This window comes from Microcaecilia unicolor, chromosome 10 (assembly GCF_901765095.1).
Source record: "Microcaecilia unicolor chromosome 10, aMicUni1.1, whole genome shotgun sequence".
In the NCBI taxonomy this organism is placed as follows: Eukaryota; Metazoa; Chordata; class Amphibia; order Gymnophiona; family Siphonopidae; genus Microcaecilia; species Microcaecilia unicolor.
The window spans coordinates 24,883,971-26,019,470 of record NC_044040.1 but is presented as its reverse complement, the minus strand read 5'-3'; the positions used below and the strand labels follow the sequence as shown (position 1 = coordinate 26,019,470).

Sequence of the window (1,135,500 nt, the reverse complement as noted above, 5' to 3'; positions counted from 1 at the left end):
CCCTCTTCCCCCCACCGACACCACTTCCCAGGCACTATCCAGGTTGTGATAAAATGTTTAGATAGTTTTATAATTGATCCATATTCAGTTACCTGTTATTTTTTGTTGATTGCACCTTTTCCATTTCGGTGTTCTAATTTTTTATGACAATAATCCTTCTTTAGTTTATTACCTCTGCTTGTCTGGACTAAGAATCTTGGTGGTTTGTGCTGTGGGATGCTCATCTCTAGCTTCTCCCCACAGTTCTTGCTGAAAGCATCCAAATGGTCCCTTGCTAACTTTGATCTTCAGTCAGTCCTGGAGGGTTGCCAATAAGAGAGGTTTCAGGGATAACAAATATGCATGAGAGAGATCAATATTTTAAACGTCATCTTTTAGACAGAGAGACACCAGCATACAGTGGAGGTAGGAGGCACGAAAAAATCTCTCATGCATATTCATGAGGGGCCTGGAGGACTGAGAGTGAAGATCAAGGAGTTAGGGGTATAGAAAACCCAGTTCACCGTTGCAGCACTGGTGAGTCCTCTGGCTTTGGTTGAAATGTATTAAATTCTTACCCTTTTGCTCTGTAGGTACTACACTCACAATAGTTTTCATAAAATTAGATTACATTTCAGTGTTTAAAATGTCATATTTATGCTCCCTGCCACCAATATAAACGTTTTGAGGTGCACACACTGATTTCCAGTCAGTGACAGTAACATAGTAGATGACGGCAGAAAAAGACCTGCACGGTCCATCCAGTCTGCCCAACAAGACAACTCATGTGTGCTACTTTTTGTGTATACCCTACTTTGATTTGTACCTATGCTCTTCAGGGCACAGACCGTATAAGTCTGCCCAGCACCAGCCCCACCTCCCAACCACCAGGCTCTGGCACAGACCATACAAGTCTGTCCAGCACTATCCCCGCCTCCCACCAGTAATATTTTGAGGTGGAAGTCAAATTTTAATATTTTTACTCCAGAATGTCCTCTGTGCTCATCTTCAGAGGACACAAATTCCAAAACTGTGAAATGCATCAATATTTTAAACTTCATCTTTTAGGCAGAGCCAAATAACTTGCTTTGTCCATATCAGAATATTTTCCATTACACCCATTCATCTTTACAAACCTCTGTACAAGTTATGCACTGGTCCTGTTTTACCAACAGTTCTATTAATTTTCTCACCTATGAGATCAGGCTAACTGGCCAGTATTCATATTTTGTCCCCAGTGTCTTGAGCATAGTCTTTGCAGCCTGGAAAGAGAGAGCAGAGGCCAGACACCGATGCTTTCAGACAGAAAGCAGAAGCCCTGTCATGAGAAAGGAAAAGAAACGGAGCAGGTTGACCTCTCTACTGCCATTTCAGCCATGTGACTGTGAAGCAGGAAATTAACAAAGGCAAGAAAGAGAAGAGCCATACCCAGTAATGACTCCTCCGCGGACCAATCACAAAGCTTAGGGGCCATGTGGAGGCCTTAGTACCTATCACTATCTCAGTGCAGTCCCACTCTCTCCCTTTTGCACCCTTCTGGAGGAAAATACAAGAAAAACAATGCTTCATATGAGAGTGGGTAGGGCAGAGGATGCAGGGTCTGAGTTTGTAAGGTCACAAGGTCTATTTCCAGCACAGAGTTCAGTTCTGGTGCTGGCATGAAATAACAGTTCTGCAGTGAAGTCCCCTGTCCAGCCAGGCTACACTTTGGCATTCTTCGCACCTCTCCCCAGTGCCGGGATCCCGGGCTGAACGAGGCCATCACGTTCTCCTGATTATTGCCTCCGACCAGGTAAAGTGGATCAGAGCCTCCAAGAAAGTAGAGACCTGGGATACTGGCATCGGCGCGTGTGAGAGTCGGAAGCAGCTCCTGCCAGGTGTCTGGAAAAGAGGTAAAACAAGAACTTACGAAAGTGCTGCTGGTAATTAACATAAGTACATAAGTAATGCCATACTGGGAAAAGACCAAGGGTCCATCGAGCCCAGCATCCTGTCCACGACAGCGGCCAATCCAGGCCAAGGGCACCTGGCAAGCTTCCCAAACATACATTCTATACATGTTATTCCTGGAATTGTGGATTTTTCCCAAGTCCATTTAGTAGCGGTTTATGGACTTGTCCTTTAGGAAACCGTCCAACCCCGTTTTAAACTCTGCTAAGCTAACCGCCTTCACCACTTTCTCCGGCAACGAATTCCAGTTTAATTATACGTTGGGTGAAGAAAAATTTTCTCCGATTTGTTTTAAATTTACTACACGTGTACAATAAGGTGTCTCCAAGCTACACATGACAGGATTGTCACCATAGCAAAGGATGATAGTGACATAAATACAATAAATTGAACCAAAAAGGGAGAGAGGGGCTCCTCACAGACACTTAAGTCCTCAAAAAAAAAAAAAAAAAAAAAGAACAAAGGGAGCCCAGTGGAGAAAGTTTCAAGTTTATTTTGGATTTGCTATCCTGCTCATTGTTTAAAACATCTAGGCAGCTTACAGTCTAATGTTATTGAGAAACTAGTATAAAAGGCCCGTTTCAGTAGGCAATGAAATGGGCGCTAGCATGGTAATCTCCCCCCCCCCTGCAGCATCCCTCCTGTCTCCCCTGCCCCCCCCTGCAGCATGTCCAGCGACCCTCCCCTCCCCCCTCGGCGCACCACCCAAGCCCCTACCCCCCCCCCCCCTCGGGCACATCAACTCCCTCGCCACCCACAGCCGCCAATACTAACGCTGTCCGGTCGCTGCTGCGTCTCCTGTTGAGCAGCAGCGGCCGGTACAAAAAGAAGCCAAAAAAAGATTTTTAACTTGAAACACGGCTCCGTAGACAGCCATCTGGCATTGGCTGTCGTCTCTGCAGCCGCTCTCCTCTCCCCTCTAACGTTGCTGCGCTCCTCCGGGGTCTTCCTGCAGGGGCAGTGACGTGGAGGGGAGAGGAGGAGCGGCTGCAGAGACGACAGCCAATGCCAGATGGCTGTCTACGGAGCCGTGTTTCAAGTTAAAAATCTTCCTGGCTCGCGGTTTTGCAGGGCAGGGGCTGGGGTGTTGCGCCGAGGGGGGGGCATTGACAGCTGTTTCCCAGGCAGGGGGAGGAGTAGGGAAACACGCAAGCGTGTTTCCCTACTCCTCCCCTTGCCTTGGAATCAGCTGTCAGTGATGTCACTGACCTCAGAGCGTTCTAAGCTGCCTAGAAGACCACCTCCGAGGGAGCCACGGTCCCAGGCACATTAGAACGTTGGAGGTAAGAATTATTATATAGGATGTGTAGGGAGGGGGGACAGGCAGGATAACGGAGGTGAACTACAATTTCAATAGAAGGAGGGGGCAAGGTTGTTCAGGCCCACTGCAGCAAGGGTAGGCTTTCAGGCATAAGCATCCAAAAAAAGGAAGGTCTTAAGTAAAGACTTCTAAAGATGTCTGCTGGCAAATAGATCGTGATAGTCTATTCCAGTGCTCTGGACCTTGAACTGAAAAGATAGCTTTCCTGGTATGTTTGTGGAAAATCTCCCTGAAAAAGGGTACTACCAATTGATTCTGGAATGAAGACCTTAAGATTCTAGAACTGGTAGAGTATTCTAGAGATCACTCAGAGGTACACAAGGCATAAGAAAATGAATGAACTTAAAATATTAAAAAGCTAACCTGATAAAATAATCAACATGAAAAAAAGGACCTAACACAGCTATGTTTTGGCTAATCAGGGTACCATGATCTACTATAATAAAACGCAGCCTCAACGTTCTGAGGACACTGATGTCACTGAAGTCACTCACACACCGGTTCGTGGTTTTATGGTGGTGAAGCCACCACAACATCTTCATGCCCCGCCCTCGCGTCACACGTGATGACGTCAAGGGTGGAACACGAAAACAAATTTACGCACAGGGAGCAGTAGGGAAACACGCAGAGCGTGTTTCCCTACTCCTCCCCTTCCAACAAATCTCAGCTGCCGCTGACGTGCACATGAACCCCGCCCCTTTCGCCACATAGCCCCACCCATGGTAGCACACACTTAACCTCACCAACCTCCCTCCCTCCCTGTCACCTCCCCTCCCCTTACGCGTGTCTCCCTGGTGGTCTAGAGGTACCTGTTCCGTCGACCCAGGAAAGAAAGAGCCCCCTCTTTCCTCCCGTAGCGGTGGCTTCCTTGCTGCATGGTGTGTGGGAGTCCGGCTCTCGGCATTTCAAAATGGCCGCCGAGAGTTCAAGCTGCCTCGCGAGACTTCAACTCTCGGCGGCCATTTTGAAACGCTGAGAGCCGGACTCCCACACCATGCAGCAAGGAAGCCACCGCTACGGGAGGAAAGAGGGGGTTCTTTCTTTCCTGGGCCGACAGAACAGGTACCGGAAGGGGAGGGGAAGGGAGTCCCGTGCCCGCTAGCACCCGTTTCATCGGTGCCAGAAACGGGCCATTTTTACTAGTTTTCCATAAAACACATAAAAGAATCATATATGCAAATGGTGACCATTCCTACAAAGACAAACAGAAACACACACACACACTTGTAAACACTCCTGTCCGTGCAGTGACCTTGAATCATGATCAAAGGTCCAGGAATGTGAGTACTTAATATGATAACACAGTGGTTCCCAGCGGTTTTTTTTTACGTTGTCATCCTTATGTCTTTAGCAAGAAGACCAGAATAACTGGCCAGTACCAGTCAGTTCCAACCTGCTGACATCAACCCAGCAGGTTTCTGAGGAGTTTAATCCTGCTGGTGCCAACCTGGCTTCCTTTCTCTGGTTTATGTTAACTTATTATCTCTCTACTGGAGGGACAGCAGCTTTTAAACTAGAATATGGGTGAAATTTCAGCAGTGCACGGTTCGGACTGAGGTATCTTCACAGGATCCTAACTGAAAAGGGAAGTTAGGGAATCCCTCTCAAGAGGTTACAATATAGCCAAAGTAGCCCAGATGCCTTTAAGTGAAGAGCAGACAAAGTTCAGAGATTCCAAATTGACCCTGTCAGCTGCTAGGTAAGTTGTAAATACAAACTAAAAGACATACTTTGAAATGTCTGTTTGCATTGTAAAGTGTGAAAAATATATTAGGAGAGTTAGAATGTATAGTACAAACTTTACTGATTAAAGAGGCAGACATAACTCGGCAGAGGCTTGGTGAAAGGAGGATAACCATTGGGACACTCGGGATATTAGGGTACAAATTATATCATAATTGGGTGGATCAAATTGGTGGAGTGATAGTGCTGTATGTTGTCCAGTCTGTCTTTTATTGTGGAATCAGGAACACCGACCTTAGCTGAGGTGAGAGAGGCCTCTCATTCTTTGGATGTTTTTTTTTTTTTTGGGGGGGGGGTGTTTTGGGACTTCCTGGATGAGTTGTCGCTGCGCCCTTGGAGTAATTTGGCCTGACCAGCCACTCCTGGGAAGAGTCACCACTGTTCCAAATCTTTTCTGTTTGGAGATAATTGCTCTCGCTGTGGTTTGGTGGAGTCCCAGAACTTGTAGCCCTTTCTAGACTGATAAATTTCAACAACTTTTTTTTTTCAATCTGAAATTTTTTAAAATCATGGCATAATGTTATTGTAAAACTTTATAGGACTACTTCACTCTTATGGCAAGGTTCAATATATAGTGAGGTTTACATTAAATGGGGCTGGCTGCGATTTAATTATCAATTAAAGTTGGTCAATTGGTTGATTAAGAGGTCAGTTACTTTTTCACATGGGTGATAAGGATGTTGAATAACTTTGTTCCTTAAATAAATTATGTAATAATTTAAAAACTGTGTTATGTGTTTACTTTGCTTCACAGTCTAATATTACACATTGTTTCAAAATCAGAAACCATTCATTAGGACATATATGCAATAATAGGGGAAATCAGAAGGGGGGGCACTTTTTCACATCACTGTAGCAGGCAGCAAGGGGTACATGGAGCAGGTGTGTGGCTGTCGGCTGTGCTGGTCCCCTGCCCCCTCTGACGTCAACTTCCTGTTCCGGGGCAGGGGACCAGCAGAGCCAACAGCATACGCCTGGTCCACATATCCCCTTGCTCGGGGAAGGGGAGTGTGCCGCCCCGGGTGGCACCTAAGGTAGGTACGCTACTGAGCATTGCCTCTGCCACATCCCCAGGTTCAGCTGACTCAGGGATCTTCTACATGGGACTGAACAGCACTTGCCACTGAGCTGGCCCATAATGCTCTGTTTTTGATGAATACATTGTTGAATTTTATACTATAGTTTTCATTTCTCACCTGTTTGTATATTGTACTGCAGCACAAGTTTTTCTCCTGTTCTCTGGACGCTTCCCAGCACGTAGATGTAACTGGAATGAACAGCACAGAGTGGGAGGTCATGTGACAGGGACACAGAAAAAGAGAAGTCTGTGAGAGGCAGAGAGGAAACAAAAGTCCAGGTATCTGTCCAGGGGTCGTAGCATTCCACAGCTGTGTACAGACATGTGCTGGAGTCCGGGGCAAGCAGGGAATCCAGGTACCAACCGCCAATGGCAAAAATGTTGCTTTGTGTCACTGCCAAGCTGAAGTGACGCCGTCGCTATGGAAGGATTACAAAGGATTATAATCCCAGCACTTTCCAGATAGTGCTGCTGAAAATTCATAGGATACTTAGGTGTCTAAAAAATCAGCTACAAAAAAAAGCATTCTTTGTGCTATTCTATAAACCTTAAGTTAAGCGCGGTTTATAGAACACACATAGCGCCTGTTCTCCCGACTAAAATTTAGGTGCAGCCATTTATGCCAACTAAAACCTGGTGTAAATACCTACAACTAACTTAGGCATGGATTGGGCATATCCTGTAACTGCTCATAATTTTTAGGAATGCCCATGACCCACCCATGCTCCTTTTATGGCCATACCACCTTTTGAAATCCGCACGTTAGACTTTACGTGCACCACTTTACAGAACACGCTTAGAAAGTTGTGTGCAAAAATTCTAATTAGTGTCAATTACTGCTGATAATTGCTTATTAGTGGCCAGTTATCAGCTTGTTAATTAATTTGCGTGCGCAAATTGGCCGCATGGCCAATTTGGGGCTCATTTTCAAAGCACTTAGCCTTCCAAAGTTCCATAGAAACCTATGGAACTTTGGAAGGCTAAGTGCTTTGAAAATATGCCTCTTTGTGTGCACAACTTTAGTCATCACATATAGAACCCAAAGGATAGTGGAAGTTGCTAAATGCATATTTTGAATATCTGGCCCTTAGGTTCATTTCACTTTATTGTTGTTGGACGTTGACATAGTTCTAATTTTCTGACTTCAGTTTGCTAAGGCCTTACCTTAAGTAAAGGAGTGATGGTGTCCCAGTGATCCAGAATAGGATTGTATCGAAATGCTGCCATTCGAAATTCAAATCCTCTCTTTAATTTTTGTTTATATCCGCCAATGACAAAGAGATAGTTCCAGAGGACAGCTGTGCTGAAATTCCACTTCTCAGCTATGAAAGGGAGCTTGGTGCCCTGACTCCAGAAACGCTTTTTTTCCAGATCAAATCGATACAAGTAGCGTATGGGGTCTAGCTCTCTCGGTGAGCCTGAGATAAGGTTCTCCTTCTTCAGGATGCACAAATTTTGGTGACCTTGCACTCTCTGCCTCACCAGCCTGTCCCTTTCCCCTTCTTGCAGACCCCTAGTAATGGTGCACAGCTCCAGGACACTATCACTCAGGTACTGATAGACCACAGCCAGCATCTCCTCACATGCTATGGACTTGGCAAAGTCTAGATACATGAGGCAGGTTTCAGGGCATAGGTAGCTTCGGAGGGAGTCCCAGCACTTCTCCAGATATGACTGGCAGACCAGATAGTTGGCAGTCTCAATACTGGAAAGCAACTCCTCTTCATTCATATGGAATTTGTCCTTGAAGATGTATTCCAAGATAGAGTTGAAGGTCTCAGAGGGGATGTGGTCCAAGAGGATCTGGCTTTCCAGGGTTTCTTTCATGCAAGATGTAGACAATGCTCGGAAGTATTCACTGTGCTCCATCAGCCTTTTCAGCTCCACCTGGCAGTAAGGAAGAAAGCGTTACTGGGCCCTGGGATTCCAACCATTAAATGAACTATTCTCCTAAACTCAGTAGAAAAGTAGGAGGTATGTGGGTGACTTGGTAGAACAGGAGGAGGATGGGAATGTGGTCCTGGGTTGGGAGGTGAGGGCATGAAGGAATGGGAGGGGGAAGAAAGGAGAGAGATGAAAGGAGCATAGCACAATACAACCAAGATGGAAGGCAAGAAGAAGTAATACAGAATAGTTGAAGTGTGTGCTAGCAATATTGGGCCCAATATTTTTTTTTAGCTAAGTTAGGCTCCAAATTTGTACCCTGTTTGAAGCAATAAAAGCTATTTATTTATTTAGATTTTGCTCACACCTTTTTCAGTAGTAGCTCAAGATGAGCTACATTCAGGTACACTGGATATTTCTCTGTCCGAGGAGGGCTCACAATCTAGGCCTTCCCAGAGGCAGCAGAAAAACTTTTGGTGGGAAGGCCCACCCCGTGCTCTCTCATTACTGACGATGTGTTGCATAAAATACTGGTAGGGCCCAGGACTGGTGGCCACCTCCCCTGCCCTCCAATTCTGCTGCCTATGAGACTGCCATTCAGTTGCCTAGATCTATGAGCCTAGTGTTGAAAAACAGTGAAAGCTCATTTTTCTCCCACCCCAAATCTGCCCCTCTTGCCACCTACTTTTTATGCTCCTAAATTTGGGAGTTCAGTGATATTTTCAGTATAAATTTAGATACTTAGCTGTAATAAATTTTCAGAGAGGTCAATTTAGGAGTATAATTCTCAAAGTGGCTCTTTTACCAAAGCTCAGTGTGTGCTAATGGACATTAGCATGTGCTAAGTGCCATGTGGGCCATACTTATAAAATAGGACACGCAGCATTTATATGCCGATGACCAGTTACCCACGCTCTCTGTGGACCCCCAGATCCCCCACCCCCACCATGACTACAGAACCCTGGTAGTCCAGTGGGACTCTTGCCAGGCCAAAGCTAGCCCTAGTGGTCTAACATCCCCCCCAAGCCTCCAAACCACCTTGTGACTCCAGTCTCAAACAAGAGGAAGGACTAGGTCTCCCTCCCTCCTGCAGGTGCCACCTCAAAATGGTGGCGCCCTGCCCAGTGCATCCTTGGATGTTCTGTGTGGGGCATAACTGCCATATAAGGAAGTTTCTCCTTTATATGGTAGTTAAGCCCCTCTCACCTTTGCTCTCCTGCTTACACCAGATCTCTCCCAAAGCAGGAGAAACAGCGGGGGACCATTCCTAAGCCTAGTTACTAGGAAACATGGTGGTGATGGGCTATCAGTGGGCAGCCAGATTAAGATGGCTGTGGTGACTGCTTTCCAACAGCCATGAGTGTTATTTGTTGGAAGCCTCCACTGGCACCTATGATACTATTTCAGATTTAATTATGTTGGGGGGTTTTTCACGCATGATTCATTATAGACCACTTTCTGAGGATTACAGGGAGGCATCATCATTCAGCTGAAATTTATGCAATTTACTTTCAGCTAAATCAGCAAGGTAGTTGTGCAGAGATGAAATACACGTGCCCCGCCTCCCTGGATTTATTGGCAGAGACCATAAGAATGTGGTTTGCATGTCAATCCATTTCACATCCTGCAAATAAAGATTAGCAAATAGGTTGCTGAGGAGACCATTTTACTTGGACTAACGTAATACATTTTTGTGACTAGCTTTCAGGTCAGTTAGTGGTCAAGTGATCCAGAGGGCGATTTTAAGCTAATGCTGGATTCTTGAACTTCCATCGTGATGCACAACATTATTTGTAAACCTTCTTTCATTTGAAATCAGCACTAACGCTACCAAAATGTATCAGGAGGGCTGCCAAAAAGGTAGAGCAAGCCTAAAATCTGGCTCCAGAAACTGGGTCACTTGGCAGCTCTAAAATATTTCACGTGCAATGAGTTTGCTAACTGTGTTTTGGCCACAAGATGTAACATCTGTGGTTACAGCTGAATCCCTCTAGTTATTGTCCCAGGAGTTCTGATTTCTGAGGATAGAACTCAGCACCCCAGGCGATCTGATAGCTGAGGTCTCCTGGTTGATATTTCAAGATTCTAACAGCTAGCAATAGAGTCCAGTTCCCTTTGGTAGTGTTCCAGAGGTTCTTCAATTTGGAATAGTATACACGCTCCTTGGCTATGACCTTGGCCTCCATCAACAGAGGATAAGACCTAAAGCCTTTTGTTTACCAGATGCACCAGTGGCTGAACCACGTTTGGGATAAAATCCTTGACAGAAGAGACTATTATTTATAGTAATCTGAATGAATGCTACAAGAAAAATCAGCTTCAGGTCAGAAAGAATAGAACCTCTAATAATTCTTTGCTGCCATTTTGAAAGGTTTCATATTGGGAAACAGAACAGCTCTCATGTTCTTATGACCTCGAATCACATGGTCTCCTTAATGTAGTTGGTTGTTGAAACAATGCAGAGTACAATGTTCTCCACACCCTGTACTTTCACTACCACCACTGGATTCTGTGAGGAAGCCATACCTGAAAGGAACAGATGCTTGTCTGTACTATAACCGATGATGTGTCCTCTGACTCCCTGCTGTAATAGATCCTCTGCTGCATGTTCCTCAGCCAGTTGTCCTTATTTCCGCTCCTCGTAACAGAGACATCATCACAAAACAAGACCCTCTTCCTAAGCACCAAGGCAGCTCTTGTCAGGATACTGACAGTGAACCTGGCTAGAGTCTGAAGCAAGAAGGACACAGCTGCAGCCAGAGTCTGATAGACGTGTACCTTGCAGGGCCTGTTTGTAGGCCACACAGAGGTCTGTCCCCATTCTTCATGGGATAAAGGGGGAAAGCCCATCAGTGTCATGGTCTGAGTGGGGAAACTGGAAAATTCCAAAGCTTGGTTCTTGGCTCCAAAAAGAGTATCCTAAAACAATGCAGGATCCCCATTCAACCAAATTTCCTCTCTCTAGTTCATCCCGGAGACTAACCTCTCCCGTCTGCAGCTGAAAGAGAGGTTTGGAGCTCATCACATTTCAAAAATAGCAGTGTTACTATATATATACAGATATATAATTCCTGGGGGAGGGGGATAGGGGAGAGAGAGTGTGTGTGTGGTCAGGGTAGGGTCACAGATTGTGCACAGTTTCCAATGACTGTGATGAAAAGTAAGTGTGCAGATCACAGAATCATGCTGGAGACTGTGTTCCTATGTCTCTACTTTTTATGTCCAACCTCCACCCCCCCCCCCCCATAGATACATATCCATGTGAATGGTAACACTCATCCTAAGATTAACATTCACACATCATTCCTTATTAAAAATTACCTTTATTCCATGGGAAGTACAACCAACCATTCTAATTATATGCCCTGGGATGATTATGTTTAGAGAACAATGCATCCAATGACTGCTGAAATGCCAGTAAGGTACTCTCATCCAAAGTCAAGATTTTTGAGAGTGTCAGTCATTACAGGGGTTTTTTTTTTTCCATAAGGCCATATCTGGTGGATGAATAATCAGTTCATCTAAATAGACAGTTTTCCTAGTTGTGAACAGTGAGAGCAATGTAAAGCGTTTGTACCACCTAGTGGTAATGAGATGCTTAACAGTCCTTCCAGAGGGAAGAGGGCAGTTTTCAGTGGAGCTTTTTATAGAGGTTACCTGTAGTTACCCCTGAACAAAGCTTTGACAATTGCATCCCTTTTTGTTAATTTTTCATGGTCAGCTCATATGTTTCAAACATCAGTTTTAAAAACATAAACATTATCCATTATTCCCCAGATTAAAAAGTTTACGTTTCAGATGAGTGGGTGTTCTTCTTTGATATGTTTTGCATATGTGCAACTTTTGCTTCAGTTAATCCTTTAAGTAGAGTTGCAGCCTAATGGTTAGAACAGTGTGTGGAGAACCTGGGAACATAGTGAGAGAATGACCACAGGTTCCAAAGACAAGAAGGACAATCTTGATACTTGAGAAGATTTATTGATCAACAGACTCGACATAGTACTGTATTTTGGCCAAACAGCCTGCCTCAGGAGTCTAAAAATGAATATAAATATATAAAATAAATGAAATATTGATAATAAAAATAATCATGATAATGTTATATACATACATATATACATGTAACAACAATGATGAACACAAAAGAAAGGCGTCCTAAAATGTGAGCATATATAATCAAACATCATTTGAAACAAAAAATCGAAAAACAAAGAAACAACAGAAAGTCAAAAAGGAATGCACTTTGAAGATTGTCAAAATAAGAGAAAATGCATACAAGCACAATTTACATATAAATTAAACTGAACTTTTAACAAACGGATCTCAAATTCTTCAAAAGTAAACCTCAGTCAGTAATTCAATGGATTGGTCTACAAAATATACATTACAAAGATATACTTATGTTGTAAATGGTGTCCTTGCTACGAAAAATGTTTATGCAGGTTCTTAAGAGTTTCTCTTAAAAAGAAGGACAAGTATGTATATACGAATTCTTGATAAGGTAGTGTATATAGAAGAAAAACTTCATGTGATGAATACTGTTGTATACATATATATGTAAAAAAAAAGAGTAAAAGTGATATGTATTTAAAAGAAACTAATTATGCCCTTTTATAAACGGTTAAAATATATCAAAGACGTCTTTAGTATGTTATCCTTATATATATATATATATATATATATATATATATATATATATATATATACAGTGGTGGAAATAAGTATTTGATCCCTTGCTGATTTTGTAAGTTTGCCCACTGACAAAGACATGAGCAGCCCATAATTGAAGGGTAGGTTATTGGTAACAGTGAGAGATAGCACATCACAAATTAAATCCGGAAAATCACATTGTGGAAAGTATATGAATTTATTTGCATTCTGCAGAGGGAAATAAGTATTTGATCCCCCACCAACCAGTAAGAGATCTGGCCCCTACAGACCAGGTAGATGCTCCAAATCAACTCGTTACCTGCATGACAGACAGCTGTCGGCAATGGTCACCTGTATGAAAGACACCTGTCCACAGACTCAGTGAATCAGTCAGACTCTAACCTCTACAAAATGGCCAAGAGCAAGGAGCTGTCTAAGGATGTCAGGGACAAGATCATACACGCTGGGCGAGAAGGAGACAACTGTTGGTGCCATAGTAAGAAAATGGAAGAAGTACAAAATGACTGTCAATCGACAAAGATCTGGGGCTCCACGCAAAATCTCACCTCGTGGGGTATCCTTGATCATGAGGAAGGTTAGAAATCAGCCTACAACTACAAGGGGGGAACTTGTCAATGATCTCAAGGCAGCTGGGACCACTGTCACCACGAAAACCATTGGTAACACATTACGACATAACGGATTGCAATCCTGCAGTGCCCGCAAGGTCCCCCTGCTCCGGAAGGCACATGTGACGGCCCGTCTGAAGTTTGCCAGTGAACACCTGGATGATGCCGAGAGTGATTGGGAGAAGGTGCTGTGGTCAGATGAGACAAAAATTGAGCTCTTTGGCATGAACTCAACTCGCCGTGTTTGGAGGAAGAGAAATGCTGCCTATGACCCAAAGAACACCGTCCCCACTGTCAAGCATGGAGGTGGAAATGTTATGTTTTGGGGGTGTTTCTCTGCTAAGGGCAGAGGACTACTTCACCGCATCAATGGGAGAATGGATGGGGCCATGTACCGTACAATTCTGAGTGACAACCTCCTTCCCTCCGCCAGGGCCTTAAAAATGGGTCGTGGCTGGGTCTTCCAGCACGACAATGACCCAAAACATACAGCCAAGGCAACAAAGGAGTGGCTCAGGAAGAAGCACATTAGGGTCATGGAGTGGCCTAGCCAGTCACCAGACCTTAATCCCATTGAAAACTTATGGAGGGAGCTGAAGCTGCGAGTTGCCAAGCGACAGCCCAGAACTCTTAATGATTTAGAGATGATCTGCAAAGAGGAGTGGACCAAAATTCCTCCTGACATGTGTGCAAACCTCATCATCAACTACAGACCCTACTTGTCCCTCTAATTACCGACCCATCTCCCTCCTTCCTTTTCTCTCCAAATTACTTGAGCGTGCTGTTCACCGCCGCTGCCTTGATTTTCTCTCCTCACATGCTATTCTTGACCCATTACAATCTGGTTTTCGCCCTCTCCACTCAACTGAAACTGCGCTTACTAAAGTCTCCAATGACCTATTACTGGCTAAATCCAGAGGTCAATATTCCATCCTCATTCTTCTTGATCTTTCCGCTGCTTTTGACACTGTCGATCACAGCATACTTCTCGATACCCTGTCCTCACTTGGATTCCAGGGCTCTGTCCTTTCCTGGTTCTCTTCCTACCTCTCCCTCCGCACCTTTAGTGTTCACTCTGGTGGATCCTCTTCTACTTCTATCCCTCTGCCTGTCGGTGTACCTCAGGGTTCTGTTCTTGGTCCCCTCCTCTTTTCTATCTACACTTCTTCCCTTGGTTCATTAATCTCATCCCATGGCTTTTCCTACCACCTCTATGCTGATGACTCCCAAATCTACCTTTCTACCCCTGATATCTCACCTTGCATCCAAACCAAAGTTTCAGCGTGCTTGTCTGACATTGCTGCCTGGATGTCTCAACGCCACCTGAAATTAAATATGACCAAAACCGAGCTTCTCATTTTCCCCCCCAAACCCACCTCCCCGCTCCCCCCATTTTCTATTTCTGTTGATGGCTCTCTCATTCTCCCTGTCTCCTCAGCTCGAAACCTTGGGGTCATCTTTGACTCTTCTCTCTCCTTCTCTGCTCATATCCAGCAGACCGCCAAGACCTGTCGTTTCTTTCTTTACAACATCCGTAAAATCCGCCCCTTTCTTTCCGAGCACTCTACCAAAACCCTCATCCACACCCTTGTCACCTCTCGTTTAGACTACTGCAATCTGCTTCTTGCTGGCCTCCCACTTAGTCACCTCTCCCCTCTCCAGTCGGTTCAAAACTCTGCTGCCCGTCTCATCTTCCGCCAGGGTCGCTTTACTCATACTACCCCTCTCCTCAAGACCCTTCACTGGCTCCCTATCCGTTTTCGCATCCTGTTCAAACTTCTTCTACTAACCTATAAATGTATTCACTCTGCTGCTCCCCAGTATCTCTCCACACTCGTCCTTCCCTACACCCCTTCCCGTGCACTCCGCTCCATGGATAAATCCTTCTTATCTGTTCCCTTCTCCACTACTGCCAACTCCAGACTTCGCGCCTTCTATCTCGCTGCACCCTACGCCTGGAATAAACTTCCTGAGCCCCTACGTCTTGCCCCATCCTTGGCCACCTTTAAATCTAGACTGAAAACCCACCTCTTTAACATTGCTTTTGACTCGTAACCACTTGTAACCACTCGCCTCCACCTACCCTCCTCTCTTCCTTCCCGTTCACATTAATTGATTTGATTTGCTTACTTTATTTATTTTTTGTCTATTAGATTGTAAGCTCTTTGAGCAGGGACTGTCTTTCTTCTATGTTTGTACAGCGCTGCGTATGCCTTGTAGCGCTATAGAAATGCTAAATAGTAGTAGTAGTAGTAGTACAGAAGACGTCTGACCGCTGTGCTTGCCAACAAGGGTTTTGCCACCAAGTATTAGGTCTTGTTTGCCAGAGGGATTAAATACTTATTTCCCTCTGCAGTATGCAAATAAATTCATATACTTTCCACAATGTGATTTTCCGGATTTAATTTGTGATGTGCTATCTCTCACTGTTACCAATAACCTACCCTTCAATTATGGGCTGCTCATGTCTTTGTCAGTGGGCAAACTTACAAAATCAGCAAGGGATCAAATACTTATTTCCACCACTGTATATATATATATATATATATATATATATATATATATATATATATATATATATATATATATTTAAAAAAAAACAATCAATAAATGGACTTGTGTATGAAAAAGATTTGCTCCTACTATGTTTCTGGACAATCAGGTATTTTTAGAAAAATGGTGCGCAGTCCTCAATAAATGTAGCTTAAATCTCATGATCTTGATAGCCGAAACCTCCAGGTGCAAGAGCAAAACACTGCAAGAGTCATTAGACACTAAATTCTATGAGGAGAGACTTGCGGACCTGAACATGTATAACCTGGAGGAAAGGAGAAACAGGGGTGATATGATACAGACGTTCAAATATTTGAAAGGTATTCATCCGAAAACGAACCTTTTCCGGAGATGGGAGGGCGGTAGAACGAGAAGACATGATATGAGAGTGAAGGTGGGCAGACTCAAGAAAAATGTCAGGAAGTATTTTTTCACGGAGAGAGTGGTAGATACTTGGAATGCCCTCCTGCGGGAGGTGGTGGAGATGAAAACGGTAGCGGAATTCAAGCATGCGTGGGATAAACATAAAGGAATCCTGTGCAGAAGGAATGGATCCTCAGAAGCTTAGCTGAGATTGGGAGGCGGGGCTGGTGTTTGGGTGGTGGGGCTAGTTCTGGGCAAGACTTCTACGGTCTGTGTCCTGAAAATGGGGCTAGTTCTGGGCAAGACTTCTACGGTCTGTGTCCTGAAAATGGCAGATACAAATCAAGGTAAGGTATACACAAGAAGTAGCACATATGAGTTTATCTTGTTGGGCAGACTAGATGGACCGTGCAGGTCTTTTTCTGCCGTCATCTACTATGTTACTATGTGAACTCGCTTCTCTGCATACCCCTGATCCAAATTATGATACAATATTAAGAGATATCAACATAAACGTAGACAAATTTTAAAAGAGAAACTAAAGAAACCAAAAATTTAAAAGGGACAAGGCTGACTAAAAGAGGATCTACTTGCACTTTCTCTAAAGCAAGACCATATTACTCCCAAAAGAAAGAACCTAATCAGGTTATTAATGAGATAGGCAATTCTAATATCCATAAGGATAAGACAGAAAATATTCCCAACTAACATAGATGAAAGAGAGTAAGATGTGAATCAGGAGACCTCTATACTTCCCCATTTGGAAGGCCAGTCGTTCGCTCTAATCTGCCAAGGTCCTCAAGATATTCAACCGAACGGGACACTGCCCCTCCTGCACAACAAATATCCAGTAATCACACACAATCACAGCATACAGATTCTTTTTTAGAAGAACTGTGGAAGAAGGATACCAGAGATACGTTGACACATCGCCGCTATTATTCCACAGACAGAAATGCCCAGAGGGGACGAAGCAGGAGCAAAGGATTCTATGTACCCCAACAATACTACAGCAAGGAGCATTACCACGACAATCATTGGAAATAATGGTTCCCATTTTTAATTTATCAGATCAGACTTTGACAGAATTAGAAGTCAGTGTATTACAGAAAAGTCTATAATTTGTTCCTACTGTAAGATATAACGCCTTCCAAACCAGAACAGACCTCTTTAAGTTTAATCGTAAGTTACAAATTATACATTCTTTTTCCAAAAGTAATGTTTCATACACCAATATCTCAGTTGCCAAGAAACCATTATCTTGGGTTCTCCCTAGTCCCATTCATCCGCTGATCCAGGCCTTCAATTCGTGCATTGAGAATGACTTGAATAAATTGGAAAAGAACAACCAACCCCAGTACTACAACATTACTACAAATGAACGCAATGCCATTAAGGATCTGGCCCAGAACCAAAGAATTGTCATTAAACCCGCCGATAAGGGTGGTGGAATCGTGATAATGAACCGCACAGATTATGTCAACGAGATCAGAAGACAATTAGATGACTGTGAATTCTATATTCACTTGACACAGGACCCAACAGATGCAATACAAAAAGATATCAAAGAGTTAATTGATATCGCATCAAAATGGGTTATATAACCAACAAAGAAAAGGAATTCCTATACATTATGCATCCAGTAATCCCCACCTGTATGTATTGCCAAAAATTCATAAGTCCCTTGAAAAACCACCAGAAAGGCCGATTGTCTCAGGCAATGGATCTAATCTCGAGCCATTATCCATTTTTGTTGATTTTTTTCTAAGACCATTTGTTCCACTTATTCCTTCCTATTTCAAGATACTACTCACATGATCAATATCCTTCAAGATTATGATGGCCCATTATCAGACGCTATTATAGTCACTTTAGACATTGAATCTCTATATACCAAAATTCCTCAGCTTGAAGCAATCACCATAATAGAAAAAACATTACAGGGAAGAACCACACATAGATGTATCCCCAGTCATCTAATCTTGACCTGTGCTACCACTGCCTTAACTAAGAATTACTTTTGTTTTGATAACATATTATCAACAGATGAAAGCATGGCCATGGGGGCAACAATGGCCCCCAACCTGGCCAATGTGTATGTAGGAAATTTTGAACATGAACATTTGGAATCCATTCACACAACACATTAAGCTATATCAGAGATACATTGATGACATTTTGATTTTATGGCAAGGAAATATTGATACTCTTACATCATTTCATCAGTGGCTCATCACAAGGGATCCTAACTTAAAATTCCAGAGTGAGTACAGTGCTGTTAGAGTACACTTTTTTAGATCTTACCGTCACCATGATTGACTTTTTTCAGACAACTATTTACAGAAAACCTACCGATAGGAATGCATTTTTACATTATTCAAGCTACCACAATCCCAGTTTAAAAAGTAATCTACCATTGTGTCAGTTTCTTCGCCTTCATCGCATCTGTTCTGATTTTGAGGATTTCAACAATCAAGCAAAGGTTATGAGTGGAGGATTTTTGACAAGGGGAGACATGTACAAGCAGGGTATACCAAGGCTTTGGAAGAGAATCAAGGCACATTACTACAACAGGCTAACATCAGGAAGAGACCAGATATAGTCTGTACTCTGAGGTATTCTTTCCTTGCTAAACATATACAATGCTCTATTTGATGACACTTGCATATTTTAGAAGGTTTAGCGTGCTTTAAGAATACAAAATTGGTTGTTTCTTATTCAAGAAAAAAGAATCCGAAAGAACATCTAGTTCCTTCTACGTTACCAGAATTGACTATACAAACTTCAGCCCTATATTTGGGACACCATAGATATGGTCGGTATAGTGTGTGTAGCCTATGTTTTGAATCATCTGTCTTTATTCATCCTAAGACACAAAAATATCTAATTTACAACATACTTCAGATTGCAATTCATCTTTCGCCATTTATATCACTCAATGCCCATGTCTACTGCTATATATTGGCAAGACAACTAGAGACATAAAAACACGAATCATAGAGCACAAGAGCTGCATCAATAGAAAAGTAGAGATCGCACCGTTAGTAAGACAGTGGCACACAGCCAAACGCACCACTGCAGACCTTAAATTCCTGGTATTCAAAACTTTTAAAAGAAACTGGAGAAGTAATTTGGATAATCTTGTTCATGAGAAACAGAGACTTATCTTTGATTTACACACTCTTACACATCTCGGTTTAAACAGCAAACTGGACCTCTGTCCATTTTTATTAGATTACCTCCAATCTCTTGATTTCATATATATTCACAAGCAACCGTAGAAGATATAACCAAGATACATTTTCTCCTTTGGGAGAATAAAGAATTAATCATTCCAGGGGCGTAGCCAGACACCCAATTTTGGGTGGGCCTGGGCCCAAGATGGGTGGGCAGAAGAACCTCGCCCTGTCCCACAGGTGATTTGGTCTCTCCTTCTCTCGCCTGCATGCCATATGGTTTCTCAAACGTCCCCTCTCTCCCGTATTTAAATAGCAGATTTTCACCAGCAGTGAGCAGCAACTAATACACACTGCTCATGTTGGCCACACACCCTTCCCTCTGATGCAACTTCCTGTTTCCACCTAGGCAGAAATACATCAGAGGGAAGGCTGTGGGGCCGGTGCGAGCAGTATGTACAGTGGGGGAAATAAGTATTTGATCCCTTGCTGATTTTGTAAGTTTGCCCACTGACAAAGACATGAGCAGCCCATAATTGAAGGGTAGGTTATTGGTAACAGTGAGAGATAGCACATCACAAATTAAAACCGGAAAATCACATTGTGGAAAGTATATGAATTTATTTGCATTCTGCAGAGGGAAATAAGTATTTGATCCCCCACCAACCAGTAAGAGATCTGGCCCCTACAGACCAGGTAGATGCTCCAAATCAACTCGTTACCTGCGTGACAGACAGCTGTCGGCAATGGTCACCTGTATGAAAGACACCTGTCCACAGACTCAGTGAATCAGTCAGACTCTAACCTCTACAAAATGGCCAAGAGCAAGGAGCTGTCTAAGGATGTCAGGGACAAGATCATACACCTGCACAAGGCTGGAATGGGCTACAAAACCATCAGTAAGACGCTGGGCGAGAAGGAGACAACTGTTGGTGCCATAGTAAGAAAATGGAAGAAGTACAAAATGACTGTCAATCGACAAAGATCTGGGGCTCCACGCAAAATCTCACCTCGTGGGGTATCCTTGATCATGAGGAAGGTTAGAAATCAGCCTACAACTACAAGGGGGGAACTTGTCAATGATCTCAAGGCAGCTGGGACCACTGTCACCACGAAAACCATTGGTAACACATTACGACATAACGGATTGCAATCCTGCAGTGCCCGCAAGGTCCCCCTGCTCCGGAAGGCACATGTGACGGCCCGTCTGAAGTTTGCCAGTGAACACCTGGATGATGCCGAGAGTGATTGGGAGAAGGTGCTGTGGTCAGATGAGACAAAAATTGAGCTCTTTGGCATGAACTCAACTCGCCGTGTTTGGAGGAAGAGAAATGCTGCCTATGACCCAAAGAACACCGTCCCCACTGTCAAGCATGGAGGTGGAAATGTTATGTTTTGGGGGTGTTTCTCTGCTAAGGGCACAGGACTACTTCACTGCATCAATGGGAGAATGGATGGGGCCATGTACCGTACAATTCTGAGTGACAACCTCCTTCCCTCCGCCAGGGCCTTAAAAATGGGTCGTGGCTGGGTCTTCCAGCACGACAATGACCCAAAACATACAGCCAAGGCAACAAAGGAGTGGCTCAGGAAGAAGCACATTAGGGTCATGGAGTGGCCTAGCCAGTCACCAGACCTTAATCCCATTGAAAACTTATGGAGGGAGCTGAAGCTGCGAGTTGCCAAGCGACAGCCCAGAACTCTTAATGATTTAGAGATGATCTGCAAAGAGGAGTGGACCAAAATTCCTCCTGACATGTGTGCAAACCTCATCATCAACTACAGAAGACGTCTGACCGCTGTGCTTGCCAACAAGGGTTTTGCCACCAAGTATTAGGTCTTGTTTGCCAGAGGGATTAAATACTTATTTCCCTCTGCAGAATGCAAATAAATTCATATACTTTCCACAATGTGATTTTCCGGATTTAATTTGTGATGTGCTATCTCTCACTGTTACCAATAACCTACCCTTCAATTATGGGCTGCTCATGTCTTTGTCAGTGGGCAAACTTACAAAATCAGCAAGGGATCAAATACTTATTTCCCCCACTGTATGTCACTGCTCACTGCAGGCGAAGATCTGCTACTTACAAGGTATGCAGGAGGGACACTTGTTGGGAGTTTTCAGCTGGTGGGGCTTGGGGATCCCTGCCAGCCACATCATAGGTATGCTGCTACTGGGTGGGCCTGAACCCAAAGTGGGTGGGCCTGGGCCCACCCTTGGCTACGCCACTGAATCATTCATTTATTCACCCTAACATCTTGGAATCTAATTGTTCAATGGATCTCTATCTATTTTTATAATAACATTTTATGTATTACTAAGATCCCATTTTTAGTAGAAGTTATTATATCATCCAGTATAGTATACTGATTTGGAATTCATTACTCATTTTACACAGAGTTAAATATATGGATATATTAGATCTGGAAGTGTCCTGATGACTACACTACTTTGCCCTTTCAGAAGTGGTTGGATATCAACATATCTAATAGATTTTTATTATGCTCCACTGTAATTTCAAACTTTTTATGACCCAAGATTTTTTTAAAATCAAAGACATGTACATAGAAGTTTATACATCTACTCTATAATTGTTGGCTTTTACATACAATAACATTCATTTTTTAGATTTGCATATAAATTATTGTGTACAAAAGAGTAGTATCTCGCATACCAAAGTGGTCTACACCAGATGTCCTTTTCTTTGGAAACTTGAATTCATAATAATACTATCGGATGGTCGGGAATAAACTGAAAAAACTTTGTGCATTGCAAAATTGGGTGATCTAGAGATGTTAAGCTTACATTCATGAACAATGCTATTGGGCAATCGGGAGTGACTAACAAATGTGTTTGCGATAGGTCCTTAAGAAGATAAAAAGTGCTCACAGCTCATAAATAGGCCATTAAAATAAGTAATACAATTGGTGGTAACATACATTTCTTTCACAAAAAATCTTGACATATAGAAATGCAACCCGTTTATGTTAATGAGAAAAATACAGTTATAAAGGTGATATATGAACACCTATATGTTGCAAAGCAGATATATTGTATATTGTTTTTCCACCTCTAGATTGCCTGATTGTAACAGGATTTTTCTGTTTTTACGTTCCTGCCATTAAGTCTCCACTACGAGCTCAGCATCACTCACTATAGGTACTGACGTCATCAACATCAACTTGGGAGCCCTTGTTTCAAATAATGTTTCCTTTTTGAGGATTAAATTTTTTTTCCTTTTCTCATATTAAACATTGCATTTTCAAGGCGATTCATTTCTTGGTTGTCACAGGAAATGACGTAATTAGCATCGTATACGTCATGCCTAGCGTTTTTGGCGCCTTTTTGGACTTTTAAAAGACACACCAATGGTTTTTTTTCTTCCGTTTTCAATCTGACATTCATGTTATCAGATTTGAAGATTCGCATTATTGCTCCAGAGGTCGTTATAGCTCATTAACTAATTTAGGATGTCTTTTACTAAGATGTGCATCTTAGATACATGCCAAATATTTGCACCAATATATCAGTGCTATATATATATATAGAATCTGGGGGAAAGTGTTGTGTGGAGTCCCAAAATTTGTTTACTTCAGTTTCCCGTATCATTTAGTGGAATTTTTGTTTTGTTCAGGGAGGGGGTTTCATTTGGGGAGCTACGTTGTTATGAGTGTGCACTCTTCTTGAAATCTGAGGTTTTTGTTCCTGTTGTTTTAGGCATAAACTGATAAATCGCATGTCATTTGCACTGCACATTCCTCAAATGTAGTTCCTCCATTCAGGGCTAGAACTCTCAGAAACATTCAGCAGATTTTGAAGGCTCGATATACCACCTTGGCAATAAAGGACCCTTTTTTCCCTGCACGGTGGGAGGGTGAAGCATCAAGAGTATCATCAAGGACTATAACAGTTTGTACCCAAAATGACCTTAAGCCCCATAAGCAGTGTTGCCAGGTGGAAAATTTTTTTCCCACCCGATCCAGCACAAAAACCGCCCAAAACCCGCCCAAACTCAAACCCCGCCCCTGACACCCCCACCCCCGCGTAATCACCCCCGCCCCCGCCCCCGCCGTCATCAACCCTGCCCCCGCCGTCACCGGCCCCGCCTCCCCCGTCACCGGCCCCGCCTCCCACGTCATCGGCCCCGCCTCCTACGTCACTAACCCCGCCCAAAAACGTCACTAACCCCGCCCCCCGCGGCCGAAAAAGCAGCCCAAAAAACCGCCCTGAAGCCCAAAAAGCAGCCCAAAAAACCGCAACCCGCCGCGGTAAAACCGCCCACCTGGCAACACTGCCCATAAGCATTCAGTCTAATCACAATAATGGAGTGGAGGAGTGGCCTAGTGGCTAGAGCATTAGTCTTGACATCCAGAGGTGATGGTTCAAGTTCAAATCTCACTGCTGCTCAGTGTTGCCAGGTGGAACATTTTTTTCCCACCCAATCCAGTGTAAAAAAACCGCGACCCGCCGCGGGCAAAAATTTCCCGTGGCGGGTCGCGGAAAACCGCCCAATTGGGCGGGAAAACCGCCCACCTGGCAACACTGCTGCTGCTCCTTATAATCTTGGGCAGGGTTGCCAGGTGGAAAATTTTTTTCCCACCCAATCCAGCCTAAAAACAGCCCAAAACCCGCCCAAACTCAAACCCCGCCCCTGACACCCCCACCCCGCGTCATCACCCCGCCCCCGCCGTCATCGGCCCCGCCTCTCCCGTCACTGGCCCCGCCTCCCCCATCACCGGCCCCGCCCAGAACGTCACTAACCCCGCCCCCCGCGGCCGAAAAAACCGCCCGAAAAACCGCGGAAAAGAAAAAAAAGAAGCCCAAAAAAACCGCGACCCGCCGCGGGCAAAAATTTCCCGTGGCGGGTCGCGGAAAACCGCCCAATTGGGCAGTAAAACCGCCCACCTGGCAACACTGATCTTGGGCAAGTCACTTAACCCCCCATTGCCTCAGGCACAAAATTAGAATGTGAGCACAACAGGGAAGTACCCAGTGTACCTGAATGTAACTTACCTTGAGCTACTACTGAAAAAGGTGTGAGCAAAATCCAAGTTTTTTTTTTTTTAAATGGTGATAGTATGTGCTAGGTGCAAAGATATCACCCAAAATGACATTCTCTATGTACACTCTCCCTTTGAATGTCATGTACTAGTTTCCTTAATTAAATCTTCTAGTTAGTGGAGATTTGTATGAAAGAAATAGTACCTTTTTTTCCCCCCAGGAAACCAAGAAGAGTGATAATGGGCATCCATTAATTCCACTGTAAGCCAATGAATCTGTGCTTCCTAGAAGTTGGGGTCCTGGAAGAAGGGTGTGTGTTCATTTTGCCATAAAAAACACTTTCTTGCTTTGTGCATGACATTGCAATCCATTTACATTTCAGGAGAAAATCATAAGGTCAGTTATTGTGTGACTTACCCAGACAGTATTCCAAAGCATAAAATCCTTGTGAAGTGAATTTGGTGTTTCCTAGCCTAGATTTCTGGCTCACCCCAATACAGTGGGTTCCGGTTAATTGGGACACATTGGAGACTATAGTACATTGCCCCAATTAAGCAGCTGCTTCCCCCCCCCCCCCCCCCCCAAATTAAGTTGACATGTTACTGTTAAAGGAAAGTCAGTACAAGTGACAGATAAGTCAAAACAACTATTGTCCAAACACCAAGTGGAAGACAAAAAAAACAGTACAGTATAGTTTAATTTCAAATTTTACATTTGTTCGGTAACACAAAAGTTGAAATAAAGGAAAAGAAAACATTTAAATTTGCATAGAGAAGTTCCTCATTCAAAGCAGCATTAACAAAGGTATCGATCAAGTGCACTTTGATGAGCTCTTTTCATTGACTGCAGCTGGACAAAATCGTCATAGGTCTCTAGAGCAGTAACAGGACTGCCTTCATTGCTTTCCTGCATGAAAAAAGTTGTAATCCAGAAATAAATCTCCTGCAATCTTGGTTTGTCACTTGTTCAGCGTGCTTGTCTGACATTGCTATCTGGATGTCTCAACGCCACCTGAAATTAAACATGACCAAAACCGAACTTCTCATTTTTCCCCCCAAACCCACCTCCCCACTCCCCCCGTTTTCTATTTCTGTTGATGGCTCTCTCATTCTCCCTGTCTCCTCGGCTCGAAACCTTGGGGTCATCTTTGACTCTTCTCTCTCCTTCTCTGCTCACATCCAGCAGACCGCCAAGACCTGTCGTTTCTTTCTTTACAACATCTGTAAAATCCACCCCTTTCTTTCCAAGCACTCTACCAAAACTCTCATCCACACCCTTGTCACCTCTCGTTTAAACTACTGCAATCTGCTTCTTGCTGGCCTCCCACTTAGTCACCTCTCCCCTCTCCAATCGGTTCAAAACTCTGCTGCCCGTCTCATCTTCCGCCAGAGTCGCTTTACTCATACTACCCCTCTCCTCAAGTCCCTTCACTGGCTCCCTATCCATTTTCGCATCCTGTTCAAACTTCTTCTACTAACCTATAAATGTACTCACTCTGCTGCTCCCCAGTATCTCTCCACACTCGTCCTTCCCTACACCCCTTCCCGTGCATTCCGCTCCATGGATAAATCCTTCTTATCTGTTCCCTTCTCCACTACTGCCAACTCCAGACTTCGCGCCTTCTGTCTCGCTGCACCCTACGCCTGGAATAAACTTCCTGAGCCCCTACGTCTTGCCCCTTCCTTGGCCACCTTTAAATCTAGACTGAAAGCCCACCTCTTTAGCATTGCTTTTGACTCGTAACCACCTGCCTCCACCTACCCTCCTCCATCCTGTACACAATAATAGATTTGATTTGCTTACTTTATTTTTTGTCTATTAGATTGTAAGCTCTTTGAGCAGGGACTGTCTTTCTTCTATGTTTGTGCAGTGCTGCGTACGCCTTGTAGCGCTATAGAAGTGATAAATAGTAGTAGTTCGTGCTCAGTTGTGTCATCCTCTTCAGTTTCATGATTTTCTGGCGTCTTCATATGTTTGGCTGAAATTTGCTCAATGATTTCATCCGCACAACCCTCATTTTCATAGTAGCATTGAAGATTGTTGTCAATGGATGAAAACTCTTAATAGTTTTCCACCTGGTGGGCTTCCATAACATAATTTTCATTATCCTGTGTGTCTGTTCCAAGGTGTTTAAACTCACAGTGAGCAAAACAATGTTGAACGGTAGTGTGGCTAACATTTCAGCAGCAATCAACTGCACTGCTTGTAAAAAGATCTATCTTTGCACTGACTACTTTTGCTGTTGAAGATGTGAGCAAATTTTCTTCTATAGCTTCAAGGATATAAGTTACCAGTTTGGCATAGTATAAGGTCTTCAAATTTTTGATTCCCATGTCCACTGGTTGGCACACAGAAATTCCACCTGGATGTTTTTCAAACAGTCAACGTGTGGGTGCACTGCACAGTTATCAAGGACAAGCACAGTCCTCCTGGACCTCCGCTGTAATTCAATGTCCCAGCTTATTAACCAGATCTTAAAAATTTCCAATGTCATCCATGCATTTTTGTTAGCATAATACAGAACAGGTAAACTTTCCATACTGATCCCTTTAAAACACGCAGCTTGGCACTTTTTCCTATAACCAGCAGCTTATGTTGTACCTGAATGTAACTCACCTTGAGCTATTACCGAGAAAAGGTGTGAGCAAAATCCAAATAAATACGTTTATTGGTTCCTGACATGTTGGAACAATATAGCACTATTACATGATCCATAGCTTTCTTTTGAGCCTGACAGCGTTGTGTATTTATAGGTCAGGGATCTATCAGGTGTGGCACAATAGAATAGCCCTGCATCATCGGCATTGTAGATATCCACACAAAATTTATAAAGCAATTGTGCAAGTTTTGTGGTTATCCATTGTTCAGCGCTTTTAGCATCAGCACTGGCCTTCTCACCATGTGCCATCTTAAACTTTATCCTGAACCTGCATTTCCATCGTGACAACCAGCCATCTGTTGCTTTAAAATTGTTGTGACCGAATTTTCTAGCTAACTGCTCTGACTTGCTTTTTAACATTGGTCCACTCATATGAACAGCTCTTCCTGTTACAATTGAGAACCACTGAATTGGGGGTCTCTTCTACATCAGGAACCATACCTTCACGCTTCCATTTCTGGGAAACGCCCTGTTGCCTCTCAGTTAAAGTCCGCCGTTTATCAATTTCTCATGTTGTTGTATAACGCATACTATTGTGGATGTTGGCACTCCTGTAATCTCTGCCAGTTGGTGCTGACTGGTGGTTGGCAGTTGTTTTTTCAATTCTTCTAGCAAGGCAATTTTGTTTGCAAGTATTAGATATTTCCTTGGCATTTTTTCAGCGCACGGCACAGAGGGAACACAACACATTCCACAGCAGCATGTGTATGCAAACGCGGCAGCCCATATAAACTTCAGGGGTTGATGACGTATCGATGATGTTTTACATGTGTTACTGCCCCAAATAAATGGTGTGTTGTCCCAAAAAAAGTGAAACCATTGCACCTTTACAACTGCACTTTGTTTCTGTTCTCCGGGTTTTGGGCCAAAATGTGGTCACCCCGATTAAGCAGAGTCCCAATTAATTGGAATTCACTGTATATGAATTCCTAAAAGCATCTTGCAATCACCAGCTATGTTGTTGCCTTCCTAGAGTACACAGAATTGGCATGCCCTTTAAATTTTGGTTCTCTCTTTCTCAGCTTCCAGTTTGAAAGTACCAGGCAACTGTATATTGGCTTAGGATCCTCCATCGATTTCAGTCCCACCACCCAGACATTGTTGCACCTACTGGTAGTTATTTGATCTTCTAAGTGTGAGATTACCATTAGGAGTCAGTGTCACCATTTTGAGACCCAGCGACAATGGTGCAGAAGCAGAAAGGGGACCACTCCGGCTCCATCCTACTAGACACCAGGGATCATCTCCAGGTAAATCCCTGGGGTGCCTAGCAGTCTGAGGTGAAGATGGGGGAGAGATCAGGGAAATTGGGGTGGTGGTGGTGTCCATTAGAACCACAAGGAGGGGGAATGAAATGGGGGATGGGGACATCACCTGATGCAGGTCCTGGACAATATTCAGTCAGAACCCGCTAAGTGCCGGTAACCAGGTCATGCTCAGATATACCGGATATTCAATGTCTGTGTACAGACATGGCCCAGAATTTAATATCCAGGTCTAATTTAGGTTTTAAGCTGCATGTCGACCAGTCAGCTACCAGACATATACCAGCATCATAAGGTTGGCAGCCAGATAACCCTGCCCTTATTTCACCTGAAGTGATTTCTGGATTTTATTTTAAGGAAGCCTGAGGAAGTACCCAAGGGCAATATAACATTGGCATCGCTCTAGCTGAAGTGTAAGGCTTCTGGGTATTGCATTTATGATGTGGGATGAGGTGGGGAGGGGGGGGGAGGTGAAATGAGAAAAGGAGGATTAATGGCATGGAAATTTAGTTTATTCATGTTGTAAGAACATTTAATAGCAGATTGGGAGATCCAAGTAAAGTTAATTAATGTGGAGCTGCTGGGTATAAAATTAAAATATTAAAAGAAATTGGAATTAAATTAAAATACATTTAAGAGGAGGTTTGGGAACTTAATGTGGAATTGAATTAAGTGTATTGGGAGGAGTGCTGAGAAGGAAAGGGTTAATGGAAGTTGGGATGTGATTGGAATTCTGGGAAGGAGGAAACAGAATGTTGTGGCTGAGGAGATATTCTGTGAAGAAGAGCTCTAGGGTGGGTGGAGCGGGAACATGGAGGTGTTAAATTTAATAATTTTAATTTTGCTCCCACCCAGCCCACCCCTTTTTTGGGGTTATTAGTTCTGTTTTTAAATTTTGTTGGGGATGTGTCATTCTTGTTTTGTGCTGTGTTTTTGTATTGGTGGGATTGTTTCTTTTGGGTTGAGGGTAGGGACAATGAACAATTGGCAAGCATTCTACATTTCTGATTTGAATGACTACTTTCTTTGTGGTTTGAGATAATTGTGTGCGAGACCTCCACAAGCCGAGGTGAGGCCTTGTCGACACCACAGGTCTCACTGGAATACATATGATGAATAACTAAATATATTTGATGGAATTTGGGCAGCTAGTTCAGCACCGACTAGCACCATGAATGGTAAGGTAATTTGAAGGTCATTTGTTAACCAGTAGTTTGTAATTATATTTTGATTGGTTGATATTGAAATAATGCTGTGGCCAAGTTTTCTTCCGTGAAAAATGGTAGTTGTATGGTTTAATTTGTGAGTTGAGTATGGAAGTGGATGCAAGTGAAAAATGTTATGTGTGTACATTGCTTATGTTTTAATTACATATATGAAAGTATAACTTCTTATCTGTTCCCTTCTCCACTACTGCCAACTCCAGACTTCGAGCCTTCTGTCTCGCTGCACCCTACGCCTGGAATAAACTTCCTGAGCCCCTACGTCTTGCCCCATCCTTGGCCACCTTTAAATCTAGACTGAAAGCCCACCTCTTTAACATTGCTTTTGACTCGTAACCACTCGCCTCCACCTACCCTTCTCTCTTCCTTCCCGTTCACATTAATTGATTTGATTTGCTTACTTTATTTATTTTTTGTCTATTAGATTGTAAGCTCTTTGAGCAGGGACTGTCTTTCTTCTATGTTTGTGCAGCGCTGCGTATGCCTTGTAGCGCTATAGAAATGCTAAATAGTAGTAGTAGTAGTAAGTGACACAATAGGCAAGACAAATATTTTAGTAAGTCCAATGGTTAAACAAACCCTAGCCAATTGGCTAGCATCCTGTATTAAATTCTGTTAATGGACAGACTTTTACTCATAGCAGAAATTTTAAACCTCATTAAATCAGCTACCATAACTCTCGAAGTCTGCTTTGCAGAACAATATATCTTTTGAAGACTGGTTCAAGCAGTAGTGAAACCAGGGACAGTGTTTGTTTTTGGTCGCGTGGTACTGATCAGTCCATCATTTTAAGCTCGGCAACTCTCGCATCATTAGAAAACATAAGAAAAGTCCTGCTAAGTCTGACCAAGGTCCATCTGGAGTTCAGGATCTTGTCTTCAAGTACCTGGTACAGTGGGGGAAATAAGTATTTGATCCCTTGCTGATTTTGTAAGTGTGCCCACTGACAAAGACATGAGCAGCCCATAATTGAAGGGTAGGTTATTGGTAACAGTGAGAGATAGCACATCACAAATTAAATCCGGAAAATCACATTGTGGAAAGTATATGAATTTATTTGCATTCTGCAGAGGGAAATAAGTATTTAATCCCTCTGGCAAACAAGACCTAATACTTGGTGGCAAAACCCTTGTTGGCAAGCACAGCGGTCAGACGTCTTCTGTAGTTGATGATGAGGTTTGCACACATGTCAGGAGGAATTTTGGTCCACTCCTCTTTGCAGATCATCTCTAAATCATTAAGAGTTCTGGGCTGTCGCTTGGCAACTCGCAGCTTCAGCTCCCTCCATAAGTTTTCAATGGGATTAAGGTCTGGTGACTGGCTAGGCCACTCCATGACCCTAATGTGCTTCTTCCTGAGCCACTCCTTTGTTGCCTTGGCTGTATGTTTTGGGTCATTGTCGTGCTGGAAGACCCAGCCACGACCCATTTTTAAGGCCCTGGCGGAGGGAAGGAGGTTGTCACTCAGAATTGTACGGTACATGGCCCCATCCATTCTCCCATTGATGCGGTGAAGTAGTCCTGTGCCCTTAGCAGAGAAACACCCCCAAAACATAACATTTCCACCTCCATGCTTGACAGTGGGGACGGTGTTCTTTGGGTCATAGGCAGCATTTCTCTTCCTCCAAACACGGCGAGTTGAGTTCATGCCAAAGAGCTCAATTTTTGTCTCATCTGACCACAGCACCTTCTCCCAATCACTCTCGGCATCATCCAGGTGTTCACTGGCAAACTTCAGACGGGCCGTCACATGTGCCTTCCGGAGCAGGGGGACCTTGCGGGCACTGCAGGATTGCAATCCGTTATGTCGTAATGTGTTACCAATGGTTTTCGTGGTGACAGTGGTCCCAGCTGCCTTGAGATCATTGACAAGTTCCCCCCTTGTAGTTGTAGGCTGATTTCTAACCTTCCTCATGATCAAGGATACCCCACGAGGTGAGATTTTGCGTGGAGCCCCAGATCTTTGTCGATTGACAGTCATTTTGTACTTCTTCCATTTTCTTACTATGGCACCAACAGTTGTCTCCTTCTCGCCCAGCGTCTTACTGATGGTTTTGTAGCCCATTCCATCCTTGTGCAGGTGTATGATCTTGTCCCTGACATCCTTAGACAGCTCCTTGCTCTTGGCCATTTTGTAGAGGTTAGAGTCTGACTGATTCACTGAGTCTGTGGACAGGTGTCTTTCATACAGGTGACCATTGCCGACAGCTGTCTGTCATGCAGGTAACGAGTTGATTTGGAGCATCTACCTGGTCTGTAGGGGCCAGATCTCTTACTGGTTGGTGGGGGATCAAATACTTATTTCCCTCTGCAGAATGCAAATAAATTCATATACTTTCCACAATGTGATTTTCCGGATTTAATTTGTGATGTGCTATCTCTCACTGTTACCAATAACCTACCCTTCAATTATGGGCTGCTCATGTCTTTGTCAGTGGGCAAACTTACAAAATCAGCAAGGGATCAAATACTTATTTCCCCCACTGTATATCATAACAAGTAGACATTTCTCACAGTTCATTTTAAGAAATGAGCAATGGCTCTCCCAGATCTACCTAGCTAACAATTTATGGACTTTTCCTCTAGGAACTTGCCCAAACCCAATTGTATCACCTTGACCACATCCGCCAGCAGCAGATTCCACACGTTTACTACAATTTGCTTTCAATCTGCTGGTTATTTTTGTGGCATGTCCACTTGTTTTTCTGATGCTTGAAAGTTTTAGATGTTACTTATTCAACCCTTCTACCCCACAGATGATGGTATACACTTCTACCATATTTCCTCAGTTGGCTTACTCCAAGCTGAAAAATCTTTATTTATGCATGCATTCTTGTATCCTGCTATTATCCAAAAACAAGTTTCGGTTCAAAGTGGCTTACAATTCACATTTTGATGGGGTTACATTAGTGTTGTGCAATGCTGACAGGGCATTTATAGTTTGTGTGGTTATTCATAGAGTTTTTGAAGAGATAGATTTGAAGTGGAAAAGGTAGTTGTAGCTTTTGTGTTCAGTTGTAGAGTTTTGGTGCTATTTATTCATATAGTAGATTTGAAAGGAAGGCGACGATATCTTTGTGATTAGCTGTAGCATTTTTTGAAGAGGTAGGTTTTCATTTCTTTTCTGAATTGGAAGAGATTTGTGATACTTCTTATAGTTTTTGGTATCAAGTGCCACCATTTGGAACCCAGGTAGCTAATTCCTGCTGTGTAGATAGTTTTGTAGATGGTGTTTTTGCAGTTGGGTAGATGTAGGAATAGGTAGTTTTTGTTTTCTGGGCTGGCACTTCTTGAGGATAGTTCAATCATGTTAAACGTATATTCAGGTGCCATTCCAAATAACATCTTGAAAATTAGGGTGCTTGCTTTGAAAAATATTCTTGCCTTGACTGGTAGCCAATGTAGTGTTTCAAGCAGTGGGGTTGTTCTTTCATATTTTGATTTCTTGAAAATCGGTCTTGCTGCCGTATTTTGGACTGTTTATAGCTATTTTAGTGCGTTTTCCTTGCACCCTATCCTGCTTATAATCGAACGAGAAAAACGCCCAAGTTCCAACCTAAATCGGGAGATGGACGTTTATCTCACAAAAACGAATAACGCAGTATAATCGAAAGCCGAACTTGGACGTTTTCAACTGCACTTCATCGCGGAAGCGTACAAAGTTGATGGGGGCATGTCGGAGGCGTGGTGAAGGCGGGACTGGGGCATGGTTATCACCCGAACAGAGATGGGCGCCTTTCGCCGATAATAGAAAAAACGTATGCGTTTGTAGCTAGAATTTAGGGCACTTTTCCTGGACCCTGTTTTTTCACGAATAAGGCCCCAAAAAGTGCCCTAAATGACCAGATTACCCCCAGAGGGAATCAGGGATGACCTCCCCTGACTCCCCCAGTGGTCACTAACCCCCTCCCACCACAAAAAAATGATGTTTCACAACTTTTTATTTTCACCATCAAATGTCATACCCACCTCCCTGGCAGCAGTATGCAGGTCCCTGGAGCAGTTGTTAGGGGGTGCAGTGGACTTCAGGCAGGTGGACCCAGGCCCATCCCCCCTACCTGTTACAATTGTGCTGCTTAATGCTTATTAGTCGTCCAACCCCCCAAACCCACTGTACCCACATGTAGGTGCCCCCCTTCGGGCTATAGTAATGGTGTAGACTTGTGGGCAGTGGGTTTTGAGGGGGATTTGGGGGGCTCAACACACAAGGGAAGGGTGCTATGCACCTGGGAGCTCTTTTACCTCTTTTTTTTTGTTTTTGTAAAAGTGCCCTCTAGGGTGCCCGGTTGGTGTCCTGGCATGTGAGGGGGACCAGTGCACTACGAATCCTGGCCCCTCCCATGAACAAATGCCTTGGATTTATTCGTTTTTGAGCTGGGCGCTTTCATTTTCCATTATCGCTGAAAAACAAAAACACCCAGCTCACAAATTGTCGAATAAAACATGGACGTCTATTTTTTGCGAAAATACGGTTCGGTCCGCCCCTTCACAGACCCGCTCTCAGAGATAAACGCCCATGGAGATAGACGTTTTCGTTCGATTATGCCCCTCTATGTATGCTACATTGCAGTAGACTAGTTGTGATAGTATTATTGATTTGGACCTGTATTCGGAAAGATTGTGTAGGGGAATAGTCTTACTCTTCTCAGTGTTCTGAAGCATTTAGTAGGGGTATTTTTTGGATGGATGGCAGTTAGCAAGGTAGTGGAGCAGTTGAGAGAGGATAATTTTTGGGGGGGTGAGGCAATTAATGGGGTAGTATGTCAGTTGTACCGGACCAATTTTTGGATGTAGGGCACAGAGATCATTTTGGATAATGGGGCAGTTGTTGAGGTGGTAGGACAGTTGTGTGGGGAGGCATTTTTGAATGGGGACAGATCTAGGAGGTAGATTTTGAGAATGGGGCAGCTTATGGGGTTATTCAGCATTTAGTGGGGACTAATTTTTGGAAGTTGGGCCATTTGAAGAATGCTGGGACAATTGGGAGGGGTAATAGTTGGGGGTGGGGCAGTTTGTAGAGTGGTGGGATAGTTGCAGTGGTAGGTTTTTTTTTTGGGGGGGGCACTTGTAGAGAGCAGTTTGGGGGGATGGGAGAATAAAGAGGCAGGGAATTCCTCCTTTCTAACTGAAATGTTTCACTCTGTTTCTGTGCTACAGAAGCTAGAATGCCTTATCCCATAGAATGCATTGGATTGTTGTATTTTTTTGGGAGGGGAGGATGCTTACTTTTCTGCATCCCCTGCTCCAGTTTTGCCCATTTTTAAACTTGATGTCTTTTACTGTGTTTTTCTGACTTGCCAAGTTTAATCCAATTCTGTTACAATTTTAGAGAGTTATTTTGCCTCCAGATGTACAGATATTCTCTATCCCTCTTTATAATTCTTTCCAAGTTCCACTAGTGTGGAAAGAATAAGAAGAAAGCACTTGCCTATACAGATGCTTTCCTTAAACAGAAGAATTAATCAGGAATAATCTCCATAAGTTGCATTCTTCCTGAGTATAGAACCAGCTGAATGAGAGACCGTAGGAACGGTCACATATATTCGGATTTTTACCCTGCCCTCTTGAAAAGCTGTTTTCATAGTTCCGCGCAATGTTACCCATTGTATACCCGACTTGAACCTGTGTCCCTTGGTTCTCAGTCCATTGCATTAATTACCAGGCTACTCCTCTGACCTGTAAATTATCTCACCTCAAAAAAACTACTCCTAACTGCCCCCACACCCAAAAGATATCCCTACAACTGCTACAGGCACCTACAGCGCAGATCCTGACGTCCACACAAAAGAACCATAAATGTGTACTTTTACCTGCAAGAAGGGGAGCCTAATTTTCAAATAACCAATTTATCAGGATACATTAATTACTTTTGGAAACTATGTGTATGCGCCTAATACCCCTGGCCCTGGATTGGCCAATAAGACAATTTTCCAGGGAAAATTAGCAAGTAATGGGATAGGAGGCAATGTTCTTTTGTGGATTAGGAATTGGTTATTGGACAGAAAAGAGGGTTGTGTTAAATAGCCATTTATCTCAATAGAGAAGGGTGAATGGTGGAGTGCTCCATGGATTTGAACTGGGACTGGTACTACCTAACATATTTGAAAATGATCTGGAAACTGGAATGACGAGTGAAGTGATTCAGTTTTGCAGATTTCACAAAACTATTCAAAGTTGTTAAAACACATGTGGACTGTGAGAAATTGCAGGAAGACCGTAGGAAATTGGAAGACTAGGCATCCAAATGGGAGATGAAATTTATCGGTGATTTCTATATATGGTGCCAAAAAAGTTAAAGTTAGGCTCAGTTTATAGAATAAGGAAATGGGACTTGATATACCTCCTTTCTGTGGTTACAGTCAAAGCAGTTTACCTACTACATACAGGTGCTTATTTTGTACCTGAGGCAATGGAGGGTTAAGTGACTTGCCCAAAGTCACAGCGCTTACACCTGAGACTCAGGCCTAACTTTTAGGCACAGCTATTTTGGGCGCATATCCCTTGTCCTATATAATAATTCTCACCTCCAACGTTCCATGCTTGGGACCGTGGCTCCCTGGCTGCAAGTGGTCTGTGAGGCAGACACGCACTGACGTCAACACAGCTGATTCCAAGGCAAGGGGAGGAGTCCTCCTACTGCCTCGGAATCAGCTGTCACCCCCCCCCCCCCCCGCGCTATGGCCCCTTCGAAACCCACCCCCCCCGCCGAAAACTGCCGCCGCCGTTGTGCTACCTTCCCTTCCCGTAGGTTGTTCAATCATCTTCTTAGAAAGTTTAACTCCGTGCGTCTGACGTCAGACGCACGGAGTTAAACTTTCTAAGAAGATGATTGAACAACCTACGGGAAGGGAAGGTAGCACAACGGCGGCGGCAGTTTTCGGCGTTCCGGGGTGGGTTCGAGGGGGCCGTAGCACCGGGGGGGGGGGGGGGGGGGGGGGGGGAATTGCCTGCCTAAGGCCCTTTTCCTTGCCTACAGAAACGGGCCTTTTTTACTAGTATTATATAACACATGTAAATGCTATGAACACCCTTGTTCTTCTCATGACTCTCCCATTCCAATAATTGCTTGTTAAAAACCCAATTATTGGCACAAATTAGCTCATTGTTAAATTAAATTGTGCCCAATTTTTGGGAACTAATAGAATTAGGGGGTTAACGTGGACGAATGCAAAGTGTTGCACATTGGGAAGATAATCTGAATCACTGATGATGCTGGCGTCCACTTTGGGGGTTAGCACCCAAGATAAAGATTTAGGTGTCATTGTAAATATGCTGAAATCTTCTGTCCAGTATGCAGCGGCAGCCAAAAAAGCAAACATGATGCTAGGAATTATTAGGAAAGAGATAAATAAGACCGCGGATATTATAATGCCTCTGAATTGCTCCGTGGTGCGACCTCACCTTGAATATTGTGTTCAATTCTGGTCACCGTATCTTAAAAAATTTGAACAAGTTCCTGGAGGAAAAGTCCATAGTTTGCTTTCAGATAAGGTACGAGAAAGCCACTGCTTGCTCTGGGATTGGTAGCATGGAATGTTGCTACTATTTGAGTTTCTGCCAGGTACTTGTGACCCAGATTGGCCACAGAAGCAGGATACTGGGCTAGATGGACCATAGGTCTGATCCAGTATGGCTATTCTTATGGTTAGTATATGTGTTGCCAAGGGCAGGGCCATATTATGCCATTGGGCAAACTTTGCGTTCACAGGTTTAAGAGATATGCTTGTGACACAGGCATTAGGATTGCCAACGGTGTAGCTTTTTCACATTAGTGTCCAGAAGGTAGGATGGGTAATGTGTTGACGTTATTCTTAGTAGAAAAAATGTTTCTGCAGTTTTCTTAGTTCTCTTTCCCCCTCCCCCCAAAGCATGAACTTATGTCTGTTGTACTAGCGGCAGAAACTGTACACAGGATCCAGCCAATGGGAAGGCAGCCCTAGTGACAGGAAAGGAGGTGGTGCTCAAGGTTGCCAGGTGGGCGGTTTTACCGCCCAATTGGGCGGGTTTTCACCAGCGGTGCCAGGAAAATTTCGCCGGCCGCGGGATGCGGTTTTTTGGGCAGTTTTCCCGTCGCCGTTGTGCGAGTTCGGTGGTTTTTTCCGGGGCTTCTATTGGTCCAATTCAAGCTTTTCCGGGGCTTCTATTGATCCAATAGAAGCTTTTCCGGGGCTTCTATTGGTTCAAATTGGACCAGTAGAAGCCTTTCAGGGGCAGGGATGACACAGGGGGCGGGGTTAGTGACGCTGGGGACAGGGATTGGCTACGGGCAGTTTTGGGGCGGGTTTACGGCTGTATCGGGCTGGGAAAATTTTTCCCAGCTGGCAAACCCTGGTGGTGCTCTGCATAAAGTTTCTGTACCAGGGGCGTAGCCAGACTACAGATTTTGGGTGGGTCTAGGCAAGAAGTGGGTGGACACCAAGTGTTCTTCCCCCCCCCCCCCCCCCCCCCAAAAAAAAAAAAAAATCTCAGCAGGTGGGAAAACGCTTCCTCCCACCTTTTCAGTCTGCAGCAGGCATGAGCAGGTGCCGGTATCATGGAGAGTACTGTTTTCGTTACCATCAAGGGGAAAGTCTTCAGCTGGCTGAGCTTGGGATCCCCATCAGCTACCACCAAATGTGTGCTACTGTTGGGTGGGCCCTGGCCCACCTGTACTATCGAAGTGAAGTTCTGCATGTGGTGGAAGGCTGAAGAGAAATGAAGCTCCTCCAGAAACTGCCACTACCATTCAATGGAAGCAGCAGTCCTAAAAGCTGTACTATATATCTGCTGATTCACTGTAATACCGTGATTAAGGAATTGCACCTTCTCCCCTCTTCTCCTGAACACATGCAGACATGTAAAGAATTCATGAGTGGTGCTCCACTTATTCTTTCCGTTTTGGATCTCACCACTAGACTCGTATATTATATGGTGTAACAATACTACAATTTATTTTTTTTCAGTGTTTTCCAAGTTACAAAACCTGATAAGTTTTGTAGGTCAATACCTTGCCTTTTTTTTTTTTTGTTTGTATGTTACCTTGGTCTTTAAATAGCCAAGGTAGCACTTTGTTCCCACGCCATTCAAATACTTATTTAGAATGCCCATTCAGCTCTTAGTGGCTAGTAGGGATGTAAAGTCACTTTGTTCCATTTTAGCATATACTGAAACACAAACTAGGCAGGCAAAAAAAAAAAAAAAAAAAAGTTTTGCCTGGCCCATCCTTACTAGCCAGGATAGCTTAAGAACTGTGTCTAATGCTACTCAGCTAAAGACTAACATGAGAAACTGTCAGAATAACTCTTAATCATTACAGACAAATCTGAATTAACAAAGAATAAAATAAATTAATAACAAGATTACTATTATTTGCTTCTAGGATTGGTACTATACTAACAGTGGGTATGTTAGTGATGTATTACGAGAGAGATTCAGCTGCAACAGAAACGCAGGATCCATCACTGCTGGCGCACACTTCCCTTTCACCAGACACTTTTCATTTGCATTATCTGCCCCTCATCAGCTGCTCCCAGATCTTAATGTGTGTATGCAGCAAGGGGGTGGGAGGGAGAGGAAATGGCATAAGACACGACACCTTCATTATGAATTATTTCAGCTTTCATTCCTACTCAGTTGATAGACTGATTTGTCAGTATTCTCTCACTAGGTTACCTCTTTTGATAGCTCTCTGCATATGAGAAAAAAATGCATGTACTGATTTATGCACATTATCCTAGATGCCTGTAAGCTAATTTTTGTCTTACTTGCGCTAGGCATGAGGTTGGGTCGTGAATCGCACAAGTGCAGTCTATCTGCTCATCATTTGCTTTTAACTGTAGGTTTTACTACACAGATTATGGGGTTCTCAACTGAGTCCTTGGCACACACCAAGCCAATCAGGTAGTCAGGATACCTATAATGAATATGCATGAGAGAATTGCATACAGTATGAAGTCAGTAAATGTATCACATGCATAGTCATTGAGGATATCTTGAAAACCAGACTGGGTAAGGTTGATAAACCCTGCTATAAGTTAAGGAGCCTCAAAAGCTCCCTTCATCATCTGTCATTCTTCTCCCTCAGTTCCCATTTCCCACCCCACTTCTCAGCACAGCTGGAGGTACAGGGGCAGAATGGTAGATGCAGACCAAAGAAGCAGAGATCAGAGCAGTGGCAAGCTTCATTGTAGCTGATCAAGTAGGAAGGTATACAAGCCAAGGATGGTCCATGAAGCTTGGACTGGATTCATGACCAAGCATTTTTCTGTGAAAAGTAGGCCTCAAACCGTGACTGGGCATAATCCTGCAAAAAATTTAAAAAAGGCCCGTGAGCAATATGTGCTAAGGACAGCAAAGATTAACTTCATGAACACACACTTTTCATGCACACAGTTTTGAAAATTAAAGTCTAACAGGAAAAAAAACCCCTCTAAGATGCATGACAATATACATTAAGTAACTGAGCTTGGTAGCTCAATGAGTCCAATTCAAGTGCAGTCTTCCATTATCTAGGCTAGGAATGCAGACGATGCTCTTTTTCACAGGCCCAAGCAGAGGCAGGTCTCACTTACACAACTGAATACCAAGACTGTGGAATACATGGGTAGAGCTAACCAAATTTCGGTTTCAGTTTCAGCACTGAAACCAGACTGAAATCTGGATTTGGGTTTCAGATGAAAATGCCTGTACATTTTTGGATGAAACCTGAAACTCACACCCCCCCCTCCTCTCCCTCCCCGGATCACTGTAAGGTACCCATCCCACCCCAGGACTAACGTAGGCAGCCCTGGTGGTCTAGTGGCCTTTTTGGGGGGCAGGAATGAACCCCACTCATTCCTGCCCCTTGCTGTTCTGCAGAGGTTCCTGGCAGCCATTTGAGATAGATGTGGGGGGAAGCCACTTCTGGGATTGGTAGCATGGAATCTTGCCACTAAGTGGGTTTCTGCCAGGTATCTTTTTCTTTGCTCTCTATATCTAGTTGTAATTGGATAATAGCTTGTCTCTTCTTTTTTACCAATGGAAACTATCATTAGAACATAAGAATAGCCATACTAGGTCAGACAGATGGTCAATCTAGCCCAGCATTCCTGCTTCCAACAGTGGCCAATCCAGGTCACAAGGATTAGAAGCAAAACTCTGGGAGAAGAAGAAGAAGTTTTACCAGAGTCAGTGAAACAGGACACTCACCAGGTAGCCAAATTCTATGGTGGACATCTTTGCCTGAACAATTGACCAAAGACCCCAGAAAAAGTGAGAAGCCAGGGCAAATCTGTGGAAGAGAAGTATTTTTACATTTATTCTGCATGCCTGAAAATACTGAAGAGAGGCCTGAAAAAATATGAATGGACCTCGTACCTCTGAGCTTGCCATCAGCACTGATGAGGTCAAGCTAAGAAAACCATACCATCTCTTGTAGCTCATCATAGGCTGATTTGCTATTGTAGTAGCAGTGCAGAGGAAGTTAAGAATTTCTACCACCATTGTCAAGGGAAAAAAAATGTAGTCTTACCTGCAAATTTTCTATCTCTTTGACCCCTACCAGACCAAGCAGGTCATCTGGGATTATGCTCCCCTACCAGTAGATGGAGAAGACTTGCTTGCTGACATCACCCTATACTGGTTCGCATGCAGACACTAGCTTCCAATTATTTCAGTAGTCAAGCCAACCAAAAACCACCGTTGTAGACCACCACCTCCAAACTATGTAGGGGAGATCACCAAACCAGCAGCTGTACACCTAGACAAGGAGAACCAATACCAGCCTGAAGTCCCCTGCTTGCCCATTTCTCAGATGGGGAGGAAAAGACCCCCTCAGGGTCCATCACCTCAGTAGACTCACTATCTTTCTGTCCGCTCTAGGGTCTATTCCAACCATCTGCTGGAGACAGAATACTAGGAAGCTGATCTCTATATCCCTGGACTAATTTTCTTTAGAGCATGTATATGTATTGTTTGTGTTAAGAGTAGTCCGGTGGCAAAGACATCGTACCCATCACATTGTAAACGGGCCAAACCTTTCATTTTAAAGCATCTTAGAACTGGAGAACTTGTTTTGCTAACATCAGTTACCAGGGTTGGGTGCTAAGCCAGCATCTATGATGGATAGAGATACTGTAACCCACTCTCAGAATACAATCTGAATCCATCTTTCATAGAAACCAAAACTGCAGATTTTAGCTGAACCACGTGAGGATTACAGCCAGGCAGTAAATTTCCTGCTTGATGGAAATGTTTTCCTACTAAAGTTTACACAGTAACCAAAGCTATTTGGATTTTGAGTAATCTTAAAATAAAATACATTGATTTGCATTACCCAAAAGAAAATGGAAGAACAGAAAGTTCACCTGCATACAGCAAGGGCCTAGTAAACCGTGTACAAGGGGCAGAACTACCAACAACTAAGAAGCCTGGATGGTTTTTGTCAACTGTAAATGCATGTAGCCAATTGGGTCTCAGCTGTTGGGGGGTCATGTCCTGTAAGGGGGGGGGGGGGGGGGGGGGAGGGGGTAGTTTTAGTATTTTATATTCTAGGTTAAAACAAACGTTAAAACATGAAGAAGCTTGTCCATAGGAGTACCTTTTTTAATTTTTAAACATTGGTAAGCCTCATTTCCTAGGTCGGACAAACAGAATGTATGGTACCCAAGTCCTACTTTCCTTCCATAGAAATCACTGCACAAATTAGAAGAGCTCAGATTGCAACAGGAAGATGGAAACCACCAGAAGAGATTCAACAAGAAGCAGGACAGCCAGAGAGAAGACGGAAGGACTCCAGACTGCTGCAGAAGGAGCCAAGTAAGTTTGAGAAGGAAAGCCTTAGCATGCACAGTAACTGCGTGAAAGATCTCCAGTTTATTTCTTTTGGGCAATTTTGGGGCTAAAGTAGCTGTTATAGAAAAAAAACCCAAAAAACAGCAGCTGGTACCTAAAATTGTGTGCAATGTACTACTTCTAAATCATCGTCCAAACATATAAACGGCGAGTGACCGTACTCACTCGCAAATGCGCAGTAGAGACTTCCCTGTCTGTCCTGCCCCCACGTCAATACGTGATGACGGGGGGGGGGGGGGGGGGGGGGCAGAGAGGGAAACTGTGCGAAGAGGAGGGTACCGCCGAGGTCGCCACTGCTACCCCCCCCGGAGTTGCCGCTGCCGCCACCCCTCCACCCGGCCGTCTCTTTGCTATTCAACTTACACCTCCGCAGCAGGCAGATCAGCTGAGCTGCCGTTGGCCTTCCTTCCCTGCCTGTGTCCCGCCCTTGCTGACGTTACGTCACACGAGGGCGGGACACAGGCAGAGAAGGAAGACCGACGGGAGCTCAGCTGATCTCTGCCTGCTGCGGAGATGTAAGTTGAATAGCGAAGAGATGGGCCGGGTGGAGGGGCGGCGACCCACCAGCCCATTTTAACGGGCTCAATGGCTAGTCAATAAATATATTATCCCAAGAGGAAAGCAGTAGAGGTGTGCCCAGGGATATAATCTGGTCCCCCACACCCACCATATCACTACTCTCCCCTCACCATTCCTGCAGATTTTCCATTGTCCCTGGCCCCGTGTATACCTACTTGTGCAGTATATCCCTTTTGGAAAGAACCCAGGAATTGTAAAGAGGTTTCCTCCTATCCAAGTCTGCACAGGTAACATCAGCAAGCCAGTTCTTTGCCTTCAGTTGCTGGTAGGGGAGCACAAAAGTATCCATACTACTCATTTCCACAGTACCTGACACTCACTCATATTTATTTGGATTTTTAGTTACCACCTTTTTGAAATAATTCACTCAAGGCGGTGTACAGTAAGAATAAATTAAACAGACAATTACAGCAGTAAAAATATTCAAATACAAATTATGGTACAGTAATTTACACCAGAACTACACATAACATAACTCTTTATTCCTGATTGTTCAACTCCAATCTACTACGAGTGAAGTTTTATCCAATTATCTTTTATTTCTTATTATGAAAATGAACTTTGACTACCTAATTCCACTCTATCACCTCCATATTTTAACTATGTATTTCTCTTTTTCCGGAATTGGTGATCACCATTACGGAACAATTGTAAGCCACATTGAGCCTGCAAATAGGTGGGAAAATGTGGGATACAAATGCTACAAATAAATAAATAGTTTACTACTTACAATGTCAACACAATAAGTAACAGAACATTTTAATTGACTAGGGTATAAGCAAATTAGGTGACTAATTTAAAGAAAGGTGCACATGAGGTCAAAGAGATGGTTAAATATCTCAGCTAGGGTAGTAGGAGTGGATAAACATAAATATAAGCTCTGACGTAGAGACATCAGCGTATGCCTAAATGCTCCTCACCGATTAGTCTCCACAATCATTTCTTCCTCAGTCTGAGACTGTTCCTTCTTAGTTTTCACTCCACCGTTCCCAGAAGACTCTGACAGGTAGTGTCGTATAAAATGGAGCTTCAAAAGCAAAGAACAAAGATGGCAGATTAAGAAAGAAATTAGGCCCAATAGACTTACTGTACATGTTTCCCCTGTGCAGGAACCAGATCTAGGGATCAGAACCAGAAGAAGACTTTAGATGGGGAGAAACCAAATACACGGTTAAAAGGAGGCAAACTTATTGGGGTTGATATTCAAAGTGATTTTAACCAGCCAGAATCAATTCCTGGCCGGTTAAAGCACCTGTTTGGGCCTAACTGCTCATTTTCAGTGGTACTTGTTAGCACCAAACTGCTAACCGGCTATTTTGGGGGCAGAATCGGCACTTAACCGGCCGGATTAACCACATAAAAGTCAGTCCTACCTTTATGTGGTTCACCATAGCCAGTTAAGTGCCGAATATCACAATTCCGGCTCTGTAAACCCTGAAATTCAGTGCCATTGCCCGGAACTGATCGCCGTCAGCTGAATATCGGGCCCATCTTCTATATATATAAAAGGCAAGACCAACGTTCTATGAAGCCTCCAGCCGGAAGTGTGAAGCGCCAGAGATATCCGGTTTCCCCATGAGTGAAGGAAAACAGCACAGCACGAAATCTCACACAGTGAAGGACTCAGAGGGGGGAGGGGAGAGAGATGCCCTCACTCTCTCTGTAACAAAAACACAGAACAGCAGGAAACTTAACACTGAAGGACTGAACTCGGAGGGGGAGGGGGAGGGAGAGAGGGCAGGGACACACACTCCCACATGCACACTCTGAAGAAAACCTTGCTAGCCCCCGTTTCATTTGCATCAGAAACGGGGCTTTTTTTACTAGTTGTAAATAAAAGCTTCAAGGCCTGTGTCTACATTAAAGGAGACAGTGATCAGGAATTTGTGTTCAGGCCTGTATAGAACGGTAATAAAGACAGTCTCAGAGAGTACCCACCTCTGAGACTGTCTTTATTACCGTTCTATGCATGTGGGGGATAGGGATTGTGTGTGAATGGTACCGAGTGCTTTTTAAAAATGTTTTAAACTTAGCTTGCAGCTCTTAATTTGTAGCTCAAGCTCAGTTATGATCTGTACCCCTGTGTCTAGTGGGTTTACAGTCTTAGAATACCATCTATTCAGCTGCTATTTTACTGCACACACACAAAAAAAAAAGTCACAACAATTCACTAAACCACATTCCAGTGAGTCCAACAGTAGTTTTCACTGCATTGTGGTGGGTGGGAATACCACATACTTAGGATCCACTATTATACATCATTGTGGCTACACCTTGGGCCTGCTATCTTTAAAAAGGCTGGTCTATTAGAGAAAAAAAAAAGTTACCAGACATGTAGGTTATGTGTAAATCCCATCCCCTTTCCCACTCTTCTTGACCTTGGGCAGGTAATTTAGTCTAAACTCTTGAGTAATGGAGAGTTAAGTCCTTTTGGGCAGAGAAATACTACTACTACTTAACATTTCTAGAGCGCTACTAGGGTTACGCAGCGCTGTACAAAATAAACAAAGAAGAACGGTCCCTGCTCAAAGGAGCTTACAATCTAAAGAATGAAATGTCAAGTTGGGTAGTCTAGATTTTCTGGGCAGAGGTGAAGAGGTTAGGTGCCAAAGGCGACATTGAAGAGATGGGCTTTAAGCAGAGATTTGAAGATGGGCCTCTTGTAGTCACATTCAGACTTGGAAAAACAAATAATCCAATCAAAAATCTGAGTTATGAGCCTAGGAAGCGGGGAAGGGAAAGAGGGGAGTTTGAGATGACAATATCAAATATCACAATAGTATGTGTGCTGGCTGGGAAATGTGCCATCTTTAACCCTTATGCTTCAGCTTTCTCCTGTCTGTCAAAACAGTCTGCAGTCTCACCAATTCCCACAGTAAAGCAACGGAAATTTTCTGGGAGGCTTTGTTCTCAGAAAAATACTGGTCCCATGAACTTTAGTTTTCAAATTCTTCCAGCAAATGTCATGATTCTCTGTTCTTCTGAAAAGTATTTTAGCCCCACAGACACACAGCCCTCTTACATAACTTTCAATATGTTTGAAGGCATAAAAAGAAGAGCCTTTATCATAAATTCAATTCAAGACTTCAACAAGTCCTTCTAGAAATACAGATCACATCCATAGGGAACACAAATGGAATGAGCTGCTACAGTGCAACTGCAGCCACGCAGGCACAATATCCATCGCCTGTGCTGTTACTGCTTTACCTGTTGGTCTCTGTTCGGGTAGTTGCTTTGGCTGGCTTTGTAAAATGGCCACTTGTCATAGGTATAATCATAAATCCATTCACAGAAATGGTTCCCAATGTCAAAGCCCCTGTAGGAATAAAGTTTTACAATCCGTTACAATATCACATAACTCCCAAGTCTAAACAGGAGCACGTCAGTGCTACAGAAACCCAACTAAGACACCTACCAACCTTGACCTTCCTGCAAGAAGCACTACCATGGAGTGCAGACACTATTAAAGGCAGGAAGTAAGGTACTATAAGAACCCCCAGACTGTAGCTAAGGGTACTGAGTAGTTGGAAAAGTGGCCCCCCAAATATCAAAGATACAACTGGAAAGATACAGGAGCATCCCCACCCAAGAGCAAAGCCAACAGCTATGATAGAGGTCAAAGGAAAAATAGCAGATACAAGGAACAGAGTGGCCAGAACCTATGTGGCCATGTAAAAATATAGATTTCCCACCTTATGGCTATTCACACACCTGTAATTATAGCTGCTATACTCAAAGTCAATGAGCATTAACCTGTCCCTAGAGGAAGGGTCCTGGTTAGCCAGAAGCAGAATATTTCCTGGAAGGAGCAAGAGGAAAATGAGGTGCACAGTCTCCAAAAGAATTCAAAATATTACCATGTCCTCCATTCAGCAATCCCAAATTTCAAAGTCTGCCCAGCACTGTCTTCACGTTCCAAATTACTGGGCTTCGATGGAGACTCCAGTAATTTTGGAGCATGAGGACAGGACCAGGCAGACTTTTACAGTTTATGTTCTGCAAATGACATGACAGATTCGGATAGGCTGGAGTGGGTTTTGACACCAGTAGCTGGAACATGAGGACAGAGCCGGGTGGACTTCTATGGTTTATGTCCCAGAAACGCCAAAGAAAGACCATGATCAAGTATATAATCTCATATGCATTGTTGATTTTAATCTTCAATTGATAATGAATGTTAACTGTCGGACAGACTGAATGGACCGTTCACTTACTATGTTACTATCACCTTATCTTATTCTCTGTCCCTCTCAGCACCCTAACACTATCTCTTTACCCCTCAACATCCTAAATTTATCCCTATTTTGCCACCTTTATCCCAATATGAATGTGATTCAATTCTTCACTTTTCCTTCCCCCCCATCCAGCATACCTCAGAACAAATACATGACCTCTGTTTTCCAATTCAGCATCACAAAAGCCCAATACCCACACTACCATTCAAAACTTTAAACTGCCTTGTCTTCTTCAGCACCTCACAAATCAAACACTGTGTCCTTAGTCCCTTCTCACTCCTCCCTCCAGTCTGCAATCATCAATACACAGAACTAGCTAACAGACCTGTAGTGCCACTCTGAGGCCACTGCATTAGCAGAGTCCTCACCCCAAGCCACGGCACAAACATGTCACCAGCAGTGAAAAAGCATGAGCAAAGCAAGCTGCTTCTAACCTTCTTGGACATCATTGTGGCAGAAGACGGTAGGAGAGGGGGTACACTCAAGCAAGCCCCTATTGCAAGAGAAAAAAAAAACTGTGTGTCAGTTACACTATTTCCAGGGACAAAAAGATGCAAAGAACAAATCAAAAAACCTCACATCCGTAAGCATAAACTTAACTTGATAGAGTCCCAGTCTCTCTTTCAGTGGTATTGTCATGTACAGCTATGTGACAGGTCCCTGGTTTGACCTCCCAATCAGATTTTCTGTTCCCCGTGTTGGCTGGGGCTAAGAGGTGGAGGGGTTGTGGTTACTGCTTAGGGTGCCACCAAGTGACCAGAATCAAGAACCATAATTTCAGGGTTCCCGCAGGGGCCCTGGTGTAGGACTGTTCCTGTAATCAAAGTATGTTTGGGGTGGAGATTTAAATAAATGGGGAAAGATCACATGTAGTTGTGAATGAAGAGTCAGGGTACAAGATCCCAGCCCCGATTCCGACAGAGCTGAAATGCAAAGGCGCAGGAAGAAACTGTTGGTTAAACTCAATAGATGATGTACAGAACTGTCTAATGTGAGGTAGCATGCACAGAAAGACTTGAACAGACCAAAGAAGATAATACTGTAAGGCATATATTTATACATGTACTTTGTACGCTGTTGGTATGTGCTGACTCTACTGCTCAAAAATCATCCCCATCCCTCACCGAGAACTTCCAGCTTCCTCACAGCCTTCTCACCTGAGGCTCTTCATCTCCTTCTCCAGGTTATACGTCTTCAATTTATTGAATTTTTTGATGTGGGAATCCCGTGTGAAAGTCAAGTCTGAGATTTGCTTCATGTAGCTGCAAGAGACAAATAACTGTTAGAAGTAAAATGTTGTTTCAAGCTCTCTCCCCATGCATCTGTCAAAAGCAGGCCATTCTCCATGGTGTCTGTCTATCCTTTCACTGCATTTCCTCATGAAACTTCTACTTCCTTAGGCTTGGTCCCATTTTATAAGCAAGGAGACATTGGTTGCTACTCCCTCAATTCTATTCCATATCATGAAAGCGTCAAGGGATGCTGGTCTCCCTACCTTATAACAGTGGTTTCCAAACCTGCCTTGGGGGAACACCCCAACCAATCAGGATTTTTAGATATCCACTGAGAATATTAATGAGACAGATTTGCATGCAGTGGAGGAGGTGCAGGTAAATCTCATGAATATTCATTGTGGATATCCTGAAAACCTGACTGACTGGGGTTTCCCCCCCAGGACAGGATTGTGAACCACGGCCTTATACCATATCACAGACTCCAGGAAAAACCTCTCCCTCCCCCTGCTCTGGCCTCTCCCATCGTACCAGCATCAAGAGATGCTCGTCACCTACCTCTCCATGGTCCCGAAAAGCCACTTAGGCTCCTTGTTAAACGGCATCTTCATTTTATGGAATCTTGATATCTTTACAGCAATCTCACTTGAGATATCTGGGTTCTGCAAATCTTGAGTATGCAGACGGCGACTCTGAAATCAATATAGTTTAAAGGTTAGGCGATACGATAACGTAGTGTGTAGGACTATGTATCGAAAAGGTTGAGGAGCAGCGGAGTCAAAGATATGTGATAATGCAATAGCATGCAGAACCAGATAGGTTGGAGGAGGACAGATTAAAGGAGCTATCAAAAATCTATGACAGTGGTTCTCAACCCAGTCCTAGGGATACACCCAGCCAGTCAGGATTTCAGGATACCCACAATGAATATACACAAGATAAATTTGTATACAATGGAACTCGTGCGTACATATTTATCTCATGCATATTGATTGTGGGAATCCTGAAAACCTGACTGGCTGGGTGTGTCCCGAGGTCTGGGTTGCGATCCCCTGATCTATGATGATATGCTGCACCTCTCCGGGTTGGGGAAGGAGGATAATGTACCCTTCTCCCCAGCTAATGCAGGTCCGCTATAACAATGATTAAATATTTTGATGAGAGAAGATGAGAAGTCAGCCTAGCAGGCAGTTGTCAGCATGAAAAATAACCATCTCTAGATCTCCTGTGGAGGAGTGGCCTAGTGGTTAGGGTGGTGGACCTTGGTCCTGAGGAACTGAGTTCGATTCCCACTTCAGGCACAGGCAGCTCCTTGTGACTCTGGGCAAGTCACTTAACCCTCCATTGCCCCATGTAAGCCGCATTGAGCCTGCCATGAGTGGGAAAGCGCGGGGTACAAATGTAACAAAAATAAAATAGATACTATTGGAGATTCTACATGGAATGTTGCTACTATTGGACATTCTACATGGAATGTTGCTATTCCACTAGCAACATTCCATGTAGAAGGCTGCGCAGGCTTCTGTTTCTGTGAGTCTAACGTCCTGCACGTATGTGCAGGACGTCAGACTCACAGAAGCAGAAGCCTGCGCGGCCACATTGGTGATCTGCAAGGGCCGACTTCTACATGGAATGTTGCTAGTGGAATAGCAACATTCCATGTAGAATCTCAAATAGTAGCAACAGTGGAGGAGTGGCCTAGTGGTTAGGGTGGTGGACTTTGGTCCTGAGGAACTGAGTTTGATTCCCACTTCAGGCACAGGCAGCTCCTTGTGACTCTGGGCAAGTCACTTAACCCTCCATTGCCCCATGTAAGCCGCATTGAGCCTGCCATGAGTGGGAAAGCACGGGGTACAAATGTAACAAAAATAAAATAGATACTATTGGAGATTCTACATGGAATGTTGCTACTATTGGACATTCTACATGGAATGCCTGCCATGAGTGGGAAAGCGCGGGGTACAAATGTAACAACAAAAATAAAAAAAAAATCACAGCTTGGGGGGTGTATGCTTCCTTCTAATCCTGAGCACAGTGACAGTCTCCTTGATTTAGGAGATGGAATCTTTTTACAAGCAGCTATTAGAATTCAGAATCTTTCTAGCTTTTTCCATATCAGGAAATGCCAGGAATAAAATATTTGCAATCCAGCTGTGTGCGCTTAACAGAGAAAAAAATAACTTCTTGCCTCAGCCCTTCTTGATGTACAGAAAATTATAGTGCAACTGTCGATTCTTCCCTTACTGGATTATGGCAATTCTTTGTATGTAGGACTTACGGCTAAACAAATAAAATAGGTTACAGATGACACAGAACTCAACGGCCAGGTTGGTATTTACATGTTTTTCAGTTTCTCCATTGTTGGCTAGGTTACATTGAGGCATATTTTCAAAGCACTTAGCCTCCCAAAGTTCCATAGAAACCTATGGAACTTAGCCTCCCAAAGTGCTTTGAAAATATGCCTCATTGGCTTCCAGCTGTTAAAAAGCACAATATCATCAGGATCATGCAATTGGTTAATATTGGCTTTTCCATCTGTTAAAGGAATTCGTTTTAAGTCTTTATTCTCCAGCTCTTTCATTTACGCTGCAGTTTGTCTGTATTAGGTTTACTTTTAAAATTTGATGTAATATCCTGATGAAATTCATCAGTATCTTTTATGTTACCCTGCCTTGAATTCTGTATTTGAAGATTTGGTGGGTTATAAATCCCACAGAACATAAATCCTCTGGGGTCTGGTTAACCACAGCAACTTGGTGCTTTGAAGCCAATTTAAAGTCCATCAGTGTCTATGGATAGTTGTGTGGGGTTTGAACTTTTACATTTATCCTTCTGTGCCTGCCTAGAGTGTACTTGCCGCCTTACTGGAATGTACTGCTCCAGTCTGCCCTGAGGAAAAATCCCATAGAGCCGTGGTCCCAATGTTCTCTCTGCCAGGATAGCAAACATTACACTCTGCAGAACCAAGGAGTCCACCCCCTGTGAAGCAAATGAGATGCATTACAACCCTAGAAACTATGTAGAGCAGAGCTTAAGGAGCTATATTCAAGCCCACTGTTGGCCAAGACTAAGCCAAATTCAGTCCACCTAGAATTTTTCAGCAGAATCTGTACACCTAAATTATTGGCTGAAAATATGATTCCTAAATTTAACCCACTCAGCCTTACCTGAAAAATGGCCATTTCATCTAAATTCAAATTCATCCCACACCCCTTCCTCAACCTGAATCCCCTCCCCTACCAAAACATAGATACCTGATAGACCTACCACCCACGAATGCTAAGAAATCATCGCGCACATTCCTCAATCTTCATTTCCCCAACTGTAAGGGTCTAAAATACAAATTAATGCACGCATCAACCTTTTCCTATATGAGCACACAATTCTGGAACGTACTGCCACGCAACCTAAAAGCGACTTATGAACTGACCAACTTCCGTAAACTACTAAAGACCCATCTCTTCGACACGATATACCACGAAGATCAAAACATGTGAAATAATGTTAATAATGCCTTTGTTATATTATTATCATGTATTCCATTACCATGCAAAGCAAAATCCTTCTAACACCTAAAATCTATTCTCATTTCCATTATCCATGATGTATTGTAAGCCACATTGAGCCTGCAAAGAGGTGGGATAATGTGGGATACAAATGCAATAAATAAAATTAAATAAATACCTAAAAGTAAAGCCTTTACCCTCTGTGCCACAACCCTCAACACATAGCATGATCCCCCTCCCTCTTTTTGCCAGATAAAATTCTGACAGTACCCCCCTCCCCCACCCACGATCCAAGACACTGAACCCCTGGGCATCTCACGCTATACTAAACGCTGCTGCATGTTACTAGAGATGCCCATAAGAATATATGTCTGATTTAGATTGTAAGCTCTTTGAGCGGGGACTGTCTCTCTTTGTTAAATTGTACAGCGCTGCGTAACCCTAGTAGTGCTCTAGAAATGTTAAGTAGTAGTAGTATTTATCAAAGGCGTTTTAATAGGATCATCAGATCAGCGTGTCTGCCTCTATAGTGGCTAATTATGAGCCAAGCATGTTTAGGAGGCAGTACCGCAATCCTCATTGACCCCAATTTTTGTTTTTTTTTATGTAGTCTCCTGTTTTCTCAAAGCTTTGAGACAGTGTACAGCGAAACATGGATCTATATCGGTGACATCAGGTCTCCACTATGCACTGTTTACTGAAGCTGAAAAGCTAAGTATTAATTTGGAATCTAAAGATGAATGGAAAAATTAAGATAAATGATACAAGTGAATATTATAATGAAAAAATAAGTAAAAAAACAAAAATTGGGGTCGATGAGGATTGCGGTACTGCTTCCTAAACATGCTTGGCTCATAACTAGCCACTATAGAGGCAGACACGCTGATCTGATGATCCTATTAAAGCGCCTTTGATTAATTAGACCATTGTGCCTGAATAAGGACGTAGCTCATGTGAAGTCGAGTATAATGATACAGATTGACTACGCACTCCCTTCCTTATTTAAATTTTATGTATGCCTAGTGATTACTGTCATAAGGATATATGGGCATCTTTAGCATTCGCTTATTTTTAGCATGTGCTAAAAACACTAGCATGCCTTTGTAAAAGGACCCCTTAAACCTCTGTTGCCCCAGGTACAAAATAAGCCTCTTTATATAATATGCAAACCGCTTTGACTGTAACCACAGAAAGGCAGTATATCAAATCCCACCCCCTATCCAATAGGTGACAGCTCCAGTATGATTACTGCTCTCCCAGCCCCCGTCATACAACTTTCTGCTTTGCCACCCTGGAACAGACACCCCTAGCCAGACTGATAATTTTCTACATACTAGACTGCAACACAAGCTGCTTTTGAAGAAACTTGACATTTGCTTTCTCTCACTCAGTTGATACAATTCCCCCATAAGCACAAGCCATCTCCCCTCACCCACAAACCAATTCACCAAACCTCCTAACCCGACACATGCCTCTACCACCAATTTGTTAGCACAACTAAACCTAAACCTTCTAAACCTACTAAACCTTCCGACCAGAAACATGTCAACATCTTCACGATCATACCTTAACCTGCACCTTCCCAACTGCAAAGGACTAAAGTACAAAACCTACCATGCATCTAACGTCCCCTACCTGGGATCCCAGCTCTGGAATGCTCTACCCAGATACATTCGGTCAATTAGTGAATATCTTCCCTTTAGGAAACTATTGAAAACCCATCTATTCAAACAGGTTTTACCCAAGTGACTTGACCTACCATAAACAAACATATGCAACCCATCTATTCAACTAATCAATAACAACAATGACTCAGAAAATATTTACTACCAACCGTCTTATCCTTCATGCTCTTCCCCAACTTCTCCTTTATCGCTCCACTTCCTTACCTATCCCTATCCTTTCTCCCATACCTCTTCTATCCCATTTACTCCTTGTTCATTTGTTCTATCATATACCTCCTTTGCTGATTCTGATACTACAGATTGTATTCTCTTGTTACTATGTAAGCTGCATTGAGCCTGCGATGAGCGGGAAAGCGCGGGGTACAAATGTGATAAATAAATAAACTAACCATCACTTGATCACTACCTCAGCATACCTAGTTTGTGCAAGTCTTCCCTTTCCTCCACAACCTGTTTCCCTGTATAGTCTATTACTGCCATCACAGCCCTGCACTCACATGGAGAAATCATGAGTTTGCAGCAGCAGCCTCTATACATGCACATTAAAAGTGAACTTGTTAAGTTTCACGAGCTACTTCTCAAAACCAAAGCGAAAGACCTAGCGCTCACTGTGCCCAAAGACGATTAATTCAGTGCCTCTGCTGGCCAGAGGATGAAGCTCTTTTCGGAGGTGAAAAGGAGGCATCACAAGGAAGCTTACCTGGAGAATAGCCCCATAGACTCGTAGCAGCACTTGGCGAGGCTCCTCACCTACATTCACGATGTAGTCAGGAAGAGAACATTTGTACAAGAGGTTACTGAGTCCACCACTGCAAGACAAAAAAAAAAACACCTCGAAACCGATACAGGAAACACTACTGCAGAGAGGATTGCACATGTGAGCTAAGGGATCGCAAGCAGAGGCATAGCTACAGGTGGGGCCCAGGACCATCCAGTAGCAGCAGCAGCATACCTATGGATGTGGTTGGCAGGAACCCCCAAGCCCCACCAGCCGAAAACTCCAAAACACCTCTCCCTCCACATGTACCTTTTAAACAGCAGATCTTCATCAGCAGCCAGCTCCACAGCCTTCCTTCTGACATAACTTTCTGTTTCTGCAAAGACGGGAGTATGTCAGAGGAATGGCAGGAGCAGCGTGTTATCAGTTGCTGCTCGTTGCCCGTGAAGATCTGCTGTTTAAAAGGTATGCGAGGGGGGAGGGTGTTGGGGCTCCTCTGGACACTCAATTTGGGCCCGGGCCTATCCAGAATTTGGGTTTCTGGCCACGCCATTGATCACAAGTACCTTTTTTCCTCCCATGACTAAGATCACGCCATTGGCAGCCAGTGAGGCAGATGGGACACCATCACAAAATCACGGCAAGGGACAACTGAAGGAAAGAATACAATAACCCCACACCCTTGCTTCCAATGTATCTAAACCATCTCAACAACAACAACAAAAAAAAGTTTCAGTTACTCTGAAAATCTTATGAATCACTTAGGGGCCCCTTTGCCAAGCTGCGTTAGTAAACAGGCTTAGTGCACAGTGATGTAGGACTTTCCCCCACCCCGAACGCTAAGCCCATTTCAAGCACGGCCATAAAACAGGCATTTTTCTATCTGTTGAATTTCTGGCCATGCACTGTTAGCGTCAGCGCACGGGCATTTAAAAAGAGTTACCACTTCCGATTTAGGAGGCGCTAACGACTCCTGCATTGTGGACGCGCTTACCAGTTTGTGCGCTGGTAACGTCAGCGTAGTAGCTGAATGGTACTTCAACTCATTCTCCACCTTGACATGACCCTCTCCCAAAAATATAAAAACCACACAGTGCACACAAATGCTAAAAGTAACGCATAATGCTTTAGCACATCCTGCATTACACCATTTTTCCTGCATTAATGCACCTTCGAAACAGGGCCCTTTATAACAAACCTGTGGAAAAACTAATATTTTCAAAATCTGCTGCCCTCCCCAAACCTCAGCAGACATGGGAGAAAGGTATTCAAGTTGTCGCCAAAGCGTTGCTTCATCCTTTGTGGCAAGGACAAGGATTCTTAAGCCTCTGAAATTTACCTTGGTGCAATTAACATTTTAGTGATATTAGAGATACTGAACTGGCTGCATATGTTATTATATAAAGCTTCCTGAAGCTGACCTGCAATGTTTTGGCACAGGAATTGATAGTGAATACCTGCCAGAAGTGGCTGCATGCTCTTACAATCACAAGTGGTATTTGGGTTAGAGTGTATACAGGAAATACAAAGAGAAAAATTAAACCATAAACTTTTAGAAATGTCAGAAAAAAAATGATAACCAGTGCTCTCCTTTATGTATACAGATCAGAGTGTGTAAATTCACTAAACCCATCTTAGACCATAAGCCTCTTATCTGTTCTTCCAGTCATGGGTAAAGGCATGGCAACAGACCGACATCCTAGAGGAAAACATTTATTTGAGTGGCCTAGTGGTTAGGGTGGTGGACTTTGGTCCTGGGGAACCGAGTTCAATTCCCACTTCAAGCACAGGCAGCTCCTTGTGACTCTGGGCAAGTCACTTAACCCTCCATTGCCCCATGTAAGCCGCATTGAGCCTGCCATGAGTGGGAAAGCGCGGGGGTACAAATGTAACAAAAAAAAACTCACTGCCGGAGGACATGGTAACAGCGGTTAGTGTATCTGGATTTTAAAAAAAAAGGCTTGGAAAATTTCCTGGAGGAAATGTTCATAGTCTGTTCTTGAGATGGACATGGTGGAAGCCAGAGTGCTTGCCCCAGGATTGGTAGCACTGAATGTTGAGATTCTACGTGGAATTTTGGTGCTATTTGGGTTTCTGCCAGATACTTGTGACCTAGGTTGGCCGCTGGACTAGATGCATTAGTCTGACGTAGTATGGCTGTTCTTATGGATTTTGGGAGGGAGGGTATGCCAGAGTTTGGGATCCACTTAACTGAAGGCTACGTTGCAAGTGATATCCAAGTGCAGGACGGACAAAAGTGGGAAATGTAGGAGTTGCTTCTGGGAGATTGGGTCACGGTGTAGGGGACTAGAAAACTTTGAAAGTACTCTGGAGCAGAGAGCAAATGGTATTAGTGGCCACTTGGATAGGAGTAACCACAGGGCTTTGGCATCTCATGTCATAGTATGATATTCCAAGATCTGGTCAGAACATATGATGAAAGTGTCTTTGCTCACAGACTAGGCAACCTAATTAGGAGGTATCCGAGGTAGATTCATCCCAAAATAACAAAAGCCCATAGAGAAGTAGCATGAAGTCTTGGGAAACTAGAGGTGTACAGTCCTATACAGCTGCTGGAGATACAAAGCAGCAGTGAATTACAGGCCATTTAAAACAGAGTCTGAGAAAGCTAAGAGGGGCATAATCGAACGGGGCGCCCAAATTTTCATGAGGGCGTCCTCGCAGGACGGCCCCGCGAAGGGGCGGAGAAACCTGTATTATCAAAACAAGATGGGCATCCATCTTTTGTTTCGATAATACGGTCAGGGACACCCAAATCTCAACATTTAGGTTGACCTTAGAGATTGTCGTCCCTGTTGTTCAGCCATAATGGAAACCGAGGACGCCCATCTCAAAAACGACCAAATCCAAGCACTTTGGTCGTGGGAGGAGCCATAATTCGTAGTGCACTGGTCCCCCTGACATGCAAGGACACCAACCGGGCACCCTAGGGGCACTGCAGTGGACTTCAGAAATTGCTCCCAGGTGCATAGCTCCATTACCTTGGGTGCTGAGCCCCCTAAAACCCACTCCCCACAACTGTACACCACTACCATAGCCCTAAGGGGCGAAGGGGGGGGCACCTACATGTGGGTACAGTGGGTTTTGGAGGGCTCACATTTACCACCACAAGTGAAACAGTTAGGGAGAGGTTGGGCCTGGGCCTGCCTGCCTGCCTGCCTGAAGTGCACTGCACCCACTAAAACTGCTCCAGGGACCTGCATACTGCTGTGATGGAGCTGGGTATGACATTTGAGGCTGGCATAGGGGCTAAGTTTTTTTTGTTTTAGGGTGGGAGGGGGTTGGTGACCACTGAGGGAGTAAGGGGAGGTCACCCCCGATACCCTCCGGTGGTCATCTGGTCAGTTCAGGCAACTTTTCACTGCTTGGTCACAAGAAAAAAATGGACTAAGTCGGCCAAGTGCTTGTCAGGGACACCCTTCTTTTTTCCATTATCGGCCAAGGACGCCCATCTCTTAAGCACGCCCCAGTCCCGCCTTCGCTACAGTGCCAACGCCCCCATGAACTTTGGTCATCCCCGTGACGGGAAGCAGTTGGGGACGCCTAAAATCGGCTTTCGGTTATGTCGATTTGGGCAACCCTGAGACAAGGACGCCCATCTCCCGATTTGTGTCGGAAGATGGGTGCCCTTCTCTTTCGAAAATAAGCCTGAAGTCTAGCCCTATGGATGAACAGGTGTGTTTTTGGCATATGCCTCCATGGTACCAGTGCCAAGCCTGCATATTCCCTGAATCACGGTGGCTTCAGCCACTGCTGCTTGGAGACAGGTAAGCGAGATTGAGGCATGGGAAAGACAGCAAGAGGGAATAGTAGTTTCAGCAGAGGATGAGGCCAACTGGACATCTGTTATTTTACTTGTGGTGCAACATTGAGGCTAATACTCAGGATAATCAGGAATCTTAGGCTGAGACATCTACTATAAAAATATACTTCTGCTCCAGGAGACTAGAGGCTCAGCACTAGGGATCATCAGAAATGCATGTTTCTCTTTCTCCAGTTTTGCACCACATAATATGGTTGACCACAAATTTTAAATGAGCAAAGTGACATGGAACCACAAGAAGCCACTTTATCATACATTTCTAATTTGTGGTCAACCATATTTCGTATTTGGAGAAGGTTTTGACTGTGTCTTACACAGAAGCATAGATGATGACAGCAGATAAAGACCATATGATCTATCCAACCTGCCCATCCCATTCATCTCTAATCCCTTCCTTTCCTTTAGAAATCCTGTGTGCTTGTGCCGTGGTTTCTGTGTGATCACATGCAGGAGCAAACATCCCCAGCCCTCCCTCTCTCTCTCACCCCTAGCTCAAAGTAGCTCTCACTGCTGCACTTAGACCTTCTGTTTCCCCTGGGCTTGTCCAGGATTTTCAGCTCACTCTTTTAGGAAATGTGCCTATTTTGTTATTGATAAGTTTCTCCTCCGCTGTGCAAAATCCATTTCTGTTCTCTTCCTGTTGGTGCACTGCATACAGACTCTGCTTCTTGGGGTTTTGTCCACATTAATTTCTAAACCTGCATTACTCGACCCTGTACTTGGTGTTCTTTGTATGTGTTCAAGGTTTGGTATCCTAGTATGAAGGTTGTATGGGCACTGCCCTGTTTTTCCAGTAGGTGTGTTGTTTACCTTGCTGCCACATTACAGATAGGGTTGTTGGTGTGAGTGATTTGAAACGGTACTGGTGATATATGCGAGGAGTATGTGCATTTTGGGGGGGGGGGGGGGGTTGGAGCGGTTTTCATGTTATAGAGCCACAATCTCATCACACTGAAGTAAATGACAACGTCACCAAAATATACATAGCACTTTTTTTGCAGTTAATAGTAAGGAGAAGAATTGCAGCACAAATGAAATCAACATTCAAAACTTTCCCTTTCCCATCCTCTTAGCGTTTCCTGGTTACAATTTCCCCAGTTCCTGACTGCTCTTGACCTAATCCCTTATTACTATCAAATAAAAATTTAAAAGTCAGGAGGCTCATCCACACCCTTGTCACCGCTCGTTTAGACTACTGCAATCTGCTTCTTGCTGGCCTCCCACTTAGTCACCTCTCCCCTCTCCAGTCGATTCAAAACTTTGCTGCCCGTCTCATCTTCCGCCAGGGTCGCTTTACTCATACTACCCCTCTCCTCAAGACCCTTCACTGGCTCCCTATCCGTTTTCGCATCCTGTTCAAACTTGTTCTACTAACCTATAAATGTACTCACTCTGCTGCTCCCCAGTATCTCTCCACACTCGTCCTTCCCTACACCCCTTCCCGTGCATTCCGCTCCATGGATAAATCCTTCTTATCTGTGCCCTTCTCCACTACTGCCAACGCCAGACTTCGCGCCTTCTGTCTCGCTGCACCCTACGCCTGGAATAAACTTCCTGAGCCCCTACGTCTTGCCCCATCCTTGGCCACCTTTAAATCTAGACTGAAAGCCCACCTCTTTAACATTGCTTTTGACTCGTAACCACTCGCCTCCACCTACCCTCCTCTCTTCCTTCCCGTTCACATTAATTGATTTGATTACATTATTTATTTTTTGTCTATTAGATTGTAAGCTCTTTGAGCAGGGACTGTCTTTCTTCTATGTTTGTGCAGCGCTGCGTACGCCTTGTAGCGCTATAGAAATGCTAAATAGTAGTAGTAGTATTTTGCTGTACGGTGTTGGCGCTGCTGTTGAGAATGCTCTAGACCTGTGGTTCTCAACCAGTGTCTCACAAAAGAAATTTGGTGTAGACAGCAAGCCTGTGTTCTTTACAACCATTATGCCTGCAAGCTGGGAAGACCACAATCTTGAGAGTTAGATTCTTGAAATCCCTGCAACCGCTCCCCATTTCTGCTTCCCTATGACCCCCAATAATAACTGCTGCCTCCAGCCCCTGAATGTGTTGCAGGTCTGTAGTCTATAGGTTCTGTTTGCTATATAGTGCGAGAAACAGGGAAACTACAGGTCCCAGAGAGCATTGCAGGATAGGAGGCATCAGAAACAGGGAAACTACAGGTCCCAGAGAGCATTGCAGGATAGGAGGCATCAGAAACAGGGAAACTACAGGTCCCAGAGAGCATTGCAGGATAGGAGGCATCAAAAACAGGGAAACTACAAGTCCCAGAACGCATTGCAAGATAGGAGGCATCAGAAACAGGGAAACTACAGGTCCCAGAGAGCATTGCAGGATAGGAGGCATCAGAAACAGGGAAACTACAGGTCCCAGAGAGCATTGCAGGATAGGAGGCATCAGAAACAGGGAAACTACAGGTCCCAGAGAGCATTGCAGGATAGGAGGCATCAGAAACAGGGAAACTACAGGTCCCAGAGAGCATTGCAGGATAGGAGGCATCAGAAACAGGGAAACTACAGGTCCCAGAAGGCATTGCAAGATAGGAGGCATCAGGACAGGAAAAATCTCCAGGTTCAAGAGGAGGGAGGAGAGGAGCTTGATTGGGAAATGGAATCAGCTGAAGAGAGTGTGGAACACCTGAGTGAGGGGGTGGAGAATGAGGGTATGGAAAGAGAGGAGGTAGAACAAGTAGAGGAAGAAGAATTAGTGGAGGAGATGGAGGTGGCAGCAGGAGTTACTGGGGGAGAAGAGTGACTGCTGGAAGTGCCCAAGGGAAAACAACAGTAGCCAACAGAGATCCGGTGGGTGGATGTCAGGAGGTAAATGTTGACAGATGAGGGTGGTGGATCTTTTGAAGCCCGGCTAAAGTGAACTGTGTTTTGAGGCCAGGCCAAAGTGAGCTGTGTTGGAGCTGGATTAAAGTGGAGCAGTGAATGGAATTGATTAATCAAGCTGCATAAAGGCACATAAGGGATTGGATTGAACTTTGTTTTTTTTTTTGTTTGTTCTTATGGGAACTGGCTCCCGGAAGGTGTTTTGGACAACTGCATTTATATATGCACTAGAAGCGAATTGGAAGAAGCGAGTCTGGCTACAGGTTATCTGTCAAGTGAACACTGCCGTGAGAGGAGGCTCGGTCTGACAATAGTTTATAAGTAGCATATTTGCAGGTTTTTGTGCTGCTTCACAGTATCTGGCAGCGGAGGGATTTTGTTGCTATAACCGAGGTCACACCAGAATTTAACATATATTTGGTTTTTTTGTATGACAAATGAGCATATAGATTTTTGATACAGGGTGAGCAAATTCAAACTAAACTTTAATCAATGAAATACTTAGGTGTGCTTTGTTCCTCTGTGAATTTTAGTGTCCAGTGTGTCACATGCAAGAACATTTATCTGTCCGGTGTGCCACAACAGAAGCAAGGTTGATGACCACTGCTCTTGACTGCTATCAAGCATACCACAAGATTTGCAGTGATGGGGCTTCCAGTAGCCCCCCCCACCCCGGCCTAAAGCACACATGGGTCCTAGGCTTCAGTCGGGTTCAAACTGCCTTGACAGGAGAAAGGAATATGGGTAGTGTATCCAGAGTACAGAACCAGGTTAACCACTGAACTCTGTGGTACAAAGCTGATCAATATAATTTTTGCTGTCATAGAAGAGACTGGTTAAAAAATGTCAATGGTCACATGAGATGAAGGAATATGCTGCAAAACCAACAGAGTGTCCGTGTGTATTGTGGAAGTAGAGGGAGGGGAGCAAAAATACGTGAAAAATACCTACGACCACCTCAACTTCCGGAAATCACCGAAGACTTACCTGTTCGAAAAGGCATATCCTAATGACCCAACTTAATTATCTGAATCCAGCAACTCAAAGAAACCCAAACTTGTTAGGAACTTAATATAATCTCCCTCTCTATGTTTCCCTAATGTGCCCGTACACATCTATTTCATTTAAAATAACATCACTCTATATTTGTTTTTTCACCGGAGGAGGCTTTCGCCCCACGGCGCTATGTAAGCCACATTGAGCCTGCAAATAGGTGGGAAAATGTGGGATACAAATGTAACCAATAAATAAAACCTTAGGGGTCTTTTTACAAAGGCACGCTCGTTAATTTTTAGCGTGCGCTAAACATGACACACCCATCTATTTCTCTGAGTGTCTCTAGCGTTTAGTGCGTACTAAAACCACAACTGTGCCTTTGTAAAAGACCCTCGAAGTCATGCAAGTTATTGGGGGGGGGGGGGGGGGGTTCTATGGTGTATTATGTTATAGTTGTTCTTGTTTACTTGCATTTGATACACCTAATAAAAATTTATTGAAACAAAAAGTCAAAAAGGTCTTCTGCAGCAAAACATAGGCATACAATAGGAATCACCATTAATAGAGCAAAAAAAAGGTTGAACTGAGGCTCAAATGGACATTTTTAAAACATGAAAAATGGGGAGCAAAAACCGAGGTTTTGTTTTTAAACAAGCTTTAATCTAATTTTATCCAACGGTGGTTCTTTGATGCTTAATTCAATCTGATTCTTGGCTATCTTGATGCTGCTATGTGGTTTTATTTTGTAGGCTGTGTGTCCTGCTTGCTGTATATTTTATTTACTATGTCTGTTCTGTGCTCAGAACGTGGAACAAGTGAGAAAACAAACTCATGAGACCTATTAAAATCCAGATAAGCTTTTTAGAGCGACCTGTGACTACTGGTTTGATCTACTTTATTTTTAAAGCAGGTCAATTATTAATAGTACAACTCATACTAGAATCATGAAAATGGATATTTCACAATATGCACAGATCTCTCTTCTCTCCAGGTGTTTGATCAGAGCAGTAGGCAGCCTTTCTGGAGGTGTAAACCCAACATCTTTTCAAAATGATTGCAGGTTAGCTTCAGAAGTGAAGAAAAAGTATTAAGAAAATACAATAACAATGCATTTTTTTGTTTACACAGACTTGTTTTACAACCGTGAATAATCCCTGTAAAAAGATTAGAACAAAATGAAGAAAAAATAAATAAATAAAAGCAACAACTTGATTTTGGTCTAATCTTATTAGTTTGAGACCTGCCTTACTGCTGCTTTAAATGCAGCAGTTCTCTAGGGTCGACGCAGAAGTGTCTGAGTGGTCGATGCACTTGCCTCTGTCCGCACAACGCAGAAAATGGTACAGCTCGGGGGTTACCTCGCTTAGTAGCCACATTAAAATGAATGGTAATGTGGTCATTACTTATTCCCCTGCATTGCAAAAAAAAAAAAAAAAAAAAGCTTTTGATGTGCACAGAATGCAAGAACCGTTTTGCCAGTCTGGGCCAGTGAAGAAAGATTGGTTGAGAGGAATGGGTGTCTTGCAGCACCTCTTCCCTTCACCCAACCTGAGCCCCCTGACTTCAATAGCTTTCTGCATCAATCCCCAGTGTCTAATGACCCCCCCCCCCCCCCCCAAAACATTTAAGAAAAAAATTCCCCGCTAGCCTCCTTGTGACTCTGGGCAAGCCACTCAGGGCCCTGTTTACAAAGGTGCACTTGCTTTCTTTAGCATGTGCTGTGTAGGCACCCATAGGAATATTGTGGGCATCTACAAAGTTAGCGTGTGCTAATTTTTAGCACACACTAAATAATGCTAACAGGCCTTTGTAATCAGGGCCCTTAACCCTCCATTGCCGCGGGTACATAAACTTAAGATTGTGAGTCCACCAGGAACAGAGAAAGAAAATGCAAATAAATGTTAACCGACTTGGTTGTACCAGGGGCGTAGCTACATGTGGCCATGGGGAGCCTGGGCCCCCGTAGATTTGGCCCTGGACCCCCCCTGCCAACGACCCTCTCGACCCCCCCCCCCCACCACCAACCCGCCATCTGCTACCTTTGCTGGCGGGGGGACCCCAACCCTCACCAGCCAAGGTCCTCTTCTTCCTTCGTTCTATTTCCGAGTCTGACATCCTGACGTCAATCTCACAGAAACAGAATGAAACCCTGCAGATCGCAAGGCTTCGTTCTGTTTCTGTGAGTCTGACGTCCTGCACGTACAACGTGCATGACATCAGACTCAGAACGAAGGAAGAAGAGGACCTCGGCTGGCGGGGGTTGGGGTCCCCTGCCAGCAAAGGTAGGTGACGCCAACGGCGGGGGAGGGTCGAGAGGGTCGTCAGCGGGGGGGGGGGGGGGGGGGGGGGGGCTAAAATGTGCCCCCTCACCTCGGGCTCTGGACCCCCCTCCCGCCGAAGTCTGGCTACGCCTCTGGGTTGTACCACAGAAAGATCAAATCCACAACCCTTTAGTGGCCCCAACCCTAAACATAAAAAAGAAAACAAACTTCCCTGGGGTCTAGTGGCATGTGCCCCCCCTTCCCCTCGCAAGCATACGTTGGAGGTAGGAGTGATGCCCATTCGCTCCTGCCTTTGGTACTGCCATTTTGAAAAATGGCACTTGACCCTGTGGAGTGCATTCCCTTAATTGGTAGTCTCTGCCCACACTCTTAAGTGATGTGCTATGATGTGCAGCACTGGTTGAGTCTGAGCTTGGTTATAACAAAAACAAATGCAATTCAAGAAGAAAGCGTCCTTTTGGAAACGGGAACTTTTTTTCATCTAGAATCTAACGACAGAAATAACTGAGATGGCCGGTCCTTATATGCTGGAGACATATTTGCAAAACTTTTACAATCCAAGGAGTGCAGTTTTTACTCCTGCCTTGATCAATGCACAGGAGGAAAGAAGACTGGTAAAACCAACGGCTAATTCAAGTGAAAAACAGAAGCCACCTTGGGCAAAAACTTAGGATGTGTTCTAAAAATAACTTTATTATCCAAAGTCTGCATGAAAGGAGGACAGACTACCAAGGCTTGATTTCACTGATACAACGAGCAGATGTAATGGCTATTAAGAAAACTGCCTTCCATGTAAGGAACTTATTTGAAGCTTGGGGGAGAGGTTCGAAAAGACAGTAAAGTAAGTTGCTTTAGTACTAAATTAAGATACCCCATGCTGGAGTCGGAGGTTCTATTGGCAGCTTCAAATTATGTAGACCCTTCATGAAACATTTTGTATTTGGATTCCTCGTTAAAGGTCGTCCATTAGTAAAATCATGGTAAACCACTAAAGCAACTAGATGAGACTTTTGTCTGTTGACAGTCCCGAATTCAAGAGATGTAAGAGATAGTCGAAGAAGTGGGAGAGAGAGAAGCTGAAAGGATTCTGACCCTTGGACTGGCACCAGTGGGAGAAACGATTCCATTTTAAAATGTTTTCCTTGTACTGATGGGGAAAAGGAAAAATCGTTCATTATGTCCCGTGTAGAAGACACGCTGTGAGAGCAAGGGAAGGTAAATTTGGATGAAGCAGATCTCTGTCATTCTGTATAATAAGGTCTTTGGTCTGGGGAAGACGCCTTGGTGGTTGAATGGATAGTTTGTGAAGGGAAGGATATCAGGACTGTCTGGGCCAACCTGGAACAACAAAGAATGATTTTGGGCTTGTCTCTAGATTTTATATACTATTCTGGCTACCACTGGAAAAGGAGGAAAAGCGCAAAGGAACTTCAGTCTATTGAGAAAGCATCCTCCACCCTGTACTGATCTGGAATCTGAGCAGAACTTGGGCCACTTCGTGTTTATGGGAGAAGTAAAGAGGTCTATGGTCGGAGTTCTCCAGGCTCGATAAAGGTCTTGCTCTTTAAGCACCATTCGTAAGCCTGTAAGCTCTCTCTGGGAATTAGGGGTAAAACAGTGGCCACAGATATCATCGGTCCCGTTTTTGGTGCCATCAATTTCTATGGGGACAAACTTCGGTTTAGTGCACCACCGATAAGTGCAAGATTCGCTTATATGCATGGTTTAAGACCGCTCCTCTGCAGGAAAGACTCCGCATAAGCGTGCACGGAACATGGAAGCCGATTGGCGCGTGACAACCAACAAGATTTCAAATTTACCGCCCCTTTAACTGCCACAGGCGCAATAAGCGAAAGAATGTTGTTAGAGTGTCCAATGGGGTCGTCATCACGCAACTGTAAGACTTTAACACTGGCTGAACGAAGAGAAGTTCTTAAAAAATTAGAAAACAAAGAAAGTCAAGCATCTATTGCTAAAGAATATGGGGTCAATCCCAGCCAAATTTCACGTATCTTGAAGCAGAAATACCAGCTTCTGGAAGACTGGCAAAACAATACAAATCCACAATGGAAACGAAAACGGGTGGGAAAAGCTGAGGAGGTAGAAGATGCTTTTCTTCGGTGGTTTTCTCAAGTCAGGAGCAGACAGTTTCCTGTCAGTGGTCCACTGCTGATAGAGAAAGCTAATCAGCTAGCTGAAAGTCTTGGACTAACTGAATTCAAAGCCACCGTTGGATGGTTGGAAAGATGGAAGGAGAGGAACAACATAAAATTCAAGAAACAGCATGGTGAAAAACAAGACACTGATGACTTTGGTGCTGAAAATTGGGTTGTTTCAGTTCTTCCTACCATCTTGAATGAGTTTGCACCTCGTGACATTTTCAATGCTGACGAAAACGGTCTCTACTGGCGAGCGATTCCTGATGGAACACTTGCATTCAACCAAGCCGAAACTACAGGAGGTAAAACGTCGAAGGACCAACTGATGATCCTCCTTTGCTGCAATATGGATGGGAGTGAGAAGTTGGAACCCCTCGTCATTGGAAAGAGCAAACAGCCCCGTTGCTTCAAGAATGTTAAGCGACTTCCTGTGTCATACGAGGCTAATGCAAATTCATGGATGACTGGGGAAATTTGGAAGCAGTAGCTAAAGAAGTTAGACACTAGAATGCAGGCACAAAAGCGTCAGATTTTGTTGCTTTGTGATAACTGTGCTGCACACAGTGATGTCAGGCTGTCTAACGTCAAGGTGGTCTTCCTGCCACCAAACACTACCTCTCTGATCCAATCTATGGATCAGGGCATAATAGCCAATTTCAAACAACATTATCGGGCTCTTGTGCTATGTCGTCTGATGAGCATTATGGATGACCAGACTGGCAAGGATAAACGTGCTATTGAACTGGCTCGTAATCTATCACTGTTGGATTCCCTACATATGCAGAAAGAAGCCTGGAATCAAGTTACACGGGCAAGCATTGTTAGGGATGTGGAGAGGGACGAAACAGATGCAGCTGTTGCAAATGCATCAGATGAATAGGCTATTGATATCCCAGCCTCATCAATTCATAGCTGTTGATTACGATCTACAAACAGCTGACGACAGCACTGATGTCCAGATATGTGTCTACACGCAGGCAACGGCTGATGATGAAACAGATGATGAAATGAGCAGCGAAGCACATGCTGACGAAATTCAACAACCTCCTGTCACTTTCGCAAAAGCGCTGGAGAGTCCAACACCGTGTGGGCCTATCTGGAGGCCACTGGATGTCGGTGCTATGACAGTTTTTACCGTCTTGCAGACGTCGTCTATGGAACTCACAGACACAAAAGTGTACAGAGGACTATGACTGATTACTTCAAGTAAGCCTAACATCAGTTAACGGAGACTGTTTTACATCAGTTAATGGAGACTGTACACTGTACATATAAAACAGTACTGTACATATGTTTATCAGATGTCAAGCTTCTTTGGGTCACAACGGTTAAGTGCACGCTCCAGTTAACTGCATATGTTTCTTTGTTCCCAGACCCTTGCACTTAAGCGGATTGCACTGTACTTGGAATAGTAACCCAGACTTGAAACTGAATGAGGAAGATGTTCTAAAAGGTTAGGCTTCTATAAGAGTGAAAACCTCTTCCATTAGCCTGCTGCAATGGGAGTGAGGAACCTGAAAAAATTATGTTGTTGATAGAGGAGGGAGTGAAAGAAAGCTGAGGCAGTAGCCTGATCTGACAATGCTCAGTTATCAATGCGTCTGAGTTAATAAGTTTCCAAGTTGTGAGAAAGCTTGTTAATTGACCTCCTACTGGGAGGTGAGTGAAGGCTTAACTGTCAAAAAGCAGGAGAAGGCTTTGAAGATTGCTGTTGAACATTTTCCTATTTCTGTTGGACTTTCTCTCAGGTTGTTGCCTAAGCTGTCGCAATTGTTTATAAAATGAGTAGGATTTATTATATGAATATCTTCTGTAATTGAAATGGGATTTCTTTGGCTGATAGTAAGTATTGTATCTCCAAGAATGAATTCCACTGCTTGATGATATCCTCTGCCAAAATAGTCAAAGTATTGCAGTCATCGTTGATATAGTCTATCTCCTTATCGCCAAATAAAGTTTCCAGTGCAAGGAGCATCTGTAACTTTTTCACGAATGTCCTCACACAAGTCAGCTCTCAGCCAGGCCATGCAGCAAGCTGATGGCCTGGCTGTTTCATAGGAGTCATGCGCCGCTCTAGTCCATATTTTTTGAGTAGTCCTCAAAATCCTGCAGGAGTAGATCCTTAGCCGACTCTCTGGTTATAGACTCAGCCATAACTTTTAAACAATCAAGAACTTTATACATATACTGTCATAGAGAACTAGTGAGCTGCAATACAAGCACTTAACATAGTATTTCGGAACACTTGCTTGAGTTTGGTATTTTCCTGGTGGGAAATTAGAATGGGTTCTTGAGCTCTTACGCTTCTGTAGAACAGATTCTACAACCCTGGACTGATGTAACAACAACGGCTTCCCAAACTCCGTGACACACTGCATTTTGTATTTGGTTCCGATGGATCTTGAGGTACAGTGTGAAGTATAAGGTGCAGACAAAATCTTTTTATGAAGGTCTAGAAAAATTTCTTTAAGTGCATCAAGATATTGGGAGACAATAATATGGTTAGCCCTTGGGCCAGGGTTAGCTTGAATGGGAATAACCAAGGAGCACAGGGTACTGTAAAGGATTTGTATACTGTACAGTGGCAGGAACTTTCACACATGCTCTAAAATGTCTTCCAGAGACTTCCATGCTTGGACTCTTTCTTCTGTCAGCTCTGTCACTGGGTGCCAAAGCCATTTGTGTCGCTTAAATATCCCCTATTCAAGGAAAATGGACATTGCTCCTACCTCCTTTAAAATACATTTTTGGGAAGAGGGGATGCCACTAGACACCAAGATTTGTTTGCCTGCTTGTTTTTAGTCAGTGTTGATTAAAAAAAAGTCACCCTTCCTGTCTGCTCTGGCACAGACAGGGGTGGCCATTTCACAAAGAGCTGCAGGTTACTGCTGCATTTTTAGTTTGGATGTTTGCTGAATACTACATCCCACAAAGTTGTTTTTTTTTTTTTTTTAAATCAAAAGCTTACGGTTAGCAGCTCGCACAGAGCTTTCTGCATCAAACCCCTGCTGTTCCCATTATCAGGGTGTGCTGATTCATTGCCGTGTGTTCCACATCACCAGGGTTGTGGAGGGGGAGCAAAGTTCAATCATCCCTTATCTCGACCGTCGCCCACATGAGCTGCTCCCAACCCCACCCATCTCATCACCATTCCCGTTATCCTCCCTGATCCGCAACCCTCGCGTCCGCCTTTTACCTGACAACGGCGATGCTGAAATCCTCCAAGCGCACGAGCCTCCAGGCTCCCCCCAGGAACTCCCGGCACCAGTCGAAAGCCTTCATCCTCATCTCCTGACTCACCTCCTCCTTGCGGCCACACGCGTGCAGCTCGGCCTCCGAGTCCTCCTTCGACAACGCAGCACCCCCGCCAGCAGCCCCGGAGGGCTCTGGCGGAGCGGCGGCACCGTCCACAGCACGGTGCATCGCCAAGCACCACACCGGACACAATGACCTACCAACACAACAGCCCGTCCCTCCTCTCCGCGCGGCGGATGCTGCCGACAACCTAAGAATTTCTTCCCTCCCTCCCTTTGCAGGTGGCCAATCAAAGACAGACGGAGGGCGGGGCGAAGTCGGGAGGCGGGTCTTGAGGGCCAAGCCTCTTTCTGATTTGAAGCGGCTGCGTTTCGAGCCGCGTTCTGGACTGCTGGACCGAAGAGGTAGGTAGGAGAGGTTTAAGGGTGCTTGTTTTGGTGTGAGCTGTAATTAGTCTGAACAAGGGGAAGGGAAGGGGAACAGAGTGGTTTGGGGTATACGGGAAATTTAGGGGGATATGCGTTGGTCCTCAAGTTATATGTAAGCTTTAGATTTATATGTAACCTTTAGCTTGTAAGCTGCTTTGAGCAGGGACCGTCCTTCTTTGTTAATTTGTACAGCGCTGCGTAACCCTAGTAGCGCTCTAGAAATGTTAAGTAGTAGTAGTAGTATATGCACAACAATTTGGCTGTGATCTGTTTTCGTGCACGGTCTTCATTCTGTGGATAGCAGCCTCTTGTGTTGCTTCTATGGCGTGATCCTGAGATGCGTGTAACAAGCAGTAATTGGTCACTAATCCGGCCCCATACTTTTAAATATTAACCTTCATTACACACACACACACTATCCCAAACTCATGTAAATAGGCTGTTTGAAAATAGTATAGATAAAAACATATACTAACAGTTCTTTGACTTTATCAGTATCTTTTGTTTTGCATCAGTTGCAACTGCTGTTTGCTGTTCCCCTGAACAAGATGTTACTGTCCTAGGCAGCTATTGTAAGGGAAAGGGGATGGGATTTGATATACCGCCGTTTTGTGTTACAATCAAAGGGGCTATGAAAGTTTAAGTGACTTGTCACGAGGAGCTGCAGTGGGAGTCAAACCTAGTTCCCAGGCTACTGCATTAACCATTAGGCTACTCCTCCACAGCACACTAGTCCTGCTGTTCATGAAGAATGCTCACAGGCAAGTAACTCAAAGGATTTATGAGACTAACTTGGCATCTTTTTGAAAATATATGCAGGCTGAGTGCATACATTTATGTCAAAGTTTCACTAAACTCTTTAGGGTCCTAAAATTGTAAGTACTACTACTACTATTTAGCATTTCTATAGCGCTACAAGGCGTACGCAGCACTGCACAAACATAGAAGAAAGACAGTCCCTGCTCAAAGAGCTTACAATCTAATAGACAAAAAATAAAGTAATCAAATCAATTAATGTGCACAGGAAGTAGGCGAGGAGGGTAGGTGGAGGCGAGTGGTTACGAGTCAAAAGCAATGTTAAAGAGGTGGGCTTTCAGTCTAGATTTAAAGGTGGCCAAGGATGGGGCAAGATGTAGGGGCTCAGGAAGTTTATTCCAAGCTTAGGGTGCAGTGAGACAGAAGGCGCGAAGTGGTAAGAGGATAGATTTTAGGGCAGAGGAAAAGTAGGAGCTTAGCGTGGATTTTCAGCACTTAAATTGAGGTAAAAAAATCTAGACAAATGAATGGCAAGCCTAAATTTAAGTGTATTTTCAGCAGGAATCTTGACTGAAAATAGGGGACAAATTTAGGCATTGAACTTTGGTGCCTAAATTCAGGGGCTCATTTTTGTTTGTTTGTTTTCTTTAATATCACACCCATTATGATGAGATGTCTTTATCAGTGCTTGTATCCTCCATCTATTCTATTCTCTTTTGTTACTTTTGTCCGTAAATCTCCTTGCTGTATCAATACAAGAGGCGGTATAACAAGTATAATAGACCATAAACCATTGTTTTTTTATAAGGAAAAGCTGAATTAATCGGTCACCTGAGTTGGAATGCGAGTTATCTTCTAACAAAAGATAGATAACACTAGGAAGGCCACCAGGGGGCAGAGAAGAAAAATTTGCTAGGTTGGGAGTTAGAGGTATGGTGCAGTATCAGCATTTGATGCAGTTAGGAAACTGCTCCACTCAAACTGCCTGCTCTTTACTCTCCTAGTTACAAATACACACACAGCCAAAACAGATTCACCATCATTTATAAGCATATACCTACAGAAACACCCTCCCCCCCCCCCCAATCTGCCCATTCTTTTTAACCATTCTTTTGCTCTCGTCTTCGCGTCAGAGGAACAGTCTCGATTCTTTCTCTATGGGCAAGCGGGCTAAATCCATTTGGAGTCTGTGCATGGGATAGGATGCATTGAAGGAGATTTAGAAATGCTAAAAGAGTCTCTTCACTCTAAATAATGAAAATTATTGTTATTATTTAAGCATTTATTTGAGGGACAGACAGCTAGGGTTGGACTCCACGTTTGTGTTTTAGTGGGGTTTTCCTTGGTAATCTTTTTTTTTTTGTTACATTTGTACCCCCGCGCTTTCCCACTCATGGCAGGCTCAATGCGGCTTACATGGGGCAATGGAGGGTTAAGTGACTTGCCCAGAGTCACAAGGAGCTGCCTGTGCCTGAAGTGGGAATTGAACTCAGTTCCTCAGTTCCCCAGGACCAAAGTCCACCACCCTAACCACTAGGCCACTCCTCCACTGTTGCTACTATTTGAGATTCTACATGGAATGTTGCTATTCCACTAGCAACATTCCATGTAGAAGTTGGCCCTTGCAGATCACCAATGTGGCCGCGCAGGCTTCTGCTTCTGTGAGTCTGACGTCCTGGTCAGACTCACAGTAACAGAAGCCTGCGCTGCCTTCTACATGGAATGTTGCTAGTGGAATAGCAACATTCCATGTAGAATCTCCAATAGTAGCAACATTCCTATCTATTTTATTTTTGTTACATTTGTACCCTGCGCTTTCCCACTCATGGCAGGCTCAATGCGGCTTACATGGGGCAATGGAGGGTTAGGTGACTTGCCCAGAGTCACAAGGAGCTGCCTGTGCCTGAAGTGGGAATTGAACTCAGTTTCTCAGTTCCCCAGGACCAAAGTCCACCACCCTAACCACTAGGCCACTCCTCCACTCTTGGGCAAGAGGAAGGGCAGAGCTCACCCTGTGATGGGTGTTGCTTCGGATTCCCTTCGGAGTGGTCATTGTGATTGCCTTTGTTACTTCTCGGAATTGTACCATATGTTGCTTTGGAGGCTAAGCCACTGAGAGGTCTGCTGGTTGAAGGAAGTTCAGCTTTGGAAAACACTGTTTTCCCTGAAGATAAAAGATGGCTGTCCAACCCTGCTGATTGGGAAAGAGCTTGCTCCAGGAAGCAAATTTGATGTTGTGGCTACATGATGCCACAGTTGTGTTCTCAGAAGAGTAAAGGCTGTATGAATTTTACATAAGTAATGCCACATTGGGAAAAGACCAAAGGTCTATCGAGCCCAGCATCCTGTCCACGACAGCGGCCAATCCAGGCCAAGGGCACTTGGCAAGCTTCCCAAACGTACAAACATTCTATACATGTTATTCCTGGAATTGTGGATTTTTTCCAAGTCCATTTAGTAGCGGTTTATGGACTTGTCCTTTAGGAAACCGTCTAACCCCTTTTTAAACTCTGCAAAGCTAACCGCCTTCACCACGTTCTCCGGCAACGAATTCCAGAGTTTAATTACGCGTTGGGTGAAAAAACATTTTCTCCGATTTGTTTTAAATTTACTACACTGTAGTTTCATCGCATGCTCCCTAGTCCTAGTATTTTTGGAAAGCATGAACAGACGCTTCACATCCACCTGTTCCACTCCACTCATTATTTTATATACCTCTATCATGTCTCCCCTCAGCCGTCTCGTCTCCAAGCTGAATAGCCCTAGCCTCCTTAGTCTTTCTTCATAGGGAAGTCGTCCCATCCCCGCTATCATTTTAGTCGCCCTTCGCTGCACCTTTTCCAGTTCCACTCTGAGGCATATTTTCAAAGCACTTAGCCTTCCAAAGTTCCATAGAAACCTATGGAACTTTGGAAGGCTAAGTGCTTTGAAAATATGCCTCTCTATCTTTCTTGATATGTGGCGACCAGATTCAGGCTTCTTTTGCTACTTAAGATTCAGGTAACCCTGTTCCTTTTATACCCTATACCATAAAGCGGCTAGGGCTCTTCAGCTTGGAGAAAAGACAGCTAACGGGAGATATGATAGAGGTCTATAAAATAATGAGTGGAGTGGAATGGGTAGATGTGAATCACTTGTGCGCTCTTTCCAAAAATACTAGGACTAGGGGGCACGCAATAAAGCTACAAAGTACTCAATTTAAAACAAATCGGAGAGAATATTTTGTCACTTAATGTGTAATTAAACTCTGGAATTCATTGCCAGAGAATGTGGTAAAAGCAGTTAGCGGGGTTTTAAAAAGGTTTAGATAGCTTCCTAAAAGAAAAGTCCATAAGCCATTATTAAGATGGACTTGGGGAAAATCCACTGTTTGTTTTTTTCTAGGATAAGCAGCATAAAATGTACTGTTTTGGGATCTTGCCAGGTACTTGTGACCTGGATTGGCCACTGTTGGAAACAGGATACTGGGCTTGATGGACTTCCGGTCTATCCCAGTATGGCAATTCTTATGTTCCTTAATGCAGGTGGAGTTTAAATTAGAGAGACCAGAAGCGATAATGTTGGAAGCAGTCTGGGTGGCAATAGACATTTAGATAAAGTTATTTCCAGTCAATTTAAGATTCTTAAGAGACAAAATACAGATTTATCAACTGCTGTGGCTTTTTAGGCAGAAGAAATATCTACGTGTACTTTGAGATTGGCTACAGTGGGTTTAAAATTTGAAAAATGGATGCAATGTTCTTCCACTTGAGATGTTGAAACGTTATTTCCTTGAAACTTTGAATATTTTGGAAAACGATTTTCCACCTTTTTCACAAGTTTATTACATCCCAGAAAAAAACACGAATCCAGAATCTGAAAAACCTATTGACGTTTCTCTTTTGCTTGAGACCTCTGATTCGGAATTGGCGACAGCTGCCACCCTGGTGGCAACTGTCGCATTGATTCCTGACAAGAATTGGATTTTCCGTTTGTTTTTCCATAATAAGGATAAACCCTTTTTGGGTTTTAAAGTAATGTTATTTCCTGACGTCTCCAAGGAGACGAGACGACGGAGGAAACAATTTTTGCTCCTCAAGCCTGGGGTTCTGCACTTGGGGGGGTACCTTTTTTTAAGATACCCCTGCAAGTGCATAATCAGGCTAGGGGGAAAAAAGTATGTGTTTACTGAACCTGGACATTTGTCTTCGCTAATCACCTCAGCTAGGATGGAGAAGCATTAAAGATAATGTATAGTTCCTAGTAGAGAAGGATTTCCTTGTATTAGTTCCTGAGTTACAGTTCTCTCTAAATTTAAATTCATGGATCTCTAATTATGGACTTGAGTGTCTTATATTGCTGAAAGTGTAAAGATTTATTTGCTCTTTCTTATTTTTTTTTCTTTTTCCTGTTTAAAAATTATTTATCAATTGACTCTTTCCTAAACAAGATGGTTTCTTGTAAAAATTGTTTAAATGAATAAATAATAAATTTAAAAAAAATTTGAAAAATGGAGCAATTAGAAGTCACTGTGATAAAAGTTAATCTTGGTATCCATAGAAAGGTGGACATATTGGAAAATATAACAAGAAGCAGCAATTTTAGATTTATCAGCTTTCCGAGAGTGTAGAGTACTTCTCCTAACGAGACAGTGAATAAATAGAAGTATTAAAAAGTTGCCCCAGAATCTTTGCCTTTTGGTCTTTGGGCTTAATCTGTTCCAGCTAACGAGAGAATCTGGTAGTAAGGAATGTGGCTGGTGCCTGTTTAATTTCATCCAACAGTTTGGGTGTTTTGGATCAGTCCACAGCTATTAGAAGGGGAATTTTCCTGTGGTACTATGACAATAGCCGATGCGTCTGACTGAGATTTAAGTTTGAAATTGTACATTAAATATAGGCAAATTATATTTTGTGGTATTAAAATTACAATCTTTCCTGATGTTACCAGGGCCATTGAGAATAGGAAGAGGCAAGTCTTATGATGGGGGGGGGGAGAGGGGTCTTTTACTAAACCGTGGTAGCGTTTAGGCCTGTGCTAAAAATAAGCATACGCTAGAGCTGCCCATATATTTTTGTGGGCGCCTCTAGCGTTTATTAGCGTGTGCTAAAAATGCTACTGCGACTTACAAATCATCCTAGCTAAGGGGTCCATTACTTTCTTCCAGCATCAGATATAAGGTCTGTGAACTTAAGCCTATCTCTGTCTGTTTCCTTCCTTCCCGCGCTCCCTTTTATTAGGCTGTTTTGGGCATACACAGACAGTCTAATTGGCTCTTGACCAGTTAAACCCAGTATAACTGTGCAGTTTCTTCACTAAGGGCTCCGTTTACTAAGCCGTGTTATAGGCGCGTTAACGTTTTTAACGTGCGTTAACCACGTACATGCCTACAATATCCCTACAGGGGCCTACATGGTTAACGCGTGTGCTAACTAAAAACACTAATATACCTTAGTGAACAGGGCTGTAACTGCGCTTGAAAACTTGTCACAGAAATGAAAATTCGTTCAATATTAAGGTCTCACCTGCAGCATTGTTCATTGATCTTTATTTCCACATGTCCAGGAGAGCTAAATTGGCACCACAATTCTTTGCTCATTACATAATTTAATTTCTATGCTTTTTCATTTTGTAAATATCTGTTTTATTGGCTGCTTAGAGAACAAACAACATCAGATTCAAGATATAAAAACACCTCTAATCCTAACGTCAATACTTTTTATTTATTTACTAGTAAAAAAGGCCCGTTTCCGAAACCAATGAAACGGGCGCTAGCATGTGGTTTTTTTTGTGTGTGTGTGTGTATGTGTCACAGAGTTATTTTTTGTGTGTGCGTGTGAGGGTGCGGTGTGTGTGCAGGTTGTTGATGATGGAGGTGGTGCATCGGTGTGCGGTTGTTTCGTTAGTTTGGCAGCCAGTCTCCAGCGATTCCTAGGCAGGGAAGGAGTACTCCTCCCCCTTCCTTGGTCGCTGTTTGTTGCTGGCTGGGTCGCGGGTAATCCTTCCAGCTGGGCCGCAGCTTGTCCTGTTCGCCCACGTCCCAGATGGTGACGGGCACGTTGTTTTCCGGCTCCTCTGACTCCATGTCAAGCGATCCCAAATATAGTCTGTGCTATAGGCCCTCTGGCACTCTTCAGTACTGGCATTAGGCATTTAAAAATTTCTCCCCACCCCCTCCCCCGGTCTATTTTTGCACATACCCACAGCAGGAATATTCTTCTCTCGTTCCAGCGGTGGTTCTGTGCTCTCCGTGCTGCACAGATAATGAGCCATTCTGCTGGGCAATGCTCCTCCCTTATTGTCACGTAGTTTCCTCTGATTGGTCCGTCTTACGTTGCCTAGTGTTGCCTGGGAACGGTGTTGTGATGGTCCTTTGTGTTTCAGAATGTTGAGGGTGTTTATTCTGATTGGTCCATCATGCGAGGGCGGGGCAGAGAGACATGGTCAGTGTTGTGGCTTCACCACCATGAATCCATGAACCCTTCAGGGAGTGATTGAGTGTCTTCAGAACGTTGAGGGTGAGTTTTATTATAGTAGATTTTTAAAAATCTAGTATGCATAGAGATCCAAACAGGGACAATGGTACAATTTAGCCATCTTTCCAACATAACCAGTCCATTAACTTGTCTTCTCATTTGCTGCGTTTTCCTCCATTTATTTGATTTATTAATTTGATATACAACAAGGTTTTAAAGCAGTTTACAATATCAAACATATAAATGGCAAGAGGCGTACTCACTCGCAAATGCGCAGTAGAGACCCTCTCTGTCCCGCCCCTGTGTCAATACGTGATGACGGGGGCGTGACAGAGAGGGAACCTGCGCACCTGCGAGTGAGGGAACCACCGTCACCACCACTCCCCCCACCCACCCGGAGTCGCCGCCGCCGCCACCCACCCTCCACCCGGCCTGGGTACCTGGCTTCACTATTCAAACCGCCGGAACGCAGCACACAGCTCATGATCTGAACTGCCGTTGGCCCTCCTTACCTGCCTGTGTCCCGCCCTCGCCGACGTTACGTCACACGAGGGCGGAACACACGCAGAGAAGAAGGAAGGCCGACGGCAGCTCAGATGAGCTGTGTGCTGCGTTCCGGCAGTTTGAATAGTGAAGCCAGGTACCCGGCCCAGGTGGCGGAGGGGACTCCGGGGGGGAGGGGCGGCGGCGACCTATCAGGGGGGGGGGGGGCCTTTCAAACCCCCTTTCCTTTACTAGCCCGTTTTTATGGGCTAAACGGCTAGTAATAACATATATAGGGCTCTTTTTACTAAGCAGCGTTATAGGCTCGGTGTTAACCATGTACGTGCCCTACAATATCCCTATAGGCACCTAGATGGTTAACGCGCACGCTAAGTGTAGGCGTGCTAAAACATTAATGCACCTTAGTAAACAGGGCCTATAGAAGTCATCAGACGCATTTATAGTAAAGAAATTAAGAACAACCAAAGGTATTGTCAAGAATCCAGGTTTTTAAGGCTTTACGAAAGCATTGGCTAATATCAGCTGACAGGGAGTTCCATTAAAAAAAACCCTGTCCCATTTCAGTCCCCCGCCCCGTTCCCCCCCCCCCCCCCCCCCCATTTTAATTAGTATGTTATTTAGATCAAATATAGCTTGCTGTTTTTCCAGGCTCCTTGTCTGTAAGGTAGAATCACCAGGTTCAGTGGTTGTCTTGCTTTCCCTCATGCCTTGCTAGTGCTTTTCTTCAGAGCCTGTTCTGGTCTTCCCTTGTGTTTCTGTACAGATGCCATCCAACGTGGAGATTAAGGCTCGTGTGCGGGATGCGGAGCAGCTAATGAACACTGCCCAGCGCCTCAGCAAATCGCAGGGGGAGAGAATTATCCAACGGGATACGTTCTTTAATGTCCGTGAAGGCCGCCTGAAGATCAGGGATTTCTTGGTGCGTCTACAAGCAGCAGGGATCCTGCAGTTATTCAGGCCCATAGCTCATTACCTGTGCGATATAAGGAATGATAAGCCCAGCGGTTTAAGAACTGTACTCTCTAGGGGATGGTTTTATAAAGCTTTATAAACAGAAAAGGCGTTTTATAAAATTGAGTGACAGTATACAGGCATAAAAAAATATACACATGAATGTGCGTGCTTATTTTATGTAATCTGTACGCAGGAGTTCCACACCTTTTTTCAGAGCAGGTGTAAATTTGCATGTCTGCATTTGTGTGCTGTTGAGGCTGGATGTGACAGCCTAATTTATAAAGCACTCAGGTGATTGTTACCCAGTGGCGTAGCAATGGCGGGGCGGTGGGGGCGGTCCGCCCCAGGTGTCAACGGGTGGGGGGGTGCATCCGTCCACCCCCTCCCCCCCCCCGGCGCAGCGCCTCCCCCCCGACAAGGTCCCCACCTGCCTACGAGCTCCATCCATCTGCAGCGCTGCTGTAAAGAAGAAATCGCTTCGTCGGCCCTTCCCTCACTTACTTTCTCCCGCCCTCTGATGTAACTTCCTATTTCCTCAAGGGCGGGAGACGGTGAATGAGGGAAGGGCCGACGAAGCGATTTCTTCTTTACAGCAGCGCTGCAGATGGATGGAGTTCGTAGGCAGGTGGGGACTGTGTCGGGGTGGCGCTATACTGGGTGGGGGGTGTCGTGTTGGTCTGCACCCGGGGGGGGGGGGGGGCAGCGGCGATCCGCCCCGGGTGGCAGCCGCCCCCGCTACGCCACTGTTGTTACCTTTATAAAACAGACTTAAAATAGTTGCCTTTTTTGGCTTCTCACATAGGTTTCCTGTTATAAAATCAGACCCTATATTTCAATGTGTTTCTGTAAACTGCAATACCAATGGTGACCAGTAATATGGTGGAAAGCCCGTTTTCACCCTTATACCAAATGAGAGAAAGGCACATGCGCACCCTGAAAGAGAGCTGCATAGGCAGAACCATTAGCACTTTTTATATTAGAATTTTTCTTACCCTTTTTGATTATCTCTCTTAAATGGTTTTGAGTGCTAGAGTATGCATACAAATTTAATTACATTTTGTTAATAGGATTTGATTGAATTTAGGTAAGCTTCGTGATCATACTTCTAATTCTCACTAATCTGTTTTTTCAGTGAACTTCGTGTCACATTTCAGTGAGTCATAATTTACCAGAAAGCACTGCAGTTATAGATTTGCAACTTTTCAAAATCTTTTGAAAATAGTGACTGTTGCATTTTATGCAGTGTGCTGGTGGAGGAAGGAAGGAATGGGGATTGGTACAGATTACACTACATGGGGGGCAGGGGCGTAGCCAGACTTCGGGGGGGGGGGGGGGGGGTGCAGAGCCCGAGGTGAGGGGGCACATTTTAGCACACCCCCCCCCCCGCTGACCCCCCCTCCCGCCGCCAACCCGCCATCGCCTACCTTTGCTGGCGGGGGACCCCAACCCCTGCCAGCCGAGGTCCTCTTCTTTCCGCAAAAGATCTGCAAGGCTTCGTTCTGTAAGTGTGACATCCTGCACGTTGTACATGCAGGACGTCAGAAACAGAAGGAAGCCTTTTGCGGAAAGAAGAGGATCTCTGCTGGCAGGGGTTGGGGTCCCCCGCCAGCAAAGGCAGGCGATGGCGGGAGGGGGGGTCGAGAGGGTCGTCGGCAGGGGGGTCCAGGGCCAAATCTACGGGGGCCCAGGCCCTACGTAGCTACGCCACTGATGGGGGGGAAGGGGAGGAGAAGGGATAGAAGACCTTGGTCACCAAACCGGAAAGGGACCTGCAAGTCATCATCTCCGATAGCCTAGTTATTGTCATGAAAGTTGACGGCAGTGGCGTAGGAAGGGGTGGGGCGGTCCGCCCCGGGTGCACGCCGCTGGGGGTGTCGGCGCCTCGCTGGTTCCTTGCTCTCTCTGTCCCGGAACAGGTTACTTCCTGTTCCGGGGCAGAGAGAGCAGGGAACCAGCGAGGCACCGACACCCCCCAGCAGCGTGCACTCGGCAGATTGGCTCTCCTGCCCGCCCCTCACCGCCTTCCAGGTATGTTCTCGGGGAGGGGGGAGGGTGCGCTGCGGCGACCCGCCCCGGGTGTCAGCTGCCCTTGCGGCGCCACTGGTTGACGGTATACGAGGAGGGTCATAAGGAGAGCAGTTAGAGGGATATAATCCCTGGATCTAGATCTCTGGTGAGACTCCACCCTAACTAGCCTTGTGGTTAGAGCAGACTGAATAACAGGGAAGCCAGAGTTCAGATTCTGCTTCTCCTATTGTCTCCTTACTCACAATTCTATAACATTGCCCTGCAAAACCTTCTACTTTGCCTCTCCCATCCCACACAACCTGACACCTCTATAATGTTTCTTTTCGTATGTCCAGCACTTATGTTTAGTAGAAGAACTGGCAGGGGACCAATGCATCTTCTCTTCCAAATATGATAATTGAAACAGTGGTAAACATTTTAATTTGCATCGTTCTAACAAAATGAGCTACTTCCATTCCGATTCAGTGACTTCTCCCCACTCTTCTTTCCTGACTCTTGCTTACTTGAGCCCCTTCTCCAGCATGTTGCATAAGTAATGCCATACTGGGAAAAGACCAAAGGTCCATCCAGCCCAGCATTCTGTCCCAGACAGCGGCCAATCCAGGTCAAGGGCACCTGGCAAGCTTCCCAAACGTACAAACATTTTATACAAGTTATTCCCGAAATTGTGGTTTTTTCCCACGTCCGTTTACATAGTAACATAGTAGATGACAGCAGAAAAAGACCTGCACGGTCCACCCAGTCTGCCCAACACGATAAACTCACATGTGCCATTTTTTGTGTATACCTTACCTTGATTTGTACCTGTCTTTTTAAGGGCACAGACCGTATAAGTCTGCCCAGCACTATCCCCGCCTCCCAACCACCAGCCCCTCCTCCCACCACCGGCTCTGGCACAGACCGTATAAGTCTGCCCAGCACTATCCCCGCCTCCCACCACCAGCTCTGGCACAGACAGTATAAGTCTGCCCAGCACTATCCCAGCCACCAGCCCTGCCTCCCACCACCAGCTAATCTTCTGGGGATCCCTTCCTTCTGAGCAGGATTCCTTTATGTTTATCCCACGCATGTTTGAATTCCGTTACCGTTTTCCTCTCCACCACCTCCCGTGGGAGGGCATTCCAAGCATCCACCACTCTCTCCGTGAAAAAATACTTCCTGACATTTTTCTTGAGTCTGCCCCCCTTCAATCTCATTTAGTAGCGGTCTATGGACTTGTCCTTTAGGAAACCGTCCAACCCCTTTTTAAACTCTGCCAAGCTAACTGCCTTCACTACGTTCTCCGGCAACGAATTCCAGAGTTTAATTACGCGTTGGGTGAAGAAACATTTTCTCCTATTTGTTTTAAATTTACTACACTGTAGTTTCATCGCATGCCCCCTAGTCCTAGTATTTTTGGAAAGCGTGAACAGACGCTTCACATCCACCTGTTCCTTTCCTTGATCCAGGGACCACATCTGTCTTTTTTTTCTCTCTGTAGAATAATCAGGGGCAGCTGATATGTTATAAACGTCCCGACCTAAGTGGGCCAAAACTTTCCAAATACAGCATCTATCCCACAGCGGATGTCGAGAGACTCACGGTAAGAGCTGCATCTTTTTGCTCTCTTTAGGCAGGGCGTTTCATCTCCTTGTGCCTTCAGGACTAAGTTGAAGAAGAGATTGTGGTTGTCTTTTTAATCTGTTTTCGATTCCTTCAGATCCTCTTCCTAATGGAAACATTTTAGCATAATCCCAGGAACAAAAAAACAGAGAGGCAAGATCTGTATCGAGTATAACCAGCAAATGATAACAGATCTTAAACCCTATACTTGTGTCAACCAGAATCCTAAATAATTTTTATATGAAAAGTTTTTTTTATACCCAACATGGCCATGTTTGTTTCTTTTTTTTTTTTTTTTTTTTTTTTTTATATCTTTATTTATGATTTTTAATCACATTACAAGCATCAAACACTTGAGTAGGAAATTCAGAAAGAAAACGTTTACATAAGAAAATATTCTTATATATATAAAAAAGGAAAAAAAATTATATATCTTGTCTTAGACCACCATCTAAGGGGGGTCGATTAATTATACTCAGGAGAGAAAAATCATGAGGAAAAAAAGGCTTAACGGTTTATCCACTATATAATTATTCATCTTAACCCTGGAACCAATACTAGGCGTCTCCAATCTGTTTCATGACAACTTTTTCTGATCTATAAATTGTTCCAAATGAATAGGATTAAGGAAAATGTATTTGACACCCAAATATTTTATGTTGCATTTACATGGATAATTCAAATTAAAGGTAGCTCCCAATGCCAAGGTAGCTGGTCGTAATGCTAGGAATTCTTTTCTTCTGGCCTGTGTCAATTTGGTGACGTCTGGGAAAACCCAGATCTTCCCTCCATAAAAAGGAGTCTGCAAATTCCTTAGGGCCATTTTTCTCACATGATCTAAATCTTGTTGGAATACAAACGATACCAGCAATGTTTGTCTATCAGTTATAGTAGTATTTAAAAGGTATCTGACTGAAAATTTAAAGTTTGCTTCTACTGACATACCACCTCTGAACAAAATTTATTATCTCCCAATAAAAAAAACAAATGGAGATTTACAGGAATCTTTGAATCTACAAAGAGACCTTAATGTTTCAGAATTGTTGGAAACTTCACTGACTACTATAACTGATAGACAAACATTGCTGGTATCGTTTGTAGTCCAACAAGATTTAGATCATGTGAGGCCATGTTTCAATTAAGTTCTGCAATAGGGGGTCAACAAAGCTGTAAAATTAAAGAAAAAAGAAAAAACAATATAAAAATACAGGCATTTATTTATTTATTGCATTTGTAGCCCACATTTTCCCACCTATTTGCAGGCTCAATGTGGCTTACAGAGTTTGGTTATGACATAATCATTCCATGATATCAGATACAATTAGTAATGTACAAAGATTAAGTGAGGGAGGAAAGAAGGAAGGTGATAGAAGGTGGACTTTAATAACTGGGTGGGTTGGTGAGGTAATTTTGTAAGGCTATGGGTTCTCAACTCAATATTATAATGAATATCTATTAAAATGTAGATTAATACATACCACACCCTTGTGAAAGGTAATTCTATACCTTTGTCTTGTGCGAGTAATTCACTTTGTGCTAAGGGAGCATATAAGTAGTTTATGTCATAACTGCACGGGGGTGGGGGTGTACAAGTGGGCGTGTTTCTCACACACAACACTTACAGAATACTGTAAGTTACACATGCTGATATTGCTCTTAGGTGCCCCGATTTACACCTGCCATCGACCTGGCGTAAGTGGGCAGGCCTAACTACGGGTGTGCCAATGCAGGTTTGTGCTAATATTCTATAATGGAATCTTAAGTGCCCAAGTACCATTATAGGATCGGCACTCATTGTGCAGGGTTGGGGTGTCAAACAGAGGTGCCTGGTTATAGAATTACCCCTCCCCCCCACCTCAGTTATGGGTAATTACATCCAAAAGGTAAAATTTTCAAAATACTTTGAAAAGAGAGATCTATTTCGTATCTTATCATGATTTGTTAAAAAAAAAAAAAAGGAATCTCTGTCATCAAAATTCATTTGGAATTTTAAATTTACATCTCTGGTATTGTGCTAGCAATGAAAATCATTTAAATTATCTAAATTGATGATATTCTGAAAGGGTAATCTGTCTTCTCCACAATAACAGATTCTTTAAAAGGGTTAACATCCTAGATTAATCTCAAGTTCTCCGTAAGTTGGTTTAGACAAGGGCAACAGAATATCTTTCTAGTTGGAAGGGTCAAATAAACCAATCGTCAGTCTCAATCCCAAGCTTTCTAATTGCTGATGCTGCGTTAGGCAGAATACTGGTGGAGCCATGACCTCTGTTTCCATTCCAGTTTGCTGCCCATGGGTTCATATTTTGATAGCTTTGTTGACCCTTGATGGCTGAGTTTTATTGAAACATGACCATGTTGAGTGTGTTTAGAAATTTTACTATAAAATGCTTTCATTAATAAAAAAATTCTGTTAACCAAAACAATCCTTGATGTTCAAAGATCTGTTGTTGTTTGCCAGTGTGATCCCATGAGATAGTAATCTAGGAACTCCGTGCTGAATGCCTTCTTAGGAGAGACCCTAAGAAAGTAAGTGACAGTGGTCTGGCTTACATAAGTGTTGCCACACTGGGACAGACCAAAGGTCCATCAAGCCCAGCATCCTGTTTCCAACAGTGGCCAATCCAGCTCATAAATACCTGGCAAGATCCCCCAAAGGTTCAATACATTTTATGCTGCTTATCCCAGAAATAAGCAGTGGATTTTCCCCAAGTCATTTTAATAACGGTCTATGGACTTTTCCTTATGGAAGCCGGCCAAACCTTTTTTTAAACCCCGCTAAGCTAACCACCTTTACCACATTCTCTGACAACAAATTCCAGAGTTTAATTACATGTTGCGTGAAGAAACATTGTCTCCAATTTGTTTTAAATGTACTAATTTGTAGCTTCATCACATGCCCCCTAGTCCTAGTATTTTTGGAAAGAGTAAAAAAAGGTTTCACGTCTACCCGTTACACTCCACTCCACAGTTGGTAGATTTCCTGGAGGATTAATCAGGCTGTAGAGCTTTGTTTTGTCTGTAATAGTGTGATTGTTTTACAGGCCCTGCTGTCTGAATCTTGTGGGATCCTTGGGGTGGTTAACAAAGAACGACAACTCTTCCTGGTGGGCCAGACGAGGGTACATGTAGATCTTGTGGAAGGACTGGGACACTTTGTGGAGCTAGAGGTAAGGAGGGTTTGGGGACTTCTGTCTCATTCTGTTCTTGGAAGTTGTCACTGAGGTTTTGTGAATGTTTGGAGGGGTTACCAGTTTCTTCTGTCCAGAACACGGCACTGCTTATTATGGCAGAGCCTCTGAAAGCTGCTCTGAACTTCCAAGGGCTCAGATTCTTAACATTAAATCCATAAAATCTGATTATAATTGTCCCATCTCCTTTTGAAAAGTGGAACATTTCTGTCACTGATAGTGCAGGGTAACGTTGTCTACTACTGGGACAGGCAAATGGTTTGGCCCAGGGGCTAGGGTGGTCTGTGGTGCGAGGTGTTAAGATGTCGGGGGTGCACGCCGCTGGGGGGGGGTTACTTCCTGTTCCGGGGCAGAGGGAGCTGCAGCGAACAAACGAAGTTTAGCGAACTTGGAGGAGCAGGCGTGCGCCGCGGCACCCCCCAGTGGCGTGCACCCGGGGCGGACCGCCCCCACCGCCCCCCCCCCCCCTTGGTACGCCACTGGGTGGTGGGAAGGTACAGGGTTAAGAGAAAGTAGTTAAGTCCACAAGATCTTTATACGAGTTGGTCCAGGAATCACAGAGCCAGGACGGGATCTTTAGGGTAAGTTTGCCCAAATAAGTAGGTCTTGAGAGGCTTCCTGAAAGTCAGATGATCTTGAACCGTTTTTACAGACTTAGGCAACGTTTTTTTTTGTTTGTTTTTTTTTACATTTGTACCCCGCGCTTTCCCACTCATGGCAGGCTCAATGCAGCTTACATCCACAAATGAGTGCCGATATAGGAAAAGGTGGAAGCGTACGTGGTTTTATACTTGAGTCCAGAACACTCAGGGTATTGGAGGTTTAAGTATGAACGAGAAGATGGAAGCGAATTCCTCGGTGGTAAGTTGACAAGGGCATCCATATAAGCTGGAGCTGCTCCGTAGAGGATCTTATGGACTAGGGTGCAAATTTTAAAATTTTAATTTTATTAGAGAGGGCTCTGCTCTCACTATTGAGGTGTTATTGGTTATAAGATGGGATGTGAGTATATAGTGTCCGACTTAGTAACAAGGGGGTCCTTTTACTAAGCTGTGGTAAAAAAAAAAAGTGGCATGCTCTTAGGCAGGTCTTTCCCACACACTAAGGCCATTTTTTTTACTGCGGCTTTTTTTGTATATATATATTTTTTTGCATTAATGGCCATCTGCTAACATGTATAAACCACAACACAGATCAACTTCACTGAACACAACAGCAGATAATCATCAAAAACCCACACAGTGAAGAATGACTAGTCTAGGGGGGAAGCAAAGTGGGGCAGTGGGAAGTCTACCCTCCAGTGAGCTGAAAATCTAAATGGCCATCGCTGTGGTTTCCTGAAGAAGCGGAGTGAAACGGGACCGTTGGGACCTCACGCATGTCAAATCTATAAGCTGGGGTGTAACCACTCTTCACATGAACTGGGCAGTGCTAAGATAAGTTTTTCATTTTCTAATTCAAGTGCGTTGTTGAACCGCACTGCATGTTGAACTAGTGTGGGGCAGTGCACATTTCATGCCTTAATAACGTATTACTTGTGTGTGTATATATGTATTTATTTATTTATTTGTTTCATTTGTATCCCACATTTCCTCACCTATTTGCAGGCTCAATGTGGCCAATTCCGGTATGGACAAATACAAAGTGATGTGGTAGAATAAGGTTCATGTGTGACAGACACATTAGGGATCTTAGAGTGGAAGAGTTATTTTATGTCCATTACGAGCTTTGTCTTTGTTGTGTTGCAGGGATTCAGGTTTTTAAGTTGGGTTGGTGGGGTATGCCTTTTTGAACAGGTTTGTTTTTAGTGATTTCCGGAAGTTTAGGTGGTCATACGTTGTTTTTACGACTTTTGGCAGTGCGTTCCATAGTTGTGCACTTATATAGGAAACGCTGGATGCATAAGTTGATTTGTATTTGAGTCCTTTGCAGCTTGGGTAGTGGAGATTTAGGTATGTTCGTGCTGATCTTGTTGTGTTTCTGGTAGGCAGGTCTATGAGGTCTGTCAAAATTTTATAGTGTAAAAAGAAAAAAAACACTGAAAAATATGTTTTTGGTGGGGTTTTGATTGATTGATTACTTTTTGCACTATGTGCGTAAGAAATTCTTATAGATTGCCGCAGGTGTATGAGATATTTTTCCCCCCTGGACTAGTCATTCTTCACTGTGTGGGTTTTTGATGGCCACCATTTTATATCTCTGCGTAACCAGTTAGCACGCAGCAATGTGGATACGCTAACTGGTTAGCATAGAAATGCCCACTCTCCACCCATGACATGACTCCTCAAAAATAAAAAATCAGGAACGTTATTTTGTGCGCAGTTAGCATGCACGGATTTTCAGGTTAATGCAGGTTGCCTGCGTGCATCATGGGTACTCCTTTTTTGCTGTTAGGCATGCTTAGGGCCTTAGTCTATAAAGCTTATTCTCCTAAAATTTATGCTCCTAAATTACAGCGAGAAGAAAAGTGGGAACAAAGACCATTTTGTTTATACAAGTCTAAATGTATATGGTATTATATACATATTGTTTCAGACTCCTGAGTCAGGCCCGCTGGCCGAAACACAACGTCGTGTTGAGTCAATTTTGATTTTCAATAAACCTTGTTTTAATTCATGATATCGTGTGCTCCAGTCTCTGGAACCCGTGGTCTTTGTTCCCACTTTTCTTCTCGCTGCGAGTTACTCTGTGGGACCTATTGAGTTCTCCACGCACGTGGACTCTCTTTGGACTGCTCCTAAATTACAACCATAATCTAGGCTTCAAAATAGATTAAGCTCCTAATTTAGAGGCATAAATTTTAGCAGCATAACTTTTTATAGAATAAGGCCTTTAGGACCTCTTTGAAAAAGCTGCACTGCTGATTCCCGTGCAGCAAATGAGAGTAAGCCCATAGGACTTGAATGGGCTTCCTCTCGTTTGCCGCACAGAGAATTGGTAGCGTAACTTTGTAAAAGAGGCCCTTAGTTCTCAATGCAGCTTTATAAAAGGAGCCCAAACCTTTAATCACCTCAAATGGAGGTGGTTTTCAGGTCAAAACATGTCAGTCTGAATGGACAATTGTTAAAAGCAGTCTGGTCATATACATACTTGTCCGTGTCTGTCTTGCCTACCTGACTTGTTTGAATTTTGCTGCTGTGCAGGTGGTGTTAGAAGATGGTCAGGATCCTGAGGAAGGTGAGGCTATTGCCTGCAAGCTGATGGAAGAGTTGGGAATTCAGCCTGAAGACCTTGTTACAGGAGCTTACATCGATCACCTCCTGAAGGCAGTTCCGTCATAATGAACTGAAAACTGCCATCAGTGCCTGACGTGAACCCAGCAGGCTGCTACTAAACTCCGATGGGAAGTTTTCTGGGCTGCAGGACACACAGAACTTTGCGTTCCTAAAAGGCTGGACCTCTGTTAAAGTTCATGAACCTAAGCTTATATACAGAGGTGTCTACCAATACTTCTGTGGTAGTTTGGCTTCAGGCCTGTGGAAGAAGATCATGACTAATTTATATGCTTTGTTTTTTTGCCTGGAAAGGGGTAACTAGTTGGAAGTATAAAGTTGTGCTGAATTTCATGTGTCATAAAATTAGTGGAGACAGTTCTGTTTTTATTAAGGATCGCAGTGGACAGATGGAGTTGTTCATATCCCTCTTCTGTCTTACTGGTTCTAACATTGTGACCTCTTGTTTCGTTATGTTGTTTTTACACTTACAGATCACCTTTCGTAAATAAAAGAACAGCCCAATGCAGTTAGAACAAGACATAATCAAATATGCCGCAAAACTCACAGGTGCTTAGACAGCAACTCCAGTCATCGGGTGGGTGGACTTCTACAGTCTGTGGGACTTCTACAGTCTGTGCCCCGATTATGGCTGGATTGGGCTTCCTAGTGTCGGGCAGCCTTCTACCGTCTGTGCCCTGAAAATAGCAAGGAGAGATCAAGATCTATCTATATGCCACAGTAATCGAGGTGGTGGAGATGAAAACGGTAACGGAGTTCAAACATGCATGGGATATGCATAGAGGAATCCTGTGCAGAAGGAATGGATCCTCAGAAGCTTAGCTGAAATTGGGTGGCGGAGCAGGTGGGGGGAAGAGGGGATGGTGGTTGGGAGGAGAGGATAGGGGAGGGCAGACTTGTACGGTCTGTACCAGAGCCGGTGATGGGAGGCGGGAAATACTGCTGGGCAGACTTATATGGTCTGTGCCCTGAAAAGGACAGGTACAAATTCAATTCAAGGTAAGGTATACACATATGAGTTTGTCTTGGGCAGACTGGATGGACCATGCAGGTCTTTTTTCTGCCGTCATCTACTATGTTACTATGTAATACAATCGGGTACATCAGTAAAGTATATCAATATGCTAATTTACTTTAAAAGCAGCCCACCCAGTTATATATTCAAGTTGCTTACAAACCTACCTACAATCACTTTTTCACTACAAAAAAACCATTCAGGTCCTACTTGTTACTCCCAAATTTCTGATAAAATTGAACAGGTTTTTTTTTTTAATTTGGAGCAAGTTCGAAGGTGGAGACATCCCTGAGCTCGGTCAAGGCTCCTTTATCCAAGCTGTCAGCAGGTGTAGTTACAGATAGAGAGAGGTTTCCAACAAACAGTAGATGGTGTCACAAATTATGTGAACGAAGCTCTATGTTGCAAGTCTTGGAGATAGGATAAAATGTCTCTGAAAATGTCCCTTCCAGTATATCATACTGCATCAAGACCTGAACTTCACATGTATTGAAAGACGTACTTGAAATAGATCAGCGGCAATATTCGAAAAGGTTTCACTTAAGTATATGTTGCAGAAAAATTGCTAAGGTGTGTTTTGTTTTTCTTTTGTTTTTGTTAATTTGGGACAGATATTCAAAGGATTTATGCTTCTAATTTCGGAGCCCTTGTACTATATAATACTCACTCTTAGGTGTAAGTGCCCTGAGGGGTCCTAATAGGGCTGCTGACCCTATGAGTCACCAGTTCTTTGTGTGACATTTAGCTTTGATATATTTAGGGGTCCTTTTACAAAGCGGTAGTAAGCCCAATGCTGGCTTACCGCATGCTAAAACTGAAGTACCACTGGGTTACACCACAGCAGCCCGGCTGTAGTACCCCCCCCCCCCAGCGCAGACCATTTGTGTAGTGCTGGTGTGTACCTGGCAGTAATTGGACATAATTGGACAGTGCTGCGCATGGGAGCACTTACTGCAACCTCAGTGAGTGGCGGTAAGTGCCCCCCCCCCCCGCCCCCCCAAAATGACTGTGCGGCAAGTGCTTCACTTGCCCCATGGCCATGTCTTTAAAAAAAAAAGAAAAGAAAGATCTCCCTTTTACCCGCTGTGGTAAAAGGGGGCCTCGGCGCGTGCCAAACACACATGCCATCGCCAGCGCAGGCCACCTTTTGCTACAGCTTCATAAAAGGACTCCTTAGTGCATTGTCCTTTGAGGCGGGCGCTTGCTGCTGAAACACGGCCCGTGTCGGGTCTACCACTAAAAGACTATCCTAAGCTTGAATGGCCCTTGGTGGGTTTTTTTTTTGTCTTATCACTTTTCATCACACATTATCCTTTGTTTACCATTTCATGCCAAACCATTTCCGACTACTGTGTTTTAGTTCGCTTCCAGAGTGCATGTTGATGGACTCTCTTAAAAGCAAAGAAGCTTACTGAACTCTGTGCCCTGAGAGTTGCTGATCACCCACTTCTGGAGCTGTTTCATTTGTTCAGTTGCTGACCATGAGATTTAAAAGCTATGTCTAAAAAATGTTGGAGGTCTAAGAGCCTTGAAGAGGATGTGCCAGGAATGAGCTTACGACATCTATCCAATTACCTCTCCTTCCATTCTAGGCTCGTTGCCCTGAGCTCTGTGGCTTGGGGGACTCGACTTTGCCTGTAGATCATAGACAGCAGTGTTTCTAATTATCCTTTGATCTGCATTTTTATTAATTCCTATATGATATGTCCTTAAGGGGCCCTTTTACTAATCTGTGTTAGGTGCTAACACATACCCAACACAGCAAAAAATGGACTACCATGGGATACTATTATTATTATTATTTGTTGAATTTGTATCCCACATTTTCCCACCTATTTGCAGGCTCAATGTGGCTTACATTGTTCCGTCAAGGTGATCGCCATTTCTGGAGTGAGAGATACAGTGGTATTACATTAGAGATCATGATTGGCATAGTAGATTAAACAGTCAAGTATAAAGAGGTCATATTCGGAATTAGAGTGGTACAGTGGCGTTCCTAGGCTGCCTGACACCTGGGGCGGATCGCCGATGCACCCCTCCTCCCCCGGGTGCAGCGCGACCCCCCCGCACGCTTGTCGGCTCCGGGTCCGCTCCTTCCCTGCTGCTCCCTCTGCCCCGGAATAGGAAGTAACCTGTTCCGCGCAGAGGGAGCAGCAGGGCGGGAACGAGCGGACTCGGCCAACAGGCGCGCGGCGTGCACCCGGGGCGGACCGCCCCCCTTGATACGCCACTGGAGTGGTATTGTGTTAAAGTTCGTTTGTGGTAGAGTAGTATAGCATCATACGGTAGTTTTTGAATGCTCACATTCACTGCGTGCTAAATAAGTTTTTGTATGTTTTTGAGGGGGTGTGTCGGGCATAGAGTGGGCATTCCTGCGCTAACCAGTTAGCACTTCTATATTGCTGTGTGCTAATTGGTTAGTGCATGGATAACACCTACAAAATAGGAGGCAGTAGGTACTCTAGTCATTTTTACAGATGGCCGCGGGCAAGTGGTAACATTAGTACGTGGCCATTAATGCAACAAATAGAAAAATGGGGACTTTATGGGCATGGTAACAATAGTTTATGGCCTTAGTGCATGGGAAAGAACTAAGGCCAATGTTCACCACAGCTTAGTAAAAGGACTTGTCCACCATGTCCACAAAAGGTAAAATAGTACATTGGCGCTTTTTTTTTTAAGCACATGCCTTTGCACTAGTAGCTGAAGAGAACTTGCATTTAGGGCCCCTTTTGCCACACTTTGGTAAAGGGGGGACTGTGGTGGCATCAATGCATGGGTTTACTGCATGCCACGACGCCATTTTACCGCAGTGAGTAAAAGGGTTTTTTTGTAAAAAAAAAAAAAAAAAAAAAAAGGAAATAGCTGTGTGATAAGTTAACCACTTGCTGTGTAGCCATTCCCGGGGGAATCCTTACTGCCACCTATTTAGGAGGCTGTAAAGGTTCCCGTGCTAACCCCAGACGCTGGAAATGGCATGCGGTGGGGGCAAGCATTACTGCCAGGCTCCTGTGGTAGCCTTGGCAAACGGGTGGTGGGCTTGCTGCGTTATAACAAAGCTGGCGCTAAATGCGGAGACGCCCGTAGGAATATAATGGATGTCTCAGCTTTTAGCGCCAGCTGATTTTTAGAGCGAGCTAAAAACGCTGATGCACCTTAGTAACATAGTAAATGACGGCAGATAAAGACCTGTACGGCCCAACCGGTCTGCCCAACAAGTAAAAGACCCCCTTAGTCACTAGAGGGTTTGTAATCTAAGATTGTGCCTGAAGCAGTAGAGGGGTTTTGTGATTTGCCCAAGGTCACAAGGAGCAACAGTGGCCTTTGAACCCGGTTTCCCTGCTTCTTTGCCCCTGCTCTTACCACCAGGCTGCCCCTCTGGATACACAATTGTGAACTCGGCTTAATCCTTTTGAAAAACAAAGTATATGCAAGTCTCAGTTTTGTAGGGAAAGACTGTTAGCACATCTGCCTTGAAACAGTAAGGGCTGATGGCTTCTGTGATATAAAGCAGTAAGCTCTTCTTTGTACAAAGGAAGAGCGGGACTTGGGGGGTGATTGTGTCTGATGACCTTAAAGTAGCCAAACAGGTAGAAAAAGCGACGGTCAAAGCCAGAAGGATGCTTGGGTGCATAAAGAGAGGGATGACCAGCAGGAAGAAAGAGGTGATGGTGCCCTTGTATAGGGCTCTGGTGAGGCCTCCACTTAGAGTACGGTGTGCAATTTTGGACACCGCACCTACAGAAAGATATAAACAGGATGGAGTCGGTCCAGAGTGTGGCTGCAAAATTGGGAAGCGGTCTTGGACATAAAACATAAAAGGACAGGCTTATGAACCTAAGAGAGGAGATATGATAGAAACATTTAAATATGTCGGGGGGCATTAATGTACAAGAGGTGAGCCTTTTTCAAATGAAGAAAAACTCTGGAATGAGGGGGCATACGATGCAGTTAAGAGGAAATAGGCTTAGGAAGAACCTAAGAAAGTATTCATTTATGGAAAGGTTGGTGGAAGCATGGAATGGCCTCTGGTGGAGGTTGTGGAGACGACTGGGTCAGAGTTTAAGAAAGCATGGGACAAGCATGTGGGATCTCTTTGGAAAAGGAGGAGTGGCCTAGTGGTTAGGGTGGTGGACTCTGGTCCTGGGGAACTGAGGAACTGAGTTTGATTCCCACTTCAGGCACAGGCAGCTCCTTGTGACTCTGGGCAAGTCACTTAACCCTCCATTGCCCCACGTAAGCCGCATTGAGCCTGCCATGAGTGGGAAAGCGCAGGGTACAAATGTAACAAAAATAAAATAGATACTATTGGAGATTCTACATGGAATGTTGCTACTATTGAAGATTCTACATGGAATGTTGCTATTCCACTAGCAACATTCCATGTAGAAGGCTGCGCAGGCTTCTGTTTCTGTGAGTCTGACGTCCTGCACGTGCACAGAAGCAGAAGCCTGCGCGGCCACATTGGTGATCTGCAAGGGCCGACTTCTACATGGAATGCTGCTAGTGGAATAGCAACATTCCATGTAGAATCTCAAATAGCAACAGTGGAGGAGTGGCCTAGTGGTTAGGGTGGTGGACTTTGGTCCTGGGGAACTGAGGAAGTGAGTTCGATTCCCACTTCAGGCACAGGCAGCTCCTTGTGACTCTGGGCAAGTCACTTAACCCTCCATTGCCCCATGTAAGCTGCATTGAGCCTGCCATGAGTGGGAAAGCGCAGGGTACAAATGTAACAAAAATAAAATAGATACTATTGGAGATTCTACATGGAATGTTACTACTATTGGAGATTCTACATGGAATGTTGCTATTCCACTAGGAACATTCCATGTAGAAGGCTGCGCAGGCTTCTGTTTCTGTGAGTCTGACGTCCTGCACGTGCACAGAAGCAGAAGCCTGCGCAACCACATTGGTGATCTGCAAGGGCCGACTTCTACATGGAATGTTGCTAGTGGAATAGCATCATTCCATGTAGAATCTCAAATAGTAGCAACAGTGGAGGAGTGGCCTAGTGGTTAGGGTGGTGGACTTTGGTCCTGGGGAACTGAGTTGGATTCCCACTTCAGGCACAGGCAGCTCCTTGTGACTCTGGGCAAGTCACTTAACCCTCCATTGCCCCATGTAAGCTGCATTGAGCCTGCCATGAGTGGGAAAGCGCGGGGTACAAATGTAACAAAAAAAAAAAAAGGAGGAGTTAAGGGTTATGGAGGGTGGGCAGACTGGCTGGGCCATTTGGCCTTTATCTGCCGATATGTTTCTATCTCGGTAATAGTTCATGTTTTGAACAGTTGCTTTCACTCCTGATTTCAGTGATTATTTTGTCATATGATAGCTAGAGATGAGGATCCCCAAAAAAGAAAATTAGGGAAAACAGTGTTTGCCACTTTGTCTCCCCTATTTTTTATCCCCAGAACAGGACATTCTTAGGTATTAATATATAACCATCTGTAATATATGTTTCATGATCACAAATTCATAATTCCCGTTCATGCCCAAAATATCGCTTGTCTGAGAGGAGGAGTAGCCTAATGGTTAAAGCAGTGGGCTGAGAACCTGCAGCTCCTTGTGACCCTGGGCAAGTCACTTAGGGGCTTTTGTAGAAAGATGTGGTAAAAGCTGGTCTTAAAATGCCCTTTCACAGGTCTTTTACATGCACTAAGGCCATTTTTACTGATTTTCTATTTCTTGTCTATTAATGACAATCTGCTAATGTTAAGGCGAAAAACAGCAAGTAAATTCCGTCTGAACAGGATTCCTTTATGTTTATCCCACGCTTTCAAAAATGCATGGGATAAACATAAAGGAATCCTGTTCAGAAGGAATGGATCCCCAGAAGCTTAGCGGCGATTGGGTGACAGCACCGGTGAGTGGTTGGGAGGCGGGGCTAGTACTGGGCAGACTTCTACGGTCTGTGCCCTGAAAATGGTAGATACAAATCAAGGTCATGTATACATATAAAGTGGTGCATATGAGTTTATCTTGTTGGGCAGACTGGATAGACCATACAGGTCTTCTTCTGCCGTCACCTACTATATTACTATGAGGCTCATTTTCGAAAGAGAAGAATGCCCATCTTTCGACACAAATCTGAAGATGGGCGTCATTCTCACAGGGTCGCTCAAATCAGCATAATCGAAAGCTGATTTTGGGCGTCACCAACTGCTTTCCGTCGCAGGGACGACCAAAGTTCATGGGGGCATGTCGGAGGTGTAGCTAAGGCTGGACTTGGGCGTGCCTAACACATGGGCGTCCTCAACCCATAATGGAAAAAAAGGGCGTCCCTGATGAGCATTTGGGCAACTTTACCTGGTCCTGTTTTTCTTATGACCAAGGCACAAAAAAGTGCCCGAACTGACCAGATGACCACTGGAGGGTATCGGAGATGACCTCCCCTTACTCCCCCAGTGGTCACTAACTCCCTCCCACCCTCAAAAAATATCTTTCAGAATATTTTGTGCCAGCCTCAAATGTCATACTCAGGTCCATCGCAGCAGTATGCAGGTCCCTGGAGCAGTTTTAGTGGGTGCAGTGCACTTCAGGGATCCCCCCCACCTGTTACACTTGTGGTGGTAAATGTGAGCCCTCCAAAACCCACCAGAAACCCGCTGTACCCACATCTAGGTGCCCCCCTTCAACCATAAGGGCTTTGGTAGTGGTGTACAGTTGTGGGGAGTGGGTTTTGGGGGGGCTCAGCACACAAGGTAAGGGAGCTATGCACCTGGGAGCAATTTATGAAGTCCACTGCAGTGCCCCCTAGGGTGCCTGGTTGGTGTCCTGGCATGTCAGGGGGACCAGTGCACTATGAATGCTGGCTCCTCCCACAACCAAAGGGTTTGCATTTGGTCGTTTCTGAGATGGGCGTCCTTGGTTTCCATTATCGCCGAAAATCAGAAACGACCAAGTCTAGGGATGACCATCTCTAAGGATGACCTATATTTCAAGATTTGGGCGTCCCCGACCGTATTATCAAAACGAAAGATGGACGTCCATCTTGTTTTGATAATACAGGTTTCCCTGCCCCTTCGCCGGGACGTTTTGCGAGGATGTGCTCAGCAATACTTGGGTGTCCCTTTCAATTATGCCCCTCTATGTTACTATGTAAATAATTAAACTCCATTGAGTGTTTTCAAAAACAGGAGGAAAAGACTTCAGATGCTCAGCTACCTGTGCAATTCAAGCCCAATTTCACTTCACAAGTCTAAAAAAAAATCCAATTTTATTTTAATTATATTTCAGTAAGTCTTTTTCATTAAATTTTCATTCCATTTAAAATGTTGTATTTTCATTTAACTTGAAACACAATTGTTGAAATAGGAGACCATTTAATCTGACAAAAAGATATGCTCGACAGAGCGTTGCTGTTTCAGCAATAAGCTTCATCAGGCACAACAACAGTGGAACTCCTACATACGTCATGGAGAAAATCATTTTCTTTTTCCTGTTTATTCACCATATCTACAACGGAGAAAAGTGATTGAACTCTGTGAATTATAATAGCCATGTGCTAATCTTGCCATTTAGCGCATGGCCATTTAAAAAAAATTACCGTGGTCATTTTGTAGGTGGTAAAGGTGTACACGCTAACTAGTTAGCCCACAGTAATGTAGCTGCACTAACTGGTTAGTACAAGAACACCCACTATCTGCCTCTGACATGCCCCCTCAAAAAAAATCCTATATAATAATTCTCACCTCCAACGTTCTGACTTGCCTGGGACCGTGGAGTTGGTCTGCTAGGCTCCATAGATCAGGCTGACATCACCGTAGCCATTATGATGTCAACTTCAGAACCCAGGGGGAAAAAACATGCCTCACAGCTGATCCATGTCCAGAGGAGGGTCGCTGGACATGGGTGGCTGGAGGGGGGGCAGGGGAGAGAGGAGGTTCGCCGGACATGGGTGGCTGGAGGGGGGGCAGGGGAGAGAGGAAGTTCGCTGGACATGGGTGGTTGGAGGGAGGCAGGAGAGAGGAGGGTAGCTGGACATGGGCGGCAGGAGGGGGGCAGGGGAGAGAGGAGGTTCACTGGACATGGGTGGCTGCAGTGGGCACAGGGGGACAGGAGGGTTGCTGGACATGGGTGGCTGCAGGGGGAGAGGAGGGTCGCTGGACATGGGTGGCTGCAGGGGAGCTGAGGAAAACCTTGCTAGCGCCCATTTCATTTGTGTCAGAAACGGGCCTTTTTTACTAGAATAAAATATTTTTTATTGTGTGGTTAGCACGTACACATTCTGGAGTTACCACAGGATGCCTGACACATCCTGCAGTATTCCATTTTAAGCTGCATTAGGTGACCCTTACCCTACTATTGCCCTAGGTACAAAAAAAGAAAGTGTGTGGTTTTTTTCTAAAGTTTTCCTGATTTTTAGGTGTTTTTCATGATTTGTTTCACACATTTGTTTTAATAGCTTCAATTTAACTTGTGCTATAGTGTTATAATGTGAACCGGCTGACTAACCACACCTTACATAAGAATAGCCTCAGACCAATGGTCTATTTAGCCCAGTATCCTGCTTCCAACAGTGGCCAAACCAGGTCCCAGAAGAGCGAGTGGTAAGCTCACGTTGGGTTTGCCACTGCTCTGTTAAAAGGGCCCCTTAGGAGCTTACCCTGGATTCTATAAACGGTGACTAAAGTTGCGTGCACAAATCAACGCACCTAGCTGATTTGCATGCGCAACTTAATTTCCTAACAAGCCAATCAGCGCTAGTAATTGACTGCTAACAATAATTGTCTGTTAATTGGTGTTAATTAGGATTTATGTGCAGATTGTATTCTATAACAATCCATATGTAAATCCTAATGTGTGTAATTGTGGGGGGGGGGGGGGGGGGGCATTGGCTAGGGCCGTTCCAAAATTTTGCATGCATAAATACAGAATTCAGCCAAACTATGCCTAATTTAGGTGGCAGCATTTACACCTGCTTTTAACAGGTGTACTTGCCAGCGCCTAAAATTAGGCATGGTTTATGCCCTAAGCGCCGTTCTATAAAGGAGACATACCCTTTATAGAATAGCGTGCAATTAGTAGCATCATTCCATGTAGAATCTCAAAGAATAGCAAGATTCCAGAATCCTAAAGAGTAACAAGATTCTGGAACCCCATATAGTAGCAACATTCCATACTACCAATCCAAGGGCAAGCAGTGGCTTCCCCCATGTCCATCTCAATAACAGACTATGGACTTTTTCTCCAGGAACTTGTCCAAACCTTTTTTAAACCCAGATACGCTAACCACTGTTACCACATCCTCCAGCAGCAAGTTTTAAAAGTATTTCCATGCAATTTCATTGAGTGTCCCCTGGTCTTTGTACTTTTTGAAAGAGTGAAAAATCGATTCACCTCCACATCACTCAGGATTTTGTAGACCTCAATCATATCCCCCCTCAGCCATTTCTTTTCCAAGCTGAAGAGCCCTAACCTTTTCAGGGTTGTTCCCCTCTGCGTCTTGAGCCCGATGCTCAAGACTCTGGTGCTAGAGGCAAGAGTGCACATTCCATAGTGCAAGAACAGTGCTGAAAACTAGCCCCCCAATACTCAAAGCAAATGAATGCAAATGTCTGTGCGCTAATAAAGCGAAAGCAAGGGGGAGGAAGGTGACTGATACATATGCATAAGAGCTCGGCTTATTGTGAAACTCTTGTGCGCATGCACCAGGCAAAACAGGAAGTGCAAGAGGATATTGGTACCCTTTCCCCATACCATAAAACATAAGACCCCCCCCCCACACATTTTTTTGCAGTTTAAATACCTAAGAGGTTTATACCAAAGTGCAGATGCCAATGTCTGCCCTCACCCCCAGCTTTGCTTGAACTTGTAGTCATGTTTTTTCTCACTACCGTATCAGCACTATGGGCTGCATGGGCTTCTGTGTCCTTTCAAATGAAGCCAAAAGAAATGGCAATTTAATGTGAATAATGCAGAAGAAATCCTCTTCTGAAAACCTAAAAACTATCTCCGACCTGGCAGTGAGTTTTCGGCATTAAGCCAGTGTTAGTTTGTGAGCATGGGAATGAATACATAATCACCTCATTTGAACCATTTCAATACAATTTGTGCTGATCTTCAGCGCCCAGATTAGCACTCCTGCTGCAGGGTTTTGTGCAAGCTGTGCGCATTAAGATGTGTGCAGTTCTGCTACTATTTGCTCCTATTGCCGGCATTAGATTTTATAATCTCATTATACTCAACTTCAATCTCACATCAATAATATCTTAATACGGTCTAGTTTAACCAGATAATTTTTTGGGGGGGATCATCAGACCCACGTGACCACCTCTATAATGGCTAATTGAGCCAAGCATGTTGGAGAGGAGGCCCCACAATCCTCATCGATCCCTTTTTTTGTTTATGATATTTTTAAAGACTTTAAATAGGCATATTTTCAAAGAACTTAGCCTTCCAAAGTTCCATAGGTTTCTATGGAACTTTGGAAGGCTAAGTGCTTTGAAAACATGCCTTTGTATCACTTTCATTAGAAGTCATTCGACTTTATATCTAGAAAGCTTCATTTAGCATGCGTAACGGAGACTCGGGTTCACCGACATAGATCCATGTTTCGCATATCGCTGTTTCAAGGTAGTCTCCTATTTCTTAAAGCGGGTTTTCAAAGATAATAAATACATTGACTGTATATAGCGGCATTAGATTTTAAGCGTCTGGGCCCTTACGCTTGTAGGTCAGTGCCTCTTAAATCAGTTCAGCACTACATTTTTAAGGCACACTCATGAACCAAACAAATTCACATCCCTAATGTAGGGGATGAGTTGTTTCATTTGCTAAAACTGGCAAGTATTTTGAAAATCGCACGTGTGTGTGAGTTGAGACTCCAGTAACCACGAATGTACTTCAAACGTTATACCATTAGCCTGTCAAATATTGTTACAAAATGGCACAAAATAGTTTTTTTAACTGTGCATTTGCCTCCTTTTCACACTATTTCAGACTCTATTTTGGTTAAATCAGAAAACGTGCCCCCCAAGAAGCTGTGCATTTGATTTTATTTAGCTGTCTGTGAGGCCCTTTTACTAAGCAGTGGAAAAATCTGGGCTTTGCATATGCTAATGTGTGACTTTCCCACTTGCTAAGTCCATTTTTAATATGACAATATCGAGCAAATTTTAAATATATAGGGGCCCTTTTACCAAACATCCCCTTATGTGGGTCGTTCCCCATGCCCTGAGGCCAATTTTATTGCTAGGGTAAAATGGCTGAAATTCCTATTTTTGGTATTAGTGGCCATTAAAACAGTTAAGCATGTGAGCCCTTACTGCCACCCATTATGTAGGTACTACAGGCTCACATGCTAAGCACACATTAATTGGTTAGTATGCGGCAATGTAGCTGTATGAACTGATTAGCGCAGAACGTGCTCACTCTCCACCCCCTCAGACATGATCCTTGCACCAAAAAATACATTTTATTTTTTTAGTGTGTGGGTAGTGCATACACATGGCAAAATTACCATGGAATGCCTCAGTGTGTCCCATGATACACCATTTTTTTGCCACGGTAAGCATGCGTTATTGTTTACCTCAGCTTTGTAAAAGGGCCCCATATTTGTTTTGCAGATCCTGTGCTAATTTTTCCAGTAGTGGGACCTGCAAATAAATTAATGCAGGAGCACTTACCATGCACCTAAGTGCTCCCACATTTAGGGGTCCTTTTACTAAGCAGCAGTAAAAAGTGGTCTGCAGTACTGTGAATGCGTGCAATTGCCACATGCCAAGGCCACTGGTTACCGCAACTGGAGTTTCCATTATTTTAAATGGAAGTTGTAAATGAAAATAAGAGTAGCCATACTGGGTCAGACCAGTGGCCCATCTAGTCCAGTATCCCGTTTTCCAAACAGCGGCCAAGCCAGGTCACAAGTACGTGGCAGAAACCCAAATCATGGCAACACTTCATACTACAAATCCCAGGGCAAGTAGTTGCTTCCCATGTCTGTCTCAATAGCAGACTATGGACTTTTCCTCCAGGAATTTGTCCAGACCTATTTTAAACCCAGATACACTAACTGCTGTTACCACCTGGCTGTGCACGAATAAAAATATTAGCATGCAGCAATTTAGAACATGAGCCCTTACTGCCACCTGTTTAGGAGGGAATAAGGGCTCACTTGCTAACCCAGTGGTAATAAGACAGCACACGGGAGTGGCTGACTACCACCGGACACGCCTACACCACACCCCTGTGCTAGGAAATAAAAAAATATTTTCTGGCATGGGGAACACAAAACTGTTGCATTGTGCCTGGACGTGCTCCGTGGTAGTGATGTTTTGCTACATGTTACATGTGTGGTAGCCCTACCATCAAACATATAAAAGGCAAGTGACCGTACTCACTTGCAAATGCGCAGTAGAGACTTCCCTCTCTGTCCCGCCCCCGCGTCAAGACGTGATGACGGGGCGAGGGGGGCAGGACAGAGAGGGAAACTGCGTGGAAGGGGAGGGAGGGAACCGCTGACGTCGCTACCGCTCCCCCCCAAGGTAGCCGCCACCGCCCCCCCCCTCACCCGGCCCGGGCCCTCTCTTCGTTATTCAACTTACAGCAGCACCGAAACAGCAGCAAGCAGCTCAGCTTCAGCTCCCGTCGGCCTTCCTTCCCTGCCTGTGCCCCGCCCTCGCCGACGTGACGTCACACGAGGGCGAGGCACAGGCAGTGAAGGAAGGCCAACGGGAGCTGCAGCTTGCTGCTGTTTTGGCGCTGCTGTAAGTTGAATAACGAAGAGAGGGCCCGGGCCGGGTGAAGGGGGGGAGGGGGCGACTCCGGGGTGGGGGGGAGCGGTAGCGGCTACCTTGGGGGGGGGAGGGGACATGGGAGGTCTCAGAAGGAGGGGGGGCCTTGGAGCTGGGAGGGCTGGACTGAAGGGGGCCTTCCAGCTGGCTGGGAAGAAGGCATGGGGGGGCAAGGGGCCTTGGAACTGGGAGGGAGGGAGGGAATGGGGCCCCTTACAGTTGTGAGGGAGAGCAGGGGGCCTTGGAACTGGGAGGGAGGGAAGGGGGCCTTGGGAGCTGGGGGGAGGGCCTGGGGCCTTGGAACTGGGAGGGAGGGCGGGCAGGGGGCCTTGCAGCTGGGAAGGGGGGAGGACTGGAGCCTTGGAGCTGGGATGGAGGGACAGAGGGGGCCTTGCAGCTGGCAGGGAAGGAGGATGGCAGGGGGCCTTGCAGCTGCAACGGGAGGGGGGCCTTGGGAAAAAAAACATTCCAATACGCGCCCGTTTTAACGGGCTTAACGGCTAGTTGCTTTATAAAAGGGCCTCTAAGTCAGCATTATCCAATCAACACATGCTCATGTGATTGCGCTAGTTGGATAATGCTTCCGCACTCATTCCCCACCCACATGATTAGCATTGTGCTGATGAGCAAATTACTGTAAAATGCTTTACCACGTTTTGCAGTAAGCCTTTTTTCCCGTTAAGGGCATGTTAGTGTTTAGCATGGTTTACTAAGAGGGCCCCTATATTAAAAACGAAGACTGTTGTTTTGTATTGCAACTGCAGACTCAACGTTTTTGTCTTTGAATATAAAAAACTGCAAAAAAAGATTACAAAATCATGATTACAAAATCATTTTCCAACGTATTTATTTGAACATTGAGCAGCAAGGATTGACTAGGACAACTAAAATATTCCTTTGGAGAGAAGATAGATAATTTGATTACTGTTTTCAAATACATTAAACCTCACTATGAGAAGTCTGATAATGTTTTCATATTTAACATATTACAGAAAAAAAAGAAACACAGAGCTTAAAAATATAAGGTTCCCGCCCGTAACCTCCGTTCACAGGATAAATCCCTCCTGTCAGTACCCTTCTCCACCACCGCCAACTCCAGGCTCCGCTCATTCTGCCTCGCCTCACCCTATGCTTGGACCAACCTTCCTGAGCCCTTACGCCAAGCCCCCTCCCTGCCCGTCTTCAAGTCTTTGCTTAAAGCCCACCTCTTCAATGCTGCGTTCGGCACCTAACCCTTACCGTTCAGTGAATCCAGACTGCCCCAATTTGACTGCCCCTATCGGACCGACCGTTCACTTGTCTATTAGATTGTAAGCTCTTTGAGCAGGGACTGTCTCTCTTTGTTAAATTGTACAGCGCTGTGTAACCCTAGTAGCGCTCTAGAAATGTTAAGTAGTAGTAGTAGTAGTAAGTGGCACCTAGATAGAGACAGTGCTGGCGCTGTTAGGGCCTATGGAACATCATTGGAGATTTTAAGCAGAAAACTGTTTATTGTAAAGTGATACAGTACTAACTTTCTCAATTGGTATCTTATTTTGAGTATTATTGTAGTGTTATCACTATTTTATCCTTTTATTTTAACCTCTTTATATATTACTTGGGAAACGTATGTAAAATATGCCATGCCAGTAAAGTTATTAGACTCTGTCTTTTGACATCAAGGGACCTCAGTAGTTAAGGCTTCCTTTAATAGCTGTAGCAGTACAGAACTCCCTTCCCTGATATCTGTCCACACTACAGCACAGGGCACCAGGGAGCTCCTTTAAACTGCAGCACACCTGCGCAAATACTTTACCGCTAGCTGCTTTCAGCACCACTGGGACAAGGACAGCTCCCCGCCAAGGAGACAGCAGAGTCTCTGCACAAGCTCAATGTACTGTAATTCAAGATTTTCTGTCAACCTGTTATTTCAACCGGAACTTTCTACGGTTATCTACCGAGGCTTCCATGGCATAGACCCTGATCATCTGAGCACAGTTCCTATCTGCTGCCTAGAGAGACTTGCCACTGTTATTCACTGATCTAGTTAGCATGTTTAGTGCGTCATCCAATGCAAATGCCATATTTTGAGAACTGCATTTTTTTTCCCGATGTGTTTAGGTAAAAGCAAAGTCCTAACATGAACACTCAGCAGTGAATCTCCGAAAAAAATAGTATCTGCACCATAGCTTGGCAAAAGGCTTCAGACAGTTCTCCAGCTGAACTTTCATCACATCCTGTAGCAGAAGCGCCCTCCTCCAACCACCACTGGAGAGATTTCCCGGAGCTATTTTCTCTTAAGAGGGCGAGAGATTCTGAGACTGCTGTGTTTACTCTAGCTGTGCTGAAAGAAACCACTAATTTCTAAATTATATATCTAGAGTGTTTCTTATGTCTCTGTTCAGTGTAGCCGGTCAGAGTAGGGAATCAGCGCCAGTATTCTCGGTTCAGCAAAGTCTTCCAGATCTCATCCACTGATTTTCAAGAGCTTTGGTTTTATGATCACACAATTTACTTACCTGATCTGATTTACATATTCTTAATTTGCTTACCTCATTTGATGTACCTATTCTTTTCATAATATCCTTTTCTTATATGTAGTAAGCAGTTTACCTGTGGACAGGAAGGGCTAGAATCAGTAAATGGCATCTGAAAAAATCAGCACAGAAAAAAAGGCTTAAGCCGTATTCTAGAAGCTGTGCCTAAAATTTTGGCATGGTTTATAATAGCGCATGTAAATTTAGGCATGGCCATTTGTACCAATGAAAATGTGGTGCAAATGCCCACACCTAAATTTACATGAAGAGCACCCTTATTCTGTAATTACACACATAACTTGAAACCATGCCCCTGCTCCACCCCAAAATGTCCATGACTGTCCCCTTTCGTGCCCCCTTTTTCAGGCCATGCGTAAATTTTAGGTTTGGATCCTGTAACACCCAATTAAATCTAATTAGTGCCAATAATTGCTTGTTAAAAAGCCAATTATTGGCACTAATTGGCTCTTTATTCAATTAACTTGTGTACGCAAATCCAAACCATGCTTAAATTTGCACTGCAGTTTTTGACAAACTTTATAGAATCAGGGGGGGGAAAGGCAATTCTATAACTTGGCACCTGCATTTACAAGCCTCTTATGCATCTAAGGGCTCTTTTTACTAAGCAGAGGTAAGCCCAATGCGGCCTTACCACTCGCTATACAGGAAGGACCACCGGGATATTGCAGCAGCCCAGCAGTACTTCCCAACCTTAGCAAGCCATCATTTCCGGTGCTACAAAAATTTATTTTTGTACTGCTGGAATGTATCCAGTGGTAATCCCCAGTTACCGCCAGGTTAATGTGGGAGCCCTTACTGCCACTTCAATGGGTTGTAAGGGCTCCCCCCTGAAATGGCTGAGCGACAAGTGCTTTACTTGCTGCATGGCCATTTCCTGCAGGAAGACAAGACTTCCCTTTCACCTGCTGCGGTGAAAGGGGGCCTTGGCATGTGTAAAACACAGGGCAATGCCAGCACTGGCCCCCTTTGCCGCAGCTTGATAAAAGGGGCCCTAAATGTCTAGAGTTCTAGCATTTATGCACATATGTGTACCAGTAGAGTGCTTAAGAGTTATTCTGTAATGGTGTGTGTAAGTGGTATAACATGTAAATGAAAGGGATATAAACACAGGCAGAGCAAGGGTGGGTCTTCTAGTTATACACATAAGTTACAGCATTCAATTACACCAGGTTTAAGGCATGCTGATACCAGGTTACACTAATATTGTATAATGGAATCTGAGTGCACCTAAATGGAAGCACCCACTTATAGAATTACCTCCAAAGTGGGGGAACCCCTTTATTTTGGCCCAAGATGAGAAATGCATCCATCTTTCTACCACTTTTAAATTCTGCTTCTGCTCAGTTTTTCCTCTTTTCCCTTCTATATCCCTGAGAAACTAATAACAATTTATGTGAACCCTGATTTTTATAATTTTGTAAGGCATTTATTCTGTTACATTTTATTATTATTATTATTATTATTATTATTATTATTATTATTATGTCTTCATATGTTGCAGATCATGGCCAGTGCTACCTGAGCTTAACTCCATTAATTTAGGTCACATCCAAGTACCTGGGAATCACACAGATTCAGCACAAAATGTGTGCTGTTCCAAGTTGGGTAGTTTATACAAAATTGATGGGGGTTATGTCTTTTAAATTTAAACTTTCCAAGTCTTTTGGGAGTCTAATCAATATTGTTCCAAGAGAACCAATCACAATTGGTATTGCCATCAATTTTTACTCCAACGTTTTTGTAGTTCAATTTGTAAATCATGGTATATTATTATTTTTTCTAGTTGGTTTTCATCAATTATACTACATATATATAGTAACATAGTAAATGACAGACAATAAAGACCTGAACGGTCCATCCAGTCTGCCCAACTAGGTATTGTCACATCTCTAAAGCAGGATATCACAAAGCTCATCTTGGAAACAGTGTATTATTATTATTACCACTTTTGCTCGCTGTAGATTTACTACATACAAGTGTGGTGCTTATGTAGAGATCACCAATTTACAATTTTGATTGATGAAATTACTAGGGGCCCAATTCAGCCCACCGCAGTAAACAATTTGTAAGCTACTCACAGCTAAGGGCTGAATTAACCCTGGATGTTCAGTGCCAGGGCATGTCTGGCTTTCACCACTGAACATCCAGATTAGTGCGGCAACCCAGAAGTTAACCAAGCACTGGTCAAACATTGAGACCAGTGCCTGGTTAGCTCAGTGGGTGGAGTTAGGATTGTCTTTCAGCTGTCCTAACTTTATCCATTCACTCTACCAGTTTCCAGATTAAATATGACACGAACCGGTTATGTGCTGGCTCTGCCGATGGACTGCCCCTAATCTAGTTGGTTAATACTTTGGTATTCAGAGGGGAAATTCAACGCACTACCCAGTTAAGTGCTGCTGAATATCTGGGCTTGGCCAGCTCAGCAGGATTTAACTGGGCAGGAGCCTCTCCTGCCTGGTTAAACCCTTTAGTATATTGACCCTCTGTAATTCTATTGAGCATTCAAACAAGAGCTATGGCATTCCTATAGACTGTACAGAACAGCAGACTGTATTCGAAGTTGAGCTTTCTAAGATCTTCACTGAGGTCTACTGTTTCAAAATGAGTTTGTTTTACACATACCATGAAAGGAATGAACCTCATGGGCAAGCGAAGATATGTTGAGTCTGTCTCTCGAATTTATGAGTGCTTGTCTGAATACTTGCATTATGCTAAATAAATCATCCTTATGGAGTTTCTAGGGTGTAATATATATCAAGATGTGCTTGGATGTTCATTGTAATCAGGCAAGTGGAGCCATGTACAAAAGGAACAATTTTTGTATCTTCCTGCCATGTTTTCTTGACATCCGATTGCGTTTCTTGATATTTGAGGACCTTCTTTTCCAATACGTTGTGCATAATAGTCCCCTGACATGACACATTTGTCTTGTGGGGGTCTTTTTTTTCCTGTAAAGCAATGTCCAATTTTCTTGCATTAAGTTTTGTTTTTTTTTAATTAGTAGGAATGAAAATATCTCAGGTGATCACAACTTCTTCATTCTGTACAATTTTGTCAGGTTTGTGATCCCAGAGGTTCTCTGGTAGACTAGTATTGCAGTGTTACATTACAGTATTCACATTCACAGTTTCCAGTGGATGAGTCATGCGACCTTATTGTGCTTTTCTGAACTCAGGCCTTCTGAAATCTGCATATCACACTCAGTAATGCCATGGGTAACCACTTCAGTTCTGTTCTACTGAATCCGTATCTGTCTGCTTTTGTCAATTCTTTGCGGTGTTGGCTGTAAACCATCTTGTCTGTAGTTCACTGTCCTGTCCTTTCATTTTCAGTCTATCATCCATAGGTTTAAATTCACCTTTTCTTAACCATGTCTGTGTCAGGTTTTGATCTACATGTGATTGCCAAAGAAACTCTCTATATTTACCATTAAATTTGTGGCTGTGCTGGTTTGTTTTTCCTTGTTTGCTAGTTTAACATTTTAAAGAGGTTTGTTTTTGTCTTGTTTTGCAAATTATTTTGCTTCTTACCCCCATAGGTGCTTAATTCTGTTTGCTGCTGAGGTAAAGTGTGTTTTGGGCAGTGATGGAGAGATGGTGCTGCTGCAATTCAACACCTCTGCTACCTTTGGTACTGTCAACCATGACATCTTACCACTTTCCTTTGCCAGATTTTACTATTCAACCTTGAATCACAACTAAATTAAGACTCCTGAGGCAGGCTGTATGGTCGAAACACGGTGCCGTCTCGAGTCAGCTTCAATAAAGGACCCATTTTGTACATGTCCTTCTCATCTCCTTTGGTTTTTGGAAGCCTTGTTGATCACGCTATTCCCTTGTTCCTGTGTTGCTCTCACTGTAGCGGATCCAGTTTAACACCCTGGTGGCTGATCCCAGATACTATGGAAGCAACACAAAAACCAGCAACTATGCTACTCTGAAACTATGCCGCAAGAGCTGTGGACAGCAGACCTGCAACACATTCAGTTGGGGCTGGAGGCAGCAGTCATTATTGGGAGTCATTGGGACCTGTTATGGGGATTTCAAGAAAGACTCTCAAGATTACTGGTCTTCCCAGTTTGCAGACACTGATGGTTGTAAAGGAAGCACAGGCTTGCTGTGTACACCAAATATTTTGTGGCACATCTTCCACCTCTTGGGGGACACATCAGGCGCCACTTGCTTTTGTCATTATTACGAATTTTGAATGCACAGTTCTGGTATTTATTTCTTTATCTCCCTGAACATATGGACTTGTAAACTACAATATTTTGATTGATCACCTGTACAATTTTGCTAATACGAATAGTGTGTCCTATTTCATATTTTGCCTGCTCGCTTTTCCCAAGAGTTAGGAGCGACCCATTTCTGTACTGTTGCCAGAGCTGTATTGCCAGAGCATTTGACAAATGTGTGCCAAAACAGCAGAAAGCTCTTCCAGTTTTTCCTCAGGAAGGTGTCAAGAAGAATTATACTGTTGTTTTCTAAGAGCCCAGTTTGAACCCCTTCCCCCACCCTTCCATCTAGGGCCCTGTGCGTCGCTGAGCTGCAGAAAGAATGTTCAGCACCTGCCTCAGGGACTGAAGCAGGTCTTTCCCTTTTAGCCCAATCCTGTGGCCTGCTGCCCCAACCCCAATCTGTATTCTGAAGAACCTCATTATTACTGTAATCAAACAGTCACAGCTGAAACCCCAGTGCTTCAGGAGATTTTCAAGTAAGGAAGATGATGCAACAGAAAAGCCTTTTCATAACTGAGCCCTAAGAATTTTAGCGCCTGGGACAACAGTCAGCCATGCGTCTTTGTGCACCCCCCCCCCCAACTTCCTCCCTTCTGATCCCCAGCTCTCTTCCCCCTCTTCCCTTTATCTGATGATAGGAGCAACCTGACTTTTCTTCTGCTTCTTGCATTTGAAGCATTTTCCTATCCCCAGGGAGCTTCGTGCCCCTTTGCCCACCCCTAGTTACGGCCCCACACGTACCTACCAACCAAACGTGTGAAGTTGAAGGCAGAGCCGATGGTGCGGCTCTTCAGGTGGCAACTGGCAAAGGTGGTTGGAGAGAGCTCCTTCCCCCTTCCTCCTGCACTGACCGCCCCTTCCCTTCCCCCCACCCAGGGCTGAGCGACTGTGTCTGGATTTAGAAGGAGGAACTGCCGGGTATTGGCTGCTGAGTCCTCTGCAGTCAGTGAGAGGCATTGCTTTGGGAAGAGCGGTTCATTGCAGCAGGGCAGGCTCGCTCTGTGCAGCAGCATTTGCATCGAAGGAGGGCGAGTGACTGCGGCGGTGAAGGGCTGCCTTTGCCTCCGCCTGGCTCCTGCTCCGCTTCTCAGCAGCACCACTGCATGTGCCGCCCTAGGATTTGCTCTGCAGTCAGTTGAAGGCAGTGCTGGAAGAAGATGGCGGATCGAGCAGAAATGTTTTCCCTCTCCACCTTCCACTCTCTCTCTCCGCCAGGATGCAGGTGAGCCTCTCCAGCCTCCCAATTCGCCTTTCCTCCCTCCCCCTCCCTTTAGCCCTACCTAGGAGAAAGATCAAAGATCTAGGGGGGGGGGGGGGTGCAGTGCCACAACCCTTCTCTTCCCAGTACGGTAGTTGACTGCATTTTGTCTTTGGTTGGGGGGGGGGGGAGGGGGAGAGAGGATCTGATACTGATGATGGTGGTGCATCACTGGACCTTTTGAAACGAGGTTCAATTTTTTGCATTTTCTTTCTCTCTGGATCTTTGTGTTTTTGGGGAAGGGGGAACCAGGAAAGACAGACTGGCTCCTCTGACCTTGCCCAGTTCAGGATGAAGAGGTGGATAGGCAGAGAGTGATGGAGGATGGAGTGAGAGTGAGGACATGGACTAGATATTTCAGCCTGTAATGAGGCGGATCGAAATAAAAGCACCGTGGAAAGTGTTTTGCTGCGTTTTATTGAAGTAGTGCAAGGGAGTGGGGGATGGGTGCAATTGACAATTGATGTTTATCTGTACAGTCTGTGTATTGAAAGAGGATTGTGAGCGAGGCCCACGCCCTGTTGTAGTCACACCGTTAACCCTTTCACTTCTGTCGATGGAGGGGTAGAGAAGGGATAGGCGGGATATAAAAGACCCCCTTCCCCATGTGTCCCTAATAAGAAAATTCCATACAAAATGGCATTCTCTGCTGCTCCAGGGAGGTATTTCTGATGCCGTGTTTCCTGTTGATTCAGAGGTGAGGTGAGGCTGGACAAAAAGCTGATGGAAGTGTAGTGTAAGGCCAGGGTGGTAACATAGGCACCAACTTTTCAAAGCCATTGGGGCTTCTAAATACAGCAGGCATGTTTTACCTCCCTGGACACAATAAAGGAGCTTGCTCGATATTAGGGGTGCTCAGCACCCACTACTCTCACAGGGCTGGCCCCTGTGAGTGCTAAGCTTTGTTACTTTAACTGCTAGACACAAAGAGGAAAACCTCTCAATCCCCCAGGTCCATAGATCCACCTCCTGATAGAAGGGAGGACCCCAGGGTAGAAGGCATGTGCCAAACTTGGCCTCTCTGTCTTGTTGGGGTGAGAGAGCAAATTGATAGGGATGTGCATTCATTGAAACAACACTTCCCATGTCCTTTCATGTTTCTGGCAAATGAAAAGAAGCAGAACCCCCCCCCCCCCCACAACATTTTGTGATTTTTCATGTGCTGTCCGTAGCGCATACTCTTCCGAAAGAGGGCACATTCTTTCGAAAGTGTGCACTCTTCATGAAGAGTGAGCAGATGTGTGCACAATGGGTCATGCATGCATGCACTATCTGGAATGAGTGTGCATTCGGTGAACAGTGCATTCTGTTTTAATAGTGTGTGCTCCTTCTGAAAGAGCATTCACTCTTGATGACATGATGGCATAATGAACCCTGTCCCCTGAAGAAAAATGAAACTATTACACCCCTACAGATAAACTGTATCTCCTGTCCTGAATGGCTGTAGGCAAGAGTGTGTCTCTTTGTCTTTATTAAAGGTGAAATGTAAAGAATTGTTTTCTTAAACACAAGGCTGTGAGGGCTAGAAATATTAAGAGTTTCCACAATCACAAAATGGAAGAACTCTCTCTCAGTGAGTAACACTCCAGACTAACTGCTGCAGTGGGATCAGAATGCACCAGGTACCGTATTTTCCGAGGTTTTAACCTTGGCCACAGAATTTTTAGAAAACATTGTGAAAAGCACCTGTAATAAATAGAAGGAATGGATTGTTTCTGAGTTACTGGAGATAAGGAGAATGGAAGTGTGGAAGGGCATTTTAGAAAGGACTTGCAACTCAGAATATGGACATCCATTTCTCATGTACAAATACAAATCATTATATGCATCCAACTTCTCCTACATCTGCGCACAGCGTTGGAATGCACTGCCGAATACCTTGAAAACAACACATGATCTAGCAACTTTCCGGAGGTCACTGAAAACGAACGTATTCAACAAGACCTATAATAAGAATTCTTCATAAAAAAACTCATTTCACATCTATATTAGAACTAATCAACACTGAATTCCTTAAATTGTTTACTTTAATCATAATGTCATTTTACTCTTTGCATATCTTGTAATGTATTAATTATTTCTTTATTTCTAATTCTCATGAATTCCATTTACCTTAATCGAAACAATACTTTGTTCTTCTTATTTTGCTAATGACGACTGTCATGGCGGCATAATGTAACAGGGGCGTATCCAGGCCCACCCACTTTTGCTACAGGCCCGCCCCGCCCGCGACAGCCCCCTGCACTGACCTGAAGCGCGTTCTCCCTCCAATCCAGCACCGGCGATCACAGCCAGCCTTCTACCACGTCCAGCAGGAAGTTGCAGAGTAGGTGGGACGCGCCTGAGAAGAAGCTCCGACGACGCGCGCTGGACGTGGTAGAAGGCTGGGTATGATCGCCGGTGCTGGATTGGAGGGAGAACGCGCTTCAGGTCAGTGCAGGGGGCTGTCGCGGGCTTGGCGGTCGCGGGTGGACACAAAATGTGGTGGTGGCGGCGGCGGGCGGGCGGTGGACGGTGGAGAGGAAAGAGGTCTGTGCCCACCCAGTCCACCTCCAGGCCCACCCAAAAATTAATCGCTGGCTACGCTACTGTAATGTAAGCCACATTGAGCCTGCAAAAAGGTGGGAAAATGTGGGATACAAATGCAGCAAATAATAATAATGTATTTTAGAACAGGATGTGCCGAAATACAGCTTGTTCTAAAATACATGATTAATGGATGACCAAGTGCTGCCTATATGCAGAATGAAAATCTATTTTACAAACGGAAACGTGCAGACTGTGAACGGGACAAAACAAGGGACATGAACATCGTTGTGGCAGCAGAGGACAATCCATATTATAAACTGGGCACACCAGTGTCAATGTGGAGGAATAGCCTAATGGTTACAGCCAGTGGCTTTGGGGGTCTGGACCCCCCCCCCGATTTGGGTTTGGGGCCCCCCAAGGTCTGTTGGTTTGGCTGGTAGGGGTCCCAAGCCCCGCCAGCAGAAGCTTTCCTGCAGTGATATTTGCTTTCCCCCTCCCCCATGCACATGCTAGTGAAATTGGGCATGTGTGAAACGAGCATGCACGCCAGGGTGGGAATGCGGGGCAGGCAGCGTGATGGCAAACATCGCTGCAGGAAAGCTTCTGCTGGCGGGGCGTGGGGACCTCCGCCAGCCCAGGTATGTGGAGTTATGGCAAGGGTCGGGAGCGGCAGGGAGTATTGGCAAAATGTGCCCCCCCCCACACTTTGGGCTCATGCCCCCTCCCAGATCGAGGACTGGCTTAGTGCATGAAAAACAGGCTACCGCAAAATGCCTTGGCTTGGCCACTGCTGGAAACAGGATACTGGGCTAGATGGACCATTGCTCTGACCCAGTATGGCTACTCTTTTATGTTCTGGTCAGAGCAACCAGAGAGAACCAGGGCAAAGAACCAGAAGTTGCCATTATTCTCATTGGGGCTTATTTACTAAAGGGGGTTAAGCCCTAACACATGCTTAGCGCATGAAAAACTGGCTACTGCAAGATGCGTTAAAGCGTTTTGCAGTATTTTGCTTGTTGGTGCATACATTAACTATTTTCTGAAAAATGGTAGCTAATTTTCTTTTTAATTGTGAGTCCCTCAGGGACAACAAAACTCCTATGGTGACTTCCTTATTCCATCCAGTGCAGAACTACTCAATTGGAGCACCTTTCTGTAACCTGGACATGCCAAGTTCTGGATCTAAATACGGATGTCCATCTTTTTGGACATGGCTGTCCTTCCCCTTCTGTATAAGATATTAGATGGGAAGGAAAAGTATGTTTGAATGCTTTAGATGGGTGGAAGGATTCAGTAAAACGCAAAGCTGGAATGGAGTGAAGTCATGTGTCAAGGCTTTTCCAAGGATTTGTGCATTGGAGGGAGATCCTAATTTAAGGACTACAGGTTACCGTTATATGAGAGGTTCTGTAGGATTCTCCTTCCCCTGAGGACCACGAGAGGAGGGTGAGTCATAAAGTTCTGTATCTCATCATGTGCTACATTTCATTGATGATAAGTGGACTTGATAATGTTAATGAATGTTATTGTACGATTTAATGAAAGTTCTGCTGATCTGAAGTTTCTGTATTACAAATAAAATAAAGTTGGGAAAAAAGAGAAAAAAATTGCAGGCGGGTGTCCATATTTTTGCCCCAAAGCACGCCCAGACTATGCCCCCTTGCCATATGGATGTACTGCAGTTTTAAACATCAAATCCTGGCTTTATAAAATTGGGAGTTGGATGTCCATATTTTAGCTCCTCCCTTGTCCTGCCCAAAACATGCCCAGACCACTCCCCCTTGCTGTATGGATATACTGCAGTGTTAGATGTCCATATCTTGGCTTTATAAAATAGTGATTTGAATGTCCATGCAGTATGGATTTAAGAGCCCAAGAGCTAGTATTGCAGGGCAACATTAACCTTGGGCTATGCAGACCACGCGGGGCCTGTATTGCAGACAGGTCAAGAGGAAAAGACTCTTGGGGGAGGAGAGGATAGGGGTAGGCGGTGGAGAGCAAGACCCACTGGGGATTTACTTTTAAATAATTTTCCCGCCCAGGAGCTCGAGCAGGGATTGGATAGGTCTGGGGGTCGGCAGTGGGAAAAGGTATTTAGAGGACCTGCCTCCGGATAGCAGGGTCATTTCCTGCTCCTGGGAGGGACTTCACCCACCCACCCTCCCAACGTTTGTCATGAAGTTTCGGGGACTATGGGCTGTTTTTCTTGGCTGTTGTAGAGGGTGTTGCAGCTGAGCTCCTCAGGTGATGAGCACCTAAGTTAAGCTCATTGAGCTGATAGGTCAGGTGACCTGGAATGAGAGCTGTACCATGCACTTGCACTAGCTGCCATGTTGGGGCAGAAACGTCAAAGGTTAAATACATAGTAGTGGCAGATATTTAGCTACATAAGTACATAAGTACATAAGTAGTGCCATACTGGGAAAGACCAAAGGTCCATCTAGCCCAGCATCCTGTCACCGACAGTGGCCAATCCAGGTCAAGGGCACCTGGCACGCTCCCCAAACGTAAAAACATTCCAGACAGGTTATACCTAAAAATGCGGAATTTTTCCAAGTCCATTTAATAGCGGTCTATGGACTTGTCCTTTAGGAATCTATCTAACCCCTTTTTAAACTCCGTCAAGCTAACCGCCCGTACCACGTTCTCCGGCAACGAATTCCAGAGTCTAATTACACGTTGGGTGAAGAAAAATTTTCTCCGATTCGTTTTAAATTTACCACACTGTAGCTTCAACTCATGCCCTCTAGTCCTAGTATTTTTGGATAGCGTGAACAGTCGCTTCACATCCACCCGATCCATTCCACTCATTATTTTATACACTTCTATCATATCTCCCCTCAGCCGTCTCTTCTCCAAGCTGAAAAGCCCTAGCCTTCTCAGCCTCTCTTCATAGGAAAGTCGTCCCATCCCCACTATCATTTTCGTCGCCCTTCGCTGTACCTTTTCCAATTCTACTATATCTTTTTTGAGATACGAAGACCAGTACTGAACACAATACTCCAGGTGCGGTCGCACCATGGAGCGATACAACGGCATTATAACATCCGCACACCTGGACTCCATACCCTTCCTAATAACACCCAACATTCTATTCGCTTTCCTAGCCGCAGCAGCACACTGAGCAGAAGGTTTCAGCGTATCATCGATGACGACACCCAGATCCCTTTCTTGATCCGTAACTCCTAACGCGGAACCTTGCAAGACGTAGCTATAATTCGGGGGTTAATATTCTCATTTTGTATATTTAGAAGTTGTTATATCTGTTAAAGCTGTGGCCTATGGTATTACCATACCTGTGTGTGTGTGAATAGTGTTATTGTATATGGGGATCTTGGTGGGGGAAGGAAGGGATGGACTGTCAAGGATGCAAAGAGGATTTGGGGTGGAGGGGTGTCATTGGATGAGTGGTGAAATGTTGGTTTTCAGACATCCAAAACATGTATAAAACTTCTAAAGCAACAACTATTGTTTAGTATCTGGTAGAATGTTCCAGCAGCCATATTGCTCTCTCAGAAAACTGGATTCTTTGCAGATCGTGAGTTTTCCAGACCACGTTCTTCAGCTGTATTTTTATCTCCAAAACAGCAACATAAGCCTTGTATTGTTTTCACGTTTTCAGGACAAGGGATTACAATTTTGAGTCCTTCAGACCCTCTCTCAAACAGTTTAAGCTTTAAACGTCGAACTTTTGCATCCGAGGTGACATGTTTTTCAGGGAGTCAATACTTCGAACTCATTTTAAGGGCTCAGCTCCTCTCTTATTAGGGTTTTCATGATTTTCAGGTCACACTATATTCCCTCCCATTAGCAGGTGAACTAGCATGGCTGAGAATTATTTTCTCACTCAGGGAAGAGGTTTTTATATTAACCGTAAATCAGAGCTGTGGGTTCTTTATTGGGCCTAACAGTCAACGGATTTATGGGCTTAACTTTGTGGCCTTTTTGCCAAACTGCAGTAAAAAGTGGCTTTAGCACATCTTTTCCTACCATTCCTGTGTACTATGGCTATTTTTACCGCAGGGTTAAAATGACCAATTTTTCTATTTTCATTATTAATGGCCACACACTAATTTCCCCATTCACTTATATTTTGCTCACACCTTTGTAGCTCAAGGTGAATTGCATTCAGGTAGACTGGACATGTCTCTGTCCCAGGAGGGCTCACAATCTAAGTTTGTACCTGAGGTAATGGAGTAACTTGCCCAAGTTCACACAGAGAAGCACTGGGATTTGAACTGGCCACCTCTGGATTGCAAGACCAGTGCTCTAACCACTAGGCCACTACTCCACTCTTATTCTTTGGGGTTCTACATGGAATGTTGCTACTCTGAGATTCTGCATGGAATCTTGTTACTCTTTAGGATTCTAGAATCTTGCTATTTATTTATTTAGATTTTGCTCACACCTTTTCAGTAGTAGCTCAAGGTGAGTTACATTCAGGTACTCTGGATATTTCTCTGTCCCAGGAGGGCTCACGATCTGTTTGTACCTGAGGCAATGGAGGGTTAAGTGACTTGCCCAAGATCACAAAGAGCAGCAGTGGGATTTAAACCGGCCACCTCTGGATTGCAAGACAGGTGCTCTAACCACTAGGCCACTCCTCCACTAGTGTGTGAGCGCCTACTGCCACCTATTTTGTAGATGGTAAGGGCTCATATGCAAACCATGCGCTAATCAGTTGGGGGCGCAGCTACGCTAACCAATTAGCACAGAACGTGCCCACTCTCCACCCCTAGACTCACCTCCAATGCTAAAAAAGAAATTTTATTTCTTAGCGCATGGGTAGCGTACAAGCATCCAAAAATTACCACGGGACACCTCAGCACACCCCGCGGTAAGGTATTTTTTTGCTGCAGTAAGCACTCATTAATGCTTATCGTGTCTTAGTCAAAGGAACCCTTTAAGAGTTATGCTCATAAATTGGCCTCTTTGAAAATGTTACTACGACTGAGTGCACGGATTTGTACTCAAAATGTTACTAAACTCTTAAATTTAGGAGCATAAAAAGTGGGCGGCAACGGGTGGATTTAGGGCCAGGAAAAAAAAGTTAGGAGCGTTGCACTGATTTTCAGTTCTAGGCTCATGCATCAGGCCTAAATTTATGAGCATAACTTTTAAGTTCCTAAATTAAGATGGATTTTCAGCTGAAAAGTTATGCTCCTCAGTTTGGCTGAAAATAGGGCACACATTTTCTGACTATTGGGCCCACAAGCGTTTAAAGCCCAGCAAAGGATACTTTGAGTATACTGGTGGAGTGATGGAAGTGAAGTTCAGGACCTGATCAATAAAGAAATTGATCTTGCACACAAGATGGAGGCCCCATCAAACCAGATTTCTAGTGCTTCAGTTCCAGAGTAGGCAGCTGTAATTTTATTGGTTACCAAACTGGTCAGGTTTTCAAGATCTCTCTGTTGAACATGCATGAGAAAGATTTGGTCCACTCCTGCGTTTGTGGAGCAGTAGTGGAGAGTATTTTGGATTGAATAAGCATGGAAAGTTACTACTAGGAGAAGGCCTCAGACCAAAGCAAAGAATTAAGGAGTAGGTTGCTGGAACATTGAAAGGAGATATCAGTTGATAAAGATGATCAATTTCATGCATACTGATCAAGTGGAGTCTATGCAAAAAATCTGTGGTAGCATTTGGTAATTATTAGTAAATCGACATTCATTTCTAAGTTTAGCTAATTAATACAATGGGTCAACCTGGACTTAGCTGAAAAGTGAAAACAGTACAGCATGTCATAATCATAGACCACCTTTTCTTACCAGAGTACAGCATGTATCAAAAAAAATAAAGACCCTGGAACCCCATTTACTGCAGAATCCTGACACCATTCCATTTTTGCATGGAAGTCCTGATTCATGAGAGAATATTATGTTCTTGCCTCAAGAAGTTTCAGCTAAAATAATGACTGATGAGCTACTCTTGCCATGTTTATGAGTGAGCCACACTTACACAAGAACATAAAAATAGCCATACTGGGTAAGACCAATGGTCCATCTAGCTCAGTATCCTGCTTCCAACAGTTGCCAATCCAGGTCACAAGAACCTGGCAGAAACCCAATTAGTAGCACCATTCCATGCTACCAATCCCAGGGCAAGCAGTGGCTTCCCCCATGTCCATCTCAATAACAGACTATGGACTTTTCCTCCAGGAAGTTGTCCAAACCTTTTTTTAAAAACCCAGATACACTAACCTGCTTATAATCGAAATAGAAAAACGCCTATATTGTGACCCAAATCGGGAGATAGACGTTTATCTCACAAAAACGAATAAAGCGGTATAATCGAAAGCCGAATTTGGACGTTTTCAACTGCACTCCGTCGCGGATGCGGACAAAGTTGATGGGGGCGTGTCGAAGGCGTGGTGAAGGCGGAACTGGGGCGTGGTTATCAGGCGATCAGAGATGGGCGCCTTTCGCCGATAATGGAAAAAAAATATGCGTTTTTAGCGAGAATTTAGGGCACTTTTCCTGGACCCTGTTTTTCCACGAATAAGGCCCCAAAAAGTGCCCTAAATGACCAGATGACTACTGGAGGGAATCAGGGATGACCTCCCCTGACTCCCCCAGTGGTCACAAACCCCCTCCCACCACAATATATGCCGTTTTACAACTGTTTATTTTCACCCTCAAATGTCATACCCACCTCCCTGGCAGCAGTATGCAGGTCACTGGAGCAGTTATTAGGGGGTGCAGTGGACTTCAGGCAGGTGGACCCAGGCCCATCCCCCCCCACCTGTTACACTTGTGCTGGTAAATGGGAGCCCTCCAAACCGCCCCCCAAACCCACTGTACCCACATGTAGGTGCCCCCCTTCACCCCTTAGGGCTATAGTAATGGTGTAGACTTGTGGGCAGTGGGTTTTGAGGGGGGATTTGGGGGGCTCAACACCCAAGGGAAGGGTGCTATGCACCTTGGAGCTGTTTTACCTTGTTTTTTTTTTTGTTTAAAGTGCCCCCTAGGGTGCCCGGTTGGTGTCCTGGCATGTGAAGGGGACCAGTGCACTACGAATCCTGGCCCCTCCCACGAATAAATGTCTTGGAGTTATTCGTTTTTGAGCTGGGCGCTTTCGGTTTCCATTATCGCTGAAAAACAAAAACGCCCAGCTCAAAAAAAGATAAACGTCCATGTTTTTCGAAAATACGCTTTGGTCCGCCCCTTCACGGACCCGTTCTCGGAGATAAACGCCCATGGAGATAGACGTTTCCGTTCAATTATGCCCCTCTAACTGCTCTTACCACATCCCGTGGCTATGAGTTCCAGAGCTTAACTATTCGTTGAGTGAAAAAATATTTCCTCCTATTTGTTTTAAATGTATTTCCATGTCACTTCATTGAGTGTCCCCTAGTCATTGTACTTAAGAATCAATGTATGATTTACTATTAATAAAAAAGCTACAGCTACCTTTTTGACTTGGAGTGCCTAGCTGGGGGCTACCATGAATACAAAAAAAAACTGGAAACTGAATTTCCAGGTCATCCAATAAGCAGTAGGATCACTGGAGAGGGATCCAGCAGGTTATTAGCAGGTGCCCTAGACCTGAGGAAGTCACCTGAGGAAGTCACTCTTCCCAGGAAAGAGTGATCCTCTCCCCCTCCAACATTGAAAACTCATGAAAATATGCCAAGGTTGAATTCCTTCTTTATAGATTTTCATGACAGAGTGGATGTAGCCTCGCTGCATTAAAACATGAAGGAGATGGGCAAGTACATACTCATTAGTCTAACTTCAGTAGGGGGTAATTATGGAAATAACAATAATAATGAAAAAGATAGTGCAGCAACTGGAAACAAAGCAGATTTCAGGAGAGCAGACAACATGGTTTCAAACAAACAAACTTTATTGAACTCTTTAATGAGACAAGAAAAGTAGTGGATGATGAAAGCGCAACGATTGTTGTCTATCTGGACTCCAGGTTTGGCATTTGAGCACAGGACATAAACTTGTCAATCTGGTGGCAAACTGGATCTGCCACTAGTAAAGGATTTCTGGCTCAGGAAATGGTGGTTAATGGAGGTCACACTGACAAAGATACAAATGAACAGCGAAGTATTCCAGGGCTTGGTGCTTGGACTAGTTATTTTCTGTATCTTATTAGTCACATTGTAAAGAGGCTCAAGGAAAAAACATGCCCTGGTTGCAGATGACACAAAAAAATCTGTAACAGAGGAGATGCACCAGAAGGAATAAAAGAAAAGAATAGTGTGAAATAAATGGAAGAATTTATCAAGGGTTTGAACAGTGATTTAATGGCAAGATTCTGAAGTCATGCATTTGAGACACATAAATCCATTAATTGTTTATCATATAGAAAGGGCTTTTTCTATCGGGGGCTACATTTTATATTTCGTAATATTTGGAGGGTCAAAACATGTAGCAATCTCTCTCTCTCTTTCTCTCTCTCTCATGTGCCCCCCTAGCCTTCACCCAGTCTCTCTCTCGCTCTCATACCCCTCCCAGCCATCATCCAGTGTATTTCTCTCATGTACCTCCCCCTAGCTTTCACCTAGTTTCTCTCTCTATGTCTCCCTCCCAGCCTTCTCCTAGTCTCTCTCTTGTGTATCCTCCCCAGCCTTCACCCAGTCTCTCTTTCTCTCCCTCTCTCTCATGTACCCCCCTAGCCTTCACCCAGTTTCTCTCGCTCTCATACCCACCCCCCAAGACATCATCCAGTGTCTTTCTCTCATGTACCTCCCCCTAGCTTTCACCTAGTTTCTCTCCCTGTCTCCCTCCCAGCCTTCTCCTAGTCTCTCTCTTGTATATCCTCCCCAGCCTTCACTCAGTCTCCCTCTTTCTCATACCCCCAAACCCCACCACCTTCACCTAGTCTTTCTTAGAGCTCTGTAACCTATTCCCCTTACCTGACAGGCTTCAGCTGCAAAAGAAACAACATGTTTCCTGCTTTACCGCTGCAACTTGGCTCTCTGTAAGTCTGAGCCACGCACTGCAGGAAGTTTGGGTTGATCTTGTGGTTTCAAGTCTTGTGAGACTTGAAACCGCTACAGTTCGCGAACTGATGGCTATGCTGAGTAGGCGTGCTTGTTTATTTTTGGAATAATGGGATTTCTTTTCAGCCTTAAGTTCTCAAAGGTTGGATGACTTTTCCATTCATTGAAGGACTCTTCTTAAGTGCAGGATTATTTTTCTTGACGTGAAAGATCATTGTTCTCCTTTTATTTCCCTTTTGCTTCTAGACCACCTCAGGATATCAGTTTAGAAGAGTTCGATGATGAGGACTTGTCAGAAATTACAGATGACTGTGGAATTGGTCTCAATTATGACTCCGATCATTACGATAAGGTAAACAGACAGTAATTGACAGTTATACAATAAAGACTCACATTTTGAATTCTTAGGTGATTCCATCTAGTAAAATAAATGATTCTGTATCTGATTTATTACTGATTAATTGTTAATCCTATCTCACTCTCAATACCTATTGCTGTTCAATTGTTATTCCTATCTTGCTCTCAATTTGCAAAATTGTACTACTTGCATTGTAACTTTACTACAGTATTATTGTAAGCCACTTTGAGCCTGCAATCAGTGGGAAAATGTGCGATACAAATGTGATAAATAAATAAATCAATAAAATTACTTTCTCTAACCACCTTTTCTTTCTATGCTATTCATGTGAATTCAGGGCACTGACATTCACTACCAACACTATATTGGAGCAGTTTGCTTTCCGTATGTGCCTTCAAGGCTGTAAAAATGCCTTTGTATCGCTCCATGGTGCGACCGCACCTTGAATATTATGTTCAATTCTGGTCACCGCATCTCAAAAAAGATATAGTGAAATTAGAAAAGGTGCAGAGAAGGGCGACAAAAATGATAAAGGGGATGGGACGACTTCCCTATGAGGAAAGGCTAAAGCGGCTAGGGCTCTTCAGCTTGGAGAAAAGCTGGCTGAGGGGAGATATGATAGAGGTCTATAAAATAATGAGTGGAGTGGAACGGGTAGACGGGAATTGCTTGTTTACTCTTAAAAAAATATACTAGGACTAGGAGGCATGCGATGAAACTACAAAGTAGTGAATTTAAAATGAATTAGAGAACATTTTTCTTTACTCGGTGTGTAATTAAACTCTAGAATTCATTGCAAGAGAATGTAGTAAAAGCAGTTAGCTTAGTGGGGTTTAAATAAGGTTTGGATGGCTTTGTAAAGGAAAAATCCATAGACCATTATTAAAATGGACTTGAGGAAAATCCATTGCTTATTTGTAGGATAAGCAGCATAAAATGTATTGTACTTTTCTGGCCACTGTTGGAAACAGGATGCTGAGCTTGATGGACCTTTGGTCTGTCCCAGTATGGCATTAATTATGTACTTATGATCTGGTGAGAAATCTTGGATGAGTCCTGGTAGAACTTTCAAATAAGAAGAAGTGGTATGCCATCCTACAAATTTATTTTCCTTCTTAGTGGTCAGTTAATAAAGTTTTTCCCCATTCTGTGTCTATAGGAATAGACCTTGATTAATTAGGTCCTTAGTGTGTTTCTTCTCTTGTCCATTTACTTAAATCTGGCTCTTCGTTCTTTGCTAATCTTTACTAATGTCTCTTCTGCACTCCTTGACCATGGCTCTTTGGTCTATTCCTGTCTCTGATACCTCTCCTATATTCTTTTGCCTCAGCCTGGCTCTTTACTGTACTCTTGTCTTTTTCTGGTGTCTCTCCAGTGCTCTGGTTTTCCCTGACCTGTTCCCTCTAAGCTGAGCATGAGTCCTCCACCAACAGTCCAGCCACTAGGGGGTGATGTTTTACTAGCATGTTTTCAATAGTGAGGGACAGGTAACCTCTTCAGGATTCCAGGGGACCTGTCTGTCCCTAGCGTTTGAAAACACAATACTGAAGCACCACCCCCCACTGGCAGCAATTCAGTTGGAGGACTCCCACTCAGCTTAGAAGGAAAAATGCTTCATGTCTCTACTAATGTCTCTTGACCTTCTTTCCAATGCAGGATTACTTGGTTCTAGAGCGGTGTGAGAAGCCTCATCCTATCTGTACGTTCCAAGAAGATTTCCAGGAATTTGAAATGATAGATGACAATGATGAGGATGAAGAGGATGAAGAGGGTAATGAAATGGAAGTTCCACCTTCACCCATCCCATCACCCTCCTGTGAAGAGACACAGAAAATTCGACCAACAACTCTAAACCTGACAGCGCCAGGATCCCAGGTGATATTCAAGAATGTACATGTGAGAGACAGATGGTATATGAATGAGGAATAGAGAGAACATGTGAATTAGAAACTGTGTATAAGCGAGATTGTTAAAAGACTCATACATGTGTTTGACTGTATATAGGAGACATTATATATTAGAGACATTACATGAGAGAGCTTGTGTATAGGTCATGTGGGTATATTATTAAACAGACTGTGTGTAAGATACGCATATTAGATAACCAGTTTATGTTATACACAGATTATATATATGCCAGAGACATTGGGCTCAATATTCAAAAAAGCTGGGCTCCTAACTTTGTGCCCAATTTTTTTTTGCCAACCTTAGGAGTCTAAGGTCTTTAATTTAGAAGCTTTGCTCATGTTGTAAACATCCATAAGCTGGCATTTAGATGTCCATTTTGCATGAATGTCTAAATCCTAATTTTATAAAGCCAGGATATGAACGTCTAAAACTGAAGTATATCTATATGTCCAGGGGGTGTGGTCTGGGTATCTTGGGCAGGACTAGGGAGGGACCAAAATATAGAAGTCCATTCCCCATTCCAGAAGGGGAATTAGTGTCTTTGTCCACAAAGATGGATGTTGGCATTTAGACTTGCTGCCTCGGACATCTAGGTAACAGAAAAATGCTCTGATTGAGCAGCACTCCACTGTAGGGATTAAGGGAGGTTGCCCCCTTAATCCTCCATTGGTCGATCTCCCCCATGAAAGCGAAACTGGCAAAGGATACCAGGCTCTTCAGGAAATATAGATGTTCATGTACTGACGTAAACATCCATGTCTGGGACACAAATATTTATGTTGCCATTTCAAGGGTCCAACCATAGGAGCAGCAACACAAACCACCAGTTGCCATGAATCTACTTTTTGTTTTGTTTTATTAACTTTTAAAGTGGATTGAAATGGCAATCCTACTACTTGATTGATAAACTGAGAAGAGGATAAATGGCCCTCAATGGTGAGAATGTGATGAGGAGTGGCGAATCTCTTTAGGGTGAGAACAGCATGAAGGTATAGCAAGCTGAACATGGAACGAGGACTTCTCTAAACCGAGACTAGACTAAGGAATGCCTGTGGTGAGAATGGGATGTGGATTGTCTGTGATCTGAAAAAGGGATTAATGGTGGTGTCAGGGTCTACGGTGAGAATGGACCAAGAATGGGATTGGGAGTGGCATTTCTCCATGACATGAGAGCGGAGTGAGGAGAATCTTGTTGAGCTGAGAATGAGACAAGCGGCTTAATATCTAATGAAGACTGTCCTGGAAATTTTCCCCAGGATACACTGAATAACAATGGCGGATTCATCCCTCAGAAAGCCACTTGGCAAGAAACACTCTTTAACTCGTCAACTTCCTCTTCTGCCTCACATAATGGTGAGTACTCTGATTGTGGGATTCCAGCTAGACAGCAAGAGAAGAAAGGATAGTGTGCCATTATTCAAAGATGACTCAACCACTAAGGGGCCCCTTTTTCTAAGCCATGATAGGCACTAGTGCACGCCTACCGTGCGCCAAAGAGCACTGCCACAGGATGCGCTGAAGCATCCCGCGGTAGTGTGCCGATCAGCGTTAATCCCGCACTAAAAAGAGTTAATATTTTTTGATGTGGGAGGAATGTCTATGGGTGGAGAGTAGGCGTGCCCTGGGTAGTGTGGGTACATTGCTGCGTACTGCCCAATTAGCACTGGAGTATCGCAGGAGCCTTTACCACCTAATAAATACATGGCGGTAAGGGTCCCCATGGTAATGGCCATGTGCTAATTGGGAAATTAACGCGCGGCCATTACAAGAAAATATATAAATGTGGCTATTTTACTGAAAGTGGCCACAGAATCCGGTAAACCCATGCACTACAACTATCGCCAGCCACTCTTGAGCGCAGCTTAGTAAAAGGGCCCCTAAGACAGAGAATAGAACAGGCAAACTGACAAATGAGTGGTGAGCCAAAAAGGCACTCATAATAAGTTAGCGAATAGTGAACTGAAATTTTGGAGCTTTTCTGCGGATCCCATCAGAAAACAAATATTGCAGTATGAGAATAAACTTGCAAGAAATACATTGAGGTGACACTCTAGGTCCCAGGTCTCCATTTACCTTGTTCCTAATTATCATATGGATTAAAGATGTGGAGTCATTCCAGGGGTTTCCATGTCCCTTTCTAGTATACTACTACTACTACTTAACATTTCTAAAGCGCTACTAGGGTTACGCAGCGCTGTACAATTTAACATAGAGGGACGGTCCCTGCTCAAGGAGCTTACGATCTAAGAGACAAGTGAACGGACAGTCCAATAGGGGCGGTCAAATTGGGGCAGTCTGGATTTACTGAACGGTAAGAGTATAAACATTCCTTAATTGCATAGAAATGATGTGAAAGCCAGACTGGAGTTTATGTCATTTCACCAGGAATGAAAGTTCAGCAGACCAGATGGGCCTCATAGAAACTGATATTCTTAACTTCAGATTTATTCCCACAGAACTTTGTCTTTTTTTAATATTTGGGGCCAGTAAACACATAATCTGCGACTGGACATCTCTGTTTAGGAAGACATGCTCTTGGAGATGTTCCAGGGTGGGGCTGTAAGGTAAAGAGATAAGTTATCAGCATTATCTGCTTAAGTTTAGAACTCCATATTCAGAACTTCCACTTAAAAAACAAGTACAATGGAAAATCTATTTAAAGATACCTTTTTATACTTTATGATTTTTCCTCTTTCTCGTCTCCTCTTTAACATATCTCTTTTGCCCCTGATTCTTTTTGTTTTCCTCTTTCCTTTCCCTTCCCTGATACCATAGGTGTTGACTCTGAAGGGGTGGGGGATGAAGGGAAGAAAGTTGGGATACTTTTCTGTTCTGCAGACACAGTAAATCTGGAAGTTCCAGGTCAAATCCAGTCATTCCCTGCCTTTTCGTGAGGGTCTTCTATCTATTCTTATATACAATTTTTCGACACACCCCTGTGCCTCGCGCCCACAGTCCTACATTCCATTTATACATACATTAGCATATATTTTGTATGATTTACTCCCATAAGAAACTCTAGATTCTGAGCAAGCTGTGACAACCGATATTGGATCAACATAAGAATAAACTAACGTTGATACTGTACATGAGATGTCAAGGCAAGGTAGGTCCCTTCTTCAGAGACCTTCTCTGGTCTCAAAACTTCATGTAGCCACTTTGTGTAATTCTTATATTGAGCCAGTATCACAACCTGCATATAATCCAGTTGGCTCCAGGATATGGCTGTAAGTACTGAATTATAGCCTTGCACAATTCAAGTCTACGTTCTCTGTGACCTATTCCCCAAATAAAACATACTGCGGAGTTCAAGAGAATTAGGTGCCCTAGGCAAATCTTCAGGTTTATGTCCCCCCCCCCTCCCCATTAACTTTCAGACCTATAGGTTTTCCCCATGAGAATTTGTAATTAAACTCAACAATCATGGTCAACCCAACACCATCCTTCTGAGAAGGATCCTGTAAAAATGCGTAATTGGACACCAACTTTAAAATATTTGTAATGAGGTAAAATTCCAAATACCATTTACCTAAGTAAATGGGCTCTTTGAAAATTTCCTACTTTTCCTGCAGTTGAAAGTATGCACTGATGTTTTTAATTTGTCTACTAAGACCTGTTGTTTGCTTTGACTGCTTGATGGTTAAGCTGGCACTGGCTCCTACCAAGCATGCCCTCATTTCTAACAGTCTCTCCATTTTCCTAAGGAGCCACTCAGGTATATCCCTCCAGTTCTACCTCTCAAGCTTCATTGTTGAAGACTATCCTGGTTAAATTCCTGTACTTCTACTCTTCTCTGCTTAGTCTATTCAGACATACTTTCTGACATTCTCTGCTTAATGAAAGAAGACTTCCCATTGTATAACTCTCTCTTTTTAGTTTTACAAGCCTTCAGTGTACTTTGCCTTCCTATTTCCAGCAGTCAGCAGGCACTATTTTCAAAAGGTAGCTCACCTAGTGACTTAAGTAAGTAATACAGAAAGTCTTGGCATACAAAAGTCAACACTTGAGTTATAGGAAAGTCTCAATCAACCAATGTAGCAATGTAGCAAGAGTAGCAGAGATCAAGAAATATGACTTGAAAATCTTCAGTAATTAGATAGGTTGAGACAATGTTGCTGGTGCCTTTGCGACATGAGATCAACATACCAGTTGCATGTTTCCTCTGTCCCTTGGTGCTCAGTGCTTTCCAGCACTTTGAGAAACATCTGATTATGTATAGTGGTCTCCTGTGGCAGGACCCATCCCTTCTGGAGGTCTAACCACGCTCTTTGTTTTCTGTTTCTCAGGGCATTTCTCCCCTTCTCATTCTTGTGTCCAAGATGGAACCTGCTCAGAAAGTCAGAAAGCTCTGGTGCTGAATACTGGATCAAATGCCAAAGGGGATGTAGGGCAGACCCTGGCACCACTAAAACCCACCTTCTTTCACTTGGAAAGCAACAGACATGGTTCCCTAGGACACAGTAACCAAGAGCAAGAGAGTGCTGGGGAAGATTATAACATGAATATCATCTCTTCTCTACCATCCTCACCACATTCCCCATCTCATCCCAGCCAAGTGTCTCCTAAACCATGTCTCTTTCCAACAGGGTCTTTCACTCACCATAACATGTCTACCAGTTCTGAAGCCATCAAGAATCTCCAGCATCCTGATACCCACCATGTGTCACCAGACTCAAGCCAACATGAGACTTCTGAAAGACAATTAGGGCAGGATCAGGCCTGCAGTACAGTGGAGAAATCAAAGAAGCAAAAAGAGATGCATGTAACAAATCCACAAGCCTTAGAAAGTAATGGGGTCCTAGAAGAGGGACTAGATCACAGTCTCTCTATAGACCCTGGCAATAGCTCTCCTGTAGACCTTGTCCATCAGAGAAGCACTCCTTTGTATGATGAAGAGCCTGAAATAGGACTTGAAGGTCGTACTGAACATGACAAAGTAAAAATGTTCTTGGAGAAGAATAATGAGGAAGGTACATCACTAGGAGGATACACTTGCCTGCAAGGGCTTACAGATGAGCTTAGTTCAGAAGACGTCCCTCACTTCAGTGGTGGTGTGAGTTTGCGTGGACATCCATCAGGTTCTTCCAATGATACTTCTTCTCCATCTTCTGATCCAGGCATTGAGGCAGATCTCACCAGCAGAAACTCCAAACGGTTCTTACCCTGTCGTCACAGTGAGGACTTGAGCTCTCCTGGTTCTGATTCAGACATAGAGAGAGAAATTGAGGCAGCATTTGCCTGCAGTGACCATATAGAAAGCAATATGATATCATCAATATCTGAGACAGAGCTAGATCTTAGCAGCGATAGCAGCAGTGGAAGATCCTCTCATCTCACCAACTCAATTGAGGAGGCCAGTTCTCCAACATCTGAACCAGAACTAGAAGCTGAACTGGAGGCTGAAGGTGTCATGTGTATCAAAGACTCATTGCTTTTGGCAAATTGCAAAGATATGGAAAGCGAGGTCCCAGAGATTGGTATTTCAGATATAAATATGGTGAAAAGGGACAGTTTGTCAGAAACAAAAATTGAGGATTACTACAATAGTAAAGACCCTGATGATGCTTCAATGCCAATTCATCAAACAGATACATCAGTTCCCTGCCCATTAGATGTGAAAATAGATCCAGATCACAGCCTGGAGAGCATCCGCAGGTCTTTCTACCTTCCTATTGGGCCCAAACTCATGCCAGATGTAGAAGATGATGGAAATAGTGAATATGATTCTGATTCAGAGTCAGAAGCAGACTTGAGTGAAGACTCTGACTCACCATGGCTACTTAGCAACTTGGTCAACAAGATGATCTCAGAAGGTTCTTATCCTATTAAGTGTCCTGATGAGTGCTTCCAGCAGTCCAACTCTCTTTGTGATACTATCTCACCTGCTTCAGACCTGGACACAGAGGTTATCACTGAAGACTTGGACCAAGAACCAGACCTGAGAGAGTCACCACTAAATCAAGAGGAGTCCATCCCACTATGTGAGGAATATGTGAAGGAGTCAGGGTGCTGTCACAGCATAGAGCTGGTAGATATGGAGACTCTTCGTAGCTCTATCCAGACTCCAGACATTGAGAATCTAACTAGTGTAGATTCCATAGCAAAGTCATCCACTCCCATTGATGATCCAGAACCCTGTTTGTACATGAGCAATCCAACCCATGACACCATCATACCTGTATTTTCTGAGCTTTCCATCTCTGTTGACAAACCTGGTGTCTCAAGTGGATTAATTAACTTTGGGTGTTGTACTGAGCCCATGAAGAATTTTTCTCTCAGAGACATGGTGCCCAGCTCAGAAAGTTTGGAGACAAGTTCCAATGAACCGACTGCTCAGGTACAACCAACACAAGGTGCAGATGAATGGACTATTGATAAAGATCTTGATTCTGGTATTCTAGAAGACAATGAACTTATAGATGACATACGGATAGAAACTGTTAGCCGAGAATCGGACAAAACTCAACTGACTCTTGATGTTTCCACAGCTAAAACAAACAGGTGTTTCAACCTTGCTTATTCCACTGATGAAGATGATGTCCCCTACTTTGGGAGCCTTAAGAACTCTCCATTTGATGAGAACTGTTTGGATGAGCCTCACAACTTTGATGAGGACTTGCAGGACCTGCCCCCATCTGTCATGCTAGGACCTAGGCAGCTGGATGAGTCCCTGGCATATGACTCCATTAAATATACTCTAGTTGTGGATGAGAACACACAGCTGGAGCTGGTGAGCCTGAAAAGGTGCACCTCAGTGCTGAGTGATGACAGTGAAATTTTACCAGTCTGTGACTTTGAGGAGGATGAGTTTGGGGAGGGAGTAGATGCGCAAGATGGACGATCTTCATCAGAAGACTCTTCCCCAGAGACCAATATGCAGTTCTCCAAGAAATTCCTCAATGTGTTTGTCAACAGTACATCCCGATCATCCAGTAAGTTCCAATTCTACTATTCTCAAACATAATTTAACGCATTCTTATTTTTTGTGTCAATAAGATTAACCTGGTAAATGTGCAGCTGGTGGCAGTTAGCAGTTTTTTAAATGCTGACTGCCACAGGCAGAATTAGGCCCTGATATTCAATGCCAGGCCATGTCCATGTAGTTGAAAGTAGGCTCTGCAGAGGCCTATTCTGGGTGGGGCTTGTCTTGTCAGGAGCAGGAGGGAGTGGGGTGTCTTGTCTTGTCGGAGGGGAGGGGCAATTGGACCTTGCCCCAGGGGGAGGGGGGTGGGAGGCATGGGAAGATATTGGAAACATGCTAGTCGGTTCCGGATGTCATGTGGGTGCCGACACTCACATAGCTAACTGGGCAAATTTAGGGCTGTTTTTTATATGGTCCTACATGCCTAGTTAGCTATACGGGTGCCAGCAGGTACCTGCATAACTCCCAGCTACTCCCTGACTCTGCCTCCTGTAATGCCCCTGACCTGCTCACTTGGGACATGGTTGGTGGGTGCCAATATTCAGTGACGCTGTCTACTGCTGAATATCGGCAGTTGGGTGGGCACAAGCAATTTAAATGGACAGGAGGCTCTCCTGCCCCTTTAAATCGCTCGGAATATCGACTGGAATACGTCCAGTAAATGAAGATGAGTTTTTGCCCTGTAACCCATAATTTAGTCTGTAAAGACAAGGATCATGGAAAGATTAGGGACCTATACTGGCATACAGAAGGTGTGGTATCCGATTAATATTGATAGGAGTAAACCCTATTTCTCAGAGAGTGACACATTTCACGGGCATCCTTCTAAGAAACTTCAGTAGTGGAACAAATCTTTTTGAGAAAGAACAAGAAGGGTCACGAGCCATCAATTTAACTGCATATCCCATTTCTTTTACATTTCTAATGTCTCTTCCTGGTGTGGGACAATCTGTGGCCCACTGCTGAAGTACAGGAAAGGCAGCAGTTAAAGGAGAGAGAGAGAGAGAGAGATGCACAATAGGATGGAAATACAGATGCTGAACATTGGGGGGGGGGGGGGGGAGGATAGGGGCAGAGACACGGAATGGATAGGGATGCAGAGGGAAGATGGATAGTGGATATGGAAAGAAAAGAAATACCAAAGAGACAGGAGACCCTGGAAAGAAAGAAAGGCAGAAAAGAGACACTGGGAAAAGAGGGTGGCTGAATTCAGGGTTCTAATCAGCAGCTGAAATTTGCCGTTCAGTTTCAGCCAAAAATGAAAATGGCATTTCTCTCACCTATGCAGAGAGCAAGTCCTCCTGAGCCAGTCACCAGTTCTCTCCACCGCTGGTGCAACCTCCCCCCTGCCCCCCCCCCCCGGCAGTGGATGGGTCCTCCTGAACTAGCCAGCTGGCCACCTGCCACCCCCCCCCCCCTCACAAACATACTTGAAGGCCCTCCCCAGGCCTAACTTTAAATGCCCTGTTGGTCTAGTGGCCTCTTCTGGGCAAGAGTGATCCTTAGTCGTTCTTGTCCCCGCAGGTTTCTCAGCCAAAATGGCTGCTGGTACTTCCTGCAGCAGCTTCGAAAAACTGCCACTGGAGGTCCCAGGGGACATTTTGAGATTGGAACCAGCATAAGGAAGAGATTGCTCACGAGGCTGCCATGAGAAGTCCTGGCAGCCATTTTGCCTGAGGAAACTGGGTATCGTTCTTGCCTGGATGAGGCCACTAAATCACCAGGACATTTAAAGGTAGGCCCTCAGGTGGCCCAAGGGTGGGGGTGGAGAGCAAAGAGTGTTTGCAGGTGTGGAGATTTTGGTTTCGGTGCCAAATCCGGAACTGAAACTGAAATTCGGGGGGGTCTCTAACTGGAACCAGAGCAAACGGATAAATAAAACTATGGAACACACTGCCAAAAGGAGTGAAAACAATTTACAACCATCTAAGTTTCAGGAAATCACTAAAAACCTACCTGTTCAAAAAGGCATACACTGTTGACCCAACATAGATGCCAACACCCTGCAATGCAGCAAATTCAGCGATCATATTGAACATTATTTTACCTTCCCCTCTCTCTGATCCCCTTCGTGTCTGAAAGAAATGGACCCTTATTCGACCACAATATTACCTTGTATTAGTTTCTCTACCGTTCTTGGCTAACGCCTACGGTACCATGTAAGCCACGTTGAGCCTGCAAATAGGTGGGAAAATGTGGGATACAAATGTAACAAACAAACAAATAAATAAATAAACAACAAAGGTAGGAAAAAAGTATTTTATTCTTAATTTAATAATTTGGGAAATGAGCATCTCTGATATCTTACATTTCAGTTTCTGTCTCTAACATTGGTGTACATTGTTTTACATTTGTTGAGGGTCTTTCTTATGTTATGTGCTTGTGGGCCAAGGTACGGTGTTCTGCTAGCATGTAGTTTCTGTGTAGAGATCTGTAGCAGGTGTCATAAGTACATAAGTAAAAAGACCAAAGGTCCATCGAGCCCAGCATCCTGTCCCCGACAGCGGCCAATCCAGGCCAAGAGCACCTGGCGACCTTCCCAAACGTACAAACATTCTATACATGTTATTCCTGGAATTGTGGATTTTTCCCAAGTCCATTTAGTAGTGGTTTATGGACTTGTCCTTTAGGAATCCGTCTAGCCCCTTTTTAAACTCTGCTAAGCTAACCGCCTTCACCACGTTCTCCAGCAACAAATTCCAGAGTTTAATTACGCGTTGGGTGAAGAAATATTTTCTCCGATTTGTTCTTGTCAGTTGTTTGTTTTAGCGTCCGGTGTAATATTTACAGTTCTGCTTTTTCACAGATAAGGTTGTTGCTCTTTAAGCACTGGAAATTTACGCTATTATGGTATGATAAAGTGCTGAGTAATTTTTTGCATAGTTGAGAGGAGGGATTGCGTGTTGGCCTAACTGAGGTGACACCAAAACTTTAATATAATTTTAGATCAGACAAGGTTTTAGAACATTTTGCAAGATGTGATGTGTGTTGAAGTGGTTTTCTTTTATAGCTGACTTGTGTCTGATTAGATTTAAACTATGAGACACTGAGGGGTATTTAAATAGAGCTGAATTGTTTCCATAAATGTGTATCAGGTTTAGTGTTGGTAAGGGCTTGAAATAATTGAGTTTAAAATGTGTAACATGAGACATGCCATGATACAGAAATCATTAAAAAGAAAAATTAAATAAGGTCTTTTACTGATGAAAAGCAGAGCAATACAAAAGAAGGAAAAATTCTAAGAGTGCACATGAAGGCATTATCCCTCGGATTCTGTATATGGCGCCCAATACTGCGCACCCAAGATTCGCGTGCATCTTAATTGAGTAATAAGCCGTTAACTAGCAATAATTGGGTGCTAACGACCAATTATTGCAGTTAATTGGCTCCAATTAGCATTTGAGTGCGCATCTTTCTAAGCGCTATTCTGTAAAGATCTGTGTGCAAGTCTTTCATAGATCGATGCTCAAAGATTTGCAGTAGAATCAAATTCTACCGCTAACCTAGCGCAGCAAAAGTGCCGCTCAGAATAATGAGCGTACAAATATGAATTCGCTGCTCACTATTCTGCGCTAATTTTCCTGTCAGTGCCTGAGCGCTGATTGGCTCAGGCACTGACAGGAAAGTTAACGTTTCTTTAAAAACAAAAAAGCATTCCACAGTGTCCTTTACCCCAACCCCTTTCCTATTAATAAGTTTAAAAAATAATCTGGCCTACGATGTGCCCCTCCCCCGAGCATTGGCTGAACTTTAAAAAATAGCTTTGGTGGTTCCTGACTCCCCCATTTCTGTGGTGCTACTTGCTGTACACATTATATATAGGTCCTTTCTCTGTTCCTAGGGGGCTCACGAGTTTTTTTTTGGTACTTGGGGCAACGAAGGGTTGAGTGACTTGCCCAAGATCACAATGTGCTGTAGTGGGAATTGAACCCAGGTTGTCAGGATCAAAGCCCACTGCATAACCATTAGGCTAGTCCTCCACTTCACCCTACCCACTGCATCCTGGGCAGGGACTAAATACAATATAAGGGAGTTTTCCCTTTATATGATAGTTAGGCCCTGCTGGCGCTAATTGTCTTTAGCGCCGGTGTTAGGTTTTGAGCTTCGGCCCATCAATGTGCAACTGAAAGGGGGGTGTGGCTGTGGGAGGGGGGCGAATCAGGAGCATTCACTAAAGATGTGCATAGTATTATACAATTCAGGAGATCCACGCCTAACTTGGTTTGTTTGTGTAAATCCGTCTTAGTGTGCAACTTGCATGCCATACAAATCCAATGGGGTGAGGCATAGGCAGGGTATGGGCGCCTCACACAATTATGTACCCATGCTATGAAACAGTGCAATTTATGCGCCAAAACACAGCTGACACACATAGTTATGTCTGCCATGTATGGCATAAAAAGGCACGCCAGGGGTGGACCGACCATATGGGCAATCGGCCCAAAGGCCCAGGGCTGTGGAGGGGCCAGTGTTTCCCTCCCATGTGCTCAAAGTATGACGTCCTTCTCTGTTCTCCGGGACAAGGATGCCCCCGTCTCCTCCCCCTCCTGTGCTCCCGTCCCCGAACTCCCCCTTCACAGGCGAGGGCACCGGCAGCTAAATCAGCCATCTGCTGCTGATGCCGGAACGTCCCTCTGCTGCAGCCTGCCCCCTTCTGACATCACTTCCTTCTTCCACAAGCGTGGGCCACAGCAGAGAGAAGTTCTAGTGTCAGCGGCAGACGGCCGATTTAGTTGCACCCAGGGGCAGAGGGGAGAGAGGCAAGAGAGAGGGTTAGATGTTGGACCCAGGGACAGAAGGCAGGGAGGGAGAGAGAGAGAGAGAGAGGGAGGGAAGAGAGATGGAGAGATGTTGGACCTGGGGCTGGAGGGGAAGGAGGGAGAGAAGAGAGAGGGAGAGATACTGGACCATAGTGGGGTGGATGGAAGGACGGTGGAAAAAAGGAGAGGGAGAAATGCTGAACTATTGGGGGGGGAGAAGGAGGTATGTTGAACCATAGGTAGGAGTAAGATGTTCCACGATAAATCAGAAAAAAGCCCAAATGTCTAAAAAAACCTCTTTATTCTTCAGTGGTTGCTCAAATAGATGTCCAATCTTGACCTCCACAGGCGTAAGTAGTCCTGACCCAACACGGACTGTGTTTCGGTACAAAGCCTTCCTCAAGGGTCTATTGATAGTAACAAAGCAGATATAAAAGTAAGAACATTGAATATAATTAAACAAATAGAAATAAATAAATGAATGAATAAAAGACGCCTGTGGAGGTCAAGACTAGACATCTATTTGAGCAACCATTGAAGAGTAATGAGGTTTTTTTTAGACATTTGGGGCCCTGTTTACTAAGATGTGCTAGTGCTTTTTAGCTCACACTAAATGATAGAGGCTCTGGGTGTTTAGTGTGTGCTAACGTTTAGTGCGTGCTAAAAACGCTAGTGTGCCCTTAGCATAGCTTAGTAAACAGGACCCTTGGGCTTTTTTCTGATTTATCCTAGAACATCTTATTTCTACCCTTCTGTTTGTCTTAATTTACTGTGGAAGTCTTGTGTCCACCTTTGCTTTGAACCATAGGTGGGGACAAGAGGAAAGAGAGTTGGGAAAGGGAAATGCTGGGGTGGAGAGGAAGGGACAGGGAGATGTCAGGCTACAAGGGTGGGTAGGGTTACCATATGTCCGGATTTACCCGGACATGTCCTCTTTTTGAGGACATGTCCGGGCAACTGGGCGGGTTTTGTCAGTCTGCCCGTTTGTCCAGAAATCCGGACGAACGGGCAGATTGCTAGCCTCCTCTCCCCTTACTTACTACTGCCCTGGAGGTCTAGTGACCTCTTCCGCCTTCGGGGCAGGAAAGAGCCCCCTCTTTCCTGCCTGGAGCGCTGCCCTACATGCATCCTTCTTGTTCGTGATCTCGGCGCTGATTCAAAATGGCCGCCGAGAGTTGAAGTGACCTCACGAGACTTCAACTCTCTGTGGCCATTTTGAATTGTCGCCGAGATCACAAACAGGAAGGATGCATGCAGGGCAGCGCTCCAGAAGAGGTCACTAGACCACCAGGGCAGTAGTAAGGTAAGGGGGGAGGGGGAGGGGGAGTGACGGGTGTGTGATGGGGGAGGGGAAAATTTGACGGGGCAGAGCAAGGGCTGAAAGGGGTGGGTGGGTGTGAAAGGGGCGGTACGGGGCGTGAAAGGGGGCGAGGCATGTGTCCTTTTTGGGGGACAAAATATGGTGACCCTAAGGGTGGGGAAGGGTGATATTGGGAGAGGGGGGGGGGGGAAGAGATACTGGGCCACAAAGGTGAAAAGAGGGAGAGGAGGATAGTGAGTGCAGAGGGTAGATATGTGATAATGGAGAGTAGATGAAAGATAGAAAGGAATAGAAAGCTGGGAAAGGAGAGAGAGATGGGAAATGGGAGGGCTGGAGAGGATGAGAGAAGAAGATAGAAAAGTTGATAGGTAGGTGAAAAGTAAAATCAAGGAGATGGAGGACTGGAGGTTGTGAAAAAGGGTGAAATTTGAGTGAACAGAGAGGGAGAATAGAAAGACAGGAAGGAAGTGCTAAAAGGGAAAGGGAAAGATCAATCATGTAAGCCGCATTGAGCCTGCCATGAGTGGGAAAGCGCGGGGTACAAATGTAACAAAAAAAAATGTCAGAGAGAGAATGAAACAAGACAGGAGGACAGAGGACAAATGGACAGCAGCCATTAGAAAGCTGAAAAGAGAAACTAGACCAATATGATAAAAAAAATATATAATATTCAGACAAAGTTAGAAAAAAGCTTGATTTTGAATTTATTAACTGGAATATTCTAGCTTTGGAAAGTGTGCACCATGGATATCTTTGTATTGTGTTCACTACAAGAGGAAAGTGAGCCAGGCTATCCAATAACTGGACCTAAAACCAAATTTAAAATAAACAAATATTTATTAATTTTCAAGCAAATGATAATAAAACAATTCCACATTGAAAACGACTCGACACAACGTTGTGTTTCGGCCAGATGGCCTACATCAGGAGTCTTGTGGCTGATGACGGCAGTAAAAATAAGGTCATCAAGTCACGTGATGCTGAATTGTGAGCTCACATATGAAAGGTGTGCAGACAAGGAGCCACAAGACTCCTGATGTAGGCCATCTGGCCGAAACACAACGTTGTGTCGAGTCGTTTTCAATGTGGAATTGTTTTATTATCATTTGCTTAGAAATTAATAAATATTTGTTTATTTTAAACTTGGTTTTAGGTCCAGTTATTGGATAGCCTGGCTCATATTCCCACCTTTTTGTTTACATTTTACGTTTCGTGGGATCTATTGAGTTCTCCACGTACGTGGATTCTCTTGACACTACAAGAGGAAACACATTTTTGGTTTTATTTCTCCAGTGTTGTAGTACTTACTGAGTTTAACTTCTTAGGATGCCCAATTCAAGTTTTGGCTTCATATTTATTTATTAATTAGGATTTATTTGCCGCCTTTTTGAAGGAATTCACCCAAGGCGGTGTACAGCAATATTTCTATTTCTAATTTGTGACCCGTTGTTCTGTATTTGGTGAGGGACCTTTTCCGGAGATGGGAAGGCGGTAGAACGAGAGGGCATGAAATGAGATTGAAGGGGGGCAGACTCAAGAAGAATGTCAGGAAGTATTTTTTCACGGAGAGGGTGGTGGATGCTTGGAATGCCCTCCCGCGGGAGGTGGTGGAGATGAAAACGGTAACGGAATTCAAACATGCGTGGGATAAACATAAAGGAATCCTGTGCAGAAGGAAGGGATCCTCAGGAGCTTAGCCTAGAATGGGTGGCAGAGCTGGTGGTTGGGAGGCGGGGCTAGTGCTGGGCAGACTTATACGGTCTGTGCCGGGGCTGGTGGTTGGGAGGCGGGACTGGTGGTTGGGAGGCGGGGATAGTGCTGGGCAGACTTATACGGTCTGTGCCAGAGCCGGTGGTTGGGAGGCAAGGCTGGTGGTTGGGAGGCGAGGATAGTGCTGGGCAGACTTATACGGTCTGTGCCAGAGCTGGTGGTGGGAGGCAGGACTGGTAGTTGGGAGGCGGGGATAGTGCTGGGCAGACTTATACAGTCTGTGCCAGAGCTGGTGGTGGGAGGCGGGGCTGGTGGTTGGGAGGCGGGGATAGGGCTGGCCAGACTTATACGGTCTGTGCCCTGAAGAGGACAGTACAAATAAAAAAGTAGCACATATGAATTTATCTTCTTGGGCAGACTGGATGGACCGTGCAGGTCTTTTTCTGCCGTCATCTACTATGTTACTATGGACTGCCTCAAAGGGTCCTTGGCATCATTTTGGATGCTGGTGCAGTCCTGTATGGGGGGGTGGAGGGAGACCGCTCCTGCTTGACATTATTGTTGACTCCTGGGAAAGCCTCAGGAGGGTCAGGGGGTGGGTGGGTGGAGGGTTGGATGCTGGGAGCAGGGTCTAACCAAGGGTATTAGGGGGTCTGTTTCTCACAAGGGGGCTGCTGATTGGTGGTGTGGAAGGATCTGTTTTCTGGGGGTCAGAAGTGTGAGGGATGTCTGCCTGTGTCAGGTGATGGATTGGAGGTGTGCGGCATTGCTCCTGCCTCTCCTGTGAGATATTTTGGGTGGGCTAGGGGAGGGATTGGAGGAGGGAGGGTGCCACTAGACATCAGGAATTGAATTTTTTTTATTGGAGGAAAGGAGTTTGGGTCTGGGGGGGGGGGGGGGGGGGGGGGGGAGGGGCTGGGCCACTAGACTACTAGGGAAATCTTTTAATTGTGGGTAGAGGGGTTGGGGAAGGGAGGGAGGGGGTCTCTACAAAGGGTTCTTGAGGAAGATGCCTGTATGTTTATTTTTTTTACTAATGTCACCCTTCCTGTCAGTGTGTGAGCCAGTCTCCACTCAGACACTGACAGGAAAGGTGACATCAATCAATGAGCTGTGCATTACTGTCACGATTGTAACGAGGCAGTAATTTGCATGCTCACATGCTGCTGTATTTTTTGCAATATTTTGCGATAGAGCTGCGACTCAACCACAAGGCTTACTGTATCTTTCTCCTAGTTTCTAATGATTCGGGTTAGCAGTAAAATAACCCATTTTAACAGTAGCCCACATTGATAACGTCTCCTCCTTAATGACTCTATATTTCTGCACTAGGTTTTTTATCTACAGTGGAGTGGAGTGGCCTAGTGGTTAGGGTGGTGGACTTTGGGCCTGGGGAACTGACTTCAATTCCCAGCACAGGCAGCTCCTTGTGACTCTGGGCAAGTCACTTAACCCTCCATTGCCTACCACATTGAGCCTGCCATGAGTGGGAAAGTGCGGGGTACAAATGTAACAAAAAATAAAATCTGAAGAGAGCTTTGGAAATATTACAGCAGATGCAGAACCAGTAATCTTTGTGCGATGAGAGGTTAGGGGTGCGCACGACTCTTATTGCCTAGGGGCCCAGATCATTGCCAGTCCACCCCTGATCAGGACCCAAAAAGCCTGTAGTATGGCAGACCTTAGGCTCACAAATTGGTGCTTTAAAATATTCACTTTCCGCTTGCCTTGGAGATATATTTAAGTCCTAAATATGTTTACATTTCTATGCTCCTTCTAAGCCAGGGGTTCTTAACCAAGAGGTGTAGGAAGCTGTCAAACGAGATACGGAGAAGGATTGTAAAATCTGAGGCAGTTTATTGAGACTAAGGGGCGTAGACAGACCTGCCATTTTGGGTGGGCCCAGAGTTAACCTGGGTGGGCCCATTCCACCCTCACCCCTACCCCTATCCCTGTACATACATACAATATAGTGTTTTTTTTTTAATGACCTGACGTCTCTCTGTTTCTCTCTGAACCCCCTCCCCCAGTCCTACCTCAGAGCGGTTGCACGTCCCAATTCCTATAGGCAACCTGCGCCGGACCTGCAGGCTTCTCTCTACCATGTCTCGCCGAAGAAATAAGAAGTGACATCATTGAGGGCAGGACGTGATAGAGAGAAGCCTGCAGGTCCGGTGCAGTTTGCCTATAGGAATTGCTGCTGGCAGTAGCTCTGAGGGAGAGGGGGCTCCCGAGAGAGATGGGCAGATGGCAGGCCACGAGTGGAGAAGAGGGAGAGAGAGTAGTGAGGTACCGCCACTGAAGTGTTTTGGGGGCCTCATGGGCTGCTGACTGGGTGGGCCTGAGGCAAGAATGTTTGGACCTGTGCCCACCCTTAGCTACGCCACTGTTCTAGACAGAGCGAAGGCAATTATTAGGACAGTTATTGGAAGTATAACTGTGCAGTACTGTAATTATAGCATCATGTTAGCAGCTAACAGAGACATATGTAGCTGTCAGTAGTCACTAGTGGACATATAATTTAGGAAGGGGGTGCGAGAGTTTCATTGATCAGTTAAAGGTGTGCAGGAAGCAAAGAAATGTAAGAACCCCTGTTCAAAGCTTTTGGAAATTTAGCCCTGCGTGTTTCAAAAACATTTGGTCACTGCAGTGTCAGACATGGGCTTTGATCTGTGTGGAGGTGTACTCATTATCAGGCAGGTTTCCCATAGGAGCTGCCTTCTTCCACGTCATCTGCTCTGAGCAGAAAAGGGCTAAAAAGCCCACAAATTCAATAAAATGTTCTTAGGGACCTCAGAGACTTCCTTTTGGTTTTTCTTCCACATTCAATGCGAGTTGGAGATGTACATTTATTAGCACACCTTAAATTTAGTGCACACAAAGTTCATTTAATGAGCATCAGCCAACAATTTAACGTGGTATTATTGATTTCCACATGTTGAAAAGTGTTTAATGTGTATTAAGAGGTATTTTCTTAAAATGAATATCTGAAACAAACAAAAAAGTATTTTTTTCTCATATGGAAAACTTTAAGAAGCTTAAGTTAACATTTATTTAAAGTCTGAAAATTGTGAAGATGTCTAACAAAACCAAACTGGAACGGGTAGATGTGAATCGCTTGTTTACTCTTTCCAAAAATACTGGGACTAGGGGGCACAAAATCTGAACCAAAACGTTTTGTTGCATCAGGGCCAGCTTAAGGTGTGAGCCAGATGAGAGCAGGAAAAGCCTGCCTCACCGGCTTACCCTTAACAGGGGCCAGAGCCTGCTGGTCTGCTCAGGCAGCTGGGCTCTCTTTCTTGCCCTGTTGCCAGCACAATTATATGGTTAAACACAAAGAACAGATACTTCCTGTTCTGGTGTTTAAACTTGAAGCAGTTCTGGTGACAGTGGAGGGAATCTGAGGTTCTCTGGAATTCCCTCCCTTGGGAGGACCTCAAATCTCGTGTGGTCCAGTGGGTCTGATGCATCCCCCCCCCCCCCAAATCCCACTCCCTTCTCTTTCTACACCCCCCCCCCCTTTGCATCATTCTGACATTCCTCCCCCAGAATCCTGACTCATCTCTTTGGGTCCGAAGGGTGATGGGGGCAGGAGCAATCCTCACTTACACCTGCCATGGCTGCTGCCTTCTTCAAAACGATGCAGGTGACCCCTACCTGTAGTGTCATGGTACTACTGCTGGATTCAAGCTGCCATATAAGGGCTTCTTTTCCCTTCTGTGGCAGTTCGAACACTCGCGGTAGTACCAGTACTGCTAGAGTGGAAGTTTGAAGACAGGAGTAGATATGTTTGGATTTGCCATCTGAGGAATTACTTCCGATTTTCAACTGAACTGCTGGAGTTCTAACAGAGAATTTACAACTCATTGCTCCTAAGGATACTGGAGTATCCTTACGGGACTCTGTGCTATCTGAGTTTCACGGACTTACCTTGAACAATTAGTACATGTATAAGATTGTAGTAGTTGGAATGAGTGCTGTGTAGTATGGGTGGGAATGAATATGGTAGGAGTTAGAGATACAAGTACATATAGAGCTATAAGCATATTGAAGTGTATATTGAAAAGATAAATAAAAAGATAGTAAACTTATCATGGATTTAGTATTAATATACTTAAGTGCCTGGAGTGAAAGGTATTGATCTCATTATATGAATTTAGTAAAAAAAAAAAAAGATATAGTGGAATTAGAAAAGGTACAGAGAAGGGCGACAAAAATGATAAAGGGGATGGGACGACTTCCTTATGAGGAAAGGCTAAAGCGGCTAGGGCTCTTCAGCTTGGAGAAAATACGGCTGAGGGGAGATAGATAGAGGTCTATAAAATAATGAGTGGAATGGTTAGATGCGAATCGCTTGTTTACTTTTTCCAAAAATACTAGGACTAGGGGGCATGCGATGAAGCTACAAAGTAGTAAATTTAAACCAAATTGGAGAAAATATTTCTTCACTCAACGTGTAATTAAACTCTTGAATTCGTTGCAAGAGAATGTGGTAAAAGCAGTTAGCTTAGCGGGGTTTAAAACAGGTTTGGCTAGCTTCCTAAAAGAAAAGTCCATAAGCCATTATTACAATGACTTGGGGAAAATCCACTGCTTATTTCTAGGATAAGCAGCATAAAATGTATTGTACTTTTTTGGGATCTTGCCAGGTACTTGTGACCTGGATTGGTTACTGTTGGAAACGGGATGCTGGGCTTGATGGACCTTCGGTCTGTCCCAGTATGGCAATAAATCCCTGCTTAACTTGCACATATGTGCAAGGGAGGTGTATACAGGGGCGGATCATGGGCAGGACATAGGCAAGGCTCTCACACACATAACTTACAAAATACTGTAAAATACACACTTCCCTGCCACACATAGGCACTCACACTTGTACCAGCTCCGTGGCATTAATCCCAGTTACACTAGCATTTTACAACAGAAAGTAAGCATCTGCCTTCCGTGGTAGAATTGATTCCTATCATGCACCTTCCAGTGCCTGATTGAAGGCTGCAGTTATAGAATCGCCCCTTGGCTTCCACCACCTGCAGAAATATCCTAGAAAGGTGAAGATAGTGTAGAAGAATTTGGTGAAAATCCCTCAATAATATGCTGCTACCCGCAAGACAAAAGACACATGGCCTGGCACACAAAATCCGCAGAAACACCACAGAGTCAATCATTCCTGCCATCACCCTGTTAAACACCAAATAGATCAAACAAAAAGACAGTAGAGATAGGTGATGGCTTTCACAGAACGCAAAAGGCCAAAAAAAGGACTTGAGGAAAAATGTTTATTTGCAAAGCGCCAACACTGGAAGAAAGGACATGACATGGTCTGTGTTTCAGCTGAACTCCCGCCTGCTTCAGGGGTCAATTCTCTCTTGACCGGTGCTGTAGCACCGGTCACAAGGTGTCTTGGAAAACCGCAAATACTAAATTGACCAATACCCCCCCCCCCCCCCCCCCCCCGTCTGGTGAGGGAACAGCGAGCAAGTGTGAGAAATTAAATTAAAACACTAATAGATGCCACTGAGAGGATCCCCACTCATAGTAAGAACCCCTGTAACTAAAACTGCCAGACTTTTCTCCAAATTATTTATCAAATTAAGGGGTAATTCTATGAAGGGCCTTCCTAGGAGTGGAGGAATAGCCTAATGGTTAGTGCACTGGTTCTAAGAACCAGCAGAACTAGGTTCAGTTCTCATTGCAGCTCCCTGTGACTCTGGGTAAGTCACTTAACCCTCCATGACCCCAGGTACCATAAGTCAGTGGCGTAGCCAAGGGTGGGTTGGGGTGGGCCCAGGCCCACCCACTTTAGGTTCAGGCCCACCAAGTAGCAGCACACCTATAATGTGGCTGGCAGGGACCCCAAGCCCCACCACCCAAAAACTCCCAACAACTGTTTGCTGCTGGTGAAAATTTGCTATTTAAAAGGTATACGGGGGAGAGGGGATGTTTGAAAGACCATATGGCATGCAGGCGAGAGAGGGAGAAACCAAATCACTTGCAGGACAAGGCGGAGTTCTGCCCACCCACCTTGGGTCCAGGCCCACCCAAACTTGGGTGTCTGGCTACGCCCCTGCCATAAGTATCTATAGATAGTACATAAACTGCAGAATATCAAACCCCACCCCCTTTCCTATGTGGTTAAAAGTGCCCTTATAAAGTATACAGTAGAAGTCCAAAACTCCAGACTGCTCGGGGATCAGATCATTATGGATTCTGAGGTAGTACATGTTTTACCATGATTTACCCAGCAGCCAGCCCCTAAGTCCCCCCCCCCCGCCCCCATGGCTACACCTTCCCCTTCCCCCCCTCCACGTCCCCTCTCATGGTCTGGCCTCTTTCCCCCCACTCCCTGCCCTGTCTGCTTGCTCTTTGTTACCTTTCCTGAAGTCTTCGATGCTGCAGCACCAGCGGCAACCTTACTCGCTGGCTGCCTTCGGCATTCACCGGGCCTTTCCCCTCTGACCCATCCCACCCCTTCAAGGGTGTTCCTCTCACTCGCAGAATCCCTGAGTGCTGGACATCACAGTAAGAGCACCGCTCTTCTGTTCCTCTTATTCGCAGAATCCCTGAGTGCCGGGTGTCGCAGTAAGGCTGTGTAATACAGTGTTATGTTGTCTGGTTTCTAGGTACTGAGTCCTTTGGGCTGTTTTCCTGTGTGGTAAATGGAGAAGAGAGGGAACAGACACACAGAGCTGTATTCAGGTAAGTTGAGCAGCCAGTTGACTTTGCTTGAAGTTATGTGTCCCGTTACTTCAGTCCCCTTTCATAGTCGTCACTTAACATAAAACTGAGGACTTGAATTCCTTGAAAGTTGCTAATAACTAGCCACTGTACCTGAAAGAGCTTGGGGAGGGCCCAAGATAAAATGGGTTAACAAAGAGAAAATGCAAGAGACACTAATATGGTTTGCTAAGGAGAGAAGAGCAGAGACGTCAGATTTCAGAAAATAAAAGATATATAAAATACATTTTTTTTAAAAAACAGGTAAATTGAGGTAGGTAGGTCTTTAGATGGACAAAGGCCCAAACATATAACAAAATTGCTCAACAAATAAAAGGAAGAGAAAATGGCACTTCTCCAGTGGCGTTCCTGGGGGGGTGCCGCGCGCGCCTGTCCTCCGTTGGGCCATGCTTCTTCTCTGCCCCGGAACAGGTTACTTCCTCTTCCGGGGCAGAGAAGAAGCATGGCCCAACGGAGGGCAGGCGCGCACGGCACCCCCCCCCCCAGCGGCGTGCACCCGGCGGGGGGGGGGGGGTGTCCGTGCTGCATCGGGGGGGGGGGGCGGGGCGCATCGGCGATCCGCCCCGGGTGCCAGCCCCCCCCAGGAACGCCACTGCACTTCTCTCTCTCTCTCTCCTCCCCCCCATGCAGCATTTCTTTTCTATCTCCCCTTCCCCCAGCCATCTAGGATCTCCCCCCCCCACCCTCCCTCCCTACCCCACCATATCATCCAGAATCTTCTGTCTCTCTCCCATCTGCCATGTAACATCTCTTCTCTCTCCTCCTCCTCCAGCCATCCGGGATCTCTTCTTTGTCTGTCTCTCTCCCCATCCAGAGATGCCCCTCTGTCTGTCCTCCCACCATCCAGCATTGCCCTATTCTTTCTCTCCTCACTCGACCATCATCCCTCAGCCTCTCTTCCGCCACCATTCAGCATTGCCCATTTGTCTCTGTCCTCCCCCCCAACTATCTAGCTTTGCCCCCCCTCTGTCTCTTGCCTCCCCCCACCCCATTGTCCTCTATATTTCTTTCCTCCTAGTTCCTGCCTCCAGCATTTATCGCTTTGTTCCTTCTTTCTACCGTGCTAACCAGAGGTAGGCTGGACTTACTCAGTGGGGTCCTGGGTGTTGACTGAGGCCCTAGGCACAGTGAAGAGAGGATCTAAAGGTTTTGCCTGATCTTCCCTGAAAAAAGTTGAAGAGGTCTAGAGCTGAAGCCGTATGACCAGCTGGAGCAGAGGACTTAAATTCAAAAGCATTGGTGGTGGGCGGCTCTACCATTAGGCCAACTGAGGCGGGGATCTCAGGCGGCACTCTCCCCTTCCCTCCTCAACCTTCTTCCCATGTTTACCTTTTTTTCTCTTTTCCAAAAGGTGGCAGCGACAGCGATTGCGATTCCCATAGGCTGCCCTGCCGCTGGCACCAGCCTCTTCTCCATACTGTGGTCCGCCTCTTGATATAACTTCCTGTTTCCTCAGAGGTGGGACGCAGTACAGTGAAGAAGCTGGTGCTGGTGGCACTGCGGCAGGACAGCCTGTGGGAATCACTGCCGCCTTTTGGAAAAGAATAAAATAAGGTAAACACGGGGAAGAGGGTTGAGGAGGGAAGGGGGGAGATGCCAGACTGGGCGGGGATGACCGGGGTGGCAGATTGCCTTGGGCCGATCCTGGTGATGGGCCTATTATGAGAGGTGTGGAAAAAGGACTCTGGTCCTCCTTCAGAAAGATATAAACAGGATGGAGTTGGTTCAGAGGGTGGCTACTAAAATGGTCAGTGGTGTTCGTCATAAGGCATAAGACTTAAAGATCTTAATAGGTATACTTTGGAAGAAAGGCGGGAGAATAGAGATATGATAGAGGCATTTGAATACCTCTGTGGTGTAAATGCACAGGAAGCAAATCTCTTTGTTGAAAGGAATGATGGAGCACAGGATGAAGGTGAAAACGGACAGACTCGGGAGTAACTTAGGGAAATACTTATTCATGGAAAGGGTGGTGAATTTGAGGAATGGCCTCCCGGTGGAAGTGGTGGAGACAGAGACTGTATCCGAGTTCAAGAAAGCTTGGGAGGGGTACGTGGGCTCTTTGAGGGGGAGGGAAGAATGGTAGATGATACGGATGGGCAGACTGGCTAGGCCTTATGATCTTTGTCTATATTTATTTTTCTCTGTGTCTATAAGTTCAAATAGCTTCCCCTCTGTGACTGCTGGCACCACATCCCTCTGAGACAATCCCCTATGAATTTCAGATATAATAAGCTGTTTACAATTTGTCTCTAAACTGTTTAACATACTGACAATTTTTTTCACTCCTCAATCTTGAGGAATGAGAAGGGGGGGGGGGGTAAAGGGTGCCCATCATTACATGCTGTTAAGAAGAGAACTCTTTTTCATGTTTACATTAGAAAGCAAGTTACTCTGATCTTATTCTAAAATTTCCTCCTTATTTTCCTCACTTTTCCCCCTCATCCTGTTCTCTCTACTGTTGTTTTTGGTCCCTTGGACTTCTCTCCATCCTTCCATCATGTATTTTATTTTCCTCATATTCCTTTATTCTCTTGCCTTTTATTGTTTTCTATTCATCTTTATCTTTGTCCTTTTTATTTTCTTTAAAAAATAATGTCCTTGCTGTTTTCCTTTTCTATTTTGCTTTATGTTTTTGCTTTTCCTTCTTTCCGTTCTTACACCCTTATTGCCTCCTTTTCTCCCCTGCATTGTATCTTCATCTCTCCTTATTTTATCTTTTCTTTATTGTCACTCATGCATGCATTTTCTTTCTTCCTCAACATTTCCTCTTATTCTCCTTCCCATTCCCTATTTTTAATCCTCATTTCTTCTCGCTCTTCTCTCTCTTTCATCCCTGTTTCCCCTCACATCCTTTCTTCGTTCCTTGTGCTCTCATTCTCTTGCTCTCACTCTTAACTTCCTCCTACTCATTCCTTCCTTTTTATTTCTCTGTGAACTCTCTTCTTCCTATTCTTTATTTTTTTCCTTTCCCATGTCTCCCCTCAGGTTCATTCCTCGACATGAGGATGAACTGGAACTGGATGTTGATGATCCATTATTGGTGGAACTTGAAGAAGACGATTATTGGTACAGAGGTTATAACATGAGAACTGGAGAGAAAGGAATCTTCCCAGCTTTCTATGCACATGAGGTGGTCAGCCAGACAAAGGACGTCACAGGTATGAAAGCCTGTACGTCCAACAGCGCCTTCATAGTCTTGTCATGGGATAAATGTGATGATTCTGTTGACCTCTGTACATCTTGTAGACTTAGCATGTAGCTTACAGGATTTTTATATGTTGGTGATTCAAAATTATTTGTCTCCTTCTGTCACCATTCCGTGTTTCATCAGCCCAGCATATTCAGATCAATATATGTTATAAAATGTTTGATAAAGCCAGTCATTGTGAATTATTGCAGTATCATGTAATCAAAATCCTTAAAATAATGGTATGGAGTGCAGGGGTAACAACTTCCTATGAATGCGAGAAACCTAGAAATAACAGACTGACTGTTTACAGTTTGTCTCTAAACTGCTTAACATACTGACCCCTCTTTTCTCCCCCCCCCCCCTGAATCTTGAGGAATAAGGAGGGAGGGAAGGGTGCCCATCATGACACTGTTGAGATGAGAGCCCTTTCCATGCCTGCACTAGGAACAAGTTAGTTTATTCTTATCTGAATTTTATTCCCTCCCCCCCCCTTTCTCCCCTGCCCTCGTCTTTCCACAGAACATTTTTTAAATTTGTTGGTTTTCATCGTCTGGCCTGGATTTTATCTTCTTCCTTTCAACCTGACTGTCAAGTCTCTTGTTTGAAGAAAGAATAATTCCAAATAATGTGCTTGAAATGGATCTTTTTCTACCCTCTGGTGTTCATTTGCCGACAGGTTTAAAGCGAAATCCTTGTTGGGTGGAGAGATTTAATGTGCAGTTCCTGGGTTCAGTGGAGGTCCCGTATCATCAGGGGAATGGGATATTGTGTGCAGCCATGCAGAAGGTAAGGTTTTTCTATATGAATAATATATTTTTAGCTTAAATGAGAACTTTATTCTCTTCTCTAGTCTCAAATACTTTAAATAGATGGTGCCGAGTGAGCAAAGAGGCTTTCCAACTTTTCCTATCAAAATATTATTTTTTGGAGGGAAAGACCAAGCAAGACCTGAATACATGGACCATTTCTAGTATATGTTGAGCTTCTAGGGAATTCCTGTCTCGAAAACCAACTTTGGAAATGATGATTGGGCAGCTCGGTGTTCTACATAGAAACAGAGAAAATGAAGGCACATAAAGACCATATGGATTATCTAATCTGTTCATCTGTACCATCTACGATCTCTTCCTCTCCCTTGGAGATCCTATAGAAACATGGAAAAGGAAGGCAGATAAAGACCATGAGGACATATGACCATATGGTTCTGTCTCCTGTCCAATAGGTGGGTGACAGTTGCCTCATTATCGAAGCCCCATCATTGGGGCGTTATTAGAGTCCACCTTGTTCATTCAAAATCGTGGCAATAACAGATGCACCTTTCTTGTATCTCTTCATTGTTTATTATATAACTGAGTGTATATTATTTGTTAGACATACTTACACCTCTTCCTTCATTGCAAGCTCTGCACGCTTTTACAGGACTATACTGAGGATCCAGAAGGATATAGAGTGTTGTGCATTTGTATTTGTTCACACCGGAGTCTGCAGAGGCCTCTCCGGTACTATGTAAACCACATTGAGCCTACAAATAGGTGGGAAAATGTGGGATACAAATGTATCAAATAAATAAATAAAATAAATAAATTCCTGAGTCGGCCCCCTCCCCCCGTAAACTCAATTCATAATTTATTTATTTATTTATTTGTTGCAGCACCGAAACACAGCCCGTGTCGGGTCTTTCTTCAATCAAAGTTCATTATTAAAGTTATTTTTACAATGAAAGAATTTTGTTCCCTTCGTTTTTAAAGGCCCTTTGTGCTGTTTTTTCTGTTTTGACCTTTTTTGTACTTTGTTCCCTCTCTTTGTTACACTTGCATTTGTGTCCCACATTTTCCTACCTATTTGCAGGCTCAATGTGGCTTACAATGTTCTGTTATGGTATTCACCATTCCAGAGTACACGTTAAGTTGGTGTTACATAGAGAATAGGATGACATGGTAAAATTCAAATTAAGCAGACAGGCATAGAAAGACACTAATCAGAGTAAAAGGTTAGGTGGTGATGTGTTGCGGTTACAATTAATGATTGTTATGGTATGCTTTGTTGAAGAGATATGTTTTCAGAGATTTGTGAAAGTTGGTTAGTTCGTAAATTGATTTTAAGTGACGTGGTAGTGCGTTCCACAACTGCGTGCCCGTGTATGAAAAGCTGGGCGCTTGTGTTAGTCTGTATTTCAGTCCTTTACAGCTGGGGAAGTGTAGGTTAAGGAATGTGCGGGTGGTAAGTCAACAAGGTCTAACGTGTAGGCCTGGGCATCTCCGTGAATGATTTTATGAACTAATGTGCAGATTTTGAACGCGATACGTTCTTTAAGTGGCAGCCAGTGTAGCTTCTCTCTTAGTGGTTTTGCACTTTCGTATTTTGTTTTTCCAAATATGAGTCTGGCTGCAATGTTCTGGGCTGTTTGAAGTTTCTTGATGATTTGCTCTTTGCAGCCAGCATAGAGTGCGTTGCAGTAGTCAAGGTGACTCAGCACCATTGACTGTACCAGGTTACGAAAAGTGGCTCTTGGGAAGAAAGGTTTTACTCTTTTAAGTTTCCACATTGAGTGGAACATCTTCAAAAATTATTTTCAAATTTCAATTTTTAAGCCCCCCCCCCCCCCCAAACCCCAATTTATATCATCTAAGTTCAGAACAGGTTTGTTTGTATAATAATATCTTTCAAATATTTGAATGTTGTATCATATCAACCCTATCTCTCCTTTCCTCTAGCCGGTTGATGTAGTATAGCTCTTATGACTTCAATATATAGAGGAATCAGCAGCGTAGCCAGACCTGCCATTTTGGGCGGGCCCCGCATTAACCTGGGTGGGCTGTTCCCAACCCCACCCCTACACAGTAATTTTAAAATATTCCCTCCCCCCCCCCCCCCGGCATTTTCTTCTGTCTCCCTCGGCCTACCTTGGCAGCGCTTTCTCCCTTCGCCATCCCCTCCCTCTCTTCTGACGGCTCTCCCCGTCCGCGTGGTCTGTTTATTTTCAGTCCTTGAAGCGCCGTTCTCCCTCCAGCACCGCACCGGCGATTCCGATAGCCTTTTGCCAGCGTGCGTCGTCGGGGACGGGGCCTCTCAGGCGCGTCCTGAGGTGGGATGCGCCTAAGGAGAAGCCACGCCCCCGACGATGTACGCTGGCAGAAGGCTATCGGAATCGCCGGTGCGGTCCTGGAGGGAGAACGGCGCTTCAAGAACTAAAATTAAACAGACCACGCGGATGGGGAGAGCCAGCAGAAGAGGCAGGAAAAGATGGCTTGGGTTGGGGCTTGTTAGGGTGGGCGCTGGGCGGGCCTGAAGGAAAAGTGGCTGGGCCTGGGCCCGTCCAGGCCCACCCGTGGCTACACCCCTGAGAGGAATATGGGAGCATTCTGTTGGTTTGAGGGCACTCTGGCAGGCACACCATAAAAAAGGGGAGAAAAAAAGACTTCAGAACAATCGGTTCCACCTCGTTTTTAAAGGACACACCTTAGATATAATGAGGGAGCCATTTACAATCATGTGTCTTCACAAAAAAAACTCCACATAAACTTTCAAAGGAGCCCTGCCATGTGCCACCACAAACCTTGTAGGAGACTCAATTCACTTCTCCAAGCTTGGAAAATGTACTTAGCTCAATATACTGATGTCTTCGCCATTCATAATTCAATCCAGGTCCCAATGCTGTCAGCCATTTTCTGTTCCAAGGTGTCTTGGAGACGGACGGCAGTTTAAAATGCTTGGATGAGAAAGAAAGAAAATATTCCCCTGAGGCAGCTATGAAGTAGCGAAACAGGGCTTCCCTGTCGGGATTTGAGGAATTTTGAGAAAGTACAGCATTGGGACGTCAGAAGAAGGCGGGACACTGAGGGAACCAAGAGCGCGAAGGGAAGGGAGACGTCGGCAGCGCTCCGTTTTCACAGACGCTGCTGCGACTGCAAGTAAAAGATTTAAAGGCCTCGGCGTCGCGGGGCGAGGGTAAGCACTGCGGCGGCGCCCTCCAGAGGTGGGCGCCCTCCTGCGGTGCTTACCCCGCTTACCGCATCGGCACGGGCCTGGTGGAACCGATTGTTCTGAAGTCTTTTTTTTCTCCACTTTTTTATGGTGTGCCTGCCAGAGTGCCCTCAAACTCATTGTGTATGAGGTAGAATTGTTTGATATTTTATTCTACCATTCCGGATATTTGCAGCATTCTGTTGGTCCCATTTATAAGACACTAGATATAGAGAAGTATGTGTGGAGTTTTGTTTAATGAAACCTTTATTGAATTGGCATAAAATAGGCATAGTTTTGGACTTTTCACATAGGTGCTGTGTTATATAAATGTATCCCTAAACTGTCACTATCTCCAGTAACCAAGTTTGAAATAGATCTTAACTTCTAAGAATCATCGGTGCCTGGTTTGTGCAGTACTTAAAAAGGAAGGGGAACCCTGCACTGTCAGTCTTTAGAATAATCATGTCTTCAGGCTGAACTGGTGCTGCAGCTTCAGAGTTTCCTTTTAGTAGTAATCAATCACATTGCTGAATTTCATTTTCCACTGGGAGCAGTCATTTAATTCGGCAAGCCCAAAAGAATCAGGGCTGGTGTTAGACATTCTGGGACCTAAGATAGAAACTTGGGTGAACATAAGTTGTTGGGCAGACTGGATGGACCGTTCAGGTCTTTATCTGCCGTCATTTACTATGTTACTATATGATATAAGAAAAGCCAGGCCGAGTCAGACCAAGGTCCATTGAGCTCAGCATCCTGTATTCAACAGCGGCCAGTACACGTCACAAGTACCCGGCAGATTCCAAAAAGTAGATCTATTTCTTAAAGCTCATTTCCAAGGATGAGCAATGGCTCTCTCAAATCTACCTGGCTAATAATTTTTTTATGGACGTTTCCTCCAGGAATTTGGCCAACCTTTTTTCTGAATCCTGCTATATTAGTTGCTGTGATCACATCCTCCAGGGAGATGAGCCGGTCATGAGTCCCCTCCCTTTGGATCTCCAGTCCCTTGAGTGTCTTCTCCTCAGGTTCCTCTATGTTCCCCTCCAGAGCTCCTTCGTGGAAGGTTACGTGATTGCCCAAGATCACAAGGAGCATCAGTAGGATTGAACATTGGCTTTCTTGGTTACTCAGCCTATTGCTCCGATCGTTGAAAGTACCCAGGGACATGCAAGGTGCCCAGGGATTGTGAAAATTGACCCTTGTACTGTAAGAACATATCTGGATGATTTATATTCTTGCTTGTTTTGATTCTGTAGCTCTTTGCTTATATTTCTTTTCAGGGAAGCCTGGATGTTGTAAACACAGCACCTGGTTTTAGGAAATTAGTTGCATACCACCTGAAGACTCAGCTGTTTAGGATGCTGGGTATGAATTTGTGAATTAAGCAAGATCACGTTTTACTTTTTATTTGAACATGCTTTTCTTGGGAATTTCAGATTGCAACCACGAGAAAGATGACAGTCCATCTGCGTCCACCTGCAACCTGTGACCTAGAGATCAGCCTTCAGGGTATCAAGCTGAGTCTAAGTGTGAATGAATATAGCAGAGAGGAGGAGGTAAGCAGATGAGACCCTGAGGTATGGTGGCTCATGAGAGCTTTCTCCCCAGCAGGGTTGGGTCCTTCTCTCTTGTATTAAGATCTCTTGCTTCTCAGGGTTTTGCATGCCTCACTCTTGTTTGGAGAGTGTTCTCTTCTGAGGGACTGAGTCCTTGTCTCTTTTATTTATTTATTTATTTATTTACAGCACTTATATCCCACAATTTCCCACCCAAGGGTAGGCCCAATGTGGCTTACAACAATCTACATAAACATACAGCAGGCAAGGTCAAACAGTAAATGTTCTAGAAGTATAATGGGAAGGACAGAAGTGAGATGAAGAAAAAGAGAAGCAGCAGAGGTGGTAATATGACAACAGGGAAGACAGTTCAGAAAGTAGAGGTGCCAGACGGTAGTGGTGTGTACGCTTTGCCAAATAGAAAGGTCTTGAGGCGCATTTTGAAGGTAGGATGATCAGTGGTAAAGATTTAGATTTCTGCTGTTTTGGTGGAAATCTGTCCTCTGAAATATTGGGTTGTGTCCCTTGTATTGAGTTCACTTTCTCTTGAAGTACTTGGTCATTGTCTCAAGAGATTTGGGTCTCTGTCTTCTGTGCAGATGCCACTTAATTGCGGGTTTGAATCCTATCTCTTGTATAAAGGCCTCTTTCACAGCAGTATGAATGGTGTTCCATGCACTGATGTGTATATGTTTCTCTGTCATGTTTATGTTATACTCACGTCTTTATTCTTTTTTTTTTTATACAGTTTGAGAGATGCAGTCACTTTTTCCAAATGAAAAACATTTCGTTCTGTGGCTGCCACCCTAGGAACAGCTGGTAAAAATTATTTTATGGTCTTCTCTCCTATCCTTTTGATAATTTAAAGTGTTGCCTTCCTCTCCAGTGTCCTAGTGGTGAGTCTTTTCTGGTGCTTGGCTTCCCTTCTCATACAGAGCCTTTGTCTGTGAAAGGTGTTAGACCAACTCTTTCCTTACTCCCAGCCTCACTCAACAATGCTGAGTCCTTCTGTGTGCCTGGCCTTTCTCTATGTTCAGCCTTCCTTCCCATACAGAGCCTTTCATTGGGTCTACTTGAACTGAGTTGGTCTCTATTCCAAGTCTTTCCCCATGTCTTAGCCTAGAATGGGTGGCAGAGCTGGTGGTTGGGAGGCGGGGCTAGTGCTGGGCAGACTTATATGGTCTGTGCTGGAACTGGTGGTTGAGAGGCGGGACTAGTGCTGGGCAGACTTAAAGGGTCTGTGCCGGGGCTGGTGGTTGGGCGGCGGGGATAGTGCTGGGCAGACTTATACGGTCTGTGCCAGAGCTGGTGGTGGGAGGCAGGGATAGTGCTGGGCAGACTTATACGGTCTGTGCCAGAGCTGGTGGTGGGAGGCGGGACTGGTAGTTGGGAGGCGGGGATAGTGCTGGGCAGACTTGTAGGGTCTGTGCCAGAGCTGGTGGTGGGAGGCGGGACTGGTAGTTGGGAGGCGGGGATAGTGCTGGGCAGACTTGTAGGGTCTGTGCCAGAGCTGGTGGTAGGAGGCGGGACTGGTAGTTGGGAGGCGGGGATAGTGCTGGGCAGACGTGTAGGGTCTGTGCCAGAGCTGATGGTTGGGAGGCGGGGTTGGTGGTTGGGAGGCGGGGATAGGGCTGGCCAGACTTATACGGTCTGTGCACTGAAGAGGACAGTACAAATAAAAAAATAGCACATATGAGTTTATCTTCTTGGGCAGACTGGATGGACCGTGCTGGTCTTTTTCTGCCGTCATCTACTATGTTTACTATGTCTTAAGCCTTTGCCTTTATGCTTATCCCTTCCTGTACACTAGTGTCTCGCTGACTCTGTGCCTGCCTTCCGTATTGTTGACACCTCCCCTGTACCTAATCTTTCTTCGGAAGACTTTCCCTGAGTCTTTCCTTTCCTCCTGGACTCAGTCCTTCTTCCCTTCATGAGAATCTTCCCCTGTACTGAAACTTTTGTCACTGTGTTTAGTTTTGTTTCCTGAGTCTAGCCTTTCCTCTTCAAACAAGCATCTGCCTGTGAATAATGAAAATGTTTCTTTTGTCTTTAGTTACTTTGGATTTATCACCAAACATCCAATGCTGAACCGTTTTGCCTGCCATGTTTTTGTTTCTCAAGATTCCATGCGGCATGTGGCAGAATCCATTGGGTAGGTTGCTGTCTTCTGCCTTTCTACAATGCTCTTTAGCCTAAAATAGCCAGTCTGTGTGACGAAGCAATTGGGAAAGTCAACAGTATACCTGTGTACATAAAAAAAGTATGTGAGTAGAAAGAGGGAAGTAGAATTACTTCTCTACAGGTCTCTGGTGAGACTCCATTAGTGTGGCCAAGTGTCTAGATTCAAGCTAGATATTTTTTATTTATGTTACATTTGTACCCTGCACTTTCCCACTCATGGCAGGCTCAATGCAGCTTACATGGGGCAATGGAGGGTTAAGTGACTTGCCCAGAGTCACAAGGAGCTGCCTGTGCCTGAAGTGGGAATCAAACTCAGTTCCTCAGGACCAAAGTCCACCACCCTAACCACTAGGCCACTCCTCCACTGTTGCTACTATTGGAGATTCTACATGGAATGTTGCTATTCCACTAGCAACATTCCATGTAGAAGTCAGCCCTTGCAGATCACCAATGTGGCCGTGCAGGCTTCTGCATGAAATGTTGCTAGTGGAATAGCAACATTCCATGTAGAATCTCCAATAGTATCTATTTTATTTTTGTTACATTTGTACCCTGCGCTTTCCCACTCATGGCAGGCTCAATGCAGCTTACATGGGGCAATGGAGGGTTAAGTGACTTGCCCAGAGTCACAAGGAGCTGCCTGTGCCTGAAGTGGGAATCGAACTCAGTTCCTCAGTTTCCCAGGACCAAAGTCCACCACCCTAACCACTAGGCCACTCCTCCACTGTTGCTACTATTTGAGATTCTACATGGAATGTTTCTATTCCACTAGCAACATTCCATGTAGAAGTCAGCCCTTGCAGATCACCAATGTGGCCGCGCAGGCTTCTGCTTCTGTGAGTCTGATGTCCTGCACGTACGTGCAGGACGTCAGACTCACAGAAACAGAAGCCTGCGCAGCCTTCTACATGGAATGTTGCTAGTGGAATAGCAACATTCCATGTAGAACCTCCAATAGTAGCAACATTCCATGTAGAATCTCCAATAGTAGCAACATTCCATGTAGAATATCCAATAGTATCTATTTTATTTTTGTTACATTTGTACCCTGCGCTTTCCCACTCATGGCAGGCTCAATGCAGCTTACATGGGGCAATGGAGGGTTAAGTGACCTGCCCAGAGTCACAAGGAGCTGCCTGTGCCTGAAGTGGGAATCGTTTCCTCAGTTCCCCAGGACCAAAGTCCACCACCCTAACCACTAGGCCACTCCTCCACGCCAAGATAGTTCTGCTTTCTCTACTTTCCCTTCCCCCCCCCCCCCCAATTGCCTGGGAGCCTGGCTTCCCCACCTCCCCTCTCCATCAGAATGACATAGGGGCATCAGAACAGGTGTGCCATCCGGGACCTGGCTTGACTCATGTTTCTGATGCTGTGCATCCTAGGCAGTGCGCAGGTGCTTGGAGTGGAACAGAGCAGCTGGCAGAGATGCCCAGGCCCCGTAGCCAAAGAGATCTGTAGCTGCTTCTTGTGTATCATAGGAACTTGTCCCTTTGCTCCAGACTGCCCTTCCTCTGCCATTGCTGTGGTGGCACCACACCATGAGCATGTTTTGAAACATATGTACACCCACTCTTCATTACTGATCTGCAATAGCATTGCTGTGGGAGAGATAGATGGGTGTGGAGCAAAGGGATTGACACCCACAGTGGTGCAGAGAAAAGAGTGAGGTGGAAGATGCTGGAGAAGGGTTTTTTTTCGCTGGAAAATGTTGGGGGAATGGGCTGGGTGAGGAAGGCAGATACTGAGGGAGTGGGAAGGGTGAGAAAGACAGATGTTGTGGAGGAGGGAGGGCAAAGGATGCTGGGGGAGGGAGGAGGAGATGTGATGGGGGAGTAAATGAGTCTTGGGAATGAGAGAGGGGAATCAGTTTTTAGCGGTGGTTAAGAGGGGATGAGTCTGGGAGAGGAAGAGGAAGACAGGGAATGAGCTTGGAGAGGATGAATGAGGGGATGTTTCTGAGGGAGAGAACCTGGAGGCGTGAGAGGCAGGGAGTGAGCTGGGGAGGAATGGATGAGTGATGGAGTTCTTGAGGAGGGAGTGATAGAATGGATGAGTGATTGAATCTGGGGGAAGGGTGAGGGAATGAATGATTGGCTGAGTTTAGGGGGGCTTTGAGGCAAGAGAGGGATATGATGGAAAGGAAAAAGAGGGGCAAATGTTGAGAGAAAGAAGGAACTGGGACGGCTAGAGATGGATTAATACAAACCTTGAGCACTTCTGTGTTTCCTTTACTTTGCAGACGAGCTTTCCAAGAATATTACCAGGAACATCTGGAATACGCCTGCCCCACAGAGGACATTTACCTGGAATAGCGAAGCACAGAGACATCCCCCGGCATTCAAAGCTTCAGCAACTAGAAAGGAACGACTTGCCCAAACTCGGAGACACAGGGAGATGAGGTGAAAGGTACCCGCGTAATCCTAAAATTCCTGTCTCTGTAACCAGACCTCCCAGCACAGTGCACCTAATTCAGATCAGCTGAAACTGTGAGCACCTGCACATGACATCCAGGATCGTGTTCCAAAGTCTGCCCAACAAATGATTAATCTGACACCCACTGGGACCTCCACAGCACAATGGCTAGGCGACATCAGCCATTCAGGACCTTCTTATTGTACTTCAGAGGTTAGAGCTTCCACTGTTCATCTGGAGTCCATCTTTATGTCGCATCCAGGACTTTCTTACTACAGTTCACAACTGTGTATAACTGCCACTACTTACAGTTATGGTCCTTCATCCAGAGCCCTCTGACAACTGCCCAAAATGTCTCTCCCCATCCTAGGTTCCTCTAGAGGAGAAGTTCCCAGCTTCTGCACCTACGCAGAGCTCACAGCTTCTCTCTCCATCCCAGACCTCTCTGCTGCGTTCTGTTTTGTTTACGTTTTCTATAGTCATCATGCCCCATACTGTGACTCACTTCTTGTATCTCTGTTCAGTGTTCCTATACTGAATCTCCTACCCCCTATCTGTATCCAGCGCCTCATATTGTGGTTTACAGCTTATAACCAGTTTCTCTGTCCAGATCCACTGCCCCCTACAACAGCTTATAACTTTTACCCTAATCCATTGCCTACCTATATTGCGGTGTACAACTTCGGTCCCCATCGCTACTCCAGACCTCCCCGCAACTCACCATTATTATCTGTACTCAAGCCTCTCTGCTGATAAACACAATATCTGCTGTCTAAGCTATGGACATTGTTACATAACAGCCATGAGCGTTCTGAGAACTAGCCAGCAAAGAATTTAATTTATCACCTATCCAGTTCCCCACAGCATCTCCAATTTCCTATCCTTCCTCTAGGTCTCTATTGCAGCTCACAGCTTCTGTTTCCACCGATCTCCACGGCAATGCAACTCATAACTTTTCTTCCCACCCAGTTGTTTTCATTCAGAATCCCCTACTGCACCTCACATTTTCTGGCTGTTATCTGGGACCTTTCTTATCCCCTTTCAGCCCCTCCCCACTGTAATTTGCATTCCTGTATAACTACTACTTTTAGCAAGAACCCTATTCTAACACTTTATCAAATTGATAGATAATTTCCGTCCACCCAGAAACGTTCAACTCAGCACACAGCTTTTATCCAGAACTCGTTAATATGGGACCCTCCTGTGGCACAGCTCAGCTGTCTTTTCCTTATCCCAGGCTGCACATTATTGCTCTGTGTATTTAGTGCAAAAGATTGAACTTTAATCGTCTAGGGTATACCTGGAATGGAGGTAGCTATTCCATAGATGACCATAAGATAAGGTGCAGTTATATCACGAGGTTCTTTCACTGTCTAGACACTGTACTTTTCTACCTAGAGAAAGGCTAAAAGGCGTAGTTTGCTGAAGCAGTTATTTATGTAATAATATTGTATAAAATCTCTACACTGCTGTATATTTATGTAGTGTTCAACATGTCTGTCCAACACCATTTGCCCGGCCAAGACTTCTGTAGGTGCAGCAGGCTATTGGTGGTATATAAGAAGGAGAGGCAGCTCAGGATGTCTGGCATGAATGACAGCAGCACTGGTGGAGGGGTGAGGGGTGGACGTCTTAATTTTAACAGCCTGTTGGATAGCAGTCAGTGTGTGCTGACTGTTGCCCCTTAGTCTTTATTTATTTAGATTTTGCTCACACCTTTTTCAGTAGTAGCTCAAGGTGAGTTACATTCAGGTACTCTGGATATTTCTCTGTCCCAGGAGGGCTCACTAAGTTTGTACCTGAGGCAATGGAGGGTTAAGTGACTTGCCCAAGATTACAAGGAGTAGCAGTGGGATTTGAACCGGCCACCTCTGGATTGCAAGACCGGTGCTCTAACCACTAGGCCACTTCTCCACTCAACAACATTCCATGTAGAATCTCAAATAGTAGCAACGTTCAGTGTTCCACTGCACTAACCACTGGGCTACTCCTCCACTAGCAACATTCCATGTAGAATCTCAGATAATATCAACATTCCATATAGAATCTCAAAGAGTAGCAACATTTCATGTAAAATCTCAGATAGTAGCAACAGAATCTCAAATAATTTATTTGGATTTTGCTCACATCTTTTTCAGTAGTAGCTCAATGTGAGTTACATTCAGGGCTCAATATGAGTTACATTCAGGTACTCTGGATATTTCTCTGTCCCAGGAGGGCTCACGATCTAAGTTTGTACCTGAGGCAATGGAGGGTTAAGTGACTTGCCCAAGATCTCTGGATGTGAAGCCTAGTGCTCTAACCACTAGGTCACTCCTCTAACTCTTTTGGAGGACATTGGGCATTAGGGTACACCTACATTTTCAGATACGTTGTGTGGCATGCCAGCTTTCACACACTCCAGGGCTCGTGCTGCATGTAGGGAGCATGCATGGCTACTCATGTACTCAAAACATGAAAGGAGCTCCTGCATGTTTAAGAGCGACTGCTAGTGTCTCGCTGCGAGAGGCTGAGAGCAAAGCCGATGTGCCGATCCAGACCTGAGCATCAGGCACTGAGGATGTTCTTCTGTGCCACACCTAAGCAGGTCTGGAGGCAACACTAGTGTACTATGATACACTGGTTTGAAAATGCTGTGTTAGGGGACAAGAGGGGATGGAGATTAGGGACAGGAAGCTGGCTTCAGGGAAAGGCTGATACTCAGAAACATGTAGAAAAAAATAAGGTAACTAATCGGACTGAGTGGCTAGGAGGAAGACTTACATTATATGTTAGAAAGAAGTAGTGAGCTTAGGGAAAGGTGGATGTTATAGTTGTAAGGAAACAAACAGAAAAAGTAAACACTGGGCCTTCAGGAATGAGAAAAATGCAATCCTTTCTTAATGATGAATACCCGACACGGGCCGTGTTTCGGCGTACAAACGCCTGCATCAGGGGTCAAAAAACTCTTCTAGGTCAGCTAGTTAGCTAGTAGAAAAAGATGATTAACAGACAGGTTATGTTCCCTACCAGCCTTTCTCTGCTGGTGGCCAGTTCGGGTCACTTTAAAGTACCTGGCAGATCACAATAAGGAAGTCCATTCCATACTACTCACTTCAGAAGCAAGACAGAAATGGACTTCCTTATTGTGATCTGCCAGGTACTTTAAAGTGACCCGAACTGGCCACCAGCAGAGAAAGGCTGGTAGGGAACATAACCTGTCTGTTAATCATCTTTTTCTACTAGCTAACTAGCTGACCTAGAAGAGTTTTTTGACCCCTGATGCAGGCGTTTGTACGCCGAAACACGGCCCATGTCGGGTATTCATCATTAATAAAGGATTGCATTTTTCTCATTCCTGAAGGCCCAGTGTTTACTTTTTCTGTTTGTTTGGTTGCTTTTGTATGCTGCTTTCCCTCTGTGTTGTGACTGTATAGTTGTAAGGAAGCAATGATGTTGGGACAGTAGGGACATGAAGATATGACATTAAAAGCATGAGGGATGAATGAGGTTAAGGGAAAGCCAACGTTAGGAGTTTAAAAAGGAAGGGGGAGAGGGACTGATAGAATAGGTGGCTGAAGGTTGACTTTAGGAGTCTTGAATCGAGTGAGAGATAAGGAAAAAAGAGATTTACCTGACAGAATAATAATATAGAAATAGTTAAAAAGAAAGCTAGAATGTGTGAAAAGGAAGAGAAAACTGCCTCAGAAAGTAACACCAAGACATACATGAACATAGAAGGCAACATGAGAAGGAAAGGAGATATAATACATTGCACAAAGAGACACCAAAAAGAAAACGATAGAGAGACCCCTTGAAAGAGTAATACTTCATACTAAGTCATCAGGAAGGAATTAAGACCCCTTAGAAAGGAGCACACAGTGTAGACACCAGAGAAAACATAAAGACCGTCTAATAAAGTACTGAATCTGAGAAAACTCCAACAACATAAGCACAGAGTGATTCTAGGGTGGAAGAGATAATGCTTTTGTTGGGGTAACAACACTGAAAGGGGAATTGGTAAGAATGTGCTTTCATTCAGTTTAGTTTCATCATTTCTTGCGTTTATTTTTTTATGCAAGTAAAATCATATTTGTGTGCCTAAAATGATTTTACAGCTGTTCATATAAGTTTTTGTGCATAAAGTAGCAAAACAGAAAGGAAAAATGAACCAAATAAAAAAAAAACAAAAATTCAGATATTTGAAAGGTATTAATCTGCAAAAGAACCTTTTCTGGAGACGGGAAGGCGGTAGAACTAGAGGACATGAATTGAGGTTGAAGGGGGGCAGACTCAGGAGTAATGGCAAGAAGTATTTTTTCACGGAGAGGGTGGTAGGTACGTGGAATGCCCTCCCGCGGGAGGTGGTGGAGATGAAAAACGGTAATGGAATTCGAAAATGCGTGGGATAAACTCAAAGGAATCCTGTTTTAAAGAAATGGATCCGCGGAATCTTAGCGGAGATTAGGTGGCGACGCCGGTAATTGGGGAACAAAACGGGAGCTGGGCAGACTTCTACGGTCTGTGCCCTGATTGTGACTGAATAGATAGGGATGGGCTAGAGTGTAAATTTTAAGAGGTTTCAACGTTAGCTTCAGAACTTAGTACAAGAAGAATGCTGGGCAGACTTCTACGGTCTGTGCCCTAAGAATTCGGTCTACGCCCTGATCGTGACTGAATAGCTATGGATAGGCTGGAGTGTAAATTTAAGGGGCTTCGACGTTAGCTTCAGAACTTAGTACAAGAACAGTGTTGGATAGACTTCTACGGTCTGTGCCCTGAGAATGGCAAGGACAAATCAAACTCAGGTATACATATAAAGTATCCCATACCATGTAAAATGAGTTTATCTTGTTGGGCAGACTGGATGGACCGTTCAGGTCTTTATCTGCCGTCATTTACGATGTTACTATGTTCCCAATACACCCCCAAAGATTAGAAGCTGAAGGTGTCTTTGTTCAAGAATAGGTTTCAAGCTGAGGAACAGAGGAGCGAGAGGAAGAGGCCAGAAATAATTTATGGACACTCGGGGGTTATGTAGAAGATCCATGCATTTGATGGAGTCACTTGCTACCTTTGGCATTTTCCTATTTTCATGCTTGATTAAATGTGGCTCCCTTTTGTTTCCAAGGCCTGGTGGTGGGGGAGGGGCTTTCTCTGTTGAATGTTGGCTGGTTTCTGTTTAACCTGTGAATGAGACACTCCTTTGGTATTGAGAGGGCCACTAACATCTCAGTAACTGACCTTCTAGCTCTCCCCACCCCTCCCATTAAAGGGTTTTTTTTTTTTAGGTATCTGCAACTAGCAACCGTTTTCGCTTTCTCAAATGAGCAGCAATAGCGCCTTGTTCCGCTGTAAAGAGGGTCCCTTTTGGAGTTGGCCTCTTGGCTTCACGGCAGTGCCACACGCTGCTATATGGAAGACCTGGCTTTGACCCCCAGGCAGGGGCGTAGCCAGACAACAGATTTTGGGTGGGCTTAGGCAAGAAGTGGGTGGGCACCAAGTGTTCTCCACCCCCCCCCCCCAACCTCCACCAAAAAAATATCTCAGCTGGCGGGAAAACGCTTCTTTCCACCTTGGCAGTCTGCAGCAGGTATGCGCTGAAAAATGAGCATGCTCAGGTGCCAGTATCATGGAGAGTAGCGTTTTCGTTACCATCAGCTTCAACTGGCCGAGCTTGGGATCCCCACCAGCTACCACTAAACGTGTGCTACTGTTGGGTACTACTACTACTACTTAACATTTCTAAAGCACTACTAGGGTTACGCAGCGCTGTACAATTTAATATAAAAGGACAGTCCCTGCTCAAAGAGCTTACAATCTAAAGGACAAGTGAATAGTCAGGTCGATAGGGGCAGTCAAATTGGGGCAGTCTGGATATCCTGAAGGTAAGAGTTAGGTGCCTGAGCCCTAAATGGGTGGGCCCTGGCCCACCCAGGCCCACCTGTGGCTAAGCCACTGCCCCCAGGCTGGACTGAGCTGGAAATAGTTTATAGTTTATTGGTATTTGCTAAATTGCTCTAACTGCCAAGGCAGAGCAGAGCGGTGTACAAAACTGAAAATATAACAGAAAAGGAAAAGAACGCCAATTAATAATAGGAAAGAGATACAGAGGGGCATTTTTTTTAATAGCAATTTAAATTTACAAGTGATAAAATAACTTGCCAGAAATACAGAGGAAGCAATACACAAGAATTATTTCAATCAGGTAATTCTATACTCTTCCTTAGACCACTAAATAGGGAGGGTGAAACAAGACAAGGAGATCAATTAAACAACAGTAAACAAAGAAAAAACATGGTATTAACCTGATTATCCCCAGTTATTATTTATCTGAATCATTATTCCACATTGATCGTCTGGTTGGCTCCTTCAAAGCCAAAACGGTGTACAGTCAATTCATTTAGTTGAAAACGTACTTATTGTCCAATGTTAGTAGAAATAATACACCTGATTTCATTTTTTTCTCTTTTAAACCCAGAAATTGATTAGCAATGCAAACGCTTAAGCCTCAATTCAAATCCCACTGATTAAGGCAATCACAGTTTTCACAGGCTTCACTCCTTTTGAATTAATATTACTAAGTAATAATTTATATTACTAAGAGGAATAATTTAAAGAGGAAAAAAAAACTTTACAAAATTTTTGAGGAAATATTTCTGAAGAAATCTTTAGGAGTCATACCCGGAACTCTGGGAAAGAACAATAATCTCAATATTAATCATCTGTAATAATATTCATTTTATTCTAAATTTCTGGTCTATTATCATTTTCAAAATCTTAACCGCTTCCTACTCCTGTAAAGCTTCATTTGTTATATCAATTTTCATTCTCAAAGGATTCAGTTAAGTTATCCATGTAACTCACTAGTAAGATTGTATCTGGAACAAAGTTATTTACTACCACCGTTAAGTCCCGAAGCACCTTCCAGATGATATTCAATGTAACCTCCACAGGAGCCAAAAATTCCAAGCTGATTCCTCTTACGGGTTTAGAAGTGGTACCGCCGACTCAGGTTCTGCTGAAAATGTCCTCCGTTTCAGCAAACACTCCTAACTCACTCCTCCACTCCTTTGGACGTGGTGGTTAAATGATTTGGGAGCGATAAAGTTGTTTCCAGGTCCAAGAGCGTTGATGCTCCTTCGCCGACGCTAATCAAAGGACTCGCCAACCCAATCATCTGTGGACTGCTCATCGCGCAGCGGTCCCACACTTGCTGCACAGGGGACAAAACGCTGGCCATCGGCGGCTGATCCCCAGTTGTTCCCTTCCTCTCAGTTAAGGTAACTGCAATTGCAAAGAGGAAATTCAGGTAATCAAAGCAGAACTTCAGAGGACAGCTGGGCCGTTGAGCATACGAGCTTCAGGTCACCATCTCTCCACTCTCCCCAGTTTGGGACACTCTTTGTCTGGTTTCTCCTCAGAGGCCTGTCTGATATGGGTAACCCTTCAGCATAGCCCTCTGAGTCATTGAAACACAGAAGCCCCTCCACCACTACAAGGTGGTGTCCCTTCGGAGGGGACAGAGGGGCATTTTTAATATGACGTCTAAGTCCGACTTTGGACGTTTTGCAAAAAACGTCCAAAATCTGAATAGGAAAGAAGGTCATTTTCAAAAACACTGTTTTGAACAAGGTTTTGATTTGGACGTTTTGTTTTTTGGTCCGTTCTCAAAAAAGAAAACAAGTGCAAAACGCACAAAATCAAGCCATTGGGGTGTAGGAGGAGCCAGCATTTTTAGTAGACTGGTCTCCTAGACATCCCAGGAAAGCAATGGGGCACCCTAGGGGGCACTGCAGTGGACTTCATAAAATGCTCCCAGGTACACATCTCACCATTGCTCCCTTATCTTGTCTGCTGAACCCTCCAAAACCCACCCCAAACCCACTACCCCTAACTGTACACCACTACCATAGCCCTTACAGGTGTTTGTGGGTACAGTGGGTTTCTGGTGCGCTCACATTTTCCTCCACAAGTGTAACAGGTAGGGGGAGGCATGGGCCTGGGTCCACCTGTCTGCAGTGCACTGCACCCAGCACTAGACTACTCCAGGGACCTGCATTCTGCTCTAATGGACCTGAGTATAGCATTTGAGGCTAGCAAGTAATGTTTTTAATCACATTTTTGGGGGGTGGGAAGGGGTTAGTGACCGCTGCGGGAGTAAGGGGAGGTCATCCCTGATCCTCTTCAGTGGTCATTTAGGGCACCTTTTGTGCCCTTATTCCTTCTAAAAACAGGTCTAGCTCAAAACATCTTAGTTTTAGCCCTGGACGGTTTTGTTTTGTTTCATTATGGCTGAAAAAACGTCCAAGTGTTAGGAACGCCCAGATCCCGCCCTTAACACGCTTCATTGTGATTTGAAGGCGCTTCTGACAGACTTCATAGAAAGACGTCTAAAAACTGGTTTTGAAAATACCAATTTGGACGTTTTTGTGAGAAAAACAGATTTATTCCACTTTCTGGACATTTTTCTCTTTTGAAAATGAGCTCCACGGTCCCTCAAGAAAGAGTGGAAACATACAGAGAAGAGAAAAACAAAACGCTGTGGGGGCAGCTTTCACAGCCACTGGAGGGGGTAGAAGCCTCCGTTCTTGCTCAGTGTGGATACCTAGAGGCTACTCGGGCTAGACAAGGTCCACAAGAGCTGACTTTCTCAGGGATTTGCAGTTTATGTCCCCTGAATGTGAACTGTGGCTGGGTTGAGTTGGGAGATATAAAAATAAGGGGAAGCTCATGACACTGTAACCCAATAAAAGCTGGTTCCAACTAAGCTGGAAGCCCAAAGGAGCAGGAAAAAGCTGTGCGTGGACTCCAAACCTTTGTCTGTATAAGTCACCACATGGCCAGAATTTATCCCTCTCATTCTATAACTGGTTGCCTAAATTTAAAAGCCTTTTGTGCACTTCAGTTTATAGATACTGCTGTCCTTGCGGGTAAGTGCCCATTTAGGGAAGGGAAATAGGACTTGATATACCACCTTTCTGTGGTATTTTGCAACTACATTCAAAGCAGTTTACATATATTCAGGTACTTATTTTGTACCTGGGGCAATGGAGGGTTAAGTGACTTGCCCACAGTCACAAGGAGCTGCAGTGGGAATCGAACTCAGTTCCCCAGAATCAGAGTCTGCTGCACTAACCACTAGGCTACTCCTCCACTAGCAACATTCAATCTAGAAGCCTGCCCTTGCAGATCAGCAATGCAGCCACGCAGGCTTCTGTTTCTGTGAGTCTGACGGACGTCAGACTCACAGAAACAGAAGCCTGCGTGGCCGCGTTGCTGATCTGCAAGGGCAGGCTTCTACATGGAATGGTTGCTAGTGGAATAGCAACATCCCGTATAGAATCTCCAGTAGTAGCAACAGAATCCCAACATTCCATGTAGAATCTCAAATAGTAGCAACATTCCATCTAGAATCTCAAATAGGGAAAGGGAAATGGGACTTGATATTCCGTCTTTCTGAGGTTTTTGCAACTACATTCAAAACGGTTTACATATATTCAGGTACTTATTTTGTACCAGGGGCAATGGAGGGTTAAGTGACTTGCCCACAGTCACAAGGAGCTGCAGTGGGAATCAAACTCAGTTCCCCAGGATCAGAGTCCGCTGCACTAACCTCTAGGCTATTACTCCACACGCTTATGGACCATTCTATAATTCTCATGTAACAGGGCGGCGTTCACAGGGGAGGGGCATGGGTGTGGCTGACGTTTACACTTGCAATTTACAGAATACTATAAGTTACACGTGTGAGGCTCACATTTAGGCACTCACCTTTCTGCGAGCCTTAGAGCTGTCATAAATGTTCACGCTAAATTTTGGTTCATTGCTGTTTTACAACTAGTATTTAATAAGAAGAATTATTTACCCAAGTCTACTTCTAGAACAAGCTCACTACCTGTGTTAATATGGCACCTAAATTTTGGTGCTTTGTTATAGAATTTCCTTTATCTGTGGGGGTTGTGGCTTAAAGTTATACAGAGAAGCGGTGAAATCCAGCTGCTGTCCATATAACGCTAAATATATAACTGGTGTGGGGGAAATAGCAGGTATCGCTTTACGTGGATAAATTATCCAGATAAAGTTACATGTGTGTATTCAGTGGTGGCAGGTATATGCATATCATTTTATATGGCTAATTTACGTGACCAGAAACTGGCTGGGTCCCTCCTCCCTTGCTCTCTGACCCCTTCTTGCAAGATTTCCTGGCCTGCAGAGTTGGGGGCTTTGCTGGTTTCTGCAAGTAACTGCAATCTGTTAGCTTTTACAAAGAAAACAACAAAACTGGCAGTTCTTTCTGTAGCAGAAAAGATGATTGTGGGGAAATTACAATATTTCCTAAAATATTTTTTTTACTGTAGTACAATATATATATATATAGATATATATATATAGATATATACTAAGAATGCACGTAAAAATGATAACACTGTTTAAAGCCTGCCTATGAACAGTGATAGCAGATGAAATTATTCTGCATGCGTAAGGATGCCCATTCGTGGATGCATCCCCAAGATTCCTTCACCATCAGTATGCTCAAAGTTTTCCTTCACCATATTTCTCTGCCACAGCAAGTGCACTCAGAGACCCCCCCTTCCCCCCGCTCCCTCCACTATAGGTGCATTTCTAGGGTTTACGCTGCCTGCAGACACAGCGCCTCGTTGGTAACACATTCCCAGGTCCTCCTACCCCCCCCCCCCCCCACCACTTCTATCACCACAGACACATTTCTGGGGTTCCTCTCTCTTCCCCTCTCACCAAACGTGCATTGCCATAGTTCCTCAACTCTGCAGCCACTTTCACAGGATTTCCTCTGATGGCCAAATTCCCAGGGTTCTCTCCATCACAAGCACATTTCTCCCACCAGAAGAAAATTTTCCCTTACTAGTTCTTGACCAGTTAATTGGTTGCAGGAACTGAACGCAACCCTCCCATCAATGCTGGCTTAATGACTGCATAACTGGGTACTACTGTATGTAAGAAGTATTTAAACATGTAACTTTACATAAAAGGAAAATAAGCTCTTGTAAGTTGTACAATAAACAAAGTTTAAAATTCTTTACCCTTGTCGCCTTGTCATGGATTTGTCTTCTAAATAAAGCATATACTTGGTGTGAATTTTTCTGTGGCGCGCTCTTCATTTTGCTGTTCTCATGCGGTAGATTGTTGTGTATATGTCAGTGGTGCGGATTTTATTTGTTACATTTGTACCCCGCACTTTCCCACTCATGGCAGGCTCAATGCGGCTTACGTGGGGCAATGGAGGGTTAAGTGACTTGCCCAGAGTCACAAAGAGCTGCCTGTGCCTGCAGTGGGAATCGAACTCAGTTTCTCAGGACCAAAGTCCACCACCCTAACCACTAGGCCACTCCTGCACGAGTCATAAATCTGAGAAACCGTTCTTCGAAGGGTTGCGAATTCAGAGTTTTTATAACAGCCTCATGAATCTTGGGCTTGGGGAAATGGGGATTATAGCAAAATTTGGTAATATGGCATGAAATGATGGCTGGGTGTTGGCTTCAGTATTGGTCTGATAAGAGTCAACGATGAATTTGGCAAGGTCTGTATTCTGCTAGAGAGACGACGGAGGCCACTGATGCAATGAATTTTGAGCATGCTTGGGATGACAAGGAGGGCAGTGGTAGGAAAAGGGTTGCATGGTCAGGTAAAAACATATGGGGTGGATGATGAATTTATGTCGGGTTGCATATGGGAATTTATAGGCTTATGTACTTGTTGGGCAGACTGGATGGACCGTGCAGGTCTTTATCTGCCGTCATTTACTATGTTATGTTACCCCAAATGGCTGAATGCCATTATTTGCTACGTTGCTGTGTTAGGCTCTCACACACGTGGTGCTGAGGTTGCTAGGGGGTTGTTAATCATTGAGAACTGCTAAATCTGTTCAATGCAAAGGTTTCTCTGAGAAAAATGGGATATAAATTTTAAAAAATTATAATAATCCAGCATTATGTTCTCTGACAGTAGCAAGTAGTGAGTGTTTACATTTATGGCATAGCCAGAGCCAGTATTTTGGATGGGCCCTTCCATAGCACAGGACGACACTCCACAGCCCCCCCCCCCCCCCCCGAGATATTAAAAAAAATTATAGCTTTTTTTTCATTACCCCATATCAACATCTCTCCTCCGTGGCGTCCCGGCATCTGGACCGCCTGTTGCTGAACCCCACCCCTCCCTGGTGTACCTTACTGGCGTCCCTGGCGCCCGCAATGATTCAATTATTGCTGCCTGCGCCGGCTCCGCAAGCTTCCATCGGCCGAGTCCCACCAGACAGGAAATGATGAAAGCGAGGGCGGGACTCGGCCAATGGAAGCCTGCGGAGCCGGCAAAGGCAGCAATAATTGAATCATTGCAGGCACCAGGGATGCCTGTAAGGTGCACCAAGGAGGGATGGGGTTCTGTGATGGGCGGGCAGATGCCGCGGAGGAGAGATATTGATGTGGGGTACTGCCACTGGGTGGGCCTGTGCCAACCTGTAGCTATGCCACTGGACTTTACAACTGTAAGTGAGGGATCTCCCAAACTTTAGGTCCTCTTCCCAAAAAGCTCATGTTGTATTGAGTATGGGAACTACAAAGTTTTTCCCCTTTGAACTTAAACCTTAACGGTAGCAAGTACCTGCTAGTCAGAGAAGCATCCAGGCACCTCCATGCAAAGACATTACTTTGCTGCTTAAGAGGGTTGCAATTATTTGCCTACAGCACAGAATAGCTTCTATTTCGTGTGCAGTTTGCATGCTGTATATATTTCTTTATATATAGATTTCATGACCCCTGAGGCAGGCGGTTCTGTGTCAGGTCCAACTGTTATTACATGTGGTGTTTCTCTAATAAGCCTTTTTGGATTGTACCCCTGGGTTCTCTCTTGACTGACTCTTGGAGGAACATTGTCTGTCCCTACTCTTTTTCTTCTGTGACTTCTCTCGTAGGGACGCCTGTATCCGATCTTGTTTGTTGTGTTCTGTCACCCTATTGACCCCCGAAGGAAAGAAAAAAGGGGTTCCACGAAATCACAAGCACAGCAACCCAGGGTGGAAGCAAGACCAAGTCCAAGTGACCAGCCCAAACAGGAAAGTAAGACCGTCAACACAAGTTTATTGGGACCCAACACGGTCCGTGTTTCGGCAACAAGCCTGCCTCAGGGGTCTAATAGCTTGAAACTACAACGGGGACGCAGGGAGCATAGGAGTGTTAAAAGCATTGACAGGATTGTGCCTGCATCTGCAAAAAAAAAAAAAAAAAACGGTCTCAGGGAGAGAGCCAAAACAAAATAAAATCTTGGTGCTTCTAGCTCTCTTATGCTCCCTGCGTCCCTGTTGTAGTTTCAAGCTATTTGACCCCTGAAGAAGGCTTGTTGCTAAAACATGGACTGTGTTGGGTCTTGTGTTGACGCTCTTGCTTTCCTGTTTGGGCTGGTCATTTGGACTTGGTCTTGCTTCCACCCTTGGTTGCCGTGACCCTCTCCCCCACCACAGGTCATTTATTATCCTCATCACCTCCCTCCCTGTTAACCTCTCCCTTGTCCCAGGACCCATCCCATCCCACCGGTTGTCCTTTCTCCATTACCAGGTTCCTTATTACCGTACCCATTTCTTCCTTCCTGGCTAGAATTTCTCTTTTCATTTTCACCCTTCCTTGTTCCTGAGAGAAATGACACTGCAAAGCACATGAAAGATTTCTTATAAATTTATTACATAATAATAATCATCATAATAATAATCATAATAATATAAGAAACATAGATCTCTGTGGGTGTGTTTTTCACAACGTCACACGTTGTGAGGTGAAGAAACCACACCTCTGTTACTCGGAGCTAAAACTCCTCATGAAACATTACTATAAAACGTGTGAAGCAGACCTGACCGTGTGCATTAAAAAACCCAAAAAGCACAGGTGTCGGTGCATGTTTCTGTGTGCCTGTGTGCGCTCACAAGTGCGTGTAAGAGAGAGAAAGGAGCGATGCTCTTTTTTTTTTGTTGTTCTAGGAAAGATTCAAGCAAAGCAAATGGACAATTGTACTTTGCAGAGTTTAAAGGTTAGCACAGATGCTGGTTCCGTAAGAAACCATAGGCTTGCCACATGGTCTTCTCTTCTCGTTTTTTTTTTTGTTTGTTTGTTTGTTTTTTAAGTCTAGGAAAACAAACAGAAATTCAAGAAAATGACTGATGGACTTAATCTGGACCATAAAATTAATAAAAATTAAAAAAAAACAAACCCTTTTTCACACCAATTTTTACAGAGGACGACAAAGCAGTTTGATCTAATGAAGAAACACAGTAACATCAGCAGTTACCAACTTCTGCAAATACACTTGTAGGTTAAATATAGTTGTGTGTTTGTTCTGAAAATGAAACTAGCGATAGCATGAAACTTTTCGTGTGTTTCCATTATACAACCTTCCTTGCATTGCCTTTGCTAGGAGGGTCCGAAATTGGACATTTTGTCCTGCAGACTCTGTATTGCCCATAGGCCAGAGCAAGTTTCACACGGGACATCAGAAAATAGCTATCTACACACGAGAAAAGAAACTAAAACCCTTGAGTTCAACTTGCAAAAAACATGAAAATCCCAAACAGGTGTTGCTTCTTTAAAAAAACAAAACATGAGCCCAAAATGAGCACGTGAGAACCCTCCAAGGATACACAAATCAGCGTATGATCTTAAATTTTGTTTTGAAACTACCTTTTACGATATGCTTGAGGACGGTGGAACTTCGTTTTGATGGGGGAGGCAAATAAACCAACCTCCCTAATTTGTGATGCTCTGTGAAGCAAAAAGCCTTGGTGCCCCCCCCCCCCCCCCACCTTCATTCCGCTGCCTGTGGACGCATTCAAACCAGTTCCAAGATTTGTTTTTTGGTGCTACTACACTGGAGATGTTTGAAAATATTGATGGAGATTTGCTAATTTTGCAACATACGGAACCACGCAATGAAAATAAGCAGATGTGGGGGATATGGTGATCAAAGTAACACTCCTATACTTAAAAACACCACTGGGAAAGAATCCTTAGGTCTTTTACCTGGAAATTGATTGCTACAGCTTGGAGGCTCACTGTAAAGGTGAATCATGTAGTCTCTAATGGGCTGTGAGGCTGAGCAGCAGTAAAGTAATTTGCATTTAATGGGCTTTTGCACAGTGATTTGAGAATAACTTTTTTTTTTTTTGTAAGATATTCCATTCCCTGGGAGAACAGCCTTCATCCAGCAGGAGGTCTGGATACTTGCACTATGGCTGGCTTGGGTAAATTGGGATGGCTTAAATCAGTGTGCTTGAACATCTGGTTTCAATCAGACGGTCTGGACACAAGCAGAGAGCTGAAATTAGCCCCATCATCTAGGATGTTCCTAGATGGGTTTTAAAAACAGTTTCCCCGGGCAAAAGAAAAGCAAGTGGAGAGAAAATAGCCAAACTGCTGTGTTCCTTTTAGTTTGACAGTCCAGATGTACTGGAACGTGTTGAGTGCATCAGGTTTTTGCATCCAGGTCACGTTCTAAAGGGCGCTATATGACTATTTATTACCAGGCCCCCAAGAGACTGGGCTTGGCCCGGGGCAAGGCTGGCCCCTGGTCCCAGAGGTCGCCGCCGGCCGCTCCCCCCTCACCCCCCCGAGATCGCTGCCACCGCTCCCCCCACCCGCCCCCCTCCGTCCGCCACTGGGCATTGAAATCACAGGGCCTCTTACCTCCGTGTGAAAGCGCTGCAGGCAGCAGGGCAGCAGATCGCTTCCTTTTGGGCCTCCTTCCCTCCCTGTGTTCCGCCCTCGCGGAAGTTACGTCAGACGAGGGCAGGACACAGGGAGGGAAGGAGGCCCGAAGGGAGGCAATCTGCTGCTGTCTGCAGCGCTTTCACACGGAGGTGAGAGGCGCTGTGATTTCAATGCAGGGGTCCCGGCCCGCTGGCAGACAGTCAACGACGGAGGGCGGGTGGGACTGCGGCACCGGGCCCCCCTTGGAGGCCCGGGGAATTTTGTCCCCCCTGCCCCCCCCCCTCTCGCGGCAATGTTTATTAGATACACAAACAAACTGCCCTTGCTGTTGCTGTACTCCCACCCACCCAAAAAAAGCAAGGTTCTAGTTTCCAAATGATTAATCATTATAGTTAGCTCATTCGATGTTCCTGCATCTAATCCTTTGGATCTTGCCTCCCTCCTCTCTCTTTACAAATGAATGTCTGTTTTCCCTTATCAGTGGCTTCTTTCTATTTCTTTGCAATCTCACAGTCTCAAAGTTACCTCTTGTGTCAGCTGGACGAGGATTTCTGGTTTAGCATTCAAGTTTCTTGTGTTCCACACTGAGACAAGACTGTTCCTATAGCTTTCGGTGGGATCCTGGAGGATTTCTGTTCTATCTTGACGTCATTCTCCTGCATTGTAAGAATTCAGCCACAAGATTTACTGCTACATCTGCAAGGTGTTGCTTTATGTTTGATACTTAGTGGGGCCTACTAAGTGTTGATGGTTTTCTAGTCCCCAGACTACAGACTCACAAATCCTATATCTTCAACAATTAGGGGGCAATTTTGAAGAGCCCTTGTTATTTGCAGTATACGGAGGCGCTTTCAGCCCACATACATTGCAGCCAGTTTTCGAAGGGAAAACGCACACATTGTTTCCCTTTTAAAATTAGCAAGTGCGTGCTAAAAGTGTCCATAAAGTTAGCACCTTCTGTTCGTGCTGGCAGTTGACTGGAGTCAACAAGACGTATAGATATTTGAAAATCCCATGTACATGCTCCCCTGACCTAAGCACGCAAAGGAGAATACCTCCAACATGGCTAAAAGTATGTATGCAAACAAGCCACACCCAAAAATAAAGCCTCAATGTGAATCGTTCAAAGTAAGGTTTCCTGTTTTATAGTATTTCAAATCTGTGATCTATAGTAAAATATGGTATAGAAAGAGACCTTGATTTGCAGCCAACTGGGATCAAACTGAATAATCAAATCTAATCACAGTGTTTATCCCTGGTTTCTCATAGCCTTTATATTATAGCATATTACCCCCCCCCCCCCCCCCCCGGATTCTAGAAATTTGTTGCCCAAAGTAGCACGCAAGCCTCATGTTAATGAGCTGTTAATCAATTATTGACAGTAATTGGCACTAATTTAGATTTGTGCGTGGATCTGGCTGCATGCAGTTCTATAAAGATTGTGCCCAAATCCTCTCACACGCAATCCAAAAGGGGGCATGAGCGGGTCACAAAAGATACATGCAGAGTTAAATAATTCCAGGAATCTGTGCCCAACTTGCACGCCAGGATTTACACCAGGTTTCATTTGATGCAAAGTCCTCATGGCCAAATCCCCACTAGGCAGTAGTGTACCAAGGATGGAATGGTCCATCGGGGGTGAGTCACGAAACTGTTGGCTCTGCTGCTCCCCTGCCCCTTCTGATGTCACTTCCTGTTCCGGGGCAGGGGACTAGCTAAGCCAACATCTGAGTGACTGCTCCATGCTAGGAGGAAGGGTAGTGGGGGTGATGCGCTTCAGGAGAGAGAGTGTGTGTGTGTGTGTGGGGGGGGGGGGGGGTGATGTGCTTGAGAGGGGTGCAGCAGTGGCACCTTAGATAGGAATGCCACTGGCACTAGGTGCTATTCTATAGAGAGCTCAGCCCACAGGACCTTTATCGAATGGTCCTGAACATGGATTTTTTCCCGTCACCTATTTTTCAGTGCCATTTACTAAATCCAGCTCCTAACATTCAAGGAAAACTTTCTACTATCACAGGTCTCTGTTAAACTACATAGAAAGCAAGTGTAAATGCCCCCCAAATCAATTATGGCTCAACCAAAACATTTGAAAATTCAATTGAAACCAACCACTTCTCTGAAGGTATGCCAATGAAGAGTCGTAACCACTCAAGTATAGAACCACCCCAGAGCAGTTGCTTCATGGTTGTCAACGATAGCATCCGAAAAGGCCCCATTTCAAAAAGTCTGTTTCAGGGACCAGTATTTATGGTGAAAATATCTGTAGTTCTCAACAAAACTCAAGCATTCTGTATGATTGAATCCTGGCACTGTAAGGGATCATGGCGACTCAAACAGACTGTTCTCCGCCAAGCCATTATATCCTGATAAACTCCCTTGAAAATTATCCTGCACAAGACTTGGCACACCCATTTCTGAGGAGATGAATCTAATTTTGTCATGGGTCACAGTTCTTTCCGGTTTTAACATATTGTTTTGCCAAAGGCTGTTCCAGATTTGCTTACTTTGGATAACCATCTTAATTTCAATTAGGATGCTGATAGCAAGAGGGAAGGTTGACCTGTACAAGGGACAGCCACAGTTACCATGTCCAAGGGGGAGCATCCCTCCCCTCTCACCTGGAGACTGTGGGGAGGGGAACTTTGGGGGATGGAGTTTGAAGAAGGACCTAGAGAACAAATGGCAAGGAGTTCATGGATAATCATGAATCCTGTGCTCATTGATTGGGTGAGGAGGTACACAAAGCACAAAGGAGTGGATCAGCTATAAAGGTGACAGATGGGAGAGCTTTGTGCCATATTCCAGGCAGTACACCTCATGAGATCCCCACCCATCAACCCAGGGAGGTGCTAAATTGATAGGCAAATTGTTATTCTTTTTTGGGGGGTTGTGCGAAAATTGTTCATGTTGCAGTCTGTAGGGGAGGGAAATCCAAACCAGTAGAAAAGGAAAATATGGTGAATTTGAGATGGAAGCACATCCAGGAATGCTATTTGCACTGCAGGCTATGGACATTTAACCCCTTGGTCTCCTCTGTGATGGCGAAGGGATCATGAAGGGAGGGGGGGGGCCTTAAACACTCCTGAGGACCTAGCAGAGTTTGGCTGAATTGGTGGCTGGCCTTGACTCTTGCTCCAGATGGAAAGAGACCAGAAGATAGGGGTAGAGAGGGAAGGCCTCATGCATGGGAGAGGCGCCTATGTACTGGCTTGGGCGGGAATAACTCAAATAAAGCTGCAGCTTTACTTTTATCCCAATGGCTCTGTCTCAAGTTGCATTTGGTAGGGCAGAGGAAGAATAGCTGAGAAGGATAAGGAGAAGAGGAGTGAACTCCCAAGCACCTATCTTAGAGGTGGATTGTATCGAGTTGATTTGTAAGTTACATGTAGCTGGGACCTCATTACAATTTTTCTTGACTAAGACAGTAGAATCTGGAGGATTTTGTCATGCTTTTAGCACAGAGGTGGATGCAGCTGTTGCTGTGTAGAAATTGATTGAGCTTTGAGATTGGTATTTTCAAGACACAAACCTGCTGTCATTCAGGAGAGATTCTACAAAGCATGACCCTCTTCAACGTGGTGAAGAAGAGATAGCTTTTCCAGTCCCAAACGGAAGTAGTCATGCATAAAGTGAAAGCTACAGTAGCTTTTCTTCACCTCCGCAAACGTGAAGCTGTGTGCATTCTGGGCAGGATAAACAGTGCCCAGAAAGAGCTGAAGGACCAGCAAAAGCCCATGGTTCAACCAGCTTGAATCAAAAGCACTGCAAAGATTAACACAACTTGATCTAGCACAATGTTCCTCTCAGTCTCTTTAAAGACGGGCTTACAGAAGGCAAGTCATTTTGAATCTAGAACACATAACCCAAAGAAGTGGCTTATCCAGAAAGAAGACAAAATGATGCAAGATATTGGGAAGCTGGTGTTCAGAAACAAAAACAAGGGCTTTGTTTGTCTATAGTATTCATCTCTTAGATTTCCATAGAATAATACTGTATTGGTTATTAAACCAGTATGGGATGGAAGGAACTGAAAATCTCTCAATTCATTTGACAATGAGAGACATAGCCATTTTCTATTTATTCTTATAGTTCATCTTTACAGTGTGTTACTTTCACAGCAAGGGGAATAATTAGAATGATAAGAGCGACCTCACAAGCATTCTTGGTGTAAAAGAACTAGAACACGATGTTGACTGTTCATGACCTCTAAAACTATATACAAGGCTACGTAATCCTAAGAACAGTACTCCATATCAAGTCACTAATGCATTATGAGGGTAATTTTATAAAGCATTTTTGTGCATAAAATGCTGATTTGCACATGTAAATGGGCTCTTATACCAACCAGTGTTCAAGTATATGCCAAGATGTGATGGCATGAACTTTGGCAGTAGGCATGTACAGGAGTAGAGTTGAGCGGGAGCGGGCAGAGTTCATAAGTACATGTATAGACTCAGTGGTGTTTCTAGGTCAGCTCCCACCCGGGGCAGATCACCACTGCGCTCCCTGGCGAATCACCCCCCCCCCCCCGCCGCATCACCTCCACCCCCCCCCCAAGCATGTTGCTCTTACCTCCTGGGGGTGCAGGGAGCAGTCCTCTGGCTGTCGGCTCTACAGGTTTCTTGCTTCCTCTGACGTTGCTTCCTGTTCCGGGGCACGGAACCGGCACAGCCAACAACCGTGCAGCTGCTCCCTGCACCACTTTGCAGTATGCTCCCGGGGTCGACAGCCCCCATGGTCCCGCCCTTGGTATGCCACTGTGTATACTATGAAGTAAACTAATATATCCATGTACTTGCACAGTCCAGATTCAGACATTTACACCTGCTCACGATCAGGAGTGTCTGCACCTGCAAGGTAGGCGCGATTTCTGCCACACAGGCATCTGTGTGTAATTATCAAATAGAAAATAAATAGGCGTCTACTTGCCCTCTTTAACCAGGCACCATGTTATAAAATTATCCTTTATGGGCCCGATTCTATATATGGTGCCTAAAATTAATGCACGTTAGGCAATTACGCCTAAGTGTATTCTAAATTCTGTGCATAAATCTACGCACAGTATTTAGAATATGATTAGGCGTAGTTCATGCGACTAAATCTATGTGCATCCATTTACACCAACAAAAAGCTGGTGTAAATCCCTGCGTGTAGATTTAAGCACACTGGCCCATATTTTATAACGACACACGTAGATTTTGGAACACCCACAAAACGCCCATTTCTATGCCCCTAAACACGCCCCCTTTTTGCCTGCATGAGTTAGAATTTAGGCGCAGTACATTACAGAATACGCTTAGCAATATACGTGCATAAATTCAAATTTTTGCCAATTAGTGCTCATTATTCTTGTTAAGAGCTGTTAACGCTTAACAGCTTGTTAAAACAATTAATCTACATGTGTAGTTATAGAATACGCCTAGGTTTACATGCAGAACCATGCGTAACTCTAGGTGCGTTATGTCGAAACCAAGGTTAGGGGGCAAGTCTAGAAAATGTGCTTAAATGTAGCTGTGACAAAGAAGTGTGCTTAGCGCTAATTCTGTAGCGGTGTTAAGGTTTACGTAATCTGTTACAGAATAGTAGCCCAAAGACACTGTGGTGTGCCAAAACTCCAGTGTGAAAGTTTACGGTCAATGGCAGGCATAAGCTGGCTGGCACGCCTAAATGCACCTTGTAATGCGTGCATCTGATTCTATATGTTGTCTGCGCTAGGGGCGTAGCCAGACTTCGGCGGGAGGGGGGTCCAGAGCCCGAGGTGAGGGGGCACAATTTAGCCCCCCCCGGCACTGCTGACCCCTCCACCATTGCCGACTTTGCCCCCCCCTGCCGCCGACCCTCTCGACCCCCCTCCCGCCGCCAACCCGCCATTGTGCAGGACGTCAGAAACAGAAGGAAGCCTTTTGCAAGAAGAAGAGAACCTCGGCTGGCGGGGGTTGGGGTCCCCCGCCAGCAAAGGCAGGCGACGGCGACGGCGGGTTGGCAGCGGGAGGGGGTGTCGGGCGGGTCAGCAGGAGGGGGGTCCAGGGCCAAATCTACGGAGGCCTAGGCCCCCCCCTGTCCCCACGTAGCTACGCCACTGGTCTGCGCTCACTCAATGATCACAGACTTGTCTTACCTAACCTTAGACAAGCATATTATGACGTTACAAGAAAAAGTGACTTTTATTTCCTGGCCCTGTTCCTGTATAGCTCTGAAGACTTAATTAATTTTTTTCAGTTATTCAGTGTGTTTCTGGGTTAGCGGATCAGTGGTACCTGAAGAGAATGTAGTAGTTATGCAGCTATATTTTATCTGTTTTGCTGTAATTGTTTTCTTTTCTATATATTTTTTTGGCATTATTTTCCTTTTCTATATGTTTTTTGCTATTTTGTAAAATGGCTTTGATTTATTTGTTAAAAAAGGCGATTCATCAAGTATAAATAAACATAAACACATTCTGTAAGGCGTGTGCGTTGCTAGGGAGAAGACCTATGACACGCCCAAGCTCCACCCACCGGTACAGCCCATTTGCTGTTCTGCATCATGTGACTAGCACGTCAATTTTATAGAACAGCACCTAGCACAGACACATGTAAATACTAATTTGTGATATCAGTCACATGTGTATGGGTGCTTATTCCATAAGTTAGTGCATGCAATAGGGAGTGAATTCTATATATTGTGCCCGAAAAAAAAGGCGTTATTCTATAAGTTAGGCATGGTTTATGGACTAGCACTTACACCCAGGACTCGTGCCTAACTTTAAGCACAGTTATTTGCACCAGCTGAAATGTGGTGCAAATATACTTGTCTATATTGGGTGCGTATTCCCCTATATTCTATAACAATGCGTGTAAATGCTAGAAACGCCTCCTCCTTTCTACCCGTGACCCTCCCATTTTTGCACTCCTTTTTACTCACACATAGAATTTAGGTGCGGATCCCGCATCTAAATTTACATACACATTTTTCAAATGAACGCCTATGTTTACTAAGGTGTGCTATAGGCACGTTAGCGTCTTTAACGCGCATTAATGGTTAACGTTCATTAAACGCTAACACCCATTGAAATGTATAGGCACTTTAGTGTTTAATGCGCCTTAACTTTAAAGATGCGTTAAAAACGCTAGTGCAACTTAGTAAACACACCTCTAAATCTAATTAGTGCCAATAATTGCTGGTTAAAGAGTCAATTATTGGTGCTAAGTGGCTCGTTATTCAATTGAATTGTGTGCACGCCCAAATTTGCACATGCAACTTTTGGCAACCTTTATAGAATTAGGGGGTTGGGGCCTAAATCTAGTTGCCCTTATAGAATTGCACTTCACATGACAGATTAAAGAGAAGCAGAACCATATGACACTAGATTCCGTGCGTGACGGAGGGCTGATACTTATGAAGGCTATCTGTATCTTGTGGAAAGTATCTGTTGTCAGATACAAAATAATCCCATCTTGCACATACATTTACACGGAAGTATATCAGCCTTAAACATATAAGGGCTTCTTTTACAAAGCCGCGCTAGCGATTCCCGTGCGGCAAATGAGAGGAAGCTCATAAGAATTGAATAGGCTTCCTCTCATTTGTCGCACCGAGAATCGATAGTGTTGATCTGCTTTGTTTGCTTCCATGTTGGATTTTGCGGATCGTCTGCCCTCCTGTTTTTTGGGACCATCCCTGTTGGTAGTTACATAGCTGCTAAAGGTCTGCAAATCTCTCAATATTTACTTTTTATTTTTGCTGCAACGTATTTCTTGAGCCAGCTCAATAAATATTCTGTTCTATGCCATGGCGATATACTATCGGTACATATTTCTATGCATGCTGCCATACTTGACAGAACAACAGCCTCACCTCAAAGCCTTAACGCCATATGGTAGGTAAGACACCCAGGGTACGGCGTAAACTGTAGAAGCTTTAACTGCCATTTGTAAGTATAAAAAGCTGACATGTATGTGCAAAATGGCATACATGCACGAGGAGCGAATGTAGATATAAAACAAACCCAGGATTTAAAATGCACCGTAAAGGAGGTGTGTTCTGGGTGTGGTTGGGGCAGTCCTTTGAAGTACATGTTTTCCATACTGCAGAACTAGGTTTTAGTAGGTCAGCTTTGTCCTGGTTTAAATCTTTTTACAGGACAAATCCCAGAATGTATACTGTGCCATGGAAACAAACAAAGCAGATCAGTAGTAAGTAGAGATCACATTTTTATTGTAGGATTTCAGCCTAATAAAAAACCCAACACAGGCTGTGTTTCGCCCAAAGGGGCTGCATCAGGGGCTATATACTGTGATCGTCATCACCAAATGGCTTAAATGGTGTGTTTTTTAGTTTCCACCATATACAATTGATGGCCAAATGACTATGGCCCTGTAGCAGCTAACCCCCGCCCCCCCCCCCCCAAAAAAAAACAGCGTAATCTCTTCAGAGTGGTAACACACTGCCAAATTCTGGAGAGCAATTCAACAGCAGTATTGATTTGAGATGGGATACTGGATAAGTCCATTGATCGTTATTCAATTTTGGGGTTTTTTGCCAGGTTCTTGGGGCCTGGATTGGCCGCTGTCGGAGACAGTGCTGGGCTTGATGGACCTTTGCTCTTTTCCCAGCATGGCAGTGCTTATGTGCTTATGACTATGTGATTGTATGTTTCATAAGCAGGTCTAGAACTCCATTTCACACAGAATGTAGAGATCAGGATTGAAACATCCATGTTGGGCTGTGTTCCGTTCTGGTGGTATTCTCCTAAAATACCTGTAGGAAGTGCATGGGTATTTGCTGGAAAATGGGGTCACCACTTTCTTCTGTACTATATAATCAATGAGATCTCTGGGTATGCTATTAGACAGAGCTAACTTTATACATTTCACCTATGCAGATGACATAACTGTATTCCCTGCCATGTTTATTGACTTGGGAAGATATTTATTTAGCACATTTATATCCCACATTTTCCCACTTAGTTTCAGGCTCAATGTGGCTTACACAGTACCGTAGAGGTAGGCTCCTTATCTTGTATTCATTCGTGTCTGAAATTAATAGATTACTGGTGTACCCCTACAACAAGGCACTGCTCACGCTTGAGTGGGTGCAGGACGGGGCCACCTAGCTTCATGGCTAGTGTTACCTCCCCCCCTCCCTCACCACGCAAAAGTAACAGGGGACATTGTTGGATAGTATAGTGGGCCTTCCGGTTGGTTAGATCAAAGGTGCCGCATGGCTCGGGTACGAAGTTAACAACAGCATGTTGACGTATTTAATAAAAGCTGCAGGCCTCATATTTTACCATCAACACAACTGCATGAATATACAACACTGGGCTCAATGTATATATGTGTGTTTACCTGCTCTCTTTCTGTGGAATGCTGATTAAATAAAAGGTTTCAAAATAATTAAGCAGGCTGTTAAATGTTTTGCACTAAGCTGAGGGGGATTGAAATAGGTGCCCCTAGACGTCAAGCCCAGTGCTTTAACCACTAAGCTACACGTCTGCTCCATTCTGAAGTGCAAAATGTTTACTTAATTATTTATTTTGTGACCACTGCAGCCAGTCTTCATACATTTCACACCCAAAAGAGAATTTCATAGACTATACTTACCTCTACCCAAGATCCCGGTACTGTACTGATACTGCAGCCCAGAGGACAACCTTATATACTCCTATGGGCAATATTTTAAGACCTACATTGCACAAAAGCTTTGGCCATACCAGTTTTAATTATGGGCCTAATCTGCTAAACCTGGAGAAGACATCTATAGATATGTGGCTAAAGCTCACAGTTATGGAATGAAAATTTTATAAAAGATACAAATATCTATCTACAAAACACATTACATGAAACATTGCATATTCTTATAGACATCTACAGACAGACACACATATATATACATACGCACCGATATTCAAAAGCATTTAACTGACCAGGATCGACACTGGGCCAGTTAAATGTCCCATAACCAACGTTACATGAATTTTCAGCGGGACCTGGTCAGCCCTGGCGAGCAGCTAGCCATTATATTGCGTGATATAACCGGCTATCCACCGATTATCAGCACAAGTTTGGAGACCATATTTGGCTGTGTGAATACCAAGCCTATCGTTGCCTGATTCATACTTAACCAGCCAGTGTTGAATATTGGCTTGGCCAGTTAAGTTTGGACCAGCCAAAAATAAACCGGATAGTCAATGCTGGTCACCGGAAATGGGCCAGCATTGAATATCCGGGCACTGCACCAACCACGGGAGTTAGCAAGGATAACTCCCGTGGTCTGAATATCGGGCCCACAGTGTCCAGAAAAAACGGGACCCCTGACATAGGTTCAAATACTTTGCAATTGTTCAAACATTTAGTATGACCTTTAGAAATACATTAATCCAACCAATCCAGATGGAGTCGGTCCAGAGGGCGGCTACAAAATTCGTAAGCAGTCTTGAATGCAAAATTTATAGGGACAGGCTTATGAACCTCAACATGTATACGCTGCAAGAGAGGAGGGAGAGAGGAGACATGATAGAAACGTTTAAATATCTCAAGGGCATTTACGTACAGGAAGAGAGCCTTTTTCAAATGAAGGAGAGCTCTGGAACGAGGGGGCATATGACAAAGTTAAGAGGGAAAAGGCTTAGGAGTAACCTAAGGAAGTATTATTTCACAGAAAGGGTGGTGGAGGTGTGGAATGGCCTCCCGGTGGAGGTTGTGCAGCCGAGGACTGTGTCAGAATTTAAAAAGGCATGGGATAAGCATGTGGGATTGCTTAGGAACAGGAAAAATTAGGGGTTACAGAGGATGGGCAGACTGGATGGGTCATATGGCCTTTATCTGCCATCATGTTTCTATGTTTCTCTGTTTCTTCTATTAGGAAACTCCCGTAGCAAATGCTTTGCGCTGTATGCCTTATTTTGTTGCAAAAATGTAAATTACAACTTTATCTGTTAAAAGGGATCTTAATAGTCACTTCCTGAATGACATCATTTTTGAAAACAGGGATCATTCAGTTCTTATAGTATCTTGCAGGAACACCTGTCAATAATAGTAATAATTTTTTAAATAATATAATAGTACATTTGTTTTTGGGTTATTTGGAAAAACGTTGAGGATCCCGTTTTATTCTGGACACCATGTATATATGTGTGTGTGTATGTATGTTTGTGTCTAATTCATGTCTATCTGTAATTTTTCAAAATTCCAATGCTTAGTACTAGATAGATATTATGTGCCTGAAATTTGTTAAATCTCATTGTTATCTGGATAGTTGTCCAACATACATGATTAAATCCATGCCCACAGTATTTGAGAAATCCCCGCTTTATTGGATTGAGGCCCCATCTTGATTCTGGCAGTTTTCCCCAAAACTTCTCTAAGATTATTCTGACTCCCATTGTAAAAAACCCGGCAGTCTCAAAGAGAGACGCAGCTAATTACAGGGCTTGGTAACAAAACAGCTGGTGTCTTATTTGGATAAGTTTAACCTGTTACATACATCACAACCGGGTTTCCGTGCTGATCACAGCACCGAGACCCTCTTAATTACATTATTAGACCACATGAGAAAATATGTATGTAAGGGTCAAGATGTTCTTATTACGCAACTGGATTTGGCCAGTGCTTTTGATCTGGCGGATCACAGGATTCTATTGGAAATTTTTGGTAAGTATGGTGTATCTGTCAACGTCTTATCCTTGTTTAAGGGGTTTCTAACTCATCTGTCTTATTGTGTAAAGTTTCAGGGAGAAATATCAGAGAGTTGGTCCCCGCCATCGGGGCTCACCATCATCGCCAGTTTTATTCAATGTTCTTGTGTTCATCAGGTCACACTTTGGAGAAAGAGAGCTATATACAAGCTTTACTTATGCTGATGACATTACTTTAATTTTCCCTGTTACCGCCACTTTTTACACCCTAACCGATACTGTTTCTCATTGTTTTCTTACCATCACTAACTGGATGCTATCCCATCATCTGAAATTAAATAAGGAAAAAACCAAATTCTTATTACCGTGTTTCCCCGAAAATAAGACACTGTCTTATATTAATTTTTGCCCCCCCCAAAATGCGCTAGGTCTTATTTTCAGGGGCTGTCTTATTTTTCGGGGAAACATCGGGGTTGGATCGGGGTTGGCCCACCCACCCTCCGTCGCTCCCGGAACTAACCTTAAACGCCTCCTTTCACCTTCGCAGCAAGCAGCAGCAGGGCAGGCCACTCCTTCCTTCTGTGTCCCACCCTCGCCTGATGTAACGTCCGCGAGGGTGGGGAACGGAAGGAAGGAGAGGTCTGCCCTGCTGCTGCTTGCTGCGAAGGTGAAAGGAGGTGTTTAAGGTTAGTTCCGGGAGCGACCTTGCGTGGGTGGAGGGGGGGGGGGGCCTGGCAACCTCGGGTGGGGGAGGGGCCCAGGGGTGGCCTTGTCCGGCTCTCGGCGGCCCTGCTTTCAAACAAAAATTTGCTAGGTCTTACTTTCGGGGGAAACAGGGTAGTAGGAAGGCGCAACACAATAAAGAACTGAGATCAAATCTGATGATTGATGGGAATTGTTTTGTGCTTGACAAATCCATACAATTTTTGGGTCTACACTGGATAATAAACTATCCATGGAGCATCAGATACATAGTGCTTTTTACACTATGAGAAAATTAAGAGTAATTTGTAAGTATCTATCAGTAGATTTGTTTCAGTTAGTGGTGCAGGCTCTGATTCTTAGCAAGCTCGACTACGGTAACATAATCTACTTGGACCTACCAAACATATCTATTGAGAAAATGTCAAACAGTTCAAAATGTGGCTTTACGCCTAGCTTTCTCTTTATGACAAACAGATAAAATTACTCCCGACTTTATTAAGACTCACTGGTTAACTGTTCAGGTGAGGATAATTTTAAGCGAGGCTGTTTGTACTTTCAAAATTACATTTGGACAAGTTCCATTATATATGACTATTCTTGTGCAATATTCATTGGCGAGTTATTTATATAACTTTGGAAAATCTGCACTATTTGATTTCCTAAAGGTACAACTCGTGCATTCGGCACACACTCAGACGTATCAACCCCCGCCCCCTGCTCTTCTCCTGCCTCCAAATTCAAAAGGACTTCCTGTGCAGTTCGAATTCCTCTCGCCTCCTCCCTTGCTCCTCCCCTTCTTTCCTGCCCCCTCCCCTTGCTACCCCTTGTTTCCCTCCCACTACTACCTCTGCTCTCTAGCTAGGCCCTCCCTGTACCCTCCCCCACACTTCTGTCTTCGCTGGCCTTCAGCCGGGTTGTGGTCGGCCCCCCCCTTTAATGGGTGTGCCTGGTTCTTTACTTCAAAGAAGCTTTTTAATTATTTGTTTGCTTTTCAAGCTTTTCAAGCTGCAAAATTTTGAAACTCTATACCAGTTAACTTTAGAAATATTACCAATTATACTATGTTTAAGAAAGGCTTAAAGACGCTACTGTTTCAGACCTGTTTCAGACCTATGTGACAAAGAAATAATCTGACTATAGTTACACTTATGTTTTACTTTTATGGGATACTGCTTAAGGTTTAAGTACTATTAAGTACTATTCTGTATTTACATTATATAACTTCCTAGACTATTGTATTCACTTTGTATTCATTCATACCATGTATTTGTTCAGACCGGAATCGGCTAACGCCGTTAACGGTCATATGTAAGCCACATTGAGCCTGCAAAAAGGTGGGAAAATGTGGGATACAAATGTAACTAATAATAATAATAATAATAATAATAATAATAATAATTGTGTTCTAGAATTTTGTTGTGATTCGCTGTGAACTATATAGATGGGAAATAGCAGGCTATAAGCGAATTAACTGTAACTGTAATGTAATCTAGGTGCCTCTGGCTCCTGAAATATTTATTCACATGTTTATCTTTGGGATCCTAGTTCAGATATTAATTAATTAAGCTCATAATTAAAGCTATGTTCAAAATTCTAAAATATGAAGGCTATCTATCTACATTTATCTATGTATTTCTTTATAAATATAGATGGATAAATACATCTGCATATCCTATATAATAAAAATCAGTTTTCCTCTGTCACAGTCACATAAAACAAGTATGACATCATAACTTTTGAACCAACCGTGAAACAAAAAGACTAACTATGTTGCCCAGCTGCTGCTCAAAGCCCCGGTTTCTTTCTCTTTCAGCCACTGAAAGAAGGCTGCCTTCCTCACTCTATGAAATCATTTCATGATGTAACATTTTTTTAACAAACACATACAAACACGCTAACAGAAACAGACACGAAACCTACAATTATACACAGAGACATATTAAATAGGGTAAATGAGTTTGAGGGTGCTGCTGAAGCTGAGGGAAGGGCCTTGCTAAGGCTTGGCTGTATTTCGAACCATTCTGCTGAGAGAAAAAAATGAAATGTTGAGGGGGAAAAAAACAGAGACTAAGGGGTCCTTTTACTAAGGCGTGCTGAAAAACGGCTTGCGGTAGTGTAGACGCGGGTTTTGGGCGCACGCCAATCCATTAAGGCCTTTTAAAAAAAATTTTGCATAAAAATGGACGTGCAGCAAAATCAAAATTGCCGCGTGTCCATTTTGGGTCTGCGACCTTACCGCCAGCCATTGACCTAGCGGTAAAATCTCTTGCGGTAACCAGGCGGTAATGACCTACACGCGCCAAATGCCACTTGGCGTGCGCCCGATTCGTGTGTCCGAAAATAAAAATGATTTTTTTTGGCCACGCGAATCGGAAGCACGTCAAAAATGAAAAAAATCGCAAGAGCCACGTGGTAACTGCGGTAACTCTATTTTGGTGCGAGTTGGGTGCGCCTAGACGCTTACGCGACTTAGTGAAAGGGACCCTAAGATAGGGGGTCAAATACAACCTCAAGGAGACTGAGAGAAATACCAGGAGAGGAGGGACACTGAAGAAGATGATCGAGTCTGTAGGACACTGAGGGATTGAGTGGGGCAAAAGGAAGAGAAAGGGCAGGAGATGAAGCAAAAACATTCAGCACAGACAGGTAGACAAAACAAAGAATTCCTTTGCAAGCATAGCGTACTTCAAGTGGTGCATCTTTCCGGCCTTCAGACGGAACTACATCACACACTGATATTTGTAGTATACATATTGTGAAATGATATACAGCAGTATTTCCCAAGTCAGTCCTGGAGTATCCCCTTGCCAGTCAAGGTTTCAGGATATCCACAATGAATATGCATGAAAGAGATTTGCATATAATAGAGGCAGTGTATGCAAATCGATGTCATGCATGTTCATTGAGGATATCTTGAAACCTGACTGGCAAGGGGGGTACTCCAGGACGGGAAACACTGATGTACAGTATACGTATGCTATATATGACATACGAATAGGTCATTTTATTAAGTGGTGCCTATGTGTAATGTCTAAAAAAATATGTCTATTCCGTAAAGGCAACACAAGCTTTTCCTTTACAAACCTAGGCATCCAGAACCAGCCTCAGTAATGCACAAATTTACACATGCTCCGATGGTATAAATATGTGCATGTACCCTATACATCTACTAATGTATTTTATAATATAAGCAGGTGTATCACACATCCACCTCCCACCCCACCCAAGCTACACCCTTGGAAACGTGTATGTGCCTTCTTGCCAGGACGTGTATTTAGGACCATATAAAACATACTTTACAAGCAGAAAATACTTTATAAAATTATCCCGTTAAATTTAAAAGAATGCCTAATGCCATATGTTCATTCTCCTACACTCGCGTATATTCTCATTTTCCATCTAATACCAATACTGACACATGAAGCACTCTATGCTGTATATCCAATATCTGATTTCAAACACATAATCAATAGAAAACCTCACATACAGTCCCATCCATCACCCATGGACTAGTTTTATACACTTACACACTCTTAACAGGAAAAACCAACAGAACGTACCATATCAACATTCCTCATGAACCAAATGTATATATCCAACACTAATTTCATATAATTATACAGCACAGAACTACAACACTCAACACCCAACCCTTTTTGTCAAGCACTACAGTTTACACTTGTGTTTTCCAGACTTGTACATTCACAACCCACTTTCACGGTCTACAAAATCACTGGATCCACCACAAAATAAACACCAGAAATTGAATGAAGGAGATGAGCCGGCAGCTTAATGGTAGTGTCGTTCAGGGCTTTAATTTATCTTCTGCTCCTTGTATCAGCCAGAGCTGGGGATGCTAGTGTTCACAGCCCTGGAGGATGAAATGGGCAAGTATCCCAGGCATTGTGCAATGCTCAGACTCAATGTGCAACGGTTGGGCTAGAAGAAGGAGGGGGAAGAGGTGAAGGGTTAAAAATGGGGGACAAATGGCACCACAGCACCAGTAGGCCCTTGTTCTGATTAAGCTTGAAGTCCAAAGGAGTAGGAGGAAATTGGAACAACAACAATAAAAAAAACCCAACAATTTCAAATCAAGTGGCTAATTCTATTGCTTGGGGAGACCCAAGCTTGATTCTTAAAACTGGTTTCTGCTTCTTAAACCAACTGGGCCCAGGGCTGTTCTGGAGGCAGCCTTCAAAACCCAAAGGAGAGGGAGTCAGAGCCTTGGTGCAACAGTGCCATCTACAGGCTGACTCATGGCACAGTTGTTGCAGATTTGAGACAGAACCATGGTTTGCACCTCTGGCCTCTAGGATTGTCACAGTGAAAACTGGACTAAACAGGACAGGGAGGAAAATAAGAGAAAAGCCTTGAGTAGGTACAAATGAAGGTTCGTGGAAGAACTGTTCACCAAAAGAAAAAACAAAATCATCAAATCAAAATGCAGATAGCTTTAAAGTTGCAAATGTGATGGTGTATGGTTATGCTGTTTGACAAACAGCTGGCTTGCTATCTCCACAATGGGTTTTACTTTGTGACCCGCTGGTTACTACTTTTGTGATCCAGTGGTGAATCTAAAATCTTCATGTTTGGAGACTTCTGGTATACATATATAAATGCTATACCCAACACAAGATCTCACACGGTAACACACATTCACTGTATTATACATTCAATACGCAATATCGTTCCTTCTAAATTATATAGCCATACCCAATACCTAATCTTATACACTGTGTACACAATTATCTAATTACAAAGTCAGTTAGAGTCAAAGAAGACCAGAAAATCATTAAAAAAAAGTCTTCTCAATGCTTTAAAAACATAATGCAATTTAGATAAAGCCATACACCAGAAATGACTATTCATTTGTAGCTATTTGAGCTGCATAGTGAAAAAGTTGCTTCCCCCCCAAAAAAAATTTCCATCATAAAATATACTAACATATCATAAAAATACAACAAGCGGGATTAACCCCTACTTGAAATGAAGTTATTTATGGCTTTCAGAACAGACCCACTTTGTGGGAGAATCATGGTTTATTATCAATAACCTGGATATAACAAAAGAGAGGGAACGAAGTACAAACTAAAGTCCAAACAAAAAAAACAGCACCACAGGCCTTTAAAAATGGAACACAGTTCTTTAATGAATGAGCCTTGACAAAAAGACCCGACACGGGCCGTGTTTCGGTGACTAGCACCTGCGTCAGGGGTCACAGTGATGATGTGGAAAACTCGGGGAATAACTCGAATATATTCCTCTACAATATATTATTCCTTACCCCACGTCTCATATAATAAAAGCTACAAAGCACCAAGGCACTTTCACTTTCTGTATCCAAATGGATACAGCTGTTTTTTTTGTTTGGACTTTAGTTTGTACTTCGTTCCCTCTCTTTTGTTATATCCAGGTTATTGATAATAAACCATGATAAACCATAATAAACCATGTATCCAAATGGATACAGAAAGTGAAAGTGCCTTGGTGCTTTGTAGCTTTTATTATATGAGACGTGGGGTAAGGAATAATATATTGTAGAGGAATATATTCGAGTTATTCCCCCAAGTTTTCCACGTCATCACTGTGACCCCTGACGCAGGTGCTAGTCACCGAAACACGGCCCGTGTCGGGTCTTTTTGTCAAGGCTCATTCATTAAAGAACTGTGTTCCATTTTTAAAGGCCCGTGGTGCTGTTTTTTTTGTTTGGCTATTCCACTAGCAACATTCCATGTAGAAGTCGGCCCTTGCAGATCACCAATGTGGCCGCGCAGGCTTCTGCTTCTGTGAGTCTGACGTCCTGCACGTACGTGCAGGACGTCAGACTCACAGAAACAGAAGCCTGCGCAGCCTTCTACATGGAATGTTGCTAGAGGAATAGCAACATTCCATGTGGAATCTCCAATAGTAGCAACATTCCATGTAGAATCTCCAATAGTATCTATTTTATTTTTGTTACATTTGTAGCCCGCGCTTTCCCACTCATGGCAGGCTCAATGTGGCTTACATGGGGCAATGGAGGGTTAAGTGACTTGCCCAGAGTCACAAGGAGCCTGTGCCTGAAGTGGGAATCAAACTCAGTTCCTCAGGACCAAAGTCCACAACCCTAACCACTAGGCCACTCCCCCACTGTTGCTACTATTTGAGATTCTACATGGAATGTTGCTATTCCACTAGCGCAATCTCATCCATTTGGATACAGAAAGTGAAAGTGCCTTGGTGCTTTGTAGCTTTTACTACATGAGACGTGGGGTAAGGAATAATATATTGTAGAGGAATATATTCGAGTTATTCCCCGAGTTTCCCACGTCATCACTGTGACCCCTGACGCAGGTGCTAGTCACCGAAACACGGCCCGTGTCGGGTCTTTTTGTCAAGGCTCATTCATTAAAGAACTGTGTTCCATTTTTAAAGGCCCGTGGTGCTGTTTTTTTTGTTTGGTTTTTATTATCAATAACCCACACGTTTTGTTGCCATGATCATCATTAGTACCACTATCAATTTTTTTGGCATTATATTGTTCTTCAGAGCTCTTTCACCTTATTATTCTTCAACTTTTAATGTTCTACTTCTGCTGCAAAAAAAAAAAAAAAAGCAATCTGGGTTCAGCTCTTTTCCTCTTTGTATAAACTTCTACAGCATTAAAAGTCTCTTGTGTTTTCATATACCTACATGAGGGGTGTATTTACATATGGGGTGACACAATGTACAATGAAAAGGACATCATGGTATAGAACAAGGGCTTTAGTACAGCTCGGGGCTTAGGGTTTCTCTGCACGTAAAGAATAGTACCGTGTGATTCCAGATCATGAATTATGATAGTCTGGATTCTCTGTTGTCCACCTTACAGAAATGGCCAGAAGTGAACTTTTGGTTGGCATTGGTTGGGTCAGTCATTTACTAGAGAGAGTGTCTGATGAGGTTTAAAAGTTTATGGCTTTGTTTTTTTTGAGTTGATGTTAACTATTCCTTTCGAAGGGGTCCTTTTACTAAGGTGCGCTGAAAAATGGCTTGCGGTAGTGTAGGTGCGGGTTTTGAGCGCACGCCGATCCATTTTCCTGTAAAAAAGGCCTTTTTTTTCTTTTGCCGAAAATGGACGTATGGCAAAATCAAATTGCCGCGAGTCCGTTTTGGGTTTGAGACCTTACTGCCAGCCATTGATCTAGCGGTAAAGACCTACGTGCGTCCGTTACGCGCGCCTGAAAATGAAATTACCCCAAGAGCCATGCGGTAGTCAGGCGGTAAGTCCATTTTGGCGCGTGCTGGGCATGCGTAGACGCTTACGCAGCTTAGTGAAAGGGCCCCTTAGTTACTAATTCTTCCCGTTTGATACTCATCAGGAGCTGTCATGTACAACTTCCATGATTTTCAGATTTTTCTCCAGCTCTCTACACAATACAGTTTCCCAATGCTGCACCTTGGCAAGTCAAAAGATATTTTGCCATTAGAGCAGCTGCCCCTGGAATTGTGAATGCTACTTCAGTAGCACCAAGAGGCCAGACAAAAAGCAATATCCTGAGCATGGAATGGCACACAGCTTATGTAGGTAATTTAGCTTGCCTGCTTTGTCATTTTCATGGACCTTATGCTGGGGATCTGGTGATATTCAGGTACGGGACAAAAACAATGGTCATTATCACAGGACATGATAGACAGCATTACTAACCAATGACAGGCGCGTGAACCAGGCCACGCCTGCAGTAGGTTAGTTCCACAAAAAAAGCACACTACATTGGAGCCCATTCAAAGGAAAGGCCTGTATCAAAACCAGATGTGAACATCTGGTCTTCTTTAATGACATCTTAAACAAGCACAGAGACAGAACACCGGTCCACAAGGCACTGGCTATCCTTATAATTTCCCCCCATTATTCACACACACAGTGTCAGCACACAGATGAGCAAACCTCAGCTGATTATAGAATGCAATACATTTATTTTTCATTGTACGAAATGTTTATAAATGTTAAGATTTAAGGGAAATGAACAAGAAATGGAAAGAAACTTGTCTTTCCCTCTGTTTAGCACCAGATTAGTTAATCCCATCATAGAGGAAGTTCTTTTATTCGTTTTAACCAAACCCCTCCACCGCAAATGTTCAGCAGGGGAGAGATTGGTACAGCAACTCAGACCAAATGAAAAGTGACTAAAATGTTAAGAGTCTGCCAGTCTCATGCAAGGCTGATGTGTAGCCAGGGGTGCCGATAGCACTTCTACCCTCCCACCTCAAGTGTGACTTCTCAGGCGTAAAGAAGATTCAAAATTCGGTTCACCAGGGTCCATCAAAAACCACTTGACACACCTGCAGCAGGGCAAAACCTGGGTGTCTGTGACCACTCTGCATTGCCCAGAAGTAGGGAACAATTATCAAAGAGAAGTTCAGATCAGAAAAAATACTGGGACAACCGTAAGTATTTCAGCGGTGAGACAAGTCCCTTTAAAGAGGTACAATACTAGAACCCTAAATCAGATGAAAGTCAAACCACCAGCTGACTCATTCTGTCAGTGTGTTTCTGAGTACTCCGTCGAATCAAATTCTGATACTGTAAACAGAGAAAAAAAAACTGATGATTCCTACCTCAGAGCTTCTACTGATTATAGCAGCTCTTTCTCTGCTCATGTTCAGGATACTATGGCCATGGTGTTAATGCCCATCAGGATTGGGCTTTGTGGCTTGGCATGGGTCTCTTCTATGGGAGTAAGACCACCAAACCTGAATTACTGAAGGAAGAGGTAAAGAAGAAAAATATGCCCATTTCTTTTCAAGCACTCATCACTTCACGTTCTTGTGTCCTCTCTGCCGTTTCCACGACCTTTCCTTCACAAACCCACTGACTGCTTTTCTATTAAAAAAAAAACCTGGCTAGAGTTTCTATGTACCAACTCATCTCATTTTTAGCCTTTTGCAAGCATGAGGAGCAGAATCCAGTTTTTCCCTCCAAAACTGGAGGCAGGAAGAGCAGGCATGGCAGTTCAAGAATGGCAGAAGATCCAAGAGGCAACTGGTGGCCCTCAAGCATTCCTGCTCCTCCTAGCTCTCCAGCTCAGCGGACGGACTCTTGGCAGGGATGGAAGACTTCGTGTGCCCAAAAACTGAGTTATGAATTTTGTTGTAGATTATTAAGTCTTGAAAATCCAAAACTTTTTGAAATGAGTTTAAAAAGACGTAATCCTTTACTTAGTTCCATCTCCCCCCTCCCCTGATCCCCTCAAGTCAACAGCATCCCAGGGAAATTTTATTTCCCCTTAATATCTCAATAACTATCAAGATATAGTTAAGTAAAATTATAACAAATTTTGCTGATATATAGAGATATACATATAGATATATATATATATATATATAGATAGATAGATATTTGTTCTTTTTCCTCTTTTCAAATATATAGCTGCTTAAAAAGATGCAAAAAACTTACTGAATGGAATTAAGTGGAACTCTTGACTGGAGTTTTTAGCTTCATTATTTTTGTTGTGTCATCTGTTCTACATAAATACACAGATATATATTATAGATCTACTTTTAAATTGTTTAGAAAACATCACTCCCCTTCACGTTCCCCCTCTCACAGCAAAACAAATAATATTCTGTTAAAATACTCCCCTCCCCTGCTTTTCCTTTAGAGTTGGCAAATGAATTTTCCTTGCAGACACCTTGGAGGTATCTGCTCAGCATGTCCACACATCTGCAGCCTTCCTTATTTATCACCCTCAAACAGCACAACTGGTGATTACAGGAAAGGCACTGCCCACACTCCCTGATACAAAGAATCCAACAGGCAGTCTCTCTCTCTCTTTGTATAGGATTCAGAATCTTCTTTCTCGGTGTCTTCATCCTCCAAGAGAGATTCTCTTTTGGTTTTTTTCGAAGGAGCTAGCGGCAGGCTGGATTGGGACAGGGTTATAATCACCTTGTGATAATATACAGGCTAGACTCTCCAAAAAACAAAAATGCAAAATAAAAGCTATCCCATGCAACATTCACTTTCCAAAAAAAACAGGGTGTCACTCTGGCAAATGGGCGAGCAGGGTGAAAAAGCTTGTGTGACTGTGTGCCAGTGTGGCTCTGAGTGAGTGTATGCATGTGCATGTGTGTGTGTGAAGGAGAGAGAGAGAGAGAGAAAAGAGAGCGAGTCAACTCCTCAGCTTTCAGTGCAGTGATCGAAATATAAATATAATCAATTTTAGATAGACTAGTAGAAATAAAAAATCAATGTGGCTTCCACGAAGGCCACTAATGCCATGGGTGGTCAGCTTTCTAAAAGCTGTTTGAGAGCTCGTTCAATGTTCATTCGATGCCCAACTCGAGTTACCCCTAGCTCCACAAAGTCTTCCTTGGTTAGGGCAGGGAGATGGGTGCCTTCAATTTCATTGTCTTCAAATTTATCCCGGTGTTCAATCAGGTTGATGCTTTCCAGCCAGTCCCCCACATCGTACTTGTTCCAGAGATGAACAGGTTTTTGAATGAAAGGCCGTGGAGGGTGTAGTGCGTGCAGTGAGGGTGTAGGCGAAGGAGACGGTGATGGGGAACGACTTCGGGCGCTCACACTACGCACTACAAACCGGACTTCCTTGGGTTCGTGTGGAATGGAGAGGCTGGAAGATTTGAGAATGGTAGGTGGAGTCAGAGCATAGGGACGAACAGTGCCGAGAGGTTCTGTCCTTTCCGTGGCAGGTTTTACAGGGCTGGGAGTACGCCGGGCCACAGGGTACCGGCTTCCAGGTCGCACTGTGTAGGTGGTTCCATAGCTCCGCTGGGAAATGGTGTGAAGTTCACCTAAACTACTGAAAAGTCTGTGGAGAGAGAGAGGAAAGAAGCAGGTTTAAGGCTATGATTAAAACACGGGGAGGCAACACAGATTACAGAAAACCAGTACTACAAGCAGCTTAGGACACAGGTCGCATTACAACAAACAGAGTATCACTTCCTCAATACCCTAGTGCAGTACAAGGTTGCACTTGCTAGGGAGTCTCTTCAGAAATGAAATGTTATTGAATCTACAGTACTGTTTAGATTGTGGGGTGGGGGGGGGGGAATAGCTTACTTCATAAGAACATAAGATTAGTCATACTGGGTCAGACTAATGGTCCATCTAGCCCAGTATCCTGCTTCCAACAGTGGCCAATCCAAGTACCTGGCAGAAACCCAACTAGTAGCAACATTCCGGAATCCCAAAGATTAGCAACATTCCAGAATCCCAAAGATTAACAACATTCCGTGCTACCAATCCCAGGGCAAGCAGTGGCTCCCCCCTCCCCCAAGTCTTCTTTAGGTTCCGTCTTCTTCTGGTTGTTACATTAATCAGTCCTACTTAATGATATAGTGCATCACCATATTCAAAAATATTTATTTATTTATTTGCTGCATTTGCACCCCACATTTCCCCACCTATTTGTAGGCTCAACGTGCCTTACATTATATTGCAAAAGGTATAATTATGAACAGAGTAAGAGGTTTGTACTTTGTACTGCTACAACAGCGCCTTTTTAAAAATCAAATAATCCAATGATATTGACCATCCTGTGCTTTTCCCTTGCTACCCCAAGTAAAAATGTTGCCTTAATGGCCCACATATTGAGCTTTCAAACTGTACAAGTTCATAGACTCTGCTTCTAGAAACCACTTCTAGCTGCTCTCGTCCTTCCTCGCAGGCTCTATGTTTCTGTTCCCCATTTAACTGATGCATTTTTTTTTCTACTTCTCTGATCCCTCGTGCTAGAAGGAGACCAAAGCTTCACATCCTCCTCCAGAGATTTTCTCACGTTGACATTCTACAGTAATTATTACCTGAGGATATTTCCATTTTATGTAATGACATATACTCAGGGGTTTATGCTCAGCTGTGTGGCATCTTAGTGGCGTTCCTAGCTTGACACTGAATTTTCAAAGCCATTTATACAGGTAACAAATATTTCACTCACGCTAAGCAGCTGCCTCAAAATGGTTGTTCTTCACTGCAGCTAAACGTTTGTGTGTTGCCCCACAATTTGCGCACTTGTAGCTACACTGAAAGTAGATGTTCCTGGGGAAACTGCTCATTAAGGGCATGCTAGCCCACTGCAGCTTTCTACATTGCCAAACAATGTTTCCTATCCCCATGGGGGGGGGGGGGGGGGGGGGGGGGGGGAGGACACAATGGTTATCATTCAAGGGTGACATCTAGTGGCTGGATTTAGGATCCATGATTGCAGGATTCCAGAAGCAGCCCCTGAGCATGGACTCCAACTGAGGACTGTCACTGTAATGACTGAATATTGACCAGTTTCTAACAATGCCCTCAGTTTCTGGTGGTGGGCTTATGCATATTAGGTAACTAATTTTCCTTTATTCAGTAAAAATTCCACTCATGCACACTGGTATATCACAGAACAGTATAGCTTTGATACCAGGAGTGCCAATCTCCCTCTACCGCTTCCAGGCACACAGTACTGGTAAAACAGAGGTTGCTGCAATGCAGACTTCCCACATGCACTGTTCTTTGACAGAACCTTTTAAACACGTTGAACCAACGTAAGCTTTCTTTATGCATTGGCCCACCAAGTGTAATAGGAACATAAGTGTTGCCATACTGGGACAGACTGAAGGTCTATCAAGCCCAGTATCCTGTTTCCAACAGTGGCCAATCCAGGTCACGAGTACCTGGCCAGATCTCAAAAGAGTACAACAGATTTTATGCTGCTTATCCTAGAATACGCAGTGGATTTTCCCATCTTAATAATGGCTTATGGGTTTTTCTTTTAGGACATTATCCAAAGCTTTTTTAAACCCTCCTAAGCTAATTGCTTTTACTATATTCTCTAGCAATGAATTCCAGAGTTTAATTACATGTTGAGTGAAGAAATATTATCTCCGGTTGGTTTTAAATGTACTACCTAGTAGCTTCGTTGCATGACCCTAGTCCTAGTAGTTTTGGAAAGAATAAAAAAGCGATTCATGTCTATCCGTTCCACTCCACTCAGTATTTTATAGAACTTATCATATCTCCCCTTAGCTGTCTCTTCTCTAAGCTGAAGAGCCCTAGCTGCAGCCTTTCCTCATAGGAAGTTGTCCCATCCCCTTTATCATTTTTGTCACCCTTCTCTGTACCTTTTCTAATTCCGCTATATCTTTTTTGAGATGCATTGACCAGCACATGCTGCTCTAAGACATATATTTAATAGGTGTGGAGAGTATATGTTTTTATTTAATGAATAACGTGCCTCAGTTCTGCTCCGGAGGAACTACTTATATGGGTGAGTTCACTGTTCATATGCCCAGTTAATCCTTGCTTTGCTGAAACTGGCCATTATTCTGACAATATTTATTGCAGTGCAGATTTCTGTTCTCTGGAAGCTGGATTGATGACACCAATTCATTTTAAAATGGCAGGTCTGAAGTGGTGTTGGCTACTACGAATCAGGGTTTTTTTTTATTTTGAGAGGGACCTAAAGATAAATTAATTTGTATCTCCACAGGTTAAAGGTCTGAAGTGAACTTGAGAAGAAAGAAACAGTATCAAATGAACTTTGAGCTTTTCTTCAGTCCCTTTAGATAAGGTTTAATTATGCAAGCAAAACAAAACTAAAGCCATGAAATTCAAGGTTTGAAAACCACAGAACTTAGTTGTTAACAGGAGGAAATTATTCAAACTACACAATCTAACAGAATATTTAGAAAAAAAGTTTAAACTTTCCTATATATAAGCTATGTTGTACTTAAAGAAGACGCATTTTTAAGCTTTACAGCTGACCTCATGCTGACAGACACTGCAGTACAGGTACCACACACAGCATGCTTTCTGGGGAAATCAGCTTCATATTAATATATGATGAGAATAGCTTGTTTAATTCTGCAGCAAATGTTAGGACAGTACAATGAAGCTTCAAGTATTCTAGTAATTGAGCTTCCCTGTTACTAGATACGATTACAGGTACAGCTGTTTCTGGTTCGTTCTGGCACTGCATGGCCCTCGGTGAGTTTGAGCCACGTAGCGTCAGAAGAAAGTTTGCTCTTACAGTCTTGAGAGAAGGGCACGGGCAGCCAAGAAACGTATTGCTCAAAGTCAGGGCTAGACTTATTAAAAGGCCACGCCATGTAGCAACACACAATTACTGACAATATGCATTAGCGCGTGCTAACATGGCAGGCACACGTTGGTAACTCTTTAACCATCTCTCTGACCTCATGTGCAACGATCTTTAAATCAGTCAGCTTATTTTCTAACTCTTCTTGGGGTTTTCTTTTTATTACGTTCCATCTTCGCTTACACCCTACTCTGTCGATTAAAATTGTGTTGACATTGTAAGTAGTATATTAGACCACACTTTGTATTGTTATTTGCATATTTTGTTTACTGCTGTAATTGTCTATTGCTCATGTTTGATTTACTCTTACTGTACAGCGCCTTGAGTGAATTCCTTCAAAAAGACGGTAAATAAATCCTAATAAATAATGAAATTACTACTACTACTACTACTACTACTTAGCATTTCTATAGCGCTACAAGGCGTACGCAGCGCTGCTCAAAGAGCTTAAAATCTAATAGACAAAAAATAAATAAAGTAAGCAAATCAAATCAATTAATGTGAACGGGAAGGAAGAGAGGAGGGTAGGTGGAAGCGAGTGGTTACAAGTGATTACAAGTCAAAAGCAATGTTAAAGAGGTGGGCTTTCAGTCTAGATTTAAAGATGGCCAAGGATGGGGCAAGACGTAGGGGCTCAGGAAGTTTATTCCAGGCGTAGGGTGCAGCGAGACAGAAGGCGCGAAGTCTAGAGTTGGCAGTAGTGGAGAAGGGAACAGATAAGAAGGATTTATCCACGGAGCGGAGTGCACGGGAAGGGGTGTAGGGAAGGACGAGTGTGGAGAGATACTGGGGAGCAGCAGAGTGAGTACATTTATAGGTTAGTAGAAGAAGTTTGAACAGGATGCGAAAACGGATAGGGAGCCAGTGAAGCGACTTGAGGAGAGGGGTAGTATGAGTAAAGCGACCCTGGCGGAAGATGAGACGGACAGCAGAGTTTGAACCGACTGGAGAGGGGAGAGGTGACTAAGTGGGAGGTCAGCAAGAAGCAGGTTGCAGTAGTCTAAACGAGAGGTGACAAGGGTGTGGATGAGGGTTTTGGTTGAGTGCTCGGAAAGAAAGGGGCGGATTTTACGGATGTTGTAAAGAAAGAAACGACAGGTCTTGGCGGTCTGCTGGATATGAGCAGAGAAGGAGAGAGAAGAGTCAAAGATGACCCCAAGGTTTCGAGCTGAGGAGACAGGGAGAATGAGAGAGCCATCAACAGAAATAGAAAACGGGGGGAGCGGGGAGGTGGGTTTGGGGGGTAAAATGAGAAGCTCGGTTTTGGTCATATTTAATAAACCCTGACCCTCAATGCTGTATCCTATAAAAACAGAACAACTGTTCCAGAGGCAGCACTTCTACTAACCTATAAATGTACTTATGTAAGTCCATAGACCGTTATTAAATGGACTTGGGGAAAATCCACTATTTCTGGGATAAGCAGTATAAAATGTTTTGTACATTTTTGGGATCTTGCCGGGTATTTGTGACCTGGATTGGCCACTGTTGGAAACAGGATGCTGGGCTCGATGGACCTTTGGTCTGTCCCAGTATGGCAACACTTATGTACTTAGGATTCTGAATGGAATCTTGCTACTCTTTAGGGTTCTAAATGGAATGTTGCTATACACTTTGAAATTCTGCATGGAATCTTGTTATTCTTTAGAATTCTAGAATCTTGCTACTCTTTGGGGTTCTACATGGAATGTTGCTATTGTTTGGGTTTATGCCAGGTACTTGTGACCTGGATTGGCCACTGTTGGAAACAGGATGCTGGGCTCGATGGACCTTTGGTCTTTCCCAGTATGGCAATACTTATTTACTCACTCTGCTGCTCCCCAGTATCTCTCCAGACTCGTCCTTCCCTACACCCCTCCCCGTGCACTCCGCTCCATGGATAAATCCTTCTTATCTGTTCCCTTCTCCGCTACTGCCAACTCCAGACTTCGCGCCTTCTGTCTCGCTGCGCCCTACGCCTGGAATAGACTTCCTGAGCCCCTACGTCTTGCCCCATCCTTGGCCACCTTTAAATCTAGACTGAAAGCCCACCTCTTTGACATTGCTTTTGACTCGTAACCACTTGTAACCTCCTCTCCTCCTTCCTGTACACATTAATTGATTTGATTTGCTTACTTTATTTCTTGTCTATTAGATTGTAAGCTCTTTGAGCAGGGACTGTCTTTCTTCTCTGTTTGTGCAGCGCTGCGTACGCCTTGTAGCGCTATAGAAATGCTAAATAGTAGTAGTAGCAGCACTGCTTGCAAACCTTCACGAAAGGCGGAGTACATTGTCTATTGAGAAGAGAAAATTAAAAAAAAAACCAGGAGGAGCCTCCACGGAGAATCAAAACAAAACAGCAAAAGTAGAGGCTGACAAATGCACAAACCAATAGGGAGATAATATCACGTTAATTACACGTTACTATTTTCTTTCTTTATTATTGATTAATTACTAATTCTATCTTATTCTCAATACCAATTGCAGTCCAATTGTTATTTCTATCTTGCTCTTAATTGCAAAATTGTACTTCTTTGCCTTGTAACTTTATTACAATATTATTGTAAGCCACTTTGAGCCTGCAATCAGCGGGAAAATGTGGGATACAAATGTGATAAATAAATAAATATCAAAGCGCAGTTTATTCTGAATATTCTTTGATATTATCTCCCCTATTGGTTTGTACATTTGTCAGCCTTTACCTTTGCTGTTTTGTTTCTATTGAGAAGAGAGCCAGGACTCATGCTTAGGGGTCTACTGGACAATAAACAGCCAGACAAAGGGGTTAATATTCCTTGCTAACCTATAATACCCAAAAGAGATGCCAGGAACAATAAGTCTGTACTGGTAGCCAAAACTAAAAAGCTAAGGGGCCCTTTTTACTAAAAGGTGGTAAGCCCACCGTAGGCTTAACATGCGCCAATCTGGAGCACGTCCCAACGCAGGCGCCGGCGGTATTCCACCCCCAGCACGCAGCATTTACGGCACTAGCAGAAATATTCAAAACATATTTCCGCAGGGGGTTACCTGATGGTAATCAGGCAGCACCACACACTACTCAGTTACATCTGGGTTAGCGCGGAAGCCCTTACCTCCACCTCGGTGGATGGTGGTAAATGCTTCCCCCCTCCCCCGCATTGCCATGCGGTAAGAGCAATTTTATCATATGGCCATGTCTTTTTTCGGACTTTTTACCTGCTGGGCCTCAGCGCATGGCAAAAATGGCTGCCGCTGCTAGTGCAGGGCCCTTTAGGGAGGACATCAAACGATTGTATCCCACTGCATAGGGTCTCTTACAGCTGGAACGCCTAGGTATATTTTGGCAGTGTTAGTAGGCAGGAAGCCATAATGCCTTTGCTAATTTTGTCGGAATCGGGTGAAGTACTACAACAGCGCTGAGTTTTGCAATTTTGCATATGAACACTTAAATGGTCACTTAGAATATTTTTGCTGTTGTACTTTGTGACATATAAATTTTAAAATTTATATGTCACAAGTGACTTGCTCAAGATCACAAGGAGCAGCAGTGGGATTTGAACTGGCCACCTCTGGATTGCAAGACCGGTGCTCTAACCACTAGGCCACTCCTCCACTAGCAACAGTCCATGTAGAAGCCTGCCCTTGCAGATCAGCAATGCGGCCGCACAGGCTTCTGTTTCTGTGAGTCTGACGTCCTGCACGTACGTGCAGGACGTCAGACTCACAGAAACAGAAGCCTGCACGGCCGCGTTGCTGATCTGCAAGGGCAGGCTTCTACATGGAATGTTGCTAGTGGAATAGCAACATTCCATGTAGAATCTCAAATAGTAATGACAGAATCTCAATAGTAGCAACATTCCACGTAGTAGCAACAGAATCTCAATAGTGACAAAATTCCATGTAGAATCTCAAATATTTATTTATTTATTTATTTGGATTTTGCTCACACCTTTTTCAGTAGTAGCTCAAGGTGAGTTACATTCAGGTACACTGGGTGCTTCCCTGTCCCTGGAGGGCTCACAGTCTAAGGGCCCTGTTTACGAAGGTGAGCTAGCGTTTTTAGCATGCGCTAATGCTAGACACCCATAGGAATATATGGGTGTCTCTAGCATTAACGCACACGACAACACTAGCGCGCCTATGGTGCAGCTTAGTAAACAGGGCCCTAAGCTTGTACCTGAGGCAATGGAGGGTTAAATGATTTGCCCAAGATCACAAGGAGCAGCAGGCGGGATTTGAACCGGCCACCTCTGGATGTCAAGACTGTTGCGATACGTATATAGAGTGAGTTAAAAAAAACACAATTTTTTAAAATAAAAGCTATATTTAGAGAGTTAGGGATATAATTGTAACAGAAGCAAGAATGCTGTCCAAAGGCACGAGTCTGAAACAGCTTGGGATGTAAGAGATCCTATGCTGTGGGATATAATAGTTTGATGTCCTCCCTTCACTATGAGGTCCTTTTACTAATGTGGCCTGTGGTAGTGTAGACGTGTGTTTTGGGCGTGCGCAGAATCATTTTTCAGCGCACCCGCGAAAAAACACCTTTTTAAAATTTTTGCCGAAAATGGACGTGCGCCAAAATGAAAATTGCCGCACGTCCATTTTGGCTCTGAGACCTTACCGCCAGCCATTAACCTAGCGGTAAAGTCTGATGCGGTAACCGGGCAGTAATAACCCGCACGCATCAAATGCCACTTGGCGCACATAGCTGACGTGCGCCAGAAAAGAAAAAATATTTCTCGGATAAACGTGGCGGACGTTCGCCAAAACTGAAATTACCACGAGGGCCACGTGGTAGCCAGGCGGTAACTCAGAATTTTGCGCTCATTGGTCGCGCGTAGGCGTTTACGTGGCTTAGTAAAAGGGCCCCTTAGTTTTTTTAGTTTGGTTACCAGTATAGACTTATTGTTTCTTGCCTTTCTTTAGGGTCTACTGGAGCCATCACTGGCCCCTAAGAACACTTACTTACATACACAAATGGTCTCCCGTTCAGACATGAGTAGAAACAAACAAGGCTGAGGACTTCACTTGCATGATGACATAGAGAATATAGTTATAAATGGAAACGTGTAAAAAATAATGTAAAAAGAAAACGAAATATGATGAGGGTCAAATATGACTACAGTGCATATAAACCACCAGTTTTGCAGAGGGTGCAATCACATATTGTGCTCATGGATTAGAAAGATTAACTGATCAAATTAGTATACTTTTACAGTCATCTGGATCACTGTAGCTCTGTCTATCTGGGTTTTCAAAACAATACTGCAATATAGACTACAATTAGTTCAGAACCCCACAGCAAGGATGGTCACTTGTAGATCTGATTGGGAAAAGAGCTATACCCCTGCTTCAAGCACTTTACCGGTTACCTGTTGTCGTTTAAAATTATAAGTTCGACCTTTTGTGCTATCAAGAACTGGGATCCTTTTTACATAGGAGTGGAATCGTGTTCTGCCATCAGCAAACGTTTTTCGACTGCCCTCTTTGCAAGCAAGAAGGTCCTTTTTTGGAGAAGTACCCTCATTATGGAATTCCTTGTCTGCTGAGATGAAAATTATCCCTGAGTATATTGTAGGTCTTTTAGGTGTGCTCTTAAAACCTGGTCATTTTCTGATTAATTCTGGCCTGGTTTACCATTATTGTCTTTTAAGTGGTTCAGTTTTATAGCTTATTTTATTCTGGGTTTGTTATTTGGTTTTTCTTTTTATTAGATGTAGTTTCATAGATTGGTTCTCTCTATGCTGTATGTAGTAATGATTGTGTTTTCTTTCTTTCTTTTTTTTTTTTTACTATCTGTGTATGCTATTAAGTGTAGAGACCCTAAGGTTCTTCCCCCTGAAGGACTTGCAGAGACCTCTAGTGGCTATACCTTACAATTGTACTTGACTTAAGAATACCCCACTGCCCCTGGAATATGGTTCCTCTACCAGACGCTGACAGTGGGCAGGAGTGAACGGATATCACTCCTATCCCAACAGACCTCTGATGGACCACCGGGGATTTTGGTAAACCTGGGTACTGTTACTGCCTACCCAGCTTTGTTTACTAACATCAGGAAATAACAGAGGAAATATCATTGACTTCCATCCCTATTATTTAGCTCTTAGTTTTATTTTGGACCATTGGTTAATCCAACGAGTGCTTATGGCAAACAGTTGTCAGGTGTCAGCATCAATTGTCATATGATGCTGTATTTCTATGACGATTAACAAAAATGTATCAGTGTGTTGATAAATTACACATAACACTTCTAGGTATTAGTAGTCAGACGCCAATGTACCCAATACCACTACCCATCCATGAAAATGCAGTGTTGTTATGAAAGAGATCAAAAGAGTGGCCAAGGTCTAAAGTTATCTTCAACAGTCATGCCTTGACAGGTATCATGAGTATTTAATAGGACACACAAGTATCAAGGCTCATCAGATGTACTTATGTATTAATAAAACAATATTTCTCTATGGCCAGTCTGTACTATTAGAGAATCACTGGACTAGGCTCAAGGGCCCCAAATGACAGCCTACTAAGGCCACCACTGATTAGAGGGTTAGGATGTGGAGGTTGAAGGAGTAGTCAAAATTCTCAAGGGGGATGGGGTTGGTGGTCTGTGGGGAGGAAGGAATTTCTGCTCTAGGCCCTATGCTTAAATCCAAGCCTGCAATGCATAGATTAGAACAGGGCCGCCGAGAGACTGAGCAGGGCTCGGCGCCGAAGGCCACCTGCCCACCTCCAGCCCCGTCAACAGCCCCCTCCAACCGCCACCGGGCCCCCTGAATTCAAATCGGCAGCACTCACCTCCGTGTGAAAGCGCAGCGGCAGATCGCCTCCCTTCGGGCCTTTCCTCCCTGTGTCCCGCCCTCGCGGAAACAGGAAGTTACATCAGACGAGGGTGGGACACAGGGAGGGAAGGCCCGAAGGGAGGCGATCTGCCGCTGCGCTTTCATACGGAGGTGAGGCGCTGCCGATTTGAATGCAGGGGGCCCGGTGGTGGACGGAAGGGGGCTGTCGACGGGGCCGAGGGCGGGCGGATGAGACCAGGGACTGCGGCGCTGGGCCCCCCTTGGAGGCCCTTGCCCGGGGAATTTTGTCCCCCTGCCCCCACCTCTCGATCGGCCCTGGATTAGAATGCTGAACTGCCCAGGAGGTGTTTCTATGGGGATACAAAATGCTGTTACAGCTAGTCATATCAAACTCATGGGGAAAGTTATCAACATGGCTATTGCTAAGATGGGTTATTTTGCCACAATTCTATGCAATGAGACCCTGTGCTAAGATTGCAAGACTTGTGGTATAATAATCTGACTTAACGGTAGCCCTTGTTGATAACGTCCTCCCTGAATGGTGAGAAAAGTAGTAAGTGTTCTACAATATATTGCATTTGTCTGGAATGAATACTATGGTTTTTAAAAATTTCTTACTATACTTTCTTCTAATGCATTTGCATTATTTAACTCCAAAGTTCTTGAAATCTGCAAATGCAGAATAATTACGGGCCCCTTTTATCAAGCTGCGGCAAAAGGGGGCCTGCGCTGGTGTTGATGCCCCCTTTTACTGCAGCTGGGTAAAAGGTAGATCTTTCTTTTCTGTAGGAAATGGCTGCGCAGCAATTAAAACACTTGCCGCACGGCCATTTTGAAAGGAGCTCTTACTGCCGTCCACTGAGGTGGCAGTATGGGCTCCCACACTAACTGATGGCAACCAGGGCCGCCGAGAGATTAGGCTGGGCCCGGGGCAAGGCTGCCCACGGGGCCCCAGCCCCGCCAACCCCGAGGTCATCATCATCGTTGTTGCCGCCCCTCCCTGTGTCCCGTCCTCACGGAAGTCACGTCAGACGAGGGCAGAACACAGGGAGGGAAGGCCCGAAGGGAGGCGATCTGCAGACTGCCGCTGCTGCGCTTCTTTCACACGGAGCGAGGTTGAGGTGAGGCGCTATGATTTGAATTCAGGGGGGCCCGGCCCGGTGGTGGATGGAGGGGGGCGGGTAGAGGGGACTGCGGTGCCGGACCCCCCATGGAGGCCTGGGCCGGGGAATTTTGTCCCCCCTGCTCCCCCCTTCGGTGGCCCTGATGGCAACCAGGCAGTGCGCCAGATATGATGACATGCTGGGGGTGGGTGCTACTGCGGTAGTTCTTTTGTAGCGAGCCGTAAGCCCGCATTGGGCTTACCGCCACTTTGTAAAAGGGGCCCTTAAATATCAAACATAGCAAAGTTAGTTCAACCTCTACAATATATGTCAATTGCTTTTAAAATTCAAATTAGTTTTAGAGGTAAACAATCATAGAAAAAAAATCTGGAAAAATGTTTGCGTTAAATATTTGATAGGTGTGCATTTCTTTATTTGCCTTTCCCATTCCTAAACATCACTAAATTGATCTTTCTGAAATTTGGCGCATTGACCAAGACTGGAATCATATTACGGAGGTGAAGTATTCAAGTATCCATTCAGGTGCAAAATCTACGCCAGATTTATCGACAAAGAATATTCAATGTTTTCAGTGGCAACATTAGGGCAAAACTAGAGCTCAAACATACATTTACATTACTAGAATTCATCAATTTTCAACAAAAAAATATTGACTGGTATTTTTTTTGAGAAAACCTTAACTGAGTGAGATCTGATAAAACCATAACTTAAAAATGTAGCAACTGCTACAGGCCTTTCCCAGTAGTGAATGGAATAGAGGAAGCTCACAGTTCCTTACTGCCACCCTCTCCAAATAGGGCATCCTATACAAAAATGATTTGACTGTTGCCGCTAAAGGTGAGAAGACTTGGCTTATGTAGTATAATTTTCTCCCTTTTCAGGCCACTGGACATAATGATGCAATACCACTAGCAGTAGGGAAGCTCACCGTTCCAGGGACTCTAAAAGGAACCTGCTGTGGGTAACAGTTCCTGGAATTCCATTTTCTTCCAGCATGAGGCCCTGAAGATGATACAGTGCTGGTTTTTGGGAGTTAATAATTCTTACAGTCCCAGCCATAGGAGCCAGCAGGTGCTGAGCACCTACAATATTGAGCAAGCACCTCCATTGTGTCCAGGGAAGGTTCATTTGTATTGTTTGGCACCCCCAATCATTTTTGAAATGTGGGCACCTATGATCCCACTGTCTTCCAGGACAGGATGCTATAGGCGTAGGAGTGAAGGTAGTTGGGGAGCTCAAGGGTTCTGCTTTCCTGTCCTTTTCAGCAGGAGGTGTTCTAGGGAATGGTGGGAAGAGGAGTTTTTTTTGTTTTGTTACATTTGTACCCCATGCTTTCCCACCCATGGCAGGCTCAATGCGGCAGGCAATGGAGGGTTAAGTGACTTGCCCAGAGTCACAAGGAGCTGCCTGTGCCGGGAATCGAACTCAGTTCCTCAGGACCAAAGTCCACCACCCTAACCACTAGGCCACTCTTCGAGATTCTACATGGAATGTTGCTATTCCACTAGAAGTCAGCCCTTGCAGATCACCAATGTGGGCGCGCAGGCTTCTGCGAGTCTGACGTCCTGCACATACGTGCAGGACGTCAGACTCACAGAAACAGAAGCCTGCGCAGCCTTCTACATGGAATGTTGCTACTGGAATACCAACATTCCATGTAGAATCTCCAATAGTATCTATTTTATTTTTGTTACATTTGTACCCCGCGCTTTCCCACTCATGGCAGGCTCTTTGCGGCAGGCAATGGAGGGTTAAGTGACTTGCCCAGAGTCACAAGGAGCTGCCTGTGCCGGGAATCGAACTCAGTTCCTCAGTTCCCCAGGACCAAAGTCCACCACCCTAACCACTAGGCCACATTGCAGCTTTAGATGTTATAGGCCCAACCAGCAAGAAGTACTGTAGGAAATGATGAAGAAGCCCTGGCTGTGGGAGATTTGAAGTAAAAAGATGGATGTTTTGGAATGAAAAGGTTAAAATTATCTATTTATCCTACTGTTAAAATCTGCTGAAACAGATGAATGTAATACAATTTAATTCCTGCACTGGGTTTTTTGTTCAATCAACGGTAACTGCACGACGATTTGATCATTATTCTAGGAGTATAATTTTTGAAGCTGTACCTTTTTGCTATTTTGATTTTCAAACCACAGAAGGGCTTAAGTTGTCTATAATATCTAGAGCATTTAGATCAGCTTTGCTGTAGAATTGGTAAAAGCAAATAAATCCAGGTTGAATCTAAGTCTGGACTCTGCTTCCTGTCTTTTCATACCTATGGGCAAAGGCATACAGGAAGCTATTTTTTGCTCTATGCATTTGGATCTTTGATTCTAGATGGGTAGGGCATACATTTGGTGTGAAGAAAATTTCCCCAGTTTTTTTTTCCATAATCACCAGAACAGAATTTCACAACACTGGGACACAGACATGCTTTCACTGAGTACAAAGGGAAGGGGACTGAATACATTACAAAGCAGAGCCTGGCTCCCTCCTCTCCCCATCCCCAAAGACTGTGCGAGAAGAGGGAGCCATAATCACAGAACACACACACATACATGACAACATAAAGCGGCACAACGGGTAGGACATGAGTTTGCTATGAGATGAGAACATGCTCACTTACACAATCTGCCCACCCTCTTGAGGCCTGAGGCGGTTCTAGACAGAGCAGCGTGGAGACATGCAAACGTGAGCAGAGAGAAAGGCAATGAGAGAGAATGTTAGCATCAATCCGTGAATCCATAACAAAACAAATAAAAGAATGAACTGACTTTTTTTTTTTTTTCCACAAACAGTTTGTGAATGATGGCAGCTCCCAGAATCCTCAGCGTTCAGTATAATCACAAGGCAGCCATTCTCCCCTGCTATCCCTTCCCTCAACTAGGAAGAAGTCGGGGTGGGAGGGGCAAGGTTAAAGAAACCACATTTCTGACTGTGCTTCTCTACCTTAGGTTCACCCAGAGCAGCAGTAAAGAGTTCAAAAGGCATGAAATATAACATATTACAATGATGTCGACCTATCATATCAACATTTGTTATGTGGAAAACTGTCACAAAAAGACTGGCACTTTCACAGGATATCCTACAGTCTACTACACTATTATTCAGATTAATGTGACACCTCACAGGATACTTTCCTTCAGGTCTTAGTCAATTTGTCAGAATAAATAGCTTCAGATATATACAGATGGGCCCAATAAAGGAACCCGGCATGATACTGAGAGACTCAATGCAGGGGCCCTGAGAACAACAGAATTAAAGCCCAGGCACCCAGTCAAATTTCTCAGGGGCCCAGTGCAAGACCCATGAAAAATCCATTCCAAATAAAAAGAAATACTGAGAAGCCATTGGGGATAGATCCAGAGAAATACTGATTAACTCAGTGCTTGAACACAAAGAAATATAGTAAGGGACCACTGTAAAGGCCCATTCAAATAATGAGCACCATAGCTTGTGGTCAGAGAAATATTCAGTGATTTAGCTCCATCCAGTGGTGCAAAGAAAGAACTTGTGTGTGTATACATGTGTGTGTGTGGGGTGTCCACGTTCCTCCACATATTTTCATTTGCTCAGTGTTTTCTTTCCTGCATTCCTTGTACAGCCTGGAAACACAGGCAGTATCTATGTTCATAAATAAGGGTGCATTATTTCTACCCTCCTAAAAGTATGCAGGTACAGGATTGCTTATTCCCATAATGCTCTTCTGCTGTCCACGGCCACTTGTCTACTCTGGTTCTCTTCTCCTCTGAAGGTACAAATCCTACTGCTTTACCCTTTTCCTAAATACAGTCTTGCATCTTTCAGCAAGATATTAGCATGGTGATCTATTATTCACCCGTCTACAGTTAATCCTGTAATGACTAACAAATGGGCTTTTAGGGCCTATGTAATAAAACTTATTAACATGGAAGACAGTAAAAGTTTGATGTGGATGCTAAAACATTACTCAACATACAGTGCAATAATTTTAGCATGCATGTGATAAAAGATTTCCCCAACAGTGTGCCCATACCATTAGCATGTGCATTAACCTGAAAACACAGTTGCTAAATAGAATGAGAATGTTATATAGCAATCAGGGTTGAGGAGTGCCTTGATAGCTAGAACACTGTGCTGAGAACCAAGGAATCCAGGGTTCTAGTCCTACACTCCTCCTGACACACCTTGTGACCTGGGGCAAGTAATTTTGTCTACCATTGACCTGGCAACAACTTATATTGTAAGCCCTCTCTGGAGCAGGAACCTATCTACTGTACCTAAATTGCCAACTTGCCTTGAGTATAGGTTTGAAAAAGTGAGTAATGAAATCTAGATTTTTAACTAGCAAGTGTATGTGAAACGTATCAAACATGGAAGAGGAATTTGAATGCCCTGACTCAAGATAATGACATCTGACCATCCTTCCCTCTATGAACACTCTGTAGTGTACACCTTGCAACAGCTGGATGGATGACCAAGTCTGCCAGTGCCTCAAAACTTTTAGAAGTAAGCTCTGCACACAAACTAAAACAATTAGTGAACGCCTACTATGGCTGCTGGCTTTACGTACAACATAAGTGGAAGCAAAGGCTTTTGTTGTACGGAAACATAAATGCAGATATATTTTTGAACCGTGCAGTGTGTGTTAAACAAACTTTAAAAGGGGTAGACATGTTAGCAAAATGACAGTCAGGTGGCACCTTATAGATCAATTTATTGAGGCATGAGCTTTTGAGGACTAGAATCCACTTCATTAGATGCATGAAGCTCAGGATGTGAGTAAATCTTTATGGGGCAGGGAGTGGGATATCGTGTAAAGGGGAAGTATTGAAAAGTGCAGGACTGTGTGTAGAAAAGGAGTGACACACAGCATGAGAATTTGGTTAACTGACAACTGTAGTGAGTGGGAGAAAGCCAGACAGGATGACCTCTCAATAGTTAAGTTCATTCACATCTGTAATAAGCCATGAATCTATTGCCCCCATTCAGACCAAGGGTCATAGTATTAAGCCTTTCCTTGAGTACCAATTTAGCAGTTTCACACTGAAGCGTCTCTTTGAAATTCATTTCTAGAAGTATGGGGACCTTAAGGCCAGATAGAGAGCATCCTGGAAGGTTGAATGTTCTCTTACTGGCTTTTGAATGTTTGCCATTTCTGTTGTTTGTTTACCTTGTGCTTCTGTAATCTGTAATACTCTACCCTACCCCTACTAATCTTATTTCTGTGAACCACTCAGAAGTGTTTTATAGGCATGGGGCAGTAAATCAAATGCCAATCAGTGTTAGATTTGTCTCCATTTATCATTTTTCTTAAGGATTGACCTGTTTGTCCTAACTAGACAGCAGAGGGCCATTGCTGGAAGATGCCAGCATATAATACATTAGAGGAAGAGCGGGTGAACAAGCCCCAGATGTTGGGTCTTGTGGTAGTGTTACCCTGGTGAATATGGGGACGCAGTTGGAATCTGGGATTCTGCCAAGATCTCATCCCTGATTACGTGTTATTGTTGAACAGTTTGTGATTGTGGACATCTACAGGAGGTTAAGATATACCAGGATAGGAGCAGTAGGAGGTGGCATCATTGTTCAGTATGGGTTGTAAAGCCTTGATGACAAGTTTCAGTTGGGATAGGTGACAACCAGAGGTCTTCTATTACTTTGGCATGGTTTTGTAGCAGATTTTTCCTGGGTGTTTGATTGACCCTATTGATCTGCTTTCTCACTTCATTAGGTGGGTAGCGAGTCTGTCTCAGAGGGTTCTGAACAAATATTGTACCATAGGGCTTGACAATGGACCTTGTGGTGGGTGAAGCATGTAGATAGGTGTGGCAGTCGGAGAGTTTCTGGTATAATGTGGGACCTTCATGAGAACAAAGTGGCATCAGTTCTGAATGGATGTAGAGCAGTAAGACAATCCAACCTGGGAGAACTTCAAAACTCTCTAAAAAGAGCTGTGTAGTCAAAATATAAAGTATCGATCCCTCAATGTCCAGATCCCTGTTCTAGGTGAAGACATAGAACTGCTGTAGTGGTCATTGGCTGGACCGCCTGTCAATGTCCATAACAACAATCATCAGAATCATGCCGTGTTCTATCACCTTATGGAAGTATTAGTCTGAGAAAAAAGTCTTGTGCCATCTACAGTGTGAAGTGTCACATCAGCACCTCTTTTAGCCATAATAATGCATTACAGTGTACCAAAAAGTTAACAACTGATCTGAGGCAGGTGCTACATTTTGGCTTTAGCAGGTGCAGAGTAAGTTGCTGGTGAAGGCAAGCATACCGTGATCTATACATATAGTAAAGCCTCATTTGCATGTGTCAGCCCTTTATTTAAATGTACATAGCATATATCCTAAAATTAGCATCTAACATCTTCTAATCCCATGTTAAATGTGCACATTATGCTGTTTCAGGTTATTTTTTAGCACATGCTAACCAGCCGCAGCTTGCACTGTAAGCTTTATTGCAGTGTTCTAGGTGCCCCTCAGTGTTCTAGGTTGTCATCTGAGGTCACTTTTTACTGCAGCTCAGTGTGACTCCAGTAGTTGGTGCCTGGGTGACATTAGTCAGAATCGAAATGAAGCTTATAAAGAGCATTCTGGGAGCTAGTTTTCTTCAGGGCAATATCTGCTTGATTTCACAACCCTGAATTTACTACAGAAAATGAAACATTCACAGTTGCATGAATTTAACAGCCAAAGCCTGAGATGATTACACAGTCCTCTTCACAGCAGAAAGGGTCCAGAGAGAGAGAGTTGCTTCACATTTCGGTCTGAATCAACAGATGTGTTACGATTTTCAATTTTGGAAATCATAAAGAAAACAAACCCAGCTGATCAGTATTTCAACAGTTTGGAAAGATTATTATCAATGTGTTACTTTCTTCTCTCTGGGGCCCTATACATACAGGAAATTTTGTATTCACACCTCAGCAATGGCAAATGGCATTCTCTTTGGTTTCAGGATTTCAATACCAATTTCCGTACCCAGGATATTTCTTAACAGCACTTCAGTCATAAACCTCACAAATACATATATCTCATAACCCAGATTTATGACAACCCTCAGAATATTTTCCAATCTTTGCTTCTCACAGGAAATCTTCCCACCTCACCCATCACCAGGCTATCCCTCAAGCAACATCTTAATCATTCTGCTACAGCAACTCAGGCTTCATCCTCTGAAAACCTCTCCATTGCTCTGTCCTATGTCTCTCTCCTCTCCTGTTATCTCCAGTTGGGTGTTCAAATTGTTTCCTGCAATGCAAACCGCAGTAAGAAGACCTCATTCTAGAGGATCCCCCAGCTCACCTAATTTTTTCAGGACAAGTTCATTCGGTTCTGATTTTACCCCAGTGCACCAGTGGTGCAACAACAACAGATTTTGTTAATGGGGTTCACGATTAAGCTGTGTGGGCAGAGTTGGGGGAAGGGATAAGCTTCCTTACACACAAACTTAATCTTCCCAACCATAGCATACTTCAGCCCCTCCTCCAATGTTTTTCTGTTCCCTGTCCACCACCAGAACTTACCTTTGTAATATGTCTGTGCCAGAGCTGGTGGTGGGAGGCGGGACTGGTAGTTGGGAGGCGAGGATAGTGCTGGGCAGACTTATACAATCTGTGCCAGAGCTGGTGGTGGGAGGCGGGGTTGGTGGTTGGGAGGCGGGGATAGGGCTGGCCAGACTTATACGGTCTGTGCTGGGGCTGGTGGTTGGGAGGCGGGACTAGTGCTGGGCAGACTTATACAGTCTGTGCTGGGGCTGGTGGTTGGGAGGCGGGACTAGTGCTGGGCAGACTTATACGGTCTATACCGGGGCTGGTGGTTGGGCGGCAGGGATAGTGCTGGGCAGACTTATACGGCCTGTGCCAGAGCTGGTGGTGGGAGGCGGGGTTGGTGGTTGGGAGGCGGGTATAGGGCTGGCAAGACTTATACGGTCTGTGCCCTGAAGAGGACAGTACAAATAAAAAAGTAGCACATATGAATTTATCTTCTTGGGCAGACTGGATGGACTGTGCAGGTCTTTTTCTGCCGTCATCTACTATGTTACTATATATGTTACTATGTATGTGAATATCAGTCATATGCCCCCCACGTACGCATGGGATGTGGTCCTAACTCTCTCCTCCAGGTTACGGGCCACAGTGATGAGAAGCATTGCCATGGGCTACTGTGGATGGAGTAACTGGATGGCTTGGGATAAACATTCCAGCATGGGCTGTGCATCTTGGTGCAGCACAATCACTGCTGGAAGCAACGGACTGAGGAGGGGGGGGGGGCTGGAAGTATGGGGCAGTTTCTAGTTCTTCTTATGCAGGGGATCTATTGGTATGGTGGTCGGGTGGACTCAGCAACTTCTGTGTGCAGTGACATCAGAGTGGCAACAAGGAGAGGAGCTCATCTGCCTGACATCAGGTTTATTTATTTATTTGTTGCATTTGTACCCCACATTTTCCCACCTATTTGCAGGCTCAATGTGGCTTACAGGCTTACATAGTACCGTCAAAGGCGCTTGCCCAGTCAGTTGATAACAAATACAAGGTTGTATAGTGATCGAATGAGGTATATGTGGAGGATCGGAAGAGATGAAGATTGCGTGATGTCCAGTACGATCATTAGTAATGTTATGTTCTTGGGTGAAGAGGTTTACGTTGGGTCATTGGGGTAGGCCTTTTTGAAGAGGTTTGTTCCTCTCTTGGCTTGCACTTGTGCTCTACCAGTGCTCATTAACATATAGGCCCACCCATGTAGATATGGACTTGTAGTTCCAGTCTCCCAGAGGAAAAAAAAAAAAACTTTCCGGTCGCTGTATGTTGTGGGGGTAAAACCTGGACTGGATCAACCTGTCTTGAAAACATGGACCTAGCTGTCCATCTTATTTTCTTCCAAATCTACTCTATGCTGTGAAAAGTGTACTGTCCTAGGGAAGTCAGAGACACTAACAGATTAGCTACTATAATGAACTGGAGAACTAACTTGAGGGGTAGATGTAGGAAAGTCTTTTCCTCATTCTAGGCTGGATTCAGTAAATGGCACCTAAAGTTAGGCACCATTACGATCTGCACCGAGCCTGAGTTCTATAACGGCAGAATGACGTGGTTTCTTTGCCTAAAGTTAGATGTGAGCATCTACACCAGCCACAGGCTGGCATAAAAGTTTCTGCCTAAGTCCTGGTCGTTACACTGAGCCTAACTTCCAGCCACACCCTTGGCCCACCCATCCCTCTTCCATGGTCATGCCCACTTTGGAGTTGCACACCATAAAGGTTAGGTGCAGTGCTTGTAAAATACCTCATATGACATTTCCACTCACAACTATTAATTGGCTCCAATTAGCACCTGTTATGGATACTTGGTAGCTCATGAGTGCCACCTGACCAATTAAGTTACACATGGAAATGAAGACCACGAACAAAATTCCGTGCATAACTTTAGGCGCCATTTATAGAATCTGAGAGTTCGTGTCTACAAGGGAAACATCTCCTGCGTCTGGCTGTACACTGGTAATGATCTAAACCTGATCCAATTCTTTCATCTGTTCAGAAAAATCACTGGGTTTTTCCACTCACCATTACCATCATCTCCTAAGATGGCATGAAATGTAGCCTCACAGTTTGAAAAAAAGTAGGAAAAATATAGGAAGACCAGTAAGTGGTATGCGACCTAGTATGACATGAAGGTATCTTATGAGCAAGTCAAGGCAAACGCTTATTGTAATGGTTCTCCTTGCCAGCAAGGATGTAGCTAACCAAGCGTCTGTGACTTTCCAAAGAGACTGCCATCCCAGCTGGATGTCCAATAGATACGTTTCACTGGTGAAACCAGGTGGAAGAGCAAAAGGGCCTTCAAACTCATCTTATGTGAATGCGATCTCTGCCTTAATGGTCATCCACAGACAAATGATTCTATACATTTTACAAATTTTAACAGAGGAAATTATACACTTGCCAAACTGAATAATTCTGATTGAAACTCTACTGTCATGCATATAGCAAATCAATATGAAAGTGAGTCATTGTTTCAGCCGCTGAACACCTAAGAATGATCCGTTATACATTGTGAATTCTAGTTCACAAGGAAGTGCTACAGGGTGGAAACATTTTCGATGATGCTGTGTGAGAGGGAACGGGGTCATTAACTTCATATATAGCAACTAACATACTGTACCAGAGGGAGCATTTGGGCACTGAGGGTGCTATGGACTAAGCATTTTCCCCACAGACCCATAAGGGGCAAATATATAGCTGGGCGCTTTCCTTTAGATGCCCCAAAGCCTTATGATAGCAGCCTATTCTGTAATGGAACCTGGATATTTAGGTTGCATTCAGGGGCATAGCCAGACTTTGGGGGGGGGGGGTCCAGAGCCTGAGGTGAGGGGGCACATGTTAACCCTCCCAGCGCAGCCGACCCCCCTCCACTTTTGACCCCCCCCCTCCCAGCACTGGCACCCCCTCCCCGTCCTTTTTGAAACCCCTCCCGCCGCCGCAGCCACCACCAACCCTCCCCCACCATCGCCAAAAGTCCCCTTCCGTGCTGGTCTCTGAGTCCGGTGCATTTGCTGATCTGGATTCTGTTTCTGTGAGTCCTGATGTCCTTCATGTACGTGCAAGTCATCAAGACTCACAGAAACAGAATCCAGCTCAGCAGTGCGCCGGAGACCGGTGCTGAAGAAGACTTCGGCTGGCAGGGGTTGGGGACCCCCGCCAGCAAAGGTACCTGACGGCCACGGCGGGGGAGGGTTGGCGGCGACAGGAGGGGGGAGGTCGAATGTGGCGGGGGAGGGTTGGCGGCGGGGGAGGGGGTGAAAGCAGGGGGGCCAGGGTTAAACCTGCGGGGGCCCATGCCCCCACCTAGCTACACCCCTGGTTCCATTACAGAATACTAGCATAACCTGGGCATGCTGAAGATTGAGGTGGCCGCAGTCACACCTGCAATAGAGCTGGGGCAGGGACACATGTAAGTTACACAGGTGAGTGGGAGACCTATGTCCTGCCTACGCTTTGCCACTGTGAAATGGGAGCCCTATGTCCTGCCCATGCTCTCTCCCCGTAAATGCCTCCCCAGCAAAGACACACTGGGGTGAATTCTATATACGATGCCCCCCCCCCCCCAAAAAAAAATCAGTGTTAAAAAAGAACTATTCTACACACTGCGCTTAAAATTAGGCATAGTTCATAGAATAGTGCTTACACCTGGGAATCGTGCTTAAAAACATTTGCGCCAACAAACGTGGTGCAAATCTTCATGCCTAAATTAGGTGCATATCCTCATTATTCTATAAGTACCCATATAATGTTAGGAACACCCCCCGTTCCACCTATGACCCACTCATTTCTGCATCCCCTTTTCGAACTCACGCAAAAAATTTAATTAAGTCCAGTTAGTGCCAACAGTTGTTGTTAAGCTAACTATCAGTGATAATTAGCTCGTTATTCAATTAAACTGCAAACACGTCCAAATTTGCGCGCACAATTTTTAAGCAACTTGTATAGATTTCGGGGGAGCTATGGTATACGGGTGTTTGAAGACTAGCACTCAGGCACCCTGCTACTTCTCACATAGGTAAGAGCATACAAACTGACCTGGAAGCTGTTGCTTGAAACTTAACTATATTAAACAAGGCTAAAAACTGAAACAAACCAAAAAAGAAGCTCTACGGGGAAAGTTCATTCAAATGTCTTCTTTAAAACACATATTTAATCAGAAATGCTGAACTAAAACTATACTGAGAGCTCTTGAATAGCAGTACTCATTGGAAAAACTTTTAAAGCAAATCTGTGTCCAAAATTAAGATGAATCAAGAGTCTGAAACAAGTTATATTTATTATTCATTATATATATATATATATATATATATATATATATATATATATATAGGTGAATGATAAGAATGATCTCTGACATTTTTGCAGATTCTGGAGAACTACACTGCTCATACAATACCGTCAAGGGTGGGAGTTGAGATCACCATTTGCTCTTCCACCTGCACCTCAGACATGCCTGCATTAAAACATCATTAGGGCAAATCGGTGATCAGACGATGTGAGGCTGATTGCTGCGATGTGAACACATGATGATGGCTTTATCCACAGTGCCCCTGTCTCCTTGTAGGCAGTGTACAACAAACAAAAGAAGAGAGTCTACTAATTGAAAGAGTACAAGATGGCCAAGTTTCTAAGGGCCTCTTTTACAAAACCGCACTAACGATTCCCGCGCTGCAAATGAGAGGAAGCCTACAGGAATCGAAAGGGATTCCGCTCATATACCGAGCAGGAATCACTAGCGCGGCTTTGTAAAAGAGGCCCTTGCGTACTGTACAGAAACAAGGGGAAAGAGTGAGAAAAAAAAATCTTAAATTCTGGCCCATCCGCTGAGCTGTGTCCTCAGTGTCAAATTACACTTCAGAAAATGAACATAGGTACCTATTCGGTATCTGTTGGTAATCCAAATCCATCAGGGCTTTCTGGCATTCATTATGGGCCATATTTAAACAGAGAAAAATGTAGGCAGATAAAGACCACATGGCCTATCCGGTCTGCCCGTCCGTGCCATTTACTCTGAAGCAAAGGTTCCACAGTTTTTGCGTATAAAATTTAAAAAATCTTTTTTGTAAAAGTTTCCTGCACACATTTTATGTCTGGGGGAAGGAGGTTTGTATTTAATTTCTTAATCAATTTTTAAATCTATTTTATGAGTTATCTCTGGATATAAGATTATCTACTGCTTTCAATGCTGCCACTCCTACGAAAATTGCTAAATTTTGAGAGCAAATAATTCAATTGAAACATATAGAGCTGCTCTAGCCGAGGGTAGTCCACAGTAACTGTACTATACTGATGAGCGTAAACTACATAGAAAACCTCTGGCGTCCACACTCTAGACTAACTGGCACTTCAAAATGTTAAATTCAAACTTGAAAGACTCAGAGAATACAGATTCTACTGATTGGATCAAAATACGTTTTCTGCATTTATCCAAATTACAGACTATCAACAGTTGTCAAATGCAGACTATACCCATGGGATCAAGGACGTAGTCAAAAAAGGAATACGGTCTACCCACCCTCTAAAATGCAACTTAACGTTAGGTTGAAAATAGACTCTGCCTTTGAGTTGGAATACAGTCTATCTTCTGCTGATCCAAAATACATTCTACCAATGAAACTGGATAGAAGTTCAGAAGGAAGAGGGGGTCAAAATACTGACGATTAATGGGTCTAAAATCTACCATTTACCTGGAGGTCCCAAACAAAAAAACAGCTATTGAGTCATCCAAACCACAGATTTTATCAGGGGTTCAAAACGCAGACTCTACCCCCATGTTCATATCCACAAATATAGACTTGATCCAAAGACTTTCTACTAACGTCTAAAACTTCGGTCTCTCCATGTGTTGTACACAACGTAGACCAATTCTGAATACCAACTGCTTGACGTTATACCACATTTTCCTAGCCTACATTAGGAGATCTCTTTATAAGAATACTGCTACTACTACTTCCTTTGCTCAAACTTGGAAAGTCATCATTTTTTCCACGTTTTGGGATGTGATTGTAGCTGTTAAATGCAGCACTGCCGAGAAGCGTAGAATAAGAAATCCTTATCACTGAGGTGGTGAGTTGAGTAGCTATTCATAATCAGGCCTTTCATTTACCTTAACTCCTCTAAACAGTTGCTACGTGACTAAAACATTGTAAAAGGAGAACAAAGAATGTACACATGGGTTTAAAGTTTTCCAGACAGTAGGCTGTAAGTTGCTGGTCAATATTACAGAGAGGGAATGATTCACTATAGGCCTGCCCGTATTTCATTTAAATCAGTCTTGAGGACAGGCACATTCTGGGCTATTCAATCATTTTCTTTGAGTCTTTTCTGGGACAAAGGCAGTTTTCCATAAATATATGCTGAAACCAGGTGTACTTGATTTCTGTGACAAGACTGGGGTCAAACCTCCAGCCTCAAACCCTGCGTCATATGCGTACAACTCTTTTCAAGTCTATTGGCGTGGTGCAACGAGCCATCTCTAGGGTTTTGATTGTATAAAAGGTTGGAAACAAAACAGCGTACAGGGAAACAGAGGCTTTTCGCTGTGGTAGCTGGAAGCTCATATCTGGCAAGTTACACTTGTTGACAGAAACAGAATCCATTGATGAGTAAATAGAGGTAGATTTACCCTAAGAGCTAAATGGCTATGGCCTACTTTTCTTGCCTTTCTGTGTTAGATCTGTAGAAATACAAAATAGTTGTGGGTTTCTAAAACAGTACTTGAAAAGATCACTTTTATTATCTAATATTTGTGTTAAATAATATACTGGAATGGGAATTTTCAGCAGAATAACCATTTTAACTTAAATACACATCTTATCCGTGTAACTTGATGTGGATTGTCAGTAGTGATAACCAAATAAGTGGCACCACTGAAAATTCACAGATTAAGCTAAATGGTGACATGACCCTAGTGACAGTATCACAAGATTATTGCTAGGGGTCACTGGCACCATTCTGAACCTGGCACCAGGGATAGCTCGTGTCCTGGAACCCCTAGATACCTGGGGGGGGGGGGGTCTACGGGATAGTGGGAGTCATTGGCAGGGATTCTATGGGGAGGGGGCCCCAATGGGGGAGTGTGTTCTGGGGGGTATCTTTTGGGGGCACAGGGGAGGATAGATGGAGTCATTCCAGCCCCTTTAAAAATGCTCCCAAGGAGCATTAAGCCATAGGTTAGCAGTACTATACTCCCAGGCAGGAAAAAGAATGAGATATTTTGCATGCATTTGCATCTCATTATTATGTAGTCTGTGGTAACCTAAACTAACGTGTATTGTGGTAATATCACACACGTTATTGCTGTTTAATACGTTACGGGGGGGGGAAATAATGTCTTATTTCCTTACCTCGTCTTTGTAACTACCCTCCTTAAACAGGTAAGTTATCCATTTAGCAGCTGAATATCACTGCTTAAACTGATATAACTAACCATGCTCCTTGTTAAAACATAACTTTTGGAGGATCAGGGTTCAAATTTATATCAGAACAGCTATGTAGAATGTCAAAAAAGGGCCTAAGGGTGGCAATAAAAGTGACTATGGTCCTTTATAATTACAGGCACCAGACCCAGCCTTAGAACGCACACGTTCTCCAGTACAAATGTACACTTGCTCTGAAGGTACAGTATAAATGTGTGCAAGTGTCTATGTGTGTACACTTGTAGTTTTAAAAATATGCACATACGTTGCAGGTTTGCCCTGCCCCACTCAATCTGTGTCCCTGGAACACCCACCTCAGTGCCACCCACATAAACATACATGCATTCTTTTGGTGTATGTACTTTTTTACATGCATATATGCATGCACAGTTTTAGACAAGTTTTTTTCTCCAAGTAAAATAAGCTTTGCATGGGGAAAAACTACTCTTCAACCATTTAAATGGCCAAAGTTATCCACATACATGTGCTGCAGACCACATATGTACTTTTGAATATTGACCCCACTGTAACTGAGGCATTATCATTCAGATATCCAGTTTTTGATCTGATTAAATTTCCAAGACATTGATAAAATCTCTGAATGGAGTGAAAAATGAGATTTGCTATTTCACTGTTGTGCTTTGAGGCAACATTTGTTGTCAAACAAAACAGCACAGAGTGGGTCCAAAGTACAACAAAAAAAAAAAAGCACCAAGAGCCTTCAAAAAACGGGCCACAGTTCCTTTAATTGTGAAACTAAAAATCAATCTTCCAATATGGACCAGGCACGGGCCGTGTTTCAGCGCACAGCGCCTGGGTCAGGGGTCTTCATTAAACATAAATAACAGTATAAATCAACACAAAAATCATTTAAAAAACTCAACAGTAACTGGAAGCTTTTTTGCTGCACACGGCATCTATCTCACGTCAGAACACATTTGGTAAGTTGCAACAATCTAACAATGTTGACCACCATCTTTTGTCCGTTCCAAAAGAAACATATATCTAGTTGCTAGACTAATTTTGTTAACACAACTTCTCTCTGTTAAAATAATGTGATTGTGTTGATGTTTATTTACAATGTACAAAGAATTTACATGCATGTCTACTTTATATATTGCATTATTCATTAATCTTCACATCACTGTTTTATACATTATTTGTAAATGCATTCTACAAAAAATGTTATTATTTATGTTTTGATTTAAACTGTTATTTGAGGTTTTTTTTATGATTTATGTGTTGATTTATACTTTTATGTTTAAAGCAGACCCCTGACGCAGGTGCTCTGCGCCGAAACACAGCCCGTGTTGGGTCCATACTGGAAGACTGATTTTTAGTTTCACAATTAAAGGAACTGTGTCCTATTTTTGAAGGCTCTTGGTGTTTTTTTTGTTGTGCTTTGAACATTTGTTGTCAAACCATCCGTATAATTAAAATGTCTGAACTTTGGAACATAGGTGGTTTGCCATTAAGCCCATTAAGAGAAGGAAACAGGTTGTGGGACCATAACCCTGACACTAAAAGCTAAAAGGGCAATTCCACAATCTAGGCGCCTACATTTATGCTCCCCATGTGCACGCAAACTGTCTAGATTACTGGCACTTATACACATAAGTGCACACTTACCTGTGTAAGTATCAGCAAGGTGTCTAGGTGCTAGGGCGGAGCACAGGTGCTACATGGGCGGGGCTCCCAGTTACACACATAACTTACAGGATACTGCATGTTCTCCAAGGACAAGCAAGGACAATGTACGAGGTGATGTCCCCACAGAAGACCAGTGTGGGAGACAGTACCCCAGCAATTTTTTCCAGAATGCATATCTGTTCCCGACTGCTGCTGTCGTGCGGAACCTCCTCACACTAATCTTTTCCACAGAGACGATTGGACCTGATTTTCCATCCCGGTTGCCTCAGTGCCTGAAAAGTTTTATACCTTGCTCTTAAAAAGTCTGTAAGTCCTGTTATTGTTGCCTTAGAAAAGGAAGGATTCAACCTCATCTTTGTTGGTGCCAAGGGAGCAAGATGCAGCACACTGGGCAGAGGCAGAGGCTGAGACATCCTGGCAATCACTCCCCACTGAACTGTGGCAGTGAGAGCATCGTGGCACCAACATTACCAATGTCCTTGAAGCAGATCACACAGAACTTTGAAGTGCGGATAGAGAACTTCTTTGCTCAATGCAATGCTGTAGCTTCAACATCATTGATGTTGAAAGCAGAGGCGATCCAGTCAATACTGAGGACCTATTCCTTGCTTGAAAGAGATGACTCCACACCGAGGCCTAGAGGGGACTCAGAGTAGAGGTTGGTGTGCCAGGGTCTACTTCCAGTGCATTGGGGGAGGAAGCTTCGCTGATGCACTGGGAATCCTTGATGTCTCAGAAGTCCTGACCATACAGTCTGTAGTGCAAGACAGGAAGAAATTCAGACCTCACCGAATGAATTTTTTTTCTATAAGTCTGTGTTAGAGCACTCTTGGGATTCTAATGAGGAGTCAAAGAGCTTCTCGGAAGGTAGATCCACTGATCTCCCTTCGTATCCCCCCACCTCATGAGAGATGTACATCTCCACCAGAGGAGCTCTCATTCACTTATTTTGTACATGATATGGCTCAGGCCATCCCACTTCTTTTACAGATGGGGGAGGAGCCGGACAGAAAATGGGATGTCCTCTAGTTCCTTGAGCCTCTAAGAAAGCTGTGACAGTGCCCTTTCATAGAATCCTGAAGGATGTGCAGATAAGAGTGTGGAAGACCCACCCCCTCCCAATATCTCTTACCATTAAGGAGGTTGATTTTATGTACAGAGTTCACATGGCTCTGGGATTTGAGAAGCATCAGGTTCCTTATCATTCTATAGTGGTTGAATAAATTCTCAAGATTTCTAAGACTTATTCCTTGATGCCCATGGGAGGGAGGCTTGGACACAGGAGACTTTTGAGAAGAGACTATTTCAGAATGCTATACTCTGGCCCTGCATAGCATCCTACCGGCTCTCTATAGACATGTACTTGCAGACAACAGTGTGCAGTGTGGTGGAGTTCATGAACACTCCTCCTAGAGATAAGGTTAAGGAACTCCACTCACTAATAGCCAAAGGGAAGAAGTGTAGAAAATATATAGCCCAAGTAACTTATGATATATTTGATACGGCACTGAGAGTTTCTGCACTGGGGATTCTCACTCTCGTTCCAGACAACAGAGGATCTGAAAAGCCCAACCTGTGTTGCAACCAAAACCAGGGATGGGGTTTTGACTACCTGTTTGAGAACATAGAGGGTTTTGACTACCTGTACAAGAAGGCAGGCTAAATGTTTTTGCAAGCAGATGGCCCACTGTAACCTCAGACAGATGGGTTCTCAAAATTGTCTGGATAGGATACCATCTTCAAGTAGTGGACCAGCCTCCAAATTGTCACTCTCAGTATCAGAAAATACTTGCAAAGGAATTCTGTTCCTTTTTACAGGCCAATGTAGTCAAACCCATTCCATCATGGGAAAGAGGGCAGGGATTTTATTTCAAGTATATTCTGATTCTGAAAAAGATGAGAGGGCCCGGAACAAATATCTCCCCTCATAGGCTCCCTCATACCACTTCTTCAATGAGGGGACTGGCTATGTTCTCTGGATCTAAAGGCCACAGGAACAATCTGAGATTCATCATAGGGAAACATCCAGAGCTAGTTCAGAAGTTGGAATTCATAGCAGCCTTGCTAGACATAATTCAAGCAACCACCTTTTTTCCACAGCAGAGGACACCCCCTTAATTTTCATTATGGGGGATATTTGGGAGAGTCAGCAACTATCAGCTGACAAATGTTGAGGATGCCAGGGCATATGGAATCAACAGTTCATGTCACTTCATGACACACCTCTATTTGAGACAATCTTAATGGACCTTATCCACTCAGTGGACTCAGTCTAGGGAGAATCTCCATGATGTCATATCTGTCACCAGTCCTTCATGGGAGTCACTGTCCTAGTGATGATACATTCTAATTTGGCAAAAGGAATCCCCTTTCAAATTCCTCTGGTTCAAACAATTGTAATGAGTGATAGGTCCAGTTGGGCTGGGGAGCTCATCTAGGTGGGCTTCATACCCAGGACATGCAGTCTGCTCAGGAAAGACTTAATCAGATAAACTTCCTAGAGCTAAGAGCAATATGGAATGCTCTAAATGCTTTTAGAGACCAGATATCCAACAAATGTATCCTTATTCAAACGGGCAACAAGGTGCACATGTATTACATAAACAAGAAGGGAGGAACGGTGTCATACTTCCTGTGTTGGGAAACCATCAGAATGTGGAAGTATGCAATATGTCATGGAATGTGTCTCAGCGCCACAGCAAGAACAATGTTCTGGCAGACAAACTGAATCAAGCTGGTATGGTGAGGCTACCCAACTGCTTCTGGAAGAAACTGCTAGGATACTGTTTCCCAAAGCGGAAAGGGAGTAGAGAGAATTGGCTCTTCTCAAACACCCAAGGAGACATGTAGATGGATAAGAGTCTTTATTAAACAATTGTAATAAAGAATCTTATCCATCTACACATCTCCTTCGGTGTTTGAGAAGACCCAATTCTCCCTATTCCCTTTCTGCTTTGATTGTGATTATGTGGGGAACCAGTGCACCTCCACCTCTCTATGGCCTCCCTTTATACTGTTTCCCAAGCCAGTTCTATTGGTGATGCCACCCCATACGTGAGGATTTAAGTCCGACTGTCCTTGGAGAACACCTGCTACAGGTAAGTAACTTTGTTTTACGCGCATCCCTGCCACATTTAGGTACCCGCACTTATGCCAACATTATGGCTGGTGCTCTATTATTGAAATCTGAGCATCCAGAGTCTTTTATACAATAAGCTCCTACAACATATGCTTGGGATGCCTAAATGGAGGCACCCAGTTGTAGAATTGCCCCCTATGATCTTCAAATATTAAGAATCCCATATTTGGGATCAGATCGGCAACAAATTTTCATCACACATACAAGACTGGGAAAAGGTCTTTATGGCCAACACCTTGAAGGAAATAGAGCATGGATGCGTTAAGGGCTTCAATGTCTTTTGACTCTGCAAACCTTGGTTTGTGTCAGGAGCCTTCATATGCCTCTCAAACTGCAAGTAACAATTTTTGAAGACCAAGTGGCATATTCAATCCTTAGAAAAACAGAAACTAACAGAAGTAGGAAGCATGTGTTATTTCTTATCCACAGAGGTCCTACTGGCTTCTGATTAATTTTTTTTCTTTCAAAATATATACGGATCCCCCTATAGGTTACCAATAAATGGATTCAAATGTTTACAACAGCAAAAAGGATACGTCAATCCTAAAGTGGTACAGCTTTGTAACTAAAGGGCCTTATATAATGGCTGTTTATGAGGGTTGTATTGCCTCAGGAGAAGACATCCCACCTCCCCCACAAAAATCATAGTCACTGAATTATTAAAGTGTTCATGACAAAGGTTACTGTGGGGTCTTACAGCCTTGGTCAAAAAACAAGACCTGGATCTTAGATACAGATTTATCAAGTGCTACTAAAGTTTTGCCTGCAAACCTCTACTTTTTCCAAAATTTTGCATTTCTTAGTACATGTAGCTCTTGATGTTTGTTAAGCAACGCAAATTTATACAAGTTGGCTCAAGTGCAACTTTTTCCTGTCCTCCCAGGGTTTGATTCTTCATCATACTGTTTCTCGTCCATCTGTGACCCACCAAGATTAGGATTTGCACCTGCTGATTTGAGAAATATGAGTTGACCTTATCTCACTTTGACATACACAGGTAATCATAAATTCTAACACAATCAGTTTACCAGGGCTCTTCTGCATTTTACCACTACAATACTGCACCAAATCATCTTCAACTGTCTCTGAACATTTTGCTACGGGCTGCAGGCCAACCGCAGACACCTGTATCTATATGGAACATATAGGGAGTCAATTTTCAGCTCGTGTGGTGACTGTATTAATTTAAGCACTTAGCAGCAGTCCTGAACATATTTAGTGCTTCCATCGATGTATGCAGAGGCACTGAATAAATGTATTAAGTGACCACAGTGGCACTCTCCGAATAGATTTATGGCCCTGTTTACTAAACTGCGCTAAGGGCATGTTAGCGTTTTTGGTGCGCGCTAAATGCTAGAGTCACCCATATGGGTGACTCTAGCATTTAGCATGCGCTAAAAATGTGAGCACGGCTTAGTAAACAGAGCCTATAGACACTGAGAAATCCTAAATCTATTGGGATGATTTATCCTTTTCAGTGGTTGAATATTAGTACTAAATGGATCATTTCTGGCACCCCCCCCCCTGTGACCCTCCCCTTAATCTGGTCCCTTATTATCTGGATAAAACCTGGCCACTTACCAATTTAAATAGCCCAATTTTATCTAGATAATTTCTACAACTATCTGGATAGGCAAATTAAGCCATCCACCACTGCAGGTATAACTCCTGCTGAAAATTGGGCCCATGGTAATCATGGTGATTTAAAACCACTGATAAATACCTTGAGCTATTTATTTAGCATTGAATTTGATTTGAAGTAAAGTCACACTTTTCATAAATTACCTTCATTAAGTTCAAACAAGGAAAGAAAGGAAGCATTTTATGAATAGCAGTTGATTTCAATTTTCCTTTTCGCATTAAGGTGTAGAGCCCTTATTACAAATTTAGATGCCTTTTTTCTTTTTAAATTCTGGAGGGTGGTTTGCTTTTGTAAGCAGCACAGTGCAGACAGTCATGTAAAAATAATTTGTTATTAGTTTCCATAGAAACAGACTTAGATGATGCCTTAGAGATAGACTTTCTAAGGAAGCACCAAAAAGATAAATGTACAACAGTTAACAGAACATAAAATAAACAATGGAATAAATGGGGACATGAAATTTCTTACAAAGAAGGAAAAGAGAGAGAAAGAGAGAAAAATAATAGTACAATTTTCTTCTTCCCAGTTATTTCAGATACTCTGTTCTTTTAAATTTTAACTTGCATTCAAATCAAATGAGTACCTACCTGGATCATGGAAAAAATCAGACACATGGGATCCAATGTGCTATAAATCTGCTAGGTGAAGGGGTAAAAAAGCTGTTTGCTCAGTGACAGCTCTCTTACCCCCCCCCCCCCCTTTTTTACAAAGCCAAGCAGCAATGCCGACACAGCCTATTCACTTTAAATAGGCTGTGTTGACATTACCACACTAGCAGACGCTGGGGGGGGGGGGGGGGGGGGTTAGTTAGTGAAAGGGAGCGAGTATGCTTTCATTAGTCTCTGTAACAGTCAGAGGTAACTTAGGAAGGACATGGGGAGCAGGGAATTACTCTACCAAGGATTGCTGTGCCAGGGCCAGCCCAACTATTAGGCAATAATAGGCAGTGGCCTATGGTAGCAGCAAGAAGCAGCAGCAGCAGTCAACACAAAACATCCGAACCTGACGGCCACACAAGCTCAAAGAACTATCAATACCTACTTTTTACCTGCAGGAACAGCTGGCAATTTTCAAACAGCCCATTTACCTAGGTAAAATGACTTTTGGAAGTTGCTCTCATTGTTTGAGTGTGTATATGGAAATACTCTCTCACTGAACACTGCTGTAGGGAAGAATCAATTCTGGAAAGGCAAAGAGTAAAACTGCTCTCATTAAAGGTTTACATGTAGCCTGGTGAGTGGATGAAGCTCCTTTCTAATTGGTCTCTGTGTAAATACCTTCTAGAATGAAGTTGACTTGATCAATTGTGTTTTCTCCAGCACAATCCTCACCTTTAATTAGTAAGGATAAAGGAGGTCAGAGTATGTTATTATTCTTGTATGGGTCTCTGTAACAGCTTAGAAACAGTTGAATACCTACCTTAATAGACCCTAAAGCACAAATGATACAGTTCTAAGAGATAAGAATGAATTTAAGATTATGTGTAGAATAAGTATTTTCTCCCATTAGCAGGATAGAGTAGCACTTTGCACCATTATATTCTAACTGTTTACCCTGTGTCGTCAATCTGAAAAGTTACTTTAAAGACTAATCAAGGAGAGCTGTTGATACAAATCTCATACACCATCTGATCTCTCTTTTTGTTCAGTCTGTTGCCCAATCCTCTCTCTGCACAGTGTAATGAATTCTAATTACTAAAGTGCCTTCATCTTACCATTTTCTAGTTAACTCCTGTTGTCTTTTGCATTTTAAGACACTTCTCCATTCACCATCGCTTTCTAGGCTTCTTAATTTCTCCTCTGCTCCTTTTCACATTTTCTTTCTTGACAAAAATCTGTACAACTTTCTAAGGGGCCCTTTTACAGAGCGGCGGTAAGCCCAACGCGGGTTTACTGCTCGCTCTTTCGGGACTACCGCCGGCCCAACACGGCCGCTGGTGCTAGTTCCGCGTCGAGCGCGCGCCATTTCCGGGGAAAAAAGAAACCCCCCCTGGACATGGCTTCGTGGTGATAACCTTGCGGTAACTGGGCATCGCCGCCCACTGAATGGTTACTGTCTGGATAGCGCAGGAGCCCTTATCGCCATCTTAATGGGTGGCAGTAAGGGCTCCCCATCGCATGGCCATGCGGTAAGAGTTCTCTTACCGCATGGCCATGTGTGCCTGGGGTCTTTTTACCCGCTGCGGTAAAAAGGGCCCTGGTGCATGGGAGAAATGGCCCCCACTGCCAGCGCAGGCCCTTTTCCCCGCAGCTTGGTAAAAGAGTCCCTAAGCTCTACCATTCACTAGCTTCTCTCCCTCCTTTTCTCAGTTTCAGCAAAATACTGATGAGTTTGCACTCATGCTCCACACTTTTAATATTATGTCTTCAGTCTCTGAAAATTCTTCTCTTGCCTCTGGCTCCTTCCCTTTCTGTTTTAAATTTGCTAAGATCTAAGCTCTGAAGAAATCTCTTAATCTTCACATTATTTCTATCACTCCCATCTCCCCTTAGACATTCTGATTTAAGGTCCTGGAGCTTGCAGTTTACTACTGTTTTTCTTTTTCTCATCCTCATCTGCACTTTATTTATTTAGATTTTGCTCACACCTTTTCGGTAGTAGCTTGATCTGTTTCACTCTTTATACAGTCCCTTCATTGTGCTGAGATGCGTCATTCTTCACTTTTTAAATCACCTACTTGTTTCATCTATCTGATTCTTCTACCACAGTTATCACCAGGGGCGTAGCTACGGGGGGCCATGGGGGCCTGGTCCCCTGAAAATTTCATCCGGGCCCCTGGTTTGGCTGGCGGGGGTCCCCAACCCCCGCCAGCCGAAGCCTACTTCAGCGCCGGTCTCCGGCACAGCCGCATTCGCTGCCCTGCTCTACTTTCTTCTTGCTCCTCCTGTGCATGCTTACGCTCCTTTACGTGAAACTGAGAAGGCGCATCAACGTGCACAGGAGGAGCAAGAAGAAAGAAGAGCAGGGCAGCGAACGCGGCTGCTCCGGAGACCGGCGCTGAAGAAGACATCAGCTGGCGGGGGTTGGGGACCCCCGTCAGCAAAGGTATTTGTTTTTATGGGGGAAGCAGCAAAGAGGCGAGGTGAGGTGGGGCAGGGGCGGGGCGAGGCAGTGGGGGGCGAGGAGTCAAGGTGGTGGGGGGGGGGGGGGCGGCACTCACAATGTATCCCCAACCTCGGGCTCTGACTCCCTCCCACCGTGATGTCTGGCTACACCCTTGGTTATCACTACTCTCTCCAGCTACTACTACTACTACTAACTAGCATTTCTAAAGCGCTACTAGGGTTACGCAGCGCTGTACAATTTAAACATAGAAGGACAGTCCCTGCTCAAAGAGCTTACAATCTAAAAGACAAGAGAACAATCTAAAGACAAGTGAACAATCTAGAGGACGAGTGAACAGTTAATCTGATAGGGTGGATAGATTGGGGCATTCTATATATCTCGAGCGGTTAGGCGCCGAAGGCAGCATTGAAGAGGTGAGTTTTAAGCAGAGATTTGAAGATGGGTAGCTAGAGTCCATTTCCTGCTAGGGAATATCAGAAAGAGCAGAAATGAAATGGAGGCAGTTCAGAAAAGGTATCAAAATGTGAGTAAAAGTCCTATGAGATGTGACTTACGGATCTAAGAAGGGAATTTATCAACATGGGCTACTGTTAAAGACACGTCCTTTTACTATTAACCTCCCATATTAGTAACTAAAGGGTTGCTGTTCGGCAACCCAGAACTACCTCTGGCCTAACCCGGGTGCTGGCGGTAGTTCCACCCCCCCCCCCCCAGTGCACGCCATTTCCAGCGCTAGTGGAAATATTGAAAAAAATGTTTCCACGGGGGTACCTGGCGGTAATCGGGCAGTGTCGCTTGCGGGTTAGCGCGGGAGCCCTTACTGCCACCTCAATGGTTGGTGGTAAGTAACCCCCCCCCAAATGGCCGTGCAGCAAGTGCGCACTTACTGCACGGCTATTTCATTTTGGTTATTTTCACCCGCTGTGATAAAAGGGGCCCTGGCACTGCCGCTAGCGCAAGGCCCCTTGGTCTCCCTGCATAAAATGAACCTGTGCTAAAATAGCTTGAATAATTACCCCACATTGATAACTATGCCCCTAAAAAAATAAATAAATACATCCTATATAATAATTCTCACCTCCAACAGGATGTGCTTGGGACCGTGCCTGCCGGAAGTGGTCTGCTAGGCAGGCAGGCACTGACCTCAGTGACAGACAATTTGGCAAAGCAAAACAATCTGAGTGCCGGCCATTAGGACACAGGGTTGATAGGAGAGTTTTAAAAGACTGAAGGAACCCAAAGTGTTAAATGGGGGGAAGGGGGGAGTTCTGACTGACTGAAAGACATGAACATTTGGGAAAGGAAAACAATCTGAATGCTGGCCATTAGGACACAGGGTAGATAGGACACTTTTTAAAAAACATGAAGGACGTGAAAGTATTACATCTTGGGGGAGGGGTGAGGAGGAAAGCGGTGGGGCATCCGGATACTGGGCGTTAGGGCCACGGGGGTACATAGACTTTTGAAAGCCTTAAGGAACCCAAAGTGTGGGAAGAAGGAGGAAAAGGAGGGGAGGGAACGGGGTGAGGGGCATTAGGAACAGGGGAGGGGGCCCTGTCACACACTCTCATTCTCACACATACACTGTCGCACAGACAGCCTCACTCTGTCACACACCCGCACATTCACTCTGGCTCTCTCTCTCTCTCAAACATACACACTCCCAGGAAAACCTTGCTAGCGCCCGTTTCATTCGTTCCAGAAACGGGCCTTTTTTACTAGTATCTTATAAGATAGGAGAAGCAGTAGAACACCTGAAAAATATTGATGAATGGAGGGGAGTTCTAGAAGAAGAAATAACTATATGAAGGTCTGAATGGGGAGACTCAGGGGAAACATAAGGAAATATTTTTCCATGGTAGTGGATGTGTGAAACACCCTTCGCAGTTGCGGCCCAAGGCAATCTGCTGCTTGAGATGAGGGATGAGATGGCGTCCCCCCACCCCTGGCATCCTTCTCCCTTCCAAACTCCGAGCTAAATCAGGGAGTAAGATGGTTTGGAGTGATAGAAAACTACAAACTGACAGAAGCCAAGCAATTAAGTCTATTTCAAAATTATGAAAATACATAAACCATATATATTCGCATATTATATGCACATAAAACCAACGTGGAACAGCCGAATGGAGTCAAACCACACACAATAGAAAAATAACTCATTCATTCCACCAGGGTTGCACCCCCTGGTGTTGGCGGCCACCAAAGACCTAGCTGGACACACCTCTGAGGCTTAGGGTGAAGAGCACAAGTACTCACAGAGAAGCCAATTGTATATAAATTATATAGACTATAATTATTCATTCACAGAGCACTCCCAAATCAACCAATAAAACTCTCCCAGCAAGAGGTACAAAGGTTTCACTTTACAACTCAACATACAAACTCTGGTGTCAAATCGATGATAGCAACACAAACTCCCTCCACTACCAGACACTCTGCGATGTAAGACAAAACCTTGTAAACAGACCTTCAGAAACTTCCCACACCAGCACCAGGTTAAGAACTCAAACTACACCAACCCTACCTGTGAAAAGTTAGCACTGCAAATGTTCAACACCACCAGCACACCTCCAGGGATCAGGGATGCAGGCCTTTTATCAATCACAGGGGGTGAAGGGTTCTTTTCCAGCTGGAAAAGACGGACCATTACAGATTCCTATATAGACCCTACATATCAACTGAGTCCCTCATTCCTGTTACACAAGAAAAGCAAAAGCTATTACTTAGCAAAAAAATATTTACTTATTTATTGCATTTGTATCCCACATTTTCCCACCTCTTTGCAGGCTCAATGTGGCTTACAATACATCATGAGTGATGGAAAAATATTAGAAAATGGACATTTAGTGTTACAGAAAGATCTTGGGCGACAGAATAATGATAGAACATAATATTTCAATAAACAAGCAGATATTGATAGATTGTTAAGAATATAAGTGGAGGGTTTGTGTATATTTTATTTTATTTTAGTTACATTTGTACCCTGCGCTTTCCCACTCATGGCAGGCTCAATGCGGCTTACATGGGGCAATGGAGGGTTAAGTGACTTGCCCAGAGTCACAAGGAGCTGCCTGTGCCTGAAGTGGGAATCGAACTCAGTTCCCCAGGACCAAAGTCCACCACTAGGCCACTCCTCCACTGTTGCTACTATTTGAGATTCTACATGGAATGTTGCTATTCCACTAGCAACATTCCATGTAGAAGTCGGCCCTTGCAGATCACCAATGTGGTCGCACAGGCTTCTGCTTCTGTGAGTCTGACGTCCTGCACATACGTGCAGGATGTCAGACTCACAGAAACAGAAGCCTGCGCAGCCTTCTACATGGAATGTTGCTAGTGGAATAGCAACATTCCATGTAGAATCTCCAATATTAGCAACATTCCATGTAGAATCTCCAATAGTATCTATTTTATTTTTGTTACATTTGTACCCTGCGCTTTCCCACTCATGGCAGGCTCAATGCGGCTTACATGGGGCAATGGAGGGTTAAGTGACTTGCCCAGAGTCACAAGGAGCTGCCTGTGCCTGAAGTGAGAATCGAACTCAGTGCCTCAGTTCCCCAGGACCAAAGTCCACCACCCTAACCACTAGGCCACTAGAAACATAATGTAGACAAAACGTGAAATGGAAAACAAAAGAAATCAGATCGTGAGCAGTAAAACCCCAGAGAAACAGAGATGTATTTCCTTCAGTACAGAACAAAATACAAGAAGTGCACATTTTCAAAGCTAAGGATATCTTTCCTTAAATATAAAAAATACATTTATTTGTATCCTTGTTTTCTGAGCATTTTATTTTTTGAATTGGGTTGATCCTGGTCTCTCTGTACTACTTCCTTCTGTTGCTTTTCTCCGAGTCCCTGTGCAGAATCTTATTTCCATTTTCTGTTTTTCACTGTCCTGTCTTTTTCCTTATGCCTGACTCTGACACTGATTCTTCTGTTTCATTTTTTGTCTCCATTTCTCTTATCTGCCATTTTTTATGAACCTGTATCTAGATTTCATCCTTCCTTATCCCCACAATCCTTGATCTCTTTCACCTACTTTATCAGCTTTCCACTTCCTACAGTTTCCTCCTTCCATCCCCACCCCCTCTCATTCTTTCTCCAGCCTCCTTTCCCCTGAATTTCACTCACTTTCTAGTCGCCCAATTCCAGCCCATGAATTCATCGCCTCCCAGGCCCCATCAATCTCTGCCTCTTGTTAGACTAAATAATGTTAGACTTAGAGCCAGGGCCGTGCCAACACAGTAAGCGGGGTAAGCACCGCAGGGGGGCGCCGTCCTCTGGGGGGTGCCGCCGCACCATGCTTACCTCGCCCTCCCGCTCCCATGTCCCAACTGCCCGCCCTCTTCTCCCCACCAAGATCCCTTTCCTTTTTTTTTCCTTTTAAATTTACCTTGTGGGCGCTCCCAGTCCCGACGTCTCTAGCCTTCCTTTCGCTCAGTGTTCCGCCTTCTTCTGATGTCAAGGAAATGACGTCAGAAGAAGGCGGGACACTGAGCGAAGGGAAGGCTAGAGACGTCGGGACTGGGAGCGCCGCCTCCTTCACTGACGCTGCGCTGCCGGATGGAGGTAAATTTAAAAGAAAATTTGTTCACTAGCTGAGAAATGATCGGAGTTTCCGTTGCCAGTTGGAGTGAGAGAGTCTTACGAAATGACCTTTCAGGAGATTCTGTTTATTTTGGCGCCGAGACCGGAGCGTTGCATGATCTCAGAGAGGCTCTGCACTCTGCCTCTGCTCTGACCCCTCGGCCACCATGAGCCTGCAATAATTTGCAAACAATTAGGGGGAGAAAAGGGGGGGGAGGGGACTGACGTGCAAGACTTTACAGAACTCAGCTGGCCTGTCAGAGGCATCAAAAACCGACCCTTTTCTGTTCTGATTATTACTGTTTGAACTTTTTTTTTTTTTAATCTCCTGCTCTTCTCCCAAAGAATCGGAGTTGCAAAACCAAAAATCGTAGCATGCAATGAAGTTAACAAAAGTATCATAAAGGACAAGACAAAGAAACAAAAGTTGCTGGCCCAGTCCTATGGCAAAATCATTTTCATGGGGGGGGGAGGGGGGGTGCCAACTGATGGTCTGCAGGGGGCTCCAGAGACCCTAGGCACGGCCCTGCATAGAGCACTATTATATTAAAGTTACAACTGTTCCAACTCAAATAAGCTTTCACATTATTGACTAAATCATATCTTATTCATTTTATATTCAGTTTGTAGGACCAATTAGAGGCAGCTTCCTCCCATTGTCAAAACTTTGACAGAGTACAATGAATGCCTGTTTCTTCATTTACTGTCATAGACATTTATATTCCCTGCATGATTTTTTGGACATCTATAGCATTAGTATATTATTCCGCTTAAATGTTCATCAGCTAGCAGTGGGGCTGCAAGAATAATTGGCAAGTGAGAAATAGAAGCCCTCAAGGACAGAAGCCATACGGCCATGTCTATATGGCAGGTCGCCATGACAGAATTGACGAACATTTGGGTCTGATTGGCAAGCTACACAGAGTCTGGCTGCCTAAGCAAGGAACCTCAGATGCCAAATTCCTAGGCAATGACCATGCTGGTATGTATTAAAGCTTTTTGGATAAATATGGGAAGTTTGGGTACTGGGTGTCCATAAATGTCATATAGTAACATAGTAAATGACAGCAGATAAAGACCTCAATGGTCAATCGAGTCTGCCCAACAAGATAAACTCATTTTACATGGTATGTGATACTTTATATGTATACCCTAGTTTGATTTGTCCTTGCCATTTTCAGGGCACAGACCGTAGAAATCTGCCCAGCACTATTCTTGTACTAAAAGTTCTGAAGCTAATGTCGAAGCCCCTTAAAACTTACACTCCAGCCCATCCATATCTATTCAGTCACGATCAGGGCGTAGACCGTAGAAGTTTATCTTGTTGGGCAGACTGGATGGACCGTATAGGTCTTTATCTGCCGTCATTTACTATGCTACTTTCTGCTTCAGGGGTCACAAATAAGGTTCCAAATGCAGCGACAGAAGACAAAATGTGGTGCGCAAAGCAAAAACAGAGTTTGGTCTGCACTATAGTCAAAATGTAGCGCTCTGGGATACAAGACACACTGTTCCCAAAGGTAAACCAGAGCGCTACACTTTTGACTACTGCTGGCAGAAGACAAAATGGGCAGACTGGATGGGCCATTGGCCTTTATCTGCCGTAATCTTTCTAGGTTTCTATTTGGAACCTTATTTGTGAGCCCTGATGCAGACGGTGGTGTCCACCGAAACACAGCCCGTGTCGGGTCTCTGAGGCTGGTGCTTTTAATAAAGAAGTGTTTACATTCTTCCCTACGGCTGGTGGTCATTTGTGTCATTTGGACTGTGGGCTACTGACGTAGAAGTTTTCCTGTTTGTGATTAGGATCTTTTATGTGACATTTATCGAAGGATTACAACCCTTTAGTGAACAGTGAAATTAAAGATGCTCAGATTTAGTAAACAGTCCCTTTATTTGTCTGTTGAGAAAAGGTATTATAGATATTAAATTATTAACAAATTCAAATGATCACGACCATTGTATGTTTGAATTGTAGAGTTTTTTTGTATAGTTTGTTGTGTAAAGGAAGGGATCCCCAGAAGCTTAGCCGGTGGTGGGAGGCAGGGCTGGTGGTTGGAAGGTGGGGATAGTGCTGGACAGACTTATACGGTCTGTGCCAGAGCTGGTGGTGGGAGGCGGGGCTGGTGGTTGGGAGGCGGGGCTAGTGCTGGGCAGACTTATACTGTCTGTGCCAGAACCGGTGGTGGGAGGCAGGGCTGGTGGTTGGAGGCGGAGATAGTGCTGGGCAGACTTATACGGTCTGTGCCCTGAAAAAGACAGGTACAAATCAAGGTAAGGTATATACAAAAAATGGCACATGTGAGTTTATCTTGTTGGGCAGACTGGGTGGACCGTGCAGGTCTTTTTCTGCTGTCATCTACTATGTTACTATGAATAATTTTTATTGTTTTGTTTTTTTAATATTTTGTATACGATTTGTTCTCCACTTAGACTTTTAAAGATACAGCGGGTTATAAATAATTGTTATTATTATAATAATAAACACATAAAACATCTGGATGGTTGGAAATGACCATGAAGAATTTACCGATTTCTCTGACTTAAGATTCTTGTGCGTCACGGGTCAAAGACTAGCAATAACACCCATTTAAAACAATGAAGACTGGGCTACGCAGAAGAGAATTTAAGACAACAGCTTCTGTTCAAAACAAAAAGGGTTTTTACTGGCTCCATTCTAGAAAAAAAAAATCAGCTGAAAGGCTCTCATTGAGTCAAGATTTTCTATACAGCACTCAGGAGAAATGAAGAGGAATCAAAAAAGAATGGATGCTAACGGGGTGATACCAGAGATGATGAAGTACAGAGAAAGAGATTGCTTAACATGGAAACGCCAAAACCACTAATGACAAAGAGGAGCGAAAGAATGCACTCAAATGAAAAAGTGATTTCTGTTAATCTAATGTCACAAGTCCTTCTGCATCTGATTACACATTAGGAATGAAATAAATGCAACACCAACGGTGTAAGGACTTTTTCTGGCATAGTAACATCCAGTGCATTTTTTTTAGCAAAAAAGGTGCCGGTACTCAAATGCTAGGCCACCCTTCAAGGGAGGGGTGATCACTGAGGGATCCACCCCGCAATAGCCAGGTCCCCCTGCAACCAGTCACAGAACCTATGACAAGGCAGAATCGGTGTGTAGAGCCTGAGCTCTTTCATGAAAACTTGGGGTCCTTGGGTCAATTTTAGCAGACAATGGAAAAGGTGCCGGTACTCAGTACCCCCACAAAAATAGCCCTGGTAACATCAGGTGTAAACGAATAGGTGTGTGTTTTTCCTGTGACTGGCAAAACGATATAGTGATCTCGGCATCTAGGGCAGGTATCAGGCAAGTTCCCACCCGGACAGTTCTCAACCACCAATTCCCCCCGAGACAATTCCCACTTAAGGGGGACAACTCCCACCAAGGACTCCCCCCCCCCCCCTCCCTGGCCTTTTTTTTTTTTTACTGACCGTAGCTTCTTTCTTGAATGGGGTCCCATAAATCCTGGTCATTTGTTATAAATTGTAATCAGTGTGTCATTTTGAGGAGCTGAATTAGGTCGAAACCTAGTACCGTGTTTCCCCGAAAATAAGACACTGTCTTATATTAATTTTTGCCCCCCAAAATGCGCTAGGTTTTATTTTCAGGGGATGTCTTATTTTTCGGGGAAACATCGGGGTTGGCCCGCTCGCCCTCCATCGCTCCCGGAACTAACCTTAAACGTCTCCTTTCACCTTCGCAGCAAGCATCAGCAGGGCAGGCCACTCCTTCTTTCCGTGTCCCGCCCTCGCCTGACGTAATGTCCGCGAGGGCGGGGCACGAAAGGAAGGAGAGGTGTGCCCTGCTGCAGCTTGCTGCGAAGGTGAAAGGAGGCGTTTAAGGTTAGTTCCAGGAGCAACGGAGGGTGGGTGGAGGGGGGGGCCCGGCGACCTTGGCTGGGGGGGTGGCGGCCCGGGGGCGGCCTTGTCCGGCTCTCGGCGGCCCTGCTTTCAAACAAAAATTTGCTAGGTCTTACTTTCGGGGGAGGCCTTATATCTACCATTTCAGGAAAACCTCTACTAGGTCTTATTTTCGGGGGATGTCTTACTTTCGGGGAAACAGGGTAGCTCCTTTGAGCAGGGACCGTCCTTCTTTGTTAATTTGTACAGCGCTGCGTAACCCTAGTAGCGCTCTAGAAATGTTAAGTAGTAGTAGTAGTAGTAGTAGTGTGTGTGTGTATGGGGGGGGGGGGGGCATTATCCCCACATGAATTGCAGTTTGTATTTATCTATTTATTTATGACATTTAGATCCCAAATTAAACATGAATTAGGTTGCAACCTAGTTTGGGGGTGTTGCCCCCCCCCCCACATGATCTGCATGTCTGGAAAGGGAAAGAGTTGTATAAAAGATAATGTTGCTTCGGGGGGGGGGGGGAGTGTGAGAGGGTACTGGTCCCCCCAAATGATCTAGAAGAGGGAAGGGAGGGAGATTACTTGTCTTAGTGTGTTTTATATTTTTTGGGTAATGGATGGGAATTGTCCTCAGTGGTGTGGTGGGAATTGGTTCGGTAGGAATTGTCCAGATACAAATTGGTGGGTGGGAACTGACCTAGAACCCTTGGACAGTGTTAAAATTTAGTTCTTCCTTTACCACTGTCCTGTAAAATATTGAAGGTTAAAGAAATAGTTTCCAATACAAACAGCAAAGTTGCTTTCCTGTAACAGGAGGAGTAGCCTAGAGGTTAGTGCAGTGGACTTTGATCCTGGGGAACTGAGTTCGATTCCCACTGCAGCTCCTTGTGACTCTGGGCAAGTCACTTAACCCTCCATTGCCCCTGGTACAAAATAAGTACCTGAATATATGTAAACCGCTTTGAATGTAGTTGCAAAAACCTCAGAAAGGTGGTATATCAAGTCCCATTTCCCTTTCCCTAAACAGCTGAATTAATTAGGCACACAAGTGGGAGTGACATCATTCAGCAATGCCAGGAGGAAACAGCTTCCCCAAAGCTCAAAAACTGATGTAAAATTCTGAGCATGCACAGCCCTTCCTGTAAGCAGCAATTCTCCCAGTTTAAAGCTCAGAATCAACACTCCCATGAGATTGTCTGCCTGCTGCTGTGGATGTAGAATGCCAGTTAGGATAAGCAGCTTTGCTTTCCCCATCAATCAGCAAGATTGAATCAGACACACAAGTGGATGACTCCTAAGGTCAGGAGTGTTCCATTTTTGAGAGAATTTATTCCACTAATAAGGAGCAACCCAATTACATTTGCATACAAGAGCTGAATAGCTTATATGGGCAGATTGCTTAGCACTGCTCAACCAAGGAAGCCACATAAGCGTCTCTGCGCGCCAAAATTGAGCTACTGCCCGGCTACCACGTGGCTCTTGCGGTAATTTCATTTTTGGTGCACGTCCGATAATTTCGGAAGCACATATCGGATGCGCGCCAAGTGGCACTTAATGCACGTAGGTCATTACCGCCCGTTTAGCACGTGAGACTTTACTGCTAGGTCAATGGCTGGCGGTAAGGTTGCAGACTCAAAATGGATGCGCGACGATTTTGATTTTCCCACACATCCATTTTTGGCAAAACATCTTTTTAAAAAAAGGGCCTTTTTTTTAACAGGTGAGCTGAAAAATGGATTGGCGTGCGCCCAAAACCCGCAAGCCATTTTTCAGCGCACCTTAGTAAAAGGACCCCTAAGTGTCTGCTTTGCAAAAGCTCTCTAGAGATGCTGATTTCAAGGAGAACGACAGCTGCAGCAATGACTCATCTGGTAAAGTTAGGCTAGGGAAAATCAGCTTGAACGGAATGCATTCTGTTAGCCGATTAGCTAGCGTTATAACTGAGGGGGCCTTTTACTAAAGCTTAGCTCGAGTTATCAGCAGCAGGGCCCATTTTATTCCTGCACCTACACTACCGCAGGCCATTGTTCAGCGCACCTTAGTAAAAGGACCCCTTATTTTACGATCCAGCACACGCTATTCAAGGCACGGTGGAGATGAGCATCTCAGTAGTAGAGGGAAAGGTTGGCATGCTGGCAAATAACTCTATTTGAGGAATTCTCCAGTGTTGGAAGATGGACTGGAAAAGCTGCAGAACTAGCCAACCACTTGTGAGGACTACAGACTCTGCTGCTACTTCCCCCCCCCCCCCCCAATTTACTAAGCCGAAATAGCGGCTGCTTTGTGCTAATGGGCTGTGTTGGCACTGCCATGAGGCAGCCACTAGAACAACTTAGTAAATGGGGGGGGGGGGGGGGGGGAGGGGGGGTGTCTGCTAAGTGGTTTTGCTTTCTGGGGTTGTAGGTGGACTGGATTGATATTCATCTTGCCTCAAAACATAGTGAAAGTGATTCCACGCCTTTTTTTTCCCAACTGGCAGCTGACCAAAAGTTAAAGCTTCTTTTCCCTTTCCATCTCCCTCCCCCCTCCCCGCTGGTAATCATGCTCCTCAGCACTGATGCTCTATTTTCCTCCCATTGCACTGCCAGCCAGTCCTTACAGTGGTTCTCTATTTCTGCTATTGCATTACTTCTGGGGTTCAGGGTATCTCAGGCTTGTAAATCACATAGAAGCTCATTTTCAGTGCACATACGCTTACAAAGTTACATAGGTTACTATCCAGCTTATTTTCGAAGGATAAGGCACAAATCGGGAGATGAGCGCCCTTCTCCTAATGGCGGTCAAATCGGCATAATCGAAAGCCAATTTTGGCTGGCCTCAACTGCTTTCCGTCGCAGGGCTGGCCAAAGTTCAAGGGGGCATGTCGGCAGTGTACCGAAGGCAGGATAGGGGCGTGGTTAAGAGATGGCTATCCTCGGCCAATAATGGAAAAAAGAAGGCCGGCCCTGACGAGCATTTGGCCGACTTTACTTGGTCCCTTTTTGTTCACGACCAAGCCTCGAAAATGTGCCTGAACTGACCAGATGACCACCGGAGGGAATCGGGGATCACCTCCCCTTACTCCCCCAATGGTCACCAACCCCCTCCCATCCAAAAAAACTAATTAAAAACATTTTTTTTCCAGCCTCTATGCCAGCCTCAAATGTCATGCCCAGCTCCATCAAAGCAGTATGCAGGTCCCTGGAACAGTTTTTAGTGGGTACTGCAGTGCACTTCAGGCAGGCGGACCCAGGCCCATCCCCCCTACCTGTTACACTTGTGGTGGTAAATGGGAGCCCTCCAAAACCCACCCGAAACCCACTGTACCCACATCTGGATGCCCCCCTTCACCCTTTAAGGGCTATGGTAGTATTGCACAGTTGTGGGGAGTGGGTATTGGGGGGATCAGCACCCAAGATAAGGGAGCTATGCACCATGGGATCAATTTGTGAAGTCCACTGCAGTGCCCCCTAGGGTGCCCGGTTGGTGTCCTGGCATGTGAGATGGACCAGTGCACTATGAATGCTGGCTCCTCCCACGACCAAAGAGCTTGGATTTGGCCGTTTTTGAGATGGCCGTCCTCGGTTTCCATTATGGCCAAAAACTGGGGATGACCATCTCTAAGGTTGACCGTCTCAACATTTAGGTCGACCATCTCTAAGGTCGACCTAAATGTTGAGATTTGGGCGTCCCCGACTGTATTATCGAAATGAAAGATGGACGCCCATCTTGTTACGATAATACGGGTTTCCCCGCCCCTTCGCCGGGACGTCCTTAGAGATGGGCGCCCTTAGAGATGGTTGCCCCCGTTCGATTATGCCCCTCCACATCACCACCCATTGACCTAGCGGTACAGTCTCACGCGGTAATAACCTGCACACGTCTGAAAATAAAAATGATTTTTCAGATGCGCGTATCAGACCCGCGCCAAAACTGAAATTACCACAAGAGCCACGTGGTAGCCAGCGGTAACTCCATTTTGGTGCACATTGGGCGCACATAGACTCTTACGTGGCTTAGTAAAAGGGCCCCTGAAGCAGTTATGCAAACCTGAATACTAAAATGTTTTTACGAATTCATGAAATACAAAAGTAAAAGGATAAAGAATATGATGAAAACATTTTTAGTGGAACCAAACGAAAAGATTCTTAACCACAATTTCTGAAAGAGATTTGTTTTTAGATCTGTTTGGCAAAGCAGAAGAAACAAAACTGAGAAGACAGGGAACCGCTGCACGTGAAAAGGGCTTTGCGTGCTCAGAACATTACATTAGTTCTGAGCTCTGGGACAGCTGTTCCATCCCTGCACTATTAAAGAAAAGTATCTCATTAGAGACTGATTCAATTCTGTTGGTCAACGGAGAAAAAGCATTACATAGAAAAGATCAATAATTACAAAGAGATAATAAGTACCTAAGTGTTGCCATACTGGGACAGACCAAAGGTCCATCAAGCCCAGCATCCTCTTTCCAACAGTGGCCAATCCAGGTTACAAGTATTTATTTATTTTATTTTATTGCATTTGTATCCCACATTTTCCCACCTATTTGCGGGCTCAGTGTGGCTTACAATACATTGTAAATAATGGAAATACAATTTGTTACAATTCAGTTATGGATTACATTGTGAGAAGCTATGCGAAGACAGAGTCAAGGTATCGTTAGGGAATGGGACAAGGAAAAGAACAATGGGACAATAGGAAGAGACAATGGGCAAATAATGGGGTAATAGAACCTTGGCAAAAAGAACATTTGGTATAACATTTTCTGTGAGTGAAGGTTTAAGTGTGATAAAAATTACGGGGGATGAGAGTTCAGAAAAGAATGTATTGGTGTATTTCTGGGATAGTGAGTGTGGACTTCATGTGTATTGGTCCTTGCAGTAAATTTTATCAAAGAGATGTCTTCAGTAGTTTGCGGAAGTTGGTTAGTTCGTGGATTGTTTTCAAGTTGCATGGTAGTATATTCCAGAATTGCATGCTTATGTAAGAAAAGTACTTGGCAAGAACCCAAAACAGTACCGTACATTTTATGCTGCTTGTCCTAGAAATATGCAATGGATTCTTCCCAAATCTATTTTAATAATGGCTTATGGACTTTTCTTTTAGGAAGCTAGCCAAACCTTTTTAAAACACTACTAAGCTAACTGCTTTACCACATTCTCTGGAAACGAATTCCAGAGTTTCATTACACGTTGAGTGAAAAAATATTTTCTCCTATTAAATGTACTACTTTGTAGCTTCATTGTGTTGTCAGCAAATTTAATTACCTCACATCTCTAGATTATTTATATGTTAAAATGCAGCAGACCCAGCACAGACCCTTGGGGAATTGTACTATCTACCCTTCTCCATTGAGAATATTGACCATATAACCTTACTGTCTGTTTTCTATCTTTTCACCTGATTTTAATCCATATAGAACACTACCTTCTATCCCACGACTCTCCAATTTCCTCTATAGTCTTTCATGAAGCGGTGCAAAGGAAAGCAACAAAAATGGTATGGGATTTGCATTACAAGACGTATGAGGAGAGACTTGCGGACCTGAACATGTATACCCTGGAGGAAAGGAGAAACATGGGTGATATGATACAGACGTTCAAATATTTGAAAGGTATAAATACGCAAACGAATCTTTTCCGGAGATACGAAGGCGGTAGAACGAGAGGACATGAAATGAGATTGAAGGGGGGCAGTCTCAAGAAAAATGTTAGGAAGTATTTTTTCACGGAGAGAGTGGTGGATACTTGGAATGCCCTCCCGCGGGAGGTGGTGGAGATGAAAATGGTAACGGAATTCAAACATGTGTGGGATAAACATAAAGGAATCCTGTTTGGAAGAAATGGATCCTCAGAAGCTTAGCCAAGATTGGGTGGCAGAGCTAGTGGGGGGAGGCGGGGATGGTGGTTGGGAGGCGGGGCTAGTGCTGGGCAAGACTTCTATGGTCTGTGCCCTGAAAATGACAGATACAAATCAAGGTAAGGTATACACAAAAAGTAGCACATATGAGTTTATCTTGTTGGGCAGACTGGATGGACCGTGCAGGTCTTTTTCTGCCGTCATCTACTATGTTACTGTATGAGGTACTCTGTCAAATGCCTTTTGAAAATCCAGATACACAATATCAACAGGTTCACATTTACCCACATGTTTGTCCACCCCTTCAAAGAAATGTAGTAGATTGGTGAGGCAAGATTTCCCTTCACTAAATCCATGTTGACGTCTAAATCTGAATTCCGAACAGGAAAGAAGGTCATTTTCAAAAAAGAAAAACGTCTACCTTTTCTTTTCCAAAATAATATGTACGTTTTGTATTTTGGACGTTTTATGATTTGGACGTTTTTGTTTTGGATCCATTTTGTAAAAAAAAACGTCCAAATGCAAAACGTATAAAATCAAGCCATTGGGATGTAGGAGGAGCCAGCATTTTTAGTAGACTGGTCCCCCTGACATCCCAGAACAAAAATAGGGCACCCTAGGGGGCACTGAAGTGGACTTCATAAAATGCTCCCAGGTACACATCTGACCATTGCTCCCTTACTTTGTCTGCTGAGCCCCCCAAAACCCACTACCCCCAACTGTACACCATTACCCTTACGTGTGAAGGGGACACCTATATGTGGGTACAGTAGGTTTCTGGTGAGTTTTGGAGGGCTCGCTGGTGGGGAGAGGTAGGAGGCTGTGTCCACCTGTCTGCAGTGCACTGCACCCACTACTAGACTACTCCAGGGACCTGCATGCTATTCTGATGGACCTGAGTATAACATCTGAAGGTGGCATAGAGGCTGGCAAGTAATGTTTTTCATCACATTTTTGGGGGGACGGAGGGGATTAGTGACCACTGGGGGAATAAGGGGAGGTCATTCCTGATTCCCTCCAGTGGTCATGTGGTCATTTAGGGCACCTTTTTGGGCCTTATTCATAATAAGGCCTTATTCATCTCCCCTTACGCTCCTACCCGAAACCTCTGCTCACAGGACAAATCCCTCCTCTCAGTACCCTTCTCCTCCACCGCCAACTCCAGGCTCCGCCCTTTCTGCCTCGCCTCGCCCTATGCTTGGAATAAACTCCCCGAGTCCATACGTCAAGCCCCCTCCTTGCCCATCTTCAAATCCTTGCTCAAAGCCCACCTCTTCAATGTCGCATTTGGCACCTAACCACTTTACCTCTATTCAGGAAATCTAGACTGCCCCAACTTGACATTTCGTCCTTTAGATTGTAAGCTCCTTTGAGCAGGGACCGTCCTTCGTTAAACTGTACAGCGCTGCGTAACCCTAGTAGTACTTTAGAAGTGTTAAGTAGCAGTAGTAAAAACAGGTCTAGCTCAAAACGTCTGAGTTTTAGTCCTGGACATTATGGCTGAAAAACATCTAAGTCTTAGGAACGCCCAAGTTTCGCCCTGAACATGCCCCTGAAATGCCCCCTTGAGATTTGGACGTACTTCTGGCGGACTTCATAGAAAAACGTCTAAAAATAGGTTTCGAAAATACTGATTTGGACGTTGTTGTGAGAAAAACGGCCAAATGCAGACTTATGTCACTTTTTAGATGTTTTTCTCTTTCGAAAATGAGCTTGCTAGTCTCATTAATCCATGCTTTTGAACATGCTCTGTAAATTTGTTCTTTATAATAGGCTCACTGGTCTATAATTTCCCGGATCACCCCTGGTCTCTCACGATTAGGACTTCTGTTCTTAACCGTTTATAAATCGTAAATTCAGGTGTTTATTTTCCAGCTAATTGGAAGTTCTTCGAAGGCAGAGAAAAATTGGTGGTAATCAAAGTTTTTGTGCCACAGCTATTATTCTGGGTACCTTTATCTGGTGGATTCAAAAATGCATGTCGGTGTCACTTAAGCTCGCACAAACACAAACACATTTAGAAGCTCTATTGCGGAAATGTGTTGTTAAATCTCAGGAGATCTCATCCTTGCGTGTGAAGATGAAGGAAATCGCCATTTTGAAGAAAGAACTCGAAGACCTTAATAACAGGGCCAGATGTAGCAATACCAGAGTGCTGGGAATTCACAAAGGTGCTGAAGGACCAGATCGTATAAAATTTATAGAGAACCTCTTACCGACTCCTAGTTTGAAATCAAAGGCACCCACAGGATACCAATCGGTAAGCTTGTGAAACAGTAGCCACCTCACCTGATGATAATAAAACTTCTTTGCTATCCTCAAGCCCTTGCAATTTTGCAAAAAGCAATGCTAGAATCACCCTATATCTCGATGGTTTGAAAATCTTAATTTTTCCTGATTTAAGCAAAACCATTGTGCATTGGAGGAAACAATTCCTTATGCCGAGAAGCCAACTGAAATCCTCGGTGTACAGTTTGGCCTCATGTATCCTGCACATATGTGGGTCACAGTCCACAATACGACCCACTCCTTCGATGACCCAGAGGCACTGAAGCAATTTCTGGACACTTTCTGACCTGTCATCTCCGTCCTCTAGTCTTCAGCCAATTTCAAGAGACTTTAGCAGTCTTCAGGTTTGTTACAAGACTAAGGAGCCCTTTTACTAAGCCACGTAAGCGTCTACGCGCACCCAACATGCGCCAAAATGGAGTTACTGCCCGACTACCGCATGGCTCTTGTGGTAATTTCATTTTTGGCACGCGTCCGATACAAGCGTCTGCAAAATATTTTTTATTTTCGGGTTCGAGTAACAGAAGTACACCAAGTGGCATTTGATGCGCATAGGTCATTAGCGTCTGGATCCTTTACCGCTAGGTCAATGGCTGGCGGTAAGGTCTCAGACTCAAAATGGATGAACGGTAATTTTGATTTTGCCGCTCGTCCATTTTCAGCAAAAAAAGGGCCTTTTTTTACAGACATGCTAAAAAATGGATTGTAGCGTGCCCAAAACCCGCGCCTACACTACTGCAAGCCATTTTTCAGCGCACCTAAGTAAAAGACCTCTTAGTTATCTCACTTTAAGGAGACTAAGCATGTTTGTCTTCTGACTCTACATTCTTAAATATTTTTACCATTGTTATACTAAGATAACTTCATTGCAATCTGCTTGTATTTTTTGCTACTTTATAAGGTGTGCTTATCTCTTTATTTGCCTTGCTAGATCTGTATTTGTTTAAGTACCACCAGCAACATTTTTCCTCTGTGCCGGTATTTGTTGATGTTAATATTTCAGTTTTAACCGGATGGAAATCCCCTTGTAAATATGTTATGTTGGCGGTTTGCTCAGAACTTTCTTTTTGTCTCTCTCCTGTTCATATATGAATGAGAATAGTCTCTATTAACATACAAGGGTTGAATAACCCTGTAAAGAAGAAAACGCTTTTAATGTATCTATCTAAAATAAAAGATGACTTAGCTTTTTTTCAGGAAACACATCTGCCAGATGCAGATTCCAAGCGTCTCATGGATAAAAACTATGTATTAACAGCATACACTCTGCAGTGATCAATTAAAAAAAAGTAGGAATACTGCACCATATATCCCTTGAAATTCAAATCATTAATTAGTCCAGGGACACTGAGTGCAGACGGATCAAAACTGACACTACGATTGACAACTTCCCGTAGACTTTTCTAAACATCTATGCACTTAACAAAGACTCACCCAACGTTTTACACATTTAGCCATAGAGATCAATAATTCACAATCTGCCCACATAATCTCAGGAGGGGATTTTAATCGAATCCTAGACCACATTATGGATTGACAAGCTACATGCCCTCACCACCAAATTAGAGCTAATCAAGCTATCCTTAAGAATTCATTAGGATTAGAGGATGCTTGGAGACTCTTTCACTCTACAGATAAAGAATTCTTTTTTTCCACTTTACATTTACGTTACTCCAGAATTGATTATTTCTTGGTATCCAAATCTCTCCTCCCCTACATTACAGAGTCCTATATACACAGTAAAAATATCTCTGACCACTCAGCTATCTCACTCGTTATTTCAGATGTCTCTCTCCACCCCCCCCCCCCCCCCAAAAATGTTCTTGGAGATTCAACTCAAACCTACGTAGTGATGACTCGTTTCTGTCTTTACTGAAACAATCTACAGAACAGTACTTATAAAACGACTATAAGTGGCATTATTATAAACTACTCTGCTGTTATAGCTAAAAGAAAAAGAAAGAACTAGATCTCCTAGATCGGGAAATCAAATCTCTAGAGAGGAACTATTTGCTTTCTGAAAACCATAACATATATCAGCAACTTCTTACTGCCAAATATAAATATAATACGATCTTAAGTGAAAAAGTGATCTCATCTATTTTTTTTTGTTTTTACAAAACTCTACTTACTATGCAGAAAATAATAAAGCAGGACACGTTAGTCCAATATTTAAAATCTAAACAAGACTGTATCCATATTTCACAAATCATAGACTCATCTGGAATCTCTCATCAGCCATTTCACCAATTGCTCTTCAAGTCTCTCAATACTATCAACAACTATATGACTCAGAGATGAATCCTTCTGACACCCTTTTTGATAATGTCTTGAATAATCCTGAACACCCTTCACTATCTCAATCCCAACAGGCCACTCTAGAATCAAACATCTCTCTATCAGAAATTATGAAGGCTATTAAGGAGATACCATGAAATAAGGCACCAGGCAGCGATCCCGCTAGTGTATCAAACTACAGACCAATCTCTTTAATAAACATAGACAACAAAATGTATGCAAGGGTTTTGGTAAACGTTTTAAAAAAGTCATTTCTTCACTTGTTCATTGCGACCAAAATGGCTTTACCCCAGGTAGGCTACTCAACGGCAACTCGAGAATCTTCTGGGACATCTTAGCGTACGCCTATGACATTGACTCATAGTAACATAGTAGATGATGGCAGAAACAGACCTGCATGGTCCATCCAGTCTGCCCAACAAGATAAACTCATATGTGTATACCTTACCTTGATTTGTACCTGCCTTTTTCAGGGCACAGACCGTACAAGTCTGCCCAGCAGTATTTCCCGCCTCCCAACCACCAGTTCCGCCTCCCATCACCGGCTCTGGCACAGACCGTATAAGTCTGCCCTCCACTATCCTCGCCTCCCAACCACCAACCTCTCTTCCCCCACCTGCTCCACCACCCAATTTTGGCTAAGCTTCTGAGGATCCATTCCTACTGCACAGGATTTCCCCTTGTCACATTATCTCTCGATGCCAAAAAGGCATTCAATAGGATTGAATGGCCTTACCTTTTCAAAATTTTGCATTGGTTTGGATTTGGTACTAAATTTATTAATATGATTCAATTACTCTATGACTCTCTCCAAGCCTTTATCTACTATAATAAAACTCACCCTCAACGTTCTGAGGACACTGACATCACTGAAGCCAAGCCATGACTTCCTTCAAAAAGGTTCGAAGGTTCGTGGGGGTGAAGCCACCAAAATCGCTCCGGGCACCGCCCTCGAGGACGGAGCAATGGCAGAACAACGAAGGGGTTGGCAGGGAGGGAGGCAGGGAGTGGGAAATCGCTCTGGGCCCCGCCCTCGCGTCAAACGTCATGACGTTGGGGGCGGAGCAATGGCAGAACAACGAAGGGATTGGCCAGGGAGGGGGGGTGTTGGCGACGAAAACCTTGCTAGCGCCCATTTCATTTGCTCTGAAACGGGCCTCTTTTACTAGTATATATATAATTTCTTCCTCCAAATCTACTTTAAAAAGTGGCACAAAACAGGATTAATATCCAGAATGAATAATTCAAATTATCCATCTATGCTGACGACATCTTATTATACTTGTCGTTTGACTCTATTCCCCTACCTGCTTACCTGCATCAACTCAAACATATCAGATCACAGTTAAGTGGTCAAAATCAGCTATTATGCCCATCTCCAAAACTGTACTTAAATTTCATGTCTTGCAATATCCTTTTATATGGGAGCCATCAAAAATAAAATAGTTAGATATAAGTTACAGCAACTCCCCCGAGAATAACTTGAACGTTTCGTTTCATGAATGGTGGAGTTACCTATGTGCTTTCCGATGATATGAAGAGGCAGTTGCCTTAAAAAAAAAAGAAAGAGGCTACTTACATTCTTTTCGAAGAACCTGGCTTGTTTTAGACAATTATCGTCTCCATTTCTCTCCTCCCCGAGATCTGTTCTCTACTCATGTAAGATATACCCAATGCACTTTCCCCTCAAACTTCCCTCCCTATACTCCGCAGCCCCACCTGTGGTTTAAAGCCTGTTCATTGTTTGTAAACTTAAAACCACTGGGTTATTTTGTTTTATTTTGCAATACTACTGTTATTACAAAATACTGTCAAATACCACCCTTTTATCGCTTTAAAAATGTATAAATAGAGTTGGAAAAAAAAAAACTGGTCTGCACAGGTCCCTGCAAGTGTGAAGGCCAGCCCTGTGTAAAATAACACCATTCCTACTAGCATTTTTGTTAAGCCCTATGAGCCTGATTTTCAGATGGAATTATATGTTTAGTAGCTGCTGCTACATGTATGAATCCTCTGTGAACCTGGATAGTGCCAGTGAAAATCCCTTTAACTGCCTCAGCACCATTCAGATAGTATCAGAGTGGAGTGAGAGTGGAATGACTAGTTTGGCAGACAGTACTGATATTCAGCTGCTATCTATCTATCTATCTATCTATCTATCTATCTATCTATCTATCTATCTATCTATCTATCTATCTATCTAAACAACCCTAAATTAAACTGCCTAACTGTACATCTTCTAGGGTTAAATCTATACAGCCAAGCACCAACATTTAGGCTCCAAATGTGTATTAAATAAGCATAATACTGCCATATATGTGCACTCATACATGTGTAGGGTTACTACATTTGCCGTGATAAAAAAGAGGACACCCATCACACCCCCACCATGCCCTGTCACACCCACAACACTCTCCATCACAACGCACCCAGTGGTGTTCCTAGGGGGGCGGGGCGGTGGGTGCGGTCCGCCCCGGGTGCACACCGCTGGGAGGGGGGGGGGGGGGTGCCATGCGCCTGTCAGCACCGCCCGTTTCATGCTCCCTCTGCCCCGGAACAGGTTACTTCCTGTTCCGGGGCAGAGGGAGCATGGAACGAGCGACGCCGACAGGCGTGCAGCACCCCCCCCAGCAGGTAAAAATGCACCCGTGGGGGGGGTGTCGCTTCGCTGGGAGGGGGGGGGGAGAAGGTGTCGCTTCGCCGGGGGGGGGGGGGGAGGGGTGCTGCACCCGGGGGGGGGGGGGGCACATCGGCGATCCGCCCCGGGTGTCAGCCGCCCTAGGAACGCCACTGGTGCCACCTTGACCCTCTCCCCAAAAAAGCCAGATTCCCCCTCTCTCCCCCATGTATGCCCCCTCCACAATCTTTTTTCCAGCCTCCCTCCACCCAACTTTTTTTTTACAGCTCACTCCATCCACATCCCTTCCCCTCTCGTACCTTATCGTGCTTGGTGATCTAGTGGCCTAGTCAAGGCAGGAAAGAGCCCGCTCTTCCTGCCTGGTGCTGCTGCAGAAGTCTCATGAGGCCGACGCTTGAATTCTTGGCAGCCATTTTCAAGTGGCGCTGGGAGCGAGAGGTCTGTGGCGGCACCGGGCAGGAAAGAGGGGTCTCTTTCCTGCTCTGGAGGCCACTAGATCACCAGGGCATGATGATAAGGTACAGGAAGGGAGGGGCGGTCAGGACATCCTGAGGCCCCCTCGCTTGCCTGCAAACCTGGACAAACAGGCAGGCTGGCAAAACCCACCCGGATGTGCCGTGGTGTCCTCAAAAAAGAGGGCAACTGGGTAAAACTGGACATATGGTAACCCTGTACATGTGTAAATCAGGGGCGTAGCTAGGTGGGGCCACGGGGGCATGGGCCCCCACAGATTTAACTTTAGTCCCCTCTACTTTCGACCCCCCCCCCCCGCTGCTGACCCTCCCCCTTCACTTTTGACCCCGCCGCCAGGTACCTTTGCTGGTGGGGGTCCCCAACTCCCACCAGCTGAAGTCTTTCTTCTTCAGCGCCGGTCTTTGGCACGTTCGCTGATCTGTTTCTGTGAGTCCTGTCAGGACGCACAGAAACAGATCAGCGAACACACCGGAAACCGGCGCTGAAGAAGAAAGACTTCAGCTGGTGGGGGTTGGGGAGCCCCGCCAGCAAAGGTACCTGGCGACGGTCGGCGGACTAAACTGTGCCCCCCCCTCCTTGGGCTCTGGACCTCTCCTCCCGCCGAGGTCTGGCTACGCCCCTGGTGTAAATGCCAATAATCCAGCTACATGCTATTCTGTAACTATGCGCAGGTGGGCCACACAGGCGGCATCCGGATGGCGTGTAGGCAGGCGTTCATACACACATAATTTATAGAATGCTGTAAGTTACGTATGTATCTCCAGAATCGAGGTGTGAGCGTTTACGCCAGCTCTATGGCTTGAGTGAGTGCTCATATCTGAATACATATGGGCCTGATATTCAGACTGTGGGAGGTAGCCGAGCTGTCTCTCGCAGTTGGTGCTGAGCCTGGATATTCAATGCCAGGCTGTTTCTGGTGACCAGCTTTGAATATCCGGGTGTTTTTTTGGCCGGTTTCAAATTAACCGGCCAAGCCGATATTCAGAGCTGGCCGGTTAAGTTGAAACTGGCCAGAGGCTGAATTTGACGCTGAATATTAGTGGATAGCTGGTTATATCCCGTGATTTAACTGGCTATCTGCTAAGTGCTAACCGGCAATATTCAGCGGGAGATCACTGGAGATCTCCCACTAAATATCGACGGATAATTGGTTAAGTGCAATTTAACTAGTAGGAGCTGTTCCTGGCCAGTTAAATGGTTTTAAATATCGGGCGGATACATGTGAATATATCTAGTTACGCTAGTATTTTATAAAGCAGAGTAGGCACCTACTTCCCTTCGTAGAATAGGTGACACACGTGCCCTCTAGGCTCCTAAATCTAGGTACCCCTTTAAATAATTGCCGTCACAGTGGCTGACTATCATCACCATTATGTCCGGAAAAAAGTGAAGCCCCTAAACACTGCAATAACAACCGCAAACCTGCACCAAATTAAAATTTTAGGTGCACAAAGCGATATCTATTTCATATGTTGTGTGGTTTCATAGAAATCCACCTTAACGTTGCAGAGATGCCAAATTTTAAATAACACTATTCAAAAGTTAGAGTTTCACAGAAGCAACAGACCAGTTTTTTTTTCTCGGAAATTCAGCCATTAATCTTTCAGTGCCACTGCCTTTTTCAACTCCGAGTGTTTTAATTAAAACTCGATCTTCTTTTCACGACATGTTGTTTGTTTATCAACGCGCAATGACAACACGGATGATGTCAGCAAGTAATTAAAGTCATGTCGGAAACAGATTTCTGACAGCAGTTTGTAAAAATTAAAAATCTCTTAAACAGGATGAGGGATTCCTATGTAATTTGGTGTCGGTGACACAAATAGATATCACTTTGTGCATTTAAAATTTTTAATGAACTTGGTGCAGGTTTGTTACTGCAAAATATGTAGGGGGTTCACTTTTTTCCGGGCACAGTGTACTTATAGCTGGTGATGGCAAACACATTATGCATGATGTACATTTACTTAGTGCTGAACATACTTATTTTTTTAAACCCTGCAGCTGGCATTTTAAAAAAATGCAGTCACCACCACTGTTGAAAATTGATCTGTATGTTTGCAAGATATGAGGATTAAGTGAGAGACAGTAACAAAAAAATGATAGTAAAATACACAGTAGAAAAAGAGATGAAAAAAGACTATGCCATAGGATAGCAGGAATGTTTGTTGGGATGAACCCTAATCCAAAGCTTTAATAAACTCAGTTTCAGCACATTGCTGTTCTGATTTGGTATAGAATACTGATGTGTCTGAAGTGCAGCACCAAACAGGCCTTCTGATTTGCACCTCATTCATACTTTTTTTTTCTGCCTGTCGTTTGTAGGATGCTGTTTATTATTGACATGCATCAATTTCTCTCCCTCCCCCTGGCCAGCAGAAATCTTACCGTGCTGCAACCACAGGTGACTTCTTTCCAGGATCTAATGTTCCTGTGGGCTCTTCCCCCAATGATCTTGTATCTTTATTCAGAAGCTGTAGCCGAGAGCTGAGTTCACTGATCACAGTTGGCTTGTCGTCATCAGCCCCATGAGATGGTCTACTCTCCACGGGGTCCCCCCATAGCTTGGACCTTCTCTGAAAGAGGTAGCGTGGGCGACCAACACTGGCAGAGGCCAGAGTGGCTGCATGTTGCTGGGAGATGAGCTCGCTGTCCGAAGACTGCTTCAAAAGTGGGTCCCTGAAAGTAACTGGCCCCTTGCTGAGCTGGGACTTAAGTTTTGGCTTTGGAGGCACTGGCGGCTTCTCGAGTATAAAAGTTTGTCCATCTGCAAATGAAGTGTAAGTATCAGTGGGCTCTCCACTTTCTGAGGACAATGTGGACATACTGGAGACGGTGGATATGGTGCTTGTAGTCTCCAGGTGATGGTCACTTGAACTTCTGGTGTCCACTTCCTCCACTCCTGAGTCTGCAGCAGACTCTTGGGCTACGGGGGCATCAGAGGGCTTCCCTGAGGATGTTCCACCAGTGGTAGAAGGTGCTACTACTGCCGCTGGTATGGATGGCATGGTGGGCTGAGTCAATTGGCTGATTGGTGTGCCAGGCTTGGTGACCAGTACTCCATTTGCAAACTCATCTGGTGGAGGTACCAGCCCAATCTTGGCTAGTTCCTCCCTAGTCTCCTCATCACTTGAAGACAGCTGAGCTGGTGGTAGAGTAACTGTATAGGGCTCTACATCCTCCTCTGAACTCCCCTGCCCAAGGGTCTTTTCAGAAACTTGGCTGACTGGAGGTTTACTCACAGGACTTGGCTGGGTCTCAGCTTTGGGCAGCTGTGCTAGTTCTCCAGGTTTCTCTGGAACTACTGGTTTCTCCAGTTTCATCTCAAGTCCTACCTCTTCACCATTACTTGTTGCATGGACCATTATAAGTCCTGCAGTCTTCTGCTGGGATGTGTCCACAATGCTGATTATCATAGTTTTCTTGTCTTCAAGTTTTTTCTCTTCCCTTTCAGGTTTTTCTGCTTGAATTTCAGTCTCTTTCCTCAATGTTGTAGGGATTCCCCAGTGGCTTGCTGTAGGGGGCCTTGTTTCTGGAGATGGACCATAGCTTCCTTTAGATCCAGGTGAAAAAATGGGCGAAATTAAGCACTCTAATTCACCTCTCCCTGGTTCTTTGGTTTGGATGTCCACAAACAGAGGTGTTGCTCTGTCTGAATCAGGGCTCTTGACTGGTGTTGGTGATCTTGACGGAACTTGACTAGACAGGGCTCTCTCTCTTGCGGCCAGCGCAAGTGCCAGTGGTGAGTTGGGATCCAGGGGTTTTCCTGTAAGAGGGTGAATAAAAGTTGATGATGAGCTGCAGATCAATGGCTTTAAAGCTGAGACAGGAGAGGGCAGTAGAACATCTCGGCTTCCTAATAATCGTTCATCAATAGACCTTGACTGCTGTAGAGATGGCAAGTCAGGACTTGGAGGGCTTCCTTCAATGGCCCCTACTGATAGGAAGACAGTGGATTTCCGTTTCTCATCAAGACGACGCTCTCTGTCCTTCATGACTCCAGCAATGGTAGTAGCAAAGGGGCTGCTTGTTGGCTCAGCCTGAGCTATACCAATCTGCTGCTCAAACTCCATGACACTCTGGCGTGGGCTTCGTCGAGTAGGAGAGGGGTCTCTGGTAAAGCCTGCTGCAATGGACAAGGCTGACTTTTCCTGAGCATCCTCTACTTGCAGTTGCTTCACCAGAGGGCTTTTTTTCCTGTGGGGCTTTGTGGGGGCAAACAAACTCACATTAAATTGACTCATGTTGGCATAGGGGTTATCAACTATTCGCCCTTTTCTTTTCAACTTCTCTGAAGGGGTAGCAGAAGGCCCTGGATGGGGAATGTCAGTGGGTTCCACAGGTAAATGAGAGGAGTCCTGGAGGATTATCATAGAACGGGCTCGTTTTTGTCTGTCTGGATGAGGAACGGAAGTCCTTGAAGTATCATAAATTTCAGCGGTTGTGACGACCTCTGGGAATCCATGGAGTCTGGCCTCCAAACTTGGCTTAAAGCTAGATCTTACAGTATCATAAACTCTTCCTGGGGGTGGGGGTGGAGAAAAAGATGGGGGAGGGCCTGTATCAAAGTAATATGGAGAAGGAGGAGGAGGAGGAGCTGTCTGGGGAGGAGGTGGAATTCCATGCCCTTCTCTAACTGTATCCTGCATTGACGTGCTCCGGGGAAATTTACCATCCAGTAGAGAGGCTGTAAGTTTCTCATCTTCACCTGCAAAAACAACCATGTTATAACTTCAGCACAACTGAAAATCTATTCATCATTCAAGCATTAAAATCTCTGACCTGTTCATTCAGATGAAATTCTTTTCTACTGTGGTATTTATATAATACAGAATTAATTAAACTCTGCAACAAATATAATGACATTGCAATAGCAAACTGTTATGTAAAAAATCAGCCTGTTCCAATAAGCTGCACAGCAGTCACCTTGTGAATAGGTCGCATGAAACTAATTCCATGAACTGAACATTAGGAGGACAATTTTGAAAAATCATTTATTAGGGCTGGCTTTAGCATTGGCAGCACCCTTCACGGCAGTCAGCAGTACACCTTTGGAAATAGTGCTCCTGCACCCTGAAACAGCAGTTCCTAGTGTGACTGTACAGACCACACACTCCTAAAGCCAACCCTGCCATTTACCCAGGTAAATAATGATTTACCCAGGTAAAAGGGCCCTCAAAACTGCCTACCCTTATTGTGGCTAAAATACTTGCGGAGCTCCACAGCAAATATATTTTTAGCCAGGAAAAGGGAAGGCACATTTTGGACAAGATGAAAAAATAAGCATGTCATGTGAGCATTGCATTTTCAAATCATGCATGCTACTTCCCTGCAAACTTTAGTCACATATACAACAGATATAAAGTCCATGGATCACATTGAGGCATATTTTCAAAGCACTTTGGGAGGCTAAGTTCCATAGGTTTCTATGGAACTTTGGGAGGCTAAGTGCTTTGAAAATGAGCCTGATAGTACCCAGGCAATTTTCAAAAGAAAAATATGTGCAAACTTGGCTTCTGAAAATCTGTAGAAATTCTGCTGCATACATAATACCCATAGACTTTGCACCTTGGAGGTCTGTATTGAAAATGACCCCTTATATAACTAAGACGTTTAAGGCCCTGTTTACTAGGGTGCGCTAGCATTTAGCGTGTGCTACTTTTTAGTGCGTGGCTAGCGCGCCTATAGCACAGCTTAGTAAACAGGGCCACTGATCTTGGTATCTCAAAAAAAAAATCACAAAATCTCATTTATTAAAACTGTAGTTGGTCCGTCATAACTAGAGCATGATTTATCTTTTAACTGAACAACAAAGTCTTTCTCATTATTTAGGCCACATTTTCACAGTATTAGAGATAGGCTGGTCTAAAGTTTATTGTTAGACACGTATTGTTAATGCAGCCTGTGTTAGAAACAACAGTTCTCAGTGCTGTGTAGAATCTGTGTGTGTGTCACTGTAATGCTAGTGTTAGTTCACAGGGTGTATTTCCTGTCTTTGGACAGCATGAAGACAAGGGAAGTACCCCCTCCCTGAGTCCCTGTTATGAGCAAGGAGTAGGACGTTTGATTGAGAACAGGAGACGGCATGACGTAAAAAAGTTGAAGTCAGTTAGATTAGTCTCTGTTTCCTCTCCACCTCGCAGCTGTCTTCCACGTACTCAAAACAATGCAAACAAACCTATGAGCTGCTGCATCCACAATGTCATTCTTTATTGTTGGTAGCATTTTTATTAAATCTCACTTATATTTTCAAATATGCCCAGAGCTGCCATGGGGTCCCGATTTTTGAGAGGGAGATTTTAGTACATGCTCCAACCACACCCACTCTGGCTTGGCTCCGCCCACTCTACCGTATGTCATCTTGAATTTCTTTTGACATAGGCATAGGAAAATAAAAAGATGTTAAATGTTCCCAGGTTTCAACCCAATTCATGTTTAATATGGGATATAAATTATATAAAATAGAAACTCTGAATGTTGAACACCTGATTCTCATAACATGATGTCTGTTTTAGAGACCATTTACCTTGGGAAAAAAAATCTCTGCATAAATATAACAGTGCTAGGGTGTCCCTATAACCAGCCCCTCCAAATGATACACTGATTACACTTTCTAACAAATTATTACTCTACCTATGAAAAGTTATTCCCTTATTATATTTCCTCTGTGTACATCTTTATACTGCACAAGCCAGCAATGTTTGAAAACATAAGTGAGATAAATAAAAAAGAAATGCTACCAATAATATAACAATGACAATGTGGATGCAGCAGCTCAGAGGTTACCGTTTGCTTACTTAGGTGAAGGAGAAACGGAGACCAACCACTGGCTTCAACTTTTCATCCTGACGGTCTCCCTCCACGATGCAGCCTCTGCTCTGTGCAGCAAGCACGACAAAAAAAAAAAGCAAACGCGGGACTGTGTGTATATCCATATGCTGCACAAGCTGGCATGCAGACCTGCCAAGTCTCCTGCATTGAGCGGGAGACTCCCGCTTTGGCGGGAAAGTCTCCTGCTGAGATGTAATTGCTTGTTCTTACCGCCGCTGCTTCTTCTTCTCCCAAAGCAGCAGCGGCGGAAAAACAAACAAAGAGCAAATGCGGAGCCGCAGCACTGCCTTCAGGCACGCGCTGTCGGCTCTGCTGCTCCTCTGCCCCCGCTGATGTCAACTTCGAGTTCCGGGGACAGAGGACTGGCAGAATTGACAGCGCATGCCTGAAGGCAGTGCTGCGGCTCCGCATTTGCTTTTTGTTTGTTTTTCCGCCGCTGCTGCTTTGGGAGAAGAAGCAGCGACGGTACAGGCTTCACTACTATCAAAATTAGCTTACTGCAATATTGTTTACTTGGGCTGTTCGAATTATTTACAAAATAAATTACAGCATTCTGTTTGATATATTCACTATGAAAATATACTGGAGATTCTTCATTGCTGACAGAAACCTGAATGATATTTAAATTATACAGTATGATGTTTAAAATTTCGAACGGTAGAGCTCCTTCCTACATGTGTGTAGGTTGGTACATTTATCTTCAACTTGTGAGAGGACCCCATAAGTACATAAGTATTGCCATACTGGGAAAGACCAAAGGTCCATCAAGCCCAGCATCCTGTTTCCAACAGTGGCCAACAGTGGCCAATCCAGGTCACAAATACCCGGCAAGATCCCAAAAATGTACAAAACATTTTATACTGCTTATCCCAGAAATAGTGGATTTTCCCCAAGTCCATTTAATAATGGTTTATGGACTTTTCCCCCAGGAAGCCGTCCAAACCCTCCTTAAACTCCGCTAAGCCAACCACCTTCACCACAATCTCCGGCAACAAATTCCAGAGTTTAATTACACGTTGAGTGAAGAAACATTTTCTCCGATTCGTTTTAAATTTACTACATTGTAGCTTCATCGCATGCCCCCTAGTCCTAGTATTTTTGGAAAGCGTAAACAGACGCTTCACATCTACCCGTTCAACTCCACTCGTTATTTTATAGACCTCTATCATATCTCCCCTCAGCTGGCTTTTCTCTAAGCTGAAGAGCCCCAGCCGCTTTAGCCTTTCCTCATAGGGAAGCTGTCCCATCCCCTCTCTTCGCAAACAGTTGCTTTGCTTTTATATTTCAGAGGTATCAGGTTCAAAAGGTTGTTTACGCTGACCTTTTCCTATCAGCCAGGGCTGGAATGAACTGCCATTACGGTTGACTAATTATGTTGGTTTTAGGAAAGTTGTGAAAACCTTTTTGATTCACAAATACGTACTGCCTGAATGTTAATGGTATCCCTTATTTGTTGTAATTCCTAGATTATGTCTAGCCTCGTTTCTTTGGCATCAGAATAGGATGCTGAAGTAGTAGTGGGAATATGAGAAATATAATGTAATGTAATGATCTGAAATTCGTTTATCATTTGTCAGTCCTACCCCATTGGCAAACAAATTGGACCAAAATTATCAGAAAATCCTTTTATCCGTTATGTATGGGCTTTACTAAATTAGGACTTCAAGAAAGGGTCGTGGGGATAATTTTATAATTGTACACGTGCAAAAACACACATACTTTTTTCCTGTGTGGCATTCAACAAAACTTCAAAGCCAAAGCAGTCCATACTTCCACTTTGAAAATTACTCCAGGGAATTTTAGGGCGTCTTTTACTAAGACGCGCTAACGTTTTTAGCACGCGCTAAACGTTAGAGACACCCATAGGAATTCATTGGTGTCTCTAACGTTTAGCGCACCTACAATTTTAGCACGTGCCAAAAACGTGAGCGTGCCTTAGTAGAAGACCCCCTAAATGTCCGAACATGAGTGTGCTCTTTAGCATACGCACGTTTTTTGTGTTATATTACATACGTACACATGTAAATGCAACACCACTTCCCAACACTGCCCTTGGAAATGCCTCTGCTAAGTCTGGGTAAAGTTATAGGGGCCGATATTCAGACTGCGGGAGGGTGCCCAGCTAACACCCGCTGTTGACAGCGAACACAGAATTCAATGCTGGGATCACATCTGGCGACCAGCGTTGAATTTTCTGGGTTTTTTGACTGCTAAAAACATAGCTGGTTAAAAGCCAATATTCATCGGTTGACTGGCTAAATTATAGCAGCCAAAAATAGAACTGCCATTTATGCGGGTCCATCTGGCTGCTAAACGTAGCCGGTCAGCCAATGAATATCAGCGTCAACAGGCTATGTTGTGTGACGTAGCCAGTGAACAAGCTAGCTAAGGGCATGATTCTATATATGGCACCTAAAATTAACCTGAGCTAGGCGATTATGCCTAAGCGGAATTTACGTGCGGTAATTAGAACACGCTTAGGTGTAGTTAAAGCAACCGAATCTACGTGTGTCCATTTATGCCAATGAAAAGCTGATGTAAACCCCTGCACGTAGATTTACGCACACTGGCCATATTTTATAAAAATGCACGTAGATTTTGGAATGCCCACAAAACGCCCATTTCCACGCCCCTTTTTGCCTGCACATGTTAGAATTTAGGCGCAGTACATTACAGAATACACTTAGCAATGTACGTGCGTAAATTCTAATTTTTGCCAATTAGTGATCATTATTGCTTGTTAAGAGATGTTAACAATGCTTAACAGCTTGTTAAAAAAACTTAATCTACAAGTGTAGTTATAAAAGAACTCTAGGTGCGCTATATAGAATCCGGGAGTAAGCGGTAATACTCATCCGTGATAGCTGGTTATCTCATGCTAAATATCAGTGCATAGTCGGCTTTAGGCTATTTAACCGGCCAGGAATTGTTCCTGGTTAAATAGTTTGAAATATTGGCCAAAGAGTTTACATCAGTGGCGTAGCTACATAGGGCCAGGGGGGGGCCCTGGACCCCCCCTGCCGACGACCCTCTCAACCCCCCTCCCGCCGCCAATCCGCCATCACCTACCTTTGCTGGCGGGGGACCCCAACCCCCGCCAGCCGAGGTCCTCTTCTTCTCGCAAAAGGCTTCCTTCTACATGCAGGACGTCAGAAACAGAAGGAAGCCTTTTGCGAGAAGAAGAGGACCTCGGCTGGCGGGGGTTGGGGTCCCCCGCCAGCAAAGGTAGGTGATGGCGGATTGGCGGTGGGAGGGGGGGTCAAGAGGGTCGTCGGCAGGGGGGGGGCAACGTTGGTGGTGGCGGCGGGGTCAGCAATGGCGGGGAGGGGGGTCGGCGGTGCCAGGAGGGGGGGGGGCTAAAATGTGCCCCTTCACTTTGGGCTCTGGACCCCCCTCCCGCCAAAGTCTGGCTTCGCCCCTGGTTTACATGCGTAACTTTATCTACCTATTAGGTATGTAGTTTCATAAAAGCCTATCTCTGGGCATAAAGCACGGCTTTACTTGGTTAAATGCTATTGAATATTATACCCTGCTGTACACAGATTTTCAAAAGCCTTTTCCAAGGCTAAACAGTGATTATTTCATGGATAAATGGACTGTCTGAAAAATAGTTCTCCCTTAATCCAGCAATGAGTACACATGTTGCTCCAATATCCACACAGTTTTATTCCTGGGAGAGAGGGGTTAGTTTGAGGGGAATCAGAAGATAACGAATGTAGATTGCGTTTTAAAATCTATAGCATGTGCATTATTTTTCCCAGAAAAATCTACCCGCACCAAAGGCAGGTGCCTCTGTACGTGTGCCCGATATTCAGCCAGTGGCGATCAGCGTTTTGCTGAAAGCCGCTGGCCTTAAACCCAGAAGTTTAGTGCCGGGCCATGTCAAGGCTTCAGCATTTAAGGGTCCTTTTACTAAAGCGTGATGAAAAATGGCATGCGCTGGTATAGGCGCGTGTATTGGACGCACACAGGTCCATTTTTCAGTGTGCCTGCAAAAAGAAAAGACCATTTTTTTGGCCAAAAATGGACGTGCAGCAAAATAAAAATTGGCGCACATCCATTTTGAGACCTTACCGCTACCCACTGACTTAGCAGTAAGGTCCCACGCATTAACTGGCCAGTATTCGTCAGAACGTGTACGCTGCTGATTACTGCCCGGTTAGCGCCATGCGGTAGAAAATAGAAATTATTTTCTGCCGCGTGTTTTGGACATGTATCAAAATTAGAATTACTGCCAGGCAGGGGCATAGCCAGACTTTGGCGGGACGGGGGTCCAGAGCCCAAGGTGGGGGAGCACATTTTAGCCCGCCTCCCCAGTCGCTGCCTCATTCCTCACCACTTTTGACCCCCCCCCCCGCCACTGCTGATCCTCCCCCACTTTTGACCCCCCCTGCCGCCGCAAGGTACCTTTGCTGGCGGGGGTCCCCAATCCCCGCCAGCCTTAGTCTTCTTCAGCACTGGTCTCCGGCGCGTTCGCTGATCTGTGCTGTGAGTCCTGACGTCCTGCACGTTCCTTTAAGTGAAACTGAGCGGCGGTCGAAAGTGGCGGGGGGGGGGGGGGGGGGTTGAAAGTAGAAGGGGCCAGGACTAAATCTGTGGGGAGCCATGCCCCCGTGGCCCCATCTAGCTACGCCCCTGGTATATTATAGTATTCTAACTGTGTGTCCTTCCCATGTTCCGCTCCAGCTCCGACCATCTGTATGTCCATCTTCAAAGTACACACCATGGCTGTAGCGCGGTACCTTTCCATCTCACTTCTCACAGACTGACCACATCATATTTAAATCTCTGCAATTCATTCTTTAATAGACTGTAGTTTCCAGCTCGGTGGAGTGTCCTCACATTTTATTCTCAGGTGGTGATTCCTCCTTTTCACATTCTTCCTATCATTTTCTTCTCCTTTTTCACTTTGGGTCTAGTAGTCCGCAGATCACTAGAGCTGTGGCCTGGTTCATGTTGACCAGGGTGATGACCAAGTCCCTACTGTCTTTCCTTGATCTCCTCCACCATTGTCTTGCTTCTCATTTTTACAGCACTGGACCTTCTGCCAACCTTCATCGCTTTATCCAGGCTTGAGACCGGCAACAAATATTATTGTGTGTTTATGATACGCTTTTGATTAGTTGTGAAACCCCTCAAACTTTTTTATTTTCACGAGGCACGCAATCAAACAAAATAAATCAATAGAGGTAAATGACAACCTGTATCTCCAGGATCAGTCTGGATTACAAAGACCCCAAACCATGGATTAACACATAAGTACATAAGTAATGCCATACTGGGAAAAGACCAAAGGTCCATCGAGCCCAGCATCCTGTCCCCGACAGCGGCCAATCCAGGTCAAGGGCACCTGGCAAGCTACCCAAACGTACAAACATTTTATACAAGTTATTCCCCAAATTGTGGATTTTTCCCAAGTCCTTTTAGTAGCGGTCTATGGACTTGTCCTTCCAATCCCTTTTTAAACTCTGCCAAGCCAACCACCTTCACTACGTTCTCCGGCAACAAATTCCAGAGTTTAATTATGCGTTGGGTGAAGAAATATTTTCTCCTATTTGTTTTAAATTTACTACACTGTAGTTACATCGCATGCCCCCTAGTCCTAGTAATTTTGGAAAGCGTGAACAGATGCTTCACATCCAACAATAATTATCATCAATATCGACAATATTGTTATTTATTTTCATTTGTACCCCGTGCTTTCCCACTCATGGCAGGCTCAATGCGGCTTACATATAGAGGTACTTATTTGTACCTGGGGCAATGGAGGGTTAAGTGACTTGCCCAGAGTCACAAGGAGCTGTGCCTGAAGTGGGAATCAAACTCAGTTCCTCAGTTCCCCAGGACCAAAGTCCACCACCCTAACCACTAGGCCACTCCTCCACTCCATTATTACTTCTCCACTGTTATTAGAATGTGAAACAGGACTGTACATAAACTATAGTTGCGTCCTGTGCGAAGGTGCCCCCTTGTCCTGCCCGCTTTGCCACCGCAAATGAGAAGAGACAGTTGGAGCAAATTTTGTGCAGCTCCATCGTTCACATAGCTGCTGTGAAATTCCAGTGCTGTCTAAAAAGTAGCAAAATACCCTCATGCAATGAATTTATAAATATAATATTCATCAATTTATATGCATTACCTTCTGCTACTAGAAGCAGAGACCAAACAAAATCTGTAGTCTGCTTGGCGCAATATTCTGATATCGCTGACACCGCTGGCACTCAACTGGAGTGACAAAGAGGTTCTACGATTCCTCTACTGATAAAATGCTAGGAATATATTCCCCGGCACATATTGATAAAGGGGGGAATTTCATCTCCATAGTATTTTTCAGTCAGTCCATTCCCTTCTCTCCCTAATCTCAGCCCACTATTTAGCAAATAGTGAGAGCATTTTCATTTTTTATTTATTTAGATTTTTGCTCACACCTTTTTCAGTAGTAGCTCAGGGTGAGTTACACTCAGGTACACTGGATATTTCTCTGTCCCAGGAGGGCTGACAATCTAAGTTTGTACCTGAGGCATTGGAGAGTTAAGTGACTTGCCCAAGATCACAAGAAGCAGCAGTGGGATTTGAACCGCCCACCTCTGGATTGCAAGACCGGTACGCTAACCACTAGGCCACTCCTCCACTCTTATTCTTTGGGGTTCTACATGGAATGTTGCCACTCTGAGATTCTGCATGGAATCTTGTTACTCTTTGGGATTCTAGAATCTTGCCTTTTTCAGTAGTAGCTCAAGGTGAGTTACATTCAGGTACACTGGATATTTCTCTGTCCCAGGAGGGCTGACAATCTGTCTGTACCTGAGGCAATGGAGGATTAGGTGACTTGCCCAAGATCAAAAGGAGCAGCAGGGGGATTTGAACTGGCCACCTTTGGATAGCAAGACCGGTGCTCTAGCCACTAGGCCACTCCTCCACTCCACTTTGCGTCCCCACACTTGTTTAGCTATGGAGGCAACTTTACATGTGATAGTAGAAAAGCCCCACTTACACACATATGCTCACAGCCCTCACAGATTTGAAGAGGGCATGTTTTGAGTGCAGTTTGGGCAGACTCTATGTGTATCTCATTTTATGCTATAAACAGTCTAGAGCATGGTCTCAACCTGTGGTCTGCAGACCCCTGGGGTCCTTAAAACCATTACGAGGGGTCTGCAGGACACAGAAAAGAGAAAAATGTCCTTTCATCCTGCTGTAATCCATGCAATCAGAATATAGAGGCTGCTGGCTCGGCATAGGCAGTGGGGATTGTGGTAACAGCATTAGTAGCTGCGGAATTCAGAAGCCGCAGCAGCAGATGTGGGGTGGGACAACAGCAGAACAGCTGCAGGGGTGGGATCAAAAGTGGTGCTGTTGTGGGGTATGATCAGAGGCAGCCGTGGAGTTAAGGAGCAGGAGTGAAAGGACCAGTATCAGTATTCCTGCAGACCTGGGAACGGCAGTACAGCATCAACAGGTGAGGAGAGGGAGAAGGAGAGATACTCATGGTGGGGACTAGCTGGAGGGACAGAAGGAGACCAACTTGATTGCTGGAGAGGAGAAACGGAGACCAAATTGACTGCTGGAGAGGAGAAACGGAGAGGCTGGTGGGGACTGGATGGCGAGGGAAAAGAGAGAGACTGGTAGGAACATGCTAAGGAGAGAGAAAAAGACTGGGTGGGGGGGACTGGCTGGGAGGAAGACGAGAGAGAGACTAACTATTGGGGACTGGATGGAATGAAAGAGAGAGAGAGAGAGAGAGAGAGAGAGAGAGAGAGAGAGAGAGAGAGAGAGAGACTGGTTGGGGGAGCAAGAGGGGAAGAAAGAGAGAGCGAGAGAGATGGGGAGGGATAGATCTGTGGGGAAAGGCAGAATGGTAAAAAACAGAGATTGCTAGGGACTGGTTAGAGGGAATGAGAGAACCAGACTGGTCAGGACTGTTTGGGGGAGAGAGAGAGAATGATGAGGACTGATGGTGGGGGATAGGAGACAGAGACAGTGTTAGAGATAGGAAGAGGTATAAAGAAGGCTAATGGGGACAGGCTTGATGCTAAGGGGGGGGGGGGGGAGGGCTGGGAAAATTGGTAGATATGAACTGAGGGTCCCTGAAGGTTTTGGAGGTTAATAAGGGACCATACAGCCAAACAGGTTTGGAAACCCTGTTCTAGAGTGTCTTTATGTCACTGAGACAGTGTAGTGCATAGACAGAACCGCATATATAGCTGTCCTATCTTTAAGCGCTAGCCAATGCTCAGTTAGTGCTGAATATCAGCTTAACCGGCAGGAGTGAAAACCCTAATATTCAATGCTGCTGGCCGGAAATGGCCCGGCATTGAATATCCGGGGTCATCTTCAGTTATTTTTATATTTGTTCCATTTATCAACCGTCTCTATCATAAAAGACCTGAAGCAGCTTAAAAATAAACAAATTAAAGACCCCCATCACTTCCCATATATAAACAAATCCATCACAACATTTAAACACACCCTATCCCTTCCACCTTCCTGTCATTCCTCATTTCCATTACTGTTTCCCTTCCACTCCTTAATAAATAAAAATATCCTTAAAAATGCAGAAACATCTACTCATATGAAAAATAAAATCTTATTATGACTATTCAAACACTTCCTCTAGCCATAAACTTGTCTAAATATCCAAGTACATTAGTACATAAGTATTGCCATACTGGGACAGACCAAAGGTCCATCAAGCCCAGCATCCGGTTTCCAACAGTGGCCAATCCAGGTCACAAGTACCTGGCAGAAACCCAAACAATAGTGACATTCCATGTAGAACCCCAAAGAGTAGCAAGATTCTAGAATTCTAAAGAATAACAAGTTTCCATGCAGAATTAAAGTGTATACAACATTCCATTTAGAACCCTAAAGAGTAGCAAGATTCCATTCAGAATCCTAAATACATAAGTGTTGCCATACTGGGACAGACCAAAGGTCCATCAAGCCCAGCATCCTGTTTCCAACAGTGGCCAATCCAGGTCACAAGTACCTGGCAGAAACCCAAACAATAGCAACATTCCATGTAGAACCCCAAAGAGTAGCAAGATTCTAGAATTCTAAAGAATAACAAGATTCCATGCAGAATTTCAAAGTGTGTAGCAACATTCCATTTAGAACCCTAAAGAGTAGCAAGATTCCATTCAGAATCCTAAGTACATAAGTGTTGCCATACTGGGACAGACCAAAGGTCCATCAAGCCCAGCATCCTGTTTCCAACAGTGGCCAATCCAGGTCACAAATACCTGGCAAGATCCCCAAAAGTACAAAACATTTTATGCTGCTTATCCCAGAAATAAACAGTGGAGTTTCCCCAAGTCCATTTTAATAATGGTCTATGGACTTTTCCTTTAGGAAGCCGGCCAAACCGTTTTTAAACCACGTTAAGCTAACCGCCTTTACCACATTCTCTGGCAACGAATTCCAGAGTTTAATTCACAGCCTTATGAAATGCACCCAAGTTAAAGCACAAACGAATTTCATAAGACAAGGGCTTATAATAGGTAGGTGGCAGTACGGAAAATGTACGAGTTTTCATATGATATGCAACAGCATGTCTCCTCGTCTGAATCACCAGCAACCCTTAGTCGACTAAACATAATGCCCTATTAAGCACATATCCTGTCACCTTTTTCTGCAGATACCTCAGTGCAGAACCATGAATAACCTTAAATCAGGGCTGTAGCTGTCCGTAGTGAGTCTCTTCCAATGTAGTTGGTCCTGAGCAGCTGCATTAAAATCATCCATGCAGAGGTGAAGCCATTTTGCTTCATAATTAATTTGCCTGTGCCAAGTTGGAACACTGTTTACAACCTTCCAGCCAGTTGATCGATTTCGTTGGAGTAACTGTCTTGGTAGTCTTGATGCCACGGTTCTGAGCGTTTGCATTAGAGGTAGGGGTGCGATTTCTTGATCAACCTCAACTTCCAAAACGAAGATGGCATGAACTTAGAAACCTGTGCTCTCAAAAGACAAATTGAAATCTATCATCACCGCCAAATCCCTGACCTCTGAAGCTCTAGAGGCTTCTCAATATTACTAACTACCCGGATCAACTCAAGACTGTTTACTGTTAATGGACTAGAGGTTCTAAGTATTCTTCTCGTAGCCACAAAGGAAAATCCACTGGCTCATTATCTAAATCTAAACATAAGCTACAAATTAAACTGAAACAAAAACATGGGAGTAGCCTGGGTAATTCCCTTGTCTATTCATGTCATTGTAATAATAGACAGAATGCACTGGTAGGTCCAGAATGGCTGGAGGACAGTAGATAATCTAGACAGTTTCTGCAAAGTTTGATTGCAATATGAATCAAAAAAGACTCACAGTAGTTCAGCATGGGTAGAAATGATCTAAAAATATAACAGATGTGCAATAATGAATATTAAAGGGGCCCTTTAAGTAAACTATGTTAAGCACAAGATGCATTAAAGCATTTTGTGATAGTTTACCTGTAAGCACGTGCTAATTGCACATTATGTTTTGGAGGTGGCGTGGCATGGGTAGAGAATGGCGTGGAGGCATTACCTAGCTATTGCATATACATTAGCATGCGCTAACTGGATAATACAGACTTAATGCAGGAAGTGCCCCCGTGTTAATATTTCACAGGTACTTTGTGCCAAAGCAAATATTAGCAACAAAAAGAGAACAAAAGGGCCTCTAGAACTGGAACGATGGTACAATCTTTATTGAAAGTGACCCGACACAGGCCTGCCTCAGGGGTCTGGAACACATACATAGTCAAATTTTACAAACGTAACAGAATCCAATAACATAAAGAAAACACGTACATTTTAAACATATAAAATATATATAAAAGATGAATTGTACAAATTCAAAATAAAAATATAACTATATAAAAATTAAAATCATACTTTGACTAAGATGTGTTCGTTAAATAATGATGAATGCTTGCAAGGTGGACCATGAGTGTGTGATAATGCTAAATGGGATACGTGCATCTGGTTGCCAAGGTAAAGTGAAATAAAATATATTCGTGACTCAGTGCTGATATTTATACTGTGAGAGAAAAGTTATAATTTATATTTATATCCATGCATTTTAATTTGTATATATTTATATTTTTATTTTGACTGAATTCTGTTATGTCTGTAAAATTTGACTTTGTATGTGTTCCAGACCCCTGAGGCAGGCGTTGTTGAGCGCCGAAACACGACCTGTGCCGGGTCACTTTCAATAAAGATTGTACTATCGTTCCAGTTCTGGAGGTCCTTTTGTTCTCTTTTGGTTGCTATATTTTGTGTACTTTTGGACCCTCTTTTACTTGCTGTAAAGCAAATATTAGCACAGAACCTGCAGGAAAAAAAAAAAGCCCTGTAAAAACAGGCCATGGTAAATCTGGGTTAGTGTGTGAAAAAGTCCCGCATTAGAACGGACTAAGACCAGAGTTTTCCACAGTTTAGTACATTTCTTGATTAGCTTTTGAAGGTTGCCCTTCTTCCTCAGATCGGAAATAAGCAAATGTGATAGCAGATAGTATATATGAGAGAAACATCAAAGCATTACTTTGACTGTCTGACAGAGTGGGAGGGTGGGGGTATGCATGGGGACATCAAAGCGTTTCATTGATATTCTAACAGGATGGGTGTTGGTAGGTGAGAGGAGGGTGATAAACAGAGAAATAAACAAAGAAATACAGCTTTACGTTTTATAATGAGTTAGAAAACCCAGATCCTTATTAAGTCCTGTTTGTTGGGTGTCAAAATATTCAATCATTCTTATTTCAAAGGTCTTACGTTCCTGTATTGTTTTAAAATGACCTTTCAGTATTCTTACTGTGAAATCACTGGTGCAGTGTTCTGGTCTTGTAAAGTGTTGGCCCACAGGGGTGGGGGCTTGACTGGCACCGGCTATTTTCATTTGATGTCATTATAAAACATAAAGTTGTATTTCTCTGTTTATCACCCTCCTCTCACCTACCAACACCCATCCTGTTAGAATATCAATGAAATGCTTTGATGTCCCCATGCATACCCCCACCCTCCCACTCTGTCAGACTGTCAAAGTAATGCTTTGATGTTTCTCTCATATATACTATCTGCTACCACATTTGCTTATTTCCGATCTGACGAAGAAGGGCAACCTTCGAAAGCCAATCAAGAAATGTATTAAGTTATGTCCAATAAAAAAGGTATCATCTTATTTTCTTTTCCATGTTTTATTTTGTTTGATTTCTATTGATAACTTTAAGAGTGGACTAACACGGCTACCACACCTCTCTACCACAGTTTAGTAAAAGGGCCTCCAAAATTTGGTATTTTCTACATGCTGGCCAGCAAAATCAACTTTCTTATTAAACTGTAAAGGGAAAAGTCGTGTCTTAGGGCTGAAAACTTGCACTGTGGCTTAACAACAGTTGTATATGAGATGATGAAATTCTACTAATTGAGAATTAAGGTACTCAATGATAAAAATGGATTTGCAGAGAGAGGCCATTACAGAGTCTACCTACTTTCTCCAGTATAAGGTGATGAGAATTAGGTTGAGTAATAAGTTTTGGCTGAGAGTAAACAATGATGAAGAAATAGCCAAAAACATTCCGTGGGCGATGTCATCTTTCATCTACGCTGTTTTATCTGTCCAGATATCAGTATTTAAACGGATGGTTGCTATAGCACAGGTCCCTGCCATCTACAGTCATGTCATTTCCCCTACAAAGTTACTTTTTTTAATATCTCCCATGTTTGGTAAAGTCTTACCTACAGATTTAGTTCGGGACATTCCTCTAGGCAGTGGGATATGGGGTTTTTCAGTCCCTGTAAGGAATCCTGAATGTGCTGGCATTCCCTGGCGCTCAAACAGTGACTAGAATAGAAAAAAAAAAAAGAAAGCAATGACTGTTACCCAGACAACAACCCAATCAGAAAAGAAGAAAGCGGCAATTTGAAAAATGTTAACAGGGCGCCTACCCGATGGCACTGATTATGCTGCCTAATTTAAGCCTATTCTGTAAAGCAAAGTAGGTGCCTATTTTTCTATATGAAATGCTACTAGTGCAAGGCCAAGACTGCACTTACATGTAAGACACAAGCACTGGTGAAAATGCCTGCACCTAGTTATGCGCTAGAATGCTTGTAAATTATATTGTAAGTAAGCAGGCCCGCTGGGAGGGAGAGGGGTGCAAGATTCCCTGGGCCTAGCCTCGAAGGGAGGGGCCCGGCAGACCCAGGCTCTGGCCCACTGAACTGCAGTACACTGAATGGCTGACGGGGATACCCAAGCCCTGCCAGTCAAATAGCTCCGAAGTCCGAACCTCCCCTGGTGTAAGGAAGTAGGGCAGCATGCTTTCTAGCAGCTGACGCCAGCACTCCGCACGTGCTCAGTTCATGTGTGTGAACTGAGCATGTGCGAGAAGTAACGGCGTTGGTGGTTAGAAAGCACGCTGCCAACTTCCTTACTCCAACGGAGGATCAGGCCGTGGAACTACTTGGTTGGCGGGGCTTGGCCATCCCTGCCAGCAAAGGTAACAATTTTAATGGGAGGGGGGAGGGAATGGAGTCGGGGAGAAAGCAAAAATGAATGGGTGGCCCCAGAGTCCCCTCCCCCAATGGGCTGCTTGCTATGCCCGTGTTTGGTGTGGCAGGGAGTAAGGGCCCCCTAAAAGTGTTTGCCCCAGGTTGCTTTTGTCTTTCGGCAGCCCTGTAAGTTAGGAGGGGATATAACAGAGACACGTTTCTTTAGTAGTTGTGAATTAAGGGGTCCTTTTACTAAGCTGCAGTTAAACGTGGTCTTAGTGCACCTTTGTGCAGGTCTTTCCCACGTGCTATGGCCATTTTTCTGCAGCTGTAAAAATGGCTTTTTTTCTATTTTTTTTGTATTAATGGCCAGCGCTAATGTTGCATTCAAAAATTTTACCACGTGTGCACTTTCCATTACTCATTCTATAGGCAGCAAGGCAGTGGCGTAGCAAGGGTGGGGTGGTGGGGGCGGTCCGCCCCGGGTGCACGCCGCTGGAGGGGTGCAGAAAGCAGCTGCGTGCCTGTCGGCTCCGCTGGTTCCCTGCTCCCTCTGCCCTGGAACAGGTTACTTCCTGTTCTGGGGCAGAGGGAGCAGGGAGCCAGTGGAGCCGACAGGCGCGCGGCTGCTCTCTGCACTCCTCCAGCAGCCAAGAATGCACCCGGGGGGGGGGGGGGGGGTTTGATGCGCTGGGAGAGGCCTTGATGCACCTGGGAGGGGGGTGTCATTGCACCGTGGGAGAGGGTCGTGCCGCACCCTGGGGGGACGGACGCCGCTGCACCCGGGGGGGGGGGGAGAGGTGCGCAGCGGCGATCCGCCCTGGGTGGCAGCTGACCTAGGATCGCCACTGCAGCAAGGGCTCACATGCTATCCCTGCGCGAACCAGTTAGCTGCAATAACTGATTAGTGCAGGAACACCCGCTCTCTGACCCCAGACACGCCCCCTCAAAACAAATTTAAAATAGTTTTAGTGCATGCACAATTACCACTTACTGTAGGCTACCTGAGTGCGTCCTGTGGTACACCATTTTAAGCTGCATTATGCACTAACACATCTTAATAAAAGGGCCCAAAAGGTTTTTTTAATCAGATCCCAGACCTGGATTAGACTGAGCTAGAAGCACTAACCCCCTCCCCACAGATTCTAATATAGCGCGCCTAGCATTCTACGCCGAAATCCAGGCGTATTCTATAACAGCGTGCATAACTTAATTGGCTTAACAAGCCAATCAGTGTTAACAGAACTTAACAAGCAATAATGAGCACTAATTGGCAATAATTAGAATTTACGCACATAACTTGCTAAGCGCATTCTGTAACACACTGCGCCTACAAACTCTGCATCACCCTTCCTCTATACGATTCACCAATGTGTCTACAACACATGAACCTTATTCGACCACAACAACGCTTTGTATTTGTCTCTCTACCACAGACAACGAACGTCTCTGCGGTACAATGTAAGCCACATTGAGCCTGCAAATAGGTGGGAAAATGTGGGATACAAATGTAACAAATAAATAAATAAATGTTAATGCGTATAGGCAAAGGGGGGGCGTGGTTATGGGCGGGGAAATGGGCATTTCGTGGGCATTCCAAAATTTATGCGCACTGTTATAGAATATTGCCCTCTGCCCTTAAATCTACGTGCCGGGATTTACACCACATTTTCATTGGTGTAAATGGAGGTGCGTAGTTTTAGGTGGTGGGATACCAACTAAGCATATTCTATAAACTGAGCCTGAACCTAGGCACCACTTATAGAATACACTTAGGCAGAAATGTTTTCCACACGTATTTTTCAGGCACCATATAAAGAATCTGCCACTAACCTGCTATTCTATAAACGGAACTCAAAGTTGAGTGTCATTAATAGAACCATGTTTGGTGCCAGGATCCATGCCCACTTTTTGGCAAGCGGATTAACGCCAATTAAAACCTGGTGCAAATTCTCACACCTAAATTACACGCGGATTTTCCTTATTCTATAAAACTGTGCGTAAATTCCAGGAATGTCCTCGATCCGCCCATGCCCTTTCCAAGGCCATGCCCCCTTCTCTGATCCACGTGTGGATCCCAGTGCCCTAAAATGTGCACGTAAATTCTAATTGATGCCAATTAATGCCAGTAATTGATTATTAGCACCCAATTAGCAGTGCTAATTGGCTTGTTATTCAATTAAATTGTGCGAGCGCCCAAATTTCCATGTGCAATTTTTAGCTCCATATATAGAATTAGGTTGACAATGGACATGACTATAATGCTACATCCTCTACCCCCACAAATAATGAAATGGGTTAATCTTTTTAAAACACTGACCTGCAGAGTCCTGGAACAATGTAATCTACTTAAAGGTTCCTTTCTTTTTAATTTCCAGTATTACTTGGATAGATGAGACATTAAATTAAATATTGGGGGGGGGGGGGGGGGGGAGCAGTGTGAACCTGAAGCTGTGGGAAATAAAGGGGGTCTTTTACTAAGGCGTGCTAGCGTTTTTATCGTGCGCTAAAAATAGGCGCACACTAAACACTAGAGACGCCCATAGGAATACATTGGCGTCTCTACTGTTTAGCATGCACCTATTTTAGCGTGCGCTAAAAACACTAGCGCGCTTTAGTAAATGACCCCCAAAGTGACTTGGCTAAGGTCACAAAGATTGTCAGTAGCAGAAGTGGGGTTTGAACCCTGGCTTCCCTTGTTCTCAGCCCACTGCTGTAAACACTAGATTGTAACTCTACAGAGCATGAACCATCTCTTCTGTGTACAGTGCTGTGTACATCCATTAGCACTTTAGAAATGACGAGTATTAGTAGTAGTAAAAAGACAGAAGAAATTCTCAAACACAGAGTTGCCTGCAACATACATATTTTCTACCGAATTGTGGAAATCTTAACACTTATCTATGCATCTCAATTGTATACACACAAGTGCAAGTGAGTTAAAGAAATTTGTGCTGTTTTAAGTAAAGCATTTTATTGCAACTGCCACTGAATCTATGCCATTGTTTCTGAGTACCAAAAACCATGCTTGTTGTGGTTTTTCTCTTTTCTCCCTGTAAGATTTGCAGCCGAGGAAGACCTCAGTAAACCCTGAAGAAATTTATTGTAGCTGAAAGTTTGCCTGTTTCCAGGGACATCTCTGCTATATTGTGAGCTGGCTGGGTAGGGCGAGGTGTTTACATGAGCAGGTAAACAGGATCATGGGAAAAGCCATGTGTAGAGAGAATTGCGGAGAATACATACTGTGTGTATGTTTCAGTTGGTATGACGAGACTGTGTATATTGAGTAGAGAAAAGTAGAAGGGTATTTATCTGTTACAATTACAAGAAGGACTAGGTAAATTAATGTGGGATTAAAAAAATGTTGGGGTGGGGTAAGGTGGGTGGAAAAGATACTACTAGGAATCATGGAGGCATATGAGATGGGAGTGGGCTTTGCAAACATTTGAGGAGACAAAGCAAGATCCTTATTTTAGAAGCATCCTAATGTCTAAATAGCAGCATTTAAACGTCTGGAAAGGATGAGACATTTAAATGCCATTTTAGAATGGCGGCCTTTCAGATGTCAGGAAGGCAAGTACACCCAGATGGCAAGGGGGTGTGGTGAGAGGAGGGAGTGGTCTGGGACTCAGAGGGACAACAATACAGGTGCACATTCCCTATTTCACAGAGGGACACTGGAATTTGAACCTGCTCCAAGGCACAACTAAGTGCCAGCTTTAGGGGCAGCGGTACATCCTGATATTTTGGGTCCCACATTTCCGGTGACCTCCTCCATAATACCTTGCCATCACCCAAACCCCACCTGTTTCACCCGACTCCTCCCCCAACCTGGCAAGACAAAGACCCCCCAAACATAACCCGACTCACCCATCCAAGCAGACAAGACTCCACTCATGACTAAACGTTGCCCCTCCATCCCAACAGACAAGGCTCCTCGGCAGCCACAACCCCTTGGAGGGGGGCCTTGTCTGCTGAGAAAGGGAGGGTCAGGTTATATAGGGGGGGGTCTTGCCTGACAGGATGGGGGGCCAAGTATGCTGAGGGGGGTAGGCCTGTCTGTCGGGTTGGGAAGGTTGGGTGATAATCTGGATGGGGGGGGGGGTCTTGTCTGACAAGATGGGGGTTGGGAGGTCAGGTGATATTGAGACGGTGTAATAACAAGTGCACTTGGGGTCTTTATTACTTCTAAAAATGATTGTTTAACTTTGATTGTGTGAAAATAAGTTGGAATGCAGAAGAGAAGACACAGCTCTAATTAATTTGGTATGTGAAGAGGAGGATGGTGCTTGTTTTCGAAGTTCAGACTGGCCACCTGGACTTTGAAACATGTGACCACATTCCCACAGTATGGCTTGTTTACCTATTCTCAAGCATTCTGTAATTTTCCTTGGCTCTGAAAATAAGCTTTAGCTTAATAAAAAGGGGAGCTTGTTGCAGCAGAGCTTTGAGGCTCATCTGTGGGTGGACGCATCGTGCAGAAAAGACTTGTTCCTGGTCATAAGGAGACTTCGGGCTTTCGCTGTAACAGGCTTCCCGGCTGATGAGATAAGGGCCTGAAATTCCTGACCAGTGATGTTGTATGTATAATATGTATACATCTGTCTTATAGCTTTCTTTTACTTAGATGATTTAATCATTGTATATATCTTAATCATTGTAGTTTTTAGCACCTCTAATAAAGGTCTCATTTACCAAATACGAATCCAAAAGAATCCACGGTAATTATTGAGTAGTCTGTGTCAGTGAAGCAGGCTGTAAATCCATAGCAGTACAGACGGGGTCGAGTACTGTGAGCATGGAGCCCAGGAGGGACTTCAAATGGTGCCATGGGTGTGCAGTGTTAGGCACTGTCCTGTCTGTTTTGTAAAATACCCACATAGAATGCACAATGCAGATACCAGCGTGATCAACGTCTATTGTCTCCCCATCCGGATTTACGAAACGAGTGCTCCTGCTGGATGTTGCCATGGAGGGATGTTCTTGTGTAGAAACAACAAGAGAAGGGTTTCCACGAAAGTGCCAAAGGCAAAACAAACAGGGGTGACCATCAATGAAGAGGTGAAACATTAAAAGATAATCTTTAATAGTAAACAGGACCTGACACGGCCGTGTTTCAGCAAGTATTCCCTGCATCAGAGGTCTATAATTTTGTGTCATATATTCATATATGAACAGTTGCTCAATATCAATTTATAGGTTAAACGTTCAGAAACGGTATGCTGCAATCACTTTTGCTCCTAACAGCATCCAAGTATACAATATATGACACAGAATTACAGACCCCAGATTCAGGCAATACTTGCCGTAACACAGTGTGTCGGGCCTTAATTATTATTAAAGAACATATTTTAATGTTTCTCCAGGATGTTCATGTAGACATTTATTTTAGAAGGGGATCTAAATCGGCAAATTCTTTTCTAAAATATTTGTCTAATTGTAGGTGTCCTGATCTGGACATCTTTAATCTGGCTGTGTATCCTTTCTAAAACGCTTCTCCACATGTCTGAATTCAGGGGTTAGGGAGTTCTCTCTGTAGAAAAGATGCAACTCAAAAAGGAAATTTACCCTCATTAATAAGCCATGGCCTTTACAGTAACATTTAAATGGAAGGGAATCTATGATCCATCATCTCCATCACTTTCATTGTAATATGGTAAAGAGATCTAAGGACATTTGACCACGAACATTGGAAAAATGTGATAAATGGTTCACCGTGTGTCTTCTCCCCTAGACAGAGAAAGGACTAATGGCTTATTATGTTTACCCTGCTCAATGTAATAGAGATTGAAGAGACTTATGGTGCATTTTATCTCTCCTTCCCACTGAAAAACTGTAATAGACACAAAGGTAGTTAATGGGTCATTATTAGGCTCATTTTTGAAACAGAAAAATGTCCAAAAAAAAGCACAAAGCGGCAACTGGTCTATTTTTTTTGTTGTTGGTAAAATCATCCAAATTGCTATTTTCAAAATTCATTTTTAAGACGTTTTTCTATTCCGTTCATCTAAATCTCAATGGAACATGTTGGAGGTGTGTTTTGGGCAGGACTAGATCAGGCTTACAATTTGGGGGGGGGGGGGGGGGGGTGGTTTCTGCAATAATGAAACATTGTAAAATGCCCAGGGCAAAAAATAGTTGTTTTTGAAACAAGTCTAGCCAAAAAATCCTAAGTGCCTAAAAGATGCCCAAACTGGCCAGATGACCAATGGAGGGATAAAGGCATGACCCCCCCCCTTTACCCCCTGTAGTCGCTGACCCCCACCCACCCACCACTACTACTACTACTACTACTTACCACATCATATCGAAAATGCCCTTCCACATCTGTCAATCCTAATATAACATATTATATACTTCACTTCACTAAGCAATGGGTGCACTAGCAGGCAGATGATCAAAAGCCCCGTGCTGTTCCAAACAGCGCTCTAAAATAGCGCTGAAACAGTGTGGGGCGCTATTAGACCTATGATCAGAGATAATGCACGCAAATTTAAGCAGCGCAATTATCTCTGATCGTGGGGTAGAAGTACGGGTGAATTGTGCTTGAGCATGCGCTCAGCACAATCCTCCCGCACTTGTTTGACAGGATGCGCTGGGTGGAGCAATTCCCTTATATGGTCTGTAGCCCCGCCCAGCGCATCCCAGGATGCGCTGGGAGGGGCTGGGCGCCGCCATTTTGCGGTGGCGTCAACCCAAGGAAGAGGAGGGAGGCAGGCTACCTTCCTCCTCCAACTAAGGTAGGGGGGCCGTGAGGGGGTTCTTTTCCCGCTGGACCACCAGGGATTCGGCAGATGCTGGGAGGGGGGGGGGGGATTTGGGGTGGGCTGGAGGTCCGCCGGACCTCCAGCCCCCCCGTCGCTCGCTGGGAGGGGGGGGTTTGGCCGGTGGCCACTGGACCACCAGGGACCATTTTCTGGGGGTTTGGGGGGGGGGGGGCTGGAGACCCACCGGATCTCCAGCTCTCCATGAACCTGGGGGGGGTCGTCGGGGGGGACCGGAGGTCCGCCGGACCTCCAGCCCCCTGTTGGGAGGTTTGTTTGGGGGGGGGAACGGGGTCCTGCCAGCATGCAACTGCATGCTGGACAGGGCTCACCAATCCTACCCAATGATCTGCAAACCCTAATGCCAGCTTGGAGCTGGCATAGGGTTTGCCGCGGCCAGCGATCCAAATTTTGGAACGCTGCCCGCTGATCATTGGCGATGAATGTGCTAAGCCCTGTTTAGCATGCATTTGCATGCTACTTGCGCAAAGAGCCCTCGAGCGCGTTGTTTCACGCGCTTGAGGGCTCTGATCATGGGGCGGTAGCAAACGCCGGTGCTAGTATGGTGCTAACAGCCTCTAGCCCCGGCGTTTGCTTTTGATCATCTGCCCCTAGGAGAAGAAATTAAGAGTAACAAGCTAAGAACTGATTGCCGATAAGTTGTACAAGGTTTGTGTATTTGATAGAGAGTTGGCAGTGCTTCACCAGTAAATCACACTGCAATCAAAAACGTTACCCGTATCTTCTAGCTATAAAGTTTTATTTTCATGTCTAGATAAATTTATAAAATCCTCTAACTAGTGAGATCTCATTTCTCAAGGTCAAGTCCTCAAGCAGACCTTGCATTGAGCAGTCTCTTAAATCTTCCCTGTATAGCCATCCTTTGTGGTTCAGTCTGATGCTGTCTCGCTATTGTAAGGGCATTTTTCATCTTATCTAAGCTCGTACAAAGGCGCATTAGGTGGTACGCATGTGCAGCGCACGCCTAAATGAGACTACCGCCAGGCTACCGTGCCACCCTGGCGGTAATTTTAGATTTGGTGCGCGCCTCTAACGCCTGGATGATTTATTTATTTCTTCCCGCGCGCATTGTTTCCGGCGGTAATCAGCAGTTGGCGCGCACTGACCAGTCACCACGCATGTAGTGTGTGAACCCTTACCGCTAGATCGATGGGTGGAATTAAGGGCTCAGGATGGTTTAGCACGTGCACCGGTTTCAGTTTTACCGCATACCCTTTTCCCGTCCCATTTTTTTTTAAAAAAAGCCCTTTTTTGCAGACGCGGTAAAAACTGGCTCGGCGCTCGCCCAATGCACGCACCTACACTACCGCAGGCCACTTTTTATCGCGGCTTAGTAAAAGGACCCCTGAGTGACTCCTGAAGTCCAGAGATGTTCCTCTAAAGCAGGTTAGCATTGTTGCCAAGATACAGACATTGGGATCACCTTTTCTGTGGTGATTACCACCTCTACTGACGATCTAATAGTCACTGGAGTTGAAATATCTATAAATCTGGATGACTTCTTCATGGCTTCCCTCTAAATGGGTCATGAGGCTCTATGTGTTACGTATACATAAAGATTGAACTGCTTTAGAGGTAAGTACACAGCATTGCAAACAGTACGTCTAGTACTACATAATGAATGTGTATATGTGCTATGTGGTATGTACTTCAACACATATACTGCATACAGACATACATAGATTCTACGTAGTTGTGCACCCAAATATCTGAATAGCACACAAATTTGGGCATGCAAATTATAGAACTGTGCCGGTGGCATGCCTAACTTAATTGTTAAATTAGGGCCAATTAGCCTTAAGTAGCAATAATATTCCTTAAATGGCGTTGATGGGTGCTAATTGGCACTAATTTCTACTCATGTGCGCAACCACACTTAGGCATTATTCTAGAAACTTACAGTTAAATTCTATAAATGGTGCCTTAAAATTGGTGCTGACAAAGCACGTGGTTACTATGATTCTATAAACCATGCCTAAAGTTAGGCGTAGTTTATAGAATATGCGCACGCACCAGTCCCAAATACCTGTGCCTAACTTAGATGCAGATCGGGTCTATTCTATATTAGTGTGCATAGGTTTTTGAAATACCCACAACCCGCCCATGGCCACACCCTCTTTTCTGCTGCATGCATTAAAATTTATGTGCACCGCGTTAGAGAATGCGCCTAGAAAGTTGTGTGCATAAATTCTAATTAAAGCCAATTAGTGCTTCTAATTGGTTAAGTACCAATTATTGGTGCTGATTGGCTTGTTAATCAATTTAGTTGTGCATGCTATTTGGCCTTGCAGCTTAATTAGTTCATGCAACTTAAGGCGCCATATATAGAATTTGGGGGGGGGGGGGGGGTCAAACCTAAATGCTGTAGCGCACAGTTACTAGGGACATGCACTTAGAGGAGTGGTCAGGGGCGTTCCTGCAGTTGCATGCATAAATTATAGAATACTAGCCATTGAGCCCGTAAAAACGGGCTGGTATAGAGGTTTTCCTCCCCCCGCGGTCACCACCGCTCCCCTCCCCCCCGCGAAGTCGCCACCGCTCCCCCCCCTCGAAGTCGTCGCCGCCGCCACCCCTCCACCTGGTCCGGGCCCTCTCTTCACTTCTGAACTTACAGATCCATTCGCCGAACGCAGCAACGCACATCAACTGAGCTGCCCCTTCCTTCTCTGCCTGTGTGTGTCTCGCCCTCGCTGACGTTACGTCACAGGAGGGCGGGGCCACAGGCAAAGAAGGAAGGGCTCACTGCAGCTCAGCTGATGTGCGTTGCTGCGTTCGGCGAATGGATCTGTAAGTTCAGAAGGGAAGAGAGGGCCCGGGCCGGGTGGAGGGGTGGCGGCGGTGACTCCGAGTGGGGGGGGGGGAGCGGTAGCAACGTCGGCGGCGCAGTTTCCCTCTCTGTCCCGCCCCCCCCCCGTCATCACATATTGACGCGGGGGCGGGACAGAGAGGGAAGTCTCTACTGCGCATTTGCAGTGAGTACGGTCACTCGCCGTTTATATGTTTGATTATCATCCACACCAGCTTTTGACATGGCGTAATGCTCAGGCCTGAAGTTAGGTTGCACACGTCACCTTACGCTCTATTCTATAACAGCAAATTTTCATGCAATTGCTGTTATAGAATTGGTGCTTCGTGCTCGTATTTTGGGAACCTAATTTTTGGCGTACTCTCTTGAATCTACTCCATACTAGCCGTTGAGCCCGTAAAAACGGGCTGGTATTGGGGTTTTCCTTCCCCCCCTCTCGGAGTCGCTGCCGCCACCCCTCCACCCGGCCCGGGCCCTCTGTTCGCTTCTGAACTTACACATCCATTTGCCGAACGCAGCAACGCACATCAACTGAGGTGCCGTGGGCCCTTCCTTCTCTGCCTGTGGCCCCGCCCTCCTGTGACGTAACATCAGCGGGGGCGGGACACAGGCAGAGAAGGAAGGGGCAGCTCAGCTGATGTGCGTTGCTGCGTTCGGCAAATGGATGTGTAAGTTCAGAAGGGAAGCGAGGGCCCGGGCCGGGTGGAGGGGTGGCGGCGGCGACTCCGAGTGGGGGGGGCAGGGAGCGGTAGCAACCTCGGCGGCACAGTTTCCCTCTCTATCCCGCCCGCCCCCCCGTCATCACGTATTGACGCGGGGGCGGGACAGAGAGGGAAGTCTCTACTGCGCATTTGCGAGTGAGTCGGTCACTTGCCGTTTATATGTTTGATTGTATGACACCTCTGAAGATCCAATAACTTGTTTATACTTACACATAAATTAAATTGTGTTTGAGAGCAAGGTTTCTTTGTGTAGTGAGCAGTATTATTGAAACAGTTTTTGAGTTTGAAACTACCTACTCCTGGTATAAGTTATATATCTTTTTGTTAACACCAGAACACTTTTGAAGCCTCAAGGAAGTTTCTAAGTCACCACATCAAAACAAATGTACAAGAATGAAGCAATTTTTGATTAAGTAGGTGAGTTGAGGGAAATAAATGTTTTAAAAATGCTGTTTGAGGCACCCAGGATCCTAGACAGAAAGGAATAGGTCTGGGAATACGCCAGCCCCAAAACCTGGAGAAAAGATCCTGGACTTCCCGTGGTCAGGTTCAGTGTCTGGTTTCAAAATCTCATTGGTAAAAGTCAAGGCCTAATGCAATCTAGTGTAATTCCAGTGTCAATTAATAAGGCGCTGAATCCTGGATAAGTCCCAGATTCCAGAATGGTCATTCAGTATTAGAATCTTCTACATCCTCAGGACACAATGATCAGCAGAGAAGTTAACATCATACTGTCAAAAATCACCTGTAATGACTGCTGACGCCAACATAATGATGCCTAAAATCTGAGGTACACAAAAAAGTCACGGCAATCTCAATATACTATTGCAATCTGCTCACCCATTCACATGTTTGTTGCATGTACATAAACACAGAGGACTGAGATTTCTCACATTTCTATAATATTACGGTCTACACAGAGCTGTGAGATTTAATTTAAACACGTACATTCCGCCTATACCTCATTACAGGGGTTTAAAGAGAATTACAACATATGTGATCAAAAAGAATGATAAAAAAATTACATTATATCCATGCAATAAAAAATATATCCATAAACAAATTCAATTTTATGCAGTTTCAGGAAAAAAAATGAGGGGTCCTTTTACTAAGCTGCATCACTCCCCTGTTTACAAAACTGCGCTAGCGGCTGCCGGGCTGTGTCGGCTGTACTGCACCACTAGATGCTAGCACAGCTTTGTAAACAAGGGCCTTAGGCACTAAAGCACACCTAACACAGCAAAAATGGCCTAAAGCGGGACATACTAACCTGCTTATTTTCGAAGGAGAAGGGCACCCATCTTCCGACACAAATCGGGAGATGGGTGTCTTTCTCCTAAAGTCGCCCAAATCGGCATAATCGAAAGCTGATTTTGGGCGTCCTCAACTGCTTTCCGTCGCGGGGACGACCAAAGTTCAAGGGGGCGTGTCGGCAGTGTACCAAAGGCGGGACGGGGCGTTGTTAACAGATGGGCGTCCTCGGCCGATAATGGAAAAAAGAAGGGCGTCCCTGACGAACACTTGGCCGACTTTACTTGGTGCATTTTTTCTTGCGAGCAAGCCTCAAAAAAGGTGCCCAAACCAGATGACCACCGGAGGGAATTGGGGATGACCTCCCCTTACTCCCCCAATGGTCACTAACCCCTCCCCTTTTTTCCCAGCCTCTATGCCAGCCTCAAATGCCATACTCAGGTCCACTGCAGCAGTATACAGGTCCCTGGAGCAGTTGTAGTGGGTGCAGTGTACTTCAGGCAGGCGGACCTGGGGGGGGGTTTGGGGGGCTCAGCACCCAAGGTAAGGGAGCTATGCACCCGGGAGCAATTTGTGAAGTCCACTGTCGTGCCCCCTGGGGTGCCCGGTTGGTGTCCTGGCATGTCAGAGGGACCAGTGCACTACGAATGTTGGCTCCTCCCACGACCAAATGGCTTGGATTTGGTCGTTTCTGAGATGGCCGTCCTCAGTTTCCATTATCGTCGAAAACCAGGGACAACCATCTCTAAGGTTGACCTAAATTTCATGATTTGGGTGTCCCCGACAGTATTATCAAAAAGAAAGATGGACGTCCATCTTGTTTCGATAATACGGGTTGCCCCAACCCTTTTACAGGGCGCCCTTAGAGATGGGCGCCCCCGTTCGATTATCCCCCTCTAAAGTATCACGCATTAGTTTTTGCATGTGTGAACCCTAATTGTGTGGTAAATATTTTTTTGGAATTTTTTTTAGTGACGTTCTGGGGTGGATTGTGGGCGTTTCTGTGCTGACCAGTTAGTGCACGGATAATGCAGGAGCCATTAACGCCTACACAACAGGTAGTGATATGATCTCCCATGGAAATTTTTAAAATGGCCACTCGCCAATGGTAACATTAGCACATGGCCATTAATGAAATATATACAAAAATCGAGGGTTTTTTTTTTTTACAGCTGCGGTAAAAATGGTCTTAACGCAGTGAAAGACCAGCCTAAGGACATGCTAAGACCAATTTTTACCACACCATCATTCTAATCACACATGAAAGCCTAAAAATGGATTCTAGTATATATGAACGTAAATGTACAAGGCTGTATGATTGACACTTGCTCCACCTTAATTCCCCACACCTATCAAGGGTAAGCGTATCCTTTCTACCGTACTATAAATTTACTTTTTACTCGCACCAAAAACAAGCATGTGGAATCTCCTGAAATTGCACTTGTATGGTCTCCATTATATCTCGAATAATTCTTTGAACGAGACTATTGAAAATATGAATAAGAAGGGTATAACAGGCTTCTCAGGCCAAATTAAATCTACAAACACTTACACTGATCTCTGCTGGAGTGATGCGTCGACTGGTTGGCCGTTGTTTCACTGTTGCAGCTCTTGAATCGGCCTCAACAATGTCTGGTCGCAGGGCAGGCTCAGCAGCAACCAGGATCTCATCCAACTTCTCTGCAATTCAAATACGGAGCCATTTCACTTAATAACTAGCACTGTTCATGATCTGTGTATACAACCACTTTCCTGTTGGCCACATACCACATGCCCATTAAATGGATGAGAAATCCCACACAGATATTGATTTTTCTCTCTTTTGAGTACTGCTATTACAAACTAAGCACTGTTATTACAGGATCTCACTTCCCTTTTATCATGAATGAGATGTATATTTCAACTGGACTTGAATACACTATGAAACTGGGCAATAATAGAAACTACGCAACACTCCTGAACAATGAAATAATACAGAGAATGGAAGATTTTTCAAGACAAATGAGTTATTCTGATCATAGATTGTGAGGAACCATTTTGACTTTGCCGCTGTGCTTCTTATGACAGACTTACGGACTGCGGAAGGCTACAGCACTTCAATGACGTTTGAAAGCCTAAAGATGGGCTGCCCGATATTCAAAGTGATTTAAGCGGGCAGGAGAGGCTCAGGCCTGCTCCAGTCGCTCCTGACTGCCCAGCTGCCAATATGCAGGGGCAACTAACCAGGCAGTGTTGCTGAATATCGGCTCTGACCTGCCATAAAAATGGACAGGTCAGGGGTGGTGCAGGGGACAGCAATGGGGAGGAGCAGACAATTTTCAGTACCGGCACCTGCACAGTTAAGCGGGCAAATTTAGGACAGCTCAAAAGCTGTCCTACATTTGGCAGCTTAGCTATGCAGGTGCTGGCACTGAATCTGAACGACACCTGCATAACTATTTAAAAGGTGTCTGGAGCTCTCCGAGCCCCCTCCTTCTCTACCCCTGTCCGTGACAATTACAACGCCCCCCCCCCCCCCCCGAAGTGTCCTCCCAACTTGCAATCTCCATGGTCTGGTTAGGCCTCCCTTAGCTCCCTGGTGGCTCAGTGGGAGCAGGAGCAAACCCTACTCATGGCAGCATCTTTAATATAGCGGCCACGACCTCGCACGGCAGCCTTGTGGTACCGCAGTAACACTCATAGCATTCATTTTGAAGATGGTGTCGCTAGGGGTAGGAGCGAGTGGGGTTTGCTCCTGCTCCCATCACCCTTCACTGGACTACCAGGGATAAATGGTAGGCCCAGGGAGGTCTAGCCAGAGTGTGTGTGTATGGAGTTTGGGGAACGTTATGGGGAGGGGGGTTGTTAATGTAGCAAGCTGGGGAAGGGGGAAAGGAAGGAGGGGGCCATTTTGCGGGGACAGGAGGGGCTTCAAACACCTTATAGTTATGCAAGTGCCAGCCGATATTCAGCCGGGCCCCACATAACTGTCTTACGTAGGATAATTAGCCCTGGATATTCAGTGCCGGAGCTTGCACATAACCTGGCACTGAATATCCGTGAATAATTTAGGGGTCCTTTTACTAAGGTGCGCTGAAAAATGGGCTGTGGTAATGTAAGCGCCTGTTTTGGATGCACGCAGATCCATTTTTGACCGAAAATAGACGTGCGGCAAAATGAAAATTGACGTGCGTCCATTTTGGGACTGAGACCTTACCACCGGCCATTGACTTAGTGGTAAGGTCTTAAGCGTTAACTGGGCGGTAAGAGTCAATGCGCGTCAAATGCCTTTTACCGACCAGTAGCGCTATGTGCCAGAAAATACAAATTATTTTCTGGCGCGCATCCCGTAGACCCTTACCCGGCTTAGTAAAAGGACCCCTTATTGTTTTAAAAAATGCTGACTTCCGCTGGCTGAATATTACCCCCAAGATGTTTTATTCATTTCTGCTAACTATGCAAATTGTGGTGTTACATATGGATACACCAAAAAAAATTACCAATAAAAAGAATACTTTGGAATAAGAATGGGCCTGCTGCCTTCAAGGAAGTATGAATCTGACAAAAAGAAAATTCCAAGACAGAAACCTCAATCCCTAAGGAGAAACTTCAGCAGATCATATCCATTAAATGAAAGCTCTACTGGTTTCGTTTCTCTGTCTTCCAAATTTATTATGTCTCTTTTAAGATGCTTTTCTCATTTCTCCCGTCTAGTGCCTGGTTAGTTACAGCAATTTAAATCAGCATAATTGACAGTGACAAAGTAGTAGATCTGAAACATTCTTATCATTCAGAGACAGCAGAGCTGATATGACATGGAGAAACGCAAGAGAAGAGGATGGGATCTGGCATACCACCTTCCTGTGTGGTTACAATCAAAGTGGTTTACATATTATATACAGATACCGTGTTTCCCCGAAAATAAGACACTGTCTTATATTAATTTTTGCCCCCCAAAATGCGCTAGGTCTTATTTTCAGGGGCTGTCTTATTTTTCGGGGAAACATCGGGGTTGGCCTGCCCGCCCTCCCTCCGTCACTCCCAGAACTAACCGTAAACGTCTCCTTTCACCTTTGCAGCAAGCAGCAGCAGGGCAGGCCACTCCTTCCTTCCGTGTCCCGCCCTCGCCTGACGTAATGTCCGCGAGGGCGGGACACGGAAGGAAGGAGAGGTCTGCCCTGCTACTGCTTGCTGCGAAGGTGAAAGGAGGCGTTTAAGGTTAGTTCCGGGAGCGACGGAGGGTGGGTGGAGTTGGGGGGGGCGGCCCGGGGGCGGCCTTGTCTGGCTCTTGGCAGCCCTGCTTTCAAACAAAAATTTGCTAGGTCTTACTTTCGGGGGAGGCCTTATATCTACCAATTCAGGAAAACCTCTACTAGGTCTTATTTTTGGGGGCTGTCTTACTTTCGGGGAAACAGGGTAGTTATTTTGTACCTGGGGCAGTGGAGGGCTGAGCGACTTGCCCAGTCACAAGGACCTGCAGTGAGAATTGAACCCAATTCCCCTGGTTCTCAGGCCCTTAAACTACTCCCCCAACTCCACATCAGGGAGAAGCTCGGTCAATGTCTGATGTATTCCCTTTTTCAGGTCTCACCTCAAGTGAATGCCTATTTATTTGCTTTCAGAAATGCAGAGTTTTAAACATGGTTGTCGTTGTCCCCTTTTGTGCTGGGAAAGGAAATGGTGGTACCTCTCGCTCGCTAAAAATAGGCACGCGCTAAACGCTAGAGACGCCAATGTATTCCTAGGGGCATCTCTAGCGTTTAGAACCTGCCTATTTTTAGCGAGCACTAAAAACGTCAGCGCACCTCAGTAAAAGACCCCCCCCCAAAAAAAATTTGTAATGGAATGGGATGGATTTGCGAGAGTTTTTTTTAGGTCTTTCTATCAAAATTACAGAGCTCTTCTTAATAGATTTTAATTTATTTTGTAGTATATATATATATCTTTTTTTAATTTACCTGTTATTTTTTTAATACATATTGTAAACCACTTTGATCCGTATAAGTTAAGCAGTATATTAAGTTTTAATAAACATAAACATACTGACGCCAGTACATTGTGGCCTGATACTGACGTGTCTTGCTCTGATCCCTTTGGGGTGATATTGAAGCATGAAGGCGATTTCTCTTTCATCTCCAGCATATAATTACGCATTCAAAGTGTTCTCTTATCCCTGGAGTCTCATTAGTGCATATTCCAGGCAGAATGATTGAGTCAAGCACAGATTCTAAGGAGGAGTATTCTGAAGTGACACCTGATGCTTATTCAGAGGATTCTACTTAGGTTATTAGGAGCACTTCAGGGTACCTTATTCATCTGTTAAGAAATCTGTCATCATCATTTTTTTTTTAGTTGAGGAGTAGCTGGGACTTCTAGAACCAATGTTACTGAATCCCTGTAGTTCTGTGCCATTCAGAATATGGGTAGCTTTAGCTGGAATTCGTTGCCAGAGAATGTAGTAAAGGCGGTTAGCTTGGCGGAGTTTAAAAAAGGTTTGGACGGCTTCCTAAAGGAAAAGTCCATAGACCGTTATTAAATGGACTTGGGGAAAATTCACTATTTCTGGGATAAGCAGTATAAAATGTTTTGTACATTTTTGGGATCTTGCCGGGTATTTGTGACCTGGATTGGCCACTGTTGGAAACAGGATGCTGGGCTCGATAGACCTTTAGTCTTTCCCACAATGGCAATACTTATGTACTCAGTCCTGGCCGGCATTGTGCAGTAGGACTGAACTCACTCAGTTGTCTTGGCTATTTCAAAGTGCAAGGAACTTGTGCAAACAGTATCTACCATTCATTACTTTTAATAGAATTACAGCATTAAAACCAACCATTCAAGGAAACTGTATAACTCCACCCCCACCCACCCCACCCAGCATGAAATCTAAGAAGCAGGGTGATACTAGAAGGTGGCTTATTAGTCATCAGTGTTGAATGCATGCATCGCTGATTACAAGGTCTTCACTGCCAAGAAGCATGTTGGTTTCTAGCATAACATACAGTAAACCATAAAATTGTCACCAATTTTGCACAATATTGAATGTGAAAAGCATCGTTGGCATGAATTTTGATGTTTTTGACAGCCTAGAGATCTGCTTGGCTTCTTGAGAACAAAGCTAGAGGCTGCGCACAGTTTTGTGCTTGTCACCCACGTACACAAATTCTTTCAGAGATAAAGCAGAGAGGAGGAGATTTTAATTAAGGTCAAAGGCAGACAGATCGTCTAGAAATTTCTCCCTTTGTCACTCCTGGGTCACCCTCGGAAAGTGAGAATAAAAGGAGAGCCCAACAGAGATGAGATATCACTGTAATTTATTCATCAACTAACGTAAATAAATAAATAAATAAATAAATTAGGGGACAGTCCATACTGCTGTCAATGCCTTAAAACAACTGGAGAGTCAAGAATCAACATTGCTGTGTTTTGGCAAGAGGGCTTGCTTCAGGAGTCAGTAATCCGATTGTGTGTAGCACAGTGGCGTAGCAAGGGCGAGGCGGTGGGGGCGGTCCGCCCCGGGTGCACCCTGCTGGAGGGTGCAGAGAGCAGCCGTGCGCCTGTCAGCTCCGCTCGTTCCCTGCTCCCTCTGCCCCAGAACAGGCAGCAGGGAGCCAGTGGAGCCGACAGGTGCGCGGCTGCTCTCTGCACCCTCCAGCAGCCAAGAATGCACCCCGGGCGGGGGGGGGGGGCTTGATGCGCCGGGGAGGGGGGTGTCATTGCGCTGGTGGGGGGCTTGATGCTCTGGGGAGGGGGGTGTCATTGCGCGGGGGGGGGGGGGTCATGCTGCACCCTGGGGGGACGGATGCCGCTGCATGGGGGGGGGGAGGGTGCGCTGCGGCAATCCGCCCTGGGTGGCAGCCGACCTAGGATCGCCACTGGTGTAGTAATAAACATCTACACACAAGCATCAATATTTATTTAACACATTTATACCCCATATTTTCCCACTGGTTGCAGGCTCAATGTGACTTACATAGTACCATAGGGCATATTACAGTTCATTAAAAATACAATTAAACAATGTAATAATAGGATAGAATCATATAGATAACATATCAAACAACAAGGTAATAAAGGCTAGTAGAAGGTCGATAATGTCCATGAGTTTTGGTGTGACCAGGAGAAGTGGATTAGGTTACGTCTGGGGAGTAAGCCTTCTTGAACAGGGAGGTCTTCAGAAGTTTTCTAAAGTTCAGATAGTTCTGAGTTGACTTTGGGCAGTGCATTCCAAAGCTGTGTGGCTATGAAGGAGAAAGCTGGATGCGTAAATAGATTTGTATTTGAGGCCGTTGCAATCTGGATAATGTAAGTTAAGATAGGAACGGGAAAGACTGGAGCTATTTCTGGACTGTGTTCTACTGTTGATATTAGAATGCTGTTTCCTCTATGAACCATCCGACAATCGGGAGTGCAACGGTATCAAAACAAACTCAGCAGCTAGGGAGTGGCCTAGTGGTTAGGGTGGTGGACTTTGGTCCTGGGGAACTGAGGAACTGAGTTCGATTCCCATTTCAGGCACAGGCAGCTCCTTGTGACTCTGGGCAAGTCACTTAACCCTCCATTGCCCCATGTAAGCTGCATTGAGCCTGCCATGAGTGGGAAAGCGCAGGGTACAAATGTAACAAAAATAAAATAGATACTATTGGAGATTCTACATGGAATGTAGCTATTCCACTAGCAACATTCCATGTAGAAGGCTGCGCAGGCTTCTGTTTCTGTGAGTCTGATGTCCTGCACATACGTGCAGGACATCAGACTCACAGAAGCAGAAGCCTGCGTGGCCACATTGGTGATCTGCAAGGGCCGACTTCTACATGGAATGTTGCTAGAATCTCAAATAGTAGCAACAGTGGAGGAGTGGCCTAGTGGTTAGGGTAGTGGACTTTGGTCCTGGGGAACTGAGGAACTGAGTTCGATTCCCACTTCAGGCACAGGCAGCTCCTTGTGACTCTGGGCAAGTCACTTAACCCTCCATTGCCCCATGTAAGCCGCATTGAGCCTGCCATGAGTGGGAAAGTGCGGGGTACAAAATGTAACAAAAAAAAACAACGACGTTGCACAGGTTGCCATTCCAACTTGGGATGCTCCTGGCACTACAGTATATTACAGGATGTATCACAATGGCTTTGTGCCACATTAATGAATCAATTTAGGGCTTCTTTTACTAAACTGTGCTAGCGATTCCCGATGTGGCAGATGAGAGGAAGCCACTTCAATTCCTATGGAATTCCTCTCACTGGCTTTGTAAAAGAGGTTTTATGCCTGGATACTCAATGCCGGCCATGCCCAGGCACCGACATTCAGTTTCTGGGTGTGTGGCCAAGATTGTGAGACGCATTAGACTCTTTGTCACACTGGATAACTTTCGTAAGATAGTTCAGTTGGTGGCTTGTCCTTTATTAGACTACTGCAATGGCCTATTAATAGGAATTGCAGGTGGTTCATTCAGAGTCTTATAAATTGCTCAAAACCCTATAGCAAGAGTGATCGGAGGGGGATCAGGTTATGACCATGTGACTCCTATCTTGAAATCCCTTCATTGGTTGCCCGTAAAATTTCAAACTGAATTTAAGGTTTTGTTGCTAATTAAAAAAATATTAAATGGTTGTATTTCCCCGATACTCAGAGGCAATCTAAGATATTACCAACCCTCACGCTCTCTGAGATCCTCACAAAACAACTAGTTGAGGTTCCCTCTTTTAAGCAGATTCATCTAGAAGGATACAGGTCTTCTATATTTTATGTTAGAAGTTAAGTTATGGAATGCGTTGCCCACGGGGCTTCTGTGCAGAAAATCACTCAGTTTAAGAAAGATCTAAAGACCCCTATGTTTATTCGTGCATATTGATCATTAGATGAATGATAATGTTTTGCTTTATAACAGTGTTGTGATGTTATGTTTCTATTATCATTGTTTTGTGTAAGTTTGTATCAGTTATAGTAATGTATGATTTTGTTATTCTTTTAAAATTGGATTTTATTACGTATGCATGTTTTGTTCCCAGCTTAGATTGTTTCCGATACAGCGGGTTAGAAATAAAGTTTTAATATTATTCTTATCATTAACTGGAAAGTGTTGATATTCAGCCCTTAACTGGTTAAGTTAAACCAGCCAGATACAGCTCTATTCAGAGCCGTGCCTAGGGTCTCCGGCGCCCCCCCCCCCCCCCCGAAAACGATCGCTACACTACCCGCCCTCTTCTCCCCAGATCCTTTTCCTTTTTGTTTAAATTTACCTCTCCGGCGCGCGGCAGCGTAGCGTTAGTGAGAAGGAGGCGGTGCTCCCCCGCCCCGACGTGTCTTCTTCCCTTCGCTCAGTGTCCTGCCTTCTTCTGACATCATTTCTGACGTCAGAAGAAGGCGGAACCGAGCGAAGGGAAGAGACTGACACGTTGGGGCGGGGGAGCGCCGCCTCCTCACTAACGCTACGCTGCCACGCGCCTGAGAGGTAAATTTAAACAAAAAAAAAGGACAAGGATCTGGGGAGAAGAGGGCGTTAGGAGTTACGGATCAAGAAAGGGATCTGGGTGTCGTCGTCGATGATACGCTGAAACCTTCTGCTCAGTGTGCTGCTGCGGCTAGGAAAGCGAATAGAATGTTGGGTGTTATTAAGAAGGGTATGGAGTCCAGGTGTGCGGATGTTATAATGCCGTTGTATCGCTCCATGGTGCGACCGCACCTGGAGTATTGTGTTCAGTACTGGTCTCCGTATCTCAAAAAAGATATAGTAGAATTGGAAAAGGTACAGCGAAGGGCGACGAAAATGATAGTGGGGATGGGACGACTTTCCTATGAAGAGAGGCTGAGAAGGCTAGGGCTTTTCAGCTTGGAGAAGAGACGGCTGAGGGGAGATATGATAGAAGTGTATAAAATAATAAGTGGAATGGATCGGGTGGATGTGAAGCGACTGTTCACGCTATCCAAAAATACTAGGACTAGAGGGCATGAGTTGAAGCTACAGTGTGGTAAATTTAAAACGAATCGGAGAAAATTTTTCTTCACCCAACGTGTAATTAGACTCTGGAATTCATTGCCGGAGAACGTGGTACGGGCGGTTAGCTTGACGGAGTTTAAAAAGGGGTTAGATAGATTCCTAAAGGACAAGTCCATAGACCGCTATTAAATGGACTGGAAAAATTCCTCATTTTTAGGTATAACTTGTCTGGAATGTTTTTACGTTTGGGGAGCGTGCCAGGTGCCCTTGACCTGGATTGGCCACTGTCGGTGACAGGATGCTGGGCTAGATGGACCTTTGGTCTTTCCCAGTATGGCACTACTTATGTACTTATGTAGGTAAGCATGGTGCGGCGGGGCACCCCCAAGAGGATGGCGCCCTCCTGCCATGCTTACCTCGCTTACCGTGTCGGCACGGCCCTGGCTCTATTTATGCAGCCCTATTTGGCCAATGAACAGGTTACATGCTACAAAATAACCGGTTTCCATTTTCGCAGTTAGAGGGGATACTTAGCGGCGCTATCCGAGTGTCATTGATTATCCCTGGCTAGGATGCTGAGCACCATTTAACTGGTTAGGAGCCTCCCCTACCCCGTTAAATGGCTTTTAATGTTGGCTCCTTAATGTTTTTATTGTTATTGGACTGTTCTACTTGATTTTCATTTAGTATATATTTGAAGGGTGTTAAATAACCTTAGCTAGCTACTTGTCAAAAGAGTAGCTCCACTCAAATGCTTACCTATGATTACGTACCTGTAATTATTCTTCAGCAAAGACAGCATTTCAAAACATCTGCCATCCTCCTCACTGTGGAGCACTAAGGAGCCCTTTTACAAAGGCATGTAAGGCCCTACGCGCGCCCAGCGTGCGCCAAATCAGCATTACCGCCCGGCTACTATGTGCCCCGGACGGTAATTCTCAATTTGGCACGTGTCGAAAACACGCGGTAGAAAATGTTTTCTATTTTCTACCGCGTGGCGCTTACCCAGCGGTAAACAGCAGCGGGCGTGTGCGTTGCATGCCTACCGCCCGGGTAGCGCGTGAGACCTTACAGGCTAAGTCAATGGGTGGCGGTAAGGTCTCAGGCCAAAAATGGACGCGCGCTGGTTTTTATTTTGCCGCTTGTCCATTTTCTGGCCCCCTTATAAAAAGGGCCATTTTCCCAGGACGCGGCTAAAACTGGCCCGGCCTGCGGCCAAAAAATACGCTCGCACTGCTGCAGGCCACCTTTTGCCGTGGCTTAGTAAAAGGGCACCTCGGTGTTCGTCCTTTTGGTATCATTCTGCTATTATTAAATGATAAACCTAGGTAGTTGGTGCATGTAACCATGAGTTGCCCTTTTATGGCATGAAATATGTTCACGGTACCAGTTTCCACTGGCAGCAGTAGCCTCTGACAATCTATGATCTCCTTCTCTGAGTTCACTGCAGGACGTAAATGCGTCAAAACCAGCTGATCCTTCAGACGAACTTCCTTGAATGAAGGCGCCGGAGTTTACTAACTCCAGCGCTGAAGAACACTCTTGGCTGGCGGGGTTTGGGCATCCCCGCCAGCAATCAAGGTAAATCATGCGGTAGTGTGGCTGGCGGTGATGGTGGGGGAGGGTTGGTGGCGGGAGGGGGGGGGGGGAGTTTAAGAGTGTCGGCGCGATCGAGCGGGAGAAGGGGGGTTGCCGGAGGGGGGGGAGGCGGCTTAACAGTGCCCCCCCATCTCGGGCTCTGGCCCCCCCCTCCTGGCAAGGTCTGGCTACGCCCCTGGTCCTGACGTCAGACTCACAGAAACAGAAGCCTTGCAGATCAGCGACGCGGCTGTGCCGGAGAAAAGGACTGTGGCTGGCGGGGGTAGGGGACCCCCGCCAGCAAAGGTACCCGACGGCAGGGGAGGGTTGGCAGTGGGGAGGGTGGGTCGAAGGGGTTGGCGGCAGGGGGGCCAGGGCCAAATCTACAGGGGCCCATGCCCCCGTGGCCCCACGTAGCTACGCCCCGGTTATAACAGTAAAGAGTTTAATTCTCTTAGACCGTCTGCCTCACACCTTTCCCAGAGCAAAAAGACTTGGCAAGATACAGTATTTTGAAGATTTCCAGCCGTTGGCCCTCATTCAATTGAAGTAGTATGTTGTAAGGGCTAATGTCCTCATAAATAAATCCTGATAATGGAAGAACTTATATAACAAATGCTGTACCTTCTTTTATTTGATCTTCTGCAGGAAATGGAAATCTACCATTTAATTATAAATGTGGCACCCTGAAAATGCATGCTACAGAGAAACATGAAATCACAATTACAGGTTTTCTGTCATAGGAAGGAACTACAGGTAAGTGTCATTCTAATAAAGTTTGTTTGTTACAAACTTTTTGTTAGAACTTTTTCCACAAATCAACAATATCAACTCCAAGGGGAGCATAACCAGGGCTAATGCTTCCAACACAGGGGCAGCATCAGTATTGATTAGTATTGAGGGATGTCTCTACTGTATTGAGGAATTCAGCACCAAAGTATTTATTTTCAGCGTACCAGGGAGTTAGAACAGAAAGGCCTCTATGGCATATCATAGAATTTACCAGTCAAATGTTTTAATGGGGTTTGCTTTCTCTTAGGGCTTTCAACAAACGTTAGCAGAGATTGAAAAGTTTGGAGCATGAGAAACAAGACTCACCCCCTCTCCGTCTCCGGATGGAAGCTTGGAATCAAAAACAAAGAATGAAACATAAAAGTTATGAGTTCACAGATAACAGCTTTGACAAATGTTTAGGATCTTAATTTCCTAGAGGACACAAATACTCCCTTGCCCAGGAACGGCACCTGGCCAGTTAAATAGCCTCAAGCTGGCTATCTGCCGATATTCAGTGGGAGATAACCACCTATCTCCCGCTGATTATCCAGACCAGCGCTATGTCACGTGACATAGCTGGATGCCGCTGATTTTCAGCGGCTGCCTGGTCAAGTTTAGCGGCCAGATAGACCCGCACAAATAGCAGGTCTATCTTTAGCTGCTAGAACCTAGGCGGCTTAACCGGCTATGTTTGCGGTACCAAAAAGCTCCCCGGAGATTCAGTGCTGGTGGCCAGATACGGTCTCGACATTGAATTTCCGGGTTTGCCGGCAACAGCGGGAGTTAGCTGGTCTAACTCCCACTGCCTCAATATCGGGATCATCAGCTCTACTTCAGGTACTGAATATGTTCACCTCTCATCTGCCTCTTCTTTTATTCTGTACAGTATCAGATGGCATGAGGGTATTAGTAAGGCTATGTCAAATACTGGAATTCAGGAGCTGAAGAACTCATTGAAGGCCAGGTATGATCTCTTCTAAAATATCCTTCCTACAACTTATTGCTCTAGTAAGATTCTGCATCCACTAGGGTTCACTAGTTTTGTATTCAAAGTTATATCAGTCTTGTGTTTTTGAAGATTCAATTTCTACTGTCTATGATAGCCTTAGTCTCTTGTTAGTCTCTGCTAAGGGTTCAAACGAATCCCTTCTAAGTCTCATTTCCAAGAAAAACAGCCCCAAATGAAATAGAATGTAGGGGGGGGGGGGAGCAGGAAGAAAATACCTTGTGCCCATCCGTTTCCACCTGTTCGCCCATCCACAACTTGCCCACTGGCTGCACCATTTGTCTGGGGAGACTAAGGGGCTTCTCCTCTGCTTTCCCTCTTCTTAACTCTCCTTAGGGCTGTCCTTGAATGATCCTCATCCTCCTCCAAGTGAGAGAATTCGGGGGGGGGGGGGGGCTCTTCCTCACTGCTTCGATGCCCTTCTTTATCTAGAAAGTGGAGTGGGGGATGGGGGGGGGGTGAAGATGACGTCTTCCCTCTAATTGAGTTCCTCCCTAAGTATACTGTTTTTCCTGCTTAAATGCATTTGTTATCCTTTTGTCTGCCCTTCTCCTGGCTACGGGCACGTTGACTCCACGAAAACAGTTTCTTATAAAACCATACCATGACCTGTTGTTTTTCCACTTATTCTGCCTGCATCATTATCCTAAAACACACTCACTTGTGCCTAATGTTCTTCATGTGGATAATTCTCACAGCAGCACATTCTGAGGCAGCCACATCTACCTACTGCACTCATGTTATTTGCAATTCAAAATCACGTTCTCTTTCAGCACACAGAAATTTCCCCGCATTGGCCTTTTACTGTGCATGGCTTGCAGTTGAGCCATGAATGCTACTGCTGCTCCTTAATATGACAACCATGTAGTACTGCATCGATTGCTTATTAAAACTGCTTCACACTCGGTGATGCAAAGCTGAAGGGAAGGAAAGAGGGTGAGAGAGAATCTGTGGAAATTAATCGTTCTTGAAACATAGGTTACATGATTTTGGCCCTGTTGCCTCTGTCATGATATTCTTTCCGTCCTGAGTGTTATCAAGCAGCATTATGATAAGGAGTAAAAAAAAAAAAACCCAAAAACCTCTAGGATTGTTCTGTATCATAACCCTCCCCACTGATCATTTCTTGGAAGACACGGAGCGCCATTTGTGCTGCAAAATATTTTTGATCCATTAGCGCTGGAATATGGTGTCTACATTCACTTAATAATACACCCAGTTTCTCAAAACTGACATTAAGCTTCCGACAGTTGGACGGAACTGGTCTTTTGAGAATAAACCCCGCATCTCTAAAAATGGCAGAAACACAGATGGATTAAAATGGAACACTGAAACTGCATTTAGAAAGCTGTGGGTGTTTGTTTGGAGGAATGCTTTTCTGTAGTGAAAGACTGAACGCAAGTTCAGTAGACAGAAGATGAAACTATTATGCTTTCTTTTCTAGCCCTTGATACTGCTCTTAATTTCACCTAACCAATGCAATTCATCTCTGTTCCCCTTGCAAGAACAACCTAGAAGGACGCCCTTCATGTCATCAACAGAGATGAACTGCAGGAAATGGCAGCAGGGGAGGAAGGGGAAGAGGAAAGCACTTGTGTTCATTAGATTCTTGATAAATTGTCTTTCTGTGGTACAACCAAAGTGGTTTACATATTCATAGTAACATAGTAGATGACGGCAGAAAAAGACCTGCACGGTCCATCTAGTCTGCCCACGATAAACTCATATGTGTATACCTTACCTTGATTTGTACCTGTCTTTTTCAGGGCACAGACCGTATAAGTCTGTCCAGCAGTATTTCCCGCCTCCCAACCACCAGTCCCGCCTCCCATCATCGGCTCTGGCACAGACACCGTATAATATATTCAGTGGTGGCCCTACCATTAGGCCCAACTGAGGCGGGGGCCTCAGGCGGCACTCTTCCTGGAGTGGCTTCTCCTCCTTCCTTCCTCCACCCCCTTCCCCGAGTTTACCTTCTTTTTCCATTTTCCAAAAGGCGGGGGCAGCAGCGATTCCCCTATGCTCCCGTGCCACTGGCACCGGCCTCTTCTCTTTACTGTGGTCTGTCTCTCTGATGTAACTTCCTGTTTCCTCAGAGGCAGGCTGCAGTAGAGAAGAGGCAAGTGCTGGAGGCAGGGCAGCGTATGGGAATCGCTGCTGCTGCTGCTGCCTTTTGGAAAATGAAAAAGAAGGTAAACTTGAGGAAGACAATAAAGGAAGCGGGGAGATGCCAGACCGTGGCCCGGGGGAGGGGGCGCATCTCATCCCTGTCTCAGGTGGCATCTTGCCATGGGCCACCCCTGTACATATTACATGCAGGTACTCTCTTTGACCCCAGTGGCATCACAATCTGTGTTTTGTACTCGGGGCAATGGAGGGTTAAGTAACTTGCCCAAGGTCACAAGGAGCAGAAGTGAAAACAAATCTTGTTCCCTTCCTCCCCCCCCCCCCCCTTTTCTGGTTTTCAGCCCACGGAACTAACCGTTAGGAAGCATTTCAAAGTTCTCCTAGGAAGCCAACTTACACTAACATTATAACAGGGTCTCCGGATACAAACACGCTTCAACCTATTTTATCAGCAGTGCCTCTACGCCAAGTAACTCTTAAAGTCTAACTTTTACAAGAACCCCCTGTGCAGCAGCCCTTGGCCACTACCCGCCACGTCAACTCTGTGATTCAAACATGAAGCTTTCATGATCTAGCACAGTGATCATGAGACCAGTTCTCTAGAACAGTGCACTATGAAAATAGGCCTGCAAAGTCTTTTCTGTGCTCCTGATTCCAACAAAATTCAAAATTAATAAACTGTTTTGCATAATTTTCCATTGCAGCAGTAAATTTAAACACGCTTTTGCACACAGCAGACTACACGTTAAACTTCACCACTCATGACGGTAAATTTGTGAAAACATTTGCAAAATGAGGTTTCACATGCTAAGATGTGCGAAAACCTTAGAGCGCTGGAGGTTTTGTGCATTTTAGCATGTGTTGCCCTGTTTGCAGAAGTTTCTGTTTGTAACTGTTGTATGAATTTTCTTATAGATAGTGAAAGGATATTGGCATATATTGATTGCACTTAAAATTCTGATGATGATTCCAAGTATGAAATCAAAATACAGGGGCCCTTTTACTAAGCCCTGTAGGCGCATCCTACGTGCCTCAATTTGGAGTTACCGCCCGGCTACTGCAGTAATTTCATCTTTTATATGTGTCCGCTTCGCACGCCAGAAAAAAATCATTTTTATTTTCCTGCGTGCGGCAGAAACCGGGCGGTAATAGTTATTCTACGTGCATAGACGATTACTGCGTGGTTAACGCATGAGACCTTACCGCTGTCAATGGGTGGCGGTAAGGGGTCTCAGACCCAAAATGGATGCGGGCCAATTTTTATTTTGCCGCATATCCATTTTTGGCAAATTTTTTTTTAAAGGCCTTTGTGCCAGTCCATTTTTTCAGTGTACCTTAGTAAAAGGACCCCATAGTTTTGCAAATGAATTACCTATTTTTCATAGAAGATGCAGTATCTAACAATTACTAATTATTTCTGATAGTGGATTATGATTTGCCATCTATTAATTTGGAAAACTCAATCTAAAATAATGCATAACTTTATGGCAGTGTTTTTCAACTGATGTGCTGCGGGAGTTATCTGTCACTCCTGTCCCATCCCTAGCCTGCAATCTGGCATTATAAGATTTCTTCTGTAGTGGTCGGCGGCAGCGGGCAGCAATTCAGACAGCCTACCCCTAAGTCATAAGTACATAAGTACATAAGTAGTGCCATACTGGGAAAGACCAAAGGTCCATCTAGCCCAGCATCCTGTCACCGACAGTGGCCAATCCAGGTCAAGGGCACCTGGCACGCTCCCCAAACGTAAAAACATTCCAGACAAGTTGTACCTAAAAATGAGGAATTTTTCCAGTCCATTTAATAGCGGTCTATGGACTTGTCCTTTAGGAATCTATCTAACCCCTTTTTAAACTCCGTCAAGCTAACCGCCCGTACCACGTTCTCCGGCAATGAATTCCAGAGTCTAATTACACGTTGGGTGAAGAAAAATTTTCTCCGATTCGTTTTAAATTTACCACACTGTAGCTTCAACTCATGCCCTCTAGTCCTAGTATTTTTGGATAGCGTGAACAGTCGCTTCACATCCACCCGATCCATTCCACTCATTATTTTATACACTTCTATCATATCTCCCCTCAGCCGTCTCTTCTCCAAGCTGAAAAGCCCTCTGACATAACTTCCTGCTTCTGCATAGGAGGGAAGCGTAAGAGCCAGGGCTCGGGTTGACGCAAGCAGGCTATCTGAATCGCTGCCTGCTGCCGCTGACCGCTACAGGAAAAAAATGTGAGGGAAAACCAGATAGGCTAAATTCCCCAGTTTGTGTACCCAAATACCAAGAGGCAGTTAATGGAACCTTCATACTAAATCTACTTTAACTTGGCCATACATTGTTAACCAGGGCCGCCGAGAGACTGAGCTGGGCCCGGGCCGCTTCTGCCCACCGATCGCCACCGCCCCCCTGGATCATCACTGCTCCTGCCCCTCCCCCCAGGATCACTGCTGCTGCAACTGAGATACCTTAGGGCTGGTGGGGATCCCGAAACCCTGCCAGCGGAAGAATCCAGCGCTGCTCTTCTACATGCCTGCCTTGCCCCTGCTTTTTTCTCTCGTTGCGCATGCTCGGTTTCAAAACCGAGCATGCTCCTGAGGGAGAAAAGCAGCCGCTCAGAACGGCAGTAGAGGTGAGCGAAGAGCAGCGCTGGAGGGGGGCCCGGCGCCGGAGTTTTCTCTCTCTTGCTCCTGTTGGGACCCGATTACTTGCGGCCCCGTCAGGCACAGGAGAGAGAGAGAGAGAAATACCCCAGCGCCGGGCCCCCCTTAGAGGCAGGGTCCGGGGAATTTTGCACCCTCTGCCCCCCCCTCTCGGTGGCCCTGCTGTTAACTGGCTCAATTATAGTGTACCCTTGGGTTTGATGTATGTTTTCCTGTGGCAGTTTGCTAGTTCTCATCACAAATTTTAACCAAATTATTACATAGTGAAAATTGTGTGACATTCAGATTGTGTCCATTTGGTATAATCTCATGACATTGTCATCACGGGGGTAGTTCTATAAATGTCTGAATGTATAATAAAGGAATTTAGGCCTAAAGACCTACAGATCGGATGTAGTGAAGGGATGTGATCACCACCAACACTGTGGTGAGTAGTGGTGTCGGGGAGATATTCACTTTTAAAATTGTTGCTTCTGAATGCATGTTATTTGTGGCTAATTTCATTATCTTTGACGTGTATTGTTCCCTTTTGTCAACTTGTGTCTTCAATAAAAATATTCAACTATAAAGATAACACAATGATTAAACATTTAATTATTGAACTTTAAACACAATGTTAATACCGTTTGTCAAATGATAAAATATATACCCTTAAAAAAACTGATGGTGTGCCTTGACAATCTTTGTGCCTTGTCAGTGTGCCATGAGATTAAAAAAAAAAGGTTGAAAATCACTGCTTTATAAAATATTTGAACCTAGACTATCTGGAGCACGGCCTAATGAAATTACAGTAATATATGATAATCTATGTTTAAGAGCTGTGGGCAAAGTCAATCAATCTCAGCAACTGAGCCCAGAAATGTTAATCATACTGTAGGTCATGCCAATGCATTAGAAAACACATCAATAGGCTCATTTTCGAAAGAGAAGGATGCCTATCTTTCGACACAAATCAGAAGATGGGCATCCTTCTCACAGGGTCGTCCAAATCGGTATAATCGAAAGCCGATTTTGGATGTCCCCAAAGGGGGCGTATCGGAGGCGTAGCGAAGGCAGGACTTGGGTGTGCGTAACATATGGACGTCCTCGACCCATAATGGGAAAAAAGGGCGTCCCTGACGAGCACTTGGACTACTTTACCTGGTTGTGTTTTTCTTACGACCAAGGCACAAAAAGGTTGGCCAAAATGACCAGATGACCACCGGAGAGAATCGGGGATGACCTCGCCTTACTCCCCCAGTGATCACTAACCCCCTCCCACCCTCAAAAAACATCTTTAAAAATATTTTTTGCCAGCCTCAGATGTCATACTCAGGTCCATCACAGCAGTATGCAGGTACCTGGAGCAGTTTTAGTGGGTGCAGTGCATTTCAGGTAGGCGGACCCTGGCCCATCCCTCTCCCTACCTGTTACGTTTGTGGAGGAAACAGCGAGCCCTGCAAAACCCACCAGAAACCCACTGTACCCACATCTAGGTGCCCCCTTTCACCCATAAGGGCTATGGTAGTGGTGTACAGTTGTGGGTAGTGGGTTTTAGGGGGGGGGTTGGGGGGCTCAGCAGAGAAGGTAAGGGAGCTATGTTCCTAGGAGCATTTTATGAAGTCCACTGCAGTGCCTCCTAGGGTGCCCAGTTGGTGTCCTGGCATGTCAGGGGGACCAGTGCACTAGAAATGCTGGCTCCTCCCATGACCAAAGGGCTTGCATTTGGTCGTTTCTCAGATAGGCGTCCTTGGTTTCCATTATTGCCGAAAATCAGAAACAACCAAGTCTAGGGACGACCATCTCTAAGGATGACCAAAATTTCAAGATTTGGGCGTCCCCGACCATATTATCGAAACAAAAGATGGACATCCATCTTGCTTCGATAATACAGGTTTCCCCGCCCCTTCATCGGGACGTTTTGTGAGGACGTCTTCAACAAAACTTGGACGTCCCTTTTGATTATGCCCCTCCAAATGTCTAATTTCCTAAGCTTCCCTCCCCCCATAGAGACAAAATGGAAGAAAAGCCTAGTAAATCAGGCCCCAAATAATACACTGATACTTTCTGAAATGCAATCACCTGTACAAATAGACAGTGTCACATGCTAAAATGATTTCTCATCAGGGAATCCTCTAAATGTAATAGTGTAATGAAGTGTACAGTTCTTGAGTAGATACATCAAATACTGGAAATGTCAGGAGATCCTCCAGTGTTCTGCAAAAGGTCTTCAATTAACTAATTATTCTGAGTGAATATCTATGTAATGAAAGTACTTATCTGATTTTTAAATGATTGTGCTTGTAGCATGGCAGCTTGCTGCTCATTAATGGGCTTTTCCAACTCAGAAAGCCTCTGAGTGTCCTTAGCATTCATTCACAGTGACAAGGGGTTTCTACATCTCATCCCCTTTTGGCACCTCCAGCCTGACCAGCATAGCAATGATCCTTGGTCCAGAGACATGAACCACTGTCTCCTTTGAAGCTCAGTATGGCCAGTGTGTAGGTGTTGCTTTTGTGCGATAATCAAGAATCCCTCTACCTCCGAAGAGCTGCGAATACTGTCTGCCCAGCACTTTCAGATGTGAACACCTTGAGGATCAGCAGTCCAGGCCTGGGAACTCAACATGGGTAACACTTGATAAACAAGGAAGGATCCCTACGGAGAAAATACTGTCCAGCGAAGTAGGGAAGGGATGTAGGTCAACCAAACACAAAAACGACTCCAGAGGTAGTATAGGTAAATGTCTTTACTATCAAAAAGCAGATACAATGGACTCAATTTGGGTGTCACATATGGTAGAGCAGAGCACTACCACTGGGCAATCAGGAGAGCCCTTGTATATTATTAAAGTGACGACATGCCGTGTATGTGGCTATCATATGATTAGGTATCTGTTAATTGGCCAAGGTAACAGTGCACACATGATCAGTTGATACCTGGGCAATATTTATTTTGCAATAATTTTGATCATCTAACTACTTTGGGAACATTTTAGAACAGGAAACCTTTGTGAAAAGTACATAAGATAGGCATGTACATCACAACATCATACTATGTCCCAGGGGACACCTATATATAGACTATGTAATTGGAGGTACACACTTTCCATGTCCATAGTTAGCATGTATTTTTTCTTCTCCTTTTATGTTTGGGTCATAATAAAAATAATATTTTACCATTTGAGACTTGTTTCTATATTGATATCTTAACAAGTTAGTTTAATGAAGACACTGATGAAATGAATGGATTTTTTCAGTCTGTCGGAACTATTATGTAAGTAAGTTGCTTCTTGTCATGATTAAATTTAATGACTCTCTGATGAAACACCATTGTGATAGATGTAGCGGTGTCTAGTTGTACAAATTACTCCAGTTTAAAGTGTGATGACAATTTGTAATAATTAAAGAAAAAAAGAATTGGCATGATTATTTACAGTTGTAATATTAGATCACTCTCCACTGCCAGAATGCATGTTCATATTTTTTCAGGAAGGACAGTAGGAAATATCACTATATTTTAGTAATAGGGATATATAAACACTGAGGTATTTAAGACATTTTTTTACCTTCATGACGATTTCAAGTATGACACCAAAATGTAATTTTGCAACTATGATCTAATTCATTCTATATCTATTCTTCTTAAAAAAGGAACACTATCAGGCTTATTTCGAAAGAGAAGGGAGCCTATCTTTCGACACAAATCGGAAGATGGGTGTCCTTCTCACAGGGTTGCCCAAATCGGCAAAATCAAAAGCCGATTTTGGGCGTCCTCAACTGCTTTCCATCGCGGGGACGACCAACGTTCACGGGGGCGTGTCGGAAGCATAGTGAAGGCGGGACTGGGGCGTGCTTAACACATGGGCATCCTCGGCCAATAATGGAAAAAAGAAGGGCGTCTCTGATGAACACTTGGGTGACTTTACTTGGTCCTTTTTTGTTTTACGACCAAGCCACAAAAATGTGCCTTAAATGACCAGATGACCACCGGAGGGAATCGGGGATGACCCCCCATTACTCCCCCCAGTGGTCACTAACCCCCTCCCACCCAAAAAAATAATTTAATATTTTTTCTAGCCTCTATGCCAGCCTCAAATATCATACCCAGCTCCTGTGCAGCAGTATGCAGGTCCCTGGAGCAGTTTTAGTGGGTACTGAAGTGCACTTCAGGTAGGCGGACCCAGGCCCATCCCGCCCTACCTGTTACACTTGTGGTGGTAAATGTGAGTCCTCCAAAACCCACCACAAACCCACATCTAGGTGCCCCCATTCATCCCTAAGGGCTATGGTAGTGGTGTACAGTTGTGGGGAGTGGGTTTTGGGGGGGGGGGTTGGGGGGCTCAGCACACAAGGAAAGGGAGCTATGCACCTGGGAGCTTTTTCTGAAGTCCAGTGCAGTGCCCCCTAGGGTGCCCAGTTGGTGTCCTGGCATGTCAGGGGGACGAGTGCACTACGAATGCTGGCTCCTCCCATGACCAAATGCCTTGGATTTGGTCGTTTTTGATAGGCGTCCTCTGTTTCCATTATCACCGAAAATCGGGGACGACCATCTCTAAGGTTGACCTAAATGTTGAGATTTGGCCGTCCCCGACCGTATTATCGAAACGAAAGATGGACGCCCATCTTGTTTCGATAATATGGGATTCCCCACCCCTTCGCGGGACGTCCTGCGAGGACGTCCTCAGGAAAACATGGGCGCCCCGTTCGATTATGCCCCTCTTTGTGATCATTAATTCTTTCTAATGATGGATGATGCCTAGAACTTTTATTCTTAGGTCATTATAAATTGTCAATTTAGGTGTTTGTTTCTCAAATAGTTATGAGTTCTTTGAGGGTACAAAAAACAGGTATTTATCAGTGTTTCTCTGCCACACACAGTATGTCTGGACACCTTTTCTGATGGAATCCAAAATCAGATTTCAAGATTATTTAATATACTTCATATGAGAGTCATTACCTAAGTGATTCATAGAAAATATAAAACAAAGAAACACAAATATGACATAAGGAGTGGGAAAATAGAATACACAATCACACTTTCAATCTGCATATCCCTGATTCCCTCTGGCATGCCAATCATGCAGCAGCCTACATGGAAATGGGAACACAAGTAGATCTATGTCACATAGGAATCAACAGAACAGAAAAGACACAAACCTGAGCGAAGGATACAAGACAAGTTAGAGAAGAGGTGAGAGAGTACTAGGGGAAGTGCCGTTTTTCTGATGTTTATCCAATAAACATCTATTTTTTTTGTTTTTTTGAACTAGGGTGTTTTACTGGTGTTTATTGGTTAAAACCTAAAATCAGAAGCCCTTAATGACTTGCCATCTGTTTTGCTGGAAACCCCCTAATTAAACATAAGGTATACTTGTACAGAATACCTCATCCTAGACCATCTGGAGTGCGGCCTGATGATATTCCGTTAATATATGCCATTCGGGCCAGGTCAATCTCAGAAACCAATCAGAGGCCGATCTAAGCCCAGAAACTTCCTGCATAGGTCCCACAAATAACATACGAAACAAATAATCAGTGCAAGAGTAAGCTCATTGATCTCTTGAGTATAATCAGCATAGATACTGGTCTCTTGAGCATATCCAGCATATTTACTGATGCCATGAATCCAACATGCATAAGCAACAATCTCATGAGCACAGCCAAAGACCTATCTCATGAGTAAAATTAGTACAATTTCTTTCCTATGAGCACAAAAAAAAAATCACCGATTTCATGACTACAAACACAACACAACACCTTATTCTTTCCCTTGCTTAGCAAAAACCAAAATGAATGCCATCAAACTTGTCACAGAGAGCGCAACCTTCTGGACAGACTTTCATTTTCCTGCCTCCTCCATCCACACTCACTGTAAAATTCTGTAGACGGTTATTTCAACTCCTTTTTTTTTCACAACATTTTTTGCGTACTCCGCAAATTCCTCTGTCTTCATCAAGTTGCATGTTAAAATCATGGCTTATGTGTCTCTATACAAGAACTGCCACTGCAACAACTGGGCTGGACAGAAGGATTAGCATTTTTTTTTGCGCAACAAACATCTTAACCTGTTTTATTTCATGACTAAATTACAGTGCTGCATTTCAATGAAGCATTAACGTCTACAACATAGCACATCCTCAAGTAGATACACTGATGTCTAAATTGTTTTCTCCATGACTTCAGTACTGTGTACCCAGACACTATATAACCCTTCAATGTCTGTCAGGAAACCGCTAAAGAAATACACTTCTCTTTGAAAGAATCTACAAGGGCTTGCAGTACTCCTGGGAACGACACAAGTTGCCTCTTTGCTTTCAAAAATCCTTGAATCTCAAAGAAAATACTATACGCATTCTATTAAAAATGTATATCATATACCCTTGGGAAGTATTTTAAAACAAATAGGGGAAATATTTTTTCATTCTGCACATAGTTAAGCTCTGGAATCTGTTGTCGGAGGACATGGTAAAAGCACTATGCATAGCTAGATTTAAAAAAGGATTGGACAAGCTGCTGGAGCAAAAGTCCATTAATCAGAGCTCCCCAAACTGTAGGATGGGATCCCAAGTGGGGTTACAAAACCCACATTTGGGGTCATGACCTGCATGGGCTTACCAAAGGGCATCATTATTTTACAATTCCAGGGTGCAGGGGACATACAATTTATTTGGATGCAATCATTGGGTCATAGCTGCAAAAAGAATGATAAACATGGGTATAACTGGTTATTAAGACAGACCTAGGGGAAACCACTGCTAATACATAAGGGTAAGCAGCACAGAATATTACTATTTTTTGGGATCATACCTGCATTGTGACCTGCATTGGAACTGTTGGAAACAGGATACTGGACTGAAGGACCTTTGGTCTGATCCAGTATGGCAAGTCGTACTTTCTTATGAATATAACTGGGAAAAGTCTGTACACTAATGAAGACACACTCTAACCAAATAAAAAAAAAGTATCATCGAACTGTAAACAATATAATAAGCACATATAAAAATTATTTATAAACTACAACTGTGTAGGGTGCTCAGCATCAAGTGTGCTAGCTCAACAATTCGAACAGGCAGCTACTGTTCACCAACATCGCACCATGGCACTAGAATGGAATCACAGCAATATTGACGTGAATTGTTGCTCATAAAATTAAATCTATGCACCCTATGTAATGTATAGTACATATCTGCTGATGATGACTCTCTCAGCAACTCTGCAATTGATCAGAAGAAATCAAGAAGTTCAACTCTCCAATGCAAAATGAGTGGAAAATGAGGTGGATTCATTGAAGGGAATTATAATTCAGCTTTGTCGTCATTCGGATGGTGGATATTTCACATGGTGAAGGCGAACAGGCAACAACAGATACAGCACTAAAGAGTTAAACCTTGATTTCTTCTAATCGATTGCTGAGACAGCCATCATCAACATATATGTACTGTACATTACATAGGATACATAGATTTAATTTTATGAGCAACAATTCACATCAATATTATTGTGGTTCCATTCTAGTGCCACGTTGGGTTGATGGTGAACAATAGTTGCCTGATTGAATTGTTGAACTAGCACACTTAGTGATAAAAGTATATAATATCACATTCATTGTTGATTTAATCATGAATTGATAATGAGTGTGACTGTTGGGCAGACTGGATGGACCGTTCAGGTCTTTATCTCCTATCATTTACATGATGCTGAGCAGCCTACACAATTATAGTTTATAAATAATTATTGTATGCACTTGTTATATTGTTTACAGCTTGGTGATATTTTATTTTTTGTTACATTTGTACCCCGCGCTTTCCCACTCATGGCAGGCTCAATGCGGCTTACATGGGGCAATGGAGGGTTAAGTGACTTGCCCAGAGTCACAAGGAGCTGCCTGTGCCTGAAGTGGGAATCGAACTCAGTTCCTCAGGACCAAAGTCCACCACCCTAACCACTAGGCCACTCCTCCACTGTTGCTACTATTTGAGATTCTACATGGAATGTTGCTAGTCCACTAGCAACATTCCATGTAGAAGTCGGCCCTTGCAGATCACCAATGTGGCCGCGCAGGCTTCTGCTTCTGTGAGTCTGACGTCCTGCACGTACGTGCAGGACGTCAGACTCAAAGAAACAGAAGCCTGTGCAGCCTTCTACATGGAATGTTGCTAGTGGAATAGCAACATTCCATGTAGAATCTCCAATAGTAGCAACATTCCATGTAGAATCTCCAATAGTATCTATTTTATTTTTGTTACATTTGTACCCCGCGCTTTCCCACTCATGGCATGCTCAATGCTGCTTACATGGGGCAATGGAGGGTTAAGTGACTTGCCCAGAGTCACAAGGCGCTGCCTGTGCCTGGTGGGCATCGAACTCAGTTCCTCAGGACCAAAGTCCACCACCCTAGCCACTAGGCCACTAGTGTGTCTCCATTAGTGGAAGCCCCCTATTATTTATAGATATCCCCATTATTTTGTGTTTTATGATTCATAAATGGGAAAAACCAAGGATAAGTATGAATGAATGCTAGAAGAACCCAGTTGATATACTGTAGGTTCCCATTGATTAAAAACCACAAAAGAAAGCTGCTGGGCCAAAATTAAACATTTCTCACAATAAATTTGTCATCTCATCCGTTATACTTGATCATTACCCAGTGGTGTCTTGTCAACAACATCAGCTTAGTTATGTTTGTAGTGATTTCTTCATACTTCTCAAGCGATTTGCATAAAATATGACTAAATAGCAACAACTAGGCATAAAGCCTCACTAATTCATTTTTTTTTACATCCAAAGCGCATTTCTGTCTTCTAACACTGGAAATATCAAACCTCATTTATATCACTTTACATCAGGAGTTGTCAACCCAGTCGGCTTTTTAGGATACCCCTCCATGAATATGCATGAGATACATTTGCATACAATAGAGGCAGTGCATGCAAATTTATCTCCTGCATATTCATTGTGGATATCTTGAAAACCAGACTGACTTGGTGTGTCCTGAGGACTGGGCTGAGAATACCTTCCTTACATTCATTTGACTCATTACTGAAAACTTAACAAGGCATCACCTCAAACTTTATGCATTTGGATGGACACAACATCACTGAAACGCTCCTGATCCACCCATGCCCCTCCTATGGCCATGCCCACTTTTCTGATCTATGATGCGTAAAATTTACATGCGGATCCCAGCGCTTAAAGATGCATGTGTAAATTTAAATTAATGCCAGTTAGTGCCGATACTTGATTATTACCAACCAATTATCAGCACTAATTGCTGATATTATAGAGAAATATCTATATCTATAATATCTATATCTATAATATCAGCAAAATTCGCCCTTTCCTTTCTGAGAACACTACCAGAACCCTCAACAACACTCTTATCACCTCTTGCTTAGGCTATTGCAACTTGCTTCTCACTGGTCTCCCACTTAGCCATCTCTCTCCTCTTCAATCTGTTCAAAATTCTGTTGCACGACTAATATTCCGCCAGTGTCGTTATGCTCATATTAGCCCTCTCGTCAAGTCACTTCACTGGCTCCCTATCCGTTTCCGCATACAGTTCAAACTCCTCTTATTGACTTATAAGTGCATTCACTATGCAGCTCCTCAGTACCTCTCCACTCTTATCTCTCCCTACACTCCTCCCTGGGAACTCCGTTCACTGGGTAAATCTCTCTTATCTGCACCCTTCTCCTCCACCGCTAACTCCAGACTCTGTTCCTTTTATCTTGCTGCACCATATGCCTGGAATAGACTTCCTGAGCTGGTACGTCAAGTTCCATCTCTGGCTGTCTTCAAATCTAAGCTAAAAGCCCACCTTTTTGATGCTGCTTTTAACTCCTTACCCTTATTTATGTGTTCATAGCCCTTATTTTATCATCCTCACTTTAATATTCCCTTATCTCTTGTTTGTCCTGTTTGTCTATCCTAATTAGATTGTAAGCTCTGTTGAACATGGTCTGTCTCTTCATGTTCAAGTGTACAGTGGTGCATACGTCTAGTAGCGCTTTAGAAATGATAAGTAGTAGTAGTAGTACTAATTGGCTCATTTGTCAATTAAATTGCATGCGCAAATTGGATGTGTGTCCAAATTGGCTATTTTGAGCGTCATATAGGTGTCATTGTGTAAAATGCGACCTGTGCTAAAATAACCTATCTCAGTGGAGGCCCATGTTGATAACTTCCCCCTTCAATCAATACAAAGATAATTTACATGCTTGATTTAGGTCTCTGCACAATGCATATGTTCAGTGTCATTATTTACACAGAGCGCAGCACTAAGCATATAGATTACATTAAATGCTACACCTGACATTGCACTTAATCTGGTCACCACTCTTGAAAATTGGGCTCATTGCCCATTCTACATATTTGGACCAGACTAGAGAGCGACTGTCCACAGTTCACTCCTAAGGCCAGTGGGTCAACTCAATGGAGAAACTGTAATCTTTTTCTTCCATCCCAATACTTCAAAAGACGAGAAGAAAAATCAATAATACGGTAGCATAAAACCAATGCAGAATCATACAAAAACTCCAGGAAAGCAAAATTCCCCGGATAGTAACATAGTAACATAGTAGATGACGGCAGAAAAAGACCTGCACGGTCCATCCAGTCTGCCCAACAAGACAACTCATGTGTGCTACTTTTGTGTTTTGTGTATACCCTACTTTGATTTGTACCTGTGCTCTTCAGGGCACAGACCGTATAATTCTGCCCAGCACTAGCCCCGCCTCCCAACCACCGGCTCTGGCACAGACCGTATAAGTCTGCCCAGCGCTATCCCTGCCTCCCAACCTCCAGTCCCGCCTCCCACCACTGGCTCTGGCACAGACCGTATAAGTCTGCCCCGCACTATCCCCGCCTCCCAACCTCCAGCCCCGCCTCCCACTACCGGCTCTGCTATCCAATCTCGGTTATGCTCCTGAGGATCCTTTCCTTCTGAACAGGATTCCTTTATGTTTATTCCACGCATGTTTGAATTCAGTTACCGATAAAGAGATTAAAAGAAATAACAGCTAAAATAATATCATTAAACAATTACCAGTACTAAGGTATGATGCATTCATGCAAATATCACTCTATGACTTGGTGACTCTGTCATACATTAATGATTCATAATGCATCACTCGAATCATTAATACATTTTTTTTAACCTTTGGACAAACATATGACAAAATGCAAGAAACCTGCAAATCTGCTTGCACAATTTGAAACAGTGCAACGACATAGCTACTTTCAGCCTTCCCACTTAGACTGCAGGCTGGGGCTGGAAATGAATTTTTGAAGAGAAAACTCCTCTTGGAATTTCCTTTAACAGAGAATCTTTCCTGTGCAAAAGTGTGTGGGGAAAAGCAAGGGGAATTTGCACCACGTTTTTGCTGGTGTAAATAGATGCGCCTAAGTTTACACATGACCCCTGAGCTTAAGTGCTATTCTATAAACCGTGCCTAACTGTAGGTGCATATTTTTTTAGGTGTGATTCATAGAATTCACCCCTAAGTCAGATCAGGCTCCAGTGCTTATCAGATTATCCCGATATTGCCCTGTATAGTTATTTTTACAATTTTTAATATAGCCGAGAAGTTATTTGAAAGTTTATGAATATTAGGAGTGGCCTAGTGGTTAGGGTGGTGGACTTTGGTCCTGAGGAACTGAGTTCGATTCCCACTTCAGGCACAGGCAGCTCCTTGTGACTCTGGGCAAGTCACTTCACCCTCCATTGCCCCATGTAAGCCGCATTGAGCCTGCCATGAGTGGGAAAGTGTGGGGGTACAAATGTAACAAAAATAAAATAGATACTATTGGAGATTCTACATGGAATGTTGCTACTACTGGAGATTCTACATGGAATGTTGCTATTCCACTAGCAACATTCCATGTAGAAGGCTGCATAGGTTTCTGTTTCTGTGAGTCTGACGTCCTGCACGTACGTGCAGGACGTCAGACTCACAGAAGCCTGCGTGGCCACATTGGTGATCTGCAAGGGCCGACTTCTACATGGAATGTTGCTAGTGGAATAGCAACATTCCATGTAGAATCTCAAATAGTAGCAACAGTGGAGGAGTGGCCCAGTGGTTAGGGTGGTGGACTTTGGTCCTGAGGAACTGAGTTTGATTCCCACTTCAGGCACAGGCAGCTCCTTGTGACTCTGGGCAAGTCACTTAACCCTCCATTGCCCCATGTAAGCCGCATTGAGCCTGCCATGAGTGGGAAAGCATGGGGTACAAATGTAACAAAAATAAATACCATACAGGCGTAATTTTATGCTCTAAGGCAGTGTTTCCTAAGTCAGTCCTGGAGTACCCCCCTTGCCAGTCAGGTTTTCAGGTTATCCACAATGAAAATGCACGAGGTTGATTTGCATACAGTGCCTCGATTCTATGCAAATCTCTTTCGTGCATATTCATTGTGGATATCCTGAAAACCTGAGTGGCAAGGGGGGTGCTCCAGGAACAACTTGGAAAACATTGCTCTAAGGGGTTTTCTCTGTGAATTGGCAAATTGTTAATAACTGTATAATTGACTATATTCTGATTTTAACTATTCTTGCCTTTTTAAATTAATAGTATTTTTAAAAAAATAATTATGGCTGTACACGTTTTGTTTTAATGTATTAAGGTAAGTTATATGCAGGGCTTTTTTTGAGGGGGTACTTGGGGGTACTGAGTACCGGCACCTTTTACATTGTCTGCTAAAATTGACCCATGGTCCCCAAGTTTTAATGAAAGAGCTCAGGCTCTACACACCAGTTCTGCCTTGTCATAGATTCTGTCACTGGTTGCAGGGGTTATTGTGAGGTGGGTCCCTCAGTGATCACCCCACCCCTGAAGGGTGGCCTGGCATTTGAGTACCAGCACCTTTTTTGCTAGAAAAAAAATGCACTGGTTATATGTGTTGCTTTATGATGACTGATTAAATGGCTGTACATGGTTTCAGGAAGCTCTCGACTGGCAAGGAAATTCTCAGATCAATAAATTAAATGAAATAGTTCAGAAAATGTCAAATGCCTGCTGCAGATTTTATATAATTCATTATCTGATTTATATCTATCTATCTATGTTTTTCTAATCTTGCCAGTGACTGAGTAAAGTTAGTTTTCCTTCAGAATTGGCAGATTGCTCAGCCTTATTCTTGTCACTCTGCCAAATTTAACCAAATAATGATCCAATTACCACAGAACATCAAGGCATTTATTAAACCCTTGCCACGTGGTGAGGATGGCCCTGAATGGCCAAGGTAAAGGAAGCTAGTGTCCTGGCCTTCTGTTGGTAGCAATACTGACCGATTTGAAATAGATATTCATAGCAATATCGCTTAGCATAATAGAGAAATGAATGACTCTGACTCAGAAAGTTTGAAATTTATGGGAACAGAAAGTGTCAAGAGACAAAAACAAGATTGATGAAAGAAGCTGTTAAGAGCACAGGACGTTTTACATCGATGATGAACCGAATATGATGACAAACGTTCAGCACACCAGTAGGTTAACAGAAGAAGATTTTGTTTTCTTTCAACCAAATGCTATTACGTTTTGATGGTCATTATTGAAAGAACGTCCAAGTCAGAATTGGGACGTCCCGCTCATAATGTCCAAAAAAAACCCCATCCATCTCACAGCCATTTTCAAACAGAAGAAACATTGGGGTTTCCTGTTCAAAAAATACATGAGAACATCCAAAATGAACAGCCATTTTTCAAAATAAAATGTCCAAATTATGAACGCCAAAAAACCAGGGACAAGGATGTCCATCTGGCAATATTTGCACAAAAATGACCACACAGACGCCCCTGCAAAGCAGAGGGACAGCCTAATGATCAGTGCAGTGGACACACAGGCTCATATTCTATTGTAACTCTGTTGTTTGAAATGCTGAGCCCTCCAGAGACAGGAATATACCTACTGTAACTGAATGTACACCATCTCTGTAGCCCTCAGGCTTCAAGGTATCTTTAATATTTAGGTACAGTGTGTATATTTCTGTTTTTGAAGGGCTCATAATTTAAAGGATTAAAAAAAAAAGAGAGAGAGAGTTGAAGTGGGATTTGAACCTGGGACCCCTGGTTTACAGTTCACTGAACTGACCACTAGGCTACTCTTCAGATCTACTTGCTGTTGTCTTTAGAATGCCTTTAATACCTGATGTTGTCAGGAAGTCTTGTTTCCCTTTATGGTGTCACTTTCAAGTATAAGGGAGGGGGACAATAACCACTGGGGGATTAAGTAGGGGTCATGCCCTCTAGTGGTCAGCTACTCAATCAGGGCACCTTTTTATACCCTGGACGTGATTGAAACAGGACAAACTTCTTTTTTGAATTGGACGTTTCTTCCCATTTGGTTATTCCTGTTGGACGTCCTAAATTTGGGCCCTCTCTAGTCCCACCCAAAACAAGCCCATAACACACCCACTTGACATCTGGCCAAACTGCAGTGTAGGATGTCCAAATTCTGTCTTTCAAAAATCACGCGATTTATACGTTTTTGGCAGATGGACTTTTTGGGCATTTTGAGACATCCATCTGCTTTGAAAATGAGCATCTTTGCGAATGAATTACAAAACTGAACTTACCTTCTTTTGTATGGCATTGATAATTTCTTTTTATTGATATACTAGGAAAAAAGGCCTGTTTCTGACACAAATGAAACGGGCGCTAGCAAGGTTTTCCTCGGAGTATGTGGGTTTTACAGAGTGTGTGTGAGAGTGAGTGTGTGATAGACAGAGAGTGAATGAATGTGTGAGTGTGTGTGACAGAGAGAGAGTGAATGTGTGAGTGTGTGTGACAGAGAGAGAGAGACTGGGTGCGAAAGTGTGTGTGTGTGTGAGAATGAGAGTGTGTGCCAGGGGCCCCCTCCCTCCCTCCCAGTTTCAGGGTCTGCCCGCCTCCCTCCAAATTCCAGGGTCCGCCCTCCCTCCCACCCACCCAGTTCCATGGTGTTTGCCTCCCCTCCCTCCAAGTTCCAGGGTCCGCCCTCCCTTCCTCCCACCCACCCACCCAGTTCCAGGGCCGCTGCCCCCCCCTCTCTCCCTCTCAGTTCCAGGGTAGTTGCCCCCCCTCTTCCCCCCCCTCCAGCCACCCTCTTCCCCCCCCCCTCCAGCCACCCTGCGAAGTTTAAGTGCAAAATTAGGGAGCTGTGTAGTGTAATAAAACGCACCTGCAACGTTGTGAAGCTGACTCCGTGGCTTCATTGAAGTGAAGGGTTTGTAAGGTTCGTCAGATTTGTCAGTTTGTCACCATCTCGGCCCCACCCTCGCGTCTCTGATAGGTCTGCCGCCCTCGACGTCAAAATGTGATGACATCGAGGGCGGCGGACCTATCAGGGGCGCGAGGGCGGGGCCGAGAGAGATGGTGACGGACTGACGAATCTGACGAACCTTACGAACCCTTCACTTCAGTGAAGTCACGGAGTCAGCTTCAGAACGTTGGAGGTGCTTTTTATTATAGTAGAGATTTATAAAAAATATATGCTACCATTTTTCCTGTGCGCCAGGGCCCTTTTTACTGCAGTGGGTAAAAGGCCCCCAGACTAACTTGGCCATGCTGTAAGAGAATTCTTAACATGTGGCAATGCGGCAAGGAGCCCTTACCGCCCCCCACTGAGGTATTGATAAGGGCTCCTGTGGTAAACCAAGCGCAGCAATGTCCCATTACCACCGGGTTACTACAATGCAAGCCATTTCTGGGGTTGTTCTTTTTCCCATGGAAATGGGGCACGCTTGGGGCTGAACTGCCGCCGGCAGACATGTTGGGCTGGCGGTAGTCCCGATTTATTTATTTGTTGCATTTGTATCCCACATTTTCCCACCTATTTGCAGGCTCAATGTGGCTTCCAATGTTCCATCATGTTCCATTGACCTAGCGGTAAGGTCTCTCACGCTACCCATACGGTAAGCACGCAGCGTGCGCCAACTGCTGCTTACTGCCAGGTGAGCGGCCCAAGGTAGGAAACAGAAAATTATTTCCTACCGCGGGATTTGGTGCACCAGAACCAAATTCTATATAAGTAAGAATAAAAAGCAACCGGACAGGACTGCCAAGTGCTAGTGATGTCTGTGGTAGCTGTAACCAGAAGGACATTTCCAGTCTGTGCCCAGAGGCCAGGTCACTCCTGTACCAGCAACATCCATCCTATTTCATAACACTGACAAGCACTCTCCTGTAGCCCACACAGCTGCAAACACCACAAGCACTTGTAACTAACATACTGTTACCCAAATTTTCCACAGGGAAACAACCCACACTGTTTCCTGCTGAAAATTGACAGCTGCAAAGTACACACACTAAATGTGGCCATGTGTGGTTGAGAAGGATACAAAACCGTGGAAGTACAATTGAAACCTTGTGGCTTTGTACAACTCACTTCATCCTCTCTTGACTTGGCTACAACCTCTAGACCAGGATTTAGCATTCGGTAAGCCCGTGTTGGGCTTACTGACGCTTTGTAAAAGACCCCCTCTGCACAACTGCCCTCTGTATAAACCCGAGCTTGTATATATTGTTTAATTTGCACATCAGATTGTAAGGGAGCAGAGGAATGGAATTAAGGTTGCCACCTGGCTCTCTTTTTCCCATGACAGATGGATCCAAATGTTATTTCTTTCCATTGCTTGCACGGATTTCTACTTCTGAATTTCTTAGGCAACTCAATAGAGAAATCAGAACTACAATGGGGTAAAATAAGAATTGGTTCAGAAAGAAAAATATGGAGCCAGCTGGCGAGCAGAAATGGAAAGCCGTCCCTAATGATGCAAACCCACATGACAGAGAAGCATGTAAGACAAGTCATCTAACGAAGTACGCTCACTCTCCCTTGACATGTTGGGTAGGAATACGGGTCACCATTAAAATACAGTTCATTCCCTTTTAATACGTTATATTATTTTTCTTAAATAAATTGGGTTCACTAATTTTTCTGTTATTAGTTGAGAGTGATAGAGCTGGTAGGAAGACAAGCAATAGAAATTAAATTTAGGCATAAACAGGTCTCCACTGATGTCAATATGCATTGCCATGGTGATACTAATATTGCTGCAAACACTGCAAATAAGGATGAATGTCTCTCTCAGTGTAACAATACCATATCCTTCTGAATAGCAATTAATACATTCATCCGAATACCAGGTAATAAATAGAAATAAATCAAAACATAGAAAAGAAAATAAGATGATACCTTTTTTTATTGGACTATCTTAATACAATTTTTGATTAGCTTTCGATGGCTACCCTTCTTCTTCCGATTAGAAATAAGCAAATGCTGACAAATATCAGAATATATAAGTGAAACACAAAATCATTCCAATGACAGACTCAAAGGAAGAGGGTAAGGTAAGCAGTGGCACTCCACTGCAAGCGTGAAGTCCAAGGAGACAACTAAGTACGCCTACCTCCACAACGGTCTTTTTAAAGACTTCCTTTTCTTGAGGATTTGCCTTCATCAATAGCTCTAAAAGGTATCTGAGAACAAGACTCCTGATGCAGGCCTAACGGCCGAAACACAACGTTGTGTCGAGTCTTTGTACCTCAATAAACATCTTTATTATTCTACATCCTTTCAGTCTTTGGAATCCTTGGTCGTCCTCCCACTTTTATCTCATTTTGTTGTTGTCCGTGGGGTGTCTAGAGTTCTCCGCCCTTTGGCGCATTTCTTTCCTATACCTAGGTTGGATGCCACCCAGAGCATATCACCCCCTTCCCCCCTGTAGTGCATCATCTTCACTACCTGGGGCTTCACAGAGCAGTTGCACAGCTCTTGGCTCTGCTGGTCCCCTGCCCCGAAACAGGAAGTAATGTCAGAAGGGGGCAGGGAACCGACGGAACTGACGACTGCTCCATGCACCCCTTTGCTGCCTGCTCCCAGGGCAGAATGTCCCCACTGCCCCACCCTTTTTTTGCTAGAGGATTTGGGTTATGTGAGAAACAGGGAGAGGTGGATGGCTGATAAGAGAGTGACAGTCTCTCTCTGTCTCTTACCCACCCAGCTCTCCCTGTTTCTCACCTAACCCTCCCCACCCTCTTCCCTTGAGACTGTCATTTGAATGCTTTTGTGTTTCACTTATATATTCTGATATTTGTCAATATTTGCTTATTTCCAATCTGAAGGTTTACCTTTGAAAGCTAATAAATAAAAATATGTATTAAGTTAGTCCAATAAAAGGTATCATCTTATTTTCTTTTCTCTGTTTTGATTTATTTCTATTTATTTATTTATTTATTTTTATTTATTACATTTGTATCCCGCATTTTCCCCACACATTTGCAGGCTCAATGTGGCTTACATAATACCGTAAGGCATTCACCAATTCCGGTACGGGATTGGTACAAAATGTTGTATTGGGATAGGGAAGGTAAGATTCAATCAAGTTAGGTTGAGGTAAAAGAGTTTGTCAATGTCCGATACGATCTTTGATAGTGAAGTGTTGGCAGGGTCGAGTCACTTAAGTTGGGTCATTCGGATATGCCTTTCCGAATAGGTGAGTCTTTAATAATTTCCTGAATTTTAGGTGATCATAAGTTGTTTTCACCAATTGTGGCAATGCGTTCCACAGGCGCGTGTCTATGTAAGGTAAGTTGGATGCATGGATTACCTTTATTACCTTTAAAAGTGGACTAACACAGCTACCACACTAACACCAGTGAGTGCCTGCCTCTGTGTCAAATGATGATGCTACGAGTACTGATATAAATCGACAGGCATTGATGATGCATATCCTATATAATAATTCTCACCTCCAATGTTCTGACACTGCCTGGGACCGTGGCTCACTCGGATGTGGTCTGCTACCTGCAGTAGATAACACTGACATCATACATTCCTTCTAGTCTGCTGCTTTCCCTTCTCTTCACTCTGAGCTCTGACTCTGGTCCCGCCCTTGCGGAAACAGGAAATGAGGGCGGGACCAGAGCTCAGAGCGAAGAGAAGGAAAGGCAGTAGACTCGCTGATCTTGCTCGCTCTTCAATGCTGCCGACGGGACCCAGGTAAGAGAGGGGGGTTGGCGATTTTAGAGGGGGGACTGGCACTCGGAGCGAGGACAGAGCAAAGGAGAATGACAGAGGGAGGGAGGGGGGACTGCAACTCGGAGGGAGAACAGAGTGAAGGAGAGTGACAGAGAGAGGGAGGAAGCCATGGAAATCGGAGGGGAGGAAAGGGGGCCGTGGGACTTGGAGGGGACAGAGGGAGACAACGAGGGGGGGGGGGGGGAAACCTTGCTAGCGCCCGTTTCCTTTCGTACCAAAACGGTCCTTTTTTACTAGTATCAATATAAAACTCTGTTTTACATCAGTTCTCATAAAGATCTGCACGGATGTGCTAAATTCTGGGAGCACAATATTCAACGAACTGCAAAACTGACCATGTAAACACATGGAGGGCAATTCTATAAACAGGAACCTATTTTTAGGTGCTTATCTGGAGCCTATTCCAAAAGCGAAAGCAGGGAAGTATAAACCACAACAGCAGCCGTACAGCTATGGTAAATGATTGCGTGTAAATTTCTGAGAAACACATGCAAATTATAGTATTCTACACTTTATGTACATAAGTACATAAGTAATGCCACACTGGGAAAAGACCAAGGGTCCATCAAGCCCAGCATTCTGTCCACGACAGCGGCCAATCCAGGCCAAGGGCACCTGGCAAGCTTCCCAAACGTACAAACATTCTATACATGTTATTCCTGGAATTGTGGATTTTTCCCAAGTCCATTTAGTAGTGGTTTATGGACTTGTCCTTTAGGAAACTGTCCAAACCCTTTGTAAACTCTGCCAAGCTAACCGCCTACACCACGTTCTCCGGCAACGAATTCCAGAGTTTAATTATGCGTTGGGCGAAGAAAATGTTTCTCCGATTTGTTTTAAATTTACTACACTGTAGTTTAATCGCATGCCCCCTAGTCCTAGTATTTTTGGAAAGCGTGAACAGACGCTTCACATCCAACTGTTCCACTCCACTCATTATTTTATATACCTCTATCATGTCTCCCCTCAGCTGTCTCTTCTCCAAGCTGAAAAGCCCTAGCCTCCTTAGTCTTTCTTCATAGGGAAGTCGTCCCATCCCCGCTATCATTTTAGTCGCCCTTCACTGCACCTTTTCCAATTCTGCACCTCCCTCTGCCTAGACTCAACCCATAAGCATACCCACCTTCACACTACCCCCCCCCCCCCAAAGCATTTAGGTGCCATTTTATAGAATAGTCTGTAACTGGATCATTAGCATGTATGTAACGTGCATATATGCTGGTATACTGGCAATTTACACACATTCTTGGTGTCCTCTTATGCAATGACCTTCATAAAGGGCAAATTCTATAATGGGACTCTTATTTGGAGCCTAATCTGTAAAGAAGGTAGACACCTATTTTTCTTTATAGAATACTAACTTATTAGGGCAGATATGTGTCTGCATTTGAAGCATAATCATAGACATCAGCCATAAAGCTTGTGTACTGCAAATGCTTGCACGCAGATTGCTGGAAAATGTATATAAGTTTTAGTACTCCATAATTTACACATGCAACTGTGCCCCCTGCCCTCATCTTCAAACTACGTGCCATTGCATTTCGGTGTCATGTTACAGAATAGCGTACAGCTGGAATACTGGCATTTATATGCATATTATTATATGCAAATTCCAGAAATTACTAAAAACTAACTTGTTCAAAAAAAGGCATACCCTAACGATCCAACTGAAATGCCTTAACCCAGCAACACAACAAAACCAAAGCTCATACTGGACATAACTTAACTCTTCTTCTTACGATTCCCCAATGTATCTGTCACACACGAACTTTATCACAACCTCACTTTGTATTTGTTATAACCGGTATTGGCGATCGCCTCTACGGTACTATGTAAGCCACATCGAGCCTGCAAATAGGTGGGAAAATGTGGGATACAAATAAATAAATAAAAATAAATATTATGCATTGACAGAATCAATTTTCCTCCAGAATCCGCTCTATAAATTTTGGGAGTAATTTTCGATAGATGTTTTTACATTTGCACCTCAGATAAAGGTAATGGCAACTTAAGTTTTCAAGTTATTATGGAAATTGAGATGAATCAGATCTAATTTCACTCCTGATGCTTTCAGAATGATTACACAAACGATGGTACTAGCCTTTGCCGATTATTGCAACATCATCTACTTGGGCTGTAAAGAGATTTCTCATAAAGAAAATTGAGATGCTGCTAAATACTACAGCCTGAATCATTTTTAAAGCTTCAAAATTTGAGAGGGCTATACTTTTGTTGTTGCACTTGCTGGCACGACAAAGCATTATATTCAAGCTACGTTCGTTAGTTTTCTTGATTCTGCATGGTTGTGCTCTAAGCTATATGTTTTTGCTTATTCATTTATCAATTAGATAAGAAATTCCCTAGATTCAAGTCCTGAATCTAGGGAATTGCTAAATTTACATTATCCTGACCCCAGGAAGACTGTTTATAAGAAGCTTTTTTTTTTCCCAGTAACGTTTGCATATCATGCTGCAAGTCATTGGAATGAGCTTCCACGTGTGATTAGGTATCAGACAAATTATGGCAAATTTCGAAAACTGCTGAAGACTTATTTGTTTAGGAAGTATTTGGTCTTCAGATGATTTTATTTGTTTTTAATAACAACATTTTGTAATGTTCCTGGGAATGTCCAGCTTCTTATCTTGTAAGCCATACCTAAATCTGCACTACCCTAGCTGCAAAGGACTACGCATCCAGTTTTTTCTACATCAGCACACAACTGTGGAACGCACTACCAAAAGCCGTGAAAACCACATACGACCACCTACACTTCAGAAAAACACTAAAAACTCACCTGTTTAAAAAGGCATACCATTCCGAGCCAACTTAAATGCCTGATCTACGCAACAAAACAACACTAAAGTTCGTAACGATCTTTAGATAACTATAACGAAGTACGATTCCTTTATGTGGTCCTTCCACATGAACCTTTCCTACCACAATACAACCTTGTATTTGTTTACTCCGGAGGCCACATACACCTCTCTGGCACTATATGTAAGCCACATTGAGCCTGCAAATAAGTGGGGAAAATGTGGGGTACAAATGTAACAAATAAAATAAATAAATAAAATAAACTCAGGAGACGTGTGGGATATAAATGTCCTTGTTACGTTCCTCACCTGGTTCCAGGTCTGCGTGGCCGATTCGCCGGCGAGGTGCGGTCCGACAGAGATAGCCGGCTATTTTGGTAATGGTTCTCCAGGATAGGTCGGCCATCTTGGGATGGGAATCTCAGCTTGTGGCAGCCATCTTGGGGTTGGCCGGCTGCAGGAAGGAAGCCCGTATTTGGGCGTTGGGTTTCTCTGTTGATGGGGACAGCCATCTTGTTTCAGCTGCACATGTTTTAGCCTGATTCCTTCACTATTTAAAGCACTGCCTCCAGGCCTTCAGTGCTTCGGCCTCAATTGTTCTGAGGAGTTGCTGTCGGAGTGCTGTTCGCCGACCATCTTCTGTTCCTGTTTTCCTGTGTACCGGACCTTGGCTAGTTTTCTCGGATTACGCTTGTTTGCTGCCTGCCTTGACCCTGGACTGATTTTGACTATTCTTGCCTATCGGAGTACTGGTTCTGGACTGTGTCTGTTTCCTGCCATCCTGGTCAGCGGCTGTGCAACCCCGCCGGTTCCAGAAGTCCTGGTGGCCACCTGCAGCTGGGAGCTCAACTCTCGGTGAACGGTGGTCGCTTCCCAGGTGAAGCTAGGGGTTGTCTGGCTGCTTGACCGAGTGCGGCATCACTCCATCTCAGCCGTGCTCAGTCGTGGCACAGGGGCTCACTACTACCGGGTCATAACAGTCATAGTGTAATGTAATGTAATAAATGCTGGTATTCTGGTCATTTACATGTGTTCTTTGCCTCTAAGGGTTGAAACTCACTTGACAGAATTACCCCCACAGAAATCATTAATTAAACTCCAAAGTCAGTGATTTTTTCAGAAATGCCAGCTGCGATGTTCAAATGAAATCCAAATTGTTAACGCTGCTGTTTGGATCCAGGCTCAGCTCTTTCTTGCTCGTCATCTGTAAGGTTAACAAGTGTAGCTTCTCAGGGCTCATCCAGTTCATTTTATACCCTCTGTCTTCCAGTATTCTATTCTGTGTTCTTTATTGTACTGAGGCACGCTCCGTTAATTGAAAATTTCTGGTAAATAGAGATGAATAAACTTTAATTTTTGCTTGTTCTACATCCTCTGTGATTATTCCCCTGTTGCATCCTTAAATAGACTTATAGCATCCTTCATTAATTTTTTGTTATTGATGTACTTGAATATTCCTCTGGGGTAGTGTTTAACCACAATACCAATCTGGGTTTTTTTTCCTTCTTCATTTTGTGACTTGGCTAATGTTATCCCTGTATTGAGGTATCTGCTGCCTTCAAACTTCCCCATGATACACACCCTCATTTTTCATTGCTATTCTCTTTCTTATTTCTCACTATAGAAATGATCCCAGAACGTAGAGGCTTTCCCTCTCTTTATTTCTGTTATAAGCTACATTGGGTCGCCTCTGTTTTCTGCCATACTTTTTCTTTATATTATGAGGTTTCCCTCCAGCCATATCTTCCATTTCACTTTCGGTATCCTAACCTCTAAGCTCTTCTACCCCAGCAGCTGTAGCAATAATATATTTCATCTGTTCAAAAACGGAACTGTTTGACAATGTGGCACTTTGAATTTGCCATCTACCCTTTCAATTTTTGTCAATGAAAGCACATTATGTTCTAAATGTTCTCTAACCACCAGCTCCTCATTATTTCTTCTGATAAGCCTCAGAAAGACCGCCTGTCTGTTTGGCTCTTTAGCTACTTGTGACGTGTTTCCAGCTTCTAGTAAATGCAAAACACACTCCATCTATCAAGGGTGCAAATTTCATTCTACTATAAATAGTTACAGAGTGAAGTCCTCCAATATAACAGCAGGTCCTAATCTGACCCTTTTTTCTTCCTGTTTGTAGAGCTTAGCACCACTTACATTTGGCGACTTATAATCAATACCAAAATAAAGTTCTTTATTGTTCTGTTCTCAGAAGCTACCTTTAGGTTATTTCTAAATTTAGAATTTAATTTTGACCATGCATTCATGTAAACCACCACCCTGAATGTGAATACAATTATCTATGACTGCTATCTAATAATGGGTTAGATCTCGCTGTATTTCCAAGATATCAGTTATACGTGACAACTGACTTATTTTGGCTTCACATCTTCTTTTTAATTTTTGCTACATATCTATGTGAGGAAAGCTTACTGGAAATGTCTTTCTTTTATGGTTTAATGGCTTTAGGTGTGTACATCTGGTACAATCTGCAGCGGATCGAGACGTGTTTTTAGAAGAACGTTTTGGGATTTTCATTTCCAACCTAAGAGAACACTGGTTTGGCCCCTGAGGAAGGCGCTTCTCTGTGCTGAAACACGGCCCATGTCGGGTCCATTTCATTAAAGATTAAAGACTGTACCATTGCTCCAGTCTTGAAGGCCCTTTTGTACTTTTTCCTGCTGCTTTTCACAGACTTTGGAACAGTATTCTTGGCAGGACAGTGCAGTTGGTTTATTGTTGCCTTCTGTGGTTCAGCACCTGGTCTTCCCGGATGGTCTACCATCCAGATACTAGCCAGTCCCAGCTCTTCATAGCTTTCAAGATCTGCCCAATTCAGTCTCAAGCTCACTCCAATTGCCTTGGGGGGGCTTATGCTTTTATTATTGCCTGTTCCCACATTACCCCTGCATCCCAGTTATCCTGATCTTTCTTGCTATTCTTTCTCCCCTTCACTACTCCTGCAACCAATTAGTCACCCTCTTCCCTGTTATACCTACCACTGTCGGTAACTGACCTGATCGATATAGGTGATGTTATCCCCAGCAGGCATTTCATTTTACCAAAATCTCAAACCCAATCTCTGTTGCATCAAGAAGTCAGCTATTTCTGATCGTTCTTTGTCCATCTTCAGTGCCATCCCGTGCTGTCCAATTTACCTCACTCACATTCGCTGGTGGAATATGTCTACTGTGGTTGCTCATATAACTTGATATTTCTTTCAAATTCTGTTACCCTGCTGTTACTCACTCTGCCTCTCTACCTCTTCATCTTCAGAGAAAAGGTGAGCGTTCAGGTTGCCAAGATATGAGTAATTTAATCTAGCTGGAATAACAAGATCCTAATTTGGTATAAAACTAGCACCAGTCGCCTGAGATGATCCCCATTCCTGCGGCTCGGCCACTCCGCTCCCGCCACCACCGGCGCGGCATCCACCCCCGGCTTGGGCCTGCTACTAATTGTAGTGGACTTGAACTGAATAATTTCTGGGGAGGGGAGGTTTCATGATAGCATTGTGCTTATTATTTCAATCAGTTTTTTTTGTACAAGTTTAGCTTCATTTGTCTTTATTTGAAATTTTGTAAATAAAAAAATGTTCTAAAAATGGAATAATCTTATCAATGGGATGGAGCTAGGGCGGGGGCGGGGCCAGGGTGGGGGCCCCACCAAATTGGTCTGCATAGGGCCCCGCACTTGCTAAGACCGGCCCTGCTACTACTTATCATTTCTATAGCGCTACAAGGCATATGCAGCTTACAATCTAGATAAGACAGGCAGACAGACAGAACAATTAAGGGTAAGGGAATAAAAAGAGGTGAGGCTAAAAGGACAGGGCAAGTGAGGGGTAGGAGTCAAAAGCAGTGGTAAAGAGGTGGGCTTTAAGTTTGGACTTGAAAACGGCCAAAGAGGGGGCTAGACGTACAGGCTCGGGAAGTCTATTCCAGGCATGAGGTGCAGCAAGATAAAAGGAACGGAGCCTGGAATTAGCAGTAGAGGAGAAGGGGACAGACAAGAGAGATTTATCAACAGAACGGAGTACCCGAGGGTGGCCGTAGGGAGAGACGAGAGTGGAGAGGTACTGGGGAGCTGCAGAGTGAATGCACTTGTAGGTCAATAAGAGACGTTTGAATTGAATGCGGAAACGGATAGGGAGCCAGTGAAGTGACTTAAGGAGAGGGCTAATGTGAGCATAGCGACTTTGGCGGAAAATGATTATGGACTGAGATAACTGTAGCCCCTTTCAAAATTCATATGGATGATGTCCTCTAAAGCTTACGGGTTTGAATAGGTACTATAGTGGGTAGCACAGAGAAACTTGAGTTTTAGGGGGTCTTTTACTAAGCGAAGGTAAGCCCAATGTAGGCTTACCACTTGCTAAACTGGAAGTACCGCCGGCCTACCGCAGAAGGCTGGCAGTAGTTCTCACCCCCAGCGTGCGCCATATTTGTAGCGCCAGTGTTTACCCGGCAGTAATTGGGCAGTGCCACTCACTGCCTGGTTGCTGCTGGGTTAGTATGGGATCTCCTCCCCACCCCCCACCCCCCGAAATGGCTGCATGGCAAGTACTTCACTTGCCATGAAGCCATTTCTTTAAAAAAAAAACCCTAGCCTTAGTACATAAGTACATAAGCACTGCCACGCTGGAAAAAGACCAAAGGTCCATCAAGCCCAGCACTCTGTCTCCGACAGCGGCCAATCCAGGCCCCAAGAACCTGGCAAAAACCCCAAATTTAATAATGATCAATGGACATTTCCTTCAGGAATTTGTCCAGACCCCCTTTAAACTCAGCAAGGCCAGTTGCCGTCACTACCTTCTCCGACAATGAGTTCCAGAGTCTAACCATGTGCTGAGTAAAGAAAAACTTTCTCCGATTTGTTTTAAACCTACCACATTCTAATTTACCCATTGTGGTAAAAGGGGACCTCAGTGTGCATCAATAAACACGCTGATGCCAGAACGGGCCCCCTTCTGCCACAGCTTAGTAAAAAGACCACTAAGTTCCCTATCCATCACTCAGAGTCATACCTTTAAAATGACTATTAATGGGAATTTTCAAAATGGTACGTTTTCTAAGACAGGGATGTTACAACCATGTCTAATCTACTAATCATTTCTACAGCGCTACTAGACGTACGCAGCACTGTACACATTATATGCAGGTACTTCCTCTGTCCCTAGAGGGCTCACAATCTAAGTTTTTGTACCTGGGGCAATGGAAGGTTAAGTGACTTGCCCAAGGTCACAAGGAGCTGCAGTTGGAATCAAACCCTGGTTGCCAGGATCAAAGCCCGCTGCACTAACCATTAGGCCACTTGTGAATTATTCTGTATGGTACTGTGCACACTGATAAGAATTTTGTAAATATTAATGGTATTGCAACTTATTCAGATTTGCAATTCTTGTCACTGGGCGCCAATCAAAAGTTTGCTTTAGCCGATGTTCCTCAGATAATTATAAAGGAATTTTCAGATTTTTAAGTAACCCTAATGTTAAGAAAGAGAGAGACAGACAGATTTCCCTTTTAAATGTTCTAAGATTCCTTGCTCTACTCAGGCTCAAATAATACTAAAAACAAAAGATCAATGTGCTGATAGTTAAGAAGGTATAATTGTGTAGTGATTGAAAAGCAGTCCCCCACCCATTGCAATAACATTGGGAATTCTGGAATTTTTGAGCACACATCTTATATTATATTATACATTTATCACAGATAGATCACGCAATTTAACTAGTTAGCCGCTATGGACTAGATTCTATATATCACGCTTAAAAAATCTGCGCCAAAATGAAATATGCCTAGGCGTATTCTATAAAGTACGCTAAATGTAGGCATATTCTATAGGACAAGCCTAAATTTCCGTGAGATTTATTGAATACTGCTTTTAACTCCTATTCACTTGTTCAGTACCCATGTCTGTTTTATAATTCCCACTTTAATTTCTTTATCCCTTATTTGTCCTGTTTCTCATGATTAGATTGTAAGCTCTGTCGAACAGAGACTGCCTCTTCATGTTCAAGTGTACAGTGCTGCTTATGTCTAGTAGCACTATAGAAATGATAAGTAGTAGTAGTAGTAGTCTTTGGGATTCCGGAATCTTGCTACTCTTTGAGATTCCGGAATCTTGTTACTCTTTGTCCTTATCCCTTATTCGTCATGTTTGTCTTAATTAGATTGTAAGCTCTGTCGAGCAGGGACTGTCTCTTCATGTTCAAGTGTACAGTGCTGCGTACGTCTGGTAGCGCTATAGAAATGATAAGTAGTAGTAGTAGCAAACTTTGGGATTCCTGAATCTTGCTACTCTTTGGGATTCTGCAAGGAATCTTGTACCTCTTTGGTATTCCGGAATCTTGCTACTCTTTGTCCTTATCCCTTATTTGTCCTGATTGTCTGTCTTGATTAGATTGTAAGCTCTGTCAAGGAGGGACTGTCTCTTTATGTTCAAGTGTACAGCGCTGCGTACATCTAGTAGCGCTATACAAATGATTAGTAGTAGTAGTAGTAGAATATGCTGAGCGCCCATCCGCGTGACTAAATTTAGTTGCGAGCAGTTACGCCAAATAAAACTTGGTTAAATGCCAATGCTTAACTTATATGCGGACTGGATGTATTCTATAACCGCACGCATAGATTTTAGAAATGCCCATGACCCGCCTGTTACATTTGTTCCACATCCATGGCCATGCCCCCTTTTCAACTATTTGACATAGAATTTACTCGCATCACGTTATAGAATATGCTTAGACAGTTCCGTGCATAAATTATAATGCCAATTAGTGTCAATAATTGCTTATTAAGTGGCAATTATTAGCGCTGATTGGCTTAACTAAGTTGTGCACACAAATCCAGAATAAGACTGGATTTGCATGCACATCCTAAGTCACACTATATAGAATCCCAGGGTATGTGTGACCTTGAATATTCAGCGTGAGATAACAGGCTGGCTATCTCTCGCTGAATATTCGCAGATAGCCGGTTAAGTGTAATTTAACCAGCCAGGAGCCATTCCTGGTCGGTTAAATAGCGCTGAATATTGGCCAGATAGTAACAGGATACTGGTGGTCACCACTTTATAGATATATCGAATGACACCAACATAGGAGTAGCAGTGCTGAATACATATATTAATTTAAACACCTGCACCAGTCTTTCAATTAATGTGGTGGCTGCCACTTCTGAATATTGACCTCAATAATTTTATTAAATTACTACTGCAGCAAAAAGATCATTGGATCTAGTAAGCTCAATCTGTCTCCAAAACGATAACCTTGCCCTGATTGGAAAGTTTAGGTGGCTATCCTGCTTATAATCGAACGAGAAAAACGCCCAAGTTCCGACCTAAATCGGGAGATGGACGTTTATCTCACAAAAACGAATAAAGCGGTATAATCGAAAGCCGATTTTTGGACGTTTTCAACTGCAATCCGTCGAGGATGCGGACAAAGTTGATGGGGGCGTGTCAGAGGTGTGGCGAAGGCGGAACTGGGGCGTGGTTATCTGCCGAACAAAGATGGGCGCATTTCACCGATAATGGGAAAAAAGTATGTGTTTTTAGCTAGAATTTAGGACACTTTTCCTGGACCCTGTTTTTTCACGAATAAGGCCCCAAAAAGTGCCCTAAATGACCAGATGACCACTGGAGGGAATCGGGAATGATCTACCCTGACTCCCCCAGTGGTCACTAACCCCCTCCCACCACAAAAAAATGATGTTTCACAACTTTTTATTTTCACCCTCAAATGTCATACCCAGCTCCCTGGCAGCAGTATGCAGGTCACTGGAGGAGTTGTTAGGGGGTGCAGTGGACTTCAGGCAGGTGGACCCAGGCCCATCCCCCCTACCTGTTACAATTGTGCTGCTTAATGCTTATTAGTCGTCCAACCCCCCCAAACCCACTGTACCCACATGTAGGTGCCCCCCTTCACCCCTTAGGGCTATAGTAATGGTGTAGACTTGTGGGCAGTGGGTTTTGAGGGGGATTTGGGGGGCTCAACACACAAGGGAAGGGTGCTATGCACCTGGGAGCTCTTTTACCTTTTTTTTGGGTTTTGTAAAAGTGCCCCCTAGGGTGCCCGGTTGATGTCCTGGCATGTGAGGGGGACCAGTGCACTACGAATCCTGGCCCCTCCCACGAACAAATGCCTTGGATTTATTCGTTTTTGAGCTGGGCGCTTTCATTTTCCATTATCGCTGAAAAACAAAAACGCCCAGCTCACACATTGTTGAATAAAACATGGGCGTCTATTTTTTCCCAAAATACGGTTCGGTCCGCCCCTTCACGGACCCGTTCTTGGAGATAAACGCCCATGGAGATAGGCGTTTTCGTTCAATTATGCCCCTATATGTCACGACATTGCTCTTATTGCCTGTGTATTTCCACATTGATCACCTCATAAAGTACAAATGTTTGTAAGTTAGAAGAAATATACTAATTGGAACTTGGCAGATTAAACAGGAAGGTAGATGCAAGTTTTAAAACAATTTTTGGCATGCTTACAGATCAGTTTATGAATGATAACACGTTTGGAAGATAATCACAATTGTCAATCTTGAATCATTAAACTTGGATTGGCCTCTTTTCTGCAATAAATTATGTAAGGACTAGCCGTTGAGCCCGTAAAAACGGGCTAGTAAAGGAAGGGGGTGTTTGAAAGGCCCCCCCCCCGGATAGGTCGCCGCCGCCGCCACCCCTCCACCCGGGCCGGGTACCTGGCTTCACTATTCAAACCGCCGGAACGCAGCACACAGCTCATCTGAGCTGCCGTCGGCCTTCCTTCTTCTCTGCGTATGTTCCGCCCTCGTGTGACGTAACGTCGGCGAGGGCGGGACACAGGCAGGTAAGGAAGGCCAACGGCAGCTCAGATGAGCAGTGTGCTGCGTTCCGGCGGTTTGAATAGTGAAGCCAGGTACCCGGGCTGGGTGGATGGCGGCGGCGACTCTGGGTGGGTGGGTGGAGCGGTAGCGGCAACCCTGGGGGGGGGGGAGCGGTGGCGACGGCGGTTCCCTCACTCTCAGGTGCGCAGGTTCCCTTTCTGTCACGCCCCCGTCATCACGTATTGACGCGGAGGCGGGACACAGAGGGTCTCTACTGCGCATTTGCGAGTGAGTACGCCTCTTGCCATTTATATGTTTGATTGCGTATTTCAATGATTTAGGTTGAACTTATAAACAGCCTAGTCCAACTCACCACTAGTCCCCCTCAGGAAAAAAAAATCTCTCTCTTCTTTTCCCCATTCCGGCATGTTCTTCCCCACCCCTAGGCAAAGCTGTTCTATTATCTTTCCCCTCCCCTATGCAGCCCCCTTCCTCCTCTCTCTTCTGTATGGCCTTGCTGCTTCTTGCCATTGCCTCCAGTGGAAGGGCCTTGTGGACTTACTGCTTTGGCTGTTACTGAAAGGCCCCAGTAAGTGCCTAAGGCTGAAACTGCTACTCTCTGGCTCACAGGCTGAATATGACACATCTGTTTTCTGTCTTTCAGGGATGAAGAAAAGGCCCCCTTCTCTTCCTTCCCCACTGTAATAGTCCATCTGTCAAAATCCACTCTCTATAGGCAAGTGGATTTTCCAAATCTTGCATATAAATCTATTGAGCTCAAGAGTGATTTCCCTGACTCTCACCTATCTACTCCCATCCTGTTAAGACTGTCACTGAAATGCTTTGATGTTTCGCTCATATATACTCTCATCTACCAACATTTGATTATTTCTGATCGGACGAAGATGGGCAACCTTCGAAAGCTAATCAAGAAATGTACTAAGTTATGTCCAATAAAAAAAGGTTTCATCTTATTTTCTTTTCCATGTTTTATTTCTATTGATTACCCATACACCATAAATCTTATTTCCTGGCGAGATTCCATCTTTCATTGGTACCTTTTTGAAGTCACAGGTTTACATCATTTTAAAACATTCTAAGTGATGCTGCAAAAGGAATGAACACCAGAATGGTAAAACTCTTTATCCTTTTTCGTATAATTCCTTGTTTACTGTATACCATTATTAGCATACAGTTGCACCCCTATTGTCAGTCCCTTCTGGATCTATTGCATGAACAACTGTTTCTCATTAATCCGATCTTTGTGAGCTTTTTTGCTTTTGTTTTTTTATTTATATAGGCGGGCCGAAGAACTCAAAAAACACACTTTAAGGTTTTTAAGATCCAGGGCTGTTTTTCTGCTCCTGCTTGCTTCACCAGAAGGCAACTAATGTGCCATTCAGGAGTGATTAACCCCACAGGGCTTCCATGTGAAATGGCACCAGAATGCCACAGGCAAACTGTTCCATGACTCACGATTGTTTCATTAGTTCCACCAGCAACAGCAGGGTACCAGAACTGGGTCCTAGAAAGTAAAATGCCCCCTTCTGTGCTCACTGGGCTTCCCACTGCCTCTTCTTTGAAAGCAAAAGGGTTTAACTTAGAAGCAGGGCGACAGATGTTTTAATAAGCAAGCGCCTCTTCTGCTTTGAACTCATGTCCTGTGTCTCCTTCAGTCACCAATTGTAAATAGTCCGTGCATGGCACATCTGCATTAGGTCATATACGTTACAGTAAACTTACATGTTTGCATGCATGTGCCTGTGTTTTCACACATGCACTATATTTACGTATGAACCAGTTTATAACATGCATTTGAATATTCAATATATATTATGACTACATATACATGCATCTACCCGTGCTTAGGCATATTCTCTTCTGAGGTGTTTATGAATACACCGCATTCTCACACACGCAGCTTACGATTACGTCTAACATGGCCCTGTGTGCTCACACATGCAATAGATAAGCACCCAAAAGCATAACCAACTGTTTTACACATGTTCATGCATATACAGTACAGATAATAAAGTGCTGTTATGGTACCTTACCTAGCTCCTCAAGCTCAGCAGTCATGGACTTGGAGCGCAGTGTCAGGGTGGTGCTGGGCGCCCTCTTAGGTGGCGGAGGAGCTGAAAGGTAGAGAGAAGCTACTTTGGGTTTTTTGTCCAAGAGTTTTAGAGGAGCTGCCAGGTGAAGGTTCCATTTTTTCTCTACAGCCTGGATCTCCTCGTATTCCCGTGAGGAGGAGTCGCACTGCTGCAGGATCTTATTCAGGCTGCGGTTTGAAGCAAACTTTTTCATGGTTAAAGCATCAGAAAGTTGGAGTTGCCCCAGGGCAAAGGATAATGACAAGGCTGCTGTGTGAGCCTGCGTTGGTCCATAGATGCACACAGTCACTCACAGAGCTCTCTAACAGAGCACTGGATCACCTCATAGTCACTGTAAAAGGTTTCATGCCATAGAGGGCAGGAGAAGTTCGTTAATCCCACTCTTCCACCTACCTGTGACTCTCTTAGGCATCTGATTTTCCCAGGCCTCATTACTTTTGCCATTGAAGGAAGAATAGGAGGGGGCTGCCTGCTTTGGTGGCCTTGAACATGAAATTAAAGACCATAACACAGATGACCCCAGATGTTATGAGTTCAGCCACGATTTATACCACCAGTGTGGTCGCATCCCAGTAATCTGTGCACCGAGAATGTTTCCAAGGACATTTCCATCCCAACCTCTGTCAGAGTTTCTGGGCTCAGTCTCCTCTTAACTGCAGTCACCCATAGAAACCCGGATCCTGTGTCTGTGGTGGGAAAGCAAAGCCCAGGTCTTCAAGAGATATTCATGCTGTGGAGCAGCGGATACCAGACTTCCGAGGGCTGCTCAAGAAGAAAGAGGGTCCCACTGGCCTGAGAGGATCACCCCGGACTCCTCCTTTGCCTCCACCTGAGGAACACAGATTACTCATAGGCCTTCCTCTCTACTTCAGGTGCCTCCTCCTCTCTCTCTCTCTCCCCCTGCTCTCTTTGGAACAATGCATAGGATCCAATGCTCAGGCGTTACCAGGGTAACCAATGCTTCAGACTTCTGCTGAAGCTGCCTGTCCCTGCATCAGAGACCCCAGCATGGGCGTTTCCGAGAGCTGCCAGATATTCTCTTTCAGGCCTCTATTGTATGCACTACAGATCTCCGAGAAAGGAAGACCCTTGTCCTTGGACAAGACAATGTGTAGAGACAGACACAAGGGAAAGAGGCGACGAAAGCACCGCACACAGTCAGAGCAAATCTACCTTTCTCCGTCACAAGCAGCAGGTGTCTCAGCGTTCGCTAGGTCCAGCAGCACTCCAAGAAAGTCCAGCCTATGTGAATGGTTACCCTCCCATAACAAGACCACATCCAAGCTAAAGCAACCACCCAAGGCTTATTCAGAGACAGCATTCCGATTCACATTGCTTCTGTCCAAGGCCACCGTCTTCTGCTGTATCGTACAGAATTTGCAGCTTTAAAAAAAAATCTCTCAGGCCCTCTGACTGCTAACAAAGCAAAGTGAGGGGGTAGCTCAGCCCTCACTAGATGGGGAGGGAGGGGTCTTTGGAAAGAAAGACCAGAGAAAAAAAAAGTAAGAGGTAAAAAAAGAAACGAGAAGAGATTCCCAGTGCAAAATCTCAACAGCAGCACTAGGTACCTACGTCTGTTCCACTGCTAGTGCTTTTGTGCAGTGACAGATTAATTACAGCTCTTTACTGTCACGGCTAGGCTACCAGCTCCTGTAACTCCCGCCTTCTCTACTTCCTCACATTACAGACTGTCTTTCCTCTCTTCCGCTTATCCTTTTCTCATTACAACTTTCTTACATCAGGATCAGATTGTAGACCTGCTAAAATGGGGGTAGGGCTGGGTAAATAAGACCGGCTAATGTGAATATAAAGGACTCCTGATGAGCCTTCCCTGCCTTCTCTTCAGAAGTCCTTGAGCCCTGTAAGCCAAAGTTCGATTACTCATTCACCTGCGCTTTGAGAAACTGCCTCTTGATCTTGAGTAATATTGCAGTGCTGATAATTTCTCTGCTTATCTGATTAACTAGAGAACACACAGTACACTTCAGATTTCTACCACTCGCCTCCACCTACCCTCCCTCTCCTCCTTCCTGTACACATTAATTGATTTGATTTGCTTACTTTATTTCTTGTCTATTAGATTGTAAGCTCTTTGAGCAGGGACTGTCTTTCTTCTATGTTTGTGCAGCGCTGCGTACGCCTTGCAGCGCTATAGAAATGCTAAATAGTAGTAGTAGTACAGTGCTTCTAGTTGTGCACAGAGTATAGGAGTCTAAGTATTCACCAGAATAAAAACTGGCAGCATATTGTGAGCTGCACAGGTGATCTCCGACTTTCTTCACTCTATTTATCGATGTCAGGATGTGAACCATGTCGAGTTCACAAGAAAATGGGGGGGGGGGGGGGGGGGGGGTGTCATATTGCTAGGTTGAAAATGTGAGATGGATAGAGTAGTGCAAGCAGGGCTGTTTTTTGAGGGGGTACTTGGGGGTACTGAGTACCGGCACCTTTTCCATTGTCTGCTAAAATTGACCCATGGTCGCCAAGTTTTAAAGAAAGAACTCAGGTTCTACACACCAATTTTGCCTTGTCATAGATTCTGTGACTGGTTGCAGGCGGCCTGACTATTGAGGGATGGGTCCCTCAGTGATCACCCCAATCCTGAAGGGTGGCCTGGCATTTGAGTACCGGCACCTTTCTCGCTAGAAAAAATGCACTGGGTACAAGGCATGTAAGAGGGAATTAGAGGTGCCCTGTAAAGGTAACCATGAGTTACCCATTTGTTTTAATGCCTGTGATACGTCAGGCTTTAATGATCCATGTACAAAACTAATGACGTGCAGATTGTGGAAGAGTCACCATGACCATGTTAAAGACAGCTTGACTATGCTAAAGCTGCTGCTCTCTGTATATTAAATAACCCTTCAGTAACAGCCAAAATGAAAGGGATGGGTTACAGCAGGGAAACCTTCTCCTCAGCCTCTCAAAAAATACAGGGTCTCCAGGCCATCTTGCTACATCAAACACGGACATTATGGACCTACCGCTCAGAATCTCCTTCTCACCCTCGATCAAACAGACCTTTCTGTCCTGCAAAGCCTTCTACTACTACTACTACTTAACATTTCTAGAGCGCTACAAGGGTTACGCAGCGCTGTACAATTTAACAAAGAGAGACAGTCCCTACTCAAAGAGCTTACAATCTAATAGACAAGTGAACGGTCGGTCCGATAGGGGCAGTCAAATTGGGGCAGTCTGGATTCACTGAACGGTAAGTTCACTTCCTTTTCCATTTTTAGTCTCCTACATGATCCCGAACCTTTACTGATGTCAAAATGTCACTATTATGATTTTTTTCATCACCATTTTGGGTCAGAGTATCATTTTCAAATAACATTTTTTGCATGTGGTTGAATTCTGCAACGTATTTTCCTACATAAAAATATATGGTCCTAGTGGAGCGCTGGGAGTATCAAGCCTTGGATTCAAATAGAGCAGCACTGGATGGGGATGTCAAGTTTATATTCTATACTATGGATGCCCAAGGACCGACTTCAGGCATATATTAGACAGGCCCCGCTAGCGGTGCAATATCCCCTACAGACCTGGTCCGCTATAAGGCGGAAGTTTTTTCTCCAACAGAGAATACTTTCAGCAGATGACAATAAAGACGGCTCCGGGTTGCCCTTTAGGGTCTGAAGACCCTGTATACAGATATTGGGAGCGGAGGGGCCTTGGCACATTAGGTCAAATTTGGGAAGAGGGACAGATGGTATCATTTGTTGACCTCCAAGAGGAGTATGGTCTACCACCACATCATTTGTTCCAATATAACCGTGTTAGAGATTATATATATAGGCGAGCCAAAGAAGACCTATCCCTTGAGGAGACGGCCCTAGAGAAAGCGCTGCGGGCAGGAAGCCATAGAGGATGCGTTTCACGCATATACGCGGCTTTACTAACTGTCAGTGCACCTATTTTGCGCTATATCAAGCGTTGGGAAAGGGACCTAAAGATAAACCTGGAATACATACAATGGGAGAAAGCGCTAGAACATATGTTACGGGTTTCTATTTCCAGCTCCATGATTGAAAATCATTATAAAGTATTGTATTACTGGTACTAAACGCCAAAGAGGCTGGTGAAAATGTATGGTCGGGGATCTGACCAATGTTGGAGGGGATGTACAGAGGTGGGAGATATGCTCCATATTACTACTACTATTACTACTACTATTTAGCATTTCTATAGCGCTACAAGGCATACGCAGCGCTGCACAAACATAGAAGAAAGACAGTCCCTGCTCAAAGAGCTTACAATCTAATAGACAAAAAATAAATAAAGTAGGCAAATCAAATCAATTAATGTGAACGGAAAGGAAGAGAGGAGGGTAGGTGGAGGCGAGTGGTTACAAGTGGTTACGAGTCAAAAGCAGTGTTAAAGAGGTGGGCTTTCAGTCTAGATTTAAAGGTGGCCAAGGATGGGGCAAGACGTAGGGGCTCAGGAAGTTTATTCCAGGCGTAGGGTGCAGCGAGACAGAAGGCGCGAAGTCTGGAGTTGGCAGTAGTGGAGAAGGGAACAGATAAGAAGGATTTATCCATGGAGCGGAGTGCACGGGAAGGGGTGTAGGGAAGGATGAGTGTGGAGAGATACTGGGGAGCAGCAGAGTGAGTACATTTATAGGTTAGTAGAAGAAGTTTGAACAGGATGCGAAAACGGATAGGGAGCCAGTGAAGGGTCTTGAGGAGAGGGGTAGTATGAGTAAAGCGACCCTGGCGGAAGATGAGACGGGCAGCAGAGTTTTGAACAGACTGGAGAGGGGAGAGGTGACTAAGTGGGAGGCCAGCAAGAAGCAGATTGCAGTAGTCTAAATGAGAGGTGACAAGGGTGTGGATGAGGGTTTTGGTAGAGTGCTCGAAAAGAAAGGGGCGGATTTTACGGATGTTGTAAAAAAAGAAACGACAGGTCTTGGCAATCTGCTGGATATGAGCAGAGAAGAGTCAAAGATGACCCCAAGGTTTCGAGCTGAGGAGACAGGGAGAATGAGAGAGCCATCAACAGAAATAGAAAACGGGGGGAGCGGGGAGGTGGGTTTGGGGGGGAAAATGAGAAGCTCGGTTTTGGTCATATTTCATTTCAGGTGGCGTTGAGACATCCAGGCAGCAATGTCAGACAAGCACGCTGAAACTTTGGTTTGGATGCAAGGTGAGATATCAGGGGTAGAAAGGTAGATTTGGGAGTCATCAGCATAGAGATGGTAGGAAAAGCCATGGGATGAGATTAATGAACCAAGGGAAGAAGTGTAGATAGAAAAGAGGAGGGGACCAAGAACAGAACCCTGAGGTACGCCGACAGGCAGAGGGATAGAAGTAGAAGAGGATCCACCAGAGTGAACACTAAAGGTGCGGAGGGAGAGGTAGGAAGAGAACCAGGAAAGGACAGAGCCCTGGAATCCAAGTGAGGACAGGGTATCGAGAAGTATGCTGTGATCGACAGTGTCAAAAGCAGCGGAAAGATCAAGAAGAATGAGGATGGAATATTGACCTCTGGATTTAGCCAGTAATAGGTCATTGGAGACTTTAGTAAGCTCCATATCTGTTGGACATGCCCCAAAATACATGTCTATTGGTCAGAATTGCTAGATCTGTTTGCTCAGGTGACGGGGGTGTGCTACCCCGCTAGGGCGGAGGTTTGCTTATTGCACATCCGTCCTGCGGGAATCCGGCTGCCGGTGCACCGGTTAACATCGGTGTGGCTGATGGCGGGAAAAATTACGCTGGCGTCAGCGTGGAGGAGCCCCGTAGCACCACCAGTGATAAGGGTTCTTCATAAAATGGACTATCTTTATCAAATGTCAAAAATGACGGCCCTTCGCTCGGGGCATATTGCAAAATTTAACAGACAATGGGACATATACAGATCTTGGAGATTGCAGGGTGGGATTGATCTGGACACCCCCAAATTGATTGCTCCTTTGCTGTGATTGCTATAATCAAAGACTCATAAACACCGACATTCAGTTGAACTTTGTGTCTGGTTATCAGGGACGGGAAAGGAGGGGGGAGGGGGGGAGGGTTGGGAAAGTTTGCTAATTCTTACACTTTGCAATAATTGTATATTATTTTATTTATTTATTGCATTTGTATCCCACATTTTCCCACCTATTTGCAGGCTCAATGTGGCTTACAAAAACCTGTTATGGCATCGCCATTCCAGGAGATAGATACATTTGGTGTTGCAACAAGATCGTGGATGAGGAAAAAAGATCTAACAGAGTTCTAGAAAGATATCTAGCAGAGTAGGGTGACGTGGTGAAGTATTATGCTTAGGCATTGACTGTTTAAAACTTAAAACTTTAATAAACATATTTGGAAAAAATACATATATGGTCCTGATATTCATAAGAATTTTGCCCTAACTTCCTCCCCCCTCCCCTTTGTTTGCTAAGCCACGCTACACAGCCCATTCACTTTGAATGGGCTGTGTCAGCATTGCTGTGTGGCTAAGAGGCTCATTTTCAAAGCACTTAGCCTCCCAAAGTGCTTTGAAAATATGCCTCTTAGTCAACAGGAGAGTCTGAGAGTTATGCTCCTCACCTGGCTTCTTTCAAAATGTACTAGGCTGAGTGCCTAAATTTATACTTGAAAATGTCATTAAATTCCCAAATTTAGGAGCATAAAAAGCAGGCAGTAACAAGGATAGAATTAGGGTGCAGAAAAACTAGGAGCTTAGCACTGATTTTTCAGCTCTAGGCTCAAAACTTAGGCTCATAAATTTTGGCAAATGAAAGGCATGCCTGAATTTGTAAGTATAACTTTTAAGCTTCTAAGTTAAGATGAATTGTCAGCTGAAAATAGGACATACATTTAGTAACCTAATTTAGGAATATAAATTCAAGAGTTCAGCTTTTGTTGAATATTGGGCCCTATAAAATATGTTTGTTGGAAACGCTCTATACAACAATTCTTGTTAGTATTAACAAGGTATATTATTATAAGAAAAAAAAGCAGACAAGCTTGATTATAAAGCAGTACCCGATGTATATTACATGATATAATAATAATAATTATTATTATTACATATTGCTTCTATTCCGCAACAACCTACTAAATTCAGTGTCGATTACAATTATAAGAAATTGGACACGAAATGTCCAAGAATTACAGAGCAAAAACAGAAAAAACAGCTATGAGAGGTACTTCTTAAATAGCCAAATTTTGAGATAGCTGTGAAAAGTCACATAAACTATAATAGTTTAAATATATGCTGCCAGTGAATTCCATATTGTCGAAACCTGACAATGTATAGACGCAATAAACATCTTACGTGATTTGACCCTCTTGACTGTCGGAAACAGTAGCAACATCTGGGTTCTGGTTTTACTTACAGAGCTTTTGTGAACAAGAATGGCCCAATCAGATAAATACAAAGGGGCCAAACCAGTCAAGATCTTAAAAATGATGGTACACAGCATAAATTGGGACCTAGCCTCAACTGGAAGCCAATGCAACTCAACAAGCAATGAGGTAATCAAACCAAACTTAGAGGCTGAAAAAAATCAGCTGGGCTACCGCATTTTGAATCAGTTGAACTTTCTTTAGCAGCATACTCGAGCATCCAACATAGATGATGTTATAATAGTCTACTGACAGAACTAAAGATTGGACCATCAAAAAATTTATGGATAGTTCTCATTTTTTTTAATAAATAAAAGAACGTATGAACAAGAGTTTGGACATGTTGAGAAAAGGATAACAAACCATCTACAGTACTTCAACCCCTACAATTTTGGAACAAGATACAAACGAAAATGAAACTAAAACTATTTTAAAGCCTCGAGGAAATCCAACAATGGGAGGACTTAACTGGAGATACTTTATACCATCAATGTACTTCACACAATATTAAAAAGTTGTTGGATGGTGATAAATATAAAGAAATTATTAGCTCATTTCTTTTTTTGTTTATACAAGGAGCTAGTTATCCTACTCCTGGAAGGAAACCAGATCCAAAATGGCTTTTCTGACACTCTGACTGATATTCCATAGCAAGCAGTTTCAAGTTTAATAATCACTTAATATACTGCTCAGGAGCGAATTATCCGAGCGGTGTACACATGTAAACATAATAAAGGAATGGAAATAGAACTACAATATTAAAGAAAAGGATAGCAAACAAGAGGGAGGTCCAGACAGCAACACTGCAAGCATCAAATCACCATCCCCGCATTGAGCAGCAACAAACATCTACAGTCCGAAGGCTGTACTGGACAAGTAGGTTTTCAGTTTTGCCTTAAAGTCAGCCAGGGTCTGTGTCAAGCACAGATCTAAACGAAGGACCCCGCACACTAAAAATCTTCTTCCTAACAGTAATAAGACAAATCTAAGTGTATGGAGGGATCTGGAGTAGATGGCCCTGAGAAGAGCAGAGCATCCTTGAAGGACAGTAGGGGATCAGAAAGCGGATAAACAGGAAGGATAACCAGAAAGAAAGACCTTGAAAACTGAGACCAATAGTTTGTAAGTAATCCAGTAAGAAACAGGGAGCCAATGCTCTACCTGTTAAGTGGGGAGTGACGTGATCAAAACAAGCTTCCGTACTAACTGCAAGTGCCGTAGCTCTTTCTGATTAATTCCATACAACAGGGCATTGCAGGATGGAATCCAGGATGGAAAGCAATAACACGTGAACGAGAACTCTGACAGCAGAGGCAGAAAACAACCAATGCACTGAATAAAGCTTCCTAGGCTTGAAAAAAAACAACTTTTTACCATCTGTGAAATATAATGGTGAAAAGACAGAGAATTATCAATAATTACTCCTAAAACACGCGCTTGTTCAACCACTGGCAGATGACAGCCTGCTATTTGTAAGGGTTGAGTCTGGGAGGTAACAGTTGTGTAGTTAAAGAAAATGGCAGTGTTTTTGTCCAAGTTTAGCTTGATGCGATAAGAGGTTATCCACTCAAAAAACTGGATCTAATTTATAGTTCATTTGAGCAATAGACTGTGTATTATTGGGGGTAATTGAGGCTAACATTTGAACATCAACAGTGTAGGCAAATGCCGTAAGATCTAGTTGCTCTATATAACCTAACAAGGGGGCCAGAAAGACATTAAACCGTAGTGGCACTAGGCCTGAGCCTTGGGGAATGCCACAGGGCAAGGTGTAAGGTGAGGAGCAGACTTCATGGGACTGAACTATGTGGGATCTATCAGTTACGTAGGAACGGAGCCACTACAGGGCAGAGCCTTGAATACTTACGGTGCGTAGTTGCTATAGCAGAACAGCACGATGCACCAGGTCAAAGGCTGCAATTAAATCTAATGAAATTAATACAGCAGTCTCCTGTGATTCCTAATAGCAAAGAATATGTGTAAGAAGACCGAGCAAAGCAGTTTCTGTATTCTGATTTTTTTTCAAAATTCCGTCTGATGGGGGTGGAGAGCTGCCTGTACATCAAGGTGATCCTTCAGTTGTTGACATACAACATCTTCCATCAAAAATTAGAAACAAATGACAAATGAGCAATGGGCCAGTAGTTTGCTACCATGCCCATGTCTTTGGTATGATCCTTAAGTTTTGGAAAAATATATGCCATTTTCCATTGCGGAGGGACTCTACCCTGATCAAGGGAGCTCATTACCATGGAGTGAATGTAAGGGCGCAAGGTAGAATGAAACTTTTTCACCCAGATGGAAGGGGATCGTGAGGGGCTGTCGTTGCACGCATGGATGTCAGGATAAGCTCAAGCATTTTTGCCGAGGGTATAGTGAATATTGAGAGAACGTGTTGTGGAAGCGTCAGATGAGGTAGCTGGAGCACACTTTGGGGGGTGGGGTGGAAACTGCACTAAAAGCAGATGTTGGGATATGGCTACAGATGGTGATTGTAGTGTACTAACTTTAGCATGAAAGTAAGAGGCTACGACATTGGGAATGGGTAAGACAGTATGCGTTAAACATGTTGAGGGAGGGTCAGTCATAGAAGGCAGAATATTATACAATTTGGCTGAAGTAGGAGCGTGGTGAATTTGAGTAGTACGTCTGTTTAGCAGTAATTATAGACTGGTTGTAGGAAACCACTGGAGCTTTATACTTATCCAAAACAGAGGGCAGGCCAGTTTTCCTCCAACTCCGCTCCAGCTGCCTTAACTGGCCACGACGTAAGGCAGACAGGGGTATACCAAGGTTCCGAGCAGTGACTTACCTGGACAGGAGGAAGAGAAGTTAGCAGTGCTAGTTTGTTATAGGCCGTAGATAAAGCTGTATCCCAAGAGGTGGCCTGGTTTGCCACACAAAAGGCCAGAGAATCGGGAGATGTGCAGAGTCAATGAAGATTCAAGAACAGCAACTGAGAGATTAGAAAGACCTTCATCTACACGCAGATGAGCTGAGAGTAATATTACCTGAGGAACCTGAATGTGAAATAGCAACAGAAAGTGGTCAGTCCTAGGCATATGTAAAGAAGGCTGTTCAGAAAGTATATAAGGGAAGGTTACAGAAGATAGACCAGCATCCAAAAGATGGCCTGTGTGGAAGAAGTCCAAACAAAAAAAACAGCACCACGGGCCTTTAAAAATGGAACACAGTTCTTTAATGAAGGAGCCTTGACAAAAAGACCCGACACGGGCCGTGTTTCGGTGACTAGCACCTGCGTCAGGGGTCACAGTGATGACGTGGAAAACTTGGGGAATAACTCGAATATATTCCTCTACAATATATTATTCCTTACCCCACGTCTCATATAGTAAAAGCTACAAAGCACCAAGGCACTTTCACTTTCTGTATCCAAATGGACTTTAGTTTGTACTTCGTTCCCCCCCTGTGTGGAAGAAGTCACATGCTGATTAGGGATAAGTCTTGGAGAAGATCACCAAATTCCTTCACAAATGGACCAGTAGGGTCGTCTAAATGGAAATTTAAGTCATCCACCATGCAGGTTTGAATTCTGAAGAGTAGCCTGTGTAAGATAGGTCTGTAGAAGCAAGAATGTAGGAACAGAAATGGGGGGAGGGACATCTAGGAGGGAGAATTAAAGCCGTGATGCACCCGAGACCAAAAATTGTAGGATCTCATGAGGAGGTAAGTGTAGGTGAAAGACCTAAAAGTATCTCCAAGCAGGAGAAGTAAATTACTGCCAAACCTCCCCCCTCCTGTCAAAACGACTATGGTAGAGAAAAGAAAACCCAGGAGGCATCGCCTGAGAGAGATAAGAAAGTTCACTGCTTGTAAGCCATGTTTCAATTAAACAAAATATGTCTAGGGAGTGGAAAAGTATGTCTAGGGAATGGACATTCAATACCCCAACTGTTAGGGAAATTGGATGGGAAACAAGTAGCACAAGTGCCTGTCTGAGTAGTAGTAACATGTAACAGGCATCTAACCTGGGGCCTTGGCAACCAGGAGTTGGAAGAGAAGCAGCTTCCCCAGATGGTGCTTGTGCTGGTCAAAGATACAAAGTGGTCCGAAGGGAAGACAGGTAAGCTTGAGAGCACTAAACCCAGAGCTAAAATATCAACTAGGCCAAATATAAACTGCGCAATCGATCACGCACAAAGGAATGAACTAAGGAGCATGAGCTGCTTCTTGTAAGCGCTCCTTAGGCGTGCACCAGAACTTATTTAATGCAGTACTAACGTCACGTCCCCTATAGGAAGGGGGGTTCAACCAGAGTCAGCAATCTAATGCAGCAGCATCGATGGTCACGCATAACTTGTACAATGTAACCCATAACCAAGTTGTAACAAATGTATTTCCATTATTCATATCTTATTGTAAGCCACACTGAACCCGCAAAGAGGTGGGAAAATGTGGGATACAAATGCAATAAATAAATAAATAAATAAATAAAACAGAAAACAGCATAGCACAGAACAGATCAGAGTAAACTGGCACCCTCCTCGTGCTAGTGAGGATTATATAAGAAACTGTATCTAAGGGTCGGGGGGGGGGGCTGCTGGAAGATTTTGAGGGCAAGAAGGCCAGCATTTGATCTCAGATACAGGGTTCTAGGTAGGCTTGGAAGACTTGTTTTGATCTAGAGGAGGTACATAAGGGAATTTCAGATGGGCCTGGAAGACCTGTGGGGGGGGGGGGGGGGGGGGGAGAGGTCCATCTCAATTTTGAAAATTCCAAGGGAAAAGGGAGGCAGGGCACGGAGGCATGCTTTGATTGTGGGAAGCAGTAAGCAAGGGATTGTGTGTGTAAGTGGGGTGGGGTGGGGGGTGGAGAGACTTGAAATTCTGTGCATTATCACAGGGCACCAACAAGAAATATAACTAGATGCTTACAGGGCAAAAGTATGGATGCTGTACAGGATAAAGGAGACCTTTGGTTCAGCTGGTGCCACATTGATTATGAATTTTGGTGCCTGCAAAGCAAGAGTGATTGGACATTGCTGATGACCCATAGACCTGAAGCTGTTCTTGTGTAAGGTGGAATAAAGGAGGGTTTTGGTCTAATTCAAGGGTCCCTCATGTTTGGAAAATCACTCTCATGTTGTTGTATGTGCTTCTGTTGCAGATAGACTTTTCCTGCTGTCAGCCATGACAGCGGTGAGCCGTGAACCTGCCCAAAACACACACGGAAGTGACAGCCCGGTGTTATCTTAGCAGAAACACTTTACCTGCTGCGAGCCGTGAACCCGCCCACAACACACATGGACGTGACGTTATTATTATTGGCCCCTAAAATCAAGATATTACTGTGGTGCACATTTAACTATATATTTACTGTTTGTACTGATTATTTTCTGCTATTCTGTGTGTTTTTGTTGCAGAGTTCGGCGTTGTCTTACCAGATAAGACTTTTCCCGCTGTGAGCCGTGAACCCACCCACAACACACACAGAAGTCATGTTAGTATTACTGGCCCACAAAATCAACATACTACTGTGGAACGCTTAAGGAGAGCACTAAGGAGCAGGACGTGAATACAAACTATCAGCGACTGTGTCTAAAGGTCGAGGTGTTTTCTTCTCTCTCTCTTTTCTTTTATTCTGCTTTGAACTATGGTGACTTATTTTATCCCAGTACATTGGGGATATCAACCTAACGTATTAAACCATTATCTAAAGTACAGACGTGGACACCGCAATTACTATCTTTGGCATTGGTTACAAGTACGAGGCCTAGCTTGGCTAATGCTCATACATGCATACGTTTGCCACTTTTCAACATACGATCTCAGAGGTAAACATTATCTTCTGAAAGATGTAATTACTCATTAAGCACTGGATATTGTATGTCTTACAGAAACTTGGCTATCGGAGGGTGATTTGCCCTATTTGAATCAGACATGTACCTCGGGTTATTCCTATCTCTATGCCAATTGAACTGCTCATCGTGGGGTGGAGGGAGGGACTTGCTGTTCTTTACTCTACTATTCTCCCTGTACATTAATCTCATACGATAATGGCTGCTCCACTAGAATTTCTCTGTTTTACTATAGCATTTTCTTATCCTTTAGATTTCCTTTTAGTATATTGTCCGCCACCATTGACTGCATCCACTTTTCAGTTATTACTTTCTACTATAACTGACCATTATATCCAGGCTCTCTGTCCAATTGTGCTAGGAGACTTTAATTTGCAATTTGAGGATCTTGATGCAGCGGATTTTCAAAATTTTCTCTCTTCTTTGCAATAGTGCGCTTTGTCACTACCCTCACTCATAAGGCAGGCCATGTTTTGGATGCCTTACTCTACCCTCCATCACCTGAATTGATATCTGTAGGAGTCTCCACGCCTCTCCCTTGGACAGATCATTGGGACAATCTATCAGAATTTCGGATTACAATCTTCTGTCATATATCTTTTCCTGACTCTAATAAGACAAATCAGTATTGCGATTTTCAGAATCTTACAGAAGATGTGTTTGCTGTTCAATTATCACTCAATTCTACTCTGTTTGTACAATTGCCCATTGAAGCACAAGCGACAGCTTGGGACTGTGAGCTTCACAAGATTTATGATCTTCTTGTACACAAGAAATCTCAGTTGGTTTCATCTTCTACTAAAAATCGCAAATGTTAGTTCACTTCTGAACGCCTCCTTAAGCACCAATTACGACAACTTAACCTAGTGCTTATGGAGGTGGACCTGAGCCACTGTGGCTTTGGCTAGATATAAATCCTTTGCAGTGCTCTATAAGACTGCTATTGATGCGGCGAAGCGCAATTATTACTCTGCCAGATACTCCCAAGTGACTGATTTGAGGAAGAATATAGTATTTTATACTCATTTACTTCTGATCACAAAATGGCTACTGATTCCTCTTTACAGAGTGCCAGCTATGAGTTTGAGCTGATTCAGGAACAACGTAAACCTGAGATCAGGGTTGGACTTCAGAGTTCTCTGGTCCAGGTAGTTAATGAGTTTACTGAATGTAGAAACCAGTATGACATGGACCTATAGAAGCTATTGGATAGAGCAATGATGCTAATAACAAAGTGGGAAGCAGTACACTGACTGTACAGGTGAGTCACAGGTTGATGCATCAACTCCATGTGGAAGACAGTTTGGAGCCAGAGAGTCCTTTAACCAAACTGTGGCCTTTAGCTGTAGAAGTGGAGAGTATGTTGAGTAAGGAAGGCCCATCATACAGAATGGTCACAAATTATCTTGCTCCAGAGAAAAGTACCCAGGTTTTGATGAAAGTCTGCCTGGGAGGGAGCTCTTCTCCTTGACAGCTCAACAGGCATCCTCCAAAGAGGATGTAGCTGGAATCGTGGCTCTATCCACAGACTGCTCACTGAGAAGCCTAGGGTGCTTAGTGCCCTTAACTATGCCCCCCCCCCCCCCCCCCGTGGAACTTGTTGCGGCCAATCTTGCTTCTCATCAGGAGTCTTCCATGCCCTCTGAAGACCTGTCAAGGCCATCTGAGAAGGTCTGAGCAAATTGGGGTCCAAATTCCACTGGCTCCCTACCCAAGCCTCCAACTAGAGCCTTGGTCCCCAGCATGGATGGAGGCAACTGCCCCTCCTCAGAGGGACCACACAGGAGCCACATGGTCTGGAAGCAAGATGTCTTCCATTCTTGCCAAAGGCAGTTCCTCAATGTTGTCCCAAACACAGGTCTTTCAGCTGGGTGAATATGGCCTGGTCTGCTAGCAGCTGTCATTGCTCCCTGGAGCTACACACTATCAAATCTGCCCAATCTCCATCACATTAGCTCCTACAACCCCCACACCTTCTGGCCTATGGCATAGCACGCTCAACCAGCTCTTCAACAAAACTCGCCGTGAGCCCACCACAGCCCTCCAGTCTATGCAGGCCACCCTGTTCCAACACTCGGCGTACTGTTTCTGCTCTGCCACTACTGTCCTTTGGCTGCTTAACCTATTTCTTCTTCTAAAAGAGCCTTTGAGAGGTTAAGGTAGTCTCCCTTTTTTTGTAAATTTCCTCCTACAGAGAGTGATCTAGGAGAAGAGAGGAGAAGGTTCAAGAAAAGAAATTAGACTCACTCTACTGGCAGAAGCTACTGTCAGTCTAAGCACTCACAGCAAAACCATGGGCTAAGCTCCGGGGCGTGGAGGGCAACACCTCTCCAAGCTCAACCAGGGAAAGATCCATGGACTGATACAAATAAACTATGGCCTAGGAAGCTGAGCCTAGTTTCCTTCCTACTGCACCAATATGGCCTGCACCATTTGCTGGAGGTAGACGAACACTAGGTTTTTTCCAGGCTGCATCACTCCTTATATCAGTGATACCACTGGCAAATTCAGAGTTTCTGCCTCCATCTGCTGGTAAGGTGGCATATGACACACACTAGTCTAGATTGTTCTAGAAAGACAATAAGGAAAATGCCAATATTTATGCACACGGGTGTGTGGGCATGCAGTCCGATGAGTGTTAATAACCAGCTGTCAACAGTTCAGCACTTTACTCTTTGTTCAACACACCTCCTTTTTAAATTTTACCCATGACCTTCAAAGGAAGCCAGAAATACGTTGCAGGTCCTTATACGTGCACTAAAGGACATGAAATCCTCACAAATGTTACCACAGAAGAAGGAGAAACAAACAAAAAAAAACAGCACCACGGGCCTTTAAAAATGGAACACAGTTCTTTAATGAATGAGCCTTGACAAAAAGACCCGACACGGGCCATGTTTCGGTGACTAGCACCTGCGTCAGGGGTCACAGTGATGACGTGGAAAACTTGGGGAATAACTCGAATATATTCCTCTACAATATATTATTCCTTACCCCACGTCTCATGTAGTAAAAGCTACAAAGCACCAAGGCACTTTCACTTTCTGTATCCAAATGAGTTCATATTTTACTCCTCCTCAAACCTTGCATTAAAGTCCTAGCACTGTGCTCAGCCTTACTGTCTTCTGCGTATTCCCCTGCTTCTGCACAGAATGGCTAATAGCTTCATTTGTATGGATTTAATGTGCTATGCACTAATGTCTATCTGAGACTTTGTGCACAGTTAGCTCGCGTGTAAAACTTCTACATAATCTGCACAAAAGTTGAGCTAATCTGTGCGTAAAGCCTAGCGTACCTTACTGCATCAGTCCTCGTGTTTTGCTTTCTCATTCTCTCTCTGTTGCCCCCTCACTGGTACATGCTCACATTCATATGCATACAATGCATTCTGGCAGCCTGCAAAGTCCTTGACTTATATAGAGGAAGGGCTACCTGAGAAAATGGGACACAAAGCTGGTAGCTGTGATACTGAAAGGCTGTCTGAAGACAGAATGCTGGGAAGGAATAAGGAAAAAGGACATGCACGAATGGCTTCCTACTTAAATGCAGACAACAAGAAGCAAGGAGAAAGGTCACACGCCATGACTTCTGTAACAGCTGGATGAAAAGAAGTATGAAAGTTTCTTAAGGGAAGAGATCAGAAGAGAGCCTGGGGAAATATATACAAGTGCGCTGCTTGGAAGTTGAGCTCCTCTGCTTAAGTTGTCCTAGACCGAACGCACTGGAAAAAGGACAATTCTTTTTGGCCATGGTACAAGTCTTCATTCTTCTCTGCCTTCTAGGTAGTAAAAATCACCCTCAGTCCACATGATGCAAGCTGCAACCCAGTACTAAATCTGACTGATGGGTATTCTTACTGTAGTTCTGAAAATTTTAGCACAATGCCTGAACGCTGGAGGGTTCTCTCTTCTTGCCCTCGCATCTCAGATATGTCTCCAAGTTCAGGCGCCCCTCCATAATCAATCCTTCCTCAGGCAATAGTAGCATATGGGGCCGGGAAAATGAAACTGCTCCATCATCGGGCACAGTTTGCCTCCAATTCCTGCCCACCGCCTCACTGAGCCATAAACTGAATGCATCCCCAGGCTAACTGTGGGACCTGAGGGATATTTAGCAAAGTTGTCACTTGGGCGCTTTGGGCAGGGCCACAGGGAGTAATGCTAGGTGTGAGCTGGGTCCAAGCCAGTAGGTGCTTGTAGTACAAGTAAGGTCTGTAGTTAAAAGCACATTACCCACGTACCTCTTTTCCGTACCACATCCTCCGATTCTGGCTTGCGGCTGACAGACACCACCTTCATCATCAAGTGATTACCCCCATGCCGGATTAGCGAGACCACTTGCTTGTGTCCTACCTTCACCACGTTGACACCATTTACCTAAAGAGTAAACACACCAGACTAGCCAGCTTACTTCATACACAGTCAAAAGGAAATCTGAGGGGGAATGATATAGTCCAGAATACTGAATTGTCATGTATTTATTAGAGGTGCGTGCGGTTTGAGTTTGCTTATTTTTGTTTTGTTGGCATGTTTTTTTTATTTACTTGTAATTTTGTTTTTTAATTCTCCTTTAAGTGCATACTAATTTTCAGTAGTACACCCCAAAAAACTGACTACCAGTCCTATTTCCTGTGCCCTAAGGTAGGGTTACCATATGGCTCCAGAAAAAGGAGGACAGATTGAGCCAGCCTGGGTTTTACTTCCATTGCTTTCAATGGAAGCAAAACCCGGACTGGATTAATGTATCCTCCTTTTTCTGGAGCCATATGGTAACCCTACCTAAGGGGCCCTTTTACAAAGGTGCGTAAGGGCCCACGTGTGTGCAGCGTGCATCAAATCAGCATTACTACCCGGCCAGCGTGTGCCCCTGGTGGTAATTCTGAATTTGGCGCCTGACAAAAATCCATGGCAGAAAATAATTTTCTACCTTTTACCGCAGTGGCATTCCCGGTGGCAGTTGGCGAGCGCTGGATGGGTAATGCGTGAGCCCTTACCGCTAAGTCAACGGGTGGCATTAAGGCCTCAGGCAGTAACTAGACGCTTGCTGGTTTTAATTTTGCTGCAAGTCCATTTCCTGCCCCCCCCCCCCCCCCACCCAAAATCCTCTTTTTTCCCCAGACGTGGTGGGAAAAATGGTTTAGTGCACATTCAAAACACATGCCCACACTACCACAGGCCACTTTTTGGTGTGCTTTTGTACATGGGTGCCGTGGAGGGGCATAATCAAAAGGGACTAAAGTGATCATCAGCTATCTCGGGTGAAAAGAATGCAATGCTGAACGGTTAAATACAGCTTCACAGTTCAACTAGGCAACTATATTTAGAAAGCCGGAAGAATGCATCTTTCAGGGGGCATAGCTGGGTAAAAGGGTAGGAGTGAGGACTTAGCTGGAAAGTGCTGAAATTTGTGCAAGTCAGTCAGGTACCTTGCATCTGGAATTCCCCTCCCCCCCCTAAACACAGCATCATTGTAAATTGCCTCTTTTGATGATCACCACTGAGAAGTGAAAGGCAGCATGAAAGTTTGTGAGAATGACACTAACATGAGTGGTCAGAAGTGCCACTCAAATTAAGGGGCTATTGACATTTGCCAAATTGAGATGCCACTTTCTGATATTTTTGCCATTACTTCAGTTTTGTATCAACTGCTACACACGTTCATCCTCTTTAACCCAGGTATTCATACTAATTTGACCATATTCAATTTGCTGCTTTAAGAACACAATCAATATAAAAACTGTTAATTTCCATTCTCAGGATTATTTTAGCTACAAAATAAACTCAGATTCGAACAAGGTAAGAGGTTTCCCAGCAAAGAAAATGTTGTGGATTATGGACTTGTATATACAGTATATATATAGAATGACTATTAAAAAAGCCCCGTTTTTGATGCAAATGAAACGGGGGCTAGCAAGGTTTTCTTCTGTGTGCATGTGGGAGTGTGTGTGTCCCTGCCCTCTGCCCTCTCTCCCTTCCCCTGTGCTGTCTGTCCCCTCCCCCCTCGGAGTCGAGTCCTTCAGTGTTAAGTTTCCTGCTGTGTTTGTGTTACAGAGATAGTGAGGGCTTCTGCCCTCTCTCCCCTCCCACCTCTGAGTCCTTCATTGTTACCAGAGCGATTTGATTTAGTGCTTTGCTGTGTTTTCCTTCACTGTTTGTGTTACAGAGAGAGCGAGGGCGGGGCAGATACTCATGGGGAAACCGGATATCTCTCCCCCTTCACACTTCCGGCTGGAGGCTTCATTTAGGACATTGGTGGCGCCTTTTATATATAGAGATTTGTAAAAATAAATTTTAGCTAAAAAATTGTCATTGGCTTACAATAATAAGAAACCTGTTTATTAACTTTGCTTTTTGCTCTCCCCATTTTAAACAAACAGGAAGCCAAGAAGTTGAAATGAAAGGTTAATGGTCCTAGGGTTAACACAAGCACCTAAACAGCACATTGTCATACAGGCGGTGATGGGTACAATCGATTAGCAGCTGGGTCCATCTGGCAGGCTATAAGTTCTGTAATTATTTAGAAGTCATATTGGAAATGCAGGTGCTCATATAGGAAGGTCTTGTCTGGAAGATTAGGTACAGCAAACAGGAAAGACCTCTACGCCGAAACAACACTGTGGAGTGGAGGAGTGGCCTAGTGGTTAGGGTGGTGAACTTTGGTCCTGTGGAACTGAGGAACTGAGTTCGATTCCCACTTCAGGCACAGGCAGCTCCTTGTGACTCTGGGCAAGTCACTTAACCCTCCATTGCCCCATGTAAGCCGCATTGAGCCTGCCATGAGTGGGAAAGCACGGGGTACAAATGTAACAAAAATAAAATAGATACTATTGGAGATTCTACATGGAATGTTGCTACTATTGGAGATTCCACATTGAATGTTGCTTTTCCACTAGCAACATTCCATGTAGAAGGCTGCGCAGGCTTCTGTTTCTGTGAGTCTGACGTCCTGCACGTACGTGCAGGATGTCAGACTCACAGAAGCAGAAGCCTGCGTGGCCACATTGGTGATTTGCAAGGGCCGACTTCTACATGGAATGTTGCTAGTGGAATAGCAACATTCCATATAGAATCTCAAATAGTAGCAACAGTGGAGGAGTGGCCTAGTGGTTAGGGTGGTGGACTTTGGTCCTGAGGAACTGAGCAGCTCCTTGTGACTCTGGCCAAGTCACTTAACCCTCCATTGCCCCATGTAAGCCGCATTGAGCCTGCCATGAGTGGGAAAGCGCGGGGTACAAATGTAACAAAAAAAAAACACAAGCAGAAGAAAGTAGAGGCTGGCCAAAGGATGATCGAACACGGGAACAGGTGTTAAAAACCTCCATTGGTTGAAGTCGAGGACCCGACACAGTCTGAGTTTCGGAGGCACAAACCACCCACTTCAGGGGTCACAGTAACAGTCTATGCTAGATGAACTTTGAGAACATTTTTTTTCCACTTTATCACACCTGAAGAGACAGGGACATTTTCCAGTCTGATGGATCCCTCAAGGTGTGCTAATGTCTCTTCACCCAAGGTAAAAGCCTGGAGTATAACACTGCTAATACATCCAGGGAAAATACGAGCATTCAGAGGGAGTCTCTGCTCATTCATAAAAATGACTGTTATTGTGACCCCTGAAGTGGGTGGTTTGTGCTGCTGAAACACGGACCGTGTCGGGTCCTCGACTATGACAAATGGAGGTTTTTAGCACCTATTCCTGTGTTGGATCGTCCTTTGGCCAACCTCTACTTTCTTCTGCCTGTCTGGAAGATTATACAGGGGATCTAGGAGGCTGATGTTGCTGGTTATTAGAGTACTGTGCTTAGGCATGGGAATAATGGAGTACTGGAAGGAACACAGATGACAATTATGTGTGTGTGTGTGTGTTTAGACACAAGCACTTACGCCAGCAGTAGAGCTGATATAAATGCTTGCACCTAAACTCAGGAGATATGCATGTGATTTATAGTATTCTGTAAATTACATAAAGTTTGAGCTCTACCCACTTTCTGCTCAGACTCCGCCCATGTGAACAGGGCTCCCTGACATAATAGCACTGACAAAACATCCCCAACAAAAAAGCCTTGTAACGAAATAGCCCTTGACAAAATGGCCCCTCCCACAACCCTTGTCAAAATAGCCCCCTAGAAAAAAATAACACATCACAAAAAATGATGATAAACTACAGCCTGATCGGGCCATTTTATTGGGGGGCTAATTTGTCAAGGGCTATATTGTGGGCAGGCCATTTTGACAGTGGCTGTTATGACAGGAGCTTTTTTGTTGGGGCTATTTTGTCTGGGGTTATTTTGTTAGGGGCTGATTTTTCAAGGACTATTTTGTTATAAGGCTGTTATGACGGGGCTATTTTGACCGGGTACCTGTGGGCGGCACCCCAAAATAGCCCTTGACAAATCAGCCCCGAACAAAAAAAAATCCTTTATAAATATGCCCCCATGTGATCCCAGTGCATGCTTTTATGCACATACGGTCTAGGGTCAATTTTATACTTGAGCTTATCATTTAGGAGCCCTTTTACTAAGCTGCGTAAGCGCCTACGTGCGCCAATTCTGAGTTACCGCTCAGCTACTGCGGGGCCCTTGCAGTAATTTCATTCTTGGTGCACGTCCAAAAAACATTTTTTTTCTGGCGTGCATCAGCTACACGCGCGCACCAAGTGGCATTTGATGAATGTAGGTCACTACCGCCCAGTTACTGCATGAGACTTTACCAGTAGGTCAATGGCTGGCAGTAAGGTCTCAGACCCAAAATGGATGCGCGACAATTTTCATTTTGCCGCACGTCCATTTTTGGCAAAAATAAAAAAAAAAGGCATTTTTTGCAGGTGCGCTGAAAAATGATTCACGTCTACACTACCACAGGCCATTTTTCAGTGCACCTTAGTAAAAGGACCCCTTAACGTTTTGCATGCTCAAGTGGCTTATAAAATTATCCCCTAAGTGGGGAACTTGAATGCTCTTCTACCTAAGATGGTGGAATACAAAAGAAGAAAACAACGACTTTCCTGAATAAAGAGAAATCTTACAGATGGTCATATTCTCTGGCTGACAGCTAGGAAATATGATTAGTAGGGTCAGATCACTTGAGAAGATTGGATGAGCCAGATTGTCCTTTTCTGTTATCACTTGCTGTGTTCTCTTATGAGTTTGTTTGGGGCATATCATGACAGGACTGAACTTATTTCACCCCTAAACCAGCATATTTCTTGTTCTCTTTCTTCCCTCCCCTTCACCCCATGGTCCAACATTTCTCGCTCTCCCTGGGCAGATACATTAATGAAGTCTTGCCTTTTCTCCTAGAAGTATTTTGTCATCTGTTTTAGCTTGTGAGCTGTAATGAAATGGGGGATTCACTAACTGAGCATGGCCTTCTCATATTAGTGCACACATCAGTGTGCAGAAGGCCCAAAAATGGGTATAAGCGGGTTAGAAGTGTTTAAAATAAATAAGTAATCATGGCTCATCAAGGAAGCATTTGGAAAGAAGTAAAAGCAAAAGAGCATTGCAGGAGTTGACAAGCATCAAATGTTCTCCATGTTAAAGAAAAAACACACTGTCTCATCCTCTCATCCCAACACAGCGCGGACAACCCCACAAATATCAACACCTCAGATTACACCCTCCCTATCTCAGAAAGCCTGAAAATCCTCGGCATTACAATGGACCGCAACTTAACACTAGAGAGCCAAGTGAAATCCGCAACAAAGAAAATGTTCCACTCAATGTGGAAACTCAAACGCCTGAAACAATTCTTCTCGAGGGAAACATTTCGCAACCTAATACAATCAATGGTACTAAGCCACGTCGACTACTGCAATGGTATTTATGCGGGATGCAAAGAACAAATCTTAAAGAAACTTCAGACCGCCCAAAACACGGCAGCTAGACTTCTATTTGGAAAAACGTAATTTGAAAGCGCAAAACCTCTCTGCGAAAAACTACACTGGCTCCCAATCAAAGAACGCATTGCTTTCAAAATCTGCACTCTGGTTCACAAAATTATCTACGGTGAAGCCCCGGGATACATGACAGACTTGATTGACCTACCAACTAGAAACACATCCGAATCAACACGAACATATCTAAATTTTACTACCCAAGCTGCAAAGGACTTAAACATAAATCAGCTTACGCATCCTGTTTTTCCTACATAAGCACACAACTGTGGAACGCATTACCGAAAGCCTTGAAAACGACATACAACCACCTAAAGTTCCGGAAAACACTAAAAACTAACCTGTTTAAAAGGCATACCCTACCGATCCAACTTAAATGCCAAAACTAAAGTACGTAATGGACATAACACAACTCTTCCGCTGTACGATTCCCTAATGTGGCTGTGCCACACGAACTTTACCCACCACAACATCACTTTGTATTTGTTCACACTGGAGTCAGCAAACGCCTCTCTGGTACTATGTAAGCCACATTGAGCCTGCAAATAGGTGGAAAAATGTGGGATACAAATGTAACAAATAAATAAATAATAAAATAAAATAAAAATAAGTGCTCATATGTTACTACTACTACTATTTAGCATTTCTATAGCTCTACAAGGCATACGCAGCGCTGCACAAACATAGAAGAAAGACAGTCCCTGCTCAAAGAGCTTACAATCTAATAGACAAAAAATAAATAAAGTAAGCAAATCAAATCAATTAATGTGAACGGGAAGGAAGAGAGGAGGGTAGGTGGAGGCGAGTGGTTACAGGTGGTTACGAGTCAAAAGCAATGTTAAAGAGGTGGGCTTTCAGTCTAGATTTAAAGGTGGCCAAGGATGGGGCAAGACGTAGGGGCTCAGGAAGTTTATTCCAGGCGTAGGGTGCAGCGAGACAGAAGGCGCGAAGTCTGGAGTTGGCAGTAGTGGAGAAGGGAATAGATAAGAAGGATTTATCCATGGAGCGGAGTGCACGGGAAGGGGTGTAGGGAAGGACGAGTGTGGAGAGATACTGGGGAGCAGCAGAGTGAGTACATTTATAGGTTAGTAGAAGAAGTTTGAACAGGATGCGAAAACGGATAGGGAGCCAGTGAAGGGTCTTGAGGAGAGGGGTAGTATGAGTAAAGCGACCCTGGCGGAAGATGAGACGGGCAGCAGAGTTTTGAACCGACTGGAGAGGGGAGAGGTGACTAAGTGGGAGGCCAGCAAGAAGCAGATTGCAGTAGTCTAAACGAGAGGTGACAAGGGTGTGGATGAGGGTTTTGGTAGAGTGCTCGGAAAGAAAGGGGCGGATTTTACGGATGTTGTAAAGAAAGAAACGACAGGTCTTGGCAATCTGCTGGATATGAGCAGAGAAGGAGAGAGAAGAGTCAAAGATGACCCCAAGGTTTCGAGCTGAGGAGACAGGGAGAATGAGAGAGCCATCAACAGAAATAGAAAACGGGGGGAGCGGGGAGGTGGGTTTGGGGGGGAAAATGAGAAGCTCGGTTTTGGTCATATTTAATTTCAGGTTCTATCACATGTATAAATCACATATCCATTTTTCATTATCCAAATCAGAGGAAGTCAGAGAACACATCCCTCCCCTTTAATATAATGGCTGCAGTTGATCAAATCCCATATCCTATCTTATCTTCCTGCAATCTTCAAAGGCTCAGAGACCATTTAAATTGCTGTTTACTGCTGTCTTTACACTAATGCTCATGATTCTCAGGTGACTAATGTTGTAAATATATCTTATATGCTTATATTGTTTATTATGTATTGAATTTGTGATTAGTACCTTTTTTGACTTCTTGTAAACCATTTAGGCAGTCATTAAGTGATAAGTCCCATAAATGGGATTCATTGCCTGTTAACTTACTGTTTGATAATCAAATGAAGAGTGTAATGGACCCAGGATGGAGCAGCGGAGCCACAAATCAGAAGAAGTACAGTTTATTACAGGACCTGACATGGTTTGTGTTTTGGCTAATTCCCTGCATCAGGTGATAACTTCCTTGAGCAACTCTGCAACAACTAACCTAACAGCAAAACGGACAGACATCTTGTACTATACTTTGTCTTCTATCACCCCCAGAAGTAACTTTTTTTTTCCTGATTTCAGATTTAAGCTTAAATTACAAGTGAAGAGTGAATATGTATAGTTGATGCATCTTATATCTGTACAGCCTCTCCCGTCCAGGAGTGGCCTAATAGTTAGTGCAGTGGGTTGCGGACCTGGGGAACTGGGATCAATTCCTTCTGAGGATGATAGTTAGAAGTGGGTTGAGATCCTGGGGAACTGGGTTCCAGTCCCTCCGCAGCACTATGTGAACCCTGGAGCAAGTCACTTAGCCCTCCATTGCCCCAGGTACAATATAGTAGTAGATTGTGAGCCCATTAGAGACAGTATCGGTACCTAAAAAAGAAAATTGTAAATCACTTAGGTCTAGGTGGTATATAAATACTGAAAAAAAAAAATAATATTCCCTCTACCTGCTCACACCTTTACTGTCATATCTGCCCAAAGACAATGACCATAAAACAGAAAGGAAGGAAGCCTTTATGGGGATTTTTAATCCATCTGTACTCTGATTGCCCAGTCACGTCCTGTCTCCTCCGATGCAGACTTCCTATTTCCCTGGGGGCTGGATGTATGATTATCTTATTTCTGTGGTGGCCGGATGTATGATTATTTTTCTGTTGGTGAGAGGTCGTATGTGTGCACTCTATGCAAAGAGCTCCTAGCACTCAAGGAACAAATCAAATCCCTTGGACACTTGGAGGAGCTGAGGAAGACAGAGAGATTTATAGCATAGAGCTTCATAGTACAGAGGTCCCACCGCCAGTCTGGCAGCCTCTTTACTGTCACAGAGAAAAAAGGGGGTGGAACTACTGCCAGCGCCTATGTTGGGCTGGCGGTAAATCCAGATTGGCACATGGTAAGCTCATGGTGGGTTTACTGCCGCTTAGTAAAAGAGCCCCTAAGTGATATAATATTCTCTTGCACCGACAGTGAGTCTCCAAAGGCATGTGCCCAGGAAGGACGGGTTAGGACAGTAGTTGCAGTTGGTGATTCAGTCCTCAGGCATGTAGATAGCTGGGTGGACATGAGAATTGTTTTTTATATTGCTTGCCTGGTGGGAAGGTGGCAGATCTCATGCATCACCTAGATAAGACTTTAGGTTGTGCCCGGAAAAAGTTGGCTGAGCCATATCGACAAATTAAAGAGTAGTTAATCATCTGGACCAGATGGTATGCACCCCAGGGTACTGAAAGAACTCAAACATGAAATTGCTGAGCTTCTGTTAGTGATCTGTAACCTGACGTTAAAATTGTCCATAATACCTGAAGATTGGAGGGAGGCCAACATGACACCAATTTTTAAAAAGAGTTCTAGGGGTGATATGGGAAATTACTGACCGGTAAGCCTGACTTCAGTGCCAGGCAAAATAGTGGAAACTATTATAAAAAAGAATATTACCGAACACATAGACAAACATGGTTTAATGGGACAGATTCAGCCAAGAGTAGTCATGTCTCACCAATATGCTTTATTTCTTTGAAGGCATGAATATGCATGTGGATAAAGGTCAGCCAGTTGATGCTGTTCAAGATTCAATTTATTTATTTGCTATACCACAAATTTTCAAGAGAAATCTAAGCAGTTTACAATCTATAAAATATATCAGGAAAGGGAAAACATAACAGGACAAAACAACACAAAACACATAAGGATAATGGGGAAAAGAAAATTTACAAATTAAAACAAAGGGTAACAAGGGAAAGGAAAATAAAAGCATGAAGCTTGGGACTATCTCAGCCACATATCAAGGATTAGAGGATGTCTGGTGGTAAAGGTAGTGAGAAGTAGTACGTTTTCAGCTTGGTTTTAAAATTATTAAAATAGCCTTCCAATCGCAAATGAAAGGAAGGGCACAAAGTTGGTGCTATTACGGTAAAGCAGGAATTTCATCTAGGTAAACCTGATGAAAGGATAGAACAGATAAGAGATCTTGCTTAGCGGAGTGAAAAGATCTGACAGTGGAATAGGGAACTAAAAGACTAGCTACACAAGGAAGACCGAAGGATTGAATCTGGTGCGATAAAATATTAATCATAAACGGAATCCTATAGGCAAATGGAAGCATGTGCTCTGCGGCAAGATGAGTAATGACATGAATATGCTTCTTCCAACAGTAGAGAAGTTTTACAGTGGTATTTTGTACTAGTTGGAGCTTACGTAATTGATAAGCAGGTAAGCCTATGAGAATAGAATTGCAATAATCCAGTTTCAATAGTACCAAGGAATGAAGAAGAATACAAAATGCAAAGGGAACCAGGCTCTAAAAGGGGACTAATGGAACGCAGACACGTAAAAATGAAAAAGGAAGAAGATACTGTACTGGAGATGTGAGAGTGAAAAGAGAGAGTATTGTCCAACAGAATTCCCAGAATTTTTGTTGACTTAGAATAAAGGAGAGGAGAACCTTTAATGGTAAAGCATGGAGGGCTTACACCAAGGGAATGAGAACTGAATATCATAGCTACAGATTTATTACAACTGAACTTCAGCCAATTGTCTGTTAACCAGTTTGTAATTGTGTCTAATTTATTGGAAATTGAGGAGTAACTGGAAGAAGAGCTAGAGTCGAATGGAAGGAGGTGCTGGGTATCATCAGCAAACATAAAGAAACTGAAGCCTAGTGTTAAGATGATTTAGATTTTAAGAAAGCTTTTGACAAAGTCCCTCATGAGAGACTCCTGAGAAAATTAAAAAGCCATGAGATAGGATGTTATAGATTAGGAACTCGTTAATGGATAGAAATCAAAGGGTAGGGTTAAATGGCCATTTTTCTCAGTGGAGGGGGGTGAATAGTGGAGTGCAACCTTTGGCCCACCGTTGAACTTTATGCAGTCCTCGAGACCAAAGGAAGTATCACTAACCAGAGTTTTGTTGATTTAAATACTGTAATTTTGCAAATATTTTAAGAAAAGCCACTCTAGCAGTTTATTTCCATAGTAACATGGTAGATGACGGCAGAGAAAGACCTGCACGGTCCATCTAGTCTGCCCAACAAGATAAACTCATATGTGTTACTTTATGTGTATACCTGACCTTGATTTGTGTCTGCCATTTCAGGGCACAGACCATAGAAGTCTGCCTAGCACTAGCCTTGCCTCCCACCACCGGCTCTGCCACCCAATCTCCGCTAAGCTTCTGAGGATCCATTCCTTCTGAACAGGATTCCTTTATGTTTATCCCATGCACTTTTGAATTCCGTTATCGTTTTCATCTCCACCACCTCCCGCGGGAGGGCATTCCAAGTATCCACTACTCTCTACATGAAAAAATACTTCCTGACATTTTTCTTGAGTCTGCCCCCCTTCAATCTCATTTCATGTCCTCTAGTTCTACCACCTTCCCATCTACGGAAAATGTTCATTTGCGGATTAATACCTTTCAAATATTTGAACGTCTGTATACATGTTCAGGTCAGTAAGTCTCTCCTCATGTTCTCATACATACATTTCCACTGTTTCTAGTTAAATTTTTACTTATTTATCACAGGTCTATGGAGCTCTGTGAATTTTTGGTTCTGACGTTATGTAATGTTGCGACTTGCTATGGACAGTACTGGCAATCATGCAGCCCTCTGTGTATAAAGGTTGTCCATTCCTGGTCTATGGGAAAAATTATTATAGAAAAATGGCTATGATTTAAAAGCAACCTGAAAATACTTTATCTTTATTATATGTATTCCACACTTGATATACAGCCTTAGTGAGTTTTTAGATTGGCTTTGAATATGACGTATTTACTTAGGAAGTTTATTTAAGATATATGGAGGCTCCTTTTCAAAGCACATAGACTTACGTGGAGGGGCATAATCGAACGTCACCAGTGAAACAGATTGCTGGCGATATATTTTGGCGGTGGCGCAACAGCTGGCCGGAACCGTATTATCGAAAAAGATGGCCGGCCATCTTTTTTTTCAATAATACAGTTTAGCCCGGCCAAATGCCAGAGTTCGCTGGGTTTGAGATGGCCGCTTTTGTTTTTCAGTGATAATGGAAAAAAATGTCGGCGATCTCAAACCTGGCGAAATCCAAGGCATTTGGTCGTGGGAGGAGCCAGCATTTGTAGTGCAGTGGTCCCCCTGACATGCCAGGACAACAACCGGACACCTTAGGGGACACTTCTAAATTTTTTTTTTAAATATACAAATACCTCCCAGGTGCATAGCTCCCTTACCTTGATGAGCCCCCCAAATCCTCCCCCCAAAACCCACTCCCCACAACTCTACACCACTACCATAGTCCTTATGGGTGAAGGGGGGCACAACCCTTACCACCACAAGTGTAACAGGTAGGGGGGGATGGGCCCGGGTCTGCCTGCCTGAAGTGCACTGCACCCATTAAAAACTGCTCCAGGGACTTGCATACTGCTGTCAGGGAGTGGGTATGACATTTGAGGCTAGCATACAGGCTGGCAAAAAGGGTTTTATTTTTTTTTAGTGTGGGAGGGGGTTGGTGACCACTGGGGGAGTATGGGGAGGTCATCCCCCATTCCCTCCGGTGGTCATCTGGTGAGTTGGGGCGCCTTTTTGAGGCTTTGTCGTGAAAATAATAGGACCAAGTAAACCCGGCGAAATACTGATTAACGCTGCTTTTTTTTTCCATTATCCACGAAAGCCGGCCATCTAGTAGCCAGCCCATGCCCGCCCATGTCCCGCCTTCGCTACGCCGCCGACACTCCCCCGGCTCGGCGACGGGAAAGCCGCGATGCTGTCAAAAAAGAAGCTTTCGATTATACGGATTTCGCCGCTTTTGAGAGATCGCCGGCCATCTCCCGATTTATGTCGGAAGATGCCCGGCGATCATTTTCGAAAATAAGCCTGGTAGGCTACTATGTGGCTCATTTTGAAAAGAGAAAAAGTCCAAAAAGTATTATACTGTATTTTATTTATTTATTATAAATCTTATATTCCATCGTTCTAAGCGGATTACAATAAGAACATTCATAATAAAACAAAAGATATAATACAATATACAAACAATGGAAAAAAATTACAAGAATGTGCCAGAAGAAGATACAATTCCGTGTAGTTCATGTTGTACATTTAATGACAGATTTTCAAGCATCTCCCCAGCTATAGGCATGCAGAAACATTAGAGTTTTAAGCTCTCTTTTGAATTCTTTGAAACTGGTAATATTTCTAATTCTCACGGGTAGTTTGTTCTATAATGTAGGTCGAGTAATATAAAAAAAAATCCTGTCTCTAAATTCCTCTAGACAGACAAGATGATATGATGGAATACCCAGCAGATTATTGGATTCTGATCTCAATGATCTTTTCGGTTGGTAGATCTGCAATTTAGTTGCCAGGATTTCTGAATACTACCTGATTCTTATATTCCGCTAAATTCAAAGCAGATTATAATAAGTGGATTACAAACAAGAATGCCTTCATTCCGGAGAATTACAATTAAAACATCTATAAACCTTAATCTAAAATACATCCATCATCAACACTATAAAACATCTTTCTCACCAACCAAAAATGACTTTAATACTCTTCGAAAAGAACAGTATAAGTGGTATCCTCTGCATTTCCAGAGGCAATCTGTTCCAAAACTTCACTCCCTGATATAGAAAGGACAACTCTAACATGGATTTCTTTCAAATACCCTTAAAAGACGGATAATTTAATTTCAACCTATGTTCTGACCTAGCCGAGAAAAAAAGATGATGAAAAATCCAAATAATTAATCAAATTACCAGAGCCATCACCATACAACAATTTATACATCATACACACACGCTTAAATTGTAATCTTGAGTGCACAGGAAGCCAATGTAATTCCTTTAATAAAGGGGATACGCTTACATTTTCCCACACCATAGATCAATCTTGCAGCTGTGTTCTGCAGGAACTGCAGCCTTTGTAGCAACTTCTTGGTAAGACCCCCAAATAGTAAGTTGCAGTAATTCAAGTATGCAGGGCCGTGCTAACACAGTAAGCAAGGTAAGCATGGCAGGGGGGCGCTTCCCTCTGGGGGGCGCCGCCACACCATGCTCACCTCGCTCACCCTCCCACAACATCCCTTTTCTTTTTTTTTTCTTTTTAAATTTACCTCCGTGGTGGCGGTTCAGGCAGCGCAGCATCAGGGAAGGAGGCGGCGATCCCGATGTCTAGCCTTCCCTTCGCTGTGTTCCGCCTTCTTCTGACGTCTGAAGAAGGCGGAACACAGCAAAGGGAAGGCTAGACGTCGGGAGCGCCGCCTCCTTCCCTGACGCTGCGCTGCTGGAACCGCCACGGAGGTAAATTTAAAAAGAAAAAAAAAGTTAGTTGGGGGGAGAGAAGAGGGCGGGCAGTTGAACAATGGGAGCGGGAGGGCAGGGGAGAAACGAGAGCATGGATGCGAAGGGGGGGGGGCATGGATGCAAGGGGGGGGGAAGAGGGCGGGCCAGGCTGGGACATGGGAGAGAGAGGAGCATGGATGCGAGGGGGGGTCATGGAAGGGAGAGAGGGGAATTGCTGGATAGGGATTAATGGAAGGGGCAGGGGACAGAGGAGCATGGATGGGCATGGATTGGGAGGGCAGGGCTCAGGGAGAGAGGGGAATTGCTGGAAAGGGATGAATAGAGGGGGCAGGGGACAGAGGAGCATGGATGGGCATGGATTGGGAGGGCAGGGCTCAGGGAGAGAGGAGAAATTGCTGGACATAGAGGGGAGGGAAGAGAGATGAAGGAGATGAAATGAGGGAAAAGGAAGAGAGGAGAAAAACTGCACATGGATGAAGAAAATAAGCAGAAGCTGAGGACCAGAAATGAAGAAGAAAGGAGGAAAGGAAAGAAATAAATGGAAAGGAAGCCCTGGAAACAGAGTTAAGAGGACAGATAGCAGCAGAATCAGATACTGGGCCAGCATGATCAGAAAAAGAAAGTCACCAGACAACAAAGGTAGAAAAAAAATCATTTTATTTTCATTTTAGTGTTTGGAATATGTCCACTTTGAGAATTTACATCTGCTATCTTATTTTGCAATGTATAGCAATTTGTTTCTAAGAATATTGCTGACAATTCCTGTCAGTGTGGCAAGTGGTGAGCGATCATTTTCACGGGGGGGGGGGGGGGGGGGGAGGGGGCGCCGCCGGCGCCGCCAACTGATAGTCTGCAGGGGGGCGCCAGAGACCCTAGGCACGGCCCTGCAAGTATGGAAGTAAAACTGCCTGTGTCACTGGTCTAAAATTATCACGGTGGAACTTACAGCGAATGGCTCTTAGCTGCTGCAATCGAATTTTTTTTTTTTTTTTTTTTTACACAGAGTCTTCACATGTAGCTCAACAGTTAAACTCGAATCAATTATAACTTCTAATACTTTGGAATGACTTTCAGTCACTAATAATCTCACCTGTTTGCAATTCCAAATGCTTCACTGACAACATCTCATAAGCTCCAAACCAGACAACCTTAAGGCCCTGTTTATTAAGCTTAGCACTAGGCGTGATAACATTTTGGCGAGCGCTGATAGAGACACCCATTATATTCCTATGGGTGTCTCTATCATTGGAAAGGCTAAAGTGGTTGGGCTCTTCAGCTTAGAGAAAAGGCGGCTGAGGGGAGATATGATAGAGGTCTATAAAATAATGAGTGGAGTTGAACAGGTAGATGTGAAGTGTCTGTTTACGCTTTCCAAAAATACTAGGACTAGGGGGGGCATGTGATGAAGCTACAATGTAGTAAATTTAAAACAAATCGGAAAAAGTTTTTCTTCACTCAACGTGTAATTAAACTCTCGAATTCGTTGCCAGAGAATGTGGTAAAGGCGGTTAGCTTAGCAGAGTTTAAAAAAGGTTTGGACGGCTTCCTAAAGGAAAAGTCCATAGACCGTTATTAAATGGACTTTGGAAAAATCCACTATTTCTGGGACAAGCAGTATAAAATGTTTTGTACTTTTTGGGGATCTTGCCAGGTATTTGTGACCTGGATTGGCCACTGTTGGAAACAGGATGCTGGGCTTGATGGATCTTTGGTTTTTCCCAGTATGGCAATACTTATTAGCGCGCACTACAAAGTTTGCACGCCTACAGCGCAACTTAGTAAACAGGGCCCTTAGTCTGCAGTCTAGTCAATTTTAAAAAATTAACCTTAGCCCAATTATCAGTTTTAATAACAATCTCCTTCGAGAATATCCTAGTATCTTCAAACCTTTTCCGAGCTTCACATAAAAGAAAAATACCATCAGCATATGTATAGACCAATACTCCCGAAGTAGACAGTATAGTTCCCATTGTTCTTAAATAGATAATAAACAGAGAGGGTGATAGTGGTGACCTCTGGGTAACTCTGCAATCTGCATTCCATTCTAAGGATACCTTAGAATGCTTTCTTACATATATAGATTTTCATAAAGCAGCATTTGGACGAATTTCTTCTCAAAATGTCCAAATTGGTATTTTCGAAACATCTTTTGCAAGCGTTTGTCTATGCAATTTGTCTGCAGTTCGTCCAAATCACAAGTGAGCATGTTAGGGGTGTTTCAGGAGTGGGATTAGGATGGGTTTAGGGCACTCCTAACACTTGGACGTTTTATAGCCATAATGGAAAAATCCCCCCGAAAACATTAGCGCTAAAAAACTTCAATGTTTTGACCTACACCTGTTTTTAGAACGAACAAGGCACAAAAAAGTGCCCTAAATTAGTAGAAGACCACTGGAGAGAATCAGGAATAACTCCCTCCCACCCAGTGGTGTAGGAAGGGGGGGGGGGCGGTGGGGCGGTCCGCCCCGGGTGCACGCCGCTGGGGGGGTGTCGACTTCGCTGTTTCACTGCTTTCTCTGCCCCGGAACAGGTTACTTCCTGTTCCGGGGCAGAGAGAGCAGGGAACCAAAGGAGCCGACGCAGCTCCCAGTGACGACATGCACTCGGGGCGGAGCGCCAGTGGTAAGAATGCACTTCCGAGGGGGGGTGCACACACCGAGGGGGGGAGTGCGCCGCAGCGACCCGCCCTGGGTGTCAGCCGCCCTCATTAAGCCACTGCTCCCACCCTCTAAAGATAATAAAAATAGTACTTACCAGCCTCTATGACAGCTTCAGATATTACAGCCAGTTCTATGAGAGCAGCAAGCAGGTCCCTGGAGTAGTTTAGTGGTTGGTGCAGTGGACTGCAGAGAAGGGGACCCAGACCCATATCTCACTCTACCTGTCACACTTGTGGTGCAAACTGTGAGCCCTCCAAAACTCATCAAAAACCTATAGTACCCACATATAGGTGATCCCTTCACCCTTACGAGCTATTGCAGTGGTGTACAGTTGGGGGCTCGGCAGACAAGATAACGAGGTAACGGTAAGATATGTACCTGGGAGTTTTTATATGAAGTCCACAGAAGTGCCTCCTAGGGTGTCCCATTGCTTTCCTGGGATGTCAGTGTGGCCAGTCTACTAAGATTGCTGGCTCCTCTTACCTCCCAATGGCTTGATTTTGTGCATTTTGCACTTGGATGGTTTTTTTTTTTTTTCCGAAAATGGACCAAAAACCACACAGAGAGAAAACCATCTCTCCCTACGCCCCTCCTCGAATACTCCATTCTGTGGATAAATCTCTCTTGTCTGTCCCCTTCTCCTCTACTGCTACTTCAAGACTCCGTTCCTTTTATCGCGCTGCACCTCACACCTGGAAAAGACTTCCCGACCTTGTACGTCTAGCCCCGTCCTTGGCCCTTTTCAAATCCAGGCTAAAAGCCCACCTCTTTAACACTGCTTTTGACTCCTAACCACTTCTCTCTACCCTTTTATCCCCTCCTGTACCTTTTATCCCCTCCTCTTTAATTCCCTTACCTCTTAGTTGTTCTGTCTGTTTGTCTGTCCTACATAGATTGTGAGCTCTTTGAGCAGGGACTGTGTTTTTATGTATGATGTACAGCGCTGCTTATGCCTTGTAGCGCTATAGAAGTGATAAGTAGTAGTATGTTTTGCTGTTTGAAAATGGCTATATTTCCTATTCGGATTTGGGACTTTAATGCAAAAATTCCAAAGTCCAACTTAGACATCATATTGAAAATGCACCTCCACGTAGCTTTTATGTGATTTGAAAATGAGCATCACAGTAGAGCAAGTTGGAAAGAACAGCACTAAGAGCTGTTGACAGAGGAAAAAGACACAGATAAGAGTGATGAGGAGCTGCGGAGTGAATCCATTTGTAGGTATGTAAGAGAAATTCGAACTTTTATGTAATATTATTTTTTAAATAGCCAAGTATTGTATAGCATCTAGGTCTGTGAATATGAGCAGTGGTCCATGTAATGAAGTCCTCTCTTGAGAAGATTGAGCAGATAGAAAAGATTATGATGCCTATTCCCAAGGTCCACTGGTTGTAAGATACAGGTCACGCCAAGCCCAGCTGAGTTCAAACCGTTAGTTTTGAGTCACTTAACAGAAGAGTAACACACCTAAGAAGACATGTTCCTAAATAGTGGTCAAAGTCATGGTCAGCACTTTTAAAGAAGAATAAGAAAACAGTCAGATTCAGCAGTCAAGATGTGGTTAAGAGCTAGGCCAGGATCCAAACCAGAAAATCAGTCAGGAGAAAAAGACAAATACAAGAAAATGAACACAACAACAGAACAGGAAGCAGGAACAAGCAGTAAATTAGCTGGTTACCAGTACAGAGGGTCAATCCAAAGCGTTGTACCAGAAGGAAGTTTGAACAGGAAATTGAACTGCCCAACCAGCTGGTGCTGACTCCTGCTTGTTCAACAGGGCGACTGCTTCTCAGGTAAGGAAACATGCTATTGCTGGAATGAATACAATACTATCTAGCACTGTAGCTCACTGTTAAAAGACTTCTTGGTGGGAAGATCTAAGAGATTGGTTCAAAAACAGATACGTCTAAAACCCTTACTTTTTGAAGAGGCAGTTTCTTTCTATCAAGGTGTGTCTTATGGATAGTTTGAATTAAGTCTGATACATGAAATTCATGGTCGGATCCAGGGGCGTATCTGCGTGGGGCCACAGGGGCCTGGGCCCCCACAGATTTTGCCCTGGACCCCCCTACCGCCGTCAACCCTCCCCCGCTGCCGTTGTTTACCTTTGCTGGCGGGGGACCCCCAACCCCCGCCAGCCGACCCGACGTCTTTAAAGTTCTTCGGCCTCCGTGGCCGTGCTGTAGTTGATAGCTGTTCAATCTAGTTTGGAGTCTGATGTCCCAGCTATCAACTACAGCACGGCCACGGAGGCGGAAGAACTTTAAAGACGTCGGGTCGGCTGGCGGGGGTTGGGGTCCCCCACCAGCTGAAAAAATATCTTTAAAGGCGGCAAGCGGACTTTGGCTGGCGCGGGGTGGGGGTGGGGTCCCCCGCCAGCAAAGGTAAGAAACGGCAGCGGGGGAAGGTGGAGAGTCGTTGGTGGGGGGATCTGGCAATGGCGGGGGGGGGCATTGGGGGGGCTAACATGTGCCCCCTCCTTCTGGCTCTGGCCCCCCTACTGCTGGAGTTCAGATACGCCCTTGGTCGGATCTTACCAGAAATTTAACCTTCTTCAAATCTTTTTTGGGTTCCAGAATTCTGAGGTCATAAATGCCTTCTGTTGTTGTATTATTATTGGAACATTCCGACTAGAGAATGGATTGGCATTTAGGCAATATTTAGGCAAGTTAGATATTAAAAATAGGTGTACTGGCATAGTGTTTGGTAACAGTAATTATAATTTGAAGCCTGTGGTGTTGCATAGAAACAGGGAGAACTTGGTTTCTCTGCAGATGAACTTTCTGGCAACTGGTAATGGAATCCACACTGGAAACAATGGGCCTGGTGCACACGAATAGTCAAAATGTTTCTAATGTTGTAGTAGGCGATCATCTGGAAACCAGAGATCGATGGATGGTGTCGTTCAGTATTAGATGACAGGTGGTGATGGATCATGCAAACGTGAGGGTCCCAGACTTCCAGAAAACTGCCTTTTCTTATAGCAAGATGTGCATCAAAAAGCCATTAGCCAGATGGGAAAATGTAGGGTGTGTAAAATAGCAGTGGGCAAAACTGAAAGGGCAACAAATCTTTTGTTAGGAAAGCAATTAAAAGGTTAAGGGTCACAAGAGGCTGCAAAACAGCTTACTAAAGAAGTAGCTGAAAAGGTAAGGAAAAATGTGACTATTCATAAATTATAAGATTACAGAAAAATGAAGACAAAACAATATCTGGAAAAAGCTAAGAGAAACTGTGAAAGTAGTAAGGAAAGCAAAGACACAAAGAGGAAGAAAAAGAAAGCTAATATGCACCTATGCTTACTAAGGTGTGTTATAGGCGTGTTAGCGGTTTTAACGCGTGTAAATTGTGGACGCACGTTAAACACTAGTGCACCCATAGGAATGTATAGGCGTGTTAATGTTTAGCACACCTAGGGTTACCATATTTTGTCCTCTGAAAAAGAGGGCACATCACGCCCCCTGCCCACACCACGCCCCTTTTGCATCCTTGCTCCACCCTTTCTTGCTCTCAGTCCACCCCGTCACATATTCCCCTCCCCCCGTTACCTCCCCTCCCCTCCCCTGGGTCACATATTCCCCTCCCCCTCGTCACCTCCCTTCCCCTCCCCTTACTTACTATCTACTGCATTGGTGGTCTAGTGACCTCTTCGGGGCGGAAAGAGCCCCCTCTTTCCTGCCCGGAGCACTGCCCTTGCCCTGCATCCTGTTGCTGTGTGACGGTCTCAGGATTCAAAATGGCCGCCGAGAGTTGAAGTCTCGCGAGGCCGCTTCAACTCTCGGTGGCCATTTTGAATCCCAAGACCGTCACAAAGCAACAGGATGCAGGGCAAGTGCAGCGCTCAGGGCAGGAAAGAGGGGGCTCTTTCCTGTCCCAAAGAGGTCACTAGACCACCAGGGCAGTAGATAGTAAGTAAGGGAAGGGGAGGGGAGGCTAGGATAGGTCCGCCACCCACCCACCCATTTGTCCAGAAATCCGGACAAACGGGCAGACTGGCAAAACCCGCCCGGACGCCCAGACATGTCCTCAAAAAGAGGACATGTCCGGACGTATGGTAACCCTAAGCGCGCCTTAACTTTAAAGGCATGTTAAAAATGCTAACATGCCTTAGTAACATACACAATGGTTGCAAAAACAGCAGAGGTTCTGCCGGTGCAGCGGCACTCTAAAGCAGTCCTGACCTTTTTCTAACCCCAACAGTTTCCAGAACAAGGGCTTTGCATTCCAAAGAGGTTTGACTGAGAACAGGAGATGATGGCATGACATCAAAAAGTTGAAGCCACTTAGGTTAGTCTGTGTTTCCCCTTCCCCGCGCAGCCGTCATTCTGCGTACACTCAAAACAAAGCAAACAATCCTATGAGCTGCTGCATGTACATTGTCGTTCTTTATTGTTGATAGCATTTTTATTTAATCTCACTTATGTTTTCAAACTTGCCAGCTTATGCAACATACGGATGTACACAGAGCCAGAGGAAGTATAATAACGGGATAACATTTCATAGGTAGAGTAGCAATTTGGTATAAATCATATCAGTGTGTCATTTGGAGGGGCTGGTTATAGGGACACCCTAGCACATGTTATATTCACGCAGACATTTTTTTTCTCCTGGTAAAAGGCCACTAAATTAGACATCTTTCAGAGTTTCTATCTATTTATTTATTTACTTATGACATTTATATCCCACATTAAACATGAATTAGGTTAAAACCTGGAAGCTTTTAAAATCTTTTTCTTTTCTGTGCCTAGATCAAAAGAGAAACATGGTTTATGGGAACTTGCTCCTTTTGTTTTGTGGAATGCAGTGGTATATTATTAAAATGCACTTAATATTGTTTATTACTACTATTTAAAAGAGAGATACTCAATAACGAGGGCAGAGCATCATGCAGAAGTCCAGAGTCAGTCTAAACGTGCCAACATGTGTGTGAGGATGTTATAATGCCATTATATCACTCCATGGTGCGACCGCACCTTGAGTATTGTGCTCAATTCTGGTCGCCGCATCTCAAGAAAGATATAATGGAATTGGAAAAGGTGCAGCGAAGGGCGACTAAAATGATAGCGGGGATGGGACGACTTCCCTATGAAGAAAGACTAAGGAGGCTAGGGCTTTTCAGCTTGGAGAAGAGACGGCTGAGGGGAGACATGATAGAGGTATATAAAATAATGAGTGGAGTGGAACAGGTGGATGTGAAGAGTCTGTTCACGCTTTCCAAAAATACTAGGACTAGGGGGCATGCGATGAAACTACAGTGTAGTAAATTTAAAACAAATCGGAGAAAATGTTTCTTCACCCAACGTGTAATTAAACTCTGGAATTCGTTGCCAGAGAACGCGGTGAAGGCGGTTAGCTTGGCAGAGTTTAAAAGGGGGTTAGACGGTTTCCTAAAGGACAAGTCCATAAACCGCTACTAAATGGACTTGGGAAAAATTCACAATTCCGGGAATAACATGTATAGAATGTCTGTACGTTTGGGAAGCTTGCCAGGTGCCCTTGGCCTGGATTGGCCGCTGTCGTGGACAGGATGCTGGGCTCGATGGACCCTTGGTCTTTTCCCAGTGTGGCATTACTTATGTACTTAACATTTTCCAGTTCTGCGATATATATTTATTTCCTCTTCAAGTCATTTTTCAACAGCATTTTCTCAGTTATTACCCAAATGCGAACACAATTCTATTATTCTGTCTCACTGTATTTCCAGTTTTGGCATAGTATAAGTCATCACAAGAACAAAATATAAGAAATCCAATTGACTGCCTTAGGGGCTTAAAGCCCATTTAGTTATGTTTAAACAAATGAGAGATCTGCATGAAAGAAAATATTTATTTTTATTATTTTGACTTATGAAAAGCACTTGTCCCTGAAACATGCTCAAAACAGAATAATCCATTTGTACAAAAAAGATGAGGTAAAGATGTGATTCCATGTGCCCCAATGAAAAGTTTAATATTTTATTTACAATCTTTATAACACCAGGCTTCCCAAGGCAGATTACAACAACAGTTAAGATGAACTCAACAGTAAACAAGATATCCTCACTGAAATTTGGCCATGTATTATTCTATTGTGTAGAACAGCATAGAAAAACTAGCACAAAACACAGACTTTATTAGTGCTGTTTCTACCAACTACAATAATTTTTAAGCTGTTTTAGTCATATTAAATTTTATTTCATGATATTTATATCTACATATAGGAAGCTTTCAAATAAATTAAAAAGCTGTCAAATAAGTAAGGCACTGCCTATACAACTGGAACTGCTTTTGACTTTTTACAGATGGACCACGCTTAGGCAGTCCGTTATTTCTAATAATCTTTTACTACTGTTTTCAATAGCGTTTGCTATTGTTTTGGGTGAACCAATATGGTGGCAATCTCCGCCTACTGCCAGCAAGCTCCGTCTACTAGCTTCAACCCGTATAATGGGCTAGATAGCCTTGTACCGTCTCCTGTTCTCAAACTAACCTCTTTGGTGCCTTCCCTTCCTGACTGAGAGGGGAGGAGGAGGGGGCATTCCTTGGAAGGAAAACAGAGCTCAAACCAGGCTATGGGGAGGGTCATTGTCTTTGGATTCTGATCACCAGCCGCAGTACCTTAGCACAAGAGGACCCGGGTTTGCCAAAGCCCCTGGCCATTCCCTTACTCCCTATGGAATGGAGCTGGAATAACTGTTAACCTCCAAGCTGTAATATCATCTGATCCACCAGGGTGAGGTCTTACCACTAGCACAGTCTAGGACTCTGAAGAGCCAAGAGCGAAAACCTGCTTCAGAGCCTGCACAGCTGCAGGACAGTTCAAAGGAAGTGTCAGGTACAAGGACCCTGACCGCCATCACTGCTGGGAGAAGCAGGAAAGAAGCCACAGAGAAGAGATACTATAAAATCCAGATAGAGTAAAAAGATATTCATTTATTACAAAGACTGTCGTCAGAAAGGAGAATTAAGAAGAGCATGCAATATTTGTATGTGTTCCAAAATATAGCTGCCTGTCTATTAAAGAACAAAAAACTTTTTTACCCCCCCCTCCTTTTAGCAGAGTTAAATTGGTTACCGATTGAACAGCATGTTCACTTTAAATGAATATGTTTATTTCAAAGATTTTTATTGGCAAACCATCAAACGTACCCGAGGCAGTACAATCCCACTGAACTAAGAAAAGCACAGGAAAAGGATCACAACGCTGCAAAAGCAACATGAAACGACAAAGCTGTAAGGTTTTACCAAATTTTATATAGATAAACCCTCCTCCCTCTCCCTCCTCCCGAACTTGACTAAAGAAAAATAGGAATCATGAGAGATCTATTTACAAGCTAAGTCATTTGTTAAATAACACTTTTGATTGAGATATGGACAATGACGATTGAGGATTAAATGTTATGATATACCAGTATGGTTTCTAATATACTTTACCCTCACTTACGTTCCACTTTTGTTTCAATCTTTGCATTGAGAACTTTGGGGTGGTTTTTTTCAGCCTACGATGAGGAATGGATCCTCTTAAGACCGAGTGATCGGTCACCAGGATCGATGGATGCTTGTAAGATCGTATACAGTGGTGGAAATAAGTATTTGATCCCTTGCTGATTTTGTAAGTTTGCCCACTGACAAAGACATGAGCAGCCCATAATTGAAGGGTAGGTTATTGGTAACAGTGAGAGATAGCACATCACAAATTAAATCCGGAAAATCACATTGTGGAAAGTATATGAATTTATTTGCATTCTGCAGAGGGAAATAAGTATTTAATCCCTCTGGCAAACAAGACCTAATACTTGGTGGCAAAACTCTTGTTGGCAAGCACAGCGGTCAGACGTCTTCTGTAGTTGATGATGAGGTTTGCACACATGTCAGGAGGAATTTTGGTCCACTCCTCTTTGCAGATCATCTCTAAATCATTAAGAGTTCTGGGCTGTCGCTTGGCAACTCGCAGCATCAGCTCCCTCCATAAGTTTTCAATGGGATTAAGGTCTAGTGACTGGCTAGGCCACTCCATGACCCTAATGTGCTTCTTCCTGAGCCACTCCTTTGTTGCCTTGGCTGTATGTTTTGGGTCATTGTCGTGCTGGAAGACCCAGCCACGACCCATTTTTAAGGCCCTGGCGGAGGGAAGGAGGTTGTCACTCAGAATTGTACGGTACATGGCCCCATCCATTCTCCCATTGATGCGGTGAAGTAGTCCTGTGCCCTTAGCAGAGAAACACCCCCAAAACATAACATTTCCACCTCCATGCTTGACAGTGGGGACGGTGTTCTTTGGGTCATAGGCAGCATTTCTCTTCCTCCAAACACGGCGAGTTGAGTTCATGCCAAAGAGCTCAATTTTTGTCTCATCTGACCACAGCACCTTCTCCCAATCACTCTTGGCATCATCCAGGTGTTCACTGGCAAACTTCAGACGGGCCGTCACATGTGCCTTCCGGAGCAGGGGGACCTTGCGGGCACTGCAGGATTGCAATCCGTTATGTCGTAATGTGTTACCAATGGTTTTCGTGGTGACAGTGGTCCCAGCTGCCTTGAGATCATTGACAAGTTCCCTCCTTGTAGTTGTAGGCTGATTTCTAACCTTCCTCATGATCAAGGATACCCCACGAGGTGAGATTTTGCGTGGAGCCCCAGATCTTTGTCGATTGACAGTCATTTTGTACTTCTTCCATTTTCTTACTATGGCACCAACAGTTGTCTCCTTCTCGCCCAGCGTCTTACTGATGGTTTTGTAGCCCATTCCAGCCTTGTGCAGGTGTATGATCTTGTCCCTGACATCCTTAGACAGCTCCTTGCTCTTGGCCATTTTGTAGAGGTTAGAGTCTGACTGATTCACTGAGTCTGTGGACAGGTGTCTTTCATACAGGTGACCATTGCCGACAGCTGTCTGTCATGCAGGTAACGAGTTGATTTGGAGCATCTACCTGGTCTGTAGGGGCCAGATCTCTTACTGGTTGGTGGGGGATCAAATACTTATTTCCCTCTGCAGAATGCAAATAAATTCATATACTTTCCACAATGTGATTTTCCGGATTTAATTTGTGATGTGCTATCTCTCACTGTTACCAATAACCTACCCTTCAATTATGGGCTGCTCATGTCTTTGTCAGTGGGCAAACTTACAAAATCAGCAAGGGATCAAATACTTATTTCCACCACTGTATATCCCAAGCACCTCGAAGCTTTTCTTCCCCCCTTAAATTTTCAATGTGTAGTCACATATTGTGGCTTTTTCAGTGTTCCCTTTCTACATAAAGCAGTGGGAGGTATAACATCTTTTCTGTGATACATTGTAAGATTGATTTTTAAATTGAATAGATATCGTAGTGTTTCATTATGTCTTGTTAAATTACATTGGCTTCCGATAGTTGAAGGAATGAAGTTTAAAGCTGCTTGTCTGGTCTTTCAAATTTTATGTGGTTTTACATCTAAATTGTTGATCACTAACATCATTATGTGCGGTTCGATCTGAAAGACTGCATGAACAACTGATTCTATCTTCTCTGTTTTGTGAGGGAATTCGGGTTCAGAAAGTGTTTAAAACTTTAGTTTCCATATTAGGAGTTTCTTTATGGAATTCTTTACCTTGTTATTAAGTTGGATAATAGCTATCTTAGATATAGGAAGAGACTAAAACCTTTTTTTATTTCCAAGGACTGTTCCATGATGTATTATTATTTTTCTTTTACTTTTTAATTGTTTTATTTTGTTTTATTGTGTATAATGTAAACAGCATAGAACCCCGAATAGAGGAATTTAGTGGTATATGAAATTTTATTTTGATTTGATACTTTGTAGTTCCTTTCCATTTCTTAATATTCTGAGTTTATAAACTGCGTTGGTCTGTGAGTCAGTTGAATGCAGTATATCAAGAATAAATAACCTAATCTAACCTAAAATAAGGGGGGGCGTGGGGGGGATCTGGCAAGACTTTGAATCATTACAGTGTATGGTGATTGAACAAGAGGAGATTTGGGGAGCTATTTGTTAAATGTTATGTTATGTTACTGTTATATTCCCCTCAAACACCTTAAATAGGTTCAGAGTGGATTACAATATAAAAAGAAAAACCTGTCAGACTGGGAGCTTACAATGTTAAGAAAAAAAATTACACTATAGTCTAATTAGAAAGTTCATACCTTCTAAAAAATGTGTCTTTTCAACATTTTACAAAAAGTCAAGTAATTAGATTGATTTCACAGCACAACAAAAATTTTTTTTTCGTGTGCTACTGGGCAAAAACCATGTGTCCTATACTAAATTCAGTGTGCGTATTCCAAACCCGAAGTCAGAATTGTTGTAACACGTCAGGAAATTTTGTTATGCATAAGTTTGCCCAAATGAATTAAGCACTTGGAAAGCATTGAATAATTTTTTTACAGAACGAGTTTTACTCCAACACTTACCTGATCTATATCAATGTTTTCGTAGTAAACAGTATATGAAAATGGAATGGAATAACAAAATTTCAAAAAAGTCTCGTATTCCAGTTTAAAAGTCTTACTTCAGCAAGGCCCAGTACTGTTAAGAGTGCTTCAGGCATCTACTTTTGCATTTGTGATCGGTCATATTTTCCCGTTGCAAAAAACAGCGGTAGTCCCCCATCATGTTGGGATTCCAGCGGCCTTGATATCTGTTCTCCATTGTAGAAATGTCTTTATGGAACCTCTCTCCATGTTCGTCACTTACGTGTCCCAAATTGGGTGGGAAAAAGTCAAGATGGGAATGTAAGAAATGCATTTTCAATGACATTCGGTAGCCAAGTTGTTCATATGCTTTAAGCATGTTGTCTACTAGTTCAGCATAGTTTTCAGTTCTGCACTACTAGCACAAATGCATCCCAAGCATTAATATTATATGTGAATAGGCTTTGCATGTATAACTTAAAATCTAGACGTGTCAGGCAAATTCGGAGTTCATATTGGGGATCGGCGGGTTCAATTTAGTATAAATCACATGTTTTTCTCTCAGTAGCAAAATCATTGTCATTTTTCACCAGAGCAGGGGTAAGGAATTCCAAATTTGAGATGACCGATAACAAAATAATACTAAAATGTTTCTTAAAATGAAATCCTTTAAAAGAGGTTCCTGCCCCGCTTAAATCGCTTTGAAAGTCGACCCCTAAAAATATTTCTGAGCTAGAAGAGTTTTAAAAGGAAGAATATCAATAGAAATCAAACAAAATAAAACATGGAAAAGAAAATAAAATGATACCTTTTTTATTGGACATAACTTAATACAATTCTTGATTAGCTTTCGAAGGTTGCCCTTCTTCCTCAGATCGAAAGCTAATCAAGAAATGTATTAAGTTATGTCCAATAAAAAAGGTATCATCTTATTTTCTTTTCCATGTTTTATTTTGTTTGATTTCTATTGATAACCTTTAAGAGTGGACTAACACGGCTACCACACCTCTCTATTTAACATGTAGAACCCCAAAGAGTAGCAACATTCCATGTAGAATCCCAAAGAGTAGCAAGATTCCATGTAGAACCCCAAAGAGTAGCAACATTCCAAGTAGAATCTCAAAGACTAGCAAGATTCCATGTAGAATCCCAAAGAGTAGCAACATTCCATGTAGAATCCCAAAGAGTAGCAAGATTCCATGTAGAAGAAGGGCAACCTTCGAAAGCTAATCAAGAAATGTATTAAGTTATGTCCAATAAAAAAGGTATCATCTTATTTTCTTTTCCATGTTTTATTTTGTTTGATTTCTATTGATAACCTTTAAGAGTGGACTAACACGGCTACCACACCTCTCTACTTAAAAAGGAAGAATGGAATAAATTCCAAGAACAAAAAATGGAGACTCTTAGCTGGCTACAGAAAATGGTTGGAAGACGTTATTTCTGCCAAAGCAGGTGCTGAAAAGTACTGACAAAAAGGTTGTCTAAACGTCAGTAACTGCCACAGTCGGACTGTTATGTCTGGAAATTCAATGCCAGGCCATGTCCGGGCTTTGGTATTGAATTTTGGGGGTTCCGGATCCAGCGACACCATAGCTGGCTTAGTGCAATATTCAGCAGAAAAGTTTGCATAACCTCTCTGTAGTATAAAGTTAAAAGTGACATCCTTCTGCAAGTTCTAATGCTATGTATTTGAAGTTTTTTATGGATTCAAAATAGGAAAACAGAAGGGTCGATATTCAAAGGAATTTAACTGACCAGAAATGGCTCTTGGCTGGTTAAATTGCCTGGTTGGGGTTAACTGGTCATACCCAGCGGCACTTAACTGGTTAGTGCTTAAACCAAAACCGACTATTTTGAGTGCACTCCAGGGGCGAAGTTGGCACATGGCTGGTTAAGTGATGACGCTTAGCAGTTAACCAACCAAGGGGTCCTTTTACTAAGGTGTGCCAAAAAATGGCCTGTGCTGGTGTAGATGCGTGTATTGGGCATGCGGAGGTCCATTATTCAGCGCACCTTCAAAAAAAACGCCTTTTTTTTTGGCCAAAAATGGATGTGTGGCAAAATAAAAATTGGCGCGTATCCATTTTGGGCCCGATATCTTACTGCCACCCATTGACCTAGTGGCAAGGTCTGATGCGTTAACCGGGTGGTAATGGTTTACGCACACACTATGCCAATTACCGGCCCGGTTTGTACCGCACACCAGAAAATTTCTGGCGCACTTAGTGGACACGCGTAAAAAAATAAAAGTACTGCCCGGGCCACGCGATAGCCGGGCGGTAGTTCAAAATTGATGTGTGTAGGCCCCCCCAAGGTAACCACATAAATAGGACCCCATAAGTGTCTTGTTGCTGAGAAGAAATGTGTAGCCAAGGAGCGCCATGAGCTCAGAAAGTTTGGGACTGCAACACAACAAAAACAAAGCTCGTAATGGACACTACATTACTCTTCCTCTCTACGATTCCCCAATGTGTCTGTAATCACATGAACCTTATTCGACCATAACATCACTCTGTATTTGTTTCTCTACCGGAGTTGGTGAACGCCATTATGGTACTATGTAAGCCACATTGAGCCTGCAAATAGGTGGGAAAATGTGGGATACAATTGCAATAAGTAAATAAATAAACTACTGCCTTAATGCTAACATAAATGAGACACCCAAGCTCAGTTTGAAGAAAAGCCTCCTTTCTAAATGGACTTGGGAACATCTATATATATAAAACTCACCCTCAACGTTCTATTGTCTGACGTCACTGAAGCCAAGGTTCGTATGTTCGAAGCTCTGAAGCCATGAAAATCACAGTCTCTGGGCCCCGCCCTCGCGTCAAACGTTATGACGTTGAGGGCGGAGCAGAGTCTCACCTCCAACGTTGTACTCAAGCCACAAACTCCGGATTTCCACACTGTAGCTCTGCTCCGCCCTCGCGTCAAAACGCGATGACGTCGAGGGCGGGGCACGAAAACCGCCACCCACACAGAGCTACGACAACGGAAACAACAGCGGCGCACGCCACGAACCAGGTAAAACTGCGACGAGCCATGCACGGCTAACAAACCGTGTCGCTCCTGCCCCTCACCAGAAATGAGCCACCCGCCGCCAGAACCACGTCGGACCCCCCCCAAGGAATAACAGCGGCGCGGATGACGGTCCTGCCCCCTCCCCCCGCCACACACGACACTCACAAACAACATGACCCTGCTCCTGCAAAAAACAAACACGTCTTCCTCCTGAAACTGAGACATCCAAAAGGTCAGAGGGAGGCAGGCGAGCAGGCAGCCAGCCTCAACTTCTCAGGGAGCCAGCCAGCCAGCCTCAACATGGTGCAAGGGAAGAAGGGAGGGAGCCAGATGCATCATGCTGGCAGTGGCAGCAGGGAGGGAGCCAGATTGAACAACACAAGGCCACGGATGACCCTGAAAGGCTGAGGGAATGGGACTCACCACCCTCAGGCAGGGAAGGGGGGAGGGGAGGAAACACAGGGGGGAAAAGGAAAGAGGGGGAACCCTGCCACACACTCTCATTCTCACACACACACTACTGCATTCACGCTGTCTCTCTCTCACACAGTCACTCATACTCTCCCAAATATACACACTACCATGAAACCCTTGCTAGCGCCCGTTTCATTGCTCTCAGAAACGGGCCTTTGTTTACTAGTCTTAAATATTTGTATAAGCTGAATTGTCAGCCATTATTCTGGGATATTTTTACTAATCTACTTAAAAGAAAAGAGGAATATTTATCCTGCTGGGGAAGAATGGCTGCATTTAAAATCTGGCCCTTTTGAAATTACAGAGGTAAATCTCGCAGTTTATCTGGGATAGGAGGCTACCCCATATTCCCAAGAGAATATTGTTTAGAAACTGGAGGCCGGGGTGGGGGGAATCAGCTTTGACAACTGAAGCAAATACTGCTTAGCAGCTAAATTGAAACATGTATTAGACTGGTAGCTGGGTCAGCATAAACCTGGAATCTAGCTTGAGCAATGCCCTCTCCAGTTTGCCTTCTGAATACCAATTAGAGGGATTAAGCTATAAAAGTATACTAAAAGTACAGAGAACACAGATTTCCCATCAGCAAAAGAGGAGAATCTTCACAAGATCAGAGCAACTAGGCCTGACCTGTATCTGTCAGTTTTCTCTGGAGGCAAAGTTCCTCATGTTTCAGCAGCTACAAAGTTTGGCCTCCATACAGGGGACTTCTTTCAAGTACAAAGACTAGGGGACACTCTACGAAGTTACACAGCCCTACGTTTAAAACAAATAGGAGAAAATATGTTTTCATGTAACCAGAGCCGTAGCGAGGGGAGCTGACACCCGGGGCGGGTCGCCGCTGCGCACCCTCCTCCCGCTGGAGCGCACCCCCCCCCCCCACGGAGCGCATACCTGCGGCGAGGGACGGGCGGGAGGGCCGATCCGCCCCGACTGCACGTTGCTGGGGTGTGTCGGCTCCGCGCTGGTTCACTGCTCTCTCTGTCCCGGAACAGGAAGTAACCTGTTCCGGGGCAGAGAGTGCAGTGCACCAGCGCGGAGCCGACACCCCCCAGCGGCGTGCACCCAGGGCGGACCGTCCCCCCGCCCCCCCTTCCTATGCCACTGCATTTAACACACAATTAAGCTCTGAAACTGGTTGCAGGGAGCAAGTGATAAAAGCAGTTAATGCAGCTGAATTTAAGGTGGACCTGGGGAATCCCTGGGGTCAGTAGCATCGAATCTTTGTGATACTGTCACATATCTGTGACCTGGACTGGCCACTGTTAGAAGGAAAATACTGGACTAGATGGACCTTTGCTTTGACCCAGTGGGGCAGCTCTAAAGTTCTTATGTTCAACAACACTTGATGAAAACAGGAATACTTCAATTTGCAATGCAGGGGTTATCCCGCTTTAAGAAACTGTGCACTGCTCAACCAAGGTCAAAACACACGACTAAAAGAATTTTATGACTACCTGCCTGAAGATGATTTTCAGGCTCAGTTTCGAAAGAGATGGACGTCCATCTTTCGACATTAATCGGAACATGGACGTCCATCTCGCAGAGACATCCAAATCAGTATAATCGAAACCTTACTTTGGACGTCTCTAACTGAAGACCGTCGCAAGGACGTCCAAATTTCAAGGGGGCGTGTCGGAGGCGTGGTGAACGTGGGACTTGGGTGTGCCTAACACTTAGACGTCTTTGAGCCATAATCGAAAAAAGCAGAGACGTCCTAAACTTGAACGTTTTCACCTGGACATTTTTTTTTTTTACGAATAAGGCACAAAAAGGTGCCCGAAATGACCTGATGACCACCGGAGGGAATCGGGGACGACCTCCCCTTACTCCCCCCCTCCCCAGTGGTCACTAACCCTCTCCCACCCTCAAAAGCCATCTTTAAAAATATTTTGTGCCAGCCTCTATGCCAGCCTCAGATGTCATACTCGGATCCATGACAGCGAATGCAGGTCCCTGGAGCAGTTTAAGTGGGTGCAGTGCACTTCAGACAGGTGGACCCAGGCCCATACCCCCTACCTGTTATGTTTGTGGAGGAAACAGCGAGCCCTCCAAAACCCACCACAAACCCACTGTACCCACATCTAGGTGCCCCCCTTCACCCGTAAGGGCTATGGTAGTGGTGTTCAGTTCGGGGTAGTGGGTTTTAGGGGGATTTGGGGGGGCTTAGCACACATGGTAAGGGAGCTATGTACCTGGGAGCAATTTATGGAGTCCACTGCAGTGCCCCCTAGGGTGCCTGGTTGCTGTCCTGGTATGTCAGGGGGGACCAGTGAACTACAAATGTTGGCTCCTCCCACGTCCAAATAGCTTGCATTTGGACGTTTTACACATGGACATCTTTGGTTTCAAAAATCTCCGGAAGTCAAAGACGTCCATGTCTAAGGACATCCAAATCCAAGGACGTCCTTGGTATTTTCGAAACGAAAGATGGATGTCCACCTTTTTTCGAAAATATGCTTTTTCCCCACCCACGGATTTGGATGTTTTACAAAGACATCCAAATCCCAACTTGGATGTTTCTTTCGAAAATGCCCCTCTTTGATAATTATGTCTATGGAAACTTAAGGCCCTTTTACAAAGGCGCATAAGGGCCTATGCACGTCCAGCATGCACCAAATGGCATTACCATCCCGCTACTCAATGCCGCGGGCGGTAATTCTGAATTTGGTATGCACTAAATACACACAGTAGAAAATATTTTTTAAATTTTCAACCATGTGGCACATACCTGGCGATAAACAGCGGTGTGCGCATGCTGCATGTTTATCGCCCGAGTAGCGAGTGATACCTTACCGCTAAGTCAATGGGTGGCGGTAACGCCTCGGGCCGAAAATGGATGAGTGCTGATTTTTATTTTGAGGCATGTCCATTTTCTGACCCCTTAAAAAAGGCCCTTTTTCCAAGACGCAGCAAAAAATAGTCCAGTGTGCACCCAAAAGACGTGCTCGCACTGCTGCAGGTCACTTTTTGCCAGGGCTTAGTAAAAGGGTCTGGGAGCTGAGCTTAAAGAAGAGAGTGTCCCGCGATTCTCTCCTCTCCTCCCACCTCATCCTTGTCCATCGAGTCTCCTTTGCCCTGCCATCCCTTCCCCTCCATGTCCCGCGATTCTCTCCTCCCCTCCATGTCCAGCAATTTGTACCTGAACATTCTCTGGCTGGCTGGCTTCCGTCCATTCGTAACATTCTGACGTCAGCTCGCCTCCAGCGTTTTCTTCCCTCTCACTGTTCCGCCCTCCTCTGACGTCATTACGTCTTTACACGAGGGCGGGACAGTAAGAGGGAAGGGAACGCTGGAGGCTTGCTGATGTCAGGAGATGTTACGAACCCAGACAGACAGCCAGCCAGAGAACGTTGGAGGTACAAATTATTATATAGGATTACTTCACTCATCCACATATTTAATTCTTGGCCACTTCACTAATCATCAGCAACCGAAAAAGATCTCACTGCAGTAGTAAAGAATTTACTGTAACAGATTTCATGTCCCACTACCTATATGTTTTATAATCAATCGTTAGATCTACTAAGAATCCAATTCCGGAGTCCTCTGATGTCTGATTAACAGCACATGTAGTTTACATAATCTGACACTTGATGGCACTGTTCTACTAGAGACCTTTTTTTAATGCGTGAAACATTACAGACACTACAGAGCTACAATTGACTGTAAGGTATTCCAATTACCAATATAGATTATAGCAAAACAGTGAATCATACAGTATTTCAATAAAGTTCTACAGATATGACTAGTACAGGCACAGCGGGAAAAAAAGGGCAATACTGAAAAGCAAACTGCGTTAAGTGCTTTAAAAAAATAACAGGCCAGATGTATAAATAGATTGTGCTGTTTTAATGCAAAAAAAAAAAATGGCTGATATGGGGTGAATAGCAAAAAGTGGTATTCTATAAGCCACGCTTAAAGGGGTCCTTTTAATACGGCGTGGTAAAAAGGCCCTTCGTTAGTGGCAGGGGCCATTTTCCCCCGCACGCTAGGTCCCTTTTCCTGCAACAGGGTAAAAAGCCCCTTATAAAAATGCATTTGTTTGTATTGTTAAATAATTTCTGGGTTTAAAAGAGAAAAAAATGAAATCAGGTGTATTATTTCCACTAATATTGGCCAATAAGTATGTTTCCAACGAAATAAATTGACTATACACCATCTTGGGTTTGAAGAAGCCAACCAGACGATCAATGTGGAATAATGATTCAGATAAATAATAACTGGGGATAATCAGGTTAATACCACGTTTTCTTTGTTTACTGTTGTTTAATTGATCTCCTTGTCTTGTTTCACTCCCTATTTTGTGGTCTAAGGAAGAGTATAGAATTACCTGATTGAAATAATTCTTGTGTGTTATTTTCTCTGTATTTCTGGCAAGTTATTTTAGTGCTTGTAAAATTAAGTTGTTATAAATAAAAAAAAATAAAATTAATTTTTTTTAATGGACTTACAGTAAGATTACTCTTACTGTGTGGCCATGCGGCGGGGAGCACTTACCTCCACCCACTGAGGTGGCGGTAAGGGCTCCCACAATAACCCGGTGGTAGCTGTGCTACCCAATTACCGCCAGGTTAGTGCCGCAGTAAAAATTACTAAAATATTTTTCACTGCACCGAAAATGGTGCATGCTCAAGGCGGAACTTCCGCCGGAGGCCACATTGGGCCGACGGTAGTTCCGGGTTGCCATGTGGCAAACCTTTAGTAAAAGGGCCCCATAGTTAGGCACGGTTTATAGAATAGCACCTATGCCCGGGAATCACGCCGAACTTTAGGCGCAGCCATTAGCATCAACTGAAATGTGGTGCAGATATACATGCCTAAATTAGGCATGTGTCCCCCCTCATTCTATAACAATGCGGGTAAATGTTAGCAATGCCCCTATTCCGCCCGTGACCCTCATTTCCTCGCCCCCTTTTTGAACTCAATCATGCAATGTGCCTAATTTATGCATGTATATCCCAATCAAATCTAATTACTGCCAATAATTGCTTGTTAAAAAACCAATTACTGGGGCTAATCAGGGCCGCCGAGAGGGGGGCAGGGGGGACAAAATTCCCCGGGCCCGGCCATCCAAGGGGGGCCCGGCACCGCAGTCCCCGGTCTCACCCGCCCGCCCTCGGCTCCGTCAATCGTTTGCCACCGGGCCCCCTGCATTCAAATTGGCAGCGCCAGGCCTCACCTCCCTGTGAGAGCATAAGATTGCCTCCCTTCGGGCCTTCCCTTCCTGTGTCCTGCCCTCGTCTGATGTAACTTCCTGTTTCGTGAGGACGGGACACAGGGAGGGATGGCCCGAAGGGAGGCGATCTTGCGCTTTCACAGGGAGGTGAGGCCGCGGCATTGCCGATTTGAATGCAGGGGGCCCGGTGGCGGACAGTTGACGTAGCCGAGGGCAGACGGGTGAGACCGGGGACTGCAGCGCCCGGTGGCCTGAGTGGTGATTGGGGGTTGGGGTGGCGGCGGGGCCCCAGGGGCGGCCTTGCCTAGGGCCCGGCTCAGTCTCTCGGTGGCCCTGGGGCTAATTACCTCACTATTTACTTAAATTTCACATGCAAATTGACATGCACAATTTTTAACAACTTTTATAGAATTAGAAGATATTCCCTGCATTCTATACAGCATGACTGAAATTGCGTGTGCAAAGCCGCTTGCATTCTGGATTTGCATACGCAATTTTATTACTTAACAAGCAAATCAGCGCCAATAATTGTCACTTCAGAAGCAATTACTGACACTAATTGGCATTAATTAGAATTTACTTGCACAACTTGCTAGGTATATTCTGTAACATGATGCTCGTAAATTCTAATGCGCGCTGCCAAAAAGGGGGGACAAGGCATGGGCGTGGAAGGGGCGGACCATGGATGTTCTGAAAATTTACGCACATGGTTATAGAATAACCACACCTAACTTAGGCATCGGTATTTACACCAAGTTTTACTTGGCGTAAATGGATGTGCCTAGAGTCAGGCACAGGCATGGCCGCTAAGCGTATTCTACAAACCACGCAAGCGTGTTGTATAAACCATGCCTAAACCTAGACATGGTTTACAGAGTACGCCTAGGCAGGAATATTTTTGGCGCTGATTTTTCAGTCGCCATAAATAGAATCTAGTCCTATATGTCTAAAAAAAAGAGAGCCTAGGACAAGGTGAAGCCAGGGTGATTTTTATAAAGGTTTTTTCATGTGTAAAGACCTTCTTACACATGTAAAAGAGCTTTCATAAAACCATCCCAGGTGTTATGCGTGTAAAATATGTGCAGTGATGAGAAGGCAAGTACTTTTACACAACCTGCATATAGGCACGTTCAGGGGTGCAGTTTGCCTGGAGTGTAGCTGGAATCGTGATTTATAATATGTTAAATTAGACCAAACCTCTTACTCTGTTTATGATTATACCTTTTGCAACATAGTGTAAGCCACATTGAGCCTGCAAATAGGTGGGAAAATGTGGGGTACAAATGCAGCAAATAAATAAATAAATAAACACATAAAATACAGGTGTATTTTACGTGAAAAGATTTACCTTTTCTCCTAAGCAGGTATAAATGTCCACAGCTTCAATCTAGGCATGATTTTTGCTGTTTTGCCCCTAGTATCTTATTAAAAAACACGTAAAGGAAAATTTTATAACTGTGCACTGGTGGTTAGACACCATAGAGAGATTCTATATATGGCGCCTAAAAAATCGGCACAGAAATCAGTGCTGACTAAGCGTATTTTTTAAGGGAAAGGGAAATGGGACTTGATATACTGCCTTTCTGAGGTTTTTGCAACTACATTCAAAGCAGTTTACATATATTCAGGTACTTATTTTGTACCAGGGGCAATGGAGGGTTAATTCACAAGGAGCTGCAGTGGGAATTGAACTCAGGTCCCCAGGATCAAAGTACGCTGCACTAACCACTAGGCTACTCCTCCACTAGCAACATTCCATGTAGAATCTCAAATAGCAGCAACAGAATCTCAATAGTAGCAACGTTCCATGTAGAATCTCAAATAGGGAAAGGGAAATGGGACTTGATATACCGCCTTTCTGAGGTTTTTGCAACTACATTCAAAGCAGTTTACATATATTCAGGTACTTATTTTGTACCAGGGGCAATGGAGGGTTAATTCACAAGGAGCTGCAGTGGGAATTGAACTCAGGTCCCCAGGATCAAAGTCCGCTGCACTAACCACTAGGCTACTCCTCCACTAGCAACATTCCACGTAGAATCTCAAATAGTAGCAACAGCAACAGTCCACGTAGAATCTCAACTATTAGCAACATTCCACGTAGAATCTCAAATAGCAGCAACAGAATCTCAATAGTAGCAACGTTCCATGTAGAATCTCAAATAGCAGCAACAGAATCTCAATAGTAGCAACGTTCCATGTAGAATCTCAAATAGGGAAAGGGAAATGGGACTTGATATACCGCCTTTCTGAGGTTTTTTTTTCAACTACATTCAAAGCGGTTTATATGTATTCAGGTACTTATTTTGTATCAGGGGCAATGGAGGGTTAAGTGACTTGCCCAGAGTCACAAGGAGCTGCAGTGGGAATTGAACTCAGTTCCCCAGGATCAAAGTCCACTGCACTAACCACTAGGCTACTCCTAGTGGTTAGTGCAGTGGACTTTGTGCAGTGCAGTGTCTATATACCACACCTACAGTTAGGTGTAGTATATAGAATACGCCTAGTTGGCATCCTAACACCTAAAACTATGCACATCCATTTACACCACCGAAAATGTGTCATCAATCCCGGCACTTAGATTTAGGTGCACTGGGCCATATTCTATAACTACGCGTGTACATTTCAGAACGCCCAAGGTACGCCCATTTCCCTGCCTACAACCATGCCCCTTTTGCCTGCACGTGTTAGAAGTTAGGCGCACTGCATTACAGAATGCACTTAGCGAGTTGTACGTGTAAATTCTAATTAGTGACAATTAGTGCTCATTATTGCTTGTTAAGCGCTATTATCAACACTGATTAGCTTGTTAAGCTAAATAAGTTATGTGTGTTGTTATAGAATATGCTTGTTTTGCGGTGCAGAGATCTCTAGCTGCGCTACATAGAATCCGGAGGCCAATGCGTGCATTAATGGTGTCTTAATTGCCATTTATGCGTGCAGTTGCTCTAAGTGCTAATCTATAAGAGCAAATGCAAACATCACAGCAGAGGAATCCAGAAGATTCTTTATTGAAAACTAGTAAAAAAGGCCCGTTTCTGACACAATTGAAACGGGCGCTAGCAAGGTTTTCCTCGGAGTGTGTATGTTTGAGAAAGTGTGTGTGAGAATGACTGAGAGAGAGAGAGAGAGAGAGAGAGAGAGAGAATCTGCGAGTGTGTCTGTGAGAGAGATTGTGTGTGCCTGAGGCCTCTCCCTCCCACCCAGTTCCAGTGTCCCCCCTTCCTCCGTGTTCCAGGGTCGTTGTTCCCCCTCCCTCCCTTCGAGTTCCAGGGTCATCCCCCCGGTTTTTTTTTTTTTTAGTTTTTGTACAGGTGGTGCATTCCCCCCTACTTCTCTCTCGTCCCGTCCTCCAAGTTCCAGACCCCCTCCCTCCGAGTTCCAGACCCCCCTCCCTCCCTCTCCCCCAGTTCCAGACCCCCTCCCTCCCCCTCTCCCCACCGAATTCCAGATCCCCCTCCGAGTTCCAGACCCCTCCCGCTCTCTGAGTTCCAGACCCCACCTCCCTGCCTCCCTCCCGATTTGCAGACCCTGCCTCCCTCCCTCCGATTTACAGATCCCCTCTTCCTCCGATTTCCCGACCACTGGACCCCCCCTGCTGCAACCCTCTCGAGCCCCCCTTCCTGCCGCCAACCCTCGGGGCTTCGGAGCCCATCTGTGAAGAAAGTTACGGACACAGGCAGACGCATAGAACGTTGGGGGTGAGAATTATATAGGACGTGTCATAATGGGTCTAGTGACATCAGCTAGGGCTTTGGAGCCCATCTGTGAAGAAAGTTACAGACACAGGCAGGCAGACGCATAGAATGTTGGAGGTGAGAATTATTATATAGGAAGACTCGATGTGGCCATGTTTCACCAATATGGCTGCATCATGGGGTATTATAAAAACACTAACAAATTAAACATAAATATGCAATGCAAATAGAAAACGTCAAAACTTAAATAGTAATATAATACTTGCACAGAGACATGCATAAAAAACTTAAAATCATGTAGCATAAATAATATATTTATGATAGAATGCCAGAAAAGGTTTTGGTAAAAACCAGAGAAAGCTGGTTAGATATGTGTATTGCCTTTTTAAAGAGCATTTAAACACACACACACGCTGAAAATATGCATTTCTTTACGTGCATTTGATTCTGTCACATTATGGATTGTTGAAATTCCCCATTTATTTATGGATTCTTTGATTCTGTTCACTTGTTTGGCACATTAGCAGATGTTTTATGTAGTTAAGCTTTCTCTGGTTTTTACCTGAAACCTTTTCTGGCATTCTGACATGAATATATTATTTATGCTGCATGTTTTAAAGTTTTTTATGCATGTCTTTGTGCATGTATTTTATTACTATTTATGTTTTGAATTTTTATATTTACATTGCATATTTATGTTTAACTTGTTAGTATTTTTATAATACTCCTGATGCAGCCATATTGGCAAAACGTGGCCACGTCGGCTTTTTTTCAATAAAGAATCTGGACTCCTAGTCTGCTTTGGTGTTTGCATTTGTGACATGCTGTGGACGAAGAGCCTCTTTTTGTGTTGCTAATCTATAAGAGTGCACGTTAAATGGCATCATGAGCATATGTGAGGGGGCAGTATGTGGGCAGAGCTTGGGCATTTCTCCCACTGACATGCGCATTTTATAGAATGCTATATGAGACATGCGTTGTTGGTCACATTTACTTGCATCCATTTATCCCTACCATTAACTTGCTGTAAGTGGGTGTGCATACATTTTGGTGCACCAGTACCAGTTTGCACTAGTATCCGATTATGGAATCTGGGTGCCCAGATGCCATTGCAGAATGGTGTGAACCAAGCTGCATTGGGACACTCAAATGTAGGTGCCAATATACAGAATTGGCACCATAGACACCTGTATCTTTTTTTTTTTTTAAGTTTAAATCTTCTTTATGTAAGTACATAAGTATTGCCATACTGGGAAAGACCAAAGGTCCATCGAGTCCAGCATCCTGTTTCCAACAGTGGCCAATCCAGGTCACAAATACCCGGCAAGATCCCCAAAATGTACAAAACATTTTATACTGCTTATCCCAGAAATAGTGGATTTTCCCCAAGTCCATTTAATAACGGTCTATGGACTTTTCCTTTAGAAAAAAGAACAGTGAACATTAAAGCCCTGATCCTTGCACTCGCAAGTTTAGACGCGTTTCCGACTTCCATGCACAATTTAATCAAATGAGCCAATTAGTGCGAATAATTGGCTTTTTAACAAGCAATTATTGGCACTAATTAGATTTAATTGGGATTAACGCGCATAAAGTTAGGCGCAGGATCCGGAATGGAAATGGGAGAGTCATGGACGTTTTGGGGGCAGAACGGGGTGTGGCTTTGAATTACGCTCATAATTATAGAATATGAGTGCTCCACGTGTAAATTTAGGCACGGCTTTTAAAATATGGCTTACGCAGGTATTTTTTGGCACCCATTTTTTTAGGCGCCATAGAATCTAGCCCTAACAGCCTCAAAATAGGCGCCTGTTTGGCCTTCACACACTTGCTGTCTGTTATACAATTACTCTCCACATGTTAACGAGACCAGATATAACTTTAAAAGGATACAAAACCCGTTTAAAATTAGACAAGAACCACCTATCTAAAGCACATAAAACCTGGTCTAGAATTGACTACATATTGATAACCCAATCTTGGTTCTTTAGGGTTAGAGGTGCAGATATTGGACCCTTAGTAGTATCGGACCATTGTATGGTTTGGGTCGACTTGGAGTTCACTGTGACGGGAACCATAGGAGTTAGATGGAGATTCCCTGTGCACTTATATGGTGACGCCCAATTTAGGACTCATTTGATAAATCTATGGGAGCAATACCTGAGTGACAATGAAAGTTCATGTACTTCACCCATTTTGCTGTGGGAGGCCTCTAAGGCGGTCCTCAGAGGGGGTGTCATAGCGTATGTGTGCATGCAGGCGAAAAAGAAAGCGGGAACAATATTAAGGCTAGAAACAGAATATAAAAAATTGAAACAAATTAGTATCCAGCAGCCAAATCTGCAAAATCAAAGTAACCTAGCGGCCACATTAGCGGCCTTGAATACGGCAATACATGAACAAACAAAAAAACAGTTAATGTATGGGAAACTAAACTTCCAGAGATATGGAAATAAAGCTGGCCGGCTCTTAGCAAATATTGTGAGACACAGAGGGACCAGACCATTAATCACAGAAGTGCTAGATAACAGAGGAGACAAGATATCATCACAAGAGGGAATCTCTAAAATATTTTACGACTACTTTACTAAAACTTTTTCAAACGAACCACAGGGGAAAGGCCCAGAATTGTTAGATTATCTGGAGGACTCGGGTATACCGAAGTTACCTCAAATAGCTAGGGCCCGGCTGGGGAAACCAATTACAGCACAAGAGATACAGCAGGTAATAAAATCACTCCCCTTGGGGTCCACTCCGGGCCCTGATGGCCTGCCCAACGAATACTATAAGCTACTGCCGCCACAGGCCGGGGGGTATCTTTCCCAATTTTTTGAGGCGGTGGTTCAGAGAGGTTTTTTCCCACAAGAAGTAAACACAGCTCTCATTACATTGATTTTAAAACCGGGAAAACCCAGCAATCAGGTAACATCTTACAGACCAATCTCGTTGATGAACTCTGATCTAAAAATCCTTACAAGGGCAATGGCTGCACGACTCGCATGTTATATGCCAGAGTTGATTGGTTCGCCCCAAGTGGGTTTTGTAAAAGGCAGACATTCTACCCTAAATGTACGTAAGCTATTGCTGGCCATGGCTCACTGTCATACAATAGAAAAGCCTTTGTTAATAGTGGGCCTCGATGCTGAAAAAGCATTTGATAAGGTGCATTGGGATTATATGTTTGAAGTTTTGGAATATGTGGGGGTGGAAGGATGGTTCATGGAAGCACTTCAGGCTCTTTATGAGAGACCTACGGCGAAGCTATTAATTAACTCATTTGTTTCCCCTTCCTTTGAACTCCAAGCAGGGGTCCGACAAGGCTGCCCCCTATCACCATTACTATTCCTGCTATATTTAGAGCCCTTGATACGTACTATTGAGAAAGATCCAGATATAGAGGGCGTAGATTTGCCATTCCAAAATGTCAAGACACTGGCCTATGCAGACGACCTGTTGATAACACTTACTTCCCCCCAGGAATCGCTTTATAAACTGCTCTCTGCTGTGGAGGAGTTCGGTTTCTACTCCGGCTTCAGGTTAAATTTGCAGAAGTCGGAGGCACTACCCCTATTCCCTGAAATAAAAGACCGGTGGGTGGGTTGCTTCCCATTAAAGTGGGCGTCGGGTTATATTACCTACTTGGGAGTGAAGATTCCCACGAACTTGGCGGGGATTTACACTTTAAATATTGAACCTCTGAAGAGGAAGACAGCGGAGACATTGAAAAGTTGGCAGGGTTTACCGCTGTCTCTCTTAGGGAGGGTAGCTTTATATAATATGGTCCTTTTTCCCATGTGGATATACAAGTTTCAAATGCTCCCTATATATCTGTTACGGAGGGATGAACAATGGCTACACAAAAGGATAAATGGGTACTTATGGAACGGGAAGAGGGCTCGACTAAACATAAAAAGGGCCTATTTACCTAGAGCCAAGGGAGGCCTAGGCCTACTGAGCTTGCGGTTTTTTTCCATTTCCAGTAACTTACGGCACTTGTCAGATTGGTTTCGTTCCACATCTTACTTCTCTTGCACAAAGACAGAAACACAAATGATAGGGAAAACCCATTTTGCAAACTGGGTGCATGGGAGGAGATATCAGGGAAATGCCCTAGGCCAGGCCAAATTTATATTTCAGCCACTAAAACAAACTTGGAGGTGGGTGACTAGGTTCCTTTCCCTGGATAGTAAAAATTCCCCACTCCTGTCGGTTGGGGGGAACCCGGACTTTCCAGTAGGTGATACATCTATTGTATTTAGAGATTGGGAAAAACATGGGATACTCTATTTGTTTCACGTTGTAACGGAAAAAGGGGAGATGAAACCTTTGCAGGACATATGTACAGAATTCCATATTGATCAAGGAGATGTTTTTGCATATTATCAACTGAGACATTATGTGGCCTCTCTCCCTACACAAGCTTTGACTGTGGAGACAGGTGATAAACTTACTGAACTGTTGGGTCTGGAGGCCCAACAGAGAGTACCGTTAAAATACTTTCACTCTTGTATAAGAGAATCTTTACCAAAATTTGACTTTACCAAGATAACTGAGCAGTGGAATGCAGAACTGGGACTTAATCTACAAGAAGAGCACTTACACAGCCAGTTGCTATCGGTGACTAAAATTACAGAGAACGTAGCCTGGCAGGAATTACAGCTTAAATTTTTGCTGAGGCTGTACGTCTCGCCGTATAGGGCCTGGAGAGCAACCATAGCAGAGGTGGATTCTTGCCCAAAATGTGGAGTTTCCGGGGCACACCTGGGACACATGTTCTGGACGTGTCCCGGGGTGCAACAATTCTGGAAAAGCGTGGGTTTACAGGTGTCTGGCTGTTGGGGCACAAGGTGGAAGATAGCCCCAGGGCAACTATTTGAGTCCTTTGCCAGTGCGGGGTGCATGCCAGCGAAAATGAAAGCTTTTTTAAAACGCGCTGTGCTGATGGGCAAGAGAACGATATTACAATTATGGAGAAATGCGGAGGGGCCCTCTCTGGCACAGTGGCGTACAGCAATGATTCAAATGTGCTCTTTAGAGAAAAGGAAAATAAAGGACTTGGCGTCGGACAAAGGAGACATTTTTTGTGCCACTTGGGCACCCTTTTGGGACACACTTACCCCAACTGCTCGTAGCCGTATTCTGAACCTATGAGGGGGGGAGGGTAGGGGGTAATAGAGTGGGTGGGGGGAGGATAGGGGAGTGGGTATGTTTCTTTGGGGAAGGGGGAGGAGTAGGAAGGGGGGGGGGGAAAAAGTTTAAACCTTGGGAGAGTTGTTGTTTGGTTTATGAATACCAAGGTTTAGTGTACACTGTACATACAATCTTGTAACTTTGTGTTAATTCTGTTTCAATAAAAATGAATGGAAAAAAAAAAAAAAAAAATTAGACAAGAATTTTCAGCAGTGGCACTTATACATTTTTTGCTGCTGAATACGCATAACTTTAATCAAGTTTCTGACCCATTCAAAGTTTTGCAGCGGCCCTGCTGCTGCAACTTGCCCTCTGAGGGTTCACAGAAGAAAGGGGGAAGGTTGATAAGATGATAAAAACACCAACAGATCATGGTGGAGTGCAGCAGCACAAATACCTGCCAGCAGCTACGACTGGATTATGTGCTAGGACTGAGAGAACACGAGTGCTAGAGGAGTGGAGGACATAGGAAGGGTAATGAATACAGATAACAGCAGGTAGAAGGCAGGGCACGTGTAAGAAGAATGGTAACAAACAAGAATGTTGATATTTCAGCAGGATAATGCTGAAGAGAAATGGGAAATTTTTTAAAAAAAAATACTTCCAATAACAGCATGCTCTCAGACAATGAGCATTGCAGGGAATGAAAAGCAATAAACATTTAAGACTTTTGTTGAGGCATCATTCAGCATCCCGTTCAAATGTAACCACTGCAAGGGAAGCAAAGAGTTAGCCCTGGGGGGGGGGGGGGGGGGGGGGGGGGGGAGAGGAGATGATAGGCAGAGTTAGCCTGGAGGTATTGCTGTTGCAAGGTTAATGGTGAACCAGGGGGCGTAGCCAGACAACAAATTTTGGGTGGGCCTAGGCAAGAAGTGGGTGGGCACCAAGTGTTCACCCCCCTCCCAACCACCACCCAAACAAATATTTCAGCTGGCGGGAAAATGCTTCATTCCACCTTGACAGTACGCAGCAGGCATGCGCTGAAAACTGAGCGTGTGCGGGTGCCAGTATTGTGGAGAGTAGCATTTTTGTTACCATCAGGGGGTCTTCAGCTGGCCGAGCTTGAGATCCCCATCAGCTACCGCTAAACGTGTGCTACTGCTGGGTGGGCCTGAGCACTAAATGGGTGGGCCCCGGCCCACCTGTGGCTAAGCCACTGTGGTGAACTGCTGCAGGAAATGCTGCAATGTGACTGACAGCATACTGTTGCACGTGTCACTATGGCAGAACTCAGCATGTTTGCTATATGGGGTGTTTTCATGTTTATGATTGGGTGTATTACCCAATCATACACAGGCAGTCTTGCAGGCTATTACTCCAACATAGTACACCTGTTCATACCCATTTCAACCAATCAGGATGACTTTTATTCTCTGCAATAATTGTGATGCTTTAGTTTCAAGGCCAATCATCTGGAGACTTAAAGCTTGTCCTATCTGTCTTCAGCTATCTACTTTAAAACAAGAGCTCTGTAAAGTAATGCAAGAATTAGAAGCAATTAAAGCAACTTATAGGACTGTGCAGAATCATAACTTCTCACCACTGCCTCAAAGAATAAAACCACATAAGAACAGATGGTTCACAGTAGGCTCGGGCAGACTTCATCATGTGACACAGAAGCATCCGCCCACACAAGTGTTGCCACTACAAAATTCTTTTGCTCCACTACAGCACTCTGATATTCCTGAAAATAAAACTGAAGCAGAAAAAGACGAAAAAGCAAGGAAGGGGGAACAAAAATATGAGAAGGTACCCAAAGAAAAAACACCCTCACAAATCACTAAAACCAAAACACATACTAGGAAATGTACATGGAAAGCGATGACCACAAATGCTCGCAGTCTAAGCAATAAAATTCCTGACCTTCAAGCCCTGATTTTGGAGTCTGACTTGGACATAGTTGCAGTCACAGAGACATGGCTCAATGGTTCCCATGAATGGGATGTAAACATACCAGGCTATAATCTTTTTAGGAAGGATAGAGAGGGACGTACAGGTGGAGGTGTAGCTCTGTATGTGAGAAATGATATCCCAGCGACTGAAATGACAGGGAACTGGGGAAAGGAAGAAGCGATATGGATCACCTTAAAAAGAGAGGATAGAACCATGGTCCACGTGGGTGTTGTCTATAGACCCCCGACACAATTGGAAGAACTAGATAAAGATCTGATCGCTGATATTCAAAAGTTGGGGAAGAAAAGAGAGGTGCTGTTGTTGGGAGATTTTAATCTGCCGGATGTAGATTGGAAGGTTCAGTCTGCAAAATCGGAAAGAAGTAGAGAGATTGTGGATGCTTTCCAAAGTGCTCTGCTCAGACAAATGGTGAACGAACCCACGAGGGAGGCAGCCACGTTGGATCTGGTGCTCACAAATGGGGATAGTGTGTCAAATGTCCGAGTAGCTGCGCACCTTGGAAACAGTGACCATCAAACGGTTTGTTTTGATGTAACGGCTCATGTGGACGGCGGCCACTCTAAACTCGAAGTCCTCGATTTCAAGCGAGCTGACTTTAACAAAATGGGAGAATACCTGAGGAAGGAGCTGATGGGCTGGGAGGACATACGAGAAGTGGAAGGACAGTGGTCCAGGCTAAAAGAAGTAATAAACAGGGCCACAGACCTTTATGTAAGGAGAGTAAATAAAAGCAGGAGAAAAAGGAAACCGATATGGTTCTCAAAGCAAGTGGCTGAGAAAATAAAGATTAAAGAGTTAGCGTTCCAGAAATATAGAAAATCTCAAGAGGAGGAACACGGGGAGGAATACCGGATGAAACTGAAAGAAGCCAAGAGAGAGGTACGTCTGGCGAAGGCGCAAGCGGAAGAACAAATGGCTCGAAATGTAAGGAGGGGAGACAAAAACTTCTTCAGGTATATTAGTGAAAGGAGAAAGACTATAAAGGGAATTGTGAGACTAAAAGATACAACGAAACGCTATGTAGAAAATGATGAAGAAAAAGCCAATTTGCTAACTAGATACTTTTGTTCTGTTTTCACTGAAGAAAACCCTGGGGAAGGACCGAGAGAGACTGGCAAAAGTACACCTGAAAATGAGGTGGATAGAGCGCCGTTCACGGAAGAGAGTGTGTATCAACAACTTGGAAAGCTAAAGGTGGACAAAGCCATGGGGCCGGACGGGATCCACCCCAGAATACTGAGGGAGCTCAGAGAGGTTCTGGCGGGTCCTCTTAAAGACTTGTTTAATAAATCCTTGGAGACGGGAGAGGTTCCGAGGGATTGGAGAACGGCGGAGGTGGTCCCTCTTCACAAAAGTGGGGATAGGGAAAAAGCTGGAAACTACAGGCCGGTAAGCCTCACTTCGGTTATTGGAAAAGTAACGGAAGCCATGCTGAAGGAAAGGATAGTGAATTTCCTGGAAGCCAATAAGTTGCAAGATCCGAGACAACATGGTTTCACCAAAGTGAAATCGTGCCAAACGAATCTCATTGAATTCTTTGACTGGGTGACCGAAGAATTAAATCAAGGACGTGCTATGGACGTTATCTACTTAAATTTCAGCAAGGCTTTTGACACGGTTCCCCACAGGAGGCTCTTAAATAAACTAGACGACCTGAAAATAGGACCCGAAGTGGTGAACTGGATTAGGAACTGGTTGACGGACAGACGCCAGAGGGTGGTGGTGAATGGAGTTCGCTCGGAGGAAGGAAAGGTGAGTAGTGGAATGCCTCAGGGATCGGTGCTGGGGCCCATTCTGTTCAATATATTTGTGAGTGACATTGCCGAAGGGTTACAAGGTAAAGTTTGCCTTTTTGCGGATGACACCAAGATTTCCAACAGAGTGGACACCCCGGAGGGTGTGGAAAACATGAAAAAAGATCTGAAGAAGCTAGAAGAATGGTCTAACGTTTGGCAATTAAAATTCAATGCGAAGAAATGTAAAGTGATGCACTTGGGGAGTAGAAATCCAAGGGAGACGTATGTGTTAGGCGGGGAGAGTCTGATAGGCACGGACGGGGAGAGGGATCTTGGGGTGATAGTATCTGAGGACCTGAAGGCGATGAAACAGTGCGACAAGGCGGTGGCAGTAGCTAGAAGATTGCTAGGCTGTATAGAGAAAGGAGTGACCAGCAGAAGAAAGGAGGTTTTAATGCCCCTGTATAAGACGTTGGTGAGGCCCCACCTGGAGTATTGTGTTCAGTTTTGGAGGCCGTATCTTGTGAAGGATGTTAAAAAAATGGAAGCGGTGCAAAGAAAAGCTACGAGGATGGTATGGGATTTACGTTCCAAGATGTATGAAGAGAGGCTTGCTGACCTGAACATGTACACCCTGGAGGAAAGGAGAAACAGGGGTGATATGATACAGACGTTCAAATATTTGAAAGGTATTAATCCGCAAACGAATCTTTTCCGGAGATGGGAAGGCGGTAGAACGAGAGGACATGAAATGAGATTGAAGGGGGGCAGACTCAGGAAAGATGTCAGGAAGTATTTCTTTACGGAGAGGGTGGTAGACGCTTGGAATGCCCTCCCGCGGGAGGTGGTGGAGATGAAAACGGTAACGGAGTTCAAACATGCGTGGGATATGCATAGAGGAATCCTGTGCAGAAGGAATGGATCCTCAGAAGCTTAGCTGAAATTGGGTGGCGGAGCAGTTGGGGGGAAGAGGGGGTGGAGGTTGGGAGGCGAGGATAGGGGAGGGCAGACTTATACGGTCTGTTACAGAGCCGGTGATGGGAGGCGGGACTGGTGGTTGGGAGGCGGGAAATACTGCTGGGCAGACTTATATGGTCTGTGCCCTGAAAAGGACAGGTACAAATTCAAGGTAAGGTATACACATATGAGTTTGTCATGGGCAGACTGGATGGACCATGCAGGTCTTTTTCTGCCGTCATCTACTATGTTACTATGTTACTATGTTACTATGTAAGTATACATTTAAGAGGCTGCATGTCAGAAAGGCTAGAGGTGATCAACAGAAAAGAAACCAACATGTTGCAGGGCGGGCAGCAGAATATGAGATTAAAATTGTATGTGTCTACCAGAAAGAGTGGAGGAGTGGCCTAGTGGTTAGGGTGGTGGACTTTGGTCCTGGGGAACTGAGGAACTGAGTTCGATTCCCGGCACAGGCAGCTCCTTGTGACTCTGGGCAAGTCACTTAACCCTCCATTGCCCGCCGCATTGAGCCTGCCATGTGTGGGAAAGCGCGGGGTACAAATGTAACAAAAAAAAAAGTCTCAAAAATAAGACTGAAGAGGTAAAATATTTGGCACTATATGAAAATGTAGACAAAACAGGCATCTCAGAAACCTAGTGGGACACTGTGACAGCAAGATACAAATTAGATTGAAAGGATTGAGTGGATCAAATTGGCGTTTTAATATCATTTATATACCAACGACCCATGCCATAAACCTTTTTGATGGTAATGTTTGAAGTAGCTAAAGCAAATCACCATGAATCTAGAAAATGACTGACAAACTAAAGAGTAACAAATCACCAGGACTGAATGGTATTCACCACAAAGTTTTGAAAGAGTTAAAACATGAAATTACTAACCTGCTTCTGGTTCTCTGTAACCTATCACTTTAAAACAGCCACAGTACATAAGTTGAAGGTGACCAATATGGGGTCAATATTCAGCATGGTTTAAGCGGCCAGGAGAGGCTCTTGCCTGTTTAAACCACACTGAGCAGGCCAGCTGCCAGTATTCAGTGGCTCTTAGCCATGCAGTGCCGCTGACTATCAGCACTAACCGGCCATGTCAAATCTTGGCCACAGCTTTTAAATTATTATATTATTTAAGGAATAAAGTTATCTAACACCCATACCACCCATGTGAAAAAATAATTGCCCTCTTAGTTACTCAACAGTCAACTGACCAAATTTAATTGATAATTAAATTCAGCTCATTGAACACAGCCAGCCCTATTGAATCTAACCCTCACTATATATCAAACTTTGAGAGATTAGAAAAAAAATTTGTTGAAATATATCAGCCTGGAAAGAGTTACAAAGCCATTTCTAAAGCTCTGGGACACCAACGAACTACAGTGAGAGCCATTGAGGCATATTTTCAAAGCACTTTGGGAGGCTAAGTTCCATATGTTTCTATGGAACTTTGGGAGGCTAAGTGCTTTGAAAATATGCCTCATTATCTCCAAATGGAGAAGACTTGGTTGGAACAATGGTGAATCTTCCCAAGAGTGGCCGTCCCGCCCAAATTATTCCAAAGGTTCAGCAACAACTCATCAGAGAAATCAGAAGAAGAACTTCCAAAGAAATTCATGCCTCTCTAGCCTCAGCCTAAAGTAAGACACTACAATAAGAAAAAAAAACTGGGCAAAAATGGAATTAACTGAAAAGTAACAAGGCAGAAACTGCAGCCATCCTAGAATAACATTGATGCTTGTCTCACATTTACAAACACACACCTGAATGAGTCTCAAGCCTTTTAGAATAATGTTAAATGGAAGGATGAGTCAAAAAAACATAGAAACAGAAACATACCTAAGCACCCTGATAGGATGGAACAAAAGTCTGTCCTAGCTTTGGTGCTTAGCTATGCGAGTACCAGCTGGCACCTGCATAATTACCAGGTAGCAGCCCCTCACTGTTCTCCTCTCCTCTCATTTCAACCAGATCTGACCCCTATTCAAACCTCTCCTCCCTCATGAAGCCCTCCCAAAGATGATATGACCCCCATGCACAGGCGAAGCCCCCTGAAGAAGGCCCAACTCCATCCCAAACAAGTGAAGCCCCCCAAACATGACCTGAGCCCCCTGAACCCCTCCTCAGGAGAAAGTCCCCTCCAACGTTCTAGTAGCTTCCCCTGGCCTACCTTAACATTCTTGGTGGTCTAGTAGGTCATCTGGGATGAAGCAAACCCCACTCACTCCGGCCACTGGCAGCTCTGGCTGAAAAACAGCTACCATGGCTTCTAGCAGTAGTCTCTTGGCACTAACACTATGAGCCAGCCTTTCTTCAGCCAGAACTGTCAGGGGGCAGGAACAAGTGAGATTTGCACCTGCCTGGACAACCCAATAGATCACCAGGGAAGCTAAGGTAGGTCCAGGGAGTCCTACTGGGACACAGGAAGAAGTCTTCTCTTGGAGAGGGATCAGGTCATATTCAGGGGGCCTCACTTATTGGGATGGAGTTGGGCCTTCTTCAGGGAAGGAGGGGGTTTGGGAAAGGGAGTGGGTCATGCTTGGGGAGGTTTCATTTGGGGGTGACTGGGTCATGTTTGGGAGCTTCACCTGTAGGGAGGGATGGGTCAAATTTGAGGGGGTTTCACTTTTTGGGGGGTGAGTTGGAAGGGGTGTTGAGGTACCTTCAGAGGGCTTCACTTGTGGGGGGGGGGGGGGGGTTGGGATGGAGAATCAGAATGGGGGGAAATAAAAGATCCCCTTATGCAGGTCCTGGAAGAATAATGCAAAAGTATAGTGACCATCACAAGTCCAATCAGCTGGATATTCAATGTCAGTGCCCAGATATGGTCTGGCACTGAATATTTGGGTCTAACTTACCAAGCAACCAGTATAATGCCATTGTTTAAAAGGGGCTCAAGACATGATTCGGGCAAATACAGATAAGATATGGCTTACATTGAATCTGGTGAAAATGGTAGAAGCTGTTTTAAAAATCTAAATTACTGAACATATAAAAGACATGGCTTAGTGGGAATGAGTCAGCATTGGTTTAGAAAGGGAATTCTTGCCTAACAATTTATGGACGTCCAAGTCTGTATCTCATGTACTTTTTACAACAGAATCTGTTGACATACAGTCTGTTGTAAAATACATAAAAATAGACATCCAAGTTCTGGCTACATCCAGTAAGAACATCCATTTTACAAACTGAAATGACCAAACTATGAACAGGGCAAAACATAGACAACTTTGTTGCTGTATAGGAACAAACATATTATACAATTTCAGGCTTGCATACAAAATCCTGCAGCTGGGCAACAATTTAATTTTTGTATTGCAAATTGTGAAACCTCAGAATGAATGATTTTGTTTTGAGGTTTTACAGATTTGTTTTGTATCTTTAATTTAAGGTTTTGTAAATGAGCTTTTTTTTAATACAAAGTTTCCTTTTTCCATTATTATTTCTTATATTTAAAATATAGCTATAACAGGTGAATTTACCTTTACAGGTAACTGAATTTAGGTCCTTTGCCTTAGGTTGCTTAACAAGGCTGCAGAAAGAAAGCTGGTGGTAACAACCAGCAATACACAGGAATGTCCTCACCTACATTTGAAAGAGCTTTTACATATGTAGGTCTTGGTATTTGAAATAAATATTTTCTCTTATTAAGAGAAAACAGTTATTTGCAATCCAGGAAATTTCTTAAGGTCGTTAGAAGATAGCTTGGTGAAGTAATATGGCCACTTTATTAATCTGGATTTTATGATTTTATTGTGTTGGATTTGGGTGGTTATGTTTGCAATGTGTTTTAACTGTATATGGCTGTTCGTCATATTTTTTCATTGGAATTCAATATAGTACTTCATGAAAAGCAGAATATTAAGTCAATATATGAAATGAAATCTTTTTCCTTTTGATTGAAAAGCATAATTTGACTGCTTCTTTCTTGCTTAGCTGTGGTTTTATAATTCCTCTTTTTATCACAGAACCCTAAATACTTGGCATCCACTGATCTCAATGTACTTTTCAGTTTCCTTTTCACTGGGTGTCAAAAAACTGTTTCCACTTTTTCTAAACAGGTCTCCCAACTGGCACCATGCATGGCAAGACCATCCAGATATGCAGCTGTGTCCATGGCATACAGCCACAGAAGCTTGTCCATCAAACTGTGAAATGTAGCAGGTGTCTCATGCAGGCAAAAAAATGAGGACAGTATACTGAATAAGTCTAGCAGAAGTAATACAAATCCTTTTAAGTTTTGCAGGCTCTGTCATGGTGATCTGTCAAAATTCTATCAATAATCTAGGGAAATCAAAACCCTTGCTTTGCTGAATCTACTTGTAAAATCAAAAATTCAAGACATGCAGTGGCCCCCTAGGTAGGGCTGAGGATCACCTCAGAAGTGAGTGTGGGTGTGGGTGTGTGTGTATGTCTGTGGGGGAGGAGGGTACATAATCAAAATGTACCAGTCAATATTCAGCCTGTGGTAGTCAGCGCTTTTTTTTTAAACACTGACCACCGAGGGCAGAATTAACCCCAGATATTCAATGATGGGTCATGTCCAGGCACCGACACTGAATATCCTGTGTTAATTCAAAATATGGTGACTGTTGGAGCTTATGCGGGTCCCAGCCCATATTTAACCAGGACCCACATAAGACACTAATGCAGGCCCCGGCAGAATTTCCTCCAGGACCCACATAAGAAGAATCAGGCCCTCCAATATCCCCCTTCTTCACCCATGGTCCCAATCCCCTCCCACAAGACAATAATAGCCCCAGCCCCAACCCAAACCCTCCAACCCTATAGGACCTCCTGAACCTACCTGGAATCTCCTTGGTGATCTAAGAGGTCCTAACAGCAGGAGTGATGCCCACTCGCACCTACCAACGTAGGTTCAGCCTCAAAATGGCCGCCATGACCCCTAGTGACAGTCTCGCGGTACTCAAGGTGGGATTGGAACAGGAAGCACCCAAAACGTCTCATGACGCTACGCAGCCAGTATTCAGACTGGTGCCTGGTTAGCTCTGCGACTAAAATTAGGACAGCCTTTTGCTGTCTTAACTTTGGCCATGTACCGAACCGGTTAGCGGACTGAATATTGCCACTAACTAGTTAGTGGTGATACTCTGCAGCACTGTTACATTAAGTGCTGCTAAAGATCAGCAGTAATGCAGCCACAAACAATTTAACTAGGCAGGATCTCTTATGCCCGGTTAAGCAGCTTTGAATATCGGTCAGGTTAGTCTATATGGCCAAAAATACTCCTGTTCCCTAACCTGGACAATAAGAGGAGTTTGAACTGTATGTGGAAACGGATAGGGAGCCAATGAAGTGACTTGAGGAGAGGGCTAATATGAGCATAGTAACACTGGTGGAATGTAAGTCGTGCAGAAGGATTTTGAACAGATTGAAGGGGAGAAAGATGGATTTGTGGGAGACCTGTGAGAAGTTGTAATAGTCCTAAGAGAGAGGTGATAACTGTTTAAGCAATATGCAGTTTGACTGCCATCCAATTTGGAATATCAACTGTTGTGAATAAAGAATTGTGTCCCATTTTCCTTAGGCTCTTGGTGCTTCTGTGACTTTTTGTACATTTGGACTCTCTTGGTACTGGTTACTGTGAGTTAAAAACACTACTGCTGCTTAGTAAAAAAAAACAAAAACCCTTAGTCAGCTTACTATGTTGACGAGTTAGGCAAAGAAAAAAATAGCAAAAATCAAAAGCATCACTGGAAACCAGAGTTCTTTATGATTATAAAGTCCCTTCAATGAGCACTTCAGTATTTAACAAGTACGTACAAGAAAAAGGAACAAAAAGCAAGAAACAAATTGTCCATAATATTTAGACTGATGCCAACATTGATCATAACACTTCATCAAAGAAAAATTAGAAAGTCTCCTTGGAGGAACTCCCTTCACGTCCAATATTTCTTATACGTTTAGTAGTTTATTTATTTATCAAACTTATACGCCACCTATCCAAGCAAGTGGGTTACAACTAATGCACATAAAACCAAATACATAACATACAATAAAACATAGTATATAAAACAACATTTAAAAAAAAATCAAATTGTAGTTTTAATTAAAATCTATCGCAAAAGACTTCAACCAAACGCCTCACAAAACACGTAAGTTTTCAAACATTTTTTAAACAGTGGCAAAGAAGCAAGTTGGCGCATTTCTAAAGAGAGAGCATTTCACAAAGTAGGCCCAACCACAACGAACATACGCAAATGATCTTCTTTAAGCCAAACCTGACAAAACGAAGGAACAACCAAAAGATGCCTACCCCGAGATCTCACATTCCTCAAAGGATGATAGGCCTTCAGACCCCGCATAATGACCAAAGGGGCATCATCATATAGGGCCTTGAAGACCAACGACAAAATTTTAAACTTAATGCGCCAAACCACTAGAAGCCAATGCAACTTAATCTATAGGTTGCCTAAAGTTAGGTGCCAGGATAGCGCAAGAAAAAAAAACCAGAAGAAACCAGTCTTCGCAAAAAAACAACACTGGACAAAACAGCGAAGATGACTAAAAAAAGAAAAAAGAAAAAAGAATAAAAAAATGAAAAATAAAATAAAAGAGCGGTGACACTTTGGTTATTGAAGTTAAAAAGTAGGCTTTATTTATCAATAGATAGCAGGGAGAAAGGGACTCGACACAGCTGTGTTTCGGCCGTACAGGCCTGCGTCAGGAGTCTAAACAATGGCTGGTGAAATGCTCATGCCTAAGTACTGGCAGTTGGGCGCATAAATGACAGTATTTGATAACATTGCGCCTAATTGCTTGGCCCACCCCTTCCCTGCCCATGCCCCCTCCTATGTCCACACCCCCTTTGGAGTTGCATACCATAGAAATTAGGCAATTGGGAGTCCTTTTACTAAGGTGCAGCAAAAAGTGGCCTGTGGTAGTGTGGCCACACGCTGGGCCAGTTTTTACCACGTCAGGGAAAAAGGGCTTTTTTTTCAATGGGCCAGACAAAAAGGGCCTGTGCTAAAATTGAAACCAGTGTATTTACAGCCTGAGCCCTTAACGCCACCCATTGATCTAGCGGTAAGGGCTCATGCGCTACACACACGGTGACCATAACTACAAATTATCACCAATTATTGCTACATATAGCCAATTAAGTGCTAATTAGCCCATGAAGTTACATGCGTAACTGGCTCTACTCTACAACTGCACGCCCAAGTGTGTATCTAACTTTGGATGCCATTTATCGAATTTGGGGGATGGCCACTTATTCCTGAATAAGATAGTTCCAAGTCTCTCCCCAACGTTCTGTTGCTTTTCTCCCTTGACTTTGGATTATTTAGTATATTAGTTAAATCACTGAGCACGCGTTATTTCTCTAAATGGGTGGTGACGGGGTTACTGTGCTTTTTCAGATGTTATGTGTTCCTGAGGGCTAGAAACTTGCCTATGTGAAAAGCCGAAGGATAAACGCCTGGGTGGGTGAAATATCTCTGACAAAGAAGTGTGCGAATTGGGCAAACACCAAGGTCATTGCTTGCGGCCTTCAATCCCTCCACTGATTAAGGTCTACAGATGACAGCAGCTTTAACTTCTACCTTTGCTTTTCTCTAACTAAGGTTTAGGGTACAGACTCCCCATGATTTGACCTTCTACCTTAAAGGCTCTCTGGGACCCTTTTACACAGTGGTGGTAAGCCCAATGCGGGCGTACCGCTCGCTATTCCGTGACTACTGTTGGCCCAACGCAGCTGCTGGTGGTAGTGCCAGGTTGAGAACGCACCATTTTCGTTGGGGGACACACACACACACACACCCAAGAAATGGTTAGCGCGGTGGTAACCCAGCGGTAATCGGGCATTGCTGCCTGGTTGCCATGGGAGCCCTTACTGCCACCTCAATGGGTGGCGGTAAGGGCTCCCCGCTGCATGGCCATGTGCTAACAGTTTTCTTACCGCATGGCCATTTTGTTTTTGGGTGCTTTTTACCCACTGCGGTAAAAAGGGCCCTGGAACGTGGGAAAAACAGCCCCCACCGCTACAGCAGGGCTCTTTTCCACGCAGCTTGGTAAAAAGGACCCTTCCGTGCTTCAGAGGGGCAGCTGTGCCTCAGACTGACCTCTCTGAACTGGGAACACTTCAGGCTCCAGGGGGGCTGCTGAGGAACAGACTGGCTGCCCCTGTATTGTTACTGCTCCTACTCCTCCCTCAGTCCCTTGAGCAGGGACCTAAGGTCCTGGTGGGCACCTGCATGGGGTTTCCCCTCACACTGCTCCTCTACATGCTTCTCAGCTAGACTCCTCTCCCGGACCTCTCTTGGGGAGGAAGGACGTGGCTCCTCCGTTGTACTGAGATTTTATACTTGCCTCCCAAAACTGCTGTTTGAATCCTATTGGATCACAATCTCTGAACGTACCACTTACAGTTAACAATTTGATTGGTATCTGCTCTCTGGAGTGGGGCTCAGAATGTTCTGCCTGCAATTAAAATGGTGTAGCCTTTTGGCAGCATTCTACATTCAGATGACCTAACAGATCACGTCAGCACCTCTTATAAATTTGTAAAAAAATCTGTACAAACTGGTTTAACTGGTTGTTCATTAGCTTGTCTGATCAGAATCCTGCTCCACTCCAATGTCATTAGTGTCTCCATCTCAGGTTTCAGATTCTCTTTACCCCTCTATCAAGAGAAGGAAAAATACTAGACTTAGTCCTTAGTGGTGCTCATGATCTAGTGCAGGGGGTAACGATACGAGGGCCGCTTGATAACAGTGATCATAATATGATCGGTTTTGATATTGGCATTGAAGGAAGTGAAACTAGGAAATCAAGTACGCTAGCGTTTAACTATAGAAAAGGTGATTACGACAAAATGAGAAAAATGGTGAAAAAAAGACTGAAAGGAGCAGCTCGCAGAGTAAAAAACTTGCATCAGGCGTGGATGCTGTTTAAAAACACCATCCTGGAGGTTCAGGACAAATATATTCCACGTATTAGAAAAAAGGGAAAAAAGACTAAACGTCAGCCGGCGTGGCTAAACAGTAAGATAAAGGAAATCATTACAGCCAAAAAACAATCCTTCAGAAAGTGGAGAAGAGAACCAACTGAAAGTAACAGGATAGATCATAAGGAATGCCAAGCCAAATGTAAAGCGGAGATAAGGAGGGCAAAAAAGGACTTTGAGAAGAAATTAGCGTTGGAAGCAAAAATACATAGTAAAAAGTTTTTTAGATACATTAAAAGCAGGAAACCGGCCAAAGAGTCGGTTGGGCCGCTGGACGAAAATGGTGTTAAAGGGGCGATCAAGGAGGACAAAGCCGTATCGGAGAAATTAAATGAATTCTTTGCTTCGGTCTTCACCGAGGAGGATTTGGGGGGGGACACCGGTGCCGGAAAGAATATTTGAAGCGGGGGAGTCGGAGAAACTAAACAAATTCTCTGTAACCTTGGAGGATGTAATGGGTCAGTTCAGCAAGCTGAAGAGTAGTAAATCACCGGGACCTGATGGTATTCATCCCAGAGTATTAATAGAACTAAAAAATGAACTTGCGGAGCTACTGTTAGAAATATGCAATCTGTCCCTAAAATCGAGTGTAGTACCGGAAGACTGGAGTGTAGCCAATGTTACTCCGATTTTTAAGAAGGGTTCCAGAGGAGATCCGGGAAATTATAGACCGGTGAGTCTGACGTCGGTGCCGGGCAAGATGGTGGAGGCTATTATTAAGAATAAAATTGCAGAGCATATACAAAAACATGGACTGATGAGACAAAGTCAGCACGGATTTAGTGAAGGGAAGTCTTGCCTCACCAATCTAATGCATTTTTTTGAGGGGGTAAGCAAACATGTGGACAATGGGGAGCCGGTTGATATTGTATATCTGGATTTTCAGAAGGCGTTTGACAAAGTGCCGCACGAAAGACTCCTGAAGAAATTGCAGAGTCATGGAATCGGAGGTAGGGTATTATTATGGATTAAGAACTGGTTGAAAGATAGGAAGCAGAGAGTAGGATTGCGTGGCCAGTATTCTCAGTGGAGGAGGGTAGTTAGTGTGGTCCCGCAGGGGTCTGTGCTGGGTCCGTTGCTTTTTAATGTATTTATAAATGACCTAGAGATGGGAATAACTAGTGAGGTAATTAAATTCGCCGATGACACAAAATTATTCAGGGTCGTCAAGTCGCAGGAGGAATGTGAACGATTACAGGAGGACCTTGCGAGACTGGGAGAATGGGCGTGCAAGTGGCAGATGAAGTTCAATGTTGACAAGTGCAAAGTGATGCATGTGGGTAAGAGGAACCCGAATTATAGCTACGTCTTGCAAGGTTCCGCGTTAGGAGTTACGGATCAAGAAAGGGATCTGGGTGTCGTCGTCGATGATACGCTGAAACCTTCTGCTCAGTGTGCTGCTGCGGCTAGGAAAGCGAATAGAATGTTGGGTGTTATTAGGAAGGGTATGGAGTCCAGGTGTGCGGATGTTATAATGCCGTTGTATCGCTCCATGGTGCGACCGCACCTGGAGTATTGTGTTCAGTACTGGTCTCCGTATCTCAAAAAAGATATAGTAGAATTGGAAAAGGTACAGCGAAGGGCGACAAAAATGATAGTGGGGATGGGACGACTTTCCTACGAAGAGAGGCTGAGAAGGCTAGGGCTTTTCAGCTTGGAGAAGAGACGGCTGAGGGGAGATATGATAGAAGTGTATAAAATAATGAGTGGAATGGATCGGGTGGATGTGAAGCGACTGTTCACGCTATCCAAAAATACTAGGACTAGAGGGCATGAGTTGAAGCTACAGTGTGGTAAATTTAAAACGAATCGGAGAAAATTTTTCTTCACCCAACGTGTAATTAGACTCTGGAATTCGTTGCCGGAGAACGTGGTACGGGCGGTTAGCTTGACGGAGTTCAAAAAGGGGTTAGATAGATTCCTAAAGGACAAGTCCATAGACCGCTATTAAATGGACTTGGAAAAATTCCGCATTTTTAGGTATAACTTGTCTGGAATGTTTTTACGTTTGGGAAGCGTGCCAGGTGCCCTTGACCTGGATTGGCCACTGTCGGTGACAGGATGCTGGGCTAGATGGACCTTTGGTCTTTCCCAGTATGGCACTACTTATGTACTTATGTTCAACACATCTCACGCTGACACACAGTAATATAGTAACATAGTAGGTGACGGCAGAAAAAGACCAGTATGGTCCATCCAGTCTGCCCAGTACTAGCCCCGCCTCCCAACCACTAGCCCTGCCTCCCAACCACGGGTGCTGCCACCCAATCTCCGCTGGCTGAGAGGCGGGGCTAGTACTGGGCAGACTTCTACGGTCTGTGCCCTGAAAATGGTAGATACAAATCAAGGTCAGGTATACATATAAAGTAGCACATATGAGTTTATGTTGTTGGGCAGACTGGATGGACCATACTGGTCTTTTTCTGCCGTCACCTACTATGTTACTATGTGTCAGCGTGAGATGTGTTGAACTTGATAGAGGGGTAAAGAGAACCTGAAATCTGAGGTGGGGACACTAATGACATTGGAGTGGAGCAGGATGCTGATCAAACAAGCTAATGACTTGTACTATGGACTCCTCTGCTCTGTTTTGTCACTAGTTTCCATGACTGGAGGCAGTAAAGTGTAACCAAGGATCAGTCTGCAGACGGGAGTACGGTGAAGGGATACAGCAGAGGGCCGCCAAGAGGGAGGGCAAAATTCCCCAGGCCCGAGCCTCCAAAGGGGGCCTGGCGCCAGGGTTTCTCTCTCTCTTCTGCTCCTGACGGGACCCGAGTGATCGTGTCCCGACAGAAGCAGGAGGGAGAAAACTCCAGCTCCAGGCCCCCCTTGGAGGCTGGGGAGAACCAGGAGGAACAGACATGGCAGGCTGCTCTTCTTCACAGTCTGCTGTATTCCCTTCCCCTGTGGCTGCTTTTCCTCTCAGGCCGCACTTCCGCGACCTGAGAGAAAAAGCAACTAAAGGGAAAGACCACTCGGCAGAAGGAAGAAGAGCAGCGCTGGCGGGGCTTTGGGATCCCCGCCAGCCTAGGTACTTAACAGTTATTGCGCCGGGCGGGTGGCAGCAGTGACCGGGGAGGGTGGGGAGGCAGCAGCAGTGATCGGAGGTACTGTGTTCAATTCTGGTCGCTGTATCTAAAAAAAGATATAGCGGAATTAGAAAAGCTTAAAAGAAGAGCGACCAAAATGATAAAGGGGATGGAACTCCTCCCATATGAGGAAAGGCTAAAGAGGTTAGGGCTCTTCAGCTTGGAAAAGAGACGGCTGAGGGGGGACATGATTGAGGTCTACAAAATCCTGAGTGGTGTGGAGGGGGTGGAGGTGAATCGATTGTTCACTCATTCAAAAAGTAAAAAGACAAGGGGACACTCAATGAAATTACATGGAAATACTTTTAAAACAAATAGGAGGGAACATTTCTTTTCACTCAACGAATAGTTAAGCTCTGGAACTCGTTGCTGGAGGATGTGGTTACAGCAGTTAGCGTAGCTGGGTTTAAAAAAAAAGATTTGGACAAGTTCCTGGAGGAAAAGTCCATAGTCTGCTATTGAGTGGCGTTTCTAGGGGGGGGCGGTGGGTGCGGTCCGCCCCGGGTGCACGCCGCGGGGGGGGGGGGGGTGCCAAGCGCGCCTGTCCTTCGTTTGTTCCATGCTCCCTCTGCCCCGGAACAGGAACCTGTTCCGGGGCAGAGGGAGCATGGAACGAACGAAGGACAGGCGCGCGCGGCACCCCCACCCCCCCCCCCCAGCGGCGTGCACCCGGGGGAGGGGTTCTTTCGCGGGGGGTGTCCTTTCGCCGGGGGGGGGGGGGGCGCTGGATCAGGGGGGGGCGGGGCGCATCGGCAATCTGCCCCGGGTGTCAGCCCCCCTAGGAACGCCACTGCTTGCCCAAGGATTGGTAGAATGGAATGCTGCTACTCATTGGGTTTCTGCCAGGTACTTGTGACCTGGATTGGCCACTGCTGGAAGCAGGATACTGGGCTTGATGGACCTTCGGTCTGTCCCAGTATGGCAACACTTATGTACTTAGGATTCTGAATGGAATCTTGCTACTCTTTGCGGTTCTACATGGAATGTTGCTATTGTTTGGGTTTCTGCCAGGTACTTGTGACTTGGATTGACCACTGTTGGAAACAGGATGCTGGGCTCGATGGACCTTTGGTCTTTCCCAGTATGGCAACACTTATGTACTTAGGATTCTGAATGGAATCTTGCTACTCTTTAGGGTTCTAAATGGAATGTTGCTATACACTTTGAAATTCTGCATGGAACCTTGTTATTCTTTAGAATTCTAGAATCTTGCTACTCTTTGGGGTTCTACATGGAATGTTGCTATTGTTTGGGTTTCTGCCAGATACTTGTGACCTGGATTGACCACTGTTGGAAACAGGATGCTAGGCTTGATGGACCTTCGGTCTGACCCAGTCTGACTATTCTTATGTTCTTAGGTTAATCACTCTCTAACATAAAGCCTTAGGACAGCACAAAGCCACGCTGTGCTTAAAGACGGAAAATCAGCACACACAAATCTGCCTCTGGTGGCACACACAGCAGCAACAGTACGCACAAATATCGCTTTCTCAGCAAAAGCCTGAGGCAGATTTATTAATCCATTCTTCCCTGTTCATTGTGTGGGAAATTTTGAAAATTACCCATACAGATATTAATTTCTTTATTGAACACTGAATACTACAATTGTTTAGTATTTCTTTTGCTTTTCATTTAAAGCAATGTAATTCTTTTATCTTTTGTACACCGTTTACAGCTCTTGCGTTTGGATCATGTATATAAAAAGCCTATTATTATTTATTCATTTAATTTCATGTACTCACTCTGTATCCCGGTCACGTCTCGACTCCACAAGGCAAAGCACAATCTACTGCTTTGCTCCTCATCTCTGGAGCCCCCTCCCTCTCTCACTATCGGTACGTTCTTACCTGAAATTCAGGGCAGCTTTGAAAGCCCATATCTTCTCACTTGGATTTGGAAGTTTTCTGAGTCAGCAGCGGCCAGTGTTAATGGCAACTTTGTCTACGTTGTTTGGTTTTGGTTTCTTCTCCCCTCTCCTCTTTATTATCTGATCGCTTGTAGTTCCTTTCACTATTTCTGAATTGATTTTGACGGTCAACGGCTTTGATTGTTTTATTAGATAGAGGGGATGGAACTGCTCCCGGATGAGGAAAAGCTAAAGAGGTTAGGGCTCTTCAGCTTGGAAACGAGACGGCTGAGGGGAATATGACTGAATCGATTTTTCACTCAACAAATAGTTAAGCTCTGGAACTCTTTGCCGCAGGATGTAGTAACAGTGGTTAGTGTATCTGGGTTTAAAAATGTTTTTGGACAAGTTCCTGGAGGAAAAGTCCACAGTCTGTTATTGAGATAGACATGGGGGAAGCCACCGCTTGCCCTGAGATTGATAGCATGGAATGTTGCTACTACTTGGGTTTCTGCCAGGTACTTGTGACGTGGATTGGCCACTGCTGGAAGCAGGATACTGGGCTAGATGGACCGTTGGTCTGACCCAGTATGGCTATTCTTATATTCTTAGGGTCTAAGGTTTCAAAACTTCCCCCACTATGAAGCTGCTAATTGGTTGAAGCAAACTACAAGAAACTCTTTAATATTTCTGAGAAAAAGTTGAGCAAGTAAGAACTGAAGGCTTTAGTCTATTTGCACTTTTAATTAAGGCTATAACAGGAAAACCAAATACAGAGGTCAGGTACACAATTAAGATCATAATTAGTAGGAGAAGTTCCAAGTCAAATGAAGCAACAGAGCGATCGGGCTTGAAGGGTGAAAAGTCCACAGCTTATATGCTTAAAATATGAAACAAGGGGGGAAAAGTCATCTTCGACTCCTCCCTCTCCTTCTCTGCACATATCCAGCAGATAGCCAAGACCTGTCGCTTCTTCCTCTTTAACATCAGCAAAATTTGCCCTTTCCTCTCCGAGCACACCACCCGAACTCTCGTCCACTCTCTCATTACCTCTCGCCTTGACTACTGCAACCTACTCCTCATTGGCCTCCCACTTAGCCATCTATCCCCCCTTCAATCTGTTCAGAACTCTGCTGCACGTCTTATATTCCGCCAGAACCAATATACTCATATCACCCCTCTCCTCAGGTCACGTCACTGGCTACCGATCAGATACCGCATTTAGTTCAAGCTTCTCCTTCTTACTACAAATTCACTCAGTCTGCTGCCCCTCACTACCTCTTTACCCTCACCTCCCCTTACGTTCCCGCCCGAAACCTCCGTTCACAGGACAAATCCCTCCTCTCAGTACCCTTCTCCACCACCGCCAACTTCAGGCTCCGCTCATTCGGCCTCGCCTCACCCTATGCTTGGAACAAACTTCCTGAGCCCTTACGCCAAGCCCCCTCCCTGCCCATCTTCAAGTCTTTGCGTAAAGCCCACCTCTTCAATGCTGCTTTCGGCACCTAACTCTTACCTTTCAGGTAATCTAGACTGCCCCAATTTGACTGTCTCTATCGGACTGACTGTTCACTTGTCCTTTAGATTGTAAGCTCTTTGAGCAGGGACTGTCCTTCTATGTTAAATTGTACAGCGCTGCGTAACCCTAGTAGCGCTTTAGAAATGTTAAGTAGTAGTAGCAGTAGGAAAAGACCTCAGTACCACCACTGCATCTGATTCAAATTTAAATGTTTAAAGTATACAGTGTTAACTACCAGGGCTTTTTTTGAGGGGGTACTCGGAGGTACTGAGTACCGGCACCTTTTCCATTGTCTGCTAAAATTGACCCATGGACCCCAAGTTTTAATGAAAGAGTTCAGGCTCTACACACCAATTCTGCCTTGCCATAGATTCTGTGACTGGTTGCAGGGGCCTTGCTATTGTAGGGTGGGTCCCTCAGCGATCATCCCACCCCTGAAGGTTGGCCTAGCATTTGAGTACCGGCACCTTTTTTTGCTAGAATAAATGCATTGGTAACTACTAGCATCACTAGTCATAAATATCTCCCAATCAATATGCTGTTTAATTAAATATATTAAACGAAATCTCTCTGATTTACATGCTCTCAAAACTTTTTATTGGTCTATGCATCAGCCTCGCTGATTCTAAAATAACAATCCCTATATCATGGATGTCGAACACATGATTTTACAATCCAATGAAAAAAACAGTACTGAGAATGACAAAATGTATCTTAATAAAATGAATAGATAAAAAACAACAAAGCAGTGGAATCAAATGCATTTATTGGAACAATACCCGACGTGGCCACGTTTCGCCCTCAGGCTGCGTCAGGGGTATAAACTATAAAAACAAAACACAAGTATAAAAACATGTATAACCATACATATTAACAATGTCATAAGCATGATTCAACTAATAAAAGGCAATTATATAAAAAGAGATTCAACATATATAAAACAATCCTTTAAGAGTTCTAAAAAAATATTTATACATGATATCATCTATAAAACAAAATATTTATAATTATCATTAAAATCATACATCACATAAAATTTTTATCAGAACATCTACAATTACTCAAATCACATTTATAACTCTCAATAAAAAATGTTAAGATCATACAATTAGAATCAAAACATTTCAATGAAGAGGGGAAGAAATTTCTTTATACATACCTATCAAAAGTGTATGTAAATATATCATACACACTAGTAGTTCCAAAAATCTAGTTCTACACAGATATAAAAACAAAAATAAAAATATCATCAGACAAGAAGCATATCTAAATGTGCACAAAACTTTTAAAAGACTCTAGACATTCTAGTTTCTCCACTGGTATTCTTAACACAAAACCAAAAAAACTCCTTAGAAATAACCAGTCCACATTACTGCTAGAGGCAGGAAACAGGAAACAGTTCACTGAATAAAAGAGTTCTCACAAAAATATAACAACAGAGGAAGCACTGCAAGCACTCAATCTTAAAAACAACATCTAGTACATCTCCACCAGATCACAGCTAGACTCCCTACATATTCCAAAGATGTGCAAGATGAACAGAAATAAAACAAACACTTACCCACTTATCTGCTACTTCCAACTAAACTGATATGCATTAGCATTACTAGCTTCTGAGACCCATGACTCATATAGCATCATAAGGTTAAAGGTCATCTCTAAGCACATTGCAAGTATCTTAAAGGGCCAGATAGCTATTTTACATTGGAGAGCCAGATTTTAAAATAAACAGTGCTTAATTGTGAAATGTTCATAAAGGTTACAAAACTAATGATCTGAATTAATAAAAGCTTACAAATGGGTATAAACACAATGCTTTCAAAACCGAAAACTCTAGGAATAAATAACCTGTCCACATTTCTGCTAAGGCAGGTAACAATTCACTGAATGAAAAACTTCTCACAAAAATGTAACAGCAGAGAGAGCACTGCAAGCACTCCATCTTTAAAAACAACATCTAGTACGTTTCAATAAGATCACAACTAGACTCCCTACATATTCCAAAGGTGTGCAAGATCAACAAAAATAAAGCAAACACTTACCCATTTATCTGCTACTTCCAACTGAACTGATATGCATTAGCATTACTAGCTTCTGTGAGACCCATGACTCATATAGCATCATCATGAGGTTAAAGGTCATCTCTAAGCACATTGCAAGTATCTTAAAGGGCCAGATAGATATTTTACATTTGAGAACCAGGTTTAAAATAAACAAATGTTCATAAAAATTACAAAACTGGTGATCTAAATTAATAAAAAGCTTATCTAAACAAATGGCTTTATCATAGAAAAACCGAGTAGTCACTCTCTTGATTTAACCCATATGGTTTCACTGTATTAAATTTAAAAATAAGCCTCTGTTCTGCCTTTAACAACAATTTGTTGACATCTCCACCTCTCCAATGTGTTTTGATTCTCAATAATACAAGAAATCTCAATTCTTCAAAGGAGTGCATAAAATCATGCATATGTTCTACCAGTGGTTTTTCAAACATCTTGTTTTTTATGGCACTCTTATGTTCTGCAATACGTTTGTTGAATATACGTACTGTTTTACCAATATATACAAGTCCACAAGGGCAAATAATTGCATAGACAACCTGAGATGTTTTACAATTCGAATATTGTTTTAGTTCAAATTTTTCTCCTGTCTTTGGATTTTCAAAAAATTTTGCTTTCAGATTTACTGTACAAAAACAACAATTCAAGCATGGGAAATGCCCCCAAACTGGATCTTTCCTTACAGGTACTGGTAATGCTGATGGTGCTAAGAAATCTTTTAAATTTCTATTTCTCTTAAATGCTATCATCAGTTGTTTCTCAGAAAAGCACGGTATATTCTGAACAAGTGTCCAATGTTTTCTAAGTATTTTAATAATATCACGTGACACATTGTCAAAATAAAGGGTACACACAATTTTATCTGTATTCTTATCAGGAATATTATTATTTCTATGGAGGAGGTTACCTCTTTGATGTTCTTTTGTTTTTAGCATCCCTTCCTCTATGTATCTATGTGGATATCCCCTCTGTTTAAATCTATCAGCCATTACATGCATCTGTTTCTGAAAATCATTAGTATCTGAACATAATTTTTTAACTCTTAAAAACTGACTATATGGGAGGTTACGTTTCAACGGTTGGCTATGACAGCTATCATATTTCAAAAGTTTATTCCTGTCTGTTGATTTACGGTATATTGTAGTTTTAAAATTGCCATGTTCAAATTGTATTTTTATATCCAGATATGGTATTTCTTTTCTATTAAAATACATTTGAAATTTCAAATTATTATCACGTGTGTTCAACCATTTGTAAAACTCTCTCAGCTGTATTTCACTACCTTCCCATAACATCAGTATGTCATCTATGAATCTCCTCCATGTTAAAATGTATTTTCTCAAGGGACTAGTCTGTATATATTTCCTTTCAAAATTACCCATAAATAAGTTTGCCAACGATGGGGCTACCGTTGCCCCCATGGCTGTCCCTTTCACCTGTTGGTAGTAACATCCTTCAAATTTGAAAAAATTTTCTTTTAAAGCTATAGTAATTATTTGCATGATGAATTCTGTGGGTATTCTTCTATATGATTTCCTTTCAAGCAATGCTTCTTGAATTACTGCCAATGCTTCATCTTGTGGGATACTTGTGTAGAGAGACTCGACGTCAAATGTTACTAAAATAATATTGTTATGAACCGGACCCAATTCGTCCAAAATATTAATAATGTGCGTCGAGTCCCTCACATAAGATGGAATAGAGGGAATGAGGGGTCTAAGAAATGAATCCGTGAATACAGACAGTGGTTCTAAAAGAGAGCCAATGCCTGACACAATTGGTCTCCCTGGTGGATCTATAAGAGATTTATGTATTTTAGGCAATACATACAAAACAGGAGTACGTGGGTGATCAACTATTAAAAAATCTCTTTCCTTTTTAGTTAAATAACCAGCTTGTTCCCCTAATGTAATAAGAGAGTCAATTTTTTCTTTCAAGTCAGTAGTGGGATCCCTAAGTAGTGGTAGATAGAAACTCTTATCCTTCAACTGTCTCCTGATTTCGGACAAAGGGGGAGCAGTAGTGGTGATGGATAAAGAGAAATATATAGATGAAATCAGGAGACAGTTGAAGGATAAGAGTTTCTATCTACCACTACTTAGGGATCCCACTACTGACTTGAAAGAAAAAATTGACTCTCTTATTACATTAGGGGAACAAGCTGGTTATTTAACTAAAAAGGAAAGAGATTTTTTAATAGTTGATCACCCACGTACTCCTGTTTTGTATGTATTGCCTAAAATACATAAATCTCTTATAGATCCACCAGGGAGACCAATTGTGTCAGGCATTGGCTCTCTTTTAGAACCACTGTATGATAGCTGTCATAGCCAACCGTTGAAACGTAACCTCCCATATAGTCAGTTTTTAAGAGTTAAAAAATTATGTTCAGATACTAATGATTTTCAGAAACAGATGCATGTAATGGCTGATAGATTTAAACAGAGGGGATATCCACATAGATACATAGAGGAAGGGATGCTAAAAACAAAAGAACATCAAAGAGGTAACCTCCTCCATAGAAATAATAATATTCCTGATAAGAATACAGATAAAATTGTGTGTACCCTTTATTTTGACAATGTGTCACGTGATATTATTAAAATACTTAGAAAACATTGGACACTTGTTCAGAATATACCGTGCTTTTCTGAGAAACAACTGATGATAGCATTTAAGAGAAATAGAAATTTAAAAGATTTCTTAGCACCATCAGCATTACCAGTACCTGTAAGGAAAGATCCAGTTTGGGGGCATTTCCCATGCTTGAATTGTTGTTTTTGTACAGTAAATCTGAAAGCAAAATTTTTTGAAAATCCAAAGACAGGAGAAAAATTTGAACTAAAACAATATTCGAATTGTAAAACATCTCAGGTTGTCTATGCAATTATTTGCCCTTGTGGACTTGTATATATTGGTAAAACAGTACGTATATTCAACAAACGTATTGCAGAACATAAGAGTGCCATAAAAAACAAGATGTTTGAAAAACCACTGGTAGAACATATGCATGATTTTATGCACTCCTTTGAAGAATTGAGATTTCTTGTATTATTGAGAATCAAAACACATTGGAGAGGTGGAGATGTCAACAAATTGTTGTTAAAGGCAGAACAGAGGCTTATTTTTAAATTTAATACAGTGAAACCATATGGGTTAAATCAAGAGAGTGACTACTCGGTTTTTCTATGATAAAGCCATTTGTTTAGATAAGCTTTTTATTAATTTAGATCACCAGTTTTGTAATTTTTATGAACATTTGTTTATTTTAAACCTGGTTCTCAAATGTAAAATATCTATCTGGCCCTTTAAGATACTTGCAATGTGCTTAGAGATGACCTTTAACCTCATGATGATGCTATATGAGTCATGGGTCTCACAGAAGCTAGTAATGCTAATGCATATCAGTTCAGTTGGAAGTAGCAGATAAATGGGTAAGTGTTTGCTTTATTTTTGTTGATCTTGCACACCTTTGGAATATGTAGGGAGTCTAGTTGTGATCTTATTGAAACGTACTAGATGTTGTTTTTAAAGATGGAGTGCTTGCAGTGCTCTCTCTGCTGTTACATTTTTGTGAGAAGTTTTTCATTCAGTGAATTGTTACCTGCCTTAGCAGAAATGTGGACAGGTTATTTATTCCTAGAGTTTTCGGTTTTGAAAGCATTGTGTTTATACCCATTTGTAAGCTTTTATTAATTCAGATCATTAGTTTTGTAACCTTTATGAACATTTCACAATTAAGCACTGTTTATTTTAAAATCTGGCTCTCCAATGTAAAATAGCTATCTGGCCCTTTAAGATACTTGCAATGTGCTTAGAGATGACCTTTAACCTTATGATGCTATATGAGTCATGGGTCTCAGAAGCTAGTAATGCTAATGCATATCAGTTTAGTTGGAAGTAGCAGATAAGTGGGTAAGTGTTTGTTTTATTTCTGTTCATCTTGCACATCTTTGGAATATGTAGGGAGTCTAGCTGTGATCTGGTGGAGATGTACTAGATGTTGTTTTTAAGATTGAGTGCTTGCAGTGCTTCCTCTGTTGTTATATTTTTGTGAGAACTCTTTTATTCAGTGAACTGTTTCCTGTTTCCTGCCTCTAGCAGTAATGTGGACTGGTTATTTCTAAGGAGTTTTTTTGGTTTTGTGTTAAGAATACCAGTGGAGAAACTAGAATGTCTAGAGTCTTTTAAAAGTTTTGTGCACATTTAGATATGCTTCTTGTCTGATGATATTTTTATTTTTTGTTTTTATATCTGTGTAGAACTAGATTTTTGGAACTACTAGTGTGTATGATATATTTACATACACTTTTGATAGGTATGTATAAAGAAATTTCTTCCCCTCTTCATTGAAATGTTTTGATTCTAATTGTATGATCTTAACATTTTTTATTGAGAGTTATAAATGTGATTTGAGTAATTGTAGATGTTCTGATAAAAATTTTATGTGATGTATGATTTTAATGATAATTATAAATATTTTGTTTTATAGATGATATCATGTATAAATATTTTTTTAGAACTCTTAAAGGATTGTTTTATATATGTTGAATCTCTTTTTATATAATTGCCTTTTATTAGTTGAATCATGCTTATGACATTGTTAATATGTATGGTTATACATGTTTTTATACTTGTGTTTTGTTTTTATAGTTTATACCCCTGACGCAGCCTGAGGGCGAAACGTGGCCACGTCGGGTATTGTTCCAATAAATGCATTTGATTCCACTGCTTTGTTGTTTTTTATCTACTGTTTTGTAAGCAGTTGTGTGCCTTTTTGTTTTTTTTGTCTTAATAAAATGAATGCCATTGATTGTTTTCTTTTATTTTTGGATAATAGAATGTCAGATACAAACTGAGACGCTGGATGAATATATAACCAGGATAAGCAGCAGGGAAAATATCCAATTAGCTAGGGGTCTGGAAACCAACATGTATAGTAGAGTTAAAGATGGTTTGCAAGAGAGAAATTAGTAGAAAACAAGCCAACGAAGTGAAGCCTAGAGCTTTGGTACAGTAACCTAGAGAAGAAACCATGAAAGCGTAAACATCTGTATGAAAGGAGGAAAGAGACAAGAAGGAACATAAGAGCAGTTTTCGCAAACTAGGTGATATTGGCACGAGTGGGAAAGAATCTGATTTAGGAGGAATAATGCAGTGTCCATTATGAGGTGCAGATAGCTGTTAAAGACTGTGTAATGCTGATACTGGGAGCACTGAGGGCAAAGAAATAAGAAAATTAGTGAACAACCCTTGAAAAAAGAGTGGGGTCTTCTATAGATTTCAGTCTCTAGAGCGGGGGTTTCTCAACCCAGTCCGCGGGACACACCTAGCCAGTCAGCAATCTAAGGTGTTCCTGAGGCAGTTGATTTGTCCAACTGGAAGAAATGGGATTTAACCCTTGGCCTCTCTGATTCTCAGTAAGTACAAAAATGAGGTAAATCCAAAGAGGACATCAAAGAGTCTTCAGGCTGAAAAACGATCCGCTTTTCAGCCCGTTTATAATAAAGACTCTTTGATATCCTCTTTGGATTCCCCCTAATTTTTGTACTTACTACTCATGGTTTCGTGAGGGTTTACTCCTCCTTTGTTTTCATCTCTCTAATTCTCAGCCTGCTTCTCTAGCTACTGGGCTATATGAGAGGATGGGAGAGAGGGACTGGGTAGTTTCTTCCTTACTCCTTTATACTTCCAGCTCAGTCAGAACTGTGATGCCCCTGTGGAGCCACGACGAGGTTTTCCTCCCCACTTACCTCCCCACCCTCCAGCATATCTGCCTCTATCCCATCCCCAAAGTTAGTCTAGAGTTCAAAGCCCAGCCTGAGAATTGAGTTCAGGTCCTCTTCATGACAGTTCATATTGTTGAAGCTGACTCAGCACTCCAGTTATTATCGGATCCTGTTAAAAGCCCGCTGTGTTATCTTTAGTTTACGGATTTAGCGCACACCTTTCTCAGTAGTTCAAAGCAAGTTACGTTCAGGTATAGGGGGTAATACTCTGTTGCAGGAGGACTTACAATCTAAGGGCCCTGGGGATCCAAGATGGAGTAGCAGTTAAGACACCTGTGATTCTAGCTCCCGCACTTATTCTCTTAAAGGCAAGTTTTTTTTGCCTTTTTCTTACCTTGATGATGCCTAAATGAAAGGAGAAGGTTATTGCAGATGCACGACAGTCTTTGACCCCTGATATGAGGCAAGCTGCCATCACCGGCTTCAAATCGGCCTCTCAGGGCGAACCAGCAGGCCATAGCCATAGGAGCCGGCTCCGTGGGTGCTTGAACAGCCCCAATATTGAGAAAATTCCTTGTATGTATCCAGGGAGGGGTTATTTCCATTGGATTTAGCACCCCCAATAACTTTGAAAAGTTGGCTCCAATGGCCATAGCGATTGGGAGAGCTTGTGCTCCGGGAGTGAAATTTCACTCAGTCCATGAGGGCCAGTGCCTCCACAACTGCTGCAAGATTCGGCGCCAGCAGGATCACAAAAACTGACGGAAGTGGCGTCAGTTGGAGGATCCAAGGGCATGCAGCAGCCGCCAGAGTTTTTGCTGCAGGATTCAGTGGATAGTATGCTGAATCAGAGACCTGGTGTTGTGGAGCAGCAAGGGAGTAATTTTGGAGGTATATCCTTCCAAGTTCCATCTGTTGCTCCCTTAGAAAGGCCAGCAGAAGTGAACCTTGAGAGCATTTGGACGGCTTTGGACTCTCTCTATAGGGTATGTACTGAAACATCTTCATTATTAAATCAACACACTCAAAGAGTTGGCAAATGTGAAGACGTCTTGAATGAAGATGCTGAGAAGATGAATGAATTGGAAAATAAGGTTCAGCAATTCCAAGCCTTACATTCTAGTTTGGCTCAAGATAAGCTTTTAGTTCATCGTAGACTGGAAAGCCTTGATAATCATACTAGACATTTAAATTTACGTATATTGAATTTTCCTAAACATTTAAGTCATGTCTCCAAAAGATCTGCTTTACAGATTTTTGAAAGAAAAATTGAATTCTACAGAGACTGGTTTTCCACCTATGCATAAGATTTATTATTTGCCTGTGCCTAGACAACGTTCAAGTTTTCCAGATGCTGCCTAGGTTGTGGATGTTTCCTCTGATAGCTTGAATATTACGCAACGTTTTGGAGAGTTCTATTGAAGGAGTGGCTGCAAGAGCAACCTTACTGGTGACATTTGTACTTCAACAAGATAGGGGAGGCCTTGCTACGTCTTTTCTTTAGGTTCTCAGACTATACTTTTCTTGGAGGGAAAGTATCTATCTTTCCTGATATTTCTAAATGGACCAGTGGCGTTCCTAGGGGGGCGGACACCCGGGGCGGCGCCCCGCCCCCCGGTGCAGTGCGGACCCCCCCTCCGGCGAAAGACCCCTCCCCCGCGAAAGAGCCCCCCCCCCCCCCCGGTGCATGCCGCAGCGCACGCCTGCTGCGAGTTTACTAACTTTGCTCGTTCGCTGCAGCTCCCTCTGCCCCGGAACAGGAAGTAATCCGTTCCGGGGCAGAGGGAGCTGCAGCGAACGAGAGAAGTTAGCGAACTCTCACACCAGGCTCGCGCCGCGGCATCCCCCAGCGGCGTGCACCCGGGGCGGACCGCCCCCACCCTTGGTACGCCACTGAAATGGACACAACATAGAAAGAAGTTTCTAGTACTTTAATCCTATGTTATTTCTTTAGGAGCCAGGTTCCAATTAAGATATCCTTGTAAATGTATAATTTTTCTTGATCAACATGCTTTTATGTGTTTTATGAATCTGCTCAATTGTGATTTTTTTTTTTGAAGGTAGAGGGATTTCTTTGTCAGTTCCCTTGTCCTCTAGGTCACTTAATGTCATTAATGGTTGATAATATGCTAGTTTCTGCATTATAACATTTCTTTTTTTTGTTAAATAATATTGTACCTGGTGCTTGCTAACAGAATATTCAATACAAATCCACTTATATAGCAAGTAAAGTTTTCCGTTAAATATCTTACTTTAAATGAGCAAAAAACTTCAGATACTCGGTTCTAGCGGATATTGTTAAAACCAACTCCCTTGGTAATTTGAATCAGATCCCCTTGTTGGTGTGGTCTAAGTTAGCCTAAATATTTAATTACTTTCTTCCATAGATTTTGGTCTTTTTTCTTTTTATAAAAGTGCTTTAAGAATATTGGAATAGGCTAATTTCTTTTCAAGATTATCTTGATGTAAATTGGAAAAGTTAATAAAAATAAAAATTTAAAAAAATCTAAGGGCCCTGTTTATTAAGCCGCACTATAGGCGCGTAAACTTTTTAGTGTGCGCTAATGCATATGACCCATAAGAATATAATGGGTGTCTCTACTGTTAGCACGTGCTAATTTTTAGCACGAACTTAAAAGTTAGAATACCTACAGCGCAGCTTATTAAACAGGGCCCTAAATGTTCTACCTGAAGCAACAGAGAGCCAAAAGGCCCTTTTACTAAAGCTTAGCGTACACTAGACATTACATGCCCTAAGTGCCATGTGGCCCACGGTTATAAAATAGGATGGGCAACATTTAGTGAATGCTAATTTTATTAGCGTACACTAAGTTTTAGAAAAAGGGTCCCTAAGCAATCAAGGAGCATCAGTGGGATTTGAACCCTGGTTTCTTTGCGTCTCAGTCCACTGCTCTCACCGCTAGGTCACTCTTTCATGGAATAACTTGTGTTTTAAAAGCGTACAAATACATGATTTCAATGTTCATCAAGTTATACGAGAGTGTACCTCAATCAAGAAGTCTCCAGTGCGAAGTCCTGCCCTCCAGGCCACTCCTTCCACGTCCACTGATTCCAGATACTGCAGTGCTGGAAAGGCTGGAGTTGGTGTAAACTCCTCAATTGGGGTCTCCGCTGGAAAGCAAAAGATTGTATGCTTAGAGCAGAAAAGGTTAACTTCTTCCCACAGAAGGACGCTTTCTGTTCCTTAGGGGAGGGGGGAGGGGTAATTCCATAAAGATGGCACTAACATTTACACGATAAAAACTTCTGTAAAGATAAGAATACTGGCGTATACATATGTATATGTACCTATGTTATGTGGGAAAACAGCAAGCAGATTAATGAAATATAAACAGATCTTTATTGATGAAAACATAAACCAAAATAATGCTCAACATAGACTGTGTTTCGCCTACATAGGGGCTGCGTCAGGGGGCAAAAAATACCTTTCGAAAAAAGGCACCGTTGCACATGGAAAACCAGCAAAATACTTCTAGCAAAAGCGCTCTCCAGAAGATGGCAACGATATTGATTTTTGTAAGAATGCTGTCATCTTCTGGAGAGAGTTTTTGCTCTGGAGTGTAAATGTGGAGAAGCATTTTTGATATGATATCTAAATCTGATTTTGGACGTTTTGCGGAAAAACGCTCAAAAAGCCAGTATCAAACATGGCAATTTTCAAACCAGAAAAAATGTCCAACTTTTTGTTTCGAAAACAGCCATTTGCTAGACATTTTTGTGCTCAGTGCATCTATCTTTTAAGACCATTTTTGAAAAAAAAAAAAAAGTCAAAGGGAAAAACACACAAAAACAAACCAGTCGAGCAGTGGGGCACCCTAGAGGGCACTGCAGCGGACTTCACATAAAAGGTCCCAGGTACACATCTCACCATTGCTCCCTTATATTATATAGCGAGTCAAAACATAGTGTACCCAACTGTACACCACTATAATAGACCTTATTTTATATATGACATTTTTGTCCCACATTGTTCAGGTTCAATGTGGCTCACAGTAAAGTGGAACATTTAACATCAAGTCCAAGTTACATTAGATATACAATCAGTGGCGTAGGAAGGGGGGGCGGTGGGGCGGTCCGCCCCGGGTGCACGCCGCTGGGGGGTGTCGTCTCCGTTGGTTCCTTGCTTCCTCTGCCCCGGAACAGGTTACTTCCTGTTCAGGGGCAGAGAGAGCAAGGAACCAATGGAGCCGACGCAGCTCCCAGCGACGTGGACTCGGGGGCGGATCGGCCCTCCCGCCCGCCCCTCGCTTCTAAACGAAGTAAGAATGCGCTCCGGGGGAGGGTGCACGCTGGAGGGGGGCGCCGTGCTGCACCCAGGGGGGTGCGCAGCGGCGACCCGCCCCGGGTGTCAGCCGCCCTCGCTACGGCACTGTATACAATCAAAACTTCTGAGATTTTCAAGTAAATAACAAAAATAATGCACTAGAATCAATAAGAATGATACATCATAATGATTATACAATGAATCAGCTATTTTTCATCATTGAGAGATGATTCTACCAAGTCATGTTTTAGTAGTTTGCGAAACATGAAACAGTCAGTGGCATGACTCTCTTGGTGCGTTGATAGGAAAATCCAGCATAATGAAGTGTTTTGTATTGTATTTTACTGCAGTTTGGGAAGTGGAGAACAAAGAAGTTTCTAGAAGATTTAGGGGTAGTTCAATAAGATTCTGCATATAAGATGGAGATAGACCATATATGATTTGATAAGCAAATACACATCATTTGAATACAATGCATGCATTTAGTGAAAACCAGTGTAAATTCAGTAATAAGGGAGTCACAATGCCTGCAATGTGATCTAAATGTAGGTACAGTAGGTTTTTGGTGGGTTTTGGAGGGTTCACATGTTCCACCGTAAGTGTAACAGTTAGAGTGGGTTACGGGCCTGGGTCCCCTTTTCTACAGTCCACTGCACTGACCACTAGGCTACTCCAGGGACCTGCTTGCTGCTCTAATAGGACTGGCCATAACATCTGAAGCTGTCATAGAGACTGGTATGTACTGTTTCTTTTATATCTTTGGGGGAGTGGGAGGGGGTCAGTGACCACTGGGGGAGAAGGTGGGGGTGGTGGTGGAGGTCATGCCTAAATCCCTCCAATGATCATTTCATCGTTTAGGGCACCTATTAGTGACTTAAGCGTGACTGAAACAGGACTAGACCAAAACATTTAATTTTTAGCCCTGGAAGTTTTTACGTTGTTCCATTATGGCAGAAAAATGTCCGAGCATCCTGCCCCCAACACACCCCCTTGTGATCTGGACACAATGTAGAGAAAAATGTCTCAAACAGGAGTTTCAAAAAAATCGAGATTTAGACGTTTTTCAGAGAAAAATGTCCAAATGCCACTTTATGCCGTTTTTCTCTTTTGAAAACGAGCTCCATAGTGTCTACCAGGGGCGTAGCTACGGGGGGGCCATGGGGGCCTGGGCCCCCGCAAATTTCATCCGGGCCCCTGGTTTGGCTGGCGGGGGTCCCCAACCCCCACTTGCCGAAGCCTTCTTCAGCGCGGTCTCCGGCGCAGCTGCGTTCGCGGCCTGCCCCCTGCTCTTCTTTCTTCTTGCTCCTCTTGTGCACGCTGACGCTGAGTGTCAGCGTGCACAGGAGGACCAAGAAGAAAGAAGAGAAGGGGGCAGAGGCAGCGAACGTGGCTGCGCCGGAGACCGCGCAGAAGAAGGCTTCAGCTGGCGGGAGTTGGTGACCCCCACCAGCAAAGGTATTTGTTTGTGAGGGGGCGAGGCGGTGGTGGGGGAGGAGGCAAGGCGAGGAGTGGCGGTGGGGAGGCGGCACTCAAAATGTGCCCTCAACCTCGGGCTCTGGTCCCCTCCCACCGTGAAGTCTGGCTTACGCCCCTGCTATTTACTTTATAGCATTATCCCACACATGTCCTAGAGAAGTTCCCAATCACAGTCGCAGTCTGGATAACCCAGGTTGTTATTCTCAACTTAATTTACAGAAAACTAACAATGGTTAGATAAGCAGAGGGCTCTGGTGTTCAGATCAATAGCCGGAGGCACATCCTGTAGGAAGGCTCTTATGTAATGTTTGCTGCATGTCTGGCAATCATTACTTGAACTTCTAGAGTATTTTTCTTCTAAAACAGATTACAATGTGGAGAGAGAATGTCATAACACATTTTGAAAACACGGATGCTGCATCACCATTCATTTATTGATTTGCATTTGGCTCTGGCTCATGCCTTTTTCAGTTGTAGCTCAAGGCGAGTTACATTACTACTACTACTAATAAACATTTCTATAGCGCTACTAGACTTACGCAGCGCTGTACAAATTAAAATGAAAAGACAGTCCCTGCTCAACAGAGCTTACAATCTAAATTGGACAGACGAACAGACAGCTAGGGGTGGGGAAATTGCAGTGGTAGGGGTGATAAGTGAGGGTGTTGAGTAAGAGAGTCATGGTTAGGAGTCGAAAGCAGTAGCAAAGAGGTGGGCTTTAAGCCTAGACTTGAAGACGGCCAGAGACTGAGCCTGACGTACTGGCTCAGGGAGTCTATTCCAGGCATAGGGAGCAGCGAGATAGAAGGAACGGAGCCGGGAGTTAGCAGTGGGGGAGAAGGGGGACGACAGGAGACATTTACCCAGCGAACGGAGTTCACGGGGAGGAGTGTAGGGAGAGATGAGAGCGGAAAGGTACTGAGGAGCTGCGGTGATTTAACCAGAGCTGACATTGTGATGTCATAATGCCTCAGTCCACCAATGCCTAAGAGCCAACCTCATCAGTGATGTCACAATGGCTTGACTGTCCTATACTTGGATCATACTACTACTACTACTATTAAACATTTCTATAGCGCTACTAGACTTACGCAGCGCTGTACAAATGAACATGAAAAGACAGTCCCTGCTCAACAGAGCTTACAATCTAAATTGGACAGACGAACAGACAGCTAGGGGTGGTGAAATTGCAGTGGTAGGGGTGATAAGTGAGGGTGTTGAGTAAGAGAGTCATGGTTAGGAGTCGAAAGCAGTAGCAAAGAGGTGGGTTTTAAGCCTAGACTTGAAGACAGCCAGAGACTGAGCCTGACGTACTGGCTCAGGGAGTCTATTCCAGGCATAGGGAGCAGCGAGATAGAAGGAACGGAGCCGGGAGTTAGCAGTGGGGGAGAAGGGGGACGACAGGAGACATTTACCCAGCGAACGGAGTTCACGGGGAGGAGTGTAGGGAGTGTAGGGAGAGATGAGAGCGGAAAGGTAGTTACATTCAGATCCAGAACAATTCATCAGCGTGCACAAGAGTGTAGGGAGTGTAGGGAGAGATGAGAGCGGAAAGGTAGTTACATTCAGATCCAGAACAATTCATCAGCGTGCACAAGAGTGTAGGAGTGTAGGGAGAGATGAGAGCGGAAAGGTAGTTACATTCAGATCCAGAACAATTCATCAGCGTGCACAAGAGTGTAGGAGTGTAGGGAGAGATGAGAGCGGAAAGGTAGTTACATTCAGATCCAGAACAATTCATCAGCGTGCACAAGAGTGTAGGAGTGTAGGGAGAGATGAGAGCGGAAAGGTAGTTACATTCAGATCCAGAACAATTCATCAGCGTGCACAAGAGTGTAGGAGTGTAGGGAGAGATGAGAGCGGAAAGGTAGTTACATTCAGATCCAGAACAATTCATCAGCGTGCACAAGAGTGTAGGAGTGTAGGGAGAGATGAGAGCGGAAAGGTAGTTACATTCAGATCCAGAACAATTCATCAGCGTGCACAAGAGTGTAGGAGTGTAGGGAGAGATGAGAGCGGAAAGGTAGTTACATTCAGATCCAGAACAATTCATCAGCGTGCACAAGAGTGTAGGAGTGTAGGGAGAGATGAGAGCGGAAAGGTAGTTACATTCAGATCCAGAACAATTCATCAGCGTGCACAAGAGTGTAGGAGTGTAGGGAGAGATGAGAGCGGAAAGGTAGTTACATTCAGATCCAGAACAATGTTTCTTAATAGAGTAACAATAACAAGGGCTTCCATGTGGCTTCCATGTGGCTAAGGCCAAACAGCAGCAACAGGGATGACACAGGTTTCGATTCTACGCCGGTTGTAAAGAGCAAATACTCAAAAAACTCCAGACAGCCCAGAACATGGCAGCCAGACTTATATTCGGCAAACCAAAATACGAAAGTGCAACACCCCTCCGCGAAAAACTACACTGGCTCCCACTCAAAGAACGCATCATGTTCAAACTCTGTACCTTGGTCCATGAAATCATCCATGGTGACGCCCCAGCCTACATGTCAGATCTAATAGAACTACCACCCAGAAATGCAAAAAAATCCTCCCGCACATTCCTCAATCTTCATCTTCCCAAATGTAAAGGCTTGAAATACAAATCAATGCATGCATCAACCTTTTCCTACACAAGTACACAGCTCTGGAACTCACTGCCACGTAACCTGAAATCGGTCTACGAAATGACCAATTTCCGCAAACTCTTGAAAACTTATCTCTTCAACAAAATATATCATAAAGAACAACATGCGTAACTCTACTTTCTTCAAGATATCCAGGAATGTTCTTTAATGTCTTTTGCTCTCACACCTTCTTGTACCTAATGCTTTTGACTCTATTTCACCATCGTGTACCCAAAACTTGTTGTAAATCCAAATGTACATTCTTTTCTATTTCCAGTATCCACGATGAATTGTAAGCCACATTGAGCCTGCAAAAAGGTGGGATAATGTGGGATACAAATGTAGTAATAATAATAATAATAATTCCCCATTCATTGGGCTTAAGTTTGCTGCAGAGGCCTAAGAGTGGAGGAGTGGCCTAGTGGTTAGAGCACCAGCCTTGATATCCAGAGGTTCAAATCTCACTGCTGCACCTTGTGATTTGGGGCAAGTCACTTAACCCTCCATTGCCTCAGGTACAAAACTAGATTGTGAGCCCTCCAGGGACAGAGAAATGCCTGGTACCTGATTGTAACTCACCTTGAGCTACTACTGAAAAAGGGTGTGAGCAAAATCTAAATAAATAATAATAATAATAATAATAATAATAATAAAGAGGCAGAGAGCACAGCTCCTGAGCTGTTGGTAGGATTAGTTGTTACGGCAGGGTGAGCAAAACTCCCTGGTGGTCCAACAGATCCCTGATCCTGACCCAACCCCCTAACCTTTAAAACTCCCTGGTAGTCCAGTAGACCCCAACCCACCCCCCTCCCAAAGCCTTTAAAACCTCCTTGAGGGTCCAGTGGACTCCCTGCTGCCCCCTCCTGTAACAGGATTCTCGGCTAGTAAATCAGGAGACAAGAGGCAACTGGTTCCAAAGGCAAGACAGCTTTTATTGCTACCACCCCCCAGAACCAAAAAAATCCCTGGTGGTACAATGGACCCCCTTCTTGAGCCTCCCCTGCAACCCATAAACCTCCATGGTGGGGGTCTACTGTCCCCCACCCCTCCCTGAAACATACCCTCCATAGTTGGAGGCAGAAGGCATAACCAATGCTTACTCCCTCCTGCCTCTGGGCCCGCCCTTCTCCAAAATGGTGGCGCCCAGCCCCTGCCCAGTGCATTGGGAGGGGCTAAGCACCATATAAGGGTCGGGGGTCTACTGGAACACCAGAGAGGAATGCTCGGACCCTTTTACCAACCAATGCTCAAAACTAACAGCATGCATATAATTTGCATGCTGTTAATTAATTAATTTATTTATTTGTTGCATTTGTATCCCACATTTTCCCACCTATTTGCATTGTTGAGCATTGGTTGGTAATTCGAACGCAGTGCTGAGCCAATGCTTTTTCGGTGCTGTTCTCTAAAGCAATGTTGTTTTGTGCATCAGGCCCTCAGCTCGGTCCCTTCATCTCTTGAAACTCCTGCCTCTCCTTTCCATCCTTAGTTTTTGTTTCTTCTTGTCATTCCTCTTTTGCCAAAGTTTAAATTAGAAACAATGAAATATGCAACTCTACAAGACAAGGTGGGTAGATTATGCGAATCCATAAAAAAATACTAGCTTCAAAAACAATCATTACAGGTAAAACAATTTTTCTTTCTCCACAGCAAAAATATTTCACATGGCTTCACACTCACGGGGAATAGCAAGTTTTGGATGTCTATCAGAACATCAGGCCTACTGATATCCAGAGTTAAAAAGTGGGCCAAGAGGGAAGGGAGTTGTAAGATGTAATGAAAACAAATTAGAAACATTATTAATGTAATTTGACAACATCTAGGGAGCCTTCCTCAGCATTTGAAGTAAATGAACCCAAGAGAATAGATACCTATGTGACTCACAAAACAATACCGTCAAGATGTAAGAAACTCAGAACATGAGAGCAAATTCAGGGCCCTGTTTACTGTGGTGAGTTACTGTTTTTTTAGCGTGTCTACACTTAGCGCACGCGCTATCCATGTAGGCGCCTATAGGGATATGGTTAATGTGCGTTAAAAACATTAACGCGCTTATAGCGCTACTTAGTAAACTGGGTCCTAAAGGACATAAGCAAAAACACATAAGTACATAAGTAATGCCATACTGGGAAAAGACCAAGGGTCCATCGAGCCCAGCATCCTGTCCACGACAGCGGCCAATCCAGGCCAAGGGCACCTGGCAAGCTTCCCAAACGTACAAACATTCTATACATGTTATTCCTGGGATTTTGGATTTTTCCAAGTCCGTTTAGTAGCGGTTTATGGACTTGTCCTTTAGGAAACCGTCCAACCCCTTTTTAAACTCTGCTAAGCTAACCGCCTTCACCACATTTTCCGGCAATGAATTCCAGAGTTTAATTACACGTTGGGTGAAGAAAAATTTTCTCCGATTTGTTTTAAATTTACTACACTGTAGTTTAATCGCATGCCCCCTAGTCCTAGTATTTTTGGAAAGCGTGAACAGACGCTTCACATCCACCTGTTCCACTCCACTCATTATTTTATATACCTCTATCATGTCTCCCCTCAGCCGTCTCTTCTCCAAGCTGAATAGCCCTAGCCTCCTTAGTCTTTCTTCATAGGGAAGTCGTCCCATCCCCCGCTATCATTTTAGTCGCCCTTTGCTGCACCTTTTCCAATTCTACTATATCTTTCTTGAGATGCGGCGACCAGAATTGAACACAATACTCAAGGTGCGGTCGCACCATGGAGCGATACAACGGCATTATAACATCCTCACACCTGTTTTCCATACCTTTCCTAATAATACCCAACATTCTATTTGCTTTCCTAGCCGCAGCAGCACACTGAGCAGAAGATTTCAGTGTGTTATCGACGACGACATCCAGATCCCTTTCTTGGTCCGTAACTCCTAACGTGGAACCTTGCACGATGTAGCTATAATTCGGGTTCTTTTTTCCCCACATGCATCACCTTGCACTTGCTCACATTAAACGTCATCTGCCATTTAGCCGCCCAGTCGCCTAGTCTCCCAGTCTCGTAAGGTCCTTCTGTAATTTTTCACAATCCTGTCGCGAGTTAACGACTTTGAATAACTTTGTGTCATCAGCAAATTTAATTACCTCACTAGTTACTCCCATCTCTAAATCATTTATAAATATATTAAAAAGCAGCGGTCCTAGCACAGACCCCTGAGGAACCCCACTAACTACCCTTCTCCATTGTGAATACTGCCCACTTAACCCCACTCTCTGTTTCCTATCCTTCAACCAGTTTTTAATCCACAATAGGACATTTCCTCCTATCCCATGACCCTCCAATTTCCTCTGTAGCCTTTCATGAGGTACCTTGTCAAACACCTTTTGAAAATCCAGATACACAATATCAACCGGCTCCCCTTTGTCCACATGTTTGTTTACTCCTTACATAAGTACATATGCACTGTCACACTGGGATAGCCAAATTTATGCCACTAGTACCGGGTAGGACTTGAACAAAAATTAAAATAGATTCCATGCTGCTTATCCCAGGAATAAAAAGTGGATCTACCTTAATAGTGGTTTATGGACTTTTCTTCCAGAATGTGTCCAAACATTTTTTAAACCCTGCTACACCAACCGATTTTACTACATTCTCTTGCAATGAACTCAAGAGATGAATTTGAAGCAGTGGCATAGCCACAGGTGGGCTCAGGCCCACCCAACAGTAGGTTTAGCGATAGCTGGTGGAGATCCCAAGCTCTGCCAGCTGAAGAGTTTCCCCTGATAATAACAAAATTCTACTCTCTATAATACTGGCACCTGCGCATGATCAGTTTTCAGTGCATGCCTGCTGTAGACCTCCAAGGTGGAACGAAGCATTTTCCTGCCAGCTGAAATATTTTTTTGGTGGTGGTGGTGGGGGGGGGGGGGGGGGAGAACATTTGGTGCCCACCCAAAATCTGTTGTCTGGCTACGCCCCTGATTTGAAGAAATAATTTTCTCCGATTTGTTCTAAAAGTACTATTTACTTCACTAAGTGTTCCCTAGTCCTTCTACTTTTGGAAAGAGTAAACAAGCAATTCACATTTAGTAAACTTAGGGGCCCTTTTACTAAGGCGTGCCGATAAAAGGTTTGCGCTGGTGCAGGTGTGTGTTTTGGACACGTGCAGGTCCAGTTTTCAGCGCGCCTGGAAAAAAAACCCTCTTTTTTTTGTGTGTGTGGCCGAAAATGGATGTGCAGTAAAATTAAAAGCAGCGCGCGTCCATTTTCAGCACGAGGCCTTACCGCCACCCTTGACTTAGCGGTAAGGTCTCACGTGTTAACCGGGCAGTAATCGTCAGCGCACGTAAACTGCCGATTACCGCATGTTTTGGACGCGCATCAAAATGGAATTACCAACCGGGGGCATGCAATAGCCGGGGTGGTAGTTCCAATTTGACGCACCTTGGACGTACACAGGTACCTATGCGCCTTAGTAAAAGGACCTCTAATTATTTTAGACCTCTATCATACCTCCCTTTTGCCATCTCTTCTCTAAGATGAAGAGCCTTAACCTCTCTACATAGGGGAGTTTCTTCCATCCCTTTTATCATTTTGCCCACTCTTCACATTTTATAATTCGGTTATATCCTTTTTGAGATGTGGTGACCAGAATTCCGCACAATATTTGAGGTGAAGTTACACCATGGAGCTATACAAAAAGAGCATTATAATATTCTCTGTTTTAGTCTCTATTCCTTTCCTAATGATTCCTAACATTCTATTTCAGAGGTGGGCAATCTTTATACACAGAGGGGCAGCACGAATGTCAATAAGATTATGTAATGTCAGAATCGAAAATGTACAGAGTTCCATAGACCTTCCGTAATAAATAAATAAAGTAAAACTTTGACTAAACACGATGGAAACTGCTAAAGTGGCTGTTCTGAAAATATTTGTGAAATAAAGTATTTAAAATCATCAACGTTTTCTGTGTATATTTAAGTACATAAGTACATAAGTATTGCCATACTGGGAAAGACCAAAGGTCCATTGAGTCCAGCATCTTGTTTCCAACAGTGGCCAATCAAAGACACAACAACCAACCAACTGGAATAATCACCGGATATGAACACCACCAACAAAATGAGGAAAACAACGACAACAACAAACCCAACTACCGAAGAAACAGACAACTAATAAAAATAAATACATCAAACCCCACTTTGGAACCCTACCACTCAATCCAACTAGGATACATCAATGCAAGATCAGCAGTAAGCAACTCAGCAGACTTACTAGACTGGATCATCACAGACAAACTAGACCTCCTATTCATCACAGAAACCTGGTTCCATAGTCCCACAGACCCTGCAATCCTCCAAACGTGCCCACCAAAATACAAAATCACGCACTGGACAAGAAATGGAAAAAAAAGAGGAGGCGGAATAGCTATCATATACAAACCTGAATACACTATCACAATCACGGGCGAATCCATTTCACCACAACTTGAAATTGCATCGACCAGAATCAACCATTCAAGCCTAATAGGACACCTCAACACAATCCTATTCTACAGACCACCAGGTAAATGGCAAGACGCCCAAACACAACTCTTGGATTTCATTTCGAATTCCTGCGTATCAGCCTCAAACATCCTCATACTAGGCGACATCAACCTACACCTAGAAGATGACACCTTACCAAGTACAAGAGAATTCAAAGAATTCCTAAAACTCTGGGATCTGCAAACACCCAACATACAACCAACTCACGAAAAAGGACACACACTAGATATCATAACGGAAAGATTAGAACCGGACTCAACTATCATACTCGCTAATACAAGATGGACACCAACACCATGGTCAGACCACCATAGAGCAAATGTCACTCTCTGCTGGCAAAAAACACAACTAAACACGAATAATAAACATGAGCGAACAACCTACACAACGAGAGGGAAAATAGACCCCTCAACATTCTGGCAACAGATCTACCAGAACGAATGGACTACAAACGCTGACACCATCCAATTCCTCCAAGAATGGGATGACATAAGCACAACAACATTAGACAAAATCGCCCCAGTCCAAACCAGAACCACACACAGGAAAAACGCAAATCCATGGTTCACCGAAGAGCTGAAAAAACTAAAAACACAAGTCAGGAGACTAGAACGAGCCTGGAACAAAAAGAGAGATGAACAAACACTAAATGACTGGAAACTACTTCGGAGAAAATACAAATATACCATAAAACAGACAAAAAGACTTCACTACAAAACATTAATAGGACCAAACTACAAAGACACACATAAACTCTTCAACCTCGTGAACAAACTATTAGACACCTCACCAGTTACAACCAACGACAAAGATACACCAAGTGTCGACAACCTAGCGACATACTTCAAGGAGAAAATTATACTACTACGGCACAAGATACCCACTAGCCCTACAGAATACACCACTCTTCTAGACTGCCTAGATCCAGAAGAAGGAATATTCCCAGCAGACAGAACCTGGACCGAATTTGAACAACTGCCAGAAGACCTCATCTCTAAAACTCTTAAAAGATATGCTAAATCCAACTGCAAACTAGACATATGTCCAAACAGCCTCATGAAATCCGCTCCCCAGAAATTCATAATAGACCTAACAAACCACATAAACTACATGCTACAAAATGGACTCTTCCCAAAAGAAAAAGGAAAAATCTTGCTCACCCCTATTCCTAAAGATACAAAGAAAAACACGAGCGAAATAACCAACTACAGGCCAATAGCATCTATACCACTAATAACCAAGTTAACTGAAGGTATGGTAACTAAACAACTCACAAACTACCTAGATAAACACTCAATACTGCATGACGCCCAATCAGGATTCCGATCGAATCATAGTACAGAAACAGTATTAATCACCCTTATGACCAAATTCAAACAAATCATCGCAACTGGCAACAATATACTCCTCCTACAATTTGACATGTCAAGCGCCTTCGACATGGTAGATCATGGAATCCTGCTACACACACTCGAACATTTTGGCATAGGAGGAAATGTCCTGAACTGGTTCAAGGGGTTCCTAACCCTACGTTCGTATCAAGTCACATCTAATTCAACCACGTCCAAGGCATGGACACCTATATGTGGAGTCCCACAAGGATCACCTCTTTCACCAACCATTTTCAACCTAATGATGATCCCTTTAGCAAAACTCTTATCAAACCATAAGCTCAACCCGTATATATACGCCGATGATGTAACAATATACATCCCATTCAAACAAGACACCAAAGAAATCTCCAACGAAATCAACCAAAGTATACACGTCATGAACACATGGGCAGACGCATTCCGCCTGAAATTAAACGCAGAAAAAACCCGATGCCTGATACTCACCTCCCAATACAACACAAATGAATTCAGCGCTATAAACACACCAACCCTAAACCTCCCAGTCTCAGAAACACTAAAAATCCTTGGAGTCACCATCGACCGCCACCTAACACTCGAAACCCACGCAAACAATACAACCAAGAAGATGTTCTATGGCATGTGGAAATTGAAAAGGATAAGACCATTCTTCCCAAGATTCGTCTTCCGCAGCCTAGTGCAATCCCTCGTCCTCAGCCACCTGGATTACTGCAACTCACTATACGCGGGCTGCAGAGAGCAAATAATGAGGAAACTTCAAACAGCCCAGAACACAGCAGCCAGGCTCATCCTCGGAAAACCAAGATACGAAAGGGCGAAACCACTACGAGAGAAATTACATTGGCTTCCACTTAAGGAACGCGTTACTTTCAAAGTTTGCACACTAGTCCATAAGATCATCTACGGCGAAGCCCCAGCGTACATGTCTGATCTAATAGACCTACCACCCAGAAACGCTAAAAGGTCATCCCGAACATACCTCAACCTCCACTTCCCCACTTGCAAGGGCTTGAAATACAAGACGCTACACGCGTCAACCTTTTCCCACATGAGCACGCAGGCCTGGAATACACTACCGCGCAACCTAAGAATGATTAACGAACAAACTTCCTTCCGAAAACTACTGAAGACGCACCTGTTTGAACAAACTTACGGAAAGAACCAAAACACATAGAGTCCATACTCACTGTTCATCAATGCAACATACAACCACGTCAGATCCCTCATCCTGTAATCAATTGTCCCACTGTCTCCTCCTAATGTTTCTATATTGATGTCCCATTGTTTCATTATCCTAATGGTAATTGAATGTCTCACACAACTCTGCACAACGTATTCCATATTCAAGTTGTCACAAATGTATTTCTACTACTCATATCTTATTGTAAGCCACACTGAGCCCGCAAAGAGGTGGGAAAATGTGGGATACAAATGCAATAAATAAAATAAATAAATAAGATCCCAAAAAATGTACAAAACATTTTATACTGCCTACCCAGAAATAGTGGATTTTCCACAAGTCCATTTAATAACGGTCTATGGACTTTTCCTTTAGGAAGCCGTCCAAACCTTTTTAAAACTCCGCTAAGCTAACCGCCTTTACCACATTCTCTGGCAACGAATTCCAGAGTTTAATTACACGTTGAGTGAAGAAACATTTTCTCTGATTCGTTTTAAATTTACTACATTGTAGTTTCATCGCAGGCCCCCTAGTCCTAGTATTTTTGGAAAGCGTGAACAGACGCTTCATATCTACCCGTTCAACTCCACTCATTATTTTATAGACCTCTTTCATATTTCCCATGGTCTTGCGAGCCATATAAAATTCAATGGTAGGCCCCATTCAGCCTGTGGGCCACAGGTTGCCCACCCCTGTTCTATTCGCTTTCTTGGCTGCCACTGTACACTAAGCAAAGAATTTCAATGTATCATCAGCGATGACACCTAATCCTTTTTCTGGGTGGTGATTCCTAATGAGGAACCTTGCATCATATAGCTTCAGTTTGGGTTGCTGTTCCCTAGGTGCATCACTTTACACTTGCTTACATTAAATTTCATCTGCCAACTGGATGTCCAGTCTCCCAGTCTTATATGGTCTTCTTGCAATTTCCTACAATACTCTTTCGATTTAATAACTTTGTATCACCAGCAGATTTGATCACCTGTTCCCAGGCCATTTATAAATATATTATAAAGCAGCGGTCCCAGCACAGATCACTGGGGAACCCCACTATTTATCCTTCTCCAACGAGAATATCGACCATTTAACCCTACTGTCTTGCTCTTTACCTTTTAACCAGTTCTTAATCCATAGTAGGACATTGTGTCCTATACCATGACTGTTTAATTAACTCAGGAGTCTTTCATGAGATACTTTGTCAACTTTTTGAAAATCCAGATACACAACATCAACCAGCTCACCTTTATTCACATGTTTACTCATGCCTTCAAAAAAATGTAGCAGATTGGTGAGGCGAGATGGCCCCTTGGCTAAATTCATGTTAGTTTTGTCCCATTAATCCATGTAATTTTGTTAAGGATACAAATGCTGCATAATATTAAAATAAATATTCTTGAAAGTATGGGGAACAAGAAGACTAAGCACTGGAGAAAGAGAACGGTACAATTGCTTAAGCAACAAAAACAAGCAAAAGCAATGTGTATGCCTGGTAGCACTATACCAACGATAATATTCGACACAATACAGGTTGGCCATTACTGGCAAGATCTGAAGGATTCAGGATATAATATTTTTAACCACATAGAAACAGAACTAAAATTTATGAACTTTGTCTCCTGAATTTTGCCACACTAAAGATTGCAAATTTGCATTCTTTAGTGGGACAAAGTTCAGAAGACAAGTCAGAAAATATGAAGTAGTTCAAGGGGTTAAAGCATTCCATCACGGAATATCTAAATATCTGTTGTAGACTCAAAGCTATAATATAAATCAGAATTAAGAAGCAACAGCACAGGTGGAAGTGGGAACGTACCAAATGATCAAGGCAAACAATGGAGCATCCAAAAGTTTATTTGCCAATGGTACATTGACCCAAAGAAAAGACCCAACACAGGCCGTGTTTCGGCTAAAAAGCTTTCCTTAGGGGTCGTAATGGTTCATATCAATCAACTTCACAGAATTATAAAAAAATGTAGAGCAAAAGGGCTCTTGAAGTGACGATGTCACCGCAGTAAAGGGACTCATGACTGCACAAAGTCCTTGCTGAAAATGAACTGGCGCTAGGCAATAAGGACTCTGTGTAATCATGAGTCACCTTTACCGCAGTAACATCATCATGTCAAGAGCCCTTTGTTCTATTTATTGTTATGATTCTGTGAACTTGATTGATTTGAAGCATTGCGACCCCTGAAGAAGGCTTTTTAGCTGAAACATGGCCTTTGTTGGGTCTTTCCTTTGGGTGCATTTAGGCGGACCAGCTTATATCTGCCATTGACACTGGAGTTTCGGCACACCACAGTGGCTTTGTGCTACTATTCTGTAACAGATTAAGTAAACCTTAACGCTGCTATAGAAATAGTGCTAACTCTTGAATTCATTAAAAGTTGCTAAAAATTGCATGCACATATTTGGGCATTTAACCAGTTTGCGCACGCAATTTATCTGAATAAGGAGCTAAGTAGCGCTGATAATTGGCTTCTTAACAAGCAATTGTTGGCACTAATTACATTTAATTAAAATATAGACTTGTAAACTTAGGTGTAGAATCCAAGCCTAAATTTTACATACGAGTTCAAAAAGGGGATGCAAAATTTACGCACACAGTTATAGAATCATGGGAATAATGCCTAATTTAGGTGCAAAGATCTGCATCACGCTCCAGTTGGTGCAAACGGTCGTGTCTAAAGTTAGGCACGATTCTCGGGCATAAGCCTAATTCTATAAACCGTGTCTAACTTTAAGTGCAGTTTATAGAATAGCGCTTTTTTTCAGCATCATATGTAGAATTCATCCTTAAGCGCACTCCTTTGTCACACCTGCGTTTGAACACACTTTATAGCATTGCACCCTTAGTACATAGGCCGCACATTGGGTTTTTATCACACTACACTTGAAATACAGGGTGCAGGAGATGACGAAGCCAATTTTATAACATTACCTATGTGTGAAGACTACGTAGCTACCTAATTTAGCCTTTCATAAAGACACCTAGGCATAAATGATAGCTTGAATTTTAGAAATGAAGGTGACCTTTTACTCAAGGGTTGCCCACATGGCAACCCGGAACTACCACCAGCCCAACACAGCCTCCAGCGGTAGTTCTGCCTCAAGCGTTCGCCATTTCCGGTGCAACGAAAATCTTTTACCGCAGCGCTAACCTGGCGGTAAACGCTGCCTGGATGCCACCTCAATGATAGAATAATCATATCGCATGGCCATTTTTTTAGGGTCTTTTTTCCCGCTGCAGGAAGAAGGACACTGGCGCGCAGGAAAAATGGCCCCCGCTGCTACCACAGGGCCTTTTTTCCCTGCAGCTTGGTAAAAGGACTCCGAAGTGTGCAAAAAAATCCTTTATACAATTACCTCTGAAGGGGCTGCATTGCTAGGAAATACTTACAAAAGGAGATCTATTGTTGAAAATGAAAGGCTTAAAATTTTTGAAATCAAAGAAAGGCAAACAGAGTTAGGAGAGGTACAGATGGCAATAGAACTGCGTGCTTAAAAACTCACATTTTCCTTAGCTGGATTTGTTTCCTGCTAGAAAACTAGCTTCGGGTTCCATTGTGGTCCTTGCATTGTCTTCACTGAATACATTATACACCACCGTCTGATGATATTTCAGTTTCCAAGTGTCCTGAGCTGCACTACATCTGAACTCGCTTCCAGTTTACCAGCACGGCGGAGCTTTCACACAGGCATTATGATCCAGAATGTGCTTTAAAACAGCTCCTCTCAGAAGCAGGGGAAAGTGTAATGTCATGGAATTCTTTTCATTAAACCGAAAACAAAAGATGCTGTACCTGTAACAGTCCTAGCACATCCCGACTTCACACCAGAAATACAATGGGCAGACCAGAAAATGAAGTACAGAGGGTGCTTTCAGCAGACAATGACATGAGTGCATGTAGAATACATTAGTATGTTGGCAGGGCACATTCACCAAGCCAGCGGTCCATTTAGGAACACGGCGTGTAAGAAAATACATACGTGCAGAACATGTGTGGGGATGTATTGACAGCCAGGCAATGATTAGAAAACAATGCATGAGAGGAGCGAACGTGCATGGAATGTGTGTGGATAAATGCAGAGCAGGAGGTAGACAGAGAGAGAGGAAAAGGATGTTTTTCAGGTTCATACTGAGAAAAACAATGTGACAACAGTGAATTTCCACAAAATGGGAGCAACCGGTGCAGAATGTGCGAATGTTATAGAAACAGAAAAAGGGCAGTCAAGCCGAGACCGAGAATGACAGGAGTGAGTGTGCGCAGAGAAGGACAGGGAAAGAGATAAAGCAGTTCTGTATGCAAATACATAAATATTAACCTCTTCTGTGCATCTGGTGGTAGGTCCTAGGCCCAAGCTCCAATGATATCTAACAGTGCAAGTTTCGAGTTTCAAAGATCTGTATGTCTAGCAGCGCTGTAGATATTAGTAATGGTAGGAATCCATTGAGCCAGGACTTCTGTTCACTTAGACAGAAACGCCGTGATCTTGCTGCATGTGGAAAGCTTTAAGTGATAAAATATGGCCCTTACCTTTAGCCCCTCGCAGTACAAAGCCGAATCCCTCATGCTCCCTCTTCTGCAGCACAGCTGTCTTCTCCTCTATGATATAGTCACTGGTCAGGAAAGAGAAGAAGAGAATGCCAGGGTTAGCTTTCAGTACCATGCTGTGAGGTGCTGAGGGTGACGGTGACTCTTCACTTCAACCAACATCTCATCTTGGCACATAGGTGCCCTTCTCGCTTCCTGTCTGCTTCACACAGGCTGCATTGCCAACGGCGAGGGCTCCTTCTCCGCCAGTTGGTGGCCTAACGTTCTCTGGGAAGTGTGTGTAAGGGGGGGGGGGGGGAGGTCAATGCTGAGCCACTAGGGTCACCCTGAGTCCCCTGCATCCAGGTCCCAAGATGAGACCTGACTACACCAGGGGTAACAGACTTTCTCTTTGAAGGATGCCCTTAGAATGGACATGAAAAGCACTCTAGACATGCAGCAGAATGCAGATGGTGAAAAGCTGTCGGCATGCTGTTGCTTCTTAGGAGAGCTGAGAATCACAGGTGACTAGGTTGGTTTAAGTGTTGGCCTGCTGGAAAAAAAATGGTCAGTTTAGGTCCCAGTGCTCTAATCTTCTGTAAAATATGCCCCCTGTTGCTAAATAATGCTCTGCTGTTAACAAAAAGGGGGCAACGTGCGTTTCATTGTCCTGCTTTTACAGAGCTGCCCCATCTGCCCTCCCCGGCAGTGACGGGCGACAAGCAGAAAGAAAGCATCCACTGCACATGTGTATAAAGAAAGGCAAAAATCCATCCAGACGAAAGCCAGGCAGTAGCAGCCTTTCAGCATGAAAATGTCTCCACATTTTACGAGAGCAGTACGGAAGGGGGAGGGAGAGACACATACGGAAAGAGATTCTCCGTGCAAACGAGATCTGAAATGCAGCCCTGTAAATCCCTCCCAGCAGAGCTGCATGTCTGACATCAGAGCAGAATTAATCAGAGAAATCAGTCTGGTTTAGCACCAGGACAGACTACACACTGCATCGAGAAAGACAACGAAGCATATATTCCTCCTTAAGCATAAGCTAAAGGGATCCATGGACATACAAAGAGACAAAAAAAGGGGGGGGGGAGGGGATTCACACAGATATACATACACAGACTAGCATACAGAACAGATTCAAGACCTCAGACAGACAGACACACACACATACACAAAACTATCCAGGTTTAGAGTAACACATGGCACAGCACAAATAGATGCATAGATAAATACAGATCAAAGGGGTTTCAGAGACCCTGAGATACCTGCAGTCTACAGGTCTTTTATCTGCTGTCATCTACTATGTTACCACCCAATTCATGCATACACCAATACACACACAAACACAAAGGAAGGTGGAATAAAGATGTCTACCTATAGGGAAATATGCTATAAGAAACTCTTTAAAATAAATAGACAGACACATAAAGAACAATTTCATAAAAGGATGCCTTATAGGAGCTTATTCTTTAAAGGAAAGAAGGAGCCTACCTTCCTTTAAAGACTACGAGCCTAATCAGGTATATTTGTGCCTAACTACTACTACTACTAAACATTTCTAAAGCGCTACTAGGGTTATGCAGCGCTGTACAATTTAACATAAAAGGCCAGGCCCTGCTCAAAGAGCTTACAATCTAAAGGACAAGTGAGTAGATGAAACGATGGGGGCAGTCAATTTGGGGCAGTCCGGATATCCCGAAGGTAAGAGTTAGGTGCCGAAGGCAGCATTGAAGAGGTGGGCTTTAAGCAGAGACTTGAAGATGGGCAGGGAAGGGGCTTGACGTAGGGGCTCAGGAAGGTTGTTCCAGGCATAGGGTGAGGCGAGGCAGAATGGGCGGAGCCTGGAGTTGGCAGTGGTGGAGAAGGGTACTGAGAGGAGGGATTTGTCCTGTGAACGGAGGTTTCGGGTGGGAACATAAGGGGAGATGAGGGTAGAGAGGTAGTGAGGGGCAGCAGATTGAGTACATTTGTAGGTAACATTTGTAGGCAGCAGATTGAGTACATTTGTAGGTAACAGGCGCAAATGCTTATGCCAGCCATAGAGCTGGAGTAAGTGTTAATAGCACCTATATGTTGGAGCAGGGGTTCTCAACCAGTCCTCAGGACACCCACAATGAATACACATGAGATAAATTTGCATACAATGGAGGTAGTGCATGCAAATCTGTTTCATGCATATTCACTGTGGGTACCCTGAAAACCTGACTGGCTAGGTGAGTCCCAAGGACTGGGTTGAGAACCCCTGTGTTGGAGAAACAGTATTTTGTAAGTTACATGTATAAGAAGGAGCCTTACCCGTGTGTGTGCTCATTTGCAAATACACTCTAAGTGAAGCAGGTATTTGCAGAATAGTGCTTAGGTGGAATTCTGGCATTTGCAGGCATTATGTGTGCATCTACATGTGTAAATGCCATAATTCTAAACATGTAGGTGCGTGACAGGTATGTAAATGTTTGCACCTATGTTATAAAATTGCTTCCATAATGCCTGGAGGGGAGGGGAGGTGGTTCACCCATAAATACAAACCCATATTAAGGGCATGTGCTTTTAGCTGTGCTACAAACGGTTAGCTCCGAATTCAAACTCAGCTAACTTGTGGATGTTCCAGGGACGGAGCCAGATAAAGTGCCAATATTCAGCCTCTCATCGCATAAGTAAACCACTTAAATCAGGCTGCATTTAAGTGGTTTGGCTTATGCGGTTAAGGGCTGAATATAACCTAAAATATAAATAATAATCACCCCAACACCTCCATATCAATTCACAAACTCTCATCCTCCCCCCTTAAAATTATAGGTCCGAGACAACTATCAGTTCCCCCCTAACACCGAGATAGACAACATGCACATCACAAGACTTCTAGCAGGCATATCTATTTTAACACTACTATCTCTCTAACACAAGGAGACAACAACATAATATCAATAATTTGCATCTCGAATCACCCAACTAGAAACACCAACCTTCATCAAGGCAGAGTTCAAACAAACAGATGAAATGACACAACCAAAAACATAGACAAAGAAACACACTCAACAACAGCTCAAACACAATAAACAGCATAAAAGGGAACCAATCAACTCAGAAATCAAAATGAGCGTCATCTAGTGAAAATTCCAAAGTCGCGATAACAGACGACATTTATCTAGCAATACCAGTGGGATACATCAATGCCAGATCAGCGGGAAACAAAACTGAAACAATCAAAGACTGGATATCGGATGAAGACCTTGGACTGGTCTTCCTCACCGAAACCTGGATCCATGACAAAGAAGACTCTATAATCCTGGACCTATACCCTCTAGGCTACAAAAATTCTGCACTGGACCAGAAATGGGGGGAAAAAAGGAGGGGATATTGCACTAATCTACAGATCCTTTCTCACAGTAAAACCTACTGTGGAATCCATAACACCGCAACTGGAAATCGCCTTGATTAGAATAGAAGACAAAACCACCTGTGCTGAATGTTATTGGACAGTCCCCCAGGAAACTGGAGAGCAGCCCAAACAAACTTCATAGATTCATCTCGAACACTTGTGTAGCCAATTCCAACATACTGTTAATAGGAGATATTAGTCTAACCTAGAAGATCAGAGTATGGATAACACCAGAGACTGCATCAAATTCCTCCACCTCTGGGGCTTCCAGTGACCAGCAGTGACTTCAATTTACACCAAAGGACACGCATTCAACCTTCTAGCACACAGATTCTCACCAAACCAGCTATTTACAATACAAAACCAGAGATGGACAGGAACTCCCTGGTCTGACCACTTCAGGCTAGACATGACCCTCTACTGGAAAAAAACAAGGGGCATACCCAACACAAACAAATGTGGAAACTCAAACATATAAAAACTATTTTCCACGGGACATTTTCCACTCTCTAGTCCAAACCATGGTCCTAGCCCATGTGGATTACTGCAATGCAATCTACGCAGGATGAAAAGAACAAACCTTAAAGAAACTGCAAACAGCACAAAATACAGCGGCAAGACTAATATATGGCAAAAACTGATCCGAAAGCGCAAAACCATTACTTCAAAAACTACACTGGCTACCTATCAAAGCACGCATATACTTCAAGATCTGTATTGCCAACTTACAGAATAACATCCGGCCTCTGTCCAGAATACATGATCGACCTAATAAACCTACCACTGCGCAACACAACCAAAAGTGCAAGATCCTATCTTACCTCCCACTTCCCCAGATGCCAAGGACTGAAATACAAAACCACACACTCAACAAACTTCACTTACGTCTGTACCAAAATCTGGAACTCTCTACCTAAAGACCTCAAAATCCATAAACAACTACCTACAATTCAGAAAACACCTGAAATCCCACTTATTTAGAACTTTCATCCCTGACGAACCCACTTAGTCAAACAGTCAACTGACCAACACTCCACAATCATGATCTTAGATGGATCGGAACTTGGCTTTGTCGCCCCACACGACTCTACAACACGTAACCTGCTTCCCTTAAATAATCTGTAAGCCACATTGAACCTATCACCAGGTGGGAAAATATGGGGTACAAATGCATTGAATATCTGGGAATTATGCTGGTGGTAGGCAGAATGCTCACTGCCGCTGGCTAAATATCAGGGAGATTCTTGCAAAGAGCTCCATAAAGGATGTGCAACAAAAAAGAATTCAGAATGTCTAGAAGACTCAAATCGAACGGGTACCGCAGGTGGAACAGACAATACATTCTCTTGTTGTGACCATGGAGAGTGAGACAGAACACAGGGAAATAGCAATGCAGATAAATAGAAGGCGAAGCCTAAATGAAAAAGGCCTTATAAGCCAGCTATAAAGTTTTAAATCTGATCCTGCAGTATAAGGAAAAGGGGGCCAAAGTTTCTATAGTGGTATCATGTGGTCAAACTTCTACTCACTCCAGAGAAATTTGACTGAGATAGTCTGAATGTTTTGAGCTGTTTGATTTCATAAGCTGATTTCCCTAACAAACAGAATTACAATAATCCACCCTAAAAGGTTTCTTTTGGGTGCAATGTCTCCAAATGGGATACTTTTGCGCATACCATGAAAGGAATAAACCTCATTCCTAAGCCAGGGTATGTGGAGTATGATCTTGGCCTCTCAAATTTACTAACCCACACCACAGTACTTGCATCGCGTCAAAGAGAGCTTCTTTCTGGAGTTCGTAAGATGCAACATGTATAGGCAACTTATCCAGGTGTACCTGGAAATCCCTTTTAATCAACCTGTGGCACTCAAAGCAATGGGAAATAGTTTTGTATCCTTCTGCCAATATTCCTGGTTTTGGACTGGTTGTACCACAGAAAGGCAGTATACTTGAAGATGTTTTCTTTCTCCACAAGATTTCTTTTGAGGGCAATCTCTCCAAATGGGATAGTTCTGTGGATGTGTGTTGAATGTGATGATATTTGGACTTTGAAAATTAATCAAACATATAAACGGCGAGTGACCGACTCACTCGCAAATGCGCAGTAGAGACTTCCCTCTCTGTCCCGCCCCCGCGTCAATATGTGATGACGAGGGCGGGACAGAGAGGAAAACTGTGCCGCCGAGGTTGATGCCGCTCCCCCCGCCCGCCCGCCTGAGATCGCCGCTACCGTTCCTCCCCCCACCCGGCCGGGCCCTCTCTCCGCTACTAAACTTACACATCCATTCGCCGGAACGCAGCACGCACATCAGCTGAGCTGCCGTCAGCCTTCCTTCCATGCCTGTGTCCCGCCCTCGCTGATGTTACGTCACAGGAGGGCGGGACACAGGCAGAGAAGGAAGGGCCGACGGCAGCTCAGCTGATGTGCGTGCTGCGTTCCGGCGAATGAATGTGTAAGTTTAGTAGCGGAGAGAAGGCCCAGGCCAGGTGGAGGGATGGCGGCGACTCCGGGGGTGGGGTGGGGGGGGGGGGGGGGGACGGTAGCGGTGGCGACCTCGCGGGGAGGGAGGGGGAAGGAAAACCCCAATACCAGCCCGTTTTTACGGGCTCAACGACTAGTATATTTATAAAGCATGGCACTGTAATAATACGTTTTGCAATATTTTGTATATGTATAGGATTATAACTAACGAACTTCCGCAAAATATTGAAGACCCATCTCTTTAACAAGGCTTACCACAAAGATCAACCAATGTGAATATACATGACTCCTCCACACATATTCAGAACTGTCTTATAATATCTGCTAGTAATACTACTATCATGTCTTATCATTATCATGTTGCCAAAAATTTTCTGTAACACTCAATGTCTATTTTCTATTACATTTCCACTACCCATGATATATTGTAAGCCACATTGAGCCTGCAAATAGGTGGGAAAATGTGGGATACAAATGCAATAAATAAATACATAATATTTTGAGTTATTTTTGCACACCTTAGAGGGGTTAAAAAAAAAATATATATATATATCAAACATATAAACGGCGAGTGACCGTACTCACTGCAAATGCGCAGTAGAGACTTCCCTCTCTGTCCCGCCCCCGCGTCAATACGTGATGACGGGGGGGGGGACAGAGAGGGAAACTGCGCCGCCGACGTTGCTACCGCTCCCCCCCCCACTCGGAGTCGCCGCCGCCACCCCTCCACCCGGCCCGGGCCCTCTCTTCCCTTCTGAACTTACAGATCCATTCGCCGAACGCAGCAACGCACATCAGCTGAGCTGCAGTGAGCCCTTCCTTCTTTGCCTGTGGCCCCGCCCTCCTGTGACGTAACGTCAGCGAGGGCGGGACACACACAGGCAGAGAAGGAAGGGGCAGCTCAGCTGATGTGCGTTGCTGCGTTCGGCGAATGGATCTGTAAGTTCAGAAGTGAAGAGAGGGCCCGGACCAGGTGGAGGGGGGGGGGAGCGGCGACGACTTCGAGGGGGGGGAGCGGCGGTGACTTCGCGGGGGGGAGGGAAACCTCTATACCAGCCCGTTTTTACGGGCTCAACGGCTAGTATATATATATAAAAACTAAGATGGTGATTTTCTCCAGGGCAGAGTTCTTTTAAAATTCTAGGGTTTTGTATATATTCACTGAGATCTTTTTCTCCACTTTTTGGTGATTTAACTGGTGGTTGCATCCTTGTGCTTTTGAAAACAGGAGCTTTTTTTTCCAACTTTTGAAGTACAGTTTTGCACATACCGTAACAGTAATGAATCTTTCTTTTGAACAGAAGGCAGAGGAGTGATATAATTACTGCTTACAAGCAGAGTGACAAAACACTGGGCCTTTTTGGTCCAAAATATGGGCTTGCTTTGAGCAACTTTGAGCGAAGATGTTGTAATGGCAGTGATTTTCATGAGCTGCCTGTGAGCTTCTTGTTACTGATCACGTCTATCTCATTTTTAATGATCATCACTATATAAAAATAAAAAAAAAATAAAATAAGACAATGCATTGACTTGCTTTTAAGACAAGTTTCTTGTGTCTGAGATGGGTTTAATGCTTAGGATATTATAATGACAGGTATTAATTTGCCTTATGCTTCCTGTCTTTGCATTGAGCTTTCTCTTCTTTTTTCTTCTCTGGATGGGTGTGTGTTGATTGTTTTCTGGGATAAGCTATTTGACCTTGCATGCATTTTGGCTTTCTTTTTATTTATGTCTGTTTTTGCTTTTTTTTTTTTTTTGTAAACTGCTTTGCCGTCATTTGTATGAAAGGTGATGAATCACTTACAATAAACCTAAGCTTAAGTCAGAAATGGAGTGGAGGAGTGGCCTAGTGGTTAGGGTGGTGGACTTTGGTCCTGGGGAACTGAGGAACTGAGTTGGATTCCCACTTCAGGCACAGGCAGCTCCTTGTGACTCTGGGCAAGTAAGTCACTTAACCCTCCATTGCCCCACGTAAGCCGCATTGAGCCTGCCATGAGTGGGAAAGTGCGGGGTACAAATGTAACAAAAATAAAATAGATACTATTGGAGATTCTACATGGAATGTTGCTACTATTGGAGATTCTACATGGAATGTTGCTATTCCACTAGCAACATTCCATGTAGAAGGCTGCGCAGGCTTCTGTTTCTGTGAGTCTGACGTCCTGCACGTACGTGCAGGACGTCAGACTCACAGAAGCAGAAGCCTGCGTGGCCACATTGGTGATCTGCAAGGGCCGACTTCTACATGGAATGTTGCTAATAGCAACATTCCATGTAGAATCTCAAATAGTAGCAACAGTGGAGGAGTGGCCTAGTGGTTAGGGTGGTGGACTTTGGTCCTGGGGAACTGAGGAACTGAGTTCAATTCCCACTTCAGGCACAGGCAGCTCCTTGTGACTCTGGGCAAGTCACTTAACCCTCAATTGCCCCATGTAAGCTGCATTGAGCCTGCCATGAGTGGGAAAGTGCGGGGTACAAATGTATTTGTAACAAAAACAAATCCTACCTTACCTTCGAATCATGGCTATATGTCTCCTAGGCAAACAGAAAGAAGCTCTCGTTGTCCGCAGCAAACCACAACAAAACCAAAGCAGACACAGAAAAAAGTCCAGTAAACTCAATAAGACCAGATGGAAACTTTATTGCACAAGTCCCCATAAAGCATGCTCTACTAATGGTTTTTCCAGCAGCCCTCTTTTAATTGCACTTCTGTGTTCAATGGTTCTCTTATTTAAAGTGTGTTTCGTTTTCCCTATGTACATTAAATTACAAGGCCAAATGCAAGCATATAAACAACGCCTTCAGACTGATAGTTAGAAAAATGACTCATAACGTATTCCTGCTTTGTTACCGGATGTACAGTGGAAATAGCTTTTTTATTAACCAAACAAAGTGCACTTTCCACAGGGATAATGCCCAAAAGGGGATATCTTCTTCTGTATCTTCTCATTTTGTTTCCCAATCTGGTCCTGGAGTACCCCTTGCCAGTCAGGTTTTCAGGATATCCACAATGAATATGCATGAAAGAGATTTTTTTTTTGTTACATTTGTACCCCGCGCTTTCCCACTCATGGCAGGCTCAATGCGGCTTACATGGGGCAATGGAGGGTTAAGAGACTTGCCCAGAGTCACAAGGAGCTGCCTGTGCCTGAAGTGGGAATCGAACTCAGTTCCTCAGGACCAAAGTCCACCACCCTAACCACTAGGTCACTCCTCCACTGCCTCCATTATATGCAAATCTTTTTCATGCACATTCATTGTGGATATCCTGAAAACCTGACTGGCAAGGGGTACTCTAGGACCGGACTTGGGAAAAACACTATCCTAGGCAATTGAAAATTCTCCTCCTACATGCCCCTAAAACTGTTCAGCCACTTATGTTCAGAGGAAAAACAAAGGCATCAAAAAGGGGAAGTAGGCTTTTTGGTGCCGATCCCGTCTGCTTGTACTATACTGTCCTGAATATAAGGAGGGTCATCTCATAGTCAATATGACGTTATGACATGTTTTGTTTGCATGAGGGCATAAGGCTGTGGTTCCCAAACCTGGGTCTGAAGGCACCCCAGCCACTCAGGTTTTCAGGATATGCACAATGCATATTCACAAGATAAATTTGCATCCACTGCCTCCACTGCATGCAAATCTCTCTCATGAATATTCACTGTGGGGTGCCTCCAGGACCAGGTTTGGGAACCACTGGCATAAGGCAAAGCATAATGTCTTACAACAGCCAGCAGGAAATAGTACAGTCCCTCTTACTCCATACCCAAGAGTAGCTTAAGGCAGTGGCGTAGCCGAGGGTGGGCCCAAGCCCACCCACTTAGGGTTCAGGCCCACCCAGTAGTAGCACACCTATGATGTGGCTGGCAGGGATTCCCAAGCCCCACCAACTGAAAACTCCCAACAATTGTTCCTCCTGCATATCTTGTAAATAGCAGATCTTCGCCCGCAGCAAGCAGTGACTGATACATACTGCTTGCTTCGGCCTCACAGCCTTCCCTCTGGAAACAGGAAGTTGCATCAGTAGGAAGGTTGTGGGGGGCAACACGAGCAGTGTGTATTAGTTGCTGCTTGCTGACAGTTAAAATCTGCTATTTAAAAGGTATGCGGGGGAGGGGGATGTTTGAGAGACCATAAGGCATGCAGGTGAGAGAAGGAGAGACCAAATCACCTGTGGGATGGGGCAGGATTCCTCTGCCTACCCATTTTGGTCCCAGGCCCACCCAAAATTAGGTGTCTGGCTACGCCCCTGGCTTAAGGGGCTCATAAAATGGACAACAATTAATATCAATTAAAAAAATCCTCTAATTTTTAACAATTAACTTCATTAACTGACCTACTCCAAAAAGATGGATTTTTTTCTTATTGGGGGAAGGGTTATTTGTAGTTAAGGGGTCCTTTTATTAAAGCTTAGTGGAGGAATGGCCTAGTGGTTAGGGTGGTGGACTTTGGTCCTGGGGAACTGAGGAACTGAGTTCAATTCCCACTTCAGGCACAGGCAGCTCCTTGTGACTCTGGGCAAGTCACTTAACCCTCCATTGCCCCATGTAAGCCGCATTTAGCCTGCCATGAGTGGGAAAGCGCAGGGTACAAATGTAACAAAAATAAAATAGATACTATTGGAGATTCTACATGGAATGTTGCTACTATTGGAGATTCTACATGGAATGTTACTATTCCACTAGCAACATTCCATGTAGAAGGCTGCGCAGGCTTCTGTTTCTGGACGTCAGACTCACAGAAGCAGAAGCCTGCGCAGCCACATTGGTGATCTGCAAGGGCCGACTTCTACATGGAATGTTGCTAGTGGAATAGCAACATTCCATGTAGAATCTCCAATAGTAGCAACAGTGGAGGAGTGGCCTAGTGGTTAGGGTGGTGGACTTTGGTCCTGGGGAACTGAGGAACTGAGTTCGATTCCCACTGCAGGCACAGGCAGCTCCTTGTGACTCTGGGCAAGTCACTTAACCCTCCATTGCCCCATGTAAGCCGTATTGAGCCTGCCATGAGTGGGAAAGCGCGGGGTACAAATGTAACAAAAATAATAAAAAAAAATAAAAATACTAATGTGTATCCTATCTTAAACCCTATGGGCCATGCGACACTTCACATATGCAAATGTCCTTTAGCATGTGCTAATCTTTAGTAAAAAGGCCTCTACATTTGCAATCAGTTTGCATTGGGTAGCATACAACATAATGGATATTTTATATCCTAAAGTTTCTTTACAAGGGAAAAGAACAGTTCAGATAATGTCAGGGACCTATAGCTGCACCAGAATTACAATGTCAGGCTGCCTGTGCCAATTTCTGATACTGTTGTTGTATTACTAAACAAAAGCATCTGCCTCATCACAGTTATCGTGATGCCCGGTATTCCAAAATGCTAAATTTCTTATATCCATCGCAAACATACTACTACTACTACTACTAACTAGCATTTCTAAAGCGCTACTAGGGTTACGCATCGCTGTACAATTTAAACATAGAAGGACAGTCCCTGCTCAAAGAGCTTACAATCTAAAAGACAAGAGAACAATCTAAAGACAAGTGAACAATCTAGAGGACGAGTGAACAGTTAATCTGATAGGGTGGATAGATTGGAGGACGAGTGAACAGTTAATCTGATAGGGTGGATAGATTGGGCCATTTCATATTTCTAGAGCGGTTAGGCGCCGAAGGCAGCATTGAAAAGGTGAGTTTTAAGCAGAGATTTGAAGATAGGTAGGGAGGGGGCATGGCGTATGGGTAAAGGAAGATTGTTCCAGGCATAGGGTGAGGCAAGGCAGAATGAGCGGAGCCTGGAGTTGGCAGTAGTGGAGAAGGGTACTGAGAGAACATAAACAAAGAGGCAGGTGCTACAGATACCAAAGCGAGACACAAATATAGCACCAAGTATACTCAAGAGTCCCAAGTGCAGACGTAACAAACGTATTGATCACAAAACATCCAACACCCAAGGATTTATCTTGTAGTCTCTCTTATGGATAATGGTCATTGAAGCTAAAATGTCCTCCCAGGGAGAAAAGGCCATGATGCCTTAAAAGTGAAATACCAACAGTCAAGTGAAATAGATACCAAAGGAAGACCTTCTTACCCTTCATGCTCTTCCTCAACTTCTCCTTTATCGCTCCACTTCATTACCTTTCCTGTCCTTTCACTCGTACCTCTTTTATCCCACTTACTTCTTGTTCATTGTCCTATCATATACATCTTTTTTGATTTGGATACTACCGATTGTATTCTCTTGTTACTATGTAAGCCGCATTGAGCCTGCGATGAGCGAGAAAGCGCAGGGGTACAAATGTAATAAATAAGACAAAAATATAGCACAAAGTATACACAAGAGTCCAGATTGAAGATCCAATAGATTTATTGATCAGAAAACACCCAAAAACCCAAGGACTTATCTTGTAGGACAATCTTAGTTTCTATGACCATTATTAAGGCCGACTACAAGATAAGTTCTTGGGTGTTTGGTGTTTCGTGATCAATAAATCTACTGGATCTTCACTTTGGGACTCTTGTGTATACTTGGTGCTATTTTCTTGTCTCCATCACAACATATTCGGAACACTACAAATTAAAAACATCAGTGCAACACGAAAATAGACCATAATAAAAATATAATTTAAAGACACACCAAAGGCTTTAAATCAGACCCCCTGATGATTCACACCTGGCTACCCAAAGAGGTGAAATAAATGTAAGCATACATAGAGAACATGTTTTAAAAAACTGAAAAGGCAGGTTATTGGGTTTTTTTTTTATTGTTTTCTTAGAAACTGTTGGCTATGTTGATTAACATTGCTTCTAGGAATGGAGGAATAGCATAATAGTTAGTGCATTGGGTTGAGAACCTAGACACCTGGGTTCAATTCCCACCACATTTTCTTGTGATCCTGGGTAAATCACTTAACCCTCCGTTGCCTCAGGTACAAAAAAATAAATAAAACGTAGACCTTTAACCCTTTATTTGATTCCTGTATGAATAACTAGGAGAAACTATGGACTCAAAACAGCAAAATACAATTTAGTGCAGAACTGCCAAGTTAACTAATTCATGGAGGAAAATATATTAGTCCTGGATTTTTGACAAACTTATCCTGGTGAATTATGGGATCTGGAGCACCGATGAGTACAGTCATGGCCTACGAATAACATTCTGCGTCAGAATGCAAATTCAAAATCAAGACTGGCCTAAATATTTCCATCCTGGAACTGGTGCCTTAGCAGCTCTGTTAGTGTAGTCATGTGATTTGGTTTGATCAATTAGTATGCTCATTTTTCTTATTTACTCCAACGTCAACATTCATATAATATCCATGTTTAAAAATAAACATGAAGGTAGTATACAGCACGGAGCAATTACAAAAAAGTATACTGCAAATATATCATCATCACAGCTACTAATACCAACTGAGGGTTCTCATCATTACTACTAATTTCATCATTACCGTTATCATTCTACTACTAATTCCAGCCTGTGTTATGTGTTAATTCTCCTAAACTCTCTTTGAGTAACAAAATTCTGTACCTGTAAGATGTAAAGTTGTCATAGGAGCCCACTGTGTAATGTCGGAAGAGGCGTTTTGTTCTATCTTCTCTCGTCTCTGAAAGAGGAAAGCAAAGAGATTAATTGGGAAATGCTCTTACAGGTAGAACAGATCTTTGCTAAATCCATAGTTATAGCTAATATACATCCATAGTCACAAAAGTGTACTATGCATTAATGTACAAAAATGCAATCAATGTACAATAGGCTCATTATTGACCTAGTGAAAGTCTTTGGATGTCAAAGACGTGCCCAATGACATTTTCTATTTATTTATTTGCAGCACTTGTATCCCCCATTTTCCCCACACACTAGCAGGCTCAATGTGGCTTACAAGACACCGTATTGGTGAACGCCAAGTATGGCAGGTGTTTAACAAATACAATTAGAAATAGGATCATGGAAGGTAGGGACAAGTGGGTAAAATAAGTGACAAAGAAATAAGAAATAGCAATGTCCTTTGTATCAGTGCAGAGTCGAGCCAGCTAAGCAGAAGCAGTAGGGTAGGCCTTGCAAAATAGATAGGTCTTTAAATTTCGTCTGAATTCTAGGTGGTCATGTATCGTTGTCAAACTTTTAGGCAATGCATTCCACATCTGCGTACTCAAGTAGGAGAAATTGGATGCGTGGGACGTTTTATATTTAAGACCAATGCAGTTTGGACAATGAAGGTTCATTTAAGTACGAGATGAGCTGGTACTGTTCCTGGCCGGCAGATCAATTAGACCAAACATATAACCTGGGGCATCACCATAGATTATCTTGTGGACCAAGGTACAAAGTTTGAAGATAATGCGGTCCAAAACAGGGAGCCAGTGTAGTTTCAGTCGAAGAGGTATAGCGCTGTCATATCTTGTTTTGTTGTATATCAATCTGGCAGCAGTGTTCTGGGCAGTCTGGAGTTTTTTCAGAAGCTGTACTTTACAACCCGCATATAATCCATTACAATAGTCCAAATGGGTCAATGATATTGATTGTGTCAAGTGGCGGAATATATCCCTCGGAAAGTAGGGCCTTATACGTTTAAGTTTCCACATTTAACACTAAGAGGTCCTTTTAAGACTAAGAGGTCCTTTTTACAAAGGCATGCTAGCGTTTTTAGCGTGAACTAAAGATAAGTGTGCAGTAAACACTACAGATGCCCATATATTCCTATACCAGTACTCACAAGGCACACATAAAACTTAGACGATGAAGGGAGTGTACAATTAATATCTCTCTAAATACTCAGCTTCATAGATAACGTATCAATGTCTAAATACGAAGATCTAATACATCAGTAGCGTTTTAGCAGGCTCGTCAGATCAGCGTGTCTGCCTCTATAATGGCTGATGATTGTATGAGCCAAGCATGTTTAAGAGGCAGTAACGCAATCCTCGTTGGTCCCAATCTTTGATTTTTACTTAGTTTCTCATTTTTCTTAAATTTTCCATATTTACTATTATCTTTAAATTCCAAATTAATACTTAGCTTTCCAGCCTCAGTAAGCAGTATACAATGGAGACCCAATGTCACCGACATTGAGAAAACCGCGTTAAAAATAGGTTTGGAGACTACCGTGAAACAGCATATTGCGAAACATGGATCTATGTCGGTGACATTGGGTCTCCATTGTATACTGCTTACTGAGGCTGGAAAGCTAAGTATTAATTTGGAATTTAAAGATAATAGTAAATATGGAAAATTTAAGAAAAATGAGAAACTAAGTAAAAATCAAAGATTGGGATCAACGAGGATTGCGTTACTGCCTCTTAAACATGCTTGGCTCATACAATCATCAGCCATTATAGAGGCAGGCATGCTGATCTGACGAGCCTGCTAAAACGCTACTGATGTATTAGATCTTCGTATTTAAACATTGATACGTTATCTATGAAGCTGAGTATTTAGAGACATATATTCCTATAGACATCTTTAGTGTTTAGTGTGCGCTAAAAACGCTAGCGCACCTTTGTAAAAAGACTCCCTTAACAATTTGTCCTCAAACCATGTATGTTAGCGCCTATTTCAGGGCATCAAAACAACAAAACACACACACATATATACACGCATGTATATATCAGTATTGCGCCTAAGCACTGTCCTGCCAATGCCAACTCAATTTACATGGCACATATTTGCAAGGGGGCTTACACAGAGGAGAAGAACGGTGTGGGCGGGGGGAGGGAGATAGGCAGGACTCCCATTTACCCACAATAACTTCCAGAATACTCAAGGTTACACACATCCCTGCCACATTTAGGAGCCCGCACTTGTCAGCTCTCTGGGTGGTATAAGTGTGAGCACCTACATGTTAGGTATGTCGATGCCAGGTAACACTAGTAAGTGTTTATTTATTTTATTTTATACATTTATATCCCACATTTTCCCACTAAATTGCAGGCTCAATGTGGCTTACACTAATCTGTAGGGAGGCTACAGCGCATGAAGTACAATTATACAGTTGATAGTAAGATAGTAAATATCATTTAAAACAACAATGTGTAAAAGATAGTAAAGATAATTAGTGTCCTTGAACCTTGTTAAGACTAAAAGTTGAACAAAATTATGTTGAACCTGGAGAATAAGCTTTTTTAAACAGTACGGCCTTCAATAATTTTCTGAAATTTAGAAATTTTATAGGTTCTATAATGGAACCTATGCACTTAGTTCTCTTACAGAATAGACTCGTACCACCCACCCTTAGGGCACTTACATGGAGGTGCTCAGTTATAGAATTGTCCTCTATGTGTTCACTGTCCTCTATTGAACCAGACTATTAATTCACTTTTGAACCCTTATATCATATCCCTTGTTCTCTTGTCATGCTTAGATTTGCAGAGAACTGTATTAACCTAACTTTAAATTTCAAAAAATCTAGGAGTCAAGATGGATTCTCAGTAATGCATACTGAAACTTCCTATTTGCCCAACTAGCTTTTCTTTCACAGATTCTTAGAAAAGACTAATTTCCTGCACCTTTGCTCAATTAACATTTCTCCTTCAATTAACCCAACTACAGCTCACATGGTATAGTTCTTCCAATCATGGACTCATTGGATTCCCTTATTTATTTTTTGCCTGTATTGCCGTGTGTCCATCTTGACTAGAATGTAAGCTCTGAGGAGCAGGAACTCCCATAGGCTCTGTAAAGCACTAAATCAACCTTGTAGCACTGTAGAAATTATGATGATGTTCATGATATTATTATTGTTATTATTAACTCCTATTTTCCTCATGACATTTCCATCGTTAATGTCAATCATTTCATCGCTTGCTTCAATAATACTCCCAAGTGCTTTCACAAAATAATTTCTCTCCCTATCATCACTACGAACCATCTCTCACAAGACCATTACTAAGCTAGGTAATCCTTTGTCATCTGATCGCTGATTAGTGCTTTACATATGGCTTTTTTAAATCACTAAAGCTGTAGCCTCTATAATTATTCCAGATGATTCTCCATTATTCTATCATACCCCCTTCTGCACCCTCTATGTCATTTTCATCATCTTCATCATCATCCCCCATCAACCCATTACTAGTCCTGACAATCCTCCATCATCCTGTCATAAACCCATTAACCCAAGGGGGGTCAACCTTGCTATCCTGCTACTTACCTCATGTCATCCCATCGTTGAAACCCGCAAGCTTCAGTCCTTGTTTCAACCCGAAACTGACTCTGCTGCCTCCTTCATGTCATTATCCTCCTCTCATTATTCCATGCATTGCCATCATTCAACTTCACCACCATCTAGAAATATCTAATGACCTCCCCCATGCGTGATGCCATCCCTTCAGTATTTTGCTTTCATTCAAATACTGCACTCATTACTCTATTATTGTTCTACTCCTTCTCTTGCACAATGTACTATAAAATACTATTGTGCCTTTTTGCTGACTTCCTCTCCTGCACTTCGTTCTTTATCATTTACAGCTGGTTAGGCTAAAAGTAGACCAGGAGTCAATTGAGTTCATCCTTCTCCTGACTGCCCATGTAAATATTAACAACCCTATAGGTGCTTGTTACCACTCTCTTATGCAGTACTATGTGTAATCTTATTTGCTATTTCCCTTCTCTTATAGGATGCTCAGTATGCACATGACTTTTCAGAAACAATAAATATTAATCCCATCAAGTTTTAACTTGTGGAAAGTAACTAAACATAGGTTTCCTGAGGTCATCTATTTACTAGGCGTAAGCAATACATATGTGCAAGAGGGTTCTGAATGTACACTGTAGCAACGCCTTCCTATTTATCTTTGTCCTGTGTATGGTGTTTACCTAAAACCAGAATATTCTATATATATATATATATATATATATATGTTGTTGTTACTATGCTAAATGATCAAAAATACAGAATAAGTACCAGGACTGTTATATGTGTAATCACGGAAAATGATGCTTGAGAAGTCAGAGAGGTAAAGGAAGCCTGGACAAGCTCATTTTGTGCAGATAAGAAGTGAAATAAACATCAGAAGCTCAATTCTCCTTGTATCAGCTCTTGAGTGCCACATCTCTTGAGAGTCAAGAGAAGGCTCTCTGCTTTCAGAATTAAACAGTGTCTGTCTGCTCAGAATAGTTATTGCCATTCTATATACTGCTGTTTAACCTCCTGGCCCTCTACTTCATATCCAAACAGCGAAGATAATTTGAGCATCTCAAGGAAGCAGATGTTCCAGTCAGAAAGAGCCTGCCTAAAGGTTCTGAAATGAAAAGGGTCATAGAAATCAAAATGTATTTATTTCTTGGGATTCATTAACTGCCTTTATGAAGAGATTCATCCAAGGTACTACACAGCAAGTTGGTAGGGATGCCAACTAGCTCCAAAGTCACTGAGCCAGTCTTGTTTTGTGAACCCTCCTCTCAAATCATTCTGGAATATCTCTGTTTTGGAAAACACAAATGGTTAGAGAAGGATTGAAAAACCCAGGACTAGTCAAATAAGTCACTGAAGACTTGGAGAAAGCTGGTATCTCTGAAGTTAATTCATCAACCCTTTCACAGCGGGTCATAGCTCAACAAATCTTATTATTCACACTACTAAGGTTTCATATTAGGGGTCACCAACCAGGAAAGGGATTTAGGTGTCATTGTTGATGATACATTGAAACCCTCTGCTCAGTGTGCGGCGGCGGCTAAGAAAGCAAATACAATGTTAGGTATTATTAGGAAAGGAATGGAAAACAAAAATGAGGACGTTATAATGCCTTTGTATTTCTCCATGGTGCAATGACACCTCAAATACTGTGTACAATTCTGGTCACCGCATCTTTAAAAAGATATAATGGAATTAGAAAAGGTACAGCGAAGGGCAACGAAAATGATAAAGGGAATGGGACGACTTCCCTATGAGGAAAGGCTAAAGCGGCTAGGGCTCTTCAGCTTGGGTTACTAGAACTATTCTGAGCCATCCCAGGACAATGGATTCTTGGATGGTTTGCCAAAGCTAGAGGAAGCTGTTGTGGGATTTGAATCTGGACCATCTGGTTCCAAGCCTGTTGCACTAACCATTAGGCTACTCCTCCACCCCATACCATTACTACAATTGAATGAAATAAACACATCACATAGACCACAGACAGTCAACCCAAAACACCCCCATCTCTTCCCATTGCCAAAAAAATTCCCAATCCCTACCAAAAAATATTTTCCAATAGAATACTGTTCAACCACCTAATTCATACCCAAACAAACATAACATTGTACCTTGATCTAACAAAACATGAGGGCCTATTATTTAAATTTGTGTTCTATGGCAGAAATAGCCAAATTTTTAGTTGGTATCTAAAAAGCCAAGCCCACACTTTTTCCTCTCCCATCATCATTTCCACTTCCTCGTTTCTACACCATTTCCCTCATGTTGCATCCTACGTCTTTTAATCCATTTCTTCCTTTCACCTTCTTTTCTACACCTTGTCTTTCTTCCTCCCTTTTTATCTCCTTCATATTACTCACACATTCCCTCCTTCCATTCCTCCCACCCCAACCCTCTTCTTGCTCATTTCCCTTCTTCCACATTTTTTCTAGTTTAATTTAGTTGATTTAATACACCGCCATTTGTTTACCATATAACAAAGCAGTTTACAAGTTAAAACAAATGATAAAGAGAAAAGAGAAAAAAAAACTGCAGAGAGGGACAATGCACGGACTCCAATGCCTCTGTTCCCATACAGCGAAAACAGTGTCTCCAAAGCCTTGCATAAATAGGACCATCTTAAATCTCATTTTAAACAAGTGCAAGGGGGTTTCGGATCTCATTGAAGAACACAAGATATTCCACAGAGAATGAGCAATACTTCTAAATGTGGTACTTCTAGTAGTATCGAACCAAATCTGAGCTGGATGAAGGTACTAAGAGCTGGTTTACATATTGAGAACATACTGGTTGCCCATTATGAGGAACAAGAAGAAAGCGATTGATGAAATAACTAACTTCCGCAAATCTTTGAAGACACAACATCTCTTTAAGAAGGCCTACAAAGAGAACTCATAACCTTACACAACTACCTCACCAATCCACCCAATCATTAAAGTCCACCTTCTATCCTGCCTAACACCTTCCCTCTCTCTTCCCTTACTCAATCTTTGTACATCACCAATTATACCTGATATCATGGAATGATTACATCATAACCAAACTCTGTAAGCCACATTGAGCCTGCAAACAGGTGGGAAAATGTGGGATACAAATGTAATAAATAAACAAACACAAGTATGGAACAATGCCTGCATGAAAAGCCCTATAGAGCAGAAAAAGAACCTTAAACTGAATCAGAACAGGCAGCCAGTGCCGTTTTCTAAGTAAAGGAGATACGTGATCATATCTACGTCCCTTGAATAAAAGATGTGCCGTAGTAATAACTGAAGCTATAGAACAGAGGACAGTTTCGGGACACAATATAAGCATTGCAATAATCGAGCCAAATTAAAAACAAGGTATAAACGAATGTCCTCAAGATCTTATCATCAAAAAAAGATCTTAACATTTTTCATAAGGGGGAAAAAAACTTGACCTCACCGTGAAGAAAGTTGGTTGTCACCCTCCTTTCTTTCAATTATTCTTTTTCTCCCTTTCTGCTCAGCTTCATGTCACCTTGTTTCTTTTTCTCTTCATATTTTTTCAGGCCCTGCTTTCTCTCGCCACCTTTTTATTAACTTCTTGTTTAATCTCAACCTCTTTCTCCGGGTTCTTCTAACCCATCTCTACCGTCTTCCCTCTCTCGTTTTCCATCTTCTTGCACTCAAGACACTTATTCCCAGTTTGAAAACACTATTGATCTCATTGCAGATAAGAAAATTGAATGCTGATTTCATTAGGGCCAAATTTATGAGCTGTCCACTCCCAGAAAGCTCATTCTCTTCCCAGCTTCTATATATAACTGCTGCTGAGGCTGTGTTTAATGGAGCCGTCAAAGAGGTAACAGGGATTGTGGCTGACGGATAGACAGAAAAGACCTGCGTGGATTCAGACTGGCACAAGGTCTGGTGCTGATAGATGAATAGGGAGAATATGGGTGGATTTGCAATGGCACAAGGATGAATGGGAAGGAACTGTGTAAGCTCAAGCTGGCAGAAGAGCTAAAGCTGATGTGTAGAAAGGAAGGATGTGTGAATTTAGGAAAGGTAAATGGGAAGGGGATCTGTAAACTGAGGCTAGCACAGGAGCTGGCATTGATAGATAAAAAAAAAGCTGGGATGAATTCAGAAGTGGAAGAATGGGTATTGATGGTAAGGTGGAAGGGAAGGTGGTGCTGAATTTAGACTAAAGCCAGGGCATAGTTCGGTAATTTGAGAACATGTGGTGATCTAACACAAAAGGTAAGAAAGAACAGATGGTCACCATTGATTTGCTATTCTATGGCATTTTGCCAGAGTCTATCATATTCATGATGCCATGTGACATGTAGAAGCAATTAAAGTTGTAACAGTGAAAGGATTGTCTTCAATTACAAATCCTTCAACGTTGCCAAAGAAGGGAAGGACACAGAAGCAGGTAGAATAAGAGAGAGCAAGACAGAAGTCAGGAAAGCCAGGGCTGAGGACGTGGTTAGAGAAGACAGAGAGAGAATCATTGCTACCTAATATTGATTAAAATACATACAAAAACTACCCATCCAAAGAAAGTATCTATGGAAAATGGACAGTATATAAGACCCCTATAGAACAGAAAGTAATTTATTGATTTTAGAAAACTTGAGGGGGGGGGGGGGGGGGAGATGCCAGCAGGCAGTCTTCTCTGTCAAACAGATAAAGGGCATTTCTATAACACGGCACCCGATAGGAGCCTGTTCTATAAAGGAACAGAGGTGCCAACTTTACATTATACAATACTAGACAACTAGGTACATATGTGCAAAATATTTTGATGTAAGCATTTACGCCAGCTATAAAGTTAGTGCCTAAGGGCTGCAAATGTGTAACTTATAGTATGCTATAAGTTATCCCTCTATATGGCGCTCAAAATTGGTTGCGCAAATTTGGGCGCGTGCCCACTTTGCTCATGCAATTTAATTGCATAATGAGCTAATTAGCACCAATAATTGGGCACTAACAATTATTGGTGCTAACTGGTACTTATTAGAATTTAGTCACTCAGGCCAAGGCCCCTGTGGCCCACCTTATTCTGCTGCCTGTGCTGTCCACCAGGACACTTTTTTATTTATTTATTTATTTTTGCAAACTAGTAATCTTCCTGTATTTGTCCTCATGGTTTTAAAATGCCAGTCACTTTTTGTTTCTTTTATGCAGAATCTTTGAGGCTACCCTCACCCCCTCCTAAGAGGCTGGTTACATACTGAAAGAAAAGAAACTGGGCAACCTTCTAAAGTCCAACCAAGTACAGAAGTAATGGAATGATGAAATAACAACTGAATATTGGACACAGTGAAAATAAATAGCCCTGACCACCACAAGCTACAACAGGTTAAGGGACCATGCCAATCCACTTCCAGAGGAGATACACATTGTACTGGCTTCCACTAAAGCAAAGTTATTCACCTCCGAGGACACAGTAGGCAAAAGTAGAGGCTGACAAGGGACGAATCACCACCGGAGATGTAAATCCAACAGTCTTTATTATGCTAAAAAGGAGGACCCAACATGGGCGGTGTTTCGACGCACGCAAGCGTCTACATCAGGGGTCAAACAATAAACTCTAAAACAGAGCATAGGACTGCAGTCCTGCTGAGGTTTAAAGTAGCAGACTGTGCGTAAATACTGTTGCAATCAAAGCAAGCGAGCTTAGCTTCTTACAATAAACTGTCGGAGCTAAATTCGTAAAATTTCGTAAAACTCCAGGCTCACCTCCGAGGACAGCAGGATTAGTATTCTCACATAAATATGGGTGACATCCCCGACAGAGCCCCGATGCAGACGCTTCCCAGTGTTCATATCTCTTTAAGAAGCCTTTCGTAGGACCACACCATGCATGTGTGAATGCCTTCCAGCCCACTGGAGTCACACAGGACTGCCAGTCTGATCCAATAGAATATAAACAAGAATGCAACTCCTAAGGGAGGTGGGAGGCTTTGTAACAATACTAGTCTTTCTGTCCAGAAGTTGTTTTATTAGAAGGGCAGATACCTGGACAGGAAGCACCCATGCCCACGTACAAAAAAACAGTATTGAAAAAACACACACACAAACAAAGAAAGATCAAAACATCATCCAGACAGGAACAAATAAAAAAATATCTAAAAACGATAACAGATTTGGTATCTCTTATGACACACCAATTTCCATCAGAAAAATTCCCAAGAAGAGCCATCAAGAATAACATTTTGCAAAAACCTGTGTGGGTGCTCTTAGATGCAAGGTACACGTGGTTCATCACATGGACATCAGTTCTGATCAGCACCTCGGTGGTTAAGCATACCTGAAAGCATGGTGGGAGGCGAGTGGGTCAGAAAATTTCTCAGATCCTTCAAATATGCAATCTTGGGGTGCAATTCATATGAAACAATCTAGGAGGCTGATGTTTTAACCTCCCAGATTTCCTGTGGATTCGTGGCCCATTTCTGGCAAAAGTTTCCTATGTATGGAAATAAGCTCTGTAGGAAGCTCTCATCAAAAACTTAGCAAAAGACCCATTCAAAAAAGATGGCTACATCTCAGTGAGGTATAATTTTCTATTTTTATTTTCTCTGTCAACAGACATGTGAAGATGTTCCTGCGTGCTGGTTTTTACAATTCACAATATCAGAAAATTTTGTGAAATAGACTACACACTAAATTTTTCTACTTGAAATGGGGGAATTTTGAGAATTTTTTTTTTTTGCAGAAGAATCCAATACATGGAACAATGTGCATGACACCAAAAGTTAGAGATTGATATTTTGGTTGTTTTTTGCATTTCAGGGCATTGTGTGTGTGCATGTCTGTATGTGTGTGTTGTGTGTGCAACTATGACTCTGCATAGACAGTAGGTGATCTATCTCTACTGCTAAGATTTTTGAATGAAGATCCAGAGAAAACTGAATTCCGTCCACTAGTAGAGACTCAACATATCTAGGATCTGATTTAGAGCCCAACCATAGGAACCAGACCACAGTTGAGAAATTGGAATAATCAAGGTGATATCTTCCACGTAGATAAAATGTTTTATCTTGACTTGTTCAAGAGTAACACCCAGAGACTGCATTAATAAGTTGAAAAGGGAAGGGGAAAGTGGGGATCCCTGAGGGAAAACACTGGGAGGGCTCCATCTATTAGAAAGAACCCCATCCTTCTCGATAACAGCGATCTGTTAAAAAAAACAACAACCCTGAAACCAGGATAAAACTGAACCATGAATACCAAAGAGATCCAGAATTTGGATCATCAATTCAAAAATCAACTAAATCGAATGCGCTGCTTAAGTCAAATTGAATAACAATTGCACATTGTCCTTTACAGAATAACTCTTTAGCATACGCTATCAAAGAAGACATCACGGTTTCAGTGCTATAATTTTCGTGAAACCAAATTGAGAGGAATGTAGAATGTAAAATTTTGGGAAATAATAGTCCAATCGTTCAGCCACATAGCCCTCCATAACCTTGACAAAAGGAATAGACGTAATTAGACGATAATTGCTTACATCAGACATACTCAGCTTTAAATTTTTTGGTACAAGTGTCAGGATAATGTCACGTCCAACGAGGGGAAATTTTCCAGAAAGCAAGTAAAAGTTTAGCCATTGGATAAGGGCCACAAATAATGTTGGGGAAGTGAACCTAATTAAATAAGGAGTACAGGCATTCGTACAACAGGATGATTTAGCATATTTTGTAAATAAGCGTTTCGCATCTGAGGATTGTATCTTATTTGCAGCCAGATTCTGTCAATTGAAGTAGAAATAGGAACATAAAATGGTGAGGCACAGCAAAAATTAGATAGATTAAGCTAACTTCTGACTGTATGAATCTTGCTTTTGAAAGTGGGTGGCCAGATCTGCAGCAAATGGGAAAGTGTTATCCAAGGTAGTTACCAGGTGGTTTACATTAGTTAGTTGATCAAGGAGGGAGAATAATAGACATCGAGTTTATCATTCCCAACTATCTTGGAGTAATACTCGCTCCTCTTCTTGGCCAGTAAGAATTTGTACTCGTGAATCTTGGTTCGCCATGCATTCTTATTTTGTAAGATAGGAGAACATCACCAAAACCGCTCTGATTTCCTACAGGAATGTTTTAGAAGCATAAGTTCCTGGTCACACCATTTATCTGAATTTCTACGGATTTTCAATTTGCATTTAACCGGAGCTTAAGTATCAAGAATTTCTCTGCATATTGAATTCCAGCTTTCAAAAAAATTATCATCAGTAAAAGAAACTGAGAGGTCTTTCCAAAATTCAAGTGGATCAGCCTTGTCTCTGTACTGAGAAGAATGCTGAGGAACAGATCTTTTCTTTAATGTTTCTCTCCAATATAGCATGAAGTCTAATAGAGAGTGATCCGACCACGGAACTGGTTTAACAGTATTAAAAGATAAAAAGGCACTTCCCTTAGAAGTTATAGTAGATATTAACAAATCCAATTGGTGACCTTTATCATGAGTAGGCGTGTTGAACAATCGCTGTGGTCCAATTGCTTCTAAAGAATACAAAAATTTCATAACCTGAGGATTAGAAACTATATCTAGGTGAAGGTTGAAATCCTCCAATAAGAAAGTAAAATCATAATGTACAGAATATCTACCAAGAACCTCATGAAAATTATCATTTGCATTGAGCCATTTTCCAGGAGGGATATAACATAACACACAGCATAATGAATCATTGAATGAATTACCCTTAATTTTACAAACTAATAATTAGAGCGAAGAACTAATGGACTCTAGGAGCTTCACATTAAAAAAAGACCTATATAGAAGAACAAGACCTCCACCCCTTCGATTTGTCCTACACGTTTATATCCCGAAGGACATAATAGTTGTAATCGTGGATCATCCTGAAGCGGAAACCAGGTCTCAGACTGGAATAGAAAAACAAACTGGCTATTTTCCAGCAGATCTCTAAGAGCTTCAGAGTTATTGACAACCGAACGGTAATTTATATATCCACAAGGAATGGGAACAAAATTTCTACTAGTATCTTGAGTGCAAGAAATATTGTCCAAGTTAAGACGATTTCTGAACTTATGGTCACAGCTCACATGACCTGCCCCGCCAATGTCATGCCCCATCCGCCCCCTTTCACATACCCCACCCTGCCCCGTCACATACCGGCCCCACCCCTTTCACCCCGCCACACACCCCAAAGGGTGTCCTATCCTCCCCTCACCTTACTTTACTGCCCTGGTGGTCTAGTGACCTCTTCGGGGCAGGAAACAGCCCCCTTTTTCCTGCCTGGAGCGCCTGCATACTGCTGCTTGCTGACTCCGGTCTCGGAACTGATCCAAAATGGCCACTGAGAGTTGAAGCGGCCTTGCGAGACTTCAACTCTTGGCGGCCATTTTGAATCAGTGCCGGGACCATCAGCAAGTAAGTAGTATGCAGGGGCTCTTTCCTGCCCCAAAGAGGTCACTAGACCACCAGGGCAGTATAGTAAGGTAAGGGGAAGGGAAGATAGGACACCACTAGGCCTGCCCGCCCGCCAGCCTGCCCGTTTGTCCGGAAATCCAGACAAACGGGCAGGCTGGCAAAACCCGCCCGGTTGCCCAGCCATGTCCTCAAAAAGAGGACATGTCCGGGTAAAAACGGACATATGGTAACCCTACCCCATCCCAAACACAGCCTAGGAGTCTTTCTAGGTTCTTCTTGAAGTACTAGGGTCTGGCTTCAGCCAGACCTCAGAGCAAGGCTTGTCAGTCTCAAACAAGAAGCGAAAGCAGCTTATCTCAGCCAGGTCAGAATTCTTAACCATAGGTTGTGGTGGCATACACTGCGGTTTCGATTCCTTCTTCTCTCTGGGCCTCCTTAAACTCAGTCAGGCCTCGTCTTATATACTTCCTGGTTTAGGCTCCACCCATCCTCCCAGCTCACTTCCTCTCGGGTGGGACTATTCTTAAGGGTGAGGGGCAGTTCTATAAACCCCCTCACACACCTGTTTAAAACCTGGTGCAAATGCTAGCACCCAAGGTAGGCGCACTGAGGCCGTATTCCATAACTCTGCGTGTAACTTTTTGGAATACCACTGACACACCCATGACCATGCCCTCTTTTGAGTTACACACTAGTAGAGTTAGGCGCCATGCCTTATAGAATAACATGCAGCCAGATGCATGTACAAATTTTAATGAGTGCCAATAAACTTCAATTGTTTTTTTTAGCACTGAGTGGACACCCAGGAGGGAGTGGAAAACATGAAAAAGGATCTGCAGAAGCTAGAAGAATGGTCTAAGGTTTGGCAATTAAAATTCAATGTGAAGAAATGCAAAGTGATGCACTTAGGGAGTAGAAATCCACGGGAGACGTATGTGTTAGGCGGTGAGAGTCTGATATGTACAGACGGGGAGAGGGATCTTGGGATGATAGTATCTGAGGATCTGAAGGCGACAAAACAGTGTGTCAAGGCGGTGGCCGCAGCTAGACGGTTGCTAGGCTGTACAGAGAGAGATGTGACCAGCAGAAAAAAAGGAGGTGTTGATGCCCCTGTATAAGTCGTTGGTGAGGCCCCACCTGGAGTATTCTGTTCAGTTTTGGAGGCCATATCTTGCTAAGGATGTAAAAAGAATTGAAGCAGTGCAAAGAAAAGCTACAAAAATGGTATGGGATTTATGTTACAAGACGTATGAGGAGAGACTTGCTGACCTGAACATGTATACCCTGGAGGAAAGGAGAAACAGGGGTGATATGATACAGACGTTCAAATATTTGAAAGGTACTAATCCGCAAACGAACCTTTTCCATAGATGGGAAGGCGGTAAAACTAGAGGACATGAAATGAGATTGAAGGGAGGCAGACTCAAGAAAAATGTCAGGAAGTATTTTTTCACGGAGAGAGTGGTGGATACTTGGAATGCCCTCCCGCGGGAGGTGGTGGAGATGAAAACGGTAACGGAATTCAAAAATGCGTGGGATAAACATAAAGGAATCCTGTTCAGAAGGAATGGATCCTCAGAAGCTTAGTGGAGATTGGGTGGCAGAGCCAGTGGTGGGAGGCGGGGCTAGTACTGGGCAGTCTTCTACGGTCTGTGCCCTGAAAATGGCAGATACAAATCAAGGTCAGGTATACACATAAAGTAGCACATATGAGTTTATCTTGTTGGGCAGACTGGATGGCCCGTACAGGTCTTTCTCTGCTGTCTACTATGTTACTACGTTTAAAAAGCAGCAGTAAGTCCAACTTGGGCTTACCGTCTGCTAAAAAGGAAGTACTGCCAGGCTACCGCAGCAGCCTGGTGGTACTTCCCACCCCCAGCGCGCCGTCATATTCAGCGCTAGAAAAATATATTTATTTTTGTAGTGCCGGTGTGTACCTGGTGGTAATCAGGTAATGCCGTGCACTGCCTGGTTACCACAGAGTTAGCACTGGAGCCCTTACCGCCACCTCAATTGGTGGCAGTAAAGGCTCCCCCTCCCCCGACATGGCCGCTCAGCAAGTGCTTCACTTGCTACATGGCCATTTCTTTTAAAAAAGAAAGACACCACCTTTACCAGCTGCAGTTAAAGGGGACCTCAGCATGCGTCAAAAACATGCACCAACACCAGCACAGGCCCCCTTGCTGTAGCTTGGTAAAAGGGGTCCTCAATTCTTGATAGTTAAGGACTCGTCACTCAATTAATTTGTGTGTGCATTTTGGGCGTGTGCACAAATCTGGGCACAATATACAGAATCTGGGGTTAAGATATTTTTACTTTTCTGAATTTTTAGCTCTTTAGTTTATATTGGCAGCTCAAGGTGAGTTACAGTCAGTACATTTATCTATTGTAGTTTTTTTCCTGTCCCCAAGACACCTATTTACTAAGCTGCATAATGACAATGACGTGAATTATTTCAGAATAATAAAGTTTAACATGGAATTTTTTTAAACCACAACGCATGTTAAATAATGAGCTGCAAAAATCTGTAACACAGCTTGCATGAAATTGTTCATTTAAAGTTAAAATCATCTCAACTTTACCCCAGGGGCAGATGTTCCTGGAAGTAGGATAAAGGGGACGGGGGTTATTACAAGAAAATGTCCCCATTCTCAATGACCTTTAAAAATCTGCAGTCCTCACGAGAAGAACAAAATTGTACGTAAACAGTGCCCTGAAAAAAAATCTCTACCTTCATTCCTCTTAAAAAACAAAACAAAAAAAAAAAAACAGATCCCCCCAAGACCCCTATCCCCTGATTACTCTTTAAAACATCAGATCTCTTATTCTCTTCAAAATCACTACTCTATTCTTTCTTTTGAATGTTCAGATCCCTCCAGAAATCCCAGTCCTCAATCCTTCTTTAAAAATATATTAACCCCCCCCCCCACCCTAGGATCCCCCATTTCCTTGATCCCTCTTTAAAAAAATCTGGGGCATGGGTGACCAAACTTCCAATCTCACCCCTTCCCCCTCTCCCTCCCACAACACATACAGAGGGATCCATCCTAGATATCTGTTGGATCACTCCTGCCCCAGCAGTTACCTCTTAAAAATGGTGTCTTTCAGGCCCCTAGTGGTAATCTTGCAGTACTACTACTAGGATTCAGGTTGCCAGATAACACAGTGGCGTAGCCAGACAGCCAGTTTTGGGTGGGCCTGAGCACAAAGTGGGTGGGCACAAAATTTTCTCTCTCCCCCCTCTCCCCAAAATTGGCTGTCCGGCTACGCCACTGCGACCCCCCCCCAAACCGCCACTGCAGGTTTTTCCCCGCCACTTGCTGATCCTTTCCCCCAGGCACCACCTACCGACATGCTGAAGGGCTTTTTTTCTCTTCCACCTCCCAGCCACCCGACCATCAGCCCGCTGCAGGCCTTCTTTCCCCTCCCTCCCTCCCTCCCATCTCCGCCGGGCAGCGCCAGAATAACTCTACAACAAAGCTGCATGGCACCGGGTCCGTCAGCATGCTGCCGCTATGCTCCTACCTTGTCATCTTTTGGCAGAGGTGTTAGTTCTGCTGCTAAATCTGCAGCAGATCCAGGCAGTGCCAGGGCTGTCTCTCTGTACGTTGCTGCGACTGCTTCCTCTGCGCTGGCCCTGCCTCTTCAGAAAGAGTATCGGAGAAGGTGAGGCGGGGCTAGCGCAGAGGAAGCAGTCGCAGCGTTGTATAGAGAGACAGCCCTGGCCCTACATGGATCCGCTGCAGATTTAGCAGCAGAACTAACACCTCTGCCAAAAGATGACAAGGTAGGAGCGTAGCAGCATCATGCTGACGGGCCTGGTGCCGTGCAGCATTGCTGTAGAGTTAGGCAGGCTGGCGCTGCCCGACGGAGATGGAAGGGGAGGGAGGGAGGGATGGGAAAGAGGGCCCCATTGGGTGCACCATTGCTGGGTGGGCCTGAGCACAAAGTGGGCGGGCCCAGGCCCGCCCAGGCCCACCCGTGGCTACGCCCCTGCAAATAAGGCAGCACTTTGGGGAAACAGCAAAAAGGTCACAGCAGTGCTGTTCCGTTTACTTCTCCAGACCCTCCCCTTCCCCTTCAGGTAGCATCTAATCCTAATTTTAGTTTGGATCATGCCTTTCTATGGGGAAAACCATACTCAGTGCATTTTACATAATCAAAAAAAATAATACAAAATAATACAAAACTAAAGTAATGAATGATAGCGATTTAATACGTAACTTTAAATAAAGCAATACACAACAGATAATAAAGTATAATAATTCAACACATAATTAAAATATATGCATCAATACAAAATGAATTATCCTGTTGGCACTGAGAAACAAGCTACCTCACTAGGGTACAAAGGGCCCACAGTCAACTTAATTAACTAAAAATTAAACATACCCAAATCTTTCAATATTTATTTATTGAGATTTTGCTCACACCTTTTTCAGCAGGAGCTCAAGGTGAGTTACATTCAGGCACACTGAGCATTTCTCTGTCCCTGGAAGGCTAACAATCTAATTTCGTACCTGAGGCAATGGAGGAATAAGTGATTTGCCCAAGATTACAGGGAGCAGCGGTGGGATTTGAACCATCCACTTCTGGATGTCGATTGCTGCTCTACTCCTCCACTCCAAATCCAAATGCCACCTAACTTAACCAACACTAAACTTGCTACCCCCCACCCAACCTCCTAAAGGTGCTCCCAAAGGGGTTACCCCCTTAAGTTTGCCCCTTCAGGAATTTGTTGTTTTTATGCAGAAAAAAAAATGAGAGTGGAGAAGACAGCACTGCAATGTTTTCTGTTGTGCTGTGCCTATTCCAACCTCATGGTTTCCCTTCCTCTCCTGGGTGAACAGGTAGCATATTGGGAGAAACACAGGGGGAGGAGCTAAGTGGACACAATAGCAGCCTATATGCCTGTGACTCAAGAATTTAGCTGAGAGCTGAGTGGGGCATAAGGTAGCTGTATGAGACTTATGGTGGTGTGGAGGGGAGAGCAGTGGTGTAGCCAAGGGTGGGCTGGGGTGGGCCCAGGCCCACTCACTTTAGGTTCAGGCCCACCAAGTAGCAGCACACATATAATGTGGCTGGCAGGGACCCCAAGCCCCACCAGCCAAAAACTCCCAACAACTTTTTGCTGACAGTGAAAATCTGCTATTTAAAAGGTATACGGGGGAGAGGGGATGTTTGAAAGACCATATGGCATGCAGGTGAGAGAGGGAGAAACCAAATCACTTGTAGGACAAAGCGGAGTGCTGCCCACCCACCTTGGGCCCTGGCCCACCCAAACTTGGGTGTCTGGCTATGCCCCTGGGGGAGAGTGTTGGGTCATAGAGGATGCAAGAACACTGGAGGGGAAATGGGGTGGGGGTAGAGGAGAGAAAGAGAGCACGAGCAACCTTGCATTAGTAAGTGTCAGAGTACAAAGCAGAGAGATGACATGCTTTTCCTCTCCTTTTCAAGCCAACCGCAGCTCAAAAATCTCCATTAATGGCAGCCTTCAAAAAACTTCCCCCCAAGGGACTATCCGGACACAACAAAGTACAATATAAGGAAAACCGTCAAATACCCCCAAAATCTCTAGCAGTAGAAGACCAAGTCAATGCTTTCCTGATTAAAAATTACAGACAGACCCCACAGCTCACCAGCCAAGCAGTAAGAGATTTAAATTACATTTTCCACAGAGCAGCAAGGGAATCGCTAACAACTAAATTAGGAATTAAAAAAAAAAAAAAAACAGCCAAAACAAAGCACATCTAAAGTAGCCTGATTAGAGAAGGAATGTAAAAGCCTAAACAAAAATCCTCTTAGAAAAAAATTTGCACAGCACAGACCAACACACTCAGCAGGATTACGAAGGTACAGCTGGACAGGAAAGGCAGCATATGTGAACAACAAGTGTGTGAAATCGAGAAGGCCAATGGTATCATTTCTTTTTGGAGCACATTGAAGGGACCTGTAACACCAAACCTCATTTATTTTTATGTTATTTGTTATTCATTGGGATTTATTAACCGCCATCATGGCAGGGGCATAGCCAGACACCCACTTTTGGGTGGGCCTGGGCCCAAGATGGGTGGGCAGAACTCCGCCCTGTCCCACAAGTGATTTGGTCTCTCCCTCTCTCGCCTGCATGCCATATGGTCTATCAAACATCCCCCTTCCCCCATACCTTTTAAATAGCAGATTTTCACTGGCAGCGAGCAGCAACTAATACACACTGCTCAAGTTGGCCCCACAGCCTTCCCTCTGATGCAACTTCCTGTTTCCGCATAGGCGGGAATACATTAGAGGGAAGGCTGGTATGCAGGAAGGACAGTTGTTGGGAATTTTCTGCTGGTGGGGCTTGGGGATCTCTGCCAGACACTTCATAGGTGTGCTGCTACTGGGTGGGCCTGAGCCCAAAGTGGGTGGGCCTGGGCCCACCCTTGGCTACGCCACTTATGGAGAGATTCACCCAAGGTGGTGTACAGCAGGTACAGCTTGACATAAAACTCATCATTTATTAACAGCATAACAACAGTAAATGACCAAACACAAGGAAATGGCAAATTGAATCCTAGTAACAGGACTAACATCCTACAGTCATACAAATAAAAACATTTAGGGGGGGAATTTATCAAGGTGCAGTAAAAGTTTGCCCTTTACCAGACCTTGATGCTCATGGGATTCAGCAACCTGCAGAATCCCAGTACCACAGGCTGCTAACTCCCAAGGCCATTATTCCCATGGTCTGGGAGCACCGGGCCACACAAAACCATGGTCTGATGCTCCTGACATGCAGCTCTGGGAGTGGCCTAGTGGTTAGTGCAGTGGACTTTGATCCTGGGGAACTGAGTCCGATTCCCACTTCAGCTCCTTGTGACTCTGGGCAAGTCACTTAACCCTCCATTGCCCCTGGTACAAAATAAGTACCTGAATATATGTAAACCACTTTGAATGTAGTTGCAAAAACCTCAGAAAGGCGGTATATCAAGTCCCATTTCCCCTTCCCTTTAATTCCCCTGACGTAAGCCCCCCCCCAAGGCTTGTCCACCCCCCATAGTGGATACCTTAGTGCTCGTTGGTGGTCCAGGGGGGGGCACCACTCTCCAAATGGCTCGACTGCTGCTAGGAGTTATATATTTCCATATTTGGAGGACGGAACCCAGAGTGGGCAGGAGCGATTGGGCATCGCTCCTGACTGAAGAGTCCCCGGCCCCTAGACTACCCTCTAGATTCCAGACCCTCCCCTCCAGACTACCAATGAACACTAAGGTACCCACTGTGGGATATGGGTGGGTCTTGAGGGGGGGAAAATCTTACTTCAGGGCATTTCTGCACCAATCAGAGCAGCTACATTACCACATGCAAACTGATTAGCATGGGATTAGCGTGTGAGACCTTACTACCTTCAAAATAGGTGTCGGTAAGGGCTCACACACTAACCTTTTTTTGATGGCCACTCGCTAATGGCAAGCTTAGCATGTGGCCATTAATTAAAAAAAATAGAAAATTGGCCATTTTACTGCTGTGGTAAAAATGGCCTTAGCATATGGGAAAGACCAGCGTAAGGGTAAAAGGGCCCCTAAACAATAAATTAATTAAATTAATGGACTTGTGGCCCACCCCCTTCTGCTGCCTGTGGGTATTTTGCATCTTAAATATAGGTATGTTTTTGGCCACTTACACCAGTATTCTAGAAAGAAAAGTAGATGCCTATCTTTCTTTATATGGGCAGTTTGTAATCTGGCTATATGGGTGCCTGCCTAGATTTTCAGTGCCTGTGCTATAAAGGACAGGATTTTACCTTTTGTCAGACCTGGTAGACAGGCAGAGGACAATTAACACATGAGCTTTCTGGCCTTTTCAGAAAGAGGGAACAGCTAGGAATACAGTATTATAATCAGAGGGAGGGAACTATGTCAGAAGGAAACTCCCCTGAATATAAAAAGGAGTTTGGACTTTCTCAGAGCTAAGGTCAAGTATCAGACACTTTGTAATTAACTATTGTTGCCACTTGCATTTGATTCTGTCTCTGCCACATTGTATATGTTGCCTAAATCGACTTTGCTTAGGTGAAGACTAGCTTATTTGGAGAGTGGCCTGAAGTGTATGCAAGCTGTTGCAGCCTCCTGGAAGGTTCCAGTCCTGGCCCTGGTCTCATCCTTCAAATACTGTTTATGAACAGGGTTTATCCACATTCTGGATACAAACTTGGTGACTGCGTAGGCAAAACACCAACCCCCACATTTATACAATAGTCGAGGGGTAGAGGATAAAGAGTCATGGATTTGATATACTGACTTTATGTGGTACAACCAAAGTGGTGCAGGTACTTTCTATGTGTCTTCTCAGCTCACAATCTGTTTTGTTTTCTACCTGGAACAATGGAGAGTTTTCTTACAGTCATCTTATAGAATTACTCTCTTGGACAGGCATTTCCCCCCAACCCTAATGCATTTGGAACCTGTAAATGCAAAAACTTTAAGTCTAGAATCCACTCTCAGCCAGCAGGGGGGTTCAAGAGGATCGCCTTTATCCAAGAAATCAAGAAATACCGCCTGTTATCTAAGTCCACAGCATCATTTGACCCCCCCCCCCCCCCCCCCGACAGAATACCAAATGAAATGCTCAACTATGGCAGTACAGGAATGCCTAGCAAAATTCTTCTACCAAATTCTTTAATCTGACCATTTAAATATTCACTGTACCTGAATGTAATTTACCTTGATCTATAACTGAGAAGACATGAACTAAATCCTAATAAGTTTACTCCCTAAGGCACGGTCATAAATGTCAACCACATCAACCTACAAGCATGGGGATATCAGAAATCTAAAATTATAGAGGGATCTGTAATCAGCACAATTTTAGCCAGCTATAGTATTCTCAAGGCTTTTTTTGAGGGGGTACTTGGAGGTACTGAGTACCGGCACCTTTTCCATTGTCTGCTAAAATTGACCTATGGACCCCAAGTTTTAATGAAAGAGCTCAGGCTCTACACAACAATTCTGCCTTGTCATAGATTCTGTGACTGGTTGCAGGGGGCCTGGCTATTGTGGGGTGGGTCCCTCAGTGATCACCCCAACCCTGAAGGGTGGCCAGGCATTTGAGTACCAGCACCTTTTCCATTGTCTGCTAAAATTGACCCATGGTCACCAAGTCTTAATGAAAGAGGTCATTACACCAATTCTGCCTTGTCATAGATTCTGTGACTGGTTGCAGGGGGCCTGGCTATTGTGGAGTGCGTCCCTCAGTGATCACCCCACCCCTGAAGGGTGGCCTAGCATTTGAGTACCGGCACCTTTTTTTTTACTAGAAATAACACACTGAGTATTCTCAACAAAACACTAGTGTATTACAATTTCTAATGAACAGCAAAAGCCTGTACAGAAGTAAGACTGAGTCTATTCCTAAGCACCAAGCCACTGGCCACATTTTTACCTTACAGACATTAACAAGCATGTAAAAAACCACCTCCTTTATTGATTAAAAATAAAAGCATTTCATTCAATTTGGCACTCTGACCTTAATCTCAAACCGCTGCAAACTGTAATCCGAGGAAAAAGGGATAAAGTATACATTTGTCCATCACTTGTAAGGTAAACAAGCAGTAAGCAAACAGTTTCTCAAGGGACTTGGAAGGGAGGAGTAAAACAGTAATATAATCTCAGTCCTAACCTTTTTTAATATCCACATCAATTATCTCCCACTCTACTGGAGAGATCCTCAGCCTTAGGATTAAAACCAAATAACTCAAAAATCAAATGCTAGAGATGTAGACAGATGACCTGCCCACTTTGCAGGCAATTTTAGAAAAGCTGTGCACCGTTTATTTTTATTTATTTATTTTTGTTACATTTGTACCCTGCACTTTCCCACTCATGGCAGGCTCAATGCGGCAGGCAATGGAGGGTTAAGTGACTTGCCCAGAGTCACAAGGAGCTGCCTGTGCCGGGAATCGAACTCAGTTCCTCAGTTCCCCAAGACCAAAGTCCAGCACCCTAACCACTAGGCCAGTCCTCCACTCCTACATGTAAGTAGCAAATTTATATGTGTAAATCAACATTCATGTGCAAGTGCCAATTTTACAAATGGCACTACCTGTACATATATACTATGGCATAGGGAGATTTCAAGGAGGTGAGCTCTGGGTGTGGACCTGGTAGTCATAAGAACACAACATAAGCATTCCCATACTGGGACAAACCGAAGGTCCATCAAGCCCAGTATCCTGTTTCTAACAGTAGCCAATCCAGGTCACAAGTTCCAGGCAAGATCCCAAAATTGTAAAACAGATTTTATACTGCTTTATCCTAGAAATAAGCAGTGGATTTTCTCAAGTCCATATTAATAATGGCTTATGGACTTTTCTATTAGGAAATTATCCAACCTTTTTCAAACTCTGCTAAGCTAACTGCTTTTACCACATCTTCTGGCAACGAATTCCAATTTAATTACACATTAAGTGAAGAAATATTTTCTCCGATTTGTTTTAAATTTACTACTTTGTAGCTTCATTGCGTGCCCCCTAGTCCTAGTATTTTTGGAAAGAGTAAACAAGAGATTCACGTCTACCTGTTCCACTCCACTCACTATTTTATAGACCTCTATCATATCTCCCCCTCAGTTGTCTTTTCACTAAGCTGAAGAACCCTAGCCACTTTAGCCTTTCCTCATAGGGAAGTCACCCCATCCTCTTTATCATTTTCGTCGTCCTTCTCTGTACCTTTTCTGTTTCCACTATATCTTTTTTTAGATGCCGTGAGCAGAACTGCAAACAGTATTTGAGGTGTAGTCACACCATGGAGCGATACAAAGGCATTATAATGTCCTCATTTTTGTTTTCCATTCCTTTCCTAATAATACCTAACATTCTATTTGCTTTCTTAGCCGATGCTGCACACTGAGCAGAGGGTTTCAACGTATCATCAATGATGACATCTAGAACCCTTTCCCAGTCAGCGACTCCTAATGTGGAACCTTGTATCACGTAGCTATAGTATGGGTTCCTGTTTCCCACATGCATCACTTTGTACTTGCTCACATTAAACGTCATCTGCCACTTGGATGCTCAAACTCCCAGACACGTAAGGCTCCCTTGCAAATTTTCACATTCCTCTTGCAATTTAACGACTTTGAATAAACTCCACTATCTATTCTTCTCCATTCAGAATACTGACCATTTAACCCTGTTTTCTATTTGCTATCTTTTAACTAGTTTTTAACCAGTAGAACACTATCTCTTATTCCATGACTTTATAATTTCCTCAGGAGTCTTTCATGAGGAACTTTTTTATTTTTGTTACATTTGTACTCCGCGCTTTCCCACTCATGGCAGGCTCAATGCGGCTTACATATTGTATACAGGTACTTATTTGTACCTGGGGCAATGGAGAGTTAAGTGACTTGCCCAGAGTCACAAGGAGCTGCCTGTGCCTGAAGTGGGAATCGAACTCAGTTCCTCAGGGCCAAAATCCACCATCCTAGCCACTAGGTCACTCCTCCACTGTTGCTACTATTTGAGATTCTACATGGAATGTTGCTATTCCACTAGCAACATTCCATGTAGAAGTTGGCCCTTGCAGATCACCAATGTGGCCGCGCAGGCTTCTACATGGAATGTTGCTAGTGGAATAGCAACATTCCATGTAGAATCTCCAATAGTATCTATTTTATTTTTGTTACATTTGTACCCTGCGCTTTCCCACTCACGCCAGGCTCAATGCGGCTTACATGGGGCAATGGAGGGTTAAGTGACTTGCCCAGAGTCACAAGGAGCTGCCTGTGCCTGAAGTGGGAATCGAACTCAATTCCTCAGGACCAAAGTCCACCACCCTAACCACTAGGCCACTCCTCCACTTGTGAAATGCCTTTTGAAAATCCAGATACAATGCACTTCTATTGGACACAGATGCATCAAAGAGCCTTTCAAAGCACTCTTGGTAGTCATGAAGACCCCCTAGGTGATATTGTTTTGACAGGTGGAGGACAATCTACAATCAGGGGGTAGCGGGAAAATAAACAGTGAAAAGATGGGTCTTGAAGGGAGGCAAGGACGATTCCTGACGTGCAAAGGTAGATCATTCCAAAGTTTAGGACCAATATAATTGAAGACTGTGTGGCAGAAGGTAGAGAGGGCAAGCTGACTAGGAGAGGGTAGAACCAAGAGATTGTTGTCAGCAGAGCGAAGGCAGCAAATGGGAGCATAAGGAATGAGGTGTTTGTTAACAAAGTCAGGGGCAGATGTATACCTGGAGTTATAAACCATGAGAAGTATCTTAAATGTGATTCGAACAGAGATGGGCAACCAATGTCCAGAGCGGAGAAGAGGAGTGACCTGATTGAACCGATAGGTGTTGAGGAGCAATTTGACAGCTGTGGAATTTGGATTGGACTAACTGAAGACGTTAAAGGGAAGAAAGAGGAAGGCCAGTGTAGAGGGAATTACAATAAATCAAGATGGGAGATAACAAGCGCAAGAATAAGGGAACAGAGGAGCGAAGCGTGGAGAAAGGACGGAGAGAACGAATCATGAGAGGTGCAAGAAATGAGGACCGGAAAATGTGAGGTGAGAATCAAAGATGATGCCCAGAATTTTAACAGAATTTTTGAAAGGAAGAGGATTACCATTCAGTAGCGATGGAGAAGAGGCACTACCAGGACATGGAAAGAAAATGGATTCACATTATGCCATACTGACGTAGAGAAAATTATTTGCAAGTCTGGTGGATACTTGTGACAAACAGTTATTTAGTTGGAGAATGGAGGAAGCGTCAGAAATCCTTTGATATGAAAAGGGGAAAACAGAAAAACAGAATGCCAACAGGCAACAAACAAGGTTTTGCTTGTAATATGGTTTATAAATGTTTTTAAATAAATAGGTATTTTCTGCATATTTTTATTTTTTTTTTTAATTCATGAAAACAACCCTGGAAATACTGACAAAGGACCCTAGAGGGGAAGTAATTGGATTCTAAACTTCAAAGAGGTTCTGCAGGACAAACTGACCAAACCTACTGTCAAGTTGTGTATTCTTCTCTATACATGGTAAATGTGTGGATAGATGTTTACATTGTAGTCCTACAGATCTCTTCCGTGGAGGTTAATTTTAGGTGGGCCATCAATATCATGGCACTTGCATGAGGTCTTGACAGTCTCCAAGGGATAAGTGACCAGTCTGCTATCCAATTTAGACAGTGTGGCTATGGTAGTCCCAGGTTTGTTAGGGCCAAAAAAAAACAAACCCAAAAGGTAAAAGTCTAGATGGACTTTTTAGGATTTTAGTTCATTCCAAGTAGAAGGCTAAAGTTCTTTTGCAATTCAAAAACAGCAGGCATGATCACCTGACCTTGACAACAATGTTGAAAGAATGATTGACTAACTGAAATGGAAATATGACACCTTAGCCACAACCACAGAGTTGTAGTAATACCTTGTAGAGAGCTAATAAATTGGTAAAGGCTGGAATTCACCGAGTCTGCTTGACAAAATGACTGCAACCAAAAATAAAAGCTTCCAAGTCAAACACCCCACATATGAGTCTAATGCAGGGGTTCTCAATCCAGTCTTCAGGACACATTTCATAATCTATCTCATGCATATTCATTATATATATATATTGTTTATTTCTATTTGCTATACCATCCTTCAAGACAAGTGCCTTACTATCAATAAAAGAACTCCAGGAAAGCAAAAGGCAAAGGAGAGTATCGTCAAACCGAACTCACTGGGTGTGTATCCTGAGGACTGGGTTTAGAGCTACTGACCTAGAAGCTTAAAGGGCACTTTCGTCAGCTGGGTTAGAATCACATTCAGGTCCAGTTGGCAGCTTGATGAAAGGCTTCAACAGAAGCAAGTCCAAAACACAATTAAAGGACAAAGAGAGATGAGTTTGCCTTCTGTAGGGTGGTCATATGTGCCAATTCCACTGAGGTGAATTCTAATGGAGTCGATTTTCTAACATCACTCAGAGACATAGATGTTATTCAAGTAGTTTTTATGAGGCAGAGGAAAAGGGGATTGGTTGGACTTTCCTTGGCATCAGTGGCACTGTAGCTGGTGCTGATGAAGTGATCCTTGCCAGATGGTAGTTCAGCATCTCCTGCATCTTTCTGTCCAACTCCTCATTGAAGGCAGCTGATGCCTACAACAGTTGGGATACAGGAAAAATGATATGCTCCTGAGTTACTTCAGGTGCATCAGTAGCTGAACCTTGGATTCATAAAGTCTAGCACAAGGATAAGTGGCTCTTTCCCTGAGGATGCTTGAAAAGAGAGATGGCAAATGCCCTGATCTCATTACTTCCAGCATTGTGCCCTGAAGAGCACCAATGGCAGTGCTTTCTCACCTTTGCCAACATCTAGTTCTTTTGATGTTGGTACTGATGCAGCAAAATCCTTTACATGCATCAGATGAGACTTACGATGATCTGTCTTGATGATCTCTACTGAGAATTGATGACAAGGGGGGGAAAAATGCCTCGTTAATGTTGATGTACATCACACCAGTGTCTGATACTGATTTGGGGTCCTTAGAGGCTGATGCCACCAATGTACTTCTATTGGACACAGATGCATCAAAGAGCCTTTCAAAGCACTCTTGATAGTCTTAAAGACCCCCTAGGTGATATCCTTTTGACAGGTGGCACAACTATAATACTGTTGACAATTCTGAAAGTGGGTGCTTCCTTGTAGGTGCGCTGATGCAATATGGGGAATGCCTATTCTATAATGGCATCTGGGCACTCAGATTCCAAAATAGAACACTAGCAAAACCCAATATCAGCCTGCCTTGCATTTAGATACCTGCAGTTACATCAGTCATAGACTGTGCCTAGTAAGTCTAAGCGCTTTGAAAATACGCCTCCATATGTAGCAAGGGTATGCATAATTTATAAAATAGCATTTACGGCTTTTAAAGACTAGGTAATTGACCACTTAAAAATTTTTTTTTTTGTTTCATAGCACCAGATCCCTGAGGAAGCCTGATGGTGAAACGGGTCCCGTCGGGAAAAAGATAAGTGCGCTATATGGTTGTTTGGACTGAATTGTTTTTACAAAAAATATATATTCAGGGGCATAATCGAAAGAGAAGGACACCCATCTTCCAACACAAATCGAAGTGTGGTGTGGTGTCGATAGTAGTAGCTTAGTAGCAACATAGACAGATATCCACTTTGCTTGACAGTTTTTCTGAGATTATATGTGGAAACAAATTTGGTGATATATGTAAGTGATACATTTTGGCACCTAGTTAAAGAATCGCCCTTCAAGTACTTAGGCCAGAGACACACCAAGCATAAAGTATGAGTGTCAAAGCCCGATGATGCACCAGTGCTAATTACAGATTTTCTATGGGGGGAAAAAGGGAGGTTAATGCAAAAATAATGCTTTTTTAAGTACTCACAAAAACATGGCAGAAAGGCGACCACTGAACTTGGTGGAACAAGAGAACCAAATAAGGGGCCGTGTAGGTGTAGGTGCCACTGTGTGCCCAACCTGCGTCAATTTTGAGTTACCGCGTGGCCCTTGCGGTAATTTCATTTTTGACGCGCGTCTGATACGTGCGCCAGAAAATATTTTTATTTTCTGATGTATGAGCGGTAATCGGGTGGTAATTGGCATTTTACGCGTGTAGACCATTACCGCTAGGTCAATGGCTGGTGGTAAGGTCTCAGACCCACAATGGACGCGCGACAATTTTCATTTTGAGGCATGTCCATTTTCAGCAAAAAATGTTTAAAAAGGCATTTTTTACAGGTGCGCTGAAAAATAATTCTGCGTGCGCTCAAAATGCGCATCTATACTACCGCAGCCCATTTTTCAGCGTACCTTAGTAAAAGGGCCCCTATGTCCCATAGGTTGATGCTGGTTTGGGAAGTCGCAAACAGGCACAGTACACGGCTCTAGAAAGCACTTTTAGCTTTTTTTTTACTGTTCCTCTCAGACTGCGCCAGATGACATCATGCACTTATGAGAACTGTACATCCTGCTTGTGCCTGGAGAAATAAACACATTTCTTCCTGTGCTGTGCAGAATACAAAAGCATGAGCGATGCATACTTTGCAAACCTAATAAGAAAAAACAAAGACTTCCCACTTAAAGAATGAATAGGTAAAGTCTGCATGAACCTTGGGGAAACAGGAATAATAGCAGCTCTCCAGCAGAAAAGATGTCACCAGAAATGTAATAACTAGAGACCAGGCTGACATAAAGCAGAACCAATAATATCAAAAGATTGCTAGTACCAATTATGGGGGGGAGGGGGGGGGGGTTCTGTTCACTTTCATCATAACTTTTGTAGGGCATTTGGTAATCTAGCAGTTGGGAGGGAGGCCTGTATAGATTCCTTATGCCACTACTCTAACGAACAGGGTTTTACCTCGTCTGACCTCAATGGTAAATACCCAATCAGTGGCTAAGTTTCATTCAATGAAATTCGACACAAATCCCAAAAGGTACATAAACTAAAATATTATTCTTATGGGATCCAGTAGATATTCAGTAAAGTAACTTTTTATTCAAATAAAAAGTTACTTTACTGAATATCTACTGGATCCCATAAGAATAATATTTTACTCAGTGGTAAATAGGCAGAGCAATACCTGACCATCTGGGCATTCTGGCCTCTTCCAGAAAGAGGGAGAAGCTAGGAGTGAATTATTATAATCAAAGGGAGGAACTCTTTGTAGAAAGAAATTTCCCTGTCTACAAAGCCTCAACTCACTGTTGAAACCCTGTCATACGTTTCTGATTCTCCCCAGCCTCTAACCCTAAGCAAAAGGGGAGAGCCTTCAAGCCTAAGCCTTGGCCTTATAGACCAGACATTATATAGACCGGTACTATGCTACCCAAGCCAATACAGCAAAGTCAAGAAAGTACCCTGGAGCATCTAGGGTCAGAAAGCCGCTTAAGCAACTGTACCAGTAGATGGCAAAGGGGATGGGGATCCCTCACCACCTTTTTGTGATACTGTGCAGAAGAAATCGGTCTATTTGTGTATCTATTAGACCTGGATTTCAACCTATCCACTGGCAGTCCAGGAACACCACAGGGCTGAAGGAAGTATATCATCCACCCCATCTTCAGGGTTCTTGAGGATCCAAGAACATCTCAACTGATCACAATTGCAAAGGAGTTGCACCTGAGCTCTCAGAGTCTGTGAGCGTCATGGCACCAACATCTGAACTGTAAATGGAGCCCATAGTGAATTGTACTACACTGCTGCTCACAGTAGCAGCCATTGGCTTAATGGAACCGTATTTACCACCTGCTACCCTCAATAGTAACTAAAACTGGAGAGACAAGGAGAGTTGGACTTTCTCTAGAGAGAGTGGAGCTGGGAGTGAACAGCCTCAGAGGATGTAAATATCTAGTGTTAATTGTACTCAAAACAAGAGGGGTAAGTGAAATAATATCCTCAAATCACCACAAAATACCTTCACTATATACTTTGTGACTTAACTATCACAGCATATATTAAAGAAGGAAGGAAAAAAAACCTCAGTGAGCAGGATAGAGCTTTTTTTTTTATTTCTTTAAGTTCTCCAGTTACTCAATATTCTAATCAAAGCAAAACAAAACTCCTTGAACATAGCAAATTGTCTTGACAACCCACCTTTTAATTTCTTAAATAAACCACTTAACTTTTGTAGCAATTAAAGCCTTTGGGTCATGTCCTGTAAATTCATTTCCAATGCGTTTCACAGTAGAAACCCCCCTGCTTCAGAGAATTAGAAATCTGGTGCTTTTAACTCTTTAAACTTCTCTTCCTCTCCCTTCTCCACGTAGGAATTACTTCAGAAAAAGCCAAAGTCTGAACCAAAGATTTCAATCCCTCCCCAAGTTTCTGAAACGCTCTCTGTGCTGTAAACTTGCTATTGTTGGCCAGGTCATTTGTCCCCAGGTAAATTACAACATCAGTGTTTGAAGCCTTGCTCTCTTCTCGAAAGCGATCCAAGAAGAGAGCAAGGCTTCAAACACTGATGTTGTAATTCACCTGGGGACAAATGACCTGGCCAACAATAGCAAGTTTACAGCAGAGAGCGTTTCAGAAGCTTGGAGAGGGACTGAAATCTTTGGTTTGGACTGTGGCTTTATTCTGAAGTAATTTCTACATTGGGGAGGGGAGAGGAAAGACTACGTAAAACAGAGGAATTCAATAAGTGGCTTGAGTCTTGGTGTAAAGAAGAAGGTTTTAGATACATAGGAGCATGGGGTAATACGTGGAAAAATAACAGGCTGTACTCTAATGATGGGCTACATCTTTCTATGATGGGAAAAAGGATCCTTGAGGAGAAATTCAGACAGTATGTTTCTAAACATTTAAACTAGAGGGTGGGGGTGACAAAAGGAAACAAGGGATTTCAGAAAGTCACTCCCAGAATAAACATGATGGCAGAGGGAAAGGTCGTGTAAATATAGAAAACCACCTAAACTCACTAAGCACATGGAAAGCAATGAGCACAAATGCTCAAAAGACTTGCAAGCCCTGATGTTTGAAGAAAACTTGGATAATGTTGCTATTACAGAGATGTGGTTCAACGATTCCCATGAATGGGATGTGACCATACTGGGCTATAATCTTTTTAGGAAGGATAGAGAGGGCCGAAGAGGTGGAGGAGTGGTCATCACACCATATGGTTTGATATAAGGGCAAAGGTGGAGTGCGGACGCACAAAACTCAAAGTACTGGATTTCAGACATACTGATTTTGATAAAATGGGGGAATACCTGAAGAAGGAGCTAGCTGTTGGCGTGGGAAGGCATAGGAGATGTGGAAAAATAGTGGTCCAAGCTAAAGGCTGCTATAAATATGGCAACTGATCTTTATGCGAGGAAAGTAAACAAAAACAAGAGAAGAAGGAAGCCATGTTAGAAACTCTGGCACACAAGTAACTTTATTTTATAAAATCTCCCAAAGGAGTTTTGAAAACTAGAAACAAGTATTCTAGGATAACTACAATTTGTAGTTATGTTACTAGACTGCCCCAACTTGACATTTCATCCTTTAGATTGTAAGCTCCTTTGAGCAGGGACTGTTCTTCTTTGTTAAACTGTACAGCGCTGCGTAACCCTAGTAGTGCTCTAGAAATGTTAAGTAGTAGTAGTAGTATATTGTTCTCCAAACAAGTACCTAAAAAATAACAGCAAAAGAGGCTTTGTTCAAAAAATACAAAAGAACGCAATGAGAGGATCACGGAAAAGATTATCGGATTAAACTCAAAGATGCAAAGAGGGAAATACAGCTAGCAAAAGCGTGAGCAGAAGAAAAAATGGCTAAAGACGTAAAGAGAGGTGACAAAACCTTTTTCAGATATATTGGAGAAAGGAGAAAAGATAGGAATGGAATTGCGAGACTGAAAGAATGGCTACATGGAGAGTGATGAAGCTAAAGTGAACGTGCTAAACAATTATTTCTCTTCGGTGTTCACACAGGAAAATCCTGGAGAAGGATCGCAGTCGGCTGCTGAGGGAACATCTGGGAATGGAGTGGATACTGCGCCGTTTATGGAAGAAAGAGTTTATAAATAGCTTGAGAATCTGAAGGTGGACAAAGCTATGGGGCTGGATGGGGTACATTCCAGGATACTGAGGGACCTCAGAGAGGTCCTGGTAGGACCTCTTAAAGATTTATTTAATAGATCTTTAGAGACGGGAGAGGTTCCATGGGACTGGAGACGAGCAGATATGGTCCCTCTTCACAAAAATCGAGTCAGGGAAGAAGTGGGAAACTACAGACTGGTAAGTCTCATGTCGGTGGTAGGAAAAATAATGGAGTCGCTGCTAAAAGACAGGATAGTTAACTTTCTAGAAGCCAACGGGTTTCAGGACCTGAGGCAACATGACTTTACCAAAGGAAAATCCTGCTAAATGAATCTTATTGACTTCTTTGACTGGGTGACCAAAGAACTGGATGAAGGACGTGCGCTAGATGTAATCTACCTGGATTTCAGCAAAGCCTTTGATAAGGTCCCCCACAGAAGACTCATGAATAAGCTGAATGGGTTGAACTTAGGACCGAAAGTGGTGAACTGGATAGGAAACTGGTTGACCGACAGGTGGCAGAGGGTGGTGGTAAATGGAATCTGCTCAAAGGAAAGGAAGATGAGCAGTGGAGTTCCTCAGGGGTCAGTGCTGGGGTCTATTCTGTTTAATATATTTGTGGGAGATATTGCTGAAGGGTTGGAAGGAAAGGTTTGCTTTTTTGCGGATGACACGAAAATAGGCAATAGAGTGGATACCGTGGAGGGAGTAGAAACAATGAGAAGGGACCTCTGAACCTTAGGGTCTGGCACTTAAAATTTAATGTTGAAAATTACACCAGTAATACTCTATAAAGTAGCATTCATTCAAAAATATTTTTTGTTTTTTATAAATATGAAGTGCTCAGAATAATGCTATTGTGCCTTGTGCCCATATATTATGGAGTTAGCCAGCAGCATACAACCATCACAGCACTGACCCTCCCTACCTTCCTATCACATCAAGCAACATAACTTTTGTTGTACTTTACAATGGTATACTGAAGTTATGTAAGTAGATGGAAGCACTTATCTTGCGCTTTCTGCAATGGGTCTTATGTTGTTAGTGCTGGACTCCTTTTCTCGTGCTATGGTGATTCTGTGATTAAAATCAATCTTTCACCGTTATTCCCGATGTGGGGCCATGTTTCTCAAATTAATGTATGAGACCTTATCGCTAAGTCAATGGATGGCGGTCAGGCCCAAAATGGGCATGCGCCAATTTTCATTTTGCCACACATCTATTTTCGGCAACAACAAAATAAAAATGGCCTTTTTTGCAGGTCCACGGAAAAATGAACCTGCGTGCGTCCAATACACGTGTCTACACCAGCACAGGCTACTTTTCGGTGCACCATAATAAAAGGACCCCTAATTCTTTAGCGTGTGCTACATTGGTTAGCACACCTTAGTAAAAGGACCCCTTAAGTATTTCATCTCACAAAGCCCAATCTCTCCCCAAGAGACAATTATTTTTCCATTACAAAACATAGGGCACAGCCTTTTATTGAAGCCATCTTGGTAAACTCAAGGATGGAAATGTCAAAGCATCATGACTGGACATTGCCTTCACAGAGACCAGCATCTGTTGGTTTGCTTTATTTTACTCACAGCAATCATCTGTCCTATTAACAATCTCAACATTTGTGCGTATCGGAGGAAGTGAAGGCTGAAATATTGTGATTTTAATAAGGTGGTTTGTTAGTTTGCTCATGGCATGCCATTACATTACTACTTCCCATTAATACGCCTGAGGGAATTTTTATGTTAACTCGCCACGTTCACTTCCTGATGGCATTGTCCAGTCCCTTTTGAAACTTGGCACCCGTGTTGTCCTTCCAAAACTCTGCCATTCAGCAAAATCTGATTAACACTCAATTCAGCGGTTTTAGGCCCTTCCCCCTGCTTTTCCATCTTGCAGATCTTACTTGTCTAGCTAAAAAAACTGCAGAAGAAATTCAGATTTAAGTATCTCTGTTTTCACATGAACATTAAGAAATTCTACCGAAAAATCAAAATCAAAACACTCCATACTTTAATATATATATATGTTCCTAGCAGCAGTGTTGCCATGGAGGCATACAACAACGTCAATGTTTGCAGCATTACAATTTCACCATGGTGACAAAAAAAAAATACATAGTTAATTACGGTATCAGTAATAGGATGGGGCTCCTTCAGGTAGACTCTGTGGCAATGTTTAGGGTATTCTGTGGGATGGTTTTTAAAACTCTGCAGCTCACTGGCATAAGTCTGCATTTTCAACTGGGAAAAGCTCCCGTTTTAAGCATTTTATTTTTCAAACATCAACTGATTTCTTCTCTTGTTAACTAGTAACTAAGATTCAGTGCAAAAAAGTACAGTCATGCATCTGAGCTAAAGAAATGTGATGGAGATGTGATACAGCTGTCTACCAATCAGATTTCAGGGAGACCATATCAGCTGATCTCAATCTAACGAAACAGTGGCTGATGGCATCTAAACAATGGAATCTATAGCTGCAGCTCATTTTTATAAAGTGCTATATAGCTACCATCCCTCTCTCTATAAAGCTCTCTAGATAGATGCGTTCTCACTGTAAAACTGTTTAATTATGATCTCTCTCTGATATGCTCTGTATAGCTACAGTCAGGGGTCTGCTGGTAAATTTTTAACAACGGGCTCTCTCTCCGGGCATAGCCGGACCTGACATTTGGGGGAGGGGGGATACATGCCTCCCTCTCCCCTCCCTTGTGTAGGCACGCTAGGCATACCTTTGCCGAGCTCCACCAGACTATTAATGGACTGCCACCATTCTCTGCTGCTTGTTTCTGGCTCTGAGCAGCATGATGGAACCTTCTTGCATGAAAAGTCCCAGCCTGATGCTCAGAGTCAGAAACAAGGAGCAGGGAGTAGCAGCAGTCTATTTACTTGGCTGGTGGGGCCAGCATCACTGCCAGCAAAGTAAAAGAGAATTCAGGAGGGGGCCCAAGCCCACATTTTGGGAGTCAGTTGTTAAAGTAGCCATGGGGAGGCCTACTTTAACAACCGGCTCCCAAAATTCTTAAAAACTTTACAAACGGCTCTCGTGAGCCTGTGAGAGCCCGCTCCAGCACACCACTGGCTACAGTCTTACTATCTCCATAAAGCTCGGTTTAGTTGCTGCCTCAATGGGGGAGGGGAGTGGCAGGCAGTGGTCAGAGAAGGTACATATGAAGAGAAGTGAAAAGAAGACAGTGATAAGACCTTTGTACAGATTCTTGGTGTGATGTCACCTGGAGTATTGTTGGCCAGTTCTAGAGGGAGAAGAACCACCAAAATGTTTCAGAATCTGAACTAGAAGTTCTAAATGATGAGATTTAAAGGACCTAAATAGAAATACAGGTATCTATTCTAGAGAAGAAAGGAGAGGGTGTGGGGAGATGGTAAAGAGAGAGAAATACTTCAAATTTCTAAATATACAAGAAACACACTTTTTTTTTTCAATGGATAGGTTGTTATAGAGCATACGATCATGATACGAGGCTCACAGTGAATAGACTCAAGCATCAAAAATAATGACTTTGTCGATAAGGTACTAGATGCATAGAACAACCTTCTAGTATAAGCAGTGAAGGCAAAGCCTAGAATAAACAGAGAAAATCCTTAGCCACAAAAAGGTGAAGGAAAGCCTGAGATCAGTTAAGAAGTATGACACTGAAGTAGAAAGGAAACTGAACAGATCAGATGAGCCCTGCAGTTTACTTCAGTGTTCTCTTTCTTCTTTCTTTACATTTCCTTCCTTCCTTCCTTCTTCTCCTCTCAACTAACTCTATAGCTTCTCTTCCAATGGACTCATCTTTCCCAATTATCTACCTAGGCTCTTTGGTCTATCGGGTTCTCTCCCCCCATCCAGTTTCTCTTTGCTGCTTCTTTATACATACATAGTAGATGACGGCAGAAAAAGACCTGCACGGTCCATCCAGTCTGCCCAACAAGACAACTCATGTGTGCTACTTTTTGTGTATACCCTACTTTGATTTGTACCTGTGCTCTTCAGGGCACAGACCGTATAAGTCTGCCCAGCTCTATCCCCGCCTCCCAACCACCTGCCCCTCCTCCCAACCACCGGCTCTGGCACAGACCGTATAAGTCTTACCAGCACTATCCTCACCTCCCAACCACCAGCCCTGCCTCTCAACCACCAGCTCTGGCACAGACCGTACAAGTCTGTCCAGCACTATCCCCGCCTCCAACCACCTGCCCCTCCTCCCAACCACCGGCTCTGGCACAGACCGTATAAGTCTGCCCAGCACTATCCTCACCTCCCAACCATCAGCCCTGCCTCCCAACCACCGGCTCTGGTACAGACCGTACAAGTCTGTCCAGCACTATTCCTGCATCCCAACCACCAGCCCCGCCTCCCGATCCTGACTAAGCTCCTGAGGATCCATTCCTTCGGCACAGGATTCCTTTATGCTTATCCCAAGCATGTTTGAATTCCGTTACCGTTTTCATTTGCACCACCTCCCGCGGGAGGGCATTCCAAGCATCCACTACTCTGTCCGTGAAAAAAATACTTCCTGACATTTTTCTTGAGTCTCCCCCCTTCAATCTCATTTCATGTCCTCTCGTTCTACCACCTTCCCATCTCCGGAAAAGGTTCGTTTGTGGATTAATACCTTTCAAATATTTGAACGTCTGTTTATATCTAGGTTCTCTTTTCTTTTCTTTTTCAGCTACTTCTTTCTTTTAATTCTAATCTTTTTCTTCCTTCCTTCACTCCTCCCCCACATCTTCCTACCTCCATTCCGGTCTTCCATTTCTCTTTGCCCTCATTCCTACCTTCATGACAGTCTTCTATTCTTGTCTCTAAACTTCCTCCCTCACTTTCTTCTCTCTCTCTACATATATATATATATATATATTTTTTTTTTATTTTAAGAAGCACATAACTAAGCCATGGAATTTGTTGCTGAAGGATGTAGTCAAGGTGACTAAGAAAGCGAGATTCAAAAGAGAAATGAATTATCATTATTTGATGGACTGTTTCCGTTGGTTTCATACGAAGTGAGTGCTTCGCTCTGCTTGTTCTTGCACTTTAGAGGTGCCTGACTTTCGACTTTTTTTGTTTAAAATGCACTGGGAAAAGAATTTTTTCTGTAGCAGGCCCTACAGAATGGAACAAACTCCTTAGGTGCTCTTAGGAGTTGGTACTTTAGACTCTAAAAAATTATTGAAGTAGCATTTTTTTTATCTAAGCTGCAATCTGCTCTCTTTATAGTGAGGACACCATGCAGTGGTGATGAGTCCGTTTGTAATATTTATTTGGTATGCTTATTTTTATTGCATTGTTTTTACGTTACGCATGTGATCTTTGTTTCACATTATGGATAAGAGCAGTTTATAAATGATACTAAATGAAATGAATTATTTTTATTTATTTATTTATTTTATTTTTGTTACATTTGTACCCCGCGCTTTCCCACTCATGGCAGGCTCAATGCGGCTTACATGGGGCAATGGAGGGTTAAGTGACTTGCCCAGAGTCACAAGGAGCTGCCTGTGCCTGAAGTGGGAATCAAACTCAGTTCCTCAGTTCCCCAGGACCAAAGTCCACCACCCTAACCACTAAGCCAATGAAAAATAGATCTACTTTTTGGATCTACTAGGTGCTTACCGGGTGCTTGTGACCTGGACTGGCCACTGTCAGCATGGCCCATACAAAGGGCACTCCATTTATTTATCAGTTGCCTATACAGAACCGTGTTAAAGGCTTTGCTAAAATCTAAGTATGCCACAACTAGCACCAGGGGCGTAGCCAGACCTCACGGTGGAAGGGGGCAAGAGCCTGAGGTACAGGGGCACATTTTGGAATGCTGCTCTCCCGCTGCCCCCCCCCCCCCCCCCCCCCCCCCCCCCCCCCCCGCTGCTCCCTGCCACAAATACCTTGGCTGGCGAGGTCCTCAACCTCCGCCAGCTGAAGCCTTCGTCCAGCGCCGGTCTCCGGCACTGCTGTGTTGCCTGCCCTCAGGGCAGCTGAGAGGGGGGGCAGGGGGGACAAAATTCCCCGGGCCTCCAAGGGGGGCCCAGCACCGGGGACAGGCCGCCGGTGCTGCAGTCCCCGGTCTCACCTGCCTGCCTCCTCGGCTCTGGGCCCCCTGCATTTGAAGCGGCAGCCACAGATCGCCTCCCTTCGGGCCTTCCCTCCCTGTGAGTTAAAGTTAATGCCTTAAGTTTAATCTGGAAATCGATTGGCAGCCAGTGAAGCTGCCGAAGGAGTGGTGAGACGTGACCAAAGCGTGAGGCATGACGAAGAATCTGTGCAGTTGTATTTTGCGTTTGAATTATTTTAAGATGATACTTAGTAATTCCCGCATAAACAACATTGCAGTAGTTGTATCTTGAATGGAGAAAAGCATAGAACACAGAGTGTCAAATTCCCAATAGGTTGCGAATTGCTCTTAGCTTACGTTTGCTTATTGTGTAATTTTGAATTGTAAATTCCTCCTTTTTGGAATGTTAGCGGCCAGTATGTAAAACTCTGATAATATAGTAATAGTTACACCTGCTCTGAGGTACGTGTGTCACCTACCTGCTCATTTAGATCTGGCAACCTCTGATGTCTAACACCGCTTCAAAAATATAAATTTAGAGAAGAGTTTTTCACTTAGCTCCTCCTCTGTGTTTAGTTCTCTGAAATCCAGTAATTGCACATGTAGCGACTGGCATTTATATGGATACTAGTAAAAGAAGCCCGTTTCAGAGCAAATGAAACGGGCGCTAGCAAGGTTTTCGTCGCCAACACTCTCCCCTCCCCCCTCCCTGGCCAACCTCTTCGTTGTTCTGCCATTGCTCCGCCCCCCGTCATGACGTTTGACGCGAGGGCGGGGCCCGGAGCGATTTCCCTCCCTGCCAACCCCTTCGTTGTTCTGCCATTGCTCCGCCCTCGAGGGCGGGGCCCGGAGCGATTTCCCACCCCCCCCCGCCTCCCTGCCTCCCTCCCTGCCAACCCCTTCATTGTTCTGCCATTGCTCCGCCCTCGAGGGCAGGGCCCAGAGCGATTTTGGTGGCTTCACCACCACCAACCTTCAAACCTTTTTGAAAGAAGTCAGAGCTTGGCTTCACTGACGTCAGTGTCCTCAGAACGTTGAGGGTGAGTTTTATTATAGTAGATTTGCCACGCTTTACACATGTAAAGCCCCACCTAATGTTATGACCAACAGAGTATGGGCACTTTTTCTTTTGCTAGTGAAAATTAATCATATCTAGAGTTCCTGAAGAAGTTTATTCGAAACCCTGCAGAGTCGGACTCGTAATGATTTTTGTAATGAAGGCAATATATTAAAGTGTGGGATTGCTGGAAATCTGAGACATGGATACAACGGGATTCGCTCCGCAGAGAGAAGTATAGTACTGGAGTATTGCTTGATTAATCCATAAGCTGCGAACACGGACTGAATCTTGTTCGGGATCACCTGACTATATCACGTTAAGTGCCTACACCTGTTATATTGGTTTATAGCTGACTATTGTGAAAAGAAATGTTTATTGGATATAGAAACAACGCACTAATGCGATTATGAACATTTGAAAGAAGTACATCTTCAACTTTTTGGAAATTGTGTGCATGAGGTTTGAGGGAGCAAGTGATAGGATTGACCCAGAAGGTTTTACATTTTGAGTGAGGTGTTAAGTTTATTATCATTATTTATAATACAATTAGAGCACTGGTGTGTATTTGCAGGATTCGAAAACCTTGGCCAAAGTCGGACCGTGGTTAGATTGATCGAGAGAGTGGTCAACTGGAAAGGTAAGTTTCTTTTCATATTTTGGTTCAAGAGCAACTGTGAATAGTTTATATGAACATTCAAGAATAATAAACCAGGAGGATTTTCTGCCGGTGATGAATGTGTGGGCCTCCCTAAAGTCGATTGAAGTATTGACATAGGAGTTCCCCAACATTTGTTTGAGGCTTTTCCTCCTACAACAACTAAAAATACATCGACATCTGTAGATATCTTTTGTATGATTAGTTTATAAACAGAGCGATATTCTACAAGCTCCGGTGTGTGATTTAGATTAATCCCTACTTTTAATGTAAGCCACAACGAACCCAAACTTGTTTGGGATAATTGTGGGATACAAATGCCATTCATAAATAAATAACAATATGATGCTATACATGTCTTAGATAGGGCATCTTGGCAACAGCTTATACTAATGTGTTTATCCTGTTTTGGTTGTGATTCTTTGACTCTTTAATCCAGGATGCTACAGCATCTCTTAGCTGTAAATAATGCGATCCTGGTGAAAGTTTAAATCTGCCCTGTAGCATGTCAAAGGAAAGAAACAATGGGCTCCTTTTACTAAGGTGCGCTGAAAAATGGCCCGTGGTAGTGTAGGCGTGAGTTTTGGGTACGTACAGAATCATTTTTAGCGCACCTGTAAAAAGGGCCTTTAAAAAAAATTTTTTTGCCGAAAATAAACATGCGGCAAAATAAAAATTGCCCCACGTCCATTTTGGGTCTGAGATCTTACTGCCAGCCATTGACCTTGTGGTAAAGTCTCACGTGGTAGCTGGAAGGTAATGACCTACAAGCGCCAAATGCCACTTGGCGCACATAGCTGACGCACGCCAGAAAATAAACATATTTTTTGGACACGCGCAAAAATTTAATTACTGCGAGGGCCGAGCGGTAACTCAGAATTGGTTCACATTGGGCATGCGTAGGCGCTTATGCAACTTAGTAAAAGAGCTCCTATGATTGCCATTTGAGATCTTGTATTGACAACAACCCCAATTTACACTATAAGACTTCTTATTAATTGTTATGTGGGGATTATACCTTAGTGGAGCATGAGTAGTCTGCTACCATGTCACATCCAATTCAACATGAAGTGTTTTAACGCAGCACTGCGAGGCTTGAGTCACAATGAACCTAACAATATGCTAATGAAACTGCCCCTATCAACTACCATAGCTGCAATGTAGCCATCATCTCCTGCTCCGATTGTAACCATAAGGTACTTGAGTCTCCTCTTTGGTCACGAACCATCAGCTAAAATGCTGGAGAATAGAGGCCTGGGGGTAGGAGTAAAAATCACGTAAGCCCACTCCACCATGATTCTTACCCAGCTTGAGTTCCTCATATACCATGCAGGGTGTTTGGGGGGCCCACAGAAAACAGCCACTCTAGTTGGGAGTAGAACTTACACAGGAACAATACTGGTATCATATTTAGCAAGTATTGGATTTGCAAGGCAATCACTACTATCAAGTCGAGATACCCCACCTTGTCAGTGAAAAGGGGGACTACTGAAGACAGAGGAATCTGATCTTTACCAGCAAAGTGTCCATATTAGACTGAAGAGTTTGTTCTAAAGTACTTATAAATGTAAACTCTAAGTACTTAACCCACCTTTACACTACGTAACAGGACCCTTTGGATCTGAATCTGGTAGTGGGAATTTAATGGGAGCACTTCTGTTTAATCCCAGTTTATACTGCATCCAGACAGCAAGGCATAGTCTGTATTGTCCACACCAGGACAGGAATAGAAGTGCCAGGACTCATCAGATTCAGAAGAATATTGCCTACATATATGGACCTGCTGCCCACCCACAGGGATCCCATGAATCTTTATGCTTTCTTGAATAGTGATGGCCAGTGGTTCTAGTGGAAAAATAAAAAGCGAGAGAGAGGGAACGGCCTTGATGCATTCCATTATGTAACAAGAAGACCTCAGAGAGGGTGCATTGATGGAAAACCTGGCAAGCAAATGACATCCAATCTGTGTCTCTTTTGAAGGACCCCTTTACCTAGGCTTATGCCACTAATCTCCCTCCCCTTCTCTCCCCCCCCACCAAAAAAAAATCCAGCATCCCTCCTTCTCCTTTCCATTTCCCCCACCAGATCCAGAATCTCTTTCTCCCTCCTCTTTCCTCTCACCCCCAACCAGGTCCAGCATTATCTCTTTCGCCCTTTCCTTCCCCATCTACGTCCAGCATCTCTCCCTCTTCTCCCCACCAGGTCCAACCCCTTCAACTTCATATATTAAAATGTAAACTACTTTGGTTGTATCACAGAACGGTAGTATATCAAATGCATGACCCTGTACCTACTCCTTTTTAACCCTTTCTCTTTCTCCTTCCAACCCTCCATCAGGTCCAGCATTTCTCTCTCCCTCCCCAACTCCCCCACTGGACAACCTTCCCATCTACCTAACTTCCAACTTCCCATCCAACTCTAAAGGCAGGAGTGATGTCACATCGCTCCTGCGTCTGGTACTGCCATCTTTCTAAATCACAGCACCTGACCCCTAGCAGTACATTCAGATGTACTGCTACAAGGTCAGTTTTCCAAATAAGGAAATGCTCGTTGAACCACTAGGGGTCAGGTACCACCATTATAAAAGGTGATGGCACCAGAGCAGGAGTTGGCATTGTGCTCTACCTTTAGAGGTGGGTAAGGGGATTGTGATGGTTGAAGGAAATGTCCAGGGAGTGAGAAGTCTCCAGCAGCAGTCAACAGGAGCTGCCTTAGAGGTCCCCAGGGGCCACCACTGGCTCACAGGCCTTGCCATGATGAACACTGGAGTAGTATTTCAATAGCCAAGGAGCTAAAAATGGGGCAAACGCTTGGAATAATTAAGGGTGCTCTTCTCTTGTTTAGAGTTACAATGGTTGCTGTAAATTCAAAGGTCTCTATCAGATCCCCCAGGAGCTGCTGAGCTTCCTTCCTATTAGTTGAATAAGGAAGTCCTGCAAGAAACAGTCAACTCTCAGTTTCTGAAGGGTGACATTCAGACTGGTACAGACGGAGGTAAAACTCAACAAACAAATTTTTAATAGCATCTATCACACTGATTGTTCAGTACAATGCTGTCAAATGTATTTTATTATTTCTGCGTTTTATTTTTTAAAAATTTGTCAATAATTTGCCCACTTTGTTGGACCCTGAATAATGCTTTATTCTATGGCAAAAACAACTCCTGGTGGGCTTACTGGCTCTGCTTATACAGCTCCTCTTATTTTGTCTCTGATCTTAAGCCATCAGTCCTTCTCTACTGCTTCCAAGCTCATTACCAACCCCCCCCCCCCCCCCCCCCCCCCCCCCCCCCCCCCCCCCCCCGGGGCCTTCATCCATCCTCCCTCCCCATCTTTCTGCACTCAGTCTCAAACCCCCACTCATACTTCTCACTCAATCACCTGGACCCCATACTCCCACCCTACCCAATCTCTGAGTCTTCTGGCATTTCCTCCTCCTCAATCTAGCATCTATCCTTTTGCCCTTCCCTCTCTACCTTCCACTACATTTGCCCTTGCATTTGTCTTTCCCTCCACCCCACAGTATCTGTCCTCTTCCTCAGTCTCATGTCTTTCCCCATACCCACAGGGGCATAGCTAGACCTTGATGGGAGGGGGGGCCAGAGCCCGTGGGAGGCAGCACATTTTGGCCAGCCCCCCTGTGGTCACTACCGCTGCCACCCTCCTTCCACCGCTTCCGCCCCACCCCACCACCGCAAAGGTACCTTGGCTGGCGGGTGTCCCCAACCCCCGCCACTTAAAGTGTTTGTGAGACCAATGCGGGACAAAGGCTTTAGCTGGGGGGGGGGGTTGGGGACCCCTGCCAGCCAAACCAGGGGCCCAGAGCCAATTTGGGGGGGACCCAGGCCCTCGTGGCTGCTCTTAGCACGACACTGCCTTGGGCATCTTCTAGCATCAGCCCCCTCAACCCACTTTCACCCCTAGCATCAGCCCCCTTCCCTTATCCCCAGTCCCAGAATCTGTCAGCATCAGGCCCCTTCTCCCATCTATCCTCAGCATCTGAGACCTCTCCACAGCAGCTGCTGGCACTGTGAATATATTTGAAATACAATGGCAGCTGATGAAAGAGAGAAATAAGGAGCAAAGGAACAACCTCCCATCACTGGAAGGGCAGAAAATTTGGTTGGTCCAGCAACCCAGTGACAAATCCCATTCCAATGGCTATGCCACTATGCTGAACAGCGGACAGCAAGTATCTCTTGCATTCTGTATGGTGACATAATATATTGGATTGAAGGGAAACCCAAAGTTTCATCATATGAAACCCTAGTTCAGCTTTCTCTTTTCAACCTATACAGTTATGAACCAAGAAAGGGGAAAACGAAATTAATAATTGTAGTAGGCTTCATTTTCCAGTAGACAAGTTACCTTTTCTGACCCCAAAAATAACACCTCTCTAGCTCAACACCTAAAGTGTAAGCAGATAATCATTTTCAACCTCTTCTTAAACACATTCATAGATGCAGACCGAACGCTTTCCTTTGCTAACAAATTTCACCACTTTACTTCGCTAAGTATTCTGCATGCTTCTTTAGTACACTTGACATTATAGTTAAGTGTTTCCAGATTAGACTTTTGCAATGCAAGACAGTTATAAAATATGAAGGCACTTTACGATGCTATTTACATCAGTGGCACTTTTGTCGGCTGTAGCCCCGAAGAGCTGGGCAATCAATTAATAGGAAGCGTTTGCCCCGATCAGACCTCTGAGTGAGGCCATGAGGAATGAAACACAAGCCCAAAAGACCACCACACACCTAACAGCCTGTCCCTTCTCTCATTTTCTCAATAGCCAATTTTCATTTTCCATAAACTGTCTTCAGGCAGAGCGAGTGAGTAAACAACATGAAAAGCCATGGGGCTATATTTGTACTGAATCAGCGCATCTGTGAAGGTTGAGAAGGTGGATGGGCAGAGCTGCATTCTATGTGCCAGGTGATAAGATAATCTAAATACCAAAACAGAGCTCTTGGAATATCCCAAAATATCGATCTCTGATAACCCTCAACTGATATCCAAGTAAATACTGATGTTATATACTTTATATTAAAAGGAGGAAAAGCCTCAAATGCAAAGGGGATACTCCGTTGTTGAATCGTCTTTACCATCCACGGGCCGTGGATGGTGTAAAGCGACTGCAAGACTGGAGAGTTAAGTGAACCTTAGAACCTTTAAGAATATAAGATTGGTTCCGATAGCGTAACATTTAAGATCAGGGAGGTTTTTGTGCCCATGATGATTTAAGGGGTCTCCCCTAAGGTTGTAAAGACCATTCAACAATGGAGTATCCCCTTTGCATCTGAGGCTTTTCCTCCTTTTAATATAAAGAATATAACATCAGTATTTACTTGGATATCAGTTGGGGGTTACCAGGTGATAAGATGCCGTCATATTTTATAAAAGGCGACCATATCTTCCAGGCACAAAGGACTAGATTCTATATATCACACCTAAACATTCAGCACCAAAATTAAATTCGCTTAAGTGTATTCTATAAAGTATGCCTTAATTTAGGCATACTTTACAGAATAAGCCTAAATTTCTACACGGTTTATAGAATACGCTGAGCACTGGTCCACATGACTAAATTTAATCACAGCCAAGTATGCCAAGTAAAACCTGGTGTAAATCCTGATACCTAAATTAGGCACGGAGTGGATGCATTTTATAAGGCGCATAAATTTTAGAAATGCCCACAACCCGCCCATGGCCACACCACCTTTTCAACTATGCGACTTAGGGGCCCTTTTACTAAGCCGTGTAAGCAGCTACGCGTGCCCGAGCATCAATTCTGAGTTACCACCCGGCTACCACGCAGCCCGAGTGGTAATTTCATTTTTTATGCGCGCTGGAAAATATTTTTATGTTCTGGTGCGCGGGTGGTAATCTGCTTTTGAACGCGTGTTGACCTTTACTGCCCGGTTAACGCATGAGACCTTACTGCTAAGTCAATGGCTGACGGTAAAGTCCCAGACCCAAAATGGACATGTGCCAATTTTCATTTTGCCGCACACCCATTTTCGGCCAAAGAATAAAAGAATAAAAGGAAGTGGGAATATAAACCAGGCTTATCCAAAGAACTAGAATCAGACAAAACCATATAAAAATTCAAACAAACAATATTAATATTTACTTTAAAAAGAACTCATTAATATTTCTCTAAAATGACTCGACGCAACGTTGTGTTTCGGCCTGGTGGCCTACATTAGGAGTCTTGTATTCGTAGCAAATACAAAATATACGAGTTGATGATATGAAATAATCTCAAACCTCAATTGATGGGTAAAAAACTGGAGACAAAAACATGTAACATAGAAATGGTCTTGAAAAAGACCGTTTGCAAATGTAACGTCTGTCACTGGAGTCTGCGTGAACACAACAACAATGCTGAAAAGCGGCCAAAGAAAAGGCATTTTTTCACAGGTGTGCTGAAAAATGATTCTGTGTGCGGCCAAGACACGCACCTACACTACCGCAGGCCATTTTTCAGCGCACCTTAGTAAAAGGACCCCTCAAAATTTACCTGCACCACGTTACAGAATACGCTTAGAAACTAGTGCGCATAAATTCTAATTAATGCCAATTAGTGCTGATAATTGGTTGTTAACATCCCACTATCAGCACCAATTAGTTTGTTAACCAATTAGCTTATGTGCATTATTATTTGAATACACTTTCCGATTTCTGCATGTAGAGGAGTGTGGTAGCCGTGTTAGTCCACTCTTAAGGTTATCAATAGAAATCAAACAAAATAAAACATGGAAAAGAACGTAAGACCTTTGAAGTCAGAATGATTGAATATTTTAACACCCAACAGAAAGGACTTAACAAGGACCTGGGGTTCCTAGCCCATTATAAACCATAAAGCTGTATGTCTCTGTTGATCACCCTCCCCTCACCTGTCCACACCCACCCTGTTAGAATACCAATGATATACTTTGATGTCCCCATGCATACTTCCTACCCACCCCCATCCTCCCACCCTGTCAGACTGTCATAGCAATGCTTGAATGTTTTTCACTTATATACACTGTCAGCTAGCACATTTGCTTATTTCCGATCTGACGAAGAAGGGCAACCTTCGAAAGCTAATCAAGAAATGTATTAAGTTATGTCCAATAAAAAAGGTATCATCTTATTTTCTTTTCCATGTTTTATTTTGTTTGATTTCTATCGATTTCTGCATGGAAATCTCGGCACGATATATAGAATTCCGGGCACAGTGTCTAATACACACAAGATGTTCAGCCACACAGAGCTATGAGTTCACACACTCAAAGAATACAAATATGCCTGCATACAGAGGATGACAAGATTATGTTCTTTTCTGAGGTAAATAGAGCTTAGAAATCATTTAGCTAATTAAGGAAACAGAAGAATATTTATACTAAGTGCCTCTTGTACTTTTTCCCCCCAACATTTATTCATTTATTTACAGCATTCCTATTCCACTGATCCAAGACCAGCCTTTCTCAGGGGATTACGATCAGTCACATTAAAACAACACATAAACGAGCTGGAACTCCATTTTTAGCATAATAGATCCATCTTTTTGGAATCATTTACCTTATTAGTTATGGGGCATTTTTACTAAGCTGCGCAAGTGTCTATGCGTGCCAATTCGGAGTTAACGCGGTAATTTCATTTTTGGCGTGCGTCCAATACGCGCATCCAAAAAGTAATTTTTATTTTCTGGCACGCGTCTGCTACGCGCACCAAGTGGCATTTGATGAACGTAGGTCATTACCGCCCAGTTAACACGTGAGACCTTACCGCTACGTCAATGGCTGGCGGTAAGGTGTCAGACCCAAAATGGATGCACGCTAATTTTTTTATTTTGCCACACATCCATTTTCAGCAAAAATTTTTTAAAAAGGCGTTTTTTGCAGGTGTGCTGAAAAATGGATCTGCGCGCCCAAAACACGCGCCTACACTACCGCAGGCCATTTTTCAGGGCATCTTAGTAAAAGGACCCCTATGATTGGAGCCTTCATATTTAGCTTTTAGGAAAAATTTAAAAATTTTTCTATTTAGGGATGCTTTTGATACCTGATAAGCCTGAGCAGCGGCTGGAATAGACTAGCAGAGTGAGCACTGAGCAGAGACCTGAGACTCAGAGTAAACCGCTTTGAATATTATTATATAAAGGCGGTATATCAAGTTTTAAATACACATAAACCATAAACTCTTCTTTTAGTTTCTTTCTAACATATGGACAAACTTTTCTTTTTTTTTTTTTTTTTCTTTTTTATTTATGAGATTTGAACAATTACATCACTTCACAACAGTGACTAAAGAAAAATAAGAAAAAGTACAGGAAGTTGTACAATGGCCACAATAACCAAATTTGTTCGTCAACAAAACAAAAAAAGGGGGGGACGGGACAAGTTTAGAAAATGCAAAAGATAAAATTACTATAATGATAAGAAAGCCAAATGCATTCTTACAGCCAGCGTATAAAGTATCAAGTTTGAGAAGATAAACCAAGCGGACTTTTTATCAGCGGGCGGTAGAGCTACTGCTGGGGTAGCACACGACAAATTGGCCCTATCGCCGGGCTCGCCCAGGATTCCAGCGGTAGTTCCGGTAATGCTCTTTTACCCGCTGTGGTATAAGGTGGCCTTGGCGCAAGGCAATCTCACACGCTGACGCCACCCGCAGGCCACCTTTTACCGCCTTTTAGTACAAGGACCCTCATATACAGCTTAAACTTCTTGTACTGACCTTTAAATGCATCCACTCTGCAGCCCCCCATTACCTCTCCACTCTCATCTCTCCCTACATTCCTCCCCGTGAACTCCGCTCACTGGACAAATCTCTCGTCATCCCCCTTCTCCTCCACTGCTAACTCCAGGCTTCGCTCCTTTTCTCTCGCGGCACCTTATGCCTATGGAATAGACTTCCTGGACCTATACGTCTAGCTCCATCTCTACCTGTTTTCAAATCCATGCTGAAAACCCACCTTTTTCACTGCTGCTTTCAGCTCCTAGCCACTACTCAACTGTCCCATCCTTCCGTCCTTCTCACCCATTACTTCCCTCACCCGTAACTGTCTTGTCTGTCTGTATTATTTAGATTGTAAGCTCTTTTGAGCAGGGACTGTCTCTTTGTGTGTGTTCAGCGCTGCGTGCGTCTGGTAGCGCTATACAAATGCTAATAATAATAATAAGAGACCTAGCAGCCTCACGTTGAATTCAAAAAATCAGAAAGGAATTTCGGTTAAAAAAAAAAAGAAAAAGTATTGTCTTCCAACATAAACAATTACAGGGAAACTTCAATAACAAAAATTGGTTCCCAAGGCCAGAACTTTTGATTTATGTGCAATCTTGATTTACTGAGATTGAAAAAGGCACAGAATCAAATACAGTAAGCAAAAAAAAAAAAAGAAAAAAAGAAAACAGATTATTATTCTCCATCCAAAACAATCCCCCCCCCCCACCCACCTCCACCATTCCCCGGTGACCAAGTCAAGGAAACAACTACACAACTGGGTAAAACAAGCATATATATCTATATCAATTGCAGGCTTAAGGTATTGAAAGTTGCCAAACGGACTCAGGGCAACCTTAAAAAGATTAGGAAATATTTGAATACTTGAACCCAAAAACTGATTATGTAAATGTCCAAAGAACAAGCACAAACAGAAAAAAAGCAACACTGGGCCTTCAGAGATAGTCAGAGAAGAGAGGGTAAAAACAGCACACAAGCATAAACAGAACAAGCACAACACCAAAGAACTCTCCAAAGCAAAAGTTACCACTAAAGTAACCAATTCCAGGGAAGATTCCAGAAAATGAGTCACATCCAGGACTATTTGATTTTCCCCAGAAATATTATCTCCTGGTTTCTTTACTGATGACACATATTGGCAGGGCTTTTTTTTGAGGGGGTACTTGGGGGTACTGAGTACCGGCACCATTTCCAATTGTTTGCTAAAATTGACCCATGGGACCCCAAGTTTTAATGAAAGAGCTCAGGCGCTACACACCAATTCTGCCTTGTCACAGATTCTGTGACTGGTTGCAGGGGGCCTGGCTATTGTGGAGTGGGTCTCTCAGTAATCACCCCACCCCTGAAGGGTGGCCAGGCATTTGAGTACCGGCACCTTTTCCATTGTCTGCTAAAATTGACCCAAGGATCCCAAGTTTTAATGAAAGAACTCAGGCTCTACACACCAATTCTGCCTTGTCACAGATTCTGTGACTGGTTGCAGGGGGCCTGGTTATTGTGGGGTGGGTCTCTCAGTAATCATCCCACCCCTGAAGGGTGACCTGGCATTTGAGTACTGGCACCTTTTTTTACTAGAAAAAACACACTGCATATTGGGTTCTCACAATTTCTGGTAACAATTCTGTGATTCCCAGTATTTCCTTAAAATATTTTCAGACCATGTCCAAAGAAGAAATCAACAGGGATTTAGGGTAGTTCAAGAATCTCAAATTGCTTCTTCTTAACTGGCTATCTACCTATACAGGGGCGTAGCCACGGGCGGGCCCGGGTGGGCCTGGGCCCACCCAATTTTAGGTCAGGCCCGCCCAGCAGCAAAGTTCCTGACGGTGATTCCAGTCGCAGGCTCCGCTCGCAGTCGCAGCGATTCCCACACGCTGCCTGCCAGTGCCGGCTGCCGCTCAATCTCCTTGCGCTACTAAGCGCTAACCCGGAAGTCTCTCCTCTGCAGGAGAGACTTCCGGGTTAGCGCTTAGTAGCTCAAGGAGATTGTTGAGCGGCAGCCAGGAGGCAGCGTGTGGGAATCGCTGCGACTGCGAGCGGAGCCTGCGAGTAGAATCGCCGTCAGGAACACTGCTGCTGGGGGGGCCTGCAAGGAGGGTGAGATGCTGCAGCTGCATGGGGGGGAGGGATGATGGGGGAAAGATGTCGCATGGGGGAGGGGACACAGCAGCTGCACAGGGGGAAGGGAAGATGGCAAGAAAGATGCTGCACAGGGGGGAGGGAAGATGGAAAGATGAGGCTTGGTTGGTGGGTGAGGGAGATGCATGGGGAAAAAAGGGAGAGATGCAGCAAAGGGGTGGAGGGGTGAGGAAGGGAGAAGTCTTGGCTGTGTATGAGGTGGAGGGGAGGGACACATGCTGCATACAGAGGGGATACGTGGGGAGGGGGAGAAATGGTAGGCATAGGGGTGGAGAGGAGGGAGAAATGGTGGGTATAGTGGTGGAGGGAGGGCGGAGCAGAGAAAATTTTGTGCCCACCCACTTTGGGCTCAGGCCCACCCAAAACTGGCTGTCTGGCTACGCCACTGCTATTCAAGTTTTTGATTTAAAATTTCTCATCTTTATCTAGGCTGGAACAAAGACTATGAATATCAATCTCCTTCAAACTGGCATTGTGGGTGCTCAGTTGCTGAGAATGGCCAGTAATAACTTGTGTATCTGAATTTATCTTCGCCATAACTTTATTTACTTCACTTTTCAAGGCTGTATTGGCCCTCCTGGATAGCGTCCCAAATTGCTTCAAGAACTCTAATGGTAGGTCTAACTGTCCCCTTCAGAACCGAAGCCAAAAGATAAACTCTTACCTGCTGCCTTAACTAATGCAGGAATCTTTCCTGCAGATGTATAATTTGGGGGGGGGGGGGGGGGGGGATGTGGAAAGGATGCTTTCCTTTTAAGTTTTGTTTTTTTTATATCATTTACTTTCTAATTAGAGATCCTCTGTGTTCGTCCCACGCCTTTTTGAATTTCGCTACAGATTTTTTTTTTCACTACCTCCCTTGAAGCGCAAACTCCGTACTATTTTTGTCGCTTTTCTGTAAAACTGTTTCAAGTCTTTTTCCATCCTCTGTCTATAGGCCTGTTTTACCACTGTTCTCTTCCTGTGAATTTCTTTCTATTCACAGTCCAAGAGTAACCTTGAGTAAAGAATGTAGAAATCAAAGTTCTCCTCCCATTGAAGAAGACACAATGTGAGGCAACACACCTGATTAATGAGGAAGAAAACAGCACAGGATTTTCAATCTTTCACTGAGCTGGTCTCTTGGTCATCATTAGTGTCACCGGCCCATTTTCTGCCAAGTGCAAGTGGGAGATCAAAATATGTAAGGGACAGAAGATAGGTGATAATAAATTGTGTCTTGCCCTATCAGCATAATGTCCATAACCCAGGGGCCCTTTTACTAAGCTGCGTAAGCGTCTATTCGCACCCAATGTGCGCTAAAATGGAGTTACTGCCTGGCTATCACATGGCTCTTGCCATAATTTCAATTTTGATGCACGTCTGATACGCACGTCCAAAAATATCATTTTTATTTTCGGATGCGCATATTGGACGCGTGCCAAGTGGCATTTGACGCGCGTAGGTCATTACCGCACGGTTACTGCGTGAGACTTATGGGGTCCTATTTATGTGGTTACCTTGGGGGCCTACACACATCCTACACACATCAATTTTGAACTACCGCCCGGCTACCGCGTGGCCCGGGCAGTACTTTTACTTTTTTACGCACGTCCACTAAGTGCGCCAGAACTTCTCTGGTGTGGGGTACAAACCAGGGTGGTAATTGGCATAGTGTGCATGTAGACCATTAACACCCGGTTAAAGTGTCAGATCTTGCCACTAGGTCATTGGGTGGCGGTAAGGTCTCAGACCCAAAACGGACGCGCGCCAATTTTCATTTCGCCGCACGTCCATTTTCGGCAAAAAAAATTTTTAAAGGCCTTTTTTAGAGGTGCGCTGAAAAAAATGGACCTGCGAGCGCCCAAAACACGTGCCTTACATTACCGCAGGCAGTTTTTCAGTGCACCTTAGTAAAAGGACCCCCCCCCCCCGTGTAAAAAAACAAAACAAAAAACAAACGACAACTACACACCTGATTTCATTCATTTACCGGTGTCAGAGTTCATGATATAAGACAGCAGGCCTTGACAAATATCACCGCTTATCGTAAGACATGAGCCTCATCAGGTGTCAGAGTTCATCCCAACACAGGGCAAGCTTTAACAAGTGTCACAACTTATTTCTAGATACAACAGATTTTAACAAGTGCGAGATGGGTTGAACCAATGATCTAATGCCAATGCTGAAGTATTAAAACATGCTGTGTGGTCACTTCTTACTCATTAGGCTAGCAAAGATTTGGGGGGGAGGGGGTATCCCAACCCAAATGCATACCTACAGAACTCTCAAGGGAGCCATGGTCTATGTCACTTAGCAAAAGCATTTGAGGTATTAACTGGGTATTACATGAAGAATGTGAGTGGAGGAGTGGCCTAGTGGTTAGAGTGGTGGACTTTGGTCCTGGGGAACTGGGTTCGATTCCCACTGCAGGCACAGGCAGCTCCTTGTGACTCTGGGCAAGTCACTTAGCCCTCCATTGCCCCAGGTACAAATAAGTACCTGTATATAATATGTAAGCCGCATTGAGCCTGCCATGAGTGGGAAAGCGCAGGGTACAAATGTAACAAAAATAAAATAGATACTCTTTGAGATTCTACATGGAATGTTGCTACTACTGGAAATTCTACATGGAATGCTGCTATTCCACTAGCAACATTCCATGTAGAAGGCTGTGCAGGCTTCTGTTTCTGTGCAGGACGTCAGACTCACAGAAGCAGAAGGCTGCGCGGCCACATTGGTGATCTGCAAGGGCCGACTTCTACATGGAATGTTGCTAGTGGAATAGCTCAAAATACTATAGTTATCTGGTTTAACCTTCTTTATAACTTCTTAAGTTTATATATACCATTCAACAGTATCTCATGTTAAGCAAGATATCTAAATACAATTTGAATATTTATTTTTGAACCTCAGTAATCTAGATCGTTCATCTAAAAGATATATAGAAGACGATGTAGAGAAATATCCAGTTCTTCATTGGTTCTTAAATTTTTTAATTCGCTATTTTAAACATATAGATTTATTTTAGTTTAAATCCACACTTATCTTATATTTTTGTCGGACTCAGGGGGTCAAACGTCCGACGTACGTTTCGCCCATAACGGGCTGTCTCAAGGACATTCCCCTAAAATATATGATAAACCAATAGTTAGATCATTTTCCACAGTTAAATAACCAACTTCTATTAGAAAAGATATCTAGCAAGCCATTTATTTCTTAAAAAGACTCACCCTGTGTTTAATTCAGCGTCAGCTAGGCAAAAGTTATTAGCCAAGATGGCGCCCGCTTTTTTTCAAATTCCTTAAGTAAGCAATACGTAATGACGTTTCACTCGTTACATAAATTATTAGCCATCTTGGCTAATAACTTTTGCCTAGCTGACGCTGAATTAAACACAGGGTGAGTCTTTTTAAGAAATAAATGGCTTGCTAGATATCTTTTCTAATAGAAGTTGGTTATTTAACTGTGGAAAATGATCTAACTATTGGTTTATCATATATTTTAGGGGAATGTCCTTGAGACAGCCCGTTATGGGCGAAACGTACGTCGGACGTTTGACCCCCTGAGTCCGACAAAAATATAAGATAAGTGTGGATTTAAACTAAAATAAATCTATATTTTTAAAATAGCGAATTAAAAAATTTAAGAACCAATGAAGAACTGGATATTTCTCTACATCGTCTTCTATATATCTTTTAGATGAACGATCTAGATTACTGAGGTTCAAAAATAAATATTCAAATTGTATTTAGATATCTTGCTTAACATGAGATACTGTTGAATGGTATATATAAACTTAAGAAGTTATAAAGAAGGTTAAACCAGATAACTATAGTATTTTGAGCTGCTGGTAAAAATCTGGTTGTTTAAACATCTATATTAATACGCTTGCCAGCTGGCTAGTGGAATAGCAACATTCCATGTAGAATCTCAAATAGTAGCAACAGTGGTTAGGGTGGTGGACTTTGGTCCTGGGGAACTGGGTTCAATTCCCACTGCAGGCACAGTGTCTCTGGACAAGTCACTTAACCCTCCATTGCCCCAGGTACAAATAAGTACCTAAGCTGCATTGAGCCTGCCATGAGTGGGAAAGCGCGGGGTACAAATAAAAAAAAAAAAAATTAAAAATAGGATCTATGGGTAGCTCTTGACATTGTAATTCCAATAGGGGCAAGATTTGGTTAAGCTGGAGACCTAATTGCGAGTGAGTGTGTCTCCAAATAGAGCAACAATTCTTATGTGATCAAGCTCATCTCAAGACAAGGCAGGCCGTAGGTGACTGAGTTTATTCTAAGACAGAGAAAACTGCTCAAAACATTAAACAGTGTAGTCAGACAAGTCAAAGCCCTCCGTGTTATCATGTTGTACTAGAAATATGTGTTTTTAATAATGGCACCCCGCCCTCTCCTTTCAAACCTCATCTTTTGTAACTTGAAAATCAGGCTCTCAAGAAGGACGCTTTTGAAAATCATAGTGCAAGCCAAGTAAACTATAGCAGTTTCATTTCCCTAATCAAATTTGCTGCAAATAATTTTAAAAAGCATACCACTCTTTTACTTTCCTGTAGGCTCTAGTTAGTATCTTTGTTGGTTAATCTGCTTGGATTGAGGTTTCCACTGTAAATAATGATTCATTATAGTTTTCTGATGCTACACACTCATGGCTCTTTGTAAATGAGATTGTTTTTTGTAAATTTCCTCTTGTAATTATCTTCGAAGATATTCTTGAATCCCAGTCAACGCAAACCAAAGATACATTTCACGTAAGAAAAAAAAAAAAGAAAAGATATGTCTGTGACTATTCCAGATCAATACTCCACTCTTTCCTGAACTTGAGCCATTTTCACTAGGATTCACCAAGACTGGCCTCTAAATCTATCAGAACAAATAACTGTGGCCCTACAAGCCTAGAAAGCATTAACTGGGTCCTTTCAAATCTTCAGCTCTAAGTCAAGACCAATATTAGCTGTCAGAGGATTCCCAAAGCCTCACTGCTACGCCCATCGGCATGTTTGACATCTTTTACAGGTCTTAACTGAGCACACTCAGGAAAAGCCAGTCTGTAAACACTGGGTAAAGCTGCACCTTCTGGAAGGAGAGTTGCAAGTGGAAGAATAATGGTCCTCTGATTATGTTGCTTCTCGTGCACATACTTAGAAGAACTTTTATTATTCAAATGCAATCATCAATAAGACTTTAGAGACAAGTGAGGAATGCATTCTCTGTTGAATCCGGAAATGTTGGCAAATGAAAAAGATGGCAGCGCAACAACACTGCAATTCATAGAAGCATTAAAAACTGGACTGTGAAACTATTAATCAATTTTTCTTTATATTAAATGCTGCATTTTCTTTGGGGGGGGGGGGGGGGGGGAGTAGTGAGGCCAAAATTTCTGCAAGAGGGAGGGGTACTCCGAAAGTGATATGGTTGAATCCAACAGTAAGCGTATTACTTCTGCAGTAGAATCATATTTTATTTTTATTTTTTATTACATTTGTACCCCGCACTTTCCCACTCATGGCAGGCTCAATGCGGCTAACATGGGGCAATGGAGGGTTAAGTGACTTGTCCAGAGTCACAAGGAGCTGCCTGTGCCTGAAGTGGGAATCGAACTCAGTTCCTCAGGACCAAAGTCCACCACCCTAACCACTAGGCCACTCCTCCACTGTTGCTACTATTGGAGATTCTACATGGAATGTTGCTATTCCACTAGCAACATTCCATGTAGAAGTCGGCCCTTGCAGATCACCAATGTGGCCGCGCAGGCTTCTGCTTCTGTGAGTCTGACATCCTGCACGTACGTGCAGGACGTCAAACTCACAGAAACAGAAGCCTGCGCAGCCTTCTACATGGAATGTTGCTAGTGGAATAGCAACATTCCATGTAGAATCTCCAATAGTACCTATTTTATTTTTTGTTCCATTTGTATCCCACGCTTTCCCACTCATGGCAGGCTCAATGCGGCTTACATGGGGCAATGGAGGGTTAAGTGACTTGCCCAGAGTCACAAGGAGCTGCCTGTGCCTGAAGTGGGAATTGAACTCAGTTCCTCAGTTCCTCAGGACCAAAGTCCACCACCCTAACCACTAGGCCACGCCTCCACTGTTGCTACTATTTGAGATTCTACATGGAATGTTGCTATTCCACTAGCAACATTCCATGTAGAAGTCGGCCCTTGCAGATCACCAATGTGGCCGTGCAGGCTTTTGCTTCTGTGAGTCTGACGTCCTGCACGTACAGCTCACAGAAACAGAAGCCTGCGCAGCCTTCTACATGGAATGTTGCTAGTGGAATAGCAACATTCCATGTAGAATCTCCAATAGTAGCAACATTCCATGTAGAATCTCCAATAGTATCTATTTTATTTTTGTTACATTTGCACCCCGCACTTTCCCACTCATGGCAGGCTCAATGCGGCTTACATGGGGCAATGGAGGGTTAAGTGACTTGCCCAGAGTCACAAGGAGCTGCCTGTGCCTGAAGTGGGAATCGAACTCAGTTCCTCAGGACCAAAGTCCACCACCCTAACCACTAGGCCACTCCTCCACTGTTGCTACTATTGGAGATTCTACATGGAATGTTGCTATTCCACTAGCAACATTCCATGTAGAAGTCGGCCCTTGCAGATCACCAATGTGGCCGCGCAGGCTTCTGCTTCTGTGAGTCTGACATCCTGCACGTACGTGCAGGACGTCAAACTCACAGAAACAGAAGCCTGCGCAGCCTTCTACATGGAATGTTGCTAGTGGAATAGCAACATTCCATGTAGAATCTCCAATAGTACCTATTTTATTTTTTGTTCCATTTGTATCCCACGCTTTCCCACTCATGGCAGGCTCAATGCGGCTTACATGGGGCAATGGAGGGTTAAGTGACTTGCCCAGAGTCACAAGGAGCTGCCTGTGCCTGAAGTGGGAATTGAACTCAGTTCCTCAGTTCCTCAGGACCAAAGTCCACCACCCTAACCACTAGGCCACGCCTCCACTGTCGCTACTATTTGAGATTCTACATGGAATGTTGCTATTCCACTAGCAACATTCCATGTAGAAGTCGGCCCTTGCAGATCACCAATGTGGCCGTGCAGGCTTTTGCTTCTGTGAGTCTGACGTCCTGCACGTACGTGCAGGACGTCAGACTCACAGAAACAGAAGCCTGCGCAGCCTTCTACATGGAATGTTGCTAGTGGAATAGCAACATTCCATGTAGAATCTCCAATAGTAGCAACATTCCATGTAGAATCTCCAATAGTATCTATTTTCTTTTTGTTACATTTGCACCCCGCACTTTCCCACTCATGGCAGGCTCAATGCGGCTTACATGGGGCAATGGAGGGTTAAGTGACTTGCCCAGAGTCACAAGGAGCTGCCTGTGCCTAAAGTGGGAATTGAACTCAGTTCCTCAGTTCCCCAGGACCAGAGTCCACCACCCTAACCACTAGGCCACTCCTCTGTCTTAAGTTATCTAACCAAGAACGGTAAATGTTTGTCCATGTCCTCCTTACTTCATCCATGATACTACTTCCCTACATGAACTCTCGTTGGGTTTCACTCCCATTTGGGCCTACTGTTTGTAACTTAAAGATCCCTACCAACCCCCAAGGATCTTGTCTGTATTTGGCTGTGTGATTTTTTACTGCTGAGTACACACCGGCGCTACAAAAAATTAAAATATTTTTGAAGCGCCGGATATCACGGCGTGCTGGTTTATTTTGTACAGCGCTGCGTAACCCTAGTAGCGCTCTAGAAATGTTAAGTAGTAGTAGTAGTATGGCAGTACTTTTTTTTTTTTTAGTGTTGGGCTTACCGTCGCTTTGTAAAAGGGTCCTAGAGGGTGGCCAACATCAATAGCGTAATATTGCTCTTTCCGTTACTGGGAGCCAGTAGAATTTATCTAGTGCAAGGTGCGTACGATCTCCCTCAGCTCTAGTCAGTGGACTGTAGGAGACTCAGAAAAGCCCGATTCAATCCTATTGTCTCAGGTACAAACTTAGCGGGCCTTTATACTAAGCTGCGGTAAAAGGGGCCCTGCGCTAGAAGTAGTGGCCATTTTTGCCACGCGCCAGGGCCCCTTTTACCTCAGCGGGTAAAAAAGGCCAAAAAAAGAAATGGCCATGTGGTAAATTCGCACTTGCCGTGCAGCCATTTCGGAGGAGCACTTACTGCCAATTTTAACTGGGCAGTGCACAACACTACCCAATTAACGCTGGGTAACCCCCTGAGAAAATATTTTTAAAATATTTCCGCTAGCGCCGGAAATGGCGCACGCTGGGGGGTGGAGCTACCGCTGGCCCAACGTGAATTCTATATATCGTGCCGAGATTTCCATGCGGAAATCAAAGTGTATTCCATAATAATGCACATAAGCTAATTGGTTAACAAACTAATCGGCGCGGATAGTGGGATGTTAACAACCAATTATCAGCACTAATTGGCATTAATTAGAATTTATGTGCACTAATATGCCAAAAGGGGTTATTATAAAAGAAAAACAAATACAGAATTCAGACTGAGATGATACCTCTGTGAAGATAATGAATGCTTTTCAGATACAAACTTTCAAAAACTAGTCAGGTCCATTCATCAATGACCTGGTTCACACATTAATAATAATCGCTATATGATTGTACTGCACTGTCCACATGAAGGGCCTAAACCGTCAGGTCTTTTCCCATATATACAAAATAGGAAAAAAAAAATCCTTAGCGAATCTTCAACAAAGCCTACAAAGAGAACTCATAGCCTTACAAAACTACCTCACTAATCCACTCAGTTACTGAAGTCCACCTTCGATTCCTTATATCCTGCCTAACACCTTCCTTCTCTCTTCCTCACTTAATCTTTGTACATTAATAACTGTATCTGATATCATGGAATGACTTTGCCATAACAATACTCTGTAAGCCACGTTGAGCCTGCAAATAGGTGGGAAAATGTGGGATACAAATGCAATAAAATAAATAAATAAAAATAATAGTATTTCATTGGTAATAAACTTTGACCTGTGACTCTACAGCACATTGTACATTGTTCTATAAATAAGTATTGCTCTGTAACCATACAGTGCTGTGAATTCGCATCATTTATAACAGAAACTACTGTTTTCACTCCATATTCATGATCATGCTAGGGTGGTGTCCGATCAAAAAAATATAAAATATGGTTGTCAAAATTAGCCTCAGGTGCCCAGGGAATCTATATATAGGACTCCACTGTATTGGCTGACAACACCGGCCCTACCACCTTCAGAAAAAAACCCCCACAATTATAAAAAAAAACCTCCCCTATAAACCAAAATTAGGGAGAAAAAATATTGTGGTCAAAAAACGGAGCACGGACAATGTTAATTATCAACATTTTTGATCAGACCACCAACACCAAACATCCATGAAAAGATGGAACTTGTGAAAAACACACACCACTCCACCCACTAAACTCAGGCACATTAACTGGACCTCACCCCTCGGAAGTCTTCTTCAATTATTGACAACTTATAGTCAGTGAAAAACGTCAATAATTACGCAGTGAGCGCCCACTGTTCACTTGAACTTATCTGTATGGCTCTTTATATCAACTTCTGTCTCGTGTAGTCCCCAGTGCTGGAGTCGGCAAAATCAGGGGTGGGTACTGTTTGACAACCATATTTTCTATTTTTTTGATCAGACACCACCCTAGCATGATCATGAATAAGGAGTGACAACACACAGTAGTTTCTATTTATATTTTGTACTCCTGGCAGTTATTTATATATTATCATTTAAAATAGTAAAACTCAGTTCTGTTAATTAAATGGGGGCAGATTCAAATTTAAAAATTAGTCCAGATGTCCGTGGGCGAGTGTTTCTTTTATCAATGTTATGGAGGTTTCCTCTCTGGAAAGAGATTTAAGGTCAAAGAATTCCATCCATGCGAGAATGTCAACCGAAGGTTTCTAGAAAGGAAACAGAGGTAACGGTCCTACTTCTTGAATAATCTACCTGAAGATTAAAGAGCCCTTTTACTAAATTGCGGTAAAAAGGGACCATAGTGCACCCTTAAACTGGTCTTTCCCCACACGCTAAGGCCATTTGTAGTGCCGCAGCAAAATGGCCGATTTTCCATTATTTGAATTAACGGCCAGGTGCTAACGTTCAAAATATCAACAAACGCATAATTTGTGGTATAGTGAGAAAATGAGAGTGTCAATGCACTAAGATATATAATGATATCCTGTATATGGAGAAAAAGACCTCAATGAAGAAGCGGTCCATGGCACATTGCTCTTCAGTCCACCACCACCATCACTGGTCACAAAAAACTCCATACAAATAAGGCAAAATGTTTCCATGAAAATGATAAAAAAAAGTCACTCAACTAACAGTCAGAAGATGCCTCCAAGGACTGAAAGGAACCGAGAATCTACTATTAAAGGTTAAGTGTTATTGATATACGATGTAGCTTTCTTGCAAAGAAATTTGATGCTTTTTAAATGCACATTTGATTGGCTTTATAATTTTCACAGAGACATTTTGCCTTATTTGTATGGAGATTTTAATGACCGATGGTGGCGGTAGTGGACTGAAGAGGTTCGACTGCTTCGGACTTTTTCTCCACATAAAGGATATTATTATATATCTTAGTGCATTAAGGGCCTCTTTTACAAAGCTGCACTAACGATTCTCGGTGCGGCAAATGAGAGGAAGCCCGTTCAGTTCCTACGGGCTTCCTCTCAATTGCCACACGTGAATCGCTAGCACGGCTTTGGAAAAGAAGCCCTGATTTTCTCATATCCTCACTATACCACAGATTAGGTTTTTGCTGATACTTTGATTTTTTTTTTTCCTTTTCTGTACCCCTGTGATTTTGTTACAGGCCTTAATGTTGCCATTAGCTCATGGCCATTAAAAAAAAAAAATCAGTGTGTGTGCACTGACTTGACACCAGTTTTGTAGGCGAGAAGAGCTCACAACTGATCTGAAAACAGCTATTGCAATCCCAAAAGGCACAAACACGCAAACCAATGAAAGCAGCAACAGTTAGCCTTGCAGGTCGCAGGGTAGATAGAAATACAGCAACCATCTCCCTGGATTGTTTGAACTTGGAAGAGTGAGGGAGATCTTCAAGGCTCAAGGTTGCATTTATTTGATTAATCACCTAGGGCAATGCCATCAAAGCGATTTACATACATTAAAATCTGTAAACTACATCAAAATACAATGTGTCAGGAAAATTATAATATAAACAGGAATGAATAAACAAATACAATAATAAAGCAATAAAAACAATTCTATTGTATTTCACAAGATCCTAAGGCTAAGAAGTCCAACAGTTAGAAAAAAAATCAGCTAATGAAAGCCGACTGAAATGGGTGTGTTTTAAGTAAAACCTTAAATCTTTGATGTAAGCAAACTAAGCTGTGCTAAAAAGTGGCCAGCAGTAGGTTTAGCTTGTGGGTCTCCCGAGCGCTCCAGCCACTTTTTAGCGCGGCTCTATAACGGCAGAATTCTTATTTCTTCCAAATATAATTTGAACAAGTTATTATCTCTGCTTTCTTACTGCTTTACTTTCTCTAACAGAGCCCCTCCGCTTCGCTGCTTCTTCAGGAGACAAACCATACTGCACAACTTTCTCTGTGTCCCTAATTGATATCTTCAAGTATACCTTAATGTTGTCCAAGTTTTCAGCCAGTTTATTCAAACAAGAGAATTTTTATTTTTGCCATTAATGGCCACCTGCTAATTTCCAAATTAGTGCACGGTCATTACCACCTAAGCCCTTACCGTCTCCTAAAGGCTCATGCACTGCGGTAATCAGGCAGCCGTTGCCAAATTACCACCGGGAACACCTAATCCCTGCCCCCCAATGCTAGAAAATAAAAAAAATTTTCTAGCACAGGAAATGGCACACGGCAAAGTCAGAATTACAACAGGGGGCCTGGGTGCGTCCAGCAGTAGCTCAGTTTTGCCGTACGCTACTCTGCGGTAGCCCTACCATGCCTTGGTAAAAAGGCTCCTATCTGTAACCCTGGGAGGAGGAGGAACAATGGAATGCTTAAGTGGAAAAATCTAATGAATTACGTTCTAAATTTCAGGTATTTTGTTTTAAGAAATTATTGTTATGAATGGGTTTCCCTTACGCTGCGGCCACTTATAGCACAGCAGTACAATGGCCACATTTGTTGCCAGGAGCCCTTACTGCCATCTATTTAGGAGGCGGTAAGGGCTCCCGTGCTACTTCCATGCTAATCATGTAGTGCATGATGTTCCTGCGCCACCCAATTAGTGCAGACATGCCCAGTCTCTGCCCACCAGACACACCTCCCATGCTGGGAAATAAAAAAATATTTTCCAGTGCGGGATTAGCGCACATTAAGCGGAACAATACCGAGGGACTCCTCAACACATCCCGTGGTAGTGCTCTTTTAGCTTAGTAAAAGGACCCCTAAAGCCAGAAGCAGATCCAGGTTGACGGCGCGGGGGGAGCGAGAGCGGACTTCCGTCAGCACTCATTTTCGGTGCAATCTGATGAAAACAAATAGGCGCCGGCACAACTCCGTTTGGGGGATCGGCCGCTTCCCTGGCGCCCAACCTAGCTATGCCACTGCCTAAAGCTTTTTCCTCAGCAGGGCTGGCTGAACCGTTAAGCAGGCTAGGTGGTGGCCTAAGGCAGCAGCTTCTGGGGGAGCGGCAAAAGCAGTTGCTCTGAAAGGAAAGCAATAGGTTCTAAGAGCCACACACACTCAAAGAATCATCAGTGCATGCTTTTACTGCAGGGAAGGCAGGCAACTGAAAGCAGCTCGTTTACCTAGGTAACTGGCTCATGGAAATTGCCATCATTGCATATGCAGATGTGTGTGTGTACGTTTATATATAAAGGTGGATAGATATTAATATACAAAGCAAAGTTGAATGTTTAAAAGTATGACGTCCAATTTTCTATTTTAAAATGATTATTTTGGGAGGGATGGTATTAGGGTAACCATGATTGTCAAGATTAATTACCAAAACCTGAGAAGGCACAGGGGCCTGAAAGTTAATTGTGGGGAGGTACACAAGACTGATCGTTAGCCTAAGGTACCTCATAACCTTCCACTGCTATTGAGACAGACATGGGGAAGCAACTGCTTGCCCTGGGGTTGGTAACAGAATGTTGCTACTCTTGGAGATTCTGAATGGAATGTTGCCACTATTTGAGATTCTACATGGAATGTTGCCACTACTTGGGTTTCTACATGGAATGTTGATACTATTTGAGATTCTACATAGAAAGTTGCCACTATCTGGGCTTTTGCCAGGTACTTGTGACCTGGATTGGCTACTGTTGGACACAGGATACTGGGCTAGATGAACCACTGCTCTGACCTAGTATGGCTATTCTTATTTTCACTGTCCCTGGTTCCCAGCAGTAATTTCTGTGCATTAGTTCTCAAAGCAATCAAATTCTGCACTTCATCGCTAACACAGTTACGGTTTCTTAGTCCATCTGCTACTACTATTATTACTTAATAGGACCTCTCACTACATATGCCACAACATACACTTACCTTGTCGGGGATCATACTGTCGCATCTGCACCTCCTCAACACATTCTGCCGGAAACCAGCCGGTGCGTCCTTTCACTGTTCCCTCCCAAAATCCACCCTCACCAATACTCAGCACTGTGGAGAGAAAGAGAGGCCTGTTAGTAAGGGGAAAACTTCTCACAGACAGTAACTCAATGCTTGGTTTCATCCTTAGCTGGTACAATCCATGGGAGGGTAACCAAGGAAGTGGGCTGTAATCTCAGCGGTCAGAATACTTGAGAGAGTAACAAAAGAGACTCCATACTTGAGAGAGTCTTTGTGACAGTAATTGGACCTCACTACATACAGGGGGAATTCAGTAAAGCTCACCCAAAGTTAGTCGCCGAGATAATGCATGCTAAGCGTGAATTCTATAAAGGCAGTTCCACGTGGAACTCTCTTTATAGATTATTATCTTAGCCCAGATTTGCGCTTAACTTTGGGAGTCTTTTACTAAAGCTTAGCTCGAGTTATCTGCAGCAGGGCTCATAGGAATAAAACGGGCCCTGCTGCAGATAACTCGAGCTAAGCTTTAGTAAAAGACCCCCTTTGGGCGCAAGCTGATGTAAATCCTCACACTCAACTACTGTCAGGAACGGAAATGCAAGTATTCGGTAGCTGTGCACCAAAATCCTTTGAACGCCCATGACCAGCCCATGCCCCTCCCCTGCCACACCCCTTTTGCAGTTGCATGTGAGATAAGTTAGGCAGGCAAATTCTAGAATAGGAATGTAGGGCGTAACTACTGACTGCCAATTAGCACTTGTTAATATCAATAATTTAGTCAATTAGTTTACACGCAGATCTGTGGCCAAAATTGCACTCCCAACTTTGCTTAACTTATACCAAATCCGAATCCGGGAGATAGTACACAATGAAAAACATATTTACATAAAAGAAAATTCATACAATAATGTAAAATTTGCAAAGCAAACTCTCTTTAAACCCAGAAATGTCTTGGCAAGCATTCAAGAAAAGCTATACAGGAGCAGAGGGCGACAAACTCTTTGCCCTTCATTGCAGATGTGCGTTGAGAGCTGTTTTAAGAGACTGTACAGTATATATCCTGGAATCTACATTCATCTATTGCACCAGGTTCAAATTCTGTTTATATAGACATAGGGTGTTTCTTGTGACCCCCCCCCCCCCCCCAAGGCAGGCAGCTGCATCCACTAAAAAACGGTCCGCTGTCGGGTCATTTCTCTGGTGCCTTTAAATAAAGAGACACAGAACTGTATATATGATTCTGTGTATTACTTCTATTTGTCATCACTAAAAATGTTATATATTAAATAAAGAACCTTTGAACATTCTCTCCCAAGCTGGAAGTCAGTTTGTCGCCCTCTGCTCCTGTGTGGTTTTTTTCTTTGGTGTTCCACTGAGGGTTTGTCCTGCTTCTCCTTTTTGGCACTTCGGCAAATATTCAGCCATGGTAGGTTGGCATTTTTTTTAAGCACTAGCCACCAAGGCTAAACAATAATCTGGATATTCAGTGCCAGTATCTGGATAGTAGCTGGGAATGAATATCCAGGTAACGCAGTGACTTGCACCACTATCCAGATAGCTGGAAAGACCTGAGGGAATGGTACATTTCAGGGACTAAAGAAGTTGTGTGCACAAAAGAGGAATGGGACTTAGGTGTGATTGTCGTGGCCAAACAGGTAGAAAAGGTGGTGATGTTTAGGTGCACAGGGAGAAGAATGGCCAGAAGGAAAAAGAAGGTGATGTTTCACCTGTATAAGACTCTGGTGAGACCTCATGTGGAATACTGTGTACAATTCTGGGGACCTTCATCTTCAAAAAGATAAATAGGATGGAGTCAGTCCAGAGGGTGGCTACTAAAATGGGCAGTGGTCTTCATCATAAAGCATATGGGGACAGACTTAAAGATCTCAATATGTATACGTTGGAAGAAAGGTAGGAGATGGGAGATATGATACAGATGTTTAAATATCTCCATAGCAATAAATGCACAGGAGGCAAGTCTCGTTCAACTGAAAGGAAGCTCTGGAATGAGGGGACATAGAATGAAGGTGAAAGGGGACAGACACAGAAGTAACCTGAGAAAATACTTCTTCATGGAAGGGGTGGTGAATTCACGGAACGACCTCCCTTTGGAGGTGGTGGAGATGAAAATTGTATCTGAATTCAAGAAAGCTGGGGACAAGTACATGGGATCTCTAAGGGAGAGGAAGGGATAGTAGACGGCATGGATGGGCAGACCGGATAGGCCGTATGGTCTTTATCTGACTTCATTTTTCTATGTTTGTAATAAAGTTAGGTCAGGTCTTTTGCTGTCCTAACTTTACTCATTTATACAATTACTGGACTAAATATCGCCACTAACCAGATAACGTCCCGCTCCTCCCTCACTCCACCCCGACACTATCTGGATAATGCCAAGGATATTCAGTGCCACTGTCTGGATAAATGCTGCTGAACATCCATGGTAAGTTCAGGCTAAGGACTGGATAACGGCAGCATTCATGTAGATAAATGCCTTTGCATATCGGGCAGGTGAATAAGACAGAAAGCCCAGGACTTTCTTGGATCCGTACAGCTAGAATCTGTAAGAATAACAGCACTAGCCTCTATACTGTGCAACTTTTCCAGTGAAGGTGGTAATGACCTTAGTACCACTGCTGAGTTTTTAAACTCCTTGACCAAAATATGTTGCTTTCTTACGCTTAATAGCATCTCCATTACATTCCTATTAGGAAACAGAACATTGAACTTTCACACAAATGGGTTGCTTGAGCTTCAAGTGGAAGGTATTTGAAGCTCTGTTCTGATACACTGAAATGACAAAAAGACTGTGTGTGAACGTGTTAATGTTGGTATAATTCCTACAGAGACAGTTCTGCCGAGTCTCTTATGCTGTCTTGGGGGCCCTTTTACTAAGATGAATAAACGTCTACGCGTACTCAACGTGCACCAAAATGGAGTTACCGCATGGCTCTTGTGGCAATTTCATTTTGGGCGTGCGTCCGAAAAATAATGTACGTGCGCCAAAAGTGGCATTTTAACAGGCGTAGGTCATTACCGCCCGGTTACCGCGTGAGACTTTACCGCTAGGTCAATGGCTGGCGGTAAGGTCTCAGACCCAAAATGGACGTGTGGCAATTTTGATTTTGCCGCACGTCCATTTTTGGCAAAAATGAAAAAAAAAAGGCCTTTTTTTTTTTTTTTTACAGGTGTGCTGAAAAATGATTCTGCGCGCTCAAAACACGCGTCTACACTACCGCAGGGCATTTTTCAGCGTGCCTTTTTAAAAGGACTCCTTGATAAACTAAAAGTAGACATGAGACATTAGCCCAGGAAGGAATACAATAATAATCCTCAGCTGGTGAACAAAACTAGAAGGACCCCAGTTTAGGCTACTGGGCCAACCAAACTACCTTTAATCATTTTCCAGGGGCAACACTAAATTCACGTGAGAGAAAAAAAAAACAAGCAAGAATCTTCACAAACAGCTGAGCTTTCTGTACTAAGGAGGCCATTTTCAGAATATTGCATGAAGATTTACCCACCCCACACAGAAACAGAAATATACATACAGCACTACTACAATTAGTGCTTCTAGTAAAAAAAAAAAAAAGGTTTTATACGTTTTAAATTCAGGTATTTATTTTCCAGCGAAATAGGGTTTTTTGTTAGGGTACATTTAAAAAACAAATCTGTGTTTATCAGTGTTTTCATACCACGGGTACTATTATGTACTGGGGGAGGGGGGGGGGGGTATTCATATGCCAGCACATCCATACCTAAATATTCATATGCAAGCACTTCACTGGTATGCCTAGAAATTTTAAGTTCACACAAATCACTTGAATGACCATATATGTATGAATTAAAATGCATGCAATTGATTGCATACACACATATAATGTATACCTAAAAAACAAATGGGTCATATAAGCACAAAAAAACAAAACCTTGAGAACTGGGAAAGCTTCATGTTAAATGATGAACCACACATTTGTTTGATCCAGTACATTCTTATTGCTCATTATTCCACTTGAATCAAATATTTACATCTGTACCACTAAGCACAACATCTAAATTGAGGGGACACAAGACAACCCATGAAAGGGGGTGGGAGGGAGGCAGACAGACAATTAAGGGAAAAGATGTTTTTCCAGTATTCATCCAAAAACAAGTGTTTAAATTTATATAGATAGATAGATAGATAGATAGATAGATAGATAGATAGATAGATACACAGTGCAATCCGCTTAAGTGCAAGGGTCTGGGACCAAAGAACTACATGCAGTTAAACGGAGCGTGCATTTAACCGTTGTGACCCAAAGAAGCTTGACATCTGATAAACATATATACATTACTGTTTATTATACGTACAGTATACAGTCTCCGTTAACTGACGTTAGGCTTACTTGAAGTAATCAGTCATAGTCCTCTGTACACTCTTGTGTCTGTGAGTTCCATAGACTACGTCTGCCAGATGGTAAAAACTGTCATAGCACTGACATCCAGTGGCCTCCAGATAGGCCCGCACGGTGTTGAGACTTTCCAGCGCTCTTGCAAAAGTGACAGGAGGTTGTTGAATTTCGTCAGCATGTGTCTTGCTGCTCATTTCATCACCTGGTTCATCATCAACCGTTGCCTGCGTGTAGGCGCATATCTCGATATCAGTGCTGTCGTCAGCTGTTTGTAGATCGTAATCAACAGCTACGTAGTGATGAAACTCCTCTTCAGTAACACCGGCTGGGATGTCAATAGCCTGTTCATCTGACGCGTTTGCAACAGCTGCATCTGTTTCGTCCCTCTCCACATCCCTAACAAAGCTTGCCCGCTTGTAGCAGTTCACAATGGTTGCCTGTGTAGCATGATTCCAGGCTTCTTTCTGCATGCGTAGGGAATCCAACAGTGATAGATTATGAGCCAGTTCAACAGCACATTTATCCTTGCCAGTCTGGTCATCCATAATGCTCATCAGAAGACGTAGCACAAGAGCCCGATAATGTTGTTTGAAATGGGCTATTATGCCCTGATCCATAGGTTGGATCAGAGAGGTAGTGTTTGGTAGCAGGAAGACCACCTTGATGTTAGACAGCCTGACATCATCACTGTGTGCAGCACAATTAACACAAAGCAACAAAATCTGACGCTATTTTGCCCGCATTCTAGTGTCTAACTTCTTTAGCCACTGTTTCCAAATTTCCCCAGTCATCCATAAATTTGAGTTAGCCTCATATGACACAGGAAGTCACCGAATTCTGTTCAGAAGGAATGGATCCTCAGAAGCTTAGCCGAGATTGAGTGGCAGAGCCGGTGGAGGGAAGCGGGGCTGGTGGTTGGGAGGCGGGGCTAGTGCTGGGCAGACTTCTATGGTCTGTGCCCTGAAAATGGCAGATACAAATCAAGGTAAGGTATACACAAAAAGTAGCACATATGAGTTTATCTTGCTGGGCAGACTGGATGGACCATGCAGGTCTTTTTCTGCCGTCATCTACTATGTTACTATTAGGCATATTTTCAAAGCACTTAGCCTTCCAATGTTCCATAGGTTTCTATGGAACTTTGGAAGGCTAAGTGCTTTGAAAATATTTATGTTAACATTCTTGAAGCAACGGGGCTGTTTGCTCTTTCTAATGACGAGTGGTTCCAACTTCTCACTCCCATCCATATTGCAACAAAGGAGGATCGTCAGTCGGTCCTTCGATGTTTTACTTCCTGTAGTTCCGGCATGTTTGAATGCAAGTGTTCCATCAGGAATCGCTCGCCAGTAGAGACCGTTTTCATCAGCATTGAAAATGTCATGAGGTGCAAACTTGTTCAAGATGGTAGGAAGAACTGAAACAACCCAATTTTCAGCACCAAAGTCATCAGCGTCTTGTTTCTCACCATGCTGTTTCTTGAATTTTATGTTGTTCCTCTCCTTCCATCTTTCCAACCATCCAACAGTGGCTTTGAATTCAGTCAGTCCAAGACTTTCTGCTACCTGGTTAGCTTTCTCCATAAGCAGTGGACCACTGACAGGAAACTGTCTGCTCCTGACTTGAGAAAACCACCGAAGAAGAGCATCTTCTACATCCTCAGCTTTTCCTGCCCGTTTACGTTTCCGGTGTGGATTTGTATTGTTTTGCCAGTCTTTCAGAAGCTGGTCTTTCTGCTTCAAGATATGTGAAATTTGACTGGGATTGACACCATATTCTTTAGCAATAGATGTTTGACTTTGTTTGTTTTCTAATTTTTAAAGAACTTTTCAGCAGTGTTAAAGTCTTAGAGTTGCGCGACGATGACTCCAGTGTACACTCTAACAACATTATTTCGCTTATTCTGCCTGTGGCAGTTAACGAATGAGATTTTAAATTTACCGCCCCTTTGTCACGCGCCAATTGGCTTCCATATTCCGTGTGTGCACTTATGCGGAGTCTTTCCTGCAGAGGAGCAGTCTTAAACCATGCATATAAGCGAATCTTGCACTTATCAGTGGTGCGCTAAACCGAAGTTTGTCCCCATAGAAATTGATGGCGCCAAAAACGGGACCGAAGTACGGCATGCAGTTAGAGCATGCACTTATCCGATGTGCACTTAAATGGAGTGCACTGAGAGAGAGAGAGAGAGACAGAGAGAGATGTATTTGCATTGAGGTATTTATGAGTTAAAAGCTAAAATCAGAAACCCTAACCATAAGCTCATTTAGAAAATATGTCTTAGAGAAAGCTTAAATGGTAGATGCTTATTCATTATTCCATTTGTTTTTATTTTACTTTTTGATATTTTTTATCTGTTATATTTGCTTGACTTCTTAATGTAAGTCGCATTGAGTCGCGACTCATAAGAAATAAAGGGCCCCTTTTAAAGAGCTGCGGTAAGCCCAACATAGGCTTATCACTCGCTAAAAAGGAACTACCGCCGGGCTAACGCAGCAGTCCGGTAGTACTTTCCACCCCCAGTGCACCATCATAACCGATACTACACAAATATATTTATTTTTGTAACGCCGGTGTGTGCCTAGTGTTAATCGGAAATGGCCACGCAGCAAAGTGCTTCACTTGCTGCATTGCCATTTCTTTAAAAAATGAAAGACCTTTTACCAGCTGTGGTAAAAGGGGGCCTCGGTGCACATCAAAAACACACGCCAACACCAGCACAGGCCCCCTTTTGCCGCAGCTTGGTAAAAGGGGACCAAAGTAAAGTAAAACTATACTGCTCCTAAAAAAAAAACCAAAACTAAAGTCTTATTAACAAGGCAATTCTAAAAGTTTTCCTCAGAAATATTTCCTCAATTATTACTTTAAAAGGAGTGAAGCCTGTGAAAACTGGGATTACTTTAATCAGAGGGATTTGAAGTAGAGACTTAAGTATATGTATTGTTAAATAACTTCTAGTTTTTTAAAAGAGAAAGAATGTAATCAGATGTATTATTTCTAACTAATATTGGACAATAAGTATGTTTTCGATGAAATGATTTGACTATACACCATATTGGCCTTGAAGAAGCCAACCCAGATGATCAATGTGGAATAATGAATTAGACGAGTAATATCTGGGGATAATCAGGTTAATACCACGTTTTTTTTTTCTGTTTACTGTTTAATTGATCTCCTTGTCTTGTTTCACTCTTCCTATTTAGTGGTCTAAGGAAGAGAATAGAATTACCTGACTGAAATAATTCCTATATATTACTCTCTCTGTATTTCTGGCAAGTTGTTTTATCGCTTGTAAAAATTTAAATGGTTATAAATAAAAAAATAATAATAACAACAAGGCAATTCTATAAACTGGCACACAAGAGGTATGTGCCAAATACGCACATTAAAGGTGCCACTGACAGGCGCCTGTGTGCACTAGGTGCTATTCTATAAGGTAGCATCTAAGTTCCATAGCACCTAACTGCAAGGAGGTGAACTTGTGGGCACAGCATGGGCAGGCCATGGTCAGTGCCCCAGTTATACGCATCCAGGTGCACCAACTTATGCCTCTCAATGGTACGGTGTAAGAGGGTGCACCTAAGCATGAGTGGACTAATGTCAATTCGCATTAGTGTCCTATAACGAAACCTTGGCACCAAGATGCAGTTATTGAATTGGCGCTAAGTACATGGTATTGGGGCACCTAAACTGAGGTGCCAATTTATAGACTTGCCCCATTAGTAATTTCTGTCAAAATGGCATCCTATAAACATTCAACTAAAGCTAATCCAGTCTCCACTAGACACTCCTCCCAACAGGCTCCATTGTGGACATTCCTACTCCACAATATTCTTGAGATATAAAACCTTCCATCTTGAAGCCCTACAGCAGAAGACAGAACCTACATTATTTTGGAAATTGTATGTATTACATCATCTTTTTTGTTGGTCCTTTAAAAAATATTGCAACATACAATGATTCCAGATTGATGCAAACAAAATGTGTCATTCTAATATCAACAAGCCTCCTCTTCCTTAGCTGTGACTTGAACCCTTTTTCTACAAATTTCCTCCTAGTCCCTTGCATCTTGATTCAGCAGCTCTCCTCGAGTTATTTGTCATGCTCTCCCCTTTTTAGGTCACATTATACTAAATAAAGGGGTTCTGTGTTTTCAGGTCTTCTATAATTTTTCTTGACAAAATAAATTGAGGAACCTGAAAGTCACATTTGCCTTAACTTAACTAAACTATTGCCCTAGGCCAGGGAACTGGTATGATCTAATCCACCCATTAGGAAACTGTGTTTCAGTCTGATACTAGGCGTACTGAGATCTTGGGAGGTTTCCGGAGGCTTCTTTTTGAAAGAAAGAGTCATTGGAAGTCAAGATGCCTTCGGAATTGAGAGGATGTTCAGAAAGCCTGAAATCCCACCACTTTGTCTTTCCAGCAGGACCCTCAAACGGGAGCTGTCAGTTGGAGCATCTGTTCGTTTGTATATTGCAGGTTCCAGTGTACATACTCTTCTGGGACAAGGGAGGCAGCCTCAAATTTTTGGCACAGTAGTACAATTCTGATCTATCCATGTGGACTGGGCATAGATGGCATCTTTGATGTTCTAAAACAAAAGGATTTCTTCTGTGGCCTTGGAGGTTGGCACCTTAAGTTTTGAGGAGTTGGGAAACAGGAGGCATGATCAGAAGTAGTGACTACAAACAGACTCATTTTCTTCCCCTTGTAAATAACCTGCAGCTATTCTACCTCAACAATAAATGCAAACCATTGGAAACATCAACACAGGGTGTGGACTACCTTTGTACAGCAACTCTGTTCCCTGCCATTTCAACATTCAGGGACAGGGAGTGTCTGATGAATACAATACGAAAGAGTTTTCAACCTTGTCCTAAGTAGAGAGGTGTGGTAGCCGTGTTAGTCCACTCTTAAAGGTTATCAATAAAAATCAAACAAAATAAAACATGGAAAAGAAAATAAGATGATACCTTTTTCATTGGACATAACTTAATATATTTCTTGATTAGCTTTCGAAGGTTGCTCTTCTTCCTCAGATCGTATTTCTCTGTTTATTTCTCTGTTTATCACCCTTCTCTCACCTACCAACACCCATTCTGTTAGAATATCAATGAAATGCTTTGATGTCCCCATGCATACCCCCACCCTCCCACTCTGTCAGACTGTCAAAGTAATGCTTTGATGTTTCTCTTATATATACTACCTGCTACCACATTTGCTTATTTCCAATCTGAGGAAGAAGGGCAACCTTCGAAAGCTAATCAAGAAATGTATTAAGTTATGTCCAATAAAAAAGGTATCATCTTATTTTCTTTTCCATGTTTTATTTTGTTTGATTTTTATTGATAACCTTGTCCTTGAATACTCCCTGGTCAGTTGAGTATTCAGAACATCCACAAGGAGGATGCTTGAGACTGAATGGCAGTGACCACTAATGTACCTCATGTATAATCATGAATATCCTGAAGATTCAACCAGCTAAGGAGTACTTGAGGACAGGGTTGAAAACCCCCATTTTAAAGTATATAACAATAAATTACTGATCTGATTAAAATAGTTTAAGAGCTACGCTGGTAAAGGTTTCCAAAGAACTTTTGATTGCTTTGTAATTATGTCCCAGACACATGAAACAACAGCACACTGTTCAGGTTTTGTTTTATCCTCTCATTGCCTGATTTTCCTCCTAGTTTGACAGGTACGTTTTCCCATTTTCTAAATGATAGAATTGTTATGTGAATTCAGATCATTTATCTCTGCACCGGGTTATAGAGTCTCATTCACATGAGAGCAGTACCTTAAATTTGTTTCTAACTCTATCTTATACTAGGATCGCAGTCTGTTCTCTAGATTACGGGAGACAGTGGTACAGCCACGGGGGGCCTGGGCCCCCCCATTTGGGTTTGGGGCCCACCAAAGTCTGCTGTTTTGGCTGGTGGGAGTCCCCAAGCCCCGCCAGCAGATGCTTTCCTGTGGCAATATTTGCCGCCGCGCTGCCTGCCCTGCTTTCCCCTCCCCCGTGCGCACGCGCGTTTTTAGTGAAAATGAGCAAGCGCAAGCTTTGCACATGCTCAATTTCACTAAAAAACGAGCATGCACACCAGGGTGGGAAAGCAGGGAAGGCAGCGCGGCGGCGAATATTGCCGCAGGAAAGCTTCTGCTGGCGGGGCTTGGGGACCCCCACCAGCCCAGGTATGTGGGGTTTCGGTGGTGGTCGAGAGCATTGGGGAGGGCAGGGCAAAATGTATCCCACCCCGCTTTGGGCTTATGCCCCCTCCTAAATCAAGGTCTGGCTACGCCTCTGATGGGAGAATATAAATTCTAGCACACATTTGGGTTATGTAGTTGTTTAAAACATTCATTGGGTAAATAAAACCCAAATAATTACTGCAACAAAGATGATCAGGAACCACCAGAAAAGGTTTTCAAAAATGGATTGGGTGTTACTAAACATTTTGTTTTTGTTTTTGCTTTTTATTTTTATATACTTTAACTAAAAACAAATGCAGTGTTATTTAAAACAAAATGTATGTTCCAAGAAACAGGTCCTATGTGATGTTCAGATATTACTTGCCGGTTATTGCTAAACTTGATGACTATAATTCTGCATTTATTGCCCTTCCTGCTGTTTCTCTGAAGGAACTACAGTCTGTCCAGAACATAGCTGGGCATCACTGCTTTGAATATAACACTTGTGTTACGATTGTTACATTGGTTGCTGAATTGTGCGAGTATGAAATTGAAAATGGTTGCGTTGGTATTTAAGGCATTACATCTAATCTAAGGAAACAGCACGGCAAACGGTTTGCAAGATCCAATATGTTTAGAAAGAAAAAAAGCGGAGCGTGTACAGTCGAAGGCTTTATTCACTACTTTAGCCAGGTCAGAGACACAGTTTTCACCAGTTTAGTGAAGTTTGGATTTTTACACCTACTGGTATCCATTCACCCCTGACGCAGCCCTTTTGGTGAAATATGGCAGTGTCTGGCATGTATGTATAAAATCTGGGATCTACAGCAGTGAATAAAGCCTTCAAGTTTACACATTCTGCTTTTTTTTCTTGCTAAACATATTTCATCTAATCTTGCCTGCCCTTTAAAAATGTTTGTTCATCATATGCACCAGCACTATCTCTCAGATCTGTTGGATGAAGGGTGATAGTGTTTCATCAACTATGGATCCATTATCATGTAGACTGCCAGAGTCATCAATTTTGTGAAATTCTTTCCACGAGGTCCTTAAGTTAGAGACTGATATTTTTAGTGTTCAGAAAGAAGGTTAAAGCTCATTTTTTCCAGCTTTTTTTCAGTAAATTTTGTACCGTTATTGATGTATTTATAATAATTTTATTGCTCTGACCTGATTGCTTTATTTGAAAAATCAAAGGAACCCCCCCCCCCCCCCGAAAGGCACAATAATCAAAAAAAATAATGATCACGCACCAGATGTTGTGAGGAGCATGGGGCAATCCAGTGGCGTAGCTACGTGGGGCCTGGGGGGCCTGGCCCCCTCAGATTTGGCCCTGGACCCCGGCGTCGCCAACCCTCCCCCGTTGCCATCGCCATTGCCATCGAGTGCCTGTGCTGGCGGGGGGTCCCCAATCCCCGCCAGCCTAAGTTCTGTGTCTTCAGCCCGTCTCTGGGCCGGCGCGTTGCTGCAGCCTACAGCAGCTGATCTGATTCTGCAAGCGGGAAGCCAATTCTCTTTGCGTGATATGAATCGTCCTGACGTCCTGCACATAGGAACGTGCAGGACGTCAGGATGATTCATACCACGCTAAGAGAATCGGCTTCCCGCTTGCGGAATCAGATCAGTTAACGCGCCGACCCAGAGATGGGCTGAAGAGTCTTCAGTGAAGACACAGAACTTCGGCTGGCGGGGACTGGGGACCCCCGCCAGCACAGGTACTCAACGGCGATGGCGACGGTGACGGGGGAGGGGTCAAAGATGGCGTCAGCGGGGAGGGTCAAAAATGGCGGCACGGGGGGGGGTTGTCAGGAGGGGGGAATGTGCCCCCTCACCTTGTGTCTGCCCCCCCTCCCGCCGAAGTCTGGCTACGCCCCTGGGGCAATCGCATTCTCTCCTCACTGCTCTCGCGGCAGGTGGGAAGGCACTCGTGCATGCTCTTAAAGCTGTATTAACTTGTTTAAGCTGCGCACTGGGCGACATGGACAATGTCACCCACATGTGAGAATATGGCCTGCTTGTCCTCAGATAGGTTATTTCTTTATCTACAACATTAAGACTAATAGACCACAACATATATTTAGTTGAAGTAACATATAAAATGCATAAAGTGATAAGTTTACCATTTATTATACTAGAATCAAAGTCAGGACATTTTTTACTGACTCTGACTCCACCCATAATCGCTTCCAAGTCTGATTTCACAACTCCAACTCTGACTCCACAGCCCTGGCAATATTTGAGAGAGGTGCTGTCCATTCCCCAGAGAGGGGCCAAAGTATAGAAGGGGCCTCAGTATATCCAGGAAGCAGCCAAGGGGGGCTGTACTTTCAGATTCTCCGAGAGAAAGAGAGGAGGCTCTTCTTTTCTTCTTGGATAGACGATTTCTCTTCAGCCACCTTTTGGAGCTCATCACTACAAGACTCGTCTGAGCAGTGTCCAGAACGAGTGTCCCTCTGTCTTGAATGAGAGCCTGGTCTTGGGACATTGCTCTCCAACAAGGTACTGAAGAGATTTTTTTTGAATATGCGGGAGAAGAGAACTTTCTACAGTTTTCCTTGAGTCATGGGAGAAAGACTACTGGGCTCCACGGTTGCCAGATGGGCGGTTTTCCACAACCCGCCGCGGGAAACTTTTGCCCGCGGCGGGTTGCGGTTTTTTGGGCTCGTTTTGTTTTTTCTGTGCGGGTTTTGGGGCGGTTTTTCGGCCGGCGGGGGTGGGGCTAATGGCGACAGAGGCGGGGTTTGTGACATTTTGGGCGGGGTTTGCTGACGTATTGGGTGGGGCGATGACGGCAGGGGTGGGGGTGATGACGGCGGGGGTGGGTGTGTGCGGTTTTTGGGCAGTTTTGTGTGGGAATTTTTTTTTTTTTTGGCAACCCTGCTGGGCTCAGGGGGACGCCCAAGTTTCTTTCTGTGAGTGTTCAAGAAGCTTGAAGTAATGGTTGACAGTGGCGTTTTGCTTCTACCTTAGAGGAAGATCATGGCTTACAACTAGACCCTCAGAGTTACAGACTGTTTTCCCCTTGTCTTTTGATTTTTTTTCTTTTGTGTAAGTACACTTACTTTTGGTTTGGAATAAATATCTGGAGCATGGCCTATTCTGAGTGATTTCCTAGGCCTTGACCTCCCAGCTATTGCTAGTCCTAATTCCAAGAACCTATTTTCCACATACTGTAGTCAGTGGGTTGATTTTTCTGCAGCCTCTGCAAGAAACAATCCTTACTATAAAAAAAGGGAGGGGTGTTTATACATGAATTTTCCCTCACTACACTGGGGAATTAAATTTCTACATTATGCTTGCATTCGGAAGAAGTGTATTAACACGCAGCTCTAACGCAAGCTTACTGCATCATCCCCTGGCTGAGTGTTTCTTGAGGACTGGGTTGACAAGCACTGAGGACTCGTAACAGTTCCCTATATATAGTACAATTACAGGCCGGTTACGTGTTGTTTTGATCCCAACAAACTCTCGCTGGCAGGGCCGCTGCCTCAAGTTAATCCCTTGCCAAGGGTCTCTAGACCTCCTGCTCCTTTACAGATAATTTAGTTGCTAATACGCCCATGAGAAATGAATGCTTGATTAATAGATAAATACAAAATTCAATATCATTACAAAACATTCTGACTCAGATATTTATTTTTCAAACCCACTTGATTAACAAAATTTACTGACCAGAGTAAATCCTGGGAAACATCTCTCTGACACAAACATATTTTAACTAGCAAAAACAATTTCCCAGGATAAAATGGAAAGTAAATTTCCTGTTCATTGGTGATTGTTGCTCAATTGACTGTGGCACTAATGAGTAAAATTATTTTTCAGCTTTCAGTCACTCTGTGAGAACTAATTTATACAGCTTTAGTATTTAGAAAATTCACTGCCCCTGACTTAGTAAAGAATCAATTTGCACAACAAATTGTGATGTTAACCCTTAAGTGTCCCAGATAAACTCAGTAATTCCAGTTGATTCCCCATTAAAAACTGCAGTTTGAGCATGGAATTGGTACACAGGGGTTTCCCTCAGGCTCTCTAAATTGTCCCTCGGTTGTTTGTGGGTCTTCAAATTCTCACAGGTCTGCAAGCAACCCGTAGAAGGCGTTGCCCATGTTTTTTTTCCTGTATAACAATAATAATAATGAAATCACAGCTCCATGACGGCAGTGAATCTCAAAATCTTTCACTCATTGATAAGGCAGCCGCAGGCTTCCCATCATGGTGTTTATACTTTACCAAGGTACCTCAATCTGCTTAGAGGGATCTCCTCAAAGGGTGATGGAGTAGTTCAGCTTTCATACCTGTGCAACGCTTGAACTTTCTGCTGATATGTCTATCAAATCTGTTAATTTTAGGCTGCGATGACACTTTTTGTCCTCGTTACACTTTTTTTTTTTTTTTAATTTTTTATCAATTTTTAACATTTACATTCATGTCAAATAACACAAATTTAGAATTTAAGAAATCTAATATACTAAATAAATCTAACAGGTACAATAAAGATTTTTGTTAGTCCACATTAAACGATCCAAGTTAGGAACTCTTCTCTTCTCCCTTGCTTTTGGTGCCTAACCACCTTCCCATTCCTGATACCTACACTGACTACATAGTTTTTACCTTTAGAGTGTAAGCTCTCTTGAGCAGGGACTGTCCTTCCCCATGTTTAAACTTGTACAGCGCTGCGTAACCCTGGCAGCGCTATAGAAATGCTAAGTAGTAGTAGTAGTAACTCAAATTAACCATACATAAAGGAAATTAATCAAGACAAAGGAGGGACAAGAATTCAGGTCGGCGTAGCCGATTTAGCGTTATTGATCAAGGCTTACATCACGTTACTCTTTACTAGTAATAAATTCTGTAAGCTTCACTGGGTCAAAAAAGATATAATTTGTGGATTCTAAAGAAATACAACATTTACAGGGGAACTTAAGTATAAAGGTCCCTCCCAATTGTAGGACCCTTGTTTTCATTAATAGAAAATCTTTTCTTCTTTTTTGCGTCTCTCAAGAGAGATCAGGAAAAAGTTGAATTTTTGATCCCAGGAAAGGTGTGGAAATGTGACTACACTTTTTTATTTGACACAGCTGTTTCCTCCTGCTCATTTCAGCTACCATTTCAATAGGAATGGACCTCCTTTGGGCTCAGGTGCTATGAGTCTTTATTCACAACTATGCAGGGTGATTCCCCCATCCAGGGCATTTTTTCTAGCAAAAAAAGGTGCCGGTACTCAAATACTAGGCCACTCTTCAGGGGTGGGGTGATCACTGAGGGACCCACCCCACAATAACCAAGACCCTGCAACCAGTCACAGTATCTATGACAAGGCCAAATTGGTGTGTACAGCCTGAGCTCTTTCATTATAACTTGGGGGTCTATGGGTCTATTTTAGCAGACAATAGAAAAGGTGCCGGTACTCAGTACCCCCAAGTACCCCCTCAAAAAAAGCCCTGCCCCCATTGCAAATCAGCTAGTTCATACTGCAGTGATAATCGTTGGCTGGGGGCCACACAGGGCTCCCTCCAGAATGCTGCAATCATGGACCCTAAATCTTGCCAATCCTTGTGCAATGAGACACTTTCTCCCCCAAAGCTGTGAAAGCCATTTTGGCAGCATCCACCCCCCCTCAAGTCTTATCTAAAAGACCATACCACAAATTATAATATATGAATAATCTTATTGAATTAGTCCATTGTAATCCTGTTTCATCATCTACAGAATATTTATTTATTTAACACATTTGTACCCCACATTTTCCCACCAATTTGCAGGCTCAATGTGGCTAACATCAAACCGTAAAGGCAGTCGCCAATCCGGTAACTATACAGATAACAGTGTAGAGGACAGGGAGATTTAAAAAAAAAAAAAAAAAACGGGGTATAAGGGCAAAAGGTGAAAGGGTAAAAGTGGTCAATACGGTCCATTAATTTGTTGTGGTGCAGAATATAGGGACTTATGTTGGATCCTCTTATCTGTAAGACTGTGATATATAAAACAATTCACTCTGCTAATTTCTCCCATCAAGGTATCAAAATTTGGAATTCTCTTCCTAAATCAATCAAGTTTACAGATGATTACCTAACTTTTAGAAGTCTTCTAAAAACACATACATACATAAAGGGGCATAATCGAACGGAAACGTCTATCTCCATGGGCGTTTATCTCCGAGAACGGGTCCGTGAAGGGGCGGACCGAACTGTATTTTCGCAAAAAATAGACGTCCATGTTTTATTCGACAATTTGTGAGCTGGGCGTTTTTGTTTTTCAGCGATAACGGAAAATGAAAGCACCCAGCTCAAAAACGAATAACTCCAAGACATTTATTTGTGGGAGGGGCCAGGATTCGTAGTGCACTGGTCCCCCTCACATGCCAGGACACCAACCGGGCACCCTAGGGGGCACTTTTACAAAAACCAAAAAAAGGTAAAAGAGCTCCCAGGTGCATAGCACCCTTCCCTTGTGTGTTGAGCCCCCCAAATCCCCCTCAAAACCCACTGCCCACATGTCTACACCATTACTATAGCCCTAAGGGGTGAAGGGGGGCACCTACATGTGGGTACAGTGGGTTTGGGGGGGCGGTTTGGAGGGCTCCCATTTACCAGCACAAGTGTAACAGGTGGGGGGGGGGGGGGATGGGCCTGGGTCCACCTGCCTGAAGTCCACTGCACCCCCTAATAACTGCTCCAGTGACCTGCATACTGCTGCCAGGGAGGTGGGTATGACATTTGAGGGTGAAAGTAAAAAGTTGTGAAATGGCATATTTTGTGGTTGGAGGGGGTTTGTGACCACTGGGGGAGTCAGGGGAGGTCATCCCCGATTCCCTCCAGTGGTCATTTGGTCATTTAGGGCACTTATTGGGGCCTTATTCGTGGAAAAACAGGGTCTAGGAAAAGTGCCCTAAATTCTCGCTACAAACGCATATTTTTTTTCCATTATTGGCGAAAGGCGCCCATCTCTGATCGGCCGATAACCACGCCCCAGTTCCGGCTTCACCACACCTTCGACACGCCCCCATCAACTTTGTCCGCATCCGCGACGGAGTGCAGTTGAAAACGTCCAAATTCGGCTTTCGATTATACCGCTTTATTCGTTTTTGTGAGATAAACGTCTATCTCCCGATTTGGGTCACAATATAGGCGTTTTTCTATTACGATTATAAGCAGGATAGTAACATAGTAGATGACGGCAGAAAAAGACCTGCACATTTCTTCAGTCTGGCCTTTCTAAATACCAAGAACTCTATTTGAATTTTACCCACACCCTTTTCTTAATCTCGTTTCCCTTCTAGTCCTGCCTAATTATGTTTTCATCTGTCCACCCTTAATTATTTGTTTGTCCTTGAGATAGTCTAAATCCCTGCTTACTTCACATGTATTAATTTGCTTCTTGAACTTTGTGTTTATATTCTGCACATTATTATGCTTTATTCACTTTATTGTTTGTTTGCAAGCCACATTGAACTGGAGTCTATTTCGGGTTAATGGGGGGTATAAATGTCAAGAATAAATAAGTAATTCATTTCCTACCACAGGACACTTCCCATTTCCATCCACCAGCATCAGGAGTTTCATTCAGGAGCGGCAAATACATACTGTATATATTTATAATAAAATGAGCTGGTTTCTAAAAGGTCAGCGCAATATGTGCTGGAACATTCTGTTTGGCAGCGGCAGCCAACATCAACAGTCAAAGGTGATGCTCTTCTTTTCAGTAGCCAAAACGACATATTTCAAAAAGACATTCTCAAAAATTAGTTCCTAATACTTAAATGGCAGCTAGTTTCAAAGTTGCAGCAACTTTGAAACTACCTTCTTTTCAGTAGAGCATAGGTGCTCAGCCCAGATGTTTGAGATACCCATGTCAACCAGATGTTTGAGATATCCATGAAAGATATACATTAAGTGGATTTACATATACTGCCTCCACTGCATGCAAATCTCTCTCATACTTATTCATTATGGATATCCTGAACACCTGACTAGTTGAGGGAGTCCTGAGGACTGGGTTGAAAACCACAGTACTAGAGGCACTTGGGGGAGGCGGAGGAGTAGCAGAATGGTTAGTGCAGTGCACGGAGAACCTGGGGAACCAGGTTCAAGCATCAGTACAGCTCCTTGTGACCCTGAGCAAATCACTTAACCCTCCAATGCCCCAAGTACAAAAACTGAAGATTCTGAGCCCAATAGGGAGAGAGAAAGTGCCTACATATAATAAAAGAAAACCATTTTGGTTGTACCACAGAAAGGCAGCATCTCAAAATCCATGACCCCCTTTTTACGCACTTAGGTATATTAAGCTAACTAATTTGTCATGCTGACTGACTACTTTGAGGTCATCAGACATAATGACCTCTAATGGCTGCTAGTTATTCCCATCCAACATAGAATTTCTGCACCTCAAATGCATTATTTTGCATTTTTTTAAAACTAAAAATAGTGTTGCCAAACCCTTGATCATTCTTCCAATTTTTAAAGCTCTCTCTCTCTCTTCTATTGCCCTATGTCATGTTTACTTTGTTGCAAATTTAGTCTCTCCACAATGGCTATAAATCAGAGGTGATTTTAGCCTTGTTCCATGTGTACAGACCCCCTAGTGATTCTACTAACTATTGTATATGACCTTTCTGAGGGTAATTTGCACATGTAAAATTGCTAATTTACGCATATACGCGCTCTTATACAATTAGGTCACACCTAAAAGTATGTGTGGTGCAAGTCAGTGCTTGTTCGGTAGGTCCCAGGGGCACGTTTTGGATAGAGTCATGATTTATTGCACACTGTACACGTCCACGCCTCACATTTACATGCAATTAGTTCAGCATTTGTGCTCGTACTATAAAAAGGCACATAAGTACCTACATCTACTATAATAAAACTCACCCTCAACGTTCTGAAGACAACGTTCTGAAGTCACTCAGTCACTCACTGAAGGGTTCATGGATTCATGGTGGTGAAGCCACAACACTGACCATGTCTCTCTGCCCCGCCCTCGCATGACGGACCAATCGGAAAAAACACCCTCAACATTCTGAAACACAAAGGACCATCCCAACACCGTTCCCAGGCAACACTAGGCAACGTAAGACGGACCAATCAGAGGAAACTATGTGACAATAAGGGAGGAGCATTTCCCAGCAGAATGGCTCATTATCTGTGCAGCACGGAGAGCACAGAACCACCGCTGGAACGAGAGAAGAATATTCCTGCTGTGGGTATGTGCAAAAATAGACCGGGGGGGGGGGGGGGGGGGTTGAAACACTCACTCACTCACACACACACAAAATAACTCTGTGACACATACACACACAAAAAAGCCACATGCTAGCGCCCATTTCATTGGTTTCGGAAACGGGACTTTTTTACTAGTATCTTTATAAAATAAACACAAAATGAGCTCCTTCCTGCCCTAGTAACCTAAATGCCCTGTTATAAAATTACCCTCTTTATGCTACCCAGTACTTGGGCTCACATCGAAGAAAGCGCTGAATGGTACAAATACCAAGTCTAAAAGGCAGCTTCCTGTTTTCGTTTGGTTAAACCGTTGTACTACCACATCTGTTCTGTCTTTGGCTGGTAGAACCACTGCACCACATTGTCAACCTGTCTTTGTTTGGTTAAGTCAATACCCTATATAGTAAGTAGAAGAAGTAATGCCATACTGGGAAAAGACCAAAGGCCCATCGAGCCCAGCATCCTGTCCCTGACAGCAGCCAATCTAGGTCAAGGGCACCTGGCAAGCTTCCCAAACGCACAAACATTCTATACATGTTATTCCTGAAATTGTGGATTTTTCCCAAGTCCATTTAGTAGCGGTTTATGGACTTGTCCTTTAGGAAACTGTCCAAACCCTTTTTAAACTCTGCCAAGCTAACCGCCTTCACCATGCTCTCCGGCAACGAATTCCAGAGTTTAATTACGTGTTGGGTGAAGAAAAAATTTCTCCTATTTGTTTTAAATGTACTACACTGTAGTTTCATCGCATGCCCCCTAGTCCTACTATTTTTGGAAAGCGTGAACAGACGCTTCACATCCACCTGTTCCACTCCACTCATCATTTTATATACCTCTATCATGTCTCCCCTCAGCCGTCTCTTCTCCAAGCTGAAAAGCCCTAGCCTCCTTAGTCTTTCTTCATAGGGAAGTCGTCCCATCCCAGCTATCATTTTGGACGCCCTTCGCTGCATCTTTTCCAATTCCACTATATCTTTCTTGAGATGCGGCGGCCAGAATTGGACACAATACTCAAGGTGCGGTTGCACCATGGAGCGATACAACGGCACTATAACATCCTCACACCTGTTTTCTATACCTTTCCTAATAATACCCAACATTCTATTCGCTTTCCTAGCCGCAGCAGCACACTGAGCTGAAGGTTTCAGTGTATTATCGACGACGACACCCAGATCCCTTTCTTGGTCCGTAACTCCTAACGTGGAACCTTGCATGACGTAGCTATAATTCGGCGGCCTCTGAAAGGAGAAGAAAAGGGTGACTAATGATCCTGGAAGAGAACAGGAAGATTCAGAGGAGCTGAGACAAGAATGGCCACTGTTCTACAGGGAACGATCGCCTGCCACTACATCTGAGGCCAGCATCCAGAAACTTCAAGGTACATGACAGGAGTCGGATCCAGGAGAGACAGAATTGAAGAGAGCAGCTGGAGAAGATTGGAATTCCCCTCTACTGATGAAGGAATCCCTGTGGGTTGAGGAGTTTTCTCTCTCTCAGGGTAGTGGATTTATATTACTTATTTATTCACATTTGTTAATTGCTTAACCACAGGTGCTCTAGGCGATGCACAAAGATGAGGAGAAAAGCTGAATTGTATCTTTTACAACTTTACACCCTGCATTCTTATTGATTTGATTACTAGCTTCACTACCTAATGAATTTCACTAAACTTTAATGGTTCAGAACAAAGTTTGGCCTGGACTGCGAGTTTGAGGAAATTAAATCGAGTAGCAGATTGAGTGATCCGCGGGGCAAATGGCCCCCAAGCATTAGCTGGACCCATCTAGAACACTGAAATCCCAAGGGTGTCAGTACTAAGCCAGACAGTGCTGCCTCCCCTGAAACATGTGCCCCTTGATCTTCCTGCAGAGTGAGAGACCCCAGACCAGAAGGTTACATATGAGCTTCAGTTTACGTTTGCGTTTTTGGTATGTGTCAGCCAGGGGGGGAGTTTGAAGACCTCTAGAGGAATACTGAATTCTTTCTAGGTTGGAGAAAAAAGTAAAGCAGACAGGAACTTCTGTTCCAGTTGGTCTCCAGAGTTGGCTGTTGATTGAGACAGCTACAGGCCAACCAAATTTCGCTTTCAGTTTTGGATTCGACATCGAAACCAAACCGAAATCTGGGTTCGGGTTTCAGCAGAAAATGCCTGTGCTGGTTCCAATCGCAAAATAACCGCTGGGACCGCTTGTGGCAGTCTCGCAAGACTGCTGCAGGAAACCTTAGCAGTCATCGTGATAAGAGCAACAGCAGCACAGGGCAGGAACGAATAGGGTTTGATCCTGCCCTGAAAGAAGATACTAGACCACCAGGGCTTCTTAAGGTAGGCCCAAAAAGCACCTACGGGTGGTTGGGTGAGATGGGGGGGGGGGGGGAGCACGTTCACCACTCTATATAACCTGCCATGCAGCAGCCATACTCTCTCTCTCTGTCTTTCCCTCCTCCCAACAACCTAGCATCGCCTGGGTATCTTTCTGTCACATTCCACCTAGCATTGCCCCTATTTATCGCTGTCTCCCCCTCCCATCCAGTATTGCCCCTGCTTTTCTCTCTCCCCCCATCCCTTCTAGTATTGTCCTTGTCGGTGCTGGGCCCACATTGGAGGCAGGGCCAGGAGAATCTTGCCCCCTCCCCCCGGCAGCCCTCTGAATATGCATGTGATAAATGTGCATGCCCTACCTCTACTGTATGCAGATCTTTTGAATGCATATTGATTGTGTGTATACTGAAAACCTGACTAGCTGGGTGTGTCCCCAGGACTGGGTTGAGAACCCCTGCTGTAGAGGCTCTTACTCCTCAATTCATACTGAGGCTCCTCTCCTCATTCCCTATCCTCCCTTCCCTTCTCATTTCCTTCAGAAATTCTTCCCTTCTCACGCCTCTTTATTTTATTTTAGGTCATTTATACCCCGCCTTTTGACGCAGTTTTGCAGCCTCAAAGCGGCTTACAATGAACAGTTAAAATAAATACAGCTACATGGAAAATCAGGTACAAGTACAGTACGTTAGGTAGGGGAGAGAAACAGGGTAGGAAGGGGAAAAAAGGAAAAGGAAAAAGAGACTAAAATGGACGGCAGAAGTCCAGGAGCAGGCAAAGCACAGTGACTCAACAGGACCGGCAAGGCGATCTTCAAACAGGAACTGCAGCAGTGCCCAGATGAGACGCAGAGGAGCATGTGGCCAGGAGAGAAGCAACGATCAGCAGAGGCAGACGAAAGCTGGAGGCAGGCAACACCCACGGAGATAATGGCACAGAAACCAAGATGGAGGCTCGAACGGACCTCCAGCGCAGCCCCAACCGTCGGGCCCTCCAGGACGAGGACCTCCACCACTGCTCCACCATCTGGCCAGCAGGAGAGGAAGAGCTGGTGAAGTCAGCAGGGGAGCAACTCCAGCGGGACAACCAGAAGATCGTCTGGGCCAGGACAGCAAAGACAGCAGACTCCCCAGCGGAAAAGATGAAGAACGGGGGAGAGGCAGCCGCAGCAAACAAGCAGCAACCCACGGCGCCCTGGACCACAGCGATCCAGGTGATCTTCCCTTCTCACCACCCCCTTGAAATATAATGTCCCCTTCCCCTTTGTCCTGCCCGGGATCTTTACCCTTCTTAAGATTTCCTTCAACTCCTTCCTACTACTATCTGTTCTGGAGCTAAGCACAGCCCCTGGTACCTGCCCTCTCAATCCTCCACTCTTGCCTTGGCTGGAGAAGCATCATCTCCTGTAGCGCAAGATCTTGTGATTCTTATTACAAGTCTGCTGGGTCAGGTTTGCGGGGGGGGGGGGGGGGGCAGGGAAGGGAACAGTATGTTATGAGGAGGATCAGAGGGCAGCAACAGATCAAGGCTGGATGGCACAGCACTGTAGTTCACACTATAGCAATGACTATGGCAGAAGCTTGTGCTCAAGGGCTGCTTTTATCTACTGGATCTCTGTTAGCAGAAGCCAGAGTTGTGACCCCTGTTGTCCATAGATAAAAGCAGCTCTGTTCCCTGCGCGGTGAAGAGGTTTGTTCAATATTAATGATTCTCATGTACCCATAGAGTTGGCACTTATCTTAGGGCTGTACTGAATATTCGGATTCGACTCGACTTTGAATAGTGCACCGAATACATTATTTATATTTGGCCAAATAGTGATTTAAATTCAAATGAGAATAATCCAGGGCTCTACTGTGCTAAATCCTACTGAAATAAACACTTGATCTCTGATTTCACATTGCTTCTTCTATTATTTGTTACGTTAAAGCTCAATGTTCATTATTCATGTTTGGTATTGATATTCGGCCGAAAAATATTTTTCGTTATTGGTATTCGGATGAATAGCAAACTGTGCTCTTCGTTACAGGTTTATCTGGAAGACCAGTGAAAAGAATCTTTTTACAAATTTAGATGAAATCTGAGTTAGCAGATTTTCATTTTCTTAAACTAGGCGCGTACTTTTAATAGCATGAGAGGCACTCGGGGGGGGGGGGGGGGGGTCACACTTGGAAATTATTTAACTGAAAAGGAAGGTAACATTCAAACATAACATGGGTGCCAGGTGGTTGAGAATCAGCTGGGTTTTGTAGGCCAATTGTGGTAAATTTTCAATAGGGAGCCTATATGCCTAATTTCAGAGAGATGGACTTGAAAACTAAAATATTATGAATGACAACTGGCATTTAAATACAGACCAAAATTATACAATGTACGACCAGATCACCTTAATTATTTTATTCATATTGTGCCCCCAGACCATGAAAGCACTAACTGAATAGTTCTGCGGTGGTCACAACTGATATCTAAACAGCACTACCCAATGAAGTGCCACTAAATATCAGCTTGGGAGCTAGCCGCTAGTATTTAGCTGGGCACTTTCACTGTCCCTTGTGGGCTCTCAATCTACGTTTTTGTACCTAGGGCAATGTCCAGGTTCACAAGGAGCCACAGTGGGAACTGAACCCCAGTCTACTCCTCCCTACCCAGTTATATCCCTTTTGAATATTGACCCCTATTATTTTTGCTTCCTTCACCTCCACTTAGAGGCTCTTCCACGCGTCCACCATCCTAAGATCACTTATAAATTAACTCCGTTCTCTCATACCATTTATTTATTGGTTCTTATATTCCACATTATCTAAAAACAATTTCAGATCAATGTGGCTTACATACATTACAAAAGTTGAATTACAATGAGTGAGATTTGAAGATTACAAAAGCGAGACAACAATTTTACTAGTGCAGTGTTATGATGGTCAATGGAAATACTGAAATTAACTAGTACCTTGAGATAAAAACATTATGAACAAGAACGTGTTTATGGATTTGCAGAAGGACAGGTAGTTATCATTATGTCTTATTTGTGCCTAAATACGAAAAGCCACAGGTAAATATAGATTTGTACCTGTCATTCTTCCAGTTAGGGAAATGCAGAACGAGCGAGTCTCTGGCGCTTAAGGTAGCATTTCGTGCTGGGAGGTCTATATATGTTTTGCATGTAATCGGACATCATTCCATAAAGTATTTTATATAGTACATATTTTGAAAATGGACCTCACCTTTATTGGGAGCCGGTGAAGTCTAATTAATAGTGGAGATGCCCTTTTGAATCTAGAAACTTGGAATATCTAACGGGCAGCTGTGTTTTGTGTAGTTTGGCATTTGTTAACCATTCTTTATGCCCAGTGTAAATAGCATTGCAGTAGTCAATCTCAGAGAGTACCAGTACTTGAACATGGGACTGAAAACTTTCAGTTGGGAAATAAGGTCTTAGTTTCCATAGAGTTCTAAAGACCTTTGTGGTTACTGCAGTTACTTGGTCTTCGAATGTTAGGTGTTGATCAATTGTAATGCATAATATTTTCAGTTTGGATTCTAATGGGTAGGTGGCCCCTTGTTCTAGAATTTCCTTTACTTACTTGTGCATTATTTATACTTTTGAAATATTTGAATGTCTATTATATTTTCCCCCAATCCCATCCCCTTAGCTTCTTTAGTCCCACTTCATAGCACTCAAGAATATATACCATTCTGGTAACCCTCTTCTGGACTTCTGTCTATATCATGTAGCAGTTCGGCCTCTGAATTTGACATAATATTGCAGAGGTGGTTTTATTAATGATTTCTATTGAGTTATCATCATCGCCTCTTTTCTGCTCATTACAGTTGTCTCTGCATAATCTGGCACTTGAATTTTATATTTAGGTGGTAATAATCAGCCAGTGGTGGTCATCTTTTTTAAAAAATTAGCCCCTGATATTACTCATTTTACATGGTATGTGATACTTTATATGTATACCCGAGTTTGATTTGTCCTTGCCTTTCTCAGGGCACAAATCATAGAAGTCTGCCCAGTACTGTTCTTGTACTAAGTTCTGAAGCTAACATCGAAGCCCCTTAAAATTTAGACTCCAGCCCATCCCTATCTATTCAGTCACGATCAGGGCGTAGACCATAGAAGTCTGCCCAGCTCCCATTTTGTTTCGAATTACCGGTGTCGCCACCCAATCTCCGATAAGATTCCACAGAACCATTCCTTCTAAACAGGATTCCTTTGTGTTTATCCCACGCATGTTTCAATTCCATTACCGTTTTCATCTCCACCACCTCCCCCGGGAGGGCACTGGCACTGAATACTGGGGGCTAATCTGATGAGGTTGGCCACTGTAGCTTATGTGGGTCCTGGCTGATATTCATTCGGGACCCACCTATGACAGTTATGCAGGCCACAGCTAAATATCGTCCTGGACTCGCATAACTAGATTTGAAATCTTAAGTCCCCAAGGTCCAGCACCTGGCCCCCAAAAAGAGCCCCCTCCTTCTTCCCCTTCCCCCAGTCTGTGAAAGTCAAACCTCTTCTCCCCCCCCCCCCCCCACAATGGCTCCCCAAACTCCCCCCACCCAGTCCAGATAGGCCCCCCTGAGCCCTGGTGGTTCTAGTGGGAATGATAGGGGCGAGTGAAGCCCACTTGTTCCTGTCCCTTGTGACTGCCATTGGAAATGGCTGCTGCAACCTCTCCCATGTACTATGGCGGCTAGCACATGCCAAATTAGTTTTTGGATATATCTGGGGCTAATTCTGCCTATGGCAGTCAGAATTTTAAAAAACAGTGATCACTGCGGGCTGAATATCAACTGTAAAGTTACCAGCCTCCTCTCTACTCTAACTTGTGAGTATTTCCAGTCCTCTGGAATTAGTCTTGACACCCCATAGAATGATAAAAGATAGAGGGTCCTCCAACAGCTACCATCTCTATAAGCTCTCCTAAATCCCAGGAGCTATCCGATCTGGCCTCATTTTGTTCTTTATTTCTAGTTTTGTTATTTCCATTCAAACTTGGGGTCTACCTCTCCTCCATTTATATTCCTGATATTTGCTTAGATGTTGGGCTAGAGGTTGAACAGCAGAAGACAACAAGGAGAAACTGGGGTTACTTACCTGTAAAGAGAGTTCTCTGTGGACAGCAGGATAAGCCAGCTACACATAGGTAGAAGCTGTGGAAGGCGCAGTAAAGGATAGAGAAAGACACAGTGGCCAAAGTAAACCATGTTTTAATGGAAAATGTTGCAAAAAGAATAGCCTGTTTTGAGAAACTGGATGAAATGGAACAACTGGTATTGTAGCAGGGCAAAACTAGAAATTGCATTACTGTTGTTGACTACTCTTGTTGTTGACAACAAGAGTAGTCAACAACAGTAATGGAGTAACAACAGCAGAAGTAATCATCAAGTAATCAACATCCTGGCAGAGCAGAAAAACTAGCTAGATGAGTCTTGACTTACAGCTGGCATATCTAGTCCTGACTTGGAGTCAGTTGCACTCTTTGGCGGACAGCCTGTCCGAAGTAGTCCCCGATGTAGAGCGGATGTGAAGGCAGTAGTGGGAAATTAAGGTATGTAGCAAAGTCCATGTAGCTGCTTTGCAGATATCTTGGAGGGAGGACTTGTGAACAAAAGTGGTTGTGGTGGCCATTACCTATAGTTGGCAGGCTGTGACAGGACTGGGGCAAGGATGTCACCAACAACTGGAAACAGTAGGAGATGCACTGGGAGATCCAGTGGGATAGCGTGGACTTAGTAATTTGTGGACCAAAATGGGAGAAGTCATATGTTATGAAGAGCTGGGAGCCCTTCCTTAAAGTTGAAGTGCAATATAGGTAGATAGAGCACACTCATTTGCAGTCCAGGGAATGGAGGCACTCATGTGTAATATCAGGATGAGGAGGTGGACAGAAATTCAGCAGAATGAAGGACTGATTAAGATGGAATTCTGAGACCATCTTTGGGAGGAATATAGGGTGAGTACACAAGACAACTGTGTCATGAAAAAAGGCAAAAAATGCACCAAGGCATGAATTTCACTGATGCAGTGTGCAGACGTGATGACGAGGAAAAGTGTTTTCCAAGTGAGGAATTTGTGGTCAGTGGATGTGAGTGGTTCAAAGTGAGGCATCATAATTTGGGAGAGGATAAGGTCTCATGTAGTAGTTGGTGTCTGGATAGGAGGCTTGAAATTGAAAAATCCTTGCATAAAATAAGAAATGAGGGGGTTGCTGCATAGCGGTTTGCCTTGGTCATGGTCACAAAATGCTGATATAGCGCTGAGGTGAACTCTGACTGAATTTGTTTTGAGTCCGGATTGTGAGAGGTGCAAAAGATAGTCCAAGACAAGAGTGATAGGGCAAGAAGAGGGCTTCAGGTTCCACTGAATGCACCAGGTTGTAAAATGCTTTCATTTTAGTGCATAGGACTTGTGTGTGACAGGTTTTCTGGAGACAATGAGAATCTCTTGAATGGAGTTGTGTAGACAGGTTTCTGTCATTCCTGCAAGTTCCATACTGACAGGCCTGGGCAAGTAGGGTTGGGATGGACAGCGCCCTGTTGCATTTGGCATTGAGGTGAGTGTCAAAGAGGTTGACTTGGGGTGTGCCCCAGGTTGTTGCCAAGAGGTGATGAACTACTTGTTGGAAGAGGAACCACTTGTAGGGGTCAAGACGCCTTCTGAGACTGTCGATGATGGTGTTCTGAGCCCCAGGGAGGTAAGTGGTTTGCAGAGAGATGCCATTTGAGAGAGAAAAATGCCAAATCTTGGTAGCTTCAAACACAGATGTCATGAACCAGTGCTGCTCTGCTTTTTCAGATAGAACATGGTGACGTGGTTGTTGGTCTGGACAAGAATGGTTTTGTTGAAAAGCCATGATTTTAATACATGGAGACCGTAATAATCCATCTTTAGTTTCAGTTGGTTGATGTGGAGACTACTACTCGCTGACTGTAGTGCCTTGTGTATTTGGAGATGGAGAAGATGGGCACCCCACCTGTACTAGAGGCATCTGTGGTGAGGACAAACTGGGGTAGTGGCTGTTGAAGAAACAACCTTAGTTGAGACTTGGTCTGTGCTGCCACCAGAGGAGGGCGGTGCATATAGTGCAACTGATGTGGATCTTCTGAGAAGGAACCAGGCCACACCAGAGTCTATTGCTTCTTTAACTTCCACTGAAAAGCTTGCATATGTAGTTTTGCATGTGGGAAGACATGCACTTCTGCAGCTATGTAGCCTAGTAGATGGAAGAAGGTATGTGCTGTGATCATGCTGGCAGATGCCATGTTGGATGCAAGATTGAGGAGAGCAATTATTCTGGATTCTGGCAGGAAAGCTTTGGAAAGAGATGTGCAGATGTCTGTGCCAATGAACTGGGATTTGTTGGGAGGTAATAAGGACTGATTTGGGGATGTGAACGATGGAGGAGGTAGCGTGGAGAGCATGCAGGGCATCTTGAGGAGAAGGTGTGGTGTAAGCCAGTCATCGAGGTAGGGGAAGAGACAGATTCCCAACTTGGAGGTGCACTGCAATAACTGCTGTGCACTTGGTGAATACCCGTGAAGTCATGGTGAGGCTGAAGGGGAGCACCTCGTCTTGGAAGAACCTGTTGAGAACTGTGAAATGGAGGTTATTTGTACTGGGATGGGTGCAGCAGAATATGAGTGTAGGCATCCTGCCTACCCTGCCACAGAGCTGAAATAAGTGCTCGCGCCTAAAGTTATGCGGGTAACTGTAGACATACACTAATATTCTACAATGACAAAGTGCTTTATTTGCTGTTATAGAATTTGCGCTTAGTGCACACACTTTAGGAGGGTAATTCTCTATAGATCGCCTAAGGTTAGGTGCCTGGATAATGCATGCTAAGCGTAAACTCTATAACAGTAGTTGTGCATGCCATTACTGTTAATATAATATTAGTGTAAGTCTGCATTTATGTGCCTAACTTTAGTCGCAAGCACGCAAATTCTTGTACCTAACTGCATGCAGATAGATGTGTAAATGCTAGTATTCTATAACCCATGTGCCTAACTGCTTGACATGCCCCAGATCCACCCAAGCCCATCACAGGTCCACAACCCCCTTGGAACTGTGTGCTCCAGAATCTGAGTGCACAACTTATAGAATATTGACTAAGAACAATTACCCACTTTAAATGCCAATTAACAGTTAATTAAATCGTTAAGTTATGCATGCAACTGGTTATTCTATGTTATGTGTACAAATTTGCATGTTAGTAGGAAATTTGGGTGTGTAACTTTCTAGAATTAGGGGGGGGGGGGGGGGGTAGGTGCCTAACTTTAGGCAACCTGAACAGAATTACCCCCAAAAGGATCTAAGCGATTTACAGTAAGATTAACCAGCCAAGACACTGGGGAATAACAAAACTAAAGCAACAAAAAACAGAAAGATGACAAGATAAGTAATCACCATCTTGATTCAAATATTTATGAAATAAAGTCTTCAGGTGCTTACAAAACATAGAATAAGAAGACTGACGTTTAATATTCAAAGACAAAGTGTTCCAAATTTGTGCCGCTTGAAAAGCAAAAAGCTGTCCAAAAAAAGCTTGGAGGTATGCTCTTAACTGCAGGAAACCTTAATAGAAGATGATCAGATGAATGACAAGTACAGTTATTTGGAGGTACGTCTATCAAATTAATCAAACAGACTGAAGTTTAAGCCTGTTGGATTTTAAATGGATTTTAAAGTGGAGGTGTGGCCTAGCGGTTAGGGTGGTGGACTTTGGTCCTGGGGAACTGAGTTCGATTCCCACTGCAGGCACAGACAGCTCCTTGTGACTCTGGGCAAGTCCCTTAACCCTCCATTGCCCCAGGTACAAATAAGTACCTGTATACAATATGTAAGCCGCATCGAGCCTACCATGAGTGGGAAAGTGCAGGGTACAAATGTAACAAAAATAAAATAGATACTATTGGAGATTCTAAATAGAATGTTGCTACAATTGGAGATTCTACATGGAATGTTGCTATTCCACTAGCAACATTCCATGTAGAAGGCTGCGCAGGCTTCTGTTTCTGTGAGTCTGACGTCCTAGACTCAAAGAAGCAGAAGCCTGCGCGGCCACATTGGTGATCTGCAAGGGCCGACTTCTACATGGAATGTTGCAAATAGTTGCAACAGTGGAGTGGCAGCCTAGTGGTTAGGGTGGTGGACTTTGGTCCTGGGGAACTGAGGAACTGAGTTCGATTCCCACTTCAGGCAGCTCCTTGTGACTCTGGGCAAGTCCCTTAACCCTCCATTGCCCCAGGTACAAATAAGTACCTGTATACAATATGTAAGCCGCATTGAGCCTACCATGAGTGGGAAAGCGCGGGGTACAAATGTAACAAAAAAAATAAAAAATAAATATCAAACATGTTGCCTTGAACATAATAACAGCCTGAACTGGAAGCCAGTGAAATTGTATCAATAAGGGAGTAACCCTGCAGTATTTCTTTAATCTAAAGGCCATTCTCACTGCTGCGCTTTGCAAAAGTTGAGACTTCAATTCTCGGTGGTCATTTTGAATCTCGCCAAGACCGTCAGGCAGCATACAGGAGGACGGAGAGCAGCCCGCTGGGCAGGAAAGAGGGGGTTCTTTCCTGCCCCGACGTCACTAGACCACCAGGGAAGATCGCGTGACGTGAGTAGGGAGAAGTGGTGACAGGGCCGGGGGGAGGGCGATCCCGAACTCGGACAAGACGCACCGGAGCACCTAGGTTTTAGAGGAGGGAAAAAGGAAAAAAATTTTTCCCTATTTCCCTCCTCTAAAACCTAGGTGCGTCTTATGGTCCGGTGCGTCTTATAGTCCGAAAAATACGGTATTTCCAAAATGTAATGGGGTAATATTCAGCCCACATCAGTCAGTGGTTTTTAAGCTGCTGAATGCCACAGGCAGAACTGAATATCCGGGTATGTGCAGTCACCTGGAAGTTAAATGGGCATCGGTCGATATTCAGACTGGTGGAGGTGGTCCGCCCTGGGTGCATGATGCAAGGGGGTACAGGGAGCGTACGTGCGGCTGTCGGCTCCGCTGGCTCCCTGCTCCCTCTGATGTTACTTCCTGTTCCAGGGCAGGGAACCGGCAGAGCAGACAGCCATGCGACTGCTCCCTGCACCCCCAGGAGGTAAAAGCAATGTGCTTGGGGTGGGAGGGTCATGATTCACTGAGGGGGTGATCTGCTGGTGGGGGGGAGTGCAGCAGCAAACCGCTCCAGGTGGCAGCTGACTTAGGAACACCACTGGGCAGGCACAAGTGATTTAACCGGCAAGAGGCTCTTTTGCCCTGTTAAGTTGCTTTGAATATTGACCCCAACATTTGCCCCTGAATAAAATCATAGCAGGAAAGGCACTGAAGGACCACAAGGGAAATGTTAAAGTGGAAAAGTTAAGTAACCTATTTTCCAACAGATAGCCCTACTGTTATCATTCCCATACTGTACAGCCTCTGCATGGTCAGGCTTATGAGTCCTCTCCAAGAGAAACATCCCAGGATTACTATCATCTGAGAATGCTCACTGCTTGCATAGGCAACTCTGAAACTGACATTCTTACTGGAAATGTGTTCATACATTCACCCAGGGTGTCATAAATAATGCAGGGAATTGACTACTGTAGAAAGTATATAAATTTTGAGAAAATAAAATACATTGTCCCACACAGGATCAGTAAAACTGGTCTTTTTATTAGAGCTCCATAACATATCTTATTACAATATAAGGAGGGAAGACTGGGAGAGAAGGCTCTCTCCTTCCAAGTCTCCCCTGAAGTCTGGCCATCCAAATGCTTTCATTTATACCCTTAAAACACATATGAGGCAATTGACTCATTTATACAGAATTCCATAGCGTCAGCAAAACATCTTTTTTAGAAGGCTGAACTTAATCTAAGTAAATAGGTTAGAGGTCTAAAGTATAAGGGCATAATACAATACAAAAACCTATTACGTAGTATTTCTCAACTACTTTTAATAATAGACTAACATTTATTACCTGTTGTTCTACAGAATATGCTTTACCTTTCTAAAAGAAGCCATCTTTCACAAATACTGGTCAGTTCAGGCCTTCTTTTAACCTCTCTTATCAAATGACCTTTTCTTTGTCAAAACAGAAAAGAGGTCCATAGTAAACATGTCTGTTTGTACTCACTGGCCTTCCCCTAGGCCAGCTAAGACAGCATTTTGTCAATAGCTCACTTAAGACACTCTCTTGCATTTCTTTTAAAGAGATAAGTTTAACTTTCTTTCCCAGTTCCACATTACTGTGCCAATCTACCATTCGGACTTTCCACCAACTGTCTTCTTGAGCTAGCACTGCCATTGGCAGCAATTTGAGGGAAAGTCAGCACAGAGCCCGTGAGCTCACAGGTCCTATAACAGACCCGCACTTTCCAACAACTTTCTGTGACAACAGAAAACCCATGCAGGAGAAGCAGCAAGGCCTCACGAATTCTTTGCATGAGTGATGGTTCACAGACATCATCGTGCTAAGGGTGTGCAGCCAGAAGAGTTCATTTTGTGTTTCTTTTTTTCCATTATGATGTCACAGGAGCAATGCCATTAAAGACTGCATGCTGTTTGGGAAAGAGCATGCCCTATTCGAAAACAGTGCACATTCTTCCCTGATAGTGCACACGTGTGAAGCATTGTGCATGCGTGCACTATTGGGAAAGAGTTTGCAATCTTCAAGAATAACATGCACTCTCTGGATCCGATACTCAGACCGCGGTACTTAGCTGGGCCGACTCCCACGGACCTGTTTTATTAACAAATAAAGCTAGGTTGTTTCTGGTGACTGGCATTGAGTATCCGGTTGGTTTTTGTCCGGTTTCAACTAAACTGGCCAAGCCGATATTCAGTGCTGACCGGTTAAGCTGAAACCGGCCAAAGATAGGCCTGCTATTTCAGCGGACGGGTTTGGCCGCCAAACTTAAGACGGTGAATATTAGCGGATAGCCTGTTACACCACACCATTTCCTAGATGTTGTTGTGCTTAATACGTCTATCTTTTTGAACTATTCCCCCCCCCCCCCCAAAAAAAAATGTCCAAGTGAAAAACGCACAAAATCGACCTATTGGGACGTAGAAGGAGCCAGCTTTCCTAGTAGACTGGCCACACAGGCATCCCAGCAGAGAAGTGGGGCACCCTAGGGGGCACTGCAGTGGACTTCACATAAAAGTCCAAGGTCCACATTGCACCGTTACCCCCTTATATTGTATGATGAGCCCTTCAAACCCCATGAAGAATGTACTGTACCCAACTGACCACTACAATAACCCTTATGGGAACCTGCTTGATACTCTAATTGTACTGACTATAACATCTGAAGCTGTCATAGAGGCTGGTATGTACTGTTTCATTTACATCTTTGCGGGATGGGAGGGGGGTCAGTGACCACTGAAGGAGTAAAGAGGTGTCATTCCTTTATTCTTGCAGTGGTCATCTGGTCATTTAGAGCACTTTTTTTAACTCGTTTGTTAATAAAACAGGTCTAGACCAAAATGTCCAACTTATAGCCCTGGATGTCTTTGTTTTGTTCTATTCTGGCTGAAAAACATCCAAGTGTTAAGAACACCCAGATCCTGCCCGTAACACACCCCTGGCACGCCCACTTGCGATCTGAATGCACTTCATAGAAAAACGTCTAAAAATTGGTTTCAAAAATACCAATTTGGACGTTTTTGTGAGAAAAACTTCCGAATGCAGATTTATGGCACTCTTTGGATGTTTTTCTCTTTTGAAAAGGAGTCCCTTTGTGTACGGGAAATACCATCAGAGACACGTACCCTAAAAGTAGACATGCTGCAATGCATGAGGTAAAACCAGGACCGGCTCAGTTGTTTCTGATTACCAGGATACCAACTGGTAAGCCTAAGAGATGATGTTTACATTCACATTTGTTTGTAACGACTTCAGTACATGATGCTTGGTACATTCACAAGATACTGGCAATGTTTGCCCTATAAGTGTTGTTATTTTTTCCCCTCACATCCTTTGGCATGACGATGCATAACCTTTTCACAGACAAGGTGGTGCAGAAACTGACGGGCGGGCAGGCATATTTTCAGCTTTTCCCCCTTAGATCAGTGGCCCCAAACTTTTCAAGAGAAAGGCCTCATAGGGCATTTCAAAATTTCCAAACACTGAACGGGGTTGCAGAAGGGATCTCCTTTAGAGTCTTCTATGCCATGCCACCTTTGTCTTCTTGGTCTGGTGGTGCAAAGCAGTGGTGTAGCTACTATGGGGCCACGGGGGCCTGGGCCCTGGACCCCCCTGCCGACAACCCTCTCAACCTTCCCCCTCCCGCCGCCAACCCGCCATCTGCTACCTTTGCTGGCAGGGGACCCCAACCCCCGCCAGCCAGTCTTCTTCCTTTGTTTGGTTTCTGAGTCTGACGTCCTGCACGACTCACAGAAACAGAATGAAGCCCTGCAGATCGCAAGGCTTCGTTCTGTTTCTGTGAGTCTGACATCCAGTTGTTGGAGGTGGTGCTGGCGGCGGCGGCAGAGGGTGTCGGCAATGGTGGGGGAGGGGGAGGGGGCTAAAATGTGCCCCCTCACCTCGGGCTCTGGACCCCCCTCCCATCAAAGTCTGGCTACGCTCCTGGTGCAAAGAACCCCCCCTCCCCCCCAAGTCTCTCTGCCTTTCTGCTGAAGTGCATGAAAAAAGTAGAGCAGAATTCCTTGATGAGTTGATTCAACTGCAGACAGCTAGGCGACAGTTCCATAACAGGGTGTCTATAATTAGGCATCTGGAGGGCACACAAGTCTGTTCTATAGAGGAACATATAAGCGCCTACTTTCCTTTACAGAATACTAGAGTAACCAATACGTCTAACATTTAGGCAGGAGCACCGATGTCATCCATAGAGTAAGTGTAACGTCTAAGGGGGTCTTTACTAAGGTGCGCTAGCGTTTTTAGCTCGTGCTAGAAACTCAGCTGGTGCTAAAGGCTGAGACACCCACTATATTCCTATGGATATCTCGGCATTTAGTGCCAGATGATTTCTAGTGCAAGCTAAAACACTAGCTCACCTTAATAACAGACCCCCTAAGTATGGCAAGTACCCGCATGTAATGGATGATTTAAGAATTGCTTTTCAGTTTTACTTTAATCGATAATACCCTATAAAACCTTTTAAAATTTCCTGTCTTCAACCAAAAGTAACTTTTCCTTGTACATAGAACAGGTTGGAATGTCTCAGATAAGGCACATCTCAAAAACAGACTGGAATGTCTCTGAAGCCAGTCTGCACAGGAGGGAGACGGAGTTCGCTCGAAGTTCAGGAGATAAGCCACCTGGCCAGTGATTTGTTTGCCTGAACTGAGGGCGTGCGACTGCAACCTCATGTGCATTCTGTAATTTTCCTCATCTCTGAACATGAGTTCTAAGCCTTATTAAAAGGGCGCCTTCTTGCAGTGAGAGTTTTGGGGTTCATCTGTGGGCAGACGTGTCGTGCAGAAGGCGTGTTTCTGGTTAATGAGGCTCTGAGCTTTCGCCGTAACGGACTTCCCGGCTGATGAGATAAGGGCCTGAGCTTTCAAACCAGTGATGTATGTATATATATACATATATGTATCTGTTTCATAGCTTTCTTTTAGTTAAATGGTTTAATTAGTGTGCACATCTCCTAATTTGACTCAGTCAGTGTGCATATTTCTTAATCGTTGTATAGACTGAAGCAATAATGATTTATACACTCTCCATTTGAATAAAGAGTTTCATTTACCCAATACGAATCCTAAAAGAATCTGCATTATTTTATTCGGTGAACAGTCTGTGGTGATAAAGTGAGCACGCTACAATACCAAGGCAAGACAGCGCACTAACTTACAATATTTTGCAAGTTACATGCATAAATGGGAGCCCCGCCTACCTCCCATCCCTGCTTCATCCCTGTGCACAACCTCTTGCAAATATGAGCTATGTACGTTAAGCGGGTATTTGCAAAATAGCAGGTGCCATTCTAGCTTATATACATGTAAGTGCACATACATGTCTATATGCTAGTATTCTAAACATCCACGCATGTAATGTGCATGTAAATCTTAATGCCTTTAAATAATTGCTCCTTTTATGAACTCCGTGGCTGAGGGTGATTTGGGCTTGAAATGCTTCACTAAATGCCCCTTTTCCCTGGTCCTGCTAAGAGTAGAAAGGAGTGAGGTAGCCCCACAGGACTGGAAAGGAGGACAAGAGAACTCACCAGAGTAATTCTTCAGTCTATGAAGAACTCTACACCTGGCTTTCAAACTACTCTTGTCTTCATCGTGCTTTTTGATCTTTCATCTCAAGAACTGCACAACAAACCTCCCAGAGCTTTGCCTTTCCCTTTCCACCAGAATCCTTCACACTCTTTTGCTGTACTGGTTTGTGGTTTCCTGTTTCTACTTGCTTTTAATCACCAGTGGCTCCTAAATTCTTTCATTTGTACAGGGCTTCCCGGATCACTCTCATCCCCTGGTGAAAGGCTGGCTAAATACATTTCTGCATATATGCTATCAACAGAAATCAAACAAAATAAAACATGAAAAAGAAAATAAGATGATACCTTTTTTATTGGACATAACTTAATACATTTCTTGATTAGCTTTCGAAGGTTGCCCTTCTTCGTCAGATTGGAAATAAGCAAATGTGCTAACTGACGGTGTATATAAGTGAAAACCTTCAAGCATTACTATGACAGTCTGACAGGGTGGGAGGATGGGGGTGGGTAGGAGGTATGCATGGGGACATCAAAGCATATCATTGATATTCTAACAGGATGGGTGTGGATAGGTGAGGGGTGGGGTGATCAACAGAGACATACAGCTTTATGGTTTATAATGGGCTAGGAACCCCAGATCCTTGTTAAGTCCTTTCTGTTGGGTGTTAAAATATTCAATCATTCTGATATGCTTTAATGCCCCCATGCATACCTCCTGCCCACCCCCACCCTGTCAGACTGTCATAGTAATGCTTGAATGTTTTCACTTATATACACTGTCAGCTAGCACATTTGCTTATTTCCGATCTGACGAAGAAGGGCAACCTTCGAAAGCTAATCAAGAATTGTATTAAGTTATATCCAATAAAAAGGGTATCATCTTATTTTCTTTTCCATGTTTTATTTTGTTTGATTTCTATTGATAACCTTAAGAGTGGACTAACACGGCTACCACACACACTCCTCTGCATATATGCTAAAATTCTGTTTTTCCACTGGAGGTGATTCTGCACACATATGCTTATGTTGAGTTCTATACATGGAAAAAAAAGTTATTGCACTGCCCTGGTTTGATTCTTGATTCAGAACTCTCATTGCCTGAGCCAGCCAGAGCCGGGAATGCTGCCCCAGCAGAAAGCGGAAGCTGTGGTCATTACATCAGAGTGATACCTAGATGGTCAGAATCAGAGCCTACGGTTGTAATGTTCTGAACAGAACCAGACAACATGGCACAGGCCCAGGATAGTTAAAGCAATAGGGATAGGGAGCAAGAGAGAACTGCCAGATCAAATAAAAAATGAATTATACCCTATATACTCAAGAGTAACACAGACTAGACAGAGTACTCTAGAAGTCAAATTGTTATTGGAGAAAACCAACCTTAGTAGGCTGGGATACCTGTCATTGGACCAGTCACCTGATCTTTTGAACACAAAGGTCATTTCAGTGGTCTGAAGAGCCCTTGTATAAGATACTAATCTGTATTCAGTTTGATGATTTCTATGTAAAAATGTATATATAATACATACTACACAGTGTATTAAGACATTTTATTCTATACCACAAATATTATTAACAATAGATGACACAAAGTACAGACATCTTATTTACTTTCAGGAGTAAAAGAAACTCTCAATCCGAACCCATTTTCCTTTTCACCCACTTCCTCCCCCCCCCCCCCCCCCCCCTTCCATTTTCCACATTCTGAGTGAGATACCTGGGCCCTGGCTATGAGAGGCAGCAGTGTGTGTAAACAGCATGCACTCACTATCCTTTCACTCTGTTTCTCTCCCTTCCTCGGGGTTCTGGATTAAACACCTGTGCCTAAGAGTCAGCAGTAGTAAATTAAGATCATGCACTCGCTCTGGGTTCTGCATTAAATAATACCTGTGCCCTGAGAATAAGAGACAGCAGTAGCAGATCGAGATCCTTTTCCCTCTACTTCTCTCTCCCTTCCTCAGGATTGTGGCTCAGCTACCTGTACACAAGTGACAGCAGTAGTAGGTGGAAAGCATGCACTCCCCCTAGCCAAGCTTGCAACGCCCCTCCACTGCTAGCTGTTCTGGCTGCGAGAGGCAGCAGGTAAGAAAATGAAAGTAAGTAAAGCGTTTCGCTTACCTTTCACTCTCTCCCCGCGGTTCAGCTGGATCTCGCCCTCTCCTTGCGGCGTGTACGATTTGATGACAATGAAGGTCCTCCCCGGCACAGCGCTATAAAGTTTCCGCTTTGGACCTCGGTGAACGGGGGTGGGCAGGATGGGAGGGGTCGACTCCTGATCCACCGTGCAAGGGCTGTAAACGAAAACATAGGTTACCGTGGTAATGCCCGGCCCTGGGTAAGTCAATTCCGTGGTCACTGACATCCTCCTCCTCCTTCCCGAGTCACAGCGACCCCCGCTCGCTCGGCCCGGCACCTAGCTGCTGCTGTGCCTTAGGTCTGCGTGCCTGCTGCTCCCCTCCAGCCCTGGGAGACATGGCTCGCGCCCCTTCCCCTGTCTCTTTCCCCCCCAGCACATTCTACCACCACGGTGTGTCTGCTGCAGAGGGAGGAGGAGGTCGGGGGGGGATTGATTCGTGCTCTCTCTCTCTCTTATCCCCTCCAATTCGGAGCCCTTAAGGCCCTGGCTTCCAGCAGCATCTGGTCTGCTGGGCTGGGGGAAAGAGCACCAGCAGCAGCTCCTGGCTCTCTCAGGCAAGCTGCAGTCAGCGGGGCTGCTGCCGCCTCATGTTGCCATTCCATCAGGAGACGCCTCTCTCAGTGGCGGTCACAAACCCTCCTCCCTCTTTCATTCATTGCCTCTTGGGGGGGGGGGGGGGGGGATCTTGCAAGCAAAGCTACGCTCTTATGCTTTCTGATCGCTCTTTAGCCACATCGAAAGAGAGGCACAGTGCCCCGCCACTGAATTAACAGCCGGTTCCTGGACTGACTACCGTCCTTGCTTTTCATTAAGCGAGAAATGCCTTAGCCCCTCCCCCTTTTGCTAAGTGATCAATATGCCCGCGCACAGACCTCTCTACACACAGTCACACATGTTCGTCTGTCTGCCTATGCTTTTTACTCATTCATTCACCCTTTGCTCCCAGCCTCTGAAACATCTTTTTTGAATTACTGCAGAGACAGGGGCTGGGACGGCAACAGCATATTAATTCAGCTTTATAGCAGAGAGAGCATCCAAACAGGAGCCTGCTGCTCGTCTGGGTCTAAAACTGACCGGGCTGAACATGCAGAGTCAAGAGACTGAGGAAGAGGCAAGAAACGACAGAATGCAAAAAAAAGCTAAGACATTCGTGACGCCAATCCAATGCAAGACTCAGAGAGGGAAGGCGGGGGGGGGGGGGGGGGGGGACCTTAATATAGGTCTGACTACTACTGTATCTCATTTGCTTGTTAATTCTTCCAGTTAAATTCGTGCAGACACAACCCTTACCCACAAAGTATCTGGTTTCCTCTCTGTCTCTCTCAGTGGAGGAATGGAGGAGTGAATGAGAAGAAAGCACTGGTGCATGTACCTTATTCAGACCCCGGTCAGAAAGGGTCTGGAAGTTGCAAGTATTCAGTGAAGGATATGGGTCCCTGTTCTTTCAGTGCTAAATATGTAAGGGAAAAGGTCATATGCATGCTTGGGGGAAACAGGCGATACTTGTCTCCTTATAGAAGTCTCTTAAGCAAGTAGTCAAGGAGTCCACTTGTGGTAAGGTGATAATGGATCTGGTACTGAAAAATGTGGACAGTATCATAGACATCATGAGTTATTTATTTGTAGCATTTGTATCCCACATTTCCCCACCAATTTGCAGGCTCAATGTGGCTTACATTTGCCGTAATGGTGATTGCCATTTCCAGTAACAGAATTACATTTGGTATTGCATTAAGGTGCATATATACATGGTAAGGAAGAATACATTATGGTGATAGATTGAAATGTAACATATGTTAGATCATCAATTATAGAGAAATGATAGCAAAGAAACTGGAGTCCACTGATTACTGTAATGTCTGGTTCAATAAAATCACTGGACCAGAACCCAACTATCCTGAAGTAAGGGTCCTACATTTCAGAAGGATGAATTCAAGAAACATCAATGATTAAGGAAGATGGGACAGGAATTTGAGCTATGGAGGAACAGCAGGAAAGAATACTGAAAGAGTACCAAATCGTTGTATTGGGTATGTAAGCAAGAGGAAGAGAGTGGAACAACCCTTATGGGTCAACAAAGTAGCAGTGTCAGGTTCTCAGGTTCAGAACCCACAGGGCCGGGCTCTGGAGCAAACGTGAGCCCTTGGGCTGCTGCCGAGGAGCGACAGCAGCAGGCAAAACCCACCAACCAACACTGGGCAAGCACACCAGCAGGGACTGCAGGCACTGCCCAGCAAACCAGAACACATGGACTGGAATCCCCCGGACTGGAGGACACAGGACTGGAACACTGACTGCAATCCCCCGGACTGGAAGACACACCAGACCAGCACACACTGGACTGAAGCGCACCAGACCGGAACACACTGGACTGGTCTGTACAGCTTCACCTGCGCTTGGCCACTACCCCCCCAAGGGTTGAGCCCTTGGGTTTGAGTGGCCGGCAGGACTTACCGGATACTGGATAACACAGGGACCAGGATCCTTGAACAAGCTAGCAACAGAAGTGCTCCGAGTACTAAACTAATAAGAGGTTCCTAACAGTGAACCAACAGCAGTGCTACTAAGCATACAGCAGAAGTGCTACCACGCACTACAAGGGAAAGCAGGGAAGCCACAAAGGAAAAGCAGGAAAGCTAAATACACAAGCTAACACAGGTGCTACTAAGCACCAAGCTACAAGCAGTACTCTACACTAACAAGCTAAACACAGAACTAACAAGCTACCTAAGTACTGCTCTAGCAAGCTAGATACAAAACTAACAAGGAGTTTCCTAAGCATTACCCTAGCAAGCTAGACACAAAACTAACAAGGTGCTTCCTAAGCATTACTCTGGCAAGCTAGATACCAAACTAACAAGGAGTTTCCTAAGCACTACCCTAGCAAGCTAGATACCAAACTAACAAGGAGTTTCCTAAGCACTACCCTAGCAAGCTAGATACCAAACTAACAAGGAGTTTCCTAAGCATTACTCTGGCAAGCTAGATACCAAACTAACAAGGAGTTTCCTAAGCACTACCCTAGCAAGCTAGATACCAAACTAACAAGGAGTTTCCTAAGCACTACCCTAGCAAGCTAGACACCAAACTAACAAGGAGTTTCCTAAGCACTACCCTAGCAAGCTAGACACAAAACTAACAAGGTACTTCCTAAGCATTACTCTGGCAAGCTAGATACCAAACTAACAAGGTGCTTCCTAAGCACCAAAACCCAAACAGCAAAGACTGCAATGCTCACAATAGCACAAACACCAGAAGTACTTCTAACAGCAAAATCTGTAGTGTTCCTAACACCAAACCCTGAAGTACTTCTGACAGTAACAGAGCTTCCAAAACCAAGAGGGAAAAGCAGGGGAACCACAAGGGAAAAGCAGGAAAGCTAAACACACAAACACCAGTGCACACTGCACTTACACTAACCTGGACCTTAGCAAAAGCAAGCAGGGAAACTAGACACAAAGTCAGAAGTGCACACTGCACCACCCTACCTAAAGCAAACACCACGGTTGCAAAGGCCCTGAAGGAAAGAACACCACTTCCTTATCAAGGCCCTCCCTGATGATGTCACACTCCCTAGCCCCAGGCAACAGCACACTGACCCAGAAAGGTCCAACCCACACCAATGCAGTCCCGTGAAGCACTTGAAGCCAGTACACCCAAAAAGAGTTAGAGCAACTCAGTCCACACACACAGCTGTAGTAAAGTGAGACAATTAGAGTCATGCTGCTGGAAGCTGCCAGCACAGAGAGAGAGAGAGAGAGCCAGCTCAGACAGGATAGACAAATGAAACAGAAGCCAGCTAAGCTGACCACCAGGAAAAAGGTAAGTTTGAGAGGGGTTATGACCACAATCATAACAAGCAGAAGGAAAAGTTAAGAGCAAAAAGATGACCATTCATGAAATAGAAAGATACACAGAAGGAGGAGGAGAAGGCCAATCAAAATTATCAGGAAAAACAATGGGAGATAAGAAGGGTGGGACAGAAAGACTACAAGAAACTTGAAAAGAGGCAGGCCAAAAAGGGAATAGTATGAATTAAAGGGGGAAAGAATCAATGAAGAGGAGAATCGGAAACAAGCAGATGTGCTTTTGCCCAGAATGAGAAGCTGATGGGCCAAATATGAAAAATCAAGAACATAACAAACCGTGGAGAAGACACATTACTCTTTTCTGAGGAGTTGATATTCAAACTAGTGGCATGACCGACAATTCAACAGGCTGTTAGACCTGAGTACATTCTAGAATACCAAATGAGCTAAAGGAGGTGCTGATTGTACCCCTCACACAGTTCTGTTCAACATATTACTTGAAAGAGAAGACTTAAGGGAGACTGGAGATGGTTAGGTATGTATATAATGAGTAGAAGAAAACTACAGACCTGTTGGTTTCATCTGCGTAGTGGGTAAGGAATTTTAAACACTACTGAAAGACAGAACACTGCAATATATTGACGTCAGTGGCTTAAAGGATCATAGGTAACACGGTATTACAAGGTGAAAATCTTGACATATAAAGTTGATTGATTTCTTTGGTGAAGTGACCAAAGCAATAGGTCATCTTGTGCAGTTGATGTGGCCTATGTAAAGCCTTTGATCGGCAAAGCTGGGCAAGAAATAGGATTTGGGGTAAAAGGCAATATAGTGAAGGGATCAGCAGTATGCTACAAGGATCGGTGCTTGAACCAATCATTTTCTTTCTTTAAATGTTTAATTACTTTCTGATACTACTTTTCCAATATTATCTTACAAATATCACCAACAATAAACAATAAAAAGAAATAGTCTATTTCTCCATTTGATTTCACTAAAAGGTTTGTTTGTTTTTTTGTAAGGAATTCTCGTTCCCTCATTCACTCCCCCTCTTCTACAATACCTTCCCTTTACAGGTCCTATTATCTCCCTCCCAGATATTTATGTTGTCCCAATAATCACTCCCAAGTCTCTTCTTCATCCACTCCTCAGATAGTGACCAGATACTGCAAAATGAGGTACCCAGTAGTGTTTAGACACAGTTATTTCACTCATTCTATGAATATTAGCCCTCTCCTCAAGTCACTTCACTGGCTTCCTATCCATTTCCGCATACAGTTCAAACTCCTCTTATTGACCTATAAGTGCATTCACTCTGCAGCTCCTCAGTACCTCTCCACTCTCATCTCTCCCTACATTCCTCCCCGGGAACTCCGTTCACTGGGTAAATCTCTCTTATCTGCACCCTTCTCCTCCACTGCTAACTCCAGACTCCGTTCCTTTTATCTTGCTGCACCATATGCCTGGAATAGACTTCCTGAGCTGGTACGTCAAGCTCCATCTCTGGCCGTCTTCAAATCTAAGCTAAAAGCCCACCTTTTTGATGCTGCTTTTAACTCCTAACCCTTATTCACTTGTTCAGAACCCTTATTTTATCATCCTCACTTTAATATTCCCTTATCTCTTGTTTGTCTGTCCTAACGAACATCTACCATTCTGAAAGCTGCTGAAAATAGCCTACCCAAACGACCCAACTTAATTCACGAACCTAATCCACACCACCTACATTAACTATAACCCATTCCTCCCCCCTTATCTCTTCCTCTCATCCTTCTCTATACAACTGTGTTATCTATGGGATACTCTGTACCCATACATTGTGTTATCTCTGGGATATTTTGTACCCAAACATTGTGTTATCTCTGTGATATATTGTATCCATACATTGTAAGCCGCACTGAGCCTGCTATCGAGCGGGAAAGAGCAGGTTGTATAAATGCTACAAATAAATAAATAATTAGATTGTAAGCTCTGTCGAGCAGGGACGGTCTCTTCATGTTCAAGTGTACAGCGCTGCGTACGTCTAGTAGCGCTGTAGAAATGATAAGTAGTAGTAGTATAGTCCACATTTGTTGAATTACTAACCCCACCCCTGGCAATTGCTGCTCTTTCCAATGCAATCCAAACAGGAGAATAAGAGTTTCAAAACAAGTTTAATGGGACCCTCTTACTCTCCTGTTTGGGCTGGTCATTTGGATTCGTTTTACTTCCACCCTTGGTCTGCTTTGCTTGCATTTCTGTGGAAGACATGGACCACCCCCCCCCCCTTCTTCCTCTTTCCAATGCAAATACTCTTCCCATTTGAACAGCCACAACTCACATTAATGTCAACTGAACTTCCCCAACATTTCCCCAGCTCCCTCAGGTCTCTCATTTAACAGAAAGGACCAGGCATTTTCAACGTTGCAGGGTCATCATCCGCCCCCTCCCTCCCTCCCTCCCTCCCTCCCAATTCCAGGGTCCGCCCTCCCAGTTCCAGGGTCGTCGTCCCTCCCTCCCTTCCAGTTCCAGGCCCCCTCCCTCCGAATTTTAAAAGTCATCCTGACTTACCTCGTCGGGGTTACGGCGGCCGGCAGCAGCGGTAAAAAGCGTGCAGGCTCGGCACTTACTTCAGTTTTCCCTTCTCTGTCTCTCAGCTCTGGTCCCGCCCTCATTTCCTGTTTCCGCAAGGGCGGGACCAGAGCTGAGAGACAGAGAAGGGAAAACTGAAGTAAGTGCCGAGCCTGCACGCTTTTTACCGCTGCTGCCGGCCGCCGTAACCCCGACGAGGTAAGTCAGGATGACTTTTCAAATTCGGAGGGAGGGGGCCTGGAACTGGAAGGGAGGGAGGGAGGGAGGGAGGGAGGGACAATGACCATGGAACTCGGAGGGAGGGACGACGACCCTGGAACTGGGAAGAAGGGAGAGGTGACCCTGGAACTGGGAAGAAGGGAGGGGGACCCTGGAACTGGGAGGGAGGGGGGACGCTGGAACTTCCCTTAAAAACATTAATGGCAGAAGGTGATTACCTTGCTATCGCCCGTTTCATTTCAATGAGAAACAGACTTTTTTTTACTAGTAATATCATAAACCAGAAAAAAGAGAGTGATCACAAAAAACTCCACCAACTAGAGAAAAAAGTAAATTGCTCCCCCCAAAATTGGGAATAAAGCCATGCAGCCTAGATCAACCATGAGAAAAAAAAAAACAAAAAATCCAAAAGCAGTCCCAAAAGCAAAAATTGCTGGTGATCACAAATGATGAAACACAAGTTCACTATCAATTACTGTAATCTACACAAACTTAGCTTTATCCTCCCAAAGGTGCATAAGAATTTACAGTGCCCCCCCCCCCCACCAGGTCACCCCATTGCATCCTCCCACAATTCTCTGTTAGAGCAAATTTGTAAACACGCAGACTGTTTTTTGAGACCTCTAGTTCCTCTTTGTGCCTCTTACGTGAAAGACACTACTCCAGTGGTTCCCAAACCAGGTCCTGGAGGCACCCCAGCCAGTCAGGTTTTCAGGATACCCACAATGAACATTCATGAGAGAGATCTGAATACAGTGGAGGCAGTGCCTGCAAATCTCTCTCATGAATATTCATTGTGGGTATCCTGAAAACCTGGCTGGCTGGGGTGCCTCCAGGACCAGGCTTGGGAACCATTGCACTACTCACTTTCTGAATTGATTGACTGCCCTGCAATTTAATTCACTTGCGATGACACAATACTTTATTGACACGAAAAGTTCTTAAGTTGTGAAAAACACTCTTCTTTCATAAGATACTCAACAGGGCACCATGTTTCGGCTAGTGCCTGCCTTGGGGAGTCTTACGGTTTTAGGAGGAAATCTGAGAAAGCTTCAAAACTTAACACTTGATATTCCTTCTACAAAGAAAATGAAATTGACGTCTATTTGGGAACCATCTTTCTCTTTCCAGGGTCCAAAAATCTGGAATAACATACCAATCTTTACACGGATGATACCTAACTATTTTTTTTATTTCAGAAAGTCCTGAAGACTTAATTTGTTAACTTGTAAGAATATATCATGAAAAGAAAAGTAAATTGTTGATCACATCTGATTAAGATATTATCTTTACTGTAAATTGCCTTGAAAACTTGTTAAAGGTAGTACAGAAGCATCAAAATAGAATAGAAAAAGGACAGGAAAAGAGAAGATACAGAAAGGAAACACTGACAAAACAATTTAGAAGAATCACAAAGGGAAAGGGGATGGGATTTGATCTATCACCTTTCTGAGGTTTTACATATTATATAGACAGGTACTTGTTTTTGTCCCTTGGACAATGGCAGGTTAAGTGACTTGCTCACAGTAGTGGGATTTGAATCTGGTCTGTCTGGTTTTCAGGTTACTGCACTAACCTTCAGGCTACTCCTCCACTTAAAGTGGAAGAGAGACTGAAACCAACCCAGTTAATAAAATAAAATGCCAAGAAAACAAAGGTAGGAAAGAAAAAAATGCAGCTCAAAATTTTAAGTACTGGGATGTCTGCTTTGGGAAAAGTATATGTTTTTATTTTGCAGAGTACAGAAGGAAATGCATTTCTGTTTTTGTTGTTGTTGTTTGTTTATTCTTTGGGATTTTTTTTTTTAAACCTTTCCTGCACTGCTTACAGACTCTGGCTTTCCTAGAATTTCCATTTCAGTTTCTCTCTGCATATTTGTTTCTAATTTATGGTCCCTTATGGGTGAGGGTCTGACTATATTCTGCATGTGTTACTGAGGTGAAGAATCCAAGTGTGTAGTTCCTAATAGTGTAAGGATCTGTAATAGTTGTATTTTGCCAATAGGAACTATACAGGTGCTCTAGGGCCTGGTGCAATATTTACAGTTTTGTCCCACATCCTAAGACAAAGAAAGCAGCTGATAGGGAGACTAGATTGAAAAAAGGTTTTGTGAGATCATAAGAGTATGGTAATGGTTATCTGTAGTTCTTATCCATCCTTATTGTCATCACCAGTGTAAATAAGGTCATTTCTGGAATGACCTTGGGGCAAAGGAGGTACAGAGGTCCTTCTACTAAGCGGGCGCGTGTTTTTGGCGTGTGCTGGGCCATTTTAGGCATTTGTCAATGGGGCAATGGCCGTGCACTAAAAGTAGTGCATGGCTATTTACCGCCTGAACCTTCATTGCTACCCATTGACCTAGTGTTAAGGGCTTACTCGTTACTTGCACGGTAAACATGCAGCATGCGCCAATGTGGACGCACTGCCAATTACCACCAGGAATGCCCCCCCCACCTACTGCGGGGTTCTACCGTGGGAACCGGCGCATGCTAATTTCGGAATTACTGCCAGGCGCCCACACTACTCCAGCAGTACTGCCGATTTGGTATGTGCTACCCGCGCATTAGCCCTACCGCTGCTTAGTAAAAGGATCCCAAAAAGAGTGGAGCTAGGAGGTGCAGTAGGAGCAAATTTTATTCTCAACAATTGCTCCCCCTTAGCATCTCTACACTGGCCTCCATTAATTAAAACTGCTACATGGTATTCCTACTGTGGCCCCAAGTCTCCCACATCTAGAAACATAGAAACATGACGGCAGATAAAGGCCATGTGACCCATCCAGTCTGCCCATCCTCTGTAACCCCTAATTCTTCCTGTTCCTAAGCAATCCCACATGCTTATCCCATGCCTTTTTAAATTCTGGAACAGTCCTCGACTCCACCACCTCCACCGGGTGGCCATTCCACGCCTCCACCACCCTTTCAATACTTCCTTAGGTTACTCCTAAGCCTATTCCCTCTTAACTTTGTCATATGCCCCCTCATTCCAGAGCTCTCCTTCATTTGGAAAAGGCTCTCTTCCTGTACATAAATGCCCTTGAGATATTTAAACGTCTCTATCATGTCTCCTCTCTCCCTCCTCTCTTCCAGCGTATACATGTTGACGTTCATAAGCCTGTCCCTATGATTATTGCATTCAAGACCGCTTACTAATTTCGTAGCCGCCCTCTGGACCGACTCCATCCTGTTTATATCTTTCCACAGGTGCGGTCTCCAGAACTGCACGCAGTACTCCAAATGAGGCCTCACCAGAGACTTATACAACGGCACTATCACCTCCTTTTTCCTGCTGGTCATGCCTCTCTTTATGCACCCAAGCATCCTTCTGGCTTTGGCCGTCGCTTTTTCTACCTGTTTGAAAGCTTTAAGTTTGTCAGACACAATCACCCCCAAGTCCCGCTCTTCCTTCGCACACTGAAGCACTACACCCCCTATACTGTACCATTCCCTCGGATTTTTGCGACCCAAGTGCATGACCCTGCATTTTTTGGGATTAAATCTTAGTTGCCAAATATCAGTCCATTCCTCTAGCTTCACTAGGTCCTTCCTCATGTCATTCACACCATCCAGGGTGTCCACCCTGTTGTAGAGTTTAGTATCATCCGCAAAGAGACAAACCTTACCAGACAGCCCTTCCGCAATATCGCTCACAAAGACGTTAAAAAGAGCTGGCCCTAGGACCGATCCCTGCGGTACTCCACTGACGAGTATCTATCATTAGGATATTTATTATTCTTAAGTAGGAGATTTAACAAGCGTGCAGGTCTCCTTGACTTTGGGCCCTAGTCATGTAATTAGTTTGCCTATACACCAATGATACAATCAGGTTCATTTTCGAAAGAGATGGGCGTCCAAAAAGCGACATAAATCGGCACTTGGACGTCCATCTCACAGAAATGTCCAAATCGGTATAATCGAAAATGATTTTGGACATCTTTCTCAGAAGTCCGTCGCAAGGATGTCCAAATCTCAAGGGGGCATATCGGAGACGTGGTCAAGGCGGGACTTGGACATTCCTAAGACTTGGACATCTTTGAGCCATAATGGAAAAAAGCAAAGACGTCCAGGACTAAAACTTGGACGTTTTCACACAGACCTGTTTTTATTACGAATAAGGCACAAATAGGTGCCTGAAATGACCAGATGACCACTGGAGGGAATCGGGGATGACCTCCTGTTACTCCCCCAGTGGTCACTAACTAACCCCCTCCCACCCTCAAAAAACATGATTAAAAAGATTACTTTGCCAGCCTCAGATGTCATACTCAGGTCCATGACAGCGCATGCAGGTCCCTGGAGTAGTTTAATAGGCAGTGCACTTCAGACAGGTGGACCCGACCCAACCCCCCCCCCCCCCCCCCCCCCCGTTACATTTGTGGAGGACGACAAACACAGAAGGAAACAAACCTCCGCATTGGTCAAGCCAAAGAACAAAGTCACAGTGAAGGAGACAAAGTAGATGATGCCAAAAAACTGTTGAGATGACGCTTGTTCCGTTGTGATGGCATACCCTTAAGATAAGAGGTTTGCTTATTCACAGCCTTTCTAAGCAGATTTATCCGGTTATTTCCCTCAGTTTGCTAGCTGTATACGGTTAGAAGATTCCAGTAACCATTCTAGCAATAATTCACAGGGACTCCTGAGGCAGGCCTAAGTGGCCGAAACACGACTCGTGTCAAGTCCAGATTTTATCAATAAACCTTTGCTGTGAACTTTTTTGTAGTCTAATAGAAGTTTTTTGGCATCGTCTACTTTGTCTCCTTCGCTGTGACTTTGTTCTTTACATTTGTGGAGGAAACAGCGAGCCCTCCAAAACCCACCAGAAACCCTCTGTACCTACATATAGGTGCACCCCTTCACCTGTAAAGGCTATGGTAGTGGTGTACAGTTGGGGGTAGTGGGTTTTGGGGGGCTCAACACACAAAGCAAGGGAGCTGTGTACCTGGGAGCATTTTATGAAGTCCACTGCAGTGCCCCCTAGGGTGCCCGATTGCTGTCCTAGCATGTCAGGGGGACCAGTGTACTAAAAATGCTGGATCCTCCCACATCCAAATGGCTTGAATGTTTTAGACTTGGACATCTTTGGTTTCGAAAATAGCCAAAAATCAAAGACGTCCAAATCCAAGGATGTCCAAGGTATTTTTGAACACAAAGATGGACGTCCATCTTTTTTGGAAAATGACCTTTTTCCCGCCTCCGAATTTGGACGTTCTACAAAGACATCCAAATTCCAACTTAGACGTTTCTTTCGAAAATGCCCCTCTATATGTAATATAATCCTGTAATATACAATCCATCACTAAAATCTCCTCTAACCTGAATCTACTTGCAAACTGCTCACCTCCAACAGTCTGAAACTGAATACATCAAAAACTGTTGCTTTTCTTTTCTCCTGGTCAGATTTTTACACACTCCTATGCTTACCAAATATTAATGGAATCGACATTCCACTAACAAGCTTGGTCTGGATTCTAGAAATCATCTTTGACAACTATCTCACTTTCTCTGACCATGTCTCTATGGTTGTATTACGACAATTCTGTGCAGCAATTTCCCTCTTTGATACCCAGTCTGCTGCTATTTATTCATTCCCTAGTGATATCTCATATGGACTACTGTAATTCCCTTTTACAAGGTTTGTCCCATTACCAACTCAGCTGTCTTCAAGTCATACCAAATACTGCTGTGAAACTCATTTTTGGTGCTAAGAAATATGATTGTGTCTCGCTATTGCTTATGAATGAACATCGGCTCCCTATTTCTTATAATACACCATTCAAAGTACTGACTTTAGTCCTCCAGACTGGTTTAACATTTTTTCTCTTTGGTCCCAAGTCATTTCCTCCGATCCGCTCAGCAACATCTATTAGTTGCCCATCCCCCCCTTCACATCCAATCTCACTCCACTAGATCTTCTTGGTTCAGAGTAACAACTCCCATCCCACTAAACTCCCTTCCACTTGACCTACGCTTAAAACTATCTCTCAAAAAATTTACAGCCACTCAAAACCTATTACGTCTCTAAAGCATTTCCTTCTGCTTCTCCAACATCTTAGACAGATTCATAGTGCTCTCATCTGTGTGCAGCTCTCATGTCCTGTTGCGTTCTTTTTACATTCTCCCCACCATACTTTGGGGTCCTTTTACTAAGGTGCGCCAAAAAAAGGGTTGCGCTAATGTAGGCTCGTGTTTTGGGTGTGCCTGTAAAAAAAGGCCTTTTTAAATTTTGCCGTACGTCAATTTTGGGTCTGAGACCTTACCGCCAGCCGTTGACTTAGTGGTAAGGTCTCAAACGGTAATCGTCTATATACGTAGAATGATGATTATCGCCCAGTTTCTGCCGTGCGCAGGAAAATAAAAATTATTTTCTGGGGTGCGTAACAGACACTGTACAAAAATGAAATTACCGCTTGGGCCGGGCAGTAACTCCAAATCGACACTCGTTGGGTGCCCGTAGGCGCCTAAGCAGTCCCCTGCATCTTAGTAGGTATTACTGTCATAAGTACATAAGTAGTGCCATACTGGGAAAGACCAAAGGTCCATCTAGCCCAGCATCCTGTCACCGACAGTGGCCAATCCAGGTCAAGGGCACCTGGCACGCTCCCCAAACGTAAAAACATTCCAGACAAGTTATACCTAAAAATGCGGAATTTTTCCAAGTCCATTTAATAGCGGTCTATGGACTTGTCCTTTAGGAATCTATCTAACCCCTTTTTAAACTCCGTCAAGCTAACCGCCCGTACCACGTTCTCCGGCAACGAATTCCAGAGTCTAATTACACGTTGGGTGAAGAAAAATTTTCTCCGATTCGTTTTAAATTTACCACACTGTAGCTTCAACTCATGCCCTCTAGTCCTAGTATTTTTGGATAGCGTGAACAGTCGCTTCACATCCACCCGATCCATTCCACTCATTACTTTCCCTTGATAACAATCTTTCGTAATTTAAGTACTTTTTATGTAATTTCTCTTTCTACCCCATACACTTAATTAATTAGCTGTAAACTGCTTAGCTACTCTTGTAATTTGTGGTATTTCAAACAAAAGTGAAATGTGACTCTCTTTCGCCTCCTTTTCTAGCCATAATCACTGGAGGAAGTGTTTTACAAACTTCAGCATTTTCCTATTGAGTATTTTCAAAAGAACATCCAAGCCAGAATAAGGATATATAAGTCTGAACATCCCAATCGGACATTCGTCTCACATGTATGTGAGATAAACGCCATGAGCAGGGAACTTCCAGCATGAACATCCATTTTACGTACTGAAAAGTCCAAATTTTGAATGGGGGAAAACAAGGGGCATGGACGTCTGTATAGTAGCATTCTTAGAAAATAGACACACAGACATCTGCTCAGAGTAGAGGGTCAACTTAGTGGTTATTTATTTATTTATTTATTTATTTATTGCATTTGTATCCCACATTTTCCCACCTTTTTGCAGGCTCAATGTGGCTTACAATGTATCGATCTTGATGGAAATAGTTTAGAAAATAGACAATTACTGTTACATAAAGATCTTGAATGGCATAGTAAAAAATTTAGACAAGCAGGTAAATGAAAACAGTTCTGAGTATAGGTAGGAGGAGATGTGTTACATTAACATGTGTAGATCATTGTGGTATGCCTTATTAAAGAGGTGGGTCTTCAGAAGTCTGTGAAAATTAGTTAGTTCGTAGATCGTTTTTAAGTTACGCGGCAATGCGTTCCATCACTGTGCACTCAAGTAGGAAAAGTTTGACGCATGTGTTAGCTTGTATTTTAGACCTTTGCAACTGGGGAAGTGCAGATTAAGGAATGTACGGGATGGGATGATCTTTTGGCCAGATGCTGGTTAATGCAGTGGACTATAAACCAAGGGTCTTGGGTTCAAATCCCACTTTAACTCTTTCTTTTTATAATTGTGAGCCCTCCAAGAACAGAAAAATACCTACTGTACCTGAATTTACGCCACTTCAATAGTCTTCAGGCTTGCATGTGTCTTGTATGCAGTAGGTATTTTTCTATTTTTGGAGGGCTCTCAATTAAAAAAATATATATATCTTTAGGAGTTGAGTTAAGATGGTGGCGGTGTGTTGAGGCATGTGAGGAGCACCTGCAGACTTTTCCCTTTTTCCTAATGGCTCCGAAGAACCGGGGTAGGGTTCTGACCTACCCGGCTCAGCAGAATTTAGTGGGGTCAGCTCAACAGACCATCTAGAGCTATGACCAGCCTCTTCCCATGGTTTCCCTGGGCCAGTCCTCTGCTGCGGTAGCTGTTGGTGGAGCAGCGGCACTGCCTGGAGGGGGGAAATGTACCCAGCCCAGTTTCTCACACCACTCCCGTTTTCTCTGCTTTGACCCCGGAAGCAATAGCGGTAGTTCAGTCACCAGCCACGGGAACAACTCTGGAGGTTCAGGGACAGCATCTGACTCTGGGAAGAGAACAGCCTCATCCGGAAACAGCATTGCAGCAGCCAGAGCAGAGTGAGGGTGGCCCAAAGGTGTGGCTGTGGCTGCCAGCTCTGGGATTGGGATTCAGGAGCCCTCTGGTACTTCAGGTATGTTGCCATCTTTACCGGGTACAGAGGTCTCTTTGCACACAATTTGGCAGATGCTGGTAAAAATGGACTCTGGGATTACTAAACGTTCTTCAGAATTATCCTCTATGGTTATTACTGTTGGGCAATTGTCTCAGAAACCAGAAACTACAACTGAAAAGCTGCAGCATGATATATCAGAGGTGCAGGCCAAGATCCAAGAAAACCAGCAAGTGGTGAGTGGGCTGGTTAAGGATAAACTTATGTTGCATAGAAAATTGAAGCAAGTCGGAAATTACCCCAGATATTTAAATTTACAAATTTTGAATTTTCCTAAGGTGTATGGACAAACTCCAATGATTACCTAGAAGAATTTTTTGGTACAAGCTTTTGGCATGGGAGATACATCTTTTCCTCCAGTTAATAAGGTTTATTATATTTGCCTCAGAGAAGAATCAGGTCTGAACTCAACAATCAACAAGTTATTGATATTTCTGCAGTATTGGAATCTTCTGCTGAAGAAATACAGAAAATGCTGTTGAGACTATCCTGCTTATTTTCGAACGACAAGGCCGGCCATCTTCCGACACAAATCGGGAGATGGCCGGCCTTCTCCTAAAGCCGGCCAAATCAGTATAATCGAAAGCCCTGTCAGCAGGGTAGCGAAGGTGGGACAGGGCTGGGGCGTAGCCACGGGTGGGCCTGGATGGGCCCAGGCCCACCCACTTGCCCTACAGGCCCACCCATCCAAATCCTTCATCGCTGTCGCTGCCTTTTCTCCCGCGGCTTCCGGGAGGCAGCGATCAGCGTTACCTGTCAGTGCCTGCCCTGAAATTATGCTTCTTTTCTCCCCAGGCTTCGGCCCGCTCGTTTCTTCGCTCGTCGGCAGCGCTACACTGCGCTGCTATTCAAACAGGCAGCTCCGCTCCTCTCTGCCGCGTCCATCTGGCCCTACTAAACAGGAAGTGCATCAGAGGGCCGGATGGACGCGGCAGAGAGGAGCGGAGCTGCCTGTTTGAATAGCAGCGCAGCATAGCGCTGCCGACGAGCGAAGAAACGAGCGGGGCGAAGCCTGGGGAGAAGAGAAGCATAATTTCAGGGCAGGCACTGACAGGTAACGCTGATCGCTGCCTCCCGGAAGCCGCGGGAGAAAAGGCAGCGACAGCGATGAAGGATTTGGATGGCGGGCCTGGAAGAGTAAGTGCTGGATTTGTGGTTGGTTGGTTGGGGGGGAAGGGATACTTTTGCCAGAGACAGAGTCAGACTTGTAGGAGGAAGGGGATTAGAGGGAACTGGGAAGGAAGAGAGCTGCTGGAGGTGGGAGGAAGGGGCTGGAGAGCTTCTGGAAGAGGGAGGGAAGGTAGAGAGCTGCTAGATATGGGAGGGAGAGGAGGAAGGGGTTGGAGAGCTGCTGGACAAGGGAGGAAGAGGAGGAAGGGACTGGAGGGAAGGGAGAGAGCTGCTGGACATGGGAGGAAGAGAAGGAGGGGACGATGGAAGGGAGAGAGCTGCTGAAGGAAGGGGAGGAGGGGACTGAATGGAAGGGAGAGAGCTGCTGGACATGGGAGGGAGGGAGAGGAGGAAGGGGCTGGAGAGCTGCTGGACAAGCTAGGAAGAGGAAGAAGGGACTGGAGGAAAGGGGGAGAGCTCCTGGACATGGGAGGAAGAGGAGGAGGGGACGATGGAAGGGAGAGAGCTGCTGGACATGGGAGGGAGAGGAGGAAGGGGTTGGAGAGCTGCTGGACAAGGGAGGAAGAGGAGGAAGGGACTGGAGGGAAGTGAAAGAGCTGCTGGATATGGGAGGAAGAGAAGGAGGGGACAATGGAAGGGAGAGAGCTTCTGAAGGAAGAGGAGGAGGGGATCTGGGTGGAAGGGAGAGAGCTGTTAGATGTAGGAGGAAGAGGAGGAGGGGATCTGGATGGAAGGGAGAGAGCTGCTGGAAATGGGAGGAGAACTGGAGGGAAGGGAGAGAACTGCTGGTACAGCACAAGGAGGGAGGGAAGGGAAACAGAGATACCAGACCAAGGAGATGAAGGAAAAGGGAATATTAAACCTACAGCTTGAAGGAGGGAGGCAGGAAATCAAGCAACCAAACCAGATGCTGGAAAGAGGAGGGAGTGAGAAGGAGAGAAGCTGGATGGGGTAGGGTCAGAGAGGGTAGAAATATATTGGCACTGGGGACAAAGAGAGGGGAGAAGATGGACAGAGTAATATAGGGACACAGAGAAAAGGAGATACTAAACATGGAGGAAGATAGAGGTACAGAGATGGAAGAAGATGGAAGGATGGCAGAGAAAGAGGGAAAACAGATGGAAGGATGGCAGAGAAACAGGGAAAACGGATGGGTGGGGAGAGAGACACTGGATGGAAGGATGCAGAGAGAAAGGGGAGAGACTGGAAGGATGTGGAGAGAGAAGGGACACTGAACAGAAAAGGGTAGAGAGATAGACACTGGTTAGAAGGAGGGAGAGAGACATTAGATGGAAGGATCAGGAGAGAGGGTAGATGGGTGGAAGGATGGGGAGAGAAAGAGGGAAGACGCTGGATGGAAGGGTAGGGAGAAAGAGGTGACACTGGATGGAAGGATGCAGAAAGAAAGAGGGAAAACAGATGGGAGGATGGCAGAGAAAGAGGGAAAATGGAAGGATGGGGAGAGAAAGAGGGAAAACAGATGGCAGGATGGGGAGAAAGAGGGAAAATGGAAGGATGGGGAGAGAAAGAGGGAAAACAGATGGCAGGATGGGGAGAAAGAGGGAAAATGGAAGGATGGGGAGAGAAAGAGGGAAAACAGATGGGAGGATGGCAGAGAAAGAGGGAAAATGGAAGGATGGGGAGAGAAAGAGGGAAAACAGATGGGAGGATGGCAGAGAAAGAGGGAAAATGGAAGGATGTGGAGAGAGAGGGAAAACAGATGGCAGGATGGCAGAGAAAGAGGGAAAACGGAGGATGGGGAGAGAAAGAGGGAAAACAGATGGGAGGATGGCAGAGAAAGAGGGGAGATGGATGAAAGGATGCAGAGAAAAAGGGGAGAGTGGAAGGATGTGGAGAGAGAAGGGACACTGAACAGAAAAGGGTAGAGAGATAGACACTGGTTAGAAGGAGGGAGAGAGACATTAGATGGAAGGATCAGGAGAGAGGGTAGATGGGTGGAAGGATGGGGAGAGAAAGAGGGAAGACGCTGGATGGAAGGGTAGGGAGAAAGAGGTGACACTGGATGGAAGGATGCAGAAAGAAAGAGGGGAGACTATTGGAAGGATGGGGAGAGAGAGGGGAGACACTGGAAGGATGGGGAGAGAAAGAGGAGAGCTGCTGCATGGAAAGGGGGAGTAGTGAAAGATTGGAGAATAAGAGGAAGGGGCATGGGGAGAACAAGGGTGAGAAAAAGATGAAAAGCCATAAGTAGATGAAGGAAATTAAAGAATGGATAGTAAGAATGAATTAAATCTGGACACAGAGAGAGGCAGAAAAATATTGAAGAAAGCAAAGAAAAAGGAGAGAAAAATGACAAATGGCCAGGAAACCCTGGCAGAAGAGTTAAACGAAAGAAAGCAGAATCTAGAGACACAATGAGACAAAGTAAATGGCCATACAACAAAGGTAAAGAAAATAATTTTATTTTTAATTTAGGATAAAGTAATATGGTGTTAATAAAGTTTCAGAGACCAATACTTCCTTCCTTAGGTCAGGAGAGGATACCGTAACAGCATTATACTGACCTGAGGCAGGAGGTTTTGGCCTCTGAAAGCTCACTGAAAAGGATTAGTAAATTGTCTGAAATTGGATGCACTGAAAAGCAGCTTTACCCTGTGTGACAAATGCATCTGAGTGTGACTAAATTTTGCTGGGGGGGGGGGGGGGGGGTACAGAGAAAATTTTGTGCCCACCCACTTTGGGTTCAGGCCCACCCAAAATTGGCAGTCTGGCTACGCCACAGGGACAGGGGCGTGGTTAAGAGATGGCCGGCTTCGGCTGATAATGGCATGGATGTCCTTCTCACAGAAACATCCTCATTTTGGACGCTGCCATCGCTTCCCCTCCTTAGGGAGGAAATCGTGTTCAAATGAGCTAACAGCAAGCAGCTCATTTGCATGCAATTTCCTTCATGCATGCCCGTTCCCTTCCGGATCGGTAAGTGAAGGGCTTTTTCCATTCAGTTAGTGGAACCGGCGCACTACGAATGCTGGCTCCTCCCATGACCAAATGCCTTGGATTTGGCCGGGTTTGAGATGGCCGGCCTCGGTTTCCATTATCAACGAAAACCAAGGCCGGCCATCTCAAACCCGGCTAAATCCAAGGCATTTGGCCGGCCCCAACCGTATTATCGAAACGAAAGATGGCCGCCCATCTTTTTCGATTATACGGGATGCCCCACCCCTTCGCGGCACCATCCTCAGAGATGGCCGCCCTTATGGATGGGAGGCCCCGTTCGATTATGCCCCTCTATATTTTCGCAATTCAAATTAGCATTATCTGGGACAAAAAATATAGATATACCCTGATGTGGGCTACAGCCACACAGGAGAGGTGACAAGAAATAATTTCCTAGGGTGCCTCATTCTTTTTACGATATCCCTGTAAACCTTTTGGTAAAATATTTGAATGTTCAGTACATATTCTTTTTACCAGACCAATTACGCTCATTTCTTGATTTAAAGAAGTTGTCCGTAGCAACCGCTCTGCCAGTTGTTGAAGCTTAGTGAGAATTTCTGATGAAGGGAAGTAGGTAGTTGTTAATGCCTTTTTTCCCTTTTTCTTTTCTTCACCTGATTAAGTACTCCAATTATACCAATTCTGCCCAAGTTTATATTGTGGGCTAAAGAGAAATACCAAGGATTTTGAAATGTTTCCTGTGATATATTATTATCCTTTTGGTTATTACTTTCCCCTGTAATTTCTATGTTTCTGTAAGCAAGATTACTTGTGATGATTATGTTTAAACTTTATAAATAAAATAATTTTAAAAAAAAGGGTTGAAGTTGGGTTCGTCCCTTGGTTTACAGTCCATTGCACAAACTACTAGGCAACTCCTCAGACTTGCAGCCTACTCTGTTAAGAACACCCATAATACCTGAAGCTGTCATAGCGCCTCATATCCCCTTCCAGTTTCATTTTCAGGGGAGAGGGAGGGGGACACCAACCACTGGAGAATTAGGGACCCTTTTATTAAGGCGCGCCGAAAAATGGCCTGCACTGGTGTAGGCGCATGTATTGGATGCGGGCAGGTCCATTTTTCAGCGCACCTGCAAAAAAGACTTCTTCCTTTTGTGGCCGAAAATGGATGTGTGGCAGAATTAAAATGAGCGTGCATCCGTTTTGGGCCTGAGACCTTACCGCCACCCACTGACTTAGCGGTAAGGTCTCATGTACACTGCCGATTACTGCCCGGTTAGTGCCATGCAGTAGAAAATAGAAATCATTTTCTGCTGCACATTTTGGACACGTGTCAAAATTACAATTACTGCCAGGGACACGCGGGACTCCTTGCCTCTAATCTGACACGCATTGTACACACGTAGGCGCCTACGCGTCTTTGTAAAAGGGCCCTTTAAAGAGGTGTCATGCCTTGGTCCCTCCAGTGGACAGTGGCTCAATCAAAGCATCTTTCTGTAACCTGGACTCTTCTGAAACAGATCTAAATATGGGCATTCTAATTTTTAGATATGGACATTTCTTCCCCTTCGGTAATCACTGTTGGACAACCAGATTACAGGCCCTCCCTAGTCCCACCCAGAACACACTCCCTTGCTATTTGGACGTACTGTAGTGTCGGACGTTTCTATTCTGCTTTTTGAAAATTGGGACTTGGACCTTTCAAGCACATGGACGTCCATTTCATCCTTCCGAGATGTCTGTATGCTTCGGAAATGAGTGCCCAACTCTCTTTAACATCCCCTATGGCTTGTTCTTTGCTCCTCTTCTTAACTACACTAACACCTGGCTTTCTCGGAGAATTGATGCACTGTATACATTAACGACTAAAAAGCAGGTTTTGTTAAAGCTGAAAAACCTGGAGGGAAGGAAAGGACGATAAGTTATGAGGACGAAGAACAGAAGGAAGCCACAAGAAAGAGAGGGGATAGCAAAAAACAAAACAAAACATGGGAAAAGAAAGAGAGAGAGGCAGAGGGGGCATGAGGAAACAAGGGAAAGGGTCAGAAGGGAACCACAACCAAGAACAGTATATCTGAAGATGGTGGGAGGGGGAGAGGATCAGAAGGAAGTCATTGAGAAGTGAAGGGAGAAGGATAGTGGGAACAAGGGAAAGGAGACAAAATGATATGTGGGGGGGAGGGGGGAGAGAGGGAAGACTTGGATGGATTGATGGAAGAATAAGATGAGAGATGAGAGAAGTAATGGGTGGGGGGAAAAAACGTTTGAAATAAGAATGAATGAAAAGTGGGAAGTGCTGAAGGACAAAGAAAGACAGAAAGGAGAGACATGGGAAGAAGTAACTGTATCAGGTGGAGAGAGAAAATGGAAATTAGGGAAAATTGTCAGGAGAAGCCAGAAGATGAAAGTAGAGGATAGTGTGATGTGGAGAAAAAGGCAAACACAAAACTATTTTTAAAAATACAAACAGTGAAAAATGTATTTGGCAGTTGCAGGTTTGCTAGTGTCTTGAGCTCCGTGAATACGTTCTTTGAATTTTCCTATCCCGTACCTTGAGATGGGGAAGAAAAGCAAAGGCTCAGCCTGTGTAAGCAGGATCTCACTGGCCTTGGTTCCTGCGGTCGACTTGATGGATAGTTTTGTTAGTCGGAGTTCTCGCTCACCCCAAGGTTCAGTGAGCTTGCCAGTGGGATGGGTGGCTGTTGGGATGGGATTCCCGCACTCTCTCTTGGTTCATGATGTTACACTGAGCTCCAAAGAAAAAGGCGACCTCCTTGCCCTATCGAATTGCTGATGGTTGTCTTGGAGGGGCAACGAGGGAAATCACTGTGGAAGTAAACTGATCCTGGATGAGCATTTGCCGTTCACTGAGCCTGGATTATCTGACGGATCAACAAACCTGTCAGCTGCAGTGGGTCACATTAGATGTGACCTTACCAAGTATGGTAGAGTCCCATGGAGGCTCACAGTCCCTGCATTCAGGCACCTAGCAATCATCCAGTGTATATTTGAGCAGATCTGTTAGCAGTAATGGAGGCCTAGAAGAGTATGCACACAGCAGAGGAGGCTGGGCAGAGATTATACACCATTAACATGGGAGGGAGGGGGACGGAAGAAGGTACCAACCCTGTGTCACTGGGTAGCTAGCAGGTACCACATGTTGAAGTCACATAGGGCAGTCAGAAATCTTGCACAAGCTCTGATTAAACGGTATTAGGAGAAACGGATACAGGTCAATGATCTTTTATCTGAAATGTTCAGGAACAGAGACTTTTCAGATTTTGGAATTTTTCAGATTTTGGAATTTTTCAGATTTTGGAATGATGATATTCTGCAATTCTTTATGTTGTTTTAGCATTCAGGTGGAGTCTCAAAATATAAACATATGAACAAGAAGCGATGAACAACTGAACTAATGTCAAGGTGGCGTGGATTCTAAGGTGACATCAGTGTCAGGTTTCACGTTTAACATCACAAGTGAACTTTCTTGTACAGGTTAGTAAATGTCCCAACATCAATTCTGGTTTTCAGAACTTCTCAGTTTTTAGAATTTCGGATACAAGGTAGTCGACCTGTACACAGATTCTCTTCACCAATAGGATTCAAAACACAAACTCCTGTGGAGCAGGGACAATTTGCAACCTCTTAGTGCGTCTAAGGACTTACAATAGGCCAGGGATTTCATCTCCAAGTAGACATAAGCAGATCAAGTTCATCATACTCACAAATGAATCCAGTTCAATGTCAGTACTTGCAGTGTCTCTCAAATAGATCAGTTAATTCACGTTAATAAACATATGCCAAACTCACTTCAACATCAAGCAACACAGATATTGGTATCCAAGTTTTGCAGCCTTTAAGTTGCAAAGAACAACTTCCCTGCTCCCAGCAATCCCTTTTCTAGTATCTAATATAGTAACATAGTAGATGACAGCAGAAAAAGACCTGCACGGTCCATCCAGTCTGCCCAACAAGATAAACTCATATGTGTTACTTTTTGTGTATACCTTACCTTGATTTGTACCTGTCCTTTTCAGGGCACAGACCGTATAAGTCTGCCCAGCACCATCCCCACCTCCCAACCACCAGTCCCGCCTCCCACCACCGGCTCTGGCACAGACCATATAACTCTGCCCAGCACTATCCCCGCCTCCCGCCACTGGCTCTGCAACCCAATCTCAGCTAAGCTCCTTAGGATCCATTCCTTCTGAACAGGATTCCTTTATGTTTATCCCACGCATGTTTGAATTCCGTTACCGTTTTCATTTCCACCACCTCCCGCGGGAGGGCATTCCAAATAGGCCCAATCCAGTTCCTCAGGGGCAGTTGTCTCCGACTGTGCAGTAGGTCTGATACAAAGTCTTCCCAATCTTATCAGCTTATTTTCATCAGTGTGGTCCAGTGATTTGGAGAGCAAAGGGGCAAACATCAGCTAGCTAGGCCCCTGGCTTGAGCTCCATTTCTAACACCCCTTCCCCACCACACATGCACATACTTTGTTCCAACTTTCTATCAAGAAAGGACTTGGCAAAGAAGAGTTTTCTATCTGTGCAATAACATTATAAACCACAGAAATCAAACAAAATAAAACAGGAAAAGAAAATAATATGATACCTTTTTTATTGGACATAGCTTAATACATTTCTTGATTAGCTTTCGAAGGTTGCCCTTCTTCGTCAGATCGGAAATAAGCAAATGTGGTAGATGACAGTATATACAAGTGAAACGTCCAAGCAGTTCATTGACAGTCTAACAGGGTGGGGATGGGTAGGAGGTATGCATGGGAACCTCAAAGCATTTCAGAGATAGTCTAACAGGATGGGGGTGGATAGGTGAAAGGAGGGTGATAAACAGAACAATACAACTTTATGGTTTATAATGGGCTAGAAAACCCAGATCTTTGTTAAGACCTGTCTGTTGGGTGTCAAAATATTCAATCATTCTGACTTCAAAGGTCTTACGTTCCTGTATTGTTTTAAAGTTACCTTTCAGGATTCTTTCTATGAAGTCACTGGTACAGTTATCTGGTTTTGTAAAGTGCTGGCCCACAGGGGTGGGAACCCGGCTGGCACCAGTATTGTTCATGTGATATCTATGTAAATTAAATCTTGTCTTTAGCATCTGGCCTGTTTCTCCAATATAGCATCCTTCGTTACATTTTTTACACTGAATGATATATACCACATTGGAAGATGAGCATGTGAAATATTCCTTTATGTTGAATATTTTTCCTTTGTGAATGACTGTGGGGTCCTGTGAAATGTTTTGGCATAGCTTGCAGCTGGATATATTGCAAGTATGTGTCCAATAAAAAAGGTATCGACTTATTTTCTTTTCCATGTTTTATTTTGTTTGATTTCTATTGATTACCTTTAAAAGTGGACTAACACGGCTACCACACCACTCTATTATAAACCACAAAATTGTCACTTTCTAATCCCCCATCTCTTTCTTTCTCCCTCCCCTCCCCCCTTCCTTCTGCCTTGTTCCTTTCAAACTATCAACAGTATGCTTTTATGATTTACAATTCTAGTATTATCAACTATTTCCGGGCCCTTTTACTAAACGGTTGACGAGCGACAACAGGCTTGTTGCGCGCCAATCCGGAACTACTGCCGGGCTACTGCAGGAGTCCGGTGATAGTTCCCACCCCCAGCATGTGCCATTCCCAGCTCTACATTGTAGAGCTCTATTATTGTAGCACTGGTGCTTACCCAGCGGTAATCGGGCAGCGCAGCACGCTGCCCGGTTAGCGCCAGGTTAGCGGTGGAGCCCTTACCGTCACCTCAATGGGTGGCAGTTAAGTGCTCCATCCCCAAATGACCATGCAGCAAGTGGTTCACTTACCGCACGGCCATTTCTTTTCCTGAAAAAAAAGACAGCCTTCTACCCGCGGCGGTAAAAGGGGGCTTCAGCGCGCCTCAAAAATATGCACTGACGCTAGCACAGCCCCCCCCCCCCCCCGCTTTTACCGCAGCTTAGTAAAAGTGTGCAAACACTCAATACATCACTATTCGCAATATTGCTATCAAAGCGGTTTATAAGATAAAAAATAAAGGAAGGAAGAAAAAGAGAAGAAAGACAAAAAAAAAGAGCTAAGGAGGGAAGGTTTGTTTGAATAGCCGGGTTCGGGGGAATTTTTTTTTAAAGAGGGAAGGGAAAATTGTTACTTAATAGCGGCAGACAGAGTGTTCCAAGGAGCAGCTTGTGAAAAGGCAGTTTCACGTGTGAGGTCCAATCATATTATCATCTTTTGCTTCTTCTGTCCTGGCCCAACAAAGGGAAAGGGGAATTGGGACTTGATATACTGCCTTTCTGAGGTTTTTTTGCAACTACATTCAAAGCAGTTTACATATATTCAGGTACTTATTTTGTACCAGGGGCAATGGAGTGTTAAGTGAGTTGCCCAGAGTCACAAGGAGCAGCAATGGGACTCAAACCCAGTTCCCCAGGATCAAAGTCCACTGCACTAACCACTAGGCTACTCCTCCACTCATTCCACCAATAAGAGCCAACCTCATCAGTGATGTCACAATGGCTTGATTGCCTGATACTTGGCTCTCTTCTGATATTGTGATGTCATAAGGGAAAGGGAAATGGGACTTGATATACCGCCTTTCTGTGATATTTTGCAACTACATTCAAAGCGGTTTACATATATTCAGGTACTTATTTTGTACCAGGGGCAATGGAGGGTTAAGTGACTTGCCCAGAGTCACAAGGAACTGCAGTGGGAATCGAACTCAGTTCCCCAGGATCAAAGTCCACTGCACTAACCACTAGGCTACTCCTCCACTAGCAACATTCCATGTAGAAGCCTGCCCTTGCAGATCAGCAATGTGGCCGCGCAGGCTTCTGTTTCTGTGAGTCTGACGTGCAGGACGTCAGACTCACAGAAACAGAAGCCTGCGCAGCCGTGTTGCTGATCTGCAATATTGCTAGTGGAATAGCAACATTCCATGTAGAATCTCAAATAGTAGCAACAGAATCTCAATAGTAGCAACATTCCATCTAGAATCTCCAATAGGGAAAGGGAAATGGGACTTGATATACCGCCTTTCTGAGGTTTTTGCAACTACATTCAAAGCGGTTTACATATATTCAGGAGGTACTTATTTTGTACCAGGGGCAATGGAGTGTTAAGTGAGTTGCCCAGAGTCACAAGGAGCAGCAATGGGACTCAAACCCAGTTCCCCAGGATCAAAGTCCACTGCACTAACCACTAGGCTACTCCTCCACTCATTCCACCAATAAGAGCCAACCTCATCAGTGATGTCACAATGGCTTGATTGCCTGATACTTGGCTCTCTTCTGATATTGTGATGTCATAAGGGAAAGGGAAATGGGACTTGATATACCGCCTTTCTGTGCTATTTTGCAACTACATTCAAAGCGGTTTACATATATTCAGGTACTTATTTTGTACCAGGGGCAATGGAGGGTTAAGTGACTTGCCCAGAGTCACAAGGAACTGCAGTGGTATCGAACTCAGTTCCCCAGGATCAAAGTCCACTGCACTAACCACTAGGCTACTCCTCCACTAGCAACATTCCATGTAGAAGCCTGCCCTTGCAGATCAGCAATGTGGCCGCGCAGGCTTCTGTTTCTGTGAGTCTGACGTGCAGGATGTCAGACTCACAGAAACAGAAGCCTGCGCAGCCGTGTTGCTGATCTGCAATATCGCTAGTGGAATAGCAACATTCCATGTAGAATCTCAAATAGTAGCAACAGAATCTCAATAGTAGCAACATTCCATCTAGAATCTCCAATAGGGAAAGGGAAATGGGACTTGATATACCGCCTTTCTGAGGTTTTTGCAACTACATTCAAAGCGGTTTACATATATTCAGGAGGTACTTATTTTGTACCAGGGGCAATTGAGGGTTAAGTGACTTGCCCAGAGTCACAAGGAGCTGCAGTGGGAATTGAACTCAGTTCCCCAGGATCAAAGTCCACTGCACTAACCACTAGGCTACTCCTCCACTCAAAGGCGATTAACTCCCAAAAGCTAGTCAAAAATATATGCAGTCCAATAAAAAGGTGTTATCTTATATCCTTTATTTTGGTTTCTTTTTACTTATTAATTTTTAAAGAGGACTTGTATGGTGACTACACTGATTTGCTCTGCCAGGCACCCTCTTCAATATATATGTCAAACATGGCAGAAGACATAACTCAGTACATCTGCCTATTAGTTCATGATGCCCGTTGTTGGAACTGTCTTGGCATTTAACCCACTTAGTCTGACTTACTGATACTTACAAGTTATGGGGAGAAAACAGTGTGCCTGGTATTCCTAGTAGAGCAGTTCAGATACCGAGAGGCTTTAATAAAGGGCTTCCCAAAAATGGCTTGGTTGGGTTTTTAGGATATCCACAACAAATATATATGTGATCAATTTGCACACATGGAAACTGATTCCATGCAGATTAATCGTATGCAGATTCACTGTGGATATCTGGAAAACTCTTCTGTCTCTAGGATCCCCCGGACAGGTTTGAGAAGTCTTGCTTTAGTGTGTCCAGACTCTCCAGAAAAGCCATACAGAGGTGGGACCAACTGGTAGGACACAGAATCACAGCAGTTTGTGTAAATTTACACATACTGCCAGATACCATACATTGGTTATTGTCAATAGGAATTCATGCCTTCAGCCAACAACTTAATGCAGTGGTTCCCAAACCTGGTCCTGGAGGTACCACAGCCAGTCACGTTTCAGGATACCCACAATGAATTGTTACTACATAAGCATTGCCATGCTAGGACAGACCAAGGGTCCATCGACCCCAGCACCCTGTCACTGACAGCGGCCAAAAGAACAAGCAATTTGTCCCGCCCATCCTAGAAATACTGTATTCCCTCGTCCATTCAATAACATTCTATGGCTTTTTTCTCCAGGAAGCCGTCCAACCCTTTTTTGAAGTCCGCTAAGTTAACTGCCTTAACCACCTTTTCCGGCAGCGAATTCCAGAGTTTAACTACGCGTTGAGTGAAGATAGATTTGCATGTAGTGAAAGCAGTACATGCAATTCTCTCTCTCTCATTGTGGGTATCCTGAAAACCTGACCGGCTGGGGTGCCTCCAGGACCAGGTTTGGGAACCCTTGAGTTGATGCTTCTAACATGAGGGGTTCTCAACCCAGTCCTTGAGACGCACCAAACCAGTCTGGTTTTCAAGATATCCAGAATAAATATGCAAGAGATAAGATTATGTGCACTACCTTCATTGTACTCACTAACCAGGCACAACTAATTCTCAATAGGACCGGATAAAAATTAGCATAAATAGAAAATCTTCCCAACCAGTCCAAACTTGGTTTAGATGTTATGTTCAAAACCCCATATTCCTCAGATCTGCAATGCAATGCAATGCAATAACTTTCAATATATCAATATAGCTTTCCCATAAACCTCAGTAATGTGCGATCACCAGCAATTATTGAAGCTGACGATACTCACACATATCAACCTCTTCATCGGTTTAATCAAATAATTTTACAATTTTATAATTTCCTTTCAAATTATTAAAGCCCATAATTTAAATTGAACTTATCTTCTCTTTCTTTTATTTATCAGACCCGGGGGTTAGGCTGCCCGACATGCACGTTTCGCTCCGAAATGAGCTGTCTCAAGGACATCCCCCCATGATCTTATTAGCGCCAGCTCAGCAAAAGTAATTCAAAAGTAATTCTGTACCCGGAAATGGCGATCGCCATCACGGCATAATGTAAGCCACATTGAGCCTGCAAATAGGTGGGAAAATGTGGGATACAAATAAAAAAAAGAATAAAACAAGCTTCAAACAAGTTTGAACTTTAACAGGAAGCAATAAGATCATGGGGGGATGTCCTTGAGACAGCTCATTTCGGAGCGAAACATGCATGTCGGGCAGCCTAACCAAAACCCGGTATGGCCCTCACGTGGAAGGGAGGGGGAAAAGGACTGGAGAGAGCAGCTGCGATGGCAGGCGAGGGCCAGAAGGGGGAGCAGGGATGACAAAGCTCAATACCCTTGGGTTAGAAATCAGTACAAGATTCCTTCCACCTGGGAGGGGGAGGAGGTCTCCAACCAACAGCCTAGCAGAGAAGCAGAGTTAATGGAGTGTTTGGAGGAAGGAGAAGGGGGAAGAGACCAACACACCAGGTTTGGAGGAACCAGTGGACATGGACTGTAATTGTACTTTGGGGCAGAGTTGCAGGGACTGAAGGCAGTGGGTGGTCAATTAGCTGTGTTGTGGGCGGTGTACTGCCATTCTGCAACCACCCAAGCGGAAAGACTTTTAAAACTGAAACCCAGGCTGTTGAACTGGGGGAGAACTTGGATTTAAAGGGAAGTTTTTTTCTTGTTGCTTTAGTTTGGAAACTGAATGGGACTTTAACCCCTTGAACTGAGATTTTTGTGGAGGAGGGGAAATAAACTGTTTGGAACTAAAAGCTGTGTTGTCTGGAAGGACTTTGTTTGTGGACTGCTAAAGGGAGCCTACCACCCCCTGAAGGTTTGCTACTGGGATTACAACACTGATTACAATTTTTAACAAATCACTACTCTACCTATGAAAAGTTATTCCGTTATTATACGTCCTCTGTGTACATCCGTATGCTGCTCTAACCTCCGTGTTTCAGACGCTGTGGAAAAAAAAAAAGCAACACCAGGTCTTATGGGACCCAATACAAGAAAGAAGCTACAGGCTAGGGAGGGTGAGAAATGTCCAGGGGGGAAAGGTCCTTGGTAGGCAGTGCTTTTTTTGTGCCGGTACGCAACGGTACGGCGTACCGGCACCTTTTTTTTTTGCTCCTCCCCGCCCCGTGAGTCCATGTCCCGCACGCACTGCCAGTCCCCATTTCCGGCCGCTGCTGCTTCTGTTGAGCAGCAGCGGCCTCTACACAAAGAAAAAGATTTTTTTTAAAAACTTCAAACCTGGCTGAAACGCGGCACCCCGGCACTGTAGACAGCCATTAGGCATTGGCTGTTGCCCCGCAGCCGCTCCTCCTCTTGCCCCTACGTCACTGCGCTCCTCCGGGGTCTTCCTCCAGGGGCAGTGACGTAGAGGCAAGAGGAGGAGCGGCACTTATGATGTGGCTGGCAGGGATCCCTAAGCCACACCAGCCGAAAACTCCCGACAACTGTCCCACCTGCAGCAAAAAGTGACTAATACATACTGCTTGCACCGGCCCCACAGCCTTCCCTCTGATGTATTCCCATCTATGTGGAAACAGGAAGTTGCATCAGAGGGAAGGCTGTGGGGCCAACATGAGCAGTGTGTATTAGTTGCTGCTCACTACCGGTGAAAATCTGCTATTTAAAAGATATGCAGGGGAGGGGGGGATATTTGAGAGACCATATGGCATGCAGTTGAGAGAGGCCAAGACCAAATCACTTCTGGGACAAGGCGGAGTTCTACTGCCCACCCATCTTGGGCCCAGGCCCACTCAAAATTGGGTGTCTGGCTACACCCCTGCTTGTCTCAACTTAATTTGCACTTGTAAATTTAGACTGTAAGCCGCCTCGATGGTTTTTCCCTTAGGCGGGACAGAAAGTTCTAATTCAACTAGAAACTTTTGTAAAAAAGTGCCCTAAGATTGTCGCATGAATAGGACAGCACGTGTATACAATGTTTAGTAATTTTACTAATAAGAGTCATGGAAGCCAGGGCTGTGGAGTCTGAGTTAGAAGCAATTTTGCAGCTTCAAAATAAAAACTTTCAACATAAAATATATAATACGTTTATCACTTCATACTTACGTTCTTTGTTCAAACTTCAAATATTTTGTGGTCTTAGTCCTAATTTTGTACACAAAGAAATATCATATGTTTCTGTACTCCAAATTTCTCATAGATTTACTACACGAGTTGGACTAGGACAGTAGACATATAGAGGAGTTGGTCAAAGATTTGGTGTACTGACTCCACAGCCCTGGTGGAAGCCACTGTACTGCTTCAGTTTGTCAGAACGGTAGTATATCAGTTAATGGTGATATTCCACAGGTGATACTATTTCCTGTTTTGAATCGCATCGTTCACAGTTCTGTGCTAGGCTAGAATTTTTGTACTGTTTTTGTAAGGGTGGAGGAGTGGCCTAGTGGTTAGAGTGGTGGACTTTGGTCCTGAGGAACTGAGTTCAATTCCCACTTCAGGCACAGGCAGCTCCTTGTGACTCTGGGCAACTCACCTAACCCTCCATTGCCCCATGTAAGCCGCATTGAGCCTGCCATGAGTGGGAAAGCGCAGGGTACAAATGTAACAAAAATAAAATAGATACTATTGGAGATTCTACATGGAATGTTGCTACTATTGGAGATTCTACATGGAATGTTGCTATTCCACTGGCAACATTCCATGTACAAGGCTGCGCAGGCTTCTGTTTCTGTGAGTCTGACGTCCTGCACGTACGTGCAGGACGTCAGACTCACAGAAGCAGAAGCCTGCGCGGCCACATTGGTGATCTGCAAGGGCCGACTTCTACATGGAATGTTGCTATTGGAATAGCAACATTCCATGTAGAATCTCAAATAGTAGCAACAGTGGAGGAATGGCCTAGTGGTTAGGGTGGTGGACTTTGGTCCTGAGGAACTGAGTTCAATTCCCACTTCAGGCACAGGCAGCTCCTTGTGACTCTGGGCGAGTCACCTAACCCTCCATTGCCCCATGTAAGCCGCATTGAGCCTGCCATGAGTGGGAAAGCGCAGGGTACAAATGTAACAAAAATAAAATAGATACTATTGGAGATTCTACATGGAATGTTGCTACTATTGGAGATTCTACATGGAATGTTGCTATTCCACTGGCAACATTCCATGTACAAGGCTGCGCAGGCTTCTGTTTCTGTGAGTCTGACGTCCTGCACGTACGTGCAGGACGTCAGACTCACAGAAGCAGAAGCCTGCGCGGCCACATTGGTGATCTGCAAGGGCCGACTTCTACATGGAATGTTGCTATTGGAATAGCAACATTCCATGTAGAATCTCAAATAGTAGCAACAGTGGAGGAATGGCCTAGTGGTTAGGGTGGTGGACTTTGGTCCTGAGGAACTGAGTTCAATTCCCACTTCAGGCACAGGCAGCTCCTTGTGACTCTGGGCGAGTCACCTAACCCTCCATTGCCCCATGTAAGCCGCATTGAGCCTGCCATGAGTGGGAAAGCGCGGGGTACAAATGTAACAAAAAAAAAAAATTCTGATAGTTCATGAGTTTCAAGGTATACACAAAAAGTAGGACTTATGAGTTTAACTTGTTGGGCAGACTGGATGGACCGTGCAGGTCTTTTTCTGCCGTCATCTACTATGTTACTATGTTAACATAGTCCTATTTTTATATGGTTCATTGTCGCCGGTTAGGTGCTGAATATTGCATTTAACCAGCTGTGTTTTAGCCGGCCACATATACCTGGATATTCAGTGCCAGTGTCCGGACACGGCCTGACAATGAATATCCTGGAATAAAGCTGGCAAATTTCAGCAAAACACTGACAGCCACTGAATTAATAATGACCCTTTCCTTCTCTAACTTCAACCAAGGCATGTTTCAACCTTCTTTCTTTAAGGCTTCTCAGGTGATGCCGGGACTCGCTCCTGGCTCAGTTCTCTTACCTGGTCTTGCCACGGCTGCTTCTCCTAAGCGTATGGGATTCAGCCTCTCTCTCCTCCTGCACCCGCTGCAGAGAAGGGGAGCGGCTGTGAGTGCTGCGGGAGCTGCCCGTGCTCGCCAGGCTGCTGTCCCCCACTCCCGCCCCCACAGCCGCCTCTGGCGACTGTGACAGCAGCTGTGGGGGCAGGCTGCGAAGCGAGGGCACTGGCGAGTAAGGAGGGTGTCCCTCAGCATTCAGGTTGTTGTCGCTAGCAGAACGCTGCAGTGTGCGGGGGGAGGAGAGGCTGCTGGAACTTGTGATTCGCCTCCTTTTTGTGTAACTTGGAGTTTCTCTAAAAGGCACTGAAATAAAAGTCAGAAAAAGAAGCTCGATTAGCAGAATGAACACCAGTTATACATGTACTCCAAAATTCTATAAATGGCACTTAAAACCGTACATGAACATTTAGGCACACACCCAATTTGTGTGTGGAATTTTCTTGACTAATGATCCAATTAGCACTGATGCTAATCAATTATTGGCACAAATTGGCCTCAATTGAAATTTACGCGTGTATTTTTAGTCGCACAAATCTGCGTGCAAATTTTACATGCGGCTCCAAAAAGGGGGCATGGCCATGGGAGGGTGAGTCAGGAGCGTTCCTAGAATTTATGTGTGCTGTTATAAAATAAGGGGGATCCGCACATCATTTAGCCACAAGGATTTATACCAGGGTTTACTTGGTGTAAATCCTCATGTCTAAAGTTAGGTGCTAAGGGCCAGATTCTATATACGGTGCTTAAAAAATCCACGCGGAAAACATTTCCGCCTAAGCGTATTCTATAAGATTTAGGCACGGTATATAGAATATGCTTAGTTGATACCCAGCACCCAAAACTACCTGTCTCCATTTATACCAACAAAAATGTGGCATAAAACCCTGCGCACAGATTTACGTGGACTTGGACGTATTCTATAACAACATGTGTAAATTTGGGAATGCCCACAAAACGCCCATTTCCCTGCCCATGGCCACGCATCTTTTGAACTGAATACTTTATAATTTAGGTGCAGTTCATTACAGAATACGCTTAGCAAGTTGTGTGTGTAAATTATAATTATTGCCAATTAGTGCTCATTATTGCTTGTTAAGTGCTGTTAAAAATGCTAATTGGCTTGTTAAGTGAATTAAGTTATGCGCAGTTATGAAATACACTTAGATTTCATACACTAGGCACGCTATATAGAATCTGGGGAAAAGTGTATTCTACAAACGGCACCTAACTTTCAGCACCGTTTACAGAACAGCACTTAGCGTTTAAATGTCATTGATGGACTCTCTATCTGCAAAATTCATTTTCTGAGGATAACATGTCAATATTTATTTACTTAGGGGCCCTTTTGCTAAGTTGGCTAAGAAATAGTCCATCCTTACATGGGACTTTCCCGTGTGCTAAGCACATTTTTAGTGCAGTAGTCAAAAAGGGCTTTTTTGTACTTGCTGAATATACGCCAGTGTACTAATATCAGCATTAGCGCACAACCATTACGAAAAGTTAACACGGGAGCACTTACTGCTTCCTACTTAGGGGCACTAAGGTCTCCCGTGTTATGGACATGCTAACCAGTTAGCATGGTGGTGATGTTAGCACGTTAGCTGACTGGTACATCCATGACCATTCTCCTCCCCTGACATGCCTCTTCCCCCACCAAAAAATAACAAAATAAAATTACCACGCCTTTAGCACACGCAGATGGAAAATTAATGCAGAACACTTTAGCGCATCCCACATTAGGCCATTTCTTCTGCATTAGACGTGTGTTAGTGCTTAATACGGTTTAGTACTAGGACCTCTAGTTATCTATGTATATTTAGAAGATACCCATTCTAGAACATTCTGGGTGATACACAACACAAAAACAGAGCAATCTATAACACATAAAATAAAAGAAATGTAACATACAAGTAAGTTTTAAAAAATGGAAAAAAAATCAAATTGGAGGAAAATACAAATAATTTTATTAAATGTATCTGTAAACCACCAAGATTTACATCTCTTCCTAAAAGATTAGTAATCCATAAACACCCTGATCTCATTAGCATAACTTCCTGTTCAGGTGCACTTCTATATATGCAGGTGGGAAACACAAATGGACCAATATTCAAAGAGGCATATTTTCAAAGCACTTAGCCTTCCAAAGTTCCATAGGTTTCTATGGAACTTTGGAAGGCTAAGTGCTTTGAAAATATGCCTCAATGTCATTTATGTTGGCAAGAGAGATTCCTGACTGCTTAAATCCCCTGGGGCTGCCCAACTCCCGATATTCAGCGGCTCTAAATTGGGGGCAATGGCACGGAATACTGCCTCCCCAGCCCTTTCCTGCCCCCTGCCAAAACCCCCTCCTTCCCTCCCCCTTCCCCCCAGTCCACAAACCCTCTCCCTCTCCCTCCAGCATACCCCCCATCCTCAACCCCCCAGTCATTCAGATAGGCACCCCCGAAGGTCTAGTTCTATTTTTGGTGGTACAGTGGGTGTCAGGTGCAGGAGCGCAGCCTCTCACTCCTGTCCCTTGCAGCTGCCTGTCAAAATGACTGCCGCAATCTTCTGAAGGCCAAACTCACTTAAGAAGCCCCCTCTCACCTGATATCAACCCTATATTTACTGGGGTCCCTGGGGTCTAGTGGACTGGGAGCGATGCCCACTCACTCCTGCTATGATGCTTCTCCTGGATGAAAATGCCTGCCGAGACCTCTAAAAGCAACATCGATAAAGGTCAGGCTATGGAAATACTACTGTGCTGAAAGAATGATGGATACATTGAATGGCCTCCTGGAGGAGGTGGTTGAGACAACGACTGTATCTGAATTCAAGAAAGTAGGGGTACAAGCATAGACAACCTTTAATGGAGAGGAAAGGACAGTAGAGATTAGTAGATAGTATGTCTTCCCTTGGATTCAAGTTGCTACAAAGGTTTCTCCTCTTTTTAACCCCCTTGGCTAAACTTGCTTTTCTTGGGATTCAAGCAGCTACAAATGCTTCTACCCAGCTGGCTGGAGCATTCACTTTAAACCCACACCACTTTAACCCCAAAAAGGAATATGTTAGGAAAAAAAGAGTTTGCCAACAAAATTCCCATCTTACTGGTTGATTTCTTCATTTTCCCTCTCTTCAAATCTTGAGGGTTCTATGGTTCAGGACTAGTAGCTGTTCCTCTGGCTCTAGATCTAAGAGAGGGTTCCTGCCCTTCTCCTCTCTCCAGTGACTGCCTGGCTAAGGATCACTTTCAGCCCCACTCTCTCCATTGGTTGCTGGGGTAGCACATTTGAAGGGGGGTAGGTAGAATACTATGAGGCATATTTTCAAAGCACTTTGGGAGGCTAAGTTCCATAGGTTTCTATGGAACTTTGGGAGGCCAAGTGCTTTGAAAATGAGCCTCTATGTTTCTGTCAGACCTGTGAGTTCTTGTACCAAGTAGAGCACTGCTGAGCCTGGTACTCGAACAAGGTTCTGCTTGTCGGCCAGACAACCTGCACTGACCACCGTTCCCCAGAGGTTGAGCCCCTAGGTGCAGGCGGCCTGCAGGGCTTACGAGATGGAGCAGGAAGCGGGGTGATGAACGTGACGGCCAGGCAGGCAGCAGGCAAGAGAGTGATCCAGGAACAGGCAAGGTCAGTAGGCAGGCAGCAGACACGAGAGTAATCCAGGTACAGGCAAGGTCAGTAGGCAGGCAGCAGACACGAGAGTAATCCAGGTACAGGCTAAGTCAGCAATGAAGAACAAAGTAGAGGAGAAGCACACTACTGAGCAAGTAACACCTACCAAAGTAGAAGCCGAAGCAAGGAGTCTAGGGAGAGCTCAGCTGATAAAGTGCTGGCGTCTGACATCAGCAGGGAGAAGGGGCACAGCCATAGGACAAGAGCAGGGGAAAGAGGAACCGGAAGACCAATAGGAGAGAAGCAAGGAAGAGCAGATCCAGGTGGATGGAAGCAAAGCAATCAAGGAGCCTGGAAGCCAGGCAGAGAGAGAGAGAAGCCAGGTGCATGGAAGCAAAGCAATCAAGGAGCCTGCAGCCAGAGAAGAACTACACACACATGGCTCAGGGCTGTGTCAGTCAAGTGTGCATGTTGACGGGACCCTGCGCAGCCCGAGGACGCCGCTTGTGTTGAGGTAGGGGACATGACAGTACCCCCTTCTTAAGGACCCCCCTCTGCATAGGTCTGGGTTTGGATGGGTAGCAGGTATGGAACTCCCGGATCAATTCATGTGAATGGATGTTGGCAGCGGGCTCCCAGGAATTATCCTCGGGACCAAAGTGCTTCCAGGATAGCAAATAAAACAGCCGTCCCCTTTGACATTTGGAGTCCAGAACCTCATCTACTTCGAATTCAGGATCCGGCTTGGAATCAGGAACAATGATCTTCTTTGGCTCTTGCAGAGACACCAGACCCCAGTACAAGAATGATTGGTGAATCATCACTGCTCAAGCCACTGCCTTCTTGCCAATAAACATTGTACAAAATGGAAGTAAATTTCAGACTTCTCTACAATCAAGATCTTCTAAGAGACTTTCACAAAGACAATGAGAGGGGATGTATAGCCATGACCTGTATCAGGCTCTTCGAAAACAGACTCAGGACTCCCAATGCCATCCATACTTTTTCTTTCATCAACGGTCGTTTTAAAGACCTGCTTATTTTTATTTTACAAGACGGATCGCCAAGGATAGACGTGATTATCAAGTATACGCATCTAGACTCCTAAGGCAGGCACGCGTGTGCTGAAACATGGTACCGTGTCGAGTCATCTTAAATAAACATCTTCAATTTCACATTGGGAGTCCTGAGTCTGTTTTCGAAGAGCCTGATCCAGTTCCCACTCCTTGTTTTTTGGCACTGTCAATCCCGTGGGACTTTTGTGTTCTTTCCACTTTTTGTAGTCTTTTTAGCCATAGCCTGTGTCATGCAGTTTAACCACTGAATATCTCAGCTAGACCTCTGTTAAAATTATTTTCATCAGGAGGAATCAGCTGTAGAATATGAAATACACATGAATGGTCACTGATGAGGATATACACATTGGAGGTCTTTTACTAAAGTGTATTAAATTTTTGCACTTAACGCGCTGTAACAGCAAAATTCAGTGCATGTTCTCTGCAATTAACACACATGTAGAACCTAGCCACAATTAGCGCAGCTGTATTTAGCACCTTCAATTGAGGAGGCGATAATTAAAGTGAAGCTACTGCACAAATGGAAAGCGTGCAATTATGCAGCTCACACCCATTCTCTGCCTATGAATCTTCTAGTTCCTTCCCCCTAACACAATATCAGGCTTATTTTCAAAAGTGATCGCAGCAATTTTCCGACATAAATCGGGAGATGGCGGGCGATCTCTCAAAAGTGGCGAAATCAGTATAATCGAAAGTGGCTTTTTTGACACCATCGCAACTTTCCCGTCGCTGCCCCAGTGAAAGTTCAAAGGGGCGTGTTGGCAGTGTAGTGAAGGCAGGACATGGGCGGCCATGGGCGTGGCTACCAGATGGCCGGCTTTTGCGGATAATGGAAAAAAAGCGTCGTTAAGCAGTATTTCGCCGGGTTTACTTGGTGCTTTTATTTTCACGACCAAGCCTCAAAAAGGTGCCCCAACTGACCAGATGACCACCGAAAGGAATAGGTGATGACTTCCCCATAGTCCCTCAGTGGTCACCAACACCCTCCCACACTAAAAAAAATAAAAATAAAAACCTTTTTTTACCAGCCTGTATGCCAGCCTCAAATGTCATACCCAGCTCCCTGACAGCAGTATGCAAGTCCCTGGAGCAGTTTTTAATGGGTGCAGTGCACTTCAGGCAGGCAGACCCAGGTCCATACCCCCCCACTACCTGTTACACTTGTGGTGCTAAGTGTTGAGCCCTCCAACCCCCCCCCCACAAAACCCACTGTACCCACATGTAGGTGCCCCCCTTCACCCATACAATGGTGTAGAGTTGTGGGGAGTGGGTTTGGGGGGGATTTGGGGGGCTCAGCACCCAAGGTAAGGGAGCTATGCACCTGGGAGCTATTTGTGTATTTTTTTCACATTTTTAGAAGTGCCCCCTAGAGTGCCCGGTTGGTGTCCTGGCATGTCAGGGGGACCAGTGCACTACAAATGTTGGCTCCTCCGATGACCAAATGCCTTGGATTTCGCTGGGTTTGAGATGTCCGGCATTTTTTTTCCCATTATCGCTGAAAAACAAAACTGGCGATCTCAAACCCAGCGAATTCTGGCATTTGGCCGGGCTAAACCGTATTATTGAAAAAAACGATGGCCGGCCATCTTTTTCGATAATACAGTTCCAGCCAGCTGTTGCGCCACCGCCAAAATAGATAGCCGGCAATCTATTTCGCCGGCGACGTTCGATTATGCCCCTCCACATTATTAACGCGTGAATCGAGGTGCATATACTTTCATGCCACTGTGGTAGCTATTAGTGCTCTTCTGTATTACTGGTTAATGCACCCTAATTCACACGTTAACAGCTTTAGGCATTTTACTTAAAGGACCCCATTATATTTCCATGCTTGTAGCCACAGTAATTGCATCTAATATTTGGACACAATGGCAAATATATTACTTGATGGCAAACCTGGATAATGTGTGTGGTTTGTTGGAGATAATTGTCTGCAATACATAGACAATTCTATGTAACCTGGAGAAATATCAAGTAGAATCTCCAAGAGTAAGCATACAGATCTCTACTGTTCTAATGTTTGTTAAATTTGTAGATGATCCCAACTATGGTGAGGCCCCATTTAAAGTACTGCGTGCAGTTCTGGAGACCACATCTACAGAAAGATATAAACAGGATGGAGTCGGTCCACAGGGCGGCTACCAAATTGGTAAGCGGTCTCCGTCATAAAACAGGACAGGCTTATGAACCTTAATATATATATGCTGGAAGAGCGGCGGGAGAGAGGGGATATGATAGAGACGTTTAAATACCTCAGTGGCATTAATGTACAAGAGGAGAGCCTTTTTCAAATGAAGGAAACATTGGAATGAGAGGGTATAGGATGAAGTCGGGAGGAAATAGGCTTAGGAGGAATCTAAGAAAATACTCGTTCACGGAAAGGGTGGTGGATGCTTGGAATGGCTTCCCAGCGGAGGTAGTGGAGACAATGACTGTGTCAGAATTTGAAAAAGCTTGCAGCAGGCATGTGGGATCTCTTAGGAGAAGGAGGAGTTAGTTGGTACTGAGGATGGCTAGACTGGATGAGCCATTTGGCCCTTATCTGCCTTCATGTTTCTACGTTTCTAAGTCGGGAGGAGTTACAGAGATCCTGAAGAGTTTGCTCTATTTGTATGATGGTAATCTGTCTGCGGTACTCCAAAAATATATTTGTGCTGACTTTTCTAGTCATTTACTGATTAATTTAATTTATTTATGGTTTATGCTTGGTAGCTGAGCAAAAAGTATCCTTTAAAACTTAATTTAACACAAAATGCGATTAAAATTATTTGCTTCATATTTATCAATGCACGGTAATTGCCATGACATCAATTGGTTGTGTAATGAAGGACGACGATGACATCATTGTGCCTGAATTTTGGCACTAATTCCTTCCTTCAAAAGACAATTAAAATCCTGAACAAGCAGAAGAAGACAGCTGCATGCTGAAAAAACAAACACAAAGCTGGGGAAATGGGTGAACATATGAAGCTGATTGGACAAGAGAAATGACAGAAAAAGATGTGTTTATAGAACTCAAAATGAGAGTGAAGAGAAGGCGGAAATCTGGAAATGATATAACACAGAAAGTCAGGCATTAATCCAAGAAAATGGAAACATTGTGGAAAGGATACATCAAAGAGGAATAAAAATCTAGCACTATGTTAACAGAGTATCAAACAAGAACCAAGCAGAAGCAGAGAACAGACCAAAATGGAATGCAGAAAAGAACGGTAGGGGTAAGACAAAAGAAAACAAGGAGGATGTTGTAGACCAGATGAAATGGAAAGTTAAATGGTTTGCAGAGACAGCAATGAATTTGAATAAAGCTTAAAATGCCACTGTTAGAAGCCAGATACTGGGCTAGATGGGCATTTGGTCTGACCCAATATGGCAATTCTTATGTTCTTTGTTTCTCAGGGCTAATTTTAAAATACAATGCTTTATATTTGACCTCCTTTATTCTTTTACTTTTTGCTGTAAGTGTTATTGTATTCTGATACTGCATCATGGGCTTCCCACTCACTGCTCAGTAGTGCAGTCCAATTCGACCCTAAAGTTTTTTGATTCGATTTGATTCACTCATTTGAATCGATTTTTCAATTTGATTCAATTCAATTCAGTTCTTTAAGGCTACTGTCAATAAATAGAAAATAAAATTCACTTTCTGGTCTTTTAATTTTTATAATCAGGTTGGTCCCAGGCTCTGGTTTCTGCTTCCCTCTGGCTCAACTCTTTTGCAAGGGTCTCCTGGTCCATTTGACATTTCTTCTCTGTCCATGTCCATCATTTGACTCCCCTCTGTGTCCCTGCCCCTATCTTCCTGCCATATTAAGCATCTCCCCTCTCTGTATCTTTATTCTTGCCTTGTCCCTGTCAGGGGAGTATCTGAAGTTCGGCGGTAGGAGGGGGGGCAGAGCCAGAGTGAGGGGGCACATTATAGCCCCCCCCGCCGACCCCCCCGCCGCCGCCGACCCTCCCCTGCCGCCATCACCTACCTTTGCTGGCGGGGGACCCCCAACCTCCACCAGCCGAGGTCCGCTTCCTCCTGCCTTTAAAAATATTCCTTCAGCTGGCGGGGGACCCCAACCCCTGCCAGCCAAGTCGAGGTCTTAAGTTCTTCTTTGTCCTCCGTGTCTGACCATGCTGTTCAAAGGAGCTGCTTCTCTGAATCCAGTTTCGGAGTCTGACGTTGCTAGATTCAGAAGCAGCTCCTTTGAACAGCATGGTCAGACACGGAGGACAAAGAAGAACTTAAGACCTCGGCTTGGCTGGCAGGGGTTGGGGTCCCCTGCCAGCTGAAGGAATATTTTTAAAAGCAGGAGGAAGCGGACCTCGGCTGGCGGGGGTTGGGGTCCCCCGCCAGCAAAGGTAGCCCAGGCGACGGCGGGGGAGGGTTCGCGGTAGGGGGGTCCAGGGTGAAATCTACAGGGGCCCAGGCCCCTCTGGCCCCACGCAGATACGCCCCTGGTCCCTGTACCCCCTTCCCCATGTCCAGCATCAATACAGGTTGCAACATGTTAAATGCCAAAAAAACTGGGTGCTAAGCTAGTATTCTATAACATCAGACTTTCATGCCAATCTATTATAGAAAACTAGAGTAAGTGCACAGTTACATGCCAAACATTTTAGATGCAACCACTAACACCATGTCTATGGCTGATGTAAATGGTGACACCTAAATGCGGAAGTTGGGTGCAAAACGCAAATAAACTATAAAGTGCATGAAAGAATAGTCAGAAACGCATATGCCCCTCCCATGTTAATTCCTCTTTTGCATGTGAGAGAAGTTAGGCACTCTCCCCCGGATTCTATATAGAGTGCTTACAGATCCGTGCCAATATCTAGGCGTATTCTATAACAATGCACGTAAATGAATTGGCTTAACAAGCTAATCAGCTTTGATAAAAGCACTCAAGCCATAATAAGAACTAATTGGCAATAATTACAATTTACGCACACATCTCGCTAAGCATATTCTGTAATGAACTGCACCTGAATTCTAATGCACGCAGTTCAAAATGGGCATGGCTATTTGTGGAGAAATGGGCATTTCGTGGGTGTTGCAAAATTTATTTGCACAGTTAGAGAATATGGCCCAGGGATTTAGGCCACATTTTCATAGGTCTAAATGGACGTGCATAGTTTTAGGCACTAGGATTTCCACCTAAGCGTATTCTATATACTGTGCCGAAATCTAGGCATCCCTTATACAATCTTTACCGCATGGACTTTTTAGGTGCCATATATAGAATCTGGCGCTCTGTTTATAGAATACGGACATAAGTCTATTATTTGTGCAACATCACATTAGTGCTTAACGCCAATTAATGGGGACTTGATATGCCACCTTTCTGTGGTTTTTGCAACTACATTCAAAGTGGTTTACATAGTATATACAGGTACTTATTTGTACCTGGGGCAATGGAGGGTTAAGTGACTTGCTCAGAGTCACAAGGAGCTGCAGTGGGAATCGAACCCAGTTCCCCAGGATCAAAGTCCACTGCACTAACCACTAGGCTACTCCTCCACTAGCAACGTTCCATGTTGAAGCCTGCCCTTGCAGATCAGCAAGGCGGCCGCGCAGGCTTCTGTTTCTGTGAGTCTGCGCAGCCGTGTTGCTGATCTGCAATGTTGCTAGTGGAATAGCAACATTCCATGTAGAATCTCAAATAGTAGCAACAAACTATTGGAGATTCTAGATGGAATGTTGCTAATATTGAGATTCTGTTTGTTACATTTGTACCCCGTGCTTTCCCACTCATGGCAGGCTCAATGGGGCAGGCAATGGAGGGTTAAGTGACTTGCCCAGAGTCACAAGGAGCTGCCTGTGCCGGGAATCGAACTCAGTTCCTCAGTTCCCCAGGACCAAAGTCCACCACCCTAACCACTAGGCCACTCCTCCACAACATTCCATGTAGAATCTCAAATAGTAGCAAATAGTAGAATCTCAAATAGTGCAGGACGTTAGACTCACAGAAACAGAAGCTTGCGCAGCCGCGTTGCTGATCTGCAATGTTCCTAGTGGAATAGCAACATTCCATGTATAATCTCAAATAGTAGCAACAGAATCTCAATAGTAGCAACATTCCATCTAGAATCTCCAATAGTAGCAACATTCCATGTAGAATCTCAAATAGTAGCAAATAGTAGAATCTCAAATAGTGCAGGACGTCAGACTCACAGAAACAGAAGCCTGCGCAGCCGCGTTGCTGATCTGCAAGGGCAGGCTTCTACATGGAATGTTGCTAGTGGAATAGCAACATTCCATCTAGAATCTCAAACAGGGAAAGGGAAATGGGACTTGATATACTGCCTTTCTGTAGTTTTTGTAACTCCATTCAAAGAGGTTTACATAGTATATACAAGTATTTATTTGTACCTGGGGCAATGGAGAGTTAAGTGACTTGCCCAGAGTCAAACCCAGCTCCCCAGGATCAAAGTCTGTTGTACTAACCACTAGGCATTTAACACCAATTTAGTGCCAATTGGTGACTGGCCCTATTCTTATAAGTTCATACCCAGTTGGCTACCTAACTTTGGGTGCCATTAGGGGGTTGTTCTAGAAGGAGATCCCTAGATTTAGACAGTAAGAATGTGTGTAAATGTCGGTATTCTAGTCATCGATGGGCAGAAATGTCTACTTATGCACATAAATAAGCAGCTTCTGGTTAAGTACTATTCTTTAAATTTGTGCCAATCTTTAATAGCACATTCTATACACGTAGTTGTTGATATGGGCGGGGTTTGGGTGGAGCGTGGGCAGGGTGCCCAGTTACGCACATAAGGGTCCTTTTACTAAGGTGCACTAAATAATAAGAAGCCCATTATATTCCTATGGGCATCTTATCATTTAGCACATGGTTAGTGATCGCTAAATCTGTTAGCATACCTTAGTAAAAGGACCCCATAATGTATCATCTTTCCTATCATGTTTTGTAGTTCTTTTCAAATGTTTGTTCTTGGTTTTTAGTCTGCAAACCACTTGGATCTTCTAGTTAGCTTAGGTGGTATAAAAAGTCTCAATAAATAAAAATTATAACATAATAACATAGTAAATGACGGCAGATAAAGACCTGTACGGTCCATCCAGTCTGCCCAACAAGATAAACTCATTTTACATGGTATGTGATACTTTATACAGTATGTATACCCAAGTTTGATTTGTCCTTCCCTTTCTCAGGGCACAGACCGTAGAAGTCTGCCCAGCACTGTTCTTGTACTAAAAGTTATGAAGATAACATTGAAGCCCCTTAAAATTTACACTCCAGCCCATCCATATCTATTCAGTCACGATCAGGGAATAGACTGTAGAAGTCTGCCCAGCACTGGCTTTGCTTCCCAATTACAGGTGTCGCCACCCAATCTCTGCTAAGATTCCATAGATCCATTCCTTCTAAACAGGATTCCTTTGTGTTTATCCCACACATGTTTGAACTCTATTACCATTTTCATCTCCACCACCTCCCGCGGGAGGGCATTCCATGTATCCACCACCCTCTCCGTGAAATAATACTTCCTGACATTACTCCTGAATCTGCCCCCCCCTTCCACCTCAATTCATGTCCTCTAGTTCTACTGCCTTCCCGCCTCCAGAAAAGTTTTGTTTGCGGATTAGTACCTTTCAAAATTTGAATGTCTGTATCATGTAACCCCCGTTTCTCCTTTCCTCCAAGGTATACATGTTCAGGTCGGCAAGTCTCTCCTCATACGGTTTGCAACGCAAATCCCATAACATTTTTGTAGTTATACAGAATAGTAACATAGTAACATAGTAGATGACGGCAGAAAAAGACCTGCACGGTCCATCCAGTCTGCCCAACAAGATAACTCATATTTGCTGCTTTTTGTGTATACCCTACTTTGATTTGTACCTGTGCTCTTCAGGGCACAGACCGTATAAGTCTGCCCAGCACTATCCCCGCCTCCCAACCACCAGCCCCTCCTCCCAACCACCGGCTCTGGCACAGACCGTATAAGTCTGCCCAGCACTATCCCCGCCTCCCAACCACCAGCCTCGCTAATCATAACACAGTAGCTGGGTATTGCAGGAATGCCCACTCTCCATTCTTGACACTTTCCCTCTGAAACATATTTGTAGAAAATCAATAACATGCATTTAGCAGAAATGCTATATTGTGCTAAACAATTTATGTACGCACTTACAGATTTAAGGTAATTTGTTATACAGCATCTCTCAATTTCGCACGCTTTAGTACAGATTCCTGAGGCAGGCGCTTTGCTCTGAAACACAGTTCTGAGTCGAGTCTCTAAGTTGCATTTGTCAGATTAAACACTGTGTGTGAAGAATCTTAGACTCCCTCTTGTTTTTTGGAAGTGCCATTTTCTCACCCTACTCTTCTAGACTGTTCTTGTTATACTCATAGAGATTTGTGTTCCCCCACTTTTGTGGCAGACTCACTTTTCTGCCATTGACCATCAGTTTGCAAGTACTACATTTAGTTTATGCTGACTAGGGAAATAGTTGAAGAATCTCAGGATATAATACTTTAGCAGACTTCATATTTTATGCACATTCTTTGGCAATCTAGATGTCAGCATTTCACCAGTTGATGTAAGTGCTCATACCTAATATATAGTCACTAGTAAAAAAGCCCCGTTTCTGATGCAAATGAAACGGGGGCTAGCAAGGTTTTCTTCTGTGTGCATGTGGGAGTGTGTGTGTCCCTGCCCTCTGCCCTCTCTCCCTTCCCCTGTGCTGTCTGTCCTCTCTGTCCCCTCGGAGTCGAGTCCTTCAGTGTTAAGTTTCCTGCTGTGCTGTGTTTGTGTTACAGAGATAGTGAGGGCTTCTGCCCTCTCTCCCCTCCCCCCTCTGAGTCCTTCACTGTTACTGAGAGAGCGATTTGATTTCGTGCTTTGCTGTGTTTTCTTTAACTGACTGTTTGTGTTACAGAGAGGGCGGGGCAGACACTCATGGGGAAACCGGATATCTCTCCCCCTTCACACTTCCGGCTGGAGGCTTCATAGAACGTTGGTGGTGCCTTTTATATAGAGAGATATGTCTTTGACCTGTTACACTAGTATTCTGTAACAGAAAATGGAGGCCTACTCTCCTTCAGAAAATAAGCTCCAAATAGGCATAATCTTGGACCTAAAAATAGGCACTCTTTATATAATGACTCTCTTAATCCTACATTTTCCTTATCTACATACTTAGATGATAAGCCCTCTGGGAACCGGGAAATAACTACTCTATTTGAATGTACTTCACCTTGAACTTCTACTGAAATGTTATGAGCTAAAAACAGTGCCTAAGAACAAATTTCTCATCTTTTCTGGTTATCAATAGAAATCAAACAAAATAAAACATGGAAAAGAAAATAAGAATGATACCTTTTTTATTGGACATAACTTAATACATTTCTTGATTAGCTTAAAACAAGATTTAATCTGCACAGACATCACATGAAGATAGCCGGTGCCAGTCAGGTTCCCACCCCTGTAGGCCAACACTTTACAAGACCAGAACACTGCACCAGTGATTTCATACCGGTAGTAAGAATCCTGAAAGGTAACTTTAAAACAATACAGGAAGGTAAGACCTTTGAAGTCAGAATGATTGAATATTTTGACACCCAACAGACAGGACTTAACAAGGATCTGGGTTTTCTAGCCCATTATAAACCATAAAATAGTATTTCTCTGTTGATCACCCTCCTTTCACCTACCCACCCCCATCCTGTTAGAATATCAATGAAATGTTTTGATGTCCCCATGCATACCTCCTACCCACCCTCACCCTGTTAGACTGTCAATGAACTGCTTGGATGTTTTACTAGATTGTAAGCTCTTTGAGCAGGGACTGTCTTTCTTCTATGTTTGTGCAGCACTGCGTATGCCTTGTAGCGCTATAGAAATGCTAAATAGTAGTAGTAGTAGTAATATATACTGTCATCTACCACATTTGCTTATTTCCGATCTGACGAAGAAGGGCAACCTTCGAAAGCTAATCAAGAAATGTATTAAGTTATGTCCAATAAAAAAGGTATCATCTTATTTTCTTTTCCTTGTTTTATTTTGTTTGATTTGTATTGATAACCTTAAGAGTGGACTAACACGGCTACCACACCTCTTATCTTTTCTGCAATTTAGAATCGAAGAGAGATAGAGATAGTAGAGGGCTGAAGAGGTCATGCAAACTACCACCTGTCTCTAGGCAGGCAGTACTGTATCTATACCATCCCCCAAAAGATGGTCATCTAATTTGTTCTTCATACCCTCCATGGTGGAGATTTCACCACATCCCTGGTTTAATCCAATGTGTAATTTCTCTTGCAATTTAAAATTTATTTCAAATGTCTTATCTACAATGTTGTTGCAATGATGATAACGAACAACAGACTACCATCATCTTTGTAACTCCCCTTTTACCTGTTTTAATATTGCTATCATTTATCTTCTTCTTAGGGCAAATAACCTAATTCCTTCGGCTTTTTCTCTTAGGTCATGTTTCTTAGTCCCCTGAACTTGCTCCAAAATTCCAAATACTTCACAGATTTTAGAGGGGTCATAATACAAGACTCTAATGAGGCAGTCTTAAGAGTAGATCAGAAAATATTATTTTCCATAGAGGGCAGTGAATGCATAGAACTGCTTTCCAATGGAAAGGCTGGAGGCAAAAAAAACAGTACAACCATTTAAGAATATGTGGGATAAGCACAGAAGATCCCTAGCCCCTGAATGAATTCTCCCCTTCTACTTGCCACTGGTAAGGTCAGGGCTTCCCAAACCTCTCTTGGTTACTCTGCATCCATTTATGAGTTATCCACAATGTCCATTGAAATTATGTATCCTCTTGTTTCTTAATAAAAATAATTTTTAAAAGATATATGAATGGCCATCCTGGGTCAGCCCAAAGATCCATCTAGCCCAGTATCCTGCTTCCAACAGTGGCCAGTCCAGGTCACAAGGATCTGGCAGAATCCCAAGAAGTAGCAAAATTCCATGATGTCTACCTTCGGGGATAAGCAATGTCTTTCCCCAACCTTTTTAAAACTCAGATATGCTAGCTGGGTTTCGTTTTTTTTTTTTAAATTTTTAAAAACCATATCTTTTGGCAATGAATTCCAGAGCTTAACTATAGGCTGAATGAAAAATATTTTCATCCATTCAACTCACCTCATCAAAAATATATAGAAAAAAAATATATAGATAGATAGATGGCAATATATATATATATATATATATATATATATATATATATATATATATATGACAATATTTTTAATCTGTGCATCAAGTCCCTCCTCCTAGACTTACAGTCTCCTATCCTCCAAGACTCTGCAAAGGTGAGCAGTCAGCATTAGAAAAACTGAAAATTGAAGCTGAAAAAAAAACCCGTTCATGTTTTTTTTCAAGAAGCATTTCCATACTCTGCACAAGGCCAGTGATTTGGCACAGCCGGCAGCTAAATGCCAGTCCTGCTGTTGAGAGAAAGCTGTGAAAGATGTCATTAGGGACACATGTTCCTTGGGAAATCCCTAAGACTCAGCAGGAAGCAGTAGTACAGACACCTTTGACTCTGAAGAACCATGACAGGCTAATGCAGTAATTCTGTAACAAGCAGTGCCATACCTAAGACTCCCTGTGAATGTTGATGCTACAGAGGCAGTGTTCATGGGGGAGCCAAATTTCCTGGACCTGGTCTTGAAGGGGGGGGGGGGGGGGCTGACACTGGCAAGGTTCATCCAGGTCTGTGTCTCTCCTGCTCCTGCATCCTGTTCGGGACCCAGATGATTGCATTCACGTGATAACCCGGGTGGCCTGGAATATTGTATTAATGCAAACATCCAGTTCCCGGACCCAGTACACAGGAGCAGTCAGACACAGACGGTAAAGGAGCGAGCAGCCCAAATGTGTGTGTGTTGGGGGGGGGGGGGGCGAAACGAGTGTTTGTAGGGATACTATTGTGGGGGCAGCGATGCGGCAGCCAAGTTGGGGGATGGCCTTGCCCCGGGCCCGGCAACACATCTCGGCGGCCCTGCCCCCCCCCCCCCCCCCCAGGCCCCAGCAAACATCTGTTGCTATATCAATCGGGTTGATTTCTAAGTCAAGGGTGTCCAACCTTCTTCTTATCATCTTACTTATCTTACCCCGGAACTTCTATTCCGCCTTTACCTGCACAGTTTAAGATCGGATCACAACAACAAGAGACCAGAACAAGACATCCAGGATTTATAATAGTAATTAAATATAACTAAATCTAATATAATTTAATTAGTTCACAACAGGGGATGTAAGGCCACTGTCATAAAACAAATAAGCTTTTAATCTCTTCCTAAATGATAAGTAATTGCAGCAAACTCTTAAGGAAAAAGGTAAAGCATTCCAAAGGGCGGTGGAGAGGTGTCTAATTGATTTTAATGTATTCAAATCTGGAAAACGTAGCAGCGATTGATGACAGGTATTGTAATTAGACGCAGCATTGTGCAAAAGAGTGGCCATATTTGTCATATAATAAAGAACTTCTCTAGACAGTAAAATAATAACAATTGTCTTAAAGCAAATATGGGCTACAATTGGTAGCCAGTATAATTCAAATAGTACTTTTTAACAGAATCATATTTTCATAACCCAAAGATCAGTCTAAGTGCTGTATTTTACATTAATTAAAATCGGTTGGTCCTCGAGGGCCACAACCCAGTCATTTTTTCAGGATTTCCCCAATGACTATGCATGAGATCTATCTGCATGCAGTACCTCCATTGTATGCATAGTCATTGGGGAAATCCTGAAAACCCGACTGGGTGAGGGCCAAGGTTGGATACCCCTGTTCTAAGTGGATATAAAGCAGGAGAAAAATCTGCAATGAATATAGGCTCATGATGCCGGATCCCAGCTCTGTTCTGAATTAGCTAGACTAGAGGCTCCAAAAATAATCTTGTTAGCAACAGTTTTCACCAGTAGGTCATCGCCTTCTCTAGATTAAAAGGCATGAATTTTCTTACACACTGGTCGCACTTACTGTCTGTTCACTTCTCCATTCTCTGTTTGTTTTTCCTGTATTGTTTGCATGTTTATTTGTACTAAAGTTTATTATATTGCAAAGTGATTTCTAGAACCTGTGATACCTCCCTACCACCAGTGGTCACTTACCCCCCCCCCCCCCCCCCAACAGTCCTTGCTGTGCTTCCTCAGGGGCAATGAATACAGAACCAGCTTTCCTTTTGACTGATTGAATTGGTAATTTAAGTGATTCCTGCTATTCATGAACTGTGAAAAACAATCAAGTTATAGCATGGCACGGTATCTTCATATCAGCAAAAAGGCAATGAATTGAAAGAGGAGGGATCTGAGGGTTACAGAACAAGGCTCTGAGATGGTACAAAAGGGATATGAATTCATGATACTCCTCTGCAGCTGATCTTTTATGACCTTTTGGCTTCCTGTGCCTCACTACTGATCTAGACACTGCCAGTGGCTTATGTTCAGGTGCTGATGACCCTCCAAGTAACTTTTATGCATGTGTAACTCCTTTTCGAGTGGGGACTGTTCTCAACAGAGGTTCTTTATTTAGGAGCCCTTTTACTAAACCGTGTAGGCGCCTACACATGCCCAACATGCGCCAATTCAGATCTAATGCCCGGCTACCGCGTGGCCCAGATGGTAATTTAATTTTTTACGTGCGTCCACTAAGCGAGCTGGAAAATATATTTTATTTTCTGGTGTGCGGCACTAACCGGGCGGTAATCAGCATTGTACACACACTGACGATTACCGCCCGGTTATTGCGTGAGATCTTACCGCTAAGTGAATGGGTGGCGGTAAGGTTTCAGGCCCAAAATGGACGTGCACCAATTTTTATTTTGCTGTACGTCCATTTCCCCCCCCCCCCCCCCCCCAAAAAGGCCTTTTTTGCAGGTGCACTGAAAAATGGACCTGTGAACGTCCAATACATACGTCTACACTAGCACAGGCCACTTTTCGACGCGCCTTAGTGAAAGGACCCCTTATAGATAGATAGATAGAGATATTCTTGTATCCCATTATTATCCAAAAACAAATTAAATTTTGGTTCAAAGTGGCTTACGATTTACATTTTGGTGGAGTTACAATAGTGTTGTGCAATGTGGAGACGGCATCTATAGTTCGTGTGGTTATTCATAAAGTTTTTGAAGAGAGAGGTTTGAAGAGGAAAAGGTAGTGGTAGCTTTTGTGTTCAGTTGTTCACATAGCTTTTGAAGAGGTAGATTTGAAAGGAAGGTGACAATATCTTTGTGATTAGCTATAGAATGTTTTGAAGAGGTAAGTTAATGGGTTCACCTTCAGAGTCTGCAGCAAAAAAAGCACCATCTGCGCTATCTAGGAATAGATTCCTGGGACGGGACCAGTTTAGCCGGGAAGCCTGCCTATGGGGTCAATCACTCTATTGCACTCTATGAAATAACAGGCCACAGTTCAAGCATTCGTTCCAAACCAGAGAAGTTTACTGATGAAACCAAAAAATTCAAACAGTAGCCACCAAATCTATAAAGACCAATTTCCACTCGTCAGGAGAAAAAAAAAACATGGAGAAGTCACAGAAAATTCAAGCTCAAGTTTCTTAAATAATCACTGAAATGAAACTTGGCCTCCCATTGTACCCACTGAGTTTTTAACTCTTCGATACCCAAAAGTCCATTTCCCCTTCCTTAAGTAAAAAGAAAAAATCAATTCAGTACATTTTAGGGAGCACTGTCTTTGATACATCCCCCAAGGTGATACTCCACTTTCTCTTGACTTACTCCAAAAGGCAAACTCGAAAGACACTAGAATGACAAACTATCTGATTTAAAAATCAGGGTCCTTTTTTTTTTTTTACTTCTTATACAGTGTCCCTTATCCTTTTTGGTCCTGTCTGTTTGTCCTGATTTAGATTGTAAGCTCTTTTGAGCAGGGACTGTCTTTCTTCTTCATGTTCAATTGTAAAGCGCTGCGTACGACTGGTAGCGCTATAAAAGTGATTTATAGTAGTAGTGTCCAGTTACAAGGAAAAACTGGGCACTATGTCTTGACAAGGGGTGCTAATCAGGTGTTGCTTTTAACATTAGACAGCTGTAGCCACAGCTTGTACAGTCATAGAAGAAATAAGAAGGAATGAGCGGCTTCTGCAGAGACAGCTGCTGCAATCTTCTAGTCCTCTCATACTTCCTCTGCCCGCTGCTGCCAACTGAATTCCCCCAAGTCAACTCATCGCAAAAACAATGCGAGAAATTCTGCTCCCAAACAGCTGGGCCCTTTCCAGTTCTGGCAAAGCCCTCAGTGCAAGGTGAGGCTGGGCTTGGATGAAGAAGCAGCTGCAGGATGTGATGGTGGCAGCGGTAGGGTGCCCAGAACCTGCCTTGGACCAGTAAGGGGCAGCCCCGGCCTGATAAGGTAGATTGGGACTTTCTTACTGTAAAGGGATGGGAGCAGCCTGTCCCCAGATTCTGGCTGACACTAAGTGCCCTGCTGTAATATTTAAATTTAAACAAAAACCGACAAGAGCAACAACAGTGTCAATGACAAATGATGCTCCATGGACAAGATCGAGAAATGTTTTAACATACAAATCACTAGGATTGCCAAGGCACTCTTAGTAGCTCCCAAAAGATTTGTGCCTTGAGCATTCAATATGAATCTTTTAAATGTGGCTTCTGTGCCTAATCACTTTTTTTGTTTTTGTTCTGATCATACTGTATTTTCTGAAGCAGAATGTTTCCTTGCTGACGTAGCAGGTTCCCCAGTGGGCTGTGGTGTGGGAGGCTCCACAGGCTACTGATAGGGAGAGAGAGAGAGACCTCTTCTTTCTGTAGAGGGCACTCACTTCTTTAAGGGGCCCTTTTACTACGCTGCGTCGGAGCGTACGCGCATCCTATGTGTGTCAATTTTGAACTACCACCCAGGGTAGCCCAGGTGGTAATTTAATTTTTTACATGCTTCCACTAAGCACGCCAGAATTTTTTCGGCGCGCGGCACTAACCAGGTGGTAATCGGCATTGTACGTGTGTAGACCATTACTGCCCGGTTAACACGTGAGACCTTACTGCTAGGTCAATGGGTGGCAGTAAGGGGCTGCACGTCCATTTTCGGCCAAATAAAAAAGGTCTTTTTTGCAGGTGCGCTGAAAAATGGACCTGCGCGTGTCCAATACAAATGTCTACACCAGTGCAGGCCACATTTTGGCGCACCTTAGTAAAAGGACCCCTAAATTGCAAAGTACAGACCTCTAGTGACTCTACCGATATTAGGTGTGTGACCCTTTGATTCAGAATACTCTCACAGCTTCTGGAACAGAGGGCTTGCTCTCCAACCCAACGGGCAACAGTAGAAGGAGATGCCCTCTGAGAGGGAAACTGCATTAGTATAAACACCAAGCCCGGGTGGGGTAGCCTTGTGTTTGATGCCTGCTTCCCGCCCACTGTACCACTGCTGCAAGGGGAGAGGCCTGGCTCTTGCCTTCCACATCAAAACATATCTACTAAAGGGAAAGACAGTCTCTGGCTAGCAAAAGGAGTAGGGTGCACCTAAAGAGCCTACACTAGTAGGATCCTGGAATAGGGAACCTGCCCTCCACGACATCCTTGACTTATGAGAGGCAGAAGGAATAACAAGATCAAGATTTTGAGAAAGAAAAGGAGACCAAAGGAGGGTCCTAAGAGAAACAACAGGCCAGAGAACTTCGGTGGAGGTGAGCCCAGCAGGGAAGGGGCCACCTAAACAGATTTGGTACTTGAAGGTTCATAGTGCCCTACTACTGAAGGACATTACCGAGGCAGAGTGCTCATAAGAAGACCGACTAAACACTGTAAGTGTTGGAAAATACTTTATTCTACTACAGTTTGCATACAGTTGCTACTAAGTTTTGTCCCATGGATTTTGCCTGAATCATCCAAACTGAAGTACAGTGAAACCTAAGTTTTCGTCGATAATTCGTTCAAAAATTATCGACGAAAACCGAGGCACCATGGCAGCGCGAGCAGTCTTCACATAATCCTGGCCGCTATCTCTCAATCAACGCTGCCTGTACGCAAGGAGTTCCTCTCAACGCGAAGGCGGGGTTTTGTTCGCGTGTATGTAAAGTGAAGGAGCGTTGGAAGTTCCCCGGATGTTGTGTACTCGTCCCAGCCCTTGCTATACACAGTATATAGAAATTATTGAGGTAACGCCGACGAAATCCGAGACAAAAATTTCGCAAAACAAATCGACGATAACCGAAAACGACGAAATCCGAAGTTGACGAAAACCGAGGTTTCATTGTACACCTTTGGTTCAGAACTGCAACTTCAGGCCTGGACTGACTTATGGGATAAAAAGAGAGTGATGAGTGAATGGATTTACTGTGCCTTCAGCCTCTCAGCTCAGGCTAGTCCCAGCCCTGACCTCAAAAACCTATTCTAAAAATACTTACAGTAACTTGACCTGATGCTCACCAGTCAAATAAGGGTTACATTTCCTCTATTTTTGTGGGCCCTAAAGGACAGTGGAAGAGTTTCTTTTTTAAGGCTTTAGTGTAAAGATGACTTCCTCACATCAACAGTGCCTTTTAGTTTCAGTCTCAGGAGTACATTTCAAATGCACACCACGCCAGCCCTTGTAGTTAAAAATATACGGCCTGAAATTCAAAGAATTTATGCTCCTAAATTGGCCTCTTTGAAAATTTATTAGAAAGTGCAGAGTTTGCTGGATCTTACAAATGTGGTTCATCCTAACCAAACTGTTTCTTGATTTATTTTGCAATTTTTACAAGCTAATTTTACAATTGAAAGCTCTAGTATGGAATCCATATAGAAAAGAGGAACACATTTAGATATTCTATTAAAATAAATTGGACAAAACTAGACAATTTCCTTTTAAATAGAAAGAAAAAAAATTGCGAGTTTGTAGTTAGCTATCCAGCTTAATTTCGAAAGAGAAAGACGCCCATATTTTGACCCAAATCGGGAGATGGGCGTCTTTCTCCCGTGGGTGCCCAAATCGGTATAATCGAAAGCCAATTTTGGGCGTCTTCAACTGCAATCTGTCGCGGAAACGGCCAAAGTTGATGGGTGTGTGTCGGAGGTGTGGTGAAGCCGGGACTGGGGCGTGTTTATCGGCCAAGGAGAGATGGGCATCCTCGGCCGATAATCGAAAAAAGAAAGGCATTTTAGCGCAAATTTGGGTCACTTTTTTTGGACCCTTTTTTTCACGGAGAAGTCCCAAAAAAGTGCCCTAAATGACCAGATGACCACCGGAGGGAATTGGGGATGACCACCCCTGACTCCCCCAGTGGTCACTGACCCCCTTCCACCCAAAAAAAACAACTTAAAAAACTTTTTTTCCAGCCTGTATGCCAGCCTCAAATGTCATACCCAGCTCCATCACAGCAGTATGCAGGTCCCTGGAACAGTTGTTAGTGGGTGCAGTGGACTTCACCCAGGTGGACCCAGGCCCATCCCCCCTACCTGTAACACTTGTGGTGGTAAATGGGAGCCCTCCAAACCGCCCCCCAAACCCTCTGTACCCACATGTAGGTGCCCCCCTTCAGCCATAGGTTCTATGGTAATGGTGTAGAGTTGTGGGGAGTGGGTTTTAGGGGGGGGATTTGGGGGGCTCAGCACCCAAGGGAAGGGAGCTATGGACTTCAGAGGTAGTTAACTTTTTTTTTAATTGTTACAAGTGCCCCCTAGGGTGCCCGGTTGGTGTCCTGGCATGTGAGGGGGACCAGTGCACTACGAATCCTGGCCCCTCCCACGACCCAATGCCTTGGATTTGTTCGTCTTTGAGCTGGGCGCCTTCGGTTTCCATTATCGCTGAAAAACGATACCGCCCAGATCAAATCCACACAAATCCGATGCATTTGACTGGCACAAACCGTATTATTGGAAAAAAGATGGACGTCCATTTTTTTTCAAAAATACGGTTTGTCCCGCCCCTTCACGTGCCTGTTCTCGGAGATAGACGCCCATGGAGACGGGCGTTCGCGTTCGATTATGCCCCTCCACGCGTTTATTATATATTTATTAAAAGGATTGTTTGCTCCCCTACTGAATCAGTGAATAATTTACTCTTACCAGGTGGCGCTAGGGTATTGTTCTCCCAGCTTGTATCTGCATTAACTACTTTATTTAAGTGGACCTCAATGCATCCACGCTTGGCAATTCACCCAAAGAGTGAAAAAGGCTCTTTACTTGCAAAAGAGCGCCAATGCTATTATTGGAGCTAATCTTATCACTGGTCCTTTTTCTTTTATTACCAGTTCAAAAACCAATGTAAAAAAACTCATACTACGAGAAAACCCATTGATTTATCCAACTATCGGTCTTTATGCAAATAAACACCCGCTGTGAGAACAAAACTCCCGTGTTCGTGAGTGTGAAATCTGACTTTTGTCAATCTTTAACTATTTCAGCAGTTTTTTCCCTACCTGAAGGTCCAAGCACTCCAACTGCCTACCGTCGGCCCCGTACTTATCTCACTTGCTTTTCTGTTCCACTGCACTGTGCTGTCACTGGTGTTGTCCCTTTGCAGTCTCTCTAACGTCTCCCAGCCGGCTGGTGCGTTCCCGGTACAATCCTAGTGCTGACTACTCCTTCAGAGGGTATGCATACTGCTTTTATTCCTTCATCATAACTTCTTTCTGTTCCTTCAACAAGAACGCCTCATTTCGCAAACTGCTTTGCTGCTTCAGGAAGGAAATATTCAACCAATATTGTGCCAAGTACGGTTTCCTGCTCCAAGATGCTTCAAAATGCCATATATCTGCCCCATAAATTTCAGTCTTTGCCTTAACATCAAGGTGCCAATCAAATCTCTGCTAATTTGTCTTCTCTCAGATTATCTAATAACATCACTTCATCTAGTTTTCCCTTTCTTGTTGATGTGATATTGGAAGCTTTTGGTAGGTTGGAAAAACTGGCAGTCGCTAAACTTGAGTTGCAACATGACGCCTAATTATTTGATATTCCAGAAACACCTTAAAACCTCTCTGTTTAAGGAATTTCTCACGGATGATCGTAATTAATTTAAACAACTAATTGTACAATTATTCCAATTTCTCAGTTCCATTCTAATTGTATTATACGTGGATGACAATACATTGTTACTTTTTTTCATCTAGTACTCATTTCCATATTACATATTGTGATACCCAATCCTCATTTACTATTTAATGTATACCATCCCACAACACTTTTTGTACTGTTAATTACAATAAGTCGTTAGCCACATTAAACCTGATCTATTGGGATAATGTGGGATATAAATGAAATAAATAAATAAACTCCATAAACATCCATTCCGACATTAAAAAAACTCTAACTCCATTGCTAATCTATATGTTAAGGTTAAAGGGGTTCCACATGTTTCTTTGAGTTTAATAGAGGATAAACACTATACTGATGAGAAAATTGGGCATACAAAAAATATTTTAATACTGTAACATAAGATTGGTTAATTTCTTAACATAAGCAATATGTCAGGTATAGATGTATTTAAAAGTTATTGGAAAGATGTATTGTTGACTCCACTTATATCAGCTTATTATTTGCCTTTGAATACTAAGGAACCGGGCTCTATGAACCTTGTTCTAGAGGCGGATTCCTCCTCAGGAGAACTGTCTATGAACTTGCTTCTTATGGGGTTCTTTTACCAAATGGCAGTAGAAGGCGCCCTGCAGTGGCATTGGCACGCAAGTCTGATGCTCGCCGAGGCCCCCTTTTACTGCTGCTGGTAAAAGGCGTTTTTTCCAGAAGGAAAAGGACATGCGCTAAGCCAAGGCATTGGCGAGCAGCCATTTCCTGGGGGAGCAATTACCAACTCCTATTTAGGAGGAGGTAGGAGAACCAGCGGTAACTAGGCAGCGATTACCACCAGGCACAACCCCTGCATTAGAAAATACAAAAGTATCGTCTAATGCTGCAATTGCCATGCAGCAGAAGCTGGAACTACTACTGGGCTCCTGATCAAGCCAGGCGGTAGGGACGATTTGTCACGCGGCAGTACGGCTACCACCACTTTGAAAAAGGGCCCCTTAGTCTATGGAAAACTCTACTTTGTGGATTAGCTTTGTGATGTTTCCTGACCGTTCAGGATATGGGCATCTGAGGATGGGGCGGCCATCTTGGATTTGGTTATCTCCGGGATAGGACGGCCATCTTAGAGGTGGGCGTCTTAAGTTGTGGCAGTCATCTTGGAGTTGGGCAGTTTCAGGAAGGAAGGCCATATTTGGGCGTAAAGGCGTCTCCGGTGGGGGCAGCCATCTTGTTGACAAATGCACATGTTTGGGCCTAATTCCTGTTCTATTTAAAGCCCGACTACCAGTCCTTCTACGCTTCGGCTTCTACTCAGTTCCTTGGGTGGTTGAAGTGCTTCTGGATACCTTCATGTCTGCTTCTTGGTCTTGACCTCTGCCTGATCCTGGATTCGCTATTGTTTGCTGCCTGGTACTGACCTCTGCCTGTTCATGACTCTTCTATTGCCTGCTGCCTGGTCTGCTGTCTGCTTCTGGTTCTCATTTCTCCCATGGCTAGGCCGGGCCCCGTGGACTTTGTTCTGGACTCAGTTCTTCCTGCTGTTGGCTTCCTGCACCTGGGGGCTCAACCCCTGGGGAACGGAGGGTGACACAGGGGGAACTCGGGGTTGGCTGACAGCTCGGGGAGGAACCCTCCTCCATCGAGCACAAGGGCTCACGTTCCTTCTCAGCGGGCTTGTCAAGCTTGTTATTAGAGTCTGACCAAAACTGTTTGGGTTTTTTTTTTAGCAATTTTCCCTGAGAGAAAGAATAAGTTTGGGGGTAAAACTATCAGAACTCTTTTTGAGGCTTCTTCTGAAACCCAGTCCCTGTGTCAATAATTTTGTCTTATTCAGACCATATGTACTCAATAGTGTGAATTATGTTTAGTTGGCATTATTCTTGTAAGTATAAGACAAAGTATCATTTCAATACTAATGTAATCTGTAAACTAGATCAACTTAAGTTTTTTTTCTGCAGAATCATGTTATTTTTAGACTCTGAGTAGCCTAATGGTTAGCGCGGTCAGCTGAGAACCTGGGGAGCCGAGTTCAATTCCCACTGCAGCTCCTTATGACCCTGGGCAAGTCACTTAACCCTCCAAAACTTAGACTGTGAGCCCACTAGGGACAGAGAAAGTACCTGCATATAATAAATGTCAACTGTTTTTTTTTTTGTTTTTTTACCACAGAAAGGCGGCCATATTAATTCCATGACCCTTAACCCTTAATGACACACTTGAAATTTAGATTTTGTAATGAATGCGGTGTTTTTGCCTAGGCGGCAAATACAGATCATATTATTTTTTTCCTTTAGTTTTGGTATTGTATCATACAGCTAGAAAAAAGATAAAGTATATTCTGGTGCCAAGAGTTTAGGAAGGTATCACTAACATCGGGCCAACAGCATTTCAGACAACAGCAGCCTCCCTGTGCCTTTGTCATCATCGCTGCAAAGCTGCCAGCTTACCCAGTTCCAGCAGACCAGTGCCGTATTTTTAGACAGTGCTATCCTGATACACTGTAGGCCCGGCATCAATTATTTCAGTGAACAGACTAAGGAACTATAATACACTGCATTGAGGATATATTTTTAATGTTTTTTTCTGTCCTTTGAGATGTGTTTGACCCCGATCGAGGCAAGCTGTCAATCAGAGCCACCAGGAGGAAAGGACAGCATTTTTTTAAAAAAGCGGTTCTATTGCAGCTCACGCTATTTAATTTGATATTCTTTCTACAGCCCCTAGGAATCTCTTTAAGCTACGGAATTGGTTTTCTGTTCACTTCTGTCCCTTTTTTTTTAAGTAATGTCTTAGCTTTTGAACAAGCATGCATGTTGGGACTTTTTCTTTCTATCCACGGGTACAAAAAGCTTCTACGGCTGAAGAATGGCTAAGAAACATCGTGCTCCCAAAGCTGGTGCTCTCATTACAGCTTCTGCGCCTCTGCTCAGACTGAACGCTTGATCCAAGGTGAGGGACTGGTTTTGTGTGTTAAATGTATGCACATTGAATCCCAAAGTACAAGAACTAAGAGGGGAGGTGAGAGTGGGGCCTGAGGGGGCCTGGGCCCTGTAGAGTTCAGTCGGGACCCCCCTCCCGGCGAACAGAACTGTTCTCTGAGTCTGACGGACGTCAGCATGCAAGGAAGAAGACTTTTCTCTGCAGCAGAATGGTCGGAGAGGACGTCGGCTGGCGGGGAGTGGGGTCCCCCGCCAGCAAAACGGAAGGTAGGTGGCGGCGGGGGAGGGTTCGCGGCGGGAGGGGGGGTCGGCAGAGACGGGGGGGCGACAATGGCGGCGGGAGGGGGGCGGGGGGGGGGGGGCTAAAATGTGCCCCCTCCCCTCGAGCTCTGGACCCCCCCCTCCCACGGAAGTCTGGCTACGCCCCTGATCTGTGACAACCAGAAATTCATCCCGGAAATGCCTCTTTGAGGCATGGGTGATCTCCAGTAAAGAGGAAGGAGATGTCGTCCAGAAAAAGGACAGCTAGACATAGATCACCAGATCCTGCAAAATCAGCCACCCAACTCCATCTTCTGTTGAACTGAAGAACCGGTATGCAGGTAGAAGCAGGGCCGGTCCTAGGGTCTCTGGCGCCCCCTGCAGACTATCAGTTGGCGCCCCCCCCCCATATCCTTTCTTCTCCCACCCTGCCCCTGTCCAGCGATTCTCCTTCGCCTCCATCCCCCTCCCATTTATGCCCACCTGCCCGTCCTCTTCTCCCCCCAACATCCCTCTTTTGCTTCTTGCCACCCTGCGTGGTTTAAGTCTTTTTTAAAATTTACCTCCGTCCCAGCGGCCGCGTCATTTCAAAGCCCTGCCCGTCTCTAGCATTCCCTCCCTTCATGAGTTCGTTCCCGCAGAGTCCCGCCCTCGAGGAAATGACGTCAGAAGGCGGGACTCTGCGGGAACGAACTCACGAAGGGAGGGAAGGCTAGAGACGGGCAGGGCTTTGAAATGACGCGGCCGCTGGGGCGGAGGTAAATAAAAGATTTAAACCCCCAAGGGAGGCGTGGTATGGCGACACAGCACCGCAGCGGCACCCTTGAAGGCAGGTGCCCCCCTGCGGTGCTTACCCCGCTTACTGGGTTTGACCGGCCCTGGGTAGAAGTGCTGAAAATATCTCAAGAACAGGAGGAAACAAAACTCAAAAACCCCAAAGCTGCTGTATCAGTGGCCAATAAGAAGCAGGGCCACCGAGAGGCTGGGCCGGGCTAGGGGCGAGGCCGCCCCCGGGGCCCCACCCCTGCTGCCCTCGCTGCCCCCCCCTCCGAGGTCACCGCCACTGCTCCCCCCTCCCCCCCTCCCCCCCCGAGGTCGCCACCTCTCCTCCCCCCTCCACCCCCTCCCCGAGGTCGCCGCCACTCGCCCCCTCCGTCCACCAACAGGCCAGGCCCCTTGCATTGAAATCGCAGTCTCACCTCCGTGAAAGCAGCGCTACAGGCAGCAGAATGCCTCCCTTTGGCCCTCCTTCCCTCCTTGTGTCCCGCCCTCGCGGAAGTTACGTCAGGTGAGGGCGGGACACAGGGAGGGAAGGAGGGCCGAAGGAAGACGTTCTGCTGTCTGCAGCGCTGCTTTCACGGAGGTGAGACTGCGATTTCAATGCAGGGGCAGACGGTTGACGACGGAGGGCGAGTGGGACTGCGGCTCCGGGGCCCCCTTGGAGGCCCTGGCCCGGGGAATTTTGTCCCCCCCTGCCCTCCCCCCTCGGCGGCTATGATAAGAAGCAAAAGGTAGTGGTGGCTGGTAATTCTCATCTGAGGACTACAGAAGCGCCCATCTGCTGAACAGACATGATGTGCAGGGAGCTGTGCTGTCTGCCTGGTGCCAAGATTTGAGATGTAGTAGAAAGTTTGCCAAGACCCTCATCAAGCCTACTGACCATTATCTTATGCTACTCATCCATGTTGGCACAAATGATACTGCTAGGTATCCCACTGAACATATCAAATGTGATTTCATGGCTCTCGGACAGTGGGCGAAGCAGTTAGGTGCACAGGCAGTGTTCTCATCGATCCTCCCTGTTGAGAGTAAAAGCCAAATGAGGGAATCTCGCATCCTGGAGCTGAATGTGTAGCTGTGTGGATGGTGCCAACATGAGCGCTTCAGTTTCCTGGGCCATGGGATGATTTTCCAGGAGCTACTGAGCAGAGATGGTGTCCATCTATCAAAGAAGGGATGAAGTGTCTTCCGTACCAAAAGGCTTTAAACTAAATTCACTGGGGATGGATGAGAAAAGCTCCAAAGTCATTATAGGGTAATATGTGGAGAGCTTTGTATACCAATGCCCGTAGTATGGGAAACAAATGTCTAAATTTAGAGGATGTAAAGGTAGAAGCCAACTTGGATTTACTGGCAGTCACACATGGTTCACAGAGAACCATGACTGGGATATAGTTAAACCCAGCTATAATCTATTCAGGAAGGACAGGGTAGGGAAAAGGAGTGGAGGAGTGGCATTATGGAGTAAATTCTAGATATGGTGCCTAGAAAATCGGTGCCAAAAAACCCACATGGGATGGAGCTATTTTGTTCCTGGTACTTACAAATGGGGAGAGTTAAGGTTACCATATGTCCAGGTAACCGGGTGGGTTTTGCCAATCTGCCCGTTTGTCTGGATTTCTGGAGAAACGGGCAGGCTGGTGGGCGGGCCATCCTATAGGACGGCTTGCCCGCCAGCCTGCCCGTTTGTCCAGAAATCTGGACAAACGGGCAGATTGCTAGCCTCCCCTCCCCTTAGTTACTACTGCCCTGGTGGTCTAGTGACCTCTTCCGCCTTCGGGGCAGGAAAGAGCCCCCTCTTTCCTGCCCGGAGTGCTACCCTGCATGCATTCTTCCTGTTACTGATCTCAGCGCTGATTCAAAATTGTCGCGAGACTTCAACTCTCGGTGACCATTTTGAATTGGCGCCGAGATCAGCAACAGGAAGAATGCATGCAGGGTAGCACTCCGGGCAGGAAAGAGGGGGCTCTTTCCTGCCCCGAAGAGGTCACTAGACCACCAGGGCAGTAGTAAGGTAAGGGGAGGGTGGTAACGGGAAGGGGGGTGATGGGGTGTGTGACGGGGGGGAGGAGAAAATGTGACAGGGGGCGGAGTGAGGGCGTGAAGGGGCGGGGTGGGGTGTGAAAGGGGACGGGGCGGGGCATGTGTCCTCCTTTTTGGGGGACAAAATATGGTAACCCTAGGGAGAGTGATGTTACGGTTGGTGATCATTTGGCATCTAGTGATCACTGAATGGTGTGGTTCAATATTAAGACACAGGAGGAGAGGGCTTATTCAAGATTAACGGTTCTACTGAGCCTCCAACTAGCTAACAAGGAAAATACTTCCTGTTCCTCCCATGTACGGCCATCTGAGACTCATTCAATCAGGGAACAGAGGAGGCATCCTGCCTCTTTGACCCTTTCCCAGCAAAGATAGTATATCTGGCAAGCAGAAGCCCCATTGAAGGGATCACTAGAATTGTTAACTCTTCTCTCATGGAAGAGCAGCTGCCAACAGCTCAGTCAAAAAAAAAGATGGAAAACTATTGGCCAGTATTATACATCCCTTTCTAAGAAAACGTATAGAACACACAGTCTACATTCAATTTGATCAGCCAATAGGGTTCCCACACCTGTTGGTCAGCATTTTACAGGACCAGGACACTGTACCAGTGACTTCACAGTGAGAATCCTGAAAGGTAACTTTAAAACCATACAAGAACGTAAGACCTTTGAAGTCAGAATGATTGAATATTTTAACACCCAACAGAAAGGACTTAACAAGGATCTGGGGTTCCTAGCCCATTATAAACCATAAAGCTGTATGTCTCTGTTGATCACCCTCCCCTCACCTATCCACACCCACCCTGTTAGAATATCAATGATATGCTTTGATGTCCCCATGTATACTTCCTACCCACCCCCCTCCTCCCACCCTGTCAGACTGTCATAGTAATGCTTGAATGTTTTCACTTATATACACTGTCAGCTAGCACATTTGCTTATTTCCGATCTGACGAAGAAGGGCAACCTTCGAAAGCTAATCAAGAAATGTATTAAGTTATGTCCAATAAAAAAGGTATCATCTTATTTTCTTTTCCATGTTTTATTTTGTTTGATTTCTATAGATTCTACATGGAATGTTGCTATTCCACTAGCAACATTCCATGTAGAAGTCGGCCCTTGCAGATCACCAATGTGGCCGCGCAGGCTTCTGCTTCTGTGAGTCTGACGTCCTGCACGTATGTGCAGGACGTCAGACTCACAGAAACAGAAGCCTGCGCAGCCTTCTACATGGAATGTTGCTAGTGGAATAGCAACATTCCATGTAGAATCTCCAATAGTATCTATTTTACTGTCATAGTAATGCTTGAATGTTTTCACTTATATACACTGTCAGCTAGCACATTTGCTTATTTCCGATCTGACGAAGAAGGGCAACCTTCGAAAGCTAATCAAGAAATGTATTAAGTTATGTCCAATAAAAAAGGTATCATCTTATTTTCTTTTCCATGTTTTATTTTGTTCGATTTCTGTTGATAACCTTAAGAGTGGACTAACACGGCTACCACACCTCTCTATTTAACATGTAGAACCCCAAAGAGTAGCAACATTCCATGTAGAATCCCAAAGAGTAGCAACATTCCAAGTAGAATCTCAAAGACTAGCAAGATTCCATGTAGAAGTCGGCCCTTGCAGATCACCAATGTGGCCGCGCAGGCTTCTGCTTCTGTGAGTCTGACGTCCTGCACGTATGTGCAGGACGTCAGACTCACAGAAACAGAAGCCTGCGCAGCCTTCTACATGGAATGTTGCTAGTGGAATAGCAACATTCCATGTAGAATCTCCAATAGCAACAACATTCCATGTAGAATCTCCAATGGTATCTATTTTACTGTCATAGTAATGCTTGAATGTTTTCACTTATATACACTGTCAGCTAGCACATTTGCTTATTTCCGATCTGAGGAAGAAGGGCAACCTTCGAAAGCTAATCAAGAAATGTATTAAGTTATGTCCAATAAAAAGGTATCATCTTATTTTCTTTTCCATGTTTTATTTTGTTTGATTTCTGTTGATAACCTTAAGAGTGGACTAACACGGCTACCACACCTCTCTATTTAACATGTAGAACCCCAAAGAGTAGCAACATTCCATGTAGAATCCCAAAGAGTAGCAACATTCCAAGTAGAATCTCAAAGACTAGCAAGATTCCATGTAGAAGTCGGCCCTTGCAGATCACCAATGTGGCCGCGCAGGCTTCTGCTTCTGTGAGTCTGACGTCCTGCACGTACGTGCAGGACGTCAGACTCACAGAAACAGAAGCCTGTGCAGCCTTCTACATGGAATGTTGCTAGTGGAATAGCAACATTCCATGTAGAATCTCCAATAGTATCTATTTTACTGTCATAGTAATGCTTGAATGTTTTCACTTATATACACTGTCAGCTAGCACATTTGCTTATTTCCGATCTGACGAAGAAGGGCAACCTTCGAAAGCTAATCAAGAAATGTATTAAGTTATGTCCAATAAAAAAGGTATCATCTTATTTTCTTTTCCATGTTTTATTTTGTTCGATTTCTATTGATCGGCTAAAAGAAAGAAACTGCCTAGACCCATCCGAATGTGGCTCCTGACCTGGGTATGGAACAGATGCTTGATCATTCCCGCAGAGACCGTGATAGAGGGTCCGCTTCAAAACCACTGCTACTAAATTTCTCACCAGTGTTTGACGCTGTGGATCACAATATGATGCTTCCATGGCTGACAAAAACAGGTGTCAGTATTTGGATGGTTTTAAATCCTATCTGTCAGACAACAATCAATTTTCTTGCACACTGCACACTGCACCATCATCTTGGGTACTGAACTGTGGGGTACCAGAGGGATCCACTCTGTCACTTATTTTATTTAATATCTACCTCAAGCCTCCAGATGAGTTGTTTTGGTTGATTTCTAAAAATAATTCTATATCTGTGCCAGTGATGTGCAGCTATTCATGTTCATTGAACCGCATCAACCCACAGCTTTCAGTAAATTGACTGCCTGTTTAACAGCAGTTCCAGAACTGGCAAAAAGCAACAAACTCTGCCTGAACCCAAGTAAAACAGAGAGTCTGTGAGTTTGTTTTTAGGAACTATGAACTCCCTCTAAAATCACTACTCAGAAATCTTGCTATACTATTGGAATCATCGGTGACTTTGATTCTGCAAATTCAGACACCATTTAAAAACTGCTTCTATCATCTGCGAATAGTTATACGTAAACCGACATAATTTGCGGTTCAAAAAAGGCAGTATATCAAATTGATAAACTTGATGACTTGAGCAACTATATTAACCCCAACAATAGCTGACTTCTACTACCCCAAGGAACCCTAATCCACCCTGTTAAAATGTCCAAAACACAACCCGTTCTGTATGCCCTAGCAGGAGAGAAATATGCCCGATGAAGCACTGTTATGATTTTTTAATCTGTAGATGAATAAGTCATCAACAATCTCAGGGTTCAGTCTAGCTCTCCTGTCTTCCACAGTCCTTCCTGCAACAGAAGATGTCTTCTCAGAAGATGTGCTGGTAGCAAAAATGTACAGGATCCCCCATGCAAATTTTGCCAGTTGTGGCCAGCAAGTTTACTTGTTTTTCCCAAAAAAAATCAAAATATCGTTGTCCTCTTCACTCAAACATAAATAATGGTCCCGTTCATTAACAGGCTTCAAAGTACTTTGTCCCCACCCCATCCCCACAGACTCTGTCCCCATCCCTGCCCCACCTCCTGAGGTTCTGTCCCCACCCCATCCCCTCGGGGTCTGTCCCTGCGGTTGCTGTGGGTACCCATATCATTCTCTACTCCACGCCCTTCCAAAAAGAAGAGGAGAAAACTGTTGGAAGATGAAGTCTGAAGGAACAGGAGGGGACCAGAGGAGTGTCCCAGGAAATTTTTACACGGATAAAGAACCCCCACTAGCGGAATTCTCACTGGGGAAGAAACCACCTACCAAGGACTTTGTACCTAGAGGCCCCCTGAAATGGACGTGCAGCAAAATTAAAACCAGCGCGCGTCTATTTACAACCTGAACCCTTAACGCCATCCATTGACTTAGTGATAAGGGCTACATGTTACCTGCATGGTAACCATCCATTAGCTCGCCAACTGCCGAATGCCACCGGGAATGCCCCCTGTGGTAGAAAATAGAAGATTATTTTCTACCGCAGGTTTTCAGTGCGTGCCAAACTTGGAATAACCATCAGGCGCATGTTGCTGCGGAGTTACTGCTAGTGATATGCAACTTATCCTTAAAATCGAGCGTGGTACCGGAAGATTGGAGGGTGGCCAATGTAACGCCGATTTTTTAAAAAGGCTCCAGGGGAGATCCGGGAAATTATAGACCGGTGAGTCTGATGTCGGAGCCGGGGAAAATGGTAGAGGCTATTATTAAAAACAAAATTGCAGAGCACATCCAAGGACATGGATTACTGAGACCGAGTCAGCATGGCTTTTGTGTGGGGAAATCTTGCCTGACCAATTTACTTCAATTCTTTGAAGGAGTAAACAAACATGTGGACAAAGGGGAGCCGGTTGATATTGTGTATCTGGATTTTCAAAAGGCGTTTCACAAGGTACCTCATGAAAGGCTACAGAGGAAATTGGAGGGTCATGGGATAGGAGGAAATGTCCTATTGTGGATTAAAAACTGGTTGAAGGATAGGAAACAGAGAGTGGGGTTAAATGGGCAGTATTCACAATGGAGAAGGGTAGTTAGTGGGGTTCCTCAGGGGTCTGTGCTAGGACCGTTGCTTTTTAATATATTTATAAATGATTTAGAGATGGGAGTAACTAGTGAGGTAATTAAATTTGCTGATGACACAAAGTTATTCAAAGTTGTTAAATCGCGACAGGATTGTGAAAAATTACAAGAGGACCTTACGAGACTGGGAGACTGGGCGGCTAAATGGCAGATGACGTTTAACGTGAGCAAGTGCAAGGTGATGCATGTGGGAAAAAAGAACCCGAATTTTAGCTACGTCATGCAAGGTTCCACGTTAGGAGTTACGGACCAAGAAAGGGATCTGGGTGTCGTCGTCGATAACACACTGAAACCTTCTGCTCAGTGTGCTGCTGCGGCTAGGAAAGCGAATAGAATGTTGGGTATTATTAGGAAAGGTATGGAAAACAGGTGTGAGGATGTTATAATGCCGTTGTATCGCTCCATGGTGCGACCGCACCTTGAGTATTGTGTTCAATTCTGGTCGCCGCATCTCAAGAAAGATATAGTAGAATTGGAAAAGGTTCAGCGAAGGGCGACTAAAATGATAGCGGGGATGGGATGACTTCCCTATGAAGAAAGATTAAGGAGGCTAGGGCTCTTCAGCTTGGAGAAGAGACGGCTGAGGGGAGACATGATAGAGGTATATAAAATAATGAGTGGAGTGGAACAGGTGGATGTGAAGCATCTGTTCATGCTTTCCAAAAATACTAGGACTAGGGGGCATGCGATGAAACTACAGTGTAGTAAATTTAAAACAAATCGGAGAAACTTTTTCTTCACCCAACGTATAATTAAACTCTGGAATTTGTTGCCGGAGAAAGTGGTGAAGGCGGTTAGCTTAGCAGAGTTTAAAAAGGGGTTGGACGGTTTCCTAAAGGCTAAGTCCATAAACCGCTATTAAATGGACTTGGGAAAAATCCACAATTCCAGGAATAACATGTATAGAATGTTTGTACGTTTGGGAAGCTTGCCAGGTGCCCTTGGCCTGGATTGGCCGCTGTCGTGGACAGGATGCTGGGCTCGATGGACCCTTGGTCTTTTCCCAGTATGGCATTACTTATGTACTTATGTGCTAGCTGGGTGGTAATGCCAATTTTATGCTCTTACGTGCGTTGTAAAAGGGACCCTAAATTTATGACATCTTAGTTTATACTTGACAGGTAGCTACAGGATAGTAATGAAAACATACTTCTCAGGTTTCGAACACTCTCTTCCTGCCTCCTTTAGCTTTTCTTGCTCCAAAACCCTCCATGATTACAGTGAAAGTAATTAGATGACTTCCAGTAATTGTTCTGTCTTCAGAAATTGAGTCCTGATTAGTGAAATCATCGGGGTACCTCCAAACATAGGTACACTGTCCACTTTGGCTTCCAAAATGCACCACCATTTCCTGGATTTGGGATACCTTTGCTCCCCACCCTGTACCTAAATGCTGATCACAATCCAGGGGCTGGCTCTGGTCTTGGCATTTCTCTCACGTACATTCAGCGCACGGTACTTGTGAATGGCATACAGGAGCTGCAAGAGGGCAGCAAGCAGAGCTTCGTCACTATTCACAGAAAGAAAATTACTCACTCTATCCTCAGATGAACCTTTGATTTCTTTTTATGCTCCTTCATACATTCTGTTTTCCTTTTCAGTAAACAAAAGGATTTTCTGTGGTTCGCTCTGTTCCAGAGCTTGATCTGAGCAAAATTACATTCTGATCAATAAGTGAAGTTACCATCTCTATTGGCAGTGTCCCTTCTGAGTCCAATTTATCCTTCCTATCCAGGGGCGGTGGAAGAGAATATGAACCCCTGGCTTAACCATTAACCCTCAGTTAATTTTCAGACTACTAAGCCCCCCCCCCCACTCTGAGATTTCAAAAACCTCAGCAATCATAATAATCACCCCAATATCATCCCTCCCAGAACATATAACTGGATATCATATTTTTTAAATCTCAGATATGTTTCTCTCTCTCTCTTATATAATATATATTAGTGCTGTACATCGGTTAAAATTTTTAATTGCACGATTATGCGTAATAAAAAAATGTAAACACGTGATTAATCGCAAAAAGCGCCCCCTCCAATTTCCTCCTGTGCAGTGCAATATATAGATAGCAAATATAAATTCTCAAAACTGACATATTTCAATTACTAAACTAAAAATAAAATCATCTATCTTATATTTGTTGTCTGGTGATGTTTATCTTTCTAATCGTCTCATTCCCTGTTTCTGGTTCTGCTTCCAGGGCCTATTCTGTATTTCTTTTGTTTTCCTCCTTCACTTCCTGCCCTTTATCCATCTTTCACATTCAACTTTCTTCCATTTTTCTTCCTTCCAAATTTATCAACCTTCCATCTCCTCCCTTCTCATCCCCTCTCCCCTCCCTTCCACAGGCATCATCGGCTCCCTCCTCCTTCCCTTCATCTCCTCTCCACAGGCACCATCTCCTCCCTTCTTGACCCCTTCCCCTCCCCTCCCCGAGCATCACCTCCTCCCTTCTCGTTCCCTCCTCTCCACAGGCACCGTTTCCTTCTATGTCCTTCCCCTCCCTTCCCCTCCCCTCCTCTCTATGGGCACCATCTCCATCTCACCTCCTCTCACCTGGCAGAGGGTCTGAGTCTTATGAAAGCAAAATTCATTTGAGAGTTAATTATCTACACATTAATGTTTCCAATAAGATGCAAAAGTTTGTTTTTTTTAAAGTAAAGTCAAAATGGACCAATGAGGGGTCAGCAGCTACCATATGAAAGAATCTATATGCTCTTAGTGTGCATTATTTCTGAGGATCCATATAAAAACTAACTAACTAACTAACTACCGTATTTTTCGGACTATAAGACGCACTTTTTCCCCCCCCCCCAAATTTGGGAGGAAAATGGCTGGCCGGCTGGCTGGTTGGCCGGCTAGCAGGCCGCCCGCCCGCCCTCCCTCCCTCCGAGTTCGGGATAACCCTCCCCCCTGGCCCTGTCACCACTTCTCCCTACTCACGCGATCTTCCCTGGTGGTCTAGTGACGTCGGGGCAGGAAAGAGCCCCCTCTTTCCTGCTCAGCGCGCCGCTCTCCATCCTCCTGTATGCAGCCTGACGGTCTCAGCGAGATTCAAAATGGCCGCCGAGACTTCAATTCTCGGCGGCCATTTTCAATCTCGCCGAGACCGTCAGGCAGCAATGCATACAGGAGGATGGAGAGCAGCGCGCTAGGCAGGAAAGAGGGGGCTCTTTCCTGCCCCGACGTCACTAGACCACCAGGGAAGATCGCGTGAGTAGGGAGAAGTCGTGACAGGGCCGGGGGGAGGGCGCTCCCGAAGTCGGAGGGAGGGAGGGCGGGCGGGCGGCCTGCCAGCCGGCCAGCCAGCCAAATCTCTACCTTCGGAGGTAACCCTGAGGGCGATCCCGAACTTGGAGGGAGGGATTCGGACAAGACGCACCGGAGCACCTAGGTTTTAGAGGAGGGAAAAAGCAACATTTTTTTTTTCCTATTTCCCTCCTCTAAAACCTAGGTGCGTCTTATGGTCCGGTGCGTCTTATAGTCCGAAAAATACGGTAACTAAATAAATAAAATGAGTATTTCAGATAGTGACAGTTTGAAAGAATAATACTAAACATTATTTTGCTGGGAGTTGGTTTATTTATTTACAAGTGGTCCCTGCATGTAAAAAGATTGTCCTGTCAAGTGGGAAAAAACAGACAAGGCATCTAACATCTGTTTTAAGGCACAAGTGAATCATTTGAGCTGCTGCAAATGATTTGCTTGTGCTTTAAAACAGACGTTAGATGCCTTGTCTGCTTTTTCAGCATTGCTGTTCCTTTACCCTTGAGTTGGAACTGTACTGGTCCTCTCCTATTTTCTGTTTTGCTCTGTTCCTTGATCTGTAGGGGTTTCCTCTTTATTTTTCAAATATACCATCTTAGCAGTTAGTACACTAATTTTCACATTAACTTCCTAACATTGACGAGGAAGGAAATTCACCTTAAAATTAATTTAGAGGTAGTTACCATGCATTAACTATTAACATGGCAAGTTTATATGCAAATACGTACATAAGAGCAATTTCCAAAATCCATTTATCTGGGTAAATGGGTCATGTGAAAATTGTCCATTCTGTCTGTAGGCAAAAGTATGCGCTTTGAATTTATGTGGCTGGAAAAACCTTTTTTTTTTTTTTTTTGCTTAGACTGCAATTACTCTTTGCTTCTGCACAGGATTTGCCACGCTAGGCAATCGCCTATTCTGTCTAGTGGTTAAGATTGGCCCCGTCCCTGCAGCACAATTAAACTGATCTGGTCATAATTATAATGCAAAAAACTAAATTAGGTCAGACTGTTCATTCAGCAGTCTCATCATGCCTGTCACGATTCGAACAGTCCAGCAGTCTGAGGAATAATGTTTGATAATCTTATTTATTTACCATATTTATAATCTGTCTATACCTAGACAGAGTACAACAGAGTATACATAAGAATAAAAGAAATATTTAATGTAAAACAGATCATCTTAATTTTCTACTACAGTACAGGAAAACTGAGTTCCATGTTGTAGAACTTTGGGGTCAAAGGGAAGAAGGTCGTTGCCCCACTGCTTTCACATCTTAAAAGAGACAGCTGCCAGCCGTCTGAAAATAGAGTGAGGGGATGGGAAATTGAAGGTAAAAGAGAGTAGGTGTTGTAGAAGGGTAGGAAAGGGAAAACTTGAAATCAAAGAGTGACAGGCGTGCAGCCTCCACGGTCTGATTGAGCTAACCTAAATCGGAAAGCTGGGAAGAGCAAGATGCAGAATTAAGGATTTACAGAATATGGCCCAGTGCGCCTAAATATACGCACTGGAATTTACATGTAAATGGATACACGTAGATTTAAGAACTGAAATATCAACTAAGCGTATTCCAATGGCGTACCAAGGGGGGGGGGCGGTCCGGCCTGGGTGCACGCTGCTGGGGGGGGTGGGTGCCGCGTGCCTGTCAGCTCCGCTGGTTCCCTGCTCTCTCTGCCCCGGAACAGGTTACTTCTTGTTCCGGGGCAGAGAGAGCAGGGCCAAGGCACACGGCTGCTCCCAGCAGCCAAGAAGGCACCCAGGGAGGGGGTTCATGCGCAGGAAGGGGGGGGGGTTGATTCGCCAGGGGGGGGAGTGTTGATGCGCCAGAAGGGGGGGTTGATTCGCCGGGGGGGGGGGGGGTGCGCAGCAGCAATCCGCCCCGGGTGTCAGCTGACCTAGGATCGCCACTGGCCACTGGCGTATTCTATAATACGGTTAGTTGGCACTGATTTCTGCACCGATTTTTTAGGCACCATATATAGAATCTTCCTCAAAGTGGTAGATGGACATTTTTTTTTTTTTTTGTAAAAACGTCCAAATCACTATTTTCCAAACTCATTTTAAGACTTTTTTCTATGTAGTTCATTTAAATCTCAAGGGGGGGTGTTGGAGGCATGTTTTGGGCAGGCTTATGATTTAGACATTTTTCTGCAATGATGGAACATTGTAAAAACGTCCAGGGCAAAATACAGGACATTTTCGGCTAGACCTGTTTCAATAACGACTATCAGGCTTATTTTCGAAAGAGAAGGGCGCCCATCTTTCGACACAAATCGGAAGATGGGCGTCCTTCTCTCAGGGTTGCCCAAATCGGCACAATCGAAAGCCGATTTTGGGCGTCCCTAACTGCTTTCCATCGCGGGGATGACCAAAGTTCCCGGGGGCATGTTGGAAGCGTAGCGAAGGCGGGACTGGGGCATGCTTAACACATGGGTGTCCTCAGCCGATAATGGATAAAAGAAGGGCATCCCTGATGAACACTTGGCCAACTTTACTTGGTCCATTTTTTCTTGTGACCAAGCCTCAAAAAGGTGCCCGAACTGACCAGATGACCACCGGAGGGAATCGGGGTGACCTCCCCTTACTCCCCCAGTGGTCACTAAGCCCCTCCCACCCTAAAAAAACTTTAAAAATATTTTTTGCCAGCCTCTATGCAAGCCTCAAATGTCACACCCAGCTCCCTGACAGCAGTATGCAGGTCCCTGGAGCAGTTTTAGTGGGTACCGCAGTGCACTTCAGGCAGGCGGACCCAGGCCCATCCCCCCTACCTGTTACACTTGTGGTAAATGTGAGCCCTTCAAAACCCACCCGAAACCCACTGTACCCACATGTAGGTGCCCCCCTTCACCCCTTAGGGCTCTGGTAGTGTTCTACAGTTGTGAGGAGTGGGGTTTGGGGGGCTCAGCACACAAGGTAAGGGAGCTATGCACCTGGGAGCAATTTATGAAGTCCACTGCAGTGCCCCCCAGGGTGCCCGGTTGCTGTCCTGGCATGTGAGGGGGACCAGTGCACTACGAATGCTAGCTCCTCCCATGACCAAATGGCTTGGATTTGGTCATTTCTGAGATGGGTGTCCTCGGTTTCCATTATCGCCGAAAACCAGGGATGACCATCTCTAAGGTTGACCTAAATGTTGAGATTTAGGTAGTCCCCGACCGTATTATCAAAACAAAAGATGGCCGCCCATCTTGTTTCGATAATATGGGTTTCCCCGCCCCTTCGCGGGGACATCCTGCGAGGAAGCCCTCAGGAAAACTTGGGTGCCCCGTTCGATTATGCGTGGCGCATAATCGAATGGGCGGGGCTGGTGGTTGGGAGGCAGGGATAGTGCTGGGCAGACTTATACGGTCTGTGCCAGAGCTGGTGGTGGGAGACGGGACTGGTGGTTGGGAGGCGGGGATAGTGCTGGGCAGACTTATATGGTCTGTGCCAGAGTCGGTGGTGGGAGGCAGGGATAGTGCTGGGCAGACTTATATGGTCTGTGCCAGAGTGGGAGGCGGGGCTGGTGGTTGGGAGGCGGGGATAGTGCTGGGCAGACTTATACAGTCTGTGCCCTGAACAGCACAGGTACAAATCAAAGTAGGGTATATACAAAAAGTAGCACAAATGAGTTATCTTGTTGGGCAGACTGGATGGACCATGCAGGTCTTTTTCTGCCGTCATCTACTATGTTACTATGTTACATCTCAAAAAGGTGCCCAGACTGTGCAGATAACCACTGGAGGGATAAAGGCATGGCCCCCCCTTAATTCTCCAGTGGTCACTGGCCCCCCTCCCACTCCCCTAAAAGGTGAACGTGACAGTAGATACCAGGCTCTATGATAGCTGCAGATATAATGACCATTCCTCTTACAGCAGCAAGTAGATCCCTGGAGTAGCCTAGTGGCTGGTGCAGTCGACTGTAGAGAAGGGGACCCAGGGTACAGTATATATATATTTTTGCTATTTCTGCAGGGCTCTCCATACAGTATATGGAGGTTATGATGTTATGTGTACCTGGGATTATTTATGTGAAGTTCACTGCAGTGCCCCCTGGGCTGCCCCACTGCTCTGCTGGGATATCTGGGTGGCCAGTCTAGTAGGACTGCTGGTCCCCAGACATCTCAATGGCTTGTTTTGGGGCATTTTCCCCTTGGACATTTTTTTGTTTGAAAATGGTCCTAAAAGAAAGATGCACTGAGCACAGGGACATCAAATGGAACTTTTCAAACAAAAAAAAAAATTTTTCTGGTTCAAAAATGACCACGTTTGGCACTGGATTTTTGGACGTTTTACACAAAATGTCCAAAAATTAGTTTGGACGTCATATCGAATATGCCCCTCCACATAAAATTTCAATCACCACTTATTTCAACAAGTATTTCTGAAAGAAATAGCTCTTTAGATATTTCCAAAATGCAAGCTAAGAAGCTACTGTCACGTTTGTGACAGTTTCCTTGTCTGTGCTCACCTCGCCCTCTGGTGGCCAGAACTGGTGGCTACTATGAACTGTCACCCGTTCCAGTCTTCAGCCCAGTCCGGCCCGGATCTTCCGGGCTGCCAGACTGGCTTCTCTTGTTTGTGCCTGAACAGCACCTGTAGCTGCCTTGTGATTCCTGCAGTGAACTTCAGCAGCTGATGGGCTTTATTAATCACCTGGAAACTTCTGTGTTTGCCTTTGCATTGTCTAAGGTCCCTGGTTTTTTGGTGCTTTGTTGCACTTCTGCCTAATCTGTATAGTTCCTTGTCTGTTTCTAGTTAGTCTGTGTGTAGTTTAGCTTAGGTTTATTGCTTGTTTCCTAGTCTTGCTTCTTGTTTGTATTTCTGTGTCTAGTTCTTGGTTGTCTGTGTCTCTTGCTTAGTGGCTGCTCTGCAGCTTTCAGTCCTGTGTCAGTATTTGTACCCTGTTTCAGTGGCTGCTTGGCAGCTTTCAGTTCCTGTCCTTTAGCGTGTCCATTTTCCTGCCTTGTGTAGTATTGTCTGTCTGTGAGTCCTAGCCCAGTTTCCTGCCTTGCTGCCCATGTTTATTCCTTTCCCCTCTGATCCTCAGTCCCTGTTCAGCCTAGTTGGTATCCAGTTCCTGCCCTGTCCAGTAAGTCCTGCCGGCTGCCTGCACCCAGGGGCTCAACTCCCGAGGATCAGCAGGTGAAGTCTAGCTGTTCCTGTCAGAGTTCTGCCTTTTCTCTGGTGTGGGGTGGTTTGCCTGCCACTGCTGCTCCACAGCAGTGGCCCAAGGGCTCACGAACCTAGTTTCTGCCTTGAATACGTGACAGCTACCCCGTTTTATGCAAATCTCTCTTATGAATATTCATTAGGGATACCCTGAAAACTTGACCTATTGGCAGCCCTTGAGGACTAGGAGTGAAGACCACTACTTTTTATATGCTTCCCTCTGCTTCCAACATACATAATCTGATCACTGCAGTGACAGTTCTATGCCGGTGGCCATGCATCAAGGCTCCATCTGGAACCCTTCATCTCGTCACCTTTAAAATGACTCTCTTCCCCTCTTCCCCATGTTCTGTGGGCATTGGCTCTGCAGCATCCCCAGCCCCAGCAGACTGGCATGAAAGATCCAATTTGGAGACTGAACACAGGACTTTCTTTAGGGTAGCAGACGACATTGCGACTAGCCATCAGGCCAGCCTATTTCCACAGCCCCTTAAGAGGAGAATTACTCTCAAAGTCTGTAAACTAGTGTATAACAACCTGCTATTCAATACCTTTTCTTCTCCATGGAGCTAACCTTGTGGTTTAGAATGCTGTACTGTATATGTTTTAGCCTGAGATGCCACTACGTCAAAAGGGGTACAAGTAGATTGATAACCTAGCAGCATTAAGAGAAATGTGCTTAAAGGATGGCTGTATGCAACCGAAGCTTTTGCTGGTAGGAGAAATCACTGATGGAAGGAGAGAGAGAGAGACTACGTTGCAAGTATTGCTGTCGCTGGCAAGAGAACGCTTTGAAGGAAGCATGATCATTTTCGGCAGGAGCCGCTATAGGCAGCAGACTGCTCACAAGATTTCAGAAGAGGCCATGCTCCATTTCACATCTCAGTCAGCAGGAGCCTCAGATCCGGAGGTCAGGGGAATATGGGCTGGACCCTGAAGGGGTCCCTGTCCTGCGGTGAGAAAGCACAGGGGGAAATTTCTAGTCACTTCTCAGTGCAAGTACTTGCATGTTTTAATGTCAGAGCAAGCCCTTACCCTACCCACTTTTCTCTGAACAGCTGATCCTCAATTACTCTCCTTAATCTATTTTCCCCTTTAAAGTGGCGACTATTCTGTTATCAAAGTCAGTTCATGAATAATTACATTCAGGTACAAAACCGAATGAAAAATCATTTGTGAGTATGAGTTTAAAAAAAAGGGAACGCACACCATCAGAATTTTAATGTAGTGTAAGACACAGAGGGAGAGAGAAAATTGATAGGAAAGAGAGACAGCAAGCAACAGAAACTGCAAAGGAGAGACAAAGATATCAAGGGAGAAGAAAAGAGAGCTAATAAGGAGAAAATGATTTGGTGGAAGAAAGAGATTCAACTGCACAGAAGGAGGAACAAATATTTGGGAGAGAAATAAATAGGGAGTCTATACTGAAAGGCAGACATATGAAGGGGGAGAAAGAAACAGCAGCACTGAAAAGAGGTAAGGAAGGAGCAGAATAAAAGAAATTAGGATGAGGAGAACAAGAGAGGCAGAAAAGAGATTGCTAGAGAGAGAGAGAGAGAGAAAAATTGAGAGCAAAATAAAAAGGGCTATTAACCATAAGTACTCGCATAGCAACATCAGGTGCTAACCCTGTAAGTCCTTTCTGAAAAGAAATTCTTTGCCAGCTAATATATAACATCTTTTTGGACACCTCAATGTCCAGTAAAAAGTTATGCACGTAGGCAAAGCTGACAAGTTGCCTAGTTCTAGTATAAAGATTTTTAGGCCAGTCTTGGAATTGCAGCACTTTTGTCAATGGGTAGAATCGGGGATAATAAATCGTATTTATTTGCAACATTTATTAACTGCCTCCCCAACAGTCTGGAGCTGCCCAAAGCGGAGTGTAAGCTATAATCTTAATATAATACAAAGAACACAAATATACATTTAAGGCAATCCGTAAAGCATGCAAAATATTACAATACACTGGAGACATAAGTTCAAAAGGGAAAGTGAAAGGGAGGGGGAAATGGGTCTTGATCTACTGCCATTATGTGGTTTTTTACAACTACATTCAAAGCGGTTTACATGTATTCAGGTACTTATTTTGTACCAGGGGCAATGGAGGGTTAAGTGACTTGCCCAGAGTCACAAGGAGCTGCAGTAGGAATCAAACCAAGTTCCCAGGATCAAAGTCAGCTGCACTAACCACTAGGCCAAGACTGGACAAAAAATCTTCCTTTTGAAACTGGGTAACTTGGCAGCTCTGTTTAGGAGGAGGCAGGATTTGAGTTATAAGGATACTGACAATGTTCTGTTGCTATCTGGATAACTTTACCCATTTAGCAGGACTGCACAAATAAAAGTTCTAACATAAATGGATAAATTACCCATTTAAGTTTAGGACTGCATACTCATAGGGATACCTGGGTCATAGGAGCCGACTCTGTGGGTGCTGTGGGTGCTTGAGCACCCCCAATATTGAGAAAATTCCTTGTATGTGTCCAGGGAGGGGTTATTTCCACTGGGTTTAGCACCCCCAATAATTCTGAAAAGTTGGCGCCTATGACCTGGGTGACTTTTTAATGTTTCACTTTTGAAATCTTTCTTTTCCGTTTTTATATTTTCAGGATGCTTCATCTTGTAAATGAAGCACCGGAAGTGGATGGAGATGAAAACAGTAACGGAGTTCAAAAAATGTGTGGGATAAACACAAAGGAATTCTGATTGGAAGGAATGGATCCACAGAAGCTTAGCAGAGATTAGATAGCAACACCGCTGATTGGGAAGCAAAGCTAGTGCTGGGCATGACTTCTAAGATCTCAGCCTGGATTGTGGCTCAATAGATTTGAATGGGCTGAACTTTTCAGGGGCTTCAATAACTTCAGAAACTTAGAACAAGGACAGTACTGGGCAGACTTCTATGGTCTATGCCCTGAAAATGGCAAGGACAAATCAAGATCAGGTATATATATGAAGTATCACATCATAAATTCATTACATATGGTATCTTGTTGAGCAGAATGGTTGGACTGTACAGGTCTTTATCTGCCGTCATCTACTATATTACTATCCTGCTTATTTTCAAAGGAGAAAGGCGGCCATCTTCCGACACAAATCGGGAGATGGCCGGCCTTCTCCTAAGGCCGGCCAAATCGGTATAATCGAAAGCCGATTTTGGCCGGCTTCAACTGCTTTCCGTTCACAACCAAGCCTTGAAAAGGTGCCCGAGCTGACCAGATGACCACCGGAGGGAATCGGGGATCACCTCCCCTTACTCCCCCAGTGGTCACCAACCCCCTCCCACCCAAAAAAAAATTAAAACACATTTTTTTGCCAGCCTCTATGCCAGTCTCAAATGTCATACCCAGCTCCATCACAGCACTATGCAGGTCCCTGGAGCAGTTTTTAGTGGGTACTGCAGTGCACTTCAGGCAGGTGGACCCAGGCCCATCCCCCCTACCTGTTACACTTGTGGTGGTAAATGGGAGCCCTCCAAAACCCACCCGAAACCCACTGTACCCACATCTAGGTGCCCCCGTTACCCTTTAAGGGCTATGGTAGTGTTGTACAATTGTGGGTAGTGGGGTTGGGGGGCTCAGCACCCAAGGTAAGGGAGTTATGCACCAGGGATCAATTTGTGAAGTCCACTGCAGTGCCCCCTAGGGTGCCTGGTTGGTGTCCTGGCATGTGAGGCGGACCAGTGCACTACAAATGCTGGCTCCTCCCACGACCAAATGGCTTGGATTTGGCCGGGTTTGAGATGGCCGCCATTAGTTTCCATTATCGGCGAAAACCAACGGCGGCCATCTCTAACGCCGGCTATCTCTAAGGGCGGCCCAAATGTTGAGATTTGGCCGGCCCCGACCGTATTATCGAAACGAAAGAGGGCCAGCCGTCTTGTTTCGATAATACAGTCGGGTACGCCGCTTAACAGGGCCGGCATTGGAGATGGCCGCTCTTATAGATGGGCGCCCCCATTCGATTATGCCCCTCTATGGGGCTCATTTTCAAAGCACTTAGACTTACAGTGGAACTCTGTAAGTCTAAGTGCTTTGAAAATGAGCTTCAATGCTACTATGTTACTATGATACTGAATATCAGTCATAAGACAAAAATCATCTGCTTATCTTCATGTGGCAGCCACCTGAGTACCTACCCCAGAGAATTCATAGGAAAGGGACAGACAAACATAAAAGCAGCATAAAGACTGAGAGAAAGACAGGATGAGAGATAAGAGGAAGGTGGCACAGACTGCAAACCCAGATGTCCCATGAGAGACCACCAGTGACAGGCAAGCACCAGATGTTCAGCATAGGATGCGCTTTTCAATTAAGTGATGAGAACAGGTTATCGAGGCTTTAGAACTGACAGGTGGATATGACGCATGGACCGGCAAACAAGGAAGGGGTATGTGTGCTTAAGGTGCCACAATGGCTTATGCAGACAACCTGAGGCCCACCTGACTCTACACTATCTACCGTATTTTTCGGACTATAAGACGCACCGGACCATAAGACGCACCTAGGTTTTAGAGGAGGGAAATAGGAAAATTTTTTTTTTCCTTTTTCCCTCCTCTAAAACCTAGGTGCTCCGGTGCGTCTTGTCCGAATCCCTCCCTCCGAGTTCGGGATCGTCCTCCCCCCGGCCCTGTCACCACTTCTCCCTACTCACGTCACGCGATCTTCCCTGGTGATCTAGTGACGTCGGGGCAGGAAAGAGCCCCCTCTTTCCTGCCCAGCGCGCTGCTCTCCGTCCTCCTGTATGCTGCCTGACGGTCTCGGCGAGATTCAAAATGGCCGCCGAGAATTGAAGTCTCGGCGGCCATTTTGAATCTCGCCGAGACAGTTAGGCTGCATACAGGAGGACGGAGAGCAGCGCGCTGGGCAGGAAAGAGGGGGCTCTTTCCTGCCCCGATGTCACTAGACCACCAGGGAAGATCGTGTGAGTAGGGAGAAGTGGTGACAAGGCCGGGGGGGAGGGCGATCCCGAACTCGGAGGGAGGGAGGGCAGGCAGGCGATCCCGAACTCGGAGGGAGGGAGGGAGGGAAATATCTACCTTCGGACTATAAGACGCACCCCCCATTTTCCTCCCAAATTTGGGGGGAAAAAGTGCATCTTATAGTCCGAAAAATACGGTAAATCTAGTGCCACTACACTGTTTCCTTGCTGACTGGATGAAGGGAGCTTAGCTCCAGAAAGCTAGTCAGAGGTATGCTAATTTAATCCAGTGATAAAGTATTACCTACAACTTGTTTGTTAATCCTTGTTTCAGTTTACGGTTTATTTATTTCTTGATATACCATGAATCATAAGATAGAAAATCTGAGCAGTTTACATTACAATAGGTAATTTTTTTTTTTTTAATGGGAAAATGACAGTTCACGAATTAAGTCAAGTCATATAAAACAGAAGGGAAGAAACAGAAGAAAAAAAGAAACCTAAGTTACAATTTTATGCTTATAAAGGCTATGGGAAAGGAGGGGAGAGGTGAATACAATAGGAAGGGTCAGGAAGAATTATTGTTGCACGTGTTCCTAGATCAGGGGGAGAGCTTGAAAGCTTTCATATGTTTTAACTCTGAAGGTTACGGATCAACCAGGGTTTAATACCATTCTTAATTTCTAAGTATGAGGGCTCTATCCTGAGACTGAGCGAAAGACTATCAGGCTTATTTTCGAAAGAGAAGGACGCCCATCTTTCGACACAAATTGCAAGATGGGCGTCCTTCTCACAAGGTCGCCCAAATCGGCATAATCGAAAGCTGATTTTGGGCATCCTCAACTGCTTTCCGTCGTGGGGATGACCAATGTTCTCGGGGGCATGTTGGAGGCGTAATGAAAATGGGACTTGGGCGTGCCTAACAAATGGGCATCCCTGATGACCACTTGGACAACTTTACCTGGTCCTTTTTTTCTTACAAGCAAGCTCAAAAATGTATCTGAACTGATCAGATGACCACCGAAGGGAATCGGGGATGACCTCCCCTTACTCCCCCAGTGGTCACTAACCCCCTTCCACCCTCAAAAAAATTTTTTAAAATATTTTTTGCCAGCCTCTACGCCAGCCTCAAATATCATACCCAGCTCCATGACAGCAGTATGCAGGTCCCTGGAGCAGTTTTAGTGGGTACTGCAGTACACTTCAGGCAGGCAGACCCAGGCCCATCCCGCCCCCTACCTGTTACACTTGTGGTGGTAAATGTGAGCCCTTCAAAACCCACCAGAAACCCACTGTACCCACATTTAGGTGCCCCCCCTTCACCCATAAGGGCTATGGTAGTGGTGTACAGTTGTGGGGAGTGAGTTTTGGGGGGCTCAGCACACAAGATAAGGGAGCTATGTACCTGGGAGCTTTTTCTGAAGTCCACTGCAGTGCCTCCTAGGGTGCCTGGTTGTTGTCCTGGCATGTCAGGGGGACCAGTGCACTACGAATGCTGGCTCCTCCCACGACCAAATGGCTTGTATTTGGTTGTTTCTGAGATGGGCGTCCTTAGTTTCCATTATCGCCGAAAATCAGAAACGACCAAGTCTAAGGACAACCATCTCTAGGGACAACCGAAATGTCAAGATTTGGGCATCCCTGACTGTATTATCGAAATGAAAGATGGACGCCCACTTGTTTCGATAATACAGGTTTCCCAGCCCCTTCGCGGGGACGTCCTGCAAAGACGTCCTCAGGAAAACTTGGGCGTCCCTTTCGATTATGCCCCTCCATGAGTTCCGAATTGTGTCTAGCCATATATGGCGATGTGATGGGACCAATAGTAGATGTTGATTTGAAGACCACAGAGTACGCTTATAAAATAAGAGTAAGTCTGATAAAAATGAAGGACCACCAGAATGCAGAACCTGATGGATAATAACAGAGTTTTTGGATAATCTGAAAGATTACTGGTAACCAGTGTTCGAGCAGAAAAAGAGGAATGATGTAATCACATTTCTTCTTACTGTAGACAACTTTATGGCTGTGTTTTGTATGACTTGCAATCTCCTTGATTGGGACAACGAAAGGCCATGATAAAGAGAATTACAATAATCCAACTTGGTTATTACAAGAGTGAGTAATAAAGTCTGGAGAGGGGAAGGTTCAAGTATAGATCAAATTGAGCGAATTTGTCATACAGTATAGAAGCATTTATTGATAACATTAGAGATTTGGGGGCAAAAGGATAGAGTATTGTCGAGAGGGACTCCAGCTATCTTCACTGCACCCTACAATGAATGATATCCCAGAGCTAAGAAACGCTAATCCAATGTCCCGTCCTTAAAGGGAACTGCAGTACCATGTATTATAGGAGGAGAAGAAGGTGGAGAAGAATGAACTAAGAATTTAATTGCTTCAAATTTAAAAAGGTTCAATTTCTCATGGTTGGTGGTAAGCCAATTGGCAATGTTGTCAAGCTTAGAAGATATTGTAGTCATATTTTATGGAGAAGACAGTTCTAAGGGGATCAAACTCTGTATGTTGTCAGCATATATAAAGAATGTGAAAACAAGAGATTCAATGAGTACGGCTAATGGCGATAAGAAAATATTTAAAAGAATTGGTCCTAGGATAGATCCTTGTGGTACTCCCAAATTTAGCAGCTTCACTTGTGATGATTCAGAGTTTACATGAACAAAGAAAGGATGGTTGGTGAGGCAGGATTTAAACCACTGTAGAGCAGTACCATGTATATTTAGTTCGGCCAAAAACTGAAGAAGGCTAGAATGATGCACATGGTCAAATGCTGCAGAAAGATCTAAAGTAATCAACAGAACCTCCCTATTAGTGTTATGGAAAAGGCTGACGGAGTTATAAAGTCCAAGGAGTGAGAATTCGGTAGAGTGATGGCCCGAAAGCCGGTTTGTTGTGGGTGAAGATCATTTGTCTTGTTTAGATAGTCAACTAATTGTTTGGCAACTAACTTTTCAGCTATCTTAGAGACAAATGGGAGATTCGATATGGGATGTAGTAGGAAGAAGAGGAGAGATCCTTCTTTGCGTCCTTACAACGTGGGATGACCACGGTTTGCTTCCAGTAATCTGGGAAATGGCCATATAAAAGACTAGTGGTCATCACTGAGGTCAAGAAAGAAACTAGAGATTCAAGAAAACACTTAAGAAGAAAAGCAGAAAATGGCTCTGTGTGAGAGGATGAAGGATTTAGAGAAGAAACGATATGAGAAATGTGTGAGGAGGAAGGGAAGGTAAAACAAGAGAGAGAAGTTTTGACAACTAAATACAAAAACCATCTGTCAAGCCAGGAGAATACATCAGGCACTGAGTCAACGCTACAAGGAGAACAAGATGTTTTAACTCTGAAGACTTGTACCCAGGCCTGCCATTCTCATGGTGTCTCACAAATTACAGTATATCATTGGCTCCTAACATTCTATACATTTCATTAATTTACCTCATGTGAAAGCCCATTTTACATTTGAATGTTGAGATCAGATTTCAAACAAAAAAAACAGCACCACGGGCCTTTAAAAATGGAACACAGTTCTTTAATGAATGAGCCTTGACAAAAAGACCCGACACGGGCCATGTTTCGGTGACTAGCACCTGCGTCAGGGGTCCCCATGTCTCATATAGTAAAAGCTACAAAGCACCAAGGCACTTTCACTTTCTGTATCCAGATTTCAGACATCCAAGTCAGGATGTGCTCAATTCCAGTGATATTTTACAGAAGGCTCCGCTAAACATAGAGCCTTTTGTAAAATATTTATAAGGGTATGCAGGAATGCATATGTATTTGCTGGTACGCACAGCTGGAACAGCCATTTTACAAATATACAAACGGAAAAAAGGAGCAACACAAACCCAGCAGCTTCCCATTCAGATGTTTTGGGTTAGAGAGTATATTAATAAACTGTTATTATGATTATGATAATGATTATTATTAACATTTCCACACAGAAGCAGCAATTTTGCAACTTTCACATGTGACAGTCCAATTTTACAAACCTAAATGTGGAAGTGCACCCAAAATAAATAGTGAGGTTGCAATTCCTATTTTTCTCCATTTTAGACACGTAAACAAACAACGATGGATTAAGGAGAATTACTTGTTTAATCTCTTGCGTAAAGCCCTGGCCAAGACCAGAACTTTAAAAAATTCTCTGCATACCTTTGAGCTGATGTAAAACCCAACAGGGACATTTTTTGCCATAAACATATATTCCTTTTGTAAAGGGGCGGCCCGACCATTTGGCCATCTGAGGTGGGAGCCTTAGGCGGCTCTCTTTCGGGAGCGGCATCTCCCCCCTTCCTTCCTCCATCCCGTTCCCCGATTTTACTTTCTTTTTATGATTTTTAAAAGCCGGCAGTGGCAGCAATTCCCATACGCAGCCCTGCCATCGGCACCCGCCTCTTCCCTTTACTGCACCCGCCTCTCTGATGTAACTTCCTGTTTCCTCAGAGGCGGTCACTGTAGATAAGAGGCCAGTGCCAATGGCAGGGAAGCGTGTGGGAATCGCTGCCTCTGCTGGCTCTTAAAAAACGTAAAATGTAGGGTACAGGAAGGAAGGGGGGAGATGCCAGAACTTGGCTGGGGGGGGGGGGGGAGGGAGTGGCATCTCACCCCTGCCTCAGGCGGCATCTTGCCCTGGGCTGCCCCTGCTTTTGTAAAATGGGGAACACAGATTTTTATCCTGCCCAAGGCAAGCCAAAGCCATGCCCCATACCACGCCCCCTTGAAATCGCCATGTGGTGTGGATCTCCATATGTAAACAGCAACTTTCTGAAATTGTCAATTACTTAAGTGTGCAATTTACATGCTTAACAGCCATTATTTATAAATAGAGATGCTTCTAGAATAACTCCAACGATCTCTACACAGGGACAAAAATTTTTAAGAAGAGGAGAGATGTAATTGGGAATATGGAATACTCAAAGGTACAGCAAAATTTCACACGGACACAAGCCACACACAGCCCTATGTATTATAGCCAGACATGACATAGAGGCCTATTTTCAAAGCACTTAGACACACAAAGTTAAGTAGATCACACACAAGAGCAGTTCTTATCTAGATGTACATAGATCAATATTTAAAAAAAAAATATCAGAACACCTACATTTAAAAGCCTAAAGGGCCTATTTATTAAAGCTTAGCGCATGCTAACGAAATTAGCATGCGGTAAATGCTCTGCAGCCCATTTTATACCTACGGACCATTTGGCATTTAGTGAGCGCTAATTTCATTAGCGCACACTAAGCTTTAGTAAAAAGGGCCCCTCGGTTTGACACATTTGTTTTTATTTTATTTATTCACATGTGTTAATCACCTAACTACAGTGGCTCTTGGCACAGAGAAACTACTTCAAAAGTTCAAATACTATCAACAGTTATATACAATAGAATTCATAATATATGATTACCATAAAAGTAAAACTAAGCAATTAAAACAAGAATAGAAGAATTCAACAACAAACTAAGGGGACCTTTTACAAAGGCACACTAACGTTTTTAGCGTGCACTAAAAAATAAGCATGAGCTAAAACCACAAGACCACCTTTGCGTATGACCCCCTAAAATAACTTAGCAAAATACTAGACCCTACAATGAATGATATCCTAGAGCTGGGAAATGTTAACCCAATGTCCCAACTCGAATTCCTTAAACTCGGGGACCTAATTACGCCACCAACTTTACATATATAGGCACTCAATTATGGAACGCTTTACCCAAACACGTAAAATCTACCCAGAACTTCCTAAATTTTCGAAAATTATTGAAATCAGTATTGTTTAAGAAGGCTTATTCCCCAGGTTTTAACCTAACTTGAATTAACTATTACTATAAATTCAGATCCAAGGACAATAATTACTTGCCTTTTTGATGTTTAATTGCTATTTTATATCTTATTCTCAATTTGTAAAATTGTTTTTTTTTTGTCTTGTACTGTAGCTTGCACTATAGACTTTGTAAACCACTTTGAGCCTGCGAACAGTGGGAAAATGTGGGATATAAATGTAAGAAATAAACTGTATTAGGGGGTCCTTTTACGAAGCTGTGGCAAAAGGGGGCCTGCACTGGCGTCGGAGAGTGGTTTTGATATGCGCTGAGGCCTTCTTTTACCGCAGCGGGTAAAAGGCAGGTTTTGGGGGGGGGGGGTTTCAAGAAATGGCCATGCGGCAAGTGAAGCACTTGCCACGCGGCCATTTGAGATGGCGGTAAGGGCTCCAAAGCTAACCCGGCGCTAACCGGACAGTACACGGCACTGCCCGATTATCACCAGGTACACACCGGCACTATAAAAATTGAAATATTTTTGCAGCCCCAGAAATGGCGCACACTGTGGGAGTACTGTGGTAGCCCGGCGGTACTTCCCTTTTAGCGAGCGGTAAGCCTACGTTGGGCTTACCGCCAGTGGTGTTCCTTGGTCGGCTGCCACCCAGGGCGGATCAACACTGCGCACCCCCCTCCCGGGTTTAGCACAACATCCTCTGGGTGCAGTGTCATCTCCCCCTGGCGCATCACATCCAAGCCCCCCCCCCCCCCCTCAGGGGCATTCTTCTTTCCTGCTGGGGTGCTGGGAGCAGCCGCGTGGCTGTCGGCTCTGCCGGTTCCCTGCTCCCTCTGCTCCGGAACAGGAAGTAACAGCAGAGGGAGCAGGGAACTGGTGGAGCCGACAGCCGTGCGGCCGCTCCCTATACCCTTCCTGCAGCGTTCACCCGGGGCGGACCGCCCCACCGCTTCATAAAAGGGCCCCTAAATGTTTAACCAGGCCTTTAGTGTACGTTAACAGTAACACAGCAACATATTATGTTAACACAGATTAACTGTCACATTAAACACCTAATGCTAAAAATCAAATAACGTGGCAGGGAAGGGATGGAAAGTGCACTTTGCAGTTAATGTGGGTGTCGTTACCGTGCAATAACTGCTAACGTGGTAAATAACGTGAAGCAGTTAATTACATCTTCAGAGATGTACCTAACTGCATTTCACATTAGCAGCCACACTAAGACACTAAGGTATTTGTGACCTGGATTGGCCACTGTTGGAAACAGGATGCTGGGTTTGATGGACCTTTGGTCTGTCCCAGTGTGGCAACACTTATGTACTTAGGATTCTCAATGGAATCTTGCTACTCTTTAGGGTTCTAAATAGAATGTTGCTATACACTTTGAAATTCTGCATGGACTCTTGTTATTCTTTAGAAATCTAGAGTCTTGCTACTCTTTGGGGTTCTACATGGAATGTTGCTATTGTTTGGGTTTCTGCCAGGTACTTATGACCTGGATTGGCCACTGCTGGAAACAGGATGCTGGGCTCGATGGACCTTTGGTCTTTCCCAGTATGGCAATACTTATGTACTTATGACATAAGCATCGCCACACTGGGACAGGCCAAAGGTCCATCTAGCCCAGCATCCTGTCTCCGACAGTGGCCAATCCAGGTCACAATCACCCGACAAGATCCACGGAACAAAGCATTTTGTATTGCTTGTCCCAGGAATGGTGGATTTTTCCCTATGTCCATTTAATAACATTCTATGGCCTTTTCCTTCAGTAAACTGTCCAAACCTTTCTTAAACTCTGCTAAGCTAACCGCCTTAACCACATTCTCTGGCAACGAATTCCAGAGTCGAATTACGTGCTGAGTAAAAAAAAAATTTTCTCTTATTTGTTTTAAACTTACTGCACTCCAGCTTCATTGCATGCCCCCTTGTCCTAGTATTTTTGGAAAGCGTAAACAGATGCTGTTAACAAGTGATAAGTAACAGTAGTAGTAGCAATCGCTATCCAGCATTAATAGCATGTTTACCTTCCCCAAAGTCCGGCGAAAGTCCCCAGCTGTTACCGCAGAGGATTTGCACTATGTCTTAGCTTTCACTGTTAGTGTGCAAAAAGTGCAAATCCTTAGTGCAAGTTAGTAATAGGGGCCCCTTATGTTAATTTGACTAAATGGGGGAGGGAGGGAAGGATTATTCCTTTAGATTGTAAGCTCTTCTGAGCAGGGACCATCCTTATTCGTTAATTTGTACAGCGCTGCGTAACCCTAGTAGCGCTCTAGAAATGTTAAGTAGTAGTAGTAATTATTCAAAGCACTTAGGTGGTAAAGTGCTTTTGCTTGAAAATCAGTTTCTAAATGATGCCTGCTATTTACTTACCTATATTTAAGTACTTAGCTTAAGTGCTTAGGTCTGGACATCAGTGTCAATCACCTACTTCACTTCACTGATGTCCCATCTCTGGCCCCACCCACTTTTTATGAACCTAAATTTTGAAACTTAATAATTATAAATGTCTAAATGTAAATGCACAAAGGGGGAAAATGTTCATTTAGGAAGATTAGGCACCGTACTCTTTAAGCAGTCAATGCACAGTAATAACGCCCACACTAATGCGTTCTTTCCTTGCCACTTAAATTGAATTTCAGCAATACATGTTTAACGTGACAGTTAACTTGTGTTAATGTAATGTGCTGCTTCTTAACTGCTAATATGCAGCAGTTGTCCCTAGGAACACTCCCTTACTGAGGCTGCAGTTTAGCCACCTTATGGCAGGTGGCGCTAGCCTACCATGTCAGAGGCTGAGTCAGAGGGGCGGGGCTCAGGTTGGGAGGTGGTTAAAATGCTCTGGAACAAAGGGGATCAGAGAGGCCCTGTGGCAAGAAATCCCTGGAGCAAGGATCCACATAAGGTGATCAGATGTTTTATACTGAGTGAGAAGAAGTATGAAGCTTATGATTGAAGGAATTCCAAGGTTGACTGCCAAGGTAGGTTCAGAATCCCTTGGTTGATGAACTGTGGTTATGAGTAATGAGGACACTGTATATGGAGTGGCCTAGTGGTTAGGGTGGTGGACTTTGGTTCTGGGGAACCGAGGAACTGAGTTCGATTCCCACTTCAGGCACAGGCAGCTCCTTGTGACTCTGGGCAAGTCACTTAACCCTCCATTGCCCCATGTAAGCCGCATTGAGCCTGCCATGAGTGGGAAAGCGCAGGGTACAAATGTAACAAAAATAAAATAGATATTATTGGAGATTCTACATGGAATGTTGCTACTATTAGAGATTCTACATGGAATGTTCCTATTCCACTAGCAACATTCCATGTAGAAGGCTGCACAGGCTTCTATTTCTGTGAGTCTGACGTCCTGCACGTACGTGCAGGACGTCAGACTCACAGAAGCAGAAGCCTGCGCAGCCACATTGGTGGAATAGCAACATTCCATGTAGAATCTCAAATAATAGCAACAGCAACAGTGGAGAAGTGGCCTAGTGGTTAGGGTGGTGGACTTTGGTCCTGGGGAACTGACTTCGATTCCCACTTCAGGCACAGGCAGCTCCTTGTGACTCTGGGCAAGTCACTTAACCCTCCATTGCCCCATGTAAGCCGCATTGAGCCTGCCATGAGTGGGAAAGCACAGGGTACAAATGTAACAAAAAAAAAAAAAGACAGTAGCCATGCCAGAGGTGGACTATTGAAAGTGAGATTGTGTTTGAGGGATTTCCATGAGGAGTATTGAACCTATCAGGAAACAGGCTTGTTTATTTCCCTTGTACATAGTAATAACGTTTTCCATTTTGACTTTACACTACTCTCTGGAGTGTTTTCAAAGGGTTCCATGATGCCTTGCAAAGTCACGCTATCAAAGTGCACTAAAAGCCTGGTTAAAAACCTAACACAAATTAGTACTGGGTTTCTTCTTTTGTTTGATTTATATCACTTTTCCAAGGGATATTGTCCAAATTAGTGCACAACATATCAAAACATAAAATCTGGGGCCGAAAAACAACACATACACAAATATAGCCCACCCATGTCAAACATTCAAAGAGGAGAGACCTAAAATTCCAAATCACTCATCTATATAAAACCTACCAGTACTCAAGAACATAATATCTACCCCATAGAAAACAAGCAGACAAATGAAGAAAAAGAGCAGATCTTACCAAACCCAGCTATATCTTAACACTCAGAAACACACTGCCCATAAATACCTCATGCTTTGCAAGTATTTTGAAAGCACTGTTATTAGTAATAAGTTTTTCAAAAGAAAATGAGACAACTCACCAACATCGGACTCTTTGTGGGTTTTGATGATTTCAGCCAGTTCAAAATTTCCTGCAATTATGGCAACCTGCAAGAGAGAATGGGACAGCAGATGGGAATGTGATAGCCAGAAAGAAAGCAGGAGGGGGTCAGAGAAGGAGGGAGAGAGAGAGAGGAGGCGAGGATAGTTGCAGTGAAAGGTCATCAAAGTGAGGGATTAACATAGTAGAGACAGAGGAAAAGTGAATAGGAAGGAAGAGAAAGTATTGGTCAGTATTGCAATTTAGAACTCTATAACACTATACAAAGATGACAATCTCACAAGAGTCCACAGCAATTGTTATATCCCACCATAAGTATCAGCTGCATATTACTGAGCTTGATATGGAAAAGGGATGACAACTACAATGACAGAACATGGAATTTGTTGACGGACGACCTCCTCTAAAGAGACTACTGTCTACTAGACTCCTCCTACGTTTGACAGATGAGAGACTTGCCCCTATATACTGTCGAATGTAGGAGACGTCTAGTCGGGGAGGGAGCCGGCACCACCAGGTGTCACTCTAGCTGGTGAATGAGGGGCCTAGCACCATTGATTGTCATCCTGGCTGTGAGAAAGTTGTCCCTTTTCTTTTAAATAAGAAAATGAACCATCAACTAGCATCACCCCTTGCTCAACTGATACCCAGAACTAGCTAGGATAGGAGCCACAGATGAGCACCACAAAGGAGCTGCATGAACCATCTACCATCCGCTTGGAGACAGAGAGAAATACTGAACATTCCAGGCTGCATGACACCATTAAGGGCAAATTACTTGAAACTATTTTTTCTCTTGTCTCTTTCCACCCATCAGTCTGGACTGGTCTGGTAGAGACAAAAAGGAAGGAATCTTGCTACTCTTTGGGATTCTGCCAGGTACTTGTTGGATTGGCCACTGTTGGAAGAAGGATACTGGGCTACATGGCCCATTGATCTGACCTAGTATGGCTATTCTTATGAGAGACAGCAGAGAGGAAGGGTAACACCCAAAGAAGCCAGGATAGCCCAAAACTTGGAACTGGGAACAGGCCTTAGAGCTAAAGGGAACCTTTTGCCCAGTCAAAGAAAAAGTGTGGCTGAGCAGTTGTTGAGAAGCAGAGGAGGAGAGGAGAGCTAGTGAATTTCCACTGGCATTAAAAATGATAGGATACTTTGCAACTAATGAGAAAGGACTTAACAAAAATCTGGATTTCCGTTACAAATCATACAATTGTACTGCTTTGTCACTTTCTGAATAAACATCCCTCTCTCTCTTTTTCTCAATCTTCCCCTCAGCTTTTTCCTTGAGACTGTTATTGGAAAGCTTTTAGGTTGCAACAGCCATTTTCCTTCAGCCACTGCAAGGGGCCTGTGTTTCTGCCCCCAAAAATCACCACAGACCACCAGGGCTACAGGTAGATCTGGACGGCTGGGGGTGGGAGCCTTCTGGGGTGGGGGGAGTGTTGTTCTTGCCACAGGCTGGGGGAGGGAAAGAGGGTCTTTGTCGGGGAGCAGGAGGTGGCTCAGATGCTTTTTTATTTTTTTTATTAAAAAAAAAGTTATGTGTGCCCCAGCCCGATATTCAGTGCTAGGACCCGCATAGCTAGGCCAGCCAAAATTAGGACAACTTTTGAGCTGTCCTAAATTTGGCCACTTAACTATGTGGGTGCCTGCACTGAGTATTACCGACACTACTACTACTACTTATCATTTCTATAGCGCTACTAGACATACGCAGCGCTACATGAAAAAACAGTCCCTGCTTGACAGAGCTTACAATGTAATCAGGACAGACAAACAGGACAAATAAGGGATAAGAAGAAAGAGTAGCAAGATTCCGGAATTCCAAAGAGTAGCAAGATTCCCGAATCCCAAAGACTGCTACTACTACTTATCATTTCTATAGTGCCACTAGATGTACACAGCACTGTACACTGGACAAGAAGAGACAGTCCCTGCTAATCTAATTAGGACAGACAAACAGGACAAATAAAAGATAAGGGAATTACTAAGGCATAACCCCAGGCTCCTCATACGTCCCCTGACTTGCCCCTTTTTTTGATGGCGGTCAGATGCAATATAGAGCGGCACTGCCCGCTTTAGTGCCAATAAATATCGGAGGGTAGGCAGCAACAAACAATTTAAGTGGGCAGGAGCCTTTCCTACCCACTTAAATCGCTTTGAATATTGACCCCATATTGTTGTGGTATTGTGTTACAAGACTGCATCATATATAACCTGCCTTTATGGAGCTGGCTTGGTGGCAAATTACCATCTGCTCTGTTTTGATGCCTGTGTTTAATCTGCGCACAATGGAAGATAAAGATGTGTTCAGGGAGCGGGCTGAGGGGGTGCCTTCCTTGGGGTGTTGGGGTGAAGAGGTATGCACGACGAACACAGAAGAAAACAAACCTCTGCACTGGACAAGCCAAAGAAAAAAGTCACAGTGAAGGGGTTGAGACAGATGATGCAAAAGAACTTCTACTGGACTCAAAAATGTTCACAGCAAAAGTTTTATTAATAAAACTAGTAAAAAAGACCCATTTCTGACACAAATGAAACGGGCGCTAGCAAGGTTTTCCTTGGAGTGTGTATGTTTGAGAGAGTGTGTGTGAGAGTGACTGTGTGAGAGAGAGAGAGTGAATGTGCGAGTGTGTGTGTGTGACAGAGAGAGAGAGTGAGACTGGGTGCGAGTGTGTCTGTGAGAGAGAGAGTGTGTGTGTGAGAATGAGAGTGTGTGCCAGGGGCCCCTCCCTCCCTCCCAGTTCCAGGGTCGTCCCCCTCCCTCCCTTCGAGTTCCAGGGTCATCCCCCCTCCCTCCCTCGAGAGGGGGTGTGTCCATCGGGGAGGAGGGTGGGTGAGGGGGGCTCTGGGCGGCGGACGGGGTCCAGCGGCGACTCGAAAGGGGGGAGGGAGAGAGCAGCGGCTCCAGCGCCGACTCGGGAGCGAGCGGGGGGAGAGGGTGGGGTCCTCCAGGTCCAACGGCGAGGCGAGTCAGGACGGGAGAGGGGAGAGGGTGGGGGATCCAACTGCAACTCGGGAGGGAGTCGATCGGGGAGGAGGGGGAGGGCGAGGGTCCGAACTGGGAGAGGAGAGGGAGGTCGGCGGGACGGCTTGCGTGCGGCTGCAGGGAGTGTCCATCATGGAGCAGGGTGGGTGAGGGGGACTCTGGCTGGGGGACGGGGACCAGCCGTGACTCGGAGGGGTGAGGGAGAGAGCCACGTCCTCTTCCCTCTCAGTGTTCTGCCCTTGACGTCATTACGTTTGGACGTAAGGGCGGGACAGTGAGACATGCTTATAGGCAGCACGAACTCTACAAACCGCACGAACCCTTCAGTGCCACGGGGAGTCAGCTTCAGAACATTGGAGTTGGAAATTATTATATAGGATCTGGACTCCACACGAGTCATGTTTCGGCTGCTCAGGAGAGGTATGCCATGGAGAGAGGGGTATGCTGGGCAGACTGGATGAACTGTGCAGGTCTTGATCTGTCATCATTTACTAACGTTACTATGTTAGATTGTGAACACATGATAAGATGGGTAAGAACACATTCTGAATTGTTAAGCTGAGAAAAGAAGAGACAAGATGGCAGGACGTGAGTGGCACAAAAGAAAGCTAAGCAGATTCAATAAGATGACTTTTTTCAGATATGTCAGTGAAAGGAGCAAGTGCAGAAGTGGGAATATAAGAGCCAGAGATTAAAAAAAAAGAGCACTGTGTGGAAAATAAGAAGGCAAAAAAGGAAATGCTATATAAATACTTCTGTTCACTGAAGAAGAGTCGTGAAGACCACTAAAGGTTGGCGGGAGTATATAAGGGAATGGGATAGATGCCACACTGTTTACAAAAGACAGTTTTTGAGCAGCACTTTAGAAAGGACGTCCAACTCAGAATATGGACGTCCAAGTTTGTATGTCAGATATGGGCGTCCATTTCTCACGTATTTTAGAATAGGATCTGCTGGCATACAGCCTGTTCTAAATTAGAAGAGAAATGGACGTCCATGTGCTGGTGACATCCAGCATGAACATCCGTTTTACAAACTGAAATGTCCACATTTTGAACGGGGCAATACCGCGCCCAGATACTATAATTTTTATTTAGCAATAAGAAGGTTGGATATAGACCAGTGGCGTTCCGAGGGGCGCTGACACCCGGGGCGGATCACCGATGTGCCCCGCACCCCCCGGGTGCAGCGTCCCCCCCGTGCAGCGTGACCCCCCCCCCCCCCCACGGCGAAGGGACACCCCCCACCCCGGCGAAAGAACCCCCCCTGTTCCGGGTCAGAGGGAGCATGGACACCAACTACGCTGACCAGCGCGCGGCACCCCCCCAGCGGCGTGCACCCAGGGCGGACCGCCCCCCCCCCCTTGGTACGTCACTGATATAGACCCACTGAGACATCTTAAGGTTCACATACAACACTGTCTACCAATATCTGAAGCAATATACAATAAAAGCAACATCAGTATTTGATCTATCGTTTCCCTTATTTTTAGACCCCCTCCATCTTTCTTCCTCCCTCCCACCTTTCCATGCCCCCCCCCCCACCTTCCCTTTCTCCCAACCTGTACCATCTAAGGTTTGTGTTAAACAAGTCCAATGTTCAAGCTGAAGTCAGTCCTCTCGCTACTGAGCTGTTTAACTCACTGTCTTTATCTAATCAGCAAATTTATTAAATCTGTCACTCCTCATGGCCATAAGTTTCGTTTACTACTACTACTTATCATTTCTATAACACTACTAGACATGGTACGCAGCACTATACACAAAACATGTAAGAGACAATCTATGCGCGACAGAGCTTACAGTGTATTCAAGAGAGACAAATAAGGGCATGGGGAGTTATTTATTGTGGGAATGATTTAAACAAATATGGGTACTGAACAGGTGAATAGGAGGTTAAGAGTTAAAAGCAGCTTCAAAAAGGTGGGATTTTAGCCTAGATTTGAATGGGAATCCTGTTCAGAAGGAATGGATCCTCAGAAGCTTAGCGGAGATTGGGTGGCAGCACCCGTGGTTGAGAGGCAGGGCAAGTAAAAATGTGGTAACATAGTAGATGATGGCAGAAAAAGACCTGCACGGTCTATCCAGTCTGCCCAACAAGATAAACTCATATGTGCTACTTTTTGTGTATACCTTACCCTGATTTATATCTGTCTTTTTCAGGGCACAGACCATAGAAGTCTGCCCAGCACTAGCCCCGCATCCCAACCACCAGCCCCGCCTCTGCCACCCAATCTTCGCTAAGCTTCTGAGGATCCATTCCTTCTGAACAGGATTCCTTTATGTTTATCCCACGCATGTTTGAATTCCATTACCGTTTTCATCTCCACCACCTCCTGCGAGAGGGCATTCCAAGCATCCACCACTCTCTCCGTGAAAAAATACTTCCTGACATTTTTCTTGAGTCTGCCCCCCTTCAATCTCATTTCGTGTCTTCTAGTTCTACCGCCTTCCCATCTCCGGAAAAGGTTCGTTTGCGGATTAATATCTTTCAAATATTTGAACGTCTGTATCATATCACCCCTGTTTCTCCTTTCCTCCAGGGTATGCATGTTCAGGTCAGCAAGTCTCTCCTCATATGTCTTGTAACGCAAATCCCATAACATTCTCGTAGCTTTTCTTTGCACCGCTTCAATTCTTTTTACATCCTTAGCAAGATACGGCCTCCAAAACTGAACACAATACTCCAGGTGGGGCCTCACCAATGACTTATACAGGGGCATCAACACCCCCTTTCTTCTGCTTTTATAAAAAAAAACTGTTGAAAACACAACTTTTTTTTTCTCTCGAGGCCTACACAAATAAGGCGCAAGGCTTTTTTGGAGCAGCGCCCTAGAGCGTTGGCATTGGGAGTTAATTTTGTATTACGTTTTCCTTGTATTTGTAATATATTGCTTGAGGGTAAACAGTTTCAATTTGTAGACCCAAAACAGTTTAAAGAATTTCTAGATACTAGAGCCGAAGTGAATGTAGTATGCCCACCATAATAAACAGGCTTGGGTCGATAACCCGAGGCGGCAGCCGTTAATATTCTTTAATTATTAATTCTTTAAATCTTGGTACCTAATTTCTTAATTTGTGGACAAATAGGCACTTAAGAATTTTTCTTTCAACTGTTAAATTGTATTTTGAATTTCATTTGTAAAATAATGCCGATTTCATATTTACACTTGTATTGTGAAAATTGAATTTATTAATAAAGATATAAATAAAAAAAAAGAAAACACAACTTTTTGTTGATGTGTTTAGATAGGAGCAACCAGTTATGATCTTTTATAAGTGAAGAGCAATGTGGCGAAACAGGGAATTTTCCTGCTTGTAAATTATATAGCTATTTTTTAATTATGTGCATTTCCCTTGTTTGGCCAGCAGATGGTGTCTGTCCTTTCTCTGTAAAGTTGTTATAGAAGCGAGTTTCTTCTTCCCGCCTAAGCTAAGGAGAAGTAATCCGTAGTGCTGTTGGTCAGAAGTCCCTCAGTTCTAGGCTCTGACTGAATCTGCTGGAAATCAAATCTTTAGTCTCAGAGTGGGAGTTTGGAAGGTACAGACCTCTATACTGAGACCCTGTTCAAAGACTTTGAGCAGTTAATTTCCCTGAACTCCCCAGGTACTACTCAGGTAGTAAATAAGTGTTTAGTTAGTTTAATTTTGTTATTGTCTGCTAATTACACCCTATTCACCAGTTCTAACTTGTTATGATAATAAATCAATTCGTTTATTAGCTCTGTTTGTCCTGGACTGACTATGAATCCTGGTGGTTTGTGTTTACTGGGCAGACTTCTACGGTCTATGCCCCGAAAATGGCAAGGATAAATCAAGGTCAGGTATACATATAAAGTAACACATGAGTTTATCTTGTTGGGCAGACTGGATGGACTGTACATGTCTTTATTTGCCGTCATCTACTATGTTATGTTGGGATCAGAGATGGAGCAAGATCTACTGACTCAGGAAGCTTATTCCAGGTGTATGATGCAGCAAGCTAAAAGGAAAAGAGTCTGGCGTTGGCAGTGGAGAAGGGCACAGATGGTGACATGCCAGATGAATGGAATTCCCGGAGAGGGATACAGGGAGAGGTAAGAGAGGAGAGTTACTGAGGAGATGTGGAATGAATCCACTTGTGAGTCAGGAAGAGAAGTTTGAACTGTATACGGAAACAGATAGGAAGACAGTGAAATGGCTTGAAGAGAGGGGTTATGTGAGTGTAGCGACACTGGCGGGAGATAAGTCATGCAGCAGAAGTTTGAATAGATTGACAGGGAGAGAGATGCTTTAGTGGGAGAACTGTGAGATGCAGTAATCTAAGTATGAGGTGAAGAGAATATGGATAAGTGTTTTGGTAGTGTGCTCAGAAAGGATGAGATGAATTGTGGTGATGTTAAAGTCAAAGTAACCACAAAAAGCAAAAGGAAGTAATGGCAATGTGACAATATACAATAATCTGTTCCTTTATTGTTTAAAATTGAGAAGAACGACAGGCAAGCATTAGGCATTCACTTATAATAGGCCGTTGGATCTCTTATAGCTCCAGTTAGTCCAAATCCCAGCCTATGTAACATAGCCCAAAGGAGGCTCTTAAATAAACTGGATGGGCTGAAGATAGGATCCGAAGTGGTGAACTGGATTAGGAACTGGTTGACGGACAGACGCCAGAGGGTGGTGGTGAATGGAATTCGCTCGGAGGAGCGAAAGGTAAGTAGTGGAGTGCCTCAAGGATCGGTGCTGGGGCCGATTCTGTTCAATATATTTGTGAGTGACATTGCCGAAGGGTTAGAAGGTAAAGTTTGCCTATTTGCGGATGATACTAAGATCTGTAACAGAGTGGACACCCCGGAGGGAGTGGAAAACATGAAAAAGGACCTACGGAAGCTAGAAGAATGGTCTAAGGTTTGGCAATTAAAATTCAATGCGAAGAAATGCAAAGTGATGCACTTAGGAAGTAGAAATCCACGGGAGACGTATGTGTTAGGCGGGGAGAGTCTGATAGGTACGGGCGGAGAAAGGGATCTTGGGGTGATAGTATCTGAGGATTTGAAGGCGACGAAACAGTGTGAAAAGGCGGTGGCCATAGCTAGAAGGTTGTTAGGCTGTATAAAGAGAGGTGTGACCAGCAGAAGAAAGGGGGTGTTGATGCCCCTGTATAAGTCGTTGGTGAGGCCCCACCTGGAGTATTGTGTTCAGTTTTGGAGGCCGTATCTTGTTAAGGATGTAAAAAGAATTGAAGCGGTGCAAAGAAAAGCTACGAGAATGGTATGGGATTTGCGTTACGTATGAGGAGAGACTTGCTGAACTAAACATGTATACTCTGGAGGAAAGGAGAAACAGGGGTAATATGATACAGACGTTCAAATATTTGAAAGGTATTAATCCGCAAACGAACCTTTTCTGGAGATGGGAAGGTGGTAGAACGAGAGGACATGAAATGAGATTGAAGGGGGGCAGACTCAAGAAAAATGTCAGGAAGTATTTTTTCACGGAGAGAGTAGTGGATGCTTGGAATGCCCTCCCGCGGAAGGTGGTGGAAATGAAAACGGTAACGGAATTCAAACATGCATGGGATAAGCATAAAGGAATCCTGTGCCGAAGGAATGGATCCTCAGGAGCTTAGTCAAGATCGGGAGGCGGGGCTGATGGTTGGGAGGCGGGGATAGTGCTGGACAGACTTGTACGGTCTGTGCCTGTGCCAGAGCCGGTGGTTGGGAGGTGGGGCTGGTGGTTGGGAGGCGGGGATAGTGCTGGGCAGACTTATACGGTCTGTGCCCTGAAGAGCACAGGTACAAATCAAAGTAGGGTATACACAAAAAGCTGTAAATATGAGTTATCTTGTTGGGCAGACTGGATGGACCGTGCAGGTCTTTTTCTGCCGTCATCTACTATGTTACTATGTTACTATAATCAATCACTTACCTCCACTGCCTCTATCTCAACGGATATCCAGACCAAGTGGCTCCACAATTTAAACTTTAAACTAGAGACAACAATATCTAAATAAAATTCAAAATGAAATATAAGAAAAAAGCGACCACTTATCTGCCACTGATGCCCACACTTTAAACATTGGCACTTTGATCAAAGAAACCTACTTCTGGGGCTGTAAATGGGTCGCTATCACTGAATTCTAAACGCCAAAAAATGCCATCTTGTAAAAATACAACTCAGACATTTTTCTGCAAGAAAAACATACATCTACTTGTGCCATTTTTTGGATGTTTTTCTGTTTTAAAAATGAGTCCCTTACAGGCTTATTTTCGAAAGAGAAGGGCGCCCATCTTTCGACACAAATCGGGAGATGGGCGTCCTTCTCCCAGGGTCGCCCAAATCGGCATAATCGAAAGCCAATTATGGGCGTCCTCAACTGCTTTCCATTGCGGGGACGACCAAAGTTCACGGGAGCGTGTTGGAAGCGTAGCGAAGGTGGGACTGGGGCATGCTTAACACATGGGCGTCCTCGGCCGATAATGGAAAAAAGAAGGGCGTCCCTGACGAGCACTTGGCCGACTTTATTTGGTCCATTTTTTCTTGCGACCAAGCCTCAAAAAGGTGCCCAAACTGACCAGATGACCACCGGAGGGAATTGGGGATGACCTTCCCTTACTCCCCCAGTCGTCACTAACCCCCTCCTACCCTCACAAAAAAACTTTTAAAATATTTTTTGCCAGCCTCTATACCAGCCTCAAATGTCATACCCAGCTCCCTGACAGCAGTATGTAGGTTCCTGGAGAAGTTTTAGTGGGTGCAGTGCACTTCAGGCAGGTGGACCCAGGCCCATTCCCCCCCTATCTGTTACACTTGTGGTGGTAAATGTGAGCCCTTCAAAACTCACCACAAACCCACTTTACCCCTTAGGGCTATGGTAGTGTTGTACAGTTGTGGGTAATGGGGGGGGGGGGGGGTTGGGGGGCTCATCACCCAAGGTGAGGGAGCTATGCACCTGGGAGCAATTTCTGAAGTCCACTGCAGTGCCCCCTAGGGTGCCCGGTTGCTGTCCTGGCATGTGAGGGGGATCAGTGCACTACGAATGCTGGCTCCTCCCACGACCAAATGGCTTGGATTTGGTCGTTTCTGAGATGGGCGTCCTCAGTTTCCATTATCACTGAAAACTGGGGACAACCATCTCTAAGGACGACCATCTCTAAGGTCAACCTAAATGTTGAGATTTGGGCATCCCCGACCGTATTATCGAAACGAAAGATGGACTCCCATCTTGTTTCGATAATACGGGTTTCCCCGCCCCTTCACGAGGACGTCCTGCGAGGACGCCCTCAGGAAAACTTGGGCGCCCCGTTTGATTATGCCCCTCTTAGTCTAACATTTGTAGTATGAAAATCAATAAAGAATATATTAAAGGAAAGGATATAATCCAGAAGGTTACAAGATAAGAGGAGGCATGGTTTTATAACAGTGAGATTGTGTCAAACAAATCTGATCAATTTCTTTGATTGGGTGACCAAAGAATTAGATTAAGAGCATGTGATGGATGTGATTTAATTGGATTTCATCAAAGCTTTTTATAATAACCTGCATTAGAGGTTTAAATGAGCAGCCTGGGAATAGGCCCCAAGGTGATTCGGTAGATGGGAAACTAGTTGAGGGACAGACAACGGACTGAAGTGGTAATTTATTTGTTACATTTGTATCCCATATTTTCCCACCTACTTGGAGGCTCAATGTGGCTTACATAGTACCGGAGAGGCGTTTGCTGAAACCGGTGTGAACAAATACAAAGTGATGTTGTGGTAGGTAAAGTTCGTGTGGCACAGCCACATTAGGGAATCGTACAGCGGAAGAGTTGTGTTATGTCCATTACATACTTTAGTTTTGTTGTGTTGCAGAGATCAGGCATTTAAGTTGGATCGGTAGGGTATGCCTTTTTAAACAGGTTAGTTTTTAGTGTTTTCCGGAAGTTTTTTGGTAGTGCTTTCCATAATTGTGTGCTTATGTAGGAAAAACTGGATGCATAAGTTGATTTGTGTTTTAGTCCTTTGCAGCTTGGGTAGTGCAGATTTAGATATGTTCGTGTTGATTCGGATGTGTTTCTAGCTCGTAGGTCGATCAAGTCTGTCTCGCCCTCTAACATAACTTCTTATTTCTTCGAGGGCGGGACACAGTGAGGGAAGGGCCGACGACGAGGCGATTTTCTTCTTTTTACAGCAGTGCTGCAGATGCGAGGCGCCACGCTGGGGTGGACGGAGCTGGAACTTGGAAGGCAAGTGGGGACTGCTTGGGGTGGGGGGTGCCGTGCCGTGTTGCCCTGCACCAGGGGGGGGAGGGGGGGGAGCAGTGACGATCCGCCCTGGGTGTCAGGCAACCACGGAACACCACTGAAGGTAGATTCAGGGAAGGGGGTTGAGGAAGAAAGAGGGAGATGCCAGATCATAGCCGGGGGAGGGAGAGGGAGTTGGGAGTGAAAAAGAGTGTGAACAGAGAGATGTCGGATTCAGGGGAAGCGGCGGAGGGAGGGCGGTGTGGCATCTCATTCCTTGACTCAGGCGGCAGATTGCCTTGGGCCACCCCTGCAGATAGTTATCTGGAAACCAACGCTGAATAGCACCATTATCCAGATGTTGACAGTCAGCAGCATACACAATGGAGTTTTAATACTGACTCAATATACAATAGGACGACGATTATCCGGATGTCCAATTACCTGGCTTGCTTCTATTCCTTATCTTTTCCATTTTTTATTATAATCTCTGTATCATAGTTATCACATTATGCCTGATATACAGTAAAAAAAATGTTAAACAGCTTGATATTTTCCCCATTTATAATTGAAAACAAAAAATAATGTTCAACATGTAATTCTCAAAGTATATTCTCTTTTCAAAAAGGAATGTCCAGTTATCTGGATCTATGATTATCTGGACCACCCCCTGCAGAGGATAGTCCAGATAATCTGAGTTGTACTGTATAACAATTGCTAAGCATAAAAACTAAAGTAACAATAAAATTTACAAATCATAATACAAAATCCAGCAGCTACACAGCCATAAGTACACTAGTAAAAAAGCCCCGTTTCTGATGCAAATGAAACGGGGGCTAGCAATGTTTTCTTCTGTGTGCATGTGGGAGTGTGTGTGTCCCTGCCCTCTGGCCTCTCTCCCCTCCCCCCTCTTAGTCCTTCACTGTTACAGAGCCAGCGATTTGATTTAGTGCTCTGCTGTTTTCCTTCACTGACTGTGTTACAGAGAGGGCGGGGCAGACACTCATAGGGAAACCGGATATCTCGCCCCCTTCACACTTCCGGCTGGAGGCTTCATAGAATGTTGGTGTTGCTTTTTATATAGAGAGATAAGCACCACCATAATGGGAAAAGACCAAGGGTCCATCAAGCCTAGCATCCTGTCTCCGACAGTGGCCAATCCAGGCCTCAAGCGCCTGGTAAACCCCAAAAACAAAACAAAAATTTAAATTAATAATGTTCAATGGACTTTTCCTTCAGGAATCTGTCCAAACCCCCTTTAAACTCAGCAAGGCCAACTGGTGTCACTCTATTCTCCGGCAACGGGTTCCAGAGTCTAACTACACACTGAGTAAAGAAAAACCTTCTCCTATTTGTTTTAAATCTACCACATTCTAGCTTCATCTTATGTCCCCTGGTTCTATTATTGTTAGAAAGTGTAAACAAACGCTTCACATCTGTCCGCTCCATTCTACTCATTATCTTGTTAACTTTTTGCCAATGACACTGAAATCTGTGACAGAGCAGATAAGTGTGCGCAATTTAATGAATAATGAGCCAATTAGCACCAATAATTGGCTTTTTAAACCAGCAATTATTGGTGCTTATTGAAATCAATTAACATGTATGCGCGTAAATTTAGGCGTGTGATCCACACCTAAATTTTACGTGCATCCCAGAAAAGGGTGTGCGGAAATGGGAGGTTCGTGGGTGCGCGGTGGAGCAGGGGCCTGGATTCCAGTTACACACACAATAATAGAATAAAGGGGTTTGGCACGTAAATTTAGGTGTTTTCGTTGGTGAAAATGGATGCACCTAAATTTAAGTGCAACTCCTATGCTTAAGCACTATTCTATAAACTGTGCCTAACTGTAGGCACGGCTTATAGAATAACACTTAAATGGTTTTTTTCCACGCCCTTTATAGAACAGAACTGGGAGCCATTTATTTATTTATTTATCTGTTGTATTTGTATCCCACATTTTCCAACCTGTTTGCAGGCTCAATGTGGCTTACATTGTTCCGTCATGGTGATCGCCATTTCCGTAGTGAGAGATACAAGTGGTATTACATTAAAGATCATGATTGACGTAGTAGATTAAGCAGTCAAGTATAAAGAGTACATATTCGGGATGAGGGATACAGTGGTATTGCGTTAAAGTTAATTCGCGGTAGAGTAGTCCTTGGTAGTTGAGTATAGAGAGTTAGGTTTTATCCAGTTCTGGTTTGAGTTTCGTTGTCTGGTATTAGGATGGATCAATGTGGTATGCCTTGTTGAACAGGCTGGTCTTCAGTGATCTCCGAAAGTTAGTTAGGTCTTGTATTTTTTTCACGGCGAGAGGTAATGCATTCCATAGCTGCGTGCTTATGTAGGAGAAGCTGGATGCATATGTTAATTTATATTTTAGTCCTTTGCAGCTGGGGTAGTGGAGGTTCAGGAATGTGCTTGCTGCTCTTTTAGTGTTCCTGGGTGGTAAGTCTATGAGGTCTGACATGTAGACCGGGGCTTCGCCGTAAATGATTTTATGAACCAGAGTGCAGATTTTGAACATAATACGTTCTTTAAGTGGGAGCCAGTGTAGTTCTTCTCTTAGGGGTTTGGCACTTTCGTATTTTGTTTTTCCAAATATGAGTCTGGCTGCTGTGTTTTATGCTGTTTGGAGCTTCTTAACGATTTGTTCTTTACAACCGGCATAGATTGCATTGCTGTAATCTAGGTGACTCAGCACCATTGATCGTACCAGGCTACAAAATATTTCCCTCGGGAAGAAAGGTTTTACTCTTTTGAGTTTCCACATTGAATGGAACATTTTCTTTGCTGTATTTTTCGCATGGCTTTCTAGTGTGAGATTTCGGTCAGTTGTAACTCCAAGTATTTTCAGGCTATCTGAAACAGGAAGGGTATAGTTTAGGGTGTTTATAGTGGTGGGTTTGCTCATGTTGTGTTGTGATGAGAGGATGAGGCATTGTGTTTTTTCTGCGTTAAGTTTTAATTGAAATGCATCCGCCCATGAGTTCATGATTTGGAGGCTGTGATTAATTTCATTTGTGATTTCTTTTAGATCATGTTTGAACGGGATGTAGATCGTGACATCATCTGCGTAGATGTATGGGTTGAGGCCTTGGTTGGATAACGATTTGGCCAGAGGTGTCATCATTAGGTTGAAAAGGGTCGGTGAAAGCGGTGATCCTTGGGGTACTCCGCATTCTGGTTTCCATGGTGCTGATGTTTTCGAATTAGATATCACTTGGTATGTTCTTGTGGTTAGGAAGCCTTTGAACCAACTAAGAACATTTCCTCCAATCCCAAAGTATTCTAGGATATTTAATAATATTTTATGGCTTACCATGTCGAACGCGCTGGACATGTCAAATTGTAGAAGAAGTACACTGTTGTCAGTTGCAATTGCTTGTTTGAATTTGGTTAGAAGAGTGGTTAGTACTGTTTCGGTGCTGTGGTTGAATCGAAATCCTGACTGAGATTTGTGTAGTATCGAGAATTTATTTAAGTAGTCGGTAAGCTGCTTGGTTACCATACTTTCCATTATTTTGGTTGCCAGAGGGATAGATGCTACCGGGCGGTAGTTGGTTATGTCACTTGTTTTTTTCTTTGAATCCAGTTTACTGAATCCAGTCCTTAGGGAACCTTTTACAAAGGTGCGCTAGAGTTTTTAGCGTGCGTTAAAAATAAGCACACCCTGTTTGCACTTTCCAAGAGTGCTGGGACTGGGGGGCATGCGATGAAGCTACAGGGTGGTGAATTTGGAACGAATCGGAGAAAGATTTTCTTCACTCAACGTGTGGTTGAACTCTGGAATTTGTTGCCAGATAATGTGGTAAAGGCGGTGAGCTTAGCAGAGTAAAAAAAAAGGTTTGGACGGCTACCTAAAGGAAAAGTCTATAGACCATTATTAAATTGGACTTGGGGAAAATCCACTATTTCTGGGATAAGGAGTATAAAATGTTTTGTACTTTTTGGGGGTCTTGCCAGGTATTTGTGACCTGGATTGGCCACTGCTGGAAATAGGATGCTGGGCTTGATGGACCTTTGGTCTGTCCCAGTATGGCAATACTTATGTACTTATGTAAATGCTAGAGACACCCAAAGGAACATTTAGATGTCTCTAGCTTTTAGTGTTCACTAAAAACACTAGTGCATCTTTGTAAAGGTCCCCCCTTAATACGCTGTAGTAAAAGAACCCCTTATTTCTTTGGGTTTCTAGCCTTTAACTTTGATTTTTCAATTTTTTTTCCACCCTGACAATTTCTTTTTCTTTGTTTTTCAAGACACAGTTTCTCTTTTTCACTTTTGTTCTTTTTTTTTTTTGCTTGTAGAAGTACCATATATATCATCACCAAGCAACAGATTCTATAAACAGATCAACCAAATAGAAAATGGCTTTATCCTTCTTTTTTTCCCTTTTTAATTTTTTTTTTAGTTAATTTATAATTATAACATCAAGATTTACTATCTCAAGAAAAATGATAGTGTATATAATTTAACTACCAGAACAACAAAATCACTCTGATAAAATATTAATTTAGCTGTCTAAATTAAGTCCACCAAATAGAGAGTGGATTAAACTAAAACATGAGTAATCAGAGATTCCTGCTATAAATCATACAGATCAAAAAGCACATGCAAAGTAGATAAACAAACAATGAACAGAGAACATGGCATTCATAACACTTAATAAATCATTATAGGGGTTTATATGTACTAAGGGTGATAGCATTAATAACGGTGTTAACAAGGGCATTAGCTGATGCTCATGTGCATAGCATATTAATATGCAATATTTACATATGCATTATTTTTTACTGCCGGTTCCCCAGTGGTAATGCCAATATACCTGTAAATGACCTAAAATAATAGTTAAATCGCCTCACTAAGGGTCCCTTTTACAAAGTGGCAGTACCTGTACCACCACTTGCCACATGCCAATCCTGCAGGAGCCATTTCCTACGTGTCGGATTTTTAAAACATTTTTGCGCTGGGGTAGCGCAGGAGCCCTTACCGCCTCCTAAATAGGTGGCAGTAAGGACTCATCCAGGAAATGGTGGTGCGGCAAGTGTTTCACTTACCGCATGGCCATTTCTGTCCCCCGCCCGGAATTTCCTTTTTACGAGTGGCAGGAAATGGGACAAACCTGCAACCACTGCAGTGACCCTTTTACCCCCGCTTTGTAAAAGAAGCTCTAAGTACCTACACTGAGGTCAAATTCTACACTGCTTACCAGGGGCATAACCAGACTTCGGCGGGAGAAGGGTCCAGAGCATGAGGCGAGGGGGCATATTTTGGCCCCCCCGGCGCTGCCGACCTCCCCGCCACTTTTGACACCCCCCCCCCCCCCCCGGCGCTGCCACCCCTCCCTGTCTCTGAGTCTGGCACGTTCGCTGATCTGGATTCTGTTTCTGTGAGTCCTGACGTCCTGCACGTTCCTACGTAGGGGACAGCGGCGGGGGTGAAAGCAGGGGGGCCAGGGCGGGGGTCCATGCCCCTGTGGCCCCACCTAGCTACACCCCTGCTGCTTACTAATGTAATTAACCTTGGCTGCCTTAGTAGGCTGCATTAACTTGGACATCCAGGTCCAAAGATAAACCTACCCCCTCACTTTCCATGGCACTTGGAGCCCTCTTACCCTCTGCACTAACAAGAGCCTCCAAGACACCCAACATTTGGCTTCCATCCCCCCCCCAATGGTGGCATAAGCCTTTATATCCCAAGGCACCTAGGCACAGAAGGTACATAGACACATAAGGAGAAATTCTATACATGGCGCCTTAAAAATTGGAACCGTAAAACCACGCAGTTAGTGTGAGTTTATAAACTACTCCTAAAGTTAGATGTAGTTTATAGGATATGCTCACACGCCATTCTTATGACTAAAATTTAAGTGCACCTATTTAGGCCACCTAAAACCAGGCCTAAATACCTGCACGTACAACTTAATGGATTACAACGGTAATTGGTACTTAACAACCAATTAGCAGCACTAATTGCCTTTAAATAGAATGTACGCACACAACTTTGTAGGCGAATTCTATAGCATGCTGCACAAAAATTCTAATGTGCGCAGTTGAAAAGAGGGCGTGGCTATGGGCATGGAGCGGGCGAGTTGTGGGCGTTTCAAGAAACTACGTGCACTATTATAGAATACACCTGATCTGCGTCTAACTTAGGCGAACGTATTTTGGCCTGGTTTTAGGTATCTGAAACGGGTGGATCTAAATTTTAGTCGCAAGAATGGCGCGTGAGCGTATTGTATAAACTACGCCTAACTTTAGGCACAGTTTACAGAATCAAGCTAACCGCGTGGTTTTACAGCACTGATTTTTAACCCATTAGTGCCCAATGTTCCCATATATGGGAACTAATATGGGAACATTGGGCACTAATGGGTTAAGGCACCATATATTTATTTATTTATTTTATTTTATTTATTTACATCAATTTATATACCGTATCTTATTGCTACTGCAAGACAGAACGGTTTACAATTTATAAAAAAGAACCAATACAATATGTACAGGTTCGACAAACAGTAGAACTCCAGTCATTACAGGAAAGCACAGCAAACCCACAAACTAGCTACATAAGTTGAAAAACAGTATAACTCATGATTTAGTATACAGGAGAGCACCGCAAATACAAGATTAAATACATAATATAATCTACACAGACAAACAATACAATATTACAGATGCCCATTTATAACCTTTCTTCCATTATTCTAAATTCTGTTCTACATAATTGATAAAGTAGAAGGTTTTCAAAAGTTTCCGAAAATGAAAGTAAGATTTCTCAAGTCTGATCTCCTTTGGAAGGCCATTCCAAAGAGAGGGAGACAAATAGAAAAAAGCCGAATTCCGTGTAGATTCCCATCTAGCCCTAGCGAGAGGAGGAATCACTAACCTGTTGTCAGTCAGGGATCTAAGGGTTCGTGTGGCAGTGTAAGGAATAGTTAGATTTGACAGATAGTCAGGGTTTAGTGTATAAAAAGCCTTATGGGTCAAAACTAACGCTTTAAACTTAACTCTTGCTTCAACCGGAAGCCAATGCAGTTGATGTAGTAAAGGTGTTACTCTGTCATCCCTCTGGGCCCTACAAATCATACGTGCTGCAGTATTCTGTATTCTTTGTAGTCGCTTCAAGCTAGCTTGAGTGATCCCTGAATATATGATATTACAATAGTCTAAGCGTGAGGTAATATAAGCAGATGTCAACGTTTTAAGGGAAGCCTTACTAATTGAATTCCTAACTGACCGAAGTCTCCTAAGATGGAAAAAAGATTTTTTCACTACGTCGGATATTTGTTCCTCAAAAGTCAGAGCAGAATCGATTATAACCCCAAGGTATCTAAAGGATTTAACTGTAGGGATGTTCTGGCCAAATAGCATAGGTACCACTGCTGAACATGCGTCCTGTCCTACTATCCAAGATGTTATAGTCTTATCTGGATTTAATACTAATTGATATGTTGTGAGCCAATCTGCCACTTTATCCAGACAGATTTGTAGTGGTGTAAGATCTATATTAGATGGTTTAACATAATGAATAAGAATAAGAATAATATATAAGAATAAAATATAGAATTTCCCCCACTGTGCATAAAATATGCACTGTTGGTCGAGTATTAAAAAGCACTTATCCAGATAGCAGTACCTACTACTCGATAAGGGCCGCTCTCTAGGGCCACTCATCGATTTTTAGCAGCATTACCTGTATAATGTCAATGAAAATCATTGCACACCACCCTGGCACTATTCAAGGCAGTGTTTGGGCAGAGCAAGGGTGGTCCTTGGAGAGCAAAAAGACTGTTCTAACTTTTATCCAGTTAGCTATTTGGATATTGAGATGAATCTCAACGCTATCCAAATAGCAATGGCACAGTCTGTTCTAGCCAGTGGCGTAGCCAAGAGTGGGCCCGGGTGCCCACCCAGTAGCAGCACACCTATGATGTGGCTGGCAGGGATCCTCAAGCCCCACCAGCAATGGCACAGTCTGTTCTAGCCAGTGGCGTAGCCAAGAGTGGGCCCGGGTGGGCCCAGGCCCACCCAGTAGCAGCACACCTATGATGTGGCTGGCAGGGATCCTCAAGCCCCACCAGCCGAAAACTCCCAAGAACTGTCCCTCCTGCATACTTTGTAAATAGCAGATCTTTGCCTGCAGCAAGCAGTGACTGATACATACTGTTCGCACCAGCCCTACAGCCTTCCCTCTGATGTATTCCCGCCAGTGGTGTACCAAGGGGGGGGGGGGGGGGGCGGTGGGGGCGGTCCGCCCCAGGTGCACACCGCTGGGGTGGTGCCACGCGCCGGTCAGCGTCGTTCGTTTCCATGCTCCCTCTGCCCCGGAACAGGAAGTAGCCTGTTCCGGGGCAAATGGAGCATGGAAACGAACAACGCTGACCGGCGCGCGGCACCAACCCCAACGGCGTGCACCCGGGGGTTTCTTTTGCCAGGGGGGGGTGTCCCTTCGCCGGGGGGGGGGGGTCGCACTGCACGGGGGGGGGGGGGGGCGCGCTGCACCCAGGGGGGCGGAGCACATCGGCAATCCGCCCCGGGTGTCAGCGCCCCTAGGAACGCCACTGATTCCCGCCTATGTAGAAACAGGAAATTGCATCAGAGGGAAGGCCGTGGGGTCAACATAAGCAGTGTGTATTAGTTGCTGCTCGCTGCCGGTGAAAATCTGCTATTTAAAAGGTGGGGGAAGAGGGGGATGTTTAAGAGACCATATGGCAGTGGTGTGCTGGAGCAGGCTCTCACAGGCTCGCGAGAGCCGGTTGTTAAGTTTTTAAGAATTTTGGGAGCCGGTTGTTAAAGTAGGGCCCTCCATGGCTACTTTAACAACTGGCTCCCAAAATGTGGGCTTGTGCCCCCTGCTGAATTATCTTTTACTTTGCTGGGGGGGATGCTGAGCCCTGCCAGCCAAGTAAATAGACTACTGCTGCTCCCCGCTCCTTGTTTCCAGCTCTGAGCAGCAGGCTGGGACTTCTCCAGCATGTGTGAGAAGTTTCAGCATGGTGCTCAGAGCAAGACGTTGGGAGTGGTGGCAGTCCATTTATTGGCTGCCAGCAAAGGTATGCCTAGCTTGCCCGCACGAAGGGAGGGAGGTGAGAGAGGCAAGTGCTCTCCCCCCCCCACCAGCCACCCCTGGTCCTTCCAAATGCAGAGCTGGCTACGTCCGGAGAAAGAGCCTGTTGTTAAAAATTTACCAGCACACCCCTGCCATATGGCATGCAGGCGAGAGAGGGAGAAACCAAATCACTTGTGGGACAAGGTGGAGTTCTTCGGTTCACCCATCTTGGGTGTCTGGCTACGCCTCTGGCTCTAGCTGGGTATTCAGCACCAGTCATTATCAAGGAAGGGGACTGCTGAAGGAAAGAAGGATAACTGAGGTCTAAAGAAGGGGTCACTTGTAGGCGGAGAATCATTGCAGCTAAAGAAAATGATGTGGGGGAGGGATGCAGAGATTTGTAATTTAGACACAACACCAGAAAAATCTCACTCCTTGATATTCAATTTCATTCAGTGGGATTGTCTGGGATGGCCCATCCTTGGCATCTCTGCCCCAAGGTTTTAACAGAGTCAGAACAGTGATCCACTTTAGAAGATGCTGTCACTTCTTGTTTCACAACTGCTCTCCAAACTTTCTCATGGATAATATTCTGAGGAATCCCAAAATAGTTCCAGAAAATGTTCCCATTATAGCTCCAGGACTGAGATTGTCTCAAGGTCTCTTTTTTAAAGTTGCACCAAAAGTTGCAGATTCGGGGACTTTGCCATGAGGAGATCCTAGCTTAGGTCTTCATTTACCTAAATTTGCCAAGGCAGGGAATACTGTGGAGCCAGTACTCACAATTCCTGGGAAGGGGTGTCCCAATTATCACACAACAGAAATACCTAGATTTAGGGCTCATGATTGCAAGGGCTCTGGAAGGAACCTGGTACATGGTGAATGGCTCCTGACTGAGGACTGTTGCAGTAATGACTGGGCAGGGTGAGTTGGAAGCTGACATAAAATAAGAGAAAAAAATGCCCAGGTAAATGAAGGATAACAGTGCCAAATTTCCAATTGAGCTTGAAGTCCAAGGAGGAAACTGCTGGGTACCTCAAAGAGAAAAACAGCAGTTTTCCCAAACTTTCCCAAAGAGAAGATCCTTTCTGAAGGTCTCACCATAACTGCACTTCTCTCTCATTTAATCTGGTGCGAGACGTTAATCTCGGTTTATTAATCAACCTGTTTATGTTTTTGAAAATACCATTATATGCTACGGTGTACAGTACACTTAATAAGTACATTCAAGTAAGGCTGTTTATTCTTGAACACCGTCTGTTCTTTGGTGAATTCTGGGGCGCAAGAGAAGTTTATCAAAGAGCTCAGGGAGCAGCTGTCTCTTTTGATACCAGCCATCCTCACTTTATCAGGTACAAGTCCCAGAACTCTGATTGATTCCAGGTACTGAAAGGCTCAGTCCCAAAACAAAGGGCCTATCCCCTTGCAGGGACAAAAGCAGCTGCAGAGTTGATAGGGAGGCCCTTGATTACAACCACAAAATTAAGGAAATACAGAGGAAAAGAGACAGACTGGTACAGGGCTTTTTTTTTTCCTGCAACACAGGGATAAGAGAACCTTGATAAATCAGCAGGCCTAAAGGGATAGAGAAGCAGTAGCAGTGTTCATAGACGGACACAGTACCCAGGGGAAATGCTGTTGGTTTCATTAGGACTGCATCCAATTAAACATACAAGGCATGAAATAAATCACTATGTATATGGGCTGTAGCAGATGTACAATACCTGAACAATAAATCCATGCATTAACCACTCGCCTTCACATATTTACAGCCAAACAGAGTCTAAACAAAGTTGATTCAAAGGCTTTTATAATGAGAATGTCCTAGAATGCTTTGAAGCTTGAGCTGGAAAACCAGGACTGACTCAGCTGTTCTTTATAGCCCGGAGCCAATCAAGTTTTTTCTATTCATAATGCAATACAATTCTAAAGCAAGACTGACCTGCTTCTTTTGCTGTACACTTCTTCCTGGGAAAAGAATCATCAAAAAGACAAGTGACAGATGTCATTTTAGTCTCTGAATAAAACATCTGTGGTCAAGAACAGGAGACTTGAGAGCAAAGTGACCTCCTAGGTGTCTCCAGCTGCAGCCAAGAGAGTATAAGTGAACAATGGAAAGCAGGTTCCCCTATTGTCCGCTACATTCTTAAATGAAATAAGCCCCCTGAAGAAAAAAAGGGTTTTTTTTAAAATCTCTGGGCCCATCACACGCCAAGACAACGGTCTGGATACAAAATGTACTGTTTATTTTAGTGGAAACAGAATTCTATCCAGGGCAATTCTAAAAGGTATTTCTGAGGGCAAGAGCATTCCAAGCTGGAGTCATACCCAGGGTTGCCGAGAGGGGGGGGACAAAAGTCCCCGGGCCCGGGCCTCCAGGCCGGTACGTGCAGGACGTCAGACTCACAGAAACAGAAGCCTGCGCAGCCTTCTACATGGAATGTTGCTAGTGGAATAGCAACATTCCATGTAGAATCTCCAGTAGTAGCAACATTCCATGTAGAATCTCCAATAGTATCTATTTTATTTTTGTTACATTTGTACCCTGCGCTTTCCCACTCATGGCAGGCTCAATGCGGCTTACATGGGGCAATGGAGGGTTAAGTGACTTGCCCAGAGTCACAAGGAGCTGCCTGTGCCGGGAATCGAACTCAGTTCCTCAGGACCAAAGTCCACCACTAGGCCACTAGTACGGGCATGAATTAACTTTAATGAAACTGCCCTTCCAATATTCCGGTAAAATTATATGCATTCAGTCTGTATGGCATAATTTTACCTGATGGAACAAACACAGGACGGAGTGGAAGAAGATGAAGCATCAAGATGACACAAACTTAAAAAAATATGCAGTTTTAATTGTACAATTAAAGATGTGTCATCTTGATGCTTCGTCTTCTTCCACTCCGTCCTGTGATTGTTCCATTTGGATTGTTTTGTGGAAGTTTCTGGTTTTCTCTCTATAATTTTACCTGAACCAAGGAGAGGTATTCTCAGGGGCAGGGTTGGGGAGGATTAGGGCCTCTTATCGAACTGTGCTAGCGGTTTCCGAATGGCAGTGCTGACGGAGTCCATTCAAAATGAATGAGCTTTGGCGACGTAACCGCACTGGGAGCCGCTAGTGTGGCTTGATAAAGAGGCCCTTAGTGTGTACATGCATATTTTACAAATGATTGAGTCAATATTTAGCTAGTGGCAATGGGAGTTTTTTTTAAAGCACTGCATGCTAATTTAGACCCAAATAATTTGGCCACCAGCACTGAATATCTGAGTCAGCAGTGGTAGCTGGAAGCTATTTAAGTGGTTCTACTTTCCCAGTTAGCTATGTGGGGACCAGCACTGTAGATTGCTGGTGCCCACATAACTCCCGGCTCTGCTCAGACTGCACTGGGAATGTCCAGTGAAATGCTCTTGAATGTCCCCTCCTGAGCCACTCAGTGCAATTTAACTGGGCAGAAGTTTCTCCACTAGCTTAGTGGTTAGTGCAGTGGACATTGATCCTGGGGAACTGAGTTCAATTCCCACTGCAACTCCTTGTGACTCTGGGCAACTCACTTAACTCTCCGTTGCCCCTGGAACAAAATAAGCACCTGAATATATGTAAACTGCTTTGAATGTAGTTGCAAAAACCTCAGCAAGGCAGTATATCAAGTCCCATTTCCCTTTCCCTATATGAGATTCTACATGGAATGTTGCTACTATTGGAGATTCTAGATGGAATGTTGCTACTATTGAGATTCTGTTGCTACATTTGAGATTCTACATGGAATGTTGCTACTATTGGAGATTCCACATGGAATGTTGCTACTATTGAGATTCTGTTGCTACTATTTGAGATTCTACATGGAATGTTGCTATTTCACAAGCAACATTGCAGATCAGCAACGCGGCTGCGCAGGCTTCTGTTTCTGTGAGTCTGATGTCCTGCACGTACATGCAGGACGTCAGACTCACAGAAACAGAAGCCTGTGCGGCCGCATTGCTAACCTGCAAGGGCAGGCTTCTACATGGAATGTTGCTAGTGGAGGAGTAGCCTAGTGCTTAGTGCAGTGGACTTTGATCCTGGGGAACTGAGTTTGATTCCCACTGCAGCTCCTTGTGACTCTGGGCAAGTCACTTAACACTCCATTGCCCCTGGTACAAAATAAGTACCTGAATATATGTAAACTGCTTTGAATGTAGTTGCAGAAAGGTGGTATATCAAGTCCCATTTCCATTCCATTAACCTGGTTAAATTGTTTTGAATAATGGGTTCCTATATGTGCATGAGAGTAAATTAACACAGGAAGGGGTCCTTTTACTAAGGTGCGCTGAAAAATGGCCTGTGGTAGTATAGAAGTGTGTTTTGGGCGTGCGCAGAATTATTTTTCAGAACACCTACAAAAAATGCCTTTTAAAACATTTTTTGCTGAAAATGAACGTGCGGCAAAATGAAAATTGCTGCGCGTCCATTTTGGGTCTGAGACCTTACCGCAAGCCATTGACCTTGGTAAGGTCTCACGCAGTAACTGGGCGGTAATGGTCTACGAGCGTCGATTGCCACTTGATGCGCATAGCTGCCGCATGACAGAAACTAAAAGAAAAAATTTTGGGCGAGTGTAGCGGACACGCACCAAAATTGAAATTACCGTGAGGACCACATGGTAACCGAGCGGTAACTCAATTTGGCACAGGTTGGGCGTATGTAGGCGCCTACGTGGCTTAGTAAAAGGCCCCAAAATTTGTACATGGTCAACAGCAGATCTAAATATAAGTGTATATATTCCCTAGAATATTTTTAAAGCACAAGAATCGGCATATTTTCATTTTCAAAATTCAATGGTACCCGCACATACTATTTATGTATCCACCCAGTTATAAAAATGCACCTATAGGGTTTATTCTCAGGAGACTTAAAAACATATCCACAGTTAAATAAAAATAGTCATATTCTACATTTGAAAAATGCTTCAAAGATGCCCTGGCTTAGACCCCATTTATGTAGATTTTAGCTTCCATTCTCCAGTATGCACTGTAATATCTATTTCCAGTGGCGATCCTAGGTCGGCTGCCACCCGGGGCGGGTAGCCGCTGCACACCCCCCCAGGTGTAGCGGCGTCCGTACCCCCCAGGGTGCAAAATGACCCCCCCCCCCCCGGTGCAATGACACCCCTCCCCTGGCGCATCAAGCCCCCCCCCCCCCCCCCAAGGTGCATTCTTGGCTGCTGGAGGGTGCGGAGAGCAGCCGCGCACCTGTCGGCTCCACTGGCTCCCTCTGCCCCAGAACAGGAAGTAACCTGTTCCGGGGCAGAGGGAGCAGGGAACCAGCAGAGCCGACAGGCGCGCGGCTGCTCTCTGCACCCTCCAGCAGCGTGCGCCCAGGGCAGACTGCCCCCGACCCGCCCTTGCTACGCCACTATCTATTTCATTCCAAAATGCGTGAGGCTCATTTCCCTTTTTAGACACAGGGCTGAACTAAGGTATAGGCCAACTAGGCACATGGCTAGGGGCCCTGCCAGATGTGCTCAGGACGCAGCAGCCTGGGGTTGCCAACTAACCTGGATCTTTGCAGAATTCTATACATTTGTAAATTAGCTAAATGGAAGCCGGAAGGATGGCTAAAACTATTAGGATATTTTTCTCACAGAATAGCCCTCTATAGCGGGGATGGGACGACTTCCCTATTAAAAAAGACTAAGGAGGCTAGGGCTATTCAGCTTGGAGAAGAGACGGCTGAGGGGAGACATGATAGAGGTATATAAAATAATGAGTGGAGTGGAACAGGTGGATGTGAAGCGTCTGTTCACGCTTTTCCAAAAATACTAGGACTAGGGGGCATGCGATTAAACTACAGTATAGTAAATTTAAAACAAATCGGAGAAAATGTTTCTTCACCCAACGTGTAATTAAACTCTGGAATTCATTGCCGGAAAATGTGGTGAAGGCGGTTAGCTTAGCAGAGTTTAAAAAGGGGTTGGACGGTTTCCTAAAGGACAAGTCCATAAACCGCTACTAAACGGACTTGGAAAATCCAAAATCCCAGGAATAACATGCATAGAATGTTTGTACGTTTGGGAAGCTTGCCAGGTGCCCTTGGCCTGGATTGGCCGCTGTCGTGGACAAGATGCTGGGCTCGATGGACCCTTGGTCTTTTCCCAGTATGGCATTACTTATGTACTTATGTACCTCTCTCCAAACCCTCTCCCCCCCTTCCAGTATAGGGTATGGCCTACGAGCTCTAACCATTAAGCAGCTCCATAGAAGCATGTGCTTTCCTAGCCTCCACACTCACTCATGAATTATTACTCCTCACACACCCACAGTTAGACTCTGCACTTCTCCCTGGCCCTGTTACTTCTGGACAATGTGGGAGGAAGGCCATTAATGAAGATCTGGGGGGAGAGAATGAAAATTGAATGAGACTCGGGGTGAGAAAAGAAGTAAACGGGGCTGGGGAGGGGGTAAAAATGTTTGTTTGCCAGGATGCAATGTTCTTAATCTAGACAGATGATATCACTCTGCTGACATCAGCAACAGCTATGGTATGGTGCTTGCCTAATCCAAAGGCAAGAAGACAAAAATGCTTGCCCACACTTTTATTAGCTCATAGTTACGTTTAAATATGCACTCAAATATTTTACATAACTGATCTCCACAGGAAATGATGGGGAATAAAAGTGGTGTCAAACAGTGGCATAGTCATGAGAGTTCCTGGGTGGGCACAGGCCCACCCAGCAGCAACACACCTGTAATGTGACTGGTGGGGATCCCTAAGACCCACATGTTGAAGACTCCTGGTATAACTCCCTCTCCTTCGCAGTCATCTCTGAAAAAGCTACAAACTCTACAAAATACCGCGATCGGGCTATTATGCCATGCCCGCCACTCAGACCACTCTACTCCATTGGTTACCTATCAAGCAATGTATTAATTACAAGATAGCCATTCTAACGTTCCAAGCTCTCTGACTCCAGGTCCACAAATAGCTTTTTACTGTCTGCAGTGGCAGATTGACCATTCAGGCAACTGGGCGGTGCCCGAGGGCCCAAGGCAGTAGGGGGCCCAGTACCCTCCCTTCCCACGTGTCCGACATCCCTCTCTCTCCTCCATTCCCAGGTTCGAGATTCCTCCTCTCTCTCTCACCCTCTCCCCCTTCCATGCTCTGGCATCTCCTGTCTCCAAGCACCCCTCTCCCCATCGTACCTTAAAGCATCCGTGCAGGGGCACCAGCAGCTTCATAGACCATGTGCCACCTACGCTGAAACTTCTCTCTACTGTGACACACCCTTGTGGAAGCAGGAAGCTAGGTTAGAAGGGGGTGTGCTGCGGAAGAGAGACATTCTGGCTTCAGCAGCAGATGGCCATGAAGCTGCTTTTGCCCCTTCATGGAGAAAAGTTTGATCTGAGGTACAGAGAGGGGGGGGGGGGGGGAGAGATGGGAGATGCTGGAGCACAGGAAGGGGAGAGCCGTACCTGGGAATGGAAGGGAAAGAGGGGGAGATGTTGGCCTTAGGAACCTGTTGTTGGATCCAGGTTTGAAGATAGGGAGATAGAGAGAAAGAGGTGTTAAACCCTAGAGAAGGAGAGGACAGATGTTAGACCCAGAGGGGGAGATGGTGGACCGAGGGGGTGGGCATAGATAGTGGAGTCGAAGGGCACCCACTAAAACTGCTGCAGGGACCTGCATACTGCTGTCATGGAGCTGGGTATGATATCTGAGGCTGGCATAGAGGTAGGCAAAAAATATTTAAAAACATTTTTTTGAAGGTGGGAGGGAGTTAGTGACCACTGGGGGAGTAAGGGGAGGTCATCCCCAATTCCCTCTGGTGGTCATCTGGTCAGTTCGGGCACCTTTTTGTGGCTTGGTCGTAAGAAAAAGATATCCAGATAAAGTCGTCCAAGTGTTCATCAGGGACACCCTTTTTATTCCATTATGGGTCAAGGACGCCCATGTGTTAGGTACGCCCAAGTCCCACCTTCGCTACGCCTCCGACACGCCCCCGGGAACTTTGGTCGTCCCCGCGATGGAAAGCAGTTGGGGACGCCCAAAATCGGCTTTCGATTATGCCGATTTGGGCGACCCTGTGAGAAGGACGCCCATCTTGCGATTTGTGTCGAAAGATGGGCGTCCTTCTCTTTCGAAAATAAGCCTGATAGTAACATAGTAAATGACGGCAGATAAAGACCTGTATGGTCCATCCAGTCTGCCTAACAAGATAAACTCAGGAGGGCAAAGATGGCAGTCAGGGGAGAGGAGGGGAGGGTGGCAATGATGATGGACCTGAAGGGAGGGGAAAAGGAGATGTTGGATCCAGAGAATGAGAGAGGGAAAAAGAGAGGGAGAGATATTGTATTTTGGGGGATGGAAGGAGAGAGAGATGTTGGACTGGGGAGGGGGGAGGGAGAGAGATGGGGGAGAGATGTGGGACCTGGGGGCAGAGGGGAGGTTTTGTATTATTTTACAATGCTTTTCTTAGTGGAGAGGTACCTTTAATTCATTTATCATTTTGCTTTATGACATTGTTTTAGGAGTCATATAATATTTTAATATTTTACTATATGTTTGTTTTAGCTGTTTCCACCTTTTTTTGTTATTTATGATCACTTGTTATTTACATTAGTTTATGTACTTTTTTATACATATTTAATTAGTCATGGAGTTTTCCAATATTTTTACTATTCATTATCCTGTTTTTCTTTTCCCTTAATTCTGTTTTATTTATTAAATTTTGTACATCCTCTTTGATCGTGACCACAGTAATCTTTTCTATTACGTATACACTATATATATATCAATGTATGGTTAAAAAAAATTTTATACAGTAATCGTATATATATTCAACAATGTCCATATGTTTTTTATGCCACATCATGCGTTCTATTTGTTTACAATTCAAATGTTTTGTCTTATTTTATCTTATTTCTTTTAATTAACAATATTTAATTGTATTCATATTATTTATTTACTTATGTATCTCTAAACTATATACAATCTATTTATGTCTGTTTTTCATGTAGGTTGAGCAAGACCCCTGAGGCAGGCCTTAGGGCCGAAACACGGCCATTGCTCAGAAGATGTGTGAATCAATTCTTGTTTGTATGGTGACCTCAATGGAGAAATCTCCTAGTTGCGATCTGCATCTGTTGTTGGGGAGAAGCTGGATTTTTGTGGATGCAGAACACGTAACACTTAATTCTTAAGAACTGCTATGCTGTGTCAGACCAAAGGTCTGTGAGGATCATGTGCGTGGTGTGTCACATACGTGAGCAGTGTCCGTCAGTTGTGTCCCAACTGAAAAAGTTGAGAAGAACTGTCCCAGAGCCTCAGGAGCATTTAGAATGCAAAATATGCACACCGTACCAAAATGTAGATCAGGGCCGCCGAGAGACTAAACCAGGCTCGGGCACGGCCGCCACCACCCCCGCTATGATCGTCACCGCTACTGCCCCCCTAATCGATGCCGCGACCGCCCCCCACAATCGTTGTCCGCTGCCGCCCGCCCCACTACGATCGTCGCCACTGCCCCCCCCCCAGATTGCTGCCGCTACTGCAATTCAAATACCTTGGCTAGCAGGGTTTCCAAGGCTCCGCCAGCAGAAGAGGTCTTCTTCCAGTGCTCACTTTGCTGAATGCCTGCCCCTGCCGCTGCTTTTTCTCTCAGGGCATCCTCGGTTTCAATACCGAGCATGTGCACCTGAGAGGAAAAGCAGCCGCTTAGCAAGCAATGGGCAGATTGAAGAGCAGCGCTGGAGGAAGACCTGCAGTGTCTGCTCCTTCGGGTCCTCTCCAGCCTCCAAGGGTGGCCTGGTGCCGGAGTTGCCTTTCTTCTGCTCCTGTCGGAACGCGATCACCCGGGTCCTGTCAGGAGCAGGAGAGAAAGAGAGACCCCGGCGCTGGGCCCCCCTTAAAGGCCCGGGAATTTTGCTCCCCTGCCCCCCCCCCCTCTTGGTGGCTCTGATGCACTGCTAGCATGATTTAATGACTGTGTATATTTCTACATCAGGGATTTGTCTAAAGTGAGTTACAAATATTACAACAGATGCTGAACCAGTAATCTCTATCGGATGGGATGTTTTCGGGGGGGGGGGGGGGGTAGGAGGAGCCATAACCCTTACTGCTTGGGGGTCCAGATTCCTGTCAGTCCGCCTGTCTGTGCTCTTTACCTGATGAACTTCTCTCTTGCCCAGAAAGGTGTTCCACTGGAACATTTTTTATTTTTGTTACATTTGTACCCCGCGCTTTCCCACTTATGGCAGGCTCTATGCGGCAGGCAATGGAGGGTTAAGTGACTTGCCCAGAGTCACAAGGAGCTGCCTGTGCTGGGAATCAAACTCAGTTCCTCAGTTCCCCAGGACCAAAGTCCACCACCCTAACCACTAGGCCACTCCTCCACAAGATTTTCTTACTCAGAACATTCCAATAGTGAACCCCTGTAATGCTTTCACGGCCTGACAACTCACAGCAGTATTCATCACGTTATTAAGACCAACAAGGACAGGGGCTCTAGGAAATGGAACTCTATGTATTTCCATTCTATGCGGAGGGGCTGTCTGGTAAGGTTTGTGTCTTTGCGGATGATACTAAACTCTGCAACAGGGTGGACACGCTGGAGGGTGTGAATGACATGAGGAAGGACCTAACGAAGCTAGAGGAATGTACCGATATTTGGCAACTAAGGTTTAATCCCAAAAAATGCAGGGTCATGCACTTGGGTCACAAAAATCCGAGGGAACGGTACAGTATAGGGGGTGAAGTGCTTCAGTGTGCGAAGGAAGAGCGGGACTTGGGGGTGATCGTGTCTGACGACCTTAAAGCTTTCAAACAGGTAGAAAAAGCAACTGCCAAAGCCAGAAGGATGCTTGGGTGCATAAAGAGAGGCATGACCAGCAGGAAAAAGGAGGTGATAGTGCCGTTGTATAAGTCTCTGGTGAGGCCTCATTTGGTGTACTGCGTGCAGTTCTGGAGACCGCACCTACGGAAAGATATAAACAGGATGGAGTCGGTCCAGAGGGTGGCTACGAAATTAGTAAGTGGTCTTGAATGCAAAAATGATAGGGACAGGCTTATGAATCTCAACATGTATACGCTGGAAGAGAGGAGGGAGAGAGGAGACATGATAGAAACGTTTAAATATCTCAAGGGCATTTATGTACAGGATCAGAGCCTTTTCCAAATGAAGGAGACCTCTGAAATGAGGGGGCATATGGCAAAGATAAGAGGAAATAGGCTTAGGAGTAACCTAAGGAAGTATTATTTCACAGAAAGGGTGGTGGAGGCGTGGAATGGCCTCCCGGTGGAAGTGGTGGAGTCTAGGAGTGTTCCAGAATTTAAAAAGGCATGGGATAAGCATGTGGGATCGCTTAGGAACAGGTAGAATTGGGGGTTACAGAGGATGGGCAGACTGGATGGGTCATTTGGCCTTTATCTGCCGTCATGTTTCTATGTTTCTATTCTTGTAACATCTAGGCTTCAGGACTCAGCTCAGGGCATGGATACCACACCTACAGTAACACAGAGGGCTCTCTCTTCATACAAGTTATTTGTGGAAGGACCCAGGAAACGTACAAACTGCTGGGAAAGGGAACTCTCTCTAAATCTGTAATCTATCAGCGATGCTCAATAACACACATTTATGCTGCCTTTTGGACCACTGAATGATTGATTTTGTTTCCTTGTGAAATGTACTTATATTATCCTAACCAAAACAGTCCCTTAGGAATCCTAATTAAAGGAGAAATACAATTAAAATGCCTTTTGCATTCTACACATTTCCCACGGGTGCACATGTGTGTACGTGCATTTCAGAATGTTGTCTGACAACTTTGTCAGTGAAAGTTACGTGTGCTGCTACACAATGTGCACAGTTTACCACCTGTGAAGAAGAAGGTTGTTCCCAAGGTGAGGCTAAGCCTGGGGAGTGGTCTACATACATACATGCTGTTATACCCCTGTCATTTGTTGGACTCAGCAAATTTCTTCCTGCTCCTTTGTACTTCCAGCTCAAGTGAAAGTAGGGCTTTGGTATCTAGCACATTAATGCCTCCATTTGCAAATATCTGCGGATTGTTTTCCTCTGTTTCATATCTATTCATCCCTTGTCTACCTGATCTAGTCATTGCAGGCAAGGTCAGGCTGAGGACAATGCACCAGGGCTCTTCATTCCAGAACGCTCTAAATCCAGCCACCAGGTGTAACCCTTAAGCAATGACTGTTACTCCTTCCTCTCCCAGGGGGTGCTGTGTAGACAGCCCCAGCCACCCTGGGAAGCGGAAGAACTGATATGGGGGTCAATCCTTGCCTCATCATTTTTGATGGGCTTTTACAGTAGTATAATAGAAGCCCTTCTCAACCTTAAACCTTTTCAGTTATGTACTGTATGTCTTTCACTGCCCAAACTAGTGACTTGTGTGTGCCTGAAAGTGTGCTTTCACATGGAATGTCTATCTGGCAGATTCATGTGGAAGGTACTGTGATGTGGTCAGCTGTAAGTGCCGTGATTCCAGCATATATGCACCGCGTCCCACCTTTTAAAGCGGTTTCTGTTTTGTCTGTGTGCACTGGTGTCATAATTTCAGTTCCTCTTTTTTGACTGTACTTTGCTGTTGTATGGAAAGGAAAAGCACATGCAGTTACTGAGGAATCGAAGTCATTCCTATACACTTTATCACCATATAATGAAAATAGGAACTCCCTATTTCTGCGAGGGTGGGACAAGCAGAGGGAAGGATCTGACGCCGGCTCAGACAGGTCTGGGGGGAAGGGAGAACAGAAAACGGTGTTGCACTCAGGGATGGAGGGGTGCCGGTTCCATGGTGGGGATGGGTGAAAAGAAAGGGAAGGGGAGAAAGTCAATAGTGCTCCCCTTGCGCCCTTCCCCTCCCCCCCCCCAGTTACACCGCTGGGTATCCTAAAAGGATTAGGACTTCCCCTACCAGAAGGATAGCTGAGTGATCCTAAGGGATGAATGAATGGATACTACAGATAGATAAACATATGCATAGCAGTCAGGTATTTTAGTGCAGTAATATATACTGTGGTGTACTCTCACCTTTTAGGGATAGTGGGACCAATATTGAAAAGGGTTTATACGGTCAACACTGGGCGTGCATAACTTTTGGCCAGAGAACTCAATGTCCAGCTATCAGTTATTCGTGTAAGAGAAGGAGGAGTTAGATGCCTTTCAGGGCCAGGGTCATTCTGATCTGCTTAGTGGGCCCACAGAAATAGTATTCCCAGGGCTTTTTTTGAGGGGGTACTTGGTGGTACTGAGTACCGGTACCTTTTCCATTGTCTGCTAAATTTGACCCATGGTTCCCAAGCTTTAATGAAAGAGCTCAGGCTCTACACCCAAATTCTGCCTTATCAAAGGTTCTGTGACTGGTTGCAAGGGGGCCTGGCTAATGTGGGGTGGGTCCCTCATTGATCACCCCATCCCTGAAGGGTGGCCTGCCATTTGAGTACCGGCACCTTTTTCAGTAGAAAAAATGCGCTGAGTATTACTAACTTAATTAAGTTATCTATTTAAGTTTTGGCCCACACATTCAGTGGTCTTACCTAAATGGATAGCTTAAAGATAAATGGATGAGTCATCTCCTTTGTCTTTATGTAGTGGCTTAGGTACTTGAATACTAGTACCACTAAGTTTAACATTTGAAGTTAAATATCTGATTTAAGAAGACTTGCAATCAGATGGAAGACATAATACTTAATATGTTATAGCTCTGCTGCCTCAACTACTCCATTCCCTGGCTCTATCTGGAGCTTGTCTGGCTCTGCCCCGCCCCCCTCCCCCATCCTTGTTCTTCCCTGTCCCATGACCTATCGTGCTGTATCCTCCAGCCCTGTCTATCTTTATCGCTGCCCTTTCTTTGCTTATTCTTCTTGGTCTCTCTTCCTTTCTCTTTGGGGTACTATTCTTGATAAATCAGGTCTCGTACCTATTTTTCTTAGTACCTCTCTCTTGTTCTGTCAGTCTTTCCTTCCTGTAAAGGCAGCGGCAATTTCCTGACCTGTGGTATGATGCTGAAAAATGAGTATTGCTGTGAGAGGTGATGTCAGTGAGCATGGAAGCCTGACAGATAAAAGGCTATCATTACTTCTCTCTGCCAGCCTGTCTGGCACATTTCCTTCATTAAGATAAATAACATCCCAGTCCTCCTGTTGTTCAGTATGAAGCTATGAACATTTTGGTTGCATTTCCGGAGTGAAGGAATAGCCTAATGGCTAGTGTAGTGGGCTTTGATCCTAGCAAACTGGGTTCAATTCCCACTGCAGCTCCTTGTGACCTTGGGCAAGTCACTTAATCCTACATTGCCCCAGATACAAAAAAAAAAAGACTTACATTGTGAGCCCTCTAGGGACAGAGGAAGTACCTGCATATAATGTGTACAGAACTGTGTAGTGCTATAGAAATGATTAGTAGTAGAAGAAGGTCATTTCAGTGGGGGTAGGGTTATTATTATTATTAATTACATTTGTATCCCGCGCTTTCCCACTCAAAGCAGGTTCAATGCGGCTTACACAGTAATAGGGAATAGAGAATATTGTAAGAGAGAGTAAAAAAATTTAAGTATAACGGAGTAATAGAAGAGATAAGTAGGTAGTGATAAGCAGTGGAGAAGGGAGTAAGGTGGGAGATAAAGCCTAGGTCAGTGTCGTTGTAGCCTGGGTATGTGTTGGGTAGGTGGGTTCATATTATAGACTGTGTCAATTTGGATAGGCTTGCTTGAATAAATGGGTTGTTAGTGCTTTCCGGAAGGGTAGATGATCAAAGATTGATCGGATAGGTCTGGGGAGGGCATTCCAGAGTTGGCTGCCTAGGAAGGAGAAGTTGGATCCATAGTAGGTTTTATACTTGAGTCCTTTGCAATTGGGGTAATGCAGGTTGAGGTAATTTCGCGAAGATTCAGACATATTTCTGGTTGGAAGGTCAATCAGATTCAGCATGTAGCCTGGAGATTCACCGTGGATAATCTTGTGGATAAATGTTTGGACCTTAAAGTTGATTCTCTCTTTGACTGGGAGCCAGTGAAGTCTTACACGAAGAGGAGTTGCGCAGTCAACACATGATTTGCCAAAGATGAGTCTCGCTGCCGTATTTTGGGCAGTCTGAAGTTTTTACCAAATGACTCCAGAAAAAGGAGGACAGATTGAGCCAGTCCTCAATAGAAGGGAGCCATATGGTAACCCTAAGTGGGGGTAGAGTCCAGAAAATGATCACCCTTCCTGAATAAAACTCCAAATATTGCTCAAGGACTAGCACTGTCCTAAACACCTTTAGAAAAGTTTGTAGATGAATGACCTGACGATACAGCACATGTGGGCCCCCTACAACTGTTAGTTGAGGGTATTAAGCTCAGAAATCAAGACAAAGTTGCATTGTCAGAGTCTTGGTAATGGAACAGCAGTGTGTACTGCAGATTTGTGTTTAATTTAGATTTAACTACTCAACCTTCCAAACCTGAGCTACAAACTCAAGTACAGATGGTAGGTCCTTGCCCAAGAGGGCTTCCAGACTTAGTGGTATTTCAGGCAATGGTGGATGAAATAAATTGCCCAAGGTCAGAAGAATCATAAGCAGGATTTGATCCCTGGCTTCCCTAGTTCACAGCCTGCTGCTCTGATCACTAGGGTTACTTCTAGGACAGGCCTAAGGTACACTGGCAGAGCAGGTGTATACCTCACTATTGGAGAAGCAGGGGTGTGGACTGAGATGCACTGAATGTGGAGTATGCATTTACTTGGTGCACGTGCACTCTGAAGCATTCTCCAGTGATACCTTATTCCAGAATTAGAAACAGCAAGATCTCTGAAAGCCACCGCTGTGAAGGTGGAGTAGTTTTACAGGGCAAATGGCAATGCCTGAGACATTTGTTGTTTCCTATATTGTCCTTCCCAATTTCTCTTTCTTATTTCATCTTATTTCAGTACTGCTATCTATAAACTCCTGCTCACCTGACAGCGTCTTCAAGCTAGTAATGGATGAAGAGGTCACGGTAGGTCCGTGGAGTCCTGCTGCCCATGGAGCTTTTACTTATGCTCCATTTGTTTGTAGCAAATTAAATGATGGAGATATACCCTTGCCCCTTTTCTTGGAGAGACTGCTGACACAGGAAAGGATAAAAATAAGCTCAGATTTATAGCAAGCACAAAGCTTCCCGGCCAAAACATAAGAGCACAGGCATAGGGGGTTTCACTGTATGAGGACTGATTGCAGTGTTAGACAGCAGAGTGTAGAAGGACTATCCACAGCTGTAATGGAATGTCAGTCCAGACAGAGGGGGAGGAGATACTGGGACGTACTTGTGGAAGATGCTTGCCAATGATCAGTCAAAACAGTTAAAACTATGAAGGATTTGTGAGCTTCCTCACAGTAGCACCTTGTCACTTTTATTATTAATATATCCTTCCTTCTCAATTCTTTTCACTACATCTTCTATACTTTTCCCTGTTCTTAGTGCCTTCACCTCATTTCCTACTCTCCTCCATTCCCTCTTTTTCCCTTTTTCATCCCTTGCAGGGCCGCTGAGAGACTGGGCCGGGCCCCGCCCCTAAGGTCGTCATCGCCGCCGCCCCCCCAGACCACCGCGCAGCAGTCCCCACCCGCCCCCCAACGTCCGCCACCAGGCCAGGCCCCCTGCATTGAAATCATCACAGCGCCTCACCTGTCTCCTCGCTCTGTGACTGAAAGCACAGCCAGCAGCAGCGGATCAGATTCGCCTCCCTTTGGGCCTTCGCTCCCTGTGTCCCGCCCTCTAATGATTTCAATGCGGGGGGCCCGGCCTGGTGGCGGACGGTCAACAGAGCTCAGGGCGGGTGAGATCGGGGACTGTAGTGCCGGGCCCACGGGCCAGGGGAATTTTCTCGGCGGCCATGATCCCTTGTACCCTTCATTCTTCCTCCCTCCTTTTTCAACTCTCCTGCTCTATTACTTACCTCCCATCCCCTTCCCCTTCCCCTCCTGTTCTTCCTTCTTATTTTTAGCCCCTTCTATAACTTCAGTCCCATCTTCGCTTGCTCATCTTCTCCTTTTGTCACATCCTGCTCTCTTCCTCCTCCATCTTCTCCTGCTTATCTCATTGCCTTCTCTTTCATCCTCTGCTGTTTCCAGTCCCTTCTTCCTCTGGATTTCTCCCATTCTCTTCTCTTTTTCCTCTCCTTTAGTTCTCCAGTCTTTCCTTCTTTTCTTTCAGCATATCCTTTCTTCTTATTTTCCTTTCTTCCCACATCCTCCCACCTGTTTCTTCATTTTCTTTCGTCCTCTTCTCTTATGCCTCTGACCACTTTTTTTCTTTGAAGCCTACCCTCCCTCACTCCATGCCTTTATTCTTTTCTATCCCCCCCCCCCCCCCCTCTTCTTCTTGCCTATTTTTTTTCAAAATGTTTTTTTTTTTTTGGTTCAGCACATCACTGCATCAGTTACTTTTGCAGCCATAAGTTATTTCCATTCCACCCTGGCAATGATTTCTCGGTTTTATTTATTCCACAGAATTCTAATTTGCACATTTGATCAGGCTCTCCCCTTCCTCCTCCCCCTTCCTGTTCCTCTTAAACAGAAATATATTCCAGTCACAAGAGTCCTAGATATAAATAAAGGCACTTAATCAATGGCTCGGGATACGTGCCTAGATTTCACATTCTGCATCAGAATTCCCCTTCTGGACACTACTTCCCCAGAGACTTCCACTCTATTACTCCCTATCTCTTACACATCTGCTTCCTCTCTCGCTTTCTGACCTTCTCTTGCGTGCTCCTGCTCTTTCCCCTACTCCCTTTTTTTGTTTCACCTTCCTTTCTTTTTCATTCTCCCGCCACATCGTCTATCCGAATCTCTCCCTTTCTCCCATTCTTCTTCCACATCTCTTCCTTCCTTCACTCTTTTTCAGTTTGTAATTTATTTGAAATACTGCAGTTCTTTTACTTCAGAGACTTCCTACAGAGGTGAGGTGAGTGAAAAAAAAAAGAGAATATATCCACGAGGCCAGATGGAAGATTTATTGCAAGACATTTGTCAAATCTGATGCATTTTTGGTGCATATTACTCCTGCATGTTACACGTCTTAAGAAGGTACGCGAGGACAAGAATAGGCAGCCAGCAAAGGAAAGGAGGGAACAAGCTTGGTATCCACATTGTGGATTAAGGTTAAGGATGAGAAGAAAAACAGTTCCTCCGATAAATGTGCTGATATTTTGGACCTTCTGGTGTTGGTCTACCTTCTCGTTTGCTGTTTCTCTTTTGTAGAATCAGCTCTCTGTTTGGATTATTTCATATGTTCTGTTTGAGCCCCTAACAATTCCCGCTCTCCTTATACACACTGCTAAGCCATGCCTCACAGCACACTACGCTTCCTTTTCCATAATACCAAGGAGAGAATGGAAAGCAGAAATAATAAACAGAAACGTCATTGGTGGTGCAGCGAGCAGTCGCTTGGCAGTCGCCTCTGCCAGTCCCCTGCCCCAGAACGGGAAGTTGACATCAGAGGGAATAGGGGATTGGCACAGCCCCCTGCTGGAAGACTGCTCAGTGCACCCCCTTGCTCAGAGGTGGGAGGGTGGGGGGGGCACTCCTGGAGAAGGGGGGTGCTTCGCCGCAGGGGAGTGTGACACCTAGAGGAGGAGGGGTGATCCGTCACGGATGGCAACCAAGGTAGGCATGCCACTGGGAAGCACAATAATTGTAGAGGAGAGACAGAAAGAGAGACGCAGAAGGGAAAGCAGGAATGATAAACAGAGAGGGGAAAAAGGGAGAGTAAATGTAGAAATAGTTACTTCTGAGAAAAAAAGAGAGAGGGCACAGACATACTAAAAGCAGGTAAAAGCTTGGTTTGATTGGTCAACTTGCTGGCACGGCCATTTCTTTCTGACCACCTTGTTGTGTGCAGTGAGGGCCAGGGGTTCACCCTAGTCAGTGCATCATTGTGCTTGTTCCTTCTGGTTGTCCATTTTTTGGGTCCACCGTTGTGCTGTTTTCCTCTTGAAGTGCATTTCTTGGCATTGTTTTCCCTTGTATACTCCAGGGGCTGTTGATATTGTTCCTTTTTTTTAATGGCAATCCACTTTAGTCAAGCATAAATGTAATGTTCAGCATTTCAGTTGTCTACAAAAAATTTTTTTTCTATCGTTAGGCAGATACAGTCTTCATCCCTCCTGACCCTTCACAACTACCTCCGAACACTGTACAACCTTGTATTTGTTCTCAACCGACTTGGCGAATGCCTTGACGGTACTGTGTAAGCCACATTGAGCCTGCAAATAGGTGGGAAAATGTGGGGTACAAATGTAACAAATAAAATAAATAATCTGCATGTGCAAGAACAGCATAGTATTATGAGAGAACTGTTTCCCAATGAGATCCCGGCTCAGGATTTGTTGAAAGGACTCATGTATTTCTAGCTTCTTGGCCCACTTCGGTGCTGATTCAACCACTATGCTCTGGTGTGGAAGCTGGACATGGTCAAATACAGGAGCTGCCTAGATGTAATACTTTATGTCTACCTCTTTGTTCATAAGAAGCAACGAGATAAATGTTTTTGCATCATCTCGATGATTTCCTGTAAGAAAGGACGGACAAGGCTAACTCTTTGTCCAGGTGCGTCCAGCTACTTCAAAAAGTCAAAACGGACTCTCCTGAGATCTGTAGATCAAACAGGATGGCATTAGCCATGTTCTGCACAAAGTGACAAAAGGAAATGTCTTCCCTGAGGATTGATTTCCTGCATTCTGAGGAAAGAACTTCACTTGGGGAGACATGGATAGTAGTTCTCCTCAGAAATACTTTCCTTGACAGGTTTAGAGCCCATGAACTCCTCCAATTCTGAGTTTTTGATTTTATACTGTACTGTAGAAGGACTCGCTTATCCACTCCTACCCTAGCTGAGATCATATTCATACATCCTTCTGACTTCACATGTAACTTTCATGAAGTTAGTTCCCTTATTTTCTAACTCCTCTTACTCTGTCTTATCTCTATATATTCCACCCTCGCTTACACCTTATGCTATCTATTAAAGATTTTTTATTGTGCATTGTGTCAACACTGAATAATTTTTCTGCTGAAATTGTCTACTGTCTATGTCCAGATTGTTCTTGCTGAACACTGCCTTGGGTGAATGTCTTCAAAAATGTGGTTAATAAATCCTAATAAATAAATACAATTAAAGAGGGGTCAAAATTTAGGTCATCCCATTAGCACCTGAAGTTTTAAGAATAAACCTGTATAGGATAATGGTCACAATAGTCATTGGTTTGCATCACTCCAAATTATGCTTCAGCCATGTCTGAGCCCGTAGTCATGCACTGCTGCGTGATGGGGGGTATCAGGAAACCAGTCCCTCCCTTTGAGGTTCAGCACTTGCTTGTTTCAACTTATGAGTCAAGTCCATTGAGCCTCTGTGATAGTAATAAGAGTGGGACTTTTCTGAAATGAAAAGTGAAAGTGACTAAGGACTTGAAGGACTTGATCACCAGCATAACCATAGTCAACTCCCCAAGGTCTTTAGGGAAATTTGAAGCCAGCTATACTGGCAATGGCCAAGTAGGTTTGGAGCCTTTCCTCTGGGCTCAAACTATTCATGATGACATCGAGGGAAGGAAGCCATGTTCAGAGATGTCAAGGCCTTCCCAAAAACACTTCCAGTACTCCTCATGATGAATCGTGAGGGACATTTCTGGAAATATTTTGAGCATCTCATAGAGTTACTGGTTTTCTTCCTTGGCCATGAGTCAACAAATAATCAATACAAAGATGAACAAGAATATTTTTGAGAGAAGAAATATGCACACAGAAAGAAAAATCACAACAACTGCAAACACTGAAAGAGGTTCAGTGCAGCAAAAGCATGGTGAGCTGATCTGAACTGCTGGTGATGAAAATGAAAGAAAACTGAAAATGACAAAGAACCTAAAAAGGTGAAACTACGAGGATTAAAAACAAGACAACTGACTGAAAAGAGTTTCTTTGTGATGCTGAAGATGCAGAAATGTAAAAAGAAATTCAACTGAATGATGACAGCAACGGTCAAGTAGGACACCATGCAACAAAAAAAAGAAAAAAAAAAAAGAAAAACAAGAGAGTAGCAAGTTTGGCTTCAAGAGGGAAATCTCCACACATGGTCAAAGGTTTTTTAGGCAAGTTCTAGAAGAGTCCTCTGAGTGGACACTTGATGAAGCCATACGACATCTCAGTGATTCATTGATGCTATCTGTCATCAGAGAAGGATAATGGAGCTCAGCTATAAGACACATTTTCTTGCTTGGATAGTTTGATAGTGATTGTCTGGTGTCGATGCATGAATGGATATCATGTGTTCCCTTGTCCAGCAAGGGAACACATGATATCCACATGGTGACAGGCAGGTTACTTTACTGTTTACAGGTGGACAGTTCTGTTGTCACAAAACTTCAATGTCATTTCTGTGAGGCAGGTCCCTTACCTGGAAAGCAGTCTGGCTGTTATAATTACGAATTTCTTTGCTTGCACCACGAAACAGGAGGACTCGAGCACAGCTTTCCTACGAGATGGGATAATAAATGAAATAAATAAGTGGCTTTTCTTATTTAAATATATAAATAAATATATGAATCTCCTATGACTTACATGCTTCAGGCAACAATATAATTACTTATAAACAGAACTAGACAATAAAATACATCAATATCCATTTTGATAAATATTTATATTCTCAATACAAAAACTGTACAGATTAAGACATCCTAGTGTTCCATTTTTGTATATATTGGGGATCATTTTCAAAACAGAAAAAAGTCCAAAAAGTGGCACAAAGTGGCCGAAGAACTTTTTTTGCCAAAACATCCAAATCGCTATTTTCAAAACACAGTTTTAAGATGGTTTTCTATGCAATGTCTCCAAATCACAAGGGAGCATATCGGGGGGGGGGGGGGGGGGGGGGGGGGGGGGTGTTGGGGGGGGGGGATTTGGGCATTCCCAAAACTTGGACATTTTTCTGCCATAATAGAACATTGCAAAAACGTCCAGGGCTAAAATTTAGATGTTTTGGTATACACCTGTTTCAATCATGGCTAAGTAACAAAAAGGCGTCCCAAATGACAAGATGACCACCGGAGGGATTAAAGCATAATCTCCCACCCCCTAAAGATGTGAAAGAAGCAGTACATACCAGCCTCTATGACAGCTTCAGATGTTATGGCCAATCCCTGGAGTAGCCTAGCGGTTGATGCAAAGCAGTGTAGAGAAGGGAACCCAGGCCCATATTCAATTCTGTTATACTTGTGGTGGAAAGTGTGAGCTGTCCAAAACCCACCAGACACATACCGTACCCACATACAGGTGACACCTGCAGCCATAAGGGCACTTCTTTTGTACTCTAGGGGAAGTGGCAGAGCTCTCTTAAAGGCTGAAGTCCAGGCCTTCTTGGGCGTCACTGCAAAGGTTGTGGAAAAAGCTATAGGGGGAAGAGTAGCCTAATGGTTAATACAACGGGTTTTGACCCTGGCAATGTGGGTTTAATTCCCACTGCAGCTCCTTGTGACCTTGGGCAAGTCACTCAACCCTCCATTGCCCCAGGAATAAAAACCTAGATTGTGAGCCCTCTAGAGACAGAGAAAGTACCAGCCAGGGGTGTATCTGAACTGCGGCAGTAGGGGGGGCCAGGGCCAGAGTGAGGGGGCACATTATAGCCCCCCCCTGCCGCCATTGCCGATCCCCCTCCCCCCAGCCGCTGCCATTGCCAATCTCCCCCCCCGCCGTTGCTGTCGCCTACCTTCGCTGGCGGGGGACCCCAACCCCCGCCAGCCGAGGTCCGCGTCCTCCTGCCGCTGACTCAGAAGAAACTTTCGGCGCCAGCTTTAGTGGAAGAAATGAAAGGACCTCGGCTTGGCTGGCGGGGGTTGGGGGTCCCTCGCCAGCTGACGGAATTCTTTTACAGGCAGCCGGCAGCGGCAGGAGGATGCAGACCTCGGCTGGCGGGGGTTGGGGTCCCCCGCCAGCGAAGGTAGGCGACAGCAACGGAGGGGGAGGGTTGGCAGCGGTAGGGGGGTCCAGGGCGAAATCTGCGGGGGCCCAGGCCCCTGAGGCCCCACGCAGATACGCCCCTGGTACCAGCATATAATGTGTACAGCACTGCATACACCTAGTAGTGCTATAGAAATTATTATTAGTAGTAGTAGTAGTAGTATTGTAGTTGGGTACAGTAGGTTTTTGGTGGGTTTTGGAGGGCTTACCATATAATATAAGGGGTAATGGTGAGATGTGTACCTGGGACCTTTTCTGTGATGTCCACTGCAATGCCCCCTAGGGTACCCCACTGCTCTGCTGGGATGTCTGTGTGGCCAGTCTACTAAGAATGCTGGCTCCTCCTACATCCCAATGGCTTCTTTTTGTGAGTTTTCCCTTGAACTTTTTTTTTTTCCAAAAAGACAGACACACTGAGCACAAAAACATCTAGCAAATGACCACTTTCGATAAAAAATAGACAGACATTTTTCTGGTTCTAAAATCCCTATGGTCGCCATTTGATTTCTGGATGTTTAACTGCACTGGTTTAACTGTACGGGAAGATGCTGGTCAGGCTCCTAATAGTTAATGCTGAGTGAATGCATGCTAATTTTGGCCTTGAATGCACACTAGCTGCAAAATTTACCACACTGTAGTAAAAAGGGCCCTTAGTTTCATAACAGGCATCATTCTATTTCTGTGATGCAGGCTGTTGTTTTTTTAAGCCGCTAACAGCCACGGGCTGAATTAATTCCTGAAATTCAATGCTGGGCCATGCCCGGACTCTGACATTGAATATCCGAGTAAGTGTGGTCCTTACTGAATGTAGCAACTACCCTCTCTTAGCAGTCTGTATACTAATACATAGAGGGCTTTCACAATATGTTATTCTTTGGATTGGCTTTGAGCTAGATGGGTTGAGATACAATGGGCTGAGTTTAAGTTTTGTTTGTGCAACTGGTCTTTTCTCTTAGTTGACAATTTAGTATAGTGAGTTGAGAAAGTGGTGACTTGGATGAGTTTTTCTCTTGCACCTCAGTGCACAAAGTTATGTTGGGAACATGATGGGTCCGGATGGATTTTTCTCTCTCACCTGGTTGTACAGTGCGCAGATATGTAGAGCGCTGTTCCCTGAGGCGTTTTGGGCCCTCATGTCAGCTCCATAGAAGAGAAGGTGCTCCAGGTGCTGCACATGTCCATAACGACATGCCTATGTCAAGATATGGAAGATATGTTAGTCCCACCCCATCTAACAGTAGCATCTTCTCTAGTTTCCATATTCACAAATCAGTCACCCTCGAGCCTTCCCTTTTTTACAAATTTTTACCAAAAATTGCCAATTATAATCCCTTAAAATAAATCAAAAACACTATGCACCACACTTGCAGAAGCCCAAAGAGGAGAAAACCAAGCGGGTCCTTACTAAAGATTAGCTTGAGTTATCTGCAGCAGGGCCCATAGAAATAAAATAGGCCCTGCTGCAGATAACTTGAGCTAATCTTTAGTAAAAGACTCCCCCAAGTTACTTACCTGTAGCAGTTGTTTTCCTTAGCAGCAAGATATAAATCCTCATAGCATGGTTGATATATCACCAACAGAGGCCGTGTGAGATGTGTCTCCAGCTTAGAATACACTTGAAACGTTTGAGTTCCTCCATGACATTTTCCACCTGCTGCTGTTGCACTGGACCACCTCAATCTATATGGTTAGTTTGAGAAGGATACAACTCCTTGGGGAGATGGGCAGGTATGTGAGGTATCCTGATGTCCACCGAGAATATCTATGACGGGTAAGTAACATGGTTTTCTCTGCGGACAAGCAGGGTGGCAAGCCCTTACAGCACGAGATGCCCTAGCTATGGGCTGCTTTAAAAAGGAAAAGAATAACAAGGCACTGCAATAGACAGAAACCAACATATGTTTTTGTGGCAACTAACCTTTTCAGTATTATTTCCTTTTTTTCTTTTTTTTTTTTTGGAAAGGCAGTCTGGAACAGGAAATGTGCTTAGGGGGATGAGTTGGATTCTAATCCCCAAAGAGATTCTAGAGAACTGACTGGTCAAACCTTCTGTTACGTCAGGAACTCCTTTCTAAACAGCAGTGGGCTGTGAATGTATGTCCATGTCACAGCTCTGCAAATTTCCTGGCTGATCTCAAGTGGGTTACCAATGCCACCATGGCTCCGACATTATAAGCTGTGACATGACCCATAAGAATCAAACCTGGCTGGGCACAGGCAAAAGAAATGCAATCTGTTACCACTTAGACAATGCGTGTTTGTTTATAGCAACCTTCCAGGCCTATTTGGGTTAATAGAAACAAGTTGGGGAAACATTCCAAGGGCTCCAGTCTGCCCCAAACAAAAGGCCTTGGCTCTCTTGTAGACCAATACATGCAGTGTGCTTTCTCCTTTGTGGGCACGAGGCCTAGAAAAAAATGCTAGCAGGATAATAGACTAGTTAAGATCCAACACTACCTTAGGAGGAAACTTGGGATAAGTGTTAAGAACAACCCCATTGTTAAACAATGTATTGAAAGGAGGACCAGCTACTAGAGCCTGGAGCTCACTCACTCTATGTGCTGAAGTCACTGCCACCAAAAATAAGCCCTTCCAGGTCAGGCACTTTAGTTCACAGGTATTGAGCAGCTCAAAGGGAGTTCTCATCAGTTGCATTAATTCCACATTGAGGTCCCATGACACTGCGGGAAGCTTTATGGGGAAACTTCAATAGACGCAAGCCCAACATGAGTCAAACAGCTAAAGCCTGTACAAAGATGGGTTTCTCTGCTACGTGCTGTTGATAAGCACCAATTGCACTACAGCATACTCTAATGGATTTAGCTTTCAAACCTAGCTCAGAAAAATTTGGAAGGTATTCAAGCAATTTTTGTGTGGGACAGAAAAAAAAGATCTAAGGCCTTTCTGTCACACCAGATGACAATCCGCCTCCATTTAAATCTGTAAGACCTTCTCGTGTAATCTCTCTTAAAAGCCAGCAATACCTGTGACCAACTGTCTGGCAAGTTTAAAGTAGCTCTTGTTAGCCTTTCAACATTCAAGCTGTGAGGGAGAGTGACTTGATGTTGGAGTGCAACAGAGTCCCTTCAGGTTGCATCATCAATGAGGGGAAAATTCCCCAGTTGTATGTATTTTCTTACAGAATTACAGAAGAACCCATATTTGCCTCGCTAATGTGTGGCCTTAAGAATCATGGTTCCCCTCTCCCATCTGAATTTCAGGAGACTTTTCACTATCAGGGGAACTGGAGGATATGCACACAGAAGATGTTCCCCCCAATCTAGGAGGAAGGAGTCCGTAGCCAGTATGCCATATGTCCCTATCCTGGAGCAGATCTCAGGCACCTTCTTGTTATAAGGAGTGACAAAAAGATCTAATGAGAGAGTGCTGACTCTTAAAATATCATTTGAAGTACTTCCTCGTCAAGGACCACTCGTGAGGTTATAGGACATGACTCAGATTGCTTGCCAAGGAGTTATCTTTCCCTGCCAAGTAAATGGCTCTAGGGTCTTTCCATTGGAAATGGAAGAGTTCCACATCCTATGAGAGGCAAAACCAGCTGCAGAAGTTAGTATAGTACATAGTAGAACAGCAGCATAGCAGGCTATGCTAGCTAATAGATAACATAGCCTTTATTAAAAAACATCAAGTGGTATGATATTCATTAGGCCAGTTCATCTTTCATCTACTTAATTGTCCAACAAAAATAAAAAATGGCCGCCGCATAGAGGGACGGGGAACCGTTAGCTCCAGGGGGTCCTTGGGTATTCGCCCGGCATTTGGTTGCGGTTCGGCTCATTTTCGCTGACTCTGTGCCTATCTTGGTCCGGGGTGCTGTGGGGAACCTGTTGGGCTGCTGTCCAGCTAGTCAGCTCTGCTTGTCGCTGTAGTTTCCGCGGACCAACCACGGCCTGACCCATTCGTGTTGTAAGCGACTGCACGGAGTCTTTGGTCACCTTGCTTGTTCCGTATTACTGCAGGGAGCCTGCTACCTTTGATCCAGGCAAATTACTGTCTCTGTTCATTTATGGTATTGCCGCTGGGCCCATTGGCATCCTGGGCCTCGCCTACATTGAGTGCCGCTCAGCTGTGTGGCTGGGCGCGATCTCTCACGGCACTGTCGACCTCCAGCTGTTGAGGGCCGCCTGGCCTCCGGTGGTCTCCGGTATCTTCTTCCACTCGGGCTACAATCATGTGGGGCTCCAATAGGCGCTGGAGGTGTGGAGCGCCATATTGGTCGATCTGGGGTGCAGCCATCTTCTCCTAGCTGACATTTCTGGGGTTCGAACAGATCGCTGCACCATTCATCTCGGGGGCTGGAGTTGACGGTTACAGGAGCAGATTACCACTCCATTTCTACCATACTACATCAACATGGCCTGCCCGGGCGATTCCCATCTCTTCCTGCCCAAAAAGGTTCTACTCGCGGCATGCCTATTTCAACTGGTCTGGAGGGGTATTACCACAGCACCCCTTAATGGAATGCCTTGCCGAAAGCTGTTCAAACCACTCAGAGCCATCTCAGCATCAGGAATCTACCTAAGACCAGCCTATCTCAGAAAGCCTACTCCAAGGATTCAGCATATAACCTAAAGACCTTCCTAACAACATATCCATGGACCATTTTAGACTCTCTTACCCTTTCCCTTTTTCTTCTTCCCTGTTCCTTCTATCCTATCTAATTTAATTGTAATTGTAAAACCACTGGTCTGGCGATAGCCTTATCAGTACATTGTAAGCCACTTTGTGCCTGCAAACGTGGGAAAAAGTGGGGTATAAATGTGCTAAATAAATAAACATGTTTTGGTGATTGAACACCTGCATTAGAGGTAACTAGTAGAATCATAAAAGGTCTGGACACATAAAAAAGATCAATCGCCAGGGAGACATAAAATACATAAAAACATATATAATACACTATACAATAATCTCAAACGTAAATAAAAATAAAATCATAATTAAAAGAAGGGTAAAAAGAGAAAAAGAGAAGGAAAGAAAAGTGCCACTTACATACAAAGACAGCTGTGCTCAGAAAACATGCAAAAGACTCAAAAATACATGTACCTTGGAAATCAAACTAATAAGCACATTATTATTATTATTTATTGCATTTGTACCCCACATTTCCCCACCTTTTTGCAGGCTCAATGTGGCTTACAGAGTATTGTTATGATAAAGTCGTTACATGATTTAAGTACAGTCGATCATAAGCTGAGGTATAAGAGGATTTAGATGGAAGGTGTTAGGTAAGGTCGTGTGAGAGGTGTATTTTGGTGTTCTTGGGTGGTTTAAGGAATGATTTGTTTCATTATGCAGAGTCAACTGGGCGATAAAAGACAAAAATATAAAAAAAATTAATTCTATACAGTTGTTTATTTCTGAGGAACACAGCACTGGCATCCATGACGAAGGAGTTCTGAAACAGAATGCTCAGTTGGACCTTTTGGAGCAGTTAATGAAAGAGCTAATCATTGAGATAAGTCATGCTTCTAACTGCTTTTTTGAATTTCCAGCACTAGTTATTGTGAATATAGTTTTTTGAAAGAGAAAAAATACATTTTGCAGCCAACGGATATTGATGCTTTTCAGCTTATTAGATCCCCAGTAGACCTGTTAGCATTTGAAAAAAATCTTTTGATATATTTAAGATAAATAAAGTAACGGGAAGGGAACGACGGAAGGAGTTTTTAATGATATATAGAGCTTTTTAAGTGAGCCGTATTTGCGGCTTTACTCACTGAATCTAACTTCCTCAAAACAATATACATAAAAAGTCCACTGATACATATTTTTCTCCTTTGCATTCATGTGGTGCAGATCCTGGGGAGGCTAATAAGAACCATTTTTAGTGGGATTGTTTCTTTTTAAGTGTTTGTGCATAGCTGCAAGGAGGCGTTCATGTGAGCGGAGAATGGGAGGGGCATGGAAGTGTCTCCAACTTATATATGCGACTTACGGAATTCTAGAAGTTACGCATGTGCATTGCGCTTTTAGGCATGCCAACTTACACCGGTCATAGACCTGGCGTACTTAGTCACACCTAAATTTACGTGCACCGATGTGGGTTTGCTCGGGTATTCTATAATGGAATTCAGGCATCCAGATGCCGTTGCAAAATAAGTGCCCCCTTTGCTGCATTGGGCACCTAAATGAAGACCCTGTTATAGAACCTGCCTTCTAAATGATAAAAACAACTCCAAAATGACTCTAAAATTTCCTTGCAATTGACCAAAATAAAGAGCGATAACCAGCGCTGTACACTGAACATGAAGAGACTGTCCCTGTTTGACAGAGCTTACAATCTAATCCAGTGGCGTAGTTAGGTGGGGCCATGGGGGCCTGGGCCCCCATAGATTTGGCCCTGGACCCCCCTGCCGATGACCCTCTCGACCCCCCCTCCCGCCAACGACCCTCTCGACTCCCCCTCCCGCCGCCAACCCTCCCCCGCCGCCGTGGGCTACCTTTGCTGGCGGGGGACCCCAATCCTCACCAGCCGAGGTCCTCTTCTTCCCACGAAGGCTTCGTTCTGTTTCTGACGTCCTGCATGTTGTACTTTGTACGTGCACGACGTCAGACTCACAGAAACAGAATGGAGCTATCTTGCAAGGCTTTGTTCTGTTTCTGTGAGTCTGACATCCTGCACATACAACGTGTAGGATGTCAGAAACAGAACGAAGCCTTTGCGGGAAGAAGAGGACCTCGACTGGCGGGGATTGGGGTCCCCCGCCAGCAAAGGTAGCCCATGGTGACAGCAGCGGGGGACAGTTGGCGGCAGAGGGGGGTTGAGAGGGTAATCGGCGGAAGGGGGGGGTCGAGAGGGTCGTCGGCAGGGGTCATCAAAGTTGTTGTTGGTGGTGGTGGTGATGGTGGTGGCGGGGGCGGCAATGGCGGGGGGGGGGGGGGTTGGCAGCACCGGGGGGGGGGGGCTAAAATGTGCCCCCTCACCTCAGGCTCTGGACCCCCCTCCTGCCAAAGTCTGGCTATGCCCCTGATCTAATCAGAACTAACAGGACAAATAAGGGATAAGGGAGTTACTAAGGTGGGAATGATAAAACAGACATGGGTACTGAACAAGTGAATAGGGGTTAGGAGTTAAAAGCAGCCTCAAAAAGATGGCCAGAGATAGAGCTTGACGTACTGGCTCAGGAAGTCTATTCCAGGCATATGGTGCAGCAACAGGAAAGAAGTACCTCACAACAATGACAAGACACGAGAAAAAAAAAACTTACAAAAAACACAAATCCGTATAAGAAAATGTCTTAAGGCAATCTCCAGTGATGAACATCCTACTGGCTCTACAGGAGGGTGGTCCCGTGAGACACTAGCAGGTGGGAAGTGACACATTCGTACGGTGGAGCTACCCAAAAGTATATTCTAAGCTGGAGAAGCTTCCTGTGCAAACTCCATTGCTGATGTCGCCCACGCTGTGAGGATTTACTATCCAGCTTGTCCTTGGAGAATATCCTGTACTAAAAAGTATTAGTCTTCTAAAATCATTAGGATATAGATTATGGTGTTTGTCTTTTGCCCTGCCTCTGAAGAGTAGATCTATCCACATTTTACAGGACTGTTGAATATAATTTATACTTTGAAATACAGGACTTCTCCATTTTGGCTTTGGTGAGAAGAAAGATGATTTTGATCTTTCTTCACCAGAAATATTTCAAGACCTGTTCAACACCCTAGGACATGTGAAGAGCCATTTTAAACAGAATATAGAAACTGGAATTGAAACATCCAGGTCAGGATTTGTACAGTTCTGGTAGTATTTTACTTTAAATCTCTATTCAGTAGAACGTACAGAAAAATGCATAAATCATAAAAAAAGAAATGAACATTGGCATCCCAGTGCCCCAGGCGCAAATAAACATGTATTACAATTTTGTATGTTTTCCAACTTTTACCACCCTCTTCACTTCCAAGCCTCTCACCATCATTCCCAAAGTCACTGTTGGATCAACCTCACCATAAGGCAAATTATTGAAGAAAAGACATACAACCAGTTTCCAAAGCTCAGATTTGTAAATCATAAACATATACTCCTATCTTCCCTTCAAGGATTTGCCCCCCCCCCAAAAAAAAACCCCTCTTTCCTCATCCCCATCTTCAACCTCACAGCACTCAACACCCTGCCCCCAGTGTATGTTTGGTTTTTATGGCACTGGATGTTCTGTAGCACAATACATATACATATAACCTAGGCACCTCCACCCCATCCCCCACCACTCCCTTCCCCAAAGACGAGCCTGTAGTTCAAGATGTTACTATGGGCTTATGGTGATAACACGTCTAGATATTTGCCCCATATTTCCAAGAAGGTCAACCGCCTCTTTGGACCTCCCCTCACCCATTTCTGATCAAGCTCAGAGACCTGGTGAAATAATACCGACTTCTTTACGACTATCCAAGCCCTACTAAGCCAAATGCACTGCGCTAGGTGTACTTTACCCAATTCCAATAGTATTTTAGAACAGGATCTGCTGATATGCTGCCTGTTCTAGCACGCATGCAGGAATGGACTTGTATGCACTGGTTACATGCAGTGGGAGCATCCATTTTGCAAAGGTGAATGTGGATAAAATCAGCGGAGGGAACATGGCCTCACAGACATCTATGGGTTGGAACACAGATATGTATGTTTGCCATTTTAAAAACCTAAATATATTTGTGGCCCCATGATACGTCAGAGCCCTATATGATTTCCCAATAGTTTTGGCAAGGGGGACTAAAAACACTGAGAGAGTAAGGAGGGGACAACCTCCCCTAGCCCATTCAGTAGAGCACTGTACAAAACGAGTACCTTTAAAAAAAATTGAGGTGTTCCTGGAAGCAGTTGTACATTCTGACATTGATCTCGGTGGACAAAAGCACGGATTCCACTTCTGAAATGGGGACTACATGTGTATATTTCAGCCTTGCCCATGTCCTGCGCGAGGCATGCCCAGACCACTCCTGTTGCCGTATGCACGTATTTGCAATCTGGACATGTATATCCCAGTTTTCTAAAATAGATACATCTAAATGCTGGTTTATGGATATCCAAATCACTGTTAAGGTTTCTAAAATGACCACCTAAGCACGGCTCAGTATCGGTGCCAGTCTGTTCACTCATTAATGTGGGCACCGTCAAGATCCAAGAAATAAAAGTTTGGGCTTCACCATGCTCCAGTCTTCGTGCCTTGGGACAGATGGGGATTGCATCTAACCACAGAATGGGCTGTTAGGGATGGGGCAGGGCCTTCTTTATGAAGTAGAGTAATAGATTTCTGTTTCAACTGTCCTCCTGCCACTGTCAGAGAACTGATGGAAAAGGTGTATGTCACAACTCCATGGAGAAGGGATTTCCTTACTCAACAAAAGGCAACAGCACAGTTTATATCACTCATTTCTTTCATATCCCCAGGACACAGCTTCAGTTGTTCCCCTGTAATCTCCACTCCTCTGCCGTGCTTGCCATGTGACATCTAGTCTCCATTCCATCCTTCCCTTATCCCTCTCCTTATCACCTTCATCACTTCCCTAATATTTTCACCACTGCCTATCAAAGCTTTAGTTACTCCCCTAACACAATCTCTGTCCCTCTTCTGTCACTGACCCACCATTCCATCCCTCAAACATACACCACAAATTGTATAAGTCCAGGGATCATATTCTTTCATTGCTCTACCTATCACAGCTTTTTCCCTCTCCATCAGCCTTACCTCTCTTACCTCTCATATCCCTATTACTCCTCAGCCATCCAGCCTCTATCCCTTTGCCTTTTTATCTCAATCACAGCCATATTTGATCTCCTTGTTATTTCCTTCTCATCTCCCCTAATCATTACCAATGTCATGTGTCCCCCCCCCCCCCGGATCAGTATCCGGTGAGTATCCACCAGACAGTTCCCACCCACCAATTGCCCTCACGACAATTCCCATCTAGGCTAATTTCCCTCTGATAATTTCCTATCCGAGGGTGTCAATTTCTACCTGCGCAATTCCACCCCCCTCCCCCACCGTTAATTCCCACCCTTGGCAATCTTCAGTTCTGTAGTGCTCTAGCATCTTATCGGCACTTTTGCAGCTGGTCTTCAGTTCCTGTTTTTTTAGTTTCCCTCCAGCAAGGTTATCGTTGTGCAGCGCTGGGCCTGGATCAGGCAATCTTTGAGTATGGCTGCCACTGGTGTTTGAGGGCCGAGGGCTTCGTCGCTGTTGAAAAGGTATGACCGGTGGGGTATTTCCAGGAGGGGAGATGTTGGAACATGCATAGGGGAATATTAGAGGGTGTGAATTCCCTGGGTGAGAATGGACATCTCCAGGTTTAAGAAAGTAATGGGAGAAACTGTATTAATGTTCAAACATGTGTAGATACCTGATTGTAATAAGTTGTGGGCAATGAGGCAACATCTAACAGTTTGTTGTTTTGGGGGCTTTTTTTAGGGGGGGGGGTTAAAGTGGCATAATCCTACTGTAGGCTTTTTTGTTTTGTTTTTTGCCTAATTATCTGAGAGGGTGATGGTCCTAGGGGTAGAGCGGAGGGAGGGTTATTATCTTCTATATATATAAAAGGCAAGACCAACGTTCTATGAAGCCTCCAGCCGGAAGTGTGAAGCGCCAGAGATATCCGGTTTCCCCATGAGTGAAGGAAAACAGCACAGCACGAAATCTCACACAGTGAAGGACTCAGAGGGGGGAGGGGAGAGAGATGCCCTCACTCTCTCTGTAACAAAAACACAGAACAGCAGGAAACTTAACACTGATGGACTGGACTCGGAGGGGGGAGGGGGAGTGAGAGAGGGCAGGGACACACACTCCCACATGCACACTCTGAAGAAAACCTTGCTAGCCCCCGTTTCATTTGCATCAGAAACGGGGCTTTTTTACTAGTATATTTATATTTGTGTTGTATGACTAATGTTTCATTTGTTTAATAAAGGATTTGAATATGTTAATTAGGTCACTTTTTGTGGTTTTACACCATATAAAATTATATTTGGCATTATAAATGTTATGGGGAGGGGGATTGTCCTTGCTGGAGGGGTGAGAATTGGTTAGGGGGAAATTGACCTAGAAGGCAATTGTCCAGAGGGCACTTTGTGAGTGGGAACTGTCCGATGGGAATTATCCAGGTGGGAACTGATACAGAACCCTCTCCTTCACAATTTTCTCAGTCACCTCCTTATTTCATAACTCATCATCAATCCCATCAGGTCTCATTCATTTCCCTGTCGTCGCCTCCATCCCTAGTTATGAAGTGTAGAAGAAGCTTAGCAGAGTAGCAGGCTGAGAATCAGGGAGATCATTTAACCCTCCATTGCCTTGGAAACAAACTTAGGGGTCCGTTTACTAAGGTGCACTGAAAAATGGCCTTCGGTAGTGCAGACGCGTGATTTGGGCGTGCGCAGAATTATTTTTTAGCGCACCTACAAAAAAAATGCCTTTTTTTGTGCTGAAAACGGATGTGCAGCAAAATGAAAATTGCCGCATGTTCGTTTTGGGTCTGAGACCTTACCGCCAGCCATTGACCTAGCGGTAAGGTCTCACACGGTAACAAGGCGGTAATAGTCTACGCATGTCAAATGCCACAACATGCATAGCTGCCACATGCCAGAAAATAATAAATATTTTTCAGACGCGTGTAGCGGACGCAGGCCAAAATTGAAATTACCGCAAGGGCCATGCGGTAACTGGGCGGTAAGTCCAATTTGGCGCGCATTGGGTACGCATAGGCGCCTACGCGGCTTAGTAAAAGGGCCCCTTAGATTGTAAGCCCTCCAGAGAGAGGAAGATACCTTTTCTACCTGAATGTAACTTGTCATGATCTACTACTCAAAACGTGTGAGCTAAATCCAAAACCCCTTCCCCTATCTCTAATGCCCCAAATTTACCTGGTGAATTTCCTGCCAGCCATTCTCATCCACGCAGCCAACCTTGGCGTAGTCATGAAGTAGGAGCTCGCAGCAGTAAGGGTCACCTCCTACCATAGCACTGTGATATAGAGGAGTTAACCCTCTACTGTCCTTGTAATCAGGAGAGGCACCCAGGTCCAAGAGAGTCTGTAACAACGAAGAGAAGGTGGGTTATACCGAGACTCCGGCAGACAGCTCGATCAAAATCTGTGAAAGTGAGGAGTAAGCGTATTACACAGAGACAGTGTTGCAGGTGCACTGAGGTTTATTCTGACTAACCATCAGAACTACATGGTTTCTGCAGCGAACAGCCTTGTGAAGGGCAGTCAGACCCTCCCGAGTGCGGAAGTCCAGGTGGGCTCCTCCGTATTTTAGCGCTTTGATGATCTCTGTGCTGTTTTCCAACTGTGCAGCCAATGTCAGGGGACATTCTGAAGAACAACAGCAAGGGGAAGGGGACAGAAAGACAAACATGAAAGACATTTTCACAGAAATTAATTGCTACAGTCTGCCTAGCGGGAACTAGGAAAGTCCTTGGTTTGCCTTCTAGTCTACCATATTAGCCATCTTGGCTGTCAAAAGCACAATGCTCCCTGCTGGCACCAGCTTTGGCCCTGTCCATAGGTAGAATTGCTACCATCATAGCCGTGCAACAGGAGCATGGCACCCCCCCTCCCTCCAAATTTCCACTTTGATAACAGAAGGACCATTAAAGGTCAATTCTATAACAAGGCACCCATGTTGTCCACCGTTTTGCATGCCTTTCAGCTGCAGTTAGGCATCCACTGTTACTCCAGATCCATGGTTGGTGTAACCAACGGATGCCTAAATGTAAAGTGCATCAGTACTGGGTTACACTAGAATTCTAAGATGGAATCTGAGATTCCAGATGCCGTTATTCAATAGGCTCTCATTGCGCGGCATCAGGATGCTTTCAAGGAGGTACCTACTTATCGAACTGCCACCTTAGTGTTCCCAATTTCTATCATTCAGAGATGACACAATAGTTCCACCAAAAAAACAACAAAAAGCAGAAGAAAACCAAAGAAGACCAGACTGGAACCAGAGATGATAAGAGCACCAAACAAAATTTTATTGGGACCCTACACGGTCCGTGTTTCGGCCGAAAAAGCTTTTAGCGTCTATGCTTTGTTTTGGATAGCATTAGCGTTTTGTGCTTTTCAACTTCATGAGAAGTTTGAAGGAACATCTGTATACGTCAATCTGAAGACCCCTGAGGAAGGCCTTTTTCGGCCGAAACACGGACCGTGTAGGGTCCCAATAAAATTTTGTTTGGTGCTCTTATCATCTGTGGTTCCAGTCTGGTCTTCTTTGGTTTTCTTCCGCTTTTTGTTGGTTTTTTTGTGCGTTTTTGTGGGAGATTTGGACTCTCTTTTTGTTGTTCTTTGACAATAGTTCCACCGCAAGGACTGTATAACTAGTTGACCTGTGTCACATGGCTAATTCAATTTAGAAGATCTAACTTGATGGCAACATGAAAATGGTGTTCATCAGATTCAATCATCACAGATACAGAAATGGGTTCAAAGAGAAGATCGACTTGGTGTGGTTTTGGCAGGCATTGTTTAGACCACTCTGTGCTGGATTATTGGTAGAGAGCTATGGAGAGGGCTTCTCTTTCCTCTCCCTTGCTGTCTCTTCCACTGTCATATCAGTCCCTTACTCTTTCTCTTCAATCTTTTTCCCCTGTCACCTTCTGTCTCTCCCCATCACCACTCTTTCTTCATTCCCATACTTTGTGTCGTTAACTCTGTTTCTCTTCCCCCAGTGTATATCTTTCCCACCTCTTTCTCTCTCCTCCAACCCTTTTGTCTTATACCGCCTTCATTTCTCTTATTTTTTTTCTCCGTCTCTCCATAACCTTCCGTTCTTTCCGCTTTTCTCTCTGGTCTCACCTCCTGTGTCAGGATCATGGAAGTTGGGATCCAGCCCTTTCTCTAGAAGCTTCAAGACTTTCTCTAAGTTCTGCATCTGAACGTAATCCATAAACTTCTTCAGGTTTGCCTGGAAATTCAACCAAACAGAGAAACAATGCTGAGTCCCTACTCAAAGAGTAAGGGTCTATATTATATCTCAAACCAAAAAGTCATCATATGTCTTAGACTAGGCGCTCACTGTAATATATTTTTGTCACAATGAATATTTCTGCATTATCTCTCTGTCAGCCCCTACATCATCATTACGCTCTGCTCATCTTCCATGTTTTTATATTTGTGACTGTCTCTGGGAACAGGTGACTAAAGTAGCAGATCCAAAATGTTGAGAATGGCCGATTTTTCATGTCATAGATCCATATGCAGTCCGAAAAAGTTACATGTTTGAACTTCTGCAACTTTTTTTTTACTTTTTCATATAAAAGGATGGTGTTTGCTGTTGTATTACAAATTGTTTGCTTTAACAGGACTCATAAAAACCTCATTTTTTAGTTTCTGGTGGCTTTAGTCACTTTTTTTTTTTGTTACATTTGTACCCCGTGCTTTCCCACTCATGGCAGGCTCAATGCAGCTTACATGGGGCAATGGAGGGTTAAGTGACTTGCTCAGAGTCACAAGAAGCTGCCTGTGCCTGAAGTGGGAATCAAACTCAGTTCCCCAGGACCAAAGTCCACCACCCTAACCGCTAGGCCACTCCTCCACTGTTGCTACTATTGGAGATTCTACATGGAATGTTGCTATTCCACTAGCATCATTCCATGTAGAAGTCGGCCCTTGCAGATCACCAATGTGGCCATGCAGGCTTCTGCTTCTGTGAGTCTGACGTGCAGGACGTCTGACTCACAGAAACAGAAGCCTGCGCAGCCTTCTACATGGAATGTTGCTAGTGGAATAGCAACATTCCGTGTAGAATCTAAAATAGTATCTATTTTATTTTTGTTACATTTGTACCCTGCGCTTTCCCACTCATGGCAGGCTCAATGCGGCTTACATGGGGCAATGGAGGGTTAAGTGACTTGCCCAGAGTCACAAGGAGCTGCCTGTGCCTGAAGTGGGAATTGAACTTAGTTCCTCAGGACCAAAGTCCACCACCCTAACCACTAGGCCACTCCTTCACTCCCAGAGATGGTTACATTTCCTCGTGTATGATGAATTCTGCTTAGCCCATGCACCTGAGTTCCACCCTTTCTAACAATTTCAGGACGTCATTGGACAAAACAGCATCCCCGACAGGGGTTTGCTTTTTGGTACTCCTCCCTTTTCTTTCGGGTTCATATGCTCGCAGACTTACAGACTGAATCAAAAAAGGTGATGTGGCACCCTCCCCCAAGCCCAGGACAGGTGCCCTTCTTTTTTCATCGTTGCAATAGTTCTGGTTGTCATTTCTCTTGCAATAAAATTTTCTTAGTATGTAAACACTGGAATTTTTGAATTTCTTGCCTTCAATACAATATTGCTTTTCCTTACCTCTGCCTCTAACTCTAAGCCAGCATTGTTAGTTTCAGGTATTTCAGGCACATTGGTTGTCAACATCCTCCCTAAATGAAACTCAATCAGGCTCTCCCTGCAGAGAGGAGCCAAATTACTAAGCTGCAATAATGTGCTTGCACACAATAAACCATGGTTACCCCACAAAATGCGTTATTCGCATGCTAAACGGAAATAACCCTCAAAGTCTGCAATGAATGCAAGCTTTCACATGTTATTTCCTGCAGCATAAATCAAGCACAGCGCAGCCACGGTAATGAACTGTGTCACTTGCAAACGTGTACAGAGCAGCTCGCTGCCATGGCAATTCATTCTGCAGCACATGCAAAAACCTCACATTCTACACTACTAAAAGAAAATGATCTAGCTACCTTCTCTCCCAAGAGTGTTGTCAAATAAACTTCCTATCAATGCTCCAAGGGCAACGTTTTAAAAGGGCTGTAAACAGGGGTGTGCTGGTAAAATTTTAACAACAGGCTCTTTCTCTGGACGTAGCCAGCTCTGCAGTTGGAAGGGCTAGGGGTGGCCGGGGTGGGGGGGAGCAACACTTGCCTCTCTCTCCTCCCTCCCTTTGTGCGGGCACGCTAGGCATACCTTTGCTGGCAGCCAATAAATGAACTGCCACCACTCCCAACGTCTTGCTCTGGGCAGCATGCTGAAACTTCTCACACATGCTGGAGAAGACCCAGCCTGCTGCTCAGAGCTGGAAACAAGGAGCGGGGAGCAGCAGCAGTCTATTTACTTGGCTGGCAGGGCTCAGCATTCTCCACCAGCAAAGTAAAAGAGAATTCAGCAGGGGGCCCAAGCCCACATTTTGGGAGCCAGTTGTTAAAGTAGCCATGGAGGGCCCTACTTTAACAACCAGCTCCCAAAATTCTTTAACAACCGGCTCTTGCGAGCCTGTGAGAGCCTGCTCCAGCACATCACTGGCTGTAAAGCCCTGTAAGATACTCCCGCCCTCTTCGCCAAAATCTCTGGTGGCCTGTTAGAGTAAAGCAAATGTCTTTTCTTAAAAAAGTTAAGATCTTACCCGCTGTTTGAACAACTCGTTTGTAGAACGCCTTCAGCCGCATAAACCGCCAAAAGTGAAAGCATGCGCAAAGCAGTGCTTAAAAAAAGGGGGGGAGCCAAATATAGTGATGTCATGGGGCTTGTCCTAATATTTAAAGTGGTCCCGCATTCGCAACACGCACAGAAGAATTATATATGTATACACAAATCCCTCCATTCACGTCTAATCCTCAAAATTAAACAAAATTATACTTCTCAAATATATAAAAGTCCCAATAGATACTGTGTGCACTACATAAGAAATATCTAAAATGGTACGCATTAACAAAACAACTTCCACACATAATAATATACATAAAAACATTTCACGTTGTTTGGCTTAAAATTTCAGCATCAGGTATCATGACTCCATATTATTATGAATATCCCTTGAAAACGAGCAACATATATATTCCTTAAAAAACATACAAATGTAATATGGACAAATACAGTATAACGGACTTGAATTACATATTGGTCATAGCCAAATAAAATCATGTATAAAATAAAAATAAAAATCGTACCATCTTAGCTATTTTTCACGCAGTGCACATAGATATCCGACTGGACTCATATATCTGAGAAATATATTCCTACTATCGGCATTTTGTCTGATGTATGATTATTAATAATGAGGATCTGATGTGAATGAAGTGATTTTTTAATATATATATATAATTCTAGTGCGCCTACGATATGTACATGCGCAGTTATTTTAAATATTAGGACATGCCCCATGACGTCACTGTATATGGTCTTTCTTAAACACTGTGTTGCGCATGCTCTCACTTCTGGCGGTTGACGCAACTGAAGGCGTCCTACAAATGAGCTGTCCAAACAGCGGGTAAGATCTTAAGTTTCCCATTTTAACAAGATATTTTATGATGATGGATTCTGTGTTAATGTGCCTTTAGGCGATGCTGGATTGTTGGTATCTCCGTCTGTTAAGTGTTTTAAAGCAGACGTTTATTTCATCTGATACCAAATCCACTGATTGCATGTGGATGCATGGGGATACATTGCCACTATACAGCTGTATTTTGAAGGACGTTTTAACGCCATTGATGGGTTTGGGATACGAGAGGTCAGAATTTTAGTTTATTATGTATTTGGGTGAGCAATCGTCAGTATAGACATTGGCCAAGAAAGGTTGGGTCTTGATCACTAGTCGTCGATTTTGAACATTCTATTCTTTTTCATATTAGGAAATATATCCTGATTGTTTATTCTACATCTTTGTCAACTAGCTAATTAGCTGACCTAGAAGAGTTCTTTGGTAAGGCTTGATGTTTATTACTGTTTATTATTTTTATGCTCTATTTCTCATTTCTATTTTGAAGTTGGTAAAAGTTGTTTATATGATATGAGCGTTTGTAGGTGTGAACCATTAGTCCATAAGCTCAGCTCCTTTTGTGCTCATTTTGCAATGCCTATTTCATATGGTAAGGCCTTCATACACTTGTACACATAAGTTTGAAATATGACATCACTGTGTGCAAATATGTGTATGTATATGTATGTGTTTTGACGCTTATGAATAGGTATGTGTAAATGTGGACATGTATAGAGATATATATATGTAGATATATGAATGGATGTATGGCTAATATTTCTCAGGCCATGATAATGATGTTTCATATTTTATTATCTTTTATATGTATACTAGTAAAAAACGCCCGTTTCTTGGAGAGATGAAACGGGCGCTAGCAAGGTTTTGGGGCACGGGGAGATCGGGTTTTCAGCATCGACGTACCGTCAGCAAGGCAGCTGTCCCACAACCCCTCTGTGATGCAGGTTCGGTGTGAGGCATGGCCGCCGAGGGCCGGGCACGGGGAGATAGCATTTGCAGCGTCGCTGTCCCAGCCGGGAGATCGAGTTTGTGTCCTGCTCCTGCAGTGTGCTCCGCCCTCGTCATGACGTTCTGACGCGAGGGCGGGGCATACGGCACTTCAGAGTTCTGAGTTCCGGTTTGGAGGCCTGGGCAAACAGGATATCTCTGATGCCTCACAATTTGGAGGCTTCATTTAGAACGTTGGGGTTGCGAATTATGTCCGGAAGGGGCGTGGCTGGGGGGGACGGGTCTATGAGTGACAGTGGTGCATGAGTGTGAGAGTGAGTGTTGTGTTTGCCTCCCACAGCTTCAGCACAGATTGAGCTTCAGCAGGTGAGAGAGAAGGTGAGAATTATTTATATAGATGTGTATGTATGTTTATATAGGATTGTATATATGATAATTGGTCTATATTCTTTTAAATTATGATAATTATGTTTTGGTTTTAAATGATCTTTTTTAAATGTACATGTGAATGTATGTTTATGTAAGAATGCATATGCATCTTGATTTTGATGTTGGTCCTGCACTATTGTATTATATATTATATATTTTTTACTGATATGTGTTTATGTATTTTTCACTTTAGACCCCTGATGCAGGCGTTTGTACGCCGAAACACGGCCCGTGACGGGTTTTCATCATAAATAAAGGACTACATTTTTCTCAATCCTGAAGGCCCAGTGTTTACTTTGTTTGTTTGTTTGGTTGCTAGTGGAATAGCAACATTCCATGTAGAATCTCAAATAGTAGCAACAGTGGAGGAGTGGCCTAGTGGTTAGGGTGGTGGACTTTGGTCCTGAGGAACTGAGTTTGATTCCCACTTCAGGCACAGGCAGCTCCTTGTGACTCTGGGCAAGTCACTTAACCCTCCATTGCCCCATGTAAGCCGCATTGAGCCTGCCATGAGTGGGAAAGTGCAGGGTACAAATGTAACAAAAATAAAATAGATACTATTGGAGATTCTACATGGAATGTTGCTACTATTGGAGATTCTACATGGAATGTTGCTATTCCACTAGCAACATTCCATGTAGAAGGCCGTGCAGGCTTCTGTTTCTGAGAGTCTGACATCCTGCACGTACGTGCAGGACGTCAGACTCACAGAAGCAGAAGCCTGCATGGCCACATTGGTGATCTGCAAGGGCCGACTTCTACATGGAATGATGCTAGTGGAATAGCAACATTCCATGTAGAATCTCAAATAGTAGCAACAGTGGAGGAGTGGCCTAGTGGTTAGGGTGGTGGACTTTGGTCCTGAGGAACTGAGTTTGATTCCCACTTCAGGCACAGGCAGCTCCTTGTGACTCTGGGCAAGTCACTTAACCCTCCATTGCCCCATGTAAGCCGCATTGAGCCTGCCATGAGTGGGAAAGCACAGGGTACAAATGTAACTGAAAAAAACAAACAAACAAAAAAAATATATATATATGCCCACAGTAAACATGATGTAAGAATGTCATGGACATGTACAATATGAAGCAGGTGAAAGAATAAACTCATCATTTTTGTGAAAAAATTGATTTGCATGCCAGGCACATCAAGGTTACAAAGGGGCAAGTGATTCTATTTTTCATGTATATACAGTGGGGGAAATAAGTATTTGATCCCTTGCTGATTTTGTAAGTTTGCCCACTGACAAAGACATGAGCAGCCCATAATTGAAGGGTAGGTTATTGGTAACAGTGAGAGATAGCACATCACAAATTAAATCCGGAAAATCACATTGTGGAAAGTATATGAATTTATTTGCATTCTGCAGAGGGAAATAAGTATTTGATCCCCCACCAACCAGTAAGAGATCTGGCCCCTACAGACCAGGTAGATGCTCCAAATCAACTCGTTACCTGCATGACAGACAGCTGTCGGCAATGGTCACCTGTATGAAAGACACCTGTCCACAGACTCAGTGAATCAGTCAGACTCTAACCTCTACAAAATGGCCAAGAGCAAGGAGCTGTCTAAGGATGTCAGGGACAAGATCATACACCTGCACAAGGCTGGAATGGGCTACAAAACCATCAGTAAGACGCTGGGCGAGAAGGAGACAACTGTTGGTGCCATAGTAAGAAAATGGAAGAAGTACAAAATGACTGTCAATCGACAAAGATCTGGGGCTCCACGCAAAATCTCACCTCGTGGGGTATCCTTGATCATGAGGAAGGTTAGAAATCAGCCTACAACTACAAGGGGGGAACTTGTCAATGATCTCAAGGCAGCTGGGACCACTGTCACCACTAAAACATTGGTAACACATTACGACATAACGGATTGCAATCCTGCAGTGCCCGCAAGGTCCCCCTGCTCCGGAAGGCACATGTGACGGCCCGTCTGAAGTTTGCCAGTGAACACCTGGATGATGCCGAGAGTGATTGGGAGAAGGTGCTGTGGTCAGATGAGACAAAAATTGAGCTCTTTGGCATGAACTCAACTCGCCGTGTTTGGAGGAAGAGAAATGCTGCCTATGACCCAAAGAACACCGTCCCCACTGTCAAGCATGGAGGTGGAAATGTTATGTTTTGGGGGTGTTTCTCTGCTAAGGGCACAGGACTACTTCACCGCATCAATGGGAGAATGGATGGGGCCATGTACCGTACAATTCTGAGTGACAACCTCCTTCCCTCCGCCAGGGCCTTAAAAATGGGTCGTGGCTGGGTCTTCCAGCACGACAATGACCCAAAACATACAGCCAAGGCAACAAAGGAGTGGCTCAGGAAGAAGCACATTAGGGTTATGGAGTGGCCTAGCCAGTCACCAGACCTTAATCCCATTGAAAACTTATGGAGGGAGCTGAAGCTGCGAGTTGCCAAGCGACAGCCCAGAACTCTTAATGATTTAGAGATGATCTGCAAAGAGGAGTGGACCAAAATTCCTCCTGACATGTGTGCAAACCTCATCATCAACTACAGAAGACGTCTGACCGCTGTGCTTGCCAACAAGGGTTTTGCCACCAAGTATTAGGTCTTGTTTGCCAGAGGGATTAAATACTTATTTCCCTCTGCAGAATGCAAATAAATTCATATACTTTCCACAATGTGATTTTCCGGATTTAATTTGTGATGTGCTATCTCTCACTGTTACCAATAACCTACCCTTCAATTATGGGCTGCTCATGTCTTTGTCAGTGGGCAAACTTACAAAATCAGCAAGGGATCAAATACTTATTTCCCCCACTGTAGCTGCCATGAAGTTATAACCACATTGAGAATGTTTTCAGAGGAAATATAGTAACACATCCAGCTTCTACAGAAAAAGCATTTGATCTGTCATGAAGCTGAAAATTTTTAAAATTGAAATTATAGTGTTATGATCATGTAATTTAAGGATAAATTATATCCATAAAAATCAGGGGATGACTTGAAAATTCAAAATTAGAAACTAAAAAAAGAAGGCTAGAAAAGGCGTGTGCATTCCCTGGTATAGAAATGCAACTCACAAAGCAAATCTATAAAGTGCTTGTCTTTACATATTGAAAATGCTTACATACAGTAAGAAAGTCTGGTAAAACTCAGTTATCTATCCTGCCTATTTTCGAAGGAGAAGGGCGCCCATCTTCCGACACAAATCGGGAGATGGGTGTCCTTCTCCTAAGGGCGGCCAAATCGGTATAATCGAAAGCCGATTTTGGCCAGCCTCAACTGCTTTCTGTCGTGGGGACGGCCAAAGTTCAAGGGGGCGTGTTGGCAGTGTACCGAAGGCGGGACGGGGGCGTGGTTAAGAGATGGCCGTCCTCGGCCGATAATGGAAAAAAGAAGGCCGGCCCTGATGAGCATTTGGCCGACTTTACTTGGTCCCTTTTTGTTCACGATCAAGCCTTGAAAGGGTGCCCAAACTGACCAGATGACCATCGGAGGGAATCGGGGATCACCTCTCCTTACTCCCCCAGTGGTCACCAAACCCCTCCCACCGAAAAAAAAAATTTTAAACATTTTTTGCCAGTCTCTATGCCAGCCTCAAATATCATACCCAGCTCCATCACAGCACTATGCAGGTCCCTGGAGCAGTTTTTTTAGAGGGTATTGCAGTGCACTTCAGGCAGGCGGACCCAGGCCCATTCCCCCCCACCTACCTGTTCCACTTGTGGTGGTAAACCCACTAGAAACCCACTGTACCCACATGTAGGTGCCCCCCTTTTCCCTTTAAGGGCTATGGTACTGTTGTACAGTTGTGGGTAGTGCATTTTGGGGGGGTTGGGGGGCTTAGCACCCAAGGTAAGGGAGCTATGCACCTGAGAGCAATTTCTGAAGTCCACTGCAGTGCCCCCTAGGGTGCCCGGTTGGTGTCCTGGCATGTGAAGGGGGATCAGTGCACTAGGAATGCTGGCTCTTCCCATGACCAAATGCCTTGGATTTGGTCGTTTTTTAGATGGCTGGCCTCGGTTTCCATTATCGGCGAAAACCGAGGTTGGCCATCTCTAAGTCCGGCGATCTCAACATTTAGGTCGACCATCTCTAAGGTTGACCTAAATGTTGAGATTTGGCCTGCTCCGACCGTATTATCGAAACGAAAGATGGACGCCCATCTTGTTCGATAATACGGTTGGCTCCGCCCCTTCTCGGGGCCCTCCCCGGAGATGGGCGCCCTTAGAGATGGGCGTCCCCATTCGATTATGCCCCTCTATGTCACCTATGAGTAGATATTAGAGAAAAAAAAACAATAAAATGTCATTAAAAAGGACAATGCAATAATCAAACAAGACCAAAAAGAGATGAATTAGCAGCAGGGTCCTGCCAATCTGACATTTGAGTTAATACCTACAGGGTGAGGCAAAAAAATAACCCCGTGTACTTGAGTGATATTTACTTGATGTAGTAGAATTTATGATTCTATACTGTATATTGCCATAATGTGTTTCTTTCTGCTATATCACTTTTCTGTACACGTTTATTGCTTGGTTGGAAAATTAAAAATTTGATTAATAAAAAAATAGAAGTAACCCCCTAGAGTTTTTTTGCTGTTTTTTTTCGGCAACCACTTGGAATTTCAACATGAAATTTTACAGTTTTATTTGTTGTTGTTAATCTCTACATTTAAGTGCTGAGTGGAATGAGATTATCTTTAAAACGGTGAAGTTACAGACGTTTTACCGTGACCACACAGCTATTTTTGCATGTTCAAAAATGTTTGCACTGTAAAACTAACATTATTTGGAAAAAAATGGGTCACAGTGACATAGATTTTTGTAAACAATAATTTGAATTGAATAATTTTTATTTTATAATATGATAATTTACAGATAATTTATTTTAAAATCATTTTGGATCGGAACAGTAATCATGGGCAAGGTGTCAGTAGCAGACAAACGCCTATGTTTGCTAAGTTGCGCTATGGGAGTGTTAGCGTTTTTAACATATGTAAATGGTTTACGCGCATTAAACGCTAACACATCCATAGAAATGTATAGGCACATTAGTGTTTAACACGCCTTAAATGTAAAGTTGCATTAGAAATCCTAACGCACCTTAGTAAACATACCCCAAAATGAGAATACAGATACAACAGGGGCGTAGCCAGCCTTCCGTGGGGGAGGGGTCCAGAGCCCGGGGGGAGGGGGCACATTTTAGCCCTCCCCCCGGCACCGCCCCCCACTGCCGACATTGCCACCCCCCCTCCCGCCGCGAACCCGCCGCCGCTGCAGCCTACCTTTACTTTTGCTGGCGGGGGATCCCACTCCTTGCCAGCCGACGTCTTCTTCTCAGTCGGTTCCTGCTCTTCAATTTGTTTGCTGACGTCCTGCACGAACTGTTCTCTGAGTCTGACGTCCTGCACGTACAATTACGTGCAGGACGTCAGCATACAAATTGAAGGGCAGGAAGGACTGAGAAGACATCGGCTGGCGGGGAGTGGGATCCCCCGCCAGCAAAAGTAAAGGTAGGCGGCGGCGGGGGCGGGTTCGCCAGGAGGGGGGTCCTGGGGTGAATCTGCGGGGGCCCCCGGCCCCCTCAGGCCCCACGTAGCTACGCCACTGCTGTATGAACAAGGTTTTGGAGCAAAGGTGATAACGGCTGAGAATCATCTGAAGAACAGGAATCTCCAAATTCGCTGGACCTAAACCCATTGGACTACCATGTCTGGGGAGCAATGTTGGAGGCCTATCACAAGCTACGTTCAAAGCCGCAAAGAATCGCCAAACTCAAGGAAGCACTGCAGGTGATCTGGGACAGCGACAAGGTTGTTAAGAACTTCCCAAAGCGACTGAAGACCTGTGTTAAAGCTAGAGGTGGACACTTTGAGCATTCACAGTCACTGTGAAATTCTGACATTGTTAATTGTATCATTTGAGTGACGTTATTTTACTGTGTTTTAGCTCAACCATTTTAAATGCTCAAAAATCGCAAGATGGTAACACTAAAATGCCAGTAACACCAATGCATCTTAAGATAATTAAATGATGTTTAATAGTAATACAGAAATATGACGACTAAATAAGTATATAACATTTCTCGTTGAATTTCAAAGAAGTTGCTGAGAAAACTGCCCAAAACTCTAAGAGGTCTGTTTACGAAGCTAGTGGCTGTTCATGCGCTAGTGTCGACACGGCCATTCAAAGTGACTGGGCTGTGTCAGCACTAGCGCATGGACAGCTGCTAGCACTGCTTAGTAAACCGGAGCGTAGGGCTCTTTTTTTTTTGCCTCAGCCTACATAATACCCATTCATTCATTTATGCTGATGATGTTACGATTTTTATCCCCTTCAGGCACGACCTCTCTGATATCTCCAGTGACATTGATCGTTGCTTGAACATCATGGACTCTTGGGCCAACACTTTTCAGCTGAAATTGAACACTGCGAAAACTCATTGTCTTATCATCTCATCTCCATTTACTACATATAAGCCTGCAACCCTAATCACCCCAGCTTATTCTCTCCCTATCTCAGATAGCCTTAAAATCTTAGGTGCTATTATCGATAGCCATCTTACCCTAGAAAGTCAAGTTACAGCCATTGTAAAGAAGATGTTTTATTCCATGTGGAAGCTTAAGCGTATAAGACCCTACTTCCCGAGGGAAGTATTCCGCAACTTGACGCAATCATTGGCACTGAGCCACTTGGACTACTGTAATGGATTACACGCGGGTTGTAAGGTCCAGCTTCTGAAAAAACTCCAGACTGCCCAGAACACAGCGGCCGGATTGATATTCAACAAAACCAAATATGATAGTGCTACACCTCTTCGACCGAAACTGCACTGGCTCCCTATCATGGCCCGCATTGCCTTCAAACTTTGTACTCTGGTCCACAAGATAATCTACGGTGATGCCCCTGGTTATATGATTGCCCTAACTGATCTTCCAGCCAGGAATAGTATCAGCTCATCTCGTACCTATATGAATCTTCATTATCCTAATGGCATTGGTCTTAAATATAAAACGGCCTACGCGTCCAATTTCACCTACTTAAGTACTCAAATGTGGAGTTCATTACCAAAAAGAGTGAAGACGATACATGACCATCTAGAATTCAGGCGAACTTTAAAGATCTATTTGTTTTGTAAGGCCTACCCTTCTGATTCTGCTTAGCTGCTTCAACCCTGTACTGATTTAAAAGTCAATGTTATTTCTTATTTCCTTTGTCATTTATTGTTCCCATCTACCTCTACCTTCCCTTACCCTATTTCTACTACTACTACTATTTAGCATTTCTATAGCGCTACAAGGCGTACGCAGCGCTGCACAAACATAGAAGAAAGACAGTCCCTGCTCAAAGAGCTTACAATCTAATAGACAAAAAAGTAAATAAAGTAAGCAAATCAAATCAATTAATGTGAACGGGAAGGCAGAGAGGAGGGTAGGTGGAGGCGAGTGGTTACAAGTGGTTACGAGAGTCAAAAGCAATGTTAAATAGGTGGGCTTTCAGTCTAGATTTAAAGGTGGCCAAGGATGGGGCAAGACGTAGGGACTCAGGAAGTTTATTCCAGGCGTAGGGTGCAGCGAGACAGAAGGCGCGAAGTCTGGAGTTGGCAGTAGTGGAGAAGGGAACAGATAAGAAGGATTTATCCATGGAGCGGAGTGCACGGGAAGGGGTGTAGGGAAGGACGAGTGTGGAGAGATACTGGGGAGCAGCAGAGTGAGTACATTTATAGGTTAGGTTATTTCTAATTGTACTTGTTTAACACCGACCCAATACAGCCATACTGAACCTGCTAGTGTGTGGGAAAATGGGGGATACAAAAGCTGCAAATAAAATAATTAATAGCAATGCTTTATACTATCTTTATAAGCCATTTTAATTTGCCATGTATTGATTTTAAAAAATAGGCAGGAAACTGAAAAGGGACGGGAAAAATATGTAAGATACTTTCAGTTTTAAATTTATTGCATCAGTAATCCTAATAGATAATAATAAAAAATGATTTAAAAAAATAAATGAACTGACAGACCTCCTTGTGTACATCATTGCTGTAAATAGTGGATGATATGAAGGGTGTGTTTCTATGATTTAAAAAAAACCCACATCACTCAAAAATAATTGAGTATCATATAAGACAGTAACGAAATAAAAAGTAGCTATATAGCTTTCACAATAGATTTTATATAAAAATAATCCCTTTAGAGGGAAAGGAAGGGTGGGGAGAACAAGGAAAAGAAAGAAAACAAGGAGAAAATGAAAAGGGGGAAGGGGAAGGGAAGAGCAATGAAAAAGCAAAAGGGGAAGAGAGAAGAAAGGGGAAGAAAGAATCTAAAATAGAATGAAATTCAAAAAAGGGGAACTCATAAGAAAACACTGGAGCCAATATCTCGAGTGGGTCCTGCTACTGTGATTGTATCCATTTCTAAAATATAGGGCCCTGCTCACTAAGCTGTGTTGTAAGTGCGCTATTGATTTTAGCGCGTGCTAAAAACTAGTGCGAGCTAATGCTACAGACACCCAAAGGAATATATAGGTGTCTCTAGCATTAGCACACGCTAAAATGATAGTATGCCTTATTAAACAGAGCCCATCAGGGCCGCCGAGAGAATGAGCCGCCCCCGGGCCTGCTGCCACCACCCCCCCCCCCCAATCCCTACCACTGTTGCCTCCCTCTCCTGCTCTCAGGCCACCGGCGCCGCAGTCCCCAGTCTCCACCCACCCACCCCCAACCCCCCTCTGTCCGCCACCGTGACCTGGCCCCCTGCATTCAAATCGGCAGCGCCTCACCTCCATGTGAAAGCGGCAGATTGCCTCCCTTCAGGCCTTCCCTCACTGTGTGCCGCCTTTGTCACTTCCTGTTTCCGCGACGGGCTTCTTGAAGTTATTATAATTTGTGTTATATTCTGTACGTTATTATAGTTTATTCACTTTGTTTGTAAGCCACATTGAACTTGAGTCTATATCAGGCTAACGTGGAGCATAAATGTCATGAATAAAAATAAATAAATACATAAAAGTGTGATTTAAGGTGGAAGTTATCAAGATGCATCAGTGCATCACATGGAGCCCCTTTTACTAAGCTGCGTAGGTGCCTACGCACGCCCAACGCACGCCAAATTGGAGTTACTGCCCGGTTACCACATGGCCCTTGTGGTAATTTCAATTTTGGCACGCATCCGCTACGTGCATCTGAAAAATATTTTTTATTTTCTGGTGCGCTTAGCGGACATGCGCCAAGTGGCATCTGACATGTGTAGGTCATTATTGCCCGAATTCTTTACCGCTAGGTCTATGGCTGGCGGTAAAGTCTCAGACCCAAAATGGACACACGGCAATTTTGGTTTTGCCACACGTCCATTTTCAGCAAAAAAAAAAAAAAGAGGCATTTTTTGCAGGCACGCTGAAAAATGGATCTGTGCAAACCCAAAACCCGCACCTATACTACCGCAAGACATTTTTCAGTGCGCCTTTGTAAAAGTACATAAGTAATGCCACACTGGGAAAAGACCAAAGGTCCATCGAGCCCAGCATCCTGTCCCCGACAGCAGCCAATCCAGGTCAAGGGCACCTGGCAAGCTACCCAAACGTACAAACATTTTATACAAGTTATTCCCGAAATTGTGGATTTTTCCCAAGTCCATTTAGTAGCGGTCTATGGACTTGTCCTTTTGGAAACCGTCCAACTCCTTTTTAAACTCTGCCAAGCTAACCACCTTCACTATGTTCTCCGGCAACGAATTCCAGAGTTTAATTACGCGTTGGGTGAAGAAAACCTTTCTCCGATTTATTTTAAATTTACTACACTGTAGTTTCATCGCATGCCCCCTGGTCCTAGTATTTTTGGAAAGCATGAACAGACGCTTCACATCCACCTGTTCCACTCCACTCATTATTTTATATACCTCTATCATGTCTCTCCTCAGCCGTCTCTTCTCCAAGCTGAAAAGCCCTAGCCTCCTTAGTCTTTCTTCATAGGGAAGTCATCCCATCCCCGCTATCATTTTTGTCACCCTTCGCTGCACCCTTTCCAGTTCTACTATATCTGTCTTGAGATGCGGCGACCAGAATTGAACACAATACTCAAGGTGCGGTCGCACCATGGAGCGATACAACGGCATTATAACATCCTCACATCTGTTCTCCATACCTTTCCTAATAATACCCCATGCTTTGCTGATAAACAGATTCCACCCCTGCCCTGGCCAGGAAATAGCCCTGACTTCAATCCAATAGAAAGTCTGTGGTCGAGACTGAAGTGCTTGGTTGTGAGCAACAAGCAAAGACTTATCAAGGCAATTATCTGCTCCTGGTATCAAACTATCACCAGAAAATTTGCAAAACCTGGTACAGAATCAATGCCCAGAAGATGCCAGGCTGTGATTGATTCAAAAGGATATCCAGCTCGTTACTAGCATTAATACCACTTGTTTGCTTCCAAAGTTGTTCTCATGGGCTAATTCATGTAATCACCATCAAATATGAAACAAAACAACATTTCATCACTCTCTTTTTTTATTATTTAAGAGTTATTTCATATTATAAATGCATTTTCCAGTCTATCTGTGAAATTATTTAGGGTTTTTTTTGTGTGTAAAATGTATTTTCACAAAGTATTTTGACCATGAGTGGATTGCCCTGAGTTCAGTCTGTCAGAACTGGGAAGCGTTCAGTTTGTCAACTTTGGATGAATAAGTGACCTTTTTTTATCCATTTGAGGACTGTGTTTGGCTACTTCCACTCTTGTGGTTTATATACTATCCAGAGAGTACGACTGGTAGCGCTATAGAAATGATTTATAGTAGTAGCAGTAGAGTGAAGTAGGGACATTCAACAAACACTACTTAATTCTCCATTGCCTCAGGTCATATAAGTACCTGTATATAATATGTAAACCTTTTTGATTATAACTACAGAAAGGCAGTATATCAAATCCCATCCCCCCTCCCACCACTGAATATCCCCAGATAAGAGGTTTGGTAGGCATGGGTTAAATCTTTAACTGATAGATCTAATTAAAGTTAACTAGGTAAGTTGGAGCACATAAATAGCAGGTCTAAAGTTAAACAGATAACTTTATTTATTTATTATATTTGTATCCTGCCTTTGCCCAAAGCAAGTAACGAGAAAAACATAGGTGAATCAATAAAACAAAAAACATAAACAACAATAAAAATATAAATACATTCATCCAACTAACTAACTAACTAACTAACTAACTAACTAACTAACTAAAAAAACAGTCATTACACTATCCTTCATTCTTCCAAAAAAGCCTTAAATGAGTCTTTGGAAAACGTTTAAATTGCTGGTTAACTTTAATTATGCAAATTCAGTGGTGCCAGCTTAATCAAATATCTCTTAAAATATCCAGGTAAAGTTAACTAGCTAAGGCATCACTGAATACAGACCTCTATATTTATAACTGATACTGTCTGTGCAGGTTTGTAAAGGATACGTCACACATGCATGCCCCATACCCAAGCATGCACACTCCAGTCTTCAGAGACACATACGTGGCTGATTTACATAGCCCTGAAGAAGAATCCAGTACATAGTCGTGAAATGTATTTATACGTGGAGATTTTAGTATTAATTCATTTACATTCTGCAGTTACAGCGCAAACCGGGCTTATTTGCAGCCCACAAACAGTAATGTCGTGAAGAGGGTGCTTTGGGGGGAGGGAGGGGGGTCTTGGATGCCCACTGTCAAATTGCTTTATAAAACAAAGCCTGTCTTACCAAGTGAAGCACAGCAGAAAAGAGCTCCATGTCTAGAAATCAAAAGCACTGCACTAACTTCAAGGGCAGAGATGCCAAAGTCTAGTCTGCAAATGGACATGATTTTCAGGATATTTACAATACGTACTCTAGATTGATTGCAATGAGAACTTTCTGTGTGCCATTAATTTCATGAATATTCATTACGGAGAACTTGAAAATGAAAATAGTTGGTGATCCTTAAGAACTGTAGTTTAGCGTTCGTGGAGGGACGTTTCTGATATGATATCTAAGTCCGACTTTGGACGTTTTGCTCAACACGTCCTGAATCCACTCAACACGTGCGGAATCCAAATGGCAAATATGGCGATTTTCAAAGAAGCAAAACAATTATCTTTTTGGCCGCTTGCTAGATGTTTTGTGCTCTGTGCGTTTATCTTTTTGGTCCATTTTTGGAGAAAAAAAATTGTCCAAGTGAAAACACACAAAATCAAGCCATTGGGATGTAGCAGAAGCCAGCATTCTTAGTAGACTTGCCACACAAACATCCCAGCAGCACAGTGGGGCACCTAGGGAGCACTGCAGTGGACTTTACTTAAAAACTCCCAGGTACACATCTCACTATCGCTCCCTTATATTGTAGAGTGAGCCCACCAAAACCTACTATACCCAACTACGCACCATTACAATAGCCCTTATGGCTGCAGGTGTTACCTATATTGTTATTATTATTAGCATTTGTATAGCGCTACCAGACGCACGCAGCACTGAACACCTGATACAACGAGACAGTCCCTGCTCAAAAGAGCTTACAATCTCAGTAATACCGACATACAAGACAGTTACGGGTGAGGGAAGTAATGGGTGAGAAAGGAGGAAGGGACAAGGGGAGGGCAATTGTGGCTTGGAGCTAAAAGCACCAGTGAAACGGTGGGTTTTCAGCATAGATTTGAAAACAGGTAGAGATGGAGCAGGTTTTGGAGGGTTTTGGAGGGCTGACACATTCCACCACAAGTGTAACAGTTAGAATGGGATATGGCCCTGGGTCCCTCTCTCCAGTGCACTGCACCGACCACTGGGCTACTCCAGGGTCCTGCTTGCTGCACTAATATAACAGCTATAACATCTAAGGCTGTCATAGAGGCTGGTATGTACTGTTTGTTTTACATCCTTGGGGGGGGGGGGGGGTCAATGACCACTGGGGGAGTAAGGGGAGGTCATTCCTTTATTCCTTCAGTGATCATCTGGTCATTTAGGGCATTTTTGTTTTGTTCCATTATGGCTGAAAAAATGTCCAGGTCTTAGGAATGTCCAAATCCCAGCCTTAACACGCCCCTAACATGCCCCCTTGGACGCACTGCAGATGAACAGCATAGAAAAAACATCTGGGAAATGGGTTTTGAAAATACCGATCTGGACGTTTTGGCGAGAAAAACATCCAAATGCTGCTTTATGCCACTTTTTAGATGTTTTTTTCTCTTTCAAAAACGAGCCCCATGACATCATTTCTAATTTTGGCCACAGGGAACTAATCATAACAATAGAATCAGTAGTAAAGGTCCAGAATGCATAGAAGGTGGTGAAATGTTGTGTGCAAAGATAACTATTTCAGTTTTTTAAGACTGTTCTCAGATAAGTAAATTAAATGGAAAAAAAAAAAGGTATTAGCATCTGTTCAGTTCTCATCCATCAGAGGGAGCTCAATTCAAACACATCCACATTTGCAATAAAACTCTTTAAGGAGAGCTGTAACCCTGCCCATAGTTGTTGGGTCTAGGGATGTTGTGGGTGCTGCAGCATTATATCTAAACCAGACCGTCTTCTGCACCTCCACTATAATGTTTCAACTCTTCACAACCTGCTTGTGTCTGTAAACAAAGATGTGAGAATGTCTGTGCAGGGAACACCCTTTGGATTGAGCAACCTGTACAGCTATATAGGGAAAGAAGCAGTGTGTGACTGGTACCCTTCTTTGAAAAACCGTACCTCTGTCTTCGTCTCCTACCCTCAACATGCATGGTTTAATCATCCCCCCCCCCCCCCCCCCAATTTTCTTTTTCCAGTCTCATGTTGACATTTGAACCAGTGCAGGCTTAAGGGGCAAGTCAATGAGGCACTGGCTCAGGGCACCCAAGATTAAAAGGTGCTGAAGGCCTGCCCCTCTGTGGATCTCCCCTTCACAATGGTGGAAGCATGTTCTTCCCTCCCACAGCTGTGTTGCTCCTCTTGTTTGGCCTGTCCTACAGATTTGAAATATGAGACATGGCATATCCCGTTTCTTACTAGGATCAGGATGTAAACACCACAAGCCTTGCACAAGGCCGCCTTCAGAATAATAATACCAAGAACATACTACTTCTACAATTTGACATGTCAAGCGCTTTCGACATGGTTGATCACGGAATATTACTACATATCCTTGAGTACTTCGGAATTGGAGGTAACGTTCTCAATTGGTTCAAGGGATTCCTAATCACACGATCATACCAAGTGACATCTAACTCGACTACTTCAGCCACATGGATACCTGAATGCGGAGTTCCACAGGGATACCCCCTCTCGCCGACTCTATTCAACCTAATGATGATACCCTTAGCCAAACTACTATCAAAACAAAACCTCAAACCATACATATACGCGGAGGACTTAACGATTTACATCCCATTCAAACAAGATCTAAAGGAAATTTCCAATGACATTAACCAAAGTCTCCAGATCATGCATTCATGGGCGGACGCATTTCAGCTGAAACTTAATGCAGAAAAAACCCAATGCCTAATACTCACCTCTCAACATAACAAGAACAAATTCACCGCCATCAACACACCAAATCTGAACCTTCCAATTTCGGACACCCTAAAAATTCTTGGAGTTACCATCGATTGACACCTAACACTTGAGAGCCACGCAAAAAACACAACCAAGAAGATGTTCGTTGTTCCACTCAATGTGGAAATTAAAAAGAGTAAGACCTTTCTTCCCAAGGAATGTTTTCCATAACCTAGTACAGTCAATGGTGCTTAGTTACCTAGACTACTGCAACATGCTATATGCTGGCTGCAAAGAGCAAATAATCAGGAAACTTCAAACGGCCCAGAACACTGCAGCTAGACTCATATTTGGTAAACAAAATATGAAAGTGTATCAACAACTTGGAAAGCTAAAGGTGGACAAAGCCATGGGACCGGACGGGATCCACCCCAGAATATTGAGGGAGCTCAGAGAGGTCCTGGCGGGTCCTCTTAAAGATTTGTTTAATAAATCCTTGGAGAAGGGAGAGGTTCCGAGGAATTGGAGAACGGCGGAGGTGATCCCTCTTCACAAAAGTGGGGATAGGGAAGAAGCTGGAAACTACAGGCCGGTAAGCCTCACTTCGGTTATTGGAAAAGTAATGGAAGCCATGCTGAAGGAAAGGATAGTGAATTTCCTGGAAGCCAATAAGTTGCAAGATCCGAGACAACATGGTTTCACCAAAGGGAAATCGTGCCAAACGAATCTCATTGAATTCTTTGACTGGGTGACGGGAGAATTAAATCAAGGACGTGCTATGGACGTCATCTACTTAGATTTCAGCAAGGCTTTCGACACGGTTCCCCACAGGAGGCTCTTAAATAAACTAGACGGCCTGAAGATAGGACCCGAAGTGGTGAACTGGATTAGGAACTGGTTGACGGACAGACGCCAGAGGGTGGTGGTGAATGGAGTTCGCTCGGAGGAGGGAAAGGTGAGTAGTGGAGTGCCTCAGGGATCGGTGCTGGGGCCCATTCTGTTCAATATATTTGTGAGTGACATTGCCGAAGGGTTACAAGGTAAAGTTTGCCTTTTTGCGGATGACACCAAGATTTCCAACAGAGTGGACACCCCGGAGGGTGTGGAAAACATGAAAAAAGATCTGAAAAAGCTAGAAGAATGGTCTAACGTTTGGCAATTAAAATTCAATGCGAAGAAATGCAAAGTGATGCACTTAGGGAGTAGAAATCCAAGGGAGACGTATGTGTTAGGCGGGGAGAGTCTGATAGGCACGGACAGGGAGAGGGATCTTGGGGTGATAGTATCTGAGGACCTGAAGGCGACGAAACAGTGCGACAAGGCGGTGGCAGTAGCTAGAAGATTGCTAGGCTGTATAGAGAGAGGAGTGACCAGCAGAAGAAAGGAGGTTTTAATGCCCCTGTATAAGACGTTGGTGAGGCCCCACCTGGAGTATTGTGTTCAGTTTTGGAGGCCGTATCTTGCGAAGGATGTTAAAAATGGAAGCGGTGCAAAGAAAAGCTACGAGGATGGTATGGGATTTACGTTCCAAGATGTATGAAGAGAGGCTTGCTGACCTGAACATGTACACCCTGGAGGAAAGGAGGAACAGGGGTGATATGATACAGACGTTCAAATATTTGAAAGGTATTAATCCGCAAACGAATCTTTTCCGGAGATGGGAAGGCGGTAGAACGAGAGGACATGAAATGAGATTGAAGGGGGGCAGACTCAGGAAAGATATCAGGAAGTATTTTTTCACAGAGAGGGTGGTGGACGCTTGGAATGCCCTCCCGCGGGAGGTGGTGGAGATGAAAACGGTAACGGAGTTCAAACATGCGTGGGATATGCATAGAGGAATCCTGTGCAGAAGGAATAAATCCTCAGAAGCTTAGCTGAAATTGGGTGGCGGAGCAGTTGGGGGGAAGAGGGGGTGGTGGTTGGGAGGCGAGGATAGTAGAGGGCAGACTTATACGGTCTGTACCAGAGCCGGTGATGGGAGGCGGGACTGGTGGTTGGGAGGCGGGAAATACTGCTGGGCAGACTTATATGGTCTGTGCCCTGAAAAGGACAGGTACAAATTCAAGGTAAGGTATATACATATGAGTTTGTCTTGGGCAGACTGGATGGACCATACAGGTCTTTTTCTGCCGTCATCTACTATGTTACTATGTTACTATGTAAAGTGCGAAACCTCTATGAGAAAAACTGCATTGGCTCCCATTTAAAGAACGCATCACGTTCAAGGTATGCTCCCTAGTCCATAAAATCATTCACGGAGAAGCACCAGCCTACATGTCAGACCTGATAGACCTACCACCCAGGAATGTCAAAAGATCATCCCGCACATTCCTCAATCTGCACTTCCCTAACTGCAAAGGTCTAAAATACAAACTAATGCACGCGTCAAACTTTACCTACTTAAGCACACAGTTATGGAATGCATTACCGTGCAACTTAAAAACGATTGACGAACTAATGAACTTCCGCAAACTGCTGAAGACCTATCTCTTTAACAAGGCATACCACAAAGATCAACCAATGTGAACATACACAACTCCTCCACATATATTCAGCACTGTCTTATAATATCTGCTTGTTATACTACCATCATGTTTCTTCATTATCATGTTGTCCAACGATCCTTCTGTAATACTAAATGTCTATTTTCTAATATATTTCCATTATTCATGATGTATTGTAAGCCACATTGAGCCTACAAAGAGGTGGGAAAATGTGGGATACAAATGCAATAAATAAATAAATAAATATGCCTCATTTCAAGTTTCAAATCTACCAGGAAGCCCAAAGCAGAGGAGCTGGACCTGAGGGTTGGGGGCTGATGCTGCAACAGGGGCAGTGATTTGGGCCCCTGGGCAGTGAAGGTCATTGAGTCCCCCCCCCCCGGTCTCTGCTGCCACCACTGCTGCTGCCGCCCTTCCACACACTACAGTCCCCCGTACCACTGCAACTGTTGCCCCCCTCCTGCACACTAGAGACCCCTGAGCCTCAGTGGGCCCTCCCCGGTTCTACCTTGAAGGGCCCTGGTGGTCTACTGGCTTCTTCAGGAGCATGAAAGAACCACACTCTTTCCTGCTCATTGCTACTACTCTGCCTGGCACTAAAACTGGCTTACAAAAATAGCCACTACCGCAAGGACTACAACAGGAAACACAACAGGGCACACTCTGACCCAGTAGGCAGGGGGAAAAGCACCATGGGAGAAGAGCCTACCAACTACCAACATCGTGAGACTGTAACACAAGCTAATGAAATCACGGAGACCTACACCCACCACAATGCAATGCTGATGTGACCCTGTACTGCACCCGAGAGCCACATCTGACCCAGGGAAAGGCTGTGACAGGATCGAACACATTCTGCTGTCATGGAGGTGGGTACGGCATTTGAGGCTGGCATACAGGCTGGAAAAAAAGTTTTTAAAGTGGGGGTTTTTTGGTGGGAGGGGGTTAGTGACCACGGGGGGAGTCCGGGGAGGTCATCCCCGATCCCCTCCAGTGGTCATCTGGGCAGTTGGAGCACTTTTTTGGGACTTGTTCGTGAAAAAATAGGGTCCAAAAAAAGTGACCCAAAATCGCGGTAAAAACGCCTTTTTTTTCGATTATCAGCTAAAGACGCCCATCTCTCCTCGGCTGATAACCACGCCCCAGTTCCGCCTCCACCATGCCTTACGACACGCTCCCGTCAACTTTATTCGTTTCCGCGACGGAGTGCAGTTGGAAACGCCCAAAATCGGCTTTTGATTATACCGATTTGGGCGTCTTTGCGAGACAAACGTCTATCTCCCGATTTAGGTCGCACTATAGGCGTTTTTCTCTTTCGAAAATAAGCTGGATAGTATACTACTTACAATGCCAACACAATATGTAATAGAACATTATAATTGATAATGAAGGGTAAATCAAAGATGGAACATATAGATAGGCAAGAGAGTAAGAAAAGTTAGAAAATAAGATGACTAATTTCAAGAAAGTTACACATGAGGTCAGAGAGATGTTTAACTTATGGATAGGTAAGAGAGTAAGAGTAACATATACATAGTAACATAGTAGATGACAGCAGAAAAAGACCTGCACGGTCCATCTAGTCTGCCCAACAAGATAACTCATATGTGCTACTTTTTGTGTATGCCCTACTTTGATTTGTACCTGTGCTCTTCAGGGCACAGACCGTATAAGTCTGCCCAGCACTATCCCCGCCTCCCACCACTGGCTCTGGCACAGACCGTATAAGTCTGCCCAGCACTATCCCCGCCTCCCACCACCGGCTCTGGCACAGACCGTATAAGTCTGCCCAGCACTATCCCCGCCTCCCAACCACCAGTCCCGCCTCCCAACCACCGGCTCTGGCACAGACCGTATATGTCTGCCCAGCACTATCCCCGCCTCCCAACCACCAGTCCCGCTTCCCACCACCGACTCTGGCACAGACCATAGAGAAGTTAGAAAATAAGGTGACTAATTTAAAGAAAGGTGCACATGAGCTAGGGGTAGCAGTGGAAAAACATGTCCTGCTGCAGTATGTGCAACCCATGTCACTCCTTGTGTGTGTGTGAGAGAGACTAACAAGTTAGTTACTTCTTCCATTAAAGGCCTGGTTGAAGAGCCAAGCTTTCACCTGCTTCCTGAAGTAGAGATAGTCTTGTGTTAATCGCAGCCTTTCAGGCAGTGCATTCCAGAGTGTGGGGGCTGCTCCAGAGAAGGATCACTTGCGGGTATCACATTGTGTAATGTCTTTTGGAGAGGGTGTGGTTAGGGATACTCCTTAAGAGGACCTCAGTGTCCTTGGAGGTGTGTAGAGGATCATCCTATTAATCAGGGCCATTTCCTTTAAGGGCCTTGAAGATCAGACATAGAGCCAGATGCACTAAACTTAACGAGCCATTAACGAGCAAGAAGTAAACCCCGGCATGCACTAAAGACTTTTTTCCGACGACGGTAGCAGCTAACGAAAACGGAATGCAGATGAACAAATTGTGTAGAAACCCTATTGTAATGAGATGCACTAACCTTTTCTGATTGCCTTAACGCTGGAAAATCTAACGAGAGGTCTGTACCTCTCGTTGGGGCTGCGTGGGATTGAAATTGTAATCCTCCAATCATTAGGCTGAATTGATCATTCTGTCAATTGCTGAAATACGATCAAGTAAGCTTTGGAACTTGGCTTTTCGGTGGTATGACCCTTGTTTTGGAAGACGCGGCGCCGCTCACCCCCTCCGGCAGTTGAGGATGCCCAACCAAAAAAAAAACGCCCATTTTGGCCATCATCCCCCCCTGCAATAATAAAAACGTCTTTTTTTGGCAGTGCTTCACACAGCTGAGAGACCTGGAAGTCTCTGAGCCAATCACAGTGCGTTTAGCTTTGCATAACACTTGGCTGCTCTGCGCATGCTCGACCGGCCGATTGGCCGACTGTTTAACGATGGAATAGAGAATGCAAGTGAGCTACAACGAGCAGCTCATTTGCATTCCCTTTCCTTAATGCATGCCCGTTCCTTACTGTCACGATCACTAAACAGGAACTGGGTTTGTGAGCCCTTGGGCCACTGCCGAGGAGCAGCAGTGGCAGGCAAAACCACCCCACACCAGAAGCAAGGCAGAATAGACGTACCGGCAAATCCAGGCGGTCAGCCAGCAAGCAGAAGACAGGTCCAGGCAAAGGTACAAAAGGCAGGCGACAAGCAAAGCAAAGTCCAGGATCAGGCAAGGTTCAAAAAGCAGGAAACCAGCAAACACAGAAACAGGTCCAGACAAAGTCTCTCAGGCAGAAGTGCACAAGCACCCACGTACCAGGGCCTAAGACTCAATGCAAAGGCAAGCAGAAATGTTCCAAGATGGCTGATAAGCCCAGAAGCAGTTGGAACTCAGCTGCTGCTTTTTTATTTTTGTTACATTTGTATCCCGCGCTTTCCCACTCATGGCAGGCTCAATGCGGCGGGCAATGGAGGGTTAAGTGACTTGCCCAGAGTCACAAGGAGCTGCCTGTGCTGGGAATTGAACTCAGTTCTTCAGTTCCCCAAGACCAAAGTCCACCACCCCGACCACTAGGCCACTCCTCCACTCCAATCCTCCACTCCACTCCACTCCTCCACTCCAATCACCAGGCAGCTACGGGTGCGGTGCAGGCTCAAACAACACAAGCAAACCTGGCAGCCTGGAAGATCCGGACCGGACTGAGCAGAAATCTGGAACGGGTGATGGTCCATAGCAGCCACCCGTACTGGCCACCAGAGGGCGAGGCAAGCACAGACGTAACACTTACCGATTCACTAAGGGAATCGGTAAGGGAAGGGCTCTAACGATTGTTTAGTGCATCTGGCCCATAGAGTTAAAAATGTATCCCTGTATTGTACTGGTAGCCAGTGAAGTTTCTGCAAAAACGGTGTGATGCGGTCACGTCGTTTGCAACCTTCTATTAGTTTTGCTGCAGCATTGGCATTGTGAATCAGTTGAAGATGGTGCAGGCCCTTCATAGTCAGATCGTTGTAGAGTGCGTTACAGCAATCACACTTGACATGATCAAAATGGGAATTGATGATGGGAAACAATACTTTATGGTCACACTGGATGTCTGGGTGAGCATCAAGTGCTGCTTAAGAGATTAGGAAACTTTGGTTTGGACAAATCAGTTTTTAATTGGTTCCAATCATTTCTTGAGAACAGAATGTTTCAAGTTAAAACAATCCCTGATATCTCTGTGTGGAAAGCTATTTCCTTAGGCGTTCTGCAAGGCACGGCCTTCTCTCCAGTGTTATTCAATTTCTATATGACACCTATTTGTAAAATTTTGGTCTGTCTTGGTCTGCATTATAAACTTTATGCAGATCAGTTGCAATGTTTTCTTCTGGTTGAAAACTCTATTGAATCCTCTCTGGCCTATCTATCAGATGTAATTAAAATGATTCAAAATTGGATGACAGCCAATAGGCTTCATTTGAATGTTGTAAAAACACAAATTTTGTTTTTGTCAAGAATGTGATGGACAAATTGTCCTTTAGATTTTCAGGTAGATGGATGTACCACTTTGATTTTGAAAGAAATTAGATATCTTGGGATATGATTGGATGCCACATTGTCTGTGAGGAATAACATTGGATATGTAATTGACTGTTTTTTTTTTTTTGTTTAAATTAAGATTATTGCATAGGTTACGGGATTTACTCTCTTTTGAGAATTACAAGCTATTATTTTCCCCCACTTTGATTATTGCAGTGTTTTATTGTTTGGGTTGCTAAGCTATATGCAATGAGCACTCCAGGTTGCCCAAAATTTGGTGGCACGATTGTCAACAGGAAAGTCGAGAAAGGAACATATTACATTTACATTAGCATCATTGCAGTGGCTGCCAATTGGATACTATCTGTACCTGGTTTAAACAGTATCAACTAATCCCAAACCCCAATAAATCCTGTGCTGTTCTCTTCTCCAGTAGACAGATTCCTCCGCTAGCCTCCCCTATCTTTCTGAATGTTGTCCCCCTCACCATAACTAATCAGATCAAAATTTTAGGCGTAATCCTTGACAACACTTTATCTTTTGCCTCACAGGTCTCTGCAGTGGTGAAGCGCACCTTCTTTCAACTCCAGCTCATTAGAACAATCCAGCCATTTCTTCTCCCAGCAGCACTGAACGTACGTATTAATTCTTTCATTATATCATGTCTAAACTACTGTAATGCTCAATATATAGGTCTTACCTGCCTTGAATTCGGGCACCGGTATCTCTCCCAAATCTTCCTCGGTGAAGACCGAAGCAAAGAATTAATTTAATCTCTCCTGCTAGGGCCTTGTTTTCCCCGAGTACCCCTTTTACCCCTTGGTCATCTAGTGTTCCAACTAGAGGTTCATTCCTTCCTTCCCAGCCCCTTTTCTACAGCCTGAGCCTAGTAACAGCAGTAATGGTGTATAAAAATGATGCCACTGACTGCTCCATGCTGTCACTCCTCCTTTATTATCTACACGGGTGCTTGCATTCGAAAGAAGGAATAGCCCATGCTACTGCCTATGGTGGCTGGCCCCAGCTGCTCCATCCTTCATGAGCAGTCAAGCCCATCTCAGCAGTTGCGGGGGCTCTCAGATCTTCAGTGTATATTACGCTGTGAAAAGATGTATGTGTGTGAGAGATAATGAGCGTGCCTCATGCCTTAAGCATGACAATTGAGGTGAATCTACACTTTAACACCATAATCAATTACTGGAGTAATAGATGTTTAGATAGTATTTGCCTTGAGGCCACTTCTAAGCAGCCTTTCACTCTGATTTTCCAAGGTTAATGTTTAGGTTGTCTTTTTTTTTTAATCAGTTCAGAGCTATACTAATCAAAGTTTAGGGCCTGGCTAATCCAGATGTCAAGATATTCAAAGCTGTAACTGATTTGCCCTGGGACCCATCCACAGCTTGGATGGCCATTGGCCACCTTTGAGAGTTCATCCAATGTGTTTCTATTACTGAAGAATATTATTTTCTGCGTTAAGGTGCAATCTATTGGCATTCTGCCAGCCTTGTATTTTATTAAATTCAGATTGCAATTCAGCCAGTAAATCAGGACAGCCTTTTTCAGAGCAGTATAGTACTGTGTTATCTGCAAAGAGAAGTACATGTATTCCACACACAGATAAGATGTGTGTAAAAAGGTCAGACAGCAGAGGGCCAAGACTAGATCCTTGTGCATCCCATTGTTATGCATCCAGGATCTGAACTTACCCTAATTATTCCCTCCTAGATAGATACATCTGAGCTAAAATACCCCAGGCCACTGCAAAGGAAATAGATGAGCCTTAAATTGGCTCTTCCCCCCTCCACCTCCTCCTCCCCCCATATACATACATACAAGCTACCTTATGAAGATTAATATTTTGAATTAATATGAATAAAAAATGTTCATTTATGTAAGGGAGCCCTTATTTATCCCTGTGTTCCTCATATATGGAATGAGAGCAGCAGGGACTTAACCATTGCTGAAGCTGCACCCCCATAGGCATGGTCATAAATGGTGCAGTTCTACCAGCAGTCAGTGTGTCCACCTGAAGTTTCAAGGAGTTGCTAGTAGCTTTTTAAGGAACTGCAGAAATTTAAGGGCATGAGAAGCTAGAAGTGGTGTCTCAGCTCCTGGAATCTGAGCCAGAAGATGGGCAGTAGTTCCTATCTGCTTACGCCCTGTGGAGCCATTTGTTGGAAGTAGAAGGACCCATCCTGGATCTCATGTCCAAGATGAATCAGGAGGAACAGTACCTTGTGGAGGAGGCTGTGGGCAGTAGTTCTCATCTGCTTACGCCCTGTGGAGTCATTTGTTGGAAGTAGAAGGACCCATCCTGGATCTCATGTCCAAGATGAACCAGGAGGAACAGTACCTTGTGGAGGAGGCTGTGAGAAGTGCCTACTTTCAGTCCTAAAGAAGCTTTAAGTGTTTATGTTTCAGCCAGAAAGGACGAATACAGAGGCAGCTACCCATTCTGTGCTGACCCAAGAGTCTAATGGATTCCAAGTAGCAAGAGAGGTGAAGAGAGAGCTCTCCTGAGGAATTCAGTTACCAAGAAAAGCCCTTGGAGTCCAGGAAACAATTTTTCCAGACAAGAGGAAGAGAGTTTGTCCAGAAAAAAAAAGTAGTGGGGTGGCCAGGACTGATTTTTTAAGAGGAGGCTGAGATTATTATAGGTGGCTCCTACATAGCGTGGATGTTGACCTCATTGGCCCAAGCTACTGACTCCAAAGAGGTAAGGCCACGACTGTGCCCCTGAAGGAAAGAGGGAAATATTTATTTGTAACTGACTGTGCTCTGGATTTAAAGAATTATTTTTTCCCAGTAAAGATTTTAATTTTGGAACACCAAATTCAACGCTGGGGTGTCTTTATGACCAGGAAACTATGCCTAGGTCCTTGAAGTTACAGAGAATGTAGGACAGGTTTCATCATGGTGACTTTATGGGAACCTTGTAAGCCCTCTGAATAATGAGTGCTCATAACAGGGACTAGATTAAAATGAAAGATTTATTTTAAATGAAAAAAAGAAACATGATACTGATCGTAGGAGTTGATAATGGCAAAGAAAAAAAAATATCAAACCCTTTCAGTCTTCCCAGTCACTCCAATTTTCATTGCTAGAGATATAGCCCAGCTGCCAGCAGCAGAGGAATTGCTACATACTTAAAAGATTCCGGCTTATAGGGTCTCCTCATGAGATTTTCATAATTAAACTCGACAATAAGCTCCCCTCCTCCTGAGATCAATCCTATAATAACACAGAACTGGAGTAATATTGTTTATTGGCACTTGATACATCCATCAAAGCAAAGTGTAACTGAAATCCTGTTGGCCTTCCAAGAAGTGAGTTTCAAAACTGTGCAGGCAGGTGTAAAGTCAGCCTGTACTTTTGCTCAAGGAAAAAGCACCCACACGAAACAACACACACAATTTTGAAAATGCAAAAAGGCTATACCTGTTTTTGCCTCCCCTGACCTTGCTTCTCCCTGGGAATGCTTTCATATAAAAGGTGGTGAATGGAGAGCTACTCGCATGCTTTCATCACAGAGTGGCCTAGTGGTTACTGCAGTGGACTTTGATCCTGGGGAACTGAGTTCAATTCCCACTGCAGCTCCTTGTGACTCTGGGAAAGTCACTTAACCCATAAGTACCTGAATGTATGTAAACCGCTTTGAATGTAGTTGCAAAAAAACCTTAGAAAGGCAGTATATCAAGTTCCATTTCCCTTTAACCCAGATTAATGTCCATTTACATTGATGAAGGGGTTTTGAAAGTTTGCTCTCATGGAGAGGGGGGAATTTCATAATAGGGATACTATGGGACTCATTTTCAAAGCACTTAGACTTAACAAAATTCCATAGGTTCCTCTGCAAGTTTGTAAGTTTAAGTGCTTTGAAAATACGCCTCCACTTGAAATGTCCAGAAAGGTGCCTATCCACCTTATAATTGAAAGAGAAAAACGCCTAGATTTCGACCCAAATCGGGAGATAGACGTTTATCTCACAAAAACGAATAAATCGGTATAATGGAAAGCCGATTTTGGACGTTTTCAACTGCACTCCATCGCGGAAGCGTACAAAGTTGACGGGGGCGTGTCAGAGGCGTGGCGAAGGTGGAACTGGGGCGTGGTTATCGGCCAAGGAGAGATGGGCGCCTTTCGCCGATAATGGAAAAAAAGTATGCGTTTGTAGCTAGAATTTAGGGCACTTTTCCTGGACCCTGTTTTTTCACGAATAAGGCCCCAAAAAGTGCCCTAAATGACCAGATGACCTCCAGAGGGAATCGGGGATGACCTCCCCTGACTCCCCCAGTGGTCACTAACCCCCTCTGACCACAAAAAAAATGATGTTTCACAACTTTTTATTTTCACCCTCAAATGTCATACCCACCTCCCTGGCAGCAGTATGCAGGTCCCTGGAGCAGTTGTTAGGGGGTGCAGTGGACTTCAGGCAGGTGGACCCAGGCCCATCCCCCCCTACCTGTTACAATTGTGCTGCTTAATGCTTATTAGTCGTCCAAACCCACTGTACCCACATGTAGGTGCCCCCCTTCACCCCTTAGGGCTATAGTAATGGTGTAGACTTGTGGGCAGTGGGTTTTGAGGGGGATTTGGGGGGCTCAATACACAAGGGAAGGGTGCTATGCACCTGGGAGCTCTTTAACTTTTTTTTTTTTTTGTAAAAGTGCCCCCTAGGGTGCCCGGTTGGTGTCCTGGCATGTGAGGGGGACCAGTGCACTATGACTCCTGGCCCCTCCCACGAACAAATGCCTTGGATTTATTTGTTTTTCAGCTAGGCGCTTTCATTTTCCATTATCGCCCAACTCACAAATTGTCGAATAAAACATGGACGTCTATTTTTTGCGAAAATACGGTTCGGTCCGCCCCTTCACGGACCCGTTCTCGGAGATAAACGCCCATGGAGATAGACGTTTTCGTTCAATTATGCCCCTCCACGGGACTCATTTTCAAAGCACTTAGACTTAACAAAATTCCATAGGTTCCTATGCAAGTTTGTAAGTTTAAGTGCTTTGAAAATACGCCTCCACTTGAAATGTCCAGAAAGGTGCCTATGTATATATTATTTCATAAAGACAACACAGGCACCTATGTTGGATGTAAAAAGAACTGAGGTGGTGCAAAGCTACAAAAATGGTATGGGATTTGCGTTACAAGACATATAAGGAGAGACTTGCTGACCTGAACATGTATACCCTGGAAGAAAGGAGAAACAGGGGTGATATGATACAGACGTTCAAATATTTGAAAGGTGTTAATCTGCAAACAAATCTTTTCTGGAGACGGGAAGGCGGTAGAACTAGAGGACATGAAATGAGGTTGAAGCGGGGCAGACTCAAGAAAAATGTCAGGAAGTATTTTTTCACGGAGAGAGTGGTAGATGCTTGGAATGCCCTCCCGCGGGAGGTGGTGGAGATGAAAACGGTAACGGAATTCAATAATGCGTGGGATAAACATAAAGGAATCCTGTTCAGAAGGAATGGATCCTCAGGAGTTTAGCAGAGATTGGGTGGCAGCACCGGTGGTTGGGAGGCGAGGCAAGTACTAGGAAGACTTCTACGGTCTATGCCCCGAAAATGGCAAGGATAAATCAAGGTCAGGTATACATATAAAGTAGAACAAACAGAAAAGTGGGCACAAAACCAGGAGTCCCAGAGACTGGATCACAGTAAAGCTAAAACCAAATTTTATTAATTAGTATATTTGACTCGACACAACCGTTGTGTTTCGGCCAAAAGGCCTGCATCAGGAGTCTAAATACTAAGGTAGACAGCTAATGATGATCCAGAATAAGAAATACTGGCGAATAGTGTATAAATGGTCTTTAAAAAGACCTTTGTATTGAATCGTGGAACGGATCACTTGCGTGAAGGGTTCAGCAGTAAATTTGAAGAAGTGCCCACTTTTCTGTTTGTTTTACAAAGTATCCGTGGGTCTTTTTTGAGTTCTCCACGCTTTGTGGATTCTCTATATACATATAAAGTAGCACATATGAGTTTATGTTGTTGGGCAGACTGAATGGACCGTACAGGTCTTTATCTGCCGTCATCTACTATGTTACTATGTTACAATGCTGTCCCCCCCCCCCCCCAACCCCTAGAACACACAAATTCATCTCTGCTCCAGAAGGTAAACATGAGCATGTGATTGAGGCAGTGCATGCAAATCTATCTCATACATATTCATTGTGGATATCCTGAAAACCCAATGGGACTAGGCGTGCCCCGAGGACTGGGTTGGGAATGGCTGCCATAAGGGAATTTGGCAGCCTATGTTCCATAATAGAGTATCAACACACCTAATGTCTAGGCACCCACGGCAGCCAAACAGCTGGAATAAGTTCAAGCACCTATGCGCGGCAAGGACATACATGCCTCCCTTGCAAATACTCGCTATATAAGTTAAGTGGGTATTTGCAGAACAAGGTACAAGGAGTATATTGGCATTTATAAGTGTATATCAGCACACAACATATAAGTAATTTTTCTAATCACTTACATGCAAGTCAAATCTGGTTCCCCTTAAGTCATATGACTCAAACCCCACCGGTATTGCTACCATATAAAGTGGACCTTCTCACACAGGTAGTTCATCCCAGTCTTCACTCGTTAGCACTTTGTAACGCTGCCCCAGCTGCGCCCAATAGATTTCGAAAACGTAGGCACATGTATACCAATGCACTGCGTGTAAAATATTTATTTATTTATTAGGATTTATTTCACGCCTTTTTGAAGGAATTCACTCAAGGCGGTGTACAGTAAGAACAGATCAAACATGAGCAGTAGACAATTACAGCAGTAAAAATATTCAAAAACAATACAAAGTATGGCATGGTATACTATTTACAATGTCAACACAATACGTAATAGAACATTATAAGTGATAGCGAAGGGTAAAGTAAAGATGTGACATATAGAAGGGTAAGAAAGTAGGAAGAGTTAGAAAGTAAGGTGATTGATTTACAGAAAGTTGCACATGAGGTCAGAGAAATGGTTAAATATTATCTCAGCTAGGGTAGGAGTGGATAAACGTGTCCCACTGCAGTATGTGCAGCCCGAGTCAATCCTTGTGTGTGTGAGTGAGACTAACAAGTTAGTTACTTCTTCCATTAAAGGCCTGGTTGAAGATCCAAGCTTTCACCAATGTTGCCAGGTGGGCGGTTTTACCGCCCAATTGGGTGGGTTTTCGCCAGCGGCGGGGGGAAAATTTTCGCCGGCCGCAGGATGCGGTTTTCCCATCGCCGCTGTGCGAGTTTGGCGTTTTTTTCCGGGGCTTCTATTGGTCCAATTCGGTCCAATAGAAGCTTTTCCGGGGCTTCTATTGGTCCAATTTGGTCCAATAGAAGCTTTTCCGGGGCGGGGTTGACGTCAGGGATGACGTAGTGGGTGGGGTTAGTTATGTGGGAGGCGGGTTTAGTGACGTGGAAGGCGGGGTTAGTGATGCAGAGGCGGGGTTAGGTGATGCGGGGGCGGGGTTCGGTGACGCGGGAGACGGGGATTGGCTACGGGTGGGTTTACGGCTCGTTTTGGGCTGGGAAAAGTTTTCCCAGCTGGCAACCCTGGCTTTCACCTGCTTCCTGAAGTAGAGATAGTCTTGTGTTAAGCGCATGTAAATATACTTTACATGTAGACAATGTGAGGATCTTGTGCTGCAGGGCATGGAGTCCATCAATTTCTTAGAAAAGCTAGCATTGTAGGAAGAAAAAAAGGTGATTTTAGGGGTGTGGACAATGGCTGACTCTCTCTCATACTGGACCTGGTGCAATTAATTTCATTCATTAATATTGTGGGAGAGGAATGCAGCGAGATTCTCTCCAAGGAGAAAGAAAGTCTTTCTGAAAGTGTGGGGTTCTACTACTACTACTATTTAGCATTTCTATAGCGCTACAAGGCGTACGCAGCGCTGCACAAACATAGAGGAAAGACAGTCCCTGCTCAAAGAGCTTACAATCTAATAGACAAAAAATAAAGTAAGCAAATCAAATCAATTAATGTGTACAGGAAGGAGGAGAGGAGGGTAGGTGGAGGCTCCGTCCACCAATAAGAGCCAACCTCATCAGTGATGTCACAATGGCTTGATTGCCTGATACTTGGCTCACTTCTGATATTGTGATGTCATAAGGGAAAGGGGGAAAGGGAAATGGGACTTGATATACCATCTTTCTGAGGTTTTTGCAATTACATTCAAAGCGGTTTACATATATTCAGGTATTATTTTGTACCAGGGGCAATGGAGGGTTTAGTGACTTACCCAGAGTCACAAGGAGCTGCACTGCACTAACCGATAGGCTACTCCTCTACTACTACTACTAGTACTATTTAGCATTTCTATAGCGCTACAAGGCGTACGCAAGGTGGAGGCGAGTTCTTGCATACAATCTCTATTTCCGCATGGCCACAGCAGGATTTTGAATACTCCGATTGTGTAGATCTTGGTGAACTCTTTTTTTTTTTTTTAGTTGGAGAAGGGGGATGAAGGAGACTTTTAGTTACTTTGGAGTTACTTCATGCAAAAGGGTCATAAGAATCCAGGCCTTCTGCAACTTTCTTTTGAATGGTTGGATGTTCATGCATTAGGGGATTTGGGGAGTGGGGGGGGGTGGGGGGTGAAGGGGGTGTGGATGACTGTTATAGTTTTCTATTTGTATTGTGCTTTTCTGCTTTAATAAACACATTTAACTATACATGCAGACAATGCTTTATAAAATTACCCCTAAAGAGGGTCATTTTATCAGAGAGTGCCTATGCTAAGAGGGGCAGGAAGGCAAGTATTATCTATGTCTATAAAACTTTCTCTTTGTTGATCACAAACATCCAACAATGAACACAATCCCATAAACTTAATTTTATTTAGATATTGTCAGTCTTAACAACTCATTATCGCTTACAAAGTACAAAAGGCATATCTCTTATCCCACCTCCCCCCCATATCATCCATTAAACAATACTTACCCTCACTCTCTCACTTCCAGCTGTGCCTTATCTGCTACCATAAAAGGTTCTGTTTATTCTAAACTTCCACTTAGTGCCTACCCTATTCCCACCCAAAGTAATCCTTCCCAAACTCCCAACATCACCCCCATCAGCCTACCCTGGCACCCCCACTTCTTCACGTAGGGCTAGATTCAATAAATGGCACTCAAAAATTGGCAGCGAAAAAAATCAGCGCTGACGTTATTCTGTAATTTTATTTATTTATTTATTTTCTTTACACATTTATAGGCCACTTAAATCAAAACAGTTTACACTAGAAAGCCACGCAAAAAATACAACAAAGAAAATGTTCCATTCAATGTGGAAACTCAAAAGAGTAAAACCTTTCTTCCCAAGGGAAATATTCGGTGCTAAGCCACCTAGATTACTGTAATGCCATCTACGCCGGTTGTAAAGAACAAATCATTAAGAAACTCCAAACTGCCCAAAACACAGCAGCCAGACTCATATTTGGAAAAGCGAAATACGAAAGCGCCAAACCCCTAAGAGAAAAACTACACTGGCTCCCACTAAAAGAACGAATTGCGTTCAAAATCTGTACCCTGGTCCATAAAATCATTCACGGTGAGGCCCCGGTATATATGTCAGACCTCATAGACTTACCACCCAGGAACACAAAAAGGTCAGCACGCACATTCTTGAATCTCCACTACCCCAGTTGCAAAGGACTTAAATATAAATCAACATATGCATCCAGCTTCTCCTACATTAGCACGCGACTACGGAATTCACTACCAAATGTTATAAAAACAATGCACGACCTAACAATCTTCTGAAAATTACTAAAAACTAACCTGTTCAAAAAGACATACCACAATGATCCACCCTAAATACCAGACAACAAAACTCTTCCAGATCCAGACAAAACCGAACTCTCTATACCTGATTGCCTCAGTCATTCTGTCACTAATGAACGTTAACGCACTACCACCTTATTTCTCATGCCAGACAAGAACTGATTATCTAACTTACTCTATAATTTGCTCTATCATTTATGAACTTTAATGCAATACCACTTTGTATTTCTCATTCCGGAAATGGCGATCGCCATTACGGCATAATGTAAGCCACATTGAGCCTGCAAAAAGGTGGGAAAATGTGGGATACAAATGCAACAAATAATAATAATAATAAAAACATACAAAATAAAACCAACAACAACATACATGCTATCATTGTGACATAACCAGAACTTACAGCAAAACTGCACCATTATAACAACTAGCTTTACACAAATGCCTCCACAAACAATGAAGTTTTCAATAGCCGCTTAAAATGTGAAATTTCAGTGTATAATCTCAATCGACCTTTTAATGCATTCCACAGCTGCATCCCAGCCACAGAAAAAAGCAGCAAATCTAGTCTCACAATGTCTAATATAAGACACTGCATCAAGATGACAGACGCATTGTTGTCTCTGACCTCAAACTCCTGGCAGGACGGTACGTACAAAAGGTATCTTTTAAATATTTTGGTGCAGATCTATAGATAGCCTGATGCACATGACAAAGAATCTTAAACTGTATTCTACTCTGCACTGGTACCCCAGTGGAGCACTGTCAGCGTCGGATTAATATGTGTTGCCTGAGATACACCTGCTACTAACCTAGCAGCAGCATTTTGGACTAATTGCAATGCCCTAAACCTGGTGTATGCCCTGCCAAAATAAAGAGCATTGCAGTAGTCCATTACAGAATAACACTGAGTACCAATTTAGGCACCTAGACTTGGTGTAATTTCCAGCGCCCAATTTGAGCACAAGTCTGAGATTGTATAACACTGCACTCAAATTTTAGGAATGCCCCTAACCTGCCCATGGCACCTCCCATGGCCACACCCCCTTTTTGGTCATATGTCACGGGAATTGGGCACACATTGTTATAGAATAGCGCTTAGAAAATCCAAATTGGTGCTGATTAGTTTCATTAGCACCCACTTATTGGAACTAATCGGCCTCGTAGATAATGTCATTGGGTGCATAGCTTAGATCGGCGGGGTACATGTTGACTCAAATTAAAAGGACCAACTCAATGCGAAATATAAACCATAAAGACACGATCCATGCATCTACATTCTACTTAGCAGTTGTCACCGATGCCCCCCAAAAACTAATAGAAATCTTTAACACATTTTAAAATTTTTGTTGTGGTCCCTCAGAATCTTGGCTAGCTGAATACATATAACTTTCAATTGCATACGCTGCCTTTTCATCATCTGATCCAATGTTTAAAGAGTTATATGTATAATATGCTACTTAGCTTTCAAAATGTCAATCTCGGAGCCTCTGCCAACATGGCCAGGTTTCGATAACTTCATCAGGGTAGAGATCCGAATCACATCGCTGTAATACGTCTTCCAACAGCGGGAAGAAGTATTACAGCGATGCGATGTGTTGGAAGAAGTGTTACAGCAATGTGATTCGGACCTCTACCCTGATGAAGTTATCGAAACCTGTATTATACATACAACTCTTTTAAAATTAGATCAAATGATGAAAAGGCAGCGTCAGCAATTGAAAAAGTTATATGCATTCAGCTAGCCAAGCTTCTAAGGATCCAGAACAAAAATTTTAAAATGTGTTAAAGATTTCTATAAGTTTTTTTTGGTCGTTGGTGGCACCTGCTAAGTAGTGTGTAGATGCTGGGATAGTGTCTTTAAAGTACTTGCTGACTAGTAGCATGAGTAATTTTAGGCATGACCTAGTTTTCTAAGAGCTCATTTAAAAATCAACCTCAAAATGTGGAATACCCATGCAGACAAACATAATGGAAGAGCCCAGTCGATACACCATACTGGCTGATTCTTAAGGGGCTCTCACCAGCTCTATTCTACTAGGTAAGGCACATCTTGTTTCACAAAATTTTTATCTCTCTCCATAAAATAATAATTTTATGTATAAATCATATTTTATTAACTCAGGAACAGAACAACTGAATCTGCTAGTTACAATCATTTATAAACAAAGACCCCATACAGAAACCATATATACCCCACTCCATCCCCCCTTACCACCTCCCTGGAATCAGCCATCGAGACCACCTTACACCAATCTAGACCTGGTTCCAAAGTAACTATATATTTAAAAGATAACTGTGAGCTCTCAGAGAAAGGGTCAGCCAAAATACCTCCCAAGCTTTCTGAAATTGTGTCTCCGAAGTGTGTGCAAAGTCAATAACCATCATCCATGTGCATGTCAGCTATCATGGAAGCCCTCCACATCTGGAACAAGGGGCCTGGAGGATCCAACCAAGAAGTTAGTATAGCCTTGAGGGCAAATAAAACTATGTCTCAGAAAGGTGGTAAATCCATCAGGAGTAGCCGAGGTTGCCACACCCTCACCAAATAGTAGCAAGGGGCTACTGGATACTAGACAGGCCAACAGTTGACAGGCCAATAAATGGATATAATAATAACTTTTAAAAAACATACATAGAACATAGAGCAACCTAACAGTGAAAACTACATTTCTATCGTGGGATTCTTGGCAGACTGAAGCCCTGTACTGTTCGTAGGCAAGGCTGTCAGCACCGCTCACCCTCACTCATAGATCCGCCCTCAGCCACGCCCCATCCAGACATAATTTGCACCTCCAACGTTCTATTGAAGCCTCCCAACGTTCTAAATTTGTAGTTGTGTAGATCGGTTTTGCTCCATGAGTGTCTGCCCCGCCCTCGTCGTGGGCGGAGCACAAACACTCAACGAATCCCATCACACAAGCCCCTACCCCCCTCCCCCTCGGCGCATCACTCAAGTCCCTCCCCCGCCACATCACCCAAGTCCCTACCCCCTCCCCCCCCCACACACACACAGCCAAATCAACACCCTTGCCACCCAATACTAATGCTGTCCGGCCGCTGCTGCTTCTCCCTTGCACATTCACTCTCTCTCTCTCTCACACAGTCACTCTCACAGACACTCTCTCAAACATACACACTCCGAGGAAAACCTTCCTAGTGCCCATTTCATTTGAGCCAGAAACAGGCCTTTTTTACTAGTAGCTTTATAAACCACACAGGTCCTTTCTTAGAGAAGACATCTGAAGCTTCATTCAAATCTTAAGACAGGCATTTGGATAATTCTTACACTGATCCAATAAAGAAAAGTTACACAGCTGCAGCAGGTGTTCTCCAAGGACAGCAGAACAAGTATTCTCAGATGTGGGTGTCATCACCTATGAAGCCCTGGCGCAGATGCTGCCCAGTGTACTGATAGTTCTAGAAGCCTTTGGCACGTCTGAACATGCATGTGCGTTTGCCCTCCCACCCACCCATTATATCTTCCAAACACTGAACTGAAAATAAAATGGTTCTCTCTCTACCTTTGATGTCCAAATGATTTTTTTTCTAATTGCATTGTTTCCTGCCTCTTCTGCTTTCCTCCTGTTTATCTTTGTGATAATGCACATAGGAAACTGTTGTTCCCACTTAAGCACACTTCCTCACACGACTACTTTAAGAGGCCTAGCTCTAGAATGCTCAGCAGGGATGTCATGGTTCAGCTACAGCAGACAAAAGCTCAGAGCAGAGAAAAGTCAAAGAGGCCCAGGGAAGATAGGAACACTCATCAAGTATATGCTTCCACAACCTAAGTGAAGAGTACTAGAAGACTGGCTTAAGTAGGAAAAGGTTCTCATTTGTATACTGTGAAATTCCTGACCTCTGTGGCCTGGCAAGAGCCAGGCCCTTCTTTCATTAATACTGACATGGAGCTGATACACTTTATGATTTGGGGGCCCTGGCAGGAGTTAATCACTTGTGAAGACTGCAACTGACTTGCAAGAGGCTTTACTCTTACTATGAAGTTATCAGGCCTGTGAAGCGAACAGGCTTTAGCACTCATTTGTTTGAACATACCAACAATGAGTTTTCTTTTACTGTTATACAGTGGTTTGGTTGCGTTTGTGAAGGCTCTGCACCCCAACCCTGCTCATGCTATCACATTCTTCTAGATTTTTTTCCAAGCTATCACAGTCTTCTCCTAGATTTTTTCCAAGCTTCTCTTTCCAGCTTATTTGTGAGTCTTCTGTGAGGAACCATATCAAAGGCTTTGCTGAAATCCAAGTAGATTACATCTAGCGCATGTCCTTTATCCAGTTCTTTGGTCAAAGAAATCAAATACATTTGGCAGGATTTTCCTTTTCTAAAGCTACGTTGCCACGGATCCTGCAACCCATTGAATTCTAGAAAGTTAACTATCTTTTCCTTCAGCAGCAACCCCATTATTTTTCCTACCATCGACATAAGGCTTACTGACCTGTAGTTTCCCACTTCTTCCCCGTCCTCACTTTTGTGAAAATAGACCACATCCACTCATCTCCAATCCCGCAGAACCTCTCCTGTCTCTAAAGATCTATTAAATAAATCCTTAAGAGGTCCCACTAGGATTTCTCTGAGCTCCCTGAGATGTATCCCATCTGGCCCTATAGCCTTGTCCTCTTTCAGCTTTCTTCCGTGAACGATGCAATAGCCACTCCATTCCCAGATATACCCTTGGCAGCCGACCATGGTTCTTCTCCAGAATTTTCTTCTGTGAACACCAAAGAGAAGTATTTGTTTAGCACATTCGTTTTATTCTCATCACTCTCCATATAACTGTTCTCAGCATCTTTCAGTCTTAAAATTCCATTCCTAGCTTTTCTAGATCCAGAGTCTCCCCTTTCCTCGTGGATTCCGTCACCATTTGTCTGAGCAAAGCTCTTTGACAGACATCTACAATCTCTCTGCTTCTTTCCGATTCTGCCGATGGGACGTTCCAATCCACATCAGGCAGGTTGAAATCTCCCAGCAACAGCACCTCCATTTTCATTCCAAGCTTATGGATATCTTCGACCAGATACTTGTCCAGCTACTCCATTCGTGCTGGAGGTTTGTAGATAACACCCATGTAGATACAGGTTCCATCTTCTCTTTCCAGGACAATTCATATAGCTTCTTCCTTTTCCCACCCCTGCATTTCAGCTACTCTGATCTTATTTTTCACATAGAGAGCCAGCCACTCTTCCACCTCTTTGGCCCTCTCTATCCTTGCTAAAAAGATTATAGCCTGGTATAGTTATCAAACATCAGGGCTTGCAAATCTTAAACCTTTTTAATTTGACTTCGAGCATTTGTACTCATTGCTTTCCATATGTTATTAAGTGAGTTTAGCTGGTTTCTATATTAACATTACCTTCCCAACTACTGTCACGTGACTTCCTTTGCTTCCTTTTGTCACCCCCAGTCCCCCACCCTCTAGTTTAAATGTCCAGAAACATACTCTCTGAGTTTCTCCCCAAGGACCCTTTTTCCTGTTAGAGAAAGATGTAGCCCATCATTACAGTACAACCTGCTGTTTTTCCATGTACTGCCCCATCCTCTTATGTATCTAAAACCTTCTTCTTTACACCAGGCTTCAAGCCACTTATCGAACTCCTCTGTTTTATGTAGTCTTTCCTCTCCCTTTCCATACGTAGGAAAGAGGTGTGGTAGCCGTGTTAGTCCACTCTTAAAGGTTATCAATAGAAATCAAACAAAATAAAACATGGAAAAGAAAATAAGATGATACCTTTTTTATTGGACATAACTTAATACATTTCTTGATTAGCTTTCGAAGGCATGACCAGCAGAAAAAAGGAGGTGATAGTGCCGTTGTATAAGTCTCTAGTGAGGCCCCATTTGGAGTACTGTGTGCAGTTCTGGAGACCGCACCTACGGAAAGATATAAACAGGATGGAGTAGGTCCAGAGGGCGGCTACGAAATTAGTAAGCGGTCTTGAATGCAAAAATTATAGGGACAGGCTTATGAACCTCAACATGTATACGCTGGAAGAAGAGGAGGGAGAGAGGAGACATGATAGAAACGTTTAAATATCTCAAGGGCATATATGTACAGGAAGAGAGCCTTTTTCAAATGAAGGAGAGCTCTGGAATGAGGGGGCATATGACTAAGTTAAGAGGGAATAGTCTTAGGAGTAACCTAAGGAAGTATTATTTCACAGAAAGGGTGGTGGAGGCGTGGAATGGCCTCCTGGTGGAGGTGGTGGAGTCGAGGACTGTTCCAGAATTTATAAAGGCATGGGATAAGCATGTGGGATCGCTTAGGAACAGAGGATGGGCAGACTGGATGGGTCATATGGCCTTTATCTGCCGTCATGTTTCTATGTTTCTATTCCACCAATGCCTAAGAGCCAACCTCATCAGTGATGTCACAATGGCTCAATTGTCCTATTCTTGGCTTACTTTCCCCCCTTAGTGTGAAGAGTTTCAGTCTCTGGTAACCAGAGCTCATATTGTGATGTCATAATGGGAATAGGTTTAGGAGTAACCTAAGGAAGTATTATTTCACAGAAAGGGTGGTGGAGGTGTGGAATGGCCTCCCAGTGGAGTTGAGGACTGTTCCAGAATTTAAAAAGGCATGAGATAAGCATGTGGGATTGCTTAGGAATAGGTAGAAGTGGGGGTTACAGAGGATGGGCAGACTGGATGGGTCATTTGGCCTTCATCTGCCGTCATGTTTCTATGTTTCTATATCAATGACCACGATTGTCCAACAGAGGGTTTATTGAAGATAACTGTCAATTGATTTTATAGATAGGGAGAGCTAGCCTAGAGGTGGGTGGGAGAGGGAGTGGGAAGGGAGGGACTATAAGTCAGCAGAAGACAGAAATAAAACAAATTATAGGACCAAGCAACTCTGCAACTGAGAGGAAAGGAAGCTACCCCCCACCCCTTGTATAGTATAGATGGAGGTAAAGTGAGCAAACGTTCTAGGAAGAAATTAGGGGCTAGGTTTACTAAGTGGCGCATTAAACGCTAACGTGCTCATAGAAATGTATAGACGCATTAGCGTTTAATGCGCCTTAAAATTTACAGGCGCGTTAAAAATGCTAATGCACCTCAGTAAACATACCCCTAAGAGAGGGACACGCAAGTAAGAGAACAGTTTAGAATCTATGAATCAAACCCATGGCTTTTTTTGAGGGGGTACTTGGGGGTACTGAGTACCGGCACCTTTTCTGTTGTCTGCTAAAATTGACCCATGGGACCCCAAGTTTTACTGAAAGAGCTGAGGCTCTACACACCAATCCTGCCTTGTCATACATTCTGTGACCGGTTGCAGGGGGCTTGGCTATTGTGGGATGGGTCCCTCAGTGATTACCCCACCCCTGAAGAGTAGCCTAGCATTTGAGTACCAGCACCTTTTTTACTAGGAAATGCGCACTGATCAAACCAAACACAAAAACATGAAAAGATATAAATTCAGACAAGCTTAGCTTTCAGGCTTGCAGTGCTTCTCAGGAATTCCCAACTCTCCAGGAAGTAGCCCCTCCCTTAAAGACACAGACTCTACCAGGCAGCAGATACAACGGGAGCCAAACCGATTAATTAAACCTCAGTAACAAAATAATACCGGAACAAGAAAGAAAAGGTAGTAAACAATAATAAACGAAATGACTATCCAAAAACGGCTTTTTTTTAAAGCCACATCTTTAACGAGGATTATTGTTTTACTTCCACTTGTGCTATTCTTTGCCAACCCCCTTCCCCCTAATAAGTCAGTATCCTAGTAGGCTGCCTAATTTTCTTAATGCTTTACAGTGTTGCCAGGGCTGCAGGTTTCTCGCCCAATTGGGCTCCTTTCCACAAGTTGCTATAGCTTTTTCACGCCGCGTGCGGGTTGCGGGATTTTGGGCGGCTTTTTTAAGCCCCGCCGGCGTTTTTTTCGCCCACTGCAGTTTTTTTCCCCGCGGCCAGTGCTGGTTTTCCCACGGTCGCGGCCAGTAGAAGTCCCACAGAGGCGGGCTTAATGACATCATTTGTATGCAAATGGCCTCATTAATATTTATTAATGATGCCATTCATATGCAAACTGACTCATTAATATTTATTGATGGTGTCATCCACATGCAAATTGACTCAATATTTATTAATGACGTCATTCACATGCAAATTGACTTCGTGCGGGGGTTTTGGACTGGCTTTGGACGTGACAAATTTTTTTCCATCTGGCAACACTGAAGATACAGTGAGTGAACCCCACTGGCCTTCATCTGTCCAGCAGTATCTCAGGATTTACAGTATCAGAGGACAAAACTAGATCTCAGTTTACTGCACCAATTGTAAACCCTTTGTTTTTTACAATGGCAAATGCTATCTACTACTTTTATTAGTGCCATTTCAGTGTAATGGGCTTCTCTAGAATCAGATTGAAAAGGTGACAGTGTATGATTTTATGCCATAAATCTTGTCAATTGCTTATTCACTTTTTTCTCCCAGTATGAAAACAGAAATTGAATGAACATTTCTTCCATGCAGGTTTTAAACCACTTTCATGCGCTAGACCAATTTTAGGCTATTTTTTTCAAGCAAGGCCAGTGCAAGCGTATTAGAGACCTTAGGCAAACATTAAGTCTTTAATCTCTCACCCCCTCCCCCCATTACCTTTTAGGCCCATTGGCCTCCCAACAATTATTATCACCTCAACACTACCCCCTTCTCAGCATAATCTGGGTAAATGGGCTATTTGAAAAGTGCTCCTTCCTTTTGCTGTTGTCTCTTGAGTTTGTATAGTTTTCAGGATCTGTTGTTTTAACTGCAACTGCTCCGTGATGCTCCAGGAGGCTTCTGCCCTAGGCAACCACCTACTCCTGCCTAGTGCTTGGGCTGGCCCCTTGTAAGGCAGGGGAGGAGGGGGTTAGTTGTGTCCAGTCTTTCTTTAGAGATATGTTCATTATGTAAAGCAGTGGAAAGATGACCGTATTTAAAGTAAAAATCATGGGCATTAGATAGAAATTCTCAAACGCAAGGTCCTCACTGATATCTTTTGCCTGCTTTGGCAACTCCATTTGGAAAATGGATTTGAAAGGTGACTGGGCAGTGCCATTTTCTTTCTTTACCTTGTGATGGAGTGTTTCATCTTTCTTTGGTACATCAGATACTAATGGGGCAACTTTTCAATAGCCTAAGTGCAGTGTATGCAGGTGCCTTTGCACCCATAGACCTGGTCAGGGCTTTTTTTGAGGGGGTACTGAGTACTGGCACTTTTTTTTTTTGTTACATTTGTACCCCGCGCTTTTCCACTCATGGCAGGCTCAAAGCGGCTTACATGGGGCAATGGAGGGTTAAGTGACTTGCCCAGAGTCACAAGGAGCTGCCTGTGCCTGAAGTGAGAATCGAACTCAGTTCCTCAGTTCCCCAGGACCAAAGTCCACCACCCTAACCACTAGGCCACTCCTCCACTGTTGCTACTATTTGAGATTCTAGCAACATTCCATGTAGAAGTCAGCCCTTGCAGATCACCAATGTGGCCGCGCAGGCTTCTGCTTCTGTGAGTGCAGGACGTCAGACTCACAGAAACAGAAGCCTGCGCAGCCTTCTACATGGAATGTTGCTAGTGGAATAGCAACATTCAACATTCCATGTAGAATCTCCAATAGTATCTATTTTATTTTTGTTACATTTGTACCCTGCGCTTTCCCACTCATGGCAGGCTCAATGCGGCTTACATGGGACAATGGAGGGTTAAGTGACTTGCCCAGAGTCACAAGGAGCTGCCTGTGCCTGAAGTGGGAATCGAACTCAGTTCCTCAGTTCCCCAGGACCAAAGTCCACCACCCTAACCACTAGGCCACTCCTCCACCTTTTCCATTGTCTGCTAAAATTGACCTATGGACCCCAAGTTTTAATGAAAGAGCTCAGGCTGTACACACCAATTCTGCCTTGTCGTAGATTCTGTGACTGGTTCCAGGGGGCCTGGCTGTTGTGGGGTGGGTATGTAAATGATCACCCCACTCCAGAAGGGTGGCCTAGCATTTGAGTACCGGCACCTTTTTTACTAGAAAAATCACACTGGACCTGGTAGGCATTTTTCAAAGAAAACTACCACATGTGGTTTTTTCTTTGAAACTTTGCTTTTCTTGGTAACAAAGGTCCCCACAGACGCTGCTTCTTTTTCTGTGGGCAGAGGAACGCAGACAAAGATAGATGTGCAGATTTGGAAATACAACTCTGGTTACCTATTTTGCTCGTTTGATGTCAGTATATTTTCAGGAATGCACATTTTGTAATGCTTCTAAAAGCATGCATGTTGTGAACCATCAATGTATTTTTTGTGTGTGTGTGATTCTGAGGAAGACAATTTCAAACAAGCCTGTTTTAGCTAGCAAACTGCTTTGAAAACAGTCCCTGCAACCTAGCGAGAAGGTTGCTAGGCTGTATAGAGAGAGGTGTGACCAGCAGAAGAAAGGAGGTTTTAATGCCCCTGTATAAGACGTTGGTGAGGCCCCACCTGGAGTATTGTGTTCAGTTTTGGAGGCCGTATCTTGTTAAGGATGTAAAAAGAATTGAAGCGGTGCAAAGAAAAGCTAAGAGAATGGTATGGGATTTGCGTTACAAGACGTATGAGGAGAGACTTGCTGAACTAAACATGTATACTCTGGAGGAAAGGAGGAACAGGGGTGATATGATACAGACGTTCAAATATTTGAAAGGTATTAATCCGCAAACGAATCTTTTCCGGAGATGGGAAGGCGGTAGAACGAGAGGACATGAAAAGAGATTGAAGGGGGGCAGACTCAGGAAAGATGTCAGGAAGTATTTCTTCACAGAGAGGGTGGTGAACGCTTGGAATGCCCTCCCGCGGGAGGTGGTGGAGATAAAAACGGTAACGGAATTCAAACATGTGTGGGATAGGCATAAAGGAATCCTGTGCAGAAGGAATGGATCCACAGAAGCTTAGCTGAAATTGGGTGGCGGGGGGAAGAGGGGTTGGTGGTTGAGAGGCTAGGATAGGGGAGGGCAGACTTATACGGGGTCTGTGCCGGAGCCGGTGATGGGAGGTGGGACTGGTGGTTGGGAGGCGGGAAATACTGCTGGACAGACTTATACGGTCTGTGCCCTGAAAAAGACAGGTACAAATCAAGGTAAGGTATACACATATGAGTTTATCGTGGGCAGACTAGATGGACCGTGCAGGTCTTTTTCTGCCATCATCTACTATGTTACTATGTTTATACATTTTCAATTAAAACAATCCACAGTTTTCACAGAAACTGTGATCACATCACTGCCCTGTTAATTTCATTCATCTGATGACACTGTGGGGTAGATAGTACCACTAAGTGGCCAAGATAGCTGTCTATCTGAACTAGCTATCTTTAGGAAACTTTCAGCCTAATGATAAAGTCAGACTAATTGGACTGTAGTTTGCAACCTTCTCTCTATTACTTTTATAAAGAGGGCACTGTATCTCCAGCCCTGCAATGATCTATTGAATAGTTCCTTCAGCAGACCAACCAGAACCTCTTTTGAGTTCCCTTAATTGTTTCTGATCTCTTAAAGCGTAGTATCTTCTTAAAGCAGATATGTACTAAAATAACCAGACAGTATAAGCTTGGCATGGCAGCAAACATCAGAAGTATCTTATCTTTTTCTGAAATTTACTTTTACTGTATATATATATATATATATATATATATATATATATATATATATATATATATATATAGCCAATTTACTCACAGTTAGTAGATTCTCAGAAGTTACTGCCCTGAGGCAGGAGACTTCGTAGCTCTGAGAAATGTAACAGAAATTTGAAGAGAAAGAAGCTTTACGGCAGAGGAAAGAGAACTGATGAATGAAGGTGGATCAGAGATGGGATGCTGATTCATGCAATATCTTGAGAAAAAGAATGAACGAGGTAAAAAGATGAGTTATCTTCGGGGGGGGGGGGGGGGGGGGGGGGAGGAACATGTGGATCCAAACAAGATAGAGAATGTCTGAGCTCATGGGCCACAGAGGTTCAGAAGAGCGAGACAGAAGGACCAATAGGGACAGAACTTGAGACGAGGAGGCAGAGGTGGTCCTAGAGGGCACTCCTCGATTGGAGAGAAAGATTATACCCTAGCTGACCCATCAGGACAAAGATAATAGGAATAATTAGGAAATGACAGTAGGTAAACAAAGAAACCAAGCCCAGCTGAGAAAGCAGAACAGACCACTAGTAACAAACTTTATACAAACAGGCAGGGGTGGCTGCCTTACATATGAGACTACATTACACACAATGCATTGCTCATATATCTTTGCAATGAGTGACTGAAGCAGTGAAAATCCTTAGAAGTGAGAATAACAGTAAAGGCATTAAACCCATTTTAGGACTGCACTATAAAATTGTATAAGGCTGGTGAAGCAAATCCCTGCCTTGGCTGACTTCCAGAATCAGCTACCTATATTCCTGTACCCACTCTGCAAAGTAGCTTTAGCTAAAAACCCACGCCATACTGACTTTATACATTTCAAATTCTTGCTGACCTCTTTTCAATCCGCTTTTGCCCTTGCCAAACAAAAGTACTATGGCCATTTGAAAAACCCTCTTGCCTCCAACCCTCGCCTTCTTTTTGCCACACTGAACTATCTTCTCAAAGGGCCTTCACTTCCAACCCCCTTTCACTTTCTCCCCACCCTGTGGCCAAGTAACTAGGTTTAATCTTGAGTTCTGCACCAGTCATCTCTGTCTCCCCTTCCCCATTTCATTCTCATACCTTTCCTTTAACCCCTGCCACCTTCGCTTCCTTTTTCTGAAATCACAGAAGAAACATCTTATCTCCTCCTTCAAACTCAATGCTACTTCATCTTCAATAATAACCTTCACCTACAAATCAATGTCACTGCTATGAGCACCGGGATGGCACTGCTATATGTCAACATTTTCATGGCAGAACTGAAAGTGACATTTCTTGAATTCATTTCATACCAGACCCTTTAAATATTTCTGGTACATCGATGACATTTTTTTCTGATTTGGACTGAGGGAGAAAAGACTCAAACAATTTTCCAACTCAATTAATGCACCTATCTCTCAACTGAATTAAAAAAAAAACCTGACTACTCCACCGAAAAAGTTAACTTCTGGACTCCTCGCTTTCTATCAAGAATATCCATCTACAAACATCTATATATGGGAAACCAATTGAGAGATGCAGCTTCCATCCTTCACATACAAACATATAAACAGCCAACTCAGACAATATCACCTTATATGCTCTGACCCAAAAGTAGGGATAAGCAGTGGAGGAGTGGAGGAGTGGAGGAGTGGCCTAGTGGTTAGGGTGGTGGACTTTGGTCCTGAGGAACTGAGTTCGATTCCCACTTCAGGCACAGGCAGCAAATTGTGACTCTGGGCAAGTCACTTAACCCTCCATTGACTGCCCCTTGTAAGCTGCATTGAGCCTGCCATGAGTGGGAAAGCGCAGGGTACAAATGTAACAAAAATAAAATAGATACTATTGGAGATTCTACATGGAATGTTGCAACATTCCATGTAGAAGCCTGTGCGACCACATTGGTGATCTGCAAGGGCCGACTTCTACATGGAATGTTGCTAGTGGAATAGCAACATTCCATGTAGAATCTCAAATAGTAGCAACAGTGTAAGAGTGGCCTAGTGGTTAGGGTGGTGGACTTTGGTCCTGGAGAACTGAGGAACTGAGTTTGATTCCCACTTCAAGCACAGGCAGCTCCTTGTGACTCTGAGCAAGTCACTTAACCCTCCATTGCCCCATGTAAGCCGCATTGAGCCTGCCATGAGTGGGAAAGCGCGGGGTACAAATGTAACAAAAAAAAAAGTCCTGACTGAATTCTTCAAACAAAAAGGCTACAACCCCTCACATCACCTTCATTTAAAACACCCAGGGGAAACCTACTGCAAGCACAAAGAAAGGAAAACCTCAGAGAGCATGATCCTTGTACTGACATGCGATGCAGAACCAAACTGAGAAAAATAATAAGAGCCCTACACCATTACTCTAGAAGGACGGATTGTTGAAAGAGGTATTTCCTGCTCCACCAACATTGGCCTTCAGACAACCACCCAGTCTGAAGCAAAACTCAGTGAAAAGCAAGCTCTCAACGGAATCTCAAAAAGAAGAGAATGCCACACATCCCTACAATATACGTGCCGGCACATATCACAGGACCCCACAGTTACCCATATGGGAAACATATTCAACATAAGGGGATCCTTTTTGCGCTCTTCCATAAATTAATATATATTTTTCAATGCACAAAATATGGGGAAGGGTGCTCCACTGGAGAGACAGGCCAGATGTTAAAGACAAGAGTCAATGCACAAAGACATCACATCAAATACAACAAATCAAACCATGGCGACACTTTTATGAGGGAGCACTACGTCAATGACCTTATGAACGGAATATTAAAAGGGAACTGTAAAGCAGTTTGGGAACACAAAACGTTTTGAAGTTAACATGATCAGATACTTTGAAACTAAAAAGAACTTAAAGATCTGACTTTTCTTATATATTATAAACCAAAAAATTCTACAGCTTCATCGCTTTCTGATTACCCATCCATTTGTCCCTTCTGTTCCCTCCCCTACCCCAGCTTTTCCCCTTCAGATCATCATTGCAATTCTTTGATGATTCACTTACATATTCTAGTATGGTCATCTTTTTTGATCATTCTGTCCTAACCTGAGGAGGGTCTCAGTTCTAGAAAGTTCGTCAAAAAATAATTGGTTGTTAGCTCAACAGTGGGGAAAGCATGCAGACCATGACTCGGGCTTTCCATTGCCTGTGTATATGTGTATTTCTGTTGTGTCTTCTGTGCATGCACTGCACGTCTGGTGAAGGGAGACAGGTAGCTTGGGATAGTAGTGGTTTGTGAGGGATATTTTTAGGGGATCAGGGGAATTGTTTTTTTGGGGTGGGGTGAGGGCTGTTTGTAGGGTGATAGGACAATTATAATTTATGAACATTTTGGGAATTGGCATTTTTGCAGGGTAGTGGTGCAATTATGGGAATAGGGCAGTTGTGTGGGGGTAGTTTTGGGGGTGAAGGCAGTTGCCAATATGTTTGGATGGAGGGCAGTTAGCAGGGTGGTGGGGCAATTTGCAGTGACTGAGTTTTTTCCAATGGAGTTTCAGTCCATTGAAATGTAAGCACATACTCCCTTCCCCCAAGCAATCTCTTCTCTTTGGCTTCAGTTAATCAATTTCCTTCCTCCAGCATCTCCCTTGAATTCAATTACCCCAGTTCTTAACCCCCCTCCCCACCCAGCAATCCTTCCTTAACATCTAATGTTCCTAGTACCCCCTCCCCCCCCCCAAACCTCCTCCCTACATTCATTCACTGCACCCACACAACAAATGTCTCATCTCTGGCCATAATAAATCCCTCTTTCATGGCCATCGCCTACCCACACCTCATTTTCCCCCACCACGTTCTCGCTAAATATCCAGGTCTCGTTTTTAATGTCTTGGTGGTTGGGAGTCACAAAGAGCTGCAGTGGGAATTGAATCCGGATCCCCAGTTTCTCAGGTTGCTGCACTAACCATTACCCTATGCTTCCAATCCCCATTAGGGTATGAACCCTCTCTGAGTATAAGCTACCTGCTCGTTTGGACCCGGAGTTTCCACTAGGGATTGAAAGAGCAATTGTGCTTGCCTCTGTGGTGTCTACCACCACCAGAACAAAACATATTTCACTTGTCTTCTAATTTGGCTCCTCTGATACATGTAGCTTTGTGCACATACATGGAGCATGATTCCCCATGTATTTGCCCCACCTGTGTAAAGCATTGCGCAATGCTGCTCTTTTTTTTTTTTTTGTTAACATGTTCCAGTCCCTTCCAGGGCAGAGATACGAAGTCACAAACATTATGCATGTGACACACATGATTGGAAGGGATTTCACACACACACACACACACACACACACACACACACACACACACACACACAAAGATCCTCTCTTCTATTGCATTCAGGAGGCCAATGGCACAATAGTGGCATTGAGCAGTCACAGGTCCCTGGCTCTGCGGCCAAAGGATTGAAGTGGAAGCGGAGAAATGGAGATCATAGTCCCAGAGTAGCAGCTCTGAGGTCAGGCCATGGGGTTTACTAGGCCCTGTAGCCAAAGAATTGGAGTAGGGGAGGCAGAATGCAAGAGAAAGTTCTAGAGCTGCAGGCATTGAGAGCAGACTATGAAGTTCCCCAGGCCCCAACCACCAAGACATTAAAAACGAGACCTGGATATTTAGCGAGAATGTGTTGGGGAAAATGAGGTGTGGGTAGGTGATGGCCATGAAAGAGAGATTTATTATGGCCAGAGATGAGACATTTGTTGTGTGGGTGCAGTGAATGAATGTAGGGAGGAGGTTTGGGGGGGGGGGGGGGGGGTACTAGGAACATTAGATGTTAAGGAAAGATTGCTGGGTGGGGAGGGGGGTTAAGAACTGGGGTAACTGAATTCGAGGGAGATGCTGGAGGAAGGAAATTGATTAACTGAGGCCAAAGAGAAGAGATTGCTTGGGGGAAGGGAGTATGTTGGACTGAAACTCCATTGGAAAAAAACTCAGTCATTGGCCTTCACCTCAGTTATTGAGCCAGTAAATCTCACTCTTCGAGATGTGCTGTCCTTGACATGTCTGCCAGGGGCATAGCCATGGGTGGGCCTTGATAGGCCATATACCCCCTCCCCAGACACATACACACACCTCAGGGCCCACTAAAAACTCAGTTCTGTCTACACCTGTGCTTTCTACCTAGACATCCTATACAAAATCCAGCGTTGAGAGGTTCTTGTGCTGACAAAAGGAAAATCAATCCTTGCTTATGTTTTAAGGCAGGTGGGGTAGGATAGCAGGCGGCTGCTGTTCCTGTCTGTTGCTTGTGATCCTACTGCTTAGGTCTATGTATATATTGCAAATAGTACAAAGAAAGCAACGCCAGTGTACTTTGCACTATCCAGCGATCTAAGAACTATTCCATAGACAGTCCCAACCATAGAAGCACATTTCGTCCTTATGTGCCCAATGAGGGAGCAATTTGTTTTGAGTTTAGCATCCCCAATCATTTTGAAAAATTGGCTTCTATGCAGGGCCGGTCCTAGGGTCTCTGGCGCCCCCCTGCAGACTATGTTGGCGCCCCCCCCCCGCCCCCCCAGCATCTCCTTTCTCTTTTCTCCCACCCTGCCCCTGTCCAGCGATTCTCCTTCGCCCCATCCCCCTCCCATTTATGGCCACCTGCCCGCCCTCTTCTCCCTCCAACATCCCCTTTTTTCTTCTTGCCACCCTGCATGGTTTAAGTCTTTTTTTAATTTACCTCCGTCCCAGCGGCCGCATCATTTCAAAGCCCTGCCTGTCTCTAGGCTTCCCTCCCTTCAGAGTCCCGCCCTTGATGAAATGACATCAGAAGGCGGGACTCTGCGTAACGAACTCACGAAGGGAGGGAAGGCTAGAGACAGGCAGGGCTTTCAAATGACGCGGCTGCTGGGACGGAGGTAAATGAAAGATTTAAACCCCCAAGGCCGGCGCGGTATGGCGCCGCAGTGGCGCCCTTGAAGGTAGGCGCCCCCCCCCTGCGGTGCTTACCCTGCTTACTGGGTTTGACTGGCCCTGCCTCTATGGCCTTTATTACCTTCACTGACTTAAGGAAAAAGGCTTGCGGTGGTTGGGAGGTAGATGATCTTCAGCTAACGGATATCTTTTTTTTAATAAAATACTATGTTGGTTTTCTTGTACCAAAAGTGATTTTTCAGGGCTAGCACTGTGTTTTCTTTCTACTTTTCTTCCAGGGGCTGAATCAATAGAAAGAAAGAGAGCAGGAGGCAAGTGTCTAGATGAAACAGAACACAGGCAATGCATATCTATCTGGCTATCAGCCTCAGTTGTTTGTGTGTAAGGAACCCAGTAGATGCTTTTGAGCTATAGCCAGACTTCCTCCTGTGCCATGAATATTTATCTCTAGCATAGACCATCAAGGATGCAAATTTCACACTTGATCTATCTGGGGCAGGCTGGGCTGGAGTTGGCCTGGGTCAGTGCCCAGACTTGAATGTGCAGGATGATTCCCTGCTGTGACCAGCATGAGAACCCTGAAGTGGACTAAGTTATGACAATAATCTCAGAGGCTGTACAGGCCTGGACCTAAAGGGGGGAAAGGGGGAATGGGACTTGATATACAGCCTTTCTGAGGTTTTTGCAACTACATTCAAAGCGGTTTACATATATTCAGGTACATATTTTGTACCAGGGGCAATGGAGGGTTAAGTGACTTGCCCAGAGTCACAAGGAGCTGCAGTGGGAATCGAACTCAGTTCCCTAGGATCAAAGTCCGCTGCACTAACCACTAGGCTACTCCTCCACTAGCAACATTCCACGTAGAATCTCAAATAGTAGCAACAGCAACATTCCATGTAGAATCTCAACTAGTAGCAACATTCCACGTAGAATCTCAAATAGTTGCAACATTCCACGTAGAATCTCAAATAGCAACAGCAACATTCCATGTAGAATCTCAACTAGGCAAAGGGAAATGGGACTTGATATACCGTCTTTCTGGGGTTTTTGCAACTACATTCAAAGCGGTTTACATATATTCTGGTACTTATTTTGTACCAGTGGCAATGGAGGGTATCCAGGAATCCAAGAATGAGAGTGTTGCGATCTCTGATCTCAGATAAAAAGTCCCCAAACCCAGTCTCTGCTCTCAGATGCTAATTGCTGCAGTTTCTGCCCTTGGACAGACCAGGCGTAGGGGTTTCATTATCTGCAGTGCTGCAGGCTCTGACTTCTGATCCTGTTGGTACTTGTTTTCTGATCTCTGACCTTAAACAGGATATGTCTTTCTGATTCTATTCCCAAAGTTGCTGTTCCCGGGCCAGCTTAACCATTAGATAAACTAGGCAGTCACCTAGGGAGGAAGCTTCTGGGGGGGGAGTGCAAAGAACAACTTGACTTTCATTCCAGAAAAATTATTGCAAGCAATTAAGAAAGAGATGGTTAAGAATTAGCCCCCCAAATCTATAAAAGTTGTTAAAAATTGTGCGCACAAATTTGGGCACAAACCCAATTTGCGCATGCAATTTAATTGAATAAAGAGCCAATTAGCGCTGAAAATTGGATTCTTAACAAGCAATTATTGGTGCTAATTAGATTCCATGAAAATTTGCATGTGTAAATTTAGGCGCAGGATCCACGTGCAAATTATATGCATGGGTCCAAACGGGGGTGCGGCCATGGGAGGGTCGTGGGCAGATCAGGGGCATTCCTACAATTTAAGCAACCTGGTACAATCAATGGTATTAAGCCACTTAGATTATTGCAATGGAATCTACACAGGATGAAAGGAACAGACCTTAAAGAAGCTCCAGGCTGCCCAGAACACGGTAGCTAGGCTTATATATGGAAAAACGCGATATGAAAGCGCAAAACCCCTCCGCGAAAAATCACACTGGCTCCCAATCAAAGAACGCATTACCTTCAAAATCTGCACCATGGTTCACAAAATAATCTACGGAGAAGCCCCTGGATAGATGACAGACTTGATCGACTTACCAACTAGAAACACATCAGAATCAACACAAACGTATCTAAAAATGCACTACCCAAGCTGCAAAAGCCTCAAATACAAATCAACCTACACATCCAGCTTTTCTTACATAAGCACACAACTCTGGAACACATTACCTAAAGCCTTGAAAGCGACGTACGGCCACCTAATCTTCCGGAAATCACTAAAAACTATCCTATTCAAAAAGGCATACCCCGCTGATCCAACCTAAATGCTTGATCTCTGCGACACATCTAAAATTAAAGCACGTAATGGACACAACTCAATTCCTCTGCTGCTCAATTCCCTAAATGTGACTGCACCACATGAACTTTTTCCTCCCACAATATCACTTTGTATCTGAACTCACCGGAGCCGACAAACGCCTCCCGGTAATATGTAAGCCACATTGAGCCTACAAATATGTGGGAAAATGTGAGATACAAATGCAAACAGAAAAAGCAACACTGGGCCTTCAAGACTGGGACAATAAAAGTTCTTTATTAATGACCCGACACGGGCCGTGCTTCGGCGCTGGACAACGCCTGCTTCAGGGGTCTAGCTCTCCAAGATGTTCAAGCACTCCTTCTTCCCTTCCCACAATAATTCAGCGCAGCCGCACTTACTCCCTGCCCGGCGTAATGCAAAGGTCACGCTGACATACATAATGCAAAGGTCACACTGGTGTATGTCAGCATGTTGTTATAGAATAACAGAGATCTGCACCTAATTACACCAAGGTTTCATAGGTGTAAATGGTCACGCCCAAACGTAGCCACGATTGCCGGTGCTAAGCGCTATTCTATAAACGGCTCTTAACTTTATGTATCGTTTATAGAATAGCGATACGTGCTATTTTTTTCAGCACTGATTTTTTAGGTGCCATTTATAGAATTTAGTCTTCTAGGGTCAGGAAAGAATTATCAATAATCCACATGAGTTGTAATCCAGATTCAGCAGTTTCTTTAGCAATGTGAGAAAATTCAGAGTCGCAGGAAACATTTGTTCTGGGCTTTTGCCAAGGCCTTTGATACTGTACTGTGTGAAAGACCATAAACAAAATACGGACTAGGCTTCAGTTTTAATCTTGGGATCATCACTGATGGTTTTATACCTTAAACAGACCTCTGCCTCAGGAGTAGACTAGTGGTTAGGACTTTGAACTGGGTTCAATTCCCACTGCAGCTCCTTGTGACTCTGGGCAAGTCACTTAACCCTCCACTGCCCCAGGTACAAATAAGTACTTGTACATACTATGTAAACCACTTTGAATGTAGTTGCAAAAAAAAAAAAAAAAACAACCCCAGAAAGGCAGGATATCAAGTCCTATTCCCTTTCCCCTATTTTTCAAACTTTTATACCACTTATACCTAAGTGGTTTACAAAACACAAACACAGCTGTAAACAAGATATTAAAAAAACATACAAAATTAAAATAATTAAAACTGTCTGCAAATAGTATAATCTGCTATTACACTCAAGTTACAATTATCATCTCGTATGGATGAAATTACATAAATGCTTTAAGAAACAGGAATGTCTTAACATAGCGTTTAAATTGTAAAATCTATGTGCATAAACATTGCTGCCCCTTTAAAGAATTCCACACGGGAATCCCAGCAATAAAGATGGCTGAAAGTCTTGTATCATTGTATCTCACACCAACAAATGGATCAAGTGAAATGCACATTTCTGTCTCAGATCTCAAGCATCTCCTTGGATGATATATACAAAAACAATCGTTCAAGTATTGTCAGGGCTGCTGAGAGGGGGGGCAGGGGGATAAAATTCCCCAGGCCCGGGCCTCCAAGGGGGGCCCGGCACTGCAGTCCCACCCGCCCTCCGTCGTCAACCGTCTGCCACCAGGTCGGGCCCCCTGCATTGAAATCACAGTGCCTCTCACCTCCGTTTGAAAGCGCTGCAGGCAGCAGGGCAGCAGATCGCCTCCCTTCGGACCTCCTTCCCTCCCTGTGTCCCGCCCTCGTCTGACGTAACTTCCGCGAGGGCGGGACACAGGGAGGGAAGAAGGCCCGAAGGGAAGCGATCTGCTTCAGCACTTTCACACAGAGGTGAGAGGCACTGTGATTTCAATGCAGGGGGCACGGCCTGGTGACGACGGGTGGAGGGGGGGGCAGCAACCTTGTGGGGGGCGGGGGCCCTGGGGGCGGCCTTGCCCCGGGCCCGGCCCAGTCTCTCAGCGGCCCTGAGTATTGTGGAGCTGGCAAATAAAGTGCTTGATAACACAAAACAAAGTACCTTAAACTGTATACGAAAATTGACTGGCAACTAGTGCAGCTGTTTCAAAATGGGAGTAATATGGGTCACCCTAGGTACACCAGTAACCGGTTGCGCTGCAGCATTCTGTATCAACCGCAGCGCTCTGATCCTGTACAGTTACTCAACCCAAGATATAGAGCGTCGCCATAATCAAGCCGTGACAAAATCATACTCCTTGTAACCCCACAAAAATCACTTACTGGTAACATAGGTTTCAATATATACAAGAGTTGAAGCTGAGCAAAACAGGATTGAATAACTAACATTCACCACTTGTTGTTTCATTGTCAGCCCTGAATCTAAACACACACCCAGCAATTTCAACACCCTTTGCAATGATTCAGCGAATAAAAGAAGTATAATAGCCTGCTTTATGAAAGCATTCATGTGGCTTTGGGAAAGTAAAATTATCAATTCATGTCCAACCACAGCCAAATAATGGGAACTATATTATTATAAGGACTAGTAAAAAAGGCCCGTTTCATAAACAAATGAAACGGGCGCTAGCAAGGCTATAGAGAGAGTGAGAGTGTGTATATGTATGTGTGTCTGTGTGTGTGTGTGTGTCTCTGTGTGAAAGAGAGTGTGCACAGGTAGGTTGAAAATGAAGAGACAGCAGTGAAATTTTACATAGGACAGCTGAACCATTTGAGGCGTGTTTGTGTGTCTGTGTGAGAGAGTGTGTATATGTGTGTGGGTGCGTGTGTGTGTGAGATAGAGACAGTGTGTGTGTGTGTGTGTGTGTGTGTGTGTGTGTGTGTGTGTGTGTGTGCGTCTGTGTGAAAGAGAGTGTGAAAGGGTAGGGTCAAAATGAAGAGACAGCATTATAATTGTACATAGCACAGCACAAACATTTGAGGCAGTTCTTGCCTTATCTCCCCTGCCGCCCCCTCCATACCCAACGATTTGTTCCTTGTCTTCCATCCCCTCTGTGTCCCGTGTGTATGTATGTATGTGTGTGAGAGAGAGAGAGAGAGAGGTGCTAGCAGTCCCTGTGATAGTGGCAGGTCAGTTGCTCAGTATAGCCAGTTAAGAGTGAGAGTGTAAGTGCTGGTTTTTTTCCTTCCCTCATATGCCCTCCGAGTCCGTTGTTTGTGTGGAGAGCAGAATCTATATGGTCCTTTTAGCGTTGCTGTTGACGGTGCGTAGCAACTGTGTGCTGCTGGTTTTCATTGTTCCACGATGTGTCTTATGTCACGTTCTGTCGCTTAGTAATGGGTTCGCGATGCGATTGGTTGAGTGTCATTGGTCCACCCTCGATGTCATGATGTTTTACGTGGGGGGCGGGGCCAACACTCATGGGCGAATTCCTGGTTTCACCACCATGCATTTAGAACGTTGGGACTTGTGGAGGCTTCAGAATGTTGGAGGTGCGTTTTATATAGAGAGATGTGCTTTTGTTAGCATGCATTTAGTTGTTAGTATGCTTTGAAAAATATAGTGCATGCTACATTTGTTAACCTATGAACTATACACATATGAGTTTGTCTTGGGCAGACTGGATGGACCATGCAGGTCTTTTTCTGCCGTCATCTACTATGTTAACTAACGGGCTTTAAGTTGATTAGTACCAGTGGCGTAGCTAGGTGGGGTCACGAGGGCCTGGGCTCTCCCAAATTTGCTCTGGGCCCCTAGTTGGCTGGCGGGGGTCCCCAACCCCTGCCAGCTGAAGACTTTGTCCAGCGCTGATCTGCGGTGGCGGTGCCACATTGCTGCCCTGCTCTTTCTTCCCCTCACGTCAGGCACGCTCCCTTTAGTGACATTGAGCATGCTTATACGTCAAGTACCTCTAGATAAAAAGAAAAAGAGAAATGCTTACCCAAGCCCCAGCCCTATTCTTCCTTCACCTGTTCTGTAAATTACTGAAGCAGGTAGTTTAGCACTTAGTGATGCACTTAGGGAATAGAAACCCTCGGGAGATGTATGTGTTAGGCGGGGAGAATCTGATAGGTACGGACGGGGAGAGGGATCTTGGGGTGATAGTATCTGAGGATCTGAAGGCGACGAAACAGTGTGACAAGGCGGTGGCCGTAGCTAGAAGGTTGTTAGGCTGTATAGAGAGAGGTGTGACCAGCAGAAGAAAGGAGGTGTTGATGCCCCTGTATGAGTCGTTGGTGAGGCCCCACCTGGAGTATTGTGTTCAGTTTTGGAGGCCGTACCTTGCGAAGGATGTAAAAAGAATTGAAGCGGTGCAAAGAAAAGCTACGAGAATGGTAAGGGATTTGCGCTACAAGACGTATGAGGAGAGACTTGATGACCTGAACATGTATACTCTGGAAGAAAGGAGAAACAGGGGTGATATGATACAGACGTTCAAATATTTGAAAAGTATTAATCCGCAAACGAACCTTTTCCGGAGGTGCGAAGGCGGTAGAACGAGAGGACATGAAATGAGATTGAAGGGGGGCAGACTCAAGAAAAATGTCAGGAAGTATTTTTTCACGGAGAGAGTAGTGGATGCTTGGAATGCCCTCCCGCGGGAGGTGGTGGAAATGAAAACGGTAACAGAATTCAAACACGCGTGGGATAAACATAAAGGAATCCTATTCAGAAGGAATGGATCCTAAGGAGCTTAGCCGAGATTGGGTGGCAGAGCCAGCTGGTGGTGGGAGACGAGGATAGTGCTGGGCAGACTTATACGGTCTGTGCCCTGAAGAGGACAGGTACAAATCAAAGTAGGGTATAAACAAAATGTAGCACATATGAGTTTGTCTTGTTGGGCAGACTGGATGGACCATGCAGGTCTTTTTCTGCCGTCATTTACTATGTTACTATGTTACTATGTTTTACTGTGAGGTCTAAGGACCTGTTCAGATTTACTTTGTGTGTGTAGTTCAATGTACGTCCTTGCTTATTGTTGAGATATACAGTGATTTAGCTTTATTATAAACTAATATTCTTCTATTAGAGGTATATAAAAAGTACCAAACCTGTGTTACTTATATATATATATAATAAGTATGTATCTATAGATCTATATATGTTAAAAAGAGATCCTTTAAAGCTGGAAAAGCACCTGTTAAAAGCAGAAAGCTGAAGAGTCACTGCAATCAAATGATTTGCTCTCACAAACGGCTGCTTTGTAGCAAGACAGTGCCGCCACTTGCACGCAAAGCAAGTTAATGCCAGACCCTTCTGGAGACCCTCCTGCAAGAAGGCCAAGATCTGTGGCAAGGAAGCCCGGAAGGGGTCAAGAGCCCTCTTGGAACACCACGCCTCAAACAACCTCCAAATGCACACATACACCGAGGAGGTAGATCGCTTGCGTGCCTGAAGCAAGGTGACAGTGGCATCAGTTGAATAACCCTTCTTCCTCAGCTGTGCCCTCTCAAGATCCAGGCCATAAGACCAAATGGGGAGGGATCCTCCATGGGTACCAGACCTTGCACCAAAAGGTCCCTCCGGAGCGGAAGACGGAACAGAGTTTCCACAAGAAGGTGCACCAGATCCGCATACCAGGGACTCCTGGTCCATTTCAGAGCTATGAGAATCACCAACTCCGGATGAAACTGGATCTTCCAAAGAAGGCCGATCAGAGACCAGGGAGGAAATACAAGGAGGACATTGTTGTTCAGCCACTTTTGCAGGAGAGCATCTATGCCCGAGGAACTGAGTTCCCTTCAGCAGCTGAAGAATCAGGGAACCTTCGCATTGGACTGAGACACCATGAGATCCATCAGGGGAATGCCCCGTTTCTGCATGATGAGACAAAAGACCTCCTCTGACAGCTCCCACTCCCCCAGATCCAGAGAGGTCCAGCTGAGGAAATCCACTTCACATTGTCCACTCAGGTAATATGAGCCACAGATAGCAGGTGCACCCAACGTTCTGCCCACTGACGGAGAAGACATGCTTCTAGCGTGAGTTGTGCACTGCATGTCCCACCCTGCCTGTTTATGTATGCCACCACAGTCTGATTGTCTGACAGAGCTTGGACCGGAAGACCCTGAAGCACATTCTGAAAGGACTGCCGAGCCAACTGAACCGCCTGCAACTTCAAACAGTTGATGGATCAGCACGCCTCCTCCAGGGTTCAATGCCCCTGAACAGAGTGGTGAAGGTAATGAGATCCCCAGCCCCGGAGACTGGCATCCGTCACCACTGGAATCCATTGAGGAGTCTGCAATGACATGCTGTGGTGAAGATGGAAAGACTGGAGCCACCAGCCCAGGCTGGCCTTGGCTTGAGGGGTCCAGCAAAGGCAAAGGGCATAGTTCTGGGACACCGGAGACCAGTGAGAGAGCAGAAAAGAGGTCTCATGTGAGCTCTGGCCCAGGGCACAACTTCCAGAGTCGCCACCATGAAGCCCAGCACCTGGACTAAGTCCCAAAACTGAGGACAGGGCAGATGCAGCAAGGAATGTATCTGGCCCTGAAGTTTGACTCTCTTGTGATCCAGAAGATAGACATGGCCATGCTGCATGTTGAACAGAACTCCCAGATATTCCAATGACTGAGTCAGCTGCAACCTGCTCTTGGGCAGATTGATTATCCAACCCAGAGAGCCCAACAGCTCCATCACCTAAGCTGTAACAGTCAGGTTCTCGTGAAAGGACGAGACCTGAATGAGCCAATCGTCCAAGTACGGATGGATACAAATCCCCTCCCAATGCAGAAAAGTGGCCACCACCAAATTAACCTTGCAAAAGGTCAGGGGAGCTGTTTCCAGCCCAAATGACATTACCCAGAATTCGTAGTACTCACCCAGGACAGCAAAGTGCAAGAAGCATCTGTGCAGTGGCAAGATCGGAATGTGGAAGTACACCTCCCTGAGGTCCAGGGATGTGAGATACTCCCCCTCCTGGACTTCTGCATATAGAAGTGGCGGACCTTGAAGGACCGACCAATTCACCCTCTTGACGTCTAATACCGGCTGAGAGTAACCTCCTTTCTCGGGGACCACAAAATAGATGGAATAACGGCCCCTTCCCCTGTCAGAAGTGGAAACCAGCTGAATCGCCCCAAAGAAAGCAAGTCTCTGATAATAACGGCCACCGCATGCCACTTTGGAACAGCGGTGGAGACCAAGAAAAAATCTGCAATGAGAATTCTAGTTTGTAACCATCTCTGACAATGTCCAACACTCATTGGTCTGATGTGATCTTGGTACACTCTTCAAGAAAGCCGAAAGATTCCCCTGATGACCAGAGGGGAAGAGTGGACCAGAACCCTATCATTGGGAGCTACGGACTGCAGGTGTTACTTGGGAGGTTTGCTGAGGGGACCACTTGTCCCCCATGAAAGGGCTGCTGTGCATGCAACTTGGACCTCTGAAAAGAAGGTACCCTGCCGCACCTGTATTGTTTAGTGTCCTTGAGAAGAGGGCGTGACTGAGGCTGGAGAAAAGAGGAGCGGGCTCTTCCTCAGGCAAGCGTTGGCCCTTAGAGTCCCTGAGACTCTTCACCAGTTTCTCAAGGTCCTCTCCGAACAACAGCTTCCCCCCCGGAAGAGGAGTTTGGTCAGGCACTGCTTGGAGGCTGCGCTGGGCTGTGACCGCCAGCGCAAATTACTTGGCCAAAGCCTTGAGCCAATCATAGAGATAATCCGCCATATCCATGTCAGAAAGCGCATCAGCAGCTCATTGGACCCAGGCTAAACAGGCCTCAGATGCATATGAACTTCAGATGGAGGCCTGGAGAGACAAACCTGAAAACTCAAGGGAAAGCTTGAGAGCAGACTCCAGCTTTCTACCCAGGGTGTCTTTCAGAGCAATGCTTTCTTCCACCGGTAGCTTAGTCTTCTTGGTGATCACCGCCACCATGGAGTCCACCTTTGGCAGCTTAAACTTCTCCAGCTACTCCAAAAGTCACCCCGCTGTGAACCTCGGGCAGGGAACTCAAATGTGACGAAAACAAAACTAAAACCGCAACCCTGTGGGGAGCCAACAGCTCTAAGCAATTTAAAGCGGTGCAGGAAAGTGCAGGAAAGGCTACCAATAATAGTGCAGTGCAGGCAGGCTGGATTTTGAGGTGCCACTTGACCCCCCCAATGCCCAGATGATGCCCACAGACAGAAGTCTTGTGGAAATCAGCCAAATCTGCCCCCCCCCCCCCCCCCAGGAATACTACTGCCTAAACACCCAGATGAACCTGGGACTTTGTGTTGTTTCTCCTTTGTATGTCTTTTTGTTTTTTTGCACAATAGTAAGGAAACATAATAGAGCAGCCACAGGGGAGGAGGCGGGGGAGGGCCCTGGTGCCACCAGGTACAACCCAGACAGTAGCAGACAAGTCAAACACTCCAGGCTCAAGCGAACCAATTGGAACAGGAACCCCCAACAGCACAGACCACATGTCAATGGGAAGCTGTCCTCAACCTGCTGGAGATAGAGAATAGTGAGAGACCAGACTGCAGGCTGTCCTATATATCTCAATTCAATATCTCCACCTGCTGGTAGATGGACAAACCCATCCATTTCTGGATTCATCTGCTCTGATGAGAAGGAAATCAAAATTTCTGTTTTTGTGTATTCAAAACTTGTCATCAACCAACCATTCTGCAATAGCAGCCAATCCTTCATTTAAACGTGCAACCATCTTGTTCCAGTCCTTCCCCAAGGGGACAAACAACTGCACATCATGGACTAAATTCTGTATATGGCACTGAAAAAAAAATCGGCATTAATACAATTTAGCACTAAGCAATATTTTATAAACGGCATTCAGAGTTGGGCGCCGTTTATAGAATAGCATTTGGTGCCAGGATCCAAACCCAATTTGGGGCGTGAGGATTTATACCAACTGAAACCTGGTATAAATTCTCACGCCTAAATTAGGCACAGATCTCCCTTATTCTGTAATATCCTGAGCAAATTCCTGAAATGCCCATGATCCACCCATGCCTCTCCCATGGCCGTGCCCTTTTTTTTAGATCCAAATATAAAATCTGCACACAGATCCTGGCGCCTAAAGATGTGTACGTAATTTAAATTAATGCCAATTAGAGCTGATAATTGATTATGAGCGTCCAAATATTGGTGATAATTGGCTTGTTTGTCAATGAAATTGCATGCGCAAATTGGGTGTGTGCCTTAATTTGAGCGCCATATATAGAATTAGGGTGCATCTGCATAAATGTATCCTTTAAAACCCAGCTCTGTTATCAGCTTTCCCAGGGGATGTAAAAAATATTTAACAGCAAATGTGATAAACACAATTCAAAGTGGAGAAGTGGCCTAGTGGTTAGGGTGGTGGACTTTGGTCCTGAGGAACTGAGTTTGATTCCCACTTCAGGCACAGGCAGCTCCTTGTGACTCTGGGCAAGTCACTTAACCCTCCATTGCTCCATGTAAGCCGCATTGAGCCTGCCATGAGTGGGAAAGCGCGGGGTACAAATGTAACAAAAATAAATAGATACTATTGGAGATTCTACATGGAATGTTGCTATTCCACTAGCAACATTCCATGTAGAAGGCGGCGCAGGCTTCTGTTTCTGTGAGTCTGATGTCCTGCACGTACAGCAGAAGCCTGCTTGGCCACATTGGTGATCTGCAAGGGCTGACTTCTACATGGAATGTTGCTAGAATCTCAAATAGTAGCAACAGTGGAGGAGTGGCCTAGTGGTTAGGGTGGTGGACTTTGGTCCTGGGGAACTGAGGAACTGAGTTCAATTCCCACTTCAGGCACAGGCAGCTCCTTGTGACTCTGGGCAAGTCACTTAACCCTCCATTGTCCCATGTAAGCCACGTTGAGCCTGCTATGAGTGGGAAAGCATGGGGTACAAATGTAACAAACAAAAAAAATAAAGTATTCTCATATTTTCCCTTTAAGAAATGGTCCAGTATCCACAGGCAACAATACCTATGGACTTTGCACCTGTCCGCACATTTTTGAAAATGTTTTTATTAAAATCTATGTTGGCTGTCTTCATATATCACTATGTGTGTATATATATCTCAGGTGAAGATTTATGTTTCTTCCTTGATTTTTCTTCTCTACCATCATACAAATATAATCTCTGCGTCATCTGATACTGATAAAACTGCCATATATACCCAAATTATTCTTATCCCAATTTGATTGTGAGAGGTGTTCATTTGAGAGTCTCTTGTGTAAAATGGGCAAACCCTAGAACACTGCAAGGGTGAAGCACTGACAATCCCCTCCTCCTGTTTGTTTCACAACCCCCCCCCCCCCCCACACACACACACACACACCACCACCACCCATCAGTGGTTTCAAGGACTGCAGGCAGGCCTGCTCACTGTAGCTGTTGCATTTTCCCTTTTTCCAGTCTCTAATGCCTGATTATCAATCCTCCTTTCAATTTTTCATATGTTTCCTCCCAGCAGTATCTCCTTATCTCAGTTGGGGAAAGGGGGTGGGGTGGGGGAGTCATCAGATACATCTGGCTTAGAATGTCCACAATAACTATCTCAAAGTATACAAACTCTGAAGAGAACAAAGCATTGCTTGGGGGGGGGGGGGGGAACAATCCTGAATTTTGAGGTCAGATTCCAGCCTGGCAGAAGAACTGCATTCCTTACTGAGAAGCTCAGATCAAACCTCATGGTGAGAGGAAATAAGGAGAACTATGAACAACTTGGAAGAAAAGGAAGTAGAAGAAAACCGGGAAGGGGAGTAGGGTTCAGCAGCGTATTAATCAAAGAGAATTGTATCCCTTTGAATGATCCTGGCTTTCTACCTGTCTATCAGATTTGAACAGAAACACTACCCCCAACCTCCATCCTACAAGACTCAGTAGGATGGAGAAACTCCAAACAATAATGTGGCCCACCTCTCATGCTACAAACCCCAGTACTCAGTGGCGTTCCTACCCTTGACGGCACCCGGGGCGGATCGCCGATGCGCCCCCCCCCCGGGTGCAGCCCCCCCCCCCCCCCCCCCCCCCTGTGAAATGACACCCCCCCCCCCCCGGGTGCACTCCACTGGGGGGGGGGGTGCCGCAGCATACGCCTATCTGCTCCCAGTTCGCTACGCTCGCTAAATTCTCTCGTTCGCTGCAGCTCCCTCCCTCTGCCCCGGAACAGGAAGTAACCTGTTCCGGGGCAGAAGGAGGGAGCTGCAGTGAACGAGATAATTTAGCGAGCGTAGCGAACTGGGAGCAGACAGGCGCGTGCTGCGGCACCCCCCCAGCGGCGTGCACCCGGGGCGGACCGCCCCCACCGCCCCCCCCTTTGGTACGCCACTGCCAGCACTAACACCATCAGCTATCCAATAACAGCTCCCAGTCGCACTCCCTCATGCCCGTAAAAGCCCAGTTGTAACATTATTCTATCAGAGCCAATCACAGCTCTTCCTATCTCAATAGAGCCTGATCACAGCCATTTTAACCAAACTACATTCCTTTGTAACAGGGTCACAGCTCTTTTTGTCCTGTTTTGGCCCACCGTGCTCTTCAATCGTGTAAAAAAATCAACTGGCTCACCTTGGTGTGAAGTTTTGCAAACTGCTTGTCATCCAGCAGATTCTGAGTGTATACCCGCCTCTTGTACCGGAACTGTAAGGCAGAGAGAGACCCAGGGATGAAAGAGAAGAATGCAGTCCCATTAAAAAATATCACATTCTGTTATTCATAGAACTTAGAGACCTCAGGAGACAGGGGCCAAGGACCTGCACTTAGATAGATAGATAGATAGATAGATAGATAGATAGATAGATAGATAGATAGATAGATAGATAGATAGATAGATAGATAGATAAAGAATATAATAGTAAAGGACTATCTATCTATCTATCTATCTATCTATCTATCTATCTATCTATCTATCTATCTATCTATAATTATTAATTTATTTTGATTTATAAATCACATTTATGAAGAGATTCACCCAAAGTGGTTTTGGATCAATATTCAAATTCTGCAGTTGTTTTTTTTTTTTATTTTTTAAATGCCAGCTGTGAGTTTAAATATTTTCCAGCCGATATTCAAAGCTATTTAAGATGAAATCACCTGTGGCCACCTAACCACTGGTATTCAGCAGCACTTAACCAGATAGTGCTGCTGACTATCACCACAAGCCGCCTCTCCACTGTCCAGTTAGTGCTGGGGGGGAGGGGGGCTCTGTGGGCGGAGCCTGGGAGAAGCTAGTACTTAACCGGTTAGTGGTGATCTTCAGAACACTAACCAGTTAAGTAAGTAAATCCTTGCTCAAAGCCCACCTCTTTAATGTTGCTTTCGGCACCTAACCTTCAGGTAATCTAGACTGCCCCAAATTGACTGCCCCTATTTGACTGACTGTACATTTGTGCTTTAGATTGTAAGCTCCTTGAGCAGGGACTGTCCTTCTATGTTAAACTATACAGCGCTGCGTAACCCTAGTGGCGCTTTAGAAATGTTAAGTAGTAGTAGCAGTAAGTGGTTAAAGCTAGGACAGCAAAACGTCTGTCCTAATTTTAGCTGCCCAGATAAATGGGCACCGGTCTGAATATTGGCATAGGGGATTCTAGGTCCCTCCTGGTCCTGATCTCCTCTCCCTCCCATCCCCCAAAAACAGATGAAGCCCCAGCTCAACCCCCCTGTAGGCCCCCTTAGGCCTACCCTGAATGTCTCTAGTGGTCTAGAGGGTCATATGGGCAGGAGCAATGGCCACTCACTCCTGCTCATTATAGATCTAGCCTCAAAATGGCTGCTGCGACCCCTAATGGCAGTCTCAAGGTAATGGTACTGATGTGACAGTGGTAGATTGCTGAGCGTATACGTACAGCACTGTTATAGCAGACATAAATGCATGTGTGCGATCTACTTACCTCTAGGTATGGCACTGGTGTTACAAAAGTGGGTGGGTACTCCCTTAGCAGCCGCTCCTCATCCAAGAACTTTCCTGCTCGGCCATTGAAAGCTGGCTGGAAGAGCCCATAGTTCAGAACATCCTTCAGGCTGTGGTTTAATGTGCAGAGAATGCGTTGCTTGGAGACCCAGACGGGGGCATCAGGATTCAGCCTCAGACATTTCTGTGTAGAAAAGAGAGGGGGGAGAGGGTAACAACAGGTACAGAGAGAGGCCAAAAGTGCTGCCCAGGCTCTTGCAGAGCCAGAGAGAGCAGTAGGGTCTTCATTAATTGGCAAAAAAATGTTTTGTATGTAAAGGTTTCTAATAGGACTCAAAGAAGCAAGCAGAAGTAGGTATTATAAATGAATATTCTCTGCTGTGCTGACAGGAAATGTATTTCTGAGATCTCAAGCAGTTATATTCCTAATCGTGATGTGCTCCTTCTTTCTTCTTACTTCTGTGCTCCACAGATTCTCTGACAGTCCTTAGCCACAAAGTCTGAATTCAGGTATTAGTGTGCTCAATTGTAAAACCTGCCAGGCACAGAGGCTGAAAAGTAGATCATGGCACAAATGTACTTATATGTAGATCCTGCTGTGTTCAGAGGCTGGGAGTATAAACTCCGGCATGCGTGGGCTGGCATGAGGATCTTAGAATCTGGATATGTGAATTCTGACACTACTGCACTTCTCAAATGGCAGGAGAATAAATCCACACACCAGTGAATTGAAATATAAAAGCTGATTGTCAGCAACTTGCATGACTATAATTCTCCTTAGAACATTTCCAGATCCCAAAGGTATTTGATATTCAGTTTTTTTGAATTATTATTTGATATTCAGTTAAAAGTTGCTCCTCCTCCAGTTAATCCCACCAATCATAAATCTTCTCAGTCATGGCCTTGCTGTCTTAACTGAAAGGCTGTTATTTGTTTTTCAATCTTCTGTTTCTCTGTTCTGACTAGACTCTACTTCAGACACTGTTCATGATAAGGGGCCCACCCACTCAGTGGGAGATCTAGGGCCAGTCCCCAGCCCACCTCACCCTGCCCATTGCTCTTCCCAGCTCCACCTACAACTCCACCCATTGCTCCGCCCCAGCACAGCTGATACGCAGCCTGCAGCAAAAAGAGTGGTCTTCTCGTCCAGCATCAGCAGGAAACACCTTCATAAATCATCATCTCCTGATGCCGTGTGGTCAGCGGCAGCAGGAGATGGTGCTTTATGAAAGCGTTTCCTGCTGCCGCTGGATGGGAAGACCATTCGGTGGGAGATCCTGGCTTCTTGGCAGAAGTGTGGGAGATCGTCAATTCTTGTATACCACTGATATCCCCTTTTCCAGGGTTCAGTGCGGTTTACATTCTAGGTGAGACAAAAGCCGATAATGTTAGTGTAAGGTATGAGAGACTTGGCAGGTCTGTGATGGGGTAATTTTATTAAGTTGCTTCCACTTCCAAAGCTTATTTTACATGCAGGAAAGGGCTTTAGTAAACTTGCATGGTTGTATTCATATATGTAAGTATATTTGCTGAAAAAAAAGTGCATGCATTTCTATATGCAACATATGTAGGGCATTATCGGGGGCCTAATTTGGTCAGAACAGCAGTGCAGTTGCGATGTACATTCATATTTTATAAAATGCACAAATACACTTTACACACATGGAGGGTAATTGTATAAGCAGGAACCTAGTTTAAGGTAGGAAATCTATTTTTTTTTTTTAAAAAGGAGGTGCCCTTCTATTCTTTATAAATATTAGTGTAAGTGGCGAAAAATGCACCTTCAAGGGATGATTTGGAAAAAATAAAAATGTCTAAAAAGTGGCATAAAGCAGCATTTGGGCGTTTTTCTCACAAAATCATCCAAATCAGTATTTTTGAAAGCCATTTTCCAGATGTTTTCCTATGCTGTTCGCCTGCAGTGTGTCGAAATTTCAAGGGTCGAGATTTGGGCATTCCTAAGATCTGGACGTTTTTCAATCATAATGGAACAAATCAAAAACATCCAGGACTAAAACTAAGTTGTTTTGAGCTAGATCTGTTTTTAGAATGAATAAGCCACAAAAATGTGTCCTAAATGACCAGATAATCACTGGAAGAATAAAGGAATGACCCCCCCCCCTTACTCTCCCAGTGGTCACTGCCCCCTCCTGCCCTCCCAACGATGTAAAAGAAACAGTATATACTAGCCTCTGTGAACACCTCAGATATAGCCAGTCCCATTAGAGCGGCAAGAAGGTCCCTGGGGTAGCCTAGTGGTCGATGCAGTGTACTGTGGAGAAGAGGACCCAGACTCATAATCCACCCAAACTGTTACACTTGTGGTGGAGAGTGTCAGCCCCCCAACCCCCCCACCAAAAAACCTACTGTACCCACATATAGGTGACACCTGCAGCCATAAGGCCTACTGTAATGGTGTAAAGTTGGGTACAGTAGGTTTTTGGTGGGTTTTGGATGGCTCACTATACAGCATAAAGGAGCAATGGTGAGATGTGTACCTGGGAGCTTTCACGTGAAAGTCCACTGTAGTGCCCCCTAGGGTGCCCACTGCTCTTCTGGGGTGTTTGTGTGACCAGTCTACTAAGAATGCTGGCTCCTACTACATCCCAATGGTTTGATTTTGTTTTTTCACTTGGACCTTATTTTCTCAAAAATGAACCAAAAAGATAAATGCAGTAGAGCACAAAAACATCTAGCAAATAGCCATTTTCAAAAAAAGAAGATGTTTTTCTGTTTTGAAAATGTCTATATTCCTCACTTGAATTTTGGATGTTTTGAGCAAAAATGCCCCTCCACATCTACATTTGGCAAGAACATGCATAAATTATAGTATTCTTTTATCTAAGCATGTACTTGGTCGCACCAGGCACGCTCCACCAAACTTCACCCATGTGCACACAAGTATACTTACAGACTGCTTCATAGGAGCCAACTTTTCAAAATTATTGGGGGGTGCTAAGCCCAAAGGAAATAACCCCTCCCTGGACACATACAAGGAATCTTCTCAATATTGGGGGTGCTCAAGCACCCACAGCACCCACAGAGTCGGCTCCAATGGACTGCTTGGTATTTTAAGAGTCCACGTTTTCAAGGCTATCTTCTTAAATGTGACTCAATAGAACCCTGAATACTCAACTCTTCAAATATAACAGGTTCTAGATATCCAAATTAGTTCTCCCTCTCACTCCTTTCAAATGTTATAGAGTGACGGAAAGCAGCTGAAGCCGGCGAAAATCGGCTTTCGATTATACCGATTTCGTCGGCTTCAGGAGATGGCCGGCCATTTCCCGATTTGTGTCAGACGATGGCCGGCCTTCTTGTTCAAAAATAAGCAGGATAGTAAATGACAGCAGATAAAAACCTGAACAGTCCATCCAGTCTGCCCAACAGTCACATTCATTATTTAATTCAACATTAAAATCAACAATGAACGTGAGATTATATACTTGATGATGGTCTTTCTTAGGTGTTTCTGGGACATAAACCGTAGAAGTCAACCCGGCTCTGTCCTTATGTTCCAACTACTGGAGTTGCTGTCAAAGCCCAATCCAGTTTTTCTGAATCTGTCTTGTCATTTGCGGGACACAGACCGTAAAAGTCTGCCCGGCACTGTCATCATGTTCCAAATTACTGGAGTCTGCTTCAAAGCTCTCTCTAGCAGTGGCGTAGCTACGTGGGGCCACGGGGGCCTGGGCCCCCATAGATTTGGCCCTGGACCCCCATGCCGATGACCCTCTCGACCCCCCTCCCGCCGCCAACCCGCTGTAGCATACCTTTGCTGGCGGGGGACCCCAACCCCCGCCAGCCGAGGTCCTCTTTTTCCGGCGCAAGGCTTCCTTCTGTTTCTGTGAGTCTGACGTCCTGCATGTACAATGTGCAGGACATCAGACTCAGAAACAGAACGAAGGAAGAAGAGGACCTCGGCTGGCGGGGGTTGGGGTCCCCCGCCAGCAAAGGTAGGCGACGGCGGCGGCGGGTTGGCGGCGGGAGGGGGGGTGTCGAGAGGGTCATCTGCGGGGGGGGGGGGGTCAAAGTTGGTGGTGGCTGCAGCGGGGGGGGGGGGGGGTCTAAAATGTGCCCCCTCACCTCGGGCTCCGGACCCCCCTCCCACCGAAGTCTGGCTACGCCCCTGCTCTCTAGCCCATCCTAAACTGGATTGCAATATGCGGGACATAGACCGTACAAGCCAGCCCAGCACCGGCCTTAATTTTTACAGCCAGAGTTGCCATCTAAGCACCACTGACATATCATTTTGTTTTCTAATTAGAGATCCTCTGTGTTCAACCCACACCTTTCTGAATTCTGCCACCATTTTTTCTCCACCACCTTTCTCTGTAGGGCATCCCAAGCATCAACTACCCTCGCCACGAAAAAGAATTTTCTGACATTTACCTTTTTAGGAATTTTCACAGGGCTGTCCTGTGATAAAATTTATGTTCATATCTCTATTTACAGTATACATCTGTTACGCACTGTAGAAATCATGATGATAATAATAATAGTAATATATTTTATCCTGTGGCTGGGAGGTTGAATCATGGCATTCATACACTTGGGTGAGATTCTCACTGCACTCTGGAGCTGATATGTGAAACCTAGCACTGGTAGTCTAAGAGTACAGATCCCCATATGCTCTGAAACTGGAATCTTTTATTTGCAATGGAGTCACAAGGGATGCCATGTTAAAGATGAAGTTAATGTCAGCTTTTGCAGTTAGCTGCAGTTTTAATAACACTAATGCCCCCGGTGCGGAGAAGTATTGGCTGCAGCTGTTCTCTGGCTCAGCCCAATCTCTTCTCCCTGGTAACACTGAGTTATGGAGCAATTACCTACACTTCCTCCTCCGGGGAGAAGGTGGATAACTCCAGACTGATGTGTAATAAACATAAACACAGCAATAATACAGCTTCTCGGTGTACATGTGCATCTTCCTTATCACAAAGACCTGAAAAGGCTACTCGCAGGCAGGTCCTAGGGAGCTTCCTGCGAGCATACATGCGTGGTCATTAGGACGATGGGAAGCCCTGTTGCCTCTAATCACTATAATGGTTTCCTATATGGTTCTGCATTTTTTTGTTTCTTTCCCAGAACATTCAGGGTTAAAGAGTCGTATTGAAACCTTTCCATCATCACTGGGCAGGTTCAAGGATGTACCACATAAGAACATAAGAATAGCCACACTGGATCAGATCCATGGTCCATCTAGCCCAGTATCCTGCTTCCAACAGTGGCCAATCAAGGTCACAAGTACCTGGCAGAAACCCAAATAGTAGAAACATTCCATGCTACCAATCCCCGGGACAAGCAGTGGCTTCCCCCATGTCTATCTCAATAACAGACTATGGACTTTTCCTCCAGGAACTTGTCCAAACCTTTTTTTAAACCCAGATACACTAACCACTGTTAGCACATCCAGAGCGTAACTTTTCTTTGGGTGAAAAAAATATCTCCTCCTATTTGTTTTGAAAATATTTCCATGTAATTTAATTGAGTGTCCCCTGATCCAAAGATATCAAGGTGTGGGACTACCAAAATAAATAGACAAAATCAAAACAATGGAACAGTTTTCATTGGATCAAATACACCCCACCTGACTTCTGCCTATGGTCCAACAAGAAATTATAGAACCTTGGAACATTCTCACGGCCATGATGCTTCTTCCTGTCCTTCCTTCTCTCTGGACTCTGGGCCTTGCTGGACTTCACACTCATTCAAGATAAGACTTTCTCCAGGCTCCAGCAACAACTCTGCAACCCAAAGACTTCTTTTCCAGCAAGGACCTCCTTCACCACTCCAACCAGCAGCAGAAAGAATTCATCTAAACCTCAATCAAAGACCATCCAACTGCAGAGGAAAGAGCTCCTTCACCACCCCAGCCAAAAGACCTCCTTCTCTACTCCAACCAGCAACCTCTATCAGAGTGAGTTACTATTAATCCAGCCTAATTAATAATTCAGACTTTCTAACAATATTTATCTTGTGGCACATTTCCCTTGTATAAAATCCCTAAAAACTGTCTTTTAACATTATTGCATTATCTGTATTGTAAATAAACATTTTAAAGGTAAATATTTGGTCTTTATATTCTCAGCACATGTCCTTAAACATTACAGTGCAGGTTAATGTAATTCCCCAAATATATCCCTTCATCCCCTTTTTTACACTATCACTATCCTTTCCCTTTTACACATGGAATTTCTATCCATAGGGATTCTAAGAAATGTCCTGCAGAATTTTCAGTCTACTTGATTCAAAGCCCTCTTTAACACATAATGCTACCCATCCACCAATTCGATCCACCCTATCACTGTGATATAATTTGTACCCTGGTATGACAATGTCCCACTGATTATCTTCCTTCCACCAGGTCTCAGAGATGCATGCCCATTATATCTATCTTTTCACTTAGTGCAATATATTCTAACTCTCCCATCTTATTTCTTAGGCTTCTGGTATTTGCATATAATCACTGCAAACAATGTTTGTTGTTCCTATTCACAACTTGCTCAGCAGTTGACAGTGTTAATTTACAATCTTGAAAATCTGTCTGCGCTTTATTTAAAGACACCTGATCTACTATGGTTTCAATTGCAACCTCATCTTCTCTGTTTTGGTGATATCATTTAAAGATACCTTGTTCGGAACCATGCACTTTTGAGTGACTGTTGGCCTTCCCCCGATTTCTAGTTTAAAAGGTGCTCTATCACCATTGTCTGAACCACGCATTGAGACTTCAGAGCTCTGCCTGCCTCTTGGGTCCTGCATGTGGAATAGGGAGCCCGTCTGAAAATGCTACCCTGGAGGATTTGGATTTCAGCTTTCTACCTAAGAGCCTAAATTTGGCTTACAGGACCTTCCTACCACATTTTCCTACATTTGTGGTACGTGCATGTACCAAGACAGCTGGCTCCTCCCCAGCACTATCTAAAATCCTATCTAGGTGCGTGTCAGGTCTGCCACCTTCGCACCAGACAGGCAAGTGACCAGGCGATCCTCATGTCCCACTAGGCACCCAGCTATCTACATGCCTAATAATCGAATCACGAACTACAACAGCCATCCTAACCCTTCCCTCCTGGGCAGTTCTTGGCGACACATCCCTGGTGGGCTGGTCCTGGCTACAGGACTACTTCCAACTTCTCCAGGGTGATACTCTCCTTTTAGGAGACCTGCCTCCTCAGAGGCAGCACAGGGGCTACCTGACTAGAGGTGGAACTTTTCTACAACGTCCCTGTATGCCTCCTATATGTATCTCTCTATCTCCCTCAGCTCCTTCAAGTCTGCTACTCAGGCCTCAAGGGAACAGACTCATTTTCTGAGAGCTAGGAGCTCTTTGCATCAAGCACACACATATAACCTCTTACCAACTGAGAGATAATCATACATGTGACACTCAATGCAAAAGACTGGATAGCACCCCTCTCTCTGCTGGTCTGCATCTTAGTATTAGAGAGTTGTTTAATTAAAACTTCTTAAGGTACTAGGGATATTAGATAACGAGCTTTAAGAAACTAATTAAATGTAATTAAAACTCTAATGAAAACTCTCCTCTTGTTATCATAATTAAAATAATTGACTATAAATGAAGAGATGTGCTAGGAGTGAGTGGGAGTGGGATGGGAATGAAGATTGAACTAGGCCCTGTTGTGCCTTCTAGAGGCTATATTTTAATGCTGTGTGGCAGAAAGTTCAAGTTCTAAAATTATGAGAAAAAGGATATGAAGACTAGCTAATAAAGTTTGCTTTTTTTAATCCTGTCTTTATCAATAACCTACAATTCCTGTTTTAAACCCCAATCTTTCAGTTATCAAAGCACAGAGCAAAATAATGTTCACTTACCAGAGAAATGTCCTCTTCTCTCAGAAATTTCCCTTTTAGTATCCTGATCCTAAGGTCATTGATGCAGTGGTCAGTGATCTGGCCTGGGAATATGTTCCACGTTTCTTTTGTTCTACTCTCTGAGGTGTTAAAGTGCGCTTTGAGATGCTGCATCAATGACCTTAGGATCAGGCTACTAAAAGTGAACCTTCAAAACTACTCAAGAATGTAAGACATTTGTAATTAAAATGATCAAGCACAACAGGACTTAATAACTTCCTAAAAGGATGTTGAACTCAACCCAAGCGTATTATTGTGTGTATAGGTAGAAAGGCTTTCTTTGGTGTGGGTCACATACTTTGGAACTCCATTTCAGAAGAATTTAAACTGACTAAAGATGGAGTGCAATTTAGGAAGCATTAACTTAGATATTCAAAACATTGGCCCACTTAACTTTGGGAGTTACCTGGATAAAGCTAAAGATATGCTGGGGCTACAGTCAAACCTTTGCCTGATAGCCCCAGCATATCTTTAACTTTGCCCATTGAATATCAGTGCCAAATATCAGGGCTATCTAGTTAGTAAGGGTTAGGACAGCTGTTCTAGTTGGTGATTCAATCATTAGATATGTAGATAGCTGGGTGGCTGGTGGGCATGAAGATTGCCTGGTCACTTGCCTGCCTGGTGCAAAGGTGGTGGACCTCAATTAATGTCCTCTAGTTCTACCACCTTCCCGTCTTTAGAAACTGTTCATTTGCGGATTAATTTAGTGTCCAATGTTCCCATCAATCTGTTCCCATATGGCTTATTACGGGAACACTGGACACTAAAGGGTTAATATCTTTCAAATATTTGAACGTCTGTAATATATCACCCCTGTTTCTCCTTTCTTCCAGGGTATACATGTTTAGGTCAGCAAGTCTTTCTATGTACGTCTTGCTATGTAAACCCCATACCATTTTTGTCGCTTTTCTTTGAAACACTTCCAGTCTTTTTACATCCTTAGCAAGATAAGGCTTCCAAAACTGAACACAATATTCCAAGTGGGGTCTCACCAACACAATATTCCAAGTGGGGTCTCACCAACAACTTGTACAGGGGCATCAACATCTCCTTTCTTCTGCTGGTTATACCCCTATCTATGCAGCCTAGCATCCTTCTGGCCAAAGCCAATGCCTTGTCGAATTGTTTCGTCACCTTGAGATCCTCAGACACTGTCACCCCAATGTCACTCTCCTGAGCCGAGCTTACCAATCGCTCCCCTCCTACCTGGTACATCAATTTTGTATTTCTGCACCCCAAGTGCACTACTCTGCATTTCTTGGCATTAAATTTTAATTTTTGCCCAAATTTCATACCAGTTCTAACTCTAAAATTATTTATAACGTTTTTGAATAGTGCTCAGTGTATGTGAAGTGCCAAACCACTGCATACCACGGTACCGGCATATAGCAATTCAGCCTTATACCATCATAGCACCGGGTCCCACTCTTCCTGCCCTGTAAGTACGTTCTAATATTGTTGTTTGTCATCTTATAGAGTCTTGCAATCTCTGTAAAATCTTATTGAGTGTTGCTTATCTCAAAGCAGTATCCCGTAGTGAAGTGCTACTGGTATCCTATGAACTGGAATGGTGAAGTTTGTGTACAATATCCAAACAGTAAAAGTGTTCTTGGGAACAAGAGCACTTTTAGATGGACCACTGGTCTGATTCAGTATGGCTATTCTTATGTTCTTATATTCTTATCAAACCAAAATAAAAGTGGAAGTCACCAAAATACAAATGTTCAAGACAGGGGCATAGCTAGACTTCGGCGGGAGGGGGGTCCAGAGCCCGAGGTGAGGGGACACATTTTACCCCCCCCCCCCCGCCATTTTTGACCACCCCCCGCCACCACCACCAACAACAACTTTGACCCCCCCCGGCGCCAACCCTTTCGACCCCCCCCCCCTTCCCGCCACTGCCGCCACCGTCAGGTACCTTTGCTGGTGGGGGACTCCAACCCCCGCCAGCCGGTCCTCTTCTCTGGCGCGGCCGCGTTTCTGGCTGATCTGCAAGGCTTCATTCTGTTTCTGTGAGTCTGACGTCCTGCACGTCGTACGTGCAGGACGTCAGACTCACAGAAACGGAACGAAGCCTTGCAGATCAGCAACGCAGTTGTGCCGGAGAAGAGGACCAGCTGGCGGGGGTTGGGGGGCCCCCCGCCAGCAAAGGTACACGACTGTGACGGCAGGGGGGATCGAGAGGGTCGTCAGCAGGGGGGGGCCAGGGCCAAATCTACCGGGGCCCATGCCCCCATGGCCCCACGTAGCTACGCCCCTGGTTCAAGATGGTGAATAATGTCAATAGGCCGATAATAATAGAGTCCATCACATTTATTAATTCATAATTGGTTAAACCTCAATCCAACTGAAGAGATAAGACCCAACACGGGCCAAGGGGTCCTCTAAAACGTGCAAATATTTTTTTTTTTTTTTGTTACATTTGTACCCCACGCTTTTCCCACTCATGGCAGGCTCGATGGATAATGGGAGGTTACAACCAAAAGAAGGACGGCTTTACAAGTTACTAGCCCACAGTAAAACAGCGATGTTCTCGTCCAGCACTACTTCATATCCCATTTTGATTGTATACAGTAGCGCTGCCAAGCACACGAAAAATGCAAAACCCTGCGAAAAGTATGCTTCAAGCCTACAGCAAACCTGAAGTACTATAATGGTATTGTTAAGTTTCGAACAGCACCAATGCCATCTAGGAAAAGGTAGCATTACAAATATTATATTTCCACCACCTGCTCCGCCACCCAATCTCAGAAGCTTAGCTGAAATTGGGTGGCGGAGCAGTTGGGGGGAAGAGGGGTTGGTGGTTGGGAGGCTAGGATAGGGGAGGGCAGACTTATACGGTCTGTACCAGAGCCGGTGATGGGAGGCGGGACTGGTGGTTGGGAGGCGGGAAATACTGCTGGGCAGACTGATACGGTCTGTGCCCTGAAAAGGACAGGTACAAATTCAAGGTAAGGTACAAATTCAAGGTAAGGTATACACATATGAGTTTGTCTTGGGCAGACTGGATGGACCATGCAGGTCTTTTTCTGCCGCCATCTACTATGTTACTATGTTGAGCCCAATCAGCAATACAATTCCTACTGTGAAAGCAGCAAAAGCAGGATTGCTGCAGATCTTTACACAGAAACTATACACTAGCACAGTGGTTCCCAAACCCGGTCCCGGAGGCACCCCGGCCAGTCAGGTTTCCAGGATAGCTACAATCAATATTCATGAAATAGATTTGCATGCAGATCTCTCTCATGAATACTGAGGAAAATAGAAATTGTGTGCTAAACTCTGTTTGTGTCTAAAAGCTAGAAAGGAGATGAGGTTAAGGGGCTCATTTTCAAAGCATTTAGACTTACCAAGTTCCACAGATTACTCTAGGGCTCATTTTCGAAAGAGAAAAACATCCAAAAAAGTGTCATATGTTATTGTAATTTGTATTTATTTTATGTATTTATTTATTTGCTGCATTTGTACCCCACATTTTCCCACCTCTTTGCAGGCTCAATGTGGCTTACATTATATTGCAAAAGGTATAATCATAAATAGAGTAAGGGTTTGGCCTAATTTGACATATTACTGTGTGAGAAATTAGGTAACTAGGTCAGTAGAATGATTTATATAACACAAAATAAAACAGGTAAGATATAATGACCAATAGTGATAATGTGATTAATATAATCAAATTGGAAGGGATCAGTATTAGTTGGTTTAGATATAGAATGGAATCAAGTCATTAAGGAGGATTCTTATTGTAAGTCTCTTCGAACAGGTGCGTCTTCAATAACTTCCGGAAGGCTGTCAAGTCAGGCGCTGTTTTTATGGCATTCGGTAGTTTATTCCATAATTTTGTGCAGAGGTGTGTGAAGGTAGATGCGTGTAATGATTTGTATTTGAGTCCTCTGCAATTGGGGTAGTGGAGGTTTAGGAAGGTACGTGATGAACGTTTGATGTTTAAATTCTGTACATTATTACGTTTTATTCACTTTATTGTTTGTTTGTAAGCCGCATTGAACTGGAGTCTATTTCGGGCTAATGTGGGGTATAAATGTCATAAATAAATAAATAAAGCAGCTTTTGGACAAATTTCTTCTCCAAACGTCCAAATCGGTATTTTTGAAACCTATTTTGCAGACGTTTATGCAGTGCGTCCAAATCACAAGGGGGTGTGTGTTGGGGGCCGTTTTGGGGGCGGGCCTAGGGCATTCCTAATACTTGGACGTTTTACAGCCATAATGGAACAAAAAGGGCTGAAACTTCAACGTTGTTTTTAGAACGAATAAGGCACAAAAAGGTGTCCTCAATGACCAGACAACCACTGGAGGGAATCAGGGATGACCCCCTCCTTACTCACCCAGTGGTCACTGACCCCCCCCCCCACGCCCCAAAGTTGTGATTAAAAATATTACTTACCAGCTTCTATGGCATCTGCACTATAGAGAGTTGGACCCAGGCCCATATCCCACTCTGCCTGTTACACTTGTGGTGGAAAGTGTGAGCACTCCCACACTCCCCCGAGACCTACTGTATCCACATATTGGTGACTCCTTCACCCATAAGGACTATTGAAGTGGTGTACAGTTGGGTACAGTAGGTTTTTGGTGTGTTTTGGAGGCATACAGTATAAGGGGGTAACGGTGAGATGTGTACCTGGGAGGTTTTTTTTAATGAAGTTCACTGCAGTGCCCCCTAGGATGCCCCATTGCTCTCCTGGGATGACTGTGTGGCCAGTCTACTAAGAGTGCTGGCTCCTCCTACATCCCGATGGCTTGATTTTTCTACATTTTTTCACTTGGATTTTTTTTGTTTTTGTTTTGAAAATGGCCCAAAAAGATAAACGAACAGAGCACAAAAACATCCTGCATGTGGCCATTAAAAATTAAAAAAAAAAAAAAGATGTTTTGCTGTTTCAAAAATGGCTTATATTTCCTATTCAGATTTGGGACGTTTAGCATAACTTTGTAAGTCTAAGTGCTTTTAAAATATGGCTCTTTCTCTGTATTTAAAAGCAAAATGGGAAATTACATTAAAAACCTTTGTGTGTTTAAAAACTAAAAAGCAGCTTAAATTAAACATCTTTGTCTATACAGTGGTAAATTATTTGCTGGATAAATTACCCTATAAAGAAAAGGTTTATAAAAGTTTCTTGAAGGTGAGAGAGTGAGCTGTGGTAGGGATCTGATAATGTGTTAGTCAAAGCACTGTTAAGAGATAAAAAGGGGAAAATGAAAGGGTCACTGTCATACTAACTGCAGTGTGAATCATCAAAAGAGCTTGTTCAAAGTCATTCCCTTAGAAGCACAGATATATAGGAAGCGTTCAGTTACTCTCAGTCCTGAAGGAATGGTGAAATAGGAGCTACCTCTGATGGAGAGAATCTGGACTTGTAAATATCAGCTTGCTGGAAAATTGTGTATCTTAAAAATTGGGGAGAATATTAAATTGTGGGTTAAACTGATACATGTTATGCATACTTAAAAGCTACAAAGGAGGGCGGTGTGAGCTGTCTCACCCGACGCGTCTCTGAAGTAGTTACCTTAGTCGTTGTATCGAGCGTTTTGCCGGTCGGAAGGATGGGCAAAAGGAGAGGCAAAGTCCGGGAAGTTCCCTCTACCCTGGTCGGTGTGCCTCCGCTTGTACAGACGACGCTGGAGCAATTCGGATTGGCATCGGGTCCTGGGATGGTTTCTACCCCTTCTGTCGGGGCCTGCGCATTGGCGTTGGACAACAGTGTAGATGGGGCTTCCCTAAGCCCTGTCGAATGTTCGGCGCCCCCACAACCCGGAACAGAAAGTCTCTGTGCAAGCCCTGATGCCTCAGCCCGAAGTGGAGAACAGTGCGAGCATGGAGGGAGCCTGCATACGACGGGGAACATCGCTGATGGCTTGGAAATGCCAGAAATTTCATCTGCTCACGTTATTCAAACAGTGAGTATCCTGGAACAAGCTATCAAAGCCCCTCTACCGGTTTTTTCAGTGGGGAAAATGGTGAAACCAGCCGTAGTGACTTTAGAGTCACTCTGGGACCAAACTTCTACAATTTACTCAGCTCTACAAACTTTAATTTGTAAAAATGTGGAAACAATTAAAGTTCTATCTGAGTCTACGTTGAAACAAATGCATATTAATGAATTCCAGGCATCTGAAGTTAAAAGACTGACCGAAAAGACTGAAAAAATGGAACTTGTGGTACAAACTTTAGTTAAGAAAAAGAATTTTACTTCAAGACGTCTGGAATACTTGGAAAATCAATCGAGGAGATTGACTTTGCGTTTCATAAATTTTCCTAGATCGCCTTTGGTTTCCCCAATTCAAATGGCGAAGAAATATCTGGTTGAGATCCTGGGAATGCAGGAGAATTCATTGCCACCCCTAACTAGAGCTTTTTACATTCAATCTGATGTTAAAAAATCAGAAAATTTACAAACTCAGGGAGCAATGGATCTCACTACATTCCTAGAATCCTCTCTTGAGGTTATAACACAAAGAATTACATTGCTTGTAACTTTTGCATTGGAAATGGATAGGGACGCAGTACTCAGACTTTCCTTAAGACACTTGGATACTATGTTTTGGGGTTCAAAGATTAGAGTTTTCCCTGACTTATCCAGGGAAACACAGAGGAGACGTAAGGTCTTTTTATTGCTACGGCCTAGGGTGGTAGCTATTGGGGCTGATTTTCTTCTGAAATTTCCCTGCATTTGCAGAGTAAAATTTCAACTTAAACAATATCAATTTTTTGACCCGAAACAGTTGGATGATTTTTTAGTATGTATAGAAGAAGTAAAAGTACAAGTTTAGTCACTTATGTAACACTGTATGACAGGCTGGAGTAAACCACTTGGGAAAGATACAGCTTTTTTGATTTAAATGCTTAATAGTAAGTAGAGAAAGTTTCCTATTTCTTGGATCCGTTTCTTACTGTTGTGGTCGCTGGTTTAAAAATTAATGGTGTAATTAAGTTTATTTTTGTTTCCTTCTTGATATATTGTGTGATTTGTGTGTTATCAATCATAAACTAATATGTTTGTTAAAAACTAATAAAGAAATAAATTTAAAAAAAAAGCTACAAAGGAACTTGGATTAAAAGTCTTTACCTATGCTTGTTTCACACACACACCTGCAAAACACATGTTTTGATTTATTGGCTGTTACCCCAGCCTTTTTCACAATAAGAGTCAACTACTGATTGACTGTTAATACTTTGCAAGCCATTGACAAACATTAAATGCAACAAATTTAAAGTACTTTATGGTTTATGGAGCTTAATATAGTGACCTTTTGCGAGAACACAACAGAGCAGTTTACAAATACATTATAACAGGAGGAAAAAAGGAATGACACGATTGAATAGGAAAGAAAAGCAAAGGAGAGATGACCATGCTACTTGTCCCTAGATCCCCCAGCTCAGAGCTATAACACTACAAGCACTGCTGGAGTGGAAAACCAGGGAGCAGAAGCTTGTTCAAATAAATATGCCTTAAGACCCGATTGAAATTTGATAAAGGAAGCTTCAGTACGCAGACCCAGGGGCAAGGCAGTCCAAAGCAATGGGGCAAAAAAGAAGGCACGTGGTGTGTTGCCGCTGTAGTATCTATGGGGGCTATCCTGTCTTTTCTACTGCATGGTACCTGTATAATTATGTCTGAATTGATGAGAGGTTATATGTGTGCACTCCATGCAAAGAGCTCCTGGCCCTCGGAGAAAGAATCTGATCTCTGGAGACTAGAGTGGCAGATCTGGAGGTGCTGGGACAGAGAAGCATACGAAGAAATGTTCAGGGACATAGTAGAGTGGTAATTCAACCACTAAACAAGCTCCAACGAATCACCAGATTCCTAAAATTGTGAAACGCATCCACATATTGACAATTTGGCTAAAGTAAAAAGACAAAGAATTATGTGTCTTTTAGTGGTCATCTGGGATCTTTTTTCCTCCTATTAGTATGTATCCATGATATACGTTGTGGTGTACCAATTGAATTCAGCCAGATTGTCAATATATGATTGTGTTATATAGTAGAGTAGTCTCATCTCCAACCTGGCAGCCATTCTTCAGCAATAAGGAAGAATGGTCACTTGGATTTAGATTTTAGACATATAACTCTCCTTTTCCAAATCCAAGCTCCAGGTGAGTAACTATTCAAGTCTTCTAGAAAGTTCCTCTCTTCCCTGCCGTAGCAGCTCCTCCTGTTTTCCCTCAGGACCTGCACTGTAGCACTACTTCTCAGATGGCACTTGGGAACATAGCCCCCTGCCAATCTCCTTGGTACACCACTGGTGTGAACAAAGAGAGCAAGGGGATGAGCTAGAGCCATTGCTACATAAGAAGGGAACGCTATGCTGGAGCTGCCACCAGTAGGAAAGCTGAGAGGATAAGGGCTTAATACCCTTACACTTTCCCTGTCAGTAATCTGCATCCATGCCACAATCTCTTAGTGCCATACCCAGGAGGGAGGAGGAGTTGGGAGAGGGCCATGGTCCCTGGGCATAAGCCTGATGGGGTGCTAGAGAAGGAGCTGGAAGGTCAAAAACGAAATCATTCGCAAGACCTTTGTGATGTAATGTGTTGGGGGAGACAAGATGGAAACACTAGCCCCCAGGTGCTGAAGAACCATGATACACCACTACATTATCTTCCAGAAATAAGAGGTTTTCATATGCAAAGGACCGTTGTATTGATCTATTTAGAGCACCCTGCGTTATCTCTACCTATTTTAATAGAAATAGCATAGAAGATCTCAGAATGATTTGGGATTATAGTTTAAAAAAAAACCTATGTAAAGAAGTAAGAATTGCCATGGCAACTGGTCTTTTCAGTTGCATTCAGCAGTGACACACTCTTACACCTTTAAAGTACTGCACTGTTGTGAACACAGGCTTAATATTATATGAATCACACCATGTACTCTGAATAAAAGCACAGTTATAAAATAAAAAACCACTGTTTAATACCAAATACTGTAGCTGCTGGTGACATTAACCAGCAGAGGGAGCCCCGCAGAGGTCACAGTGACTTCTGGACTTGGGCATTGCTGGGACTTTCAGTCATTAACAAACCAAGCAATACCTGCTCCCAGCTGAGGCTGCTTAATAATGCATAAAAGAGGTGTTGAAGAAGAAAATCCTGTACGGAAAAGAAAAAAATACACCTAGTCTGCACTGCGTGGTGTTTCAAAAGTCCATGTGACGCTCAGTGACATCCCTGCTGAGGGAAAATATTCAGCTGGGTTCTATGGATTTTCAGCAGTATTATCTATCCAAGTAGCACTGCCGAAAATTCATCAATAACTTTAAATTAAAGTTATATCTGCCATTTGTGCAGAATTACTTGGCTGCACTACCCATCCAGCACTTGAATATTGCTGCTTAGATGTATAATTTTTTTTTTTTAATCACGCTCTTAAATGCCCCCAGCCATGTTCATTTTAAAAATAAATAACTTTGGCTGGTCAGCAATTTAAATGACCAAAATTACCCATTCAAGTGGCCTGGATTAAAAAAAATAAAAGCTCTTATGCGGTCGGTGCCCGCTGCTGCCAACCACATGAGTGTTTTCGAATATCGACAAGATTATTTCTAAGCAATTATAGCAAATATGCAAAGGTTAGCTTTTGGCTATCTCCACACAGCCACCACCCGTGCTGCATAGCTGGCTTCAACAGTTATTTAGTTTAAACACGGACATTTGAATTTCATTTTGCCATACAGTTCAAGGCAGTTTCCAACATTCATAACAAATACAGATATCGTACAATTAAAATACAGGCACAACAACATCATGTTAGAATTAACATTTGTACTACTTACAAATGCATATGAGACTGACGAACCCAGAATTCATATTGAAACATCCAGCAAAATATTATTAAGGGACACTTTTACTGAAGCTTAGCATGCGCTGACCCCAGGATTCTATATGCCGTGCTGAGATTCCCTTGCAGAAATCAAAGTGCATTCCATAACAATGTGCATAACTTAATTAGTTAACAAGCTAGTCAGTGCCTTCTTCACGCAATCCCGTTAGGCTTATGGGCAGAGGTGGCTCACGGGGTTGCGGGGTCATAAGCCAACTGTAATCCCCTGAACTATTAGTGCAGAGGGTAAAAACTGGATGGACTCCGGAAAAAACTGACTCCTCCAAATAGGAGTGGGTAAGGCTTATGAGGAGTTTATGGTAATGTTGTGGGGTGTATTATTTGGGACTGGTTATGAGTGACTGATTGAAAGGAGATGTCACATGAAGGGGGTGGAGTTTAGAATGTAATAAAAACTGTTACATTGCCCAGCACATGGTCTTTGGTTGCCTGTACCCCCGCCAGGACCTGTGAGGAGAGGGGATATCCTGTTCTGGCTTGATAACCTGAGGCTGATTAAAATTGGTAGTCCCAGAGACTGAGTGGAGAGCTCCAGGAGTGGGTGAACCCTCCTGGGAGCAGAGCAGGGGAAGACCTACTCAGGGTTCAGAGGGGGCAGACTGGAGTTGCATCTCTGAAAGCAGAAGGATGGACAGGGAGGTCTTGATCCTGAGGAGGTCCAGGAGTTGCGGAAAAGCCCAGAGCAGTAGCGTACCAAGGGGGGGGGGGGTGGTGGGGGCGGTCCGCCCCGGGTGCACGCTGCTGGGGGGGGTGCCACGCGCCGCGCGCCTGTCGGCGCTTCATTTTCATGCTCCCTTTGCCCCTGAACAGGTTACTTCCTGTTCCGGGGCAGAGGGAGCATGAAAACGAAGAGACCCCCAGCGGCGTGCACCCGGGAGGGGGGGTTCTTTCGCTGGGGGATCGGGGGTTCTTTCGCCGGGGGGGGGGGGGCGTCGCGCTGTTCCGGGGGGGGGGGGGGTGCTGCACCCAGGGGGGAGGGGCACATCGGCGATCCGCCCCGGGTATCAGCCCCCCTAGGAACGCCACTGGCCCAGAGGAATGCTTGCCTGTGAAGTGTGCAGCCTCTGATTATTCTGCTGGATGGGATGGGTAAAAGAGAGAAAAGACTGCACAGTTATTGTAAATATGTAAATACAAGAAATACCCAGTGTATCCAAACGTAACTCACCTTGAGTTACTACTGAAAAAATGTATGAGCAAAATGGAAATTATTATTATTATTAATAATAACCTGGGATTTCACAAAGTACATCATTTCAGTAGTCAAGACCTTTATAGTTACTATGGACTGTTGTTAAGTGAGAGATGTTAAAGTTTGATATCTGTCTGTTGCAGCATTTCAGCAAAGAGTTTTTTGCATTGACACAAATGCTGGAGTGAAGAGTATTACTGAATACTACTACAACTACTATTTAACATTTCTAAAGCGCTACTAGGCTTACGCAGCGCTTACAAGTTAACATAGAAGGACAGTCCCTGCTCAAAGAGCTTACAATCTAAAGGACAAATGTACAGTCAGTCAAGTAGGGGCAGTCTAGATTTCCTGAAAGGTATAAAGGTTAGGTGCCAAAGGCAACATTGAAGAGGTGGGCTTTGAGCAAGGATTTGAAGATGGGTAGGGAGGGGGCTAGGGGTAGGGGCTCAGGAAGTTGATTCCACTCATAGGGTGAGGCGAGGCAGAATGGGCGGAGCCTGAAGTTGGCGGTGGTGGAGAAGGGTACTGAGAGGAGGGATTTGTCCTGTGAGCGGAGGTTTCGGACGGGAACGTAGGGGGAGATGAGGGTGGAGAGGTAATGAGGGGCTGCAGACTGAGTGCATTTGTAGGTGAGAAGAAGAAGCTTGAACTGTATGCGGTATCTGATCGGAAGCCAGTGAAGTGACCCGAGGAGAGGGGTGATATGAGTATATCGGCTCAGGCGGAATATAAGACGCGCAGCAGAGTTCTGAACAGATTGAAGGGGGATAGATGGTTAAGTGGCAGGCCAGTGAGGAGTAGGTTGCAGTAGTCAAGGCGAGAGGTAATGAGAGCGTGGACGAGAGTTCGGGTGGTGTGCTCAGACAGGAAAGGGTGAATTTTGCTGATGTTAAAGAGGAAGAAGCGACAGGTCTTGGCTGTCTGCTGGATATGCGCCGAGAATGAGTGAGAAGGGAAATTAACAAAGACTTGCAGAGACTTGTGGCTTAATACCCTAACGCCTACCAGGACTTACCCTGGCCCGGGCCTGCGCCCAGCTCGACATAGGCAATTTGTGTTTTGCATGCCGTGGTCTTGGTATCCAACCCCCAAGCTAGCCAGCCCCCAGGACTGTTTGGAGGAGACCAGGCTTACACAAATATTGTTTCTGAGCCCCGTCTCTTGCGGTATGAAACACACGGATGTCAGAACGTCTACAAAGAATGGCCCCGACTACACCAGAAGGAAGCTGGTGCTGTACCTTAGCCATTGCTTACCCAGTTTTTGAACTTAAAAGCATTCCACACATTTAGATCCTAAAGCTCCTCTTCCTTCAAAAACAAGCATCACCCCAGTTTTTGGCACTGCTGCAAGCAAGGCTCTTCTTTCCTACAGGCTGTGCAAGTGCAGACTTTGTACTCTCACTCCTGAAGCTCCTTGACTGCTCCGGATCCTTCCCAGCAACGCCAGTCGCAGCCAACAGGAAGACAGCAAGCTGTATAGAGCGTTGGTCAGCTCTTGAAGTGAAAATGCAAAGCTCTCTCTTCTGATTGGCCACCTGATTATATTCTAGCCTCAGTCTGTTTTAGCCACCCATTAAAATTATCATTAAAATGTAATCTAATATCATACATCTACCTATCACATCTAACATACATTTTAATATAAATTATATAGTGTACAATAATTCATTTAATAAAATTCCCCCAACAATGGGTGCAAAAGTAGGATGTCTCACTTTATAATTCCACAATAAAAACATATCTGCAATTTAAATTCTCCAAATTAACCACAAGAACATATCAAGTGAAAGCTAGCAAAAACATATCATCGCCTTGGAAACCAGACTGCGGAGTGCCGCAAGGATCACCACTATCACCGATCCTTTTCAACCTCATGATGACCCCACTAGCCAAGTCCTTATCCACTCAAGGCCTTAACCCATTCATATATGCTGACGATGTCACAATATATATCCCTTACAAACACGATCTGGCAGAAATCACTAATGAAATCAAGCTCAGTTTGAACATCATGGACTCATGGGCAAACGCATTCCAATTAAAACTTAACACAGAAAAAACACATTGGCTCATCATCTCATCCCAGTACAACACATATAAACCCACAAACATAAACACCCCAGGTTATTCCCTGCCTATCGCAGACAGCCTGAAAATTCTTGGAGTAACAATCGACCGGAACCTCTCACTAGAGAATCAAGCGAAATCTACCATAAAGAAAATGTTTCACTCCATGTAGAAACTTAAACGTGTGAAATCATTCTTCCCGAGGGAAACATTTCGCAACTTGATACAATCAATGGTACTAAGCCATGCAGACTACTGCAATGGAATCTATGCGGGTTGCAAAGAACAAATTATAAAGAAACTTCAGACCGCTCAAAACACAGCAGCCAGGCTTATATTTGTAAAAACGCGTTTTGAAAGCGCCAAACCCCTCCGAGAAAAACTGCATTGGCTCCCAATCAAAGAACATACTGCTTTCAAAATCTGCACCCTGGTTCATAAAATTATCTACGGCGAAGCCCCGGCATACATTACAGACCTCATAGACCTGCCAACCAGAAACACAACAAGATCAGCACGAACATACCTAAATCTTCACTACCCAAGCAGCAAAGGACTCAAATGTAAATCAACGTATGCATCCAGCTTTTCCTACTTAAGCGCACAACTATGGAACGCTCTGCCAAAAATATTAAAAACAACGTACGACCACCTAAATTTCCGGAAAGAACTAAAAACAAACCTGTTCAGGAAGGCATATCCCACCAACCCAACATAAAAGCCTAAGTACCTGCAACACAACAAAACCAAAGATCGTAATGGACACACCCCAACTTCCCTCTTCCTCCCTAAGTTCCCTAATATATCTACCATAAATGAACTTATGCTACCACAGTAACACCTTGTATTTGTTCATACCGGAACTGGCAAACGCCATTACGGTACACATTGAGCCTGCAAATATGTGGGAAATGTGGGATACAAATGTAACAAATAATAATAATAATAATATATCTAGCAATGAACCATCATGGACCTAAGACAAAATGGGATAGCAGGGGAATGGGCTTAAATTCTCAGAGGGAGTGTTCTACACCACTAGTACCTTCTCTCTGAATATGTTCCGGTCCCCCATAATTTGCCCCTTTCCCTTACCCTCCCCAGCACCTTCTAACCTCAGCGTCAGCCCCCTTTTTGAACCAGATCCCCAAGCACCAGCCTCAGCCCCCCAGCATCAGTCCTCCCCCATTCCAGTTCCAGTCCATCCCCCAAAGGCTCAGCATCAAATCTCCCCACCCCAATCCCAGGCACAGCATTAGCACCTTCTAATTCCAGGTTCTCCACAGACCAGCATTAGGCCCTTACTAATCAGATCCCTCATGATCAACCTTCTTCTAGTCCCGGTCCCTCTCCCACAGTATTAAACCTGTAGGGGTATTTTCCTGCTATCTCACCTTTGATGGTCTGAGGCCTATCCAAGCCTGAAAACATGGCTTCTACAGCCTGTGCCCTGAATACATCTGAAACCATCAGAAACCAGCTTTTCTACAAAGGAAAGTTACTGCTTGGCATACCCATGATGACTTCATCCAAGGACACGTTGTTTACTGCTAACTAGCCTCCAGTTATCTCCTGGGAAGAGAGGAGGAACATATCTCACAGAAGACCATGTCTCCGGGAATATATGTGAATCAAGAGGGAGGTAGCTACCGTCAGCCTCGTGACTAATAAGAGTTTCTTTGCTGCTATCGCAAGGCCTTGCATTGTCCACCATGAATTCTGTTGAACAGAAGTACACCATTTGTGATTGGTCCATAGGTATCACCTGACCCAGAAAGATGCCAATGTTGGACTGTGAAGGACAGAAGACTTGTTGGTGGACAGATTGCTCTGAGCGGTGCTAGAGAGTGATTTTTCTAAACATACCAGCACACTGGTATGTGCTGAATTCCTTGTGATAAAACTGACAAGGTCAGTCCCGCTGCACCACTAAGGCCTTACCCAAAAGACTGTGTAATCAGTATACAGAGTAAAGATCTTGGATTTTATTCCTGGACTGAGATAGACTTGGGCAGAGAGAGCAGGGAACCAGCGGAGCCGACAGGCACGCGGCTGCTCTCTACACCCCCCCAGCAGCGTGCACCCGGGGCGAACCGCCCCCACCGCCCCGCCCTTGGTACGCCGCTGCTCATACATATAGTTTTATTTAGCTGCAATCATATATTTTGTATATAATCTATACTTTCGTAGTGCACAATTATATTTTTGTAACTTGCTTTGCATTTTGCCACATTGTTATTTTTATATCTATAATAAATAATATATTCCCAATTATGGCATTTCTCCTTTCATTCGTAGTCAGTCTGGCAGAAACCTAAGGCCAAATAAGAGGTAAACACATCCCCTAGAAACGTGTCCAGAATAATTTCTGTTTAGTACCTTAGCCTACGGAATAGGGGCTTGTGCTACTGTTCACATAATAGGGACGTCTCCTACTGCTCCTACAACCCCCCTCCAGCTTAAGTCCCAGCATCAGTGGCCTTCAAGTTCCTGTCCCAGCTCCCACTATTCCAACCTCAGCTTTCCAGCCCCAGCAACAGTCCCCTTCTAATCCCAGGCCCCTCTCCTTGGATTAATTCTTTACACAGCAGTGCAAGCTTGTTGCTGCGCCCCACCACTTTGATGTGGCGTTTCTAAAAAAACGAAAACCGTCATTTACTCTTTTTTTTTTTTTTACAAGAGACAGGAAGTGCAAGTTTTCACCTCTTAAAAATACCAGTTCCAGTTATGCAGCAACACAGCACGGAGGTGGTAGCGAAACGACAGATTCCTGCAGCTAAGGTGACCAGAGCCAGTGCCTCACTGGCTCACTGCTTAAGCCAGCCCTGCCTGTGGGTGAGGGGCTTTCTCTGGGACTGCTGCCACAAGTGGAGTGGAGGAGTGGCCTAGTGGTTAGGGTGGTGGACTTTGGTCCTGGGGAACTGAGGAACTGAGTTTGATTCCCACTTCAGGCACAGGCAGCTCCTTGTGACTCTGGGCAAGTCACTTAACCCTCCATTGCCCCATGTAAGCCGCATTGAGCCTGCCATGAGTGGGAAAGCGCAGGGTACAAATGTAACAAAAATAAAATAGATACTGTTGGAGATTCTACATGGAATGTTGCTACTATTGGAGATTCCACATGGAATGTTGCTACTATTGGAGATTCTACATGGAATGTTGCTATTCCACTAGCAACATTCCATGTAGAAGGCTGTGCAGGCTTCTGTTTCTGTGAGTCTGACGTCCTGCACTTGCGTGAAAGACGTCAGACTCACAGAAGCAGAAGCCTGCGTGGCCACATTGGTGATCTGCAAGGGCCGACTTCTACATGGAATAATAGCAACAGTGGAGGAGTGGCCTAGTGGTTAGGGTGGTGGACTTTGGTCCTGGGGAACTGAAGAGGAACTGAGTTTGATTCCCACTTCAGGCACAGGCAGCTCCTTGTGACTCTGGGCAAGTCACTTAACCCTCCATTGCCCCATGTAAGCCGCATTGAGCCTGCCATGAGTGGGAAAGCGCGGGGAACAAATGTAACAAAAATAAAATAGATACTATTGGAGATTCTACATGGAATGTTGCTACTATTGGAGATTCTACATGGAATGTTGCTATTCCACTAGCAACATTCCATGTAAAAGGCTGCGCAGGCTTCTGTTTCTGTGAGTCTGACGTCCTGCACGTACGTGCAGGACGTCAGACTCACAGAAACAGAAGCCTGCGCGGCCACATTGGTGATCTGCAAGGGCCGACTTCTACATGGAATGTTGCTAGTGGAATAGCAACATTCCATGTAGAATCTCATATAGTAGCAACAGTGGAGGAGTGGCCTAGAGGTTAGGGTGGTGGACTTTGGTCCTGGGGAACTGAGTTTGATTCCCGGCACAGGCAGCTCCTTGTGACTCTGGGCAAGTCACTTAACCCTCCATCGCCTGCCACATTGAGCCTGCCATGAGTGGGAAAGCGCGGGGTACAAAAAATGTAACAAAAAAAAAAAAGGGGTGAGCACAGGGCTGGTGTTAGGAGGTGGCAAACGGGGCAATTGCCCTGGGCTCCCATACCATAGGGGGCCCTAAACCTGCCTCAAGCTAAAGGCGGCACAGGCTGAAGACCAGCTTCTGGCCCCCTCTCCGGTTTCTGCCCCGGGCCCCTGAATGTCTAACATCAGCCCTGGGTGAGCAAGGAAGAACCACTTGGGAAAAGGAGAACACTTGGGTGAAGAGCACTCAGAGAACAGACAGCATGGAGGCTGTAAAGTTTGTCTATAGGGGGTAAAGGAGAGCATAGGAATGTGGAGAGCACTGGGAGAAAGGAAAACATGAGAGAGAGATAGAGAGAGAAAACTGGGGAAATGGAGAACACGGGGAAAGGAAGTGAGAACACAGGGGACAGGATGAGTATTGGGATCTCACATCATATGTCAGTCCCAGTACTTTCATTTCTAGCATATCAATTATATTTATATCGACAGGATTGTTGTTAACCACTATATCCCCGAATAGGGTCCAATGCGGTTTACAGATTAAGAACGGCAGTAATACATCAAAATAAGTTTAAAAACCTAAAATATAATTTAAAAAAAAAAAATCACAATCTACCAAATAAAAAAGGTTTTCAATTTTCTTTGCATTGCGTAATTGTTCAACTAATGACAAAAGAATTCCAAAAAGGAATTGCCAGAGACAAAAACACAGTATTGACCATCTTAAAAAAGCGCACACCTTTAAAAGGGAAAGGATGTAGTATAAAGCAACGGTGTAATCGAGCAAAGACCCGAGTTAGTGGCTCAACAACCAGATTTATCAACAATTCCGATGCAGCTCCGTGAAGAATCCAGAACATCAAACAGGCCGATGTATATAAAACTGTTTCCTGAACAGGAAGCCAATGCAAATTAGCTATGTGATAGAAAATGCTATTAAACTTGCTAAGCTTGAATATTAATCTAGCTGGTGTTCTGAACCAGTTGAAGCTTTCTTACAAGCTTTGAAGTTGGGCCCAAGTACAGGACATTGCAGTAATCAAGGTGAGGCAGCATCAGTAACTGTACCAATAAAGCAAAAGCCCTTTGCTCGAAATAAGAGCGAACCAATCGTAGTTGACTCGGCTTAAATAACTGAATTATTTGTGGTTCAAAAGACAAGGAAGAATCCAAAACAATGGCCAAAACTCAGGACTTACCTTCAACTGGCAAAATACCATCAGTAGTCAAAATACTAAAATTAGGTGTAACAATTTTTTTGAATCACAAAATCTTTATTTTAGTGGAATTAACCTTCGGCATGTTACTTAAGGCCCAGCACTGAATCCTCTTCATACAGCAATTCACCTTTTGTAGAATGTCTGGAATTTGTTGCCAGAGAATGTGGTAAAGGCAGTTAGCTTAGCAGGGTTTTAAAAGAGTCTGGACGGCTTCCTAAAGGAAAAGCCCATAGGCCATTATTAAATTGACTTGGGGAAAATCCACTGCTTATTTCTGGGATAAGCAGCATAAAATGTATTGAACTTTTTGGGGATCTTGCCAGGTATTTGTGACCTGGATTGGCCACTGTTGGAAACAGGATACTGGGCTTGATGGACCTTTGGTCTGTCCCAGTGTGGCAATACTTATGTACTTCTGCACTTATGTACTTAGGATTCTGAATGGAATCTTGCTACTCGTTAGGGTTCTAAATGGAATGTTGCTATACACTTTGAAATTCTGCATGGAATCTTGTTATTCTTTAGAATTCTAGAATCTTGCTACTCTTTGGGGTTCTACATGGAATGTTGCTATTGTTTGGGTTTCTGCCAGGTACTTGTGACCTGGATTGGCCACTGTTGCAAACAAGATACTGGGCTTGATGGACCTTTGGTCTGTCCCAGTGTGGCAATACTTATGTACTTCTGCACTTATGTACTTATATATCTCCAGAAATACTGTCCACATAGGAGAGCAGAAGTTCCCCATCCTGCAACAAAGGCCATAGGCATCAATAAACGGTAGGGATGAGCAGCCTGAAAATGTTTATTTCATTTCCAGTGTCTTTTGCTTTGGTTAGTCTCCATTTTAGCCTTGGGGGGGGGGGGGGGCAGTGTTTTTAAGTATGTCCCTCTTTCCATATAGTGCGCACATCCACAAACCATTGTGCATGTGTGAACTATTATCAGCGAGTATTATTACCAGCAAACAAAACAAATGCAAGATGTGTTTTTTCAGCTTGTTTTCATTTGTAAACTAATGCACGCGTCAAACTTTACCTACTTGAGCACACAGTCGTGGAATGCATTGCCGCACAACCTAAAAACGATTTACGAATTAACGAACTTCCGCAAATTGCTGAAGACCCGTCTCTTTAACAAGGCTTACCACAAAGATCAACCAATGTGAACATACTCAACTTCTCCACATATATTCAGAACTGTCTTAGAATTCCTGCTTGTTATACCACTATCATGTTCTATCATTATCATGTTACCCAAGATCCTTCTGTAACACTAATTGTCTATTTTTTAAATATATTTCCACTATCCGTGATGTATTGTAAGCCACATTGAGCCTGCAAAGAGGTGGGAAAATGTGGGATACAAATGCAATAAATAAATAAATAAATGACATGCAATGACATGGGATGTCCCATGTTGTGCAAGTGATGGCTCGTGAATGGAGGGCAGAAACAAGGGCATATTATATTGATGATTACAGAGAAACTGGTCATAATTAATCTTCTGGAGAGAAAAAAAAAGGCCGATGAAGGAATTCAGTGTTGCCTTGTCTAGGATCTGCAATGTCCTAAGAATATCAAACATATAAACGGCGAGCGACCGTACTCACTCGCAAATGCGCAGTAGAGACTTCCCTCTCTGTCCCGCCTCCGCGTCAATACGTGATGACAGGGGGGGGGCGGGACAGAGAGGGAAACTGCGCTGCCGAGGTTGCTACCGCTCCCCCCCCCACTCGGAGTCGCCGCCGCCACCCCTCCACCCGGCCCGGGCCCTCTCTTCCCTTCTGAACTTACAGATCCATTCGCCGAACGCAGCAACGCACATCAGCTGAGCTGCAGTGAGCCCTTCCTTCTTTGCCTATGGCCCCGCCCTCCTGTGACGTAACATCAGCGAGAGCGGGACACACACAGGCAGAGAAGGAAGGGGCAGCTCAGCTGATGTGCGTTGCTGCGTTCGGCGAATGGATCTGTAAGTTCAGAAGTGAAGAGAGGGCCCGGGCCAGGTGGAGGGGTGGCGGCGGCGACGACTTCGAGGGGGGGGGAGCGGTGGCGACTTCGCGGGGGGGAGGGGAGCGGTGGTGACCGCGGGGGGAGGAAAACCTCAATACCAGCCCGTTTTTACGGGCTCAACGGCTAGTTAGAACATAAGATGTGCCATACTGGGTTAGAAGAAAGGTCCATCAAACCTGGCATTCTCTCGGTCAGTGGTGAGCCAGGTCACAAATACCCAGCAGGCTTCCATGAAGTTGATCCATTCCCTTATCGTTCACACCCAGAAATAAAATGATGGTTTTCCCGAGTCTACTAAGCTAATGACGGTTTATGGACTTTTACTCTAGGAACTTGTCTAACTAATATGCTAACTGCCTTAATCAAGACTTATTCCGTCCGATATTTAAAACCATTTAACCGGCCAGAAGTCATTCCTGGTCGGTTAAATGGCACTTAACCAGCTATCTGGCAATATTCAGTGGGAGATAGCTGGTTAACTCCTGCTGAATTTTGCCAGTTAGTGCTTAGCAGATAGCCAGGTATATCACGCAATATAACCGGCTATCCACCTATACTCAGCTCATCTCCAGCTAAGTTTGGTGACCAATTTTAGGCCAAAATAAGTTAACTGGCTAGCGCTGCATATCAGCTTGACTGGTTAAATTTAAATCGGACAAAAAACATCCAGATATTCAATGCCGGTCACTGGAAATGGCCCGGCACTGAATATCTGGGCTCACTGCCAACCACGGGAGGCACCCGGCTACCTCCCGCGGTTTGAATATCAGCACTATTGCGTTAATTCTGTTTTCCGTATTTTGTTTATGTTTTTGATTTATTATAATTTGGCTGCCTTAGGTTTATTTGATGTGATATGTCTAATTTATGCTTATTATATTGATGTTTTTGAATTCTGCACGTTGCCAGGAGCTGAAAAATATGAGCAAATAAATAAATAACTTGGAAACAGACAATGCAATTAAACAGTGCTGTACCCTGCAGAAAGTCAAACTGGAATTTGTTTCAACGGCTCTCGTTAGGACATTTGGAGAGCTCCAATTTTCGGCCCATTAATAAACAAAAATGTGAAAAGACGTCTTTCAGCAAATGGAAACGACTCAAGCCTGCATTTTTTTCAGATTGGTGGTGGTCCTAATTCAAATCTAACTATGGTATCAGAAGGTGTGGCGTGAAATTTTTGATCTGACGTTCAAATGGCGAAATAAACGTTTACCAGAAAACATTTAAAAACACAAGTCCTTAATGGAAGACATGAATAAACATGTTCAGATATTTGAAAATACACACACACAAAAAAAAATTTAGAAAGAGGATGGTACTGCAAATGTCATAGACATTCTTAGATAAACATCTCCGCCAATCGAAAATACATGCAACTGCAGTATTGGTCCCCACGTCATGAAAATGGCCACAACAATGACAGCACATTCTACATGCAAAACTTGTATATATACCTCCTGCATATGGAAGACAGGGGCGTAACTATGTGGGGCCACGGGGGCATGGGCCCCCATAGATTTGGCCCTGGCCCCCCGCCGCCAACCCCTTTGACTCCCCCCCCTCCCACCGCTGCCGCCGCCATCGGGTACCTTTGCTGGCAGGGGTCCCCAACCCCCGCCAGCCGAAGTCTTCTTCTCCAGCGTGGCCGCCTTGCTGATCTGCAAGGCTTCAGTTTCTGTGAGTCTGACATCAAAAATGGCAGGGGGGGGGGTCTGCGGTGCTGGGGGGGGGCTAAAATGTGCCCCCTCACCTCGGGCACTGGACCCCCTTCCCGCCGAAGTCTGGCTATGCCCCTGATGGAGGAACATCCTCAGTGTGGGCAGCCTCATCTCTTTAGAGGGAGCCTAATTTCAGTGTGCCAGAGACAGAGCCCCTGGTTCTCCTATGCCTCAGGAGTGAAATATTTAAGCTCCCTGCCACCTGGCCCCCCAAAATATCTCCATGAGGGTATGGAGATCCATTAGAAGAGGCATCCTGGCAAGGGGAGTCTCAAAGTGCCCCCCCAGGATCACATCCCCACCCATGTGCAAGCAACCATACACAGGCAGAGTCACATACAGTGAGGTCCCTTTGTTGTCACAAATACATGGTACTGATTTTTCATAAGAAAGAATAAAAAACATTGGTGAAATTAGAATGTCCAGAATAGCCAATGACAAGTAACTATGGGGCCCCTTCCACTAACCATTCAATGCTGAAATGAGGGACTGCACATATATGGACACCCTTTCCCTGCGCCAGCTTCCTGTCCCCATACCTACATACTGACATGAACGTTAGCAGCAGCTCAGTAAAGTTTATTTAGCCACACAAAGGCACACCTGCTTTACCCCACTGCCCATCTCCACCTCTTAGCAACAGTGCACATGCTCCACAGAAAGGTCAGCATGCAATCCTCTGTCCCCCCCCCCCCCCCCCCCGGCCAACTCAACTCACACAGCACCTGTACCTCTGTACTGCATACCTACCCCTCCCCCCCCCCCAGTCTGGCTGTAGCCATTTGTCACAGACTATGTGAGGAGCACTAATGTATGTGATGCCAAGAAGGCCCATCATTTGAACCTTGTCTCCACCAATTGTTTTTGTAAAAGATTCACCATCCACAGGGACCTTGATGCGCTCAGGCGCCGGTACCGTAAGAAACGGCTTGAAGATCCAGGTCTCATCCAGTGCATGAGGGAGCGCTTCGGGGCCCGATGCAAGTACCACTGACATTGCACCCCTATAACAGCTCTGTCCTGGATCAAGGCCTGAGTATGCAGCTACCCTCATTACAGTGTGTCCCCGACCCCCATATCCACTAGAATGTGCTGCAGCCAAACCCAAACCTATGAGATGATATGGAAAAGAAGGGGTGAAAAGATGTTGGACAGCACCCTCCTGTGACCCAAAGAAAAGTAGTCAGCATGTCACACACAGCTACCAAGCACATTGCAGCAGCTATGGCAGGGTTAAAAAAAACAACCTATATATTGCTAATGGGTTATCTTAAAAAGCAAAAAATAAGGAAAAGACCTCAAAAGACCCGGGTGCCCAAATGAACTTGCCACTTATGTCTTCACAGCACTCACCGGGCCATTACATCATCATTGGCCAAAAACCTCCCCGTCAGGAGTTACGGTACTGGGAGTTACACAGCCGGATCAAATAAGAAGCTAAGTTGCTCAGTATACACATTTTTGTTTTGTATAAGTTTGCAGTTTTTGTTGTTCTCAGATTGAGTTGAGCACGATGTTTTTTGAGCATTAAAAGAATGAAAATATATTTAAGGAGGTTTTTGGCCAATGGTGACGTAAAGGCCCGATGGGTGCTGTGAAGACATAAGTGGCAAGTTCACTTGGGCATCTGGGTCTTTTGAGGCCTTTTCCTCCTTTGTTTGCTTTTTAAGATGACCCATGAGCAATATATACTCTAAAAAAAAAAAACTATAACCAGAAAGAGCCACAGTGGGAATCAAACCCACATTCCCTCAACCCTAACCCCTAGGCCACACATGTACCTGACAAAAGAGTGTGCAAGGAGGACAGGACAGTGACAACAGAAGGCTTGTCAGAGCACAAGCTGCCACTCAAATGGATGGCCTTGTCTGGGTCACACCCCACACTGATTATACATAGCATTGTGAGATGCAAAGTTAGGTATGCTGCCCTATGAAATGTCCCTCAAGGTCCAAGCTGGGGGCACTTCAACATTCTACAAGATAGTGTCACACAAACCACCCCTTTGAGAAACTACCATCTATACATACCCTCCCCCCACCCCAAGAACAAGCGCATGAGTCATGGGGTAATGTGCAGCCATTGGCATCTGTGAGAGCCCCAAGCCAGCTAGCCTGATTACATCACGGACAGATGCCCCAAACCTAGGTTTCCTTCCTTGCAGGATGTAAAATGCCATTCACAAGGGGGTCCCAGCAGAGATGGCCAGATGGATGGGAGAATCAAACAGGTTCCCCAGCCATCTCCCAACCAGCTGAAGGCAGCATAGACATGGGGGTGCACACGCACCCACATCCCTGACAAAAGCTATAACAATGGCTCTAGCTAGGCAACAGTGCAGTGACATACAACCTCTCAGCCAGTGTCTGGTCACCCAGGGCCCTTCAACAGGGCCAGAACCCATCTTGCATGTTTGTAGGGAGACAATCCTCTCAGGGGTAAACGCCTATCAGATCCTTGACTTCAGGTTCCCTGCTATGTCATTTCATTGGCGCTGGAAATTCTCTTCTGTTCTATGTGAGTCTTATATACCAACAGTTGATCCTAACAGGATTCACAGCGGTTCACAAAGTAAGAGGTCTCAAAAATAAAGAGAGAAACAACAAAATCACTGAATATATAATAGCTCGTTAATACAAACTCATGAAACTATAATTCATCTAAATACGTCTTTAACCTCTTCCTAAAGATTAGATAAGAAGGCAGAGTTTTCATGTTCACTGATAATGCGTTCCAATAACGTGCACCCTGGGAAGGAAATGAGTTCTCAAGAATTGATTTTTCATTGTAGGATAACCTAAAATTAAAGTCTGGCAATAGAATCCGATACGAAGGGAGATAGAAGGGAGAGAAGAGGATCATGGCAAGTTAGGGTACTGCGGTGCGGGGGTTGTGGGGGGGGGGGGAGAGGGATAAGATGAGTAAACACAGTGAATGGTATCAAACAAGTGGACATTGGGACTAACCTTTATCGCTTAAAGCCAGTGAGGATGGGAAAGATTTTGCGCAGTATTATATCACTGACCTTTATAGGACAGGGAGCAAGGAACAGAGGCTCCGCTGTCTATATTTCAATATATTTATTCATTTTCAATTCTAACAAGAATACACTTGTTTTGAAATACAGCCATATTAAACATTAAGAAATAATAACTCGTCGTACTAATTTAACAAAATTAGAAAAAAGTACTGACATACTTTACAATATCTTATAACCACAAATGTACATGCTTCCTTAGACCCCATTAAATTCATGGGCGATCTGAGTTTGGGAAGAATATTACTAATTGATCATTCAAAAGAAACAGGTGGCGTAAACTCCGTTGTCTATAGCGAACACCTCACCTCCCAGCAGCTGATGAACATTTGGGGGGGGGGGGGGGAGGTGGGAGAGGACGGAGGAGAGGAATAGAGCCGAGCTGATGGAAAGTGGAATATAATCAATGGAATGAAATCCTGATAGGTTTGGATTGGAGCCCCCCCCCCCCCCAGACTGCTGGGGGTACACATAGATGCTAAAATTGAAGACTGGTTACTACTGGTTCCACATGCGGTTGTTGTCAGTTTATGGGGTCGTTTCTCACAGGGAGAATGGGTTGAGGGGGGAGGGAGGGAGTGGGAGAGGTAGAGGGTGTTAACTATTAAACGTTTATGGATATTGTTCCAAAGCGGATCAGATGTTATTTGTGTTTGCTTAATGAGGAGCTATGCTCAGCTCCAAGCGTTAAATGTATTGTGATGACAAGTTGGATGAAAGTTCCATAATAAAAACCGTTTAAACATAAAGTCTGGTAATAGCAAAGATTTCTCCTAGAAGAAGGAATTGCCAACAAATCCACCAACCCCTCTGCCTTTATCCCAGAAAGTGATTTGAAAACTAAACATAACATCTTAAATCTAATATGTTGGCATATTGGTAGCCAATGGAGTTCTTTAAGAATGGAAGTTACATTATTAAACCGACCTACATCAGATGTCCCCTGGGTAAGAACCAGCAGCCCCCAGCTGTCCCTATCCCTGCCCTCTGATAGCCACCTGCATCACTAAGCAAGCCATGTAAGATGTCTTGTTCTCAATTGCAAACCTTTTAAACGCACAGGTCATCCTCCAGCTGCTGCACAGCCAGCTCTACAGCAGCTAGCCCTGGACCAGCCTGTAGCTGAAAGGGCCTGGAAGGAGGTGGTCATGGACCCTGGCTCCTGGGCGGTTCCCCTCACCCCACAACAGGGTCACACCCAGAAGGGGGATGTTGAGGAGGTAGCTTTTGTCACCTGTGGGGGGAGCAGGATTCATAGATATAGGTGTGTATTTGTATGGTGATCTTGTGGAGTGTGGGTCATGGGTATGTGTTCTGGGGGCATGTTCAAGGGGGTAGGATGGTGACATAAAGGTGAGGGAGTGGGTATGGGGGTGAGGAATCCCTGTACTGCTTACCTAGGAGCCAGCCACTGGTAATTTCCCCTCGATCAAAACTGTGATAAATTCCAGAATACTGTAGGATGTAGGCATCATGAGTGGACCCCTGTTAGTGAGTACACACGTCCACAATCTCCCCCTGGACATCAAACATGGCCTGCATGTTCATGGAGTGATATGATTTTCTGTTCCTATAGGTCTTCTTCTGTGCCAAGGAGGGTCTGAGTGTGACATATGTGCAGTCAATGACGCCAATGACCGGGGGGGGGGGGGGGGGGGGGGAAGCGGTCTATGGCATAGAACTGAGCCATGCTGTTCTGGAGGGCCTGAGCAGTAGTGGGAAGGTAATATAGTGTGATAAGTATGAGGCTGTCCTATCCGGGGTAGGCCACTAGAGGGCGCTAGTAGAATAGGTGGAGGTCGCTAGGACCGGGGAGAGCCCTGGGATGTCCACAGGTGTAGGAGGTTATGGGCTGGGTCCTGTGTAGCTAATTAACCACTTTATACCCCGCCTGAGTTGTGAAAGGGAGGAAGTGAGCTGGCAGCAGAAGAAGAGAGATCCCCCTGGAAGAAACTGGCTAACCTTATGGACTTGTGGTGGACTGGGTGTCCAAAGGAGACAAGCAGGCTGAAAATCCTGGGGTAAGAAGTCCCTAAAGCATTAGTGTTGGAGTGTGTGTTCTCAGTACTTATAGGAACTGTGTGTTCAAAGAAAGGACTGTGTGTCCAGGACTGTGTGTCCAAAGAAGGAAGGACTGTGTGTCCAGGACTGTGTGTCCAAAGAAGGAAGGACTGTGTGTCCAAAGAAGGGGGGACTGTGTGTCCCAGTACTGAGAGAAGCAGGCTGCAAAGCCTGGGGTTGGAAGTCCCCAAAGTATTGAAGCTAGTACTGAGCCCATGTATCTGTGTGGGGCGGCTCAGTGTGAAGACCTATGAAAGCATAAAGTATTAAGCTAGAAGTGTGCCCAGGGGCTGGAATAAAGAGTTGCCTGAGAAATATGCAGTTGGTGAGACCTGTTTAATTTGCTTAGTGGGAACCAGGTCACCCTGAGCGAGAAGGGGGATATCACAATAGTCAGAAATGTGGTTTGGGAAGGCATTGAGGAACTGGGCTTGGCAGTTGGAGATGGTGGGCTGGGGAGGCTTGAATTGACTGCTAGCACTGACTGAAAAATGCTGGTGGCAAGAAAGGCGAGGGAGGAAGTAACCATATGGTGGACTGACACTGGATCATTCCCGTGCATCCTGGCCTGGAGGAGGGGTTGTAACTGGTCACAGAGGTGCTGTATGACACCCCTATCAAAGCGGTATCTAGCAAAGCATTGCTGGACATTGGGGTCCATGAAGTGGGTCCTGGCCCTAAATACTCTGGGATTGGGGTATCTCCTCTTGGGCCTCCCCTCCAAACTCTCATCCAAATCCAGCAAAGCATCAGACACAATAGCATTCAGTGCATCATGATTTACTTGCAGGTATCCCACCACTACAAGTGCACCCTTTAAGTCCAGTAACACCAATGTGCACTCCTCCACCTACTGAACCCAGTGAGACCTAGCATCCAGCACTCACTCTCCCAGCACCAGCACACAGTCCTCACACAAACGGCAGCAACACGCAGCACTGTCTCTCCCAGCACCAGCACACAGTCCTCACACAAACATCTGCAACACAAAGCAGTGACAAACTAGGAGTGGGCAAACAGAGGAACAATGAGAGACAGAAGACAAGCAGGTAGGGGGGTTTGAATGTGAGGTGTGGGGATTTAGATTTGGTGGGGGAAGGGGGTGAGATATAGAGCAAGGGACGGATGTGGCTGAGAGGGCTGGCAGGTGTGGGCAAGGACTTGAAGAGGTGAGACAAGGAGGCAAGGCTGGAAATTTGAGGGTCCAAAGGTTTAGACAGGGGTAAACAAAGGTTACAGACCACTCAGAAACTCTGCACTCTTTTTCACAAACCAACAATTTCACCTCTCCAGTCTCCAACTCAGCAAAATCACAAATGGGTCTAAAGACAAGTTTGGTCTTGAGCTAGTGGCTTTTAAAGCAGGTCTAATTCACAACATTTTTCATTCCGGTACAACGATCATACCTAAACCTACATTACCCAAACGGTAAAGGGCTAAAATACAAAACAACTCATGCATCTAACTTCTCCTACATAAGCGCACAACTGTAGAATGGACTCCCATTTGTAGTGAAAACAATACATGACCACCTAAACTTCAGGAAATCATTGAAAACCCACCTCTTCAAAAAAGCTTATCTCACCGATCCAACATAAATCCCCACATCCAGCAGCACAACATAATCAAAGATCGATCGTAGTGGACAATTTACTTCCTCTTCCCCCTCAACCCCATGACGCCTGATACACTTCTACCTCATGTGACCACAACACAATCTTGTATTTGTTACCAACCGTAATGGCAAACGCCTTTACGATACTTTGTAAGCCACATGGAGCCTGCAAATAGGTGGGAAAATGTGGGGTATAAATGTAACAAATAAATAAATAAATAAAAATTTTGCTGTTATTGCAAAAAACATACATCATATAAGATTACCCATCTCACATCCTTGACATTGCCCACTCTCAAAATGTTTTTCTTTTGGCGAATATCAAACTTAAATTTGCTTCTGTTTGATTATACGGTTTAAACATTTTTGTGTTCGAGAAGCACCTTGTGCCACTTTTTGCATGATCTTTTCTTTTGAAAATGAGTCCCTTAATGTGTCATGAGAGTACTGGAAAACAGTTTGGGTTTTTTTTCCAAGAAAGTCTGTCAGGAGTATGATGCAATTCCAGAACAATACGTATTGATGAAATTAGCCTTTCATAAAATTGTTTGCCAAAGTCTGCCCTGGCTAGTGTAGCTGGATTAAAGCAGAATTCCCGACTGTGTTTTAATGAATGTCAAAGATGCATGTGATGAAGGAACAGAACATGAACAGCTTGTAAAACTGAAAGTGGGCAAAGCCATGGGTCCCGATGAGATACATCCCGGAGTATTAAGGAAGCATTCTATAGGACTGAAACAGGCTGATATGGTCCGTCACAGGATGATAAGTCTAACCTCGGAGGTGGGAAAGATAATCAAGAAGCTGCTGAAGGAAAGGATAAAGGTTGCCAGATGGGAAAAATTTTCCCCGCCCAAAATCAGCCTTAAACCAGCCCAAAACCCGCCCAATGTCAAACCCCGCCTCCAACGTCATCGACCCCGCCTCCAACGTCACGACCCCCGCCCCCTGACGTCACCTCTGACGTCATTTCCCCGCCCCCAACGACACCTCTGGCGTCATAAACCCCGCCCCCGATGTCAACCCCGCCCCGGAAAAGCTTCTATTGGACCAAATTGGACCAATAGAAGCCCCGGAAAAGCTTCTATTGGACCAATAGAAGCCCCGGAAAAGCTTCTATTGGACCAAATTAGACCAATAGAAGCCCCGAAAAAAGAGCCCACACCCTGCACAGCTGCAGTGAAAAAGAAGCCCAATTTCCCGCAGCCCGCAACCTTCGATAATTTCCCGCATCCTGGTTTAAAAACCAGCCCAATTGGGTGGGAAACCAGCCCACCTGGCAACTCATAGCAGTGGCGTACCAAGGGGGGGGGGGCGGTGGGGGCGGTCCGCCCCAGGTGCACGCCACTGTGGGGTGCCACGGCGCGTGCCTGCTCCGTGTTCGCTAAACTTTGTCGCTCGTTCGCTGCAGCTCCCTGTGCCCCGGAACAGGGTACTTCCTGTTCCGGGGCAGAGGGAGCTGCAGCGAAGCGAAGTTTAGCGAACTCGGAGCAGGCGCGCGCCGCGGCACCCCCCCCCCCCGGCGGTATGCACCCGGGGGGGGGTGTCATTTCGCCAGGGGGGGGAGGTGTAATTTAGTGGGGGGGGGGGCGCATCGGCGCTCCACCCCCGGTGCCATCCAGGCCAGGAACGCCACTGAAGGATAGTGAACTTTTTACAATCCAATGGGGAGCAAGATAATGCTGTCAAACACAGCGAAGGTGACAAAAAGATGACGTCCTAAGTATAAACAGTTTATCAAAGCATCCAATGACTCGACACGGGCCGTGCTTCGGCCACAAAGGCCTGTATAGCTGCTCCCGGAAAACAAACTGGTTATACCCTGCAGGTATACAGGTGTTTTATTATTCACTGTTTTATTTGAAGAGCTAGTCAGTTTAGTAACATCCAGACAGAAGACTCCTGAGTTTATAATTTGGACATCATCTCATTCTGACTCTTTTGTCGCCTTTGCTGTGTTTAACAACTTGTGAGTTTGTTAGGGATTCTGTTCTTATGTAAGTAAGATGATGCAACAGAGTTTCACCAAAGATAGATCATGTTTAAAAAAAATCTGATTAATTTCTTTGACTGGGAGACAAAAGAATTTGATCAAGGATACAAGCTGGATGTGGTCTACTTAGATTTCAGCAAAGTCTTTGATACTGTTCCTATGAATAAATTATAAATTGATTGACAGGCAATAAAGGATGGGAGTAAATGGAATTTGCTTGGATGAAAGAAAGGTGAGTAGTGGAATGCCTCAGAAATCCATCTAGGGGCTGATTCTGTTCAATATTTTTATGAGTGATCCCAAATTTCTTTAAGAAGGAAAAGTATGCTTTTTTTTGAATGACATCAAGAACAACAACAGAGTGGAAACCTCAGAATGAGTCAAAAGCATTAGAAGTATCTACAAAAATTAGACGCATGAGCAAATGCTTGGCAGTTAAGCTTTAACGTTAAGGAGCATAAGTAAGGAGTGGAGGAGTAGCCTAATGGTTATTGCAGCGGGCTTTGATCCTGGCAACCCGGGTTCAATTCGCACTGCAGCTCCTTGTGACCTTGGGCAAGTCACTTAACCCTCCATTGCCCCAGGTACAAAAGATTGTGAGCCCTCTAGGGACAGAAAAAAGTAGTTGCATATAATATGTACAGCGCTACACACATCTAGTAGCACTATAGAAATGATTAGTAGTAGAAGTAGTATAGTTTGATGCATTTGGGGTGCAGATATCTGAAGGTATGCACAGACCAGGAAATGGAGCTCAGAGTGATAGTGTCTAAGGATCTCAGATGAAGCAATGTGATACGTCAGTGGCTAAAGCCAGCAGGATGCTTGGCTTTATAGAGAGGGACAAAAACTGCTGTAAGAAAGCAGGGGTAATGCCTTGTACAGGTTGCTGGTGAGATCACATTTGGAGCTCTGTGTTCAGTTTTGGAGGCTAAATCTTGCCAATGACATAAATAGACTCAAAGCAGTTCAGAGAAAAGTGACCAAAACGGTATGGAGGCTCCATCAGAAGACATGGAAGAGATTTGAAGGTTTGAATATGAATACTATGGAGGAGAAGAGAGGAAGGATAGGGCAGATATGATACAATCATTTAAATACTTGAAAGATATCAATGAACAAACAAGCCTTTTCAAAAAATGGAGACCATAAAACTTGAGGCTATGAATTTAAGCTGCAAGGGGTTGGGGAAGCAACATCAGGACATACTTTTTCATGGAGAGGGTGGTGAATGCCAGGAGGTAGTAGGGATGAAAACAGTGAAGGAATTATAAAAAGCAAAGTAGAGGATCCCTATATCAGAAGAGGATGGAATAAATAATGCTTGGCTCCCAAACCTGGTCCTGGCGGCACCCCAGCCAGCCATGTTTTCAGAATACTCACAATCATTGGCGTTCCTAGGCTGGCTGACACCCAGGATGGATTGCCGATGCGCCCCCCCCCCCCCCCAGGTGCAGCACTGCCTCCCCCCCCCCCAGCGAAATTACACCCCCCGGGTGCAGCACGACCTCCCCCCGGGTGCATTTTTACCTGCTGGGGGGGGGTGCCATGCGCCTGTCGGCTCCGAGTCCACTCGTTCCCTGCTGCTCCCTCTGCCCCGGAACAGGAAGCAACCTGTTCTGCGCAGAGGGAGCAGCAGAGATGGAACGAGCGGACTCGGCCAACAGGCGCGCGGCACCCTCCCAGCGGCGTGCACCCGGGGCGGACTGCCCCCCCTTGGTACGCCACTGCTCACAATGAATATTCATGAGAGAGGTTTGAATGCACTGCCTCCACTGCATGCAAATCTCTCTCATCTAATCTAATCTTGCACTTGGTATACCGCTAAATTCCTCAAATGGGTTTTCAATAGAAATCAAACAAAATAAAACATGGAAAAGAAAATAAGATGATACCTTTTTTATTGGACATAACTTAATACATTTCTTGATTAGCTTTCGAAGGTTGCCCTTCTTCCTCAGATCGGAAAAAAGAAGGGCAACCTTCGAAAGCTAATCAAGAAATGTATTAAGTTATGTCCAATAAAAAAGGTATCATCTTATCCATGTTTTATTTTGTTTGATTTCTATTGATAACCTTAAGAGTGGACTAACACGGCTACCACACCTCTCTATTTAACATGTAGAACCCCAAAGAGTAGCAACATTCCATGTAGAATCCCAAAGAGTAGCAAGATTCCATGTAGAACCCCAAAGAGTAGCAACATTCCAAGTAGAATCTCAAAGACTAGCAAGATTCCATGTAGAATCTCAAAGAGTAGCAAGATTCCATGTAGAAGAAGGGCTACCTTCGAAAGCTAATCAAGAAATGTATTAAGTTATGTCCAATAAAAAAGGTATCATCTTATCCATGTTTTATTTTGTTTGATTTCTATTGATAACCTTAAGAGTGGACTAACACGGCTACCACACTCCTCTACTCAAATGGGTTTGAAACGGTGTACAGCACTAGTTCTTAACTATTCCATTAAGTTATCACATATACATTTAGCACAGGAAACAGTGAGAAATAACAAAGTCACTTATACAGCATTTGCAACAAGATACTCATTAAATAAAACTGTTTTCAAATTCCTACAAACTATACTGTAAGAGCTTTCATGTTTTAAATCTAGAGTTCCAGAAATAAGTAGCCTGATATGAATATGAGCGTTCATGGTTATGTTTTGAAGTTGTATGTCTAACAGCTGGAAACATAAGGGAAAGGGGAAATGGGACTTGATATACCACCTTTCTGTGGTATTTTGCAACTACATTCAAAGCAGTTTACATATATTCAGGTACTTATTTTGTAACTGGGGCAATGGAGGGTTAAGTGACTTGCCCAGAGTCACAAGGAGCTGCAGTGGGACTTGAACCCAGTTCCCCAGGATCAAAGTCCGCTGCACTAACCACTAGGCTACTCCTCCACTCCTACAAGACGGTTATTATCCTTAATTCTAGACGTCTGAGAAAAAATAGAACAATTCAGCAAACTATATAGATGAACAGAGCCCAGACCGTTAAAGACCAGGCATATTAATTTCTATACAGTCCTTGCCTTAACTGGTAATCAATGTAGCTCAATCAACAATGGTGTAACTTTCACATTTATGATGCCCAAAGATCAACTTTGCAGCGACTGCAGTCAAGTCAATTGTTTCTTAAGCAATAGACAGAATAGACAGAATTGCAGTAATCTAGCTGCAACAGTGCAAATGCCTATATCAACAGAGCAAAATGTTTCCTGTAAAATGAATATTCATTGTAGATATCCTGAAAACCTGAGTGTCTAGGGTGCCTCCAGGACCAGGTTTGGAAACCACTAGTATATTTACTCAAAGTAGAACATAAATGACTCACACAAATAAAAGAAAAAAACGAGATGGGGAGGGTAACCTGCATGCAGGGGCAAGAACAAACCTAGTCAACTTTCTGGGTAGACTGGATGGATCATGCTATGTTACCATCAGGCTTATTTTCGAAAGTGATCACCAGCCATTTCCCGACTTAAATCGGGAGATGGTCGGCGATCTCTCAAAAGCGGCAAAATCGGTATAATCGAAAGCGGCTTTTTTGACAGCATCGATGCTTTCCCGTCGCCTCGCCGGCAAAAGTTCAAGGGGCATGTCGGCGGCGTAGCGAAGGCGGGACATGGGCGTGGCTACCAGATGGCCAGCTTTCACGGATAATGGAAAAAAAGCGGCATTAAGCAGTATTTCGCCGGGTTTACTTGGTCCTTTTATTTTCACGACCAAGCCTCAAAAAGGTGCCCCAACTGACCAGGTAACCATTGGAGGGAATGGGGGATGACCTCCCCATACTCCCCCAGTGGTCACCAACCCCCTCCCACACTAAGAAAAAAACAAATCAAAACCTTTTTTTACCAGCCTGTATGCCAGCCTCAAACGTCATACCCAGCTCCCTGACAGCAGTATGCAGGTCCCTGGAGCAGTTTTTAATGGGTGCAGTGCACTTCAGGCAGGCAGACCAAGGTCCATCCCCCCCCCCCCCCCCACCTGTTACACTTGTGGTGGTAAATGTTAAGCCCTCCAAACCCCCCCCCCCAAAAAAAACCCACTCTACCCACATGTAGGTGCCCCCCTTCACCCATAAGGGTTATGGTAATGGTGTAGAGTTGTGGGGAGTGGGTTTGGGGGGGATTTGGGGAGCTCAGCACCCAAGGTAAGGGAGCTATGCACCTGGGAGCTTTTTTGGTATTTAAAAAATTTTTTTAGAAATGCCCCTAGGGAGCCCGGTTGGTGTCCTGGCATGTGAGGGGGACCAGTGCACTACAAATGCTGGCTCCTCCCATGACCAAATGCCTTGGATTTCGCCGTGATTGAGATGGCCGGCATTTTTTTCCATTATCGCTGAAAAACAAAACTGGCGGTCTCAAACTTGGCGAACTCTGGCATTTGGCCGGGCTAAACCGTATTATCGAAAAAAAAGATGGCCGGCCATCTTTTTCGATAATACTGATCCGGCCAGCTGTTGCGTCGCTGCCAAAATACATTGCTGGCAATCTATTTCGCCGGCGATGTTTGATTATGCCCCTCCATGTTACTATATAGGGGCCCCTTTTACTAAGCGGCAGTAAGCCCAATGCGGGCTTACCACTCGCTAAACAGGAAGTACCGCTAGGCTACCACAGCGCACCGTCATATCCGGCGCTACAAAAATATATTTATTTATATATATTTATTTTGTAGCGTCAGGTTAGTACGGGAGCCCTTACCGCCACCTCAATGGGTGGCGGTAGGGGCTCCCCCCCCCCCCCCCCGAAATGGCCATGCGGCAAATACTTTACTTACCGCACAGCCATTTCCTGCAGGAAAGAGAGAATTCCCTTTCACCCACTGTGGTAAAAGGGGGCCTTGGCGTGCGTGAAAAACACGTGCCAACGGCAGCACAGGCCCCCTTTTGCCACAGCTTGGCAAAAGGGACCCTTAATGTGCAAATGCAGTGGTACATACAGAGTTAAGCTGTAAGTGGTGGCAAATTCACCTGTCTTTGCATCTGCTGTAAAAGTCCTTTGGAAGAAATGCAGAGAGCTGGAAGACACAAAAATCATTCTCAGTTCAGATAACTCCTGAGTTTACCCTCCTGGATCAAAATTAGTGTTTGGGATATATTTTTACTATCTTCCTCGCTGCATGTGTAACCTCATTTATATGGCCAATGGATCATGGCATTATCAAAAACATGAAATTCATCACCAGAAGGGTTATTATAAGGAAGTTACTCAACTGTGAAGGCATTCTTCAAGAATTTCAGTCACAGCAAACCATTAAGGATGCAATTTTGAATGTGGCATGTGCCTAGTCTGCTTTAGAAAGTAAAAACTATATGAAAGGCTCGAAGACAATTGTAGACATCAATGATTTTTGCAGAAAGATCTTTTGATGAAGAACTGTGTAGGTGTCTGTGTATGAGAGAAAAAAATAATTCACTAAAAGAAATTACTAATGTTCTTCAAAATGCTGACCCTACAAAACAAACCAATAAAATTAAAGATGCTAAAACTGAAGAGTGGACTAACTGATAAAAACGGTCCTCCCCCCCCCCCCCCCCCCCCCGATATTCAGCTGGTGGAGGGCAGCGCGGTTGCTGTCCGCCGCTGGCGTTAAACCCGGATGTTCAAGGCTGGGTTATTTCCGGACAGGGGCGTAGCCAGAAAACAGATTTTGGGTGGGCCTAGGCAAGAATTGGGTGGGCACCAAGTGTTCTCCCTCCCCCCCCCCCCCCCCCCCAAAAAATGATCTCAGCTGGTGGGAAAACGCTTCTTTCCTCCTTGGCAGCAGGCATGCACAGGTGCCGGTGTCATGGACAGTAGCGTTTTCGTTACCATCAGGGGGAAATCTTCAGCTAGCGGAGCTTGGGATTCCCACCAATTACCACTAAACATGTGCTACTGTTGGGTGGGCCTGAGCCATAAATGGGTGGGCCCTGGCCCACCCAAGCCCACCTGTGGCTAAGCCACTGTTTCCGGATACCAGCATTGAATAACTAGTTTCATTTTCAACCGTGACAGCTTAACCAGTTAAGTCGACATTCCGCGCTAAGTGGTTAAGTGCTTAGTGGTTAAAGGTAGGTCTGCTATACATGAGGCCTATTTTAACAGCTAAGCATAGCCAGTTTGGTGCTGAGTGTCCATGCTTAACTGGCTATGTGATATATCCAGTTACCCCTGGATTCCGTATAGTGTGCTTAGATTTAGGCACCAAAATCAGCGTGAATCCTGTAACACTCTGTGAAATTTAATTGACTTAACAAGCCAATGAGCACTGATATCAGCACTTAACATGCAATAATGAGCACTAATTGGCACTGATTAGAATTTATTTGTAACATTTTGTATCCTGCATTTTCCCACATATTAGCAAGCTCAATGTGGCTTACAAAATACCGTAATGGTGAACGCCAAGTACGGTAGGTATTAAACAAATACAATTAGAAAAAGGGTCAGGTAAGGTAGGGGTAAATGGGCACAATAAGGGACAAGGAAATAAGAAATAAAATGTCCATTGCAATGTATGTGTAGATGCATTGTAGACTTGAGGCATTTAAGTAGAATCAGTAGGGTAGGCCTTGCAATACAGATAGGTCTTTAAAGATCGCCTGAAGTTTTGATGGTCGTGCATTGTTTTCACACTGTTTGGTAACGCATTCCACATTTGTGCGTGCAAATTTGAGCATGCCTCCAATTTGCGCACAAATTTAATTAGATAGCAAGTTAATTGGCATCAATAATTGGCCTTTTAACAAGTAATTATTGGCACTACTTAAATTTAATTGAACTTTACTACGCATGATTTGAAAACGAGAGTGCGGAAATGGCAGGGTCATGGGCAGAACGGGAGGCATTCCTAAAATTAACACGCGTTGTTACAGAATAACGGGGTACACGCCTAATATAGGTGCATACATTTGCACCATGTTTGAGCTCATGCAAATGGCTGCACCAAAAGTTAGATGCGATTCCCGGGCATAAGTGCGTCTTATAGAATTGTGCTTTTTTTTCTGCGCTAATTGTTTTGGCACCCTATATAGAATTTAGTTCATCACGTATATGTATAAAGTTTAAATTCTCAGTTTAAAAAAAAGGAGTGAGGTTCATTACTGTAATGTGGAGACACTGCCCCCAAGATGAACCACCAAAACACAGAGAAGAAAAGGGGAAAGATGTATGTGTGGACATCCATAAAATAGCAATTAAGGAGGAAATGCTGCTAATCGAAGATTCCAGCCTCCCCACTCTAATAAAAAGTATGTACACGTAGAACTAAATCACTGGAATTGTGTGTTAATGAAAATATTTCTATATTTAATTGGTTGCCAAATCTCTGCTACATCCTTATTTATAGCGTAGTGATCTTAATGGACTCTTCCTTGATGGATTTTTTTTTTCATCTTTATGCTTTATTTGCTTACATTTTAATCTTGAAATATACTTGTTTTGTTTGTTGGGAAATTACAATCTGCCAGATGATGAGTGGGAAAACTCTAATTGCAGTAACAGGAGAGACACTGAATTGCTTTCATGGTTGCTGTTCAGCAGTGTGTTTTTTCTAGCAAAAAAAGGTGCCGGTGTAAACCCCCTGCCCAGACTATACCCGGGGTTAAAGTGGCCTAGGCCACAATATACCCCGGAGTTTACTCTGGCCTAGGCCAGAATATACCCCTCCAGGGCAGAATAGAATATACCCCTCCAGGGCAGAATACACCAGAATATACCCCCCTGGGGTTTACTCTGGCCTAGGCCAGAATATACCCTGGAGTTTACTCTGGCCTAGGCCACAATATACCCGTCCAGGGCAGAATAGAATATACCCCTCCAGGGCAGAATACACCAGAATATACCCCCCCCCCCCCCGGGGTTTACTCTGGCCTAGGCCAGAATATACCCCTCCAGGGCAGAATAGAATATACCCCTCCAGGGCAGAATACACTATCTATGCCCAGGGAGATAAATTAGCCTAGGCCAGAATATACCCCCCCCCTCCCCAGGGAAGAATATACCCATTTTTGCCTTGGGGTATATCCTGCCCTAGAGGGTACAGCCTAGGCCAATTTATACCTAGTAACATAATGTTTAATTAATTTGACTGTTCATAATATAATAAAAGTCATAACGTCCTGAAACTTCATCTTCTAAAACTAGGAGCTCCTCACTTTAATATAAACGTTCAAAGTTAAACACTGATAACAACATCAAAATGAACCCCCCCAGGGAAGAATATACCCATTTTTGCCTTGGGGTATATCCTGCCCTAGGTCCTGAAACTTCATCTTCTAAGACTAGGAGCTCCTCACTTTAATATAAACGTTCAAAGTTAAACACTGATAACAACATCAAAATGATCATGCTTGTTTTCAAGATAAAGTGCGTGTTCTGTTGTTGACTGCAGATTGAAACTTGCGGGATAGGTCAACCAATCCATGGAGTCACCAACTTTTGTGTGGATGACAATGTCACAACTCAGCAGATTTGCTGTGGCCATGATCTCTGCATCAGTTGCCCATACTCCATCACGGGAGATGCCAGAGATGTTCACATATTCATTCACCTTTTGGTTCAAGTAGTCCTGTAGTTTTCTTCTCAAGTCATTTTTCATGTGGTGGATGACTTTCTTTCTGAGCAGGGAGTGGTTGTCCTCTGTTCCTGTCAGAAAGTAGCTGATGGCCCGGAAGTAGCAGTTTCCATCATCTTTGGTTTTATATGTATGCCGTGGTTGTCCAAGGTCCCTTGTGCATCCACAATACACAACCTTACCAAATGTAAGGCCAAGAGTTGTGCTAAGATACTTTCTTTCTGAACTTGGTAGTGGGTTGAAAGTCTTGGTTTGCTTATGTTTCTGTGCAGCAGAGTCACTGAGACAATCATCAGAGGACTGAGGTGGTAGAGTAGTCTCTTCATCCTGGTAAATCTTAAGGTTGCTGGCATGGTAGGTGTTCTTCAGTATCTTGCCAGTCTTATTGTTCTTAAGTTTTACTCGTCTCTTGGTCAAGGATTCCACAACAAAGTAGGGTCCAATCCAGCGTGGTTCCATCTTTGAACCCATGCGATGAATACGTTGCTTATTCTTGATGTAAACGATGGTTCCAGCAGTGATTTCTTTTTGGCTGTTGTGTCGATGGTCAAAGGCACGCTTCTGGTGTTCATGGGCAGAGTGAATGTTGGTACTGACAGTTGAGCAGAGCTTTTTATGAATGGTTGTCAGTGTATTTAGCACATCAGGGTTGGCATCATCTGAAAGGGGCATGGTGTCCATAGTGTCATATTCTGAGGGATTGAGGTCCATAGGAAGCTTGGCCTTCCGTCCATACATGACCTCAAATGGAGTGCACTTGGTTGAGGCATGCACAGATGTGTGATAGGCAAATAAAACACCAGGGATGAACTGGTCCCAGTTGTTTCCTTGTTCATTGACAAGCTTACTGAGAGATTCCTTGAGTGTTCGATTGTCACGTTCCAGCTGGCCATTTGTTTGTGGGTGGTAGGCAGATGAAATGCGGTGATCTGTTTGAAAATGCTCCATCAGGTTGTCGATAATCGAGTTCACAAACTCTCGTCCCTGGTCACTTATGACAGTGTCCATACAGCCAAGGCGGCAAATAACGGAGTACAAAAAATTTGCTACTGACTTGGCATTCTTACTGGAACAGCTGTAGCTTCAGTCCACTTTGAGAAATGATCAGTAGCAGCAACGATATATTTGTTGCCATTCGATGTTTCCTGAAGAGGACCCATCATATCAATCCCGACTAAGCTCCATACTTTTCCAGGCACTGGTATACTGTTGAGTGGTGGAGCCTCCTTGCTGATTTTGGGATTTGTAACAAACATTTTTGACAGGCTTTGACATGTTGGTGAATGTCGTTCTTCCAGTAATAACGGACACAGATTTTGGCTAATGTTTTATCTCTGCCAAAATGGCTACCAGAAATTGGGTTGTCATGACAGGCCTTAAGGATATTTGGCAGTTGTCTTTTAGTTAGAACCTCCTTTTCCCCATGGAAAAGAATCCCTCTGTCTGCTCGATATGGCTTAGCTTTGTCTGAACTGGGTCTTGGCATTTAGACGTTTCTCTGGAGGTAGATCGTAGATCCACAGGGGGTACTTTTGTTGTGCTGCAGTATAGAATGTCAAAAGTTGGTTATACAGTTGGTCCTCCATGGTTGTCAACAATGGTAAAGTAAAGAGTTTGGTGTTAGAAGAAGCAGCTGTGTGTATGAGGATGATAAAAAGAGATCTGCACTTTTCAACCAATTAGAGACAGGGTGAGAAAACCAGGGAAATGACAACAGAGGACGCAGCTTCTCAACCAATCAGAGATAGGCTGAGAAAGTGTTAGAGGAAGCAGCACAGATGGTATATTCTGGCCTGGAGGGGTATATTCTGGCCTAGGCTACTTTTATTATATTATGAACAGTCAAATTTGTTGAACATTATGTTACAATTGCATTATATTGTTTTAGAGGGAGTATGAATTGGCCTAGCCCCCAATTTATATTCCCGGGGTATACTCTGGCCTGAGGGGGTATAAAGTGGCCTAGGCCAGAGTATACCCTGGGGTTAAACTGGTCTAGGCTAGAATATACCCGGGGTATACTCTGGCCTAGGCCACTTTAACCCCGGGTATAGTCTGGGCGGGGGGTATACTCTGGCCTGTTACACCGGTACTCAAATGCTAGGCCACCCTTCAGGAGGGATCCACCCAGGGGTGTGCTGGTAAATTTTTAACAACAGGCTCTTTCTCCGGACGTAGCCAGCTCTGCAGTTGGAAGGGCCGGGGGGGGGGGGGGGAGAAACACTTGCCTCTCTCTCTTCCCTCCCTTCGTGTGGGCACGCTAGGCATACCTTTGCTGGCAGCCACTAAATGGACTGCCACCATTCCAAACGTCTTGCTCTGAGCAGCATGCTGGAACTTCTCTCACATGCTCGAGAAGTCCCAGCCTGCTGCCCAGATCTGGAAACAAGGAGCGGGGAGCAGCAGTAGTCTATTTACTTGGCTGGCAGGGCTCACCATCTCCACCAGCAAAGTAAAAGAGAATTCAGCAGGGGGCCCAAGCCCACATTTTGGGAGCCAGTTGTTAAAGTAGCCATGGAGGGCCCTACTTTAACAACCGGCTCCCCAAATTCTTAAAAACTTAACAACCGGCTCTTGCGAGCCTGTGAGAGCCTGCTCCAGCACACCACTGGATCCACCCCATAATATCCAAGCCCCCTGCAACCAATCACCGAATCTATGACAAGACAGAGCCTGAGCTGTATCATTAAAACTTGGGTTCCATGGGTCAAATTTAGCAGGCAGTGAAAAAAGTGCCGGTACTCAGTACCCCCAAGTACCCCCTCAAAAAAAGCCCTGCTGGTCAGGCAGCTGATGGCAAAGCCCATATGTAAAGAGATAACAGGGATTATTTCTAATGTCAAAACAGGACTTCATTTGGAGTCCAGTGATTAACCAACAATGATAGAAGCACAAAGGTAATGTTAAAGCTCTGAATGTCAGGAAGGCCAGCTTTGGCAAAATGGAGGAATACCTCAGGGAGATACTTGCAGAGTAGAGTGATCTAAATGAACAACAAAAAAACAGTGGCCAAAATCAAAAAAGAGTGAAGCACTATTTGACTGCAAGGAGATTCAAAAACAAGAGGTCATGGAATGAGGCTGAAATGGGGTAGACTGAAAAAGATTGGAGGATGTATGGAGCAGTTTTTGTGCACCCAAATGGCAGATGATGTTTAATGTGAGCAAGTGCAAAGTGATGCATGTGGGAAAGAGGAACCCAAACTATAGCTACGTGATGCAAGGTTCCACATTAGGAGTCACCGACCAGGAAAATGATCTACGAGTCTTCGTTGATGATACTGTGAAACCCTCTGCTCAGTGTGCTATGGCGGCAAAGGAAGCAAAAAGAATGTTAGGTATTATTAGGAAAGGAATGGAACATAAAAACGAGGCTGTTATAATGCGTTTGTATCACTCCATGGTACGACCTCACCTTGAACCCTGTGTACATTTCTGGTCACCACATCTCATAAAAGATATAGTGGAATTAGAAAAGGTACAGAGAAGGGCGACGAAAATGAAAAAGGGGATGGGACGACTTCCCTATGAGGAAAGGCTGAAATGGCTTGGGCTCTTCAGCTTGGAGAAAAGACGGCTAGGGGAGATATGATGGAGGTATGTAAAATACTGAGTGGAGTGAAACAGGTACACGTGAATTGAATGTTTACTCTTTCCAAAAACACTAGGACTAGGGGGCACCCAATGAAGCTACAAAGTAGTAAATTTAAAACAAATCAGAGAAAAATATTTCTTCACTCAACGTGTAATTAAACTCTGGAATTCATTGCCGGAGAATGTGGTAAAAGTATTTACCTTAGCAGGGTTTAAAAAAAAGATTTGGATGGCTTCTAAAAGAAAAGTCCATAAGCCATTATTGAAATGGACTTGGGAAAACCCACTGCTTATTTCTGGGATAAGCAGCATAAAATGTATTGTACTGTTTTGGGATCTTGCCAGGTACTTGTCACCTGGATTGGCCAACGTTGGAAACAGGATACTGGGCTTGATGGACCTTCGGTCTGCCCCAGTATGGCAACACTTATGTACTTATGTTATGTACTTAGGTAAAACTCAAGAAGATATGAAATAATAGAATGTGCCATCCATTTTCTTCCTACACAGTTGCTCACTGCTCTTCTCTTCCTACCTACTTCCTATTATCACCTGCCTCGTGCTTACATACACACAGACAGATAAGACACCTTGCTTTTTTTACTATGCTAATTTACTATCTTTCCCCATAAAGGACCTCCTCTCTGTCTACTTTCTTCCTTAAATTCTCTTTCTTCCCTTCCTCCGCCTCCTCTTCTCCCACAGGCCTATTCATATTTATTTGTTGATTACTGTCCATGGTCATGCATGAAAATGTTAGTATTATGAAAAAGTGCTTGGATATAAAATCTACACCATCTGCATCTGTACATGAAATATTTGTTGTTAATCCAATAAAAAAAATAAACACAGCCCCCAACGTATTCTACGTAAACATGACAAATGAAAAAAAAAAAAAGGCTGGGATACTGTGGAAGTTGCTTTAAACAGAAAAATCTATGAGTCGTCTCCTGGGGATTCATTTTAATTCACAAATTTTAGAGATAGTTGTACGCTGTACTTGTGACGCTCTGCCTTCTCCCTTCTGCACAGCGTAGGCTCCTTTCTAAAGCGTGTACCGCTGGAGAAAAAAAAAAGGAGAAACAGCCACACGGACAATATGCACACACTCTATCACGTCTAGAGAATGACAAGGGAACTGGGAACCGCAGTAACCGCGGGGATGGGGACAGGGACAGAGCAGAAGCGGAGCCAGGATGAGGCAGGTTGACGGCGCGGGGGGGGGGGGGGGGGGAGCGAGAGCGGACTTCCACCGGCGCACATTTTCAGTGCAACAGGACGAAATAAAATAGGCACCGGCAGAATTCCGTTTTGGGCTCCCCTGGCGCCCCACCTAGCTACGCCACTGGGACAGAGCTCGCAGGGACGGGGGACAGAGCCCACAGGGATGGGGACAAACTTTGTCCCCGTATCATTTTCTAGTTGGAAGGGTAGAGGGTGGTGGTGGGAAGGAGGGTTATTATAGCTGCTCATTGTTATTAATGTTTTCTTATTTGTAATTTATACACAAGAGTTGCACGGCAAATTGTTCCTTTTTATACCTTAATAAAAAGAGGTAAATATAAAATCATAAGTGTTCAAAGCTTCTGCAGATGAGGACAGAGCCCATGGGGACGGGACAGAACCTGCGGGGACGGGGCGGGGACGGAGACAGAACCTGCGGGGACGGTGCGGGGATGGAGACAGAGCCCACGGGGATTAACTTTGTCCCCGTGTCGTTCTCTAATCACTTCCCCTGCTCTCTGCTATTCCAGAACCACTGGCAGAAGGGAGGAGCAGCTGATCTAGACCTCAAGATCACAGTGATGAGCGAGAAGTCCCTGCGAGGTGTTCAGGAGCTGGCAAGGGGGTTTTCTAGAAATTCCAGAACACCTGTACTGCTTACCAGTGTAATCCCGAATGGCAGAGCAGAACATAGAAACATAGAAACATGATGGCAGATAAGGGCCGAATGACCCATCCAGTCTGCCCATCCTCAGTAACCACTAACTCCTCCTTTTCTTAAGGGATCCCGCATGACTTCCCCGCCCCCCCCCCTCCCCCCCCCACACACACACACACACACTTTTCTTTTTTTACTGTGTTAAAATTTTACCACATTAATGGTCAAAATTAATGGGTGATAACTACAAAGCTTTTGTGTTAGCTTTTGGGGGTGTGGCCAGCATGGCCAGAGGAGTTGCCTAGTGGTTAGGGTGATGGACTTTGGTCCTGAGGAACTGAGTTCAATTCCCGACACAGGCAGCTCCTTGTGATTCTGGGCAAGTCACTTAACCCTCCATTGCCCCATGTAAGCCGCATTGAGCCTGCCATGAGTGGGAAAGCGCAGGGTACAAATGTAACAAAAATAAAATAGATACTATTGGAGATTCTACATGGAATGTTGCTACTATTGGAGATTCTACATGGAATGCTGCTATTCCACTAGCAACATTCCATGTAGAAGGCTGCGCAGGCTTCTGTTTCTGTGAGTCTGACGTCCTGCTAAGCCTTCACGGCCACATTGGTGATCTGCAAGGGCCGACTTCTACATGGAATGTTGCTAGTGGAACGATTCCTACTTCAGGCACAGGCAGCTCCTTGTGACTCTGGCCAAGTCACTTAACCCTCCATTGCCCCATGTAAGTCACATTGAGCCTGCCATGAGTGGGAAAGCGCAGGGTACAAATGTAACAAAAATAAAATAGATACTATTGGAGATTCTACATGGAATGTTGCTATTCCACTAGCAACATTCCATGTAGAAGGCTGCGCAGGCTTCTGTTTCTGTGAGTCTGACGTCCTGCACGTATGTGCAGGACGTCAGACTCACAGAAGCAGACACCTGCGCGGCCACATTGGTGATCTGCAAGGGCTGACTTCTACATGGAATGTTGCTAGTGGAACGATTCCTACTTCAGGCACAGGCAGCTCCTTGTGACTCTGGGCAAGTCACTTAACCCTCCATTGCTCCATGTAAGCCGCATTGAGCCTGCCATGAGTGGGAAAGCGCAGGGTACAAATGTAACAAAAATAAAATAGATACTATTGGAGATTCTACATGGAATGTTGCTACTATTGGAGATTCTACATGGAATGTTGCTATTCCACTAGCAACATTCCATGTAGAAGGCTGCGCAGGCTTCTGTTTCTGTGAGTCTGACGTCCTGCACGTACGTGCAGGAAGTCAGACTCACAGAAGCAGAAGCCTGCGCGGCCACATTGGTGATCTGCAAGGGCCGACTTCTACATGGAATGTTGCTAGTGGAACGATTCCTACTTCAGGCACAGGCAGCTCCTTGTGACTCTGGGCAAGTCACTTAACCCTCCATTGCCCCATGTAAGCCGCATTGAGCCTGCCATGAGTGGGAAAGCGCAGGGTACAAATGTAACAAAAATAAAAATCTTCTGCTACAGTTAGCACAGAGTCAACGCATTTATGGAAAGTTAACTGTGTTCTCACATAACACAGATGCACTTAAGATATCCAGGGCCCCTTTTACTAAGCTGCGTAAGTGTCTACGCGTGCCCAACGCGTGCCAAAACGGAATTACTGCCCGACTACCGCGTGGCTCTTGCAGTAATTTCATTTTTGGCGTGCATCCGATACTCGCGTCAGAAAAATATTTTTTTTTTATTTTCGGACATGCGTAACAGACACGCGTAGGTCACTGCTGCCCAGATTCTTTACCGCTAGGTCTATGGCTGGCGGTAAGGTCTCAGACCCAAAACGGACACGCGGCAATTTTGATTTTGCCGCATGTCCTTTTTTGGCCCCCCCCCCCCCCCCAAAAAAGAGGCATTTTTTACAGGTGCCCAAAACCCGCGCCAACACTACCGCAAGCCATTTTTCAGCGCGCCTTTGTAAAAGGACCCCTTACTGAAGTGTGGTACCCTACTGCACGGTTCCCAACCAGTCCCCTGCCCCGTTCTACTCTTGCCAGTGATGTGGGAAGTAGCACATGCTAAATGTCATACCAAAGTGTAAACTGTTAATATGGGCTAATTCCCACTTTAATTGCTTCATCAATGCACTTTAGTAAAAGGGGCCCTTTTTTGCTAACATGTTTATTTATTTGTTACATTTGTACCCCACATTTTCCCACCTATTTGCAGGCTCAATGTGGCTTACATAGTACCGTAAAGGCGTTCGCCAGTCGGCTGATAACAAATAACAAGGTTATATTGTGGTTGAATGAGGTAATTGTGTATCAGGCATCATGTGGGTCGAAGGGTATACGTGTTACTCGTCGCCCTGCGTTGCTTTGAAATTTTGCATGGCGTTCCTAAGTGTCGCAGATATTACTCTTCAAAATATATGGTTCTGAAATGCTGGGCAACACTAATGAATACATAAATTTACTTCCCTCTTTGCAAGGTTTCGAAACAATGTGCCGCTCTTAATGTACAGGTATTATACCCTTCCAGGCATGCTTATGAATCACTGCGTAAAACGTCCTGGACAAACGTAATATTGCTTTCGTTGTGCACTGTTGACGTGTTGCACAGTACAGTGACTTTAGTGTTCTTACCTACCCAGCTAACGGCACCGCATTTTCCATTTCTCAGTTTGTGGCATCATTCACGGTGTGCTAGGTAGCCTGCAGCTCTGAGATGAGAGGTCAGGCTGGTTCATTGTCTGGGCTCTGATTTATAATATCAATAAGATATGAGTGGTAACAAGCTGCCATGCCTCAGGTATGCCATGAAGTGTGTTGCCACATCACATTAATCATCTGCTATATGTAATCATAGCACAACCCTTCCCTCGAAAAGGGTTACTGCTCAGAGGAAATAGATTAATGCTCCTACCAATATCTTCTCATGGATTAGCAGCTATCTTTGCAGCTGCAGTATACCATAGAGTTCATCACTTTTGAAATAAGTACTGCCTTGATACAGGTTGCACACGAAGAACCAAAACACAGTACTGTGCAGGACTTGTCTTGCACCATCTCATGGGCCCTTTTACTAAGGCGCGTAAGTGTCTGCGCGCCCCCAATGCGTGCCAAAATGGAGTTACCACATGGCTACTCTTGTGGTAACTTCATTTTTGCCGCGCATCCGATACGCGCGACCAAAAAATAATTTTTATTTTTGGACACACGTTTCGGACGCGCGTTAAGTGGCATTTGGTGCGCATAGGTCATTACCGCCTGGTTATCACGTGAGATTTTACCGCTGGGTCAATGGCTGGTGGTAAGATCTAAGACCCAAAATAGACACTTTTCATTTTGCCACACGTCCATTTTCGGCAAAAATTTAAAAAAGACTTTTTCACAGGTGCACTGAAAAATGATTCTGCGCGTGCCCAAAACCCGTGCCTACACTACCGCAGGCCATTTTTCAGTGCACCTTATTTGCAAACAGGAAATTAGTCTCCAAATTATGGAAAGATTTTCCTTGAGTCAATAATGCTGGGATGTGAGTTTCTCAAACTGTTTGTTTTGTAAAGACTGATTTTACAATGGTGGGAAGGGTTGGATTTAAAAATTCAGACACAGAAAGGATTTTTTTATTAGCCCCCTCCCTCCATCTGTTTGTGTCAACACAAGAAATAGTTTCATTGTATTTTTCTTGTCGTTATGGATTTGGTACCCTTGATTTGGGGTCTGTGTCATAGTAAGGCTATGTTAGAATTGTGAGCTGTGAAACAAAGACAGATAAAAGAATGGGGGAAGACCGATTGAATTCCAACGCAAGGGCAATCGTTTACTGAAATATATACAATAGACTCTACGCAGTCCTGCATTTCGGCGCAGAAGGCGCTTGCTTCAGGAGTCAAAGAATTCAATTCAGTGGACATCACAGGGTAAGTATCTTACTGTACACTGCCTTGAGTGAATTCCTTCAAAAAGGCGGTAAATAAATCCTAATAAATAAATAAATAAATAAATAAAAGTATTCAGTAGTCCAGAGGATGATTGCCAATGCTACACCATCAAGGTGTTCCAACAACAGCAGAGTCTCAACATAATTGTGAAGTTCACTACTAGGTTAACATTGACAATCATTCTTTGCACTACTGAATACTCACCTTGTGTTGTGCACTGAATTGAACTGTTTAACTCCTGAAATAAGCGCCTTCTGCGCTGAAATGAAGGACTGCGTCGAGTCTATTGTATGTATTTCAATAATTAATTGCCTCTGTGTTGGAATCCAATTGGTCTTCCCCCATTCTTTTGTCTCCCTTTGGGGTCCTTTTACAAAGGTGCGCTGAAAAATGGCTTGCGGTAGTGTAGGCGTGGGTTTTGGGCACACGCCGATCCATTTTTTTAGCGCACCTGTAAAAAAGGCCTTTTTGCCGAAAATGGACGTGCGACAAAATCAAAATTGCCGCGTGTCCATTTTGGGTCTGAGACCTTCGACTCAGCCATTAGCCTAGTGGTAAAGAATCCGAGCGGTAATGACCTATGTGTGTTAAATGCCACTTGACGAGCGTCAGTTACGCGTGCCTGATACTCTAGTTGGTATAGTAGAAGGGGCGTAGCCAGACTTCAACAGTAGGAGGGTCCATAGCCGAGGTGAGGGGGCACATTTTAGACCCCTGCCCCCCGGCACCACCGACTCCCCCCCATTGCCGACACCGACCCCCCCCCCAATGCGACACCTCCAACAACTTTGACACCCCCTGCCGGCGACCCTCTCAACCCCCCTCCCGCCGCCAACCCGCCGCCTGCTACCTTTGCTGGCGGGAGACCCCAACCCCCGCCAGCCAAAGTCTTCTTCCTTCATTTCTCATTTGGTGCAGGACGTCAGACTCAGTCAGAAACCAAACGAGGGAGGTTGGGGTCCCCCACCAGCAAAGGTAGCAGGCGGCGGGTTGGCGGCGGGAGGAGGGGTTGAGAGGGTCGCCGGCAGGGGGGTCCAGGGCCAAATCTACGGGGGCCCAGGCCCCCGTGGCCCCATGGCAGCTACGCCCCTGCGTAATGCAATTCTATAACTGGGTGCATGCAGTTACACGTGCCTTGAGTAAGTGCACAGAAAAGCACCACTTATGTGCGTAAGTGCACTAGTCACTATTCTATAAGCTGGAGCATCTAACTGCAAGAGGGTGTATACCTGGGCAGAGCAGATGAGGGGCATAGGTGTTTCTCCAACTTATGTGCATGGAGGGAATTCTATATATGGTGCCTTAAAGATCGATGCCAAAAAAAACGGTGTTTAGCTTGATTCTATAAACTACACCTAAAGTTAGGCGTAGTTTATGGAGCATGCTCACATGCCGTTCGTGCAACTAAAATTTAGGCACACCCGTTTAGGCCACCTAAAACCAGGCCTAAATACCTGCGCCTAAGTTAGGCGCAGATCAGGTGTATTCAATAAAAGTACGCATAGTTTTCCGAAATGCCCATTCCATGCCCATGGCCACACCCTCTTTTTGAATGTGTTTATTAGAATTTACGTGCACCACGTTATAGAATACGCCTAGAAAGTTGTGCACGTACATTCTAATTAATGCCAATTAGTGCCACTAATTGCTTATTAAGTACCCATTATCGGCGCTGATTGGCTTGTTAATCAATTAAGTTGTGCGTACAATTTAGCCATGTGGCCAAATTAGCATGCATAACTTACGCGCGATCTATGACTGCCATTGTCCTGGTGTAAATGGTTGCACTTTAATTTGTGTGCATCATGTGGGTTTACACTACTATTCCATAACAGAATCTGGACACCAATATGCCATTACAGAATATACATTCCTCACTGCATTGGTGCATCCTTTTAAAGAATTCTTCCCTCAGGGTGCATCTATTTCACTGTTTGTTAGATTAAGAAATATTATTTTTCTGGAGAGTGAAGATTAAGATCAAAGTGATTCTGTGTTATGCTAGCCTCCCTTGCATACGATGACCTTTCCAACTAGGATGCTGCAGTATCAATTTTTTTTTGTATCATTCTTCACTCCGAGACAATTTGTCCTAGATTTAGCATGCCTTAATTATTCCACTGATATTTTTTTAGTACAGGGAGGAGGGAGGGTTTTCTGTTACATCCCTAAGGCTATCTGTATTTCTTTAATGCCTGCTTTATATTCAATCGTTATTTTGGTGTATTTTGCCATATATACCAATGGTGCTTTTTAAGTAATACTGTCATGTTGTACTACAATGTTTCTAAGACTCTGTAGCTCTGCGTAAACTGATAATGCCGTAAGCGTAGCTTCCCCGCAAGTGCCGGCCCAAGGCAAGATGCCGCCTGAGCCGGAGCTAAGATGCCACCCCCCTGTTCATGGCGTTTACCTGCTTCGTCACGTTCCAAACCCGGCAGTGGCAGCCATTCCCATACGCTGTCCTGCCACCGGCATCGGCCTCTTCCCTTTACTGTGGCTGCCTGAGCCTCTGATGAAACAGGACGTTACATCAGAGAGGCGGCCACAGGAAAAGGAAGAGGCGGTTGCCGGTGGCAGGGCAGCATATGGGAATCGCTGCCGGGTTTGGAATGTGACAAAACAGGTAAACTCCGCGAATGGGGTGGCCGCTCCCTGAAGAGTGGAGAGATGCCGCCTCTGAAGAGTGCCGCCTGAGGCCCTCGCCTCAGGTGGCTTAATGGTCGGGCCGCCCCTGTTCCCTGCTTACCTTGTAGACCAAAGGGTAAGGAAGCCTCTGTACACTGCCTTGAGTGAAGTCTTTCAAAAAGGCGGTAAATAAATCCTAATACATAAATAAATACAATTATTGGCTGTGGGGGGGGGGGGGGGGGGGGGGGACGCTCAATTCACCATTAGCACCCTTAACATTTGCAGGGGCATCACCCCCATCCCATGCCCAACCCAAACTACAAATAGTCATTATACCATGACAGTTCAGTGTTGTGCACAGCAGGGATGCTTTTAAAATAAATCCATTGCTCTGTGATGATCTAGTAATAAGATAATGCCTATTGGAACAGCCTCAGATAGCCCTTAATCTCTATGCCTTGCTCTTCCCCAGTTTTGCTCACTGAAAACTCCAAACTGTTTACAATATCAGCAAAAAAATGCACCACAAAGGGTTAAAATAAAGAGTTAGTCTGCAGGTCACAGCTTGGTTACCAGCAATGGTCAGATCCCTTCCCTGTGGCTACATCATCAACTCTAGGTCATTCAGAAAAGAGGCAACAGGCTCCTCTTCCACAGAAATCAGTCCACTAGACATGACTCATGACATTTGGAGGCTGGGAGTGAGAGTCCCAGCATTAATGTGCTGCTGTGGAAAATCCCATATTCTGAGGTCGATGCAGTATCCTTGCATTAGAGCTGTGCACTACAGCTTGGCGCATGGCTTCCTAACGCAAGGGTAAAGAAAAAATGTTTTGTCCCAATGCAGCAAGTAAATAGCAGGCAAATAGGCTGTGTGCAAGAAATAAGAGCTAACATCTATGCACGCACGGAGGTCTGCCCTAATGGCAGTGATCATGTATTTATTTATTAGGATTTATTTACCGCCTTTTTGAAGGAAGTCACTCAAGCCGGTGTACAGTAAATAGATCAAACATGAGCAGTAGGCAATTACAGCAGTAAAAATATTCGAACAACACCACAAAGTATGGCATGGTATACTACTTGCAATGACAACACAATCACGCTTATTTTCGAAAGAGAAGAACGCCCATCTTTTGACAGAAATCAGGAGATGGGCGTCCTTCTCGCAAGGTCGTCCAAATCGGAATAATCGAAAGCCGATCTTTTGACACCCTCGACTGCTTTCCGTCGCGGGGACGACCAAAGTTCACGGGGGCGTGTCGGCAGGGTAGCAAAGACGGGACTGGGGCGTGATTAGGAGATGGTCGTCCTTGGCTGACAATAGAAAAAAGAAGGGCGTCCCTGATGAGCACTTGGCCGACTTTACTTGGTACTTTTTTTTCACAACCAAGCCTCAAAAAGGTGCCCGAACTGACCAGATGACCACCGGAGGGAATCGAGGATGACCTCCCCTTACTCCCCCCTTGGTCACTAACCCCCTCCCACCATAAAAAACAAGTTTAAAAATACTTTTTTGCCAGCCTCAAATGCCATACTCAGGTTCATCGCAGCAGTATACAGGTCCCTGGAGCAGTTGTAGTGGGTACAGTGTACTTCAGGAGGCAGACCTGGGGGGGGGGGGGGGGGTTGGGGGGCTCAGCACCCAAGGTAAGGGAGCTATGCACCTGGGAGTAATTTCTGAAGTTTACTGCAGTGCTCCCTAGGGTGCCCGGTTGGTGTCCTGGCATGTGAGGGGGACCAGTGCACTACAAATGCTGGTTCCTCCCATGACCAAAGGGCTTGGATTTGGACGTTTTTGCGATAGACGTCTTTGGTTTCCATTATCGCCAAAAACCAAGGACGACCATCTCTGAGGTCGGCCTAAATGTCAAGATTTGGGCATCCCCGACCGTATTATCGAAACGAACGGACGTTCATCTTGTTTCGATAATACGCGTTGCCCCGCCCCTTCGCAGCACCGTTGTTAGAGATGGGCGCCCTTAGAGATGGTCGTCCCCGTTCAAAAATGCCCCTCAATATGTACTAGAACATTATAATTGGTAGTGAAGGGTAAGGCAAAGTTGTAACATATAGATGAGTAAGAAAGTAGGAAGAATTAGAAAGTAAAGTGACTGAGTTGAAGAAAGTTGCACGTGAGGTCAGAGAGATGGTTAAATATTATCTCAGCTAGGGTAGGAGTGGATAAACATGTCCCGCTACAGTATGTGCAGCCCGAGTCAATCCTTGTGTGTGTGAGACTAACAAGTTAGTTACTTCTTCCATTAAAGGCTTGGTTGAAGAGCCAAGCTTTCACCTGCTTCCTGAAGTAGAGGTAGTCTTGTGTTAAGTGGAGCCTTTCAGGCAATGCATTCCAGAGCGTGGGGGCTACTCCAGAGAAGGCTCACTTCATACACACAAAAAGTTGTATCGGCACTTGGAATTGCATGCACATATATCTGCACATGTGATGGAATGTTATTATGTGCACACATTTATTAATTTATTTTTAAAAAATGTCTGAACAATCCAAATGTTCTAGGTGGATCACAAATCATACATACGTAATGACTGAATTACAGAGGCATTGGTATTGCAGAAATTCAATGCACAAAAAGGCATTCCAGCACATGCACAGATGTATACAAATGCAACTCTGAGTGCCGATGCAATTTTTGCAATACTAACAATACTTAGCAGGATATGGGAAGTTGCACGTACATACCTACAACATGGGCCAGACTACCTAAGGAAAAAAAAGTTAGATCTCTACACACCTTTGAGGCCTCTCAAAGACCATCATATCTATCATAGACCTGCCAACCAGAAACACAACAAAATCAGCACGAACATACCTAAATCTCCACTATCCAAATTGCAAAGGACTCAAATACAAATCAACTTATGCATCCAGCTTTTCCTATATAAGCACACAACTATGGAACGCATTACCAAAAGACGTGAAAACAACGTATGACCAGCTAAACTTCCGGAAAATCACTAAAAACTAACCTGTTCATAAAGGCATACCCTACCGACCCAACCTAAATATCTGAACCCTGCAACACAAGCGAAACCAAAGAGCATAATGGACATAACACAACTCCCCCTCTCTACGATTCCGTATTGTGTTTTGTACACATGAACCTTATTCTACCACTACGTCACTTTGTAATTGTTTCGGTACTACGTAAGCCACATTGAGCCTGCAAATAGGTGGGAAAATGTGGGATACAAATGTAACAAATAAATAAATAACTACTCTTGTCAAAAGAAGTTGCATAAGATGATACAGTCCCAGAGGGGAATTTAAGACTGCCTCTACTTCAGAAAGCGTATTGATGAATCAAAATCAATTATCAATCAGCGTATGAAGGGACAGGGACTGTTCTGGTTCTAGTTTCACCGGACGATTCAGTGTATCCTACTTGTAAGAAGCGGGACAGACATTCAACTTGTCACCACAAAAGAAGAAAGTCCTAGCTGATCGCTATAAATCGATACTCCATTGACTCCTGACGCAGGCGCTGTGCACCGAAACACGACCCTTCTGAGGCCATTTAGGAAGGAACATGTTCAAGTTGTACGAATAAAGAAATCTTGTCCCGATTTTGAAAGCTCCTGGTGCTTCTTTTCGATATTTGGTCATCAGACAGCGCCATGCGCGACCTGCTGAGAAAGCACAGGAGCCCTTCCGGGCACTGGTAAGGCTTGCACTGGCCCATCCCACAAGGCAATCCAGCTTCATCCAGAAACAAGGTGCACAGCCTGCCTGACTGAAAGATCAGGAGCTCGGGAATACGGAACGGACGAGCGGTTACTGCTCGCACGTGACGCCGGGGAGCTGCCGCTATCGACTGGATTTCCCAAGACGTTCGGGAACTGGGAGGGGGAGGAGGAGGAGGAGGAAAAAGAGAAGAGTGGGGGAAGACAGGCTCTTTCCAATCAATAAGGGAGACGTATATTTGAAAAAGGTATAATGTTTATTATAACAGGTCGACTCAACACAGCCGTGTTTCGGTGACGTAGCACCTTCTTCAGGAGTCTTCCAACAGTATATCGAGTACTTGAGCGTTTAATACTCCAAGAAAAACAGCAAGCGAGGCCGTAGTGACACATTTTTTGGACGTGTCACTACGGCCTCGCTTGCTGTTTTTCTTGGAGTATTAGACACTCAAGTACTCGATATACTGTTGGAAGACTCCTGAAGAAGATGCTACGTCGCCGAAACACGGCTGTGTTGAGTCGACCTATTATAATAAACATTATACCTTCTTCAAATATACGTCTCCCTTATTGATTGGAAAGAGCCTATCTTCCTGTATTGTTTCCTGGGGATTAAGTGCACCTCCGCACTTTGTGTGGCTTCCTTTTTAAGGGGGAGGAGGAGGGCACACACTGCGATGCAGCTGACAGCACAGTCACTTGGCTACTGGAAGCTTAGTAAATGAACCCCTGCATTTGCAGCTGAGCTACCCTGCAGTAAAGTCCCCTGTTAAACCCACGGCAACTGCACATTTTACTGAGGGACTCACCCCACAATAGCCAGGCCCCCTGCAACCAGTCACAGAATCTATGACAAGGCAGATTTGGTGTAATGACCTCTTTCATTAAGACTTGGTGACCATGGGTCAATGTTAGCAGACAATGGAAAAGGTGCCGGTACTCAAATGCCAGGCCACCCTTCAGGGTTGGGGTGATCATTGAGGGACCCACCCCACAATAGCCAGGCCCCCTGCAACCACTCACAGAACCTATGACAAGGCAGAATTGGTGTGTACAGCCTGAGCTCTTTCATTAAAACTTGGAGTTCATAGGTCAATTTTAGCAGACAATGGAAAAGGTGCCGGTACTCAAATGCCAGGCCACCCTTCAGGGTTGGGGTGATCATTGAGGGACCCACCCCACAATAGCCAGGCCCCCTGCAACCACTCACAGAACCTATGACAAGGCAGAATTGGTGTGTACAGCCTGAGCTCTTTCATTAAAACTTGGAGTTCATAGGTCAATTTTAGCAGACAATGGAAAAGGTGCCGGTACTCAGTACCCCCAAGTACCCCCTCAAACCCTGCTTATGCTTGAAAAACACCAAGGATCCATAAAGTTCAGCCTTCTAACTCCCTGACAAAGAAAGGTGCTAAAAACAGACTGCATCTGTGCACAACTCAGCAGCGATGGCAAATATTCCTACCCAACCCCAAAACAGGCAATCAGCATTTTCCCTTAGAGTCTAATTACATTAACCACTATATTTTTCCATCCCAGACCTTATCCAGTTTTCCTCTGACATGAAAGTACCTCCACTGGCCAAATACTCCACAAGTTGTTATTGATGTTTTTGCGGTGATGGATGAGAAATCTAAAGATGCAGTAGTTAGTCTGAAATGTTGGTAAAGTGATTTTTAACACTTTGTAATTTGCATAGGCTGATATATGCAATTCACGTCAAAGCAACTTTTGATAGAAGGCTATAAGTTATGGCAGAAATTAAATTATTCTGCATAAGGAATTCCTCTAGATGAAGGTGATGCAGTCTAAGCGGACGTCCCTATGTTTTCTTTGTTCTTAGGGTAAAAAAAAAGTCACAGGCCAGATCCCAGCACAGTTCATTCATATAATTGTGCAGTACAATTAAACTCCTCTCAACCATCATTTTTTTCATTGTAAATAGTCCCAGGCGGTTCATTCTGTCAGTATATATACACCCCGTGTCTCTTTATTACCAGTCCTTGTTTTATTTTTTTTTGGGGGGGGGGGTGTTATTTTTTAATTTGTATAATATTTTGCTTTCCTTTTGGAAAATACCTTTGTTGTCTCGTAATTTTACTTTTCTAATCGTATTGGTCCCAGTCTCTGGTTTCTGCTTTAAGTACATAAGTATTGCCATACTGGGAAAGACTAAAGGTCCATCGAGCCCAACATCCTGTTTCCAACAGTGGCCAATCCAGGTCACAAGTACCTGGCAGAAACCCAAACAATAGCAACATTCCATGTAGAACCCCAAAGAGTAGCAAGATTCTAGAATTCTAAAGAATAACAAGATTCCATGCAGAATTTCAAAGTGTATAGCAACATTCCATTTAGAACCCTGAAGAGTAGCAAGATTCCATTCAGAATCCTAAGTACATAAGTATTGCCATACTGGGAAAGACCAAAGGTCCATCGAGCCCAGCATCCTGTTTCCAACAGTGGCCAATCCAGGTCACAGATACCCGGCAAGATCCCAAAAATGTACAAAACATTTTATACTGCTTATCCCAGAAATAGTGGATTTTCCCCAAGTCCATTTAATAACGGTCTATGGACTTTTCCTTTAGGAAGCCGTCCAAACCTTTTTTTTAACTCCGCTAAGCTAACCGCCTTTATCACATTCTCTGGCAATGAATTCCAGAGTTTAATTACACGTTGAGTGAAGAAACATTTTCTTCGATTCGTTATAAATTTACTACATTCTAGCTTCATCACATGCCCCCTAGTCCTAGTATTTTTGGAAAGTGTGAACAGACGCTTCACATCTACCCATTCCACTCCACTCATTATTTTATAGACCTCTATCATATCTCCCCTCAGCCGCCTTTTCTCCAAGCTGAAGAGCCCTAGCCGCTTTAGCCTTTCCTCATAGGGAAGTCGTCCCATCCCCTTTATCATTTTCGTCGCCCTTCTCTGCACCTTTTCTAATTCCACTATATCTTTTTTGAGATGCGGCGACCAGAATTGAACACAATATTCAAGGTGCGGTCGCACCATGGAGCGATACAAAGGCATTATAACATCCTCATTTTTGTTTTCCATTTCTTTCCTAATAATACCTAACATTCTATTTGCTTTCTTAGCCGCAGCAGCACACTGAGCGGAAGGTTTCAACGTATCATCAATGAGAACACCTAGATCCCTTTCTTGGTCCGTGACTCCTAACGTGGAACCTTGCATGACATAGCTACAATTCTGGTTCCTCTTTCCCACATGCATCACTTTGCACTTGCTCACATTAAACGTCATCTGCCATTTAGATGCCCAGTCGCCCAGTCTCACAGTCTCGTAAGGTCCGCTTGGCTTTTGTCTTCTCTGAGTCCCACTCCATGGGTCCAGTATTTCTCCTTCTTCCCTGCTGTTCCTGCCATCATTCAGGTTTCTCCCATCCCCCTCCCCTTGTGGAGTGGTATAGTATGGTATGGCAGCTCTTTTCCTTCCCTTGCCCCCCTTTCTTCCCCTCTAATATAACAGTCAGTTCTTTCTCTCCATTCTCCTCCCTTACCCTCATGGTATGACAACTTAATCCTTTCCCTTTCCCCCTCCACTCGTAGTAAGGCAACACTCTCCCTTCCCTGGTTCGGCAACACTCTCTCTGACTCCCTCACCATATCCTCCCCCCCCCCCCCCTTCATTCCTTTCTCACCTTAGATTGCTGGCAGCAGCAGACACAACAGCGCTGAGAATAGGCTGTATTGGCCAGTCTGCATTTCCGCCTCCTCCGGAAACAGGATCAGAAGAGGCGGGACCAGCAGAGGGAAGGTACTGCGTGCTGGCTGATGTAGCCTGTTCTCAGTGCTGCCGCTACTGCCGCTGCCAGCGATCTAGGTGAGAAAGGACCTGTAGGGGGGGGGGGGTGAGGGAGCCAGAGAGAGAGAGTTGACAAACCGAGGAAGGGAGATCTCTGCTTTACCGCAAGGGGGGGAGGGAAGCAAAGTGTCAATGCCGGAGAAAAGGGCAGTTGTGCATGTGAGCCGGAGAAGGGGACCCAATGCGTGTCACACGCCTGACGTGTGTGACTTGGCATGTCTGCCGAGCAGTGCTTGAGGCTTGACCTTTGACATATTTCCATGAAAGTGTTTCATCTCCAGCAGCCAGCATTGCAGCAAAGTGATCCAGAGTCAGTGTAGAAAATTCCATAAAATCCAGATATGGTCAGTACTAGACGGTAGACGATCCAGTTGGAGAAGATGGCAGTAATGTCTCTTTCTTGTCTTGGCCACAACAGCTGAGCCCTTGTCAGTCTGTCTGATAATTCCACTGGCTCTTCTGCACTCGGAAAACTCTCTCAGGACCTCAAGCCACGTTGTCATACATCTAAAATCCTGGATAAGTTGTGTTGCCCCAGACAACTCATCCTATAGATAACTTGCATGCTGTGTCCTCCAATAATGTACATAAGTACATAAGTATTACCATACTGGGAAAGACCAAAGGTCCATCAAGCCCAGCATCCTGTTTCCAACAGTGGCCAATCCAGGTCACAAATACCCGGCAAGATCCCAAAAAAGTACAAAACATTTTATACTGCTTATCCCAGAAATAGTGGATTTTCCCCAAGTCCATTTAATAACGGTCTATGGACTTTTCCTTGAGGAAGCCGTCCAAACCTTTTTTAAACTTCGCTAAGCTAACCGCCTTTACCACATTGTCTGGCAACGAATTCCAGAGTTTAATTACACGCCGAGTGAAGAAAAATTTTCTCCGATTCGTTATAAATTTACTACATTGTAGCTTCATCGCATGCCCCCTAGTCCTAGTATTTTTGGAAAGCGTGAACAGACGCTTCACATCTACCCTCTCAACATACTTTTATGCCTCTGATACAGTCTTGTGTAGGTGAAACATGGCCGTGTGGAGCATCTAGGTTTTTAAATTATATGAGGTGAATTTTATATATGGCTCCTAAAAAAATCAGTACAAAAAAAACGCATAAGCGTATTTATAAGCCACGCCTAAAGTTCAGCGTGGTTTATAGAATAACCCATAAGAACAGAGGTCGTGCGTAAACTTAGGCGCTGATATTTGCACCAATGAAAATGTGGTGCCACTACCCACACCTAAATTTACAACCAGAGCACCCATATTCCATAGTTATGCATGTAACTCAAAGCCATGCCTCTGATCCACCCTGAAGCATCCATGACCCTCCCATTTCTGTACCTCCTTTTTTCGACCACATATAAATTTTAGGCGTGGATCCCACACCTAAATGTATATGCGCAAGTCCCAATTAAATCTAATTAGTGCCAATAACTGCTTGTTAAAAAGCCAATGATTGGCTCATTTTATCTATTACGGGTGCGCCTACATTTGGCAACTTTTATACAATCAGGTGGATGTTGCGGTGAATAAATTTGATAAAGTGGAGTGGAGTGTGGCCTAGTGGTTAGGGTGGTGGACTTTGGTCCTGGGGAACTGAGGAACTGAGTTCAATTCCCACTTCAGGCCCAGGCAGCTCCTTGTGACTCTGGGCAAGTCACTTAACCCTCCATTGCCCCATGTAAGCCGCATTGAGCCTGCCATGAGTGGGAAAGTGCGGGGTACAAATGTAACTAAAATAGATACTATTGGAGATTCTACATGGAATGTTGCTACTATTGGAGATTCTACATGGAATGTTGCTATTCCACTAGCAACATTCCATGTAGAAGGCTGCGCAGGCTTCTGTTTCTGTGAGTCTGACGTCCTGCACGTACGTGCAGGACGTCAGACTCACAGAAGCAGAAGCCTGCGCGGCCACATTGGTGATCTGCAAGGGCCGACTTCTACATGGAATGTTGCTAGTGGAATAGCAACATTCCATGTAGAATCTCAAATAGTAGCAACAGTGGAGGAGTGGCCTAGTGGTTAGGGTGGTGGACTTTGGTCCTGAGGAACTGAGTTCAATTCCCACTTCAGGCACAGGCAGTTCCTTGTGACTCTGGGCAAGTCACTTAACCCTCCATTGCCCCTGGTACAAATAAGTACCTGTATACAATATGTAAGCCTCATTGAGCCTGCCATGAGTGGGAAAGCATGGGGTACAAATGTAACAAAAATAAAGGACATCATTCTTCTGGTCTGCTACTTTTTACGTCACCTCGGATCTTACAGATCATTTGCCTATTTGTTTCCCTTTAGCATGATAAATTGCACCTATCTATTTTTGAATTGTCAATGCATAATCCTACAACCTCTTTTACTGTTTCTCTGCTTATTTGCCTGGGGTATTTGGATTTTGCTCACACCTTTTTCAGTAGTAGCTCAAGGCGAGTTACATTCAGGCAGGGCCGCCAAGAGCCAGAGCCGGGCCCGGGACAAGGCCGCCCCTGGGCCCCCCCCACCCCCCCCAACCCCACCCCCACCCCACCCAAGGTCATCGTCGCCACCGGGCCCCCCCACCCGAGGTCGCTGGGCCCTGAACTAACCTTAAACGCCTCCTTCCTTTCCTTTCACCACCTTCGCGGCAAGCAGCAGCAGGGCAGACCTCTCCTTCCTTCCGTGCCCCGCCCTCGCGGACGTTACGTCAGGCAAGGGCGGGACACGGAAGGAAGGAGTGGCCTGCCCTGCTGCTGCTTGCTGCAAAGGTGAAAGGAGGCGTTTAAGGTTAGTTCCGGGAGCGACGTCGGGCGGGCGGGCCAACCTCGATCCAACCCCGATGTTTCCCCTGAAAATAAGACCTAGCGCACTTTTGGGGGCAAAAATTAATATAAGACAGTGTCTTATTTTCGGGGAAACACGGTATGTGCCACAATGTTTGGTATCATCTGCAAAAAAAAAAAATGGTAATATGTCTTTGTATTCCTTTCTACAAAAAAAATATTAAATAACAGCAGTGCAAAAACCAATCCCAATGGGACCTCATTTGCCAGGTTATTCTAAAAGAAATGTAAGCTACATAATCCTGGATTCAGTCAGTCCCTTATTCACACACAAATATCTCTAAACCAAGTGTTTAGTTAATTTGAAAAGCAGCCTTTCATGTGGTGCCATAACAACATTTTTACTAACGTCTAGAGAGACTACATTAATTTTATTTCCATATTAAACTTACTGCTAACATTCTCAAAAACCCAATAAACGTCATCTGACTTATACAATCAACTAGTAAAAAAGGCCCGTTTCTGACACAAATGAAACGGGCGCTAGCAAGGTTTTCCTCGGAGTGTGTATGTTTGAGAGAGAGAGAGTGTGTGTGTGAGAGATGGACTGTGTGTGTCATAGAGAGAATGAGAGAGAGACAGAGACAGCGTGTGTGTATGTTTGTGTGAGAGTGTGTGAGACTGTGTGTGTGTGACAGAGAGATAGAGTGTGATAGACAGGGAGTGTGTCAGAGAGAGTGTATGTGAGAGACAGTGAGTGAGTGAGTGTGAGCCCCTACCCCCCTCTTGCAGGGCCACCCTCCCCGCCCCCACCTCTCTGGTCTCAGGACCCCCTCCCCACCTCCCTCTCCCCTGCCCCACATTCATGTCCAGCGACCCTCCTCTCCCCCTGCCCCCCCTGCAGCTACCTACAGTGGGGGAAATAAGTATTTGATCCCTTGCTGATTTTGTAAGTTTGCCCACTGACAAAGACATGAGCAGCCCATAATTGAAGGGTAGGTTATTGGTAACAGTGAGAGATAGCACATCACAAATTAAATCCGGAAAATCACATTGTGGAAAGTATATGAATTTATTTGCATTCTGCAGAGGGAAATAAGTATTTGATCCCCCACCAACCAGTAAGAGATCTGGCCCCTACAGACCAGGTAGATGCTCCAAATCAACTCGTTACCTGCATGACAGACAGCTGTCGGCAATGGTCACCTGTATGAAAGACACCTGTCCACAGACTCAGTGAATCAGTCAGACTCTAACCTCTACAAAATGGCCAAGAGCAAGGAGCTGTCTAAGGATGTCAGGGACAAGATCATACACCTGCACAAGGCTGGAATGGGCTACAAAACCATCAGTAAGACGCTGGGCGAGAAGGAGACAACTGTTGGTGCCATAGTAAGAAAATGGAAGAAGTACAAAATGACTGTCAATCGACAAAGATCTGGGGCTCCACGCAAAATCTCACCTCGTGGGGTATCCTTGATCATGAGGAAGGTTAGAAATCAGCCTACAACTACAAGGGGGGAACTTGTCAATGATCTCAAGGCAGCTGGGACCACTGTCACCACGAAAACCATTGGTAACACATTACGACATAACGGATTGCAATCCTGCAGTGCCCGCAAGGTCCCCCTGCTCCGGAAGGCACATGTGACGGCCCGTCTGAAGTTTGCCAGTGAACACCTGGATGATGCCGAGAGTGATTGGGAGAAGGTGCTGTGGTCAGATGAGACAAAAATTGAGCTCTTTGGCATGAACTCAACTCGCCGTGTTTGGAGGAAGAGAAATGCTGCCTATGACCCAAAGAACACCGTCCCCACTGTCAAGCATGGAGGTGGAAATGTTATGTTTTGGGGGTGTTTCTCTGCTAAGGGCACAGGACTACTTCACCGCATCAATGGGAGAATGGATGGGGCCATGTACCGTACAATTCTGAGTGACAACCTCCTTCCCTCCGCCAGGGCCTTAAAAATGGGTCGTGGCTGGGTCTTCCAGCACGACAATGACCCAAAACATACAGCCAAGGCAACAAAGGAGTGGCTCAGGAAGAAGCACATTAGGGTCATGGAGTGGCCTAGCCAGTCACCAGACCTTAATCCCATTGAAAACTTATGGAGGGAGCTGAAGATGCGAGTTGCCAAGCGACAGCCCAGAACTCTTAATGATTTAGAGATGATCTGCAAAGAGGAGTGGACCAAAATTCCTCCTGACATGTGTGCAAACCTCATCATCAACTACAGAAGACGTCTGACCGCTGTGCTTGCCAACAAGGGTTTTGCCACCAAGTATTAGGTCTTGTTTGCCAGAGGGATTAAATACTTATTTCCCTCTGCAGAATGCAAATAAATTCATATACTTTCCACAATGTGATTTTCCGGATTTAATTTGTGATGTGCTATCTCTCACTGTTACCAATAACCTACCCTTCAATTATGGGCTGCTCATGTCTTTGTCAGTGGGCAAACTTACAAAATCAGCAAGGGATCAAATACTTATTTCCCCCACTGTATGTCCAGCAACCCTTCCCTCCCCCCTCCAGCTACCCATGTCCAGCGACCCTCCCCTCCCCCCCAGGCGCATCAAACCCCCTCGCCACCGCAGCTGCTAGTGGTAACGGTGTCTGGCCGCTGCTGCTTCCCCTGTTGAACAGCAGCGGCCACTACAAAAAGAAAAGAAGCATAAAATGTTTTTAAACTCAGCCCAAATCATTCGAAAATACCCGAGTCTTACAACTCAGTCTCTGCAGCCGCTCCTCCTCTCGCCTGTCACGTCACTGTGCTCCTCCGGGGTCTTACTCCAGGGGCAGTGACGTGGAGGCGAGAGGAGGAGCGGATGCAGAGACTGCATTGTAAGACTCGGGCATTTTCGAATGATTTGGGCTGAGTTTAAAAACATTTATCGCTTCTTTTCTTTTTGTAGCGGCTGCTGCTGCTCAACAGGAGAAGCAGCAGCGGCCGGACAGCATTACTACTGGCTGCTGCGGGTGGCGATGGGGTGTTGATGTGCTTCGGGTGGGGGGAGGGGGTGTTTGATGTGCTTCGGGTGGGGGGGGATTGAGTGATGCGCAGAGGGGGGGAGGTTTCTTTGGTGCCGCGCTTGTAGTTTTTTGATGCGCCGCTCCCTGCCACTTGCTCCGAAGTGGCAGGGAGCGGCGCACTGCCAGCTGATTCCCAGGCAGGGGGAGGAGTAGGGAAACAGCCTGTTTCCCTACTCCTCCCCCTGCCTGGGAATCAGCTGCTAGTGATATCATCCTGGCTACGGAGCCTAGCTCAGCAACTCCAGGAGCCACGGACACAGGCAGTCCCACATTAGAACATTGGTGGTGAGAATTAATACATAGGATATGCATCCATTTAGTATTCCAGGAAATTTAAAGAAACACCCAATGCAGCAGGCAGGTACAAATGGGCAAAAGAGGTGAACAGCCCTTTATATTAACAACCTTCTCTTATGTCCTTTTGGGATTGGTTTTACCATTTTCACTATTTCTTTCTTTGTTAGTTTTTAAAATTATACGCAGAGTAGTTTATGTCCATCCTCTTCTGAGTATTGTATCCTTGATTCTGGATTGAGTAATATTATTGCTGTTTTTTTTCCTTTTGGTGGTTTCCCTTAGATTACAAATATATATATATATATATATATATTCTTAAATACTCTCCCGTTTCTCTTCAGTGTCTTTTTCCAGTGAATTCTCTGGCCTGGCTTACTTTAGAACTTGGGCACTGACCCTTTTAAAACTCCGCATTTTGATTTTAACTCTTGCTTTGTGCATTTGGCACCAAATTCTATATATGGTGGAGTGGAGGAGTAGCCTAATAGTTAGCAGGGCTGCCGAGGGAGGGGGGAAGGGGAGGCAAAATTCCCCAGGCCCGGGCCTCCAAGGGGGGCCTGGTGCTGGGGTCAGGCCGCCAACGCTGCAGTCCCCGGTCTCACCTGCCTGCCTCCATGGCTCCGGGCCCCCTTCATTCAAAGCGGCAGTCACAGATCGCGTCTCTTCTGGCCTTCACTCCCTGTGTCCCACCCTCGTCTGATGTAACTTCTGGTTTTCGCGAGGGCGGGACACAGGGAGGGAAGGCCAGAAGAGACTCGATCTGTGACTGCCGCTTTGAATGAAGGGGGCCTGAAGCCGTGGAGGCAGGCAGGTGAGACCGCGGACTGCAGCGGCGGGGGACGGCAGTAGCGGGGGGCTTAGGCGGGGCAGAGGCGGGGCGGCCTTGCCCCAAGCTCGGCCTAGTCTCTTGGCGGCCCTGATGGTTAGTGCACCGGGCTTTGAACCTGGCAACCTGGGTTTAATTTCCACTGCAGCTCCTTATGACCTTGGGCAAGTCACTTAACCCTCCATTGCCCCAGGTCCACAACTTAAGGGCTCTTTTACTAAGCTGCGTAAGTGCCTACGCACACCCAATGCGCACCAAAATGGAGTTACCGCCCAGCTAGAGCGTGGCTCTTGCAGTAATTTCATTTCTGGCTCATGTCCAAGAAATAATTTTTATTTTCAGACGCACGTATCGGACGCATGCCAAGTGGAATTTGATGCATGTAGGTCATTACCGCCCAGTTACCGCGTGAGACTTTACCACTAGGTCAATGGCTGGTGGTAAAGTCTGAGACCGAAAGTGGATGTGGGGCAAGTTTAATTTTGCCGCACGTCCATTTTTGGCAAAAATGTTTTAAAAAAGGGCATATTTTTGCAGGTGTGCTGAAAAATGATTCTGCGCACGCCCAAAACCCACGCCTACATTACCGCAGGCCATTTTTCAGCGCACCTTAGTAAAAGGACCCCTAAGATTGTGAGCCCTCTGGGGACAGAGCTAGTACCTGCAGATAATGTGTACAGTGTTGTGTACATCTAATAGAAATGATCAGTAGTATATGCAGGGCTTTTTTTGAGGGGGTACTTGGGGGTACTGAGTACCGGCACCTTTTCCATTGTCTGCTAAAATGGACACATGGTCCCCAAGTTTTAATGAAAGAGCTCAGGCCCTACACACCAATTCTGCCTTGTCGTAGATTCTGTGACTGGTTGCAGGGGGCCTGGCTATTGTGGGGTGGGTTCCTCAGTGATCACCCCACCCCTGAAGGGTGGCCTGGCATTTGAGTACCGGTACCTTTTCCATTGACTGCTAAAATGGAGCCATGGTCCCCAAGTTTTAATGAAAGAGCTCAGGCCCTCCACACCAAGATTCTGTGACTGGTTGCAGGGTGCCTGGCTATTGTGGGATGGGTCCCTCAGTGATCACCCCACCCCTGAAGGGTGGCCTGTCATTTGAGTACCGGCACCTTTTTCACTAGAAAAAAACACACTGAATATATGGCATTGAAAAATTGGTTATCCTATATTTAAACCAGTCAAATTTCTTACAATGGTATTTTAAATTTAATTTTTTAAAAATATTTTAGTGCTCAATGTATATGAAGTGCCAAACCACCGCTTGCCACAGTACCAGCATATAACACTCCAATCTCATACCATCATAGCACCGGATCTCTCTCTCCCTGCCCTGTCTGTAATGTCTTATTATGATAAGCAGTTCTTTTTCAGTTAGTATGTCAAGCAGCTTCCCGAAGCTACAGTCTGTATCGTATCTTATCAAATGTCACTTCTCTGTAGCAATTTCTGAAGTATTACAATCTGTATGATGTCATATCAATGAATCGCTTGTCTAAAAGCCACTTATCTCAAAGCAGGTGTCCGGTTTTGGAGCACTGCTGCTGGTATCCTGTAAGCTGAATCTGTGCAATCCGTGCTTTTAGAAACATAGAAACATGATGTCAGATAAAGGCACTATGACCCATCCTGTCTGCCCATCCTCTGTAACCCCCAATTCTTCCTCTTCCTAAGCGATCCCACATGCTTATCCCATGCCTTTTTAAATTCTGGAACAGTCCTAGACTCCACCACCTCCACCGGGAGGCCATTCCACGCCTCCACCACCCTTTCTGTGAAATAATACTTCCTTGGGTTACTCCTAAGCATATTCCCTCTTAACTTTGTCGTATGCCCCCTCATTCCAGAGCTCTCCTTCATTTGGAAAAGGCTCTCTTCCTGTACATAAATGCCCTTGAGATATTTAAACGTCTCTATCATGTCTCCTCTCTCCCTCCTCTCGTCCAGCGTATACATGTTGAGATTCATAAGCCTGTCCCTATAATTTTTGCATTCAAGACCGCTTACTAATTTTGTTGCCACCCTCTGGACCGACTCCATCCTGTTTATATCTTTCCGTCAGTGCGGTCTCCAGAACTGCACGCAGTACTCCAAATGGGGCCTCACCAGAGACTTATACAACGGCACTATCACCTCCTTTTTCCTGCTGGTCATGCCTCTCTTTATGCACCCAAGCATCCTTCTGGCTTTGGCCATCGGTTTTTCTACCTGTTTGAAAGCTTTAAGTTCGTCCGACACAATCACTCCCAAGTCCCGCTCTTCTTTTGCACACTGACGTACTACACCCTCTATACTGTACCATTCCCTCGTATTTTTGTGACCCAAAGTGCATGACCCTGCATTTTTTGGGATTAAACCTTAGTTGCCAAATATCGGTCCATTCCGCCAGCTTTGCTAGGTCCTTCCTCACGTCATTCACACCCTCCAGGGTGTCCACCCTGTTGCAGAGTTTAGTATCATCCACAAAGAGACAAATCTTACCAGACAGCCCTTCCGCAATATCGCTCACAAAGATGTTAAAAAGAGCCGACCCTAGGACCGATCACTGCGGTACTCCACTGACGACATCCTTTTCTTCAGAGCAAGCTCCATTTATCACCACCCTCTGTCTCCTACCATTCAACCAATTTTTTACCCAATCAGTTACTCTAGGTCCCACACCGAGGGCACTCAATTTATTTATCAGTCACCTGTGCGGAACCGTGTCAAAGGCTTTGCTGAATTCCAAGTATTTACTGATGTTCAACAATCGTTAAGCATAAATGATACCAGATTTAAAAAATCAGAACCCAAAGTTTGATTAAAGCTAAAAAATTGGTGCCAAAATAATTAGCACCAAGCGCTGTTCTACACATGATGCCCTGAGTTGGGTGACATTAATAGAAAAGCGCCTAGCACTAGGATTCGTGCCTAACTTTTAGGTGCGAGGACTCACCCCAACTGAAACCTGGAACCTAAATGAGGTGCAGCTCTGGTACTGCACACAAATCTGTGGAAAACTCATGCCCCGCCCATGGCCACGCCCCCCTTTTTGGATCCAGGCACAAGAATTTACGTCCACGTCTTTACAGAACAGCACATAGCAAGATGCATGCATAAATTCTAATCATTGCCAATTAGCACCAATTATCAGCACTAATTGGCTTGTTACTCAATTAAATTGTGCGCACAATTTTGTGCGCTGTATATAGAATCTGGGGCGGAGGTTCATTTCAAATGATAATCGTTCTGTGATCATGATTCTTCAATGGTTCTATGACATGTAGGTCTCACATTGAAAGGATCAGATACAAAACTGACTAACCTGGGCAAATTCTTATTTTTTGAGGCAGGTAACTGTGGGGATGGGGAGAGCAGAGGACTTGGGGGCCTTTTTACTAAGCCATGTAAGCGTCTAGTTGCTCACAGCATGCACCAAAATGGAGTTACCACCTGGATACCGTGCGGCTCTTGCGGTAAATTCTTTTTTGGCGCATGTCCGATACGCGCATCCGAAAAATTTATTTTCAGATACACGTATTGGGCGCGTGCCAAGTGGCATTTGACGCACATAGGTCATTACCACTCAGTTACCGCGTGAAACTTTACTGCTTGAAAGGGAAAGAGGCCTTGCTAACTGTTGTCAAAATCTGGACTATGATGACTGCTAAAGTGGTGCTGTAGAGAGCTGATGAACTGGTCAGAAGGTACAGGCTTTTGGGCTCATTTTCGAAAAAGAAGGACGCCCATCTTTCAACATAAATCGGAAGATGGACGTCCTTCTCTCAGAAACGTCCAAATCGGTATTATCGAAAGCTGATTTTGGATGTCCCAAACTGCACTCTGTCGCAGGGACGGCCAAAGTTCAAGGGGGCATGTCGGAGGCGTAGCAAAGGTGGGACTTGGGTGTGCCTAACACTTGGACGTCCTTGACCCATAATGGAAGAAAAGAAGGACGTCCCTGACGAACACTTGAACGTTTTCACCCGGACCTGTTCTTATTACGACTAAGGCACAAAAAGGTGACCACCTGAGAGAATCGGGGATGACCTCCCGTTACTCCCCAGTGGTCACTAACCCTCTTCCACCCTCAAAAAACATCTTCAAAAATGTGTCGTGCCAGCCTCTATGCCAGCCTCAGATGTCATACTCAGGTCCATGACAGTAGTATGCAGGTCCCTGGAGCAGTTTTAGTGGGTGAGTGCACTTCAGACAGGCGGACCCAGCACCATCCCCCCCCCCTACCTGTTACGTTTGTGGAGGAAACAGCGAGCCCTCCAAAACCCACCAGAAACCCACAGGTGCCCCCCTTCACCCGTAAGGGCTATGGTAGTGGTGTACAGTTGTGGGTAGTGGGTTTGGGTGGGGGGGTTGGGGGGCTCAGCAGAGAAGGTAAGGGAGCTATGTACCTGGGAGCAATTTATGAAGTCCACTTCAGTGCCCCCTAGGGTGCCTGGTTGCTGTCCTGGTATGTCAGGAGGACCAGTGCACTAGAAAAGCTGGCTCCTCCCATGACCAAATGGCTTGCATTTGGTCGTTTCTGACATGGATGTCTTTGGTTTCGAAAATCGCAGAAAATCAGAAACGTCCATGTCTAAGGACGACCAAATTTAAGGATTTGGACGTCCCTGACGGTATTTTCGAAACGAAAGATGGACGTCCATCTTGTTTCGAAAATACGGGTTTCCCCGCCCCTGGGTCGTGACGTTTTGCAAGGACATCCAAATCGAAACGTGGACGTCCCTTTCGAAAATGCCTCTCCTTGTGGACTAACCCCATGTTTCCTCACGGTGTCCTTGGTCAGTTTTGCTAGTGTCAGTTATGATCAGTAAACTGCGATACCTTCCATTTTTCAGAAGAGGGAAGAGTGAGAGAAGGGATTTTGGATTTAGCTCACACCTTTTCCAGTAGTAGCTAACGGTGAGTTAAATTCACTTTACTGGGTTTCAATTTGCTATTTTCAAGTTTACCTCATATTTTGTAGTTATGTTTACATTAAGTTATTTTACTGTTGTTATGCTGTTAACAAAATTGTAAATTTTATATTAAATTGTACCTGTTGTACACTGCCTTGGGTGAATCTCTTCTTAAAGGTGTTAATAAATCCCAATAAATAAAATAAATAAATAATGTGGGTGTCTCTAGCGTTTAGTGCGCGCTGAAAACGTTATTGCACCTTAGAGTGGAGTGGAGGAGTGGCCTAGTGGTTAGGGTGGTGGACTTTGGTCCTGAGGAACTGAGTTTGATTCCCACTTCAGGCACAGGCAGCTCCTTGTGACTCTGGGCAAGTCACTTAACCCTCCATTGCCCAATGTAAGCCACATTGAGCCTGCCATGAGTGGGAAAGCACGGGGTACAAATGTAACAAATATAAAAAATAAACAGGGCCCTTAGCCACCAGCCAGATCTGGCAAAAAGATGTAGATACGTCTATATGCAGTGATCTTTATTTTTGTCTAATCTTTGCTGTAGTTATCGTTTTGTTTGCTGTTAATTTGTTTCAAATATGTCAGCAGTGTTTGCTTGTACGCTTTCAATAATGAGATTTACCAAAATCCATGCCAGACTGTCATACGAGCATTAGAACTATACACTTGGATATAATCTATTTGAAGTTATGTCTGAGTGGAATTTGAATCACACTTTTTGTGATGTTTTTGTATTTTGGTTATTTGGAATTTATTACATATTTATTATTTCTTTTTCTCGAGGTGTATATCGATTGTTCTTCACTCAGAATGTAGACGATGCAAGTTATACATTTGTTTAAATAAAAACAGAGAAAAACATTTCCAGTAAGGACTTGCAGCTTTATAATCTATCAAGTAAATACAAAAATGAAAAAGATTCACAAGGGTAACATTGGAAAAAAGGTTATCGCACAGTAAGATTCAACCAGCGTGCTCCTCTGGGAAGCATCTAAAGAAGAGACCTATCAGGCTTTGAAATATCATGAACAATGACAGCTGTGTATAACAAATGGGTCTTGGGGGGGGGGGGGGGGGGTTTGCCTTAAAAAAAAATCAGATTATTGCATTGGAATTGGGAAAATAGATAGAAACTAGTAAAAAAGCCCCGTTTCTGATGCAAATGAAACGGGGGCTAGCAATGTTTTCTTCTGTGTGCATGTGGGAGTGTGTGTGTCCCTGCCCTCTGGCCTCTCTCCCCTCCCCCCTCTGAGTCCTTCACTGTTACAGAGCCAGCGATTTGATTTCGTGCTCTAAAAAGCCCCGTTTCTGATGCAAATGAAACGGGGGGCTAGCAATGTTTTCTTCTGTGTGCATGTGGGAGTGTGTGTGTCCCTGCCCTCTGGCCTCTCTCCCCTCCCCCCTCTGAGTCCTTCACTGTTACAGAGCCAGCGATTTGATTTCGTGCTCTGCTGTTTTCCTTCACTGACTGTGTTACAGAGAGGGCGGGGCAGACACTCATAGGGAAACCGGATATCTCGCCCCCTTCACACTTCCGGCTGGAGGCTTCATAGAACGTTGGTGTTGCTTTTTATATAGAGAGATGGTGTTGCTTTTTATATAGAGAGATGTGCTGTCATTTTAAAATGACATAAAACATCAATATTTCTTAAACCATTTTGTGTTATATTTCCATCTAAAACTTATGACTAATGCAGAATAGTTCATTGATTCTGCCCTTTTAGCACACGCTAAAATATTTTAGTACAAGACATTTGCAAAATACTGTAAGATGGACAGTAACCCCCCCCCCCCCCCCCCACCCAGAAGTTTCAAGATTCAAATGTATTTTAAATATACTGCTTTAGAGTACACTATCAAAGTGGTTTACACTTAATACTATAAATTATAACAAACTGAAATAGAAAAAGGAAATACAATACATAGGAAAAGAACTAAACAAGATAAGAAAAGGAAGAAGCAGAGAGAGGCTGGAAACTGAGACCAACACAGGAATCCTAAGGCCCATGTGCCTTATGGAACAAATATGTTTTCAACCTAAACCCTAAATATAAGGGGGGGATTGGCAGTAAAAACACGAAGGATTGTAAGCTCTGTTGAGCAGGGACTGTCTCTTCATGTTCAAGTGTACAGCGCTGCGTACGTCTAGTAGCGCTATAGAAATGATAAGTAGTAGTAGTAGCAGACTTTGGGATTCTGGAATCTTGCTACTCTTTGGGATTCTGCATGGAATCTTGTACTCTTTGGGATTCCAGAATCTTGCTACTCTTTGTCCTTATTCCTTATTTGTCCTGATTGTCTGTCTTGATTAGATTGTAAGCTCTGTCGAGCAGGGACTGTCTCTTCATGCTCAAGTGTACAGCGCTGCGTATGTCTAGTAGCGCTATAGAAATGATAAGTAGTAGTAGTAGCAGACTTTGGGATTCCGGAATCTTGCTACTCTTTGGGATTCTGCATGGAATCTTGTACTCTTTGGGATTCCAGAATCTTGCTACTCTTTGTCCTTATTCCTTATTTGTCCTGATTGTCTGTCTTGATTAGATTGTAAGCTCTGTCGAGCAGGGACTGTCTCTTCATGCTCAAGTGTACAGCGCTGCGTATGTCTAGTAGCGCTATAAGTACATAAGTAATGCCACACTGGGAAAAGACCAAAGGTCCATCGAGCCCAGCATCCCGTCCACGACAGCGGCCAATCCAGGCCAAGGGCACCTGGCAAGCTTCCCAAACGTACAAACATTCTATACATGTTATCCCTGGAATTGTGGATTTTTCCCAAGTCCATTTAGTAGTGGTTTATGGACTTGTCCTTTAGGAAACCGTCTAACCCCTTTTTAAACTCTGCTAAGCTAACCGCCTTCACCACATTCTCCGGCAACGAATTCCAGAGTTTAATTATGCGTTGGGTGAAGAAGCATTTTCTCCGATTTGTTTTAAATTTACTGCACTGTAGTTTCATCGCATGCCCCCTAGTCCTAGTATTTTTGGAAAGCGTGAACAGACGCTTCACATTCACCTGTTCCACTCCACTCAATATTTTATATACCTCTATCATGTCTCCCCTCAGCCGAAATGATAAGTAGTAGTAGTAGTATTAGTGGTTCTGGACATGGGAGAATAGGGAGATAGGGAGATGCTGACAAAGAAAGGGGAGGCCGTGCCTGGGAAATTTTGTCCCCCCCCCCCCCCCCCCTCAATAGTCCTGTTACCAAGAACTAGCGCATGCTTACTACAGCATAAAAGAGCTTAATGGGAGGTGTGCTCAGTTGTCCAGCGGTAAGTTTGGGGTTGTTACTCGCTCACCACGTGCTATTATTTTTATTTTTATCCCAGAGGAGACATGTCTGCGAGTGGAGAGTGGGCCTTTCTGTGGTAATCCATTAACATGTGAGCCCTTACAGCCTACAGAATAGGTCGTGGTAAGGATTCGTGCACTAATATTTTCTAAAGCCTATACAGTAACAGCAACAGCACAGAGCAATAGTATTTCAAACCATTGGTCTTAAACAAAAAAAAACACTTATCTTGAATAAGTGGATGCTTCAAGTACCATGGAGTGATACAAAGGCATTATAGTATTCTCATTTTTGATTTCCATTCCTTTCCTAATAACTCCTCACATTTTATTTGCTTTGTTAGCCACTGCGGCTCAGTCAGCAGAGGGTTTCAACGTATCATCAACGATGACACCTAGATCCTTTTCCTGGGCCGTGACTCCTAATGTCGAACCTTGCATCACGTACCTCTAGTTTGGGTTCCTCTTTCCCATGTGAAACACTTGGCACTTGCTCACATTAAATGTCATCTGCCATTTGGACGCCCAGTCTCCCAGTCTCGTAAGGTCCTCTTCCAATTTTTCATAATCCTCTTGTGATTTAACAACTTTGAATAACTTTGTGTCGTCAGCAAATTTAATTACCTCACTAGTTATTCCCATCTCTAGATCATTTATAAATATGTTAAAAATCAGCGGTCCTAGCACAGACCGTGGGGAACCCCCTATCTACCCTTCTTCATTGAGAATACTGACTATTTAACTTTATTCTCTGTTTTCTATCATTTAACCAGTTTTTAATCCACAATAGGTGATTATCTTCTACGTAATGACTTTCTAATTTCCTCCCCCAGAATCTTTATTCCTGGTCATTCTCTTTCCCCCAAGCCCTCACACACGTCACTTCTTCAAAAGTATCATGGGGAAACTGCAAAGCCTATTTCTGGGAGTGGCAGCAGCAATAAGGTGTGAGTGAGTGTAGAGTCTGTGCAAACACATAAGAAGATAAGAATAGCCATACTGGGTCAGACCAATGGTCCATCCAACTTCCAAGAGTGGCCAATGCAGATCACAAGTACCTGGCAGAAACCCAAACAATGGCAATATTCTATGCTACCAATTCCAGGGTAAGCACTGGCTTCCCCATCTCTATCTCAATAGCAGACTATGGATTTTTCCTAACTTGTCCAATCTTTTTTAAACCCAGATACGCTAATTGCTGTTACCACTTCCTCTGGCAACGAGTTCCAGAGCTTACCTATTCATTGAGTGAAAAAAATATTTCCTCCTATTTGTTTTAAAAGTATTTCGATGTAACTTCATTGAGTGTCCCCTAGTCTGCACTTTTTGAAAGAGTAAAAACATCAATTCAGTTCTACTCGTTCTACACCACTCAGCATTTTGTAGACCTCAATCTTATCTTCCCTCAGCTGTCTCTTTTCATAAGTACATACATAAGTATTGCCATACTGGGAAAGACCAAAGGTCCATCAAGCCCAGCATCCTGTTTCCAACAGTGGTCAATCCAGGTCACAAATACCTGGCAAGTTCCCAAAAAAGTACAAAACATTCTATACTGCTTATCCCAGAAATAGTGGATTTTCCCCAAGTCCATTTAATAATGATCTGTGGACTTTTCCTTTTGGAAGCTGTCCAAACCTTTTTTAAACTCCGCTAAGCTAACCACATTTACCACATTCTCTGGCAATGAATTCCAGAGTTTAATTACACATTGAGTGAAGAAAGGTTTCTCCGATTCATTTTAAATTTACTACATTGTAGCTTCATCACATGCCCCCTAGTCCTAGTATTTTTGGAAAGTGTGAACAGACGCTTCACATCTACCCGTTCAACTCCACTCATTATTTTATAGGCCTCTATCATATCTCCTCTCATCCGCCTTTTCTCCAAGCTGAAGAGGCCTAGCCACTTTAGCCTTTCCTCATAGGGAAGTCGTCCCATCCCCTTTATCATTTTCGTCGCCCTTCTCTGTACCTTTTCTAATTCCACCATATATTTTTTGAGATGCGGCGACCAAACTGACGAGCCCTAACCTCTTTAGCCTTTCCTCATATGAGAGGATTCCATCCCATTTATCATTTTGGTCGATCTTCTTTCAGCCTTTTCTAATTCCGCTATATCTGTTTTGAAATATGGTGACCAGAACTGAATGCAATATTCAAGGTGAGGTCACACCATGGAGCGATATAGAGGCATTAAAGTATTCTTGATCTTATTTACCATCCCTTTCCTAATAATTCCTAACATCCTGTTTGCTTTTTTGGCCATCACCGCACACTGGGCAGAAGACTTCAGCGTATTGTCTACAATGACACCAAGATCTTTTTCTTGGGTGCCAACTCCCAAGGTGGACCCTAGTATTAGGTAAGCAATGTTGTTCACAGTACTAGGTCAAAATACTTAGGTAAAAGTAAATATAAATGTATATTTTAAAACTTAAGTAAAAGCACAACGAAAAACACATAAAAAATTTACATAAGTGAAAGTAAAACAGTTATTGCCCAATACAATACATTTAGAGTAAAAAAGTAAAAGTACTACACCTACAAATGCAACTATTGTTAATGTTTTTATCCCAATAACTTTAAGGTTCCACAATTCAAGCCACTTTGCTTTTAGTACAACTACATTTTTGAAAATGCCTGTCACTTATGCGACTGTGCTTGTGAGTCATTAATCCAGCTCAGTTAAAAAGATGTTCAAGAACTGAACTAACAGGAAGTGGATTGTTCAGTCTTATAAAACGCTCCTTCAAATTAGGCATGGTTGCAATAGTACTGATGTCTTCTGACTTGGTCTATAGGAATTCTCCTGATGGACTTTCAATCTCCAAGTCAACCATGAAGCACTTAAAGTAAAAAAAAAATTAAGGTTCTTGAATGGCCTTCACAGTTCCCAGACTTGAATATTATTGAAAGTCCATCAGGAGAATCAAGGGAATCTCTATCTAAAACACTTGACTTCTGTACAGCAAAGGAGTGGCCTAGTGGTTAGGGTGGTGGACTTTGGTCCTGGGGAACTGAGGAACTGAGTTTGATTCCCACTTCAGGCACAGGCAGCTCCTTGTGACTCTGGGCAAGTCACTTAACCCTCCATTGCCCCAGGTACAAATAAGTACCTGTAAACAATATGTAAGCCGCATTGAGCCTGCCATGGGTGGGAAAGTGCGGGGTACAAATGTAACAACAATAACAAAGAGTACTTTATCATCATTGTTGTTGTTATCATCTGTATTAGAAGTAGAGCTGTCTAATTCATCCCTTGCATCTTCATCTTTATCTTCATTATCATCATCATGCTGTCCAATTAGAGAGAAGGCTTTCACAAAATTGAAATCATTGTCTGTTGTTGTTTCAACAATTTTTCGTCTGAATATCTTCAAGAACTGATGCAAGAATGTCAAATGTGTGGGAACCCTTCAGTTTTAAGGCCAAACAAGCAGACTTCCTCTCTAAAGATTCTATCAATCCAGTAGACAGTCAACCCAATGAAAAAGTTTCCATGGGATGACCACCAGTATCCAGTTAAATAACCACAGGAAACTCCACTGTTCTCATTGGCTATATTCAATGAACAGCAAAATATAAAGTGAGATGATCCACTGTTTGCGTAATGAGGTTTGCAATAGCAAAATCCTGTTCCCAGTTTTGCTGTTTCATTTGTTTTACTGAGGAATCGTCATTAACATCTTGCTTCTACTTTTACTTTTAAATTTTAACTGTAAGCATCAGACGTAACTGAGTAAAAGTAGTAAAAAATGGCAAAATTATTTCTTCAGTAAAAGTAAAAAATGTTATCCTGTACTTCTTTTCAAGTAAAAGTAGCAAAGCTTTTACTTAAGTACAGTAACCAGTGGCGTAGCCAAGGGTGGGCCAGGGTGGGCCCGGGCCCACCCACTTTGGGCTCAGGCCCACCCAGTAGCAGCACATCTATGATGTGGTTGGCAGGGATTGCCAGCCCCACTAGCTGAAAACTCCCAACAACTGTCCTTCCTGCATACCTTGTAAATAGCAGATCTTTGCCCGCAATACGCAGCAACTGATACATATTTCTCGCACCAGCCCCACCGCCTTCCCTCTGATGTATTCCCGCCTATGCGGAAATAGGAAGTTGGCTGTGAGGCCAACATGAACAGTGTGTATTAATTGCTTCTCGCTGCTGGTGAAAATCTGCTATTTAAAAGGTATGCAGGAGAGGGGGGATGTTTGAGAGACCACATGGCATGCAGGCGAGAGAAGAGACCAAATCACCTGTGGGACTGGGTGGGGATCTTCTGCCCACCCATCTTGGGCCCAGGCCCACCCAAAATTAGGTGTCTGGCTACGCCCCTGACAGTAACTAGTTACAGTTACTTAGTTACTATACAAGATTGCAGGTAACTATGATTCGGATTACTCTTCCCAAAGTGCATCACTTTGCATTTGTCCCCATTAGATTTCATCTGCCATTTGGATGCCCAGTCTTCCAATTTCCTAAGGTCTTCCTGCAATCCTACACAGTCCGCATGTATTTTAACAATTTTGAATAGTTTTGTGTCACCTGCAAATTTAGGGGTCCTTTTACTAAGGTGTGCTAATGGAATCAGCATGCACTCAATGATAAGAAGCTCATTATATTCCTATGGACGTCTTATCATTTAGTACGTGATAATAGTTAGTGCGTGCTAAATCTGTTAGTGCACCTTAGTAAAAGGACTCCTTAATCACCTCACTTGTCATTCTGATTTCCAAATCATTTACAAACTAGGAAAAAAGGCCCGTTTCTCAGCGCAATGAAACGGGCGCTAGCAAGGTTCTATAATGGTAGGGGCCCCCTCCCTCCGTCCCTCCGAGCTGCTTGCCTGCCTCCGTGAGACCGTCGGACGTTGTTCGTGGTTCGCTCGGTGTGGGGAGGGCTTTTTTTTTTTTTGCTGCGCCTCCGTGCCTGTGCCGTTTCCGTTTCGGCCCTCGAGTGCCATTGCTCCGCCCTCGACATCATCACGTTTTGACGCGAGGGCGGTGCAAACACTCAGGGGCACACCGGATATCTCAGGCGCCTCAACTTCCGTGGAGGCTTCATTAGAACGTAGGGGTTGCCTTTTATATAGAGAGCTATGTCAAATAGCATCGGTCCCAGTACAGATCCCTGCAGCACTCCATTATTCACCTTCCTCCATTGAAAAAAAATGGCCATTTAATCCTAACCTCTATTTTCTGTCCAATAACCAACTCCTAACCCACAACAAAAACATTGTCTCTTGTCCCATGACTCTTTAATTTTCTCAGGAGTCTCTCATGAGGAACTTTGTCAAAAGCTTTCTGAAAATCTAGATACACTACATCAACCGGCTCACCTTTATCCACATGTTTATTCACGCCTTCAAAGAAATGAAGCTAATTTGGTGAGGCAAGACTTCCCTTGGCTGAATCCTTTATGCCGCCCTCTGTTTCTCTTCTATTTTTATTACTCATGCCCCTGTCCTTTTTCTCTTCCTCCCCTATGTCCCTCTAAGCAATGCTTCTCTCCTTCCTCCTTGGTCACATCTCTGCCTTTTCCTCCCTTCCTCCCCTGTAGCTCCCCGTACTTCCCGTCTGGTGCTCTCTCTCCCCTTCCTCGTGCCACCTGCGTCCTTTTTCTCTCTCTCCCCCATAGTACCTCTCTGCTCTCACCTTACAGAACTCCTTTTTGGCTCCCCTACTTCTCTCTCTCCTCCCTAATCAAACACTTTTCCCTCTCCCACAGCCCCCTACAGCCCCCTTCTGTCACCCTCCCCTACTCTAAGATTGCCAGGTTTTATTTAGCAGCAACAGGTTCTTTTTGTGTTTGTTTGTTTTTGTCATATTACGTTTTTATCTGTTTAAAGAAGCAATACATTCCTGTTAATAATGGTGGCTTCAGAAGCGGATGGATATCTTTTTTTTTTTTGTTACATTTGTAACCCGCGCTTTCCCACTCATGGCAGGCTCAATGCGGCAGGCAATGGAGGGCTAAGTGACCTGCCCAGAGTCACAAGGAGCTGCCTGTGCCGGGAATCGAACTCAGTTCCTCAGGACCAAAGTCCACCACCCTAACCACTAGGCCACTCCTCCACTGTTGCTACTATTTGAGATGCTACATGGGATGTTGCTATTCCACTAGCAACATTCCATGTAGAAGTCGGCCCTTGCAGATCACCAATGTGGCCGCGCAGGCTTCTGCTTCTGTGAGTCTGACGTCCTGCACGTACGTGCAGGACGTCAGACTCACAGAAACAGAAGCCTGCGCAGCCTTCTACATGGAATGTTGCTAGTGGAATAGCAACATTCCATGTAGAATCTCCAATAGTATCTATTTTATTTTTGTTACATTTGTACCCTGCGCTTTCCCACTCATGGCAGGCGCAATGCGGCTTACATGGGGCAATGGAGGGTTAAGTGACTTGCCCAGAGTCACAAGGAGCTGCCTGAAGTGGGAATCAAACTCAGTTCCTCAGTTCGCCAGGACTAAAGTCCACCACCCTAAGCCACTCCTCCACTGTTGCTACTATTTGAGATTCTACATGGGATGTTGCTATTCCACTAGCAACATTCCATGTAGAAGTCGGCCCTTGCAGATCACCAATGTGGCCGCGCAGGCTTCTACATGGAATGTTGCTAGTGGAATAGCAACATTCCATGTAGAATCTCAAAGAGTAGCAACATTCCATGTAGAATCTCCAATAGTATCTATTTTATTTTTGTTACATTTGTACCCCGCGCTTTCCCACTCATGGCAGGCTCAATGCGGCTTACATGGGGCAATGGAAGGTTAAGTGACTTGCCCAGAGTCACAAGGAGCTGCCTGTGCTGGGAATCGAACTCAGTTCCTCAGTTCCCCAGGGCCAAAGTCCACCACCCTAACCACTAGGCCACTCCTCCACTCTTATGACACTGTCCATAGAAGGAGGTGTCAAGGTGTGGGTATGAAACTCCTTGTAAGGTGTGTTGGTCCCTTCTTTCTTCTCTTCCTTGGGAGTGCCAAGCTCAGGATGAATACCTGAGCTCCAGGGAGTGGGTTCCAAAGGACAAGAAGGCCTTGAATAGGAGGCCCACTGCTTTGGTGCTTGAGTTTGGGTTTGTCTTCCACAAATCTGTCAGGATGGCTCAAGCAGCCACAAGTCAGAGAGAGAGAAGCAAAACCAATGGGAGAGTGTTTTGAGAAGAGGCTGGTCACTAGCTCAGAGGTCAAACACAGAGGTCTATAGAAAGAAGACACAGCGTTGCCAGGTCTGCGGGTTTCCCGCCCAATTGGGCGGCTTTCTGCGTTGCGGGCAATTTTTGCCGGCTTCGGGAAATTGGGCGGCTTTTAAAAAGCCGCGTTGCAGATTGGGCGGTTTTCTGGGGCTTCTATTGGTCCAATAGAAGCCCCGCAGAGGCTGGGTTAACGACGTCGGGGGCGGAGTTAGTGACGTCGGCGGCTACGTCAGGGGCAGGGTTAGTGACATCGGCGGCTACGTCGGGGGCGGGGGTTAATGATGTCGGAGGGTATGTCGGGGCGGAGTTAAAGACGTCGGAGGCGGGGTTGATGACATCGGGGGCGGGGTTTACCTTTGGGCAGGTTTTGGGCTCGTTTTGGGGGGGGGGGGGATTTTTTCAACTTAGCAACCTTGAGAAGACATGCCTTTATATTCCACAGGCGTGAAGAGTAGAGTCTACAGAACAGCGAGAGAGAAGGAGAGGGCAGGAACAAAAATGTGTACAGAACAGAGTTGTTTTTCTGTGCCTTCTTGTTAAAGACTGGATTTTGTTTGAGATATAGTTATCTGTACCTGTCTTCAAGAAATTCATCAGTAAAATCTTTTTTGTTTAGATAGCCACCTAAAGTGGACAACTGTGTTTTTTGTAACTGTGCTGCCTGCTGAAAGACTGGGTGGAAAAAAAAAACCCTACAGACCATCTTTCCTCTTCCACTTGATTACTACTTTTTAAAAAATATAATAAGGCCCAAAAATTTGTCAGGTAAAGAGAATTCCTCAGCTGAACTTGTGACTGCTGTTCTGTCTACTTTCAACAATCATGGCCTCCTCTAAGCAGTTATCTGAGCATTTGAAAATTATGATAATTAATTCACTTTTAGAAAGTAGGGGAAGGTTATAAAGAAATCTCCAAATGCTTCCAACTAGCAATTAAAACTGTCAGAAACACTGTTAAGAACTGCAAGTTATAAGAAATTGTTGAAACCAAGGCAGAATCTGAAAGGCTAAGAGCTGCCTCTGAAAGAACTGGTCAGAATTGCAAACTAAGAACACCCAGATCATTAATTTATTTTATTTATTTATAGCATTTGTATCCCACAATTTCCCACCCAGGGGTAGGCCCAATGTGGCTTACAACAATCTACATAAACACACAACAAGGCAGAGTTCAAACAGTTAATGTCTTAGAAGTAAAATGGAGAAAGGGCAGAAGCGAGGAGGAGTGGCCTAGTGGTTAGAGCACCGGTCTTGCAATCCAGAGGTGGCCGGTTCAAATCCCGCTGCTGCTCCTTGTGATCTTGGGCAAGTCACTTAACCCTTCATTGCCTCAGGTACAAACTTAGATTGTGAGCCCTCCTGGGACAGAGAAATATCCAGAGTACCTGAATGTAACTCACCTTGAGCTACTACTGAAAAAGGTGTGAGCAAAATCAAAATAAATAAAAAAATTAGCTCACAGTGTGGATCTATGGATTACTTATCCATGCCAGTAGCTGTGGACTTCTGGATAACTACTTCACCAGTCCACAGTGCTGCTTACACAATAATGGTCACAATGATGCTCATAGGAAAGTTGTCAGAAGGCAATGTTTCCTGTGACCTCATTGCAAAGTCCTCATCTAAAGTGTGCAAAAGAAAACCTGAAACTTAGAATAAAAATTAAACTGTTTGGCCACAACCCTTGGAGAAAAAAAGAGTGAAGCATTTGAAGAATGGTAAAGCTGAGAATAGGATTTGGGTGAGGGTTCTGCCATGGGGTGGGGGTCTCCAGTTACTTGTTGCTGGGTTATGGGTCTTGATGCTGGGGGATTGGTGTTGACTGGGGATCTCAGATGTTGGGGTGGCTGGGATGGGGGGAGGGGGGAGATAGTTGTTGCCAGGGACAGATTGGGTCAACTGTGAACTTGGGAGCAGCGATTACAAAAGGCTGCTTCCACGCATATTTGGGGGGGCTGGGGAGTTGCATATGTGTTTTTCGCACAAGCAGCCTTTTGAAATCACTGCTCCCACTGGACGCGGAGAGGTACAGACGTCCTTTCACATATTTTATTAGACACATCTATGTTTGGAAGAGCCTCTTGTGGGAATCCTCCATTTCCCAGCCCGGATGTCTGTATTCCCCTATCTCACATCCTTTCTAAAAGAGAGATCTACGTACTTTGGAGGGAGTCATATAACAGTCAGTCATCCAAGAAATATTGTCCAGAAGGAAGGATGGAATCACCAAATGCCAACATTTCCTTGAAGCTAATGACCCACAGTTAATAAAGAAATTGAAACGGAAAAGATGTTGGATCTTTCAGAAAGACAACGATCTGAAAAATATCTCCAAGTCAACCATGAAGCACTTAAAGTAAAAAAAAAAATTAAGGTTCTTGAATGGCCTTCACAGTTCCCAGACTTGAATATTATTCAAAGTCCATCAGGAGATTGTAATTATGTGAAGGGCAATAATTCTATAACTGGGCATCCGCATGTATCTGCCTCTTATACATGTAAGCTTATAGAATACTTCCACTTATGTGTGTCAGTCTACACTTACCCGCAGGGTGCTAAGCGCTATTTTATAGAAGTAGTTTAGCACGTAAATGTGAGGGGACGGACCATGGGCAGGCTCCCACTTAGACGTAGCTTACAGAATACTGTAAGCTACGCGTGTTGCTGCTGCATTTAGGTGCCGAGTCTATGACTGGTGTAATTGAAGGCGTGTACAGGTTTGGCACACCACGAACCTGGTCCTGGAGGCAATGAATATTCATGAGAGATTTTCATGCAGTGGATTCAGTGTATGCAGATCTCTTTTATGAATATTCATCGTGAAGATCCTGAAAACCTGACTGGCTGGGGTGCCTCCAGGACCAGGTTTGGGAACCACCGCAATACATAATATGACCGGGGTGCCCAAGCGTTTGTATACAACAGTATACATGGCGTAGTGCATTGCTTTTATACTAGTGAAACACTGAATTCTGGTCTCCAGAAGACAGTGGTGCGAGAGGTTTAAGTCCTGCTTACACTTGAGCTGACACTGTTATTTGTTTTTAAGAGAATAAATGCTTTGATTCCAGGCCTCGCATTCTTCTAACGTAACCGAGTGCCAGTCTAGGCTACAAGTTTCCCAGCACCTGGGAATGACAGGCTGAGACCCTGAGCATGTGAAAGAAAGCTCTGTTGGTACATATTAACCAGACAATCACTGAATAAATATCAGGTGGCACCAAAAGGCATGCAATGAACAGGCCCCTCTTGTGTGTCCTGCTTATCTCGGGTCTGTTGCACTTGACCCTATTCACCTTCTGTCTTTCAGTACTCAATTTCTCTTAAAAAGCAACAAATTCCATAAGTGAAATCCCATTTCTCTCCCAATGCACATGTGAACACACACATAAAGAACATACATATACATCCTATATACATATAGCTGCACACTTTTTTTTTTTTTTTGTTACATTTGTACCCTACAGCTTCCCACTCATGGCAGGCACAATGCAGCTTACATATTATATACAGGTACTTATTTGTACCTGGGGCAATGGAGGGTTAAGTGACTTGCCCAGAGTCACAAGGAGCTGCCTGTGCCTGAAGTGGGAATTGAACTCAGTTCTTCAGTTCCCCAGGACTAAAGTCCACCACCCTAACCACTAGGCCACTCCTCCACTGTTTCTACTATTTGAGATTCTACATGGAATGTTGCTATTCCACTAGCAACATTCCATGTAGAAGTCGGCCCTTGCAGATCACCAATGTGGCCGCGCAGGCTTCTGCTTCTGAAGTCCACCACCCTAACCACTAGGCCACTCCTGTGCTAACTAGACACGCTTGTACACATTTACACCAACATATCCCTACATACCCCCCCCCCCCCCACACACACACCTCTGCCTACCTCCGTCCACAGATTCACTCATCTACACACATGCACATTCATGTGCTCATATAACCCTACAGGGTGTTGTCAAACATACAATGACACATATGGTAAGTTCAATATCCCTACACCTTCTTACATACTGACATACAAGTACACAACTCTCTGCACAAACGCCCACTCACGCGCACAACCCCTGCCACCACGTACACATATTTTCTCTAGTCCTTGTAGATTGATAAATTGGATCCTCATTACGAAACAGGGCATCACTGGATATTCAGTCCAAAGCTACTTACTCTATCTTCAGGAAGCACTTCAAGACATTCATTTTGGCCAGGCCTTTTGTTGATTCTATAGCTTAATTTTGTCTGCTTCTAGATCATCCACCTGCGGTCCACACTAGTGTGTCCCAACCTTGTCAAGTGTGAAAACGTTGTGTGGCACGCCAACCTCTGCTAGCAGGCAGTATGGACATGGGGGGAGGGCTGAGGTAGACAAAGGAGTGGAAGAGTAGCCTAGTTCCTAGGGCAGCAGGCTAAGATTCAAGGAAGCCAGAATTCAATTCTGCTGACGCTCTTGTGACCTTGGGCAAATCATTTCTCCCTCCATTGCCTCAAGTGCATAATGAATCGTAAGCCCTCTAGCAACAGGAAGCTTCTAGCAACAAATTAGGAGGCCTCAAAGTCTTGGAACTCATAATTAAAAAGAAAAAAAAAGAAGCAGATATAGAAGCAGTTAATGAAGATTTTTAGCTGTAGAAGTATGCACACTTGTTTGTAATTAAGGAAAAATCCAGTAGCTGAATTAATTTCATGTTCAGTTAAAACTAATATTAAACAAATAAATATTGTTTTCTAAATGGAGGACCTTAGGTCCTCCATTTAGTGTGGACCGCAGATCATCCACCTGCGGTCCACACTAGTGTTTCCCAACCTTGTCAAGTGTGAAAACGTTGTGTGGCACGCCAACCTCTGCTAGCAGGCAGTATGGACATGGGGGGAGGGCTGAGGTAGACAAAGGAGTGGAAGAGTAGCCTAGTTCCTAGGGCAACAGGCTAAGATTCAAAGGGAGCAGTTATTTTGATGGCAAGATTGGAATGGATGAATGATATGTGATTTTAATGAAGCACAAGCACGAGCACAATATACCCCAAGGGAAGTGAAATAATTATGTGAATATGTGTGTATATCGCATTGTGGGTTGGTTTGTGTAAGATATGTGGGGGAAGAGAAATCAGGGTGTCATGAATTAACATATTCCTCCTTTAGGTTTAAACAAATGTTGAACTGTATGTTTTATTATCCATGTATCAGAAGGTAATATGGAATGTACCATAATTTATGGGCGGGGGTTTGAGCTCAAGTCTAACAACATTTAATGTGAATAGTCCATGACTTATACATATGTATTATAGATATACGCATACATCGGTGAGTAAGATCTACTTGGGCGCAGCTGTATGTACATACACAAATATTAGGAGGTGGAACATCATATGTGCAATGATGGTTCCATTGTGACACCACCACATATTCCTCTTGGGGATATAATGGGTGTAAACGGTATGGTCTGAGCACATTTAAAACAATTTAAAACACTTTAGCATTTTTTTAAAGTGCATATATATATATATATAAAAAGATAAATTATTCTGAACCCAAGTTTACTATAGTGAGTTTAAGATTCAAGGAAGGCAGAATTCAATTCTGCTGACGCTCTTGTGACCTTGGGCAAATCATTTCTCCCTCCATTGCCTCAAGTGCATAACGAATTGCAAGGCCTCTAGCAATAGGGAGCTACCGACTGTACCTTAAGAAAAGTCACCTTGAGCTACCAATGAAAAGGCATTACCTAAATTGAAATAAATAAAGGGTAAGGACACACTGAAAGTCCCACCAGAGGAGGTGGAAAGAGAAGAAGGTGCTGGGTGCAATATGTACTGCAGAAAGCAGGGCCTAGTACCCATGCTTGATAAGCTGCCCAGGGTCTATCGAGTGGGATGAGGGGGGGGCAGTGGGACCATTTGGTCTGGAGTCCAGAAGCGAAGCCAGGTTGACGGCGCGAGGGGAGCGAGAGCGGACTTCCACCGGTGCCAGAGCACATTTTCAATGCAACACATTGAAAAATAATAGGTGCCAGCGCTGGCAGAACTCCGTTTGGGGGAGCGGCCGCTCCCCTGGCACCCCCCCCCCCCTGGCTACGCCACTGGTCTGGACCTAAGGTCCTCCATTTAGAAAACAATATTTATTTGTTTAATATTAGTTTTAACTGAACATGAAATTAATTCAGCTATTGGATATTTCCTTAATTACAAACAAGTGTGCATACTTCTACAGCTAAAAATCTTCATTAACTGCTTCTATATCTGCTTTTTTTTTTCTTTTTAATTATGAGTTCCAAGACTTTGAGGCCTCCTAATTTGTACTGGCTCAAGCCTCTGTGATTCTCTGGAAGGCCTCGATACTGCCTGTTAAATCAACCCTACCTAAGCACATATTCCCTTCAAACACACACATATCTATATATACATAAATCCCGGTCACCAGACACACACACACATATATATATATATATATGTATATATATATGTAACCCTATACAAGCATACAGACACACACATCACTCATATACCAATCTGTATATCTGTACATCTATATAAATACAGATACACCCATGCACAATATCCTACACAATTGCATTTCACCACACACATAAACAGATACAAGTTAGCTACCCTTACCTCTTGTTTGTCCTGTTTGTCTGTCCCGATTAGATTGTAAGCTCTGTCGAGCAGGGACTGTCTCTTCATGTTCAAATGTACAGCACTGTGTATGTCTAGTAGCACTATAGAAATGATAAGTAGTAGTAGTAGCAGACTTTGGGATTCTGGAGTCTTGCTATTCTTTGGGATTCTGCACGGAATGTTGCTATTTTTTGGGGATTCCGGAATGTTGCTACTCTTTGTCATCCCTTATTTGTCCTGTTTGTCTGTCCTAATTAGATTGTAAGCTCTGTCGAGCAGGGACTGTCTCTTCATGTTCAAATGTACAGCGCTGCGAACGTCTAGTAGCGCTATAGAAATGATAAGTAGTAGTAGTAGTAGTACTATACTATACAACCCAAATAGCTGTATTGCTTCTGAAGCAATCTAAATTATTTGTATATTATGATAACTGCTATAGGGTGGAACATAAGACTAATCAAATACATGAGCTTTTGAAATTAGAGGCCCCTCCTCTCACTCGTATCTGTGAGGGACGGGGGGGGGGGGGGTGAAGGTAGATTGTAAGCTCTCTTGAGCAGGGACTGTCCTTCCCCATGTTTTAACTTGTACAGCGCTGCGTAACCCTAGTAGCGCTATAGAAATGCTAAGTAGTAGTAGTAGTAGTAGTAGTAGTAGTTCCCATGCATGGCAATGGGAAAGGGTGGTGTGTAAGTAATAATGAAGCAAATGTGTATTAAATACATATGTATACAAGCATGTATGTCTTGCTGCATATGTTCTCACACATCTGTGTCTGTCTGTGGAGATATATTTGTATCTTCATACATGCACATACCTCCTCTGTTCATGACTGTGCACCTCTCTGTGTGCATGTCACATTACATCTCTGCATATGCAGACATTTCCCTGTGTGTATATCTGTATGGGTACATATTCACATATGTCTCCACATTTGTGTTTGGGTATTAGCAAGTGCATGTGTCTGTACATACAGAAGGATGTCTCTTTGGGTGATTCTATGCATGTGAACAAGTGTACCTTTTGTACATGTAAGCAATTCTCTATATGTGTGCACCAGTCTTTAAGTAACTGAGTGTAGTGCACACATTATTTTCTATCAGTCATGTGCATACCTCTCTTTTTATGTAAGCATATTTCAAAGGGCTGGCACAAAACATTGTTTAAACCATGCATATGCATGGGGCGGCAATCCTGGCAAGGCACAGTGAGCCATTGGAGCCCTGCTTCAAAGGGACAGCAGGCAACAGGTGATGGCCAAGCTGAAATTGTCACTAAGTAAAAATCAACATGGTGCCTTCAAACCCACACCCATGTGCTGCAGGTCCAACGCATCTCCACTCCTTCTAATGCAACTTTCTATTACTAAGGGGTGGGGATTTGGAGAGACAGTAGAGATCTAGGCTATGGATGAGAAGGAAAGAGAGAGAGGGGGAGACGCTGGGCTAGAAGGAAATGAAGGGGGACAGGAAGCCCTGGACTACAAAACGGGATGATAAGGGGTAGAGAGGAGAAGACAGACAGGAGAGAGGCTGGACCATGGGGGTGGAGGGAAAGGGTGAGGGGATGGCAAAGAAGCTGGATTACAGCGGAAGGAGAGATGGAGAAGTTGCTGGGCTAGGAGTGGGGAGATGCTGGGTTATGAGGGAAAGATTAAGAGTTTAGAGAAATGGAAGAGCTAGGGAATATATTATTGGCATTAAGAGATGGAGATGGAAATTTGAAAAGTAAAAAAAAAAAAGAGGAGATTGAGGAGTGGAAGGTGAGGAGGAAATAACTAGAGGAAAGAACTAAAAGGGAAAGATCAATATATCGGAGATAGATGTAGGTGAGAAGAAGAGAAGAAGAGAGGAGAAATGGCAACTAGATAGAAGACACTGGGATGAGTTATGAGAAGCAAGACAGAGGAAAGCAGAAAAGAGAGATTAGGTCAGGGTTCTTCACTGCAAGGCCCAGGGGCCTGTAGTGTCCCCCACTGAACCTAAGTGTGGCCCCCTGAATCATCTTCCATACACTCTTCCCCCACCTTGTCCCAAGACTGACACTGTATCCAAAACAGTTCTGTTTTTAACCTGTGCCATGCAACACTCTGCGAAGTACATGATTCAAGCTTACAAACTCGCACTTTTCTCATAAGACTGAAAGAATCATGTCACCATACAGTTCAAATTCACAGAAGTGTCATATGCTGCTGAAAAACAAAACAAAACAGAATAGTTCTTCCTGAGGCTAACAAGCCTGTGCCAAAAATATTGGGAAGATTAAAAAACTGAAGAAAGGGCCCATTTGAAGGAATTAAGGGTAGAGACTGGATGGTGACTGCAATTGAAACCAAGATCCAATCTGATCAGTAACAACCGGGATGAACACCATTCAGACATGGGTTTTGGCAAACAAACTGAAACTGAATAAGCAAAAGACTAAGATCCTTTGGTTCCGGAATCAAGAAGTAGAGGTCCCAACTTCAATAACACTACCCAACGACAGAACCTTCCCAGTTGAATCAGAAGCTAGAGTGCTTGGGGGGTCCATCTAGATTCCTCCCTATCATTCTCATCCCAAATAAACCAACTATGGAGATAAAACAATGTTCAAAATGAGACAACTACATCTAATCCGATCATTCTTTGATCAAAAAGCCTTTGCGCTATTGATCTAAATGCTGATCCTACCACATCTGGACTACTGTAATGTCCTATTTTTCGGCATTAAGATCCAATATTTAAAAAAAAAAAAACCCTGCAGATCATACAGAACACAGTAGCAAGATTAATTCTCAAACTGAATAGATACACCAGCATTACGTCTTATCTTGCTAAACTACATTGGTTACCCATAGCTGAAAGAATTAGGTTTAAAATTGCTTGTCTAGTCTTTCAGATTCTGCAAGGTGCTACCTCTGAACTATTGATCAATATCTCATCTGTTTGCCTCGTTCACTCCAACAGACTGAAAGAACAATTGATCTTAGCCCCACTGTTCTACAAGGGAATCCGACTTGAGAAGATCTTTAACTCGCTCTTCCCGGAATCAGGAATCTCATTATGAAACTCACTTCCTTCTGGCTATTAGATCAGAGACTAACTAACTACCTCAGTTTCCAGAAGAGGCAATTTCACCTTTTCCCAAAGACTGTTACATAACAGTCTGACTATGGAACTATAACATGAAACACCTATCACCCTCACACCCTATAGCATTATATAACACTAGTGGAACCATGCCTGTTTCCTCAACAATGAAATGGGCCCTAGGAAGGCTGTCATGTAAGCATTTTTTTTCTCTCTCCCCTGCCCTCCCCTCCATGTCCAGCAATTCTTCCCTCCCCTCCATGTCCAGCGATTATCCTCTTCCCTGCCCTCCCATCCGTGTCCAGTGATTCTCTCCTCTACTGTCCTCCCATCCCATCCATGTCCATCAATTCTCCTCTGCTCTGTCCTCCCCTCCCCTTGATGTCCCGCGACGTTCTCTGGCTGGCTGGTGCTGGCTTCCGTTCCATTCGTAACATCCCTCCTGACGTCAGCTCGCCTCCAGCGTTCCCTTCCCTCTCACTGTTCCGCCCTCTGACATCATTATGTTTTGACGCGAGGGCGGGACAGTGAGGGGGAATGGAATGCTGGAGGCTGGCTGACATCAGGAGATGTTACGAACCCAGGCAGCCAGACATGGAACGTTGGAGGTGCAAATTATTATATAGGATTATATCAAACTGACTAGGTTGTATTCACCCAATGTCCTACTTATAATACTGTACCAGTCTCTGTCCTACTGATTATGTAAACTGCAATGAACCCTAAACGGGGGATATTAGTGGTACCTAAGACCTGAATTGAACTGAATAGTTGGGATTTGGCTAGAGAAGAGTGTGTAAGAGGAACTGGGGGTGAACACGTAGAGGACAAAATGAATTCAGAGAGAGAGAATGCGGGGAGTAGACTGTTTTAGGTACAAAGGCTACTCTAATGTTTGTAAGCAGTTAGGCAGACCACATCAGAGGGACATGTTACCAGATCAGCTGTGTCATTGGAAGGGGAACCCCCCCCCCCCCCCCCCCCCCCGTTCCTAGTGTGCTGTTCATTTTGCTTGATGACAATCTTGACTCTCATATTGAGAGCTTTTTTTTGTCAAATGACCAACATGACTGGGGAAAAAAAATGTCCACAGGTGGAAAAAATAAGAGTGGGTCCTAAGTACAGAACAAAGTCCAAGTAGCCAAGCAAAAGCACTAGAAGCCTTCAAAATTGGGACACAGATCTCTCCACACTCGTCCTTCCCTACACCCCTTCCCGTGCACTCCGCTCCATGGATAAATCCTTCTTATCTGTTCCCTTCTCCACTACTGCCAACTCCAGACTTCGCACCTTCTGTCTCGCTGCACCCTACGCCTGGAATAAACTTCCTGAGCCCCTACGTCTTGCCCCATCCTTGGCCACCTTTAAATCTAGACTGAAAGCCCACCTCTTTAACATTGCTTTTGACTCGTAGCCACTTGTAACCACTCGCCTCCACCTACCCTCCTCTCCTCTCCAGACTTCGCCCCTTCTGTCTCGCTGCACCCTACGCCTGGAATAAACTTCCTGAGCCCCTACGTCTTGCCCCATCCTTGGCCACCTCACCTTTAAATCTAGACTGAAAGCCCACCTCTTTAACATTGCTTTTGACTCGTAACCACTCGCCTCCACCTACCCTCCTCTCCTCCTTCCTGTACACATTAATTGATTTGCTTACTTTATTTTTTGTCTATTAGATTGTAAGCTCTTTGAGCAGGGACTGTCTTTCTTCTATGTTTGTGCAGCGCTGCGTACGCCTTGTAGCGCTATAGAAATGCTAAATAGTAGTAGTAGTAGTAGACTACGGGGCCAATGTTCAAAGTCAGGCACAAAAGCCCACAACGCAACAGCAACGTAAAAAAAAATAGCAAAACAATGCTTGAAGCAAATCATAAGCAAATATTATGCACAGCCAATTCGCACTATTAAACTGAAAGTAGGGGGAGGAACGTGCCTGGCACATGCACACATGGGTTTTGTGGTAAGTGCGGATCTTCTGCACATGCCCAGGCAAAACCGGAAGTGCAAGCACACATGGCACTTGTTCTTCTGGTTTTAAATAAGAGCTTTTTTTTAAATTGTTTGCACTTGAAATTTTGAAAGGCTCATTATCTAGATGCAGAAAAACGTGCCAATGGATGCTTTCTTTCAGTTTTGTTGAAACGCGCACACACGTTTATTTCTTACTATCTGCGCTTAAAACTTGCACGGACTTCCTTCTGCTTGTAGAAAATGACAAAACCCACAGTTCAATGTGAAAAATTGACAAAAAATCTTCTCCTCAGAGGAGCGAATGTTACTGATTGGCATGGCAGCCTCAGAGAATAGCTCCATGCTGGTGCTCCCTATAAAGCGTATCCAGGTGTTTTTTCTGTCTGATGGAGTGGTGATATGCTTCCGATCGAAGGAGGCTTAAAAAAAAATCAGTGGCTCTGCAAATATTCTCATATTTGTCATTGAGCTCCATGCGGCAAGACAGAGTTAAGATTGTAGAGAATCGGGCCCTGCAAGGGTCGAACCTGCTAACAACTCGGACGGTGATCAGCCTTTCTTACCCACTGAACTTCAAGACTTGCTTTACAGTCGTAAGCATGAAGCGGCAGCTGTGCAAGATGAAATTGCTGCACTCTCTACTCACTTGCGCTCCGACATCGCTGATTTGTGTCATCGGCTGGCACATTTATAGGAGCATACGGAAGCTTTGAGTTCATTGGATACTAAGTGCTCTGAGCTTCAGCAGCAAGAGGAGACTCTTTTGGGCAAACTAGAAGATCTTGACAATTGGGACAGGCACTGTAATCTTTGGATTCAGGGAGTCCCTGATATCGCTGACTATGGTAGCACTACGGATGTGGTTTGAAAGATCCTGCTGGGCTCAAAAGTGGATGGAGGTATATGTCAGCATGTGGAGTGAGCCCACTGTTCACTGGGGGCTCCCCGCGCTAATTTGCTGCAGGACCTGTTAGTGTGCTTTCATAGTTATCACTTCATGGAACTGGTGATGAAGAAGACCCGATCTTTGGATACAATAATCGGGGAGATCCATGAGCTTGAAGTCTACGTGGATTTGTTCCCTGTTACACTTCAATGGTGTAGGGAGTTCACACACCTGACCATGCAGTTGTGCCAGGCCAATGTGCGCTATCATTGGCTGTATTCTTTTGGCTTCCTTTTCACTTATGATGGTAAAAAAACATATAAAGTCGTAGCCTATTGATATTACGGAGATTATAGAGGCTATACAGCATCTTACAAATCACCATGATTAGATGTTTTTACCAACCAGTGTTATAAAACATTTCTGGACTACATGGCAGAACCTTTGGCTAGAATGTTCTCCTTTTGGAAAATGAGCTTCCCCTTTCCATGAGACAGGCAGGTATAACACTCTTGGCTACAGCTTGGTAAAGAGGCTACCAAGCATGCATCGTATCGGCCTGTCTTCTTATTGGATTATAAGTTGCTTACAAAACTTTTGGCGACAAGACTTCAGTGATACCTCCCCACAATCTGATTCATTGTGACCAAACTGGATTTATTGTGGGGCAGCAGCCTAACAACAATACTTGTAGGCTTCTCAAGCTGATTTGGGTCGCACAACATGATCCCGCTCCTGTGGTGTTGCTGACTACTGATGCAGAAAAAGCCTTTGATCGAGTCTCTTGGCCCTTTGTAATGGACACTTTGTGCAAGTTTTGGTATTACAGGCAACCTTTTGCAGTGGCTTTCTCTTATTTACCGCAACCTGGTAGCCAGCCTACTCATTAATGGGGGGTATACTGAATTTTTTTCCATTGATGCGGGGGACTCGACAAGGCTGCCCTCTTCTCCCTCGATTTTTACTATGTTTATGGAATCCTGTGCATAGGGTGTGTGGGAGTGTGAGGATGTTCGGGATATCCTAGTTGCTGGGCAGGAACACAAAATGTTGTTATATGCGGATTATATATATTTTTTAAGGTTACAGAGCCTAAGAAGTCCTTGGAGACTATTTTGCCCCATATGGCAGCTTTTGGTTCGGTGTCTGGGTTTACGCTTAATATTACTAAACTAGTAAAAAAGCCCCGTTTCTGATGCAAATGAAACGGGGGCTAGCAATGTTTTCTTCTGTGTGCATGTGGGAGTGTGTGTGTCCCTGCCCTCTGGCCTCTCTCCCCTCCCCCCTCTGAGTCCTTCACTGTTACAGAGCCAGCAATTTGATTTCGTGCTCTGCTGTTTTCCTTCACTGACTGTGTTACAGAGAGGGCGGGGCAGACACTCATAGGGAAACCGGATATCTCGCCCCCTTCACACTTCCGGCTGGAGGCTTCATAGAACGTTGGTGTTGCTTTTTATATAGAGAGATTTTAAACCTTACAGTCTCTGGTTCTCTTTTTGGCAGATCTGAAAAGAGCTTTTCAATTTCAATGGACATCCCAATCCATTAGCTATCTGGGGGTTAACATCTCTGCAGATTTGAGTCTGCGTATTAATTATCCTCCTCTCCTTAAAGCTGTGTTCGCTGATTTGGATAGATGGGAGGGTTTGCGTATTTCATGGGTGGGAAGAATCAATGCTATCAAAATGGTGGTGCTGCCTCATTTTTTTAATATATCTTTTTGCTTGCCTTACCTGTCCGCATGGCTTTTCTGTTGTGCTTGCAGCGGAGAGCTTTCTCTTATATATGGCAGCACAAGCCTCCATAGGTTAAAGGCATTAGACTGTATGCAGCTCGAATACATATGGGGATGGGGATACCCCATTTTCTATTTATTATATGCTGCTCAACTTAAGGAGATTGTGGAGTGGGCCTCAATCCCAGCTAAAGGTTGGAGGCAACTAGAACATTCATTAATAGGCCAGGGCCCTTGTAGGTGCTCCCATGGTTTTCTTTGGATAGCCTTAAACATTTCATTAAGAGAGCACAGTATGGACTGGCGTGAACTTTGGCCCTGTGATGAGAGTTACGAGGGTGGTTTTTTCCCCAAACAACTCTACTTTTTTGACATTTACATCAGGGGCGTAGCTACGTGGGGCCACGGGGGCCAGGGCCCCCGTAGATATGGCCCTGGACCCCCCTTGCCGACGACCCTCTCGACCCCCCCATCCCGCCGCCAACCTGCCATCGCCGTCTGCTACCTTTTGCTGGACCCCAACCCCCACCAGCTGAGGTCCTCTTCTTCCTTCGTTCTGTTTCCGAGTCTGACGTCCTGCACGTACAACGTGCAGGACGTCAGACTCACAGAAACAGAACGAAGCCTTGCGCCGGAAGAAGAGGACCTCTCTGGCTGATCTGCAAGGCTTCATTGTACGTGCAGGACGTCAGACTCACAGAAACAGAACGAAGGAAGAAGAGGACCTTGGCTGGCGGGGGTTGGGGTCCCCTGCCAGCAAAGGTAGGCGACGGCGGGTGAGGGTTGGCGGTGGGAGGGGGGTCGAAAGGGTCGTTGGCAGAGGGGGGTCAAAGGTGGTGGCGGCGGCAGGGGGTGGTCGGCAATGGCGGGGGAGGGTTGGCAGCACCGGGGGGGGGGGGGCCTAAAATGTGCTGCCTCACCTCGGGCTTTGGACCCCCCTCCCACCGAAGTCTGGCTATGCCCCTGATTTACATACAATATGCTCCAGAATTTCTTCCTAGAGAGACCAGCTCGGTTTTTAGGCACTAGGCTGTGAACGGGCTTTGAGTTTTGGGTCAACTCAGCTGATTTCTTCAGGGACCCTGATTCCCTTCGAAGCTCATCAGGATTAACATGGCCTGGCTTCTCATGATTTTTTTCATTTTCAACAACTCGCAGACTTTAGGCGTCGGAAAGACATGCCTCATTGGAACATGGAGAATTATGCCCTCTTGAAGGTGTTTGGTATAGGGACAGGAGTAGGGCTTATTTCTAGACTGCATAAGGCTCTTCTTTGTAGGCCACTAGAATTTAAATGTGAAAGGAAGTGAGAAGATCTTTTGGATCGCTCCTTGTAGAGAGCACAATGGGAAACAGTGTATGTGAACTTATTGAAAGTTTCAATCAACATCGATTTAATGGAACATGGCTATAAAATATTTCAGTGGTATTATACTCCAGCACACCTCCGGGCGCTGGGTTGTGTTGGAGGGCATCTGGACATATGGGGACTTTTCTACATGTCTGGTGGGGCTGCCCTAAGCCCAAGCCTGTTGGTCTACTATGATTCATCTGCTGAAGGATGTCTTGCATGTCTCTCTATCCAGGGATATGTCTGTTTTTCTTCTAAATGGTCCTGCTCCTGGGTTGGAGGAAGGCACTCAACATCTGGTGGCTTTGGTTGCCACAGCAGCCCGATTATGCCTAGTTTCATATTGGAAACAACTGGACATACCTAATAAAGACCAGCGGCTCTTGAAAATTGATCATATATATCTGATGTTGAAGTTGACTACACTTCATAAGGATTCTATGGAGTTCTTTTTAGGTGTTTGGACACCTTATCGACAATGGCAGGGCCTCTTACCTTAATTGTATTTTGGATGCCTATTGGGTGGGTTGTTTTTCTGAGTTCCCTCTTTGCTAGCTCTTGGCTCTTGCCTATTCCCTTCTTGGAGTTTCACAGCTGGGGGGGGGGGGGGGGGGGATTTTCTGGCATAGTGACATTGGAATGCAGTGTTTGTACCTTATTTTTTGTATTTCATTTGTTTTCTTTGGCTTGTTGGTTGTAATTCTCTGATTTGTTACTTATTGCACTCAATAAAAATCTTATCCAAACTTTGTACACTGCCCCTGACCTGGCGAAAACGTTTCAGCGTTATAGGCCATCGTTTCGTTCTACACATTGCAGCACTGCCATCTGTTCTTTGCGACGGAATATTTACTCAACTCATTAACATACATGTAAATATATTTCAATACAATTTGTGGCTATCTATCTTTATCATGCTGATTAACACCTGCACTGGAGCCCTCTGAGCGTTTGATGCAAAATAACATGCATGCAAACCCGGGGGTTAACCGCATGTTAACATTAGCACTAGTTTTAAGCATCAGCCTATGTTCACTGTGGGAAATAGGATGGCATTGCTGATGTCTTTGTATTTTCTTCACTACACAAGTAAACGCATGCCCGCTTTTATTTTTTCACTGTTGTAGTACATGCAAAGTTTGAATGCTTGGGGTTCCCAGTTCAATTTTTGTCTTCATATTTCTATTTCTAATTTGTGGTCCTTGTTCTGCATTTTACGTGTGTGAGTGAGGTGTGGTATTCTGTTAGCGTATAGTTTCTGTGAGGAGATCTGTGACAGTCTCACTTGCTCTTTGAGTCCCGGCAGTGCTGTTACAGTATGGCAGGTTTGCTATAGGCTTTGAGTGATCTTTTTCCATGGTTTTGTAGTACTTCCTAATGTACCTGGCAGCTGGCACTGGAGGAAAGTCATGTAGAAATCTGGTAGCTTTACTCTAGTCCCACTGCACATGTAAATGAGTTTCAGACGCTCATACACTCATTAAGTTATTATTGGAATTTATGGGGGGAGGGGCAGCAAAGTAATCACTCACACAGGGCAGCTAAAAAGGTAGCACTGGCCCTGATGTTTTTGTATAGAAGTATGACTCTGTACAAATGAGTGCATATAGATGTCTGTGTCTCATTGTGTATTTCTATATCAGTGATTCTCAACTCAGTGCTAGGGACGCACCTAATCAGTCAGACCCAGATGCACAAAACCGAACGAGTCACCAACGTGGTTTTACACAGGTTACTACTACTACTACTACTACTATTTAGCATTTCTATAGCGCTACAAGGCATACGCAGCACTGCACAAACATAGAAGAAAGACAGTCCCTGCTCAAAGAGCTTACCGGTTCTAGCCGGTTTAGCGATCACAGAGTTCAGCGAGACATAACCAAAAGGGTTCTGTGAGCTCTTTTCCTGTCACGGTAGCAGGTAATGAAAATTGTATGCAAAACTTATTATAATGAGCTAATTACTATACAAATGTGAATGCAAAGCGATGCACAGCCATTTTCTGAGTGATGCACAGAAGCAGCCCCTACCTTTACTGAGGAAAATTTAACGGGAGGTCTGGAGCTCCTGACAATTCTTCATTGTAGCAGGTAGTCCACAGCCACTCCAGAGGTCCTCTGGCACTCCTACAAGAGGAGAAGGACCCATGGGAGAAACAAGATCCACCGGAGCAGCCTTGCTGGCACCCACCCTTCACCAGTCAAGAAAAAAAAACACCCTTCCAAACAACAAACCCACAAACCTACAGATTTCATCTCCATCTCGACCTTTGATTGTTTGATTGCTGACTGCAGCAGCGAAGTAGATTGGACAGCCCACGGCAGTTTGGGGGGAAAAAAAAGCTACGCTGGCTTTCATACACGCAGTTTCTTTGCATGTATGAAAGCCGTATGCAAGCGCCGCTCTTAGCATGAGCTCTGAGCGATTGGCTGTTCTGCGCATGCTCGGCTGACCGACTGACTTCCCCCCTATTGAGCTGCTCGCTGCTTTTGCGAGCAGCTCATTTGCATCTGAGTTGCTTTGGGAATCGCTCTATACTTCCACATCGGAAATACAGAGCGATTCTTTACGGGGACCTCTGTGCATCTGGGCCTCAGGCTTTCAGAACACCCACAATGAATATGCATGAGATAAATTCACATATAATGGAAGTGGTGCATGCAAATTTACCTCATGCATATTCATGGTGTATATCCTGAAAACCTGACTGGCTGAGTGAGTCCCGAGGACTGGTTTGAGAACCTCTGCTCTATATGTATGTACATACATCTATGTGTGTATTTATTTGTTGCATTTGTACCCCACATTTTCCCACCTATTTGCAGGCTCAATGTGGCTTACATAGTACCGTCAAAGGCGTTTGCCCAGTCGGTGGATAACAAATACAAAGTTGTATAGTGATCATATGAGGTATAAGTGGAGGGTTGGAATGGATGAAGATTGCATGTTGTCCTGTTCGATCATAGTCATGCTGTGTTGGTAGGTGAAGACGGTTACGTGGGGTCGTTGGGGTAGGCCTTTTTGAAGAGGTTAGTTTTTAGTGATTTCCTGAAGTTCAAGTGGTCGTGGATTGTTTTCACAGCTTTTGGGAGCCCATTCCATAGTTGTGCGCTTATGTAGGAGAAGCCGGCTGCGTAAGTTGTTTTGTATTTCAGTCCCTTGCAATTTGGGTAGGGTAGGTTTAGGTAAGATCTTGACGATCTGACTTTGTTTCTTATTGATAAGTCTATAAGGTCTGTCATGTATTCTGGGACTACGCCGTATATGATTTTGTGGACTAAGGTGCAGATTTTGAAGATGATCTGTTCTTTGATATACACACACACACACACATTTATGAGTGCATGCACACTCAAGTCTTTGTGTAGGTGTGGTGCAATGCATGTACAAACCCATGTTTTTGTTTACTTGTGTATGTGTTTGGGCAGAGGATCAAGAAAAGCTATAGCTTTCAGGCAGCTTTACTCTAGCAAACAGGTGTGGGGTAAAGGATTATTTGATTGGAATAAGACATCTGAGCTGAAAGATAGAGAAGTGCTAATGAATAGATTTGCCTGCTGTAATGGTGTGAGTCTGGGAAGACAAGAGAACTGTGGCAAGGAAGGACAGAAGCTCTAGGTGGCTGCAGAGATTTTTTTTTCATTTTATTTTGTTACATTTGTACCCCGCACTTTCCCACTCATGGCAGGCTCAATGCGGCTTACATGGGGCAATGGAGGGTTAAGTGACTTGCCCAGAGTCACAAGGAGCTGCCTGTGCCTGAAGTGGGAATCGAACTCAGTTCTTCAGTTCCCCAGGACCAAAGTCCACCACCCTAACCAATTTTAGTTCATTTCATGGACTTTTCATTTTGATTTCTTTTGTTTTTACTATGCTTTCCTATTTTAGTGAGTGTTAAATATATTTTAAGACACCTTAAACCATTCAGAGCACATTTAAACCATTCAGTGCAAACTTTAATGTGTATTAAACCATTTAATAGGCACCTAGTGGACATATGAAATAAATTCTTTTTTTTTTTTTGTTTGGTTGTTATGAAAGCAACAGAAAATGAAGTAACTTTTGTAGCTATTGCTATGTTGTTTGAAAATGCATCCCTAGAGAGCCCTGCAGGAGCTAGTTAATGGCTATGAAGGACACGGGAAAACAAAACTTGAGTAAGATACATCAACATGGAGGAATTCTGCTGGAAATCAGTTCTGGGGGTCTCCCGCTGAGCAATGAAGTAAGAAGCACAATGTGACTACCTCCTCTCCTCTTTCCTGTACACATTAATTGATTTGATTTGCTTACTTTATTTTTTGTCTATTCGATTGTAAGCTCTTTGAGCAGGGACTGTCTTTCTTCTATGTTTGTGCAGCGCTGCGTACGCCTTGTAGCGCTATAGAAATGCTAAATAGTACTAGTAGTAGAGGAGTAGCCTATTGGTTAGTGCAGTGCAGCTCCTTGTGACTCTGGGTAAGTCACTAAACCCTCCATTGCCCCTGGTACAAAATAATACCTGAATATATGTAAACCGCTTTGAATGTAGTTGCAAAAACCTCAGAAAGACGGTATATCAAGTCCCATTTCCCTTTCCCCCTTTCCCTTATGACATCACAATATCAGAAGTGAGCCAAGTATCAGGCAATCAAGCCATTGTGACATCACTGATGAGGTTGGCTCTTATTGGTGGACTGAGCCTCCACCTACCCTCCTCTCCTCCTTCCTGTACACATTAATTGATTTGATTTGATTACTTTATTTTTTTGTCTATTAGATTGTAAGCTCTTTGAGCAGGGACTGTCTTTCTTCTATGTTTTTGCAGCGCTGCGTAGGCCTTGTAGCGCTATAGAAATGCTAAATAGTAGTAGTACTAAGGATTTCCAACTGAATAGGGGAGCACAACAGTCCCTGAGATATTTGCATTGAACAAGGGGCTGTACATCTGAAGAAGAACCCTATGCAGTCCCAAAACCTCATACATCATGATGTCTGGATTATTCTCAATGAAAATCATCTTAATTTATAAAGAATCTACTTTTCTCCAGGACCAATACAGCTGCTAGAACTCTGTACAAATGACAGCCTGATTGCGCCTCTGTAGCCAAGCCTTCCAAACGTTACAAGGATTTCAATGCATGAAACTATTTTCCACCCCTATCCCTGCCCGCCCCCCCCCCCCCAAAAAAAAAAGTCCTCCAGGAACAGAAGCTATGTTCAAGGAATGTTTTATATCCTGGTGAGAAACAATATCTTCAAAAAACAAGGCAGACAAACCAAAACCAAGTCCAGATCTATTGTGAAAGGAGAGATGAAAACAAAACACTGTGCCCACAGTACACATTCCACGCTTTCCAGGATATCTCATTCACAAGACTGGGCTTACTGCTGTAGTGAACGCTAACCTGATGTTAACATAGTATCAGTGAACAGGATATACACTGAGGAAGATTGAATTTATAATTGAAGGGTTTATTTCCAAAACCCTCTGTCCAATACAACTAATATGGATGCAGCGGGTTTTAGAAATAAGCCCTTCAGTTGCGCTCCTATCACTTGCATATATGCCTGTGAGAGAAGACCTTGAATTCTGTGTCAATGGAGTGGAGGAGTGGCCTAGTGGTTAGAGCACCGGTCTTGCAATCCAGAGGTAGCCGGTTCAAATCCCGCTGCTGCTCCTTGTGATCTTGGGCAAGTCACTTAACCCTCCATTGCCTCAGGTACAAACTTAGACTGTGAGCTCTCCTGGGACAGAGAAATATCCAGTATACTTGAATGTAACTCACCTTGAGCTACTACTGAAAAAGGTGTGAGCAAAATCTAAATAAATAAATAAATAGATAGCAAGATTCTAGAATCCTAAAGAGAAACAAGATTCCATGCAGAATCTCAGAGTAGCAACATTCCATGTAGAACCCCAAAGAATAAGAGTGGAGGAGTGGCCTAGTGGTTAGCGTACCGGTCTTGCAATCCAGAGGTGGTCGGTTCAAATCCCACTGCTGCTCCTTGTGATCTTGGGCAAGTCACTTAACCCTCCATTGCCTCACAAACTTAGATTATGAGCTCTCCTGGGACAGAAATATCCAGTATACTTGAATGTAACTCACCTTGAGCTACTACTGAAAAAGGTGAGCAAAATCTAAATAAACAATGGTTGTGCAAAAAGATGGTCAGTAATTCCAGCTCTTCCAGAATTATTGCAAAAAATCTTTAAATGCAGCAGTCAGATCATAGATAGAACAGACAGCGTTACAAGGTCACTGTGTACCACTAACATTTCATCAAGGGCCTTCTGGCCAAGAAGCTGTATCAGAGACAGCAGTGGCCCTTAACGTGAAGCTAAAACTGCTTCTGCCAGATGTGCAAAACCTCAGACCTTCAGAACTGCCGCTGAAGGCTTTGATATGAAAGGTTGGGGAAGAAATTCTAATGCTGTATCTCAAGCTGAAAACCAAGAGGATGAACAGACAGTGGTACCAAGGGAGGCTATACCTGCTACTGAGCCGCCAACTCAGAGTATAAGCTTCTTGATACAATCTCACAGTCGGCCAGGGTAGCACCCTGCCGTTGGAGATCATCAAAGCAATTCTGCAGCGGCACTGAAGAGCAAATGAATCATATCCCTTGCTTCCAACAACATTTAAGACAGGGATGTATGAACAGCGGCACTGCCAACAGGTGTGTCTGAGTGCTAGGCAAACCCAGAGCAACGTGTCGCGTCATAACACCGTTGGAGAGATTTGTGCCCCCACCTCTTTTTAAGCAAGATGCCTGGGAAATGAGTTGCAATGAGAAATAAATAGCCTTATCCATGCAACATAGTAACATAGTAGATGATGGCAGAAAAAGACCTCCATGGTCCATCTAGTCTGTCCAACAAGATAAACTCATAGGTGCTACTTCTTGTGTATACCTTACCTTGATTTGTATCTGCCATTTTCAGGACACAGACCGTAGACGTCTTGCCCAGAACTAGCCCCACCACACAAACACCAGCCCCACCTCCCAATCTCGGCTAAGCTTCTGAGGATCCATTCCTTCTGCACAGGATTCCTTTATGTTTATCTCAGAGGAATAAGTAAACATAGTAAACATAGTAGATGACGGCAGAAAAAGACCTGCACGGTCCATCCAGTCTGCCCAAGAAGATAAATTCATATGTGCTACTTTTTTATTTGTACTGTCCTCTTCAGTGCACAGACCGTATAAGTCTGGCCAGCCCTATCCCCGCCTCCCAACCACCAGCTCTGGCACAGACCCTATAAGTCTGCCCAGCACTATCCCCGCCTTCCAACCACCAGTCCCGCCTCCCACCACCAGCTCTGGCACAGACCGTATAAGTCTGCCCAGCACTATCCCTGCCTCCCACCACCGGCTCTGGCACAGACCGTATAAGTCTGCCCAGCACTATCCCCGCCGCCCAACCACCAGCCCCGGCACAGACCGTATAAGTCTGCCCAGCACTAGTCCCGCCTCCCAACCACCAGCCCCGGCACAGACCGTATAAGTCTGCCCAGCACTAGCCCTGCAACAAGGTCTGAGTTTCTACCTTACTGAGTTCCCTCTCTACTGTCTCTGAGAAAACCTGGGAGAGAGTAGCACAGACTAGGGGACAGAGAGGAGCTGCCGAGAATCAAACACATGTCCAAAGGGAAACAGCAAAGAAGTTCAGCAAGCCCTGTTTTCTGTTTCCACAGTTAAGTGCTGGGTACCTGCAGTGAATGTGAATAGCTGTACGACATTTACCCATTTATTTTGAATACATTCACTGACTCCGCTTACAATAGCCAGCCTTGCTTTCGGTATTTATTAGGAAGATATGGGAAGGTCCATATCTTTGAAGATTTTCCTACAGCAGGTTGTGACTTTTTTTTTTAATGGGAAGGATTTCAGTTTCTTGGAAGTAAGAGCCTTGCTTCAACCTACAATTTTAAAGCTTCAATTTCCCTTTCTTTCAGCTAAATTCCTCTTACCCAGCTTACATTCCTAATTGCCCTTTCATTTTACACCACAGACTTTATATTTGCCATTTTGAGAACTTAAATAATTCAGAAGTATGACCCTCCTTCTTTGATATAAATCTCTGGTAGAGCACGCAGCATGCTGCCAATAAGCCACAGCAGGGTGTACATTAAGGAACACTGATGCAGAAAGTCAAAGGCTGAGTCCCTTCAGCACCTGAGAACTTCATTGGAATTCTTTAGTGCTCACCCAAGAGCATGCAATTGCATCTATAAAACTACTACTACTACTACTTATCATTTCTATAGCGCTACTAGACATACGCAGCGCTGTACACTTGAACATGAAGAGACAGTCCCTGCTTGACAGAGCTTACAATCTAATCAAGCCAGACAAACAGGACAAATAAGGGATAAGGACAAAGAGTAGCAAGATTCTGGAATCCCAAAGAGTACAAGATTCCATGCAGAATCCTAAAGAGTAGCAAGATTCCGGAATCCCAAAGAGTACAAGATTCCATGCAGAATCCTAAAGAGTAGCAAGATTCCGGAATCCCAAAGAGTAGCAAAATTCTGGAATCCCAAAGACTATTACTACTTATCATTTCTATAGCGCTACTAGATATACGCAGTGCTGTACACATTATATGCAGGTACTTTCTCTGTCCACAGAGGGCTCACAATCTAAGTTTTTGTACCTGGAGCAATGGAGGGTTAAGTGACTTGCCCAAGGTAACAAGGGGCTACAGTGGGAACTGAAACCAGGTTGCCAGGATTAAAGCCCACTGCACTAATCATTAGGCTACTCCTGCACTCCAAGTTACTGGGGGGACTACAGTACCCCCTCTCCCAGATTGTGTTTAGTCATCATCCATTTCACAGGCTTTCCAGTTCACCCATACCTTGATGCCCTCAAGCACCGCTGGAGCACCTGGCATTAGCTGATGCCCTACGAAATCTTAAATAACATTAGCACAATAGGATTCCGGTTAAAGAAGTATTCACTGACGGTTCTCAGGGGCAACAGATAGGTTTTCAGGATATCCCTAATGAAATGCATGAGACAGATTTGCATCCGTATTACCTCTATTGTATACACATCTCTCTCATGCATTTCATTAGAGATATCCTGAAAACCCAACCTATCTCATGCATACTCATTAGGGGTATCCTGGAAACTCAACCCATTTATGGCACTCAGGGATCCTTATTGTATACTATTGAGTTGAATACACCCTGAGTGCATTGTGAGGCCAGAGCTAATCACCTAGAGAAATGCATAAATCCTAGATGCCTGCAGTTTTGTAGTGGTGAGCTAAGCACTTGCAATATTAAGTATTTCTATAGTGGATTGGATGAGTGCCTGTAGTGCCCCAGAAATGCATTCAAATTATTTAATGACATGTTCTCGTGCTTATCAAGTGTTCTGAGAACAAAGCATATGCAAGCTCGCTTTCAACAGTTAAATGTATTAAAATCCCAAAATAAAGTGGTGCTAAGTATTAACTGTACCTTCTGCTAATAAAAATGTCACAGCAAATTGTCAGTTACTGCACCTATAACTATTACAAAAGCCCCTTTCCAGGACATGTGGTCAAGTGCATATATGCAACATGACAGGAACAGGAAAGGAGTATGTAACTGGTCATGGATTCATAGCTATAGTATGTCTGAGCTGGGGAAAGGGAGCATAGATACAATACGACTGAGTTGAGAAAAGATGTACAGATATAGGTCCTGGGGTCAAGGAAGGGGTGTATACATAGGGTGTATCTGGATGGAGGATGGGGTATATGGTTATTTAATGACTGGGTGGGAGCATAAGTTAAATACATATGCTAGGACTGGGTAGGGAATAAGTGGTGTATACTGTAGATGTAATCTGACTGAGTGGAGGGATTCACACCATAGCACTGCATTGCACTGACCTTACACACAGCATTTCCATAGACTGTATTAGGTTGGCTAGACACAGTACCCTCATATATAGTCACACCCCCACATTGTATGAGGTTTGACAGGCACACACTCCTTTGCCATATACATGACCTGCATAGACCTTCACACTGCATTGCACTGAACTCCCTATACATTATCTTCCGATGCAGTCACACCCTCACACTGCATTATGCTGACCTCCCATACATTGTCCACTTTTTCATTTGTTGCAGTCCTTTGCAGCTCTGCCAGTGCACGCGATGGACTTCAGATTATGGACATCCTTCCCCCCCCCCCTCCAAAAACAGCTTGCTATGTCCACCTCTGCCCCCTCCCGCATCCATCAGCTCTGACAAAGTTTCTCCAGACAAGGCAGCGACTTCTTTGCCCACCTACGTGCCAGCCATGGCACAGCGCGGCTAATCCCTTCAAAATGTCACCTCACCCAAAAAAAGAACCAACTTCTTTGCGCCCGTCGCCTGCAGCGTTACCCCCCCCCCCCCCCCCAACCATCAAGGCCGCCCTGCGGTGGCCAATCGCGCTAGCCAGGCTGCCGGCGACGGTCTGGGGGGGGGGGGGGGGCGAGCGCGGCACTCACCGTTTGCTGCAGGTCTGGGATCCCGATCCGGATCACGATGGCATTGGCCGCTGGCTCGTCCATGCGTCCCGGCGACAGCAGCTTGTCGGAGCTGGCGATGGTGTCGTAGAGGGTCTCGTCCCGCAGGCTGTCCGAGCTCTCCGCCTGGCTCCCGTTGGCAGCACAGTGCTGTGCGTGTGGCTGGGGCTGAGACTGCTGCTGTTGCTGCTGCTGCTGTTCCTGTTGCTGCTGTTGCTGCTGCTGCTCTGGAGTCTCATGTTTGTTGGCGGCTGGACGCAGAGGCATGCTCCGTGCGGGAGTGTGTGAGCGTGTACGAGAGCACTTCAGAGCCCAGGCATCACCGCACTGTGAAAAGGGAAGGGGGGGGGGGGGGTAGATAAACAGTTCAACAACCATAGGAAACGAGCACACATAAAACAAGTTAGAAAGTTAAGGGAGAAAATTGTGATTGATGATATAGGAAATTGGGGAGGTTGGGGGGGGGGGAGGGGACAGCTTATTCGGAGGGCTCCCGGGAACCATCCCCCCCCCCACCCCACAACTCGTGAACTGAGCAAAACCTGATCTGTGGAAGGGAACAACATGGTAACAAGATCTCTTTGTCTGATTTTTAAATTATTCAAAGGCAGCCGGATGGCTCTGCAGAAATGTCACTGTACTAGTTACCAGTCCAAGGAGGACTCCGTATGTCTGGCTGATTCCCCCCCCCCCCCCCCCCCCCCCCCCCCCCAGTCATGTGTCTCTCTGGCCCCTATTTTATCTTTCCATTTCTGTGTTCTGTCTGTGACCAGGTCAGTTCCTGTTTTCATTTGCTCCTCTGTGACTGCCTCCGTCTTTCTAGGGCTGTGTGTGTTGGTAGACAGACATGCAATCTCTGTTTCTTTCAGTGACCATCGCTGTCTTGTCTCTTTGCCTCAGCCTGTGTGTGTGTCCTTGGCTATAGGATGAGGTAGATGATGGTAGACAATGACGAAGGAGTGCATCCAACTTGCCCATTTATTCTGGTCTATAATGCTAAGACTATATCCTGCCTTCCGTCCTTAGAAGCTTGACCGCTATCAATCTTATGTACGTCTGTCTCTGCCTGTGGGTATGGTTGTCCTTCCGTGTGTTTTTCTGTTTGCCTGTCTCTGAATGTGTATGGCTTTCTCGCTCTATGGACTTTATTCAATAAAGACTTTTTTTCCCCCATAGGCACAGAACGAGAGAAAGTCATTTACAAATGAGGCCCTCTAAGAGTGTCTGTTTGCGCCTGAAGGTGTCTCTGTTCCTCTGTTTGCGTGAGTGTCCCTGGATTTATGAGTTTTCAGTAACCTCTCTTGTTGCAAAGCGCATAGATACTTTTGTACCCGCAAACCTTTGAATTCATTTTCAGAGCAGAAAAAAAAAAACCAGGTGTAAAGTGCATGAGCATTTTTGTACTCACCTATCTTTTTTTTCTTCTGATTTTCAAAGGGAAACTACCCATGTTTTTTTTTTCTGCAGGTAGTGAAACCAGGACAAAATGTCCTAAACATCCCCAGCACCCTGCCCTACCAGCAATGCCTCCTAATCTGGATAAACCTATTCACATTGTAAAACTCAATATCTGCTTACGGCTACTTTGATGGGGGGGGGGGGGGGGGGGGTGCAATTTATAACCTAGGAAATATAAGTGGGTTAACTATGTGGTTACTCTGCTAAGTCCTCTTAAAAATTGTTCCTTCGCCCATCTTTCTCTCTCTCAGCCATGGAACATGATGGTGAATTTCAAACAGACATTCCTAACTTTGGGGGTCTTTGACTTAGGCGCGCTGGCGTTTTTAACGCGTGTTAATAATAGACACGCTCTAAATGTTAAAAATGCCCGTAGGAATGCATTATCCAATTTAAACGGTATCGTTTAAACTTTAGTGGAGGGGGTTGTCATTAACTAATTTGGAAGAACGGCAGTGAATAAATCCTTGCTCTTTAGCACGGGTTGTCGGTTCTGTGGCGTTCCAGCACCTGTTAAAGTGACCCGTGATTGGTATGAGTCGGACGGTACAATTGACCAACAATATCTGAGTCAACAAAAAAAAAAAAACTGAGCACAAGTACCTTTGCAGGACTGGCGAGGATTTCTCGCTGGTTGTAGTGGGTTAGGGTCCTGCCTTTGATTGAACCTTTGGACAATTATGAGACCTGCTTGGTATAGCTAACAATTGAATACATTGTGTGGAATGACTGTGAGCCATCTTCACTGAGTTGATATAACAAGGGTTGAATTATGGGTACAGGTGAACCCTGCAAAATCCATGTGATGTATTAATGTATGTGGATGTTTATGTGTTGGCATATTAAAAAGTCTGTATATTTATAATTGGAGTGCATTTGGAGCATAGTATATTAACTAATCCTTATCAATACCCAACTCCAATCAATCCTTATCAATATCTTTTATACAGCACTTATAGGGTTTTGAGTATTGGATCCTTTAAGTGCTCCACCTCACCCTATGCTTGGAATAAACTCCCTGAGCCCATATGCCAAGCCCCTTCCCTGACCATCTTCAAATCTTTACTCGAAGCCCACCTCTTCAATGTCGCCTTCGGCACCTAACCACTATACCTCTATTCAGGAAATCTAGACTGCCCCAACTTGACATTTCGTCCTTTAGATTGTAAGCTCCTTTGAGCAGGGACTGTCCTTCTTTGTTAAACTGTACAGCGCTGCGTAACCCTAGTAGCGCTTTAGAAACGTTAAGTAGTAGTAGTATATAAAAGATATTGATAAAGATTGATTGGAGCTGGGTATTGTTAAGCATAGGAGTACATTGGCAACTTTAGCATTTAGTGCCCACCTATGCTTAGCACGCACTAAAAACGCCAGTGTGCCTTAGTAAAAGACCCCATGTATCCCTTAATTCCCGTTACCATACTACCCTTGAAAACACAGAGACACGTGTGCAGCCTCGTTGGTCTGGAAATATGCGTCCAGCCTCCCTTCCCCTGGCAGATTCTGGCAGTATCTCCATAGCCTCCCTTTCCCGGGGGGATTTGGGAACTGGCCCTAAAGGTTTCCCTTGCCTTGGAGGATGCTGGGGGGTGTCCATACAACCTCCCTTCCCATGAAAGTCTCTCAAAGTATCTATAATGTATCACTTATGCTGCGGGTTGTAGGGAGAGCGAGCGGTGATCTTAGCTAGCTAAACTGGCTACACAGATTTGACAGGCAAGATTGGAGGCAGCCCCAGAAAAAATGGAGTATTCGGGCAGGAGGATGTAGTGTTGTTGCATGGATCCCTAAAATCTAGCCCTTTCTAGCTCACATCTTCCCTTTTGGTGGCCAAATATGCTCTGTCCTGGATGTGTCTGTTTGCACCTATGTGCAATTCTGGGATCCTCCTCCTCCTCCTCCTCAGTGGTGTGTGTGTCAGAAAAGCTGCCTGTGTGGCTTACAGTCCTCTGCCTTCAAAGAGGCGCTCGCTCTGTACCGTTAGATGTAAAGTCCATTCGCTGTCAATTGGAACCTGTTTATCACAATTTATAAAGCTCATTTATAAACCATGCAGAGCTGACATATCACAAGGAGAGGAACAGGGGGAGAAAGGAGAGCAGAGAGACAGGCACAAAGCAAATAAGGAGAGTAACAGAAACAGAATGAGACAGCAAAACACAGAGATTGCATGAAAGGGAAAGAGAAAAATGCAGATAAAACTGCAAAGTATAATATTTATTTATTAGGATTTATTTGCCATCTTTTCGAAGGAATTCACTCAAGGCGGTGTAAAGAATAGATCAAACATGAGCAATAGGCAATTACAGCAGTAAAAATATTCAACTAACAATACAAAGCAGGGGCGTAGCCAGACCTCACAGTGGGAGGGGGCCAGAGCCCGAGGTTGGGGGCACATTTTGAGTGCTGGCCCACCACCTCGCCTCCTCGACCCCCACCTCCCACCGCCTCGATGCTTCCCCTCACAAACAAATACCTTTGCTGGTGGGGGTCCCCAACCCCCCACCAGTCGAAGCCTTCAGCGCCGGTCTCTGGCGCAGCTGCGGTCACTGTCTGTCCCCTGCTCTTCTTTCTTCTTGCTCCTCCTGTGCACGCTGACGCTGAGCAAGAAGAAGAGCAGGGGACAGGCAGCGAACGCGGCTGCACCGGAGACCAGCGCTGAAGAAGGCTTCGGCTGGCGGGGGTTGGGGACCCTCGCCAGCCAAACCAGGGGCCCGTACAGAATTTGCAGGGGCCCAGGCCCCCATGGCCCCTGTAACTACGCCCCTGATACAAAGTATGGCATGGTATACTACTTCTCTATTTTTCCTTAATTGGGTACCTTGGCTTCCTATGGTCTATAACTATCTTATCCCAAGGATAAACGTATGTAATGACCCGGACCTCCAATATTGCAGTAAATTTCTTTATCAAACAGACCTCAATACCTCCACCCCTGGTCTAACACCTATTGGTGAAATAGAACCTTTATATAAAGAATTCCAGGGATTCTGTGGGGTTAATTCTTATCATAGGTCATAATTTTATTCAAAAATTCAATTTGTATTTTGCCAATAAAAAACTGCTTATTGTTGTATTGGCTGGTCTTAATCAACACATACTTTCACATCTTACATAAAAATATCATAACTCAAATATTTACACGGAGAACCCCTTATCTCAATACTTTCATTTTCTATTTTCCATAATTATCCACCTTTTACTTCCGTCCCTTTAAAAATGCACTTAACTGAATTAAATTTGATCTTCTCCAGCCGGCTGGTGCATACTCTGGGCCCGTGAAGTTTCTGGTGGTATTTTCTCTGATGTGGGGATCTCTTCTTGACGCCGTAATTTTCTTTAAATCTCAACTTAGTTTATCAACTCTGTTCCTTCTTTATTTCTATTTCCTTCTTTTATTTAAATATAACAGCAACATAGAAATAAAGAAGGAACAGAGTTGATAAACTAAGTTGAGATTTAAAGAAAATTACGGCGTCAAGAAGAGATCCCCACATCAGAGAAAATACCACCAGAAACTTCACGGGCCCAGAGTATGCACCAGCCGGCTGGAGAAGATCAAATTTAATTCAGTTAAGTGCATTTTTAAAGGGACGGAAGTAAAAGGTGGATAATTATGGAAAATAGAAAATGAAAGTATTGAGATAAGGGGTTCTCCGTGTAAATATTTGAGTTATGATATTTTTATGTAAGATGTGAAAGTATGTGTTGATTAAGACCAGCCAATACAACAATAAGCAGTTTTTTATTGGCAAAATACAAATTGAATTTTTGAATAAAATTATGACCTATGATAAGAATTAACCCCACAGAATCCCTGGAATCCTTTATATAAAGGTTCTATTTCACCAATAGGTGTTAGACCAGGGGTGGAGGTATTGAGGTCTGTTTGATAAAGAAATTTACTGCAATATTGGAGGTCCGGGTCATTACATACGTTTATCCTTGGGATAAGATAGTTATAGACCATGGTATACTACTTGCAATGTCAACACAATACGTAATAGAACATTTTAATTGACAGTGAAGGGTAACATATAGATAGGTCAGAGAGTAAGAAGCAGAAAGTAAGGTGACTGATTTAAAGAAAGGTGCACATGAGGTCAGAGAGATGGTTAAATATTTTCTCAGCTAGAGTAGGAGTGGATAAACATGTCCTGCTGCACTATCCTGCTTATAATCGAACGAGAAAAACGCCCAAGTTCCGACCTAAATCGGGAGATGGACGTTTATCTCACAAAAACGAATAACGCGGTATAATCGAAAGCCGAACTTGGATGTTTTCAACTGCACTCCATCGCGGAAGCGTATAAAGTTGACGGGGGCGTGTCAGAGGCGTGGTGAAGGCGGGACTGGGGCATGGTTGTCACCCGAACAGAGATGGGCGCCTTTTGCCGATAATGGAAAAAAAGTATGCGTTTGTAGCTAGAATTTAGGGCACTTTTCCTGGACCCTGTTTTTTCACGAATAAGGCCCCCAAAGGTGCCCTAAATGACCAGATTACCACCAGAGGGAATCGGGGATGACCTCCCCTGACTCCCCCAGTGGTCACTAACCCCCTCCCACCACAAAAAATGATGTTTCACAACTTTTTATTTTCACCCTCAAATGTCATACCCACCTCCCTGGCAGCAGTATGCAGGTCCCTGGAGCAGTTGTTAGGGGGTGCAGTGGACTTCAGGCAGGCGGACCCAGGCCCATCCCCCCCTACCTGTTACAATTGTGCTGCTTAATGCTTATTAGTCGTCCAACCCCCCCAAACCCACTGTACCCACATGTAGGTGCCCCCCTTCACCCCTTAGGGCTATAGTAATGGTGTAGACTTGTGGGCAGTGGGTTTTGAGGGGGATTTGGGGGGATCAACACACAAGGGAAGGGTGCTATGCACCTGGGAGCTCTTTTACCTTTTTTTTTGTTTTTGTAAAAGTGCCCCCTAGGGTGCCCGGTTGGTGTCCTGGCATGTGAGGGGGACCAGTGCACTACGAATCCTGGCCCCTCCCACGAACAAATGCCTTGGATTTATTCGTTTTTGAGCTGGGCGCTTTCATTTTCCATTATCACTGAAAAGCAAAAACGCCCAGCTCACAAATTGTCGAATAAAACATGGACGTCTATTTTTTTTTCGAAAATACGGTTCGGTCCGCCCCTTCACGGACCCATTCTCAGAGATAAACGCCCATGGAGATAGACGTTTTTGTTCGATTATGCCCCTCCACGTGTAGTAATAAGAGAGGAGGCAGTCATCTAGAACAGACAGCTGCAAGGGTTGGGGTACACTTTTCTCTACAGTTAGAACACCCCAGTATCCCACTAGGAGCCTTGAGAGACAAAGACTTATTTAGCTCAAAATGAGGACACAATTATTCCAGGACCATAAGAACCGAACATGTCCGAAATATATAGAACCAACCTGCTAATTCCAGCACTAAATTAACCTTCAACATAAAAACATGGAGGTTCAGTGCAGGAACACAATGAAAAAGTAGCTAGATTGTAACAACAATAATTATTATTATAATTATGGAGCCACATATAATATAGCAGCAAAGTAACATTTTAGGTACCTGATAGTAAAAAAAAAAAATACCCAATTAGCCCCTGCAGTCTGCCTGAGTTGTTTCTGTTCTTGCTGCAAGGGTATCCCACCTGCCAGTCATAGGGGCAACTGCTTGTAAGATCTCTCCTTATCCATGCCAGTTTTCCTTGCCTTTCAGGCTTATTTTCGAAAGTGATCGCCGGCGATCTTCCGACATAAATCGGGAGATGGCCGGCGATCTCGCAAAAGCGGCGAAATCGGTATAATCGAAAGCTGCTTTTTTGACACCATCGCCGCTTTCCGGTCGCCGAGCTGGCGAAAGTTCAAGGGGGCGTGTCGGCGGCGAAGCAAAGGAGGGACATGGACGGGCATGGGCGTGGCTACCAGATGGCCAGCTTTCGCGGATAATGGAAAAAAAAGTGGCGTTAATCAGTATTTCGCCGCTTTTACTTGGTCCTTTTATTTTCACGACCAAGCCTCAAAAAGGTGCCCGAACTGACCAGATGACCACTGGAGGGAATGGGGGGTGACCTCCCTGTACTCCCCCAGTGGTCACCAACCCCCTCCAACACTAAAACAATAAAAATAAAAACCTTTTTTGCCAGCCTGTATGCCAGCCTCAAATGTCATACCCAGATCCCTGACAGCAGTATGCAGGTCCCTGGAACAGTTTATGTTGGTTACAGTGGACTTCAGGCAGGTGGACCCAGGCCCATCCCCCCTTACCTGTTACACTTGTGGTGGAAAGTGTTGAGTCCTCCAACACCCAAAACCCACTCTACCCACATGTAGGTGCCCCCCTTCAACCATAAGGACTATGGTAGTGGTGTAGAGTTGTGGGGAGTGGGTTTTGGGGGGGATTTGGGGGGCTCAGCACCCAAGGTAAGGGAGCTATGCACCTGGGAGGTATTTGTATATTATTTTAAAATTTTTAGAAGTGCCCCCTAGGGTGCCCGGTTGGTGTCCTGGCATGTGAGGGGGACCAGTGCACTACAAATGCTGGCTCCTCCCACGACCAAATGCCTTGGATGTTGCCGGGTTGGAAATGGCCGGCATTTTTTTCCATTATCGCTGAAAAACAAAAACGGCCATCTCAAACCTGGCGAACTCTGGCATTTGGCTGGGCTAAACCGTATTATCGAAAAAAAAGATGGCCAGCCATCTTTTTCGATAATACGGTTCCGGCCAGCTATAGCGCCACCGCCAAAATAGATCGCCGGCGACGTTCGATTATGCCCCTCTTTCTCATTTACACTCTTCCATCTTGGGTAGATGGGCATACTAAATTTCCCATGTAGTTCACAGCCAGTATCCCTCCCTTTCGATGTCTAACCACAAGGCTTTGCAATCGTCCAAAACAGATACCTGAACATCTAGCCTCCTATGTTCCTTTCTCAGCCATACCTAGCTGCAGAAGCGCCTTTGTTTCTGATAGGACCTCAGACCTGGTTGTGTGATTGTAAGAGTTTCTGCTAGGACTTCTATCATTCCATATTATTCATTTTGCCATTTATTCTGGTATCCCCCCAAACAATTAAACATGAGCTGCTAGGTTGTTCTGTGCTCTCTTCACCTTGCAACTAAGGATTCTCTCTGCTTATTCTACTCTTCTTGAAGTCCATTGCTGTTTTAACCTCCAGCACCCGCTCTGAGGGCGTTCCTCATATCTACCACCCTTTCTATGAAACAAAAATTTCCCGATGTTGCATGTAAGTCTACCCAATGGGAGCCTCATATCATGACCCCTTGTTCTAAAACATCCCTTCCACTGAAAGACATGTACCTGATGTTTCTCATTAATACCTTTCATGGAGGTAAATGTTCGTCATGTTCCCCTTGTCTCTCTTCTTCTCTGTTTAGATCCTTAAGTCTCATCTCACAGGGCTTTAGGTGAAGAACTTGCACCATTTTGGTAGCCCTTCTTTGAACCTCCTCCCCTCTATGTTCTTCTAGAGGCATAATCTCCAGAACTGAGCACAACATTCCAGGTGAAGTCCTACCAATGATCTGTAAAAGGGCAAAATCGTGCCCTTCTTTCTATTAGTTTTATCTTTCCCTGCAGCTCTGGCCAACTCCCCATCACAGTTTCCTGACCTTGAAACATGGAAATAGAAAATGATGGTAGATAAAGAGCCTATAGCCTATCCTGTCTGAGCTCTACTATTTCTTCTTCTCCCTCAGAGATCTTCTGTGTTTATCCCATGCTTATACAGTTCTCATCTTCACCGCCTCTGTTGAGAGGCTGTTCCATACATCCACCACCCTTTCCATAAAGAAATATTTCATTAGAATACTCCCGAGCCTGCCCTCTTTCATTCTCGTCCTATGATCCATTGTCCTAGAGCTTCCGTTCAATTGAAAGAGGCCCATCTCCTGTTTATTTATACCACAGAGGTATTTAAATGTCTCTGTCGTATGTCTCTTTCTAAACATTAACGTGGTTTCAAAACTGTGGTGGATAAACTACAATCTCTACTATGAAGAAAGCAACGTTCTTTGGAGGAAAAAGCCTCTGTATGTCTGTAGTCAAAGTCTAATCATGCTTCATGACTTACAGAAATCAAAAACAGCGAAGATGATGCAAAAAAGGAAAAAATGCAAAAAGAGAAAAATAAGAAAAAATAAAAAATAAAAAGAAGAAACCACAAAAACCAAAACAAAAAAAGAATGAAAAATAAAATTTAAAAAAAAAGGAAAGACGACACAAAAATAATGATAAAATGTATGAATTTATTAAGGTGATATGACTCGACACAGCTGTGTTTCGGCCCAACTGGCCTGCATCAGGAGTCTGTTACACCATGTATCTGTTCTCTAGTAATATCAATATTTCTGTGAAGAGTATTCTATCGAACGCTACCTTATTCAGAATCACTCTACCTTTAAAAAGGCTGTGTGCGCGATCTGACAATAATCGCTATGGAAAACTATGGCTAAAAACGTCTCACTGGAGTAGCTGCAAATCAGCTTCACATTCGCTGGCCGAAACACAGCTGTGTCGAGTCATATCACCTTAATAAATTCATAAGTTTTATCATTATTTTTGTGTCGTCTTTCCTTTTTTTTAATTTTATTTTTCATTCTTTTTTTGCTTTGGTTTTTGTGGTTTCTTCTTTTTATTTCTTATTTTTCTCTTTTTGCATTTTTTCCTTTTTTGCGTCATCTTCGCTGTTTTTGATTACTGTTGTTTTTTGCGGAGACTGGTTTCTTCTGTGTTTTTGATAGTCATGACTTACAGAACCATAAGTCTTCATTGGCTTAAAAAAAAACCTTCCAGCTCTTGCATTTCTTTATTTTTCTTCTTGATTGTGATTACTGATATTTATTTTTATTTTTATTTCATACTGATAAAAATGTATAGCAGGTTGTAGTTTATTCACCACAGTTTTATAACCACGATAATGTTTAGAAAGTGATTTTTCATTCACGGGTGGTTGAGTTCTTTATGTTTAGAAGTGATCTGTCATATGTCTCCCATATTTCCTTTAAAGTATACGTGGAGGGGCATAATCGAATGAAAACGTCTATCTCCATGGTCGTTTATCTCTGAGAACGGGTCCGTGAAGGGGCGGACCGAACCGTATTTTCGAAAAAAATAGACGTCCATGTTTTATTCGACAATTTGTGAGCTGGGCGTTTTTGCTTTTCAGCAATAATGGAAAATGAAAGCGCCCGGCTCAAAAACAAATAAATCCAAGGCATTTGTTCGTGGGAGGGGCCAGGATTCGTAGTGCACTGGTCCCCCTCACATGCCAGGACACCAACCGGGCACCCTAGGGGGCACTTTTACAAAAACATAGCACCCTTCCCTTGTGTGTTGAGCCCCCCAAATCCCCCTCAAAACCCACTGCCCACAAGTCTACACCATTACTATAGCCCTAAGGGGTGAAGGGGGGCACCTACATGTGGGTACAGTGGGTTTGGGGGGGTTGGACGACTAAGCATTAAGCAGCACAATTGTAACAGGTGGGGGGGGGGATGGGCCTGGGTCCGTCTGCCTGAAGTCCACTGCACCCCCTAACAACTGCTCCAGGGACCTGCATATGGCTGCCAGGGATGTGGGTATGACATTTGAGGGTGAAAATAAAAAGTTGTGAAACATCATTTTTTGTGGTGGGAGGGGGTTAGTGACCACTGGGGGAGTCAGGGGAGGTCATCCCCGATTCCCTCTGGTGGTAATCTGGTCATTTAGGGCACTTTTTGGGGCCTTATTCGTGAAAAAACAGGGTCCAGGAAAAGTGCCCTAAATTCTAGCTACAAACGCATACTTTTTTTCCATTATCGGCGAAAGGCGCCCATCTCTGTTCGGGTGATAACCATGCCCCAGTCCCGCCTTCACCACGCCTCCGACATGCCCCCGTCAACTTTGTACGCTTCCGCGATGGAGTGCAGTTGAAAACGTCCAAGTTCGGCTTTCGATTATACCGTGTTATTCGTTTTTGTGAGATAAACGTCCATCTCCCGATTTAGGTCGGAACTTGGGCGTTTTTCTCGTTCGATTATAAGCAGGATATTGAGGTCTTTAAGTCTGTCCTTTATGATCATTTTAGTAGCCACCCTCCAGACGTACTCCATCCTATTATATTCTTTTGATCCAAATAAGATCTCACCAGAGACTTAGACAGAAGCACTTTCACCTCCTTTTCCCCCCCTGGTCATTCTTCTCCCTCTGCACCTAAACATTTTTCTGACTTTTGCTATCGCCTTTTCTATGTATTTGGCAATCTTAAGATCATCAGATATGATCATCCGCAGGCCCCACTCTTTTTTTGGTGCCTTTCCAAATCCAAACTCAAGGTGAGTTACACATTTAGGTACAGTTGGTAGTTCCCTTTCCCAGAGAGCTCATCATGTAAGTTTGTGTCTGAGACAATGAAGGATGAAGTGACTTGTTCAATGTTAGAAGGATTTGTCAGTTGAAGCAGCAGAATTTGAATCTTGGTTTCCTTTGTTCTCTGGCTGCTGCTATTCCTGCCGTCTATGAGGAGGTAGGCGCTATATGCTAGTGCCTAGAGATGCCATTGTTCCTACTTATTCCCATGACCTTTTCCTTGGTCCTGCTTATCATTGCTCCCCCCTCCCCCCCTACACACACAGAAACAAAAACAAAAACACCTATAGCACTCCTCACTTCATTTGAGTGGTGGCAAGCTCAGTGGAGTAGACATGTAAGGAAAATCAGTATGGGACCTATGAGCTGATAGAAGGTGACAGGCTCTCAGTGGCCCTGCCCCTTGTTTCCATGGTAACAGGAGTTTCACTTAGGAGACGTGGATTGCTGCAGGGCCACTTAGTATATGTGTCAGCTCACAGGTACCTGTCTTGTGTGGAGATCTCATGAGCCCTTAGGTCCAGCTGGAGGGATGAGGTGACGGTAGACACCAGCCCTCCAAGGGACAGCTGAACAACCCCAAGTCTTCACCTGTGGCGACCGCCGTTCCCCGAGGGTTGAGCCCCCAGGTGCGGGTGGCCAACAGGACTTCCGGAACCGCAGGGGTTGGCGGACTGGCCGCAAATGACAGAGAGTTCTGGAGGCTAGGCCAGGCTACAGACAGCGAGAGAACTGGAACCAACCAGAGCCAGGGCAGGCAGCGAGCAGAGCGTAGTCAGGAACCAACAGAAATCTGGGCTGGCAGCGAGCAGAGAATTGTCAGGAACCAGCAGCAGTCAGGGCAGGCAGCGAGCAGAGAATTGTCAGGAACCAGCAGCAGTCAGGGCAGGCAGCGAGCAGAGAATTGTCAGGAACCAGCAGAAGTCAGGGCAGGCAGCGAGCAGAGAATTGTCAGGAACCAGCAGCAGTCAGATCAGGTCAGGTCAGACAAGAATGAAGTTAAGATACCACACATGGAAGCACGAGTCCTCTGTGAGTAGAAGCCGAAGCGAGGATAACAGGGAATGCTGCCTCTTAAGTAGCCCTCTTCATTAAGGAACTGAACAGGTGGTGGAGATGCGGAGACGCGGGGACTCAAGGGATTGTCATCAGTAGGGTGGCCACAGGATAGGTTCGCCGGTGCTGCGGCTAGGAAAGCGAATAGAATGTTGGGTGTTATTAGAAAGGGTATGGAGTCCAGGTGTGCGGATGTTATAATGCCGTTGTATCGCTCCATGGTGCGACCGCACCTGGAGTATTGTGTTCAGTACTGGTCTCCGTATCTCAAAAAAGATATAGTAGAATTGGAAAAGGTACAGCGAAGGGCGACGAAAATGATAGTGGGGATGGGACGACTTTCCTATGAAGAGAGGCTGAGAAGGCTAGGGCTTTTCAGCTTGGAGAAGAGACGGCTGAGGGGAGATATGATAGAAGTGTATAAAATAATGAGTGGAATGGATCGGGTGGATGTGAAGCGACTGTTCACGCTATCCAAAAATACTAGGACTAGAGGGCATGAGTTGAAGCTACAGTGTGGTAAATTTAAAACGAATCGGAGAAAATATTTCTTCACCCAACGTGTAATTAGACTCTGGAATTCGTTTCCGGAGAACGTGGTACGGGCGGTTAGCTTGACGGAGTTTAAAAAGGGGTTAGATAGATTCCTAAAGGACAAGTCCATAGACCGCTATTAAAAGGACTTGGAAAAATTCCGCATTTTTAGGTATAACTTGTCTGGAATGTTTTTACGTTTGGGGAGCGTGCCAGGTGCCCTTGACCTGGATTGGCCACTGTCGGTGACAGGATGCTGGGCTAGATGGACCTTTGGTCTTTCCCAGTATGGCACTACTTATGTACTTATGGGCGGAGGTGGAGCCCCGCTGCCTCCAGCCAATCCAGGACCGTAGGTGTGTCCAGATCCCTGAGCGCCACACCCAGAAGTGAAGCCCGCTAGTGAACGCCGGCGCCATCTTGCCTGACTCCTCCTGTGCAGGGAAATAGCCGCCCAATGATGCAAGGTGACCGGGCTGGGACTCCTCGCCACGGAGGATGACCTCCGCGGGAGCGGCACCACGATGGTGAGGGACGTGACAGTACCATGTGGATGTTCCTTTCTATGGCCACCACTGCTTCATTTGTACTATCTTTAATCAGCAGTTCCAAACAAGGGCTATGACCCCTTGATTTCCTCCCTTCTACCCCTCTCCCCAACACACACGCATTGCAAGATTGCTTGGGCAGAATTTATAACTCCGATTCCATCCCAATGTAGCACCAGGTTATCCATTTCCATGCCAGTGCTACAAGCATGTTATCTCCTTCCTTACACCTTCCAAAGCACCTTCATGCCTCATCCCATCCCACTTTAACCACATATAATCAAGCAAAGCAATCTCATTCACTTCCTATTACTCTACTCAGTTTATCCATCATGACAACATGACATCACCTTTGAATATTGGCCCCATCATTGATACATACAATATCTCTTTCCTCTAAAACATTTACGAAAGTGCAAAAACATGTGAGCAATTGCATAGAGAAGTGCAAACAGGGAAGAGAAACCAGTTAGTCGGTTATCTGACAAAAGCATGACTTTGGTCTAGTTTAAAACTTTTAAAGAAATAGAAAAGCACAAGCAAATGAATATGGGGACAGAAAGGACCTAAACATCTCATGGCTCAGCAGCCCAACTTACCCAACTTTCACCACCCACTACCCCTAGGCCAGCTGGGGTCAGGGATGCTGAGGAGGCAGCAATGTTCACAGCCCCTGGAGGGCAGGAGTCTCAGTCATTTGTACAATGGTGACCCCTACTGGCCTGATCCAGGGTGCAGTCTATGACTGCAGGCCAAGGAACATCCAATGACTGGATTAGAGAAGACTATGAAAACTGAGGAAATAACCGAGAAACTGCAGATGAAGACATATGGCACTATTGCATACCAGAGAACAGTTCCAAAGGAGCAGAAGGACACTACAAGGCCATGCAAACAATTTTTTAAGAAAAGCAGCTAGATAAGAAAAAGATCTAGGGCTCTATTTACTAAGCAGCATTAAGGGGCACGCTAGCGTTTTCAGAGCACCCTAAACAGCGTGCTGTAAATGCTAAAGACACCCAAAGGAATATATGGGTGTCTCTAGCATTTAGCAAGTGCTAATTTTAGGCATGTGCTAAAAACGCTAGAGCGTCTTAGTCAACAGGGACCCTAATGTGTGAAGCATCAGAATAAATGCGAAGGAAAACCACAAGGCAGCTGTTGGCCAAATGACTCAAGAAGGAGGGAATATGGAGAGCAATAGCCATCCAAGGGATCATATCTGTGAACAACTAAAGGTGTAGAAAGAAACTTGATGCAAATTTGTCATTACAGGGGAAGTCAGGTCAACATTTTAAGCAGAAGATTCTCACGAGAAAACAGAGATGAAAGAAAAATCAGTTGAGCAGCTGCATGATGGATTAAGGCTATGTGTTTAAGAGAAACTGAGGGGAGGCTGGGAAAGGGAACACTATGATAATCCATATGAGATATAATTAGAGCAAGGATTAGAAGCTTCATAGACTCCAAAGTCAGGTAGGAATTTTGTGAACATTATAAATCAGAGCTGCAATTTCTTTGCTGCTGCACCAGAGTAGGTAAAACAAAATGGGAGTGTAGGGTTGAATAACTGAAAATTCTTCATCAAATTAGCTAGAGGGAAGGTGAATCCCCAAAATTGTTCCTGAATTGTAACTCACCTTGTGAACTAAATCCAATTAATAATAATAATAATAAGATACGAGGTAAATTTTATAACTGCCAGTAAGGGTAAAAGCAACTTTTGCCAGATTTTCAAAGGGAGAGTTTGCACACAATTCTACTTTGAAAATGTCCTCAGGGAATCTCTCTGCTTACATTTACACCTGCTCTTTGGGGCACACAGGTACAAAAAAACAAAATAAAACAAAAAAACAAATAGAATGTGAGCCCTCTAGGGACAGACAATGTACCTGCATATAATGTTTACAGCGCTGCATACGTCTAGTAGCACTACAGAAATGATTAGTAATAGTAGTAGCATTTTCAAAAGTATGCATGTAAATAAAAACCTCATCCTATCCCTACCCCCATTAACATCTCTGCTTGTTGCAGGTTTAGTATTGGAGGGTTCAATGTCACTGCTGTCCAACCTTTGCTAAGGACATAACAAAGCGTTTAACAAAAACCTTAACATCCAGGAAGGAAATGACAGTTAAAATTTGTAAGTGTCCAAGAGAGGCAAGGAAGGGAAAGAAGGTGTGTTCCCTGGAGTTCCTGACATTGGGATCGTCATATAACGCCAAGCACCAGAGAAAACAGCTGGATTTTTAGGGATGCTTTGAAACATATACGATTTGTTTCATTTTTAGGCGACGAGGCAGTGAATTCCATTCCTAGGGGCCAAAGAATGATATGTCAGAATGTCTGATAGTGTCAAGGCAAAGTGAAGGAGGAGGTGGCAAAATCAATTGGTTAATTTGTTGGGAGTGAGTGGGATAGTTGACGTAATAAGGCATGAGAAAAATCAGCTAAGGCGGCAGGTAGGAATACCAGTGTGAAGTGTTTTGGTGCTCATTTTCAAAGCACATAGACATACAATGACATGTGGAGGGGCATTTTGATATGACATCTAAATCCAACTTTGGACATTTTGCTAAAAACAGCCAAAATTCAAGTAGGGAATATAGCCATTTTCAGAACAGAAAAACATCTTAAGTTTTTTTCCCCCAAAAATGGCTATTTGCTAGATGTTTTTTGTGGTCCATTTTTTAAAAAAAGAAAAAAAAGTCTAAGTGAAAAATGTACAAAATCAAGCCACTGGGATTTAGGAGGAGCCAATATTCTTAGTAGACTGCCACATAGACATCCCAGGAGAGCAATGGAGCACCCTAGGGGTCACTGCAGTGGACTTCGAATAAATGCTCCCAGGTACACATCTCTCCATTGCTCCCTTACCTTGTCTGCTGAGTTCCCCCAAACCCACCCAAAATCCACTTCCCAAAACTTTACACCACTACATTAGCCCTTATAGGTGAAGTGGGCACCTATATGTGGGTACAGTGGGTTTCTGGTGAGTTTTGGAGGGATCACAGTTTCTACCACAAGTGTAACAGGGTAGGGGGAGGTATGGGCCTGGGTCCACCTGTCTGCAGTGCACTGCACCCACCATTAGACTACTCCAGGGACCTGCATGCTGTGGGCCTGACTATAACATCGGAGGCTGGCACAGAGGCTGGTAAGTAATGTTTTTATTCACATTTTTAGGGGTGGAAGGGGTTAGTGACCACTGGGGGAGTATGGGAAGGTCATCCCTGATTCTCTCCAGTGGTCATCTGGTCATTTAGGGCACTTTTTGAGATTTATTCATTAACATAACAGGTCTAGAACAAAACATCTAACTTATAGCCATAGATGTTTTTGTTTTGTTCCATTATGGCAGAAAAAAGTCCAAGTGTTAGGAACGACCAGATCCCACCCTTAACACACCCCTGACCAGGGGCGTAGCTACGGGTGGGCCTGGGTGGGCCCAGGCCCACCCAATTTCAGCTCAGGCCCGCCCACCGAAGCACGCGCACACACTGTGCAGCAGCATAGCGACCACGGCAGAAACGGCACCCGCTCGCTCTAGCTCAGCTGAGCTGATCTCTCCAGGGCAGGCTCCAGCCCGATTTTGGCTCAGGCCCGCCTGCCCGACCACCGACCCACCCACATGGCAAGCGCACACACTGCAGCAACGTACCACGTCGCGCAGTCGTGGCCATCCGCTCAGGGCCGGCTCAGCTGATCTCTTCAGCAGACTCATCCCGCCTACCGTCGGCTCGGGGGGGGGGGGGCGCAGGAAAATGCACTTGTTGCAGCAGCAGGTCCCGTCGCGGCCGCACAGCGCGTCGTAGTTCCCTCCATCCATATGATCCTACGCGGTAGTACCTTATGACGTGGCTGCTGTGCGCGGCGGTGTGCTCCACTCGCATCTGAGGGCAGGCTAAAAAAAAATAGCTGCACGTGCACACAGTCCGGGTTGAGTATTGAACTAGAGCCTCAGCCTGGCCCTGCCCTGTGGAAATGTGGGAACTGGAAAGGTTCGAGTCCGAGTGAGATCATTTGAGAATCGAGTTCCTGCCAGTGCCAGCCCAAATTGTATATGCTTTTTTTTTAATCATAATTTTATATATATATATATATATATATATATTGCCCACCCATATTATCTCTGGGCCCGGCCAAAATATCAGGTCTGGCTATGCTACTGCCCCTGACATTCCCCCTTGTGATTTGAATGCACCTCTGACGGACTTCATAGAAAAACATCTAAAAACTGGTTTTGAAAATACAAATTTGGACGCTTTTGTGAGAAACACGTCCAAATGCAGATTTATGCCACTTTTTGGACATTCTTCTCTTTTGAAAATAAGCCCCATAATAACCCGTGTAAGTTTGTAAGTCTATGTACTTTGAAAACGAGCCTCAAATGTATTATTTTAAAGTAGAATGTTGAAGCAAATCATAGATGGTACTGGGATTCAAGACAAGCAATTTTCAAATAAGCATTTCCATATGCACATGGCAATGCTTTTGAAAATGACCCTTAGGGACAGTGTGGAAAGCTGGAAAGCAGAAAGTGGATTAAACTGCCTATACATGGTACTATTACACATGGGAAAAGGACGTGTGCTCTGAATCAATGGAGGTTATGTCAGAAGATATAACAATGTGCTTAAATTAGAAACCACACAGATATGAGTGAGGGATAAGGGAAAGAAGGTAAAGACAGTGCATAGGAGAGGAAAGGGAAAAGGAGGAAGGAATAGTCATTTCAAGCTAGTGAGAGAGGATAAAAGTTGGGGGGGGGAGGAGGGAGGCTGCTTATTTTTGTATATGTGATAGGGAAAGAAATCACTCTTGTACTGGTGCGAGCAGAGTAGATCTATGACTAAGGAAAAATTATTTCTTACCTGCTAATTTCATTTCCTTTAGTCGACTCACTGTTCTGAGCAAGTGAGTGCTATCCCGACCTATCTGCAGGTGGAGGTAGATTTAAAAAATGGTCTTTTCCAGTAAACTCACTAGTCTAACCTGCTGGTGCTCAGGGGAAATCTCCAGTATGTGTCTGTCTGCCAATACGCAGCAGAAGATCCCTTGGTAACACATACCCATACCCCATCAACCACTGCAGCTGCAATGATCATCAAGCGAGCATAACACCACAGAGTGGCACTCGTAGCCTTACATATCCAAGGATTGCCTGTTTTGTGTTTGAATCATTCCCTGTCTTTTTTTAAAAAATTGTAATGGCAGAGCAGAGCACCCCAAGGGCAGACTTATACGGTCTGTGCCAGAGCCGGTGTTGGGAGGCGGGGATAGTGCTGGGAGGACAGGTACAAATCAAGGTAGGGTATACACAAAAAGTAGCACATATGAGTTTATCTTGTTGGGCAGACTGGATGGACCGTGCAGGTCTTTTTCTGCCGTCATCTACTATGTTACTGTGTAATGTGCTTAAATTTGCATTTGCAAAACGACAGGCATTGATATTCAGGGAAAATAAATATCCATAGATTGAAGCTGGTGCAAATTGTCTGTGGGCACTTTTCCCTGGGTCATTTGCAAAGGGGAACACGTGTACTTTCTCTCTTGAGTGCTGGTGTAAAGCTTGCACGTTACAGTAGCCACGGAGTACGTTATCCACAGAGTTTGGAAAAACTGTGCCTACGATGTATATAAGGTGATGTGATACCTTTATTGGACTAACTGGGGGGGGGGGGGGTTAAAAGTGGAGTGGAGGAGTGGCCTATTGCCCTGTCTCAGTCCAATTTCACAATTTGCATGTGTTCACTGCTCCCTCTGAGTCTGCCCCAGAGCAGGTTACTTCCTGTTCCGGGGCAGACTCAGAGGGAGCAGTGAACACATGCGAATTGCGAACTTGGAGACCGGGCAACAGGCGCGTGCCACGGCACCCCCCCCCCCCCAGCGGTGTGCACCCGGGGGGGGGGGGGCGCTGCCCCCGGGGGGGGGGGGGGCACATCGGCGATCCGCCCTGGGTGTCAGCTAGGGTCGGAACACCACTGCCTTTACCACATTCTCTGGCAACGAATTCCAGAGTTTAATTACATGTTGAGTGAAGAAACATTTTCTCCGATTCATATTACGTTTACTACTTTGTAGCTTCATCGCATGTCCCCTAGTCCTAGTATTTTTGGAAAGAGTAAACAAACGATTCACGTCTACCCGTTCCACTCCACTCATTATTTTATAGACCTCTATCATATCTCCTCTCAGCCATCACTTCTCCAAGCTGAAGAGCTCTAGACGCTTCGGCCTTTCCTCATAGGGAAGTCGTCCCATCCCCTTTACCATTTTCGTCGCCCTTCTCTGTACCTTTTCTAATTCCACTATATCTTTTTTGAGATGCGGTGACCAGAATTGAACACGATATTCGAGGTGCGGTCGCACCAGGGACCGATACAAAGACATTATAAAGTCCTCACTTTTGTTTTCCATTCCGTTCCTAATAATACCTAACATTCTATTTGCTTTCTTAGCCGCCGCAGCACACTGAGCAGAGGATTTCAACGTATCATCAACAATGACGCTGAGATCCCTTTCTTGGTCGGTGACTCCTAACATGGAATCTTGCATTACGTAGCTATAGTTCGGGTTCCTCTTTCACACATGCATCACTTTGCACCTAGTGAAAAGACTTGTTGGGGTTCCTCGACATGTGTAGTTATATCCACAATAAGAGAAGCATTCCCAGAGGTGGGTTTAGGTCAGGAGAGGGAAATGTGTGGAGAATCATAATGCATTTTCAAATCTACACACATTATCTTCCATGCCAAAGGTATCTGCAGAAAAAGCAGGGGCAGTCTATGGGACTTTAATACCATTGGTAATTTTGAAAATGAAGCTATGTGCATGCATTCCTTTTGAAAATCAGTGCAAAGACCACAAGTAAATAATATCTATGCATTTTATAAGAACTGACCCTTAGAAGAAGTGACCTGGTAGTTATAACAATTGGCTAAGAACCAGCAAAGCCAGGGTTTAATTACTGCTTCTGCCTCTTTGCAGCCTTGGGTAAGTCACATTGAGGGGCATTTTCGATATGGCGTCTAAGTCCGATTTTGGATGATTTGCACAAAATGTCCAAAATCTGAATAGGAAAGGAGGTCATTAAAAAAATGTCTATCATTTTTTTTTTTTTTTGGGAAAATACTGTTTTGAACAAGGTTTTGTGCTTTGGATATTTTGGGGTTTTTTTTGTCCATTTTCAAAAAGAAAACCTGAATAAGTGCAAAACGTAGAGATTCAAGCCATCGAGATGTAGGAGGAGCCAGCAGTTTTAGCAGACTGGTCCCCCAGACATCCCAGGAAAGCAATGGGGCAACCTAAAGGGCACCTCTGTGCACTTCATAAAACTGCTCCCAGGTACGCATCTCCCCTTTGCTCCCTTATCTTGTCCCCTGAGCCCTCCAAAACCCACCCAAACACACTGTCCCCCACTGCACACCACTACAATAGCTCTTATGGGTGAAAGGAGCATCTATATGTAGGTACAGTAGGGTTTTGGTGAGTTTGGGAGGGGTCAAAATTTCCACCACAAGTGTGACAGGTAGAGGGAAATGCAATGACCACTACACTGCTCTAATAGACCTGATTTTAACATCGGAGGCTGTCATAGAGGCTGGTAAGTCATATTTTTATTCACATTTTTGGGGGGCGGGAGAAGGGTCAGTGACCACTGTGGGGTATTGGGGGGGGGGGGTCACCCCTGATTCCCTCCAGTGGTCATCTGGCCATTTAAGTCACCTTTTTGTGTCTTATTCGTTCTGAAAACAGGTGTAGACCAAAACATCTTGATTTTAGTCCCGGACGTTTTTATTTTGTTCCATTATGGCTGTAAAACGTCCAAGTGTCGGGCACGCCCTAATCTCACCTTCAAAACACGCCCCCTTGTGATCTGGATGCATTGCAGATGGATTGCATAAATATATGTCTGCAAAATTTGAAAATACCAATTTGGACCCTTTTGGAAGAAAAACGTCCAAATGGTGCTTTATGACACTTTATGGCCATTTTTCTCTTTTGAAAATGAGCCCCATTATCTCCCACTGACTCAGATGCCTGTTCATATTGTAAGCTCTTTTGGGAAGGGCCATATTATACATTAACAGTTATCACCACTCTACAGCATCCTATATATCTAGTATATATAATAATGACAAGGTTGATCTCAAAAGGATTTATCGGGGTAGTAGCAGATCCTACCCAGAAAACTCCTCCTCATTGGATCAAAACTGGATTTTCAGCGGCACTTACCAGTTAGTGCCGCTGAAAATCCAGGAGAGCACCTCAGCACCATTCAGTTATTGCCGGGGTGGTCCGGAGATAGACTCATGGCAGAGGCAAGAGTTATCCAAGAATTGCCAATATTTGGGAACGGTACCCAGGGAGCTAACCAGTTGACTGAGGACAGAAAAAAAGCTGCCCTAAGTTTAACTGGGTAGCTATCCCAGTACCACCTATGAATATTTACAATATCTAGGTAATGACAAGTGGCCAACACGGACCTGAATATTCAGGACCAGTAGTATCCACGTAATGGCCAGCACTAAATTTCTAGGCCAGTATTGAAAAAAATGCTGAGTGCTGCTGGCTGAATATTGCCCCTGATCAGTATTATGCGCAACACCTCTTCGTGAAAAACTTCACTGGCTCCCTGTCAGAGAACGAATCAACTTCAAGGTCCACACATTAATCCACAGGATCATCCACGGTGAGTCTCCGGACTATATGCTCAATCTCATTAACCTTTCCACCAGAAATAAGTCTAAAACTTTGCGAACTTACCTCGACCTGCATTATCCCAATTGCAAAGGACTCAAGTACAAAACCTACTATGGATCCAACTTCTCCTTCTTAGGCAGCCAACTCTGGAATGCCCTCCCCAGACCTATTCAATCAATCAGTGACTATCTACCATTCTGGAAATCACTAACAACCCAATTTAATCCTATGAACCCATCTACCCTACACATATCCTGGAGACAACGACAATGACCCAGACTACATCTCCCACCAATTTCTCTATGTTTATCCCCTGTCCCTTCCCCCCTCCCCCCTCCTCCTTCGCGCCTCCTCTACACCCTTCTAATGTTCACCTACCCCTTGCTCATACCTCTCCTACTCCCTTCACCCTTGCCCATCTCTACCTACCTAACTCTTTTATTAGTCTGCTATAATTAACTTATATTTTCTCTATCAATACTCTGTAATCCATATTATTATGTAAGCTGCATTGAACCTGCTTTGAGTGGGAAAGCGCGGGGTACAAATGTAATAATAATAATTATTATTATTACACATTTTCAAACCAGTTTACACAGGTGTAAAATGCTTTACCTGTATAATTTGCCTGCCTGAGAACTGCCTTAGGGTCCCTTATACTAAGATGCACAGGCACGTACATGCATTCTACGTGTGTCAATTTTGAGCTACCACGTGGCCTGGGCAGTAATTTCATTTTTTTACGCACATCCACTAAGAGTGCGGGAATTTTTTTCCGGCATGCGGCGCTGACCGGGCAGTAATCGGCATTGTACATGCGTTGGCCATTACCGCCTGGCTTATGCATGAGACTTTACCACTAGATCAATGGGTGGCGGTAAGGTCTCAGGCCCAAAATGGACACATGCCAATTTTTATTTTGCCGCACGTCCATTTTCAGCATTGTTTGTAGGGACGCTGAAAAATGGACCTGCGTGCGTCCAATACACATGTCTACAGTGGTGCAGGCCATTCTTCGGCATACCGTAGTAAAAGGACCCCTTAGTGCACATGTTTTCCAAGAACACGTCTACGTTTGGCGGCACTGAGAGCCAGCGTTCCCAGAGCATTTAGGGTAGGGCAGGATAATAACACATCTGCATTGTATCCCTGTCTGTATTATGTTCAATTGAAAGTCTACCTCATAGAACAAGCAATATAATCTTGCTACAAAGAAATATGAGTCAGTGACATATCGAGTACATAGGAATCAATACAAAATGTAGCATAAAAGGGGCAAAAACCCACTAGACAACAAAAAGATGGGGGTGCTAGTACAGCATTATATGGTGATCTATTAATGGCAATTCCAAAAAAAGAAAAGGCTTTAATACCTTATGACAAATCATATCTGCAATTCAGCCAGGGTCACCTGCATTGGATACAATTGTGGAAGCAATTGGATTCAAAGATTTCTTAGCATCTAAAAAGGATCTCAACCGATCTGGGACTACTACTACTACTTATCATTTCTATAGCGCTACTAGACGTACGCAGCACTGTACACTTGAACATGAAGAGACAGTCCCTGCTCGACAGAGCTTACAATCTAATTAAGACAAACAGGACGAATAAGGGATAAGGACAAAGAGTAGCAAGATTCCGGAATCCCAAAGAGTAGCAAGATTCCATGCAGAATCCTAAAGAGTAGCAAGATTCCGGAACCCCAAAGACTACTACAACTTATCACTTCTATAGCGCTACTAGACGTACGCAGCGCTGTACACTTGAACATGAAGAGACAGTCCCTGCTCGACAGAGCTTACAATCTAATTAAGACAAACAGGATGAATAAGGGATAAGGACAAAGAGTAGCAAGATTCCGGAATCCCAAGGAGTAGCAAGATTCCATGCAGAATCCTAAAGAGTAGCAAGATTCCGGAACCCCAAAGACTACTACAACTTATCACTTCTATAGCGCTACTAGACGTACGCAGCACTCTACACTTGAACATGAAGAGACAGTCCCTGCTCGACTGAGCTTACAATCTAATTAGGACAGGCAAACAGAACAAATAAGGGATAAGGACAAAGAGTAGCAAGATTCCGTGCAGAATCCTAAAGAGTAGCAAGATTCCGGAATCCCATAGTAGCAAGATTCTGTGCAGAATCCCAAAGAGTAGTAAGATTCCGGAATCCCAAGACTACTACTACTACTTATCATTTCTATAGCGCTACTAGACGTACGCAGCGCTGTACACTTGAACATGAAGAGACAGTCCCTGCTCGACAGAGCTTACAATCTAATTAGGACAGACAAACAGGACAAAAGAGATAAGGGAATATTAAAGTGAGGATGATAAAATAAGGGTTCCGAATAAGTGAATAAGGGTTAGGAGTTAAAAGCAGCATCAAAAAGGTGGGCTTTTAGCTTAGATTTGAAGATGGACATAGAATATATAGGAATTACCTGAATATTTCATCAAACACTTATATGGATATTAAGGAAAAACAAAGCATCAAGACTTCGTGTCGCTGCCCTCATGGCTAAGAAACATTCCTACACTCCTGAGTTGGTCTCGCTAGATCAGGAAAAATCCAGATTTTTTGTCCCAGAAATAAAGTCCGCATATTGCGAAAGCAGAGACAAATAGTATCATGTCCAAGCAGTGCCGTAGCGAGGGCAGCTGACACCCGGGGCGGGTCGCCGCTGCGCACCCCCCCCCCGGGTGCAGCACGGCACTCCCTCTGGAGCATGCACATCCCCCCCGGAGCGCACACCCCCCCCCCCCGGAGCATATACTTACTGCGGAGAGCGGCGAGTGATGGGCGAGAGAGCCGATCCGCCCCGACTGCAGGTTGCTGGGCGCTGCGTTGGCTCCGCTGGTTCCCTGCTCTCTCTGCCCTGGAACAGGAAGTAACCTGTTCTGGGGCGGAGAGAGCAGTGAACCAGCGGCACCGGCACCCCCCCTCAGCGGCGTGCACCCGGGGCGGACCGCCCCCCCGCCCCCCCTTCCTACGCCACTGTGTCCAAGTCTTGTTCAAATACCAGAGTAACCAATAAGGTTGCTTTCTCAACAACCAATTGACCTTTTCAGTGGCTAATCTAGTTGTCACATTAGAATTGGCTACTTCCACAGATGCATTTCCCTTAGCTTCATTCTGAGGCCATATTCCAGACTTGGAAGGTATTATAATAAACTAGTAAAACATGCCCGTTTCTGGAGCAAATGAAATGGGCGCTAGCAAGGTTTTCCTCCCGAACCCCCCCCCCTCCCTACCCACCCCTTCGGCATTGTGAAGCCACTGACCGCCATTGCTCCGCACCTCGTCAACGCACGCCACCTTCATCTCCTGAGTCGTGAAGCCACTATTGCTCCGCCCTCGCTCTGTGATGCCATTGCTCCGCCCTCGACGTCATCACGTTTGACGTGAGGGCGGGGCCCAGAGACAGTGATTTCGGTGGCTTCACCACCACAAACCCTTCGAACCCGAAGGAAGTGACACTGACGTCAGTGTCCTCAGAACGTTGAAGGTGAGTTTTATTATATAGGATTCTAGATAGAGGTGGTAGTAAATTGTCAGTCAAATACTTTTTAAACATATCTAATGGTGTAATATCTTGGACTCTAGGAAAATCCAAGATCTTAAGGTTAAGACGTCTGGTGTAATTTTCCAAAACTTCAATCCTTCTATTTGATAGAGTCTTATCTTTAATCAAAGTAGCATTGACTAACTTCATACTTTCCACTTCTCATTCCAGGGAATCAATTTTCCCTTCTGTGTCTCTAATTGTTGCTCAGTTACCTGAGTTTTATTGTGCAATTCTTTTGCAAGTTTTTTTTAAGTCAGTAGAACAAGCAGCTATAGAAGAACCAAGTCTTCCAACACATTCCACAAAGAATCCAAAGTGACGACTGTTAGTCTTTGCAGGGGGGCAGAAGATTCCACTGATGGTACCTGGATAAAAGATGTCATCAGGACTACTTGGGCCCCTCCGGTTATGTGGCGGGTTCCCTCTAAGACCGAAACAACACTCCCAGAGCCATTCTCTTGCTCTGTAGGTGCAGCCAGTCCCGCCCGAACTTGATCACCGACCTCCAAAACGGGCATTTCTCCTTCTCCTCCAAGCAACTGCCTTGCAGAACCATTTGTGACTGGAGGCTGAAAACGGGGGCTGAGAATATTCTCATCTCCCAAGCGGTTCAAACTTCTCCCTGGAAAAGCCGCAGCAGGAGAAACTTGCTCCCCATTTACTCCAGTTTGCCGCATCGCAAAAGCTTCCAACCTCGGTGGTGGATCAGAGTGAGCTCCTGACTTTGCGAGGTGTTCAACTACTGGCGAGTTAATCCTACCCCAGGATATGGGGAAAAGGAAGGGGAAACCCAGAGTCCTGTCCTCCTCAGCCCCTGGAACCGTTCCCGCTCCCCGGCAATTGACCCTGGAGCAAGTTGGCGTCCTCCCACGGGTCATGCAAACACCCACCTCGAATCGATCCACGGAGTCTTCTGTGGTTCACAGTGATGGAGCAGTCTCGTTGAGCCTGCTCGAAAATGCAGCCCCTCCGCGACCCAGAAGTAGTTTCATCTCCGAGGTAGGATCGCCTAGTTCAGTTCCCGATGTGGAGGGTAACAACGCGCTCCAAGGAGGAACCTCGGCGAATTTGGCCCCGATAGTGGGAACAGCTGGAAACTGGAGGGTTAATGCGACCTCGACCCCCATGCTTTTGGGAGCTAAACCGTTGGTGTAACGGAGATGGTCTCTCTATGGGACGCAATTCAGGGGATGAATTCCCTGTTAACAAAGGTAACCAACTCTTTTACAAAAGAAATTACAGATTTAAAACAAGCTCAACAGAAGTTAGAGGATAAAGTTCAAGATCAAGGGAATCAAGTTGGAACTTTAAGAGCTGAACTCTCTTTGTTGCAGGTGTTTGCAGGAGAAGTCTCTAAAGATAGAGATATATTGAGGAAAAAATTGGAATTTTTGGACAATAAGGGGAAGAAGAACAATTTGCGTTTCATAAATTTTCCTAAAGCCCCTCTGATCTCACCAATAGATACAGTGGGGGAAATAAGTATTTGATCCCTTGCTGATTTTGTAAGTTTGCCCACTGACAAAGACATGAGCAGCCCATAATTGAAGGGTAGGTTATTGGTAACAGTGAGAGATAGCACATCACAAATTAAATCCGGAAAATCACATTGTGGAAAGTATATGAATTTATTTGCATTCTGCAGAGGGAAATAAGTATTTGATCCCTCTGGCAAACAAGACCTAATACTTGGTGGCAAAACCCTTGTTGGCAAGCACAGCGGTCAGACGTCTTCTGTAGTTGATGATGAGGTTTGCACACATGTCAGGAGGAATTTTGGTCCACTCCTCTTTGCAGATCATCTCTAAATCATTAAGAGTTCTGGGCTGTCGCTTGGCAACTCGCAGCTTCAGCTCCCTCCATAAGTTTTCAATGGGATTAAGGTCTGGTGACTGGCTAGGCCACTCCATGACCCTAATGTGCTTCTTCCTGAGCCACTCCTTTGTTGCCTTGGCTGTATGTTTTGGGTCATTGTCGTGCTGGAAGACCCAGCCACGACCCATTTTTAAGGCCCTGGCGGAGGGAAGGAGGTTGTCACTCAGAATTGTACGGTACATGGCCCCATCCATTCTCCCATTGATGCGGTGAAGTAGTCCTGTGCCCTTAGCAGAGAAACACCCCCAAAACATAACATTTCCACCTCCATGCTTGACAGTGGGGACGGTGTTCTTTGGGTCATAGGCAGCATTTCTCTTCCTCCAAACACGGCGAGTTGAGTTCATGCCAAAGAGCTCAATTTTTGTCTCATCTGACCACAGCACCTTCTCCCAATCACTCTCGGCATCATCCAGGTGTTCACTGGCAAACTTCAGACGGGCCGTCACATGTGCCTTCCGGAGCAGGGGGACCTTGCGGGCACTGCAGGATTGCAATCCGTTATGTCGTAATGTGTTACCAATGGTTTTCGTGGTGACAGTGGTCCCAGCTGCCTTGAGATCATTGACAAGTTCCCCCCTTGTAGTTGTAGGCTGATTTCTAACCTTCCTCATGATCAAGGATACCCCACGAGGTGAGATTTTGCGTGGAGCCCCAGATCTTTGTCGATTGACAGTCATTTTGTACTTCTTCCATTTCTTACTATGGCACCAACAGTTGTCTCCTTCTCGCCCAGCGTCTTACTGATGGTTTTGTAGCCCATTCCAGCCTTGTGCAGGTGTATGATCTTGTCCCTGACATCCTTAGACAGCTCCTTGCTCTTGGCCATTTTGTAGAGGTTAGAGTCTGACTGATTCACTGAGTCTGTGGACAGGTGTCTTTCATACAGGTGACCATTGCCGAAAGCTGTCTGTCATGCAGGTAACGAGTTGATTTGGAGCATCTACCTGGTCTGTAGGGGCCAGATCTCTTACTGGTTGGTGGGGGATCAAATACTTATTTCCCTCTGCAGAATGCAAATAAATTCATATACTTTCCACAATGTGATTTTCCGGATTTAATTTGTGATGTGCTATCTCTCACTGTTACCAATAACCTACCCTTCAATTATGGGCTGCTCATGTCTTTGTCAGTGGGCAAACTTACAAAATCAGCAAGGGATCAAATACTTATTTCCCCCACTGTATGCTTCGCAGATATTTCCAGGAAATATTAAAAATTCCAATAGAGGGTCTTCCACCTATCAATAAAACTCAGTATTTAACTGGGATTAAAAAATCGACCTCCCCGGCTGCTCAGAATCCAGTAGACAATTTAATAGACTTTTTAGAGAACTCACTGGACAATGTAACAGAGAGAATGACCCTTTTGGTGTCATTTGCGATAGAGTTGGATAGAAACAATATTTTCAAATTTTACTTTAAACATTTAAATGGAAAATTTCTAGGGGAACAAGTTCGTATATATCCAGATTTGAATAAAGATACTCAAATGCGAAGAGAATTTATGAGTCTTAGGCCTAGAGCAGTTGCATTAGGTGCTTTATTTGTGTTAAAATTTCCGTGTCGATGTGGCCGTAGCGAGAAGGTTGCTAGGCTGTATAGAGAGAGGTGTGATCAGCAGAAGAAAGGAGGTGTTGATGCCCCTGTACAAGTCGTTGGTGAGGCCCCACCTGGAATATTGTGTTCAGTTTTGGAGGCCGTACCTTGCGAAGGATGTTAAAAAAATGGAAGCGCTGCAAAGAAAAGCTACGAGAATGGTACGGGATTTGCGTTCCAAGACGTATGAGGAGAGACTTGCTGACCTGAACATGTATACCCTGGAGGAAAGGAGGAACAGGGGTGATATGATACAGATGTTCAAATATTTGAAAGGTATTACTCCGCAAACAAATCTTTTCCGGAGATGGGAAGGTGGTAGAACGAGAGGACATGAAATGAGATTGAAGGGGGGCAGACTCAGGAAAGATGTCAGGAAGTATTTTTTCACGGAGAGGGTGGTGGATGCTTGGAATGCCCTCCCGCGGGAGGTGGTGGAGATGAAAACGGTAACGGAATTCAATCATGCGTGGGATATGCATAAAGGAATCCTGTGCAGAAGGAATGGATCCTCAGAAGCTTAGCCAAAATTGGGTGGCGGAGCAGGTGGGGGGAAGAGGAGTTGGTGGTTGGGAGGCGAGGATAGTGGAGAGCAGACTTATACGGTCTGTGATGGGAGGCGGAACTGGTGGTTGGGAGGCGGGAAGTACTGCTGGACAGACTTGTATGGTCTGTGCCCTGAATAAGAAGGGTACAAATCAAGGTAAGGTATACACATATGAGTTTGTCTTGTTGGGCAGACTGGATGGACCGTGCAGGTCTTTTTCTGCCGTCATCTACTATGTTACTATGTTACTATGAATCAGTAACTTATATGTTTCTTGAACCTCAAAAAGTGAAAGTGTTTATTAGCGCTAGGGAAAATAGAGGAACTCAAACCTGAATGTTCAATAGAGGTAATCGCTGATATTCGGCTGTGAGTAGTGTGCATGTTGCTGCTCTTAGACTAAAAGTTTATTTCCATTTTTTATATTTATTCCTTGTGTCTTGCCTGAACTCTAATTGTGGTCTAAAAGATTTTGAATTATTTCCTTTGTTAAATAACCTAACGGTCACTTATGTTTCCTTTTTTTCCTGACATTTAAGTTGTATGACTGAATGTAATATAAACTTAATAAAGAAAAATTTAAAAAATTATATATATATTTTTGTAGCGCCGGATGTGACGTGCGCTGGGGGTGGGTGGGAACTGCTGCCAGTCTGCTGTGGTAGTCCAGTGGTACTTTTCTTTTAGCAAGCGGTAAGCCCGCGTTGGGCTTACGCCGCTTTGTAAACCGGTTTCTAAGGAAGAGAGGTCTGATTGTCTAGGGCATAGCAGAAGGTCTTCTTGTGTGAATCGAGGCACAGATCAGCTTTTATTACAAGTTACATAAAGTTGGACAAAGCCTAATGGTTACTGCGTAGCTGATTGATTAGGTGCTGTCTGCTTGCCTGGCTTATTGGATCACTAGGGATGCCTGGCTGATTAAGGCAGGAGCTGCCAGTCTCGGCTTATCACTGCCGAACGCTTTGCACTTATGCTGACTGCAGCTGGAAGCAGGCATGTTTGAGGTTGCCTTCCACGCTGAGTCTGTTGATGCTGGGCCAGAATGACACAGGAATCTCCCTGCCCTCCACTGTCAACAGACCAAATTAGTTCCTCAGCAGAATCAATACTACCTGGCCCATGACCAAATCTCATAAACATTTATTTCTTAGCAAGACACAGATGGTTCTGTGTGAAATGTAACATGCGATTCTCTGAATGAATATCCCAAGGCACTATCTGAAAGGCCTACCATCTATCCCCAGCTGATAAAAACCCAACACTGATTACTAATCTTAGATAAAGATCTCATAACAAGCAGTTACCCACAGCTGAGTGTTTCTCTCCGTACTCCCTATGATCGAGCCCAAGGAGGAAATATCAAATTAAAACTGTAACGTGATTAAAACACTATCTTCTCAATAAAGCCATGGGAATTTCCAACAGTAAAACATACTTTTAATGCGCCCTTCCCCCAGTAACACAGAGCCTGGGACCTCTAACTGAAACACAAATGTACCCCTTATCCTACTACTACTACTACTACTTAACATTTCTAAAGCGCTACTAGGGTTACGCAGCGCTGTACAATTTAACATGGAAGGACAGTCCCTGCTCGAGGAGCTTACAATCTAAAAGACAGGTGTAAATCTAGAGACAAGTGTACAATCTAAAAGACAAGTGTAGAGTCGATCTGATAGGGCATACTATATTTCTCGAAAGGTTAGATGCCGAAAGCAGCATTGAAGAGGTGAGTTTTAAGCAGAGATTTGAAGATGGGTAGGGAGGGGGCTTGGCGTAGGGGTTGAGGAAGATTGTTCCAGGCATAGGGTGAGGCAAAGCAGAATGAGCGGAGCCTAGAGTTGGCAGTGGTGGAGAAGGGTACTGAAAGGAGGGATTTGTCCTGTGAGCGGAGGTTACGGGCGGGAACATAGGGGGAGATGAGGGTAGAGAGGTAGTGAGGAGCCGCAGACCGGCTCCCCTCCCCTCCTTACACCCTCCCCTTCTCCCTTCACAATACAGCATCCAAGAAGCCTCATTTCCCTCAAAATATAAGACCAGAGAACCTCCAGCACCCAGGCACGAGTTTACCAACCCTATCACAATAAAGAACAACCATTCTCAAATCTGTACTTGGGTCTTCTCACCTCAGAGAGCTATATCCAGCCACCTGGGGGGGGGGGGGGGGGGGGGGGGAGGCAGAAATTTCTAACGTTCTTCTTTTTATCAAAATCTTGCCTTAAAACCACTTCTGCTGACTCACCAGGAAATTAGCCCCGATTTGGTCAAGCTACATTAATTCCAGGTGAGTGCTGTCAAGACTACTGATGCACCAACTCAGCTCCAGCTGCGGTTGGTTTCCTGCTTAGATCACTCCTTACCTCTCAACCCTCATCTCCCCTTACGTTCCTACCCGTAACCTCCGCCTATCTTCAAATCTCTGCTTAAAGCCCACCTCTTCAATGTCGCCTTCGGCACCTAACCTCTACCCAGGAAATCTAGACTGCCCCAACTTGACATTTCGTTCTTTAGATTGTAAGCTCATTTGAGCAGGGACCGTCCTTCTTTGTTTATTTTGTACAGTCTTGCTTTCCTGTACCAGGCTTCATTCGGATTCTTGTTTTACTGACGTATTGATTGACTTTAGCCTGGTTGCCACTATGAAAGGCTAGCAGGATAGGAGATAACAAATAGGGGGCAGGGGAGACAGATAAGAGTCAGGAGAGAAAGATAGATAGAGAAAGCAAGGTATTAGGATAGGAGGCAATGTTCTTTTCCCAATTAGGAATTGGTTATTGGACAGAAAACAGAAGGTAAGGTTAAACGGCTATTTTTTTTTTTTCAATGGAGGAGGGTGAATAGTGGAGTGTCACAGGGATCTGTACCGGGACCAGTGATAGTTAACATCTTTATAAATAATCTGGAAATCAGAACAAGTGAGGTAATTAAATTTGCAAACGGTGCAAAACTATTCAAAGTTGTTAAAATACATGCAGACTGTGTGAAGATTTTATTTATTTATTTGTTGCATTTGTATCCCACATTTTCCCACCTTTTTGCAGGCTCAATGTGGCTTACATAAAGCCGTAATGGCGATCGCCATTTACGGAATGAGAAATACAAGGTATTACAACATTTAGAGTACAAACAGTATTAAAATAAAATAAAGTAAGTATATAAACAGTTCATAACAGGCGTAAGAGATAAGGGGGTAATGCATAACGTTCAATTGGTGACAAAGTAATTGAAGTAAACAGTATAAAGAGTTCAATGTTATCTTGTTTTGGTAGAGTTTTAATGACAGGTCATTTATGAAGGATCATTATGATAAGTCTTTTTCAGGAAGGAAATTGGAAGACAAGGCATCCAATTGGCAGATGGAATTTAATGTGGACAAATGCAACGTGATGCACATTGGGATGAATAATCTAAATCATAGTTACCTGATACTAGGGTCCACCTCAGGAATTAGCACCCAAGAAAGAGAGCTAGGTGTCATTGTAGACAATATGCTGAAATCAGCCTAGTGTGCGGTGAAAGCCAAAAACGCAAACAGGATGCTAGGAATTATTAGGAAAAGGGTGGAGAATAAGATCAAGAATATTATAATGCTTCTGTATCGCTCCATGGTGCAACCTTACCTTGAGTACTGCGTTCAGTTCTGGTCACCATATCTCAAGAAAGATATAGCAGAATTAGAAAAGGTTCAAAAAAGAACTCCTCTCATATGAGAAAAGGCTAAAGAGGTTATGGCTGTTCAGCTTGGAAAAGACACAGCTGAGGGGGATATGATTGATGTCTTCAAAATCCTGAGTGGTGTAGAACGGGTAAAAGTGAATCGATTTTTCACTCTTTCAAAAAGTACAAAGACCAGGAGACACTCAATGAAATTACATGGAAATATATTTTCACTCAAAGAATAGTTAAGGATGTGGTAACAGCAGTTAGCACATATGCATTTTGAAAAAAAGGTTTGGGCAAGTTCCTGGAGGAAAAGTCCATAGTCTGCTATTGAGATAGACATGGGGGCAGGGGCGTAGCCAGACACCCAATTTTGGATGGGCCTGGGCTGAAGATGGGTGGGCAGAAGAACCCCACCCCATCCCACAGGTGATTTGGTCTCTCCTCTCGCCTGCATGCCATATGGAGGCATATTTTCAAAGCACTTTGGGAGGCTAAGTTCCATAGGTTTCTATGGAACTTTGGGAGGCTAAGTGCTTTGAAAATGAGCCTGATGGTCTCTCAAATATCCCCCCTCTCCTGCACACCTTTTAAATAGCAGATTTTCACCAGCAGTAAGCAGCAACTAATACACAGTACTCATGTTGGCCCCACATCCTTCCCACTGATGCAGCTTCCTCTTTCTGCATAGGCGGGAATACGTCAGAGGGGAAGGCTTTGGGGTCAGTGTGAGCAGTATGTATCAGTCGCTGCTTCCTGCAGGCGAAGATCTGCTATTTATAAGGTATGCAGGAGGGACAGTTGTTGGGAGTTTTCAGCTTGGGAATCTCTGCCGGCCACATCATAGGTGTGCTGCTACTGGTGGGCCTGAGCTCAAAGTGGGTGGGCCTGGGCCCACCCAAGCCCACCCTTGGCTACGCCACTGCATGGGGGAAGCTACTGCTTGCCCTGGGATTGGTAGCATGAAATGTTGCTACTACAGTATTTGGCCTTCTGACAGGTACTTGTGACCTGAATTGGCCACTGTTGGAAGCAGGATACTGGGCTAGATAGACCATTGATCTGACCCAAAATGGCTATTCTTATGTTCTTTTGTAATACGATAAACAATTATACTCCCTCTTCTTTATGTCTTTCTTTTCTGGAGACTCTTGGATTTTTTTTTCCTTCAGACACCCAGAGCTGTGCTCGGTCTCCCGCTACATCCTGCAGCAACAGTTTCATAGTAGAGAGTTCATGCAAGGACAGACATAGGGATAGCAGGGGGAGCAAGGAGACAGTGAGGAATGGAACGAGAAGCAGGAAAACAGATGAAAGGAGAAAAGGACTAGATGAGTGAGTAGTGGAGGGATGGCAGAACATGAATCAGAGGCAAAAATCTGAGACAATGGAAAGGGGAGGGAAAGATATAGAGAAATTGTTTAGAACTAGATAATACAGAGCTTCTGAATACTCATCAGAAATTGATAATGAACTGCTAGATACACACAGTACTGTAGAAAGTCTAAAACTACTACTACTATAAATCACTTCTATAGCGCTACCAGTCGTACGCAGCGCTTTACAATTGAACATGAAGGAAGACAGTCCCTGCTCAAAAGAGCTTACAATCTAAATCAGGACAAACAGACAGGATCAATAAGGATAAGGGAAGGACAGACAGAAGGACACAAGGATAAGATAGAAGTGACAAGTCAGGAGTCGAAAGCAGCATCAAACAGGTAGGCCTTTAGCCCGGATTTGAAGGCAGCCAGGGATGGAGCTAGACGTAATGGCTCAGGAAGCCTATTCCAGGCATAAGGTGCGGCGAGATAGAAGGAGCGGAGTCTGGAGTTAGCGATTACATAGTGTGTGCATGAGTTCCTGTAAGCCTATACGTGCACTAGAAGCATGCACAAAACTATACGTCCTATGAGGTCAATATCTTTATGTGGTCAGTTAAATGCAGCAGGGATTACATAACTTACTGTGTGTGCAGTATTCTGTTATGCATGCGAGAGCCCTGACCATGTGTATGTCCCTCCCCCCCTTTGCATTTATGTGCTGTGCCACTTACATGTGCTCTTACAGAATAGTGCTTAGCCACCCTGCTGGCAGTTTCATGGTTCGTGGTTTGCATTTATTTGATATCCCGCATATTCTAATTAAAATCATGGCAGTTACAGAATAGTAAAATTGGGGACAGGAATGGAAAGCAAAAGAATCAAGCATAACAAATACTCAGAAACAGACATATAGGGGATTATAAAATACAATAATTTGTCAATGTTAAAAATGATTTCGATTAGTTTAAAATTAAAAGAGAAAACAACAAAGGGGGGGGGTTAGACATGTGCCAATGCCTAGAATTGATGTTACGCTAATGCAGTGGCGTACCAAGGGGGGGCGGTGGGGGCGGTCTGCCCCGGGTGCATGCCGCTGGGGGGTGCCGCGGCGCACGCCTTTCGGCTGCGAGTTTGAATCGCTATGCTAAATTCTCTTGTTCGCTGCAGCGCCCTCCCTCTGCCCTGGAACAGGGGGGGGTGCACCCGCGGGGGGGGGGGGGTGTCATTTCGAAGGGGGAGGGGCGCATCGGCGATCCGCCCCGGGTGTCGTCGACGCTAGGAACGCCACTGCGCTAATGACCAGAGATTAGTGACCAAGTCTGGTCAGATAGCAGTCCATAAGTTTTGGGTTTTTTTTTTAAATATGTTTCAATTTAACAAATGACTCTTCTAATCGAATATATAGGGGTAATGAATTCCACCAAGTAGGAGCCGTAACAAAGAAAAGTGGAACAACGGGTGTCATCAAAACAAATTTTTCGATGGGAGGGAATAACCAATACTTGCTTCTGGGAGGAATGCAAAGTTCTAGTGGGAACTTATGGACTCAAAATACTGGAAAGAAAAGTAGAAACTCAATGCACAACTCAGTGGCGTTCCTAGGAGGGGCGGTGGGTGCGGTCTGCTCTGGGTGCACGCCGCTGGGGGGGAGGGGTGCCGCGTGCCTGTCTGCTCCGCTCGTTCTGTGCTCCCTCTGCCCTGGAACAGGTCACTTCCTGTTCCGGGGCAGAGGGAGCACGGAACGAGCGAAGCAGACAGGCGCGCAGCACCCCCCCAGAAGGTAAAAATGCACCCGGGGGGGTGTCCTTTCGCCGGGGGGTGTGTCCTTTTGCCTGGGGTGGGGTGGGGGGGTGGGAGGGCGCTGCACCCGGGGGGGGAGGTGCATCGGCGATCTGCCCCAGTTGCAGGCCACCCTAGGAATGCCACTGGCACAACTGTCAAAATCATAAAAGGAATATGAGAAGATACCAGAAGGGAAGGGAAAGGGGACTTGATATACCACCTTGCTGAGGTTTTTGCAACTACATTCAAAGAGGTTTACATATATTCAGGTACTTATTTTGTAGCAGGGGCAATGGAAGGTTAAGTGACTTGCCCAGAGTCACAAGGAGCTGCAGTGGGACTCAAACTCAGTTCGCCAGGATCAAAGTCCACTGCACTAACCATTAGGCTACTCCTCCACTCTCAATGTTCAGCTTGAAAAAGAGGAGACACATGGTCATATTTATGTTTGTTGTCTAACAATTTAATAGCAGAGTTCTCTTAAGGGTAAATGTGTACCTGCTAGTACTATGTACATTAATGCACTCAAGGAATGTGCAATTGCAGATGCCCCAGTTATAGAATTGCCCCTTCTCCTGTTTCTACTTGAACAGAAAGTGTTATCCTGATAGCAAAGAACATCACTGCTATCTGTATAACTTTTGGCCCCCACCTACCTGAGAATGCCTCCCAACCCTCCTCCTCCTCCAAAATCCATAACTTCTAGCCAATGAGATGTCCAGTCAAAAGTTATTCATTGGCTAGGCCTGAATTTTAGTATGCAGTTAATGCTGAAGTTAACCACATTAATTTGTCCTCATCACTGGTTCCATATAAACTGGCCCAACACTTCTGGCCATGCTCTGACTCTCTTTTCTTACCTGCCCTTGCTCAAGCTTGGCTTGACCCTACCCGCCACTCTGCATTTTTTTTTTGTGTGGCCCAATCCTCTGGAATTCCTTGCCTAAAAGTCTACACGTTGACCCCTTTCAAGACAAGTTCAAATCTGCCCTGAAAACACACAAGTTTAATCCTGCTTTCCCTTATGGAATTTGTGGATCTTCAGTACAGCACACTGTTGTCCTGTTCCTTTTGTATATACGTTTCATATTACATTGATATTGTAATATAGAATACTATCAATCTTATTTTCGAAAGAGAAGGGCGTCCATCTTTCGACACAAATGGGGAGATGGGCGTCCTTCTCTCAGGGTCGCCCAAATCGGCATAATTGAAAGCCGATTTTCGGCGTCCCCAACTGCTTCCTGTTGCGGGGATGACCAAAGTTCCTGGGGGCGTGTCGGAGGCGTAGTGAAGGCGGGACTGGGGCGTGCCTAACAGATGGGCATCCTCGAGCGATAATGGAAAAAAGAAGGGCGATCCCTGACGAGCACTTGGCTGACTTTACTTGGTCTATTTTTTCTTACGACCAAGCCTCAAAAAGGTGCACGAACTGACCAGATTACCACCGGAGGGAATTGGCGATGACCTCCCCTGACTCCCCCAGTGGTGACTAACCCCCTCCCACCCTGAAAAAAATAACTTTAAAAACTTTTTTTGCCAGCCTCAAATATCATATTCAGGTCCATCGCAGCAGTATGCAGGTCCCTGGGGGGGACAGCGGAGGCATAGCGAAGGTGTGGACGTCTTTCTTTCAAACATTTTGGACGTCCTGAACTGCCCCCCCCCCCCCCAACAGGGCTGGCCAAATTTCAAGGCAGCAGAGTGGAGGAGTGGCCTAGTGGTTAGAGCACTGGTCTTGCAATACAGAGGTGGCCAGTTCAAATCCCACTGCTGCTACTTGTAATCCAAATAAATAAATAAAGAGGGTGTCAGAGGCATAGTAAAGGCATGAATGTCCTTCTCACAGAAACATCCACATTTTGGACATCCTCAACTGCAGGGACGGAGGCATAGCAAAGGCGCCTAACACTTGGATGTCCTTCACCCATACTCAAAAAAAAGACGTCCCTGACAAGCACTTAGACGTTTTCATATGGACTTCTGTTTTTTAAAGGTTGTAGACGGCTATTATATACGCAGCTTGTCTGTGTGTATGAAGCCGTCTTTGGCATGCACAGAGCATCTCTAAAGTCAGCCTAAATGTTGAGATTTGGGCGTCCCCGACCGTATTATCGAAACGGAAGATGGCCGCCCATCTTGTTTCGATAATATGGGTTTCCCCGCCCCTTCGCGGGGACATCCTGCGAGGACGCCCTCAGGAAAACTTGGGCACCAAATCGATTATGCCCCTCTTTGATTCTTATGCAGAAACAGGTGGGATACAAATGCAGGAATGGTATGGTATGGTATGATACGCATGTAAATTTCAGAATACTATAATTTATGTGCATTTTTTTTTTTTTTAGAAATCTAGGCACGAGCTCTACGGCTGGTGTAAGTGGTTGTTCTAAATTATGTTTCCATATCTGACCTTTTACTCTAGTATTCTATAAAGGTACAAAGGCATCCATTTTCCTTTATGGAATAAACTCCGCATGGCTGCCTTCTTGGTACCTCTTGATAGAGCCGCCCTCTACATGCCTGGTGTGATGTCTCCCAAACCACCTTGGAAATTGCAACTGTACATTTAATTACACAGAAATAAAATTCTAAAAAAAAAAAAAATGGTCCATATAAATCCATCTTAATATGCAAAGATCCTGAACTATACTCTGTAAAATGCCGTTGAGACTTCTACATATTCATTAATAAAAAAGGTGTCAGTCGACATGTCTAGAAAATGCTTAGTCTTTTGCTAAGTGTTTAATGACAAACAAAGCAGGTTCTAAACTGAGCAGACTCATCACCTTCTAACTTCTGGGAAGAGACAAAGATTCTACAATTGAATAACAGAAGATCCTTCCAACAGAGCAGCCCCTGCAGTATCCCTGAATTCCTTTGCATGTCACATGTCTGATCAGTACTGGTGACTGTAACAGGGTGCAAGCCTATTACTCTGGATTCCAGCCTTTCTGGTAATCACCCTGGCACTGAAATACTGATCAGGTGGGAAAGATCCCTGATAAGCAAATGCTGAAGATACTGCTCAAAGTGCAGCTCCTCTCAGATCTCTTACTTACCCCAGCAGCTGCCAGGTGCAAAGATTCCCTGAAGCAGAGAACCCGGACAGCTTGAAAAATGTTTTTGCTGCCTAGAGAGGATTGAAGTTGCTCCTAATTTTCAAGCACCTTGTTAACACGTTTTGCTATAAGACTGCTAGACTGCTATATTTACATGATTGTATGACTAAAGATGCAGCCCTGCAATTCCTTTCTCCGGGTAAAGCCCTGGACTATCTATAGGTAGAGGAGTGTATTAAAGCAGAGATGCTCAAACCTGTCCTAGAGGACCACCAGTCGGCCAGGTTTTCAAGATACTCCTAATGAATATGTATGACAGAGCATTGCATATAATGAAGGTAGTAGGTATGCAAATCTCCCTCATGCACATTCATTAGGAATATCCTGAAAACCTGACTAGACTAGGTGGTGGTCACCGAGAAGAGGTTTGAGAACTACTGAGCAAAAGGACCACAAGCTTCCTGCATCAGCCCTCCACCTAGTAAGGCTATTAACTCCTGCTCCATTTCTTTACCAAAACCCAATCCTACACTGAGAGATCCATGCCCAGGTAAGCACCATTTTCCGAATGCTCTTGGACTCCTAAATTATCCATGGAAGTATCATTGCCTGACTGGAGTAGACAGCTGAAGTAAAGCTATTGCTGTATTTTGCCTTCTACTGAAATGTGGGACGTTCCAAGACTATTGTGTAATAGTTGGCTCTTTCTGTTCCCACAGCTGCTTTCTGGGATAATAATGTTGTACTAATTCGCATTCCTTGACACGGTAGGGGACTGGGTAACTGAGCTCTCTTAGTTACTCACCCACCCAGTCTCTTACGGTGTCAAGGAATGTGAAATTAGTACAACATTATTATCCCAGAAAGCAGCTGTAGGAACAGAAAGAGCCACAGCTCACCTATCCCCTTCAAGGATAAACCATGAGCATCAGTCTGTTTATTATTATTATTTGTTACATTTGTATCCCACATTTTCCCATCTTTTGCAGGCTCAATGTGGCTTACCTATAACCATTAACGGCGTTAGCCGGTTACAGTTTGAACAAATACATAGTATGAATGAATACAAGGTGATATGGTGGTATAATGAGGTATATATAAGGTAGGAAATAGTTAGGGGAACTTAGAGAGGGAAAGGGGAAGATGAGTCAGGTAATGTCCATTACGGTCTTTGGTTATATTGTTTATTTGTTGCATTTGTACCCCACATTTTCCCACCTATTTGCAGGCTCAATGTGGCTTACATAGTATCGTCAAAGGCATTTGCCCAGTCGGTGGATAACAAATACAAAGTTGTATAGTGATCGTATGAGGTATAAGTGGAGGGTCGGAATGGATGAAGATCGCGTGATGTCCTGTTCGATCATAGTCATGCTGTGTTGGTAGGTGAAGAGGGTTACGTGGGGTCGTTGGGGTAGGACTTTTTGAAGAGGTAGGTTTTTAGTGATTTCCTGAAGTTCAAGTGGTCGTGGATTGTTTTCACAGCTTTTTAGATTAGATAGGAAAGCCAGTGCTGGGCTGACTTCTACGGTCTGTGCCCTGATGGAGACTGAATTAGAATTGGATGGGCCGGAGTGGAGCTTTTCAGGGGCTTTGACAACTTCTTCAGAAATTTCAGACCAATGACAGTGCCAAGTGATCGGTATTTTTATGTTGGGTCAGTGGGGTATGCTCTTCTGAACAACAGAGTAAAACCCTCAACATAACTAATTTGTCAAAATACGTTTAATTGCTTTAACCCATTTTATAAAGTAACTGCAAAACACATGGATAGTGATGTGTTAGCTTCATGTGGTTATGAGCCCCACCCATAAAATACTGCCCATTTCAAGTGCAATTTTCAAAGCCATTTAGAAGAGAAAATAGTAATTTACTTGGGCAAAATGGCTTGGCTGAAAATCACTCCCTTCAAGACAAGTAAAAGTACCCGTAATTTCTGGTGGCTGCATTTAAATTCCTTTTAAAATTGCCCTAATTAGAATCAAAGCAGTTGAAGGTCTTAAAGAACAAAAAGGTTGTATTGATTCTCTTTCAGAAAACAAAATGGAGACTCTGTGATTCATATGTGAGGGAGAGAGAGAATGCCACAGAGAGGCAGTGAGTTTTATGTATTGTAATCCTGGCTAAGAAACCACATGCCGTTTGTTTAAGTACATAAGTACTGCCAAACTGGGAAAGACCAAGGGTCCATCGAGCCCAGCATCCTGTCCACGACAGCGGCCAATCCAGGCCAAGGGCACCTGGCAAGCTTCCCAAATGTACAAACATTCTATACAATCAAGCCATTGTGACATCATTAATGAGGTTGGCTCTTATTGGTGGAATGAGCCACTATGACATCACAATAGGTTAAATCACTGCTCTATGTAATAAAAGTGAGCCAAGTAGAGGACATAAGTACATAAGTAATGCCACACTGGGAAAAGACCAAGGGTCCATCGAGCCCAGCATCCTGTCCACGACAGCGGCCAATCCAGGCCAAGGGCACCTGGCAAGCTTCCCAAATGTACAAACATTCTATACAATCAAGCCATTGTGACATCACTAATGAGGTTGGCTCTTATTGGTGGAATGAGCCACTATGACATCACAATAGGTTAAATCACTGCTCTATGTAATAAAAGTGAGCCAAGTAGAGGACATAAGTACATAAGTAATGCCACACTGGGAAAAGACCAAGGGTCCATCGAGCCCAGCATCCTGTCCACGACAGTGGCCAATCCAGGCCAAGGGCACCTGGCAAGCTTCCCAAATGTACAAACATTCTATACATGTTATTCCTGGAATTGTGGATTTTTCCCGTCCATTTAGTAGCGGTTTATGGACTTGTCCTTTAGGAAACCGTCTAACCCCCTTTTAAACTCTGCCAAGCTAACCGCCTTCACCACGTTCTCCAGCAACGAATTCCAGAGTTTAATTATGCGTTGGGTGAAGAAAACCTTTCTGCGATTTGTTTTAAATTTACTACACTGTAGTTTCATCGCAAGCCCCCTAGTCCTAGTATTTTTGGAAAGCGTGAACAGACGCTTCACATCCACCCGTTTGTTTGTTTTAAAGAGTTTGTATATAGGCTTGGGTATAAGTAAGATTCTCATTTACAACTGGAGCAAGTGTGGTAAATCTATAAGTACCCGAGGGGTCCTTTTACTAAGATGCACTGTTTTCCATTCCTTTCCTAATAATACCTAACATTCTATTTGCTTTCTTGGACACCACTGCAAACTGAGCAGAGGGTTTCAACATATCATCAACGATGACACCTAGACCCTTTTCCTGGGCCATGACTCCTAATGTGGAACCTTGCATCAAGTAGCTCTAGCTTGACTTCCTCTTTCCCAGATGCATCACTTTGCACTTATTCTCATTAAATGTCTTCTGCCGTTTGGATGCCCAGACTCCCAGTCTCATATGATCCTCGTGCAATTTTTCACAATCCTCTTGCAATTTAGCAACTTTGAATAACTTTATGTGTCATCAGCAAATTTAATTACCACATTAGTTATTCTCATCTCTAGATCATTTATAAATATGTTTTTAACTATATGTTTTCACGGAGAGAGTGGTGGATACTTGGAATGCCCTCCCGCGGGAGGTGGTGGAGATGAAAACAGTAACGGAATTTTAAAAATGCGTGGGATAAACATAAAGGAATCCTGTTCAGAAGGAAGGGATCCTCAGAAGCTTAGCGGAGATTGGGTGGCAGAGCCGGTGGTGGGAGGCAGGGCTGGTGGTTGGGAGGCGGGGCTAGTGCTGCGCAGACTTCTACTGTCTGTGCCCTGAAAATGGCAGATACAAATCAAGGTAAGGTATACACAAAAAGTAGCACATTACTACTACTACTACTATTTAGCATTTCTATAGTGCTACAAGGCGTACGCAGCGCTGCACAAACATAGAAGAAAGACAGTCCCTGCTCAAAGAGCTTACAATCTAATAGACAAAATATGAGCACATATGAGTTTATCTTGTTGGGCAGACTGGATGAACCTTGCAGGTCTTTTTCTGCCGTCATCTACTATGGTGCTATTTAAAAGCAGCAGTCCCAGCATAGACCCCTGGGGAACCCCACTATCTACTCTTTCCATTGAGAATACTGACCATTTAACCCTACTCTCTGTTTTCGATTTTTTTAGCCTGTTTTTTTAATCCACAATCCCATGACTTTCTAATTTCCTCTGGAGTCTTTCTTGAGGTAGTTTGTCAAATGCCTTTTGAAAATCCAGATACACAATGTTGATCTACTCACCTTTATCCACGTGTTAATTCACTCCTTCAAAGATATGTCATAGATTGGTTAGTCAAGATTTCCCTTGACTAAATCCATGTTGGCTTTGTCTCATTAATCCATGCTTATGTAGATTCCCTGTAATTTCGTTCTTTATAATAGTCTCTACCGTTTTGCCCAGCATCAGCATAAGGCTCACCAGTCTGCAATTTCCCAGATCACCTCTGGAACCCTTTTTTTAAATTGTCATTACATTGGTCACCATTTAATCTGCTGGTGCCATGCTTGATTTTAAAAATAAATTACATATTACTAACAATAGCTCTGCAAGTTCATTTTTCAATTCTATCAGTACTCTGGGATGTATACCATCTGGTCCAGGTGATTTGTTACTCTTCAGTTTGTCAAATTGCCCCATTATATCTTCCAGGTTTACAGAAATTTGTTTCAGTTTCTTTGACTCATCAGCACTGAATACATTTCTGGCACTGGTAACTAGCATAACACTGGTAAGAGTTTACCATAAACAACATGGAGTCCTTTAGGAGGAAATTCTCCTTTAGGAGATTTAGGCGCCGATTATAGAATATGCTTAGTTGACATTTCAGTGCTGATATCTGTGTGCATCTATTTATGCCAATGAAAACAAAAAACATCAAATAAAGTTGTAAATACAAAAATGCATGAAATGTTTTCACAAAAGGAAATACAAATTAGCAAAATTAAGAACATGGATCAACCCTTATCTCTCTGCGTATTTTAAGATTTTAAGTTTTCATCTGCAACACCACATCTTATTTGGTGTTATCCATGTTCTTAATTTTGCTAATTTGTATTTCCTTTTGTGAAAGCATTTCATGCATTTTTGTATTTACAACTTTATTTGATGTTTTTTTCTCAATTATAATCTATGCTTTTATAGATGTCCTTTATGTTAATTTATCTATATTCTCTCACGATTATTGTTGCTCACAATTTATAGTTATATTTATTAATGTTTTATATTTGGTTTTGTAGACTCCTGAAGAAGGTGCTACAGCACCAAAACACGGCTGTGTTGAGTCAAGCTGTTATAAATATATATTTTTTCAAATATACGTCTCCCCTATTGATTGGAAAGAGCCTATCTTCCCCCACTCTTTTCTTTTTATACCCCTAACCCGCTCATGGTCCTTCCACAGCCATACCCCCTTTTGGGTTACGTGCGAGATACTTTGGGCGCACAGCATAATTTTTATTTATTTATTTTATTTGTTACATTTGTATCCCACATTTTCCCCACCTCTTTGCAGGCTCAATGTGGCTTACACATTACCGTTAACGGTGAAAGCAGATTAAGGTATGAACAAATACATGGTGTGAATAATACAAAGTGATATTGTGGTAGAATTAAGTACATGTATGGTAGTTTAGATTGGGGGTCTTAGAGAGGGAGAGGGGAGGAAGAGTCAGGTAATGTTCATAAAGGTCTTTGGTTTCATTATGACGTAGGTGTCCAGGTATTTTATGTTGAGACGGTGGGGTATGCTCTTCTGAACAGGTCTGTCTTTAGTGCTTTCCGGAAGTCTAGATGGTCGAGCGTAGTTTTTACTGCTTTTGGCAGTGCGTTCCATAGTTGTGCGCTTAAATAGGAAAAGCTGGTTGCGTAGATGGATTTGTATTTTAGTCCTTTGTTGATTTGGGTAGTGGAGGTTTAGGGATGATCGTGTAGACTTTGTGGTGTTTCTGACTGGCATCATAGAATAGCACATAGGCAGATGCACGCATAAATGCAAATTAGTTCCAATTAACGTTAATAATTGGTTGTTAGCACCCCATTGATTAATTAGCTTAGGCGTTCATCTGGGCTCTGCCTCCATCTTTGTGCAACCTGTATAGAACCTGAGGCTAAGTGCATTGCAGATACTGATGTGTTTAATGCCATCTATTGTAGTGGCATTAACTGTTCTCTTGTTACCTGCTATGTTAGTAGTTAATGCAGACTCAAGAAAAATGTCAGGAAGTATTTTTTTTCCACGGAGAGAGAGCGGTGGATGCTTGGAATGCCCTCCCGCGGGAGGTGGTGGAGATGAAAACGGTAACGGAGTTTTAAAAATGCGTGGGATAAACATAAAGGAATCCTGTTCAGAAGGAAGGGATCCTCAGAAGCTTAGCGGAGATTGGGTGGCAGAGCCGGTAGTGGGAGGCGGGGCTAGTGGCTGGGAGGTGGGGCTAGTACTGGGCAGACTTCTGCGGTCTGTGCCCTAAAAATGGTAGATACAAATCAAGGTCATGTATACACAAAGTAGCACATATGAGTATATCTTGTTGGGCAGACTGGATGGACCATACAGGCCTTTCTCTGCTGTCATCTACTATGTTACCAGGTTACTATGGTGCTGTACCACACGCTAAGTGGAACAAACAGTTCTCACCCAGTCCCCAGCCCAGGGGCGTAACCAGACAGCCAATTTTGGGTGGGCCTGAGCTCAAAATGGATGGGCACGGAATTCAGCCCCTCCTGGCCCCTCTCCGCTCTGCTCTCTGCATTCTTCCTCTCCCCTACTGTCAAATATAAAATATTAAATACCTGGGCTGCTGGGGATCCCCAAACTGCACCAACTGAAGATTTTCTTCTCCGGTAGCCAGTGCTCTTCCAAACAGCAGCTGGCAGCACTTGACTTGAGCTGACACCGCTGCCAGTAGTCCATACATGCTCAGTGCTTCCACATGGGTGAAAACTGAGCATGTGCAGAGGGGCCGGTGTGTGGTGCCTGCTGCCGTTTGGAAGAGCATTGGCTGCCTGAGGAGGAAATCTTCTGCTGGTGGGGTTTGGGGATTCCCACCAGCCACAGCAAAAGTGCCACAATTTTGGGTGGGCCTGAGTCCAAATTGGGTGGGCCACAGCCCACCCAGGCCCACCTGTAGCTACGCCACTGCCCCAGCCTTTGCTGGCCCCTTTTGTGTTTGTCAGTTAATGGAGGAATTCGCATTTGCTTTGTGAAGCCACTGGGTTAGCTGGTAGCACAGGTGCGTGCTAAAAGCAGATGTTAATTCCCACATTAATTGCTTAATGCACTTCAGTAAAAGGGGCGTTTAGAGTCATTAAAAGAGCTTTTTCTCTTCCCCCCCCCCCCCCCCCCCCCTCTCTCTCTCAGATCTGGAACAGATAACTGAAAGTTATTTTTTCCTCTTAATTTGTCATCTTCCCCATCATCCTAATAATAGTCTCTGGACAGTCTGATATCAAAGTTCTCATTCACTCCCACTGCAGGGTCCTCCTCGTTCTTTCACTTTCTCCCTGGAACGCATTACATCATTTGCATCAGTGTGACCCATTGTCAATACAAAGTATTTTGTGATACGTTTGAAAGAAAGATACTAAGTGACATAAAATCTAACTGTGTATCAGGGATACCTGCTAGCTCTTGACGGAGACAAGGGTGAAATAACAGAACTGATGGTCACCAGAGTAACAGACTAGCCGTGGAGCAATGGCCACGTCCTCTGAATAGTAGTTACAATCCCCCAGCTAGCATGTACATCTAAACCATGCACCACTGGTGCTCCAGTAATAGCATTACCATAATAGCTCTGGTAACCATGGTAACCTCAGCAATACTAGTATCTACCACAGTGCTTACAACTCAAGTAATCTCAGTAACCACAGCAACATGAATAAAGCTGGTCAAAAACATACTCCCACAATTTCTTGCAAGATGTTCACTTTATTCTGGTGACCTGTAACTTTTCAACCCCTGGAGAGCCACAGTGGTGGTTTCGTGTATGGCAGGGCGCTGTGGGACAGTAGAGTCCCAAAGGATTCTGCTGCTGTGCAGATGAGGTCAGGTGACCCACTTTTCTTTCCTACAATGTGCTTTTATTTCTTCCTCTTTCAAGTTATTCTGTGGCACCCTGGGGCATTTCATCTGAGTGGAATCACGTGCTGTGGTAGCTTATTAACAAAGAGATAACCTTCAACTCAAGCAACTGGTGAAAGTCACGGCGACGAGGGATGTGTTGAGCAGAGAAAGGGTAGCAAACAGAGAGGGTCCTGGATAAAAAACAAGCAGGGAAAGCATGCAGAGCATGGCTCGTGGAATTCTTTCTCTTCCTAGCTGCATGTAAATACGCATGTGTGTGTGTGTGTGTGTGTGTGTGTACTCATATGTGGTGGTATGTATATATTTATATTATTATTATTTATTATTGGAATAAAAAAATCAACAAGAAAACTTCTTGTACAGAAATATGATATAACTCTTAAACAAAGATTGTATTGTATTGAATTAATGAATTTATTATATTCCACAACCCTTGAGTTGCAAAGCGGAGTAGAAAAAAATAAAAAAAACTTCTCATATCAGAAGGAATTAGCAATAAAAGCCACACACAAAAAATCCTAATACAAATATCAGTCCTACCTAGCTGAATGAGACATAAGTACCTAATTTACATTCACTGTTTAGAAAAGAGACAAGTTTTCAAGGCCTTTCTAAAAAGAAAGTAAGACGCTGCTTTGTCGAATTTCTCAGAATACCATTCCAAATCTTTACGCTTTTGAAAATATCCAAAAAGAAAAATATTATACAAAATGAAGTCCGTGTCTGATGAGACCCCCCTAACTTGAATAGGGAAGAGAACCCAACATATAGCAAAGGAAGATATCAGAAAAGAAGAAAGAAAAATGAAGAAAGGCTTAACACATTTCTTCTAAACTTAAACCTCATCTACATTTACCCAGTACTGAGAATTCTTCTTGCTTCTAAAGTAGAGGAGTGTGGTAGCCGTGTTAGTCCACTCTTAAGGTTATCAATAGAAATCAAACAAAATAAAACATGGAAAAGAAAATAAGATGATACCTTTTTTATTGGACATAACTTAATACATTTCTTGATTAGCTTTCGAAGGTTGCCCTTCTTCTACATGGAATCTTGCTACTCTTTGAGATTCTACATGGAATCTTGCTAGTCTTTGAGATTCTACATGGAATGTTGCTACTCTTTGGGGTTCTACATGTTAAATAGAGAGGTGTGGTAGCCGTGTTAGTCCACTCTTAAGGTTATCAATAGAAATCAAACAAAATAAAACATGGAAAAGAAAATAAGATGATACCTTTTTTATTGGACATAACTTAATACATTTCTTGATTAGCTTTCGAAGGTTGCCCTTCTTCTACATGGAATCTTGCTAGTCTTTGAGATTCTACTTGGAATGTTGCTACTCTTTGGGGTTCTACATGGAATCTTGCTACTCTTTGGGATTCTACATGGAATGTTGCTACTGTTTGGGGTTCTACATGTTAAATAGAGAGGTGTGGTAGCCGTGTTAGTCCACTCTTAAGGTTATCAATAGAAATCAAACAAAATAAAACATGGATAAGATGATACCTTTTTTATTGGACATAACTTAATACATTTCTTGATTAGCTTTCGAAGGTTGCCCTTCTTCCTCAGATCGGAAATAACTTTATTTCCAATCTGAGGAAGAAGGGCAACCTTCGAAAGCTAATCAAGAAATGTATTAAGTTATTTTCTTTTCCATGTTTTTCTTGCTTCTAGAAAGCTCTTTAATTGCTCAGGGTCAAAAAAAAAAAAAGTGTACCTGGTGTCCTTTTACCATACACTTACAGGTATATCTAACCTCATTACATATTGCTAGAAACAACTTCCTATGGTGCTGAATATCTTTAATTTGATCGGGGAATTTCCGGATGCACTGACCCATAAACAAAACCTGCGATTTACAAAAATACAATTTCATTATCATATCTATGTCTTGGGGAAACATAAAGGAAAATAAGAGAGTGGCTCAATTCACAATGTCCCCTTGAGATATTATCAATTGAGACACTCTCTTACTGACAGCAATCTCGTCCAGACTATCTGGTGGTGATACAGTACCTTCTCTTTGATTCCCCCCCCCCCCCCCAAATTCCAGGGAGCTTCAAGGAGGTAATAAACCTTATTGCAAGTTGGTGTCTCAGGAATTTTCAACACCTTAATCAAATATTTCTTAAAATTCTATCTACTACTACTACTTATCACTTCTATAGTGCTACAAGGCATACGCAGCGCTGTACACCATACATGAAAAGACAGTCCCTGCTCAAAGAGCTCACAATCTAAACAGGACAGGCAAACAGACAGAACAACTAAGAGGTAAGGGAATTAAAGAGGTGGGGATAAAAGGGTACAGGGGAAGTGAGTAGTGGTTAGGAGTCAAAAGCAGCGTTAAAGAGGTGGGCTTTTAGTATGGATTTGAAAACGGCCAAAGATGGGGCTAGACGTACAGGCTCGGGAAGTCTATTCCAGGCGTGAGGTGCAGCGAGATAAAAGAAACGGAGTCTGGAATTAGCAGTAGAGGAGAAGGGGACAGACAAGAGAGATTTATCCACAGAACGGAGTACCCGAGGGGGGGGGGGGGAGGGAGAGACAAGAGTGGAGAGGTACTGGGGAGCAGTAGAGTGAATGCACTTATAGGTCAGTAAGAGAAGTTTGAATTGAATGCGGAAACGGATAGGGAGCCAGTGAAGTGACTTGAGGAGAGGGCTAATGTGAGCATAGCGACTCTGGCGGATAATGAGTCGCGCAGCAGAGTTTTGGACTGATTGAAGAGGAGAGAGATGGCTAAGTGGAAGGCCGGTGAGCAGGTTGCAATAATCTAAGCGGGAGGTGATAAGGGTGTGGATAAGGGTTCTGGTAGAGTGCTCAGAGAGGAAGGGACGGATTTTGTTGATGTTATAGAGAAAGAAACGACAGGTATCTAGGTATTTGTCCTCAGACTTTTGGAAAATTCAAGAACCGTAAATTCAAATTCCTTTTACCAATTTCCAACTGCTCCAATTGTCTATGAATCAAGTTCTTGTCTTTTATCAAAGCAGTATTAACCTCCTTAATTTCACTTATAGTCTGTTCAACCACTTTGTGTTTGCACAACTGCAGTTTTGGCCTCCTGAGAATGAGCCAATCTCACCACACTCTTAGACACTGTGAAAATGTCGCAAAGACAAGAATTAACTGAACTATGAAGGCTCACCAGTACCAACCAAATGGCATCCAAGGTAACTACAGGTGGTCAAATCAACTCAGGGAGAGAAAGAAGGCTGGGAGAAATTCCAGCTAAAGATGGTGTAACATTCTGAACTGCTCCCACAATCATAAACTGGTCTCTACGCAATACCATATCGGCAACCACAATTGCGGCTCTAAACTCCAGCATTGTCCCAGGAGTAGCCCCTCCCAGAGAAACACACATACCAGCCTCTTCAGACTGCATCATTAACTCTGCTGACACCTGGGACTGTCCATCTGATGTTAACTCTGCATAGCTGGAGGAGGAAGAGAAAGTAAAACCTCCCAAGGATGCCAAGGCTTCTTCATTTGGTAAACTGGTGGGCATCTGTTCCAACTTAACATAGTAACGTGGAGGGTCATAATTGAACGGGGGCGCCCATCTCTAAGGGCAGCCATCTCCGGGGACAGCCCCGGGAAGGGGCAGAGCCAACCATATTATCGAACAAGATGGGCGGTCATCTTTCGTTTCAATAATATGGTCGGGGCCGGCCAAATCTCCTTTAGATTGTAAGCTCTTCTGAGCAGGGACCGTCCTTAGTTATTAATTTGTACAGCGCTGCGTAACCCTAGTAGCGCTCTAGAAATGTTAAGTAGTGGTAGTAGTAGGTCAACCTTAGAGATGGTCGACCTAAATGTTGAGATCGCCGGACTTTGAGATGGCCAGCCTCGGTTTTTGCCGATAATGGAAACCGAGGCCGGCCATCTCAAATCCGGCCAAATCCAACCCCTTTGGTCATGGGAGGAGCTAGCATTTGTAGTGCACTGGTCCCCCTCACATGCCAGGACACCAACCGAGCACCCTAGGGGGCACTGCAGTGGACTTCATTAATTGCTTCCAGGTATATAGCTCCCTTCCCTTGGGTGCTGAGCCCCCCCAAATCCCCCCAAACCCACTCCCCACAACTGTACACCACTATCATAGCCCTTATGGGTGAAGGGGGGCACCTACATGTGGGTACAGTGGATTTCATGTGGGTTTTGGAGGGCTCCCATTTACCACCACAAGTGTAACAGGTAGGGGGATGGGCCTGGGTCCGCCTACCTGAAGTGCACTGCACCCACTAAAACTGCTCCAGGGATCTGCATACTGCTGTCATGGAGCTGGGTATGACATTTCAGGCTGGCATAGAAGCTGGCAAAAAATGTTTTGACTTTTTTGGGGGGGTGAGAGGGGGTTGGTGACCACTGGGGGAGTACAGGGAGCTCATCTGGTCAGTTTCGGCATCTTTTTGAGGCTTGGTGCTGAAAATAAATGGACCAAGTAAAGTCAGCCAAATGCTCATTAGGGCCAGCCTTCTTTTTTCCATTATCGGCCGAGGGCACCCATATGTTAACCACGCCCCCATCCCGCCTTCGCTACACCTCCGACATGCTCCCTTAAACTTTGGCCGCTCCTGCGATGGACTGCAGTTGAAGGTGGCCAAAATCGGCTTTCGATTATGCCAATTTGGCCGCACCTGAGAGAAGGGCGCCCATCTCCCGATTTGTATCAGAAGATGGACGCCCTTCTCTTTTGAAAATAAGCAGGATAGTAGATAACAGCAGAAAAAGACCTGCACGGTCCATCCAGTCTACCCAACAAGATAAACTCAAATGTGCTACTTTTTGTGTATACCTTACCTTGATTTGTATCTGCCATTTTCAGGGCACAGACCGTAGAAGTCTGCCCAGCAGTAGCCCCGCCTCCCAACCACCAGCCTCGCCTCCCACTCCATCTGCTGCCAGCTGAAGAAATTTGTCAATCTTAGGTTGTCAATTTGTCAGAGAAGAGGTGGCTGGAGGGCTGCACATAACATCCTTCTGTTTTCAGGGCATATGAATGGTAAGAAACAATTTCTCAAAGCAAACCTCAGATCGATGTTCGCCTCAGCACAAACGTGCCACTATCTTGATCCACCAGGAATAGACAGGTTTTTGTGTGTGCTTTCTATGCGTTTGTGATCAGGAAAGGAGAAGAGAGGGTAAGGCAGTTTGAAAGATGCAATTCCTTAATTGCAATGGTTACAGCGGATCAGTGTAAGTATACGGCAGCTGTTGGGAACTATTTCTCCCATTGAAATTTTCATGTAATTTTTTGGAGGGGGTTCATTTACCTTCCATTTCCCACCAAGTGCAGAAACTTTACTTGTACAGCACAGAAACGTCCTCCAGATCACTTCCTCCCTGCCTATGACTACGGCTAACCATTGGCTGGATTGTACCTGCAGTTTCTGCTGCTAGTTACAATGGAATCAGGCAGGACAGGATCACTCAAAGGGAGGGAGGTTGGTGGAGGGGGGAGGGTGAGACCACCTCTAAGGTGAGCAGGAGTCTTCCAACTGCATTACTGCCAGCAGGGGGTGGCAGAGGCGTAGCCAGACAACAGATTTTGGGTGGGCCTAAGCAAGAAGTGGGTGGGTACCAAGTGTTCCCTTCACCCTCCCCCCCCAAAAAAAATTTATCTCAGCTGGTGAAAAAACGCTTCTTTCCACCTTGGCAGTCTGTAGCTGGCATGCGCTGAAAGCTGAGCATGCGCAGGTGCCGGTATTGTGGACAGTAGCGTTTTTGTTACAATCAGGGGAAAATCTTCAGTTGGCGGAGCTTGGGATCCCCACCGGCTACCGCTAAACAACGTGCCAATGTTGGGTGGGCCTGAGCCCTAAGTGGGTGGGCCCTGGCCCACCCAGGCCCACCTGTGGCGTAGCCACTGGGGGGTGGTGCATCAATATTGTCTTTTTTTTTTTTTTTTTCAATTTTTTTTTTCCATATCATTTTATTGATAACATGAACATAGCACATCAAATAATGCAAACAGTACATACAATAATGTCATCAACTTTTTTGTATATTCCCTCCCCCTCCCCCCCCCCCCCTCTCCCACCCTCAACTATCCGCTACAAGTTCTGTTAACAATTCAATATCCTACTTCTCACAACGGGTGTCAAGGTATCCCAAAACGGGAGCCAGGTTTTACAGAACTGGTCTCCCTTCCTTGAGGCTAAGTCTCCCACTTTTTTTTTTTTCCAACATACAACATTGCATCATAGCACCACGCCATTGTGGTGCTTCGGGTGGGTCTGGTTGTAACCATAGTTGTAATATGGTACGTTTGCCCATCAGAATTACTCTTTTCAAAAACTCTTTGAGTCTCTCTGGTGACTTGCCACCAATTTTAAAGACATCAAATAATTGTCCTGGTGTTGGCTGCCAGTGTATGTTCCACATTTGTGATACTTGATGTCCAAGTTCTATCCAGAAGGGCTTTACCCTTGGGCAGTGCCAGAACATATGTCCCAGAGATGCCCCCCTCGTTCCACATTTTGGGCAGTCGTCTGTTGCTCTCAAAGTCGCCTTGTAGGCCCGGTGTGGTGATATATACATTCTCATGATAAATTTATAATGCATCTCCTGCCAGGTTACATTCTCCGTCACACTGTACACACTCTTTAAGCTCAGTTTTATCTGCTCTGTATCCAGTTTCCATCGGAGCTCCTGATGCCATTGCTGTGACACCTGCGTGTAGTCAGGTGTTTCCTGTAAGTCTCTTAAGTGATGATGAAAGTATTTTAGTGGTACTTTTAATTGTGCTTCTAGGCCCATCATCTCGCTCATTGATTCCCATATTTGTTGGTGAGAGCCATGGCCGGCAACGTGCATATGTAATGTTTAAGTTGCAAATATTGAAAATAGTCTTTTTGTTCAAGTCCAAATTCTGTACACAGGGCCTGAAATGTTTTAATAATCCCTGTCTCCGACACCACTTGGAATAGATATTTAATGCCACATATTTCCCATTTCCTAAATAGCATAGATTGTCCTCCCTCCGGGAATGCTGAGTTACCTTTAATAGGTAATAATGGGGACACCCCACTATTCCATTTGTGTTTTTTACTCAACCATTTCCATGTTTTCCGCAAAGGGTTCAATAGAAATCCATATGAGCCCAGGTTTGGGAGTTCCCCTGGAGGGGCTTGCAGCCAATAAGCAAATCCCATTGGGGCCATCAACAGGGTTTCCACTTTCGTACAGGAGAAAAACTCTCTAGAACGAAACCAATCTGATAAATGTCTCAGGTTACAAGCAATTGAAATAAGCTTTAGGTCAAGCAGCCCCAGCCCTCCTTTTAGGCACGGTCTCATAAGTTTATGTAAGCCAATACGTGCGCGCTTTCCTTGCCACAAAAAGGTTGTAAGGGTTTTTTTTAGCCACCTCTCCTCCTTATATCCCAGTACAGCAGGAATCATCTGGAAGGTATATGTCCATTTGGGAAATATAAACATGTTATACATAGTGATTCTTCCCCTTAAAGACAAAGGTAAGCCCTGCCACCCCTGCAGAGCCTCCCCTGTATGTCTCATTAAGGGGTCCATATTTTCCTTATATAGCTTTGTTAGATCTCTCGGTACCTTGACCCCTAGGTACTTAAGTGAGCCCTGCGCCCATTGAAAGGGAAAAGGACCCTCCCACTCCTCCTGCACCGCGTCCTGTACTGAAAGGGCCAGTGATTTTTGCAGGTTTAATTGCAATCCTGAGTAGAACCCAAATTCGTCTATGACTTCTAATAGACGTTGAACTGAGGTTTTTGGTTGAGTGAGTGTGAGAAGCATATCATCGGCAAAAGCCAGGGTCTTAATTTGTGTCCCATGAAGCGTAACTCCCTGTATGTCTGGGTCCAAAAGCATGGTACGCAACAGCGGTTCTAAATATATGAGAAATAGTAAAGGGGAAAGCGGGCACCCCTGTCTAGTACCACGTTCTACTCCGAATGGCTTAGACCTGGTACCATTTATCAGTAGTTGTGCTGTAGTGTTTTTGTACAGTGTTTTTGTAGCTTTTAAAAACCAGCCATCCAAGCCTGTATATTCAAGTACTTGGAACATATAGTCCCAATTAACTTTGTCAAATGCTTTGGCTGCATCTAGGCTAACCAATATGAGAGGGTCCCCTGTAGCTTGCCCATATGCCACTGCTAATAGTGCTTTCCGTACCTGCTGAACTGCTTGACGGCCTTTTACAAACCCCACCTGGTGTTCTCCAATTAATACTGGTAAGTAACGCATCAATCTATTTGCCAGGATTCGGGATAGAATCTTTACATCGACGTTAATGAGGGAAATAGGCCTATAAGATTCTACTTGATCTTTAGGTTTGCCTGGTTTAGGTATTAGAGTGATCAACGCCTCATTTTCTCTGGGTGAAAAGGCTCCCCTGGCAACCACTGCTTCTAGGTAGTCAGTTAGTGCTCCACATAGTTGTGGCGTTAGCATTTTATAGTACTCATGAGAGAAGCCGTCCAATCCTGGCGCCGACCCTATTTGTAAATTTTTTATTACTTTGAATACTTCTTGTGTTGCAAAGGTTAGATAGTATTTGACTGGCTTCCTCTGGCAATCGTGGCATTTTTGCATCCTCTAAGTAATCTTTAGTTAGGGGGCCTTGGACCCTATTTTGTGAAGTATACATCTGTGAAAAGTGCTCATGGAATGCATTTACTATGTCCTGTAGCTGATTGAACTTGTCTCCCCTGGCATTTTCAATCGAGGGGATAAATCGCTGGGTGGTAGTTGCCCTGGCCACTCTTGTCAATAATTTCCCAGACTTGTTCCCAAATCTTTGAAAATTCAAACGTCGCGCTATTAATTGTTTCTTTGTTTGCTCATGTATCAGGGAATTCAATGCTACTAAGGCTGCCGACATTAGGTCTCTATTAAGTATTGTGGGATTACTTAAGTATTTTCTCTTGGCCTTTATATAAGCTGATTCTAATTGTAGTATGCCGGCTGCTAGGCGTTTTTTCCTAGCACACTGAAATGCTATTATTTCTCCCCGCATGACCGCCTTAGAGGCTTCCCAGTATATTGTAGGAGAATCACATGATAATAAGTTTGTATCTTCATACAATTGCCATTTTTCCTGCATGTGTTCTAATAATTGCTTATCTCGGTATAAGTATGCAGGAAATCTCCATTTGTTGCTTCCTCCACTACCTCCACCCATATTGACCTCCACCCATATCATGTTATGGTCCGATATTTCCATCGGGCCAATAATGGCTTGCTGGACTTTAAAGAACCAGTGTTGTGATATTAGTATGTAGTCAATTCTGGACCAGGAGGAATGTACTTTAGACTGATGTGTGTAGTCTTTTGTTGTGGGATGAAGGGTGCGCCATGGATCAACTAGTTGGAGGTGTTTGCAGAGCATTGGTATCCCCTTTCCTTTACCTAACCCAGGAATGGCGGTTGACGAGGATCTATCTAGATTCGGGTCTAGCACTTGATTAAAATCTCCCGCCCATATCCAGGGAGCATCGCTGTGTTGTAGTCCTAGTGCTATAAGGGACTGGAAAAAAGCTGAGCTATATGTGTTTGGGGCATATATTGCACAAACGTAAAACTTTTGCCCTTGGTAGTTTATTTGTAGAAGTACAAGTCGTCCCTCATTGTCTTTATGGATTAGCTTTACTGTGCAGGGTAATCCCTTACGAATAAGTATTGCTACCCCGCTCCTCCTATTACCCGAAGAGGAGAAGTGGCTTTCCCCCACCCAGCGCTGACATAATTTTTTGTGTTCTGAGTCAGATAACTTTGTTTCCTGTAAACATGCAATGTCTATACCTTGTCTCTTTATCTGTGTCAGAATTTTGTATCGTTTTACAGGTGATGTGACTCCTGAGACATTCCATGACAAAATCTTAAGACTAGTTCGACTGATCTTTTCTGCATTTCATTGAAACTATTTTAAACATCATCAAATTATTCCTCCAGGGGCCCAGCCTCCCCCAGAGGGTATATTCAGAATGTGGGAGATTTTCCATTGTCCCAAATACTCCATTTGTGAGAACAAACATTATAAGAACTTCTTCGCTATTTTATAACATGGCTCCACTGCTATCTCTGCCCTCCCGTCCTTGCCCACCCCCCCTCCCTCCCTCCCTCCCTGTGTCTAACCCCCCTTATTCCCCCCCTTTGCTCCAAGATTGGCCCCAAGATGGATAACCCCATCTAGGCAGAATCACAACGTGCCGGTTCCCCACTCACCCCCAGGCCCATCAATGCAATAATAAAACACATAAACTATGACCTCTATGTATCAAGTCTTTACAGTGCTGTTTGTCCCATCAAGACAGTTCAATCAACTGCAGAATGTGCTCACCACCATGTGCTCAGAACTGGTTCAAGCCGGCGCTTCCTGGCTTTTCAGCTCTTGATTAATATGTTGTCGTGCTAAGTGTTCTGATGTAAATGATATCCACTTCCCATTTTCCATGATTTTTAGAGTGGCAGGGTAAAGCAACATAAACCTGGTATTTTGTTCGATCAAGTTGTACACACCGGGTGAAATTTCCTTCTCCTTTCTTGTATACTGGCTGAGTAATCTTGAAATATGCGAATCTTGGCACCTGCGTAGTTAAGCGAATCTCTTTTCTGGCGGAATCCCTGTAGGATTTCTTCTTTGTGGATATAGTTGTGAATTTTTATAATTACCACTCTAGGTTTAGCTCCATTTAGGCGTGGTTTCCCCAGCCTATGTGCTCTTTCAATGCATAGTGGGCCTCTGCTGTCTGAGATAGCAAATTCTTTAGACATCCAACTTTCAAGCAGCGTGCCCAGATTTTTATCCGGAATTGTTTCAGGCAGTCCCACCAGCCTAAGGTTGCATCGTCTGGCTCTGTTTTCTAGCTCATCCAGCTTCTCCTCTTGGGCGGCCAGGCGTTTTTTTAGGTTGGAAAGTTCTGGTTCTTGTTGTTGCCAAGTTTCTTCGATTTCAGATACTCTCCTTTCCACCTCCGCGGTTCTACTATTGATTTCTCCCAATCGGCTGTCCAGTTTTTCCAGCTTCCCCTCTAATGTGAGGAATCGAGGCTCTAACGCTGTGCCCACCGCCGCTACTAACTGCGAGAGCTGTCTGGCGGTAAATTCCGCCTCGCCTCGCGGCGACGCGGCCGCCATCTTGGATTCGCCGCTCATTATCAGGATCTTTTCTTTTTCGTTTTTGGAGCTCTTCCTCGTGCTTCCAAGCGGCATGGGTACGAGAAATGGGTCCATGCACCTTCCACCACACTTTGATGGGACGAGGTTAGTATAGTTTGAGGTCAATCAATTTGTAGGGCGCCGGGAGCGAGCGGGGTCCGCGGAGCAGCAGCAAACGTTGCTATCGCTCCAACTGCATCACGTGACTCTCAATATTGTCTTTTTAATCACTAGGGACAGGCAGTTTTCATGGAGTCCTGCAGAACTTCCCTGTCCCTCACTATTGAAAATGGGATAGTGAATGAGCACCCCCCCCCCCCCCACTGTAGGACTGTAGGTAGAGGACTCCAGCTCAGTTTTGGAGGGCCGTACCTTGCGAAGGATGTTAAAAAAAATGGAAGCGGTGCAAAGAAAAGCTAAGAGAATGGTACGGGATTTGCGTTTCCAAGACGTATGAAGAGAGACTTGCTGACCTGAAACATGTACCCTGGAGGAAAGGAGGAACAGGGGTGATATGATACAGACGTTCAAATACTTGAAAGTTATTAATCCGCAAATGAATCTTTTCCGGAGATGGGAAGGCGGTAGAACGAGAGGACATGAAATGAGATTGAAGGGGGCAGACTCAGGAAAGATGTCAGGAAGTATTTTTTCACAGAGAGGGTGGTGGACGCTTGGAATGCCCTCCCGCGGGAGGTGGTGGAGATGAAAACGGTAACGGAATTCAAACATGCGTGGGATATGCATAAAGGAATCCTGTGCAGTAGGATTGGATCCTCAGCAGCTTAGCCGAAATTGGGTGGCGGAGCAGGTGGGGGAAGAGGGGTTGGTGGTTGGGAGGTGAGGATAGTGGAGGGCAGACTTATACGGTCTGTGCCAGAGCCGGTGATGGGAGGCGGGACTGGTGGTTGGGAGGTGGGAAATACTGCTGGGCAGACTTGTACGGTCTATGCCCTGAAAAAGGCAGGTACAAATCAAGGTAAGGATACACATATGAGTTTATCTTGTTGGGCAGACTGGATGGACTGTGCAGGTCTTTTTCTGCCGTCATCTACTATGTTACTATGTTAGTTTAGACTAGAGGGAAAAGTGCTTAAGATTAGAGAACAACAGAAAGAAGTTTTAAACTCAGAAAAACGTCTAGTCTCGTTCTGCCTCATAGACATTAAGGTAAAATTCTGCTGGCTTCTGAAAAAAGCCACACAGCTGGCAATCCTAAACTCTTGAGTCACGAGCACATCTTACAGTGCTCTCCTAAACACATGGAGTCTTGGATGGTTAATAAAGGTGATAATTGTGACATCCTCTGCTGCCCTTTGTTTTGTCACCCTTGTTGTGACTGTTTGAGCACAAGGGTTATTGTACTTCTGTTGCCCTCCCATTAATTCCTTCAGTTCCAGGAGGGTAATCATTTCTCCCTTTCTATGTATGCAGTTTCCTGCCATTTGAGCAGAATTCACCTCTTATGTATTAAAAAAAATAATGTAATATGTTCGTCTCTTTGGCATGTGCACCTGAACCTCTGCATTCCCGAGTTCTTGCTAGACAGGTTTGTGATGTAAGATATGAAGTGGAAAATCCCTCTGCCCGGTGCTGATAAAATAAATGCGGAAACGTCACACTTTCCCGGTGCCCACAGAATCTACGATTCCGTGCTCTGATGGGCAACTGCAGGGTCTGCGCTCACTGCATAGGAAACAGGAAAAACAAAAGAGTGCTTAAATAAGAGTCACACAAGACAGAACTAGGATGACACTTGAGTGACACTGTTACAAGGTGCAGAGGATTGAAATGTTCCAAGACTGGCATGGCAACAAGACAGAGAAAAATTTGTGCCCCATAATGGTACTCCCCTTAATAGAACGAGTCAGAGTACCACAGATTAGAAACTGCAGCGTAGAAAAGGAGCCAGATTGCTGAATGCTGGTATTACCAGTACTCTCAGCTCAATGCCACTCTGAAGGAAGACGCCACACTGCCATAAGCTTTCATTTTCATGGGATAAAAAACATAGTGACATAGTAGATGACGGCAGAAAAAGACCTGCACGGTCCATCCAGTCTGCCCAACAAGATAAACTCATATGTGCTACTTTTTGTGTATACCCTACCTTGATTTGTACCTGTCCTCTTCAGGGCACAGACCGTATAAGTCTGCCCAGCACTATCCCCGCCTCCCAACCACCAGCCCTGCCTCCCACCACCTGCTCTGGCACAGACCGTATAAGTCTGCCCAGCATTATCCCCGCCTCCCAACCACCAGCCACGCCTCTCACCACCGGCTCTGGCACAGACCGTATAAGTCTGCCCAGCATTATCCCCGCCTCCCAACCACCAGCCCCGCCTCTCACCACCGGCTCTGCCACAGACAGTATAAGTCTGCCCAGCACTATCCCTGCCTCCCAACCACCAGTCCCGCCTCCCACCACCGGCAGAGTGTTTCAGCTTTGCACAGCTACAGCAAGAGATTTAACATACCACAGACATGGTACCCGTGCATGGGAGAGAGTAAGTGCCATATGCATAGAATGGGTAATTCTGTATAGATCACCTAAAGTAAGGGGCCAGGATGATGTGTGCCAAGCACGGATTCTATAAGTGGCAACTGAAGACCGGGTGGTATGCATCCCAGAGTTACTGATAGACTTGAAAGATGAACTTGCAGAACTATTGTTAGTAATATGTAATTTATCTTTAAAATCAAGCGCGGTACCGGAAGATTGGAAAGTGGCCAATGTAACGCCGATTTTTTAAAAGGGTTCCGAGGTGGTCCGAGAAATTACAGACCACTGAGCCTGATGTCGGTGCCGGGCAAAATGGTAGAGACTATTATAAAGAATAAAATTACAGAGCATATACATTAAGCATGGATTAATGAGTAAAAGCCAACATGAATTTAGTGAAGGGAAATCTTGCCTCATCAATCTACTACATTTCTTTGAAGGATTGAACAAACATGTGGATAAAGGTGAGCCGGTCGATATTGTGAATCTGGATTTTCATTTGACAATGTACTGCACGAAAGACTCCAGAGGAAATTGGAAAGCCATGGGATAGGAGGTAGTGTTCTATTGTGGATTAAAAACTGGTTAAAGGATAGAAAACAGGGAGTAGGGTTAAATGTTCATTATTCCTAATGGAGAAGTGTAGATAGTGGGGTTCTACAGGGGTCTGTGCTGGGACTGCTTGCTTTTTTAACATATTTATAAATGATCTAGAGATGGGCGTAACTAGTGAGGTAATTAAATTTGCCAACAACACAAAGTTATTCAAAGTTGTTAATTCGCAAGACGATTATGAGAAACTGCAAGACTACCTTATGAGACTGGGCATCCAAACCGCAGCCTAGTACAATCCCTCGTACTCAGCCACCTGGATTACTGCAACTCACTATACGCAGGCTGCAAAGAACAAATCCTGAGGAAACTTCAAACAACCCAGAATACAGCAGCCAGACTTATCTTCGGAATACCTAAGTATGAAAGTGCAAAACCCTTACGAAAGAAGCTGCACTGGCTTCCACTCAAGGAACGCATTACTTTCAAAGTATGCACATTAGTCCACAAAATCATCCACGGCAAAGCCCCAGCCTACATGTCTGAACTAATCGACTTACCACCCAGAAACGCTAATAGATCATCCCGAACTTTCCTCAACCTCCACTTCCCTAATTGCAAGGGCCTGAAATACAAGACGCTGCACGCATCAACCTTTTCTTACGTGTGCACGCAGTTATGGAACGAACTCCCGCGGAACCTGAAAACGATCTACGAACAAACCAACTTCCGCAAATCATTGAAGACACATCCTTTTGAAAAAATCTACGGAAAGAACCAAAACACATAAAGCGCACACCCACTGTCCAGCAACACATCAACACATCCACTTATAAACCCTCAACCCCTTAATCTCACCACACTCATACCTCTACTCACAGGAAAATGTATACCATATGCCGCACACAACGCCCCAAATTTCCCGCTATCTCCTTCCAATGTCCCTATGTTCTGCTCAACTGATTCATTCCTCTCGATTTTGATTTTGTCTCGCTTAGAGATTTTGATTTTGTCTCGTTTTAATCTCCTCACTATGTAATCCATAACCTGAATTGTAACAAATTGTATTCTCATTATTCATAATGTATTGTAAGCCACACTGAGCCCGCAAAAAGGTGGGAAAATGTGGGATACAAATGCAATAAATAAATTAAATAAATAAATAATGTGAACAAGTGCAAAGTGATGCATGTGGCAAAGAGGGAACTGAACTATACCTATATGATGTAAGGCTCCACATTAGGAGTCACTGACCAGGAAAAGGAACTAGGAGCAATGGCGTAGCCAGAAGACAATTTTTGGGTGGGCCAGCAGGTTGGATGGGTGGGCACTACAACCCCACCCACACCCCCACACACGGTCCAGCACATTTAAAGTTATCGGCGCTGCCTCCACTCACCTTCTCCCACCGTGGCGCTGCCTCTTCTCCTGCACTTCATGGTCTCCGTCTCCCACCCCCGCGGCAGCGCTCTATCGTCGCTGCCTGCCTGACAGCTGACAGACGCGGCGCGACGACGTCCTGCTCCGGGACCTTCCCTCTGCCGCATGCAATCCGCCCTGCGTAAGCAGGAAGTTGAATCAATGCGGCAGAGGGAAGACCCCGGAGCAGGAGGACACGCGCCGCGTCTGCCAGCTGTCAGGCAGGCAGCGCTGATAGCAAATTGAAAGCGCTGCCGCGAGGGTGGGAGACAGAGACCGTGAAGTGCAGGAGAGGAGGCAGCGCTACGGCAGGGGTGGGAGAAGGTGAGGATGGGCCCGTAGCTACGCCCCTGACTAGAAGTCATCGTTGGCAATATTTTGAAACCATCTGCTCCGTGTGCGGCTGTGGCAAAGAAAGCAAATAGAATGTTAGGTACTATTAGGAAAGGAATGGAAAATAAAAACGAGGATGTTATATAATGCCTTTTTATTGCTCCATGATGCAACTGCACCTTGAATATTGTGTACAATTCTGGTCACCACATCTCAAAAAAGATGTGGTGGAATTATAAAAGGTACAGAGTAGGGTGACGAAAATGATAAAGGGGATGGGACGACTTGCCTATCAGGAAAAGCTGAAAAGGCTAGGGCGGCTGAGGGAGACATGATAGAGGTCTATAAAATAAAGATAGACGTGAATCACTTGCTTACTCTTTCCAAAAATACTAGGACTAGAGGGCACACAATGAAGCTACAAAGTAGTAAATTTAAAACAAATCGGAGAAAATATTTCTTCACTCAACGTGTAATTAAACTCTGGCATTCATTGCCGGAGAATGTGGTAAAAGCAGTTAGCTTAGTAGGGTTTAAAAAGGCTTAGAATGCATATCTTCCTAAAAGAAAAGTCATAAACCATTATTAAAATGGACTTGGGAAAATCCACTGCTTATTTCTAGGATAAACAGCATAAAATGTATTGAACTGTTTTGGGATACCTAAACCTCCACTACCCAAGCTGCAAATACAAATCAACGTATGCATCCAGCTTTTCCTATCTAAGCACACAACTATAGAACGCACTGCCAAAAGTCGTAAAAACAACCTATGACCACCTAAAATTCCGAAAATCACTAAAAACAAACCTGTTCAAAAAGACATACCCCACCGACCCAACATAAAGACTGAATACCTGCAACACAACGAAACCAAAGCACGTAATGGACATACTTAACTCTTCCTCTGTAAGATCCCCATTGTGTGTGTCATACACGAACCTTATTCTACCATAATATCACCTTGTATTTGTTCATACTGGAACTGGCGAACGCCGATACGGTACCATGTAAGCCACATTGAGCCTGCAAATAGGTGGGAAAATGTGGGATACAAATGTAACAAATAAATAGCAAAGTATATGGATGGTATGCTCGAAAATCCTAAAAGGTGGTTCAGACCATTTTTAATTTTTATATATTTTTTTCTTTCTGTGTATTTTTACAAACAGTAATATGGTAACTAAGAAAACCATGTCTATCTATCTATCTATCTATCTATCTATCTATCTATCTATCTATCTAGACCAAGAATAAGATCACATAGGATATTTTACTGTACATTAATTCTACTCAACACCATGCTTCAACATGAATGTCAAAGATTTATATATAACCTAATGAATTGTTACCAGAATAAGGCTTAGGCCTTAAACTGAATACCAATGCCTCAGCACTGCCATCTGCTGGGTCTAGGTGGGAGCTGCAATTGAACTAGCAGGTATTATAATAAAGGCAAAACATTTTTACAGCTTTCCATGACAAATCCTTCTGCAGGATTCAACACAGTGACTAACTCTCTTTGTATCTGACATAACTGACTAAAGTGGCTCTTCAGTTCTTGAAGGCTGCAACAGTTCAAAAGTACCGTCTTGGATCTTCTGCCTAGGGCTTCGCTGCTGGATGGGCAGGTCTCAAGGGTCCAAGTGAAGTTTTCTGGGAGGTAAGCAGTTGCTCCTCTGGTACTCACTCCACGGGTGGCCCCTGTTGACATGCGCTGCTGGCTGTATCCGCTTGCAGTGCTGCTGGTGGAGGACTGTGTCCAGCTGCTCGTTTTCCTAGGCAACTCTGATGACCTGCTGCTCGTGGCTCTGGGAATCAAAGGAGTCATCCGACTCAAAGAAATACCTCCTCACATTTCTTGCAGCAAATGGGAAGCAATATTGTCTTGCATCGCTGACATTTGATGCTTCCCATCAGCTTTCTTCCTTCAAGAGATAGGACCACCTTGGCCTTGAACCAGGGACATAGCCAGACACCCAATTTTGGGTGGGCCTGGGCCCAAGATAGGTGGGCAGAAGAACTCCGCCTTGTCCCACAAGTGATTTGGTCTCTCCCTCTCTTGCCTGCATACCATATGGTCTTTCAAACATTCTCCCTCCCCCCACATACCTTTTAAATAGCAGATTTTCACCGGCAGCGAGCAGCAATTAATACATAGTAACATAGTAGATGATGGCAGAAAAAGACCTGCACGGTCCATCCAGTCTACCCAACAAGATAACTCATATGTGCTAATTTTGTGTATACCCTAATTTGATTTGTACCTGTGCTCTTCAGGGCACAGACCGTATAAGTCTGCCCAGCACTATTCCCGCCTTCCAACCACCAGCCCCGCCTCCCACCACCAGCTCTGGCACAGACCGTATAAGTCTGCCCAGCATTATCCCCGCTTCCCACCACCGGCTCTGGCACAGACCGTATAAGTCTGCCTAGCACTATCCCTGCCTCCCAACCACCAGTCCCGCTTTCCCACCACCGGCTCTGGCACAGACCGTATAAGTCTGCCCAGCATTATCCCCGCCTCCCAACCACCAGCCCCGCCTCCCGATCTTGACTAAGCTCCTGAGGATCCATTCCTTCGGCACAGGATTCCTTTATGCTTATCCCACGCATGTTTGAATTCCGTTACCGTTTTCATTTCTACCACCTCCCGCGGGAGAGCATTCCAAGCATCCACTACTCTCTCCGTGAAAAAATACTTCCTAACATTTTTACACTATATTGGCCCCACAGCCTTCCCTCTGATTCAACTTCCTGTTTCCACATAGGCGGGACTACATCAGGTAGAAGGCTGTGGGGCTGGTGTCGCTGCAGGCAAAGATCTGCTATTTACAAGGTATGTTGGGAGTTTTCGGCTGGTGGGGCTTGGGGATCCACCCAGTAGGTGTGCTGCTACTGGGTAGGCCTGAGCCCTAAGTGGGTGGGCCCACCTGGGCCTACCCATGGCTACGCCACTTCTTTGAACTTGTCAGCCATTTCTGAGTTGATAGATGACTCTACTGAAGGCATTTCGGCGGTAGAGCTAATTTCAGCAAGGTTTAAGCCTGATCGCTCTCTCATTAATTGTGGTGGTTCCTTCGCTAGTTGGTTCAAGTATGCAACAGCTTGGTGCTGGTCCTGTTGGGCGTGGCTTTTATAGCCGTCTATTCAAGCAGCCTCTCCAGCCTCCCAATTGGACGGACTGTCCCACGTATGCTGCACGTCACCAGTTTGGGGCGCAAACTCGTCTCCCTTTAAAGTGCACATCACTAGGTTTTGGCACCAAATCTTCCAGGGTGGCACGCACATCCCCGTGCAGGCCTTCCATCCCCAGTCCGCTGGTGGGAAACGGCGCCATCTTTGATTGCACTCCCATCTTTTAAATTTCTTAAAGCAGAATTAAAACGGTTCAAAATGGCACAAAAAATGCTGTGATTTCACTTGACTCCGTCCACAGTGAGACACACGCACTTTGACTGGTCTGCTCACCTGCCCTCTGCCAAAACACAACACAGTCCAGATACACGACTATTTACTGATCTTAAAAAGTTACAAACAGTTCCAAAAATGTTCCTTTCTGCCAAAATATCACAGTTATTGTCCCCCAAAAGAGTATATTGTGGTTTCAAAACCTTTTGGGCATCAGTTATGTAAGCCTGATCTTTGGGGTCACCCCCTAGAGTGTGCTCTGGAGCATGAGAGCTGGCTGGGTGCACAATGTATTTGTTTAGGGCGTGTGCCTGAACTGGAGAAAAACCCCAGGAGGCCGCATAAGGCTATACTCCACACAACCGGGCCCAGGGCAGGACCACTGGTCGACCGCCGCTGCCCTTCCCCCACCTGGGCTGTCACACAGCACCCCCCCCCCACTTAGGCCACCTCCCACATTTGGGCCACCGCCCCTGCCCACTCCCTTACCTTCCTGTGTCTGACTGCTCTTCACTCAGTCTGTCATCTTCCTGCTCCTGTGTGCCGAGACCCGGATGACTGCATTAATGAGATAACCTGGGTCACCCGGGTTATCGTGTTAATACAATCATCTGGGTCCTGGCACACAGGAGCAGGAAAGAGACCAAATCTGGAAGCAGGCAGGCAGGAAGAAGCTTGCCAACGCTAGGCCCCCCCTTGGAGGCCGGGCCTGGGGAATTCTTCCCCCTACCCCTCGGTGGTCCTACATAAGTACATAAGTATTGCCATACTGGGAAAGACCAAAGATCCATCGAGCCCAGCATCCTGTTTCCAACAGTGGCCAATCCAGGTCACAAACACCTGGCAAGATCCCAAAAAAGTACAAAACATTTTATACTGCTTATCCCAGAAATAGTGGATTTTCCCCAAATCTATTTAATAACGGTCTATGGACTTTTCCTTTAGGAAGCCGTTCAAACCTTTTTTTAAACTCCGCTAAGCTAACCGCCTTTACCACATTCTCTGGCAATTAATTCCAGAGTTTAATTATACATTCCCCTGTTCCCCTGGTTCTCAGGCGACTGCACTTGAGAATGACACAGGGACAAAATTTGTCCCTGTCCCCAAGGTTTCTATTTCCATCCTGTCCCTGTCCCTGTCCTTGTCTCTGTGGTTACCATGTGTCCCCGTCCCTGGGTCTCTACACTGCACTAACCATTAGGCCACTCCTCTCCATACTAAATGTTTTGTTTTTTTTATGGCTTCTCAATGCTAACTGTTTTTCCTCATAGACACAAATAGGGAAATAAAGCCTTAGTAAATCAAGCCATAAATGTTTTTTTATCTCTGATCACAATCAAGATTTAGTCAGGCTAAAGTCAGCTAAATCATCAACCCCGCATGATTCTTTTGAGTCTGAAATTCTGTTGCAAACTCCTTTATTAATTCTCGCTCACATTGTAGCCAAGAGTGGAATGCACACCTTTCATCCCAAATTCATGTTTTCTCTGCATGCAATATACTTCAGATCTCTGAAGCCGTGGCTTGTAGCTATTTTCTTTTTCTTCTTTGGTAAACCAAATGGTTATTACAGACGTCGAGTACATTCATACCTGTTGGGATACTGCCGTCTTTAACTGTGTTCCTCTTCAGCATTGATGTCTTTTTCCATAAAATATAGGTCTTTGTTGAAACCGTTTCCTGTTGTTTTCTAGGTTGTCTTGAATTTTAGTTCTGTGAAAGATTTGGCTGCTCCATTTTCCTGCTCATCCTTTGGTGAACTCTTTTATCCTTTTCGTTCTGTAGAAATGATCTCGACACCATGTATTGAGTTAGTTAAGAAAAGGCACGTTGAACAAAGCAGTTGGAGCAATGTGATTTAACTGAGAGCAGAGTGCGGCAAACATGGCTGCTTCTTCCAGAAGAGCATGCAAACCATACACATGTGCTAAGCATCCTTTCACCACAGAAACAAAATGGGAGAATTCCTCTAGTACGTGGAGGGGCATAATTGAACGAAAATGTCTATCTCCATGGGCGTTTATCTCCGAGAACGGGTCCGTGAAGGGGCGGACCGAACCGTATTTTGGGAAAAAATAGACGTCCATGTTTTATTCGACAATTTGTGAGCTGGGCGTTTTTGTTTTTCAGTGCTAATAGAAAATGAAAGCGCCCAGCTCAAAAACGAATAAATCCAAGGCATTTGTTCGTGGGAGGGGCCAGGATTCGTAGTGCACTGGTCCCCCTCACATGCCAGGACACCAACCGGGCACCCTAGGGGGCACTTTTACAAAAAAAAAAAAAAAAGGGTAAAAGAGCTCCCAGGTGCATAGCACCCTTCCCTTGTGTGTTGAGCCCCCCAAATCCCCCTCAAAACCCACTGCCCACAAGTCTACACCATTACTATAGCCCTAAGGGGTGAAGGGGGGCACCTACATGTGGGTACAGTGGGTTTGGGGGGGTTGGACGACTAAGCATTAAGCAGCACAATTGTAACAGGTAGAGGGGGGATGGGTCTGGGTCCACCTGCCTGAAGTCCACTGCACCCCCTAACAACTGCTCCAGGGACCTGCATACTGCTGCCAGGGAGGTGGGTATGACATTTGAGGGTGAAAATAAAAAGTTGTGAAACATCATTTTTTGTGGTGGGAGGGGGTTAGTGACCACTGGGGGAGTCAGGGGAGGTCATCCCCGATTCCCTCTGGGTGTAATCTGGTCATTTAGGGCACTTTTTGGGGCCTTATTCGTGAAAAAACAGGGTCCAGGAAAAGTGCCCTAAATTCTAGCTACAAACGCATACTTTTTTTCCATTATCGGCGAAAGGCGCCAATCTCTCCTCGGCCGATAACCACGCCCCAGTTCCACCTTCGCCACGCCTCCGACACGCCCCCGTCAACTTTGTACGCTTCCGCGATGGAGTGCAGTTGAAAACGTCCAAAATCGGCTTTCCATTATACCGATTTATTCGTTTTTGTGAGATAAACGTCTATCTCCCGATTTGGGTCGAAATCTAGGCGTTTTTCTCTTTCAATTATAAGGTGGATAGCCCCCTACAACTAACCGTAATCTAATGTGAAAGGATTCTGATTTCAAGCAAGAGACATTATCTGATAGAACACAATGAAATAAATATTCAGTGGGCCCAGCAGCCACCAAAAATCTGGCCGCCCAAAGTTAGATACATTGGGTCCAATAGTCTGCCGGTGGGAGACAGCCCACATAAGCGCCACAGTCGGCGCTAATCCCGGATATTCAATGCCAGGCCATTTCTGGTAATTAGCATTGAATATCCGGGGGGGGGGGGGGGTTGGGCTGGTGCTAACTTAGAGCTCCTTTTACAAAGCCACGGTACTGATTTCCAGTGGGGTAAATGCTACTTAGATTGAGAGCCCTCCTGGGACAGAGAAATATCCAGTGTTCCTGAATGTAACTCATCTTGAGCTACTACTGAAAAAGGTGTGAGCAAAATCCAAATAAATTATTTGAGATTCTGTTGCTACTATTTGGGATTCTACATGGAACATTCCATGTAGAAGCCTGCCCTTGCAGATCAGCAACGCAGCTGCGCAGGCTTCTGTTTCTGTGAGTCTGACGACCAGCATGTACACTCACAGAAACAGAAGCCTGCGCGGCCGCATTGCTGATCTGCAAGGGCAGGCTTCTACATGGAATGTTGCTAGTGGAGGAGTAGCCTAGTGGTTAGTGTAGTGGAACATTGAACGTTGCTACTATTTGAGATTCTACATGGAATGTTGCTGAGTGGAGGAGGGGCCTAGTGGTTAGAGCACCGGTCTTGCAATCCAGAGGTGGCTGGTTCAAATCCCACTGCTGCTCCTTGTGATCTTGGGCAAGTCACTTAACCCTTCATTGCCTCAGGTACAAACTTAGATTGTGAGTCCTCCTGGGACAGAAAAATATCCAGTGTACCTGAATGTAACTCACCTGGAGCTACTACCAGGGGCGTATCTGAAATGTGGCGGTAGGGGGGGCCAGGGCTAGAGTGGGGGGCACATTATAGCCCCCCCCCCTGCCACCGCCGTCCCCCACCGCCAGTGCCGACCCCCCCCCCCCCTGCTGCCATCACCCACCCTTGCTGGTGGGGGACCCCAACCCCCACCAGCCGAGGTCCACTTTCTCCTGCCACTCGAAAGGAGCAGCTTTGAACAGCACGGACTCCGGAGGACGAAAAATAACTTTACAAGACCTCTGCTCAGCTGGCGGGGGTTGGGGTCCCCTGCCAGCCAAAGGAATATTTTTAAAGGCAGCGGCAGGAGGAAGCGGACCTCGGCTGGCGGGGGTTGGGGTCCCCCGCCAGCAAAGGTAGGTGACGGCAGTAGGGGGGTCCAGGGCAAAATCTGCGGGGGCCCAGGCCCCCGTGGCCCCATGCAAATACGCCCCTGGCTACTACTGACACTAATTAAAATTTAGGTGCACAACTTGCTAAGTGTATTCTGTAACAATGTGCACCAAACTTCTAACAGGCAAAAAGGGATGTGATAATGGGTGTTTTGTGAGCATTCCAAAATGTACGGGCTTAGTTATAGAATATGACCCAGTGCGCCTAAATCTACGTCCTGGGATTTATTTACATTGGTGTAAATGGATGCGTGTAGGTTTAGGTGCTGAAACATCAACTAAGCATATTTTATCATCTGCGCCCAAATCTAGGCCCCGATTATAGAATGCGCTTAGTCAGTGCCGATTTTTTTAGGCACCAAATATAGAACCTCTAAGCGCTGACCGCAAATATTCAGCAGGAGGTAACCGGTTGTCTCCCACTGAATATCGAAGGGATAGAAGTTACATTTGCTATAGAGCCGGTGGTAGCCTGACCATTAGGCCACCTGAGGCAGGGGCCTTAGGTGGCACTCATCAGGAGCGGCATCTCGGAGAGCCGGCTTCGCGGCGTTTTACCTCGTCACAGTGACGTTCCAAACCTGGCAGTGGTAGTGATTCCCATACGCTGCCCTGCCGCCACCAGCACCCGCCTCTTCCCTTTACTGCGGCTGCCTCTCTGAAGTAACTTCCTTTTTCGTCAGAGGCTCAGGTAGCTGCAGTAAAGGGAAGATGCGAGTGCCGGCGGAGGCAGGGCAGCTTATGGGAATCGCTGCCGCTGCTGTGTTTGGAACGTCAACGTGATGAGGTAAAAACGCCTGGGGGGGGTATGTTAGCTCTGCCTCAGGCAGCATCACTAACACTAACTAACATTTCTAAAGCACTACTAGGATTATGCAGCGCTGTACAATTTAAACATAGAAGGACAGTCCCTGCTCAAAGAGCTTACAATCTAAAAGACAAGAGAACAATCTAAAGACGAGTGAACAATCTAGAGGACGAGTGAACAGTTAATCTGATAGGGTGGATAGATTGGGGCATTCTATCTTGCCTTGGGCTGGCCCTGTATTTAGTCATCAGCATGTTGATGGATAAGTTATACATATACCCCCTCATTTGTTTATTTATTTATCTGAAACATTTCTAAATCGTACAATCCATTAGTCCTAAGTTGTGTATATCAGGAACACACACAATAAAGACACAAAAAGCATAGCACAATACACAAAAATTACAACAACAAAAAAAAAAACACCAATGAACTCCCCTTACCATGACTAGAAACTTATGGCTGAAAACCTAACACTCAAGCTAGACTAAAAAGGCTGGGCAAAAAGAAATGGTTTTAACTATTTCTTAAACAAAGGATTGAAGCTATAATACATATGTTCACAGGCAAATAATTCCAAAGAGACACACTCACAATCTGAAGCATTGCTGAACGTTTAGCTTCACTTAACGGAGAAAATATCCACTGAACGTTTATCCGCAGAACACAAACTAAGAAACGGCTGAAATAGTCTTAAAGATGAAGCTACTGCCAGGGGTGCATCGATGCTCAAGGTCTCTTAAAAATCAAGGTCAACACCTTAAAACTAGTCCGTCAAAGCACAGGAAGTCAGTGCAAATCCTTCAAAGCTGATGTAATGTGATCAGATTTCGACAAATCCTGTTAGAAGCCTAGCAGCAGAAGAATTTTGCACAATTTGAAGAAAATGAATCATCAATTTAGAGAGGCCCAAGTTCATTGAGTTACAGTAATCCAGAACAGATAAAACCAAAGCTCGCAAAACTGTCTGGAAATTTACCTCGGATAACAAATTCTTCAGACGTCTTAATGACCTTAACCTGAGGAAGGCTTTCCGCATAACACAACTTGTGCACTTGGCACTTGCTCCCCTTCCCAGAAAACGCCACACTGTAAGCATCTTAAAGAAAGTTGGATTTTATTTTGGCCGCAGCCAGGAACGTTTAGCTTACAATTCAAAACACATCATACGTCAAAACATAATTATCGTTACACACACATAACTACATATCATCATCTGTTAATAACTTGGGGTACACAGTTTTGGACCTCACAAATGCTTAGTATGCTCCCCCAGGTTGCCGCACAAGCAGCCTGTGGGTTCCCTGTGCCAATTACCCGCACCCGTAGAATCCTGGTGCATCCCGCTTAAGGATGCCCCGCCCTAATTTCAAAAACGGTGTTCTGGCCCCCTGGCCGCCTAAGCCAGGAGACACGCTGTTCACATTTTCCTGCTGCCAGTCTGCAGCCTTACTGTTGCTTATGCTTATCACTTTGGAGGAGGTCTTTCTGCCCCCGTTCTCAGCATCTCATTTAGTACTGTTACTGCCAAGTTGCTGTGTACCCCCCGTCGTTATTGCGTCTACCTCCCCTCTTAACGCCTGCTGCGACAAGTTGGCCCCTATGATTGGGTGGGCGGGATGGGACAGCGCTGCTTACACCTGGCCGTCTGGGTTTCCGAGGGAGGGCGGTTTCCCTTTCTTCCTCTCCTTTTATTCTCCTTCCTCCCGCCCCTCCCCCCTGCCTTAACCCTTTGTCCGCCTGGTTCCCCTCCCTCTTCCCTGTGCCCTCCTCTCCTCTCCCCTTCCCCTCCACCCTGCCTTAACCCTTTGTCCGCCTGGTTCCCCTCCCTCTTCCCTGTGCCCTCCTCTCCTCTCCCCTTCCCCCCCCCCCACCCTCCCTAACGTCGCAGGCCATCGGCCCGGTTGCCCTTTAGGAGGTGGCTGGGTTCTTTCCTTTTTTTAAATTTGCAAGTTAGCTTAGAGTCTGATGGATCTCCTACATTCGGTGGCAAAAACAATCTCAGTATCTGCAAAGCTGAACGCACCAGGCCAGCGCTCAGGATGCGAATGATTCAACAATAATAATATCTGTACTTTCCCCACATTTAACTTCAACCTATTGGTGCTAAACCAGGATCCTAACTTCTTGCAAGCACATTTTCAAAAAAGGCAGTGTGTCAGACACACAATACTTTACTGGGGGGAAAAACCCCTGGTTATCATCAGCATAAAGTTGGTATTGCACTCCCATACCAGAGAGAACGTGACAAATTGGAATCAAGTAGATACCCTGTTTCCCCGAAAGTAAGACATCCCCCGAAAATAAGACCTAGTAGAGATTTTCCTGAATTGGTAGATATAAGGCCTCCCCCAAAAGTAAGACCTAGCAAATTTTTGTTTGAAAGCAGGGCCACCGAGAGTCGGACAAGGTCGCCCCCGGGCCTCCCCCCCCACCCGAGGTCACCGGACCCCCCTCCACCCATCCTCCGTCGCTCCCGGAACTAACCTTAAACGCCTCCTTTCACCTTCGCAGCAAGCAGCAGCAGGGCAGACCTCCTTCTGTGCCCCACCCTCACGGACATTACGTCAGGCGAGGGTGGGACATGGAAGGAAGGAGTGGCCTGCCCTGCTGCTGCTTGCTGCGAAGGTGAAAGGAGGCGTTTAAGGTTAGTTCCAGGAGTGACGGAGGGCGGGTGGGCCAACCCCGATCCAACCCCGATGTTTCCCCGAAAAATAAGACAGCCCCTGAAAATAAGACCTAGCGCATTTTTGGGGACAAAAATTAATATAAGACAGTGTCTTATTTTCGGGGAAACACGGTATTAAATAGAAAAAGTGAAAGAACAGACCCTTGTGGTACACCCGTAATAATCGATATCCAAGATGAGTTTTCCTCACCCAAACAGCCTCGAAAATAACATTCAGATAGAAAAGAATAGAACCATTCTAAGACTGTTCCCTGGATCCCTGACTTAGAGCAGGGGCGTAGCCAGACAGCAGATTTTGGGTGGGCCTAGACAAGAAGTGGGTGGGCACAAGTGTTCTCCCCCCCTCCCCCACCAACTTAAAAAAATATCTCAGCTGGCAGGTAAACACTGCTCTCTACCTTGGCAGCCTGCAGCAGGCATGCGCTGAAAACTGAGCATGCGCAGTTGCCAGTATCGGCAGCTTAGGAAGCTCAGACTTCTGAAGTGGAGAGCAGTGTTTTCAGCACCATCAGGAGAAGGGTCTTCAGCTGGCGGAGCTTGGGATCCCCACCAGCTGCCACTAAATGTGTGCTGCTGTTGGGTGGGCCTGAGCCCTAAGTGGGTGGGCCCAGGCCCACCCAGGCCCACCTGTGGCTACGCCACTGACTTAGAGGCTTATTTTCAAAGCACTTAGACTTCCAAAGTTCCATAGGTTACTCACGGGGCTCATTTTCAAAAAAAGAAAATTGTCCAAAAAATGTCATAAGGCACCATTTGGACATTTTTCTTCTCAAAACATCCAAGTCATTGTTTTTTGAAACATATTTTGCAGATGTTTATCTATGCAAGTCATCTGTAGTGCGTTCAAATCACAAGGGGGTGTGTTGGGGTGTTTCAAAGGCGGGATTAGGGTGCGCCTAATACTTGGACATTTTATAACCATAATGGAGTAAAACAAAAATATCCAGGACTAAAACTAGACCAGTTTTCAGAAGGAATAAGGCACAAAAAGGTGCCCTAAATGACCAGATGACCACTGGAGGGAATCAGGGGTCACCCCCCCAATCAGTGGCGTAGCCAAGGGTGGGCTTGGGTGGGCCCAGGCCCACCCACTTTGAGCTCAGGCCCACCAGTAGCAGCACACCTAAGATGTGGCCGGCAGAGATTCCCAAGCTGAAAACTCCCAACAACTGTCCCTCCTGCATACCTTACAAATAGTAGATCTTCGCCTGCAGGAAGCAGCGACTGATACATACTGCTTACACCGGCCCCACAGCCTTCTCTCTGACGTATTCCCGCCTATGCGGAAACAGGAAGCTGCATCAGTGGGAAGGATGTGGGGCCTACATGAGTACTGTGTATTAGTTGCTCCTAACTGCCGGTGAAAATCTGAAATTTAAAAGGTATGCAGGAGAGGGGGGATATTTGAGAGACCGTATGGCATGCAGGCGAGAGGAAAGACCAAATCACCTATAGGATGGGGGTGGGGTTCTTCTGCCCACCCATCATGGGTCCAGGCCCACCCAAAATTGGGTGTCTGGCTACGCCCCTGCCCCCAATACTCCCCCGGTGATCACTGACACCCATCACACACCCCCGAAAATGTGCATAAAAATATGACTTACCAGCCTCTATGACAGCCTCAGATGTTAAAGTCAGGTCTACTAGAGCAGCAAGCAGGTCCTTGGAGTAGTATAGTAGTCGGTACAGTGTACTATGGAGTGGGGGGACTCAGGTCCTTATCTCCCTCTACCTGTCATATTTGTGGTGGAAACTGTGACCCCCCCTCCCCTAGTCACCAAAACCCTACTATACCCATATATAGGTGCCCCCTTCACCCATAAGGGCTATTGTACTGGTGTACAGTGGGAGATAGTGGGTTTTGGGTGGGTTTTGGAGGGGTCAGGGAACAAGATAAGGGAGAAAAGGAAGCATCTTTATGAAGTGCTCAGAAGTGCCCTCTCGGGTGCCCCATTGCTCTCCTGGGATGTCTGGGAGACCAGTCTACTAAAAATGCTGGTTCCTCCTACATCCCAATGTCATGAATCTCTATGTTTTGTACTTATTGGTGGTTTTTTTCCCCAAAAATGGACCAAAAAACAAAACGTCCAAAGCACAAAGCCTTGTTTGAAACAGTATTTTCAACAAAAAAAAGGTAGACGTTTTTCTTTTTTGAAAATGTCTTTCTTTCCTCTTCGGATTTTGGACACTTTTGTGCAAAACGTCAAAAATCGGACTTAGACGTAATATCGAAAATGCCCCTCCATGTAACTTTTTAAGTCTAAGTGCTTTGAAAATAAACCTCTTAGTAAACTTTCATGGTGGATTGTGTCAAAAGAGGTGGAAATATCCGGGAAAACCATTAGATACTCCTTACCCTGATCAAATTCTGCATGTATCAAATCAAATGCAGGAATCAACAGCGTTTCAGCAGAATGCTTAGATCTGAAACCATATTGACAAACATCAATCAAATCCTTCAGTTTAAGGAAATCATGTAATTGATCCAACAAAAGCCTTTTCAAAATTCTGTAACTTAGCACATAAATTTAAGCACCTTTTTATACACTTAAATTGTAGAATGCTATCACTTATGTGGGTAGCGTATACTTATACACGTAAGTGTTAAATGCATGCTCAGCGTTATTCTATAAATGACGCATGCAACTCGCTTACCCCCTAATTCTATAAAAGTTGCTAACAATTGCATGTGCAAATTTGGGTGTGTGCCCACTTTGTGCGCAATTTAATTGAATAACGTTAATTAGTGCCGATAATTGGCTTTTAACAAGCAATTATTGGTACTAATTAGATTTAATTAGAATATATGCACGTAAATTTAGGCATAGGATCCACAGCTAAATTTTATGCGAGAGTTCAAAAAGGGAGTGTGGAAATGGGAAAGTTATGGGCGGAACGGGGGAATTGCTAACATGCATGTTATAGAACGAGGGGGGATACGTGTCTAATGTGGTTGCATACATTTGCACCACGTTTCAGTTGGTTCAAATGGCCGCACCTAAAGTTAGTCCAAAGAAGAGCAGAACACACATCTTAGTCTGATAAATAGGCTTTATTTGTGCCAGTCTGTAAAAAAAGTCCCACAGTGGCCACGTTTCGCCTCACTAGAGGCTGCGTCAGGGGCTAAAACAGCTATTGCTGTCCCAAAAGGCACAAACACGCAACAGAGCTAAAATTCAATGAAAGCAGCAACAGTCAGCCTTGCAGCTTGCAGGGTAGATAGAAACACAGCAACCATCTCCCTCATTCAAGAGAACTCATGGTCCATGTTTCGGATGTAGCATTCATCAAGAGTCCTTAACAAATAAGAAAGATAATAAATAAATAAATAAATAGTATATACATACATATTAAATATAAAGGAAAAGACACACATTAATAAAACCCAACAAAAACTAAAAAGAAGGCAGAGGAAAAGCAAAAGATGGAAACAGAGAACCCATGTCACTCTTGATGTCACCCTTCACATTGTTCCCATTTCCCATGGTATGTTTGTTTACATTCACTTTTCACAATTATCTTCACCTTACTTAAGGATGCAATGTATACCTTTCTTTCACATATAGTTTCACCATTGGTTGTCTATTTCCATCTTTTGCTTCTCCTCTGCCTTCTTTTTAGATTTTGTTGGGTTTTTTTAATGTGTGATTCTTCCTTTATATTTATCTTAATATGTAAGTATAGACTATTTATTTATTTATTATCTTTCTTATTTGGTAATGACTCTTGATGAAGGCTACAGCTGAAACATGGACCATGTAGAGTCCATGATTCAGTGCCTGTCTGTCTATGCTTTGAATTTGTCCTACGTCTGCGGAGGCTCTGATTTCACCAGAGCATTAATGTGGGAGGTTCTAATTGTATCTAGTGCAATAATATGCATCTTTTGGCAATTTATGTATTTATTTATAGCATTTATATCCCACAATATTCCCACCCATGGGCAGGCTCAAAGTGGCGTACAACAGTCTAAAAAAACATACAACAATTCTGCAAACAATCAAAATCTTAAGAGAGAAAGGAAAAGAGCAAGGTGAGAAAAGGGGAAAGAGTAGCGGTGATCAGTATGTCGCTACGACAGTTGTAATTCAGAAGGAAGAGGCACCAGGCGGGTTTGGAGCGTATGCTCTACCAAAAAGGAAGGTCTTGAGGCGCTTCTTGAAGGTCGAGTGATCAGGAGTAAGTTTGACGCAGCCCATTCCATAATTGAGTGCTAAGATAGAAGGTGGATGCATAGGTGGTCTTATACTTGAGGCCACAGAAAACATGACTTTTGCATGAATAGACTAGCTATTAATAGTGTCCAATTCTAAGTCATCTTCAAAGCCAATAGACATAGTTTAGCACTCTTAGGAAGCAAATATGTTAATAACTTCTCCAGGTATTTCCAAACTGCATCTCAAATGGTTGCAATGAATGGACATGTCCACCAACAATGCATATAGATTACTTCCACAATCTCACACTTATAACAAATTCAGTCTCCCCTCTCAAACCCTACTAACCCATCTAGGGTGCATACACAAAGGTTCTCCTTGCTTCTCTGGTTTACTGAGCCACTTTGGATCTATACAGAACAAACTCCAACAGTGCAGAAATCTCTCTTTTTAAAACACACAGATGCCTCTTCCTCTTCTGTCCATTAATTTCACCCTCAGGACCTTGTTTCCTGATCCTCTCCAAGAAAGTTTAATAAGGTAGGACGCTTCTTTGGAACTCCTTGGTGCACCACCTAACCTCAAACTTCCTGGCCTGGGGACCACTGGCCAGCGAGTCCAACATCTCCAAATGTGTGCTCTAGCCTTAGGTTGGGGGGGGGGGGGGGGGGGGCAAACTAATCTTTTTCTTCTGTCCATATTCCTTGTGGTGCTTGGGATCCAACCTTCTCAGGATTCAGGAAATCATTCTACGAACTGTTACCAGGCAAATCACTTAGTATGAAGGTAGTATATTAATGCACACCTGCAGCTTGGGCCTGTCACCCAACAGGGAAGTTTGAAAGCTTGACAGAGACGATTATTAAATGAGTGACATTTCAGGTTACCCTTCTTTTCTCCCAGTATGATTAGAAGACCAACTGTTGAAAGGTAATGGTTTATTACTAGAATTCATTCAGCATATGAAACTATCAGGCAGATTCACTAATGAGTTTTACAACTTGTTAACATGCAGTTCAGCGTGCTATTTATTGCAGCTCCCATCATTTCTAATTGGATTTGTTCATTAATAACACATCTTAAATGCGTGAATGTATAATCTTGTTTTTTTAAAGTGGAGCGGTAGCCTAGTGGTTAGTGCAGTGGGCTTTGATCCTGGGGAACTGAGTTTGATTTCCACTGCAGCTCCTTGTGACTCTGGGCAAGTCACTTAACCCTCCATTGCCCCTGGTACAAAATAAGTACCTGAATATATGTAAACCACTTTGAATGTAGTTGCAAAAACCTCAGAAAGGCGGTATATCAAGTCCCATTTCCCTTTCCCTATTTGAGATTCTACATGGAATGTTGCTACTGTTGAGATTCTGTTGCTACTATTTGAGATTCTAGATGGAATGTTGCTGCTATTGAGATTCTGTTGCTACTATTTGAGATTCTACATGGAATGTTGCTATTTCACAAGCAACATTGCAGATCAGCAACGCGGCTGCGCAGGCTTCTGTTTCTGTGAGTCTGATGTCCTGCACGTACATGCAGAACGTCAGACTCACAGAAACAGAAGCCTGTGCGGCCGCATTGCTAACCTGCAAGGGCAGGCTTCTACATGGAATGTTGCTAGTGGAGGAGTAGCCTAGTGCTTAGTGCAGTGGACTTTGATCCTGGGGAACTGAGTTTGATTCCCACTGCAGCTCCTTGTGACTCTGGGCAAGTCACTTAACACTCCATTGCCCCTGGTACAAAATAAGTACCTGAATATATGTAAACTGCTTTGACTGTAGTTGCAAAAACCTTAGAAAGGTGGTATATCAAGTCCCATTTCCCATTCCCTAGTTGAGATTCTACATGGAATGTTGCTACTATTTGAGATTCTACATGGAATGTTGCTAGTGGAGGAGTAGCCTAGTGGTTAGTGCAGTGGACTTTGATCCTGGGGAACTGAGTTTTATTCCCACTGCAGCTCCTTGTGACTCTGGGCAAGTCACTTAACAGTCCATTGCCCCTGGTACAAAATAAGTACCTGAATATATGTAAACTGCTTTGACTGTAGTTGCAAAAACCTTAGAAAGGTGGTATATCAAGTCCCATTTCCCATTCCCTAGTTGAGATTCTACATGGAATGTTGCTACTATTTGAGATTCTACATGGAATGTTGCTAGTGGAGGAGTAGCCTAGTGGTTAGTGCAGTGGACTTTGATCCTGGGGAACTGAGTTTTATTCCCACTGCAGCTCCTTGTGACTCTAGGCAAGTCACTTAGGGGGTCTTTTACTAAGGATTAGCTTGAGGTATCTGCAGCAGGGCCGGTTTTATTCCTATGGGCCCTGCTGCAGATAATTCGAGCTAATCTTTAGTAAAAGACCCTTTTAACCCTCTATTGCCCAGGTACAAAATAAGTACCTGTATATAATATGTAAACCAGTGGCGTAGCTATGTGGGGCCATGGGGCCTGGGCCCCCCAAATTTCCTCTGGGCCCCTGGTTTTGCTGGCTGGGGTCCATAACCCCCACCAGCTGAAGCATTGTCCAGCACTGGTCTCTGTTTCACTAAAAGGAGTGTGCCGGACGTGAGGGGAAGACAGAGCAGCTTCAGCTGGTGGGGGTTGGGGACCCCCGCCAGCTAAGGTACTTGCTGTGGTAGTGGGTGGGGAATGGCAGGGCATCAGGGTGGGTTGCTCTGGCCCCCTCCCACTGCGAAGTCTGGCTACACCCCTGATATAAACTGCTTTGATTATAACCACAGAAAGGCAGTAGATCAAGTCTCACCCCCTTTCCCTTTCCCCTAATGGTTAGCACGAGAAGCTGAACACTTGGCTCAAATCCCACTGTGGCTCCTTGGGCAAGTGACTTAACCTTCTATTACCTCAGGTATAAACTTACACAAAGCTGAGCTAGTGTGTGCTAATGCCAACACAGCATATTCACCTTGAATGGGCTGCGTCAGCATTGCTGCATGGCTTTGTAAACAGAGAGGTTAGATTGTGGGTCCTCCAGGGAGAAGGAAATACCTACTACACCTGAATATCCTCAGAAGCTTAGCGGAGATTGGGTGGCAGAGCCGGTGGGGGAGGCGGGGCTAGTGGTTGGGAGGCGGGGCTAGTACTGGGCAGACTTCTACGGTCTGTGCCCTGAAAATGGCAGATACAAATCAAGGTCAGGTATACATATAAAGTAGCACATATGAGTTTATCTTGTTGGGCAGACTGGATGGACCGTGCAGGTCTTTCTCTGCCGTCATCTAAAAGGTTACTATCGTAATATAACTTGCCTTGAGCTACAATGGGAGAAAAAAGGCATGGGCTAAATTTAAAGTAAATACATTTTACTTGAGCTTGTGCTGTTTTATTCGGTGTGCACTAAATAACGCATGCAAAATTGAAATAACATGTGCTACTATGACCTATTTCACGTTAGTGCACGCTAAAAAAAAAAAAAATAGTATGCACCTGTATAAAATGAAAAAAAAAAAGCAACAAAGAAAAGTTAATGAAAATTCCTGCCCCCACCCCCACACATCCTTAATGGTAACAAGTGGTACATATTAGTAAATCAGCCTGAATGGAGGGTAATAATGGGATCATTATTGTGACAATTAAGACATTTCATTGGTTGAACACTCGTAGCCATCTTATCAAACAATGCTGTGGAAATGAGCAAATCCAAATAAAACTATTTTCCATAGCAAATGTTTCAAAATGAAAGAAACAACTCAACTGATTTGGGGGGGGGGGGGGGGGGGATTGTGATTTCTCCAATTTTGTAGCTGGCTCTCCTTCTGTTCTAGCAGTGTTTTTATAGCTGCTCTGTTTTTTTCCTGTGGATTTTGCTGTCTGTGTTTATTAAATAATAAAGAGCGGATAGCCAGCTTGGGGATTTTGACTTGCTCTGCATTCTCTGTGAATTACTCACTCTCTCTCTTTCTCTCTCTCACACACACACACTCTCTCTCTCTCTCTCTCACACACACACACACACACTCCACTGGTTGCTTCAATCTGCATAAACACATGAACCCTGCTACTTAAAGTTTAATTAAGAAACCCTGAGAGAGGGCGGGGAAGAGCAGATCTACACCGGAGTTTCTAAAAACAGCAAACTAAACTTTCTTTCATCTCAAATCCTTTTAATAATGCACAAGTTTTTCAGCATCTTATGTGAAAGCTTCGCCGGTGCTACAGATATTGCATCTGACAGGCTTTAGGCAAGCCAACAGCAGCCTGCTGCAGAAGGATGTGCTTGCATGGGCTTTGGACAGAGCAGTCAGCATCGCAGGGCATCACAGAACACTCCCTTTCTGGCCCAAGTTTGAAGGCACCTGGAACATCTGTCATTTTTCTCCAAAGGTTCTGTTTACTTGTTTCTTAATATCCTCAGCAGGATATTATTCTACAGAGGAAACTAAAGGCCCTCGAGAGCATCCATGTTCTTTAAATCCTATCTGGTTTTTTTTTTTAAGCAGGAGTAAATTTTGTTCCACAAAGAAAAGCTTAAAAAGTGGCCTTTGAAAGCAAGAGACCAAATCGTTCTTGTGGTTAATAAGATCCGTTGACGTCGCAGCCAGCGGTGCTGCATTTGGTATCTTGAAGTCCGTCATCCACTCAACTATTCTCTCAGGTGCCCTTTTACAAAGGCGCGTGGGCACCTACGTGCGTCCAACGCACGCCAAATTGGCACTACCACCCGAGTGCCGCATGCCAGGGGCGCTAATTCCATTTTGACGTGCACCCAAAACATGCGGTAGAAAATATTTTCTATTTTCTACCGCATGGCGCTGACCCAGCGGTAATCGGCAGTTTACGCATGCTGGCCGCCCACCGCCTGGTTTAGGTCCTCTAAAACAATAGAACGCTGATACATATAGGGGCAGAATGATACAGTCACAGGGTGGGGGGGGGGGGGGGGCGATACAGAAAACTAACACGGGCAGCAGTTTGTGGTTAATGAGAGCTGTACATGCCAGGGGCGTAGCCAGACACACAATTTTGGGTGGGCCTGGGCCCAAGATGGGTGGGCAGAAGAACCCTTGCCACATCCCACAGGTGATTTTCACCTGCATGCCATATGGTCTCTCAAACATCCCCCCCCTCTCCTGCATACCTTTTAAATAATATTTTTCCACTGGCAGCGAGCAGCAACTAATACGCACTGCTCAAGTTGGCCACATAGCCTTCCCACTGATGCAATTTCCTGTTTCCGCATAGGTGGGAACACGTCAGAGGGAAGGCTGTGGAGCTGGTTCGAGCAGTATGTATCAGCTGCTGCTCGCTGCAGGCGAAGATCTGCTATTTACAAGGTATGCAGCAGGGACAGTTGTTGTGAGTTTTCAGCTGTTGAGACTTGGGAATTCCTGCCAGCCACATCATAAGTGTGGTGTTACTGGGTGGGCCTGAACCCAAAGTGGGTGGGCCTAGGCCCACCTGGGCCCATCCTTGGCTACGCCACTGGTACATGCGCATTAGTGGGGAATGATGCAGAAATGGGTTCAGAGCAGGAGTTAGCTTGTGCAGTAGATATGAGCACACAGCACATTAAAATTCAGGGTATTAGCCACAATTCAGCCCCCATGCAGAGACGTTTTAAATGGAGTACAACATTAGCTGAATCAGGGAAAGTTACTGCCAGGTCTGAGGCAGCATAGAAGGGTTATTACACCCTCTACATTGGGACAGAAAAGCTTATAAGCCTCCTGGGCCTCCCAGACCACCTATCCTGCCTCATGAAGATGACCCCCGATCCTCTGATCATCTACCGTGACCTCTGATCCCTACAAAACACATACCTGGTAGTCTAGCAACCTCTTCCCTCTCCTCCTCTCCCCCCCCCCCAAAAAAAAATCACTGGTAGCCCCACCCCTGAAATTAAAAAACACCCTGGGTAGTTTAGTGGCCCCCTTCCTTCCCTTCCCATGAATCAACCCTGCCCCCCTATGTTGACATTTAAAAAATTCCTGGTGTAAGTGGCATCATGGCATCTCCCTCCCCGACCCCTGTCTCAGACCCCTGTGTACCTTGAAGAGGCAGGAATGATGCCCACTTGCCTCCTGCTTCCATGCCACCATCTTGCAAAATGGCAGCACCTGACCCCCCCCCCCCCCCCCCCCACCAGGTACAACCTGGGTCACACCGAGTGGGGTCAATCTGTCAAATACGGGAGGAGGGTTACTAGATTACCAGGGATGGTTTTTTTTTAATTTGGGGGGGGGGGGGAGGTCAGGGGGAGGGAAGGGGGCATTTAGATTACCAGGGATGTTGGACCAATGCAGACTACCAGCAACATTTTTTAAAAATGTCCCCCTTCCTATTAGTGAATGAATTAATCACCACTCGTGTACTGACAGGAAGGGGGACATGTTGGCAATAAACTGTGGATTATTGCATATTTTTAAGTAATTTGCATGCTCATTGTTTACTCCATGGCCGTAGTATATTTTTGAGCTAATTTCACAGTAGAAGCTGTGTTAAGCCATTTATTTATTTGTTGCATTTGTATTCCACATTTTCCCACCTATTTGCAGGCTCAATGTGGCTTATAATGTTCCGTCATGGCATTCGTCATTCCAGGGTAAAAAGGTGCACGGCTCTACTATGTGGCTTTCTGCATCGGCCCTGATTCCAGTTTTTCAGGACAGTCCAATCCCATTCTGATTTTACCTTTTCTTTTCTTATGAAAATCATAATACCGATCCATGCATGCCATGGGGATAAAACTAGGACTGGATCAACATAGAGCAAGTGAGCAACCTTCAGCTAACAGACTGCTCACTGATCCATCTCACTTATTGAAAACATGCTCCCCCTCCCATTATATATACCAGAAATCCAGAGATGAGCACAAAGTATCTTCTTCCGGACACAAGAAAAGTGATTGCTGCTGCCTTAACCCGGCCACCAGGAACTGATGGCTCTCTTCCCACCCAAATCACCAGGAATTTTGGGGCCCTTTTACTAAGGCGCGCCCAAAACTGGCCTGAGCTGGTGTAGGCGCGTGTTTTGGACGCCCGCTGGTCCATTTCCTGAGCGAGCCTGGAAAAAAAAGGGGATTTTTTTTTTAAGTGCCGGAAAATGGACGTGCGTCAAAATGAATATTTTCTACCGCGTGTTTTGGGCGCGTTCTAAAAATGGAATTACCGCCCGGGGCACGCGGTAGCTGGGTGGAAGTACCAATTTGACAGGCGTTGGATGTGCATAGGCGCCTACGTACCTTTGAAAAAGGACCCCTGAAAACTCAAGGCCCTTGGCTCCAGTCACCGGAGCTAAAAGTTCACTGACCCCCCCCCCCCCCCCCCTCCGATCATAACCACTTGAGAGCTTACTGCTTCCACCCTCAATCACCAGAAGTTGAGTAGTAGAAAAGAGTACTTGTGTGAGACAAGAGATGGAACAAGATAAAGAAAATGCATTTAAAGAAAGAGCCAATATGGAGAGAGTGCTTATAACGCGGGGAGAGGTAAGAAATGGGAGACAGAGAGATCAGTGACCAGAACTTAACATAGATGGAAGAGGAGGTCATAGACAGGAGAAAAGAGAAGGCACTTGGCAGTGCTTAGTATAGATGCATTCATTAATGTAGTAGACAGAAACCTGGCTGGACAGCTCTGCTGAATTTGGGGGCTGGGAGCTTAGTGCTGTGCCTTAATTAACAGTCTTGCCTGGGAAAGCTCCAGCTGATATATAGAGCAGGACAAGGGGGAAGCCTTGGGCTGCAAAAGCTGTGTGTGTGTGTGGGGGGGGGGGGGGGGGGGGGGGGGGGGGATAGGGTTGAAGCACTGCTACAGGGGGGGGGGGATAGGGATAGGGTTGAAGCACTGCTACAGATCACAATGCTGTGTTTCAGTGCTGTTGTGTGCACAGGAGCTGTAGGACAACAGAAAGTTGCTCCTCACCCCCTTACCTTCCTGTGTCTGCTCCTCCCTTGGTCTGTCATTCTCCTATTCCAGTGTGCTGGGACCCAGGTTATGTCATTAACACAATGATCTGCGTCCCGACACACAGGAGCAGGAGAGAGACAGATTGAGGGAACAGAACCTCCTGCCTGCCTCCAGAAGCCTTGCCGGCTCTAGGCTCCTCTTAGATGCCGGGCCCAGGGAATGTTGCCCCCCCCCCCCCCATGCTCCCCTTCTCGGTGGACCTGGGCAGGAAAAATGTTAGTTAGACTTTCAGTTTTGAAGGAAGGCAGCTGAATTGAGAGCATCCACAGGGCTTGTCTGGTGTGACTGAAAACCTGGTAAAAATAAGTGTAGGGACCCTAGGGTCCTGCTTTAAAGGTGCTTTCAGTGAAGCCTAAATATTCTACTTTGCTATGACATCACTGATTCCTGATTGTGAAGCATGTGACAGAAATTCAATGCAAAGACAGGGATTAGGTTCTCAAAAAATGATTTACTGAGGAGCTGTTCAGTGTAAGTGGCTGTCTGACTGAGAATAACCTTGCTAAAAGTAATATATCCTACTGATTGTTGGTCTTAACGTTCTAATCCAGGGCTACTCAAATGATGGATGGCGGTCCACAGTCCGGACCTCAGAGCCTTCCTGTTTGGACCATTGGGGTGTCTGTATTTTTGGCACTGATGCCACGGCGGGAACAGACAACCCTCTTCCCTCAACCCCTTCCTCCGGCCCCAGGTCCAGTGCTCCCCCTGATTCAACCCACCTTCCTGCCTATGTCTACCTCTGTCCAGTTCACTGGCAATGGCAACGATTCACACAGGCCATCTGCCTGAGCCTGGAGCCTGCTGTCTCCTGTGTCTCCCCCTTGAGGAAGCATGAAGTTACATCAGAAGAGGGCGGGACACAGCAGGGAGCAGGCTCAGGGCTCAGGCAGAAGGCCTGTGTGAATTGATGCCACTACAGGTGATCTGGACAGAGGTAGAGCCAGAGGGGGAAAGGAAGGATCAGATACAGGGGGGAGTGCCGGACCTGGGGCCAGAGTGGAGGGAGAGAGAGATCAAAAGAGATGTTGGTGCTCTTTTCTTAGGGTAACACAGCAAATTATCTCCACACAGCCCCACTGCAACATAAGAGTGTGAAAAATATCTGAGAATCCTCTGTATCCATGGCTGAGCTCTATAAAGAGAGCCTGGTAGTGATTAATCATTGGACAGGAAAGATATAGGTAGTGAAGAGAGGAGAAATGTTGGATCGAGGGGGAGGCAGTGAGAGTTACTGGACAATGGGAAGGAGAGAGGGAAGGACGAGATATGAAGAGATGTTGGACAGTGGTTTGGTGAGAGGGAGAGAGGGAAGGCAAGAGGAGCTTGAGAGAGGAAAGCAAGAATGCAGGGAGCAAATAGAGTAAGAATGTGAAGAGGGGGCGATTAAGGGAAATCTGCAATGGAAGGAAGATAGATGGTGGACATAGAGGTAGATTCTACCTGGTAGAAGAAATGTAGGAGACCATGAAAAGAGCTTGAAAAAAAGAGAAAGGCAGAAAAAATATACTGGGACCATAACAAGTGGAAAAATACATGGCTCAGACAACAAAGATTAGAGAAAAAAAAGTACTTTATTCTGTATTTATTAATTAATGATGTGCACGTGATAATTTGTGGATCCCAGGTTTCAGACAGCTGAAGTTTCTGGCAGGGGCGTAGCCAGACAACAGATTTTGGGTGGGCCTAGGCAAGAATTGGGTGGGCACCAAGTGTTCTGCCCCCCCCCCCCCCCACCACCACCATAAAAAAAGTATCTCACCTGGTGGGAAAATGCTTCTTTCCACCTTGGCAGCAGGCATGCACTGAAAACTGAGCATGCGCAGGTGCCAGTGTCATGGAGAGTAGCGTTTTCGTTACCATCAGGGGAAAATCTTCAGCTGGCAGAGCTTGGGATTCCCACCAGTTACCACTAAACATGTGCTACTGTTGGGTGGGCCTGAGCCATAAATGGGTGGGCCCTGGCCCACCCAAGCCCACCTGTGGCTACGCCACTGGTTTCTGAACTTCCACTCAAAAACACTTGAGTAGCCCTGCTCTAATCAGTGCCAGGGAAAATGGGAAGAAACCAATGGTGTGCTGGAGCAGGCTCTCACAGGCTCTCGAGAGCTGTTTGTTAAGTTTTTAAGAATTTTGGGAGCCGGTTCTCCATGGCTACTTTAACAAATGGATCCCAAAATGTGGGCTTGGGCCCCTCCTGAATTCTCTTTTACTTTGCTGGCGAGAGAGAGCCCCCTGTTAACAATTTACCAGCACACCCCTGGATATTTCCCTGACTTTCCTTAGAGAAAGACTTGTGAACTGTGAGTATATTGGATGTGAATCCTATCAGGGATGCCTGACAGAGCAGTTTAATTTAGACAGAAAGTGGCAGACAGAGAGTGGGGTTTTAAGGAGAGCTGTATTGAACTGCATTAAACAAGCTATGTATACATTGTCTCTGAAGCTCAGATAAGTTCTTCAGAGCAGTGGCTTCAGAACTGGGGGACAGTAAAATTGCAGATTGTTGGAAAGAAGCAAGTCTGAGTTGCACCTGAGCGAGACAGTCACGTTGTTCAAGTATATTATTCAAACTGCAGGCAGGCAAGTTCTGTTTCTCCTAGCAGATACACTTGATTGAGTTACTAACCATCTAGATTTAGTGATATAACTGCTCATAGAAGACTGGTTAAAAGTGGTTGAAGATTAAATGAGTTCTATGAGTGTTGCATAAGCAGGACATAAAATAATTTTTTTAAAAAAGATTGAAATGGGAGGTTAGCCAGGGAAACCTGATCATTCTTTATTTTCTTGGGTAGCTAGATACAAAAAAAAAAAAAAAAATAGGAATCCAGAATTTGGAGGAATACTGATTCTGCTCAAGTACACACAAATTTTATACTCAGGTTTCTTTCATTGATTTGTTTATTAATAATGTAATACAGTGAGAGACTGCAGGGGATTTCGGAGCTGATCCAGAGCTTCTTTCGCTTCTTTCTCTATAACATCAGCAAAATTCGCCCCTTCCTCTCCGAGCACACCACCTGAACTCTCATCCACTCTCTCATCACCTCTCGCCTTGACTACTGCAACCTACTCCTCACTGGCCTCCCTCTTAACCATCTATCTCCCCCTTCAATCCATTCAGAACTCTGCTGCCCGTCTTATCTTCCGCCTAGACCGATATGCTCATATCACCCCTCTCCTCAAGTCACTTCACTGGCTTCCGATCAGGTACCGCATACAGTTCAAGCTTCTCCTACTAACCTACAAATGCACTCAATCTGCAGCCCCCCATTACCTCTCTACCCTTATCTCCCCCTACGCTCCTACCCGTAACCTCCGCTCACAGGACAAATCCTTCCTCTCAGTACCCTTCTCCACCACCGCCAACTCCAGGCTCCACCCTTTCTGCCTCGCCTCACCCTATGCTTGGAATAAACTCTCTGAGCCCATACGCCAAGCCCCCTCCCTGCCCATCTTCAAATCCTTGCTTAAAGCCCACCTCTTCAATGTCCCTTTCGGCACCTAATCATTGGACCTCTATCCAGGAAATCCAGATTGCCCCAATTTGATTGACTGCATTTTTGTCCTTTAGATTGTAAGCTCCTTTGAGCAGGGACTGTCCTTCTTTGTTAAATTGCACAGCGCTGCGTAACCCTAGCAGCGCTTTAGAAATGTTAAATAGTAGAAGGAGGACCAGAGACCCAGGTGCCCAACACAAGAAAGTGACAGACTGGTGAAGGTAAGTTACCTTCCCAACACTCAATTGTTCTTGACATGCACACTTAAGGATGTGTCCCAGATCCAAATTAAATTTTTGTACACCTCACAAACTAACGTGGTTCATATAAACTTCTCTCAGAAAATTCCTGAATTTCTTCTATTGCTACATTCATAAATTCCTGAACTACGAAAGGAAAGGGAGAAGATTTTAAGAAAATAAATCTATGCTTAAGTGAAATTTTTTTTATATCAACAACAATATATTGGTCAGTATTTATCTTTAGTGTGAGTCCAATTGTATTGTTGTCTGATGGTATAGAAACATCAGTGAATAATGGAAAGGAAATGAAAGCTCCGAGTAATTTGTCTCAAGACTACATAATATTTAACCACCTATAAGTGGTTGGCATGATAGCAAATTGCCGACCAGTATTGAAGAATGAATAGCTTGTTGGGCAGACTGGATGGACCATGTAGATCTTTATCTGCCGCCATTTATTGTGTTACTGTGTAATTGTTAAATCTAAGAAACAACTGAAGGTGAGTGAAGTTTAAAAATACTATTATTCTTTTTTTGTCTGAAACATTTTAAGAACAGTTGAATAATAAAAAAAAAAAATAGTAAAAAAGATCTCTAGAGTATCCATAGTATTTCTTCCCTAAATTTAAACAACTGAGGTAGAATTTAGACACACAGTATGTAGCATGATGTGATGAATTTGCTGGATTATTAATTTTGCTAGATCTAGAAATTACTATAAAAACTGTTGCTGGCTGGAATTGATGAGTTGAACTCAGCTTTGATAAAGCAGATGACACCCCTCCTCCACTAAATGTTAATTTATCAACCATCTACTAGCGCAAAGGTAGAGCTGGTACAAAGGAGGAGTATTAAGAACTGATAAGGGACACAAGAATGCAAATAGGAAAGGAGACATTTTTTTTCCCATAAATTAATTAAAACGGTCTCCAGGTACAGGATATCCCTGTACTGCTTACCTAGGAGCCAGCCACTGGTGATCTCCCCTTGGCCAAACCTGCAGTAGATTCCTGAGGCTTAGGTGCTCAGGAGCAAATGCGGGCACTAGAGTGGGGAAGATAATATGGTGTGAGGGCCATTGGACCTCCAGGCCTTTGTGCTTGGGGGGGGGATCTGGAGGTCCACCGAACCACCAGGGCTTTAGGTTTGACAGGTTCAGGCTGGAGAAAAAGCCCGGACCTGTCAAACCTCTTCTGCAGGAGAATTGCGCCTGATTGCATGCTCAGGCACAATTCTCCTGCAGAACTGGAAACAGATCCCTGATGTTCACCGCTGACATCGTGCCTAAATTTGCATGTCATTAGTACTGAACATTAGGGAGCTGTTTTGCAGCCTTGACCAGGCGGTATTTCTGAACAGTGCTGGAGTTTTGAACATCTGCCCACCCTCAATGCTGAAGGATGTAGGCTTCATGGGTGGAGCCTGCATAGCGGGCACACAAATCCACAATCTCCACCTGGGCATCACATGAGTGAAATGACTTTCTATTCCTGATGGTCTCCTCATGTGCCCACGGGGGGGGGGGGGGGGGGGGGGGGGGGGGGTTCTAAGTGCAATGTGTGTGACCAAGGCAAAGAGGTCTATGGTGTAGAACTGAGCCATGTTGTTCTGGAGTGCCTGGGCAGTAGTGGGGAAGATAATATGGTGTGAGGTGTGGGTGAGGAAGTCATCGAGAAACTGGGCAAGGCAGTAGGAGATGACAAGCTGGGTGAGGTCTACACTGCTAGCACTGACTGGAAGGTGCCGGTGGCCAGAAAGGCGAGGGAGGCAGTGACCTTCAGGTGGATTGGCATAGAATTTATTCCTGCATGTCCCGGGCTGGAGGAGAGGTTGTAGCTGGTCATAGAGGTGCAGTATGGCAGCCCTGTTGTAGCAGAACCTAGTCATGCATTCTGGTCAGTGAGGTCCAGGAAGCGAATGCGGGGCCTGAAGACTCTCTGATAGCTATACCTCTTCTGGGGAATTCAGTCCAAAGTCTCATCCACCTCCAACAAAGTGTGAGTGTAGGTGCCCCACCACCACAGGCGCAACCCACTGACCCCACAAACACCACTGTTCACACCTCTACTTACTGCACCTTGTGAGACCCAGCACCAGCCCCCGCACCAGCACACAGTCATGATACACACACCAGCTGTGCAAAACACTCACTCTCCCACCACCACCAAACGTTCCAGCTGCAGCACTAAGCACTCACTCTTCCACCTCTGGCAAACAGTCATCACACATACAGAGCTGAAGCACAGAGCACAATGACAACTGGGAGTGGAGAAGCAGAGGAAGAATGAGAGACAGAGGTCAAACAGGTAGGGAGGTCTAATGGGAGGTGTATGGGTTTGGGGACAGTGAGAGTTTGGTGAGGGAAGGGAGTGAGATACAGACAGTGTTGCCAATTACCCAGTCCCCAAACCCGCCCAAAAAGTTCACCCCCCCCCCCCCCACCGTCATCAACCCCGACCCCGCCATCATCAACCCCGCCCCCGCCATCATCAACCCCACCCCCACCGTCATCAACCCCGCCCAAAACGTCATCAAACCCCGCCCAAAAAGTCATTAGCCACGCCCCGCGGCCCGAAAAACCGCACAAAAAACAGCACAAAACCCCCCAAAATAGCCCAAAAAACCGCGACCCGCAGCGGACAAAAATTTCCCGCAGCGGGTCATGGAAAACCACCCACCTGGCAACCTTGGATACAGAGGAAGGGATGGGTGTGGCTGGGGGGAGGCTGGCACCAGGGGCGTATCTGCGTGGGGCCACAGGGGCCTGGGCCCCTGCAGATTTTGCCCTGGACCCCCCTACTACCGTTAACCCTCCCCCGCCTACCGCCGTCAACCCTTTCCCCACCTACCGCCGTCACCTACCCCCGAGGTCCGCTTCCTCCTGCCGGTTTTTAAAAATATTGCTTCCGCTGGCGGGGGACCCCAACCCCCACCAGCCCAGCCGAGGTCTTGTTTAAGTCCTTCATCCTCGTGCTGTGAAAGCTGCATCCTTCCAGTTGGACGGAGTCTGATGTCGCAGCACCTTGACGTCCTGCACGTACAACGTGCTGCGACGTCAGACTCCGTCCAACTGGAAGGATGCAGCTTTCACAGCACGAGGATGAAGAACTTAAACAAGACCTCGGCTGGGCTGGCGGGGGTTGGGGTCCCCCGCCAGCTGAAGCAATATTTTTAAAAACCAGCAGGAGGAAGCGGACCTCGGGGGTAGGTGATGGTGGTAGGTGGGGAAAGGGTTGACGGCGGTAGGCGGGGGAGGGTTAACGGCGGTAGGGGGGCGGCAGCCGGGGGGGCTATAATGTGCCCCCTCACTCTAGCCCCTGCCCCCCCCTACTGCCGAACCTCAGATACGCCCCTGGTTGGCACGTGTGGGCAAGGAGTTAAGGAGGTGAGACACACGGGGATGAAATGCAGGAAATATTGAGGGTCAAACAGAAAAAGGTAATAAAGCACTCAGCAACTCTCCACTCTTTCTCAACAAACGAGCACTTATACTTCTCCACTCTCCAACTCAAAAAAAAAAAATCACAAATGGGATAAAAGACAGGTTGGACCTCACCCTAGATGCTTTTAAAGCAAGTCTAATTCTGGATGTTTTTCTTTCCGCCCCCAGAAAGTCATTTTGCTGTCCGTTATGTGCAGAAAACGTTCAACACATAACACCGTTCATGTAGCGCTCACGAAATGCCCCCTCTGGGAACATTTTCTTTCAGGTGACTAGCAGACTTGAGTGAGTTTTTATGCCATTTTTTGGTCATTTTTCTGTTTTGAAAATGAGCCCTTAAGTCTGAAAAATAATAATAACAATGATGTGTAAAACTAACCCATTTGGAGACATTTTCCCCAGGAGTTAACACTGTTAGAGGGTAATGACAGAGATTGAACAGATAATATTTCAGCAATCTCAGTCAGTTGAGGAGTAGCCTAGTGGTTAGTGCAGCGGACTTTGATCTGGGGGGGGGGGGGGGCTGAGTTCCATTCCCACTGCAGCTTCTTGTGACTCTGGGCAAGTCATTTAACCCTCCATTGCCCCAGGTACAAAAATAAGTACCTGCATACACTATGTAAACCACTTTGAATGCAGTTGCAAAAACCACAGAAAGGCGGTATATCAAGTCCCATTCCCATTCCATCATACAAGTTATCCATACCATGACATATTCCAACTAACAACCAAGCAGAATAACTGGGAGACAATGAGGGGCATAATTGAACAAAAACATCTATCTCCATGGGCGTTTATCTCCGAGAACGGGTCCGTGAAGGGGCGGACCGAACCGTATTTTCGAAAAAAATAGACGTCCATGTTTTATTCAACAATTTGTGAGCTGGGCGTTTTTGTTTTTCAGCGATAATGGAAAATGAAAGCGCCCAGCTCAAAAACGAATAAATCCAAGGCATTTGTTCGTGGGAGGGGCCAGGATTCGTAGTGCACTGGTCCCCCTCACATGCCAGGACACCAACCGGGCACCCTAGGGGACACTTTTACAAAAACAAAAAAAAAGGTAAAAGAGCTCCCAGGTGCATAGCACCCTTCCCTTGTGTGTTGAGCCCCCCAAATCCCCCTCAAAACCCACTGCCCACAAGTCTACACCATTACTATAGCCCTAAGGGGTGAAGGGGGGCACCTACATGTGGGTACAGTGGGTTTGGGGGGTTGGACGACTAAATAAGCATTAAGCAGCACAATTGTAACAGGTGGGGGGGATGGGCCTGGGTCCACCTGCCTGAAGTCCACTGCACCCCCTAACAATTGCTCCAGGGACCTGCCTACTGCTGCCAGGGAGGTGGGTATGACATTTGAGGGTGAAAATAAAAAGTTGTGAAACATCATGTTTTGTGGTGGGAGGGGGTTAGTGACCACTGGGGGAGTCAGGGGAGGTCATCCCCGATTCGCTCTGGTGGTAATCAGGTCATTTAGGGCACTTTTTGAGGCCTTATTCATGAAAAAACAGGGTCCAGGAAAAGTGCCCTAAATTCTAGCTACAAACGCATACTTTATTTCCATTATCGGCGAAAGGCGCCCATCTCTCCTCGGCCGATAACCACGCCCCAGTTCCACCTTTGCCACGCCTCCGACACGCCCCCGTCAACTTTGTACGCTTCCGCGATGGAGTGCAGTTGAAAACGTCCAAAATCGGCTTTCCATTATACCGATTTATTCGTTTTTGTGAGATAAACGTCTATCTCCCGATTTGGGTCGAAATCTAGGCGTTTTTCTCTTTCAATTATAAGGTGGAATGTAAAGTTGCAGTCCCTGTAATCAGAGTGACTGTTAGTTTGGGAGCACACATCACTGAAAACTACACAGTCATTATAAGAAATCTTAAACACTGGGGACATTACCAAACAAAAATGATTAAAGTTAAGGGAAATCATCCACTTGGACCACCTGCTGAGACAAAATCAACACAAATCCATAATACCTCTTCTCTCTGTGCCTAGCACAGAGCCTGTACAGCTTGAAAAAGTCAGCTACTAACTCTCCAGCTGGTCTTTCATAATATCAGCTGCTTTGCTGATGACACAAAGTTATTCAAAGTTGTTAAATCACAAGAGGATTGTGAAAAATTACACGAGGACCTTACGAGACCGGGAGACTGGGCGTCTAAATGGCAGATGACGTTTAATGTGAGCAAGTGCAAAGTGATGCTTGTGGGGAAAAAAGGAACCCGAACTACAGCTACATAATGCAAGGTTCCACATTAGGAGTCACCGTCCAGGAAAGGGATCTAGGTGTCATCGTTGATGATGCGTTGAAACCCTCTGCTCAGTGTGCAGCAGTGGCTAAGAAAGCAAATAGAATGTTAGGTAATATTAAGAAAGGAATGGAAAACCAAAATGAGGATGTTATAATGCCTTTGTGCCATGGTGCGACCGCACCTCGAATATTGTGTGCTTTGCACATGCTCACATTAAACGTCATCTGCCATTTAGATGCCCAGTCTCCCAGTCTCTTAAGGTCCTCTTGTAATTTTTCACAATCCCCCTGCGATTTAACGACTTTGAAAATGAGCACCATGGTAAAGCCATGGTTAGGCCGCAGTAACTGAAAGTTTTTCTGCAGCTTAGTAAAAGGGCCCCAGAAACAGAAGAGCTGGGTAAAACCCTGATATCTCCATACAGACATCAGAAGTGGACATAGCAATATAGTGAACTGTTCAAGAGATTGAAAAATCTGTGGAAATCTCCTGTCATGAGAATGTCAATGATAGTTCTGATTTTCAATACAAAACATAAGATTTCCACAATTAATGAAAACTGGCCCTGGACATATTTCCTATGTCTAAGCCTTTGCTTAGTTCCTAGAAATGGATCAAATTCTGTTTTTTTTTTTTCAATTATCATACTGGCTATCACTGACCATGTCTTGGTATAAACTCATTTGAATCGTTGTTTATTTGATATTCCGTATAATCACAATTAAGGCTAAATTTAAAACTCCATGTCTGATCTTCAAGGCCCTGAAAGGAAATAGCCCCGAGTACCTGAAAAATAGGATGATCCTCCACACACGGCCAAGGAAACTAAGGTCCTCCCAAGGACTTTCACTAACCACACCCTCTCCAAAGACATTACACGATGTGATACCCACAAACAAGCCTTTTCCGTAGTAGCCCCCACACTCTGGAATGCACTGCCTGAAAGGCTCCGCTTAACACAAGACTATCTCTACTTCAGGAAGCAGATGAAAACTTGGCTCTTCAACCAGGCCTTTAATGGAAGAAGTAACTAACTTGCTAGTCACACTCACACACACAAGGAGTACTCAGGCTGCATATACTGCAGCAGGACATGTTTATCCACGCCTACCCTTGCTGAGATAGCATTTAACCATTTCTCTGACCTCATGTGCAACTTTCTTTAAATCAGTCACCTTACTTTCTAACTCTTCCTACTTTCTTACCCTTCTATATGTTACATCTTTGCTTTACTCTTCACTATCACTTATAATGTTCTATTACGTATTGTGTTGACATTGTAAATAGTATACCATGCCATACTTTGTATTGTTTTTGAATATTTTTACTGCTGTATTTGTCTATTGCTCATGTTTGGTCTAGTCTTACTGTACACCGCCTTGAGTGAATTCCTTCAAAAAGGCGGTAAATAAATCCTAATAAATAAATAAATAATTTATGTGACAGGTACTCCGAGAAACCCTTAGATTCCCTTACAGACACCTTACTTGTAGCAGGAAACTGCCTTCCAAAGCAATGTTCCCTTGAGTCACTCAGCAGGGACAGACTTTGTTTACCATGGTGAGGGGGAGAAAAGAAGCTCAGTCCCTGATCAGGCTGTCCCAAAAGAACCGGGGTAGATCTCCAGGAACCTCAGGGGCAGGGAGGCCCCAGCCAGTTTCTCTGAGAGTATGAGTACTATACACTCGGCCCCAGTTTGACTGTATCCAGCGTCAAGTTGACACTGGTTAAGAGTCCTGCTTGAGAACTGAGAGACAGGATAGGAGGGGAGATGGAGGAGGACAGCCAAGTAGAGCTGACAAGGAGGAAGAGCCAGCAGAAGAAAGAGCCCAGATTAGACTGGGACTCAGCTGGGCAGGTTCCCCAGGAAGGAGGGGGTTAAATAACCTGGGAGACGGAATGGACAGCCTTAAGGAAGGTAGTCAGCCTTGTATTGTTGCCATGTAATTTGAGTGGATTTGTTGAGCCCTAGGCACCTCACTAGGGTGGATCTATCAGCTACCGCGTAGGTCTGAGAGGAAGAGACAGTGTGGGTGTGGCTCTCTGGAAGCCAGTTGGGGGAAAAGCTCAGTTCCTAGGCTGGCAGGAATTCTGTGTCCGAGAGGAAGAGAAGGCAGGGCTGAAGTTAAAGTGCACCTGTCGGCCTGCAATTCTTTGGGACCTTCTTGCGCAATGCCTTGCATGTGGCAGTATCAAGAATCCAACTGTGCATGTTTCCCCAAGACAAAGCTACCTGAAGGAGCCTACGCTCCCTTGCTTACATAACTGTTTATATTTGGCTCCAGAATAAAGATGTGCACCCTTACTGCATTTTATGATAGTCTTGAGACTGTCCACTATCACCCCAACTACAATGATCTATTAGTTCTTTCTACCTCAAATACCAAATTATAAGAACATAAGTATTGCCATACTGGGACAGACCGACGGTCCATCAAGCCCAGCATCCTGTTTCCAATAGTGGCCAAACCAGGTTATAAGTACCTGGCAAGATCCCAAAACAGACTAAGTATCTTCTCCAACCCCATATTAAAGTATGTTGTAAAAAAGGGGCATTGTTGATATACCTATTTCTTATTGTACTCTGTGTGCAATATTTCACACCATTATATTTTTCCCATTGTTTGCATGCCACCCCCACTTAAGAGGCAATTTTATAACAACATCCCACACGTGTGTGTATGTAAATGATCTCTTACAAAATCCTGACTGAATAAAAGTATACACCATCACATGACGGCATGTACTTTGCCAGTGGACATGCACAGCAGAAGAATTTGGGTGGAGCATGGGTAAAGGTAGCACATATGTATGTAGATTATGAAATACCTTAATCCACAAGCATAAAACCTACCTGAGAGCTGGTGTAAATGAAGGTGAGCATTTAAGTGATCGTGCCTACCTCCAAGAAACACTCTCTGCACATATAATACTATTTTATGAAGACAAATAGGACTTCTATAGGTACCTATCCATGGTTTTCTATTATAAAATTACCCTCTTAATGTATCTCAGAACAGGGAAATAATGTACTCTTGTGCAGAGTATTGTTAATTCAAGCAATACAAACAATAAGCCCAGTGCCCACCAGTGAAGCCTTATTGTTTAACAGTAGAGAGGTGTGGTAGCCGTTTTAGTCCACTTTTAAAGGTAATCAATAGAAATAAAACAAAATAAAACATGAAGAAGAAAATAAGATGATACCTTTTTTATTGGACATAACTTAGTACATTTCTTGATTAGCTTTCGAAGGTTGCCCTTCTTCGTCAAATTGGAAATAAGCAAATCTTGGTAGATGACAGTATATATAAGTGAGACATCAAAGCATTTCAGTGACAATCCAACAGGGTGGGGATGGAGGTGGATGGGTGAGACAGGGGGATATGCATGGAGACAGGAAAGTGACAAACAAAGCAGTACAATTTACAATTTTATGGCTTATAATGGGCTAGAAAGCCCAGATCTCTGTTAAGCAGTGGCGTTCCTGGGGGGGGGGGGGGGGGCGGTGGGTGCGGTCCGCCTCTCCTCCGTTGTTCCATGCTTCTTCTCTGCCCCGGAACAGGTTACTTCCTGTTCCGGGGCAGAGAAGAAGCATGGAACAACAGAGGACAGACGCGCGTGGCACCCCCCCCCCCCCCCCCGGCGGCGTGCACCCGGCGGGGGGGGGGTCCTTCGCAGGGGTGTCCTTTCGCCGGGGGAGGTCCGCACTGCATCGCCGATCCGCCCCGCGTGCCAGCCCCCCTAGGAACGCCACTGCTGTTGTCCTGTCTGGTGGGTGTCAAAATATTTAATCATTCTGACTTCAAAGGTCTTACGTTCCTGTAGAAATGAAGAAGATAGAAGGAACCTACCTAATGAGAATTTCAAAAACCCAAGGTTCATCCAAGTTTGTCTTCTTTAACCTGGATGGAGAAAACATAAATAGTAGTTGGACTTTGACTGCTTAGCCCTAAATCTGATGCTAGAATCCAACCTACTAACTCGACATACTTATGCATGGGTAATACCATTGTGGTGTTCTCTTCTATTATGCTTGAGGTCTATGAAAGCAGTTCTCTACACAAGAGAGAAAAAGATGCACTAAAGGTGGGGGGGGTGTACTTTACCACATTCTCGTTGCCAGAGAATGTGGTAAAGGTGGTTAGCTTAGCGGAGTTTTAAAAAGGTTTGGACGGCTTCCTAAAGGAAAAGTCCATAGACCATTATTAAATGGACTTGGGGAAAATCCACTATTTCTGGGGTAAGCAGTATAAAATGTTTTGTACTTTTTGGGATCTTGCCAGGTATTTGTGACCTGGACTGGCCACTGTTGGAAACAGGATGCTGGGCTTGATGGACCTTTGGTCTGTCCCAGTATGGCAACACTTATGTACTTAGGATTCTGAATGGAATCTTGCTACTCTTTAGGGTTCTAAATGGAATGTTGCTATACACTTTGAAATTCTGCATGGAATTTTGTTATTCTTTAGAATTCTAGAATCTTGCTACTCTTTGGGGTTCTACATGGAATGTTGCTATTGTTTGGGTTTCTGCCAGATACATGTGACCTGGATTGGCCACTGTTGGAAACAGGATGCTGGGCTTGATGGACCTTTGGTCTTTCCCAGTATGGCAATACTTATGTACTTATGTCATAATGGGCTAGATTAAGTAAATGACGCTCAAAAATTGGTGCAGAAAAAAATCAGCAGTCAATATTAATTCTATGATAGGCACTCAAAGACGAGTGCCTGTTGGCTGCCAATTTCACTGCCCAAATTTGGGTGCCAGGACTTACACCTGCTGAAACCAAATGTAATTCCTGGCACCCAATTTGGGTGTACATCCCCGGTATTCTGTAACACTGCGTGCAAATTTTAGGAATGTCCCTGACCACCCATGGACCTCCCCTGGTCACGCCCCCTTTTGGATTGTGCACTATGGGATTAGGGCGCACGTTGTTATAGAATAGCGCATAGCAAGATGTGCACGCAAATTCAAATTGGTGCTCATTAGCACCCAATTATTGGCACTAATTGGCTCATTAGCCAATTTAATTGGGCACACATCTTGGATCAGCGCCCAAATAGTGGTACCATGTTTTGGGCACCATGTTGCATTATTCCTGGTAAAATAATGCCAGCGAAAAGCTGGTGTTATTTTCCGTGGCTCCTGAGCCGCATCTTACAGGGGGGCTGGGCAATCTAAGGATCATCACCCCTCAGATACCTTCCCCCCTACCATCCCATAGGCCCCTTCCTTGGTCTACCCTCAGAAATCCCTGGGGTGAAGGGAGTATGGGGAAAGAGCAATTTCCAGTTGCTCCTGCCCTTGCCAGTACCGGGTTCAAAATCGTACTGGCAGCCCCCCAAGTTATGTCATACTGTGTATGAATACAATTCATTCTTCAATGAACATAAGTACATAAGTATTGCCATACTGGGAAAGACCAAAGGTCCATCGAGCCCAGCATCCTGTTTCCAACAGTGGCCAATCCAGGTCACAAATACCCGGCAAGATCCCAAAAACGTACAAAACATTTTATACTGCTTATCCCAGAAATAGTGGATTTTCCCCCAAGTCCATTTAATAACGGTCTATGGACTTTTCCTTTAGGAAGCCGTTCAAACCTTTTTAAAATTCCGCTAAGCTAACCGCCTTTACCACATTCTCTGGCAACGAATTCCAGAGTTTAATTACACGTTGAGTGAAGAAACATTTTCTCCGATTCATTTTAAATTTACTACATTGTAGCCTCATCGCATGCCCCCTAGTCCTAGTATTTTTGGAAAGCGTGAATGGACGCTTCACATCTACCCGTTCAACTCTACTCATTATTTTATAGATCTCTATCATATCTCCCCTCAACCGACTTTTCTTCAAGCTGAAGAGCCCTAGCCGCTTTAGCCTTTCCTCCTATGGAAGTCGTCCCATCCCCTTTATCATTTTCGTCGCCCTTCTCTGAACACTGATCAACTTGCATTAAATGTTTCAAAGTCACAAATGTTATAGTTATCGCAGGTTCATTCTAACTGTTCTCACGATGCTATATTTTTGGATGGGATTTCTATTCCTATTCTCCCTGAAATTTGAGATTTAGGGGTCCTGCTAGACACCATGCTTTCTTTTAGACTACATTTGAAGCAGACTATTAGAACTGTCTTTTTAAAATTGAGAATGGTATCCAAATTAAAAGGGCCGTTTTGTGAGCCAAATTTCAAAATGGTAATCCAGAGCTTAATAATGCCCTATTTCGATTATTGTAATGCATTATTTTTAGGGCTCCATCGATCTTTAATCTGGGCTTTGTAGGTTGCCCAGAATATCATAGCATGTGTATAATCTGAGGTTACATGCTTTGAATATTAGCGCTGTACTGGCCTCTCATTTTATAGCATATTAAATCCAAAATCTTGCTTTTTGATTCAGAGGGCCCTGATTAATGAAGCACTTTTTTTTTTGTTACATTGGTACCCCGCGCTTTCCCACTCATGGCAGGCTCAATGCGGCTTACATGGGGCAATGGAGGGTTAAGTGACTTGCCCAGAGTCACAAGGAGCTGCCTGTGCCTGAAGTGGGAATTGAACTCAGTTCCTCAGTTCCCCATGACCAAAGTCCACCACCCTAACCACTAGGCCACTCCTCCACTGTTGCTACTATTTGAGATTCTACGTGGAATGTTGCTATTCCACTAGCAACATTCCATGTAGAATGTAGAAGTCGGCCCTTGCAGATCACCAATGTGGCCGCGCAGGCTTCTACATGGAATGTTGCTAGTGTAATAGCAACATTCAACATTCCATGTAGAATCTCCAATAGTATCTATTTTATTTTTGTTACATTTGTACCCTGCGCTTTCCCACTCAAGGCAGGCTCAATGCGGCTTACATGGGGCAATGGAGGGTTAAGTGACTTGCCCAGAGTCACAAGGAGCTACCTGTGCCTGAAGCGGGAATTGAACTCAGTTCCTCAGGACCAAAGTCCACCACCCTAACCACTAGGCCACTCCTCCACTCCATTTAAGAATTGCACCATCATTGCATATTTATAGAGCACCTGATCAGTTACATTTGATGATTAAAGGTCTCTTGATGTCCCCTCAGTTCGACAGGCTCAATATGCAGACTTACATGCTTAGGACCTTTTCTGTGGCTGAGCCAGAACTGTGGAATTCACTCCCTTAGGAGCTGAGGGCAATTACATCTCAGCTGTTTTTTTTGACAAAGATTAAAAGCCCACCTATTTAGTCAGGCTTTTCCTGATTAAGTCACTTTGATTCTGATTTATAATGAGCTATGTTAACAGCAGTGATGGATTTTGATGACAGTGAGATATAAAGATCTTATTTTAATTGTTTATACTTTATATTGTGTGTTTTTCATGTTTATTTTTATGTATATCATATGTAAACTGCTTAGAACATGAGATAACACAGGGTGTAAATTCTGTCAATAAATAACAAAAAAAATAAATATTAAACATTTGTTAAAAGAGATATCAAACAGAAGAATTTAACAAAAGCTATTGCCCTATGTTTTTAAATGTCATGCACTTCTGTGATTTTATTATACTTGACAAGTTAACATTTTAAGATCTGATTCACTCAAATTAGGCATTTATGTAAGTAAAAACCATTGCTAGGAAGCCCTGCATATCTTTTGAGGTACAAATAAGCCTTCTTTATTTGTGATATTGGCCTAGTCCCTACTTGGAATGGTATAATATATTATCAATTTAATTATAATTTATAAACACACTTATTATCCTTTCCTAATATGCAAATTCACTATGCTGGTATCATCAAAATCAGAACTGGAAGGAGGAAATCCATTGAACAAGTGTCTGTCATGTAAAGCTCAAAGTAGGATCAATAATCCAAAAATGCTTGCCCAAACATCAATAACGCACACGCTCATTTAAACACCATCATAACACTTATCAACCAACTTCGTAAGAATCATTAGTGGTTGAGGGAAAAAAATGTAAAAAAAAAAAAAATGGACTCTTTCGTTCCTAATAGGAAAAAAAAAGAGAAAAAAAAAACAGCCATATTTACAAGGAAGCTAAATAGAATGCTATGGAAAAACTAGGGAAGGCTCTAATGAAGTAGTTCCCAAACTTTTATTTATTTATTGCATTTGTATCCCACATTTTCCCACCTATTTGCGGACTCAGTGTGGCTTACAATACATTGTGAATGATGGAAGTACAATTTGTTACAATACGATTATGGGTTACATTGTGAAGAGTTAAGGGAAGACAAAGTCAAGTCAGAATATCATTTGGGGGATAGAACAATGGAATGTAACAATGGGGAAATGATAGGACGATAGAACAATAGCAAGAGAACATTAGGGTGTAACAATTGTATCTGTGGCTGGAGTTTTAAGTGTGGTGAAAGTATGGGGAAGAGAATTCAGAAGAGAGTGTATTGATGCCATTCTATTAGTGTATATGGACTTCATGTGTTTTGATCCTTGCAATAAACTTTCTCAAAGAGATGAGTCTTCAATAGTTTGCGGAAGTCGGTTAATTCGTAGATCGTTTTCCGGTTGCGTGGTAGTGTATTCCAGAATTGCGTGCTCATATAAGAGAAGGTTGATGCATGCAGTACTTTGTATTTTATGCCTTTGCACTTAGGGAAGTGGAGATTGAGGAAAGTTCGGGATGATCTTTTGGCGTTTCTGGGTGGCAGGTCTATTAAATCAGACATGTATGCAGGGGCTTCGCCGTGAATGATTTTGTGAACTAAGGTGCATACTTTAAAGGTGATACGTTCCTTGAGTGGGAGCCTCACGGCATCCTTCATGTCCAAAGAAATTTTTCGTGGCACCCCCCCCCCCGGCCACACCTCTACGCCCTGGCCACACAGGTCTTTGAACCCCAGCCACTCAGGTCTCCGCCCCCCCTGGCTACACAGAGGTCTCCATCTTTTTGCTTGGGATAAACATAAAGGAATCCTGTTCAGAAGGAAGGGATCCTTAGAAGCTTAGCTGAGATTGGGTGGCGGAACCGGTGGTAGGAGGCGGGGCTGGTGGTTGGGAGGCGGGGCTAGTGCTGGGCAGACTTCCACGGTCTGTGCCCTGCAAATGACAGATAAAAATCAAGGTATACACAAAAGTAGCACATATGAGTTTATCTTGTTGGGCAGACTGGATGGACCGTGCAGGTCTTTTCTGCCACCATCTACTATGTTACTATGTTTTTCTCTGCACAAATATAACAGTGCTAGGGGGTCCCTATAACCAGCTCCTCCAAATGACACACTGATTACAATTTATAACAAATTACTACTCTACCTATGAAAAGTTATTCCATTATTATACTTCCTCTGTGTGCATCCGTATGCTGCACAAGCTGGCATGTTTGAAAATATAAGTGAGATTAAATTTAAAATGCTACCAACAATAAAAAAAAAATAACAACTTGGATGCAGCAGCTCATAGGTTTGCTTGCCTTGTTTTGAATGGGAAGGGGAAACAGAGACTGACCTATTGGCTTCAACTTTTTGACTTCATCCCGTCTCCTGTTTTCATCCAACCTCCTCGGCAGCAAAAGCGAGTCCCAAATGCTGTCTGCTCTGTGTCCCCAGTGGCAAGCGCAGGGCCACAGCAGCCTTCAGGCTTGCGCTGTCAGCTCTGCTGGTCCTCTGCCCCCTCCGACGTCAACTTCCAGCTCTGGGGGCAGAGGACCGGCAGAACTGACAGAACATGCCTGAAGGCTGCTGCAGCCCTGCACTTGCTTTTTGTTGTTGTTGTTGTTGTTGTTTTGCAGGCTTTGCTGTCTGCAGTACTACTACTACTTAACATTTCTAGAGCGCTACTAGGGTTACGCAGCGCTGTACAAATTAACAAAGAAGGACGGTCCCTGCTCGAAGGAGCTTACAATCTAAAGGACGAAATGTCAAGTTGGTGCAGTCTAGATTTCTTGAGTAGAGGTGGGGTGGTTAGGTGCCGAAGGCGACCTTGAAGAGGTGGGCTTTGAGCAATGATTTGAAGATGGGCAGGGAGGGGGCCTGGCGTATGGGCTCAGGGAGTTTGTTCCACGCATGGGGTGAGGCGAGGCAGAAAGGGCGGAGCCTGGAGTTGGCGGTGGTGGAGAAGGGTATTGAAAGGAGGGATTTGGTGGTGGGAGGTCGGGGATTTACCTCAGCACCCCAGAGAGTTCGCTGCAGCGCACCAGGGTGCTGCGGTGCAGAGTTTGGGAACCGCTGCTCTTATGTTTGCAGAGATTCAAAAAAATATTAATGCCTGATCACTTTTGTGCTCTTTGCCTCATTCTCTCTTCTTTATTAGGATACCTGCATAGAAAGAAAAAATGATAGCGGGGATGGGACGACTTCCCTATGAAGAAAGACTAAGGAGGCTAGGGCTTTTCAGCTTGGAGAAGAAACAGCTGAGGGGAGACATGATAGAGGTATATAAAATAATGAGTGGAGTGGAACAGGTGGATGTGAAGCGTCTGTTCACGCTTTCCAAAAATACTAGGACTAGGGGGCATGCGATGAAACTACAGTGTAGTAAATTTAAAACAAATCGGAGAAAATGCTTCTTCACCCAATGCATAATTAAACTCTGGAATTCGTTGCTGGAGAACGTGGTGAAGGCGGTTAGCTTGGCAGAGTTTAAAAAGGGGTTAGACGGTTTCCTAAAGGACAAGTCCATAAACCACTACTAAATGAACTTGGGAAAAATCCACAATTCCAAGAATAACATGTATAGAATGTTTGTACGTTTGGGAAGCTCGCCAGGTGCCCTTGGCCTGGTTTGGCCGCTGTCGTGGACAGGATGCTGGGCTCAATGGACCCTTGGTCTTTTCCCAGTGTGGCATTACTTATGTATTTATATCAAGATGAAACAACTCTTTTACAAATACTGAATCCCTGTTGTTGACTCTTCTGAATCTTCAGGGGATCTTTTAGAAAGGTGCACTAGCATTTTTAGGGATATGTTTACTAAGGTGCACTATAGACATTTTAGCATTTTTTAACGCACGTTAATGGTTGGTGCATGTTAAATGCTAATGCGCCCATAGGAATGTATTGGTACGTTAGTATTTAATGCACCTTAACTTTAAAGGCACGTTAAAAACGCTAATGTGGAAATGGGAAGCGTAGGAGGAAATAAATAAATAATTCATCCAGGCATTATGGGCGTGCGCCTAATCTGAAATTACCACCAGGGGGCATGCAGGTCTGGCGGTAGTCTCGTTTGGATGCGTAGAGTCTACCGCGGCTGGTGCACCTTTGTAAAAGGATCCTCAGTCTCTAGAATATCCCTCCTAAGAAAGATGCCTTTGACAGCTCTGACTACACAGAACAACCTAAAGGGGCCCTTTTACTAACCTGCCTCAGGCATATGCGGAGATGTAACGCAGGCCACTAGACCCTGAGGCAGGTTATCGAAACGCTGGCCATCTTAGGTCGTGGTCGGGATTTGGGGGGCAGGAAGTACCCGAAGGAGAAGAAGCAACCGACAAGCTAAGTTAATTTAAGCTAATTAATGCTTTGATCGTTGCTATAAAGTGAATTAAATGAGCATAGAAAACTAAAAATATAAAGTACAAAAGAAAGAGCAACAAGGTTTTTGGCCAATGATAAAGCAGTCCTGCCCCTGAAGCTGAAACTAGAGCTGGGGGCTTCTTGAGTCCTTTTCCTCTGAAATGTCAGAGCAGTTATAGTCCGACACGCCAATTTTCCATTTGGAGAATCTCCTATTTTTCTAGATTTTTTACATAATACAAATTACATGTTTTTCTTATAAATAAATCTATTTTGTGCATTGGGGGGGGGGGGTCTTTTACTAATATTTAGCACATTATGGCCCTTATTCTGTAAAGGTTATACTCCTAAATTTAAGCTCCTAAATTATGAGCATAATCAATTTTGGAGCATAGAGTATGCTCATAATTTAGGAGTGTAACCTTTATAGAATGGGTGGCAGAGCTGGTGGTTGGGAGGCGGGGCTAGTGCTGGGCAGACTTATACAGTCTGTGTCGGGGCTGGTGGTTGGGAGGCGGGACTAGTGCTGGGCAGACTTATACGGTCTGTGCCAGAGCCGGTGGTGGGAGGCGGGACTGGTAGTTGGGAGGCGGGGATAGTGCTGGGCAGACTCATAGGGTCTGTGCCAGAGCTGGTGGTTGGGAGGCGGGTTTGGTGGTTGGGAGGCGGGGATAGGGCTGGCCAGACTTATACAGTCTGTGCACTGAAGAGGACAGTACAAATAAAAAAGTAGCACATATGAATTTATCTTCTTGGGCAGACTGGATGGACCGTGCAGGTCTTTTTCTGCCGTCATCTACTATGTTTACTATGTTTAAGGACCTATCTGCCTCAGGACCCCTTTTATTCCTATGGGCCCTGTTGCAGATATCATGTGCTAATCATTAGTAAAAGACTCTCATGGTGTTATTTTTGCTTTCCAGGTCTTTTGAAGTGCAGTAGAAGGCAAAAAATATATAAGTTTTACAACTACAGCTGTTCTGTGCGGGCTGCCCACTGCTATGAACTCAACTTCGAAAGAATATATCACCATTATAAATAAGCGGAATGTCCTAATATGTGATTAAAGAAACTTGTTTTCTGTTCATTGTTCTTAGAGTGGATTGTCTGATATTTTACTTGTAATGTATCTTTAATTGAAAAATTAAAGTAAAAAAAAAGATATAAATATTGAACTTTTAAGTTACTTTGATTTCAACAGGAGGGAAGTGCATGGTAATGCATATATATTATCTTGTGCGAAAAAGAATTGATTGCATGAAGTAATATGCCCGATTTATGTTTGCTTGTTTAGCACTGCTATATGACAACAGGGTATGAATCTTCTGATCTCTGTAGAGTCCTGGGGATCTGTAGTGCTATAGATGCCTGATGTATGGCAGAGATGATAAAAGGTGAATACATAAAGACTGTATGCAAACATGTAGAAAGTGTGAGAGAGACAATTAACTCGTGTGAAGGAGAAAGTATAGTGTTGTAAATCAAAGGAAAAGAGGTGTGAACGTTGTATATGATAATGGTGGTGTGAAGATAGTCAAAGCGGTTTTTCAAAGGCGAATGCTGTCACACACAGAGTGGAAAAAGTTAACACTGGCTTTTTAAAATTAACTTTTGCATGGGAATGTCTGGACAGTGTTTTTTTTTTTTTAAGAGATGATTGTAAAGTCTTATAGGGTGTTATCTGATAAAGTAATAGAGGGCTTATTCCAGCTATCTTTCATGTATTTTAACATTCAAAAAAACAATTGTTTCCTTAGGAAATAATGAACCTATACAGTTGCAGCATCAATCCAGCCTGGAATTACTCCTATCTCAAGCAGGAGAAAATAAATTCGGGGCTGAACACTCCAAGAGATACAATGAAAGCCAGTAAGGAAAACTGTATAACAGGGTGCCCTAAAATGTGAATTATGTGCCTATGTTATGCTAATTTTACAAAGACATAAACAAATCCCCGCAAATTCTTTTCGTGGCCATCAGATGGTAGGGTATTTATGGGCAGCACTGAGTGGAGGAGTGGCCTAGTGGTTAGGGTGGTGGACTTTGGTCCTGGGGAACTGAGTTCAATTCCCGCCACAGGCAGCTCCCTGTGACTCTGGGCAAGTCACTTAACCCTCCATTGCCTGCCACATAGAGCCTGCCATGAGTGGGAAAAAGTGCAGGGTACAAATGTAACAAAAAATAAATAAAAATATCCAAACCAACACCTTATTCATGCATCCATTTTTAATCTTGTAGAAATTTTCAATTTGTACAGCACTGCGTAACCCTAGTAGCGCTCTAGAAATGTTAAGTAGTAGTAGTATTATTTGACTTAGCTTACGCAGTAGATCAATTTTTGAGTACACAGAAAACATCCTTCTGACACAGCACTATGTTTCCCTTCTGCTGCATCAGCGAAGTCCAACTTAATATGAACTTAACGGTATGCATTAATAAAATAAGCACCCAGAACCAGCTCTAGTAGTGTGCAAATTTGAATGCACATATAAGAACATAAGAGCAGCCATACTGCATCAGACCAATGGTCCATACAGCCCAGTATCCTGTTCTCCAAACAGAGACCAAGCCAGGTCACAAGTACCTGGCAGAAACCCAAAACGTAGCAACATTTCATGTAGAACCCCAAAGAGTAGCAACATTCCATTCAAAATCCCAAAAAGTAGCAACATTCCATTCAGAATCTCAGAGTAGCAACATTCCATGTAGAACCCCAAAGAGTAGCAACATTCCATCCAAGATCCCAAAAAGTAGCAACATTCCATTCAGAATCTCAGAGTAGCAACATTCCATATAGAACCCCAAATCGTGGCAACACTCCATACTACAAATCCCAGGGCAAACAGTTGATTCCCATGTTTGTCTCAATAGCACACTATAGACTTTTCCTCCAGGAATTTGTACAAACCTTTTTTAAACCCAGATATGCTAACCGCCATTACCACCTCCTCTGGCAATGAGTTTCAGAGCTTAACTATTCGTTGCACAAGTTTACACCTTCTTCGAGTCAGGTGCTCTGAGTATACATGCATATTTTAGAATGGAAAGGGATAATATTCAGATTGTGAGATGAAGCCGGGCTGCCTCCCACAGTCGGCAGTCAGCCTGGATATTCAATGCCGGGCTGTTGCCAGTGACTGGCATTGAGTATCTGGGCATTTTTTGGCATAGAATATCAACTGACTGGCTATGTTTGAACTGGCCAAAAATAAACTGAATATTCAATGTCAGTGACCAAAAATGACCCGGTATTGAATATCCAGGGTCAGCGCCGAACATGGTACTTAGCCAGGCTTACTCTCGCAGTCTGAATATCATGCCATTGATCTCTGATTTCACGTTGTTTCTTTTATTATTTGTTATGTTAAAGCTCAATGTTCATTATTCATATTTCATATTCGCCGAATAATATTTTTCATTATTTGTATTCGGCTGAAGAGTAAAATATGCTATTTGGGTCAGCTCTAAAAAAACATTGTATCATCTCCCCTCCCCCTCCTTTGCACTAGGGTATATATGTCTTTTCTCCTACATCTTTTGGAGGAAATTCCATACCATTTTAGTCGCCTTCCTCTGAACCGCTTTGAGTCTTTTTAAGGCCTTTATTCCAATGTGAAAATTGCCTCCATAATACATTTCATGTAATGATATCACACAGCACATTGCTGGAAAGGAGATATATGCAGGTCAAACACAGGAGTAAGAGAACCTGAGGTATTAATGATTAATATTTAAATGGACCAATGGGGCTCCTTATTTGACCCCTCCAGAGGAAAAAACCATAAGAGAGAAGCTGACCATTGGCACTCCAGAAAAGCAGCCTGGAAAAGGCAGCTCAGAATTATTTTTCTTGGTGGTTTTATTTTTTTCCCTTTATCCTTTCTTTACTGTAATCTTGGATCATTGCTTGTGGACTTGAGTGATATTTATTTATATTTAGATTATTGATGTATTATTTTATGTGTTTTTATTGTCTTGATATTATCACTTTGCTGTACAAGTGTTTGCTTGGTTGATATTTGGAAATTCCACAAATAAAATTTTTAAAAAACACTAAAAAGTTAGGCAAAAGTGACTATCTTAGCCAATGTAAGAACTGAAGAAGAGCTGGCTTGGGGGCTGACAACAAAACTGGTGAGTAAGATACTTTGGAGTAAGAAATTAAGGTCTAGCGTACAATCAGATATTGAAGATTGGAAGAACCAGAGCAAAGATGTCTGAGAGTTAAGAAAGCTGGAGATCAAGGATGCTGAGGGCCGCAAAACCTAGTTGGTTTACAGAAAGATTGAGGGGTTGTATCAAGCTGCTTTATGGCTATAACATGAGTTATTTGCCTCTTAATACATGTTAAAGGGCTCTATCACATGTTTCAGTGCCGTAAGATAGGGTTAGTTAATTCACTGCGGGATACATAGTAATGAGATGCAAAGCATGAAAACATATACTAACAGTGTATTATATCTCTGGTATTTGAATTCCAGGGTTGTTAAATGTGTATATTTTTTATAGTGTTTCATGGTAGCTCTATTATTAGGTTTCAGTTTACTGTTTTCAAGTTTATCTCATTTATTGTATTTATGCTTATTCTTGGTCAGACTCCGAACTGGATTGAACAGCTATAAACTACAGCACGGCCACGGAGGCCGAAGAAGAACTTTAAAGACGTCGGGTCGGCCGGCGGGGGTTGGGGTCCCCCGCCAGCTGAAGAAATATCTTTAAACTAAGGCGGCAAGCGGACCTCGGCTGGCGGGGGGGGGGAGGGGGGGTGGGGTCCCCCACCAGCAAAGGTAAGCAACGGCAGCGGGGGAGGATTGGCTGCGGGGGGGGAGGATGGAGAATCATTGGTGGGGGGATCTGGCAATGGCGGGGGTTCTGGCAATGGTGGCGGCGGGGGGGGTCATTGGGGGGGGCTAAAATGTGCCCCCTCCCTTTGGCTCTGGCCCCCCTACCGCCGGAGTCCAGATACGCGCCTGATATAAAGAAAAAAAAGAAAGGCAATATGCCCACCCACCTTATATTAACTATCTAGCCTTACTGATATTATGACCCTGACACCCTCTTCAGATCTATGAAAACTCTAAGTTGTTCTGGAAAAAGAAAACATACTTTACTCCCAGATATCTCACTATACATTTACATGGGTATGCTAACAAAAATGTTGCACCTATAGACTTCGTCTCCTCTCTCATTTCTAAAAATGTTTTCCGTTTCTCTTGAGTAACTTTAGTGACATCAGGAAAAATCCATATTTTTTGACCACAAAACTTTTGATGTATATTCTTAAAGTATAATATAAGTATAACATTAAAGTCTTGCTCAAATACGAATGAAATCAGAAGTGTAGCCCTGTTTATTACTTCTGATAGTGAATCTTCTAATATTAAAGAAATATCTTTCAATTCGTCATTCTGCTCTTCTTGCTGGATTTGGTTCAGGGATCCCTCCCTGACTCTTTTTCACAGGAAGAAAATATATCTTGTTTATCGGGGGAATATTTTGAGAAGGAATCTTCAACATTTCAACAAGGTATTTCTTAAATAGTTCTAACGGGAGGATCCCTACTGGCTTAGCATTTAGATGTTTATTTGCACTTCATGTAGGGGATACACGTGTATGATTGAACAGATAAATGTTAGGATTTACACCTGCCTTGCATCACAAAAAAGTGGAGGACAACCGCAGGTAAGGTTGATAAGGGCTGTGCTCTTTCACCTCCTTACTGGCTACCCCCCTGCACACATCGTCCCCCCCCCCCCCCAGGTAATCCCACAACCACCCCTCCCCTGCTCGCCATAATCTTGCCTGAGCACTCCCCTCAATCCCCTTAATTCCCCCCCACAGCATCAAAACCTGAGCTGTCCAGCACACATCCCAATCCCCATAACCCCACAGTCCTCACCCCCTCACCAGAAGCACTTCAGGCCCTCCCTGCCCCCTGCCCTTTTAGTCAAGGCTGAAACAATACCATCCTTCCCTGAACTCTCTGGACCCCTTACCCAACCCACCTCGAGGAGGTCCCTGGTGGTTCACTGTCTATCAGCAGAAGTAGCCCTCCTCTAGTCCCGCTGGCTCTAGTGACAGACCCAAAATGGCTGCAAGGACCCCTAACTAGAGCTGGCCAGGAATGCAAGGGGTCTGCTCTTCTGATGGACACTGGACCATGAGGGGCCACCTTCAGGTAGGTCCTGGGGGTGACTGAGGAGTCTAGGGATTCCAGGGGAGTGGGGGAGAGACTGGTATAGTTTTAGGTTTGGTAGCACAGTGGCTGATAGGCCCAGGGGTGCTTGGAACCTCCTCAAGGAAAGTGGAGCCCGAAGTGCTTCTAGTGCAGTAGGAGACTGTTAGCATGGGGGGAGGGGGAGGTAAGTGATTGCAATGTGGGGTTATAAGATTGGGGGTGTGCTGTGGAGCTGGGGTTTTGATGTTGAGGGGGTTATGCTTATAAGGAGTGTGCTCAGGAGGGATTATGGAGAATTGGGAGGTATGATTTGGGGGGGGGGGGGCAGGGCTTCAGATGCCTGCTGGGGGAGCCAGTAAGGTGGTGTAAGGGGGCAGTCTTTACTAGTGCAGGGCTTTGTGTGACTTCACATAGTGTCTGGGAGTGGAGGGTGTTTATGTTGCTGTTACTGATGTGACACCAGAATTTGAATGAAAATTATTTTGTATATTGAGTAATAATCGTATTTCTGCTCTACAACAACTGTAGAGCAGAAATTTTATATAAGACTGACATTAAGTGTAAATTTTAAGAGAAAAATCATTGTGGGAGCAAAGGGTTAGAGTTGGGAGATGGGGCTTGGTTTATGTTCTTGCTCCCCCACCCACCACCCACCAATAACAAGGTGTTCCAGTGAATCTACTTTTCCCCAATGATGCAAACTATGTAATCCGAGCAATCTTCTGGGGAAAAAAAAGGTTGCTTTTCTCATAGTTATTCATGTAATTATAATCTTCCATTCAACTCCTTGTATATGGGTCTGATACGTACAGAAAGCTAAAAGGAGACTTGAGTTAATTCAGAAAGTCATGGCCCATGTAATAACCAGTTTAAAGATGTCTGACGGGTTTTAAGGAATTACATTGGTTACTGATTAGCCAACACGTTCAGTTTAAAATATTATTGTTGACTTTTTTAAGGCCCTTTCTTTTTCCTTCTTTTACTGTTTTTTTTAATGGTTTTATAAACCATTGTGAATGACATTTTGGTTAGGAAAATGGTATATAAATGTAAGTAAATAAATAAGCAGTTGCCAACATTTAGGTGTCAAGTATGCACATAAGTGACCACAATTACACATATAGTAACATAGTAACGTGGTAACATAGTAGATGACGGCAGAAAAAGACCTGCACGGTCCATCCAGTCTGCCCAACAAGATAAACTCATATGTGCTACTTTTTGTGTATATCCTACTTTGATTTGTACCTGTGCTCTTCAGGGCACAGACCGTATAAGTCTGCCCAGCACTATCCCCACCTCCCAACCACCAGCCCTGCCTCCCGCCACCGGCTCTGGCACAGACCGTATAAGTCTGCCCAGCACTAATTATTACTAGTAAAAAAAAAGCCCGTTTCTGAAAGAAATTAAACGGGCGCTAGGATAATGATGATCTAATTGCAATTATGTTGTTTACAGCAGCATTACCAGAATTCACAGTATACAATGATTAATATTTTTTATTTTAGGAATTTCTATCCTGTTTGCCATTAGCTCACCCTTTTCACCCAATGTGCATCACTGCTGTTCCCCCAATCCCCAATCTGCTTTTCCATTCTGTCCTTCCTGTGTTCCCATCCCAGCCTCCAGCGAGAGTGTGTGAGAGTTTTATTTTTATTTTTGTGGGTTACCTTTTTTGGCTGCTGCCGTTCAGCTGTCAGTGGTGCGCTAAATCTGAAGGGACTCCTCCAGAGCAACGTCTCTGCCCGCCGCTGACGTTCAGCCCGCCGCTGCCTCTCCCAGTCTTCTTTTTTTCCGGTCCGCTAAAGTGTTGAAGCTGGTGCTGGAGATTGTGGTCACGCGCTTGCCGCCTCAGTGGTCCGCTAAAGTTTTGAAGCAGCTCCTGTCGAGATTGTGGTCACCCACCTCCCTGGGGCTGGTGACGTCAGGAGGTCAGGATGTGGTTACGAACGCAGGTAGCCTCATCAGAACGTTGGCAGAGCAAATTATTATAGTAGATTATTATTATTATTACTACAGTCAAAAGCTGATAGCTTAAAATTGAAATCTTGCTTCTACCCCTACACAAAAAAACTACACTGGCTCCCAATCAAAGAACGCTTTACCTTCAAAATTTGCACTATGGTTCACAGAATCATCTACGGCAAAGCCCCGGGATATATGATAGACTTCATCAGCCTACCAACCAAAAACACAACCGCATCAGCTCGTAAATACCTAAATCTCAACTTTCCAAGCTGCAAAAGACTAAAATACAAAACTGCTCACGCATCCAGCTTTTCCTACATCAGCAGACAACTGTGGAACGCTCTACCAAAAGCTGTGAACATGACGTAAGATCACCTCCAATTTAGGAAAAGACTAAAAACTCACCTGTTTCAAAAGGCATACCCTCCCGACCCAACATAAACACTTCAACTTCGCGACACCACAACACTACAATTCGTAATGATCACCAAACAACCCCATCTGCCCTTGACTTTCATCATGTGGTCCCACCACATGAACCTTTTCCTACCACAACTTAACCTTGTATCTGTAACCGTTTACTCCGGAGTATGCCAACACCTCTCCTGCACCATGTAAGCCACATTGAGCCTGCAAATAGGTGGGAAAATGTGGGGTACAAATGTAACAAATAAATAAATAAATAAAATAATGGTAACCAATGCAGACGGAATAACAAAGGAGTCATATGATCTTATTTGTCCACTGCAAAAATAGTTCTTGCCGCTGCATTCAGCATCTTTGTGCAACCCATATAAACAGAGTTGCAATAGTCTAATTTTGAGAGTATCAAAACCTGAACCAACAATCTAAAAACCTATTCTGTAACTATGGGGTCCTTTTACAAAGCCGCGGTAAAAAGTGGCCTGCGGTAGTGTGGGTGCATCTTTTAGGCATGCGCTGGGCCATTTTTTTACCGCGGCTAGGAAAATGGCAATTTTTTAATGAGCTGGGAATTGGGCCTTCGCTAATATTAAAACTAGGGCGCACCTATTAACGGCTTGAGCCCTTAACACCACCCATTGACTTAGCGATAAGGGCTCACATGCTCCCCACGTGGTAACCATGTAGCACGCGCCAAAATGGGCTTGCTGCATTTACTGCTGGGAACACCCTCCCCAACCCCGTGGTAGAAAGTAGAAAATTATTTTCTACTGCAGGAGTCGGTACACGCCAAACTCACAATTGCCACCAGGTGCATTGTGCTACCCTTGCGGTAGTGCCAATTGGGCGAGCGTTACCTGCACATTAGCCCTCCCGCACCTTTGTAAAAGGGCCCCTATGTGCAGATCTCTATGATAGCACATGGGGTCCTTTTACTAAGATGCACTGAAAAATGGCCCGCGGTAGTGTGGGCACATGTTTTGGGCACGCGCAGATCCATTTTTTCAGCACACCTGCAAAAAGTACCTTTTTAAAAAAAATTTGCTGACAATGGACGTGCAGCCAAACAAAAATTGGCGCGTGTCCATTTTGCGTCTGAGACCTTACTGCCAGCTATTGACTTAACGGTAAGGTCTCATGCATTAACCGGGTGGTAATGACCTACGTGTGTCAAATGCCACTTGGCGCGCGTAGCAGACGCATGCCAGAAAATAACATTTCTTTTTCAGACACGCGTATCGGACACGCATCAAAAATGAAATTACCGCAAGAGCCATGCGGTAGCGGGGCGGTAACTCCAAATTGGCGCACATTGGGCGTGCATAAACGCTTATGTGGTTTAGTAAAAGGGCCTCATAGTTTGCAGATGGGCATCTCACATGGGCAGAGGCTGGGTGGATCATGGGCAGTGTGTAACTTATAAAAATTACACGCATATGACTCAAATCTAGGCACAGGCATTTACACCAGCTATATAGCTCGTGTTAACTGTTCATGCCTAACCATATATGTGCAAATATACCCAGTTACTCTAATATCCTATAAAGAATACTTTTCTTTATAGAATTAGCTTCACATAGGCATCCTCTAGGCACCTAAATATAGATGCCCTTATAGTAACATTGTAAATGACGGCAGAAAAAGACCTGCATGGTCCATCCAGTCTGCCCAACAAGATAAACTCAGATGTGCTACTTTTTGTGTATATCCTACTTTGATTTGTACCTGTCCTCTTCAGGGCACAGACCGTATAAGTCTGCCCAGCACTATCCCCGCCTCCCGCCACCGGCTCTGCCGCCCAATCTCGGCTAAGCTCCTTAGGATCCATTCCTTCTGAATAGGATTCCTTTATGTTTATCCCACGCGTGTTTGAATTCCGTTACCGTTTTCATTTCCACCACCTCCCGCGGGAGGGCATTCCAAGCATCCAAGCTTATAGAAAAAAAATGTAAAAAGACGTAGTGGTTCTGGAAAAGGTACAAAAAAGGGTGACCAAAAGTGATTAAGGGGATGGAACAACTCTCATAAGAGGAAAGCCTAAAGCAGCTAGGGCTCTTCATTCTTGGAGAAGAGGTGGCTGAGGGGACATACGATAGAGGTCTACAAAGTCCTGAATGGAGTGGAACAAGTCAAGGCAAAATCAACTGCACACATGAGTTGTCTTGTTGGGCAGACTGGATGGACCGTACGGGTCTTTTTCTGCCGTCATCTACTATATTACTATCCAGCTTATAATCGAACGAGAAAAACGCCCAAGTTCCGACCTAAATCGGGAGATGGGCGTTTATCTCACAAAAACGAATAACGCGGTATAATCAAAAGCCAAATTTGGGACGCTTTCAACTGCACTCCGTCGCGGATGCGGACAAAGTGGACGGGGGCGTGTCGAAGGCGTGTCAAAGGCGGAACTGGGGCGTGGTTATCACCCGAACAGAGATGGGCGCCCTTCGCCGATAATGGATGCGTTTGTAGCTAGAATTTAGGGCACTTTTCCTGGACCCTGTTTTTTCACGAATAAGGCCCCAAAAAGTGCCCTAAATGACCAGATTACCCCCAGAGGGAATCGGGGATGACCTCCCCTGACTCCCCCAGTGGTCACTAACCCCCTCCCACCACAAAAAAATGATGTTTCACAACTTTTTATTTTCACCCTCAAATGTCATACCCTCCTCCCAGGCAGCAGTATGCAGGTCCCTGGAGCAGTTGTTAGGGGGTGCAGTGGACGTCAGGCAGGTGGACCCAGGCCCATCCCCCCTACCTGTTACAATTGTGCTGCTTAATGCTTATTAGTCGTCCAACCCCCCCAAATCCACTGTACCCACATGTAGGTGCCCCTCTTCACCCCTTAGGGCTATAGTAATGGTGTAGACTTGTGGGCAGTGGGTTTTGAGGGGGATTTGGGGGGCTCAACACACAATGGAAGGGTGCTATGCACCTGGGAGCTCTTTTACCTGTTTTTTTGTTTTTGTAAAAGTGCCCCCTAGGGTGCCCGGTTGGTGTCCTGGCATGTGAGGGGGACCAGTGCACTACGAATCCTGGCCCCTCCCACGAACAAATGCCTTGGATTTATTCGTTTTTGAGCTGGGCACTTTCCTTTTCCACTATCGCTGAAAAGCAAAAACGCCCAGCTCACACATTGGCGAATAAAACATGGGCGTCTATTTTTTATCGATAATACGGTTCGGTCCGCCCCTTCACGGACCCGTTCTCGGAGATTAACGCCCATGGAGATAGGCGTTTCTGTTCCATTATGCCCCTCCACGTTACTTCTTTGATCTAAACTGTTGGCATATTTTTAGGACTTGTGTTGCAAAGATTCTTTTGTCATTTTTATATAATCTATTGCTATGAATATTTACTTATTTAAGTGTAAGAAAATGTAATCATAGGCTTCAGCTTTTCTATTTGGTGTTATGATGATATTGTCTTTTGTTTTTGGTGAATTAATGATATATTCTATACTTTTGTGAATTTATAATATTGCATTTTATTCTTTGTTTTGACATTCTGCTAGTTGCCTTGAGCTTTTTTTTTTTTTAATTGGATAGGCATGACTGGGCTTTATGGTTGAATATTGTTTGTTGTGCAGCTGAAAGAATGCATGTACAATTTAGGCCATCAAAAAAATGATGAAAGGTAATGTGCATCCAGTACACACACAGATTTGTTTAAACTTTAATGCTAGGCTTTAAAGATTCACTTCAGCCTAGCTGATTATTTTGACACAGTGCAGCATTTTAGCACTAAACGTCACTGGTAGTATTTCTTCGTGAGCAAATTTTTATTCATCTTGATTGAAGTGATTTTATTCAATACAAACCTATGTTCCTGCCAAAATTAACTTGTTTTGTTTTTAATTTATTGTCTTCTGCAATTATGTTTGCTATCAATAGTGTATATAAAGAATGGAAAATGGAAATTGAGATTTGATATTACTAACCACTAATCTCCTTTCTTTGAGTCCTTCTAGACCAGTCCAGGTGAATGGGTTATGTTTCCCAGCTAGCACAGAGAGGCAGAGAATACTGAAGCTTCAGTGGCATCATTATTAGTATACTAGTAAAAAAGGCCCGTTTCTGACACAAATGAAACGGGCGCTAGCAAGGTTTTCCTCGGAGTGTGTATGTTTGAGAGAGTGTGTGTGAGAGTGACTGTGTGAGAGAGAGAGAGTGAATGTGCGAGTGTGTGTGTGTGACAGAGAGAGAGTGAGACTGGGTGCGAGTGTGTCTGTGAGAGAGAGAGTGTGTGTGAGAGAATGAGAGTGTGTGCAAGTGCGTATGTGAGACACAGTGTGAGAGAGAGAGAGTGTGTTTCACACAGATACAGTGTGTGCAAGAGAGAGAGAGAGTGTGTGTGAGACACAGACTCTCTGTGAGACTGAGTGTACGAGACCAAGAGAGTGTGTGAGTGACTGTGTGACACATAGAGAGTGAATGTGATACAGTGTGAGACATAGAGTGTGTGAGAGTGAGAGAGAGAAAGACATTGACTGTGAGAGAGAGAGTGTGTGAGAGAGAGATACCTCCCCCCCTCTCTGTTGTCAGGCCCCCCTCCCTCTCTCTCTCTGGTGTCTGAGCGTTACTGTGCAGGACGCTGAGCTCTGGCTGTGCTTCAAGGAACTGACCAATCCTATTTAATAGAATGCACCTCCAACATTCTGAAGCCGAGAAATCTCATGTGGTTGGTCACTTCTGCTTGTGATGAACCCGGAAGTATGTGATGTCAATTCAGGAGATGGATACAGAGAGCAGGAATGCCTCAGCCATGCAGTCAGCTTCAGAATGTTGGAGGTGCGTTTTATTATATAGGATGAGGTGGTGCAGCACAGGAACCTGCTAGTCTACTAAACACATAGTATATCTTAGAAACTCAGACAATATAGATTAACCACCTGGTCCAATCCCTGGAGCCACCTCATGAGACAGCCCCATAGACCATCATCTTAAATAACATTCAGGGGCAACGTTGCATACAGCTCAGATCAACAGCAAGAAATCACAGAGTGAAACCACCTTAGAGATATAACCTACCTTCCTGAATAACCACCTATGCAGTGCAGATGTTTAGGGTAACTGTGCAGAACAACCAAACAGAGCAACCACACAGCACCGTCGTTCAAAGCAACCATGCAGTGTAACCACTTGGAGCAACCACTTAGCTCAGGCACGTAGAGCAAGAGCTGAAGACAACAGCCTAGCATAAACATGCAGCAGCCACAACTAGTGCAAACTCTCTGTGCCCCAGTCTAGGACCACTGCCCTGCACCACGGCAAGGGGACACATTCAGTGGCAGACCCTAGACTGGCTACTGCACACACAGCCTAGAGTAGCCACTGAGTGCAACTGCTCAAAGTGAGCACAAAGAGCAGGCCACTCGATTCCAGCTGTGAAAGAAACCGTCCGGCACAACATCTTGAAGCAAGTGAAGAGGGAATATGCCTAAGATGATCTAAAGGGACTTACAACCCCAGTTTCCTGCCATCTCAGAGCCAGGGATGTCTTTATCCTTATCAAGTTCTTTCCTGACACCAGACAGTACGATTGGTGCCCCTGAGTGGGTCCTGGACTGGTCTTTCAGGAAATCTAGACTACCCCAATTTGACTGCCCCTACTTGACTGACTGTACATTTGTCCATTAGATTGTAAGCTCTTTGAGCAGGGACTGTCCTTCTATGTTAAATTGTACAGCGCTGCATAACCCTAGTAGCGCTTTAGAAATGTTAAATAGTAGTAGTAGTAGTAGTCTAGCAGGACTTGTGGAAAGGAAATTAGCAGTTAAGACCAAATTTGATCTTCCTAATCATTTGGTTAGACTAGTCCAGATGAATGGGACCTACTAAACCTTTTAGTCCAAGGGTGGAAGGCAACCAGCCTCCCAACCTACTGGCCTACCATACAAGAGCTACAGTACAGGTGAAGGAACAGAAATGAATGAACAGGCAGACTCCAACCTAGAGCTTGAATGCCCTTTGGGGAAACAAGACTACTGAGAACACCCATGGAGGCCAGGGTCTCTTGACAAGCTCCTTGTCGAACAACCTACCAAGTAAAGCCATGGAACTTTAGACTCCAGGGTTTACCATCCCCAATACAGCTCCATTCTTTCACTCCACATGGTCCCTGAAGAAGAGACTGACAACCAATCTATTTAAGCCGCTTCTAGCACACAGCTATGCTGTAGGCGAGCAACCCTTGTTAGCAATAAACGAATTCAACAGCAGCCCCTCAGGCCATGTCATTAAGGTAAAAGCACCTACCATGAAGAGTGAACAGGAACAAGGAGCCCATCCCAATATGGGGACATACCCTAATCCAGCATCAGGTAGCCCCAAGATCCTCCCTAACACCCAAAACAGTAGAGCTCAATGGGAGGGCACCAAACTGAAGAGACTTGCCCTGGTGTAGTGAAACAAGTGGGGGTGAAATCAGAGCTAAGCACCATGTTTATTCAATCCCAGCTGCCTCTTTTCCCTATAGACAAAAGCAGTCCTGTGGGTGTATGGCTGGGTGAAAGAAACTGCAAATAGAAAGAATAGTTAGGAGGGTTGACCTACCCCTTACCAGAGGTGAGGGTGAGGCAGTCTCAGTCTCAAGGTACTACGAACAATTCAAAACACAGTTTATCTGAGTGGGATATGAATTGTATCTCTTCAGTACCATTGAAATTGTAACTTCATCATGACGAAGATGCATAAACACAGGTAGTGACAGGATGACAGTAATCAAAAAACGAAACACAGAGGCCTTTTTACTAAGCTGTGCTATCTCCAGCTCAGGGTCTTTCCCATGTGCTGAGGCCACTTTTAGTGCGGCTGTAAAATGGTCCCATTTTCCATTTTCCCTACTAACGGCCACCCACTACTTTCCACATTAGCGCGTGGCCATTAATGAGCGGGCACTTACCGACACCTATTTCTAGATGGTAAGGGCTCATGTGCTAACCACACGGTTAGCGTGCAGCGAAGTAGCTGTGCTAACTGATTATCACAGTACATGCTTAATCTCCACCCCCAGACACCCCTCAGCGTTAAAAACATGAAATCTGTTTTTACCACATGAGAAGCGCGCGCCGACCCCAAAACTACTGCGGGTGCCTAAGCGTGCCCCTCGGTAGTGCTTTTTACCCAGCGGTAAACACGTGTTAGAGGTTACCACAGCATAGTAAAAAGGCCCCATGGTGATTAATTGAGCCTCACAAATTCAGAGCAGGTTCTCATCCCATTCCCAATGTCTCAACAAAAACCTCAAAAAATGAGGTCCACTGCAGGGGGTAAAACTACAGCGGCCTCTCAATTTAATAAGAAATCTTCTCAAGCTCCTCAAAGCTTCCAAAGGATTCCCCTGGACATCTATCCTAGCATATAAGGCTTTACATCTTTAAACTGTGTCAGTAATTAAAAGGTTCTTCCTGTGAAGGTTTCTCATGGGCAAACTCGCTTGGTTAAAATGCTTTCTGGGTGCGTGCTTCTTGGAATGACTGCTGAGCTTGGAAAAATTAAACATTTATGATTTCGGATTTAGTTCAATAGCCCCCGTGGTGCTGAACTAAGTGTCACCAAAAACCAGTGGAACTGTGGGAGCAGGAGCTAACCATTAAGCAGGACCGATTTGGAGATATAAACCAGGAGTCAAAAGGGAAGCACTATAAAGCGGATTTTAGTCAATCAGATTGCTCAGTTGGCTAGCACATCTCTCTGTCTTTCATCTGTGTACAGTGCCACAATGTACAGTATAATAAAAGTCGCATAGTACCACTGCATGGAATAGGGAAACCTTGGACCTTTTATCTTGAATACTTCTGTAAAAAAAAAAAAAAAAAGACAGTGTTGAGTTCATTACTTACATTTTGGTCTTTTCATGTCTTTTCACTCTCTGCTACCCTTTATTTCTTCATTAAAGTCACGGAAAAAGAAACCGAATATTTTCTGCTCTGTTTCAAATTCATGACTTCTTCTTCTGACTCCATTCTTCCCCAGGTTCCTCTGATTTTTCTCCTGTTCAGTTATCCCTTCCATTTGCTGAATCCTCAGTACCTCACTTTCCACTGTTACCCTTGCTGCTGCTTTCAAACCTGTTGCGTCACAACGCTCTTCAAACATCTTTCAGTGGGCCCTACCTGCCCTGCCAAATGTCATCTTCTCTCTCTCCTACCAGATATATCCAAATTATTGGAACATTCCGTCTAACTTCATTGTCTTGATTTTTTGGGGCCTTCTTCTCTATTTATACTTGTCCACTGGTGATCTGATCTCCTCCCATAGCTTTAGATACCAACATTATGCCTGTCACGTCTGTGGTCGTGACCCCTCTCAGACTCACCTTATTTCCGGTGGTCATCTTCTGAGCTGGCTTCTGTCTGTTCCTCCTGAGTTAGTTCTGTCTCTGTCTCTGTCTCTGTGTGCTGACTACTTCCAGCATGGCTCTGATTACGCCACTATACTGCACCTGTGTGTGTTAAGCCTCTCTGTGCTTCAGTATGCTTGCTACCTGTGTTGTGGTTTGTGTTCCTCTTGCCCTCTGGTGGCCAGACCTGGTGGCTGCATTGGGTTGCCTGTGTGCTGTTTCCCATTCCAGACTTCAGCCGAGTCCAGTCCGGATCTTCCGGCCTGCCAGATTTACTTGTCTTGTTTGAGCCTGCGCAGCACCTGTAGCTGCCTGGTGATTGCTGCAGCTGAATCTCAACTGCTGCTGCGCTTATTAGCCATTTAGGAACTCTCTGCTTTGCCTTTGCATCGCCTAAGGCCCTGGTTTGTTGGTGCGTGTTGCACTTCTGCCTAGTCCAGTTTATAGTCTGTATTCTTGCCTGATTCTAGTTAGTCTTTGTGTAGCTTCTTGTACTGTATTGCTTGTTTCCCTGTCTTGTTTCTTGTTTGTAGGTCTTTGTCTAGTTCTAGGTTGTCTGTGTTTCTTGTTCAGTGGCTGCCTTGCAGCTTTCAGTTCTGTCCCTTGTCTGTCTGAGAGTCCTAGTCTAGTATTCTGCTTAGCCTCCCTGTGTGTTCTAGACCCTGTGTGAATCCTGCTGGTATCCAGTGCCTGCCCTGTCCGGCAAGTCCTGCCGGCCACCTGCACCCAGGGGCTCAACTCCTGGGGAAGGGTGGCCAGGTGCAGGTAAAGTCTAGCCATCCTGGTCAGAGTTCTGTCTTATCCCTGTGTGGGGTGATTTTGCCTGCCACTGCCACTCCTCGGCAGTGGCCCAAGGGCTCACGATCCGAGTTCCTGCTTTTGGAAAAGCCTGACAATGCCACTGGCTCTCAGATCAACACAGAGAGATAGATCTCCAATCTCAGACATGGCTCATTTATCTGGAAGTCCCACTTCCTCCTTTGACGTAACACGGCCAAGACCAGTGATTAGTTCTCGAAAGAAAGGTGCTGCTACTCAGATGCAAAGCAGTTCTTAGGGAAGGAAAGGTGTTAGGGTGACTGCCCAGTATTCTACCCTCCCAAAGTTGTCCTATCCCTTGCAACTAGCTGAGAAGCTCAATCAGAGTGCAATCCTCCCTCCAGCTGGTAGGAGGCACAAGAGAGTTCTCACCTACTGGTGCTTCCTTGTCCAAACTGTTCTATCCCTCCTCTACTGGTGCTCTTTTTTCAGATTCGGAAGATCTTATTGGCATGATGAAATCTGTAATACATAAAGGGCTAGATTTACTAAAGTGCACTGCTATATTATCTCTTGCGATTGTACATTAATTCGTGTTGTTTATCACAGGTTTCGTTTTCTCCATTAGTTCCTATTTACTAATAACACACGTTAACAGTTTTAGCCCATGTTAATGCTGTAATGCACTTTAGTAGATGTAGCACAAAATGACTAAAAGAAAAAAAAAACCCATAATAGTCTTGACAACAGTAATTTAAAATTGAAGGGTGCGGAATGGTTAATAGTAGGAACAATGATCAGGTTCTTTGCTCTGTACTGTCACTTGCCAAGCACATGACTCTATTAACCAGTGCCCTGCAGAGACTAGACCTCTTTTTCTGGCTCCATCAGCCCCTCCCCTCCCAGGCAGCAGCCTACAGAGATTGGGAAGGGGAGGGTGAAACTGAGCAGACAGCTTACTTAATCCAGCTCCTTCCTGATCTGTCATGATGCAGAGGAAAAAAAGGTGCCAATGTTTTGACAGCAACTTTAGTAGCTGGAATGTGAGGACAGTGCGGGGGGGGCAGACTTTTACGGTCTGTGTCCTGCAAATGACAAGACAGATTCCGATTGGCTAGAGTGGACTTCCACGGCAACTCCGGTAGTTCGAATGTAAGGACAGTGCCGGGCAGACATCTATGGTCTGTGCCTCAGAAACGCCAAAGACAGAACATGATTTGGTGTTTTATATTACATTCATTGTTGGTTGTTGTTTCTTTCCATTGTTCCATTGTTCTTCTCCATTGTTCTATTCCCCTAACGATACTTTGACTTTGTTGTCGCATAACTCCTCACAATGTAATCCATAACCGAATTGTAACAAATTGTATTTCCACTATTCACAATGTATTGTAAGCCACACTGAACCCGCAAATGGGTGGGAAAATGTGGGATAGAAATGCAATAAATAAATAAATAAATAAATTGATAATGAGTGTGACTCTGTTGGGTAGACTGGATAGAACATTCAGGTCCTTTATCTGCCATCATTTATTATGTTACTATGTAAATACAGTACAGACAAAACAAAAAGCCTTATATGTCTTACATTTCACTCCTCTTGCCTGATTTTTCTATCTGAATTGATAAAGCCACTTAAGCCTTTAGCCTGCAACCTTGAGGTTGTCTTTGACTCTTCTTCCTCCTTCTCTGATCACAGGTTGTTTCTGTATAATATCCACTGGAAGTGGTGGGGGTGAAAACTATGATGGAATTTTAAAAGGTGTGGGATATACACAGAGGATCCCCTATAAGGAAAGAGCATGAAATAGAGTATTTCCACTCAAAGCAAAGCATAAATGACTTATACAAATCATTTTTTTTAATAAGAGAGAGAGAGAAAGTGAGAGCACAGAGGAGGGTAAGCTATACAGCGTGGCAGGTACAACCCTAACAACAAAGCAGGGAAGGTAGTCTGCAAGGAGAGGCTGGTGCAACCCTGGCCACCCTTCTGGCCAGTCTGGATAGACCATGCAGCTCTTTAGTGGCGGAGTAGCCTAGGGGTTAGTGCAGTGGACTTTGATCCTGGGGAAGTCAGTTCAATTCCCACTGCAGCTCCTTGTGACTCTGGGCAAGTCACTTAACCCTCCATTGCCCCTGGTACAAAAAAATAAGTACCTGAATATATGTAAACCGCTTTGAATGTAGTTGCAAAAACCTCAGAAAGGCAGTATATCAAGTCCCATTTCCCTTTCCCTATTTGAGAGTCTACATGGAATGTTGCTACTATTGAGATTCTGTTGCTACTATTTGAGATTCTACATGGAATGTTAATGTTGCTATTCCACTAGCAACATTCCATGTAGAAGCCTGCCCTTGCAGATCAGCAATGCAGCCACGCAGGCTTCTGTTTCTGTGAGTCTGACGTCCTGCACGTCAGACTCACAGAAACAGAAGCCTATGCGGCCACATTGTTGATCTGCAAGGGTAGGCTTCTACATGGAATGTTGCTAGTGGAGGAGTAGCCTAGTGGTTAGGGCAGTGGACTTTGATCCTGGGAAAGTCAGTTCAATTCCCACTGCAGCTCCTTGTGACTTTGGGCAAGTCACTTAACCCTCCTTTGCCCCTGGTACAAAAAAAAAGTACCTGAATATATGTAAACCGCTTTGAATGTAGTTGCAAAAACCTTAGAAAGGCGGTATATCAAGTCCCATTTCTCTTTCCCTTTATCTGCTAGCATTTACTATTGGGTCAATAATATTCAAAGTGATTTAACCAGGCAGGAGAGGCTCACATCCTTCCTAGCCCATCTGCCCTTAGGTCTCCCACTTCCCCAGCCTCTTATTCCATTCTGTCTTTCACCCACTCCCCATACCCTCTGTACTCATCACCCTCCGTTCACTCATCCTCATTCACCGTGGCATCTCCCCCAGGGTTCCCACCACACCCAGTATTTCCCTGTCTCCTGCTCCCCAGAATTAAACCCAGCAGGCTAACATCTCTCTATCCCTTCACTCTTCTCCTCCACCCACATGGTCCAGCATCTCCTCTCTTTTACTTCCTATATCCACTCCCTCTCTTTCCCCTCCTTTGTCCATTTCAGTGTCATAGCTGAAAATTTTTCAGTAAACTACTGTACAGCACCATGGGTGAATCTCTTCATATAGGCGGTTAATAAATCCCAATAAATAAAAAATATAGGGCTAAGGTGCACTGATGGATTTAGCCAATGATTAGAGCACGCTAAATGCCAAGTAACCCATTTTTACCACATGGACTCTGCCTAGCCAGGTAATGTGTAAATGCTCCCATCTCTCCAGATCTTCCCACAGCGTCTTCAGCAAGGAGTAGTCACCCTCATAGAGGACTTCTCTGTCTGTCATAAGATTAACCCCCAGGTATCTCAAACTTGTTGGAGGCCATCTAAACACAATTATAATTATCACCCTGAATTCTCCTTCCTGATTAGAAGTCATCGGCAACTACCTTTTCAATATGTACTATTCGCCTTGATTTTAGTGCTTCAGACGTATGAGTCTGCATCTTTTTATCTCAGATCTAAGTTGCCACACTCTTGTAGAGTGCTCGAGCCTTCTGAAAATATCTCTAATTTTAAATGTTTCTGGAGTGTCAATCATTGTTCAGTTCTTATGTCACCTCTAAAAAGAAATATCTTTCCTCCTTGACCTTCTGCAGTGCAAGTTATAAAAACAGTGAATAGAAATGGACCTTGGATTTGATCTCTTATGGCAAAACACTATCAATCTCTGTTCCTCAGAGTGAACTCAGTTTCCTATCACTCGTTACTGTCTATCACTCAGCTTCTAATACTGTTTCTAACCCAGGGAGTCTCTTGCATTGAACAGTCTTGTCATGCTCTGCACAACGCTACATGAACTGCAACCCTCTACTTTATTTTGTAGCACTGCTGGGACAGCTAGATTTGATCAGGTACCTGGGGAAGACTGACAAAAGCAAGGAGACATGAGAGAAAGGAAAAAGAATAGAAAGGGAGTGAGGGAATAATAAGAAACTCAGAATAGGGAAGAAATAAAGAGGAGAAATTAGAGCAAGAGAGAGAAATTTAGGTACAGAAAAACAGGACCAAGGGAAAACAGGAACAAAGGAATGACACTGATGAGACATCCATAAATGGACAAAAATCACAGAGACAAGGAGAAATTTCAAGTATAGCAAGTGAGAAAAATAATAAAGTTACAAAAGAACCTTTGGTCTACAGAGAATCAAAATACTGTAGGTATAAAATAAAATAAAATAGGGAAGGCAATTTTCAGAGCTATTTATAAGCATGTACAGAAATGGTGTATATGCGTACACATATAGTGGATATCCACATATGTGTACATTATTATTATTATTAGCATTTGTATCCCACATTTTCCCACCAATTCGCAGGCTCAATGTGGCTTACATTTGCCCTAATGGCGATTGCCATTTCCGGGTCACAGAATACAAAAGTCGCTGCATTAAGTTGCATGCATATGTGGTAGAGAGGAATACATTGTGGTAGTGCATATTAATTTCTATGTGATAAATAGGAATGTAACAAACATTAGGTCATCAACTGTAGAGTAGTTATTCAACATAAGGGTTAAAGCGACACTATATTCAGCATAAGGGTTAAAGTGAAAGAGGTCAGTCAGTCAAGTGTTAAGAGTTCGGTTTTTCTAGTTCATGTGTAGTCTTTATTATTATGTATTGAGGATGAATATTATCGGTATGCCTTCTTGAATAGATCAGTTTTCAGTAGCCTTCGGAAGATAGTTAAATCTTGCGTTGTTTTAATGGCCTTCGGTAGTGCGTTCCATAGTTGCGTGCAGATGTAGGAGAAACTAGCTGCGTATATGGATTTATATTTTAATCCTTTGCAGTTGGGGTAGCGGAGATTGAGGAATGAGCGTGCTGATCTTTTTGCGTTCCTAGTGGGCATTGCATATTGAGGAGACATTTCCAGTGGTAGGGTTGAGGCAAATGCTTACACACACACACACGCACACTTTTGGATTTCAATGTGTGCACATACGTTTTCACAGGAAAACTACCTGCATAAATAGTAGGGCACAGATTTATAGATTTTGCCTGATTCAATGTACAAAAAGGCAAATGTTTTTCCTTTTAAAACTGATACAATTTTTACACATTTGTGCATTGTCTGAAAGTTGCCCCTAATGCAAAATAAAATAAAGAAGAAGATAGCAAGGATGAAAGAAAAGACCAGGAAAAGGGACAGAGAAAGAAAGAAAGAAAGAAAGAAAGAAAGAAAGAAAGAAAGAAAGACAGCACAGGGAAATACAGACACTAACAACCTCAATTCTGCACATTTTAAGTGTGCAAAAATGATACACAACAATTTTTCAGGAGTAACTGACAAATAAAAACATTTGAAAGTAGAACTACAGAGGTGCTGTGGACAGGGGCGTAGCCAGACACCCAATTTTGGGCGGGCCTGGGCCCAAGATGGGTGGGCAGAAGAACCTCGCCCCGTCCCACAGGTGATTTGGTCTCTCCTTCTCTCGCCTGCATGCCACATGGTCTCTGAAACATCCCCCCTCTCCTGTATACCTTTTAAATAGCAGATTTTCACCAGCAGCAACTAATACACACTGCTCATGTTGGCCCCACACCCTTCCCTCTGATGCAACTTCCTGTTTCTGCCTAGGCAGAAATACATCAGAGGGAAGGCTGTGGGGCCGGTGCGAGCAGTATGTATGTCACTGCTCACTGCAGGCGAAGATCTGCTACTTACAAGGCATGCAGGAGGGACACTTGTTGGGAGTTTTCGGCTGGTGGGGCATCATAGGTATGCTGCTACTGGGTGGGCCTGAACCCAAAGTGGGTGGGCCTGGGCCCACCCAAGCCCACCCTTGGCTATGCCACTGGCTGTGGATCTCTGCATTTTTCTGTTAAAGCAACAGTCGCCTTTTAGTTTAATAAGATGGTGTTAGGGATATGATTTGCCATGTTGGCCTATTTGCAAATAAAGGTTAACAAGGAAAGAATAAACAAACAAACAATTAACTAAATAAAGTGGTGTCTCTTGTTGAACTAACTCCATATATTTCTGACTAGCTTGTAGGAGCTGAAATTTCCTTCCTTAGGTCCAAACAGAGAAAGTAAACAATGGCATTGCCAGAACATACAAATGAGTCATAGCTGGAGGGGAAATAGGAAGAGGGGCTTATATTACTGTGATCAGGTGTGGCGCAGTGGACATTTATGACTTGCAGTGTGTTAGGATTCGACAGAGACCCAGATTTCTTTCTTGTCAGTTCCAAAATGTCTTCTTTTAACTTCAACAGATTTATATACCTGGACTTGTTTTTAATTTCCCTGTTTAGTATGCTGGCCATAAGGTCATTGATTTAGTGGTCTAATCCTGAAAAGTGCTGACTTTGGTCATTTCTGTGGTGTATGATCTTATATCTATGTTGCATTGATTCTTGTCTTTAAATTCTAATCCATTTTATCAAGGTGAATCACTGCTCACATGTTCTGCTCCTCAGTTTTGTTTTGGTTTGTGTGTGTGTGTGTGTGTGTTGTTAATAGCTGTACTCTTTGAAAAGAAGGCACACTTTCTCAACAGTATGCATATGCATGAACCACTGCACATATATTTATTTTATTTATTCTTATTTATATCCCACAATTATCTAAAAACGAGTTTTAGTTCAATGTGGCTTACATTTAACAGTTGTTAGAGATTACATTGATTCAATTACGTTTACAAGGTTGTATGATGCTGTGTTTTACAGTGGTTGACAAGATAACTATTAGTACCCATGGAATAGTCATTGGGTTTCTTGAGAAGATAGGTCTTAGTTCATTTCCTAAATGAAAAGAGGCGTTACAGTTAGAGGTTGTGTTGTGTATTATTGTTCCAGAATGATTAGTGCATATTTTACTCATAGAATTTCCTGAAGAGGTAGGACTTTAAGTCTTAAATACAGTGCACTCCATTTAAGTGCACATCGGATAAGCGCATGCTCTATTTAACTGCATGCCATACTTCGGTCCCGTTTTTGGCACCCTCAATTTCTATGGGGACAAACTTCGGTTTAGCGCACCACTGATAAGTGCAAGATTCGCTTATATGCATGGTTTAAGACCGCTCCCCTGCAGGAAAGACTCCGCATAAGCGCACGCACGGAATGTGGAAGCCGATTGGCGCCTGACAACCAACGAGATTTCAAATTTACCGCCCCTTTGCCACAGTTGCATGCTGGCAGGCCCCCGTTTCCCCCCAAAGCAAACCTGCCAACAGGGGGCTGGAGGTCCGACGGACCTCCGGTCCCCCCCCCCAACGACCTCCCCCCAGGTTCAGGGAGGGCTGGAAATCTGGTGGGTCTCCAGCCCTCCCAAACCCCCAGAAAATGGTCCCTGGTGGTCCAGCGGCCACCAGCCAAACCCCCCCTCCTAGCGAGCGACGGGGGGGGGGGGGGCTGGAGGTCCAGCGGACCTGCAGCCCACCCCAATTCCCCCCCCCCCAGCATTGTCTGCTGAATCCCTGGTGGTCCAGCGTGAAAAAGAACCCCCTCCTGGCCCCCCTACCTTAGTTGGAGGAGGGAGGTAGCCTGCCTTCCTCCTCTTCCTTGGTTTGACGCCGCCGCAAAATGGCAGTGCCCAGCCCTGCCCAGTGCATCCTAGGATGCGCTGGGTGGGGCTACAGACCATATAAGGGAGCAATTCCCGTATATGGTCTGTAGCCCTGCCCAGCGCATCCCAGTGTTTAGCTAATGCTAATCATTAGCGCATGCTAAAAACTTAGTGTGCCCTTAGCACAGATTAGTAAACAGGGCCAATAGACTTTTATCAGGAATAAAAGGCCCAGGTAAACAGCAGTGAATGCACATACATATTCAGTAGGGAAATCCTGAAAGCCAGGCTCTGGGACTGCTGATTTAGTTGTACCTGAGGCAGCGGAGGATGAAGCGACTTGCCCAAGATCAAAAAGAGTGTCAGCGGGATTTGAACCCTGGCTTCACTAGCATGCAACCTGCTTCTCTACACGGTAAGTTACTTCTCCACTCCTTGTAGCCAGATAAAAGTGATTAGATATATATAGTGGAGGAGTGGCCTAGTGGTTAGGGTGGTGGACTTTGGTCCTGGAGAACTGAGGAACTGAGTTCAATTCCCACTTCAGGCACAGGCAGCTCCTTGTGACTCTGGGCAAGTCACTTAACCCTCCATTGCCCCATGTAAGCCGCATTGAGCCTGCCATGAGTGGGAAAGCGCAGGGTACAAATGTAACAAAAATAAAATAGATACTATTGGAGATTCTACATGGAATGTTGCTACTATTGGAGATTCTACATGGAATGTTGCTATTCCACTAGCAACATTCCATGTAGAAGGCTGCGCAGGCTTCTGTTTCTGTGAGTCTGACGTCCTGCACGTACGTGCAGGACGTCAGACTCACAGAAGCAGAAGCCTGCGTGGCCACATTGGTGATCTGCAAGGGCTGACCTCTACATGGAATAATAGCAACAGTGGAGGAGTGGCCTAGTGGTTAGGGTGGTGGACTTTGGTCCTGGGGAACAGAGGAACTGAGTTTGATTCCCACTTCAGGCACAGGCAGCTCCTTGTGACTCTGGGCAAGTCACTTAACCCTCCATTGCCCCACGTAAGCTGCATTGAGCCTGCCATGAGTGGGAAAGCGCGGGATACAAATGTAACAAAAAAAAAAACTGGTATGATTATTACTATTATTGCTATAACCTTGACCCCAGAGCCTAAGGTGCCTGGCATAGGTGAATCCTACTGGTTAAAGACTCACCACTCTGGCTCTCAAACGTATTAAAAATTAACAAGAAAACTATAGCTGCGACAGCTATTTTAAAATACTGAATGACATTATAAATGAATGCAGGAAGTGACTTTCTAGAGGTGTTAAACTCCAAGGGCCTGATATTCAGCTGGGCCAGCCAGCATTTAAGATTAAGTGCTGGCAGCTGTGCTTAACTTTATCTGCACATTCAGCAGCACTATCAATTTAACTAGTACTAATCTGGCAACTATCCATTTAGAATCTAAATGCATAACTTATCCATTTATTTATAAGGATTTATTTACCGCTTTTTTGAAGGAATTCACCCAAGCCGGTGTACAGTAAGAATAAATCAAACATGAGCAATACTACTACTACTACTTAACATTTCTAGAGCGCTACTAGGGTTACGCAGCGCTGTACAATTTAACAAAGAGAGACAGTCCCTGCTCAAAGAGCTTACAATCTAATAGACAAGTGAACGGTCGGTCCGATAGGGGCAGTCAAATTGGGGCAGTCTGGATTCACTGAACGGTAAGGGTTAGGTGCCGAACGCAGCATTGAAGAGGTGGGCTTTAAGCAAAGACTTGAAGACGGGCAGGGAGGGGGCTTGGCATAAGGGTTCAGGAAGGTTGTTCCAAGCATAGGGTGAGGCGAGGCAGAATGAGCGGAGCCTGGAGTTGGCGGTGGACAATTACAGCAGTAAAAATATTCAAATAATAATAGTATACTACTTACAATGTCAACACAATACGTAATAGAACATTTTAATTGACAGCGAAGGGTATAAGCAAATAAGGAACATATAGATAGGTAAGAGAGTACGAGGAGCTAGAAAATGAGGTGACTAAATTAAAGAAAGTTTCACACTGAGGTCATAGAAGAGGAGTTAGAAAATCAAGTGACTAATTTAAAGAAAGTTGCACATGAGGTCAGAGAGATGGTTAAATATTACCTCAGCTAGGGTAGGAGTGGATAAACATGTCCTGCTGCAGTAGGTGCAGCCTGAGTCACTCCTTGTGTGTGTGAGTGAGACTAACAAGTTAGTTACTTCTTCCATTAAAGGCTTGGTTGAAGAGCCAAGCTTTCACCTGCTTCCTGAAGTAGAGATAGTCTTGTGTTAAGTGGAGCCTTTCAGGGAGTGCATTCCGGAGTGTGGGGACTACTACGGAGAAGGCTCGTTTGTGGGTATCACATCGTGTAACGTCTTTTGGAGAGAGTGTGGTTAGTGATAGTCCTTGAGAGGACCATAGTGTCCTTGGAGGTGTGTAAAGGATCGTCCTATTCTTCAGCTATTCAGGGCCATTTCCTTTAAGGGCCTTGAAGATCAGACATAGAGTTTTACATTTAGCCCTGTATTGTACTGGTAGCCAATGAAGTTTTTGCAAAAATGGTGTGGTCACGTTGCTTGCAACCTTCTATTAGTCTTGCTGCAGCATTCTGAATCAACTGAAGCTGGTGTAGGCCCTTTGTAGTCAGACCGTTGTAGAATGCATTGCAGTAATCCAGTCTTGATGTTATCGTGGCATGCACAACTGGGAGAAGAGTTACCTTCTCAATGTAAGGAGAGAGTCAACGTAGCTATCACAAATGGTAGAAGCAGCTCTTGAAGGTTGCTTGGATTTGGGGAATCTAACTGTATTCCAAGGTTCCTGACTTGTGATTTGAGGGGGAGTTCATACTTCCCAAAAGAGATTTTGATGCCAGGTATGAATCCACTTGTGTTAGGGACCCAGAGAAGCTCAGTTTTACTTGAATTCAGGCAAAGTTTGTTGTGTTTAGCCCATTCTAGAATTGATGTTAGACAGGTAATCAGTTTATTCAGGACTGTAGGTAAGTCAGGTTCAATGGGTATGAGTAGCTGCACATCATCCACGTAGATGTAGAACTGAGTGTCCATTGACTGAATTAGCTCAGCTAGTGGCTTGAGGCAGATATTGAATAGACTAGGTGACAGTATCGATCCCTGTGGTATCCTGCAGGTTGGTGCCCATTGTGGCGATGAAGTGCTGCCGAACACTATGGACTGTTGCCTGTCTGATAGATAGGATCTGAACCAAGCAAGTACTGTTCCATTGATACCTGTTTCTGTCAGTCGCGCTAGCATGATATCATGATCCACAGTGTCAAAAGCTGCTGAGAAATCTAGAAGTATTAGCACCAAGGAGGGGATTCTATATATGGCACCTAAAAAATCCACGCGGAAAACATTTCCGCCTAAGGGTATTCTATAAGTAGCACCTAGATTTAGACGAGTACATAGAATATGCTTAGTTGATATCCCAGTGCCTAAAACTACACATATCCATTTACGCTGGTGCTTAGATTTAGGTGCACTAGGCCATATTTTATAACTGTGCATGCAAATTTCAGAACGCCCACAAAATGTCCATTTCCACACCCATAGCCATGCCTCTTTTTACCTGTGTGCATTAGAAATTAGGCACAGTGGGTTACAGAATACACTTAGCGACTTGTGCAAGTAAATTGTAATTATTGCCAATTAGTGCTCATTATTGCTTGTTAAGAGTTGTTATCAACACTGATTAGCTTGTTAAGCCAATTACGTTATGCGCATTGTTATAGAATACGCTTGGAATTCAGCGCAGAATGCTAGGTGTGCTATATAGAATCCAAGGGTTAGTGGCCAATTACTGCTGCTTAATGGGTAAGCGCTGTTTCTGCCACGTTTCTCCATCGTGGTGTTCCCTTATTAAACAATTAAAATATGGCCATTTGCTGAGTTAAACAGCCTGACTGTGTCTATGTAATGACTGAAAACATACAGAAAACTGAATTATGGGTTTGCCATCTGCCAGCGAATATATAACTCACTTTGAAAATGAAATCCTAAGAACACTAATGACCCCCAAAACAGAAAATTAGTAAACCGTTCCTAATAAGAACTTATCACATAGCAAGAAAGTCAGAGAAGGAAATTTTTAAGCGTGGAATAATATATGCAAGTAAATTAGTATATCACAATGCATTCGGAAGATTACTGGGAATAAATCTGATAGGCAGAGATTGTACCCAATATACCTCGGCTTGAGAATGTTGTTCAATCTTGTTATCCTATATGCAAAAGTATGAAAGCTTATGCCTCAATGAATCAATTAGTCTATATAAGGTGCCACCAGCCTCGTTATTGTTTTTGCTGTGAAGAAAGAGAGTGGGTAACTGCTAAGCTGTCAATGCTACATACTAATCTAACGGGTCAGAGGCATTAAAGCACCCTAGCATGTAAGAAATCCATATTTCATTCACAAGACAAGCTTCTACCCATTATCCAACCAGAAGACTGTGGCAGGTCTTATATGAACTGAAGTTGTACTTGATGTTAAAAATGTGCATTTGAAAATGTTTCATTTAGTTTTTCATATCATTTGCAGGTTTTTTTTTTCCAGATATTTTGTTCTGCGTTAAGTAGCACTTCATTTCAAGTATTCCCTTTACATTATTAGGGTGCATATCCTTAAATAGCATACATTAAGCAGAATCTATTAACAATTGCACATCCCTATTTGATGCAGAATTAAGCCCTTTCCTCCAGATTCTCTAGATGAAAAATAACAAAGCAGTGGAATCAAATGTATTTATTGGAACAATACCCGACGTGGCCACGTTTCGCCCTCAGGCTGCGTCAGGGGTATAAACTATTTATACCCCTGACGCAGCCTGAGGGCGAAACGTGGCCACGTCGGGTATTGTTCCAATAAATACATTTGATTCCACTGCTTTGTTATTTTTCATCTACTGTTTTGTAAGCAGTTGTGTGCCTTTTTGTTTTTTTTGTTTTGCTCCAGATTCTCTATACAGTACCTTAATTTCTGCGCAGAAACTGAAATGGATTCTATACAATGCGCATAACTTAATTGGTTAACTAGCTAATCAGCACTGTTAATTGGATGTTAACAAGCAATTATCAGCACTAATTGGCATTAATTGAGCTTTACATGCACAACTCACTAAGGCGTCTGTTTATAAAGCCACGCTAGTGGCTGGCAGTGCGATAGTGCCGACATAGCCCATTCACTTTGAATGGGCTGTGTTGGCATTGCGGCGTGGCTTTGTAAACAGGGGGGGTAAATGTATTCTATAACATGGTATGCCTAAATTCTATGTCAAATGGAGGAGCATAATCGAAAGGTGCCGGCCATCTCTATGGACGGCCATCTCCGGCGCCGGCACCACAAGCAGGCGGAGCCAACCGTATTTTCGAAAAAGATGGCTGGCCATCTTTTTCTTTGCTAATACGGTTGGACCCGGCCAAATGTCAGAGTTCGCCGGGTTTGAGATGGCTGGCATCGGTTTTCGGCCATAATGGAAAAAAATGCCGGCGATCTCAAACCCGGTCACTGGCCCCCCTCACATGCCAGGACACCAACCGGGCACCCTAGGGGGCACTTCTAAAAATGAAAACAAAAATAGCTCCCAGGTGCATAGCTCCCTTCCCTTAGTTGTTTAGCCCCCCCCAAATCCCCCTCAAAACCCACTCCCCACAACTCTACACAATTACCATAGCCCTAAGGGGTGAAGGGGAGCACCTACATGTGGGTACAGTGGGTTTTGGGTGGGTTTTGGAGGGCTCACATTTACCATCACAAGTGTAACAGGTAGGGGGGTGGGCCTGGGTCCACCTGTCTGAAGTACACTGCACCCACTAAAAACTGCTCCAGGGACTTGCATATTGCTGTCATGGAGCTGGGTATGACATTTGAGGCTGGCATAGAGGCTGGCAAAAAAGTTTTTTGGGGGTGGGAGGGGGTTGGTGACCACTGGGGGAGTAAGGGGAGGTGATCCCTGATTCCCTTCAGTGGTCATTTGGTCAGTTGGGACTCCTTTTTGAAGCTTGGTCGTGAAAAAAAAGGGACCAAGTAAAGCCGGAGAAATGCTCGTCAAGCCTGGCTTTTTTTTTCCATTATTGGGCGAAGCTGGCCATCTCGTGAGCACGCCCTCGTCCCGCCCCCGTCCTGCCTTCACTACCCTATTGACATGTCCCCTTGATGTTTCACCGGCTCCGCAATGGCAAGCAGTTGAACCTGGCCAAAATCGGCTTTCGATAATACCGATTTCGCCGGGTTCAGGAGATCGCCGGCCATCTCCCGATTTGTGTCGGAAGATGGCCGGCGATCACTTTCAAAAATGAGCTGGATAGTTGGAAGGGGTGTGGCCATGGGCGGGGCATGGGCATTTCTAAAATTTATGCACATTATTATAGAATATAGCTGATCTGCGCCTAAAGTAAAACATGGCCTAAATGGATGTGACCAAATTCGATCAAGTGGCAAGCTGCTCGGCATATTCTATATACCAGGCAGAAATTTAAGCTTATTCCACAAACTTTAGATGTACTTTAGAGAATACGCCTAGGCATAATTTTTCCACGTGGATTGTTCATGTGCCATATATAGAATCTAGCCATTTGTGTGATTTGCTATACCAGTCTTTCCTCTTAATTCTCAGCAGAATCCAGGAAGACCAGGGAAACATCAGTCTCATCCATGCCTTCAATGCCAGAACCAAGTAAGAACCTACAAGTAGTACAGATGCCCAGATTATCTGAGATAACTTGAAACAGGTAAATCCAGAGTAATGAAATTATTGGATTTTCTTAGAGTTGCCAGACCACCCCCAAACCAACCACATAGGTCGATCCAATCTTAGTTTTACTACTTTCTTGTTCTGATTATCTCAGGGGAATCTATGGAAGAAGCAGAAGTACAAGTCCATAAATACAGTGGATCAAAACCAGAACTAGACTATTTAAAAAATGTATATCCCACAACATCTATGATTCTGTGCAGTTTACAGAATTACCCACATAATAAATCATACATCCACAACAGATAAACACATAAATCTTAATAATGACCTCACATAATATTACTACTACTACTACTACTAACTAGCATTTCTAAAGCGCTACTAGGGTTACGCAGCGCTGTACAATTTAGACATAGAAGGATGGTCCCTGCTCAAAGAGCTTACAATCTAAAAGACAAGAGAACAATCTAAAGACAAGTGAACAATCTAGAGGACGAGTGAACAGTTAATCTGATAGAGTGGATAGATAGGGGCATTCTGTCTATCTAGAGCGGTTAGGCGCCGAAGGCAGCATAGAAGAGGTGAGTTTTAAGCAGAGATTTGAAGATGGGTAGGGAGGGGGCATGGCGTATGGGTAAAGGAAGATTGTTCCAGGCATAGGGTGAAGCAAGGCAGAATGAGCGGAGCCTGGAGTTGGCAGTGGTGGAGAAGGGTACTGAGAGAAGGGCTTTGTCCTGTGAGCGGAGGTTACGGGCGGGAACATAGGGGGAGATGAGGGTGGAGAGGTAGTGAGGAGCCGCAGACTGAGTGCACTTGTAGGTAAGGAGGAGGAGCTTGAATTGTATGCGATATCTGATTGGAAGCCAATGAAGTGACTTGAGGAGAGGGGTCCATAAGCCCCCATTCAATCTCCTCCCAAAAATTCTACAGAAATCATAATCATTCAAAAGCTCTAAAAACCATATAGGCCTTCAATTGCTTCCAAAAATGTAAATAATGAGTAATGTTTATTAACGCAAGTGAAGGTAAAAACCACAAAACTAGCGAAAAGAAAAGAAGCGACATGCTTCTTAACTTATAACACACATATCTAAACAGTATAAAAGATTACATACATAAAAGTTAAAAGCACAAAAGAAGAACCAAGAGCCTTCAAAAATGGGACACAATTCTTTTAATTGTAAAACCTGAAAATCAATCTTCCATTCTGGTCCCGACATGGGCCATGTTGCGGCGCACAGCGCCTGCGTCAGGGGTCAAATGTGTGCTAATATAAGATGGATTTCGTGTGCAGCAACAAAACGTCCTCCTATGCACTTTAGAAAATAATCGCTCGGCATGTTAGGAACTAAATCGGCCCCCTCGTTCTTTGATTTATTTATCAAAGAACGAGGGGATCGATTTAGTTCCTAACTGTGTCCCGTTTTTGAAGGCTCTTGATGCTTCTTTTGTGCTTTGCACTTTGTTCTGTACTTTGGACCCTCTCTGTGTTGTTTCGATACATAAAAGTTAAAACACAAATCTAAAAACATCTCAGTAAAATATCCTATAACAAATATTATTCTGTTCAGTTGATATGGATGAGTTGATAATCCTAGAGTTTCTCAGTCCACTGGGGAAGGTTCATCAGTCTTTCCCACATCTAAAGAAAATCAAAAGTCAGTCTCTCTCCCTTTTGCTGATGCAATGAGCCCCATCTCCCTGGTATAAGCTTCCTCGTCCCCTTCTCAGCATCTCTTGGTGTTGCTAAGTTGAGCACGGTGTCATTGGGGGTGGAGGGAAAGGAGAAAGGAGTGGTGGTGATTGGAAAGAAAGGAGGCTTGGCAATAAGTGAAGGGAGTAAGTGGAGACACTGGGAGAGAAGCGAGGAATGAGCATCAGACTGAGGGGAAGGGTCGCAGTATGGACAGAAGAACAGCAATTTATTTTTTGGGGGGGAGAGGGGGTGCTCTTTCTATAGAAGCTTTTCAAACTGATTTGAGAAACCTTCAGACTTTTTCACGGGTTTGTTGAATTATTCACAGACTCCTTTTAAATAGCTTTGCACATCTCTGCTTAGAAGGAATTCTGCTTCTCTTGGGACTTCAGAGTGTTTCGCCAGTGTAGAGAGCCTTGGGAATATCAAGATCTTTCTGACAGAACAGATTGAGCAACTGCACCACCTCCTGGTTCAAGAGCATGAATGCAGGCACTCTCAAAGGTCCTGGCTCTGCTTTCGTCTCCTCAAACCCAGAGATACCTTCCACATACAACAGGCAAAAGGAAACAGCTTAAAAACCCAGCAATGCCTTCTTTTTCTTTGACTGGGTTTGTTCTTAGTCATAATAAAGTTTGACCCAGTTTTAAGGGAAAAGTGGAGGAATGGCCTAATGGTTAGTGCAGCGGGTTGCAGACCTGGAGAACAGGGGTTGATTCCTGCTGCTGCCTGACAGTCAGCAGTGGATTGACATCCTGAGGAACCAGGTTCAATCCCCTCCATAGCTCCTTGTGACCCTGAGCAAGTCACTTAGGGGCCCCAGAACAGCAGTAAGTCCAACACAGGCTTACCGCACACTAACCTGGAGCTACCACTAGCCGAACACGTTCCAGCCCCGGCGTTAATCGGGCAGCGCCACGTGCTACCCGGTTACTGCCAAGTTAGTGCGGGAGCTCTTAACACCACCTGATTGGGTGGTGATACCATGCAGTAAGTGAAATCTTACTGCATTTGTTTGGCCTTTTACCCATTGCGGTAAAAAAACGATCACAGTGCGTGGCAAAAAGGGTCCCCGCCACTAGCAAAGGGCCTTTTTTTATCGCAGCTTGGTAAAAGGACCCCTTAGCCCTCCATTGCCTCAGGTACAATATATAACTTATTGTGAGCCGATTAGGGACAGCGCCGCCTGGTTACTGCTGGGTTAGCGCAGGAACACCTATTGAGGTGGCGGTAAGTGCTTTAACCCCCGACCACTCGGCCATTTCTTTTTCCAGCCTTTTTACCCCTGCGATAAAAGGGGCCCTAGTCCAGCAAAAACGGCCACTGCCACTAACGCAGGGCCCTCTTTACTGCAGCTTAGTAAAAGGGTCTCTTATTATGTACCCGAACAGAGGAAGAGGAGAAAGAGATGCTCAAATAAATCAAGGACTTAAAATGTGTGGTTTTCAAGTGAAAAGAAAAATCTAAAACAAGGAGACATGCTATGAGGCTGGCAGGATATAGACTTACAAATAATGTAAGACAGAACTGCTCAAAGAAAAGTGATGGATACAGTCTCCAAGTGGAAAGGGTGGGAATAAAAAATAATAACATGGCAAAGAAAACACAGGACAAGAGGGAGGATCTTTAGTAACAGTAAATGATGGTAGTCGGAAATCAAATATGTTTGTAGTGGTACAGCAGGTAAGGAAAATTGTGTTCTTCATCTGCTATCATTTCTATATTTTGTATCAAAGAGAGAAGAGGAAAGGATCACCTCTACCATTATATCAGACGGGAGGGCGGCAATAACCCTACCCGTAATACATCACAGAAGAGAGAGCACACTGTCATCTCTACCATTACCTTAAAAAGCAACCACATCTTAACAAAAAAAAGTAGGGAAGGGAATGGTGTGCTCAGTTTTCTGTTTCTAAGATATAATGGTAGGAGCGAGGGTGCCCATTCTCGACTCTATTTTGTATCGTCCTAACATAATACCTCACTCATATATCAAATCCCAGAGAGACACATCCCACGCAAATACCCAGAACAGATGACAGAATTAGGCCCTGATTTCTCTTTATTTTATCAACTCACATAGAGAGTTCCAGCATGTTTTACTTCACAAATAGCTCATTAGATCATTTGCATATTATAAACTTCAACTAACATCCCAGTCAAGAACAGGCACTAGGAAGAAAGTTCTTGAATTTTTATTTTTATTTGTTACATTTGTATCCCACATTTTCCCCACCTATTTGCAGGCTCAATGTGGCTTACATAGTACTGTACAGGCGATCGCCAATATCGGTGTGAACAAATACAGAGTGATGTTGTAGTAGAAGATGGTTCACGTGTTACAGACACATTAGGTAATCGTAGAGGGGAAGAGTTAAGTTATGTCCAGTACGAGCTTTTGCCATTTTCTGATGGTCTCCCCCCCAAAAAAAATGTCTGTTATTGCTGGGATGTTAATTGTTTATAATATGCAAATGATATAATGAGCTATCTGTGGAGTAAAATGTGCTGGGACTCTCTATATGTGAGTTAATGAATTATCTCTGCTATAGAAGTCTGTCTCTTTAAATAGATTTCTCTTAATTGCATAAACTCGTTAGATGACATTGGCTAAGGTGTTTAAGGGGTAATTTTCAAAAGTCCCATAAAGTTAGGCACATACAGTGTGTAATTGCCATTATAACGGTAGATATTTAGCCAGCAGCAGTCAGTATTTTTTTGGCCGCTGCCAGCTTTTCCCCAGGTATTCAGTGCTGTGCCATGTCCAGGCACTAGAACTGAATACCCAGACTTATTATTAAGTTGTAAGCTTTTTTGAGCAGGGACTGTCCTTTTTGTTAAACTGTACAGCGCTGCGTAACCCTAGTAGCGCTCTAGAAATGTTAAGTAGTAGTAGTAGTAGTAGTTATATGGGCAGTTAAAACTTGAATGGTTAAGTACAATATTCAGCACTTAACCGCATAAGGTGAACCGCATAAAGAAAGCACTGTTGTCACGATCACAGGGAAGGTGAGTCCTTGGGCGATCACTGGGTATCAGCTAGCGACAGAAGAATCACTTGGGCAAGGCACAGGACTAGGCAAAGAGTCAGGTGAGCTAGTGAGCTAGGTATATTCAAGAGTTCAAGCAGGTAAGGCTTGGAGCTGGAGAAGAGGCAGGTAGGGCTGGAAGCTGGAGACGAGGTAGGCAGGGCGTGGAGCTGGAGATGAGGCAGGTAGGGTGTGGAGCTGGAGACATGGCAGAAAGGGCATGGAGCTGGAGATGAGGCAGGCAGGGCTGGGAGCTGGAGATCAGGCAGGCAGGGTTTGGAGCTGAAAACAAGCGAGGTACGGAGGCAAGGAAAGGACTGGAAGCAAGACAGGCAGAATCCAAGGAAAAGCAAGGTAGATTGAGGACAGGTTTGAGTCAAGGCCAGGCAGACTCAGGCAACCTGTTGTGAAGGCATGGGAAAGGACCGTACTGCTGCATTACCTAGGGCCCCAAAGCTGATGTCAGCTCTGGGAGCCCTGAAGCCCCTCCTCCCTGGCAGTCCAGAAAGGCATGTTCCTGGCACACGCAACCTAGGAGACCTCACTCCCGGAAGAGCAAACCCAGCACGGCCTGCGCCACAAAGCATCCCAGAACGCTGCTGAGAGTGAACACCCACCCTGGGACCTGAGTTGAGTGCACTGCCCGGGACTCAAAGTACGGCCAGGGCTGTGACAACTGTTTTATGTCCAGGAGACATTTCTGACTGTTTAAATGGCTTTGAATATTGATCTCATAGAATACTAGTGAAAGTTCGCAGTTATATAGCTAATTTAGGTGCGAGCACTTACACTAGCTCAATGCTGGTGTAAATGCTCACACCTAAATACTGACAGTATTCTGCTAGGCATGCCCCTGACATGCCTCATCGCTCCCCAGCAGTTGCACACTAACGGAATTGCATGCTAAGGTGACAGAATGCCAGCTAAGTGGCCCTTTTGCCAAGCTGCAGGAAAAAGGGCCTTTCACTGGCAGCGGGGGCAGTTTTTCAAGTGTGCCAGGGCCCTTTTAACCGCAGCGAGTAAAAAGACCCAGGGCACACATGGCCATGCGGTAAGAGAACTGAGGTGGTGATAAGGGCTCCCATGTTAACCCAGTGGTATCCGGGCAGCGAGCGGCGATGCCCGATTACCGCTAGGTTACCACCATGAAAGCCATTTCCGGAGGTTTTCTCAGAGCGGGGACTACTGCTGGCAGCCGCGTTGGGCTGGCGATAATCCCGAAAGAGCAAGCGGTAAGCCCGCGTTGGGCTTACAGCCGCTCTTTAAAAGGGCCCCTAAGCCCAGTTACATGTGTAACTGGAAATTAGGGTCAATCAACTCCAATTATAGCCAATTATGGTTAACCCCAGCTAGCACCGAATTTCACAATTAAGTTAAGCATGTAACTGACAGTTGGAGGAAAGGAGAAACAGGGGTGACATGATACAGACGTTCAAGTATTTGAAAGGTTATTAATCCGCAAACAAACCTTTTCCGGAGACGGGAAGTATTTTTTCACAGAGAAGATGGTAGATATGTGGAATGCCCTCCCGCGGGAGTTGGTGGAGATAAAAACAGTAATGGAATTCAAACGTACATGGGATAAACACAAAGGAATCCTGTTTAGAAGGAATGGCTCCACTGAATCTTAGCGGAGATTGGGTGGCAACGCCGGTAATTGGGAGGCAAAACCAGTGCTGGGCAGATTTCTATGGCCTACGCCCAGATCGTACCAATAGATATGGATGGGCTGGAGGGTAAATTTTATGGGGCTTTGATGTTAGCTTCAGAACTTTTAGTATTAGAACAGTGCTGGGCGGACTTCTACTGTCTGTGCCCTGAGAATCAAACTCAGGTGTATATATATAAAGTAACACATACCATGTAAAATGAGTTTATCTTGTTGGGCAGACTGGATGGACTGTTCAGGTCATATGCCGTCATTTACTATGTTACTATGACAGCATTCTATAACCTGTGTATTGCTACCTTGTGAACTAAGCGCAGAAATGAGCATCCAAGGTTATAGAATTAGAGGTCTAGTGATCAATATGCATCAGGCAGGGCCAGCTCTGTGCTTCCTGATGCCCTGAGTAAAAACTGAAATTAGCGCTCCCTTTCAGTGGTGGCAGCTCCAGCATACTGCCTTCTTCAGTAGTTGTGGTGGCATGTGCCCATTTGCACTCACAATTTAATTGAATAACAAGCCAATTAGCACTAATAATTGAGTGCTAATGATCAATGATTGCGCTAATTGGCATTAGTTAAAATTTACGTGCACATTTTTAGTTTCTTTCTTTACAACATCCGTAAAATCCGCCCCTTTCTTTCCGAGCACTCTACCAAAACCCTCATCCAAACCCTTGTCACCTCTTGTTTAGACTATTGCAATCTGCTCCTTGCTGGCCTCCCACTTAGTCACCTCTCCCCTCTCCAGTCGGTTCAAAACTCTGCTGCCCGTCTCATCTTCCGCCAGGGTCGCTTTACTCATACTACCCCTCTCCTCAAGACCCTTCACTGGCTCCCTATCCGTTTTCGCATCCTGTTCAAACTTCTTCTACTAACCTATAAATGTACTCACTCTGCTGCTCCCCAGTATCTCTCCACACTCGTCCTTCCCTACACCCCTTCCCGTGCACTCCGCTCCATGGATAAATCCTTCTTATCTGTTCCCTTCTCCACTACTGCCAACTCCAGACTTCGCGCCTTCTGTCTCGCTGCACCCTACGCCTGGAATAAACTTCCTGAGCCCCTACGTCTTGCCCCATCCTTGGCCACCTTTAAATCTAGACTGAAAGCCCACCTCTTTAACATTGCTTTTGACTGGCAAACACTTGTAACCACTCGCCTCCACCTACCCTCCTCTCCTCCTTCCTGTACACATTACTTGATTTGATTTGCTTACTTTATTTTTTGTCTATTAGATTGTAAGCTCTTTGAGCAGGGACTGTCTTTCTTCTATGTTTGTGCAGCGCTGCGTACGCCTTGTAGCGCTATAGAAATGCTAAATAGTAGTAGTAGTAGTTAGTCACAGAGATCCCTATGTAAATTATACATGTGGCTCCTTATGGAGTCATGGGCCATGGGAAGGTAATGGACAGATCCGGGGAGTTTCTACAATTTATTTTCTCTGTTATAGAATATGGGGTATCTGTGCTTAATTTAGGCACGACGGCTTACACCAGGGTTTACTTGGTGCAAATTCTCACATCTAAAGTTAGGCACCAATCCTGGCGCTAAGCGTTATTCTATAAACAGTGCCTCTTATAGGATAGCACTAAGCACGTTTTTTTTTGCGCCGATGTTTTGGCGCTATTTATAGAATTTATATATGGGAAACGCTTAATAAATATAGGCCTATGTTTCTCTCTAAAGCGCTGCATACATCAAATCGTAGTAATCGTAGTAATAATGAGAACAGAGAGAGTCTGTCTTCCATCAAGATGTAGGTTCCGCTCTTTGTTTAGGAAGCCTTTTGTTTTGCCTTTTCCTGGAATTCTTCTGCTTGCAGTCTTTCTATAAAAAGTAGCAGGAAGGTTTTGGAACTTTCCAGTGCTTAGTCATAGGAAATCAGCCTTGAAATAGCTTTCATTTGTAGAGTTTACTTCATCAATCCCAGAATATACTTGCATTGAGGAATGCAAAGCAATTTAGTACTTATCTATTTATTTATATCATTTGATCTACCGTCCTTCTAGCACGATTGAGTGGTTTACAATTGAGGTCCAGCATTTGTTATAGCTAATTAAAAGAACATACAAGATGGGACAGACTGACCATTCGGACAACCGGGCAGTGCCCGAGGGCCCAGAGGCTCTAGGGGGCCCAGAGGCTCTGCCCGGTTGCCCGCCGCCACTGTTGCTGCACATTACAGCCCTCCTCAGCCTCAGTGGGTCCTCCCTGGTCCTTGAAGGGCCCTGGTGGTCTAGTGACTTCTGCGGGGGCAGGAAAGAATCCTACTCTTTCCTGCCTGCTGCTGCTGCTACTCTGCCTGGCGGTGTCACCGTGTTTACAAAATGACTGCCAAGACTCCCTGCAGCAGTCTCACAAAACTGCTGAGACCCGCAAAACTACCGTGGGAAGTCCCAACAGCCATTTTGAAAATACGGCGGCACCGAGCACAGTAGCCATAGCAGGCAGGAAAGAGTGCGGTTCTTTCCTGCCCCAGAAGAAGCCACTAGACCACCAGGGTCCTTCAAGGTAGGACCGGGGAGGGCCCACTTTGGCTCAGGGTTCTGTAATGTGTGTGTGTTTGGGGGGGGGGGGTGACAGTACAGTGGTGGGGCGGCGGTGCAGCGATGGGGTGGCAGGCAGTGGCCGGGGGGACCCCAATGACCTTTACTTCCCGGGGACCCTGTCCACTGTCAGTCCGCCCCTGATACAAGACATAAAAAAGAACAATCTAAATATAACCATAAAAAACACAAAACAAGTTTAAAAAAAACCAAAACATAAATATCACAATTAGTGACAATCTACAGCCAGCAAAAAAATACATATAAAGGGCAGAGTGAAAAAAACAGTTATAGATAAAAATAAAGTATATAGGGGTCAGGCAGATAGTGATTATAAAGAGGTGGGGGGGGGGGGTATGGAGCAAGTAGAAAATGAATATAAATAACTGGGAGTATGAAGAGTGTAGAAAGGTAAAATGTCCACATGAGACAACAGTAAAGAAGCAGAAGGACCACAGAGTTGCAGAAGCGAAGCCAGTTCTTATGTTTTAATAGGGCCTGACGTTAACATGGGTGACATTAAGCCATGCAGATGTTGACAGGCTTCCTGATCTCCTCATATTGGCCTATGCTTCTGCCTCTGACCAGGTGGAACTAACTCCAAAGTGGAGGGACCATTTCAGGAGCGTAGTTAGACCTGCCATTTTGGGTGGGCCAAGAATTAACTTGGGTAGGCCCTTCCCACGCCTACCCCTGTACATACAGTTTTTTTAAACTTTCCTTCTGCCCCTGCTATCGTCATCTTTCTCCCTCTCCACCTAATATTTGCTCCTGTATTCCCCCCCCCCCCCCCCCATCTACCTCCAAGCCATCGCCGGCAGCACTTCCAGTAAGCAACCTGCATTAGCCATGCAGGCTTCCCTCTACCACTTCCCCTCCAGTGAAGAAACAGGAAGTGACATGATCAAGGGCGGGTTGCAGCAGAGGAAAGCCTGCAGGCCTGGTGCAGGATGCACTGGAATCACTGCCGGCGATGGCTCAAAGGTAGATGATGGTGGGGTGAGGGTTCACAGAGAGATGGGTAGCTCCCATGAGAGAAAGGGAGAGAGAGAGAGGAGTGAGGCACCGCTAATGAAATGCTTTGAGTGCCACTAGACTGGGTGGGCCTGAAGCAAGAATGGGTGGGCCTGTGCCCACCCAGGCCCACCTATAGCTACGCCACTGGACCATTGCCTACCCCATCTCACCTATGGCTCTGTCACTGATGAGTACATGTTGAAAGAGAACAGAAAACAAAGGACTGAAAGAGCTTTTCATAACTAAGGTAAGAATGGAAAAAGGAAGTAAAAATGAAAAGGTCTGATAAATTAGATGTATATGAAATAAATATTGATAACGGCCCCTTGTCCAGGATGTACCGGAGTCTGCCCTCTCTAATACGTAGCATATCGTTAGATTTAACAGCAGTCAAATCACAACACAATAATGCACTATTAGGGTAATTCTGTGACAGGTGGCGTACTAAATATGCTGATTAAGGCACCTATTTTAAGCCTATTCTATAAAGAACAGCGACCGGCCGATATTTAGTGCTATTTAACCGGCCAGAAACGGCTCCTCCTGGCCAGTTAAAATAGCACTTAACCGTCTATCCGTGAATATTCATTTTGTGTCTTTTTTGGTGAGTTGTTTGCGTTGAATGGATTGTGGCCTCCGACCTTTTTCTTTTCAGAGTATAACACCTCCATCCCTTGAAGATAATGACAACCAGTTTAGTTATTTCTGCTGGCTTAAGTTTCCCTGCACAATCCTTGTATGACATTTTAACATTTGTTCAGTGGTTTAAAAAGAAAACTCCTAGAGTACAGGTTATCCATTCAACAGGAATAAACAAGAAGGGGACAAAAAAAATGTTTGTAAGTGGTGCAGATTAGGTTCTGAAAAGAATTATCTAGATACGATCATCTCCAGTATTTTAAAACAAGAAAAAAATATATAGAGATCAGTAAAAACAATAGCTAGAAACAGGAAGTGATTTGGGATGTTGCGTACAGCTTTGGTGGCTACACCAGATAAGGTCATGGGCAAATCTGGGGGGTGAAGGCCACAAAAACAACACAAGACCTAACCATCTTCCGAAGGCTACTGAAAACAGACCTTTTCAAGAAGGCATACCATAAACATCCATCTTAAATACTAAATATTAATATTATACTTGATCTATGCAAGATGAACTTTTATTGCTCGACTGCCTAATCTCTATGATACTAATGATCAAGCATTACCACTCTAAACTGTATGTCGAATAGGGTCTCCCTATAGTCGACGATCTAATGTATGGTACAATCTAATCTATTACTTAGAGATATTATTACATCACATTAATGTATTTTTCCTTATCATGTATGTCTGCAAATAGTATTTACTTACACCATGAGCTATCCCATTTAATTCATGTTCCATGTATGTCTCCACGTATGTATGCACCCTAACGCAATACCATTTGTAGTCCTGTTACACGGAAATGGCAACCGCCATTCCGGCAAATGTAAGCCACATTGAGCCTGCAAATTGGTGGGGAAATGTGGGATACAAATGCTACAAATAAATAAATAAATATAGGGAGGGCTACTAACCTGGTACAGGACCAGCATAATTGCAACTGTGAGGACTGGACAAATTAAATCTGTATAACCCAGAAATGGAATGCTCAGTGGAGACCTGATCCTGTTTTACCAGGTAACAGATGATGCCAATGTGATGGGCCATCTGGACATTAATAAAACTAGAGGTCACAGTGGCAGACAGCCTGAGTTTGGATTGCTGACCAGGGAGATGAGGGAAGGGGAAGGAAGCAAAAATCACAGTGAAAAATAATCCAGACTCGGCATTTAGGGAGTAATTTTATATGGAGATGGTTAATTTTAGGCAACAAGAACATGGGTAAATGCTGGTACTCTAGCCATATATGGTGGTACGTGAACATATACTTGTGTAAATGAGCAGTTTCTGGCTAAAGTAGTATTCTGTAAGTATGCACCCTAGATGTGATGATGCGTACTTTGCAGGTGGGCGTTCACATAGGAGGAGTTTGGATAAAGCTTGGGCGGGATGCATAGTTAATACGCTTAGATCGTGAAATCTTATCATCTACATGCGGTCTTGTGCAATCTAGGTGCGCCAATATAAACAGAAGAACAGTTTACTACAAGACATCGTTTTTATCTGATAATTACTATCACAAGGTTAGCTAGCAGTTTAAACATCCACTAGAAGACTCCCGAAGCAGGCCATTCGGGCCGAAACAGGACTCGTGTCGAGTCTAGGATGTTTTAATAAAACTGTTCACTATAAGACATCGTCTAGCTCCTTTTTGGTCACCTTCACAATCTAGGTGCATACGTTTACAAAAGCTCTATGACTGGCGTAAGTGTTCACACCTTGAATATAGGTGTGAACACTTACGCCACTTTCGACCACTTAGGCTAATATTGTATTTAAAAAAGGTAGGCACCTACTTTTCTTTGAAAATACACTTCAAATAAGCACTTTCCTAGCATCTAAATCTAGCTGCCTCCTTAAAGAATTACTCCCTCAGTGTATTTTAGTTGACTTGTTTACAGGCTGTGATGCCTAGGGCTGGAACTAGAGTGGGTTGACCAAGGCTTTGCCTCAGGCACTGTATTTTTCAGAGTATTTCCAATGCTGCTTTACGGGGAGGGGATCAGAGCTGTGTATCCTGCAGTGGTGCGTTGGACTCTACAACAGCTAGGCCCAGTGATGGTGATGCCTTTTATTGAACCAACATAAGAATATTTAGTTATTTATTCTTATATCTCACAATTATCCAAAAACAAGTTTCGATTCAACGTGGCTTACAATTAATTCGGGATTACAGTATTAGTATTCAATTACATATATTGTGGAACATTTGTGCATATGAGATTAACCATAAACTTGTATTTATTTATTTATTTATTTGTTACATTTGTATCCCACATTTCCCCACCTATTTGTAGGTGGCTTACATAGTACCTGAGAGGCCTTTGCAGGCTCCGGTGTGAACAAATACAAGGTGATGTTGTGGTAAGATCAAGTTCATGTGGCACAGCCACATTAGGGAATCAGGGAACGGAAGAGTTGTGTTATGTCCATTACGTGCTTTAGTTTGGTTGTGTTGCAGAGATTAGGCATTTAAATTGGATCGGTAGGGTATGCCTTTTTAAACAGGTTGGTTTTTAGTGATTTCCGGAAGTTTAGGTGGTCGTACGTCATTTTCAAGGCTTTTGGTAATGTGTTCCACAGTTGTGTGCTTATTTAGGAAAAACTAGATGCGTAAGTTGTTTTGTATTTAAGTCCTTTGCAGCTTGGGTAGTGCAGATTTAGATAAGATCGTGTTGATTCGGATGTATTTCTAATTGGTAAGTCGATCAAGTCTGTCATGTAACTCGGGGCTTCTCCGTAGATGATTTTGTGAACCAGGGTGCAGATTTTGAAGGCGATGTGTTCTTTGATTGGGAGCCAGGGAAGTTTTTCGCGGAGGGGTTTTGCGCTTTCAAATCGCGTTTTACCAAATAAACCTAGCTGCCGTGTTTATATATAATTTTCTTGAAAAGGTATATTTTTAGTTCTTTTCTGAATTGGAGGCAATTGTTGATGTTTCTTATGACCGTGGGAATTGAATTCTACCACTTGGAGCCCAGGTAGCTGAATCCACTGGTGAAGATGGATTTGTATGTGATGTTTCTGCTGTTGGGTAGGTGAAGTAATGGGTAACTACTGGTTTCTGGGCTTCTGTTTCTTGGTGACAGCTCAATCAGGTTTAACATGTAGTCAGGAGACATGCCAAACAGTATTTTAAAGATTACAGTGCTAGTTTCAAGGAAGCTCTCTTGAACATGAAGCAACAGGTACAACTCTGACTGCCCTGCTAGCAGACTAGATTGATTTATTTATTTGTTACATTTGTATCCCACATTTTCCCACCTATTTGCAGGCTCAATGTGGCTTACATAGTACCGTATCAGCATTCGCCAATTCCGGAATGAACAAATACAAGGTGACGTTGTGGTAGAATAAGGTTCATGTGTGACAGATACATTAGGGGATCTTAGAGAGGAAGAGTTAAGTTATATCCATTACGAGCTTTGGTTTCGTTGTGTTGCAGATACTCAGGCTTTTATGTTGGGTTGGTGGGGTCTGCCTTTTTGAACAGGTTTGATGGACCATATAGGTGTTTATCTGTTGTCATTTACTATGTTACTACATTAAACTTGCTGTATCTTATGAAATAGCTGTCATGGTCACTGGCAATTAGAAGTAGATTTGTGGCATCACATAAATTTAAAGAATCCAAACAGGACTCTCCATCACCACAGGAAAGGACTGCAGTGCTAGCAAAGAAAGTTAAAAGCAATGATGACTTATATATATAAACCCACACACACACCTTTGTGTTGGGGCCAGGGTCTTTGCACACAACTTTGCTCACAATTTGCAGATAAGTATGTACATATACTGACAAATGCAGATCAGTGTCTCCTGCAAAACGCGTCTGTCTAGCAAATGACAAAGACTGAGCTTTGCAGCTGGAAAATATTTCCTGTTTCTGCTTGGGGCTGAAGCAGAGTTCATTGATGATGTCCCCATTGTCCAGGATTTGGGGCCATGACTGGATTAGTCCTTAGGGATATATCCTTGTTTAAGTCCTACAACATAGCCTGACTGTCCTTCCCACTTGGGACACAGAAGATGCCATCAAGAGAAAGGTAAACTGGCGGTTAAAGCAGTAGGCTGAAAACTAAGAAAGTCAGGGTACAAATCCTGCTTCTCTAACTGATGCTCCTTACTATTACTACTACTTAACATTTCTAGAGCTCTACTAGGGTTACGCAGCGCTGTACAAATTGACAAAGAAGGACGGTCCCTGCTCAAAGGAGCTTACAATCTAAAGGATGAAATGTCAAGTTGGGGCAGTCTAGATTTCCTGAGTAGAGGTGTAGTGGTTAGGTGCCGAAGGCGACATTGAAGAGGCGACATTGTGACCTGGGCAAAGCAGTTCACCTTCAGGTACAATTTACATTGTAAGCTCTTATTTGAAAGGTCCTACCAACAGTACCTATATTTGTAACTTGCTTTGAGCTTAGACTTGGAAACGTAAGTAATTGAAACCAAGTTACATCAGGACTCTAGGAGTGTGGCCTCTGTAGAGACAGTAAAACACTTTATTTCAGAAAACTGCAGCTCTTGTTTCTAGCGTTCTTGTAGACTTTTTTTGTTCATATTCAGAAGCAAAAGGATTAAGGAAGGGCTCATTGTTTCTCTGTCAGCAGGGCCCTCCTCCTCTACCTCCTTCACTACTGATAAAATGTTAGAGTAAAATGGAAAGACATGGGGAGCCCTGAGCTTGTTCCAGAGAAAAAGATCCTTTTTCTTGCATAAAGCCCAGTGTGAGGCTGCAGCCATTGTTCCCAGTAATTATCCATTATTAGCAGTGCTGGAATCTGCATTCACCAGAGCATGAGAGAAACAAGTTGAGAACCTCAAAAACACATCACCAGCCTAGTGGCTCAGTGATAAGTGCTGGGTAGCACCACATAGAAGATCTAGAAGATGAGGTTGGAGGAGGGCAGACTCGGGAGTAATGTCAGGAAGTATTTTTTTCACAGAGAGGGTGGTGGATACATGGAATGCCCTCCCGCGGGAGATGGTGGAGATGAAAACGGTAATGGAATTCAAGCATGATTGGGATAAACACAAAGGAATCCTGTTTAGAAGGAATGGATCTACGGAATCTTAGCGGAGATTGGGTGGTGGCACTGGTAATTGGAGAGTAAAACCAATGCTGGGCAGACTTCTATGGTCTGCGTCCTGATCGTGGCTGAATAAATATGGATGGGCTAGAGTGTAAATTTTAAGGGGCTTCGACTTCAGCTTCAGAACTTTTAGTACAGGAACAGTGCTGGGCAGACTTTTACGGTCTGTGCCCTGGGAAAGGCATGGACAAATGAAACTCGGGTACACATTTAAAGTAGCACATACCATGTAAAATGAGTTTATCTTGCTGGGCAGACTGGATGGACCGTTCAGGTCTTTATCTGCCATCATTTACTATGTTACTATGATACTCTTTGGGGTTGGGCCGCTGGACGAAAATGGTGTTAAAGGGGCGATCAAGGAGGACAAAGCCGTAGCGGAGAAATTAAATGAATTCTTTGCTTCGGTCTTCACCGAGGAGGATTTGGGGGGGACACCGGTGCCGGAAAGAATATTTGAAGCGGGGGAGTCGGAGAAACTAAACAAATTCTCTGTAACCTTGGAGGATGTAATGGGTCAGTTCAGCAAGCTGAAGAGTAGTAAATCACCGGGACCTGATGGTATTCATCCCAGAGTATTAATAGAACTAAAAAATGAACTTGCGGAGCTACTGTTAGAAATATGCAATCTGTCCCTAAAATCGAGTGTAATACCGGAAGACTGGAGGGTAGCCAATGTTACTCCGATTTTTAAGAAAGGTTCCAGAGGAGATCCGGGAAATTATAGACCGGTGAGTCTGACGTCGGTGCCGGGCAAGATGGTGGAGGCTATTATTAAGAATAAAATTGCAGAGCATATACAAAAACATGGACTGATGAGGCAAAGTCAGCACGGATTTAGTGAAGGGAAGTCTTGCCTCACCAATCTAATGCATTTTTTTGAGGGGGTAAGCAAACATGTGGACAATGGGGAGCCGGTTGATATTGTATATCTGGATTTTCAGAAGGCGTTTGACAAAGTGCCGCACGAAAGACTCCTGAAGAAATTGCAGAGTCATGGAATCGGAGGTAGGGTATTATTATGGATTAAGAACTGGTTGAAAGATAGGAAGCAGAGAGTAGGATTGCGTGGCCAGTATTCTCAGTGGAGGAGGGTAGTTAGTGGGGTCCCGCAGGGGTCTGTGCTGGGTCCGTTGCTTTTTAATGTATTTATAAATGACCTAGAGATGGGAATAACTAGTGAGGTAATTAAATTCGCCGATGACACAAAATTATTCAGGGTCGTCAAGTCGCAGGAGGAATGTGAACGATTACAGGAGGACCTTGCGAGACTGGGAGAATGGGCGTGCAAGTGGCAGATGAAGTTCAATGTTGACAAGTGCAAAGTGATGCATGTGGGTAAGAGGAACCCGAATTATAGCTACGTCTTGCAAGGTTCCGCGTTAGGAGTTACGGATCAAGAAAGGGATCTGGGTGTCGTCGTCGATGATACGCTGAAACCTTCTGCTCAGTGTGCTGCTGCGGCTAGGAAAGCGAATAGAATGTTGGGTGTTATTAGGAAGGGTATGGAGTCCAGGTGTGCGGATGTTATAATGCCGTTGTATCGCTCCATGGTGCGACCGCACCTGGAGTATTGTGTTCAGTACTGGTCTCCGTATCTCAAAAAAGATATAGTAGAATTGGAAAAGGTACAGCGAAGGGCGACGAAAATGATAGTGGGGATGGGACGACTTTCCTATGAAGAGAGGCTGAGAAGGCTAGGGCTTTTCAGCTTGGAGAAGAGACGGCTGAGGGGAGATATGATAGAAGTGTATAAAATAATGAGTGGAATGGATCGGGTGGATGTGAAGCGACTGTTCACGCTATCCAAAAATACTAGGACTAGAGGGCATGAGTTGAAGCTACAGTGTGGTAAATTTAAAACGAATCGGAGAAAATTTTTCTTCACCCAACGTGTAATTAGACTCTGGAATTCATTGCCGGAGAACGTGGTACGGGCGGTTAGCTTGACGGAGTTTAAAAAGGGGTTAGATAGATTCCTAAAGGACAAGTCCATAGACCGCTATTAAATGGACTGGAAAAATTCCTCATTTTTAGGTATAACTTGTCTGGAATGTTTTTACGTTTGGGGAGCGTGCCAGGTGCCCTTGACCTGGATTGGCCACTGTCGGTGACAGGATGCTGGGCTAGATGGACCTTTGGTCTTTCCCAGTATGGCACTACTTATGTACTTATGTACTTATGAATGTTGCTACTAATTGGGATTCCAGAATCTTGTAACTCTTTAGAATTCCAGAATCTTCAGAACTTTTGTTACAAGAAGAGTGCTGGGTAGACTTCTATGGTCTGTGCCCTGGGAAAGGCATGGACAAATGAAACTCGGGTACACATTTAAAGTAGCACATACCATGTAAAATGAGTTTATCTTGCTGGGCAGACTGGATGGACCGTTCAGGTCTTTTTCTGCTGTCATTTACTATGTTACTATGTTCAGTTTCATGGTCACGACTTCCATTCCCCAGGTCAAGTAGAGTGGAAGTGATACAGAGGCAAGGCTCACAGCCACTAGAAGGGAGGGAAGTCTTAGTCATTATGCAATAGCAATAGATTTTGGGCCCATGATTCAGGGGCGTAGCCAGACACCTAATTTTGGGTGGGCCTGGGACCAAAATGGGTGGGCAGAGGAATCCTGCTCCATCCCACAGGTGATTTGGTCTCTCCTTCTCTCACCTGCATGCCTGCATCCCCCCCCCCCCCCCTCACCGCATACATTTTAATTAGCAGATTTTCACTGTCAGCGAGCAGCAACTAATACACACTGCTCATGTTGCCCCCGACAACCTTCCCACTGATGCAATTTCCTGTTTTCGCATAGGTGGGAATACATCAGAGGGAAGGCTGTGGGACCGAAGCAAGCAGTATGTATCAGTCACTGCTTGCTGCGGGCGAAGATCTGCTAATTACAGGATATGCAGGAGGGACAATTGTTGGGAGTTTTCAGTTGGTGGGGCTTGGGAATCCCTGCCAGCCACATCATAGGTGTGCTACTACTGGGTGGGCCTGAACCCTAAGTGGGTGGGCTTGGGCCCACCGTTGGCTACGCCACTGCCATGATTGCAAGGTCCTGGAAGGAATTTTTGTGCATAGCCATTGGCTGAGAACCTTTGCTGAAATGTAATTGCTGTCACTCTGTGGACAGGGGAGGGTGTCCCCCACACCCTGGAACATGTGAGCAATAGCACTCCTTTAAAGCCATCACAACACCCTGTAATTGTGGTGCCCTGTTCTCCAGTCCCTGGGGGGAAGGGGGGGAAGGGGGGGCTTTGCAGGGTGTTATGGGTGGCAATGTCCCCTTAAAGTCACTACTGTGCCTGATCCTTTGAAACAGCATCACCATGATGATCTCTTTGGCCAGGAGATTCTCATTGAAGTACTGTGGTGGCAGCCTATTAGCGCGGCAACAACATCCCTGATAGCGGGGATGGGACGACTTCCTTATGAAGAAAGACTAAGGAGGCTAGGGCTTTTCAGCTTGGAGAAGAGATGGCTGAGGGGAGACATGATAGAGGCATATAAAATAATGAGTGGAGTGGAACAGGTGGATGTGAATCGTCTGTTCACGCTTTCCAAAAAATACTAGGGGGCATGAGATGAAACTACAGTGTAGTAAACTTAAAACAAATCAGAGACTTTTTCTTCACTCAACGCGTAATTAAACTCTGGAATTCGTTGCCGGAGAACGTGGTGAATGCGGTTAGCTTGGCAGAGTTTAAAAAGGGATTAGACAGTTTCCTAAAGGACAAGTCCATAAACCGCTACTAAATGGACTTGGGAAAAATCCACAATTCCAGGAATAACATGTATAGAATGTTCGTACGTTTGGGAAGCTCGCCAGGTGCCCTTGGCCTGGATTGGCCGCTGTCGTGGACAGGATGCTGGGCTCGATGGACCCTTGGTCTTTTCCCAGTGTGGCATTACTTATGTATTTATGTAAGTATTGACCCTCTGCATGACCACACAGGTCACCTACTTCTAAGGCAGGCCCTGCCCATCGCTCCTTGAGGAGTAACAACACTCACAGCCCTGCCTCCTGTCTATATATTATATTTTTCAGCTTGATTGGATTTAACTGAAGAATCCCTTTGCACACTCAGCAAACAGATGTTTGTTTGGCTCAGAGCTCTGACCCGATACATGCATGTCAGCAAGGCACTGACAGCTCTGTTTACTTTAATTGTATGCATTAGAGGTGGTAGTAAATTGACGCTGCAGATATTTCTCTGTGGAGCGTTTAAGGATTGTTCTCTAAGAAGACTAAGAGCAGAGAAATCCTTTTTGCATTGATTTCTTGTCTGAGTAAGGAAACTGTTGTCACCTTCCAAAACAGTTGCAGCAAAATGACACAGGGCTGTTGTCTGGCTCTTCCATCAACTCCAACAGAGGAGCATTTCTGCCCCTGCTCTGGTCATGTCTCTTTCTTTGCTCCCTAGGCTTTGGTGGAGGTGGAGGTCTATAGGTGCTCCCTGGGTTCTGAAAGAGGGGTGTGTCTGTAGCTCTGAAAGACAGACCTGTTTGTACCTTCTCGCTATGTCTTGCTCTCTGTGCTTTGATGTGTGTTTGTACCTTCTCCCCATGCTCTGACAGAACGGCATGTCTAAACCTGCTCCCTATATTTTAACAGAGGTATGTCTCTGTAGCTGCTCCCTGGGCTTTGACATACACGTGTAGCAGGATCCTGGTGAAGCCCACTGGATCTGAAGCAAGCTCATGGGAGTATAAGACTTCTTTTATTTGTAAGGCCCTGAGGGTTAGGGGGAAGGCATGGTCTCCAAAGCCCTTGCTATGAGTATTGAAAGATTGGTCTTGAAAGTTTATCTCCCAAGTCTTGTCTGTGGTTCATACCCTATCACTGTTCTACTACTTCTGTGTTGGGGTAGCGCCACACAAGTCTTCTCACCGCTCTACTGTTATTGGTTCAGCAGGGAGTGTATCAAGACACTTCTTATTTGGATACCATTCTCCATCGCTACGTGCCATCAAGGATATTGTGCTCATCTGATGCTTGCTTGCTGTCAGCACCAGACTTGAAACACTTATGTCTAAAAATCACCAGAAGTGGTACTTTTTCTGTGGTATGCAATAAGTTATCCCTGGTGCTGAAGTCCCAGCAGAATATTGCATTGTTCAAGCCGATGCTGAAGCATTTTTTTTGTTGAGTCAACAAATTTACTTGTAATGCTCTATGAAATCCGGACTGCTCTTTTATTGTGCTGTACTAGTTTTTTTAAATTGTGTTTTGGTGATTTTGTATGTTCCCGCCTTGGATAAAGGTGGGCTATAAATAAGTAAATATAAACATAATCATACTCCAGTTAATCCATGGCACACAGCGAGTTTCATTGAAACTTCCATTTACTGGATGAAACTTTGCTTTCAAAGAATCTGTTGATTCACAGATACTAACAACTTAAATTCAGAAGGTCTGCTCTCTTTTTAGCTCTTCAGTTACTTTAGTACATTCTCCTTTCTCAGCTCCTTATCTCCGTTCCTCATTAGCTCTGGAAAAGGGCAATCTTCTTTGCACTCCAGCATTCACACTACCGATCAGATCTAGTGGAACTCCTTGACTCCATCCCCTGGGTACGAGATCGCTCTCCTGTGTTCCTCATTTTTATTTCCACATTCACTTCTCCGTCACCTACAGAGGCATCTACTTCACTCGCACCTCAGTGAAGTATTCACACATTTCACAGTTTCTCTTTCCAAGGTTCTGCCAAGAACATTCAGACTCCTTACCTCCTTCTTTGGGCTCTCAGCTTTCAAATGCCTCAACCCAGTATATGTGTTACAGACCATCCCACTATGATTGTTATACCAAGACTTAACCACCTTATTTATTTTATTTATTTATTTATTGCATTTGTATCCCACATTTTCCCACCTCTTTGCAGGCTCAATGTGGCTTACAATACTTCATGAATGGTGGAATTACATTAGAAGATAGACATTTTGTGTTACAGAGGATCTTGGGTAACATGATAATGGCTTACAATATATCAAGAATGGTGAAAGAGCATTAGAAATTAGACTATTAATGTTACAGAAGAAGTTTGGGTAACATGGTAATGATAAAACATGATAGTAAATATAGCAAGTAGAAATTGTAGAGCAGTTCTGAATATTTGTGGAGGAGTGGTGTGTGTTCACCTTTGTTGATCTTTGTGGTATACTTTGTTAAAGAGATGGGTCTTCAGTAGTTTGCGGAAGTTGGTTAGTTCGTAGATCGTTTTTAAGGGAGGTCATGAAATCTTGTTGGGGGGGGGGGGGGTGAGAAATCCAAATTGAGGATTCAGAAGTTATGTGGGAATAGGCAAAATGGAGGCCTAAGTCAGATCGTAAAAAATATAATCAGGCATGTCTTCTCTTGTATCTCGGGGTGTTGTTGGTTGATAGATGTGATTGTACCTTACTTTCTTTTGAAAGAGTATATTTGTCCTCATGGCATTTTAATTATTTATTGCATACAGAAAAGGACACCCAGTCCCTCCACAACTACAAAACAGTGTATTAGTGAAGCTTTTGCGGGAATATTCTGCTCGCCCATTTGCATGGAGGCAGATGATAGGATATAAAATAAGACTACAAATCCCTCCTGTAGCTCCCTGTAATAGGCTCTGTTAGAGCACGTCCAGTTCCCTGTGTCTTATGAGACTCTTTCTATTGGCTTGCCTTGTTCTCTGTGCATGCTGGGCTAGTTGCTCCCCCCACCCCACTTCTCTTCTCCATCAGGTCAGTAGAGTAAGTCTCTAGCTGTCATGTCCCCTACCTCAACGCATGCGGCGTCCTCAGGCTACGCGGGGTCCCGTCGACACTCAAACTTGACTGGCACTGCCTGAGCCATGTGTGTGTAGTCCTCTCTGGGTTTGTTCAGAGAGCGGTGGTTGCAGGCTCCTTAATTGCGTTGCTTCCATGCACCTATTTCTGCTCTCTCTCTCTACCTGGCTTCTAGGTTCCTTGATTGCTTTGCTTCCACCCACCTGGATCTGCTCTTCCTCTGCCTGGCTTCCCTTGCTTCTCTCCTATTGGTCTTCCAGTTCCTCCTTCCCCTGCTCTTGTCCTATGGCTGTGCCCCTTCTCCCTGCTGATGTCAGACGCCAGCACTTTATCAGCTGAGCTCTCCCTGGACTCCATGCTTCGGCTTCTACTTTGGTAGATGTTTCTAACTTTATAGTCTGATTCTTATCTACTGGTCCCTCATTGCTGACTTGCCTGTACCTGGATTACCCTTCTGCCTGCCTCCTGACTTTCGCCTGCATCTGGATTACTCTCTTGCCTGCCGCCTGACTGACTTGCCTGTACCTGGATTACTCTCTTGCCTGCCACCTGCCTACTGACTGCTGCTTGTACCTGGATTACTCTCTTGACCTGCTGCCTGCCTGGCCAATACATTCATCACCCCATTTCCAGCTCCATCCCGTAAGTCCTGCAGGCCACCAGCACCTAGGGGCTCAACCTCTGGGAAACAGCGGTCAGCGCAGGAGAATCCCGGGGTCGTCCAGCCGCCAAGCAGAACCTGGTCCAAGTACCGGGCTCAGTAGCGCTCTACTTGGTACAAGAACTCACAAGTATGACACTAGCATATCTCCTCTGTGAACTGAAACTGCTTATGTGGTATGCTATTGTATGATCCTTTCAAGCTACTGTGACTCTATCAAGTTCTAATCAGTGTAAAAGTCTATAAGAGCATTACTACTCAGTATATGGCTGAAAATCTTCCAGCTTCTTCTGCTGGTTGAGAATGGACTCCTAGTTTGCAAGGCAAAAACTCTTGTTCAGCACATCTGAACTGCAAGTTATTTTTCCTTGTTTGATTACTGTATTAAAGAAGATTTTGGTTCAAGAGTTCTGGGTCTTCTCGTAGTGATGTTCTATACTCTGGTTTAAACTCAATGTCAATACTAGTATAAGCAATACTTTGCAAGGACAGAACAGGGAACTCAGGGGAGTCCTGTTGAAGAAATGGAGGCCAAATCCTCATAGTAGTGCTCTTCTGTTTATTATTAGAGGAAACGCTAACTATCCTCAAGGGGCAAGATAATGCTTAATTTCTCTGATGAGCCAATATGGGTGTTAGAACACTTGTTAAGGGATGATGGCACACTGATGAAGTATATGGATCTCCAGCAACAGATCCTTACTGGCCCAGGAGATAATGTTCATATCATCAATTATTACATTAAATTCACTCGTTGAAGGAACCAGGACTTTATTCCTGTCTGGGAACTATGACACCTGAATTTCTGGAGATAAATGAAACAGAGTTTATCTGTCTCCTTCTTGCATCAGCCGTTACATAAGACAGCCCCTCCCAGGGATTACAATCTACTTTTGGATTCTTGGAGTAGAGACTTAGGAATACTAATGGCATCCGTTAACTTTCCGTCAATTAGTTTAAAAAATAAAAACCCTCACTAGTACGTAGATTTGAGGGAATGTCAAGTTTGGACCATCCATAGAGAATACTTTCAACAAACTCAAGGTCAGGTCATATTGTCTCTCCTCTCTGCTTGAAATGCAAGGTTGCGGACAACACATTAGCTCATGCCTTTTGGAGCTAGAATAAAATTAAAGTTTTGGAGGTCACTTATTTGTTATATGGAAAGCAGTGCAACCCATAAAATTTCACCCTTTGGGGGTTGATATTAGGAGATAGTGTAATTTATAGAAATTTGGAGCAAGGGGCTAAGCTTTTGTTAAGTAAAGCTAGCACTGTGGAGAAAAAAAATGTATCTTACAACATTGGACTCAGGAGATACCACCCACCTATTGGCACTGGTAAAATACATTTTATGAGTTATTAATGATGGATTTCCAGGGTGCACGAAGCCCCTTTAAATGAAAGAAAGAGTTTGTAATATGTATTTGCTATTTTCAGTTTTTCTCTTCTACAAAGTGTAGTTTAGGTGTTAAATAATTTATGAGGAACTATATGATTTTCTGACATAAAAGATCCTGTTAATAATGAGTGGGCTGGCTGGGAAGGGGGAGAGAGGGCAAGTAGCTGATAAGGGATACTACCTGTGATAAATGTTTAAGCAATATTGAGCAAGCAAAAGGAAAGAGGTAAACCTTTTTTTTTTTTGCCACCCAGTAACAAGCACAGTCTGGCAGCCAGCAGTCTTAGACCTTGTTATGGAAAGGCCCTGAAGCATTGTATTACATTATACATGTCATAAGATCATAAGAGTAGCCATAATGGGTCAGACCAATGGTCCATCTAGCTCAGTATCCTGTTTTCCAAACAGTGGCCAAGCCAGGTCACAAGTACCAGGCAGAGCCACAAAAAGTAGCAAGATTCCATGTAGAACCCCAAAGAGTAGCAAGATTCCATTCAGAACCCCAAAAAGTAGAAACATTCCATGTAGAACCCCAAAGAGTAGCAAGATTCCATTCAGAATCTCAAAGAGTAGCAAGATTCCATGTAGAGCCCCAAATCATGGCAACACTCCATAGTACAAATCCCAAGGCAAGCTGTTGCTTCCCATGTCTGTCTCAATAGCAGACTATGGATTTTTCCTTCAGGAATTTCTCCAAACCTTTTTAGCTGCCGAGCAGCACCATAAATATTTTATATGTACAATTAGGGGGGGGGGAGGATTGTTTTGGTTTGATTTGGGAGGGCATAGGATTTCACTTATATTCCACATATACCCACACAGGGCTCAAGGCGGATTGTAAAATGAAAGCTAGGGCTTAAAACCTAAGGGGGTCTTTTACTAAAGCTTAGCTCGAGTTATCTGCAGCAGGGCTCATTTTATTCCTATGGGCCCTGCTGCAGTTAACTCGAGCTAAGCTAAGACCTCCCTAAGAGTATGTTTATAATGCCCCAGAGCAGAACATTCCAGTAAATTCACATGAAATAATATTACATTTTGCAATAATATGATTTCGGAGCAAAATCGTTTTTATAGCCCTTTTTGAAAGAACATAATTGGCCCCACGGCATACCTCAATCCATCCAGGTCTCAGACAAATAAAAAAAAGAGAACTTCCCAAAGTGAAAAAGAGAGGTTCAGTGCTACACTAGCTGAGCACGACCAAAAGATAGAGGAACTGGTGGTTTCTCTTAGGGGCCCTTTTACAAAGGCGCAGGAGGGCTAATGCGCAGGTAGTGCACACCCAATCGGCACTACTGCCAGGGTAGCGCATGCGCCTGGCGGTAATTCCAATTTTGGCATTTGCCGAATCCCACGGTAGAAAATAATTTTATATTTTCTACCTCAGGGGCATTCCCGGCGGTAACCGGCAGTGCGTCCACGTTGGTGCTCACTGCATGGTTACCGTGTGGGTAGCGTGTGAACCTTTACTGCTAGGCCAATGGGTGGCGGTAAGGGCTCAGACCATAGATAGGCGCGTGCTAGCTTTAGTATTAGCGCAGGCCCTCAACATTAAGGAACCTTTCACGTGCTCATCTTCCAGTGTGGTATGTATCATTCAGTGCAAAAAATGCAACAAAGGCTGCTACATTGGAGAAACAAGTCAGATGCTAAAGAAGAGATTTAATGTACATAGACACCATATGAAAAATGCCAGTACCAATAAAGATGTCACGCCTGTGGGGCAGCACTTTACAAAACCAGAACACTGTACCAGTGACTTCATGGTAAGAATCTTATTTGTAACAATATTCTGAAATTCTTATTCCATTAATGTGATTATCATCAAACATATAAACGACGAGTGACCATACTCACTCGCAAATGTGCAGTAGACTTCCCTCTCTGTCCCACCCCCGCATCAATACGTAATGATGGGGGCGGGACAGAGAGGGAAACTGCGCAAAGGGGAGGGAACCGCCGAGGTCGCCACCGCCCCCCCCCCCCCCCGGAGTCGCCATCGCCGCCACCCCTCCACCCAGCCCGTCTCTTCGCTATTCAACTTACATCTCCGGAGCAGGCAGATCAGCTGAGCTGCCGTTGGCCTTCCTTCCCTGCCTGTATCCCGCCCTCGTCGACATTACGTCACACGAGGGCGGGACACAGGCAGAGAAGGAAGGCCGACGGGAGCTCAGCTGATCTGCTTGCTCCGGAGATGTAAGTTGAATAGCGAAGAGATGGGCCGGCAGCGGCGACTCAGGAGGGGGAGGGGCCAGCGGCGACCTCGGGGGGAGGGGGCAGCGCCGACCCAATAGCCCATTTTAACGGGCTCAACGGCTAGTTATAACATATTGTAAGCCACATTGAGCCTGCAAATAGGTGGGGAAATGTGGGATACAAATGTAGCAAATAAATAAAAAGGAACTTTAAAACAATACAGGAATGTAAGACCTTTGAAGTCAGAATGATTAAATATTTTGACACCCACCAGACAGGACTTAACAAAGATCTGGGTTTTCTAGCACATTATAAACCATAAAATTGTACTGTTTTGAAAATCGTACTGCTTTGTCACCCTCCTGTCTCCATGCATATCTCACCTGTATTCCTGTATTATTATTATTAACATTTGTATAGCGCTACCAGACGCACGCAGCTCTGAACTCCTGACACAGAGAGACAGTCCCTGCTCAATATCTCACCTATCCACCCCATCCTGTTAGACTGTCACTGAAATGCGTTGATGTTTCACTTATATATACTGTCATCTACCAACATTTACTTATTTCCGATCTGACGAAGAAGGGGCAACCTTCGAAAGCTAATCAAGAAATGTATTAAGTTATGTCCAATAAAAAAGGTATCATCTTATTTTCTTTTCCATGTTTTATTTTGTTTTATTTCTGTTGATTACCTGGCCCATTAAAAAATAGCCTTTTTCCCAGTCGCGATAAACAAATGTCCCAGCTTGCGCTACTGCAGGCCACTTTTTACCACGGCTTGGTAAAAGGACCCCTCAGTGTTTTTCCTGTCTCCTAGAAACGAGTGGAGGACTCACCAGTAAAGAGCCTGGAACCCTGTGGAGGATATACCCTAAATTGCTAATTCAGCCAAGAATCAGGGAAGAAAGGAATTCTCTAATATGGAACCAGAAACCCAGAGTGACTGGGAAAGAGTCCGAGGTTTAAATCTTTTTATTAATATAGATTCAACTCAGAATGTGAGCCCATTAGGGACAGTGCAAGGCACCTGTAATAGAAATTGGAAACCGCATAGTCGCCTCGGGGATCACTTGCGGTGTATCAAGTGCTGAAAATAATAAAACATGAACCACATGTCACTTCCAACTACCATTTTATACAGGAACGTTTATTACATTCTAGTTTATTTATTTATTTATTAGAACTCGCTATACCACTATAACTGGCCGGCAGCATTAATCTGCTGCCTAACCCCCTCCCCCTCCTCCCCATTGGTTTTAATGATCTTCTTGCAGTAAGTCTCTTGTTTTACTAAAAGTCTGAATCACATCTGTGAAGGCTGCATTGGTTTAACTCTCTGTGGGTACTTGAACACCTCAATATTGAGCAGATGCCTTCATTTTGTCCATGGAGAGGTAATCTGTGATCGATTTAGCGATCCTAATCGTTATGAAAAGTTGCCTTGTATATCTGTGTAATATTTCTTTGGAAAAATGCAGTATAAAGAATAAAACCTCCATGTTGCTTCCAGGGTTTGTCTACCCATGAGTAACCAGCACAATATAACAAATAACTTGGGTTGATAAGGTATTTGGTGACAACTGGGTGACATGTGTGTGTTTGTAGATGCTCCTTGAGCTCTAACTGGGGGGGGGGGGGGGGGCACGTCTGCACTAAAGTCTCTGACAGAGGGGTTTGTCTGCTTTCTGAACTCTGTCAGAGGAGTGTGTCTGTAGGCTTCCCCCTGTGCTCTGATAGTGTGGTAAGGCCGACTAAATCGTGACTCGGAACTGATTGTAAGATTGCAAGTTCTACTTGGTGCAGGGGTAGGATCCTGACGCATCACTTGGGGACCACGTTGTGCTGCGTTTGTTTCAGTCGGGGTGAATGGCAACTCCCGTGGAGGAAGTTAAGCAGTGTTCCCGCTGTAGCACCCGCCAGACAGTGTCGGGGCATTGCACTGTGGGCGAGGCAGGAATCCCATGGGACACAGAGGAAATGGTTGGCTGCAGCACATCTTCGTATTTGGCACAGCATCAGAAAGGAGGTATTGATGCTCCTCTACAAGTCGTTAGTGAGGCCCCACTTGGAGTATTGTGTTCAGTTTTGGAGGCCGTATCTTGCTAAAGATGTAAAAAGACTTGAAGCGGTGCAAAGAAAAGCTACAGAAATGGTATGGGATTTACCTTACAAGACATTTGAGGAGAGACTTGCAGATCTGAATATGTATACCCTGGAGGAAAGGAGAAACAGGGGTAATATGATACAGATGTTCAAAAATTTGAAAGGTATTAATCCGCAAACAAACTTTTTCCAGAGACAGGAAGGTGGTAGATCTAGAGAACATGAATTGAGGTTGAAGGGGGCAGACTCAGGAATAATGTCAGGGAGTATTTTTTTAAGGAGAGGGTGGGTAGATACTTGGAATGCCCTCCCGAGGGAGGTGGAGGAGATGACAAGGTAATGGAATTAAAAAATGTATGGGATAAACACAAAGGAATCCTGTTTAGAAGGAATAGATCCACAGAAGCTTAGCGGAGATTGGGTGGCAACACCGGTAATTGGGAAGCAAAACCGGTAATTGGGAAGCAAAACCAGTGCTAGGCACACTTCTACGCTCTGTGCCCTGAAAATGGCAAAGACAAATCAAGGTCAGGTATACATAGGAAGTATCACACACCATGTGTAATGAGTTTATCTTGTCATGTAGACTGGATGGACCATACAGTCTTTATCTGCCGTCATCTACTATGTTACTCCGTGGTTTCAGACAGAAGACTTGTCTGCTTTCTGAATTCTGACAGAGGAGCATGTCTTTAGCTGCTCCCTGGGCTCTGACAGAAGAAGGCTGTGTCTGTACCTCCTTCCCATGTTCTGAAAGAATGAGTTGTTTGTAGCTTTACCTGCTTCCCAGGCTTTGAAAATGGTGCATGTCCGTAGATGATCTATGAATTCTGATAGAGACATGGACTCTTAACAGAGGGATGTGACATGTGTGATCGTTTTTCTCTCAGTTACTATAATAACACATGGTTAATTTTATTAAATCTGTGGCCAGAGCCATGCATCTGTAAATATCATGAAATAGTTTGACAGCACCAAATAAATCACTGCCAGGATTTGGAAAAGGTCCACTGTATTAAAAAATATATAGATAGATAGATTTTTCATGCTGCTATATATGAAACAGAGAAAAATGTAGGCAGATAAAGACCATATGGCCTATCCAGTCTGCCCATACATGCCATAAGTACATAAGTAATGCCATACTGGGAAAAGACCAAGGGTCCATCGAGCCCAGCATCTTGTCCACGACAGCGGCCAATCCAGGCCAAGGGCACCTGGCAAGCTTCCCAACATACAAACATTCTATACATGTTATTCCTGGGATTTTGGATTTTTCCAAGTCCGTTTAGTAGCGGTTTATGGACTTGTCCTTTAGGAAACCGTCCAACCCCTTTTTAAACTCTGCTAAGCTAACCGCCTTCACCACATTTTCCGGCAATGAATTCCAGAGTTTAATTACACGTTGGGTGAAGAAAACTTTTCTCCGATTTGTTTTAAATTTACTACACTGTAGTTTAATCGCATGCCCCCTAGTCCTAGTATTTTTGGAAAGCGTGAACAGACGCTTCACATCCACCTGTTCCACTCCACTCATTATTTTATATACCTCTATCATGTCTCCCCTCAGCCGTCTCTTCTCCAAGCTGAATAGCCCTAGCCTCCTTAGTCTTTCTTCATAGGGAAGTCGTCCCATCCTCGCTATCATTTTAGTCGCCCTTCGCTGCACCTTTTCCAATTCTACTATATCTTTCTTGAGATGCGGCGACCAGAATTGAACACAATACTCAAGGTGCGGTCGCACCATGGAGCGATACAACGGCATTATAACATCCTCACACCTGTTTTCCATACCTTTCCTAATAATACCCAACATTCTATTCGCTTTCCTAGCCGCAGCAGCACACTGAGCAGAAGGTTTCAGTGTGTTATCGACGACGACACCCAGATCCCTTTCTTGGTCTGTAACTCCTAACGTGGAACCTTGCATGACGTAGCTATAATTCGGGTTCTTTTTTCCCACATGCATCGCCTTGCACTTGCTCACATTAAACGTCATCTGCCATTTAGCCGCCCAGTCTCCCAGTCTCGTAAGGTCCTCTTGTAATTTTTCACAATCCTGTAGTGAGTTAACTTTGTGTCATCAGCAAATTTAATTACCTCGCTAGTTACTCCCATCTCTAAATCATTTATAAATATATTAAAAAGCAGCGGTCCTAGCACAGACCCCTGAGGAACCCCACTAACTACCCTTCTCCATTGTGAATACTGCCCATTTAACCCCACTCTCTGTTTCCTATCCTTCAACCAGTTTTTAATCCACAATAGGACATTTCCTCCTATCCCATGACCCTCCAATTTCCTCTGTAGCCTTTCATGAGGTACCTTGTCAAACGCCTTTTGAAAATCCAGATACACAATATCAACCGGCTCCCCTTTGTCCACATGTTTGTTTACTCCTTCAAAGAACTGAAGTAAATTGGTCAGGCAAGATTTCCCCACACAAAAGCCATGCTGACTTGGTCTCAGTAATCCATGTCCTCGGATGTGCTCTGTAATTTTGTTTTTAATAATAGCCTCTACCATTTTCCCCGGCACCGACGTCAGACTCACCGGTCTACAATTTCCCGGATCTCCCCTGGAGCCATCTACTCTTCCTATCATTCCCTTTGAGATCCTATGTACTTGGTAGAAACATAGAAAAATGTAGTTTTTTTAGTTGCCTGACATCTCCAAATTAAGTAAACCCTTGGGTCCAGAACCTACATTCTTTCCTGGACTGAGTTATTATATGCCTCCCAGTGAAATCTGGTTCCTACCCTGACCTTCCTACAAACCTTCAAATTTTGTAAAAAGTAACCCACTCCAACTATTAGTGAAAAAAAAAAAAGGGAGGGTTATAAATGCAGACGGTCAGAGGGTGATATATGTTAAGAGTGGTAGTCATGCATTGACTTACATGTTGATATACACACAGTCACAGATATTTCACACCCAAGACATCTGGTTATAAATGTGTACAGTTCACATGCTGAACTAGATGTAACGTCATGCATAAGGTCTGAATCGCTAAGGCTGTTCTTATGGGGGGGGGGGGGGGCAGTAACTCAGACCCATAGATTCAACCCCTAAGCAGAAACCTGCAGTCATAAGAGGGTGGAGAGGGTGGTGGATGCTTGGAATGCCCTCCAGTGGGAGGTGGTGGAGATAAAAACGGTAACGGAATTCAAACATGCGTGGGATAAACATAAAGGAATCCTGTGCAGAAGAAAGGGATCCTCAGGAGCTTAGCCTAGAATGGGTGGCAGAGCTGGTGGTTGGGAGGCGGGGCTAGTGTGGGCAGACATATACAGTCTGTGCTGGGGCTGGTGGTTGGGAGGCGGGACTAGTGCTGGGCAGACTTATACGGTCTGTGCCAGAGCCGGTGGTGGGTGGCAGGGATAGTGCTGGGCAGACTTATACGGTCTGTGCCAGAGCTGGTGGTTGGGAGGCGGGGATAGGGCTGGCCAGACTTATACGGTCTGTGCACTGAAGAGGACAGTACAAATAAAATAAGTAGCACATATGAATTTATCTTCTTGGGCAGACTGGATGGACCGTGCAGGTCTTTTTCTGCCGTCATCTACTATGTTACTATATATCAATGCACACAAACACAGAGCCATACTTGCTCAGATATGAATCCGCTGTTCGCTCTTGATGTAGTTGCGCTGCTCCCTGTGGAGGCCAAAGCCTGGTTTAAGCTTTGTACCCTTATTCATAAGATCTTAAATGGCTTAACGCCCTTTAGTGCAGCGGACTCTGATCCTGGGGAACTGGGTTCGATTCCCACTGCAGCTCCTTGTGACTCTGGGCAAGTCACTTAACCCTCCATTGTCCCAGGTACAAATAAGTACCTGTATATAATATGTAAACCGCTTTGAATGTAGTTGGAAAAACCACAGAAAGGCGGTGTGTAAGTCCCATTCCCTTTATCTTTGTGATTGGGCTAGTGTACTTCATATTAATTCCTTTTATAGTATTCATAATTTAATGCTTTTGCATTTTCCATCTGTTAGACAATCGAAATAGAGGTTCATATTTAATTTTTCCATTTATTATCAATCAGTGGTATCTTGGAATTCTCTACCCTTGGGAATTCGTACAAATCCTAACCATTTCATGTTTTGAAAAACTCTAAAAACGTGGTTATTTGAGCAAACATTTTCAACTTAATTAAGCAATTTTAATTATTGTGCAATATGTTTGTCTCTTTGCGGATGATACCAAACTCTGTAATAGGGTGGACACCCCAGAGGGTGTGGATGACATCAGGAAGAATCTGGCAAAGCTTGAAGAATGGTCCGATGTTTGGCAACTAAGATTTAATGCTAAGAAATGCAGGGTCGTGCACTTGGGTTACAAGAATCCAGGGGAGTGGTACAATACAAGGGGTGAACTGCTTCTCTGTATGAAAGAAGAGCGGGATTTGATTGTGTCTGATTACCTTAAGGTCTCCAAACAGGTAGAAAAGCAACGGTCAAAGCCAGAAGGATGCTTGGCTACATAAGAAGAGGAATGACCAGCAGGAAAAAAAGAGGTGATAGTGCCCTTGTATAAATCTCTGGTGAGGCCCCACTTAGGGTTACCATATTTTGTTCCCCAAAAAGGAAGACACATGCCCCGCCCCACCACACCTCACCACGCCCCCTTTCACACCCTCGCTCCTCCCCCTCACATTTTCCCCTCTCTCCTGTCACACACCCCGTCACCCCTCTCCCCATCACCCCCTCCCCTTACCTTACTACTGCCCTGGTGGTCTAGTGACCTCTTCGGGGCAGGAAAGAGCCCCCTCTTTCCTGCCCGGAGCCCTGTCCTGCATGCATCCTTCCTGTTGCCGATCTCGGTGGCCATTTTGAATCGGCGTCGAGATCAGCAACAGGAAGGAAGCATGCAGGGCAGCGCTCCAGGCAGGAAAGAGGGGGCTCTTTCCTGCCCTGAAGGTGGAAGAGGTCACTAGACCACCAGGGCAGTAGTAACTAAGGGGAGGGGAGGCTAACAATCTGCCCATTTGTCCGGATTTCTGGACAAAATGGGCAGGCTGGCCTGCCCGTTTGTCCAGAAATCCAGACAAACGGGCAGATTGGCAAAACCTGCCCGGTTGCCCGGACATGTCCTCAAAAAGAGGACATGTCCGGGTAAATCCAGACATATGGTAACCCTAGCCCCACTCAGAGTACTGTATGCAGTTCTGGAGACCGCACCTACAGAAGGATATTAACAGGATGGAATCTGTCCAGAGAGTGGCTACAAAACTGATAAGTGATCTCAAACATAAAATATATAGGGACAGGCTTAAGAACCTCAACATGTATACGCTGGAAGAGAGACGGGTGAAAGGAGGTATGATAAGCGACATTTAAATACCTCAGTGGTGTTAATGTACAGGAGGTGAGCCTTTTTCAAATGAAGGAAAACTCAGGAATAAGGGGGCATAAGATGAAATTAAGAGGAAACAGGCTTAGGAGGAATCTAATACTCTGTCATGGAAAGGGTGGTGGATACACAGTGGCGTTCCTAGGGGGGCTGGCACCCGGGGCGGATCGCCAATGCACCCCCCCCCCCGAGTGCAGCGCCCCCCCCGAGTGCAGCGCGGACCCCCCCCCAGCGAAAGGACACCCCCACAAAGGACCCAACCCCCCCGCCGGATGCACGCAGCCGGGGTGGTGCCGCGCGCGCCTGTCCTCTGTTGTTCCATGCTTCTTCTCTGCCCCAGAACAGGAAGTAACCTGTTCCAGGGCAGAGAAGAAGCATCGAACAACAGAGGGCAGGCGCGCGCGGCACCACCCCGGCGGCGTGCACCCGGGGCGGACCGCACCCACCTCCCCCACTAGGAACGCCACTGTGGATGCGTGGAATGGCCTCCTGGCGGGGCTCATGGAGACGAGGACTGTGTCCGAATTTAAGAAAGCGTGGGACAGGCATATGGTATCCTTAAGGAAAGGGAAAGTTAGTAGTTACTGAGGGTGGGCAGACTGGATGGGCCACTGGCCTTTATCTGCTGCCATATTTGTAATTCCTGACTTCTGTTTGCTCAGCCACTTGATACTGTAACCCGCATTGAACTGTTCAGGTATATGCAGGCTAGAAGCAATGCTTAACATAATATAACATGCTCAATGAATACTCTTTCATCGTGAATAACCTGATCAGTGAAAAAATACTGAAAAGAGGGATCTGTCTGAGCCCTGTCTCCTCTTTCCCCTTTTCTGCTCTTTCTAATTAGGGCAGGTAATAAATAGAAATAAAACAAAGCATAGAAAAGAAAATAAGATACCTTTTCTATTGGACTAACAGTACATTTTTTTGATTAGCTTTGGAAGGTAACCCTTCTCCAGATCAGAAATAAGCAAATGTTGATAAAAAGCTTATTTCTGATCTGAAGAAGAAGGGTTACTTTGAAAGCTAATCAAAAAAAATGTATTAAGGGGTCCTTTTACAAAGGCACAGTGAAAAATGGCTTGCGGCAGTGTAGGCGTGGGTTTTGGGCGCACGCAGAATAATTTTTCAGCGCACCTGTAAAAAAGCCCTCTTTTTTTTTTCCCTGAAAATGGACGTGTGGCAAAATCAAAATTGCTGTGCGTCCATTTTGGGTCTCAGACCTTACCGCCAGCCATAGATCTAGCAGTAAAGAATTTGGGTAGTAATGACCTAGGTGCATCAGATTCCATTTGGTGCACATCCACTATGCGCGCCAGAAAAGAAAAAATATTTTCCAGACGCGCGTAGCGGACGCAAGCCAAAATTGAAATTACCGAAAGGCCATGCGGCAACCTGGGGTAACTCCAATTTGGCATGCGTTGGGCGTGCGTAGGCACCTACGCAGCTTAGTAAAAGGGGCCCTAAGATAGTCCATTAAAAAGGATATCTTATTTTCTTTTCTGTGTTTTGTTTTATTTTCATTTATTACCTTTCAAAGTGAACTAACATGGATACCACATCACTCAGGGGCGTAGCTTTGTGGGGCCATGGGGGTCTGGGCCCCCATAGATTTGGCCCTGGACCCCCCTGCCGACGACCCTCTCGACTCCCCCTCCTGCCGTCAACCTGCCGTCGCCTACCTTTGCTGGCGGGGGGCCCCAAGCCCCGCCAGCCGAGGTCCTCTTCTTCCTTCGTTCTGTTTCTGAGTCACGCGTGCAGGACGTCAGACTCAGAAACAGAACGAAGGAAGAAGAGGACCTCGGCTGGCAGGGGTTGGGGTCCCCCGCCAGCAAAGGTAGGCAACGGCAATGGCAACGGCGGGTTGACGGTGGGAGGGGGTGTTGAGAGGGTCGTCGGCAGGGGGGGGTCAATGTTGGTGGTGGTGGTGGTGGTGGCGGCGGCGGCGGCGGGGGGGGGGGGGTCGGCAATGGCAGGGGGTTTGGCGGTGCCGGGGGGCTAAAATGTGCCCCCTCCCGCCGTCCTCTGGACCCTCCTCCTACCGAAGTCTGGCTACGCCCCTGCTCTAACTAGGGCAGGAGTTCTCCACCCCACCCCTTTCCCATTCCTCCTCTCTCTCCTCATCTTCTTCCTTCCCTATGTCTTTCCTAACCCTACTGTGTTAGAATTACAGCTCCCCCCACCTCCCTCCCCCCAATACCTCTCATAGCTGGCAACAATGCTGGGCTATCACTAATTGTCAGGGCAGGCTCTCTCAAGAGCTGATGACTTCACTAGTCAGCAGGACCTTTATAAGAAAGTGCCAGCATTTTGATTAAAGAATATTACCTAGCCATTTGTATTCAGAATGGAAACCATCCTTTACTTTTCAGTCACAATATTGGCAAGCTGTTCTGCCTCTCAGAGCCAGGGACTTTGCCAGGAAGCCTCTCTGAGAGCGGAAAACACAGGAAAGAATGACAAGAAGGGATAGACACCAGCCTCTCAGCAGCCTACTAGCCCAGGGAGTGTTAGTTTAAGGGATTACCATGACAACGCGGAGTATAAAACATGGATGAATTGAACAGAGGCTGGGGGGGGGGGGGGGGGAGGAGGGGAGAGGTGAATAAGCATTAAGACAGATTTAAAGAGACAGTGAAAAACAGAGAAGCTTTTATTACCCAGGTAAACTTGAGCCCCAGGGCTGGGCCTATCTAAAAGATTCTGTTTTGGGGTGATATTAGAACCAGAGTGTGTTTTTTTTCTAGCAAAATAGGTGCCGGTACTCAAATGCTAGGCCACCCTTCAGGGGTGGGATAATCACTGAGGGACCCACCCCACGTCCTCCATTTTTTCCGAGAAGAATATTGGTTGCCAATATATCCCACAGAATACCATACAAGATTTTGACCTTAGTTCACAAAATCCTCCAGTCTGTTGCTCCTCTACGCCTTTCATGTCTCTTAATCCCATATTGTCCCATATACAAACTCTTTGTTCCCTCCTTACACCAAATCTGCTATGATTTTACACAAACTCAAATCTTTAGTATGGTGGCCTGCTCTCTTTGCGGGCATAGGGTATATGAGGGCTCTCTTCTAACCCAGATTTACAGTTAATTTTGAAAACATTCTTATTTAGGGATGCCTACAATTGTTACGTCTGCTGTCTTGCCGCCATGGGGTGGCCAATCTTGGATGGTACCGTCTTGTAGATTATGGGGTTTTTTTTTTCTTCTCTATCTTATATGATGTAAATTTATTTATTTTTCTTTTACTTCCTACATTCATAAATGTAATATTTATTTATTTATAAACCACTCTGAAAGGTTACACCTAGGATAGTATATCAAGTCACACTGAAACTTGAAACTCGACACTGATAGAGGAAGATTGTGGAGTATTATAATATTTAATCAAATAATTCAAAACAGAAAGACTGCCTCAAAGCAGTATTTGTTTTGCAGTTAATTTCAGTAAAGAGAGTTCTATGCCAGAGCCTGAAGGGAGATTCCTTTTGCCCAGAAAGAACCTGTTCCCTCGGAGAGATGCGTGTATACTGAAATTGGTGGGAAGGGACCAGGAAGAAATAAGTATTCTGCGGGGGCACTGGGATGCAAATCCAACAATGGACCACCTGTGGCCAGCACACGCCGCTTACACAAAGATAGATAAACATTTACTGCTCTTGGAGCTGAAAATCACAAGACCATTATGGCACTATTTGGTTGATAGGCCAGTGGCGTAGCCAAGGGTGGGCCTGGGTGGGCCCAGGCCCTCCCACTTTGGGCTTAGGCCCACCCAGTAGCAGCACACCTATGATGTGGCTGGCAGGGATCCCCAAGCCCCACCAGCCAAATCTCCTAACAACTGTCCCTCCTGCATACCTTGTAAATAGCAGATCTTCATCTGCAGTGAGCAGCGACTGATACATACTGCTCGCAGCGGCCCCACAGCCTTCCCTCTGATGTATTCCTGCCTATGCGGAAACAGGAAGTTGCATCAGAGGGAAGGCTATGGGGCCAACATGCAGTGTGTATTAGTTGCTGTTTGCTGCTGGTAAAAATCTGCTATTTAAAAGGTATGCAGGGGAGGGGGATGTTTGCGAGATCATATGGCATGCAGGCGAGAGAGGGAGAGACCAAATCACTTGTGGAACAGGGCGGAGTTCTGCCCACCCATCTTGGGCACAGACCCACCCAAAATTGGGTGTCTGGCTACGCCCCTGTGATAGGCAATGGAATGGGGTGACCCATAGGGCCATGGCCTCACCAACAAAACACAAAGAGCTTGGATGGGGAACTGGAGATCGGTTTGTTTGACCCCTCCAACCAAAAAGATGTCCTGCTGCCCCTGATCTAATTAGTGCTGGGGTGAACCTAGACCAAAGTCTGGGTGGAGCCAGGATTTACCCATTTAGCAGCGATTCTGAGTCCGCAAACTGCTTCGACTTGTCTGCAAAGTAAGCGGTATAGTAAATTAATAAACGATAAGTACCCATATAAAGTTACGACAGCAAAAACGCTCTCCTAACTTTATCTAGGCCTTTATCTGGGTGCCAGATAATTTCCAGTGGCCATACATGACCCAGATATTCAATGGTGCTGACTGGATTAGGCCTGGCACTGAATATCCAGGTCTGATTCTGCCTGCAGGGGTCAGTGCTGTAAAAATGTACTGACTGCTGTGGGTTGAATATTGGGCCCATAGCAACACACAACACATATAGACAGAAGAAAATTTGCCAAATCCAGCACGAGGGAACTAAGGTCAATGCTGGACAGACTTCTATGGTCTGTGCCCTGCAAATGGCAATGAATATTCATAGAGAGGGCAGTGCATGCAATTCTCTCTCATCAATATTCATTGTGGAAATCCTGAAAACCTAACTGGCTGGGGTGCCTCCAGGACCTGGATTGGGATCCACTGGGCTATAAGAATATTAACCAAGGAGGGTTTTACAGTCTGTAAATCAGGGGCTGTTCATAGTCCCAATTAGAGAATACAAAACATTATTCATTCTCTATAGTGGCACCTGCTGCTAGAATGCTTTCTCAGAAGGGATTCGTAAGTGTACTGATGTGGGGTTTTCGTATAAGCTTGAAAGCACGCTGGTCAATATTCAACCAGCAAGTGGTCAGCGTTTCTTTAAACGCTGACCACCAGCGGCTAAACTTGAGCTGGGTATTCAGTGCCGGGTCCTATTTGGCACCAGCACTGAATACCTGGATCTTTGGCAGCACCCAGAAGGTATCTGCCGATATTCAGTGTCATACCTACATAGCGGACCAGGTATCGTAGGGCTACTGTTTATGTAATCCTACTTGCCTGGTTAGCTATGCGAGTACCAGCACCAAATATCACCAATGACTGCATAACTCCCAGCTCCAGCCAGACTCTGCCCTGGACCGACCCGCGAAATAAAACAATGAGGCAGACCTTGTGAAAAAAACAATGTCTTTAGCAGTAGATTAAAAGCTCGCAGGTATTCAACATAAAATGCCCGACGTGGTCATGTTTCGCCAGTATGAAAATGGCTGCATCGGGACAAAAGGTTACCAACTGAAAAATAAACCAGGCTGGTGTGGCTGTAAAAACATAGAAAGCTAGGTGCCCTTGGCCTGAATTGGCCGCTGTCGTGGACAGGATGCTGGGCTCGATGGACCCTTGGTCTTTTCCCAGTGTGGCATTACTTATATACTTATGTAGATTCTGGGAACAGTCTCTCAACCCCCACCCCTGTGGTTGCAGCCACAACAGCCTGGCGGTACTTCCTTTTTATCGAACGGTAAGCCCGCGTTGGGCTTTCCACATCTTTGTACATAAGTACATAAGTATTGCCATACTGGAAAAGACCAGAGGTCCATCGAGCCCAGCATCCTGTATCCAACAGTGGCCAATCCAGGTCACAAATACCCGGCAAGGTCCCAAAAATGTATGAAACATTTTATACTGCTTATCCCAGAAATAGTGTCTATGGACTTTTCCTTTAGGAAGCCGTCCAAACCTTTTTAAAACTCCGCTAAGCTAACCGCCTTTACCACATTCTCTGGCAACGAATTCCAGAGTTTAATTACACGTTGAGTGAAGAAAAAGTTTCTCCGATGCATTTTAAATTTACTACATTGTAGCGTCATCGCATGCCCCCTAGTCCTAGTATTTTTGGAAAGCGTGAGAGGGCCCCTTAGTTATTTCTGTTTTATGTCAACCACTTAACTGTCCGAATGTATCCATTCAGAGAGAGGATCATTTTAAAAAAATATTAATTATTCTAATTTCGACTCGAGTCCTGAAAGAAATATTTTTTTTAGCAGCATTGATAAGAGTAAGCTCTGTGCTGCTTGAGCCAGGGGCGTAGCCATGGGTGGGCCTGGACGGGCCCAGGCCCAGCCACTTTTCCTTCAGGCCCGCCCAGCGCCCACCCTAACAAGCCCCAACCCAAGCCATCTTTTCCTGCCTCTTCTGCTGGCTCTCCCCATCCACGTGGTCTGTTTAATTTTAGTCCTTGAAGCGCCCGTTCTCCCTCCAGGACTGCACCGGCGATTCCGATAGCCTTCTGCCAGCGTGCATTGTCGGGGGCGGGGCTTCTCCTTAGGCGCATCCCACCTCAGGACGCGCCTGAGAGGCCCCGTCCCCGACGACGCACGCTGGCAAAAGGCTATCGGAATCGCCGGTGCGGTGCTGGAGGGAGAACGGTGCTGCAAGGACTAAAAATAGACAGACCACGCGGACGGGGAGAGCCGTCAGAAGAGAGGGAGGGGATGGCGAAGGGAGAAAGCGCTGCCAAGGTAGGCCGAGGGAGACAGAAGAAAATGCCGGGGGGGGGGGGGGGGGGGATATTTTAAAATGACTGTGTAGGGGTGGGATTGGGAACAGCCCACCCAGGTTAATGCTGGGCCCGCCCAAAATGGCAGGTCTGGCTACGCTGCTGGCTTGAGTACCCCCAATATTGAGCAGACTCCTTGACCAGGTGCTGGGACAGGTCATTTCCACTGTGTTTAGCACCATAATGGTTTTGAGAAGTCGGCTGCTATGGCAGTGTTTATGTAAGTTTTCATTTCAGTCTGACATCAGCTTGAAGATGAGCCATGCAAACATATTGAACACTTTGATGTTGGCATTCAAAAAACTTTCTCTGATTTACCTTGGGGCCAGTAGACAGATCGTTATTTTGACCAGATTTATTTATTTGCTACATTTGTATCCCGAGGTTCAGTTTCTCGAGCAGTCAGTGTGACTAATGAGACTTGGAATGGTTATTTGTTGTTTGCTGTCTTTCCAGAATTTGGCGACCAGCACTTGAGCAGCGTTTTTTGGACTGGGTGTTCGTGTTTCCCCTGAAGAAGCCCTTTCGGCGAAACGGGGACCGTTGGGCGGGAAACCCCGTTTCCGAGGCTGCATAGAGCTAAGTGGTTTTTACACATTATATGTTACATAAGTACATAAGTATATAAGTAATGCCATACTGGGAAAAGACCAAGGGTCCATCGAGCCCAGCATCTCGTCCACGACAGCGGCCAAACCATGTTATTCCTGGAATTTTGGATTTTTCCAAGTCCGTTTAGTAGCGGTTTATGGACTTGTCCTTTAGGAAACCGTCCAACCCCTTTTTAAACTCTGCTAAGCTAACCACCTTCACCACTTTCTCCGGCAACGAATTTCAGAGTTTAATTACAGGTTGGGTGAAGAAAAATTTTCTCCGATTTGTTTTAAATTTACTACACTGTAGTTTCATCGCATGCCCCCTAGTCCTAGTATTTTTGGAAAGCGTGAACAGACGCTTCACATCCACCTGTTCCACTCCACTCATTATTTTATATACCTCTATCATGTCTCCCCTCAGCCGTCTCTTCTCCAAGCTGAATAGCCCTAGCCTCCTTAGTCTTTCTTCATAGGGAAGTCGTCCCATCCCCGCTATCATTTTAGTCGCCCTTCGCTGCACCTTTTCCAATTCTACTATATCTTTCTTGAGATGCGGCGACCAGAATTGAACACAATACTCAAGGTGCGGTCGCACCATGGAGCGATACAACGGCATTATAACATCCTCACACCTGTTTTCCATACCTTTCCTAATAATACCCAACATTCTATTCGCTTTCTTAGCCGCAGCAGCACACTGAGCAGAAGGTTTCAGTGTGTTATCGACGACGACACCCAGATCCCTTTCTTGGTCCATAACTCCTAACGTGGAACCTTGCATGACGTAGCTATAATTCGGGTTCTTTTTTCCCACATGCATCACCTTGCACTTGCTCACATTAAACATCATCTGCCATTTAGCCGCCCAGTCTCCCAGTCTCGTAAGGTCCTCTTGTAATTTTTCACAATCCTGTTGCGATTTAACGACTTTGAATAACTTTGTGTCATCAGCAAATTTAATTACCTCGCTAGTTACTCCCATCTCTAAATCATTTATAAATATATTAAAAAGCAGCGGTCCTAGCACGGACCCCTGAGGAACCCCACTAACTACCCTTCTCCATTGTGAATACTGCCCATTTAACCCCACTCTCTGTTTCCTATCCTTCAACCAGTTTTTAATCCACAATAGGACATTTCCTCCTATCCCATGACCCTCCAATTTCCTCTGTAGCCTTTCATGAGGTACCTTGTCAAACGCCTTTTGAAAATCCAGATACACAATATCAACCGACTCCCCTTTGTCCACATGTTTGTTCACTCCTTCAAAGAATTGAAGTAAATTGGTCAGGCAAGATTTCCCCACACAAAAGCCATGCTGACTTGGTCTCAGTAATCCATGTCCTCGGATGTGCTCTGTAATTTTGTTTTTAATAATAGCCTCTACCATTTTCCCTGGCACCGACGTCAGACTCACCGGTCTATAATTTCCCGGATCTCCCCTGGAGCCTTTTTTAAAAATGGGCGTTACATTGGCCACCCTCCAATCTTCCGGTACCATGCTCGATTTTAAGGATAAGTTGCATATCACTAGCAGTAGCTCCGCAAGCTCGTTTTTCAGTTCTATCAGTACTCTAGGATGAATACCATCCGGTCCAGGAGATTTGCTACTCTTCAGTTTGCCGAACTGCCCCATTACGTCCTCCAGGTTTACCGTGAAGTCAGTAAGTTTCTCCGACTCGTCCGCTTGAAATATCATTTCCGACACCGGTATCCCACCCAAATCTTCCTCGGTGAAGACCGAAGCAAAGAATTCATTCAATCTCTCCGCTACGTCTTTGTCTTCCTTGATCGCCCCTTTTACCCCTCGGTCATCCAGCGGCCCAACCGATTCTTTTGCCGGCTTCCTGCTTTTAATATACCGAAAAAATTTTTTACTATGTTTTTTTTGCCTCTAATGGTATCTTTTTTTCATACTCCCTCTTGGCCTTCTTAATCTGCGCCTTGCATTTGCTTTGACACTCCTTATGCTGTTTCTTGTTATTTTCAGACGGTTCCTTCCTTGTTTGAATTTTGGGACACACAGTGGATCAAGCATTTTTTAGAAAACATTAAAAATATATATTTTGTTCCACGTAAAGGGAGGTGGTTGGACCCAGACCAATGACTGATTTATGGTGATTCACTAATCAGAGTGTTACCAGCGGTTGTGCTGGATTTTCACCAGTCTGAGGTCTCTTCCCTCCCTCCATTCTTTGTTCTAGTCTCACTTTCCGTGTTAGTAGACCCGCAGTATTAACGTTTTTTTGTCTTTACATTTATATCCCACATTTTCCCACCTATTTGCAGGCTCAATGTGGAACTGTCTAGTCAAAAGCTATCTGCACAAAATTAGGAGGCATGCTGGGATAGAGCTAAAAGTTAACTAGACAGGGGTGGTATTTAGCCACTAATTCTACTAAATCTGGGGCCCTTTTACAACGGTACGCTGAAAAATGGCCTGCGGTAGCATAGATGCGTGTTTTGGGCATGAGTAGAATCATTTTGTCAGCGCACCTGTAAAAAATGCCTTTTTCAAATTTTTACCAAAATTGGACACGTGGCAAAATGAAGATTGCCGCACGTCCATTTTGGGTCTGAGATCTTACCGCCAGGCATTGACCTAGCGGTAAGGTCTCACACAGTAACCAGGTGGTAATGGTCTATGCGCGTAAAATGCCAATTACCGCCCGCACGCCAGAAAAAAAATTTTTCCAGCACACGTAGCGGATGCGCGTCAAAAATAAAATTACCGTAAGGGCCAAGTGGTAGCCGGGCAGTAACTCAAAATTGATGCGCATTGGGCACGCGTAGGTGCCTACGTGACTTAATAAAAGGGCACCTCTGTTTTTGTTGTCCACAGATATAGGAGGCCTAAGATAAATAGATAAAGATATCCAGTTATCTTTAAGCCAATATATTCAGCCCTCCCTGAACCTGGGGGGGGGGGGGGGGGATCGCTGGACCTCCAACCCCCGTTGCTCGGGGCAGAGGTAGTCAGGGCCTGGTGGTCCCTGTGTTTGACAGGTTTGGGCTTTTGACAGCCTAGACCTGTCAAACAAGTGCGGGAGGATTGTGCTGAGCACATGCTCGGCACAATTCGCCCGCACTTCTACCCCATGATCAGAGATAACTGCGCTGCTTAAATTTGCATGCATTATCTCTGATCATCGGTGCGGTAAAGCCCCGCGCTGTTCCAGCGCTAGTTTAGAGCGCTGTTTGGAACAGCACGGGGCTTTTGATCATCTGCCTGTCAGTGTGCTAAGGGTATATTTTTCTGAATATACTGTTTAAGTTAACTGGATATCTTATCCAGTTAAATTTAACCAGCTGGGGCTGAACTGAATATTGGCGTCATTTGGAATATGCTATCTGTTATATAAAATGGATAATATAAGTCAATAGCTTAAGTATCCAAAATATAATAATTCTCAAATCCCAGATTTCCAACTCTTGATTTTATCCTATTAAGCTCTCTAGCGTTTACTTGGGATGTTTGATTTATCCTATTAAGCATCCTTTGGTGTCCAGTAAATATTGGATACTATCTTTTGCTAGCTTGTCCAAACATCTTCTAATGTTTGTTCTTTCAACCTTCACAATTATTTTTTCTAAATTATTCTTTTAGTATTGTTTTGCGTGACTTTACGACATATCTTTAGCTTAATTTCCAAAGGAGTTATTCCCATAAATCTACAATCCAACTTACTATTCAGGAACCTTCGTGCAATACCATAATGTATTCTTCCTTACCATGTATGTATGTAAGCACATGTTATTTATACACTCCATGATCTGTTCCATATATATCATGTCCCATGTATGTTATCATGTATGTATGCACCTAAACGCGTTACAATTTGTAATTCTGTTAACCGGAAATGGCAACCGCCATTACGGCAAATGTAAGCCACATTGAGCCTACAAATAGGTGAGAAAATGTGGGATACAAACGCTACAAATAAATAAATAAATATATATAAATAAATAAATAAATAAATAAATAAATAAAGCCCATAAATTCAGGGTTCATTGGTCCAACAGTTGCTTTAGGTTTCCAACACAATCAGAACCAGCCTATACTACTACTACTACTACTACTACTATTTAGCATTTCTATAGCGCTACAAGGCGTACGCAGCGCTGCACAAACATAGAAGAAAGACAGTCCCTGCTCAAAGAGCTTACAATCTAATAGACAAAAAATAAATAAAGTAAGCAAATCAAATCAATTAATGTGTACAGGAAGGAGAGAGGGAGGGTAGGTGGAGGCGAGTGGTTACAAGTGGTTACGAGTCAAAAGCAATGTTAAAGAGGTGGGTTTTCAGTCTAGATTTAAAGGTGGCCAAGGATGGGGCAAGACGTAGGGGCTCAGGAAGTTTTATTCCAGGCGTAGGGTGCAGCGAGACAGAAGGCGCGAAGTCTGGAGTTGGCAGTAGTAGGAGAAGGGAACAGATAAGAAGGATTTATCCATGGAGCGGAGTGCACGGGAAGGGGTGTAGGGAAGGACGAGTGTGGAGAGATACTGGGGAGCAGCAGAGTGAGTACATTTATAGGTTAGTAGAAGAAGTGTGAACAGGATGCGAAAACGGATAGTCTATACTAGACTAGAATGTGACAAGCCTTCATTCACAACAACTCAAGGTTTTTACCTATTGTCCAACTTCTTCTCATCTAGACCACCAACCGTTGTAGCAACAGCCCTTGGTAAGGAGTCACAAGCCATGTCTCCTTCTGGATGCCACCACATGTGCATATGAGTCTGACACACAACTGTGCAATGACAGACCCAGGACAGAGTGTGTATGCTTGTTGTGCTATACCCCAAGCCCCAGTAGAGCTGAAGCCTGCCTCAGGGGTCAAATCCAGGTCTCCTGCATAGTACTGCAAAACACAGGAGGAGGAGTGGGCTGAGAACCAGGAAACCCAGGGCTCAAATCCCACCGTTGCTCTTTGTGATATTGGGTAAGTCACTTAATCCTCCATTGTCTAGGGACAGGGAAATGCGTAGCATACCTTTACATAACTTATCTAAAGTTGCTACTAAAAAGGCCTGGGCTATATTCAAATCAAAATAAACAGTGTAGCCAAATTCCCTTTATTAGCTATATATTGTTAGGGTTTTTCCTGCTACAGTAAATGGCCCTTCCTTTCCTTTGACATGCCCCTATTCCCTCCATGCAACATGTACATCTAGCACACTGCTAAGAGTTGGAGCCAAAATGAGTTAGCTTCGCAGATTTTAGACACTTCTATGGGGAACATAGATATTTATTTATACGGCAACCACTCAAGGATATAACCACATATGCTCTACAAGGCTCAAATGCAGTCATACCCATTTTGGGGGGCCGACTTATTTAAATAAAATCCTCAAGTCACAAATACCTTCCTCCTCTTTGTACTGCAAAGCATGACACCCAAAAGCCATATAAAGGCACAGTAATACCTTATCCTGCACCCAAAAATATATATAAAAAAATACAGTTATCCAAAACCCTCATCTTGTGCATCCAAGAACAACACTAAAATACAGTCCCAGTTGCTTACTTCTTGCACAGAACAGTCCTCCAGAAACTCTGTACTCCTAGCCCTTTGCTCTATGTCCTGTACCCAAAAGTTCTACAAAGAGACCTCACTTAATCCTCTGTACTCAAAACTCTACAAAAATGCCAGTTCCTTACCCTGTGCACCCCAGTTTAGTGCAGGACTGTGCTCAGACGTGAATTTCAGACAAAATCTCTCCAATGCTGTTTCCATATGCTGTGTCTATATCCTTTCCCATTCCACTCTGCTCCAGGAAAAGGTCTGTCCCTTCTCCAGGCAGGAAAAGTCAGCCCCCCTCCTTATGCAGGAAAAGGCCTGTCCCTTCTCATACAGGAAAAGGCAGCTCTCCCTCCTCCTCCTCTCTCTCCTCCTGTTCAAACCATGTCATCATAAACCTACTGTTAAGCACTGGATATTGACGTATCCTGTGTATTCAGTCTCAGATCTGAAGGATTTTTCTACATGATATGAGAACTAAACTGTAACCTATGGTTCATGGTCCCCAGCTGAGCACTATCACTACAATGACTGAGCTACAGTGGGTGAGCTGGAAGGGGATATTAAAAATCTCCCAGTTGTGGACTTCTGGTTTTGGCTTGGATGGAATGGCTGCCTAAGAAATGTGTCCCTGACATTCTTCACAATTATCGTTGATTATCTTACCTTCCAATTTGCTTGTTTTAGCATATTACCTACATTAGTGATAGTAAATGACGGCAGAAAAAGACCTGCACGGTCCATCCAGTCTGCCCTACAAGATAAACTCATATGTGCTACTTTTTGTGTATACCTTACCTTGATTTGTACCTGTCCTTTTCAGGGCACAGACCGTGTAAGTCTGCCCAGCACTATCCCCGCCTCCCAACCACCAGCCCCGCCTCCCACCACCGGCTCTGGCACAGACCGTATAAGTCTGCCCAGCACTATCCCCGCCTCCCAACCACCAGCCCCGCCTCCCACCACCGGCTCTGGCACAGACCGTATAAGTCTGCCCAGCACTATCCCCGCCTCCGGCTCTGCCACCCAATCTCAGCTAAGCTCCTTAGGATCCATTCCTTCTGAACAGGATTCCTTTATGTTTTTCCCACGCGTGTTTGAATTCTGTTACCGTTTTCATTTCCACCACCTCCCGCGGGAGGGCATTCCAAGCATCCACTACTCTCTCTCCGTGAAAAAATACTTCCTGACATTTTTCTTGAGTCTGCCCCCCTTCAATCTCATTTCATCTCCTAAATGCAAGATGAAGAAAAATAAATCAGACACCGGTGGAGGAGTGGCCTAGTGGTTAGGGTGGTGGACTTTGGTCCTGGGGAACTGAGGAACTGAGTTCGATTCCCACTTCAGGCACAGGCAGCTCCTTGTGACTCTGGGCAAGTCACTTAACCCTCCATTGCCCCATGTAAGCCGCATTGAGCCTGCCATGAGTGGGAAAGCGCGGGGTACAAATGTAACAAAAATAACAAATTATAAATTATAGTGTTCCTCAAACTTAAAAAGACTGAAATCAAACCTGCTGTCACCAGACAAAACTGGTACATCAGGTTCGTACTCTGCTGTAGAAGACTCAGAGCTGGCTGAGCTACGGAATATAAAAGAATTGATGCACACCACATGACCATCTCTAGGGATATGAGGCAGGAATTGGAATCAATACATTCACAAATTGCGACCTCACAACAAAGTATTGGAGATTTGACTTCCAGCACCACGAGGCTGGCAGCATCCTGACTGCAAGCTCAGACAAACTTCTCTGCCATTACAAAATTATCATGCTGATCTTGAGGACCTGGCGAATTGTAGCAGGTGGAATAATGTTAGAATCCTTGGGGGCTCATTTTCAAAGCACTTAGACTTATAAAGTTCCATAGGTTACTATCGGGCTCATTTTCAAAAGAGAAAAACTTCCAAAAAAGTGGCATGAGTCTGCATTTAGACCTTTTTCTCACAAAAACATCCAAATGTATTTATTTATTTATTGCATTTGTATCCCACATTATCCCACCTCTTTGCAGGCTCAATGTGGCTTACTATATATCATGGATATTGGAAATGAGAGGAGAATTGACATTTAGTGTTACAGAAGTATTTCGGTTGCATGGTAATGGAATACGTGGTAGTGAAATGACAATGACATAAGGGCATTCTTAACATTACTAGATCTATGTGGGGATTTCACATGTTTTGGTCTTTGTGGTATACAGGGGCGTATCTGCGTGGGGCCACAGGGGCCTGGGCCCCCGCAGATTTTGCCCTGGACCCCCCTACTGCCGCCGTGGGTACCTTTGCTGGCGGGGGACCCCAACCCCCACCAGCCGAGGTCCGCTTCCTCCTGCCGCTGCGAGGTTTTTTAAGTTCATCGGGATTCGTCCTCCGTCACTCTGTGCTGCTGTTCAAAGAAGCTGCTAGCTGAATGCAGTTTCGGACTGAGTCTGACGTCGCTGCTGCACGTTGTACATGAGTCTGACGTCCTGCACATACAACGTGCAGCAGCGACGTCAGACTCAGTCCGAAACTGCATTCAGCTAGCAGCTTCTTTGAACAGCAGCACAGAGTGACGGAGGACGAATCCCGATGAAGAACTTAAAAAACCTCGCAGCGGCAGGAGGAAGCGGACCTCGGCTGGTGGGGGTTGGGGTCCCCCACCAGCAAAGGTACCCACGGCGGCAGGGGGGGGGTCAGAAATGGCGGCGACGGGGGGGGGGCCGCGGAGGGGGGCTATAATGTGCCCCCTCACTCTGGCTTCAGCCCCCGCTACCGCCGACTTTCAGATAATCCCCTGGTGGTATATCAATATTTTTGAAACCTTTTTTAGACATTTTTCTCTGAAGTCCACCAGAAGTGCGTCCAAAGCTCAATGGGGAGTGCCAGGGGCGTGTTCAGGGCAGAACTTTGGCGTTCCTAAGACTTTGACATTTTTCAGCCATAAAGGAACGAAACAAAACCGTCCAGGACTAAAACTTAGACGTTTTGAGCTAGACCTGTGTATGTTACGAATTAGGCAGAAAAGCGTGCCCTAAATAACCAGATAACCACTGGAGGGAATCAGGAATGACCTCCCCTTATTTCCCCAGTGGTCACTAACCCCCTCTCACCCCCCCCAAAAATGTGATGAAAAACATTACTTACCAGCCTCTATGACAGCCTCAAATGTAATGGCCATGTCTAATAGAACACCATGCAGGACCCTGGAGTAGTCTAGTGTTCGATGCAGTGCACTGCAGACAGGTGGACCCAGGCTCCTACCTCCCCCTACCTGTTACACTTGTGGAGGAAACTGTGAGCCCTTCAAAACTCACCAGAAACCCACTGTACCCACATATAGGTGCCCCCTTCACCTGCAAAGGCTATGGTAGTGGTGTACAGTTGGGGGTAGTGGTTTTTGGCTGGGTTTTGGGGGGCTCAGCACACAAGGTAAGGGAGCAATTGTGAGATGTGTACCTGGGAGCATTTTATGAAATCCACTGCAGTACCCTCTAGGGTACCCTATTGCTGTCCTGTGATGTCAGGGGGACCAGCCTACTAAAAATGCTGGCTCCTCCTACATCCCGATGGCTTGATTTTGTGCATTTTGCACTTGGATGTTTTTTTGTTTGAAAATGAACCCAAAAACAAAATATCCAAATCACAAAACCTTGTATTTTCGATAACAAAAGATAGATGGTTTTCTTTTTTTTTTTTTTAATAACCTTCTTTCCTATTCAGATTTGGACTTTTTTTTTTTTTGCAAAATGTCCAAAGTCGGACGTCATATCAAAAATGCTCCTCTACGTAACTTTGTAAGTTTAAGTGCCTTGAAAATACGCCTCGTATCCCTGAGGGCGCAGAAGACTCAGATGTCTCCTCTTTCCTGGAACCATGGTTTTCCAAAATTCTTGACCCTGGAATTTGTTGTGCCCTTGGAGCTGGAAAGAGCCCATCGTACACCATCAAGGTTTCAACCCGGGGCCAAACATCCTCGCCCTATTGTAGCTAAATTTCTTCCTTACTACCCTCAGGTGTTGCAAATTTTACTGGCTGCAAAAATAAGGCTTCCCTTTAGCACCAGGGACCTTCTTCTCCATACACCAAGATCTAAAGGGTCTCGTGGCCCAGTTTGGCCTATTATACCCGGCCAAGATGAAGGTAACGTTTCACATTCATACCACCTCCTACACCAATCCAGTTCTCCTCTGATCCTGGATCCAAGAAATTAAGATGGGATGAACAGTTTTGTATTCAAAGACACCTTGCCTTCCTGCTTTGATTTTATGACGTTTATTCACCCAATACAGATTTGTTGCTTCCATGTCAGTCCTACATATTTCTCTTTCGTAAGATAATCTTCATCTTGCAAAATGCGATTATAGAATTGTATTCATATACACTTGTTTGAGCCAATAATTGTACAATTAATGTGCTATAAGTACTACTCTATTTTAATTTAATACTGTATATATATTATACACTACAAGGTAAGATTGCCATTTACAACATGCTGTTATGGCGGGGACTACCTTTTTTGGGTTGCTGTGTGTTTGAGCCCATTGGTTAGTGCACTCTGTTGTATTTTTGTCCAAAGGGAGTTACATAGTAACATAGTAACATAGTAGATGACGACAGAAAAAGACCTGCACAGTCCATCCAGTCTGCCCAACAAGATAACTCATATTTGCTGCTTTTTGTGTATACCCTACTTTGATTTGTACCTGTGCTCTTCAGGGCACAGACCGTATAAGTCTGCCCAGCACTATCCCCGCCTCCCAACCACCAGCCCCGCCTCCCAACCACCGGCTCTGGCACAGGCACAGACCGTATAAGTCTGCCCAGCACTATCCTCACCTCCCCACCAACAGCCCTGCCTCCCAACCACCGGCTCTGACAAAGACCGTACAAGTCTGTCCAGCACTATCCCCACCTCCCAACCACCAGTCCCGTTTCCCACCACCGGCTCTGGCACAGACCGTATAAGTCTGCCCAGCCCTATCCCCGCCTCCCAACCACCAGCCCCGCCTCCCGATCTTGACTAAGCTCCTGAGGATCCATTCCTTCGGCACAGGATTCCTTTATGCTTATCCCACGCATGTTTGAATTCCGTTACCGTTTTCATTTCCACCACCTCCCGCGGGAGGGCATTCCAAGCATCCACTACTCTCTCCGTGAAAAAATGCTTCCTGACATTTTTCTTGAGTCTGCCCCCCCTTCAATCTCATTTCATGTCCTCTCGTTCTACCGCCTTCCCATCTCCGGAAAAGGTTCGTTTGCGGATTAATACCTTTCAAATATTTGAACGTCTGTATCATATCACCCCTGTTTCTCCTTTCCTCCAGAGTATACATGTTTAGTTCAGCAAGTCTCTCCTCATACGTCTTGTAACGCAAATCCCATACCATTCTCATAGCTTTTCTTTGCATCGCTTCAATTCTTTTTACATCCTTAACAAGATACGGCCTCCAAAACTGAACACAATACTCCAGGTGGGGCCTCACCAATGACTTATACGACTTATAGAGTTATTTCTCTACAGTTCTTACCTGTTTTTTCTTCTTTTTTTTTTGATCTAACAAATGTTTTTCTCTATACACTTTGGATGAATGTTTCAGTATATGCACCAGTGGCGTACCAAGGGGGGCGGTGGGGGTGGTCCGCCCCGGGTGCACGCCGCTGGGAGGGTGCCGCGTGCCTGTCGGCTCTGCTCGTTCCGTGCTCCCTCTGCCCCGGAACAGGTTACTTCCTGTTCCAGGGCAGAGGGAGCAAGGAACGAGCGAAGCCGACAGGCGCGCGGCACCCCCCCCCCCCCCCAGCAGGTAAAAATGCACCCGGGGGGTGTCCTTTCGCCGGGGAGGGGGGGGAGGGCGCATCGGCGATCTGCCCCGGGTGTCAGCCACCCTAGGAACGGCACTGATATGCACCTACTTTTCCCTCTTCACACGTAAGATTATCTGGTACCTTCATCTTGCAATAATTATCTACTATTTTTAAAGGAGTTCCTTGCAGATTGCTTCCTGGAATGTTAATGGTTTAAATAATGTGATAAAAAGACGTGAAGTTTCTGATTATGCATGTTCAAAAAATATTGATATCCTGTTACTTCAGGAAACACATTTGAATATGGAGGATTGCACTAAAACCAACTTCCCCTGGTCTAGTGTACATATACATTCTTCAGCTCATTTGAAAAAGAGAGGCGTCTCTATTTTTATTAAGTAAACAGTTAATGCTACTGTAGTTGAGCAAGCCCATGATTCAGATAAGAGATGGGCCATTGTTACTCTACAATGGGGCTCTATCAAAATATCTATATTGAATATTTATGTACCTAATATGGATTTACCTCCTTTTATGGGCTCAGTAAGGGATGTGCTTATGGAATACAGCTCCACTCCGTTTGTGATTGGAGATGATTTTAATTTATCTTTGGATTTTATAATGGATCATCAATCTTCATGTGCTTTTTGCCTGTCCAAGATGTGGCAGGATTTGCATCAGATAAGCCGCTTCCTTGGCCTCTGTGATCCATGGAGATTGCGTCACCCTTCCAATAAGGAGTTTGCTTTTTTCTCATCTCCATACCAATCCTATTCGAGGATCGACTTTTTTCTAATTTCTAAATCTATTTTACACATGATTACGGATGCTCATATTTATTTATTGCATTTGTATCCCACGTTTTCCCACATTTTACCCAATTACCTTATCATATCATGCTCTAATCTTCTTACAAACGGACTTACATGTTAACAAACCAAGTTCCTGTTGGAGACTAAACACCTCATTGTTGATGGATTCTGAATTTGTGAGTAAAATTAATGCATTTAAGAAAAACATTTTTCAGATTAACACTCATTCTATTTTATCTTTTAACACCATATGGGAAGCTTTTAAAAGATATTTACAAGGAGAAATTTTAAGCTACTTGGCTTGGAAAAAGAAACAAGAACTGGCAGTGGAGTGGAGGAGTGGCCTAGTGGTTAGGGTGGTGGACTTTGGTCCTGGGGAACTGAGGAAGTGAGTTCGATTCCCGGCACAGGCAGCTCCTTGTGACTCTGGGCAAGTCACATAACCCTCCATTGCCTACCGCATTGAGCCTGCCATGAGTGGGAAAGCGCAGGGTACAAATGTAACAAAAAAAAAAAAAAACTAAATGATCTCAAAAATGAGATTTCTAGGTTGGAACAAGCCCATATTGCATCTGGACTGAGGTCATGCCTTGCTATCTCTTAAACTTGAATTTAACAAGCAATGTAGCGATAGAGCACAAATGACATAATATTGGCACTTGCATTGCATCTGTTCCTGACACACACATGAACAAAGAATACTATGACAACCTTATCAATTGGAAAAATAATTTTGGCCGCAGCTTTATTATCCAATCAAAAATTCATAACCAACACAAATAAAAATGTTATTATCAATATTTCAATGCAACCTTCACTTTTCTTGATACCTTTTATAAAGCTAGTCGGTGCCGACCTAGCTGCATATATTTATTCCATCAAATGTATTAATACTCCATGAACCACCTTGTAAAGTCAGACCTGCGGTGAAGTCAAGGCCTCACTTCTGCTTCTGGCGGTTTCGCACACTGTAAAATCCATATAGCCAGTAAATGAAGGCTGCTTGAAAATTTCTCATTGAAATTACCGCAGCTGTGACTTAAACTACCCCTTTTAACATCCCTAAACATCGCTATCCCAACTACAAAATTACCCAAGATCCCAATCCCAACCCCCCAGTCTTCTAAATTGTGGGAGGGATTGGGTGGGTTGAAATTTCTTGCTTCAGTTCTCTCAACTAGGGTTTCCTCATTGCTGCTGTCAGTTCTCCTCAGACCAGAGCCCGCCAATTTTCCTGACATTCTCGTGCTCTTTTGCTCCGCCCTCAACCTTAAAAAAAACCTAAACAAACCAAAATTTGCATACCCTTTGAAGTCACCATTCTTTCAGCTCTAATTTGAATGCCTCAACATCTCTTCCCAGTAATTCCTTCTTATTTTGTTTACCCCTTTTTGCTAATTAATTAATTAAATTACATCAAAATTTCATTAATTTTAATTCCTAAGTCTTTATAAGACTCCCATTGCAAAATAATTAAATTATCTTCTTATCGAGTATATATCTCCCCCACCACCACCCATTTTTCTTTCATCCTTTCACCATAACAAAATACATATAGGCACTACTGCAGCAATGCCAATATTATCCACTCATAATTGATCTTATGGGTTTTCTTTATGTTGCAATGGGTTGTTCCCTTGACAGATATTTGGCTAATCATAAACAAAGATCTAGAATTTCATAACATTATTTCTGATGATGGATCAACCCTAATTGAAGACTCAGCAATTATCACAGAATTTGAAATGTTCTACCAGTCACTATACGCTTCATCATTTCATGGACATTCAGATAATGAGAATACATTTTTAGAGCATCTTCCACATTCTACCTTCTCTGACTCTCAGAATCGTATTCTGGATGCACCCATTTCTGAGGAAAAAATTAAGTCTGTGATTAAATCGCTTGCCAAGCATAAAGCTCCAGACCTGGATAGTTACCTTGCTGAATTTTATAAAGTTTTTGCCTCCTCCATATCACCAATATTATGTGAATTATTCTCTTATCTATAACTTCATCCTTCTGACCAATGTAGATTTACAGAAGCACAGATTTCTATACTCCCCAAACCAGGGAGGGACCCCAAGGTATCTAACTACAGACCCAACTCCCTTCTGAATCTGGACTATAAAATTTCTTGCTAAATTTTTCCCTCCCGCTTGATGACCTCATTCAACCGGATCAGGTGGGTTTTATGAACAACAGATTTATTGGCGATAATGCTTACACTTTCCACTCTACTATTGACTTAGCTTATTTACTTAAGCAACCTGCTATAGCCATCTCACGATGCTGAAAAAGCTTTTGATATGGTTGAATGGCCTCATCTTTTTAATATGCTCAAGTAGTTTGGCTGTAGTTCAGGTTTCATTCAATGGATCCAGATTCTTTACATATCTCCTTCTTTCAGGTTAAAATGAATGATTCCCTCTCTGCTCCAAACTTATTTATATAGAGGTACTATTCAAGCTTGCCCCCTTTCCCTTTTAATATTTTATTTTATTTTTTTATTTTTGTTACATTTGTACCCCGCGCTTTCCCACTCATGGCAGGCTCAATGCGGCTTACATATTGCTTTAGAACCCCTTCTTATAGCCATTCGTTGCTCCCCTGACATTTTTGGTATATCATCTGGCCATTCATAATTTAATTCACCAAATATAACCCAGCTCTCAATATACTTCAATCTACTTCACCTACATTTATATAAGAGGATATAATTCCACTTGTTTAGGATCCTTCAGACTTCCTATCACCATCATACAGGCTAATAACGTGAGCCAGGCACTTTCATGATGGGCAGGTATTCCTCACTCGATCCATCTCAAATTTTAATTATTTTTCTCTTATATTTCATAAAATCAGTTCAAAATTGAAACAAATTGAATCAAAAAGAGCACTTAACCCAAGATGGAGAAAGCAGTGAACTGTTTCCAGACCTGTTTGAGGAGATTTACCTTGATACAGCACTAGGTGCGAAACATGAATTCATGTCGGTGTATATCTCCGGGATGAATATTCAATGTAATCATTTTGAAATGAAATGAAAGAAGAAAGATAAAGCGAATATTCAGCATTGAGTTAAGTGCTCTTTTTGATTCAAGTTGTTTCAATTTTGAACTGATTTTATGAAATATAAGAGAAAAATAATTAAAATTTGAGATGGATCGAGTGAGGAATACCTGCCCATCATGAAAGTGCCTGGCTCACGTTATTAGCCTGTATGATGGTGATAGGAAGTCTGAAGGATCCTAAACAAGTGGAATTATATCCTCTTATATAAATGTAGGTGAAGTAGATTGAAGTATATTGAGAGCTGGGTTATATTTGGTGAATTATAGTGAAGACCCCCTCTATCAAGTTTGGATTAATAAGGATACCATAGTGAGTGCATTCATAATTTAAGACATTAGCCTATGCAGATGAGTTCCTTATCGTCATTACCCAACCTACTTCTTTAATTCCCAAGCTCCTAGAGCTAGTCTCACACTTTTCCTCCTTTGCAGGCTACTGTAGTAACTGGGATAAGTCTGAAGTGTTGCCCCTCAATGATATTACCACAAGCCGATATTTATTTTTGTTACATTTGTACCCCGCATTTTCCCACTCATGGCAGGCTCAATGCAGCTTACATGGGGCAATGGAGGGTTGCCCAGAGTCACAAGGAGTTGTCTGTGCCTGAAGTGGGAATTGAACTCAGTTCCTCAGTTCCCCAGGACCAAAGTCCACCACCCTAACCACTAGGCCACTTGGTTCTTCGGATCTAAAGTGGTCTTTCTCACAGCTTAAATACTTAGGTGTTCTTTTTCACAAACTTCGTGATCTCCTTATGGACATAAATCTAACTGCCAAAACAATGAAAGTAGATAAATTAATCCACTAATGACCCCCCCCCCCCCCATATCTCTTTCTTGGTGGGGCCGCCTAGAGGATATTAAGATGTCCATTATGCCTATTGTTAATTATTACCTTAGCAAGTTGCCCAAATTACCCTCCCCCCCTTTCTATTAATAAAGTAGGATCCAAATTAGCAGATTATTTGTGGCAATATAAACCTGCTCAGATCTCTTTAAAAACCGTAAAAGCTGCAAAGGAAGATGGGGTGGGGGAGGGGAGAGGTTGTTTCCCAGACTTTTTCTCATATCATACTGTTGCTATTTTGTGATATGGGGCCTTTTTGGTTAACATAGAGCTATTGACACATCTGATTGCCCATCATGGTATAAAATTGAATCAATCTGACAAACCACATCTCCTTAGCACATCTCACGTACACTCCCAGGCACGCCATCTCCTCTAAATCCGATGTTATTGCTTCCATCCTGAAAGCAATTCATACTCTTGATTTAACTTTTACCAAGAGTAGAAGGCTTTCCTTAACAGCTCCTATATGGAACAATGCTAATATACAAATTGGACATCAATTGGAATGCGTGGGATCCTTTTACTAAGGTGCGCTGAAAAATGGCCTGCGGTAGTGTAGAAGCGTGTTTTGGGCACACGCAGAATTATTTTTTGGCTCGCCTACAAAAAAATGCCTTTTAAAAATTTTTTGCCAAAAATGGACATACGTCAAAATTAAAATTGCCGCGCGTCCATTTTGGATCTGAGACCTTACCGCAAGCCATTGACCTAGCGGTAAGGTCTCTTGTGGTAACTGGGCGGTAATGGTCTACGTGCGTCAAATTCCACTTGATGCACATAGCCGCTGTGCGTCAGAAAATAAAAAAATATTTTTCAGATGCGCACCAAAATTGAAATTACCGTAAGGACCACGTGGTAACTGAGCGGTAACTCTAATTTGACGCAATTAGGCGCCCGTGTGGCTTAGTAAAAGAGCCCCTAAGGGTATTAATTGTCTTGCTCATGTTTTAGACAAAATTTTAAAATATAGAAAATGGAGCAAAAGTATAACCGCTAATATCGTACTAATACCAAACACACCAAGGTGAAACTTCAAACACTCTTCTTTTTGTCAAAAACAAACACCTTTCTCTCTTATCCAAAAAATATGGTAATGGTGTTGAAAGGAGGAAATAAGACCTCAGCTGGCTGTGATTGTTTAAAATGCAGTGTATTTGCTGGTAGTCTTGCTGAAAGCCAGCTTATTTCCGCTCACAGCTCACCTTCTCAATCATCAGTCAAAAACCTTCAGTGAAAAATAATTTTTATTTCATATTCTGATATACTAATATTTTTGATTTTTTAATAAAACTTCAACTTCCTCAATACTTGCACTCCTTTTCAGTTATTGCACTTTAATCATAGCAGGGAAAAAGAAGCACTTAACTTGCGATCCGTTTCATCTCCCATGGCTTCTTTGGGGATCCACGAATCCTGCCAGTGCTTCAATATCTATTCAATATTTACAGCAGACTAGAGGATCAAGATGAAGCATGAATAAAAATTGAAGCCCCTTAGGGATGATATTCAGACCGCGGGGGTTAGACCGGCTAACTCCCGTGGTCGGCGATGAGCTCGGACATTCAATGCTGGTTCATTTCCGGTGACCAACATTGAATATTTGGTTTATTTTTGGCTGGTTTAAAGATAACTGGCTAAGTCAATACTCAGACGTGTAGGGGCATTTTCGAACAGAGACGACCATCTCTAAGGGCGCCCAACTATAAGGACGGTGCCGCAAAGGGGCGGGGCAACGCATATTATCAAAACAAGATGGACATCCATCTTTCGTTTCGATAATACGGTTGGGGATGCCCAAATCTTGACTTATAGGTCGACCTTAGAGATGGTCGTCCTTGGTTTTCAGAGATAATGGAAACCAAAGACGTCTGTCTCAAAAACGTCCTAATCCAAGCCCTTTGGTCATGGGAGGAGCCAGCATTTGTAGTGTACTGGTCCCCCTCACATGCCAGGACACCAACCGGGCACCCTAGGGGGCACTGCAGTGGACTTCAGAAATTGCTCCCAGGTGCATAGCTCCCTTACCTTGGGTGTTGAGCCCCCCAACCCCCCCCCCCCCCTCAGGCCCGCCTGCCTGAAGTACACTGCCCCCACTACAACTGCTCCAGAGACCTGTATACTGCTGCGATGGACCTGAGTATGGCATTTGAGGCTGGCATAGAGGCTGGCAAAAAAGTATTTTTAAACTTGTTTTTTATGGTAGGAGGGGGTTAGTGACCACTGGGGGAGTAACGGAAGGTCATCCCCGATTCCCTCAGGTGGTTATCTGATTGGTTTGGGCACCTTTTTGAGGCTTGGTCGTGAAAACAATGGACCAAGTAAAGTCGTCCAAGTGCTCGTCAGGGACGTCCTTCTTTTTTCTATTATCATCCGAGAACGACCATCTCCTAATCACGTCCCAGTCCCGCCTTCGCTACCCTGCCGACATGCCCCCATGAACTTTGGTCATGCTTGCGACAGAAAGCAGTTGAGGGTGTCAAAAAATCGGCTTTCGATTATGCCGATTTGGATGACCTTGCGAGAAGGACGCCCATCTCCCGATTTGTGTCGAAAGATGGGCGTCCTTCTCTTTCGAAAATGAGCATGTTAGCCAGTTATCTTTAAACTGGTCAAAAATATCCCACGTTTTCACATGGCCAAGTATGGCCGTTAAACTGGCTTAAAAAATCTGTGGATAGCAGCTATCGGGGGATATTCAGCAGGGAATGGCCAGTTATCCCCCACTGAATATCGGCAGCTATTCTGGACAATTATAGTGCTGAATATCGGGGTGCTTGTTCCTATAGTAATTGTTTTTTGTTAAACTTTCAATTTCCAATAAATTTTGTGAACCTAAAAAAAAATCTACCAGTAGTTATGAGCAAAGAATCCTAGTGCCACATCGTAACACCAGTTCTCATTCAACAAGTCCAGAGATGCAGGAACCTCTTCTTTCTTCAAAACCAATATATATTGTTGGAGGAAAATTTAGCTAATTTCCATAGGTCTGAAATTGCTCCAAAATTTATTAGTAGTTTCAATAGGGAAGAACTCAGAAGAAAAACTGGAAGTAGAGTTTACATACTAATGTAAAATTTTAATAAATATGCAATTATCATAATGACCCAACTTAAGCTTATCAGCCCACCCATACAACCTTGCTCTGACACTGTTAATGACCTTGATTCAGATTATACCTTGGACCTCGTCTCCCTATCTCCTCACTCATCCCTAGTCTTTTCCTCTCCATCTCTCCTATACCATATCCCTCTCTATCCCTAGTCCTTTTGCTTATCTTGTCTCTGCTTATCTTCCCATATCCAATTCATTTATTTAATACCTTACTACTATTATGTTTATTCAGCTTGATTTATTTCTCCTTACAAGACTTTGTTATTCTAGTTACAATGTAAGCCACATTGAACCTGCTATGTATGGGAAAGCGCGGGGTACAAATGTAATAAATAATAATGATAATAATAATAATTATTATTATTACTATTATTATTATTATCTTTCAGACCTGCTCATCTTTCCACTTTACAAACTGGATTTCCTTATACTTTTAAACTTTACGTCAGTTCTGATGACGCATAATTTTCTCTCTCATCCTTTTCTGTCTGTTTTCTCCTAGGTTTCTCTGTCTCCGCTATGTCTTCTTAAATGTCATCCATTGCCTCAAAGTTGTTAAAATTTAACTTCTCATCTTTTCTCTCCTCCTCCCACATGCCTTATTTTTCATCATATTCAACTCTTTCTCTTTCACCCTTTCGCTGATTGAAGGTCAAATCTTGTCCTTTTCTTCTCTCTCTTTTCACTATCAAAACTCTAATCTTTCCTCACCTTGACTACTGCGGCAAGCTTTTCTTTGGCATTCCCCATCTTACCTGAATCCATTCAGAAAGCAGCAACAAAAATAACATTTTCCATAGAAACCTGCCTTTGTCTCCCTTTTTCAGTTCCTTCATTGGCTGTCTAATCTGTTTAGTCTAGAAATTCTTCTCCTCTGTGAAGGCCTAGAACTCTTCTACCCTTCCTTAATTCCTCATTTACCTTTCAGCAACACCATGCACTATTTTATCACTGCTGTCGTCTTGATTTATTTATAATAATATTGTTAGCTCATATCATCTACAATTCTGAGCATGTTACAGATACAATCATAATTATGAGCATAACACATAAACATACAAGTGCATCATTAAGACTATCTACAATCTATCATGACAGGAATCCTATACCCTGTGTTTTATTCTGGTCTTTCTCCTACCTGCCTCTTTTTTATCCGCAGCTAGCACAAACCTCCAAACCTTTTTCCCTTAGTTGTGTCCTATGAGTGTGTGTTTTTCAATGCCTGGATGATGTGAGTTTACATTTGCCATCTCTAGCGTGACATCTCTTGAAAGAAAAACAAATCTATTGCATGCACATATTCTCCTATTCCTGCTCATCATCCCTCCCAGTATTCACCCTGTCCTAATCTCATCACCCCCCCTCCCAAGTATTTATTTCTCCTTCATCATCCCTACCAGTATTCACTCACTTCTCACCTTGACAGCCCCCCAGTATATTCACCCACTTCTTACCTTGACATCCCCCCAGTATTCATCCCTTTCTCATCTTATTGCCCCAAGTATGGATATAGTCCTCCCCTCATCACTCCCACCCCCAGCATTAACCCATTTCTCACTTCATCAACCTCCCCTGTTTGCCCTCCTTACCCTGTCAACCATTCCCCAAGGTTTCACTCCCTCTTCGTGCTCTTCTCATCATTCCTTCCTAGCCCATTACTGCTGCTGTTTGGCTCCCGGCAGGAAAACAGAAGAAAAGTAGCCCTCGTAGACACACAAGCCAAACGGCCACAACAAGGGTGACAAAAGAAAGAGCAGCAGATGTCTGAACTAATGTCTTTATTGTATCATCGAAGACTCGACACAAGTTGTGTTTCGGCCCACAAAGGCCTTCCTCGGGAGTCTATAAACACATATATATAGATTAAAATCAATATATATATATATATATATATATATATATATATATATATATATATATATATATATATATACTGTATATATATATATGTAAAACGTATATAGAATTTTGTTTTACATTTGACAGTGTATAAATAAATAAGCAAATAAGTGATAGGTGACATATATTCTTAACGTCAATATATACTGTGTTACAAAAAATGGGGGTGATGAGGGGAGGTTATATCAGGTTCATTGTGGCTAATAACTTATTGTAATTAACAGTACAAAATGTGATGTGGGATAGCATATTTTAAGTAGTAATCAAGTAAATGAGGATTGAGTATTACAGTATGTAATATGGAAACGAATGCTAGACACAAAAAGGCAACAATTTATAGTCATACATGTATAATAACAATTAGAATGGAACTGAGAAATTGGAATAATTATATAATTAGGGGACGTCAGACTAGAACGAAGCCTTGCGCGGGATTGGGAAGAAGAGGACCTCGGCTCGGCTGGCAGGGGTTGGGGTCCCCCCGCCAGCAAAGGTAGGCGACGGTGGGTTGGCAGTGGGGGGGGGGGGTCGAGAGGGTCATCGGTGGGGGGCTTAATGTTGGTGGCGGGGGGGGTTTGGCGTAGGCGACGGTGGGTTGGCAGCGGGAGGGGGGGTTGAGAGGGTCATCGGTGGGGGGCTCAATGTTGGTGGCGGGGGTTCGGCAATGGCAGGGGGGGGTCAGCAATGGCGGGGGGGGGGTCAGCGGCACCGGGGGGGCTAAAATGTGCCCCCTCACCTCGGGCTCTGGACCCCCCTCCCGCCGAAGTCTGGCTATGCCCCTGGAAAGGAGACGCATAAGTGATATGAATCTGTGGTAACTGTAGGAAGGTTTTTGCCAGGGCTGGTGTTAGACATGATAGGGAATAGGGTAGATATCTGAAAGCCTGCCAGCAGGTTGTGTCTTCTTTAGCTTCAGGCAAGGCTGGGACCTCCTACAGCGTGGGGGCCCAGGACAACTGCCTTAACATCACCTTAATGCTAGCTCTGAATTTAGACTTAGGTCACAGAGGATGTGATAAATTTCATGGAGGCTAAAGGAAATGCATCTTTAGCCAGAACTAGAAACAGGAACATCAAGGGGCATGGAGTAATACAAGAAGGAACGAGTTCCAGAGATAAATGGGAACAGATTGTCAACTTGTAATTATATAATTATATTCCATCTCCCCCCCCCCCCTGAGCTCCAGACTGTGGGGTCCCACAGGGATCCCCTCTTGCACCCATCTTATTTAATATTATGATGTCCCCCTTAGGAAAAGTGCTATATGCCCATGGTTATAATAATGTTATTTATGCGTATGATGTAACCATCTACATCCCTTTCAAAGATTCTACTGAAGAAGTGCTATCTATCATCAAATCTGGTCTAGATCTGATGGAGAATTGGGCCTCCACCTTTAAACTAAAATTGAATATAAAAAACAAATTTTCTGTTATTATCTAACCCTCAACATGTCATAAACTGTCAAACTTCACAACTGATAATGTAACTTATCCATTGGAGACCCAACTAAAGATACTTGGTATAATAATTGATTCCTACACGTTATTCAACATCCAAGCCCAAGCAGTCATCACAAAAAACTTTAAAGCAATGTGGAAACAAAAAAGAATCAGACATCTCACCAGTACAAACATTAGTATTATCACACTTCGATTACTGCAATGCCGTTTATGTTGGCTGTAAGGAATCTTCCTTGAAAAAAACTGCAGCTCAAAATACAGCAGGCAGAGTTAGTCTACAAGGCTACAAGATTCAAAAGTGCAGCCCCTTTGCTTATAAAGTTACACTGGCTCCCAATCAAAGCCAGAATAACATTCAAACTATGTGCATTTCTTTTCAAAATTCTATATGGCTTCCCTCCCTGCTGTTCTGCTACTGACCTTATCTGATCTCTGGATCCCCCACCTCTAAAGATCCTCCATGCTTGCCCCATTATCTTTTTTTATATTCATGTTACTGTTTTTGCTTCCAACGGGCACACATGGACAATGTTCTATGCATTCATCAGCCTTTTGGTGAAGTAAAATATTTCCTTACACTATCTCTCTATATAAAAGGCAACACCAACGTTCTATGAAGCCTCCAGCCAGAAGTGTGAAGGGGGAGAGATATCCGGTTTCCCCATGAGTGTCTGCCCCGCCCTCTCTGTAACACAAACAGTCAGTGAAGGAAAACACAGCAAAGCAGTGAAGGACTCAGAGGGGGGAGGGGAGAGAGGGCAGAAGGCAGGGACACACACACTCCCACATGCACACAGAAGAAAACCTTGCTAGCCCCCGTTTCATTTGCATCAGAAACGGGGCTTTTTTACTAGTTTCTGAATGTTCTAATCACATCATTCTGAAATGTTTCCTCTCCATCAAAATATGCTTGTACCTTATACATTTGAAGTATTTACATGTATTTCAAATATCTCCATCTCTCTACTCCTCTAGGGTACATATGCCTCATAGGTTTTATGGTACAAATATTGGATGATTCAGGAACTGTACTCTGGATTGCCTCTATTATGCTTTTTGAGGATGTGGCACAGTCAAAGGCATAGCTAGGTGGGTCGCCAGGGGAGCAGATGCTCCCCAAAACGGACTTCTGATGGAGCCGACGCCTATTTTTTACACTATCTGTCGCATTTAAATTAAATGCTGGCGCCGTCGGTAGTCCGCTGTCGCTCCCTCCACACCCTCAACCTGGCTATGCTTCTGGGCGCGGCATTTCAGAAAGAAAGCATAAATCGGAATTGAGAGATCCAGGTCAGGACGGCAAGTATTTTAGAAAACGTCCTGCTAACATAGATCCTTGTCTAAGATACATGCAGGACTGTCCATGCAGTGGCTACATCTGCTGGGAGGACCCACTGCAGAAATACACTTGTCGATAACATCAATAGAGACTACCAAACAATGTGAGATCCTACAACCCCCCACCAAGCCATTCTCTTTGGTACTATAATTTTATGCTGTACTCATCAGGGGGTTGATTTTTACTTTATGTTTTATTGTATATTATGTTTTAGTTTTTGTTGATATATTATTTGTATGAGTGTATGTTGTAACCCGCTTAGATATGTTGGATAGGCGGGAAATAAATATGATAAATAAAGCCCCTTCCACATACCTAAATCAACCCTTTCCTTCCCGGACCATCCAGTCACCTACTGTGTCTCAACTAGGGGTCATTCCCAGTGGTGTAGTGGAATGGGGAGGGAGTTGTCCCCTCCACTCACACCCTGTCTGGTTCCGAGGGTCAAAACGGCACCAGTGACTGACTCCTAGCAGTAATCTCATGCTGCTACCACCAACGGCCAGCCTTCCATATATAAGCCAATGGAGGATTAAACAGCATATATGGAAAGTTGACCTCTAGTGGTAGTACCTCAGCAAGGGGCCCTTTTACAGAGCGGCGGTAAGCCTGACGCGGGCTTACTGCTCGCTCTTCCTGGACTACCACTGGCCCAAAGTGGCCGCTGGCAGTAGTCTTGCCCTGAGCGCATGCCATTTCCAAGGGAAAAAGAAAATACCTGGAAATGGCTTGCGCGGCAGTAAGCCGGCGCTAATCAGGCATCGGCATGCACTGCCTGGTTACCGCTGGGTTAGCACGGGAGCCCTTATCGCCACCTCAGTGGATAGCTGTAAGGGCTCCCTGCCACATGGTCATGTGTGTCTGGGGTCTTTTTTTATCCGCTGTGGTAAAAAGGACCCTGACGCGTGGGGGAAACGGCCCCGCTGCTAGAGCAGGGCCCTTTTCCCCGCACCAGTGGTAAAAGGACCCTCAGCTTGCTACCTGATATAGTAAATGTAATCCTTCTTTAGATAGATGGGTTCCAACCCATTTACCCCCACTCTTATTTATTGTTTCCAAAGTGGTCAATAGTCAAGAGTCAAAGAGTTGGGATGACTGTCTCCACGTTAGTCTTCAGACAGACAGGTAGCGTAATTCCAACAAATTCCAGCAGAAAAGATCCCTTAATGCAGTTCATTACATGGACATCACAATGTTGATTATTTATATTGTATACGATTCAGAAGCTGCCACCTCCTTCTTTTATACTTATTTTAATTCATGCTTTTCTATTCTCATACTGTATTTTTCCAGTGCAATATTCAACAAATTAATCCAGCATTCATAGAGGAGACTCAAATTCATAGTTTCCAATATTTTTATACAGCTAAGTAAAGACAGACTTATTGCATGGAGATCATCAAAACCAGAGTGGGGCATAATCTGTCTTTATGAGTCATTTCTCAGTTCAACAGCCATTGACAGGATGGGCTGCTAAATTGATTGAAGGACCCCCGTGGGAATGAACAGAGATAAATGCTGCAGTGTTATGAATGTTGAACCTGTGGAAAAGTGATGAATTTGCAAAGGTGAAAAGGGAATAAAAGGCCTTCCCGTACTGGAGCCAAGATGCAGATTTTCACCGTATGAGGAGGGATGCAGAGGACTACCCAAGATGCTAGGAGCTCTGGAATTGATCAATAGGGTCAAAGGTTACACCTGGATGATGGGCTACATGGACCATTGGTCTGACCCAGTATGGCTATTCTTATGTTCTTATAGTCTGTTACTGAGATGGACATGGGGGGAGCTACTGCTTGTTCTGGGATTGGTAGCATGGAACATTGGTACTAATTGGGTTTCTTCCAGGTACTTGTGACCTGGATTGGCTACTGTTGGAAGCAGGATACTAGGCTAGATGGACCATTGGTCTGACCCAGTATGGCTACTCTTATGTTCTTGTTCTTATGTATGAGTAATGCCAGTGTCAAGGAGACTGGAGCTAAAGGGGTCACATGCAACATTTAACCTATGAGATTAAAGATTACAGGATCAAAACAGGAAATGGCTTAAATAGTTTAAGACTGTCAGTACAATACAAATCGAAGGTAAACATGCGCACACAGCTGTGGGAACAGAACAGAGCACATGGAAACAAAAATCCAGACCAACACATCACATGGAGGGGCATAATCGAACGGGGCACCCAAGTTTTCCTGAGGACGTCCTCGCAGGACGTCCCCGCGAAGGGGTGGGGAAACCCATGTTATCAAAACAAGATGGGCTGCCATCTTTCGTTTCGATAATACGGTCGGGGACACCCAAATCTCAACATTTATGACGACCTTAGAAATGGTCGTCCTTAGAGATGGTCGTCCCCAGAGATGGTCGACCCCGATTTTCGGCAATAATGGAAACCGAGGACATCCATCTCAGAAACAACTAAATCCAAGCCATTTGGTCGTGGGAGGAGCCAGCATTTGTAGTGCACTGGTCCCCCTCACATGCCAGGACACCAACCGGGCACCCTAGGGGGCACTGCAGTGGACTTCAGAAAAAGCTCCCAGGTGTATAGCTCCCTTACCTTGTGTGCTGAGCCCCCAACCCCCCCCCCCCCAAAACCCACTCCCCACAACTGTACACCACTACCATAGCCCTTAGGGATGAAGGGGGGCACCTACATGTGTGTAAATTGGGTTTGTGGTGGGTTTTGGAGGGCTCACATTTACCACCATAAGTGTAACACGTAGGGGGGATGGGCCTGGGTCCGCCTGCCTGAAGTGCACTGCAGTACCCACTAAAACTGCTCCAGGGACCTGCATACTGCTGTCATGGAGCTGGGTATGATATTTGAGGCTGGAAAAAATATTTTTAAAGTTTTTTTTATAGGGTAGGAGGAGGTTAGTGACCACTGGGGGGGAGTAAGGGGAGGTCAACCCTGATTCCCTCTGTTGGTCATCTGGTCAGTTCGGGCACCTTTTTGAGGCCTGGTCGTAAGAAAAAAATGAACCAAGTAAAGTCGGCCAAGTGCTCGTCAGGGACGCCCTTCTTTTTTCCATTATCGGCCGAGGACGCCCAACTCTTAAGCATGCCCCAGTCCCCCCTTCGCTATGCTTCCGACACGCCCCTGTGATCCTTGGTCATCCCCACGACGGAAAGCATTTGAGGACACCCAAAATCGGCTTTCTATTATACCGATTTGGGCGACCCTGGGAGAAGGACGCCCATCTTGTGATTTGTGTCGAAAGATGGGCGCCTTTCTCTTTCGAACATAAGCCTGATAGTAGCATATGCCACTTGATTGGAATGCCATCCTTGCTTCTATAAATTGAGTCCAAGTCTATTTCTGGTTCTGAAATTTCCAGGCTACTTCTTTCTCCACTTATAAAATTAAACACTTACTGTCAATATTTACTATCAGCCTATGGTGACCAATGTTTTGTTATTTTAATGCTGGTCACCATAGGCTGAATTAGATCCAGATGTTCAGTTCTAGCCCATATTCAGGTACCAGCACTAAATACTTGGGTCTTTGCCTGCTTCCAGAAGTTATTCATGTACTGCCAATATTCAGGGGATCTTTTACTAAAGCTTAGCTCGAGTTATCTGCAGCAGGGCCCATTTTATTCCATAGGAATAGACCCTCTCAGTGTCAGTACCAGGATAGCTATTCGGGCAAGTTAGGACTGCTACATATGCAGTGGTGTGCTGTTAAATTTTTAACAACAGGCTCTCTCCCCGGTCCACCTCTGCGCCCCCCCCCCCCCCCCCCCCCCCCCGTCCACCTCTGCGCCGCCCCAAAATTGCAGAGCTGGCTATAGCTGGGGGGGGGGGGGGGGGCGGCAATGCATTACTCTCTCCAGGAAAAAAAATTAAATGATCCCAGGTTCCAATCTAATTCATGTTTAATGTGGGATAAAATGCCATAAATAAGTAAATAAATATAAACTTTTAATGTTGAACACCCGATTCTCAAAGTGAACATATTCCAAACACTATAATGAAAATAAAATGATTTTTTTTCTACCTTTGTTGTCTGGTGACTGTTTTTCTGATCATGCTGGCCCAGTATCCGATTCTGCTGCTATCTGTCCTCTTAACTCCATTTCCAGGGCTTCCTTTCCATTTATTTCTTTCCTTTCTTCTTCATTTCTGGTCCTCAACTTCTGCCTATTTTCTTCATCCATATGCAGTTTTTCTCCTCTCTTCATTTTCCCTCATCTCATCTCCTTCCTCACTCTTCCCTCCCCTCCATCCATGTCCAGCATTTCTTCTCTCTCCCCTCCTCTCCCCTGCCCTCCATCCACCCATGTCCAGTGACCCTTCTCTCCCCCTGCCCTGCATGTACCCAGCGACCCTCCCCTGCCCTCCATGCACCCATACCCAGTGACCCTCCTCTCCCCTGCCCTCCATCCACCCATGTCCGGTGACCCTCCTCTCCCCTGCCCTGCATGCACCTATATACCCAGCGACCCTTCTCTCCCCTGCCCTGCATGCACCCATACCCAGTGACCCTCCTTTCCCCTGCCCTCCATCCATCCAATCCAGCAGTGACCCTCCACTCCCCTGCCCTCCATCCACCCATACCCAGCGACAACCCTTCTCTCCCCTCCATGATCCACCCATGCCCAGCGACGACCCTTCTCTCCCCTCCATGATCCACCCATGCCCAGCGACTCCCTAGTTCTCTCTCCTGCCACCCCATCCCGAGTTGTTAATAGAATTCTCCTCCCTCCCTCCCGTCACAGATCTGACTCCTTTAATTCTTCGGGGCAGGCAGTCTTGCCTGCCCACTGCAAGCACTGACTCAGTCCCCCACTGGCGCTGCCGGTTCGCGCTTCAAAATGGCCACCGAGACTTACAAGGGCGAAGTCTCGGCGGCCATTTTTAAAGCGCGAACCTGCAGCGCCAGCGGGGGAGAGTCAGCACTTGCAGCGGGCAGGCAAGACTGCCTGCCCCGAAGAATTCGTCAGGTCGGTGATGTGAGGGAAGAGGGAGGGAGGAGAGCCGGCTCGTGGGTTTCAACAACCGGCTCGCAAGAGCCAAGCAAAGTTAACAAGCGGCTCTTGCGAGCCGGCTCCAGCACACCACTGTACATATGTGATCCTACTTGCCCAGATAGTTGGGCACCAGCACTATCAGCAGTGCCCAGATAACTCCTGGCCAATAGTGTACCAAGGGTGGGGCGGTGGGGGCAGTCTCCCCTGGGTGCAGACAGCAAGGGGGTGCACAGAGCAGTCAAGCAGCTGTTGGCTCCACCGGTCCCCTGCCTGCTCTGACATCCAGTGCATTTTATCTAGCAAAAAAGGTGCCGGTACTCAAATGCTAGACCACCCTTCAGGGGTGGGGTGATCACTGAAGCACCCACCCCACAATAGCCAGGGCCCCTGCAACCAGTTACAGAATCTATGACAAGGAAGAATTGGTGTATAGAGCCTGAGCTCTTTCATTAAAACTTGCAATCCATGGGTCAATTTTAGCAGACAATGAAAAAGGTGCCGGTACTCAGTACTCCCAAGTACTCCCTCAAAAAAAGCCCTGCTGACATCACTTCCTGTTCCAGGGCAGGAGACTGGCAAAAGCAACAGCTGTGTGACTACTCCGTTCACCCCCTTGCTAGGAGGAAGGGTGGTGGTGATGCACCTTGGGAGGGGTGTGCTGCACCTCGGGGGGGGGGGGGGGGTGTGATGTGCCTCAGAAGGTGGGAGTGGCAAGCAAACTAGGTACGCCACTGCTCCTGGCTCCTCCTTCCCTCCACCCTGGAATGCCATGGCAGTCTGTTCCGATATTCAAGAGTACTCTCCGGCTAAGTGCTGCTGAACATTAGCACTGAACCTTCCTATCTGGTAAAATCATGCTGAATGTTGACCCCTAATAGTTTGAATGATGCATGTGTTGAGACTACCATAAGAAAATAGCAAAGATTCATCAGTCATTTCCATATTCTTCCTAGTAACTTTGAGGCCCTTTTACTAAGCTGCGATAAGCACGAATGCATGCGTCTGCACATGCTTCCCACACGCTAAAAAAATACTTTTTATTTTTTAGTGCCAGGGCCAGCAACTAGGAATGCCCAATGTGACTTGGTTAGCGCAACTACATCACCATGAGCCCTTACCACCTAGAAAATAGGTATAGTAAATGGTCCACGCGCTAATTTCTATTTAATAAATATTTTTTATTTTTATTTTAATAAATATTTTTTATTTTTATTTTAATAAATATTTTTCATTTTTATTTTAATAATTTTTTTTATTTTTACATATTTTTTTTTGTTTGTTTTTGTTAGTCATCTTCGCTGTTTTATTTCTTGTTGATTTCCTTGCGAAGACCGGTTTCTTCTGTTTTTTTGTACCACGCGCTAATTTCCCCATTAGCACGTGGCCTTTAATAGGAAAAATGGAAAATGCCGCCATTTTACAGCCGCACTAAAAGTGGCCTCAGCGACTGGGGAAACTCACGCCCACTTTTACCACATCCTAGTAAAAAGGCCCCTTTTTTTTGTGAGCCCTGAAAATCTAGGAGCTAGATATTTAAGCTTGCAGCTCACATAATGGTATATACAATAGCCATTGGCTTAGCTGCAGTAACTTCCCTGCATTCACTGCAGCTCTCTCTCTCTCTCTCTCTCTCTCTCTCTCTTTCTCATGTCAAAAATCAAACTTCAACTCTAGGGGGGTCTCACTAGATATGCTTATCGTGTTTCGAAACAGATGTCATCAGTACTTAAAGTTACAAAGCAGTACTGCCTTTAGATGGCCCTGGTTACTTTATTTGTGGAGGGCTACATAAATTATTTCAAGATCATTGGGAGGCGGGGATAGTGCTGGAGAGACTTGTACGGTCTGTGCCAGAGCCGGTGGTTGGGAGGCAGGGCTGGTGGTTGGGAGGTGAGGATAGTGCTGGGCAGACTTATACGGTCTGTGCCAGAGCCAGTGGTTGGGAGGAGGGGCTGGTGGTTGGGAGGCGGGGATAGTGCTGGGCAGACTTATACGGTCTGTGCCAGAGCCGGTGGTGGGCAGCGGGACTGGTGGTTGGGAGGCGGGGATAGTGCTGGGCAGACTTTTATACGGTCTGTGCCCTGAAGAGCACAGGTACAAATCAAAGTAGGGTATACACAAAAAGTAGCAAAAATGAGTTATCTTGTTGGGCAGACTGGATGGACCGTGCAGGTCTTTTTCTGCCGTCATCTACTATGTTACTATGTTACATCAGTTGTGCCTCATCATTGTACAAGCTCTACAAACATTATTTGAACATTTGTTTCACTCTTGCAATTGTTAGATCACAGTGCCCTCCGCAAAGATCCCTAACTTATCTACTAGTCTCCCCTCGCATTTTATCTCCATGTAGAGAGCAGAGTGTATATATAGAGATATGTATAGAAAAGCTAGTGTAAGTGTGTCTAGGTTTGTCCCTTGGAGACTAACTTTCAGGATATGATGTCACAGTGTATCTGATGCAGTGAGGAAGCACATTGCTTTAGTTCTGCTTGCAATTTCCTGTTGCTGTGTAAATTTTTTGCATTTCAGAACTAAATGGAAATCTTTTCCAATGCCCTTCCCCCATCCTTCAGCCTTGAAAAATCCTCTCCCGGGATTGAAACTTCTGTGTATTAAACAGGCAGGAATGCAGAAGGGGAGGGGGGAAAATTAGAAAATCATAACTGCTAACGATCACCAGCCCCATAGAATACTCATGTTCTGTACCTACTAAAATATTGCCCTCCCTACCAGCAGAACATTTGGAGTTTCTTATCCTGATATTAATTTGAGGGGAGGGGGAGGGAGAGGCAGGAGAGGTTGAAGATGGGATTTAAGGGACAATGTGGAAGAGGACGGTGGAAATTCATTAGGTAATAGGAAAGTTATTGTAATCTGCGTAGAATTTGAAAAGTAAATGTGGACTACAAGCATAGGAGCCAACTTTTCAAAATAATTGGGGGTGCTGATTTTTTTTTTACAGGTAGTGCATTTCCCCCCTCTCCCCCTCCATCCCTCTCCTCCCTCTCCCCCCTCCGTCCCTCTCCCCCTCCATTCATAGCCAGCAATTCTCCTCTCTCCCCTACCCTCCCCTCTCATCCATGTCCAGCGAATTCTCCTCTCTCCCCTGCCCTCCCCTCCCTCTATCCGTGTCCAACAAGTCTCATCTCTCCCTTGCCCTCTCTTCCATGTCCAGTGATTTCTCCTCTCTCCCCTCCTCTCCATGTCCAGCGATTTCTCCTCTCTCCCCTACCCTCTCCTCCATGTCCAGTAACTCGCCCCAAACACCACCTGCCCCTTTTCAGCCCCCCTCTCCTCCAAGTTCCAGTCCCAACCCCAGCCCAACCTCTTCTCCTACAACAGTCCTCCGTCCTCGCCTTCCTGCCGCCCAGAATTTAAAACTCATCTTACCTCAGTCCCAGCAGCAGTGAAAGGCAAGCACGAGCAGAGCTGAGAGAGAAGGGAAGGCTGAAGCCAAGCCTGCTCGCCTTTCACTGCTGTCGGGACCCGAGGTAAGATGAGTTTTAAATTCTGGGCGGCAGGAAGGCGAGGATGGAGGACTGTTGAGGGAGAAGAGGGCGGGCAGGTCAGGCTGGCTGGGGTTGGAACCAGAACCGATGACAGGTTAAAATATTGTGGGTGCTTGAGCATCCACAGCACCCACGGAGTCAGCGCCTATGAGTGGGACTCAGGTCCAGAAAGCAATAATGAGTTAATTGCTAAAACAGAAATGTTTGGTTTATGGAAGAATGTAAGAGATAGAAATGTTTGACAAAAGCTGGGCGTAAGCCCTAGTTATAGGAGAGAAAAAAATATAATGGGATGGGCCCAGGTCCAAAGTTCGGTTGGGTCATGGTCAGTGGCGTAGCAAGGGGGGGCGGGAGGGGCAGTCCGCCCCGGGTGTCAGCTCAGGGGGGGTGCTGCCTGCCAGCTCCCCCCCCCTCGGTGAATCGAAACCCCCCCCCCCCCGACCAGCTCCTGCATCCTACCTTTAAAAAGAATATCGGGAGGCGAGGCGCAGCGCCTCGTGCCTGCCCTGCACATAAAAGAAATGTGGACCGTCGGGTCTTCCCTCGCTCTATCTGTCCCGCCCTCTGCTGATGCAACTTCCTATTTCCGCAAGGGCGGGACAGACAGAGCGAGAGAAGGCCTGACGGTCCACATTTCTTTTACATGCAGGGCAGGCATGAGGCGCTGCGCCTCGCCTCCCGATATTCTTTTTAAAGGTAGGGTGCGGGAGCTGGTTGGGGGTGTGTGTCATCGTGGTGCAACGGCGAACCGCCCCGCCCCGGGTGGCAGCCCCCCTTGCTACGCCACTGGTCATGGTTACACTGTTGGGAGTTGGGAAAAAAAATGGAAAAAAAAAGAGAAAAAAAATGATGTGTTAAATAAAAGTCTGTTAATGTTGAATAAAGTTTAAATTGCAAGGGATTCTGGTGAGAAGACGATATCTGAGCAGATTGCCACTCATGGCAGGTCCAGAGGGTCTTGACTCATGCTGATTGGAAAAGTAAACAGAATCCAGTTTAAACAGGTTGCCAGCTCTGGCCTTGCTGCAGAGGCGCCATTTAAAGGTTCAAAGGGTTGGAGGCTACCTGACCCACAGTAGGAGAAATCTTCCTTTATGAGGAGATTGCAAATGAAGAAAAAAATATTTACTTTGCAGAACATGTTAAAAGTAGTGTGATGAAGTGAAGTAATATGAGTAAAGTGAAATGATAAGCGTTTGCACAACAAGAGCTATGAGCAGTGGCGTTACTGGGGGGGCTGGCACCCGGGGCGGATCGCTGATGCGCCCCGTCCCCCGGGTGCAGCGCCCCCCCCCCCGATGCAGCGCAGACCCCCCCCCCCCCGGCAAAGGACATCCCCGCGAAGGAACTGCCCCCCCGGCCGGGTGCACGCCGCTGGGGGGGGGGGGGGGGTGTCACACGCGCCTGTCCTCCGTTGTTCCATGCTTCTTCTCTGCCCCGGAACAGGAAGTATCCTGTTCCGGGGCAGAGAAGAAGCATGGAACAACGGAGGACAGGCGCGCGCGGCACCCCCCCAGCGGCATGCACCTGGGGCGGACCGCACCCACCGCCCCCCCCCCTAGGAACGCCACTGGCTATGAGAAAGAGATAATGATGTTATATATTGAATAAAGTTGAATGATATTGTGAGGGGTTGCAGTTGGTGCCAGGGGCGTAGCCACGGGTGGGCCTGGACGGGCCCAGGGCCAGCTAGCCTCAGCCCCGGGTGTCAGCAGGTGGGGAGGGGGCTGTTCTGCTGGTGCTGCAGTCCCCACACGCCTACCAGCTCCATGATCGACGAGCAGACGACCCTCGTCTTCCATCCGGCACCGAGCCTTAAAAAAAAAAAAAACCCTGGAGAAACGCCTCGCGTCTGCTGTGCACTGCTGTAAAGGAAGCAGCAAATCGCTTTGTCGCGTCGGCCCTTCCTTCACTGTGTCCCGCCATCTGATGTAACTTCCTATTTCCGCGAGGGCGGGCACAGTGAAGGAAGGGCCGACGCGACGAGACGATTTGCTGCTTGGTTTACAGCAGTGCACAGCAGACGCGAGGCGTTTCTCTGGGTTTTTTTTAAAGGCTCAGTGCCGGGTGGAAGACGAGGGTCATCTGCTCGTTGATCATGGAGCTGGTAGGCAGGTGGAGACTGGGTCATGCAGGGGGCTCAGATGGGATGTAGGGGTGGGGTGGGGAGGGGTTCAGATTTATAGTATTTAACTTTTAAGGTTCATGGGGGGGGTGAAGAAGGGAAGAAGAAATGCATGCCCACCCAACCTACCCACTGGCCCACCCAAAAATTACATTCTGGCTATGCCACTGGTTGGTGCAAGGGAAGGGAGAACAGAACCTAAAAGGTATCCCTTGAGGATACACATGGAATTTGTAACCGGGGGGGGGGGGGGGGGAGGAGAATGGATAAATTGGGATTACTGAAAGGAGTGAGCCCTGGTAGAGAGTCACTGGGGGGAAGTGAGTGGGAGGTCCCTGGGTGGGGGGAAGCCCAGCCCATGGGAGCGTTTATGGAATAAAATGGAGAAAGATAGTGCCCATGTTGGAGTAAGTGACAGCTTTGGGAGGAGTTAGGAATTAATAAAAGTAGTTGCACGTGAGGGCACATGGTCTTTTGGTTGCCTGCAGATGTCTTTCGGTAGTCTGAAAATCCCCTGCCAATAGATCTGGAGGAGAGAGGAAAGTCCTGTTAGAAGGAATGTAACCTTTGGCTGACAAAGTGGCATTCGGTGAATTACAGGTGCTACGGGTGAGTAGAGAAGGCTCCAAGCCCGGGAGCAGTGGGATTGGAGCCAGGGAGAGCTCGGTCCCAGGTCCAGGGTGGATCAAGAGAGGGATCACTGCTGGAGGAGGGTCAGACAGTGAGGGGTCTGAGCCTGCTGGAGAAATTTGATTGAGAGAGAAGAAAACAGCCTTTGGGATTTAGCAATGCCTCCCAGGATCAGGGCTTTTTTTTGAGGGGGTGCTTGGGGTACTGAGTACCGGCCCCTTTTCCATTGTCTGCTAAAATTGATCCATGGACCCCAAGTTTTAATGAAAAAGCTCAGGCTCTACACACCAATTCTGCCTTGGCATAGATTCTGTGACTGGTTGCAGGGGACCTGGCTATTGTGGGGTGAGTCCCCTCAGCGATCACCCCACCCCTAAAGGGTGGCCTAGCATTTGAGTACCGGCACCTTTTTTGCTAGAAACAATGCACTGCCCAGGATAGGCATGGACAGGAGCACTTGTCTCTATGTAAATAGTCCTGACATAGCTCTGTAAATATATCCGTGAAGTAAATGGTATAGGTGTTCCCCACGGAACAGCAAAAGCTGACTAAGTTATTCAAGAGTACTTCAATCAATTGTGTTGCCAGTGTATTACTTTACCAGCTGCCTGTTGCAGAAGTTCAAGAAAAGTTAAATTGTTGTTAAGCTCCGGAGTGCAGCGTGGTTCCTGGATTGAAGAGCTGAGTGGAACCCTGAATGGTAAAGTGTCTCCCAAATCTGCGGATCGCTATTCCGGATCACTGACCCACTCCAGCACGACTGTAAGTGGACTGAAAGGAGGTGTGGGGTAAGAGTGGCCGGCGTGAAAGCAAAGACTGTGGTTTGAAGTGAGAAAGACAGTGAACTTCTTTTGTGGCCCAGGTCCGGAACTAGAACCAGGTGAGCCCCGGGTTATAAGTAGATCACATAAATAGCAATTTTACCCCTCCCCCCACCGTACAAAGCTGCGCTAGTGGCTGCCAGTGGAGTAATGCCAACACAGCCCATTCAAGTGAATGGGCTGTGTCGGCATTACCGTGCAGCTTTGTAAAAGGTGTGTGTGTGGGGGGGGGGAGGGGTTAGAAAGCTGCTATTTACACATCTACTATAATAAAACTCACCCTCAACGTTCTGAAGACAACGTTCTGAAGTCACTCAGTCACTCCCTGAAGGGTTCATGGATTCATGGTGGTGAAGCCACAACACTGACCATGTCTCTCTGCCCCGCCCACGCATGACGGACCAATCAGAAAAAACACCCTCAACATTCTGAAACACAAAGGACCATCACAACACCGTTCCCAGGCAACACTAGGCAACGTAAGACGGACCAATCAGAGGAAACTACGTGACAATAAGGGAGGAGCATTCCCCAGCAGAATGGCTCATTATCTGTGCAGCACGGAGAGCACAGAACCACCGCTGGAACGAGAGAATATTCCTGCTGTGGGTATGTGCAAAAATTTACATTTACATTTCACCAACAGAAAGACCCCCCTCCACAAACCTCCTTGACAGACAAAACCACACACACACAATACAACAGAAACACACCCTCAAAGCCACACACCAATCCAACCCAATTTGCCAGCACAGCACAGCACATCCCCCAACCCCCAAGCAAAAAACAAAAAAAGACACACATCAACAACCTGCACACACACCGCACCCTCACTCACACACTCACACACAAAATAACTCTGTGACACATACACACACACACACACAAAAAAAAACCACATGCTAGCGCCCGTTTCATTGGTTTCGGAAACGGGCCTTTTTTACTAGTCCTATATAATAAAACGCACTTCCAACATTCTGAAGCCGAGAAAGTGAAGCCTTCAAGCCTTGAAGCTTTCCTGCAACGTTCCGGAACTACATGTTGTCAATTGAGGAGATGGAGCCTTACAGAGCGCACGAATGCTTCAAGGCTTGAAGGCTTCACTTTCTCAGACACACACACTCACTCTCTGTCTCTCACATACACTCTCTCTCACACACACTCTGTCTCTCACACTCTCTCTCTCTCTCTCTCTCTCTCACATAAACACACACACACACTCTGTCTGTCTGTCTGTCTGTCTGTCTCTCACTCATTCTCTCTCACATACACACTCCATGTCTCACCCACACACTCTCTCTCAAACATACACACTCCGAGGAAAGGGGGCATGGAACACGCTGGGGAGGAGAGGGAGGGGGGTCTGCACCTCGGACGGAAGGGGGGCCTGGAACTCGGAGGGGAGGAGAGGGAGGGAGGGAAGGAGGGGGGTCATGGAACTCGGAGCCCCCCACACACACACTCACTCTATCTCTCTCACACACACTCACTCTCACACACACATACACTCTGTTTCTCACACACTCTGTGACACAAACACACACACACTGTCTGTCTGTCTGTCTGTCTGTCTCTCACTCACACACACACACACTCCATCGCTCACACACACTTTCCCTCTCACATACACACACTCTCTCTCTCTCAAACATACACACTCCGAGGAAAACCTTGCTAGCGCCCATTTCATTTGTGTCAGAAACAGGCCTGTTTTACTAGTGTTTTTCATATTTCATTCCATTGATGTTACTGTGCTTCCTCTGATGACTACGCCAGTGTCTCCACCTCCTGGGTCTGGGAAAGTTGTAGAGGCAGCACTGAAACATGGACCAAAAATAAAAAGCAATGGAGAGGTTTATATTCTGGGTTTCAGAGATTGTCCAAGGCTATGGAAGGGTGCTGCCCTTACTGGAGTAGCTGTCCCTCCACAGTACTGCTGGAGAGATCTTTTGCTGTCATGTTGTACTAACCATCAGCTATAAAACTGAATTGGAGGCACAGAGGGTTAGGGTTTGCCTCTACATTTTCTTTTCACTGTTTTAAAGGGCAAAATAAGATGAGAAAAAAAAATTAAGAACCAAGGAAAAGAAGTTATTGCTGAGGGCAGTGACGGCACGGACACCATCTTGGTACCCCCTCCCCCATAAGTTCTCAAATTAAAGGCCCTGTTTACTAAGGTGTGTTAGCGTTTTTAGCGCACGCCAACCGTGTAGATGCCCATAGGAATATTATGGGTGTCTACGCTAATATCGCTAACGCGCCTCTAGCATTGATTAGTAAGCAGGGCCCTAAGCAAGATGAGCTTCTGGTCTCTTAAACCAGTGGCGTAGCTACGTGGGGCCACGGGGGCCTGGGCCCCCGTAGATTTAGCCCTGGACCCCCCCCCCCCCCGCTGACGACCCTCTCGACCCCCCCCCCTCCTGCCTTCACCTACCTTTGCTGGCGGGGGACCCCAACCCCCGCCAGCCGAGGTCCTCTTCTTCCTTCATTCTGTTTCTGAGTCTGATGTCCTGCAGGACGTCAGACTCAGAAACAGAACGAAGGAAGAAGAGGACCTCGGCTGGCGGGGGTTGGGGTTCCCCGCCAGCAAAGGTAGGCGGCGGGGGAAGAGGGTTGGCGGCGGGAGGGGGGTCGAGAGGGTCGTCGGCAGGAGGGGGGGTCAAAGTTGGTGATGGTGGTGGCGGCGGCATTGGGGTCGGCAATGGAGGGGGTGTCGGCGGCACCGGGGGAGGGGGGGCTAAAATGTGCCCCCTCACCTCGGGCTCTGGACCCCCCTCCCGCTGAAGTCTGGCTACGCCCCTGTCTTAAACTAGCAAAAAGCTTCTGGGAACCAAAGAAAATAAATAACTAAGCAAAATAAATAGGACCTTTAGAAGACACTTCTTCACAGAATAGGTACTTGGCATTTAGATAAAGATGAGGTTACTATAAGGTCAGTGTGCTGCTTTAAAAGTGAAATTGACACATTTTTGCGAGTAGTTGGGATCACGGGATGCCAGTAGCATTGTTAATGATAGCCCTGATGGTCTATAAGTTTCCTTCATCTAAAAGGGTCCATTATTATCTAAAATGCTTTACGTTCTGTAGGAAATACAACAAAGAGATAGCAATAAATGTCAGAGAGGGAAAAATCAGCAGAGGCCTAGGGGGTGATGGAGAGCTTGAAAAAAAAAATGATTTTTCTGCAAAGATTTAGATAGAAACAAGAGAACTGGTAAAAAAAAAAAAAAGTGAGGCAAAGAATCAGTCATGGGAAGAGAAGGTAGGAGGGATTTCTATATTTCTTTTTGACACAGGGGAAAGAAGTTCTTTTAACGGTAGTAACCGTAAGTGCAGCAAAGATGATCAAAGAGTGTAGGTATTGGGAAATGGAAGCAGTGCCGTAGCGAGGGTGGCTGACACCCGGGGCGGGTCACCGCTGCGCAGCCCCCCCCCCGGGCGCAGCACGGAGCACCCTTCCCCCCCCCCCTCAACGCGCATTCTTACCACTGGCATAGGAAAGGGGAGGGCCGCTCTGCCCCGAGTGCACGTCGCTGGGAGCTGCGTCGGCTCCGCTGGGTCCCTGCTCTCTGTGCCCCGGAACAGGAAGTAACCTGTTCTGGGGCAGAGAGAGCAGGGAACCAGCGGAACCTACACCCCCCCAGCGGCTTGCACCCGGGGCAGACCGCCCCACCGCCCCCCCCTTCCTATGCCACTGAATGGAAGTTATGGAACAGGAACTCTTAAGATCAGCAGGGTACACAGACCCCAGGAAGAATTTGAAAGGGAACAGAGCAACTTTATACTGAATCCTGAAAACACGTGTGATCTAAGTTATTAAAATGAACTAGTGAACTAAACGTATCTGCCCTAGTATTAACACAATGTATGATGCTAGAATGTATTTTTATGCTGCAAGGCAGGGGCGGACCACCCCACCACTGCACTACCGCCCCCCACACACACTATAGTACCCACCCTGCCGCAGTCCTCGCCCCCTCCCCACACTACAGTCTCCTGAGGCAAAGTGGTCCCTCCCCTGTCCTACCTTTCAGAGCCCTGGTAGTCTAGTGGCTTCTTTGGGGGCAGGAAATAACCCCCCTCTTTCCTGCCCAATATCGCTACTGTGCCCGGCACTGCCGTGTTTTCGAAATGGCTACTAAGACCAGTGGCGTTCCTAGCCTCGTCGGCACCCGGGGCAGATCGCCAATGCGCCCCCCCCGGGTGCACGCCGCTGGGGGGGGGTGCCGCAGCACGCGCCTGTCTGTTCCCAGTTCGCTACGCTCGCTAAATGCTCTCGTTCGCTGCAGCTCCCACCCTCTGCCTCGGAACAGGAAGTAACCTGTTCCAGGGCAGAAGGAGGGAGCTGCTGCAACGAACGAGAGAATTTAGCGAGCGTAGCAAATTGGGAGCAGACAGGCGCGCGCTGCGGCACCCCCCCAGCGGCATGCACCGGGGCGGACCGCCCCCCCTTGGTACGCCACTGGCTAAGACTTAACACAGTAGTCTCGCGGGTTTCAGCAGTCTTGCGAGACTGCCGCAAGAAGTCTTGGCAACCATTTTTAAAACACGGCGGCGCCGCCAGGCAGAGTAGCAGCAGTGGGCAGGAAAGAGTGGGATTCTTTCCTGTCCTCGCAGAGACCATCAGGGTCCTTCAAGGTAGGACCAGGGAGGGCTGTAATGTGTGGTGGTGGCAATGGGCAACTGGGCAGAGCCTCTGGGCCCTCGGGCACTGCCCAGTTGCTTGAATGCACATAAGGTTGGAACAACGCACAAACTTTAATGGAAGGAGACCCAACATGGGCCGTGTTTCGGCGCTCAAAGCACCTGCCTCAGGGGTGAAGAGTGACGCCTTGATTACCAATGAGCATGCAAACCGCGTTATGGTAAACTCACTCTACAATTTGATACAAGAACTTCAGCAAGTAGCAGCTGATTCCGTGAACCGCCATTAAAGTTTGTGTGTTGTTCCAACCTTTTAGGCCCTTTTGTGCGTTTTGTGTTGCCTATTGAGCTTGTGTACTTTTGGACCCTCTCTTCTGCTTCCCAGTTGCTTGAATGGTCAGTCCACCCTTGCTGCAAGGATAGCCTAGCCCAGGTAGCTATGTAATGCATAACGTGAGAGGTATATGCAGATGGCTTCCCCATGTGGAAGGCCATGGGAGGAGATCAAGGAGGACAAATTGTCTTTTTGCCTGTATTTTTACCACTTTTTACCATTTTCCGATCTGACGAGGAAGGGCAACCTTCGAAAGCTAATCAAGAAATGTATTAAGTTATGTCCAATAAAAAAAGGTATCATCTTATATTCTTTTCCATGTTTTATTTTGTTAATTTCTACTGATTACCACTGAGAAACAAACTTAGAGGACCTTTTACTAATCTGCTGTAAGCCCTAACGCGTGCATAGTGCAGGTTAAAACGCACTACAGCGGGGCGTGCTCAGGCATCCATGGTAGTTTTGGAATCGGCGCGCACTACCCACACACTAACACTAGCAGCTATGTTAATTGGTTAGTGTATGGGCATTGCTGCTCGCTAACTGATTAGCGCAGGATTAGCATGCGAGCCCTTACTACCTACAAAATAGGTATTACAGAACCAGCATCCAGTAAGGGATGCTGCCCTTCCTGGAGTAGCTGTCCCTCCACAGTACTGCTAGAGAGATCTTTTGCTGCCATGCTGTACGTAGTACTAACCGGACGTGACTGAAACAGGTCTAACTTAGGACGTTCTTCTTTTTAGACTTGGATGTTTCTTCCCTTTCGGAAATCGCTATTGAATGTCCTGATTTTGGGCCTTAGTCCTGCCCAAAACACACCCACAACGCGCTCCCTTACTATTTGGATGTACTGCAAGTTTGGACTTCTCTTTTCTCTCTTTGCAATATCAGGATTTGGACATTTCAAGCACTTGGACATCCATTTGAGCATTTTGATACCTCCATATGCTTTGAAAATAAGCTCTTTGGTCTCTATACAAATCAGGAAAGATACATCATCGACACTGAAATAATCAGGTCACAAAAATTAAATCTTGATGAAAACAAGATTACACTTAGCTATGTTAAGTGAATGGATCCCATCAAGATTTGATAGTGGGAATACAAAGTTTCAAAAACACACAAGTATCACTCAAAGAGTTTTCTATTGGAATAAAAAACTGTAAGTCATCTGCATAGTCTCACCAGCCTAAGACAGATTTAGAGAGCTCCAAGAATCCTGAGTTCCATGCTTTAACGAGTTGGCCATGAAAACCAAACTGGTTCAGTTAAAGAAACTGTGATAGTGAGGCCCAGAGGGATGAAGTGTGAGGTTCTTCACCAGCCTACAGGAATCTCAGTTCCCGGAGGAGCCTTCTCTGGATGGACTTTGACTTCAATCAGCAGATGTCATTAGGCTCCACTTGGCCAACTGGGCACCTTAGTCTGCTCTATGCTTACCACTTCATCTCAAAGGCCATCTTCTTTCTGCCTGGATCTGTAGATAAACCCAGTCCTGGTTAGGCCTCTTTGCCAGAGCTTGGTCTCCACTTCCTAGTGTCACCTTGGGATTTGGTTTCCTTGCCTCCCAATTCTCCTTGCTGAAAAAGATTCCTCAATCCCACACTAGTCCCTTCCAGGCCCCGAAGGGAGTGTTGAACTCCTGTGAGCAAATGGGGGGGGGGGGGGGGGGATGAGACACCACCACCTTCTGAAAAGGACACGTGATCCTGCACCCACAGAATCACCTCAAGTGTCACCACCTTGAAACGGAGAAGCTGGAAATATTCCAAGGAGCAAGATCTTTCTGTGCACACAGAGCCCTTTTCTGCGACTGCAGCTTGAGCATTCACTCCTACAGAAGAAAGACTGTTCCACTCCTGGTGTTGAAACACACTCCCAGGCACTCCAGATCATGAGAGGGGACCAGATGAATCTTCTTGTAGTTCACAACTCAGTTGAGGCACTCCAACAGCTGAATCACCACCACCATTGTTTCCTTGAAGTCCTCCTCCGAATCAACCTAGATGAGCTAATCATCCAGGTAGGGGTGTATCTGGATCTCTTGCTTGCAAAAATGTGTTGCCACCATCACCACCATCACCTTGGAAAAGGTGCAGGGCACTGTAGACAGGCGGAAGGAATAATGCAGGGAGCACTTGTAAGCCTTCCTGATCACAATATGAAGATAGGCCTCTGAAAAATCCAGAGATGTGAGAAACTCACCTGGCCAGTTGGAGGCAATCACTGACCATAGTGTCTCCATGCAGAACCTTAGAGCCCACAAAGAGGCAATCACCTCTTTAAGTCCAGGATGGGAAAGAAAGAGACACCCTTCTAGGGAATCACAAAATAGATGAAGAAACGATCTCGGCCCTGATCTAGATGGGGCACCAGCTTCACAGCCCTGAAGAAGAGCAGCTGCTGGAGGGTGACCTCCACTGCCTTCCTCTTGAGTAGAAAATCACAGGGATATGGGAAGCAAGTTTAACAAATTCTAGAGTATAACCGTGCTGCACTACCTCCAGTACCCATTGGTCGGAAGTGATGAGGGCCCACTCATGCTAAGAAAGGCAAAATCTGCCCCCTATCTGAACCTGAGGTGCCCAGGTTAAAATAAAATTTTAAAAAAGCTTTATATTTAATGTAGAGACAAGAAAAATGGTGGGAAATGGACCACAGACTCCAGCAATGAAGAGAACAAACTTGATGACGAAAAAGGTTCCATTGATATAGGCAGGTTTTTGGGTGGGGGTGGGATCTGCAGTGCCCAGGACATTAAAAAAAACTAAAGGTTTTAAATGTAATGCAGGTGTATTCCACAGCAGGCGACAGCTTTCCTGTGGTGCTCGGTTTTCATGCATGCCCAGGAGAATTGAGCATGCACTGAGTTCCAGTGCAGCTATGAAGAGCTGCCAGCAATGTGTTGTGAAGCGGGTCAAAATATAAGTCCTCTGCCTTCAGCTTTTAGCTTTAGTAGTGTACGGCATTTCCATCTTAGGTCTGTGTTAGACTGGACGTGGAAACTAATAAAAGATGACACAGAGAAGACTGAAAGAGTTAATGATTTTTTTTTTTCTTGCTTTCTTACTTCAGTCTTTACAAAATAAGGTCAACAGTGATCAGACAGCTAAAACACTTCACATGAACAGCAGGGAGTAGGAACTCAGAATATTAAAAGAACAAGTTAAATAGCACAAACTGGTACTGAAAATCCATTTTTAAGGTACTTAAAATTGGAAGAAGTTATTGCTTGTTTCTAATGGTTGTCTTCAAGTACTTATGGAGAACAGGTAACATCCCAGAAGACTAGAAAATTGTAACATAATATATCGTAACATAGTAAAGGACGGCAGATAAAGACCTGAACGGTGAGGGAGCAAGAGTGGCCGAGAGAGTTGGAGGGGCAGGAAGGTATGAAGCAGGGGTTAAGGAATCTAACGTCAGGACGACTGCCTCGTAAATTGGAAGACATTGGGTGGCTGGCCCTGCACGGGAGGGTTTTTGTTCGGGCCAATATTAAATGGCGAAGCAGGGTAGAAAGAGACTGTCCTAGGCCTGGATGTGAAGGCAGGGAAGAAACATTTGCGCATCTGGTGAAGGAGTGCCCTTTTGCACGGAGAGTAGGGAAGGTAGTGGGGGGACTTTTGGGTGTTCAAGGGATGGAGAAATGGACTGACATGGATTGGGCATGGGGAGTGGGGAAAGGAGTTGGGAAGGGAAGGGGAACACATGATAAGACCACTCTATACGTAATTGGGATGGTTGTGTTGGGCAGTTTGTGGGGAGCCCAGTGCCAGTTCCACCTATCTCAGGTGGCGAAAACTGAGGAACAGGTGGTGTGGCAGGCTATCCGCCTGGTGTATAGAGTGGCAGCGTGGGAAACGTTGAGGGTGGGTAAGGGAGTGTGGGAAAGACGGTGGCAGGGAATTAAGTTAAGACCACCTTAATGGGTAGAGAGGAGTGCGTTTTGTATTAGTTTTGAAGGGGATGTACGGGGAATGTTTTTGATGTGTATTTATGTTGCAAGTTTTCAATAAAAATTTTATCCAGTCTGCCCAACAAGATATGCGATACTTTAAATGTATACCCGTTTGATTTGTCCTTGCCATTCTCAGTGGTGCTCACGTTTAAAAAGGGGGAGAATGAAAGACTCTGGAGATTGTACACCTGACACCTTGACATTAACAATTGAAAAATGATTGAACAAATTATCCGTTTTGTAAAATAAATGGTGTCAAACCTACATAAGGGGCCCTTTTTCTAAACCTCAGTAAAAATGAGCAGTTATCGCAGTTTAATGTGGGACTCTACCACGTTGCACCTGCAAATTTAACACAGCACCTATTGGGGGTGTTCCCAGTCATTTCTGCTGTAGGTCGTTTGTTAACATTCACACTGACACATGGTACCTGCTCCAGGTTAACATGGAAGCACTTACTCCTGCATTCTATACAGTGTGCCTAGAGATCTCCACCGAAATCCAGGCATATTATATAACAACGCATGTAACTTAATTGACTTAACAAGCTATTCAGAGTTGATAACAGCACTTAACAAGCAATAATAAGCAATGCAATTTATGCCGGTTGCAAAGAACAAATTATTAAGAAACTCCAGACTGCACAAAACACGGCAGCCAGACTCATATTTGGCAAAACGAAATATGAAAACGCCAGACCCTTAAGAGAAAAACTACACTGGCTTCCACTAAGAGAGTGCCTTACATTCAAGGTCTGCACTCTGGTTTATAAGATCAGACATGGTAAAGTCCCGGGTTATATGTCAGACCTTACAGACCTACCAAAAAGGAACTCTACTAAATCATCACACACGTTCCTGAACCTTCACTACCCGAGCTGTAAAGGAGTGACGTATAAATTAACATATGCATCCAGTTTCTCCTATATAGGTACACAAATATGGAACAAATTACCTAAATCAATAAAAACAACACACGACATATATAATTTCCGCAAATTATTGAAAACTTACCTATTCAACAAAGCATACTACAATAATCCATCCTAAATACCAGTTAATTAATATTTTACATCGATTCGTCACTTAAACCTTATTCTGTACTTCCCGACTGTCCATACTAATCAACAAGAGTACAGTTTAATTTTCCTGATTGTTCAAGTTAAGTTAAGACTTAATCCAACACCTTTTATCTCTGATTATGAAAATGTACTTTCTTTACCGTATACTTAATCCTCTCTGTCCTCTTCACCTTAAATATGTATTTCTCTTCCGGAATTGGTGATCACCATTACGGAAAATGTAAGCCACATTGAACCTGCAAATAGGTGGGAAAATGTGGGATACAAATGCTACAAATAAATAAATAAAATAATAAGCAATAATTGGAAATAATTCAAATTTACACGCACAACTTGCTAAGCATATTCTGCCGTGAACTGTGCTTAAATTCCAATGCATGCAGTTCAAAAGGGGCCGGCGATCTCCTGAACCCGGCCAAATCGGTATATTCGAAAGCCGATTTTGGCGGGGGCCAACTACTATCCGTCACGGAGCCAGCCAAATTTCAAGGGGCCATGTCGGTAGTGTAGCGAAGGTGGGGCGTGGTCAGGAGATGGCCGGCTTCGCCCGATAATGGAAAAAAGAAAGCCGGCCCTGATGAGCGTTTTGCCGGCTTCACTGGGTCCCTTTTTTTTCAGGACCAAGCTTCAAAAAGGTGCCCCAACTGACCAAATGACCACCGGAGGGAATTGGGGATCACCTCCCCTTACTCCCCCAGTGGTCACCAACCCCCTCCCACCCAAAAAAAAAAACAAACCTTTTTTTGCCAGCCTCTATGCCAGCCTCAAATGTCATACCCAGTTCCATCACAGCAGTATGCAGGTCCCTGGAGCAGTTCTTTGTGGGTGCAGTGGACTTCACCCAGGTGGACCCAGGCCCATCCCCCCCTGCCTGTTACACTTGTGGTGGTAAATGGGAGCCCTCCAACCTCCACCCCAAGAACCCACTGTACCCACATGTAGGTGCCCCCCTTCACCCATAAGTGCTATGGTAATGGTGTAGAGTTGTGGGGAGTGGGTTTTGGGGGGGATTTGGGGGGCTCAGCACACAAGGTAAGGGAGGTATGCACCTGGGAGCAATTTTCGAAGTCCAGTGCAGTGCCCCCTAGGGTTCCCAGTTGGTGTCCTGGAATGTGAGGGGGACCAGTGCACTAGAAATGCTGGCTCCTCCCACGACCAAATGCCTTGGATTTGGCCGGGTTTGAGATGACCGGCCTCGGTTTCCATTATCGGCGAAAACCGAAGCCGGCCATCTCTGACATTTGGCCGGCCCCAACCGTATTATCGAAATGAAAGATGGCCGGCCATCTTTTTTGATAATACGGTTCGGGACAGCTGTTTGCGGCGCCGGCCATATAGATGGCCGGTGCCATTTGATTATGCCCCTCTATATGTACTTCCAACTAATATCTATTGCCATGGGCGGAGCTAGAGTAAAGTACTGGCAAACTAGGAATAAAACTAGCGCCCTGTTTACTAAGGTGCGCTAGCATATATTCCTATGGGTGTCTCTAGCATTAGCGCTCCCTAAAAACACTAGTGTGGCTTAGTAAACAGGGCCTTAGGCTCCAGAGGTTAGGGAAGCGCTCAGGAAGTTAGGATTGACAACTGTGAGGCTTTTTTTAAAAAGGATTCTACTGATTTTTACATTCGTGTCCAGAAGCTAGAAGAAAGGCCAACGCATCAGGACAATTTTCAGAGTTTAAAAATGCTATTTGCAGAGATGCGAAGGATAAACTATCTTAAAGAGCAGTGGCGTACCAAGGGGGGGGCGGTGGGGGCGGTCTGCCCTGGGTGCACGCCGCTGGGGGGTGCCGCGGCGCGCGCCTGCTGTTCCAGGGCAGAGGGAGCTGCAGCGAACGAGCAAAGTTAGTAAACTCGCAGCAGGCGCGCGCTGCGGCACCCCCCCCCCAGCGGCATGCACCCGGGGGGGCTCTTTCGCGGGGGGTCTTTCGCCGGGGGGGTCCACGCTGCATCGGGGGGGGGGGCGCTGCGGGTGTCCGCCCCCCCCCCCTAGGAACGCCACTGCTAAAGAGTAAGATTTACCATGCCAAGTAGTGGGACTGAAGGCCAAAGAGTAAGTGAGATTTTTCAGGCAGTACATCCAGGGTATAAATCTAGAATGATTTAAAGCGTAGTATTGCTTTGCAAATAAATCAAGGCAGCGTTAAATGATATTGGCTTTTCTTTGGAGATGCTGAAAGAATACAGACAAAGTGGGGAGCGATTTAGGTACATTTTTTGAGCTGAAAATTGTCTTCCACCCAATAGTTAAAAGTATGTGCATCGGTTTCAGAGCACATGTACTTGCAGAAAAGGGGAAAAGGGACAGGGCAAGGGGAAGCAGTAGGCGGGAAGGTGTGCTCAGATTTATTCTTACTGGTTTGACCACTTGGTTTTCTTGTCTAAAGTTTGACTCTCATGAAGGCAGTGAACAAGATCGGTACTGAAGCTGTGATGAGTGAGAAATAGGGCTCGAAGAGAGAGTGAGAAAGCTTTCAAATGAATGTGATGACTTGGCATCTCTGTATTTGCAGATCTTCAATCCTCCTTCCTTGTGTAAGCCCAACCTGTCTCGTTCCAGGGTAACTAGCAGTTAGAGACTCTGGGTAGGATCCAGCCAAGGGAAAGGCTATGAGGACAAAGCACTGGGCTGCTCTAGTCACAGAAGGGAACAAGGGGAAAATCTTGTACTGTAGAAATGAAGGAGTCGATATTCACTAGGACTTATCCTGATAAGGGAACAGCGCCTACCTAGATAAGTTCCACTCACCAGGTCCATACCTGTGTAACCCCCTTCCTGCCTGGGTCGGAATTAGGTAAGCAATTACATAAAATATATTTGTGTTGATGAGTCTAGGTCAGGTCCAGTATTCACTGGGGCCCGTTGCCAAGAATAATCCATACACTGTTCACTCCATGGACAACCAATAAATCAGTCTAGGCCAGAAATGGAGTTCTGAACCAAAAGGGTGTATTTAACTGAGAGTCTTTCAGCTAAATAAGTATTCCCAACAATGCAGCAATAGAGGGAAATGCAGAAAGGAAAAATACACTTAGTTGCCTCAAGTTTACTAAGCAGCACTATGGATGCGTTAGCATTTTTAACTCGCGGAAATGGTTTACGCATGTTAAACACTATCATGCCCATAAAAATGTATAGGCGCATTAGCGCTTAACGCAACTTAAATTTACAGGCGTGTTAAAAACACTAATGCACCTTAGTAAACATACCCCTTAATCTCTTGTTGGCTTCTTCAGGAATCTCCACACTTTAGAACAGACCATCTGAGGTCATGTCCCGGGCAGGCACGCCATAGGACATCGTTGTCCCGTGCCACTCGAGGGTTGCATGCTTTCTGCAGTCGTGTGAATTGAGGTTGCATCCACAGAAAGATTGGTGAGGGCTGCTTTAGAGGCTTCACTTTATTTCTCTGCCCTCTCTGAGCTGGATTACTGATGGAAGCACACTGTCTGTCTTTGCGTCAATCTTTGTGTCAAGACCAGGATCCTCAGTTGCTGCTTTAATTTCTTCAACTGCTCTACTCCTTTATCCTCCTTCGGTGTGGCCATGGGTTGACACCCCATTCCAGCTTATACCTTCATGCGAGTGCAGAAGCTTCATCAAACCTGTCACTGCTCACTGCTCTTCTTCTCCTCTTGGTACACTGGCTGGACTAGCCAAAGACCTTCTTTCCCTTACTCAAAGCTACAATGACCAGGAAAGCAGGAGCCAAAGACAAAAAAATTCACAGAGCGCTTGGATATTATACCAGTCCCAGTTTCCCTCCAAAAGTGGTCTCTTCTAACCATTACTTCACTGGGCAGGAGAGCCCTCCCCTTGGTCTGGAAGCTATGAGAATATTCATGTCATAGACAAGTATTTTTGGTAGGGCCACTAGAGGTCTCTCTTCTCCTATCCACTCAATGCAGAACCCTAGCTGTCTCTACACCTGGATTTTCAGTGGCATTACCTGGGTAGTGCCACTGAAAATCTGGACACACCGTCTCACCATTATTTGGGAGGTGCTGGGGTGGCCCAGGAGTGGAGCCTGGACGGTGTTAGCATTTACCCAGTTAGTGACAATATTCCGTCTGCTAACCAAACAACTGCCCAGATAAAGTTAGGATTGCAAAAAGCCTAAGATTATCTGGTTAATTCTCGGGGGGGGGGGGGGGGGGGCAGAATTTAACACAAAAAGGGGGTCTATGTTGCATCTAAATAACAAGATCAAATGAAGAACAAAAGTAGAGTCATTCAGAACTGAATTACAGAAGTCACTAATGTCGTAGTGACAGAGACCAGAGAAATAAACAAAAGCTCTGTATCACTATCCTTCCCTTCAAAGAAGGTATCTCACCTTGAATACACTTTTGCCATCTACCCAGTGTTATAGCCAGACATGAATTTTTGGGAAATGCCAACAGATAACATAGAGGGCACTGTCCACCACCTGTCCTCTTCCTTTGCCTCCACACTGCCCCTGACCCTACCCCCCCCCCCCCCCTCAGTGGCAACACTAGCATTGAGCATGCTCAGTTCTTTCGAGCTGTGAGAACTGAGCCCATAGGAGCCAACTTTTCAAAATGATTGGGGGTGCTAAGCCCAATGGAAATAACCCCTTTCTGGACACGTACAAGGAATTTTCTCAATATTGGGCCACAAAGTCGGCTCCTATGACTGAGCCTGCTTATGGTGCTCCGGGCAGGAGCAGTACTTTGAGCCGCTGATAGCTGCACTTGGCAGACTTGGGTTTTCTTTAGCTGCTGAGGCTTGGGGATCACCACCAGTTTCACAAATAGTGTGCCTGGCTGCTGGGTGGACCTGAGGCCAAAGCGGAGGAGCCCAGGACCTGCATCTGCTTTAAGGTATGCATCTCATTATGACTACAGTGCCCTAGCTAAAGAATTCAGCAAGAAGTTCCCCTTCCAACCTTACCAAGTAGATGATAGCTGCTCAAACTCAGAGGCTTAGCTAGGTGGGGTGCAAAAGGAGCAGTTTCTCTGCCAAACAGATTTTGAATAAAACGGTGTCTATGTAGGTCAGCCCTTCGGCATCACACTGACGCCTATTTTACAAACGTTCTGCTTTCCCTTATATCAAAACCTGGCTATGCTTCTGCTTAGACTATATCCTTCTTTAAGATGTGTACTATGTCACACACCAGTGCTGACGCCATCCATCTTCTGCAAGCAACAGCTCTGCCTACAACACAGCACAGCACACTCCAGACTTCCAGCCATCCAGTGTTCATCCAGTGTTCATCCAGTGGAACATTATTCTCTCACTAGTGGTATGTTTATCAAATTTTCTGTGGCAGCAACTCTGTTATCATAGCCAAAAAAAAAAAACATGCAACCCCTGAGGCGTGGGCTGATGACGTTTCAATGATAGAGGTATATAAAATAATGAGTGGAGTGGAACAGGTGGATGTGAAGCGTCTGTTCACACTTTCCAAAAATACTAGAACTAGGGGGCATGCGATGAAACTACAGTGTAGTAAATTTAAAACAAATATGAGAAAATGATTCTTCACCCAACGCGTAATTAAACTTTGGAATTCGTTGCCGGTGAACGTAGTGAAGGCGGTTAGCTTGGCAGAGTTTAAACAGGGGTTGGACGGTTTCCTAAAGGACAAGTCCATAGACCGCTACTAAATGGGAAAAATCCGTCAAACACAAAAAAGAAAGTCCAAATCTCCCGTAAAAACGGAACAAACCACAAAAAAGGGAAAAATCCACAATTTCGGAAATAACATGTATAAAATGTTTGTATGTTCGGGTAGCTTGCCAGGTGCCCTTGACCTGGATTGGCCACTGTCAGGGACAGGATGCTAGGCTCGATGGACCTTTGGTCTTTTACCAGTATGGCATTACTTATGTACTTATGTACGTATATGTACTTATGGTCACATGTGGGTTTGAATCCCCATTTCTGTCAGGTCGGGAAGCCCGGCATTTTGTTTAGCTTCCCTTGATATTTATACAAAGTTTTAGTTCTGTTTCTTTTTTTGTTGTTGTCGTTGTGGCAGTGTCGTAAAAGCGGTGTGCACACTCTTTGTGAAGACCACGTGTCTTTGTGAATAATGCTTACTCAGCAGACAGTCCACACTATGAGCAACATAGGAAAAAATCCTGAAGTCTTTTTCCTGTCATTTTGGGCTAAACACAACAAGAAACACTTAAATGAATGCACATCCCTATTAAATAACCAGCCCTACATTTTTCCTCTCTCTCATACTAGCTTCTCAAAAAAAAAAACAAATTTTAAATTGCATATTCAAACTTGTCCAATTGCTTGTGTAAGGGTGGTGTGAATGGAATTCACAGTTTTTCCACTTTTCATTTTTCCTGATCTTTCTGTTCTTGCACCTCAGAGAACTGTCGCACTTTAAAAAACAGAAGTGTCACATATCATAAACTCTTCTGATTCATCAGAAATTAGCTAAAATATAGTAGAGAGAATACAACACCCGAAAGCAAACAGCCATTATATCAGCCAAGCTCAAGAGTTAGAGAAAGATGGTAAAGAGACAAGCACAAACTAAGACAGTTGGAGAGACACTCCAAAGAAAGGCAGCATACAAGTGTTAGACATGCTGGGGCCCAGACAGACCAGAAACTGGGGAGAAGGCCTCAAACCAGGGGCGTAGCCAGACAGCAGATTTTGGGTGGGCCTAGGCAAGAAGTGGGTGGGCACCAAGTCTCCTTCCCCACCCCCACACAGAAAAAAAAATATCTTAGCTGGCGGGAAAATGCTTCTCTCCACCTTGGCAGTCTGCAGCAGGCGTGCACTGAAAACTGAGCGTGTGCAGGTACCAGTATCGTGGAGAGCAGCATTTTTGTTACCATCAGGGGGAAGTCTTCAGCTGATAGAGCTTGGGATCCTCAATAGCTACCGCTAAACGTGTGCTACTGTTGGGTGGGCCTGAGCACTAACTGGGTGGGCCTCGGCCCACCCAGGCCCACCTGTGGCTACGCCACTGCCTCAAACCCTGCCTGTAGACTATACTTCCCAGGCAGGCTTTGTAAAATGAGATCCTAAGGCATTTGCCCTGATTGTAAACAAGCACTTTTTGTAAACATTTTTAAAGCTTTTTTTAAATTGGTGGCTTCTGGATTCACTTTATGCTTTAATTTCATTTTATAAATACCAGTGGTAGTGATCAGTTAATTGGGAACAAAATGTTGCTATTTGCCATATCTGGCATATCTGCCATATCTGGCATATCTGGCATTTTATAACTTCACAAATGCTTTGTCCCTGTGAAAAAAGACTGTAAACCTAGTTTGGGGTGGGGAGCACTTTGTGTTCTCCACATGAGACTTGTCATTTAGATCAGTGTTTCTGGAATACTCCTTGCCAGTCAGATTTTCAGGATATCCACAATGAATATGCATGATCTTGATTTGCATACACTGCCTCTATTATATGCAGATCTCTTTCATGCATACTCCATTTTGGATATCCTGAAATCCTGACTGGAAAGGGATACCAGCGACATAACGTAACCAAAGACCGTAATTGGACATATCTTAATCCTTCCTCTCCCTCTCTAAGTTCCCCCCAACGGTCTTTACCATACATGTACCTCAATATCACCTTGTTCATACCGGAATTGGCTAACGCTGTTTACGGTACAATCCAGCTTATAATTGAAAAAGAAAAACTCCTATATTGCGACCCAAATCGGGAGATAGACGTTTATCTTACAAAAACGAATAAAGCGGTATAATCGAAAGCCGAATTTGGACGTTTTCAACTGCACTCCGTCGCGGATGCGGACAAAGTTGATGGGGGCGTGTCGAAGGCGTGGTGAAGGCGGAACTGGGGCGTGGTTATCGGGCGATCAGAGATGGGCGCCTTTCGCCGATAATGGAAGAATAATATGCGTTTTTAGCGAGAATTTAGGGCACTTTTCCTGGACCCTGTTTTTCCACGAATAAGGCCCCAAAAAGTGCCCTAAATGACCAGATGACCACTGGAGGGAATTGGGGATGACCTCCCCTGACTCCCCCAGTGGTCACAAACCCCCTCCCACCACAAAATATGCCGTTTCACAACTTTTTATTTTCACTCTCAAATGTCATACCCACCTCCCTGGCAGCAGTATGCAGGTCACTGGAGCAGTTATTAGGGGGTGCAGTGGACTTCAGGCAGGTGGACCCAGGCCCATCCCCCCCCCCCACCTGTTACACTTGTGCTGGTAAATGGGAGCCCTCCAAACCGCCCCCCAAACCCACTGTACCCACATGTAGGTGCCCCCCTTCACCCCTTAGGGCTATAGTAATGGTGTAGACTTGTGGGCGGTGGGTTTTGAGAGGGATTTGGGGGGCTCAACACCTAAGGGAAGGGTGCTATGCACCTGGGAGCTCTTTTACCTTTTTTTTTGTTTTTGTAAAAGTGCCCCCTAGGGTGCCCGGTTGGTGTCCTGGCATGTGAGGGGGACCAGTGCACTACGAATCCTGGCCCCTCCCACGAACAAATGCCTTGGATTTATTCATTTTTGAGCTGGGCGCTTTCATTTTCCATTATCACTGAAAAACAAAAACGCCCAGCTCACAAATTGTCGAATAAAACATGGACGTCTATTTTTTTCGAAAATACGGTTCGGTCC

General features: G+C 44.4%; 4 protein-coding genes across 5 annotated transcripts; 1 reads left to right on the top strand and 3 right to left on the bottom strand.

Moving 5' to 3' along the window:
* Window positions 1–1,023: 1,023 nt before the first annotated feature.
* Window positions 1,024–10,951, bottom strand: LOC115478395 (kelch-like protein 42). The gene is made up of 4 exons (XM_030215693.1): window positions 10,482–10,951; window positions 7,236–7,958; window positions 6,190–6,490; window positions 1,024–1,860 (listed from the first exon to the last, which is right to left on the bottom strand). The coding sequence occupies exons 1-4, from the start codon at window positions 10,812–10,814 to the stop codon at window positions 1,481–1,483; spliced, it is 1,737 nt and encodes a 578-aa protein (XP_030071553.1). The 5' UTR covers window positions 10,815–10,951; the 3' UTR covers window positions 1,024–1,480.
* A 27,429-nt stretch (window positions 10,952–38,380) lies between these two features.
* CHKB (choline kinase beta) lies at window positions 38,381–69,872 on the bottom strand. Of its 2 annotated transcripts, XM_030215694.1 has the most exons (12): window positions 69,566–69,872; window positions 63,244–63,339; window positions 54,225–54,333; window positions 51,199–51,312; window positions 48,892–49,025; window positions 48,259–48,363; window positions 47,536–47,594; window positions 46,578–46,665; window positions 46,074–46,182; window positions 43,787–43,893; window positions 40,644–40,725; window positions 38,381–39,759 (listed from the first exon to the last, which is right to left on the bottom strand). In XM_030215694.1, the coding sequence occupies exons 1-12, from the start codon at window positions 69,790–69,792 to the stop codon at window positions 39,703–39,705; spliced, it is 1,287 nt and encodes a 428-aa protein (XP_030071554.1). In that variant the 5' UTR covers window positions 69,793–69,872; the 3' UTR covers window positions 38,381–39,702. The 2 variants fall into 2 exon arrangements, with proteins under 2 accessions (XP_030071554.1, XP_030071555.1); XM_030215695.1 differs by lacking the exon at window positions 63,244–63,339 and having other exon boundaries at window positions 69,566–69,871.
* Window positions 69,873–110,458: 40,586 nt separating this feature from the next.
* MAPK8IP2 (mitogen-activated protein kinase 8 interacting protein 2) lies at window positions 110,459–158,966 on the top strand. Its single transcript, XM_030217009.1, has 12 exons — window positions 110,459–110,523; window positions 122,291–122,396; window positions 124,059–124,277; window positions 125,567–125,663; window positions 128,597–131,242; window positions 145,644–145,719; window positions 148,747–148,919; window positions 149,628–149,737; window positions 154,354–154,473; window positions 155,222–155,292; window positions 156,527–156,625; window positions 158,894–158,966. The coding sequence occupies exons 1-12, from the start codon at window positions 110,459–110,461 to the stop codon at window positions 158,964–158,966; spliced, it is 3,855 nt and encodes a 1,284-aa protein (XP_030072869.1).
* A 35,891-nt stretch (window positions 158,967–194,857) lies between these two features.
* SHANK3 (SH3 and multiple ankyrin repeat domains 3) lies at window positions 194,858–899,282 on the bottom strand. The gene is made up of 21 exons (XM_030215777.1): window positions 898,988–899,282; window positions 783,746–783,949; window positions 782,424–782,495; window positions 715,197–715,305; window positions 713,560–713,711; window positions 713,260–713,427; window positions 702,466–702,582; window positions 699,832–699,909; window positions 658,152–658,218; window positions 599,294–599,633; window positions 566,466–566,638; window positions 527,008–527,121; window positions 462,388–462,463; window positions 448,987–449,069; window positions 431,011–431,135; window positions 355,544–355,679; window positions 338,089–338,169; window positions 288,915–289,042; window positions 275,043–275,148; window positions 257,878–260,197; window positions 194,858–197,885 (listed from the first exon to the last, which is right to left on the bottom strand). The coding sequence occupies exons 1-21, from the start codon at window positions 899,270–899,272 to the stop codon at window positions 197,342–197,344; spliced, it is 5,478 nt and encodes a 1,825-aa protein (XP_030071637.1). The 5' UTR covers window positions 899,273–899,282; the 3' UTR covers window positions 194,858–197,341.
* Window positions 899,283–1,135,500: the final 236,218 nt, after the last annotated feature.

Coding starts and splice junctions, on each gene's coding strand:
- LOC115478395 (XM_030215693.1), bottom strand. CDS start 10,814: ATGACACTGATGGGCTTTCCCCCTTTATCCCATGAAGAATGGGGACAG. Junction 7,959..10,481: donor CAAGCATCTGTTCCTTTCAG/GTATGGCTTCCT, acceptor CCTTACTGCCAG/GTGGAGCTGAAAAGGCTGAT. Junction 6,491..7,235: donor CCATCACTCCTTTACTTAAG/GTAAGGCCTTAG, acceptor ATCCTTCCATAG/CGACGGCGTCACTTCAGCTT.
- CHKB (XM_030215694.1), bottom strand. CDS start 69,792: ATGCACCGTGCTGTGGACGGTGCCGCCGCTCCGCCAGAGCCCTCCGGG. Junction 51,313..54,224: donor TCTATGGGGCTATTCTCCAG/GTAAGCTTCCTT, acceptor TTTGCTTCACAG/GGGGTGGACTCCTTGGTTCT. Junction 48,364..48,891: donor CTTTTCGGGACCATGGAGAG/GTAGGTGACGAG, acceptor TGTCTCTTGCAG/CTACATGAAGCAAATCTCAG.
- MAPK8IP2 (XM_030217009.1), top strand. CDS start 110,459: ATGGCGGATCGAGCAGAAATGTTTTCCCTCTCCACCTTCCACTCTCTC. Junction 110,524..122,290: donor CTCTCTCCGCCAGGATGCAG/GTGAGCCTCTCC, acceptor TTTTGCTTCTAG/ACCACCTCAGGATATCAGTT. Junction 148,920..149,627: donor CCAGACAAAGGACGTCACAG/GTATGAAAGCCT, acceptor ATTTGCCGACAG/GTTTAAAGCGAAATCCTTGT.
- SHANK3 (XM_030215777.1), bottom strand. CDS start 899,272: ATGCCTCTGCGTCCAGCCGCCAACAAACATGAGACTCCAGAGCAGCAG. Junction 566,639..599,293: donor AGCAGCCGTGGCAAGACCAG/GTAAGAGAACTG, acceptor TTTCGTTTACAG/CCCTTGCACGGTGGATCAGG. Junction 527,122..566,465: donor CCGCGGGGAGAGAGTGAAAG/GTAAGCGAAACG, acceptor TTCTCTCCACAG/TGCTGAGTATTGGTGAGGGT.